The sequence below is a fragment of the Parasteatoda tepidariorum genome, chromosome 5 (assembly GCF_982258835.1).
Source record: "Parasteatoda tepidariorum strain Cologne lab strain chromosome 5, Ptep-v5.0, whole genome shotgun sequence".
Classification (NCBI taxonomy): Eukaryota; Metazoa; Arthropoda; class Arachnida; order Araneae; family Theridiidae; genus Parasteatoda; species Parasteatoda tepidariorum.
The window spans coordinates 102975286-104025654 of NC_141759.1; the positions used below are offsets into that span (position 1 = coordinate 102975286).

The 1050369-nt window shown below is 31.2% G+C and overlaps 12 protein-coding genes and 1 long non-coding RNA gene across 17 annotated transcripts; 10 read left to right on the plus strand and 3 right to left on the minus strand.

Annotated features, from left to right (window-relative positions):
* Window positions 1-72288: 72288 nt before the first annotated feature.
* On the plus strand, window positions 72289-153562 carry LOC139424880 (uncharacterized). 2 transcript variants are annotated; one of them, XR_015433895.1, is made up of 4 exons: window positions 72289-72466; window positions 73917-74022; window positions 80426-80475; window positions 153430-153562. It is a non-coding gene; the product is annotated as an uncharacterized LOC139424880 (long non-coding RNA). The 2 variants fall into 2 exon arrangements; XR_015433896.1 differs by lacking the exon at window positions 80426-80475 and having other exon boundaries at window positions 153430-153558.
* On the plus strand, window positions 153486-679661 carry LOC107440642 (plexin-A2). 4 transcript variants are annotated; one of them, XM_087164666.1, is made up of 40 exons: window positions 153486-153888; window positions 250632-250693; window positions 357426-357474; window positions 489275-489349; window positions 577713-578870; window positions 587831-588013; window positions 619698-619826; window positions 624436-624536; window positions 625617-625746; window positions 628890-629052; window positions 629136-629229; window positions 630901-631015; window positions 633057-633188; window positions 634227-634334; window positions 636123-636216; window positions 637254-637438; window positions 638686-638855; window positions 640441-640570; window positions 642366-642502; window positions 644903-645094; window positions 646917-647010; window positions 648519-648773; window positions 650753-650929; window positions 651770-652019; window positions 652103-652245; window positions 653249-653379; window positions 656668-656727; window positions 657644-657721; window positions 658193-658259; window positions 659812-659958; window positions 661565-661754; window positions 663274-663377; window positions 665062-665158; window positions 666056-666153; window positions 668246-668335; window positions 670110-670279; window positions 671214-671426; window positions 673672-673747; window positions 674645-674719; window positions 676090-679661. In XM_087164666.1, exons 5-40 carry the CDS (start codon window positions 577752-577754, stop codon window positions 676189-676191), a joined length of 5799 nt encoding a protein of 1932 aa, XP_087020792.1. In that variant the 5' UTR covers window positions 153486-153888; window positions 250632-250693; window positions 357426-357474; window positions 489275-489349; window positions 577713-577751; the 3' UTR covers window positions 676192-679661. The 4 variants fall into 4 exon arrangements, with proteins under 4 accessions (XP_087020792.1, XP_042905258.2, XP_087020794.1 ...); XM_087164667.1 differs by lacking the exons at window positions 153486-153888; window positions 250632-250693; window positions 357426-357474; window positions 489275-489349 and adding exons at window positions 499688-500193; window positions 550662-550701; XM_043049324.3 differs by lacking the exons at window positions 153486-153888; window positions 250632-250693; window positions 357426-357474; window positions 489275-489349 and adding an exon at window positions 499683-500193.
* On the plus strand, window positions 171502-172122 carry LOC147809921 (protein FAM200A-like). The gene has a single exon (XM_087162933.1). It carries the CDS (start codon window positions 171502-171504, stop codon window positions 172120-172122), a length of 621 nt encoding a protein of 206 aa, XP_087019059.1.
* Window positions 679662-695011: 15350 nt separating the features above from the next.
* Window positions 695012-705914, plus strand: LOC107440638 (calmodulin). The gene is made up of 5 exons (XM_016053608.3): window positions 695012-695497; window positions 698513-698543; window positions 699651-699794; window positions 701935-702177; window positions 705551-705914. The coding sequence occupies exons 1-5, from the start codon at window positions 695495-695497 to the stop codon at window positions 705577-705579; spliced, it is 450 nt and encodes a 149-aa protein (XP_015909094.1). The 5' UTR covers window positions 695012-695494; the 3' UTR covers window positions 705580-705914.
* A 12542-nt stretch (window positions 705915-718456) lies between these two features.
* LOC147809922 (uncharacterized protein F54H12.2-like) lies at window positions 718457-719764 on the plus strand. Its single transcript, XM_087162935.1, has one exon. The coding sequence runs from the start codon at window positions 718457-718459 to the stop codon at window positions 719762-719764; it is 1308 nt and encodes a 435-aa protein (XP_087019061.1).
* A 10405-nt stretch (window positions 719765-730169) lies between these two features.
* Window positions 730170-758193, minus strand: vtd (RAD21 cohesin complex component verthandi). Its single transcript, XM_043049325.3, has 14 exons — window positions 757546-758193; window positions 753926-754078; window positions 751802-752031; window positions 749959-750062; window positions 749166-749390; window positions 747214-747378; window positions 745917-746231; window positions 744497-744726; window positions 742497-742590; window positions 740689-740927; window positions 739024-739130; window positions 735913-736366; window positions 734159-734320; window positions 730170-732821 (listed from the first exon to the last, which is right to left on the minus strand). The coding sequence occupies exons 2-14, from the start codon at window positions 754067-754069 to the stop codon at window positions 732690-732692; spliced, it is 2601 nt and encodes an 866-aa protein (XP_042905259.1). The 5' UTR covers window positions 754070-754078; window positions 757546-758193; the 3' UTR covers window positions 730170-732689.
* Window positions 758194-768883: 10690 nt separating this feature from the next.
* LOC147809923 (uncharacterized) lies at window positions 768884-774103 on the minus strand. The gene is made up of 2 exons (XM_087162936.1): window positions 773452-774103; window positions 768884-772650 (listed from the first exon to the last, which is right to left on the minus strand). The coding sequence occupies exons 1-2, from the start codon at window positions 774101-774103 to the stop codon at window positions 768884-768886; spliced, it is 4419 nt and encodes a 1472-aa protein (XP_087019062.1).
* A 2389-nt stretch (window positions 774104-776492) lies between these two features.
* LOC107453955 (uncharacterized) lies at window positions 776493-781658 on the plus strand. Its single transcript, XM_087162937.1, has one exon. It carries the CDS (start codon window positions 776493-776495, stop codon window positions 781656-781658), a length of 5166 nt encoding a protein of 1721 aa, XP_087019063.1.
* Window positions 781659-786963: 5305 nt separating this feature from the next.
* LOC147809924 (uncharacterized) lies at window positions 786964-802540 on the plus strand. Its single transcript, XM_087162938.1, has 2 exons — window positions 786964-789669; window positions 802409-802540. The coding sequence occupies exons 1-2, from the start codon at window positions 786964-786966 to the stop codon at window positions 802538-802540; spliced, it is 2838 nt and encodes a 945-aa protein (XP_087019064.1).
* On the minus strand, window positions 795546-900074 carry LOC147809925 (coatomer subunit gamma-1-like). Its single transcript, XM_087164665.1, has 12 exons — window positions 897000-900074; window positions 895866-896006; window positions 881900-881974; window positions 861241-861424; window positions 858535-858664; window positions 857162-857224; window positions 854241-854341; window positions 842531-842586; window positions 836724-836783; window positions 828881-830906; window positions 827497-827556; window positions 795546-796611 (listed from the first exon to the last, which is right to left on the minus strand). The coding sequence occupies exons 5-8, from the start codon at window positions 858569-858571 to the stop codon at window positions 842566-842568; spliced, it is 222 nt and encodes a 73-aa protein (XP_087020791.1). The 5' UTR covers window positions 858572-858664; window positions 861241-861424; window positions 881900-881974; window positions 895866-896006; window positions 897000-900074; the 3' UTR covers window positions 795546-796611; window positions 827497-827556; window positions 828881-830906; window positions 836724-836783; window positions 842531-842565.
* LOC147809926 (uncharacterized) lies at window positions 802571-806306 on the plus strand. The gene is made up of 6 exons (XM_087162939.1): window positions 802571-803573; window positions 803820-804089; window positions 804324-804512; window positions 804585-805032; window positions 805099-805624; window positions 806274-806306. Exons 1-6 carry the CDS (start codon window positions 802571-802573, stop codon window positions 806304-806306), a joined length of 2469 nt encoding a protein of 822 aa, XP_087019065.1.
* Window positions 900075-954012: 53938 nt separating the features above from the next.
* Window positions 954013-954345, plus strand: LOC147809927 (protein FAM200A-like). The gene has a single exon (XM_087162940.1). The coding sequence runs from the start codon at window positions 954013-954015 to the stop codon at window positions 954343-954345; it is 333 nt and encodes a 110-aa protein (XP_087019066.1).
* A 12710-nt stretch (window positions 954346-967055) lies between these two features.
* Window positions 967056-967838, plus strand: LOC147809928 (uncharacterized). Its single transcript, XM_087162941.1, has one exon. The coding sequence runs from the start codon at window positions 967056-967058 to the stop codon at window positions 967836-967838; it is 783 nt and encodes a 260-aa protein (XP_087019067.1).
* The last annotated feature ends 82531 nt before the right edge of the window (window positions 967839-1050369 follow it).

The window sequence follows — 1050369 nt, forward strand, 5'->3', positions numbered from 1 at the left end:
TTCTTATTTTGTTTAATTTTCATTATATTATTTATTTAATGTATTTTTCGATACATTAAAGGATCCAATGAGGAAAAAAAAATTTTATTCGGGAGATTTCAAATAATGCTTAAAAACTGGTAAAATCCCGGAAAATTAGTTTATTTTTATTATATTATTTTTTAAAACTCCTTTTACAATACTTTCATCATAGTTTAACAGGTGCAATATGTTGTTCTAAGTATAAAATCAAGGGAGTCTCTTTGTGAAAGAAAGCATAATGGAATAAAAAATAAAATAAAATAAAATGGCGGGAAAAATGATCAAATTTCAAGCCAACCTACTTCCCTTTAAAATTAAGTTATAATTTTCAAACCCGGACCGAATATAGGCCTCTATGTGATGGACCCCTCTACCAAAGCAAAATTTTATAACCCAAATAGGGGGGCCGCAATGGCCCCTTAAGTCTTCTGTTTATCCAACCGGGAGAGGGTACTTGAAGCTATGTTTTAGCGCGATCCTCGTATAAACGTGGTCCAACGGCTGAGACCATGTGCTAGTGATTTACGCATGGAGCGAGTGGGCGTGGGTTCAAACCCCAGCTGTGGCAAATTTTTAATTTTTTTTATTTTTTTCTTATTTTGTTTAATTTACATTATATTATTTATTTAATGTATTTTTCGTTACATTAAAGGATCCAATGAGGAAAAAAAAATTTTATTCGGGAGATTTCAAATAATGCTTAAAAACTGGTAAAATCCCGGAAAATTAGTTTATTTTTATTATATTATTTTTTAAAACTCCTTTTACAATACTTTCATGATAGTTTAACAGGTGCAATATGTTGTTCTAAGTATAAAATCAAGGGAGTCTCTTTGTGAAAGAAAGCGTAATGGAATAAAAAATAAAATAAAATAAAATGGCGGGAAAAATGATCAAATTTCAAGCCAACCTACTTCCCTTTAATATTAAGTTATAATTTTCAAACCCGGACCGAATATAGGCCTCTATGTGACGGACCCCTCTACCAAAGCAAAATTTTATAACCCAAATAGGGGGGCCGCAATGGCCCCTTAAGTCTTCTGTTTATCCAACCGGGAGAGGGTACTTGAAGCTATGTTTTAGCGCGATCCTCGTATAAACGTGGTCCAACGGCTAAGACCATGTGTTAGTGATTGACGCATGGAGCGAGTGGGCGTGGGTTCAAACCCCAGCTGCGGCCAATTTTGAATTTTTTATATTTTTTTCTTATTTTGTTTATTTTACATCATATTATTTATTTAATGTATTTTTCGATACATTAAAGGATCCTATGAGGAAAAAAAAATTTTATTCGGGAGATTTCAAATAATGCTTAAAAACTGGTAAAATCCCGGAAAATTAGTTTATTTTTATTATATTACTTTTTAAAACTCCTTTTACAATACTTTCATGATAGTTTAACAGGTGCAATATGTTGTTCTAAGTATAAAATCAAGGGAGTCTCTTTGTGAAAGAAAGCATAATGGAATAAAAAATAAAATAAAATAAAATGGCGGGAAAAATGATCAAATTTCAAGCCAACCTACTTCCCTTTAATATTAAGTTATAATTTTCAAACCCGGACCGAATATAGGCCTCTATGTGACGGACCCCTCTACCAAAGCAAAATTTTATAACCCAAATAGGGGGGCCGCAATGGCCCCTTAAGTCTTCTGTTTATCCAACCGGGAGAGGGTACTTGAAGCTATGTTTTAGCGCGATCCTCGTATAAACGTGGTCCAACGGCTAAGACCATGTGTTAGTGATTGACGCATGGAGCGAGTGGGCGTGGGTTCAAACCCCAGCTGCGGCCAATTTTGAATTTTTTATATTTTTTTCTTATTTTGTTTATTTTACATCATATTATTTATTTAATGTATTTTTCGATACATTAAAGGATCCTATGAGGAAAAAAAAATTTTATTCGGGAGATTTCAAATAATGCTTAAAAACTGGTAAAATCCCGGAAAATTAGTTTATTTTTATTATATTACTTTTTAAAACTCCTTTTACAATACTTTCATGATAGTTTAACAGGTGCAATATGTTGTTCTAAGTATAAAATCAAGGGAGTCTCTTTGTGAAAGAAAGCATAATGGAATAAAAATTAAAATAAAATAAAATGGCGGGAAAAATGATCAAATTTCAAACCAACCTACTTACCTTTAATATTAAGTTATAATTTTCAAACCCGGACCGAATATAGGCCTCTATGTGACGGACCCCTCTACCAAAGCAAAATTTTATAACCCAAATAGGGGGGCCGCAATGGCCCCTTAAGTCTTCTGTTTATCCAACCGGGAGAGGGTACTTGAAGCTATGTTTTAGCGCGATCCTCGTATAAACGTGGTCCAACGGCTGAGACCATGTGCAAGTGATTTACGCATGGAGCGAGTGGGCGTGGGTTTAAACCCCAGCTGTGGCCAATTTTTAATTTTTTTTATTTTTTTCTTATTTTGTTTAATTTACATTATATTATTTATTTAATGTATTTTTCGTTACATTAAAGGATCCAATGAGGAAAAAAAAAATTTTATTCGGGAGATTTCAAATAATGCTTAAAAACTGGTAAAATCCCGGAAAATTAGTTTATTTTTATTATATCATTTTTTAAAACTCCTTTTACAATACTTTCATGATAGTTTAACAGGTGCAATATGTTGTTCTAAGTATAAAATCAAGGGAGTCTCTTTGTAAAAGAAAGCATAATGGAATAAAAAATAAAATAAAATAAAATGGCGGGAAAAATGATCAAATTTCAAGCCAACCTACTTCCCTTTAATATTAAGTTATAATTTTCAAACCCGGACCGAATATAGGCCTCTATGTGACGGACCCCTCTACCAAAGCAAAATTTTATAACCCAAATAGGGGGGCCGCAATGGCCCCTTAAGTCTTCTGTTTATCCAACCGGGAGAGGGTACTTGAAGCTATGTTTTAGCGCGATCCTCGTATAAACGTGGTCCAACGGCTAAGACCATGTGTTAGTGATTGACGCAGGGAGCGAGTGGGCGTGGGTTCAAACCCCAGCTGTGGCCAATTTTGAATTTTTTATATTTTTTTCTTATTTTGTTTATTTTACATCATATTATTTATTTAATGTATTTTTCGATACATTAAAGGATCCAATGAGGAAAAAAAAATTTTATTCGGGAGATTTCAAATAATGCTTAAAAACTGGTAAAATCCCGGAAAATTAGTTTATTTTTATTATATTATTTTATAAAACTCCTTTTACAATACTTTCATGATAGTTTGACAGGTGCAATATGTTGTTCTAAGTATAAAATCAAGGGTGTCTCTTTGTGAAAGAAAGCGTAATGGAATAAAAAATAAAATAAAATAAAATGGCGGGAAAAATGATCAAATTTCAAGCCAACCTACTTCCCTTTAATATTAAGTTATAATTTTCAAATCCTTACCGAATATAGGCCTCTATATGCCGGACCCCTCTGCCAAAGCAGAATTTTATAACCCAAATAGGAGGCCCTCAATGGCCCCTTAAGTCTTTTGTTTATCCAACCGGGAGAGGGTACTTGAAGCTATGTTTTAGCGCGATCCTCGTATAAACGTGGTCCAACGGCTAAGACCATGTGCTAGTGATTTACGCATGGAGCGAGTGGGCGTGGGTTCAAACCCCAGCTGTGGCCAATTTTTAATTTTTTTTATTTTTTTCTTATTTTGTTTAATTTTCATTATATTATTTATTTAATGTATTTTTTGATACATTAAAGGATCCAATGAGGAAAAAAAAATTTTATTCGGGAGATTTCGAATAATGCTTAAAAACTGGTAAAATCCCGGAAAATTAGTTTATTTTTATTATATTATTTTTTAAAACTCCTTTTACAATACTTTCATGATAGTTTAACAGGTGCAATATGTTGATCTATGTATAAAATCAAGGGTGTCTCTTTGTGAAAGAAAGCATAATGGAATAAAAAATAAAATAAAATAAAATGGCGGGAAAAATGATCAAATTTCAAGCCAACCTACTTCCCTTTAATATTAAGTTATAATTTTCAAACCCGGACCGAATATAGGCCTCTATGTGACGGACCCCTCTACCAAATCAAAATTTTATAACCCAAATAGGGGGGCCGCAATGGCCCCTTAAGTCTTCTGTTTATCCAACCGGGAGAGGGTACTTTAAGCTATATTTTAGCGCGATCCTCGTATAAACGTGGTCCAACGGCTAAGACCATGTGCTAGTGATTTACGCATGGAGCGAGTGGGCGTGGGTTCAAACCCCAGCTGTGGCCAATTTTTAATTTTTTTTATTTTTTTCTTATTTTGTTTAATTTACATTATATTATTTATTTAATGTATTTTTCGATACATTAAAGGATCCAATGAGGAAAAAAAAATTTTATTTGGGACATTTCAAATAATGCTTAAAAACTGGTAAAATCCGGGAAAATTAGTTTATTTTTATTATATTATTTTTTAAAACTCCTTTTACAATACTTTCATGATAGTTTAACAGGTGCAATATGTTGTTCTAAGTATAAAATCAAGGGTGTCTCTTTGTGAAACAAAACATAATGGAATAAAAAATAAAATAAAATAACATAGCGGGAAAAATGATCAAATTTCAAGCCAACCTACTTCCATTTAATATTAAGTTATAATTTTCAAACCCGGACCGAATATAGGCCTCTATGTGACGGACCCCTCTACCAAAGCAAAATTTTATAACCCAAATAGGGGGGCCGCAATGGCCCCTTAAGTCTTCTGTTTATCCAACCGGGAGAGGGTACTTGAAGCTATATTTTAGCGCGATCCTCGTATAAACGTGGTCCAACGGCTAAGACCATGTGCTAGTGATTTACGCATGGAGCGAGTGGGCGTGGGTTCAAACCCCAGCTGTGGCCAATTTTTAATTTTTTTAATTTTTTTCTTATTTTGTTTAATTTACATTATATTATTTATTTAATGTATTTTTCGATACATTAAAGGATCCAATGAGGAAAAAAAATTTTATTTGGGAGATTTCAAATAATGCTTAAAAACTGGTAAAATCCCGGAAAATTAGTTTATTTTTATTATATTATTTTTTAAAACTCCTTTTACAATACTTTCATGATAGTTTAACAGGTGCAATATGTTGTTCTTAGTATAAAATCAAGTGTTTCTCTTTGTGAAAGAAAGCATAATGGAATAAAAAATAAAATAAAATAAAATGACGGGAAAAATGATCAAATTTCAAGCCAACCTACTTCCCTTTACTATTAAGTTATAATTTTCAAACCCGGACCGAATATAGGCCTCTATATGCCGGATCCCTCTGCCAAAGCAAAATTTTATAACCCAAATAGGAGGCCCTCAATGGCCCCTTAAGTCTTTTGTTTATCCAACCGGGAGAGGGTACTTGAAGCTATATTTTAGCGCGATCCTCGTATAAACGTGGTCCAACGGCTAAGACCAGGTGCTAGTGATTTACGCATGGAGCGAGTGGGCGTGGGTTCAAACCCCAGCTGTGGCCAATTTTTAATTTTTTTATTTTTTTCTTATTTTGTTTAATTTACATTATATTATTTATTTAATGTATTTTTCGATACATTAAAGGATCCAATGAGGAAAAAAATTTTTATTTGGGAGATTTCAAATAATGCTTAAAAACTGGTAAAATCCCGGAAAATTAGTTTATTTTTATTATATTATTTTTTAAAACTCCTTTTACAATACTTTCATGATAGTTTAACAGGAGCAATATGTTGTTCTATGTATAAAATCAAGGGTGTCTCTTTGTGAAAGAAAGCATAATGGAATAAAAAATAAAATAAAATAAAATGGCGGGAAAAATGATCAAATTTCAAGCCAACCTACTTCCCTTTAATATTAAGTTATAATTTTCAAACCCGGACCGAATATAGGCCTCTATGTGACGGACCCCTCTACCAAAGCAAAATTTTATAACCCAAATAGGGGGGCCGCAATGGCCCCTTAAGTCTTCTGTTTATCCAACCGGGAGAGGGTACTTGAAGCTATATTTTAGCGCGATCCTCGTATAAACGTGGTCCAACGGCTAAGACCATGTGCTAGTGATTTACGCATGGAGCGAGTGGGCGTGGGTTCAAACCCCAGCTGTGGCCAATTTTTAATTTTTTTAATTTTTTTCTTATTTTGTTTAATTTACATTATATTATTTATTTAATGTATTTTTCGATACATTAAAGGATCCAATGAGGAAAAAAAATTTTATTTGGGAGATTTCAAATAATGCTTAAAAACTGGTAAAATCCCGGAAAATTAGTTTATTTTTATTATATTATTTTTTAAAACTCCTTTTACAATACTTTCATGATAGTTTAACAGGTGCAATATGTTGTTCTTAGTATAAAATCAAGGGTTTCTCTTTGTGAAAGAAAGCATAATGGAATAAAAAATAAAATAAAATAAAATGACGGGAAAAATGATCAAATTTCAAGCCAACCTACTTCCCTTTACTATTAAGTTATAATTTTCAAACCCGGACCGAATATAGGCCTCTATATGCCGGATCCCTCTGCCAAAGCAAAATTTTATAACCCAAATAGGAGGCCCTCAATGGCCCCTTAAGTCTTTTGTTTATCCAACCGGGAGAGGGTACTTGAAGCTATATTTTAGCGCGATCCTCGTATAAACGTGGTCCAACGGCTAAGACCAGGTGCTAGTGATTTACGCATGGAGCGAGTGGGCGTGGGTTCAAACCCCAGCTGTGGCCAATTTTTAATTTTTTTATTTTTTTCTTATTTTGTTTAATTTACATTATATTATTTATTTAATGTATTTTTCGATACATTAAAGGATCCAATGAGGAAAAAAATTTTTATTTGGGAGATTTCAAATAATGCTTAAAAACTGGTAAAATCCCGGAAAATTAGTTTATTTTTATTATATTATTTTTTAAAACTCCTTTTACAATACTTTCATGATAGTTTAACAGGAGCAATATGTTGTTCTATGTATAAAATCAAGGGTGTCTCTTTGTGAAAGAAAGCATAATGGAATAAAAAATAAAATAAAATAAAATGGCGGGAAAAATGATCAAATTTCAAGCCAACCTACTTCCCTTTAATATTAAGTTATAATTTTCAAACCCGGACCGAATATAGGCCTCTATGTGACGGACCCCTCTACCAAAGCAAAATTTTATAACCCAAATAGGGGGGCCGCAATGGCCCCTTAAGTCTTCTGTTTATCCAACCGGGAGAGGGTACTTGAAGCTATATTTTAGCTCGATCCTCGTATAAACGTGGTCCAACGGCTAAGACCAGGTGCTAGTGATTTACGCATGGAGCGAGTGGGCGAGGGTTCAAACCCCAGCTGTGGCCAATTTTTTATTTTTTTTATTTTTTTCTTATTTTGTTTAATTTACATTATATTATTTATTTAATGTATTTTTCGATACATTAAAGGATCCAATGAGGAAAAAAAATTTTATTTGGGAGATTTCAAATAATGCTTAAAAACTGGTAAAATCCCGGAAAATTAGTTTATTTTTATTATATTATTTTTTAAAACTCCTTTTACAATACTTTCATGATAGTTTAACAGGTGCAATATGTTGTTCTTAGTATAAAATCAAGGGTTTCTCTTTGTGAAAGAAAGCATAATGGAATAAAAAATAAAATAAAATAAAATGACGGGAAAAATGATCAAATTTCAAGCCAACCTACTTCCCTTTACTATTAAGTTATAATTTTCAAACCCGGACCGAATATAGGCCTCTATATGCCGGATCCCTCTGCCAAAGCAAAATTTTATAACCCAAATAGGAGGCCCTCAATGGCCCCTTAAGTCTTTTGTTTATCCAACCGGGAGAGGGTACTTGAAGCTATATTTTAGCGCGATCCTCGTATAAACGTGGTCCAACGGCTAAGACCAGGTGCTAGTGATTTACGCATGGAGCGAGTGGGCGTGGGTTCAAACCCCAGCTGTGGCCAATTTTTAATTTTTTTATTTTTTTCTTATTTTGTTTAATTTACATTATATTATTTATTTAATGTATTTTTCGATACATTAAAGGATCCAATGAGGAAAAAAATTTTTATTTGGGAGATTTCAAATAATGCTTAAAAACTGGTAAAATCCCGGAAAATTAGTTTATTTTTATTATATTATTTTTTAAAACTCCTTTTACAATACTTTCATGATAGTTTAACAGGAGCAATATGTTGTTCTATGTATAAAATCAAGGGTGTCTCTTTGTGAAAGAAAGCATAATGGAATAAAAAATAAAATAAAATAAAATGGCGGGAAAAATGATCAAATTTCAAGCCAACCTACTTCCCTTTAATATTAAGTTATAATTTTCAAACCCGGACCGAATATAGGCCTCTATGTGACGGACCTCTCTACCAAAGCAAAATTTTATAACCCAAATAGGGGGGCCGCAATGGCCCCTTAAGTCTTCTGTTTATCCAACCGGGAGAGGGTACTTGAAGCTATATTTTAGCGCGATCCTCGTATAAACGTGGTCCAACGGCTAAGACCATGTGCTAGTGATTTACGCATGGAGCGAGTGGGCGTGGGTTCAAACCCCAGCTGTGGCCAATTTTTAATTTTTTTAATTTTTTTCTTATTTTGTTTAATTTACATTATATTATTTATTTAATGTATTTTTCGATACATTAAAGGATCCAATGAGGAAAAAAAATTTTATTTGGGAGATTTCAAATAATGCTTAAAAACTGGTAAAATCCCGGAAAATTAGTTTATTTTTATTATATTATTTTTTAAAACTCCTTTTACAATACTTTCATGATAGTTTAACAGGTGCAATATGTTGTTCTTAGTATAAAATCAAGGGTTTCTCTTTGTGAAAGAAAGCATAATGGAATAAAAAATAAAATAAAATAAAATGACGGGAAAAATGATCAAATTTCAAGCCAACCTACTTCCCTTTACTATTAAGTTATAATTTTCAAACCCGGACCGAATATAGGCCTCTATATGCCGGATCCCTCTGCCAAAGCAAAATTTTATAACCCAAATAGGAGGCCCTCAATGGCCCCTTAAGTCTTTTGTTTATCCAACCGGGAGAGGGTACTTGAAGCTATATTTTAGCGCGATCCTCGTATAAACGTGGTCCAACGGCTAAGACCAGGTGCTAGTGATTTACGCATGGAGCGAGTGGGCGTGGGTTCAAACCCCAGCTGTGGCCAATTTTTAATTTTTTTATTTTTTTCTTATTTTGTTTAATTTACATTATATTATTTATTTAATGTATTTTTCGATACATTAAAGGATCCAATGAGGAAAAAAATTTTTATTTGGGAGATTTCAAATAATGCTTAAAAACTGGTAAAATCCCGGAAAATTAGTTTATTTTTATTATATTATTTTTTAAAACTCCTTTTACAATACTTTCATGATAGTTTAACAGGAGCAATATGTTGTTCTATGTATAAAATCAAGGGTGTCTCTTTGTGAAAGAAAGCATAATGGAATAAAAAATAAAATAAAATAAAATGGCGGGAAAAATGATCAAATTTCAAGCCAACCTACTTCCCTTTAATATTAAGTTATAATTTTCAAACCCGGACCGAATATAGGCCTCTATGTGACGGACCCCTCTACCAAAGCAAAATTTTATAACCCAAATAGGGGGGCCGCAATGGCCCCTTAAGTCTTCTGTTTATCCAACCGGGAGAGGGTACTTGAAGCTATATTTTAGCTCGATCCTCGTATAAACGTGGTCCAACGGCTAAGACCAAGTGCTAGTGATTTACGCATGGAGCGAGTGGGCGAGGGTTCAAACCCCAGCTGTGGCCAATTTTTTATTTTTTTTATTTTTTTCTTATTTTGTTTAATTTACATTATATTATTTATTTAATGTATTTTTCGATACATTAAAGGATCCAATGAGGAAAAAAAATTTTATTTGGGAGATTTCAAATAATGCTTAAAAACTGGTAAAATCCCGGAAAATTAGTTTATTTTTATTATATTATTTTTTAAAACTCCTTTTACAATACTTTCATGATAGTTTAACAGGTGCAATATGTTGTTCTTAGTATAAAATCAAGGGTTTCTCTTTGTGAAAGAAAGCATAATGGAATAAAAAATAAAATAAAATAAAATGACGGGAAAAATGATCAAATTTCAAGCCAACCTACTTCCCTTTACTATTAAGTTATAATTTTCAAACCCGGACCGAATATAGGCCTCTATATGCCGGATCCCTCTGCCAAAGCAAAATTTTATAACCCAAATAGGAGGCCCTCAATGGCCCCTTAAGTCTTTTGTTTATCCAACCGGGAGAGGGTACTTGAAGCTATATTTTAGCGCGATCCTCGTATAAACGTGGTCCAACGGCTAAGACCAGGTGCTAGTGATTTACGCATGGAGCGAGTGGGCGTGGGTTCAAACCCCAGCTGTGGCCAATTTTTAATTTTTTTATTTTTTTCTTATTTTGTTTAATTTACATTATATTATTTATTTAATGTATTTTTCGATACATTAAAGGATCCAATGAGGAAAAAAATTTTTATTTGGGAGATTTCAAATAATGCTTAAAAACTGGTAAAATCCCGGAAAATTAGTTTATTTTTATTATATTATTTTTTAAAACTCCTTTTACAATACTTTCATGATAGTTTAACAGGAGCAATATGTTGTTCTATGTATAAAATCAAGGGTGTCTCTTTGTGAAAGAAAGCATAATGGAATAAAAAATAAAATAAAATAAAATGGCGGGAAAAATGATCAAATTTCAAGCCAACCTACTTCCCTTTAATATTAAGTTATAATTTTCAAACCCGGACCGAATATAGGCCTCTATGTGACGGACCCCTCTACCAAAGCAAAATTTTATAACCCAAATAGGGGGGCCGCAATGGCCCCTTAAGTCTTCTGTTTATCCAACCGGGAGAGGGTACTTGAAGCTATATTTTAGCTCGATCCTCGTATAAACGTGGTCCAACGGCTAAGACCAGGTGCTAGTGATTTACGCATGGAGCGAGTGGGCGAGGGTTCAAACCCCAACTGTGGCCAATTTTTTATTTTTTTTATTTTTTTCTTATTTTGTTTAATTTACATTATATTATTTATTTAATGTATTTTTCGATACATTAAAGGATCCAATGAGGAAAAAAAATTTTTTATTTGGGAAATTTCAAATAATGCTTAAAAACTAGTAAAATCCCGGAAAATTAGTTTATTTTTATTATATTATTTTTTAAAACTCCTTTTACAATACTTTCATGATAGTTTAACAGGTGCAATATGTTGTTCTAAGTATAAAATCAAGGGTGTCTCTTTGTGAAAGAAAGCATAATGGAATAAAAAATAAAATAAAATAGAATGGCGGGAAAAATGATCAAATTTCAAGCCAACCTACTTCCCTTTAATATTAAGTTATAATTTTCAAACCCGGACCGAATATAGGCCTCTATGTGACGGACCCCTCTACCAAAGCAAAATTTTATAACCCAAATAGGGGGGCCACAATGGCCCCTTAAGTCTTCTGTTTGGGAGAGGGTACTTGAAGCTATATTTTAGCGCGATCCTCGTATAAACGTGGTCCAACGGCTAAGACCAGGGGCTAGTGATTTACGCATGGAGCGAGTGGGCGTGGGTTCAAATCCCAGCTGTGGCCAATTTTTAATTTTTTTTATTTTTTTCTTATTTTGTTTAATTTACATTATATTATTTATTTAATGTATTTTTCGATACATTAAAGGATCCAATGAGGAAAAAAAAATTTTTATTTGGGAGATTTCAAATAATGCTTAAAAACTAGTAAAATCCCGGAAAATTAGTTATTTTTTATTATATTATTTTTTAAAACTCCTTTTACAATACTTTCATGATAGTTTAACAGGTGCAATATGTTGTTCTAAGTATAAAATCAAGGGTGTCTCTTTGTGAAAGAAAGCATAATGGAATAAAAAATAAAATAAAATAAAATGGCGGGAAAAATGATCAAATTTCAAGCCAACCTACTTCCCTTTAATATTAAGTTATAATTTTCAAACCCGGACCGAATATAGGCCTCTATGTGACGGACCCCTCTACCAAAGCAAAATTTTATAACCCAAATAGGGGGGCCGCAATGGCCCCTTAAGTCTTCTGTTTATCCAACCGGGAGAGGGTACTTGAAGCTATATTTTAGCGCGATCCTCGTATAAACGTGGTCCAACGGCTAAGACCATGTGCTAGTGATTTACGCATGGAGCGAGTGGGCGTGGGTTCAAACCCCAGCTGCGGCCATTTTTTAATTTTTTTTATTTTTTTCTTATTTTGTTTAATTTTCATTATATTATTTATTTAATGTATTTTTCGATACATTAAAGGATCCAATGAGGAAAAAAAAAATTTTATTCGGGAGATTTCAAATAATGCTTAAAAACTGGTAAAATCCCGGAAAATTAGTTTATTTTTATTATATTATTTTTTAAAACTCCATTTACAATACTTTCATCATAGTTTAACAGGTGCAATATGTTGTTCTAAGTATAAAATCAAGGGAGTCTCTTTGTGAAAGAAAGCATAATGGAATAAAAAATAAAATAAAATAAAATGGCGGGAAAAATGATCAAATTTCAAGCCAACCTACTTCCCTTTAAAATTAAGTTTTAATTTTCAAACCCGGACCGAATATAGGCCTCTATGTGATGGACCCCTCTACCAAAGCAAAATTTTATAACCCAAATAGGGGGGCCGCAATGGCCCCTTAAGTCTTCTGTTTATCCAACCGGGAGAGGGTACTTGAAGCTATGTTTTAGCGCGATCCTCGTATAAACGTGGTCCAACGGCTGAGACCATGTGCTAGTGATTTACGCATGGAGCGAGTGGGCGTGGGTTCAAACCCCAGCTGTGGCAAATTTTTAATTTTTTTTATTTTTTTCTTATTTTGTTTAATTTACATTATATTATTTATTTAATGTATTTTTCGTTACATTAAAGGATCCAATGAGGAAAAAAAAATTTTATTCGGGAGATTTCAAATAATGCTTAAAAACTGGTAAAATCCCGGAAAATTAGTTTATTTTTATTATATTATTTTTTAAAACTCCTTTTACAATACTTTCATGATAGTTTAACAGGTGCAATATGTTGTTCTAAGTATAAAATCAAGGGAGTCTCTTTGTGAAAGAAAGCGTAATGGAATAAAAAATAAAATAAAATAAAATGGCGGGAAAAATGATCAAATTTCAAGCCAACCTACTTCCCTTTAATATTAAGTTATAATTTTCAAACCCGGACCGAATATAGGCCTCTATGTGACGGACCCCTCTACCAAAGCAAAATTTTATAACCCAAATAGGGGGGCCGCAATGGCCCCTTAAGTCTTCTGTTTATCCAACCGGGAGAGGGTACTTGAAGCTATGTTTTAGCGCGATCCTCGTATAAACGTGGTCCAACGGCTAAGACCATGTGTTAGTGATTGACGCATGGAGCGAGTGGGCGTGGGTTCAAACCCCAGCTGTGGCCAATTTTGAATTTTTTATATTTTTTTCTTATTTTGTTTATTTTACATCATATTATTTATTTAATGTATTTTTCGATACATTAAAGGATCCTATGAGGAAAAAAAAATTTTATTCGGGAGATTTCAAATAATGCTTAAAAACTGGTAAAATCCCGGAAAATTAGTTTATTTTTATTATATTACTTTTTAAAACTCCTTTTACAATACTTTCATGATAGTTTAACAGGTGCAATATGTTGTTCTAAGTATAAAATCAAGGGAGTCTCTTTGTGAAAGAAAGCATAATGGAATAAAAATTAAAATAAAATAAAATGGCGGGAAAAATGATCAAATTTCAAACCAACCTACTTCCCTTTAATATTAAGTTATAATTTTCAAACCCGGACCGAATATAGGCCTCTATGTGACGGACCCCTCTACCAAAGCAAAATTTTATAACCCAAATAGGGGGGCCGCAATGGCCCCTTAAGTCTTCCGTTTATCCAACCGGGAGAGGGTACTTGAAGCTATGTTTTAGCGCGATCCTCGTATAAACGTGGTCCAACGGCTGAGACCATGTGCAAGTGATTTACGCATGGAGCGAGTGGGCGTGGGTTCAAACCCCAGCTGTGGCCAATTTTTAATTTTTTTTATTTTTTTCTTATTTTGTTTAATTTACATTATATTATTTATTTAATGTATTTTTCGTTACATTAAAGGATCCAATGAGGAAAAAAAAAATTTTATTCGGGAGATTTCAAATAATGCTTAAAAACTGGTAAAATCCCGGAAAATTAGTTTATTTTTATTATATCATTTTTTAAAACTCCTTTTACAATACTTTCATGATAGTTTAACAGGTGCAATATGTTGTTTTAAGTATAAAATCAAGGGAGTCTCTTTGTAAAAGAAAGCATAATGGAATAAAAAATAAAATAAAATAAAATGGCGGGAAAAATGATCAAATTTCAAGCCAACCTACTTCCCTTTAATAATAAGTTATAATTTTCAAACCCGGACCGAATATAGGCCTCTATGTGACGGACCCCTCTACCAAAGCAAAATTTTATAACCCAAATAGGGGGGCCGCAATGGCCCCTTAAGTCTTCTGTTTATCCAACCGGGAGAGGGTACTTGAAGCTATGTTTTAGCGCGATCCTCGTATAAACGTGGTCCAACGGCTAAGACCATGTGTTAGTGATTGACGCAGGGAGCGAGTGGGCGTGGGTTCAAACCCCAGCTGTGGCCAATTTTGAATTTTTTATATTTTTTTCTTATTTTGTTTATTTTACATCATATTATTTATTTAATGTATTTTTCGATACATTAAAGGATCCAATGAGGAAAAAAAAATTTTATTCGGGAGATTTCAAATAATGCTTAAAAACTGGTAAAATCCCGGAAAATTAGTTTATTTTTATTATATTATTTTATAAAACTCCTTTTACAATACTTTCATGATAGTTTGACAGGTGCAATATGTTGTTCTAAGTATAAAATCAAGGGTGTCTCTTTGTGAAAGAAAGCGTAATGGAATAAAAAATAAAATAAAATAAAATGGCGGGAAAAATGATCAAATTTCAAGCCAACCTACTTCCCTTTAATATTAAGTTATAATTTTCAAACCCTTACCGAATATAGGCCTCTATATGCCGGACCCCTCTGCCAAAGCAGAATTTTATAACCCAAATAGGAGGCCCTCAATGGCCCCTTAAGTCTTTTGTTTATCCAACCGGGAGAGGGTACTTGAAGCTATGTTTTAGCGCGATCCTCGTATAAACGTGGTCCAACGGCTAAGACCATGTGCTAGTGATTTACGCATGGAGCGAGTGGGCGTGGGTTCAAACCCCAGCTGTGGCCAATTTTTAATTTTTTTTATTTTTTTCTTATTTTGTTTAATTTTCATTATATTATTTATTTAATGTATTTTTTGATACATTAAAGGATCCAATGAGGAAAAAAAAATTTTATTCGGGAGATTTCGAATAATGCTTAAAAACTGGTAAAATCCCGGAAAATTAGTTTATTTTTATTATATTATTTTTTAAAACTCCTTTTACAATACTTTCATGATAGTTTAACAGGTGCAATATGTTGATCTATGTATAAAATCAAGGGTGTCTCTTTGTGAAAGAAAGCATAATGGAATAAAAAATAAAATAAAATAAAATGGCGGGAAAAATGATCAAATTTCAAGCCAACCTACTTCCCTTTAATATTAAGTTATAATTTTCAAACCCGGACCGAATATAGGCCTCTATGTGACGGACCCCTCTACCAAATCAAAATTTTATAACCCAAATAGGGGGGCCGCAATGGCCCCTTAAGTCTTCTGTTTATCCAACCGGGAGAGGGTACTTGAAGCTATATTTTAGCGCGATCCTCGTATAAACGTGGTCCAACGGCTAAGACCATGTGCTAGTGATTTAAGCATGGAGCGAGTGGGCGTGGGTTCAAACCCCAGCTGTGGCCAATTTTTAATTTTTTTTATTTTTTTCTTATTTTCTTTAATTTACGTTATATTATTTATTTAATGTATTTTTCGTTACATTAAAGGATCCAATGAGGAAAAAAAAATTTTATTCGGGAGATTTCAAATAATGCTTAAAAACTGGTAAAATCCCGGAAAATTAGTTTATTTTTATTATATTATTTTTTAAAACTCCTTTTACAATACTTTCATGATAGTTTAACAGGTGCAATATGTTGTTCTAAGTATAAAATCAAGGGAGTCTCTTTGTGAAAGAAAGCGCAATGGAATAAAAAATAAAATAAAATAAAATGGCGGGAAAAATGATCAAATTTCAAGCCAACCTACTTCCCTTTAATATTAAGTTATAATTTTCAAACCCGGACCGAATATAGGCCTCTATGTGACGGACCCCTCTACCAAAGCAAAATTTTATAACCCAAATAGGGGGGCCGCAATGGCCCCTTAAGTCTTCTGTTTATCCAACCGTGAGAGGGTACTTGAAGCTATGTTTTAGCGCGATCCTCGTATAAACGTGGTCCAACGGCTAAGACCATGTGTTAGTGATTGACGCATGGAGCGAGTGGGCGTGGGTTCAAACCCCAGCTGTGGCCAATTTTTAATTTTTTTTATTTTTTTCTTATTTTCTTTAATTTACGTTATATTATTTATTTAATGTATTTTTCGTTACATTAAAGGATCCAATGAGGAAAAAAAAATTTTATTCGGGAGATTTCAAATAATGCTTAAAAACTGGTAAAATCCCGGAAAATTAGTTTATTTTTATTATATTATTTTTTAAAACTCCTTTTACAATACTTTCATGATAGTTTAACAGGTGCAATATGTTGTTCTAAGTATAAAATCAAGGGAGTCTCTTTGTGAAAGAAAGCGCAATGGAATAAAAAATAAAATAAAATAAAATGGCGGGAAAAATGATCAAATTTCAAGCCAACCTACTTCCCTTTAATATTAAGTTATAATTTTCAAACCCGGACCGAATATAGGCCTCTATGTGACGGACCCCTCTACCAAAGCAAAATTTTATAACCCAAATAGGGGGGCCGCAATGGCCCCTTAAGTCTTCTGTTTATCCAACCGTGAGAGGGTACTTGAAGCTATGTTTTAGCGCGATCCTCGTATAAACGTGGTCCAACGGCTAAGACCATGTGTTAGTGATTGACGCATGGAGCGAGTGGGCGTGGGTTCAAACCCCAGCTGTGGCCAATTTTGAATTTTTTATATTTTTTTCTTATTTTGTTTATTTTACATCATATTATTTATTTAATGTATTTTTCGATACATTAAAGGATCCTATGAGGAAAAAAAAATTTTATTCGGGAGATTTCAAATAATGCTTAAAAACTGGTAAAATCCCGGAAAATTAGTTTATTTTTATTATATTACTTTTTAAAACTCCTTTTACAATACTTTCATGATAGTTTAACAGGTGCAATATGTTGTTCTAAGTATAAAATCAAGGGAGTCTCTTTGTGAAAGAAAGCATAATGGAATAAAAATTAAAATAAAATAAAATGGCGGGAAAAATGATCAAATTTCAAACCAACCTACTTCCCTTTAATATTAAGTTATAATTTTCAAACCCGGACCGAATATAGGCCTCTATGTGACGGACCCCTCTACCAAAGCAAAATTTTATAACCCAAATAGGGGGGCCGCAATGGCCCCTTAAGTCTTCTGTTTATCCAACCGGGAGAGGGTACTTGAAGCTATGTTTTAGCGCGATCCTCGTATAAACGTGGTCCAACGGCTGAGACCATGTGCAAGTGATTTACGCATGGAGCGAGTGGGCGTGGGTTCAAACCCCAGCTGTGGCCAATTTTTAATTTTTTTTATTTTTTTCTTATTTTGTTTAATTTACATTATATTATTTATTTAATGTATTTTTCGTTACATTAAAGGATCCAATGAGGAAAAAAAAAATTTATTCGGGAGATTTCAAATAATGCTTAAAAACTGGTAAAATCCCGGAAAATTAGTTTATTTTTATTATATCATTTTTTAAAACTCCTTTTACAATACTTTCATGATAGTTTAACAGGTGCAATATGTTGTTCTAAGTATAAAATCAAGGGAGTCTCTTTGTAAAAGAAAGCATAATGGAATAAAAAATAAAATAAAATAAAATGGCGGGAAAAATGATCAAATTTCAAGCCAACCTACTTCCCTTTAATATTAAGTTATAATTTTCAAACCCGGACCGAATATAGGCCTCTATGTGACGGACCTCTCTACCAAAGCAAAATTTTATAACCCAAATAGGGGGGCCGCAATGGCCCCTTAAGTCTTCTGTTTATCCAACCGGGAGAGGGTACTTGAAGCTATGTTTTAGCGCGATCCTCGTATAAACGTGGTCCAACGGCTAAGACCATGTGTTAGTGATTTACGCATGGAGCGAGTGGGCGTGGGTTCAAACCCCAGCTGTGGCCAATTTTTAATTTTTTTTATTTTTTTCTTATTTTGTTTAATTTACATTATATTATTTATTTAATGTATTTTTCGAAACATTAAAGGATCCAATGAGGAAAAAAAAATTTTTATTTGGGAGATTTCAAATAATGCTTAAAAACTGGTAAAATCCCGGAAAATTAGTTTATTTTTATTATATTATTTTTTAAAACTCCTTTTACAATACTTTCATGATAGTTTAACAGGTGCAATATGTTGTTCTAAGTATAAAATCAAGGGTGTCTCTTTGTGAAAGAAAGCATAATGGAATAAAAAATAAAATAAAATAAAATGGCGGGAAAAATGATCAAATTTCAAGCCAACCTACTTCCCTTTAATATTAAGTTATAATTTTTAAACCCGGAACGAATATAGGCCTCTATGTGACGGACCCCTCTACCAAAGCAAAATTTTATAACCCAAATAGGGGGGCCGCAATGGCCCCTTAAGTCTCCTGTTTATCCAACCGGGAGAGGGTACTTGAAGCTATATTTTAGCGCGATCCTCGTATAAACGTGGTCCAACGGCTAAGACCATGTGCTAGTGATTTACGCATGGAGCGAGTGGGCGTGGGTTCAAACCCCAGCTGTGGCCAATTTTTAATTTTTTTTATTTTTTTCTTATTTTGTCTAATTTACATTATATTATTTATTTAATGTATTTTTCGATACATTAAAGGATCCAATGAGGAAAAAAAAATTTTATTTGGGAGATTTCAAATAATGCTTAAAAACTGGTAAAATCCCGGAAAATTAGCTTATTTTTATTATATTATTTTTTAAAACTCCTTTTACAATACTTTCATGATAGTTTAACAGGTGCAATATGTTGTTCTAAGTATAAAATCAAGGATGTCTCTTTGTGAAAGAAAGCATAATGGAATAAAAAATAAAATAAAATAAAATGGCGAGAAAAATAATCAAATTTCAAGCCAACCTACTTCCCTTTAATATTAAGTTATAATTTTCAAACCCGGACCGAATATAGGCCTCTATGTGACGGACCCCTCTACCAAAGCAAAATTTTATAACCCAAATAGGGGGGCCGCAATGGCCCCTTAAGTCTTCTGTTTATCCAACCGGGAGAGGGTACTTGAAGCTATATTTTAGAGCGATCCTCGTATAAACGTGGTCCAACGGCTAAGACCATGTGCTAGTGATTTAAGCATGGAGCGAGTGGGCGTGGGTTCAAACCCCAGCTGTGGCCAATTTTTAATTTTTTTTATTTTTTTCTTATTTTGTTTAATTTACGTTATATTATTTATTTAATGTATTTTTCGATACATTAAAGGATCCAATGAGGAAAAAAGAATTTTTATTTGGGAGATTTCAAATAATGCTTAAAAACTGGTAAAATCCCGGAAAATTAGTTTATTTTTATTATATTATTTTTTAAAACTCCTTTTACAATACTTTCATGATAGTTTAACAGGTGCAATATGTTGTTCTAAGTATAAAATCAAGGGTGTCTCTTTGTGAAAGAAAGCATAATGGAATAAAAAATAAAATAAAATAAAATGGCGGGAAAAATGATCAAATTTCAAGCCAACCTACTTCCCTTTAATATTAAGTTATAATTTTCAAACCCGGACCGAATATAGGCCTCTATGTGACGGACCCCTCTACCAAAGCAAAATTTTATAACCCAAATAGGGGGGCCGCAATGGCCCCTTAAGTCTTCTGTTTATCCAACCGGGAGAGGGTACTTTAAGCTATATTTTAGCGCGATCCTCGTATAAACGTGGTCCAACGGCTAAGACCATGTGCTAGTGATTTACGCATGGAGCGAGTGGGCGTGGGTTCAAACCCCAGCTGTGGCCAATTTTTAATTTTTTTTATTTTTTTCTTATTTTGTTTAATTTACATTATATTATTTATTTAATGTATTTTTCGATACATTAAAGGATCCAATGAGGAAAAAAAAATTTTATTTGGGAGATTTCAAATAATGCTTAAAAACTGGTAAAATCCCGGAAAATTAGTTTATTTTTATTATATTATTTTTTAAAACTCCTTTTACAATACTTTCATGATAGTTTAACAGGTGCAATATGTTGTTCTAAGTATAAAATCAAGGGTGTCTCTTTGTGAAACAAAACATAATGGAATAAAAAATAAAATAAAATAACATAGCGGGAAAAATGATCAAATTTCAAGCCAACCTACTTCCCTTTAATATTAAGTTATAATTTTCAAACCCGGACCGAATATAGGCCTCTATGTGACGGACTACTCTACCAAAGCAAAATTTTATAATCCAAATAGGGGGGCCGCAATGGCCCCTTAAGTCTTCTGTTTATCCAACCGGGAGAGGGTACTTGAAGCTATATTTTAGCGCGATCCTCGTATAAACGTGGTCCAACGGCTAAGACCAGGTGCTAGTGATTTACGCATGGAGCGAGTGGGCGAGGGTTCAAACCCCAGCTGTGGCCAATTTTTAATTTTTTTTATTTTTTTCTTATTTTGTTTAATTTACATTATATTATTTATTTAATGTATTTTTCGATACATTAAAGGATCCAATGAGGAAAAAAAAATTTTATTTGGGAGATTTCAAATAATGCTTAAAAACTGGTAAAATCCCGGAAAATTAGTTTATTTTTATTATATTATTTTTTAAAACTCCTTTTACAATACTTTCATGATAGTTTAACAGGTGCAATATGTTGTTCTAAGTATAAAATCAAGGGTGTCTCTTTGTGAAACAAAACATAATGGAATAAAAAATAAAATAAAATAACATAGCGGGAAAAATGATCAAATTTCAAGCCAACCTACTTCCATTTAATATTAAGTTATAATTTTCAAACCCGGACCGAATATAGGCCTCTATGGGACGGACCCCTCTACCAAAGCAAAATTTTATAACCCAAATAGGGGGGCCGCAATGGCCCCTTAAGTCTTCTGATTATCCAACCGGGAGAGGGTACTTGAAGCTATATTTTAGCGCGATCCTCGTATAAACGTGGTCCAACGGCTAAGACCATGTGCTAGTGATTTACGCATGGAGCGAGTGGGCGTGGATTCAAACCCCAGCTGTGTCCAATTTTTAATTTTTTTATTTTTTTCTTATTTTGTTTAATTTACATTATATTATTTATTTAATGTATTTTTCGATACATTAAAGGATCCAATGAGGAAAAAAAAATTTTTATTTGGGAAATTTCAAATAATGCTTAAAAACTAGTAAAATCCCGGAAAATTAGTTTATTTTTATTATATTATTTTTTAAAACTCCTTTTACAATACTTTCATGATAGTTTAACAGGTGCAATATGTTGTTCTAAGTATAAAATCAAGGGTGTCTCTTTGTGAAAGAAAGCATAATGGAATAAAAAATAAAATAAAATAAAATGGCGGGAAAAATGATCAAATTTCAAGCCAACCTACTTCCCTTTAATATTAAGTTATAATTTTCAAACCCGGACCGAATATAGGCCTCTATGTGACGGACCCCTCTACCAAAGCAAAATTTTATAACCCAAATAGGGGGGCCACAATGGCCCCTTAAGTCTTCTGTTTGGGAGAGGGTACTTGAAGCTATATTTTAGCGCGATCCTCGTATAAACGTGGTCCAACGGCTAAGACCAGGTGCTAGTGATTTACGCATCGAGCGAGTGGGCGTGGGTTCAAATCCCAGCTGTGGCCAATTTTTAATTTTTTTATTTTTTTCTTATTTTGTTTAATTTACATTATATTATTTATTTAATGTATTTTTCGATACATTAAAGGATCCAATGAGGAAAAAAATTTTTATTTGGGAGATTTCAAATAATGCTTAAAAACTGGTAAAATCCCGGAAAATTAGTTTATTTTTATTATATTATTTTTTAAAACTCCTTTTACAATACTTTCATGATAGTTTAACAGGTGCAATATGTTGTTCTATGTATAAAATCAAGGGTGTCTCTTTGTGAAAGAAAGCATAATGGAATAAAAAATAAAATAAAATAAACTGGCGGGAAAAATGATCAAATTTCAAGCCAACCTACTTCCCTTTAATATTAAGTTATAATTTTCAAACCCGGACCGAATATAGGCCTCTATGTGACGGACCCCTCTACCAAAGCAAAATTTTATAACCCAAATAGGGGGGCCGCAATGGCCCCTTAAGTCTTCTGTTTATCCAACCGGGAGAGGGTACTTGAAGCTATATTTTAGCGCGATCCTCGTATAAACGTGGTCCAACGGCTAAGACCAGGTGCTAGTGATTTACGCATGGAGCGAGTGGGCGAGGGTTCAAACCCCAGCTGTGGCCAATTTTTTATTTTTTTTATTTTTTTCTTATTTTGTTTAATTTACATTATATTATTTATTTAATGTATTTTTCGATACATTAAAGGATCCAATGAGGAAAAAAAAATTTTTATTTGGGAAATTTCAAATAATGCTTAAAAACTAGTAAAATCCCGGAAAATTAGTTTATTTTTATTATATTATTTTTTAAAACTCCTTTTACAATACTTTCATGATAGTTTAACAGGTGCAATATGTTGTTCTAAGTATAAAATCAAGGGTGTCTCTTTGTGAAAGAAAGCATAATGGAATAAAAAATAAAATAAAATAAAATGGCGGGAAAAATGATCAAATTTCAAGCCAACCTACTTCCCTTTAATATTAAGTTATAATTTTCAAACCCGGACCGAATATAGGCCTCTATGTGACGGACCCCTCTACCAAAGCAAAATTTTATAACCCAAATAGGGGGGCCACAATGGCCCCTTAAGTCTTCTGTTTGGGAGAGGGTACTTGAAGCTATATTTTAGCGCGATCCTCGTATAAACGTGGTCCAACGGCTAAGACCAGGTGCTAGTGATTTACGCATGGAGCGAGTGGGCGTGGGTTCAAATCCCAGCTGTGGCCAATTTTTAATTTTTTTTATTTTTTTCTTATTTTGTTTAATTTACATTATATTATTTATTTAATGTATTTTTCGATACATTAAAGGATCCAATGAGGAAAAAAAAATTTATATTTGGGAGATTTCAAATAATGCTTAAAAACTAGTAAAATCCCGGAAAATTAGTTTATTTTTATTATATTATTTTTTAAAACTCCTTTTACAATACTTTCATGATAGTTTAACAGGTGCAATATGTTGTTCTAAGTATAAAATCAAGGGTGTCTCTTTGTGAAAGAAAGCATAATGGAATAAAAAATAAAATAAAATAAAATGGCGGGAAAAATGATCAAATTTCAAGCCAACCTACTTCCCTTTAATATTAAGTTATAATTTTCAAACCCGGACCGAATATAGGCCTCTATGTGACGGACCCCTCTACCAAAGCAAAATTTTATAACCCAAATAGGGGGGCCGCAATGGCCCCTTAAGTCTTCTGTTTATCCAACCGGGAGAGGGTACTTGAAGCTATATTTTAGCGCGATCCTCGTATAAACGTGGTCCAACGGCTAAGACCATGTGCTAGTGATTTACGCATGGCGCGAGTGGGCGTGGGTTCAAACCCCAGCTGTGGCCAATTTTTAATTTTTTTTATTTTTTTCTTATTTTGTCTAATTTACATTATATTATTTATTTAATGTATTTTTCGATACATTAAAGGATCCAATGAGGAAAAAAAAATTTTATTTGGGAGATTTCAAATAATGCTTAAAAACTGGTAAAATCCCGGAAAATTAGCTTATTTTTATTATATTATTTTTTAAAACTCCTTTTACAATACTTTCATGATAGTTTAACAGGTGCAATATGTTGTTCTAAGTATAAAATCAAGGATGTCTCTTTGTGAAAGAAAGCATAATGGAATAAAAAATAAAATAAAATAAAATGGCGGGAAAAATAATCAAATTTCAAGCCAACCTACTTCCCTTTAATATTAAGTTATAATTTTCAAACCCGGACCGAATATAGGCCTCTATGTGACGGACCCCTCTACCAAAGCAAAATTTTATAACCCAAATAGGGGGGCCGCAATGGCCCCTTAAGTCTTCTGTTTATCCAACTGGGAGAGGGTACTTTAAGCTATATTTTAGCGCGATCCTCGTATAAAATTGGTCCATCGGCTAAGACCAAGTGCTAGTGATTTCCGCATGGAGCGAGTGGGCGTGGGTTCAAACCCCAGCTGTGGCCAATTTTTAATTTTTTTTATTTTTTTCTTATTTTGTTTAATTTACATTATATTATTTATTTAATGTATTTTTCGATACATTAAAGGATCCAATGAGGAAAAAAAAATTTTATTCGGGAGATTTCAAATAATGCTTAAAAACTGGTAAAATCCCGGAAAATTAGTTTATTTTTATTATATTATTTTTTAAAACTCCTTTTACAATACTTTCATGATAGTTTAACAGGTGCAATATGTTGTTCTATGTATAAAATCAAGGGTGTCTCTTTGTGAAAGAAAGCATAATGTAATAAAAAATAAAATAAAATAAAATGGCGGGAAAAATGATCAAATTTCAAGAAAACCTACTTCCCTTTAATATTAAGTTATAATTTTCAAACCCGGACCGAATATAGGCCTCTATGTGACGGACCCCTCTACCAAAGCAAAATTTTATAACCTAAATAGGGGGGCCGCAATGGCCCCTTAAGTCTTCTGTTTATCCAACCTGGAGAGGGTACTTGAAGCTATATTTTAGCGCGATCCTCGTATAAACGTGGTCCAATGGCTAAGACCATGTGCTAGTGATTTACGCTTGGAGCGAGTGGGCGTGGGTTCAAACCCCAGCTGTGGCCAATTTTTAATTTTTTTTATTTTTTTCTTATTTTGTTTAATTTACATTATATTATTTATTTAATGTATTTTTCGATACATTAAAGGATCCAATGAGGAAAAAAAAATTTATTTGGGAGATTTCAAATAATGCTTAAAAACTGGTAAAATCCCGGAAAATTAGTTTATTTTTATTATATTATTTTTTAAAACTCCTTTTACAATACTTTCATGATAGTTTAACAGGTGCAATATGTTGTTCTAAGTATAAAATCAAGGGTTTCTCTTTGTGAAAGAAAGCATAATGGAATAAAAAATAAAATAAAATAAAATGGCGGGAAAAATGATCAAATTTCAAGCCAACCTACTTCCCTTTAATATTAAGTTATAATTTTCAAACCCGGACCGAATATAGGCCTCTATATGCCGGACCCCTCTGCCAAAGCAAAATTTTATAACCCAAATAGGAGGCCCTCAATGGCCCCTTAAGTCTTCTGTTTATCCAACCGGGAGAGGGTACTTGAAGCTATGTTTTAGCGCGATCCTCGTATAAACGTGGTCCAACGGCTAAGACCATGTGCTAGTGATTGACGCATGGAGCGAGTGGGCGTGGGTTCAAACCCCAGCTGTGGCCAATTTTGAATTTTTTATATTTTTTTCTTATTTTGTTTATTTTACATCATATTATTTATTTAATGTATTTTTCGATACATTAAAGGATCCTATGAGGAAAAAAAAATTTTATTCGGGAGATTTCAAATAATGCTTAAAAACTGGTAAAATCCCGGAAAATTAGTTTATTTTTATTATATTATTTTTTAAAACTCCTTTTGCAATACTTTCATGATAGTTTAACAGGTGCAATATGTTGTTCTAAGTATAAAATCAAGGGAGTCTCTTTGTGAAAGAAAGCATAATGGAATAAAAAGTAAAATAAAATAAAATGGCGGGAAAAATGATCAAATTTGAAGCCAACCTACTTCCCTTTAATATTAAGTTATAATTTTCAAACCCGGACCGAATATAGGCCTCTATGTGACGGACCCCTCTACCAAAGCAAAATTTTATAACCCAAATAGGGGGGCCGCAATGGCCCCTTAAGTCTTCTGTTTATCCAACCGGGAGAGGGTACTTGAAGCTATGTTTTAGCGCGATCCTCGTATAAACGTGGTCCAACGGCTGAGACCATGTGCTAGTGATTTACGCATGGAGCGAGTGGGCGTGGGTTCAAACCCCAGCTGTGGCCAATTTTTAATTTTTTTTATTTTTTTCTTATTTTGTTTAATTTACATTATATTATTTATTTAATGTATTTTTCGTTACATTAAAGGATCCAATGAGGAAAAAAAAATTTTATTCGGGAGATTTCAAATAATGCTTAAAAACTGGTAAAATCCCGGAAAATTAGTTTATTTTTATTATATTATTTTTTAAAACTCCTTTTGCAATACTTTCATGATAGTTTAACAGGTGCAATATGTTGTTCTAAGTGTAAAATCAAGGGTGTCTCTTTGTGAAAGAAAGCGTAATGGAATAAAAAATAAAATAAAATAAAATGGCGGGAAAAATGATCAAATTTCAAGCCAACCTACTTCCCTTTAATATTAAGTTATAATTTTCAAACCCGGACCGAATATAGGCTTCTATGTGCCGGACCCCTCTACCAAACCAAAATTTTATAACCCAAATAGGGGGGCCGCAATGGCCCCTTAAGTCTTCTGTTTATCCAACCGGGAGAGGGTACTTGAAGCTATATTTTAGCGCGATCCTCGTATAAACGTGGTCTAACGGCTAAGACCATGTGCTAGTGATTTACGCATGGAGCGAGTGGGCGTGGGTTCAAACCCCAGCTGTGCCCAATTTTTAATTTTTTTTATTTTTTTCTTATTTTGTTTAATTTACATTATATTATTTATTTAATGTATTTTTCGATACATTTAAGGATCCAATGAGGAAAAAAAAATTTTATTCGGGAGATTTCAAATAATGCTTAAAAACTGGTAAAATCCCGGAAAATTAGTTTATTTTTATTATATTATTTTTTAAAACTCCTTTTACAATACTTTCATGATAGTTTAACAGGTGCAATATGTTGTTCTATGTATAAAATCAAGGGTGTCTCTTTGTGAAAGAAAGCATAATGTAATAAAAAATAAAATAAAATAAAATGGCGGGAAAAATGATCAAATTTCAAGAAAACCTACTTCCCTTTAATATTAAGTTATAATTTTCAAACCCGGACCGAATATAGGCCTCTATGTGACGGACCCCTCTACCAAAGCAAAATTTTATAACCTAAATAGGGGGGCCGCAATGGCCCCTTAAGTCTTCTGTTTATCCAACCTGGAGAGGGTACTTGAAGCTATATTTTAGCGCGATCCTCGTATAAACGTGGTCCAATGGCTAAGACCATGTGCTAGTGATTTACGCTTGGAGCGAGTGGGCGTGGGTTCAAACCCCAGCTGTGGCCAATTTTTAATTTTTTTTATTTTTTTCTTATTTTGTTTAATTTACATTATATTATTTATTTAATGTATTTTTCGATACATTAAAGGATCCAATGAGGAAAAAAAAATTTATTTGGGAGATTTCAAATAATGCTTAAAAACTGGTAAAATCCCGGAAAATTAGTTTATTTTTATTATATTATTTTTTAAAACTCCTTTTACAATACTTTCATGATAGTTTAACAGGTGCAATATGTTGTTCTAAGTATAAAATCAAGGGTTTCTCTTTGTGAAAGAAAGCATAATGGAATAAAAAATAAAATAAAATAAAATGGCGGGAAAAATGATCAAATTTCAAGCCAACCTACTTCCCTTTAATATTAAGTTATAATTTTCAAACCCGGACCGAATATAGGCCTCTATATGCCGGACCCCTCTGCCAAAGCAAAATTTTATAACCCAAATAGGAGGCCCTCAATGGCCCCTTAAGTCTTCTGTTTATCCAACCGGGAGAGGGTACTTGAAGCTATGTTTTAGCGCGATCCTCGTATAAACGTGGTCCAACGGCTAAGACCATGTGCTAGTGATTGACGCATGGAGCGAGTGGGCGTGGGTTCAAACCCCAGCTGTGGCCAATTTTGAATTTTTTATATTTTTTTCTTATTTTGTTTATTTTACATCATATTATTTATTTAATGTATTTTTCGATACATTAAAGGATCCTATGAGGAAAAAAAAATTTTATTCGGGAGATTTCAAATAATGCTTAAAAACTGGTAAAATCCCGGAAAATTAGTTTATTTTTATTATATTATTTTTTAAAACTCCTTTTGCAATACTTTCATGATAGTTTAACAGGTGCAATATGTTGTTCTAAGTATAAAATCAAGGGAGTCTCTTTGTGAAAGAAAGCATAATGGAATAAAAATTAAAATAAAATAAAATGGCGGGAAAAATGATCAAATTTCAAGCCAACCTACTTCCCTTTAATATTAAGTTATAATTTTCAAACCCGGACCGAATATAGGCCTCTATGTGACGGACCCCTCTACCAAAGCAAAATTTTATAACCCAAATAGGGGGGCCGCAATGGCCCCTTAAGTCTTCTGTTTATCCAACCGGGAGAGGGTACTTGAAGCTATGTTTTAGCGCGATCCTCGTATAAACGTGGTCCAACGGCTGAGACCATGTGCTAGTGATTTACGCATGGAGCGAGTGGGCGTGGGTTCAAACCCCAGCTGTGGCCAATTTTTAATTTTTTTTATTTTTTTCTTATTTTGTTTAATTTACATTATATTATTTATTTAATGTATTTTTCGTTACATTAAAGGATCCAATGAGGAAAAAAAAATTTTATTCGGGAGATTTCAAATAATGCTTAAAAACTGGTAAAATCCCGGAAAATTAGTTTATTTTTATTATATTATTTTTTAAAACTCCTTTTGCAATACTTTCATGATAGTTTAACAGGTGCAATATGTTGTTCTAAGTGTAAAATCAAGGGTGTCTCTTTGTGAAAGAAAGCGTAATGGAATAAAAAATAAAATAAAATAAAATGGCGGGAAAAATGATCAAATTTCAAGCCAACCTACTTCCCTTTAATATTAAGTTATAATTTTCAAACCCGGACCGAATATAGGCTTCTATGTGCCGGACCCCTCTACCAAACCAAAATTTTATAACCCAAATAGGGGGGCCGCAATGGCCCCTTAAGTCTTCTATTTATCCAACCGGTAGAGGGTACTTGAAGCTATGTTTTAGCGCGATCCTCGTATAAACGTGGTCCAACGGCTAAGACCATGTGTTAGTGATTGACGCAAGGAGCGACTGGGCGTGGGTTCAAACCCCAGCTGTGGCCAATTTTGAATTTTTTATATTTTTTTCTTATTTTGTTTATTTTACATCATATTATTTATTTAATGTATTTTTCGATACATTAAAGGATCCTATGAGGAAAAAAAAATTTTATTCGGGAGATTTCAAATAATGCTTAAAAACTGGTAAAATCCCGGAAAATTAGTTTATTTTTATTATATTATTTTTTAAAACTCCTTTTGCAATACTTTCATGATAGTTTAACAGGTGCAATATGTTGTTCTAAGTGTAAAATCAAGGGTGTCTCTTTGTGAAAGAAAGCGTAATGGAATAAAAAATAAAATAAAATAAAATGGCGGGAAAAATGATCAAATTTCAAGCCAACCTACTTCCCTTTAATATTAAGTTATAATTTTCAAACCCGGACCGAATATAGGCTTCTATGTGCCGGACCCCTCTACCAAAGCAAAATTTTATAACCCAAATAGGGGGGCCGCAATGGCCCCTTAAGTCTTCTATTTATCCAACCGGGAGAGGGTACTTGAAGCTATGTTTTAGCGCGATCCTCGTATAAACGTGGTCCAACGGCTAAGACCATGTGCTAGAGATTTACGCATGGAGCGAGTGGGCGTGGGTTCAAACCCGAGCTGAGGCCTATTTTTAATTTTTTTTATTTTTTTCTTATTTTGTTTATTTTACATTATATTATTTATTTAATGTATTTTTCGATACATTAAAGGATCCAATGAGGAAAAAAAATTTTATTAGGGAGATTTCAAATAATGCTTAAAAACTGGTAAAATCCCGGAAAATTAGTTTATTTTTATTATATTATTTTTTAAAACTCCTTTTACAATACTTTCATGATAGTTTAACAGGTGCAATATGTTGTTCTAAGTATAAAATCAAGGGTGTCTCTTTGTGAAAGAAAGCATAATGGAATAAAAAATAAAATCAAATAAAATGGCGGGAAAAATGATCAAATTTCAAGAAAACCTACTTCCCTTTAATATTAAGTTATAATTTTCAAACCCGGACCGAATATAGGCTTCTATGTACCGGACCCCTCTACCAAAGCAAAATTTTATAACCCAAATAGGGGGGCCGCAATGGCCCCTTAAGTCTTCTGTTTATCCAACCGGGAGAGGGTACTTGAAGCTATATTTTAGCTCGATCCTCGTATAAACGTGGTCCAACGGCTGAGACCATGTGCTAGTGATTTACGCATGGAGCGAGTGGGCGTGGGTTCAAACCCCAGCTGTGGCCAATTTTTAATTTTTTTTATTTTTTTCTTATTTTGTTTAATTTACATTATATTATTTATTTAATGTATTTTTCGTTACATTAAAGGATCCAATGAGGAAAAAAAAATTTTATTCGAGAGATTTCAAATAATGCTTAAAAACTGGTAAAATCCCGGAAAATTAGTTTATTTTTATTATATTATTTTTTAAAACTCCTTTTGCAATACTTTCATGATAGTTTAACAGGTGCAATATGTTGTTCTAAGTGTAAAATCAAGGGTGTCTCTTTGTGAAAGAAAGCGTAATGGAATAAAAAATAAAATAAAATAAAATGGCGGGAAAAATGATCAAATTTCAAGCCAACCTACTTCCCTTTAATATTAAGTTATAATTTTCAAACCCGGACCGAATATAGGCTTCTATGTGCCGGACCCCTCTACCAAACCAAAATTTTATAACCCAAATAGGGGGGCCGCAATGGCCCCTTAAGTCTTCTATTTATCCAACCGGGAGAGGTTACTTGAAGCTATGTTTTAGCGCGATCCTCGTATAAACGTGGTCCAACGGCTAAGACCATGTGTTAGTGATTGACGCAAGGAGCGACTGGGCGTGGGTTCAAACCCCAGCTGTGGCTAATTTTGAATTTTTTATATTTTTTTCTTATTTTGTTTATTTTACATCATATTATTTATTTAATGTATTTTTCGATACATTAAAGGATCCTATGAGGAAAAAAAAATTTTATTCGGGAGATTTCAAATAATGCTTAAAAACTGGTAAAATCCCGGAAAATTAGTTTATTTTTATTATATTATTTTTTAAAACTCCTTTTGCAATACTTTCATGATAGTTTAACAGGTGCAATATGTTGTTCTAAGTGTAAAATCAAGGGTGTCTCTTTGTGAAAGAAAGCGTAATGGAATAAAAAATAAAATAAAATAAAATGGCGGGAAAAATGATCAAATTTCAAGCCAACCTACTTCCCTTTAATATTAAGTTATAATTTTCAAACCCGGACCGAATATAGGCTTCTATGTGCCGGACCCCTCTACCAAAGCAAAATTTTATAACCCAAATAGGGGGGCCGCAATGGCCCCTTAAGTCTTCTATTTATCCAACCGGGAGAGGGTACTTGAAGCTATGTTTTAGCGCGATCCTCGTATAAACGTGGTCCAACGGCTAAGACCATGTGCTAGAGATTTACGCATGGAGCGAGTGGGCGTGGGTTCAAACCCGAGCTGAGGCCTATTTTTAATTTTTTTTATTTTTTTCTTATTTTGTTTATTTTACATTATATTATTTATTTAATGTATTTTTCGATACATTAAAGGATCCAATGAGGAAAAAAAATTTTATTAGGGAGATTTCAAATAATGCTTAAAAACTGGTAAAATCCCGGAAAATTAGTTTATTTTTATTATATTATTTTTTAAAACTCCTTTTACAATACTTTCATGATAGTTTAACAGGTGCAATATGTTGTTCTAAGTATAAAATCAAGGGTGTCTCTTTGTGAAAGAAAGCATAATGGAATAAAAAATAAAATCAAATAAAATGGCGGGAAAAATGATCAAATTTCAAGAAAACCTACTTCCCTTTAATATTAAGTTATAATTTTCAAACCCGGACCGAATATAGGCTTCTATGTACCGGACCCCTCTACCAAAGCAAAATTTTATAACCCAAATAGGGGGGCCGCAATGGCCCCTTAAGTCTTCTGTTTATCCAACCGGGAGAGGGTACTTGAAGCTATATTTTAGCTCGATCCTCGTATAAACGTGGTCCAACGGCTGAGACCATGTGCTAGTGATTTACGCATGGAGCGAGTGGGCGTGGGTTCAAACCCCAGCTGTGGCCAATTTTTAATTTTTTTTATTTTTTTCTTATTTTGTTTAATTTACATTATATTATTTATTTAATGTATTTTTCGTTACATTAAAGGATCCAATGAGGAAAAAAAAAATTTTATTCGGGAGATTTCAAATAATGCTTAAAAACTGGTAAAATCCCGGAAAATTAGTTTATTTTTATTATATTATTTTTAAAAACTCCTTTTACAATACTTTCATGATAGTTTAACAGGTGCAATATGTTGTTCTAAGTATAAAATCAAGGGAGTCTCTTTGTGAAAGAAAGCATAATGGAATAAAAATTAAAATAAAATAAAATGGCGGGAAAAATGATCAAATTTCAAGCCAACCTACTTCTCTTTAATATTAAGTTATAATTTTCAAACCCGGACCGAATATAGGCCTCTATGTGACGGACCCCTCTACCAAAGCAAAATTTTATAACCCAAATAGGGGGGCCGCAATGGCCCCTTAAGTCTTCTGTTTATCCAACCGGGAGAGGGTACTTGAAGCTATGTTTTAGCGCGATCCTCGTATAAACGTGGTCCAACGGCTGAGACCATGTGCTAGTGATTTACGCATGGAGCGAGTGGGCGTGGGTTCAAACCCCAGCTGTGGCCAATTTTTAATTTTTTTTATTTTTTTCTTATTTTGTTTAATTTACATTATATTATTTATTTAATGTATTTTTCGTTACATTAAAGGATCCAATGAGGAAAAAAAAATTTTATTCGGGAGATTTCAAATAATGCTTAAAAACTGGTAAAATCCCGGAAAATTAGTTTATTTTTATTATATCATTTTTTAAAACTCCTTTTACAATACTTTCATGATAGTTTAACAGGTGCAATATGTTGTTCTAAGTATAAAATCAAGGGAGTCCCTTTGTGAAAGAAAGCATAATGGAATAAAAAATAAAATAAAATAAAATGGCGGGAAAAATGATCAAATTTCAAGCCAACCTACTTCCCTTTAATATTAAGTTATAATTTTCTAACCCGGACCGAATATAGGCCTCTATGTGACGGACCCCTCTACCAAAGCAAAATTTTATAACCCAAATAGGGGGGCCGCAATGGCCCCTTAAGTCTTCTGTTTATCCAACCGGGAGAGGGTACTTGAAGCTATGTTTTAGCGCGATCCTCGTATAAACGTGGTCCAACGGCTAAGACCATGTGTTAGTGATTGACGCAAGGAGCGAGTGGGCGTGGGATCAAACCCCAGCTGTGGCCAATTTTGAATTTTTGATATTTTTTTCTTATTTTGTTTATTTTACATCATATTATTTATTTAATGTATTTTTCGATACATTAAAGGATCCTATGAGGAAAAAAAAATTTTATTCGGGAGATTTCAAATAATGCTTAAAAACTGGTAAAATCCCGGAAAATTAGTTTATTTTTATTATATTATTTTTTAAAACTCCTTTTACAATACTTTCATGATAGTTTAACAGGTGCAATATGTTGTTCTAAGTATAAAATCAAGGGTGTCTCTTTGTGAAAGAAAGCATAATGGAATAAAAAATAAAATAAAATAAAATGGCGGGAAAAATGATCAAATTTCAAGCCAACCTACTTCCATTTAATATTAAGTTATAATTTTCAAACCCGGACCGAATATAGGCCTCTATGTGACGGACCCCTCTACCAAAGCAAAATTTTATAACCCAAATAGGGGGGCCGCAATGGCCCCTTAAGTCTTCTGTTTATCCAACCGGGAGAGGGTACTTGAAGCTATGTTTTAGCGCGATCCTCGTATAAACGTGGTCCAACGGCTGAGACCATGTGCTAGTGATTTACGCATGGAGCGAGTGGGCGTGGGTTCAAACCCGAGCTGAGGCCTATTTTTAATTTTTTTTATTTTTTTCTTATTTTGTTTATTTTACATTATATTATTTATTTAATGTATTTTTCGATACATTAAAGGATCCAATCAGGAAAAAAAATTTTATTAGGGAGATTTCAAATAATGCTTAAAAACTGGTAAAATCCCGGAAAATTAGTTTATTTTTATTATATTATTTTTTAAAACTCCTTTTACAATACTTTCATGATAGTTTAACAGGTGCAATATGTTGTTCTAAGTATAAAATCAAGGGTGTCTCTTTGTGAAAGAAAGCATAATGGAATAAAAAATAAAATCAAATAAAATGGCGGGAAAAATGATCAAATTTCAAGAAAACCTACTTCCCTTTAATATTAAGTTATAATTTTCAAACCCGGACCGAATATAGGCTTCTATGTACCGGACCCCTCTACCAAAGCAAAATTTTATAACCCAAATAGGGGGGCCGCAATGGCCCCTTAAGTCTTCTGTTTATCCAACCGGGAGAGGGTACTTGAAGCTATATTTTAGCTCGATCCTCGTATAAACGTGGTCCAACGGCTGAGACCATGTGCTAGTGATTTACGCATGGAGCGAGTGGGCGTGGGTTCAAACCCCAGCTGTGGCCAATTTTTAATTTTTTTTATTTTTTTCTTATTTTGTTTAATTTACATTATATTATTTATTTAATGTATTTTTCGTTACATTAAAGGATCCAATGAGGAAAAAAAAAATTTTATTCGGGAGATTTCAAATAATGCTTAAAAACTGGTAAAATCCCGGAAAATTAGTTTATTTTTATTATATTATTTTTTAAAACTCCTTTTACAATACTTTCATGATAGTTTAACAGGTGCAATATGTTGTTCTAAGTATAAAATCAAGGGAGTCTCTTTGTGAAAGAAAGCATAATGGAATAAAAATTAAAATAAAATAAAATGGCGGGAAAAATGATCAAATTTCAAGCCAACCTACTTCTCTTTAATATTAAGTTATAATTTTCAAACCCGGACCGAATATAGGCCTCTATGTGACGGACCCCTCTACCAAAGCAAAATTTTATAACCCAAATAGGGGGGCCGCAATGGCCCCTTAAGTCTTCTGTTTATCCAACCGGGAGAGGGTACTTGAAGCTATGTTTTAGCGCGATCCTCGTATAAACGTGGTCCAACGGCTGAGACCATGTGCTAGTGATTTACGCATGGAGCGAGTGGGCGTGGGTTCAAACCCCAGCTGTGGCCAATTTTTAATTTTTTTTATTTTTTTCTTATTTTGTTTAATTTACATTATATTATTTATTTAATGTATTTTTCGTTACATTAAAGGATCCAATGAGGAAAAAAAAATTTTATTCGGGAGATTTCAAATAATGCTTAAAAACTGGTAAAATCCCGGAAAATAAGTTTATTTTTATTATATCATTTTTTAAAACTCCTTTTACAATACTTTCATGATAGTTTAACAGGTGCAATATGTTGTTCTAAGTATAAAATCAAGGGAGTCCCTTTGTGAAAGAAAGCATAATGGAATAAAAAATAAAATAAAATAAAATGGCGGGAAAAATGATCAAATTTCAAGCCAACCTACTTCCCTTTAATATTAAGTTATAATTTTCTAACCCGGACCGAATATAGGCCTCTATGTGACGGACCCCTCTACCAAAGCAAAATTTTATAACCCAAATAGGGGGGCCGCAATGGCCCCTTAAGTCTTCTGTTTATCCAACCGGGAGAGGGTACTTGAAGCTATGTTTTAGCGCGATCCTCGTATAAACGTGGTCCAACGGCTAAGACCATGTGTTAGTGATTGACGCAAGGAGCGAGTGGGCGTGGGATCAAACCCCAGCTGTGGCCAATTTTGAATTTTTGATATTTTTTTCTTATTTTGTTTATTTTACATCATATTATTTATTTAATGTATTTTTCGATACATTAAAGGATCCTATGAGGAAAAAAAAATTTTATTCGGGAGATTTCAAATAATGCTTAAAAACTGGTAAAATCCCGGAAAATTAGTTTATTTTTATTATATTATTTTTTAAAACTCCTTTTACAATACTTTCATGATAGTTTAACAGGTGCAATATGTTGTTCTAAGTATAAAATCAAGGGTGTCTCTTTGTGAAAGAAAGCATAATGGAATAAAAAATAAAATAAAATAAAATGGCGGGAAAAATGATCAAATTTCAAGCCAACCTACTTCCATTTAATATTAAGTTATAATTTTCAAACCCGGACCGAATATAGGCCTCTATGTGACGGACCCCTCTACCAAAGCAAAATTTTATAACCCAAATAGGGGGGCCGCAATGGCCCCTTAAGTCTTCTGTTTATCCAACCGGGAGAGGGTACTTGAAGCTATGTTTTAGCGCGATCCTCGTATAAACGTGGTCCAACGGCTGAGACCATGTGCTAGTGATTTACGCATGGAGCGAGTGGGCGTGGGTTCAAACCCCAGCTGTGGCCAATTTTTAATTTTTTTTTATTTTTTTCTTATTTTGTTTAATTTACATTATATTATTTATTTAATGTATTTTTCGTTACATTAAAGGATCCAATGAGGAAAAAAAAATTTTATTCGGGAGATTTCAAATAATGCTTAAAAACTGGTAAAATCCCGGAAAATTAGTTTATTTTTATTATATCATTTTTTAAAACTCCTTTTACAATACTTTCATGATAGTTTAACAGGTGCAATATGTTGTTCTAAGTATAAAATCAAGGGAGTCTCTTTGTGAAAGAAAGCATAATGGAATAAAAAATAAAATAAAATAAAATGGCGGGAAAAATGATCAAATTTCAAGCCAACCTACTTCCCTTTAATATTAAGTTATAATTTTCAAACCCGGACCGAATATAGGCCTCTATGTGACGGACCCCTCTACCAAAGCAAAATTTTATAACCCAAATAGGGGGGCCGCAATGGCCCCTTAAGTCTTCTGTTTATCCAACCGGGAGAGGGTACTTGAAGCTATGTTTTAGCTCGATCCTCGTATAAACGTGGTCCAACGGCTGAGACCATGTGTTAGTGATTGGCGCATGGAGCGAGTGGGCGTGGGTTCAAACCCCAGCTGTGGCCAATTTTTAATTTTTTTTATTTTATTCTTATTTTGTTTAATTTACATCATATTATTTATTTAATGTATTTTTTGTTACATTAAAGGATCCAATGAGGAAAAAAAATTTTATTCGGGAGATTTCAAATAATGCTTAAAAACTGGTAAAATCCCGGAAAATTAGTTTATTTTTATTATATTATTTTATAAAACTCCTTTTACAATACTTTCATGATAGTTTGACATGTGCAATATGTTGTTCTAAGTATAAAATCAAGGGTGTCTCTTTGTGAAAGAAAGCGCAATGGAATAAAAAATAAAATAAAATAAAATGGCGGGAAAAATGATCAAATTTCAAGCCAACCTACTTCCCTTTAATATTAAGTTATAATTTTCAAACCCGGACCGAATATAGGCTTCTATGTGCCGGACCCCTCTACCAAAGCAAAATTTTATAACCCAAATAGGGGGGCCGCAATGGCCCCTTAAGTCTTCTGTTTATCCAACCGGGAGAGGGTACTTGAAGCTATGTTTTAGCGCGTTCCTCATATAAACGTGGTCCAACGGCTAAGACCATGTGCTAGGGATTTACGCATGGAGCGAGTGGGCGTGGGTTCAAACCCCAGCTGTGGCCTATTTTTAATTTTTTTTATTTTTTTCTTATTTTGTTTAATTTACATTATATTATTTATTTAATGTATTTTTCGTTACATTAAAGGATCCAATGAGGAAAAAAAAATTTTATTCGGGAGATTTCAAATAATGCTTAAAAACTGGTAAAATCCCGGAAAATTAGTTTATTTTTATTATATTATTTTTTAAAACTCCTTTTACAATACTTTCATGATAGTTTAACAGGTGCAATATGTTGTTCTATGTATAAAATCAAGGGTGTCTCATTGTGAAAGAAAGTATAATGGAATAAAAAATAAAATAAAATAAAATGGCGGGAAAAATGATCAAATTTCAAGCCAAACTACTTCCCTTTAATATTAAGTTATAATTTTCAAACCCGGACCGAATATAGGCCTCTATGTGACGGACACCTCTACCAAAGCAAAATTTTATAACCCAAATAGGGGGGCCGCAATGGCCCCTTAAGTCTTCTGTTTATCCAACCGGGAGAGGGTACTTGAAGCTATATTTTAGCGCGATCCTCGTATAAACGTGGTCCAACGGCTAAGACCATGTGTTAGTGATTGACGCATGAAGCGAGTGGGCGTGGGTTCAAACCCCAGCTGTGGCCTATTTTTAATTTTTTTTATTTTTTTCTTATTTTGTTTATTTTACATTATATTATTTATTTAATGTATTTTTCGATACATTAAAGGATCCAATGAGGAAAAAAAAATTTTATTAGGTAGATTTCAAATAATGCTTAAAAACTGGTAAAATCCCGGAAAATTAGTTTATTTTTATTATATTATTTTTTAAAACTCCTTTTGCAATACTTTCATGATAGTTTAACAGGTGCAATATGTTGTTCTAAGTATAAAATCAAGGGTGTCTCTTTGTGAAAGAAAGCGTAATGGAATAAAAAATAAAATAAAATAAAATGGCGGGAAAAATGATCAAATTTCAAGCCAACCTACTTTCCTTTAATATTAAGTTATAATTTTCAAACCCGGACCGAATATAGGCCTCTATGTGACGGACCCCTCTACCAAAGCAAAATTTTATAACCCAAATAGGGGGGCCGCAATGGCCACTTAAGTCTTCTGTTTATCCAACCGGGAGAGGGTACTTGAAGCTATGTTTTAGCGCGATCCTCGTATAAACGTGGTCCAACGGCTAAGACCATGTGTTAGTGATTGACGCATGGAGCGAGTGGGCGTGGGTTCAAACCCCAGCTGTGGCCAATTTTGAATTTTTTATATTTTTTTCTTATTTTGTTTATTTTACATCATATTATTTATTTAATGTATTTTTCGATACATTAAAGGATCCTATGAGGAAAAAAAATTTTATTCGGGAGATTTCAAATAATGCTTAAAAACTGGTAAAATCCCGGAAAATTAGTTTATTTTTATTATATTATTTTTTAAAACTCCTTTTGCAATACTTTCATGATAGTTTAACAGGTGCAATATATTGTTCTAAGTGTAAAATCAAGGGTGTCTCTTTGTGAAAGAAAGCGTAATGGAATAAAAAATAAAATAAAATAAAATGGCGGGAAAAATGATCAAATTTCAAGCCAACCTACTTCCATTTAATATTAAGTTATAATTTTCAAACCCGGACCGAATATAGGCTTCTATGTGCCGGACCCCTCTACCAAAGCAAAATTTTATAACCCAAATAGGGGGGCCGCAATGGCCCCTTAAGTCTTCTGTTTATCCAACCGGGAGAGGGTACTTGAAGCTATGTTTTAGCGCGATCCTCATATAAACGTGGTCCAACGGCTAAGACCTTGTGCTAGGGATTTACGCATGGAGCGAGTGGGCGTGGGTTCAAACCCCAGCTGTGGCCTATTTTTAATTTTTTTTATTTTTTTCTTATTTTGTTTATTTTACATTATATTATTTATTTAATGTATTTTTCGATACATTAAAGGATCCAATGAGGAAAAAAAAATTTTATTAGGGAGATTTCAAATAATGCTTAAAAACTGGTAAAATCCCGGAAAATTAGTTTATTTTTATTATATCATTTTTTAAAACTCCTTTTGCAATACTTTCATGATAGTTTAACAGGTGCAATATGTTGTTCTAAGTATAAAATCAAGGGTGTCTCTTTGTGAAAGAAAGCGTAATGGAATAAAAAATAAAATAAAATAAAATGGCGGGAAAAATGATCAAATTTCAAGCCAACCTACTTTCCTTTAATATTAAGTTATAATTTTCAAACCCGGACCGAATATAGGCCTCTATGTGACGGACCCCTCTACCAAAGCAAAATTTTATAACCCAAATAGGGGTGCCGCAATGGCCCCTTAAGTGTTCTGTTTATCCAACCGGGAGATGGTACTTGAAGCTATGTTTTAGCGCGATCCTCGTATAAACGTGGTCCAACGGCTAAGACCATGTGCTAGGGATTTACGCATGGAGCGAGTGGGCGTGGTTTCAAACCCCAGCTGTGGCCAATTTTTAGTTTTTTTTTATTTTTTTCTTATTTTGTTTATTTTACATTATATTATTTATTTAATGTATTTTTCGATACATTAAAGGATCCTATGAGGAAAAAAATTTTATTCGGGAGATTTCAAATAATGCTTAAAAACTGGTAAAATCCCGGAAAATTAGTTTATTTTTATTATATTATTTTTTAAAACTCCTTTTGCAATACTTTCATGATAGTTTAACAGGTGCAATATGTTGTTCTAAGTATAAAATCAAGGGTGTCTCTTTGTGAAAGAAAGCGTAATGGAATAAAAAATAAAATAAAATAAAATGGCGGGAAAAATGATCAAATTTCAAGCCAACCTACTTTCCTTTAATATTAAGTTATAATTTTCAAACCCGGACCGAATATAGGCCTCTATGTGACGGACCCCTCTACCAAAGCAAAATTTTATAACCCAAATAGGGGGGCCGCAATGGCCCCTTAAGTCTTCTGTTTATCCAACCGGGAGAGGGTACTTGAAGCTATGTTTTAGCGCGATCCTCGTATAAACGTGGTCCAACGGCTAAGACCATGTGCTAGGGATTTACGCAATGAGCGAGTGGGCGTGGTTTCAAACCCCAGCTGTGGCCAATTTTTAGTTTTTTTTTATTTTTTTCTTATTTTGTTTATTTTACATTATATTATTTATTTAATGTATTTTTCGATACATTAAAGGATCCTATGAGGAAAAAAAAATTTTATTCGGGAGATTTCAAATAATGCTTAAAAACTGGTAAAATCCCGGAAAATTAGTTTATTTTTATTATATTATTTTTTAAAACTCCTTTTGCAATATTTTCATGATAGTTTAACAGGTGCAATATGTTGTTCTAAGTATAAAATCAAGGGTGTCTCTTTGTGAAAGAAAGCATAATGGAATAAAAAATAAAATATAATAAAATGGCGGGAAAAATGATCAAATTTAAAGCCAACCTACTTCCCTTTAATATTAAGTTATAATTTTTAAACCCGGACCGAATATAGGCCTCTATGTGACGGTCCCCTCTACCAAAGCAAAATTTTATAACCCAAATAGGGGGGCCGCAATGGCCCCTTAAGCCTTCTATTTATCCAACCGGGAGAGGGTACTTGAAGCTATGTTTTAGCGCGATCCTCGTATAAACGTGGTCCAACGGCTAAGACCATGTGCTAGTGATTTACGCATGGAGCGAGTGGGCGTGGGTTCAAACCCCAGCTGTGGCCAATTTTTAATTTTTTTTATTTTTTTCTTGTTTTGTTTAATTTACATTATATTATTTATTTAATGTATTTTTCGATACATTAAAGGATCCAATGAGGAAAAAAAAATTTTATTCGGGAGATTTCAAATAATGCTTAAAAACTGGTAAAATCCCGGAAAATTAGTTTATTTTTATTATATTATTTTTTAAAACTCCTTTTACAATACTTTCATGATAGTTTAACAGGTGCAATATGTTGTTCTAAGTATAAAATCAAGGGTGTCTCTTTGTAAAAGAAAGCATAATGGAATAAAAAATAAAATAAATAATATGGCGGGAAAAATGATCAAATTTCAAGCCAACCTACTTCCCTTTAATATTAAGTTATGATTTTCAAACCCGGACCGAATATAGGCCTCTATGTGACGGACCCCTCTACCAAAGCAAAATTTTATAACCCAAATAGGGGGGCCGCAATGGCCCCTTAAGTCTTTTGTTTATCCAACCGGGAGAGGGTACTTGAAGTTATATTTTAGCGCGATCCTCGTATAAACGTGGTCCAACGGCTAAGACCATGTGCTAGTGGTTTACGCATGGAGCGAGTGGACGTGGGTTCAAACCCAAGCTGTGGCCAATTTTTAATTTTTTTTATTTTTTTCTTATTTTGTTTATTTTACATTATATTATTTATTTAATGTATTTTTCGATACATTAAAGGATCCTATGAGGAAAAAAAATTTTATTCGCGAGATTTCAAATAATGCTTAAAAACTGATAAAATCCCGGAAAATTAGTTTATTTTTATTATATTATTTTTTAAAACTCCTTTTACAATACTTTCATGATAGTTTAACAGGTGCAATATGTTGTTCTAAGTATAAAATCAAGGGTGTCTCTTTGTGAAAGAAAGCATAATGGAATAAAAAATAAAATAAAATAAAATGGCGGGAAAAATGATCAAATTTCAAGCCAACCTACTTCCCTTTAATATTAAGTCATAATTTTCAAACTCGGACCGAAAATAGGCCTCCATGTGCCAGACCCCTCTACCAAAGCAAAATTTTATGACCCAAATAGGGGGGCCGCAATGGCCCCTTAAGTCTTCTGTTTATCCAACCGGGAGAGGGTACTTGAAGCTATGTTTTAGCACGATCCTCGTATAAACGTGGTACAACGGCAAAGACCATGTGCTAGTGATTTACGCATGGAGCGAGTGGGCGTGGGTTCAAACCCCAGCTGTGGCCAATTTTTAATTTTTTATATATTTTTTTCTTATTTTGTTTATTTTGCATTACATTATTTATTTAATGTATTTTTCGATACATTAAAGGATCCTATGAGGAAAAAAAAATTATTCGGGAGATTTCAAATAATGCTTAAAAACTGGTAAAATCCCGGAAAATTAGTTTATTTTTATTATATTATTTCTTAAAACTCCTTTTACAATACTTTCATGATAGTTTAACAGGTGTAATATGTTGTTCTAAGTATAAAATCAAGGGTGTCTCTTTGTAAAAGAAAGCATAATGGAACAAAAAATAAAATAAAATAAAAAATAAAATAAAATAAAATGGCGGGAAAAATGATCAAATTTCAAGCCACCCTAATTCCCTTTAATATTAAGTTATAATTTTCAAACCCGGACCGAATATAGGCTTCTATGTGCCGGACCCCTCTACCAAAGCAAAATTTTATATCCCAAATAGGGGGGCTGCAATGGCCCCTTAAGTCTTCTGTTTATCCAACCGGGAGAGGGTACTTGAAGCTATGTTTTAGTGCGATCCTCGTATAAACGTGGTCCAACGGCTAAGACCATGTGCTAGGGATTTACGCATGGAGCGAGTGGGCGTGGTTTCAAACCCCAGCTGTGGCCAATTTTTAGTTTTTTTTTATTTTTTTCTTATTTTGTTTATTTTACATTATATTATTTATTTAATGTATTTTTCGATACATTAAAGGATCCTATGAGGAAAAAAAAATTTTATTCGGGAGATTTCAAATAATGCTTAAAAACTGGTAAAATCCCGGAAAATTAGTTTATTTTTATTATATTATTTTTTAAAACTCCTTTTGCAATATTTTCATGATAGTTTAACAGGTGCAATATGTTGTTCTAAGTATAAAATCAAGGGTGTCTCTTTGTGAAAGAAAGCATAATGGAATAAAAAATAAAATATAATAAAATGGCGGGAAAAATGATCAAATTTAAAGCCAACCTACTTCCCTTTAATATTAAGTTATAATTTTTAAACCCGGACCGAATATAGGCCTCTATGTGACGGTCCCCTCTACCAAAGCAAAATTTTATAACCCAAATAGGGGGGCCGCAATGGCCCCTTAAGCCTTCTATTTATCCAACCGGGAGAGGGTACTTGAAGCTATGTTTTAGCGCGATCCTCGTATAAACGTGGTCCAACGGCTAAGACCATGTGCTAGTGATTTACGCATGGAGCGAGTGGGCGTGGGTTCAAACCCCAGCTGTGGCCAATTTTTAATTTTTTTTATTTTTTTCTTGTTTTGTTTAATTTACATTATATTATTTATTTAATGTATTTTTCGATACATTAAAGGATCCAATGAGGAAAAAAAAATTTTATTCGGGAGATTTCAAATAATGCTTAAAAACTGGTAAAATCCCGGAAAATTAGTTTATTTTTATTATATTATTTTTTAAAACTCCTTTTACAATACTTTCATGATAGTTTAACAGGTGCAATATGTTGTTCTAAGTATAAAATCAAGGGTGTCTTTTTGTAAAAGAAAGCATAATGGAATAAAAAATGAAATAAATAATATGGCGGGAAAAATGATCAAATTTCAAGCCAACCTACTTCCCTTTAATATTAAGTTATGATTTTCAAACCCGGACCGAATATAGGCCTCTATGTGACGGACCCCTCTACCAAAGCAAAATTTTATAACCCAAATAGGGGGGCCGCAATGGCCCCTTAAGTCTTTTGTTTATCCAACCGGGAGAGGGTACTTGAAGTTATATTTTAGCGCGATCCTCGTATAAACGTGGTCCAACGGCTAAGACCATGTGCTAGTGGTTTACGCATGGAGCGAGTGGACGTGGGTTCAAACCCAAGCTGTGGCCAATTTTTAATTTTTTTTATTTTTTTCTTATTTTGTTTATTTTACATTATATTATTTATTTAATGTATTTTTCGATACATTAAAGGATCCTATGAGGAAAAAAAATTTTATTCGCGAGATTTCAAATAATGCTTAAAAACTGATAAAATCCCGGAAAATTAGTTTATTTTTATTATATTATTTTTTAAAACTCCTTTTACAATACTTTCATGATAGTTTAACAGGTGCAATATGTTGTTCTAAGTATAAAATCAAGGGTGTCTCTTTGTGAAAGAAAGCATAATGGAATAAAAAATAAAATAAAATAAAATGGCGGGAAAAATGATCAAATTTCAAGCCAACCTACTTCCCTTTAATATTAAGTCATAATTTTCAAACTCGGACCGAAAATAGGCCTCCATGTGCCAGACCCCTCTACCAAAGCAAAATTTTATGACCCAAATAGGGGGGCCGCAATGGCCCCTTAAGTCTTCTGTTTATCCAACCGGGAGAGGGTACTTGAAGCTATGTTTTAGCACGATCCTCGTATAAACGTGGTACAACGGCAAAGACCATGTGCTAGTGATTTACGCATGGAGCGAGTGGGCGTGGGTTCAAACCCCAGCTGTGGCCAATTTTTAATTTTTTATATATTTTTTTCTTATTTTGTTTATTTTGCATTACATTATTTATTTAATGTATTTTTCGATACATTAAAGGATCCTATGAGGAAAAAAAAATTATTCGGGAGATTTCAAATAATGCTTAAAAACTGGTAAAATCCCGGAAAATTAGTTTATTTTTATTATATTATTTCTTAAAACTCCTTTTACAATACTTTCATGATAGTTTAACAGGTGTAATATGTTGTTCTAAGTATAAAATCAAGGGTGTCTCTTTGTAAAAGAAAGCATAATGGAACAAAAAATAAAATAAAATAAAAAATAAAATAAAATAAAATGGCGGGAAAAATGATCAAATTTCAAGCCACCCTAATTCCCTTTAATATTAAGTTATAATTTTCAAACCCGGACCGAATATAGGCTTCTATGTGCCGGACCCCTCTACCAAAGCAAAATTTTATATCCCAAATAGGGGGGCTGCAATGGCCCCTTAAGTCTTCTGTTTATCCAACCGGGAGAGGGTACTTGAAGCTATGTTTTAGTGCGATCCTCGTATAAACGTGGTCCAACGGCTAAGACCATGTGCTAGTGATTTACGCATGGAGCGATTGGGCGTGGGTTCAAACCCCAGTTGTGGCCAATTTTTAATTTTTTTTATTTTTTTCTTATTTTGTTTAATTTACATTATATTATTTATTTAATGTATTTTTCGATACATTAAAGGATCCAATGAGGAAAAAAAAACTTTATTCGGGAGATTTCAAATAATGCTTAAAAACTGGTAAAATCCCGGAAAATTAGTTTATTTTTATTATATTATTTTTTAAAACTCCTTTTACAATACTTTCATGATAGTTTAACAGGTGCAATATGTTGTTCTAAGTATAAAATCAAGGGTGTCTCTTTGTAAAAGAAAGCATAATGGAATAAAAAATAAAATAAATAAAATGGCGGGAAAAATGATCAAATTTCAAGCCAACCTACTTCCCTTTAATATTAAGTTATGATTTTCAAACCCGGACCGAATATAGGCCTCTATGTGACGGACCCCTCTACCAAAGCAAAATTTTATAACCCAAATAGGGGGGCCGCAATGGCCCCTTAAGTCTTTTGTTTATCCAACCGGGAGAGGGTACTTGAAGTTATATTTTAGCGCGATCCTCGTATAAACGTGGTCCAACGGCTAAGACCATGTGCTAGTGATTTACGCATGGAGCGAGTGGGCGTGGGTTCAAACCCCAGCTGTGGCCAATTTTTAATTTTTTTTATTTTTTTCTTGTTTTGTTTAATTTACATTATATTATTTATTTAATGTATTTTTCGATACATTAAAGGATCCAATGAGGAAAAAAAAATTTTATTCGGGAGATTTCAAATAATGCTTAAAAACTGGTAAAATACCGGAAAATTAGTTTATTTTTATTATATTATTTTTTAAAACTCCTTTTACAATACTTTCATGATAGTTTAACAGGTGCAATATGTTGTTCTAAGTATAAAATCAAGGGTGTCTCTTTGTAAAAGAAAGCATAATGGAATAAAAAATAAAATAAATAAAATGGCGGGAAAAATGATCAAATTTCAAGCCAACCTACTTCCCTTTAATATTAAGTTATGATTTTCAAACCCGGACCGAATATAGGCCTCTATGTGACGGACCCCTCTACCAAAGCAAAATTTTATAACCCAAATAGGGGGGCCGCAATGGCCCCTTAAGTCTTTTGTTTATCCAACCGGGAGAGGGTACTTGAAGTTATATTTTAGCGCGATCCTCGTATAAACGTGGTCCAACGGCTAAGACCATGTGCTAGTGGTTTACGCATGGAGCGAGTGGACGTGGGTTCAAACCCAAGCTGTGGCCAATTTTTAATTTTTTTTATTTTTTTCTTATTTTGTTTATTTTACATTATATTATTTATTTAATGTATTTTTCGATACATTAAAGGATCCTATGAGGAAAAAAAATTTTATTCGCGAGATTTCAAATAATGCTTAAAAACTGATAAAATCCCGGAAAATTAGTTTATTTTTATTATATTATTTTTTAAAACTCCTTTTACAATACTTTCATGATAGTTTAACAGGTGCAATATGTTGTTCTAAGTTTAAAATCAAGGGTGTCTCTTTGTGAAAGAAAGCATAATGGAATAAAAAATAAAATAAAATAAAATGGCGGGAAAAATGATCAAATTTCAAGCCAACCTACTTCCCTTTAATATTAAGTTATAATTTTCAAACTCGGACCGAATATAGGCCTCCATGTGCCAGACCCCTCTACCAAAGCAAAATTTTATGACCCAAATAGGGGGGCCGCAATGGCCCCTTAAGTCTTCTGTTTATCCAACCGGGAGAGGGTACTTGAAGCTATGTTTTAGCACGATCCTCGTATAAACGTGGTACAACGGCAAAGACCATGTGCTAGTGATTTACGCATGGAGCGAGTGGGCGTGGGTTCAAACCCCAGTTGTGGCCAATTTTTAATTTTTTATATATTTTTTTCTTATTTTGTTTATTTTGCATTACATTATTTATTTAATGTATTTTTCGATACATTAAAGGATCCTATGAGGAAAAAAAAATTATTCGGGAGATTTCAAATAATGCTTAAAAACTGGTAAAATCCCGGAAAATTAGTTTATTTTTATTATATTATTTCTTAAAACTCCTTTTACAATACTTTCATGATAGTTTAACAGGTGTAATATGTTGTTCTAAGTATAAAATCAAGGGTGTCTCTTTGTAAAAGAAAGCATAATGGAATAAAAAATAAAATAAAATAAAAAATAAAATAAAATAAAATGGCGGGAAAAATGATCAAATTTCAAGCCACCCTAATTCCCTTTAATATTAAGTTATAATTTTCAAACCCGGACCGAATATAGGCTTCTATGTGCCGGACCCCTCTACCAAAGCAAAATTTTATATCCCAAATAGGGGGGCTGCAATGGCCCCTTAAGTCTTCTGTTTATCCAACCGGGAGAGGGTACTTGAAGCTATGTTTTAGTGCGATCCTCGTATAAACGTGGTCCAACGGCTAAGACCATGTGCTAGTGATTTACGCATGGAGCGAGTGGGCGTGGGTTCAAACCCCAGTTGTGGCCAATTTTTAATTTTTTTTATTTTTTTCTTATTTTGTTTAATTTACATTATATTATTTATTTAATGTATTTTTCGATACATTAAAGGATCCAATGAGGAAAAAAAAACTTTATTCGGGAGATTTCAAATAATGCTTAAAAACTGGTAAAATCCCGGAAAATTAGTTTATTTTTATTATATTATTTTTTAAAACTCCTTTTACAATACTTTCATGATAGTTTAACAGGTGCAATATGTTGTTCTAAGTATAAAATCAAGGGTGTCTCTTTGTAAAAGAAAGCATAATGGAATAAAAAATAAAATAAAATAAAATGGCGGGAAAAATGATCAAATTTCAAGCCAACCTACTTCCCTTTAATATTAAGATACAATTTTCAAACCCGGACCGAATATAGGCTTCTATGTGCCGGACCCCTCTACCAAAGCAAAATTTTATAACCCAAATAGGGGGGCCGCAATGGCCCCTTAAGTCTTCTGTTTATCCAACCGGGAAAGGGTACTTGAAATATGTTTTAGCGCGATCCTCGTATAAAAGTGGTCCAACGGCTAAGACCATGTGCTAGTGATTTACGCATGGAGCGAGTGGGCGTGGGTTCAAACCCCAGCTGTGTCCAATTTTTAATTTTTTTTATTTTTTTCTTATTTTGTTTAATTTACATTATATTATTTATTTAATGTATTTTTCGATACATTAAAGGATCCAATGAGGAAAAAAAATTTTTATTCGGGAGATTTCAAATAATGCTTAAAAACTGGTAAAATCCCGGAAAATTAGTTTATTTTTATTATATTATTTTTTAAAACTCCTTTTACAATACTTTCATGATAGTTTAACAGGTGCAATATGTTGTTCTAAGTATAAAATCAAGGGTGTCTCTTTGTGAAAGAAAGCATAATGGAATAAAAAATAAAATAAAATAAAATGGCGGGAAAAATCATCAAATTTCAAGCCAACCTACTTCCCTTTAATATTAATTTATAATTTTTAAACCCGGACCGAATATAGGCTTCTATGTGCCGGACCCTTCTACCAAAGCAAAATTTTATAACCCAAATAGGGGGGCCGCAATGGCCCCTTAAGTCTTCTGTTTATCCAACCGGGAGAGGGTACTTGAAGCTATGTTTTAGCGCGATCCTCGTATAAACGTGGTCCAACGGCTAAGACCATGTGCTAGTGATTTACGCATGGAGCGAGTGGGCGTGGGTTCAAACCCCAGCTGTGGCCAATTTTTAATTTTTTTTATTTTTTTCTTGTTTTGTTTAATTTACATTATATTATTTATTTAATGTATTTTTCGATACATTAAAGGATCCAATGAGGAAAAAAAAATTTTATTCGGGAGATTTCAAATAATGCTTAAAAACTGGTAAAATACCGGAAAATTAGTTTATTTTTATTATATTATTTTTTAAAACTCCTTTTACAATACTTTCATGATAGTTTAACAGGTGCAATATGTTGTTCTAAGTATAAAATCAAGGGTGTCTCTTTGTAAAAGAAAGCATAATGGAATAAAAAATAAAATAAATAAAATGGCGGGAAAAATGATCAAATTTCAAGCCAACCTACTTCCCTTTAATATTAAGTTATGATTTTCAAACCCGGACCGAATATAGGCCTCTATGTGACGGACCCCTCTACCAAAGCAAAATTTTATAACCCAAATAGGGGGGCCGCAATGGCCCCTTAAGTCTTTTGTTTATCCAACCGGGAGAGGGTACTTGAAGTTATATTTTAGCGCGATCCTCGTATAAACGTGGTCCAACGGCTAAGACCATGTGCTAGTGGTTTACGCATGGAGCGAGTGGACGTGGGTTCAAACCCAAGCTGTGGCCAATTTTTAATTTTTTTTATTTTTTTCTTATTTTGTTTATTTTACATTATATTATTTATTTAATGTATTTTTCGATACATTAAAGGATCCTATGAGGAAAAAAAATTTTATTCGCGAGATTTCAAATAATGCTTAAAAACTGATAAAATCCCGGAAAATTAGTTTATTTTTATTATATTATTTTTTAAAACTCCTTTTACAATACTTTCATGATAGTTTAACCGGTGCAATATGTTGTTCTAAGTTTAAAATCAAGGGTGTCTCTTTGTGAAAGAAAGCATAATGGAATAAAAAATAAAATAAAATAAAATGGCGGGAAAAATGATCAAATTTCAAGCCAACCTACTTCCCTTTAATATTAAGTTATAATTTTCAAACTCGGACCGAATATAGGCCTCCATGTGCCAGACCCCTCTACCAAAGCAAAATTTTATGACCCAAATAGGGGGGCCGCAATGGCCCCTTAAGTCTTCTGTTTATCCAACCGGGAGAGGGTACTTGAAGCTATGTTTTAGCACGATCCTCGTATAAACGTGGTACAACGGCAAAGACCATGTGCTAGTGATTTACGCATGGAGCGAGTGGGCGTGGGTTCAAACCCCAGCTGTGGCCAATTTTTAATTTTTTATATATTTTTTTCTTATTTTGTTTATTTTGCATTACATTATTTATTTAATGTATTTTTCGATACATTAAAGGATCCTATGAGGAAAAAAAAATTATTCGGGAGATTTCAAATAATGCTTAAAAACTGGTAAAATCCCGGAAAATTAGTTTATTTTTATTATATTATTTCTTAAAACTCCTTTTACAATACTTTCATGATAGTTTAACAGGTGTAATATGTTGTTCTAAGTATAAAATCAAGGGTGTCTCTTTGTAAAAGAAAGCATAATGGAATAAAAAATAAAATAAAATAAAAAATAAAATAAAATAAAATGGCGGGAAAAATGATCAAATTTCAAGCCACCCTAATTCCCTTTAATATTAAGTTATAATTTTCAAACCCGGACCGAATATAGGCTTCTATGTGCCGGACCCCTCTACCAAAGCAAAATTTTATATCCCAAATAGGGGGGCTGCAATGGCCCCTTAAGTCTTCTGTTTATCCAACCGGGAGAGGGTACTTGAAGCTATGTTTTAGTGCGATCCTCGTATAAACGTGGTCCAACGGCTAAGACCATGTGCTAGTGATTTACGCATGGAGCGAGTGGGCGTGGGTTCAAACCCCAGTTGTGGCCAATTTTTAATTTTTTTTATTTTTTTCTTATTTTGTTTAATTTACATTATATTATTTATTTAATGTATTTTTCGATACATTAAAGGATCCAATGAGGAAAAAAAAACTTTATTCGGGAGATTTCAAATAATGCTTAAAAACTGGTAAAATCCCGGAAAATTAGTTTATTTTTATTATATTATTTTTTAAAACTCCTTTTACAATACTTTCATGATAGTTTAACAGGTGCAATATGTTGTTCTAAGTATAAAATCAAGGGTGTCTCTTTGTAAAAGAAAGCATAATGGAATAAAAAATAAAATAAAATAAAATGGCGGGAAAAATGATCAAATTTCAAGTCAACCTACTTCCCTTTAATATTAAGATACAATTTTCAAACCCGGACCGAATATAGGCTTCTATGTGCCGGACCCCTCTACCAAAGCAAAATTTTATAACCCAAATAGGGGGGCCGCAATGGCCCCTTAAGTCTTCTGTTTATCCAACCGGGAAAGGGTACTTGAAATATGTTTTAGCGCGATCCTCGTATAAAAGTGGTCCAACGGCTAAGACCATGTGCTAGTGATTTACGCATGGAGCGAGTGGGCGTGGGTTCAAACCCCAGCTGTGTCCAATTTTTAATTTTTTTTATTTTTTTCTTATTTTGTTTAATTTACATTATATTATTTATTTAATGTATTTTTCGATACATTAAAGGATCCAATGAGGAAAAAAAAATTTTATTCGGGAGATTTCAAATAATGCTTAAAAACTGGTAAAATACCGGAAAATTAGTTTATTTTTATTATATTATTTTTTAAAACTCCTTTTACAATACTTTCATGATAGTTTAACAGGTGCAATATGTTGTTCTAAGTATAAAATCAAGGGTGTCTCTTTGTAAAAGAAAGCATAATGGAATAAAAAATAAAATAAATAAAATGGCGGGAAAAATGATCAAATTTCAAGCCAACCTACTTCCCTTTAATATTAAGTTATGATTTTCAAACCCGGACCGAATATAGGCCTCTATGTGACGGACCCCTCTACCAAAGCAAAATTTTATAACCCAAATAGGGGGGCCGCAATGGCCCCTTAAGTCTTTTGTTTATCCAACCGGGAGAGGGTACTTGAAGTTATATTTTAGCGCGATCCTCGTATAAACGTGGTCCAACGGCTAAGACCATGTGCTAGTGGTTTACGCATGGAGCGAGTGGACGTGGGTTCAAACCCAAGCTGTGGCCAATTTTTAATTTTTTTTATTTTTTTCTTATTTTGTTTATTTTACATTATATTATTTATTTAATGTATTTTTCGATACATTAAAGGATCCTATGAGGAAAAAAAATTTTATTCGCGAGATTTCAAATAATGCTTAAAAACTGATAAAATCCCGGAAAATTAGTTTATTTTTATTATATTATTTTTTAAAACTCCTTTTACAATACTTTCATGATAGTTTAACAGGTGCAATATGTTGTTCTAAGTTTAAAATCAAGGGTGTCTCTTTGTGAAAGAAAGCATAATGGAATAAAAAATAAAATAAAATAAAATGGCGGGAAAAATGATCAAATTTCAAGCCAACCTACTTCCCTTTAATATTAAGTTATAATTTTCAAACTCGGACCGAATATAGGCCTCCATGTGCCAGACCCCTCTACCAAAGCAAAATTTTATGACCCAAATAGGGGGGCCGCAATGGCCCCTTAAGTCTTCTGTTTATCCAACCGGGAGAGGGTACTTGAAGCTATGTTTTAGCACGATCCTCGTATAAACGTGGTACAACGGCAAAGACCATGTGCTAGTGATTTACGCATGGAGCGAGTGGGCGTGGGTTCAAACCCCAGCTGTGGCCAATTTTTAATTTTTTATATATTTTTTTCTTATTTTGTTTATTTTGCATTACATTATTTATTTAATGTATTTTTCGATACATTAAAGGATCCTATGAGGAAAAAAAAATTATTCGGGAGATTTCAAATAATGCTTAAAAACTGGTAAAATCCCGGAAAATTAGTTTATTTTTATTATATTATTTCTTAAAACTCCTTTTACAATACTTTCATGATAGTTTAACAGGTGTAATATGTTGTTCTAAGTATAAAATCAAGGGTGTCTCTTTGTAAAAGAAAGCATAATGGAATAAAAAATAAAATAAAATAAAAAATAAAATAAAATAAAATGGCGGGAAAAATGATCAAATTTCAAGCCACCCTAATTCCCTTTAATATTAAGTTATAATTTTCAAACCCGGACCGAATATAGGCTTCTATGTGCCGGACCCCTCTACCAAAGCAAAATTTTATATCCCAAATAGGGGGGCTGCAATGGCCCCTTAAGTCTTCTGTTTATCCAACCGGGAGAGGGTACTTGAAGCTATGTTTTAGTGCGATCCTCGTATAAACGTGGTCCAACGGCTAAGACCATGTGCTAGTGATTTACGCATGGAGCGAGTGGGCGTGGGTTCAAACCCCAGTTGTGGCCAATTTTTAATTTTTTTTATTTTTTTCTTATTTTGTTTAATTTACATTATATTATTTATTTAATGTATTTTTCGATACATTAAAGGATCCAATGAGGAAAAAAAAACTTTATTCGGGAGATTTCAAATAATGCTTAAAAACTGGTAAAATCCCGGAAAATTAGTTTATTTTTATTATATTATTTTTTAAAACTCCTTTTACAATACTTTCATGATAGTTTAACAGGTGCAATATGTTGTTCTAAGTATAAAATCAAGGGTGTCTCTTTGTAAAAGAAAGCATAATGGAATAAAAAATAAAATAAAATAAAATGGCGGGAAAAATGATCAAATTTCAAGCCAACCTACTTCCCTTTAATATTAAGATACAATTTTCAAACCCGGACCGAATATAGGCTTCTATGTGCCGGACCCCTCTACCAAAGGAAAATTTTATAACCCAAATAGGGGGGCCGCAATGGCCCCTTAAGTCTTCTGTTTATCCAACCGGGAAAGGGTACTTGAAATATGTTTTAGCGCGATCCTCGTATAAAAGTGGTCCAACGGCTAAGACCATGTGCCAGTGATTTACGCATGGAGCGAGTGGGCGTGGGTTCAAACCCCAGCTGTGTCCATTTTTTAATTTTTTTTATTTTTTTCTTATTTTGTTTAATTTACATTATATTATTTATTTAATGTATTTTTCGATACATTAAAGGATCCAATGAGGAAAAAAAATTTTTATTCGGGAGATTTCAAATAATGCTTAAAAACTGGTAAAATCCCGGAAAATTAGTTTATTTTTATTATATTATTTTTTAAAACTCCTTTTACAATACTTTCATGATAGTTTAACAGGTGCAATATGTTGTTCTAAGTATAAAATCAAGGGTGTCTCTTTGTGAAAGAAAGCATAATGGAATAAAAAATAAAATAAAATAAAATGGCGGGAAAAATCATCAAATTTCAAGCCAACCTACTTCGCTTTAATATTAATTTATAATTTTTAAACCCGGACCGAATATAGGCTTCTATGTGCCGGACCCCTCTACCAAAGCAAAATTTTATAACCCAAATAGGGGGGCCGCAATGGCCCCTTAAGTCTTCTGTTTATCCAACCGGGAGAGGGTACTTGAAGCTATGTTTTAGCGCGATCCTCGTATAAACGTGGTCCAACGGCTAAGACCATGTGCTAGTGATTTACGCATGGAGCGAGTGGGCGTGGGTTCAAACCCCAGCTGTGGCCAATTTTTAATTTTTTTTATTTTTTTCTTGTTTTGTTTAATTTACATTATATTATTTATTTAATGTATTTTTCGATACATTAAAGGATCCAATGAGGAAAAAAAAATTTTATTCGGGAGATTTCAAATAATGCTTAAAAACTGGTAAAATACCGGAAAATTAGTTTATTTTTATTATATTATTTTTTAAAACTCCTTTTACAATACTTTCATGATAGTTTAACAGGTGCAATATGTTGTTCTAAGTATAAAATCAAGGGTGTCTCTTTGTAAAAGAAAGCATAATGGAGTAAAAAATAAAATAAATAAAATGGCGGGAAAAATGATCAAATTTCAAGCCAACCTACTTCCCTTTAATATTAAGTTATGATTTTCAAACCCGGACCGAATATAGGCCTCTATGTGACGGACCCCTCTACCAAAGCAAAATTTTATAACCCAAATAGGGGGGCCGCAATGGCCCCTTAAGTCTTTTGTTTATCCAACCGGGAGAGGGTACTTGAAGTTATATTTTAGCGCGATCCTCGTATAAACGTGGTCCAACGGCTAAGACCATGTGCTAGTGGTTTACGCATGGAGCGAGTGGACGTGGGTTCAAACCCAAGCTGTGGCCAATTTTTAATTTTTTTTATTTTTTTCTTATTTTGTTTATTTTACATTATATTATTTATTTAATGTATTTTTCGATACATTAAAGGATCCTATGAGGAAAAAAAATTTTATTCGCGAGATTTCAAATAATGCTTAAAAACTGATAAAATCCCGGAAAATTAGTTTATTTTTATTATATTATTTTTTAAAACTCCTTTTACAATACTTTCATGATAGTTTAACAGGTGCAATATGTTGTTCTAAGTTTAAAATCAAGGGTGTCTCTTTGTGAAAGAAAGCATAATGGAATAAAAAATAAAATAAAATAAAATGGCGGGAAAAATGATCAAATTTCAAGCCAACCTACTTCCCTTTAATATTAAGTTATAATTTTCAAACTCGGACCGAATATAGGCCTCCATGTGCCAGACCCCTCTACCAAAGCAAAATTTTATGACCCAAATAGGGGGGCCGCAATGGCCCCTTAAGTCTTCTGTTTATCCAACCGGGAGAGGGTACTTGAAGCTATGTTTTAGCACGATCCTCGTATAAACGTGGTACAACGGCAAAGACCATGTGCTAGTGATTTACGCATGGAGCGAGTGGGCGTGGGTTCAAACCCCAGCTGTGGCCAATTTTTAATTTTTTATATATTTTTTTCTTATTTTGTTTATTTTGCATTACATTATTTATTTAATGTATTTTTCGATACATTAAAGGATCCTATGAGGAAAAAAAAATTATTCGGGAGATTTCAAATAATGCTTAAAAACTGGTAAAATCCCGGAAAATTAGTTTATTTTTATTATATTATTTCTTAAAACTCCTTTTACAATACTTTCATGATAGTTTAACAGGTGTAATATGTTGTTCTAAGTATAAAATCAAGGGTGTCTCTTTGTAAAAGAAAGCATAATGGAATAAAAAATAAAATAAAATAAAAAATAAAATAAAATAAAATGGCGGGAAAAATGATCAAATTTCAAGCCACCCTAATTCCCTTTAATATTAAGTTATAATTTTCAAACCCGGACCGAATATAGGCTTCTATGTGCCGGACCCCTCTACCAAAGCAAAATTTTATATCCCAAATAGGGGGGCTGCAATGGCCCCTTAAGTCTTCTGTTTATCCAACCGGGAGAGGGTACTTGAAGCTATGTTTTAGTGCGATCCTCGTATAAACGTGGTCCAACGGCTAAGACCATGTGCTAGTGATTTACGCATGGAGCGAGTGGGCGTGGGTTCAAACCCCAGTTGTGGCCAATTTTTAATTTTTTTTATTTTTTTCTTATTTTGTTTAATTTACATTATATTATTTATTTAATGTATTTTTCGATACATTAAAGGATCCAATGAGGAAAAAAAAACTTTATTCGGGAGATTTCAAATAATGCTTAAAAACTGGTAAAATCCCGGAAAATTAGTTTATTTTTATTATATTATTTTTTAAAACTCCTTTTACAATACTTTCATGATAGTTTAACAGGTGCAATATGTTGTTCTAAGTATAAAATCAAGGGTGTCTCTTTGTGAAAGAAAGCATAATGGAATAAAAAATAAAATAAAATAAAATGGCGGGAAAAATCATCAAATTTCAAGCCAACCTACTTCCCTTTAATATTAATTTATAATTTTTAAACCCGGACCGAATATAGGCTTCTATGTGCCGGACCCCTCTACCAAAGCAAAATTTTATAACCCAAATAGGGGGGCCGCAATGGCCCCTTAAGTCTTCTGTTTATCCAACCGGGAGAGGGTACTTGAAGCTATGTTTTAGCGCGATCCTCGTATAAACGTGGTCCAACGGCTAAGACCATGCGCTAGTGATTTACGCATGGAGCGAGTGGGCGTGGGTTCAAACCCCAACTGTGGCCAATTTTTAATTTTTTTTATTTTTTCCTTATTTTGTTTATTTTACATTATATTATTTATTTAATGTATTTTTCGATACATTAATGGATCCAATGAGGAAAAAAAATTTTATTCGGGAGATTTCAAATAATGCTTAAAAACAGGTAAAATCCCGGAAAATTAGTTTTTTTTATTATATTATTTTTTAAAACTCCTTTTACAATACTTTCATGATAGTTTAACAGGTGCAATATGTTGTTCTAAGTATAAAATCAAGGGTGTCTCTTTGTGAAAGAAAGCATAATGGAATAAAAAATAAAATAAAATAAAATGGCGGGAAAAATCATCAAATTTCAAGCCAACCTACTTCCCTTTAATATTAATTTATAATTTTTAAACCCGGACCGAATATAGGCTTCTATGTGCCGGACCCCTCTACCAAAGCAAAATTTTATAACCCAAATAGGGGGGCCGCAATGGCCCCTTAAGTCTTCTGTTTATCCAACCGGGAGAGGGTACTTGAAGCTATGTTTTAGCGCGATCCTCGTATAAACGTGGTCCAACGGCTAAGACCATGCGCTAGTGATTTACGCATGGAGCGAGTGGGCGTGGGTTCAAACCCCAACTGTGGCCAATTTTTAATTTTTTTTATTTTTTTCTTATTTTGTTTAATTTACATTATATTATTTATTTAATGTATTTTTCGATACATTAAAGGATCCAATGAGGAAAAAAAAACTTTATTCGGGAGATTTCAAATAATGCTTAAAAACTGGTAAAATCCCGGAAAATTAGTTTTTTTTATTATATTATTTTTTAAAACTCCTTTTACAATACTTTCATGATAGTTTAACAGGTGCAATATGTTGTTCTAAGTATAAAATCAAGGGTGTCTCTTTGTAAAAGAAAGCATAATGGAATAAAAAATAAAATAAAATAAAATGGCGGGAAAAATGATCAAATTTCAAGCCAACCTACTTCCCTTTAATATTAAGTTATAATTTTCAAACTCGGACCGAATATAGGCTTCTATGTGCCGGACCCCTCTACCAAAGCAAAATTTTATAACCCAAATAGGGGGGCCGCAATGGCCCCTTAAGTCTTCTGTTTATCCAACCGGGAAAGGGTACTTGAAATATGTTTTAGCGCGATCCTCGTATAAAAGTGGTCCAACGGCTAAGACCATGTGCTAGTGATTTACGCATGGAGCGAGTGGGCGTGGGTTCAACTGTGGCCAATTTTTAATTTTTTATATATTTTTTTCTTATTTTGTTTATTTTGCATTACATTATTTATTTAATGTATTTTTCGATACATTAAAGGATCCAATGAGGAAAAAAAATTTTTATTCGGGAGATTTCAAATAATGCTTAAAAACTGGTAAAATCCCGGAAAATTAGTTTATTTTTATTATATTATTTTTTAAAACTCCTTTTACAATACTTTCATGATAGTTTAACAGGTGCAATATGTTGTTCTAAGTATAAAATCAAGGGTGTCTCTTTGTGAAAGAAAGCATAATGGAATAAAAAATAAAATAAAATAAAATGGCGGGAAAAATCATCAAATTTCAAGCCAACCTACTTCCCTTTAATATTAATTTATAATTTTTAAACCCGGACCGAATATAGGCTTCTATGTGCCGGACCCCTCTACCAAAGCAAAATTTTATAACCCAAATAGGGGGGCCGCAATGGCCCCTTAAGTCTTCTGTTTATCCAACCGGGAGAGGGTACTTGAAGCTATGTTTTAGCGCGATCCTCGTATAAACGTGGTCCAACGGCTAAGACCATGCGCTAGTGATTTACGCATGGAGCGAGTGGGCGTGGGTTCAAACCCCAACTGTGGCCAATTTTTAATTTTTTTTATTTTTTCCTTATTTTGTTTATTTTACATTATATTATTTATTTAATGTATTTTTCGATACATTAATGGATCCAATGAGGAAAAAAAATTTTATTCGGGAGATTTCAAATAATGCTTAAAAACAGGTAAAATCCCGGAAAATTAGTTTTTTTTATTATATTATTTTTTAAAACTCCTTTTACAATACTTTCATGATAGTTTAACAGGTGCAATATGTTGTTCTAAGTATAAAATCAAGGGTGTCTCTTTGTGAAAGAAAGCATAATGGAATAAAAAATAAAATAAAATAAAATGGCGGGAAAAATCATCAAATTTCAAGCCAACCTACTTCCCTTTAATATTAAGTTATAATTTTTAAACCCGGACCGAATATAGGCTTCTATGTGCCGGACCCCTCTACCAAAGCAAAATTTTATAACCCAAATAGGGGGGCCGCAATGGCCCCTTAAGTCTTCTGTTTATCCAACCGGGAGAGGGTACTTAAAGCTATGTTTTAGCGCGATCCTCGTATAAACGTGGTCCAACGGCTAAGACCATGCGCTAGTGATTTACGCATGGAGCGAGTGGGCGTGGGTTCAAACCCCAACTGTGGCCAATTTTTAATTTTTTTTATTTTTTCCTTATTTTGTTTATTTTACATTATATTATTTATTTAATGTATTTTTCGATACATTAATGGATCCAATGAGGAAAAAAAATTTTATTCGGGAGATTTCAAATAATGCTTAAAAACAGGTAAAATCCCGGAAAATTAGTTTTTTTTATTATATTATTTTTTAAAACTCCTTTTACAATACTTTCATGATAGTTTAACAGGTGCAATATGTTGTTCTAAGTTTAAAATCAAGGGTGTCTCTTTGTGAAAGAAAGCATAATGGAATAAAAAATAAAATAAAATAAAATGGCGGGAAAAATGATCAAATTTCAAGCCAACCTACTTCCCTTTAATATTAAGTTATAATTTTCAAACTCGGACCGAATATAGGCCTCCATGTGCCAGACCCCTCTACCAAAGCAAAATTTTATGACCCAAATAGGGGGGCCGCAATGGCCCCTTAAGTCTTCTGTTTATCCAACCGGGAGAGGGTACTTGAAGCTATGTTTTAGCACGATCCTCGTATAAACGTGGTACAACGGCAAAGACCATGTGCTAGTGATTTACGCATGGAGCGAGTGGGCGTGGGTTCAAACCCCAGCTGTGGCCAATTTTTAATTTTTTATATATTTTTTTCTTATTTTGTTTATTTTGCATTACATTATTTATTTAATGTATTTTTCGATACATTAAAGGATCCTATGAGGAAAAAAAAATTATTCGGGAGATTTCAAATAATGCTTAAAAACTGGTAAAATCCCGGAAAATTAGTTTATTTTTATTATATTATTTCTTAAAACTCCTTTTACAATACTTTCATGATAGTTTAACAGGTGTAATATGTTGTTCTAAGTATAAAATCAAGGGTGTCTCTTTGTAAAAGAAAGCATAATGGAATAAAAAATAAAATAAAATAAAAAATAAAATAAAATAAAATGGCGGGAAAAATGATCAAATTTCAAGCCACCCTAATTCCCTTTAATATTAAGTTATAATTTTCAAACCCGGACCGAATATAGGCTTCTATGTGCCGGACCCCTCTACCAAAGCAAAATTTTATATCCCAAATAGGGGGGCTGCAATGGCCCCTTAAGTCTTCTGTTTATCCAACCGGGAGAGGGTACTTGAAGCTATGTTTTAGTGCGATCCTCGTATAAACGTGGTCCAACGGCTAAGACCATGTGCTAGTGATTTACGCATGGAGCGAGTGGGCGTGGGTTCAAACCCCAGTTGTGGCCAATTTTTAATTTTTTTTATTTTTTTCTTATTTTGTTTAATTTACATTATATTATTTATTTAATGTATTTTTCGATACATTAAAGGATCCAATGAGGAAAAAAAAACTTTATTCGGGAGATTTCAAATAATGCTTAAAAACTGGTAAAATCCCGGAAAATTAGTTTATTTTTATTATATTATTTTTTAAAACTCCTTTTACAATACTTTCATGATAGTTTAACAGGTGCAATATGTTGTTCTAAGTATAAAATCAAGGGTGTCTCTTTGTAAAAGAAAGCATAATGGAATAAAAAATAAAATAAAATAAAATGGCGGGAAAAATGATCAAATTTCAAGCCAACCTACTTCCCTTTAATATTAAGATACAATTTTCAAACCCGGACCGAATATAGGCTTCTATGTGCCGGACCCCTCTACCAAAGCAAAATTTTATAACCCAAATAGGGGGGCCGCAATGGCCCCTTAAGTCTTCTGTTTATCCAACCGGGAAAGGGTACTTGAAATATGTTTTAGCGCGATCCTCGTATAAAAGTGGTCCAACGGCTAAGACCATGTGCTAGTGATTTACGCATGGAGCGAGTGGGCGTGGGTTCAAACCCCAGCTGTGTCCAATTTTTAATTTTTTTTATTTTTTTCTTATTTTGTTTAATTTACATTATATTATTTATTTAATGTATTTTTCGATACATTAAAGGATCCAATGAGGAAAAAAAATTTTTATTCGGGAGATTTCAAATAATGCTTAAAAACTGGTAAAATCCCGGAAAATTAGTTTATTTTTATTATATTATTTTTTAAAACTCCTTTTACAATACTTTCATGATAGTTTAACAGGTGCAATATGTTGTTCTAAGTATAAAATCAAGGGTGTCTCTTTGTGAAAGAAAGCATAATGGAATAAAAAATAAAATAAAATAAAATGGCGGGAAAAATCATCAAATTTCAAGCCAACCTACTTCCCTTTAATATTAATTTATAATTTTTAAACCCGGACCGAATATAGGCTTCTATGTGCCGGACCCCTCTACCAAAGCAAAATTTTATAACCCAAATAGGGGGGCCGCAATGGCCCCTTAAGTCTTCTGTTTATCCAACCGGGAGAGGGTACTTGAAGCTATGTTTTAGCGCGATCCTCGTATAAACGTGGTCCAACGGCTAAGACCATGCGCTAGTGATTTACGCATGGAGCGAGTGGGCGTGGGTTCAAACCCCAACTGTGGCCAATTTTTAATTTTTTTTATTTTTTCCTTATTTTGTTTATTTTACATTATATTATTTATTTAATGTATTTTTCGATACATTAATGGATCCAATGAGGAAAAAAAATTTTATTCGGGAGATTTCAAATAATGCTTAAAAACAGGTAAAATCCCGGAAAATTAGTTTTTTTTATTATATTATTTTTTAAAACTCCTTTTACAATACTTTCATGATAGTTTAACAGGTGCAATATGTTGTTCTAAGTATAAAATCAAGGGTGTCTCTTTGTGAAAGAAAGCATAATGGAATAAAAAATAAAATAAAATAAAATGGCGGGAAAAATCATCAAATTTCAAGCCAACCTACTTCCCTTTAATATTAAGTTATAATTTTTAAACCCGGACCGAATATAGGCTTCTATGTGCCGGACCCCTCTACCAAAGCAAAATTTTATAACCCAAATAGGGGGGCCGCAATGGCCCCTTAAGTCTTCTGTTTATCCAACCGGGAGAGGGTACTTGAAGCTATGTTTTAGCGCGATCCTCGTATAAACGTGGTCCAACGGCTAAGACCATGCGCTAGTGATTTACGCATGGAGCGAGTGGGCGTGGGTTCAAACCCCAACTGTGGCCAATTTTTAATTTTTTTTATTTTTTCCTTATTTTGTTTATTTTACATTATATTATTTATTTAATGTATTTTTCGATACATTAATGGATCCAATGAGGAAAAAAAATTTTATTCGGGAGATTTCAAATAATGCTTAAAAACAGGTAAAATCCCGGAAAATTAGTTTTTTTTATTATATTATTTTTTAAAACTCCTTTTACAATACTTTCATGATAGTTTAACAGGTGCAATATGTTGTTCTAAGTATAAAATCAAGGGTGTCTCTTTGTGAAAGAAAGCATAATGGAATAAAAAATAAAATAAAATAAAATGGCGGGAAAAATCATCAAATTTCAAGCCAACCTACTTCCCTTTAATATTAAGTTATAATTTTTAAACCCGGACCGAATATAGGCTTCTATGTGCCGGACCCCTCTACCAAAGCAAAATTTTATAACCCAAATAGGGGGGCCGCAATGGCCCCTTAAGTCTTCTGTTTATCCAACCGGGAGAGGGTACTTGAAGCTATGTTTTAGCGCGATCCTCGTATAAACGTGGTCCAACGGCTAATACCATGTGCTAGTGATTTACTCATGGAGCGAGTGGGCGTGGGTTCAAACCCCAGCTGTGGCCAATTTTCAATTTTTTTTATTTTTTCCTTATTTTGTTTATTTTACATTATATTATTTATTTAATGTATTTTTCGATACATTAAAGGATCCTATGAGGAAAAAAAATTTTATTCGCGAGATTTCAAATAATGCTTAAAAACTGGTAAAATCCCGGAAAATTAGTTTTTTTTTATTATATTATTTTTTAAAACTCCTTTTACAATACTTTCATGATAGTTTAACAGTTGCAATATGTTGTTCTAAGTATAAAATCAAGGGTGTCTCTTTGTTAAAGAAAGCATAATGGAATAAAAAATAAAATAAAATAAAATGGCGGGGAAAATGATCAAATTTCAAACCAACCTACTTCCCTTTAATATTAAGTTATAATTTTCAAACCCGGACCGAATATAGGCTTCTATGTGCCGGACCCCTCTACCAAAGCAAAATTTTATAACCCAAATAGGGGGGCCGCAATGGCCCCTTAAGTCTTCTGTTTATCCAACCGGGAGAGGGTACTTGAAGCTATGTTTTAGCGCGATCCTCGTATAAACGTGGTCCAACGGCTAATACCATGTGCTAGTGATTTACGCATGGAGCGAGTGGGCGTGGGTTCAAACCCCAGCTGTGGCCAATTTTCAATTTTTTTTATTTTTTCCTTATTTTGTTTATTTTACATTATATTATTTATTTAATGTATTTTTCGATACATTAAAGGATCCTATGAGGAAAAAAAATTTTATTCGCGAGATTTCAAATAATGCTTAAAAACTGGTAAAATCCCGGAAAATTAGTTTTTTTTTATTATATTATTTTTTAAAACTCCTTTTACAATACTTTCATGATAGTTTAACAGTTGCAATATGTTGTTCTAAGTATAAAATCAAGGGTGTCTCTTTGTTAAAGAAAGCATAATGGAATAAAAAATAAAATAAAATAAAATGGCGGGGAAAATGATCAAATTTCAAACCAACCTACTTCCCTTTAATATTAAGTTATAATTTTCAAACCCGGACCGAATATAGGCTTCTATGTGCCGGACCCCTCTACCAAAGCAAAATTTTATAACCCAAATAGGGGGGCCGCAATGGCCCCTTAAGTCTTCTGTTTATCCAACCGGGAGAGGGTACTTGAAGCTATGTTTTATCGCGATCCTCGTATAAACGTGGTCCAACGGCTAAGACCATGTGCTAGTGATATACGCATGGAGCGAGTGGGCGTGGGTTCAAACCCCAGCTGTGGCCAATTTTTAATTTTTTTTATTTTTTTCTTATTTTGTTTATTTTACATTATATTATTTATTTAATGTATTTTTCGATACATTAAAGGATCCTATGAGGAAAAAAAATTTATTCGCGAGATTTCAAATAATGCTTAAAAACTGGTAAAATCCCGGAAAATTAGTTTTTTTTTATTATATTATTTTTTAAAACTCCTTTTACAATACTTTCATGATAGTTTAACAGTTGCAATATGTTGTTCTAAGTATAAAATCAAGGGTGTCTCTTTGTTAAAGAAAGCATAATGGAATAAAAAATAAAATAAAATAAAATGGCGGGGAAAATGATCAAATTTCAAACCAACCTACTTCCCTTTAATATTAAGTTATAATTTTCAAACCCGGACCGAATATAGGCTTCTATGTGCCGGACCCCTCTACCAAAGCAAAATTTTATAACCCAAATAGGGGGGCCGCAATGGCCCCTTAAGTCTTCTGTTTATCCAACCGGGAGAGGGTACTTGAAGCTATGTTTTATCGCGATCCTCGTATAAACGTGGTCCAACGGCTAAGACCATGTGCTAGTGATATACGCATGGAGCGAGTGGGCGTGGGTTCAAACCCCAGCTGTGGCCAATTTTTAATTTTTTTTATTTTTTTCTTATTTTGTTTATTTTACATTATATTATTTATTTAATGTATTTTTCGATACATTAAAGGATCCTATGAGGAAAAAAAATTTATTCGCGAGATTTCAAATAATGCTTAAAAACTGGTAAAATCCCGGAAAATTATTTTTTTTTTATTATATTATTTTTTAAAACTCCTTTTACAATACTTTCATGATAGTTTAACAGGTGCAATATGTTGTTCTAAGTATAAAATCAAGGGTGTCTCTTTGTGAAAGAAAGCATAATGGAATAAAAAATAAAATAAAATAAAATGGCGGGAAAAATGATCAAATTTCAAGCCAACCTACTTCCCTTTAATATTAAGTCATAATTTTCAAACCCGGACCGAATATAGGCTTCTATGTGCCGGACCCCTCTACCAAAGCAAAATTTTATAACCCAAATAGGGGGGCCGCAATGGCCCCTTAAGTCTTCTGTTTATCCAACCGGGAGAGGGTACTTGAAGCTATGTTTTAGCGCGATCCGCGTATAAACGTGGTCCAACGGCTAAGATCATGTGCTAGTGATTTACGCATGGAGCGAGTGGGCGTGGGTTCAAACCCCAGCTGTGGCCAATTCTTAATTTTTTTTATTTTTTTCTTATTTTGTTTATTTTACATTATATTATTTATTTAATTTATTTTTCGATACATTAAAGGATACTATGAGGAAAAAAAATTTTTTATTCGGGAGATTTCAAATAATGCTTAAAAACTGGTAAAATCCTGGAAAATTAGTTTATTTTTATTATATTATTTTTTAAAACTCCTTTTACAATACTTTCATGATAGTTTAACAAGTGCAATATGTTGTTCTAAGTATAAAATCAAGGGTGTCTCTTTGTGAAAGAAAGCATAATGGAATAAAAAATAAAATAAAACTAAATGGTGGGAAAAATGATCAAATTTCAAGCCAACCTACTTCCCTTTAATATTAAGTTATAATTTTCAAACTCGGACCGAATATAGGCCTCTATGTGCCGGTTCCCTCTACCAAAGCAAAATTTTATAAACCACTTAGGCGGGCCGCAATGGCCCCTTAAGTCCTCTGATTAGCAAACCGGGATAGGGTACTTGAAGCTATGTTGTAGCGCGATCCTCGTAAAAGCGTGGTCCAACGGCTAAGACCGTGTGCTAGTGATTTACGCATGGACCGAGGGGCGTGGGTTCAAACCCCAGCTGTGGTCAATTTTTAAATTATTTTCTTTTGTTTATTTTACATTATATTATTTATTTAATGTGTTTTTCGATACAATAAAGGATCCTATAAAGAAAAAAAAATTTTATTCGGGAAATTTCAAATAATGCTTAAAAACTGGTAAAATCCCGGAAAATTAGTTTATTTTTATTATATTATTTTTTTAAAGTCCTTTTACAATTCTTTCATGATAGTTTAACAGGTGAAATATGTTGTTCTAAGTATAAAAACAATTGTGTCTCTTTGTGAAAGAAAGCATAATGGAATAAAAAATAAAATAAAATCAAATGGCTGGAAAAGTGATCAAATTTCAAGCCAACCTACTTTCCTTTAATATTAAGTTATAATTTTCAAACTCGGACCAAATATAGGCCTCTCTAAGCCGAACCACCCTACCAAAGGAAAATTTTATAGACCTCCTAGGTAGTCTGCAATGACCCCTTAAGTCTTTTGTTTAGCTAACCGGTAGTGGGTTCTTGAAGCTATGTAGTAGCGCGATCCCCGTATAAGCGAGGTCCAACTGCTAAGACCATGTACTAGTGACTTACGCCTGGAGAGAGGGGGCACGGGTTCAAACCCCTGCTGTGGTCAATTTTTAAGTTTTTTAATTTTATTCTTCTTTTGTTTATTTTACATTATATTATTTTCTTAATTTGTTTTTTGATATATTAAAGGATCCTATATATGAAAAAAAAATTTAATATATTGTTTTTATGTTTTATAATATGCCGACTTTCCTGTGTAGGGGGCAGGGAACTGTTCCTCCATCAAAAATTTTCTGGTTTCGAATCCCGGGCAAGGTATGGATGTTCTTTCCTCCTCTGTACTATCTGTCCTCTCTGTGGGAGCGACGTTGGCCCACCTAATACAGTGCCCCTGAAAGAGAGGCCAACAAAGTCGCCCTGTAAATACCTGAATTGACTGATGTTAACACAGGTGGGCATTGGCAAAAAAACATATTTTTATGATATATACATATTTGTTTATTTTACATGCGCAGTCGTAAGAATAGAAAATTTATGTTTTTGTAATAAGTGTAATGTGTGTTAAAAGATATTTATTTGTACAAAATGTTAAAATGTTGATGTGCAATGAAATGAATGTTCAGTATTCTTTGCGTTTTTCCCTTCGCCATGACTCGCAATGTGTTTTTGCGAGAATGCTTTACTCATATTAAGAACAAAGCATTTATGAATTTCTAATCTGCATTGCAACATTTTTCAATTTGTATGTTGTATAGTGGACCATTTATTCTTTTGCTATTAGAATAATATTATTTTATTTTGAATAGCATTATTTTTAGTTTATGTGTGTGCTCATTGTTGAAAATGTAACGTTTATGTTTTTGTAATTTATATGGTATCAGCGAATAGAATCTAAGTCACAATTTTATGGCAACTCATACTTAATGCGCTCACAACTTTGATCCACCGCAGACTCTTTGGTAACCCGATGACATGCACGAAGTCGTGCGAGTAAAACAGTTTAAAGATACCGCGCTACCTCGGTTCCTCAGCAGGCTTACCCTAGTGGTCACCCATCCGCTCGCTGACTGCTGCCAGTTATGTTTGCCTTTTGTGATCTACTGGAAACCACGTTTTACGATCAGTCTACCGTGTTGATGCTAACAATAATACTAATAAAAATAATAATACTAGTAATACTACTACTAGTTGGTTCTAATACCACTTGCCACACGGGCAAGCCTGCTTGGTGAAACCGAGCAAATTTAAGGCAGAGTGTGCGATTCTTGTTTTTCAGTGGCGAGAATTCGTCTTCTGCCACATCATCCGCCACGCCTGTTTATAAGGCGGACTCATTCATACACCCATTCATTCATCCACAGATCGTAATTTTGACCTGAATCAGAGAACGATCGATCTCCAATCCAGTAATCCCAGAGGTTTGATTTGTTATGGGAACATGGAGGACTTTGCGACCCGACAGAATTGTAACGTGCATCAGTCACCAACTACACGGGTATAGTCTTCGGCCGGAGGGGTTCCAACCCACGAGCTCTTGGACATGGGCCTAGCACCCTACCGAACAGGCTATCCCGGCCAATATTACCACTAATAATAATAATAATAATTAATATTATTATTTTTATTATACAGTGTGTTAACATGCCAGATTTTCTGCTTGCTATTTTGAGTGTTTCGTGTAAAATAAAATAATTAAAAATAATTCATTAAAATTATCTAAGTTATTACGTAATTTTTATTTTTTAATACATCAAGTTGAGGTGCTTATACTATAAATTTTTCTGCTTTTCGAACTTCGGTATTTTAAAAAACTTTAATTTTTCTAAAAAAAAACGAATTCAAATTGCAGCTACACACACACACTCGATATCAATTTTCTTATTAATGGTTTAAAAAAATACTCAAAATATTTTTCATTTACTGTTACATTTTTTTTGTTCCTTTTTCTTAAGATTGCGTGTGTTGCATAAATTTGCTAAATTCTTCTTCCCTGTTTTACCATTTATTATTTATCGAAGTTGAAAAGTAACAATTATTTCGATTCGAATAAAAGGAACATCGTCTGCTGAAAGGAAAATAGCCTGAGGGTGAGGCTTAGAAATAGCGCAATCTCTAATTGGTTTAATATTTCAACAATTTTCGAAATTAATCTTCATTCACAATTTTTTTATTTCTCCTTTTTTTCTGTATCTTAGAGGGCTAGTAGCGGTTGCAGCAAAAGCCCAAATCCAATATATATTCTACTTCTCCGTTAAAATTTAACATTTCGATTTGGAGAAGATGATTTTTTTTAAATTCTGACTAAATGCTTTGAGCTTATTTTCATTTCATTTCAACTCATTTCATTTCAACTCATTTAATTTATTTTTTGATCGTTTGCGGTGTTAAAAATTTATAGTTTTCTCCACTTCATTATTTAGAACGCTTCGTTTTTTTTTCGATAAAAATTGTAATTATTTCGGGGGAATTTTTTTTTAAATAATCCGATTTTTTGGTTGATTTTAAATTTTTTCGTAAAAGATCATGAAAAAAGTTAAATGAGATATTTTTGCCCCATGCCTCTTATTACAAATACTAAATAGAAATTAAAACTATGCGATAATACCGATAGTTTTTCAGCATCACAAGGGCGATATTTCATAATGAATTCTCACAATTCATAGTAAATACCTGTAATGATAATTATCGAGAATACGTTAATTATCAAATATATGATAATTTTCGTACATTGAGCCGGGATAGCCTGGTTGAGCGGACACTAGACCCATGTACAAGAGTTCGTGGGTTCGATCTCAGGCAGGCCGAATACTCCCCGTGTAGTATATGGTGACTGATGCAAGCTAAATCTCGAGTCGCAAAGCCAACCATCTTCCCAAAACGAATCAAAACCTCTGGGGTTACTGATCCAGGAGTTTCCTTGTCTTCTGGATTGGTTCAAAATTACAAGGCGACATTAGTAGTCGTAAACCCATAATTGCGTCGGCTGTTCAACGACGGATATAAAATAAAATTATCGTGTATTGAGCCTAGTTGGTAGGGCGTTGTACTCGTGTTCGTGAAAACTGGAGTTCGAATTGAGCCGGCCGAAGACTCCCTGGGAACACTGACGGGTGCACGTCAAATCTGTCTGGATCACAGAGTCCGCCAAGTTCCCATTTCAAATCAATACCTTTGTGGGTACTGAACCAAGAGTTCCCTCGTCTTCTGGATTGGGTTCAAAATTACGGCTACGGATTGAACCTAAGCAGTCGCAAACTCCAAAATTTTGGTTGGCTGTTCAACGACGGTTATAAAATGAAATAAAATTATCATATGCTTGATAATACAGCATACAGATAACAAATTTACTTAGTACTGTCATCATCAAACTTAGAGCTAAATTTGAATTTTGAGAGATGTAGTAAGTCGGAAAGTGATCGACAGTTTAATTTAAGGTGAATTCTTATTGGGGGTTCAGTTCTGTTACTAGTGGTCGGGACAAAACAATAATGTAACAAACGTAAACAAATTAATAAGTACTTTAAGTTCATAGTAAGTATTGACGTTTAGCTCTTCATAGCTCTAAAAAGTGTCTCTGTTTATTCTATTGTAAAAAAGAACACGAATTAAAAATCGGGGAAATTAGAAATTGTTTTATAACAAAGCAATAATGTTAGAATCATTTGATCAAAAGATATCTTCTTTTTATTTTAGAATTTATAGAATCATTTGATCAAAAGATATCTTCTTTTTATTTTAGAATTTATAGAATCATTTGATCAAAAGATATCTTCTTTTTATTTTAGAATTTATAGAATCATTTGATCAAAAGATATCTTCTTTTTATTTTAGAATTTATAGAATCATTTGATCAAAAGATATCTTCTTTTTATTTTAGAATTTATAGAATCATTTGATCAAAAGATATCTTCTTTTTATTTTAGAATTTATAGAATCATTTGATCAAAAGATATCTTCTTTTTATTTTAGAATTTATAGAATCATTTGATCAAAAGATATCTTCTTTTTATTTTAGAATTTATAGAATCATTTGATCAAAAGATATCTTCTTTTTATTTTAGAATTTATAGAATCATTTGATCAAAAGATATCTTCTTTTTATTTTAGAATTTATAGAATCATTTGATCAAAAGATATCTTCTTTTTATTTTAGAATTTATAGAATCATTTGATCAAAAGATATCTTCTTTTTATTTTAGAATTTATAGAATCATTTGATCAAAAGATATCTTCTTTTTATTTTAGAATTTATAGAATCATTTGATCAAAAGATATCTTCTTTTTATTTTAGAATTTATAGAATCATTTGATCAAAAGATATCTTCTTTTTATTTTAGAATTTATAGAATCATTTGATCAAAAGATATCTTCTTTTTATTTTAGAATTTATAGAATCATTTGATCAAAAGATATCTTCTTTTTATTTTAGAATTTATAGAATCATTTGATCAAAAGATATCGTCTTTTCATTATTAAAATTTTTTTGTTTGTTCTAAAGTCACTTTTATGTTCTAAAGTCACTTTTAACTACTTAACAGTAGCAGTTAAAAAATTTCACAAAATTAGAATTTTTTTTTTAAAGGATTGTTAATATTTTTAATAAACTAGCGAGTTCTCACTTAAAAACTTTTTTCTATTACTGTAACTGTAGGAAATAAAATGTGCCGGAAGACTCAGTAGTCCTAAATGATTTTTATAATAAGAAAATACAATTTTTAATTTTATTTACTTAAAATAGAAATCGTTGAAAATCCTGTTCTTTCAATCACTTGGTTAATATTACACTTTACTTATGCTGTGAAATTAATTTCGTTAAATTTTGTTTGATGCTCATGACCTGTTTGGATTTATAAATTACAGAAAACTCTTATATATGAATAGCAAAATTACGCTTAAATTTAAACGCGAATCACAATAATTAAACTTCCTGGAATATTAAGCCTGTTCACACACACATCGCCTCGTAAGCATAACATAAGCGGAAGGATACACCGGAAGTATTCTAAATTTCTTCCAATTTCAAGAAGCTTGTTATTGTTTACATTCAATCAACTATTCATAGATCGTCTTACTTTGAATATTTCGAAAAGTTTTTCTTGATAAGCATACATTAGTTAGAAGTTTGAATCTAAGTTATTTTACGATTATCTAAAATAAGATCGCTGTCTGTTACTTTGAAATGTGATTATTAAACAAGAAATGTTTTATGCACATTCTTCGAAATTTGATTGAGCGGGTAAGGTAAGAACGTAAATCACAATTTCTATTATTTTCATGCTAATTTGTAACATTTATAATATAGGGATTTTATAGCAACATCTTTTTTGTATATGTTTTCACCAAAATTTGAAAGTCGTTAATATGCACAATACCTTGCTAATCTACAAATCGTAAAAGTGCGGAATTATTTCTGCATTTTACGCAAGGGTATGTAAGCATTAAAGGTTTTCGTATTGTTAAAGTTCAAAAAATGTTATCTACTAATTTGTTTTTCGTATTTATTGACTTGATTTTTATACCTTGAACAATAAATGACATGTTCATTTTCTTAAATGTATAATGTAATATTTTAAACAGTTTGATTTTTGTTGTGTAATTGTTTTCATAGTGATTAATTTTATCAACTGTGTTAGTTGTTTGATAGTGGTTTATTTGGATTTACTAGATTTCTTGATTATTTCAATTTAACAAGAACCAAGTGGGTAAAGTGCACATTATCTGGGTAGTTTTAAGAATACGTGAGTAATTTTTAGCACCTAAACGGATCAGCTGATCTGCATTATTATTTTGAACCCAATCCAGAAGACAAGGGAACCCCTGAAACAAGTATTGGGAAAAATTTGCCTTCGCGGAGGTCTTTTCAATGTAACTAACCAGCATTTGCGTCACATAGTGAGGAAAACCACGAAAACCTCCTACGGTTAGTCTGACGGCAAGGGGACTCTTACCCATGATCCGTCGTCTACCACTGAGGATATATTTACGTCAGCACTGCGATCGAAATTCGTATCTACCAGTCATCGCTGGGATTCGAAACTCGTTGGAATGCAAACACTCTATCGCCTGATCCATCACTGCTCTATCAGTAACTATAGATCAAGATCGAGGCTGACTTTCCGTAAAAATATCCTAAAGAAAGGGAATGCGGAGTTCAAATCAAGTAATGACACGCCAAACGCAGGTCCTATTATAAATTTTTTTATTTTTTAAAAATTTAATGTAGGATGTTTTTTTTAATATTTAAGATAAAGAAAATAACGATGAAAAGTTTATAATCAGCTTATTGTTCACAAAATGTAACTATTTAAATGAATATCTGCCAGTTTTTCTCATGGTTCAAACGAATGGTTCGGATTCATGAAAGAAAACAAGCCAAGGACTCTGCCAGTACTGACTGTTTGCGCTATTTCAACGCAATTATTTACGCAAACCAAGAAACTGTAGACGCATGTGACTGCAGTTTGCGAGTTCCGTCCTGCTGTATAAAATACTTAGTTTTATTGGTAATTTATATAAGAAACATACCACCCAATAATATTCTTATTGTTTTAGAAAGATAGATTTTCAGCATTCCCGATTTTCATTCAAAAATGCGTTTCGAAACACAGTTGCTAATTTAAAAATATGTTACAAGGTACAGTTGCTAATTTAAAAAATGTTTTTTGTTCATTTAAAATTTTGCTTGTTATAGGCTATGTTCTGCAAACATGTCCACCTTGATTGGTCATCCCCCGCGCCTACGATACAAGGTGAAGCATATACTGAGCTCAACCAGGTTCCGCTGTGGACGAAAAAAAGTATGTTATTTCCATTTTCATTAATATTATCAGAAAGAGCCGCGATTGGTCAGGGAAGCGACTTTACACATTGTCGACTCCCGGGCACCTCCACTCGCCGCGGTTTTATTTGTCAACTGTTTCACCGCCTTATCTAGTAACCCTCACTCAGAGGCAACCCTACGCTCGCCTCAATACAGCACTCGCAAAAGTCATAAATGAATCTTCGCGCTCATGGATATTTTTAAAAGTTGCTTGTTGAATTAAGTTAAAATTTTATCCTCGTTTAAGACTAGAAAAATTCAAATAACGAGAACAAAACACTTCGTCCTTCTTTAAAGAAAGAGGAAGAAAAATTTACATACACACAATTATTTCAGTTAATTACATACATATTTCGATTAAAAAAATTTTCAAATAGAAACTATTCTTGTAAATTAAATAAAAATCTGGAGTAATAAAATAGTCAATTATTCAGAATAATCAATTTCTTTTGAATATCTTAATTAATAAACAAAGTTTAAAAAAATAATTCCCTATATAAATCATCACATTATTAAGTGTACATATTTTTAAAGATAAAAGTATTAAAAAAATTTTACTCAGTTTGAAAAATAATTATTTCCATTTCCTTCATTTTTACCAGGTTTTATCAATTATTTCTATTTTGGAAAAAATATGTATTCTTCAAAATGCTTACAATATCTTAAAAAATTGCATATATTTTATACTGAACAACTTTTGATTGACAGTATTTTCTTCATAAGAGAGTCTTTAAAAAAATTTGAAAATATTTTCATTAAATTTGTTCAAATATTTTCTGTAAAATGCGTGCTATTAGGAAAACAAGGAGAAAAAATATTTTTAGTGAAGCCATGACATAAAGAAAAAAATCTATGACATATTCACTACTATTTTCGTATAGTTAATTTATTTTTTATAACATCAAATCATATTTATTGAAACTTAAAGTTGTGGCTGCTTAACTTTTTTTTAATGTTTCTTAAATTCGTCAGGGAAAATTCCGATATTTTCCATTTTTCTTGCTTCTATCACTATTATTTGTATATATCTGAAATTACTCACCTTCGTTTTAATTGTTTCCTAATTAATTTTATCATATATTTTGCTATATATATTTATCCTTTCATTCTATACTTCATTAATTTCATAACATATCCATCTTGTAACTTTTTATTCATAATTTTATAACAACTTCAGCTTATTAGTTTCTATAACTCAACAATTGGTCTATATATTTTATAATTTTTTTTATTCAATTTTTGGGCTTCTAAATAAGATATGGAAAAAATACTATGAAAATTATTACATTTATTATCAATCTAAAATTCGGCCTTTTTTTCCTCCTAAGTGCGAAAACACATTTACTAACTTAAGGTAACGTAATTTAACACGATTCATCTATTTTAATAAGAACGATTCAGAGAAAAGCAGGATCAGAAAAAGTGAGATGTGTATTTTAATTTATATTCTGCTTCAAAAATGAGACAAAAGAGACACAGAAAACTTTTCTGTTATTATTTAATAGTCTTCATTAGTCTTTAAAATACACAAAATTTTTTAAAGCAGCTAAATTTATTCACACCTCATGTTCACTCATGCGCTTTTTAAATCGTATGTCGCAAGTGAAACATGCGCGAATTCGAAGATTTTCGCGAGAAAATTTGAAACCCGACTTGGCGAATGTAAGATTGGCGAATTTCAAAATACGGTGCCAAAGAAGTGCCCGGGAGTCGACAATGTGTAAAGTCGCGTCAGGCGATAGAGTGTTCGCCTTCCAATGCGGGCAACCGGGCTCGAATCCCAGTCGATACGAATTCCGCATCCGGCTTTACACTGACCTCAGTGCTGACGTGAAATATCCTCAGTGGTAGACGGATCATTGATTACAATCCCGTCATTCTAACCTTGGGAGGTTTCTCTTATTCTTCCTCTCCATTTAATGCGCACTGCGGGTTAGTTCCATCAAAACGTCCTCCACGAAGGCAATTTCTCCCAATTCAGGAGTTCCCTTGTCTTCTGGATTGGGTTCAAAATGGCAAGGCTTCGGAGTTGAAGATTAGAGGTCGTAAACCCATAAAATTGTGTCGGCTGTTCAACGACGGTTATGAAATAAAATATTATAAGAGAAGATTTTCAAAGTTTTATAGCACATAAAAAAGCAGGTGAAATCATGGTTAAGCATAAAAACATTAACATAAACATTCCTTTTATTATAAATAAAAAATAAAAAAAATATCGCTTCACAGTTAAGACTATGTAAGTTGAGGGTGAATATTTTTTGCTCTAGCGCAGTTGTGATCGATTACGATTTTATGAAAGCTTCTTCATCGATTAGAATTGAAATCTGCTGAAACTCACTAGACGGAATAGTGCAAAAGCTTTAAAGATTAATGGCTTAGATTCGTCAACACATCGATTCTTGTCTTATTGCAAAATCTTGTCAGACCACACATAGCACGAAGAATTTATGACGAAACATCAAGAATTGGAACTTCTTTATCATCCTTCTAAAATTGCTCCATGTAGTTGATGCCCGAATTTCAGAACCCTAGTACAAACGGTCCTGGAGTTATAAGAGACTTGAACACTGCGGTCAGAGAAAAATGCAGAGTAAACTAAAAGAATTGTAGCGTATCTACCTCTACAAAAATATAATTCCAATTCTAATAATTATATGTAAGACATGTTAACTCGATTCTATGGTGGGGTATCTTTTCATAGATGACGGTTGACAATGTCAATAACTACTCTCCCCACATTGGTGACCCGGAAACGTGATGTGACCATGCCTACCTTGACAACAACACTTCCCACATTGAACGATTCTATGACGAGGTGACCTGTTAGTAGAAGAAGGTTGACATTCTCGAAAACTACTATCCCACCATTGGTCACCTTCGGACGCGATGTGAACGCACATAACTTGATAGAAACTCTCACTTTGATTTGAACACGCCTACTTCGATAGATGGTCCCCACTAAACACTTGACTTGCTACTTGTCATGGTGCGTATCGTTTTTTAAAAGTAATTTTAGGTGCTTTTTTCGATTTTTGTTAATTTGAAAGCCCTTAAATGTGCTTTTTTCATTGGATGTTTTAAAAAAGTGCTTAATTTTCCTTCTTTTTAATATGTTGATATTCATCACATATTGTACAAAAAGCACGATTTTCACATTGTTCTATTCAACGTTTTCGCAATTCATTCAACCACAATCCATTTCAGCGTACCGTCGGTCCGTAGCGTATGAAAGCGCCAATCATTTTACATGTTTGATGAAATACTTGCGAGTCCGCATGTGCGTCTACTGAGCTGGGTTCGGTGAGATTCTTGCACTCTCATGTACAACAACTCTGGTGCATTTTGCAACATATTCTCCATTTCAAGCTTCATTTTCCACCCTCTGAAATCGAACCGAAAAATATCTCTTGATCTTTTTATGGTGACTAATATACACAAGAAAAGAGTTCTTTGTCGAAAACTAGTTATTTTATCATGATCATGTAAAGTCTGAAAGTTATTTTGCATTTTGTTAATGTACATAGTGCTTAAAAAGGTGCTTATTTTTTGTTGAAAGATTTGGCTACGAACCCTGGGAAGGAAAATGTAATAATAGCGATATGCTGTTAAATTAATTTCTAATTATTGTTTTAACTAAAAGAGATTATATCTAATAAATAGGTAAAATAAATATCTAATAAATAGATATTTTTTCTGTGATTCTTGTGTTTATATTAAAATTAAATAATTATAATATTTAGTATTTTAGACAGCTGCAAACAAGTATGCGTTAACTCCATGAGGCAATACTTTTTTGAAATCACTCCTTTTACCTCATGTGAAAAATTTAAAGCCTTACTATATCTGAAAACAACACTTTTAATAGGATTCTGTTTTTAAAAAGGGTCTTTGCGGTAGCAACTTTTTTGAATTGTTTTATCTATGTTTTGTAACAATGCTTTTTTAAAACATACATAAATGATAACACACTATCATTAATAATGCATAATTCCTCTTTCAACAATGCACTCAATTACATTGTTTAAAAGAGTAATTATTACAACTTTAGTGTTTACGTCATTTGTAAAGTTATCTTTAAAGAGAGAAGTAGTACATCTTGTTTCAAGAAATTTTGCAAATTTTCATCATGAGAGTGTTTGAACGAGTTCGGCGTTTTTGCGGATATTTTTGTTGCTGTTGTAAAAGTAATTACGACGAAGAGGAGGCTTGGTTGACATGGACGTCGATGGATTCTGAGTGGTTCCCAACAGATATGGATGAAATTGAAACTTCTTTGTGGTACTTGTGAGTAATGACTTAAAAACAATGACATGTAAGCAGGTGTTCTCTGGACTTTTGAGAGTCACTGCAAGGACTAAAATTATTATGGCTTGAAGATCTGCGGAAATTTACTCTATATCTCGATTTGCAACGAAAAACGGAAGTGTTTTATACCAAGAAGCATGACAACCTGAGAGAACATTTCAAAAATGCCTTTCTGGGTTGTTGCTCTTGAAAAAATTTCTCAATATGATTTTGAAAAATGAGTGTTGCGACGAGTTAACTCTAACTGAAAGACTTTGTAAATACTTTGTTTTAATTGTTCTGTATTACTAGAGCTAAACTTTGTGCTATTGTTTTTACATTGTTCATAACCATTGAAATTCTAAATTTTGTAAATAAAAATTTTCGGCTAAATTTATTGACTTTTTTTTTTTTTTTTTTTTTTTTTTGTTTTTTTTTTTTTTTTTTTTTTTTTTTTTTGCTATTTATTTTTCAGTGATAAAGTGTTTAGCTGAAACGGATTGACTTTTCAAGTTAAATAGGGTGCGTAGCGTTTTTAAAAAGTGCTTAAAGGTGCTTGTTTTCGATTTTCGTTTTTTAAAAGCCCTTAAAGGTGCTTTTTTACATGTGTGTTTTTAATAATTGCTTAAATTTCCCTTTTCCGAAATGCGATATTTTTCTTTACCATGTTGATTTTCGCCACAAATTATGCAAAAAGATATTGTCATTTAACGTTTTTACAATTTTTTCAAGCTCAATCTATTTCGGCGTACCGTCGGTCTGTAGTGTATGAAAACACCATTTTTTGTACATGTTTGATGAAATACTTGCGGGTCCGGCCCCTGCGTATACTGAGCTGGATTCAGTGGTAAAGATTTTTTTCGCTCATTTTGCAAGAGATTCTCAATTTCAGAATTCATTTTCCGACCTATGTAATAGAATCGAATAATCTCTCGAATTTTTGCAGATTTCTGGGACCAACAAAACATTGTCAATTTTTTTCTCCATTAGCGATAGAACATTTCGTTTTCCTTGTTAATTTCATCGTTGGTAACGCGCCATCGTCTTCTTCAATGTCAAGCAAATAAAACCATCAATTGTCAAAAACTTGCCAACCCTGTCTAATTATGATATTTTTTCGAAGTGCTTAAAATATTTCTTGAGTGCGTGAAAAGTGCTTATTTTTTGTTGAAAAATTTGGCTACGCACCCTGACTTGTGACTGCGACATTATCCACCTCCTCGCGCTGTTGCTAATCAGTCTCAATCACACACAGCGTCTGTCTTATACATTCGACTGCTGATGGCAAAGCACAAGCGACCAAGACCGTGAACTTCATACAGCTCTCACAATTAGCACTCAAAAGTACGGTGATCTTAATACAGCTCTCCCGGCTTCTCACAAAACAGCAATGAATCAACTAGTGGTATCCTTTCATCGAATTCTGTCACAGATATAATTCTGGGGGGAGAATACTGTAGTGTATCTACCACTACAAAAATATAATTCCTATTCACTAGTATATAAAGACATGTTAACTCGATTTTACGGTGGGGTACCTTTGCATAGATGAAGGTTTACATTGTCGATAACTACAATCCCCAAAAGAATAGTATTTAAACAAAATGTTGGAAAAAATTGAACTTCAGAACACTTCAGATTTTTTTATATTAATTTAAAAAGAGAAAGTATTCGAAATCTAGAAAAAAGTAGCTCTAGGTTGACCGGATTTTCACAGTAACTTTTACTTTCTTACACGTAATACTTATTTAAACGCACAGAAAAAAAACCAACTTAAGTTTCTAGAGAGAAAATTAATCTCTAAGTTTAAACAATGAAATAATGATCAATCAGCGCTGAACTTCTGTAAAAATATCCCTAAGAAAAGTGGAAAAAAAATCCCTTAATTAGTTCCAAGTACTTTGTAGATTTTAGGATTTAAATAAATGTATCAATGAAGGGCTTATTTTTGACACATTTTTATGCCGAAACATTAAGATAATACCAAGATAATCAAACATAATAACGAAGATAAATATAACTTTAAAATCAACACATTTGTTTTCTTCTTCTTTTTTAATTTCCTTCCTGTTTAAAGGAGATATTGTTTCTTTCAGGAAAAAAGAATGTTTCATCGGGGAAACTTCATTCTTATTCACTGGAGAAGGTTAGTCATTTCCAAAACAGTTATTTTTCTTATATCTGTTATCGAATTCTACCTGTTACGCGAATAACATGTTACTTACAAAGGCCTGTTAGAAAATACAAGATGAAAGTTAACGATTGCGCTCTAAAAAAAATTTTTTTTTTTCCTATTCTTCTCAGTTTTGTTCAATTTGCCTTTTGTTAAAATTTAAACAGTTCTGAATATTATTGTTTAATATTAGAAAAAAATCTCAATAAATCAGTGCCTTTTGCCACATAAATGAGAAATAGTATTTTGAACAAAAATAGCCTAATTATAGAAAGCCCTAATTAGTCTGCATAACAATCTGTTATATCGTATGAGCTTATTATCCGTAACTTAAATAATGGCAACACTTCGATACTAACACATTTTCTCAAAAAATAATTAAAGAATCAGTTTATAAAGTTAGAAGTGTTCAAATCATGCGACTTCTCATGCATATCAATGGATTTTAACCGTTTATAAGGGACAGACAATAAATTACTAAGGGAATAGAGCTTTCGAACCCTAGCGATGACTGGTTGATTCGGATCCCGCACCCGGCTCGCACCAACCACCGTGCTGATGTAAAATATCCTCAGTTATAGACGGAATAAATGGGTTAGAGTCTCCTGAAAGTTAGGCAAACCGTGGAAGATTTTAATGGTTTTCCTCTATATGTAACGCAAATGCGGATTACTTCCATCAATCCTCCACGAAGGCATATTTTTTCCAATAATTGATCCAGGAGTTCCCTTGTCTTCTAGATTGTGTTCAAAATTACACGGCTGTGGAGTTAATCATTGGTGACCGTAGACCCTAAATCAGGTCAGCTGCTCAACGACGGTTATCAGAAATTAATAATTTTGGTTTTTAATTATGCAATTTTTGTGATTGTAGAAAAATTATTGACATTTATTAAATAAAAAAATGTTTCATGAATTTTTTGAAGATTTTTATCCACGAATTTGCACATGGTGAAAATAAAAGTTTAGTTAACAAAGAATTTTTTGATAAATTTGTTAATAATAGTAACGTACAATTAATTCAATCATTTTATCTAGAGCTTAATGACATTAGTCTGGTATTCATTGTTAGTTTGTTGGTTTATCAAATTTTGAAAAAGTTAGTCTATTTGCCTTTTGAATAAATAAAGATTACTACCTATTCTTTTAAATCAATTCATTTAATTAAAAATGGTATTTAAATCAATGTTCTTCGAAACATTAGAATTCCAAGTAATTAGTTTATTTATTTTTAGTCTATTTACGCTTATATTTTTATATTTTGTAATCTGACAAACTTGTTAGGAAAATATTTTAAATAATTTTTGAAAGAAAACCGGTGTGTATAAGTTAATTTGAATTTACTACTCACTTTGCATATTATATTTTGCATCTTATTTTTCTTTCATTTTATTTTCTATTTTTTGCTTGTGTGCCTGATATGTTTTATTTTGTATTTTTTTACTTAATATGTTCTACTTTCATTTCAATTTTTTGGGTACTTTTCCCACTTTTGTATTGTATTTTGCTTTGTCTACATGAATACAATACTAGAAAGTACTCTTTTTTGCGGATATAATCGTGTGTGCTGATGACGCTATTATATCTTTTTATTATTTCGTTTCCAGTGATTTTATAAATTTTTTATATTTTTAAATAAAATATTTAAATATTTTTATAGATATTTCATTCTAATAATTTTTATTCTCACCCGGTGGCTGAGTGTTAGCGCTTCGCACTCTCGAGCCACAGGTGTTGGGTTCGATCCTCAGAACGGGCAAGGTTGACTCGGTCTTTCATCCCTTCCGTGGGTTGATAAAATGAGTAGTACCAAGCATGCTTGGGGACTAAGCACTGGGGGTTCCGCGTTCGACTGACCACCAAATTGTAACATTTGCTCCAGCACCCCAGAGCCCAAGATCAACAAAACTGAGATGGGCGCAGTAGGCCTTGGCCCTCGATGGGCTGAAGCGTCACTGAGTTTAATTTGAATTTTTTTTCTTCTTTTTTCCTTTTTCAAATACTTCTATCATTTTTCCTCCCTGTAATATATATATATATATATATATATATATATATATATATATATATATATATATATATATATATATATATATATATATATATATACATATATATATATATATATATATATATATATATATATATATATATATATATATATATATATATATATATATATATATATATATATATATATATATACACAGTCCAGTCACATTAATGTGACCACCTGTCAAAATCCAGAATAACCACCTTTGGCAGAGCGAACCGCTACGAGACGTGCAGGAAGAGAGTCAGTTAGGTTTCTGAAAGTGTTCACTGGGATGTTGAGCCATGCCGACTCCAGTGCCTTGGCCAGCTGCGCTAGATTACGCGGTTGAGGATCCATGGCGCGAACAACCCGATTGAGGTGGTTCCACAGATTCTCGATTGGGTTTAAATCCGGTGAGTTTGCTGGCCAGGGGAGTGCGGTGAATTCATCCTGGTGTTCTTCGAACCACGCACATGCACTGCGAGCTGTATGACACCTCGCATTGTCCTGGTGGTAGATGCCATCATTCTGAGGAAAAATCATTTGCATGTAGGGGTGGACGTGGTCCGCAAGGACAGATGCGTACTTGTACTGATCCATAGTGCCTTCCACGATGATGAGTGCACCCAATGAATGCCAGGAAAACATTCCCCAAACCATAACGCTCCCTCTTCCAGCCTGCAGCCTTCCGGCAATTGTAGCAGGGTGTTTGCTTTCAGACGTTTCACGCCGTATACGCCAACGTCCATCTGTCCCATGGAGCTAAAATGTGATTAATCGGAAAAAGCCACCTGTTATCACTCTGTGGACGTCCGTTGCGGTACTGGCGTGCAAATTCCAGCCTTTGTCACCGATGAACAGCAGTCAGCATGGGTGCATTAACCAGGCGTCTGCTGCGGAGGCCCATGCGCAGCAACGTTTGCTGAACAGTTGTTGAGGATACACTCTTGGTAGCCCCTTGGTTCATTTGGGCGGTCAGTTGCTCAACAGTTGCACGTCTATTCGTCTGAACGCATCTCCGTAGCCTTCATTCGCCTATGCCATCTTTGGCCCGTGGTGCACCACATGTGCCACGCCGCTTCTTTTGTATAGTGCCATTTTGCCATGCACGGTATACTTTTACCACGGCGGCACGCGAACAGTTCACAAAATCAGTCGTTTCCGAAATGCTTCCACCCTTGGTCCGAAAGCCAATAATCATGCCCTTTTGGACGTCGGATAAATCGCTACGTTTCTGCATTGCGCCAACGACTGAAATGCTTTTCGATGCCCTAGGACATCCAATATATACACTACACTGTAATGTGCTGCCACATGCACTCTGTGATTGATTATTTCACGTTGACGTCGAAAGTAGGTGGTGGTCACATTAATGTGACTGGACTGTATATATATATATATATATATATATATATATATATATGAATTTATTGGCCACTAAAGAAAATTAAAATTCCTATAGTGATTTGTTTTGTTTTATACATTTGTTTGCATTTGAAAAATAATACTCTTGTTCAGAATCCTAAGTTTAATTTCAGATAAATTATATTACTAAGTTAAATTTCAGTTTCACATAGAAACTTTCTACATGAAATCAAAACCATTTACACTCTTTACCAAGATCTTTTTTTATGTAATATGTTTCAATATGCTTATTGTTTTACTCTGTAAATACTAGTCAACTATCCATGAAATTGACCTTCATTTCCTAATTTCATAAAACTTTGTACACTTGCATATTACATCACAAAAACATATTCGATTAGATGTATTTCATTAGTTGTAAATTTGTATCGTACAGCTGATAAAACATACCAAAGCCAGTTATTTTGTAACAGATATTTTATAACGGGTATGTTTAACAGGTACTGTAACTTGTTATTTGAAAATATCTGTTACTACCCCTTTTCTAATGCATTCCCCACTCCCCGATGAACTCCTCCTTTGAAGTCATTAATTCCTTTTACTTATTCTGCACAAATCCCCCTTAAGTGGTCTTATCTTTCTTGGGAGGAATGACACAACACTGCACTGACCCCTCTGTTTACCCCTACCCCCCTGAGAAGTATCGATTGATGTGGAGATGGGGTTATAAGCAGGAGGGTTTTAAAAAAAAAGAATTTTGGGTTTTCATTTCCCGACGTCATTACTTTTCTGGATTTGTAATTCCTGAGTAATGCGTGCTGAAGCCTCATTAGCTATTTAAAATCGTTTGCTCGGAGAAGGGGAGGGCATTCGGGGGATAATTAGAGCATTTTATGGCAAACTTTAAATTGAAATATTTCCTTTCAATTTTCTGTTTGTTATCCACCTAAAAATCTGATAATAATGTTAAACTTTCGTAGAGTAAGAATGTATGTTCGCAAAAGAAGCAATATGCAGGGTGTTCAAAAAGAATGGCTCAATTATCTCGAGTCAGATGACTAAAAATATACACACGAAGTATGTTTAGAAAATGCATTTGAGCCTAGGTCACTCAAGAGGTACAGCAATCATTTCCCAATGAAGTGACACGAGTTCGATTCCCGGCAGTGGTCGGTCGATACAAATTGTGCTCCCGACTCGCACCGACCATAGTACTGATGCACAATATCCTCGGTAGTAGGCAAATCATGTGTTAGAATCCTCTTGCGATCCAGCTAAACGAGAAAGGTGTTCGTGGTTTTCCTCTTCATGTAACGCAAATGAGGATTAGTCCATTAAACAATTCACCACGAAGGCAGTTTTTTCTAATGTTTGATTTAGGAGTTTTTCTTGTCTTCTGAGTCGGCTACAAAATAGGGACATCTTGTTGGTCAACGCCAGTAATAAAATGTAATGAAATGATGTATTCAATTATTCTAATTTACACCTCTGAGGGCAGAGTGAAGTGAACTTCAAAATCTTAAATTGTAAGCCCTATTTCTTATTTCAGAAAAAAAATACTCCAAATAGGCTTACAAGTGTTTGCATTTTGGTTTAAAAGATGGCGCTGTAATTGCGAGTGGGATACAATTGTTAAACAGAGAGACTTCAAGATATACATCATCATCTCCCTGACACAACAGGCTTTGCAGAGTCTCTTCTAAGATTTTCGACTATACTTTATTTTCTGTTGCTCCCCTTCTTCTTGCTGTAGATAATTTCTTGTTGTTGGTCCTCATCAATTTGTTCCTTCTCTCCTAGTTCTACGTCTTTCTCAAGATCTTGACCCTCCTGTTTTTCTGTCTAATTATGATTTTAGATTTCTTTCCTAGTCCATTTTTATGATGTGATCAAACTATTGGATTATTTTTATTGTAACAGTGCCTAGTTTCTGTTATTAACCATAAATCCCGCAGGAAGGACGTGTCATGTAGAGAAAATTTAAAAAAAAAGGATAGTCGTGTTTGATATTTTGGAACTAAAACCACCAAATTCGACCCAAGCCCCAGGGAGTCATCCCAATTAGAGGGATGAGACGTGGAGGGTGTGATAAGTGTGTAGTTTGTCTACAGTAAGAACACCCCCAGCCACAACGTCTGAAGCCGTCTGCTGCTATGGAAACAAGAATAGCGAATTTCAGTGAGGGTAGCTTCTCTTCACTCTAGGGCTAACACAATATGCTGAAGAAAAAGATTCCCTTTCCCTCGCCGACCAGAGCCAGTACCTGTCCTAACTCCACACCCCTACTTGAAATAGTTATACCTCGTTACAATAGTCACCGCCACTGGTCCTGACAAATGGCTAGGGGAGTTCTTACTGTAGACAAACTGTACCGTAAACTATATAAATTAAACAGTTTAAACGAGAGCCTTAAAAAAATCGATCCAAGGATTGTAGAACAATTTTTAGAGACAGAAAGTTTTACTCAAAGCACTGCAAAGATGACCCCCACTGATTGGATTTTATATTTTATTTTATAACTGTCATTGAACAGCCGACACAATTATTGGGTTTACGACTACTAATGTTCAACTCCGTAGCCTTGTCATTTTGAACCCAATCCAGAAGACAAGGAAACTCCAGGATAAAGTATTAGGAGAAATTTGCATTTATGGAGGATTTTTGAATGGAACTAACCCGCATTTGCGTTACATGGAACAAGATCCCGAAAACCTCCCACTATTAGCCTGGTTGCAAGGGGACTCCAACCCATGATCCGTCTATCCCTGAGGATATTTTGCATCAGAACTGTGGTCGGTGCAAGCCGCATGCGGAATTCGTATGGTCCAGCCATCGCCGGGATTCGAACCCGGTTTGAAGGCGAACGCTCTAAACCCTGAGTCATCGTGGCCCACTGATTGGATTGCTGATACAAAACAACCTGAAAGATTTGTAAAATAATATCGTTCTCTGATTAGAATGAAGTAATAAAGTGTACATTAGTAGCTGATTAGAATGAAATAATAATGTGTACATAAGTAACGCAGCTCTAATCCGATTATACATTCGATAATGTACATATTTTGATTTAAAGAAAGTCTGTTAATCCATGTGATTGTTTCCGTTTATTCTTTAAAGTGAGAACTAGCAAAGTACATTTACAAGTTTGCTGATTCAGTTGATTCTTTAAAAAAATTATCTCAATCTATTTGCTATGAACTTGTTGTCTTTTTGCAATAAATCCATTAAAATGACCTCAAAATAATATTGAGATAGTTAAGCTGAAATATGTGATCTTAATATTTTTTTACTTAAATAATATTATTAAAAATTTATTATTAAAAAAATAATATAATTAAAATGACATTTTATACTGCTATTTTAGAATTCAAGTGTAATTGCTTATAAATCAAGTTCTCAGTCACGACAATGCCATTCGTTATTCATGGTACGTAGCGTTTTTAAAAAGTGCTTAAAGGTGTTTATTTTCGATTTCGGTTTTTAAAAGACCTTAAAGGTGCTTTTTTCATTGAGTGTTTTTAAAAAGTGCTTAATTTTCCCTTTTCAAAAATGAGAATTCTTTCGTTACCGTGTCTATTTTCGCCACGTATTATGCAAAATCGTGCTTTTCACACTGTTCTATACAGCGTTTTCACAATTCATTGGATCACAATATATTTCGGTGTATTGTCGGTCCATAGCATATGAAAGAGCCAATCATTTTACAAGTTTGATAAAATACTTGCGAGTCCGCATGTGCGTCTACGGAGCTGAGATCTGTGAGATTCTTGCTCTCTCATGTGCAACTCTGCTGCATTTTGCAAGAGATTCTAAATTTCAGACTTCATTTTCCGCCCTCTGATATCGAACTGAAGAATCTCTCGAGCATTTTAAATGGCTAATGTGATCAAGAAAAGAGCTCTTTGTCAGAAACTAGTTATTTTATTAAGATCATGTCAAGTCTTTGAAAATTATTTTGCATTTTGTTAATGTATATAGTGCTTAAAAATATTGTTTGAGTGCTTAAAAAGTACTCAAAAAGTGCTTATTTTTTGGTGAAAGATTTGGCTACGCACCCTGTTATTGTGAACTACTGCTCTAATGGAATTTCAGTGTACTTTTGTTTGTTTCACCAATTAAGTATAATTTTTTTTATTTTGTTACAAAAGCGACGTTTCATCAAATGTCATAGAAAATGTCGATAGAAAAAAAATGCATCGAAAAGGAAATTTTTACATTGTTTACATACAGAATAACAAATTTTCCCCAGATTTTTTTTTCTAGATTGTTCTCTGCAAAATGAACACTATAACAGTTCTGCAAATAAAAAAAAACTTTTCATAATCAACTAAAACAAAATACACCACATCACTGAAATATATGAGTGTGCCGTTTCAACAGTGCCGGCACTAAAACCTTTCCGTTGGCGATAAACAAATAAAAATATACGAGTACCAAGGTGAAAACACTAATACATACTAACAGAAGAAATCCGTTTGTCACCGAAAACGATATGAAAGAGGAGGCAAACGATATTGATCGGGCAGCAGAATATAAGAGGCAAATTCTTATTTTGTCGATATCGCTTGTTCCTGATTTTTATCTTCCTTCCTTGGCAATTACCTTTTCTTCTGCACCCTCTCTCTCTCTGCCTCTACTCTGCTGTTCCCGACCTATAGGAGATCGTCTTTGAAAGTAAATAATGCACAAATCCCCTTTCTTGCGTTGCCTCGCCTTCTTCCACTGTAAACAACCTCCTTCACAAAACACATCGATCGAACAAAACCCTGTTGCGTCAAGGTTTTTAAAATGTTTGCTAGACAACATTTTCTCTCATCAACGGTGCAAATATCCTTTGTTTAATAACTCTTTAAACGATGAGTTTGTATGGGGAACTATCAATATGGTTTAAAAGTTATTCCAGATTTTTTTTAGTGTGGAATGTCTCGTTTTCGTTTAGGTTGTTCTTTCGAGGGCTCAGTCGTCGTCCTATGAAATGATGCTTTTTTTGTGAATAATTTGCTATTTTTATATCTGTAGTGAGTTTTCTCATGACTATTACCCAGAAAGCGCGTGACCTTTACGGCAACCTTTGTGCCAAAATTTTCTTTTTATTTTCACGAAAATGTTTTTCAAAACTAAAAATCCTTTTTTCAAATAAAGCAAAAATATTGCAGTTTCAAACCTTTCATCCTAAAAAGATTAAAAAATTTTTGAAGTTATACTTCTTATGCGACTTCCAACAAGATGGCGTTAAACGTTTAACGCTACATTTTTATTGGCCGGGAAATCACGTGGTAGGATCCAGTTCTCCCTCATTCACTTCCATATTGTTTTGGTTCTCACTAGCATAAAAGTATTGTTTTTCTATAAATATTTTTTTAGTTTGTTTTGATACACATATAATTTATTAGGGTAGTATTTTTTATTTTCAAATTTAGTGGATAACAATTGTAAAAAATGAGTGAAAACAATCCCACGGACAATGCGACGGATTTAAGGTTATGTCAAGGTACGTCTCTTGTGAATATCAATTGATTGTTAGGTTTTCTCTTCTGAAATTACATTATGAGGCATTCACATACATTATTAATAGAAATACATTTTCCATGGCGAGACGATGAGGCAACCACAAGCACTTCCACTGGTTCAAGAGGTCCAGGAGGGGAAAATGCGCAATATTACCGTGATTACAGAGCACGGAAGCGAGCGGAGCAAGAAAAAGAGTCGTTGAATAGAACTAGTAATCCTTCTACGACTGCTGATTCTTCTTATCCACGCACTATTTTTTTTAAAGCTTTTTTAAAAAAAGTATTGTTACTTAGGTAAAATGGCCACTTAGGACCATATTGATGTTTTAGCTGACGTCACACTAGCGATAGGATCTAATCGCATGATCCGTTAAAATTTCATGACAAGGTGGATTTTAGCTGAGCATTCATGACTTTGCGAAAAGAAACCTTATAATTACCTAGTTATAAGGCTATTTTCACCTTAAGACTAGCTTTATTAAAGGGTGTTCTCACGCTTGAAAATCCTAAGTCAACCTCGATTTAAGGTTTCTATATAGCAGGTTGTTTTCCAGGTTGTTTGCAGGTTTACATAACAAACCTTTTTAGGTTTACATTAAAAGGTTTTTTGCTGAGTTAGAATAAACCTTATTTTTGTATCTGGATTAATGACAAGTCCAGCCTATCTAAGGCTAGTGCTGTCTATGCTTATTCTTAAAATGGCGCAAAATGTTAATATGGAGAAAAACTGCAGAATGGAATTGGGCTGTTTATTTTTACGTTAGAAACTTTGTTTTCAAAAATAAGGAAAATTTAAATAATAGTAATAATTCAACAAATTTTTCTAAAATTGTTTGATCAATTAAGCAATTACAAAAGAAAAAAAATTAACTTTTAAATACAGAGTAAAATACGAACAGCAATAAAATACGAAATGAACTTTTAAATATGGAGGAAATGGTAAAAATTTTAAACTTAGTAATTTAAATAATAATGTTATCATTCAAACATTTTAACTTTATATTAGAGGTTAAAAATTAAAATTAGCAATGTACAATTTCCTTACTTAATTATCAGTCCAAAATTACGTAAAATTCCTTAAAAATTTTGAACAATAACATGTGGGTCTAATACTTATCTAACTAAACCTGGTACCATTTTCTCTAACTACTTAAATAAAATTATTAGCAATGTTATTAAAAAAGGTTTTTCTTGGATTATCGACCGATTTTAAAATTTATTAAACAAAATAAAATTAATTCTATTGCGATTTTTGATTTCCATCATCTTTTTAATAACATTCCCTTTCTAAACTAAAAGATGTCCTTTTCAGTTATTACTATGATTTTATAAATACCTTTAATTGCGATTTTGATAATTGGGAAATTCTAATTAATTTTTGTCTTTCTAATAGTTATCTTCACTATGGAAAACATATTTTTATTCAAATTGATGGAATTCCACAAGGATCTAATTATTCATCTCTCTTAGCTAACTTATTTTTGAATTATTGTGAAAAAAATTATACTCTTAATATTAAATTTGTTTTTAAATTTTTTGATGATTTAGTTGTCTTTAATTTTTCAAGATTATACAATTTTATTAAATAATATTTAACATGAGGAGTTAATATTGCCTCGTAATCATGACGATAATATCAATTTTAATTTTTTGGATTTGGGTATTAAAAAAGAAGAAAATGTCTGCTTTGTTGATTTATTCGATAAAAGAAATTATTTTAATATGAAATAATTAATTACTTCGAATTCTATTGTTTCTAAAAATATCTACTTAAATACCATTTTTAATCAAATTAATAGAATTAAAAGAATAGGTAGTAATGTTTATATGTCCAAAAACAAATAGACAAACTCTTTCAAAATTTGATAAATAACAAAAACAATGGACACATATAAACTTTCACATTTTTTGCTTTTTATAAAATGGTGTAGCTATCGATTAATGGGAATTTCCTTGCGCAAAATCCGGTGATTATGTTGGGCGAGACAATACTTCCCACCCCAAATCATAATTTTTTTCCAGGGTTAGTCTTTTCGATCGCAATTGGAAAGATCAAAATTTACAAGATTACAACTTAGAAAACCACATTTGACTTTGACAAAAGCTTTTGTCAAATCATTTGGCTAAATAGCTCAAATGTTTTTGATAGCAACCTTCGGGGAGGGGATGTTCAAGGTCATTTTCAAAGTGTTACCTAGTGGAAATAATTAGCCATGAACTTGGGCTTCCGTATTTATGAGTAACGAAATTTATAAATTCTGTGTTTGAAAAGACAAACTTGATAAGAATTATCAAAATGAGCATAACGTACAAAAGAATGCAGGCCCCGTTGTATAATGCCCCTCCCAGATAGCAAAATGAGATTTATTTTCACTCAGAAAAACCTTTTAATATAAACCTATAAAGGTTTCTTGTGCGGTTTACGTGTAAACCTTCTAACCTTAAAACGAGATCTGTGATTTGTTTAATGCCCTTCCCAGATAGCAAAATAAGGTTTATTTTCACTCAGGAAAACCTTTTAATATAAACCTAAAAAGGTTTGTTGTGCGGTTTACGTGTAAACCTTTTAACCTTAAGACGAGATCTGAGACAATCTGCTCTATTCTGCTCACCTAACCCTAATCCGAAACCGTGAAAAACAACCTTTTATATGAAAACCTTAAATCGAGGTTGACTTGGGGTTTTCAAGCTTGAAAAACTCCTTTAATAAAGCGAGTCTCAAGCTTAAAATAATCTTAAATCTAGATAATTATTAAGTTTCTCTTCACAAAGTCTTGCATGCTCAGCTAAAATTCACCTTGTCATGAAATTTTAATGCACAATGAATTTGATACTATCGCTAGTGTGAAGTTAAGACATCATTATGAGCCTGAGTGCTAATACTTTTTAAAAAAAAGCTTTAAAAAACAGTTTTTAATCCTTTTAGAATGAAAGGTTTGAAACTGCAATATTTTTGCTTTATTTGAAAAAGGTTTTTAGTAGAAACAATTTCGTAACAATCAAAACAAAATACCGTCACAAGGTTGAAGTAAGGTTACATATGCTTTCTGGGCCTTTCATTAGTATTTTTCTTCTTTGAATTTTTTTGCTGTTATAAGCAGATTTCCGCACAAATAATAAACAAAATAAAAAAAATAGCTTCACCTAGACATTAAAAAGTTAATAAAGATGGCGGAAAGAATGCTTGCTACGGCTTTCTAAAGGGTTGACTACGTAGGAGTGAAATTACTCTTTTTTCTTCTTCTTATATCTGTCTACAAAACTAGCATTAGAAAAGAGAATATTTCAAACAAAAACTTCTACGAAAAGATCTGAAAACATAATTTTTCAGCTTTTTCAGGTCAATAAAGAATTTTCCTATCAGCCGGTTAACTTAACCTAATGGTTAAATAACTGCACTGTGGCCAATAAGTTTCTTTTTATTGCACTTCGGGTAGAAGCGTTAATTTATTTTCCGGATTTTATGTGGGCCTCAATGAAAGCTAAAAGCGAAACTCGGGAATAAAAATCAAAGAATCCCTTAAAGGTGAAGCGAAATAAATAATTCTGAAAATTAATTAACCGTGAGAAACCGTTTCATTTATTTTCAAATGCAAGATTTATTTTATTATTTTTCTTACATTGAATTAATTTTTTTTTAAAAAAATAACTATCAATTCCTTTTTGAACTTGATGTTCAAAAAGATTTGATTTCCTATACTACTAATGCACTCTAAGCGGCAATTGCAGTGGAATAAAAAAAGAATCGTTTTTATTGCAGTTGCTGTAAAAGCATGCGCCCGTTCTTTCTTTTTGCCTCATTAAAAAGTTTATTTTTTGATGAAGCAATCTATGGAAATGAAAAATATTTAAAGTTAGTTTTTAATATATTAGGATGTACATTTATAGAAATTCTTTATTGACATAGCAGATCAATTTATTCGGGTAGTAAGGATTATAATTTTAATCAATATTAAATAATAGAAACGTGCACGAGATTTAATATTTTCCTTTTCTCTGACGTTACATTTTTTAAGTGTATTTTAAAGGAAAAATCTATTACATTTTATGACATATTTGTATTTACTAACTTAGTTTAAAGTCCCTGGCTAAATTATTAGACTTATTATAAGATTCTATGTAAAATCTTAATTATCAGGTCATACTATACCGCTTTATTGCTTTTACCCGACTGAAATTGGTTTGCACTTGCTTACGCTCATCTATCAATTGGTTAACATTGTAATGTAATACGTTAAAAACAAATACAAATAGGAGGCATATTAAAATGTCCTGAATAAAAATCCATTACATGCATGTTTAAATACAAAAAGTATTACATATTATTAAAACACTACATTATATAAAACACTACAGTACGTCTAATAATTGGGTCTAATTATTATAATATACTAATATAATACCTGACATAATAAATATTCAATATTTATATAGTATATAGTCTAATGTATCTAATCACCGAATTTATGTTATATATCGTCTAATTTAACCCATTGATAGACAAACGTAAGCAAGTGCAAACCGGTTTCCGTCGCATGAAAACAATAAAGCTGTATTGTATCTCCTGCTAATAATTTGTCCAGGTACTGTATATTACATGTTTATTTTTAAGTTTGTTCGGTTTTATTTTAATTCATACAATTCAGTGAATTTTTTTTAACACTAGATTGCCTAAGGAAGTCATTTTGACTGCCTTTAATTTCAATTAGGAAAACAATGATGTATACAATGACACGATTTCTTAGAGTTTTGTGACGTTTTGTTCGACATATTATTTTTTTAGTGTTAATATTTACTAATAACTTGTTGTATAACTGTAAATAATATAAAAAGTGTTAAAAATTAATTTTAAACAAATTTATTTACGCATTCACAATCCAGTCATTTTGACTGCTTTTGGGCAATATAGGTATATACTAATTTTCCGTCTTTCTAGTGTTAAATGTCCATTTTAAGTCCACTTTACATGGGGAAGGACTTGTTTCTTGATTATACGTTAGTGACCATGTATAAAAAAATGCTGAGATGTTTTAAAACGTTTAAAAAAAAATTTGATTAAAAGTTAGATATTTCATCTTAAATATTTGTAGGGACTTAAAATATAACTTCAAGAAAATATCGTTGACGTTCTAAGTGTTAAGGATAACTTTTACAAAACTAGTATCTAATTTTTTATTGCTTAATTGTTAAAATATAATATAGAATTTTGTTCCCAACTCGAAGAATCAACTAAGAAGTAAATGCAAAACTGTAAAAATGCTTAACAACATTCCATGAGTATCACATATTTTACAAAACTTCAAATATCTCCACAAACATTGTCTCCTCAATCAAACAATAAGGAGGTCCATTGTTGTTGTTTTTCCCCTCCGAACAATGTTTGCTTATCAGTGAATTCAGTTAAGCAATTTGTCTGGCGGGGAGGGAAAGTGCTTATGTATTACTTGACAGAGTCAAATTATTTATTTCGAAAAGAATAAATAAATAGAAGGTGATCTGCACTAACTCTTTTGAAACAACGTTTTTGATACTCGAATGTTTTCAACTTATCTAGTTCAAAAACTTAATTATCAATTTAAAAACTTAATTATCAATTTAAAAACTTAATTATCAACTTAATTATCAATTTAAAAACTTAATTATCAATTCAAAAACTTAATTATCAACATATCTAGTTTATAAACTTAATTATCAACTTATCTAGTTTAAAAACTTGATTATCAACTAATCTAGTTTAAAAACTTAATTATCAACTTATCTAGTCTGAAAACTTAATTATCAACTTATCTAGTTTGAAAACTTAATTATCAACTCATCTAGTTTAAAAACTTAATTATCAACTTATCAAATTTTAAACTATGAATTACCTTTAGTATTTTTATTATGATTTATTAGGTGACGGTTTTTAAGGACATACTTTGTTTAATATCTAATTATTTTATGAAAAATATTCACTTCTTCGGAAACTTAATTAAATAATATGCATGCCATATAATGAATACAATTATTTAGCATTTAGTTTTCATAAACTTTTTTTCAACAAGACAGTGTGCACACAAAATAATGCAAGGTGTAATTTTGACACTGGGTTTCCATTCAAGTGCAACCTATGCAAGAACTAGTTTCTTTTCTTAAAACATAGAACCATTATAAATGTGACAGCTGTAGCTATAAAAACTGTTGTCTAGGTGTTGTAAAATGGATATGAGGTAACAAGTGGGAGAACTAATTGGTGACTAATAAAAATAGTTGTCTAGGTATAGTAAATAGGATATGAGATAACAACTGGCAGAACTAATTGGTGACTATGTTTTCATATTGATAAAACTGTGAGAAATTTTGTCAGTTATAAATAGATTTAGTGTACTAAAATGCAATCTATGCATTTAATCTTTCAAAAGTACTTGAGGCACACATGATTTGAAGCTTCATTCTTGCATTGAACATGTGCTTTACGTGTTCATTTCTCACTAAATTGATGGCAATATTCTACTTTATTGTTGAAAGGGTATTTCAACTTTCAAGAGAGACTGCCGTTTCAAACTGTCCAAGAGAGAGTTTTTGTTTAAACACTACAATTTGCATATAGGCAATGAGAAGGTTAGGAGCCTTGATAGCTCAGGCGACAGAGCGTTCACCTTCCAATGAGGGGAACCGGGTTCGAATCCCAGGGATGGTTGGTCGATATGAATTCCGCATCTGGCTTGCACCGACCACAGTGCTGACCTGAAATATCCTCAGTGGTAGACGGATCATGGGTTAGGATCCTCTTCTCATCAAGCTAACCGTGGGATGTTTTCGCGGTTTTCCTCTCTATGTAACGCAAATGCTAGTTAGTTCCATCAAAAAATCCTCCAGATTGGCAAAGTTCTCCCACTTCTTGATTGTAGTGGGAGAACTTTGATCTCCTACTACTTGACCTTGCCTTCTGGATTGGATTTAAAATTACAAGTTTATACGAAGTTGAACATTAGTATTCGATTAGGAATGATGTGAACCGGGTTCGAATCCCAGCGATGGATCATGGGTTAGAGTCCCCTTGCAGCCAGGCTAACCGTGGGAGGTTTTCCTCTCCATGTAACACAAATGCTGGTTGGTTCCATCAAAAAAAAGTCTTCCACGAAAGCAAATTTTCCCAATACTGATCCAGGAGTTTCCTTGTTTTCTGGAATGCGTTCAAAAATACAAGGCTACGGAGTTGAGCATAAGTAGCCGTTAACTCGAAATTGGGTCAGCTGTTCGACGACGGTTATTAAATTATGAAATAAAATTAGAATGTTTTATGTATTGTGCTCTAACGGCATAGGTTTTCCGTGCGGCCAATCAGACGTTCCTTCGCATAGTGAAATTTTCTAATCTATACATCTATACATCTATACATAATAATAAAAGCGGCTGTGTGTGTGTCTGTCTGTCTGTAATCACAATATATCGCCCCAGAAGCCTCGCCAAGGCACGAAACTCGGCACATAATTGTGTTTTGACATAATGAAGAAGTATTTTTCTTCTTTTTCAAAAATTTTGATTAGTTATTTAGTTATCAGTCATTTTGTAAGTCTATGCTTTTCGTCTGCTTTTTCGTCTTCAAAGAGCCATATTCAAAAAACTATTAAAAAATGCATATACTTTTCCCCACTCTTATAAATGCATGCTAATGCGAACCTTACAATTGAAATATTAATTTTCGACAACTTAAACCAATGATATACGAAGGAATTAATAATTTAATTGTAAAGTTCGCATTAGTTTACATTTATTAAAGTGGAGAAAAGTTTAACTTTTGTATTAAAAATGTGGCAACATATTCGATACGTAAATAGAACGCTTCGCTTTGATATATTTGTCGCTGTTCATAATTGTTATAATAAGTTTTTCTTCTTCTTTCCACTCTCTATTTTTTTTTTTCTTAAGCGAAGACGATAATTTTTGTAGCGATATTGTAGTACTTTGTACAACTAAAAATTCTTTTCACAACACTTTAAAAATATTTACTTTATTTTCTTTATATATACAGAGAACAGTCGGCAAAGAATTCGATTAGATTGAAAAACATTTTGCTAAAAAGGAACGAATTCCAAAAGAAAAAATAAGCAACTTAAAGAATAAAAATGCTGATGCCAGCCAATTTTTTGAAAGTTAACTTAGAAATAACAAACCAAACGATGTTAAATAACAAACCAAACGATGTTAACAAAATGACGTAGAAAGCGCAACTAGATCAAAATTATACAAGCACAACTAGATCAAATTATAATACCTGAGTGCTTGACGTAACAGATATAGAAATAGAATTTGATACCATAAAAAATTATATAGAAATAGAAATTGATACCATAAAAAATTTATTCGTTTTCGTGTTCTTTTCATGTATTTAGCATTTTAGTTTTTTATTTCTTAAGCGTTGTAGCTATATAATTTCAAACATCCTCAAGAGCTATAACACATCTGCAGCAGAACTGGATATGAAGACAAAATTGCAGGACAGGAACACTTTATACATAATAATAAAAGCGGCTGTGTGTCTGTCTGTAATCACAATATATCGCCCCAGAAGCCTCGCCCAGGCACGAAACTTGACACAAAATTGTGTTTTGACATAATGAAGAAGTATTTTTTTTCTTTTTCAAAAATTTGGATTAGTTTTTTAGTTATCAGTCATTTTGTAAGAAAATCTATGCTTTTTCGTCTTCAAATAAGAGCCATATTAAAAAAACTATTAAAAAATGCATATCTCTTATAAATGTATGCTAATGCGAGCCTTACAATTGAAATATTAAATTTCGACAACTTAAATCAATAATATACGAAGGAATTAATAATTTAATTGTAAGGTTCGCATTTGTTTACATTTATCAAAGTGGAGAAAAGTTTAACTTTTGTATTAAAAATGTGGCAACACATTCCATACGTAAATAGAACGCTTTGCTTTGATTTATTTGTCGATGTTCATAATTGTTATTATAAGTTTTTCTTCTTCTTTCCACGCTCTATTTTTTTTTCTTAAGCGAAGACGATAATTTTTGTAGCAATGTAGAAATAGAAATTGATACCATAAAAAATTATATAGAAATAGAAATTGATATCATAAAAAATTAATTCGTTTTTGGGGTAGACTATATTTGAGGGTGCCCCCGCCAAGTTGTGATCGAGGTTGATCGCCAAGCTGGGCGATGTTGAAAACCAATCGTTATTCTGATTGGTTTAGATTTTAATCGTGATTCTGATTGGTTAAGAATTTAGCGTTGTTTTTAAATGTAATTTCAGAGATCCGTTAGTTCTACTTTGGATACTGGCTGGTAAGGTTACTTTTGCTTCTGGTACTAAAAATGAATACTGTCAATAAGACAAATCTTAAGTTTCTGTACGATTTGAATAACAAAGGAAAAAAAGTAGTGATTGACTGGTGTATGAATGAAGGTTTAATTAGTAATAGATATAAATGTCCTGTTTGTGGGAAAGATGTCTCTGGTTGAACGTAAAGATTGATCAGATGGATTTGAATGGGTCGTGTGAAAGGTTCAAATGCTCCCAACATAAAAAGATCTATTAGAAAGGGATCGTAGTTTAGACAGTACCTAACTGCAATTAGAGAATTCTGTGCACCAAAATCTGAAGATATTCAAGCTTAATGAAGAAGTGAGTTATTTTTCTCTTTTTCTTTCTGTGCTTACTCCATTAATTTTTGTTTCGATTCAAAATGCATTATAGTGGGTTTATTAATTTTGATTCTATTCTGTTCACTGCAATTTTAAAAAGCTTTGCTTGAATTTTCAATTGTTTCATTGAAATATCACTATGTTTTGGCCGCTATTCCTGTTACCACGGAGTTCTGGCAACCAAGTAAGACGCCAAACATAAGTCGCCGATTTCGCCAAGGGGCACCCTCAAGTATATTTTCCCCCGTTTTTGTGTTCTTTTCATGTATTTAGCATTTTAGTTTTTTTTCTTGAGCGTTGTAGCCATATAATATATAAAATAGGAATTTAATTGTTTTTGAAGGAACGATCACACTTACCTTGGATCTCTTTGGTTTTTCTATTCTTTATTTTAACAGTTTTTATTAAATGTAATTAGTTATTTCAGAAAGTTTCAGTTTGCAGGTAAGCACTTAGATTTTAATACTGAAGTTTCATGATTTGCTTTCATAGTATGTTCTAAAGTATTCGTTGACTTCTTAAAAACCCGATTACTGACATGACATGGCAGAATCGCCTTCCAAAAAACTTTGTATTTTGTCAAAGAAAAGGATATTAAGAGATTCTCAAAGAAGAAGAAGGGCCCAAGAAACATCTGTGGAACGTCGAAGAAGGATGGAACATGACCGAATTTCGACAAGCAATTCTAGAGCCCAAGAAGTATCAGAGAAACGTCAAAGATTAGAAGAGGTTTTCACCTAATGATGATTTCGAAAGCAACTTTTGTATTATTCTTTTACAATTTCTGAGGCCTTTTTAAAAAAAAATTTAAAAAAATCAAGTCTCCACCTGATATTTATATTATAGGTTAGATTACCATAGGCCTTAGGTTACCATAGGCCTTATGTTACCATACCAAAGTTACATCTTCAAACATCCTCAAGAGCTATAACACATCTGCAACAGAACTGGATATGAAATTGCAGGACAGGAACACTTTAATTGTCCACTAATTTTCAGATTTCCTGCTATGTTTTAAAAAGCTTTATTTGTGAAAACCGTTAGCGTGGCGGACAGCTGGCCGCCTTTAGCGGCTAGTAGACAATAAAGACGTTGTTAGGTATTGTGATCCAATCTAGCGAGTTTTGGATATTCTAAGTACCTGTCTCAAAACTGTATCAAACTGTTTAATGCAAAAATATCACTTTAGAAAGATGTGTAGCTTTTCGCTCTATTGTATCAAGCTCTTTATGTGACATTGAAACCTTAACATAAATTTGAGCACTTTAGTTCTGATTCTATTCACTAGATGACTCTTCAAGCAGCTTTATCCAATAGCGTATTGCCATTTTTCTCTACCTGCGCACCTATTTCATGACTTGCCACACTCTAGGCTCTCTAAGGGTACCAAGAGTTGGTCATAATTTCTTTCTTTCTTTTTCAATTCCTACTATTAGTTCGCAACTCTCCCTCCATCTTGTTCAAATTTTCAATCTTTAATACTATTTTTTCATCCATTCAAATTCAAATACATTTTTTTTATACTTGTAAGAGATGACACTTGATGTTAATACAATTTCTTCAAATATTAATTAATTCTTTAAATTTAATTAATTAATTTTAGTTTTATATAGGAGGAAAAATTCTAATTATTTAATAAAAAGTAACTAAAATAAAAACTTTTCTTTGTTGTCCTAAGTAGGAATTGATTTTTTTTTTATATATTACTTGTTTTTTTATAAAATTCTTTCTAAATTAATCGTAGCTTTTATTCAAGTTTGACTCAACATTAATTTTAACTAATTTTAAATTTATTTTTAATGCATCAATGTACAGTATATGTACACCGTATATGTACTCCGTATTTGTACACCATTTTTGTTTCCAAAATGTATGTCTTTGTGTGGTTATATATTACTTTTAATTCATAAATCATGACAGCGTGATGAATTCTGTGACTAGGCGATTAGTTGCATTATTTCATTTCAATTAGCTTTAATTAATACTTATTTTCAAACATTATTAATAAAATGCAGGTGTTTGTATCACGTCTTTTGCGAACATTTCTTTAATTAACATTTTAATTCTCTCTCAGTTTAGTAACTCGTCTTTCAGGGGAAACAGCCCAGTAATTAAAAGTAACAGGCGAATGTCAACACAAATTCTTTAAAATTTTAATCCCAGAATGTTGTCGGCGTTAAATGCCGACTTAATCGAAACAAAAGTGGATGCCGCTTCAATAACCTTTTAACTCAAAAGTCGATGGCATTTTGAAATGGGAAGAACAAAGGACTTCCCATTAAGTCAGCGTAGCTTTTGACATGTTCTCCTCCCAGATGGCGCTAGTGAGCCATTAACAAATCGTTCAATAACGTGCATCAAAGTCGCCTGCCTTTTCCCAAACAAAGATTGGGCCATTAGGATCCAAATAATGGCAACACAAAAGAGTGAAAGATCGAGAACGCAATACAATCATTAAAGGTGAGGCCCGGGACATAATTTGCAGTATTATTCAAAGATCGTAAAACCTGACGAATAGTTTGGAAGAAGAGGTTTTTAAAAGAGATTTTATTGAAGATGAGGTTAAAGAATTAGTTTGCTACCCTATTAGTGAATTTCATTTTGTGATAAATAGAGTTCTCTAATGGAATCAGACTTATCGATGGTGTGGAAATGAAATGTTCTTTCGTTTTTTTCTTCAAAGATATAATCTCGGCCAGGAACTTTCTGGAGAACAAATTTTATGATCTGTCTTGTTCTTGGGGAAATAAAACTACCCTAATAACTTTTCGGGTCATATAAATACGTTATTAAAGGTTGAAAATTTTTATCTCGTAATAAATTAGGCATAAAGATGATGTGGTTAATGTACAGTCCCTAGGCCAAATTATTATACGCACTATAATATTCTACGTAAAATCTTAATTATCAGGTGATACTTTACAGTACTTTACAGTATCACGCATTCACAGAATCTAATAATATTGCCAGGGACTGTATTAGAGAAGTTTGATATGATATCATGAGAAATGCGTTAGCATTATAGAGTAAAGGCACACATATTTTTAGGGGAGAACACCACAGTTAAATATTTAAAAAAAATTCTTTTTCCATTATTTCGGATTTCAATAATTTTTAAAAATCCAAGAGAAGCCATTTTCAGCACCTATCATATGTGTGGCCATCTGCTGGTAACATCAGAAAGAAAAAAGCAATGAAGGACTTTATTTATCGAAATTCGGGTAACAGTAAAGGTTGGCGTAAGATCAAGACGCAAGGTTAATGCTGGAAAGATATTCGCTTATGTGCGTTATGTATTCGTTCATTTGATCATTACTTACTGAGTTTATTTGTAGTTATAAGCACACAATTTTTAAAATCTGTTATTTATAAATACAGAAGTTTAAAAAATACTACCTACATTCTCACTAAAATACTAAAAGAGAAGAATTCTGTTCGTTTCTAATTTTTATAGATTCGATTTTAATAAAAGCAACCAGAAAACCGAAGCTATAAAATGACCCCCTTTGTAAGAAATCGAATAAATAAAGCGAATAACAATTTAAAAAAATAAACGTCTGAAAAGAATAATCTAAAAATCGACTCTTTTTTATTTATTTTAGAAACTCGAACCTATGAGAAAATTTCCACTTTTTAAAAAAACTGTATCGATGAAAGGGCCCCGCATTTTGTAAACAGAATCTATAAAGCAACTCACTTTAAAGAAACTTAATCTATAGAGCTTTTTTATAAATTGAGGATCTAAATTAGCGACCCATGATAGAGAGTTCGCCTTCCAGCAATGGCAATTTTCAATGAGAATTCCGCATGCAGCTCTCACCGAGCACAGTACTGACGTAAAACTTCCTCAGCGGTAGACGGATCATGGGTTTAGAGTCCCCATGCCGTCAGGCTAACTGTGGGAGGTTTTCGTAATTTTCTTCTCCATGTAACGCGAATTCGGATTAGTTCCACCAAAATGCAAACTTCGAAACCACGAATGCAAATTTCCCCCAATACCTGTAGTTCTAGAAGTTCCCTTGCCTTCTAGATTGGGTTCAAAATTACAAGTCTACGGAGTTTAACATTGGCAGTCGTAAATCCAAAAAATTAGGTCGGCTGTTCAACGAAGGTTATTAAATAATATAAAAATAAAATGTATAGCGACCCACTCTTTAGAAACCAAGTATATTTGAGGCAACTTTACTTTTTCCAAAAACCTTATCTATGCGCGGCAATCCACATTTGAAAAATTCACTCTATAAGCCGATCCATTTTATGAGAGAAGTTCCTATAAGGGATCGCAACGCTCGAATACGCCATCTGGGGAGAAGACCGGTTCCATGCCTTTGACCCTTCTCCCTTCCTTCTCCTCCTCTTTTCAGTTGTATAGGAATATAATACGATATTTTTTCCTTTTCTTAATTTTTTTCACTTTTAAATAAAACAAATATTTCTTAAAATTTCCATTTTAGAACTATATTTAATGTAGTTTTCAGTTCCATTTTCCCACCTTAAAAGATTTTAATCTATTATAAAATCAAGACAGAAACAAACGTACTTCCTTCTTCTATGACTCTCCACACGCTAATGTTGAAAGCATGTGAAGTGTTGCCATAGGTAGAAAGTTCTGCTCTACGCCACCTGTAGCCCATTTCCATTGAAAATAATATAAAGCAAAATCAAAATATAGTTTGCCGCGAAAAGATTCATTCGAAGAAGAAGAAAATAGATTCGAGAGAATTTGGTGGATCGCGACCAAGTTTTGAAAAAGGCTAGTCTGAAATAAAAAATATCCCGCAGTGGACTTATCGTAGCCACGGTTCCCAGTAGAACACCGAAGTCAAGCATCAATGGCTGTGGTCACTAAGCGGATGGGTGACCACTTTGATCAGAATGTGTAGAAACTAAAGGTATGCGGTATCCGGTCCTCGTGAAACTGTTCAATTGTAATATGCTCGACTTCGATTGCAGGTAGTCGGGCTATTGCCACGTAAATAAATTACCTACCTGCCTACCGTCTCCAATGGTCCATTATTCTGCTCTAATGCGACGTAAATAAAGTACCTACCTACAGTCTCCAGAATTCCATTGTTCAACTCTAGTGCCACGCAAATAAATTACCTACCTGCCTACCGTCTCCAATGGTCCATTATTCAGCTCTAGTGCGACGTAAATAAAGTACCTACCTACAGTCTCCAGAATTCCATTGTTCAACTCTAGTGCCACGCAAATAAATTACCTACCTGCCTACCGTCTCCAATGGTCCATTATTCAGCTCTAGTGCGACGTAAATAAAGTACCTACCTACCGTCTCCAGAATTCCATTGTTCAACTCTAGTGCCACGTAAATAAATTACCTACCTGCCTACCGTCTCCAATGGTCCATTATTCAGCTCTAGTGTGGCGTAAATAAAGTACCTACCTACCGTCTCCAGAATTCCATTGTTCAACTCTAGTGCCACGTAAATAAATTACCTACCTGCCTACCGTCTCCAATGGTCCATTATTCAGCTCTAGTGTGGCGTAAATAAAGTACCTACCTACCGTCTCCAGAATTCCATTGTTCAACTCTAGTGCCACGTAAATAAATTACCTACCTGCCTACCGTCTCCAATGGTCCATTATTCAGCTCTAGTGTGGCGTAAATAAAGTACCTACCTACCGTCTCCAGAATTCCATTGTTCAACTCTAGTGCCACGTAAATAAATTACCTACCTGCCTACCGTCTCCAATGGTCCATTATTCAGCTCTAGTGTGGCGTAAATAAAGTACCTACCTACCGTCTCCAGAATTCCATTGTTCAACTCTAGTGCCACGTAAATAAAGTACCTACCTACCTAAAATAAAAAGATAAAATAAAAATGATATGGTTGAAAATAATTTAACAGACTACAAAGCTAAATTTAAATCAAGAATGAGAACTAGAAAAGATTCAGATCAGAAAGGAGAAGAAAAAAAATAAAAGAGAACATCGAAAATCTTTAAAAACAGTAACTGACTCTGGGGCAACTGTTGCATGCCCTCTCCTGTTAAGAAACACCATCCATCTCTCTGCATTATTCCCAGATTCCGAGACCTGCTCTCGGATCGCAGAAATCCGATATTAATAAAATATATCGAAATCCGTCTCTATTGAGATTCCATCCACCCGTCTTATGGATGACCGATTCTTCAGAAGTTGCAGCAGATACTCGTCTTCATCCATCAGATGTCGCTTCTGTTGGTAGAGGGGTTATATTCGAAGAGATGTTGCCAATGCCTGGATGCGTAATTAATCATTCCCTTCTACCTTTTCCTCTGGATGTTGTTTACTATTCTTTCTTCGTAGTTCTTTATATATATTGGAATGTCTGACACGGAAGGAGGAATTTAATATTCTCATTTTGAATTCTTTTCTCTTCAGCAAAAAAATCTGAGAGAATGAACGTTATTTTCCCCTTTAAGAAAAAAAAATTGCTTTTTTTTTTCAAATATGATTCTTATTTATTTAATTTTCTTTAATCAGTGCGACAAAAATAAGCAAGTTTGTTTTCAATGTTATTAGTGTTAATATATCATTTTTTAACAATGCACAACAAAAGCAAATCAATTTGTTTTCAATTATTAAATTTTTATTTTTAAATCTGGGCAACAAAATTAAACAAATTTGTAATCAATGCTGTTTGTGAAAATTTTTCATATTTAAATTTGTTCATCAAAAATAAAAAGATTTGTTATAATTGCTGCCAGTGATACTACTTTTTTTTAATTTTTAAACGAGCGAATAAAAAAACAAATCAATTTTCTATTGTGATCATTTTTCTATTTTGCATCTGAGCAACAAAAAACAAAACAATATGTTTATAAATGCTATAAGTGATAATGTTTTTTCTATTTTATTTATTTTTATGAACAAAAATAGTAGCTTAAATATATCAGATTTATGGTTGCTAATGTACTGCTAGAATACGACTTTAGCCACGCACACACGTCACAGTCCGTTCATAGACCAGGTACATCAATCCATGGGTCGTAATTTTCATTTGAATCAGAGAACGATCGGTACATTCATCAGTACGAACATTCAGTACCCTCAGAGGTATGGTTTGTAATGGGAACATGGAGGTTTTTGTGACCGGACAGATTTAACGTGCGCCAGTCACCATATACTACACGAGTCTTCGGTTTGTGAGGATTGAACTCATGACCCTTCGGAGATGGGCCCAAAATCCTACTAACCAAGGCTATCCATGGGCCCCCAAGTAGAGACTACCCCCCATGGTTTGAAAATCATGAATACAATTCCGCTGAAAAAAAGTATGTTTATTGAGAAAAAGAGCGTTTTTGTGTCTCGGTTTCCTAACTTAAAATAACGTCAACAATAGTTATGCCTTTCAGCCATTAAGATTGAATTTCAGTGAGCGACTCAGTTCCCTCTCTTTGTTTAATGTAAAAATTCAAAGCTTAATCTGTATTTCAGTGCATGACTCAGGGTGTTCCCTCTTGTAGCACAATGTAGAAAAAATACTGAGCTTAAGCTATATTTCAGTGTATGACTCAGGGTGTTCCCACTTTTTGCACAATGTAAAAATACTGTACTTCAGTGCGTGACTCAGGGTGTTCCCTCTTTTTGCACAAGGTAAAAATACTGAGCTTAATCTGTATTTCAGTGCGTGACTCAGGGTGTTCCCTCTTTTTGCTCAATGTAAGAATTCAAAGCTTCATCTGTATTTCACTGCATGACTCAGAGTGTTCCCTCTTGTAGCACAATGTAGAAAAAAATACTGAGCTTAATCTATATGTCAGTGTATGACTCAGGGTGTTCCCACTTTTTGCACAATGTAAAAATACTGTATTTCAGTGCGTGACTCAGGGTGTTCCCTCTTTTTGCTCAATGTAAGAATTCAAAGCTTAATCTGTATTTCAGTGCATGACTCAGAGTGTTCCCTCTTGTAGCACAATGTAAAAAAAATACTGAGTTAAATCTGTATTTCAGTACATGACTCAGGGTGTTCCCTCTTGTAGCACAATGTAAAAATACTGAGCTTAATCAAAGAATCATTGTTCATAATCGAAGAGAAAATGCTAGTTCAATCTGTCTAGGTTGAAAACTGTACTAGTAATAAATTATCAAAAGTCTACTAGCAATAATGATTATTAAAAGATTTAATAATAAGAAACAATTATTAAAAAATCAACTAGTAATAAATTATTATTAAATGGCATCTAGAAGACGATGCACTAGCTTAAACAATGGTCATATCGTTTGATCACGGTAGAAGCAACGTGACATTTCTGCCATGGCTTCTGAAACAGATTTAGAATTAAAGAAAATGTTTGATATTTTGCAATAGCTGGGTGGGTTTTCTCCGCAGTTATAATTTCTGCATTATATAAAATACCAACTCTTTTTTTTTTTAATTTATTTAAAATTACTTTTGAGAAATATATATTTTTTTGGATAAAACACATCCTAATACTTTTCAAATATTATTTCATTCCAAGTACTGGAAATAATCGATTTTTATTCTTTGCACAGAATTAAAAAGTATATCAATAAGCCAAATATATATTCTTTTTTTTTAATATTTATTTTTAATTTAGTGGCTTTATCTGTCAGGATACCATGACCTAATGCGTTGAAATGTTGCCATGGCAGCGGAGCATGCGCAAATGTTTCAATTTTTTTTTCCGAGCCAGGGCATCGAGTATTAATTGATTCTTAAAAAGTTGTGTGAGCAAACTAGTTAATTTAATAATCTGGTGGGACTGCATCGGAATACTTCCTTTATTTAATAAATTTGCAAACTTCCGCCTCTTTCGGGGTGGATATCCGATAAAGCAGTTTTCTTCTTTTCTTTCTTTCTTTCTTTTTATTTCGACCGAAGCAAGTACTGGAAGAGACGAATAAATAGCTGATGGAAAACTTTTAAAGCTTAAATCCGTATGTGAATAGAATAATTAAGATTAAAAAATATAAGAGTAAAAGAGCATGCAAAATGAAAAACATGAAACTGTTTAGATTTTTACAACGTTTTCATTTATTTACTCTCATGTTCGCGTGGATTGAATCTTGACATCAAAATGTACACTTTTCGACAAGCTAAAGCGCTCAAATCTTTAACGGGTTGTCACGCCTGATGATAGGGCAAGTTTTAATAATTCCCCTGCCGCTTCAAGCCGAATATTACCAAATCTTCGTTTAGAATTTCGAACTATTCCGACTCACTGCAATGAGATACCTGCAAGTGACGTAGTGACTCAATCTTGGTTGGTTGTTGAAACGTGGTATTTGTTTAAGTTAGCAACTGTTCTTTCCATTCTATTTCAAGTACGCCAAGCTCGTCGAACATCGATTCTCTAAAGCGACACATAGTAAATTCTTTCACAAGGATTCTTTCTCAAAGGTTTCTATTCTTTCACTATATACTTACACAAAGATTTAACACAAAGACAGGCAGGAAGTCACGTAGAACATAAGCAAAGTAATAATGCATCGAAGTTGTCAGGTACACGAAACAAAGATATATCATGGTTGCAATGAAATGCATAAACAAATAATAAATCTGAGTTAATTAAGAGAAGTAGACTAGAAAGAAATATATCTCAGCTAATTCGATGTGCTATACGTCTCGGTATTTAATTAACTTATCGTTAATTAACATTCTAACTTATGTAGAGAAAACTTTTTACTCAAATTTAATGCACCATTTTGCTGATAAAGATAAGTTGGCACTGACGTCATAGGTCACATGTGTGGGTTAAGGATCCTCTATAGGGAGAGCTGAACTGTCCGCCATTATGGAGCAAACAAGTTCGCTAGTTACGTAGTGTTAACATTAACGTGAGAATTTGAAGCCCATTTAGATATTTAAAATTATTCACGTGGGTTATTGTGCAGAGATGAAATGGTTAAACAGTTCCAAGAAAGGGTTTAAATTTCCATTGTTTAAATTTAAGTCTGATCTCGAAAGAAAAAATTACAGAAGGTTTAACTGGCATCAGTAGTCGTAAACCCCGAAAATTGGGTCGGTTGTCCAATGTCGGTTATAAAATCATTATTATTTTTTTTTATAAATATTGTGAGGCCGCACCCTGTTCGTTCCAATAACAAACACCCATTTTCGCTTATCTTCCATCATTGTTTTTTTTTTCCTTTTAAAATTAGATAAGAAGATCATTTTGTTTAAATTATTGTAATTTTACAAAAGCAAATGTTTTATTACGTTTATCGCTACGAAATGAACGGACAACTAGAAATAATCAACTGTACTTGAAAACAAAACTAAACTTGAAATACATGTAGAGTAAAACCACGAAAACCTCGCATGGTTAGCCGCACTTCAGGGGATTTTGAACCCATCTGTCAACCAATGAGGATATTTTACGTCAACACTGTGGTTGGTGCAAGCCGGGTACGGAGTTCATATCGACCAGCCATCGCTGGGATTCGAACCTGGGTTACTTCATTGGAAGGCGGACGCTCTATCCCTCGATCCCCCCACGGCTTATTCACTAACTTTTAAACCAATTAGAATTTCGCGTTAAGTTTATAAAATGATAATGGTCTTTTTAACTTCGTAATTGTAGTTTCGAGGACTGCTGTGTAGCCCACATGGTATTTTTTGCTTTAAGTTTCGCAGTTAATAATTATCAACTGTCAATTTTTTGTTCCATTCGATTCCTGTACATTTTTCAACATATTTTCTCTGTTTAAAGTTTCTTAATCTTGTAGTTTCTGCGTAGCAAAATAAAATGTAAAGTAACGTTCAATACCCGACAGGAATTTTTAATAGAGAGAGATTTCATCAATTAAAGATAATAGTTTTATATCGATTGATAACGCAGTAAGAATTCCAAAGATAAAGAAACCGATAAAACATTCTGTCTTTTGGCAATTATAGGAGCAAGATTAGTTGCTCTAATAAATAAGCGGAAATGTCTGCTGAATGTCCAATAAGGTTAAAGAAATGATGATTGCAAAAGTTATTAGGATACAGCTCATTGTTTGTTAGCATTCTAAGTACAAAATAGATGTAGTTAGGTTTCATATAACAAAGTAATTTTTTTTAACAATGAAATAGTAGAATAAAAAACTTAGATGTTATTGGAATCTTTTCAAAATTAATTGGGCTTCAAATAATATTTTTTTATTTATAAATTGGTGCGGCGGAATAAATAAAAAAAATAGACAAATTAGTTTTCGTTTTTATGTACCACACAATAAATTAATGAATATTATAAGATATAAACTTAAATTATTGTTGCCTTCTCGAAAGAACCTTAACTTCAATTTTAACTATTTTCAAGAAATGTTCGAGATATAAGGACATCATCACTAGCCACTTTAAGTATAAATTCGGGACAGTCCGTCTCTGTTGTCAGATACAAAAGAAAACTGTTTAAAATTTCAACAGTCATTTTAGGAAGAAACAAAAATAAATACTTATAATCGAACACTACTTGAATTCTCTAAGACAATCTAACAAAATGAATTATATTATACATGACTATAGTATAGCACACTTAGATAGACCCGTGTTTTTGTTTTGCCGCTCTAGAGAAATATTCTTATTATTGCAAACGCGACTATTCTAAAGTATTTTTATTTTATTTTATAACCATCATTGAACAGCTGAACCAAATTTGAATTTACGACTACTAATGTTCAACTCCGTAGCCTTGTCATTTTTTGAACCCAATCCAGAAGACAAGAGAACTCCTGGATTAAGTATTAGGAGAAATTTGCCTTCGCGGAGGACTTTTTTTTATGGAACTAACCCGTAATTTGCGTTACATGGAGAGGTATACCACGTTAACCACTATTAACGTGACGGCAAGGGGACTCTAACCCATGATCTGTCTACCACTGAATATATCTCATGTCAACACTGCGGTCGGTGCAAGCCGGATGCAGAATTCGTATCGACCAGCCATCGCTGGAATTCTAACTCGGTTCCCCTCATTGGAAGGCGAACGTTCTATCCTCTGGGCCATCCGGGCTCTATTCTAAAGTATTAGCTATATTGCAATTTGAAAGTTATACTGAAATACTTATAAAAGTAATGGATTAACAATTTAGTTAGCTAATAATATTTACGAACCATCAGATTTAATTGAAACTTTTTGGCTCTTCTCTTACATACTAGTTAAAATAGGCGTCTATTTCATGTAGATTTTAAAAAATCTATAATTTTATACCTATTTCGAAATAGATTAAAATAATCTTGCAAGTTATTGATAAAAACAAGTAATGTAAAAATAAAATTTACAGTCAATTCCTACTTACGCTAAAAAAGAAAAATTTCATTTCAGTTATTTTTTTAATGAAATAAATACAATTTTGTTTCCCATATCAAACTGAAATTAATTAATTCAATTTCATTAATGAATTAATATTTGAAAAAAACTGTATTAACATCAAATGTCATCCATTACAAGTTTAAAAAAATGCATTTGAACTTGGATGAATAAAAAGTATTTTATGAACGTGGATGAATAAAAAGTATTTTATGAATAAAAAGTATTTTATGAATAAAAAGTATTTTATGAATAAAAAGTATTTTATGAATAAAAAGTATTTTATGAACGTGGATGAATAAAAAGTATTTTATGAATAAAAAGTATTTTATGAACGTGGATGAATAAAAAGTATTTTATGAATAAAAAGTACTTTATGAACGTGGATGAATAAAAAGTATTTTATGAATAAAAAGTATTTTATGAACTTGGATGAATAAAAAGTATTTTATGAATAAAAAGTATTTTATGAATAAAAAGTATTTTATGAACGTGGATGAATAAAAAGTATTTTATGAATAAAAAGTACTTTATGAACGTGGATGAATAAAAAGTATTTTATGAATAAAAAGTATTTTATGAACTTGGATGAATAAAAAGTATTTTATGAACGTGGATGAATAAAAAGTATTTTATGAATAAAAAGTATTTTATGAACGTGGATGAATAAAAAGTATTTTATGAATAAAAAGTATTTTATGAATAAAAAGTATTTTATGAACGTGGATGAATAAAAAGCATTTTATGAATAAAAAGTATTTTATGAACTTGGATGAATAAAAAGTATTTTATGAATAAAAAGTATTTTATGAACGTGGATGAATAAAAAGTATTTTATGAATAAAAAGTATTTTATGAACTTGGATGAATAAAAAGTATTTTATGAACTTGGATGAATAAAAAGTATTTTATGAATAAAAAGTATTTTATGAACGTGGATGAATAAAAAGTATTTTATGAATAAAAAGTATTTTATGAACGTGGATGAATAAAAAGTATTTTATGAATAAAAAGTATTTTATGAACGTGGATGAATAAAAAGTATTTTATGAATAGAAAGAACAAGAGTGAATAGTTTAAAGGGTTACATTATGATGAAAGAGTGCTGGCGACATACAATCTCGCCAAACGGTAATTCAACACCAAACAGAGTTAACTAATAGTTAGGAATTGAATAAAGGTCTAAAATGCTTATAAATGAGAAGAAAAAAAACAAAAAGGGAGAAACTTGTAAGGTGATAAAAAATAAAGATTAAAAATGCTCGTAGATGTGAAATAAAGAAGCTTATAAAATTTATGAAAATTAAAGCTTAAAAATGATTATAAGTTGATAAAAATTGAAAGCATCATAAAAACCATATAAATTTTACAGTAGATAGTAAGTAGTACGTAGTTCTTACAGAAGAAATGATGAAGCATGCAAAGATGAAGGATCACAAATAAGGTTATTTTCCCCTTTTTATTGACTGATACTGCCATTGTTTAATTCATTAAAGGGGATAAGTTAATTAAGAGACACGACATTTATTGATCCCTGAGACACAATAGAATGATTGATATGGAAAAAAGGAAATATTTCTGTCATCATCCAGGTTTCCGGATTCTGTTCGTTGTCTTTTTTCTTCTTTTTTTTGTTATTAGATAACAAATTTAATGGGTTGGTAGCAGATTCTGTGATAAATTGAATCTTAAATGAGTACTTATCGTCGATGATTCTTTGAAACAACCAAAGTTAATTATTTCAGCCAATATTGTAAAGGGTTCAGGAGACATCTGTAAAATAAAAGTATTCAATTCAAGAAATATAAGTATTCAAGTAATTCAATTGAAGTAAACTCTTTCAGTTGATAAATTTTTCAAACTATGCTACTTTTTTTGATAAACTTGAAACGGATATTGACAATTTCGACTTTTTCTAGATGTATAATTATTCCATTTTGAGATAAATCATATGTTTTTACGGTGTGTTAAAGTTTCAAATTCTTTAAAAAAAATAAAAATTATTATAAAAATTAAAAGTTTAACTAAATAATTTATTCCTTGATTTATTCAATGACCATACGCACCAATTTATTTCTGAAATAAAATATTATTTTTCTTGCGCAAATTTTTTTGTTGTCTACATGAATTGATTTAAGCAGATTTCAATGAAAATAATACCATATTTTATAAAATTTCTGTTCTTGGCCTAGTGAAGGGACTGTTAGAGTTTATAAACTAAGCAAACGATCTGAGAAAATGGAACCGGGAAGAACTAACTGGGTTTGGAGCATTTGTCATAAAAGGCTACTAAAGCAAAGATGCCTCACATCAAGGTAAGCCCAGAAAAGAAGAAGTAATTAAAGTACTGAAACAATAATCGGAAGGTTTGTTCTTTTTAAAGAACGATCTGAAAAAGTTCGCATTTGTATCTTTTTTAATCGTACGATTTAAAAATTAATTTAAAAAGTATAAGAAGGAGACAGAAATGCTCCTTCTTCAGCGTTTCGCTTAGAAACTTAGTTTTTGTTCAAAACAAATTTCAAAATTAATTAGAGCATTTGCCAACAGAGGGCGTTGCTGATTCGTTGAAAAACAAGGCAATATTCTGCTGCCTATCAGACGATTCCAAATAAAAATATTTGCACGTCCTTATGTTATCTTCATACTGCGTCTGCGCCACATTTTTGTTGCAAATGGTGTCTATGTGCTAGAAATCAATTTTATATTTCTTTCAAATCATCAGCGCCATCCATCTTAATGAAAAGTTTTGAAATTTTATGACATTAAATTGTTTCTTAAGAAGAACGCAGAAAACCATTCATTTCTTTTTTTCTTTTGTTTTTATTAAATAGATTTTTTTTTATGGTTGGTTATTTCTGGAACAATCGGTAATTTAAGAAAAATTATACTTTATACATATTTCCCTATCATGCTCTGGGGATAGAGCATTCGCCTTCCGATGAGGTGGAACGGGTTCGAATCTCAGTGATGACTGGTCGATACGAATTCCGCATCTGGCTTGCACCGACCACAGTACTAATGTAAAATATCCTCGATGGTAGACGGATCATGGGCTAGAGTCCCTTTGCCGTCAGGTTAACCGTAAGAGTTTTTCGTAGTTTTCCCCTCCATGTAACGCAAATGCGGGTTATTTCCATCATAAAGTCCTCCACAAAGGCACATTTCTACCATTACGTGATCTTGCAGTTCCCTTGTCTTCTGGATTGGATTCAAAATGACAAGGCTACGGAGTTAAACATTATTAGTCGTAAATGCAAAAAAATGGGTCAGCTATACAACGACAGTTATAGAATAAAATATAAAATCATGTGTTCTACTAATTAAGACATAATTACTGATTATATCGGTTTGTTTATTTTTGTTTACATACTCATTTGTTGTTTCTGAAGAAACATAATTTAATAATAGTTTTTAAAAACCCGAGTATATTTACTTTATCGAAATCTTTCTTGAAGCTAATTGTTATACTTCCTTGATTTTTCCATCTAATGAATGCGTGTTTTCACCCAAAAATATTTCTTTAAAAGGCTCTGCTTTAGATGAAATATTTCCTGCACTCTCGAGTGTAATGGGATTTATTGGATGTTAAAAGCTCCGTACTAAATGAAAAGTTTTTACATTTACATTTCCTCCCATTAAATGCACAAAATGCAATCATTCAAGAACATGGAAATATCACGTACCGAGGAGAGAGAGAAAAAAAAGCTGCAAACAAGATTATTAGTAAATGCTATCGTTCTTTTTTCTGTTTCTTTTACTCAAAAGTGATTTTAATGCTGTAAATGATGACCTTAAAGTGTAGAAAGTACTTATTGAGAATTATTAGATTAAAATCCGCGGGATTTCGTTAACTTTTTCCTCGCATCATTAATTTCAGTAAAAAGAGAGAACTCTCTGTTACGGATATTTATTTTTCAATCTTTTACTTTTCCCCCCCGAAAGAGGTTTTTATTTTTCCCTCCAAATTAAAAACATTTATCTGCTTCTCGTAGGAGACAGTACATTTAACTTAAATTAGTTTTAATTCCATTTAAGTGATTATATACAGTTATTGAAACTAAATAAAAAGAAGAAAAAAACTCCTTAAGTTTGAAGTGTGGTTTTATATTTAAACTGTGACTAAGTGAATAGAAAAATAAAGTAAGCAATCGATTAATCGATAATAATCAAAATTCATTGGAGAAAATGAAGAAAAGTCTGCAGTGTTAATCGTCAATTTTATCGAGAACTAGTTACCGCCCACGGCTTAGCCTGCCTAAAAATACTTGGATTTTGACTTTAACTATTTTCGAAACATATCGGCAATATTTTATTTTATAACCTTCGTTGAACAGTCGACTTAATTATATCGGGGTTTACGACTCAACTCTGTCGCCTTGTAATTTTGAATCCAATCCTGAAGACAAGGAAACTCCTGGATCAAGTATTGGGAGAAATTTGCTTTCATGGAGAACTTTTTGATAGAACTGACCTGCATTCGCGTTACGTGGAGAGGAAAAGCACGAAAACCTCCCATTTTTATTATATACCATATTATATACTCCCATATTTACCATTCCTGCAATGGTACTCTAAACCATGATCCATTTACCACTAAGAATATTTTACGTCAGAACTGCGGTCGGCGCAAGCCGGATGCGGAATTCGTTTCTACCGTTCATTGTCGGGTTTCAAACCCGGTCTCAGGTAGCTATGGGGATATAACGTTTGCCTTACAATGAGGTGAACCGGGTACGAATCCCAGCGATGGCTGGTCGATTCGAATTCCGCACCCAGCTTGCACTGACTACTGTGCTGACATAAAATATCCTCAGTGGTAGACGGATCATGGGCTAGAGTCCCCATGTCATCAGGCTAACCGTGGGAGGTTTTCATGGTTTTTCTCTCCATGTAACGCAAATGCGGGTTAGTTGCATCAAAAAGTCCTCCACGAAGGTGAATTTCTCCCCATACTTGATCCAGTAGTTCCCTTGTCTTCTGGATTGGGTTCAAAACTTCAAGGCTACGGAGTTGAACATTGGAAGTCATAAACCCAAAATTGGGTCGGCTGTTCAACGCCAGTTATGAAGTTATAAAATGATTATTAGAAAAAATAACGCTGGAAAAAAAACGCACAAACAGACAGTTTTTAAAAATGAGGCGATGGCGATTGGTTGATAAGTATTTACGATGCATTGAGAATTGCTTATCAACTCACGTTGGCAATTGCTTATCAACATATTTTGGCTATTCGGATAGTTGAAATGGCTTCCCCAAGAGTTGATATGCCCTCCCGATATCAACCATGAATTGCTTTCAACATGCCAACCGTAATGCAAAGTTGAATCCCCTACATTTTAGTAACACAAATTCTTAGATTCTGTTACTAAAATGGCGTTTCTTTGAATTCTGTTGAAAAATATGAACTGCATTACATAGCTTATTTTAAAAATGAATTATTGATATTTAACATGCTGCTTTCAATTATACTATCCATTATGTTAACAAATCCCTTCGACTATTTAATTAAGTTCTGTGAAACACCACCTGGAACGAAATTAATTAACTTTCATCAAAGCAAATTATTAATAAGTATTAGCCGGGTTATTAAATTACACCGTGTCTAATAGTTAGAGTAGAAACTAATTACGTTTGCCGCTAGCTACGGTATATTTAGTAGTGAATAAATATAGTTAAAGTAACGCTCCAGACTCCGTAATCTCTTTAATTAGTGGTACGTGTTCTTTTACAATTTTAGATTCTTTAAATCTCATAAGAAAAAATGTTCCTTTTATTAGTAGTTGAAAGCTGAATCTTGTGAATAGTGATTATACTATTATAATGATTTGATTTTATCAAAGAATGAACATATCATATTTTTGGTGTTAAGATTTAACTACTCTCTTTAAAGCATCGCTCAATTTGTTATTTAATTAAAATTAGTACTCCATCACACACTACCTTGATTTGATTTTATAACCGTCGTTGAACAGCCGGTCCAATTTTTGGGTTTACGACTACCAATGTTCAACTCCGTAGGCTTGAAATTTTGAACCCAATCCAGAAGACAAGGGAACTCCTGGATCAAGTATTAGGAAACATTTGCCTTCGTGGAGGACTTTTTGATGAAACTAATCCGCATTTACGTTACATGGAGAGGAAAACCACGAAAACCACCCATTTTTAGCAAGCTGCAATGGGACCCATGATCCATTTACCACTGAGGATATTTTACGTCAGCACTGTGGTCGTTGCAAGCCGGATGTGGAATTCGTTTCGACCGTTCCTCGTCGGGATTCAAACCCGGTCTCAGGTGGCTATGGGGATATAACGTTCGCCTTACAATGAAGTGAACCGCGTACGAATCCCAGCAATGGCTGGTCGATTCGAATTCCGCACCCAGCTTGCACTGACCACTGTGCTGACGAAAATTATCCTCAGTGGTAAATTGATCATGGGTTAGAGTCCCCATGTCATCAACTAACCGTGGGAGGTTTTCATGGTTTTCCTATCCATGTAACGCAAATGCGGGTTACTTCTATCAAAAAGTCCTCCCCGAAGGTAAATTTCTCTCAATACTTGATTCGGAGTTCCCTTGTCTTCTGGATAGGGTTCAAAGCTTCGATGCTACGGTGTTGAACATTAGTAGTCGTAAGCCCCAAAATAATTCGATCGACTGTTCAACGAACTGCTGTTCAATGAAGGTTATAAAGTTATAAAATAATTATTAGAAAACATAACGTTGAAAACAAAAGGAGCACAAACAGCCAATTTTTAAAAATGAAGCGTTGACGACTGGTTGATAAGTAATTATGATGTATTGAGAATTGCTTATCAACTCCCGTTGCTTATTCGCATAGTTGAAATGTCTTCCCAAAGGGTTGATATGCCCTCCCCATATTTGCGTTACATGGAGAGGCAGACCACGAAAACCTCCCACGGTTAGCCTGACGGCAAGAGGACTCTAACCCATGATCCGTCTACCGCTGATGATATTTTCCGACATTGTGGTCTGTTCCAGCCGGAAATCGCATCGATCAGCCATCACCGGGATTCGAACCCGATTCACCTCATTGGAAGGCGAACTCTCTATCCCCTGAGCCACTCCAGTGATTATACTATTCTGAATGACATTCGAATAGTATATATTTCTGCTCATTTATTTCAAAAACTGCATCTCTATATTAAAAAATTTTAAGCGCTTCCGCTGTTTTGTACAAACTATGTTCAACTTTTGTACAACTTCAGTTCATTTTTGTTTTGATATGTAAAAACTCTGACTTAGAAACTTAAAATGACGAATGAGAGTAATAAATAGTATACAGGGAATACGATGAAATAAGAAAAATTTACATTTGATAATTAGTTCACCCTACATCAACCAGAATTTTCCCTGAAGTTGCTTCTGCCTCTCTTGCCCATTTTTCCGACGTGTTGGCATGGATCGCCACCAAGTCTACCTTTTTGAATCCTCTTTTACTGAGAGGTCAATGTGCACTTAGAGTCTACAGTATTCTACGGATGTCCCCTGACAGGGGCAGGACGGGGTTAAGCTTTGATTTGCTAATTAGTTATTAGTTTACTAATTTTTAAACTTGTAATAAAAATATTATGTGGACCAATCTGCAGTTCATAGAAATTTGATACCCTGAAACGGCTAGTATTATTTATGAACTTAAAACGAGTTTTAATCGAAATTTTAATTTAATCGGAAATTATTGCAATTTCAAGTGACTTTTACACGAAAATTTTTTTTCTTTCAATTTCATTTGTTTATTTATTTATTTGATTTAAGTAATGAGTATTCAAAGCAAAACATCATTGTATTGTAAATCAAAATTGTGTTGACTATTTGAATTAAACCATTATTGTTTTGTAAATCATTTTATATGGGTTATTTGAAGCAAACCATTTTTGAATTGTAAATCATTATTGTATTGACTATTTGAAGCAAAACCACGAAAACCTTCCCACGGTAATCCTAATGGCAAAGAGTTCCTAACCCATGATCCGTTTAATACTGAGAATGTTCCTACTTCAGTACTGTGGTCCGATCAAGCCGGGAGCTATAGACTAACCATCGTTGGGATTCGAGCTTGTTGCCTCATTGAGGGGCAAGCTCTTCCTCGCCTGAGCCATCGCTGGTCAAGTTTTGAAAATTTAAAAGCACTACTCTATATAAGCACTTCCCACCACCACCATCATCATCATCATCATAGTTGACCAGACAGCCCAATGTGGGCCAACCCCTTCCTCTGAAGATTTCTCCACGACGACTTCTGATTTAGCTTTGGTCTCCAATTCTTTTCATTAATTGCTAGAAAATCAGACTCCACCGACAATCAGTCAGCTCACCTCAACCGCAGCCTTATCAGCTTTCTTGTTCCAGTGGGTCTAAAAAGCGATATCTATGTTTTATTGTATTGTCATTCATCACTCATTCGAATCATGTGGGGCATCCAATTTATTCTATTTACTTTTATGTATTTAATAATACATGATTGTGTTTAATATCGGGCGTTTCCCACCATTGTTAATTAATTTGGTACTTCTCGGTCAATTTTAATAGGTCTGTCTTTTCAAGAAAATTCTGCTAGTTTAGTGATTTTTTTTTTCATTGATTAACGATTCTTAGATTTTTAGCAATTTAGAACTTTTTGCGTGGATTAATTATAGAATGTGAGCAACTGTATATTCGCGAAAGATGCTTCAAACACATTTTAGCTTTTGCTCCTAAATACAATGTGTTACAAGCATCTTTCAAGAATATACCGTTGCTCACATTCAATAATTAATTCACTCAGAACATATTGAGTGGATTAAGCATGAAATGTGAGCAACTGTATATTCGCGAAAGATGCTTCTAACACATTTTAGCTTTTGCGCCTAAATGCACTTCGCAAAATAATAGGTTGGGTACCCTGAATAACTTTTGGTCAAATGATCGGATTTTTTCAAGTGCTAGGACTCGATTTTAATGGTTCGAAGGCTTGAACTCATATAGGCTAATTAATCAGTTCAGAAGAGAATTTAAGTAACGAAATCAGATACAAAAACTTACTTTCTCAGCTTAAATGTACCTTTTCTTTTTACGGTTTTAGATTCTTGACTCTTAAAATATAGGGCGCAGCCACATTTTAAAATATATAGTTTTCATTATTTGGTCAGGAGAGCTGTCAAAAATTTGAAGATCCGTTATGCTAATTTTGAATTTCTGCTTTTTTCCCCGTAACTTGTATATTTCGCTTAAAAGTTTCTCAACATATGGCGAAATGCACAAAAATTAAAATGAAAGAATCCGCATTTTCGATCGCACCACTGAACAAACAATAGGGACTATATTTTCCGTATTGTGACTGAACCACGGTCCAGGAACCAAAGACCACAGGACAGGAATCCTAATCTGTCGTAAAAAAAGGTACCGTAAACCGGGGCGAGTCTACCCATTTTTTTAGTTTGTCAACTTTCAAGTGGTCAAACTTTTGTAAATATTAAAGAAAAAAGGCTTTTAATAGGTGTTTCGGAGTCGCTATTTATCCTTCTTTAAAGCTGTGAAATCGATTTTAGAAAATATTAACAGTTACGCTGTTACTGCATATTTTTATAGAACTGCTGACAAATCTCTCGTACGGGGCGAGTCTACCCATTCTACTAAAATGAATGTTAACATTGTATATAATCAAATTTTACCATTAAATTTTTATTTTAGTTACTACATAAGATATTTATGAAGTAAAATTCATAACTTTATTATATATTCCATTTTTTTTTCATAAAATAACACAAATTGAGTATGTGATCGATTATCACATTTTGATCACAGTTAACTCTTCTGGTTCCCGATGACAATATTTTGAAAGAGTTTTTCTCGTTATTTTCAATTCGGCTGTGGCATCTTGAATTGTTATTTGTTCGGCTTTTATCCTTTGGATAGCTTTTTCCATTTCAGGTGGCATTTTTTTGTAACATTTAAATCCATTTGTTTTGCGAATATAATTTCGAACCATCTGTAATAATAAATAATAATTTATTTAACTTGCATTAAATAAAAAAAGTTAATTTTGTAATATAAAAATTGAAAAGATAGGTAAAATAAACATATTTTATATTTACATTTATATTTAACCTATAAATTTTCTTATTAATGATAAATTTATCAATGCAGAATTAAAATAATATAATCAAATTTATTTAAAATGACTTAATTTTAATATAAACAAAGTTCTAAATTATATTATTATGCTTTATTAAAACTAAATACGAATGGGTAGACTGGCCCCGTCAAAACTTACATTCTTTTTGGGTTTTTTTCATATAAAATTAATGTAATCTTAGTCTTAGATAAGTTTATCACTTAACCAAAGTGAAAATAGTAATAATTATAATATACTTACGGAGCACCAACTAAAAGTTTGCTGATTTTCAATACAATTCTCTCAAAAAGACGTTTGAACAGCTCGGTTAAAAAGACACCAAATAAATAAAAACGGATCAAACTACTACAGCGCCATCTTCCTTAGAGTCTGAACTAAGTCCTCCGTCGGTAAAAGAAATTTTATTTGCAATTTAAAATAGTGAAAATTAAATAAAACTAAAATGGGTAGACTCGCCCCTGGATGGGTAGACTCGCCCCGGTTTACGGTACGTTTTTACAGAGAAAGTATGTTTTTAAATAAAAATAAGTTTTTGCGTCTGATTCCGTTCTTTAAGTTATCGTCTGTATTAATTAAATAACCTATTTGACATCGAAACATTGAAATTGTGTTTAATAGTTCGTGGGCTTCAAAATTCGATGAAATGATTAAAAGTTATTTAGTTTATTTGTGCATTGTGAATAGGTTAAGTCACTTTACTGCTTCGCTTTTAAAAACAGCTGTAAACTGTAAAGGTAATAATGTAAATTGTAAACAATATAAAAAAATTATTAAAGTCAATTCCTACTTAGGTCTACAAAGAAAAATTTTATTTTGGTTACTTTTTATTAAATAATTACAAAATTTCTCCTATATAAAACTAAAATGAATTCATTAAATTTAATGACTGAATTAATATTTGAAAAAACATCAATTGTCATCCACTTACAAGTTTAAGTAAAAATGTATTTGAAGTTAAGTGGATGCATAAAAAGTATTTTATTAACGATTGAAAATTTGAACTACATGTAGGCAGAGTGTGAACCAATAGTGGGAATTGAAAAAAAGCATTTAAAAACCAGAAGTTTAAGTACATACAACACATATTAAATAACAAGATGGTTTGAACCATAAAAGAAGCTATTGAACTATTCAGTGAGTAGTGTTTACAATTTGACACTGCAATATAAAACGAGCACAAAAGCTAGAATTTCCTCCAGGAAACGTGTTTCCCACAAAACAGGAATATAAATAACAAAATAAAGACTGGATCGAAAACCTTTTAGCTTTTCTCAATTTTTCTCTGCTCTCTCTTTTCCGGAAAATAATAAATAGTGAATAAGGTTTTCCTGCTTCTCTCAAAAAGTCGTTAAACATTTTTTTTCTCCAGAAAACCCCTTCTCCGGAGACAAATACCGGAGCACTTTTAAAGGAATGATTGGAAACTTTTCCTTCTGGAACTACTTTATAGGTTACCTTGCTCCGCTTTTTCCACCCGCAATCCCGAAAAACTTCCTGAATAAAATATTTTTCCTGAGACAATAGGAGGACAACGCCTCGGCGAACTCTTCTCTCTTGAACCTTTTGAATTAGAAATTAAAGACTGTTTTTATATCCTATCTGTAAGGAAAAGATTGTTACTGCCTTCGTTCGAATTAAAATTCCGTGAAGAACTTTTCCTTAAATCTTGAGTCGATGGATTAGAATACCAATAAATCGTCGTAAAATTATTCCCGCCTCCTCACCTTCAAATGTAGACGAATTCACATTTTCAATCAGAAACATCAAGTAGTGGATTGATCGTAAAGACACGGTTTCCAGTAGAAGCATCACTGACTGCTGTCAGTAAGCGGGTGGGTGACCATTTAGATCAGAAGTCGCCAAAGTGGTCTATGTAACAAAAGTGGGTGTCGATCTGAACCAGGGGGTCGATCCGAATCGGAAGGTTCGATTGGGGGTCGAAGAAAAAACAGTTCTTAATACGCGAATCACACATACCTAATTGAGTGTGTAAAATTTGTGATAGTTGTTTTATAATTGACTTAATATCAGTTTCTTTATAGAACATAAATTAATAAACGTATATTTATTCGGGTGAAACAAGTATTTACGTACCAGTGGCACCAACTCTGCACTTCTGGTTTATAAGTCAATGTGCGCTTGTCCAAATGTCACGTGTGACGAGCATTGACTTTACAAACTCAAATATCATACGCAGTTTCAGTTATCTTTGCAAACTGTGTTGAATATTTGCAGTGTCATTATTAAAACTTTTATGTATAAACAGGTCATCTTCAAAAATTGAACGACGATTTTAAACTGTGCTTTGTTGATTTGGAAAACATTGACATCCCTGATTGGATTATTGTGCCATTTTCTGCTCAAATTAAAAACGTGGACTGCAACCTGCAAGAGCTTTTTGAATTATTATCGAATCTTGAAGCAAAGACGCTTTTTAAAAATTTAACAATAAGCAAGTTTTGGACAAATATAAATATAATGCAAAAATATGTAAAACTTTACGAAATAGCTCAGCCATTTATGCTAGCATTTCCAAGTTTCTATATGGTTTGAAGCCGGTTTCTGTCACTTAAATTCAATATTAACTAAATACAGAAATAAATTAAATGTGGAGTTTTGAGGGAATTTAAGATTAAAATTGACCAATTTCGAACCCAATATAGCGAACCTTGCAAAAAAAACACCAGGCACAGCCATCTCATTGATTAAGAAGCAATAAATCTGTAGTTACTTTACTTATTTTTTTCATAAAACTATTGTTACACAATGTACTATTGCTTTAATAAATGTTTAAAATCATAAAATAAATGTACAAACACAGTATCTAATAGAGTTTTATTTTAATTAACGGAAAAATACTTTCGTGGGGGTCGATGGAGATTTCGAAAAATTATATAGGGGCCGATGATCAAAGAAGTTTGGCGACCCATGATTTAGATCAACCTACATAGGGATCGAGAATGCGCGGAATCGATTCTCGTTAAACTGTGCAACCTTAAAGTGCTCGACTTCGCGCGCAGATCGAATCCGTCATGAGGATTTTGATTATATCGTCTGCAAAGCAAAGCGTGTAATATATTTGGGAGCTTCGGTTGGGGAGCGCAAGCGAACAGGGGGCTGAGCCCATTAATATCTTAAAATCTGCTTTTACATTTTTATCAACTTCTGTCGCGTTGTTGTTTATATCGATTACCAGATTACATATTTATATAGGATTAAGACATTTTAAGTAATTGTAGATTATTAGTGTAAAAATAATTAGTATAAAAATTCTTAAAATAATTAATTTTAACTTATTTATCAGCATGAATATCACAATCTTAATATGATTGAAATTAAACACTGAAACTTAATATTGTGCAAACAAATGTGCAAAGCTGTTAATATTATCTAAACTAAATTTAAACATTATTTTCGGCCCTGACCAAATTATTAGACTTATTATAAGATTCTATGTAAATTCTTAACTATCAGGTGATACTATACAGCTTTATGTTTTTGCGCGACTGAAACCGGTTTGTACTTGTTTATCTTCCTGTATCAATGGGTTAACATTGTAATGGCATACGTTAAAAATAAATGCAAACAGGAAGTGTATAAAAATTCTCCTAAATAAAAACCCATTACATGTATTTTTAAATATCAAATTACTGTATTTAAATTCGTACTAATTTGATACCTGATATAATAAATATTCTATATTTATATAATATAATATCTAATTTATTCTATTGTCAAATTTATACTATATTTCGTCTAACTTCATCGATTGATGCGCTAACGTAAACAAGTGTAAGAATTATTATCATACTAAAATAAAAGTGATTACTGCCCTTTTATAAATACACTATGATTCGTATACTGGGTCAAACACATGATGACAAAGCTCATGATTATTAAGCTCAGTGACAATCAATGCGAGGAACTTATTTCGTGTTTATGCCCGAGCATTATTTTACAATAGTTAATTCAGTTTGTATGCGTTTTGGCGATACTTTATTGTTAACGACGCCATAAGAGTCTGCTTTCTCCGGAACTTATTTGTCATTCATTGCAAAAGATAATGACTCGTATACAGTCCACAGTTAACTAATCAGCTTTTCGAACTCATATTTTTTGTTCTAATGTTTACGGGCTTTCGTCGATAAAGTCGCCGTACGTCAATGAGCATCCGAAATTAATGTATGCCAGTTGATTATCGATTTAACGTGGGCTGTTATCTTTCGCTGCTGTACAAAAGGTATAGAATTAATATTGATGAGACGGGATAGAAAACGGAGAGTTGAGCATTTCTTTTTCGGCGCCACTTAGGTTTGCGCCATTATTTCTTCCTCTTCAGAAGTAACAACACCAACCGGTAATGATTATTACTCAAGATTACTTCCCTTTGTTGCTCTTAGAAATAACTACTCTGGTAATAATTACTCTCGTTCTGTGATGTAATTTTTTCTTTGTCTTTCTTTTTTTTTTATTTGAGAGGTTACATTGTTATATTAGCAAAAATAAGGGAAAAAATAGACAAGTTGTTAGCAATTTTGGAAAACAATGATTCTTTATCATTGAATAGAGTCGTCATTAGAATAGATTAGAGTGGTTCAGATATTTGATAAAGATATTTGATCATTAAAAAAGCAATATTGAAATTATCTATTTTGATGCGAGATCGTGTCTATGGTGTTACTTTTTTTATGGCTATGGTGTTACTTTTTATTTTGAAAAGTTTTAAAGGAAAGACTTTTTATTACCTATACAAGCACAATTCATACAGTAGACGTGAAAAATTCCACCACATGATCCCTTAGATGTCAAATATCGACTTCTATTAGACGTTTTCCTATAGCTTATTTATGGCTAATCCCCAGTGGCTTAAATACAGACGTCTTATAGATAACTATGGTAGACGTAATATGGATAAAACACACGGTGGACCTTAGGAGACGTCGACGAAACAACAATCAAAAAGCGTCTCTTAGAATGTTTTTTATTACCCATACAGCACAATTTATCCAGTAGACGTGAAAAATTACACCACATGATCCATTAGACGTCAAATATCGACTTCTGTTAGACGTTTTTCTATAGCTTATTTATGGATATTCCACAATGGCTTAAGTACGGACGTCTACCTATGGTAGACGTAGCATGGATAAAACACACGGTGGAACTTAAGAGACGTTTACGAAAAAAAAAACTATCAAAAATCGTCTTTTAGAATGTTTCTAGTAAAAGCATGCGAGGATGAGTTTCATGAATTGTAAACATTCACTATCCTGCCAAAAGTATCCGGACACCCTGTGGTATGGACTTAGAGAGTCCTGAGGCACTTATTAATATGATATTAGTCCTACTTTTGCATCGATGACAGTCTGTACTCGTCTGGGAAGACTTTCAACCAGTTTTTGAATAGGAATTGACTTCCATCACAGCTTAAGTAGAGTGCTTGCAGTGAGGAGGGTCAATTTGGATGGCTACATAATCTGTACTCTAATTTGTTCCAAAGGTGTTCTATGAGATGTAGATCGGAGCTCTGAGAAGGGCAGTCCAGTTTTTGAACACCGATTTCGTCAAACTAAGTCTGTGCAAGCCTCAATGTGTGAATAGAACAGTTATCCTGCTGGATGAGAAATTCGCCTTTTTCAAAATATTGTCGAGAAATTGGGGGTGCAGCATAGTCCAGACTGTCCACATACATCTCTCAGAGTTCATGCTTCCAACCACAGGAGCTAACGGACTCAGGCCAGACCACGAGGAACACTCCCCACAGCATTATGCTTCTACCACCATAACAATCTGAATGTCCGGATACTTTTGACCGGATAGTGTATATCGATCGTTGGCGCCTTTTGAAAAAGAAACTAAAATTTGCCAGTTCTGTGAAAGAAGTTTCAGTATTTGGTGAGCAAGCTTTGTCTAGAAATACAATGTTACGATACCCTGCAATTCAACCTTCCCATTTTTTAATGATGGTTAGAGTTTTGGAGACAATATCAAGAAAAAAAATTTAATGCAGATCCCGAATTCAAGACTGGAAATTTCAGAATATAAAAAAAGTAAGAACTAAATTGCCTCTAAATTTAAGGATGATGATTCTCTAATAGGAGCAATTTCTAGGATGCCAGCATGGATTCGCACATACACAATTGGTAATAATTTCAGTGGTTACTGCACTTAAGCAAGAAAAGAAACATTTATGCAAGAACATTTTTTTTCCTTCTTAACAGTTTCAAAAAAATTTCTTGTTTTTCTTTTGTACAGTCCCTGGCCACATTTATAGACGCACTGTAAGATTCTATGTAAACTATCTCAATTATCAGGTAATACTGTACAGCTTTAGGGTTTTTATGCTACTGATTTGCACTTGCTTACGTTCGTGTGTCAATCGGTTAAATTAGACTATATATGCTATATATTCGACGATATACTACATAAATATAGCATATTTATTATATCAGGTATTATATTAATACTAGGAGGCTTTGCCCCCTACTCGCTGGCGCTCGCCAACCCCCGGAACTGCTTTCGCAGTTCATTTCGGATTGCTTCGCAATCCAATGCTCGCTTTACTCGCTCATTGGATACGTTCTTAACGTCTAGCTTTTGTATACTTTTTTGAACACTGAAGTTCCGAAAACTTTTCACTGTAGAAAATTCTAACCCTGTACATTTCATTATTAATTTGAAATTGCAAACAGTTCACATATTTTGCTTAATCACACTATTCTAAATTTCAGTTGTTGAGAAAAGTGACTGTTGTAAGTTTTGTTTCAAAGTCTTTCCCACCAGAGGGCTAAAGCCATGTGTTGTAAAACAATATGAAATAATAGTCTGCCACTGAACGCCGGCTGTAAAGCATCGGCTTCGATGAAGATAATTTTGTATTTTTAATTCTCTGAAGGGCACCACCCTAATAATATGGAATTTGTAAAATAAATGTAGATATTTTTGATTGTTGATGAAGACCATCATTTTGTGTTTTCATCAGTTTTCAGAAGCAGAACAACTGTAGGTTTTTTATTTTATCACAAAAATATAAAATGTATAAAAAACAAAGAAAAGAGTAAGAAAATGAGTATAGTCATAGGAAAAGTTAAAATTATAATATAGTATTTGTCAGTTAAAATAAAACTTTTTGTTTAAGTCATTGCTAACAATTCAAATTTCTCCGAGGCAATTCTAAAGTATAAATTAAGGTAGTATTGTTAAGTTGAAACACAATATTTTTAGTTTTGATGTCGACAATACAATTTAATTTTTCACAAAAAAGATTGCTTCCATTGTTAAATTCAATGTCAACAATTCAAATTTTTCTGAGGCAACTCTTAACCTCGAAATATTACTTCTTTATGTACACATTTCTAAATGTCAGTATTCAACCACAAAACAACTTAAAGTTCTCAAATTTAGCATGAAGTTGTAAAATGTAATGAAAGAGGGTCATAGCAATAATGTAAGTAGAAGTAAAGTTAGTACTGTAAAATTAAAACAATACTTTTAATCAATGAGCCAAGTTCTTCAAGAAGCAGTTGTAGAAGTAGCTGGATAGAAGTTTTTTTATTTAAAACTTTTTATAGAATTTCTTTAAAAACACAATTGTTAATCTGGGCATTTAGCGATACAACACTTACGGATTTGTTACGTCAAGCACTCAGGTATCGTAATTTTGATCTAGTTGCGCTTCTATGTCATTTTGATTTATGTTGCTAAGTTAACTTTCAAATAATTCTATGGCTGGCAACAGCATTTTTATTTTTTAAGTTGTTTATTTTTATTTCTTTTAGAATTCGTAAATTTTTTAGTGAAATGTTTTTTAACCTAACAGAATTCTTTGCCGACTGTTTTCTCGATAAATGAAGAAAATAAAGTAAATATTTAAGTGTTGTGAAAAGAATCTTATTTAAGGCTTGGTTTCTTAGGACAGGACGCCGTCAGCTGGAAATCAGCGTTAACCTCTGATTGGTCCATTTGTGAGTTTGATAGTATACGTCATCGAACGCTCATCTTGAACTACAATTGCCGTCCAACTCAACTGCAGTTGGATTACAGCGTGACGTTAACCACAGAAGCAATGGCGGACAACATCCAACAGCACATTGAAATCAGCCAAGATTTTGACATTAAACATAGCTTCTTCATTAAACATAGCACTCTTCATTTAGCTCAGCTATAATGTGTTTTCTCTTGGACAAAGTCATTATTTGTTCTCTAAAACACTGGTCGACAATAACAAAATCAATACAAATTCAAAATAAATATTTGTTTACGTTATTAACGCATGCGCAATGAGAGATACTGTCTGCGTTGGACCGACTGCTCACGCTGAGCTAACAAAAAAGTATTTTTTTGGCGTCAGATCTACGTCAACTTTCCGCTGACGCCCAGATAAGGCGTTAGTTCTAAGAAACCAGGCCTTGAGCTAACAAACCAGTATTTTGTTGGCGTCAGCGTGACGTTGACGTCCCGCTGACGCCCAGATAAGGCGCTTGTCCTAAGAAACCAGACCTTTAGTTGTACAAAGTACTTCTTTAAAAATGAAAACTGTTGCCACCAGCGGAAAAGAAATACAGCCGAAATTTGGGAGCCACGTAAGATAATTATGTATAATAATTATAGCAACTTTTTAGACCACTTTTTAATAATGGCATGATTTGCACGAGTTTATAGACAATACTTTTATATTAAAAACATGTGACCGGTTTTTATTCGGGAGATTTTTTGTAGACTTCCTATTTGTATTTGTTTTTAACGTTTTCCATTACAATGTTAACCAATTGATAGATAAGCGTAAACAAATGTAAACCGATTTCAGCCGCGTGAAAACGATGTAGCTGTATAGCATCACGTGATAATTAAGATTTTACATAGAATCTTATAGGTCTAATAATTTCTCCAGTGACTGTATAAAAAAAGTGGGAGAAATTAGTATAAGCACGGAAAATCGTTTGGGAGTTGCAAAATATGAGGATTCTCTTGTGAAAATCAGTAGAGTATGATACAGTTGATGAAGAGAGTAGAGAGATAAGAACTTTTTACATATTTCTCCCACATGGAATGTTCTTTACCATCAAGTAAAGGACAGTTTTCTCTAACACTGGAAGTAAACTAATACCATACTTAACACACTATGAAGACTTAGGAGTTCATTTTGTTATATACTTTAATTCGTGGCATAAAACAAAATTTTTGAATTTGAAATTTTTTCAATTATTTTTCTGGTAAATATATATTCTTGCTTTTAACGTCAAAAAAATTTGGAAAATGCGAAAATTTCAGGACATTTATCTTATGACAACCGATCCAATTTTTGGGTTTGCAACAACTAATGTTCAATAACGTAGCCTTGTAATTTTGAAATCAATCCAGAAGACAAGGGAACTCCTGGATCAAGTATTGGCAGAAATTTGACTTCGTGGAGGATTTTTTGAGGGAAATAATCAATCCGCATTTTTGGTCTGAATATAAACAAATAAAAAAATTTAATAAATTAAATTATCTAACAATAATATAACTTTTAATAAATATTATTGTTAATAATTATTCCTGGTTTATTATTGCTAATAATAAATTATATAACAATACTAAACCAGGGATTTAAATTATATACCAATAATAAAACTTTTGAAATGTTTTCAAAACCATGTTCCTTCTCTTGAAATGTTCCCAACAGGGTCTGAATTATGTAATAATTATAAAACTTTATGAACCTTCCCTGTGAACTATTTCTAATCGTAGTGAAGTAATAATTAATCAGGAATACTGTCTTGAGTCATCAGGAATGAGTTGAACAATCGGAAGGGGAGCAATTGAATTGAGCAGAGTGTCTACACGACTCTTGAGAGCAATTGTAGATACGATCTGTTGTCAACATCACAATTAAAGTCAGAATAAGGAATGGAATTTAGAAAGCTCTGATAAGACAGAATAGAACACTGTTATGTTACAGTACACACTCTCAGGAAGATATTCGGTACAAATGTTTTTTAAATAAAATTAAAAACTTTTTGAAATTTATTTTTAATTAATGCATTTTTCGAACAAAAATCTGTAACATTTTCAAATTTGTGTGTTATAGAAAAGGAAGGATTGTTTTTGAAACTTTAAGTAAAAGAAGAGAAACGCTTCAAGAAATGGGTGATCTCGTTTTTTTTAAAGAATGGACTCAAAAACAATTTTTAAAATAGTGAGAGAAAATGTTTTTTTTTTTAAATAATTCTTTAAAAAAAACTTTTTTAAAAAAACAATGTGAAAAGAAAATTTTTAAAACATAATTGAAAAAAATTTAAACGGCTAAAAAAATTGCTTTGTATGAAAAAGGAAAAAATACTAATTCAAAACAGTGAAGGGAAAATATTTTTTAACTAAAGAATGAAAAAAATTGGAAAAAATTTTAATCCTTAAGTGAAAAAACAAACTTTTTTTAAACTTTTGTTTTTGGAATATTCGTTGATAAGTAAAAAATTTATATTAGGCATTGCATTTAAAATAAGAAAAAAGTACGAAAAATTAAAATAAGAAATAAATAAGTATTTGTTGTCATTCCCTGGGAAGGATAGCTACGAAGTCTTTTTCTTTTTATACCGCCAGATGGCGTTCTTTTTAAATTTGTATGTGTTTGTTTGCTTTTTGTTAATAAACTTTTACTTTCTGTCTGAATCTCGATCCACGTACTACAGTTGGCAGCACGGCTGTGGTTTTGAAAATTATGACGCAGTAAAAAGTTTCACTTAGTTTCGCCGTGATTTACATCGTTTGGATTCCAAAATCAAAATGAACAGGGATCTGCCGAGTATCCCGCTGCTGAACAGTGAGAACTTTTACCAGTGGAGTATTAAAGTCAAGGCTTTGTTGACACTTAAGAAAATTGCTAATGTGCTAACTGAAGAAGCCCCCGTTGAGCCAAAGTTGCGGGAACAATGGACATTAAACAATGATGACGCAGTTGCATACATACAACTATCGCTTTCTGATGACCAAAGTCTTCAGTTCGCAAACGAAACTGATGCTAAAATTCTATGGGAAAAAATTCAAAGCACATTTACTGGTAAAACCGAAGATCGAAAAATCGATGCAAGTAACGAAATAAAAAATCTTGAAATGAAAGAAAATGAAAATGTGTCAGACTATATTGCAAGATCACGAGGACTTAAAACGAAATGTTCATCACTTGGACTGGAAATTTCTGAAAGAGAACTTGTTTATTATACTGTTAGAGGATTAAGAGGAAAATTTGCAAACGTAAGGGAAATCCTAAAAACCCAACGCGAAAAACAAATGGAGGAAATTTTAGAAATACTGCGGGAAGAAGAAAACAACCTATCAAAATTAAGAAATGATATTCCCAGACGAACAGAAGCATTCGGAGTAAAACATAAAAATGAAAATAGAAGCAGGAAGAAATGTTTCATCTGCCATAAAACGAATCACCTAGCTAAAGACTGCTATTTCCGAAACAAGAACGAGGGAAATCAAAACCAAACATATCAAGAGAAAAGAAAATTTTCGAACTATAAATCGGGCATGAACAAAATCAAAAACAATAACGCTCATTGTGCATTTGAAAATCAAGATGAACATTCTAGTGAAAATTTTGCACTTACCGCAGAACCAGAACAACACCAAATAAATTCTAGTGCTACCGGTAAAAACAAAACTGTTTTCATTCTGGATTCTGGTGCTACTTCACACATGGTAAAAGATTTAAACTTTTTTGAAAACTTAAATCATGTTAATGGAATAATACAATTAGCAGGTAAGAAATCAAATTTAATTTCGAAAGGTATTGGCATTGTAAAAGCTACAACAACAGTTGATAATTGCAGTAAAAATCTAACAATATACGATGCAATATATGTTCCAGATTTACGAAACAATTTAATTTCAGTATCTAAATTAATTGATAAAGGTTATAAAATAGAATCTAAAGGTAATAATATTTTGATTTTAACTAATGATAATCGCAGTGTTTTAAAAGCCGTAAAAGTAAACAATCGTTTTGAAATTTTAATGGAACCATGTAATAACATTTCACCTAAATTTTTTGATTATAACGATGTAAACAATTCTGAGTTAGAATGTAATGAAGTAAGTAATCTGGATACTTATAATATTTGGCATAAAAGACTATGTCATTTAAATCCACAATACATGGTTAAAATGCAAAATGTTATTGGCATAAATTTTAAAGATTTTGAAAATTATCATTGTGAATCTTGTGATATAAGTAAAGTAACTCATAAAAGTCATCCAACAATTAATATTGCACAAAGTAATTCTGTATTAGAGTTAATTCATGCGGACCTTGCAGGCCCTATAAATTGTGATTCATTAGGAAATTCAAAATATTTTTTAGTACTAGTGGATGATTTTTCTGGGATGTACTTTTCTTATTTTTTGAAGCATAAAAATGAAGTATTTGAAATGTTTTGTATGTTTAAAGAAAGGTATGAAAATTTAATGAATAAGAAAATCAAAAGATTCAGAACAGATAATGGTCTAGAATTTGTGAATAACGAGATAGATAGTTTTCTAGAAAAATATGGGATCATACATGAAAAAACAGTACCGTATAATCCTTCGTCAAATGGGCGTGCTGAGCGAGCCATAAGAGTATTAGTAGAAAGAGCTAGGACATTATTGTATGAAAGTGAATTACCATTAAAATTCTGGGCTGAGGCGATAAATTTTAGCACTCACATTTCTAATCTAACACCGCGTAAAAATAAACAAAATCTTCCGATTGAAATATGGTCAGGAAAAGAACCGAAACTTAACTACTTAAAAGTATTTGGATGCGTCGTTTATTTTCATATACCTAAACAATTCCGAAATAAATTTGATGTTCCGGGAAAACGTGGGATTTTCGTCGGTTATTCTAGAGAAAGGCGCGCGTATAGAATATATGATGTCGATAAAAATATTGTAATTGAAGAGCGATCTGTTAAATTTAACGAATCACTAAGAGGAAGTAAATTTCTAACAAACAAAAATGAATGTAGTATATGGAACATTGAGGATTTGACCCAGTTTAATATATCTCTACCACAGATCGAAACTGAAACCCAAAACTCCCCTCCAACTGAATCAAGCAGTGAACACTCTTTTTCTCATAAATCTTCTCAAGAAAGTGCTGATTCACAAAATGAAAATAATCAAAATACTCCGGCATTAAGACGTTCTGAAAGAATTAAAAATAAAATATCAGCTAACGCGAACTTAGCCTTGAAAGGATCATCTATTCCTCAAAATTATGACCAGGCGATAAATAGTAATAAATATTCCGAGTGGAAAACCGCAATGGAAAACGAACTTCTTTCGATGGAGAAACATAAGTTTTTCGAATTAATTGAGAGGCCTAAAAAGGAAAAAATAATAAAAAGTAAATGGGTGTATACAATTAAAAATAACGATAAAAACAAAATTTACAAAGCGCGACTGGTTGCAGCTGGATTTAATCAAATTAAAAATGTTGATTATTCTGAATCATATTCACCTGTGGTAAATATTGAATCATTCAGGTTATTAATTGCTTTAGCAGCAAAATTGGATTTATTTGTTAAACTTTTTGATATTAAAACTGCATATTTATATGGTGATATTGATGAAACTGTATACATGGAAATACCTCCAGGTTTTGAAGATAAATATGGTAAAAATAAAGTGTGTAAATTAAATAAAAGTATTTATGGTCTACCTCAATCTGGTAGAAATTGGCATATAAAGTTAAAAAATGAACTTAAAAAGATTGGTCTCACTCAACTTGCATCTGACAATTGCGTATTTACTAAAATTAATGATAAAGACTTTTTCGCAATTTGTGTATACGTAGATGATTTGGCAATATTTTCTAATAATTCGAAATTATGCAAGGAAATTATTTCAAAACTTAATCAAACATTTGAATTAAAAGAAACAACTAATGATTCAAAATTTTTAGGCATTGAGATTTCACAAAAAGAAAACGGAATTGGTCTATCTCAAACTCATTACATTGAAACTTTAATGAAAAAATATGGTTTGGAAAATTGCAAGAAAACAAATATTCCCATAACTAAAGGTGAAGATAGATGTTTTAATCCTACTGATGATTTAGTAGATCAAACTGATTATCAGGAAATCGTCGGTGAACTTTTATATTTAGCAAATAGAACCCGACCAGATATTGCTTTTGTAACTAGTTATTTATCACAATTTAATAAACGTCCTGAAAAAAGGCATTACGTTTTGGCTAAAAGGGTTTTGAAATATTTGAACGGTTCAAAAGATAGAGTCTTGTTTTATAGTAAAGAATTTGGTTTTTTAAGCTGTAGTGCGGATGCAAGTTGGGGCAATGCAGAAGGAGGAAAATCTTTTTCAGGTTGTGTAATTATGATAGGTAATTCTCTTATAACATGGAAAAGTAGAAAACAAAGATGTGTTGGACTATCAACATGTGAAGCTGAATTATTTGCTGCAGCTGATACAGCTCAAGAACTTACGTGGATAATAAATATGTTAAATGAACTGAACTGTAAAAAATTTATTGATGCTCCTGTTACTATGTTTTCTGATAGCCAAGCAGCTATTGACTGGTTGAACAATGGTAAATCTTCTAACAAAACCAGGCATGTAAACCTTAAATTTCATTTTGTGAGAGATATGATTGAAGATAAAATTTTAAAAACTGTTTATAAGAATACTAATGATAATATTTCTGATTTTTTACTAAAGCTGTAACTTTTGAGAAGTTAATTTTTTCTTTGGAAAAAATAAGTTTAATTTGAAATTTATGTTAAGAGAATTAATATTTTTTATGTGTATATTGTTATATGTGTTAAAAAGTAAAATCCTTCTCGCAGGGGGAGATTGTTGTCATTCCCTGGGAAGGATAGCTACGAAGTCTTTTTCTTTTTATACCGCCAGATGGCGTTCTTTTTAAATTTGTATGTGTTTGTTTGCTTTTTGTTAATAAACTTTTACTTTCTGTCTGAATCTCGATCCACGTACTACAGTATTAAAACAGACATGCCAACTGCTCCGGACACGCCAAAATAATTTAAAAAAACGGTAAATAACTACAAAGCAAATTTTGCAAATATTTGACTATTTTTGCTTGCTTTTTAAAAGGTATTCCATGACTTAAGCACTATATAGTGGTGAATTATATAAGCCTACGAATTATTTAGAAATAGTGGTGGAAAAAAATCTACTAAATTGAATTTATTAAACCAAGAATCACAATTGATAAACTACCACTTTAAAATATATATTTGCTGTCCGGAGCAAGTTGGCATCTCTGTTAAAATAAGAACATTATTTAACTAGTGACCGATTGCTCCAAAAGAGGAATTAAACTAGTAAAACCCAGTTATACTGTCTTATAGAGCCGTGATGGCTCAGGGGATAGAGCGTTCACCTTCTAATGAGGGGAACCTGGTTCGAATCCCAGCGATGGGTGGTCGATACGAATTCCGCATCCGGCTTGCACCGAAAACAGTCCTGACGTGAAATATCCTTAGTTGTAGACGGATTATGGGTTAGAGTCCCCTTGTTGTCAGGCTAACCGTGGGAGATTCTCGTAGCTTTCCTCTCCCTGTAACCAAAATGCTGATAAGTTCCATCAAAAAGTCCACCACGAAAGTACATTTCTCCCAATACTTGATACGGGAGTTCCTTTGTCTTCTGGATTGGGTTCAAAATTGCAAGGCTACGGAGTTGAACATTAGTAGTCGTAAAACCATAATTGGTCGGCTGTTCAACGACGGTTATAAAATAAAATATATTGTCTCATAGCTTTTCTTTTTCAAAAAAAAAATCCTTGGTTGAAGATTTTAATCACATGACACACATTAATAACATTGAGACAATTTTTTTTGAACGGATCTTAACATTCATAGGAAAGCATCGTCTTAGAATGGAATTACGTACACTCATGTTCGTGAGAATTGCATCAGCATTGAATTAATTATGCAAATTGAATTAAACTTACATAAAATGTAAAGTAGGACAAATGATATGATTAAAATTACTCATGTTCATTTGTACCACTATCAGTAATGTTTGTTTATTCATTAATTTTAGACCAATTCTTCATTGTGTTGCAATTTGTAATAGTGGAATCATTATGGAATGCAATCAGATAGAATACTCTTTGGATAACATCTTTTTAGAATGGATTCATCTTAAAATGGAAAAGTCTTAGAATGGATTAGTTTTTACCTTAGTTTTGGACTCATTTTTGGGCAAAATCATGTTATGGAATGGAATTCGATATTAATGGGATTACTCTTACGATGGAATCCTTTTAAAATGGATTCATCTTAGAATGGATTCATCTTAAAATGGAATAATTTTAGTATGGATTAGTCTTAGAATGGATTACTTTTATAATGGACTCACCTTAGTTAGTTTTGAATTTATTTTTGAGTGGAATCATGTTATGGAATCGAATTAGATATTAATGGGATTACTCATATGATGGGATCTTTCTAGAATGGATTCACCTTAAAATGGATTAGTTTTAGAATGGATTAGTTTTATAACGGACTCAGTTTTGGATTTCGGGTGGAATTATGTTATGAAATGAAATCAGATATTAATGGGATTACTCTTAAGATGGGATCTTTTTAAAATGGATTCATCTTAAAATGGAACAGTCTTAGAATTAATTAGTCTTAGAATGGATTAGTTTTATGACTCACCTTAGTTATGGACTCATTTTTGGGCGGAATCATGTTATGAAATGGAATCAGATATTAATGGGATTACTCTTAAGAAGGGATCATTTTATAATGGATTCATCTTAAAATGGAACAGTCTTAGAATTAATTAGTCTTAGAATGGATTAGTTTTATGACTCACCTTAGTTATGGACTCATTTTTGGGCGGAATCATGTTATGAAATGGAATCAGATATTAATGGGATTACTCTTAAGAAGGGATCATTTTATAATGGATTCATCTTAAAATGGAACAGTCTTAGAATTAATTAGTCTTAGAATGGATTAGTTTTATGACTCACCTTAGTTATGGACTCATTTTTGGGCGGAATCATGTTATGAAATGGAATCAGATATTAATGGGATTACTCTTAAGAAGGGATCATTTTATAATGGATTCATCTTAAAATGGAACAGTCTTAGAATTAATTAGTCTTAGAATGGATTAGTTTTATGACTCACCTTAGTTATGGACTCATTTTTGGGCGGAATCATGTTATGAAATGGAATCAGATATTAATGGGATTACTCTTAAGAAGGGATCATTTTATAATGGATTCATCTTAAAATGGAACAGTCTTAGAATTAATTAGTCTTAGAATGGATTAGTTTTATGACTCACCTTAGTTATGGACTCATTTTTGGGCGGAATCATGTTATGAAATGGAATCAGATATTACTGGGATTACTCTTAAGAAGGGATCATTTTATAATGGATTCATCTTAAAATGGAACAGTCTTAGAATTAATTAGTCTTAGAATGGATTAGTTTTATGACTCACCTTAGTTATGGACTCATTTTTGGGCGGAATCATGTTATGAAATGGAATCAGATATTACTGGGATTACTCTTAAGAAGGGATCATTTTATAATGGATTCATCTTAAAATGGAACAGTCTTAGAATTAATTAGTCTTAGAATGGATTAGTTTTATGACTCACCTTAGTTATGGACTCATTTTTGGGCGGAATCATGTTATGAAATGGAATCAGATATTACTGGGATTACTCTTAAGAAGGGATCAGTTTATAATGGATTCATCTTAAAATGGAACAGTCTTAGAATTAATTAGTCTTAGAATGGATTAGTTTTATGACTCACCTTAGTTATGGACTCATTTTTGGGCGGAATCATGTTATGAAATGGAATCAGATATTACTGGGATTACTCTTAAGAAGGGATCATTTTATAATGGATTCATCTTAAAATGGAACAGTCTTAGAATTAATTAGTCTTAGAATGGATTAGTTTTATGACTCACCTTAGTTATGGACTCATTTTTGGGCGGAATCATGTTATGAAATGGAATCAGATATTAATGGGATTACTCTTAAGAAGGGATCATTTTATAATGGATTCATCTTAAAATGGAACAGTCTTAGAATTAATTAGTCTTAGAATGGATTAGTTTTATGACTCACCTTAGTTACGGACTCATTTTTGGGCGGAATCATGTTATGAAATGGAATCAGATATTACTGGGATTACTCTTAAGAAGGGATCATTTTATAATGGATTCATCTTAAAATGGAACAGTCTTAGAATTAATTAGTCTTAGAATGGATTAGTTTTATGACTCACCTTAGTTACGGACTCATTTTTGGGCGGAATCATGTTATGAAATGGAATCAGATATTACTGGGATTACTCTTAAGAAGGGATCATTTTATAATGGATTCATCTTAAAATGGAACAGTCTTAGAATTAATTAGTCTTAGAATGGATTAGTTTTATGACTCACCTTAGTTATGGACTCATTTTTGGGCGGAATCATGTTATGAAATGGAATCAGATATTAATGGGATTACTCTTAAGAAGGGATCATTTTATAATGGATTCATCTTAAAATGGAACAGTCTTAGAAATAATTAGTCTTAGAATGGATTAGTTTTATGACTCACCTTAGTTATGGACTCATTTTTGAGCGGAATCATGTTATGAAATGGAATCAGATATTAATGGGATTACTCTTAAGAAGGGATCATTTTATAATGGATTCATCTTAAAATGGAATAGTCTTAGAATGAATTAATCTTAGAATGGATTAGTTTTATAATGGACTCACCTTAGTTTTGGATTCCTTTTTGGGCGGAATCATGTTAAGGAATGGAATTAGATATTAAATTACTCTTAAGATGAGATCTAATTACAATGGATTCATCTTAGAATGGACTCACCTTAGTTTGAGACTCACTTTTGGACGAAATTAGGTTGTGGAAAGGAATTAGATCGAATTCTCTTAAAATGGATTATTTTTAGAATGGAATATCTCAGTATGGACTCATGGTTGCTGTAAGGTTACATGCTTTCTGGGAAGCTAATTAACTAATTAAATGTAAGTAAATTATTTATTTATATCTTACACGTTCATGAACACCGAAACCTTTTGCGTGCATGAAAGCAATCGCAATTTGGCAGGAAAAAAAAATGAATAAATAAATAAAGCAGAAAAGAAAAAAAACGAAACGTCGAATTGGTCTAAAAACTTATCTCCTATATCAAGAAGAAAAAAAGGATTAGGGAAAAATAAAGTTCTGCGTTGGGAGTGGAGGAGAAAAAAAAAGAAAACGCAAAAGAATAAGAAATAATTGAGTCTTCAACTTAGCTATTACCTTCTCCTTGATGGCTTTTCTAAAATACCTTTTCTGGTCCATCATATGGAAGTATGGCAAAAACCTTCAACCGATGCAAATTCAGCCATCCATCTCTTTGGCGAAAAAAATGACGTCATCATCATGAAGGGAAAAACGGAAATTACAGTTTTGGCTCTACTTTTTCCTTAATCTTGGAAAGAGGCAATCACTCATCTCGTTCGGAAAAGCGATTGTTTCCGAACCAAATGGTAAGTACTCATGTATTTAAACGCGCACAAAAAAACAGAATTCTTTTTTCATTTTTGATAACTTTTCTTACATATGGAACACCACAAACGAATTTTTTTTTTTAAAAATATGTGGTTTGAAAATATTTACACAAAATTATAGAAACAGAAAGTATAATGATCGAAATTACCGTTGTTTAAATTTAATTAAACTAATCCAAAATTATAAGAATTTTGCATTAATTTTCCTAATAAGGGAAACAAGCGGGTATGCAGAAAACAAATTGAAGTAAGAATTATAGAAACAACCATAATTATTTATTTATTTATTAAAAAAAAAAACTGGAGAGAATTTAAAATGTGTGCTCAAAATTAGGAACTAGTAATTTCTTTTAAATATGTGTTATAATAATATTTACACGAAATTATAAGAAATACCCAGTATTTGCACTTTTAGAAAATGATCGAAATTTGCGTTGCTTAAAATTAATAAAATGATTCCAAAGTTATAAGAATTTTGCATTCACTTATCTAATGGAAAAGAAAAACGCGGGTATGCAGAAAAAAATAGAAGTAAGAATCATAGAAACGACACTAATTTATAATTTTTTTTGTAAAAAAAAAAGGAAAAGAATTTAAAATGTGTTCTCAAAATTAGGAACTAGTATGTTTTTAACATAGGACGAAATATCTTGTTTACGAAAACTAAAGTAATGTCAAGCTAAATCAATATTTAGGAGCCGTATTCGTCCTCCTACTAATCATTTTTTTAATTTAATTTTATAACCGTCGTTGAACAGCCGATCCAATTTTTGGGTTTACGACTAAATGCTCAACTCAGTAGCCTTGTCATTTTGAACCCAATCCAGAAGACAGGGGAACTCTTGGATCAAGTATTGGGAGAAATTTGCTTTCGTGGAGGACATTTTGATGGAACTAAACCACATTTGCGTTGCATGGAGAGGAAGGCCACGAGAACCTCCCACGGTTAGTCTGACGGCAAGGGAACTCTAACCCATGATCCCATAATTTACGTCAACACTGTGGTCGGTTACGAGCCAAGTGCGAAATTGGCATCGACCAGCCATCGCTGAGATTCGAACCAAAGTTCACCTCATTGGAATGCGAATGCTCTATCCCCTGAGCTATCGCGGCTCTCTACAAATCATATCAACTCTTTGTCTGCACGATCTCTTAACCTCACATCGCTGGCACGATCATTTCTGTGACTGCTCATTTCACAGACTTGATCAATACGCCGACAGCTTATTTTACCAAAAAGACATTTTTATCATTTTGCCGACACTATCAGATCACTAACACGATCACATTGCAGATAGTTCACCATCGCATTGCTGACCACGGTCATTTTGGCAACAATATCATTTCACCGACCTGATTATTTCGCCGATGTGATCAGTCCAATTTTCATATATTATATAGATTCAGTGGCGTACGCAGAATTTTTTCAAGGGGGGTGTTCATAATTTTCTGAAATTACTAAAAGAAATTCGAGTATGTAATAAAGCACTATTATTTCCCTAATTTAGACAGCTAACGATTTTGATTTTTTATTTAGACAGCATTGTTTAGTTAAATTTTGATTTGATTTTTTAAGTTTAAGAACATAGTGTAATATCTTCTCGCATGTAATATCTTCTGAAAAAAGTCCAATGTCCTATGGGTGGGAAGTAACACTTTGAGGGCCACTTCACATTCATCAGATTTTGTTATGCTAGAAACGTTTTCTTCAATAACATTTCTAAGGTATAACATTTCTGTTCAATAGAAAAACTTATATTGGTACCAGATGCTGTCACCTCACTAATTTCAGATCGTGATTTTTTCTCAAAATGATTAAAAATTGTTAAATTCTTGCGTTTTGGCATCCTAAAGATCCAAGAACAGCAAATATATACATATATTTATTGGTACAGAAATATCCGCTATGCTACGATCTCAAAGTTTCGAGCTGGAATGAATAACTTCAACGAGCACAGTATCTCCAATGGTATTGTTACTGATTTCTTCACTAGTCGAAATAGTGGCGACGATAGGTTCGGCGATTGAATTAACTTTTTGTTAAGACAAAACGAAGCAGATTTAGCTACGAGCTCCGAAAGACAAGCGGCAGTGATAACTCTTAGTCTGACTAACTAACTCCACTGTACTCCGATTCCCCTTTTATATAATTTTTCACCGCAACTCCAAAATTTTCGAATTGTCTCTAAGACGACAGAACGTCTAGAATTCCAGAATCATCGCGTAAAGACAATACCTGTAAAGACCTCGCGAAAGACTGACTGCCAATCTCGAAAACTATCGCGACTGGCAGAACAGAAAGGAGCCAGTCCGTAACAGTATCAAGCGAATTTGGTTTCAAAAGTACAACTCTATTATAGTAAATGTTTTTTCAGTGAGAAATACCGTGAGAAAAAAAAAGTAGGCATAAGGCAAATAAAAATATTTAGTCTTAAAAAATAGTAGCCCGCATAATTTCTACTAAAATTTTTATTTTTGCCATTTTGTCTGAGCTCAAGGGGGGTGTTTAAACCCCTAAACCCCTCCCTTGCGTACGCCCCTGTATAGATTATAATTTTATATATTTTCTCTTAAAATTTCTCAAATTTGCTGTTTAATTTCTCTTTTCAGAAAAAAATTTATATCTATTTTGCACTTTCTACAACCATAAATTATATACTCATGAATAGCTTGCTTACTTAAAATAGGATTATTGCTTAACCCGGGGGAGGCAAATATAGTGGTGTAAGAAAGAAATGAAGGGAATTTGCAGACTTGGGTCGATTATCTCTAGAACTACAGGTCCAATTTCGATGACATCTGATGTGTGCATTGACGCAATTGTAATATACACATGCATGATCGTGTGTGTAACCCTCGTTGGAGTCGGAAGGTATGAAATTGCCACAGGACAATTCAGGCCAATTGCACACATGAAATGATCAACTGCCTTATTTCAAGTATGAAATCACGCTTCAAGGCCTGCATATCTGTAAGAGGGGACCATACCCCCTATCAACCCATTTTTTTTTGTTTATTCTGCGACTGCTGTTTCATACTTTCCGACTCCAACGAGAGTCACGCACCATCATGCGTGTGTATTACATTTATTGAATGGTTATTTGTTTTGTATTGTATCAATGTATGCACATATCAAATTTCATTAAAATCGGTCCAGTAGTGTTTTTGTTGTTTCTAATCCCCAAGAGGTCCATCCCAATTAGACCAATTCCATAAGTCCAAAAATGTCCAGGAAGTCTAAAAACAGATGAGGTTTTGAAAAAACCTCGTCGATCTTAGAATCGATACAGTTTAGAATATGCTCGGGCAAAGCCTGAGCAGTCCTACATTTAGTCCAAAAGTCTTTTGCCCCTGAACATACGAGAGACACCTCAAGTGACCACTTGCAAAGCGAGATAAACAAGTCTGCTGGCTTCTAGGTCCCTCAAAAAGCAAGGCACTTCCAGGTCGTTTTCTGAAATACCAACTATGCGGAGGAGGAACCCTCCAGAGGTCCATAAACATTTTTTTGCACTCTGAAAAGACCTCGTTGAAAGTGGAAGGTAGATCTGGCTGTAGAGGTTCCAAGGAAGCATCTTTAGCCAGTGAGTCCGCCATCTCGTTACCTTTGATTCCAACGTGTGATGGAATCCATTGGAAGTGTACGCCAAAGTCCGCAGAGAGCCTGAAGAGCATCCCCAAAATTGAAGCCGCAGCCCTGTCTCCAACATTCCTCCAGTTGCTAAGGTGTTGGATTGAAGATTTGCTATCCGTCAGTATCCATATATGCTTAAAGTCAGGCTCAGCAATATTCTTAACATGTCTTAGGCCATTTTCAATCGCAATAAGCGATTGAAAATGGCCTAAGACATCTTAATAATGGTCCAGTAGTTCTAAAGATAATCGACCCAGTCTTCAAATTCTCTTAATTTCTTAGAGTAGTGCGATTTTACAAACTTAAAATGAATTTCATGTCAGCTTTGTTTTTTACTTGATGTTTCTGAACTCTTTACTGGACATTGGTGAGATAACATACTTTTTAGTTCTTCTAATAATTCGACCAAGGACTGTAATAAATGGAACGTAATATCCAGACTTTATTTTCGAAATGAGCAGTATTCGAACAATTTGACGTGAATATACCTTCAACGCAACCTTTCATCATTAGATTTCAATTTTATTTCGGAAAGAAAAAAAAAGTTTTTTCTTTAATCTTTTATACCCTTAAAAAGTTTTGACTTTTCTTTTTTCCACCTACAAAAATCCAAATTGGTTTTATTAAATCTCACCCACCCTCTTCTCACTCCCCCCCCCCTCCAAAGAAATTCGAGCAAAACTAATTGCCAAATATGTTTCGACAAATTAACCAGAAACTACTTTTAAATCCCTTACTCTCTAAAAGTGATAATACTTTTCGTTCCATATTAAAATTCACGTCCTGTGGAAGAGTTGAGTTGAGTTGACTTTAGAGTGCAACCGGAAATTAGAAATTAAAGCAATTTTTCTCGATTAAAACTCGGTTGGTAACTGTGTTTTCACAGTATCAACTCCGTGGAGAAATTTTATTAATTACGATGGCATGAAAAGTCAAATGTTTTGAACGATAGCTACGGTTACAGGAGCGATAGCGAGTTTGCGGTGTGGAAAATTTTATTTACTTTATTTTTTTTTTCTACCTAAAGCATGATTTCGTTGGCATCGCAATTTCAGCGGATATTGAAATTTTATTAAAACATGTCGCCTTGTAATCGTTGAGCTAAGGCATCTGGGTAATAAATTAGAATCAATATTTAATTTTGGAAAAGTTATTTTAGCGCTGGTTTCATATTTTGTTTTACCTTATATTTATCTTTTTTTTTTTAATTCTGGAACCAGAACGATAGCTTTTCAGAAATATTTAATTTCAAGTGTTTGGTAGCTTGAAACCTTTTTTTTAATAAAGCATCAGATCTTCCGGCATTTGTTTTCTTGTAATTGCTATGTAGTTTGCGTAAAAACAGGTATTTTTTTTAAACGCTTTGGAACAAACAGGTATAAATTAAAGTTCACTTCGTGTAATGGAAATATTCGGTAAAAACAGATTTATTTTGTAGTCACTTTAATTAAAAAAATAAATCGAGTGGCATTGGGTTTTAAGTAAATTAGTTTTGAAAGAAGTTTTTTTTGAAAGATATGCAAGGTAGCTAATAAAGTTCTTGCCGTTAATAAGAAAATACTTACAAAAAGTGTAGATTATTATTAGACCTCTAAGAAACACCCCCTTGTGATGTAACAACCCAGAGAGCATATAACCTTACGACAACCTTGTGTGGAAATTTTATTTTTATTATCACGAAAATGTTTGTACTAAAAACCTTTTTTCAATGAAACAAAAATATTGCAGTTTCAAACCTTTCATCCTAAAAGGATTAAAAATTATTTTTTAAAGCTTTTTTTAAAAAGTATTGTCATTTAGGTAAAATGGTCCCTTAGGTCCATAATGACGTTTGTGCCGACGTCACACTAGAGATAGGATCAAATTGCATGGTTCATTAAAATTTCATGACAAGGTGGATTTTAGCTGTGCATACAAGACTTTGCGAAAAGAAACCTTATAATTACCTAGATATAAGGTTATTTTCACCTTCAGACTAGCTTTATGAAAGGATTTTTTCACGCTTGAAAACCCTAAGATAACTTCGATTTAAGGTTTTTATATAGAAGGTTGCTTCCCAAGGTTTTGGATAAGGGTGATGTGCAGATTGTCACAGATCTCGTTTTAAGGTTAGAAGGTTTACACGTAAACCCCTAGACAACCTCGATTGAAGGTTTTTATATAGAAGGTTGCTTCCCAAGGTTTTGGATAAGGGTGATGTGCAGATTGTCACAGATCTCGTTTTAAGGTTAGAAGGTTTACACGTAAACCCCTAGACAACCTCGATTGAAGGTTTTTATATAGAAGGTTGCTTCCCAAGGTTTTGGATAAGGGTGATGTGCAGATTGTCACAGATCTCGTTTTAAGGTTAGAAGGTTTACACGTAAACCCCTAGACAACCTCGATTGAAGGTTTTTATATAGAAGGTTGCTTCCCAAGGTTTTGGATAAGGGTGATGTGCAGATTGTCACAGATCTCGTTTTAAGGTTAGAAGGTTTACACGTAAACCCCTAGACAACCTCGATTGAAGGTTTTTATATAGAAGGTTGCTTCCCAAGGTTTTGGATAAGGGTGATGTGCAGATTGTCACAGATCTCGTTTTAAGGTTAGAAGGTTTACACGTAAACCCCTAGACAACCTCGATTGAAGGTTTTTATATAGAAGGTTGCTTCCCAAGGTTTTGGATAAGGGTGATGTGCAGATTGTCACAGATCTCGTTTTAAGGTTAGAAGGTTTACACGTAAACCCCTAGACAACCTCGATTGAAGGTTTTTATATAGAAGGTTGCTTCCCAAGGTTTTGGATAAGGGTGATGTGCAGATTGTCACAGATCTCGTTTTAAGGTTAGAAGGTTTACACGTAAACCCCTAGACAACCTCGATTGAAGGTTTTTATATAGAAGGTTGCTTCCCAAGGTTTTGGATAAGGGTGATGTGCAGATTGTCACAGATCTCGTTTTAAGGTTAGAAGGTTTACACGTAAACCCCTAGACAACCTCGATTGAAGGTTTTTATATAGAAGGTTGCTTCCCAAGGTTTTGGATAAGGGTGATGTGCAGATTGTCACAGATCTCGTTTTAAGGTTAGAAGGTTTACACGTAAACCCCTAGACAACCTCGATTGAAGGTTTTTATATAGAAGGTTGCTTCCCAAGGTTTTGGATAAGGGTGATGTGCAGATTGTCACAGATCTCGTTTTAAGGTTAGAAGGTTTACACGTAAACCCCTAGACAACCTCGATTGAAGGTTTTTATATAGAAGGTTGCTTCCCAAGGTTTTGGATAAGGGTGATGTGCAGATTGTCACAGATCTCGTTTTAAGGTTAGAAGGTTTACACGTAAACCCCTAGACAACCTCGATTGAAGGTTTTTATATAGAAGGTTGCTTCCCAAGGTTTTGGATAAGGGTGATGTGCAGATTGTCACAGATCTCGTTTTAAGGTTAGAAGGTTTACACGTAAACCCCTAGACAACCTCGATTGAAGGTTTTTATATAGAAGGTTGCTTCCCAAGGTTTTGGATAAGGGTGATGTGCAGATTGTCACAGATCTCGTTTTAAGGTTAGAAGGTTTACACGTAAACCCCTAGACAACCTCGATTGAAGGTTTTTATATAGAAGGTTGCTTCCCAAGGTTTTGGATAAGGGTGATGTGCAGATTGTCACAGATCTCGTTTTAAGGTTAGAAGGTTTACACGTAAACCCCTAGACAACCTCGATTGAAGGTTTTTATATAGAAGGTTGCTTCCCAAGGTTTTGGATAAGGGTGATGTGCAGATTGTCACAGATCTCGTTTTAAGGTTAGAAGGTTTACACGTAAACCCCTAGACAACCTCGATTGAAGGTTTTTATATAGAAGGTTGCTTCCCAAGGTTTTGGATAAGGGTGATGTGCAGATTGTCACAGATCTCGTTTTAAGGTTAGAAGGTTTACACGTAAACCGTATGACAAACCTTTTCAGGTTTATATTGAAAGGTTTTTGCTGAGGGAAAATAAACTTTATTTTGCTATCTGGGTCGGAGGTTTTGAACGCATAGTAAGTTGCCGGTAATCTGATGGCACAAGATCAGGTGAGAAAGGACAATGGTAAAAAGTTTCCCAATCAAGTCGCTGTACGGTATCCATGGCCACACGCGCGACTTGCAAAAGGAGAACTCCTTTGCAATTCACCGGCGCTAACTCGTTCCAATTTCTGCAGGATGCATACGGGATTCACTTTTCGCCAAGCATTCAATTGATGCGGTGCATGCATGCTGCAACTCGTTGTGGACATGTGCGGAACTTGCAGATGAAGTCTAATGCCGTGATCGGTTTCTATGCGTCTGATGCAAGGACTCACCACAATGAATAGCCCTTGATCTTTGTTTGTGTTTTCGAAGGACGTAAAATGTCCTCAGTGGTCGACTGATCATGGGTTAGAGTTCCCGTGCCATCAGGTATACCGTTGGATGTTTTCGTGATTTTCCTCTTCATGTAACGCAAATGCGGGTTAGTTTCAGCAAAAACTTCTCCGTGAAGGCAAAAATTTCTCCCAATACTTGATCCAGGAGTTCCCTTGTCTTCTGGATTGGGTTCAAAATTACAATGTTACTAACTTAAACATTAGTAGTCGTAAACCGAAAAATGTGGGTCTCTCTCTCTGTATATATATATATATATATATATATATATATATATATATATATATATATATATATATATATATATATATATAATATCTTTCGAAGGTGCTCAGAAGAAAGAACGTTCGTCTTCCAATGAGATAAACAGAGTTCGAATCCAAGCGATGGCTGTTTAATACGAATTCCACACCCGGCTCATGCTCAAACCGACCACAGTGCTCACGTAAAATATCCTCACTGGTAGATGGATCATGGGTTAGAGTCCCCTTGCCATCCGGCTAAGCGTGGGAGGTTTATTATTATTTTTTTATATTGTTATATTAGATTTTTATCATATTATTTTTTTACTATATTATTTTCTTATTATATTTTTTAACAATGGATAAACTTTAAATTGTAAAATGTACAAATTTTACACCATTTTAAAGAATTGAGTTTTACATGGCGAAACACAAAATTTGAACGAAATCGTTTTTCGAGAAATTGAATTTTGCGACATTTTGTGCGGCATTCTTTTAAAAAAATTACTTTTCACCACGCCATTACAACACTAAACTATTTAAATTATTAATTTTTCGCTAAAAGATACAATAAAGGTCAAAAGCCGAAAACTGTGTCCAACACCGAATCTGCAGAGTGAAATATTTGCATTGAATAATTGTTGGTCATTAAAATAAATAATTTTTCTAACGAATTAAGTTCAGTGGTCGAAAGTAGCGAAACTGCTGTAGTCTCTACTTTTTCCGTATTTTGTAGTGTAGTGCTCTACTTCTTAAAAGAAGTAGTGTAGCGTGTAGTGCGATTAAAAAAAAAACAATAGTTTGTAGCGATTTCTGGCAACTACTTCGAAAGTTTTAATAAGCGCAAAAAAAATGTTTCGTCTGATGCTCCAGAGCAGCAAGTTTTTTTTTTCTTTTTCATTATGGTTGTCAGCAGTTATTTCTTTCATGTTCTTAAGTTATTTTGTTCATTATCATTGGAAATCGAACCATTCATTTTGAGTCCTATAACGTGAAGATCCGATCATTAGATAGAAAGTTATTCAGGGTGTTCAGTTATTTTATTATACGCACTGTACTTGTATCTCTTGGAGGATACAAAAAAAAGCATTGATCACTTTAATCACAAATATTTGATAATTTCTGAAATTAAAAATTCACCGTCGCGAAGAGCATAGAGTTTAAAGAACAAATTTGTATGTGGTTTAGAATAACAAACAATCTCATGTAAAGAAAAATTAACATTTCTTAATAACTTCTGAGCCAATTTTTTTATTCCAAACCATTTTGAACATTAGCGTGAATTATGCTCTCCAATAAAGTATGTATGCCTTTTAAAGGTAGTAAAGTAGTAACTATTAGTTTGTAGTCGCTATATTTAAAAAAAGTAGTTATAGTTAACTACAAAGAAAATGTAGTTTTTCCGACCACTGAATAAGTTTAACAGAACGGAAAGAATTAAAATTATTTAATACCATTTACAGATATTTGAAAATTAAAATCCCTATTACTTAACTAATAGCAGACAAGCACGGTCAAATTTTTATTTCTGTAGAGGAGTAGTATGCAAAATGACAAGAAATCCACACTATTTCGAGCTCATTTATTAAACAATCCATTAACGATGTCCAAAGTACGACGTTGACGTTTTTGACGGCGAAATAAGTCAAGAATGAACATCTCATATTTTTGGTGTTAAGATTTAACTACTCTCTTTAAAGCATCGCTCAATTTGTTATTTAATTAAAATTAGTACTCCATCACACACTACCTTGATTTGATTTTATAACCGTCGTTGAACAGCCGGTCCAATTTTTGGGTTTACGACTACTAATGGGTTTACGATTACTCCGTAGCTTTGTAATTTCTAACCAATCCGGAAGACAAGGAAACTCCTAGATCAGAACCCCCAGAGGTACGATTTGTTATGGGAACTTGGAGGACTATGTGGCTCAACAGATTAATGTAGGGCATACCGGGCAAATTTCATACCGAGCAGTTGCACTTAACTAGACCTGGTAAATATATTTTGGATATTTACCAAAAGGACTATGTCGTTGTCAACATTCACCAATAGAAATCAACAACCACCGATTTCGATCATTCATAGATACATCATAGATACATTCATAGATAGTATCATACATAGATATTCCTAATTCAAGGTCAAATTTTCTCAGTGAGATACTGATGTGCGCTTCCATTACATAATTCAATGGAAATTTGTAGAAGAAGATGATTAAGATACAATTTTATTTCTAAACTTTTTTTTCTTTTCAGAATTTTTACAAAAGATGAATGGTATTAAATAAATGATATTAAAATTTACCTTGTATAGTTTCAATCAATCAGTATAAGGCATATACAAACTCATGTCTTTGTCAAGTAGAAACAGGGTAGTGACCCCACTGAACTTCTAAAGGTCGAAATTTGTCTTCTCTATAAAAGTTCGACGTTATTTATTTATTTATTATTTTTTTTAATTGGATAGTTTTTGTTGAATGGTATACCTTTACCAGTAATGTTTTCAATCTGAAGTAGTTCCGCAGTGGACTGATCGTTAAGACACGTTTCCCAATAGAACACCAAAGTCAAGCATCACTGACTGCTGTCAGTAAGCTGGCAGATGACCACTTTAATCAGCCTGCGTAGGGACCAAGGGTGCGCGGCGTCGGTCCTCATTGAATCATCCTACCGTAAAGAGCTCGACTACGCGCGCAGGTCATCAGGCTACCAAAGCAGAGGAGCCATCCTCTTTTGCAGAGGATCAAAATTGCTATGGCATGTCTTCGGATCATCCTAAGGGATGTTTCCCAGACAGTCGCCAATAGCCCAGTGTGTAGCTCTAATTTCAACGTAAAAAAGTGCCCACATTTTGAAAACTAGTACTTAATTAATACGTGTCAATATTTATTCTCTAATACGACTTAGATTGAAGTTAATTTTCTTTTGCTTTCAGATAAACCTTCCTGATTCGTAAAAAATGAATATGTGATGATGAATTGTAATAAATAACTATGTATATGCTAAATGTCTCTATTGTTGAAGTTTTTCCACTCCATCCTCGTGTGTTGGCGATAGTGGGGACAAAAACAACCTTTTTGAAAAACAATCATTCTAGAAAAAAACAACTCTCTAATTCGAGATGTAAACCAAAATGAAAACAAACGTTCAAATTATTGCTAAGAACTAAGACTTCATAGTTAAATATTATATTATACTCTAAAGTTTATGTTAAATATACGTAAAAATAGTGATTTATGTGAAGAATTCCTCTATTAATAACAGTGGATTATGTTGATAAATGTGAATTATTTAAATTATATTTATAATAGTTATAAATTTTGTAACTAAACAATTTTGTAAAATAATTAAAATAGGCAAATTTTTATACAATCTATTCGTTATAAGTGAGCGTTTACTTATGATTATTTTTTTAGTTACGAAATGAATTATTTAATTGCTTATTAATTCCCACCCTGTTTGCTTAAAGCAGACAATATTATTTTCACTTTATTACAGGCATTACTTTTTAAAATAGCTTTCAGAATTTTAATTAAATCTTTCCCAGTTTTTTAACTAAATGTTTCAAAATTCATTTAAATGTATATACATGTTTTAAATACATTGAAATTTAGGTGTTAATTGTGTTTAAAAGTCGAGGATAATTATACTGTTATTTAGTTTAAAAACGAAAATATTGTTGTATTTGACTAGACTATCTTTGTTATGATTAAAATAAGATATTTCAAAACTGCAAATTTAACTATTCGATTGAGTACCTTTATTTTCATTTTATAGTTGATTTATTCCTTTCTTTTGTTTCTAAATTTCAATATTTTAAGTATCATTTTCTTTTCCTTTTGTATAAGTTTAAAATTTTGACTATTGAAAGATGATGTTTATAGATTTTTATTTTACGCTTTTTTTTCTTCTTTTTTTTTTTGTATTTTATGTATTTAATTTTTTGTAGATGTTAACTTAAATTTGCAATGGCTTCGGTCACTTTGAAATGAATTATTACGCGTTAATATTTTTAAAGCCTTCGGGTGGATTTCTGGCCCTTTTCCATTATTTAATTATAAGTGACAGTTGTGTTTTTATACTTCTTTTACAACTTCGCTATTTATTCCCGAAGTAATTCTTAAATAATTTTTATCTTCTTTCATTTCACTCACTAGATGGCTCTGTACGCGCCGGAACTCGGAGATATTTTGGAAAAGAAGATGATATAACCCACTGCAGTTGGTGCCAGTGCAGAATTGGCAGTGCTTGAGCGAGGTTAGTGGGGAAAATAAAAAACCGAAAATCGTTTGAGTGCTGTTTCAAGAATTCAAACGATTTTATAATTGTTTTTATTTAGAATTATAAATTAGAGTTCTGTGATCGTGAATCAATAAAAAGGCAATGAACTATTAAACAGAGGATTAAAATAAAAATTTTAATAAATGTTACATTTAAGAAAATGTTATAGCGAACAACGCTGCGGTCGATTCAGGATTCAACAGGTTTCGAGATTGTGATTTTTGTGTTTACATTTCAATTACATCTTAAAGAACAATTAACTGACTTGAAATCTATTAAACTTCTTTTTTACTCGAAAATCTGAATCTTTCCTGACATTCGAACTCACAAATTAGGTAAGTGAGTTTGATTACTTATTTTTTCGTACGAACAAAAAAATAATATTATTTTCTACAATACGTACCGTCTGCCACCTGTTGGTACATTTTGGAATTTCTTAACGCTGCACTTGGAACGATATCGATTATTTCTTGAATTATTACTGTTGCAGTAAAAATCGATTACTTTATATACAATGTGATACCGAAAAAGTATATATTCGCGTCCGCGTTATTCGATTTGTTCACATAGATTACGCGACACTTGAAATAGATATGAACGAATTTACAATAGTTATGTGCTGTTAGACTTAAATCTTGTTTTCTTCACATTATTTGCACGAGACGTGCAAAGGAGCACGATATTAATATAAAAATATTAATATATTAATACATAAATGAAATAAGCGGAAAATTAAAAATTATAGTGGTAGACCTTATTACATCAACATATGTGAAATAAATATAAAAAAAAGCACTGTGATTTTTTGGTTGATAAAAACATATGTTAAATTTATAGGATTTATAATATTATTTTATAGAATAAATTCTTAACACGCTAGTGTTAAGAATTTTTTATATTACTATTTTATAGGATAAATTCCTAACACGCTTGTGCTAAGATTTTTTTTAAAAAAAAGACATTTAATTGTTTTGGTTTGTTAATTATTTGGCACTGTCAACCACTCATAAACCGAATATAAAAAAAGAACATAAAAAACAGATCTTTTTAATCATTTAGAGAAAGAAGAGTTATCTTCAAACTGTAAAGGAACTGTTGCTTTTATTTCAAATGGAACGCGATGTGGAACTTTAGCATCTTTTTTTCTTTATGATTTACTTGAGAGATCTTAGAAGTCTCTTTTCTCTATGTCACCCCCCCCCCCCTTAAAACTTTAAGACGAGATATCACAAAACCTACAAAAGATAATTTAATGAAATTTGTGATAATAATAATAATTATATATATATATATATATATATATACAGTCGAACTCGTTTATAACGAGCTCGGATTTAACGAGAACTCGGATTTACCGAGGGAAATGAGAATTTTTGGTTGGATCAATGTTAAGTCTATGGAACAGAAGTCGCTTTTAACGAGCAAGATCCGGTTTTAGCGAGCAATATTTTTCTGTCTTGCAATCTTCTTTCTCATCTTTCTAGTCTTTCTGTCTTATCTTTTTTTCAAAATGATAAAGAAATGCGAGGGAAGGGGGTTAGTTGTCATTAAATTAAGAAAAGTATTTAATTAAATTAATTAATGTAATTAAAGTAAGTAAGTATTAATTAAATTTTAAGTAAACTCAATCATTTGACCTCCCAAGCCCCCCCCCCCCCTCTTCTGGTTGCACGCCTGTCTTAAGGACCCGTTTATTACGAGCACTCGGATTTAACGAGTACATGTTACGGTCCCTTTGTGCTCGTTATAAACGAGTTCGACTGTATATATATATATATATATATATATATATATTAGAGAGAGAGACAAAACATGAAAAATAATATTACTATAATAAAGATTAATTAATGAAAAGTAGAAGAAAAATTATTAAAATAAAATATTTTGATATTTTTTCTCTCTTTCTAAAGTGAAAAAAGTATTTTAAATAAATATTTTTAAAAAAATTATTTTAAAAAATATTAAAAAGGCGGGAAATAAATAAAGAAAAGATATAATCTTGTCATCAACTCACACGATTATATCCCCCAAAAGGAAGGTTTTTTTACTATATTACTATAGCCAAAGCAAAATGGATCATTCCGGAATCCTTCAAGAACGATTTAAAATACTTTAGTAATAAGTTTGCCACATTACAAAATAAGTAAATAGAAGCGTAAATAAAGGGTTCTTTTCTGGCGCGTTCTTACTGAAGTAATGTAGCACGTTTGATTTGTCAGTTACCTTGGATTGGTCTGAAAATAGATGTGCGCAAAGGTAATAATATTATGCTGGATAATTTAAAGTTTATATTTAAGAAAGTTGATATTTAATTATACATTTTTAATTATTTTAAAAAGTCAAAATTTTATTTAAAACATTTTATGTATGTCATATAAAATATGTGATTTTATTTGTTCGGTTTGCTTAAATTTTTAGCCATGGGTTTGCACATAGAAAAAATATATATTTACTTAACAAAGGAGATTTTAGTAAATCTATTAATAACAATATCATACAATTAATATAATGATTCTATATAGAACTTAATTACATTAGTAGGGTAGCCATTGTTTTTTTTTTCTTTCTTTTTTTTAATCAAATTTTGAAAGAGTTTGTCTGTTTGTTTCTTGGATAAATAATCATTACTACATATTCTTTTAATTCTATTCGTTTGATTAAAAATGATATTTAAATAAATGTTTTTAGAAACATTAAAATTCCAAGCTATTGGTTTATTTATATTAAAATTAAGATCATTTCTTTTAACGCATAAATCAAAAAAGAAGATTTATTCCGTTTTAATAACTAAATATGTATGGTATTTTAGTTATTATACTTAAATATTCGTTCAGGAAATTCATAAGGTGTTATTAATTATATTAATTATTTTTTTATATTAATAAAAAGAAAAAAAAGAAAAATTTTATTTTTAGATAGTTATTATGAATGAAATCAATAGAATCAAATAGCTTGATTTATTTTTATTGAGTAGAAATACAAATTATTTTACATTAAAGAAAAATATTTCAGTTTTTAAAATTCAGAAACTTCAAATTTTTTAAATTTTTATTTTTCAAGAAAAATTACTTTTAGAAAGAATTTTTTTTTTCTTTTGGTGTGGTTGCATATTTAACAAATGTTTTTAAAAAATGTACTTCGTCTTAAGAAAAGGAAGTTACGAATAATGTAAAGATTATGGTTTTAAACCATATCCAGATGCTTCTATAAAATCTAAAATCAGTTTTCAAAAATGAATTAAATATTAGGTAGTTAAAAAAAAATCTGCAACACCTGCAAAAATTTCAACTTATATGAATTTTCATCTTGTGTTATTGTTTTCTGGTAGCCTTAGTTTAGACTTTCGACACTAAGCTCTAAATGACTTTGTATAAAACTGAACTTCGGGTTTCGATACGTTATTTCTATTAACGAGATCTTTCAGTAAGGATGCTGCAAGGATGTTGTAGAACTTTATTAACAAAATATCACTTAACAAAGCGAACTTTTCTTGAGCTTCTAAATTCGTACGAAACAAACATTTTGAATAACTGTCTCATAAGACAAATAGTTTGAAATGTAGAGTGCGCTAAATAAAAAAGTGCACACCCGGGATAATTTTTAATCTAATAATCGGATTTTCATTGAATTAAACGGATTACTAAAACTCAATCTTAATGATTTGCTAGCCTAACCCTAAATATGCTAAATTAATATAAATTGGGTGACATGGACCAAACAGGTTACCACGTAATGTTCTTTATTGAATTTATCTGACACAGCGAATATAAAATAATTAAATGTTTGAATGAGCGTAATTAACTATTTTTTTGTTCAAATAGAGCTATAAGTTAGAAATGATCATTGACGTTATCTTTAAAATATGGGATAAAAACTGAATCGCTTATAGTAAAATTTAAAAGAATGATAACGCCCAACCTAACAGAAAATTTCATTTCGTTTTTCTCTCATCCCTATTGAATGAATGAATTAATATTTGAAAATACTGTATTAACATCAAGTGTTTTATTATCAACAAAAAGTATTTTATTATCGTTTGAAAATTTGAATAAGATATTATCGTTTGAAGATTTTATAAGATATTATTATTATATAAGATATTATTATCGTTTGAAGATTTGATAAGAGTGTGAACTAATAGTAAGAATTAAATAGGCACCCCAATCCAATCTTATTCGATCCTATTTGATGACTTTGACTACGCATGATTGCTTACATCGATTATAAATTTTATGTGTTTAAGAAATCGCCTCTACTTATTTTCTTGGACAGAAAAGAAAATTTTGCGGGGCATTTTTTCAAAAGTTAAGTTATGAAAAGTCAATTATAATATGAAATTGCTTGCTTACATTTCGCAGACGATAAAGATGCCAGAGAGATCGTAAATATGAAGCTTTTTCAGGTGACTCTTATGTTTGTCGTAACAAATCAAAGCGACTAGCCATATCATTTATTCTTTCTCCCTCAAGAAGAGATTGTGAGTGAAGCAGAAATCTACTTCAAAAGGAGAGTGCTTAAAAATAGAATCTTTGAGGTCAGATCCATTCTGAAATCTTATTTATTCTTCGAATGATGCAAGCATTTCAAACTTTTCCCAAAATATTGTTTTTGATATGCATATTTTATGGTGACAGCTCTTGTGTTAGAAACGGGTTTGAAAACGTGGGCGTAAAAGTGCAGTGGTACCATTTTTTAAACAAAAGACCACGGAATGGAAATATACAAATGACAGTCCCCTAGCAACAATTATACCTTGGCCCCATTTAGACTCAAAATTGGCTCAATATGAGTCCTATATGAACATGCTCAGGGGGATCAATATTAGGATTTTTTAATATCGGTCCTATGAGCCGCGATGGCTCAGGGGATAGAGCGTTCCCCTTCTCATGAGGCGAACCGGGTTCGAATCCCGGTGATGGCTGGTCGATACGAATTCCGCATCCAGCTTACCCCGACCACAGTGATGACGTGAAATATCTTCAGTGGTGGACGGATCACGGACTATAGTACCCTTGCCGTCAGGCTAACAGTGGGAGGTTCTCGTGATCTTTCTATCCAAGGAACGTAAAAGCTGGTTAGTACCTTCAAAAAGTCCTCTACAAAAAGCAAATTTCTCCCAATATTTGATCCAGGAGTTCCCTTGTCTTCTGGATTGGGTTCAAAATGACAAGGCTTCGGAGTTGGACATTGCTAGTAGTAAACCCGTAAATTGGATCGGCTGTTAAACGACGGTTTAATAATTATAAAAAATAAAAAGTATTGGTCCTATGCAGCGTCAATATCGGCCTATATAGGGCTTATATTAGCTGAATAATGATTATAAAATATCGGGTGAATTTGGCACTTCTATACAGGACCGATATTGGTTTTAAAGTAGTAGTGAAATATCGGATGAATCGTGCAATTCTATATGGGACTAATATCGGAAAAAATAACGGTCCTTTGAACCCTTTTTGAGCCAAGATTCGTGAATGTTGGTCCAATGAGAGCCCAAGTTATTTTGATGCTAGGGTTGTATGGCGTGGAAAATGTGTATACAGGTAGTGCACACGCAGGAAGTTGTTATTCAAGTAATTCGTTTGAGAATGTGCCTGATGTAATTATGTGTAACAGCAAGACAAGAATTAGAAGACTTTGTGCAAAGAATCGTAGGAGAAGACAATCTGAAATGGTAAAGGAACTCCTGAATTAGGTTATTATTAACTATTAAGAGAAAATTTCCTACGTGGAGGACTTTTCGATGGAACTAACCCGAATTTGTGTTACCTGGAGAGAAAAACCAAAAAAAACTTCCACTGTTAGTCTGACGTCAAGGGGACTCTTACGCATGATCGTTCTATGACTAAGGATATTTTACGACTGCCCTGTGGTCGGGGCGAGCCGGGGGCGGAAATCGTATCGGCCAGTCATTACTGGGATTCGAACCCAGTTCACCTCATTGGTAGGCGAACGCTCTATCCCCTAAGCCAGTGTTTCCCAAACTTATGACTTTTGTGTACCCTTTCTAAATTTTTCGTAACACTGCGTACCATTAATAAAAAAAAGAATGTATTTTTTTAAAAATATGTTTATTTTTCCCTTATGGTACAAAGTTTTGTTTTTTAATAAGTTTATTTGCATCACTGAGAAGGATAATATTGCTTTTGCTGCGATAACAGATGCTGTAATAAAAAAATTGCACAAAGTTAAAAATCACAACTGGCTGTTGACACCACTAATTATTAACTGTTAACTCTGCAAAAAAAAAAAAAAAAAAAAAAAAAAAAAAAAAACAAGTAGAAAAATACGTAATCGTAAGTTGTCATGGCTAGTTTTGTTTTTAAATAACTTTTTTTGAAATTTTCGTTTGTTGCAAGACATTTAACGCGTCATAAGAACGCGTACCTCCGCTAAACTGTTCCCGTACCTGTGGGGGTACGCGTACCACACTTTGGAAAACACTGTCCTAAGCCATCATGGCTCTTATGTTATAGACAGGCGCATAGAATTTTCAAATTAAAGAGCAGTTTTCAGTTATAGGGAGCATGACGCCAACTCTTAGGAACGATGCCAGGTTCTGGTTTACACAGATTACCGGGTTCCATTACAGATTACCACATATTTTTCGATCAATTACAACAATATCGTGATCATTAAACATAAATATGATAATATTTTGAGTCTTATTTATAATTGTTTAGTTATCATTATCGAATATAATTATGTAGAGATTATTATCGACACAGTAACATGTTAAAAAAAAAAATTATATTGTGAATATTATATACAGCGATAATAATTGAATACGATATTATTGTGAGGGTTGATACATTTTATTTGGGTAACGAAAGATTTGCAATCGTAAAAATAATGTAAAGTGGAAAAAAAATATTAGCATAAATTATTTAAGGGAGATATTTGTGACATAATATCGCGATTTAAAATTCTAATTTATCGGTTTTAAGGATCTATGATGACAACTCGAAAAGCTATTATCTCTGTAACCGATAGGTACCAGTTATAGTTCTAAAATAGAATAAAATTGTAACAAAAATAAAATCATAGCAGTGCATGTAACTTCAATAGTGTTACATTACAACTTCTGAAATACACTGCTATAAGAAATTAAAGGATTTCGCAGACTGGGTCGATTATCTCTAGAACTACTGGACCGACTTTAATGAAATTTGATATGTATACATTGATACAATACAGAACAAATAACCATTCAACAATTGTAATACACATGCATGATTGTGAGTAACACTCATTGGAGTCGGATGGTATGAAATTGCCGCAGGACAATTGCCTAAGGAAATGATAAACGGCCTTATTTTAAGTATGAAATCAAGGTGCAAGGCCTGTATATCTGCAAGAGGGAACCATACTCCATTTTATTATACCATTTTTTTTGTTTATTCTGCAACCACTGTTTCATACCTTCCGACTCCAACTAATGGAACGCACGATCATGCTTGTTTATTACATTTATTGAATGGTTATTTGTTTTGTATTGTATCAATGTATGCAAATTTCATTAAAATCGGTCCAGTAGTTTTAAAGATAATCGACCCATTGCGCAAATTATCATAGTTAATTTCGAACACCACTGTATTTGTAAAAAGAAAAGCACTTTAATTGAATAAATTATATCAATGTATCAACCGAGAATAACTTTTGTTTCCAAACGAAACGAAAAAGTCGTTTTCTATTTTTAAAAAAATAAATAAATTATGATCTGCTAATCTTGCAGACGACATTGTTTCAAGTTGAATTAATTAACTTTTATTACAGATAATAAGATTAAACTAATTTACTTATAAAGTGTAAAAAAGTATTGTTTAATTTGCATATAATGCAATAAAAATTGTTATTTAAAAGATAGAGGAGAATGAGTCCATTAATGTCGGGGGGAGATATCATCCCTTTTATGTTTCCATCAAATTGCAAATCCACATTTGGATCTGCGCCAAAATATCCCCCTTCTCTCCCCCATAGAACCCTCTCTCTCGGTGCTCTTTACTAAAATGTCTCTAAATAGAGTGTTTTACACAACACACTCCCTTCGGAATCAGAAAAATACATTATTTTTAAAAATCGTCTGTTTGCGCCATTATTAGAAAACGAGTAAATTCGTTAACGGCAGAAATGGAATTCTTTTATAATTGACTGTTTTTAAAAAAATCTGGCAATGCGCTACTCGATTTAACTGTTCGTTCACCAAAAAATATTTATTAATGGTTCCTCGGATCAGGGTTGATATGCGATTTTGAGACTGTAAACCAGACACGAAACCGACAGTAAAAAGAAGGGGGAAAATATAGTATACTTTCAATATTTCAAAGTTGAAGAGACGCTTAAAAAATTCGGGACTAAATATGTTCTAAAAAGTAGGAAATATATTCTAAATTATTACTCTAAAATGTAGAATCATGAAACATACAAATAGCTACTAACCCAGTGGCAGAATTTTTTCGAGTTATCTGCAACAAACACCTCTAGCACTAACATCGTTCTGCAAGATACTTTTATTAATAACAAACATATGTGTTACTAATTCAAAATAACAAAAGCGCTGTGTTTACAAAAAAAGAAAAACTATTCGTAATTTTTTTAAATTAAACATGTAATAATTTTTTTATTCTAATATTATGGTTGATAGTCTCGCATTTTGTTGGGGAGGAGGGAACGCACTAATTATTTTCTACTTCGCATTTTGGAAAAAATCATCTCAATAAAATAAAAAAAATTTAAAATCATAAAATCCGTTGCAGTAATTTCCGAAAACAAGATAGACGACGAAATCACGCGAATCGGACTCCTCAAAAAGGGATTACTTGATTGCGTGTTTCGTTTCGAGATTTAGTTGCTGTAAAAAATAATATCGTACAAAAAAATATCGGATTTAAAATCTATGGAAAAAATCAATAGCAATAACAGCCGAAAAATCGATAGAATTCATTACCTTAAAAAGTAAATACTCAAATGCGCGATTCGAATTTCCCATATTTTTTTTTAATATATCGGGATATTTCAAAAAACCAAGCGAAAATCAACCATGGGGAAAACCACGTAAAAATCAATATCAATAATAGCCAAAAATATAATCAAAACATTATATCGATGTACGATACTATCGGCGTAAATTGAGCTCACCAAAAACAGATTGATTATCTTAATGTATGAATCAAATTTCTAAGTATAAATTTCTATAGAAAAAAAAACATTTCTGCAAGAACTATGTTAATTCTGCGACAATGTCACCGTGTCGCTGCGATTGTGACACTGGGGTTACTAATAAATAGGTTTGTAATGATAGTTGACTGTAAGTCTAAATACAACTATGATGATTTTATTTTTAAAAGTAAGACAAAAATCATTATGCATTAAATAGAAAAAATTTCGTGTAATCATATTTTACATAGTGATTTTTCCGTAAAATTCAATTTCTAATTTTAAAAAAAATCGACATAACAAGGTTTTGAGAAGAAACTCTTCCACATAGGAATTCGAATTAACATTAGATGGATATGTAATGTCAAGGGGGGGGGGCTGTGGCCACTGTGGGGCCCCACGACGAGCAATAAACAAACGAATCAGCTATTTCCAGAATGTTAACATGGGTCGATTGTATAAAAACATTACGAATTCTCTCGGCTGTTTAAGAAGTAAATGACAGCTTATTTCTGCCAGCACTAAATTTTATGGCTTATTCTTGGCCTGCATTCAATTCCTTACGCACTTTAAAAAAAACTCGGTTAGTGTTGGATTTTTGTGGGTGGCCAAATGCAATTCGAAACCCTATTATCATCGTAATGAATGAACAAGCGATGTAAAAAATGAACTTAGTAGAATATTTTTTAATTTTTGTTGTCCAGCGAACATATTTTATTTTATAGCTGTCGTTGAACAGCCGACCCAATTCTTTGGGTTTACGACTGATAATATTCAACTCCGTAGACCTATAATTTTGAACCCAATTCCGAAGACAAGGGAATTCCTCGATTAATTATTGAGAGAAACTTTGCATTCGTGGAGGACTTTTTGATGGAGATAACCCGCATTTGCGTTTGATGGTGTGGAAAACCTCGAAAACCTCCGACGGATAGCCTGACGGCGAGTGGATTCTAACCCATGATCCGTCTACCACTAAAGGTATTTTACGTCAGTACCGTTTTCTGTGCAAGCCGGGTGCGGAATTCTTATCTACCAGCCATCGTTGAGGTTCGAACCCGGTTCACCTCAGTGGGAGCCGATCACTCTATTCCCTGAGCTACCACGGCTCGGTGTCTAGCAAACATATTTTATTCAAAATATTCGTCACCATTTTTCATTTCTTTTTAATTCTATCTCAATATTTCAATAATTTTTGGACGCTAGTAGCAAGAAATTAAGCAAAAGATTAGAATTTTTGTGTCAAGAACAGAAATGTTTGTGTATTTATCTTATGAATAAAGTCCCTACAAAAGGATATGTTTCAGAAAAAAATACTTGATAAGGGTAAATATGGACAACCATGAGTTGGCCGCGAGCAATAGTATCCATGACAAGTGTTGCTAAATGCATTTCATCTTTATTCTAATGAGATGAATTATTAAAAACGAGTTTCGTTTACTTCAATGGCGCAGAGATAACAAAAAAGGCAACTTCTAATATTAAATTAAAACATTAAAATTATTTTAGATATTAATTGAAAAACTTAGTGGAAGAACCAGGTAAGTGACATTTTCAGAGCAAAAGTGAAGTTTTCTAGAACCATTGACTTATTATAAACATTTCTATGCTTGGGGGTCCTACAGGGTATTAAAACGGTCTTGCTCATATGTATATCGCTGAAGCTCAAATATCGTTATTAATCGAAATCATAAATTACCAGTATATTATCATCAGTCTTTCTAGTGAAACGCTTAGCGATGTGTGAAATATTAATAATTCTATAAAACACCTGAACAATGTGCATATACATAAATAATTTCATGCTAAAAGAAATTAATTCTAATTTATAAAGATGCTTTCAACGGCTATTTGCCGCGAAAGTCAAACTTGCTGAAGAAAAATTGCATTCACAACGAGTCCCTATAACATCCATTTCAAATGTTTCATCGTAACATTTCTATATTAACTTCCCTACATTAAAAGCGATGTTAAATATATTTTCTCTCGCGACAACAGCGCCAAGCGATGACAACTAAATCACCTTCTGCGACGAGCGGAGCGATAACAAATCTAAGTTATGGGCTAAACTTTTCTGATTATAAAGCACCCAAACGTGAAATAATTACGATTCTTCTTTTTAATCCTCGTAAATAAATACCGCAGCCAGATGTCCTGTTCCAACAAGACTTCTCTGTTAAGATCCTTAGAATGGAACGTTTTCTGATGTTTAATTTAAGAGAACGTTCGAAAAAGTGACTCTTTTCCCCAAATCTTTCGTGTCGCCTTCCCTTCGAGTAAAGGGATGTTTAAAAATAACACAGTTCAAGAATGTTTATACTTTTGCCACACATGTTCTTCTCCGTCGCACACACCAAATGTTCGAGAATTTAATCTTCCTCCGATCCATCCCCTCCCAACCTAGCGGACAATTTATTTTCTTTCTTTATTTTTAGAGCAACCCTTCGCGTGAAAAGAGAGCTTGGTCATTCGAACAAAATTCTTCTCTCAAGAAATAAAATTTCATTTCGGGAGTATCACGCGCTTTAGCTTTTCCAGTTCGAATTACATTGGAAAGGGGGTCTTTTTTGGGGGGGAAATCAGAAACGGGATTCAATTTTGGATGACGTATTATTGAATTGTTTCAGAGGCGTCGAATCAATTAGGTTAAGAAAGGAAGTTGTACTAGGGCTGATATTTTAGAAATCGAATTCGATTTTTAAGGTAACTTCGATTTGTTTTATTTTTGAGAAGGGAACAATTTCTTAATGTATAATCAAGATTTGAAATTTTAAAAGAAGAAATTGAAATGTATGCTGAATCGATAAAATTACAAATATTACTGCTATTGTACTTTTAAAATCAAGCAATTAATCCTTGAGCATTCATATTTACATTAAAATCACCGTCAAGCCAGTAATTATACGTTAATAATAAAAAGAATATAAAAATACTTTAAATTATTATTATTATGTAAATACAATAACACTAGATTGCCATTTTGACTGCTTTTATTTTCAATGAGAAAAACAAAAATGTACATAATGACACAATTTCTTAAAATTTTGTACAACATATAATTTTTTTTATTGTTAATATTTACTAAAAACTTGTTATATAACTGTAAATAATATAAACAATATTAAAAATTAGTTTTTAACAAATTTCTTTACACACGAGTTATTCTTTTGCAATCCAGTTAATTTGACTGCTTTTGGGCAATATAGGTATATACTAAGTTTCAATCCTTCTAGTGTTAAAAATGCCTGCTAGTGAAAATAAAAATAAGAACAGCAGCGGTCGCTATAGCAACGCATGCAATGACGACGCATGCGCACTGTTTACTATTACTCTTGAACACAGTTGAAAAATGTGTGAACGCCATCAAATCCAAAATAAGACCCATTTTGCCAGTGGGTAATAATACATTACTAAAAAATACATATTATATACTTGTATTATATGCGAAATTATCATTTAGGCAAAACATTGCGAAGCGAGGGTCAAGGGGTCAAACTCTTCGCTATGAAAGTATCATTGCATAAATGAATTTTGTTATTCTGTGTGCTCAAATAGCCTTAGAGATATGGAAATAAGTAACACTAAGTAGCTCTAACTTCCTGAAAGCTTTTTTTTTTTTAAATTAACTTCACGAATCATATTTTCCATCTATTCTTTCTTTCCTCTATTTGAAGTTCAAGAACCCGTCTGGAAAAAAAGTTATGATTATTCAGACAATGTATGCTTGTGAGTTTAATTTCTCAACACAAAATATTTTCAGCACTAATTAATTAGCATTGTTATGGTAAGTTCAAAGTTAAATCTCCTTCTCCAGTTATTGTTTTCATTTACACCATCAAGTATACTCCGCAATATCTTTCTCTCAACTATTGTGATAAAATTTTCCTCCTGTTTTGTTACTGTCCAAGAGTGAATTAGAATGAATTGGATGGTCCACGTGATTCGAATGACAATACAATAAAAAAGATGCTGCTGTATTTAGACCCACTGGAACAAAAAACCCGGGAAGGCCGCGGTTGAGATAGGCTGACTCTGTGGAGTCTGATTCTTTTGCAATTAGTGAAAAGAATTGGAGATCAAGGATAAATCGGAAGTCGCTGTGGAAAAATCTTCAGAGGAAGACATTGGCCCACATTGGGCTGTCTGGCCAACTATGATGAGTTATGGTAAGCCTATCAAACCGTAAGTACGAGACCGTCAGAACATTAGATTTGAAAGTTAATATGGTATTCCGTTTTGACCCGTAAAACCAATGCCTGCAAACCTGCAAAATAGATTATTTACTGATTAGAAATCCTTTTTTTACAAACATTTTAATCAAAATTAACCTTAAAATAAATTTTTGAATTTGGTTTTTTGAAAAAAGTTATTTTAATCAAAAAAAAAAAAAAATATCTGTTGGAAATTTTGTTCTGTATAGCATAAAAACTTTTCTACTTAGTAAACTACAACATGATGCGTAGCGTTTTTAAAAAGTGCTTAAAGGTGCTTATTTTCAATTTTTGTTTTTTAGAAGCCCTTAAAGGTGCTTTTTTCTTTGAGAATTTTTTAAAAAGTGTTTAATTTGTTTAATTTTCCTTTTCGAAAATGAGATTTTTTTTTCTTTATGTCGATTTTCCCACGTATTACGTAAAAGTGTGCTTTTCACATTGTTCTATTCACCGTTTTCACAATTCATTCAACCACAATCCATTTCGGCTTACCATCGGTCCATAGCGTATGAAAGCGGCAATCATTTTACATGTTTGATAAAATACTAGCGAGCCCGTATGTGCGTCTACTGAGCTGGGTTCGGTCAGATTATTGCACTTTCATGTGCAACTCTGCTGCATTTTACAAGATGTTCTTAATTTCAGACCACTCTCTGATAAGGAATCGAAAAATCTCTTAATCATTTTATAATGTTTAATATAATTAAGAAAAGAGTTCTTTGTCAGAAACTAGTTATTTTATCCTGATCATCTTTTAAAATTATTTTGCAATGTATATAGTGCTTAAAAATATTTTTTGAGTGCTTGTGAAGTACTTAAAAGGTGCTTATTTTTTGTTGAAAGATTTGGCTACGCACCCTGTACAGGACGTAGCAAAAATTATGTATGAATCAAACTATTTAATATACTGTTTTTTTAATATATTGTAAATATATATGTATAGTTTTAAGGTATGCGCATATTTATAAATGAAGAAAAATCCTTGAAAAAATTAGGGTATTTAAGAGTTTTAAGTTTATTAATATAAACTTTAAATCAAAGCAGTGTATTTTTCTCGAGGATACATCAACGAAACCATTTTATTTCCCATCGTTAATTTCATTCTCTTAATTATAATCCACTTTTGAATGGTTATTTTACGAACGACATTTTTTTCCTTCGGACTGAACTGCAAAAGGAAAAGCGAGTTAAATTTCTAAAACTGAAATAATTCTTTTATTTTTTTATTCGGAATCCACTGAACTGTTTTATTCGGATTGAGTCGTTATATTTAATGACTGGAATAAAAGGGCAGTTCCACAGGACTGATTTAAATCTTCAGTTTAAATTACGAACTGTATTGTTTAATAGCTAGGATAAGCATTTCTTGATCGCTTATTGTCATGGCTAAATGGACTTTCGTTCAACCAGTTTATTCGGTATTGATTGAAATTGTCATTAAATTCAGTCGTGCTTATTACTTCATTTTATGCCCTCGTATTATGGTGGTTTATTTGTTTTTTTCATTTGAAATATTGCAGTTTTAAGTTCTTTGATATTTTTTTTTATAAAATGAGATTTAAAAAAAATAACAAAAGTATGTACGAAACGTATAAAAATGATTAAAAATAGAAAGCATAAAATTATAAAGGAATATAATGGCTATTAATAACAAAGAGAAAGAATTGTGATTTCATTTTTGCAATCACTGGTTACTGATTGGTTAAATTTATGTTTTTACAGACGCCTCAACGTTTCAAGTTATGGTTTAAAAAAAATGCATCAATTGGGTATTATGACGTCACGGGTACATGTGACCTATGACGTCAGCGCCATCTAATCTTTATCAGCAAAATGGCGTATTAAAATTGAGCTAAGTTTTTCTACATATGTTGTAATGTTAATTAACATTATGTTAATTAAATACAGTACCGTATCGCACATCAAATTTGTTGATTTGTATTTTTTTCTCGTCTAGTTTGTTTACTCAACTTAGATTTATTATTTGTTTATGTATTTTATAGTAACCGTGATATATTTTTGTTTTGTGTACCTGGCAACTTCGATGCATAATTAGTTTGTTTATATTCTACATAGCTTCCTGCCTGTTTTCATGTTAAGTCATGTGTAAGTATATTGATAGAATTGAAATCTTAGAGAAAGAATTTAGAATGTGTCACTTGATACAATTGATACTTGACGGGCTAGGCTTACTCGAAATAGAATGGAAAGAATAGTTGCTAACGTAAACAAATACCACGTTTCAACAACCAATCAGGATCGTGATACCCCTACTACGTCACTTGCAGGTATCCCGTGTTTGTTCTCGAGTCGTCCAATGGGCTGGATTGATTTTCTGTTCTAGCCAATATACGTTTTTTAATATATCACAAAATTCTTTTTTCTTCTTCAGTATTCATAGTCAGATTAAAAATCCCTGTTAAGACAGTAATTTTGAGTACGTTTTTATTTATAAAAAGAACAGAAAAGTACTTAAAATATAAAATGCTTGCTGGTGGGAATAGAAAGGAAAAACCCAGTCTGGAAAATAATTAACTCTTGGAAGTTCTAAAACTATCGTAAAATTTCTTTTGTGCTGCTTTTTTTCTTAATGCTAATGTTAGCCCGATTTTTTATGACTTTTATAACTATTTGTTTGTGATCATCATGTTGAATTTGATCTAATCGATGAATAACGTCTGGTAGTTTACATCGAGTTATAAGAGAACTTCTTATTCTAAACAAATAAAAAAAAAACTCCAAGGCGCTTTTATTTTTATTCCATGTCCTTTTCAAAAATGACGGCAGTAAAAATAATAAAAATGAAGAGTGATTATTTAATTTTAATTTATTACACACATTAGGGGTTCAAAACTAATATTAAAGCGTGGAAGAAACGATAATGCTATCGACATCTAATTGTAGTGTGTCTACCACTACAAAAATACGATTACAATTCCCGTATATAAGACATGTTGACTCGATTCTACATAGGGGTACCTCTTCATCGATGAAGGCTACTTGTGACTGCGACATTATCCAACTCCTCGCGCTGTTGCTACTCAGTCTCGATCACGTACAACGCATTTTACTCGACTGCTAAAGGCAACACAGAAGCGACCACGACCGTGAACTTTAAACAGCTCTCACGATCATCACTCAAAAAGTAGGGTGATCTTAATACAGCTATCCCGTCTTCTCACAAAACAGCAACGAATCAACAAGTGGTATCCGCTTATCGAATTCAATCACAGATATAATTCTGGTGGGAGAGCAACAAAAATACAATTCCAAGTCACTAGTATATATAAGACATGTTAACTCGATTCTATGATGGGGTACCTCTTCATAGATGAAGGTTGACATTATCGATAACAACTCTCTCCACACTAAAGAATTATTATTCTTACGAATAGTATATTGATCGTTGATTAAAATTAATATTACTGCTCTTAACATCTCTTACAAAATTGCAAGTAGTGCTACCCATTAATTTAAATAAATTAATCATTATCTTAAATCATTTTATCAAATAAAACATAATTTTATTCTTGGTTATTTTAAATTATCAATTTAAATTTCCGAATGTATAAAGGATATCAAATAAATTATAACATTAAATATTAATACTTCTAAATGAAGCCATCAGTCTTCTTACAGCAGCGTTTTCCAAACTGGGAGGCGCGCCTCCCTAGGGAGGCTCAGACTAGTCTAAAGGGAGCCGCGAAAATTAGTCACAGTGAACAATTTTCCAAATTACTGCTAAAGTTTTCTATGTAAAAAATGAGAGAATAAATGAAAAAATACTATCGTGCAGAGTTCAACTAAACATTTCGTAATTTAGCATCCATATACCTAGGCGTCCTAGACCTCGGCAAATCTTTTGAACTAAGGACGTCGTTAATTTGTCGACACTAGTGGCACTCGATCGACTCAACTTAACAAAAGCCAGATACGCTCGCACTAACGCTACTGGATGCCACACATCCAGAAAAGATCGACGCACGTTTAGCTCACCAATTTGTTTCGTGTCACAGCTAATATTTAATTGGTTCAGCAGTGTTAGGTTGTGTTTCTATTGTTATTGACGTGATTGCCCACTGATCATAATAGTAAGTAGTTTAATAGTTTTATTTTTTTAGAATAATGTAATATTATTCCTAATATTTCCAAACAAATGGATAAGTTTTTGATAGGATATAAGCGAAAATCCACTAATAATGAAGATTCTGATGTTGGCACAAGTAGTGGGAATACAAGCCACAAGGAACAGGAAGGAAGAACTCCCAAGACAAGGAAATACGGCTTATCCTATTTATTGTTCGGATTTACTAATATTATTAACGATAATGTGGAAAAACCAATATGTTTCTTGTGTTCAAAAGTTTTGGTTGCTGATAGTATGAGACCCGGCAAATTGAAACGGCACCATGACACTATTCATTCTGAATACGTTGGTAAGCCCCAAGAATTTTTTCAATGAAAATTGGATTAGTTATCTAAGAACAAGCAAAATTTCAAAAAAATTGTTCATATTCCATCAAATGCATTACTAGCATCATACCTAGTGTCGTACAGAATCGCGCAACGTAAAAACCCCACACAATGGCAGAAACCTTAGTTTTGCCAGCAGCTATTGATATGGTCAAAACAATGTTTGGCCAATCTTATGCGAATCAGCTGCGACAAATACCGCTTGCTGATAATACAATTGGCAGAAGAATTGATGATATGTCTGAAGATCTTTGTGACCAATTAGTTACTCGAATGCGTACTTCAAAATTCGCCATGCAAGTAGATGAAGCTACTGATGTAGCTAAAGACGCTCATTTAATTGCATATGTTCGATATGTTGACGATACTAATATAATTGAAGATATCTTATTTCGCAGACTAATTCCTGACAGAGCCACATCCGATGAAATTTTCAAAATAATGAACAGATTTTTTAATGAGAACGACATAATGTGGAATAATTGCATTGGGCTCTGTACTGACGGTGTACAATCAATGGCGGGACACAAAACTAGTCTTCAAACACTAGTTAAAATGAAAACACCTGAGATTCTCTGGACACACTGCATGCTCCACAGAGCAGCTCTCGTATCAAAAACTATAAGCGAGGAACTTAACAAAGTTTTTTCAAAAGTAACGAAAGTTATAAATTACATAAAAAACAGTTCATTAAAAGCAAGGTTGTTCACAAAACTGTGTGAAGCTAGCTAATTACACGTCACTTCTGTACTATTGTGAAGTGCGCTGGCTATCTCGTGCAAAAATGATTCAAAGGGCACTTGAACTCAAAGAAGAAATTGCTATGTTTCTCGAGGAAAATCATAATGAAGACGGCAATATGTTTAGGGATGATAATTTTATCGTTAAACTTAAATATTTGGTTGACTTTTTTGAAAAATTGAGTGTTCTTAATAAATCAATGCAAGAACCGCAAATGCATTTGTTTATACCAAAAGGCAAAGTGAAAGCATTTATTAAAAAAGTGGGGCTATGGAAATCAAATTTGCAAAAAAATAAGATTGACATGTTTCCACTTTTAAATTTATGCGCTCGAGATAATATAGAGCAAACAAAAATCACTTTGTGGAACACTTAAGTGTTCCACATTAAGCTTCAATTTTCGAATTATTTTGGTGATCTTGATTTTACAAAGTTTGCATGGATACAGAATCCATTTATCGACGAAGAAGATGGTGAATTTGGATTGACAAGTATTGAAAAAGAAAAATTGATTGAATTATCTTGTGATACTACATTAAAGCATAAATTTCAGACTGTATCTCTGGTCAAACTAAGGTAATTCTGGTTGATTCTTCATACAGAATATAACACTTTGTCAAACAAAGCTTTGAAAGTACTGCTGACGTTCGCAACATCAAATTTATGCGAAACGGGATTTTCTGCCTTGGCTGCAATGAAATCCAAATATCGAGCTCGTTTAGTAGTAGAAAAAGAGCTACGAGTAGCTATATCGTCACAAACACCAAGATTTGATAAACTTTGTGCTAATAGACAAGCACATCCATCTCATTAAAAACAATAATAAAATATCGTTTTCCATTAGTTTGTATGAATAAATTTTATAAGAGTAAAAATGTTTGTGTTTTTATTTCATGAAATCTTCAGGGGGGCTCCAAACGATTAAATATTTTTAAGGGAGGCGTAGTAACATCAAGTTTGGAAACCACTGTCTTACAGCATCTGCTTTTGGTGTTTTCTCTCTATTTGGCGAAGTGAATTGCCGCCGTAACTCTATGAGTGAATAAACAAAACATCAAAACCTGTTTGATTGTCGGTTAAAATTGAAGACATTTCCAATAAATGGATTTTACTCATTGGTGTTTTTCCGGTAATCGCACAAATAAAGAAATACAGTCGGACCTCTATTTAACTAAGTCGCTAAATCCCGATAAAAAGTTCGTTATATGGAAAATTCGTTGAATGGAAAATAACCATTTGAAATACTTAAACGACACAAAACAGGTTTTAAATTCACAAACACTAAACATAATTAAAATAGCGAGTGGTGCACCTTTATCTTGTAAATTATTATCTACCATGGAATTTTTTTTTTTCCAAATGATTTTAACATTTCATCATATGAAGGTTTGATGATTTCTGCGTCATTTTTATCTTCTTCGTCCTCCTCGCCATTTATTATTGTATTGTTTTTAATTTTGGCACTATCCGAAATATCCTATACAGTTAAAGTTTCTGTGGTTGCAACTTCAGAATCAATAAAAAGAAAATCATTCATCAGTAAATCGTCATTCATTTCACGGTTTTCTCTTAGCTGAACCCACATTTTTTTTAAAGTTCTTCTATCGGAATGTCATCTTCGTCCTCCGCACTTTCCGAATTCTCCGCGCTGACTAAGAATTCAACTTTAGAAAAATTGTTGCAAATTGTACGATCTGTAACATCACAGTTCTACGCTTTAGACATTTCTGTTGGGCTTTCTCGTAAATTGATTTTTGGCATGAATTCCTGTATGAATAGCAAACAAAGAGGGAAAGGTTTTTACTGCTTTCTCTGAAAATTAAGTGGCTGCGAAAATCAGTTCAAGGTCATTTCCCCCCATAAAATGCGTTAACAAGCTTGAAATGTTCCGAAATATTTCGGGAAATAGGGAAAGTGTATCTAGAAGAAAAGTTCGTTAAACAGAAAATTTACTTCGCTATTTGGAAGTTATTCTACTACGACATTTTCAAAATGTTTTTGGTTCCTCGAATCATCGCAAAATAGAGAAATTAGCAAAATGGAAGCTCGTTAAATAGAAGTCCGACAGTATATTCTATTCTATAAAGTGTGGATTTTGTTTTTCGTTCTGCAAACAGTGATTGATTATCATGCTGACAACAATAACGAGAAAAGTTTATCACCAGGAATACTTAAAAAAAAAAAAACTGACATCTATTTTTTTATGATTCAATGAAGTTTCTAGGTACTCAACTCTCACTTACTGTTCCATTTGCACCTGCAAGAACTCCATACGCATCTGTAAAGTAAATAAATGTGTGCAAGTTTTATGTTAAGTCATAATGACACGAAATATGCTCGACCACCCACTCCGTTTATTTAAAAATAGGTTAATAAGGTAATAATTGAAAGAGTTTAGAATTACACAGCACCATGATACAGCTACTTTTAAACTGGTTGTGGTTGATGGGCTTTGAAAGATGTTTTAATAATTGCTAAGTTTGACAAAATATTTCATACCATTTGATTTTTTTCCCTTCGCTCTGATAGCCGGTTGACCTGCGCGAAGTGGAGCACTTTACGGTAGAACAGTTAAAGGATAACCGATACCGTGCACCCTCGGTCCCTACAAAGGCTGATCCAAGTGATCACCCACCCGCACACTGATCGCAGCGAGTGATGATTGACTTCGAAGATCTGCTGGACACCGTGTCTTAGCAATCAGTCCACTGCGGGACAATTTTGTTTTTAATAAAAGAAATGAAGTTTATAATGTCTGAGCTCAAATTTGTTGTATTATATAAGATATTAATAATATTAAATAATTCTGGTGAGTTTTAAGTAAAAATTTGTTTTAGTTATTTAAAGATGCATTGCTAAAAAGGTGATATGGCTGCTAGATTTAGAAAGAACTTGCTTTTTTCGGCAGTCCCGATTTAGCTTATTTTTACTTGTTTTTTATTGTTTGTTCTTGTAGCAATCTATGCGCTATCATAGAGTAGTGTTAGCCTATTGTTCTAGCAGCGAGATTAAAATCCATTTACACATTATCATTTAAGTTTAAATTTAGAAGTTTGTATATTGTTCACATGGTAAGTAGTGTTTTAATCTTTTATTGGAGATGACGATTTTTATGTCTGGAAATGACAGGTCTTCAAATGAAGATTCTTATAGCAATTCTTTTTTTTAAACAAAAATAGTAACAAACACACGAATACTACTCTCGAAACAAAATGATTGCGTTGTGAACCAAATAGCTTAAAATTCACCGGAAGCAGTAACCCGGAAGTATAGGCAGTAAAGAGCTTGCGCTGCACTCTAGCGTAGAAAATACCATCCATTGGAGACGATCTAGGAAACATTCCTGAGGACGATCCAGAGACAACATGCATACGTCACATCCCGTTTTACAGGGAGGACACATTCGCACACTAACCCTCTACCCTCAGATCGCAATTTTGACCTGTACCAGAATACGATCCATCTCCGATCCAATAACCCCAGAAGTATTCATTTGCTACGGTAACTTAAGGACTTTTCGACCACGACAGATTTAGCGTATACCAGTCACCATTTTGTAAAATTTTTGTTCGACTGGCGGGAATCAAGCTCACGACTTCTCGGACATGGCTCTAACTCCCTACCAGCCAGGCTATCCAGACCCTCTGCAGTATTTATATTTTATTTTATAACCCTCATTGAACCTCCGACCCAATTTTTGGGTTTACGACTAGTAATGATCAACTCCGTTGCCTCGTAATTTTGAACCCAATCCAGAGAACAAGGGAACTCCTGGATCAAGTATTAGGAAACGTTTTTGCCTTCTTGGAGGACTTTTTTTTTGATGAAACTAAAGGCCTGGTTTCTTTGGAAACGTCGGCGTCAGCTTGAAAACGAACGTTTACCTCTGATTGGTTAATTCATGAGTTTGACAGCATACGTCATCGAACGCTCAGCTTGAGCGACAACTGCCGTCCAAATCAACTGCAGTTGGATTATAACGTGACGTTAACAACAGAAGCAATGGCGGACAACAGCCAACAACAGAGCATTGAAATCAGCCAAGATTTTAATTTTAACATTAAACATAGCTTCTTTTTCCTCTTCTTCTTCATTTAATTAAGTTATAATGTGTTTTTTCTTGGACAAAGTCATTATTTGTTCCTTAAAGCATTGGTCGACAATCACAAATTCAAAATAAATATTTGTTTACGCTATTAACGCATGCGCAATGCAAGATAATGTCTGCGTTGGACCGACTGCTCACGCTGAGCTAACAAAAAGATCAAAATTATTTCAACTTAACGCTGACGCCCAGTTAAGACGCTTCTCCTAAGAAACCAGGTCTTGAGCTAACAAACCAGTATTTTGTTGGCGCCAGGGTAACGTCAACTTAACGCTGACGCCCAGATAATGAGCTTGTCCTAAGAAACCAGGCCTTAAGCCGCATTTGCGTTACATGGAGAGGAAGACCACGAGAACCTCCTACGGTTAGCCTGATGGCAATGGGACTCTAACTCATGATCCGTCTGCCACTGAGGGCATTTCACGTCAGCAGTGAGGTCGGTGCAAGCCTGATGCGGATTGACCAGCCATCGCTGAGATTCGAACCTGATTCACCTCATTGAAAATCGAACTCTCTATCCTCAGAGTCATCTCGGCTCAGTATTCATATTTATGATAAAAACATCATTTATGATAAATTTAATCAGAAAAGAACATAAATATACATTAATTTCATGAAAAAAAACATTCAAAATGCACGCTGTGTTGAAAAGAAAAAGCTCTTTCATGGAAACAATCATTTTCGAACATCTTTCGAATTCGATTGATAACTTGATTGAAAAGCAATTTCTATTTCGATTCTTTAAATGAAGTCTTCTAACTTGACACTTAAATGAAAATCAGTCTCTATTCTTGTAAAAGCAGTATTCGAACTTAAATATTCAATTGAAAAACAGTCCTTAGACTCGGGATAATAAAGGTTTTCAACTACTTACTTAACTGTCTCCGTATCGAAGCTCTCTAATTTATAAAGCAGCATTTGAACTCTATATTATATTGAAATTGTCTTTTGGATTCGATAATTTGAAAATAAATCTTCGAACTCGATACTTAATTTAAAAGCAGTCTCCGGAATGGAGCTCGATGCTTTGAAAAGTAGTATTCGAACTCGATACTTAACTGAAAGTCTCCGTACTCGAGCGTTTTATGATAGTCTGCAATTTCGAGCTTGAGCTCAATGCTTTGTAAGCCGTCTTCGAACTCAATGCTTCCAACTCGAAATGGAACTTAATTCTTTGAATTTGCCTTGCCTCAGTTTTTTGATTTTTTGTTCGCATTCGAATACTCGCTTTTAAAGTTAATGAATAACTTTATTAACGCAAACGATAATTTTGGAATTTTCGAAATTGATTTTTCTCTTTCATTTCCAAAATATCTCCGCAGTTTTTATAAAGAAAAACAAAGCACTACGGGGATTTCAGATGCTTTTTGTTCTCGTAAATCAATACATTGAGGGCAGGGGATAAAAAAAGCAGACGAGGTAAAAAAAGTTTAGCAAGCCGCAGAAGACCTGCACAATCTGTTGGAGAGAAATCTTTTAATTGTAATGAAAAGCTCTCAGAAGAGGAAAGTAGAAGTATTATTGATTGCTATCCCTCAAAGTACACTAACGAAGGGTAAAGAGATTCATCAGATAGATTCTCACAGAGAGAGAGAGAGCAATCAGCGTAAATACCCCCATTATCCTGAGGGGGTTAATTTCTTAGGTTCAGGATTTATTCTTCCACACGATCTTGTTTAGTCTTTAAGAAGGTTCCCTTTTATCCTCTGCGAACTCTAGGCAGAAAATTAAAAGCATCTTTATTCAACTCAACGAAAGCTCTGCCTAGAGAATAATTTTTTTTAAATTAGAAGGATTTGCTAAATTCTGAATTTACAGCTGCCTTATTTTAAAGTTTAGTATTATTATCCTATCTGGATCAGGTGAAATTATCGTTTTAATATATGCGGTATACATTGATTGTTTTCTCAAGGGATGGGGGGGGGGGTCAAATAATGCCATGTAAAGTTAAGAATAGTTTATGGAATAGTTTATTAACATATACACTTATTGTAGAAATTTGTACGATGCAGAGGAATCGACACACTTATTTAAAATAATCGGAAGTTTTAGTTTAATTACACTCTTTTTCTTTTCAGTGCAAATAATACATTTTCGTTCCTTTATTTTTATAATTTTATATTATTTTTCAATCACAGTCGACTACTAATGTTTGCGACTACTAATGTTCAACTACGTAGCTTTGTAATTTTAAATCCAACCCGGAAGAGTAGGGAACTCCAGGATCAAGTATTGCGGAAAATTTTGCCTTCGTGGAGAACTTTTTTTGACGAAACTAACCCTCATTTCCGTTACATGGAGAGGAAGACCACGAGAACCTTACACGGTTAGCCTGACCCCAAGGAGACACTAAACTCATGATCCGTCTACCACTGAGGATTAGGACTGGGCGATATAAGAAATTTTATACCGTGATGCATCGTCAGTTTTGCATCGCGATATAGCGATGTATCGCGATATAGAATTTTTGAAATTCATTTACTTGTAAGGCGCAGAAAGTCGGATTTCTATCAAAGCTTCATACTCAGATTGATTTAAATCAATTTATGAATTTGATGTATATGTTTTGCTTAAGAAAGATATTAATGTTATATTTTCTAAAAATGATTGCTCAAATAACGAAAGATTTCTTAGTTGAAAAATAAATAATAAAAATATAAATAAAATTGAAATTTATCAATATATTTACCTAACAATATAGAAAGAATATTAAAAAAATAAGTTCGTTAAAAATTATTTGTATGCTTAAAACAAAGTGCTAATTAAATTAAACAAAAAAAAACACTTTTAAAACAACACTATTTTTTATCATTATTATTTCACATAAATAATAAAGTTAAATTGAATAATTACCGAATTCTGAACGAAAAAACAAAGTAAGGTTTAATTTCTTAAAAATAAAAACAAAAGAGTTATGAAATTCGATAATATATTCAACTGACAATATTGAAAGAAAATTAAAAAACATGATTATACTCTTTAATAAAACGAAGTGCTAAATGATTTTTAAAAAATAAGTCGCAATCGCAAACATTACTAATTTTTTTGAATAAACAAAGTTGATTGACTTATGTCCAAATCCAAAAGAGGAAAAATAAGTTTTGTTATAATTTTATTTATAAAAATGAAAACAACTAAAGATTTATAAATTTAAAATCAGTAATAAAAACCCATTATATTATTATTTTATCCAAAAAGTTTTTTAATAAAGTAAAAAATAGTCTAACAAATTTAATTACTTTTTAATTTAATTCTTTATGGGCACCTTAAATTAGATTTCCGTTTGTAATAAATTCAATAATGTAAAATAATACTTAAACATATAATATCAAAATTAATTTTCACATTTAAAAATAAAAAAGAAAGTTTTGTTTCGAAAAAAAAAATTACCTAATTAATTAAGAAACACTTCTTTATATCTTCATTTCAATAATAGATTACGTTCACGTTACGATATATCGTTTCTTGTAGATTACGTTACGACGGCGATCACAAAGTCAGTCCCACTGAAAATAATCTACAAGAAACGGTATCAATTCGCGACAAAGAAAAGAAAAAAACTAAGCGGTGCGGAAGCGAACATGCGAGGTCACGATATACACTGCTGGACAATTGCTAAGGACGGATCACAAATTGTAATGTAGCATAACATTAAGCGAGACATGAGACCTAGTATGATAAAGTATAGTTGCCACATTGTTCAGACATTAGAATAAAGAATATTCATTGTTCTGGAAAGTACAAAAGCTATGAAACATCTGAAAGAAAAAAAAATGTTCATTTGATGCTGCGTACGGAATAATGGAAAAATGCATTAAAATGTCAGCAGGCAACTTGAAGAAAGGTGGCAGTACGGGATATGTCCACCGTGGAGTGTGATGCAACATTCTACAGGTTGTATCATACTTTGCACAACATTATCCAGCAGCTGTTGAGGCAATTTATCCCATTCCTCTGTCAGTGCACGGATGAGGATGTTCTTGTTTGTCGGAGGATAGTTTCAACCAGCAAATTGCCTCCCCAAAGAATCTCAAACATTTTCAATGAGGTTTAGATCTAGAGAACGTGATGGCCATACGAGGCGTTGAATACTCTCGCTGTCTAAACAATCCTGAACAGCGAGTTTTCGATGACATGTCGCGTTGTCGCCCATAAAAACAAATTTATCACCGACAGCACCACGGAAAAGACGAACATGAGGAAGTAGAACTTCATCAAAGTGTCGTTGGCCCGTCATAGTCCCATTCGCAACCACATGTAGGCGCGTGCGGCCATTGATCATGATGCCGGCCCACACCATGACACTGCATGCCGGATATCGGTCCCTTTCCTGAATATTTTCTGGACGATAACCAGTACCACTCTCGCGCCAGATCAGTTGGCGTCTACAATCCGATGACAGACTGAACCTACTCTCATCTGAGAAGAGTACGCATGACCAGTCCTGTTCAGTCCAATTGTGATGCTCACGACACCATTGCAAACGTGCAGTACGGTGCTGTCTGGTCAATGGGACGCACACAACAGGTCTGCGGGCGTATAGTCCTCCTCCCCTCAAACGTCTGGCAACAGTTTTTCGGGAGATCTGCTTTCCAGTGGTAGCAAGAAACTGATTTGCCACCTGCTGAGCTGTGGTGCGCCTGTTCCTTTTTACTGATAGGACGATGTATCGGTCTTCAGCAGGCGTCTTACTTCTAACACGACCTCCCCCTTGCCGCTTACTACACATTCCAGTAGTTTTGAAAGATTTCCACAGCCGTTAAACGACACCGTCAGCGATATCGAACACCCTGGCAACGTCTCTTATTTTTCGCCCTTCTTCGATCTTTCCAATGATTCGGCCACGCTTAAAATCATCTAAGTAATATCGGGAAGACATACCAAAAATTTCAAGTTCGTCAACTAAATCTTTCCTGTAAAAATTTGACTTGAAACAACAACTCTCCACAACGCGTCAAAATCTTTAAAGCTCTTATCAGCGCTATCACGTGATGAACAAACGTGGAAAAAAAATTTACATACACATACCCCTTCTTACTATATCCCGCACTTATTCTAATTTTCCACATTTTGCTTCCCTTCATTTTGTGGTTGCTATGGATGATAGTGTTATCCGTCCTTAGCAATTGTCCAGCAGTGTATGTTCTCAAAACTGATTCTGATTCTACCTCTCATCAATCAAGGCCGTTTCAATATAACGATACGTACATCGTCTTCCCCAGTGCGAATTGGCATCGGAACGAAGAGATCCTTTCGTGTCTTATATCGCTATATCGTGTATCGCTATATCGTTCGTCTTCTTTACTCGACGGCTTGAATCGGATTTCTGATGCATCGCCTGGAATGAAAGTCGCTGTATCGGCCTGCCGATACAGGCGTTAAATCGATATGTCACGATATATCGATTTATAGCCCAGTCCTACTGAGGATATTTCAAGTCAGCACTGAGGTCGGTGCAATTCGGAATTCGTATCTACCAGCCATCGCTGGGATTCGAACCCAGTTCACCTCATTGGAGGGCGAATACTCTGAGCCATCGCGGCTCTAAGTTTCGTCACTTGTCGCAGATTGCAGCATATTTTCTCTCAGTTGGTGTGAATGCAGAAAGTACCTCGGTGTTTCTAAAGCTTTAGGAATTATGACAACCTTTTTCAAACCGGACACGGTTTAAAATTTATATAAAGGGAACACAATAGACATACAATTAAATCAAGAATTCGATAAATCATCAACTGCTGTGCTTTATTGTAATGTCGGGTATACATTTAATTCTAATACTGCCAAAATTCTTTCCACTTTTATTACATCCTGAAGTTCTGGAATTTTGTTTCATTCATATGAATACAGATTCTCACTCTCTCACTTCTTTTCTCAACCACCCTTCATAGTGCTTTGAAAATCATTTTTATCTTATTTGCCTCTCTCAGCTACCGTGGTTTTTACAGCACCGATTGTTTGCTTTTATTTTATTGCATTTCTTAAAATCTGCTTTGGTTGCATGATTCACGTAAATATAGAGAAATGTCTGTCGAGTCTTGAGAATGTGCTCCTATTTTTGAGGACTCAAAGCATGCTGACTTTTACCATCCTTATAAATTTTGAAGCAAGTTTTTACTTGATGAAGAATATTTTTTTTGATTCCTAGGGATTCTTCTCTTGAGATTACTTCATCCCATTTTAATTTAATTATGATTTCGCTCAAATTGAGCCATAGTGTATTGTAAAATCAAGTTTAAGGAGTACAATAACGAGATTCATTGATTAAATTTGTAGCAAAATTGAACAAAAATTACGGTTCAACAGGTTCTAAACAGTGAAGTAAATCCTTTTTAGTATTTATTTTTTATGTTTATGCTATGTCTTATTACTTATTTTTATTTTAATGAACAAAAAAATGTTTACGTGTGGCGAAACTTAAAATTGTATTTGCAATATTTCTGTTCAGAAAGTTATGCTTTGAAATTTAATGAGTTTGCCCTTTAAAATAGTGGAAGATTGGAAAAAGGTACATCGAATAGTGCAGTTTTTTTTTTACCCACAACAGTTCTTTTCTTCTGTTTGGTAGGTTTGTTAAAATTTAAAAATAAAATAACTGAATATTCGAAAACATTCACCGTGTAGAGAATTTTTTTTATCTATTACGCTTGTTTTCTTTTTCAGAAATTTATGTTTCGCATTTGAATATTTTTCTTCAAAAATTGCGGGAAATTTTTGTTTAAAATTGCGGTAAATTTTGAAAATGTGTGGAAAAGCAAGGAAATTTTCTTACACAGAAGTAGAGAAATTGAAATTTATATTTTAAAATTGAATACTGTTCTTTAAAATAGCGAAGGATTACTGTGAAGTACCAGAAAAGAAAAAAGTTAAAAAAAGCTACTACATCATCAGGCCAAAGTAGGCTCTTCTTCTTTTTTTCTTCTTCTTTTACCTTTCGTTACTTTCTACCTTTTATGGTCTAAATTTACCTTGGTAAAGTACGGAAAAAAATTTTAAGGGAGCAAAGAAGAAATTGACTGATATCCTTCGGAAGGCTAACCGAAACATAAAATTTGCATTCGTGAATATTTATTTCGCGCCAATCTACCATCTTTATCCCTCTCGGTCCTCAGAAAAGGGATTTTTCAAACAAATTTCAGTCGCGGTCTTGTATAAATTCCCCATCACCATCACTGGACTTCTACCAGAGCTTTCCCCCCCCCCCTCTTCTAAACGATTGAAACATTAAAATATGGACTGACTGATTCCACCGGTACAACGTTTTTACTCCCGTCTGAATCATGTAAAATTGAAAAATGTAGCGATTTTTTAGGGTAAACTGTACTGCTTTGCCTGAAAAAGTATTAAAAATAGTAAGATATATAACTATTTCGATAAATACCATGGCCTGTAAAAGTGTTTACATAAACACAGAAAATTGCTTTTTAATCACATTATTTTGAAAGAAATGTTGAAAAAATTATAAGAATTCTGAGCTACTGTCTCCAGATGTAAACAGTACGGTTTCTCAATGATAAGGCTGTTGTCTCCTAGATTCAAAGTTAGTTATATCCAATATTAAGGCTTCTGACACTTAATATTAAGTCCTATTTTCAAAGTTTCTTTTTGTCTCTTAATGTTAAAGCTACCGTTTTCTAATAATAAGCCTACTGATTTCTTACATAAAAGCTGTTCTCTCCTGCTGTCAATTTTTTTACCTAGAAAACTGCTGTTTCCTAATATTAGACCTATTGATCTCCAATTTTAAAGCTCTAGTGTCCTAATGTCAAAGCCTGTTATCGCCAAATGTAACAGCTGAAGTCACGTGATAATAAGCCTAATGTTCAACCAATCTTAAGACAGCCGTCTTCCATTATCATAACTTTTATCTCTTAATGTTAAAGCTGCCGTTTTCTAATAATAAGCCTACTGATTTCTTACATAAAAGCTGTTGTCTCCTGCTGTCAATTTTTTTACCTAGAAAACTGCTGTTTCCTAATATTAGACCTATTGATCTCCAATTTTAAAGCTCTAGTGTCCTAATGTCAAAGCCTGTTATCGCCAAATGTAACAGCTGAAGTCACGTGATAATAAGCCTAATGTTCAACCAATCTTAAGACAGCCGTCTTCCATTATCATAACTTTTATCTCTTAATGTTAAAGCTGCCGTTTTCTAATAATAAGCCTACTGATTTCTTACATAAAAGCTGTTGTCTCCTGCTGTCAATTTCTTTTTTACCTAGAAAGCTGCTGTTTCCTAATATTAAAACTATTGATCTCCCATATTAAAGCTCTTGTGTCCTAATGTCAAAGCCTAGTGTATTTTTACGCTTTTTTATGATTAAATTTTTCATAAATACTGTTCTTTACATAAATATGGATACTGGAGCCGCGATGGCGCAGGGGACAGAGCGTTTTCCTTCCAATGAGGTGAACTGGGTTGGAATCCCTGCCATGGCTGGTCGATACGTATCCGCATCCAGCTTGCACCGACCGCGCTGCTGACGTGAAATATCCTCAGTGGTAGACGGATCATGGGTTAGAGTTCCCTTGCCGTCAGGCTAACCGTGGGAGATTCTTGTGGTCTTCCTCTCCAAATAACGCAAATGCGGGTTAGTTCCTTCAGAAAAAAATCCTTCACTAAGGCAAATTTCTCCCAAAACTTGATCCAGGAGTTGCCTTGTCTTCTGGATTGGGTCCAAAATTACAAGGCTACGGAGTCGAACATTAGTAGTCGTGAACTCAAAATTGGGTTGGCTGTTCAACGACTGCGTTATTAAATAAATTGTAAGGTAAAATAATAAGATATCAATACTAAAGAGGCCCTGGATATTCTGGCTGGTAGGGTGTTAGACCCATGTCCCAGAAGTCGTGAGATAAATGCCAGCCGGTCAACAAAAAATTTTCAAAATGGTGGCTGGTATACGCTAAATCTGTCTCGGTGAAAATGTCCTTAAGTTACCGTAGCAAATGAATACTTCTGGGGTTATTGGATCGGAGATTGATCGAATTCAGGTTCAGGTCAAAATTGCGATCTGAGGATGGAGGGTTAGTGTGTGAATGTGTCCTCCCTATAATACGGGATGTGACGTATATATCTTGTCTCTGGATCATCCTCAGGAATGTTTCCCAGATCGTTTCCAATAGATGGTGTTTTCTACGCTAGACTGCAGCGCAAGCTCTTTACTGCCTATACTTCCGGGTCACTGCTTCCGGCGAATTTTAAGCCATTTGGTTCACAACGCAATCATTTTGTTTCGAGAGTAGTATTCGTGTATTTGTTATTATTTTTGTTTAAAAAAAAGAATCGCTATAAGAATTTTCATTTGAAGACCTGTCATTTCCAGACATAAAAATCGTCATCTCCAATAAAAGATTAAAACACTACTTACCATGTGAAAAATATATCAACTTCGAAATTTAAACTTAAGTGATAATTCGTAAACTATTTTTAATCTCACTGCTAGAGCAACAGGCTAACACTACCCAGTGATGGTGCACAGATTGCAAACAGGAACAAACAAATAAAAAGGGGCTAAATCGGGACTGCCAAAAAAAGTGAGTTCTTTCTAAATCTAGCAACCATGTCACCAACAATACATATATAAGTAACTAAAATAAATTATTTTCACTTCAAACTCACCTGAAGAACTTAATATCAATAATATGCTATGAAATATAGCAGATTTGAGCTTAGACATTATAAACTTTATTTTTTTCATTAAAAACAAAATTGTCCCGCAGCGGACTGATCGTTAAGACACGGTGCCCAGCAGATCTCCGAAGTCAAGCATCACTGGTTGCGGTCAGTGTGCGGGTGTCTGACACCAAAACTTGCAGATTCTTTTTTCAAATTTTCATAGTGTGAAATGATTTTCACATTAAACCTTTCTTGGCATAAAACAAATTTATTTAAACACGTAATTATGCCACATCACAAACGTAAAATTAAGTATATAAAAAATAATTGTAAATCACACCTTAAAAAAACGCTTCGCTCCTTCCCACCACATTCTAATCTTTTTCTACACCACACTAATCAGGGGAGAGCCTCTTTTTTAATTAATTCTTAAGTTTTGATCATATCTCGTAGGGCCATCTAGTGGTGGAAAACTTTACAGTGACCACTTGGATCAGTCTGCGTAAGGATCGAGGGTGAGGGGTATGGGTCCTCATTAAACTGTTCTACCGAAAAGTGCTTGACTTCACGTGCAAGTCATCGGGTTACCAAAGCGGAGGATGCCATCCCTTCTGCAAAGAATCAAAATTTGGATGTCATGTTTTCGAATCATCCTCAGGGTTGTTTTTTCAGACCATCGCCAATAGCCCATTGTGCAGCTCTAGTGCGACGTAAATTAACTACAACAACAACAATAAAAACAAAATTATCTGCTTGAAAATATCGCCTCGCAGAATAAGCTGTAGTAAGCAGCTGTATACTCTCTAACCGAAAGTAAAGCAGGTCACAGGCTCGAGATTCTTGTTATTTACATTTATATTGAAATTACCATTCATAGCTCATTGTGCAGCTCTAGTGCAACGTAAATAAAAAAAATAGTGCGTGGAGTCCCTCCGCACGGAAGAAGTTAAACTTCGCAACCTGCGACGTTAATTGTAGAAGAATCAGCAGTCGTAGAAGGATCACTAGTTCTATTCAATGACTCTTTTTAATGCTCCGCTCGCTTCCGTGCTCCGTAATCACGGTAATATTGTGCATCTTTCCCTCGTGGACCTCTTGAACCAGTGGAAGTGCTTGTGGTTGCCTCATCGTCTCCCCCAGGAAAATGTATTTGTATTAATAATGTACGTGAATGCGTCATAATGTAATTTCAGAAGAGAAAACCTAACAATCAATTGATATTCACAAGAGACGTACCTTGACATAACCTTAAATCCGTCGCATTGTCCGTGGGATTGTTTTCTCTCATTTTTTACAATTGTTATCCACTAAATTTGAAAATAAAAAATACTACCCTATTAAATTATATGTGTATCAAAACAAACTAAAATAAATATTTATAGAAAAACAATACTTTTATGCTAGTGAGAACCAAAACAATTTGGAAATGAATGAGGGAGAACTGGATCCTACCACGTGATTTCCCGGCCAATAAAAATGTAGCGTTAAACGTTTAACGCAACCTTGTTGGAAGTCGCATAAGAAGTATAAAACTTCAAAAAATACTAAGAATAGTGAAGAAGACAGAATTTTGTGGTGTCTTAATAAACGTATATTGGTTGGAATTGAAACTCAATCCAGCACACTGGACGACTCGAGGACTAACATTAATTAAGAAAGTTTTTATTACCCATCACAAGTCAAACTTTTTGATGGTTTTCCATTGATGGATCAACATAATCTTGCTGGTAACCATCAAAAATTCCATCATGAACCATTATATTTTTTGATGGTAACTATTATTACCATCACCTCAATGTATGAATTCGGACTGATTAATGATGGTCCAACATAAGAATAACAACTTGTTCTGATGGTTTGTTCATGCTGAAACATCAGAAATTTCCATCGTAGTTTTTTAAAAATCAAATGTTGGAAGGATCATGAACCATCATCACCTCAATGTAAGAATTCCTTTGAATTTTTGATGGATCAACATAAATAAAAAAAAATTTGATGGTATATTCCTGCTGAACCAACAATAATTATTACTAAACCATCATGAAAATGCACTGTTGTACCATTATGGACCATCACGAATTTCCATCATAGTATCTAAGAAATAAAATGTTGGAACGATCATGAACAACCCTCATCCCAATGTAGGAATTCGGACTGATTTATGATGGTCCAACATTACAAAAAACCAAATTGTTTTGATGGTATATTTCTGAGAACCATCCAAAATTCCCATTAAACCATCATGGTAATGAATAGTTGGAACCATCACGGATTATCATGGATTGTTGGTCCATGAGAATCAATTTCCTAATGATGGTTAACCGTTATAGTATTAAAGTAACATTTTTCAATGATGGAATGATAAGAGTTTGTTGGCATATCGAAAACCATGAACTCATAATGTAAAATGTTGGATGATGGTGACCATCAAAGGATATTGGACCATCACACTGTGGGCCAGAAGACCATGATCTTTGGTCCAAAGACAAAAATTATCAACTAAAATATGTTTAGGCAGTTTTAATATAACCCAAATTAAGTCTTCATAATCATTCCAAACATTATAATTTACTTTTTGGACAGACGAGATAACAATGTAGTGAAAAATATGTTTAAAAAAAATTTTTTAATTTAACTTTTAAATTTATGTTTCAGAAATATATATAGGAATTTCACCTTTCTGTTACATTTTTATCAGAGTAATTAGTCTGAAATTATAGTACCATTCTTCAATGTGTTGGATTAGTTAATACTCTTGACAAACTTATAGTTTATATCGTATCACTTGACATTTTACAATGTTTGAATCACTTTCGAAACTTATCTCCAAAAAGTTCCACGAGGTAATTAGCTAAACTTTTTTTTGTTGTCTTCTTTGATGTTTCGTCTTTCGAAAAAACCTGCCCCATTTTGCCCGTATTGCAAAAGTGGACAAATTATACCGAAAAACAAAAATTATGTTTTTTTCTCTACATGTTTAGCTTTATTTTGTAATTAATTCGGATTATTTTGTAATATTTCTTCGGAAATATAATTTGCTTTTCATTTTTAATATAAAATTCAGAAATTATATTTTCATTGCTATATTTAATTATTTAAACGTACTATTTTTTTTTTTTTTTTTTTTTTTTGCTCGCCATATTTCAACCGCCATTTTTTTTTGTTGTTATTTTTAGCGTATTTCAAAATTTAAACTATGAATTCAATTTACCAGCACATAAATGCCTTCAAATTTTGAAACAAATTTTATCGAAATACTAATTTTGGCCACGAAACCTTGGACGCTAGCCCACTGTGCATTTTGAACATCACTGAAACCATCATAAATCATCAAAATGCTTTGATGTGACCATCAAGAATTTTGTCTTGAGGTGAAATGTTGTGGCATAGATTATCAAAAGAGAAAAAAGTGAGAGAGAAAAAAACCCATTTAATCAATGAGTAATCCCAATTATACGATCCACAATTTTCTCTTTTTTGTAACTAATCATCTTTTTTTTTCAATACTGACGATTAATTTCATCACTGTCATAACAAATGCATACTATTTCTTGAACATGGTGCTGATAAATTTTGTTTCGGCAAAAATAATTCCGAAGAAAAAAATAATAATAAGCTCTTGTGAAACACGAAGAGCACAAAAATATAAAACTTCGCCAACCGCGTTTCGCAACTAAATTTACATTTTAAAATTACTTTTTATGAGAAAAACCGCTAAGAGTTTCGGCAAATAGAAAACTGGAGAAAGTTTTTTTTAAGTAAGGTGAAAAAATGAAAACCATTCATTTTTACAAGCATTTCAAGAGAGCGACAACAAGAATTCTTAATTTATTTCAACGTCCCTTTCCATATAACTCCGCAAGGAAAGAAAGAAAAAAAACTCCGCATTAGAACATCTTCGAACTCCCACCCTTCTTTTCGAAGAAAAAAAAATGTATCAAAATGAAAATAAAAAAATAAAAATGACTGGAATGGTTAAAAACGCCAGTCGCATAGCTGTCCCAAAATCTCGTCCCGCCAAATTCTTCAGCCATTTTTTTTCTTCTTCGAACATTTCTCTATTTTGAATCTCTTGTGGAAGATATCGTGCAATACCCTCCCCCCCCCCCATCGAAATAAGGAGTTCGTGACATGGAAGACAAACTTAAGATAGAAGACTTAAAAAATAAAATAAAAGGACTACAGTTACAGTTAGAGTGTGTGGGGAGTTTTTCACGTAAAATAATATCAGTTTTAAAGAACGAAAACCACATTAAAGAAAAACAGTGTTGATAAAAAATGTGAAAAATCTAACGTTTTATTCGTGTTTGATGCATTTCCTCATAATGCCTTAGTCAGACGAATTTTCCAGACTGATGTTCCTTTTTTTTTTGCGAACTTTTACTCAAACTTTTTTTATTCAGTTCGTAAACGAGTCAAATGCACGCTACAACTTCATAGACACTATAAATTTTATTTGACACAGGGTTCGTACACTATCTAGCTAAAAGTATCCGGACATCCGGTTGTTAGGGTGGTGGCAGGATAATGGTGTGGGGATGTTTCTCGTCATTTGGCCTGGCTCCGTTAGTTTCTTTGGTTGGAAACATGGACTCAGAGATGTGCATGTGGACATTCTGGACAATGCTGCCATTCCAACTCTATGGCAATATTTCTGCCCATTTCTCTTCCAGCAGAATAACTGCTCCATTCGCACGTCAAGGCTTCCACAGAAGAGGTTTATTTGCCTTGAAATTCTAAACTCAATCCAGAGAGTAAGGGAACTCTTGGATCAAGTATTAGGAGAAATTTTGCCTCCGTGGAGGACTTTTTGATGGAACTAACCCGCATTTACTTTACATGGAGAGGAAGACCACGAAAATCTCAAACGGTTAACCTGACGGCAAGGGGACTCTAACCCATGATCCGTCTACCACTGAGGATATTTCACGTCAGCACTGGTGCAAGCCGGATGCGGCATTCGCATCGACCAACCATCGCTGGGATACGAACCCGGTTTACCTCATTGGAAGGCGGACACTCTATCCCCTGAGCCATCGCGACTCCACAGACGTGGTTTGACGAAATGGGTGTTCTAAAACTGGACTGGCTTTCTCAGAGCCTCGATTTAAATATCATGGAAGACGTTTGGGACGAATTCGAGGACAGATGACGTAGCCATCCGAATCACTGCCAGCACTCTACTTCAGTGGAAGTCAATTCCTATCAAAAACTGGTGTAAAGTCTTCCCAGGCTTGTGCAGACTGTCATCGATACAAAAAAGGGACCAACATCATATTAATATGTGCCTCAGGGTGCTCTAAGCTCATTCCACTGTGTGTTCGCATTCTTTTGGCCGGATAGTGAATGTTTGTATATCCTGCATCAATTTTCTTTTTAAATTGTGAAAATTTTTGTTTCTATCACAATAACATTCTTAGTATATCTTGATGATTGAAATCGGAATTTTCAAATTTTGTTTTAAACAATAAAAAAGTTAGAAAAACTAGAATGAGCAAAACGAAGTCATAAGCCCCACTGATGTTTTGGGGTCTTCAATTTTAAGTTATCTATATTTTGCTGAGGGAAGTCTTTAAGACTTGGAAAATTTAAGTAAGATGTAATAAAATAAAGAATAAATTTCAATTAATAGTTATCGAATTGTTAATTGTTCAAACATTGAGTAAAAAATAACATGCGGGTCTCCCTACAGGTCACAGAAATACAACTACTGAATCGAAATTCGATGTGCTACCAATTTTGTTTATGAACTTCGGTATTTTTATTTACGAAAATCTAATCTGTTATTGCTATTTTAACTACTTTTCCATTACTATTTTCAGTTTTTTTGCATGAGGTCTATTTATCCATTATTGTAGAAAAAAGTGTTTTTTTCACTATTGTTGCTTGAATAAGGACTATTTATCCATTGTTGTAGAAAAAAAATATTTTCTTTCCACTTTTTATAGTTTGAATAAGGACTATTTATTGTCATTGTTGAATAAGGACTAAATATTGTCATTGTAAATATTTATTATTATTATATTGTAAATATTTATCTATTTTTGTAGAAAAAGAGGATTTTTTAAAATTTTTTTCTCTTGAATAAAGACTATTTATCCATTGTTGTAAAAAAAGGATTTTTTTCTATTTCTATCTCTTAAATAATGACTGTTTATCCATGGTTTTAGAAAAAAAGATTTATTTCCACTTTTTATCGCTTATATAAGTACTATTTATCCACTGTTGTAGAATTTTGAAAGAAAAACATTAGAAATATGAATTGAAGTTAAAAATCACTTTCATTATTTCGTGGCATGATATGAATATTCTGCAGTTTTAGTTTTGAAGCACATTTTTATGAGATTGCGAATCAAATTTATTATAAAACACAAAAAAGCTTGAATTCAATTTCAATTTTTCAAAAAATAATAGCAATAAAATATTTATTATTCTTCTAAGTTAAATTTTTTACAGTATGTATGTTGTGAGTGCAAATTATTTTTACCTAAGTAGATCCATCCACATGTTCAGTAATTTCTTTTTTTAGGAAAAATAATAATTTTATTTGAGAAAAATAATAATTATATTTAAGAAAATAATTTTTATATTAAAACGAATAATAATTATATTTAAAAAAAAATAACAATACCATCGAACCATCTTTGGCCCTATACTCGATAACGACAATTGGAGGAAAAGATATAATTTTGAAATATATAGAATCTTTGATGGCGATGATATAATTAAATCTATTAAATTAAGTAGAATGAGATGGGCCGGGCATGTAGTGAGAATGAGCCCAGAACGAACAGCATTGAGAGTCTCTAATGCAACCCCCTCCAATAAAAGGCCAAGAGGAAAGCCCAAAAAGAGATGGAAGGACTGTGTGGATGAGGATTTTGCCATCCTAAGTGTAAAGAACTGGAAAACAATTGCTGGGAGAAGGGCAGAATGGGAAAAGCTTCTGAGGAAGACCCAGGCTCACAAAGGGCTGTCGTCAAAGGGCAATGCTGAATAATTATATTTTAAAAAAAGAACTATTATATTTAAAAAATAATTATTATGTTTAGAAAAAAATTATATTTAAAAAAAATTATTATATTTAAAAAATTATTATTTATATTTGAAAAAATCATATTTTAAAAAAATAATTATTATATTTAAAAAAATAATAATTATATTTGAAAAGATTATTATTATATTTAAATAAAAAAAATTTTCAAAAATGATTAAAGTTTTTCCTAAAATCCTGTATTATAACAACAAATAACAAATAAACATAATATTCAAATTTAAACAACAAATTCAATTCAATATTTTGATTTGTCTAACTGCAGCTCGAAGCTAAAGAGAATGACTAGGTTTTCATTTGTGGCATGAAACAGCCCTGTTCGACAGTTAATCGAACCCTTAAGTATTGATAAAATGACGATATGCGCTGTATTTTGTGGCTTTTTTTAAAACAAAATTAAGTTTTTTTTTTTTTTTTCGTTTTCCTCTTAAAGTTTTAAGCTCCATTAAAAGAGCTGCTTTTTTCCCCCTCCCACCTCCTTTCAAAGTTGTTGTTGCAGTTTTTTTTTTTTTTTTTTTTTTTTTTTTTTACGGAAAAGAAAAACAATGAGCAGAAGCTATTTCGAAAGCTCTTTCATTGGCCTTGGGTTACATCAAAACTCATTCTTCGATTTGAGTATCCCCATCTGCAATTCAAAATTGCTGTTTTTCTGGAGAAAAAAAGGAGATGAAGAACGAAAGAAGAAAAAAAAAAACTAAAATAACGAAATGCGTTCGAAAAATGCACCGCCAAAGCCAGTGGAAGTGAATAAATAAAAACCAGTTTCGTTTGTATTACATGATTAAGTTTATTGTCGCGAAGATCTGAAAAGTCGTTTTCCTTTTCCCTTTCATTAAATAAATAAAAATAAAAAAAAAAACAGGGGGATAGACAATAATGGGCATTTGCATCAAATCGTTGCCACCGTTTTAAGGAGAATGTTGATGATTTTCTCTTTAATCTAACTTTCTTTTTCTTTTACGGCTTCCATTATATATTCCGTAGAAGTTTTCATCTTTTGAAAAGAAGCCTAGTTTTTGTCTCATCTATTTCTAACTGAAAAAGCATTCGTTTTGGCATAAATTCTATCGCTACCCCCTCCTTTTTACATCTTCCTTTCATTTTTCAAATAGTTTTCGAAAGTCTTTTATTCTCCCTTCCCCCCCTTTAAGATATTTCTGCTCTAATTAGCACTGCATTATGTTTTTTTTTTTCGAATTAATTTCATATGTGAACTTTTTTTTTAAGCTCTATCTGCAGTTTTTGAAAATTCAGACAGCTCATATTACTTGTAATAAATTGGATGAAATGAATGAATGTTTTTTTTTTGTTTTTTCATTTACGATGTAGGAAACCAAGTTTATAGTCTGCAAACATTTGATCGAAATGAAGGAAAATATATTAATGTCGTTTAATATATATGTTACTGTGAATGACCGAAATCGGTGTATGTTGTCTTTTTGTAACTGAAACACTTTGCTAAGTATTGTTCATCTCTAGCCTGAACTTATTGGAAGCATATTTCTCAGATTGCAGCTGCTACCCATATTTTTTATTTTTCATTTTAGAACCGTCGTTGAACAGCCGACCCAATTTTTGGGTTTACGACTACTAATGTTCAACGCCGTAGCCTTGTAACTTTCAACCCAATCCAGAAGACAAGGGAACTCCTGGATCAAGTATTGGGAGAAATTTTGCCCTCGTGGAGGCCTTTCTATTGGAACTAACCTGCATTTGCTTTAGATAGTGAGGAAAACTGCGAACGCTTCCCTCTGTCTGAACAACGCTTCTCTCTGTCGTGTCTGAACATGTCAAACGACGAGAAGAGTGAAAAAACATTGTTAGTTAGATTGAATATTTTATTTTATAACCGTCGTTGAACAGCCGACCGAATTTTCAGTTTACGGCTAACTATGTTCAACACCGTAGCCTTGTCATTTTGAACCCAATCCAGAAGACAAGGGAACTCCTTAATCAAGTGTCGGGAGAAATTTGATTACGTGGAGGACTTTTTGATGAAACTAACCCGCATTCTCGTTACATGGAGAGGAGAACAATGAAAACCTCCCATTGTTAGCCGGACTGCAAGGGGATTCAAACCCATGATTTATCAACCACTGAGAATATTTTTCGTCAGCACTGTGATAGGTGCAAGCCTAATGCGGAATTCGTAACGGCCAGCCATCGTTGGGATTCGAACCCGGCTTACCTCATTGGAAGGCGAACGCTGTATCTCCTAAGTCATCTCGGTTCCTCATATTTTTTGAATCAAGAATTCTAATACGTTAAAAAAAATGGTATGTTTATTCAGAGAAAGTACATTTTTGTGTCTTATTCAGTAACTTAAATTATTGCCTGCTCGAATTGTTAGCATATTTAAGGTAAGGCCCCCGAATCGTGAGTTCTGTTGAGTGTAAATGTAATCATTAGAGTAAAAATTATGAAAGTGTTTTTTTTTTTTTGCTCTCTGGAAGTAAAACAAATAATATGAAAAAATTATTTAAAATCGATTCCTACATAGGTCAACAAAGAAGAATTTTTTATTTCAGTTACTTTTCATTAAACAATTACAATTTATTCTCCCGTATAAAACTAAAATTATTTAATTGAATTTAATTAATTGATAAATTAATTAAATTTCAAGTTTAAGCAAAAATGTATTTGAACTTGAGTGATTGAATCAAAAGTATTTTATTAACGATTCAAAATTTTAGGAAGAGTGTGAACTAAGAGTATCAATTGAATAAAATTTTTTTAAATAATGCCTGGATTATCATTGTGTCCTAGGTAATTCATTTAAAAAAAATCACATTTAACATAGAGTTTTAAGCATTAAAGCACCGCGTGAAATCGAATGTCGTTCATTACATCGAAAGGAATATCCAAACTCAGCAACAACAGCTTCATAGAAAATGAAAATATAGGATTGTGAATATTTTTAACGGAGGTGTAATTGACACCTGTTTTGCTTAAATTCATATTTAATGATCCCTTATTTGACACACTATTTTATATGAAATGCAGTGCTTTAAGTACTGAAATATCCATTTCCTCCCTATTTATAATCCCATCAAATCCACCTTCTCATCAAAAAAAGGCACTTCTTGATGCAATTGACCAGCAGGCAGAGATTTTCTGCCACACTCGGTTGAACACGACCTTCGAACTCTTCTCACTAGTGCAGGTGTTACGGCCCTCTTCAGAACTGCAGCGCCATTGCACCTCAACTAGGAATTTCGCTAAATTAAGTGTGCACTTTTACTTCTTTTTGATCTTTTTCCTATCTTCGTATGGCTTGCCTCTTCTACAAACCTCTAGCGAGATGGGAGAACGATGTCTTCTTCTTTTCTTTCATTTTTCTTTCTCTCTTTTTTTTTCTTCTTTTCTTCCCTCTCTTCTCTCTAAAGAATTATTAATAAATGCGATGACGGAAGAAACTGAACTGGTCTCCGTCTTTCATTTATTTTTATGAGATGAAAAAGGTGGAAATGTATTTTTTTTTCCACCTTTCTTTCGTCTCTTGTGATAGGGGGTGGCTAAGTCGGAGGGTGAATTTATTATTCGCTAATAAGAACTGAGATGATAAACAAAGATATTTAAAAAAAGGTGTGTTTGAATTTAATTTTTCCAAATTTTGATATAGACTGCTTTGAATTTCATATTTTATTTTTTTATAACCGTCGTTGAACAGCCGACCCAATTGTTTTTTGGGTTTTCGACTACTAATGTTCAATTCCATAGCCGTGAAATTTTGAACCTAATCCAGAAGACAAGGGAACTTTTGAATCAAGTATTGGGAGAAAGTTTGCCCTCGTGGAGGATTGTTTTGATGGAACTAACTCATAATTGCGTTACATGGATACAAAAACCACGAAAACCTCCCACAGACTTTAACCCATGATCAGTCTACCACTGAGGATATTTTACGTTAGCATTGTGGTCGATGCGAGCGGAGAGCGAAATTCGTATCGATCAACCATCGCTGGGATTCGAACCCGGTTCATCTCGTAGGAAGGTGACAGCTTTATCCACTGAGCCACTATGACTCTGCCTCGAATTTTATATTTTATATTCGTCGTTGAACAGCTGACCCAATTTTGGGGTAACGACTACTAATGTTCAACTCCCGTAGCCTTGTAATTTTGAACCAATCCAGAAGATAAGGATCAGTACCCACAGGATTTGTTATGGGAACATGGAGTGTTAAGGACTTTGTGACTTGATAGATTTAACGTGCATCAGTCACTATTTACTACATGGGGAGTCTTCGGCCGGTGGGGATCGAACCCACGACATCTTGGACATGGCGTTGTTTAGTCTTAAAAAATTTTAAACGTTTAGAGAACTTAAATATGGCGTATAATTTAAATTTCGAGCTATTTTCATAACAATTGATTTGCAACGAAAATAACTTTCCGAACTGCTAATAGCCAAGGATGGTACAGCCTATTCATTATTATATTAGCTTTCATTAGATTTAAGGTTTTTTTTAGCACACCCACAACTTTGGCTTCATCATTTTAGGTTGTCATGCTAATTTATTATTGCCCTGTATTCTCTACTCTGAAGTTTTAAATTCCAAGCCCCCTACCAGGTATACATTTACCCGGTATGCCCTACGTCAGGGTTTTTTTTAAGGTCAAGTGCCACTGCCCAGTATGCATTTAACCGGTACTCTGAACACTGATGTTTCTCCTAATCTATTCTCAGCAAATATTGAAATATCGAATAAATATAATAATATCAACGAATAGATTAATATGAAATCGGATGTAACAAATATTTCCGACATTCACCATAGCGACTATACGATTGTTGACATTCACCGGTGAAAGTCGACATTCTCTTGACATTCTCGTTCCATTTATTTAACCTCATAGTATTGTGCTGCAAAACAGTTATTTTAAATCCAAAACTTGAGTGTTTTGAATAACATTCAGCCTCTTAGACCATGATTTATCATTATTAATAATAATAATAAGCAAATAGAATATTTTGATACCGTTTTCTTGGTTATCGCTGAATGAATTTTTTTTTTTTTTTTTTTTTTTGCGATTAACCAATCAGCCTCTCTCTAATGCAAAATATCTTTCAGGGTGGGGTTGAGTTGAGGATATTATCAAGCCAGAATAGGACAGAAAGGGAAGGGGAAAAAATGTACCAAACGATTTAAAATCCCACCCCCCGTAGGAGCTTAGCTTGAGAAGTGAACAAAATTGTGTGAACGGTTCTTTGTGCGATAATCGTTTGGAATACATTAGAATGAATGATCTTTTGCACGGATCATCTGCTTCAACAAGATTTGCATACCATTATTCTTCTTTCGGCGACATCTATTAAAGAATTCTAAATCCAGATAATCTCTGTTCGATTGTCCACAAAAAAGTGACAATTTCCACTTCCCCGGCTCCGGCCGCTCATCAAAAAAAAGTCTTATTCATTCACTGTAGGGTTATGGAACTATTAGGGGTATGTTTAATTGTAAACAGAATCATCGAATTATTCATGAAGAAGGTTTTGAAAACTATTGCTTTCTCGTGTGTAAATCCTCTGTGTTAGGTTTATGGGTATGGTTACCTTTCGGGATTGGTGTGGATTTCGATATTTGATTGTTTTCGACAGTTTTAAACCTAGTTCACTGTCTACAGTCCCTATTACACGCAACATAAGATTCTATGTAAAATCTCTAAAATTATCAGGCAATACTGTAGGGGTGAGTGGGGTCAATTGTAACAGGGTACGATTGTAACAGAGCAAAAATTTCGAGTGTCGGGTACTAGATGTGGTTCCTAGGTGGCGCACAAGGTGTATTTAATAAATCTACATGTACACCCCTGCTGGCAACCATTTTTATGTACTCTTGAAAGAGTTACATCACAAAAGATATTTTCATGCTACCTAAGTACTTTTTTTGGTATTAGAATATTATATTGTAACAAAGTAATTTTGTTTAAACAAATACAAATTATTAACCGAATATGTAAGTGGACACCTTAATTAACATTTAAAAAAAAAGATTAGTTTTCTTAATTAACTAGCATTGTTTTAAACAAATGAAGCTGAAATGGCGTCTTGGGGACGATTGTAACAATAAGTAAAGGGACGAATGTAACAGCTGAAAATAAATAATCTTATGTTTACAAACCATTACTTAACTCTTTAAGAACCACCAATAGTTTTCTATATCATTTATATTATGTTGCATGTGCATTATTTTATTTGTCACCTTTCACAGCATAAATTAAAATTTTTAACCCCTTAAAGTTAAAAGGTCTCTGTTCATTATTATTTTTACTCCTAAAATATCACTACTATTTTGATCAATAAAAAATATATATCACAACTATGATAATATGTACAATTAACTATGTTTTAGTTTAATTTATGAACTGTTACAATTGACCCCGTAAGTGGGGACAATTGTAACAAGTGCACGACTGTCAAAAATTGTTAATAATTGATATAATAACATTTAAAATAAGGTATTTATTTTTTTTTTCTAGTAGAGGATAGTCTACTTTACTCGTCTGTCAATTAATACTAATAATATGTTGGATTTTTTGTTAGTTAAAAATAGTTAAGTAAAAAATGTTACAATTGACCCCACTCTCCCCTACAGCTTTATTGTTTTTACGCGACTGAAACCGGTTTGCACTTGTTTACGTTACTGTATCAGTTGGTTAAATTAGACTATATATAATATAAGGCCGGGATAGCCTGGTCGGTAGGGCGCTGGGCCCATATCCAAGAGGTCGTGGGTTCGATCCTCGCCGGCCTAAGACTCCCTGTGTAGTAAATGGTGACTGATGCACGTTAAATCTGTCGGGTCTCAAAGTCCTCCATGTTCTCACGACAAATCAATACCTCTGGGGTTACTGATCCAGGAGTTTCCTTGTCTTCTGGATTGGTTCAAAATTACAAGACTACGGAGTTGAACGTAAGTAGTCGTAAACCCATGAAATTGGGTCGGCTGTTCAACGACGGTTATAAAATAAAATATATATAATATAAATTTGACGATAGCAGCCATTGTTGTATCGTCTCTTAGGCATGAAGCTGGCAAATTTAGTAAATGAGACAATTAAAGAAAAGAACACATTTTACTTTAACTCTAAACCAGGACTATCATATCTGCCGAAATTAAAATTCTGAAACGAACAATCATTTGAGCACAAATAAAAATTCTGAATCGGACGATTATTTCGGTTCGAATAAAAGTTGAGAAAATCACATTCTGCTCGAATAAATATTATAAATCGCACAATTATTTCGATTCAAATAAAAATTTGCTGTTCAACTATTTCGGTAGAAATGCAAAAAGGCACAAAAACGCAAATACAAAATGGCAATCTTATCGACACAGATAAAAAATTTTTTAAATCGGACAATCATATGGGTTCAATCAAAAATTTTAAATCAGACAAATGTTTAAATACAAGTAAAAAATCTAAATCGCACTATCATTTTGCATAAAGAAAAATCGGGAAATCGTTACGGTAAAAATAAAATCCTAATGCAAGCAATCATTATGGAAAATATCAAATTTCTAAATTGTACAATTTTTTTTTTTATTTGTGGATATAAAAATTCATAAGTGGACAATAATTTCGATACATATAAAAAATTTTAACCGGATTATCTTTACAACTCAGATAAAAAACAGCAGAAAATCATTACGGTGAAATTTAAAAGCAGACAATTATTACAGTGCAATTTGAAAAACAAAAAAAAAGTAATATAATAAAAAGAATTTTTAAAGTCAGTTCCCACTTAGCTCAAAGAGGATGAATTTTATTTTAGTTACTTTTTATTAAATAATTAAAAAATTTTCTCGCATATAAAACTAAAATTAATTCATTAAATTTAAATAATGAATTAATATTTGAATAAAACTGTATTAACATCAAGTATAACACCACTATAAGTTTAAAGAAAATGTATTTGAACTTTCGTTGAAAATGTATTTCTCCTTTAAATCAGACAATCTTAAGATTGTCTGATTTAAAGGAGACCTAAATTGGACAATCATTTTGGTGTAAAGAGAAAGTAATAAAAAATGTAACTGCATCGCCGAATGTTGTTTTCGAAAAACGACTATTTTTTATATGGCTCTTACTCTTATTATGATTGTTATTATGAGATGACGTCATTTGGACTGTTGTGTCAACATTTGCGAGCCTATTTGAGAACAAAATTTAACAATATTGTTAAGAATTGATTGTTCTACCGATAATGGTTTCATATTTGTAACGGGCAATAATACAAAAAACAATACATACTTATTTTTCGGTCGGGAATTATGCGGTGTGAATTTATCTTTATTTTCAATGTACAAATATAATTTTATATTTTACTCGTGAATTTTGTCTTTTAATACAATTTTCAAGATATTGTTCAATATTTGTATTGTTGATTACATCTGGCAACATCCAATCTCTCTGTCTCTCTTATGCTATTTTTGATTGGCATCAACTCAAGAGCTAGTTTATAAAAAATAAAAAAAGGGAAGGTAAAATAAATTTCGCTACAACAAGGGATAAATAGTTAACCACAATTTTAAAAATTTCCCGGAAAAAATGATTAAATTACTATTTATTTAACTTTTATTGTACCATCATCAAACAATAGTCAAATAACTATAAATAGTATAGTAACCAAACTGTTATCTGTGAGAAAAACAGTTTACTAATTGCTTTCACTTAATACCCTTAAACAACCAGGTTTTTATCGCCCTAACTAAGGCCACCTATGAAGCCACTTAGTATGCTTACTGCTTACATATTATGGGCGAGAGGCTGATTTTTCTGTCTCATGACAAACAGTACAGGGGTTCGAGTCCCGGCGTCGACACCGCACTATTTCCTCCACTCCCTTTAACACTTGAAGAGTTTCCAGCGCCCTCCAATGCTCATTACCCGACCAAAACCCTAGCTCCTATGTCCAGTTAAATTTCTTTTCTACGATTATGAAACCATGCTGTTCGTAAATGGTTAAAAAAACCGTATAGTTTTGTATTCATGGTTTCATATTAGATGTAAATGGTTCGAAACAATAAAGGTAAAAAATGTTATTTACCGTAAAATTTACGGTTTGGCGGATGAATCGCAGCCGGTTATTGTGCCATAATTTTTGAATGAAAATTCTAACAGTGCACCCTAATTCATCTGAACATTAATCTTGTAAAATAACTTCACTCAAGTCTGAAATATAAGAAAAATACAATTATTTTAATTTAGTTTATTTTAATCAAAATTATTTAATTTAGTTTAATTTAATTATTTTGATCAAAAAAAAAATCATCGTGAGAAAAAATCACTGCGGTTATTTTCTACTGTAGAAATAGCGAGTTCCTGAACGGTTAATTTAGTTTAATTTTTTTAACGGTTAATTTAGTTTAATTTTTATCAACGTATAACTTATTTTTAATTTAATTTAATTTAATTATTTTAATCAAAAAGAATAATAGTGAGAGAAAAAAATCATTGCGGTTATTTTCTACTGTAGAATTAGCGAATCCGTGAACGGTTAATTTAGTTTAATTTTTTTAAACGGTTAATTTAGTTTTAATTTAGTTTAATTTTTACTAACCGTTAATTTAGTTTTTATTTAGTTTAATTTTCATTAACGGTTAATTTAGTTTTAATTTAGTTTATTTTTTATTAACAGTTAATTTCATTTTAATTTAGTTTAATTGAATTATTTTAATCAAAAAGAATCATGGTAAGAAAAAAAAATCTCGTTTTTTTTTTCCTTCTTCTGTAGAAATAACGAATTCGCGAACGGGCATTTATATTCCAATCGAACAAACTAAACGATACAAAACAAACAAATCTTTTTGCGGGCATCTAGAGCTGTCGACCCAAAGGAAAAAAGAAAAAAAAAGATTCTCATTAAATAATAAAAAAATAAAAAGGAGATAACGAAACTACCGAAAAATGGCGAAATAAAAAAAAAGGGAGGGAAATTGATAGATGATGTTAGCACGATTGAAGGAACAGGCTGTAGCGCCTTACTCTTACGAATCTAGAAGCAATAAAACATAACACACATCTATAACACTGATGGATATATATCAGAATGAGTCAACGACCATCCATTAATCCGCGAGAAGTGTTCGAACGGGGTGGTGCGGAATGGGGCGGTACCCCAGAAAGTAGACGCCCCTGCACAAGCATAAAGGGACCAGAAACCATTTCCTAATTGATTGTCGTTTTCTTGATAGATATCGAAGAACTTCGGAGAACTGTTCTACGTCGCATCGAATCACTTGACGATCCTCGAGGATTTCGAACATTCTGGATGTTTGTCTCTTACAGGAAGGTTGAAAAATGATCGGGATTTGCGGGGAAGGAAAGGAATTTTTTTTGAATGAGAATGAGTGTAAATAGAATTTTATCAAGTGTAAAATTATACATTCGACAGCAAAATATAGGGAAATTTTTTTAAGTTAAATGTTTTGAATTAAATTTTATCGTTTTTGAATATCATAATATCGTTTATACTATGAACAATATTATATACGATTTTGTGTACGTGACGTTGAACATTTTGCGTGGAAGTGCGTGTGAATCCCATTGGCCACAGAAATGCCAGATGCTAGAACCGTGGGCGAAGCCACTGCGGTGGAGCGGCGTCGCCCACGTCACACAACCACAACGTAAACAAGTAAAAACAATAAAGCTGTATAGTATGACCTGATAATTAAGATTTTATAAGGAATCTTATAGTGCTTCTAATAGTTTGACCAGTGACTGTAAGCTCTTCACGGACACCTCTGCCACGCAGGTGTCTGTGACGTCATAAGGCAACGGAGCTACGAATGTATTTGTATATAGGGTTACATCATTTGCTCACCGAAGCTTGTAGTGTAAGCATGTTTTGAAACATAGTAGCTTAGCCCAATCCTTTTTTTTTATTATTATTAAAATATGTTTATTTGTATCGTTAGTATAGGCAGTCGTCATAGTCCTGAATAGGGGTTTTCAACTTACATGCGGCCGGGGGCCACAATTAAAAACATAAATCAAATGGCGGGCCTCAACTTTATCAAAATTTAATATAGGACTCTTTTATGTTTGAAGGAACATTAAATATTACTGTCAGATTTTCATGGAAGTTTTTTTAATATTAAAACGCGAAATAACAAGCATTACAAACAATGCTTATTACGTATCATTCTGAATTTTAGTGACAAGATTTTTTTTCTTCTTCTAAAAATATAATTTTGAGATAAATAAAAAAAAAATTTCGACTTATTAGGAATTATAGCAACAACTAAAAAAATTATCGAGCATCTCAAATTAATTTTTTTTTTTAACCTTTTCCGCTCATGCGATATTCAATTCAAGAAATTTAAATGAAACATGATATCCATTCCCTCTTTTATGCGTTTTAAAATTCACAAATGTAAATAATTTCGTCCGAAATGAGTGGTTTCAAAAAGTTAAATGGAAGAATTTCTTCGAGAAAATTTCTAATACGCTAAATTATATTCACGAAATACAAAAAAAAAAAAATTAAAAAAGAGCAACATGCACGATTATTTTTGTATTTGAATAAATTTTTTCTTGGATGCAACACCTGAGAAATAAATTTTTTTGCACCGTTGGTATGTTAAATTTCACAGAAACGAAGAAATTATGTTTTTTTAAACGAAAGAAAAATATTTTGAACCCATATAGATTTTTTTCGTAAATTGTCCGCAAAAAAACGACAACTATTATATTTTAGTTCGCAGGCCGGATACGACCCGCAGGCCGCTAGCTGGTAACCACTGGTCTAGAGGATGTAAAAGATAATGGATTGTTGGACGAAATGAGGTGGGCCAATCACGGGCTACCTCTTGTAGGGGTGTCGAGGAACGAGATGTTTACTCGGAGGGAATCTGACTGGTCCACCGTCTTTCGTTTTCTTTTTTTTATAGCCGTCGTTGAACAGCTGATCCAAATTTTTGGTTTTACGACTACTAATGTTCAACCTGCGTAGCCTTGAAGTTTTGAACCCAATTCGGAAGACAAAAGAACTCCTTGATCAGGTACTGAGAGAAATTTGCCTTCGTGGAGGACTTTTTCATGGAACTAAATCGCATTTGCGTTACTTGGAGAGGAACACCACGAAACCTCCCACTGTTAGCCTGACGGCAAGAGGACTCTAGCCCATGATCCGTCTGTCACTGAGATGTCAAACATCGATGGCTGCGGTCAGTAAACGGGTGGGTGACAACTCTGATCACCCTGCGAAGGAAACGAGGGTGCTCCGTATCGTTGCTCGTTAAGCTGCTCTACCTTAAAATGCTTGACCTTGCGCGCAGATCCTCTGGCTACCAACGCAAGGGTGCCATCCCATCTGCAGAGTATCAAAATTGTTATGTCATTTCTTCGGATCATCCTCAAGGATGTTTTCCAGACCGTCGCCAATAGCCCATTGTGCAGCTCTAGTAAGTAAATAAAGTGCCTACCTATATTTTAAAAAGGTGAGTTCGCAATTATATGGGACTTATGGGTTTTATTGTCTCCTGAGTTAGATCGAAGTTGAAGTATATCACATTGAATGTCAATGTCTAACATCAACTTTAAAGACAGACTGTTTTTTAATTGAAAGGGGGCAAGAATTCTTGTCTTTCCCCCGTGTTATTCTGAATAAAGGTTCCAAATGGTAATAATAGTTATAATAACACTGGATCTTTTCCGCATGTCATCCCCGCAGCATATAACCGAGATGGATATTGATGGATTGCAGAAAAAAAGGGGGGAAATGGATTATGGGGATAGGGGGCCGTATAACATCCACTCCCTCCTTTTCGAATTTTTTTTTTTTTAGGATGAGATAGCAATCAAGTGCGGGATATAAAGCTCTAGCCGACAGACGAATAATATTTTTCATTTTAAATCGAAACGGGGTAGAGGGGATGTATTTTCGATAGAATAAAAAGCCGAAGGAGGTGGTGAATTAATGGAATAAAGAGATGGGGGTGGAGGAGCAGAAAATGACCGTGTAGAACTAAGTTGGTTTGCTTTTCAATATGGGTTTAAAATCTTTGTTGAGATCAAATATTATTTTCGTGATGTTACTATCAAACGATGTTAAGAGTAGCCTGCTATAGAATATAGGCATTGAAAAATAAGCTTTATTTTGAGGGTATTAAATTTTAATTTGAAAAAGTAAAGGACCGAAACAAGTAATATGAAAAATTAAAAAAAATTTGAAGTCAATTACTCCTTAAGTCAATAAAGAATATTTTTATTTTAGTTACTTTTTATTAAATAATTACAATTTTTTCACCGATAGAAATTTTAAATTAATACTTTGAATTTAATGAATGAATTTATATTTGAGAAAAACTTATTAGCATCTATTGTCATCCATTACAAGTGAACTGATCGTTAAGACGCGGTTCCCAGCAGATCACCGAAGTCAAGCATCACTGGCTGCGGTCAGTGTGCGGGTGGGTGACCACTTGGATCAGTCTGTGTAGGGACCGAGGGTGTGCGGTATGGGTCCTCGTTAAACTGTGCTACCGTTAAGTGCTCGACTTCGCGCGCAGGTCGTCGGGGGTGCCATCCCCTCTGCCGAGGATCAAATTTGTGATGGCATGTCTTCGGATCATCCTCCGGGATGTTTCCCAGACCATCGCCAATAGCCCATTGTGCAGCTCTAGTGCGACGTAAATTAACAACAACAACCAGCAAATTACCGAAGTCAAGCATCACTGGCTGCGGTCAGTGTGCGGGTGGGTGACCACTTGGATTAATCTGCTTAGGAACCGAGGGTGTGCGGTATGGGTCCTCGTGAAACTGTTCGACCGTAAAGTGCTCGACTTCGCGTTGCAGGTCGTCGGGCTACCGAAGCAGCGGCGCCATCCCCTCTGCAGAGGATCAAAATTGCGATGGCGTGTTTTCGGATCATCCTCAGGGATGCTTCCCAGACCGTCGCCAATAGCCCATTGTGCAGCTCTAGTGCGACGTAAATGAACAACAACCACTACAAGTTTAAGAAAATGTATTTGAAGTTGAGTGTATGAATAAAAAGTATTTTATTAACGATTGAAAATTTGAACAAGTGAACTAAAAGTAGGAATTGAAAAACGGACCTACGTTTGTTTTTCACCCAAAGAAATAAAATTAGTACTAAGGATAGCTTTTGGTTTAATGATCACATTTTTATGAGCTAAAACTAACATCTTACAATTTAATCAGCAGTTGAGATGGGTAAAACAGCTTGAAAAATTAAAATTCAAGAATTCAAGACTCTTTTTAATATTTTTTGCCTCGAATTTTTCAAGATCTAGTAATTCAAAATTACGTAGTTCAAATTGATGTATCTTTGACTGTGAAAACATTTTTCGATGTTTCTTGCGAGGAAATATAAACGTATTTCCTAACTACGTGCAAATATTTTTTGATTCTCTTTATTTTTCAGAGATAGGGCGAAATTTACACGGTATAAAAGTAACTTAAATGGCACAGACTCGCACTCATGACTGAAGATAGTTGAATCTGAAATTTTGAGGAGGAAAAATCTGGCGAAAAGACAAATGTTTATTTGAATAAGCTATATTATTGTGTATTATTTTTGCACTCCCAAAAAATCTACATCTTAAGTGACTTCAGTATTATGTTCCCAACAGAACCTGTGAATTTAAATCATATTGTGTTCTAACATGTTGCAGAATTATTTTACTATAGTGTTCGAATTAATTGGGACAAGCAATATTTTCTCATTCGAGTTGGTATGGGATTGCCAGTGATGTCCCGAACTGCTTCAAACCAGTTATATCTGCCTTGAGCTGCGGTGACGGATATACCTTCACTATAATTTACTCATCTGACTGGTTTTAGTGTATTTGTAGTTCAGTTGTGAGCATTTCAGTGTGGGAAACTGGTGGTTATAATTTTGAGTTTAGTCTAACACAAGTTATATGCTTATAAAAGATGGATATTAGTCCGAGGAAGCGCTCTAAAATTATCATTCTTAATTAACACACTTCTATGACTGTAAGAGACATCGTTACAGCAGGGGGTGTAGGGAAATCTAGTGTTTCCAGAATTCTTAGAACATTTCAAGATTCCGGCTTATCCTCTCCAAAAAGAAAAGGAAAATGTGGACGCAAATGGAAAACTGCTCCAAGAACTGATAAAAGTCTAATAAGAATAGTAAAACTTATCCAAGAAAGATGAGCACAGACCTCCGAAGGGATTTATTGGATTGTGGTGTTGATGTAAGTATTTCAACTGTACGAAAAAGGCTTCTAGATGTTGAACGTAAGGCAAGAAGACCAAGGAAAAAACAATTCCTAACGCAGAAAATGATGATAAAACGTTTAGCATGGGATAGAAAATACCAAAAATGGACTGTAAATGACTGGAAGAAAGTGGTTTTCAGTGATGAAACACATTTATTTGTGCAGGGATAAAATCAAGTGGAGTTAGACAAAGTGAAGGCGAAAGTTTGAAACCAGATCATATCCAACAGACAGTAAAACACCCTTCTAAACAAATGTTTTGGGGTTTCTGCACAACAAATAGCACTGGAAGCTTAGTGCCTCTAAAAGGCATGATGAATTCAGCCAAATACATTGATATATTACATAGTAGGATTGCTCCATTCATGGAAACATTCGACGGAACATTTCAACATGATTTAGCCCCTTGTCACAATTCTCAACTGGTCCAGAATTTTATGCGAGAAAACAAAATAAAAGTGCTTGATTGGCCTGGTAATTCACCAGACCTAAATCCCATTGAGAACCTGTGGCATATTCTAAAGAATCGCTTAGCCAAGATGAATTGCACGACAGCAGAACAAATGATAAAAAGTGCTATTCAAGTATGGTTCCACGACGATGAAGTCAAGAACATGTACGCTACACTAGTGGAATCAATGCCAAAACGTGTTCTTGAAGTCATATCTGCTAAAGGAGGATATACTTCATATTAATACAGACATGTATCAATGTAACTTAAGGTATGTAATGATTAAAAGCTAAAGTTTCAATAAATCACTTTTTTTTCATTTGTCCCAATTAATTCGAACAGTATAGTATATATGCATGGAATATATACAGTTAAATCATTATGTCAGATTGTTAGAAGGGTGGTGACGGTTCACCATTGGTGCAAGCAATTTTAGGGGAAAACCTTTGGTAAGTGTGCTTGTATCATTCCATGTACTTTGTAAAAAAAATTCCCCCGAAATACCATCAAATTAGGGATGCAAAAATATTTATAGGAAAACAATACCGTTACGACTTATATCAATTTTATGCTGATGACAACCCAATCACTATGAAAATTAATGCTGGGAAACTGGATCTTACCACGTGATTTTCCGGCCAATAATAATGTACCAGCAACAATGCATTTTTATATATAGATAGAAAATAAATTCAAATTTAAATCGTATGACTTAATATTAACTGCCAAGAAAACTGATGGTCTTCTAAAGCGCACGTTATCGACTGGAATAAAATGAACTCATTTGAACAAAAAAAATATATAACTGTTTTGATAGTAAAAAAAAATCTTACGATAAATGGATAAAAAAAATGGTATGGGCAAAAAGTGAATATTCTTAAAATGATAAAAAAGAATTGTTTAGATAAAAATAACTCAACAAATCCCGGCCATTTTCCCTTTATTCGAAAAGTATATTTTTCATATTGAGGAGAAAAAATTGAGTGCGTCTATTTATTTTCTGCTCCAAATATAAACTATAGGCAAATTCTGAATATGAATAAAGAGTAGCAGATGCAGTCAAAAGGTGCAGAATTTTCTACCACAGCAGTCTCTCTCTCAAAAAAGAAGTTCTCTTCGCGTGTAATTGATTGCATTTTCCCATCTTCACTTCCCTTTGAAAATTCCTTCCGACACTTTTTCATTCGAAAAAGAAGGAAAAAAGAGAACTTTGTGAGTTCGAGAAGGATTCGGAGATCAAAGGGATGACAGGATGACCATTTGCTGAGTTTCTGTGATCGGACTGGGCAATTTCATCCCTCTTTTCTTTTTCACTTCTTTTTTTCTTTTCATTTCAATATTGTTTTTTTTTCTTCCTCTCTCTTTTCCTTTACCTCTTTCTTTCAAATTTTTGAAGCTCTCGGATTTTTGATGACGTCTGCTTTTCGGGAACTTTTCTGAGAATTTTTTCTCCCTCTTCAAATCTTCCCCCTCTTTCCTCATTCAGTTTTATTTCGTCTGTTTAAGAGTGAAATAAAGGGGAATATTCTCCCCTATTGATCGACACATATTAAGACATCCTTCACAGATGAAGCCATTTTTGACGGTTAAATTCCCTTTTAGAGAAAAATTTAAGATTTATTTTCCCCTTTTTTTATTTCGTACATTTGCCGGAAAATAGCCATCAGGACCAATTGGGAGTGAATATCTCTCTTTCTCTCTCTCATGTAGAAATAAGGAGAGAGCTTTTAGGCTGAAACTGAAGGAAAGTGAAGTGTTTGCTAAAAGCATTCAGTAACTTAAAATGACTGAAATAAAATTGGTTCGAACAGCTGGAATGTCAATCGAACATTATCACGTAAAGTATCGTTTAAAGGTTGTGCTGCAATCGTCTGCGTCTACTTCAATTAAGCTTAAACAATGTATTTTAAACGTATATGCACTAATATGACAGAAAACCTTCGCAGGAGGTTGTCAAAGTTTTTTAAAGCATATTTTCATTGATTCTTTTAGGATGCTTAAAAATTATTTTATTCAAAATTTAAGCGCTGATAAAAGCATTTACAAAATATTGTATAAAGTTTTTATAAAAAAAATTTCTTAAAAAAAACGCAGTCACTAAAATTGATTTTCAGAAACCCCTTCTGAAAAATTTATCTCTTAGTTAAAGTAATTTATTTGTTTTTTTTATTTTTTATAAAAAGTTAAAACAATACTCCTAAATCATAATGTCTCATAATAAAAACGATTTATTTACTTTTTGATGTGAAAAGTGAAAGCATTATCTATCCCTAATAAAAATATTTTGGGGGAGTATTGTGGCGTAACTACCACTACAATTATTAAACATCAATTCAATAGAATATAAAGGCATGCTAACTTGATTCAATTTTGAGGTACCTTTTGAAAGATGAAGGTTGGCATTGTCTAATGGTCTTTCCTCCACATTGGTGACCCGGACGTGACATGATCACGTCTACTTCTATGGATGGTCCACATTGAACAGTTGACTTGCGACTGCGACATTATCCACCACCTTGTGCTGTTGCTACTCAGTCTCTATCACACACAACGTCGGCCGGTATACACTCGACTGCTAATGACAACACAGGAAAAGCCACGACCGTGAACTTAATACAGCTCTCACGATCAGCACTCAAAAGTACGGTGATCTTAATACAGTTCTCCCGGCTTCTCACAAAACAGCAATGAATCAACTAGTTGTATACCGTTCATCGAATTCAATAAAACTATATTCTAACAGATAAAATTCTGGTGGGGGTGTATTGTAGTGTGTCTACCACTACAAAAATACAATTCCAATCCACTATATAAGACATGTTAACTCGATTCGATTTCGGGGTACCTTTTCATAGATGAAGGTTGACATTGTCGATAACTCCTTACGAGGAAGAAAAAAAAGGAATCACATATTATCTCTTGGTAAGAGTAATTTACTTTTTTTGTGAAGAGTTACAGCATTGCTCTTGATGAATCAGAAATCAAATTGTCTCTTTAAAACGATTAAATTTTTGGTGAAAGTAATTAACTTTTTTGATGAAAAGTTAAAGCATTACTCTTGACGAAGACGATCTTCATCGGGATCAAATCACATTGTCTCTTAATAAAAATAATTAATTTACTTTTTAATTAAGAATTAATGCTTTTATTCCTGATAAAGAAGAAATATTATCTCTTAGTAAAAATTTACTTTTTGACGAAAAGTTAAAGCCTTACAACTGATGAATCAAAAATTGCAGCGTTTCTTGACAAAAATAATTAGTTTTTCTTTTTGGTGAAAATTTAGATCATTTTTCCTGGTGAAAAAGAAATATGCAAAATAATGAATTGCCTTTGTCTTCTAAAGAAAAACATTTTATTTATAGTTTTATGAAAAGAGAAAGCGTTACTCCTGGTGTTTAATAAATAGTATTAACTCAATTTTCGTACAGATTTTTTTTTCCTGTAATTTTACGTTTAAATTAAAAACAAGTATTATAAAAAAAAAATTCAAGTCAATTCCTACTTAAGTCAACTAAGAACAATTTTATTTTAGTTACTTTTTATTAAATAATTACAATTTTTTTACCCATATAAAACTAAAATTAATTCATTAAATTTAAGTAATGAATTAATATTTGGAAAAAAATGTATTTGAGCTTGAATGGAATAAAAAGTATTTTATTAGCAATCGGAAATTTGAACAAGCTATAGAGAGAGGGTAAACTAATAGTAGAAATAGAAAAAAAAAGGCTCTTCGCATTTCAACCTGAATGTCTATCAGCGTGTTAGAACGCGAAACTTCCAAGAAGCAGAAACACATCTTCTCTGCAATAAAACTTCTTCTTTTGCGCCATTTTCTTTTTCTTCTTCCTTTCTGTGTATGTTTTGTGAAGACATCAAACCGACATCCATCTTGTGTGGATCTAAAAGAGAATAAAAAACTGTCTGCTGTTAAAATCCCATAAATCTTCCTTAAAAATGACAGACAACAAAAAAAAAGAAAGTTAGAAATTTTATGAAGTGACATCTGGAAGGCAGCTCAGTAAGAATTTTAGGCATGATCTTAAGTGGGACAACCGAATGTGCTGGACAGTATGGTTTACCGATATCACAGTTCAGCAGTTATTTAGATCAAAAGATACTCAAGTAAAATGATCCTTTGTGATTAATTTAAATTAGCTCTCGCCTCCCAATGAGGTAAACAGGGTTCGAATCTCGGCTGGTTGATTCGAATTCCACACACGACAGGCACCGACCACAGTGCTGACGTAAAATATCCTCAATGATAGACAGATCATGGTTCAGAGTCCCCTTGCCATCAGTCTAACCTTCGTGGTTTTCCTCTCCATGTAACGCTAATGTTTTATAGTGTAATTCAGTAATGATTTATTGATTTTTTCCCCCATTCCAAACGAAGAAGGGGTAATCCGCTAGTTAATAATATTAAAAGTAATATTATTTAACTAATTTAATATTATAAATTTTAACTGCAAATTAATCTCTTTTTTGTGACGTAACCTCTCTCGAATAACACGCGATCTCTGTTTTGCCAATTATAACACTGAAATGTGCATAAATGTTAATAAAATACATTTTAATTTGTGATTCTATGAACGTTGTTTTTGATTTTAAAACGATCTTTCACACACTAGTTCGGAAACTCAAGTAGTTTATTTAGTTATTATTATTTTGTTATTTCGCACACTCTGCTTCAATCTGTGAATTTTAACTGTTTGCCATATACTTTTCGTGTACCCGGCAACCTTTCAAGTTCGAAAAGTATGAAATGTCATTGATCTTTTTAGCGCAGCTAATCTAGAAATAGTTTAATTCGTTACAAACATTCGAATTAATTCCATCTTCGATTGCAACTGCGTGTGTGTGTTTTTTTTTTTATACAAATTGAAATTTCGACAAGACTTTTAGGAAATGACTACTAAGCCTAATGTTAAATGGGCGATTATTCCATTTAAAGCAATGCCGCTCATTAGGGCCCTCAAATTAAGGTCGCAATGACTGCTGGAACTGTGGGGCTAAGCAGCAATGCTAATGCGTTTTCGATTTATTTTTCACTTTATAGTGTTTACTCTAGTTTTTTTATTCCAAGCCCAGTATTGCATTTTAAAAACTACTAGTATCAATACAAATTGTAAATACAGTCCCTGGATTAATTGTTAGATTCTATAAGATACTACGTGAAATCTTAATTATCAGTATATACTATACAGCTTTATTGATTTTACGTAACTGAAACCTGTTTGCGCTTGTTTACGTTCGTGTTTTAATTGGTTAACAATGTAATGCAGTACGTTAAAAATAAATACAAAAATCTATAAAAAATATCCCGAATAAAAACCCATTACATGTAGGTTTAAATATAAAAGTATTGCGCATAAACTCGTGCAAAACATGTCATTATTAAAACATTACAGTGCATCTAATAGTTTGATCTAATTATTACAATATACTAATATAATACTTTATATAATAAATGTTTTATATTTATCAGAGCCGGATTATACCTTTCGTAGGCCCTAGGCACAGAGCCGGATTATACCTTTCGTGGGCCCTTGGCATAGTCGTTTTTGGGCCCTCCCCTCCTTCCCCACTCATCCCCTCTTTTCAAAATATATGCTACAATTTTCCTGCATATTTTTTTTTACATTTTTATTAATATGAATTTTAATTTACAAATTTGTTTATCGAACTTTATCTGCAATACCGACATACTGCTGATATTGCAGTTGATATCGATAATACCATTATGATTAGTTCGATCGATAACAATGTTAAGGATAAACTTGTGAATACTTTTCCTAACGTTCACATTGCGTTAAGTATATATTTGTCGATTCTTGGATCAAATGCAGAAGGAGAAAGATCTTTCTTTAGATTAAAATTGATAAAAAATTATTTGCGTTCAACAATGATCGTTTGGCATCGCTCGCACTTATGTCTATTGAATACGACACTTTGCGTAGTTTTGGAATTCGACAGCTAATACAAGATTTCGTTGAATCCAAAAATCGCGAAAAAGTAATATATTAGATCATAAGATTCTGCAAAATAATTTATTACCGAAAAATATTATATTTTTATATGTATCTTCAAAATACACTTGTTGTTTTTAAAGGTAAATTATTTTTGTCAACAAATTTTTTTCTCCCAAGTTTTTCGTAGGCCCCTGAATTTCGTAGGCCCTAGGCACGTGCCTAGTGTGCCTATATGTTAATCCGGCCCTGATATTTATATAATATATTATCTAATTTATCCCATCGTCGAATATATATTATATATCACCTATATTAACTCATTGATAGACGAACATAAGCAAGTGCAAACCGCGTAAAAACAATAAAGCTGTATGGTATCCACCTGATAATTAAGATTTTACATAGACTCTTAGAGTGCGTTTAATAATTTGACCGAGGACTGTACTTTTGTCCTCCTTCAAACGATGATTCGCTCTCTTTATAAAATAATTTTTTGACCACCGCCATCTTTGTTTTATATAAGAAACTGTGTTCTATTCTTTCTCCTTTAACATCTCATATGTCACGTAAATAAGAGGCAAATTATGTTTTCGCGTGTTCAAGAATCGTAGAGTGAGCCAAGAAATGTCTTAAAAGATTTATTACTTTTGATGATCAACGGAAAAAAGCCATTTCGTTGTAGCCAAACCTTTTAAAACAGACACAAAATTATTGTGGAATTTATGTGCAATGCATAAGGAGCTTTTTTTTTCTCTTCTGCGGGCGGATTATATCTTCGAGAGATCTTTCTTTTTATAGCTGAAACGCTTTTTCAAACAATAAACGAAATCAATCGCGGAAAATATTTTATTTTACAGTCTCCTGGGCAAATTATTAAACGCACTCTAAGAGTCTATGTAAAATCTTAATTATCAGGTGGATACTATACAGCTTTATTGTTTTTACGCGGTTTGCACTTGCTTATGTTCGTCTATCAATGAGTTAATATAGGTGATATATAATATATATTCGACGATGGGATAAATTAGATAATATACAGTACAGAGCCCGTTATCCGGAAATCAGAAAACCGGAAAACCAAAAAACCGGAACGAAATTCGATAAATTTTCCCGCCATTTTTTAAAAAAAAATTTTTTTTCCTCATAAGATTTTAGGATTCTTTTTTGAAAGATGTTTACCATACCATCATTTTAGAAATAATCATTACTGTATTACTTCATCGTTTTTTCTTCTTTTTAAGATTATTTCCTAATATTTTTTTTTAGTTGGGTTTAACAATAAAAAAAACTGCTTTTTGTAGCGATTCAGAAAACCGGAAAAATCAGTTATCCGGAATAGCGACGGTCTCGATCGCTCCGGATAATCGGTTCCCTACTGTATTATATAAATATAGAGTATTTATTATATCAGGTATTTTATTAGTGTATTATAATAATTAGACCACGCGGTAGCACCTGAGCCTGAAACCAAACAAAAAATAACTTTTTTTTTTTTTTTGCAAAACAAAAAAAAATGTTGAATTGCACATTTAACTTTTTGACCGCCTTAAATCTAAATAATTGTAGTCTTTTTATCGCTTTTTTCGGTGGATATGACTACGAATTTCGAATGTTTTAAAAATCCCAACAATTTTGTAACCTCGACAATCCCGAATGTCTCTTAATATAATCTTGTTTCAGATTATGATTTCAAAAAATATTGTGTTAAGTCTAAGATAGGGGGCATTTGGGGGTAATTCTTGCAGGAGAGCGCACCTAAGTCTGTTATTGTTGTTGATATAGTTCATTTACATCGCACTGGAGCTGCACAATGGGCTATCGGCGACGGTATGAGAAACATCTCGGAGGATGATTCGAAGACATGCCATCATAATTTCGATCCTCTGCTGAGGGATTCGCTCCCTTGCTTCGGTAGCCCGACTACCTGCACGCGAAGTCGATCACTTTGAGGTAGAACAGTTTAACGAGGACCGATACTGCACACGCAGGCTGATCAAAGTGGTCACCCACCCGCTTACTGACCGCAGCCAGTGATGCTTGACTTCAGTGTTCTACTGGGAACCGTGTCATTACTTTAAATCTTCGATCAGTTTTAGTAGTAGTAGCACAATGGAGGCTACAGATGTATCCCTGAGAGGAACAGCAAAACTGCTCAGCAAAGGAGACTCTATGAAAAATGTCAATAATGTTTTCTGATGTTCATGAGGCCTTCGCGGCCGAGAACTTATGTCCTTCTACCAAATGTTTTCTATCGTGGAGGAAGAAAGTTCCAATCCAATGGTATGTAACATTGGATTGTAACTTGTCGATGTAATCTGGATGTATCTTTGTGCTGTTACTTATATTTTGTGCTAACCGTTCTTCTTATCAAGGGTTATTAGGCCGTTTTTTGTATAGAGCTTTCTGGCTGAAGGTCTTGCCGTTCCGCCAAACGCTCCGCATCGTGGAGTCACTGGATTCGCACCCCGCCGTAATCCAATACTTATCTTAGTGATGTGTGTGAACTAAGGACCTTTATATCTATGGTATGAACTAACTCGTATTTTCTGTTCCTCGACTTGACAAGGGCTTATAACTCATACTTTGTTATGACCTCACTATCCTGCAAGCTATTCTGGGGTAGCGGGTTCGATTCCCACTGCTACTTTGGATGTATCTTTGCGTTGTCCTTCTTGTGCTATCTGTTCTTTTACTTGATGAAGGTTTATAAGCCTTAGTTGAGCAAACAAGCCTACAAATGTATGTTGTACCAATAAACCAAACCTAACTATGTTACAATAGGGGGACACCAAGCTGTATCGCCCACCAAATGCTGTGCAAAGCCTGGAGGCAGCGGGTTCGAATCTTGCTGAAACCCTGGATGCTTCGTGATGTTCTTCTATGAATTGTTCTATCTGTCTTTCTACTTGACAAAGGTTTATAAGCCTATATTGAGCACACAAGGTTACAAATATATGCTGTACCAATAAACCAAACCAAACTATCTTACAATATATCTGTAACCACAAGTAAATAAAGTCCGCGTGTGTATTTGAATAAATAAATACAAGCGTTTGTTGTTTCACCTTGTACTTACATACTAATAATTTCTTCGTTATCAGTTTTTGGAAAACAATTGCTTGTGTATATGTGAATTCCCATAAGACAAACTAAATTCTGTTCAAGCTCAATAAATTTCTACATTCTTCCAACATGTATTGAACTTTTCTTTGTGAACATTTCAGATAGCCGGAGGTGAGCTTTGTTTACATTAAATTTAATGACCTTTCATATCTAGGTTATATTATTAATTTAGTGTAATGTTAAAGGAACTATAGAAAAAAACATTTGATTGACAACTATCTTAATGTTGCATTTTTAATTTTGCAATTCTAAAAATGTCACCTATTGTGAAACTCATTGGCACAAAAATAAAAAAAAGCAGTTTTCTTAGTTTTAACTTATTTGTTCGGAATGAATTAATTATTTTACTTAGTTTCAAAAGAAGTTTGAAATCATTTTTTTCTAAATTTAAAGGTTTATCAACTTTAATATTTCTAATTTTAAAAGATAAGTGTATTATTTACGCGTCAAATAATGAGAATTAAATTTTGCTTAATGAAATTTTTAACTTGGTGTAAAAACGTCTAATAGGACTCTTAAAAGGGTATATCTGCAGCTTATAAATATTTGTGTATAAAGAGCACTGTCACAAATATATGTATATTTTAACCTTCTCACATCTTTAAGTGATTTGTCCATGAATGTAATTTCCTCTTAAAAACTTTATTTTCGCCAGGGTTAAGTATTTTATAAATAACTATCTACCATTTGCTATATCGAAATTTTTTTATTGCTTTTAATAAAACTTCAAACTATTTCAAATGCACTGAAAAAAACAACTCTCAATCTACAATTTTAAAATGTTACGAATGATTTTAAATTGCCCTAATACAGAAAGTTGCACAGCAGACAGACTTTAAAGTGCTTTCTGTCATAGATAATTTTGTGTTTTAATCTTAATTAAAGCCCTAAGGAATTTTTTCTGCTTAAGATAAAGCTTTGAAATAAACTTTTTAATCTGAAGTATAATACATTTATTTAAACTGTACATGGAATAAGCATTTTATGAAGTATTACAGTTTTTACAACATATTGTGTATACCTAACAGGAATTTTTAACCTTTTTTTCTACTTTTTTACAAAATAATCAATAAAAAATATTCTAATTGATATATCAACAAATGAATGCACAAAATCGTTAAGATGAATATTGTAAGCACTAAGAAATTTTTTTTTATTGAAAATATGTTAAAATAAAAAAGCCTTAAGGATTTGAAAAATTTGAATTTTTTAAATTTTTTTTCTAAATTTTAAAAACAAAAATTAAACAGTTAAATTATTTTTTGAAGATAAATTATTGATTATAAGTTAAATGAGCATGTAAAGCATCCACAAAATGAATGATTATACCTTTGTTTAAAAAAATTGTTGCATGGGTACTGCAACAATTTTAGTATTATTTTAGGTTACTATCTACCACTTGCCGCCCAGAAACAAACCCAGATAGGAGAGTAAGGTTTATTTTCACTCTGATAAAACCTTTAATCAAAAATATTTTTTTTAAATAATGTTTACATGTAAACCTTGTCACCTTAAAACAGACAACTTTGCTCCATTCTACACGCATTGTTCGAATTCAAAACCTTGAGAAACAACCTTCCATATCACAACCTCAAATTAAGCTTGTTATAAAATTCCGGCATTTGTTTTGTGTGCATTTTGTTTTGTTCTCTCTACAAATAGTGGTTGATTATCATGTTAATAATTGGAATAGTTTATCACCAAGAAAACGTAAAGTTAACCGAAATTTATTTTTAAGATTTAGGTACTCGTTAATATTTTAGGTACTTTGGCATTGAAAGATGTTTAATAACTATTTAATTTGACAAAAGAATTCATACCTTTTTGAATTTTTTTTTTTTATATTTGTTATACCTTTATGCTTATTTAATTTAATTATTTTAATTAACTTCCGTGATTTCGAAAATTATTTTATTATTCGTCACTCAATCACAATTTGAGATTTTAGCATTCTTATTAATTTGTTCTGACGACAAAACTATACGAATACGGTTCAGAAATCAGTAGTTTTTAAAAGATAGTCTGATTTTATATTTCTGATAAATATTCTTTGGATTTGCGCAATTTATATTATAAGAATTTTTGTCCAAGTCTGTCTTCATTAATTAAAACTGCAATAAAATAAAATGTGCTACGTTTTTAATTACTGACTCAAAACCACAAAATGTGTAAATGCACATTTTTACCCATTGGCAAAATGGATTTGATGGCGTCCACACACTTTTCAACTGTGTTCAAGCGTAATAGTACACAGTGCGCATGCGTCGTTATTGCATGCGTTGCTATGGCGACCGCTGCTGTTTCTTCTTTTTATTTTCACTAACAGACATTTTCAATGGATTTACATAATAATTTAAAAGTATTTTCATATTCTTTTTATTATTAACGTATAATTAATGACTAGAGTGTAATTTTAATATAAATATGAATATTGAAGAAGGAAGGTGACTTCTTGAAACACGTACATAAGGCAGGATATGAAAACCTTTCCTACGACAAACATCAATTGAGACAGTTTTTACAACCCATAATTTGTAATGTTTAACGAAATCAATCCAGAAAGAAAAAGCATTTGACCAATGGCTAACCAGGGATCGTAGTAAGGAGATCACAACTTTTTTTGTCGATTTTGTTTGTTTTTTAATTACTTTCGATGGAAACAAAAATAATTTGATATAACAGACCGAGAAACGCGTATATTTTTTATTATATAGTTTTGTGAAAAAATCCGCAGTAGGTCCACAAATTATCAAGCTCTATTTTTCCTAATATTACAAAGCGCCCCCTTTATTGGCCACCTATTTTGAAAAGTATTGCGTTGCTTTAAAAGTATCCAGGACTCGAACAATCGGGTTAGGGAACTATTGACAATGATTTTTGAGGTATCCAGCACTCGAGGAATCGTGTTAGGGAACCATTGACAATGATTTTTGAGGTATCCAGGACTCGAGGAATCGGGTTAGGGAACCATTGACAATGATTTTTGAGGTATCCAGGACTCGAGGAATCGTGTTAGGGAACTATTGACAATGATTTTTGAGGTATCCAGGACTCGAACAATTGGGTTAGGGAACTATTGACAATGATTTTTGAGGTATCCAGGACTCGAACAATTGGGTTAGGGAACTATTGACAATGATTTTTGAGGTATCCAGGACTCGAACAATTGGGTTAGGGAGCCACTGACAGTAATTTTTCAGGTATCCAGGACTCGAACAATTGAGCCATTGACAGTAATTTTTGAGGTATCCAGGACCCGATCTCAAATAGTTGAGTGAGTCAAGTTTACGCCAGAAACACTCCATTCAAACATTTTAGGAGTAAAAGCGACTCTCAGAACTCTTTCAAAGTTAAAAGAGGCCTGAAACGTTGGGGATAATAAAAAAAAATTCTTACACTATAGAGCCCCTTTAGCAGATCCTGCACCATTCCACTTAAGATTTACAAAAAAATAGATACAATTTTGAGTTGCCGTAGAATTGAGTTACCTCAAAGGAGTTGTCTGCGCAAGTGAAAGAAAATAGGGAAAAGAGAATTTTCAGGCGAGAGCACCTTTCGCGATTGGCCTCATTATCTCAGAGTCACGTAAATGGAGTAACGGACCAAAAACGAAAAAGAACTTTTTTTTGTTACCTGTTTGTGTTTTCTTTTTTAAAGAGTGATTGTAACGCTTTTTAAGCCCTCCTTTGACCCCCACCCCCTCTTTCCGAGAATTTCTCTTTTTGCCACCCCGAAACTTGTCTTACTCGCTTAAATTAATTTGTCCCGCAGTTAATGTTTAAAGTTTTAAATTGCGAATCAGTTAAACGATGTTTTAAAGAACGAAAAAAGAAAGTTCCAAATCGGGTGTTTCTTTCTAAAACTGAATTATATAAAGTATAGTTAAGTGCATCTTTTAAGAGCGAGGCTTGTAATTGAATGGAGGAGCAAAGTTTCGACCACTTGGCGTTAATATTTTAAGATGTTCCGTTTTTTTTTCTTCCTTCAAATTTTGGCGTCGTCCCTTTTTAAGCAAAGGCGCCAACTTAATAGAGTTTCTCATCTCATGCTTTCTTTCCTTCTCGCTTTTGGTTGGATTTAATGCTTGGTGGAAACTTAAAAGAATAAACAGTTTCAAAAAAAAAAAATGTTTTGAAATTCCCTGGATTTATTCGCTGTGATGGCAACCAATTTTCTTGATGTTTGAAAAGGTATTCTTGTTGTACAAACGCAAACGATATTTTTTTTTCCCTTGTTGGGAACGCAAACGATATATATATATTTTTTTATTCAGCCTTTCATGCATATTATATTAAATTCTGCATTCGAATAAAATGCCTTTTTTTTCTTCTTTTGAATACACATTTTATTAATAAAAACCCTCCGGGCCTTTTATTTTTCTTTATTCATCTCAGATACAGTGAAAAGTTTTACTAATTTCAAAATTACGAGGATTAATTTTTACTTGTTTAAAGTTCCTTTTTTAACCTTGCTTGGATGGAATTCGAAAGAATATTTTGTATAATTTCGACTTGGAGACGAAGAAAATCTGAGTGCCCTCTGGTGCATGTATCGCCTTTTACGTATAAAAGGCGGGGGGGGGGGTGGATAGAAAGGCCTACCTGCTGCCAACACCTCTCCAGAAATCTTTACGGAATTCCATTGAGTAAAAGTGACAACACCCAAAGTCAAAGGATAAGATTGGCCTGCAGCAGAGAAAGTGTCCTTGTCTGCTGCTGCTGAAAAGGTAAACTGGTTTCTATTCGAACATTTTTTTTTATTTTTTGTTCGAAAGGGCATCTCAACTTCTGAACTTTCACTCTTCATTTCTCACACCCCCTTCTTTTTCATCACCTAGAAATTTTATTTTCTTATTTCCGAGATAGTGATTCAGAAAATGAAATATCGGATGCCCACTCAAAATGAAGTGTGAGATTCAAAGTATTGAATCAATCTGAAAAATCACTGATGTAAACCTATAGAATAACAGGATTCATCCACACTGTTATGAATTTTCCTTCTAATATTATGATAAAATAACAGGAAGCAGTCTGTCCATCTGATTAACTGCAAAGTAGACGGTAAATAATATTTTACAAACCGTTTATAACTAGTATGGTTATAAATTACCATGAATACAAAACTATAGTTTTTTAACCATTTACAGCTACCATGGTTTCAAAACCATAAAAAAAAGGAACTTTAACTGGTCATAGAAGCTAGGCTACTCGTTAGGTAATGGGCATTGGAGGGTGCAGGAAACTGGAAAGGGAACGACAGGACTCGAACCCCCGTTCTGACTGTCATGAGATTGACAGATTTGTGCTTTATTAGGTGGGTTTAGTTGCTGCATTAAAATTCTGGTTATTTAACCGTTTTAGGTCGAAATAATTAATAAATGATTTTTCTCACTGTTAACAATTTCATTATCGTCTTATTTAAGATTATTGACTATTTAAGATTATTTGATTGTTAAATATGGTAAAATAACATTTAAATAAATTGTTATTTGGCCATTTTTTTCTAGAAATTTCTAACAGTGTAGGGCAGGAGTGGCGAACCTTTATACACCAACGTGCCATTTTCTCTAAAAAATTGCTTAATGAGATCATAGACGTGCCGTAAAATAATTTTGACTTCTTGATTATTGGGAAAATAATACTAAAAACTATCAACTCAAAACTCTTTATTTACATTGAAAAAAAAAATACATTTTGCAATGTCTCAATTATACAAGTAATTCAACTTAAAGTAACATCATTGAGACTTTTGTTGTTGCAGATAAGATGACCAATAACTTATATTAGGTTCTAAGATGTTAGTTTAAGCAGGACTGTTGATTTTTTTGCTAGTTATTTATTACTAGCTTGTTTTTTACGCTTATTAATTGTTGTTTTTTGTGAATTTTAATTTAATTGTTTTTTGTGAATTTTAATTTAATTGTTTCCTAGCGTACTAACATTTGTGTAATAACAATTGTGATCGGTGGAGTGCCCAAAATATTGTGTCGCGTGCCATAAATGGCACGCGTGCCATTGGTTCGCCATCCCTGGTGTAGGGAGTATAGGAATCTTTCATAAAGCGCATCGTAATGACTATTTCATCAAACAGTGGATTTTTTTATAGAACTTTTTTTTCCGACGAAACCCAGACATTATAAAAAAAGCTGATTAGCAGCTGTGAATATGGTAACGAAAAAGAAAGTAATAATAAATATATATATAATAGTAAATAAATAAAAATAATAAAAAATTTTATTTTGAAAATATTTCATGTGGGATATAGAAAGTTCGACTTTCAATAAGTTGACCCAAGTTCGAGTCTCGGTGGTGGTTGATGGATACGAATTCTGCTCCCATCTCACGCCGACTACATTGCTGACGTAAAATATCCTCAGTGGTAGATGGATCATGGGTTAGAATCCTATTACCATCGAGCTAACCATGGGAGGTTTTCGGGGCTATTCTCCCCAAGTAACGCAAATGGTAAGCTCCATCAAAAAATCCTCCACGAAGGCAAATTTCTCCCAATACATGATCCAGGAGTTCTCTTGTCTCTTAGGTTGGGTTCAAAATTACAAGGCTGCAGAGTTAAACGTTTATAGTCGTAAACTCAGATTTGGTTAGGCTGTTGAATAAGCTTGATGATGGTTTCAAAGAACTGTTATAAACGTTAAGAATAGTTGTCATGGAAACATAATTCTTTATCCTTGAATTTAATTATTTTATTATGAATTGAAATACTGGATGAGATTCTTTTAATGTATTTGTAATTTTTCATAAATGCATGTCCTTTTCATAATTTATTCACTATTATAGTAGTAATTTTTTTTTAAAATTTTGCTATTTTTCGTATTGATATTTCTCATAAATAATGTCACAGAAACTACAGAAATATTAAATAATATTTAAATATAATTATTATTAATTAATTACTTTTCGTACACTGTAAAAAATTTCGAGCTATGTTGCACCAAACATTGGTATTCATTTGCTGGCTACATAAATTGGTGTTCAGTTTTACTATATATTGGTGCTTTCACTAATTCCATACAACGGGAAGATTGCTCAAAAAATGGGATTTTAAAAGAACATAAAAGCAGCGAAAGGTTTCACCAAAAATCAGTGTTTTAAAAAGAACTAAGAGTGGAAGAAGGTTGCACCATGACTTGGTATTTTTCAAAGGAAGGTTGCACCATTATTATGTATTTTAAAGCGCTAAAATGCAGAGAAAGTTAGCATCATTATTAAATATTTATTATGAAAAAGCGAAGATAATTTAAACAAAATTCATATAAATCAAATTATAATTTAATTATTTAAATCTGTAAAAGAAGAAAAAATAATAATAATTTAGTTTAGATGTGTAGTTTAGAAGTAGGGATTGACTTTAAAAAAATCTTTTTTTAATTTTACTTGTTTTATTTTGATTACAAAGTAATTGGTTACTGTATTCCAACTCTTGTTGACGGTGCATTCCAAAATGAAGGGCGTTTTTTTTTCCTCCGTTCAATTTCTTGAATGCTCTGTCCTTTAAATAGTCTGAATATTTTGTAGAAGAAATATTAAAGTAGTCGTGTAATCTCCCGGAATGATTCGAAGGAAAAAGTACGTGTTAAAGGGCGGAGGAAAATATTAGAAGGCGTGTTGGGCGACGGGGCGTTGGCTGCCTTAGATCAAAATTTACGATAAGATTTTTACCCTCAACCCAGAATCCATAAAATAAGTTTCGATTCATCCCCGTGTAATAAGCATTCTTAAAATGAGGAATTCCAATAGGCGAGACTTCCAAAGGAAATAATTTTCCCTTTCCAATTTACCTCTCCGTTTTTATTATCTAATCTTGATTCCAGGGTATTACAGCAACTGGAATTATCAGTCGGTTGTTGTTTGATCAAAGTACTATGGTTTAATACACCCTCCATAAAGAAAGGGTTTATATTTATTACTAATTTCTGGTATGGCAGAAAAAAAGCACCTGGAAAAAAAAACGCACCGAAAGAAAAGCAGAAGAAAAAAACACCTTATTAATCATTGTTTAAATCTAACCTCTGATAAAATTCGGGCTATTGAACCCCCGAAATATATATATATATATATATATATATATATATATATATATATATATATATATATATATATATATATATATATATATATATATATATATATATATATATATATATATATATATATATATATATATATATATACATACCGAAGAGCCATTACATTATGACCAACCTGCTAATAACATGTAGGGCAACCTTTAGCCCTCAAAACTGCTAGCACCCGCCGTGGCATTGAAGCTACAGTTCACGAGTTGTGTGTGAACTTTAAGAAATGAGTTTAAACATTATTAATCCGAACGAGCGCAAAGATTTTTCGACTATTTAATGGAAATTTTATTTATTTAAACAAAAAAAAAACTTATTAAAAATCCGGAATACAAAATAAAGAAAATATAAAATATCTTCATCACCTCACACAATTATATCCACAAAAAGGAGTGCCTTCTAATATTGTGTCAATATAGCCAAAGCAAAATATATCGATACACCAGTGTAAGGAGCACTCAGAAAATTTAAGCGGAAATAGAACACATTAAGTAAAAAATATATACGAAATAAAGCATATCGAGCAAAAAAACACAAAATTATTGAGCTATTTAAAAGCATTAATCAAATGAAGTTTCTTTCCGTGAGCTTTAAATTAAATTTAATTCAAATTAATTTAATTAAGTTAATTTTTTAACTTAACTTTACTCAATATTAAATAATTTGTTTAAAAGAAAAATGTCCAATTTTATTCGTCAAAAATATTTAATTACAGCTGGCAGCTCAACGACTCGATCTGAATCGGTTCTCTGATTCATATATTTACTAATAAGGTGTTTTTCACTTTTTTTAAAGTCAATTTCTCAGGAACTATTCAACCGATTTCGTTAAAAAATTTTATTTTGCCATGTAAAATTACAATCTTTAAAATAATGCTAAAAATTGCATACTTTACAATTCAAGAATTTTTCGTCTATTCTTAAATAAAATAATAAATATTTGCTAAAAGTTACTTTTTGCTCGGAGTTGTCTTTGGATAAAGGAATTTTATAATTGTGTGTTCACACCCTCTAGTAATTAAGATTGAGTCCTGGAACGTGAAAATTCGATCATTAGATCGAAAGTTATTAAGGGTGGTCTGTTTTTTTTTTTTTTTTTTTTTTTGGTGCACTGTACGTCAAATTTCAGCCTAGTCAGATTTTGTTTATGCGAAGTATTGAATGTACTTGTTTTCTTATAATGGTTTCGCACAATTATTTTTTAGAAATATTTATTTTTAAACATTTTTTTATTTTATTTTATAACCATCGTTGAAAAGCAGACCCAATATTTTTAGGTTTACGACTGCTAATGTTCAACTCCGTAGCCTTGTCATTTTGAACCCAATCCAGAAGACAAAGGAACTCCTGGATCAAGTACTGGGAGAAATTTGCCTTCTTGGAGGACTTTTTGATGGAACTAACCCTCATTTGAGTTACATGGAGAGAAAGACCATGAGAACTTCCCACGGTTAGCCTGACGGCAAAGGGACTCTAACCCGTGATCCGTCTACCTCTGAGGATATTTCACGTCAGCACTGTGGTCGGTGAAAACCGGATGTGGAGTTGCCATCGCTGGGGTCGAACCCGGGTCTCCTCATTGAAAGGCGAACGTAATTGAATCCGTAAGGAAGACCCTAATAACGCATCTTTATACTCAAACCAGCAAAACCCTCAAAGACGTAGGGGCATTCGGCTTTTTTCAGACGATAAAAGTTTTGTTTCCACATATAGCCGATTTCTTAGATATTGTAGTGGGTATCCATCGTGGATGTGTTTTCTAGGGAGAGCGTAAAGACCCTTCCACAATCCCAGAAACTGACCACACTTGAAGCGAAATTTTATGGTCAGATAAGGCATCAGGTTGGATTGCTACCCATGTCTTTGAAAAAGTTACTTGTTGCTATTTTGTATATTGAAATAATGTGTTCTTGGAGTTTGTGTTTGCCTTTTAGGGATTGCGTTGATTCTGATTTAAACCTCATTGCTCCAAGGGTTTTCTGGAATCTATACGTGAGTTGATCAATCAAGATTTCTGGACCATAATAAGATAAAAAAAATGGGGAAAAAATATTAACGTAAATAAAAGCAAAAATAAAGTTGCAAAGTAACGTAAATGAATGAACATACCATAGTTTTAATCAACAAGAATCTTCTCCAGCATCTAAAAACTAAATGACAGTCAAAAAAGTTACGAACGTGCGAAGTGGTTTAGCCTATAAGGAAAGAGAAACAAGCCTGGACGACATGATATAAGGAGAGGAGCCATGATGGCCCCTGTGATTGAGCTTTCGACTTCCAATGAGGTGAACTTGCACCAAACACAATACCTCAGTGGGAGACGGATCATGGGTTAGAGTCCTCTTGCCGTCAGGCTTATCGTGGAAGGTTTTCGTAGTCTTCCTCTCCATGTAACTCAAATGCGGGTTAGTTCCATCAAAAAATCCTCCATGAAGCAAAACTTCTCCCCATATTTGATACAGGAGTGTCCATGTCTTCTGGATTGGGTTCAAAAGTACAAGGCTACGGAGTTGAACATTAGTAGTCGTAAACCCAAAAATTGGGTCGGGTGTTGAACAACGGTTATAAAATAAAATAATATAACAAGGGAGATAAGAAATATTTGAGTGGTTTTAGGCGGAAGATGCAAGATGAAAAGATTGCATTGGAAAGTATGGGATACTAGAAACATCGTTAACTTAATTTTTAGAAATTTTTGGAATATGGAACGATTCCCAGAAATCAAGATGGGCTGTAATTATTGATGATTAAACCCTTTTGCTCGTGTTAATCTCGTTTCTTTCTTGATTGTCATTTTGTGTTTAGAGGTGGAGGAAGGCTCTTGTTTACAGAACCAAAACTATAGTTAGTCCTTTCATGTTGCGTTTATTATTTGTGATTTGTTAGTGTATTTTTATTATTATTTATTTATTCATCCTCATTTGGAAATACCGATAGAGATTGTTTGGGACTACCATATCATGAACTACCATATTGTTTGGGACTACCTGCTTCTTTGATCCCTTCTTAAGATTGCACAATGTTTATACTAATGCGTCATTAATATTGTTGTTTTTTTCCTGATGACTGAAAAATTTAATCAATGTGTTTCTAAGCAATGCGTAAATCAATTAACTTAAATAAACAAACCTTTTATATTTTATTTAGTTAATCGTTTATCATCATAAGCAAGGAAAATAATGCAAAATCTTTTAGTATCAAGCATTATTCTATGCTTAAAAGTTAAACACTTTTGATGAATATTTGAAAGGATTCAAGGCACGCTTATAAAATGAAATATCGCGCTATAATGCAAACATTGTTAAAGGGAAAGATAAATATTTGAATGAAGTAACTACTTTTCCCTAACTTAATCCCTAAAAATATTCATCACCTCGCAGTTTTAATGAAATTTCCCCTACATAAAAATTATTAATATTTAAGCTTATTCTTACTTTCCTTCTATATCTTCCAATTTAGCGCGCTTTTAAATTCCTTTCATACTTTATTATGATGATTTTTTTTATTATAAAATTAAAGTGCATTTTCAATTTCTATACTTGACATTTTAATAAATGTTCGATGCTATATGGGTTTTAAAAATATTATAAATTAATACTTAAAGTACTTATAATTTTTAATTGATTTTTTTAAGGGATCGTTCAAATAATGCGTCAGAAACTTTGGGGGAGAGGGATTTGTTTGCTTATTTTAACTGATCGTAAGAGATTAAAATCCCCTTATTTTTATTTATTGATTTGTTTTTTGATATGAAAAAAAACCTTTTCTGACTAATTCGAAAAAGAATTACATTTTGAAAAAAGTAAAATTTGAGGGAAAAAAAACGTTAAAAAATCAGAGTTTTGACCCCTGAAGAATATTTTGGTCTATATAATGAATTCCATAACGAATCGTGTAAAGTAACGTAAATTTTGTTTTACGTGAAGGTACATTTTTTATTACCCATTGGCAAAATGGGTGTTGTTTTGGGTTTAATGGCGTGCGCACCTTATTTGGACGTCATCACACTTTTCAACTGTGTTCAAAAGTAATATAAACAGTGCGCATGCGTTGCTCTGGCGACCGTTGCTGTTTGATACTTTTTTTAGAACTCTTTTTTTAGAATTCTTTTTTTTCGCTTTTAATTTTGTTTTGCATTGAGTGGGTTAGTTTCTTTTTGAGATATGGAACCAGAGAGATCTCTTAAATACTTCTTGAGTTATGAATAAAAGGAAATTTCATCATTAGAACGATATTTTTTGTTTTTATTGTTTTAATTAAGAATCAGAAATTCTAACCTACAGTTTAAACTGGATCGTTTTCAATATTAATTCAGGTGATTGTCAGACATAAAGAGGGTCCCAAACTGATTGACACGGTCCAAAAAGTTAGAGTTGAAACAAGAAAAAAAAACGATGCCAAGGCCTAAACTTACAGAGTACGTTAAGCGTCACATACAAACTGAAAAATGAAAGGATTCTGTTCATAAACGCAAGCATAAAACCCAAAGAAAAAAATTTCGTCACCAACCATTTTGCCAATGGTTAACCTCAATTTTTTTTTCTTTTTTTTTTTTTAATTTTTAGAGTGTACCATATTTTAGTCTGTTTTTTCAATAATTGATACGATTGCAATGATAATCTAAAAATTTCTCAGCACCTTATATACCGTCTCATTCCTGAAATAAAATTTTTTAACTACCTGTCCGCTCATGTTTCGCAGAGCCATTCTACCAACTAATTTAATTAAGTTTTGACATTGCTCAAAACCTAATTTAAATTTATTATTAAAATTAGATTTCAACAGCAAAAAAAGAAGGGTTGTTGCAACTTTCTGACTTCAGAACAGAAGCTCTAATTACCAAAGTCATACCTACATAATATTTGGACGACCGCTAATATTTGTGATTTTGACTTTCCATGTTGGAAATAATTTATGAATAATAGAGGTTAGTTTAATTAAATTCCATCATTCGCAATAATACGATTCTTTGATATATTAAACCTTATTGCGCACGAAAATATTTTTTTTAAACCAATTTGTTAAATTTAAGTATGTTTGAACTTATTAATGATGTTTAAAAGATTTTCCTTTTCAGCTTTTCTTGGAGTTGTCTTATCAAGAACAACTATGATTGTTTTCTGTAATAGCATTTTTTAGTTCTAATTTGGACTGCGGTCATAACTAAAGTCACGTGATACCTTACAGATTTAATACTATTCTTCAATAATAATTATAGTCAACTAACGAAATAAAATCTAGAAAGGGGAACGCGATTAAATCTAAGTCATAGAATAACATTTTCTAATTTCATATATATATATATATATGTATAACACAAATTAATATGAAAAACATGAATAAAATAAAAACTAAATTGAAGAGAAACAAGAATAGTAAAAGCAATAGTCGTTATCAAGACACATCTATTGCTATAAATGCGATATTTCTGAATAAAGAATAATTATCCTAAGATAAAAATTATTCTTTATAATTATTCTTCATTATATATATATATATATATATATATATATATATATATATATATATATATATATATATATATATATATATATATATATATATATATATATATATATATAATTAGAAAATGTTATTCTAGTCACATAGCGGCTTTGGTAAATGTCCTAAATATATAACAGGTCCAGTTAAGTGCCACTGCCCGGTATACACTTACCCGGTTTGCCCTACATCAAGGTTTTAAGGTTCAGTGCCACTGCCCAGTATGCATTTAAACGGTACTCGGAACACTGAGTAATTCTCCTGATCAATCCTTAGCAGATATTAAAATATCGAATAAATATATAATAAGATCAAGGAATAAATTAATATGAAATGCGATATAAAATATTTCAGACATTCAAAAAAGCTACTACCAGTGATTGTTGACATTCACTGGTGAAATTCGACATTCTTTTATTTTCTGTCATTCGGTTCATTATCTTTCTGAAGACAGATATTTATTTATCCGAATCTCCATCATACGATTCGTCCCTCGTCTTTGTTCTATTAAATATATTTAATTTCGTTCCTTTATCAATTTGAAGGGGCATTTCAAAGATCACCTGCAGTTGCACCGAACCCTGTTGTTCTAATAAAGCATCTTCCATAATTGACCGCAGCAGTGACCATTACAACACAGAGCCGCTTTCCGCATGGCTGAACTTAAACTCCCCAGAGTTTCCAGCCGGATTAATGCCAGTTCGGCAACACGTGTTTCTATCTCTGTGGTTGGAGTTTCTAAGCGGGGGCAGTTCGGAATATTAATATCTTTAGGAGGGGGGGTGAAGATTTTGGGCGACATTTTGCAGTCGAAGGATTTCTACGGCCTGTTTGTCTTAGGTAGTGTGTGGGAGGGACCCCAAACACTCCCTTTCTAAAATGACCGATTGCAAGAGGCTGGCATATCAAGGAGATATCGTTAACAGATGCAGCTTTTCCAGTTCTCGCACCCTACTCGCTTTGCCCACCAAACCCTATGGTTGCCGGCGAGTCGTTTTTTTTTTTTTATTTCATTTAAAAGGCTTTTATTTTTCTACAAAAAAGTCGTCCCGCAGTGGACTGATTACATCCCAGCAAATCACCGAAGTCGAGCATCACTGACTGCTGTCAGTCTGCGGATGGGTGACCACTTGGATCAGTCTGCTTTGGGACCGAGGGTGTGCGGTATGGGTCCTCGTTTAATTGTTCTACCGTAAAGTGCTCGACTTCTCGTGCAGGTCGTCGGGATACCGAAGCGGGGGTGCCAGCCCCTCTGCGGAGGATCAAAATTGTGATGGCATGTTTTCGGATCATCCTCAGGGATGTTTCCCAGGCCACCGCCAATAACCTATTGCGCAGCTCTAGTGCGACGTAAATGAACTACAACAGTACGCCTGAGCCAACGCCGCTCAATTCTTGAAATTAATTATTTTCAAACTTAAGTAGTCTTTTATTGGTTAATACGTTCGCAATTTTTTTTTATCTACTTTATAAAGTCGTGGTTCCGCCGGAAGAAAGTTGCATAAGCTGAAGAAAAAAATTGGGAATTGCTTCTGTAATTTACTGTAAGATAAATACTGTTAGAAATTAACTTCTACAGCAAAACCTAAAAAGAGACTTTTTCTCATAAAACATGTGACACGATATAAGTTTTTTTCTCGACAGATTTTGTTCCAAGTAAAACTATCAAAATGTTCACCCGCGTTTTTAATACTAACCGTCAATTCAAAAACTCTGATCTCTTTATTAAAGTAACAGTCTAAAAAAAGTTCTAAAACGGTTACGAAGATAATTTAATGGTAATAACAATTAATTTTACACCTCTTTTCTCAACCATCGAACTTCCTCTCTCTTTTACCCGCCGCCCCTTCCTCCATCGACACTTAAAAAATCATTTTCCACCACAGACACAATTTTTTTTTACGTACTTCTAAATTTTTCTTTTTTATTTCGCCGATTCTTTTCTGTGATCTCTTTTCTATCAATTCCTCGTTTTCAGACGATGAAATTGTAAAAAATACATTTTCACTGCAAAAACGTCATGGTTCTTGTTTTTAAAGTTCTGATAGATATTGTGATTATTCACTCAAATCATGTTTTTATATTTTAAATATTTTTTGCCTCATTTTACAATTAAAAAAATTAGAATAATTTTCCGTCTTGCTTTTGTCCCTGACGAGAAAAAAAAATTTGAGATCAAAATTTTCTATAGGAAAAAATGTGTAGCAAAAAACGTTGGAAATTTTTGGAGAAATATCTCTAATTTAATTTTAGTTTTTCCGAATAATAATAATAATTATAATAATTTTAGATCTTCCGTCTTGTTTTTGTCACTGACAAGAAAAAAAAAGTTTGAGAGGGAAATTTTCTATGGGAAAAATGTGTAGCAAAGGAACGTTGGGAAATTTTGAAGTTTTACGAAATTATGATAGTTTAGGGAATCGTTATTTGGTTTTAAGGTTTATATGGTATGGACTATATGGAGAAAAAAACCTTCGTAAGTTTTACGATTTTGTGCAACCAACAAAGTAAATCCGCGTAGTCAAAACGGTTTTTTACAATACAAATTTATCTTCTTTTTTTGTTGTTAAAAGTAGGAAGTAATTTTTTACTCAAACCAGATATGAATATTTTATGTGTGGTCGGTGCGAGACAGGAGCAGTATTCATACGACCGTTCACGCTGGCTTTCGAACCTCTGCTACCTGAGCCACCTCAGCTCTAGTGCCTTATTACGAGAAAAGTCTTAAATTGTCTTACTCATTGAAATCATATTTAAGTATTAAAACGTTTGAGACTATAGTAGACCACTCCCATAAAAATGTCTGACTACTCAATTTACCAAAACATTATATCCAAAGAGAGATAATCAATTTGACAAATAAGTCGAATCCTAGTTTTATTTATACTGTTTAAAACCAGGAAAAGAATTGCTGAAAAGTAAAACAAGTAAAAAATATATATATATGTCAAAAGATTAGAGAGAAGGTTAACAGAAAAGTTATCATATGGTACGCAAAATTGTATGGCCGAACTAAACTTTGAGCTGATGGTTTCACGTTTTGAAAAACGGGGAAAAACCGTTTGTCAACAAAACGGCGAAAAACCGTAGAATATACCGTGACAGTCTGGATAAAATACGGGTATTTTTTACAGTGTACTTGTTCGTTATAACATAAACACAAATTATTACCCATCGGCAAAATGGGTGTTGTTTTGGGTTTGATGGCGTTCGCCCCTTATTTGGACGTCATCACACTTTTCAACTTAAGAGTAATAATAAACAGTGCGCATGCGTCGTCATTGCCTGCGTTGCTATGGCGACCGCTGCTGTTTAATAATTTTTTTTTAGAATTCCTTTTTAAATATTGTGTTAAGTATATTGTTTTAAATATTGTCTAGTTAACTTTAAAATGAACTGAACAACTTCGATCCACTTCAAAGCCATCATCTCAAAAATGGTCTTAAAGTCACAAGTCATAAAGAATCATGCTAACATAAGCATTAATAAAAAATCGATAGAGCAAGATCAGATAAAAAAAAGCAGATGATAATTTTGGAATTTCTTGGAGTTGATTGTTTTCTCCTCTTAGTTTTTTCTTTTAATTTCCCCGGCTAATATTTTTTATGTTTTTATGCAATGTTAATTTCAATTTTTCTTAATATTCATTTTGTGATTTACTTATTTATGATGACTATCTTGGCAGTGATTTTATGATATAAACATGAATACTGAAGAACGGAAAAACTTTTGTAAAGTCTTAAGAAATGTACATTGACTGGAATTGAAAATCAAAGAACAACGATAAGAGGACAAATCAATGGATGCAGTTTTTGCAAACAATGACAATTTATGTTTATGAAAGTCTATCAAGGAAGAAAAATAAGCATTTGACCAATGATTGCAATCAAAAAATTTTTTTTAATTTTTTTTTCTTGAATGTACTAATCAGTTTTTTCCCTTTTTTTAACCTATTTTTATTTAAACGATTTGCATAATTCATTAATCACATTTGTCGCACATTCTAGATTGCCATTAAAGGCGAATAATTTTTAATTCTATTCCGAAAGAAAAGTCTGTATAACATTCGATTATTCCAATTCTAAATAGGAACCTTCCAAACGAAAAATAGAAGAATTTAATTTTTTTCTAAAAATGTACTCTTCTAGGTAGTCCTAACGGTAACCGAAAAAGAAATATTTATGATTTGCGTGACACATTTACCGGGCGAAACTCTTTCCAAGCCCCGAACGGTTACATTAAACTCTTCCACTGCGACTGTAACTTACGGGGGTGGTGTTGAGGGAAGGGGCACACACACACATCACAATTCCAAAATGAACTTGTCACTAGCACTTGACTGAGAAAAGTGAAAAATTTGGAATTGGGAAAGTAACGAATATAAGGCGGTATGGGGGTCTCCAGCGATTGGGTTCTCGTCTGAGCGTTTGCAAAGGTTAATCGAATACGGAGGAGTAACGGCCGGGTCAATAGGAATTGGGGGCTCCTTGCTGTATTTTCGCCAGAATTACCATACATATTGGTGCCCCAAAACTTCACTCGCCCTTTCTTCAAAACTTTTGTCGCCTTTTACTGCTGATATGAGGAATATATTAGTAAGAAGGGGGACTACATTTGTCATCTCGGCTGATTTTTGTATACAGTTTTGTTTTTCTTTTCCTTATTTTTTTTTTATGCGCTGTATTACATTCCTCCCTTGTTACTCGGATACCACACCTTTCATAATTTTTGTTCTAATGTACGTACTATTATCGCCTTCGAAAGTGCTCTTTATATATTTAAAAAAATGACTGTTGAATATTTATTTTTTCCTAGTGGTTATTTCTATTTATTATCTACCGGTTTAAAGAATCTTTGACTTCAAATCCAAATATAAATTCTAATTCTATTAATTTATTGTGATGAACAGAACTGTTTTGTTTCTACAAAATAAGTAATATATAAAAAAAATTAAAATCAATTCCAACAAAGACGCACTTTATTTTAGCTACTTTTTATTAAATAATTACAATTTCAATAATTTCAATAAATAATTACAATTTATTAAACAATTACAATCCCGTATGAAACTAAATTAAATTTAATGAATGTATTCATATTTGAAAAAACTGTATTAACATCAAATGTGATCAAATGCAAGTTTAAAAGAAATGTATTTGTACTTGAAAGGATGATTAAAAATTATTTTATCAAACGATTGAAAATTTGAACAAAATATAGGGAAGAGTGTCAACTAATAGTAGAAATTGAACAAAACACTAATTCTGCCTTTTTTTTTTTTTTTTTTTGAAAGATAGTTTAGTCTTTCAAAAGGGGAGGGGCCCCTTAAAAAAGAAATAAACTACTTTTCATGTCAACTTTTGTTTCATTTGGATTAAAGTTCATAGAAAATTGAGTTCAGGTAAACGATGAAATTTCAAGTGCTGAAAGAAATTTTTCGAACTGCAAAGAAATCATTGCAAAATAGCTTCCACCATTGTGTAAATCCTTTTGTTTTCATTCGTTGGAAATTTTTCTAAGCGTTTGAAACTCCTTGTTTTTTTCTAAGTGTTTGAAACTCCTTGTTCTATTCTAAGTTTACCTGACATCACTTTATCTACACTTTTAAATTACTTAAAGCCTGCTGGACAATTCCTAAAAATGGATGATTATAGAAAAAAAGATAGCAACCAAAAAATTGAAGATAGGAAAAATGAGAATAAGTGCGAGATACAGTAAGACGCATGTTTGGCGATTGCAAATTCGGCATGACAGCTTTGCTAAGAGATATAATGGATTTGGCGAGGATTGATCGTTGTTGTTCGAAATGAAAGTTTAAATCAATTGACGAACTCACAATTACTACCCTGGTTGGTAAGGAGCTGGGCCCATGTCCCAGAGGTCGTGGGTTCAAACCCCATCGGCCGAAGACTCCCCGTGTAGTAAATGGTGACTAATGCACGTTAAATCTGTCGAGTTGCAAAGTCCTCCATGTTCCCATAACAAATCAAAACCTCTAGGGGTACTGGATTGGAGATCGATCGTTCTCTGATCCATGTCAAAAAGTATGATCTGTGGATGAATGTGTGGATGGGTCCGTCCTATGAACGGGTGTGACGTGTATGTGGCTGAAGACGAATTCTTGGCAAAAGAGGGCGCCACTGAAAAACAAGTAATGTACCCTCTGCCTTAAATTTGCTCGGTTTCACCAAGCAGGTTTGCTAGTGTGGCAAGTGGCGTTAGAAACAACAACAATTACTGCATTACCAACTACATTTCTATTTCTAATGGCGATTATTCTTTTATATATGTTCTTTAGGAATGGAGAATAATATAAAAACATATAAATAATTCAAATATATAAATTTTTGTACTAAATTTATAATCTCTCTTATATATTGTAAACTGATTTTGAAGAAAGGTAAAAACATTTATGCGAACAAACATATTGAGAATTGCTGTTGGTTAATGGAGAGAAAAATTTTAAAGTTTGCAATAAAGTAAATGCGAGGCAAATTAATTAAGAAAAACTTATTTCAGATGGTTTTGATAATCGTTGACCAAAAACAATCCTTGATAATCCTTTAGATTTTACCCACACTCTCTCTAAGGTGATGATTTGAGTTCCGATTTTTATTTTATTTTATAACCGTCGTTGAGCAGCTGACCCAATTTTGGGTTTAAAAGTACTAATGTTGAACTGCGTAGCTTTTCATTTTGAACCAATCCAGAAGAAAAGAAAACTCCTGGATCAGTACCCCCAGAGGTTTGATTTGTTATGGGAACATGGAGGACTTTGTGACTCGACAGATTTAACGTGCATCAGTCACCACTTACTACACGGGGAGTCTTCGGCCGACGGGGATCGAACCCACGCCCTCTTGGACATGGGACCAGTGCCCTACCAACCAGGCTGTCCCGGCCCTTGAGTTCCGATTTTATTTTGTAACCGTCGTTGAACAGCTGACCCAATTTTATAGGTTAACGACTACTACTGTTCATCTCCTTAGCCTTGTCATTTTGAACCCAATCCAGAAGGCAAGGGAACTCCTGGATCGAGTATAGGGAGAAATTTGCCTTCGTGGAGGACTTTTTTGGTGGAGCTAACCCGCATTTGCGTTACATGGAGAGGAAGATCACGAGAACCTCCCTTGATTAGTCTAACGGCAAGGGGACTCTAACTCATGATCTGTCTACCACTGAGGATATTTCACGTCAGCACTGTGGTCGGTGCCGGTCGGATGCGGAGTTCGTATCGACTGAGATCCGAGTTCGCCGCTTTGGAAGGCGAACGCTCTATTCCCTGAACCATCCCGGCTCTTGAGTTCCGATTGTAATTTTTTACACTACAATACAGTAAAAATACCGAAATAAACATATTATTCGTTAAAATCCGTTTTTTTTTCTTGTGATTGCAGAGCCTTTAAAAAACAGACTTAAGAAAAAGGCAAGCTTTTTTTTTATATATATAAAGAAAAGTCTCGGAAGTATTTTCTGCCTTAATAAAATCCCTTTTATAAAATGTATCCGCTTCAATAAAAAAAAAAGAGTTATTATGTGAAGTGAAAAAATGTTTAAGTTTATCAAAATATAAACCTAACATATCTTCCAAAACATCAATATCTTTCCAAAGTTTAAAAAAGAAAAAGAAAATAGTACACTTAGTAGATTATCGTGACTTTTTTTTTCAATCATCTTAACATCCACGATCGTAACATAAAATATACCCCCGACACTTATCAATTCTAGACCACCCCTCTCTTTTTGTGGATTAGAGGAAATATTTTCTGTCCGCAGCAGAAGCCAATGAACAACACAACTCACGAACTGGTGTTAAATTCTTCAGCTGAGAACGAAGAAGGTGGGAAGAAAGAAGTCGGGCATTACGCGTGACACAAATTTTGTCTCCCGTTTTTATGAACTACCATCGATAGTGCGTTCAATTTTCTATATCGATATAGGAGGAATCTTAAGATGGGAAGATTCGAAACTATCATCCATCAGTGGACGTGTTTTCATGAAAAAAATGGAAGATTTTTTTTTTTTTTTACTTGGACCCTTCCTTCTTTTTACAGAATTGACATTCTTTAAGAAGAACGTCGTGGTACACATGTTAAAGCGAGAAATCGTTTTGTAATGCGCAGCCCCAGCGAATTTCGAGTTCCTCTTCAACATTCTTCTTCGATTTTTCGATCCCCCCCCCCCTGTTCATTGAATCTTGGAAGAGATCTTAGATGAAATAGGAAAAAAATCTTTTTTTTTTTCCCTTCAAGGTGCTGGATGGAAATATTTCTTGCTGTTTGAAAGGATTATATTTTATGCATTTCGAATAAAAAATTAATGAACGTACCACCAGTAAAAATTGTAAATAATATGGGCAGTGTTGTTATCGACAATGTCAACCTTCATCTATGAAAAGGTACCCCAACATAGTTAACATGTCTTATATACTAGTGAGTTGGAATTTTTACAGTGGTAGACACGCTACAGTACTCCCCCACCAGAATTATATCTGTGATAGATTCGATGAACAGATACCACAAGTTGATTCATTACTGTTTTGTGAGAAGTCGAGAGAGCTGTATTATGATCACCGTACTTTTTGAGTACTAATCGAGAAAGCTGTATTAAGTTCACGGTCGCTCCTATGCTGCTTTTAGCAGTCGAGTGTATACAAGCGGACGTTGCGTGTGATCGAGACTGAGAAGCAACAGCGCAAAAAGGTGGATAATGTCGCAATCGCAAGTCAACTGTTCATTGTGGGCCATTCATCTTAGTAGGCGTGTTCAAATCGAAGTAGGAGTTTCTATCAAGGTAGGCGTGTTTACATCACGTCCGAAGGTCACCCATGTGGGAAAAGACCATTAGACAATGCCAACCTTCATCTATCAAAAGGTATCACGCCATGGAATCGAGTCTTATATACTAGTGAATTGGAATTATATTTTTGCAATGGTAGATATACGCTACAAATCATTACGAGAAAAGCCATAAATTGTTAACACAAAATAAAAGCATCACGAGTGATGTAAAGCTGTGTACCATAAAAATGACCAGAATCCTATGTACCCTCAAGAGTGTACCGTAATAAATTATCAGAATCCTGTGTACCATAATAATAAATGGCCAGAATCCTATGTACCATCAAGAGTGTGCCATAATAAATTTTAAAAAAACTAAAAATATTAAAATCCTTGACCAATAATTTGGAGGCGTTTCACTGCTTTATTATTTAATTTTCTCACTAGAAGGAATAGATGCATCGTTGTAGTATTATGAACCATCATGAATTTCCATCATAGTATCTTAGAAATTAACAGTTGGAACTAGCATGCATAACCATCATCGTAATGCAGGAACTTGGAATGGTTTATTAATTTAGAATGATGGCCCAAAAAAAAAACGAATTGTTTTGGTGGTATACCAAATAGAATTCCCCTTAACCCTTTCGAAGGCAGTTTGAAGTATACTTCCCACCACTTTTTACCACATTTAATTTAGGTTTTCACTTCTTAATAACTTCAGCTTTCTTGAAGTGCGTTTAAATAAAAGGGGTAACCATTTGTTAATTTAAAAAAACGTATAAGAGTTATAAAATACATAATTCCTTTTGAAGTTTTTAGCATTTATAAAACTTACTAGGAGGCTTCGCCCCCGGCTCGCTAGCGCTCGCCAACCCCCGGAACTGCTTTCGCAGTTCATTTCGGGATTGCTTTGCAATCCGATGCTCGCTTTGCTCGCTCATTGGATACGTTCTTAACGTCTAGCTTTTGTATACTTTTTTGAACACTGAAGTTCCGAAAACTTTTCACTGTAGAAAATTCTAAACCTGTGCATTTCAATATTAATTTGAGCTTGAAAACAATTCGCATATTTTTCTGAATCACACTATTCTAAATTTCAGTTGTTGAGAAAAGTAACTGTTGTAAGTTTTGTTTTAAAGTCTTTCCCACCAGAGGGCTGAAACCATGTGTTGTAAAACAATATGAAATAGTACTGAACGCCGGATGTAAAGCATCGGCTTCGATGAAGATAATTTTGTGAGAATTTTTTTGATAATTCGGTGAGGAATCACCCGATTAGCCATATGATACTCACTACGTGCTCTTGCGCGCCGAAGCCTATCAATTAAAAATGAAAACTGTTGCAAACGCGAGAAAAGAAATATCATCGGTTTTATTGATACATACGTATTACCGTTTTATATAATATAGATTTTATAAATAAAGAAAATAAAAGTCAATAAGTTCCTAATGGGTCGTGTTAAATATATTTACCACCAAAAAAAATGACATTTTTATAAACTAAATTAGTTTTTTTTTTCTTATACCAATTACTATTTTAAAAAAAATTTCAATTCAAAAAATACTTTAATTTACCTTTACTAGAAATAAATGGCCCTTTAAAAGGTTAAACCATGATGGAAATGTTAAGTTGGAACCATCATGGACCATCTCGGATCGTCATGGATTGTTCTTATATGAGACTCAAACTTATCTTGATGGTTAACCATCATAGTATTAAAGTAGCATTTTCCATCGTGGAATGATGGAACTTAGCTGGCATATCAAAACCCATGAACACATAATGGAAAATGTTGGATGATGGTGACCATCAAATTATGTTGGACCATCATGAATCTCGGTGAAACCAGCGTAAACCATCAAATTTATTTGCTGGGACCATCAAGAATTTTGACTTGGATAAAATACATTTTTCTTGATAATTTGGATTGTTGACCATCAAAATATGGGTGGTAGCCGTAATCTGGAAAATAACGTCTTAATAATTTAGCCAGAAGAGCAGATGAAAATTCGGGCTTCTTAATATCACTCGTCCTGTTTTTCGTCTTACCTTTTAAATTAATTTCTCAAATCAATAAACATCATGCATCCACAATTGAAATTCATTTATCCAAGGAGATAATTTTCCAGAAAAATTTATTTTCAAGAATCATTTTTTATTATTTCTTTTAAAAATAGTCATGAGTCAGAAAAAAAATTCATTATAAGGTGTACTAATTTTTAATTCATTTTAACATATAAGAGACAAAACTCAATTTTTTTTTTTTTTCGAAATCGGTGGAATGGCTTCTATTTTCAAATTTTCATTTCTTAGAAACTATTGGACTGCTTCTCTCTTTTGGATATTGTTTTTCAGAATTATAGTCTGAATTAATTTAATCCTTTCAGTTCTAGATTTTTTCGCCTGTCATAAATAAAGCAATAAAAAATAATAATTATGAATTTTTTCTTAAGTAAGATAGTTTTATAAGTGTGTGCAAAATTTCTTCGAGTTTGCGTTATAACAGCTAGAATTAAAAATTAAACCAAATTTCCCACAATATTTTCTATTCTGCAGCAATGATTTTAATGGATATTTGAAATCAATTATATATGTGATTAATTAAGGGTTAGGGCTAATTAGTAAGCATGTTCAAACTATTCAACTGTTAAAAAGTACTTGAATACCCGATCGTTGGATCAAAAGTTATTAAAATGGGGTTTTTTTCCAGCGTACATTACAACGCTTTCTTTTGCAAATTATATGAGACACGAACAAATGTTATGCAGGGTGTCATAATATTTTTTAACATCCTGTTCTTCATTATTAAAATTAAATGACAAGTCGTTGCCATTTCGTTGCTAACTAATTAGTGTTTATAAAATTTTATGTTTAGACAAAACAATCGTCTGCGAGAGAAAAAAATCGTTTGGAATTACTGCACTGCCATAGTTGGATCGCATCAGAAATTATCTTTTTCGCAGACATTCCTAATCGCCTCAGAAGTTGACATTTTCCGGTATTATAAAAGACGATGTCCCACACTCACTAATTGGTAAATCACGATAGATAAAAATCTAGTGTCTAGAATATGTCTAGCCAATAAAATCTCCCAGTTTATACGACGATTTATATCAAGTAATCGATATGTTCGTTTTCCGAACTACAGAAGAATAAGTTACGATAATTATCGACTGAAAAAACTAGATATTTAGAAAAAAGTATATCACGAAGAAAGTGGTTGAATTGTTCCTATGAAATAATTTTTTTTATTTAATCAATTTTGTTCCGATTTAAAATTCTTTACAATTCAAAGTACATATTATCATCTTTGGTGAAATAAATAACATTAATACATGCCACTTTCTTTGGGATAAATTTTTTTGGAGTATTGTTTGGCTTTTTAAATAATAAAATTCATGCAGCGAAAATATTATTAAGGAGACCAAACTTTTCCTTTAACCTATTTGGTGGGTCAAGAAAGCGAATCCACTGAAAACAAATGTATGCATATTTAAAGAAAGTACTTTTTTGCGACCAATTTTAAAATTAATTAATTAGCAAGAAATATAAAAAACAATTTTTAAAGTCAAGTCCTACTTTGGTCAAAATTGCACAGAACTTTAAAATTTTCGAATGCATATTCCATCGCCAATAACCGTTTAGAAAAAACCTGAAGAGATTTCGTTTATACTTAGAAAATGTAGCCAAATATGCAAAAAAAAAAATTTTTATAATGTTGCAAATCCGACACTTAAGACTTTTTAAAAGCGAATATTTGCGTTTTAACTCTCGTTGGGATTAAAGCAGAACTAATGAGATTTCTTCGGGAATTTTCGTCACACCTTTTACATTTATTTTATTCTAAAACATCTTCCTCTAAAAATAAAGCGTGGAGATATATTGTGGGCTGTGGTGGAGCGTGCAGCGAACTAAAAGGGAGCATTTACATGTTATTCAAGAAGTGCAATCCATCTTACTTTTTGAATCAACCACACACGCCCCGTTCCCATATTTGTCCCGGAATCTGCGCCCTCTACCTTTCTTGGGAAAGTGTGATGGCGGGAAACTAAATTCTTCTCCGTTGCTGCTTTTGCAGAACATAAAATGGATTTTATTCACGCTTACCGTTTAATAAAGAAATTTCCACTTTTATTGGCATTAAGAGAGAAAAAAATATGTTCCATCCTTCGAGGATATTTGACGAATTTGAAACAGCCCCTAGCAACAATTTTACCTTGGCTCAAAATTGACTTAATATGGGCCCTATTTGAACATGCATCGAGGGACCACTATTGGGAGGTCTAGATTTTTTTTTAATATTGGTCCTATAGGGGTCGGGATAGCCTGGTCGGTAGGGTGCTGGACCTATGTCCAAGAGGTCATGGGTTCGATCCTCGCCGGCCGAAGACTCCCCGTGTAGTAAATGGTGACTTATGCACGTTAAATCTGTCGAGTCGCAAAGTCCTCCATGTTCCCATAACGAATCAAAACCTCTGGGGGTACGGATACAGGAGTTTCCTTGTCTTCTGGATGGGTTCAAAATGACAAGGTTACGGAGTTGAACATTAGCAGTCGTAAACCCATGAAATTGGGTCAGCTGTTCAACGACGGTTATGAAATAAAATAATACAAAATGAAATATTGGTCCTATGCAGTGTCAATATCGCCCCATATAGGGCTATATTGGCTGTATAATTATTGTAAAATATCGGGTTAATCTGACAATTTTATACAGGGCCCATATCGGAAAATATCTTTTCTTTGAACCAAGATTCGTAAATACTTGGTCCAATTTTTTGATAGATTTTCATTGATTTGGGTATCCACTGTGGGCTTAAGAACCATGAAGTTAAGTTCACTAGATTTTAATTTACGCAAGTCTCCTGCTTACAATACTATACATAGGTGTAGCAAATACGTCGATATCCCAATCATTAACGATAACGATTGATATCGGACACAATAATAACATTGCGATCATTATTGATAATACTAATTATCCAAAACTGTAGCATCGGGAACATTGTCGATAATGTAACTTATCGAATATCGCTAATTATCGAATTATTATTTTGAGCGTTGCAAAAATTTTATTTGGATAATGCAAATATTAACCGATGTAAAAAAACGAAACAAATTAGTTAAATTAGAAATATATCACGATATGCTGCTAAATATCGATATTATTTTACAATAAAAATCGATAGTGAAATTCGTACTTATCGCTTGTAAGAACCAGTGTCCAGTTGGTGGTGGTGAATCGGAAAAGCAGTGGTCAAAGTATGACCACTATCACCGGCCTCTACCGTCACTATTATTGATTGGGTAAGATTTAGATTAAGTATTTATTAGAGTGTAATTAAAAAATATCAGAAAATAGCCAGAATCGGCTTATATCACCTTTGCAAACTCACTGCTTAGCATTACAGCGCTTGAACACGGAATTGAACCGTAATCTAAAAAATTTTCAAATTCTTTTCCTAAAAATGGATCTCTAGTGCTATTTCTGTGGAAAAAAATTAGAAAATTCAAAAATTATTGTAAAAAATTCAAAATAAAAATTCGAAAATCACTATTTGAAGTTGATTTTTAACAATGAGTCATCATACAATTTATTTCATTTTATGGACGTCGTTGAACTGCAGACCCAATTTTGTGTTTACGACTACTGATGACAACTCCTTAGCCTTGTCATTTTGAACCCGATCCAGAGGACACGGGAAGTCCTGCATCGAGTATTGGGAGAAATTTGCCTTCGTGGAGGACTGATCCTCAATTGCGTTATGTGGAGAATTAAACCACGAAAACCTCCCCCAATTAGCCCGATGGCAATGGGACTCTAACCCATGATCCGTCTACCACTGAGGATATTTTACGTCAGCACTGTGGTCGTTGCTAGTCGGATGCGGATTCGTATCGACAAGCCATCGCTGGGATTCGAACCCGGTTCACTCTATCTCCTGAACTACCACGTCTCAGAATCATATATTACGGCTAAGATCTCAATACGGTTCAAATTTACACGGTTATTCAAGTTGAGCGAAACAAGCGTCGCACATTCAGTTCTCAGATCGGCTGTTCAGCGTCCGCAAAGAAAAAAAAAACATATTACGTAACATATGAAAACATAAGAAATATTAAAACTTATACATAATAATATAAAATATACATGATAATAAACATATACATAACAAAAACATAATAACATATAAAGAACACATGAAAAAACATGTTACGTAGAAAAAGAAAGATGCAATTTTAATGGTTCGAGATATTTAATGTTTGAAATATGTTAATTATGTATATGTTTGAAATATGTTAATTATGCATATATTTGAAATATGCTAATTAGTTAACGATATTTTAAACTACGAAATCAGACACGAAAAAGTACTTTCTCTGAATAAATATGCTTTTTTTTCGGCAAAATAAAATTCTTGAGACTTAGACCTAAATAATAAAAAGGTCTCAGACCTAAACCTAAATAACTTCAGTTTTTTTTTTTTTTTTTGCATAGTTCACCATATTTTTGGAACTATTTAAGATAAATCAATTTTTGCATGCAAATATCGAGCTTGTTTAACCAAAGACAATGTCAGGATCGAAAAAAATTATTTATGACTATTTATATTTTTTTTGTTATTTAACTAGGGGGCTAGGCCCCATGCTCGCTGCCGCTTACCAGCCCCAATGATTGCTTCCCAAAAACAGATTATTTTCATCAGATAATAGTTTTGGTGTTTTCAAACTCGCCCTCCTCAATAGTGATTATTTTCATTTCGATAGCGTTAGGTTTCTTTGTATCAGTATTAGTTTATGACCACTCATCTGAAAATATATTTTAAATGGATTCATTACCGAATACCATGTTTGTTGATTTTAAAATATTCCTAAGAAGACTTGATTCCCATTTTAAGTTTTTCATTAAAATTTAGTTAAATGATAATCACGTTGATGGAATTACCATACAAAGTGTATGTGGTCTAGTTTTTAAGTTAATTAGTTTGTCTTTGATTTTATTAAAGTATGTCATGATAAGAAAGAAATCAATTTAATTAATTGCCGATAGGAAAGCTAAGCAAGCGTGAATTAGCAAATTCGATTGTGAATCTTAGAGAATATCAGTTGCAAACTGTATCGGTCTCTTAATACTTGGATTATAAATGCAGTAGGGAAGAGCTATTTTAAAGAATATTCGAGAATTCTAATTATCAATGCAATCTTTCAATAAATCATAACCCGGATGAATGGTACAAATTTAGTAATCCCTATCCGTCTCTTTAATCTTTTGCACAGATATTTTTAGCCTTGTCATTTCATCAATCAAATTCAGCCGGGGTTTGAAAAGGGATTATCTAAAAATACATTGTAATAGAATCATAGCAAATCTTGAGTTACCACTGTAAGTTACGTGTTCCTGTTCCTGATATTTTCTCTAATACACACAATTATATGTATATCTAATTAAAATATAGAGAAAAATATGAAAAATAATAAAGATCAATAACAAGAAAAGAAGAAAAAAATTTTAAAAAATAGTTAAATATTTTTAAATATTTAAAAAAAAATTACTAGAAATCGTGAAAACTAAATAAAAAGGAAATAATGGTGTTTTGCGGATATAATCGTGTGAGCTGATGAAAAGACTATATCTTTTCTTTATTTTGTTTCCCGGATTTTTAATAAGTTTTTATTTTTAGATAAATAAAAAAAATTGAAATATTTTTCAAGTATTTAGCATTCGCGATGGCTGGTGGATACTTCTTTTTAAATCAGTTCCTAACTAATCACGGCTGTCATGGACAACATCAAGCCAGGTTTTTTGAGGGAGCTGAGCTGTGCTGTACCTGTCAGCTTGTTGAGGATTGGGAACATATTTTAATCCAGTGTACAAATTTTAAGCACATTAGAGAGAAATTTTTTCATTCAAAAACCACCTACGAGTTTATAAAGCAGCATTGGTCAAACCCTAAAACAAAAAAGGGAATTGAGGAAATAATAAGAAAATTGTTTAGTAACAAGGCACCTCCCTGAATCCTGATGGCCTTTTGCTGCCTCTTGTTAGGAAAAATACACCTAAATCACGGCTTATTAATTTACCTGTTATGGTTTGATTCTTACTTGAATTTTCTCTTAAAATGTTTTTTTTGTGCTTTAGTTTCATGCTTTGTCAATCTCTGCCCCTATGTGATTCCTCATTTTGAAAATTTTAATCACTTGTGTTCCTAGAGTTTTTATATATAATATATATATATATATATATATATATATATATATATATATATATATATATATATATATATATATATATATATATATATATATATATATATATGTCCTTTCTGTTAAAAAAAAAAATTACTGGAATTTGATACCTTTAGTACTGTTGTGCCAGCCGTAATTATATTCTGAGTTACAAACATCCTATATTTTCCATGTGAAATTGTTTCCTTTTATTAACTTTGCACCCCCACTGAAGATGCGACATCAATATCTCTTCTGATTGTTACTGTTTATTTTCTTTGTAATGTTTGTTGGCATTTAGCTTATTTCTAAGTAGCACTGTTTTCTGTATTTCATATTTAATATTCCACCTATATGTTAAAACTCTAATTTGAAAATTTTGAATATGTTTGCTCATGTAATTGAACTGTTACGCTCACTTCGAACTTTGGGAGTGCCCCCGGATGCCCCCTTACGGGGGCGGGACGAGCTAAGGCTTGTTATTGGTTGCCGTAAACCCCCCAAAAAATTGGGTCTGCTGTTCAACGACGGTTATAAAAGAATATAAAATTAACAGGGTTCGTCACATTTAAAAATAGGCCTTAGCCCCCTGATATGCTACAATTTTTCATTATTACGTAGTTTGTATTTTTTTTTTAAAGATTTCATGAGCAAAGCAAAGGAATTCTCCATCCATCCTTTTCTTTAATTGGAGCAAATATTTTTGGTAAGAATTTTTTTAAAATATTAATAAATATAAATAAGATTAAAAGTCCATATAAATTAACCACTTTGATGAAAAATATAAATAATAGAAATACTTAAAGTTGATTAAAAAAAAAAACAGTACAAATTATTCTTAGTTACTTCAGTTTTAAATTTATTTATAATTAAAAAAAAGAGTATTTTTTAGCAGAAGAATGTTTAACATTATGTATATTATGTCTTCTTAAACTACTTGGCAATTCACATAGTTCCATTGGGGGGGGGGGGGAGAGAGACTTGATTTTGAATATATTCTCGACACACTATCCATAAAAATTGAGCCTCATCTCAAAATCAGACGATTGAAAAAATAAATTATTCTGAATCGGGCCATAATCTACACCGAATGGCTTCTTGCAATCGATTACATACACAGAACAAAAAAAATGCTAACAGTTGTTTTGAAATTTTTTCATTTTCTTTTTCGGTTTTGAGGGCAGCGTTAACTGTAATTGTAGGGATATATGTTGGGCCCCTCGGCTGTATAGGAATTGCTTCATTATCAGTTGGAATAACTTTTAGATTCGCCCCATTGACAGTCGCAGGCGATTTCAGCAAAACAATTCGATACGATATTCTTGCTGGAGATCAATATGTTCTTGTTCCTAGAACAAATAAAAAAGCAGACGACATTTTTAATGACAGCGCTTTAGAAGTAATCTTCTTGAAAACATCTGTTGCCAGCGAATGGTGTTGAATATTAAAATCGCTTCGGCGAGGAAGTAAAGGCTTTTATGTTATTTTTATTTGAATTTTGCAACTGATCATAAAGTATTTTTTGAAAGAAATCTCGAACTTGTTTTGAAAAATTGCTTGTACAAAATGTTTTGGACACGTACTTTTTGAAAAGTTTATTTTTACTTTTAAGAAAAATGCATTTATTAAATGTTAAAGTAGCTGTTTAGTGTTTAAAAAGCAAAAAGATTCTTTCTTAGAATTTAAAATCTTCTGCTGCTGTTCGTTTCTTTTAATTCTTTTAACATTAAATCGTTTGCAGGTATTTGATTCCTTGTTCTTTGTTTTATAACTGAAAAACCCCTTACCAGAGATCTAGTTTTAATTTTTTACTAGCTGCATATTTGTTCTTCCTTCTGGGTGAAAAAAAAGCAAATAATGTATCGGTTTTGATCAGTACTACGATATCAAGCACAAAAATGAAATACATATACCGGCATAATTAAGGCATGATTATTAACTGTTGCCATTCTCGATGACTTTACGTTATTAGGTTAGTTCACGCTCTCCCTATATATCTTGTTCACATTTTCAATCATTCATAAAATACTTTTTATTCATCGATTCAAAATCAAATACATTTTTTTTAATGACACTTGATGTTAATACAGTTTTTTTTTTCAAATGTTAATTCATTAATTAAATTTAATGAATTATTTTTAGTTTTATATGGGAGTAAATTTTTTATTATTAAATAAAAAGTAACTAAAATTTAACTTTTCTCTGCTGATCTAATTAGGAACTGATTTCATTTTTTTAAAGATCACTTATTCTTGTATTTTAGTTTCATAGTTCTTGTTATCTAATTGTTTAAATGCACTGATTATGTCCATCTTTTACATTCAATTAAATTTTGCTTTTCTTTTTTTAGATTTTCGAGTGACTTTTGGATATATTTAATCATCTTTATTTACAAACACACAAATTAGATAGGTAAGTCATTATTCCATAAACAATATTGTGTTTGTAATGTTATTCATAATCTTTCATTTATGACTTAACATACGTATAAATTTTCATAAAAACCGGCTTGTGCTTATAATTTTTTTTTAAAAATACTATTTTATTTGATAAATTAGTATTAATAATAAATGTTTTAATTGTTTTAAAAATAGTTGTAAAAAAAATTTTAACAAAAATCTAAATCTTTTATCGTCAATCTTAACGTCAATAAATCGAGAAAACTAAACGGGGGGGGGGTACATTTTTACCAAACAATTGTACATTTTTACCAAAATTTTAATTTCTAAGTAAAATACTTTTTTTAATTCAAATGTGATTTTTTTTTTTTTTGTAATTTTATATTTGTTACGGAAACTGTTCCTGTTTTTTTACAGCAGATTTTATCCAGTATTTTTTTTTCAAATTTTCAGTTTATATCTTAAAAAATTTCTAATATTTTGAAAATTACTTTTTCTGAATATCAAACTTACCTTTCTTTTGTAATTATTTATGTTTTGATAAATAAAATTAGTTCGCTGAGAAAACTAATGGTTTTAAACTTAGTCTTTTCTATTATCAAATCTAACTAAGTGTTTTCATTTTCAATAATTTTACTTCTTTATATTTTGAATTTTTTTTTATTTCATAATATGTTGTAGAGTCTCATGTTTGTCAACTTTTTTTTTAATTATTTCTTAAAATGCAATCAAACTATTTCTTAAAATACGACAAAAATCAGAAACTTTTTAAATATTTTTCAAACGTATATTTAAAAAAAATGACAAATCAATAGTTTTTTTCTTCTTTCCTGTACTAGCTTAGACAGAAATAATAGTTTTCCTTGCTTTCCTATTTCCTTTAATAAAAATATTTGTTGTTCTTAAATTTTGTGTTTATACCCTACGAAGAATAATAGTTTTCGTAATTCTCTGCATGACTTAAAAATTTCACTCAATTCAAAAACAAATGCATTAATAAATATTTTTTATTTAATATTTCCCTTAAAAAATCGTGTTTTTCAACATTTAATTATAGTTTCTTTAAAAGGAATATATATTTAAGAATTGTAAAAATTATACATTTAAGTATCAATTTTCATGATAAATAAAAATATTTCGTTTAATAAATAAATAAAATATTTTGTCTTTTAATATATAAAAATAACTTTGATAAATAAAAATATTTCGCAGAAAAATTTCATTTTCTTAAATTTTGTTCTCTGTATTATAATTTAAAAAATATATATTTCCTTAAATTTTGGGCTACAAAATCTAACAAAACATTTCTTGATTGTAATTTTCTATGTTATGTAGTAAAAAATTTATAGAGCACGAAATTTAAAAAAGAGAATAAATATTTCTTATTTATCGCATTTTGTAGAAATAGGAGTTCTCCAACTTCGCCTTTTCTGATGAAATAAAAAAAACACATTTAAATATTTCAGAAATTCTATTTTTAAGTTTTTATTTCTAAAAGAAATTGTAATTGTCTTTGATGTTTCACTTTTTTTCAATAAATAAAAAGGTATTTCCTTTACCTTATGTATTTAAACTATGTCTTTTTATGTAAGAAAAATCATATCTTACAGTAAAAAATTTATAGAATACAAAATTTAAGAATTTTTTTTTTATTTGATTGCATTTTGTAAAGATACAACACGTTTCTCAACTTCTCATTTTCTGTTGAAATGAAAAAAAAAATATTTCCTTTACCTTATGTATTTAAACTTTGCCTTTTTCACAAAGAAAAATCAAATCTTACAGTAAAAAATATATAGAATACAAAATTTTATAGAAAAAATAAATATTTTTTTATTTTATTGCATTTTGTAGAGTTAAACACGTTTTTCAACTTCGTATTTTCTGATGAAATGTAAAAAAAAAAACGCATTCAGATATTTTAAAAATTATATTTTTAAGTTTTTATTTCTAAAAGAAAGTTCAATTATCTTTGATGTTTTGCTTTTTTTTTCAATAAATAAAAATATTTCATTCACCTTGTGTATTTAAACTTTGTCTTTTTATGTAAGAAAAATCAAATCTTACAGTAAAAAATTTATAGAATACAAAATTTAAAAAAAAAAAAAAAAAAAAATATTTTATGAATTACATTTTGTAGAGATACAACGCATTTTCTGAGAAAATAAAAAGAATCATTTAAATACTTTTGAAGTAATATTTTTAAGATTTTATTCTTAAAAGAAATTAAAATTGTCTTTTATGTTTTTTCTTTTTTTGATAAATAAAAATATTTCCTTTACCTTATGTATTTAAACTTCGCTTTTTTATGTAAGAAAAATCAAATCTCACAAAAGCACAATCATTTTTCTTAATTTCCTACCTCATGTTTACACACATGACATTCCGTTCTAAACTTTTCAACTTTTTTTGTTTGCCCAGCGAACGGCTGTGTGTATAGAAAAACACTCGATGTTTTTCTAAAAGCTCATTTCATTAAAACTTCATTTTTTTTTCTTCAATACATAACATCCACGAAATAAGTTATTATAAAATAATTTATTTTCGAATAATTTATTATTTTCGAATTTTTCTTTCTTAGCTTAGGCCTAAAAAAATGCGTGCGGCTGTTCGAATTTAACAGCTTGTTTAGCAGACGAACGATATAGCGATACAGGACACGCAAGGATCTCTTACGTTCCGATGCCAACTCGCGCTGGGGAAGACGATGTACGTATCGTTATATTGAAACGGCCTTGATTGATGAGCGGTAGAATCAGAATCAGTTTTGAGAACATATATCGTGATCTCGCATGTTCGTTTCCACACCTCTTAGTTTTTTTTTTACTTCTTTGTCGCGACTTGATATCGTTTCTTGTAGATTATTTTCAGTGGGACTGACTTTGTGATCGTCGTTGCCTTGTTCTGAACGTAATCTATTATTGAAAAGAATATATAAAGAAGAGTTTTTTTTAATTAATTAGGTAAATTTTTTTTTTGAAACAAAACTTTCTTTTTTATTTTTAAATGTGAAAATTAATTTTGATATTATATGTTTAAGTATTATTTTACATTATTGAATTTATTACAAACGGAAATCTAATTTAAGGTGCCCATAAAGAATTAAATTAAAAAGTAATTAAATTTTTTAGGCTATTTTTTACTTTATTTTAAATTATTAAACATTTTTTGGATAAAATAATAATTTAATGGGTTTTTATTACTGAGTTTAAATTTATAAATCTTTAGTTGTTTTCATTTTTATAAATTAAATTATAACAAAACTTATTTTTCCCCTTTTGGATTTGGACATAAGTAAATCAGCTTTGTTTATTCAAAAAAATTAATAATGTTTGCGACTATTTTTAAAATCATTTAGCACTTCGTTTTATTAAAGAGCATAATCGTGTTTTTTAATTTTCTTTCAATAGTGTCAGTTGAATATATTATCGAATATCATAATTCTTTTGTTTTTATTTTTAAGAAATCAAACCTTACTTTGTTTTTTCGTTCAGAATTCGGTAATTATTCAATTTAACTTTATTGTTTATGTGAAATAATAATGATAAAAAATAGTGTTGTTTTAAAAGTGTTTTTTTTTTGTTTAATTTATTTAGCACTTTGTTTTAGGCACACAAATAATTTTTAACGATCTTATTTTTTAAATTTTCTTTCTATATTGTTAGGTAAATATATTGATAAATTTCAATTTTATTTATTTTTTTATTATTTATTTTTAAACTAAGAAATCTTTCGTTATTTGCGCGACCATTTTTAGAAAATATAACATTAATATCTTTCTTAAGCAAAACATATTCATCAAATTCATAAATTGATTTAAATCAATCTGAGTATGAAGTTTTGATAGAGATCCGACTTTCTGTGCCTTAGAAGTAAATGAATTTCAAAAATACTATATCGCCATACATTGCTATATCGCGATGCAAAACTGACGATGCATCACGATATAAAATTTCTTATATCGCCCAGTCCTACATATGTGTTATATCAAATTATATCATATAAAGGCACGAGAGCGAACATTTCGTCCACTATATCCGGGAGTTCACTATAAACCATGTTCACTATAGCGGGAATTATATAGAGTTTTTATAGCGGGTTTATATAGCGGGGCTGTATAAATAAAATATGTGTGTATGATAATTTATTTTATCTGCAGATTTATTTGCTTCTTGAAAAAAATGTTTTGTTTCTATAAAAGTTTCGTTTATATAGTTTTTTTCTTCTTTTTTTTGAGATATGGGATGGATGTTAGTGATTTTTATGGAACATATTTTGGATGCGTATTTGAAAATAAATGCGACAGAGTAAACGGTTCTCGACTACTTGCGTAACAGAATGTATTTAAATTTTGTTATTGATCAGAAAATGACGACTTAAAATCTACTAAAGTAACAAAAATACTTCAATAACTGATTAAACATTTTCGCTCTGCTGAAATTTCGCTTTTTTAAAAACGCACAGTTAACAGAAATATGGTAAGGAATCTTTTTTCTTTTTCTTCTTTTTTTTCTTTTTTTTTTCTTGAACTGATTTTGGCAAGCGCCAGCAATGGAAAAAAAAAACGTATTTTGGATTTTCGGAGCAGGGGAGTAATTACTGATTTTGAACACATCAGAGCAATGCTAAACAAAGACAGTTCTGGGGGCCCTAAGCTGCAGCTTATATAGCTTATACTTAAATCCTGCCTTGCATTCCTTTTTGTTTGTAACCGAATTCTCCAGAATATGTTAGAATGTTAGGTAATGTAGTGTTACGTGATTAAAGGCAATCATTATTATAATGAAAATATGCAACTAAGCTATTTGTAATTGAGATTACAATTGTAGAAAAAATAAAATGTAATCATATTTGCTGACAATCATAGATCATTATTACGTGCAGATCATAGTTGAATACAAGTTGAAGCTATAAATCAAATTTGACAAAGATCACACATACTAACATGAGGAGTTTTTTTAAAAAAAAAAAAAATAAGAATAATGGGTATGTCAATATTGGTTCACCTAGCTGCAATTCAGAATATGCTAATGGGTCACACAACGGCAAGAAAGAGAGGGTAAATTTTAAAACAGAACACGTACATAAAGTGGCGTGCTTATCTTTTTATTCTGAATTCTATTCTGGATGTGGGGATGACGTCTGGGAGGCAAGGAGAGCCTCCTATGGATTTTTTTAAATTTTATTTTATAGCCGTCGATCCAATTTTAGGGGTTTACTACTGCTACTGTTCTACTCCGTAGCCTTGCAATTTCGAACCTAATCCAGAAGACAAGGAAACTCCTAGAAGTATTGGAAGAAATTTGTCTTCGTGGCGGACTTTTTGATGGAATTAACCCACATTTAAGTTACGAGGCGAGGTAGACCACGAGGACCTCGCACGGTTAGCCTGACTGCAAAGTGACTCCAACCCATGATCTTTCTACCACTGAGGATATCTATATGTCAAGACTGTAGTCGGTGCAAGCCGGATGCGGATTCGTTTCGACCAGCCATCGTTAGGGATTCGAACCCGGTTCACCTCATTGGAAGGCGAAAGCTCCATCCCCTGAACTATCACGGCTCAGTTTGGATTGGCAATTTTTCGAAGCATCGAAAACTGCGGTTTACTGAGATGTGTGCGATATTTTCCGATGTATCGTTGATATCGATGTCTACACGCGCTACATTCTTCCCAATGGTACATCGATGTCTGCAAACTCGCGGGAAGAGCATTTTCGGTGATGTTATAGCTGTAGCGATGATCGTTATTATCTTTCCCCGTCTTTTTTACATCGTGACTCATCGTTTTGCTGACATGATGAATCCGAATGTGATTGAGAATCGAAGTGGTGTTGAATCTCTTAGTTATGAAAGGTTTTTATTTTAATTATGTGTGTGCAAGTACTGTTGATTTTTTTTTTACTTCCAATCCAGCTGTTTAATGTTTGTTAAAAGCTATTTTGTAGACATCCCACGTCTTTAAATATTGAGAAATAATTATTTTTAAAAAAATGAAACGTTTATTTAGAAATAAATGCAGCTTACTCATTGCGAATTTACTAAACATAAAACATTAATGAACCGAAACATCGTGGTACATCAAAATATCGCGATGTTAGCTTGGTGATACATCACGATGCCAAAATCTTAACATCGTTCAGTCCCACTTTTGAGTATAATACACATAAAAAAAGGTAAGGAACATACCTTTTGAGTTATTCTGAAGCAATAACTTTCTTTGTATAATACACATAAAAGGGAGTAAGGAACAGAGATTTCGAGTTATTCTGAAACAATAACTTTTTGTTGTATAATACACATAAAAGAGAGTAAAGAACATAGATTTCGAGTTATTCTGAAACAAGAACTTTTTGTTGTATAATACACATGAAGGAGAGTAAGGAACATAGCTTTTAAGTTATTCTGAAACAATAACTTTTTTTTGTATAATACACATGAAGGAGAGTAAAGAACATAACTTTTGAGTTATTCTGAAACAATAACTTTTTGTTGTATAATACACATAAAAGAGAGTAAAGAACATAACTTTTGAGTTATTCTGAAACAATAACTTTTTGTTGTATAATACACATAAAAGAGAGTAAAGAACATAACTTTTGAGTTATTCTGAAACAATAACTTTTTGCTGTATAATACACATGAAGGAGAGTAAGGAACATAGCTTTTGAGTTATTCTGAAACAATAACTTTTTGTTGTATAATACACATAAAAGAGAGTAAAGAACATAACTTTTGAGTTATTCTGAAACAATAACTTTTTGTTGTATAATACACATAAAAGAGAGTAAAGAACATAACTTTTGAGTTATTCTGAAACAATAACTTTTTGCTGTATAATACACATGAAGGAGAGTAAGGAACATAGCTTTTGAGTTATTCTGAAACAATAACTTTTTGTTGTATAATACACATAAAAGAGAGTAAAGAACATAACTTTTGAGTTATTCTGAAACAATAACTTTTTGCTGTATAATACACATGAAGGAGAGTAAGGAACATAGCTTTTGAGTTATTCTGAAACAATAACTTTTTGTTGTATAATACACATAAAAGAGAGTAAAGAACATAACTTTTGAGTTATTCTGAAACAATAACTTTTTGTTGTATAATACACATAAAAGAGAGTAAAGAACATAACTTTTGAGTTATTCTGAAACAATAACTTTTTGTTGTATAATACACATAAAAGAGAGTAAAGAACATAACTTTTGAGTTATTCTGAAACAATAACTTTTTGTTGTATAATACACATAAAAGAGAGTAAAGAACATAACTTTTGAGTTATTCTGAAACAATAACTTTTTGCTGTATAATACACATGAAGGAGAGTAAGGAACATAGCTTTTGAGTTATTCTGAAACAATAACTTTTTGTTGTATAATACACATAAAAGAGAGTAAAGAACATAACTTTTGAGTTATTCTGAAACAATAACTTTTTGCTGTATAATACACATGAAGGAGAGTAAGGAACATAGCTTTTGAGTTATTCTGAAACAATAACTTTTTGTTGTATAATACACATAAAAGAGAGTAAAGAACATAACTTTTGAGTTATTCTGAAACAATAACTTTTTGTTGTATAATACACATAAAAGAGAGTAAAGAACATAACTTTTGAGTTATTCTGAAACAATAACTTTCTGCTGTATAATACACATGAAGGAGAGTAAGGAACATAGCTTTTGAGTTATTCTGAAACAATAACTTTTTGTTGTATAATACACATAAAAGAGAGTAAAGAACATAACTTTTGAGTTATTCTGAAACAATAACTTTTTGCTGTATAATACACATGAAGGAGAGTAAGGAACATAGCTTTTGAGTTATTCTGAAACAATAACTTTTTGTTGTATAATACACATAAAAGAGAGTAAAGAACATAACTTTTGAGTTATTCTGAAACAATAACTTTTTGCTGTATAATACACATGAAGGAGAGTAAGGAACATAGCTTTTGAGTTATTCTGAAACAATAACTTTTTGTTGTATAATACACATAAAAGAGAGTAAAGAGCATAACTTTTGAGTCTGTGTATAATTTAGAGTTGTGGTTTGTAGGTCGCGTACGACTCGTCGCTTTAAAAACAATTTTAACTTTTCTCAATAGAAAGCGTACATCCATTTAGTTCGGGTAACGACAAAAAATTCGAAATTATTGGTTTAGACTTCCCCCATTTGGGTTTTGAAAAAGGAACAACACAAGCACATACAAGAGTTTTTATTTTATTTTTTATAAAAAGAAAACAATAAACAATTTGAAAGAGCCCTAACCATTTTTATTGTAATCGTTATATGGATTGCAGCTGCTGATGTTTTGTTTCTTCTTTTAAGTCGACGAAACTGTTTACTCTATATCTTTTTTACTGTCTGCATTTTATCTACTAGAAATCGTTTTCTTTCTCCTTTTTCTTCGAGAAGGAAAGAAAAAAAAAACTAACGATTTTCATTTGGAGAGGGCCCTTTTCACCGCACACACAGGAAAACGGGAATTGTTGAGTCAGAGAAATGTCCTACTCGAAAAAGTTGGTTTCGATTTTTGCTTCACTTCGTCTAAAAGATTCTATTTCGAAACAATCGAAATAATATGTTTTTAGTTTCGCTTTTGAAATCTCTTCTGTTACACTATAATGAAGTTATAGATTTCTAGTTTGTGTGTGTGTGTGTTTGTAGGAGAGACGGAAAAATGGGAAATTAAATAAAAATGGCTTGTTTTTCGTTTCGGATATAAATCGGGAAATTCATTTTATAAAAGCGTAGTTTTCCCTTCTTTTTTTTCCCTTTTTCGAGACAACTGCATAATTCAATCATTAGGTACTTTTCCCTACTATACTGTTTATAACGATAAAATAAATTGTATAGCACTGTTTACAACAAGTAGGAGATGATAAAAAAAAGAATCGTAAATCTGGATTCTTTTTCTCAAATGATTCAATTGTGTTTGGAAAAACAATAACAGATTTTCAATAAATGCTTAGAACAGCAACAACAGATTTTCAATTAATACGTAGAGCAACGACGGATTTCTTTTATAATTTATTAAAACAGCAACATTTTGATTTTCAATGAATGTTTGAAATAGCAACAACAGATTTTTAATAAATAGTTAAAATAGCAATGACTGATCTTTTTTACTAATGTTAAGAATAGCATCAACAGAGTTTTAATGAATGTTTAGAATAGCGTAGATTTTTTTTATGAATTCTTAGAACAGCAAATGTAGATTTTCAAAAAATGCTAACAATTATAAATTTTCAATAAATGCTTGCAATAGCAGCCTCATATTTTTAACGAATATTTGAAATTGAAATTACAGATTTTCAAAGAATGGCTTAAAATAAAAATTGCTGATTTTTAATTAATGCTTAAAATAGGAAAAACATGTTTTCAAGGAATATTTAGAATAGCGGAAACAAAATTATAACGAATACTTACTATAGAGTAAGCGAAAATTTTCAATTGGCATTTTTAATAGTATTTCATTTATTGATTGGAAAAAATAGCCAAAAAGTCGCAGTTACTTTATCTGAATCAGCTTTGTTATTCACTTTTAGAACTCAACAAATAAATTAATTTTAAATGAGTTTAGGATATTTAAAACTTATTTTTTATTCTAGTATTAACCGCTGTTTAACTGTATTTATTTTAAAGCACTGAAAAATTATCACACCCTTCTCATGGAATTTTAAAAATAATTTCGTATAAATTAAATGTCCCTACAACGTAACAGTCGACGATATCGCCATCGTCAACTCTATGCGTCTAACTGTTTATTTAAACTGTCTCCTATATATATATATATATATATATATATATATATATATATATATATATATATATATATATATATATATATATATATATATATATATATATATATATATATATATATAATATATATATATATATATATATAATATATATATATAAACCGAGTAACGAAATCATATGTACTTGCATGAACGGGAAATTTTTCAAGAATGATTTAAAAATATTTTCGCAAAAAGATTGCCAGATTACAAAATATGAAAACAAAAGCGCAAATTGAGTGTAACTAGAGGAGTTTTGTTCTACACTCAATTTGCGCTTTCAATCTTGTTGCGAAAATATTTTTAAATCATTCTTGAAAAGTTTCCCGTTCATGTAAGTACATATGATTTCGCTACTCGCTTTATAGTTTTTGTTTTATACTGTTTTTTCTTTTTCATTTCATTTCATTTTCTGTTTTTACCAGTTATTTTTACTTTTTGGGTTCTGTTTTATTTGTTGTAATTTTTGTAAAAAAATTTTTTGAGTGCTCCTTACACTATTGTATTAATATATATTTTGCTTTGGCTATATTGATACAATATTAGAAAGCACTCTTTTTCGCAGATATAATCGTGTGGGCTGATGAAAAGATTATATCTTTTATTTTCCGGTTTTTTTTTAAATTCATCCCTTAATTAAATTTCATATTTTTTTTAATCAGTTGTTTGTTATTTTTTTAATTATTATCACCCCCCCCCCTTTTTTTTCATATGTCTATAATTTTCCTTTGTTTTATCTTCATTTTGAACTTATCTGATGAGTTCTGTTTACTTGCAGCTTATGCGCAATAAATGAAACTTATTGTTTTTCTTAATTTTCTTCGTGTTTTCTTGTATTTATCTATTTTGTTGTATATATATATATATATATATATATATATATATATATATATATATATATATATATATATATATATATATATATATATATATATATATATGTATATATATATATATATGTATATATATATATATATATATATATATATATATATATATATATGTATATATATATATATATGTATATATATATATATATGTATATATATATATATATGTATATATATATATATATGTATATATATATATATATGTATATATATATATATGTATATATATATATATGTATATATATATATATATATGTATATATATATATATATATGTATATATATATATATATATGTATATATATATATATATATGTATATATATATATATATATATATATATATATATATATGTATATATGTATGTATGTATATATGTATGTATATATATATGTATGTATATATGTATGTATATATATATGTATGTATATATGTATGTATATATATATGTATGTATATATGTATGTATATATGTATGTATATATATATGTATGTATATATGTATGTATATATATATGTATATATATATGTATGTGTATATATATATATGTATATATATATATATATATATATATATATATATATATATATATATATATATATATATATATATATATATAATTTTAAAAAGGACATGGAGCCAATATTTCGTGAAAAAAAAATACAAGAAGCTTACATTGTTCTCGAAGCAAAAAATAAATAAATAATACATGGGGTAAATTGTTCGTAGAAGAAGAAAAGTACAACGAGTTAACTGTTCACGTAAATTGTTCCTTTTTAGTATTAAAAAAAAGAACTTTATGGAGTTAACTGTTTATTTAAAATATTCTTTAAACAAAAAGTAAATACATAAGACTAGCTATTAACTAAAACTAGAAAAAAGAGAGAGAAAAAAAAAACTGCATGGAGTTAACTGTTTACTTGAATTTTTCCCTAAGTTGTTTTTTTTCTTCCTTTTTTTATACAAAAAAAAAACCTCTACTTGGAGCTAAGTGTTTATTGTTCCCTGCGTTAAGAAGAAAAATACATGAGGCTAATTGTATTAAAAAAAAGAAAAAGAAAACTACAAGGAGCTAACAATTCTTTAATAAACTGTTCTCGAAGAGAAAAAAAAATATTCGATCTTATTAAGTATAAAACTGTCTTGTACCACTTAATTTGCTTTCGAAATAATGGTATTTCAATATGTGATAAAGTATCAATCAAGCAAACGATTCGATAATTAGATCGTTAAAAATTGAATGACGGAAGCACTGTCACATCTGAAGAGACTGCAAAAGATAAAAATTTGTTTGCTCATTCCCTACACCCAACGATAGCTCTCTTCCTTTCCTCAAGAGGGAGAGAAAAAAAATTGAAATATCGTTTTGTGTGACACCCTTTCTCTGGTCAAGAGCAGACTGATGAACAGTTTTTGACAGTTATTAACACTCGGCTGTCTAAACCCTTATTTCATTCTCTTTTTAGAATAAAAGGAGAAGAGAGAGGTGTAGGTGGGTAGACCCTCACGAACAGATGGTCCAATTACTCCGCCGTTTTTGCTCCCTTCGATTTTATTCCATAATTATTCCAGTGACTCAACAAATGCGAAGCTGGATAAAAAAAAAATTGTTTTGGGCAGCACACTTTTAATAATCCGAGCTAAAAGCTTCCATGTTGTAGATGATTCAGAGAGGGATATTTAGTTCAAAAAGGGATTTAAGGGAACGTTGAAAGGGATTTTGGTCCACTTTTCAGCCCTTTCATCGAATAATCAGAGAGATGTCTCGAGTAAATGGAAAAAAGACTTCTTCGCTTTTTACTTTCCGTCAAAGATTATAAAAAGTTTTTCTTCAAAACATTTTAGTAATTTGTTTTGCAAAAATATTAAACTTTAGGATAAATAAACACTTCAGTAATCGGGAAATAATTTGTGATCGAAATATTTTTAGCGCTTTGAAATTATAGTTACCGTTTTACATACGTAAATTCTGGGAGATGTATTGAACAATAAAAAAAAAAAATTTTTGTCAGAATTTATTTTTTTAGTATTTTGAAATTTTTTAAGAAAACTTTTCATAAATTATTTTCATAATTTTTTACATTCCGTCAAAGATTATAACTTTTCTACTTCTTTCAAAACATTTTAGTATTTGTTTTCCAAAAACATTAAACTTCAGGATAAATAAACACTTAAGTAATCAGGAAATAATATGTGATCGAAATATTTTTCGAAATTTAAATTACCATTTCACAAACGTAAATTCTAGGAGATGTATAGAATAATAAATAAAAAAAATGTTGTCAAAATTTATTTTTTTAGTATTTTGAATTTTTTATGATATTTTTTCATAAGTTATTTTCATAACGGATCATGGGTTAGACCCCTTGCTGTCAGGCTAACCGTGGGAGGTTCTCGTTGTCTCCTCTCCATGTAACGCCAATGCGGGTTTGTTCCATCAAAAAAGCGAATTCTTCCCAATACTTGATCCAGGAGATCGCTTGTCTTCTGGATTGGGTTCAAAATTACAAAGCCACGGAGTTGAACATTAGTAGTCGTAAAATCGAAATTGGATCGGCTGTTCAACGACGTTATAAAATAAAATATTGAATCTTTTATAATATGGAATAAATTCTGTTTTTGAAAAAAGCTTTTAACTAATACAACTTACAAGGTTGGTCAACATGGCAGCTTTCATAGAACAGATTTAATCAATATTGAAATAAATTAAATCTCTTTTCATAAAACATGCAAAATATTTCCTAATTTTGGTTTTCACTGGAGCAAAAATTAAATATTTTCTTCGCGAAGCATAACAATCATGTTCCGTTCCAGTAGCTAGAAAATTAAAAGATGTGAAACGCTGCTTTTAATAATGGTCGAAATACTTTCCCCTCCCCGCACCACATAGTTAAAAACTTTTTTTTTTAATTTACTCTCGATGGCGATGTGTTCATATTTCTGTAAAAGTCGTTTGCTTCTTCTACTCAAAATGGAAGGAGAGAATGAAAAGTGAACGTAAGAATTCTCCTGTAACCTTGAAATTGTTAAAATTAATGAAAATATTTCATTTGGTGTTAAGGTAAAGCAACCCATCCGTACTTTTTATTAATCGCTATTTTAAGAGAACAAATTCTTTTGAAAATGATAAAAAAAAATCATAACCATGATTGGCAGACGAGGGCTTATTTCCGTGAACGGACAAAATGTCAACCGCTCAGCTGCTAATTAAATGTGCAATGAAAACGGTTTCGAAACCTGCAATGAAAACGATTTCGAAAAATATTTTTGGAGAGGTGATTAAAATTGAATTTTGGTGGAATAATTGATAGGCACATTAATCCATAACCACCGAGAGTTCCAGTAATCTTCCAATCCAATCCAATCTTCTCTCAGTAAGATTGTGACGTCATCCACGTAAAGTGCTAAGGAACGCGGTATTCAAATTTGTATTAAAAGAAAACTATAATAAATAGTTCAAATTTTTTTTGAGTTAATTAAAATTTTATTCTATAACTAATTTTTTGCGACTTGAATATTTTTAAGTGTGAATTTTTAGTTTTATATTAGAATGTCCCAATGTTATTTAGCATAATACGTATTCAATAAAATGAATACGTAGGACAATTTGATGTGATGAAACAAAACTTATTTGCATTTCATAATAAAAGAATGAGTTTCTAAGAAAAGGTTTTCTTTCACTTTTAAATCATGATTCATCATAATTATTTTTGTTGTCAAAAGAATGAGCCTCAAATGTATCATTTTTTATTTTCTAACATGTAATGAAATATTGGATTTAATCATATGTTAGAAAATAAGAAATGATACATTCGAGAAAACGATTACGTGGCTGAGAAAAATATGTTACGTAAAAATAAAAAGAAAGAGAAGGAATTATTGACTTATTCAGAAAATTGTCTTTTTAAAATAGAAAATAAATCTGAAGAATTTTTTCAGAAAACGAAAAACTACAATTAGAAATAATGTAAACCTAAACACTACAATTATTTACTAACTCTTCATGTAATATAAAAATGACGCAAAAAAATTTAGCTAAGTATTTTGAATTTTAAGATTGTAAAAGTTTAAAATTATATTTATTATTTTCAAAAATAAATGTAGCCTTTTTTTCTTTTTTTTTCAGTCCTCATCTGGTATGAAATGTTAATTCGCAACATTTATTTTAAAAATTCTTATTAAAAATAAAAAAAATATATAAAAGTGTCTCAAACAATTTTTACGGGAAGAAAAAACCAAAACTTTATCGAAATCTGTCAAATTATGTGTGGAATTTAAAAAAAAAAAAAAAAAAAAAAGAGTGTAAGTACATAAACATCAAAACCTGTTTACTTTCAGGTGGAATGTGTTTCTAATAAATGTCTTTCATCTCCCGCACCACTTAGTTAAAAACGTTTTTTTAGTTTACTCTCGATGATTTCTATAACCCCCCCCCCGATATGCAATCAAATTCAACAATTATCCGATGCAAAAATATCCATAAAAAACTAAAAATTTGCGTTAGAAAAAAACTCGTGTTAAAATGGTTCAATTGGCACATCAAATTTCAATTCTGTAGACATGTATATCGGCCTGTATATTATTTTTTTGGCGCTGCAAGTTTAACATTTAACAAAAGCAATTAATATTTTTTAAAATTCCATCTATACAATATTTGCACTTCTTCTTAATGATCTAAGACTAATTTAGCACATTTCTAAATCTAATGTAAGGTAACACCCAAAACAGAATCACTTATGATATTCAATTTAGAAAGATCAACATAGAGGGAACCCTGCTATTTTCAACAGCTTAAGGTACTCCCAAGCTTAAAATCTGGTCCTGAATCACGTCATAAGGATTCAAAATTGCATAGTAACCCATGGTCATTAATGTTATCGTACACAGCTACGAGCTCCCCCCCCCCCTTGTCTAAATATTCTTTAAAATCTTTAGATTATCTTAAATTTATTTCGAATTGATTACTAACAGATTTGAGAAATAGCTGTTTTATTATTATTTATTGACACTTTAACAGTTCGCCAACCGTGCCACTAAATGATTAAATATCAATAAAAAGATCTCTTTCTTGGCATATTTTAAGATAATTTTCGACAATATATGTTAGAAAACATTAAATTAACATAATAAAAAATTAACACACACACACAAAATTACTGTTATTTAGATATATATGTTACCGTTAAAGTATGAAATCCGTTATTTTATAGAATACCTAGTTATTCCATGAAATAACTGATCGTGTCAGTTAAAGTGTAAAACTCTCTTGTATTTCATGGTTTAACTAGTTATTTCATAGAATAACGATCTGCAGCCCGTTAAAGTGTAAAATAATCTATATCATACATCTCGCATAACAAATGCATTTACCTTCCATCCCTACTGCATTTATCTCTTTTAGCTATCATCATAAAAATAACCGAAGAAGGATTTTTCCAATTGGGCTCAAGAAACGGCCGCATAATACAATTATATCCGAGACCAGTTCAGTGTCTGCGAACAAAAATTAATTAAAATCGAAGAAGTACCGGATGTAGAAATATCGCTCCGGTCGGTTGCTGCAGCTCAAAGTTTAGGTACTGGTCAGGGATTTAAAAAATGTTCGTGCGAAACCCAGTGTGTCAGCAAAAAATGTTTTTGTTTTAGAAAGAATGTTCTTTGTAATTCCAAGTGTCATTTTAGTAATCCTTGCTGTAACAAATGATTTTATGGTACGTTTCCATAAATACCATTTATACGCTGCATGAATTAGATTAATTGCTTCTTTTTAATTTTAATTGTCTATCATTAGTTTATTTATAGAATACCTAGTTATTTCATTTTAGATAAATTGTTTATTTTACACTTTAACTGTCTCTCATTAGTTAATTTATAGAATACCTAGTTATTTCATAGAATAACTAGTTAAAGTGTCAAATTAATAATATATTACACACTTTAACGGATATGATCAGTTATTTCATGGAATAACTAGGTATTCTATGAAATAACTGCATTATATACTTTAACGGTAACATATATAAAAGCACTGGTTCAATTGCGCATGCGCAGATAGATCATAATATGTTCCTGGCACCGTTTGTCCATGATGTTGCTGTGAAAATATTACCAAAAATCGTTGGAGTTTAGAAGGAAAAAAAACTTTTTAAAGAGTTATTCGCTTCATAAATATTTAAAAATATTCTTTTTGCCGAAAAAGTGACAGAATTCAGATTTTTTAAAAATGATAAAAAAAAAAAATAATGTTGCAATGGGCGCCAATTCCGATGGGGTTAAGAAGAAGAAAAAAATCGTTCGCTATAATTTCGAAAGAATGGAAATTCATTAGGAAGAAAATAAATGGTTCTAAAGGAACAAAAGAAATAAATAACATCTATCATTCCCTTTATCTCTATTCTACTTTAACAAAAATATATTGATTAGAATTGGATGAAGAGCATATGTATATTTTTTTTCTTTCTAATACTTGCTTTCAACGTACTTACAAAAGTAAATAAATAATAATAATAAAAAAAAACTTTCCTAACTATCGATTTTTTTTTTAAATAAAAAAAAACGATGCATCTTTAGCCAGGAAAATATCGATGTTTTAGTTTCATCGATAAACCTTTTCTAAAAATGAATACTCTGAGGGGTTTTTCAACAGACGCTTGAATAATTCTTTTTTGTCTCATAGAATGAATATCAGATGACAATGGTTTTCACTTGTACTTAAAATCTATAATTGAATAAAGAAAATTAATTTAATAAAAGCGTTTTAGTCTAAAACGAAGATTTTTATTAAATTATGATTATAGTTTTCCTTGCCAATAATTTTTTTAGTAAAAAACTATTACACCGAATATTAAAATTGCGTAATTGAATTTCGGTAATATAGAGCCCACGGTCAGTTCCGTCTACGCTGAGAGTAGAGCCTTGAGGGTTGATAGATAATTTGAATAAGATGTTTTCTTTAATATTCCGAACGAAATCCGAAATCACATTTCTATTTTTAAAAATTGCTGATTTAATAATTTCTTTAATAAAAAATTTCCTTATTATTTTTCCAGTAATTACATATCATTATTGCGCATTCCAATATTATTTCGGAGAAATGGCAGAAATTGTAAAAAATAAATAAATAATAATAATAATAAAGGAAAGAAAACTACAAAAACAAAATTCTTACCGACACGGATTGGTTTTGAACTTAATCTCGAATAGAAAATGCTCATTTTTTATCTGCAAGCATAATTTCCCATCTTATTGTTATTATTATTTATTTATTTTTTGCTTAGAAGCATAAAAGGTTTTACAGAATCATCAATAATGATAACCGTAAACATTGAATACCAAAATATTGCAATAATTATTGATAACTATTATCGATAACTTAACGTATCAAAAAGATAATGTTGGTTATAGGGACCGAAACATTGGAACGGCGCCAGATTCTGCTACCATTAATACGCATAGTTGTATCAAATACGCAATATAGCGTTCAATAATGCTAACCGTAAACATTGAATACCAAAATATTGCAATCATTATTGATAACTATATTTATCCAATTCGATAACATCGCGACTATGATCGATAACTTAACGTATCAAAAAGATAATGACGCGAATATTATGCATAACGATAGTCACTGAAAACAATATTATTGTGCTTGTTGTTAAATTTCATTTGGGTAACAAAGATATTAACCAATATAAAAATATTATAAATTAGTTATATTGGAAAAATCTCGCAATGTTTTTTTTCACTATACATCACGATATTAAAATTTGACACTTATGGATACGGGGACCAAATGTTCTTGTTAGCGAATATTGGAAAAGGAGTCGCCAATACACACACTATCGAAGGGCCGAAAAGCTTTGTTAGATGCCAAAATTTTATATTACATTCGATGACATTTCTTTGTAATTTTTTATTTCATTTTACTATTCGGACACTTATCGAGTTAAAATATTTTATTTTAAATTGAAGTCTTTAAATTTTTAATAAAAAAAAGTCTTTATTTTTTTCATCTCTCAAAAAGTTTTAACGTAAAATGTATATGTATAAAAAGCGAGTTTGGTAAAGGATAAAAAATACTTTAAGGATGTATGTATTAAATCGTTCCTATATTTTTTTGCTTTTTTTCTAAAATAATAGTGTTGTAGTTTAAAGGAACATAACAAATTGTGTCGAATCATTCTAATGGGGATGCATAGAATATTTTGTCGCCCCATGTCACGTTCCAAGGCGAAGGAAAAGACACTTGTCAAAATATTTGCACTCCCAGGCCGCATTCATTTTTCTTTTCGAATATTTTTTGTCCGCTACCCAATATTTATCTTTGTTAAACACACTTTTTTTGCGACAATCCGAAAACTAAATCGAATTTTGTTCTATAATTTATACATAAACGGTGTTCGAATCTTTTTAAATTATCAGACACTTTGTTATGTTTCTTTATATATTTATGTTCGTTCAGATAATAAAAATTTGCATTATTAGATAAATATTGAGAAATAAAATATATTATTTTATGCAATGTTCTGTAATGTGGATACAATAAAAGTTATCGAGATTGCATTGACATAAAACAGTTGTAAGAATTTATAAATAGTTTTGTCGAGCTAAATAATACATCTAGAGTTCAAAAACATTTGTTTTGCATTTTGTGAAAGGTTTTACGCTTCTAAATTACAAATATAATTTAACGCTTAACATACCATAACCGCTCAAGTGACCGTTTAAGAACTTTTGCATATGCGCTTATCATCTTATCGTTTTTCTGCATTTGACTTCATGACTTTTTCTAACAATTATATACAGTTAATATTCTATTATTATTATTATTTTGTTCCGAATAATACTTGTCGTTTACCTATTTTTACCACAACCGGTCATTTGACTGGGAGAACAATTTATTGCTTTATGACAGTGTTTCCCAAAGTGTGGTACGCGTACCCCTAGGGGTACGGGAACAGTTTAGCGGGGGTACGCGTTCTTATGCAAAATATTTTGTAACAAACGAAAATTTCGAAAAATTTTATTTCAAAACAAGGCTAGCCATAAAAATTTACGATTATGTATTTTTCTATTGGCTATTTTTTGCAGAGTTAACAGCTAATAATTAGTGGTATCAACAGCCAGTTGTGATTTTTAACTTTTGTGAAATTTTTTATAGTAAAAAATGCATTCATTTTTTATTAGGGGTACACAGAGTTACGAAAAATTTAGAAAGGGTACACAAAAGTCATAAGTTTGGGAAACACTGCTTTATGAGATGGTTGGATCAGAAATTACGATGTAATGCGCGTTCAACGTATTGCATTCGATGAGTTGCACATTTTTGCAAAAGTCAGTTGCGTAGTGAGTTCAATCAGCATAACTGTGAATTCAAATTTCGAAAAACTACCTAAAATTTTAGATAGGCATTTTTGTGTAAGAAAAAGTGACTAAAACTAAATGTTTTGGTAAATAGCGTATATTTCATTTTAATAGCTTTACTTCATTTCTAACTAACTGTTAGTTTTTGCACAGAAAAATCTCAAAACAATCAGGACAGCACAAGTTCTTAGAAGAAATAATATTAATTATAAGAATAATTATAAGAATCATAATTCTTATATTTTCTTATCATTATAAGAATAATTATAAGAATTATAAAAATAATAAGAATTATAGAAATAATAAGAATTATAAGAATTATAAAAATAATAAGAATTATAGAAATAATTATAAGAATTATAGAAATAATAATAATTATAAGAATTATAGAAATAATAATAATTATAAGAATTATAGAAATAATAATAATTATAAGAATTATAGAAATAATAATAATTATAAGAATTATAGAAATAATAATAATTATAAGAATTATAGAAATAATTATAAGAATTATAGAAATAATAATAATTATAAGAATTATAGAAATAATAATAATTATAAGAATTATAGAAATAATAATAATTATAAGAATTATAGAAATAATAAGAATTATAAGAATTATAGAAATAATAAGAATTATAAGAATTATAGAAATAATAATAATTATAAGAATTATAAAAATAATAATAATTATAAGAATTATAGAAATAATAATAATTATAAGAATTATAGAAATAATAATAATTATAAGAATTATAGAAATAATTATAAGAATTATAGAAATAATAATAATTATAAGAATTATAGAAATAATAATAATTATAAGAATTATAGAAATAATAATAATTATAAGAATTATAGAAATAATAAGAATTATAGAAATAATAATAATTATAAGAATTATAGAAATAATAATAATTATAAGAATTATAGAAATAATAAGAATTAGAAGAATTATAGAAATAATAAGAATTAGAAGAATTATAGAAATAATAAGAATTAGAAGAATTATAGAAATAATAATAATTATAAGAATTATAAAAATAATAATAATTATAAGAATTATAGAAATAATTATAAGAATTATAGAAATAATAATAATTATAAGAATTATAGAAATAATAATAATTATAAGAATTATAGAAATAATAATAATTATAAGAATTATAGAAATAATAATAATTATAAGAATTATAGAAATAATAATAATTATAAGAATTATAGAAATAATAATAATTATAAGAATTATAGAAATAATAATAATTATAAGAATTATAGAAATAATAATAATTATAAGAATTATAGAAATAATAATAATTATAAGAATTATAGAAATAATAATAATTATAAGAATTATAGAAATAATAATAATTATAAGAATTATAGAAATAATAATAATTATAAGAATTATGGAAATAATAATAATTATAAGAATTATGGAAATAATAATAATTAGAAGAAATATGTTTGCTGAAAATGTACAATAGAAACACCCTGTATATGTAAAAAATGCTTTGAGCAATGAATTAAAAATTCTTATTCTTTGCGTTTGCAATCGATAAAAATTGGCAATATACAATTTTATTTAATTATAATAAAGTTTTTTTTTAGTTTATTTCCTTCCTAACAATCATATTTCATACATTCAATCAAGAAACATGAAGTCCGATCATTTGATTGGCTGTGGTAAAAATAGGTATATATTAAGTGTTGGTATGTTTAGTGTTAAAAAAGAATTTGATACAGATGTTGGTTAAGTTTCCAAATTGCTTTCTTATAAAATTGTATTATGAATTTATAAATAATGTATCATTTGTTCAAAAAACATTTGGTACGCATTTTTTGAAAGGTTTTATGCCCAATATGCAGCCTTGTTACTAAAAAAGGAATACCAAACATTCGACTAGCAAATTAATTTATTTCTTATAATTAATGTTATTAGTTTTTTAGCTGAAAATCGCGTAATAATAAGCTGTTTTTCTACCCTTAATTTTTTAAATTCTGCATAAAATACTTTCTGATCCTTACTTACGGTCTGTTCTTTCCGTTTTCTTTTTTCTCCCAAAAAAGTATTCTTACAAATCTCGTGTTTTTTAAGTCAGAGACTCGCTACCCAAACAAGGCGGAGTTATCTTTCCGAATATATACGTCAAAATATTCTTAGTGAACGTTAATTAGGAAGACATCCCAAAAGAGCCTAATAAGGATTGCGTCTTTAACAATTCTCCTTTAATCCTATTTTCGCAAGAATCTTAAAACCTGGACCGCCATTTCTTTTGTTTTCATTCTCTTTCCCCCTCCTTTGTAAGTCAATTCTTCTTAGTTTTCCCTCTGCTGGGGAAAAAGTAGACTTATACCTGCGTTTTAATTATTTTCCTTTCTGTTTAGAATTTTTTTTTTTTTAAGAAAAAATATTTTTTTTCCAACTTTAAAAGACAGCATTATTTTTTAAAGGTTTTTTTTTTTTCATATCTTCATAACTCATTTTATGTTTTTTTTTTTTTTTTTATATTTTTTTGGTTGTCTTTGTGACAGTGTTTATTTCGGGATAAGGGAAATATTTTAATTACGAGGAAAGCAGTAGTTATTAGGCTTTTCCCTAAAGGGATTTTCCCCGCTTTCGTCTACTTATTCTTTTGTTTTGTGGGGGATTAATATACGCATTTTCCTCCCTGCAGGGAAATTAAAAAAGGGGAAGAAAATCGCGTCTTTTTTTCCATCTTGTTTTTCTTTACTAATCAGGGGTCTGTTTAGAAGAAATTTGGGTCCGTTAACGGATCCTTCACAAAATATCTTTTCATAAAAACGGACCCTTCACAAAATATTTTAACTTAAAAACGGACTCTTCACAAAATATTTTAACTTAAAAACGGACCATTCACAAAATATTTTAACTTAAAAACGGACCCTTCACAAAATGTTTTTTCTTTTAATCGAATCCTTCACAAATTTTTTTATCTTCATTATTATTTTGTTAATCGAATAAATCCTTTCCAGGGCAAAAAACAAGAAAGATGGATGTAAACGAATTAAGTTTTGTCTTCGGCAGACGATTCTTCCATTATTCGTCCGAAATGAATATTCTGCGTTCAGCAGTATAGGCTAAATACCAAATATTTGTATGTTGCATCTCTAATTTAGAAGCAGCAATTGTTGTTTATTTCCCAAAATTTAACTTCTTTAATTATAATTTTACAGTGTTGAGCATAATCTTGTATGTCTTTACAATTTAAAAACTCCTTGAAAAAGTTTTTTTTTTTTGCAATAACGGACCCTATTTGCACAAATTCATAAAAGCGGACCCTGGTTGAAAGAATGAGAGTAATTTTTTCACAATTTCACGAAAAACGGACCTTTCACAAAATGTCTGGACAGACCCCTGGTAATAATACCAAAATTCGAAGAAATTATTCCAAAAAGTAATTATTTTGTGTCGCTTCATTAGGAATTGCTTTAAAAATACATTTTGAAACAATACCGCAATAAAGGGTTATATTAATCGAATTCAAATGCAACTGAATGTAGTTCAATTTTGCTGCAGTATACGTATAGTTAGTTAAAAGAACTTCTCGGTAATGATGATTCTATCAAATCATGGAATCAACGTTCGATTCAATTTGGTCCTTTGAACCCGAAGTTAAGGTCATTCGATTCAATTGTTCGATTTGATTATTCGATCATAATTAAATAATTTTTAAATAACTAACATGCACTGGTGTAAGAATTTGCGGATTTGATCAATTATCTCTAGAAACTAGAGGACCGATTTTAATGAAATTTGATCAATGTACATACATTGATAGAACACAAAACAAATAACCATTCAACAATTGTAATACACAAGTATGATTGTGCGTGACACTCATTGAAGTCAGAAGGTATGAGACAGCGGTTGTAGAAAGAAAGAAAAAAGGAAGACCCCTCTTCCAGATATGCAGGCCTTGCAGCAGCTACCCCGAAACAATTTTTGATTGACTTTTGAGTCGGTGATGTGCAGATGTGAATATTGAAGAAAGATCCGTAGTTTTGTAAAAACGAATTTGGACGACGAATTGGAAACGAATGCACTTTTTTTATTGAATTTTGTTGTTCGAATTTGGCATGAGCACACAAAGGACAAATTTAAATCTTCTTAAATCCGTTTTATTGTTTAATGGAACTTAAATACAAATAATAAAATCGTATATTTATAAAATGTCCCGCAGTGGACTGATCGTTAAGACACTGTTCCCATCAGATCACCGAAGTCAAGCATCACTGGCTGCGGTCAGTGTGCGGGTGGGTGACCACTTGGATTAGTCTGCGTAGGGACCGAGGGTGTGCGGTATGGGTCCTCGTTAAACTGTTCTACCGTAAAGTGCTTGCTCGACTTCGCGTGCAGGTCGTCGGGCTACCGAAGCGGGGGTGCCATCCACTCTGCAGAGGATCAAAATTGTGATGGCATGTCTTCGAATCATCCTCAGGGATGTTTCCCAGACCGTCGCCAATAGCCCATTGTGCAGCTTTAGTGTGACGTAAATTAACTACAGCAACTTATAAAATAAAGAAAAATGCTGCTTAGAATAGAATGAATTTTTAAATTTTAATTTTTGAAGATCATTGCTTGAGTTTTAACTTGCTGAGGATAATAATGAGTGCGGCGCGAATTTTGCTAATCGCTGAAGATAATAATTATAAATGTATTGATTCTAATATGCAAGTCGCTGAAAATATGAATTAGAATCACTTGAATGCGATAAAGAAATCAATTTGAGCCGTGATGGCTCAGGTGATAAAGCGTTCGCCCTCCAATGAGGTAAACCGGGTTCAAATCCCAGCAATGGCTGGTCGGTGCGAATTGCGCATTCGGCTTGCACCGACCACGGTGCTGACTTAAAATATCCTCAGTGGTAGACGGATCACGGTTTAGAGTGTGCTTGTCCTCAGGCTAACCATGAAAGGTTTTCGTGGTTTTCCTCTCCATGTAACGCAGTAATGTCTCCAGGTAAATTCAGCATTTACACTAATAATCAGTCACTGAGCCGTGGTAGTTCAGGGGATAGAGAGCTCGCCTCTCAATGAGGTGACCCGGGTTTGAATCCCAGCGATGATGGAGGGTCAATACAAATTCCGAACCCGGCTTACACCGACCACAATTTCATAAAATATCCTCAGAGGAAGACGTATTATGTGTTGGATTCCCCTTGGCATGCTAACCATGGGAGATTTTCGTAGTTTTCCTGTCCATGTAATGCAAATGCCTGGTTAGTTCCTTCAAAAAGTCCACCACTAAGGCAAATTTCTCCCCATACTTGGTCAAGGAGTACCCTTGTCTTCTGGATTTGGCTCAAAATTATAAGGCTACGTAGTTGTACACTAACAACAACCCAAAATTGGGTCGGTTCTTTGACGACGATTATAAAATAAGAAATAAAAACAAAAAAGAAGGTAATTTGAAAAGTAACAGCTTGATCAACATAAATTTTTAAATGTCAATCTAAAAGAAACGATAGTATCGTGTACTTTATTTTTTAATAATTAAATTCAACAAGGTTTAGACCGCCGTATAAATTTGTTAGAAAGCTCATTTAACAAGCTACAGGAAGAGAATGGCATGAATTTAAAAAAAAAAAACTATTTAATGAAATTAATCTCTTGAGTTTAAGAACGTGACAATAAACGCATGATGTTTAAAATTGTAAAATAATATTATCACATGAAATTAAAAAAAATCAGCTTGATTCCTCATTGTTTTTAAGAAAATACTGTCCCCGCCCATATTGTTAGACGCACTATAAGATTCTATGTAAAATTATAATTATCAGGTGATACTATACAGCTAGCTGTATTGTTTTTACTCGGATGAAACCGGTTTGCAGTTGTTTACGTTAGTGTATAAATGGGTTAACATTGTCATGCAATACGTTAAAAATAAATACAAATCGGAAGTATATTAACAATCTCCCGAATAAAAACCCATTACATGTATGTTTAAATAGAAAATTGTTGCTTATAAACTGGTGCAAAACATGCCATTATTAAAACATTACAGTACGTCTAATAGTTTGATCCATTTATTATAATATACTAATATAATAACTGATATAATAAATATTCTATATTCAGATAATATATCGTCTGATTTATCCAATCGTCAATTTTATATGATATATCGTCTGATTTATCCAAGCGTCAAATTTATATGATATATCGTCTGACTTATCCAATCGTCAAATTTATATGATATATCGTCTGATTTATCCAATCGTCAAATTTATATGATATATCGTCTGATTTATCCAATCGTCAAATTTATATGATATATCGTCTGACTTATCCAAGCGTCAAATTTATATGATATATCGTCTGACTTATCCAATCGTCAAATTTATATGATATATCGTCTGATTTATCCAATCGTCAAATTTATATGATATATCGTCTGATTTATCCAAGCGTCAAATTTATATGATATATCGTCTGATTTATCCAATCGTCAAATTTATATGATATATCGTCTGACTTATCCAATCGTCAAATTTATATGATATATCGTCTGATTTATCCAATCGTCAAATTTATATGATATATCGTCTGACTTATCCAATCGTCAAATTTATATGATATATCGTCTGATTTATCCAAGCGTCAAATTTATATGATATATCGTCTGACTTATCCAAGCGTCAAATTTATATGATATATCGTCTGACTTATCCAATCGTCAAATTTATATGATATATCGTCTGATTTATCCAATCGTCAAATTTATATGATATATCGTCTGATTTATCCAATCGTCAAATTTATATGATATATCGTCTGATTTATCCAATCGTCAAATTTATATGATATATCGTCTGATTTATCCAATCGTCAAATTTATATGATATATCGTCTGACTTATCCAATCGTCAAATTTATATGATATATCGTCTGACTTATCCAATCGTCAAATTTATATGATATATCGTCTGACTTATCCAAGCGTCAAATTTATATGATATATCGTCTGACTTATCCAATCGTCAAATTTATATGATATATCGTCTGATTTATCCAATCGTCAAATTTATATGATATATCGTCTGATTTATCCAATCGTCAAATTTATATGATATATCGTCTGACTTATCCAATCGTCAAATTTATATGATATATCGTCTGATTTATCCAATCGTCAAATTTATATGATATATCGTCTGATTTATCCAATCGTCAAATTTATATGATATATCGTCTGACTTATCCAATCGTCAAATTTATATGATATATCGTCTGACTTATCCAATCGTCAAATTTATATGATATATCGTCTGACTTATCCAATCGTCAAATTTATATGATATATCGTCTGACTTATCCAATCGTCAAATTTATATGATATATCGTCTGATTTATCCAATCGTCAAATTTATATGATATATCGTCTGATTTATCCAAGCGTCAAATTTATATGATATATCGTCTGATTTATCCAAGCGTCAAATTTATATGATATATCGTCTGATTTATCCAAGCGTCAAATTTATATGATATATCGTCTGATTTATCCAATCGTCAAATTTATATGATATATCGTCTGATTTATCCAAGCGTCAAATTTATATGATATATCGTCTGATTTATCCAAGCGTCAAATTTATATGATATATCGTCTGATTTATCCAATCGTCAAATTTATATGATATATCGTCTGATTTATCCAATCGTCAAATTTATATGATATATCTTCTGACTTATCCAATCGTCAAATTTATATGATATATCGTCTGATTTATCCAAGCGTCAAATTTATATGATATATCGTCTGATTTATCCAATCGTCAAATTTATATGATATATCGTCTGACTTATCCAATCGTCAAATTTATATGATATATCGTCTGACTTATCCAAGCGTCAAATTTATATGATATATCGTCTGATTTATCCAATCGTCAAATTTATATGATATATCGTCTGATTTATCCAAGCGACAAATTTATATGATATATCGTCTGATTTATCCAATCGTCAAATTTATATGATATATCGTCTGATTTATCCAATCGTCAAATTTATATGATATATCGTCTGATTTATCCAATCGTCAAATTTATATGATATATCGTCTGATTTATCCAATCGTCAAATTTATATGATATATCGTCTGACTTATCCAATCGTCAAATTTATATGATATATCGTCTGACTTATCCAATCGTCAAATTTATATGATATATCGTCTGACTTATCCAAGCGTCAAATTTATATGATATATCGTCTGATTTATCCAAGCGTCAAATTTATATGATATATCGTCTGATTTATCCAATCGTCAAATTTATATGATATATCGTCTGATTTATCCAATCGTCAAATTTATATGATATATCGTCTGATTTATCCAATCGTCAAATTTATATGATATATCGTCTGATTTATCCAATCGTCAAATTTATATGATATATCGTCTGATTTATCCAATCGTCAAATTTATATGATATATCGTCTGACTTATCCAATCGTCAAATTTATATGATATATCGTCTGATTTATCCAATCGTCAAATTTATATGATATATCGTCTGACTTATCCAATCGTCAAATTTATATGATATATCGTCTGATTTATCGAAGCGTCAAATTTATATGATATATCGTCTGACTTATCCAATCGTCAAATTTATATGATATATCGTCTGATTTATCCAAGCGTCAAATTTATATGATATATCGTCTAATTTAACCCATTGATACACGAACGTAAACAAGTACAAACCGGTTTTAGTCGGGTAAAAACAACAAAGCTGTATAGTAGCACCTGATAATTAAGATTTTACGCAGAATCGTATTGTGCGTCGAATAATATGGCCAATGACTGCATATTGAAACTTGTTTGAAACATTGAAATTTGCCTGTTGAACTGTAAGAATCGTTGAAGCCTAATTAGGAACACCGCGTTGATTTTAAAACAAGAAAATCATGTTCATGAAATCATGAAAATCATAAATTTAAAATCTCACATTTGTCAAAAACACTTAATGGGGAAAAAAAATGCATTAAAAAAAACATTTTTGTCCTTTTTGTTCTAAGAAGGGATATGCAGGTGATAATTGATGAAGTGGTCTTGTTAAGAGTGGAAAATGGATTTCGTTAGAGAAATTTATGAGTTCTAAATCATAAGATCCCCCATCCCCCACTCCTCCTGACAGGAGATAGGGAAGATCGTAAATTTATTCCCTAATAAGGCCACTTTGAAGGGATTTCAGCATAGCAGCAGCTCTTTTCGGCTTCCCATTCACTAATTAATTAATAAACAAGTGCAGTTAAAGGGAAGACGTCCATTTTGAGAATGAATTCAGTTAACCCGTACATCAACCCTATATTCGAAAGATGATTATCGTTTTAAACTACAACATTAATAAAGGCTCCGTTTTATCTCTTATAGTCTGTGTTCATGTATACAGGATTGTATTTTATTTTATAACCGTCGTTGAACAACCGACCCAATTTCGGGTTTGCGACTACTAATGTTCAACTCCGTAACCTTGACATTTTGAACCCAATCCAGAAGACAAAGGAACTCCTGTATGAAGTATAGGTAGAAATTTTGACTTCGTGGATGAATTTTTGCTTGATCTAACCCGCATTTGCATTACATGGAAAGGAAAACCACTTAGGATATTTTACCTTAGTACTGTGGTCGGTGCGAGCCGGGTGCGGAATTCGCATCGATGAGCCATCGCTTGATTTCGAACCCGGTGCACCTCATTGGAAGGCGAATGCTCTATCCCCTGAGCCACTGCGGCTCACGTATAGAAGAGTGAAGTACATATATTTTCAGAAAGTTTGGAAAGTTAAAAAATATATATATTTATCGGTTATAACTCTCGGTGGCTCCGCGCTTTCGTGCCACAGGTCCTTGGATCGATCCTCGTGCCGGGCAAGGTTGACTCAGCCTTTCATCCCTTCAGTGGGTGGATAAAATGAGTACCGAGCGTGATTGGGAACTGAGCACTGAGGGTCCGCGTTAGGCTGACCACCGACCGGAACATCTACTCTTGCACCCCAGAGTTCAAGGTCGTGAAAACTGAGATGGGCAAAGTAGGCCTGGGCTCTCTATGGGCTGTAGCGCCACTGAGTTTACCTTATTTATCGGTTATATGAACCATTGTGTTTACCGTTCTGGCTGCAAGACGAGACCCTATAATACAGCGATAGTGCTGATGCATCGTCAAAAAATATCGATATTTAACAATAAATAGCTATATTTTTTTTCAATGTTAACTCATTTATATTATACTTTAATTGAGCAATATTTTTTTATCATCTAAATAAACTGTCTCAACACTCAGAATAATATCGTACTTGATAATTATCGTTACGTATAAAATTCGCGATTATCTTTTTGATTTGTTACGTTATAGATGATGATCGCGATAAGGTTGTTTGAGATCGTTATAGTTATGAGTAATTGCGATAATTTTGCATTTGATTTGTATTGTTATGAATACTGGTCGTTTCTATAACATGTTGATGAACTTGGCTTCATGGTATAGTATTTATAACCGATAAAAATATCTACAATGTAAAAATATTCCTAACAATTTTAAAATTCAGCATTTATACTAATACTCAGTCACTGACCCGCGTTAACTAAGGGGATAGAGGTGAACCCGGGTTTAAAACCCAGCAATGATGGCTGGTCAATACGAATTCCGCTCTCGCCTTGCACTGACCACAATGCTGACGTAAAATATCCTCAGTGGAAGACGAATCATGGGTTGGAGTCCCCTTGTCAGGCTAACCGTAGGAGGTTTCCGTGGGATCCCTCTCCATGTTGCGCAAATACCTCTACGAAGGCAAAATTTCTCCCAATACTTGATCCAGGAGTTCCCTTGTTTTCTGAATTGGGTTCAGAATGACAAGGCTATGGAGTTGAACGTGGATCGTTTTAAACTCAGAATTGGGTCGGGTGCTCAACTACGTTTATAAAATAAAGTATTCAGTTACTGCTTGGGAATCGATTACGATGAATGTAGGACCGCGATCACCTACCAGAACGGTTTTAAAATCAGTAAAAAATATGATAATGACGTAATTAATATGATGACGTCATTAATCATGACGTAATTATTAATGACGTACAGTGAAGAATGCCTCTACGCATGACAACCGTCATTCTGACACAACTAATCACGAATTTTTTTTTTTCATCGGCAAGAAAATGATTGTCTAAACATGCACAGAAAAAAATCGCCTTTTGTCGCGTATTAAAACATAAATTAGTAGTCCAGAACATAAGTTTATTTAAAAAAAAAAGATTTTAGATAATTATAATTAATGATAATGAAAATATGTTTTAACTTAATTTTTTTCCCTGTACGTTTCACAAAAAAAAAAGAGACGACACTGTTTGCTACTATATAGATTAAGTTGTACGCATAGTAATGTAAATTAGCCACTATATAAAATTAGCTACTTAGCTTTTATGTGTTGTATTTACAATTCTTTGTGTTAATTTAATATTAATAGTTTTATTGCTAACATTATGGTCCATGTAATCTCAGGTAAATTAAATATTTGTCTGTTTGTTTCTGTTCTTGCAAACAATAATATTTATAACAATTATTGTAAATTAATTAATTTAATTTAAAATGTTTTCTTTATTACATGATTTTGAAAAAAAATAAAGAAAAAAAATATGCAATTTTTATACTTTTTTAAAAATATTTAAATGCTAATAATCGAAAATTCTGAAAAGTACGAATATTTTTATTCTAAGTAACTCAAATTTTTTTTAATTATTTCGGCATAATTTTTTCAGTTACGTCAAAAAGTGGAAATAGAAAATTTTTTAACATTTTGAAATTTGAATTTTTTTTTCTTTTAAATATTACATCACAGAAAATTTATTAAATAGTACGAAAGCTCACAAAAAATCATAGCCGTAAGTTTATAAATTTGTTCTGCGTGGCTTTAAAAAACTAAATGTGTTGTTGTTTTTATTGTATTATAAGAACAATATAAAAAAAAGAAGGGGGAAAAAAAGAAAACTCGTACAATACATTTGAATTGAGCTCAAATATCTATGAAAATATCTATTTGTTTTAAATAAGATAAACGTAGATAATTTAAGAAGAAGAAAAAATCGGATTTTTTCCCTTCCATTTTGAAGCAATATCTTGATCATGTTCCCCCTTACCTGTCAGAGACGGACAGAAGATGAAGGGGGAAGTGTCACGTGACATGCAAATGAGGCAGCGGTGATAGATGAGTGGGTGCTGCAACTGTTGCCAACTCCCAGCATGAAATATGATTAATCACTGGGACATCATTAAAGGGTTATTCATGGAAGTCGGTCAGAGTTACAGTTTCCACTTCTTATAAAGTAAATTTCTGCGCCATTTTCCTTCGAGTTAATGAAATTAATTTTGCATAAAACTGCTGTAAATTATCAACGCCAAAACATTTGCTCGAAATTGGAAGGTAAACTCTATGCTTCGTACCTTACTTAATTTACCTAGCTGGTAAATTAAATAGAGGGTATTTGGTTGAATTTTTTTTCTTTTACAATCACAATTTTAAACAGAATAAAACAACACCATGCCAAGCCATATTATTGCTATGGTACCTTGAAGCAAAATGCCACGTCAATTTGCTGCAATCTTAATAATATTTTTACATTAATCTGCGTTTTCCGTTCAAAGTTGAACCATAATTGTAACGTACATCATAACACCTTGTCATTTTATTTCAACCAACGTGTTACATTAAACCATGTTTCCTCTCAAAGTTGAATATATACCGTAAATGACTGAATTTAAGCGAATGTCGACTGTCACCGGTGAATGTCAACAATCACATAGCCGCTTTCGTGAATGTCGGAAATATTTGTTATATAGTTAGTGCTATATTTTATAACTAGAGCCCGGATTTTGATGACCTAAAAAATCTCAACTAATGCCCTTAAAAAGTGCAAAAAATGCCCTTAAAAAGGGCAAAAAATGCCCTTAAAAATCCAAAAATTTCGCAAAAATGCCTTAAATAAAGTAAAAATATTGAATTAAAAAAATGTTTTGCTCTTTAAAATTATTATGAGTCATTTAAAAAATATAAAGCAATGCAATACTTGTTCTGCGTTCATTAAAGTTTGAAAAATTTGCTTTATATCCTAAAATAACAAAAAAAGGAAAATATATTGACACCAAAATATTTTTATTTTGTATAGAAACTTTAATCGATATAACAACTTTCATCTCATAATATTACTAAATATCAGAATTACATTGGGTTATTAAATGTTTTTTGATAATTTGAAATGTAAACGAGAGTCTTTTGTCTGAAAGTAAATTTTCATTCCTGCAGAAGCTTTTTTCAACGTCTACTGATGTTATAGGTGCGTACTTGAAAAAGACGGTCTCACTTACTGACAATTCTTCTTCAATTTGAAAAGATTTTGCTTCACCTGTTAATATTCTATAGGTTTTCTTCATTGTTTGGAAGCCAGTGTAATAATGAAAATTGATAAAAAATAATAAAAATTGGAAAAAATCAATAAAAAACTTTAAAAAATGCATTAAAATGCAAAATACGCCCCAAAATTTAAAGAAAAGTGCCCTATAAATCTAAAAAAATGCTCTAAAAGACAAAAAATGTCCAAAAATGCAAATGTCATCAAAATCCGGGCCTTATTTATAACAGTCGTTGAACAGATTTTTTTTTTTTGGGGGGGGGGGGGGGGTTACGACTACAAATGTTCAACTCCGTAGCCTCGTAATTTTGAACCCGATCGAGAAGACAAGGGAACTCCTGGATCAAGTAGTGGGAGAAATTTTGAATTCGTGGAGGACTTTTTGAGGGAACAAACCCGCATTTTGCGTTACATGGAGAGGAAAACCACGGACACCTCCCAAGGGTCGCCTGACGTCAAAGGTACTCTAAACTATGATCTATCTACCACGGAGACAATTTTACATCAGCACTGTGGCCGGTGCAAGCCGGATACGGAATTCGTATCGACCAGTCATCACTGGGATTCGAACCCGATTCACTTTTTTGTCTAAGACTTTTTTGAACTTGAACGACACAGAAACCTTTTCACATTTACCTCGCGAAAGCTGGCATTTACCTGGAGTTGAAATGCCGAAAACTCTTGATTCCGCTCTTTAATTGATTATCCTAGTTAATTTGTAGATTAAATACGTAATGTTCACATTGATAGCTTTCGAACTATAGTATTAACAATATCCAACTTTTGTCCTTTTATATAATTGAGTGCTGATCTACCAGAACCACTTATTATTTGAGCCATTTTATTCTACCTCCATCTTCTGCTTTGAGGATAATAGATTTAGCACCCCTCTCAGGACTCGTAAAAGGGACTCGGATAAAAAAAATAAAAATATTCTTGGTGTTTTCTCCCACCAAATACCTTTTTCATTCCGGGCCTTGTCAGCCCGGGTAAAAGAATGTGCCCGCATTAGTATTCATAAGCGGCGACTTGTAACTTACCCGTTGGTCGACGGAACGTGTTTGCAGAACGCCCCTTTCCCATCTACTCCAGCCACCTCCCCCACCTCCCTTCGAGGAAAGGGAGAAAAAAAATGAGTGATGCTTACGGAGCGGTTACTTAATGCAAAGTTACAGTTTATGTTATTCATTACCGTAGGGCCGTTCTTGTGAATTATAAACGCCCTGTAGTAGCGTTTTACTAGAGAGAAAAGATCGAAAAAATTTACAACGGCGGAAGATGTTTTGCACGTATATTTCTACTCTGTTTCCTTACGCCTTTTTTTTTCTCTCTTCGAAACATGCCATTTTAAGAAAGCGCTCATTGAATTTAGAACGTTGTTATATAAATGTAGAGTGGAAAGTTTAATAATTGCTCGTCGTGTTAATAAATGTTGATTTAGTAAAAATGCTGGTGAAATGATTTGAGTTGGTTATGATTTTACAGTTGCTGTATCTAATAGTTTAACATCAGCGGATGAACATGCGATGGGTACTTAATTTCATTTGTAATACATGGTATAGTTTGTCTACGGTAAGAACTCCCCCCGCCACAAAGTCTGAGGCCGTCTGCTGCGATGGAAACAAGAATAGCGCATTCCAGGGTGGGTACCTTCTCTTCACTCTAGGGCTAACACAATATACAGAAGAAAACCTGTCCTAAACAATAACCTTCTTCAAATAGTAATACCTCGTAACCACAGTCACGGGTCCAGACAAATAGCTGGAGGAGTTTTTACTTTAGACAAACTATACAGTGCTAAAAAAAAGGAGAAAAAAGGTTAAAACTTACGTTTGATGTAATGATTGGATTAGCCGTGATGGCTCAGGGGATAGAGCGTTCACCTTCTAATGAGGTAAACCGGGTTCGAATCACAGCGATGGCTGGTCGATGCGAATTCCGCATCCGGCTTGCACCGACGACAATGCTGACGTAAAAATTTTCTCAGTGGTAAATGGATCATGGTTTAGAGTCCCCTTGCCGTAACGCTAACCCTGAGAGGTTTTTGTGGTTTCCCTCTGTATGTAACGCAAATGCGTGTTAGTTCCATCAAAAACTGCACCCCCCCAAAGGCAAATTTCTCCCAATACTTCATCCAGGAGTTTCCTTGTCTTCTGGATAGGGTTCAAAATCACAAGGCTACGAAGTTGAACATTAGTAGTCGTAAACTCAAAAATTCGGTCGGCTGTTCAACGACGGTTATAAAATATAAAAATAAAATGATTGGATTGTCACGTGCTACAATGCATTTTTAATAGTTTGAAGCGCTAATATTATGTATGCAGACGATATTTTATGTTACCAAATTTGAAATAAAAACGTTTTTCATTTGAATAAGCACGCCTTTTTGTATAAATATTTAACAACGCTTGAGTGCGGAAGGGTAACCTAAATCTAGGAAATATGGTCAAAAATTAGGTTTCGCCATTGGAACTTTTTCAGGGAATCAAAAATTTTCGTTGTAAAATTATAAATGTTCAAAGATAATTTTATGTAGAACAGATTTTTTTTTTTTTTTTTTTTTTTTTTTTTTTTTTTTGTAATTACTGTTTTATCTGTTAAAAAGGTCTGGGAAATATCACTATATACTCTGTCATATTAAAGAGAAGTTCAGTCAAATAAGTTGATTAGCTCTAAAGGACTGAAAAATACGATTAAAGCTATTTGTTCAAACGATTTTAACCTAAACACTTCAAGACGATTTCACACATTTTTTTTTTTTTTACTTTGCTATTTCAAATTACATAGTTAAATGTAATTAATAAAAATTAAATACGAATGTCTTAAATTAAGAGAGAGAAAAAAAAAGAATTGCTTAATGTTATTAAACCTAGAAAAAATTATTAAATTTTATTTTTTGCATTAATTAATTTTATTTTTTAGATAGAACTAAACTAAATTTTATTTCTTACATAAAATAATTTTATTTTTTACATTTGCTATTTAGATAGCTCTAAACTATAATATAATAATCTTGGGAAAAACCAGTTTTACAAATGTTTGCAATTTTTCCACCCCTCTTCTGACTAAACTATCAGGACTTAGGGGATAAATTGGAAGGGATTTCAGTTATTAAGCGTTTGATATTGATTTTTAATCTTATAATAAGAGCTTCCTGATTAAAGCATATAATATTGATCTTTGATATTTCATCAACATCCTTAGAAGTAAATTCATTATCATGATTATTTTGAAATATCATACAAGTATAGTTTATTTTAATATTTTGCGTAATTTTCCGAACAAAGAGAAAACTTAAACAGGAATTTTAGTACTTTTCCTGTTAATTTCATACCATTGATATAAAAATATTTCTTAAAAATTTTAGTTTTCGGCATTACAACCTTAGAGAAAAATGCTTCAATTTGTATTCGACACATTAGAGAATATGTCTTGATATGGAAAAAAAAAGCTTCAAATAAATAATGCTTAAAAATGCTTCAAATAAATCATGAGTATCTCACTGTAACAAATTGATAAGCTGCTCTATATTCGCATTTTCTAAACTAAAATTTACTAAATCATATAAAAAACCACATTTGTACAAAAATTCTATTCAATTCTACTAATCTGTATTCGATATTCAAATTTATTCTATATTCAAACAAGTACTAAAAATACTCTGTTAATCTAAATTACTGTTATATTACAATTTATACTCTCTAAATTCAAACTTTCTTCAAGGAATACTTTAAAAAAATATTTTTAATGTTGCAACACACAAACCTGCAGAGTATATTTTTATGGACCAAATTTTAAATAAATAAAATGAAAATATTTCAGGTTTTTAATCAAATATTGATATTTAAGTTAAGTGTTTTAATGTAAATTAACTTTATATTTAAACGTAATATTCACCATCTATCTAAAAGAAAAGAAAAAAAAACTGTTCTCCTATGACGTCATAACAGAATGTAACTATTTCATTTTTCCAATCTTTCCTCTTTTAAATTTTATCTCATAACCGTCGTAGAATAGCCGATTCATTTTTTGGGGGTTACGACTACTAATGCTCAACTCCGCAGCCTTGTAATTCTGAACCCAATCCAGAAGACAAGAGAACTCCTGGATCAAGTATTGGACGAAATTTGTCTTCGTGGAGGACGTTTTGATGGAACTAACCCGCATTTTAGTTACATGGAATGGAAAACCACGAAAACCTCCCACGGTTAGCCTGAGGGCAAGGAAACTCTAACCCATAATCGGTCTACCAATAAAGATATTTTACGACAACACTGGATCGGTGCGAGCCGGGTGCAGAATCCGTATCGACCAGCCATCGCTGGGATTCGAACCCGGTTCACGTCATTGGAAGACGAACTATTCTAATGCATTACTTTATTGATTTTGGCGAGATGGATATTTAGGGAATTTAGACATCTTAAAATTAGATAACACTTGAATGCTTCGAAACCTAGTGCACCCAAAAACAGAACAACTGCCGCCACTTGTATACGAATTTCTCGCTAACAAAAACAAATAATTATATTAAAAAAGTCGAAAGATGATTTTTAAAAAAGAAACATGATAAGTTCAACCGAATCCTCTACCAGAAGTTGAAACAACCTCTGCAAGTACCACCCCCAACCGTTGGGAACAAGAAACCCTGTTGAGAATGAAGTCAATAAAAAACCTTTAAAATGAGTGCAACTATTATTTTCTCATCCGCTCGCAGCTTTCCGATTAATTATCGTTTGCATCAAAGCTTTTAAAATATCGTTTGCTTTTATTTTTATATTTCATTTTACATACCTTGTCATAATCTTGAGACGAACACTCTCTAGCTCTTTTCGGGTCTTATTTTTTAAAATATTTTTCTTAAATTATCTCCATACAAATAAAGCTGGTGTCAGAGAAAATTCAGCGGATATGTTTTTGATCTTCCTCTTGAGGGAAAGTTTTGAATCTTTTGCTAGAAAATTGGAGATGACGTCATAACAAGATATGGCGCTGTCTTCTTTTTAGTGGATGGGAAGTTTTTGCTCTTGCGTCTACAGACTGCACTGCCTATGCTTTGACGTTTTCAACACGGTACTTATAGCATGGCTTATTTTAAGACTAATATTGTCAATTGGGTACTTGCACTTTAAGAAGAAGACCTTCCATACCCACACATGTAATCTGTGACGTCAGCGCCAGCTTATCTTTATCAGCATAATGGCATATAAAGTTTCTCTTCATAAGTTAAAATGTAAATTAATATTTTTAACTTAATATTTTTTGTTTCTATTACTGCTGATTTTAAATTCAGTTTTATAGATTCACGTTTTAAAAGCATAACTATAAACAACACAAACACGTGATTTGAAATAACTTTAGGTAAGGCTCCTATACTATCAGAGCTGACCTATCAAGCAATATTGGAGCAAACAAGCTCGCAAGTTAACGTTATATTAGTATTAGTTATGTTATGTGCTTATGTTAGCTCTTTGCTCCAAAAATAAATAAGTCGGCCTGTCTAATATAGGGGCTCTAACTTCAGGAATACTAATTTGGTGACGTAATCTACAAATGCTATCGTGTTATTGAGTTTATCTGGCATTACGAATATAAAATAATTAAATATTATAGAACGTGCCAAAAACTTCTTATTTCAGTAGGAGCTAAAAGCTAACAAATCATTAATGTAATACTTGAAATATTTTAAATAAAATCGTCTGCAGCAGTTTATATCGTCTGCAGCAATCGTCTATTTGAAATCGTCTGCAGCAGTCTCATATTGTATATCAATAGCGAATTCTAAGCCAATGCAAAAATTTCATTTTGCAAACGATTTTTCCGAATAAAATAAATTAAAATTTCAAGCGAATTTTAGGACCGGGGACTAAATTTGCCCCTTGCAGCAGCAGAACAAATTTCAGGACAATAGAACAGGCAGTCCTTGACTCACACGTAGGCGCATACAGGCAGATAAACTCTTCATTTTATTATTATACAACGTTTTTTTATTTTTTAAATTTCGTGATTGAAATAATCCTTTACTCTATCCCGAATCAATTTCGCGATTGCGAAATTGTAAAATAAGCTGAACAGGGGGGGGGGGATTCTCTGACGATGGTGATGAGATGAAATCTGGGATCAATTTCAGATTTAGAAGGTCATTTTACATAAAGAACAGATAGGAATAATAAAATAGATTCGGAAAATTGGACTTTTTCCTTTTGGTTTTTGGTCTTTTTTTTTCAATTCCGACTATTAGTTCACACTCACCCTATATCTTGTTCAAATTTTCAATAGTTAATAAAATACTCTTTATTCATCCAGTCCAGTCCAAATACATTTTTTTAAACTTGTAGTGGGTGACACTTGATATTAATTCAGTTTTTCGAAATATTAATTCATTAATTAAATTTAATTAATCAATTTTACATTAAATTTAGAATTAAATTCCGAGAAAATTTAATAAAATGTAACTAAAATAAAAATGTTCGTGGTTGACCAAAGTAGGAATGGACTTTTTAAAAAAAATTTATATTACTAGTTTAATAATTTTTTAGATTTTTTTCTTCTTCTTTTGTAATAATTTCTTATTATTTTTGATCGTTATTTTTGTTTGTTTTAAAACATGCTGTTTGTTTTAAAACAGCTGATTACACAGCATTAAATAACATCACAGAAAATATTATTTTTAAAAAAAAAACGCGTCTCATGTGTTAAGAGGTTAATAAATGGTTGTTAAAACAACCATTTTTTGTTAGATAGCAACTAATATATTAAAAGCAAAAAATTCTACGAAAGACTTCAGCCACGAATAGAAAATATTTTAAAAAATAATATTTTCCATTTGATAACATCATGGAAAATATTTTTAAAAAAAAGACCCTTCATGTGTTAAGAGGTTAAATATTAAAACAACCATTTTTTGTTAGAAAGCAATTAAGAATATATTTGGAAAAAATTCAGCGAAAGACTTTGACGACAAATAGAAAATATTATTTAAAAAAATATTTTCTATATTCATAAGTAGAAAATATTCACAAAATAATATTTTCCATTTGATAACATCATAGAAAATATTATAAAAAATATTTTCTATATTCATATATAGAAAATATTCAAAAAAATAATATTTTCCATTTAATAATATAGAAAATATTATAAAAAATATTTTCTTTATTTATATGTAGAAAAAATTCAAAAAATAATGTTTTCCATTTAATAACATCATAGAAAATATTACAAAAATAATATTTTTTGTGTTCATATCAAGAAAATATTCAAAAAATAATATTTTCCATTTAATAACATCATAGAAAATAATATGAAAAATAATATATTTATATTCATAAATATAAAATATTCAAAAAATAATATTTTCTATATTCATATGTAGAAAATATTCAAAAAATAATATTTTCCATTTAATAGCATCGTAGAAAATATTATAAAAAGTTATACTTTCCATGTTCATAAATAGAAAATATTATAAAAATTAATATTTCCTATGTTCATAAATAGAAAATATTCAAAAAATAATATTTTCCTTTCAATAACATTATACACATCATTTTTTTGTTCGAAAGCAATCAAGATTATATTTAAAATAATTACTTCAACCACAAATAGAAAATATTATAAAAAATATTTTCTATATTCATATGTAGAAAATATTCAAAAAATAATATAACATCACAGAAAATATTATAAAAAAGACGTCTCATGTGTTAAGAGGTTAAACGTTAAAACAACCATTTTTTGTTCGAAAGCAATTAAGAATGTATCTAAAAAAAAATTCAACGAAAGACTTCAACCACAAATAGGAAAAGGGGAAAAAACATTTAATTTTCTTTTAATTTCCAATTTTTTCCCCTTTCTCTGTGTCCTTGATGAATAAAGGCACCTTCAGGCATTCAACACACTGTTTGGCAATCCAAAAATTTATTAATTTCGGTCGAAGGTGTTTAGGTCTCCGGGCGTGTAAAAATTTTCCTCCGATTACATTTTTTTTTTAATATACCCCGTGCCGCTGCTTATAAATGAATTTCACCTTTACAAAAATCTGTTGAAGAGCAAAATGAGAAGGTGTAATTAAAAACCAAAAGAGAAGTTCCCTCCCACCCCCTATACTCACCCGCTCTATCTCTTTTTCGGTTCGACGCCTCACTGAGTGTGAAAAACAATAGACAGAGTCTTTCATCGAAGCATAAATAGAAAATAATGAAGATTAATAATAATGGATGGGGGGGGGGATGATGTAGCCATGGAGGTGGGGGGAGATGGCCGCGGGTGGAATCATCTACCCCCTTCCCCTATTCTTGAAAATTAGCTATGTTTTTTCTCTCTTCTCTTTCCTTTAGGCACTGCTAAGAAAATATTTTCTAATTTCTATTCGCAGCTTCTTAAGTATATTAATAATTATGACATGAGGTTTGCGTTCAAATGAAGTTTCTAAATGATGCGGAATAAAACCTTCCATTCGTAATTTAAAGTTTCATAATTAACAGGACTAGACGTCTATGCCCCATGTTCGCTGCTGCTCGCCAACCCCCTTCGCAATAATTGTTGTTTCTTGGTAAAAAACAGTTTTTTTTTTTTTTTTTACAAAAGTTAAAATTATTTACGAATTTTTTTTTTCCTTACGCTTGTGCTTCCATTTCTCACGTCCAAATATTATTATAAATTAGTTTCATAAATATATTTATATTTTTGGGGGCACAGAAGTAATTTTTCCAAATAATCCATTTTTTAAAATAACATTTATATTGTCATAACATTATATTATTCAAACAAATTTGATGAGTTCACAATAGTAATTTAATATTTTCGCTCACCAAACGGACGGATATATTAAATTTAGAAAACTAATCCTGCCAATTAGAAAACTAAATAACTATAGTTTTTATTTTGCGTACATCACCCTATTTTTGGAACTAAATAAGATAAATCAGTTTTTGCACACAAGTATAGAGTTTGTTTAACCAAATATAATGTTTGGAGATAAAAAAAAAATTTTATAATTATTTACATTTTTTTTATTATTTAAGTAGGAGGCTAAGCCCCCTGTTTGCTGCCCCTCACTAACTCCGATGAGTGTTGTTTCTTGGGAGTAAGCAGTTTTTCTGCTAAAGTTAAAATTATTCAAATAATATGTATGTACTAAAAGGATATCTGTTTGCTTACACCTGTGCCTACACTTCCCACGCTCAATTATTTATTATCTATTTGTATAATAAATATTTATATCTATTGGTGAACAGAAGTAATTTTTCTAGTAACATTTATATTGTTATAACATTCTGTAACAGTATATTATTCAAACAAATTTAGTGAGTTCACTTACTTAATTTAATATTTTCGCTTGCCAAGCACGCGGATATATTAAATACTATTTTTGCTTGCATCTCGTTGTTCACGAAGCTCATTATTAAGTTCTGAACTACTTAACAGATTTCTTTAACTATAATATTTAACAGTACATGAATGTTATTTGCAGAAAAATAATAATTATAAAAGTGTTAATAAGATTAGACCCTTCAAAATAACTGTTAAACATTTGATCGAAAATCTTAATTTATTTGATTAAAAATCTTAAAATGTAGCGCAGAATTACGTAATAATAATAATAATAATAAAACAATTAACTTAGTTTTAAACTCTTGAATTAAAAGTGCAATAATAGCAGTTCAGGAAAATAACTTTAAACTAGTGGGCTGCACCCTTCTGCTCGCTAACGCTCGCCAACCCCCGAAAATTGCTACGCAATCTTATATGGTTTACTTCGCAAACCAAGATCGCTTCGCTCGCTACTCACTTAGGTACATACATTGCAAATACACAAAATTCTAAGAATTCAAAACAATCATTCAAATCCATATAACAACTTTTTTTTTTTATAAAAAATTACATCTTTTTTGTAAATACTAAGTCATTAAAATAAATTTGAATTCAAATAAGTGACATGTAATTCGTTAAACCTATTCGAAATGTGCTATAGTATAAAATCTTAAAGCGTAACAGTACGACTGAGATTCATTTTTCAATGAATAACTAATAAGAATAATAAAACAAATAAATTTGTGATATAAATCAAAAATCGTCAAATAAATTCGTGAGAAAAAGCGCTTTTGACAAAATACTAAAATAGAGATCTATCGACAAAGACTACTCACTTCTGCCTAGCTTAAGGTTATTTCAGTTTCCATTTTTAAAAGTGCTATACGTTGAGCCATCTCAACTAGATTTGGCATGTGACATTTTTAGCGGCAATCATTAGTCGATTTTCTAGCGTTGCCATTCGGGGAGTTGTAATGAGGCTTTTTTTGTCTAGAAATATATATATAATAGATTAGGGATACAAAAATATTGATCGAAAAACAATACCTTTATGACTTTTATTAATTTTATGCTGTTGACAACCCAAACAATATGGAAATGAATGAAGAAAAACTGCATCCTACTACGTGATTTTCCGGCCAATAAAAATGCGCGGACAAAGCCTTCGTGGAAGACTTTGTGATGGTACTAACCCACGTTTGAGTTATATGGAGAGGAAAACCACGAAAATCTTCCACGATTAGCCTTTCAACAAGGGGACTCTAACTCACGATCCATCTACCACTAAGGATATTTTACGTCAGCACCGTGGTCGGTGCGGAATTCGTATTAGCCAGCCATCGCTGGGATTTGACTTACAACTACCGGTACAACTTATTGGAAGGCAAACGGTCCATCCCCTGAGTCACCACGGCTTAAATTGAGCTCACTATTTCCTACCTTCTTGTATTTTAAGGTTGAGAATCATTGCTCGGTATTCCTTACACTGTTGCTTTTTTAAAGTTTCGAACCATTGCCCGGTATACTCTAAACTGACTTTTTCCTTATCTATTCTAATCATATATTTTTAATATAAAATAAATATTAAAATATCGGACACATTGAAAAAATGTCATGTCAATAATTCAAATAATATTCATAACATCAAATAGGACATTCAACTCTGTGAATGTCGATATTCATCTATAATGAACTCTCATGGTAACAATATCATGTTCTGGTTTCGGTGTTAAGGAAAGCATCCATGAATTATTATAATGATGCTAAGAGAATGTCTATTATTGGTGAAACTATTCACAGTGGATTAGCAGTCTGTTTTGGGGTTTGTTTCCCCCCCCCCTCCCGTTTAATGCAATATATTTCTCACATAGTTGATAGACATCCAAAGACTTGTTGCCATCGTTCAATTGTAATATTGAGATAGGTGGATACATTTTGTTGAGTTGTTGGGGCTGTACTCGTTTTAAAATTAACTATAAAAAAGTCGAATGGAAAAAAATCGAAAAAAAATTTTTTTTGAAAATTATCATCATTCCTTTCAAAGCATTTATTTATTTATTTTTTTTTTTTGCGTTGATTCCCGAATGTTAATTTATAAATACTTTTACATATTATTAGTTATAAAGTTTTTATGATTTAACAAAATTAAGATTATTTTCCAATTTTTTTATCTTTAGAAGAAAAAAAACTCTTTAGGGATTCTTGGTTTATTTTTGTTGTAAAAATAGAGCTTGTGCTTTAATGTTTCGTATAAGTAACAGCATTCTTAGTTCCTTTAATAGTTATTTATAACCGTTGTTAAACAGCCGACCCAATTTCGGGATAACAATTAATAGTTTTCATTAATAGTCAGCTATTATTTTATTTCATAACCGTCGTTGAACGGTCGACCCAATCTTTTGGGTTTGCGACTACTAATGTTCTACTCCGTAGCCTTGTCATTTTGAACCTAATCCAGAAGATAAAGGAAATCCTGGATCAAGTATTGGGGGCAATTTGCCTTCGGTGAGAACTTTTTTCACGGAACTAACCTGCATTTACGTCACATGGAGAGGAAAGCCTCCCACGGTTAGCCGAATGGCTAAGGGAGTCTAACCTGCAATCCGTCTACCACTGAGGATATTTTACGTCAGCACTGTGGTCGGTGCAAGCCGGACGCGGAATTCGTATCTACCAGCCATCTTTGGGATTTGAACAAGGTCCATTTTATTGGAAGGCGAACGCTCTATCCCCTGAGCCACCATGACTCATCAGCGGTTATTGTAGATAGCTGTCATTCATCCTGTATTACATGATATTGCTGTGTACTTCGCGGAATTTGACTGTCTTATCTAATTAGTCCAAACCACTTTATTTTTGATACAGCCCCCTATCTCATTCAACAAAATATAGAATATTTTGTGGAACAAAAAAAAAAATGAAATTTGAATAAAAAAAGGGAAGGGTGTAGCAAAGAGGTGGGGGGGGGGTAGAGTAAATGTCATTTCACGGGACGTTGCTTCTTCGGAAGAAAATACTGGACCATGTCTTTCTATGGTTGCGGGGAAGGTGTTTTCCCTTCGATAGAACATTCAATGAAGCAGCTATTTGTGTATGCGAAAGGGATGCTTGGAATCCCCCCCCACCCCTCTCAGACTGTTGGGTTAGATAACGTTCTGGTAAATATGGCGTGCTATTTTGGTATTTCTATGCTGGTTAAATGGATTTACCCGATTTATTTTTATTCTAACGGCCGGAGAAAGTGAAGCTTGGTAAAAAAGAAGAAAGTTCGATTGTTCGAAATACACCTTCTAAGTGACTGTAGGAATAAACTATCTGTTTCAAAACGTTTTAGATAATCGAATTGTTGAATTTGTTCTTTTCTAAACTGTTTTGGTTTCACGTTAAAAACATTTTTTAAAAGTATTTAATATTACTATTATCAGTAATGAAAATTTAATTTTCCATGCCTCCAATATTTGGAAGAGAAAATTCTTAGGCCTAAAACTTGTAGCAGACATGATGAAAAAGTTCCCTGAAAATTTAGGAATGTTTAAGGGACATACAAAAAATTTTTTCTCAAAATATATGAAAAGCACGAAACTGTTTAGATTACTGTTGCATGTGAATGTGGTTCGATGAATTCTTTGCACAAAACAAGTTAGGAAAAATCACAATTTTATTAAGAAGACGAAGCAATTTAAGCATAAAGCCTTCTAATAATAGCTTTCATTTTACCAGAACTGGAAGTTACGGTTCAAAGTAATAGTTAACTGTAAGGCCATAATAAGAGTTACATATTTCCCAGCTTTTAAAATTTCTTATACTAATTTAATCGAATTTTAATTAAATTAAACCAATTATTTAATTTTTATTGCATTTTATTAAAAGCTAATATAAATATTTAATTCTTTTCCTAACAATCAATGTAATGCGAATTAATCGAAAGCAAAATCTATTTATGACTCTATTTCTTACGACAAAAATTTTTCTGTTACAAGGTTTTACTAAATCTCAATCTTTGGTGATTAACCTTTACCAAATTATTTTTAAATTTAATATTTATTACGCTTTATTGATTTGGTAATATTGATTTAGCTTTGTTTTTGGCTATGTTATCTTTCAATAAATCACCAATTATGGATCTATTCCTATGCTCCTAACTGTCCACTGGGAACAATTCACTTACTTTTAATTTCGAATTATTGGTGTTGAGATCGGGAGGGGGTACCAGCCTGTCAGCCTCAACAGTAGAATTGTTTTTACTTTAACCCCTTCCTTCTCGCTGAAATGAAAATGACGGGGTGAGTTTTCGCCCGCTATTTCTCGCTGATATTGACGGGCTGGAGTGTTCAGTAGTAACACGCCAATAAGAATAAAACTAATTCATTTCTTTTTCCCGGAAAACATTTTATTTCTCATTTTACCCACCAGATGGCAGACCCAGAATAATTTTTAATGTAGATAGTTAGTTCATTTTAAACTAGTTACAGCACTAATCAAATACGTTATACAAATACAAAAGCCAAAAAAATAGGCACTTTTATGACCGTTTTCTTGGAATTTAACCGATCGTTAAGGGGTTAAAGAAATTCTTGATGTTATGAGAATGATTCTCTTAATCCGTTTAAGACAGATTCTTTCTTTATTTCATTTTTTCCAAGTATGCCCATATTCTCTAAATAATAAATCAATATTTCTCAAATGAGTTTGTTTATTATTGTGGAATAAATATCCCTTTTTCATAATAAAATTAAAATATATTTCACAGACCGAAAATTATACTGAAATTATACAAAGAAACTACATCCACTATACAGTAAGGAATTTTAACTGAACTGCTATGAAATTAAACTACTTTTCGATTCATAAAAACCCATGAACATGAAGTAAATTTTATTTTATAACCGTCGTTGAACAGCCGACCCAATTTCATGGGTACTACTAATGTTCAACTCCGTAGTTTAGTAATTTTGAGCCCAATCCAGAAGACAAGGAAACTCCTGTATCAAGTATTAGGACAAATTTGCTTTCGTGGAGGACTTTTTGATGGAACAAATTTTTGCGTTACATGGAGAGGAAGACCACGAAAACCTCCCATGGTTAGTCTGACGGCAAGGGAACTCTAACCCATGATCCGTCTACCACTAAGGATATTTCATGTCAGCACTGCAGAGATGCCAACTTGCTCCGGCGGCGAATAAATATTTTAGAGTGGTAGTTTATTAATTGTGATTCTTGTTTTAATAAATTCAATTTATTAGATTTTTATCCACCACTATTTCTAAATAATTCGTAGGCTTATATGATTCACCACTTTTTTATAGTTATGTCTCGCTAAACCTTTTTTTAAACAAGCAAAATTTTTCAAATATCTTCAAATTTTAGTTTGTAGTTATTTACCGTTTTTTTTAAAATTATTTTGGCGTGTCCGGAGCAGTTGGCATCTCTGGCACTGTGGTCGGTGCAAGCCGGATGCGGAATTCGTATCGACCAGACATCGCCGCAATCGTAACCGGTTCACCTCATTGGAAGTCGAACGCTCGATCAACCAGGCTAAATTTAAAAAATTCGGTCTTTTAAAAGCTCCCACGCTCAAAATGTTCAATCCGTTCTAAAACTTAATCCCTTCCTTGCCTGCTGACGGTTTGAATTGTTCACTTTTTATTTTAGTTTCGGTAATAATTGAAATCTTCCTCACGACTACTGCCAATAAAAATAAATGATTAGATGCTTGAGTTTATTTGGAAGCTGCAAAATACAATCTTGGAATGCAAAAGGGACGAAAAATTTAATTCGAATTTTCGAAGAGAACATTCAATCTCAACTCAACATGAAATAGGAATTCCATATCATCCGGGGCACTGCACCGAATTCCATTTCCACGAAATGTCATAGAACAAAATACAGCCGCCGAAAACCCTTCCAGAAAATGATAGGGACGGGAAAAATATTCGAAACCAAACGATATGCGGTAAATATAAAGGCATCACCTTATCCCAACCCTTCCCTTTTTTTAATGCAAGTTCTTTACCCCCCTCTGGCGCATAACTTTAAAGAGTGGGAATTCTCAACCCCATAAAATTCGATGCGCAAAAAAGTGTGCTTGGCAAAAAATAAGGCCGCCAATAATTCACCAAGCCATCAAATACGCTTACTTACTCTATGTAGAAATGGGCACTTTCCGTGGCCTCATAAATACATGTACAAAACACCGCTTTTTTACTTCTTCGACCCTCAGATAAGTCTTAGGAATAAAAAAGTGTGACATTCATGTTTGGGGGCCTTATTTATATATGTGTCCTAATGCGCATAAAGCATGCTTGGCAAAAAAATAAGTATGAATCATAAATTGAACAAATCTGGGTCTACAGTCCCTGCGTCTAATAATTTGACCCATACTGCGTCTAATAATTTGACCCGCGGCTGTATTTATTATTTTTTTTAATATTTATTTTTTCCTTGTAACTGAAATCTATATTATCATCAGCATTGGCACGACAGCCCTTTGTGAGCCTGGGCCTTCCTCAGAAGCTTTTCCCATTCTGCCCTTCTCCCAGCAATTGTTTTCCAGTTCTTTACACTTAGGATGGCAAAATCCTCATCCACGCAGTCATTTCCATCTCTTTTTGGGCCTTCCTCTTGACCTTTTATTGGAGGGGGTTGCATTAGAGACTCTCAATGCTGTTCGTTCTGGGCTCATTCTCACTACATGCCCGGCCCATCTCATTCTACTTAATTTAATAGATTTAATGATATCATCGCCAACAAAGATCCTATATATTTCAAAATTATATCTTTTCCTCCAGTTGTCGTTATCGAGTATAGGGCCAAAGATGGTAATCTATATTATATAAAACGCTAATACGTATGTATCAATAAAACCGATGATATTTCTTTTCTCGCGTTGGCAGCAGTTTTCATTTTTAATTGATAGGTTTCAGCGCGCAAGAGCATGTAGTGAGCTTATCATATGTCTAATCGGGTGAATTCTCACCGAATTAGCAAAACGAATTTCACAAAATTATCTTTATCGAAGCCGATGCTTTACATCCGGCGATCAGTACTATTTCATATTGTTTTACTACACATGGTTTTAGCCCTCTGGTGGGAAAGACTTTAAAACAAAACTTACAACAGTTAATTTTCTCAACAACTGAAATTTAGAATAGTGTGATTAAGAAAAATATGCGAACTGTTTTCAATTTCAAATTAATATTGAAATGCACAGGTTTAGAATTTTCTACAGTGAAAAGTTTTCGGAACTTCAGTGTTCAAAAAAGTATACAAAAGCTAGACGTTAAGAACGTATCCAATGAGCGAGCAAAGCGAGCATCGGATATGAACTGCGAAAACAGTTCCGGGGGTTGGCGAGCGCCAGCGCGCAGGGGGCGAAGCCTCCTAGTTCTTGTATAATTTATATGCATTGCGACTAAAAGTGTAGAAATCGGTGTTTCTACAGAGCTGTTAAAGAGTCAAAAAATTGTTTCATTTCTCAAATGACATAGGCACTCTGCAAGCTACTATTTGCGCTAAGCACTCGTTAAATATCTTTGCTGGAACACATTAAAATAATTTCGCTATCTAAAAAATTAAGTGACTGCAAATAATTTACACACTGTTTAAAACATTATTATAACTTAGAAAATTAACATAATGACATTTATTTATTTTTCATTCATTAAAGCAGGGGTCGCCAAACTTTTTTGATCATCGACCCCTACATAATTTTTCGAAATCTCCATCGACCCCCACAAAAGTAATTTTTTGTTAATTAAAATTAAACTCTATTAGATACTGTGTTTGTACATCTATTTTATGATTTTAAACATTTATTAAAGTAATAGTACATTGTGTAACAATAGTTTCATGAAAAATATATTAATATTGAAATTTAAATACCTTATTATTAAGTAATAAGTAATTATGCATAAGTAGATATAATAAGTAAAGTAACTAAAGATTTATTGCTTCTTGATCAATGAGATGGGTGTGCCTGGTGTTTTTTTTTTGCAAGGTTCGCTATATTAGGTTCAAAATTGGTCAATTTTAATTTTCGTCAAAATTGGTCAATTTTGTAATTTTTGTAAAAAAATACAAAGTGTGCTATAGTTTTTTCTCGGGCTGTACTAATCCATATTATTAATGCTTACCTTCTTTTTTGTGCATCGATAATTAAAATTGATGTCTAAACTAAACGAATGGTTTTATCGAAACAATAACTAATTATTCAAAACTATAAAAGTTTTAATAATAACACTGCAAATATTCAACACAGTTTGCAAAGATACCTGAAACTGCGTATGATATTTGCATTTGAGACGTCAATGCTCGTCACACGTGACATTTGGACAAACGCACATACGCATATGACTTATAAACTGCGCTGAGTTCGTGCCACTGCGCGGTGGTACGTAAATACTTGTTTCACCACAATAAATATACGTTTATTAATTTATGTTTTATAAAGGAACTGATATTGAGTCAATTATAAAAAAAATTCACAAATTTTACATACTTAATTAGGTATGTGTGATTTGCGTATTGAGAACTGTTTTTTTTTCCGACCCACAATCGACCCTTTCGATTCGGATCGACCCCCATTCGCCCCCCTATCTCAGATCGACCCCCGCTTTTGTCAAATAGAGCCCTGGGGGTCTATATAGACCACTTTGGCGACCTCTGCATTAAAGTATGAAATCAAATCAAAGAATCAACAAATTAGTTAATAGAATGTGGGAAACAAACCTTTGATGAGCACATTACCTTGGTTAATTGCGGCTAATTTTAATGGATCACCCTAGTTAATCTGCAGTTTACCTAATTGTCCATATGCACAGCTTTCGCGGTGATATGTGCATAAATATTTAAAGTGTCAAATGTGGCCTTAGAAACGAAAAAGTTTCGAATTCGTTACAATAATAATCGTCAAAAGAAACTTGATATAGATCATATTATTGATAACAGTTCTTCTCAAAATGATCGATGATTTTTAAAAAAATATGTGTGATTTGTTATGTATTCTACTCAGGAAAGCATACAAGTTATTCCCGCCTCGTTTCAAAATCAGTTTATCATCAGACGCGCTTGACAAGGTTAAATTAAAAAACAATGTATCTTTCTGCATATCAGATCCTCCCAGCTTAAAAAGTTAAATGGACCCGATTCATTTGCCTGTACAGCGTTGTTGTTGGTGGTTATTTTAAAAATAATGGTTAGAAAATTTCTCCCAATCAGTAGCTCCATCTGTTGATGAACTTTGTTAGTAATTTTGAAACGGTGTCAATAAATTAGCTGGTTTTCTCTAAAGTACATTTCTATCACTTTCCATTTTCTTTCATCAACATTTCACATCATTTTATCCATTCAGACACTAAAAAATAAACACAAATCAAAAGAAATAGGTCTTGTCAACGTATTAAAGGTTTTTAAACGAAGAATCAAGTTTCAAACAACCTTCCATTTCGGATACTAGAAGCCTCTCATCCGCAATATCAAGACCCATTTCAAGAACTTGAAGATTTTTTCAGACAACACCAGATTATACCCCTTTGTGTAGATATTACCCCACCCCAACTCAATTAAAGCCAGAACACATTTTCAAGTGTCGAGCCATTCTGGCGACACATTTTGAACCCGGCTCACCACCAGAAGGCATCCTACACAGTCTTCAAGTACCAGAACTCGCAAAATTCATTCTCCAAAATTTTGAAAATATTCAGCACTACCATAGACATAGATAACAAGATATTCAGCACTACCATAGACACAAGACAACAAGAATGAATTTTAATAAGTATTATCTTTTTTACAACTATTCAGCTGAAATCTATCCAGCAAAAATATAAATTACCGAAAAAGATATCAAGACAATTTGTCAGTGCGCTTTTTAAATGGAAAGAATTCAAATATATCTTTATAATTGAACAGTTTGACTAAGTGTTGATACCTTTTATTCAACTGAAATATATCCACCCCCAAGTCAAAAATTTTGATGGTATTCCATTGATGGACCATCATAATCTTGATGGTAACCATCAATAATTCCCTCATGAACCATTATATTTCTTGATGGTAACCAACATAAGTAACCATTACTCCAAGGTAGGATTTTGGACTGATTTATGATGGTCCAACATAAGAATAGCAACTTGTTTCCATGGTTTGTTCATGCTGAACCATGAGAAATTTGAATCATAGTTTCTTAGAAATCAAATGTTGGAACGATCATGAATCACCATCCCCTCAATGTAGGAATTCGGACTGATTTTTGATGGTCTAACATTAAAAAAAAAATTTTTTTTTGAATATTCCTGAGAACCAACAAGAATTCCCATTACACCATGGTAATGAATAGTTGCAACCGCCATGGATCATCATGAATTGTTAGTCCATGAGAATCAAACTTCTCTTCATGGTTAACCATCATAATATTAAAGTAGCATTTTCCATCATGGATTGATGGAAGTTTGTTGGCATAGCAAAAACCATAATGGAAAATGTTGGATGATGGTGACTATCAAATGATGTTGGATTATCATGAATTTCTTTGAAACCAACATAAACCATCAAAATGTTTTGATAGGACCATCAGGAATTTTGACTTGGGCAGCTATGCAGAAATATAAATTAAGATAAGAGATATCAAGACAATTCGTTACTGCCTAGGCTTTTAAATGGAAAGAAGTCAATATACTTTAATAATCGGTGTGTTTGACTAACTGTTGATATCTTTTTTTACAAATATTTAACTGAAATCTGTCCAGTTTTGAAAGAATATTAATTAACAAAAGAGGTATCAAGACAATTGTCTTTTTTTAGGCTTTAAAATGGAAAGAATCCAAATATACCTTGAGTTTGACAAAGTACTGATATCTTTTTTTATAAATATTCAACTGAAATCTGTCCAGTTTTGAAAGAATATTAATTAACAAAAGAGGTATCAAGACTATTCGTCTTTTTTTTTAGGCTTTAAAATGGAAAGAATCCAAATATACCTTGAGTTTGACAAAGTACTGATATCTTTTTTTATAAATATTCAACTGAAATCTGTCCAGTTTTGAAAGAATATTAATTAACAAAAGAGGTATCAAGACAATTCGTCTTTTTTTAGGCTTTAAAATGGAAAGAATCCAAATATACCTTGAGTTTGACAAAGTACTGATATCTTTTTTTATAAATATTCAACTGAAATCTGTCCAGTTTTGAAAGAATATTAATTAACAAAAGAGGTATCAAGACAATTCGTCTTTTTTTAGGCTTTAAAATGGAAAGAATCCAAATATACCTTGAGTTTGACAAAGTACTGATATCTTTTTTTATAAATATTCAACTGAAATCTGTCCAGTTTTGAAAGAATATTAATTAACAAAAGAGGTATCAAGACAATTCGTCTTTTTTTAGGCTTTAAAATGGAAAGAATCCAAATATACCTTGAGTTTGACAAAGTACTGATATCTTTTTTTATAAATATTCAACTGAAATCTGTCCAGTTTTGAAAGAATATTAATTAACAAAAGAGGTATCAAGACTATTCGTCTTTTTTTTTAGGCTTTAAAATGGAAAGAATCCAAATATACCTTGAGTTTGACAAAGTACTGATATCTTTTTTTACAAATATTCAACTGAAATCTATTCAGTAACTCAAAAATACAAATTAACCTTAGAAATATTGAAACACTGTGTCTTATTGAAGATTTTTTAAAAGGGGGAATTAACATAGGTTGATATATACCAAGCGTTGAGTGTATCTCTTTTATAAATATTCAACTAAAACCTCTTCAAAAATATAAATAAACAGAAGAGGGGCAATTCGATATCGCTTGTTTTCAAGAATTAAATTGAGTGACATGGAGTGCTGCCCCGTGTCAGCGGGAGGGAGGAGGGAGAATCCATTGGGAAGAGGATAATTAGTATCGATTTTAGAATTGTTCTCCTCTCCAAAACTCCCCACTTCCGAACGTTTTGAAAACGATTCCGTTTCGAAGGAACTTTCGAATCTTCACCTTTCAATCTATTCAGTCACCTTTTTTTGAAATATAAAAGAGCGTGTTGTTGCGAACGATTATTTCCTTTATCTATTTTTAGGGATGCTTAAATCCCCGCTTTGTTTTCCAGAAGAAATTTCTTTCTGTCAAGATGGGAAGATAATAAACATCTATATGGAGTATTTCTAGTTTACTTCCTACGGTGATTAATTATAATTAAATTAATTTTTAAGCCGGGATGGTTCAGGGGATTAAGTATTCACCTTCCAATGAGGTGAACCGGTTTCCAATCCCAGCGATAACTGGTCGATACGAATTCTGCATCTTGCTTGCACCGACCATAGTGCTGACGTGAAATATCAAAGAGCAACCACGGAACTAGCAGCTTTTTCCTCCCTCAGTGAAATAGATATCCCACAAAAACAAATTGATAATTTGTAAGCTACAAATCGTTTGTGGTTGCCCCCTTTTACACCGTGGACGCTTGTACGGCGAGAGGACCACTCGTCTGGTCAGCAGAAGGGGAGATAAGGAATGATAGATTTATGAGGAATTAGAATACAGAACGCCTTATCTTAACAATTTGCTCTTGTGGAATATAACATTTCGTTCCATTTGTTTTTGTGGGATATCTTTTTAATTGAGGAACGAAGAAACCTGGTTGCGCTCAGCCTTAGTCGTCAGGCTAACCGTGGGTGGTTTTCGTGGTTTTCCACTCCATGTAGCGCAAAGGCGGGTTAGTTCCATCAAAAAGTCCTCCACGAAGGCAAATTTCTCCCAAAACCTGGTCCAGGAGTTTCCTTGTCTTTTTTTTTTATTCATGCTTAATATTTCAATTCTTTGAACTGTAACGAAATTGATGATAAATGAAAAAATGTTAGGTTTCACGTCCGATTCTTGGGTACATCTTTGAGTGAATAAATGTGCTTTCCACAGGTAAATCGTTTTTGTACAACGAATGGACAAGTATAAAGGAATAGAAATAAATTTACAAATCAATCAAATAAGGAAATATTTAAACAAGTAGTAAAAACTGTATTTCGAGCAATTAAGGGACTTTTTTATTAATATTATTGCCTTATTATTTTAATGAAGTAAATGTATCTCAAAATTTCTTAATTTTTAGCAATCAATCAGACAATGGTCTGTCAAAATATCGTAAAAATTTCAATCTATCAACCAATTGCTTTACAAAATGTCATAATTTCAATAAAAATTAATATATGATAACAATTTCAATAAATCAATAGCATTTCAAGATATGCAAACAATTTCTATCCATAAATAAATGATCTTTCAAAATATGTTGAAAATTGTAATAAATAAATCAATAACTTTTAAAAATATACTAACAGTTTCAGTCCGTAAGTCATTGGTTTGTCGAAATGTATTTATTTAAATTTTTAAAAAAAGCCTTTTAAAATATGTCAATAATTTCAAACCGATAATCTTCCATTTCAATCGAAAAATCAATGGCCTCTCAAAATATATTTACATTTTCAATCAATAAGATATTGGAGTGCTAGCCATCTACTAATGAGTCATTGACTTTTTTCTCTTATCTATTTCATTTGCATATTCTTCTTGTTAAGAGTTTGACAATTGCCATTTGACAAACTCTTTGTTTTGTTTGCTTGAGTTTGCCATTGGAAATAAATAAATAAAAAAAATTAAATCAATATATTAATGGCTTTTCAAAATTTCTTAAATGTTGAAAAATAATATATCCTTGCATATTATTGTTGCGAAAGAAAATACTGTTTTCATAGGAATGTAACCCCGTGTGCACATAGAATAATTGTTATTTGCCAGGCAAAATGACTCGATTGCCTTTAGCCAGAATTGTTAGAACTTACATTACGGCTTAACTATGTTTTCTTCTATTGTAACACGAATTAACAAAAGTCTTGCCACGTTCGCTAAAATTATGGCACACATTAGTGTTTCATATACATGTCTAGTATCACACTAATGCATATTTATGTACATAACGTACAAAACAATCATATAACTTGTAGTTCTAGTCAGAAGGAATAATTTAAGCTAATATCGTTTTATCTCAGAAAGTGCTTTTGTTTGCTCTCGAGTCCAGCTTTTCCCCGTAACAAAAACGCATTATTTTCGTGCATTATTTTGGACCCGTATATTCCTGTGAGTGCAATTAATGCGCCGCCCCGTCCTTTGTAGATCTTTGCTGGGGCGCAGAATGTTTAATGATAATTTCGGTATAGTTCTTATCACTGCTTACCGACCATCCCCTGGGAATGTCGGGGGCCTCGGTCTAATGGAAGTCGGGCGATTTAAACAGATCCCCCCCCCCCCCTGCAACGGCGAAGCTGGAACATTATTTCCTCTGAGACCTCATTTTGAATAATATGGCCTCCCCCCCCCCTCTTTGTGTCACGTGACTGCTGGGGCACCTGTTAAACCTCCAAGAAATACACGCCACAGATAGAAGAAAAAATAATTCTGAACACGAATTTGTGGAACTTGAATGATAACATAATTTTGAAATTGCAGACTGTCAGTACATTCTCAGAAAAATCGGTTCAGCGTTGAATTGTGCGAACGGTAGCTTGTAGCAATAATATAAGTACCTTGAATCGATAATATCAGTATCTTGAAGCAACAATATAGGTACTTTGAACCGATAATATGGGTACCTTGAAGCAACAATATAGGTACCCTGATAAATTGAAGACTGTCTGTACATTCTCAGACAAATCGGTTCAGCGTTGAAGTGTTATATCGGTAGCCTGTTGCAATTATCTCGGTAACTTGAGTCGATGATATCGATAGCTTAAGCCGCGATGGCTCAGGGGATAGAGCGTTCGTCTTCCTATGAGGTGAACCGGGGTTCGATCCCGCCGATGGCTGGTCGATACGAATTCCGCATCCGGCTGGCACCGACCACAGTGCTGAGGTAAAATATCTCAGAGGTAGACGGATTATAGGTTAGAGTACATTAGCCATTTGGCTAACCGTGGGTGGATTTCGCGGTCTTCCTCTCCGTGTCACGCAAATGCGGGTTAGTTCTTCCAAAAAGTCTTCCACGAATGCAAATTTCTCCCAGTGCTTGATCCAGGAGTTCCCTTGTCTTCTGGATTGGGTTCAAAATTACAAGGCTGCGGAGTTGAACATTAGTAGTCGTAAACCCAAAAATTGGGTTGGCTGTTCAACGACGGTTATAAAATAAAATAAAATATCGATAGCTTGAAGCAACAATATAGGTACCTTGGGGCAATAATGTAAGTACCCTGAACCAATAATAGCGATGATCTTTACCAATAATATCGGTACCTTGAACAAATTTACTGTAATCGTGTTAAAATGTTATCTAAATTAGTAAAGTGTTATCTTAATAAATTATGATTTCGTTTAAATTGAACCATAGTATTGTATTATTAAGAAGTAACTTAAGATTATTCAACTTAGCACCCAATTAAGGTTGTACCCAATTTGAACGATATTATGGCGCAAGAAGTTTCAAAATTTTTTAACGGAGTAATATTATTGGCTAAAACATTCCATAATTCATAAATTGTTAAGAGCGCAAAATAAAAAGCTGACTACGCTGAATAACTTTTGATCTAATGATTGGATCTTCATATTCCAGTACTTGAAATTTCGAGGAGGTAAACTCAAATGTGCAAAGTAATTAGGACCGACGATATTTTAAGTTACGAAATTGGACACAAAAACGACTCTCTCAAAATCAACATACCTTTTTTTTCGACGAATTCGGATTTCTGATCCCCAAAATATAGGGGATATCGACAATCTTGGAAATAAGGACCCAATAGTTTGGTCAGGAGAGCGATTCAAAGTTTGGACCCCTTAAAGTTAAAGTTACTTTTTGCGTATCGAAAAAAAAAGTTTAATAAATATTTTTCATTCTTTATTGTTTAATTTAATATTAGTAAAAAAAAAAAAATTTGAATTGCACAATTTTTTACACCACTTTTAAAGAACATAACTTTAAACGGCGAAATACAAAATTTGAGTGAAATCGTTTCAATAGTTCTTGAGAATTTCGATTTCAAAAAAGTCGTATTTTAAAAATTAGATTTTTCAGAAACTATTTTTGACCGATTTCACTCAAGCTTTGTAATTTACCAATGCAAAATTGTATCCTATAAAATGGTGTAAAAAATTGTATACTTTACAATTTAAAATTTATGCGACTAATATTAAATAAAAAAATGATACTTACTAAATATTATTATTTTGCTCGGAATTATCTTTGGATAAGTGAATTTTAAAAGTGTGTTCAAAAATATTTCAGTTCGCTTGAAAATTTCTCGAGCTATGACAAAATACGCAAAAATCAAGGGGTCCAAACATTAAGGGGTTCATACTTTGGACCCCTCTTCTGATCAAACAATTGGGACCCTATTTACCAATTTGCGGCTACCCCCTCTGTATTTTGGGGGTTAGAAATCCGAATCCGTCAAAAAAGAGATGTTGAATTCAGAGAAAGTACGCGTATCAAACTTTTTCTCATATTTGCAATTAATTTCTTTTTTTTTAATATTTTATTTTATAACCGTCGTTGAATAGGAGACCTAATTTTGGGTTTATGACTACTAATGTTCAACTCCGTAGCTCAAACAAGATTATTATCACTTCAAAAAATCATAAAAAGAAATTTAATAAACTTTTTTTTTCATGTTTAATAAGTAAACTTTTTTTAAACCGCTCATTATTTTAAATGCCATTTTTAGTTACGAAAAAACATGCTTAAGCTTCAGAAACTCTTCCTTTAATTTGGTCAAGGTGAAATAAAAATAAAAATTTAAAAAAAATCCACTCTAGTCGACTTTTGTTAATTGAAATAAGCCAACGTGAGAAAGAATTTTATAACTATTTGCGTGCCAACGTCACAACGTTCAGACTTTTAATTCATTCGAAGTACGTGAGAAGTTTTTGAAGAAACTTTTCAAGCTCATTTGAATAATTTGGATGGGTCAGTAACATCGTGTCTTACGTGTACTCATTTCTATACTCGAGTAAAGCAGGAAAAAATTAGTAGAATGAATAGTATTCAATTTTTAATATTAACTGTTATGGTGCAATAGTATTGAATTTTTAATATTAACGGTTATGGTGCAATAGTATTGAATTTTTAATATTAACGGTTATGGTGCAATAGTATTGAATTTTTAATATTAACGGTTATGGTGCAATAGTATTGAATTTTTAATATTAACGGTTATGGTGCAATAGTATTGAATTTTTAATATTAACGGTTATGGTGCAATAGTATTGAATTTTTAATATTAACGGTTATGGTGCAATAGTATTGAATTTTTAATATTAACTGTTATGGTGCAATAGTATTGAATTTTTAATATTAGCGGTTATGGTGCAATAGTATTGAATTTTTAATATTAACTGTTATGGTGCAATAGTATTGAATTTTTAATATTAACTGTTATGGTGCGATAGTATTGAATTTTTAATATTAACTGTTATGGTGCAATAGTATGAATTTTTAATATTAACTGTTATCCGAACATTTAAAATTATCAGCATATTTTCTGTAATATCTCGTCCCGTTTCTTCCAATTTTTCTTATCGTTTCTTCTTATCGTTTAATTTCTTATCGTTTAAGTAATTGAAATAACAGCAAAATGACTTGGCTTCGTTAGACCAACATTCACGAATCTTGGCTTAATAGGGGTACAATAGCCTGTTATTTTTCCGATATGTGCCCTATATAGAATTGTCCGATTCACCAGGTATTTTACTGCATCTTTACAACCAATATCGGCCCTATGTAGAACTTTCAGATTCACCCGATTTTTATAATCATTATTCGGCCAATATAACCCCTATATTGGCCCTATATAGGCCGATAATGACACTGCATAGGACCCATATTTAAGAATTTAGACATCCCAATATGGGTCCCATGGAGTATGTTTACATAGGAGCCTATTTCGAGGTAACCTGGGGGCAAGGTATGATTGTTGCTAAGGTATTAATACAAATCAATCTCTTATTAAAATTGTAAACGAATACAAAAAAATTTAAGCAGAGTTTAAGTTGTAAAAAAAAAGTTTATGAAACCAGTATTCCTGTAAATCATGGATAACCGAATCGTAGAATAAAAAAGCACTGGAAAAAAAAAGCTCGGAAAGAGAAAGCTAGTAGGAAAGCACCCGAAGAAAACGAACCGGAAAAAAACCACTGAATTAACTATTATCTAAATTTAACGTCCAAATCGATTCGAACCGTTGAACCTGAAATAAATGCACTTGGGCTGTTTTTTTTTTTTTTTTTTTTTTTTTTTTTAATGGCTGTTAGAAAATAAAAACCAAACCAAATAAAAATTTAAACTAAGCAAATTTATATTTCTTTATTCTACATACTTTTCTTTCTCTCTCTCTCCCACTCTCTCTTTTTTTTCTCTTCTTTTTTTTCAAAATAGTTGCCAGAGCCGCGATGATTCACAAAGTCCTCCATGTTCCCATAACAAATCAACACCTCTGGGGGTACTGATAAAGAAGTTCGCTTGTCTTCTGGATTAGGTTCAAAATGACAAGGCTACGGAGTTGAACATTGGTATTCGTAAACCCGAAAAATTGGGTCGGCTGTTCCACGATAGTTATAAAAAAAGAGCACTCGTTGCGACGCACGCATCACTTATTAGTGTCAGAACAAAACGGCTCTTATTTAAAAAACAGTCCTCGTAGTTAGAAATATTTTTCAAACTTAATAAAATATTTTTTAAGAAAGCTAATTAAGATATGAAGTTTCATTCAAAATAAGTATAGGGGAGAGTGGGGTCAATTGTAACATGTTTTACTTAACTATTTTTAACTAACAAAAAATCCAATATATTATTAGTATTAATTGACAGACGAGTAAAGTAGACTATCCTCTACTAGAAAAAAAAATAAATACCTAATTTTAAATGTTATTATATTAGTTATTAACAATTTTTGACAGTCGAGCACTTGTTACAATTGTCCCCACTTACGGGGTCAATTGTAACAGTTCATAAATTCAACTAAAACATAGTTAATTATACATAGTATCATAGTTGTGATATATTTCTTTATTGATCAAAATAGTAGTGATATTTTAGGAGTAAAAATAATAATGAGCAGAGACCTAAAGGGTTAAGCTTTTAACTTTAAGGGGTTAAAAATTTTAATTTATGCTGTGAAAGGTGACAAATAAAATAATGCACATGCAACATAATATAAATGATATAGGAAACTATTGGTGGTTCTTAAAGACTTAAGTAATGGTTTGTAAACATAAGATTATTTATTTTCAGCTGTTACAATCGTCCCTTTACTTATTGTTACAATTGTCCCAAAGACGCCACTTCAGCTTCATTAGTTAAAAACAATGCTAGTTAATTAGCAAAACTAATCTTTTTTTTATTGAAATGTTAATTAAGGTGTCCACTTACATATTCGGTTACTAATTTTTATTTGTTTAAACAAAATTACTTTGTTACAATATAATATTCTAATACCAAAAAAAGTACTTGCGTGGAGTGAAAATATCTTTTGTGATCTAACTCTTTCAAAAGTACATAAAAATGATTGCCATCAGGGGTGTACGTGTAGATTTATTAAATACACCTTGTGCGCCACCTAGGAACCAAATCTAGAACCCGACACTCGAAATTTTTGCTCTGTTACAACCGTACCCTGTTACAATTGACCCCACTCTCCCCTACTGTTCAAATCGCTTTTGTGAATCGTTTTTTTTTTTTTTTTTTTAATCTCTAATTATTTGTTTGCAAACCGCTTCATAATCGTAAAGTAATGCTGCATACCAAACTTTGATTTAAATAATATCTTTTTGATGTGCTTAAAACACCTTACTTGCGTACGTCCCTGGCCAATTTATTAGACGCATTATAAGATTCTATGTAAAATCTTAATTATCAGGTGGATACAGCTTTATTGTTTTTACCCGACAATTTGCACTTGTTTACGTTCGTCTATCAATGGGTTAACATTGTAATGCAATACGTTAAAAATAAATACAAATAGGAAGTCTATTAAAATTCTCCCGAATAAAAATCCATTGCATGTATGTTTAAATATAAATGTATTGCATGTTAACTCATGCAAACCATGTAACATGTTTATGTAACATATCGTCACCAGGGGTCTGTTTAGAAAAAATTTGGGTCCGTTGACGGACCCTTCACAAAATATCTTTTCATAAAAACGGACCCTTCACAAAATATTTTAACTTAAAAACGGACCCTTCACAAAATATTTTAACTTAAGAACGGACCCTTCACAAAATGATTTTTCTTTTAATCGGACCCTTCACAAATTTGTTTATCTTCGTTATTATTTTGTTAATCGAATAAACCCTTTCCAGGGCAGAAAACAAGAAAGATGGATGTAAACGAATTAAGTTTTGTCTTCGGCAGACGATTCTTCCATTATTCGTCCGAAATGAATAGTCTGCGTTCAGCAGTATAGGCTAAATACCAAATATTTGTATGTTGCATCTCTCATTTAGAAGGAGCAATTGCTGTTTATTTTTTAAAATTTAATTTTTTTTAATTACAATTTTACAGTGTTGAGCATAATCTTGTATGTCTATACAATTTAAAAACTCCTTGAAAAAAAAATTTCTTTTTGCGATAACGGACCCTATTTGCACACATTCATAAAAGCGGACCCTGGTTGAAAGAATGTGAGCAATTTTATCACAATTTCACGAAAAACGGACCTTTCACAAAATGTCTGATTATATATCGTATAATTTATTCAATCATAGAATTTATATTATATATCGTCTAATTTATTCAATCATAGAATTTATATTATATATCGTCTGATTTATTCAATCATAGAATTTATATTATATATCGTCTGATTTATTCAATCATAGAATTTATATTATATATCGTCTGATTTATTCAATCATAGAATTTATATTATATATCGTCTGATTTATTCAATCATAGAATTTATATTATATATCGTCTGATTTATTCAATCATAGAATTTATATTATATATCGTCTGATTTATTCAATCATAGAATTTATATTATATATCGTCTGATTTATTCAATCATAGAATTTATATTATACATCGTATAATTTAACCAATAGATACAAGGACGTAAACAATTGCAAATAGTCGTGTAAAAACAAGAAAGCTGTATAGTATCACCTGATAAAATCTAAATAAAATCTTTTAGTGCGTCTAATAATTTCGCCAGGGACTGTATATTAAATAAGATTTTAAAATAATAATGGGCAATTTAAGGAATAAGTTTGACAGAAATTATACAAATTTCGATCGAGTTGGGTATTTTTTTGTCTCTCATTTTTGATAAACTTTCAGATACAAAAAAAAAAAAAAAAAATGAGGGAAGATGATTATTCTCTTCAATGGAGCGGTGACTCATTATGATGTTTTCTATAGACAAATACTTCTTTATCGTCGTCATTTTGTATTTTCAATGGAAAATAAAACTTGGTAAACATTATAATCAATGCTCTTATAAAATGGTAGGCTAATTTTGATATAGTGCCTTTCATAGTGTGCTTAATCACGAAATGATAGAGCGTGGGAATTCACTGGTTCGGTGCGAAACATATTTTGTTGTCCCCATCATTGATTAGAAAGTTGAAATCTTGTTTTGTATAAAATAAAATGTTTAAAAACTGCGTTTTGGTAATGAACTAAAAGATGTGGTGATGATATATCTTTGTTTCGAAGGTGATGTTCCTGAGATTTTGGATCTAATCAAAATTGGAATTGTTTTTTCTTTATATATATATATATATATATAAGGTTATATATATATATATATATATATATATATATATATATATATATATATATATATATATATATATATATATATAAGGTTATATATATATATATATATATATATATATATATATATATATATATATATATATATATATATATATATATATATATATATATATACAAACAAGAGTACAAGACAAACATTTGAGTAAGTTTGTATTATTACTTGTTTATATATATATATATATATATATATATACATTGGATTGGATTTATATACATTATATATACATTGGATACATTTCAACTGTGCTCAGGAGTAATAGTAAATAGTGCGCATGCGTCGTCATGGCATGTGTTGCTATGGCGACCGTTGCTGTTTTTCTTTTCATTTTCATTATCAGGCTTTTTTAATGTTTTGACATAATAATTATTTAAAGTATTTTTTATATTCTTTTTATTATTAACGTATAATGGCTGTCTTGACGGTGATTTTAATATAAATATGAATACTGAAGAAGGAAGGTGACGTCTTGAAACACGTGCATAATGCAGGATATGAAAACCAATCAGACGACAATCATCCATGGAGACAGCAACCCATGATTTGAAATGGTGTGGCGTTTAACGGAGTCAATCCAGAAAGAAAAAGCATTTGACCAATGGTTAACCAGTTATTATAATAAGGCGATCACAACTTTTTTGTTGATTTTTTTTATTGTTACTTTCTTCTTTTAGTTTAATTTTTAGTTGCTGCACTATAAAAATACTATGAACAATACTGATTTATATCCCTATAATAAATATTGCAAGAAGCAAAGTTAAATTGTATAAATATTTCGAATAGCGCACATTTCATTAATTATAATGACCTTACTAAAGAGATTATTAAATTAGACGATTGCTATGATTTATGTTCTGATTACTTAAATGTATGTACATTTAATAGATATTGGGAAAATCAATAATTAAAAGTTATGAATCTGATAAATATTACTGGAAATATAGTTAAATTGGATAATTACTACTCGTAAGAGATTTTTGTGTACTAGTCTGTAACAAATTTTACTGGAAGCAAGTAATATTTAAAAAAAAAATTTAAAATCAATTACTACTTAGGTCAAAAAAGAAAAATTTTATTTTAGTCACTTTTTATTAAATAATTACAATTATTTCTCCCATATAAAACTAAAATTAATTAATTACATTTAAAGAATGAATTAATATTTGAAAAGAACTGTATTAACATCAAATGTCACCAGTAATTCTCAACCTTTTTTTTTGTAGCGGCACACTTTTAACGATTTCGAAATTTGATGGCACACAATGAAAAAAATTAGTTTTAAAGTTGTTTACTTAACTATAATACAATGTGTTAAATAGTTTGTGATAATAATTTTGAATGTGAAATGAAATAATACACAAGCACGTACTACAAAAGCACGTTTATTAAGTGATTAATTGGGTATACTATAGCCTACGTCACAGGTCGTGTTATTCCTACTAAATTTAACTAGTAAACAACATTTTCTGCGAACCTGATTTCTAGCAAAAGTAAACATTAAACGAAGTGTGTTGTTATAAGTCGCTACTCGTCAGGTTGGAAATGTATTAGTCTAGTTCCTTTTGAAATAATTTAATTTGTTGTTTTATCTAAGTTTATGAATTTAGTAAACATATTTAAAACTCAGCTTATTAATTAAACTAAAAGGTAAATAATATTCCTAGTAAAATTTTCGGAATGGAAGTAGTTGTGTTTTTTTCATATTAGTAGGGGAAAATTGAGCGTTCAACCCCACTTTTTTTACTATGGGATGAGCGTTCAACCCCACTTTGGGTCGATGTCCTCTTTTACTCTAGTTCTATGGGATGAGCGTTCAACCCCACTTCGGATCGATGACCTCTTTTACTATAGTTCTATGGGATGAGAGCTACACCCCACTTCGAATCGATGACCTCTTGTCTACGAGATCCCCTCTTTAGATAAAGTTTCATCAAAAGGAAGATTTTTATTATCTCTTCTTTGGAAAGTGGAAGAATTATTTTTATTTTCGGGACATAGAAATTTTTCGCAAACTAGTATATTTTATTATGCTTTCAATATTTAAATTAATTTGTGAATTATTATTTTCTCAATTAAGCATTATAATTTCAATGATTTAATTTTAAAAATGAGCCTTCAAAGATTACATTTTTATTAATTTTATACTATATAACTAAAAATTCTAAACTAATTAAATAGTTTCATGATCAGAATGTTTATATTTAATTAGTTTTCTTCAGTGAGTTCGCTAATGTGAAGAGGAACGTTTTTTTTCCCCAAGGACTTAGAAATTTTTCGCAAGCCAGTATATTTTTCCTATGTTTTTATTATTCAAATTAATGTGGGAATTATTATTTTCTCATTAAAGCATTATAAAAACATTAATTTAATTTCTAAATGAACCATTCCTTAGAGATTAAATTTTTACCAATTTTAAATGATATGTCTAATAATTCTAAACTGATGAAATAGTTTATTAGTCAGAATGCTTGTATTTAATTAGTCGAGATATAGTAAATATGTAATAATCATTCTAAGAGTTCTAAGTATATGTAATAATCATTCTAAGAGAATATGTAATAATCATTCTATATATAATCAGTTGAAGAAAATGGTTTAAGAGTTCGAAAAAACTTGATGAATTTGTCTACTCATTATCAGTTATAAAGTGTAATTATTATTCATTAATATTTTAATGAAAACTAATTAAGTCACTAAAACTCGTAATTCATATTTTAATGAAAATCCGTTAAAACTCGTTTGATTAAGGCAGTTCTTGGAAATGTCGATGAAATACTAGCGTCTTTATCATTAACCTAAGAAAATTAAGTAAACTCATATCGTCACTCTGAAACTGAAGTTTTCGATAACTATGTCTTGTTTTTAATCATCTGCGTTCCAAAACACTTCAGATTGGTTGTTAATTTGAAGTTAGAAAAATATTCAAAATGTTTGTACTTTGAAAATTTCCAATGTTATTGGTACTTGGAAAATTTCTGAAGTTCTTCGTACTTTGCATAACTTTCAAATTGTTTTGAGTTAGAAAAATTTAAAATTTTTTTGTACTTAGAAATACCCTGAAGCTGTGTGAACATATAAAATTATTTTAGTTGATTAATACGGTACCCTGGTAGTTATAAATTTTCATTAAGCTTGATGGGAATTTGAAAAACTTTAAATTCGGATGTATTGTTGGTAGAAAATTTCCGAAGTTGGTTGTGCTTTGAATTATTTTTAAATTGTTTTAACTCCAAAATATTTTCGAAATTTTTGTCCTTAGAAATATTTTGTAGTTTTGTAAACATGTAAATTTTTGAAGCTGGAAAAAATGCATTTAAAAAGTAGCAAAAGTTTACATTTTAAGTAATTTTCAACTTGCTCCGGCTTAGAAAAATTTTACAATTATATGTAATTGAAAAAATTCTGAAGCTCTTTGAACATAGAAAAGTATTTTAGTAGAAAAGAAACGCGTTTATTTAAAATCACAGAAGTTTAGTCACGGAAAAAATTCGAAACTGTTTCGGATTTTGTAAAATCTTCTAATAATCTGCAGTTTTCTTCAGTGAGTTGATCGCTAATGTGATGAGGAACGTTTTTTTTTCCTCAGGAAATTTTTCGCAAGCTAGTATACTTTTCCTATGTTTTTATTATTTAAATTAATGTGTGAATTATTATTTTCTCATTAAAGCATTATAAAAACATTAATTTAATTTCTAAATGAACCATTCCTTAGAGATTAAATTTTTACCAATTTTAAATGATATGTCTAATAATTCTAAACTGATGAAATAGTTTATTAGTCAGAATGTTTGTATTTAATTAGCTGAGATAGTATATATGTAATAATCATTCTAAGAGATAACTATACATATTCAGTTGAATAAAATGGTTTATGTTTTCATTACTTAAATTAATGTTCGAATTATTATTTTCCCATTGAAGCATTATAATAACATTAGTTTAATTTCTAACTGAACCCTTCTTTAGAGATTACATTTTTACCAATTTTAAATGATATGTCTAATAATTCTAAACTGATGAAATAGTTTATTAGTCAGAATGTTTGTATTTAATTAGCTGAGATAGTATATATGTAATAATCATTCTAAGAGATAACTATACATATTCAGTTGAATAAAATGGTTTATGTTTTCATTACTTAAATTAATGTTCGAATTATTATTTTCCCATTGAAGCATTATAATAACATTAGTTTAATTTCTAACTGAACCCTTCTTTAGAGATTACATTTTTACCAATTTAAAATGATATGCCTACTAATTCTAAACTGATGAAATAGTTTATTAGTCAGAATGTTTGTATTTAATTAGTCGAGATATAGTAAATATGTAATAATCATTCTAAGAGATAACTATATATAATCAGTTGAAGAAAATGGTTTATGAGTTCGAAAGAACTTGATGAATTTGTCTACTCATTATCAGTTATATAGTGTAATTATTATTCATTAATATTTTAATGAAAACTCGTTAATTAAGTCACTAAAACTCGTAATTCATATTTTAATGAAAATCGGATAAGAGTTTGGTGTTAAAAAATGTTAGATTTGATTCGACTTTTCAAATAATTTGCACTTTTAAAAAATTCCGAAGTTGTTGGAACTAGAAAATTATTTTAGTTGGTAAAAACAAGTATACAAGAAGTAACAGAATATATTTTTTTTCCAAATTGTTTTGACTTTGAAGTTTTTTAAAATTATTTATACTTTGAAATTATTTTGAATCGGATCGTGTTAGAAATATTCTGGAGTTACATGTACATAAAATTGTTTTTAGTTTGCAAAAATGGCTATATATCTAGCAGCAGGTGTTTGGTCGTGGAAAAGTTTTTGTAATTTGGAAAATTTTCAATTTCTTGGTTTTAAAAAAATTCTGAAGTTGTTGGTATTTCTAAATTTCTGAAGTTTTTTAAGAACAGGTATATTAAGAATCGCAGATGTTGTAAGTAATACTGTCGTACTGTTTGTAAAAACTCTTTGTACTTTGAAGAATTCTGATGTTGTTGGAACTTAGAAAATTTCTCAAGTTGTTTGCTCCTTAAAAAATTTTAAAATTGTCTTGACTTTGAAAAATTTTAAAATTGTTCGTACTTTGAAAAATTTTTACATTTTTCGTACTTCGAAAAGTTTCGATGGGAAATTCTGATTTCTTGAAAATTCTGAATTCTTCTTGTTTTGTACTTAGAATTGTTTTTGAATTCTTTGAACATAGAAAACTATTTTAGTTGGGAAAAATGGGTCTATAAGAAGTTGCAGTATATTTAAAATTGTTTAGACTTCGAAAAATTTTCAAATTATTTATACTCTGAAAAATTCTTACTCTGCAGGTTTTAGAAATATTCTGAAATTGTTTGAACCTAGAAACCTTTTTTTAGTTTTTTTTTAAAAAAAAAAAAAACCCAGATAAATAAAGAGTCGCAAAAGTTTGAAGTCTGAAAAATTTTCAACTTGCTTAGATTTTGAAAAAATATTCAAATAGTTTATACTAAGGAAGATTTCTAAAGATGAGTGAAGTCTATAAAACGTTTCAAATTTTTGTACTTAAAAATATTCGTAAGTTGTTTAAATGTAGAGTTTTCTTTTCCTTTAAGTTGGAAAAAAAACGGATTTATAAGGAGTAGCAGGTGTTTGGACGAGGAAAAATTTTTGAACTGTTTCGACTTTTAAAAGTTGTCAAATATTTCGTGCTTTGATAAATTCTGAAACTTTTGATTTTAGAAAAACTCTGAAGATGTTTAGAATCAGGAAAATTCTGAAGTTCTGAAAAAACGGATAAATAAGGAGTCGCAGAAGTTTGAAGTTAGAAAAAGTTTAAACTTTTAATACTTTGAAAATTCTGATGTTTTAGGTATTTAGAAAATTCTGAAGTTGTTTGTACTTTGAAAAACTTTTCTTTTTTTTTGTACCTAGAAATATTCTGAGGATATGTGAATTTGAAAATTTCTGAAGTTGGCAAAAAGAAAATGTATATAAGGAGTTGCAGAATTTTAAAATTAAAAACTTTTTTTAACGTGTTTCAACTTTGATAAATTTTCTAATTCTTTGTACTTTGAACAATTCTTAATCTGTTGGTTTTAGAAAAGTTCTGATGTTGTTTGAACACAGAAAATTTTCTGAATGTGAAAAAAACTGCTGTATAACGTATAGCAGAAGTTTGTTCTTTGAAAAATTTTCTAATGTTTTGTAATGAGAAAAACTCGGATATGTTCATTACTTAGAAAAATTCAGAAAATGTTTTACCTTTGAATAATTTTCAAATTCTTTTGGCTTTGAAAAATTTTCAAGTCGCTTGTATTTTGTTTAAACATAGAAATTTATCTATGTCGGAAAAAGCAGCTTTATTACGCCTAGCAGAAGTTTGGTCTCGGAAAAGTTTCAATATGTTTCAGCTTAGAACATTTTTCAAATTACTTGCACTTGTTGGTTCTAAAGTTGTTGGTACTTGAAAATTTTTTTAAATTGTTTTAAGTTAAAACATTTAAAAAATTTCGCTACCTAAAATTATAATGAAGTTGTTTGCACTTTGAATAATTTTAAATTGCCTTGACTTCGAAAAACTTTAAAATATTTTTTCTCCGAAATATTCCAAAATTGTTTGAATATAACACAATTTTTGAAGTTGGAAAAAATGGGTATATAGCGAGTCAAGATGTTCGGTCTAGGAAAATTTTTCAAATTGCTTCGATTTTTGAAAATTTTTTTGAATTGTACGTACTTTGAGAAATTATGAAACTCATGGTATTTTGAAAAATTCTAAAGTTATTTGTACCTAGAAATTTTTTTAATTTGTTTTGATTTAATTTTTTGGTGATACTTTTAATGTTTTTGGTACTTTTAAAAATTCTGAAGCAGTTTGTACTTTGAATAATTTTAAAGAGCTTTAAGATTTACAGAACTTTCAGACTGTCAGTACTTAGAATTATATCTTAAGTTGTGTGAACTTAGAAAAATATTTCGAACTATTTGGACTTTAAAATATTATGATATTCTTTGAACGTAGAAAACCTTTTAAGTTGGAAAAAATGGCTATATGCTGAGAGTAATCAGTAATACCTAACGAGTGGGGTTGAACTCTGATCCCTGCTAGGGAAGCGGATTGTAGCTCTTGAGTCATTTTCAAACTGTTTTGACTTTAAAAACGCTTTCGAACCATTTGTATTTAGAAATATTTTGCAAATGTTGATACACAGAAATTTATTGAAGTCGGAAAAAACAGTTATATAACGAGTAGCAGAAGTTTGGTCTTGAAATGACACTGAATAATTTTCAAATTAGCATATAAGAAGTCGCAGAAATATTTTCAAATTATTTTGTCATCAAAAAAATTTTCAAAGTGTTAGTACTTGAAAAAAAAAATTTCTGATGTTATTGGAACTTTGAAAATTTCTAAAGTTGTTTGTACTTTGAATAATTACAAATTATTTAGACTTTCGTAAACTTTCAAAACTTTTGTTCTTAGAAATAATCTGAAATCGTTTGACCTTACACAATTTTTGAAGTTGGAAAAATTAGCAGATAACGACTCATACTTGCTTAGGTCTAGGAAAATGTTTCAAATTGTTTCGATTTTAGAACAATTTTCGTAACTTATGTACTTTGAAAAAGTATGAAGCTGATGGTAGTTTGAAACATTCTGAAGCTGTTTTCCATTTTTAATGCTGTTTCCATTGTTTTGATTAAAAAAAGTTTCAGAATGTTTCAAACTACCATCAGCTTCATACTTTTTCAAAGTACATAAGTTACGAAAATTGTTCTAAAATCGAAACAATTTGAAACATTTTCCTAGACCTAAGCAAGTATGAGTCGTTATCTGCTAATTTTTCCAACTTCAAAAATTGTGTAAGGTCAAACGATTTCAGATTATTTCTAAGAACAAAAGTTTTGAAAGTTTACGAAAGTCTAAATAATTTGTAATTATTCAAAGTACAAACAACTTTAGAAATTTTCAAAGTTCCAATAACATCAGAAATTTTTTTTTTCAAGTACTAACACTTTGAAAATTTTTTTGATGACAAAATAATTTGAAAATATTTCTGCGACTTCTTATATGCTAATTTGAAAATTATTCAGTGTCATTTCAAGACCAAACTTCTGCTACTCGTTATATAACTGTTTTTTCCGACTTCAATAAATTTCTGTGTATCAACATTTGCAAAATATTTCTAAATACAAATGGTTCGAAAGCGTTTTTAAAGTCAAAACAGTTTGAAAATGACTCAAGAGCTACAATCCGCTTCCCTAGCAGGGATCAGAGTTCAACCCCACTCGTTAGGTATTACTGATTACTCTCAGCATATAGCCATTTTTTCCAACTTAAAAGGTTTTCTACGTTCAAAGAATATCATAATATTTTAAAGTCCAAATAGTTCGAAATATTTTTCTAAGTTCACACAACTTAAGATATAATTCTAAGTACTGACAGTCTGAAAGTTCTGTAAATCTTAAAGCTCTTTAAAATTATTCAAAGTACAAACTGCTTCAGAATTTTTAAAAGTACCAAAAACATTAAAAGTATCACCAAAAAATTAAATCAAAACAAATTAAAAAAATTTCTAGGTACAAATAACTTTAGAATTTTTCAAAATACCATGAGTTTCATAATTTCTCAAAGTACGTACAATTCAAAAAAATTTTCAAAAATCGAAGCAATTTGAAAAATTTTCCTAGACCGAACATCTTGACTCGCTATATACCCATTTTTTCCAACTTCAAAAATTGTGTTATATTCAAACAATTTTGGAATATTTCGGAGAAAAAATATTTTAAAGTTTTTCGAAGTCAAGGCAATTTAAAATTATTCAAAGTGCAAACAACTTCATTATAATTTTAGGTAGCGAAATTTTTTAAATGTTTTAACTTAAAACAATTTAAAAAAATTTTCAAGTACCAACAACTTTAGAACCAACAAGTGCAAGTAATTTGAAAAATGTTCTAAGCTGAAACATATTGAAACTTTTCCGAGACCAAACTTCTGCTAGGCGTAATAAAGCTGCTTTTTCCGACATAGATAAATTTCTATGTTTAAACAAAATACAAGCGACTTGAAAATTTTTCAAAGCCAAAAGAATTTGAAAATTATTCAAAGGTAAAACATTTTCTGAATTTTTCTAAGTAATGAACATATCCGAGTTTTTCTCATTACAAAACATTAGAAAATTTTTCAAAGAACAAACTTCTGCTATACGTTATACAGCAGTTTTTTTCACATTCAGAAAATTTTCTGTGTTCAAACAACATCAGAACTTTTCTAAAACCAACAGATTAAGAATTGTTCAAAGTACAAAGAATTAGAAAATTTATCAAAGTTGAAACACGTTAAAAAAAGTTTTTAATTTTAAAATTCTGCAACTCCTTATATACATTTTCTTTTTGCCAACTTCAGAAATTTTCAAATTCACATATCCTCAGAATATTTCTAGGTACAAAAAAAAAGAAAAGTTTTTCAAAGTACAAACAACTTCAGAATTTTCTAAATACCTAAAACATCAGAATTTTCAAAGTATTAAAAGTTTAAACTTTTTCTAACTTCAAACTTCTGCGACTCCTTATTTATCCGTTTTTTCAGAACTTCAGAATTTTCCTGATTCTAAACATCTTCAGAGTTTTTCTAAAATCAAAAGTTTCAGAATTTATCAAAGCACGAAATATTTGACAACTTTTAAAAGTCGAAACAGTTCAAAAATTTTTCCTCGTCCAAACACCTGCTACTCCTTATAAATCCGTTTTTTTTCCAACTTAAAGGAAAAGAAAACTCTACATTTAAACAACTTACGAATATTTTTAAGTACAAAAATTTGAAACGTTTTATAGACTTCACTCATCTTTAGAAATCTTCCTTAGTATAAACTATTTGAATATTTTTTCAAAATCTAAGCAAGTTGAAAATTTTTCAGACTTCAAACTTTTGCGACTCTTTATTTATCTGGGTTTTTTTTTTTTTTAAAAAAAAACTAAAAAAAGGTTTCTAGGTTCAAACAATTTCAGAATATTTCTAAAACCTGCAGAGTAAGAATTTTTCAGAGTATAAATAATTTGAAAATTTTTCGAAGTCTAAACAATTTTAAATATACTGCAACTTCTTATAGACCCATTTTTCCCAACTAAAATAGTTTTCTATGTTCAAAGAATTCAAAAACAATTCTAAGTACAAAACAAGAAGAATTCAGAATTTTCAAGAAATCAGAATTTCCCATCGAAACTTTTCGAAGTACGAAAAATGTAAAAATTTTTCAAAGTACGAACAATTTTAAAATTTTTCAAAGTCAAGACAATTTTAAAATTTTTTAAGGAGCAAACAACTTGAGAAATTTTCTAAGTTCCAACAACATCAGAATTCTTCAAAGTACAAAGAGTTTTTACAAACAGTACGACAGTATTACTTACAACATCTGCGATTCTTAATATACCTGTTCTTAAAAAACTTCAGAAATTTAGAAATACCAACAACTTCAGAATTTTTTTAAAACCAAGAAATTGAAAATTTTCCAAATTACAAAAACTTTTCCACGACCAAACACCTGCTGCTAGATATATAGCCATTTTTGCAAACTAAAAACAATTTTATGTACATGTAACTCCAGAATATTTCTAACACGATCCGATTCAAAATAATTTCAAAGTATAAATAATTTTAAAAAACTTCAAAGTCAAAACAATTTGGAAAAAAAATATATTCTGTTACTTCTTGTATACTTGTTTTTACCAACTAAAATAATTTTCTAGTTCCAACAACTTCGGAATTTTTTAAAAGTGCAAATTATTTGAAAAGTCGAATCAAATCTAACATTTTTTAACACCAAACTCTTATCCGATTTTCATTAAAATATGAATTACGAGTTTTAGTGACTTAATTAACGAGTTTTCATTAAAATATTAATGAATAATAATTACACTATATAACTGATAATGAGTAGACAAATTCATCAAGTTCTTTCGAACTCATAAACCATTTTCTTCAACTGATTATATATAGTTATCTCTTAGAATGATTATTACATATTTACTATATCTCGACTAATTAAATACAAACATTCTGACTAATAAACTATTTCATCAGTTTAGAATTAGTAGGCATATCATTTTAAATTGGTAAAAATGTAATCTCTAAAGAAGGGTTCAGTTAGAAATTAAACTAATGTTATTATAATGCTTCAATGGGAAAATAATAATTCGAACATTAATTTAAGTAATGAAAACATAAACCATTTTATTCAACTGAATATGTATAGTTATCTCTTAGAATGATTATTACATATATACTATCTCAGCTAATTAAATACAAACATTCTGACTAATAAACTATTTCATCAGTTTAGAATTATTAGACATATCATTTAAAATTGGTAAAAATGTAATCTCTAAAGAAGGGTTCAGTTAGAAATTAAACTAATGTTATTATAATGCTTCAATGGGAAAATAATAATTCGAACATTAATTTAAGTAATGAAAACATAAACCATTTTATTCAACTGAATATGTATAGTTATCTCTTAGAATGATTATTACATATATACTATCTCAGCTAATTAAATACAAACATTCTGACTAATAAACTATTTCATCAGTTTAGAATTATTAGACATATCATTTAAAATTGGTAAAAATTTAATCTCTAAGGAATGGTTCATTTAGAAATTAAATTAATGTTTTTATAATGCTTTAATGAGAAAATAATAATTCACACATTAATTTAAATAATAAAAACATAGGAAAAGTATACTAGCTTGCGAAAAATTTCCTGAGGAAAAAAAAACGTTCCTCATCACATTAGCGATCAACTCACTGAAGAAAACTGCAGATTATTAGAAGATTTTACAAAATCCGAAACAGTTTCGAATTTTTTCCGTGACTAAACTTCTGTGATTTTAAATAAACGCGTTTCTTTTCTACTAAAATACTTTTCTATGTTCAAAGAGCTTCAGAATTTTTTCAATTACATATAATTGTAAAATTTTTCTAAGCCGGAGCAAGTTGAAAATTACTTAAAATGTAAACTTTTGCTACTTTTTAAATGCATTTTTTCCAGCTTCAAAAATTTACATGTTTACAAAACTACAAAATATTTCTAAGGACAAAAATTTCGAAAATATTTTGGAGTTAAAACAATTTAAAAATAATTCAAAGCACAACCAACTTCGGAAATTTTCTACCAACAATACATCCGAATTTAAAGTTTTTCAAATTCCCATCAAGCTTAATGAAAATTTATAACTACCAGGGTACCGTATTAATCAACTAAAATAATTTTATATGTTCACACAGCTTCAGGGTATTTCTAAGTACAAAAAAATTTTAAATTTTTCTAACTCAAAACAATTTGAAAGTTATGCAAAGTACGAAGAACTTCAGAAATTTTCCAAGTACCAATAACATTGGAAATTTTCAAAGTACAAACATTTTGAATATTTTTCTAACTTCAAATTAACAACCAATCTGAAGTGTTTTGGAACGCAGATGATTAAAAACAAGACATAGTTATCGAAAACTTCAGTTTCAGAGTGACGATATGAGTTTACTTAATTTTCTTAGGTTAATGATAAAGACGCTAGTATTTCATCGACATTTCCAAGAACTGCCTTAATCAAACGAGTTTTAACGGATTTTCATTAAAATATGAATTACGAGTTTTAGTGACTTAATTAGTTTTCATTAAAATATTAATGAATAATAATTACACTTTATAACTGATAATGAGTAGACAAATTCATCAAGTTTTTTCGAACTCTTAAACCATTTTCTTCAACTGATTATATATAGAATGATTATTACATATTCTCTTAGAATGATTATTACATATACTTAGAACTCTTAGAATGATTATTACATATTTACTATATCTCGACTAATTAAATACAAGCATTCTGACTAATAAACTATTTCATCAGTTTAGAATTATTAGACATATCATTTAAAATTGGTAAAAATTTAATCTCTAAGGAATGGTTCATTTAGAAATTAAATTAATGTTTTTATAATGCTTTAATGAGAAAATAATAATTCCCACATTAATTTGAATAATAAAAACATAGGAAAAATATACTGGCTTGCGAAAAATTTCTAAGTCCTTGGGGAAAAAAAACGTTCCTCTTCACATTAGCGAACTCACTGAAGAAAACTAATTAAATATAAACATTCTGATCATGAAACTATTTAATTAGTTTAGAATTTTTAGTTATATAGTATAAAATTAATAAAAATGTAATCTTTGAAGGCTCATTTTTAAAATTAAATCATTGAAATTATAATGCTTAATTGAGAAAATAATAATTCACAAATTAATTTAAATATTGAAAGCATAATAAAATATACTAGTTTGCGAAAAATTTCTATGTCCCGAAAATAAAAATAATTCTTCCACTTTCCAAAGAAGAGATAATAAAAATCTTCCTTTTGATGAAACTTTATCTAAAGAGGGGATCTCGTAGACAAGAGGTCATCGATCCGAAGTGGGGTGTAGCTCTCATCCCATAGAACTATAGTAAAAGAGGTCATCGATCCGAAGTGGGGTTGAACGCTCATCCCATAGAACTAGAGTAAAAGAGGACATCGACCCAAAGTGGGGTTGAACGCTCATCCCATAGTAAAAAAAGTGGGGTTGAACGCTCAATTTTCCCCTACTCATATTATACCCAATTATTTCTTTCGACTAATTTTTTATTAGTTAATAACTAGCAAAAAAAATAAAAAACTGTTACTAATTGTTAGCTTGTTTTCTATAGTTATTAAATGTTAGTTTTTTTACATTAATTATTATTTTTTGTGATTTCTTGTTAATTAGTTTTTTTTGCTAATTATTAATTGTTAGCTTATTTTTTTTTGTTAGTTATCCTTTGTTAATTTGTTTTTATAACTATTAATTGCATAGCTTACTTTAATGATTAGCTTTTATTTCCGTTTGGAAGTTAGTATTTAACTTGTTTTAGCCTTTTTTAATTAATAATTTTAATAGTCATTAAATTTCCTACTTATTTCAAAAATTTTTAAAATTGTATGTCAAAGACAATTTAAACACTTCCTTCTTATTTTAACTTATTTTAAGATTGTCAGAGACAAGACAAAGATATTCATGCAGTTAAAGCGTGAAAAAATTATAAAGTATATATAATATTGTACACACATATATATATATATATATATATACACTTTTCTTTAATTTAAACTTTACTCGTTATAAAAAAAAGCATTATAATTTTTATTGTATCATTTCTAATATTTGGCGGCATATTTTAAGAATTTGGCGGCACACAAAATTACCGTGGCACAGTGGTTGAGAATCACTGCACTACAAATGCATTGGGTGACGTAGATCACACGTGCTACCACGTAATGTTCTCTATTGAATGTATCTGAAACAGCGAATATAATATAATTAAATATTTAAATATGCGTGATAAACTATTTTTTTGTTCAAATAGAGCTATAAGTTGGAAATGATCACTGATGTTGTCTTTAAAATGTGTGAAAAACCCGACTCGTTTATAGTAAAATTTAAAACAATGACTAACGCTTAACCCAGAGGTCGCCAAAGTGGTCTATATAGACCCCCAGGGGTCTATTTAACATAAGCGGGGGTCGATCTGAGCCAGGGGGTCGAATGGGGGTCGATCCGAACCGGAAGGGTCGATTGGTCGAAGGATTATCAGTATTTTTCAGATATGTGACAATTGGGTATAATATAGCCTACGTCACAGGTTGTGTTGTTCCTACTAAATTTAACCCATGAACGGCATTTTCTGCGAGCCTGACTTCAAGCCACAAATAAACAAACGAAGTGTTCGATCGTTAAAATAGCTGCTCGCCAGATTTTATTGCATTATAAAGAAAAGTTATTGAAACTAAATACAACTAAATAAACAACAACAACTAAAACAAATAACAACAACTACTAATAACAATAACTAAATAAACAACAACTAAATTCCATTCGTTTAGCATTGCGTCATATGTTGTTCCTACTAAATCGAAGTAGTTGTGTTTTTTTCATATTATACCCAATTAGAAATAAAAGAAGAAGACTTGGAAATATATACAGGTAATCTTCAAAAATTGAGCGACGATTTTAAACTGCGTTTTGTTGATTTGGAAAACATTGACATCCCTGATTGGATTATTGTGCCATTTTATGCTCAAATTGAAAACGTGGACATCAACCTGCAAGATGAGCTTGCTGAATTATTATGGGGATTTGAAGCAAAGAAGCTTTTTAAACATTTAACAATAAATAAATTTTGGACAAATATAAATATAATGCATAAATATGTAAGACTTTACGAAATAGCTCAGCCATTTATGATAGCATTTCCAAGTTCCTATAGGGTTGAAGCCGGTTTCAGTCACGTAAATTCAATCTTAACTAAGAACAGAAATAAATTAAATGTGGAGTTTCGAGGGGATTTAAGATTAAAATTGACCCATTTTGAACCCAATATAGCAAACCTTGCAAAAAAACACCAGGCACACCCATGTCATTGATTAAGAAGCTTCCGTAGTTACTTTACTTATTATTTCTACTTACTTATAATTACTTATTATTTCATAAATATTAAGGTAATTTATATTTCGAGATTAGTATATTTTTCATGAAACTATTGTTACACTATGTACTATTACTTTAATAAATGTTCAAAATCATAAAATAAATGTACAAACACAGTATCTAATAGAGTTTTATTTTAATTAACGGAAAATTACTTTTATGGGGGTCGATGGAGATTTCGAAAAATTATGTAGGGGTCGATGATCAAAAAAGTTTGGCAACCCCTGGCTTAACCCATCCGAAAATTCCATTTCGTTTTTCGCTCATCCCTATTGAATGAATGAATTAATATTTGGAAAAAAAAAATCTATCAACATCAAGTGTCATTCATTGCAAGTTCAAAAAAGAATGTATTTTGAATGAATACATAAGTATTTTATGAACGATAAGAAGTTGAAGTATCAGCAGCCTACAACTCAACTCTATCACAGTTTTGTATTTTGATTTAGATATGTTGATATTCGAATTTCGTTTGGCTTCCAAAATTATTGTAAATATCGTAATTAAAGCGTTTTCCTTTTATAAAATTCCATAGTATTTATTTCGAGTCTTTGAACAAGTGGCCTCCGTGACAGGACTCGAACCTGCAATCTTCTGATTCGAATTCAGAGTCTGAATTCTGAACAAGATATAGGGAGAGCGTGAACTAATAGTAGGAATGGAAAAAAAATTAGAATTGTTTAACATATCTTTGTCTAAAAGACAATTTCCTACGACTTAAATTCAAACTTGCTATGAACATTCGACACGATTGAGGGCCAACTCCAAACTGGCTTTATTTATTTAATTCCATACAAGCTTGAAAGAAGTCATATACGATTAAAAGGGGAAAATAATAGGAAAAAACAGTTATTTTTTTCCCCTCGGAAAGAGTTAAATGATAGATGGGAGAATAACAAGGAATATAGTGGAATAGTGTCCCCGCAGGTGACGTTGACAGACAACGGTGAAGGGGGGGATTCACCACTGGATGAAAAGGGGATTTAAGAAGAGGGAGCTTCTCCTGGGGATAAAAGATAAACAATATAGGTCCGGAGATACCTCAGAGCTTGAAGAGGCGCTATTAAAATTTCAAGAAAAGAACTACTCCAAGAAAATAGATATTTTTCTTTCGTCGTGCTATATTAAAAAAAAGGCATGTATGGCGATATCCAATATGATATAAAGTGAAAGATATTGAGATAAATGGTTGCTTATAGATCGTGTTATTTTAGCACGATATGAAGACATCGATCGAAATTGACGTAAACTAGATCGTGTTCAACGACCGAGCCTTTTTTTTTCTAACACTAAAAAAGACTGAAACTTAGTATATACCAGGGGTGGCGAACCATTATACACCAACGTGCCATTTTCTCTAAAAAATTGCTTAATGAGGTCATAGACGTGACGTCAAATAATTTTGACTTCGTGATTATTGGGAAAAGAATAATACTAAATACTATCAACTCAAAACTCTTTATTTAAATTGAAAAAAAATACATTTTGCAATGTCTCAGTTATGCAAGTAATTCAACTTTCAAGTAACATTAGTGTGACTTCTGTTGTTGCAGATTAGATGACAAATAACTTATATTAGGGTTATAAGATGTTAGTTTAAGCAGGACTGTTGATTTTTTTTTGCTAGTTATTTATTGTTAGCTTGTTTTTTACTGTTAATAAATGTTTTTTAGCATTAATTTTTAATTTTTTTATTAATAATTGTTTATTTTTTTGTTTGTTTTTGTGAATTTTAATTTAATTGTTACATATGCTTCATAGCGTAATAACACGTAATAACAATTCATAGTGTAACAACAATGGTGATCGGTGGAGTGCCCAAAATATTGTGTCGCGTGCCATAAATGGCACGCGTGCCATTGGTTCGCCATCCCTGGTATATACCTATATTGCCCAAAAGCAGTCAAAATGACTTCCTTGGGAAATCTAGTGTTAACCAGGATTGCTAAAAAAGTATCTTAAGGGAAGCGAAAAACTAATGTTAACTTTTTTAATTTACAAAAATATTTATTATATGAATTATTACGAAATGCGATGAGTATTACGAGGGTTGTAAATTAAATAGTGGCAACTTAACCTTTAAACTCACAGAAGGACGGGCATGCGCAAATTAGATATGGGAGTTGTGAGGTGGGGCTGTTGTCGATGTGTAGAGTGTAAAAAACAGTCGATTAGCTTAGAAGGGTAGTTGTTGTGTGGCGTTAAAGTGAGGAGTTTCTTTTCCATCGCTCTAAAGCATGTTCTCAAAAGGTGATCAGCGGTCGTGGCTTACAATCGAGGTTGACCGTGGCAAAAATGCAACAGAATGCTATCGAGGATTAGTGGAAGCCTTTGGAGCAAATGCTTTACCATATAGGACAGTAGCACGATGGATTCAAGCATCTCGTCTTTTTTAGTCATTAAGCCTTTTCACAACATGCTTTAGAGCGATGGAAACGAAACTCCTCACTTTAACGCCACGCAACAACTACCCTTCTAAGCAAATCGACTGTTTTTTGTACTCTACACATCGACAACAGCGCCACCTCACCGCACCCATACCCTATTTACGCATGCGCGCCCTTTTGTGAGTTTCAAGGTTGAGTTGCCTATTTAATTTACAACCCTCGTATAAAATATGATATAATGAATATTATATAATATCATATATGATCATATGATGAATATCATATAATGAATATTACACAATATTTATCATATGAGCCGTGGTGGCTAAAGGGATAGGGCCCTCCAATGAGGTTAACCGGATTCGAATTCCAGCGATGGATGGTCGATACGAGTCCGCATCCGGCTTGCACCGACCACAGTGCTGACGTGAAATATCCTCAGTGAAAACATGGATCCCCTTACCATCAGGCTAACCATGGAAGATTTTCGTGGTCTTCATCTTCATGTAACGCAAATGCGGGTTAGTTCCATCAAGAAGTCCTCCACGAAGGCAAATTTCTCCCGATACTTGATCCAGGAGTTTCCTTGTCTTCTGGATTGTGTTTAAAATGACAAGGCAACGGAATTGGAAAATAAATAGTCGTAAATCCAAAAAATTGGGTCGGCTGTTCAGTGACGGTTATAAAAAAATTACAAAGTTATAAAAATAAAATATTAAATAGTCTATCCAACATGGTATAAGAGTAAAGATATAAATTTTACTAGCTTTTTTAATTTTTAAAAACATTTTAAATTAATTTGGTATAATTGAAGATGGGATATTAATGTTAACTTTTTAACTAATAAAAACGTTTTATTATATCCGATCGTATATTATTAATGTTAACTTCTTTTTATCGTTTACAATATGGTATAAGAAGAAATATTGAGATAAATAGCAATCCATCGATTACAGTATTTTTTTTAACACATTGCATCGATCAAATTTTGTGTAAACTAGATTTTTTAAGCGATATATCTTTTTAGGTATTTTATAGAATTAATTATGTTTAGCAAGACGTAAAATCAATGTCACATTTTTAATGAACAAAAGCGCAATGATTTTATCTAATACGTTATAACGAAAAAATATTAATCTGTCGACATTTTTAACTAACAAAAGCAGTAGTTGTATTAATATATGATGTGCGGAGAAAGATAGTATTAAAGTTAATTCTTTTAATTAACAAAAAGTTTTTCATCCAATATCGTATAAAAAGAAAGATGTTATTTTCTAATTAACGAAAACTGTTTCATTATATTCAATATGCTTTCATTATATTCAATATTTTTTTAATTAATGGAAATATATATATTTACCTTGAATAAAGTACATAATTTAAATTAAATTAAAATTTTCTTTAAATTTAAAAATTATGGTTTAGTTACAATTCATTTAAATTATTGCTTTTCTTACAATTTCTAGGAAAAGCGTGCCACTAAGGTTTAAGCTAGTCGGGATCGTGACGTAATCTAGGAAGAATCGCAGAATCAATTCGTAAATCTGGACTCATCTTGATCTTGTACCTAGTCCTATTGTATTTTCTATTACTTCATTTCATAACCGTCGTTGAACAACCGACCCAATTTTGGATTTACGACCACTAATGTTCAACTCCGTAGCCTTGTCATTTTGAACCCAATCCAGAAGACAAGGAAACTCCTGGATCAGTACCCCCAGACGTATGATTTGTTATTTGAACATGGAGGACTTTGTAAATCGACAGATTTAACGTGCATCAGTCACCATTTACTGCACTGGGAACTTCGTCCAATGGGGATCGAACCGATGCCCTCTAGGAGATGGGCCAGTTGCCCTACCAACCAGGCTATCCCAGCCTAACACTTCATTTGTCTTTCACCAATAGTTTGTGAATCTGGATTCACTTTATTCTTGCATCAAGTCAAGTCCTGTTACCTTTTTAACTATATTTTTGTTCCAACAACAATTTAGAAGTCTGGACTTACGTTACTCTTAAAACTTTCAATTTGACATTTTGTTTGTGTACTTTCTGATGAGAATGCGTATATTTTTATTTTATTTCTTTTAATGGGAAAGGGAGTTAATTTTATATCAGGTAATTCACCGCGGAGGACCTAAATAGACCACTGACGCGAATACCCCCTAATCCTGGCATTCGATTCGAGAATTGTAAAAAAAATTGCACCCGCTATAGATCCCACGTTCTCTCTTTCGAATTTCATTGAAAACTCATTTGGTTTTCCATGTTCTATCTCAAACAAGATGGAGATTATATCCCCCGAAAAACTCATTGGTCTGTACTTGTGCTGATTGAAAGGGTGTTGCTTTGCCCGTCAGCTGGAATGCGACACCCCTTTTCCCTTCGGAAGTCGGGCATATTATAAGGGTGGAGGAGACAATAGAGTCGGTCTCCTTCACTATGGGATATCATTCAGTGATATGGAGAAGAAAAAAAAAGGAGATTTGGTACATGAGGGGCAAAACATTCGATTTTTTGTCTTTTTGATTTGATTCTATACAACCGTCGGATTAAAGAGTGTTTAACAGAAAAAAAGTTTACAGTGAGAGAACATTGATATAAACCAAAAAAAAAAAAAAAGCTTGATGGATTTTTTTGTTATTTACTGCCGATGTTGATTACCATCGCTGATTTGTAAAAATAGTAAATTGAAAAAGAATTTACAGTTTTTTTTTTTTCCCTGGGGCAATTTCCGATAAGGGGAAGAGTGACCTTGGGACACTTTGTTACATCTAAACCCTTTATGTGACTATTATTTCGAGTAATGTTGCATTAAAATATCTTTGGGATTTAAATTCATTTATAAAATGGAGATCATACTTAATAGTTTTATTTTTAAGACTATATTAGACTATTATTATTTTATATATTATTATATATTAAGACTATATGTGGTGACTAGTTTAGCGTGGGAAGGCAGTAGATTAGCCATTACATAGAATATGGCGACCAGTCATATGTGGCGACCATGCTATAGGTAAAAGAAGGAAATAGTTTTTCTGGCAATCTTTTCTACAAATTTTCACGAGCCTTTTAAAATCCCGATAATTTCGATACGATTATACAACACGCGAAAATCGAATCTCGCTTTAGAATAATCACTTTTTGGTTCTATTCTTGACGATTTCATCACTTTTTCGAGAGTTATAAAATTTTCTTATTTCCATCTATTTTATAAAACTACTATAATTAAGTATGTGATCTGTTTGAATGAAAATCATCTATGTTTGTTCAATCGCTTTTCGATGAATAATGATTTAACGAAAAGAAATAATGCTAAAATTGGCAACCATTTTTTTCCGAATCTGGTAGCTAGTCTCTTCTTTTTGTAGATTGTTAGTCTAGAGCTTTAAAAAGCAGATGAGATTTTCAATATTTTACCTACAGTAAATAATGGGTCATGAACTTTACTTTTGTGTGCATAAATAAACAAATTTTTAAATTCTGCATTTATAAACTTCATTAGAAATGAACGATTACATAAAGAACTACTGAAAATATTTCCCCTATATCGGCATTCTCTTCCTGACCCCATGCGAACCATTACTGGTACCCAAATTTATGCAAACCGAAGCTCTTCATTGGTATTTTTTTCTGAAGTTTTCTGAAGTTTTCATGAAGTTTCATGATATTTTTTTTTCCTAACTATCTTCCCTTTGACTTTAATTGTTATTTAAATTGGTGGTATACCTTCCGTAGCTTTATAAAGGGATCTTTTAAGTAATTAAGTTCATTTAAGATCAATTAAGTTCTAGTAACATGAAATACTGCAAAAATATATCCCCTTTATTTTATTGCAATAAGTTTCGATGTTATTCCAATGCATCGGAAATATGCCTCTTTCTTATTGCAATGTGTTTAAGTAAAATGAAATATTGCAAAAATATGTCATCTTTTTTTTTTTATTGCAATTATTTTTGGTATTTTCAAATGCACCAGAAATATGCCTCTTTTTTATTAGAATTTGTTTCATTAAAATCAAATACTGCAAAAATATGCCCCTTTTTTTGTTGCAATTATTTTTGGTATATTCAAATGCACCAGAAATATGCCTCTTTTTTATTAGAATTTGTTTCATTAAAATCAAATACTGCAAAAATATGCCCCTTTTTTTGTTGCAATTATTTTTGGTATATTCAAATGCACCAGAAATATGCCTCTTTTTAATTAAAATTTGTTTCATTAAAATCAAATACTGCAAAAATATGCCTCTTTTTTATTGCAATTATTTTTGGTTCATTGAAATATGCCTTTTACATGTATATTCAATTGCAACATGTTTTAAATTATTGGCTTGCAGATTATTAAATCACGTCATGAAAGCTGGTTTCTTTCAGCTACGGGATTTTGAGGGACACCCAAAGAATAATCTGCTGATCATACGGTTCGTCAATAGCCTAAATTAGGTACGGCAGATAACCCATCAAATCCTAAAAAGAACAGATCACTAAATGATAAGTATATGAAAAGGTAAAGTAAAAAAGGGATGTTTTCCCAGAAAACCTTTAATGTAATTTTAAGTATTACGCACCAAAGTAATTTCTCTTAAGTTAATCAGTTTATCGGTGATATATGCAGCTGATCTATCGGGGAAAGCGGTGTGTAAGAGGTTAAAAAAAAAAAAGATATTTAGAGGAATAAAGTAATTTTCAAGATGACTCATTTCTAGAATGTACTGTTTCTGGCCAAACGCACTAAATATTCTATATAAAACCTTAATTATCACGTGATGATACTATACAGCTTTATTGATTTTATACAACTGAAACAGGCTTGCACTTGTTTATGTTAGTGTATCAATTGTTTAACATTGTAATGCAATACGTTAAAAATAAATACAAATGGAAAGTATATTAAAAATCTCCTGAATAACAACCCATTACATGTATGTTTAAATATAAAAATATTGCCTATAAATTTGTGCAAAACATGTCATTATTAAAATATTAAAGTGCGTCCAATAATTGGATCTAATTATTATAATATACTAATATAAAACTAGATGTAATAAATATTCTATATTTATATAATATAATGTCTAATGTAATTTATTTATATCATATATTAATTTATATCATATATTATTAATATATTGTAATTAATTTATATCATATATCGTCGAATTTAACCATTTAATGCACGAACGTAAGCAAGTGCAAACCGGTTTCAGTCGCATAAAAACAATAAAGTTGTATAGTATCATCTGATTTTAAAGGTTTTACATATTTATAGTGAGTCTAATTATTTGGCCAGGTACTGTACGATACTTCTTTGCTATGACATCACGTGATTTTAGACGAACTCTCAAATATTGGGCAAAATCTTTTTGTAATCTGAAGGCATTTTGTGAGTTCCCCTAATGTAGAGCCCCTGAATTAGACAGGCCGACTCATCATCCATTTTTGCTCCAAAGAGCTAACATAAGCGCAATACTAACATAATGTTAACTTGCAACCTTTTTTGCTCCAATATTGCTTGATAGGTCAGCTCTGATAGTATAGGAGCCTTACCCTAATGGAATGCCTGCAAGTGACGTAGTGTGTGCATCTCGATCCTGATTGGTTGTTAAAAACGTGGCTTTTGCTTACATTAGCAACTGTTCTTTCAATTCTGTTTGGAGTAAGACAAGCCTGTCAAGTGTACGCATGGAAAATAAACCAATTCTCTTAGGTGACGCATTTTATATTCTTTCACTAAGATTTCAATTCTTTCGCTATATATTTCTTACGTAACACAAAGACAGGCACGAAACCATATATAACATAAACAATTTAATTATGCATCGAAGTTGCCAGGTACATAAACAAAAATATATCACCGTTACAGTAAAATACGTAATCCAATAATAAATCTAAGTTAATTAAAAGACTTAGAAAAGAAAGAATTCTATTTCAACGAAATCCATGTGTGATACGGAGCTGTATTTAATTAACTTCACACATTAATTAACATTCTAACTTATGGGGAGAAACTTAGCTCAACTTTAACACGCCATTTTGCTTATAAACTATCAGCTAACACTGACGTCATAGTTCGCATGTGTGGGTATCGTGATCTTCTTCTTGAAGCGCAAGTACCCAATTATAAGAAATTTCTTAGTGTGCTTTAGGGCACTGAAAGTTCTTTCTTTAATTGTAATTTTTAACTTTCTTCTCTTTTTCAATAAATTTCCTGCAATGGCCTGCAAAATAAAAATATTGGTGAGAACCTTTTCAAACAATACAACCGGACGAAAATCATGGAACAGAATAAGTGTTACTAAACTTGTGTTATTACTCTAATGACTAAATGTAATGAGCATACCTGCCAACTTTTAATCCCTTCCATTATCATTTTTCCCAGTGGTATTAAACTGGAATTAAAACATCAATTTTAAGCAAACAAATACGTTGTATTTGAGAAAACTTAAGTTGACAACCATGATAGTAGCGCATATTAATATCTGTGCTTAATTTTTGTAAGAATAGTGGTGATTAATATCATTTAAAAATTAAGATTATAAACGAAAAAATAGTATATAATTACTACCACTTTAAATATGAAAATAAAATTTTCCGGAAAATCCGGAAGAGTTGGCAGGTATGAATGAGATTCTTACGATTTTTGGATAAATTTATACTTCCAACAATGAATAAACTTATATGCTATTTACAACCTGAATTTACCATCGTGAGTTTAAAATAATCGTAAAAATGCAACTGCAGATTGACTAAATGGGGGCAATATCTGAATATTCTTTCATTACCAGAACAAGTGCTGCTACCGACAGAGAATATTAGAAAAAACATAATTCGATAATGATTCGATGGGGTCAAATTATAAAATTGCCATAAATCGATGCTAACTGACTTAACTCTACATATAGTTAAAAATTAAAGGTACAAAATTAAAACTATTAAAATCATTGGGCTATTTCATTTTCCTAGGCAAAAAACCTCAAAGCAACCTAAAATGTTGCGTAGAAGCTTTTATTTACTACATCATATGAACTATTTAATTATTATAATATGAACTATTATTATTCATACTATAACTATTATTATTATTTTATGAACTGTTACATTTATACATAATACGAGCTATTTTAAGTAAACTAATTTTTAAACTTTTAAAGTATTCTAAAATGTTGCGTAATAGCTTTTATTTACTACATCATATGAACGATTTAATTATTATAATCTGAACTATTACAAATGATTTATTATTATTCATATTATAACTATTATTATTATTCATATTATTTTAATAGTATGAACTGTTACATTTATACATAATACGAGCTATTCTAAGTAAACTAGTTTAAAATTTTTAAAGTATCTAAAATGTTGCTTAGAAGGTTTAATTTACTACATAATATGAACGATTTAATTATTATTATGTGAACTATGACGTATGAACTATTATTATTATTCATGTTATAATTATTATTTTTATTCATATTATTTTTATAACATGAACTGTTACATTTATACATAATACGAGCTATTCTAAGTAAACTAGTTTAAAATTTTTAAAGTATCTAAAATGTTGCTTAGAAGGTTTAATTTACTACATAATATGAACGATTTAATTATTATTATGTGAACTATGACGTATGAACTATTATTATTATTCATGTTATAATTATTATTTTTATTCATATTATTTTTATAACATGAACTGTTACATTTATACATAATACGAGCTATTCTAAGTAAACTAGTTTAAAATTTTTAAAGTATCTAAAATGTTGCTTAGAAGGTTTAATTTACTACATAATATGAACGATTTAATTATTATTATGTGAACTATGACGTATGAACTATTATTATTATTCATGTTATAATTATTATTTTTATTCATATTATTTTTATAACATGAACTGTTACATTTATACATAATACGAGCTATTCTAAGTAAACTAGTTTAAAATTTTTAAAGTATCTAAAATGTTGCTTAGAAGGTTTAATTTACTACATAATATGAACGATTTAATTATTATTATGTGAACTATGACGTATGAACTATTATTATTATTCATGTTATAATTATTATTTTTATTCATATTATTTTTATAACATGAACTGTTACATTTATACATAATACGAGCTATTCTAAGTAAACTAGTTTAAAATTTTTAAAGTATCTAAAATGTTGCTTAGAAGGTTTAATTTACTACATAATATGAACGATTTAATTATTATTATGTGAACTATGACGTATGAACTATTATTATTATTCATGTTATAATTATTATTTTTATTCATATTATTTTTATAACATGAACTGTTACATTTATACATAATACGAGCTATTCTAAGTAAACTAGTTTAAAATTTTTAAAGTATCTAAAATGTTGCTTAGAAGGTTTAATTTACTACAGAATATGAACGATTTAATTATTATTATGTGAACTATGACATATGAACTATTATTATTATTCATGTTGTAATTATTATTTTTATTCATATTAATTTTATAACATGAACTGTTACATTTATACATAATACGAGCTATTCTAAGTAAACTAGTTTAAAATTGTTAAAGTATCTAAAATGTTGCTTAGAAGGTTTAATTTACTACATAATATGAACGATTTAATTATTATTATGTGAACTATGACGTATGAACTATTATTATTATTCATGTTATAATTATTATTTTTATTCATATTATTTTTATAACATGAACTGTTACATTTATACATAATACGAGCTATTCTAAGTAAACTAGTTTAAAATTTTTAAAGTATCTAAAATGTTGCTTAGAAGGTTTAATTTACTACATAATATGAACGATTTAATTATTATTATGTGAACTATGACGTATGAACTATTATTATTATTCATGTTATAATTATTATTTTTATTCATATTATTTTTATAACATGAACTGTTACATTTATACATAATACGAGCTATTCTAAGTAAACTAGTTTAAAATTTTTAAAGTATCTAAAATGTTGCTTAGAAGGTTTAATTTACTACAGAATATGAACGATTTAATTATTATTATGTGAACTATGACATATGAACTATTATTATTATTCATGTTGTAATTATTATTTTTATTCATATTAATTTTATAACATGAACTGTTACATTTATACATAATACGAGCTATTCTAAGTAAACTAGTTTAAAATTGTTAAAGTATCTAAAATGTTGCTTAGAAGGTTTAATTTACTACATAATATGAACGATTTAATTATTATTATGTGAACTATGACGTATGAACTATTATTATTATTCATGTTATAATTATTATTTTTATTCATATTATTTTTATAACATGAACTGTTACATTTATACATAATACGAGCTATTCTAAGTAAACTAGTTTAAAATTTTTAAAGTATCTAAAATGTTGCTTAGAAGGTTTAATTTACTACATAATATGAACGATTTAATTATTATTATGTGAACTATGACGTATGAACTATTATTATTATTCATGTTATAATTATTATTTTTATTCATATTATTTTTATAACATGAACTGTTACATTTATACATAATACGAGCTATTCTAAGTAAACTAGTTTAAAATTTTTAAAGTATCTAAAATGTTGCTTAGAAGGTTTAATTTACTACAGAATATGAACGATTTAATTATTATTATGTGAACTATGACATATGAACTATTATTATTATTCATGTTGTAATTATTATTTTTATTCATATTAATTTTATAACATGAACTGTTACATTTATACATAATACGAGCTATTCTAAGTAAACTAGTTTAAAATTGTTAAAGTATCTAAAATGTTGCTTAGAAGGTTTAATTTACTACATAATATGAACGATTTAATTATTATTATGTGAACTATGACGTATGAACTATTATTATTATTCATGTTATAATTATTATTTTTATTCATATTATTTTTATAACATGAACTGTTACATTTATACATAATACGAGCTATTCTAAGTAAACTAGTTTAAAATTTTTAAAGTATCTAAAATGTTGCTTAGAAGGTTTAATTTACTACATAATATGAACGATTTAATTATTATTATGTGAACTATGACGTATGAACTATTATTATTATTCATGTTATAATTATTATTTTTATTCATATTATTTTTATAACATGAACTGTTACATTTATACATAATACGAGCTATTCTAAGTAAACTAGTTTAAAATTTTTAAAGTATCTAAAATGTTGCTTAGAAGGTTTAATTTACTACAGAATATGAACGATTTAATTATTATTATGTGAACTATGACATATGAACTATTATTATTATTCATGTTGTAATTATTATTTTTATTCATATTATTTTTATAACATGAACTGTTACATTTATACATAATACGAGCTATTCTAAGTTAACTAGTTTAAAATTTTTAAAGTATCTAAAATGTTGCTTAGAAGGTTTAATTTACTACATAATATGAACGATTTAATTATTATTATGTGAACTATGACGTATGAACTATTATTATTATTCATGTTATAATTATTATTTTTATTCATATTATTTTTATAACATGAACTGTTACATTTATACATAATACGAGCTATTCTAAGTAAACTAGTTTAAAATTTTTAAAGTATCTAAAATGTTGCTTAGAAGGTTTAATTTACTACAGAATATGAACGATTTAATTATTATTATGTGAACTATGACATATGAACTATTATTATTATTCATGTTGTAATTATTATTTTTATTCATATTAATTTTATAACATGAACTGTTACATTTATACATAATACGAGCTATTCTAAGTAAACTAGTTTAAAATTGTTAAAGTATCTAAAATGTTGCTTAGAAGGTTTAATTTACTACATAATATGAACGATTTAATTATTATTATGTGAACTATGACGTATGAACTATTATTATTATTCATGTTATAATTATTATTTTTATTCATATTATTTTTATAACATGAACTGTTACATTTATACATAATACGAGCTATTCTAAGTAAACTAGTTTAAAATTTTTAAAGTATCTAAAATGTTGCTTAGAAGGTTTAATTTACTACATAATATGAACGATTTAATTATTATTATGTGAACTATGACGTATGAACTATTATTATTATTCATGTTATAATTATTATTTTTATTCATATTATTTTTATAACATGAACTGTTACATTTATACATAATACGAGCTATTCTAAGTAAACTAGTTTAAAATTTTTAAAGTATCTAAAATGTTGCTTAGAAGGTTTAATTTACTACAGAATATGAACGATTTAATTATTATTATGTGAACTATGACATATGAACTATTATTATTATTCATGTTGTAATTATTATTTTTATTCATATTAATTTTATAACATGAACTGTTACATTTATACATAATACGAGCTATTCTAAGTAAACTAGTTTAAAATTGTTAAAGTATCTAAAATGTTGCTTAGAAGGTTTAATTTACTACATAATATGAACGATTTAATTATTATTATGTGAACTATGACGTATGAACTATTATTATTATTCATGTTATAATTATTATTTTTATTCATATTATTTTTATAACATGAACTGTTACATTTATACATAATACGAGCTATTCTAAGTAAACTAGTTTAAAATTTTTAAAGTATCTAAAATGTTGCTTAGAAGGTTTAATTTACTACATAATATGAACGATTTAATTATTATTATGTGAACTATGACGTATGAACTATTATTATTATTCATGTTATAATTATTATTTTTATTCATATTATTTTTATAACATGAACTGTTACATTTATACATAATACGAGCTATTCTAAGTAAACTAGTTTAAAATTTTTAAAGTATCTAAAATGTTGCTTAGAAGGTTTAATTTACTACAGAATATGAACGATTTAATTATTATTATGTGAACTATGACATATGAACTATTATTATTATTCATGTTGTAATTATTATTTTTATTCATATTAATTTTATAACATGAACTGTTACATTTATACATAATACGAGCTATTCTAAGTAAACTAGTTTAAAATTGTTAAAGTATCTAAAATGTTGCTTAGAAGGTTTAATTTACTACATAATATGAACGATTTAATTATTATTATGTGAACTATGACGTATGAACTATTATTATTATTCATGTTATAATTATTATTTTTATTCATATTATTTTTATAACATGAACTGTTACATTTATACATAATACGAGCTATTCTAAGTAAACTAGTTTAAAATTTTTAAAGTATCTAAAATGTTGCTTAGAAGGTTTAATTTACTACATAATATGAACGATTTAATTATTATTATGTGAACTATGACGTATGAACTATTATTATTATTCATGTTATAATTATTATTTTTATTCATATTATTTTTATAACATGAACTGTTACATTTATACATAATACGAGCTATTCTAAGTAAACTAGTTTAAAATTTTTAAAGTATCTAAAATGTTGCTTAGAAGGTTTAATTTACTACAGAATATGAACGATTTAATTATTATTATGTGAACTATGACATATGAACTATTATTATTATTCATGTTGTAATTATTATTTTTATTCATATTAATTTTATAACATGAACTGTTACATTTATACATAATACGAGCTATTCTAAGTAAACTAGTTTAAAATTGTTAAAGTATCTAAAATGTTGCTTAGAAGGTTTAATTTACTACATAATATGAACGATTTAATTATTATTATGTGAACTATGACGTATGAACTATTATTATTATTCATGTTATAATTATTATTTTTATTCATATTATTTTTATAACATGAACTGTTACATTTATACATAATACGAGCTATTCTAAGTAAACTAGTTTAAAATTTTTAAAGTATCTAAAATGTTGCTTAGAAGGTTTAATTTACTACAGAATATGAACGATTTAATTATTATTATGTGAACTATGACATATGAACTATTATTATTATTCATGTTGTAATTATTATTTTTATTCATATTAATTTTATAACATGAACTGTTACATTTATACATAATACGAGCTATTCTAAGTAAACTAGTTTAAAATTGTTAAAGTATCTAAAATGTTGCTTAGAAGGTTTAATTTACTACATAATATGAACGATTTAATTATTATTATGTGAACTATGACGTATGAACTATTATTATTATTCATGTTATAATTATTATTTTTATTCATATTATTTTTATAACATGAACTGTTACATTTATACATAATACGAGCTATTCTAAGTAAACTAGTTTAAAATTTTTAAAGTATCTAAAATGTTGCTTAGAAGGTTTAATTTACTACAGAATATGAACGATTTAATTATTATTATGTGAACTATGACATATGAACTATTATTATTATTCATGTTGTAATTATTATTTTTATTCATATTAATTTTATAACATGAACTGTTACATTTATACATAATACGAGCTATTCTAAGTAAACTAGTTTAAAATTGTTAAAGTATCTAAAATGTTGCTTAGAAGGTTTAATTTACTACATAATATGAACGATTTAATTATTATTATGTGAACTATGACGTATGAACTATTATTATTATTCATGTTATAATTATTATTTTTATTCATATTATTTTTATAACATGAACTGTTACATTTATACATAATACGAGCTATTTTAAGTAAACTAGTTTAAAAATTTTAAAGTATTCTAAAATGTTGTATAGAAGCTTTTATTTAGTACATAATGTGGCGCTTTAATTAGAAACAAAAATCTTTTCATACAACAATCTACTGTTACGACACCGTTAGCTGAAACAATCAATAACCATATTCAATAACAAAATCACGTACAAAATAGATCTCGATTTTTAAAATAAAATAAAAAAGTCGTTTTAATTATAAATTTTATAAAATTTCAAAGTAGATTCAAGGGACTTTTCACCATCTGTCGTATAGTACCGCAAGAGAAACAAACAGGGAAGGGGGGAGGAAAATAATAACATGGAACAAAATTAAAAGGCATAACCTAGGGACAAATAAAACCCTTTCTTGGAGCCTAAAGGCTGTCAGAAAACGAGAATATCCAATAACGCGTAACTGGAAATTAAGTTCTGAATAACCCCTTTTTCCATTTAGCCCCGCGGTGTTACTTCTTTTGATGTACTTCGAACAATTTTAGTAACAGGGACACCATTCATTCTGACATCAGATTGACAGAATGCTGGAGGGCGCAACAGTTTACGGATGGAAATAATTTAAATTCGTTGGCGGAGTATCGATAACATCGATTTATGTACACAAGAAAAGACAGCCTGAATTAAAAATCTTTTAAAAGATGGCGGTGATTTATTTTCAGTTCTGGAACTTATGCATCCGAAAAATTTCTGGTGCATTTTAGCATTTGCAACAAATTGTTATTTAGCAAAACAGTTATTTTATAACAATTATTATCTTGTAAATAATCCAAAAACTAGCAAGTTTTTCAAGAGATTATAAGTGGCGTGATATTTTCAGTTTTGGAGTTGCTGGAATATGGCGCCGAAAAACTTCTGACGTATTTTAACATTTGCTACTAACTAACAACTGATTGCTCTTGTAACGTGAGATTATATTATAACAATTATATTTTTTTAACTATTCCAAAAATAAGAATATCTTATTTTTGGATATTTTATTTATTAGAAAGCTTCTAAAATATTTATTTCTATGGTGACGTTTTATCTTTTAATTTTGAACTAATACAAAATGTCACCTTAAAAGAATTTTAATAGTTACTTCTTGTATGGTTCAGATTGGTATTATTTGGCATGGTAGTTATATTATAAAAATCATATTTAGCAAAACAAATATTTTATAACAGTTATTATCTTGTAAATATTCCAAAAACTAGCAGTTTTTCAAGAGATTATAAATGGAGCGGTATTTTCAGTTTTTGAATTGCTATAATATGGCGCCGAAAAACTTTTGGCGTATTTTAACATTTGCCACTAATTAACGACTAATTACTCTTGTAACATGAGATTACATTATGACAGTAAATTTTTTTTAACTATTCCAGAAGTAAGAATATCTTATTTTGGATTTATTTATAAGAAAACTTCTAAAGTATTTCAATGGAGGCGTTTTATACTTCAATTTTGAGCTGAAGTAAAATGGCGCCTTAAAACGAATTTTAAACTTTACTTCTCACATAGTTAAGATTGGTATTATTTAACATAGCAGTTTTTTTACAATAATCATATTTTATAACCGTCGTTGAACAGCCGACACAATTTTATGGGTTTACGACTAGTAATGTTTAACCCCGTAGCCTTGTCATTTTGAACTCTATCCAGAAGACAAGGGAACTCCTGGATCGAGTATTGAGAGAAATATGCCTTCGTGGCGGATTTTTTGATGGAGCTAACCCGCATCTGCGTTACATGGAGAGGAATACCACGAGAACCTCCCACGGTTAACCTGGCAAGAGGACTCTAACCCATGATCCGTCTACTACTAAAGATATTTCACGTCAGTACTGTGGTCGGTGCAAGCCGGATGCGGAATTCGTATCGACTGGGATTCGAACCCGGTTCGCCTCATTGGAAGGCGAACAGTCTATCTGCTGCTAACTCAACAATCATATTTGTGGAACTTTCTCAAAAATAACAACTTACTTGAAAAGAATATCAATGACGCAGTATCTTCATTATTTGAAACTGGCGCAAAATTACGCCCAGAGCCTCGGGTGAAATTTCAAATAAATTTATTCTAATAGCCATAGATTGCTGTCATGTAACGTAAAAGTCATATTATAATAATTATATTTTTAGAATTTATCTGAAAAATAACAACGCACTTCAAAATGATATAAATGGCGGCACTGTATCTTCCTCATTTGGAACAAACGCAGACTTTGGAACTAACTTTCATCATTTGGAATTAATCCTTTTAATTCTAAAAAATGCATAAATGGCAAATAAACATTTTCAGCAGCATTACTATACATTAAAAGAAATGTACGTATCTAAAAAAGGACTTCAGCACTTGTGGTTTAATGCAACCACATAACAGTTCCGTTATAGTTCTGAGAAAGGCATGAGAAGTGATTAAATATTTTAAACAACGTGGATTGCAATACAATTACAGAATTATCAATAACAATGGACTACTGCCCTTATGGGTAAATATAATTTCAATGGGGTTTCTTTTAAATCCTGAGGAAAGTATAAACACAGAGACTGAAGATTTTCAATAATATGATACAGGGTGCACAGCCAAAGCTTTCAACAAAAAACAAGCACCTTTTGAGCATTCTATACATTAACAAAATGCAAAATAATTCTCTAAGACTTTACATCATTAAGATAAAATAACTAGTCTCTGAAAACGAACTCTTTTCCTGATTATATTAGCCATTATAAAATGATCAAGTGATTTTTCTGTTCGATATCAGAGGATGGAAAATAAAGCCTGAAATGGAGAATATCTTGTAAAATGCAGCAGAGTTGCACGTGAGAGTGCAAGAATTTAACCGAACCCAGTTCAGTAGACGCTCATGCGAACTCGCAAGTATTTCATCAAACATGTAAAATGATTGGCGCTTTCATACGCTATGAACCAACGGCACGTCGAAATAGATTGTGGTTAAATGAATTGTGAAAACCTTGAAAAGAACAATGTGAGAAGCACGTTTCTTTCGTGGCGAAAATGGACATGGTAAAGAAAAAAAATCTCATTTTCGAAAAGAAAAAATTAAGCACTTTTTAAAAACACCCCATAAAAAAAGCACCTTTAATTGCTTTTAAAAAACGAAAATCTAAAAAAAAGCACATTTAAGCCCTTTTAAAAACGCTACGCACCATGGTGGAATATCATATAATTTAGAATCGTGCCTAAAAAGGGGACTGCGGCACTTGAAAGTTATTGCAACTACAGCAGTGTTCCTTTTATAGTCTTAGGAAACCAGAAACAATTACGGAAAGATTTAAAAATTTTCAATCGCATGAAATGCGATATCTTTTTATAATCTCTCCATAAAAAAATAATTACAAAATAATAATAATAATTACGAAAGGAAGAAAATTGTGAAAACTGCACTGATTGATTTGTTCTCTTTATCGTTGTAATTTAGTTTTCAATTCCACCGAATATACGTTTCTTAAGATGTCACAGAATTCTTTTCTTTCTTCGGTATTCATATTTATATCATAAAAAATTACCGCCAAGATAGTCATTATGAATACCACAGAAAGAATATTAAAATAATTTAAATTAACATTAAATAAAAACGGCGAAATAAAAGAATTCAGTGGTGAAAACAATAACACTAAGAAATTCCAAAATTATCGTCTGCTTTTATTTTATTTGATCTTGCTGTGTCGATTTTTTAGTAATGCTTATGTTAGCCTGATTTTTTATGACTTGTGCAATTCTATTCTTGAGATTATGGTTTTGAAATTGATCGAAGTTGCTCAGTTCATTTTAAAGTTTTAACTTGAGACAGTATTTAAAAAAAAAATTCTAAAAAATTATCAAACAGCAGAGGTCGCCAAAGTAACGCATGCAATGCGGACGCATACGCACTGTTTACTGTTATTCTTGAACACAGTTGGAAAGTCTGATGGCGTCCAAATAAGGCGCGCACGCCATCAAACCCAAAACAACACCCATATTGCCAATGGGTAAAAAGGAATGTGGCATTTTTGGGTTAATATATCCGCATTGATGATCCTTTTTCTTTAATAGAAAACCATATAATGTGACAACTTACAACTTTCAAAATCATGCATGCGATTAAGAGTCGATTATAAAGTAGGACTTGCACTCGTGAGTTAATACAATTGATTGCTGTTTTCTTTTAATTCTTAGAAAATCATAAACAGGGTCTGAATAATTCCTGTAGAATGGAATACCATTGAAAAACAACAGGTAAAATGTTATGGAAGTTTCATTCTAGTTTCTCCTTTTTTTTCTTTAACGGTTGATGCAATGGATATAATAATAGGTTTCAAGGGAAAATACGCCTTCCCCATACGGTGACGAAAAAGAATAAGTGTTCTAAATTGCAATGAATTTCCTATCTCGTGTGACCAAGGGGAGAAAAAAAAAACTTACAATTTCATCCCAGCTTCATTCTATATAACCCCCAGGGAAAATTCTCTCTCTTACTTTTCACTTTTTTTTTTTGGTTCCAATTTTGGTCCTTGCATGTCGTTAAATATCACTTTCGTCATTTATAAGAAGATTTTCGACGAAGCGACTCTGCGTTAAATTCGAGATTAAAAAGCTCAGTTCAAGTTAATAGCGCCTCCAAGAACAGTGGAATTGATTTCTAAATATATTCTGACAATAAAAGTTTTTCAATAGCTAACTAATTTTTTTCTTCTTTTTTTTTTGTAAATTGACATTTTCTTGAAAATTTTACATTGAAATTTTCATTTAGTTTTACGTTATTGAAAAATTCAACTATTTTATTATTTATTATTTTCAGTATATAAATCTGTTTGAATTTATGAAACCTCCACCATTCACTAAAGTAAAATTTTCATCGCTTTTTTACAATTTTTATTTCTTGTATCTGTCATTTGTATCGCTGATAATTGAATTATATGTAACATTTTCATGAAGACTGATTCCATCTCTATTTTCATTTTTTTTTTATTTCTTTATATTTTTTAACAATTTTTTCTTTCTCTTTTTTACTCTCAGTGGGGAATTATAATTGAAAATTATAAATTTGCTAATTCATTAATAAAGATAATTTAATAGGATGACTTTTTCATGGAACTAACTCGCATTTGCGTTACATGGAGAGGAAAACCACGAATACCTCCCACGGTTAGCCTGTCAGCAAGGGGACTCTAACCCATGGACAGTCTACCACTGAGGATATTTTACGTCAGCACTTCGATCGATGCGAACCGGATGTGGAATTCGAAACTGGCTAGCTCCACCGAGTTTATGATTTTTAGCCTTATTGCAGATAATATAACATTATTATTATTATAGCATTATTATTATTATAGCATTATTATTATTATAGCATTATTATTATTATAGCATTATTATTATTATAACATTATTATTATAAAATTATTATTATAAAATTATTATTATTACATTATGATAGTCAACCGATTTTCCAGTTGTAAATCGAAAAAGTGTTGATACTTGAAATTCTTAAACACGTCAATTTTATTTCATTGCGTTCGATTTATAATCGTTTTAATCCTTGAATTACATCATTTAAAATGCAGAAAAAAATTTTATTATTACATTCAATTTGTCATTATTTTACAGTTAAACTTTATTTATTATTATTTTATCCTGTCGTGTTAAAATTTTTATTTTTGTCAATATGTTTATTATTGTTTTTTATCATGACATTTTATCAATAGGTATTTTTCTCATTACACTTTATCATTAATTTATATTCATGCTTATACTTACAAATTATGGTTATTTTTATCATTATATTTAATTTTTCATTAATGTATCAACATATATCATCATTAGGATTTAGAATCATTTTATTTTATCATTAATTTATCAGTGTTTTTTACTACATTATCAATAAAATTTAGAATCATTTTTATCATTGCATTTTATTATTATTTTATCTTTACAAGTTGAAATTATTTTTATCATTTTGTTCGATTTATCATTGTTTTAATCCTTAAATTATATCATTTAAAATGTAGAATTATTTTTGTTATTACATTCGATTTGTCATTATTTATTTTTTTATTTATTATTATTTAATTGCTGTGGCATTAGTATTTTTATTTTTGTCATTATATTTATTATTCTTTTTTATAATGACATTTTATCAATGGGTATTTTTCTTATTACACTTTTATCATTAATTTATATTCATTCTTATCCTTACAAGTTGAGGTTGTTTTTTAATCATATTTAATTTTTCAATATATATCATCAATATATATATCATTCAATATGTATATTTTCAATATATAATGTATCAATATATATCATCATTAGAATTTCGAGTCATTTTATTTTATCATTAATTTATCATTATTTTTACTTTATTATCAGTAAAATTTAAAGTCATTTTTATCATCGCACTTTTATCATTTGTTTTATCTTTACAAGTTAAAATTATTTTTATCATTGCGTTCTATTTATCATTTTTTTAATCCTTAAATTATATCATTTAAAATGTAGAATCGTTTTGATTATTACATTCAATTTATCATTATATTATCGTTTATTTATTATTTTATCCCAACAAGTTAAAGCTATTTTTAATATTCAATAAAAGCTGCGTAGTTTTAGTTTCTTCAAATGTAGAATATGGACGAATAAAGAAACAGAAATAACCTTTAGAATCTTCAAAAAAAAAAAAAAAAACTCCATCTTCTGAGATAACAACAATCATCGCCTCAGTAGAATGACAATCCGTATGAATATATTTCTGGAAATTCTTTTTTATCCGGGAGACGTAAAAATAAGCGGCCACTTAGCGTCCGGACTCTTATTTCTAAGAGAGGGTCCGGCTAATGGGGAAAGATAACTCCGGGAATCGTTAGATATCCTGCGGGGGGAAGAAAAGAGCATTAGGTAGCAAAAAAATGGCTGACGACGCACACCAGTTTTATACTCATTGACTTTTCCTTCCTTTTTCCCCCCTTAAATGATAATCGATATCTTCTGCTTTTTAAGAGGCTGCGGTCACGATTAATGTAAAGCAGATGTGAATTGCAGATGATTTAGCGAGAGCTTACCCCTACAATTTCTTTTTTATTTTAATTTTTTGACATTTTTTTCTCCTTTTTATAAAATTGTTTTTTTATCGTCTGAAAAAAAAAATTTTTATTTGAGAAAAAAAATTTCACTGACATTAAAAAAAAGGACTTAACAATTTGTAATCGTCTGCGATGAAGAAGTTCGAAATTGTTTTATAGACTAATAAAGTCGAATATTCCAGTTTATTTATTCATTTTATTTTTATTTCTTAACTTTTTTTTTGCCTGTTTTTTTATTTGCCGGAATTTTTTTACTAATGGAGTTCTTAGATGAATGAACTTATTATAAACATGGTGTATTTTATAATCGTAGAAGAACAGTTGACCCAATTTTCTTCGGATTACGACTACTAATTATCAACACCGTATCCTTGTAATGTTTGAACCCACTCCAGAAGACAAGGGAACTTCTGTATCAAGTGTTAGGAGAAATTTGCCTTCGTGGAGAACTTTTTGATGGAACTAACCCGCATTTGCGTTTCATGGAGAGGAAAATAACGAAAACCTCCCACGGTTAGGCTCTTGGCAAAGACACTGTTTTTATAGATATCATTATATTTAAGGGAGAAAACAAAATCTTTCCTTGGTTAAGTATTATAATGTTTATTAAAATCTTTTTTCCTTATCAGAAATAAAATTTAGATTTAAGTTGTCATTACTAAGAGAGTTTTTATTCCATCCTTCTCCCCGTTTACCTCAATTAGTATGATTATCTTTAATGTGAAAAAATGAAGGAGATATTAAAGTTAATCTGTGTATGGAAGGTATCATTTAAACAATATGGCGAACTTAATTCGTGTAAAATCATGTAGTAGGTTTCGATTCGATTAATAATCTTCTAAAATTAAATAAAGGATTAATAATTCCTCTTAAAATCATCAAAATTAAAATTCGACCTTATATCAATTATGATCTTTGAACACAGGTGTCAGAAATTAAGAGAATTTGAAGATTTGGTCGAATTACTGGAGCGATTCTAATGAAATTTGATATGTACATACATTGATGTAATACAAAACAAATAACCATTCAACAATTGTAATACACCTGCATGATCGTAGGGAACACTCGTTGGAGTCTGAAGGTATGAAACAGCGGTTGCAGAATAAACAAGAAATTCTTCTCCTTTAAAAATGCTTTTCCTTTTTATTAGTAAGCTCTCCTTTTTGCGGATGTAGTCGTGTGAGCTGATGATAAGATTATATATTTTATTTTACTGATTTTTGTTAATTTTTTCCCCCGGATTTTTATTATTATTTTTCTTTTTCCCTTTTTTCATTGTTCTGACATTTTTTCCATGTTTTCTCTACTTATTTCATGAGTTCTAAGAAAATGCAGCTTATACACAGTAAATGAAACTTATTGTTTTTCTTCTTCTTTTTGTCCTTTTTGTATCTATTTATTATGCTATATATATATATATATATATATATATATATATATATATATATATATATATATATATATATATATATATATATATATATATATATATATATATATATACAGGGTGATTCTAAAAAGATGGGCAAAATTTTAGGAAGTGATAGTACACACCCAAACAAACAATTTTTATCAAAGAATGGATGGTCGAAAACAAAGCACAAAGCCGCTAGAGGGCGTCAAAGTTTATGTTCTTATATAAGGCAAAAACACACAAACAACGATGAAGTTAAGTTATAAAAGCAAATTTAATAGCATGTGATTACAATAAGTGTTCAAAACAGTGGCCGGCAGCGGCTATGCACGCAATACAACGGCGAAGGAAAGATAGGCGAACATTCTGAAACATACCAGGCATATCACGAACTTTCCCTGCAGCGGGCGAAAGCGTGGTGACAAGTAACGCAGAGCAGTAACTTACAACAGGAATGGAGCTTTCAGGTTTGCATCAAACAACTTTCCAAATGCGCCAGCACCTTTGCGTTTTGTTTTCGACCATGCATTCTTTGATAAAAATTTTTTGCTTGGGTGTGTACTATCACTTCCTAAAATTTTGCCCATCTTTTTAGAATCATCCTGCATATATATATATATATATATATATATATATATATATATATATAAGTTCAAAATGAAGAACAAAACAAAGAAAAAATATAGACACATTCAACAGGGAGGTGGGAAATAATAGGCAAAAAAAAATAACAAACAACATTTTATTTTAAAAAAAAAAAAAAAAAAATGAAATGCCAATTAAAAAAAATTTTTTTTTTGAGTGCTCCTCACACTATTGTATAAATATATTTTGCTTTGGCTTTATTGATACAATATCAGAAAGCACTCTGTTTTGCGGATATAATCGTGTGGGCTGAAGAAAAGATTATATCTTTTTTTCCGGCTTTTTTCCCGGTTTTTTAATTGGCATTTCATTTTTTTTTTTTTTTTAAATAAAATGTTGTTGTTTTTTTTTTTTTTTTGCCTATTATTTCCCACCTCCCTGTTTAATGTGTCTATATTTTTTCTTTGTTTTGTTCTTCATTTTGAACTTATCTAATGAGTGCTGTTTACTTGCAGCTTAAGCGCAATAAATGAAACTTATTGTTTTTCTTAACTTTCTTAGTGTTTTCTTGTATCTATTTATTTATTATATATATATATATATATATATATATATATATATATATATATATATATATATATATATATATATATATATATATATATATATATATATATATTTGTGTATGCGTGTGAGGTTGGGTTGATGGCTAATGTGTAGTAATAACAAAAATATATTGATAATTTTGAACAATTTACTTTGTGCTGTTCTCGAAATTTAGTTTTATTATATCAAGTTCTACAATAAAAAAAAAAAAGAAGAAAAGGAAAAAAGGTAGGCGATTTTTGATTAAAAGTGATATGAACCGTTTTCAAGTCTACGAAAGATTAGATTGTTCATTAGCTGTAACTCTCATATTGGTCTTAGGATATAATTCCTCTTTTTAAGATATGATTTTTTAACTACCAAAATGTTAATTAAAAATAAAACTACATTTAATGCCCAATAATTTAAATTTAAAGTCACTTACTGACGCTTTCCTAACCATAAGTCTGAAGACTGTAAATATTTATTTTGTAATCATTTATTTTTACTTTTTTCTTTAAAAAAAACTCCAAACTAGTAATGTTAATTGCTCTCCTTATATATATAAATAAAACTCTTTCTTTTGCAAAAGCATTTTATTTTTAAATTGTGTAGTAGTAGGTAAATATTTTGTCCTGTTATAATTGAATTCGGAATTTAGTTACTTAATGTAAACAAATAATTAGAAAGCAATTTAAAAAGCTGTTGCATTTATTCTTTCACTTATGTCTATTGTGTTATCACCAATAAATAAATAATGCTAAGTTAATTTTTTTTTAAACCTCCGCATCTTTATACTTAATGTGTGGCCTTTTGTTAATTCGTAGATCTTTTTAACATTTCTTTTAAATATTTTACTGAAATTCCATTGTTTTTTAAAGCAAAGAACAGTTAAATGTTTTTACTTTTTTTAAAAAGTATTTACAATAATGATTTAAATTTTCTTTGCAGGTTAATTCGTATCTAGTATTGGAAATTTAAGTTATCAGAAAAAAAACAGGTAAGTTTAGTTTGTGTACTCCTTGAAAATATAGTGGTGCATTAACCAATGAATTAAACTCTAAATTATTTTGCGCATTCAGATAACAGACGTTTTGAGCAGATAACTGACGGATTGCTATTTTTGTCTCCAAAAATGCCAATTCAATGGCTTTAAAATGTTCTATTTCACTGAGAAATTAAATTTTCACATTTTCACATAGAAAAAAAATTAAGACACTCGATATGCTTTTCCAAAGTTCTTTGATTTGCAATCAGGAAAGTAATATACATCAATGAAGTTGCAGTTTCAATCGAAGAAGAGAAGTTCAAGAAACTTTTTCTGAACAATTCGTAATGTTTAAATTCAAAAAAAAAACTATTACTTTTTTTAAAATACTAACTCCACATGTTTTTCCACTAAGTTCGTCGCTTTTCATCGTGTTAATATGCAATCATGAAAGCTGTAGTTTCAATCAAAAAAGAGAATTTTAAGTAATGTTTTGTGAATAGCTTCCTGATGTTTATAATCAAAAGGTAATTCTATGACATTTTCTAAAGTATTAACTCTTTAATTCTTCGCTTACGCTAGGATCTTTGCAACGTGTTAATATGCAATAGGGTTAGCTGTGGTTTCAATCGAAAAACAGAATTTTTAAGAAACGTTTTCTGAACAACTTCCTTAACGTTTATATATTCAAAAACAGATTTTATAACATTCACTAGAAAGTTTTTAAACGCGTTTTTTGAATAGCTTCCTAATGCTTATATTCTAAAGCAATTTTTATAACATTTTCTAAAAATATGAACTCCACAATTCTTCGACTAAGCTCGTAGCTTTGCAACGTGTTAATATGCAATCGGGTAAGCTGTAGTTTCAATCGAAAAACAGAATTTTAAAAAAAAATGTTTTCTGAACAACTTCCTTGACGTTTATATATTCAAAAGCAAATTTTACAACATTCACTAAAAACTTTTTCAACGTGTTTATCCACTATGCTCCTTACTTGCGATGGTTTACTTTTTAATCAGAAATACCGTAAAATCTTTTAAACAAAACGAAAAAAAAAAAATTTCAAGAGAATTTCGTTGAAAACCGAATAGGGGGGAGAGCGATCATTCTTTGCCCCCCCCTTAACTTCCACACAACATATCGAAAGAAGCCTTATCTCGAAATTGGCTACCAAAAGAAATTTGTCCGCCACTTTTTTATAACTTCCTCCAGAAAAATCGATTTTTAGCAGTCCTTTAACTGTCTCTACCCCCTGGAGGTAGTGTTACAAGGGCTACGCTCATGAGTTTCTGATTACAGGTTGATTCCGGCTTTTGATGATAGAGGGGGGATTCTTTCCCCCCTCTAAGAAGTAAAAAGAAGAAAAAAAAGTCTTGGTTTATTGGGGTATAAAAATATGCCCCCTTCTTTTTCGTCTGTCTTATGTTGTTAAGTGCAGTAGTTTGCGGCCTGACTCACGCTAGAGTATCTGCACAAATGGAACCCTTTTTATGATACTTTTTGGCGATAAATATAGGTTGCCAAATATTTTATACCTGAAAATGGCGGGGAATGGAAAGTGTTGTTTTTTATTATTTTTTTTTTATTATTAAAGTTACGCGATGTATTTGAAAACATGGTGTCTGGAAATTTAGTTTTTGGAGGTAGATTTATAAAGGGTCCTTCTTCCTCTTGGATAGTTTAACCGCCTCCCCCCCTCTGTCGGTGTCGCATTTCATACCTTCAACGATTTTGTGCCCGTATAATCAGAGTCGCATGCCATGCGACGAAGAGAAAAATTGCATCATTGAAACTGAATTCGCCCCTCTACTTTACTTGTTTCTTTACATCCCCTGATTATTTTTATGTTTCTGAATATTGCTAACAGAGGGCGCAACTAGCGCCAATTTTTTTCAGTAGGATTTCCCTCCTTGAATTGAAATCTAAATCATTTTGTACTTTTCTGTAATTTCGCTTTCATTTGTGTAACCGTTGCAGGTCAAAATAATTATGGTGTGAAGATTGGAAAATTATTAAGGTCATGTTGGAAAATTATTTTCCAAAATATTTTTTTTTATCTAATTTTAATAATTATTTTAGGCACATATTTTTCTTTAACATCAATATAGATAGTAAATATGTTATCACAGTGTATTTTTTAAGATAAGAACTTGGGTGTATTGTAAGGACATATCACATATTTCAGTACCTATAGCTTAAGCAAAACACTGCTTGCTAACAAAAATATTTCGAATTTAGGATTTCTCATATATTAATTTTTGGCAATAAAAAAATGGGTTTTTTTGGTAGGGGGGGGGGGTCGGAAATTCGAAAAAACAATTCTGACAGTGAAAGGTTAGTGTGAACTATTTATTAATTATTCCGAGTTCAATAAAACACGTTTAAAAATGTATATTGTTAAAAATGCACTTTTGAAAACGTGGGTTTAGCTCTAAATCCTTTTACTGTGTCCTTAAAATAGAATGTCCCTTATTCAGAGGCAAATACAGATCCTATTCGTGGGGAACAGAATAAATAAGATTCTCTTTTAAATGGAGGGTGATTCTTATTTAGCTTTCTTTACAGCAAGTGCTACAGTACTTAATAAATCGAATGAATCTCGTGAAACCAGATTTTACCTCTATGCCAAATAATATTTGTTTGTTTTTTTGTGCATATTTTGATTTAAAAAAAAAACCTTTGTGATTTATTATCTTGAAGTACTAAGTATTTTGTTTTTATATTTTATAATCGTCGTTGAACAGGACCCAATTTTTTGTGTCTCGGTCTATACTAGAGGTCGCCAAAGTGGTCTATATAGACCCCCAGGGGTCTATTTAACGTAAGCGGGGGTCGATATGAGTCAGGGGGTCGAATGGGGGTCGATCCGAACCGGAAGGGTCGATTGGTCGAAGGATTATCAGTATTTTTCAGATATGTAACAATTAGAAATAAAAGAAGAAGGCTTGGAAATATATACAGGTAATCTTCAAAAATTGAGCGACGATTTTAAACTGCGTTTTGTTGATTTGGAAAACATTGACATCCCTGATTGGATTATTGTGCCATTTTCTGCTCAAATTGAAAACGTGGACATCACCTGCAAGATGAGCTTGCTGAATTATTATGGGGATTTGAAGCAAAGAAGCTTTTTAAAAATTTAACAATAAGCAAATTTTGGACAAATATAAATATAATACATAAATATGTAAGACTTTACGAAATAGCTCAGCCATTTATGATAGCATTTCCAAGTTCCCATATGGTTGAAGCCGGTTTCAGTCACGCAAATTCAATCTTAACTAAGAACAGAATTAAATTAAACGTGGAATTTCGAAGGGATTTAAGATTAAAATTGACCAATTTTGAACCCAATATAGCAAACCTTGCAAAAAAACACCAGGCACACCCATCTCATTGATTAAGAAGCAATAAATCCGTTGTTACTCTACTTATTATTTCTACTTACTTATAATTACTTATTATTTCATAAATATTAAGATATTAATATTTCAACATTGGTATATTTTCCATAAAACTATTGTTACACTATGTACTATTACTTTAATAAATGTTCAAAATCATAAAACAAATGTACAAACACAGTGTCTAATAGAGTTTTATTTTAATTAACAGAAAATTACTTTTATGAGGGTCGATGGAGATTTCGAAAAATTATGTAGGGGTCGATGATCAAAAAAGTTTGGCAACCGCTGGTCTATAGTAATGTTCAACTCTGTAGCTTTAAACACAATCCAGAAGACAAAGGAAATCCTGGATCAAATATTGGGAGAAATTTGCCTCAGTGGAGGACTTTTTTGATGAACTAACCTGCACTCGCTTTATACGGAGAGGAAAACCTTCCACGGTTAGCCTGACGGCAAGGGAACTCTAACCCATGATCCGTGTAACATTGAGGATACTTGACGTCACTGCTGTGGTCGGTGCAATAATACAATTTATAACTCAGAAGAAACTAAATAATTGAAAGCAGCATTTTAATAAAGAAGGAAGAATTGGTTTATGAAGTTTGCGTTAGATCTCTAAAATCTTTAGAAACTTTTAGAAGTTGTTGATAAAACATCTCGTTAAGTAAAAAACTGATAAATTAAAGACTTAACTTCAACTTGCGTACAACTAAATCATACTTCCGTAAGTGGTTAGAAACATGTATGTGGTTAGTATATTGAATTATAATTAAAAATTATTTATGCATGCGTTAATCAATGGAATAATACATACTTTTGCGAAAATTTCTTTTTGTTAAATTTCGTAATTTATATTGCTTTTCTCCCATCCTCCAGCTTCTTAAATTACTATAAATCATTCTTTATTAATAAAATAAAAAACTTTTCAGTCCCTACTGTTCTTAGTTTGAAAGTAATCCCATTTTTTTTAATTTTTTTTATATATATAAATAAAATATGCAAATTTTTTCCTAATTTTGGTTTTCACCGAAGAGAAAGTTAAATATTTTCCTCGCTGAGCATAACAATCATGTTCCTTTCCAGGAGCAAGAAAATTAAAAGATGCGAAACGCTGCTTTTAATAATGGTCGAAATACTTTCCCCTCCCCCGCACCACATAGTTAAAAACTTTTTTTTTTTAATTTACTCTCGATGGCGATGTGTTCATATTTCTGTAAAAGTCGTTTGCTTCTTCTACTCAAAATGGAAAGGAGAGAATGAAAAGTGAACGAAAGAATTCTCCTGAAATCAGAGAAAATTGTCAAAATTAATGAAAATATTTCATTTGGTGTTAAGGTGAGGCAACTCATCCGTACTTTTTATTAAACGCTATTTAAGGAGAACAAATTCTTTTGAAAATGAAAAAAAAAAGAAAAGAAAAATGTTGATTGGCAGGCGAGGGTTAACTCAACTCCCCTCCACTTCATTTCCGTGAGAGAGCCGTTTGGACAAAGTTATAAATGTCAACCTCTCAGCGGCTAATTAAATGTGGAGGACACCTGAACAGAAAACTTCGAATGACTTCATTTAACGATTTCGGAAGTATTTTTGGAGAGGTGATTAGAATTGAATTTCGGTGGAATAATTGATTGGCGCCATTAATCGCGGAACATTTGGAGCTCTTTTACGCCATTTATTTCGCTTACGTTGAGTTGTTGCATAAAGAATGAAGTGTAGTTGAATATGAAACACTATTTTGACACTGATTCAGTCTTCACTAAAATAACTGAGCATTTAAGTTGATTCTGCTGAATAAATAATTAAAATAAAGTACAGTTGGTAGGTGATTCAAATAATAATAGTCAAGGCTCTGTTTTTTATTTATTTATTTATTGCCCATTGGCAAAATGGGTCTTGGTTCGGATTTGATGGCGTCCACAGACTTTTTCAACTGTGTTCAAGACTAAAAGTAAACAGTGCGCATGCGTCGTCATTGCATGCCTTGCTATGGCGACCGCTGCTGTTTTTCTTTTTATTTTCACTAGTAGGCATTTTTAATGTATTTACATAATAATAATTTAAAGTATTTTTTGAATTCTTTTTATTATTTAACGTATAATTAATGACTAGAGTGTAATTTCAATATAAATATGAATGCTGAAGGAGGAAAAATATTTTGTGACGTCTTGAAACACGTACACAGGCAGGATATGAAAACCCTTCCTACGACAAGCATCCATTGAGACAGTTTTTGCAACCCATGATTTGAAATGAATCGGAGTGAATCCAGAAAAGAAAAAAAAAAAGAGCATTTGACCAGTGATCGTCATTAGGCGATCACAACTTTTTTTGTTGATTTTTTTTAAAATTTTATTTATTTATTGTTTTCAGCGTGAGAAATATATTTTTTTAACAACTTTATCAATTTTAAAGTCTGATGAAAAGGGTGCTCTGAGTCATTGTGACAACGTTTAAAATTTGCCGACTTCAAAAAGTTGATTCGATTTTCTTTCATTGAAGAGTAGTTTTAAAGTTGGAAATTCAATAAGTGATTTTTTTAACCATTATTTTGACACTAATTTGAATACCTCCTGCAAGTATTTAAATATGCACATGAATACCACCTGCGAGTTTACAAATATGCGCACGGCTCAAATGGCTTGTTTACGTAAACGAGAACAGTTCGAAATTAGTATTTACAAAAATGGGCACAGCAAAAAAAAAAAAAAAAAAAAAATGAGCCTAATTGATTTTAAACCCAAATTTAACAACTAAACGAGAAATTTCGTGCTTACTTTTTCTTACTTGTCAATAAGCATAACTAATACTGTTGGATTCAATCAATACTGCTAGATTATTCAATACGGCTAGACTAATCAATATACGGCTGATTCAGGCTGGCTGGGTCATTACAGATGTTACTTTTTCGGGGATGTATTCAAAACTGATAATGTGGGTGTGGGTCAGAAGCGTATCGACCAGCCACCACTGGGATTCGAACCTGGGACACCTCATTGGGAAGCGAATGCTTTATATCCCCTAATCCACACACGGCTATTGCTAAAATATTTCTCCGAGTTAAAAAATTACGGAAAGCTTTTTGAAAATTCAATTCATACAATACTGTTTTTGAAAGCCTTTTATTTTTCTGCTTCGCTTAATTATTTTTTTTTATTTATTTATTTACAACCTTTAAATGATATCTCATTTGAATTTTTACTACTATTGCATTTCGGGACCCCAATTAATTCGCATAATAAAAAAAATATTTATTCTGCTCAGTAGTTAAATGCGATCTTATAAACTCCGCTTATTTAATCTTTATACATACTAAGGCCTTTTTTTGTGTGTGCTTTTTATTTCAATCTCACTACAGAGAGCCGTGATGGCTCAGGGGATAGAGCGTTCGCCTTCCAATGAGGTGAACCGGGTTCGAATCCCAGCGATGGCTGGTCGATACGAATTCCGCATCCGGCTTCCAACGACCACAATTCTGACTTAAAATATCCTCAGTGGTAGATGGATCATGGGTTGGAGTCCCCTTGCCGTCAGGCTAACCGGAGCTGGTTTTCGGGTTCTTGCTCTCCATGCAATGCAAAGACGGGTTAGTTCTATCAAAAAGTTCTCCACGAAAGCAAATTTTTCCTCATACTTTATCCAAGAGTTTCCTTGTCTTCTGGATTGGGTTCAAAATGACAAGTCTACGGAGTTGAACATTGGTAGTCGTAAACCCAAAAAATTGGGTCGGCTGTTCAACGACGGTTATAAAATATAAAATAAAATCTAAATACAGAAAGCACTACGAAAAATACGGAAAATTAGCTTCAAGCAAACTCCCACAGATAAGCATTGACGAATCTTCGAAGACTTTTATTAATTTTTTTTATTCAATACAAAGATTTCTGTTGAATGCCAGATATTGTTTTTAGTTGAAAGTGTTACATTCAGCAAAAAAAAAAAAGAAAACTTTCTTGCGAATACGAACTAGAACTTCTATTATTATCGGAAATAGAAAAAAATTATTTTGTTTATTCGAACAACCCTCTCTAACTTGAAAAGGATGATTCTTGTAAAGATAAGTGAAGTATCTCTTACAAGTCAATAAGAATTTTTTTTTCCAACCAGTTAAAAATATTTTTAATTTTCTTAATTTTAAGGAAGTGGTTTAATCTGATGTTTATTCTTTACCGTGCTCGATTTATTTTCCTTTTTCTTAAAGAGTTTTTCGTTTCTTATTAACTTTTAATGTATAATCATCAAGAAAAATACAGATAAGACGCTGTTTTATTCCATTTTATTTCTTGAATAATCAAATATTTATTAACTTTATTTGAAATCAAAGAAATATTAACAAAAAAAAAACATACGTTTTCGAAACGTTCAACAGTTTCTATTTAAAGGAATTCACCATCAACATAAAATGAGAACTTTAATGTACTCTTTATCAACGGATTGTAATTATTGACTCTTTCAATTTGGACCCAATTAACTTTTTTTAAAAATACACTCCTAACAAATATGTTGAATAAAAAAAATCATTATTCTCTTATAAGTATTATAAGTATACTCCAAATAAATATAACTAATCTCCGATTAAAAAAAAATAGTCTTATTATCAGGAAAATGTTTTATAATTTGTTTTATTTACAAATATGAAACTATCACACACACACACACACACATATATATATATATATATATATATATATATATATATATATATATATATATATATATATATATATATATATATATATATATATATATATATATATATATATATAAGTAAATACAAGAAAACACGAAGAAAGTTAAGAAAAACTATAAGTTTCATTTTTTTTAAAAAATTTTTTTATTATATATATTATATAAACTGTTGTTTGTTATTTTTTACTTATTATTTCCCCCCCCCCTTTATTTTCATATGTCTATAATTTTTCTTTGTTTTATTCTTCATTTCCAGATTAATTCCCCTATTTTGAGGGTCAAGAACGTTTTTTTTTTTTTTTACTGATTTCGCAACTAAAAATGTTGTAATTAATTAGCATACTTAAGGTTAGGCTCAAAGATTGAGTCTAAAAATTCGATCAAAAGTTATTCAGGATGTTCACTTTTTATTTTCTAAGTCTGATTTGAGTTGTAAAGACTGTAATATCGAAATTATATTAGATCAAACACGAATTAAATTGCATCACTTCGGGGAAAAAAAACTTTCTAAATTCGCAGTTTAATTTCTTTTGATATTAATCAAAAAAAAAAAATGTGCTTTATGTAGAAACCAAAAGGTGGCTTCTCGCTTTCGGCAGAAGTGTAATACTGTTGCAAATCAATATATGTGTGTTTTCTAAAAAATATTAAACTTGTATAGAAAAATAATAGAATGGAAAAAAGAAGATTATAATATCGAAATTAAATTAGATCAAACACGAATTAAATTGCGTCACTTCCGGGCAACAAGCACTTGCTAAACTCGAAGTTTAATTCCTTTTAACTTTAAAACAAAAATTAAATGCTTTTAAAATAGTAAAATATTGAAAACCAAAAAGCAGTTTCTTTGCTTTCGGGAAAAGTATAATACTGTTGCAAATCAATATAGAATGTACTTTCTAAGCAATTTTAAACTCTTCTAGAAAAATAATAATATAACATTTGCAGTTTTATTCACTCGTCTGCGGGACATTCGATACTATGAAAATTTATAGTGTTGTGAACAAGGACATTGCCTTTTTTTTACTTAAAAAACTACTGTAAATGAGTTGTGAGTAAATGTTTGGGAAAAAATGATTTCTTTTGCTTTAACGTGAGGCCATTGTAGACGTCTAAAATATCTTTTTAAACGACCATAAAAAGAGCGCCCCTAGTTGTTATGTCTCATGTTGCTCTTTTCCCACAAATGGACGTCAACTTTTTATTTCTTCTATCTACAACTGAATGTTACGAGCTTTTTCAATGGATAAAATTGTTTCTCCTTTTTTAACAGTAGCACACATAAAATTATAGTTAAAAACACCAATACACTTAACACTAAACGTGCCAATACTTAATGTATTGGCATGTTTAGTACATGTTTAGAAGTATTGGCATGTTTAGTAGTAATGTATTGGCATGTTTAGCCAATACCTCTACCATAGCCTGTTAAATAATAGCCTGCATTGTCGAGTTGCAATAATTTCCGAATTATTCTCCACCAGTCATGATAACATGTTGCGTTTTGACATGTTGATATGTGATTTTCCGTTACTTTATCTTTGATTTATACTTTAGTTATCTATGGCGCCATCTGTTGATAAAAATTTTAAATAAAACAAGGAGCGGTGGAGGAACGAGGTATTTCTTCCCTGTCACATAAATTTTTATAAAAAATTTTCTATTTAAAAATTATTTCTTAAAAAAAAACATTCTTTTTCTGTTAAAAATTTTTAAAAACTGTCAGTTTAATTTAAGATGTTAATCCTTGAAAATTTAAATAAACGTCCTGTATTAGATATGAAAATGTTTACCATGATATCTTGCACACAAACAAAAAGCAATATTTGTAGCAGATCGTTTGCACCTGAATGAATTAAATAATGATGCTCCACCTGAAATGGTTGTTGTTGTTGTTCTTTTATTATCGTTCTATTCGAGCAATGTTAATGGATTATTCAGAAGCGAGAATTCGGATTTACTTAATGATTTTCAAATGGTGATTTTTTTTCCGACATCCATAACTTTTTGAACTTCTTTTTCTCTTTTTTTTAATGATTCTCTTTTCTTTCCAAAATGCAATAATCGGTTTCTAATACTAATCCGTCGCGTTTTCTCGTTTAAAAAAAAAAGAGAAGAAAACGATTTGACAAAAAATGTATAGGCTGATTTACTCGTGTTTACATATTCCTAGTTTAAATACATGCCTACGTGTTTACATATTCCTAGTTCTGCAATTCAAGCAATCACAGAAAACCAATGTTTTAAAACTAAGCTGTTAAACGAAATTCAGCTCGATATAAACCTCCTCAAGGAAATGAATAAAACTATAGTTATACAGTGGATCCCTTCATATATTGGTATCGAAGGCAATGAGAACGCAGATTATCTGGCAATAAACGGAACAACTATGCCTCAAGAAATAACAACCGTCACACCTGATACTCTTAAAAAATGCGTTATGAAAAAACTCAACGAAATAAATATTTATGATTTAACTATAAAATCAAAAGGCAAAATATGAGAAAATATTCAAGGCAATTAGAAATTTCTCTGTAACCAACCCCGTAAAGAAGCAGTAACTCATTTTAGGCTTAAAACAAATCATGATTGCTAATCAGAACATTTATATAACATAAAAATTCTTCCCAGCAAAGCATGCCCAATTTATGACACAGGTGTATTAAACTCTGATCACTTCTTGTTGTGCAAGAGACTAGATAGGAACTCCCAGAAAAGTGAGAATGTCGCTAAATGGTATTGGGACGCTAGAACTCTCATGAATTGTCACTCATTTTTCCTTTTTCATGTTAATGTTTAAAATTTCATATTGTTGAAATGTTTATTGATTCAAATGTTTATTGTTCGTTTTTGTTCACTTTACCTAAATTGTTGAATTGCTTCTCTGTTATTTTTCTGCTCCTTTGTGATGCAGTGAGCTGTCAAATTTTCTGGATTGAATTCCTAATAAAGCCATATGAAACAAACACATATTCCTAGTCGTAGTTTAAAACAATAAAAAAGTATTAACTAAATATAATGAATACAGTATGAAATAGAAATTAAAATTTTTAAAAAGTGCATTTATCTCGTAGCCAACCGGACTCTGTAGCGATGAGGGAGCCGACCTCACATCAGAAAGGTCCTGTGTACGAATCTCGGACAAGGCATGGGCGTTCTTTTATTCTCCGTACTATCTGTCCTTACTGTGGGAGCAACGTTGACCCACCTAATCTGGTGCCCCTAAAAGAGTGACCAACACATGTCAATCGGGTTGGGCATTGGGAAAAAAAGACATTTTACTAATAGACCAAAAAAGTAAGACCTAATGCGTGTGTGTATTACAATTGTTGAATGGTTATTTGTTTTGTATTGTATCAATTGTATGTACATTGATCAAATTTAATTTAAATTGGACCAGTAGTTCTAGAGATAATCGACCCAGTCTGCAAATTCTCTTCATTTTTTTTCTACCAGTGTACATTAATTACTCTGAAAAAAAAGTGCATGAGATTTTTTTTAAGGGGTATTGGATATTTTCAAGTCTCTCATTTTAAATTTACAATCGGCTTCTCTCTTTTCAAGATCACCTTTTTTTTTTCTTTTTTTTTTTAAATGACATATTTAGTCTTATTTCTTATCGAAATGTGCAAGATTAAAAGCGTTATATATATGTTAAGGTGAAACTCCGAAATCTGGAGAATGTCGACATTCACCGGTGAATGTCGACATTCACTTAGTCGCTTGCTGTATGTCCGAAATATTTGCTATATCCAATTTTATATTAATTTATTCATTAATATTATTATATTTATTTGATATATTTATTCTATATTTTAATTACTGACGATAGATTAGAAGAAACATCAGTGTTTGGAGTATCGGGCAAATATATACCGGGCAATGGCACTTGACCTTAAAAAAACATCAGCGTAGGGTTAAAATATCGAATAAATGTAATTATATCCACGAATAAATTCATATCAAATCGAATGTAATAAATACTTAGGACATTCACCGAAGCATATCTGTGATTGTCGACATACACCGGTGAGGGTCCGAATGTACAAGAATTTAATGAAATATTCGATCTTTCACCGACGTATTTGGTGTTTGTCGACATTCACCGGTGAAAGTCAACAACCACCGATTTCGGTCTTTCGCCGTGACATATACATACGTCTTATTTCTCTTTAAAAAAATTATCTATTTAATTAAATAATTTATTATTAATTGCAAAATAATATTTGAATGGCGGTAAACAAAATGGTCGATTTAAACAAATTTGAAACTTATGAATTGAAAAATTACTCTTAATTATATAATAATTTAATAAGCGTTCAAAGGAGCCGTAATGGCTCAGGGGATAGAAAGTTCGCCTTCCAATGAGGTGAACCTCTTTCGAATCCTAGCGATGGCTGATCGATACGGCTTCCGCATCTAGCTCGCACCGACCACAGTGCTGACGCAAAATATCTTTAGTAGTAGACGGATCATGGGTTAGAGTTATGGGTGGTTTTCCGCTAAACGTAACGCAAATGCGGGTTAGTTCCATCAAAAAGTCCTCCACGAAGGCAAATTTATCCCAATACTTGATCCAGGAGTTTCCTTGTCTTCTGGATTGGGTTCAAAATGACAAGGCTACGGAGTTGATCATTAGTAGTCGCAAATCGGAAGAAAAAAATTGGGTCGGCTGTTCAACGACGGTTATAAATTAAAATAAAATAGTAAATATGGAGTTATTATCAATATTTTTAAATATTATGTTAATTGCTTTATTCTTAAAATCTATCTTCCTATTAGAAATCATTATTATAATGTTAACGGTGTTTTTAGAAATATTCCAAAAGAAATGCCTATTATTTGTGTCAACAGTTTTTTTAATCGTTTTAAGTTTTCACTTTTTGAGAAAGTGACCACAGATTGTAAAAAGTGAACACTGTTAAATGGGCTACTAAACTCTACTCAACTGAAGATAACCGTCGTCAAACAGTCAACCCAATTTTGGATTTACGACAGCTAATGTTCAACCTAGTAATTTTGAACCCAGTCCAAAAGACAAGGAAACTCTTGGATCAAGCATTGGAAGAAATTTGATGGAACTAACCGGCATTTGCGTTACATAGAGAGGAAAACTACGAAAACCTCCCATGGTTAGCCTGACAGCAAAGGAACTTTAACCCCCCATAAACGAAATCACTATAACATCTCTAACAATCGAATCAATCTTGAGAAACCAGATTTTACCTAACACTAAACACTACTATTATATCAAAGATTATTTATGTTTTTTCATCTGAATATTTTGATTTAAGAAAAGCCTGTGCGATTTAATATCTGGCAATAAGTGTTTTATTTTATATTCGTCGTTGAACAGCCGTCCCAATTATTTGGGTTTACGACTTCAAATGTTCAACTCCGTAGCCTTGCAATTTTGAACCTGATTTAGAAGACAAGGAAACTCCTGGATCAAGTATTGGGATAATTTTGTTTTCATGATGGAACTGACCTACATTTTGCGTTGCATGGAGAGGAAAGCCACGAAAACCTCCCACGGGTAGACTGACAGCAAGAGGACTCTAACCCATGATCTGTCTACCATTGAGGATATTTTTATGCCAGCACAGTGATTTGTGCAAGCCGGGTGCGGAATTCGCATTGACCAGCCATCACTGTGATTCGAACCCGGTTCACCTCATTAGAAGGCGAACACTCTACCCCCTGAGCCACCACGACTCACTCAACTGTATAGTGAAATTCCCTATATTGCCCTATACCTTACCTTCCCTTTTATTTACCTAAAATATTTGACTTTTTTAGATAAATTTTGACATGCCAAATTACAAAATATCGTCAAGGTCTTCCCCGTTCCAAATCACCCGGGGGATTCTTGGAATTGTTGGCATTTTTAATTCGCAAAGTGCACGGAAAATGAAAATTTAGCTTCGAAGGGGGAGTGAATCTCCCCTAAATTCACTAAAGAGTGATTCTAGATTCCTGAAATTCCTCCCCCCCCCCTTTATTGTTATCCCCCCCCTTTACGTACCGGTGAATCCGTTAATGACAAGGAAAGGGGGGTTTGCACTTCTTCCTTCTATTAATTAGAAATTTCCAGCGTTCCGCTTGCTGCTCCCTTGTCAACAAGGGGTAGAGGAAGAGGTTTAATGGTACATAACTGGTAACAACCGGAGCGGAACTGCGCCTGACTATGGAACAACATCGACACAAAAGCCTGCAACAAAAATTTTAGCCTCAGCTTTTCATTTTAGCCTAGACATCGAAGTGTTACCCGTGATACGACTCAGTAATTTCTGCTCCTCCATCTCCCACCCCCCATGGGACGAAGAAATGGTTCCTTTTGTTTTCTTGTCTGCAGCAGTTAAAGTACAATTAAAATGTGATAGAATGAGTTTTGAATCGCTTGCTCTTCTCCCCTACTACTCGAGCAAAAATGTTTTTTTTTCTTTCACTTTTTTTTTTCTTCCCCTCTCTCCTAAAACTGAGTGAAGACATGAAAAAGCTTCAGCGATGAACAAATTGATTATCATTCGCGAATTTTTTTATTTCATAAACAGCTTTAAAATTTAAAAAATGCGCAAGGTTTATTCGTAATAACTTTAGACATGTTCTCAATTTCCCCCCAGTTTTAACCGCGAGTAACGTGAATCAGTATATGCCTAATTTCTTAGGGGACGCCCTTCACATTTTAACGTCTCCTACCCTTCTCAGACCATTCGTAATGCACCATTCATGTTTACGTAAGCAATACCACTCTTTTTTTTTTTCAAATGGAAAATAAAATTGTTTTTATATCTACCCTCCTCCTGTTAGCAAAAATGAGCATCTCCGTGTTAGGTGCTTACGCGTTAGCTGAACTGCTCTTTATCGTATTTTTAGCTTCACCCATTTTTTCCGTATCAGGTTTTTTGAGCTATTCAAAAGAAAAAGTGCCTACCCAATTTTGGGTTTACAACTACCAATGTTTAACTCCTTAGCCGTGTGGTTTTAAACCCAATCCAGAAGACGAGAGAGCTTCTGGATAAAGTATCAGTAGAAATTCGCCTTCGTGGAGAACTTTTTGGTAAAACTAACCCTTTTTGCGTTACATGGAGAGGAAAACCACGAAAGCCTCCCACGGTTAGCCTGACTGCAAGGGGATCCCATGATCCGTCTACCACTAATGGTATTTTACGTCAGCACTTTGGTCAATGCAAGGCTGGTGCAGAATTCGAATCGAGCCCGGGTGACCTCATTGGAAGGCGAACACTCTATCACCTGAGCCACCACGGCTCTAGTTACTTCTATATAAAAGATTACACCTGTGTTAAATTTTTCATGAATTCCAATAAGTCTGAAGCTAACGTTAACTAATAAGTCTTAGGGTTACGTTAAGCTAACGTTAACTTTAATTATTTTTCGATGAAAAGTGCCTCATGACGAGAGGCGTCCATCGTAATTTTTTTTTTAATAACTGCCGTTGAACAGTCGTCCCAATTCTGGGTTTACGACTACCAATGTTCACCTCTGTATCCTTGTAATTTTGATCCCAATATAGAAGACAAGGGAACTCCTGGATCAGTACCCCCAGAGGTATGGTTTGTTATGGGAACTTGGAGGACTTTGTGACCCCGTTAGATTTAACTTGTAGCAGTCACCATTTACTACACGGGGAGTCTTCGGCCGGCGGAGATCAAACCCATGACCTCTTGATCAAACCCATGACCAATCTAATGATGTTCGACGCCCGGTCGCTTCTCGCTTTCGTGCTACATATCCTTGGTTCGATCTTCGGGCAGGGCCTAGACCTTTTAGGATGAAAGTTTAAAACTGCAATATTTTTACTTTTATTGAAAAAAAAATGTTTTCATTTACAAACATTTTGTGCCAATGAAAATAAAATTGCGACAAAAGGTTTCCCTAAGGTCATGTGCTTTCTGGGAGCTAATTGTTTTATGTCTTACCATTATAATCCGACACTACAAGTAAATAGTATGATGTCGTCAGTTTGCCCTGGTCTCTTTCCTCTCTTCTAAAGACGTCTCAGAAACAAGTGTTCCAAAAAGGACAAAGAAATGGAAGTTGTCATAAAAAATCCCAAACAGAAATCTATATTTTGTCGACGTTTTTTTACAGCTTTGGTAATCAAGAGCAAAAATATAGTCTAAGGGGGGAGGGTCCGACTTTTTCCTTTCCGGTGGTTGATCGTAAAAGAGGTAGAAAAGAGCTGGGGGGTGGAAAAGGAAAGACAATACCATCGAAAGAAGAAGAAAGAAAGAAAGAAAGAAAAAAGCGATTTCTAAGAGCAAAGCAAGTGACACAGTGTTCGATACACACTGACGAAAGAAGAAACAAGAACATACAGAAGCAAATAGGCTTCTACCAATCCAATCCTCTATGATAGGGGGGAGGGGGGAAGAAAAAAGATTTATGTGAAAGATAGGGTGTATTGTTATCTTTTTTTCTTTGCTGAAGTTGAGCTTAATAAAGAAATCGAACGAAATATGAAAAGGCTTGCGCAGCACCTCAGCAATAAAAAGAAAAATTAAGAATTATAAACTGTTTTTTTGTTCTTCCTATAAAGAATTGATCGATGTTGGTTGTTGTTCTTTTTAATGTTCTAAATTTTTTCATAAGTTTGAACTACAGCAATTAGGATGTTCAATAGATTTTAGTATTCAAAAATCTAAACTCATATGATTTGCAGTATGAATATGTCTCTATTCTCTAGCCATCTTTTTTTGCAGAAACAAAATCTGTATCCATTTTCTGTTTGGAAACAGAATACTACTTGAAGTCATCTTTGTTTTTAGAAATAGAGTCAGCAGCCACCTCTATTTTAGAAACAGAATCTGTAACCATCTTATGTTTGGAAACAGAATACTTTTACCATCCACTTTTAGAAACAGTACTTGAAGCCATCTTTGTTTTTTAGAAATAGAATCAGTAGCCACCTCTATTTTAGAAACAGAATCTGTAACCATCTTATGTTTGGAAACAGAATACATAGCCATCTATTTTTAGAAACAGTACTTGAAGCCATCTTTGTTTTTTAGAAATAGAATCAGTAGCCACCTCTATTTTAGAAACAGAATCTGTAACCATCTTATGTTTGGAAACAGAATACATAGCCATCTACTTTTAGAAACAGTACTTGAAGCCATCTTTGTTTTTTAGAAATAGAATCAGTAGCCACCTCTATTTTAGAAACAGAATATGTAGCCATCTTATGTTTGGAAACAGAATACTTTTACCATCCACTTTTAGAAACAGTACTTAAAGTCATCTTTGTTTTTAGAAATAGAATCAGTAGCCACCTCTATTTTAGAAACAGAATCTGTAACCATCTTATGTTTGGAAACAGAATACTTTTACCATCCACTTTTAGAAACAGTACTTAAAGTCATCTTTGTTTTTAGAAATAGAATCAGTAGCCACCTCTATTTTAGAAACAGAATCTGTAACCATCTTATGTTTGGAAACAGAATACTTTTACCATCCACTTTTAGAAACAGTACTTAAAGTCATCTTTGTTTTTAGAAATAGAATCAGTAGCCACCTCTATTTTAGAAACAGAATCTGTAACCATCTTATGTTTGGAAACAGAATACATAGCCATCTACTTTTAGAAACAGTACTTGAAGCCATCTTTGTTTTTTAGAAATAGAATCAGTAGCCACCTCTATTTTAGAAACAGAATATGTAGCCATCTTATGTTAGGAAACAGAATACTTTTACCATCCACTTTTAGAAACAGTACTTAAAGTCATCTTTGTTTTTAGAAATAGAATCAGTAGCCACCTCTATTTTAGAAACAGAATCTGTAACCATCTTATGTTTGGAAACAGAATACTTTTACCATCCACTTTTAGAAACAGTACTTGAAGCCATCTTTGTTTTTTAGAAATAGAATCAGTAGCCACCTCTATTTTAGAAACAGAATCTGTGGCCATCTTATGTTTAGAAACAGATTTCATAGCCATCTACTTTTAGAAACAGTACTTGAAGTCATCTTTGTTTTTAGAAATAGAATCAGTAGCCACCCAGGGCTAAAGAGCCACCTGGTAGCCACCTCCATTATATTATACTATCTATTGCAGCTCTAAATAAGCTTAAATTGCAGCTCTATATAACTGTTTTAAAGAGTTTTACTCAAATTGCATTGCAATCTCCCTTATAAGTCGTAGAGAGTTTATCGAAATTTCTTATGAGGACCACCAGAGAAATCGTGGAAATTTTTTTCATCCACTTAAATTATTTCAAGTATCGAAACTTTTTGTCACTTTTTCGTCAAAATAAAAATTCTTATAAAAAAACAAGATCTGAAAAAATATGCATTTAGAAATAGAGAATTTGAATGGTGCATTTAAAGTAGAACAATCAAACTACATTCAGTACATCCCTTAGTTTGTAAAAATCGTGAAATGTATTTTATTATTCTTTAAGTTTTCAGCTTTTTTATTAAGTAGCTTAATTTTCTGACAGAAGTATTTAAAATATTGACAAAAGATTTGTTATTAAATAAAGAATAATAACTTCAACAGTTGAACGATAAACTTGTCATAAGTTGAAGAAATTTGGAACGGGCTCCATGATGCAATAATTTATACTTGAATTTTGTCAACTTCTTTATAAATTTCGAAGGCGCCAAAAGGGACTTATGCGCAGTGTTGGCGAAAATGGCCTACGGGATAATGCGCAATCACCATTTTCTTTTTTGGCTTTTAATTACGTAAAAAAAGATATCAATAGTTTACAGATATCTGTAACAAGTTTGACTATCTTCTGCCCTAAATACTTATATCAATGTTGAAGGACTGTTGCTGAAATAGGCTTAAATCAAAACAAGAAAATATAGCTCCAACCGAAAAGGAAATAGCATGAAATAAATCAAGAAGAAAAAGAAAGGACATTGGATTGTTCTTCTTCCGCCTTGTTGCCAGATTTGATCTTCCTTATTTTTATTTTTAAAGGAGAAAAAAAAGACAAAAGTCGCTGAGGAATAGATAAATAAAGGAATAGCGTTTTAAGTTGATGCGTTTCTCTTAAGATAGCCCAAAGAAAAGGATTAGAGATTTGTTTGTCTTTTTCATTATTTTTCTCTTTTTTTCTACGTATAAACTCCTTCAGCAATATTCGATTGAATAGAAATTTCGGAGACAGGATTTGTTGTTTAGAGAAAACTGAATTTACTTCAAAGCATGTGGGCTTGGCAGTAGAGGGGAGGCCAATTCCCCTTTGAATTGCTTTTTAAGTTTAGAAGATTAAAATAGTTTATTTTGTGAAATTCATTCTTTTTTTTTTTCTTCCTTGTTTCTATAGTTGGAAAAGATATTAGAATGTTCTGAGCTTAAGCAAAATAATTTTTTTTTTTCATGAAAATAATTTCAGTTTTAGATTAACCTAATTTAAATCTTTTTGAATGAACAATATTTAATTATTTTAAATTTATTTTTGTGTCATCGTTTTTTTTTTTTTTTTTTGGTTGAAAACTTAAAGCTTAATTTAAAAATACGATGAATCAGAAATCAGTAAAAAAAAAGCTGTTTTGAGAAAACAGAGGCTTTTGATTTTGTTTTTGTGTTTGGTCAAGATGTAACAATAATTAATGGTCAAAAAGTCATGATGATTCTGTAGTTCAGTATAAGAAAAATCAATATCAATACAATTAAGTATTTACTACAGCAACTTAATCAATGTACATGTTACTGTGTATGACAGAAATTGGTGGTTTATAACTTCCACCGGTGAATGTTGACAATCACATAGTCGCTTTGGTAAATGTCCGAAATATATACTAGATTTAGTTAAGTGCCACTGCCCGGTATCCACTACATCGATGTTCTTTTAAGGTTCAGTGCTACTGCCCAGTATACATTTGCCCGGTATGCCTTACATTAATGTTTTTTAAGGTCAAGTCCCACTGCCCGGTTTGCTTTTATCCAGTACTCCGAACACTGATGTTACTCCTGATCTATCCTCAGAAGATATTTAAATATCGAATAAATATAATAATAACAAAGAATAGATTAATACGAAATCGGATATAACAAATATTTCGGACATTCATCAAAACGAGTATGTGATAACATTCACCGGTGAAAGTTGACATTCTCTTGAGTTCGATCATTCACGGTAACACATAAATAGAAAACATCACATATTGAACTGTAAATTAAATGTATGTAATAACAGGGCTACATCCCTGTTATCAGTGTTGTATTTAGCTTGAAATAATGCAGTCGTAAGCCATCAGGCGTTCTAAACAGGTTTATTTAAATGTAGGTTGGTATTGCTAACAGTTCACGTCCCCACTCCTGCAAAGGAGGGGGAGTGGACAAGACTCCGGACAATCCCGGAACAGCTTATTTGTATCACATCATGATGAAAAGGACACGCAAAACTAGCGTTCTTACGTTTTATACCAACACAGATTTGAGGTAAAAAGGCACACTTCGTACATTCCTTGTAACCTTACTCATTAAGGAAAATCATTTACTGCTTCCTAATATGGAAGTGACAGAGGGAAAGATTCTAAAAATAACTCTTCCTTTGAAATATAAATCTATTTATATTTCAATGGTATGTTTTCAGCCTTGAATTCCCAAAATAGAATCTCTCTACGCTTATTCTTTAACAAAGACATTTTATGAAAATGAAAGAGTTTTAATTCTTTTATTAATACAAAAGTATTTAATTTTTGTATTACATGTATATATTTAAAGCAATCCGTGTGTTGTTAATGATAATTATATTATTGATTTAATTTCTTTATTTATGAAATATTAGGACATCTAATTTTAGTGAACTAGTTATTTGACAAAAAAGTTAGTTATTTGACAAATTTGTAGTTGATTTATTTTTTGATTAATTTTAATAAATTATAAATTATTTTTAATAAATTATCAATAACTATCCATTTAAAATTTCAGCTTTTTATTTATTTATTTTTTTTTTCGTTTTGCGCTGTAGAAATAAACAGAGCTTTTTTTTTTTTTTTTTTTTTTTTTTTTTTTTTTTTTTGCTATGTACTTGAAATATGTATGAATATTTTTTTAATTTCAGATTTAAAAAGAAAACATAATTTTTATGTTTGAAAATAAGTTTAAAGAATTTCAAGTGATTGTATGATCGAAACTTACATCGAAATCAATAGGTGCTGAATATATTCTTAGCATCGGATGTAAGATTTTTTTTATAAATCGCCAAATTGTTTCTTGAATGCATAAACTATTGGCAAATAAAAGTGTAAATAGTAAATTTCACGATCGCCTTTAATTTGTTTTCCTTTAAATAGTTTTAACATAAAAAGTTTTTAAGTTTAATAAGATTAATTTAATGATTAAAAGGTTTCTCATTTCGAAATGTTCTTTTTTATTCCTTTAACTTAGAAAAAAAAATTAGTTCTGATTTAATTGCGCTGTAGTTTGAGGCCATTTATAAAACTTCACTTAAAACATTTTTTTACACCTCGTTATTGTTTTTCAAAACAAAACTATTGAAAACTATTTTTTTCTAAATTGATCGATTTATGAAGAAAAAAATTATTGATAATTACTTTATCAAAAACATACAAAAAGTTTAAAAAAAAAAAACTTTTGTTTCATTATTCGTATATGATCATTAACTGATCACTAACAAATCATTGCAGAGAAAAAAGAATTTACCCCTTCGCGATTCTTGCGATATAAATGCTTAATAATTATAGTTTTCAAAGTTTTCTTTAAATTTCGTCAACAGTAATTATTGTCTGGAATTAATGCTCGAGTAAGAAGTGAAAAAAAAAACCGTAAAAAAGAATTACTGAAAAAGTTTAAGCTTTTTTTTTCTCTTCTGTTATTAATTTCTTGGAATTTTTGCTTTTAAAGTTCTAATTTCACAAATGTAATTAAAAAATTTAAGTTCTAATTGATTGATTCAGAACTTATATGGTCTAAAAAATGTCACGTGAGGTACTTGTAACGCAATTGATATTTCTGCTCTAATTGTTGATTCTATGTGGAAAAGGCAAATCTCTCGTACAATTAGTTCAGAAAATTGTTTTCCCTCTGTGACATATTCTGCGCAGTTTATTTACTTCGATTAAAATTGTGTTTTTAATTAATTTATTTAAGCAGTGAAAGGCTCTGGGGATAAGACGCTCGCCTCCCAATGAGGTAATCCGGATTCGAATCCCATTGATGGCTGGTTGATCCGAATTCCGCCACCGACCGGCTGACGTAAAATATCCTCAGTGGTAGACGGATCATGGGTTAGAGTCCCCTCGCTTTTAGGCTAACAGTGGGAGTTTTATGTGATGTTCCTCTCCATGTAACGCAAATGCTGGTTAGCTCCATCAAAAAGTCCTCCACGAAGGCAAATTTTTCCCAATACTTGATGCAGGAGTTTCCTTGTTTTCTGGATTGGGTTCAAAATTACAGGGCAACGGAGTTAAACATTGGTAGTCGTCAACTCAAAAATTGGGTCGGCTATTTAACCACTGTTGTAAAATAAAAAATTAAATTAATAAATAAAAAAAATTTCAACCTTAATAGTTTGTTTTACGGAATAAAATTAAATTTGCGATCAAAAACATGCTTCATTTTTGTTAAATAATGAACACCAAAGAACCAAATCACAAATTGAAATATTGATTCATTTAATTATTTATGACTAACTGCTTAAAAATATTCCCTTAACTTTCGATTCGCTGCTTCTTATTCTGTAGCTACGTTAACGTTAAGAAAGAGCTAACTCAGTTGCTTTGCTTCTGAAATTGCCTCCACTTTATCTCTCCAAAATTATTACTGGACACAATTTGTTGATTTTATTTTATAACCGTCGTTGAACAGCCGACCCAATTTTTTGGGTTTAGGACTACTATTGTTCAACTCCGTAACCTTGCAATTTTAAAACCAATCCAGAAGACAAGGAAACGCCTGGGTCAAGTATTGGGTGAAATTTTCCTTCGTGGGAGGCTTTTTGATAGAAGTAACCCGCATGTACGTTGCATGCAGAAGAAAACCACGAAAACCTCCACCGGTTAGCCTGAGGCAAGGGGACTCTAACTCATGATCCATCTACCACAGAGGATATTTTTACGTCAGCACTGTGGTCGGGGTGAACCGGGGCGGAATATATGAATATAAACATTGTAGTAATTTTTTAATTATTATAATTGTAATAATTACGATACTAACCAAAGCGCATTTCTTGTAAAAAATGTGAATATAGAGTTTAGATGTAATGCGTAGAACTTTAACCAAATACGCTTGGTAAAAGTAATGCTTAAGAAGACCTTTTCATGTCAAATTTTCTTTTACCGCCATTGATATTTTAAAGTTTAGAGAAACGAGAGTTTTGGGTAAACTTTGAATTACTAATAAAATAGGGTGCGTAGCGTTTTTAAAAAGTGCTTAAAGGTACTTTTTTTATTCGGATTTGTAAAAGGTGTTTAATTTTCTATTTTTTAAAAAGAGATTTTTTCTTTGTCGTATTGTCTATTTTCGATTGTCGTTCTAAATTACAAAAAAATGCGTGATTTTCACTATTTTCTCTGTAATATTTATTAGAAACTAGTTATTTTTATCATGTTTATGTACAAGTTTTTGAATTTAATTGATTTTATAACTTGAAACGATAAGGAAAAATAATAATAGAGCCTAACTATGATTTTTTTTCTTGGAAAGTGATTAAAAAATATTTTTTGAGATCTTAAAAAGTTCTTAAAAGGTGATTATTTTCTGTTGAAAATCTGCCTACTTACCCTGTAGAAGGTTTTAAAAACATCCAAATTAAAAGAAATTATAACTTCCTCACTTCGTTATCCTGTCATAACTTGTTTGCAATTGGATATTTTGTTGTTTTTCTGCATTTTGGAACTTCATTGCTTACTTAAGATTTGTTTGCCTGAACTTATTTTAAATTACTTCCGTAGGTCCACTTAATTTGAATTTCAAGACAAGGTGGATTTTAGCTGAGCATGCAAGACATTGCGAAAAGAAACCTTATAATTACCTAGATATAAGGTTATTTTCACCTTGAGACTAGCTTTATTAAAGGATTTTTTCACGCTTGAAAACCCGAAGTCAACTTCGATTTAAGGTTTTTATGTAGAAGGTTGTTTTTCAAGGTTTTATATTAGGGTGATGTGCGTACAATAGAGCAGATTGTCCCAGATCTCGTTTTAAGGTTAGAATGTTTGCACGTAAATCTCACAAAAAATATTTTTAGGTTTACATCAAAGGTTTAAAAGGTTTTTGCTGAGTTAAAATAAACCTTATTTTGCTATCTGGGGATGCTTCTAATTATATATCCCAAATAGCAAAATAAGGTTTATTTCCACTCAGCAAAAACCTTTTAATGTAAACCTAAAAAGGTTTGTCATGCGGTTTACATGTAAACCTTCTAACCTAGAAACGAGGTCTGTGAGAATTCTATGCTCATTACTAAGGCCCGGATTTTGATGACATTTGCATTTTTTTGCATTTTTGGACATTTTTTGTCTCTTAGAGCATTTTTTTAGATTTATAGGGCATTTTTCTGCATTGCATTTTAATGCATTTTTTAAAGTTTTTTGTTAATTTTTTCCAATTTTTATTACTTTTCATCAATTTTCATTATTACCCTGGCTTCCAAACAATGAAGAAAATCTATAGGATATTAGCAGGTGAAGCCAAATCTTTTCAAATTGACGAAAAATTGTCAGTAAGTGAGACCGTCTTTTTCAAGTACGCGCTTAAAACATCAGTAGACGTTGAAAGAAGCTTCTGCAGGAATGAAAATTTACTTTCAGACAAGAGACGCTCGTTTACATTTCAAATTATCAAAAAACATTTAATAATCCAATGTAATTCTGATATTTAGTAATATTATGAGATGGAAGTTGTTATATCCATTAAAGTTTCTATACAAAATAAAAATATTTTTGTGTCAATATATTTTCCTTTTTTTGTTATTTTAGGATATAAAACAAATTTTTCAAACTTTAATGAACGTAGAACAAGTATTGCATTGCTTTATATTTTTTAAATGACTCATAATAATTTTAAAGAGCAAAACATTTTTTTAATTCAATATTTTTACTTTATTTAATGCATTTTTTGCGCAATTTTTGGATTTTTAAGGGCATTTTTTGCACTTTTTAAGGGCATTAGTTGAGACTTTTTAGGTCATCAAAATCCGGGCTCTACTCATTACCCTCATCCAAACCCTTGGGAGAGAAACAACCTTCTATATAAAAACCTTAAATAGAGGTTGACTTAGTGTTTTCCAGGGTAAAAAAAATCCTTTTATAAAGTTAGTCTCAAGATGAAAATAATCTTAAATGTAGGTCATTATAAGGTTTATTTTCGCAACGTCTTGTAGGCTCAGCTAAAATCCACCTTGTCATGATATTTTAATGGACAATGCAATTTGATCCTATCGTGACGTCAGCTAAACGTCATTATGGACCCACGTGACCATTTTCCCTAAGTGACAATACTTTTTAAAAAAAGCTTTAAAAAATAATTTTTCATCCTTTTAGGATAAAAGGTTTTAAACTGCAACATTTTTGCTTTATTGAAAAAAGGTTTTTTAAGCACAAACATTTTCGTGACAATAAAAGAAAAAAGAAAATTTCGACACAAGGTTTCCGTGACAATAAAAAAAAGAAAATTTCGACACAAGATTTCCGTGACAATAAAAAAAAAGAAAATTTCGACACAAGATTTCCGTGACAATAAAAAAAAGAAAATTTCGACACAAGATTTCCGTGACAATAAAAAAAAGAAAATTTCGACACAAGGTTTCCGTGACAATAAAAAAAAGAAAATTTCGACACAAGATTTCCGTGACAATAAAAAAAAGAAAATTTCGACACAAGATTTCCGTGACAATAAAAAAAAGAAAATTTCGACACAAAGTTTCCGTGACAATAAAAAAAAGAAAATTTCGACACAAGATTTCCGTGACAATAAAAAAAAAAGAAAATTTCGACACAAGATTTCCGTGACAATAAAAAAAAGAAAATTTCGACACAAGATTTCCGTGACAATAAAAAAAAGAAAATTTCGACACAAGGTTTCCGTGACAATAAAAAAAAGAAAATTTCGACACAAGATTTCCGTGACAATAAAAAAAAGAAAATTTCGACACAAGATTTCCGTGACAATAAAAAAAAAAGAAAATTTCGACACAAGATTTCCGTGACAATAAAAAAAAGAAAATTTCGCACAAGGTTTCCGTGACAATAAAAAAAAGAAAATTTCGCACAAGGTTTCCGTGACAATAAAAAAAAGAAAATTTCGACACAAGATTTCCGTGACAATAAAAAAAAGAAAATTTCGCACAAGGTTTCCGTGACAATAAAAAAAAGAAAATTTCGACACAAGGTTTCCGTGACAATAAAAAAAAAGAAAATTTCGACACAAGGTTTCCGTGACAATAAAAAAAAGAAAATTTCGACACAAGGTTTCCGTAAGGTTTACATCTGGGATGGTCGTCTGAATAAATGCCTCCTCTTTATTTAATGGATCCAAAAATTTCATAGAATTCATATAATTTGAGAATAGGAGAAAAGTTTGAAGCTTATTAAAGCACACATTTCTTGGATAAAATACGGAAGATAGAATTTGTAATTCCTGGACCATCATTTTAAGCGCTTGGATAAAGTGATGCTTAATCTAATCTGTAATTGCCATCTCTTTATGTGATGCATCAAGAAAAACAGAGCAGATGACCTCATCTGAGACAACCTTTCCCCCCTTCTCTTGCTTATTAACTGCCGGACAGTGATATGCCGGATAAACCATATCCCAGAACATTATTGTTTGTACTTGATTGCCTCCATTCTTTCGCTATTAAATGACCGTCACTATGGAGACCCCCCCTCAATTTTGATATTTGTTCCTTTTCTGAGGGGGTGTTGTGGAAGAAGGGATGGATGGATTGTCCGGTAATGAAGTTTTGTACCTGGACTTATTTTGTCTCCCGGGGCAGATATTATTTGATTACAACCTGCTATTCATAGAAAGATTTCATTTGCTTGGACTTAGAACAACGCTTCTCTCTGACGTGTCTGAACATGTCAAAAGACGAGAAGAGTGAAACAACATTGTTAGTTAGATTAAATATTTTATTTTATAACCGTCGTTGAACAGCCGACCGAATTTTCAGTCTACGGTTACCAATGTTCAACTCCGAAGCCTTGTCATTTTGAACCCAATCCAGAAGACAAGGGAACTCCTTAATCAAGTATCGACAGAAATTTGGTTTCGTGGAGGACCGCATTTTCGTTGCATGGAGAGGAAAACCACGAAGACATCTCACGGTTAGCCTAACGGCAAGGCGACTCTAACCCACGATCCGTCTGCCACTAAGGATATTTTACGTCAGCTCTGTGGTCGGTGCGAGCTGAGTGTGGAAATCGAATAAACCAGCCTTCGCCGGGGTGTGAACCTGGTTCACCTCATGGCACAGTGGGCCAGAAGACCTTGAATTTTGGCCAAAAGTCAAAAATTAAATTTCAACTAAAACATGTTTAGTCAGCTTTAATATCGCCCAAATTAAGTATTCATAATCATTCCAAACATTTTAGTTTACTTTTTGAACCGACGAGAGTGCAATGTAGTGAAAAATATGTTTAAAATTTTTTTTTTTTTAATATAACTCTTAAATTTATATTTCAGAAATATATATATAAATTTCACCTTTCTGTTACATTTTTATAAGAGTAATTAGTCTGAAAATATAGTACAATTTTTCAATTTGTTGAATTAGTTAATATTCTTGACAAACTTATAGTTTATATTTTATCATTTGACATTTTACAATGTTTGACTCACTTTTGAAACTTATCTCCAAAAAGTTCCACGAGGTAATTAGCTAGACTTTTTTTTGTTGTCTTCTTTGATGTTTCTTCTTTCGAAAAAACCTGCCCCATTTTGCCCATATTGCAAAGGTTGACTAAATATACCGAAAAACAAAAATTATGTTTTTTTTCATGTTTTCGCTTTATTTTGTAATTAATTCGGGTTATTCTGCAATATTACTTCAGAAATATAATTTGCTTTTCATTTTTAATATAAAATTACGAAAATTATTCTATTTTCATTGCTATATTTAATTATTTAAACGCACTATATATTTTTTTGCTCGCCTTATTTTAGCCGCCATCTTGCTATTTTTTGGTATTTTTGGTGTATTTTAAAATTTTAACTATGAATTGAATTTACCTGCACATGAAAACCCTAAATAAAAAACCCCAAATTTTGAAACAAATTTTATCGAAATACTAATTTTGGCCACGAAACATTGGATGCTGGCCCACTGTGCATGGGAGGCGAGCGCTCTATCCCCTGAGCCTCCACGGCTCTAAATTAAACATTGTGAAATTTGAACATTAAACTCTGCTTCGAATGATGTTACTTATATTCAGTTACTTTTAGTTTTTGACGCCTTTTTATTATGCTACCCTGACAATATTATTATGCAATAATAACCGTGATGATATTGTTACGCTATTATAATCTTATTGTTGTCCTGACGATATTGTTATGCTTCGATAACTGTCGTCTGGACCTGAGAATATTATGGGATACAATAGGATTATCATGCATTGTTATGCTATGGTAATCCTATTGTTGAACTGAAGATGTTGGTATGCTGTGATAAGCATAGTCTTTTGATTATGCTATGCATGAATAATCCGGTTGTTGTGTCTGATAATGGGAATACCTGCAAGTGACGTAGCGTGAGTATCTCGATCCTCATTGGTTGTTGAAACGTGGCATTTGTTTACGTTGGCAACTGTTCTTTACATTCTATTTGGGGTAAGCCTAGCCCGTCAGGTATGAAGTGACATATTCTATATTTTTCCATAAAAATTCATTCACAAAGATTTTAATTCTTTCATTATATATTTACACAGAGACTTTACGCAAAGACAGGCATGTGGAACTCAAACAAACTAATTATGCATCGAAGTTGCCAGGCACATAAAACAAAAATATATCACTGTTACAATAAAATACATAAGCGAATAATAAATCTAAGTTAAGTACGAGACATAGACCAGAAAGAATTATAATTTAACAAATTCGATGTGCGATTCAGCGTTGTATTTAATTAACTTCATGTTAATTATCATTCTAACTTATGTGGAGAAACTTAGCTTGACTTGAACACTCCAACTTGTTTGTATACGATTAGCTGGCCCTGAGATCATAAGTCATGTGTCTGGGTATCAGTGACCCTCTTCTTCTGGAGTTGCAAGTACCCAATTATGGTACGATAACACTATTGTTAACCCAGTGTTTTCACTACCGCGCGAGAACGCTAGAATCTCACATATTTTTTTCTTTTCTTGCTATAAAAAATTATAAACGCAAGAAGCTCGCGCACTCTATAAATCAATTTCAAAATGCGAGAATTTTGGAAAAAATTTCGTCTTTTGCCATTTTGAATAAAACCCGTTTTACTTTTCTTCCTAGATCTTTCATAATTTTGAACATCGGTCCTTGTTATCTAGCTTCCCTATTTACCGGTATTGTTCAGAACCGGTGCGAACAGCAGAACACTCGGAACCCCTTTCAGAACACATTTCTCTGCAACCACGTGTTCACCGCAGGTAAGGTTTCTTCATGTAAGACGTTAACATTTTTCGTGCATGAATGTAAGATGGACAAATACCTTGTTAAGGCTACATCTTCTTCTCCGTAGCGGACAAATGAAAATGAAACAAATGTCGGTAGAAGCGGTCAAAACGAAACAAATACGGATATTTTTCAGCCAAATAAATATAATAGCTGATGAAAAAGTAGATATAGAACATTTTCCATAGGATGATGCAGCAAAAATATTCAATTAGAAGATGTTAAAAATGTATTATAATTAAAGAAATAACTTTTTTCCAAGTCTATTCGTGTTTTTTTAATTTTTAGAAATCTCACTTAACTTTTTGAAATCTCACCCTGTTTTTGAAAAATGGTGAGAAATTCTCTCCCATTTTTTAACCATACAATATTGTTATGTTTTAAAAACCTTATTGTTAACCTGATTATTATTAAATTTTGTCCTATGATGCAAAATTTAACTTCTGGAAAATACTAAAATTATTTAGAACATAACTTGAAAATTTTTAAAATTTTTCAGATATTCAAATAAAAAAATTTTCATTAGTTTGCCAAATACGATTCACTACAAAATTATGAAAAATTTTTTAAAATTTTTACACCGCATAATCAGTATAAAATAACTACGTTAAATACTTGTATCTTACGCAGTTCTTAACGAATATTTTCAAAATATTAAATCGGCTTTCTTGAAATTAATTTTAAATTGCTGCAAAAGTTTTGTTTGATTCTACTGAATATTTATAAAGTTATAGCAACAACAAAAACGTAATGCAAAAAAATAATTTTTTATAAAAATGTCCTTAAATATCTACTCTCTGTTTACGAAACATTTTGCAATAATAAAAGATACCAATCAAAGTATTCCATACAAGTTACAAGCTTATTGCTTGATTTTCTCCCACAAATACTTGTTCAAACATGCATGTTTTCTTTCGTAATTTATCTCCCACCCCTCTGAAAGCTTTAAATTTTATTGCTAATTATGAAAAATATCATGAACTAAACACCTCTAAATTTACAAAATAATCCTTTAAGGATTTCTTGAGAATTTCTTATACAGTGAAGTAAGTATTAAGTATTTCTTGATTAAGAATTTGTATATGTAATTATTTCTTCAGAAAAATGTCAAAAACTGAAAGTGTCTCTTCCTTTATAATCTTTTAAACTTCTGTGATTTCAGAATTTTTATTATTAATGTTTTTTATTTTATTTTACCAATTTAACATTTTAGCTGAAGCAAAATTTGCGATTTTTTTTTATTCAGAAATGAAAACAAAAAAATCAGGAGTATTTCTTTCCTTTCCGATGAACAAGAAAAGTATCTTTAAAATGTAATTCCACAGAAAAATTTTTTTTTGCTTTTGTATTTTTTCCAGCTATTTTATTGCTTTAACTCTTTCTTTACTCTGTTTTTTAAATTTAAAATCAATAAATATGATGATGCAGAGTATAACAGTTTTGGTTATATCTATTATTTCAATTCATGTTATTATAATGTTTTTTTTTTTAAATTTATTGTGTTTTTGACGGAGAAAATAGTAACTTCGTTAAGTCATGAAAAATTCTTGAATTAGTCATGGAAAGTCATGGATTTGAAAATCTAAAATGTCGCAGATACCCCAGTGTTTCATTAGTTCATTATGTGTTATCATAACGATTATAGACACAGTAACCATATATTAAGTGATATGGATAATCCTACTATATTTTAATAGTAGTAAATTATCATTGAAACAACAAAATAGCAGAAACCATATTACTTTATAGTGATTTATTTTGCATCAAAACAACAATAAATACAAAAGGTATTATGAGTACAGAATGTTAAATCTTTTGCGAGACAAAATAATAATTGCAAAAAAGGAAACACGATTTGCATACATAAATTTTCATTAGATGTGATATGAAACAATAGCCTACAATTACTTATAACCGGCCTCAAAAAAGATATGTTTTTTATTTATTATAATAATAGCACACAATGCATAATCATTAGGCACAGTGCATAAAGCTAACTTCATCAAATCTATCGCCTGCCATTTATTTAACTATAAGTCGAGTCGATAAGGTCAGTTTAACGATTTGTCGAGCTTCCGGCTCGCAACGTCGTAAATCCTATCTGCACTTTACCATAAAATTAAGTACGATTATTATGACACTGACACAACTTAACTCCTCTCCCAAAATGTCCATAACCAATCCTCGGTGCAATAGAATAAATAAAAAAGAACGGTCCATCGGTTTGAGTGTTATTTCTTTTTCTTTCTTTTTTTATCGAATTATCTTAACAACATTCCAGTTGGCTGATTGCCAGGGTGCCCATTTGCTTCATCTTTGCATTGTGGGTCCATTGATGAGGCCTTAATTGGCGATAAAAAAAAGAGCCAAATCTGAAGAGGTAATGGACCTTTCCGTTTTCATTATGAGTAATGATCTTCCATGATGTGTTTAATCATTGGCGAGTGCAATTTAATTTACTGATGCTTCCCTTTATTGTTTGGTTGTTTTTAGTTGATATGTCCCTATTCTAGATTTCTGCATGATGAATGCTGATGGCTGCTGTTAGTGGTTTGCATTTGAAACTTTGTGATCGTTTGAAACATTTACTAAAAATTACCTTTCGGTTAATTTTTTGAACTAAATGACTATTGAAATTAGAAATTGTATTCATATTGGAGGCAGATAAAAATGCAGCAGTTATTTTTAATGATACTTGATATGGAAATTCCGGAGAGAAAAAAAACAGGAAAAACCGGTACAAAAAAAATAATTAGACGAAGTAACCTATTCTATATTCATACGAATATTTTTTTGGAGTTTAATTTAAATAACGAAATAAATTCATTTGAAGGATTTAAATTAATTCAAAATTTATATTGTTTGATTTATCCATTGTGCAACTGAAATTATGTTGCTTAAATTCTAACCGATGATTTATCATTTTGATTTATTCCGCCTAACTGATCCTACATTGATACAAAATAATTCTCTATATCCTCAGGGATCCTGCATTCATTCGAATTAATTTTCACTATTAACTGATATCACTTTCATCTGGAATAATTCTCTATGTTATCTTCTCTATCCTGCATTTATTCGAATTAATTTTCAACCTTAGCTGATCTCACTTTCATCTGGAATAATTCCTTATATTCTCAGTGATCCTGCATTTATTCGAATTAATTTTCTATCTTAACTGATCTCACTTTCATCTGGAATAATTCTCTATATCCTCAGTGATTCTGCATTCTTTCTAATTAATTTTTACTCTCAACTGATCTCACTTTCATCTCGAATAATTGTCTATACTCTGAGTGATCCTGCATTCATCCGAATTAATTTTCACTCTTGTCTGATCTCACTTTCATCTGGAATAATTTTCTATATTCTCAGCGATCCTGCATTCATTCTAATTAATTCTCACTCTTAATTGATCTCACTTTCATCTTTCATCTGGATTTTTTTCTTAACTGGTTCTAAATACATGTGAAATAGTTCTGTCAAATTGTTAGAAACCAATTAAAGACATCTGCAGGAATCTTGAAATACACTCTATCACAAAAAAATCGACACACCAAGAAGGAGTTGTCGGATTAAAACGAACAATTGAATAATTTATTGCAGAGTTACAGTAACAAGTTCAATTAGGTGTTGACCCGCCTCTAGCCTGGATACAAGCTGCCACACGGCGTGGCATAGACCGATAAAGCTCCCGGATGGTCTCTTGCAATATTTCCTGCCAAATTCGATCCAGTTGCCGAACGAGGTCATCAACATTCCGTGCCAGATGCAATCGCCTTCCCATCATATCCCAGACATGCTCGATGGGAGAGAGATCTGGTGATCTGGCAGGCCAAGGAAGAGTTTGACAAGCTGGCAGACAGTTCATAGCAACACGTGTCGTATGTGGTCTGGCATTGTCCTGCTGAAAAACCAGCCCTGGGCGCTGCAAAAGGAACGGTAGCAAAACAGGTCTTAGGATGTCGTCGACGTACCGCTGTGCAGTAAGTGTACCTCTAATGACGACCAAAGGGGTCCGGCTGTCAAAGGAAATGGCACCCCAGACCATAATGCCTTGTTGAGGGCCGGTGGGGCGTGCAATAGTGAAGGCACGATCCCCCCTCTGCCCTGTGCGTCTCCAAACACGTCTTTGATGATCATCAGGACACAGTTGGAAGCGGGATTCGTGGCTAAAGACTATATGTCCCCAGTCGGCATCATTCCAGCCTGATCTGTTCAAAACATTCATGCATACGAAATTTCAAAGCAATCGGATGATTGCTTCTTGGTGCGTCGATTTTATTGTTATAGAGTGTATATATATAATTAATTCACTCAAGAAATTCGAAGACAATTTTCAAATTTTAAGTTAAATTTTTAAGTAAAAGTAAAATCAAATTATACGAAATAAATTTCAAGGCAAAATGACATTTTTATTTATTCAAAATAAACTTTAATATTGAAACTCAATAGGTTCAGTTTAATAAAAATTAATGTCATAAACTTTAAAAAATTTTCGATTTTCTTCGAAAGGTATTTTATAATTGATTTGATAAGTATTTTTTTTGTAGTATAACAGTACAAAAAGTTGAAACTTCATCTCTAATATATATTTCAGAAATGTATGCTTAAAGCCTTTATATAAATCAATATTAAAAAAAAATGTATTCCCGCTTTTGCCCATCATGGGGTTAAGGAGGTTTGTAATCAATGGCGTGATGTGGGCAATGATGACAGCATTGTGCATAGGCCGCCTTTACTTCCCAAACAAGCTTGTATCCATCGATCTGAGCTTCAAGTACTAGCACTGGGATCGAACCCTAGTTCTCCAAATTGACAATTCTGTGACAGACAGCACCTTAACCACTGCACCTAAGTTATTAAAAAAGGAAGGGACTGAAAAAAGAAGAGAACATGCTTAGTCATTTTCCATTTTCAGATCACCTAATCATCGTGAAATAATTATTTAAAATTTATGTTTTCTTTTCATTGTGTAGTGCATATAAATCGATGGAATGAAAAAGAACGATTTTACGAAACTCTTGAACTTATCAATGAGAATAGTTATACAATAAATTCTTTCCAAACAAATACAAAAATGAATGGTCACGTTAAGAATTCCATTAATTCTTAAGAAAACTTCTGCAAAACTTTCTTTAAGAATCCAATATTAATAATAAAACAAACGAATTCATTAAACAGTAAACTCGAAATTGCACTCATTTTTAGATGCAATGGTGCGCAGACGTTGTCGAACAAAATGACTCACAGTACGACGATGGAACCACTTAAAGGGGGATCATCATATCCTCGTGATAGACTGAATTTGTTAAGACGATCGTTACCATCATGTTAACTGCTAGATGTCCGAATTTTAATAAGAAAATCGCGTGCAGCCATAATCACGCAACCCACCCCCCTTTCCCCAAACACAGAACAGACGATCATTAGCGGTGAATCGTTATAGATTTTCTCTAAATTATTTCTTCCAAACACTTTCTTTAACTGATCATTTAGAGGGAACGACCAACGCATACTTTACTCCTGCCAGTAGGAGTTCATGAAATGAATTATTCAAGATCCAAACGTGCAACTTCTTTTCATACCCAGGTGCATTTTCTGCAAAAGTTTTCCATTTTAAAAATTATAAATTAGCAGGTAAAACAAAAAAATACTTTCTAAACTATAATAACTTTTGTTCTAAATCTAAGAAACTGAAGGGGTGAGAAATTGCTTGATTAAAAAATTTCATTCTCTTCTAAAATATACGCAATAGCAGTCGGACCTCTATTTAACGAAGCCACAAATAATAATGTCATTATATGGAAAATTCGTTAAATGGAAAGCCACCTTTCGAAATACTTAAACAACTCAAAACAGTTTTAAATTTATATACACTAGACATAATTAAAATAGCAATTGATATCTTATAAACTAGTATCTAATATTTATTTTATAAATCTTTACCATAAAAGAAATCAGCGTGGAAAGCAAGAATAGAATGAAACATTATCCAGTGCATGCTACATACATTTTCAACTAAAGAAAGCTATATTTATGTATAAAATTATAGCTGCTTTGATTATATAAAGGTAATTTTAAACATACATTACGGCATGCGTTCATAAATTTAATGGCTACTGATAAAATCCGTTCATTTTGTTTGAGTTTTTTTTGTTTAAAATGTAAACAAAAAGGGGGAAGGGATTTTACTGCTTTCTCTAAAAGTTAAACGGGTTTCGAAAATCAATTCAAAGTCATTTCCCCATTAAAATACGTTAACAAGTCTAAAATTTTCTAAAATATTTTGGAAAATGGGGAAAGTGGATCTTAAAGAAAAGTTCGATAAATAGAACTACGCTGTTTGGAAGTTATTTTACGAAGAAATTTCCAAAATGTTCTTGGTTCCTCGAAGAAAAATCGCAAAACTAAGAAATTCGCAAAATGGAAGTTCGTTAAATAAAAGTCGGACCGTATATATTTTTGAAGCGAATGAAGTTCTTTAAACAAGTAAAACCTCTACTCTAACTATTATTGTCATAATTTCCATGCCATGACATAATAACCTTTAGTTTAACTATTCTTGGCATAAAAGCATCTATGTTTTGTAATAATAACAACTATTTTAAATTGTCTTGACGCATAAAAGTTATGTTATGACATGCTATAATAACTTCCATGTCATCTCATAATAACCGCGATTCTGACTTTTTTTTATCCTAATAGCGCCCATGTCTTATCATAACAATCTCTATTCTAGCTGTTCTTGTCATAATTTCTCTATGTTTTATCTATAACTTATCTATAACTTCTTCTCATAATAACCACTATCTAAATAGTTCTGTCATAGTAATAGTTCACTATCTAATAGATAATATCGTCTACAGTCCCTTCCAATTTATTAGACGCACTATGAGATTCTGTGCAAAATCTTGATTATTAGGTGATACTATACAGCTTTATTGTTTTTACGTGGCCGAAACCGGTTTGCACTTGTTTACGTTCGTGTATCAATTGGTTATCATTGTAATGCAATTCGCTAAAAATATATTACTTCCTATTTAGGAAGTATACTTCCTATTTAGATTTCTCATATACAGTGAATTCGCGATAACTCGCGATAGGACTGACGAAAAACTTCGACATATCGGAAGTTCGACTTACCGTTAATTTCGGTTTTGGACTTTCAAAATATTGTCGGATTAATTAATTAATGCTTGTTAATTACAAATCTTCTAAATGCTTACAATATTTAAGATCATTTTTCTGACGTGCCATTTACGATAAGACTGTTTGAAGCACTTTATGATACCCTGGTCCATCGGCTGCAACTTTGCTGTTGTGTTTTGCGGGAGAAACTGCAAGTTTACGGCTTTCAAATTAGGTAGATCACTATGTGCTGTGCATTTATCCATTAAGAGAATCACTTTTCTTTTTTTAGCGAAGAATTTCCGATCCAATTATCTTACATAGTCTTCAAATAAAACTGATGTCATCCAAAACTTTTTGTTAGACTTGTAATCCAAAGGATACGTTTTTACATTCTTGAAACATCGGGGATTTCGGTATTTTCCGATAACAAGTAAGGGCAATTTCTCTGTCCCAGACGCATTTCCTCCAACTAGGACAGTAAAACGTTCCTTGCACATTTTGCCCCCTGAGCAGTTTTCATCCTTAAACATCATAGTCTTATTTGGAGGACATTTAAAAAATAAACCCATTTCATCAATATTGAAAACATCATTTACACTGTATCCTTGAAGTAAATTTGGTAACGTTTCATTTAACCACTGTTCACATACTTCAAGAGGGACAGCTTTAGCTTCTCCATGAAGAGTGCGAAAGACATTGTGTGTGTGTTGCAAAGGAAGGGGCAAGATATCAGCTCCTAGTTTTTTTTTCTTGCTTTAAAAGATCCAAAAAAAATCGAGTTAAAGGGAGTAAAATTCGAGTAATCGAGAATAATTAACATGAAATTGAAGATAAAAGGGTCGGAACCTCATAAAAAATTCGAGTTATAGTAATATTCAAGTTATCGTACTTCGAGTTATAGCGAATTGACTGTACTTCCTATTTAGGAAGTATATGAGAAATCTCTTGTTTAAAACCCCATTACATGTAAGTTTAAATATAAAAGCATTGCATATAAACTCGTGCAAAACATGTCATTATTAAAAAACTACAGTGGGTATAATAATTAGGTCGAATTATTTGACGCAATAACTAATAAAATACCTGATTTAATAAATATTCTATATTTATATAATATATCGCCGAATGCAGTCAATTGTCGAATTTATGTTAAATATCGTCTAATTTAACTAATTGATTCACGAACGTCAAGTACAAACCGGTTTCAGTCGCGTAAAAGCAATAAAGCTATATAGTATCACCTGATAGTTAAGATTTTACTTAGAATCTTATAGTGCGTTCAATAATTTGGCCAGGGACATGTTATAATATTCTCAATTCTAACTTGTCTTGTAATTCTTTTAATCCTACGTTTTCTCAATGACACGATTATAAGTTATTAATAATTTGTAACCAATATTGGTACTCAATTATATTTATAATCAATTGCGTCCACATCGCATTTACCTTAAACATAACAGCAATAACGCGTTGTTACAACTCCTTCATAATAATAAAAAAAAACGGTAATTTTCCTGACAGCCTGGTGGTAATAGTTATTCGTTCTTAATCTCAAAATTGAAATTTGACATTCATTTTAACTCATTTTGTAAAAGTTTTAAAAGATATTAACTTTTTTTCTCTGGTTATATTTAAAATTGCCCGACATCTGATAGCGAAGCTATTTTGGAACCATTAGTTTCAAATAAGCAAGTGTAGGAAAAGAGAAAAGGAAAAGCCATTTCCCACAAAAAAAATTTTTTAACGAAATTAATCGGTTTCCGGGAAAGCACCAATAAATCAAGCTTTCTTTTTTTCTTAAAAGTCGAGAAAGAGAGACTAAACGAACTCGATTGAGCGCTACAAAGATGGGCTTAAATTGGTAAAGCCTTTTCTCTCGTTTATAATTTTTAACTAATTTCCAATACTGTCACCTTTTTACCCTTTTTTTTTTCTTCTTTCGATTTCATTTTTACAGCTGAAGCTCATTACATTCACTTTTCTTTTTTTTCAGTTTCACACAATTCGGGGTATCTGGCTGTGTTAAAAATGAATCTTTTACTACTATTTTTTTTTTCTTTCTTCAACTTTGTCGTCAGTTTTGTAAAATATTTTATTGTCTTAGAAAAATAAAAAAAAGGAAGGTTTGGAGTAAAAGAATATTGTAAAACGAAAGCCCTTTCTTTGATTAAAGACTTGTCTTAGATGTTAAAACAAATTTCTTACTTCCGAAACGACATCTTTTATTAAAATGTCATGACTTAAGGTATTTTTTTTCTTACTCTGTTTCATTATCGTTACGTTCTTTTTTTTTTTTTTTACCTTAACTTTGACAGAAAAATAAAAAAAAGGAGGGATTCTGACGAGGAATTTCTATTGTTCGTTGAATTTATTCTCTTGATTTTTAAGAAAAGAAAATGCCTTTTGAGTGAATATTATAATAGGGAGAGGAACATTCTGCCTTTAATGGCAAAAAATAGCCTTTCATTATAAATCTGCCTAATTGACGTAGTTACTAATTAAAACAAATTCATCTTTGTTTATTTATTCCATCAAACGATCTTTTTTTTGTTAAGCACGACTTTCGCAGAACGGAAAATAAGATTTTGAAGAAGGAAAAAAAAAATTCACTCAGAAAAGAAATAGTAATGGAGGGGAAAAGGTAATTTTTTAAATGAAACATCTCATCTACTCTAGAATTCGGTAATATGAAATCTTACTATACATAAAAATCTAATGATAGTGTCACAGTATTCCATTGATGTCCCTGCATTTTTATTGGCTAGAAAATCATGTGGTAGGATCCAGTTTTCCCACATTAATTTTTACATTGTTTGGGTTGTTATCCGCATAAAATTGGTATAAGTCATAAAGATATGCATTTTTATGTGCTGGAAAATTTTTATGATTTCTAATTTCGCGATCGCAACGAACTATAGGGGGCGTTGTTGTATGAGACGAATACCTGCGATTTCTATATGAACAGTTACTCTGGAGACGTGCTTAATGTAGCGTGTAGCTTTGTAACGTTCCTTCTTTATTGTGGCTTATTAAATTTGAAAAAGAAAAATGTTTGATATTCTTTCTTATGCAATCGAAAACAAAATGGTACAAAATGGTATCTCTTTTTTTTAGAGAAGGAACATCCAAAACACATAGGAAAAGTATTTGTAAATTAACAGAAGAAAAATATGTATATTCTTATAAGAGTTAAAACCTAATGCCTGAGAAATAGTTTTACTAAATTTAATGATATAACATGAAAGTCCTATTTAATCATTACATTCCATAGTTTTAAGAATCATATTACTTCAAACATTAAAATAAGCAAAAAGTATACATTAGCCTCATAATTGTATATAATTTAATTTTGTAAAGGAAGTTTTTTGACAGTGAATTTTATCAGAAAATTTTAAGTTTCAATAAAAATCATTATTTAGAAACTAAAAAACGTAAAATAAAGAATGCTTACGAAAAAAAAACTATTCTAAAATCTCTGACATTAAAATAAAAAACTTTCATGTTTTTTTTTTCTTTGTTTTCATTCATAATTTGACGTAGAAAAGCATTCTATAGAAAATTATCATCAAATAAGAAAAATAAATTCTTAAACGTAAATTTTTTATTATAAAAATCATAACACTTACCTGATTTATATATCCGGAGAATTCCAAAATGATATGTTCTTCGTTTGAAAATTTTATTTTCGAATAATATATACATAGAATATTCCTTCCTATTTCTATACTCCTTTAGATAACATACCACACAGCAAAATTTTATAATTGTAAGATCTCCATATGTATTTCAATAGAAACAGAATAGCTGAATTCAAGTTTAAATTATTCTTTCAAAACTAAGAATAGTTACGAAGAAAACGATAAAAAATTAATTAATAATCAGCACAAATGATACTATTTCACTTAATTCGGATGATTCTTTATTGTTGTTTTCCGAATTATATAGATACAGAAATATATACTATTCTATAAAGAAGAAGAATACTCTATAACTATTACAGTTCTGAATTCAAATTTATCCATTGGAATGACGAAAGCAATGTTGACTTCTCTTTAATTTGTAAGGAATTGAAGATCAAAATGTATTTTATCCTAGTACACACATCTGTAACAGTAATGCGATCCCAAAGTTGCAAATTTGTTGATAAATATAAAGGTAAAAATTATTGAGAAATTGTTGGCGTATTCTGCTTCAATGTTTGGCATGTTCTGGTTTGTTTTCTCAAGTTTTTCTGCCTTTTCCTCAAGGAAATTTTGCTTCTTATTTGCTGCTAAGAAAATGGCGAACGTCTTTGCCAATGGTTATGATAGAACTCATGCGGATATTTTCAGGCTCCCGCTAGAAGGCGTACTCAAACGTTGTGATCGCGAATTAAGAGTTAAGGAGAATTTTTTTATTATTATTATTAGAATAACGTAATTCTGCGTTGCATTTGAAGATAAAGTTATTTAAATCGGTGTCTGATCTTATTAACCATTTTACAATTATTATTTTTTGGAGCGAATTACATTAATATACTACTATGAATTACGGTTAAAACAGATTCGTTAAAAGATTTAGAACTGAAACTTCAGGTTCATTCACAAAGTGATGAATGCAAACGTATTTAAAATACATTCGTCCGTTCGGTGAGCAAAAATATTAAGTTACAGGTGTGAATTCACCAAATTTGTTATTATAACAATATTCTTTTAATTTTAAATGTTATTTCGGGTTGAATATATTTGAGGGTGCCCCTTGATTTTCGCCAAGCTGGGCGATGTTGAAACCCAATCGTGAATCTGATTGGTTTAGATTTTAGCGTTATTTTTAGATGTTCAACAGTATATGTAATTTCCAGAGGTCCATTGGTTCTACGTTGGATACTGGCTGGTAAGGTTACTAATGACTACTAATGTTCGACTCCGTAGCCTTGTCATTTTGAGACCAATCCAGAAGACAAGGGAGCTCCTGGATTGAGTATTGGAAGAAATTTGCCTTCGTGGAGGACTTTTTGACGAAACTATGTATCTATATACTAACGCCCATTTGCTATAACTCAAAACTGTAAGGTATACAGCTTCTTACACCATTTAAAAAAAATTAATTTTATATCGCAAAATACAAAAGTTAAACAAAATCGGTAGAATAGTTCCTGAGAAATTGAATTTTAAAAACCCGTCTGTTTTCAAATTTTATTTCTCAAGAACTATTCGACCGATTGCATTAAATACAAATTATTTCACAATATACAATTTGTAACTGTAACATATTGTATATTACAACTTTTCCTAATTTTATTCCAATGTCATTCTCTAAAGGGAACTGACGTCAGTAGTTCATTTTATTATTCGCTGTATATATATATATATATATATATATATATATATATATATATTAGTGCTATGAAGGAAAAAACGATATATGGTTTTAGATAGTGTTAATTCTAATTTTATTATGTAAAGCAAAATATTAAGGTTGAAAAAATGAGTAAATAAAATAAAATTAATTTTTTTAATATTATAACCAGCGTTAAACAGCCGGTAACGCTTGGATCAAGCGTTGGTCGAAATTTTGGCTTTGTTGAAGACTTTTTGATAAAACTAACTCGCATTTACGTTACATGGGGATGAAAACCACGAAAACCTCATAAGCTAGCCAGACTATTATAATTTATAATCGTCTACTACTGAGGACGTTTTATGTCAGCACAGCGGTCGGTGCAAGACGAAAGCAGAATTCTTATCGTCTTGCCATAACTGAAATTCAACCTTGGGTCACGCTATTGGGAGGCGAATGCTCTAGTCCCTGAGCCACCATGATAAATTAATTATGTATCAGTGCGGTTCAGATCTATAAAATCAAACTTGTAACAGGGAGAAAGATTAGACTTTTCCCCCCGAGAGGGAAAACGAACTGTTAACTTTCTTTTTAGATTGGTAGAAGAGTGCATAGGTTTGTACTCGCAAGGAAATTTCATGTTCATAATGTTTACTTTTGCACTTTTTTATTCATTTAATGATCCTTTGTAATTATAAAGACATCAAAATCCTTATTGTATCGAAAAACTCAAGTAACAATTAAAACTATAAAATAATTCATCTGTGTTTTATACTACGTTTCTTATTCGCTAGAGAGCAATCGCCCCCTTTTTATTATCGCTTACCAGCCCTCAGATTGATCTTAGAGCTCATTTCGGTTCGTTTTACGTCCCTTGCTCGCTTTGTTTGCTCGGCAATCAATAAAATGTAGCTGTCGTGTATTTTTAAGTAGTATTCATTGGCGCAATTTCAGCTTTTTAACCCCTTCCTTTTCGCTCCGGTGAAAATGACGGGGTGAGGTTTCGCCCTCTATTTCTCGCTCCCGTGATATTGACGGGCTGGAGTGCTCAGTAGCAACGCGCCAATAAGAGTAAAACTAATTCATTTCTTTTGCCTGAAAAATATTTTATTTCTCATTTTACACACCAGATGGCAGTACCAGGATATTTTTAAGGTAATTGTGGAAGAGATGAAAACAATAAGAGATGTAGGAAGGAAACTCGGTACTATAGTCTAGTAAGATAGTACTATAGTATACTATGTATATAGTACACAATGACTATAGTACTCGGTACTATAGTCATTGTGACGTCGTATGTCATGCTTTGAAATTTATCACACAAGAAAAATTACTAATCTTTATTTATGTTAGACGTAAGTTTAATAAAATTCTTTTTTAATATTTAAAACTCATATTTTTTAAATTTTCCTTCCTTGCTGGAAAGCCAACATTAAGTCATAGTGACCCTGAATGTTGGCTTTTCCTAAAAATTAAATTTTTTAAAATTTCAAGCTAAAAACAAATCAAAAATTAAAAATGAATACATATATTGTTCGTACAAATATTTTAATATAATTTTCAGGGATTAAAAAATAGACACTTTTATGACCGTTTTTTTGAAAATGAACCGATTGTTAAGGGGTTAACAACAAACTTATGCGCAGTTAGTTATAGAAAGAAGCACTACAGAGAATAAATACACAATTTTAATATTACAGCAATACATGCACTTCATCCCTCTCGATGTGCGAAGCGTGTAATTTTATAACTTTGAAAAATAAGTATTTTTTACACACCTAAAATAAAAGATAATTTTTTATTGTTGTTGTCGTCGTCGTCGTCGGTCATTAAGGCAGAAGGGGTTCGATTGTTCTTGTTTCTCAGTGGCGCCATCAATGGCCAAGAATTCTACTTCCGCCACACCCCGTACGTTCCACCCGCTTATAGGGCTGACCCATTCATACATCTATTCATTCATCCACATATTATAATTTTGACCTGAACCAGAGAACGATCCATCCCCAATAATCCTCCAGAGTTATTGATTTGTTATGGGAACATGGGGGACTTTGTGACCCGACAGAGTTAACGTGCACCAGTCACCATTTACTACACGGGGAGTCTTCGCCCGGCTGCGTCGCAAAAGAATTTGTAAATTACTCAAATAATTATTATCTAAATACCGTGCGGAAAGTTAAATGCAATTTATTAAAATAATCGCAGATCTATACTAGTTTCACCATAGCACCCATGAGCAGAAAAATTTAATTAACTTAACTCATTAAGGCTTTAATTAAAAGTTATATATGCAGCGGAAAATGATCTGAATTTGAGCTCATGCATTTTACCACTGTCGTTGAACAGAAAATTTTAGATGGAATTAACCCTTTTTGCGTTACATGGAAAGGAAAACCACGAAAAACCTCCCACGGTTAGCCTGACGGCAAGGGGACTCTAACCCGTGATCCGTCTACCTCTGAGGATATTTTCACGTCAGCACTGTGGTCGGTGCAAGTCGGATGCGGAATTCGTATTGACCAGCCATTGCTGGGATTGTAACCCGGTTCATTCTAAAGCATATGGCAGTCACGCTGATTAGAAAACATTAGTACGTGTCAGGCTGATTATAAAGTATTGGAGATTCGCCGAATGAGTCTGGCAAAGAGTCTGATTATCCAATTAAGACATAATCATTTAAAGACTTTAGTTTTAAAAGAAAGTCTTATTACCATTTACTTAAAAGTCGTGTATAAACGAACATTTTTAATCACCACCTCCTTTTCAAAACCCTTTTTAAAAATGTTTTATTAAATCTCAATTCCTGTGTCGTGTTTTTCACAAACGCAAATGAGCAGCAGTTCAAGTTGATTCTTTTGAAGGAAGTATATAGGGGGCGCTAAAATGAATGAATAATGAGGACTTTCGTTGTTTGTTTTTAAAATTCTCTTATACCCAACAACATCGAAAAGGTTTGTTTTAATAATTAGTAAACCCTTCTCGAATCATGTTAGGGATTTAAGTAGGGGATAGGAAGAAAGAAAAAAAAGGAAAGTTTTCGAGGGAAATTTCACTCGTTAACGTCGGCAACTATGGAACAAGTTTGCGTGTCTTCTTCCTTTCCGAATTGCTCAATCCGATTAATTCGGAAGTTAAGTCTTTCTCCACTTCAAGCTAGTTCCGTTTTTAATGATTTCGTTTCTTTTTAGGGAAATATTCTTAGCCTAGTTTGTCACTCTTTCAACGAATGTATACGGTATTTTTCGAAAATAATTATTGCAGTTTTGTTAACAATTTTCATGAAATTTATTCTGTTATTGTTCAGAGGGTTTCTCTGTTTCAAAAGGTTGCTCCACTTATAATTAATTATTTTCTGACATATATTCCTCTTTTTTTAAAACAGTAACTAAGGGTCGGATAGCCTGGTTGGTAGGGCACTGGGTGTATGTACAAGAGGTCGTGGGTTCGATTTCAGCCGGCTGAAGACTTCCCCGTGTAGTAAATGGTGACTGATGAACGCTAAATCTGTCGAGTTACAAAGTCCTCCATGTTCCCATAACAAATCATACCTCAGGGGGTACTGATACAGGAGTTCCTTGTCTTCTGTATTGGTTCAAAATTACAAGGCTGCGGAGTTGAACATTAGTAGTCGTAAACCCAAAATTAGGTCGGTTGTTCAACGACGGTTATTGAAAAAAAAAATGAAAACAGTAACTATAAGCCGCGATGGCTCAGGGGATAGAGCCTTCGCTTTCCAATGAGGTGAACCGAGTTCGAATCCCGGCTATATCTGGTCGACACGAATTCCGAATCCAACTTGCACCGACCACAGCGCTTAAGTAAAATATCTTCAGTGGCAGACGGATCATGTGTTAAAGTCCCCTTGTCGTCAAGCTAACAGTGGAAAGTTTTTCGTGATTTTCCACCCCGTGTAACGCAAATGCCGATTAGTTCCACCTAAAAGAAATTTCTCCCAATACTTGATACAGGAGTTCCCTGGTCTTCTGGATTGGACGTCAGCACTGTGGTCGGTGCCAGTCGGTGCTCACCCCATCGGAAGGCGAACGCCTGAGCCACCACGTCTCTCACACTCAAATTGCTCGGTAAAATATGAGTGATTTTTTTATTAATGTTTTTTCAAGCAAAGGATCTGAGAAATAAAGGTAAAAGGTATGCAATCGAACGCCATTGAAAAAAAAAGTTTTACTCGAAATAAGCGAAAAAGAAAGAGAGAGGAGAAAAAAAAAACGCCATTTTTTCTTATACTGTCCGGCTAAGCATAGATGGGCAAAAGTGTTAAACGGCGTATAATTTAACATCGATGAATTCTTTTGTTTCGTCATCACAAATGACTCCATAAACACTCCCTGACTCTCTTTCTTACCTTTAAAAAAAAAAAAAAAAAAGAACACTTTAATCGTTCGAATACCCCCTCCCCCCCTCTCTCTCTCACTAAAACATCATCATCTTTTATGCTCTCCATAAATCAACCATACACGCGAAGCTAATTCCTCAATTATTGCTTTTTATATTTTTCGCACCTTCCATCCCCCTCCCCATTTTTCTCACTTTTTTTATTACGTCTTCTTTTAGGCCATGCAGGCCTCAAAGCGTAAATCATTGCCTTTTAAGGGAAAAAAATTATTTTTCGCTAGATGGAGGGGGAGGGGAGTTTTAAATATGAGAAAGCTGTTATGACAAAAAGTAAGTGTAAGCAAATTAGTAAATTCTTAAGCCTAAAGAAGTGAAAATATGATAATTAATGATGCTATATGAACGTTAATTAATAATGGGAATAAGCATTTTATATTCATACCGGTTAATAGAAACTTATAAAAACTTTATAATCTTGTGAAAAATTATTAAAAGATAATCTTTTCTGCAGCACCTTTAATTTTTCTTTGAATCGTAAAAGAATGAAGAAAAAAAAATTTAGATTTAAAACTAATAGAGACAGAGAAAAAATAATTACCTTTAAAATCTTACAATATCTAAAAATCTAATGATGGTGTCGCAGTTTTCCAGTGTTGTCAGTGAATTTTCATTGGCCGGAAAATCACGCTGTAGGATCTACTTTATCTCTCATTCATTTCCATATTGTTTTGGTTGTCATCAGCATGAAATTAACAAAAGTCAAAGCCTGAAAAGAAAGTCCCCACTAGAGGGCGTATTCAAGCATTGCGATCGCGAATTGTTTTTCTATAAATATTTTTGTATCCCTAATTTAAAGTTATTTTCCAGTGCTACTTTTATTACGCTTTTAATTCAAGAGTTTAAAACTGAGAGAATTGTTTTATTATTATTATTATGTAGTTCTGGGCTACATTTTTAGATAAAGTTATTTAGAAATGTGGTCTAATGTTATTAACCATCTTACAATTATTATTTTTGTGCAAATAACATACATATACTCTCATAAATTACAGTTAAAGAGAACTGTTCAATGATTTAGAACTTAACGATCAGCTTCATGCACAACGAGATGGAAGCAAAAATAGCATTAAATATATCTCCAAGTTTGGTAAGCGAAAAAATCAAATTGCGGTTGTGAGAATATAATGTTATAACAATATAAAAGTTATTTTAAAAAATGATTACATCGAAAAATTACTTCTCTTCACCAATAGATATTTATACCAATAGATAGACAAGCAAACAGAATTCTATTTAGTACATATATATTATGTCAATAATTTCACCTTTATTTTATTTTATTTTATGACAGTCATTGAACAGCCGAACCAATTGTTCAGGTTTACGACCGTCAATGTTCAACTCCATATCCTTGTAATTTTGAACCCAATCCAGAAGACAAGGGAACTTCTGGATCAAATATTAGGGAGAAATTTGCCTTCGTGGGGGACTTACTGATGGAGCTAACTCGCATTTGCGTTACATAAGAATGAGAACCTCATACGATTATCCTAACGGTAAGGGGACTCTAACCCATGATCACTGAGGATGTTTTACGTCAGCACTGTGGTCGGTGCAAGCTGAATGCGGAATTCGTATCCTCTAGCCATCGCTGGGATTCGAAATTTTAATTTTAGTTTAAAAATGTGGTTTTTTTAGATAAATAAAAAAAAATTATTCGTTATATTCGTTAAAACAGAGTTCTAAAAAAAATATTATTTTAGAATTCTGTTTCAAACATTTAAATGAACCGTTTTCGAACTTTGACGAACATGTAACGAATGTGACAAATTTGCAAAGATATTCAGGATTTTTGCAGTAAAATGAGATTATTCTCAACCAGAAATTAGCAATCAGTGGATAGCAAACTCTTACTATTTCATAAAAGAATCATGTTAACTTGACTGGAAAAAACATTTTTTTTTCTGCACATTTAAATATGTGATGTGAGAAAATGCTCTCTATTGTTATTTTAATTTTTAGACTTTAAATTGCGTCGATTATGAACAAAAGCATTGTTTATAGGTTTCTTTTAAGGTTAAACGGTATCTTCTATTAACGAACGTTGAACCGTAACTGTCGTTACAAAGATGTTCTGTTTTTTTATTAGAATTCTATTTGCTGAATCATTCCAGCTGCACAAATCTTTATTTTTAATGCTGAATCATTCCATTTATTCACAATGGTTTGAAATACTTTACTGCATCTTTAACAAACACTAATGTTTTCTAATATCTAAGAAAAGTATTATACTCATAAAAATCTTTGTTGAGTAGCTATTTAATTCTAAATAATTTAGTCTTCTAAAACTTAATAACAATATTTATTATTCAATTTAATTTTTCGTTCATGCGTCGTGTTAACTAGAATCTATACACAGTCAAACCTCTATTTAACGAAGTCTAAATCCCTATAATATGTTCGTTATATGGAAAATGCGTTAAATAGAAAATCACCTTTTGAAATACTTAAACACAAAACAGGTTTTAAATTTATAAACAGTAGACAGAATTGAAATAGCAATGGATACTCTTTTTTCTTGTAAACTAGTATTTACTATTTATTTTATAAATCTTAACCATATAAGAAATCTGCATGGAAGGCAAGAATAGAACAAAACATTATCCAGTACATGCTACATACATTTTCATCTAAAAAAAAGCTATATTTATATATTAAATTATAGTTACATTTATTATAAAAGTAATTTTAAACATACATTACCTTAAGTTTAATTACTACGGATAAAATCTACTAATTTTGTCTGAGTTTTTCGTTTGAAATGCAAACAGAAAGGGATTTTACTGCTTTCTCTATAATTTAAATGGCTACGAAAAACAGTTAAAGGTCATTTCCCCCATAAAATGTGTTAACAAGTTTAAAATGTTTTTAAATATTTTGTGAAATTGGGAAAGTGGATTTTAAAGACAAGTTCGCTAAATAGAAAATTCCTTTCGCTATTTGGAAGTTATTTTTCGAAGAAATTTCCAAAAAGTTCTTGGTTCCTCGAAAAAAATCGCAAAATAGAGAAATTCGCAAAATGGAAGTTCGTTCAATAGAATTCTGACTGTAATTCTCTTACGTAACACCCTAAACTCAGGTATTTCTCTATCTATTGACAAGACTTTAGTTATTATTCATTTTCAGTTAAATTAAGTAATAATTTAAGTGTGGGTTTAAAAGTTACTTATACTTTAAGTATTTATTTAGAATAATTTTGTATTTATTTAGAATAATTTTGTATTTATTTAGAATAATTTTGTATTTATTTAGAATTATTTTGAATTTATTTAGAATTATTTTGTATTTATTTAGAATAATTTTGTATTTATTTAGAATAATTTTGTATTTATTTAGAATAATTTTGTATTCATTTAGAATAATTTTGTATTTATTTAGAATAATTTTGCATTTATTCAGAATAATTTTGTATTTATTTAGAATAATTTTGTATTTATTTAGAATAATTTTGCATTTATTTAGAATAATTTTGCATTTATTTAGAATAATTTTGCATTTATTTAGAATAATTTTGTATTTATTTAGAATTATTTTCTAATTTTATAGAAATATAAACTTAGTTACGAAATAATTATACACAGTTATTTTTGATCTCTTATAACATGTGGTGGCTGTAAAAACGGTATGGTGAAGCATGCTCCATTTCATGCTGTACTACTTGAGTGCCATGCATGTTTGAAGTACCGTAGATTGTAGTACCATGTAGAGATTTTTAATATTTCTGCTGCGTACTATATGGTGAAATATCCGTAATTCACACTAACAGTGATTTGTGTGATTTAATGACTGCCGGATTGGTTTTAAATTATTACTAAAATGCATAACATGAGGAACCTTGACAAAACCGCGGACATGAAAATGGTGTGGCTTAGCTACCACTACAATTATTAAATATCAATTGACTAGTATATAAGACATGTTAACTTGATTCAATCTAAGAGTACTTTTTGATAGATGATGGTTGGTATAATAAAACTCTTTCACCACATTGGTGACCCGGACGTGATATGAATACGCTAATTTCAATTTGACGCTTACTTCGATGGAATCACGGTCACTTCGATGGACGATGCACATTGAATGGTTGACATGCTATTTGTGACAGCGTCATCGTCCTCCTCTCACGCTGTAGCTTCTCAGTCTCATTTACATACTACGGTAACCTGCACACCTTCGAATGCTAATAGCTACACAGGAGAGACCACACACCCTACCGTGAACTTAATACAGCTCTCCGGATCATTCGCAAATACGGTAACTGGTGCGGTATCCATTCATCGAATGTTTTACCTCATAAAATTTTGGTAGGGGAGTATTGTGGCGTAATTACCTCTACAATTATTTAACATCAATTCACTAAACTATAATACACGTTAACTTGATTCTATTTTTTGGTACTTCTATATATTTAATATTTAAACCGTCGTTGAACAGCCAACCCAATTTTTTGGATTTACGGCAACTAATGTTCAACTCCGTAGCCTTGTAATTTTGAATCCGATCCAGAAGACAAGGAAACTCCTGGATCAAGTATAGAGAGAAATTTTGCCTATGTGGAGGTCTTCTTGATGAAAGTAACCCGCATTTGCGTTACATGGAGAGGAAAGCCACGAAGGCCTTCAATGGTTAGCCTAACGGCAAGGGGACTTTAATCCATGATCTGAGGATATTTTATGTCAGCACTGAGGATACCGCTGAAAATATTTTATGTCAGCTTTGTGGTAACTCGTCTACTTTAAATTGGTCGCATCTACTTCGATGTATGGTATACATTGAAAAGTTAACTTGCTATCTGCGATTGTATCTTGTCCTCCTCATGCTGTTGCTACTCAGTCACTATCTCGCACAACGGGATACTGCTCACACTCGACAGCTCACACAACTGTGAACTTAATACAACTCTCGCAACCAACGCTTAAAACCTGGTGAACTTCATCCAATCTAGAGGTCCCTTTTTTATATATGATGGTTGGCATTGTAGAAATCTCTTTTTTTCACAATGAAATCGTAATCAAAGCCGATAAACGGTGAAAAAAAATGGTTAATATATAGTTTGAAACTTGTTAAGGTGTTAGTTTTGAAGGAGGGATTGAAGAATTAATATATTTAAATGCAATTGGTGTTTGTGCATTCTACTTTTTTTACTATTAAAGTTCATATGTTGTACAAGATTATTTTGAAAGGTAGGCAAGCCAATTCACCAAGGGTGGCTGCTTTATTCAAAAATGTTTTTGAATTAAAATTTTAAAGATTCTATGTATAGAAAAAGCGTTTTTTATGTTCTTTGTGTAAAGGGGAAAAAAATTCTTTATTAAGCTTACTTAAAAGAAAAAGATTATTTATGTTTATTACGCTGAACAAAAATTTTATTACTTTTATGATATAGAATAAAACTCTTCCTTGTATTGAAAAAAAAAAATGTCCCTTGTCGTTAAAAATTCGTTATATCCTTTTTATTAGGGTAAAAAAAAATTCTTTTGAGGCCTTTTGTAGACAAATTTCTTTGCTCCGCTTATAAAGAATCTTTGTGTTAAATACTTTTATACAAGATTTTTAGACACAGATTAAAGATTTTTTTATGTTGAAAAAAAATTACTTCTTCCCTTTCAGCTAACAAAAATGTTTATATGTTTAAAAAATATTCTTTCCTTTCATCGTGCTAACAAAAATCAGGAATCTGGAACAAAAAATGCTTTATTTACATACACGATTATTTCTAAAAATAAAAATTATTGACTAAGCATGTGTGTGGGTGGGGAGTGATTTCGTCAATGCCAACCCTCATCTATCTTAAAGTACCTCAAGATAGAATTAATGTCTTATATACTAGTGAATTGATATTTAATATTTGTAGTGGTAGTTAAGCCACAATGCACCCCTAACCAGAATTTTATCAAGAATGGAATTCGATGAACGGATACCACACTAGTTGCCGTATTTGCGGAAGTTGTATTTAGTCCGATATTTTATAGCCACAATTCAGAAAAAAGTTTGCCCTATATAAAATTGTCAAATTCACCCGACATTTTATTTTCCTTCTTTACGCAGCATCGGCCCTATACAAATTTGTTAAGCTCATCCGATGTCTTATAACCGTTATTCAGCCAATATACACACACTTAACATAAAATTGTCCCTATATTCTATAGCCGTAACTCAACCAATATAGACCATAGATGAAATTGCACGATTCGCCCGATATTTTAAAGCTTATATAGTCAACGTTGGCCTGATATAGAATACTTCCATTCAGCCAATATAGATCCTATATTGGATAATTTCAGTATAAACAACACGGAAGAGCCATTACATTATGACCACCCTCCATCTATAACAATGGTCTCGCCCAGGTTTTCATGGCTTCTCGCCCAGGAGCAATGTTTTCATGGGGCACATTAGGACCCATAATCCTCATAGAACAATCCCTGACGTTTGTAAGCTGCTTGAACATAGTTGCAGACCAGGTTCACCCATTCATGGCAACAGTTTTTCCTGCAGGGGATGGTGTTTACCAACAGGATAATGCACCATGTCATAAGGGTAGAATCGTCATGGATTGGTTCGAGGAACATTCCAGTGACTTTCAAGTCATGTCTTGGCTCCCAAATTCAACTGACCTTAATCCAATAGAGCATTTGTGGTCCTACTTGGAAAACCAAATTCGTGCTGCCGCCACGCTACCCCTTCGCAATGTGAGGGAATTGCAGGACCAGTTGGTGATTGCTTGGTACCAGATACCTCAGACTACCTTGTGGAATCAATGACACGGCGGGTGCTAGCAGTTTTGAGGACTAATGGTGGTCCTTCATGCTATTAGAAGGGTGGTCATAATGTAATGGCTCTTCGGTGTATATATATATCTATATATATCTTGCCAAGATATATATATTATATATATTGCAAATTATCCAATTGACCCGATATCTTATTACCGATTCTCAACCAATATAGACCCTACTTAAAATTGTTCGATTAACCCGAAATTTTAAAACCATTATTCTGCCAATATGAGCCCTATTTAATGTTGTCCTATGGGTTCGAAATTTGAAAGCTGTTATTCAGTCAATGTAGACCCTATTTAAAATTGTTCGATTAACCCGATATTTCAAAACCGTTACTCAACCACTGTAGGTCCTTTATAGAATTGTTCTATTCATCCGATATTCTAAAGCTGTTTATTCTACTAATCTAGACAGTAAATAAAATTGTCCGATACTTTCTCTTCAGTAACAATATATAACAGAATGAAAGTTACTTATTTCATTTAAAAAAAAAAAAGGTTGCATCTAATACTGTCTATCTATTCTTAGTATGAGTGCATAATCTAATTCGAGAGATATAAACATAATTTTAACACTATTGATGTTAATGGGTCAAGCTCTTCCGGAGATTATTTCTCTTCGAAGTATTCCGGATATCTGTTGGAATTTTTATCGAACATGTCATTTCTGTTTGGCATTAAATTTTCTTATGTGGACTGGACTTATTATTTAGCATGAAAGAGGATGAAAAAAAATCAACGTTTTTTTTTTCTTTTACACTTTCATATGATTTCTACCATTTAAATAAGCTGCATATTCATCTTTCTGTTCTGTTTGTTACATATTTTATTGGGTTTTTCTTCCTTTATAAAAGAAGTTTTCGATGAAGATGAATTCCGCATTTACAATTTGTAATATTTCCGATCTGTATTCGATTAGCTAAAGAAATACACTGGACATATATGAATGTGCTGTTCTAAATTCACAAGATCTTTTTTTTTCTCTCTCCCTGCAAGCTTATTTATATATATTATATACAGTGGTGGCCAAAAGTGTGGACATTTTTTGAAAGTTTCATGTTTTTCAACTTTGTGTGCTTGTAGAATATATTAATTTTCACTTAAATACAAACGTTTATGTATCAAATTGAAGGTAATTTAATGTAAAATTTAATAGTAAATACAGTATTACAATATCTGTATTACAAAAAAAGTTATGCAACTAATAGTAAGATCCATCTTAGATTTGCATTTTTTAAAAGTGATACTTACACAATCAGTACTTAGTAGGATAACCCTTATCTTTTAAGACAGCTTCACAGCGTTTTTTCATCGAGTGAACGAGTGTTTGGAGTTCATCTTTCGTAATCACATGGTACCAAGAATCAATTATAGCTTCAATAAGCTGTCTTTTATTGGATGTACGTGTCTTTCGTACAAGAATTTTCAAACGTCGCCACAAATTTTCAATTGAATTGAGATCAGGGCTGTTTCCTGGCCATGGTAATATATCTATGCCTTTATTTTGCAACCATACTTTGCATACTTTTGCTGTGTGGCATGGAGCTGAATCCTGCTGAAAAATAAATAGTGCGTTGTTGGGGAAGAGGTCCCTGATGGAAGGTATCCCAATTTTGTTTTCAGGACAGTTTCGATGTTTTTTCTGGCATTCAGGATGCCACCAATCACTGAATTCGGCCCACACCATCTGCATGCCAATACATGCCCAAATCATGACATTTGTTGGGGTTTTCGTAGTTGCTTCAATGCAATCAGGATGAAGTGCTTCACCTACTCTACGTCTCACGTATTTTCTACCGTCACTACCAAAGAGCGATATTTTACTCTCATCGCTCCAGATTACTTGCTTCCATTGATTTTCTGACCATTTAATGTGTTCTTTTGCCCATTTAACTCGTTTTGCGCGTTGCTTTTGATTTAAATATGGTTTTTTCTTGGAATTCTAGCTTGCAGTCCAAATCCTGATAACCTTCTTCTTATTGTACTTGAACTTACTGCAATACCCGCTGCATTCATTTCACATCTAATGGCATCTGATGAAATTTTTCTATCTTGAAGGTATAACCGCTTCATTTTTTTATCGGCAGTAGCACTTGTGCATTTTTTTCGGCCTGATTTGACTTTATTTTCCACTGATTTCTTTTTTTCATAACGTAAACAGAATTTTCGTACACCAGAACAAGTCACTGAACCACCAACTTGACTTGCAATTTCAGCATAAGAGAGACCATTTTCTCTCAATATGACAATTCGGCTTCTTTTTGTAGATGTCCAATTAGTTCCATGGCCAGGAAATAGCCCTGATATCAATCCAATTGAAAATTTGTGGCGACGTTTGAAAATACTTGAACGAAAAAAACGTCCATCCAATAAAAGACAACTTATTGAAGCTATAATTGATTCTTGGCACCACGTGATTACGAAAGATGAACTCCAAACCCTCGTTCACTCGATGAAAAGACGCTGTGAAGCTGTCTTAAAAAATAAGGGTTCTCCTACTAAGTATTGATTGTGTAAGTATCACTTTAAAAAAATGCAAATCTAAGATAGATCTTACTATTAGTTGCATAACTTTTTTGTAATACAGATATCGTAATACTGTATTTATTATTAAATTTTACATTAAATTACCTTCAATTTGATATATAAACGTTTGTATTTAAGTGAAAATTAATATATTCTACAAGCACACAAAGTTGCAAAACATGAAACTTTCAAAAAATGTCCACACTTTTGGCCACCACTGTATATCCAGTATAATATTATTACCTTGCGCACATCCATTTTCTGACCAATCCACCAATCCAAGCTCCAAGCTAACTAATAGACCATTGGCGCTTCAGTACTGCAGTCAGAACGGGACGTAAAAGATCCTTCTATTTACGCTTCTAACTCTATTTGCGCTTCTGATTTCATATTTTGTCCTGCAATTTTATTACAAAAATATTTTAAAGCATTCTTGAAACATTCCGGTACGTGTAAGTTCATTTGAATTCACTACTAGCTTTATAGATTTCGTTTTGTTCTGTATTTTCTTTACATTTCCTTTTCTGTTTTTTGTTTGATATGTTTTATTTCGTACATAGTTTTTACTTAATGTGATCTATTTTCGTTTTCAATTTTTTTTAATGCTTTTCACACTGTTGAATTGATTTATTTTGCTTCGGCTCTATCGATTCAATATTAGAAAGCACTTCTTTTTGCGGATATAATAGTGTGAGCTGATGAAGAGTTTACATCTTTTCATTATTTTGTTTTCCGGCTTTTCAATGTCTTTTTAAAAAATATTTTTTCTTTTATTCTTTTCATTAATCTTTATTATTGTCCATGTTTTCTCGATATTTTTAACTTTTTATGAGATATACTTGCAGCTTATCCTTTTTGTCTTTATTGTGCTATATAATATATATATCTCATTTATTTTCCGGATTTTTAAAAAAAATTTGTCGTTTATTTTCCAGTTTGTTATTTCCCCCCCCCTTTTTTTTCATATGTCTGTAGTTTTCCTTTGTTTTATCTTCATTTTGAACTTATATATAGATATAAGTTGCCTTTATATATATACAGACATAGACGTATAAAGCTTTTTTTTCATGTAAAACGAATTAATTTCTATGTTAAGTGAATCGTCATGCTAAGCGTACTCCAATTTCGGGCAAAAAGACTGGCAATTTAAAAAAATAGTGAAATTGCCACTTCTTCCTAGTTTTAAATGAAACAGAAAAGAGAGAAAAAAAAGGAGTTACAGATGCCTACATTCATATATGCATATGAGTCGCACGAAATGGCTTACAAGAGGAAAGGGAATTTGTAAAAAGAATAAATAAAGAAAAAAGGGGGGTAAAAAGAAGAAATAGCGTCTCGCCTCAGATTCTAAAGGAATGTTCTGGAATCAATTTCTTTCTTCAAGTAAGAGAAGAAGAAGAAGGTAAGATATTTTTCTAGAAATGCATTTTATAAAATATCATCTCCTGACACTACGAAATAAAACACCAAACTATAATAATCAATGATAAGAATACTCTTTAAAAGAGAACTGCTGCTGCTGCTTTGGCAGAGGTGGCAACTTACACGATCCCTTTTTACGAGAACATTTAAAAAGCAAGTGAAGAAGAAGCACTCGCCATTTTCGGCCACCTATTTGTGAAAAATGCCATTATCAAGTGAAGGTTTTTGTACCATTACAGCCAATGGCGTAGTTTTCATGTATGTTCGAGGAGGATTATCGGTTATCACCTTCTAATATATATATAGTATATATATATATACAATAATATTTTAAAATTATCCTGCCAGCAATGAAATTAGTATTTCAAATACATTTATTCATTATTAAATTTGTGAATAATGACAACAGGGTGATTTCACAAATAGTACAAGAATAATTCCATAAACACAAATTTTGTTCTAGTTTGTTAAAGGCATTTTTCCAACAAAGTAATTTTATGCCATTGTCGTTAAAATCCTGAGTATATTAAGGCAATGAGACAACAGTAATTCTTCAAACAGAGTAAAATAATTCCACAACCAACATAAGTAGAACCGCAGTGATCCTACAAATACTGCAATCAGCGTTACCGTTATTCTATAAATAGTGAAAATAGCATAATTCCACAAATAGCACAAAAGTAATTCCACAAATAGAGAAACAGTAATTCCACTGATGGTGCAAGAGTAATTCTATCAACAGTACAACAGCGATACCATAAACAGTATAGTAGTAGTTTCCTCTGGAGAATTCTGTTTCAATTTCTTTAAAGCATTCTTTAAGAAAAGCAATTTTTGTACCATTGCCGTTAAATTACTTCGTTACTATGTCAGTAAAATTTGACAACAGTCATTTCACAACTAGAACAACATCACTTCCATAAGCAGTCCAACAGTGCAATTTCTTAAAGTACTTTTCCAACAATTAAGTTCTTATCGTCAGTTTCACATTTACACAACGCTTTAAATCAGTGGCGTAGGTTTGGGGAGGGGTTTAGGGGATGAAATCCCCTCCGAAATTAAACACTATTTGATTAATGAACTAATGTAGTGTATATATATATATATATATATATATATATATATATATATATATATATATATATATATATATATATATATATATATATATATATATATATATATATATATATATATATATATATAATTTCCTTCGCACAAGTTCAAATGAGAATAGAGTATGCCTCTAATTCTAAATTAGAATAGATTTCAAATATTGGGAAAGTATGGGATAGTAGAATAATCTTTAGCCAAACTTTCTTACGAACAAACTTCTTTAAAGTATGAAATAATTCCCAGAAATCAAAGTCGGTAGAAGGAGAACAGTGTAGAATGATTTTAGCAGGAGATTTCTCAAACCTATGATACGAATTCTAACTATATAAATTGATAGACGATTGTGTTATCTCCTGATTTTGGACATATCCTTCAAGTTTTTTAAGTCAAAATATAAGGGTTCATTTAGTTTGGCCAATGTGCGCAAGACCCCATTTAATTTATTCTTCCGACAGTTTCAAATAGTTTATATTATTATAATTTTTTTTAATACTAAAAGCCTTAAACGGAGTTGGAGAAGTCAATTATTGATGATTATTTGCCAGACATAAAAACCCATTGACGTACGACTTTAAAAAAAAAATTTAAAAAAACATTAACAAACGACAGAAAAGCATGAATTCGCATATGTATCGTTAGTAAACTCAATATTCTTCTCTTTCTTGAATAATATCTTCTGAGGTGGGAAACTAAAAAGATTGCCAATAACAATCAATAGTAAAACGGTCTTTTCTTTCACAAAATTCTTTACAATAAAAGATTGGGAATCCATCGCCATTTTTGACCACATGTGAAAATACGGCTCCTTATGAAATCAAGTTCGGTTGAAATTTAGAAAATTCGAATGAAGTCAAAACAGTTGGTGTTAGAACTGAAGTGCCAAGTTTGTAATCATTGAGGTTAGGGTTAGAGCTGAAGTACCAGGTTTGTAATCAATGAGGTTAGTGTTAGAGCTGAAGTGCCAGGTTTGTCATCAATGAGGTTAGGGTCTGTAGAGAGTTCAATTTAACGCCCAGCGTCGTGTGTAACTTATGGCAACAGTTCCAGGATCCATCGAGAGAAAGCCTGGGCAAGGTAGTCCAGGAGCCAAGACGGCCAGAAAAGATCGCCATTTGTCCATTATAGGGAGGCGTAGCAGATGGGCTATCTACAGCTTCTCAGCTCTCTTATGACTAGTGTGCAACCACGGCAACCCGTGCATCAAGAGTGACTGTTTCCAAACGACTTCATAAGAGAGGGTTGTTTGCAAGAAGTCCTACAGTTTGTACGAACAGGAGAATCCGTTCAGCATCATGCAGAGAGCATAAAGCTAAGGGTATAGTTTCCTAAGCTATCCTCAGCAGATATTAAAATAACAAATAAATATAATAATACCAGCGAATGAATTAATATCAAATCGGATATAAGAAAGATTTCGGATGTTCGCCAAAGTGACTACGCGATTGCTGACATTCACCGATGAATGACGACATTCTCTTGATTTTGGTCATTCACGGTAGCAGATCTACAAAAAATGTTAAAATCATTCATGTCTTTACGTGGCATACGACCAATCAGCCTCAACCTAATTGTCTGGTACAAGCTTAGGCCCTTCTGAATTTAATTATGTTTAGGCTTATCAACTTATATGTCTAGATTATAATGGAATGACATATCTCACTTCAATATATTTTTATCGTTTATCTGACGCAGCTATTGAAAAACCTAAATTGTTTTTCTGGTGAATTTTTTGTTTTTGTTTGAAAAACTCATATTCAGGTTTTATGCAATAACATATCGAATTATATGATACTTCTTCTATACGGTAAAACGGTAATATACGGTTGACGAATTGTTGATATTGACTGACCACTGTCTTGTTCAGTATAAAATGACTTATTTGTAAGCAAAATATTTTTATATCAGGTTTGATATCAGGCATGGAATACAATTTGTCATTCATTCACCTATATTCATTTAATAATTTGATATTTATTTGATTATAGTTACACCTGATTTGGATTTTAGAAAAAGCGTCAACGTAGAAAATACCGGGCAAGTGTGATTCGAGCACTCGTCTTTAATCTTGAAAAAAGATCAACTTTGGAAATGCCAAATATTTACCGTTGTTCATAAAAAAAAAAGGGAAAAAACAGTATTGAGAATTACAGTGAGTGTCTTAAGAGGACGGAAGAAAATTTTCATCGCAAATTCTCTTTTTGTCCTTCATTACTAATTTAAAATTTAAAGTGTAGAGAAATTGAGTTCAGGCAAATCTGGAGAAAGTCATTGAAGTTTTAATTGCTGGAAAAAATACTTCATAATATTAAAATGCAAACAAATTCTTAGAAGAGAACTTCTCCGTTTGCGTCATCCTAAGCTATCTTCTCAGATTTATTTTCATTTGTATATTTTGAAATTTTCTTTTCAGTATTTGGAACCACGAGGAAACACACTTTTCCCACTCTTTAAATTTTAAATTAGCAATGAAGGAAAAAGAGAATTTTTAGACGAAATATTTCTCCCGCTGTATGGCGTCCTCCTCAACATCAGAGTTTAGAAAACCAGGCAACACATAACTGTTGACTTAGTGTTCAGTTGATTGCTATTAATAACACGTTTTTTGAAATATGTTATATTTTGTTTTATTTCATAACCAATTTTTTTTTACATAACTATCAATAACCCTTTTCAACATTCATTAACAATTGTTACAGCTCAATACGTTGCAATTTCCAACAATTTGTATTGAAAGTATTCTTTTTTCAATTCCTTCTATGAGTTACCTTATTGGAAGGCGAACGCTCTATCCCCCTAGCCATTGGGACTAGCAGTCAAAGCATTACTGACTACAGTCAGTAAGTGATCACTTTGCTCAACCTAAGTAGGGACTGCGTTTGGGTACTCTTTAAGCTGTTTGAATTTGCGCGCAGGTTGTCGGACTACCAGACCATCCCCTGAACAGAGAATTAAAATTGTGATTGCATGCTTTCAGATCAGCCACAGGAATCTTTCCAACATATCCAATAGCTCATTCTTGATCCTTGATGGCTCAGGGGATTGTGCGTTCGCCTTCCAATGAGATGAACTGGATTCGAATCCTAGCGATGGCTAGTCGATACGAATTCCGCATCCGGCTTTCACCAACCGCAATGTTGACGTTAAGTATTCTCTGTGGTAGACGGATCATGGGTTAGAATCCCCTTGCCGTCAGGCAAACCTTGGGAGGATCTCTTTCTCCCCCCCCCCCATGTAAGGCACTTTCGGTCGAGTTCCATCAAAAACCCCTTCTAACATTCTCACCTAGAGCCGCGGTGGCTCAGGGGACAAAGCAATACCTCCTAGAGAGAGAGAAGGCCTTAGCACGGGTTACCATAAACAAGAAATTTGATCCTTTAGTAGTCCAAACGTAATGGCATCTTTCTTCTTTTTCATCGACTGCGCAGTTTATGTTCGTCACGTCGGACTACTAAATTGTTCCGTGCTGAGGCCTTCGTTCTTCTAGGAGGTGTGGACAAAGCCGTCTTCCAATGAGGTGAACCTGGTTTGAATCCCAGCAACGGCTGGTCGATACGAATTCCGCACCCGGATCGTACCGAGTGCGAGCTGGCATAAAATATCCTCACTGGTAGACGTATCATGGGTTAGAGTCCTTTGACCGTCAGGCTAACCATGGGAGGTTTTCCTCTCCATGCAACGCAAATTCGCAGGAGTTCCATCAAAAAGTCCTCCGCGAAGGCAAAATTTCTCCCGATACTTGATACAGGAGTTTCCTTGTCTTCTGGATCGGGATCAAAATGACAAGGCTACGGAGTTGAACATTAGTGGTCGTAAACCCTACATAGGGTCAACTGTTCGACGATGGTTATAAAATAAAATAGCTCATTCTGCAGCTCTAGTGTGACGTAAATAAAGCAAGGTTCTGCCGAGGTGGTTAAAACCACTGGTAGAAACCGGTTAAAACTGGCATGGCAGAAACCCTTTTCTGCCACATTAGTGTCAGAAACTGGCAGAAATTCAGAAAATGACCTAAAAGTAAGTACTGAAATTGACAAACAATGGATAATTCATAGAAAAAAACAATTAAATGTTAAACAAAGTGCAATTTATTTAAAAATTATCACCATTCAAAATTAAATATATCATTGTTTGCACTCTGCTGTAATCTATAACAAAAGACAAGTTTTGATGCAGTTTCTAAACCTAAACAATTTCTCAAGTCCAGCAGAACTGGCAGGCATTGCCATCAAGGAGCACGCAAGATTTGTGAAATTTGCATATTCTATTGCATATTTTTTAAAACTGGACCACCATGTAGCAGCTGGGGTAGTTGTCAAAACTAGACTGGAAAAATAAGTTTCAGGAAATGGGTCTGATTTGTTTTGCAAAGCTATGACATAAGGTACAAAATCTGGGTTGATATTGGCGAGTAAAATTCTGGCACTTTCTACTTGAGCACATGATAATTTCAATCCCAAATACTTTGGATGCAGCATATAAGATAGAAAATGATAATCAGTAACTGCCTGTTTAAATCTGTATGTCACTTCTTTTTCATAAACAGCCATAAGATTCTCTTTACTTAATTCATTTTTCAGTTTACTTAAACAAAATGTCATTAAGCAATTACTAGAACTAATAAAGAAGTTTTTTTAGTTTCTGTCAGTTTTTGCCGGTTTTTACCGGTTATAACCAGTTTCTGCCACTGGCATGGCAAAAACCAGTTTCTGCCGGCAAAAAGCCAACCCTGAAATAAAGTAGTACTACTATTACTCTACTACTAAGTAAATTTTGTCTATTGTGACGTACAATTGGAAAGAAAATTTCTTCATCTTTTTTTCCATTTCTTGCTCAAGTTCAAGTTTTTATTTATATTCTAATCCTGTTCTAAGAGAAGGAAAAAGAGTGTGTCAATTTGTTGTTGGAGAAAGAAAAGCTCTCCAAACGATGTTTTTTTCTAAAGTTAGGAAATCCATTTTTTATTTTCATCGCAACTCTTTGAGTGTTCAAAAATGGCGTTTAGAATATATCTCTAAATTCTTTTTACGATACAACCCATAAGGTAACACAATAGACGCTGAAATCGTGGCCCTCCGCCAAAAAAAGAAGAAAAGAAAGAAAAAAAAATGGTATGATATTAAATAATAAAAAAAAAGCAGAAGGGAAGAATTAAAAGAGGAAAGAAGAAAAAGAAAAAAAATCTTATTCACAGTCTTTGCCAGTGTAAACCATTACATTGGCCTCTCTGTCCAAGGGATAATGGAAAATCAATTGTTCTGACGTAGGTACTTTTTTCCGCTACCAGTTCCTGTTTTAGTTTTATTGGGCAAAATGCAACCTCGCTTCTTCCCTAAGAAAGGGAAAATAAATGCAACGTCATCAGTGACGTCAGCGTAACTGGCGCCATCTATAGGAAATTCTTTCTCCGGAATGATTGGAGGTAACTTCATAATTTATAAATCAAATCACTTCCTCTGTCATATGACAACTGGGGTAAAAAGTGGAATTTCTATATTTGTTGTGTGTCTTATAATTTATATTTTCATTCGAATCTAAACCATTCCTTTTAACTAGCTTTTTGTAGAATGGATTTGCTTTTTAAGTTCGAAAAAATATTCTTAATTATGAATGCTCGGTTCACCTTAAGATGAATGAACCACAAATGAGAATTAAGATGAATGAAACTAATGATGAATGAACCACAAATGAGAAAACTTTTTCGTGTTTTTTCTACACCAAAATGAGAAGGAAAAAAAAAATTTATTTCTCGTCATTTAATAAAACCTGTTAAAACTGTTCCTCAAAAGTAGAACATAGATTTTTTCTACTCTTGAAATAATGTACAAAAAAGAACATATAATTAATCAAATGGAATTTGTAATACTGAATTATCTAACCAAACGAACACCAACTACTCTAGCAAGGAGCCGCGTGAGTCAGAGGACAAAACGTTCGCCCCCCGCCATGAGGTGACCCTGGTCAGAATCTCATCGATTTCTGATTCTTCTCTATGCTCAGTCATATCTCTTACGTAAAATATCCTCAGTGTTAGACTGATCACTGGTTAGAATGCCCTTGCCGTCATGCTAACCGTGAGAGCTGGTTGTGGTTTTCCTCACCATGCAACGCAAATGCGGGTTAGCTTCACGCAACATATCCTCCACACATGTCGTTTTCTTTCAAGACTGTTTAATCTAGCAATTCCCTCGTCTGCTGGGTCGGGATCAAAATTGCAGGCTACGAAGCAAAACATTGATTGAAGCTAATGTTAGATGAATCGACGATGATATAACCTGATATGTCGTAACAGCACTTACTTTCTATCCTTATTAACCGGTTTTGAGCTATAAATGATCCTCTTAACCTTAATTTTTTTTTTTAAATTTCCTTCTCGTTGGCAAAATTGTTTGACTCGTCCTCTGTGTTGCATTCAAAATTCCAACACTGCGTACAGGAAGTGCTACGTATTCGTGATAATGATTTTGGTAAAATAAAACAGGCTAATTTATTACTAATGGGATGAAAAGATCCACGATTGCTCAGGGGATAGAGCGTTCGCCTTCCAATGAGATGACCCCGGTTCGAACCCCAGCGATGGCTGGTCGATGCGAATTCCGCATCCTGCTTTCACCGACCACAGTGCTGACGTGAAATGTCCTCAGTGGTAGACGGATCACGGGTTCGAGTCCCCTTGCAGACAGGCTAACCGTGAGAGATTCTCATGGTCTTCTCCTCCATGTAACGCAAATGCGGGTTATTTCCATCAAAAAGTCCTCCATGAAGGCAAATTTCTCCCAATACTTCATCCAGGAGTTCCCTTGTCTTCTAGATTGGGTTCAAATGACAAGGCTACGTAGTTGAACATTAGTAGTCGTAAACCCAAAAATTGGGCCCGCCGTTCAACGAAGGTTATAAAATAATGTGATAAAAAGGACGTAAATAAACTTGCCGTATCTTGAATTTCTACTGAAATATCCCTTTAACGAGGGGCAAAATAAAGGGAAGAAGCTTTGTTCTCATAAATATGAGTGACAAGGCACGAAACACCTCTCAGATCCTGGGAACATTTTATTGACCTTACCTAGCTGCAATCATCATTCTGGAAGATAACATGCATCTGCATCTACTAGAACACGTGCAAGTATGCATCTGTTTTAGTGGGCCAGTCCATGTGGATTGTTTTGTTTCTATGCGATAGCACCTATTAGCATGATAATAAGATGTGTCATGCTACTCGCAGTGTAGTCTGGATTTTAGATAGCGCCAGGATGGGTTTACCCGGCTGTGGCCATCAAACTCTCCGGGCTTAAACCTAATTGAGAATCTGCGGGAACGGGCCGCAGCAGTTAGCGACAAGTTGGCTTAACTTTAAACCCCTGTGAGTATTTTCCAGCTGCCATGTGAAATGGCGACTGGTGGTGACATTAATGTGCTGGCATTTTTAAAACATGGTTGCTGAGGAAAGCGACATTTTTGCCAAAAGGCATATAAGGGTTGGATACATTTCCAAGCAAAAGAAAGAAACAGTGAGGATTAACAAATAAATCGGTATTTGTATGAGTAAAACACGATTCAAGATGCACTCATTTTACAGAGGTGGTCGGAAGAATATTGACTTCATCGAAATTAAATTCATGCCCAAGGTTCCAACAATGTGCAACTGCTTTATCAAATTCTTGATGGTGAACATACCTGCCGTCTTCCCTTACTCTAAATTTTAAAAAGCATCTGGTTTGTCTAGTATAGTCAAGGTTGTCTCCTATATTGATGATTTCTCTTCTAAAAAGAAGAGTTTTATTAACTATTTCTTTTTTTGGTTTATCGCTAACGCACGCGAAGCCTTCTAATTATTTTCCCAAGTAGTTAATCGTATTAAAAATGACCGAAATATGTGTTTCGAAATTTAGCGAAATTTATATTGTTAATACAATTGAGATCGCTGTTTATTCAATTCCTAACTATTAGTTCACGCTCTTCCTATATCTTGTTCAAATCGTTAATAAAATACTCTTTATTCATCTTCATTTTATTCAACTTCAAACACATATTTTTTTGAATTTGCTTCGGGTGGCACTTGACGTTAATACAGTTTTTTTTCAAATATTAACTCATCAATTAAATTTAATTAATTAATTTTAGTTTTATATGGAAGAGAAAAAATTTCAATTATTGAATAAAAAGTAACTGAAATAAATTTTTTCTTCGTTGATCTAAGTAGGAATTGACTTTAAAAAAGAAAATTATATGACTTGTTTATATTTAACTAAGATAAGTAATACTTTAAAGGTTGTTAATGTACTCGAAATGAATTATTCTATTGATTGTAAGCATTTATTTGATTTAATTGCTCTTGTAAAATGTTTATTGCCCTTCCAGTTTGTAAAGAAGACATCTTTGAAAATGTAGAAAGATTTTAAAAAACAATGGATCATTTCATTAAGTGTTTAGCAGGGATTAAAACCGAACGACCAAATTTTTCTGGTGGATCATCTATGTTAACATTCAATTAGTTTAAGTGAATTCAAGACGTTACGGAATAATAAGATTTTTTCTTGCATTTTTATAGCATATTATTTATATTGCATTTTGAAATTAATCGTTATTCACTTTACAATTCTTCCTTTTCCTATATCCATTAATAAAGAGTATTATACATTATTTATATTGCGTTTGAAAATTAATTGTAAAAACACTTCTTCTCATTCATATGCGTATTAATAAAGAGTATTATACATTATTGATATCTGCCTTGAAAATTAATCATAATTCTAGTTCTGCTCATTCATATGCTTATTAATAAAGAGTATTATAAATTACTAGTTATAAATTATTATTATTGGGAAAATTTATCGTAATTACAAAACTCCTCATTCTTTTTCGTATAAGTAAAGAATGTTATACATTATTGATATTGGACTTGAAAAATTAATCATAATTATAGTTTTCTTTATTCATATGCGTATTAATAAAGAGTATTATACATAATGGATATTGGGCTTGAAAATTAATCATAATTATAATTGTCCTCATTTAGATGCGTATTAATAAAAAGTATTATACATCATTGATATTGGGCTTGAAAATTAATCATAATTATAATTGTCCTCATTTAGATGCGTATTAATAAAAAGTATTATACATCATTGATATTGGGCTTGAAAATTAATCATAATTATAATTGTCCTCATTTAGATGCGTATTAATAAAGAGAATTATATTGTTATTGGGAAAATTAATCGTAATTGCGACACTTTATAGTGCGATTAATAATTTGGCCAGGGACTGAATATCAATACGTTAAAATGAATTAAATGGATGTTTAATACATAAAATTTAATCGTGTTCAGGGTACCAGCTTAAACAAATTTAGAAAATTTATTCGAATGAAAGCGTATGCATAAAAGAATGCGTCAGTTTGGGGAAATGGAATTCATTCGTGCAGAAAATAGAACATTTCATTTTCGACCGTTTGATATAATAATATAAAAATACTCGTTGCGCAGAGAAAAGAGATAATAACTCAGAATTCATCAGCGTTTAGAATATTTTTTCGTTTGGGAAATGGATTGAGATTTTCAGCGTTCTAGACGCGGTTTCCATCTCCCCCTATATCTCCTCTTCACTGCATTCCGCCTGTTGCGTTTCGTGTTCGGACCTGCGCATGCGCTCTCACCTGTTGCAGAGGAAAACCGGGTTCTCTTCATCCTCATCTTCTAGAAATTCAGGGGGAGAGTGCTTTTCAAAATTACAACTGCAAGGGATCCCCGAGGGTCATTTTACATTAGAATTGCTTCCTTTTTTTCCCATGCGTTTCATTCTGCCTTCATTTCGTTAAAAATCGTCAGGAATCATTTCTTTCGTTTCCCCCCTTCTGTTTCCTATCGTAACGTTCTCTTAAATGTTTATAAAGAATTAAAGGTAAATTTCCTTGAAAAGAATTAGGATTATTATCGGAGTACGCGTTGTTCGATTTATATGTTTGAGCTTTTACGGTCATCTTTCTTGCTCGAATATTCTATTTTATTTTTAGTCGTTTTTGTTGCTAACATGCATTTAGTACGTGCTTTGTAATTTTATGGATGTAGAATATTTTAATATATTTGTTTGGCGAGCAGTAAAAAAAAAAAGATCGTTTTTCTTGCTATGAAGCACTTAAGACTATTTTCGTTATGTTTATAAATATTTTTGTTAATGTCCTTCTTGTCGAGCATTCTAATAGAGTTTTTACAGTTTTTCTTGCTTTCGAACATTTTTACCACTTTCTTGTTTTTGACGTTTTAATGCAATAACTCTGGTATTTTCGATGGGGGGGAGTGACTAAAGATCCGATATAATCTCTGCACAGAATAAATGTCTGAAGATTCTAAATTACACTAAAAATACTAACACACTAATTAAATATCATTAAATTTACCACTCATCAGCTACAATGCCTTTTTCCTAAATCTGTTACAAAAAGAAATCCGAAATTATTTGCCATTGAAATTGCCGTCAATGAACATTAGACATTAGATATAGGCATTAGACATAGACATTAGACATAGACATTAGACATAGACATTAGACATAGACATTAGACATAGACATTAGACATAGACATTAGACATAGACATTAGACATAGACATAGACATTAGACATAGACATTGAAGATTTTTATTTCTATATTTAGAAGCAAAATACTTTTTTCACTTCCAGTACTTTTAGAATTTGAAATTTTCAGTATAATGTTTTGATTTTCATGTTTTTATTTTTTTTAATTTGTTTAATTTTAATATCATTTACTGTTTCAAATTTTTCTCTTGTGCATATTTTTTTTTAGTTATTAACTTCACGCATACATTTAAAAGTTTTCAATTTTTTTTCTCTCCTTGTGTGTAACTGCGCTATCTGTGCATTAAAGTATGAGCTTGAAGTATAAATGTTTTGTTTATGTATCGTTTATATTTATGCCAGAAAATGTAAATTTCAAATTAATATAAGTTGCCACTATCACTGGCTGTGTAACCTCCTAGTAACCGAAGTAATTTTTTTTTAGTAGAAGATTGCGAAATTAAATTTTAAAAAACGTATTTTTTTTTTTTTTTACCATTTTCTTGCTATCGCGCATTTTAAAACAGCTTTTCTTTTCTCATATTCACTTGCTATTGAGATTTTAAGTATATTTTCTGACACAGTTTTTTTTTTCTTCTTTTTTTTGCATTTTAATCAATAAATTTTTATTTTAGCAAAACAAAATTTATTTTACAGTTTATTAAAAATATCTAATTATTTATTATTTAACCTAATTAGATTTGCATATAATTGTATGTATTTCTAATTAGATTTGTATTATTATATCTAATTAGATTTGTGCAGTTTTTATGATGATTTTAAAATGTCTAAGTATTCTCATTTGATTTGAAGCGTAAAATGAGTCATCATATTTATGCTATATCTTTTTTAATAAAAGTAGCACAAATATTTAAAGTGTTATATTTTTGAATGAGTAGATTCACTATTTTATGATTTTTATTTGCGGATACTTGTTTCATTTCCTTTGAAACTTTTTAAGAAATCTCCTTAAAGTATTCATACTTTCTATGTTTGAAATAAGTATCACTAAACAAAATTTTTTCCTGTAGTTTTAACTGAACCAAAAACTAAAAAATATCTGTTGCTTAAGCTGTTGTTTATTACAAGCAGTGAAATACTATTACTTTTTGTTGGGCATGCGATGTTAAAATGTAAATTCCTAAATCTTTTAAATAACTGGCAAACAATACAAATGTAACTCACGCATTAGGGGGAAAAAAATGTCTTTCAAGCCTTGCGAAGGGAGGTGAACAGAAGAAATAGTGAACACAGTGAATAACTTTAAATCTAACGATCGGATTTTCATGTACTATGACTCAATCGTAATGGTTCGAAGGACTAACTTTAAATATGCTGGTTTAATGGCGCAAACAACATCTTAAGTTACGAAAGAAGTCACGAAAACTTAATTTCTCTCTAAAAACATACCATTTTAGCGACTGATTTGAATTCTCAACCCTTGAATTTACGGGGGTTAGCCACAAACTTGAAAATATGGAATATCAGGCACCCAAACTTTCGATCACACTCTAATTTTGAAGGTCAAAAATGCAAATCCACAGCACCAAATTTAATTTTAAAAATTCCAAATTTTGCGTCAGCACTCTGGTTGATGCAAGGCGGATGCGGAATTCATATCGACCAGCCATTGCTGGGATTCGAACCCGATTCACCTCATTGGAATGCGAACGTTCTATCCCCTGAGCCACCACGATTCCCAACTTTTTGTTTTATTTTATATCTTATAACCGTCGTTGAACAGCCGTCCCAATTTTGGGTTTGCGACTACTAATGTTCAACTCTGTAGCTTTGTAATTTTGAACCCAATCCAGAAAACAAGGGAACACCTGGATCAAATATTGGGAGAAATTTGCCTTCGTGTAGGAATTTTTGATGAAACTAACCCGCATTTGCGTTACATGGAGAGGAAAACCTCCCATGGTTAGCCATCTAACCCATAATCCGTCTACCACTGAGGATATTTCACATCAGCAATGTGGTCGGTGCAAGCCGGATGCGGAATTCGTATCCACCAGACATCGCTGGGATTCGAACCTGGCTCACCTCATTGGAAAGCGAACGCTCTATCCCCTGAGCCATCACGACTCAATCATTCAAACTTATGTGAAAAGACTTTTAGACAAACTTAGTTCGACTTTAAAACGCCATTTTGCTCATAAACGATCAGTCGGTGCTGACGTGATAGGTCACATGTGTGGGTATACATGGTCTTCTTCTTCTTAAAGTACCCAATTGCGATATTAATATTCACTAAAAAATGACCCCAAATGAGAATAAAACCCAAATAATCTTCTCGTAAAATGGAAACTTAGAGAATTCTATAAAGCGACATCATCTGTTTTAATTACCCTTCGTCTTTTCCTCCTCTGAAATCCAGAGAAGGGGGGGGGGGGGTCGGCTATTGTCAGAGAACGATAAGAAGCTAAGCAAACGTTCTACTTGCAAACGGATTAATCGAACGTCGGCTCTCCTCTTTATCTACAACTCCTGTACAAAGTACACTCGATACTTTAGAAATCAATGGCCTCTTAAGCGCCATTGGTGGAGGTTACTGTTTAGATATGTTGATACTGTTGACAGTATTCCATAAACTATTATTACGGAATTCGCTGTTATAGATATATCGGAATTATATGCTACATCGAAATAAAATGTTATCCGAGTAATATGTAAAGTGGAATATTTAAAAATTGATTTCTCTAGAGCTTCGTTAAAATTTAGTAATTTGCTATTTAAAATTTTAAAAAAAATTTAAATGATGTAAAAATTTAGATACCTAACAATTCAAAATCGTTTCGAATAGTTTAAAATAAAATAATAAAAAAAATTACATAAAAAAAAATTGAACAAAAAGTTGTGATCACCTTAAGACGATCACTAGTTAACCATTGGTCAAATTCTTTTTTTGTTTTCTGGATTGACTCCGTTAAACACCCCAACATTTCAAATCATGGGTTGCAAAAACTGTCTCCATAAATGTTTGTCGTTGGATTGATGCTCATATCTCCTGACTGTGTACGTGTTTCAAGACATCACAAAATATTTTTCCTTCTTCAGCATTTATATTAATATTAAAATCACCGTCAAGCCAGTCATTATACGTTAATAATAAAGAGAATATAAAAAATACTATGTCAATGCATTAAAAAAGCCTGATAATGAAAAGAAAAAGAAAAACAGCAACGGTCGCCATAGCAACGCATGCAATAACGACGCATGCGCACTGTTTACTATTACGCTTGAACACAGTTGAAAAGTGTGTGGACGCCATCAAACTCAAACCAAGACCCATTTTGCCATTGGGTAGTAATTATTAAAAGTTATTTTTCGTCTCGAATAATATTTGAATAAGTGAATTTTATAATTGTACGCAAAATTTTGTCGATTTGCTTAAGTTCTTGTGGTATGGTGCGAAATGTTAAATTAACATAAAGGGGTCCAAAATTGAGCCTGCTCCTCTGATCAAACTATATAGTATCCTGACCCTATTTTTCAAATTTCTGTCGAATAGATCCTGAGAAATCTAATTTTAAATATCTTAACTCTTTTGAAATTCAATATCTCAGGAACTATTCAACTGATTTTGCTCAAATTATGTATTTTGCCGTGTAAAATTATATTCTTTAAAATAATGCAAAAAATAGCGTACCTTACAATTCAAAATTTTTTCGATCATTATTAAATAAAATAATATAAAAGTTTACTAAACGTTTTTTTTTTTTGCATGGAATTATATTTGGATAAAGGAATCTTTAACTGTGTGGGAAAAATTTTCTATTCGCTTAAAAAGTTCTCTAGATATGACAAAATACACAAAAAGTAAAATTTACGTAAAGGGGTCCAAACTTTGGAGAGCTTTCCTGACATAACTATGGGGGACTATATCTCCTAGATTGCAGCTACACCCTATCTTAATCTTCCGTTGAAACAAAGGTATGCTTATTCAGAGAAAGTGCGCTTTATTGTCCGATTCCGTAACTTAGAATATCGTCTGCTCTTTTTAATTAGCATATTTATCTCGTCGAACCATTAAGATTGTGTCCAAGAACGGGAAAATCCGATCATTAGATCAAAAGTTATTCAGGGTGGTCCATTTTTTTGGCTAACTTTATATCTGATATGTGTTATATATATATGTTTATCTGAATGAGAGATGATGTATGTCAGAATTATAAATTACAGAAGAAAGGCCGGGTTAGCCTGGTAAGGTACTGGCCCCATGTTCAGAAGTCGTGGGTTCGATCCCCACGAGTCATCATCCATGTTCCCATAACAAATCATACCTCTGGAGGTACTGATCCAGGAGTTTCCTTGTCTTCTGAATTGGCTCAAAATTACAAGGGTACGGAGTTGAACATTAGTGGTCGTAAACCCGAAATTGGGTCGACTGTTCAACGACTGTTTTCAAATTAAAATAAAATTACAGAAGATGTAAGTTTGATTATACTCGATTCGATAATACACGACTTTCATCTTCTTAGACTTTTTGAAGAAAAAAATTTTTTTTTGATTAATTTTACTACATGCCCATTAAATAAATTTTTCAAAATTAAATAACAATTCATTTTATAATTTGTGATATTATTCATCTTCTCCTAATGTCAAAATCACATTACCAACTGAAATTAAAAATTGGTGAAAACTCTTGGGAAGGAAAAAATATATATTTCGTGGAAAACTCCTCTCTCTTTCGCTAAGTAACTTCCACAAAAAGAAAAGAAAATTTGAAAAACAAATTCGAAAAATGTCGCGCGTTCTAATTCTAAGAAGGAGAATATTAGAAATAAATATGCGAATTATAAACCGAAAAATGTCGCGCGTTCTAATTCTAAGAAGGAGAATATTAGAAATAAATATGCGAATTATAAACTCGCAAAATTCTGTGAAAAGATACAGACAATCGCTTTAGTCTTCTTACGCCTTTAAATGATTGTTCGAAATTAAATAACAATTCATCTTATAATTTTCATGATATTATTCATCTTCTTCTAATGCCCAAATCTCATTATCACCTTTATTTAGAAAAATTTCTCTTGGGAAGAAAAGAAAAAATTTAAAAAAAAAAAAAAAAAAAAAAAACTCTTTTCTTCTTCATGGTTTTAAAAATAAGCTTGATTTTAAATGCTCGGCTCATAGCACGAAAATTGAAGCATGAAATAAATAAAATAAAAAGTTCCCTCCTTTAAAAAAAAAAAAAAAAAAAAAAATTGAAAACTAATTTTTGAATATGAAAAAAGTGACACGTACTATTCTTGGAAAAGGAGAAAATTACTTTCTCTTCTTACTTCGTTGTTACACAAACAGTAAATTAGATTTGGAAAAAGCAAGACATGGCTCAGCTCTTGTTGCCATTCCAAAATTGCTAAAAAGCAGTGATAAAGAATGGCACAAATGTTTATACCGTATCACTCTCTGTCTCTTTTTTTTCTTTCATTAGTTTTGGAGCAAGAGCAAAAAAAATGTGATCCAAATTGAATTATACGAAAAAGAGTCTTTATTTTATTACGGTAATATTTTTCCTGCCTTGCATACACGCGCGGATTAGTTTAAAACATTTTTATGCAATTCCCGGAAATTTTAAAATGGCTGTAGTTACCAGATTCAAGTAAAATTTTCATTAAATTTTATTTATTTGTATATTAGTAATGAGTTTCCTTTTTCGGAATTAAGCTTTTTCACGCGTTTTTACTTATATAATTATTTTTTATTTACTTTCGAGTATTATTTACTTTCGCATTCATGAAAATATTTTTACCGGAATAAAAAATGGGCGTAAAATAAATAGGCTTTCCTGACTATAATTGGTTTTCGGTTCCGCTTAAAAAAAATTTATATGTGAAGGAATACTGTAATTTTTTGTAATAAAACCCAATTTGTGTTTTGGGTTTCATAAAATATTTCTTAACTGCGTATGATTGTGCGAATTTAAATGATATTAAAAGGTTTTCTTTTATTTAATAAGATTCGATTTTATTACACTTTTTATGATTTAATAAAATACAACGTTTCCTTTGAGTTCATACTCAAACAAAAATGATTTTTTTACAAGATATTTAGTGTTTTTTACTTTCATCCCGTCGTTGTGTTTAATGGAAAAATAGTGTCTTAATAAACTTTGCTTTATCCCTTAACTTCGAAGATTCTGTAACGCTTTTTTGTAGATGATATTTTATTTAATAACCCTACGTTGAACTGCGGACCCTTTTTTAAGTTAACGACTATCAATGCTCAACTGGGTAGACTTGTCAATTTGAACCCAACCCAGAAGACATGTGAATTCCTGAATCAAGCATTGGGTAACAAACTAGCCTTCTTGATGGACTTTTAGTGGAACTAACCTACATTCGCGTTGCATGAAGCAGAAAATCGCGGATAATATATTAATTTCATAGCAGCTGTTGTGTATTTTGTTTATAACAGTAATTTACTGTTAGGTTATGTTTTATTACGGTTAAACTGTTAGGTTATGTTTTATTTAAAACTTTTGACATCATGAAAATGTTGCAAAAATGATAAAAGGAAGAAAAGCCTAACTCTTGTTATATTTTATTTTATAACCGTCGTTGAACAGCCGACCCAATTTTAGGGTTTAGGACTACTAATGCTCAACTCCGTAGCCTTGTCATTTTGAACCCAATCCAGAAGACAAGGATACTCCTGGATCAAGTATTGAGAGAAATTTTGCCTTTGAGGAAGGCTTTTTTTGGCGGAACTTACCCGCATTTGCGTGACATGGAGAGGAAGACCACGTGAACCTCCCATTGTTAGCTTGATGGCAAAGGGACTCTAACCCTAGATCCATCTACCACTGAGGATATTTCACATTGTGGAAATACTTGTTGAACCACCGATAGATGGCAGCGATTATTGTCAATTAAATTGTAACCGTAACTGTAAAAAGATCCTGTTAAAAAAAGAGACATCTACGCTTTTTGAATGTAGTTGTAGTTGTAGCTGTAGTAGCCTTTTGTCCTGTATATCTCAAGTTATAATATATATTTTTGTTGTCACTTACCCCCTTGGACTTGTTATTGGAGTAGTTTTCTTTATTTTAAGAAAATGAGATAAATCTTCGGTGTATTTCATAACCCATTAGAATTAATTAAACTCGAAAAGAGAAACACGTCAGCACTGTGGTCTGTGCAAGCCGAATCGAACCCGGTTCATCTCAGTGGAAGGCGAACGCTCTATCCCCTGAGCCATTACGGCTCAAACTAACTCTTGTTATGATGAAAAATGTTTGTGAGCTAATTACTTCAATGTCGTATTATATAAACTCAAAAATTATGGCACAATTTCGCGTTTTTTTTTTTTTTTTTTAAGTATTTTGTTCCCAACTTTCGCTTGATGATTAATAACAATTTATCCATTGCTATCTCTTTCGAGACTTTCATTTTATAAGCTCAAGCTTAATTTAAAGTAAAACGTATCTACAAAAAAAAAAAAAAAAAAAAAAAAAAAAAAAAAATTAAATTTTCTATCTACGTTAATTCGTTATGATTAACAAAAAGTTCTTAAATTATATAATTTATATACAAGTGTTCGACTTTAAAAGGTAGAAAAAAACAAAGGTGAATGAGAAGTAACCCAAGGAGTTGGGGAGTATGATCGAACAGGGGATGACGACTTCTACACTCTGTTAAGAATAGACCGTTGCGGTATCTGCGACTACATGTTGTTCCGTTTTATTTCGTTTACAAATTATACAATTATACCTTCAAAGCAATATAAAAGCTTTTAAAAGTTAACCACGTTTGGCAGAAATTTAATTCATGTTTTTTTTTTTTTTTCGAGATATATATCATAGAATGATTAAAAAAGATTTTGTTTCGTAGCTTTACTGGAATACTAGACATATTTCGATAAATAAGGAGAATATTCGTTCTTGAAAGAGAAACTACTGTATGACGTCATAGGAGGATCGGATTTGATTGAACTACTATAAATAGCGATTCTTGTGCTGACATGTCCTTTACAAATCAAATGCGAGATAAAGAATTTTCTCTTTACTTTTGTTTCTCTGTAGCAGAAAATCGTCTGCAAGAAACAATATTTATTATTCTTTCGTGTTTCTTTTAATGCGAGCAGAAAGACGATTACGATTTTCGGATGCCATTTTTATTAATTCTTATTACTTGTTATTTGATTGGTGTTGTTAATAAATGTTATTATTATTAAGACGAAAGAAAGCAAAAAGGAGGTTGTGTAACCAAAGAATATACTTTGAATATACTCTATAAGAATATACTCTATATTCAACGTCATTTCAAGAGTTGGCGATATGGCGATATCATATAAGATTTGGCGTGCTCCTAGATGCAAACAGGCTCTTTTCATCAAGATAATGTTTTTTTTTTAACTTGCGACAAAGTACAGTAAAGTATAAGAGTCATACAAAGACGCTCGAAATGGGAAAAGTGATAAATCGCTGCAATTCTTCTTCATGTGGCAGTTGTCGAGTAGAAAAATAAAAGACATTTAATGAGAATAAGAAAAATGATAACAAATACTGTCCCTGGCCAAATTTTTAGACGCACTATAAGATTCTATGTAAAATCTTAATTACTCAGGTGATACTATACAGCTTTATTGTTTTTACGCGGTTTGCACTTGTTTACGTCCTTGTATCAATTGGTTAAATTATACGATGTATAATATAAATTCTATGATTGAATAAATCAGACGATATATAATATAAATTCTATGATTGAATAAATTAGACGATATATAATATAAATTCTATGATTGAATAAATCAGACGATATATAATATAAATTCTATGATTGAATAAATCAGACGATATATAATATAAATTCTATGATTGAATAAATCAGACGATATATAATATAAATTCTATGATTGAATAAATCAGACGATATATAATATAAATTCTATGATTGTTTAAATTAGACGATATATAATATAAATTCTATGATTGAATAAATTATACGATATATAATATAAATTCTATGATTGAATAAATCAGACGATATATAATATAAATTCTATGATTGAATAAATCAGACGATATATAATATAAATTCTACAGCTTTATTGTTTTTACGTGACTGAAATCGGTTTGCACTCGCTTACATTAGTGTATTAATGGGTTAAATTAGACGATATATTATATAAATTTGACGATATATTATATAAATGTGAAATATTTATTATATCAAGCATTATATTAGCATATTAAAATAATTAGATCAAATTATTAGATGTACAGTAGTGTTTTAATAATTGCATGGTTTGCATGAGTTAACATGCAATACATTTATATTTAAACATACATGTAATGGGTGTTTATTAAGGAGATTTTTAATATACTTCCTATTTGTATTTATTTTTAAGGTATTGCATTACAATGTAAATAAAAATACTCTCATCGATAAGGTTCAGTTATTCAACAATGTGATAAAAAAATAATAATAATTACGTTCATTGTACTTTCTCTGGCGAGATTTGCAAAAGCATCCTCTTATTATGATAATGGATAATGATGTTTTGAAGGGGGAAAAAAACTTTTTTTTCGAATAAAAATTAATGTTAAGTAGTTTTTATTTCCCACAGTTATATACAGGGAACTATTATTTACGTATAAGGAAAATTCTTGAACAACAATGAATTCATTAAAAAAAATCGTACATTTTCTATTTTTTTTTTCTTCATTTAAAACTTATTAGTTATTTTTAAATTCTGAGACACACCTAAAAAGCTGCTTGACCGATTACTTTAATTCTTTTCTCTTTTGTTTCAAACTATACCCTCTGTGACAGTGTTTTTATGCTACAAGACGGACCATCCACTTTAACTGCGGCAATGGCACAACTAAAACAAAATTCTTATAAGCCTTGGTGAAACTAATATTTTAAAAATATTTCTGATACCGCTATAGCTCAAAAGCAGTCAATATGCACTTTTCCAAGTTAATTTGTAGATTAACTAGGAGAATAGTACGGGATCGAGGATTTTTCGAAATTTACCTACATAATGTGCGCATCAACTGTTTCTTTATCGCTAAAGCTAAAAGTTTTTTGAATTCTATTAACTATAGTTTGTCTACAGTAAGAACTCCCTCCTCCACAAAGTCTGGGGCCGTCTGCTGCTAAGGAAAAAAGAATAGCACGTTTCTGGGAGGGTAGATTCCCTTTCTCTCGCCGACTCGAACCAGAACCGACTCTACCCCACACCCCTACTGGAAATAGTTATACCTCGTTACCGTAGTCACCACCACTGGTCGAGATGAATAGCTAGGGGAGTTCTTGCTTTAGACTAACTATAATTTGTTGATTGTTTTTATTGTTGTTATAGTCTATTTACGTCGCACTATAGCTGCACAATGGGCTGTTGGCGACGGTTTGGGAAACATTCCTGAGGATGATCCGAAGACATGCCATCAGAATTTGGATCCTCTGTAGAGGGGATGGCACCCCCACTTCGGTAGCCCGACGACCTGCGGTCACCCACCAACACACTGATCTGCAGTCACTAACTTCGGTGTCGTATCGATTGGCTTGATTCTTTAGGAATCAAAAAAACAAATGCATGATATTATGTTAATTTCCTTCATTGTAATAATATTTTAAACCTTTTTATTCTTCGTATTACAGTTTTTAATTGCTGATTGTAATATTTTAATGTCACAGTTATCGGCAAATAAATAAATACAGTGAAACCTCTCTCCGTTCCACAGTAAAGTGGTCGTTTTTAGAGGTTAACCTCCATCGACTTCAAAATTGTTATGGAAGGTACATGAGTTTTCGAAAACGATTTTCATTTTAGTCCGAGTTTATCATTTTCTTGCTGCGGAAATGCTGTTTCTGTTGGCGTCATGAAGGGAAGGCTTGATGTATGAACTTTAGCATCTATAAAAATGATCGCAACTGATAAAATTATATGTAAAAGCAAATTTACCTATTAGGAATGTTAAAGCTATTTTAAATAAATAAACAATTATGTTTTTTGTGTATGTTTGCATTTAATTTTATATCATAAAAATTAGTTAGTTTTAAAAGATGTTTGTTTGTTTGAGATGTCTGTTGTTTTTTCTAAAATAACGTTTTTTTCTAATGTAACTTTTAACTCCAAAAGTAAATGATTGATAGCATTGTCTTTAGTGTACTCTGACTGCAACATGAGGTTGTATCGTCAAAAAGAGCCTCTCTAATTAAGAGCCTCACGCATATATTTAGAAAAGATTATAACCTACTTATTTGCTTTGTTTAATTTTTTGTTTTGATATCTTTTTTGTTGTTGCCTTTTTTGACCTTTTCCGCATTTGGTGCAGAGACTTGCCCGGTCGCTGGGAGACGTTTTAATGGTCGCTCCTGAAGATTTTCTTCAACAAAAAGTCTATGGAAATAATTCCGTCCCGTAATCGAGGTCATAGAGGTGGTGGTCGTAAATAGAAGTGGTCTTTCCTAACAGTTTTCTTCAACACAAAATTTGTGGAAAAAATTTCGTGATAGAGGTCGGTGTAACAGGTGGGCTGAGAAGTTCGTAGGCTAACATAGAAAAAAAAAATTTTTTTTGATAAAATTTCATTTTATTATTCAATATACACTGGTTATCATAAATTAAGGAAAATTCACAAAAATCGCGATAACTCAAGAAATTACACATGGAATTTTATGAAACTTACCCACAATATACAACACATAGTAAGGTATTAAACAACATAAAAAGAAATTATCAGACATTAATAGTAGTATAGAAATTAGCACATGTATAAAATAAACAAATTGGAAGTATCGGTTTGCAATAGAAAAAGTACCTTTAATATGGAATATGATTGCCTCTAGAAGCAATACAGCACAAACAGCGATGTGTGATGCTTTCAATTATGCGGTCTATCAGTTCAATAGGAAGTGAGAGCCATTGCTCTTGTAAAGCAGTTGCAAGCGTGGCAAGGGTCTGAGGGGGCGGATTGATGGCAGATACACGCCTCCCTAGAGCATCCCAAACGTGCTCGATAGGATTCAAGTCCGGGGATCGAGCTGGCCACTCCATGCGAGTAATTGTTTCCTGTTGAAGATAATCATCAACAATGCGAGCTCTGTGTGGTCTTGCATTATCGTCCTGTAACAGGAAGCAATCACCAATTGCCCCGGCATATGGGCGCACATAAGCATCAAGGATGTTGTCTCGATAAACCTGAGCATTCACGGTTCCCCTTGGAAAGACATGGAGGTATGTGCGCCCTCCTAAGGATATGCCTCCCCAAACACAGACACTGCCTCTTCCGTATGCATCTCTTTCACGGATGTTTGATGGATGATAACGGGTCCCAGGTTCTCTCCATATCAAATAACGTCTACTGTCACTTTCTAGACTAAACCTGGACTCATCCGTAAAGAGAACAGGCCTCCATTGATCTGACGTCCAGTGGACATGTTGTCGGGCCCACTGCAAACGGTCTCTCCTATGGCGTGATGTGAGCGGCACGCAAATGGCTGGTCGTCTCGCATACAGACCACCTTCGTGGAGCCTTCTGCGCACAGTTGACGTTGACACCAACCTTCCGGTGGCTGCAGCAAGAGAGGATCTAAGATGTGTCGGAGTAGCGGTTCTATTCCTGCGTGCACTTAATGTCAAATATCGGTCATCGGCACTGGTCGTAACAGTTGGCCGTCCTTGACTGAACCTCCTAGATGCCGAATCTGTGGTTTGAAATTGCCTCCAAAGTCTATGAACCACAGATGGACTCACATTTAGCCATCTGGCCACTTCTGATTGACTCTGCCCTGCCTCTAGTCTCCCGATGGCTCTCCATCGTAGTTCTTCAGGCAAATGATGCCTAGAGGTCATTATTACGAATTGGCTATCTCAGATTTTCAATGTCGCAATCACAGTAAAATTTGTGTGCTTTCTCTCAAACTTGGACTTTTATGCTCCAGGCAGATGACGTAAGCCGAGTGCAGCGCCACTAATTTGCATATTGCAATTTTACTCAGCTACTCTTAGTGGACAACATATGCAAATTTTGCACGGTTTGGCTTACTTTTGAAAGAGTTATCGCTATTTTTGTGATTTTTCCTTAATTTATGATAACCAGTGTAGTTTCCTTCAAGGGCGATACAACGATTATAGCGGTCATATAATTTTTATAGTACGATTTGTCTTTAGCCTCAAAATAGGGTTTAGTTTCGGTGACTACTTCTTCATCGGAGCTAAATTTCTTTCCAGCGAGCATTCTCTTGAAGTCTGAGAACAGGAAAAAGTCGCTCGGGACCAGATCTGGAGAATACCGTGGATGCGGAAGCAATTCGAAGACCAATTTATATAATTTTGCCATCGTTTTCGTTGACTTGTGACACGGTGCATTTTTCTGCGATTTCGTAGTTCAAACGCTCCAATAACGCTATGTAATAGTCGATGTTGATGGTTGTTCCTTTTTCAAGATAGTCAATGAATATTAAACCATGAGCATTCCAAATTACTGAAGCCATAACTTTGCCTGCTGACTTTTGCATCTTTCCAAGCTTTGGAATTGGTTCTTCTCGTGCAGTTCACTCGCTGACGGTCGATTGGACTCCGGTGTGAAATTATGGAGCCATGTTTCACCCATTGTCATATATCGACACATAAATTCAGATTTATTACGATTAAACAGCTTCAAATACAGCTCAGAATCATCAATTCGTTGTTGTTTTTGGTCAATTGTGAGCTCGTGCGGCACCCACTTTGTCTAGAGCTTTCTCATACCCAAATATTCATCCACGATATGTCTAACACTTTCCTTTGATATCTTTAGAGTCTCAGATATTTTGATCAACTTCACTTTACGGTAATCTAAAATTATTTTGTTGACTTTTTTGATAACAGCCTCTTTGGGGTGATCACGGTGCGCATCTTCGTCGGTGTTCATTTCGCCTCGTTGAAACTTAAGAAACCACTTCTCAATGGTTGATTTTCCTGGTACAGAGTTCGAATAATGTTTCTCAAGCGAGGGCCGGGATAGCCTGGTCGGTAGGGCTCTGGGCCCATATCCAATAGGTCGTGGGTTCGATCCTCGCCGGCCGAAGACTCCCCGTGTAGTAAATGGTGACTGATGCACGTTAAATCTGTCGAGTCTCAAAGTCCTCCATGTTCCCACAACAAATCAATACCTCTGGGGGTACTGATCCAGGAGTTTCCTTGTCTTCTGGATTGGTTCAAAATTACAAGGCTACGGAGTTGAACGTAAGTAGTCGTAAACCCATGAAATTGGGTCGGCTGTTCAACGACGGTTATAAAATAAAATAAAATGTTTCTCAAGCCAAGCCTTGGCTTCAAGAGTATTTTTTTTTCGCTAGAAAGCAATGCTTTGTAAACAAACGAAATTCCTTTTTATCCATTGTTTTTAAACTAACAAAAGTATTGCTTCGCTAAAAATACTATATCTCACAAACTGTTAGTCCGACAGCTGTCAAATTTATACACGTGTCTTTCGAAGGTTAGAACTTACTAAAAATCATATGTTTTTAATAATAGTAGCCCCCATCTATGTGTCAGCCTACGAACTTTTCAGCCCAAGTGTTAAATAGAGGTGGTCTTTCCTGGAGGTTTCACTGTAATATCATATTTATTTCAGCTGCTGTTCCAGCAAATATTTTATTGCGGGTTATCTCCTTCATAAAATCCTCCACGAAGGCAAATTTCTTCCAATACTCGATCCAGGAGTTACCTTCTCTTCTGGATTGGGCTCAAAATTGCAAGGCTACGGAGTTGAACATTAGTTGTCGCAAACACTTAAAATTGGGTCGACTGTTCAACGACGGTTATTTAATAAATAAGAACCATAACCTGTCATATGACCGTTTTTGCATCGAAAATCCGCTTGTCATCTTATAGCTTTTGCACATTTGATTTCATGACTTTTTCAGACGATTATATGCAGTTAATATTCTATTATTATTATTCTGTTTTGTTTGTTTCGAATAACACTTGTCGCACACCTATTTCTACCACAGCCGGTCATTTGACCGAAAGAACAATTTATTGCTTTATAAGTTTATCGGATCAGACATGACGATGTGATGCGTGTGCAACGTATTGCATTCGATGAGTTGCACATTTCTGCAAAAGACTGTTGCGTAGTTATTTCTGTGTTATTGTGAATTCCAATTTCTAGAAAGTACTTAAGATTACAGATAGACAATTTTGTGTCAGAAGAAGGGACAAGAACTAAAAGTTTTGGTAAGTAGCTTATACAGTACAGAACCCGTTATCCGGAAATCAGAAAACCGGAAAACCAAAAAACCGGAACAAAATTCGATAAATTTTCTCGCCATTTTTAAAAAAAATTTTTTTTTTTCTTCATAAGGTTTTACGATTTTTCTTCCTTTTTTTAACGATGTTTACCTTACCATCATTTTGGAAATGATCATTAGTGTATTACTTCATCGTTTTTTCTTATTTTTAAGATTATTTCCAAATTTTTTTTTTTTTTTAGTTGGGTTTAACAATAAAAAAAACGGCTTTTTGTAGCGATTCAGAAAACCGGAAAAATCAGTTATCCGGAATAGCGATGGTCCCGACCATTCCGGATAATCGGTTCCCTACTGTATTTTATTCTGATAGCCTTATTTCATTTCTAACTGACTAAGGTTAGTTTTTACCCAGAAAAATGTGAAAACAATCAAGACAGCACAAGCTCTTAGAAGAAATTATATTAATTTTAAGAATAATTATAATCCTTATGTATTCTTATAACTATAGGAATAATAATAAGAATTATGGAAATAATAATAATTTAGAAGAAATATGTTATCGGAAAATGTGTAATGGAAACACCATGTATATGTAAAAATTGTGTTAAGCAATGGATTAAAAATTCGTATTCTTTGCGCTTTCAATAGATAAAAATTGGCAATACACAATTTTGTTTAATTATAATAAAGTTTTTTTTCAGTTTATTTCCTTCCTAACATCCCTATTTCATACATTCAATCAAGAAACATAAAGTCCGATCATATGATCGGCTATGCTATAAATAGGCACATATATTAAGTGTTGGTATGTTTAGTGTTAATCTAGATCTCTATATTTCTGCAAATTAGTGGTAACATTGCAATAACTAATTTATTTAGTTAAAAGGAAGAGAAAAAAAACACAGAAAGCTAATTTTTTGGTAGAAAAAAAAAATTGTTTGGGGAAGCATTCAATCCCCTTAAGAATGATTTCTCGACCACCCTTCTTTGTGATGGGATGAAAATCAAGGAAGTCAACTTCCGGTGTGATCCGCCCCATTTTCCCTAATCTTTATCGAATAAGGAAGCCAATGCCGGACGTGCGTTGACTTGCCGCCGGTCAACTCTTCAAGAGTTTATTTTCTGAAATCTCATTTCTTTTTTTATTTCCCTTCTTTTCTACTGATTTCGAAACTGAAAACAAAAAAAAAAATTTCCTTCGCAACATTTAGAAAATTATTATTAATTGTTGCGGAGATATGGAAGAAGAAAAAAAAAATATGGAAAAAATATGAAGCATGAATTATTATTTTTTGACCGTCGTTGAACAGCCAACCCTATTTTGGGTTTACGACTACTAATATTCAATTCTTGTCATTTTGAACCCAATCCAGAAGACAAGGGAACTCCTGGATCGAGCATTAGGAGAAATCTGCCTTCGTGGAGGACTTTTCTATGGAACTTACCCGCATTTGCGTTGCATGGAGACGAAGACCTCGAGAACATCCTACGGTTAGCCTAACGGCTGGATGCGGAATTTCTTATGGATGGTTCGAATTCGTCCGGATGCCGAAAACTAGTTAATTCACTTTCGGGGCTGAATCGAAAACAAATTCTATTTATAACTCTTTCTTTTTTGCTATACAAATGTTTCAGTTTCACGGTTATACTAGTTCTTTTCAGCGATTCACTTTTGCCAAAATACACTCTATAACAAAAAAATCGACGCACCAAGAAGCAATCATGCGATTGCTTTGAAATTTCGTATGCATGAATGTTTTGAACAGATATGGCTGGAATGATGCCGACTGGGGATGTATAGTCTTTAGCGACGAATCCCGCTTCCAACTGTGTCCTGACGATCATCGAAGACGTGTTTGGAGACGCACAGGACAGAGGGGGGATCCTGCCTTCACTATTGCATGCCACACCGGCCCTCAACAAGGCATTATGGTCTGGGGTGCCATTTCCCTTGACAGCCGGACTCCTTTGGTCGTCATTAGAGGTACACTTACGGCACAGCGGTACGTCAACGACATCCTAAGACCTGTTTTGCTACCGTTCCTTTTGCAGCGCCCTGGGCTGGTTTTTAAGCAGGACAATGCCGGACCACATACGGCACGTGTTGCTATGAACTGTCTGCAAGCTTGTCAAACTCTTCCTTGGCCTGCCAGGTCACCAGATCGAGCATGTCTGGGATATGATGGGAAGGCGATTGCATCTGGCACGGAATGTTGATGACCTCGTTCGACAATTGGATCGAATTTGACTGGAAATACCGCAAGAGACCATCGGGGAGCTTTATCGGTCTATGCCACGCCGTGTGGCAGCTTGTATCCAGGCTAGACGCGGGTCAACACCTTATTGAACTTGTTACTGTAACTCTGCAATAAATTATTCAATTGTTCTGAAATTTGAATCATTTACTATTCTGTACATTGTCTTCCTATCCACCAATTTTCGTTTCAATCGGACAACTCCTTCTTGGTGCGTCGATTTTTTTGTTATAGAGTGTATTTTCAAATTAAATATTGATTTTGAGGCTAGTTGGCTTTATTTTTGATTGTGTTGTCTTTCGATAAATCACCCACCATGGATCTCTTTCCATGCTTCTAACTATCCGTTGGGAACTATCCGTTTTTTTATTACGTTGTTAAATAATTGAACCATATTAATGAGAGTATTTTTATTTACAGATTGGATTTAATATACTTACAGTGCCTGAGCCATATTATAAGACGCATTATAAGAGTCTATGTAAAATTATAATTATAGAGGTGATACTCTATACAGCTTTATTGCTTTTACTCCGATGAAACCGGTTTGCATTTCTTCACGCTCCTGTATGAATGGGTTAACATTGTAATGCAATACGTTAAAAATAAATACAAATAGGAAGTATATGAAAAATCTCCTTAATAAAAACCCATTATATGTATGTTTAAATATAAATGTATTGCATGTTAACTCATGCAAACCATGCAATTATTAAAACACTACTGTATATCTAATAATTTGATCTAATTATTATAATATACTAATATAATGCTTGATATAATAAATATTCCATATTTATATAATATATCGTCTAATTTAACCCTTTAATACACTAATGTAAGCAAGTGCAAACCGGTTTCAGTCACATAAAAACAATAAAGCGGTGTATAGTATCACTTACTTTTAATTTCGAATTATTGGCAATCGGATTGGGGGGGGGGGGCTTCCGCTTCTCAGGAATGATTCTCTTGTTTCATTTAAGGGACTTTCCTTTCTTTATTTTATAATTTTGGAATGTGGCCATTTCCTTATAATAAGATTTACGTAACAAATAAATTTTTCTTAAGCGATTTTATTTAGTTTACTTAGTCTTCATATCCAACATAATAAGTTTTTTTCCTCATTTTTTCAATAAGAAAAATATTGGGAATCTCAGTTTTTGCATTTAACTTTACTAAGTGAGGAAAAAAAAATTTTGAAAACTAATTACGTGCAATCATAAGAAATTGAATGCTAATTAGTTTCATTGCTGATATTAAAGTAAGTAAAATCAGTTCTTTATGCTGTTTACTAATATATAAACTAAATTTATAAATTATATCTTAGAGTTTGATTAAGTAAAATCAATAATTTTTTAAAGCTACATAAATGTTTTTACTTCATAATAACTGATAAATGAAGTAAATTACATTAAATTAAATTATAATTTAATTTTATCTTATTTAATTTAATTTAATTTAATTTTATGTAATTTTATTTTTTTAATTTATTTTTTTTAATTTATTTTTTTTAATTTAATTATAAAATAAATTGCTACATTCTACCTGGATATTTAAAAAATTCAAAGTCAATAGATAAAAAGTTAAGCACGTGTAATAAAAATTTGATTAATGAAAACATAATAACCATAATTACATGAAAATTAAAGAAATTATTCGTAGGATAGCCCCGATCCTCAATGTGTTCTTTATAAGAACTCCGCTTTTCATCGTAATTGAAGGCGCATTTGTAAGTTCTCAAAACAAATTGAATGTCTTTCAATTTATTTATCAAGTCGATTTATTCATAATTGTTTGGAAGTCTGTATTTAAAGGACAATAATATTGACTTGAAAGTAAAACCCATTGATCTCGTACAGTAAATTTTGAAAAAACCCACCTCAGAAATGGGTTTCTTTAAATGGGCCCACCCGAAAAATTCGGGCTGGATTTTCTCGGTCCTGCTATAGCAGCCCCTGATTCATATGGTGTTACAGTGAACTATGTTTTCGTTCAAATTGAGCCCTAATCTCGAATAAAAAAGTTTCATTAGTAAGATAATAGGGTGCAACGTAAAGGTTTGGAGTATATTATTGTTCAAAGTATTTAAACAGTATATTTGTTATATATGCGCATCTGCTGATTAACTAGGTTGGTCCGTTAAAGTGTGGAATCAAGAGTTTTTCGTAATTTACCTATAAGGTTAGCTGTGCATATCTTCGCATTGTTAGAGTTTAGAGGTTTCTTCTTCTCATTCTAATTTGTTGATTGTTTTGGCATGATTCTTTAGAAATCAAAATATAAATGAAAAAAAGTTGTTAACTCCTTATGACGATCACTGGTTATCCATGGGTCAAATTCTTTTTTCTTTCTGGATGGACTCCGTTAAACTCCACACCATTTCAAATCATGGGGTTGCAAAAACTGTCTCAATTGATGTTTGTCGTCGGATTGATTTTCAAATCCTGCCTGTGTACGTGTTTCAAGACGTCACACAATACTTTTACTTCTTCAGTATTCATATTTATATTAAAATCATCGTCAAGTCATACGTTAATAATAAAGAGAATAAAAAAAAATATTTTAAATTATTATTATGTAAATACGTTAAAAATGCCTGCTAGTGAAAAGAAAAAGAAAAACAGCAGCGTTCGTGCAATGACGACGCATGCGCACTGCTTACTATTACTCTTGAACTCAGTTGAAAAGTTGAACTCCGTCAAATCCATATAACAACTTTTTAAAAAGAAAAATTACATCTTTTTAGTAAATACTAAGTCATTGAAATAAATTTGAATTCAAATAAATGACATGTAATTCATTAAGCCTATTAGAAATGTGCTATAGTAAAAAATCTTAGAGCGTAACAGCACGACTGAAACTCATTTTTCAGTGAATAACTAATAACAATAATAAAACAAATAAATTCGTGATATAAATCAAAAATCGTCAAATAAATTAGTAATATATAAATTCGTGAAAAAAAAAGCGCTTTCGACAAAATACTAAAATAGAGATCTATCGACAAAGACTACTCACTTCTGCCTAGCTTAATAGTATGAGATTGCCGCAGCTGATAGGGTGAATTTCGGAAGAGATCACATTTGGTGAGAATGCTCATGCTCACTCTGGTTATTTTAGTTTCCGTTTTTAAAAGCGCTATATGTTGAGCCATCTCAGCTAGATTTGGCATGTGACATTTTTAGCGGCAATCATGGGTCGATTTTCTAGCTTTGCCATTCGGGGAGTTGTAATGAGGCTTTTTTTTTATCGCCGTGTAAGAGAAATATATATATAGATTATGTCAATCTCCTTAATTGTAACAATGTTTTGAAGCGATTGATAACATCAACAAATAGGCTGACTTTTTTCATTATAGTCGCTTGATTTCTTAAATAGCGGAAAATGAATAGCGTTATGCTAATTTAAGCTTACAGAAACGTTTTGCATCAAAGATCTTTTATGCTCACTTTTACGAGTAACTCGTACGTAATGTTAAAGAGACCGGTTATCTAGGTAGTTTGCAGATTATCTAGGTAATTTAAGAAATGAAACCAATTTCTTAATTGGCACTTCAACTGATAACTCTAGTTTATCTGCACATTAGTTAGGTAATTTGCGCTGGTTTCTGCACATTAGGGGTAACATATTCAGGAGTTTCAATAGTCGGGAAATTCATAGAAGGCACGGAGTGAAAAAAATCCCCGACTCAACTTTTTTTTATATATATTTCATAACCGTCATTGAATAGCCCACGCAATTTTTTGGTTTACGACTACTAATGTTCAACTCGGTCTTGTAATTTTGAACCCAATCCAGAAGACAAAAGAACTCCTGAATTAAGTATTGGGAGAAATTTGCCCCCTTGGAGGACTTGATGATGGAACTAACCTTCATTTGCGTTATATGGAGAGGAAAACCAAGAAAACCTCTCACGGCAAAGGAACTTCCAACCCATGATTCGTCTACCACTGAGGATATTTTACATGAGCACTGTGGTCGGTGCGAGCCGAGTGCGGAATTCGTACCGACCCACTATTGCTGGGATTCGAACCAGATTCACCTCGTTGGACCGCTAACGCTCTATCCCCGTAGCCACCACAGTTGTCAACTTTTTGTTTTATTTTATATTTTGCAACCGTCGTTAAACAGCCGACCCAATTTACGACTACTAATATTCAACACCGTAGCCTTGTCATTTTGAACCCAATCCGAAAGACAAGGGAACTCTTGTATCAAATATTGGAAGAAATTTGCTTTCGCGAAGGAATTTTTGATGAAACTAACCCGCATTTACGTTACATGAGAGAAAAACCACGAAAACCTCCCACGGTAAACCTGACAGCAAGGGGACTCTAACCCATAATCCTTCTACCACTGAGGATATTTCACATCAGCACTGGGGTCGGTGCCAGCCTTGTGCGGAATCGACCAGCCATAGGTGGGATTCGAACCCGCTTCACCTCATTGGAAGGCGAACACTCTATCCTCTGACCCATCGCTGCTCCAATTTTTTGTTTGTAACCTAACTTCAGAGACACACATAATTCCAATTATTCGTTAGAAACTTCTGCCATAAATATCTTTTTCTTGGCGGCATATTTTTTCCCTCCCTCCCTATTTACAGTCTATCACACATTCACCTCATCATAGCAATTTCTGCTCATTGGCGTGGAAATAATTTACTTGTAAGGTTCACGCATAATGAGCAGTGATTTCCAGCCTGGGATCGAAAATTCGATCGAATATAGGGGGATGTTCTCTAGAGAGAGAGAGTCTTCATCATAAAGAAATATTCGAATCTTTTGGCCGTGATATTCATTATTGCCACAGAGGTTACGGAGTCGATTCCTAATTCAGAGATGATTTCCTACCAAACCGCTGCTACCATTGATCTATCATCGAGGATGGGCAACAGCTGCACAAAGGAACATCAAACAAAATTTTCCTTCTCAAGTATTTGCTTTTGGATCATGTGACTTCTATTTTCACTTTCATGAAAATTCGTTTATTTAGATCTATCGCTATCTCATCGGTTACTTTGATGCTGCCCATGTAGCAAGTTTTGTTTTTTTCTGTGTGGCAACACTTATTTTAGTTGATGTTTTTTTCTCAGTATGGCAACACATATTTTATTTTACCTATGTTTTTTTTTCTGAATGTGGCTACACTTATTTTGTTTAGTGTTTTTTAAGTGTGGCAACACTTATTTTTATAAATTTTTTTTGGACTTGTGGCAACACTTCTTTAATTTAATGTTTTTTTTCCCTAAATGTGGCAACATTATTTTAGTTAATGTTTTTTTCTCAGTATGGGAACACTTATTTTATTTTATGTTTTTTTTTTCTGAATGTGGCTATACTTATTTTATTTAGTGTTTTTTTTCTAAGAGTGGCAACACTTATTTTATTTTATGTTTTTTTCTGAGTGTGGCTACTCTTATTTTGTTTAGTGTTTTTTCTAAGTGTGGCAACACTTATTTTTTTAATGTTTTTTTTTACTTGTGGCAACACTTCTTTTATTTAATGTTTTTTTTTTACCTAAATGTGGCAACATTATTTTAGTTAATGTTTTTTTCTCAGTATAGGAACATTTATCTTATTTTATGTTTTTTTCTGAATGTGGCAACACTTATTTTATTTAGTGTCTTTTCTAAGTGTGGCAATACTTATTTTTTTAATGTTTTTTTGGACTTGTGGCAACACTTCTTTTATTTAATGTTTTTTTCCTTAAATGTAGCAAAATTCGCTTTATTTATAATTCATCAAGTGTATGCTATTTCAGTATCCGAGTTTTCTGTATGCGAGGAATGTAGAAAGGAAATATTTCTTTTGTTTCTGGTCATTTATCTTTTGAGTCTTTGTGGTTTCAGTTGGATTCTACCGCAATCTTTTGCGTTCTTGCAAAGTGTGGAAATATTTATTTTGTTTGTAAGTACATGAAGACCTCGATTATCCGAAGTCATTGGGTGTATAGAGGAAAACATCATTTTTAAATCTATTTTCATCAAATTCATTAATCAATAAAGTCCTATCAAACATGAACTGCTTAAGTTCATTTTTTCTGAAAAATTAAGATCTGTAAGAAAATGTTCCAATTTGGGAGCAATAATGATTATTTTCCTTTTCTTTATCAATCCGAATAGACGTCACAGACGTTCGATGAAATAATGAGGTTAAAGCGGAAGTTGCATTGTAAGACCGATATTTTCATGTCCTTTCCATTTACTTACTCTTAAGTTATTTGTCTAGATTTTATATTTGACTACTCTATAAAAATACTTTTTCTAAAGCATTTCCTAGAATTATACTCGTCTGTCTATACAAACAGATAAATATAGACAGAAGCTCCAAAAAATTGCAAGGATAATAATAAAGAAAAAGAAAATTTCTAAACTTTATGGGAGGATAGTATTGAGAAAATTAGGCACGCGAATTCTTTAATGAAATAATGTCTTAGATACTTTCAACAAAATGAGTCAAAATTATCATTTTGTACTATATGCTTAAAATTTAAAACTCATATATACTTAATATACTAATTATAATACATATATACTTAAAATTTGAACAAATGCAAGTACAAAAAAAATATTTCGTGAAACTAATCAATCAATTAACGCGCAGAGTAGGGTAGAAATAAATAATGCAACATTGCTCCGCTTTACTGAAGTGCATAACAAGACTTGTTTTTGTCAAGAATTGAAAAGGCAGAATTGCTTTTATCCGAAAAGGAAGGGAATGTTACCTAGCTTGAAAAATTCGAGTACATTTCTGTTACCCTACTTAGAATTTCCCTTGTACCCAAATTCGGGAGAAATTTATATCCTTAAAATACTTAATATCTTAACTAAAAGAGGTAAAATTATACGATTAGTGTAGTGTTTATTCATGCGTATTTACAAAATAATTAATAAATTTTATGAATGAAGCACTCGTCATTTATGTGCAACCGCACCACTGTTTCCAGTTACACTTCTTCCAGCATCATCCTATTTACATAAATTCAACTTTTTAAATTTTTTGAACTCTCCGAAAATTCCCAGCGAGAGGCGCCAAAGCATTTCTCGAACCATTAACCTGGAGAAGTTTTGCAAACATTCTAATTTGCATCTCGGTTTCGTGAATTCGCATAAAGAGAAGAATCGGTGACCCCCCGCCCCTCTACTCTTTACTCTTATTAGAGAGAGGGATGCTCTAACGGAAGAGTAGGTTTCTGAATGCAATATTGCATGACTTCCTCTTCCATCAAACTATCTATGAGCGAGAAACCCCTTTAGTGACGCCCCCCCCCCCTTTTAACCGGAGTCACGCTCCGGGCATAAGGAAAGGCCGGAATCGGTTTATTGGGGTGGTTTGTAATTTCCGGCAGATAGAATTATTAATTTGAAGCAATTTTCGTGCCCGCAAAACCATTTTATAGGGTCTGCTCTCTGCATGTTTAGAGAGAAACTACATTAGATGGAATTAAATAATAGACCCTAACTTACGTAACAAAACTATATCTCTATTTTATTATGTTTAATGTAATTGTTCGTTTAAATAAATGATATTTATTAATAAGTTATACAGTCTCTGGCCACATTATTAGGCGCACTATAAGATTCTATATAAAATTTTAATTATCAGGTCATACCATACAGCTTTATTGTTTTTATGGGACTGAAAATGGTTTGCACTTGTTTACGTCCTTGTATCAATTGGTTAAATTATACGATGTATAATATAAATTCTATGATTGAATAAATCAGACGATATATAATATAAATTCTATGATTGAATAAATCAGACGATATATAATATAAATTCTATGATTGAATAAATCAGACGATATATAATATAAATTCTATGATTGAATAAATTAGACGATATATAATATAAATTCTATGATTGAATAAATTATACGATATATAATATAAATTCTATGATTGAATAAATCAGACGATATATAATATAAATTCTATGATTGAATAAATCAGACGATATATAATATAAATTCTATGATTGAATAAATCAGACGATATATAATATAAATTCTATGATTGAATAAATCAGACGATATATAATATAAATTCTATGATTGAATAAATTAGACGATATATAATATAAATTCTATGATTGAATAAATTATACGATATATAATATAAATTCTATGATTGAATAAATCAGACGATATATAATATAAATTCTATGATTGAATAAATCAGACGATATATAATATAAATTCTATGATTGAATAAATCAGACGATATATAATATAAATTCTATGATTGAATAAATCAGACGATATATAATATAAATTCTATGATTGAATAAATTATACGATATATAATATAAATTCTATGATTGAATAAATTATACGATATATAATATAAATTCTATGATTGAATAAACCAGACGATATATAATATAAATTCTATGATTGAATAAATTAGACGATATATAATAAAATTTATAGAATATTTATTATATCAGCTATTAAATTAGTATATTATAATAATTAGACCAGATCTATTAGACGCAATCTAGTGTTTTAATAATTACGTGTTTTGTACGAGTTTATAAGTAATATTTTTATATTTAAACATACATATAATGGGTTATTATTCAGGATATTATACACTTCCTATTTGTATTTATTTTTAACCTATTGCATTACAATGTTTACCAATTGATACACTAACGTAAACAAGTGCAAACCTGTTTCAGTAAAAGCAATAAATCGGTATAGTATCACCTGATAATTAAGATTTTGTATAGAATCTTATAAAGCGTCTAATAATTTATTCAGATACTGTATATCTTTACTTTATTACGTAATTATGTTTAAAGTAATTGTTCGTTTAAATAAATGATATTTATTAATAAGTTATAGTAGTTTTTTCCTACTAAAGCATGATAAACAGGGTGCGTGGCGTTTTTAAAAAGTGCTTAAAGGTGCTCAATTTCGATTTTAGTTTTTTAAAAGCCCTTAACACTAGAATATGCACACTTTACACTTAGTATATACCTATATTGCCCAAAAGCAGTTGAAATGTCTGGATTGTGAAAGAATAATGTGTAAAAAAAAATTTTAAAATTAATTTTTAATATTTTATATTATTTACTGTTATATAAAGCAAGTTATTAGTAAATATTAACAATAAAAAAAAATATATATGTTGTACAAAAAGTCACAAAATTCTAAGAAATCGTGTCTACATCATTGTTTTTCCAAGTGAAATTAAAAAGCAGTCAAAATGACTTCCTTGGGAAATCTAGTGTTAACCGGGATCTAAAAAAGTATGTATTTAAGGGAAACGAAAACTAACTTTATTACTTTAAAAAGATATTTATTACATCCAACATGGTGAGTCGTGGTGGCTCAGGGGGAAGAACTGCCAATTAAAAAAATTCATCTAAAAATATGACAAATGTGTTTCTTTATTTATTTATTTTCCCAAACATAGATAATACCATTCAGTATAGTAACATTTTAACGCAAAATATTTTTCTTTTTTTCACCTTTAAATAGATTTTCCAAGAATTGAAAGCTGAAACAAGAAAAGCAGGTTACCGTAAACATACTTAAAAACATATTTTTAGGCCGGGATGATAAAAGAAAAGTAAGAAAATTGAGTTTCATATTGAAATAATATTACATTATTTCTATGCTATTGCGGTGTTTTGAATTAAATTTAAAATAAAAATTAATGAAGTGCATTAAAACTTTAAAAGCAGAAATATCGTTCCTTATTTTTGTTTTACAGTACATTATTATAATTATTATTAAGCACTTTTATCTTCGTGATCGTGGAATCAAAATTTTTACCACTTTTCCAACTATTTATATTTGTTTATAACCCAATGTTTCGTTTTACGACTACAAATGTTCAACTCCAACTTGTAATTTTGAACCCAATCCAGAAGACGAGGGAACTCCTAGATTCTTTAAAAGAAGTGCGCTTTAAAATCATTGTTGACGTGCTGATCATATCGAAAATGCTATTTGAGACCTTCTTATAGGAAACTCGTGTATGAGAACATTGTTGACACGTTGTTTATAACAGAAATGCGTTTCTCAAAACATTGTTGACATGTAATTCTTGGAAGAAATGCGTTTTTCAAAACATTGTTGACAAGTTTTTCTTGAAAGAAAAAAAAACTAATTTTCAGTTTTACTCTTAAAATAACTGCGTTTCTGGAAGTAAAACTTTTTGATGTCATTTTTAAAATTAAAATAATTAACATTTTTGATTATTTTTAAAATTGTTTAGGCGTGCAATACCTTATAAGACTTAAAGAAAAATTCATATTGATTTTTTTTTTATCTGCACCTTTTTTTCTTCTTATTTTTTTCCTTCTCATTTCTTTTCTTCTTATTTTGTAAAAATTTCCCTCTAATACTGGATCTAAGGAAATTATCGTAAGATCTAGTATAAGAGGCAAATTTTTATTCCACGTTAATCACCCGTTTATGACACTTATTATATTAATTTGTGACGTTTCAAACGCGTGACGGAAATGGCTGTCCTGGTACTTGTATTCACCTCCCTGTAGAAAACGATCTCATTATTTTAATTCCATTCCTCGAACAATGACCGTCTTTTTACCTTGGCGGCCCGAACAAAACGTTCCTTGGAACAACGACAAGGGGTTTGTTTCTAGAGACCCTTTTAAAAGCAGGAACTCTTGCTTTTAAAGAAATCGAATTACCTCTCCACCCCCCTTTTTGCTGTTTCGAAGAACCCCTCTTTTGATGAATGTTAGGAAGTGTATTATTGTTATTACATAAAATGGGAATTTTATGAGAGAGTAAAATATAATAATGCAAAGGAATGCAGTATTGCGTGCTTTCTTTGATACTCTTTTATTGGGGAAGAGCTCTGCTGCGAGTTAATTTAATTTCGGATACCGTTTCCGATGCTTCTCGGCAAAACTAATTGCGAATTTTCAGATATAAGTTGTTTGCGTGAGATTTGTAATAAGCTTTTCGCTGTAGGAATGGGGAGAGAGGAAGAGAAAAGAATACTTTTCCGAAAATCAGCGATGTTATTTGGGAGTACATTCCATGCTGATTTAATACTTTCCTTTTTATTACGTTTGACGATATATGTTTTTTTCTTTTTCTTTCGCTAATTATTCGTCAATGTTTGATTTTATTTTCCGAGAGAATTCGATATAATTTCATCAGCTGCGAAGAGATTTTTCGAACAAAAAAACTCGGAAATATCATTACGTTGAAATGAATGCTATTTTTACAAAACAAAGGTAGCTGTAAAAATCAATATTTTTCTGAAGATATTGTTTTGGTGAATCGGAGATTTTATTATTTTAGCTGTTAAAAATCGATACTTTCGAAGATGTTGTTTATTTGTGACAGGTGGGGGTTGCTTTGGAACACTCGCGTTTTCTGAAGTTAAATAGCTTCCAGCAGAATGAAAATGATTTTTTTTGTAATTTTTTTTTTCTGGCAGTCTCATGGGCAGTATCAGTATTTGAAACAGCTGTCATTTCTGCAATTTCTTGTTAAACTACAAAAATTGTCGTTTGATTGAGTTTCGTTTGGTGGCGGGGATGAACTTTCTCGAATAACATCTAATGTACAGTGCACGAAAGAAGAGAAGAAGGAAAAGAACTAGTGAGCTTGTGATCAATCAGATCTTCATGAACTAGGCTTCAATCTTAATAATTTAAAGAAGTGAAAGCAAAAATGCTAATCTGTTAGTGCAGACGATATTTTAAGTCATAAAATTAGACGCAAAAACTTACCTTCTCTATAAAGATTTACAGTCCGTGGCCATTTTATTAGACGCGCTCTAAGATTCTATATAAAACCTTAATTATCACGTGATGATACTATACAGCTTTATTGTCTTTACGCGACTGAAACCGGTTTGCACTTGCTTACATTAGTGTATCAATGAGTTAAATTAGACGATATATGATATAAATTCGACGCTTGGATAAATTAGACGATAGATTATATAAATATGGAATATATCAGGTATTATATTAGTATATTATAATAATTAGACCAAATTATTAGAAGCACTGTAGTTTTTTAATGATGACATGTTTTGCACGAGTTTATACGCAATACTCTTATATTTAAACATACATGTAATGGGTTTTTATTTAGATTTTTTGTATACTTCCTGTGTGCTTTAATATATTATTTTTTTGACTTATTGCATTTCAATGTTAACTAATTGATAGACGAACGTAAACAAGTGCAAATTCTCATAAAAAATAATAAAGCTGTGTAGTATCGCCTGATATTTAAGATTTCAGATGAAATCGTATAGTGTCCAGGGACAGTAGATTCCTTACCCTTAAAATATAAAAAAATATTGAATTTTAAACATAGGACTTTTTTGAAAATTCGATTTCTCAAAAATTTTTCGATCGACTTAGTTCAAATCTCATATTTTACCTTACTGACTGCATTATTTTAAAGGTAAAATTTGTATAAACTATGTGGCCAAAAAGTGTCCGGACACACGGCTATTATAGTGGTGGAAGTATAATGGTGTGGGGGTGTTTCTAGTGGTTGGGTCTGGGTCAGTTAGTTCTTGTGGTGGGAAACATTTAGGGAAGCTAAAACATCGATCTTATTGTTCGTTAGCAGATTGGGAAAAAAAGAGAATTGTTTACGCAATTTGAAATCTTCTCACTGTAAAAAAAAAAAAAAAAAAAAAGAATATTTAAAATTCATGAAATTTTATTCGAAATTTCTTACAGAAAGCATTTCATCAAATTAAGGAAATATTATAAATCGTCTGAGAATACGAATTTCATGAAAAGCGACCTCAATTGGCTAGAAAAAAGAACATAGAATAATAAAAATATACCTGAAGAAGTCATCACAAGGTATCGAACCTGGGAAAACTGATTGACAGGCGAATACAATAACAGAAATGTATTTGAGTTCTTTATTATATAGTGAAATTACACAAGCGTTAGAAACCGGTTTCGACAAATATCACTTTTTAAAAATAAAAAATTTTAATAATTGCATTAATACCAATCACAGCCCTGGTGGCTCAGGGGATCGGGAGTTCGCCCTACAAGCAGGTGAACCGGGTTCAAATCCCAGCGACGGCTGGTCGATACGAATTCAGCATCCGGCATGCATCGACCACAGTGCTGACGTGAAATATCCTTAGTGGTAGACGGATCATGGGTTAGAGTCCCCTTGCCGTCGGTTAACCGTGAGAGGTTTTCGAGGTTTTCCTTACCATATAGCGTAATTGTGGGTTAGTTGCATCGAAAAGTTTTCCACGAAGGCAAATTTCGCACAACACTTAATTCAGGAGTATTCTTGTCTTCTGGATTGGGTTCAAATTAAAAGTCTACGGAGTTGGACATTAGTAGTCGTAAACCCAATAATTGGGTCGGCTGTTCAACGACGGTTATAAAATAACATAAAATGTCAAAATATTGTAAATATTCTGAAAAATTGCTAAAAAGAAATAATACCCTAGTGTTGCTAAATGATATAAAAAAATAATAAGAATTTATATATGAAAGTAAAAAACAATATATCTTCCCTGAAAATACTTTCGCATCCCCCGTATCAATGACACATGATGATATCATCATGTTTTCTAATAATCATTCTTAAATCTAATCTTCAACAAGAACTTTCTTGATTAGCTAAATAAGACAGACGTCAAACGAAATTCTTTGTGCCACGTTACAAACATCAAATTCTTTTCCGTTTTAAAACCTAAAACGAGCCTCTCCCCTCCCCCCAAAAAAATAATAATAATAATTTCTCAACTCCTTGTCTGAGTTTTTGATTGTTTAACAACTTCTGCTGAGCAGTAGATTTTATCAGATTATTAAATTAACTTCATCGAAAATTTTCTTCGGGGAAGAAAAATGTGCAAAACTATTTACTCTCGCATCTCCTCTTCTTAATATCGCTTCTCTAATAATAACCTCCAACCCCCTTTCCACGCTTTTCATCCCTTCCAGAAGCACAAGACCTTTTCTTTTATATAAAAAAGGTGTGTGTGTGTGGCAACAACTTTTCGATTGTAACCATGGTAACCGAAACTAGTCACCGGATGCAGATATGACTTCCGACAACGTGCAGCAGGAGCTGGCTGAGATAGGCGGCCCTTTTATCTAACTGTTAGAGATGCCTGGGGGGGATGCTTTTGTTGTCACCCCCCCCCTGATCCCTCGCACACGCCCCCCTTCCACTCCTTTTTTGTTGGATGGTTTGTAGCGGTCTGTTTGGATGTCAAAGATGTAGATAATGTCAGGAATGCTGCACGGACGGGGGTGGAGAGGGATCTGTTTCATCTGATGGAAAAGACCTGTAAATTGATCTTCATTCACTCCCTCCCCCCTCCCTCTTTTTTTGATACCTGGTAGAGGAAAAAAATGCGAAGGGTTTGTTTAATATGTAAAGAAATTGAAAAGCACTTCGTTTTCTAAATGCATTATAGATTTATCCAATGCAAAATGCTTGCAAACTGGGCGCTAATTTACTTGAAATTTTGTAAACTTGTCATCAGTTCAATTAAAATGTAGTTTAGCATAAATTCTTCCAGATCGAAATAGCTTGCAAACTGATCACTAATTTTCTTTAAATTGTGTATTGTGTAAATTCATCTAGTGCAAAATGCTTGCAAACTGGGCACTAATTTACTTGAAATTTTGTAAACTTGTCATCAGTTGAATTAAAATTGTGTGTAGCTTAAATTCATGCAGATCAAAATAGCTCGCAAACTGAGTACTCATTTACTTGAAACGGTGGGTAGTGTAAATTCACTTAGTGCAAAATGCTTGCAAACTGGTCATCCACTGGTCATCGGTTTAATTAAAATTGTGTGTAGCTTAAATTCATGCAGATCAAAATAGCTCGCAAACTGAGTACTCATTTACTTGAAGCGGTGGGTAGTGTAAATTCACTTAGTGCAAAATGCTTGCAAACTGTTCATCCACTGGTCATCGGTTTAATTAAAATTGTGTGTAGCTTAAATTCATGCAGATCAAAATAGCTCGCAAACTGAGTACTCATTTACTTGAAGCGGTGGGTAGTGTAAATTCACTTAGTGCAAAATGCTTGCAAACTGTTCATCAGTTTGATTAAATTTGTGTTTAGGGTAAATTCATCCAGATCAAAATAGCTCGCAAACTGAACATTGATTTATTTGAAATTGCGTATAGTGAATGTAAATTTATCTAGTGCAAATGCTTGCAAAACTGGTTATCAGTTTAATTAAAATTGTGTGTAGCGTAAATACATCCAGATCAAAATAGCTCGCAAACTGAGCTCTCATTTACTTGAAATTGTGTATAGTGTAAATTTATCTATTGCAAAATGCTTGCAAACTGGCCATCCATTGGTCATCAGTTTAATTAAAATTGTGTTTGGCGTAAATTCATGCAGATCAAAATGGCTCTCAAACTGAGCACTAATTTGAAATTGTGTATAGTGTAAACTTACCTGGTGGAAAATGCTTGCAAACTGATTACCAATTTAGTTGAAACTGTAAATTCTGGTAGGAAGTTCATTTAGCGCAAAATGCCAGTTTATTTTAAATCGCAAACAGCTTTTTCGTTCCTCAATGAAATACATACCGCACAAAAGCAAATTGAAAATTTGTAAGCCACAAATAGTTTGTGGTTGACCCCTCTTACATGGTGGACGTTACATATGGGGACTTGAACATCTTGAGGAACACCCCAGCAGAGAGGGAGATAAGAACTGATAGATTTATGAAGAATTAGAATACAAAAGCTAATTTTAAAAATGTGTTCTTGGGAAATTTCTTTCAATTTGTTTTTGTGGGGGTATCTATATTTCATTGAGAGATAAAGAAGCTGTTTGCACTTACAAATCAGTTCATTTGAAATATCAGTTTGACTAAATTTATTTTGGTGCAAATTGATTATTTGAAATCGTATTTAGTGTATTTTTGTGTAGTTTGAAACGCTTGCAAACTGATCTTCTGTTTATTTGAAGGTGTGTGAGAAAGTCTTTTGTATTCCTGACCAATTTTAAACTTTGATAGTTTTGGGATGAACGTGCTAATTAAAAAATTTATATTTTGTGAGAAATACATTAGACGTTTGGCAACCAATATAATGTTTAGTAAACTATCGTGCACTTCAGAAAATAATAACTTTTTAAATAAGAAATATTGGTCTAAGGCTCAGCATGGTATCCACTACACATACTAATTGCAATCATGGGGGGGTGCAAATATTTACACTGGTACTGGTTAGTGGTTATATGCAGTCTAAGATATAAACAACACTGCCCCACTTTCGAGTTTAGTGTAAATTTATCTAATGCAAAATGATATACGGTTTACTTGAAATTGTGTTAAGTGTAAATTGGTGCAAATGAATTGGTGCAAAATGATTTCATCAATTTATTTCTGTCTGGTTGGTGTTATGTATCATAGGGCAAAGCGTCGGTGTTTTATTTTTGAAATCTTCGATATACCTACATGTTCTAAATATGTGCAAACAACAGTTACAGTTAATACAAAAATATTATTTTTAGCATATTTGAATACAGCCGTTAAAAAAAAAGCTGCGGCATTACTTTTATAAAAGTCAGGATTGATTCTTATATTAATCGCAGACTCCAACGAATTTAGTAATTTTTTTATTTGCTGTAAAAAATAATGAAATAAAATGTTAGCAATTTTTTTTTCTCCATTGCATAAACTATTAACATGCAAAACAAGTAACATAAGAAATATTTATTTCAAATTAGTCAATTCTCCCATGTAAAATTAAAATTAATTCATTAAACTTAATGAATGAATTAATATTTGAAGAAACTTACATTACCATTTAACGTTAAACATTTTAAAACATTGAAAAAAATAAACGTTTTATTTATTATTATTTGATGTCATAACATTTTTTGTGGGTACAAATTGCTATCCTACAATGCATTTCATAATCTTTTTTTAGGTTGTTACATAAATTTCCAGGGCATAACCTGCAGATTTAAAGTATAGATTAAAATGCAGGTTAAATTTCGATTTTGGGAAGAAGAAGCAGACGAATATAAATAAAAGTGTTCTATTCGATCTGTACCCGAAGCAGATGGTTTCCCACGTCTGCATTTACCCCATCCAACAGGTGTCTGCATCCCCGACCCTTGCAGGAAAAGTTTTTGACAGGTGCGCATCGGTCTTCCTTTGCTCCAAAACACAAACACTTTTCTGGAAGGACTTGAAACGAGTGCAATGTTTTCTCTGCTTCGAATCTGTTCTACTGTCTCAAAACAAAAAATTCTTCAAAGAACTTATTTTTTAATCGATTTAGAAAATTCGAATCTTCATCGAATAACAACTAAGGACGTATACTACTCTTTTTGTAGTTATTTTATTCTCCAGTTTAATAACATGTCGCCTCCCTAATTTAAGTTACTACCTAGAAATAATAACAGCTGGATGTATTTTTTTTTTCACTCTTTCATTGCTGGCTTATATGCCAGTATTATCGGCGAAATAACATTTTCTACCTGCTATTTAAACTTAAAAAATATTCAAATTTCTTGGCAATTATTTAAATAACTACCAACAACTCTGTTATATTTTTTTTTCATATCTTGGTAATCCTCTCTTGCAATGTTGACTTACTTTCCAATGTATCTGATAGATATTTTATTTGCCGCTGATTTTAATAACTCCCTAGTATTATTTGTTAAGCTTGCTTTTTTTATTCTCTCTATTGTCATTTCATTCTTGCATTGTTGATTTACTTTCTAGTCTATCTGTAAGATATTTTATTGCCCCTTTAATTTGAATAACTTCGAAAGAATGTTTATGACACGTGCTTCGTATTCCTCCACTCGTGTATCGTTCACTTATTTTTCCAGCCTCGCTCGTAAAATGTTACCTCTAATTTTATGCAACTGCCAAAAAAATACCCACTACAGTCCATTGGCCAAATTATTTAGACGCACTATAAGATTCCATGTAAAATCTTAATCATAGGTGATACTATACAGTTTTATGTGACTGAAACCGGTATGCAGGTGTTTACGTGAGTGTATCAATCGCTTAAATTAGACGCTATATAATATAAATTAGACGGTATATTATATAAATATAGGCTATTTATTATATCCGGTATTGTATTAGTATATCATAATAATTGGATCCAATTATTAAGGCCTGTTTACACGGTCCAATTTCTTGAATCCGAGAAATTGGACGGATTTCTGTGTTCAAGAAATTGGATGATTCGTTGACACTATCCAAGTTCTTGAATGTCGCTGATTCGTTGAAAGAAAAACTTGCGCACGCGCATTGTTCATATTCAACATTATAAAATAATACTTACATAAGTTTGAAATTACTAAATAAATTCAAATAAAATCATAATAACACAAATAAACCTCAACAGATCAATTTATTTGGACTAAAATATATGAAAACCCACAACAAAATGACATAATTTGCTGCCATCTTGTTGACGTCACAAAATCTAAGACGCTGATTGGTTAAGGGAGAAAAAACTTGGATGGAAAGTAGAACATGCTCTACTATCGTCCAAGAAGTTGGACCAAGTTCTTGGATGTTTGTTTACACGATCCAAGCTCAAAGCAAAACAAGTTTCCATCAATATCAATCAATCTCTGTCCAAGAAATTGGATCGTCTAAACAGACCTTTAGACGCACTGTAGTGTTTTAATCAGGGTTGGCAAGGTTTAGGACAGAATGGATTAATCCACGGTTTAAACCGTCCTGTCCAAAACTGTCTTAAACTGTCCAAAACCCTTTTACTCAAATTATGTCACAATTTTATCTGAACAATATTTAAGAGGTAAAATAAACATAGAACTAATAACATATTGATAATTAAATATACCAGAGAATATTTGTTTTTAAAAGTATAATGTTTTATTAATATTGTTTGACTCTTCAATTTAAACATAGGAAGATTAATCAGTAATCAAGTTCAATTGGTCCTCTCATTCAATAGTACATAACTAAAGTTTGGCCTTGCCATACAGGTTGAGTTATTAGGGACTAAGTGCTTGGCTCATCATAAACAGGTTTATTTATCTATTGTACTATTCAAGAATACTTTTATTTCATTCATGTTCAATTCTTTTAGCATAGTGGTGATACATCACCAGTGTCAGTAACTGAAACTGATGTTATGCCATTCAAAACTGTTAATACATTTTTCAGTTATTTTGTATTTTCAATTTAAACTAATATATTAATATTTAAAAAATTTTTTTTTTTGAAATAAATGTTTTTTTTATCATCCCGTAATGCAGAAATTATAACATTTTTTTAAAAAAATGTTGTGAAAAATAAAAGGTTGATTTTTGAACAAATTTAGTGTGTTTTTTTTAAGAAAAATTATTATTTTTTAATATTGCCATATTTATCCTTATGCAAAAATATAATTTATCAGTATTAAAAGCATATTTATATTTAAAGGATTAGTTATTCACTTTTGTTGTTCAATGAATTGTGGAGCTTCAAAAATTATAAACCTTTTCCTATTATATTATATTATTTTCTTTTAATAAGTTATAGTAAATTGTTTAAAAAATATCAAATATTTATTGATACATGTGATTATTATGTGTACAATGGTATCACCTATAGAATTTTTACCTTTTACCTAAGTTCAAGGTTTTGGACACTTTAAGACAGTTTAACCCAGTTTAGGACAGTTTTACCCAGTTTAGGACAGTAAAACCCACGTGTACTGTCCAAAACCAGTTTAGGACGTCCAAAACCCCAACCCTGGTTTTAATAATGGCATGTTTTGCACGAGTTTATGGGCAACACTTTTATATTTAAACATACATGTAATGGGTTTTTTATCAGGAGATTTTTTTATAAACTTCCCATTTGTATTTATTTTTAACGTATTGCATTGCAATGTTAACCCATTGATACAGGAGGGTAAACAAATGCAAACCGGTTTCATCCGAGAAAAAACAATACAGCTGTATAGTATCACCTGATAGTTAAGATTTTACATAGAATCTTATAGTGCGTCGAATAATATAGCAAGGAACTGTTCAAGGAACTTACTTTCCAGTCTATTGATAAAATCGGTATAACCACCTGTCTCCCTAATTTAAATACTTATCCACTATACGCTTTTCTTTTATGTGATTTGTTTACAATCCTTGCTTGATTTCCTTTTCCAGTCGATTTGTCCGATAACATTTCTGTTCCTCTTCATTTAAACCTCTTTTAAAGAAGAAGGCAAGAAAGGGTAAGGGGTAGGGGAGCTCTCGTCACCCTGTCTATCACGAGGGTTTTGGTCATGTCCGATCGATGACCAGTGGTTGTCGATAAAGCGTCGTCCGTTGTTACCTTGACTACCGATGTTTGAACTGATTCTTTTTCTTTTGTCAGCTCTTTTTCTCAGCCACAAAGATTCCGAAATCACCGACAGCCTGCCCACAGCCACAAGCATTTTGACACCCACTGAAAACCGCCCCTCTGTTTGCATTTGAGGAAGGAAGGGGGGCAGAGAGTGTTTCTTTTTTAAAGCACATCAGCACATTTTATTCTTTCCTGTTAAACCCTTTTCTTTCTACTAAGAGTACATTAAGTTATTGTTTTGAATTGCGATTGATTCAAGAAACGAAATTAATTACTCTATTACTTTATTTTATCGCTGACCAGTACCGTCTCTAAGCATGGGCACACCTGGGCAGTGCCCGGGGGCCCCAGGCACTCAAGGGGCCCTTGAGAATCTTACTTTTAATAAATTGCGTTTAAAACAGCTAAGAATAAACAACATTGCTTTATATATTTTTAAAAAAATATATATTTTATTATATAAAGTATGAATTTTTTTCTATAAATAGTGATTTGAATAGTTTGTTAACAGTACAACTTAAAAAAACACAACCGAAATCTATTTTTCTATGTTGCAATGAAAATTGCAGGTACTTGGGCATTGATAGATGTTTTAATAACTGTTTTTATACCTTTTTTTTAACCATATTCATACCTCTTTTTACCTTTTGAATTTATTTTAATTTGTTATACCCTTATGTTTATTTAATTTAATTTAATTACTTTAACTAACTTCCATGATTTTGAAATTAATTTTATTATTTGAGGATTACAACTGGTTAGCTTATCATTTTTTTTTTCTTCAAATTGTACATAGTTTAAAAATGCTTTTTTTTAATTTTTTTGGGTAATCAAAATGCGTTTAAATTTGTTAAAAATTTTGCATCATATCTTAAAAATGATTTATTTTATATATGTGAAGTGTTTTAGTTCGTTTTTAAACATTATGATATGTTATAGGGTTCTAAAATATTTTTGTGCCCCGGATGCCCTGCATGCTATTAAGACGGTCCTGTCGGTGACCAATTGGCCCCATTTTGAGTTTACGTCTATCAATGTTTGACTTCGTAGCCTTGTAATTTTGAACACAACCCTGAAGACAAGAAAACTCTTGGATCAAGCATTGGGACAAACAGGTTTTTTGATGGAACTAACTCACGTTTTCGTTACATAGCGAGGAAAACCTCCCAAGAATTAACGGACGGCAAGAGAATTCTAACCCATTATCCGTCAACCGCTTGGAATATTTTTACGTCCGCACTATGATTGGTTCGAGACCGGGATAGCTCATAGCCACCGAGAGTCAAGGCCTCTCAGTAGATTTGTGACGTCATCCTCTGAAATGTTAGCGAAGCATAAGATAAAGCGGTGTTTTGATTTGTATTAAGAGAAAACTATAATAAATAGTTCAAACTTTTGAGCGACGTAATATATTTTTGCTTTAGCTAATTTAATATCACTTAATAATTTTTTTTAGGTGGTGAATTTTTAGCTTTTTAAGTTATTTATAAAGTTATAACTCAATAAAATGAACATGTAGGACTGCTTGATCCTTTTCAATAGAAATGAAATTTTTTACTTTTAATTTTTAAATCTTGATTCATCATAACTATTTTTAATATCAAAAGAATAAACCTTATTTAAGTGTATAATTTATTATTTTCTAATATATAGTTAAATATTACATTTAATCATACATTTGAAAATAAGAAATGATACATAAAGAAACGGATACGAGACAAATAAAAATATTTTATACTAGGAGGCTCCGCCCCCTGCTCGCTAACGTTCGCCAACCCCCGAGAATTGCTACGCAATCCTTTGTGGTTCACGCCGTGAACCATGGCTCGCTGCGCTCGCTCGCCAATGAACACAATGTTCTAGCACAAAGACATAATATATTATCATCAAAGACATAGTATTTTATCATCAAAGACATAATATTGTACTTATGTAGAAGATTTCTACCAATGTTCTTATTGGCTTTTAAAAAAGTATATTAGCTATTTAGATTGTACATGGTGAAAAAATCAAAACAATAGCTAAATAAGAAACATATTAGCAAAATAAATTATCAAATATTGCTTCACTAATATTCTGCATTTTAAAGCGTGAAAATTCAATGCATAAATAAACGCGAAATATAAAAAAAATTCAATGCATTCAATACAAACACTTAAACGTTTTTTAGACGTTTAGGTAGCTCCCAGTAGAAAAATATCAATTCAACAGCGGCCTTTTAAAGCATTCTCACTTCAATTCCTAATTGAGTTTAAATTAAATATTGTCATGTTTTTAGTGCATGAATCTGAATTGAACAACCTGATAATGCTCACTCTGGTTATTGTTATCTGGTTGCTCACTACGTGCTCTTGCGCGCCGAATTCAATCAATTAAAAATGAAAACTGTTGCCAGCGCGAGAAAAGAAATATCATCGGTTTTATTGATACATACATACATACATACATACATACATACATACATACATACGTACGTATTAGCGTTTTATATAATATAGATAGATATCATGGCAGAAAAGAGACAAATAAAGAAGTAATCGCTTTTTTGGCACATTCATAAAATTTTTATTTTAGAATACGTTCTAAAGAATTCTTTCAGAATCTTATGATATACATTCAAATTCCAAGTGGGAATAATATAAACATAAATACTGCAATTATTTACAAGTAAATGACTCGTATAATATTCAAATAGTACAAAATAATTTTGCTAAGTAATAATTATATAGTAATAATTATAAAGTAATAATAATAAAAATAATGATAAGTAATTTAGAAAAGTATTTCGATCATTAAGATTGTAAAACTTTAAAATAGTATTTATTATTTTCAAAAATAAATATATCTTTATTTACTACAAAAAAAAGTAAAGTATTTTCAAATCTTAAGTTTTTCTAACATATGATAAATTCATTGATGACAATCTTTCTTATAAGATTTGTTAAAAAAATATCCAAAAATAGAGATTCCTCTAGAAAATTATTAGTATAATATTCTGAGAGCAAGAAATTGTTCAATAATTAAAAAAATTTATTCACTGAAAAGGCAAGAAAATATTGAATATTATTTATGAGTTGTATTTGACATTTTCTACAAGTTTTTGTTAAATCGCAATTATTAAAAAAAAAAATTAGGAAAAAAATATATAAAAGCATTTATTTAAATCATTTTTCCTGTCACTCAATAAGATAAATCTCATTTATTAATATATTTTAAATTTATTTTAAATTCATTAAATAAATGTACATTTCAATGAATATTCTTATGAATATGCAATGCTTATTTATCTATTAGAACAATTTCTACGGTTACTTGCAAATCCGAAAAAAAATATACATATATATATATGTATATGCAATGCACGCATGTAACATGCTTTAAAAGGTTTAATAATTTTTAAAACGCTTATAAAACGCACTATTTTATGCAGTAGATTAGGCTGATTCTGAAAAAAATTATTACTTTAACGGAACTCGGATTCAAATAACATGCAAACACCAAAAAAGCATGCAGGTGAAAAAATTTTCGTTTTCGCTTTAAAAATTACTGCCTTTTTGTCAAAAAATTCACATCGATTTATAAAAATTGTAAACAGAAAGATAAATATTTTTCAGAGTTTTATTTGAAAATTTTATTCAAGCAATAAATTTTTTTTCAACACTTTTGACAATCTTTGGTTAATGTGACGCATTAAAATTAAATTACGATATTTAATGACAAATTATAAAATAGTAAAAAAAAAAATTATTTAAGTAATCAGCATAAGATAACACAAAAACAATTCATCTGTATTCGAAAGATTTATACCACATGAAGCATGAACAACAGTTTCATTAATACTCATTTAAATAATAACATACAAAATTTAAAATGGCTAACAAAGAATTCAATTTCTTTTTTATTAATATGATTTAATGTATCTGAATTTTTTTCTTTCAAGTATGAATATTTATGAAATTTTTCTCATATGATCGTAAGCTATCGTTAAGAATAAATTAGCTTTAAATGCCAATCAACATTGTTATTAATTTTTCTTCCTTTTAAAAGTATAACTAAACTATTTTTACTAGTTTTTTTTTAAATAATAAAAATGTTAACTCTTAATGGCATCTTATATTTGTCTCAACGACATCATTTCTCGGTGGCTATGGATAGCCTGGGTGGTAGGGCACTGGGCACATGTCCAAGAAGTCGTGGGTTCGATCCCCGCTGACCGAAGACTCCCTGTGTAGTAAATTGTGACTGGTGCACTTCAAATCTGTCGAGTCACAAAGTCCTACATGTTCCCTTAACAAATCAATACCCCTGGGTGTACTGATCTAGGAGTTTCCTCGTCTTCTGGATTGTTTCAATATGACAAGGCTACGGAGTTGAACATTAGTAGTCGTGAACCCAAAATTGGGTGGGCTCTTCAACGACAATTATAATATGATCGGTTCGAACAAGAATCTAAATTTGTAACGAACCGTCGGTTGGGATCGAACGTGGATGATATTATTGGGAGGCAAGCACTCTCTCTCTCTCCCTTGAGCTATTTCGGCTCCATTATTATTAGAATTAGTAATAATAATAATTTGGGGTTAAACAAAAGTCCATACATTCCAAAAGTCCATTCACCATGGTGACCCAAGGTATCTAGTAATATTCATACATCATCATGATTATATTATTAGTAATATTTAACCTGTTAAAAAAATTCTTAACTTGCTAAACATTTTTGTACCTTCCCGTCAAAGGTCTGTGGATAAAAATGGGATAGAAAATTAAAACTATCTTGATCATTTTTGAAATCGTCCCATGGAAAGATCCGTGGACAACAATGGATTAAAATATTGTAACGAGCAAGTGCATTTTTGAAATTGTCTCAATCTGCAGGCAATAATGGATTAAAATATTGTAACGAGCAAGAGCATTTCATGAAACTGTCCAGATCTGTGGATAACAATGGATTAAAATATTGTAACGAGCAAGAGCATTTCATGAAACTGTCCCAATCTGTGGATAGCAATGGATTAAAATATTCTAACGAGCAAGAGCATTTTTGAAACTATCCCAATCTGTGGATAACAATGGATTAAAATATTGTAACGAGCAAGAGCATTTTCGAAACTGTCCCATAGAAAGATCTGTGGATAACAATGAATTAAAATATTGTAACGAGCAAGAGCATTTCATGAAACTGTCCCAATCTGCGGGCAATAATGGATTAAAATATTGTAACGAGCAAGAGCATTTTTGAAACTGTCCCATAGAAAGATCTGCGGGCAATAATGGATTAAAATATTGTAACGAGCAAGAGCATTTTCGAAACTGTCCCATAGAAAGATCTGTGGATAACAATGAATTAAAATATTGTAACGAGCAAGAGCATTTCATGAAACTGTCCCAATCTGCGGGCAATAATGGATTAAAATATTGTAACGAGCAAGAGCATTTTTGAAACTGTCCCATAGAAAGATCTGCGGGCAATAATGGATTAAAATATTGTAACGAGCAAGAGCATTTTCGAAACTGTCCCATAGAAAGATCTGTGGATAACAATGAATTAAAATATTGTAACGAGCAAGAGCATTTCATGAAACTGTCCCAATCTGCGGGCAATAATGGATTAAAATATTGTAACGAGCAAGAGCATTTTTGAAACTGTCCCATAGAAAGATCTGCGGGCAATAATGGATTAAAATATTGTAACGAGCAAGAGCATTTTCGAAACTGTCCCATAGAAAGATCTGTGGATAACAATGAATTAAAATATTGTAACGAGCAAGAGCATTTCATGAAACTGTCCCAATCTGAGGGCAATAATGGATTAAAATATTGTAACGAGCAAGAGCATTTTTGAAACTGTCCCATAGAAGAATGTGTGGACAATAATGGGTAATAAAAATTGCGACGAGGTTTAGTATCTTTGAAACCGTCCCATGACAGGATCTGTGGAACAGTATGGATTCGAAAAATTTTAATAAGCTTGAGCATTTTTGAAACCGTCCCATAGAAGAGTTTGTGGGTAATAATGGATTTTAAAAATTGTAAAGAGGCTTGAGCATTTTTGAAACAGTCGCAGAAAAGGATCAGTTTACAATAATGGGTTATAAAATTTGAAACGAGCTTGAGCAGAAGGGTCTTTGGACATTAATGATCATAGAAAATGTGCAAGTTAACCTAAGCATTTATTTAGAAAGAAGAACTGTGGACAATAATGGGTTGAATAACTGTTCTGCATCGTGTTTTCTTTTTCATTCTAGATTTCCTGATATACTAAGTTATTCATATCAAGTTATGTTTCACGGTGAAAGGTTAACTCTTATCGTTCGAGAAAGAGCATAAAAAACATAAGTAACAATATTTAAAAATGATTTTTTCCCCTCAAATTGGAATATGTTGCCTTCTATCTTTATTTGTTCCTTTTTATCTCACGCTCCAAGAAAGACGATTTCTTCAAAATAAGTGGGGGGGGGGGGGGAGAAAGAATAAAAAAGAGGAAGAGAACTTTACATTATTTGTAAAGGATGGACTGAATCTAAGGTCAGTGACCAATCACCACGCTTGCAATCTCTCTCTGGAATGTAGGAGTGGGAGTTGAAGTTCTTAAATCGTGAATTCCGTAAAAAAGTTTTTATCAGAATGAAACAACACCTCTTTCCTAATGCTAGCTACCGAAGCCACACTTTATTGTTGTTTCAAAAAGTTAAAAAAGAATCTTTTTTCTGCTTCTTTTTTTCGTTCTATAACGGGGAATGAGTTTTCCATTCCCCAATAGTTGCTGTTGTACTGGACGTGAGCAACTTCTTTTTTTATTTTATTTTATTTTAATGTTTTTGGGTATGGTTTTCGTGCAATCTATAAAGAGGGATTCCGGAAAATAGGAGATAGAAGAAGAAGAAAAAATGTATGTTTGGATTGAATTTAAAGAACTTTTTTTCCCGAAGTTAGAATTCGACTTGAATCTATTGCCATCGTTTGTTGAAAGATAAGCGATTTCGAATCTGATTGAGCAATAGTAAAAATGTATCACCTGGTTTAGGTTCCTTTCTGTTAGCTCTCCATATATTGGACAGTTTATGTTAATAAGGATGTTTTTAGGGGGTTGTTTTCTTTGAGTATACGTGGGTTTCCATAATTCGAATATACCCCTAGTGATCTTTTCTTTCATCAGACACAGTTATCGTTTGATCAGCGCTTGTGCCACATAGCCGGGGGGCATTAAACCTTGTATCCAACCCATTCATAGACACTGGTGTAAGAAAATAAAAGATTTTGCAGATTGGGTCGATTATCTCTAGAGCTACAGGACCGATTTTACTGAAATTTGATATGTACATACGTTGATACAATACAAAACAAATAACCGAAGTCATAGATGTGGAAGAAGTGCAGCTTCTGTGATCAATGAAGACCGGAGCACCAAAAGGCAGAAGGCTGACTCAGCTCCTTCACCTGCATACTTTAGCTGGGCATAGTGGAATGGCCTTCACGCCTAGGGTGGCCCTACCAGGAGATTAAACTCCCGACGTACTTCGCCCATTCCGCCAGATTCTTCGGCATCTCTGACTTTCTCGGAGCTCCACTCCCGTTTTAACAGGCTTCGTGGTCCTGTGGCCCCTCCAGTTCATCATTGGTATCAGTGCAACCGCCCAGGTGGCAGTCTGATCCTTCAGTGCAGCAGGCGGGATCAGACGGTTATATCAAGATTTCGAAGCGGTCACCTAAGAACTATGTTGTTCAATAATGGTTCAAGAGTTTTCCCTGTTTGCACTAAGTGTAACGACCCACAAGCTACTCCTGAACATATACTTCAGTGCCTAAATATCTCTTAAAGTGGACCTCTTTTCAGATCCACTTTTTGTTACAGACTTGCTCAGAGTCTCTGGTGGTGGTCCCTAACCGTGTGGGCCAGCAACAACAACAAAACAAATAAACCATTCAACAATTGTAATACGCACTCATGATTAGATCTTAACACTCGTTGGAACAAGAGACACCCACAAACTATTTGTGACTAGCAAATTTTGAATTTGTTTTTGTGCGATATCTTTTCTTTGAGGAACGAAACAGCTGTTGCAGAATAAACAACAACAAAATGGGTTAATAAGGGGTCCCCTCTTACAGATATACTGGCCTTGCAACGTGATTTCATACTCGAAATAAGGCAGCTTATCTTTTCCTGTGGCAATTGTCCTGCGGCAATTTCATACCATCCGACTCCAAAGAGTGTTACGTACTATCATGTGTGTGTGTATTACATTTGTTGAATGGTTATTTGTTTTGTATTGTATCAATGTATGTGTACACATCAAATTTCAATAAAATCGGTCCAGTAGTTCTAGAGATAATCGACCCAGTCTGCAAATTCTCTTCACACTAGTGTATATAAAAGTAGATATAAAAAGCTGGTTCTGCAACAAGAAGCGACTTGTGGGTTCCTTATAAAGGCTTCTACATGGTGCGTAGCGTTTTAAGGTGCTTATTTTCCATTTGTGTTTTTTAAAAGCCCTTAAAGGTGCTGTTCTCATTGGGTGTTTTATTTTTAAAAAGTGCTTAATTTTCCCTTTTCGAAAATGCGATTTTTCTTTTCGTTACCATGTCGATTTTCGTCACGAATTATGCAAAAGAGTGCTTTTCACTTTGTTCTATTCAACGTTTTACAATTCATTTCGGCATACTGTAGGTCCATAGGGTATGAAAGCGCCAATCATTTTACTTGTTTGATGAAATACTTGCGAGTCCGCATGCGCGTCGACTGAGCTGGGTTCGGTGAGATTATTGCACTCTCATGTGCAACTCTGCATCACTTTTCAAGATATTCTCCATTTCAGTCTTCACTTTCCACCCTTTGAAATCGAACCTAAAAATCTTACGATCTTTTTATGATCGCTAATATAATCAAGAAAAGAGTTCTTTATCAAAAACTAGTTATTTTATCATGATCATGTAAAGTCTTTGAAAATTATTTTACATTTTGTTAATGTATATAGTGCTTAAAAATATTTTTTGAGTCCTTAAAATGTACTTGTTTTTTGTTGAAAGATTTGGCTGCGCACCCTTTTCTAAAGTAGAGGAGCATTGCTAATTGGATTATGCAGTGAAAGTGAGTGATTGTAATTGAATTAATAAATAAATAATATTGATTGAACTTCACTAATTACAATTAATTTATATTGGGTGCATATTAAAATGAGTTAGCAATAAATAATTGAGAAATATTTCAAATAGATATCCATAACAAACATATCAAAAAAACATGCTATACTAGTGGGCTGCGCCCCCTGCTCGCTAACGCTCGCCAACCCCCGAAAATTGCTACGCAATCTTATATGGTTTGCTTCGCAAACCAAGCTCCCTTCGCTCGCTACTAACTTAGGTACATTGCAAATGCACAAAATTTTAGGAATTCAAAACAATCATTCAAATCCATATAACAACTTTTTTTTAAAAAAAAATTACATCTTCTTAGTAAATACTTAGTCATTAAAAAAAAATTTGAATTCAAATAAATGACATGTAATTAAACCTATTAGAAATGTGCTATAGTATAAAATCTTAAAGCGTAACAGCACGAATGAGACTCATTTTTCAATGAATAACTAATAACAATAATAAAACAAATAAATTCGTGATATAAATCAAAACTCGTCAAATAAATTCGTAATATATAAATTCGTGAAAAAAGCGCTTTCGACAAAATACTAAAATAGAGATCTATCGAAAAAGACTACTTACTTCTGCCTAGCTTAAGGTTATTTCAGTTTCCGTTTTTAAAAGCGCTATACGTTGAGCCACCTCAGCTAGATATGGCATGTAACATTATTAGCGGCAATCATGGGTCGATTTTCTAGCGTTGCCATTCGGAGAGTTGTAATGAGGCTTTTTTTGTCGCCGTGTAAGAGAAATATATATATAGATAATATAAAGCTAGATTAATAAAGAAGCAGTGCTGAATCGTTTAGGAAAAGAAAATCGTAAAAAAAAATCGCCATTTTATTACTGATATTAAATTAATTTTGGTATCAATTACTAATTAAAATTAAAAAAATAAACTATGATAAACGAAATATCAATGGAAAAATGGTACTAAACCGTTTACGAGAAGCGTAAGAAATCGCTATTATTGACTATAATTATTGACTTTATTACTATTATTGACTATTATTATTGACTTTATTACTATTATTGACTATTTATAACTATTATTGACTTTAAAGATACTTAATTAATTTTGGCATTAAGTATTAATTGAAATATGATGAGCCATATACTCGGTAAAATCAATAGTGAAACGACACAAATTCATTTAGGAAAAATGTAAAAAATCTTATTATTGTTATTAACAAAGATTATGCTGAATTAATTTTGGTAATAGGCACTGCTGGTATTATGGTAATTGGTGCAGTTTTAATAGGTATTAAATTCATAAATCTGTATATGTTACTGTGAATGACAGAAATGGGTGGTTGTTGACTTCCAGCGGGGAATGTTGACAATCACAATCGCTTTGTCTAATGTCCGAAATATATACTAGGTCTAGTTGCGTGCCTCTGCCCGGTATGCTCTAATCAATGTTTTTTTAAGGTCAAGTGCCACTGCCCAATTTGGCTTTAACCGGTATTCCTAACACTGATGTTTCTCCTAATCTCTCCTCAGCAGATATTAAAATATCGAATAAATATAATAATATCATTAATATCAAATCAGATGTCACAAATACATCGGAGATTCACCAAAGCGACTCTATCATTATTGACATTTACCGGTGAAAGTCGACTGGTAATTAGTAGATACTAGTTTACAAGATAAAGGCGTATCAATTGCTATTTTTAATTATGTCAAGTGTTTATGAATTTAAAATCTGTTTTGTGTTGTTCAAGTTAATCAAAGGGTGATATTCTATTTAACGAATTTTTCATATAACGAACTTATTATCGGGCTTTAGCGACTTCGTTCAATAGAGGTCCGACTGTATATAAGCGATTGAAACCAAACGATTTAAATTTATACAATACCGCTACAGAAGCTAAGGTAGTAGCCAGAGCAAAGATTTGATTTAAGTATGTCCTTGAAGGTAAAAGAAGAAAAAATGTCCTCTCTAATGCTCAACCAGAAATGTCTCCCCATTGGGCAGAATTGGTTCACCTACATATTACGGGTGAAGAATCTTTCGAAAATGTTCCCTACTCCCTGAGGGGGATTGAGAGTAATACTCTTGGGGATCCTCTAGATGTCGTCCAGTATATTGATTCTATCAGAGACCACACAGCGCCCTTAGAGAAAATATATTCTAAGCAGATATTTCATTTCATTCGCCTATGTGTGTTCGACGTTTGAGTTTCGATCACTCTGATTTCTTTTCTTTGCCAGAGAAAATATTCTCCCTTGTTAAATATACCTAGTGCAGCGTAAAACTAGCCTGCTTCTGAGCTGGCTTTGTCTCTAATGATGTTGACTCGGTGTTGTTTTCCATTATTATTATTTTTTATTCAATTTTCTGATTGCTTGAACGTTAGTCATTTTACTATAAGCGATTCAGTTTTTAACTTTTTTTAAAGATTACATGAGTGTTAATTTCAAGCTTATAGCTCTATTTGAACAAAACAAAAAATAGTTTATTGCGTACATTTAACTATTTCATTATTTTAAATTCGCTGTCTCAGATAAATTTAATAAAGAACATTAAGTGTTACCACGTGTGGTCCACGTCATCAAATTTATACTTTTGTAGTTGTCTGATGCCATGAACCGTTTTTATTCAGTTCCTGCTATTAGTTTCACACTCCCCTATATATTTATATATCTTTTTCAAATTTTCAATTGTCAACAGAATTTTCAATCCTTAATAAAATACTTTTTATTCATCCACTCAAATTCAAATACATTTTTTAAACTTGTAGTGGGTGACACTTGATGTTGATACAATTTTTCTCAAATATTAATTCATTAATTAAATGTAATTAATTAATTTTAGTTTTATATGGAAGGGAAAAAATTGTATTTATTTAATAAAAAGTAACTGGAATACAAATTTTCTTTGTTGACCTGAATAGGAATTGACTTTAATTTTTTTAATAGTTATATTACTTGACCACTTTGAACAGCCTGCGTAGGGACCTAGTATGCGCGGTATCGGTCCTCGTTAAACTGTAAATCTCGTTAAACCGTAAAGTGCACGTCGTCGCTTGCAGATCATCGGGCTACCATCCTTTCTGCAGAGCATCGAAATTGCGATGGCGTGTCCTCGGATCATCCTCACCCGAGTCAAAGTTTCTGATGGTTTTCCACTGATATACCAACACAATCTTGATGGCAACCATCCATAATTCCATCATGAACCATTATATTTTTTGATGGTGACCAACATAAGTAACCATCACCTCAATGCAGGACTGATTTATGAGGGTCCAACGTAAGAATAGCAACTTGTTTCGATGGTTTGTTCATGTTAATCCATCACGAATTTCCATTATAGTGTCTTAAAAATCAAATGTTGGAACGATCATGAACAACCATCATCCCAATGTAGGAAGTCGGACAGATTTATGATGGTCCAACAAAAGGAAAAAAAATCTCAAATTATTTTGATGATATATTCCTGAGAACCAACAAGAATTCCCTTTAAAAAAATCATGGAAATGTATAGTTGGAACCACCACGAATCATCATGGATTGTTGCTCCATGATAATTAAACTTTTCTCGATGGTTAACCATCATAGCATTAAAGTAGCATTTTCCATCGTGGAATGATGGAGGTTTGTTTGTCCTATCGAAAATCATGAACACGTAATGGAAAATATTGGATGATAGTGACCATCAAATGATGTTGGGCCATCGTGAATCGCACTTGAAACCTACATAAACCATCAAAAAATTTTGATCAAGAATTTTGATTTGGGCAGGAATGTTTCTCAGACCGTCGCCAATAGCCTGTTGTGCAGCTCTAGTGCGACGTAAATAAAGTACCTACCTACTTGCAGCCTTGCTCACCCTTTCAAACTTATCACTAGTCAACAACATTTCTTCCTCCATCCTCCGGTAAAAAAAAAAAATTCCATTTAATTTTTTGGACGAAACTAAATGAAAAGCAAAACTCTACATCCTATTGCAATAATTAAAAAAGAATCAATTTTTAAACAAGTTATTTTGTCGTTTTTTAACTGCTTCAATTATTTGCTTCGAGTAAAAAGTAAATTTTATCATTTCACTGCAATCTTAATCCTCAGTTAATATCTCAGAAATGAAATTAACGCTCGTTTAAGTCCATTTCCCGCGAGATAGCAAAAGAGATTAATGACTTCGACTTAAGGAGTTCGAAAACTAAAACCGAGCACACTTTTTTCATTTTTTTTTTATCTCATGTTGGTTTATCAAATTTGGGAGATAAAAATCTTTCCCGACTAAATCATTGCGCAACGACATTGAATTCTTTGAGACATTAAATTCCATTCTAATGTATTGAATTCTTACATTTTATGAGGTGCGCATTCTTGTTTCCTTTTTTTTTTTTTCAGGGGCGGGGAGGGAGTGAAAAGTCCCTACGGATTTCGACCAATTAATTTTAAAATTCTCGGTGGAAAGTATTTAACAGTTTTCGAGTTTCCGTACTTATATTCTTGCAACAATAAACCGTGGAAAGTATAATTATTTAACTTTTTTTCTAAATAACTTTTTACAGTCGATTAACGGATTATTCACTTAAAAGGATTAGGGAAATATTTTTGTAACTATTTTAAAACTCCATATAAACTTTCGATCTTGTTATTTCATTTGATATGTGATAATATATGTGATTTGATTTTTTATACACGTGGACTGTATCAGAGAATAAGTTCGTACATTTTAAATAAAACATTTTTAAAACTTATATATAAATTGAGGATGTATATATGTGTATATATGTAATATGATTAGAAAAAAAAAAGAAAAATTGATGGAAAAACGTAAAGGTTCTCATCAGGACGCATTCGTTTACGACAGTGAAAGAGACATTTCAAAATAAAGAACAATTATCCTAAGATGAAAATCACTCTTTATAGTGCTTTTATATCTCAAAATTTTTTTTAAAAAAATGTGACTACAAATGAGTTTTAGATGAAAGAAGAAAAGCAGAAAACAAACTTACCTATATGAAGTGGAACAAAATAATCATGCGTTAAAATTAGTTATATTAATCTATCAGTTAACATAAACTGTTAAGGAACAAAAATATAATGAATGCGTTTTTAGCTAATACCGTATAAAATAATTGGTGAAAAAGTATACTGCAAATTACATTTCAGTGTTGCCATCTATGAAAAAAAACACATTAAGAATAATTGAAAAATTTAAGCAACAAGATCCATAATAGGTAAAGAAGTGAATAAAAAAAAATTAAAATCATTATAAAAAAAATCATTCAATTGGGTTATATTTGTAGAGCTTAACATACAAACGTAAACTAGAAATAAACCCTTTTATTGGTTTACCATCTTTCATAGGGGGACTGTTTATAAGTCAGAGCCTACATACATGGATAGAAAGCCGTTTATAGACTTAATCCTTCATTCATACATTCTTTCCTAACAGTAAAGTCTACTCGTATTACCAGCATTCATCTGTTTATAGGTCAGAACTGATTTAAAAAAAAACTGTTTATTACACTGGCAAAATTAAAATTAGTATATACAGGCTACAATTTAGAAGTTTACTTCTTAGATTAATTGGTCAAGTATAAAAGGTCATACATCCAAACTGTTCCGTCCAGTGTCTTTAAGAATAGTTTATCATAGTTAGTTCCGACCTTAAAATTAAATCGGAGCTAATTTTACAATCAGAAAAAATAAATTAGTGTTCTAAGTGGTTTAAAATAAAATGTGAGGGAACGAGTAAGGAAAATGGTTATTAATGAAATCTGTTAAATTTATCAGTCTCTTTTAAAAATGCTTTATAATTGGAATAATTCCTGTAAAACCTAAGAATCTGATTGGTAATGATATTGGAAAAAGCTTTATAGGCTAAGTTGGAATTGAAATCGCCACCCTTTTTAATTGCAAAGTTAAAATCATTTCTTTTGTCAAAAAATTAAAATGTAATTTTCCTATGTTCATTAATTTTAAGCGATAAAGCTCTAAAATTTTGCTGAAAGGTTTCAAAAATTAGTTTAGTTAAGAATGAATTTACTTGGATAAATTTGTTTTAGCTAAGCTATCAAAATCCTCAAAATTATAACCAAAAGACCATCAATAAATCTGAGAAAAAAAGAATTTATAGGAAGATTATTAAATAATTTAACGAACTCTTGAAGAAAAAGAAAAATATTGCAAACATTAGCACCAAAATTACTTTCCATGGGGATATCATTAATTTGTTGAAAAAGACATTCATTAAATAGAATATAATTGTCGTTAATAGGAACAAGAAATTTTCATCTCGTTTTAAAAAATAATAATTGGAAGAAGGTCATCAAGAATTTTATTTCATCAAGAATATACGTTTTCGAAATCAAAACAGCTTATAGAATCAATATTATTTTAAGATTTTAGTGTTAATAAAATCTGTAATTTACTTTTAAAATATTCCAATTTAAGTTAATATTTTTGTTATGTTTTCTAATTTTATTTTTTTTAAGAATATTTTCAAAATAAATGCCAATATTTTTCATGTTACTATTTACGTCACTATCAATAACCCTGATTTCAGTTTAGGTTTTATGGAATTTTATTAGCTAATTCTTTTTCTCCCTTTTGTTGTAATACATACAAATTGGATTTTTTAAAAACACTCGTATTAAGTTCATGAAAAAATGGTTCTTCCAATACTTCAAATTTCAACTTAGTAGTTGCATTTCTGCTGTGTGCTTAGCGGCCCAAATGGTATATTTTGCTGCAAGTTTATCAGTAAATAATTCTCGAACAAATAGTCTCGAACAAATAGTCTAATGTTAATTGTTTTTATTCATTTTTCTACTCATCTTCAAGTTTTTAAATCGCGGTAAAAAAAAAATGCAACGTTAAGTTAACGTTAAGTTAACTTAACATTGTTAACTAACAACGTAACCAAACACAGTTTAATATAAAGCAAAAAAAAAAAAAAAAAAACATTCAATCATCTAGTCTAGAATAGCATAGTTTGATATAGTATATTAAGTGGCTATACGCTTCAATTAAGCTTAATTTAAGCAGGGCTAAAATTGATGCCTTAAGTATTTATTTAGATTCATTTTGTGAGGTTGTGTTATGTAAAAATTTAGGTAGTGTTGAGTAGTTACTTATAAGTTAAGTATTTATTTAGAATAATTTTGTATTTTTATAGAGTAATTTTGTATTTTTATTTATTTTAAAAAAATATTTAAAATTTAAAAAAAAAAAATTTAAATGAAAAAGTCGGGGAAAAAATAAAGAAAAGATGTAATCTCGTCATCAGCACACACGACTATATACGTAAAAAAGAGTGCTTTCTCAAAATCATCAATATTAGAATTTTATTATTAAAATTTTACCTTATTAATTATCTTTGAATTATCCAGTATAATGCTTATTACCTTGCGCACATCCAGTTTTGAGCCAAACCAAGGTAACTAGCAAATCAAACACGCTTTTGTACTTCAGTAAAAACGTGCCATAAAATTATTTCTCAATCCTCTATTTACGCCTCTATTTTCATATTTTGTAATCTGGCAAACTCGTGACGAAAATATTTTAAACCATTATTGAAAGATAATGGACAATGTAAGTACATATCCATATAATTTGTTACTCGCATTATAAATGTTTTATTCTGTATTTTCTTGAATTTTTATTTCCTATTTTTTGCTAGATATGTTTCATTTCGGATATTTTGCTTATTATGTTCTGTTTTCGTTTCAGTTTTTTTTTGGTGCTCCTCACTCTATTGCATTGATATTTTTTGCTTTGGCTAAATTAATGAAATATTAGATAGCACTCCTTTTCGCTGATGTGATCGTGTGAGCTGATGACTAAATTTTATCTTTTCCTTATTTCGTTTTCCTGATTTTTAATTTTAAACATTCTTTAAAAATATTTTATTTATTAATAATTTTTCTTTCTTCTCTTTAAAAAAATTTTTTGGTATTATTTTCATGTTTTCTTCGTATTTTCAATTTATTTTATGGGCTCTATGTACTTGCAGCATATGCGTAGTACATAAAACTTATTGTTACTTTTCTTAGCAATCTCTGTTTTCTTATATTCCTTTTTGTCTTTACTTTGATATATATACATGATATATACATGATCTTAATATACATGATCTATATATACATGATCTTAATATATACATGAATATCTTTATATAACATAAGATGAGAGTGAAATGATAACACATAGCCAATCACAGAAGACTTGCCGTTAGTAACGCACAAAACAGCCAATCAAAACTGAGAACGCATGCGTGTGAAAAGGTATCTATAAGACACGGTTCCCAGCAGATCACCGAAGTCAAGCATCACTGGCTACGGTTAGTGTGCGGGTGGGTGACCACTTGGATCAGTCTGCGTAGGGAGCGAGGGTGTGCGGTATGGGTCCTCGTTAAACTGTGCTACCGTGAAGTGCTCGACTTCGCGCGCAGGTCGTCGGGCTACCGAAGCGGGGGTGCCATCCCCTCCGCAGAGGATCAAAATTGTGATGGCATGTCTTCGGATCATCCTCCGGGATGTTTCCCAGACCGTCGCCAATAGCCCATTGTGCAGCTCTAGTGCGACGTAAATTAACAACAACAACAACAGCGTGTGAAAAGGTAATAATTTTTAATAATGTTGCCTGCTGAAATGTTACATCTAAACTTACCAGCTTAATTTTGTTTTGAGTATGTCTAATGATGGTGTCACGCGGTAGGATACAGTTTTTTTTTAATCATTAATCACCCACGGTTAGCCTGACGTAAGGGGACGCTAACCCATGATCCGTCTTATCACTGAGAATATTTCACGTCAGCACCGCCGAATGCAGAATTCGTATCGACGAGCCATATCTCGGATTCGAACGGGGTTCACCTCATTGGAAGGCGAAAGCTCTATCCCCTGAGCCATCGCGCCTCAGAAATGTATATAGAAAGTATCTTACAGAAAGATATTAGTGCTAAAAAGTTTCTTCGCAGGAGGCTCGAAAAAATTCCGCCACAGGGAGACTACTTCGCATGAAATAAAAAATATATAGATAGATATCAAGCACTCATAAACATTGTTTAAAAATTATATATTACAATGTTTTCTTTTTCTGGGTTCTTCAGCGGTTACATTTTACATTATTCTGGTCGAGTCAATAAAAAAAAATAAAAAAGAAGAAATAAAAAAAAATAATCTGAAATTATTTTCCTTTTTTGTTTGAGTTAATACACTATTTACTCCCCATACATGCATAAACATTGATTTTCTATTCTAGGTATAAGAAAAGAAAAGAAAATTTCGATTATGAAGCCCCATTTGCGTATATGAATATAAATTAGATAATTAAGCAACTTACTTTTCTTGCCGATGCGCGCGAAAAAATAACAGATAAGTAGTATTCCTTAAGGGTGATTAAAAAAGAATCTGATTCACTATTTACTATTCAATTTACGGAGTTAGAGAGAAAAAAATCCAATAGTTAATTCATAAAATGAGATTTACAAAGAATTATTAATATTCAGCTGATTGTTTATTAAAATGAGTTTCTGTATAAAATGTCACTGTTTGCACAGAATCCATCACTCTTTATTCAATTTGTTTAATTAGAAAGACTGATTTGGAGAACGTCGAAATAACTAAGTTATTACTGATTTCTTATTTGGAACGTGACAGGTATTTGGAACGTAACAGTTACTTTCTTTGAAAATCGTGAAAATGATTGAACTGCAAAACAACTCTCAAAGTCTGTTGTATAAAAAAAAGGTTTTTTCTTAATTTTTTATTTTTTTATTCATCGCCCATTGACAAAATGGATGCTGTTTTGGGTTTGACGGCGAGCGCACCTTATTTGGACGTCATCACACTTTTCAACTGTGTTCAAGTCTAATAGTAAACTGTGCGCATGCGTCGTCTTTGCATGCGTTGCTATGGCGACCGCTGCTGTTTGATAATTTTTTTTGTTATACTTTTTTTCACTTTTAGTTTTGTTATGCATTAAGTTGGTGAGTTGATTTTTGAGATATGGGACCAGAGAGTTGTAAATAAAAGAGAATTTCATCATTTGAACAATATTTTAATACTCAATTTTGTGCTTGGCGCTGATTTTATATGATATAAATATGAATATTGAAGAAGGAAAATAATTTTGTGAAGTCTTAGGAAATGTATATTAATTGGAATTGAAAACCAAAGAACAGCAATATGAGGACAAATCAATGGATGCAGTTTTTGCAACCAATGACAATTTTTTGTTTATGAAAGTCTATTAAGGAAGAAAAAGAAACATCTGACCAATGGGGAACCAGTGATTGCAATAATACAATCACAATTTTCTCCCTTTCGTAATTTTTTATTTTTGCGAATGAATGATAAAAATTGTTGATTGATTGATTAAAAAAATAAATTAATTGCAATTAACTGTTCCAAAATAGCAAAATTTGACCACCTGTTTTAAATTATAGGGGGTCGTCTCAATTCTTCGCTCGGATATCGTCAAGGCGACAATTCGTCATGTGAACAATTCGTCGAGAGGTAATTGCACTTCAAGAAAAAGAAGATAACGTATACCCACACATGTAACCTATGTCGTACAATTAACTTTCTCCACATAAGTTAGAATGTTAGGGCCAGGATAGCTTGGTTGTTATGGCTCTGGGCCCATATACAAGAGGTCGCAGGTGCGATCTGCGCCGGCCGAATACTCCGCATGTAGTAAATGGTGACTGATACACGTTAATTCTGTCGAGTCACAAAGTCCTCCATGTTCCCATAACAAATCGTACCTCTGGAGGTACTGATTCAGGAGGTTCCTTGTCTTCTGGATTGGGTTCACAATTACAAGGTTACGGAGTTGAACATTAGTAATAGTGAACCTGAAATTGGATCAGCTGTTATAAAATACTGTTATAAAATTAAATAAGTTAGAATGTTAATTAACGTGAAGTTAATTATATACAGCACCGTATCGCACATCGAAATTGTTGAAATATAATTCTTTCCCCGTCTACTTCTTTTACTTCACTTAGATTTATTAATTGTTTGTATATTGCAGCCGTGATATATTTTGTTTTGTGTACCTGGCAACTTCGATGCCTAATTAGTATGGCTTCTATGGCTTCCTATTCTATGGCTTCTATGCATGTCTGTGCGTTAAGTTAGAAATAGATAGTGACAAAATTGAAATATTTGAGAAAGAATATAGAATGTGTCACTTAAAAGAAGTTATGCTTGACGGGCTTGGTTTACTCGAAATAGAAAGAAAAGAACAGTGGGTAACGTGTCGGTTTTCGTGGTAATCTTCTCCATGTAACGCAAATGCTGTAACGCCTATGTATTTATTCATAAATAACTTTTGAACTATTCATTCTCTCGACACTTGCCTTCTTCGACGCAACGCAAAAAACTGCATAAGAAACAATGCCTCATTTGTTTAGCTATATTCTGGTTCGTTTTTACGAACTCAGAAAAATTATTCCAAGAATGAATGACGAGGCTAAATTTGTACACGTTTATCAAATAATTGCTGATCGAATTCAGATCTGTTCTGATTAAAAACCTCAGCAACCATCACGAACAAATGCTTCTTTTAATTCTGAAGCTTGTGGTTACTTTATCTTTCTTTTTTTTCTTTCTTCCATTCGTGCCTAACAAACATCAATCTTGTTTTTCGCTCGGCACTGATTCTAAAGTGTTTTGTTCTGTTAATGATCGTGATTCTCGCTCAGGCAGGTCACATGACCTCGACTCGCTTCCGTATTGTTTCCACATTGAATTAGATAAAAGTTATCTAGACTCCATCCCTTTCTATAAGTTTTACTTTACTTACCATTTTTTAGTAGATGAATTTTAATTTCTTAAATATGCGAAGGTAAGGCACTCTCTGCCAAAGTGTGGTACGCGTACCCCCAGGGGCACGGGAACAGTTCAGCGTGGGTACACGTTCTTATGCGAAATATCTAGCAAGTAATGAAAATTTTAAAAACTTTTATTTAAAAACAAAGCTAGCCGTGAAAATTTACGATTACGTATTTTTCTATTGGCTGTTTTTTTGCAGAGTTAACAGTTAATAATGAGTGGTGTCAACAGCCAGTTGTGATTTTTAACATTTGTGCAATTTTTTTACAGTAAAAAATACATTCATTTTTTTATGAGTGGTACACCACAGCTTTACGAAAAATTTAAAAAGGGTACACTAAAGTCATAATTTTGGGAAACACTGCCGTAAATGACCAAAATCGAGAGAATGTCGACTTTCACCGGTGACAATGTCAACAATCGCATAGTCGCAGTGTTATGCATTAAGTAAGGCAATCAATATATCACTACTGAACAACAGATAGTACTGAGCAATGAACAGATAGTACTATAGATCAGTACTGATACACAGTACGAAATCCGACACAAAATTGAAAGACAGATACCAACACAATTAATAAAGCTAAAATAATTCTTTGTTTTAAATTTTTTTTATTTTTCATCCTTCCCGGTGGCTCTACGTTATTAGATGAAGCAAAACGCGTCTGTAGTTGTTCATCTTATCAAAATAAATATTAAATGTATTCAGAATCAATTGACATGACACGATGCTGTTGCTTGAGGCTACAATCATGCTTGTCAAAATGTACCACAATCACGCGATTTTCACCGGTACTTATGCCCTTTTACAGGGATCATAAAAAAAACCTCTTCCCAATATTGATGCAGTTTTAATAGCTCTCAAATATACTAATGTATCTGTACCGTGAATGACAGCAATCAAGAGAATGTCGACTCTCACCGGTGAATGTCAACAATCACATAGTCCCTTTGGTGAATGTTCTGATATCCGATTTGAAATTGTCCGATTTGATATTATTGTAGTAATTCGATATTTTAATATCTGTTGAGGATAGATTAGGAGGAACATCAGTGTTCGGAGTACAGGTTAAAGGCATACTGGGCAGTGGCACTGGACCTTTAAAAAAACATTGATGTAGGGCATACCGGGCAAATGCATACCGGGTAGTGGCACTTAACTGGACCTAGTATATATTTCGAACATTTACCAAAGCGACTTTGTCAACATTCACCGATTGAAGTCAACAATCTCCAATTTCGGTCATTCACAGTAACATAGGTACTATAAATAGGGAGCCTGGAGACTTCTGGTGCCGAGGACTGCTTTACCGAGTTATAGCCAATATGAACATTGGTCTCTAACTTCGATAATGATAAATTTTAATATCGTGATAGTATCAATATCTAACACCTATTCACTAAATCAAAGATATCTATATCTAACAAAGTATCACAATATTTTCCGTATTAACTGATTTACATTATTTTTTCATGGATTAATATTTTTGTTACCCAAATAAAATTTATCAACACTCACAATTATATCGTATTCAATAATTATTGTTGCGTAAAGTATTCTCCAATATTAACTTTTTAATATGTTATGCTATCGATAATTATTTCATAAGCGAGCAATACGATAATTATATTTATAATAAACATGATATTATCGTATTCAATATGTATCGTTAATTATAATATAGGCTTTGTCACTTAAGAAAAATGGTACTTGACGGGTTTGGCTTACTCGAAATAAAATTTAAAGAACAGTTGCTAACATAAACTAAAGCCACGTTTCAACAGCCAATAAAGGTCAAGATACCCGCTCTACGTCACTTGTTGTTCCATTGTTTCTTTCTATATGACGTAAACAACATTTATGACGTAAAATCGAGAGTAGAGAAAAAATTCGTAACATTTCTTGTCTTTTGCGCAGACCAGTATCAAAATGGCAAACCAAGTTGGAAATAAAAAAAAATAAAAAAAAAAAAATTTCAATTGGTCATAAATTTAAAGTTAAGTTGCAAAAAAAAAAAAAAAAAAAAAAAAAAAAAAAAAAAAAAAAAAGGTTGGCATAACCTCTGCAATCACTGTATTAAACGATATAAGTTGCAGATGAAATAATGAGACGGGTTGATGAATATCTTCTTTAAAGACAGAAACTGCACAATAAAGTAAAGATTTAATAACAAATTTGTTACAATTGTCAAGCAAGAAACTTATAAGATAGAGTTGGCAAGGTTTATGACGGAATGGTTTAAACCGTCCTGTCCAAAAAAACCTTTGTCCGAAACTGTCTTAAACTGTCCAAAACCTATTTACTCGAGTTATGTCACAATTTAAAAAAAAAAAAAAAAAATATTGGGAAAAATAAAATTTTAATTTTTGAACAAGAAACAAAATCGAGATACGTTTTAGTTTTATTAAAAAAGTTTATTATTATTTATAATATTGCATTATGTATCCCTATGCAAAAACATAATTTATCAATATTAAAATCATATTTATTCATATTCAAAGGATAAGGTATTCACTTTGAAGCTCCACAATTCACTTTCAATGAATTGTGGAGCTTCAAAAGTTATAAATCTTTCCCTATTATATTATTTTCCTTTAATAGGTTAAATCAAATTATATAAAAAGTATCAAATATTTATTAATATATGTAATTATTTTGCTTACATTGGTTACACATCTAGAATTTTTGCTTTTTACTAGTGTTCAAGGTTTTGGACACCTTAAGACAGTTTTAGTCAGTTTAGAACAGTTTAAGATAGTAAAACCACCTGTCCAAAACCCCAACCCTGTTATAAGAACATATAAAAAAACAAATTTTAAAAATAATTAACTCACTTTTGTTTAAAAATAAAATTTTCTTTCTTTATTCATTTTGTAATATCAATAAAACTTGATTGAATTATAGATATAGAGCTATATGATAGAAGGTGTCGGTTCTAGGCAATATAGTTCTAGTATAGGATGTTATTGATAGTTGCATTTTTGGTTGTTTTTTTCCCATTAGTCATTTTTCCCATTCCTTAAATCCCCTTTTTATTAATGTTAAATGATATTTATCATTTTAAATCCATTTTGCTCGTGAGTTAATTTTTTCTTTGTAAATTAGCATATATTTTGCTTTGGATGTTGAATAATTTTCAATAGTCTTCAATAGCAAGTGTTGAGTAGAGTTTTTCAAAATATAAAATTTGCTTTTGAACCGTAAGTAATATTTCAATTTGAAGAAAATACAAAAAAATATTTGATAGCACAATGCGATTCTGCTGTTCTAAATTAATTCATTTCTGCCTATCTCTACCAGGTATTTACTGATATATTTCTTTTATCATAAATTATTTTAATTGTTACCTTAATCTTTTACTAAATTTATAAATACAAATTACAATTTATGATATGCAAAAAAAAAAAAATAAATAAATAAATTATATGAAACATGTTTTTGAGATTTTTTAAAGCCATTATTTGTCATTTAACAGTTTTTTTTAAAGTGGAATTTTTAGTATTGCTTCCAGATAGGTAAGTTAAAAATTTCCGAAATTTTCTCTAGGTAACAATCTACTACACAAAAATGTCCCGCAGTTGACAGATCGAAGGAACACGGTTCCCAGTAGAACACCGAAGTCAAGCATCACTGACTGTGGTCAGTTAGCTGATGAGTGACCACTTTAATCAGCCTGCGTAGAAACCGAGGATCCTCGGTATCGGTTCTCGTTAAACTGTTCGACTTCGTACAATGGTCGTCGGGCTCACAGAGCAGGGAAATCATCTTCAGAGGATCAAAATTGCCATGGCAGGTCTTCGGATCATCCTCAGGGATGTTTCCAAGACCGTCGCCAATAGCCCATTGTGCTGCTCTAGGGCGACGTTATTAAAGTACCTGCACCAAAACTTTTTCCCACCTTCATAGGAATAAACGAGTTTTTAGCACAGTGCTTTCCAACTGTTAACTATCTCACAGTTAACAGTTTGAAAATGTGGCTTATCATTAAGTCACTCAAAGACTTAAAAATGTTCTTTTCCCATACTAAAGTGAACTACAGAAAATGATTCAATCTAGTGTTAAAAGTTTTTATTTTAACCCCAAGAGAAGATCTCTTTATAAATAGTTTTTATTTATTTTTGATTTCTTTAATTTTATTTTAGGTTAAAGAAAAGATTTGGATGGTTTCAGCTGTTCTGATCTGATCTGATCTGATCGAAATTATTCTCGAATAAAAGGTAAATGTCCTGAATAATCAGACATTAAGTCTGAAATTATTAATTACTTTTCGTCTCACATTAATGTATGCATCATTGCTAAAAATCTATGAGAATTGTTTTGTTTTAAAACTACAACACAATTTTTTAATAACTTTATTTTCTCTATCACAAGTATCGTTTTTTTTAAAGAATATTTATTTATTTTTTTGATATTTTTTTTTCATTTTATTTGCAACTCGATATCTTTGTATTTCTACTTGAAGTCACTTTTTTGAACCTTTTAGAGTTGATTTTCACTTTGTTTTAATATGGCAATCTCATTATTTATGGAAAAGAAAATTTGAATTTTAGAAAATACTTTCACTTGTTTTTTTTTTTTTTTTTCATAGAAAAATTTAAAGCTTTTGTTATCTATCTCAATCATTTCTATAATCATTATTATTATTTAAAAAAAAAAAAAAATGAGGTTGAGCTGTAACTTTGTCTAACTATTAATTTTGAAATCCCAGTTTTTAAATAAACGATTATAACGATATTATTGGAACGAATTAGTCTTTGTGGAGGATTTTTCGATGAAACTAATCCGCATTTGCTTCACAGAGAAAAGAAAACCACGAAAACCTCCCTCAGTTAACCCTACGGCTATTGCATTATAACCTATGATCCGTCTACCACAGAGGATATTTTTATGTTAAGCGGAGAGTCGGGCGCAGAATTCGTATCCATCAGCCATCGCTGGGATTCGAACCTGGGTGGCCTCATTGAAAGACGAGAGCTCTTTCCTTTGAGCCCGATTTCAGATTGTTCAAAAAAACAATAAATAAATAAAAAATACTTATGGGGTGCATTTTTGACGAAACAAATGGCGATCAGGTGACGATTGTCACAATTTTTAAATCGACATACGTCATATTTAGTCACTGTGTGGCTGGTTACCCTATACCAGGGGTGGCGAACCTTTATACACCAACGTGCCATTTTTGCTAAAACATTGTTTGAATGAGGTCATAGACGTGCCGTCAAATAGTTTTGACTTCGTGATTATTGGAAAAATAATAATACTTAATATCAACTCAAAACTCTTTATTTACATTGAAAGAAAAAACATTTTGCAATGTCTTAGTTATACGCGTAATTCAATTTAAAGTAACATCAGTGTGACTTCTGTTGTTGCAGATTAGATGACAAATAACTTAGATTAGGTTGTAAGATGTCAGTTTAAGCAGGACTATTAATTTTTTTGCTAGTTATTAATTGTTAGCTTGTTTTTTATGGTTATTAATTGGTTTTTTAGCATTAATTGTTAATTTTTTATTAATAATTGTTTATTATTTTGTGTGTTTTTTGTAAATTTTAATTTAATTGTTACATATGCTTTATAGTGTAATACCATTTATGTAATAACAAATGTGATCGGTGGCGTGCCCGAAATATTGCGTCGAGTGCCATAAATGGCACGCGTGCCATTGGTTCGCCATCCCTGCCCTATACCTACCGGATTATAATTTCGGTTATCAACCATGAAAATCGGCTATTATTAATTTCTTCCTATTTTGATAAGTGTGATACATAAAGTGCACACACCACCAGGGCCCGACTTAGCTTAAGTAGGGCCCCGAGGCGAAAATTCCTTGCCTCCCCCCCCCCCCTGCTGCACTACTTCAGTAATGAAGAACTGAACTTTATGGAGGTATTTAAACTTCTCACCTCTTTATAAATAACACGAAATTTAACTAGAACCTATAATAGCTATAAAGTCCCCCCCCCCTCCAATGGCAGACGGAATGTTCTGTCCATTTTATTGATTTTCTGACAATTCTATGTCCAACAGGCGGAATACAGTTTTCTGATTGTTAACTTTGTCAGCTAACAAGCTGCGAGGAATTCATACCCTTTCTGACATTAGGGCGGAATTCAGCTAAAATTTCTCAATTATGATGGCTCAATCAGAAGCATGTATTTTTGTAAACATATCGCATCTTGCGATATGTAAAAATACAGGCTTTTCATTGGCCAAATGTGTCCATCGTCATTTAACTGAATTCCGTCCTCGAAAGCCATGGATTCATGAAATATAAGATTGTGTTCATACGATAGATTAATGAAGAAGCTGACATAAAAGTAACGGATTTTACACTGCACTGATATTTTGTTAAAAAAAAAAATTCACTGAGGAAGGAAATTTAAAATAAATTTTCTATTTGATTTGGGGGGCCTGTTCTAATGTGGGGGCCCTGGGCAACTGCCCCATATGCCTTAGTCAGGCTCTGCGCACGATATAGGTTTACCCAAAATAATGTTATTTAACAAATATTCCGAAGCCTTAGACCAACGCCTCCTATAAGTGAAAGCCTCCACACGGTTTTTTATGGGTAGTCCGATCAGACCACTATGAAGGACATCCACTTACCGAACGATTAATTTAATACAGAATATATTTAAAATAAGAAAGTGGTAGCAAATATATGATTAAAAATTTATTTTATTCATGAATATTATCGGCTTGCCTTATTCACTTGTCAACCACTACAGATTCAATTCTCAAATATATAAGATATATTTCTCTCAATTACTTTTATAAAATGTTTTGGGTTCATGCGCAAAACTGGTTCACTTTTTAAACTGTCTGCGCGGACTACTTATAAAAGACCGTGTGGAGGCTTCTTGATGTAGGAGGTGATGCTTAGACCCCTTTAACAATCACCAAAACGACTGTGGGGTTTCCTTTATTCAATGGTAATTTTCATTCAAGTCTCAATTACATGTGCACTAAATAGAAATTGAAATGCACATTTATTACATTTGCGCACCTGGAAAGTCATGAATTTTGGTATTGAACAAAATTTGTCATGATTTTAACTATTTTTTTTTAAAAAAGATCGTCGATTTAGGTCAACGAAAAATCCAATTTTTAAAATGGAATTGACTCTCCCCCGTCCCCAATTTCATGGTGTTCCGAATATCTGAATTTGCAACAAAATCTCCACTCACAGTCATATTTTATTAAGATGTAAAATGTTTTTATCCCGTTCTTTAAAAATAATGGTGTTATTTCAAAAAATGAAAGAAAAAACATCATTTCTAGAGGGAATTATCTAATAAACTTCTGTGATTTCAGAATTTTTGTTATTATTTTCATTTTATTTTTTTATTTTATAATTCAAATTCTAGCTGAAGCAAGCCAGTCAGTCATTGGCGAATTTTTTAATTTCGAAATGAGAACAGAAAAATCAGGAGTATTTCTTTCCTTTACTATGAGCAAGAAAAGTATCTTTAGAATATAATTCTGCAGGGAAAAAAAAAAAAAAGAAAAACAATTATTTGCTTCTGTATTTTTTCAGCTATTTTATTACTTGAACTCTTTCTTTACTCTGTTTTTTAAATTTAAAATCAATAAATATGAAAATGCACAGTATAACAGTTTTGGTTATACCTATCATGTTTTTTTTTAAATTTATTATTGTGCTTTTGTCGGAGAAAATAGTAACTTCGTGAAGTCATAAAAAAAGTCTTGAAATAAGTCATGGAAAGTCATGAATTTGAAAATCTAAAATGTAGCAAATACCCTGCTATTACTTATAAAATTCGCTTTGCAACTAAACTAGTCAATAAAGATGTTCCGTCACAAATCTTAACTACAAATGATTTAGTCAAAGAAAACATCTTTAAGAACAAGTATTATTCTCCGTACAGCCAAGAAAACCATTCTTCTTATTAGCTCCATTGTTCGAATATATTTCCAGCAACCTTGTCTGCTCCCGGCATGTCGAAGAAAGCTACCCCTCGAGAAAAAATTCATTTGAATGAATAGTATAAAAAAAAAAGGAATATGTTCCAGAAATTGTCTTGATTGGATTTTACCTATATTTGTCTAACTTTTTCGCTCCCTGTAAATAATTGGATCTGAAAGAATGCTTCTAAGCGGAAGACGTAAGGGAGGGGGGAGGTGTTCGTAAGAAGGAAAGCGATTCCTATACTAATAAACACCGAGTTCTGGAAGAAAAGAACGGTTTCTTTCTTCCATTTCAATTACACAGCAAACTTCCATCAAAACACAGTTTTTGGCATCGGTCCAAAAAATACCCTACCCCCTTTTACCCTCCTATTCTCTGCGCGCGTGCGCCGAAGACATTGGGGGGTGTAGAAAGAGGTGAGGGGGACAGTGCAGTTGCATTTTTTGTGAGATTATGTATGACTTCTCCGGGGAACTATTCTCCAAATAGACATTCTGTGTTGGGGCGGTGTGTTTTCCATTGGCCAAAGGGATTTCGATGGCTATCAATTCATACTTTTTCCTTCTTCTTCTTTTTTTTTTTTAAACTTAAATTCGAAATGAAGATTTAACGGTCGTATGTTTCTTTGCTACCTTCCAATTGCAGACTACTATTAATCGAGCAAAAAAATTTAATACCGTCTTTTTTTTTATGTGTTTACATATGCTGAGCCAGAATCGCCGCTGGACTTCGCGGAACAATACCAAGGACCCAGAATCTCGTGCATGAAAATTTTTTTCGAATTCTATTCCTAAAACCTAACAAACTTGGAAAAAAAAAATTTCTTCGAAAACTAGAAATATCCCTTCAAATATTATACCATAATTTTATTTTTATATTTTATGTGTGTACACAACATTTTACTTTATTTTATATTCGTCGTTGAACAGCCGACCCAATTTTTGGGTTTACGACCACTAATGTTCAACTCCATAGCCTTGTAATTTTGAACCAATCCAGAAGACAAGAAAACTCCTGGATCAGTACCCCCAGAGGTTTTAATTCGTTATGGGAACATGAAGGACTTTGCGACTCGACAGATTTAACGTGCATCAGTCACCAATTACTACGCGGGGGGGGGGGGTCTTCGGCCGACTGGAATCGATACCATGAACACTTGGACATGGGCCCAGCGCCCTACCGACCAGGCCATCCCGGCCTTGAACACGACATTAGTATTATATTATTATTTATTACATTATTTTACAATTATTTTATAATTTTTAAAAATTACAAATTATTTTTATAAATATTCTTTAAAGTTAAAAACAAGAAATAAGATAAAATTAATTAACCTTTTTGCAAATTTAAGAAATATTTTTTCCTATGAGTGAAATTCAGTGTAACTTTGTACTTTAACTTCGTTGCCCCTTAAAAAAAAGGACTCCTGTGACGCCCTTCATAGCTCAGGCGCCGAACCTTAAATATGCAGAAGAATAGATGCAGATGATATTTTAAGTAAAGAAATTAAGACACGATAGACAGGGTTAGTGACTGTGACTAAAAATTGATAAAAATTAAAATTGATTTTTCTCTTTAAAAAAAAAAAAAAAAGGTTAATATCAAAGTGTACTCAGTATAGAAAATAATTTCTTCAACTAATTCTAATTCTTACTGATTTCCTGGGAAACTCTTGAGTCCTTATCTTGAGTCCCTTGTACATGAGTTTTCAGCACTCAGCAGGAAAATGCCAATTCGGAGCACATTTCATGTTCCAATTTATCTATGTTTACAACATAAAAGTTTTAACATGTCTCGGAGATGATACGTTGAATGTTCCGAAATGATATAGGGTAATGCGTTACAATGTTTCAGTTATATAAATAGACTGAAACATCTTTCAAACTGAGTTTTTGATCACTAATATTTCGATGCGATGGAGAAAACGGAGGGAACAACTGTGACTAAACCCTCTTCAACCGTTTTGTAGATAGGGGGTGTCAAAGGTCGAAACACAGAACATCTGAAGGAGTGATGAGTGAAGAACAAGGAACGAGGTCAGAAAGTTTCTCTTCTTCCTAAATAGTCCGCGAAATTTATCTGGGATGGAAATCTGTAACAAATTGCGAACACTTTTTTTCTTTCTTTCTTCCCTTCCTTCTGTGAAATCCGTGTTATTTTCAAATGAGCTGCGAAATTAAGGGACGAAATTATAATTTTTCGTCGCAAATTCTCTTTCTCATTTATTACTAATTTAAAAGAGAGAAAAAGTAAGTTCAGGCACACCTAGAGTAGATCACGAAGTTTCAATTGCTGAGAAAAATACCGTCAAATCCCGTTATAGCGAACACGGTTTATAGTGAACACCCGGATATAGTGAGCAAAATGTTCGCTCCCGTGCTTTGCTATACGCATATATTATTTTTTTGTACGAGGAAAAAAATAATAACAATAAGAAAAAAATAATAACAATAAGAAAAAAATAATAATAAAAAATAATAACCAAAAGAAAAGAGGAAATTGGATATTATGAATTTTTTTCTGTCTCCATTTTTTGGTAATTTTGAAATTTCTACATAAATTACATATTCCAATTTTTAAAGCCATCTATTGAGTGAGCAAGACGGAGAGTTATAATAAATAAAAGTTAACACATTTTTTTTTTGTTACTACATATTGTTTTTTAATCTTTTTTGTATTTCTTTTTATGGTTCACTTATTTAAATAATGTGTCATGTAAGGGAACAGTTGGGAAAAATGCAGTGCGGATATAGTGAACTTCCGGTTATAGTGAACCGAAATTTCGGTCCCTTGGATGTTCACTATAGCGGGGTTTGACTATACTTCAAAGTATTAAAATGCAAACAAATCATTAGAAGAGAACTTCACTGTTGCGCAATCCTAAGTTATCTTTTCATAATTTATTTTCATTTGAATAATTTAAAATTTTCTTTTCAGTATTCGAAAGTTCGTGGCTTGCTTATTCTAGTTTTTTCTGAACTCACTTTTTCTACACTTTAAATTTTAAATTAGCAATGATGGAAAAAGAGAATTTTGAGGGAAACTTTTCACGGCAAAATTCTGTTTCATCTTCATGAGTAATTCGGGAAAACAGGAAGCGTCAAATGCTTAAAAATTGCTTTCAAAATATCAAAAGGCAAACAAATTATGGTCTATTGCGTAATCCTGAGTTATTTTGCAATAATTTGATATTTTTAAAATTTTTTTCTTCATTATTTGAAATTTTATGATTTTCTTTAAATTTTTCTAAAGCCGAGATAGCTTGGTTGGTAGGGCTCTGGTCCCATGTCCAGGAGTTCGTGGGTTCAATCCCCGCCGGCTGAAGACTTCCTGTGTAGTAAATGGTGACTGATGCACGTTAAATCTGTCGAGTCGCAAAGTCCTCCATGTTCCCATAACAAATCAACACCTCTGGGGGTACTGATTCGGCACTTTTTATGTCTTCTGGATTGTTTTAAAATTACAAGGCTGCAGAATAGAGCATTAGTAGTCGTAAACCCAAAACTCGGTCGGCTGTTCAACGGCGGATATAAAATATAAAAAAAAGTTTTTCTAAACTCACTTTTCTTTAAGTTCTAAATGATTTATATAGCTAAAAGAGATTTTACCAAATTGCTTCTCCCGCTGTATGATGTCCCGCTTTTTTTAATTAGCCAAATAAAATTCTAAATTTAAACCAATGGTATACCTGCTAGTGACGTAGTATTGACCTGATTGGTTGTTAAAACATGGCTTTGTTTACATTAGCAACTGTTCTTTCTATTCTATTTCTGTCCCGCTGTGGACTGATCGTTAAGACACGGTTCCCAGAAGATCACCGAAGTCAAGCATCACTGGCTGTGGTCAGTGGGCGGGTGGGTGACCACTTGGATCAGTTTGCGTAGGGACCGAGGGTGTGCGGTATTGGTCCTCGTTAAACTGTGCTACCGTAAAGTGCTCGACTTCGCGCGCAGGTCGTCGGGCTACCGAAGCGGGGGTGCCATCCCCTCCGCAGAGGATCAAAATTGTGATGGCATGTCTTCGGATCATCCTCCGGGATGTTTCCCAGACCGTCGCCAATAGCCCATTGTGCAGCTCTAGTGCGACGTAAATTAACAACGACAACGACGGCTATTCTATTTCTAGTTGACTTACCCCGTCAAGTATTAATTCTCTTAAGTGATACATTCTATATCCCTTCACAAAGATTCTTTCACAATGATTTCAATTGTTGCACCAAATATTTCTTACTTAACACAAAGACAGGCACAAAGCCATGTAGTAAGTACATGAATTATGCACCGAAGTTGCCAGGTACGTGAAATAAAAATATATCACTTGTTGCAGTTAAATACATAAACAAATAATAAATCTAAGAAAAAATTATACTTCAACAACGGCGCTGTATTTAAATAACTTCACGTTAACTCATTCTAACTCATGTGGAAAAACTTAGCTCAGCTTTGACGCGACATTTTGTTTATTGGCTATAAACTGGTGCTGACGTCATAGATCACATGTGAGGGCTTGTTTGATCTTTTTCTTCTCGAAGTGCAAGTACCCAATTCAGGATTTTTTTTTTATTTATTATTATTTTTACTTTTATTTTTTTGACGAGTAGTAAGTAAAAAGTAACTGTCTATCATTGTAGAACGAATAACAATTTCTACAATTTTTAAATTTGCTAAAATTTTATTAATTTCCAGAAAAGTTGTTAAAATTTGACTAATTTTCGAAGAATCTTATTTTAATTTTGTAATTTGCGACGAATTGTACTTTTTACTGTTACCAAAAGGACCTTTAGCAGCTAAAATGAAAAGAACAGTTGTTGCTCAAAGGAAGTTCATTAGCAAAAGCGACATTTACAAGACATTCGACAAAGTAGGCGAATGCAAATTTGTCGAATGTCAGACGAAATTATCTGATTAGTATAAATTTTAGCCTCTTGTCCTTTAGTCAATTTGATCAGATTCAGTTTCTACTCTTATAACGTACCACTTTAATTTATATATTGCGCAAAAAAGAATTTTTGTTATTTGTTTGCCAATCAGCATTAAATGAATCGACAAAATGATTTTCCATTTTGTCTTAGTAAGATTATTTTCTTTGGTTTTTGTCCAGTGATGATTTAAAGGTTTCTTTAATTTGTATAATTTGCGTCGAATGCTTTAACAGTAACAAATTGCCCTTGCCTGTTTTTTTTTTTTTTTTAAATTTATTGATTTATACTATTCTCGTTTCATTTATTTATCAATGAAAATTGTGTGAAATCCTTAAGGTTTCATTAAAAAAAAATTTTTTTTACTTACTTATACTTTTTCTAAAAATTTTGAGAAAATGTGTAAAAACAATTATCGTTCTTTTGCTAGCCTACGATTTATTTGGCGTAAAGATTTTTGTATTTAGTCACGAAAGTTTGGTTTAAAGTCTAAATAGTATATATTATTAATCTAGAGTTTTATATTGGGCTTTATTTATCTTTTATTCGACGCTTTCTTTCCTAACTATTGATGCCATAATTCGTATGTTGTGGCTACCGAATGTAAATTGAGGATAAAAAAAAAAGGTATATTATTTTTAGAGAAAGTGTTTTTAGGCCTGATTCCGTATCTTAAATTATCAGCTTTAAGATTATTACTTAAGTCTTTGTTTAATAAATCATTCAGTCATTACATTACAGCATCTAAACTGTCATTTTTTTTTTTTAAATGTGAAACGGGCCCGGGATAGCCTGGTTGGTAGGGAACTGGGGCCGTGTTCAAGAGGTCGTGGGTTCAATCCCCGCCTGCCGAAGACTCCCCGTGTAGTAAATTGTGACTGGTGCACGTTAAATCTGTCGAGTCTCAAAGTCCTCCATGTTCCCACAACAAATCATATCTCTGGGATACTGATCCAGGAGTTTCCTTGTCTTCTGCTTTAGTTCAAAATGACAAGGCTACGGAGTTGAACATTAGTAGGCGTAAACCCAAAAAATTGGGTCGGCTGTTCAACGACGGTAATAAAATAAAAGTGTGAAAACATTTGCAAAAAGGCACTTGAAATTGCAATATCTTTTGCATGAATTAGAGTTTTAAACCCTTTCTTGTATTTAAATAATTTAGTGAATGTAACTAACAAGTTTTTTGATAATTTTAAACAACTATCACAACATTCATTCAAGTAATAATTTTCACGATATTATTTTACACGATTACAAGTAATTATTTTCACGATATTAAATGATTCTATCTAAATAATTTATTGACGATTTTTTTCCAAACTTATAGAATCCACTAATTAACCGAAGACGATACTGTTTTTCGATCTCTTCATTCTATAGAACTGCGTGGAGCGAAAAAAATTTTTTATTTGAGGAAAATTGTTTCATTTTCTTCCTTATTTCTAAGTAATGGGATTTTTTTATACTTTTATGTGAGAAATTCGTAACCTACTATCGCGAGTAAACGATAAAAAAAATAAATAGAAAATACTAAAAGTATGAAAATCGACATCTTGAACACAAAATTAACGTTAATCCGCAGTTCAATCGTGCGGAGACGAAGATCCCTATCGTTTTGTTGTTTTCTCTCTCACGTCGTTCTACTTCATCTTTCTTCCAAAAGAGGGCAGCAGAAAGAGTTTACGTCATCGGTCACGTCACTTCTTGGGCGAAAGAGGTCCTGCCTACGTCAGTCGGCCGCCTGTTGCTCTATCTAACTGCTAGCTCGTGAAGTGTGCGTTTGTGGATAGCTGTGTAATCCCAAGAAATAAGTTCCTCCCTTATTCCGAATCATGTCTTAGATTCGAACATTTTTGTATCGTTTCTTAAGAATTATTCGAAAAGCGAGTGCATTATCGATTTGTGATAGAATGCGTAGAAGAGGGAGCGTGGCGTGGTTACCATAGCGACCGGTGACACTGAGCGAAGATGGCTGCTCTATGCAGCGAATGTCAGTGAAGCCTGTTGGATTTTCTTTCGCTTGTCCAGGGTGGATTCGGTTCGTTGGTTCCTTTCATTCATCAATTTTCTCTGCAGCCCCCGTGAACTGGTTTACGTGTTGTTGATATTCTTTCTTTGCGACACCTGTGATTCTTACTTCATTTTTAACTGTGTTTAGATTAACAGAATTGTGGATTTAATACCTAGGATTATTTATCGAACCTAAAAAGGTAAGATAGCATCACTTTCATATGAATTCCTAGTGTTTATTTAACAAAACATGAACAGCAACGTTACAGGTGCGCCTCTGACGTTGCTTTACTTCGAGTCAGTCGTAAACACAATCTTTTTTACTTGCTCTGATTGGTATGTAGATCGTTAACATTATTTCGATTTTATACACGATGTCTCCACGACCACGAATTATAATAAGTAACTACGATAATAATATGTAATTAAAAAATAATGGACTTTAAATTAAATGAAAAAAAACTTGTGACTAAAGTAAGGTGATTTAAAGAAGAAAAAAATTTGAATTAACTTAAGTTTACCTATATAAACTCTTTTTTTTCCACGAAATGATTAAAAAATAATCGACGTGTATTTTTTAATAATTATTGTTGAATCATGACTATTATTTGTTTTGTATCTAAATTTCGATTTTTGAACGAATTGTGAGTAAACTTCGATTTTCGAACGAATTGAAGGAAGAAAAATTATGAGTCTTGTGCTCTGGATGCTGATAGAAAACAAAAATTTTAGGAAATTAGTGATTAAGTGTAGAGGTACCTGATTATTTTAGCATACTCAGGTCTTATATTCTTTTCAATATTAATAATTTACCTGTTTCTTTATCTACATACTTCAAGACAAGAGTATTTTTCTACTTGTAATATATTTATGATGCATTGAAGCAATGAAAATCCTCCTATAGCTCTCTTGTTAGAAATTTTGGTTTTTTTAAATGTAAAAACAGTAGCATGAATAAGTTTTTATTGGGCTGAAATAAATTGGAGACTTGTGTATGCATTTCTCCTCTACTAGAGACTATTCATAACGAGAATTTATAACTATTAAACTAATTTTTGTAAGCAGGTTGTGGTTACTTATAGAAATCCTGCCTGGCATATCTTATAAAAAATAATAATTTCCTTTATTAAAGAAGGGTAACATGGGGAAAAGATTTTCTTACGATGTGTTGACTGACATATTTCCTGAATAAAAATTATTTAATATGTTTTATTTATTTTGAACGTAAAGAAAAGGGTTATATTATTAATTAAATGTGCTGCTGTAATGAAATTTCATGCCATTTCTTTCTTTTTTTTTGCGTTTTTGAATTATGTATTTTAGAATCTTAATTAAAAACTATAATGTTTAATATTGTCAAAATATGCTATGAAGTGTTTATTATAATACAAATATTTGAAATAATATAACTTGTGTCATAATTTTGCTGTATAAATGTTTATCAATTTAAGCTAAATAATTCGATTTTTTTAAAAATTAAAATTGATTGTCTAGCATTCTAGTTCACAAAGACTTTTTTTCTCCGATTCATTAGATCAGCAGTTGCAAATTTTTTCAGCCGTGGAACCCTAAATTATAGTTTATTTTGGGGGAATGAATTTATTTAATGAATAAATTTAATAAGCAACTGTGAATATAGAAACAAAAGAATTATTTTAAAAATATGACATAATCTAAATTTTATTAATTATCAGTTTTTAAAATATTAAGTGAATGAATTAAAAATGTAATTATTTCATCAGCCTAGTTCTTAATTTGGGGGAGATTTCTGTATTTTGATCAGTGTCAGAATAATTGCCTAGTCTTGGCAACTTGTGAGCAGTATCCCACTAGAAACTAAAAGCAGACATCAGATAGGGACCGCCTCGAAAGGTATAATTCATAGCCACCTCTAGGCAAACATAAGACATTAGCAAATTGAAAATCTATTTGGCACCTTGGCAATTGTAGTTGGCGTGACAGATCACAATATGGAAATATCTGCGAACACTATTTGGAAATCACTGTGTCACATTCCTTTTAAAAAACATTGACGAGTACTATCTCCATGTACTTACCCGGGTTGGTAGGGCACTGAGCCCATGTCCAATAGTTAGTGGGTTCAAACCCAGCTGGCCGAAGACTCCTCGTGTAGTAAATGGTGACTGCTGCATGTTAAATCTGTCGATTCAATAAGTCCTCCATGTTCCCTAAACATTTTATTGCAAATGCTAAACAGTAGAGTTATTTTGTTAAAGTCTTTAAGATAATAGAGTTTTAAATTAGCGTAAATCATTGTTTATGTTTTGACCAGATCAGATAGTGTAAATCAGTTAAATCTAAGACATTATTTATCCACAAATACTTAAAAATATGCTGTTAATGGAATATATGTCATTGAGAAAAAGTTAAAAATATATGTCAAAATATTAAAAAAGAAAGCAATTTGAATAGATAAATATATGTCCTTTATACTAAAATTATAATCCGAAATTGTAAAGTTATCATGAATAGTAAAGTTAATCAGCACAGTAAAATTTGAACTATTACAAATTTAATTTCGTTTCTGTTATTAAAAAAAACTACAATCCATTGTGTTTAATTAAATACAAATCATTCATAGTTTGAAACATTCATCACATTAGCTATTAAATATATAAAATATTCCATTTTGCTGCATTATTAAATCTGATACATAGCACAATATCGTAAAATATTTTACTTATATTATTTTATTGAGTAGTCTACAATAAAATAAAATACTTGTATGTTATTATGATTAGAAAAAAATTACAAAAGAAACCAACTAAGACCTTTTTTTTTTTTTTTTTGACAGCTAATATTTGCAATAAAAACCTTCCGGTTTAATTTTTTATTTATTTTGTATTGAAAAAGATGGCTTGTTTGCAACCCTGTCTAGAACCTTTTATAAATTGTTGATTCTCTTAAAAACTGTCGTCAGACAATATTTGCTTAAGAATTATTAGTGTCTCTGGATTTTTCTATGAATTTCTGTTAGCAGAAAAACTGAAACTAAATTTGGTCAGTTTGCTTTGATATTTCAATTTAATTGTTATACTATAAGCCTTAGTTTCAAATTAATGATTGGAACATTTCTAAAGAAACAGCAAAATATTTATTTAAATTTTTGAAAAAGTTGAGAAAAAAGCTACTTCCAAATAAATCTTTAGAATTTTAAGAGATTTTTTTTTCAATTAATAACTTCTTTTGACTTTGTTGTCTGCTTCATGCTATAAAATTATTTGTTTACAAACATTTGATGCATAAGTTTTAGGGGCCTCTTTTAATGTAAATTAAATAATAAAAAGTTGCATATCATTTACTAATTATTCGTATAAGGAGTCATTTATGTGTCAATAGTAAGCAAAAAAAATCGATTTAAGTGATGCAATGTTTTTTCCAATCAATATCGCGATACTTTCAAAAGCGTTCCGAAAATTAAATGTTTTGTTGAAAAATAATAACATTTCTGCTTGTAAATTTTAGCTCGTTGTTATCTTGTCACTTAATTTCTTTACTTGAAATCTATCAGTTACATAATCTATGTAGTACGAAGTATTAGTGACATAATCTATGATCAGAATAGGAACTTCAAAGATGAAAAGGAAAATTTTTTTTTAATATGAATAATCCATAACATCTTTTTGAATTGTTGACATCATTATGATTTGTTACTTGAGACAACACTTGAGACTATATAATATCCATAGTATCAAAAAAATAAATTGCGTTAGCCTTTTCCAACAAAATTATGTAAGCTAGTTATTTTATCATAATTATGTAAAATGTTTGAAAATGCTTTTGCATTTTGTTCAATTTATGTTTATTTCATTCTATTGTTCTGGATTTATAGTTTTATTACTGCACATATCCTAATTATGATATATATATATATATATATTTTGGAAAGTGATTAAAAAATTTTTTTGAGCGCTTAAAAAGGTGCTTATTCTTTGTTGAAAAATCTGGCTACGCACCCTGTTACAGTAAGACAGAATTCCGAAAATTTCTGGAAAAATGAATTAGAATTTTGAAAAAATAAAAAATGTGGGTTATCTTCTCTAAGAATTACCAAGACTATTTCTTAAAATACGTGTTATAGAAATAATTTTGCGTATAACTTTTCGTCTTACCAGAATCTTCGAATAAATAACCTGTGAGGATTAAGTCGTTTGACAAAATATTTTATTTTGAAAAATGAATTTAAATTTTGAAAAAAATATGAATTATCTTCTGTTTGAATTATCAAGATTATTTCATAAAATCCGCGTAACTGAAAGAAATTTTATGTAAAGCTTTTTGTCTTACCGGAATTTTAGAATAAATAAATATCTTGTGAGGATTAAATCGTTTGGCAAAATATTTTATTATGAAAAATGAATTTGAATTATGAAAAAAATGTGGATTATCTTCTCTTTGAATTATCAAGACTATTTCATAAACTCCCTGTAAAAGAAATAATTTTACCTAAAGCTTTTCGTCTTATTGGAATCTTAAAATAAATAAATTACCAGTGAGATTAAATCGTTTGGCAAAATATTTTATTATTTGTAATAAAGCTACATGCCACGTATTATAGAAAAATGAATTAGAATTCGGGGAGAAATATAGATTGACTTTCCTTGAGTTGTCATCAAGAATTACCACCTATTCATAAAATCCATAGTACAGAAAATTATTTTATATGAATCTTTTCCGAAAAAGAGAATAATAAATAAATAAATGCGCCAAACAGAAACCTTTGACAGAAATTAATCTATAGGGATTATTAGATTGTTTGGCAGAACGTTTTTAGCATTTTTAGTCTTGCAACATTCGAAGAATTTGGGAAAAATTAATTGCAGCCGAGGCGGCGTTATCATTCGATCGACGGGGCAAGTACAGCGACCTTGGGGAGGTCAGTTTCGAGTAGGATTGGAATTTGGCTGTTTTTTTTTCTCCCTCAAAGAATTTTTTAATAGGAAGTGTGGCTTAATGCTATTTTATGTAGGTGCTGTTTTTGGATTAGCAAACATTATATTGGCGTTAAAACAGTTTGGAATAATTTGATCGCTTACGTAACAGGTATTTTTTGTGGAAGTTTTATTTTACGTTTGTTAAATAACAATTGTATCTTTTAGTAGACCTGTATTGATTTTTAATATTCTGTATTGTATAAGGATTGTATATTCAGTTGCATCTAGCTTTGGTGTGACGACTGAATGTGAGAATTAATTAGATGTCTGTTGCATTTGACAACTGCTTACGTTAGGGGTGTATTATTAACTTTTATCAGTGAAGGGCCACTTGCACAGCAAGTTGACTTATGATGGGCCGCACGCATGTTTAGTCATGTTGACAAATTTGTTAAGTTTTGTGTTAACTTTGGTGTTCTAAGAACTAAATTTTTTTACAGTAAACTTAGTAATGCATTTGCTGAAAAAAGAAAACTTCATTCAAATTATTCAATATTTTTTCCTTTTTATCAACATAGGAAAAGGATAAAAAGAAAATTATTAAAATAGAATAAATAAATTTAAGAAAAAGAGGCTGAAGTAATGCTCACGGAATGAAAGTGTGAATTATATGTATATATATATACTTGTTTAAAGAGTAATACAAAAGCGATTTATGGGGTTTAAAAAACTAAAAATTAAATATAGTACAAAATAATAGTCTATATTTGGTATTATACTTCCGATATTATTTCCATTTATAGAAGTTATATGAATTTTATGTGGGAAAAAATTTTCTTTCTAAAAAGATCCCATATGCTGCGAGAATTTCAAAACGAAATAACAAACAGTGAGCAGTTTAAAAATTAGAGTTTTCATCCACTTTTCTAATTCTTATTGCAATTACGTTCTATTACAATATCGTTTACAAATGCATGGCACTAACTGCCGACAAAACGAGGGAAAGATAACTTGTTATTACTTGATCGTTTTATACTTATAAACTAAAAAACGATCGAAGCGTCACTGGAATTTATTATGATGAAATCGGCAACAATAATGCGAGTGAAAAAGCGATTGCTTTAATTCAAAATTCGCGTATTGATAATGTTGAGTTTTTTTAAACTATGCAGAATTTCGCAGCAATAATCTTTGAAAAAAGCAATGGAAAAACAACGTAGATTTACGATAGAATTTGTCCAAATTGACATAATCAGAAAGTGGTGACTCAATTGTAAGATTTAAAATTTTTTACTTAAAAAAAAAAAAAAACTTTTCTCATTGTCTTTAGTAGCTCTCGCGGACCGCAAGTCGTGCACCCCAAATTTACGGTTTCTTTTCTACAAATCGTTCTGTGAATTACTTAGATTTGTCGTAGCTTAAATAAAATGTGTCATTTTTTGGTGAGAGTTGAATGAAAAATGCGAAATCTGGAATTATTTTTTTAGAAAATTTTTATTTATTGTTAACTCATTACTGGTCGCTTTATTACTGAATACATGACAGCCCTGTGACGACTCAGGGGATAGAGCGGGGGATAGAGCGTTCGCCTTCCAACGAAGTTTACAGAGTTCGAATCCCAGTGTTGGCTGGTCGATACGAATTCCGCATCCGGCTTGCACCGACCATAGTGCTGATAAAATATCCTGAGTGGTAGACGGATTATGGGTCCCCTTGTCGTTAGAGTAGACGTGTGTGTGTGTGGGGGGGGGTTCTCGTGGTCTTTCCCTATATCTAACGCAAATTGGGGTTAGTTCCATTAAAAAGTGCTCTACGAAGACAAATTTCTACCAATACTTGATCCAAGAGTTCCCTTGTCTTCTGGATCTGGTTCAAAATTACAAGGCTACGAAGTTAAACATTAGTAGTCGTAAACCCGAAGTTTGGGTCGGCTGTTCAACGAAGGTTATAAAATATAAATACATGACAATTTTTGAATAGCGTCGTCATATTCTACGTAATGACATTTAATTTATTAAAAATTATCTCATTTTCTCTCTCAACATTTTGACGGTATTAACTCATTTTACTAACTGTTGATGAAAAAAAATTGTTTCTCCGTTAACATCAAAGGAATATGTTCTTATTTAAAAACCGGAAATTTTGTTTAAAAAAATTCTATTTTAATTTTTTTTTCTAAGAACCTCCGTAAACTTTACGAGATTTTAAGTAAATTAATTTGTCTCATCTGTTTGTATCGTTTGCCAATTTAAAAAGCTAATTTTTTTTGTTCCATATTACTTGAGAGGGGGGGGGGATAGCCTGAAACTAGTTTTTGAAATAAACGATTCAGTTATAATAGCTTTCCAGAATCGATGTTGATAGCTTTCTTTCAATAATTATATGTTCGTGTGTTGTTAGTTTTTACTCCTTTTACGGGTTTTGGAGAACAATGATTTAAAGGTGTGGCTTTCTGCTCAGACAACCTAAATATTTATCGCTTGCAACTGGCGATCGGATTTCGGAAGCAAATCAGCGCGCCACGTCAGTTGCGTCATATTTTTTCTGGCTGGTTCTAGTAGTCGATCTCTTCAACAGGTTTTCTTATTCTTTTTAAGTAGGAACTTGTGATATTTCGTCATCATAAAAATGAGGTTTTATTTTTAACGTTCCGTGACTCACGCTGTGTGATATTTTTCAGAAATCGGTTGTTTCGCAGACGATTGTAAAGGGAAGAAAGATAAACACGTTGAGTAAATAGGATTCAGTTTCCATTTATTGTTCTTTATTTCACAAATATGTTCGCGTTCATACTTTCAACTCTTTTTTACCCTTTTGTGCTTGAATTTTTTTTTTATTGTCTAGTATGGATCAAAACTTAAAACAAAAATATTTTTCAAATACTAGGAATGTCTAATTTTTACCCCTGTTGGGTTCTTTTAAATGTTATGAAACCACGCTTTCGGCAATTTTTAACAGCCGCTAAAGTACACAAATTTCCTCTCATGCTGTAATGAATTCACTACATTCTCTTTAGTTTTTTACTACAGAAATCTAAATATTACGATTAAATTCAAATAAAAGACTGCTCTTTGCATAAAATAAAATTTACATCTTAAATCATTCGATAAAATTTTCTTTAAATATTCTTTAAGAAATCTTTTTTTTAACTAAATTTAGCTTTCGGATTTTTTATTTTTTAGTATCATAATTGAGTTTTTTTTAGTTTTAATTGGTGTTTATCTTATATACTAATGAATTGGTATTTAATAATTATAGCTGTAACTATGCCACATTATTCCCCTTCCAGAATTTTATCTGTGATAGAATTTGATGAACGAATACCACTAGTTGATTTAAGCTGTCCTTTTTTTATTATATTATTTTTGCTCATATTTTTTCTTTTTTTTTTTTTTGCTCATTATATCATTTCGCTCATTATTTTTTTTTCTTCATTTTTGTTTCATGGCCGGGAAATTTACTCCATCGAATGTTTTTTTTTTGTAGCGCTATATTTTAAGCAAATCAGCTGTTTAATGTGGCCCATCCATCGATGTTGGCAAGTTCATATCACGTCCGGTTCACCAATGAGGGGTATGTTTTAATAGACTACGTCAACCTTCATCTATCAAAAAGGTACATCAAGATAGAATCAAGTTAACATGTCATATATACTAGTGAATTGGTATTTAATATTTATAGAGGGAGTTACGCCACAATCTGAAAGAGAACGCTAAAGCTTAAATATAAGATGTTTCGATTCTTCATATTCTTTTTTTTTAGTTGTCTGAAAATTAAATGGTTTATTCAAAAGTAATTCAGCTTGTGGTTTGTTTATTTTTGATGTAAAGGCGTGAAAATAGTAGCCTACACGCAAAGCACTCAAATGAACAGAAGACAGTTTTAAATTTTGAAAATTAAGAAGAAAAAGAAATACCCTTTAAAAAAGTTTGGAATGGCTGGCTTTTTTTATGGATGTTGTTTTCTACACTAGAATTCGCTGCCAGCTCTTTACTGTCTATACTTCCGTGTTAGTATTTCCGGTGTATTTTGAAGCCATTTGACTCACAACGTGATCATTGTGTTTTTTGAGATACTTTTTAGTATTTCTTGTATACGCGGTATTTATTACCTCATTTATTATTTGTGTTTAAAAATAGAATCGTCGTTTGAAAACCTGACATTTCAAGATGTAACAAAAGTCATTTGAAGAAAAAAAGAAAAGAAAAAGGATCGTTATAAAACACTTCTTACCTTGTCAAATTTTTTTTTACAGAGAATGAAAGAACATACATGCCTTGCTCGGGATTCGAACCCAGAACCTTTCTGATGCGAGGCCAGTCCCCTAACCCCTACACAGGCTGGTTAGCTTTTCAACAATATACCATTAAAATTTAAATGTATTGATGATAATTTGTAAAAGGAACTTAATCGCGCTGCTCGAACAATGTGCTAACACTAACGTATGGTGGTTTTTTTTCTTTACAGTGTCGATTGTCGTTCGGGATTATTAAAAAAATACATGATTTTTCACAATTTTCTCTACAATATTTATCAGAAACTAGTTATTTTATCATGATTATGTAAAGAGTTTGAATTTTATTGATTTTATGTTTATAAATTAAAAACTTTAAATGATAGGAAAAAAAACATTTTTATTACTGTACAGATCCTAATTATGATTTTTTTTTTTTTTTTTTTTTTTTTTGGAAAATGATTAAAAATATTTTTTGAGTGCTTAAAAAGTACTTAAAAGGTGCTTATTTTTTGTTGAAAAATTTGACTAGGCACCCTGTTAAACAAGTTGGGCATTAATGTTATTATTTAAATCAGATTTCAATAATAACAATTGATTTTTTTTTTTAAAGAGTTTTTAATTTTTATATATTTATTTATTTTTTCCCCATTTCTTCCGGTTCGATAGGAAGAAACCGATTTCTTCTAGGGTGGTAGTATCCCTAATTTATATCGATCATTCATAGAACAATCCTTTCTTTTTTCCCTCACTCCTTTCATCAAAACATAGATAAGTGTCATTCTTGGATTAAAAACTCCTTATAAGTCGTTCATTCACTGTTATAGCATTTCCCTTCGAGATAAAGCAACATCTTATCAGTTGTTGCATTGTGAGTCACTGAATGTTGCTTCCCGTGTTATCCCTTCTCCCGCTGTTTACCATGTTTAATCAGTGATACAAAAATAATGTTTATTTAAAAGAGCTTTGAATTGTCGATAAACACAATTTTTATAAAAGGTTGCATTGATTTAGTTTTTATTCATGTGAGTGTAATGGTTTGCGTTCATTAATAAAAGGATATATATATATATAAAGATGCATGTTAAACGGTGCCTAGCATCTTTAAAAAGTGTTTAAAGGTGCTTATTTTTAATTTACATTATTGAAAAGCCCTTTAATGTGCTTTTTTTTAAATTCCGGGTTTGTAAAAAGTGCTTAATTTTCTATCGTATAAAAATCGTATCGTTTCGCCGTGGCGATTTTATCGTTCTAAATTACGAAAAAGGCATGATTTTCACAATTTTCTTTGCAATATTTATCAGAAACTGTTTTTTTTTTTTTTTTTTTTTTTTTTTTTAAATCATGATTATATACAGTTTTTGAATGTTATTGATTTTATGTTTATAAATTAAAAACTTAAAAAGATAGTAAAAAATTATTTTTTATTATTGCTGCACAGATCCTAATTAAAAAAACATTTTTGGAAAGTGATAAAAAATATTTTTGAGTGCTTAAGAAGTACTTAAAAGCTGCTTATTCTTTGTTGAAAAATCTGGCTACGCGCACTGTGTATTAAATGTACTGAATGCATATTTTGTTTAAAACATTCTTTTTGTTTTTTAACGTTTTGGCACATTTTGTTTATGACTTATTTATAACTATCCTGCTGTAAAATTTGTTTTGTTCTTTGAATAAAATTAAGTCATTTTTCGGTTGCCCATGCTACATTTATAATTAAACTTTTAACTTTTCTTTTCTTTTGTTTATTTCGTCAGACATAATTTCTCTGCATCCGTTTAGTTTTGTTTTACCTTTATATTTTTACTAAGTATAAGCCACATCATACTTTTGTACAGTGCACAGGAAGAAAAAGAAAAAAAAAATTATCACCTGAATAACTTACGTTCTAATAATTCGAATTTCCGGAACAAAATCGCTTTCTTTAGGATAGGATTTTTTTTTTTGTTGAAAAGTCACAGATAATGGATATCGTCAATGTAACACGTGATCTATGCACTCATAAATGACCTTTAATATCATTCAAAAATAAACATCCCAAAGGATGAAAGTTGTTTTTCTTGTTTGCCACAATTCTCGATAAATTTCCCGCGGTTTTAATCGAATTTATGCATCACCTTGTTTGCGTGGCAGTTTCTTTTTGATAAGTATTTTTTGTTTTTTTAAACACACCTCTTACTAAGAATTATTTATATATTTCATTTATAAAAATTTATTAATGAAGGCGTGGAAATATTTGAATGATTGCTTTTCACTGAATTTAGATTATTTGAAAGGTGTAATTTGTATTAAATTTATAAATAAAAAAAAATTTGTAATAAATAAATTTGAAGAAAGAAAACAAATGGAAAATGAAAACTGTTTTTGTCGGCCACGTAATTTAATAAATTCCATTTAAAATATTTAACCATGGAAACCATGAAGTTGAATAATTATTAATTGAGGATTTGAAGAGAAAAGTGGTTTTGATATGATTTAAAATTATATTGGAGTTTTAAAAAAGTATAATTTTATTCATGAATCGCTTATCAATTATAAATAAATTTATTCCAAAACTTATCTATAATGTAGTAATTTTAACAAATGCTAATTCGAAATTCTTTAGGCTTAAATTTCTGAAATATTTTCGATTTCTGAAATATCAACCTCAACTACGTTACTTGAGTCATGGTGGCTCAGGTGTTAGAGCGTTCACCTCCCAACAATAAGGTTATCCGGGTTCGAATACCAGCGATGGCTGGTCGATACGAATTTCTCTCCCGGATAGTGCAGACCGTAGTGCTGACGTCAAATATTCTCAGTGGTAGAGAGATCATGGGTTGGAGTCCCCATGCTGTCAGTCTAACCGTGGGAGGTTTTCCTCTCCATGTAACTCAACTGCGGGTTATTTCCCCAATAGTCCACGAAGGTAAATTTCTCTTAGTACTTGATCCAGGAATTCATATATTTTATTGGTTGGGCTCAAAATTACGTGCTTATGGAGTTTAACATTGCTATAATTGCTGTAAACTCAAAATTAGGTCGACAGCTTAAAGACGGTCATAAAATAAAATTATATTGCTTAAGAGTAATTTCATGCTTCGCATATTTTTTAATTTAGTTCGGTCATTTTCTTGTCTAATGTCGCTTTTCAAAAGCCACTCTGAAAATATGTCAACCCAGGTTTTTCACCGTCATGATTGAAAATATTTAGTTTGTGTTAAAATATTTTCCCAATATTTTAAACCTTATAATTGATTTTGGTGTAAAGAAAATAAATTGCTATTGTTCCAATATGCAATCTGTGTAGTTACTTTACAAATCAATAGATAACGATACTATAGTATAAAATGGTCAAGCAATGGCGCTTAACCTCAAAAAAATAAAAATAAAAATTGCTAGATTAATTGGGCATCGGCACTTACCCAGGGTGCATAGGGTTTTTAAATTTCTTTGTCGTATTGAATGTTGTTCTAAATTACTAAAAATGCGTGATTTTCATAATTTTCTCTGCAATATTTATCACAAACTAGTTAATTTATCATGATTATGTATAGGTTTTGAAAATGTTTTTGAATTTTATTGTTTTATGTTTATAAATTAAGAACTTTGAACGCTAGAAGAAATAATTATTTTTACGGCACAGATCCTAATAATTATTATTATTATTTTTTTGGAAAGTGATGAAAAATATTTTTTGAAACTTCAAAATTACTTAAAAGGTGCTTATTTTTTGTTGAAATATCTGACTACGCACCCTATTAACCTTAATCAATCGCCGTTGTACCAATCCCACTAAATGTCTTTATTTAAAAATACAAATTATTTCTATTATTAAAACATTAAATATATTGTTTTTACGGTTAACAAGAAGAAAAAGAAAGAATAATGGTTTTAAAAAGAAGAGTTAAAACCTATATCAGAAATACATCTTCCCGGATTTAAATAGGAAAAAAAAAATACTTAGAGCTGGGTAATTTACATTTGATGAAATAGGAACTGCTTTCTTTTCTTTTATTTTAAAAAAGAAGTCATCTCGATTTCACACCCTGTTCCCGTGCTGACAAGTTAACCTCATTAAATACTAAAGAAGTCGTGCTTACGCCATTGACACACATCTGGAACAAAAACCAAAATAAAAGTTAGTAATTTTGTAATCTAAATTTGTTATCGTCTACTAAACTGTCTGCTAATTACTAAAATGCTTGTTTTTTTTTTGTTTTTTTTACTATATGAGACGGATCTCATGTTACTTGTTTCTTTCTGTGTCTCGTAAAATATTTGAAATACATCTTAATTGCTTCATTGCCAATAATTATAAATGCATGAGATGTAAGATTTTATTTTTTGGGGAAAAAACATACATTTTGAAACAATTATAATTGTAATTTAATTGGTAATTCGCCATAATTAAATTGCTTAATTTATTTTATGAAACAGTTTCACTTATAATTTATAGATTAGAGATAGTAGATTATTAAATAGATTATTTATAGATAATAATATTTTGATTAATTGCTAAAAAAAAATTATTTTGAAAAAAAAATTGAACTTTTTGAAGTTAAAAGAAGAAAAATATCCCCAGCGACATTTTTTACTTTGGCCCTAGTTGCGCTCAATGTGGATCCGATATGAACATGGACCGAGGGACCAATATTGGGATGTCTAGAATTTTTAATATTGGTCCTATGTAGGTCAAATATTGACTTTTATGGGGCAAATATAGGGCCTATATTCGCTGAATAATGAATATAAAAACTAGTGGGTGAATCTGATAATTCTATATAGGGCTAATATCGGAAAAATAACAGCCTCTTGAATTGTTATAGAGACAAGATTCGTGAACGTTGGTCCAATGAGAGCCCAAGTTATTTTCTCCAATCAATTTGATTAGAAATATATAAGGTGTCACGTGTGTCTCACAGTATTTGTCGTGGGCACAACTTGATGAAATACATCCATGGGTCTGTCCAGACATTTTGTGAAAGGTCCGTTTTTCGTGAAATTGTGAAAAAATTACTCACTTTTTTCAATCAGGGTCCGCTTTTATGAATTTGTGCAAATAGGGTCCGTTATTGCAAAAAAAAAAAAAAAAAAAAAAAAAAAAAACTTTTTGTGAAGGGTCCGTTAACGGACCCAAATTTCTTCTAAACAGACCCCTGACATCTATTTACGAAAGCAAAACACTTGAATTGTCTACAAAAGCTAATTAAATATTTCATTTAAAGGCCTTTAAAAATTACGAACGCTCCCAGAAGGGGAGGGTTTTGTGTTTCTTTTATTGTTACTCGTTTATTGTTTCCTTCGTTTATTTAATTAAAAATAAATGTTGTCGCTAGTCCTTAACGTCCAGCATAATTTCGTGTCTAAGATATATATTGGTTGTAAAATATTTTTTTAAGTAGCATTTATTTTGGCTAACAAGAAGATACTTGGGTAACAAGATTTGCTTTAGTCGTAACGCATTTGTCGCAAAAAATATAATTTTCTACCATTCGCCCTTGTTATTGTAAATATTCTAGATGGTCCAAATTTAATTTTTTTAATCTTAATAATTTTCTAAAATATATTTTTAGTAATTATTTTTTTCCCTTCATTTATATACATTTTTGCAATAATATTTTTTGAATTTAAAAAAAAACAACTAAATTTAGCTAACTCGTAAAAAAATTAAGCACCTTTACAACAAACACTACTGGCGTTTCATCGCTGAAACAAATTTTTTGGGATATAAGACCAGCGACAGTTTCAAATAGAATTTTTTTTTTTTAAAAACAGATTATTCTAAATATTTTATGATGAAAAGATCCGATTTTTACTCACTACGGTGCTTTGGGGCGTTTTCCTGGCCAAACTATTGGGACCCTATTGCCCGGATCGCGGCTACCCCTTACATTTTAGGGGTCAGAAATCCGTGGAAGAAAAGGTACGTTGATTCAGATAAAGTACCGTTTGTGAGCCTGATTTCGTAACTCAAAATATCGTCTGCACTTTCCATTAGCATATTTGAGGTCGGGGTGAACGTGAAGCCCATCATTTGATCAAAAGTTATTCAGGGTAGTTCCTTTTTTATTTTTCTGTACCGTACACTAGTGAAACATTGATGTTACTTTAAAGGAAGGAAACTTATCAGGGGTCTGTTTAGAAGGAATTTGGGTCCGTTAACGGACCCTTCACAAAATATCTTTTCATAAAAACGGACCCTTCACAAAATATCTTTTCATAAAAACGGACCCTTCACAAAATATTTTAACTTAAAAACGGACCCTTCACAAAATGATTTTTCTTTTAATCGGACCCTTCACAAATTTGTTTATGTTCATTATAATTTTGTTAATCGAATAAACCCTTTCCAGGGCAGAAAACAAGAAAGATGGATATAAACGAATTAAGTTTTGTCTTCGGCAGACGATTCTTCCATTATTCGTCTGAAATGAATATTCTGCGTTCAGCAGTATAGGCTAAATACCAAATATTTGTATGTTGCATCGCTAATTTAGAAACAGCAATTGTTGTTTATTTTTTAAAATTTAATTTTTTTAATTATAATTTTACAGTATTGAGCATAATCTCGTATGTCTTTACAATTCAAAAACTCCTTGAAAAAGTTTTTTTTTTGCAATAACGGACCCTATTTGCACAAATTCATAAAAGCGGACCCTGGTTGAAAGAATGTGAATAATTTTTTCACAATTTCACGAAAAACGGACCTTTCACAAAATGTCTGGACAGACCCCTGCTTATTTTCGATGTACTTAATTTTTTTATTTAGTTTTTATACATTATTTATTTATTACAAAAACCTAATTTCGAAACGAAACACGCATTTGAAGAGTACGATTCGCATGATTTCGTCGTCGGATATTTTTTTCAAAAATTCATTTTTTTTTAAAAACTGTACAGCGGCAAGTTGTACTTCGTACCAATTTCACTTATTTTTGAAGAAAAAATTCTTTAATTCTGAATTGTGCGACGGAATTCGTGCATCAAAATAAATTGTATTAAAAAGCAAATCTAGTGGTGTATTTCGTGTAAAATATAAGTTATTACTTGTAAGGTAAAAAAAAAAAAAAATTTTTAAATATTGGTTCAAAATATTGAGTATACATTATTATTTTAAGTTCCTTCTGGGAAAAAAGTATCAGATATCGAAATCTAACATTTCCAATTCAAATTATCTTCAGTCATTAACCCACAAAAGATTTATTTTAAGTCTATAAAAACGCTTTTATTAATGTTTTTTCAACATTTTTTGCTGAGTCATTGTGTGTTCAACTCATTTTAATGTGTATTCCAATCTAATCAATTCACTACTTTTCGTAGAAACGGTTTTTCTAAAACGAATAAAAAAGAACAATATCTTCCATTCTGAGTCAAAAGCTTTTGATAAGCTGTATCGTGTTGACCTTTCCTCAACCGAAAAAGAACAGGAGGAAGAAAGAAAAGGGAGTAAACAATTTTGAAGAAGGGCTCTTCTTGTTGCCAGTCCTTATTTCAATAAATATTCAGATTTCGACTATTGATCTCCATCATTATACATCCGGGTTGTTCCTGACAAGTAACCTAAATATAATAACTGTTATGACTTGATAGAATCCAGAAACGCGCGCTATCTTTTGGCACTCTTTCAACTTTCCGTGTTTCCGAGTCTTCCACTAATCGCAGCAATTCGCCAACAAACTCTAAACAAGGTCCACGGCTATTTTCTTCTCTCCTCTCCCCCCCTCTCCTTTCCTTTGTTAACATCGCCCAAGTATTTTCTTTCTTTTCCTCTCGAATTCTTTGTATCGTCCAAGGATAGTATTTTCGGTCCCTCTCCCCTGCCTTGTAGTACTGGAAGAATACAATCGAAAAGGGAAGTAGTTAAGAAGACGAGAAATTAGGAAAATTTAATCATTGGTTCGTGGAACCAGTATTTAAAAAATATTAGTCGTCCGTACACATTTTCTATTGGCTTGTTTACCTGTGTATGGTGCGCAGAGTTTTTAAGAAGTGCTTTAAGGTGCTTATTTTCGATTTTTAAAAGCACTTAAAGGCGCTTTTTTCTTTGAATGTTTCGAAAATGGGATTTTTTTTTCTTTACCGTGTCAATTTTCGCCACGTATTACACAAAAGCGTGCTTTTCACATTGTTCTATTCAACGTTTTTACAATTCATTCAACCACAATCAGGGGTCTGTTTGGAAGAAATTTGGATCCGTTACACAAAATATTTTTTCATAAAAACGGACCCTTCACAAAATATTTTTTCATAAAAACGGACCCTTCACAAAATATTTTTTCATAAAAACGGACCCTTCACAAAATATTTTTTCATAAAAACGAACCCTTCACAAAATATCTTTTCATAAAAACGGACCCTTCACGAAATATTTTAACTTAAAAACGGACCCTTCCCAAAATAATTCATCTTTTAATCGGACCTTTCACAAATTTGTTTATCTTCATTATTCTTTTGTTAAAAGAAAGACAGATGTAAACGAACTAAATTTTGTCTTCAGCAGACGCTTCTTCCTTTATTCGTCCGAAATTAATAATCTGCGTTCAGCAGTGTAGGCTAAATACCAAATATTTGTATGTTGCATCTTTAATTTAGTAGCAGCAATTGCTGTTTGTTTTTTAAAATTAAATTTTTTTATTATAATTTTATAATGTTGAGCGTAATCTTGTATGTCTTTGCAATTTAAAAACTCATTGAAAAAGTTTTTTGCAATAACAGGACCCTAGTTGCACATATTCACAAAAGCAGGACTCTGGTTGAAAGAATGTGACTTAACGTTTATTTTACATTCACACATTACAAGTCATTTTTTTCACAATTTTGCAAAAACGGATCTTTCACAAAATGTCTGGACAGACCCCTGGCAATCTATTTCGGCGTACCGTCCGTCCGTAGCGTATGAAAGCACCAATCATTTTACAGGTCCGCATGAGTGTCTACTGAGCTGAGTTTGGTGAGATTCTTGCACTCTCATGTGCAACTCTGCTGCATCTTGCAAGATATTCTCAAATTCAGGCATCATTTCCTCCCCCTTCCCTCTGAAATCGAATCGAAAAATCACTCAATCTTTTTTATGGTGGCTTATATAATCAAGAAAACTAGTTTATTAGCATGATCGTGTAAAGTCTTTGAAAATTATTTTGCATTTTGTTAATGTATTTAGTGATTAAAAGTATTTTTTGAGTGCTTAAAAGTGGCTTATTTTTTGTTGAAAGATTTGGCTACGAACCCTGAAAAAGATTGTTAAAATGATTATTATTATTATTTTTTTTAACTCAGCATTATTTTGTTTCATTGGATTGTGTACTTATTTTCCTTGCTAGTTGATGTTAACACGCAATTTGGCAACCTGTGACATCAAGTTCAAAAAACCATTTCCGTATTTCAAAAAAAGGGAAATGGAAAAAAAAAAAAAAAAAAAAAGCTAGTTATCTTTTGTACTCTATATAAAATCGTTGGAGTGAACCGGTGAGTAAGCCTTGAAAATCCTTTATTTTTACGTAAGCAACAGTAAGCACCGCAATGAATGTAAAATGTGTTGGCTAAGAAAGATGACCCAAAAGAAGAGCTAAGTTATCTGTAAAAGTTCGACTGTCAAACGTTAGTTTCCATTTCATTTAACATCGCATTCAAATAAAAGTTTTCAAATCAATATCGTTAAACCTATGTAATATTTATAAAATTAGCATAATTCTAACAGTATCATTCAAAAAATGAACCCACTCTTTTACTCGCAGCTGCTCCGAAGTGTTATTTTCGAAAACGTTAAAAAAAATTATTTTCTTGAAAAGCATGCCTTCTTTCTTCATTTTTCCAGAGGCTGTGCTTCTAGCGCGGGTCCATAAACTACCGCTTGAGAGAGAGAGAGAAGGGAAACTCAGAAGTAAAACTACTCAACTGGTTTTGAAGTGAAGGACGGAAAAAGGCGGCAGTTGCATGAATTTTAATGCGGGCCCATTTGCATTTTTACTGCATTTAATAAATTCTGCCGCTTATATGCGATGGGAAAACGTAGATGGAATTTCATGCTGTTTTCTTCCCTGTTTACTCCACTACTTTTGTTTCTTCAAATAATTGCTCCACCCCCCCCCCAACCCTTATAATCCGACAAGTACACCCCCTTTTGTTTGGATGGGTGCATTAGACATTTACATTCGTGTGATGAATGCGAATATTTTGCCGCATTGTACTTCATTTGCTGGTTGACGAAATAGTAAATTACAGTCCCCTGGCTATATATATTATTAGACGCACTATAAGATTCTATGGTAAAATTATAATTATCAGGTGTTACTGCTTTAGAGTTTTTACTCGGGTTTGCATTTGTTTGCGCTCCTGTATGAATTGGTTAACGTTGTAATGCAATACGTTAAACATAAATCAGGGGTCTGTTTAGGAGAAATTTGGGTCCGTTAACGGACACTTCACAAAATATCTTTTCATAAAAACGGACCCTTCACAAAATATTTTAACTTAAAAACGGACCCTTCACAAAATGATTTTTCTTTTAATCGGACCCTTCACAAATTTGTTTATCTTCATTATTATTTTGTTAATCGAATAAACCCTTTCCAGGGCAGAAAACAAGAAAGATGGATGTAAACGAATTAAGTTTTGTCTTCGGCAGACGATTCTTCCATTATTCGTCCGAAATCAATATTCTGCGTTCAGCAGTATAGGCTAAATACTAAATATTTGTATGTTGCATCTCTAATTTAGAAGGAGCCATTGTTGTTTATTTTTTGAAATTTAATTTTTTTTAATTACAATTTTACAGTGTTGAGCATAATCTTGTATGTCTAAAAAATTTAAAAACTCCTTGAAAAAAAAATTTTTTTTTTTGCAATAACGGGCCCTATTTGCACAAATTCATAAAAGCGGACCCTGGTTGAAAGAATGTGAGTAATTTTTCCACAATTTCACGAAAAACGGACCTTTCACAAAATGTCTGGACAGACCCCTGCATAAATACAAATAGAAAGTATGAAAAAAATCTCCTGAATAGCAACGCATTACATGTATATCAGGGGTGTCAAACTCAAAAGCTAACTTGGGCCAAATAAACAATGCTTAACTTTAGGTGGGCCGAAAAAAAAAAATCAGTGTTCATCGAAACAAATATTTTTATTTTGAATAGTACATTGTAATAAACCTATATGAAGTAAAATTATTGTTTGATATTTGGCATCTCTTCTCTGCTACTATCTTTCTTATGTCTGGAGGAATTTTATTGGCCGAGACTACTTTCAAAGTTGACCCAACGTGAGCGTTATTAATACGGTTTCGGGCAGGAGATTTATTTCCATTCATAACAGAAAATAATTGCTGGCACTGATAAGTACTTCCAAACATGGAAATAATTTCATACGCGAATTTTCGAGTATTTTCAAACCTAGCAGGTAAATATTTGTAAAATTCAGGCACACTCACCTCAATGAATTTTGCCTTCAAATTTGAGTCGCACTGAATCTCAATCACTTCCATTTGCATATTACTGGGTACTGACTATATATTTATTGAGAAAATCGAACAAAAAAAAAAAACAAAATTTGTCTTCCAAAGAATTAAAATCTTTAAACCTTGTTTCAAATTTTCTTCTATGATTTGAAATTTTTTCTGCGTATTTTTGATACGATGCAGTATCCCTGGAATGGCAGGTGCCGCAAGGTTTTACATTTTCGCTCGTACAATTTAATATGATCCGTTTAGTTATAAATAAAGTATAATTTTCTGCGCTACTTTCCTTTCCAATTAACATTTTTATTTTATTTTTACTTTGCGTCGGATATATTGACTGGGCCGCAAAAATATTAATCTCGGGCCGCATGCGGCCAGCGAGTTTGACACCCCTGATGTATATGTTTAAATATAAAAGTATTGCCTATAAACTCGTGCAAAACATGTCATTATTAAAACATCACAGTGCGTCTCATAATTTTGATCTAATTATTATAATATACTAATCTAATTATTATCTAATTACTTTGATCTAATTATTATAATATATAATGCTTGATATAATAAATATTCTGAAATTTATATCCTCTGATTTATCCAATCGTCGAATTTATATTATATATCGTCTAATTTAACCAATTGGATACCCGGACGGAAACAAATACAAACCGGTTTCCGTTATGTAAAAACAATAAAGCTGTATAGTATTACCTAATAATTAAGATTTTACATAGAATTTTAGAGTGAGTCTAATGATTTGGCCAGGCACTGTATGTCTCTATGTTTAATTTTATTTTTCTGTAAAATTAGCACCCTAACCAGGGGTCTGTTTAGAAGAAATTTGGGTCCGTTAACGGACCCTTCACAAAATATCTTTTCATAAAAACGGACCCTTCACAAAATATTTTAACTTAAAAACGGACCCTTCACAAAATGATTTTTCTTTTAATCAGACCCTTCACAAATTTGTTTATCTTCATTATTATTTTGTTAATCGAATAAACCCTTTCCAGGGCAGAAAACAAGAAAGATGGACGTAAACGAATTAAGTTTTGTCTTCGGCAGACGATTCTTCCATTATTCGTCCGAAATGAATATTCTGCCTTCAGCAGTATAGGCTAAATACCAAATATTTGTATGTTGCATCTCTAATTTAGAAGCAGCAAGTGTTGTTTATTTTTTAAAATTTTTTATTTTTTTTAATTATAATTTTACAGTGTTTTGCAATAACCGGACCCTATTTGCACAAATTCATAAAAGCGGACCCTGGTTGAAAGAATGCGAGTAATTTGTTCACAATTTCACGAAAAACGGACCTTTCACAAAATGTCTGGACAGACCCCTGCTAACTCTATCTACGGATAAATGCGAGACACATTTAGCGACGCATTCGATCCAATTTTGACACTCTTAATACAAGAATCCAAAACATTCGATCCAAAAGGACTCTTTTGCCTCACATTATAGTTTGTTATTTTATTTTATGTTTTTTGGTATTTTCCCCCCACAAGTTTCCAATGACAGTAACCGTTTTCTAATCATTTTATGAAAATAAAGAGTTAATTTTTTATTAAATAAAAATCTTTCCTCGTCTTTCCGAAAATTTATTCCAAAAATGTCCGAAATGTTTCTTATATCCGAATTGACATTAATTTATCCATTGATATCAGGGGTCTGTCCAGACATTTTGTGAAAGGTCCGTTTTTGTAAAATTGTGAAAAAAAGGACTCGTCATTTGTGAATATAAAATTAATGTTAAGTCACATTCTTTCAACCAGGGTCCGCCTTTGTGAATGTGTGCAAATAGGGTCCGTTATTGCAGAAAATTTTTTTCAAGGAGTTTTTAAATTGTAAAGACATACAAGATTATGCTCAACACTGTAAAATTATAATTAAAAAAATTAAATTTTAAAAAATAAACAGCAATTGCAGCTACTAAATTAGCGATGCAACATACAAATATTTGGTATTTAGCCCGTACTGCTGAACGCAGAATATTCATTTCGGACGAATCGTCTGCCGGAGACAAAACTTAATTCGTTTACATCCATCTTTCTTGTTTTCTGTCCTGGGAAGGGTTTATTCAATTAACAAAACAATAATTAAGATAAACAAATTTGTGAAGGGTCCGATTAAAAGATAAATTATTTTGTGAAGGGTCCTTTTTTATGAATGAAGGGTCCGTTAATGGAACCAAATTTCTTCTAAGCAGACCCCTGGATATTAGTATGTTTATTTGATATTTTAATATCTGTTGAGAATAGATTAGGAGAAACGTAAGTGTTCGGAGTACCCATTAAGTGCATACCGGGCAGTGGGACTTAACTTCTAAAAAAAAAAAAAATGATAATAATAAACACATCAGTATAGGGTACACAGGACAGTGGCACTGAACCTTAAAAAAACATTGATATAGGGCATACCGGGCAGTGGCACTTAACTAGACCAAATATATATATATTTCGGACATTTAACAAAGTGACTATATGATTGACAACATTCACCAGTGGTCAAAAACCACCCATTTCAACCATTCATAGTAACATCAGGGGTCTGTTTAGAAGAAATTAGGGTCCGTTAACGGACCCTTCACAAAATATCTTTTTACAAAAACGGACCCTTCGCAAAATATTTTAACTTAAAAACGGACTATTCACAAAATGATCTTTCTTTTAATCGGACCCTTCACAAATTTGTTTATCTTAATTATTGTTTGGTTAATCGAATAAATCCTTCCCAGGGCAGAAAACAAGCATTAGGGGAGAGTCGGGTAGCCCCGCCCAGCGGGTACCCCTTTGCCCACTGTCAATTTCATATGTATAGAATATTTTTTCAAGTCAATGGACCATCAGACATTAATTGTTATATTAAAAAAAGATTATTTTCAAAGTTTCAAGTATTTATGCAGCTGGTAACATGGTAAACAATAGTTTTGAAAATATGTTGAATACAGTAGTCATGAAATTAAGAAAAACTGGTTGAATGTTTCGGTTAAACTTCATCTTAATACTAAAAAAATAATTTTTTCTATACATACAGCCTTAAAGTATGTAGTCTTAAGTTTAATTTGCACAAAGAAAGAAGTTTGTATGCAAAAAATTGTTCGAGTAATTACAAATTTACAAAAAAATTGGATTTCGGGTAGCCCCGTTTACATGAATGTCGGGTATCTCCGCCCAATTTTATTTCGTCGATAAATGTACGGTTGCAAAGATTATTATTTTATTGCTTCAAATTTGAATGTTATATGCATTTTTAACAACAAATATGTTTTAATATTATATGAAACATAAATTTATATATTTAAAAATGAAAAATTAAATATTTTTAAAATGTAATTGATATATCCAAAATAAATTTAATATCAAGAAATCATAAATATTATGATAAGCTATTTGCTTACTTATTTATTTTCACTTATTTGTGAACGAATCAGTCTACAGAAGCATTTGAATGCAATCAAAATACAAAGTGAATTTGTAATTTTATAAGAAGTATTTTATATTAAGTTTATAAGAAGAGATGAACCAAATAAGTTACATTGAAAAACAACTATTGTTATTAATTATTGTTACTTAAATTAAATTATTTTCGTTAAATATTTAATATAAATATATATTAATATTATAATATATTAATATACATTAATAATGATAAAAAGTATGACATTTGTTGTTATTAAATTATAGAATTCACTAAAAGTATATAAATATGTAATAAATAAAATAATTTTGTGATAAAAATCATAAATAAGGCTTATCTATTGTCAATACGTTGGTCATTCTCCTGAAAAAATAGCCAAAAAACACAATTTTTGTAACTGGGCGGGGCTACCCGACACATTTTGAAAAGAGCTGAAAAACATGTTTTTTTTAATTTCTATTTTTTAAAGTTTAACTATTCTTTTTTTGGTTCATTCTTTTTGCATTATTTAATTAGATGATAAAACAATAGAAACATACAAAAATGTTGATTATTATTTAGTATTATACAGAAATATAAACAATACTCCTTAAGTGAGCGGGGCTACCCGACTGTCCCCTACTGTTATTACTAATCCAACTATCCATAGCGTAAAAACAGCCATCTCATAAGAATAACTTAAGCAAGGGAGGAAAAAAACCCCCCAATTTTTATGGTATATTATTTATTTAAACTTATATAGCCAAAGGTCGAAAGGAGAGAAGAAAAAAAAAAAAATTACGTAGTGCATGGAAGAATGTTAAAACTGTTTACGAAAGCTCTTTTTTAAAAAAAATTTCTTTCCTTTTATATGAAGTGTCACGATATTTTTGATCTTATTTCAACGCTGTATAAAATTACTTGGAACATAAAAAATGGGGTATCTTAGACTTATTTCATTTCTTTATTGACGTTCTTGCTTCAAAAAAAAAAAAAAAAAAACTTTTAATTTCCGATAATATGTTTCAACACTCGTGCCTACATTAAAAAGAAACTTAAGTTTGAAGCAGAAGTAAAGGTTAGTCCTGAAATAATATTAGCATCTTTGCCGAAGGCAAGCTGCTCTTCTAACTTTAATTAAAAGTAATTTATTTTATGTACAGTAGTCTGTCAATCAATTTTTCTATTGATTGCAAGCGTATTTTTTGTCTTGTTCTTTTTATTTATTTATTTTTTTCCCCGTCATATTATAAAGTGCTTTTTTTTCCGATTAACTTTTGTTTTTATTAAGAAAATAGTAAATAAAAGCTAAACGTGGATGAAGCAGCAGAAATAATGGCGCAACAGGGGTCTGTTTAGAAGAAATTTGGGTCCGTTAACGGACCCTTCACAAAATATCTTTTCATAAAAACGGACCCTTCACAAAATATCTTTTCATAAAAACGGACCCTTCACAAAATATTTTAACTTAAAAACGGACCCTTCTCAAAAGGATTTTTCTTTTAATCGAACCCTTCACAAATTTGTTTATCTTCATTATTATTTTGTCAATCGAATAAACCCTTTCCAGGGCAGAAAACAAGAAAGATGGATGTAAACGAATTAAGTTTTGTCTTCGGCAGACGATTCTTCCATTATTCGTCCGAAATGAATATTCTGCGTTCAGCAGTATAGGCTAAATACCAAATATTTGTATGTTGCATCTCTAATTTAGAAGCAGCAATTGCTGTTTATTTTTTAAAATTTAATTTTTTTAATTATAATTTTACAGTGTTGAGTATAATCTTGGTTGTCTTTACAATTTAAAAACTCCTTGAAAAAGTTTTTTTTTGCAATAACGGACCCTATTTGCACAAATGCATAAAAGCGGACCCTGGTTGAAAGAATGAGAGTAATTTTTTCACAATTTCACGAAAAACGGACCTTTCACAAAATGTCTGGACAGACCCCTGCGCAAAAGCAAAGTTTCGGTTCCTTAAACAAAAATCTTTTCCAGTGCCAAAACATACACTTAGCGTTAAGACACCGAGGAAGGAGTTCGTGTTTATGGAATCCAAGCTGTAGTATGTCTATTTTTGTGCTTTATCTTTGTTATCCTTTATTTGTATGTACAGTGCCTGTCCAAATTATTAGACACACTGAAAGATTCTATGTAAAATCTTAATTACTCAGGTAATACTATACAGCTTTATTGTTTTTACACAACTGAAACCGGTTTGCACATGTTTACGTTCGTGTATTCATTGGTTAAACGAGACGATATATAATATAAATTCGACGATTGGATATATTAGACGATATATTATATAAATATAGACTATTATCTTGGTTATTATATTCGTATATTTAGACCAAATTATTAGACGCACTGTAGTGTTTTAATAATGACATGTCAGGGGTCTGTTTAGAAGAAATTTGGGTCCGTTAACGGACCCTTCACAAAATATCTTTTCATGAAAACGGACCCTTCACAAAATATTTTAACTTAAAAACGGACCCTTCACAAAATGATTTTTCTTTTAATCGGACCCTTCACAAATTTGTTTATCTTCATTATTATTTTGTTAATCGAATAAACCCTTTCCAGGGCAGAAAACAAGAAAGATGGATGTAAACGAATTAAGTTTTGTCTTCGGCAGACGATTCTTCCATTGTTCGTCCGAAATGAATATTCTGCTTTCAGCAGTATAGGCTAAATACCAAATATTTGTATGTTGCATCTCTAATTTAGAAGCAGCAATTGTTGTTTATTTTTTAAAATGTAATTTTTTTAATTCTAATTTTACAGTGTTGAGCATAATCTTGTATGTCTTTACAATTTAAAAACTCCTTGAAAAAGGTTTTTTTTGCAATAACGGACCCTATTTGCACAAATTCATAAAAGCGGACCCTGGTTGAAAGAATGTCGAGTAATTTTTTCACAATTTCACGAAAAACGGACCTTTCACAAAATGTCTGGACAGACCACTGCATGTTTTGCTCGACTTTGTATGCAATACTTTTATATTTAAACACACATGTAATGGGTTTTTATTCAGGAGATTTTTTTTTTTATGCTTCCTATTTGTGTTTATTTTTAACGCATTGCAGTACAATGCTAAATCATTGATACAGGATCGTAAATAAGTGTAAACCGGTTTCGGTCACATAAAAACAATAAAGCTGTATAGTATGACCTGATAATTAAGAATCTTATAATGCGTCTAATAATTAGCCGTCTAATAGTTTAGCTCTAAATAACTCATGTCACTCTTTGCAGGGGTCTGTTTAGAAGAAATTTGGGTCCGTTAACGGACCCTTCACAAAATATCTTTTCATAAAAACGGACCCTTCACAAAATATCTTTTCATAAAAACGGACCTTTCACAAAATATTTTAACTTAAAAACGGACCCTTCACAATGATTTTTCTTTTAATCGGACCCTTCACAAATTTGTTTATCTTCATTATTATTTTGTTAATCGAATAAACCCTTTCCAGGGCAGAAAACAAGAAAGATGGATGTAAACGAATCAAGTTTTGTCTTCGGCAGACGATTCTTCCATTATTCGTCCGAAAAGAATATTCTGCGTTCAGCAGTATAGGCTAAATACCAAATATTTGTACGTTGCATCCCTGATTTAGAAGCAGCAATTGCTGTTTATTTTTTTAAATTTAATTTTTTTAATTATAATTTTACAGTGTTGAGCATAATCTTGTGTGTCTTTACAACTTAAAAACTCCTTGCCAAAGTTTATTTTGCAATAACGGACCCTATTTGCACACATTCACAAAAGCGGACCCTGGTTGAAAGAATGTGACTTAACGTTTATTTTATATTCACAAATTACGTGTCATTTTTTCACAATTTTACAAAAGCGGACCCTTCACAAAATGTCTGGACAGACCCATGCTTTGTTAACGAATATCAATTGACGAATTAACTGTGACTTTTTTGTTACTCTCCGTGTATTATGAATTGGAAATTCACAAAGGAAAAAATCTCATTAATCAATCAATGTATTGTCCATTAATATTTGCTGTTTTTTAAGGTATTCAATCCATTTAAAATGTACATTCAAAACAAAAGACTCACAAAATGTGGATCAATGGAGGCATAAATAGATTGGAGATTTTGCACCGTTGGTCAGCACGTTATCAAAATAATTCGACCGCAGCGGCCTGTATTTTGAGAGATTATTGAAATATGACATAATCATCTTAAGCCCTGTGGCAGAATTTTTTCAAGCTATCTGCGACTGAACTCTCTATCACTAATATCTTTCTGCAAGATACTTTTAATAATAACAAACATAACACTTAATTTTAGTTTTATATGGGAGAAAATTTTTTAATTTATTTAGTAAAAAGCAACCAAATTGAAATTTTTCTTTTTTGATTTAAGAAGTAGGATTTGACTTTAAATTTTTTTTATTTTTATTACTTGTTTTAATTAAATCCTGAAATCGGAAGATAGTAAATGTCTTTAAATGTGACTTTCTCATGAAATGGGTTTTCGGGATTTGCTTATGTTTGCCTGGGAGAAAGTGCCTAAAACATGCTTTCAGTTATTACATGCTTACATTACGGCCTTTATGGAGTTAGAACATTCGCCATCCAATGACGTGAACCGGGTTCGAATCCCAGCGATGGCTGGTCGATACGAATTCGGCATCCGGCTTGCACTGACCGCAGTGCTGACGTAAAATATCCTCAGTGGTAGACGGATCATGAGTCCTTGCAGTCAGGTTAATCGTGGGCTATTCTCGTGGTCTTCCTCTCTATGTAACTCTAATGCGGGTCAGTTCCATCAGTAAGGTCTCCACGATGGCAAGTTTCTGCCCATACTTGATCCAGGAATTCCCTTGTCTTCTTTGGATTTGTTCAAAATGACAAGGCTACGGAGTTGAACATTAGTTGTCGTCATGAGTGCAAGTCTTCTGTCCCCAGGACGGATTTCCGTCTTTCGAAAATGTCCGCGGACGGAAGTAAGACGGAAACAAGACTGACTCGAAGACGGAAATCGGAATTTTTTTTTTCTGTCCTTAAAAATATTTTTTAAGTCTACGTTATTGATCTACTTTCTTATGTCCTGTTATTATTTTATCAAAAGACAGGTGAATAAATATTTTTTGTACAGTATTTAAACTTGATGTATTATGGTAAAGCTTTCTTAGATAGTTTGCATATGTCGAGGGGGTATTGTGTATGTTAGGTATTTCAGTCAAAAAATTTTCAGTCTTGGCCTTTTTTCCAGCTTGCACCCATGGTTGTCGTAAACCCAGAGAATTGGGTCGGCTGTTCAACGACGGTTATAAAATAACAAAGTAAACATAATAAGGAATATCGTAGAATCTATGTTATAGCTTTTGATATTTTATTTTAATGCTCTTTTGTATTCATTATCGTTTAATTGATTTAAAAAAATCTCTAAAATTCCGTATAAGGAAAGTATTTTTTATGTTTCGTTGTAGTTTGTAGATTTAACAAAATAAAAATTTCACGCAATTTGTTTTTCTTGTTGGCAAATAGATGTTAATGGATATTCAATGCGTATTTTAAGTTAAACATTTCAATGGTACAATCGTATAGAAAAAGAAGCCTCCTAACCGTTGTGAAAAATACTGCATAGCAATCGATTTCTCAGCTTTTTATTTTTTATATTCAGTCATTTTGATCTATTTAACTTTTTTTAATTATCTGTTTTATATTTAAAGTGCACTTAAATATAAAACATCCGTATTTTCTGTCACTTCTGATGCCTGACAGGCGTTGTTCCACAGAAATAAAAATAGAGATTTTGTCAAAACGTGAATCGTGATTCATTTTTATCTTTCCATAATAAATATTCGTATTAGATGTTGTTACACGATCGGTGATGAAGAGACTGTTTAATATCTAGTTTTGACCCGCATATTCCGATGAAAGATCCTTCTTTCCATTCCTTAACACAGAAATCGATTCCAAAATCTTTTCTTTTTAAAGTCTCTTTCTTTATTCACTCCATATACCTCTACTTACACGTGACTTAACGTTAAACGAAATCACTCACAGTTTTTATAACTTAAATTGACATATTTTAAATAACACAACTTAGTTATGTATCACGCATTAAGTAAATTTAAACAGTTCTTAAATTTATGATATTTTATTTAAATAATTGCCAGACATTAATTTTTATTAACATAATATTCTAATAATCTTATAAATAAATGGATCATTTATTTATTTACAAAAAAAAAAAAAAAAATATTTGATTTAAATAAGAATGCGCACACGATGTTTATAAAGGTAGAAATATATTCTTAGAATACTAGATTTGGAATTTAAAATTAGGGAAACTTGGTTCGTTTTGAACCGTCTTTCTTTTCTTTTTTTTTTCCAACGGGAAGTGTTTATTCGAGTAACAAAACAATAATGAAGATTAACAAATTTGTGAAGGGTCTGATTAAAAGATAAAATTATTTTGTGAAGGGTCCGTTAACGGACCCAAATTTCTTCTAAATTTCGTTCGATTTTCAAAAAGTTTTATATTAGCTTCTGAATAAAACAAAATTAACGTCTTATTTCACGATGCACATTTAAGCAATTTGCATCTACACTGCACTTAACTAAATTTTCTGTTGATCAAACTCATGTTTCGTTCCATTAAAATATATACCAAAGTGTAATGAAAATTTCTTTCACAACTTCGGATTTTGCTTTCAGTCATTGTTATTTTATAATTAAAATATTTTCATGTCAGGGCATGTTCTTGAAAGGCGGGCGTAGTTAGTAGAAAGGTCAATATTTCGAATGCATTGCGAAATGGAGCGTTTTTTTTCCTTTCGATTATGATGCAAGTAAATAAGCAATTTCCGTCAATTAAATTAAATTATAATCTTCATTTTGATTGTTAAAGAAAATAGCTTTTAGATTATTATAGTCTTTCTCTCTTTTTCTTTTGGTTTGCAAAAGGCTTTTAGTTTCCTATTGTGATTTTGATGTGGAGTGCAATGTAATAAGTTAAGTTCGAGTGTCGAATTTTTTATTGGTATTTTATAGTATGACATGTAAGGTTACTGAACGTGTGCGTTAATATTGGTTTATATATAGGTAAATGTTATCGATTTGGTGTGATCTATGGTCTCAGTAGTTATGTAAGGAATTTCCCTTTTATTTGTTACTGGGGTCAAAACTATTTATCATCTGAAACTGGAATAAACCTTTGAATAGGACAGGACTTGTTTTAAATGTAGTTATTTTTTTTTAAACAATAATCAAGGGTCTGTTTAGAAGAAATTTGGATCCGTTAACGGACCCTTCACAAAATATCTTTTCATAAAAACGGACCCTTCACAAAATGATTTTTCTTTTAATCGGACCCTTCGCAAATTTGTTTATCTTCTTTATTGTTTTGTTAATTAAATAAACCCTTCCCAGGGCAGAAAACTGGAAAGATGGATGTAAACGAGTTAAGTTTTGTCTTCGGCAGACGATTCTTCCATCTCTTATTTAGAAGCAGCAATTGCTGTTTATTTTTGAAAATTTAATTGTTTTTAATTATAATTTTACAGTGCTGAGCATGTCTGGCCAGACCCCCGATAATAATATGACCTTACATTTGCAGATCCCGCACTAAGCATTCGCTACATCGCCAAATGCGATGAAATCATAAATTTGGCTAATAAAACTGTTTTGTCGAATGATTTCTTTTCCCTAACTGGAAAGAAGGATATATATTTACCTCGATCTTCAAAATTACACGAAAATTAATTTTTCTAAACAAATCAATATTTTTTTATTCGATTACAGTAATTTTCGATCAGACAACAAACAAAAAAAAAAAAAAAAATTCCCGCTATGTAAGATCCCCGTGGCAGAATCGCAGCGCCACGGCGACATTGTCGCAGAACGTTACGTAGTTCTTGCAGAAAGATTTTTCTCTTAAAAAGTAAAGAATGTTACTTTTCTTTTCTACAGAAATTTACAATGTATCTTCATCTTCGTAAAATTACCTAATCAAAGTAAAATTTGCGTAATATTTGAATCATGCATTTTGATAATCACTTTTTGACGCTCTCAATTTACGCCGAATAGTATCGTAAATCGATGCAATGTTTCGATTGTATTTTCGGCAGTTGTTAATTTAATATTGATTTTCACGTGGTTTTTAAATTCCGCGAAAAACTCGGATAGCGCATTTGAGTACTTACTTTTTAAGGCAATAATTCTATCGAATTTTCGGCAGTTATTGCTATTGATTTCTCCATAGGTTTTAAATCCGATATATTTTATACGATGTTATTTATTACTTATTACGACAACCTAATCTCGAAACGAAACACGCATTTGAGGAGTCCGATTCGCGTGATTTTGTCGTCGATCTTTCTTTCCGCAATTTCTAATACGGATTTCATGATTTTTAATTATGTTTTTTTTACTGTGATGATTATTTACAAAATGAGAGGAAGGACATAATTTGTGCATTCTCCCCCCCCCCCAAATGAAAAATTCTAGAACATTACCCGTAATATTAGAATAAAAAATTGTTCAATTTCAGAAAAAGCAGGTTTTTTTTTTTTTTTTTTTTTTTTTTTGGTTAACACAGCACTTTTGTTAAACAGGGTGCTTAGCGTTTTTAAAAGTGCTTAAAGGTGCTTATTTTCGATTTTCGTTTTTTAAAAGCCCTTAAAGGTGCTTTTTTCTTTTGGTGTTTTTAAAAAAGTGCTTAATTTTCCCTTTTCTGAAATATTTTTCCTTTACCATGTTGATTTTCACTACGAATTATGCAGAAAGACACTGTTTGCACTGTTCAATTCGACGTTTTCATTATTTAATTCTACCCCAATCTATTTCGGCACATCGTCAGTCCGTAGCGTATGAAAACGGCATTCGTTTTATCATGATTAAAGAATTTTGACAATTGTCAAAAACAATGCCAAAAGTTTTTTTTTTTTTATTGGTTTTTTTGTGTTGACATGACGTTTAAAACCGTCAATTGTCAAAAACTTTCCAACCCTACCTAATTGTGATATTTCTTTGATTGTGAGTGCTTGAAAATATTATTCGAGTGCTTAAAAGGTGCTTAATTTTTGTTGAATAATTTGGCTACGCACCCTGTTGTATGAGTAACATATATGCTTGTTATTATTAAAAAAGTATCTTGCAGAAAGCAGGGGTCTGTTTAGAAGAAATTTGGGTCCGTTAACGGACCCTTCACAAAATATCTTTTCATAAAAAAGGACCCTTCACAAAATATTTTAACTTAAAAACGGACCCTTCACAAAATGATTTTTCTTTTAATCGGACCTTTCACAAATTTGTTTATCTTCATTATTGTTTTGTTTATCGAATAAACCCTTTCCAGGGCAGAAAACAAGAAAGATGGATGTAAACGAATTAAGTTTTGTCTTCGGCAGACGATTCTTCCATTATTCGTCCGAAATTAATATTCTACGTTCAGCAGTATAGGCTAAATACCAAATATTTGTATGTTGCATCTCTAATTTAAAAGCAGCAATTGTTGTTTATTTTTTTAATAACATTTTTTTAATTGTTGTTTATTTCCCTATTTGCACAAATTCGTGAAAGTGAACCCTGTTTGAAAGAATGTGAGTAATTTTTTCACAATTTCACGAAAAACGGACCTTTCACAAAATGTCTGGACAGACCCCTGGAAAAATATTAGTGCTAGATGTCGCGGATAGCGCGAAAAAATTCTTCCGCTGGGTGTAAGTTTCCTTGTTTTACTATTTGTTAAAAAAATAAAAATTACTTTCCGAAACACAAATTCAAAATGGAGTGTTATTTAAAATATTAGCCGCCTCTCTATTCTCAGAATCGAAAATGAGAACCAGTTCCTTGATCGGTGTGAGAAAGTGACCTCTAAAAAGAAGCTTGTTGAGAAAAAGCACAGTAGTCTAGTCACTTCTGAATCACCAAATGTGATTATTTGCCTTTAGGGGCTTCTTTTCATCTGTAATGAGATCTCTGATGATGCGTGGCTGCTGCCTAATCTCCGAATATAACTTCCAGATAACATTTAAATGACAAGGCACATTCTGATTCTCTAAATCTTAACTTTTATTATTTGACTCTAACAGATTATTTTTTGGAATCAATCGATTTTCTGTCAGAATACTGCTTCTTTGAGACAAATTAGTACTTTAGTGAGAGTTGGAGCAAGAAGGGAAAATCAAACTTGAGAGGGAGAACTATTAAACTTTTCCCTTGAGAGGGAAAAATGGAACAAGAACTGTTATACATCTTTTAGGTGTGCCCAGGTTGTACTAGCTTAAAAATGTGTTCGTGATGTTTACTTTGTACTTATTTTGTTTTATTAAATTTGTTATTTAACCCCTTTAATTATAAGTACATCAAAATCCTTATTTACTTACACGTAACGTTGTTAACTGTTACTTACACATACGCTGTTAACTCTACTAGATTTTCCAGTAGACTACTGGATTTTGCCAATTTCTACTGGTTTTACAAAAATTCTAATTTTTTTTTTGTGTACATTTTATAAAATTCCCTAAAGTTGAGTGAAAAGATCCCTATTGAAGTGAATTTTTGCTCAGATTGTTGCTTGCTTAAATATTTAAATGGGTATTACTTATACATAATCAAGCGATCCTCATTTATAAAAATAGTCAAACTTTTTTTTGTTCTAAAATTTTGAGTTTGTTTTTAGTCAGAACTACGTTTTTAAATTAATTAAATGTTAACTATCTTTGATAAATGAAATGCCTATTAATATTCCAAATTATGAGTAAACATAATCTGGGGTCTGCCCAGACATTTTGTGAAAGGTCCGTTTTTGTAAAATTGTGAAAAAATTACCCCTCATTTGTGAATATAAAATGAACATTAAGTCACATTCTTTCAACCAGGGTCCTGCTTTTGTTTGTGAATTTGTGCAAATAGGGTCCGTTATTGCGAAAAATCTTTTTCAGGGAGTTTGTAAATTGTAAAGACACACAAGATTATGCTCAACGCTGTAAAATTATAATTAAAAAAATTAAATTTTAAAAAATAAACAGAAATTGCTGCTAAATTAGAGATGCAACATACAAATGCTTGGTATTTAGTACTGCTGAACGCAGAATATTCATTTCGGACAAATAAAGAAAGAAGCGTCTGCCGAAGACAACATTTAGTTCGTTTACATCTGTCTCCCCCCTCCCCCTCCTGGGAAGGGTTTATTCGATTAGCAAATTTGTGAAGGGTCCGATTAAATGATTAATCATTTTGTGAAGGGTCCGTTTTTGTGAAAAGATATTTTGCGAAGGGTCCGTTAACGGACCCAAATTTCTTCTAAATAGACCTCTGATAATACATAACATTTCTACTGTGTTTAATGTCAATCATAACGGGAAAATATTGCAGTTTTTTTTTACGGAATACCAGTTCATGCAATACCAGTTTCACATAGCTGCCAACTCTACTGGATTTACCATTAGACTACTGGATTTTGCTGGTCTACTGGTTTAATTAAAATTCTCCTGGTTTTGGTACGTTTTAGAAAATTCACTAACATTGACTAAGTTTCCTAAAATAGAATTGTTGTACAGATTACATTAAATGTACTGAACATTAAATGCAACTGTAATAATGTAATTAAATGTACATGTTGTACTGAACATTAAAATAAGTATTACTAATACATAATAAATCGAACCTCATATATAGAAATCAGTTCAAAACTCTTTTTGTTCTAATATGTTCAGTTTATTTTTTATTCGCAGCTCTCTTTTTAAATTAATTAAAAAAAAAAATCTTTTCACTATCTTTGATGAATTAAATGCTTATTAATATTCGAAATTAAGTTAAGTATATTTAATGTCAATCATAACTCGAAAATACTGCAGTTTCTCTATTTTGATGATTATAAAAATCCCTAAAATTCTCTATACGTAAAATATTTAGTACATTATATAACAATTATCATGAAATTTATATTTCTTAAAATCTACTGGATTTTTTCCTATCCATGTTGGCAACTATGCATGTAGTAAATGAAATAGTTTAGTATAGCTGAAATATCATCATTGAATGTCCCATAATTAGCTTTGAGTGGTCACCACCTTTCAAAGACGAAAATAAGAAATAAAATTCCCTGTAGTTTTCCAGTTTGTCAGGAAAAACTCAAAATTCCCTACATTTTCATTGTTATTTTAGGTGACTTTTAAATTCCCTGTGGAGTGGCAACCCTGTTCTCACACATGTGGATATCCTAGTTTCAGGCCAAATGTTTCAAGATCTCCACAATTAGAATGGCAAACTTTTCTAAAGGCTTCAAAGTGTGAAGATCCCTCTGCTATAATATAAATGGCAAAGTGATGTTAGGATTCCATTAGGGTCCTTTATTAGATTACCTATGAGAAGTCCCTTCCAGGCCACCCTCCTAATTGACCACTCAGGCGACATTTGGACTATTTACATCCCGGGGGGTTTCTTGACTCATTGAATTAGAGCCCACAAGACTTTAATCATGGGGGGTCAATCTTCCACTTTAAATTAGCAGGCAAGGTAGGAGGTTAGAGATAAGGAAAATATGCTTGACCCATTTCCAAGCATCAAATAATAATATACATCGATACGATGAAAGGAAAATAATGAGTAAAAAAAGCGTAGGAAAAGTGCAAAGAAACGTTTTAAAAGGAATAAGGATTTCAAATGAGGATTTCAAAGCCTCATTAGATCTTAAGAAGATCTAAATCAGGAGATTAAATGACAATTTCGTAAATTTGAAAGAGATTATTTAAAGTTGATATGCTGACAGAACGAAATAAAGAATATTTTTTGCTTTTATTTGAATACATTAAATAATTTTCCCTTCATTTAAATATATTTAATAATTTTTGGTAATTCGCAGGGGTATGTCTGCTCTTTTTTTTGAGAGAGAGGTACCTATTTTGTGAAAAGTTAGACATCATTTGTGAAAATAAACAATTATATTAAAAACTCTACACAAAAGTATTGTAAAGTACGAAAATATTTTAAAAAATTGTCACATCAAATAAAAATTATGTATGATAGGTAAATTTCTATATATTTTTACCCATATAAAAATGATCATTGTGCTATTTTAAAATTGTGGGCTTAAAATTGCATCCACATTTAAAATTCCTTAGAAATCATTGTCCGTAGTTACATTTGAACTTGAATATGATAAAAACATGCATCCAACAGCACTAAAAGTTATTTTCATTATGAGAACATTTTCGACTAGGTCATAATGAAAAAAGTAAAAAAAATTTTTCATGAAGAATAAAGGTTTGTTCGAATAAGTTCACAATAGTGTTTAAGCATGTTTAAGAGACCCTCGTTGTTTTCTTTTAGAAAACTAAGCTTTAAAAAAAAAATAAAAAAAAGAATCGCTTTGATATGGCTTGAGTAGCCGGTTAGAATTACCATATTGCAGTATCTGACTAAACATGTGCTACCTTTTCGTAAAAGACATCTGGCAAAAAAAGCTCCTCTTTTCCTAGATAGCAACGAGAACGGAGTTTGTATGAGAACTTGCTTTATTAAAAGTATTTTGTGAAACTACCGGTTTCATACCTGCCAACTTTCCTATTTTTTTTTTTTTTTTTAACGAAGACTCCTGTATTTTACGGTTACCTACTGTTTACTCGCATATTCTCAAATTTCTCTGTATTTGTTGAAGAAATTTAAAAAAAAAAGAAAAAAGATTGGTGATGAAATATCCACTGATGACAAAAATACTTCTCTTATTCCTCAACAGATGGTGCTATCGCCAGTACTGCAGTGTGTTGAGTGTTAATAGTTTAAGTCGAGCCGTGATGACTCAGTGGATAGAGCTTTTCGCCTTCCAATGAGGTAAACCCAGGTTCGAATCCCAGCCGTGATCGGTCGATACGAATTCCGCATCCGGCTTGCACCAACAGGGCTGATTGTGCTCCGGAAAAAATCCGGATTTCCGGATCTTTCGCTGACCGTGATCCGGAAGTTTCCGGTGATCGAAGGTTAAGACGTTTAAAAAAATCATTGATCACAAAGGTTTCCGGAAATCAAATTTTCAAAGGTGGAACTTGAAAACTCAGTTTATTTTATTTGTTTGTAAGGGAGAGCCAGATATTTTATCAGCTTATATTCAAGATTAATATTCATTTTTTTTATCAGTAAATAGTTATTATAATCATAAACTCAACAAAGAAAGACATATTTGTAAATTTCAATTACTTCTCCAAGTCATCATTGGTATGTGTAAATGGTATAGGTATGAGTAAAATTTTAAATATATTTTAAGTAAACTAAGAAGTATTGAGAGAAAGGAAAGAACCTTGTTTAAATTTTTTTCGATTTAAAAATTTTTTTTTTTCTTACTCAAGAAATTTTCCGGAATTTCGACTTGGGCTTACAATCACCCCTGCACCAACCGCAGCGCTGACGTTAAATATCTTCAGTGGTAGACGGACCATGGGTTAGAGTCCCCTTGTCGGGCTAACCTCGGTAGGTTTTCGTGGTTTTCCTCTTCACGTAACTCAAATGTAGGGTAGTTCCATAAAAAAGTCCTCCGCGAAGAAAATTTCTCCCAATACTTGATCCAGGAGTTCCCTTGTCTTCTGGATTGGGTTCAAAATGACAAGGATACTGAGTTGAACAGCGGTAGTTGTAAACCCAAAATTGAGACGGTTAGTAAAATCTCCGTTATTTTATTTCGCCAATGTTGGCAGGAATGCGATTTTCCTAAAAGTTGAATTAGGGAAAGTATCGCTAAATGGTAGTAAATATTACCTGGACAGACCACTGATTCGTTACCAGTGTTTTTTTTCAATCATGACAAACTCTATATTTAAAACTCAGAAGAAAGAAAGAAAAGCACAGGTAAAGAAACTGGCGCTTTCTTTTAGATTTGTTTTCATCACCGTTTATTGATCCGTCATATGGGGAAGGGGTTATGGGTGGTGTTTTTTCCTCCTCCCCATTTCTGGTTTGTCGAAACGCCATTTTTTTTGCGATTAGAAGTGCCTTCCGTTGTTGGAAGAAAAAAGAACGATTTTGAAAGATAATATTCTTCGGAAGAAAAGTTCCATCTTTGTTAAATTCTATACTCACAGTCGAAATCCAGTGGCAGATATCCAATTTCTAACTAGTATTCTGATTTTGAGATTTTCTTTTACCCACCAATTTTTTTAAAATTTCGATAAAAAAATAATTAAAACTATCCGGTGTCGTGAGTATTTCTCTGTCGATAGGCGCCTATCAGTATACTGTTATTTCAAATGTATTGATCATTTATGATTTATCAAAATATTGTTTGTAATGGAATATTATATCGTAAAAATGTATTTTTTTTATACTTTTATATCAATTGTATGTCTTGTACGATATATCAACACAATTGGTGATTTTTTAAGTAATATCAAAATTTGTTTTTATAATAAAGAATAAAAAAACTACAGGTGTTTTAATTTTTTTTATTTTTTTTATTTTTTTTTTTTTTTTGAACCCATTGGCAAATGGGTGTTGTTTTGGGTTTGATGGCGTGTGCACCTTATTTGGACGTCATCACACTTTTTAACTGTGTTCAAGAGTAATAGTAACAGTGTGCTAATAATTCTTTTAGACTTTTTTTTTTCACTTTTAATTTTGTTATGCATTAAGTTGTTGAGTTTATTTTTGAGTTTGGGACCAGAGAGGTCCCATAAATACTTCTTGAGTTGTGAATAAAAGAGAATTAATCAGTTGAACGATATTTTTTGTGTTGAGTGTTTCAACTAAGAATCAGAAATTATTTTTTTGAAGTTTTAATATATATTTTAGTTATCTCCGAAAGGTTAAAAATTAGTACTATTACTTGAACTAGTTAACGATTATAAACTGTTTTAAATTTTTTTTCAGATTTTACATTTCTTTTTTAAAAAGAGAGGAGAGTTAACTTAAGAGACGAGGAGAGTTTTTTTTTTCTCACCCTGGTTGTACGAAACACATTTTTACCACCTTTTTTTCACCTTGTGCAATTTTTTTTTTCACTGTAAAAGAAACTTGCCTTTAGTATTATATCCTATAGTATCATTTATGTACATTTCTAATGCGATTTCCTATATTTCCAAAGTTTAAAATGATCTGCATGGCATGCATGAATTTTAATTTTTGGTCTTATTGGTCAAAATTCTGTTCCAAACGAATAACTGAGATAAAGGGTGGGTGGTCAGCAGGTGAATTTAATGAACGGTCACTCCCCTGTTCTCAACCGGTACTCTCTGCTCTCTATAGATTTTCTCTAGCGGGCAATGCTTTAATTTGATTATGGCATGTTTGGCAAAATAGAGTCCCCCCCTTCCAGAGGAGAACCGCAAAATGTTCGAACTTAATGACCGGGGCGCCTGCTTATCAACAATTTCTCTGTCCTGTAACCGCCCCTGTATTTAATGTCAGCCCTAGTTAGGGGAAATCTGCTTTAAAATATTACCCAGCATGCACTACCTTATCTTTGCTTTATTCTGAGCGGAAACTTGTCTGTGGGTATTAAATCTAATCCATGTTTAGATGTGAATGATGGCACTAAATTCGCTTGTCTGCGAGTGTATTTTAGAGCAAAATTTCAAGTTTTATAGCGTTTTGCTATTTTAAAATGGACGCCCAATATTTTTTTTATTTTTAAAAATCGCCAAATTGGCGTGATTGTTCCATCCGGATGAAAATTAATAAACTAAATGAGAAATTCACAATGTCTCGTTTATTCTTTTATACGAGCAAAATCGCATTGAACTGAAATAAAAATGCATGGATATGCCGTTAAACTTCCTAAAAGGTTAATTTAGGTCGAACTTCATCGTCATTAAAAATTTTGAGAACAACTAGTAGAACTACCGTTTTTCCTAAGTTGAATTTGTGAAGGTACCGCTAAACGGTGGTAAATTCGGCCTGGACAGGCCCCTGTATATATATATAATATACACACAGAGAGATGATTGTGCTCCAGTAAAAATCCGGATTCCTGGATTTTTCACTAACCGCGACATGAAAGTTTCCGGAAATCATCCATCACATTTATGTATACAAATTCTTGTATATTTTATTTAAAAATATTCGAACCGGAATTTATGTTTGGTGTCTTTTTCATTTGTAATTATTTTTTTCTGGTAGAATAATTAGATGGTAGTAATTAGAGATGAAAGTTATAAATAATTATAATGTAAAGCTTATAAATAATTATTCATTTAAATTTCGTATAATTTACAGTAATTCATTTAAATTATCCTTGCGTATAATATACCTGCAATAATTTAAATTTATGAAGACAATTATTTTTTGAAATCCGTCATTGATGAGTTTTACTCAAGAAATTTTCAAGATTTTTGAGTTGGGCTCACAATTAACACTGTATATATATAATATATGGAAGAAATTTTTGCGTAACTTTATTTTTTTTTTTTTAGTTTTTTTTTTTTTTTTTTTAGTTTTCTTAAAAATGTTTCTTTTTTTTACATAAGTTCAGTAACTACTGAAACTATTACCAATTGTATGTCTGCGAGTCCAAGTTGGTGTCCTAGAAATTGCTCCCATTAGAGAATATGTATCCTTAAATTGTTCTTAAATTTGGAGACAATTTAGTCCTTAATTTTCATATTCTCGACTTCCAGCCCTGTTTGTTTAAGAATGATGATGTAAATACCATAGAGCAGGGATGGCACCGATCACAAAGTTCACTATTAGGAATATTAACAATTGAATTAAAATTCACAAAAATTAACAAAAAAAATGCACAATTAATGCCAAAGAAGCAATTAATAACCATAAAAAAAACAAGCTAACAATAAATTATATGCCAAAAAAATTAACAGTTCTGCTTAAACTAACATCTTATAACCCTAATATAGGTTATTTGTCATCTAATCTGCAACAACAGAAGTCACACTGATGTTACTTTAAGTTGAATTGCGCGTATAACTGAGACATTGCAAAATGTATTTTTTTCGTAGTAAATAAAGAGTTTTGAGTTGATAGTATTTACTATTATTATTTTCCCAATAACCACGAAGTCAAAACTATTTGTCGGCACGTGTATGACCTCGTGAAATTTTTTTTGTTGGAAAAAATGGCATGTTGGTGCATTAAGATTCGCCACCCCTGGCTAAGAGCTTATAATTTAGTAAAATAACTAATTATTTAGTTAAATAACTAATTATTTTGTTAAATAACCAAAGCAATTATAAACTATTATAAAAATACTGTTTTAATATTTTCTTTTTTGAAGAAAAAAAAAATTCTTTCTTCCTCTTGGGGTTGGAATAAACCTTCCTGGGGAGGTTTCTTTCACGGTTCCTCGGTTTTTGCCACACTGTGGTTGGAAACACATCATCCCTGATTCTCTGCTTGGTTAACGAAGTTCATTCACATTATGTATTAAAAAAGGTCGATTGTATTCTGCCTTATCTTAGAAACAGTCATTTATTTGAATTTGACCAGTAAACGGGTGGATTTTGGTTCTTGAGAATTTTTGATAACAAATGCATTTTTTTTTAAAAATTGATTTTGCATTCAATTGACATTTTGCTAAATTTATATTTTCAAACATAATAAGACTTTAATTGAAGGGTGTATTTCAATATTCGTTCGCTAAAAAAGTAATCAGGGGTCTGTTTAGAAGAAATTTGGGTCCGTTTAACGAACCCTTCACAAAATATCTTTTCATAAAAACGGACCCTTCACAAAATATTTTAACTTAAAAACGGACCCTTCACAAAATATTTTAACTTAAAAACGGACCCTTCACAAAATATTTTAACTTAAAAACGGACCCTTCACAAAATATTTTAACTTAAAAACGGACCCTTCACAAAATGATTTTTCTTTTAATCGGACCCTTCACAAATTTGTTTATCTTCATTATTATTTTGTGAATCGAATAAACCCTTTCCAGAAAACAAGAAAGATGGATGTAAACGAATTAAGTTTTCGGCAGACGATTTTCCAATTATTCGTCCGAAATGAATATTCTGCGTTCAGCAGTATAGGCTGAATACAAAACATTTGTATGTTGCATCGCTAATTCAGTAGCTGCAATTGCTGTTTATTTTTTAAAATTTAATTTTTTTAATTATAATTTTACAGAGTTGAGCATAATCTTGTATGTCTTTACAATTTAAAAACTCCTTGAAAAATTTTTTTTGTTGCAATAACGGACCCTATTAACACAAATTCATGAAAGCGGACCCTGGTTGAAAGAATGTGAGTCATTTTTTCCCAATTTCACGAAAAGCGGACCTTTCACAAAATGTCTGGACAGACTCCTGGTAATAATCATAGTAAAAAAAGTCACTGTAATTCAAAACTGTTCATTCAATTCACAACTGTTCATTCAAAGTGAAGCCATGTTATTTTTTTCCAAGTAAAGAGTTATCTGAGATTTAAAACTGAATAATTAAAAATTTTAAAAATCGCCTTACACCATTTTGCTGTATAAATTATCTGGGCTTCAAGGCCACAAATAACTTAAATATTTTAAAAGTTTACAAAAACCTTCGTTTAACGATAAACATACCATAACTTGGCATTTAGAAGTTCTTCAGGGCGATTTGAGTACAGCGTTTGAAAAATTGGAAGGGCAGATTATTGGGAGGGATTGAGAGTTACACATAACAGGAAATGTCATTGTACGCTTATAGAGGCTCGTCACGATTTATGAACTGGCTCTCAGTGCGCATTTAACACTAAACATACCATTACCGGTCAGATGATCATTTGAAAATTTTTGCATCGAAAATGCGCTTATCATCTTATCGTTTTTGCGCATTTGACTTTGACTTTTTTTCAACAATTATATACAGTTAATATTCTACTATTATTATTGTATATTGTTGGTTCCGAATAATACTTGTCGTATATCTATTTCTATCACAACAATTTATTGCTTTATAAGGTTATCGGATCAGAAATTGCGATGTAATGCGTGTTCAACGTATTGCATTCGATGAGTTTTGCACATTTCTGCAAAGACTGTTGCATAGTTAATTCAAACAGAATACCTGTGAATTCAAATTTCAAGAACTAAAATTTTAAATGGGCATTCTTTTGTTAGAAAAAGTGACAAAACTGTTTTGGTGAGTAGCTTATATTTTATTTTGATAACTTTACTTCATTTCTAACTAACTGTCAGATTTTACCCAGAAGAATTTCGAAACAATCAAGATAGCACAAGTTCTTAGAAGAAATAATATTAATTATGAGAATTAAAGAAATATTAATAATTGGAAGAAATATGTTTGCGAAAAATGTATTATGCAAACACCCTGTATATGTCAAAAATGCGTTGAGCAATGGATTAAGAATTCTTATTCTTTGTGTTGCTGAAAAAATAATGAAAGCCGGGGAAAAAATAATGAAAATTATATAATCTTTGAATCAGCTCACACGCTTATTTCCGCCAGAAGGAGTGCTTTCTAATATTGTATAAATATAGCCAAAGCAAAATATGTTAATACAATAGTGCGAGGAGCACTCTAAAAAATGTAAACAAAAATAGAACACATAAAGTAGAAAATAAGTATGAAATAAAACATATATCTATATATATATATATATTAGGGGGATTGGAAAGTAATGTCGTTCGGACGCAAAAAACATTCACTAGTCTTAAAAACTAACTCATTTTTTTTTTGTTGCTAACGAGGGTGAATACAGTATTGATGAAACATAAAATCTTGATAACAAATATCAAATGCGGCGAAACGACATTACTTTCCGGTTCCCTAATTATATATATAAGGAAGGTTAAATATTGAAACCATGGAGATGCTTTCATTTCCCAATCCCATGATTTTTCTAAATAAATATCATTTTCCCATATTATTAACTGGTAGAAATCTCTGACTAAGCCCTGTGAATATTTGATGTGACAAAGCGCTCAAGTCGCTCGTCTGGTAGGTAGGTACTTGTTGGCATAGGGTCATTTCTCAAATAAAAGATGCGGACGGGAGCATCCCTAGCCGCTACTCGATCCTCTTGGGGGTGTGGGTGGTAGATCCCTTCAAACGAAAAAGCATCTCTTGCTTCAACAAGTTGTCATCGGATTCTTGTAGGGAGATCGAATTACCCCCTCCCTTATATTTTATGTTTTCACGCATCCACCCCCGCAGTACGTCCCCTGCATGACAGTGTCTCATTTGGTACTCTTGTGTAACATTAGTTCGGGGGAGTTTTCTATATCCGGTGAGAACCTTATCTCTCTCTTTGGTTGGATTCAGAGAAAAGATGTCATTTCCCCCCTCTCTCTCTGATATAGGCTATATTTGTTGATAAAGGAGCATTGGATTATTAAATGCATCTAATACCAGTTTCACGTATCTGCCAACTCATCTTTTATGAATTTTTCATTAATTTTATGCATTCCCACAAATTTAATTTTCACTATGTACGTTTCTCAATAATGGAAAAAATACTGTTTTATTTATTTAGTACCCATTGACAAAATGGGTTTTGTTTTAGGTTTGACGTGCACACCTTATTTGGACGTCATCACATTTTTCAGCTGTGTTCAAAAGTAATAGTAAATAACAGTGCGCATGCGTCGTCATTGCATACGTTGCCATGGCGACCGCTGCTGTTTGATAATTCTATTTTTCACTTTTAATCTTGTTATGCATTAAGTGGGTGAGCTTGTGAATAAAACAGAATTTCATCATTTGAACTATATATTTGAAAAATTAGACAACAACCATTTTGTCAATGGGTAACCTGTGATCGACTTTCGGTGATCACGATTTTTTTAAAAAAAAATTGTTATTAGAAAAGAAAACAACAAATTATGTTAGTAACAAATGATGTTGTTCTCTACTGCAACTTTAAAGCAATAAATTATGTTGTACTCTACTGGATTTTCGAGTTTCTACTGGTTTAGTTAAAATTCTCCTGGTTTTGGCACGTTTAATTCTCTAAAATTGAGTAAGTTTCATTAAAAAAAAATCCCTATTGAAGTAAAATTTTCGTACAGATTATTGCTTGCTTGAACATTTAAATAAGTATTACTAACACATAATGAAGCGAACCTCATTTATAGAAATAAGTTCAAAACTCTTTTTGTTCTAAAATGTTCCGTTTATTTTGATTCAGAACTCCCTTTTTAAACTAATAAAAAAAAAATCTTAAGTATTTTTGATTAAATAAATGCCTTTTAATATTCGAACTTATGAGTTTATATATAATACATAACATTTCAAGTATGTTTAATGTCAATCATAACTGGAAAATATTGCAGTTCTTCTATTTTGATGACTAAAATTCCCTGTGTGTAAAATATTTAATACGTTATACAACAATTATCATGAAATTAATATTTCGTGGAATATACTGAATTTTTTTTCCTTTTCATGTTGGCAGCTATGGTTTCACTATCCGAATACTACTGTATTCATAGTAATAGAGTAAACGGTTTTTATTCAGCTATTGATGCTAATCTTGTATCGTTAGTCATTATGGGCATTGAGTAAGATTTTCGCTGTTAATTCTTGAACTTGCTTCTTTGTGACACCTTATTGTTCCGAGAGAAAAAAACTGGATTACTCTATTAATTTCGAATTGCCGAGCTGCCAACCCGAAAGTGTTAGCTTGAATATTTAGAGCGGCAGCACAAAAAGCAATTTAGGTTAAGCTTAATTTGTATAATTTTGCCTTCATTCAAAAAATTCTCAACATAATTAATAGGTTTTATATGTATGTTTTACTTGTTTTTATGTAGTGGTTGAAAATATCAGTAAAATTATTATTACAATTCATAATTATCATTAAAATTCATCAATAAAATAATAATCATGAAAAAATCATTATAATTTATTTATAAAATCAAAAATAAAATTTTCGACCATTTCAAGTGTTTAGATAAATCCATACAAGTTTGAAGGTATGAAACATATCCTATACTCCAGGGATGGCGAACCAATGGCACGCGTGCCACTAAGTTCACTATGAAGTATATTAACAATTAAATTAAAATTCACGAAAACAAGCAAAAAAATAAACAATTAGCAAAAAAAAATTAACAATTTAATGCCAAAAAAACGATAACTGTAAAAAAACAAGCTAAAAATAAATAACTAGCAAAAAAACATTAACAGATCTGCTTAAACTAAACATTAACAGATCTGCTTAAACTAGCATCTTACAACCTAATATAAGTCATTTGTCTTCTAATCTGCAACAACAGAAGTCACACTAATGTTACTTTAGGTTGAATTACAAGCATAATTGAGACATTGCAAAATGTTTTTTTTTAATAGTAAATAAAGAGTTTTGAGTTGATAGAATTTAGTATTATTATTTTCCCAATAATCAAGAAGTCAAAATTATTTGACGGCACGTTTATGACCTCATTAAACATTTTTTTGAAAAAATGGCACGTTGGTGCATAAAGGTTCGCCACCCCTGCTATACTCTGTTGCAAGTTAAGAAAAAACCATTATCCCTTTGGAGAGCATGTATCAAAGTGCACGCCAAAAGGATGCCAAGCTCACAGGGCGAAAGTATATAAATATCGCAAACTCTTGAAACGACGTTGCACAGATTCCTTTTGCTTACTTTTTTTATAAATAACAGCTTTTAACAACAGTGATCAGTTGACCTTTAATAAGTTAACGTTAAGAATTAATAAAAATGATATCTAAAATTTATAACTCTGTCTTTCTGTTCTCGTTTAAATTAAACTGATAAAAGTATAATAAATTTTGTTTCTTGCAGACGATTTTCTTTTACAGCGAAGCGAAAATAAAAATCTTTATCACGCATTTGATTTGTTAAGAGCCTGTGAGCATAAGATGCGCCATTTTTAGTGGTCTAATCAAATCCAATGCTCTTGCAACTTCATATAGTTGTTTCTTTTTCAAAAACGAATGCTCTTCTTATTTATCGAAATGTGTCGTCAAGTCTATTATTCCAGTAAGGCTACGAAACTACAACCTTTTTTTAATAATTCTGTGATATATATCAGTACAAATTAACGTTTGACGTGTTTAACTTTTAAATTATTTTTAAAGCATATTTGTATAATTTGATAACGAAACAAAACGGAACTATATGCAGTGGCGGCGCTGTAGCTTTCTAATGTTATAATTATATTTGTGCCGAATATATTTAATTATAGTGCAATAGCTTTTCCTGCAAAATGTTATAAGTACAATTTTTTTTCTTTAAATCAAATTGAATACGACCCAACCAAGAAGGAACAAATAGTTTCTGCTTGGAAGACAAAAAACTTGTTAAGGAATTTGGATAAAATTTCGTTCTTCTTTTTAAATGCAGAAAGAGTTATATTTCTTTCGTTTAAATGAAGTTTTTTTTTTTTCTTTTTGGGAAATCAACCTTTCATTTATCGTAACTCAATTGAATTGCTTTGAAGCTTTTAAGTGAACCCAGCAAATCCTTCTTCAGGGCGGCGTCAGGTCTCGTTGCCATGGGGACTGATTAGTAATAGACTGTCGCCATATTAGTGTCGACACGTGACAAATTGGTTCAAGCGTCGAACACACATTTCTTAGATTAATTAGAGAAAATATTTTTCTCAATGCACGGCTTTTTTTTTTAATCCCTCTTTTTTTCCTTTCTTAATTCTTATTGCGTATGTTCTTTAGTACACAATTTATCGATATTTCGTCCTCTTGAGAATTTTAGTGGAATATGTTTTCCATTATATCGATTTCCGTTTCAACGAAAATTCTCGTTACTGCGGAATTTTGTCCGAAATCGAACGTCATTCTTTTAAAAGTTTTTTTTTTTTAATAAAAAAAAAAAAATACATATTGTTTCCTGGTTTTGCTTTTGTGGAATGGTTTAAAATAATAAAAAAATGCTCAAAAAAGGGAAGAAAAAAAATTGTGCGAATGGTTAAACTATTTGCATATTTGGACCGTATCTTTAAAATGTTATCTTGGGTAAAAATTTCCTTGAATTTAAATGTTTATCTTCCGTGAAATTTTCCCAAAAAAGTCTCTAAGTGATACATTACCTTGGGTGATATTTTCCTTAATAAAATACAGTCGGACTTCTATTTAACGAACTTCCATTTTGCGAATTCCTCTATTTTGGAATTTTTTTCGTGGAACCAAGAACATTTTGGAAATTTCCTCATAAAATAACTTCTAAATAGCGAAGTGATTTTTTTATTTTATTTAACGAACTTTTCTTTGAGATCCCCTTTCCCCTTTTCCTAAAATATTTCAAAACATTTCAAACTTGTTAACGCATTTTATGGGGGGAATGACCTCTAACTGATTTTCGAAGCCGCTTAGCTTATAGAGAAATTTAGTAAAATCCCTTTCCCTTTTTGTTTGCATTTCAAACCAAAAACTCAGGCAAAATTAACGGATTTTATAAGTAGCGATTAAACTTAAGAACGCATGTGATAATGTAGGAATAAAATTACTTTTATAATAAATGCAGAATCAGGGGTCTGTTTAGAAGAAATTTGGGTCCGTTAACGGACCCTTCACAAAATATCTTTTCATAAAAACGGACCCTTCACAAAATATTTTAACTTAAAAACGGACCCTTCACAAAATATTTTAACTTAAAAACGGACCCTTCACAAAATGATTTTTCTTTTAATCGGACCCTTCACAAATTTGTTTATCTTCGTTATTATTTTGTTAATCGAATAAACCCTTTCCAGGGCAGAAAACAAGAAAGATGGATGTAAACGAATTAAGTTTTGTCTTCGGCAGACGATTCTTTCCGTCCGAAATGAATATTCTGCGTTCAGCAGTATAGGCTAAATACCAAATATTTGTATGTTGCATCTCTAATTTAGAAACAGCAATTGTTGTTTATTTTTTAAAATTTAATTTCTTTAATTATAATTTTACAGTGTTGGGAATAATCTTGTATGTCTTTACAATTTAAAAACTCCTTGAAGATTTTTTTTTTTTTTTTTTTTTTTTTGCAATAACGGACCCTATTTGCACAAATTCATAAAAGCGGACCCTGGTTGAAAGAATGTGACTTAACATTAATTTTATATTCACAAATTACGATTAATTTTTTCACAATTTCACGAAAAACGGACCTTTCACAAAATGTCTGGACAGACCCCTGAGAATAATATGCTAACTGATTTTCGAAGCTGTTTAACTTTTTTAAAAAAAAGCAGTATAATTTTATACATAAATTTAGCTTTTTTTAGTTGCAAATGAATGTAGCATGATAGTGTAACACTGTATAATGTTTTGCTCTATTCTTGTAGATTTCTTTTATGGTTAAGATTTATAAAATAAATAGTAGATACTAGTTTACAAGATAAAGGTGTATTGATTGCTATTTTAACTATCTCTAGTGTTAATGAATTTAAAACCTGTTTTAAGTTGTTTAAGTATTCCATAAGGTGATTTTCTTTATAACGAATTTTCCATATAACGAACTTATCGGGATTTAGCATTTTCGTTAAATAGAGGTCTGACTGTATATACATTTTCCCTAAGAGTAAACAGTTTCAAAAATGTAACGATGAGTAAGCCAGCAACCGAAAAGGAGCTGTTAGGGATCACGATGATACTTTTACTAACGATAAGAGATAGTTAATAATATGGGTTCTCCGTTCAAAATTATGAAATACCCAGAATGCCATGTTGTCGTTTAATGCAACACGTTTGAAAAGAAAATTCGCGGAACGTCATTTCCGTTTACCCTTCACTCCAAAACTATTCTCAAAGAGTATATTTTACTATAATTTTAGCATTTCATCCATTCAGTTCCTATATTAATTTTGATTTTTTATTCTTTTCAGGTGAGTGTTTCTGAAAAATGACTACTTATAACTGACTGAGGTAAATTTCAATAATGATTGTTATCATGTATGCTTACAGGGCTCAAAGTTGTCCTTTATTTCCATTTAAAAAAAAAAAAAAAATTCTTAATTTTTAAGCATTTCACTAAATTTTCTGAAATCTTTGTAATTTTTCCAAAGTTTTGTTGAAGTTAACAGGAGGAATGAATATCATTTATGTAAAAAAAAAAAAAAGAATTGAATAAATTTCAAAATCAAAAATGATGTTATATGCCATGAAACAAAGTAAATAACAAAATGAACGACAAAGTCTTCATGACGCGTCAAGTACGATATTTATGTACTTAAAGTGTTTGAGGCAATTTACCCTTGATTTGAAGGCAGAGCATTCGATGTGGGAAAAATATATAAAAGCTTCTATCGGTCTAATTAGTAGCAATTGCTACTACTTGACGATTTTCCATGTTTAGACAATTTTCTACTCTTTTTTGTACAAAGAAAAAAAATTAAATTCGTAACTTTAAAAAAAGAAAAACATTTTTTTTCCTTTTTTCTTCTTTCCTTTTTTTTTCTTCTTTTTTTTTTTTTTTTTTAATGTTCATTTTTTTTCACTTAAATGCAGGAACTACTAAATCTATTACCATTTGTATATATACGAATTCATTTATGTAGAAGTTTAGATTAACCTATCGGGATACTTATGTTGTACTTTGTAATTGTGATTGTAGTAACATATAGCGCAATATTTTAAGTATGTTATTATTATAACTGTCAGAACAGCTGACCCAATTTTTGGGCTTACGGCTACTAATGTTCAACGCCGTAGCCATGTCATTTTGAACCTAATCCTGAAGACAAGAGTACTCCTGTATCGAGTATTGGGAGAAATTAGCCTTCTTGGAGAACTTTTTGATGGAACTAACCCGCATTTGCGTTGCATGAAGAGGAAATATCTGAAACTTCCCATGGTTAGCCCGACGGCAAGGGCACTCTAATCCGTGATCCGTTTACCACTGAGGATATTTTACGTCAGCACTGTGGTGGATGCGGAATTCGCTGGGATTCGAACTCGGGTCACCTCATTGAAAGGTGAACGCTCTATCCCCTGAGCCGTCGCGGCTCTATTTTAAGTACAGTAATATCTTTTTAGAATGATTGGTAGGGAACTTGGCCCATGTCCAAGAGATCTTGGGTTCGATCCCCGCCTGCCGAAGACTCCTCGTGTAGTAAATGGTGACTGATACACACATTAAATCTGTCGAGTCATAAAGTCCTCCATGTTCCCATTACAAATCAGGTACTGATCCTGGAGTTTCCTTGTCTTCTGGATTGGTTCAAGATTACAAGCCTACGGAGTTGAACATTATCTGTCGTAAACCCAAAAGTGGGTCGGCTGTTTAACGACGGTTATAAAATAAAATATGTTTTGTATCGGAATAACATCTGGCCGTGCTTTTAGCGTCGTAACTTAATACCCTTCTCAACTACTTGGTATATAATCATTTCCAAACAAAACCTCTTATTTACGATATACAACCCCCTCTTGTTTTCCTTCGATCACTAACCACCCTCGCGCTTTTACCTTTTTATTGATTTTTTTTCTTCCTTCCTCTGTTAGAATAAAGAGAAAAAACGAGAACATGGTTTCATTGCCGATCACGTAGACTACGGTTTTGAATTATTAAAATATTTCTACGTGGTGATTCACGTCGAATGCATATTTCATAGTGTTCTGAGATAACTTGTAATAAGTATTTTTTTTCAACGTGAAAAATTGCTTTCTCTTTTTATACCACTTTATTTCGTAAACATACCGACTTTTTTTTAACTTCTTCCAGCAGAAGAATAAAAAAAAAAAAAAACGGCGTCACGATTTTTGGCTAAGAATAAAGCGCGCCAAGGAAGTGTTGTTTTCAGATAGTACCTCCAAGGAACTGTAATACGGGCTTTCCGGCGTATTTCCCAGGACACACAACCAGATCATTTTCAACAAGGGCCGTTGTGTGTGGGGGTGTGAGTGCAGAGGAGGAATATCGATTGGTTGGAGGGGGATATCGATTTGTGTCAGACGGAGGGGGCAAAGCTTATTGCGCTAGTTGTACCTGGACCGGCAATTTCCGTAATTATTATTCTTGCGCGTGTTATCAACAATTTATAAGGGAGAGAGTAGTAACTCATATCGTTTATGAGTTGATGGTTGATTTGACATTTCAAATAACCGGCCTCCGGACCGAACGTTGAGTTTTTTTAAATAATGTACAATTAATTTCGCCATGGAGCAATTTTTGCATCGAACAAGACATCATAAAAGAGCCCCCCCCCCCCTATCGCGTGCGTCCTTGCATGGTAGAGCTAAAAAAGATTCTATTCCAGATATTTTGGAATAAAATAAGTTATTAGGCTAAAAATCCCCCCCCCTTTAATGATGTAAACTTGCTATACGTCATAAGATTAGGATACTTACTTTGAAACAATGATACATCTAAAATAAAACAAAATTTAACTTTTACGTCAGCGGTTCCCAAAAGGTGTTCCATAGGGTTCCGTGACAGAATTACAGAAGTTCCAAATGTCATTTTTTTTTTAAATTTGTAATAATGACATGAATGTCCAATCGGAGCCGTGATGGAGTGTTCGCCTTCCAATGAGGTGCGCCGGGTTCGAATACCAGCAATGGCTGGGCAATACGAATTGTGCATCCGGCTCGAACTGGCCGTAGTGCTGACGTAAAATATCCTAAGTGGTAGACGGATCATAGATTAGAGTCCTTTCGCTATCAGGCTAACCGTGGGAGGTTTTCGTTTTCCTCTCGATGTAACGCAAATGTGGGTTAGTTCCACCAAAAAGTCCCCCACAAAGGCAAATCTCTCCCAATACTTGATTCAGGAGTTCCCTTGTCCTCTGGGTATGTTTCAAAATGACAAGGCTACGGAGTTGAACACCCGACCCAATTTTTCAGTGTTCTATTATGTTCAACTCCATTGCCTTTTAATTTTTAACCCAATCCAGAAGACATTTGAACTCCCGGATCAAGTATTGGGAGAAATGTGCCTTCGTGGAGGACTTTTATGTTTCAACTAACCTCATTTTCGTTATATGGAGAGGAAAACTTCCCACGGTTAGCCTAACGGCAAGTGGACTCTAACCCATGATCGGTGAACCACTGAGGATATTTTACGTCAGCACTGTGGTTGGTTTGATCCGGCTCAAATGCGGAATTCGTATCTACCAGTCATCGCTGGGATTCGAACCCGGCACACCTCATCGGAAGGCGAATGCTCAATTGAGGCATCACCGTCAGCTCAATATCATGTTCACAAATTTCGAATGAATTGCGGATTTGTATAATATACATACATGTAAACATCTTGCTTTATTTATATTGATTTTAAGCTTCTGTGCAGGGCAAATGATACACTCAAAGAACAAATTCAAAATATGTACTAAATATTTCATTCTTCACAATCAATGTATATTTTTTTGGTGTGTATATTCGGAATTCGCTAACGAACTTTTTTTTTTATGCCGGAGTTCGGCCAAAAGAAGCCCTAAAAAAAAAAAAAAAAATGAGTCCGAAAATGATCAATTATCTAATCTCATTTTTCGCTTGCAGCTCTCATTGAAAAAAGAATTATTTCTTGTCTCTCTGTGACGGAAGGATATGTTTACTCAATTCTGAAAATAATATCCTTCCGATAGGTTGAGTAGACTCATCATTGAGATTTATATCAGTGTTCACGAAGCTGTTTTATTGGTTCTGATTAGACGTTTTATCTCTTCACTGGTGATGCTATTGGATGGAGAAAAAAAAGGCTACCAACATGTCATCAGAAATTCGAATATTAAAATATCTTTTCTTATTTTAGGCAAATGCTATTAATCTTATAATTGAAGGCAAAGAGGAAGACAAGATTCAGTAGACAGTGTGGGGGAGGGGGTGATGAGGTCACCGACCCCATGCGTCTATTCGACTACTTAGAAAACTTCAACTATTTACCGCAGTTACACTTTCTAGCTGATGATGAACTTATCATTTTTATTTCAAACAAACATAAAGTTTTGATTCATAAAGTTTTCATTCATCAGCTGAGAAAAAAAAATTTAATATTTTATTTGAAATATATATATAAAGTCGTATATTTAAAATATTATTTCTCAGGAACTATTCAACCGATTTCGCTCAAACTTAGTATTTTGTTATCTAAAATTCATTTTGCAAAAAATTTATAACCTTATAATTCGAAATTTTTATCGACTCTTATTATATAAAATAATATTTTTACTGCTGACATTTATTTTTTTGTTGCATGGAATTATCTTTGAATAAAAGAGTTTTATAATTGTGTGCATAAGTTTTTTAATTCGCTTAAAAAGTTCTCGAGATATGGCGAAATACTGAAAGAGTAAAATTTACATTATGGGGTAAAATATTTTGGATCGCTCTCCTGATCCAGCAATGGGGACCCTCTTTTCCCAGATTGCTGCTACCCCTCATATCATGAAGATAATCCGTTGTCGAAAGAAAGGGTATGTTTATTCAGGGTATGTCGCAATTTCGATACAAGGAGAGGAAAACCTCCCACGGTTAGTTTGACGGCAAGGGGGACTTTAACCATGATCGGTCTACCACTGAGGATACTTTACGTTACAGCACTGTGGTCGGTGTGAAGCCGGATGCGGAATTCGAATCGATTAGCTCTCGCTTGGATCGAACCCGGAGCACTCCATACCATGAGCCACCACTGCTCTGAGTATGCAATTTGACGTAGGTTAGTTTTTTTTATCTTTTAAATAAATTTTATTACCTAATAAACCAATTTGGTTGATGTTAAAAAACTTGTAAAGCTAGCACAAAAACCAAGATACTTATAAAAAAAAATTAGGAAAAAAAAATATCTTGAATTTCATACTCAGTTTCCATCTTTTTGACAGTCGAGTTCGTTCTGGGTGCCCCTTAAGAATGTTATTCCTACATTATGCATAGTTGCCAACCCTACTGGATTTTTCACTAGGTTACTGGATTTTGCCAGTTTCTCCTGGTTTTCTGTTTTAATAAATTCTCCTGTTTTGTGAAAATTCCCTAGAAGTAAGTTTCTTAAAAAAAATCCTTATCGAAATAGAATTTTGGCACAGATTATTGCTAGCTTGAATATTTAGTTATGTGTTAGTAATACATAATGAAGTGAGTCTTATTTATAAAAATCAGTTTAAAAAAAAATTTTTTTTTGTTCTAAAATTTTGACTTAATTTGTTATTCAGAACTCCCTTTTAAAATTAATTAAATAATCTTTTAACTATCTTGAATGAATTAAATGCCTTTTAATGTTTGAAATTAAGAGTAAACATAATCTATAACATGTTTAATGTCAATCATAACTGGAAAATATTGCAGTTTTCCTGTTTTGGTGACTAAAATTCCTTAAAATTCTCTATGTGTAAAATATTTTGTACACTATTCAACAATTATCATGAAATTTATATAATTTCGTAAAATATATCATATTTTTTCCTATGCATGTTGGCAGCTATGTAGTAAATACCCAGTTTGCTGAGTATAAAAATGGAGGATTAAAATCACATTTCGAATCTTTTTACTCCGTCTTCATCTTTTTGACAGTTAAGCTTGGTGGATATGCTCCTTAAAAACGTTATTCCTACGTTATGTACTTCTTTCACTTCATCACCCCCCAACAATTCTTGGATTATAAGCATCCACAACTAATAATCCCAACTCCCTGCATCCGCTTACCCGGTTTTTATTTCCCCAGGGTATCTTCGCAGAATTCCTCTATTCAATCAATTATTCATGCGCTACTTTTTTTTTTCTTTCCTTCAGGTACCCCTAATAATAAATAAATTGCCACACATTTATTGTAGCGGGTGCTGGGGGCACGCGCAAGTATCAATTGCCTCCTCTGCGCTAGAAAAGGTACGTTTTTGGGGGGTGGGATGATGTCTTCTGCAGGTAATGATTTCTTTTCTGTTCTGTCGCATCTGTAGAATGTTTTTGATAACCCAAATAGCTCTTGAAAACGCGTCACGTTCCTCTTCAATAGCGACCCTCGTGTCCTCTTACAGGGATGTCACGTGTCATCAGCTACACCCCTTATAGTCGAGTTTAAAATTTAATTTTAATTTTTAATGCGGACCGTATTTAGTTACGCTTTGTGTTGCGTCTCAGCAGTAACTTGATTAGCTACGTATCCTTTCCTTTTTTTTTAAGCCATTTTCGTCCTGACGTACCCGTGAGTAATTTAATCGCTCAGATTTTTTTTTTATATGATTTTAATGCCTTTTGTAAGATATGCTTCTTGTCATTCAAAAGAAACCGATCCCCTCCCAACATTAGGTGCTTTACTTCGCACTTGAACGGCTTTTTTTAAAATTTCGAATAACAATTTTTATTTCGATAAACAGTTACATAGCTGGAAACTGTACTGGATTTTCTCGTATACTACTGGATTTTACCAGTCTCTACTGGTTTAGTTAAAATTCTCCTGGTTTTGGTACATTTTCGAAAATTCCCTAAAATTGAGTAAGTTTCCTAAAAAATCCCTATTGAAATAGGAGTTTTGTACAAAATCATGGCGCTTAGCGTTTTTAAAAAGTGCTTATAGGTGCTTCTTTTCGATTTTCGAAGTCCTTAAAAGGTGCTTTTTATCATTGGGTGTTTTTAAAAAGCGCTTTATTTTTCCTTTTTTGAAAATAAGGTTTTTTTCCTTTACCATGTCAATTTTTGTCGCGTATTATGCTTAAACTTGCTTTTCACTTTGTTCTATTCAACGTTTTTACAATTCATTCCCCTGTAATTCATTTCGGCTTACCGACGGTCCGTAGCATATGAAAGCGACAGTCATTTTACATGTTTGATAAAATACTTGAGTCCGCATGTGCGTTCTACTGAACTGGGTTCGGTGAGATTATAGCTCTCTCATGTGCAACTCTGCTACATTTTGCAACATGTTCTCAATTTCAGGCTTCATTTTCCACTCTCTGATATCGAACCGAAAAATCTTTCGTTCTTTTTATGGTAGCTAATATAATCAAGAAATAAGTAAAAGTTCTTTGTCAGAAACTAGTTATTTTCTCTTGATCATCTAAAGTCTTTGAAGATTATTTTGCGTTTTGTTAATGTATATAGTGCTTAAAAATGTTATTTGAGTACTTACAAGGTACTTATATTTTGTTAAAAGATTTGGCTGTGTGCCTTGCATTATTGGTTGCTTTCTTGAATATTTAAATAAGTATTAATTACTAACACATAATGAAGCGAACCTCATTTATAGAAATCCGTTTTGTTATAAAACGTTCAGTTTATTTTCATTCAGAACTATCTTTTATGAACGAAATGCCTATTAATGTTCGAAATCATGAGTAAACATAATGCATAACGTTTCAAGTATGTTTAATGTCAATCGTAACTGGAAGATATTGCAGTTTTTCTCTTTTGGTGACTATAAAAATCCCTAAAATTCCCTATGTGCAAAATAGTTATTGCATTAATCAATCACGAATTTTGTTATTTCGTAAAATCTGCTGAATTCTTTCCTATTGATGTTGAAAGCTATGCAATTATTTCTTTGTAATCAGATATTCAACAATCGAACTAGCCCGTATTTGCGTTACATGGAGAAGAAAACCTCCCACGGTTAGCCTGACGGCAAAGGGACTCTAACCCATGATCCGTCCACCACTAATGATATCAACACTGTGGTCAGTGCAGGCCGGATGCGGATTCGTATCGACCAGAGATCACTGGGATTCGAACCCGGTTTACCTCATTGGAAGGCGAACGCTCTATCCCCTGAGCCATCATGGCTCTGCTGTTTTAATTTGGGCTTATAAAAATTCGAAGTAAACAAATTTAAAATAAAAATTGTTCATTAGTTTTGATAATTTTATTTGAGTGAAAAAATCTTGCCAAATTGGCGATTTTTTAACAAAAAGTTTAATATCTTTTGAAATGTTGAAATTATGTCTGTTCTTATAATTACTACACAGTGTACTACATAATTTAAAATTATTTCTTATCAAGTTTAAGGCATGTAAAAACTGTGGCTCTTTTTTTATTTATTTTTTTATTTTTATTTTGCTTCGCCGAAAAGCTCCGAAAAAACACTGTTTTGTAAGGTAACGTAATGATAATCTCTATGTTGTATCAGAATGAACAATTCGTGTTAACATTTCATGTTGAGTGCTTTACATCAAAGAGAATCTGTGTCATTTTAATCTTGTCACTAGTGAGAAGGTATTAGTACAAGGGGAGAAATTACCCCCTCCCCCTCCATCTCTTCACATTCCGATGATAGTCTGTCGGGCGAAATTTATCAGCCGTGAAGATACTGATTTCAAATGATGACTTGTGTGACCTGTTCTTCTCTTTTCCCTCCCCTTCCCTGTTTTCACTCATCTTTTGAATTCTTACATCTGTTCTTTTTTTCCCTTTCTCTTTCCAGTTTAAGGAATACCTGTTATTTTAGTGGGTAATTCCTACAAGTTCCTCATTAGTTTTTTTTTTTTACATGGTTGCAGGAAAATGTAGTTATATCGTTGCGATTTGAGTTCTTATCTCAAATCGTTTCTTATCTCTTGCATATTTTTTAAGTTTTGAGTGTGCTACGCTTAAAAAAATCAAGAGTTGGGATTTTTGACGTCCTTAACTGGTCTTAAACTGTTTTAAAGTATCCAAAACCTGTGAAGATAAAAATTCTATAGGTGTCACCATTGCGCACATAATAATTACATGTATTAATAAATATTTATAGCTTTTTATACTATCTGCTTTAACTTATTAAGGGAAAAATAATATAATATACTATAGTAGAAAAATATTTAACTTTTGAAACTCCACAATTCATTGAACAACAAAAGTGAATACCTTATCCTTTAAATATGAATAAATATGCTTTTTAATCCTGATAAATTGTATTTTTACTTAAGGATGAATTATGCAATATAATAATAATTATATTTTTAATAAAACAAAAACTTCATTTTGTTTCTTATTCAAAAGTTAACCTTTAATTTTACTCAATATTTTTTTTAATTTAAATTGTAACATAATTTTAAGTAAAAAATAAGCCTTGCCAACTCTGATTTAAAACATACGCACGAATAAAAAATGATAGGTATCTATTTTTTCCAGAGTTGGCACGGTTTAGGACAGAATGGATTAATCCACGGTTTAAACCATCCCTGTACAAAACCCCTTTGTCTAAAACTGTGTTAAATTTGCTCAAAACATTTTTATTAAAATTATGTCGCAATTTTTTTTTAAAAAAACATTGTGAAAAATGAATTTTTGAACAAAAAAAAAAAAAAAAAAATTAAGACTAGTTTTTGTTTTATTAAAAAAGTTTATTATTTTTCATATTTATATATCATCATTTATCCTTGTGCAAAACGTAATTTATCAGTATTGAAAGCATATCTATTCTTAGCATATTCAAAGGATAAGGTACTATTCAGTTCTGTTGTTCAATGAATTGTAGAGCTTCAAAAGTTATAAATATTTTCCTTCTCTATTATATTATATTATTTTCCTTTAATAAGTTAAAGAAAATTGCATTAAAGGAATCAAATATTTATTAATATATAATTATTATGCATACTATGTTTACGCCTGTAGAATTTTTACCTTTTATCAATGTTCAAGGTTTTGGACACTTTAAGACATTATAAGACAGCTTTAGTCAGTTTAGGACAGTTTAAGACAGTAAAACCCACGTGTCATGTCCAAAACCAGTTTAGAACGTCCAAAACCCCAACTCTGGTTTAATTATGTTAATTAATGGCACTTAATGAATGAAGTAGGAAATCAGACATATTCATAAGGCATTAGTTGCCAAAAAAAATATACAATATATGTATATAAAGCATTTTTGTAATTCTGAAAGCTAACTGTAGGATATTTAATTTTAGATTTTGCTAAATAAATGTAACTCTGTGTAAAGAAGATCTAATATTTTGTATATTACAGTTTAGTTTTTATCAAATTAAATAATTAATGATTACTAAAAATTATTTTTTGGTGAAATTATCGCTCCTTTGTTGAGCCTAATTAGTTCAATATATTGTAAAAAAACGCAAAATAATAATTTTTATGTGGTCTAAAAGGAAGTCATTTTGACTGCTTTTTAATTTCAATTAGAAAAACAATGTTTATAATGACACAATTTCTTAGAATTTTGTGATTTTTTTTTTTGTACGACATATTTTTTTTATTGTTAATATTTACTAATAACTTGTTATGTAACTGTAAATAATATAAAAAATATAAAAAATTTATTTTAAGCAAATTTTTTTACACATTAGTTATTCTTTCAAAATCCTGTCATTTTAACTGCTTTTGTGCAATATAGGTACTAAGTTTCAGTCTTACTAATGTGTTAAAAAACCACTTCGTTTATATTTTTCAATACTTTGATGAAAAAGTAGTGATTATGGAAGGAAAAACATTTAATAATTTTTTAAGTGCTTGTGTGTTTCATGTCCAACCGATTCTCCCCCCCCCCCCCTCGACAGTTTACTAACAGTTTTAACTTTTTTTCCAAAGCATCCGATCTGAATCCCCCCCCCCTTGATGACACATTTTCGAAAAAATAAATAAAGCCTTGTATATGTTTTAATGACACTTTTTCAGGCTTTTAATCTTGTTGCACATATTTTCCTGTTTTTGTAAACAAATTATTAACGTGTAGTTAAAAATGTAGGTGGTAATAGTACACATTTCATTAAGCCTTACATGAATTTTTGCGATAAAATGTTTTTAATGGAATGCCTTAATTTCATCCCCTAAAATCAAATTCTTGTTTGAAATAATTCAACGATCCATAAATATATAATGAACGTCTGGCCATCTTTTTTAATTAATATATTATCAGCAGTTTTCGAAAAGGATTGCAAGGAGACGAAGTAGAGAGGAGAGGTATGTGCTGCTTTAATTTCAAGGTAGAGTGAGCGACTATTATCGAAACAATGGAAGCATGTCCGCAATGTGCTTACAGCTCCTTCGGGCGTTCACTCCCTGGTGTTTTGAGAAGTTGATTAGTTGGCGAAGCTTTTACTTCACTCTGTTTTTATCACCTTCGACAATTCCTTTTTTGAAATTACTATTTGCTCTGCATTTTTGTCTCTGCTTGATGTAAAGTGCATGTTTATTCTATTTCTTATTTATTTTTATTTTAGTAAAACAAAAATCAAAGCACGCAGTTAAATTCATTTCTAAACTTATTTGACAAGTTTTTTTTGTATATTTTTTTTCCCCTTCTAAGCTTGATTTCATAATTTGTGCAACTTGTTATTTATTTTTTTAAAAAAGCTGCTTTATGTGATGCATTCCACGATATATACCGTCCCTAGGCCAAATTATTATACGCACTGTAAGATTCTATGCAAAATCTTAACTATCAGGTGATACTATACAGCTTTATTGTTTTTACGCGATTGAAACAGGGTTGCAATTGTTTACGTTAGTCAGGGGTCAGTTTGGAAGAAATTTGGGTCCGTTAACGGACCCTTCACAAAATATTTTAACTTAAAAACGGACCCTTCACAAAATGATTTTTCTTTTAATTGGACCCTTCACAAATATGTTTATCTTCATTATTGTTTTGTTAATCGAATAAACCCTTCCCAGGGCAGAAAACAAGAAAGATGGATGTAAACGAATTAAGTTTTGTCTTCGGCAGACGATTCCTCCATTATTCGTTTGAAATGAATATTCTGCTTTCAGCAGTATGGGCTAAATACCAAATATTTGTCTTGCATCTCTAATTTAGAAGTAGCAATTGCTGCTTATTTTTGAAAATTTAATTTTTTTTAATTATAATTTTACAGTGCCGAGCATAATCTTGTATCTATTTACAATTTAAAAACTCCTTGAAAAAGTTTTTTTTGCAATAACCGGACCCTATTTGCACAAATTCATAAAAGCGGACCCTGGTTGAAAGAATGTGAGTAATTTTTTCACAATTGCACGAAAACCGGACCTTTCACAAAATGTCTGGACAGACCCCTGTTAGTGTATCAATTGGTTAACATTGTAATCCAATACTTTAAAAGTAAATACAAATGGGAAGTACAATAAAAAATCTCCTGACCAAAAACCCACTATATGCATGTTTAAATATAAAAGTATTGCCCATAAACATGCATTAAAACATGTATTAAAAAACATGTGCATGTAAACATGTGCAAAACATGTATTAAAAAACTACAGTGCGTCTAATAATTGGGTCTAATTATTATCATATAGTTATATAATACCTGATACAATAAATATTCTATATTTATATAATCTATCGTCTAATGTATCCAATCGTGTAATTTATATTATATATCGCCTAATTTAACCAATTGATACACGAGCGTTAACAAGTCCAAACGCGTTGCAGTCGCCTCAAAGCAATAAAGCTGTATAGTATATAAACTGAAAAAATATTGATTAATTTTGTATTTTAAAGAATGATTCTTCATCTCCATGCTTATCTGTATTATAAAAATCCTATTCTTCAGCATTATTTAATTAATATCATTTAGATGTGTACAATTTATAATAGTTTTAACTAAGTTTTAGGAAATTTTTTTTTAAATCTATTTAAAAGAAAATGTGTAGTGGAGAAGAGCAGGCCACGCAGTTTCAAATTCTAACAAAAAAATTTCAAAGTGCAAAGAAATCATTAGACCTCAAATTTTTTTTTAATTTGAAATTTTCGTTTCAGTATTTGAAACCTCGTGGCTTATTCTAGGTTTGCCTAGGTTTTTTTTTTTCCTTTGCCGTGTCGATTGTCGTTCTTAATTGCAAAAGAAGCAGGATTTTCACAATTTTCTCTGCAATATTTATCAGAAACTAGTTGTTTGATCGTGATTATGTAAAGTGTTTGAAAATGTTTTTTTAATTTTATTGATTTTATGTTTATAAATTAAGAAGTTTAAACGATGAAAAAAAAATTATTTTTATTCCTGCACAGATCCTAATTATAACTGTTTTTGGAAAGTAATTATTAAAACAATTTTTTGAGTGCTTACATAGTACTTAAAAGGTGTTTATTTTTTGTTGAAAAACGCGCCATGTTCTAGGATCTAGGAAAACCTATAATTTTAAGCTATGCAGCAGGGATTGTTAATGAAACCCATGCGTTGCAGTAAAAGGTGAACATTTTCCCTTCTTTATTAATTTTAGCGGTAGGTGATAGCGGTTTTTTTTTAATTTAACGTGTTTCTATATTTTTCTGAAGATCTTGCATTTTGGGATTGAGGGGCATGTCAGATGTTGAGTAAAGATGGGTGAGGATACAAATCCCCCCCCCTTTTTTTTTATCTAGGGGGTTGGCGTTAACAGATAAGCGGTGGTCTCTTTATTCGAATGAAATTTTCATCACTTTCCGCCTGCTTGAATTTCATTTTAACATTCTTTTGCCCTAATTCATTGTGCGGTGTTATGTTCTCTTAGTTATATCATCCCACCCCCCAAATTCCGATTTTTTTTTTAAATCCTTATATTCGTTTTGCCATTGGAGACGTTGATCTGCGCCCCTTTATTTTTTGCTGTCTTTTTTTAGAACATTTTGACATTAAATATGTTCCGTATGATAAGTCGCAGAGGGAGTCAGTTACAAAAATCTTCGAAAATTAATTTTTTCTTACTAGTAATAAAATTGTTCTTTTCTTATTATTCAACCTGAAAAATTATAACCTGATAAATTATTTCTTATCTTATTATTCAACCTGATATTGGCACTTTACAATAAAGCTGAAACCTAGGAAAAATACGAAAAAATATTTTGCTAGTATCTCTTAGTCCACCTAGGACTATATCAGCTGAATATGAATAATCAATTCTCGGACATGGAGTAATGCATTGCGTAATACAGTGTTTCCCAAAGTGTGGTACGCATACCCCTAAGGGTACGGGAACAGTTTAGCGGGGGTGCGCGTTCTTATGCGAAATGTCTTGTAACAAACGAAAATTTCAAATATTTTTATTTAAAAACAAAGATAGCTATGAAAATTTCCGATTACGTATTTTTCTATTGGCTATTTTTTGCAGAGTTAACAGTAAATAATTAGTGGTGTCAACAGCCAGTTGCAATTTTTTTTTTAAATCTCAGCAGAAACAATATCATACTTTTCACTGATGCAAATAAACTTATTAACAAAACTTGTACAAAAAACAACAACATATTTTTTAAAAAATACATTCATTTCTTTATTAGTGGTACACAGCGTTACGAAAAAATTTAGAAAGGGTACGACAAGGGTAAACATTTAGGTCATAAGTTTGGGAAACACTGGCGTAATTCATCAAAATCCAATGTTTTTCTGTATTTAATTAGACTAAAGATATTTTTTTTAAAAAATATTTAAATTTGAAAAGAAAGTGAAATTTAAGGAAATGAAAATTTGTAAAAAAAAAAACTTCCTCGAAATGTTTCAGAGGTTTAAAGACCACAAAAGGAAAACAAAGAAGACACCCAAAGAAAAATCTTGAAAAATTTTTCTAAAGTGACTATAAACGTAAATTTTTTTGCCATTTTAAGTTTTCATTTTTTTTCAATATTGAATCTTTAAGTTAGGTAAAAACAGTAACATTAGAGCGAAAGCCAGAGGGGATAGGATGTGACTAGCTTACATAAATGCATGGTCGATATTTGTAATTTGATTAATTTAGCTGACAAGGGATTGCCAAAAATATACTTAATATCTGAATGTCCACCCCCATTCCAACGTTCAAAAAATTGACTTCACCGCGTTTCGGAAGAAAAAAAACAACATATATCTTGCATATCACAAGCTAGACATAGAAGGAAAAACCAAAACACTTTTTTTTAAGTGCAATTTAATTGAAAGAGTCTGAATAATTTGCTTCGTCGAAAATCGTTCCTTTTCACACATTTTCCCACCCCTTCCCGGAAACCTTACAAGGAAATGACTTTACACGCGAATAAATCTATCGGAAGGCCTGTTTCTTATGTTTCTCAACTGTGTCACACTTACTCGCTGTACAGATAATGCTTCGATTCGAAGTGGACTGTCTATAAAGCGCCAAAAGATGCCAAGCCCGTTTGGCTTTATTTTTTTTCCTTTTCTCCCACTTCATGTTTGGCTTCGACTTTCCTTTCTTTTTCTATCGCAATTTTTCTTTTTCGTTCGCCTGCCACTTTTTTTCATGATCGCTAATGGTTGAAAACCACGCTCGCCGCTTTTTTTCTCTTCTCTGCTCAAATTTTTCTTTATTTTTACTTCTTGGCCTCTGTTTATATACGTACTTGCATTTTTCCTTTTAGGTATATTCTTCCTGAAACTTTTTTGTTTTGTTTTATTATTATAGGAAAGAATGATTTTGAAGTTAAGTTTCATTTTTTTTTTAAACCTCGTCGTGTGTTTTTACAACAAATGGTGAACGTTTTCTGTTGCCGAAAGATTTATTGCACTGTTTTATAAAACGTTTGATATTTGCGGATGCGCCATTAATTTCTTCAATCACGAATATTGACATTTCCGATGGTTTAATTTTTAACTAGACCCCTCTTTGTTTCGAGGGGTTTTCAGATTTTCTGGACCTACCCAAGGGCTTAATTGCTGTGGGCTGTCGTTTGGCAAATCAAAGCCAAAACTGTCGGTGAAGAAAAATTTGATTTTTTTAAAAATCTCAATGCTTTCAGCTAGTTATTTGCTGGACGTCTGAAATAAATAAAAAAAATAACGGGCAATTCTTTTTCGTAAAAAAACTTCAATGATTAAAATTGCAACAAGTCTACCGTGTTCAATAAATAGTTAAAAATTAATTCTTAGTAATTTTTTTTTTATGCATTTAGTTTATATAAGTTAAACTTGTAATCGGAATTTTTTTAAAAAATATCTGTAAATATTTAAATGAAAAATTACTGTGTGGTTTGTAAACTACTGTACGTAGGTAGTTTGAATATGTCTATTTAAAAATCGTATCCCAAAGGCAAAGAAAATAAAAAAGACCTTAAATTATGCCGATCGGGATGTGGTGCGTTGAGGGTTAAAAAGCATAAATTTTACATTCATTTTAATAAGCAAATGAAATTACAGGAAACTAATTGTGACAAATTTGATATTTGTAATTTAACAAAGATTTGTAATAATTTAAAAAAAAATAAATCTGTCATTAAATTACTGTAGATATAAAATGTACCTCTGGTTTATTTATATCAAACCGTCATTTTATTTCTTTGCAATTGATTGGCTGCGTCAAATGGACAGACTAATACTAATTGTTTTTATTCTAAATATTGTATTGCTATTTCATTCTGCTAAATCTAAAGTTGTACGCAACAAATACTTTTCTCTGATTAATATTTCTTTTTATTTATTTTAAAAAAGCTACTACTAAATGAAAATTAAAATTTAATAAATTTGAATTGTTTAAAACATAAATGTCAGTTAGAATTTAAAACAGTGTATTTCTAAATAGAAAGTTTTAATATGTATAATAATTCTATAATAAGAGGACGATTTTGAAACTAAATCTTTATTTACATTATTCATAGTTCAGAATTAGAAATAAATATTATCTTGTTTCTTATAATATTTATACTGTATTAATTTTAAATAATGTTTAGTAATTATTCATGTTATTTAAAAAAAAAAAATTAAAATGCGCACAATTAAAACCTACCTTTTTTCACAACTAACCTTTTTTCACAATTTTACAAAAACGGACCTTTCACAAAATTTCTGGATCGACCCCTGAATTCATTATATTTAATTAATTATGAATTTACTCATTAAATTTAATTAATTAAATTTAATTAATGAATTAACTTTAGTTTTATATGGGGGAGAAAGAAATTGTTATTATTTAATAAAATGTAACTAAAATAAAAATTTTCTTTGTTGAATTGAGTAGAAATTGATTTAAAGTTTTTTTTTTTTAATATTGCTAGTTACTTAAGAAGTTATAACATTATTTCAAATATTAATTATCGGCTTATGACTATCGTTGCTCAGGCGAGGGCCATATTGTAATTTAAACGCATCTCGACGTGGAGGCGGAGGAGAGAAAAAACAAATGAGGCGTAGATTTCGTGAGTCATGATAGAAATTTTCAGAATTTGTCGAACAAAAAAACTAGTTTTCACGAGTCGTCATCAAAGGTCATCACGTAGTTGATTGACAGAATAGCGATGTGCTTATGCATTATGCATGCGACGCATAGAAATTAACGTTTACTCGCGGCAATTTTTGAAATCGTCGTCAGAGGTTTCTTACAAAAATTGTTATTTTCAGGACAGGTATTCGAATTTTCATAACACTTATTTTTAGAAAGAATGCTGTTAACTCTTTTACCAAAGAATGAAGTGAAATTATAAATTAACTTTTTTAAGTGGATTCATCATCATAGTTGGCCAGAAAGCCCAATGCGGGCCAATGCCTTTGCTCTGATTTCTTCAGAAGGACTTTTTCATTTTATATTTTATAACCGTCGTTGAACAGCAGACCCAATTTTTTTGGGTTTACGACTACTAATGTTCAAATCCGGGGAATTGTAATTTGGAAACCCGATCTAGAAGACAAGGAAACTCCTTGATCAAGTATGAGGAGAAATTTTGCCTTCTTGGAGGACTTTTTTTTTTTGTAGCTTATCCACATTTGCTTTATCGAGAAGACCACGAGAACCTCCCACGGTTTGCCTGGCGGCAAAAGGACTCTAACCCATGATGACTTTTAACGACTTTTTAAGTGGACTAGCAAGGAGAAAATACACTCTGAACTTGCACCAAAAATCGTTGTGCGCAACTCTTTGTCGAAGACGCGATAAAGTTAGTCTGAAGCAAAGAACTCCCCTGGCAATCGAAATTTTGTTAGGTGATAAAATATAAATACTGCTTGCAACAAGTATCTTGATATTCATATAAGCATAGATTTTTCCAATGGATATTTGAGCTCTCAAGGTTGTCGAAAATGTAGTCAATCTATCGATAGAGCGTGAATTCTATACAGTGATAAATTTTGCTAGCAGCAACAGGGTCAGGGGTCTGTTTAGAAGAAATTTGGGTCCGTTAACGGATCCTTCACAAAATATCTTTTCATGAAAACGGACCCTTCACAAAATATTTTAGCTTAAAAACGGACCCTTCACAAAATATTTTAACTTAAATACGGACCCTTCACAAAATGATTTTTCTTTTAATCGAACCTTTCACAAATTTGTTTATCTTCATTATTTTTTTGTTAATCGAATAAACCCTTTCCAGGGCAGAAAACATGAAAGATGGATGTAAACGAATTAAGTTTTGTCTTCGGCAGACGATTCTTCCATTATTCGTCCGAAATGAATATTCTGCGTTCAGCAGTATAGGCTAAATACCAAATATTTGTATGTTGCATCTCTCATTTAGAAGGAGCAATTGTTGTTTATTTTTGAAAATTTAATTTTTTTAATTATAATTTTACAGTGTTGAGCATAATCTTGTATGTCTTTACAATTTAAAAACTCCTTGAAAAAAAATTTTTTTTTGCAATAACGGACCCTATTTGCACAAATTCATAAAAGCGGGCCCTGGTTGAAGGAATGTGAGTAATTTTTTCACAATTTCACGAAAAACGGACCTTTCACAAAATGTCTGGACAGACCCCTGAGGGTGCGCAGCGTATTCTTAAAGGTGCTTATTTTCGTTTTTTAAAAGCCCTTAATGGTGCTTTCTTCAATGGGTGTTTTTAAGAAGTGCTTAATTTTTTTTCTTTTCCAAAGTGAGATTTTTTTTTCCTACCCTGTTGATTTTCGCCACGAAATACGTAAAAAAACATTGTCCTAATCAACGTTTTCACAATTAAGTCAAGTCCAATTTATTTCGGCGTACTAGTGTATGAAAACAAGATTCGTTTTACATGTTTGATGAAATACTTGCGTACACTGAGCTGGATTCAGAGGATTTTTGTCTCTCATGGTGCAACTTTGCTGCATTTTGCAAGAGATTCCCTATTCCGTCCTCTGGAATCGCACCGAAAAATCTCTCGAATTTTTGATGGTTACGGGGATCTACTAAACAGTGTCAATTTTTTTTTCTTCTCTAATGGCGATTGAAAATTTAATTTCATCGTTGGTGACGCGCCATCGTCTTCGTCTCTGGCAAGCAAATAAAACTATCAATTGTCGAAAACTTAGAAACCCTAAATAATTATGATATATTTTTTTAAAGTGTTTAAAAATATTTTTTGAGTGCTTAAAAGGTGCTTATTTTTTGTTGAAAAATTTGTCTACGCACCCTGAGTAGTCACTAAAATCTTGAAACGTAACAATCTCATGATGTTCACAGCTGATGATTTTAGTGTAGTATGCGTAGATATATCTAGGTTAATATTTAAAATGCATTCGATATTTCGATCAAACACACACACACGAAAACAAGTTCATTAAAAAGGATCGAAAATGGATCGAACTGGTTTTGAGATTGAAAACCTCAAATTTATTCTAAAATTTCAATTATGCAATTTATTATTAAATGATAATTAAATATTAATTATAAGATTGTTTTTTAATTGCTATAGTATTTTCAAACAGAAGTAAAGTGTCGGAAACTTTAAAAGTGATTATCGTTCCCAGTTAGCTAATTAAGATTGATTGCGCTGGAAAATACAGTCGTTCTCGAACGGTTGTCTGTAACTAATCGCCTTGAAAATAACTAAAACCTATTATCGTAAATCTTTTACAAAAAATACTTTTATTGGATGTTTCAAGTGCTTCAGAGGTTGTTGGTCCCCCAAACGGATTTTACTTGATTGTACTTTCCTTATTTTTGCCTCTCGAGTTGAGAGAAAATATTCCTGATTAGAAAGAGTGGTAATTATTGGTAACAGGGGTGGATTTTATTCCGGGTTTTTCGTATCATTCTTCCGAGCCTAAAAACTAAAAGTACGGCGTGTGATTTTTGTCGCAAAAATCGCTAGTATCGCATCTCGAGACTATTATTGCGGACTTCTGCGAATCAAAAACGCTGCGAATCGAAATTTACCTATATTTAACCTATGAACCGTGATCAGGGGTCTGTCCAGACATTTTGTGAAAGGTCCGTTTTTTGTAAAATTGTGAAAAAATTACTCGTAATTTGTGAATATAAAATAAACGTTAAGTCACATTCTTTCAACCAGGGTCCGCTTTTGTGAATTCGTGCAAATTGGGTCCGATATTGCAAAAAAACTTTTGCAAGGAGTTTTTAAATTGAAAAAACATACAAGATTATGCTCAACACTGTAAATATATAATTAAATTTTAAAAAATAAACAGCAATTGCAGCTACTAAATTAACGATGCAACGTATAAATATTTGGTATTTAGCCTATACTGCTGAATGCAAAATATTCATTTCGGACGAATAAAGGAAGAAGCGTCTGCCGAAGACAAAATTTAGTTCCTTTACATCTGTCTTTCTTCCACCCCCCCCCCTTCCTGAGAAGGGTTTATTCGATTAACAAAACAATAATGAAGATAAACAAATTTGTGAAGGGTCCGATTAAAAGATAAATTATTTTGTGAAGGGTCCGTTTTTAAGTTAAAATATTTTGTGAAGGGTCCGTTTTTATGAAAAGATATTTTGTGAAGGGTCCGTTTTTATGAAAAAATATTTTGTGAAGGGTCCGTTAACGGACCCAAATTTCTTCTAAACAGACCCCTGGTGATCTCGAGGGATGTAGAGTTCGCCCACCAAGTGAGGTGAACCGGGTTCGAATCTCAGCGATGGTGGGTTGATACAAATTCCGCATCCGGCTTGCACCGACCACAGTGCTGACGTAAAATATCCTCAATGGTAAACTGATCAGGGGTCAGAGTTCCCTTGCTGTCAGGCTAACCGTGGGAGATTTCCGCGGTTTTCCTCACCCTGTAACTCTAATAAGGGATAGTTACATCAAAAAAGTCCTCCACGAAGGCAAATTTCTCACAATACTTGATCCAGGAGTTTCCTTATCTTCTGGATTGGTTCAAAACTACAAGGCTACGGAGTTCAGCATTCCTAGCTGTAAACCCAAAATTGGATCAGCTGTTCAACGACGGTATTAAAATAAAATATGTTTGACCTATTTCCTGTTAACGAAACGTTTGCATTCACGTGATTCTTCCGCCAAATGTCATTTGAAACCTAACTTTAAGAATTAAACTATAAAGTTAAATGTCGTAATAAATGCTTACGAAACTTTTTTGTGTATTAATAACAGCAAATAATATTGCATTTCCTGCTGAGGTCCCTGTTTAATTAGTCATGATATTTCATAGACATATGAATTACCCTAATTAATGTTTGTTTTTATTATTGTTGTGGTAAAAAAAGGTTGTACATCCTATTTCTTCTTGGATATTTTTTTTTATTAATTAACTTCCGCTTTTTGAAAAATTTAACAAAAGTTTTCCAAAGTTTAATAACGTTCGTGATCTAATTTTTTTAACAATGTGAAAAATTTCTTATTCATTTTATTGTTTTAGGGTCATGAAAAAATGCGAATATTGAAAATTATGCCTTTATTTGAATGATTTTTCGTCTTAGCGCGTGGTAGCTAATGTAATCAAAAAAAGAGTTCTTTGTCATAAACTAGTTATTTTATTATGATCATGTTAAGTGTTTGAAAGTTATTTTGCATTTTATTAATGTATATAGTGCTTAAACATATTTTTTGAGTTCTTAAAAGGTGCTTATTTTTTGTTGAAAAATTTGGCTACGCCTGTATCGCGAAAAACTTTTTTTTTCCGCTTTCCCCCTCCCCATTTAAATATTTGCTCGTTTTTTAAGTGTCAATGTAATTTGCTTTTAACAAGAAATTTTATATTTTTGCTTATAAATGCTTAACTTTGACGAACTATTTTTTCCGCCTCGTTTTAAATATTTTTCTTGTCAAAAAATCTTCGAAAACAATCTTTTAAGAATTTCTCGTCTACGTATCTGACTCAATTCCCTTTCTGGCAGAGGTTTTTTTTTCCAATTTAGATTAGAAATGAAAACAAGGATGGAGAACAAGAGAAAAATATTTTTATTAGGCAGGTGGAATATTTTCCCATATCCGTGCTTTATCCATAAATCTTCACCGGACAAACTATTTAGGGCGGCCCCTCTTCAGGATATTAGTTTTTCCTGTTTTCTAAGCCTCAACAGGTGGTCTTCGGATCCCCTTTTTTCCCAGATTACCCAAGCTTTGTTTCCATTAGGAGTTTCCATCCCCCCCTCCCCTCTACTTTTAAAAGGGGGTGTGTGCGTGGGAGGAAATTTAGACCGGATGAAGATTATAGGCGCCTCCAGGATTAGCCCTCCCTTCTATACTTCAAATGAGATTATACGCCTTTTAAAATCACTCGGCTGTAAATAGATTTTAGAGATGGTGTAAAAGCTTTTCATGAAATAAGACATTTTCTGTCTATATTATTGAATTTATTTATTATTTTATTTTGTGCAATTTTAGTTACGCATTTACAGGGGTGTATTCTGGGGAAATCGGCTCTGTTTGTGAACCATCAACGAATTATTTTGTCCTAAGAACGGACCCTTCCCAAATTATTTTGCCATAAAAGCGAACCATAAAAAATGACCAATTTCCAGTCACGAATTATTTTATTGAAACTCCACAATTTGTTTCATTTTTAAAATTGAATACTTAAAACGAAATCCTTTCCACAAAAAACAATCTTAATTTTTCGATAAAATTGCAGAAACAGGTACTTTCATAATAAGTCCGGAATGGCTCCTGCTTATAATGAGTTTTATTTTCATAAACGCGCTTTATATCACTGCACTCTTTGTAAGTAGAATCGATGCCTCAATGTTGCACGATTTTCCCTCTCTCCGCACTTTTACTCTCTCCGTTATGATGGTTTTGGAACCTTCTAGTTCATTTCAGTGCGAAGTGGAATACTTAGCCTTTTGCTTACGGCTGGTACAACAGGTGGACCACAGGTGATGGTACAACATGGAACCCCGTAAACCCTAAAATTAGGAAAAAAGAATACCGACCTATATTTCCAATAGTTCGCTGAATAAAGATATCTCGACGATGCTTAGTAACTGTTTAGAGAAGTTTTTGTTTCTTTACTTTTCAGTAAATATTGGCTGTCAGCCAATCAGAGATCGTCACTCTCTAAATAAACAAAGTTTTAATTTGTAAGTCCTCTTTAAAGAAGCACATAATATCCGTCTGAGCCGTGATGGTTCGGAGGATGAAGCGCTCGCCTTCCAATGAGGTTCGCGTCCCACCGATGGCTGGTCGATACGACCACAGTGCTGACGTAAAATTTCCTCGGTGGTAGACGGATATTGGGTTAGAGTCCCCTCCCTTGACGTCAGGTTAACCATGGGAGGTTTTTCTCTCCCATGTAACGCAAATGCGGGTTTGTTGTATCAAAAAGTCCTCCGCGAAGGTAAATTTTTCCCAATACTTGATCCAGGGCCGGAATAGCCTGGTTGGTAGGGCACTGGGTTGAGTGGGGAAGATAGGGCGACGGTTATAAAAAAGTTGAGAACCATGGTGGCTACGGGGATAGAGCGTTCGCTTTCCAATGAGGTGAACCGGGTTCGATGCCGGCGATGACTGTTCGATACGAATTCCGCGTCCGGCTTGCACCGACCAAAGTGCTGAAGTGAAATATCCTTAGTGGTAAACGGATCATGGGTTAGTCCCCAGGCCGATAGGCTAACCGTGGGAGGTTCTCGTGGTCTGCCTCTCCATGTATCGCAAATGCGGGTGAATTCCATCAAAAAATCCACCACGAGGGCAAATTTAACCCAATACTTGATTCAGGAGTTCTCTTGTCTTCTGGATTGGGTTCAAAATTACAAGTCTACGGAGTTGATTATTAGTAGCCGTAAGCACAAAAAATTGGGTCGGTTGTTGAACAACGGTTATAAAATAAAATACTTGATCCAGGAGTTCTCTTGTCTTCTGGATTGGTTTCAAAATGACAAGGCTACGGAGTTGATTATTAGTAGCCGTAAACGCAAAAAATTGGATCGTCTGTTCAGTGGCGGTTATAAAATATAAAAATAAATATCCGTCTGTTCTGTTACCAAACCTTTCTGTCACCCAATAAACTCTTAGGGGGAAAGACAGCCAAATACTTATATAAAACGAATTCATATATCAAGTGAATGTAAATGATTAGCTTGAATATCCTATTCTAACTACTATCGGCATTGATTTCAAGTGGCGTGTTGCAGCAAGATGTCAGGAGGAACGAGCTCTTTGATGGAAGGTCGGAAAAGGGAATTTTCGTGTATTCAAAATTCATTCTCCGTCTTCATGAAATATGCATGTTTGTTCACTGCACGCAACAGAGCTTTTCAACAATCTTTACAAATTGCTGCTACACTTTTAAGTCGACCTGCAGCCATTGTCACATAGTTAGAAAAAGAAATGTCGCTCCACACTTCGACTGCCGAGAGACTTGGTTAGAGTTTGTTTTGTAGAAGATTCTTTCTCCCCATTGCTTTAATACAGCATGGATAACCTGTGAAAACTAGCATTATTGTATGGTGTGCAAATATATATACATATGTGTGTGTGTATAATGTGCGTTTATTGAACAAAAAGCGACTCAATATAATGTGGTACGTAGCGTTTTTAAAAAGTACGATAAAAGTAAAGGTGCTCATTTTCGATTTTCGTTTTTTAAATCCCTTAAGGGTGCTTTTTTTTCATGGGGTGTTTTTAAAAAGTGCTTAATTTTCCCTTTTCGAATAAGATATTATTTTTCTTTACCCTGTCGTTTTTCACTGTGTATGCAAAATCGTGGTTTTCACGTTGTTCATTCACATTCCTTCAACCACAATCCATTTCGGCTTGCAGTCGGTCCTTAACGTATGATTAATTCATGATAACGTATTATAATAACGTATCAACGTCTAAATTACAGGAAATGCATGATTTTCACAATTTTCTCTGCAATATTTATCAGAAAATGTTTATTCTTATCATCATTAAGTCAAGTTTTTAAAAAATACTTTGTGTTTATAAATTAAGAACGTTAAACGATTAAAAAAAAAAAAAATTCACTGCGCAGATCCTAATTATGATTTTTTTTTCTTGGAAAGTGATTAAAAATATTTTTTGAGTGCTTAAAAGGTGCTTTTTTTTGTTGAAAAATCTGGCAACGAACCCTGTGTGAAGTTAAAAAAATATTTGGATAATCTATCCATTCTTACTCTCCGTGAACTTCAATGACGCTTGTTAAGATGTCTCCCTCGTACAGTTTTTAAAAAGTGCTTAAAGGTGCTCGTTTTCCATTTTTTAAAGGTGCTTTTTTTCGTGGGGTGTTTTTAAAAAGTGCTTATGTTTCCTTTTTCGAAAATGAGATTAATTTTTCTTTACCATGTCGATTTTAACCGAGTATTATGCAAAATCGTGGTTTTCACATTGTTCTTATTGAACGTTTTCACATTCACTCAAGCACAATCCATTTCGACGTACCGTCGGTCCATAGTGTATGAAAGCTCCAATCATTTTACATGTTTGATGAAATACTTGCGAGACCGCATGTGCGTCTACTGAGCTGGGTTCGGTTAAATTCTTGCACTCTCACACGTGCAACTCTGCTGCATTTTACAAGATGTTCTCCATTTCAGGCTTCATTTTCCACCCTCTGAAATCGAACCGAAAAATATCTCTTGATCTTTTTATGGTGACTAAATATAATCAAGAAAAGAGTTCTTTGTCAAAAACTATTTATTTTATCACGATCATGTAAAGTCTTTGAAAATTATTTAGCATTTTGTTAATGTATGCAGTGCTTAAAAAGTACTTTAATGGTGATTGTTTATTGTTGAGAGATTTGGCTACGCACTCAGTAACAAATTGAAATTAAAAAAATTTAATACCCTGTAGAATTATATTATTTCACTCCGGTTTCGTAAAATGTTTCTCCACTTCAAAAATGAACCTTGTTTCAAAAGAAAAGTTCCACCATTGTTATTATTTTGTTCAATGTTTGAAATAAGTGGCCAGTAGCCTATACCAGCTTAGTATAAATTATGTGAATGCTGAATTAAGCACGTTAAGGGAAGGAATACAAATAAAGTTTTACTGTAAAAAATAATCATCTGCGCTATACATAGGTGTAGACATTATAAACATACCTGCAGTCTTAAAAATTCTGAAACAGTTCTTTTATTAAATCTTTTACATAATCCAATGATTTCATCTTTTCCAAATATCACTTCAATTTCAGTTGATTGAACATCAGGCCTAAACTTAGGATTAAGACATTTAATTTCCCTATTAAACTCTTCACAATTTTTCTTATTTTAAGCTTAGCATTTGAACTGTCTCGTTAATATATTTTTGGGGGCCTCAGATGGATGTTTTACTGGTTTCTCTACATGCCATTTAAAAACGGGTAGCTTTATTAAATTATGACCATTTGTTGGCGGTGTAGCCTGACTAGGGCAGGGGCATACGGGGCTGTTGCATTTAGCCCCCACATCAGAGGGGGCCCATAAATCGAATGGAAAGTTTATGTTATGTTTTCTTTAATGAACTTTTTTTTGTTAAACAAAATATCAGTACAACCATCAGTATCTATCAGTTTCATGTTAGCTTCTTCATTAATCAATCGTATGAACATAATCTATGTTTCATAAATCCATGGGGCGGAATTTAGCTAAATTTTCTCAATTAGGATGGACAAATTTGGCCAATCAAAAGCCTGTATTTTTACATATCGCAAAACGCGATATGTTTACAAAGATATAGGCTTCTGATTGAGTACTCGTAATTCCGAAAATTTAGTTGAATTCTGCCCGAATGTCAGTAAGGATATGAATTTTTCGCAGCTAGATGACAAAGTTAACAATCAGAAAATGAATAAAATGGACTGAACGATATTTCATCTGACCATCGAAAAGGGAGGGACTTAAATAGCTATTTTAGGTTCTAATCAATTTTCTTATTATCTATAATGAGGTGAAAAATTTAAATACCCCCATAAAGTTCAAATACCCTTCATGGAAGAAATCCTTCATTAATGTTAAAGCAATTAAGTTCAGTAGATATTGTTGGATATAAATTTTTTTCCATATTTAGTTGACTAAGCAGATTTTTATTTTTCAGGTAAACTGAGGTGTCCAAGAGTTGTTAATTGCCGCCGCCATGAAAAAGCGGCAGAAGCGATGGGTGCTGCTCCCGTTCATCGCTTTTTTCTGCTGCCTGCGGGGCGAAGATCTGCACTATCCCTTCTTCGAAGATCCCGAGATAGAGAGGTTCAATCACATGACGGTGCACGATTACACAGAGAGAGTTTACATAGGCGGTGTGAATCGAATCTTCCAACTATCTAGGGACCTGAAAAAGGAGGCGGAGGCCATCATGGGACCCCAGGAGGACAGCCCGAAATGCCCTGTTACACGTGTGTGCCCAAACGAGGCGAAGAGACAGACGGACTACTACAACAAGGCTTTGGTGGTCGACTACTCCCAGAGCAAGCTGATCGCGTGCGGTAGTCTCTTCCAAGGAACTTGTACTGTCCACGACTTGAACGACGTGTCCAGTTTCGAGACACCGGCCAGTGAGTCGGTCGTGGCCAACAACGCCACCGCTTCTACTGTCGCTTTCATAGCTCCGGGACCAAAGAATCTACCGCGGACCCACGTCCTCTATGTTGGGGTGTCGTACACGGGCAACGGGCCATATCGATCTGACGTGCCTGCCGTAAGTAGCAGAAGTCTAGATCCCAGCAACATGTTCGTGATCGCCCACAGTGGCGTGACCACGGGCACGAAAATCATGCTGAACAGCATGTCGCGGGAGATCTACCCTATAACCTACGTCTACGGCTTCAGCAGCAAAGGCTTCTCCTATTTCGTCACAGTCCAGAAGCTCTCCACAGATCCACCCAAACCCTTCATATCGAAGCTGGTGCGGGTCTGCCAGAGGGACGTTCAGTACTACTCTTATACGGAAGTGCCACTCGTCTGCCGTACAGACGGTACGGACTACAACCTCGCTCAAGCCGCCTACGTCGGCAGACCGGGATCCGAGCTCGCCAAGTCGCTGGGCATATCCGCTCAGGATAATGTCCTCTTCGCCGTTTTTGCCAAATCCAAAGATGAGGCGGACATCTACAACAAGCCCAGTCCCAATTCCGCTCTGTGCGTCTACGCACTGTCAGCCGTGCACAGAAAGTTCACCCAAAACATCCAGCACTGTTTCAATGGAAATGGACAGAGGGGATTGGATTTCATTAATCCTAGTCAATCATGCTACCCAACGGTAAGTTTTTTTTTCTCTCTCTCTCGTCTTGAACAACGTATTGTTTTTGTCGAAATGCAAATCGTGTTCACATCATTTATGCACGCCTGAGCTATGACATATAGTTCGTCTAAAATAAGAACTCCCCCAGACATTCGTCTGAACCTGTGGCCGTGACTATGGCAACTAGGTATGACTATTTCAAGTAGGTGTGAGGGATCACTATTTTGGAGTGGTTTCGGCTCGGGTCGGCGAGAATCTCTTAGGTCTATTGTGCAGTCATAGAGTGAAGCTACCCTATATAAAATGCTCCATTCTTGTTTCCATGGCACCAGTCTGAGGTCGTCTGACCTCAGACTTTGTGGCGGGGGAGGAGTTCTTAGCTTAGACTAACTATATATAAGCTAATACTGTTGTTAATTTGAGCTAATATTTAACTTCGCTGTTGTGCATCCAACTCGTTCAAGGCTAATTATCCTTACTAGTTTGTCCGATCCTTAGATAATTATCCTTACTAGTTTGTCCGATCTCTAGCTAATTATCCTTTCTTGTTTGTCCGATCGCTAGCTAATTATCCTTTCTTGTTTGTCCGATCGCTAGCTAATTATCCTTTCTACTTTGTCCGATCGCTAGCTAATTATCCTTTCTACTTCGTCCGATCGCTAGCTAATTATCCTTTCTAGTTTTCCCGATCGCTAGTTTTTTTTTCCGCAGTGTGCGTGTATTCTATATTAATTCATTTTGCCTTGTTATGTTGGCTTAAGGAATATTTTAAATTATGTTAAATAATTAGTAAGTCGTTATAAGTATTCTTTTCGATTCATTTCGTTAGGTTGTCTTAAGTAGTAATTTAAGTAGCGTTCGTCTTAAGTAGTAATTTAAGTAGCGTTCGTCTTAAGTAGTAATTTAAGTAGCGTTCAATGGGTCTTCCTCTCCATGTAACGCAAATGCGGGTTAGTTCCATCAAAAAGTCCTCCACGAAGGCAAATTTCTCCCAATAGTCGATCCAGGAGTTCCCTTGTCTTCTGGATTGGGTTCAAAATGACAAGGCTACGGAGTTGAACATTAGTAGTCGTAAACCCTTAAAATTAGGTCGGCTGTTCAACGATGGTTATAAAATAAAATGAAATGTCTTGTGTGATTTCATTGCTACCGAACAGATTTTAAACCGAATATAGGATACCGAATCGATATCGTAACATATTTTTCGATGCATTGAGCGAGAGAGAATTCTTCCATTGTTAAAATTGAAATCTAAGTATTACCGTGCAGGCAACAGCTACTATTCTTACAACTGTCGACTTAGAAAATTATAGTTCTTCTACGCTTTCGAAAATGGCTCATGATTTAAGAACCTATTATTTGTCCGCATTAGGCCTCGCATTGTGATTAATATTATTATATCGACAACTACACTATTTGCATTGTATACACACTGTACAGTACTAACTACACTTACAATTACTGCGTGTTCACAAATAAGCTGTAACACTACACTATTTGCATTGTCTTATCCCTAATTCAGTTTACATAAGCAAACTTGGGAGAAAAGAAATAGGAAACTAAAATTATCATGATCATCATCATTAATTTTTTGTTATTTTCTTTATTAGAATTTAAAGTAGTATTACCGAAAGCTGTTACGCAAACCGGATTTAGACTTTTGAACGTTTCGGGGAACATTTTTCTGCAAATCTTATCTTTTGGTGTCTAAATGTCAGTCACTTCCATAATTCGAAGGTCGTGTCATTCAAATATGTTCTCTTGCCTTTTACGGAACCTGTTTTTGGCACACATCTTCAGACTTACATTGATGTCTCACAAATTATGCGGATGACTTGGAAAATAACAGAAAAACACTCAATTTTTAAAAAAGAAATGATTGAATTAAAAAAATTTTTCTTTGCTGTTTTCAGTGGGCTGTTCGTAAAGACACGAATAGTAGACCGAAGTCAAGCATCACCGGCTGCGGTCACCCTAACAACTATTTCAACTTGGCCCTAGTTGGGTTCAAAAATTGACTCGATATGAGTTCTATAAGAACATGCACCGAGGGACCAATATTGGTATGTCTACATGGGTCTGTTTAGAAAAAATTTGAACGGACCCTTCACAAAATATCTTTTCATAAAAATGGACCCTTTACAAAATGATTTTTCTTTTAATCGGACCCTTCACAAATTTTTTTATCTTCATTATTGTTTTGTTAATCGAATAAACCCTTTCCAGGGCAGAAAACAAGAAAGATGGATATAAAAAACTAAGTTTTGTCTTTCGCAGACGGTTCTTCCCGTCCGAAATATTCTGCGTTCAGCAGTATAGGCTAAATACCAAATATTTGTCTGTTGCATCTCTAATTTAGAAGCAGCAATTGTTGTTTATTTTTTAAAATTTAACTTTTTTAATCATAACTTTACAGTGTTGAGCATAATCTTGTATCTATTTACAATTTAAAAACTCCTTGAAAAAGTTTTTTTGCAATAACAGGACCCTATTTGCACAAATTCACAAAAGCAGGACCCTGGTTGAAAGAATGTGACTTAACGTTTATTTTATATTCACAAATTACGATTAATTTTTTCACAATTTTACAAAAACGGACCTTTCACAAAATATCTGGACAGACCCCTGGTCTAGATTTTTTAATATTGGTCCTAGAATATTCTATTTAGAGCCTGAATTGGCCAATATAGAACCTACATTGGTTAAATAATGGATGCAAAATATCGGGTAAACCTGAGAATTCTATATGGGAACAATATTTGGTTGTTAAGTGGCTGTAAAATATCGGATGACTCGGAAAATTCTATATAGGGCCAATATCGGAATAAAATAATCTTACTGAGCCAAGATTCATGAACATTGGTCCAATGAGGGTCCAAGTTATTTTGCTGATTGGGGAGTAAGCGGGTGGGTGACCTCTTTGATCAGCCTGCGTAGGGACCGAGGATGCGAGGTCAAAATTGCGATGACATGTCTTCGGATCATCCTCAGGGACGTTTCCCAGACCGTCACGAATAGCCCATTGTGCAGCTCTAGCGCGACGTAAACAAAGTACCTACCTCAAGATTTAAAGATTTTATCTAAATCGCCTAAGCACCACAGCTGTGGTTACATCTAGATACAGCTTAACATTCCTCCTAAGTCCAGGATTAAACTCTCTCTTTGCATAGTGTGTAGCATATACGAGTTTTATAAATAGTAGATCACTCATTCCTGGAATATTTCTGAATACGTAATCAGAGTTCACGATCGAAGATTTGAAACATTGGTGCGCATTGTGCCACGGTGATGTTGCAGCATGGGCCGAAAAACAGCAGTCAGCGCTTGTTTATTTAGTAATGAAGACATTTTGTTGAAAATTAAAAATTACGTGGAGAATTGTAAATTATATGGTTTTCCTCAAGTTTGCTCATATCTGCCCTTATTTATAAGTTTTAATTTGCTACGGCTTTTCTAGTTTTGCTTGGAATGAAAACTTAGTTCAGCGATCCATTACAGTTGTTTGTACTTTTAACGTTAAGTTAGTAAGGAGAAACGGTTCTAACTAACACAATTAGTTTTTGCGAATTTTATGAGTGCAAATTTTCGCGGATCCTTCAATGGAAAATGACCCTGTGACTGGGACGTTACCGGGATCTAGAATCGTGTCTAAATTATGTTTAAACTTAATCATTACGAAAAATAGATAATTAATCACCTCGGTCATACTTTCACTTGCGAATGCACATTGATGTTATTTAAAAAGAAGGCAACGTATTTCGATGTACTTAATTTCTTAGAGGAATTAAAAAAGAGCGTTAAACAATTAATTATGAAAAAATTGCAAGTGTTTGGATAATTTCGCATTTCTTAAATTAAATATTTGCTGTAGTAAGAGGTATGAAAAGTTGAATGTTAAATGAACAAATTCGAAAAAAAAAATGTTTTGGAATAACAAATTGTCTCATGTAAACATATCATGAATAAAAATTTGTATAAAAAAAAAAAGTCTTGCTTAATTTAAGCGAATTTTTTTAATCAAAACCGTTTTGAGCAAATGTGTAAATTTATTTCTCCAGCAAAGTTCGATTACTTAACACTAGATTTCCCAAGGAAGTAATTTTGACTGCTTTTTAATTTCAATTAGAAATACAATGATGTCTATAATGACACAATTTCTTAGAATTTTGGGACTTTTTGTACAACATATGATTATTTTTATTGTTAATATTTACTAATAGCTTGCTTTATATAACTGCAAATAATATAAAAAAATTAATCAATTTCACAATGCAGTCATTTTGACTGCTTTTGGGCAATGTAGGTATATATTAAGTTTCAGTCTTTCTAGTGTTAAAGTAGTGAAGTAGTCACTATATTTCGAAAGTTTGTAGTCACTGTATTTTTTTAAAAAAAAGTATTTGTAGTAAACTACAAAAATAAAATAGTTTTTCTGACGACTGAAAAATCGTATGTGATCACATGTACTAACTAATTATTAGAGGAGATAGCGGTCAAGTTTTCAATGTTCTTAATGGGTAATCAGAGGTTTGTCCAAACTTTTTCCTGTTTCTGCGAAACATATACTACTCACAGTTTGTTTTTGGAACATAACGTTTTTAATAGTGCTTTGCTTATTTAGCAGTATTTATACAATTTAATAATGATATTTAAGGAATATATTTTATTATAAAATTAAGTTTTATTATACTTATTTAAATAAAATATTAAAGCAGTTATTTTTAGTCATTCGTGAAATTTTTTTTTTAATTTTCATCTAATTAATGTATTAAATAATTTTTACATTACTACTAATATCTAAACTAGATTGTATTTACAAGCACTCTCAGTCGGGCGGTCAGATTCACTGAATGAATTAATTAGAAATGTAATTAATTGTAAAACATAATAACCAATTAAAAAGCATATTCATTTATTATACCGCATTTTTAAGTACATTGCCCCAACAAATAAACTAAAAACACTGAATAACTTTTGATTTATGATCGGATTTACGTGTGCTAGGACTCAAATTTAACTGTTCACAGGGGTGAGACCTAACAAATGCTGATGAAATCAAACAAGTTACGTTAAAAAAATAAGTAAATAAATAAATAGAAAAAAAAGTAAACATTTAATTACGAAATCAGGCAACAAAAAAAAAATATTTCTTAGAATAAATGTTTTATTTTCGATTCGTCCTAATAGTTTTTCAGGAGAGAGGTCCAATCTTTGGTCCCCTTAATTTTAATTTTTTGCATATTTTACTATAGCTCGAAAATTGCTGAAATGAATTGAAAGCATTTTGCTCGTATTTTATGAAATTCGTTTATTCGAATATAATTCTATAACTTTTAATAACATAAGAAATTTTGATAATTATTTATTTTTTTATTTAATGTTAATCTAAACAATTTTGGATGATTGTCAGAATTATAAAAAAAGTCATGTATTCATAAATTAATAAAAATATCGTCTGCACTAATTAATTAGCCTATTCGAGGTCATCTTGACCTCAAATTGAGGCCAGAACAATTTACCTCTTTAATTAAAAGCCAGTCTAGTTCCGTTCTAAAATAAATTAAAATTGAATTAAATTCACTCGCGACGTTTTTGATAGATCTACGTTTTATCTTAATTTATTCATTATTATCTCGCATTTATTTGACTAGCTAGTTCTAATTTCTCAAAAATCCTGACAAATTGTTTGAAAATTTGCTTTAATGTGTGATATTTCTTCATTTAAAGAAAAATTCTTTCACTTATGCTGGAAGAACCTATTTCTTCCAAAGTGTTTTTGTTTATTTTTTATTTTTCCGCTGTGAAGAAAAAAACTTGCCAATCCCGGCTTTAAATGTTAGGATAGATAATAATGCTAAATAAAGTTCTACAACCGAATATTTTCTATTGCCTTCTTTTTTTAATTAAACATGTTGTTTAAATCCCTCTCTGGAACGGAAGTCAACATCCAAAGTCATTATGCACAGAGCGCCCACTTAATAAATCGTTAAAGCTTAGAATTCCCTTTTCTTTAACCAATAACGATCTTTTTTTTCTTCTTTTTTTTCAGTTAAGAGAAAAATCTGGACTCTTTTTGTAAAACTTGACAAAATCTTTTGTCCTTCACTTTTACCCCTCTCCCTGCTCATTTTAAACAAAAGATCATTCTTTTGTCCGATAAAAATATTTCTAAAAAAAGTGTTTTTTTTCAACCTCCCCTCCCCTTTGTGAAGATAACCTCATCAGCTGTGCCTGGCGTTAATTACTCCCTTCTGTCAAATAAATGCCATTTCAGGCCTTAAATCATGAATTCTTTGGTTTATAAGATATACCTGTTCAGATATTTTTATTTTATTTATTATTTCCGTTGGGTCTTTTGCGTTCAAGTATTTCATTGGTATTGAAAGTAGGTGTGGTGTCATTTATATTTTATTTCCAAATAGGTTAAATAATAAACTTTATAATAATATGCACTTCTATAATACTGATCAGGGGTCTGTCCAGACATTTTGTGAAAGGTCCGTTTTTCGTGAAATTGTGAAAAAATTCAATCATCGCAATTTTTTTCAATCAGGGTCCGCTTTTATGAATTTGTGCAAATAGGGTCCTTTATTGCAAAAAAAATCTTTTTTAAGGAGTTTTTAAATTGTAAAGGCATACATAATAATGCTCAACACTGTAAAATTATAATTAAAAAAATTAAATTTTAAAAAATAAACAACAATTGCTGCTTCTAAATTAGAGATGCAACATACAAATATTTGGTATTTAGCCTATACTACTGAACGCAGAATATTCATTTCGGAGGAATAATGGAAGAATCGTCTGCCGAAGACAAAATTTAATTCGTTTACATCCATCTTTCTTGTTTTCTGCCCTGGAAAGGGTTTATTCGATTGACAAAATAATAATTAAGATAAACAAATTTGTGAAGGGTCCGATTAAAAGAAAAATCATTTTGTGAAGGGTCCGTTTTTATGGAAAGATATTTTGTGAAGGGTCCGTTAACGGACCCAAATTTCTTCTAAACAGACCCCTGCTGATAGATCATAGGAAAATGAAAACAGCTCAAAATATTGCCATTAGTTTATTGTTTATTGAATTACACTTTGGTGTTTCCTTTATAGCCATTTCTACACTCTGCGTTTTATTTGAATTGTTACTATATGAGAATTTCTTAACTAAGTAAATTTCTGGTTTCGTAACTAAGAGGTATTTTTTTTATTTATTAATATATCTTTAAAATCTTACAAATCTCAAATGCTAAGGGAAAAAACTTTTTTCAAAATATTAAAACGCGAGCAAATTACAGGGCTCTAAAATGTCTTTAAATTCCATAATTTCCTATATAAAAAAAAAAGAAAGTGTCCTTAAATGTCTTTAATTATTAAACATTTCAATTAATGTGGGCAAATTTTTTGTGATTTTTTTCTAAATTTTTATTGAGTATGAAGTTAACAGGATGAATAAATATTATTTATTTAAGAAAGAATTGAGTAAAGTTTAATTTCAAAAATTATATTTCATTTAATTCGAATCCGTCGAAAAAATGCTTAAGTTTATTGAGAGATAGTACTAACTTTTTGTGTCTGATTTCGTAACTTAAAATATCGTCTGCACTAATTTAGTTATCATATTCAGGGGTCTGTTTAGAAGAAATTTGGGTCCGTTAACGGACCCTTCACAAATTTGTTTATCTTCATTATTGTTTTGTTAATCGAATAAACCCTTCCCAGGAAGGGGGGGGGGGAAGAAAGACAGACGTAAACAAACTAAATTTTGTCTTCCGCAGACGCTTCTTCCTTTATTCGTCCGAAATTAATATTCTGCGTTCAGCAGTGTAGGCTAAATACCAAATATTTGTATGTTGCATCGCTAATTTAGTAGCTGCAATTGCTGTTTATTTCTTAAAATTTAATTTTTTAAATTATAATTTTACAGTGATGAGCATAATCTTATGTGTCTTTCCAATTTTAAAACTTCTTGAAAAAGTTGTTTTACAATAACGGACCCTATTTGCACAAGTTCACAAAAGCGGACCCTGGTCGAAAGAATGTGACTTAACGTTTATTTTATATTCACAAATTACGAGTCATTTTTTCACAATTTATCAAAAACGGACCTTTCACAAAATGTCTGGACAGACCCCTGATATCTGAGTTCGTCCCCTCGAACCATTAAGAATTAAGTCTTGAACCATGAAAATCCGATAATTCGGATCAAAATTTATTCAGTGTGGTCATTTATTTATTTATTTATTTATTTTGTTGATGCATTATACGTTTGCATGAGGAAGTGTTACCTAAGTGATAAATTATCTGTTATTTGTAGCTTAAATAATAGTTATACTTGACTCTAAATGCACAATTCTTGTTTATTCAGTCACAGGAACATTTTAAAAAGTAACACACTACCCTAAACTACAAAAAAGTAGCGAATACCATTTTGGCGAAACGATTTTTCTTTCTTTTAAATTTTGACGATTTGACAGCAATTGTAGCTACTAAATTAGAGATGCGACATAACAAATATTTGGTATTTAGCCTATACTGCTCAACGCAAAATATTCATTTCGGACGAATAATGGAAGAAGGGTCTGCCGAAGACAAAATTTAGTTCGTTTACATTTGTCTTTCTTTCCCCTTCCTGTGAAGGGTTTATTGTATTCGATTAACAAAACAATAATGAAGATACACAAATTTGTGAAGGGTCCGATTAAAAGATAAATCATTTTGTGAAGGATCCGTTTTTAAGTTAAAATATTTTGTGAAGGGTTGAAGGGTCCTTTTTTATGAAAAGATATTTTGTGAAGGGACCCAAATATCTTCTAAACTGATAGTAGGTAACTTTTTTGAATGACCCACTTCCATTAACGACCATTTTTACTGTGAAACGGAGAGTGGTCGCTCCCGAGAGGTTTCACTGTACTCTGTTAGTATTCGTTATGTACTCTGTTGTTGCAATTAAGAATTTTTTCTAAAAATGATTTTTCCCCACAGCAATTGCAAATAAACGATGAGTTCTGTGGTATGGATGTAAACACGCCCCTTGGTGGTAGCATGCCCGTGGAAGCAGCTCCTGTCTTGCGTTTTTCTGGCATTCTCCTGACAGCTGTTGCTGCCACCTCCACTCATGACTACACTGTCACATTCCTCGGCACATCTACAGGACATCTCAAAAAGGTATGTTTCTTTCTTTTTTTTTTTTTTAAATTCATATTTGAATGACTGTCATACCTGCAAAGTCTCCTGTTTACCCGTATATTCTCAAATTTCTCCCTATTTGTTGAAGAAATTTAAAAAAAAAATGGTGATTAAATATCCGCTGATGGCAAAAATACTTCTCTTATTCCTCAACAGATGGTGCTATTGCCAGTACTGCAGTATGTTGAGTGTTAATAGTTAAAGTAGAGTCGCGTTGCTCAAGAGATAGTGTTCGCCTTCAAATAATGAGGTTATGGGGTTCGAACCCAGCGATGTCTGAGATACGAATTCCGCATCCGGCTTGCACAGTGCTGGCGTAAGATATCCTCAGTGGTGAATGGATCATGGTTTAGAGCAGGGATGGGGAAACTACGGCCCGCGGGCCAACTGTGGCCCGCCGGAGGGTTTTATCCGGCCCGCGGACAGAATTTTAACTTGCCGATCCGTGGCGAATCTAAACAATATACATTATACGTCCATTTTCTTGTCTACTTTGTTTAAAGCTATTTTTGTTCTTTTTTTTTTAACAAAGTACTGATGACCTTTTTACTTTCTCTATTTTTGTTCGACAAGACATAAATTGATGGAAATAGTTAGCACAGACAGCTTCAATTGGTAAAATGTTGAAAGCAGAAGTTCCTTATAGAATAGCCGTAGATTAACTCCAACTAGTGTTTGTCTTTCTCGAGGAGCTGACATATGGAATCTAATATAGGTGAATTGTACTTCACATGAGGCAGACTACACATTTTTAAGTTCCAACGAGCGTATTTTTCTGCCGGGGCGAGTTCTAACATTATTTACTGCGTATGGAAAGATTGCACACATACAACGTCATTGTAAATAATGGTGAAATTATTAAATGTATAAAATGGCTACTGATTTTTTGAGTTATTTGTAAAATTTTTTAACCCCAAAATGGCAACTAAAAACGCAAAGTTGATGTAGAGTGCCATGCGTTCAATGATGAATTGACTTTATTTTATTTCGGAAGTTGGAATTTTTATTTTGGAAGTTTTTACTAGGCCCACCAAACTATTTTTTTCGAGAGTTATGGCCCACGACCAAAAAAGTTTGCCCATCCCTGGTTTAGAGTCTTGTTGCCGTTAGGTAAACCGTGGAAGGTTCTCGTGGTCTTCCTCTCCATGTAACGCAAATGCGGGTTAGTTCCATCAAAAAAGTCCTCCAAGAAGGCGAATTTCTAGCAATACTTGATCCCGGAGTTCCCTTGTCTTCTGGATCGGGTTCAAAATGACAAGGCTGTGGAGCTGAACATTAGTAGTCGTGGACCCAAAGTTGGGTCGGCTGTTCAACGACGGATATAAAATAAAATAATTTGAAGTATTCGTAATTTTGATTCACATTTGTTTGCTCTCCTTTCAGGTATGTTTTCGAAATTACCTGTGGGATGTTGTGCAAGCTAATTAACTTCTTAAAGCAATGAATTGTATTCTTTTTTTTCCTTAACTGTTCCTGCCTGTCAATACTGAATCCCATTTTCCTGGGAGTGGAAGGGAAACCGGAAAAAAAGGAATAAAAGGAGAGGGGGGATAAAAAAGAAAATCCCTAGTTCATTATCGAAAGTCATTTAAAATGGAAGGTATCGCTTAGGAACATCTGTCCATTGGAATAAATTCTTCCCCACAACTCACTCTCTGAATAAGGAAGAAGAGAAAAAAAGACATTAAACATAAAAGTAACCGCTGTTATTAATTGAATGGGAAATGATACATCGATTTTGCGATCAGATCTGAGGAGAAGAAAAAAAATACACCTCTTACAAATCGGTAGCATACCTCTATTTCCTTGCCATTGATCTTTTAGGGATGTATTTGGCTGGGTAACGCAAGTTGGGAGGGAAGATAGTTGGACCTCTATTTATCGAAGTCTCTAAATTCTAGATAATAAGTTCGTTATATGGAAAATTCTGTATATAAAAAAATCAGCTTTTGAAATACCTAAACATTACAAAACAGTTTTTAAATTTATAAACATTAGACATAATTAAAGTAGCAATTGGTACCACTTTACAGGGTGCGTAGAGGTTTTAAAAAGTGCTTATTTTTGATGTACGTTTTTTAAAAGCCCTTGAAAGTGCTTTTTTTTATTCGGGTTTGTAAAAAGTGCTCAATTTTTTATCCTCTGAAAAGAGATTTTTTCTTTGCCTTGTCGGTTGTTGCTCTAAATTACAAAAAAAATGCGTGATTTTCACAATTTTCTCTGCAATATTTATCAGACACTAGTTATTTTAAGTTATTTATAACTAGTTTTTGAAAATGTTTTTTAATTTTATTGATTTTATGTTTATAAATTAAGAATTTTAAACGGTAGAAAAAAAAATTGTTATTGCTGCACAGATCCTAATTATGATTTTTTTTTTTTTTTTTTTTGGGAAAGTGATTAAAAATATATATATTTTTTTACTGCTTAAAAGGTGCTTAATTTTTGTAAAAAATTTGGCTTTGCACCCTGGGTTTATCTTGTAAACTAGTATCAACTAGTTATTTCATAAATCTTAACTATAAAGGAATCAGCTTGGAAAGCAAGAATAGAGCAAAACATTATTCAGTGTTACACTATCATGCTACATACATTTTCAACTACAAAACACTACATTTAGGTATAAAATTATGGCTTTTATGATCTCTATCTAATATCATAAAAATAATTTTAAACATACTACATGCGTTCCACATACATTACCACATGTGTTAAGTTTAATTGCTACTGATAAAATCCGTTAATTTTATCTTGAGTTTTTCGTTTGAAATGCAAACAAGAAAGGAAAGGGATTTTACTGCTTTCTCTAAAAGTGAAGTGGCTTCGAAATTCAATTCAAGGTCATTTCCCCCATAAAATGCGATAACAATTTTGAAATGTTCTGAAATATTTTGGGAAATAGGGAAAGTGGATATTAAAGAAAAGTTCTTTAAATAGTAAATTCTTTTCGCCATTTGGAAATTATTTTACGAAGATATTTTCCAAAATGTTCTTAGTTCCTCCAAAAAAATCTCCTAAAAAATTCGTAAAAGTTCTACTGTATTTGACTTAAACATATATTTTCCCTAAACAGTCGTTATCAAAACATTTCGATTGTGCTTTGTTTAGTAATAAATTTTTTTAAAAAATAAATAACACACGCGTGCTTTCTTTCTTTTTTTTTTTTTTTTTGAGTCACCATTTTTATTCAGTTGATTTTGTTGTGTTTAAAAAATTTCCCTTTTTATGGTGGCTGGTATAATCAAGAAAAAGAGTTATTTTATCATGTCAAAAACTAGTTATTTTATCATGATCATGTAAAGTCTGTAAATTATTTTGCATTTCGCTAATGTATATAGGGTTTTAAAATATTTTTAGTGCTTAAAAAGTACTTAAAAGGTGTCTATTTCTTGTTGAAAGATTTGACTACGCACCGTGGACGAGTTACGACGGACTATACAGTGTTTCCCAAACTGTGGTATGCGTTTCCTCAGGGGTACGGGAACTGTTTAGCGGGGGTACGCGTTCTTATGTGAAATATCTCGCAACAAACGAAAATTTCAAAAAATTTTATTTAAAAACAAAGCTAGCCTTGAAAATTTACGATGACGTATTGTTCTATTGGCTATTGCCAGAGTAAACCAGTTAATAATGAGTGGTGTCAACAGCCAGTTGTGATTTTTAACTTTTGTGCAATTTTTTTACAGTAAAAACTACATTCATTTTTTTATGAGTGGTCCGCAGCGTTGCGAAAATTTTAGAAAGGATACACAAAAGTCATAAGTTTGGGAAACATTGGACTAAAAGATAAAATCATCTGCATCTCATTACCATTCAATAGATTGATGTAAACTAAAGATTAATCTTGTAGACATAACACGAGCTAGAAGATATACCGGTTTTTATTGTTTGCACTCACTTCCGTAGATGAATTTGCTTTGTCATTGTCGTCTTCAAGCATGTATTTTAGATTGTTTATTGTCGAGATTAACATCTTACAATTATGGTCGTAAGCTGTGAGGAAACTAGCCACTTTTTTCTGTGTATGTTTCAATGTCGAATGTTTGTTTGCAAGACGGGGAGAAGAAGAAGAAAAAATTGTTGATCTTAAAAATCGCTGGGCTCCGTTTTGAAGACTTTCTCAATCGATTGAAGAGAGGAAGCTGTAGTGTCTCTCAGAAAAGTCTTCTCTTTGTCAATATTTTTAATCGGATTATCATTGCTGTTTGCTTGCCTCACGTTTTATATCAAGATCGTGCCCATTCTAGAACATCCCCCAGTACTACTCCTTTGAGCCCCGTCGGTGTCTGTTCGACAAATAGAATATCAGAATATTTTCCGGTGCCATTCATCACTATCGTGCTGTCCTCCCTCCCTTCCATTAACTTAAGTCACGTGCCAACGTTACGACGTCCGTTACCTTGGTGACGGGAATAACGCGCGAATCCCAAAGATCACCCGTCGCCTTGACGACACTGGTGTCACGTGATGAAAAGGGAGGAAGGATGCAACAGGAAAACCCTCCTATGTAAGTGGCTTACATCTAAGGAAGGGGAGCTAGCAACAGTTGGCAGAAAGTATTGAACGAACAAAGATTAAATATTTAGAATTCTAAAGCAATCGGTTTTGCAGTTAATTATATTGGGAGAAGAAAATGTCTAGAATCTAACATACTTTTTCTAAAGTCAAGCCATAAAAAATGTATCACAATTACGTTTTTTAGTAAAAATCGATTCTTAGAATATATTGGTCCATATTTTTTTACTTGCCTTGTCTCTTTACGTCACTATCATTATTTCACTTGATAGAGACGGCACAACACTGACTCAACATGGCTATCTTTCCACGGTTTAATTTGTTGTATTTTTTCCCTTTTGTTTTTGTGTCAGACTTTATTTATATTTTATATCCGCCATCGAACACATTTGGGTTTACCTATGTTCCTATGAGTTACCTAGAGAGTTACCTATGTTCAACTCCTTAGCCTTGTAATTTTGAACCCAATCCAGAAGACGAGGAAGCTCCTGAATCTGTACCCCCTGGGCCCAGTGACCTACCAACCAGGCTATCCCGGCCTTCGGACTTGATTTATAACACAAAATGAGAATAAGCCTATCTCCGTAGACATATCTATGATTAAATGAGCTGAAACTATATAAAAGAACTGTTTAATACACAAACACGCAGACACTCTCGGGAAAAAAATTTCAACACTAAGAAGTTTAATTGAGCACAATATTAGTTTTAATTGTTGTAATAATAGTTCGTTTATTATTTCGTTATATTATGCTTAAAAACTCTTTTATTCATTAAATTCATTGTAACCTTTTAGTTAAAATACAAGTAAAGGGTGCTTAGCGTTTTTAAAAAGTGTTTAAAGATGCTTATTTTTGTTTTACATTTTTTAAAAGCCCTTAAAGGTGCTTTTTGTTTTATTCCGGGTTTGTAAAAAAAGTGCTTAATTTTCTATCTTTTAAAAAGAGATTTTTTCTTTGCCGTATCGATTGTCGTTCTAAATTACAAAAAAAAAAAAAAAAAAAAAAAAAAAATGCATGATTCTCGCAATTTTCTCTGCAATATTTATCAGAAACTAGTTATTTTTTATCATGATTGTGTAAAGTTTTTTTTAAATGTTTCTGAATTTTATTGATTTTAAGTTTATGAATTAAGAACTCTAACGATTTAACTTTAAACTATACACTTTAACTATAACTTTATAACTTATTAACTGACGATAACTTTAAATAGAAACAAATATTTTTTATTACTGCACAGATCCTAATTCTGTTTTTTTTATTTTTTATTATTTTTTGAGTGCTTAGAAGGTGCTTATTTTTTGTTGAAAAAAATCTGGCTGCGTACCCTGTCTAATAATAGTTCGTTTATTTCTTCTTTATATTATTCTTAAAAACTCCTTGATTCACTAAATTCATTGTAACCTGTTTAGTTAAAATACAAGTACCATTTGTCTTCTTTTTTTAAAAAAAGAGGAAAAATGCAATACACTACAGGTATCTAAATAAATATTTAGTTCCTTAAAGGGTCGCTACTGGTCTCGGAGTGCAGTGAACACCTAGAGAGGTTTACTTAACAAACTGAAAAGGTTTCCTGCCCAAATAATCATATTCTTTTGAGAGAATGGAAAGAAGCATTGTCTTGATAAATGGTTGAGTGAAATTCCAGAGCATCAGTGAATAGAGGCAATTAACGAGGCTCTCCTTATAGCCCCAACGATTGAGATAAATAGTCTTCTCTCCACACCACGTTTAGGATTATGATGAAATAATCGGTAGGATGTGAGAAAAATAAAATGCTGTGTTATTTATTGTCCACTCCCCCCATACACCAAATTTTTTCCCTGTCTGAGATATACAACTACAGGTCTTAAAGCTGTCCAGTGATATTTTCTTTATTAAATTAAAAATATTTACCTCATTTTTATGTTGTGAATACTTTTAAGTAGCTAATTTGGTAACCTCACATTCCTTTGAATCAGGGTTGGGGTTTTGGACGTCCTAAACTAGTTGTGGACAGGACACGTGGGTGTTACTGTCTTAAAGTGTCCAAAACCTTGAACATTGACTAAAGGTAAAAATTTTATGTGTTCTAACCATTGTACACATAATAATTACATTTATTAATAGATATTTGATACTCTTTATACGATTTGCTTTAACTTATTACAGGAAAATAATATTTAATAGGAAAGGGTTTATAACTTTTGAAGCTCCATAATTCATTGAACAACAAAAGTGAATACCTTATCCTTTAAATATGAATAAATATGCTTTTAATATTGATAAAATATGTTTTTGCATAAGGATAAATAATGCAATATTAAATATAATAATCAACTTTTTTTAATAAAGTAAAAAACTGTTTTCATTTTGTTTCTCGTTCAAAAATTAACCTTTTATTTTTCACTTTATTTTTTAAAATTGTGATATACTTTGAACAAAAGGGTTTTGGACAATTTACCTCAAAGGGGTTTTGGACGGGACGGTTTAAACCATGGATTACTCCATTCTGTTCTAAGCCTTGCCAACTCTGTGTTGAATAAGGACACAGGACTTTTTAAGCTCAACATGAAGGACTTTGTGACTCGACAAATTTAACGTACACCAGTAACCATTTACAACTCAGGCAGTCTTCGGCCGGAGGGTATCGAACTCCCGTTCTCGCGAACATGAGTCCAGTACCCTACCTACATGTTTCTCTCCCGCTAGATAATCTTCCTATGAGATTCCATTCTCAAGAGTTTTCATCCCCATGAGAAGGACGACGATTGCTATGCTAAAACAAATAATATATGAAGAAAATAAAATTTGAAATCTATTTTTCTTTCCCATTAAACAAAAACAAAAAAAAAATTTCATTTGTGATTTGCAGTAATTTAGAAAATATTGCTGCGCAATAAATTGTATTCCATGGTGTACGAGTATTTATACGCTTTAATATGACTTTTTAAATTGAGTTTTGTTTTGTTTTAAAAAATATCGTGGCAGTTTTATATATTAATGGAGATTAATATGTAGATTTTGGAAAGAGGTCCCATTGTTCCAACTGACAAAAAAAGTAATCTTAACAATGCAAAACTTCCTCCAAATTATAATAAGTAATGTATTGTAATCGACCTATTCGTAATAAAATCATGCCGCGGCAGGGGGAGAAAAAATAAATAAAAGCTCTTAAAATGCCTTTTTATTTATTCCACCCCCCCCTCCCTGTCTCATTGCGGTTGGCCACCATCCAAAATATATCTCTGGAACATGAATCCGGGACTTTGCTTTCCCCTCCCCCCTTGCTTCTTGCCAACTGGCCCCTGTCCAGGGAGACTGCCCAGCTCAGATAGTTGCTATTCCACCTAACAATACTATTACCCTTCGGGTTCGTAATTTTATCAGGGTTTTTTTTTTTTTTTAGTGTACAATTCGCTTAATATCAGGGGGGGGGGGAACATATGCAGTAATAAATCTGATTTATAATTCGTCGTAAAAACCTTAAAAAAAATATATAATGATTAGTAATTTATAACTGTGCTTCAGCGAAATACTAAATGTATACTAAAGGCAAATACTAAAAGGCATTTCGTACATTGGTTATGTCAATACTTGGCATTAGCATTCAGAAAATAAATGACACTAATACTTAAACACTGTGTTCTATGAATGTGTACACTATCAATTTTGCACTTTTGCTGCGATGTAAACTTTTCGTTATCAATTTAATACTTCGTACGATAAATTTCATGCCATGATTGGTAAAGTATATATTTTAATTTTAATACTTTGCAACTATAAATTGGATACTTTACATACATAAAGGCTTTTATCTTAATCAGGGGTCTGTTTAGAAGAAATTTGGGTCCGTTAGCGGACCCTTCACAAAATATCTTTTCATAAAAACGGACCCTTCACAAAATATTTTAACTTAAAAACGGACCCTTCACGAAATGATTTTTCTTTTAATCGGACCTTTCACAAATTTGTTTATCTTCATTATTATTTTGTTAGTCGAATAAACCCTTTCCAGGGCAGAAAACAAGAAAGATGGATGTAAATGAATTAAGTTTTGTCTTCGGCAGACGATTCTTCCATTATTCGTCCGAAATGAATATTCTGCGTTCAGCAGTATAGGCTAAATACCAAATATTTGTATGTTGCATCTCTAATTTAGAAGCAGCAATTGTTGTTTATTTTTTAAAATTTAATTTTTTGAATTATAATTTTACAGTGTTGCGCATAATCTTGTATGTTTTTACAATTTAAAAACTCCTTGAAAAAGTTTTTTTTTTTTGCAATAACGGACCCTATTTTCACAAATTCATAAAAGCGGACCCTGGTTGAAAGAATGTGAGTAATTTTTTCACAATTTCACGAAAAACGGACCTTTCACAAAATGTCTGGACAGACCCCTGTTAATGCTTTGCTCTATAAATCTAATACTTCGGGGCAGTGTTAAATGATTTGAATGCTTTACACCAAATGTTATCAACTTAAACGCCTCCACCCCCTGTGACCGGTGGTGTACTTTTAGGGGGTGAGATTTTGGGTATTTAAGGAATTTCAGGGCTGCTAACTACTACTCTTTTTGCAAAATACACTGCTGTAAGAAATTTTAGAGAATTTGTAAACTAGGTCGATTATCTCTTGAGCGGCGGGACCGATTTTAATGAAATTTGATGTGTGCATGCGTTGATACAACACAAAACAAATAACCATTCAGCAATTGTAATACGCATGCATGATAGTGCGCAACACTCTTTGGAGTCCGAAGGTATGAAATTGCCACAGGAAAAGATAAACTCCCTTATTTCAAGTATGAAATGCAAGACCTGTATATCTGTAAAAGGGCACCGCACACCCTATTAACCTTTTTTTTTTTGTTTGTTTGTTATTCTGCAACTGCTGTTTCAATCTTCCGACTAATTCGGGTTAATGAATATCTGCAATTTATACATACCCTAGTTAGGGAAGGGGTTAAAAGGTGCTTTTTTTGTTGGAAAGATTTGGCTGCGCACCCTTTCAAATGAAAAGGGAAATAAATTACTAGACCCTCTTCACTGTCGTGTCAGATAAAGGCGAGAATGAGTCCTGTTCACGCATCTGGTGTATTGTTTCCATCTCGCTCGAAATAAATCTGAGAGAATAAAAATGCAGGATTTGAAAATACAAATTTTGTTTCTCTTTTTTTAAAAAAAAAATTAAAACTCTTCGGGTTGAGAAGGAAACCTTTATTTAAAAAAAAGAAGAAAAAAAAAAAAACTCTCTGGTAGAAATTGCTCATCTTTCACTCAACAATTGGACGTAACATAAAACTAAATTCAACGAGGTATATAAGATTAAGAATCAATTTCAGAAAGAGATGTTCTCAAATCTTCCCTTGGATGAAAAAGAAAGGGGGGAAGGAGGAGGGGAACGAGAGGTGATGCTACTCCGCATCACTCTCGAAATTTGTGCCGTTCGGAGAGAGAGGATAGGTTTGAATAAATAACTAAATCGGCATTCCATTTCTGTTCCATCTTCTCTTGATCTCATCTCCCTCTCTTGCATGAGGGGGTGATCGAAAAAGTGATATCTAGTCTCCCCCCTATCCGTGACCCCATATTGTGTTGTTAAACACACTGCAAATCTTTGTCCTCCCCATCTGCATTATGTATTTCGAATTTCCTATGCGAACGAAACGTTATAAGAAATATAAAATAAAACGATTCTTCGAATAACCATGGGCAAACGTTCTTTGACCAAACGCATCAACACCCTTCGAATTATTGTACGGAATTAAAACTACTATAAGTTATTGTCCACTGTTTAATAATCAAAAAGCTTGACATTCATTGTTTTTTTAAAAATTACTTTTTCTGTTGCTATGTTAAATCATCAAAAATAAATAAAAAATCTTGCATTCTATAAATATCACTTGTGTAAATATTTTTTTAAAATTAAAAAATACTTCTCAAAATTAGCTATTTGGTTATGTAGCGTTTTTAAAAAGTGCTTAAAGGTGATTGTTTTTCTATTTTTTTATTTACGTTTTGTGGTGCTTTTTTTTTTATTCGGGATTTGTAAAGAAAGGGCTCAATTTTCTATCCTTTTAAAAGGAGATTTTTTTCTTCTTTGCCATGTCGATTGTAGTTCTAAATTACAAAAAAATGCATGACTTTCATAATTTTCTCAGCAATATTTATCAGAAATTAGTTATTTTATCATGAGTATGTAAAGTTTTTGAAAAATTTTTTGAATTTTATTGATTTAATGCTTATAAGTAAAGATGTAATAAGATAAGTAATGTAATAAGATAAGTAATGCTAAAGAAAAAAAAAGAATTATTACTGCACAGATATTAATTTTTCTTCTTATCATTATTTTGGATTTTGATTTGTTCATTTACGTCGCACTAGAGCTGCACAATGAGCTATTGGCGACGGTCTGGGAAACATCCCTGGGGATGATCCGAAGACATGCCATCACAATTTTGATCGTCCGCAGAGGGGATGGCACCCCCGCTTCGGTAGCTCGACGACCTACACGCGAAGTCGAGCACTCATTATTTTGGAAAGGGATTAAAAATATTTTTAAGTGCTTAAAAGGTGCTTGTTTTTTGTTGAAAAATCTGGTTACGCATCCTCATAAATAAAAAGTATTTCTGTACATTTTGTGAATTGTTTTTAAATTTTGCTTTTATTTATAATTAAGAAATAATAACTCTCTAGTTGTCTGTATAATCCATAATGTATCATATTATATTCTGTTTTTTAAATTCAATTTTATATTCTATAGCTATAGTTTTTGTGCGAAATTCGAATCTTACTTGTTTTTCCAAATGATCGATTTATTGAAAAAGTAAGCATAGATTTCTCACTTCATTAAAAAAAAATCGTTTGGAAGTTCGACTTTAAGTTTGTTTTATTGTGCTGTTTTATTGTGCATATTTTCAACTCTATGTCCTTTTCGTTATGGTTAAAATGTTTTTTTTTTTTTTTTTATATATATATATAAAACTACAATAATTGTAGAAACAAAATATTCCGTGTTTTTTGTTCAATATTGACGTTTAAGAGTTGGGGAAGGGAGAATGAGAACAATCCCCCTAGCGAGCGAAAAGAGTGACAACTCGCATGAATACAACCCCAAAGTGAGAGGGTCTTCTAGGGACAAAATCGTTTGTGCCTGGAATCTCAAATGAGGAAAACTCAGAAGACAGTTTCTAAGAAAGTGAATCTTGCGTGGGCGAAATCTCTTCTAAATGCAATTTCAAGAGAATCTACAGGAGACAAGAACTCCCGTGAATCTAAGAGAAGAAAACCTTGCTGGAGATTAAAGAGGAATCTTACCTGCACAAAAATCTTATTTTAATACAATTAACCAATCATTCCTATTTTATAAAATACGTTTTTTTTTTCAGTCAGACTTTAAATTGGATTAAAATTGAAAAAAAAAAATTTTTTTTTCCAATTCCTACTGTTAGTTCTCCACTCTCTCTCTCTCTTTATATCTTGTTCAAATGTTCAATCGTTAATAAAATACTTTTTAATTCGTCCACTTAACTTCAAATGCATGTTTTTTAAACTTGTAGTGGATGACGTTTGATGTTAATATAGTTTTTTTCTTCTTCCAAATATTAATTCATTCATTAAATAGGGAAGAGCGAAAAACGAAATGGAATTTTCCGATGGGTTAAGCGTGAGTCATTGTTTTAAATTTTACTATAAGCGATTCAGTTTTTATCCCATATTTTAAAAATAACATCAGTGATAATTTTCTAACTTATAGCTCTATTTGAACAAAAAAATTGTTTATTGCTCACATTTAAATATTTAATTATTTATATTCGCTGTGTCAGATGAATTGGGTATAATATGAAAAAAACACAACTACTTCCACTTCGAAAATTTTACTAGGAATAACATTTACCATTTAGTTTAATTAATAAGCTGAGTTTTAAATATGTTTACTAAATTCGTAAACTTAGATAAAACAACAAAATAAATTACAGTGGAGCATCGTTTATACGACGCCGAAGGGACCACCGAAAAACGTCGTATAAACGATAACGTATAATCGATTTTCACTTCTAAAACTGAAACTAACTCTGTTTTCAGTTAATTTTATTGTTTAACGTGTTGATTTACTTAAATTTCTAAATTAGACAAAGCAAAACAACAAATAACCAAAGGAGAAAAATTGCAGTGAGCCATTTGAATGTATGTTACCTTTAATTATATTTTCTTGCTATTATTCTTTACAATGCTTTGAATAGCGAGTTGAAGTTACTGCTTTCTATGCAATTTTAAATTTCTAATCACGGCCAAATCTAATGACTGAAGCGCACTTGTGCAATTTGCAGGAAAAAAGAGAGCTTTTACATTTTCCAAAATAATTAGTATCGATGGGTGCGCTGGACATTGGTCGATGAATAGCAAAATTTTTCGTTTTTTCCTCTTCATAACATTGTTTAGTTTTTTTTAGTCATCTAGTAAAAATTACGGTCGTCATCCAAGCATTCTTGTTGACACCCTTTTCTGTATCATTCATGTTGGCAAATTCCGCCCTTTTTTAAAATACACAAAAAAAAAAAAAAAAAAAAATTAAATAAAGAACAAAATCTAAAAATCGACGTATAACCGATTCTGTGCGTCGTATAAACGATATATTTTTACATTAAAATGAATAGGAATGATTTGGGACCACACTAAAACGTCGTATAAATGTAAACGTCGTATAAGTGATCGTCGTATAAACGATGCTCCACTGTATTTCAAAAGGAACTAGACTAATACAATTCCAACCTGCCGAGTAGCGACTTATAACAACACACTTCGTTTAATGTTTACTTGTTGCTAGAAATCAGGTTCGCAGAAAATGCTGTTTGCTAGTTAAATTTAGTAGGAATAACACGACCTGTGACGTAGGCTATAGTATACCCAATTGAGAACAGGACTTGGTAGCACGTGTGGCCCACGTCTCCAAATTTATACGTTGATAGTTGTCTGTGGTACCACGTTCCTTTTTTTTTCAATTCCTACTATTAGCTCACACTCTCCCTATATATATATATATATATATATATATATATATATATTCAAACTTTCAATCGTTCATTAAATACTTTATATTTATCCATTCAAGTACAAATACATTTTTCTAAACTTATAATGATTGTTGTTCATTTACATCGTACTAGAGCTGCACTATGGGCTATTGGCGACGGTCTGGGAAATATCCCTGAGGATGATCCGAAGACATGCCATTGCAATTAGATGCTCTGCAGAGGTCATGGTTCCCCTGCTCTGGTAGCCCGACGACCTGCAAGCGAAATCTAGCACTTTACGGTCGAACAGTTTCACGAGGACCCATACCGCACACCCTCTGTCCGTAAGCAGATTAATCCAAGTGGTCACCCACCCGCCTAGTGACCGCAGCCAGTGATGCTTGACTTCGGTGATTTGCTGGGAACCGTGTCTTAACGATCAGTTTACTTGTAATGGATGACAATAGATGTTAATACAGTTTTTCTCAAATATAAATTCATTCATTAAATTTAATTAATCAATTTTAGTTTTATCTGGGAGAAAAAATTGTAATTATTTAATAAAAAGTAACTAAAATAAAAATTTTCTTTATTGATCTAAGTAGGAACTGACTTACAATTTTTTTTCTATATTAGTACTTGTTTTCTTATATCAATTATTCATTTTTATCGAATAAAATATATTTCTATAATATTTAAATAATTTCAATTAAGATTCAGTTGCTGGGCTACCACAGAATGTTGCAAACTTTTATTTATGACGCGTTTCATTTTCAGGTAAGGGAAAGAGAGAGGAGAGAGAAAAAAATCATAAAAGAGGGTAGAAGACAGAAAAATTCGCGTCAGAAATCATTTATCTTGGTGATACTTTTTTTTCAGGTTCGGCCCCTAACATTCATTTCACTTTAACGCATCATAAGCACAAAAGGTAGAGAGGGGGGGATATGAGCAAGGAACTGCCCTATTGGAAGAGGAATAGGACGTCACTGACCGTAGGAGTAGCCCCATTTATCACCATGCGATGAAACAGACTCCTTACAAAAAAAAATGTTCTCTGTCCGAATCGATTGAGAGAGAACTAAAGTCGAATGACGATTAAATGTCATCGTGTAAACTTGACATTGTGGTTTTAACTTTTTATCGAATGATGAGATTTTGACGTCGTTTCTTTCATAGTTGAAGGGATTTTATTTTTCTTTAAAAAAAGATAACAATTAAAACTGTGAATGTTTAGATTTGGTTTGTAAACTAAAGACAAAAATGGACGTCATAATTTTTTTTTAATAATTTTTTTTAATAATTTTTTTTCCTGCTAACTCTACAGGATTTTCCAGTAGACTACTGGATTTTGCTAATTTCTCCTGCTCTACTGATTTAATAAGAATTTTCCTGATTTTTGTACGTTTTAGAAAATTCCCTAAAATTACGTAAGTTCCCTAAAAAAATCCCTATTAAAATGGTACTTTTGCGCGGATTATTTGCTTGCTTGAATATTTAAATAAGTATTACTAATATTAAATGAAGCTAGCCTCATTAATAGAAATCAGTTTCAAACTTTATATATTTATTTTTGTTCTAAAATGTTCGGTTTTTTTTATTTTTTTTATTCAGAACTCCCTTTTTAAATTAACTACTAAAAATCATAATTATTTTTTATAAATTAAAGGCCTATTACTATTCAAAATTATGCATAAACATAATACACAACGTTTCGATCATATTTAATACCAATCATGACTGGAAAATATTGCAATTTTTTGATGACTACAGGAATCCCTAAAATTCCTTATTGGTAATATATTTAGTTTAATAGTTATATTAATCATTATGCAACAATTTTCATGAAATTTATATTCTGTAAAATATACTGTTTTTTTTCTCCCCTTTCTATGTTAGCAGCTATGCATATTATTCGCATATTAACCGAAGCATATTAAAAGCGTGTATTAATCGATGAGGAAGAGGTAAAGAATTCATCATCTGCTTCGCGAAGCTACCAACTATTCCGATTAAATGGTATTTGTTCCGATTTCCTAGCCTTGTTTCGAAAATACGATTGTAGGTCAAAATGTTCTTATTTTTCGGTATTCTAGCACCTTTTCACTCCTTATGCTGATTTTCTTTCAAAAAAATTTTATAATCCGACAAAATTGTGAAACTTTTGCTAAATCCCGTTGACGAAATATTTACATACATGATTCTTTTGGTACATAATATTTGGAACTGCGCCGGAATCTGCTTTTATCGTGATTCTCACTCACGCGATTTAAAAACCCATTATCGCTATTTGTATTTACGCGTTTTTAAAATAACACTATCACGATTCGTTTTCACACGAGTTTAAACTCCTATTTCGCGATTCGTATTCACCCGTTTTTAAAATCCAATATTGCGATTCGTATTCACGCGATTGTAACATCAAGTATCGATTTTCGTATTCATATGTGATTTAAAAACTACGCGTTGCGATTCTTATTCACGAGATCTAAAAATAATGCATCATGATTCGCATTTATGCGATTTAAAAATTCAATATCGCGATTCTTGTAAGATGTTTTTTCGTGAATTAGTTACTGTAAAGGTGTGATATACCTGTCCATTTTCGTCAACTTGCATTCCGAACTGTATCAACTGTATCCACAAAAACTGACAGGGATATTTCCTTATCGTGATCTGTCGCGCCAACTACAATCGCCAAGGTGCCAAATAGTTTTTAAACTAGCGAATTTAAAAAGAAAAAAAAAAACATGTGGATGTTTGGCCGGGTGGTGGTTTTGACTTGTTTCTGAGATTTTTTTTTTTTTTTTTTTGAGAAGTTTCTCGCGGGCCGCTGCTCGGAAGTTGCCAAAACTTGGCGAATATTCTGCCACAGATTACGATACGGAAATCTCCCCTAACTGACTAAGAGCATTTCAAATGTTTCAAAATTAGGTAATTTATTTTATTCCAAGTGGAATTTCGTTATTTTTGAAAATGTAGAATGTTTTAAATTATTTGTGTTATTTTAAATAAAGACCAGTGTCGCGGAATGTCGACAGATGGTGCTCTCCTATTAATTGAAATGCATATTTTCTTTTGTGTCATGATTTGATGAATGTAAATACAAGAAGGGGAAATGTCAGTTCTTATAATATCTACTGGTTATCTTAATCCATTAAAGTTTTTTTTTTGTGTGTGTTAATTAGATTGAACCACCGATTAATAGTTTAATATTTTTTAACCAGCTTTTAGTAAAAAAAAAAAAAAAAACACCCGGAATTCGGAAGTCCATATAGCTTTATCACTACATATGTGAAAAATCAAAATTTTTTTTTCTTTCTAAAGAATGGAAAGAAAAAAAGACATTATGAATTAATTAGCTATTCTATTGACTGATTGATCAAAAAAGTTGCCCCAATAACACATTATCGAATTTTTGAGAGAACAAAAAAATAAAAAGAGAGTATCATGAACCCTCCCGTTTTTATTTACTGTCCGTCAGTTAATGAAGAAATAAGTTAATTAATCTCTTTTTGATTAGTTTCTCATTTTCCCTTAAATGCCTCTTCCATTCTATTTCTGAATCGCAACATACACTCTTATAAAAGTCAGATTAGCTTTACCTCCAAATAATGGAAAGAAAGAAAAAAGAAAAAGAGAGACTAAATTGATTCAAAACATGTTTCGCATCTCTACATGTAACATTTAAAGAAGAAAAAAAGATCAAGTTGAAAAAGAGAAGGGAAGGAAGAAAAAAAATGAGGCTTAATTGATTTTCGTTGATTAAAAAATATTGATTTTGTTCTGAGAGAGGAGATGGCTCTATTTATTAGAACAAAAAAGCTTCATTGTTTTGAGTGTCGTCTTTCATATTATTACGAAAGTATTTGGGGGTATCTTCTAATTATGTGCCTTTTTTTTTCTTTCTTCTGTTTTACCCCGAAGAAAAGGGAGGGGATGGTTTGACTTTTTTCTGTAACTTTTCATTCAGTCTTCGATGCAAAATTAACACAATCGCTCAATTAGTGTCGCATCGGATAGTGATTTGGCGGGGAATACTTAATAATGGAGCCAAATATTTGGTGTAAATAAATTCGTCGTTTTCTGGGGGTTCTTCTTGTTCGTTGTTGAAAGAAAAAAATATCCATGGGGACAAACGTGATGGTAGAGGGGAGACTCGTTTTATCGGATAAATTTATTAATAGTGTTTACAAATTAGAAAATTGTAGCTGTATTCCTGATGAAAAATATTTAGTCCGTATTTGTTCTTATTTTTAGCTTTTTGTTCTGATATTCCTGATTTTTGCATACATTCAGAGCATCCTATTTTCTAAAAATTCAAATTTGGATTTTAAATAATCGATTCGAAGAATTGAAAAATTTGGAATTTTAATTTTTTTTTTAAATTATTTATTTTTTCATTACATGATTACTATTCTGTAACTAGTCCCTGGACAAATTATTAAACGCACTCGAAGTATTAAATTATGGATTGTTGATTGCAAATAAATATAATAATCACCCTAACTTTCGGACCTATAGGATCCGCGGAGCACCTTTTTTGGGAACGGTCGATCTTCGCCATTTTTTCCTTCTCTTCTCCTGCGTGAGAGGGCATTTTTCACTGCCGTGTCCGTTAGTTATGGAATGTGCCTGGGAGGGAAGATGTATGAGCTCCATTCGAATTTGGAATAGGGGTGGCTGACTATCCACTGGAAAATACTTTATTTCATGCTTCGAATCTTCTTATTTCCTGAGGAAAAAGCATTTTTCTCGCCATCTATTTCTCAAGTTGCTCTAGTATTTCTTTTTCAAGGAGACGGGCACTGTCTAATAAATACCCTCGATCGGCGATTATTCCAACTTTTTTTTATAGTCTTGCTCCATTAGAAATGACAACTGCCAGAGATACTCACTCTTTCATTGGTTTAGAGGGGGGAAAAAGATTTCTAAAAATATCTAGAAAATTTATTTATAAAAATCATCAGACATTTTTTTAAATTCATTTTTATGAAAATCTAAGCAAAATTTTAATTTTTTTTCCTTTTTTTTCTCTAAAAAAAATTTATATACCGAATGTTATAAATAACGTCTGAATCACTCTAATTAAATAAATATTATAAAAATTACGGTATAACTTTTTAAGATAGGTGGATTTTACTGTAAAATAGATTTTACGGATCTCTTAAAGTACTTCATACCGTAATTGAATCTGAATTTTTTTGCAGTGTACTTGAAAACCGTATACAGTTTTATTTTTTTTTTTTTTTTTTTTTTTTTTTTGTAATTTCTAATTGGAGTTGTAAATTAAATAGCTTGGAATTCAAATAATATGTAAAAAAAAATTATCGCATGATTGCAATCACCGGTTACTCATTGGTGAAATTTTTTTCCTCGGACAGACTGTCTTAAACGCAATGACATTTCAAGTCATGGGTTGAAAAAACTGCTTCAATTAATTTCTGTCCTCTTGCCGTCTAAAGGGCTGGATTGGTTTTCAATTACAACCAAATATACATTTCTAAAGACGTAGCAGAGTTCTTTTCCTTCTTCAGTATTCATAATCATATTAATTCATCCACCATGACAGAAATTATGAATAAGTTAATCATAAATAGAACATAAAAATACTTAAAATTAATCTTATGTGAAAACATTAAAAATACAAGCTGGTAAAAAGAATTCGCAATCATCCGCGCCCGTTTCTGAATAACATGTAGCTTGGATTGGAACTTTTCCTGAAATGTAACTGTTTCTAATTTAACTGTTACGTTAAAGAACAGCGTTTTAGTTTTGATTTCTGATATTATGTGTGTTCATAGGAATTTTAATAGGTTGGTCTAATTTTTGCGAATTGTGAACAGTTTTTATAAAGCAAAGATTACTTAAATGCACTTAATCGTACATTGTGCGTAGCATTTTTAAAAAGTGCTTAAAGGTGCTTATTTTCGCTTTTTAAAGGCCCTTAAAGGTGCTTTTTTCATTGGGGTTTTATTAAAAAATGCTTATTTTTCCTTTTTCGAAAATTAGATTTTTTTTTCCTTCACTATGTCGATTTTCGCCTCGTATTATGCAAAAGAGTGGTTTTCACATTATTCTATTCAACGTTTTCACAATTCATTCAACCACAAATCTATTTCGGCGTACATGGTCCATAGGCGTATGAAAGGGCCAATCATTTTACATGTTTGATCAAATGCTTGGGAGTTCACTTGTGCGTGGACTGGGTTCATTGAGATTATTGCGCTCTCATGTGCTGCATTTTGTAAGATATTCTCCACTTCAGGCTTCATTTTCCACCCTCTGAAATCGAACCGAAAAATCTCTCGATCTTTTTATGGTGGCCAATGTAATCAAGAAAAAGAGTTCTTTGTCAGAAACTAGTTATTTTATCATGATCATGTAAAGTCTTCGAAAATTATTTTGCATTTTGTTAATGCATGAAGTGCTTATAAATATTTTTTGAGTGCTTAAAAAGTGCTTTTAATTTTTTGTCTACCCAACCTGTAGTGACTTTAACCGCTTCCCCTGATTATCCCGAGTTAACTTCGGTATGTATATATTCCAAATATTTATTATCCCGAGTTAACTCGGGTATGTATATATCCCAAATATTTATTATCCCGAGTTAACTCGGGTATGTATATATCCCAAATATTTATTATCCCGAGTTAACTTCGGTATGTATATATCCCAAATATTTATTATCCCGAGTAAACTCCGGTATGTATATATCCCAAATATTTATTATCCCGAGTAAACTCCGGTATGTATATATCTCAAATATTTGTTATCCCGAGTTAACTCGGGTATGTATAGATTCCAAATATTTGTTATCCCGAGTTAACTCCGGTATGTATAGATTCCAAATATTTGTTATCCCGAGTTAACTCGGTTATGTATATATTCCAAATATTTATTATCCCGAGTAAACTCGGGCATAGCTGAATTCATCAATACGTTTTGTTTTATCACGCTTTATTCGGCCGGAAGTAAAACAAATAATAATAATCTGCAGTGATTGGAAGTTTGTTGGTAATTTTGTTTGGGAGTTTTGCTATTTGTGGGACTGCAAACGTGTTTTGTACAATTGTATATACACGATGGTTGCTGAATTTGCATAGAAAAAAAAAGGAGTAAAAGAATGGCGTTCACGAGCGAAAGGGCAAGTAATGCAGATGGTTTTTCAGGTTATGAAGATGTGAACATGTACACAGACTAATATTTAGCTTCTTTCATTTGGCCGAGATGATTTGGGATAGGAAACTGATGGTAAATTAATTATTTTTTACGCGTGAAAAAATTTAAATTTCAACTTAGAACTTGTGTATTATGTTTTGTTTTAGATCCCTGTATTTACTGATGAAATAAAAAAATATGTTGATTTTTTTATTTTTTATTTTTTCTTCCAAAAAAATTAAGGAAACGGTCAAAGTGCTTAAAAATATTTTTGAGTGCTTAAAATGTGCTTATTTTTTGTTGAAAGATTTAGCTACGCTACCTGTTGTAACTTTAAAGAACAGCTCCTGCAAACGCTTACTTTAAACAAGAGCCAATTTTCACCATTTTGTTTTACGTAAGTTTCGTGATTTGATGAACGATAAAAGCTGTTTTTTTTTTGTCCGCAACTGGTTTCCTTTAATGGCAATTCAATTCGCAAATCACACCGCCCATCGAACGTTTTACCGGCATCTCTCTCAGAGGCAAACGTTGAAAAGTTCTTTTGCGGAGTGGCAAATTCTTTTGCCGCCTATTTTCACTGCCTCAAAATTGCCTTTGTAAATCACGGTCCTGGCTTCTCCCCGGACTGTTATGGGCCCCATGTTACACCGTTCCGGTCAGTTGACCTCGGGTCAGCTCCGGTTTTATGAGAGGCGATTATCTCCAAGACCCTGCGTTTACGACTATCTCCATGGCAACGGAGAGAAATGCTTCTTAAATCGTGGGCTGCGGAAAAGGATGAGATTTCTTTCAAACTTCTACTTCTTGCCTTTTGCATTCTGTGATTTCACATTTTTCTTCTATTTTTAATGATGTCTTATATAGTGTATTCTTTCTCAGAATCTATTCATAAAGATGTTTAAAGTTTATTTGTTAATTAATGTATATTTTAGAATTTACATTAGCTCTTAATTTTTTAATTTTTTTTTTTATTAATAAATTTTCCTTTGATTTTCATCTTGGCCACTTCAAATTTTTTTTGTTCTGTTTTTACTCTCTCGCATGGTACGTAGCGTTTTTAAAAAGTGCTTAAAGGTACTAATTTTCGATTTTCGTTTCTTAAAAACCCTTAGATACTTTTTTTATTGGATGTTTTTAAAAAGTGCTTAATTTTCCATTTTCGAAAAGGAGATTTTTTTTCTTTACCGTCACTATTTTCGCCATGTATTGTGCAAAAGCGTGCTTTTCACATTATTCTATTCAACGTTTTTACCACATTCAACCACAATCCATTTCAGCGTACCGTCGGTCGGTAGCGTATGAAAGCGCCAATCGTTTTACATGTTTGATTAAATACTTGCGAGTCGGCATGTGAATCTACTGAGTTGGGTTCGGTGAGATTCTTGTACTCCCATCTGCAACTCTGAAACTACGCCGGAATCCGTTAATATCGCTCTTCATATTTACGCGATTTTAACATCGAGCATCGATTTTCGTATTTACTTAATTGAAATCATTCCTTGTGAATCGTATTCAGGCGATTTAAAAATCTTGCATCTCGATTCGTATACACGGGATTTAAAAATCAAACATCGTAATTTGTATTTACACGTTTTTGAAATCAATATCGCAATTCCTATTCATTCAAATTTAAAATCCAATGTCGCTAGCCGACCTAGTCGTATTCACAGCATCTGAAAATCATGCATCGCGATTCGTATTTAAGCTTTTCAAAAATCTGATATTTCGATTTGTATTATCGTCTTCCTAATTCCAATATCGCGATTCCTAATCACGCGATTTTAAAACCCAATATCGTGATTTTTGATTCCTCTTTCTTAAAATTCGATATCGCGATTCTTGTAAAACTGAATTGTTTCTTAAATTTGTTACTATAAAAGTGTCTTTTATCGAACGGTAATTTAATTATAAATCTTAATTCGAAAAATTATATTAAATATGAATATAGTATATAAACTGATATCTTGTTATCGAGTTTTTGCACTTAAAATTTTTCGGGTTTTTTCACTTCCCGTAACAATTACCTTTGATCAAGTTGAAGAGTTCTAAAGAACACTTGAAGAGTTCTAAAGAAATTATATTTCGATCTCTCTTTATTCAAATTGAGAAAGATGACTCTTACATTAACCGCTTTCACGGGTACTCAAAAATCCTCCGAAATAATTTCTTTGGCTGCTGCCCGGAACAAAAGTTTCTCACATTAATGTTCTTTTAACTTCCATTTCATAACTTTTATGTTCCCTTCCAAACACAGAATTCATCTGTCGCAATTAGCCTCGACAACTGTTTTCAATTTCTGCACCAAAATCCCCGAAAAGTGCAGGAATATGTTTATTTGTAGAAAACACCTTTCGTTTTAAGTATCCTCGTTACCAGCTAATATCCCCTCATTATAAGTAACCCTTTTCTATGTATTTCTACTTAGAGAAGGATAGGCATAGCATTTAGGTGCGTTACCATGACGACAGGCTGGGAGGGGAGTGAAAAGCAATCCACTCTTTCCCTTTTATAACCCTCTCCTCAAGATTGGCTATCAATTACTAACAGATTAAGGATCAACCGTGGTTAAGTCGGCACACATGGCATAGAAATAAAAATGGCTTTTGCCTCTATTTGGTACGATTAAAAATAATTGATGACTGGCTTAGTTTTATTTTATTTTAATTTAATTAGTTTCCATCATAATTTTTGACTTTGTGCCTCATGTTAGATTAGTTTTTCTGTTTATTTTCTGGATATTTTTTAATTAATTGCTGAGGTGGGTCATAGCTTAGCCATCTTTTAATCTGTATTTTTAATAGTGTTAATTTATCGTTTAAAAACGGTCATAAAGTTTATGGTAACAAATATGCATTTGTCGGTTTATTTTTAAACTTTATTGAAGTAAAAGGATTAAGTATTCCTAGTAGATTTTTGTTAACAGAGATGATTGTGCTCTGGAAGAAAAATCCGGATTTTCGGATTTTTCGCTAACCTCGATCTGAAAGTTCCCAGAAATCCAATGTCCAGAAGTTTCAAGAAATTATCGATCACATTTATGTATCAAAATTCTTTTATATTTTATTTAAAAATATTAAAACTAGTATTTATACTCTTACTAGTCGTCTCTTACATTTGTAAATATTTTTTCTAGTTTCTAGTAGAATAATAAATGTGATTAGAGATAAATTTATATTATTCATTTAAATTATGCTGTATATAATTTATTTAGAATTTCATGCTTTGAAAATATCAATGATTTATATTTATAAAGACATTAATTTTCGGAAATGGGTCATTAATGATTTTACTCAAGAAATTTTCAAGATTTTTGAGTTGGGCTCACAATCACCCCTGTGTTAAAAAATCGTTTTATTTTATAACAAAAACCGTCGTTGAACAGCCGACCCAATTTTTGGATGTATGACTACTAATGTTCAATTCCGTAACCTTGTAATTTTGAACCCAATCTTGGAGACAAGGGATACTCCTGGACAAATGCTGATTTGTCAAATTGTCATTTGCAAATCCTGCAATCCGATAAAAGCAATTTCCGTTCGGAATAAATTTTTTTTAGCGATATCAATTCCGAATCGTTGGTAACATCTCTTGGCTTTAATATCTCAACCTTCGTAGACCGAATCCGGACAATTGCGTCACAAGATTAACTCCATTGCAAGCAAACAGCTAAACGCGACAATTTCTATTTTGCATATTTTTATACCTTATGTACCGACATACATCAAAGGCAATGCTAATTGTGGACTCCTCAATAGAGTTAGATTGAAATATTTCATCACAAAACGTAAAGCCGTTCGCAATATCATAAATTAAACACAAATTAAGTATTCAAACATGCGTTAAGTTTTTCCCCTTCAACTGCCGATGCGGAAGGTCTTTGTTGTCGCTGCGAGTGAAAAGCTCGTTGTCAAGTGCACGGCATTTGATAAATGACAGTCAGTTAATAGCCGAATGCGTTTTCTCTCACTGCAATAGTTGTGGTGGTATTGTCAAGATATTCAGAAAGCTTATCTTTTGAATCTATGGTTTTTGGCTTTCAAAACTTCCACTCGCTGGATAGATGTTCCCAGAGGTTTTTGATTTATCGCCTTTTAATTTATTTATAATGTTTTAACGATATGCCATATTTTGGATTGTTAAATTTATACCTTTATTAGATCTTCTTGGAGATATGTACTTGATAAGAGATTGTTACCTTTCATGATATATGGTATTAAATCGAATAAATTAGCTTCTAAAGCTGTTGATAAGATTCCGGGTCTTCCCTTGCAAATGTTAAAGGATTCAGTAATGCGCAGGACTGTGATTCTCCAACAAACTTGGATGTTTTTGGGAAGTTCAGCTTATATTTTATTTTATAATCGTCGTTGAACAGCCGACCCAGTTTTCGGGTTTACGACTACTAATTTTCAACTACGTAACCTTGTAATTTTGAAACCAATCCAGAAGACAAGAGAACTCTTGGATCAGGTATTAGGAGAAATTTGCCTTCTTGGAGGGCTTTTTGATGGAACTTACCCGCTTTTGCGGTACATGGAGAAAAGAGCACGAAAACCTCCCACGGTTTGCCTGACGGCAAGAGGACTCTAGCCCATGATACGTTTACCACTGAGGATTTTTCACGTCAGCACTGTGGTCGGTGCAAGCCGGATGCGGAATTTGTAACGACCAGGCATCGCTGGAATTCGAACCCGGTTCACCTCATTGGAAAGTGAACGCTCTATCCCCTGAGCCATCGCGGCTCCCTTCAGCTTATGATCATTTAGTCATTAAACTTGTGGCTTTTGGTCGGGATAGCCTGGTTGGCAAGGTGTTGGACGGCCGGCCGAAAGTCATCCATGTCTCATAACAAATTAAACCTCTGGGGGTACTGAATCGGAAATAGATTGTTCTCTGGTTCGGGTCAAAAGTACGATCTGTGGATGAATGAATGTATGAGTGGGTCCTCCCTATAAATGGGGTTACGGGGCAGAAGTCGAATTCTTGGCCATAGATGGCGCCACTAGAAAGGAACAATCGCACCCCTTGCCTTAATGGTCTACGACAACAACATGTCGCCCTTGGGCCATAGGTTGTGCGCCCTGTTCAGAGGATTAGCTTGGCCAATGATCTGTCCGAAATATTATTAAAAATGTGAAAGAAAAAGAGTAACAGGAAGTTACTGATCTAGTTTTACACCTTTTCTCAAAGTATCAGTTTCATTAGAAAAGTTCTATTTATGCAATGGGTTCAGAGTATGCAGTACATACTTATGATATACTACTTATAAATTTGAAAGTAACCTAAAAGAGAAGAAAGAAAATCACGCAAATAGATTAAGATGAATTTAAAAAAAAAAAAAATTCAAAATTCTAGCGGCAGTCATCACGTACGAGGGTTGCTATTTATATTTCTGGCCTTGGCAACAGTTAGTGTTGCTAGGCGACCGCAGACGATTTTAATCGAAAGTTTGATAGTTTTAAACATAAATTCAGCAGACGATTTACCATTATAGCTTCATTTGTGTTGTTGACAGTAAATTGAAAAGTTCTTCTCTTTCAAAAAAGAGCGTTAGAGCAACGCAGGACGGTCAATTCTGAATGGTACAGGACCATTTGTTTGCCAGAAGTCATCGGAGAAATTCGAAAAAAGCAGAAGAACAGGCGAATCATTCTTCATCATGACAATGCGAGCTCTCACACATAGACTCAAACAAAGGCATTTCTGACGGAGCGAAAGATCGAACTGATGGGTCATCCACCGTACAGCCCTGATTTGGCACCCAATGACTTCTTCTTATTCCCACACATCAAAAATAAATTACGTGGACAACGATTTTCGCCCCCGAAGAAGCGGTTGATGAATTCAAAACGCATGTTTTGGAGTTACCTCAATCGGACTGGAAAAATTGCTTTGAAAATTGGTTCAAACGCATGCAAAAGTGTATTGATCATCATGGAGAATATATTGAAAGACAATGAAACAAATTTCGATCCTACATATTTGTTTTTTCATTATTAGGCTAGAAATATAAATAGCAACCCTCGTACTGTATTAGAAACAAATTTTGTGTGAAATTTATTTTTAGGATAAATGAAATTTTCAAATATCTTTTTTGTTACTATAATTTGCTTTTATAATCCAATAATTGTTTGAATTTGAATTTATTTGTTATTTTTGCTATCGGCAAATGAGCAAACGTTTAATTATAGACTTGTAACTCATTCAAGTATTTCTCGCATATTTTTTATTACAGCATTATGTTAATGTTGAGCCCCCGATTCCCCAAAATAGTTGTTCTTCACCTGCTCTACACCATCCATTTGAACGATAAGTTTTTCATCAGTTCATTCGTTTGGTTTACGATAAAAATTAAATTATATAAATCCATGATTTCAATACCTTAAAACAACTTCATACCTTCCAAGTCTCCTGAATTATTAATGAAGATTCCTGTACTTTACGACTATACCAGTATATTCTAAAATTTCTCTGTATTTGTTGAAGAAATTGAAAAAATAATATAATAAAATAAATGTCGATAAAATATCCAATGATCGCAAATATACTTCTCTTATTCCTCAAAAAATGGTGCTATTGCCAGTATTGCAGTATGTTGAGTGTTTATATTTGAAGTAATTATAAATAACGGTTTGAAAAAATCTTTTTTAAATTAGGATTTATATACATATTTTTTACTTCGCTAAATGTAAGTGCTTATATTTCCTATTCTGAGTTTCTCTTTTTCAGTTACATGTTTATGTATGATGTATCAAAACTTTACTCGTAGCCTAAAAAATATCGCTAGTTTTATTTCTCCAATGTTGGCAGGTGCGCAACATTATTAAGCAATAGATAGCCTCGTATTAAATAAATCTCTTAATATAATATTTAAGTGATTAATTTTATACAAGGTAGCTGTACATAACATCAAAGCCTGTTTGATTACCTGAGAAAACGGTTATTCGAACATCCGAGTTTAAATCTGCAATTAAACAGGTTTTGAAATTTTGTGCGCCCGCCTTTTTCATCAGCGATTTCTCCGATTTCGATAACGTTTTTTTTTTCTTCTTACTTTTCTTGCTTAAATATTAAATTGAGGCTGCCGATTTGCATACTTTTTTACCTTCATATTTTACAAAATAAAAATCGTAAAAATATATGTTTAGTCTTGTCGTTACGGGCAATTTCCATTAAACATTGTTTTGCCAGGAGAAATCCGTTTTGATTTCTTAAAATAAATTTATTTTTCATCCTAGCAGCATGACCAAACCTTGAACACGAAAATTAAGAGTGTTTTTCAAGCGTCAAAATTAACGTTACTCTTTTGTTTACATTTATTCGCGGATAATTTTTGTAAATTATATGATAGTCGCAAAATAATGTGAGAGAAAAAAATATATAATTGCTCTTATTTTATTTAAAATTGTCGCCCGTTTTTTACTCCTCATTATGTACTTAACACCGAACCTCATTAATTTTCTTTTCTTTTTTTTCCTCTCTTTCTTTTTTTAGAACATACTTTTATAATATTTCTCGTATTAAACTTTTTTTTTTTTTCTTAATTCAAATTTTTATTTTCCACCCTGAAGCGCATCTCATTTCTTCACTTTTTCCGCTTCTCCCTTGTTTGTGTATATTACCTTGGAAGAAGAAAAAAATATCTCATTCTTAAAACAAAAGATAACTATCTGTGTCGTAAGGAAAAAAAGTTTCATTTCAAAAATTTTTAGTCATCTTTTGGTCTGCCTGTAGGAAATTTAAACATATTTTAATTGCCTTCATTTTTTTGTAATTGGCACTTTTTTTTTTCTACATATGTATTTTGAAGCTAATATTTGGAAAAATTGCTTTAAACGTTGTTTCTGTTTTCGTCATATGAAGTTTATTTGATCACTTTTAATACTTTAAAACATTGCTTTAATTCCGTCTTTAAATCTGGTCTTATGTTTTTTTTAATTGTTTCACTCTCAGTATTTCGAGAAGTAGCTGATAATCTTGCTTTAATTTCGTCTTAGATAAGTTTGTTTGCTAGAGAACGTTATGTCCATTGCATATAACACTTACTGCATTATCGGTTAAGATGTAATTGGTTGTACAATATATTTATTGAAACGTTTATAACGCATATATTTATTGTCGACGGATATCAGAGCTCATAGCTGTCCTTAAAATAGAGAAAGTATCCTGAAATTTTTGTATTTTCTAAATTTTTGTTGAAGTTTTAAAAGCAAGGATATATATATATTTATCTAAAAAAGAATTGGAAGAAACTTCAATTTCAAAGATGTTGTTATATGCCTTGAAACAAAGTAAATCTATTACAAAATGAAAGCCTAAGTTTTCATATCGTGTCAAGTATGTTATTAGTTTATTTCCATTGTTATAAAAAATTACCCTTGAATTAATGGTATAGAACATTTCATATGGGAGAAATATATAAAAAGCTCTTACCTTCCATCCTATCTCTATATCATACTCTACTGATTTTCACGAGAGAATCCTCGTAAGTTTCCTTAAAATATCCCTATTGAAATAGAATTTTTTACAGGTTATTGCTTCCTTGAATATTTTAAAAAGTGTCACTAATACACAATAAAGTGAGCCTGATTTATAAAATTCAGTTAACTATTTTTGATGAAATAAATGCCTATTACTATTCAAAATTATGAATAAAAATACTGCATAATATTTCAAGATCATTTAATTGAAATCATAACTGGGAAATATCGCAGTTTTTCTATTTTGAAGACCATAAAATTCCCTATGTATAAAATATTTAGTATATTTTTCAAAATTTATCATGAAAATTATATTATTTCGTAAAATCTACTGTTTTTTTTTTTCTTCCTATCCTTGATGGTAGCTATGCTAATCATAAGAAGGAACATTTGACTTCATCCTTAATTTTTATATTCTGGATTTCGACCCCTGGCATATTCAACGCCGGTTATAAAATATTATTGCGAAGCGGGGTTTGTGAGCTGTAGCGAGCAGGGTACCAAAAACAGCGTTGAAAGAAATCAATTTAAAATGAAAGAGTGTTGGTGAAATCGTATTAAGAATTCCCCTGTTCACTTCAAATTGAAGTCTAAAATAATAATAACAAAAGTGTGAAATCCCCCCTACCTGTCCCGATTCTTCAAAAGCACAATTCTCCGGGATTTAGGAGAGAGACGGTTCCACTGCTAGGAATTTCCGACAACAAAAGCCACCTTCCTAAAACTCAATTTTCATCCCCAAAACCTCTTTTCATTGGTCCGAAATATCAAGAAGTTCCTACCGGAATGAGACGTGGAACAAGAGAGATTTCTAGGTTACCGGTGGCAACTGTCCAAACAAGATTTGGAAAAGAATGACACGGTGGCTGGAGGAAACTAGATCAAGAAGGGATGCTTTAACAAAAGATTCCCAGAGAATTCTTTTCCTTCCCATTTCTTAAGTTTTCTTGTTAACATGGTTTGTTTAAATATGAAAGGGCACTCACCTAATTGTGCACAATATTTTCACTGGAAATAATATTTGCTCATATTGTTACCTTAAGCGACTGTGCGTTGTCTTCATCTTAAGTCTTAGCAAACCTAATTTGCTGCAGTCTTTACGAAAACTCTATCGTTTTATGAAATAACGCTTTTTAGTGAATAATATGCAACTCCTACTAATAGTTAACCACCCTATCAACAATTTCATTTTGACTCCAGTTTATCTCAATATGTGTCCTATACGAACATGCAACGAGAGACCAATATTGGGATGTCTAGATTTTTCAATATTGGTCCCATATAGGGCCAATGTCGGCCAAATATGGAGCCTATATTGGCTGAAAAATGAATATAAGATATCGGGTGTATCTGATAATTTTATGTAAAGTTGCTGTAAAATCTCGTGTGAATCGGACAATTCTATATAGGGCCAATATCGGAACCCTTATTGAGCCAATATTCGTGAATATTGGTCCAATGAGGGGCCAAGTTATTTTGCTGCTCCGGCATGAATGTTCAACTTTAGCCTGAGCATCCATTATGTAAATGGTTCAAAATATAAATATGAAATACAGTGTATTTTTTAATTTTTTTTATTTTTATTTAAACGACTTAAAACTCCCCATGCACCACAAAGTATAGCATGAGGCTTATAGTTGTAAGTAGAAAACAAAAAGAAGAAAAATTTACATTAAAAACAAAATTCCGCAAGGCCGCAAGACTTTGAATACTTTTGACAAGTTCTGATAAGACAGGTGACCAACAAATAGAAAGACGTCTCAAATCAGTCTTTAAATTCATTCGGGCACTCGCATACAGACTACAATGAAGAATGAAGAAGAATATGTTCAGCATCTTCATCAGCATAACAGCAAGAATAATACAGTGTATTTTGATGTGTTTTCAATTGGTGCAATGTAACTCCACATCTGCATTGTTAAGGCTCAATAAAAATCGATAGTTACTTCCAATTTGTTTCAGGCAATTTTTTTTTATTTTTTATTTATTGCTCTGACACAAAAAAGTTTGCTGAGATTTGGAATTGATCTGTTTCTGTCTGAAATAGTTCTCTCAATGAATATAGATGGCAGCACTAAGTCACGTGATTAGTAAATGTTCGTTTTTATTTGTTGTGCTGTTTCGTTCTCTATGCGTCTATGTCGCGATTAAGTTGTGTTATTAAAATCGCCATGGTAGTTCTTGAATGATTATTTCCCTGAGAAGGAATACTTTTACATGAGCATTAAAGTTTAAGGATTTTCATCTTGGCGAGATCGTTGGAATGATCTCGCCAAATTGGTGACCTTTTTTTAAAAAATAAAAGTTAAATTACTTTTTCAATTTGTTAGTTAATAAAATATTTATACCATTCTAAATATATATACCATTTGTTCGCATGCCGAGTTTATGGCACTGTACATCCTTGTTTATTTGGTGAAAAAACTTCGAATAATAGACACTTATATATAAAATAAAGAGACACTTTCATGTAAGTGCTCACTTTACTAATTTCATTGTTTTCTTATTTACAGGCTGTCGTGGAAACTGTGGTGAAAGCGTCTGAGTACAGCGATTTGGCTATTGATGAGGGTAACCCAGTCAATGCTGACATGCTTTTTGACAAAGCAAAAAATCACCTCTACGTCATGACGGAAAAACGGGTAAATACTTTCATATAAATAATTCCTCACTTTCTTTCAAAAGCAGGGTGTGAAACTTTTTTTTTTTTTTTTTTTTTTTTTTTGCTATATGTGTGCAACAACAACAAAAAATTATTTTTTTAATGGTATTAAAATCAGATATTCTCTTTTAAGTGGAATAATTCAATGGATATAGCAGCTGATGAATTGACTATTACGTAATTAAAGGATTTGGCGACTAACTTGTCCAGTTCGCCAAGTTAATTGACAAATTAAAGTTTTAACTGGCTACTATTTTTTTAAAAAAAAAAAACTTCGTTCGGCTATGGCGACTTCTTGCATATTTTCTCGATTATTTACTTCCTCATATATTGTGGTATATAATATAATAAAGAAAAGATTTTTGGTGCTTTTTTTTATGAACAAAGAATTCTTTTTTCAAGTTAATATAGAAAATTTTGGGAAAAGAAAAAGCTTATGTGTAACTTAAAAAGTTCCCCTTAAAGTTTTAATGGATAGTTTTGGCTTTCCGGTTTTTTAAATTGAAATGAATTAATTAACCTTGAGCTTTAAAATTTATCTTTATTTTATTCCAGTTTTAATTTAATTTTTCCTTTTAAAAATATGGTGAATATTGTTATTGAAGGAGTATTTTAATTAATAAATGGTCTGATCTAGTACTAGTCTCGCTAAAATTTAACTTATTTTATTGTACGGTTGTATCATAAGATGTTTTTTTCTTTTCTTTACTGAGTTAAAGCTTTATGATAATTATTCAAAACACCACCACATAGATGAAAAGGGAATCTTAATTATTTTTCTGGAAAGAATATTTAGGCTACTACTTTTTATGTGTAAGGCTACTAAAGCTACTGTTTTTAAGGTAACAAGTAGTGGAAACCCTAGAAATCATTAGATAACAAAACTTCTATATTTATGGGGAAAACGTAATTATAAGAAACTAATGATAGTTATAAAACACTTAATTCTAAAAATCTAATGATAATTATAGGAAATGTAAAAATCAAGATAATTTAGTTTCCAATAAAGTGTTTTGCGCATGCTAATGCATTTATTTAGTATTTCATATCGAACCTTTCAATTTTTTAATTGAGTAACCAAATTCATCATCAAAGATGCATGGTTCTCTGACAACCATTGGTCATTAATTATTTTCGCAATTTTCAGTTTCCATTTCGACGAAAACCCTAATTCAACTTATGCATTTACCAGAATTAATACTAGACTTTATATTTATATGCCGATCCAGACTTTGTAAATTCAACTGTCTGGCATAAAAGCTAATTTTATGACTACTTTTCATAAAACGCTGTGATATAAATATTTCATTTTCACGTTAAATATTTTGCAGACAATTATTAATCTTAAATTGATTAATATTTTCATAATTGCCAATGAACTTCGTCATAGAGTTTAGGGTCTTCCTCTAAATTAAAAGTATGGTTTAATTGCGCACAGAGAGCCAGTTCGTAAATGGTGACGAGCCTCTATCGGCGTACAATGACTTTTCCGATTATGTGTAATTCTCAATTCTAATGATGTGCCCTCCCAATTTTTCGAACGCTGAACTGTAGAAAATACCAAAGTATATTTAGCTAGTACTGTTAAATGCTTGTTTTTATTAAATTCAAGTTAAAATTTAATTATGTACGATGGTTTTTTTTAAATTTGGATACAATTTTAAGACCGAATTCTTACACTACCAAAATTGTTTTTGAATACAAGAGGAAAAATATATAGCAATTTACCATTCGTAAATTATTTTTATTTGTAGTGACAATTATTGAAAATATTTTCTCACTTTACCATATTTTTGTTTTAATTTTTTTAAAGTAATTTTTAATTTTCACAAATTATGTGGAAATTTTCACGAAATAGGTACCTAGACATACCCCTGGTGTCAATGAGAGGCCTCAAAGTTCATTATTTCCCTCTTCTTCACTGAAATAAAAGACCTAATGTCACAGGAATCAAAGCGCTTGTTGCTTTGAAATTTGACTTCGTTTAAGGTCTTTTTTTACTTACTTACTTAAGAAGTGAAAGGTAGGGTTTTTTCGCTGATTGCCTATTTCTTCTCTTTGAGATGGAACATTTGACCGCATCTCTTTGGTCATTACCTGTTTGACATCCTCTCTGGAGGAGATCTCCCCTGGGAGCAGAGTGAGCTAAGAGCTAACTCATGTCGTCCAGTTTCTCTTTTAGAAGTTGCCACTTCCTGACACTATGGTGGGGATCCAACCTGATTGGATAGATGTGGGATTTCATTCCGACTTATTTTTCAGACAGTTTGAAGTAACTTTGAAGAAATGAATTACTTGAATCAAAAAGCGTTTATTCGGTCCTTTTTCTTTTTATCGGGGAAAAAAATTCTAAAATTTTGAAAAAGTTTGATTTTTCTTTTTTTTCTTTCTGGTTTATAAAAAAAAAATTCAAATGTTAGCAACAACCAATCGAGTCCTCTTATTAAAGTTATTATAATTAATTTTTTCTTCTTTTTTTTTCTTCAAATATGTATATCTGAGCCATCGGCAGAATCGCAGCGACACGCAGAACGTTACAGAGTTCTTGCAAAAAGATTTTTCTTTTGAAAAGAAAAAAAAAAAAATTTTTTTTAACTTTTCTTTTCTACAGAAATTTACACATAATATTTGAGTCGTCCAGTTAGGTAATCACTTTTTGACGCGCTTAATTTACGCCGAGAGTATCGTGAATCGATGTCATGTTTCGATTGTATTTTCGGCAGTTTATTGATATTGATTTTCACGTGGATTTTAAATTTCGCGATGTATTTCAAACAATCTGGAAAATTCAAAACTTGCGTTTGCGTATTTATTTTTTAAGGCAATAATTCTATCGCATTTTTGGCAGTTGCTGCTATTGATTTCTCCATAGGTTTTAAATCCGATATTTTTAATGCGATATTATTTATTACAACAACCTAATCTCGAAACGAAACACGCATTTGAGGAGTCCGATTCGTGTGATTCCATCCATCAATCTTTTTTTCGGCAATTACTACTACGGATTTCGTGATTTGTAATAATTTTTTTTATTGTGATAATAATTTACAAAATGCGAAGAAGGAAATAATTTTCGCCCCCCCCCCCAAATAAAATGCGAGAATATCGCCCATGATATTAGAATGAAAAAATTATTTCATGTTCAGTTTAAAAAAATTATATAGTTTTATTTTTATTTATTTATTTATTTTTTTGTACACACAGCTCTTTTGTTATTTTAAATGAGTAACATATATGTTTGTCATTATTAAAAGTATCTTGCAGAAAGATATGAGTGATAGAGAGTTTTGTCGCAGATATTCTGCCATCGATGTATTTAGTCCTCTAACTATAAAATGTAGGTGCCAAAAAAGATTGAGGCTTTTGGGCAACTATTTCGATTCTAAAATTCAAATTTAAAAAATATACATAGTGTCTCATAAATACTGCACACCTCAATCATGATGGTGCGTAGCGCTTTTAAAAAGTGCTTAAAGGTGCTTATTTTCGTTTTTTATAAGCTATTAAAGGTGCTTTTTTCATTGATTTTAAAAAGTGCTTTATTTTCCCTTTTCGAAAATGTTTTTTCGTTACCATGTCGATTTTCGCCACGCATTATGCAAAAATGTGCTTTCCCAACGGTTTCACAATTCATTCAACCACTATCTTTTTCGGCGTACCATCGGTCCATAGCGTATGAAATCACCCATCATTTTACGTGTTTGATTAAATACTTTCGAGTGCGTATGTGCGTCTACTGAGCTGGGTTCGATGAGATTATTGCACTCTCATGTGCAACTCTGCTGCATTTTTCAAGATATTCTCAATTTCAGACTTCATTTTCCACCCTCTGATATCGAACTGAAAAATCTCTCGAGCATTTTAAATGGCTAATATAATCAAGAAAAGAGTTCTTTGCCAGAAACTAGTTATTTTATCATGATCATGTTGTAAAGTTTGAAAATTATTTTGAATTTTGTTAAAGTATGTAGTGCTTAAAAATATTTTTTGAGTGCTTATTTTTTGGTGAAAGATTTGGCTACGCATCCTGTTAATGTCTCTTCCAAACATGGTTCCGATTGAGTACTTGCACTTCAAGAAAATCACGATACCCACACATGACCCTATGACGTCAACTCCAGCTGATTGTTTATAAACAAAATGGCGTTATGGAGTTAGCTAAGTTTCTCCACATTAGTTAGAATGTTAATTAACGCGAAATTAATTAAATGCAGCTCCTTATTGCACATCGAAATTGCTGAAATATAATTATTGCTCGGCTACGTATTTTACTAAACTTAGATATATTATTTGTATATGCATTTTATTGTAACCGTGGTATATTTTTGATTTGATAGGTTACTTTCATTTACATTAGTTGATTGTAAAAGAGATATTTCGATACATTTAATCTTTTTATTTTTTTTGACATTTTGTTAATTTACTATTAATTTAAACAAGAAAAAATAGGGGGGGGGGAATTCCCTTACTTAGTTGATCGAACCCTGGTAGCTTAATCATTGTTGTCCTGTATAGGGCTTTTGAAAAAGATGTATTTAAATTGTGTTAAGACATATTGTTTGTGCTGAGAAATGTGAAATATTTTCCAGGTGACCATGGTTAAAGTTCAGGAGTGCCATGTCTTTAAATCTTGTATGGACTGTCTAGGAGCAAATGACCCATACTGCGGATGGTGTTCTCTTGAAAATAAGTAAGTTTGTTTAGTGCCTCTCCCCTCCTACGAGTTGAGGGTTTAGATCTTTCAATTTGCTGAATCATCGCGTTCTGTTAAAAATAATAGATTGGCGATTACTTCAGAGAACAACTGGTAATTCATGGTTGATTGGCGAGATTATTTTATTAAGACTTAAAAATAATGAGAGATCTTAGAATGTTCTTTCATCAAAAAAACTTTAAAAAAAAAACTATTTTATAACCGTCATTGATCAGCCGACTCAATTGTGAGTTTACGTCTTACAATGTTCAACTCCTTAACCATGTAATTTTTAATCCAATCCAGAATTACATGGAGAGGAAAATATCACGCGGTTAGCCTGTCGACAAGGGAACTCTAACCCATGGTTCGTTTACCACTGAGGATAATTTTCGTCAGCACTATGGTCGGTGCGAGCCGGGTGCGGAATTTGCATCGATCAGCCATCGCGGGTATTCGAACCCAGGGTCTCCTCATTGGGAAGCGAGTGTTCTATGCCCTGAGCCACCACGGCTTAAGAACTACTATTTGAGTGCCTTAAAATTCGAAACAATGCTTTGCTCTGAAACTACATTATCTTTCTTACCATTCTGACAGTATTTATATAATAAGCCTTAGCTACATATAGCTGCTAACTTTTAAGATTTTTGCTAAAGCAATAAGCAGTTTTTTCCGTAGCATTTACATATTATAAGGTATAATTTTCTGGATTTTCCTTTAAATCCTTTATGTTGTGTTTGTAGCGTGTCTACCACAGCAAAAATACAATTACAATGCACTAGTATATGAGATATGTTAACTCGATTCTATGATGGGGTTCCTCTTCATAGATGAAAGTTGGCATCGTCTATAACTTCTCTCCCCACATTGGTGACCCGGACGTGATGTGAACTCGCAACCTTCTGATCTGGAGTCAAATAACTTGAAATCAAAATTGTTTAAAGCCAGAGTAATATATTAGAGCATGAAACAGGCTACCACTGGAAAAAAAGGGGGGGGAACATAAGGCAGTCATGAATTTCGTGTGACAAAACTTGAAAGCCAAAAAAAATTTATATCTTTTTTTTTTCATTTCAGATGCAGTTTGAGAGGAGCGTGTGCAGAAGCTGCACAAGATCCCCTCTATTGGCTATCTTATAAAAGTGGGAGGTGTACTACAATAACTGAAGTGCATCCACCTCAAATACAACGCACTACAGCAAGAATAGTAAGTCCAATGCTTCACCAATCAATGAATCACTTTAAACGCTCCAGCAAAGATTATTCTAGAGGTTCTTAACTAACTTTAGCTGAAATACGTGACATTTCATTTGGGGCGGAGTCGTTGGTATCAAAGAATTATTTACATTTCTAACTCAGATGCAATTAAAACTGCTGGTGTTTCCACAAATATAAAACAAAAATAAACAAAATTTTTAACATGTATAGTGGGTATTGATCCAAAAATAGGTGGGGAATCCTGAGCCTGACTAAGGCTCCCCCCCCCCCAATTGAAAGAAGGTTATTTTGAATTTTCAACAAAACTTCGATTCATTGAACTTTTAACAGAATGTCAGTAGAGTGTAAAATTCGTCAGTTTTATGTTAGCATCTTCATTAATCTATTGTATGAACACAAAAAAAAAAAATCTATATTTCGTAAATCCATGGTTTTCTAGAGTGGAATTCAGCTAAACTTTCGCAATGACGATGGACAAATGTGGCCAATGAAAAGCCTGTATTTTTACATGTCGCACTTCATTGAATACTGTTAATTCCTAAAATTTAGCTGAATTCCGCCCGAATGTCTGTAAGGATATTAATTTTTCGCAGCTAGATGACCAAGTTAACTATCAGAAAACCGGATTTCAGAAACTGCCTTCGCATGATGGACGTAGAATTGTCCGAAAATGAATAAAATCGACAGAACGATATTTCGTCTGACCATTGGAGGGAGACTTTATAGCTATTTAAGAATATAGTCAATTTTTTTTTTTTTGGTCATATATCTATAAAGAGGTGAAAAATTAAAATACCTCCATAAAGTTCGGTTCTTCATTACTGAAGTAGTGAAGCAAAGGGGGGGGGGCAACAAAAGTTATTGTACAGGGGGACCCCAATTTGGCTAAGTCGGGCCCTGTGGGTATCTATGGTTTAAACCAATCTTAAATTAATAAGGATAAGTTTGTGGTTTGAGCCATTTTTTAATGGTAATTGCTGTTAAAGGTAGCGCTTTTACTTTCTGAATAAGGCAGATAAACTTTATTGTATCCTTGGTCATAGTTATTTTTACTCTTCCCCCCCCCTCCAAATAATTCTAAAACTAGACAATGTCAGACTGTATATTGTTGTGGTTGTGTTAGTTTCTTTATTTATACGAATGTTGATTATGATAATAATCAGCATTCTATAGTATTCATCATACACTTCAAAGATCTATTATACCACATTAAAATTTCTAAAATCGGATTGATTTTTTTCTTAAAATATGTTTTTTGCACTAGTTACTGCAAGATGTTTTTTTTTCTTTATTAATTCTAGTTTTATTAATTTTATTTACGCTCGTGTTCATCAAATAAAGAAACAAAACGCGACTCATTCATAAAATGAAGCAATTATTAAAACATAACGGAAACTGGATCGTACAAAGTGCGTAGCGTAGCGTTTTTAAAAAGTACTTAAAGGTGCTTATTTTCCTATATTAAGAGCCTGTAAGTGTTTTTTTCATTGAGTGTTTTTAAAAAGTGTTTAATTTTCCTATTTCTAAAATGGAATTTTTTTTTTTTTTTACCTTGACGATTATCGCCACGAATTAAGCTAAAAGCGGTATTTTTCACAATGCTCCATTCAACGTTTTCACAATTCATTTAACCACAATCTTATTTCGGCGTATCGTTTTTCCGTAGTGCATGAAAGCACTAATCATTTTTCATGTTTGATGAAATACTTACGGGCGTGCACTGAGCTGGATTCGCTGGGAAGGATTCTTGCCCTCTTATGTGCAACTCTGCTGCATTTCACAAGAGGTGCTCGAATTTTTGCTGATTATGGTTACCAACAAAATAATTTACCCCAACATCAAAATTAAATTTTATTTCTTTTCGTAATTTCTTCGCTTAAGATGCGTCCTCGTGTTGGTTTCTGGCAAGCGCTATTCTGTTTATGGATTAGTAACACAATCCTTGAACTTGACTCTTGACTTGGGGACCATTCACTAATTCCATATTTTTATGTCGGTCCCGAGCAGTCGACAATTACTGATCTTCATCACCTCAAAATTTTCATCTCATTTTCATTCATTTATTTTAATAAAATTAGGAATGAATTAAGATTTATACTCGTAGGACCTGACTAACCGTCCACTAAATGCAAAAAGTACTTAAAGGTGCTTATTTTCGATATTTTTTTTTTTTTTTTAAATCCTTAAAGATGCTTTTTTTTATTGGGTGTTTTTAAAAAGTGCTTAATTTTTCCTTTTCCAAAATGAGATTTATTCTACCATAATCCGTTTTGGTGTGCCATCGGTCCGTAGCTTATGAAAGTACCAATGTACATACATGTATGATGAAACACTTGCGGATACGCATGTCCGTGTACTGGGCTGGATTCGGTGGGAAGGATTCTTGTACCCTCATGTGCAACTTTGCTGCATTTTGCAAGAGATTCTCAATTTCAGTCATAATTTTCTCCCCTCTGAAATCAAACTGAAAATCTCTCAAATTTTTGCTGATCGCGGGGACCAACTAAACATTGCCAAATTTTTATACCTTAATACCAAAGGGAAATTTTATTTCTCATCTTAACTTCGTGGTTGGTAAATTGCCACCGTCTTCCTCACTGGCACGCTAATGGCCTTCTCGCGCTCTACTATTTATAGATCAGTACCATAGTCCTTATACTTGACTTAGGGATCATTCACTAATTACATATTTTCATGTCGGTCTCCAGAGCAGTCAAGAATTACAAAGCTTCATTTCAAAATTTCCATCTCCCTTTTATTCATTTAATTAAATTAAATCAAAAATATATGCGATTCTTTTTATCGTAAAATTTTTTACTTGAGGGACCGTCCACTAAATAAAATTTGCAAAATTTTTTTTAATGTAATTAATTTATAATTTTTTTTTTTACTTATTGCTTTTTAGTATTGTAAAATTTCTTTTAAAATTTTCAGTGCTCTTAAGTTGTTTTAAGTTATTGACAATCTACCAGTATTCCATCTGCTTATGACTCAATCTCAAAGTATTCATCATAATAATTAAAAAGTGTTTGTTTCGTAAAATATGTTCTTTTTTTTTCCCCTGTGACTTATGTTTTTTTTCTTTTTTTGAAAGTTAATGTTTATTGATTTAAAATATTTTTTTTTATTTAGCTGAGTTTAGTTATTGACAATCTACCTGCACTCGAGGGTCAATTCTTTTGTGCCTTCACTGCATTTGGGAAAACTCTTATCACAAATGCCACTAGATCTGCAAATGGCGTAAATTGCCCCACCCCTCACACAGACTCTCTGCCCACCATTCCACCCGGAGAGCGTAAGAAATCTCCTTTTATTTATTTATTTTTTGAAACACTAATATTTCATGAAAGTCATATTTTATTTTTGTTTCTTTTCTAGATCATTTTACTGCAAAATTATCGGTCCGAATGAAAATTGGTCCAGACTTTGTTGCAACGAATTTTACTTTTTATGATTGTAGCACTTATACCTCGTAAGTATCTTTATGGCTAACTTTGTTTTTGTTTAGGTGGGACACTTTTCGAAAGACGTGGAAATAAAATAGGGATGCCAACAATGCTGTAGCACTAAAAATGTTGTTTTTTTCTGGGACGCATGTCACTGTACCGTAGGAAAGGAGGGTGGAATTTAAAATTATCAAAGATAATTTGCTATTAACAATTGTGAATTCATCATATCCAAGTTTCACTAAATTCACATGCTTTTTTTCTTATTTCTTAGAAAGCACACAAAAATTAAGCTTCAGTAATTTAAGTCTGGTGAACAAGCGAGCCCCTCCACTGCTGAAGATAATCACCTAACAATGAAAGCCCTGTGCCGCTTTACGTTATCATTCTGAAAGCACAAAATGATCACCTATTGCACCAACATAAGGCACACATAAACATAAGGTCACATCACATAATGCTAAGCATAAACTTCTCTGTACACATGAGCAAGGCATCCAGATCTGTATGTTCACTCAGACTCTACAAATCAATTGCCTACTATCGCTTTGGAGGCTAAACCTGGATTGATGAATGGAAACCAGCTTTCCATTCATCTACCATCCAATGGACATGTTGCTGCGCCGAGCTCAAACATTTCCTTTTCGGGTGTGACAAGAGTGGCATGCAATTGGCTGGTCACCTAGCAAACAAACCATGTCCATGAAGCCTTCTATGCATAGTAGATGTTGATGCCACTCCTCCGGTAGCTGCACTAATAGAGGATTTGAACCTATTCCTTCTTGCACATAAGGATAAATATGTTTTGACTAAACCTTCTAGTTGCCAAATCTGAGATAAGCAATTTGTTGTCAACCTCAGGGAGTCACAGAAGCTCCAAGTCAAAATTTTTTATGGTTTTTCCATTGATGGTCCAACGTAAGAATAACAACTTGTTTTGTTCATGTTAAACCATCAGGAATTTCCATCATAGTTTCTTAAAAATCAAATATTGGAACGATCATGAACAACCCTCATCCCAATGTAGGAATTCAGACTGATGTATTATGGACCCCGACATTAAAAAAAAAACCCAGATTGTTATGATGGTATATTCCTGAGAACCTAAGAAATTCCCATTACACTTTACAAGAAGATGAAATTCGAACACAATCTTAAACACTACTGTAAATGTATGCTAACAGACCTTCATTTTTTTTATGAACCATTATTTTCTCTGAAACTTCTTTCTGTACGACACAGTTCAAAATGTTCTCAAAATTAAAATAACTTTTAGTACTATGTAGTACTTTTAAATGCATGTTTATATTAAATTCAAGTTCAAATTTAACTATGGACAATGATTTTTATGGGTTTCGAAGTTTGGATACAATTTTTAGCTTAAAATTTTACAATAGCGAAATTGTTTTTGAATATAAGAGGAAAAATATATAGAAATTTACCACTCAAAAACGAATTTTATTTGTAGTGCCAATTTTTGAAAATATTTTCTTACCTTACCATATTTTTGTGTTGATTTTTTAATATCAATTTTAATTTTTCCCAAATTATGGCTAAATTTTCACAAAATAGGTACCTTTAAAAAAAAAAACCTAGACAGACTCATTATGCAATGTAAAACTAGTAATGTAAAAATTTTGTAATACTCTTTTTCATAGATTTTTTAATGAAAAATATGTGTTTTGAACATCTTTCAGTTGTACCCAATGTGTGTCCAGTGATTTTCCATGCGATTGGTGTGTTACTGGTCATCGATGCACTCATGATACTGGAGAGAATTGTCGAAATGATGTTCTTGTTACTGGCGTTTCTGTAAGTTGATTGCTTTTTATTACAAAAATGTACTACACGTCAGATAATTGATCCTTTTTGCTTCATAAATATTATGTTATTTATGAAGCAAATGAAATGTTTAAATTTCAAATACTACAAATTTTTCACATAAACTGATGCAAATCAATTTCTGAAATAGTATGCCATTAAATGTTAAGTTAATTAAAGTTTTGAAGAAACTTAGATTTTGTGGATTTTTACATTATTTAACTATGTAATTATTAATAAAACAATAGTTTTTTTGATAATTGCATCGAAATTTCAGTTGAGATTAAGTTGTTGATCAGTTGAGATTAGCATTTTGAAAACACTTTGGTATTGTTTTGTGGATTTTTACTTTGTTTAACTATGCAATTAAATTTTTCTTTCGATAATTACACCGAAATTTCATTAAACATTTATTGGCGTCTAACTATACAGAGCCAGAGGAACACTTAGAGAATTAGGAATTGCTGGTATAATAATTAAAAATTCATTTGGACAGAATACAAGCACATTTCTGAGGTACCTCCACAACAAGTTTAACTCATTATTGCAATCATGTCTGTTTAATTTTCCAAGGCTACACCAGAGTTAGCTTGGTTTAAATCCATGGGTCAATGTTATAGGTTAAGTTTTCTGTGTTCTTTTCCAAGATGACACCAGAGTTTTCTTGGGTTAAATCCACGGGTCACTGTTATAGATTAAACACCAGGTTTCCATTCACCAGACAGATTGAGAGCCTGGACTAAATAATCAGCAAAGTCCTCTGATGAGCATCAGCAACTCTTTGGTCACAGACAGAAGATCAGTCAACAAACAACTGTGCTCAAAAGTTAACTATGCACAAATTTCTCATCTCCTGATCTGTAGGCAAACCCACTATCAAAATTCTTATTACACAAAAAAGGCAGCTTAACTTGGATTACGCAGGTTTTAGGGTATGCTAGGATAAGCTTTCAGTGAACATTTCTTTATTCTAATGATAATTAGATAATTTTCAATTGAACATTGTAGCTTACTGACGTTTTCATATAGTTTAAAGCTGGAATTTTTTTTAATTCACTTATATTTCACTAAGACTTTCGATTTGTTTATTAAAGCTATTTGTTACCTAGTTCATAGCTGCCAACTCTACTGGATTTTCCATTAGACTACTGGATTAAGCCAGTTTCTCCTGGTCTACTGGTTTCATTAAAATTCTCCTGGTTTTTATACATTTTAGAAAATTCTCTAATATTGAGAAAATTTCCTAAAAAAATCCTTATTGAAATAGAATTTTTGTACAGATTATTGCTTGCTTGCTTGAATATTTAAATAAGTATTAATAATTCATAATGATGCAAACCTCATTTATAAAAAATAGTTCAAAGCTTTCTTTTTGTTCAAAAATGTTCAGCCTATTTTTATTCAGAACTCTCTTTTTAATTTAATTAAAAAAATATTTTAACTATCTTTGATGAATTAAGTGCCTATTACTATTCAAAATTCTGAGTAAACATAATACATAACATTTCAAGTATGTTTTGTGTCAATCAGAAGTGGAAAATATTGCAGTTTTTCTATTTTGATGACTATAAAAATTCCCTATGATTAAAATATTTAGTACATACATCATGCAACAATTATCATGAAATTTTATATTTCGTAAAATCTACTGGATTTTTTCCTATCAGTGTTGGCAGCTATGCTAGTTATAAAATACAGTGAAATTTTTGTTTAGAAAAAAATGTTGAAAAAAAAAACTACTTTTGAAAATTATGTGATAAGCATTATTGTAAACACTTGGCAAGAAGAGACATAAGTGCTAACATGGTGCATAGCATTTTTAAAAAGTCCTAAAAGGCATTTATTTTCGTTTTTTAAAAGCCCTTAAAGTTATCATAATCATTTGAAGTGTTTGAAAATTATTTTGCATTTTGTTAATGTATATAGTGCTTAAAAATATATTTTGTTGAGAAATTTAGCTATGCACCTCAATGAGATATAAATTATTTTCAGCATCCAATATATTTTAATTTTGTTTTATTTTCTTCCACAGAGCATTGGACCGAGCATACGATCTGGTCCCGGATTCTGTCCAAGAATTAACAAAACTGCAAATGGTTCTGCAGAAATCTTGGTTGCTTCCGGTATCAGTAAGAGAATCTCGGTCAAAGTGGACAATATTCAGGTGGGTTGACCTACTTTTTTTTTATCATAGTTTCTTGTCACAAATTAAATAGTTTAATTTTAGAAGTTTTTAGCAATTAATGAAAAAGAATAATTATATAAATAACAGTTCATTTATGGTTGGTCATTTTACCAACAAAGAAAAATTTTTGCCAGAATGGTACCAAAAATTAGCCAAAACCTGAAAAAATACGGATGTAACTGAAATTGTTGATTAAATATGATGAATGCTCATTAGATTTAAACCCATTTCACGAATTAATAAATTCAGTATATTATTTATTTGTTAATTTAAAAACATTGATAAAAAAATTGACATGATATAGTAATAAAAAATATAAATTTGATAATTTTTTTGAATCTGAGCCGTTAAACTTTTATACAAAATTGTCATATTAAAACTTATTTAAAGCATAATAAAATTGTGGTAATACTTAATTTTCGTGTTGCAACTCCACAGGGAAAACCTGGAAAATACAGAGAATTTAAAAATCATCCAAAATCTTTGGGAAAATGCAGAGAATTTTGAATTTTTCCTTACGAACTGAGAAAAACAGGAAATTTCATTTCTTATTTTTGCAAACTTCTAATAGCACAATCTATGAGATATTTAAAGGCGATAGTTAAGCTATATTATACAGTTTTCTTAATGTTAACTTTTCTTTTCTTATTATGTTGAGCTGATTCTTATTTCTCCAAGTTTTTCCAGCAACCAAAACTAGCACTGATATCCTAATGTAGCTCACAAGAACACAGCGGATGTGTGTTTCCTCTTAATATATTATGTATAATATGTGTAGGGAAAACACAGGGAATTTTTTTACAGATAAGAGTGGCAACCCTGTATTTTTTATTTAAAAAAAAGCTTATGTATAAAATGCTGTACATGAGCAATAAAAGAATAATAATAATCCCTAAGAAAACAGATTTTTCCTCGACTATCACAATAGGTTGTATGATAGAAATCTTAGTAAAGCATTTTTTAAGTTCATCCTGCCTTTCATCCTTTGTTAAAAGCTGTGCTTTCTTTTCTTTATAGCAGCACATAGCGAGGATGCGGTTCTTATGCCAATTCAACATTGAAGGACGCGTCAAGCAAGTGAATGCTCAACTGATCGGGGAAATCATGTATTGCGAAGAAATGGTCGTAAGTACTTTAAGACTTTTTTTTATTTATTAAAAATTACTCTTATCTGATTATATTAATCTTAGTATTAATATTAATCTTAATAATTAATATCTGGTTGAAATTAATCTTGATAGAGTACTAGTTATTTTATGTTTGCCATAGCAAAATACTGACCAAAAGGACCAGGTGTCCGTTTACTGGCGAAAAGTATCCGGACACCCGGTTATTATGGTGGTGGAAGCATAATGGTGTGGGGGCGTCCTGTGGTTGGAAACATGCAACTCTGAGAGATGTATGTGGACATTCCGGACAATGTTGCACTCCCTTTTCTGTGGCAATATTTCAGGAAAGACCCATTTCTCTTCCAGTAGGAAGATCCATTCACTCATCGAGGCTTGCACATACGTGGTATAATGAAATGGGTGTTCAAATACTGGACTGGCCTTTGCCGAACCCCAATCTAAATCTCATAGAACACTTTTTAGACGAATGAGAGTGCAGATTACATATAACCAGCCAGATCCTCACTGCAGGCACTCACTTCAGGCTGTGATGGAAGTCAATTCCTATTCAAAAATTGGTAGAAAAGTCTTCACAAACATCTACAGGCTGTCATCGACGCAAAAGGGAGACCAACATCATATTAATATGCGACTCGAGTTACTTTAAGTCCATACCACTGGCTGTCCAGATAATTTTTGACCGGACAGTGTAGTTTTCAAAATAATAGTTTTGTTTTCATATCAGACATTCACTATCAGTTTTGTAAATTAATCTTTACACTTTGAATTCTCTTCTTAATTATTTTAAGCTTACACCTTTTACTCTGATTTGTTGTTTAAACACCTGTTAAGGACTGTTTGAATATTGCTTAAGATATCAGGAGGAAGTGTTTTTGGATTTATTTTTATTGACAAGGGGGAGATGAGGTATTAGCAATGCTTACATGGATTAAAATCATATTCTATTCAAAAACAAAACTTTAAAATTAAAAAAAAAAATTTCAAATTTGAAGTCTAAGTTAAGTTTGGGGAAATAAAATGTTGAAAAAAAAATTTATTTGAGTTTCAGAGATCAAGAATTTTAATCCGAGACAGAAAATAAAAAACGTACTTAAAGAACATTTTATTCAAAATTCTAAAAATCAATTGAAACATAAGTTTTGTTTTACGCAAAGTTACATTGTTAACTTGAATTTAATCCTATAATTAGATTGCTTCTGCAAATGTCAAAAGAAAAGAAACGTGGGGAGGGGAGTATTGCAACTTTCTTACTCTGGTATGGGAGAGGGTTTTTGACCTACTTATTTTTGTTCACCAGAAGGGGTAGTTAAAGTTGCCAAATACACGTTAAATTATTTCAACTTCTTATGCTAGTTAAAAGCAAACGTTTATTTGCTTATAAAGAGCAAGACTGAAAACAGTGTTACTCTTTTGATTCCTAGACTATTGCTTTTTTTTATTTTTTATTTCCCTTTTATGTCTCAAGCAAATTAGCATAGCTTAAGAGAAATGCTCCTAAAATGTTATTGGAATATAGATGAAGGATAAAGTCTGACCTTTGAAGATGCTAAATTGTGTAATTTAATGTCCTGGAATTTCCAAAATGGGGTTGGACAGTGATTGTGTGGACAAATATTTAATTATATAGGAATTATTACCAGCCGATAGATACTTATACATGATATTTTACTAAAATTATTTTCATTTGTGTTAAAATTCTGCTTTGCAAACATTTGTGACATATTTTGATTTTATAAAATTATTTTTTATGTATATAGTCTTTAAATTCCAATTTCTCTTTCAGTTTTCTTATACTACTCAAGCACCAAATATCACCGCTGCATTTGCTGTGATTTGGGATGTAAATAAACCATTTGATAATCCTGAAAATATCCATGGTAAACAATACATTTACTTTTATCAAAAAGAAAGGTTATATAAACATGATTTTTTTTAATGTCCCAGGTTTTTATTTTATTATTATTATATACATTTAAGCTATTTCAGTTTTTATTATTATTAGTTCTCTCTTTTATTACAGTTCCTTTTAATGTTTTAGTGTAATGAGCTGTGTTTTATATGAATGAGACAAAGGCTTGTAAATGTGTTATCATAGTAGTTTTTTTTTTCCTGTAATAAAATAAGGGCTCATTAACTATTTAAATAGAGTTTTAAAAAAATGTTTATTGTTAAAAAGTTTTCAAGCAGGGTTCCTACCAGTTACAAATTTAAAAAAGGGTCATGAAAGTCCTAAAATAGTCAGAATTTCTAGAAATAACTCAAATTCAAAATTTGCACATTGTTGTAATATAGTATTAATGATATTTAAATTTGAAAAATTGCATGAAATCGGTTGAAAAATTATTAATAACTTCCGAAAATCACAATCGGAAAAAAAAACTGTGTAATTACAACGGAATAGTTGCGAACTGAGTGGTTAAAAGTGAGCTCTTGAATTTTGAAAAAAGTATTTAAAAAAAACACATAGAAATGACTGAAAAGATATATATAATCAGCCCAGAAACGACCAGCATAAGCATGAATATTAACAATGTAGTCGTCGCAAATCGAATGTGTCAAAAAGAGTTTATTCGATTTGCATGTTGTAATAACATCTAAATTTTTAAAAATTCTGGAAATGGCCAAAAATGACATGTATTTAGAACTGAATCATTGTCATCAAGGAAAGTCACATAAAAAAATCTATGACGTATGAATACAAAATTTTGAAGTTCATTTTACATTTTGTGTAAATTTATCAATAAATTATTTTTCATTAAATAGCTACAGCCGTTTGTAATTGCTATATTCAATTTGAATTGCCCTGTATTAAATTTTGTGTTGAAATTGTGTTCTCAATGATTTCACTTTCTATTTATTTATTTATTTAATATGTTTTGTGAATCTCTTACGTATATCTTTTTTTCTCCCTTAGTTCTTATATTTAGATGTTCTGGAATGGCCCAAAGCTGTGGTATTTGTTTAGAACTACCTGATAAATACAAATGTGGATGGTGTCAGGATGCTGACAACTCTTGCCAAGTTTATGAACATTGCAATCGCTTACCAACTCTTTGGCTTGACAGAAAGCAAACCTGCCCAAACCCACAGATTACTTCCGTAAGAATATTTTCTTTTTTAATCTAATTTATTTAAATTATATTCATTTTTCACCTTTAGTTAACTTATATACAAATTATTAAAGATCTTGTACAAAATCGGACCTACCAATTTCTTAGATTGCTCCAAAATACTTAAAGCGATAGCAAAATTTCTGTTTCAGCATTTGATTTCAAATTATTTTGACCACACATTTTATAAATAATTAAAAGAAGCCCTGTGGCGGAATTTTTTCGGGCTTTCTGCAACGTACCTCTTAAATGCTAATATCATTCTGCAATATATTTTTAAAATAACAAATATACATGTTACTGATTTAAAGTAACAGAAGCGTCAACTTCAAGAAAAGAAAAAACTTTTATGTATTTAATTTTCTGCAAATATACAAATTTTTTTTAATGTAAAAAAATAGTGCTAGAAGACTAACGTTTATATAAAAATTATCATATTTGCTACCAACTTGACTAAATGCATCATGGTATATGATAATTAAGTAATTTATAAAATTTTTCTCATATTATTAAAAAATTAATGTTCTTATTTTGGCAACTTTATTCATAGTTTTTGGCAACTATTTTCATGCTTTTGGGATCAAATAAAATAATTCTTTTAATTGAATGTGTAATATTTTTTTTATTGTAATATTATGGGCAATATTCTTGTATTTTGTAAGGGAGAAACAAGCATATTATTTCGAATTTTGTAAATCATCATCTCATTAAAAAAATAATAATAAAAAAATCATGAAATCTGTTGCAGTAACTACCGGGGGGGGGGGAATGATCGACAGCCAAATGAGACAATTCGGACTTTTCGAAACAGGTTAACTAAATGCTTGAAACTTTGAGATTCAGTTGTAATCAATAATATTGTGTTAAGAGCAAATAATATAAGAGGATATTAAAGTATCTGATTTCAAAAGCTACGAGGAATTCAACAGTAAAAACTTGATTTAAAAAAGGTAACGAAAATTTTTACGGAAAAGAAAACCAAATTTTTTTTACTTAAAAATCTATCTGCGAGACTCTGTGTATCGCCACGATTCTGCCACGGAGGAGAAATGTATCTAAAAAGTAACCGATATTGTCTTTAGCTGATAGTGAAATTTAAGAACTAACTCAAACTTCCAGGTCTTTTAATATGTATACGTTTCACTAAAAGTATATATTTAGGTTGTTGCTTAATATATTGCATAAAATAATAAACCCTTCATTTTGTGCATTAATAAGATGATTTTTTTTAATTAGTTTTACCCGAAATCTGGTCCTTGGGAAGGTGGTACAAACATTACAATCCATGGAATCAACTTGGGCAGAGTGTACAACGATATAGCTGGTGGAGTGAGAGTGATACACGAAGACGGGAAAGTAATTGCCGAATGCAATCCTCATGAAGAGTTATACGTAAAGACAACTCAGTAAGTATTGCTTTATGTATAAAGTAAATCTAACTTTTTTTAGCAATTTGAAGCAAATAATTAAAATCTTCATTTAATCCCTAAAACATTTTGTGTGTCCTTAAAAAAATAAATTTAGAAATTAAACGAATAAAAGTAAAAATCAAAACACGTTGTTTTAAGATATTTAATTTTAAAAAATGATCAAATCTACATATTTTCTTTTTTTTGCATTATAAAATTTATTATTAAAACATAGCTATTAATTTTCCGTCAAAATTTATGCAAGTTGAGTTTACAGTTGTAATAAATTTATCAATATTGAAATTTGATACCATTTTCAACTATTTCTATTCAATCAGGGTGCATAACATTTTTAAAAAGTGCTTAAACGTGCTTATTTTTGATTTACGTTTTTTAAAAGCCTTAAAGGCTTTTTTTATTCGGGGTTTGCTAAAAGTACTTAATTTTCTGTCTTTTCAAAAAGATATTTTTTCTCGGCCATGTCGATTGTCCTTCTAAATTACAAAAAATGCATGATTTTCACAATTTTCTCTGCAATATTTATCAGAAACTAGTTATTTTATGATGATTATGTAAAGGTTTTGAAAATATTTTTGAATTTTATTGATTTTATGTTTTTAAATTAAGTACTTTAAACGATAGAAAAAAATGATTTTCATTACTACACAGATCCTAATTATGATTTTCTTTTTGGAAAGTGATTAAAAACGTTTTTTGAGTGCTTAAAAGGTGCTTATTTTTTGTTGAAAAATCTGGCTATGCACCCTGTTAATGCTAATTATTTTTCATGCGATGATTTACTGCATTAAAAGGATTTCTTAATGTGTCAACTAAATTTGTAACTTAGTGTTTGAACATAATTAAACTGAGTTTTTTTTTAACTTAGAATTGACCAATAAATCTTATACATTTATTTTACAATTCTCATTTTATTTTTTATTTTATTGCAAATTTTGCATCTTTTTTTAAAAAGAATTTCAAAAAATAATTTTATAACAAATTGAATTTCAAAAGTTCCTTTTTTTTCAGTTTTAAGTAAAGGTAGTGCTAAAATATGAGATAAATTTGAGAAGATTCAGTATTTTTGAAGAAAAGTTAAACTAAAACTTATCATTTCAATGTAGACTATATGCCTTAAGAAGGTGCCATACTATGCTAGAAACTTTTTAAAATTAATCTTGTTTCAAATCTATTGATATTTTAAAGTTTCGAAAAAAGTGAATTTGGTGAGTAAACTCTGAAGTTTCGAATGCCGGAAAAAATGTTTTTAAATTATTACAGTTCAAATTAGTTATGGCAATATTACTTCCAAACTGTAAAGTATAATGATAAAATTTGGTGCGGTTGTAGTTGTATAATATAATTGAACATTATAATGAAATCAGGATTATGATCATAATAAAATTTTTATTCAGTAAGTTGTAAAGCTTGAGATACAAAATTAAAGAATATTTTATGCAAAAGACTTTGTCTCCCACTGTATAGTAAGTATCCTCTTTGTGCTAATAACTGATTTGATATGTAGTTATGAATTCCAATATTTTTTACTGTTACTGAATGGTTCATTTGTTCTATTTTGCAGAATTGTTTGCAATGTTGAGAAGCCACCCAATTTAACAAATGGATTGATGGGTGTTCACATGGATGGATTCATCGAGGTCAAAGTATTGAATGACTATTTTGCGCGATCCAGGGAGCAATACTCATTTGTTGTAAGTATTTGAACAACCCTCTGTCACAAACATAAATGTTTTTAGCAACATACAAGGGGGATTGTATTCTGAGGGGGGGTTGTATTATGCGGGTCTAAAAATTAGTAGGAGGGCAAATGATTTTTCTGGGAATATAGCGGAATTCCGTGTTTATGAAGACCATTGGTTCTCGGACTTAATCATTACACTAATCAAAAACTTGTAATTCCTCAAAATTTTCGGGCAATTACTCAATCTAAAATTCAAAATTTAAAAGTTTTGTTACTTCCCTCTAACGAGACGCTTACTTACACATGATTCTTCTGTCAATGGGCAGAAATCTGACAAATGATTAATTTGTTTTAGCTGATTTTCGCCAATTGGTTCTTTTATTTTGGCAGATTTTCGCAATTTTGAATCATTTGAAACTGCTCCGAAATTTGCTAATATCGCGATTCCTATTCACACGGTTTGAATATCAAACATTGATTCTTGTATTTACCTAATTTAAAAGTTACACATTGTGATTTGTATTCATGTGGTTTTAAGATCGTATATCGCGATTCATATTCCTGCTATTTTAAAATCCAATATCGCAATACTTTCAAGAAATATGATTTTTTCCTAAATTAGTTACTAAAAAGGTATGAAATTCATCACTGGTAGGGAATTTAATTATAAATCTTATTTCAAAACAATTATGTTAAACATGAAACATGTATAATATACAAATTGATATCGTGATATAAATTTTTTGCCCTTGAAATTTTCAGAGTTTTTCACTTTGTCACAATCGCTGCAGAACGTTTGATTTAACAGGAATAAAGATTGTAAAAATTGTTAGCAGCAAGGCAGTCATTCAATCTAGAAAGGGAGAAATCTATAACAGGGTTATAATAGTCCATTTGTAATGTTTATATGTTGCATGCATCAATCGATTCAGTCATAACAACCGAACATACTAATCATTATTGATTCTTAACACATATAATAATTATATTTTGGAGGCTAAGTGGTGACTTTTAGCAAAATATCATTTGAGTGCCTAACACCAAATTGGTACTATCGATTCACAGAATATAGTTCAACTGATAATAATAAATTCACAAGACAATAATTGCAATCTTATTGACTAAAATAAAGTTACTGCTCAGAGATTTACCTATCCATGGGGTTTAGATATGTTCAGTTATGAAACAATTGTGCACCTTACTTTGATTTCTAATCAGTTAGCAAAAATATAGCAGATTGAAAAATAAGAATTCTTTCTCTATTGTAAGCAGAAATATTTCTCAATTTCAAAATTTGCGGGCAAACCTTATCAGTTTTACAATTGTCATCAAGGACACTAAGAAACTTAAAAAAATATCCTAATATTTTAAGTATTAAGTTGAGAAAAACTATTCTTTTTGAATGCTTGTAATATTACTTTTTCAAACATCTTTTTTCAAGTGTGCATCTATAGCTTTTAGGTACTTTTTAAATAATTTAATTAATTTTGCATTTTTAAAAAAGCATTTGAATTTTTAATGCATTATCAAGTTTAACATAAGTTATTTAAATTCTTCAAACTAAATATAGTTTGAGCATAAAAAAGTAATGTGTCAGTTTTATCAACTATGCTATTAAAGGTTTTTATCTCATATCTTCTAATTGAGCAGAGTTTATATATAGGAATGTAATCAATATGTCTCATAATTGATGAATTTAATAATATTAAGTAACAAAATATAATTTTTAATTTATTTGATTTCTAATTTATTTGTGCAATTGCACTCTTTTGACTCATTGTGAATAAAAATTTTCCTTTGTTTAGAATCCAAGAATTACATCCATCAAACCAGGTAAAGGTCCAAGATCAGGAGGGACCATTTTAGAAATTTGGGGGTTGCATATGGATGCTGGAAGCCAAGCTGAAGCTTTTGTTGGAGCTCTACCATGCAATGTCAGCAGGTAGCAATTTTTTAATACTAAAACCCGTTGTTTTGCAATTTTGAACCGAACTTAGAGTACAGTATTTGGTAAAGTTTTACGACAAATTCATTTTAATGGAGGGCATCAGAATTTCAACAAGCTTACATTTGCTTTACATTAGTAGAAGAAAACATGAAAATATTCCATGGTTAGCTATGTTGTTATTCCATGGGTAGCTATGTTATTATTCCATGTTTAACTATAATGTTATTTTAAGGTAAGCAAATTTGAGTAATCACTTATTGTCTAACTTTATTTTTGCGGATTCAATTCTAAATCCAAGTGATTTTTGATCCTCTTTTTTTTTTTTTTTGCCAGTTTGTTTACAAATTTTCACATGGCTTTTGAAATTCAAATCCAATTAATACAATATTGCAACTCGTGAGTTTTAAATCTTACATTTAATATTTTTTAATTGCACACTTTTTTACTCCCTTTATTTACGCCAATTTCATCATAAAACGAAATTATCGTTTTAAATGCAGTTTTCGCTAAGCTTTTTTTGTTTTTGAAAATGACAAATTTTTACCTAGCGATCATTACAACACGCTAGTTTCAAATTCCACATTTAAATAATCACCTCAACGCACTTTGTTCTGATTGATTTCATCGTGAATTCAAGTTGTTCTATTTTTCAGCAGTTATTGCTTTACATTTCCGCATTTTCTTAAAAATTCTGGTTTTCTAACTACGATATTATAACATGCAAGTTTTTAATTGCCCATTTAAAAAATCATTTTTTGATGCAACTTTGTGTCGTATTTCATTATCAATCCAAATCATTCTTCCGCTGTTTTTTCAGCAGTTAGAGCCATGCATTCTAATGTTTTATTCTATCTGATACAGAATTCTATTAATGCAGCATAATTGCAACATGAAGAATTTGGCACTTGAATTTTTAAGTTGCTTTCCATTATTAATTTTTTCATTAAATTTTTTTGTAACAGGTGATTTTTTCAGGAAGAAAGCCAAAAAGAAAATGTTTCTTATTTAATATTCATGAAACCTCGAATAATTCAAGAACTATAAATAATATCTGAAGTATAATACCAAATAAACATTGAATCTAATTTCGTACTATAATGATTTTATTTTAATCTTTGGTTTTTGTTTAAACCGTATAAAAAACATATGAAGCAAAAAACAGAAAATGATATAGATATAAAGGGCTATTTGGTTACATTTTTCTTTTTAGCACCCTTGATTTCGTTTTAGTATTCGATTCTTGTACATATTTATAAGCATATACGCATTTATATTTTCGTTAATCTTGTAAAAGCAATAATATTGTAAAATCAATATCATTCAACAAAGGAAGTTATATATGGGGATACAACTGCGTGATAAACACATAATCTCGTCTCTAATAACATCTAATGACATGATCTTGGGTAAAAAGCTTTGTTTCATACTTTTGCTACTTTTTAAACATATCTTACCTTATACATCTAATTTATATATCTTTTTATTTGAATAAAGTATTCCACTTTAAATCAGAGTTTGTGATATTTTTTTGAAAAGTTTTTAAAGAATCTGATTTTTTTTATATTTAAATCGGATTTTTTTGATTTTTATTCAAATATCATGTAAAGACTTTGATTTATGACTAAAAAAAAAAAACTTTATAAATACCTAAAACAATTTTTCATTGTAATACATAGTTTGAATGCATAGCAACCATTTTGAAACAAATGCATGATTGAAATTTAAAGAGATAGAGGATTTAAAGTATACTTTAACTATTAAAACAAAGTTTCAATTACCAAACCATAATTTTAATTTAAAATTGTGATTTCTTTTTTTTTTTACTCTTGATTTTTAAAATGGCAAAATAGATGTAACAGATTATGATTCATTAAGAAATAAATAAATATTTTATCTATATATTTTTATATTAAAATATTCATTTTTAGCCCTATATCAAAATAGATAAGTTAAGCTAAAAATATTGTTAAAAAAATCTATGTACTCATTTAAATTTTTTTTCACAAAATTGCTTTATAGAGAATCTGATAATGTCAGATATACTGTTAACATATTATGAGGAAAAAATACTTAAATGTTTTCTTTAACCTGTGTTTTCAATCTCAAGAATCAAAAAGATTTTTTAAAAACGTAATTTCAAATGTGTTGGAATTTAACACATACCAAGAAAGTAATTTCGTTAGCTAAAATTAATTAATGCAGCATTAATAAATTTTAAAACTAAGAAAAGAAATAAAAGTATCAATAATTTAAAACAATGTTTTTTAACTTTTTAAATCTATATATATATATATATATCAGTTGGTTTAAATCTCAATGATTTCTTTTAAAAAATCATTTGATTTAAATCAAAAAACCCTTGCTTTAAACTGAAGAAAATCTTTATTTTTTTAGTCGTGATTCGAACAGAGCTGTTTGTCTAACGTCTGCCTCCAAAGAAACAACGACGCAAACTGTACGAATCAAATTCGACAATGGATTGAGGGTGTTTGAAGATTATAAATTTCTATATGTAGAAGATCCTACCATAATCATTGTAGAATCTGGTTCCAGCAGTCAAAGAGGCATTCCTAAGGGCATTCCAAGGTATAGATTCTTTTTTAATTAAATAATTTAGAGATGCATTTATGAGTTTAGAAGATGCATTAAGCACCAATTTGATAACACTCAGAAATAAGTATGTGTCATTTGTTGGATTAAACAGTTTGATTTGTATGATGGATAATTCATTGTTAGCTACAATTTTGTATGATAGTAACAACAACAAAAAATCATGGTAACAACATTTATTTTTAAATGTATAAATATTGTTTTTTAAATTTAAAAAAAAATGTTTGACAAATGAATATCTTAAGCGTAACTTTGACAAATCACCATGATAAATCAAGAATTATAATTCATCAGTAACTCATTTGTTTTTTGACCTATTAGTTATGCTTTTAAGTCAGCCATGAGATTCTTTCAACATTTTTAACAGAATTTCCAACTTTAACTTTGCTTATTTATACATATATATACTTAATATTACTGCATTATTTTATTTTATTTAATCATGATTTGTATATAAAGCTTAACAGCTTGTTGGACTATCAATGTACAGTGCGCAAAAAAAAGATGCTGAATAACTTTCATTCTAACGATCGGATTTTCACATACTCGGTGTCAATCTTAATGATAATGGCAGGTAGCCTCAAATATGTTAATTATTTAGCATATTTGAAATTGTACTTATTAAAAATGTTCTTTCTCTGAATAAACATTAATTTTTTTTTATTTACTTATTTGGATTTTTAACTTTCAAAATATAGAGGGTAGCCGCAATCTGGAAGATATGGTCCTGATAGTTTGGTCAGGAGAGTGATCCAAAGTTTGGACCCCTCAATGTTAATTTCACTTTTTGCGTTTAGTCATATTTTTAAAGCTAATTAAGCAATTCAGGGGGGGGGACAAATTGACCCACTCCTAAAGCCTGTTTACCCAACAATAATTTCATGCAAAGAATAATTTTTAATAATTATTTTATGTTATTTAATTTAATTATGTATGAAAAAAATTTTAATTATGAATTTTTATACCATATTAGTCTACATATTTTTCTATTGAAAAAAAGTCTAACTATTTTGAAAGTCAGGAATCCGAATATGTAAGAAAAATGTGTTTTTTGTGTCTGATTTTGTAACTTAATTAATAGTTAGTACAAATTAATTAGCATATTTGAAGTCACCTGCTGAAATCATTAAGATTGACACTTAGTATGTGAAAATCCGATCATTAGAACAAAAGTTGTTCAAGGTGATATTTTTTCTTTTTTCTCACACTGTAAACATAAATTTTTGTAAAAAAAAAAAATGAAACAAGTATGTAAATACTTTAAATGTTTTCTTTTTGTGCAAAATAGAGTTTCTTACAGCTTTTTTATTTATTTTTGTTATGATAAGAGGTATTTTCAGACTTTTTGTTCAGTTCCCACTTTCATAGTGTTGGCTTTGTTTTCAGAAAATTTTTTGTACATTACTACCACTTAATAAAATCTTTCTTTATGATAGTACATATAGGTTCTATCATATTTTTAGAGTTAACGGTTAAACACGAAATTTTTTACCTATTGTGTAACATACTGGCAAAAGTGTTGAGTTTTTACCTCGAAACCAATTTTACTTTTATGACAAAGTTAAGCCTAGCAAGGATTATTCTATAAAATTTTGCTCAGAATTATTAAAATATTTTATTTACTCTATGAAATCTATAAATAGGGTTATTTTTAATTGAAAAATGTATTTTACAGACAGCTTCCTGAGTAAAATGCTCATTCACTAAAGTACCACTTAGCCTGTTTTTTTGTCTAAACTTATTTATTCAATGTCTAACTTTATTCAGTGTCTAAAAGTTTTTTTATTCTGATTTCTAGTGGTGGTATAACAATTAGTGTAAAGGGGACCAATCTCAATTCAGTTCAACTTCCCTATATGTACCTGATGGTGAATGAAGAAGAGTTCAACAGTGTACGTTATTTTTTTTAGAACTTTCTTTTGTTGAATTTCACCAATTTCTGATAAAAACTCATTTCTATAGTGGAGCTTTTTGTCTAATAACAATGCTAACATTTCTTGACTGCTACAAACAGAATTTATCACCTAAAAAAATTTATCTTTAATACAAATTTTGACAAATTTGAAGTTTTTTTAGTGTTGCTTTAAATTAAAATTGATTTGCATGAGCTAAGAGAATTATTTTTAAAGAAAAGATATTAGTTTTTGATTAATGGTGTTTAAAGTAATAATATACATAGAATGATTTTGTTTATCTATATAATTATATTTTTGGAATTATATGTTGCATATTTTCTTGAATTCGCAAATCAAAGTTTTTAAGTTTCAAATTGTGTTGAATAATTTAATAGTAATTGAATTGTTTTAATTCCTAATAGTGTTAATAATCATTCTCGGTAACAGTTGACTCTGCTTAAGAATTGTTTAATAATTAATTGTTGAATTAAGCTATATTACAGGGTTACACAGGCAACTAAAATGCGACTATTTTTGGCCTGAGGCAACTATAGCAATTTTTTTTTTGCATGAAAAGTATTAAAACACAACTATTTTCAAGAAAAGGTGACTATTGGGAGACTTTTCTGTATTCCTAGCGATGTTTTTTTTTTTTTAAACCATGATTTGGGATGACAACCTGTAGCCCCCGGGAGCTTCTGAACACGCTGAATTCTTTTTTCTTAAAAAATAAAATATGGTGAAAATTTTCAACTGCAAATTTGAGTCATCACTTTTTAATGCTTTCAATTTGCACAGATTCCATTGTAAATCTATTCTGTTTCTCTGTCACGGTTATTACTACAAAATTTCGCCTGATTTTAAATAACTAAATTTTTAATACAATATTACAATGCTTGAATTTCGAATTTGAGTAATCACTTTTCACGTTATATATATATATATATATATATGTATTTTCTAAATCAATTATTAAAAAAAAAGAACATTTTTTAGACAAAATTTTTTAGTATGTTTTTTAATGAAAGTTATTTTTTTTTGAAAATACACTAATTTTTATTTTTATTTAAAAATTTAAAGCTAGAACACTAACGTTTATGTAAAAATTATCACATTTGCAACAACTTGACTAAATGGATCATGGTATATGAGTTAATTAAATCATAAGTCAATAATTAAGTCATTTAATGAAATTTTAGTTTTATTATTGAAAAATTTTTGTTTTTATTTTAGTAACTGTTTTCAGAGTTTTGGGCAACTATTTTCCTGCTTTAGGCTACTAAAAGCAACTATTTTGCTCATTTTTTTTGTGGCAGTCCTGATATTACTAAGGAATAATTATTAATCTCTGCTAAATTTTGTTACAAGTAGCATGCATGTAATTGAAGAAACAGTTCCTCTCAAAAGATTATAACTTATGTTATTTTTCAATTGCTGATATCTGTTAAGAATTGAAGTGTGTTTTGTATTAATAAGTTAAAATATTTGACTCATACATATTACAGACTTGTGAAGTGTTGTCTCCCACTGAGATGCGATGTAAGAGTCCCAGAGTTCCCGCTGAAAAACTGGATTTTGGGACGGAGGCTCATCCCATAGATTTGGATTACGGATTCAAGATGGACCACGTGGAACGTGTCCAAAACCTGAGCAGCCAGCTTAAATATTCCAAGTTCATAATGTTTCCAGATCCTATTTATTATCCTTTCTCTGAAAAGAATGGCATCAAATACTACAAAAGTGACTATCTCACCATTAATGTAAGTCCGCTATTCATCTGTGAACTTGTTTTCAGCAATTTGGTATAACTTAATGCTTATAGAACATTCTTTGAAACTTCAAAAACTTCCTAATCATTTTGGGACCTTTCTTTTCTCATCTCTATTAACTTAATTTATTTAGATTTAATTGTTTCTCTTCATAACTGCATACTATAGCCAGATGTGATTGTGCTCTGGAAAAAAAAAAATTTCACTAACCGTGATCCGAAAGTTTCCGGAAATCCAAGGTCCAGAAGTTTCAAGAAAACATCGGTCACATTTATAAATAAAAATTCTTGTATATAATATAAAGATATTAGGAATAGAATTTATACTTGGCATCTCTTTCATTTGTAAATATTTTTTCTGGTAGAATAATAAATGTGATTAGAGATAATTATTCATTTAAATTGTGCCGCATATAATTTATTTAGAATTTCATGTTTTGAAAATATCAATGGTTTAAATTTATAAAGACAGTAATTTTTTAAAATGCCCATTTAATGATTTTACTCAAGAAATTTTCAGGATTTTTTAGTTGGGCTCACAATCATACTTGCTATAGCTTAATGATTTAAAAACTCTGCTATTCATTTATAGGCTTTTGAAAATTTTAATAAAAAATATTTTCAGATTGTGAAACATACGAGGAATAAAATTAACTTGATGGAGTACACAGTTTTGGCTACTTTCCTACCAAACTATTGATACCATGCCCGTATTTCAGAGTAAAGAATCTGAATATGTCAAAGGAAAAAGTGTCTGTTTTCAGCTTAAAACATTGTCTTCACAAATTACCATATTTTAGGTTAGGTCCTATACCCATTTAGTCCTATACTATTCTGAAATTTGAAGAGGACACTATACTGATGGAGAAACCCTTCATGGCAGATGCTATGTCACCTATATATGTAATTTAAAGTTACGAAGAAAAATGAGTTCAGGGAAATTTTAAAGTAAGCCATGAAATTTCATGTGCTAAAAAGAATTTTTTTTTTTAAATATTTAAATACAACCAACTAATGCAGAATTACTTAAGCTTACTCTGTGAGAGAATTATCATGCAATAAAATATTTGTATTTCAGTAGTTTGAAAACATTTTTTTCAAAATTTGAAATTTTGTGGCTTACTCTATGTTTATCTCACCTCATTTTTTCTAAAAACTTTAAATTTTAAAATAGCAATGCATTAGAAATAGAAATTGCGAAGAAAAGTTTTTTCTGCAGTATACCATAGCAACATTTTTACCTTGGCCCCAGTTAGGTGCAATATGGGTCTGATATGAGCATGCACTGAGGGACCCATATTGGGATGTCTAGTTTTTTTAATATCGATCCTATATAGGACCGATATCAGCCTATATACTGCCTACTTAGGGCCTATATTGGCTGAATAATGAATATAAAATATCGGGTGACTTGAACTATTTTATGCAGGGTGAATATCAGATGAATAACGGCCCATTGAACCAAGATTCGTGATTATTGATCCAATGAGTTATTTTGCTGCTAAGGTAGTGTCATTTTAAGGTGTTCGCACATTGTATAGTGGCATGAACTACTTATCCGTTGTTTCTCATGATTTAATTTTAGAAATTTTACATACTAAGATTTAATCTTTGCTTGAAAGCAAATGTAGAGATATGTTCATTTGTTGGGAAATCAGACAAAAAAATTTTCTTTTCCTTATAAACAAATTTTTCACATACAGGCTTCAATTTTGTACTTTAAAACAATACAGGGTAAAATTAATCTGGCAGGTGTGGTGGTCTTAATAATTTATTCAAGGACAGAAGAAAATTCGGATATTTTTATTCTGATTTTACTTTTCTTTAAAGGATTTTTCTAAAAATAAGCTCGATACTCTTAAGTTTTATGGGTGAACCTCTTCATAAGACTTATTTACCCAAAAATGATTTCATAAAAAAAACTAAGTTTCATGAATTCTGTTTTGTATTCATCTGTTATTATTTTTTCAGGGTATGAATTTAGATAGAGCTTCACAGGAGAGTGACGTTGTTGTTCGAATTGGGACCAGTTTCTGTAATGTGACGTCTCTCTCCCGATCTCAACTCACCTGTCGACCGCCCACAACGCAGCCACCCGCGAGAGATGCCAATGGGAAACCTGACCAGAATAAAATTCCTCAAGTTGTGGTGAGTTGATATTCATTAATAGTTAAAAATATTTTGAATTTGAAGACATGGAGGAAGAGTTTAAGTAATGAAATTTCCGCTGATAAAAAATCACTTGCTACCAATAAAGAAAAAAAAGATAAAACATTTGCTTTTTAGAAACTATAACTTACTTTAAAAGAGAAAAATTTTATAGAAAACTTAAATAGTATTCTTATTGTTTTTAATGTTTATCATTTCATAAAGAATAAAAGTTCAAACAAAGCAGTGGCTAAAAAATTTGTTTCTGTCCCTTTTTTAAAAAAATAAAACATTAAAGTAAAATATGATTCATACCTCCAAGTTTTAAAGAAGACTCCTGTATTTTATGGTTATGTTTACCCATTTATTCCCAATTTGGCAATAAAATATCCGCTTATGGAAAAAATACTTCTCTTATTCCTCAATAGATGGTCCTATTGCCAGTACTGCAGTATGTTGAGTGTTAATAGTTTAAGTATTTATAAAAATAATAGTTTAAAAAAAATCATCTTTAGATTAAGATTTATAGACAATTTTTTTTCTTCGCTAAATTATTCCACGCTAAATTATTATATACTTCGCTTATATTATTTCCAATTTCGACATATTTTTTACTTTGCTATGTATATGTTAATGGTTATATTATTTCAAATTTAGAATTTATCTTTTTGTCTTACATGATTATGCATGATGTATCAAAACTTTACTTGTAGCATAAAGAATTTCTAACTTTTTGTGATCATATCAATTTTTTAACAATTTTAATTTCTTAACTTATTTATTTATTTATTTATTTTTTAAATTCAAAACTCATTTATGATTTTTGTTTTCATTGCTTAGGTTGAAGTGGGAGACCACTTGAAATTTACGATAGGCAAACTGAGCTATGAGCTTCCGTCTAGTCAAGATGCCACCCTTACAAAACCTGTTATTATTGGTGTGATTACTGGTGCTTGTATTCTGGTTGTCATAGTGATTATCATCCTCATTGCATATCGTCGTAAGTCAACTGAAAGCTCTAGAGTACTCAAGAGTATGCAGGAACAAATGGATGTTCTAGAACTACGTGTAGCTAGTGAATGCAAAGAAGGCATGTATCAAAATTTGTTCTATAAACACTGTTCTGATTGAGCTGATTTTTATATTTTTAACTATTTGTGTTGTATTTTTTAGCTTTTGCTGAACTTCAAACAGAGATGACAGATTTGACAAGCGACCTGACAACGGGTGGTATTCCATTCTTAGATTATAGAACTTACGCCATGAAAGTTTTGTTGCCAAACAGTGATGACCACTCTGTACTGAGAGACATGCAAGTAAGTGGACGACTTAATTCTCAATTCTAGTTGTAAGTGGACCACTTTCATGTATTTAGGGGTCAGTTTATGGAATTAGATGAGTCACTGATTTTTTGTCCCACGATGCACTGATCATAAAGACACAGCTCCCAGTTTAACACCAAAGTCACGCATCACTGGTTGCGGGCAGTAAGCAGGTGAGTAACCACTTTGATCAGCCTGCGTAGGAACTGAGGGTGCACGGTATCATCCTCGTTAAACTGTTCTACCTTAAAGTGATCAACTTGGCTCACAGGTCTTTCGGCTACCAAAGCAAGGGAGCTAACCCCTCCGGTGGCATGTCTTTGGATCATCCTCAGGGATGTTGCCCAGACCTTCGCCAATAGCCCATTGTGGTAGCTCCAGTGCGACATAAATAAAGTACCTACCTATAATTTTTCATCTCATTTTATTTTCATAGTTCATGCACAGTACCGATCAAAATTTAGATAAAAGTTATTAAACTTTTTTACATAGCTTTTGAAATGTTATTTAGCATCAAATGAGGCATAAATTAACTGAAGTAGTGACTATTTGTTTTATAAATTTTATTAAAAAAATGATTTGTCTAAATATCAAATCAACATAATTTATTTTTTAGAATGCCAGCTATTATAATTTTTTAAAATTACCAATACGCAAAAGTGTATTTAATTAGAACACTTAATGTGAAATTCATTTCAATGTTTTGAAATTTATTTTGCTGTGATTGCAAACCAATGTCACCGAAGTTCTTTAGTAGTTTTCCCCTTATAGTCTAAGTAGTAATTAACTGTTCAGCTATTGGTTTAGGTTAGTTTTGAATATTATTCCATTAACACAATGAAATTTTGTTCACATTCTGCACCACTTATGAAAGATTTTGAATAGTAGACAATACCACAAGAGAAATTTAGTTTTTTCATAGGAGGTCAACTTACATGGATGACCTGGTTTTATTTTATGAATTTGAAACTGAAAGTGTTCATTAATTATATTTCAGATTGATCCTATTAAAAAGCCTTATATTGAGAAAGGTCTGCGCTTGTTTGGTCAACTCATTATGAATAAAACATTTCTACTGCTGTTTATACGCACACTAGAATCTAATCGTTATTTTTCTATGCGCGACAGGTAAGACTCCTTTCTTTTGCTTAACTTGTTCTTAATAATAAAATGTTTATACAGTGCTTAAAAAAATCACTTAGAATAATTTTTGATCTAATGATCGGATTGTCATGTACTAGGACTCAATGATACGAGAGGGTGACCTGAAATGTGCTAATTAGTGTGGGGGATATTTTTAGTAAAAAAATCTGATGCAACATACTTTGTTGAATAAACATATCTTTTTTTTTCTTCAAAGGATCTGGATTTCTAACCCCCAAAATATAGGGGGTAGCCGCAATCTGGGAAATATAGTTCCAATAGTTTGGTCATTAGAGCAGCCCAAAGTTTTGACCCCTTAACCCCTTGAATTATGCTGAAATTCAAAACAAGCTGTGCCTAACTTATGCACCTGAATGTTCTCAAAAAAAGCCTAAGACGAGAGAGACACACAGAGGATAAAAGAGTAGGAAACTACATATAAAATACCTATTCATGTGAAGAAGAGATAAGAGCCCATTCCGACGTTCTTGTTTAGCCCGAGATTAAGACGACGAGTACGGCGGCAAGTGATATTCATGTTTGGCATGAAATGTCTATTACAAGCTAGACTTGTGATATTCATGTTTGAGATGAAATTAAATAACGAGCCTGACTCGTGATATTCAAGTTGGGCCTAAATTTTTCATCGCAAGTCAGTCTCTTGAAAATAGTGCAAGGGGTTAATGTTAGTTTTCCTTTTTGCTTATTTTGCCATATTTCTCATTTTTCAAGCGAATTTGAAATTTTTGTACTTAATTATAAAATTTATTATTTATTGTTTTTCATTATTATATTTTATGAGAGTCAAAAAATTTTTGAATTGTAAGGTATGCATATTATTACATAATTTTCATGAATGTAATTTTATGTTTTAAAAATAGAAAAATTTGAACAAAATCGGTTGAATAGTTTCTGAGAAATCTTAATTTCAAATGTACACTGTAATAATTTATCTGTCTTGCAATTTAAAACTTTTTCGACTCTTATAAATAAATAAATTAATTAAAAACAAATAATTACGAATTATTTTTTACATGGAATTAATCATCTTTCAGAAAAAAGTTTTTTTCAATTCTCTTTAAAAAAATATGTGAAAAGGCGAAATATACAAAAAGTAAAATCACTTAAGTGATCCAAACTTTGAAATGCTCTCCTGGCTCAACTAGTGTGACCATATTTCCCTAATTGCCTCCTTTATGTACAGGGTCAGATATTCTGTAAACAACAAAAAGTATGTTTATTCGGAGAAAGTACACTTTTGTGCCTGACTTTCAAATTTAAAATATTATCTATACTAATTAATTAGCATATTAGGGTTCACCCTATGGAACCATTAAGATTGAGTTCAAGATCCGATCAGTTGATCAAAATTTATTCAAGAGGATTCAGTGTTTGTTGTTTTTTTCCCTTGTACGGAATCTTAATGTATATCAAAATAAAACTACACATTTAAAAATTAATTTGCAAAATTTTATGTATCACTTTAAGTTGTCATGTCTCTTATATACTTCAGTGTTGGAGAGTAGATTAGTGTAGACAGCTAGAATAATACTCTTATGTATTAATCAAAATTTCTCTAAAAATATTGCAAGATTCATAATATATTTGTTTTTCTCACTGTCATATACAATTGAATGACAACACACGTGATTGTCAAATCCTTAACTGTAAAACAAGGTTATTGTGATTGAAAAGGAATTTTCTTAATTTGATTTTTAATTTCAATTTGAGACTATTTTTATTCATTGTTAAATGAATATTAGCTATTATGTTGCGTTTGATTAGCATTTTCTTATTAATAAATGATGGATTTATACAAGGGGTGCTTCAGTAGAACAATCGTTTAAAATGCTGCTCAATTCGAAGATAGAGAGCCTGAGGTTGTTAGTTTGATCTGTGCAGCTGATTCAAAGTTCGAGTTAAATCTCCCAAAGTCGAAAAGTTTTCTCATTTACTGTGGGGTGGAAGTTTGGAGAAAGTTGTACTACCTCAGGTGATGTCCATGTCACCTTATGAAGGTCAAAATTATGTGGCATTCATGCTACAGCTGTTAAACGATAGAGCCCTGAGAAACAGGGCTAGGTGCTTGGCCATTGTTGGGTGCCTTAAACAAGGATATGACTCCCTTAGGCCGTTTACAAAAATTAAAAAATTATCATTAAAATATTTTTTCAAGGTGTGCTTTTACATATATACTATTAACCCTTTGACGGTTAGGGAAATGGGCAGTATTACGAGTAAACAGTTGTTGAAAGTGGGAGTTGTTTTAAAAATTTCTTAAAGTATTTGCAGTGCATAAATAACAGTTTTTGCATACTTGAAAATAATTTATAAATTAAATTATTCAATAATAAATTATAAATATAAGACAAATATTAAATTGAGAGGACTAAATATATACAACTAATGTAAAACTTTATGAAGCATTTAAATACAGTAATTACCTAAAATTCTTTAACAATCATAGTCATCATCATAATTATATAACTTTCACTTTTTAGCCATTTTACTTTACAAACACCCGAAAAAAAGCACCAAAATATTCAGAAAAAGAACAAGGTAAATAAACATTTCCCCCTTCATTATGAAAAGAAATTCATGGAACCCGTACAGCCATTTGTAGACGGTAAAACTAGCCACATTTCATGCATAAGATTTGTTTGTTACATAATCTATGCAGAATAATAATGGGAAACGAGCTCAGCTCGTCAGTGCGCATTGAGGAAAAATTTCAATACGCAAGTAGTGCTCGTTTCTAATCATTTCGGTCAAAATCTTGCTTTCGAGCGGAACTCTTTTGCTCGCATTATGAAGCAACGTTTGAATGAGAACCGAATTCTTACATAACCTTCAAAGGATTAATGGGGGGAAATGTTGCGTTATTAACAAATTTTTTTTGTTAGTTTCTAACTTTTTATTAAAGTTAAACATTACTTTCTCAAAATTAGTCCAATAATTGTTTAGCAATGAGTTAATATTTACGATATTTTTGTGCACTCGCTATGTACCACCCTCAGGGTATAGGGTCTGTTCCCTTCCCCCATGGAGGATTTTGAGCATCCCACGTCCGTTTACCGAAAAGGTCTCCTTTCCGGACACTTTGCAAACTGACCACAAATGTTTATATTGACTTTTAGGGTCTCCTTTTAACTTAATGTAAAACCCGCAATTTTGAAGCAATTCATTAAAAATAAACAAAGGATAGTCTACTAAGTGCAATTCTTGAAATCTTTTTTGCTAATGTTCTAAAATATTTTCTTCTTTCTTTTTTAGAGTTAATGTTGCTTCCTTGATAATGGTAACATTGCAAGGAAAAATGGAATACTGCACTGAGTAAGTGGTTTTATAATTTTTATTATTTCTCTAGCTAAAAATACTGTTTATTTTCAATTCAAGTTGTGTTGTTACTAATCCTAATAATTAATATTTACGATTGTTAATTCTACTTAAGCTTTTGCCTCTGGCTGGTATAACAAGTTGACCAGAATGGCGACCTTCATCATACGATTGCGCCGTAAACAAAAGATTAAAGTATCTCGAAGGATTGTAATGTGAAAATTTAAAATTACAATATTGTTATTTTTACTGTCAGAAGTTATACAACCTTATATTTGCTTGATTAGGAAATTGGTCTCAATATTGAAGAGTATGGTTATTTATATTTTCCGAGAATTTAACATATAATAATATTTAGTTGTCAACTGCCAATATTGTTAATCCCATTTACATTGAATTAAATTATTAGCACTGTTTCATAAATTAAAGATAGGAAATTCAAAAATCCTCATCAAGACAGTCGACAGTGGTCTTTGACCTTCTCCATGTTGTTCTTCTTGTTGCTGGGTCTTGCTAGTAGAATTTCTTGATTGTTTTAAAATCAACGTTATTGAAGTGTTCAGCCTCTTCAAAGTTTTTGTTATTTTCTAGCCTTGCTTCTTGTTGGTTTGTGTTTGAATATTTTAGCTGAGCTAGTTATATTTAAACAGCAAATGTGTCTAGCAAATATCCTTCTAGCAGAAAAGAAAATTAAAAACCACCAATTACTGTGTTAAGAAAAATATAAAAAATCGTGTCATGAACATGCATATTTTTTCCCTTAAATTTCTCCTTTTGCAAATTATCAGCAAAATTTGTTATCTAAAGTTGTCATGCAAACCAATCTAAAAAATAATAAAGAGTTTACTGAGTTAAGTATTTAAAATGCTAATATTTTTTGTGTGATTTTTTTTTTTTTTTTATAATTTTTCAGTATTTTGAAAACACTAGTGGCTGAACTAATTGAGAAATGCATGGAAGGAAAAAGTCATCCGAAATTGCTCCTGAGAAGGTATGTAGATGTGTTAAATTAGTTTGTAACTTACCTAAATTTTACTGTATATAACCGACTAATGTGCAATTATTAATCCATAATTACTGTGATTTTGTAGTCAAAATTGAGTAATAAAAATTGTGGTTGTTGAGCATTTTCTTAATAATCTGTAAGAAGAAGTTTTTTCCTTTAATTAATAGGAATTATCATTTTTTGTTAGCAAATATTCAAAAAATGTAGCACTTAATGTTTCTCTTTTATATTTAATAGTATTAATTTTAATTACATATTATTTTCATATTTAATAGTATTACTTTATTAATATGTTACTTTTTCATGCATACTATTGCTATTAGGTTTATACCCATATATAATAAAGTAGTAATTATGCATTTTGTCTTTAATTCTCTTTATTTGATCTAACGGACAAAAAGTGAACACTTATTTTGTACTCTGTGTTTCATTAACATGAATTGTTTATTTTTACAGAACAGAGTCTGTAGCTGAAAAAATGCTTTCTGCTTGGTTCACATTCCTTTTATACAAGTTCCTCAGAGTGAGTTTTTATTTCAACATATTTGTTTTATGTCAAGAGTATATTAAAAACCATTGTATTTATTTTATTGGTCTTTCTTTTTACATTGTAAATATTCTTGAATTAAGTAGAGCAAGGCTCGAAAAAACTCAGAACTTTACCCGTCTTGAGGACGGCTTATCCAACAATGTACCCGTCCTCCTTTGAAACTAACCCGTAGCTTCAAAATAAATAAAAATATAATTTTCTCTTAGAAATACTAGGTTACTAATTGTAACCTAGTATTTCTTTTATGAAATAATTTAAGTGACGAAGGTCAAGTTATCTGGAATGTCAAGTTATCCGAGGGTACTGCATTTTTTAAATGAATCAAATATGACGTTTGCCAGTTCCACAATCAAGCCAATGATTTACAGAGGCTTCTGCACAGAAATCTGAAAAGGGTTTTCCATTTAAGTAGATTTTTATAATTGCACTTAACGCTTCTAGTTTAAGACCAGTACGTAATGTGTGTGTTTTTTTTTAAAGTTCATTGCTGAAAAGCCCCTTTTAACCACTGCAGTACTCCCAGACAGAGAAAACATCAATTCCACCATGCCCAGTATGTTGCTGTATTGTGGGTCATTTTGCTGCATTAGGTCTTCATAAATAGGCGCTAGACTCTTGTAAGAAAACAAAAATTGAAAATGTATCGCGAACATTAACAGGAAAATGACTATCCGCGCGGACGTCGAATTCGAGAAATTCGCTGTCCCCGGGGAATTTTTTTTACCGCCGAGGACGGGCGGTTTTTCGAGCTCTGAAGTAAAGTCATTTTTCTATTGAAATTTTCTGTACTTATTGTGTAAATTTATTTATTTCCAAACCTGTTTCTTTTTTATTACATTTCAAGCATTTTCAAGTCATTATTTGATCATGATTAAAAAATATTGTCCTATATAAAATTGTCAGATTCACCCGATATATTAAATCCATTAATTAGCCAATGTAGGCCCTATATAGGGAATTCTAAGACCAATATTCAAAAAACTTGTCATCCCAATATTGATTTCTCTATGTATATTCTTATAGGATCCATATCGAGCCAGTTTTGAACCCAACTGGGGGTCAAGGCAAAATTGTTGCCATTCCACAGGGAAAACCTAGAAAATGCAGGGAATTTTTCCTTACAAACTGGAGAAAAAAAACGGAATTTTCGGCTTTTAAAAATGCAAACCTCTCAAAGCGCGATCTATCCAATATATAAAGATGATAGTTCATCTTTAAATATTCCATAGATAAAATAAAGCTATAATTTGGCTTGCTTTATTAAATTATTTAATTTATTATCGCATTATTTCTTTTATATTGAGCTGTATCTATCGTTATCCTAGGATAGTATAGTGCTCGTGTGTTTCCTCATAATATAATGTGTATAATATATGCCGGGAAAAACGGAATTTTTTTCACAGATATGAGTGGCAACCCTTTAAATAGTTGACCTTTCTTTTCCAATACTATATGTTAAGTAGCAATATTTTTTTATTATTCTGACAAATACCTGTATTTGAGAGTAGTGTATTGAATGTTTCAGGAGTGTGCTGGAGAGCCTCTGTTCATGCTGTACAGGGCCATCAAGCAACAGGTAGATAAAGGACCAGTAGATGCAGTCTCCAGTGAGGCCAGATATTCACTGTCTGAAGAGAAGCTCATCAGGCAGTCTATTGAGTACAAGAGCATGGTGCGTTCATTCCCCCTTTATTACATTTTATAACAATGTGACTAGCCAAAAACTGGAATTTTCTGTTTTCTCCTAAGATGAATACAAACTTCTGAAAATACATTGTAAAATATATTAATAAACTCTCCATAAATGCCTTCTTTTGATTTCACTGAATTGTAATCAAGCATTTAATTCTGAAGCAATGCAACTCCCTGTTTTTTTTTTTTTAATATCTTTAATGATTTTGAAATGGATAAATGGCCTAGAAAAAGACCTTTTGGTCTTAAAAACTGAAAAACACTAGCAGGAAAAAGGTTGGCCTGGTAAAAACTTCTTGAAGGCTAAGGCCCACCCTGGGCTGCCGAGCCATTGATGATGATATTTATGGACAATTTATATTTTTTCTCCTTTATTGTTAATTTGTATACACATTGATTATTACAATTGTCGATTGCTAGTTAAGCATTTTTTTTTTTCTCTTTTAAGTAAGGTTATATTAAAATCTAGATTTTTAGTGTTCTCGAATTTTTGCGCATCCTGCTTTTGCCCATGATCTTGCATTCTGTGTGGTCGAGCTTTTACTGTTTATAATTATATAACTGGTGCTTGACTCACCTGTAACAGAAAAACTAAAAATATTTTCATGTGCAATTTTATTAAAAATGGCACTAAAAGAATTGAAATATACAGTATTAATACTAATGAGTGACCCTATTTTAAATATATTTTATAAAACTCTATTACAATAAATGACACTTGAATATTCAAAGTTTTTTTTTACCTGCAAATGTTTGTTTCACAACAAGCATCTGTAATACAAGTCGACAAGCAGAGTTTGTTCCACACATTTTTATAGTTTCACACATACTGTTGCATAAATATGTTCTTTAAGCTCTTAAAACAATGTCTTTGATGTTTCCCCCACAACTAAGTTAAGACATATTGGTCAAGAGTCACTGTCATACTACTTACTGTGTATTAATTAGTGTTACCGAAAAAACTGAATCTACAAAATGAAATGTGTGGAACTGACAATTATATAGATGTGATAAACAATTGGCATATATCTAAAATAACTTTGTAAAGTTTTATTTAATTTTGTGTATTACTTATTGTGTATGGCTGAAACAGGGTCGTTCATTTGCCCATAAGTATTACTAAGGAATATAATACCAAAAAATATCTTATCTAAATTCATTGCATTCATATTTTTCTAAAATATGACATTGTTTTTATATATTTAATTTGACGAGATAAAAAAAGTTTTCTTTTAAATGCATGCATTCTGTCAGAAAATTTTAAATTGTAAGAAAGTTACTTAATCCTGAACATTGCTTATTTTATTTTCCTTAAAAAAAAGTCTTATAAATTGTCTATAAAAATATTGTTAGTCTTATGAATTGTTTGATCTTGTATATGAAAAAAAAATCAAACTCATTTTATTACTTTAGAAACATCCTATTTTTCTTTCTCTTTACTCAATTTCTTTAAAAACATGACAAATGATATTTGACATTTTTTTTATTTGAATATTTTAAATCAATGACTTTTTATTTGGGTGATTTAAGTCATTGTATTGTTAATTTTTTTAAGTCATAAATGTGTGAACTGATTGTTGTTTCAGACGGTGTACGTGTCGATGTCTTCACAGACTGTGTACGTACAGGGTTTGGAACCTCACGGAGAGAACATTGAGACACCAGTCAAAGTATTAGATTGTGATACAATTTCGCAGGTGAAAGAGAAATCACTTGACGCCATTTACAGGAACACACAGTTCTCACAGAGACCAAGTAAAGATGGACTCGACTTGGGTAAATTTCTCGTTTATTATCGGTTACAAATTTCCGTTTCATCACTTTTATTTGTATTATAAACAGAGTTGCACAGCTTACCAATTTTTGAATTTACAACTAAATCTTTATTTAATTTCTGATATTAAATTGGAGCATATATCTTGGATAGCATGCATATATTTCATAGATTTTGGATATTAGATTAGCACTAAAGCTTTATTTAATTTTGTTATTAGATTTGATCAGCTTCTTGCACAAAATCTATTCAACTTATCAGCCTATTTGGTAATCGATAAAATTAATGTACAGTTGTGCAGTCCATAAATTTGTAATAAAAATATACCGTTAGTTTTAGTCTTGCAGATCCCAGTAGAACACCGAAGTCGAGCATCACTGGCTGCGGTCAGTTAGTAGGTGAGTGATCGCTTTGATCAGCCTGCGTAGGGACCGTCGGTATCGGTTCTCGTTAAACTGTTTCCCATAAAATGCTCGACTTTCCGCATAGGTTGTCGGGCTAACAAAGCACGGAAGCCATCCCCTCTGCAGAGGATCGAAATTGCAATGTCATGTCTTCAGATCATCCTCAGGAATGTTTCCCAGACTGTCGCCAATAGCTCATTGTGCAGTTCTAGTGTGACGTAAACAGGATTGGGGTTTTTGGACATCCTAAACTGGTTTTGGACAGGTTTTTACTGTCTTAAAGTGTCCCAAACCTTGAACATTGGTAAAAGGTAAAGAATATAAGAAATTCTATGTGTGTAACCATTGTATACATAATAATTACATATTATAAATATTTGATACCTATTATACAATTTGCTTTGACTTATTAAAGGAAAATAACATGAGCTCCTCAATTCATGAAACAACAAAAGTGAATACCTTATCCTTTTAATATGAATAAAAAATGATTTTATTACTGATAAATAATGCAATATTAAAAATAACACTTTTTTAATAAAGCTTGCCTTTATTCCGTTGTTTTTTCAAAAATTAGCCTTTTATTTTTCACAATATTTTTACAAATTGTGACATAATTTGAATAAAAGGGCTTTGGACAAACAGGTTTTAGACAGGACAACCATGGATTAATCCTTTCTGTCTTAAACCTAGCGAACTCAGGACATAAATACCTACCTACCTATTTAATTTTGACCCCAACCGAAGATACAAAGCATCTCCTGGATCAAACAGTGGGACATGTAAACCTTTGTGGCTCATGAAATGTATAATTCTACCCCACATTTATGTCACATGAAGAGGGAATCTCCCATTGCTAGACCAACAATAAGGAAATTCTAACCCATGATCTGTCTACCACTGAGGTAGGCAAAAAAATGAATAACTTAATTTTGTTGAAAAGTTATTGCTCAAATGTGCAATTCAAAATTTGTGTCTTAGTACCATATTTAAAATATTGGGAAGAAATGTGAAAATGGGTAAAAAAAAAATCATTAATAGTTGTAAATGTTTAAAAAGTTTTTCTGTCTCATTAGCTGAAGAAAAAATTTTTTAAAAAATGAAAATTGTATTTCAGAGTGGAGAGCTGGCAATTCAGGGCGTCTCACACTTTCAGATGAAGACTCCACTACAAAAACTGAAGGAGAGTGGAAAAGGCTCAATACTTTAGCTCATTACAAAGTAATACTCTTTTCATAATTTTTTTTAAATGTGAAAACTCTTTAATGGAGTAAGTGGATAGAGGTGTGTAATATTTAAAAAAGTACAGTAGAGAACCGATTATCCGGAACGATCGGGACCATCGCTATTCCGGATAACTGATTTTTCCGGTTTTCTGAATCGCTACAAAAAGCCGTTTTATTATTGTTAAATCCAACTTAAAAAAAAACATGTTTGGAAATAATCTTAAAAAGAAGGAAAAACGATGAAGTAATACACTAATGATTATTTCCAAAATGATGGTAAGGTAAACATCTTTCAAAAAAGAAAAAAAAATCTTAGTCTTATGAGGAAAAAAAAATTTTTTTTTTTTTATTAATGGCTGGAAAATTTGTCGAATTTTGTTCCGGTTTTCTGATTTCCGGATAACGGGGTCTGTACTGTAATATGTTATTACCATTCATAAAGAAGATATGTTTTAAAACACTATCGTAATTGTTTTAGAAACTTGTCTAGTTTTTCTTCATGCCACCTTCATCCACTTTCCCTTCACAAACTGTCTGAGTTCATGATTGTCAAAAGTATCAAATAAAACATGTATTTATTTATTTTTATGCTCCAAGCATTTAGCAAAAGTTTATATTGGTGTGGTAATTTTAATTTTTCTTGCACAAATTTGTAATCGAACATGAAAAACAGTGGTTATTGTTTCAGCCAGCTGTAAATTCAGAAAATATGTGTTTTCCTAATAACAACTCTTTTGTAATAGCAAATGACTAGAAATCTTGAACTCAGTCTAAACATAAAATTTTTGCATCTTAAACGTTTTGACGGTAACTGAAAAATTTGTCATAATATTATGCCGTACTCCACCTGCAGCATTTAATTAGCTCAATTTAAAGCTTGCCTCATGAATCATTCAGATAGTACATTAATAATATTTTTAGTTAAATTTACAATGTTCTGTTTTCATTTAGTTCGAAATAAATTTTGTTTGAAACTTTTATTGGTCTTACATCTTAAAGTCCAAATTTCCATAATTTAGCACCCAAAGGGTCTGTTTTAAAAGTCTCTAATTTTCCTATGCAGTAGCTAAATTTAGTAACTTTTTTTTTTAAATTCAGAAACTATCGCTTCGTAAACTGAAATTAAATGGACGACAAATAAGAAAAGTATAATAATTATTAAAAATATGTTTTAGGCTATTATTAAGCTCAAAAAATTAAATTTGGACTATGTAGAATATTTTAATCAGCAAATACGATGGGTAGAAAATTATATCAAAATATGGTCACGACAGTACAAATTTTTGCATTATTTTTTTCACGAAATAATTGTGCTACCGCTGAGGACTAACCCCTGCAATCATTTTAAGCGTCTTATGCAAGCGTTGTGCATATACCTCTTGCTATTTAAAAGCAACAATAAACAACTCACAATACCCTCCTGAATAATTAAAACCACTGGAAATTATGCTTGCTGTGATTTGTACCCACGTCAAATTGTTACTGCTACGAATTGCACCCACAACAAACTGACATCCCGAGGAATCTTGGATTTAAAAGAAAAATATATAAACTAAGTAGTTGTATGTTGATAGTTTTTTTTTTTTTAAACCAAGGCCACAATTATTTAGGTATATCTAATTTTACTATTTTTAATATTTATATCTGCAATAATTTAAAATTTTTTAATATCTTTTTAGGTCCCTGATGGTGCATTGTTGACACTTGTGCCAAAACAATCATCTATGTATAATCTAACTATCATGACAGACAAATTAGAGAAATCTCATAAATATGGTAATTTTGTTTAAAATAAATTTCTGATTACATTCATAATTAATTTGTTAAGACTTAAAATTATTTTTAATTTTGTATGGTGAAAATTATTTGAATTTATAAATTCTTATATTATTATTACGGTATAGAAACCGATTTTTCAAATCCCAATAATTTTATAAAAATCAAGGCTTCATCAGCTTGTACTGCGGCAATAAAGCCGGTCATCTGTTGATTGTGAAATTTCTATGCATTATAAACAATGAGATAGATATGAATAACTCTGCATTACTTTAACTCTTTCAAAAACTATTTTTAATATATTATTTACAATTAATTTTGCATTTTTTCTCATATTTTCTTTACGAATAAAAGCTTTATTAGAACAATGCTTTAAACTACGTTCAGGGGAAAAAAATTAAGAAAATTTATTTAAATGAATTTCAAAAAATTTAACACAATAAAAAATTTTCAGGCATAAGGAAAAGCTGCAAACTAACATACCAAAAATTTCTTATCAAAAATAGGAAATATCTTGTCAAAATGTATAGATACAGTTTTCTTTCCAAAACCAAGTGAATTATCAATTTTTGTTATTTTGCATACATTTGTTTTGCATTCAATTTTACTTTTAAATGAATTAAATTTTTTTTTTTCAATTCATTTCAATTTTATTTTATTTTTTTCTGTATGAATAGATTACTTTACTTTTTTCTGTGTGATTAAATTATGTATAAATACCATTAAGTATACTTTCATTTTTTTAGTAAATTAAACAATGTTGATGAAGAATTTATATAGATTTATTTTGTTCCTCCCCCTGCCCTAAAATTCTGTATGAAAATATTTATATTAAATTTTATTTTCTAAATTGTTTGAAAGAAATTGTTTATCATTATTTATTTTCTTTGCTTTCAGAAACATTAAATTTTGCATTAAAAACTAGTCCTCCTTTAAGTAGAGCAACATCACCTATGAATCATGATCCTGAAGGTGGCTACAAATATTGGCACTTGGTAAGACATCTTTCTTGAAATAGGGGTCATTCAAATATTTCCTCAGCATGATTTTGAACTCTTCCCCATTTCGTTCTTATGTAATATTTGAAAATCTCCTTATTACAGTTTTCAAGCTTGAAATTCATCTGCTTCCTATTTATTTATTTATTTTTTATATCATTTTCGAAATCCGTAGCTATACAGGGTGCATAGCATTTTTAAAAAATGCTTAAAGGTGCATTTTTTTATTCGGGATTTGTAAAAAGTGTTTAATTTTCTATTTTTTAAAAAGATATTTTTTCTTTGCCGTATCGATTGTCGTTCTAAATTACAAAAAATTCACAATTTTTTTCTCTGCAATATTTATCAGAAACTAGTTATTTTATCATGATTATGTAAAGTTTTTGATTTTATGTTTATAAGTTAAGAACTTTAAACGATAGAAAAAAATAATTCTTATTTAAGTTATAATAATTTATAAGTTTGAAAAGCAGGCATAAAACCTCACAAGATAGTTGAGTAGTTTTCTAAATTTTGAATGAAAAGTAGAATCTGCATATTCAAAAGTTGTGAAATTTCAGTTTGTGCATCATCCCTTCAGTGCTAAGGACTTAAGGACAATATTCAGTTAATTCATTTTCAACAAAAATGAATTCAAAATTAAATTTTTCCCATCAAAAAAGTTTTTTCTTATTTGGTTTATCTTGAGATTATCTATAACCATTTTTATAGCTATAGTATTTGTAGAAGGAAAAAAAACTTTGACGTATAGTGTCTTACACCATGTATTTAATTGTGCCTTTTGATGAAACTGTCAGTATTCTATGTATGGTATGAAGCTGCATAGTCTAGTGCAAAGCCTGTTCTAACCCATGGATGTTTATTGAATCAGTCTTATCTAAAAATTTTAGGGAGCCCTATTTTGAAGAAAACCTCTGAATCTTCATCTAACCAGTTTTAATTGTTATCATGAGTCCTAAATGGCAAATTTGAAATTTCTATAAACATAAAAAACATCCAGGCACATTATCTTATTTCAAAAGCGCCAAACATCCTGTAAGTTTGACTGAAGATACTTCTAATAGAGCAGTGATCTCCAAATTTATGAAATGTTTGAGCTACCGTACCATTTTTAAATAATATCGTTAGCTACAAACCATTTAAAAATAGAAAAATTACATTTGGGTTATAAATTGGTTCGAGAAATCAAAGTTAACATTAATGTGATCTATCAAAAATGTCTCATGTCTGGAAAATAACCAGTTTTACAATTGTTGGTAATAATAATCATTTATTGAGATTCAGGTTAAATAATTCCAATCAGGGGTACTACTCTTCAATCCTGAGGACTGAAATCAGTCTTGAGAAAAAAATCAGTGGGATGAAATCCAACTTCCAATTAATATTTATTCCCATTTAGTTTTGTAAATTAAGTTTAAAGAATAAGAAATTTTATTTCTTTTAAAAAAATGTGAACTATTATTTTCTGCCTAATCAATTAAAAAAAATATGGGATTATTTTCCAAAAAATTATAATTATAGAAATAGGACAAAATTTGATAATGAAGGAGGAAATAAAGATTGGTGTAAAAAGATATGAGGTTGTTTGTTGTTTCTGTTTTGTTTGCCATAAAAAAGGAAAAATAAATACATCTTTAAGTAATAAAGTTAAAGATATTATATCTATATCATTCTTGTGTAAAAAAAGCTATAAATTTCTCAAAAATGCTGCTAAAAAACATGTATCTATCATATTAATTGGTCAAAAATTAAGTTCAGTCTTTAAATTTATTTAGAGTATCGCCCATGATTCCAATGCCTATTATGATGAAAATTCCTCATTTCAGTAAAACTTTTCATATTTTTGTTATTTAGTGATATTTTGTTATTCATGAAATCTGATGTTTGACGTTGAAAATAAAGTCTTGTTTTCTCAATGATAAATTACATTGTATAGATAAAACAAGTAATTTTATTTTTGAAATTAAGTAAGAACCCTGTTAAAAGATTGAAAAAGTTTGATTCTCATTTCTGGACTGTGGGTCTATACTGATTTTTAAATGTTTTTAGTTCAAAAAAGAAATATTTATTTTGAATTTAACAATTTTAGGTGAGGCATCATGATGCAGAACAGAAAGAAGGTGAAAGAGGAAACAAAATGGTTTCAGAAATTTATTTAACACGTTTATTAGCAACAAAGGTAAGATTTTTATTTCTAATCTCTTTTAATTTCTATTTCTTGCATATTTTAATTCTTAAGGCAATTGACAAAGTTCTGAATGAAAATTCTATTCTCGTATGAACTAGGTAACTCTGAAACAAACTGTAATATAATTAGTACAAAAATTGGAAGGTTACGAAGGAAAAGTTCATATCAACAAACTAAATGCTCTTATATTATGTTTTAATCTTACTTGTGCAGATTCAATAAAAATAATTTTGTTTAAAATTTACTCTCGATATCTCAAAGGTGAAGGGCTGCTGAAAAGTTTCAAGATAGGGAGTTTTTTCAGATAACAATTTCAGAACTAAATATGTTCTAAAAAGTAGAAAAATTCTAAAATAAAGTAAGACAAAAATAATTTGAAAATAATTGGTTTACTATGAACTTACACTGTGATTTTTGTGAAAAAATTCATTTTCCTTTTTCAAAATAATTCGACAGAACAAGGTTTCGAGAAGAAATCCTTCAATATAAAAATTCAAATTAACATTAGGTGGATATGTAATGCTAAGGGGGCAAATATTTTTTTGACGTATCAAGGATTTCGAGAGTATACTGTATAATAATGATAGTTTCACAGCGTTAGCTCAAAGTTCTGAAATTTATAACTCTGTTTTTTACTAAGTTGTGAATCTTTAATAATAATTTCTTTTAACCCACTGACGGTTCTGCACGTAAAAAGTCACATTTTAACCTGCAGTCTTCTCTGCATAGCAAAACCGGTTTTCCCATGTTAATAGATAGGGGAACTGTGTGTAGGGGAGAAACATTCTCCCAATTTTGCCCATTTCCTTAACCGCCAGAGGGTTAAAAAACATAATTACTTTTTTTCATCATAGTTTTCAATTTATTGTCATTTACTTCAATTAAAAATATTTTGTTTCAATAACTATTTATTGACCAAAAACTTTTTTAAGTGGAATTAAGTTTAAAAATTGATTTAAATTCTTAAGATTTTTGCATTTCAAATATATTTAAATTGGTAGTTAGTGAAGCAAAAATGTTTTCGAAAGCAAACTATGTAAGATTATGAATATGATTGCAGTGCAATGCAGGAGTTAAGGAACCTCTGCAAATGGTTGGTGGAGTGCACTTTTTCAGTGAAATTCCTGTATAATAGGTTAATATTTTAAGGATTTTTTTAAAAGCATAATTTTTTTTATTGATACTATTTAATTTTTTTTTATTGATACTATTTCATCTTTTTTTTTAAAAAAAGCAAGTAAATTGAAATGTGTGGGACAGTTTGTTGCATATTCATAGTTACCAATTTATGGTCTACTGGTATCATAAAAATTCTCTCGATTTTTTGTGCATTTTAAAAAATTCCCTAAAATTGAGTAAGTTACTGATAAGAAATCTCTATTGGAATAGAGTTTTTAGAAAATTTATTGCTTGGAAATTTATATTATTTCGTAAAATTTACTGGATTTTTTTTATTAATGTTGGCAGCTATATGCATTAATATGTATATAGCTGCCAAAGTTATATGCATATTATAAGCTATATGCATTAATATGCATATAGCTTATCAAATTGTTTTATTATGAAAATTGATATATTATTTACTTATCCAAAAGTGAATAGGCATCAATCTTAGTGCAATTCAAGTTATTTTCTTTCAAACGCACATTTGTACCTACATTTTCTGAATGCCTGATGCCACATTTGTTTGAACTTGGAATTACAGGAATTGTTTAAGTAGTTCTTCAAAATGACTTCAATAACACTTTTTCTAATCCGCACACAGGGTACTTTGCAGAAGTTTGTGGATGATCTTTTTGAAACAATCTTCTCCACAGCTCATCGAGGGAGTGCCTTGCCATTAGCCATCAAATACATGTTTGATTTTTTAGATGATCAAGCACTCAATCATGGCATCACAGATCCTGAAGTAGTACACACATGGAAGTCCAACAGGTACTCACTTTTTATTTTCTCTCTGCTATGTTAAGATGGCATAAAATACACTTAAGTTAGATTTTATTTAAAAATTATAATTGATATTATCCCCGTGGCAGAATTGCGGCAACATTTCCAGAGAATGTTACAGAGCTTTTGCATTTGGGAAGGGAACAATTTTGGTTTTCCTTTCTGCATAATTTCTCGAAAAATGTTTTTTTTTTTCTGCAAAAATATTTTTCAAAGATATCTTTCTTGTGCCTCAGAAAGTGAAGAAAGCATCGTGATTTTTCTACTCTCATTTGTGATTTTAAAAAAAAAAAAAAAAAAAAAAAAAAAAGACCATAATGGCTGGCTTCAGCTAGAATTTCAAATTAATAATATAAAATTAAAAATTCAGAAATCGCAAAAGTTTAAAAGATAGTTCGGTCTAGAAATTATGTTCTTTCGTCTGTTTTTTTCTTTAGAGAGCATGTTTTACACACAATTGTTTGAGTATCTTTTTTAAAGAGTCCTATTCGTGTGATTTTGTCGTTGATCTTTATTTTAGAGTAACTGCACAGATTTTACAAATTTTATGTATTTATGTACAAATTTTAATTTACTATCGTTTAATTTATTTACAAATTTTAATTTTTGTAATAATTTACAAAATTTGAAAGGGGAAATAATCGAGCACTTTTCCGCCTACAAAATGCGAGAAAGCGCCTATAATATTTGAATTAAAAACTATAGCTTTTTCAATTAAAGTTTTCATACAATTTTATTCTATACTTTCTTCTGTAAACACAATGTTTCTGTTACTTTTAATTAGTAATTATTATAATTAAAAGTATCTTTAAAAAAAATATTAATGCTAGGGAAATTTGTCGCAGAAAGTTCAAATAAATTCTGCCACTGGAGATATTATAATGTATTCACATGATTTGATGATTTCCGTTTCATATTACAGCCTTCCACTGAGATTCTGGGTGAACCTTATAAAGAATCCTAATTTCGTATTTGATAGTCACAAGTCAAATATAGTAGATTCTTGCCTGTCTGTTGTTGCCCAGACATTCATGGATGCCTGTTCCACATCAGACCACAGATTAGGAAAGGACTCCCCCAGTAGCAAACTTCTCTACGCAAAGGACATTCCTGTTTACAAAGATTGGGTCGAGAGGTATTTATTATTTTACAGCATTTCCTTCAAAATGACTCTCCCCTCTTTACCTGTATATTCTCATATTTCTCCTTATTTGTTGAATAAATTATTTAAGAAAACAAAAAAGAATTATGCATTAAAATATCCCAGAGATGATTGTGTTCCGAAAAAAATCCGGATTTTTCGATTGACGCGATCCGGAAGTTTCCGGAAATCCGAGATCCAAAAGTTTCAAGAAATTATTGATCACATTTATGTATTTTTAAAAAAAATGTTTTATTTAGAAATATTATACTTGGCATCTCTTGCATTTGTAAATATTTTTTCTGGTAGAATAATAAATGTGATTAAAGATAAAAGTAAACTTACGCATTATATATTCATTTAAATTATGCTGCATATAATTCATTTAGTATTTGGTGTTTTGAAAATATCAATGATTTAAATTTATAAAGACATTAATTTTTTTTAAATATGTAATTAATGATTTTATTGGAGAAATTTTCAGGATTTTTGAGTTGGGCTCACAATCACCCCTGATATCCCCTGTTGGGATCGATACTTTTCAACAGATACTGCTATTGCCAGTTCTGCAGTATGTTGATAGTTTTACATAACATACATTACATCAACATACATTACTCAACATACATTTTGGGCCAAAGGTGCGAAAATGCACCATTTCAATAAATATTTTTTTATTAAATCTATGATGTATATTTTTCACTAATTTTATTTTTCTACTATTTTAAAAGACTTCTAAAGACATTCATAAATTAATAGTAATTCAATTGGGGTAAAAACTTTCTGTTGAAAAATTTTTAAATTATTCAAGTTTTTTTTAACTTAAAGCGGGTTATTGACAAATGAACTTTTTTGAAAATGTATAATAAGTGCTTTTGAGATTTATCATATGTTTTCATGATGTATTGAAGTTGTAAGTCAGTAAATAAAACATAAAAAGGATTGAAACAAACTTCATAAAAAAACAAGCGTTCAACTAAATGGTTTGTTCACTGATTTGGTGTGGTGCTTATATGCACAATTTTAATTTTTAAATAAATTATAATTTTCATACACGAAATGTTTTTTGTGTCTTAATGAATGTAATGTAATATAATGAATGCAATGCATATTTCAATGAAAACAATACCACAATTTATAAAATTTCTATGCTTGACCTAAAATGGATTAAGTAATTATAAATAACAGTTTTAAAAAGTCTTTAGATTAAGATTTATATACATATTTTTGACTTACATGATTATACATGATGTATCAAAACTCATAGCCTAAAAAAGGTTGCTAGTAAAATCTCCGTTATTTTGTTTCTATAATGTTGGCACGTTTTTTAGTCTTAAAATTCCTTATTTTTTTTTTTTTTTTTTTAGATAGATTATTATGATTCTTTCATTGATAGTTTTATGATTCTTCATTTAAAAATCTTAAGATTCTTTTTATAAGATTGTTTATATTATTAAGATTCTTTATATTATTCTATAATATTCTTTATATATGTATATATATATCTTACAGTTCTTTTAAATTCTCATTTTTAAATTTATGGACTTTGTTAAAAATGTTTGTATTTCAAATGTTTGTAATTAAATGTTGCAAAGAATTGCAACATTTTGGAAAAGATTAACTGCTTAGCTGAAGTAATACATAAAACATGGTGCGTAGCGTTTTTTAAAAAGTATTCAAATGTGCTTTTTTTCATTGAGTGTTTTTAAAAAGGGCTAATTTTCCATTTCCAAATCCATTATGCAAACCATATTGTTCTGTTCCACGTTTTCACAATCCATTTCGGCGTACTGCCTGTCCATACAGTATGAAAGTGCCAATCATTTTACATATTTGATGAAATACTTCTGAGTCCACATGTACGTCTACTGAGCTGGGTTCGGTGAGATTCTTGCACTCTCATGTGCAACTCTGCCCTATGATATCGAACCAAAAAATCTCTGGATCATTTTATAATGGCTAATATTATCAATAAAAGTAAATTTTTAATTAAAATTAAGTGGAATTATAATTGTATAATTAGTTATAAGTTAATTTGATTACTAATACAGCAAAAATAAGAGCACGTAAAATAATATTTGCCTTAATATTAGAGGTATTTCACTATGCCATAAGATACTAAGAGTGCTATACTGATTATATGCTGGTTAACTTAAGCGGTTAGATGTAGTTTATTTATTGATATATCTTGATTTATCATATTAATGTTTTCTTTAAAATAAAACACTTTTTTTTGTAGGTATTATAAAGATATTAAAAATATGGCAGCAATAAGTGATCAAGACATGAACGCTATGCTTGCTGAGGAATCTAGGGTAAATCATATTTTACATTTTGAACTTCTTTCCTGGTATAATTTTTTTTTTCTGTTGTAATTTACGACAAAATTATGTAAATAGTTAAATTAGTTAATGTTATACTTACAAATTAACATATTTTGATTTTTCATAACAGCAACAATTTAATTTTAAGATATTGGATTACCTTTTATTTCTAATTTTCGTATAATTTCTTTCCTACACTGCAATTAGTTATGAATTGTATATATTAAACATTCCTAGAATCAAGTGTAGGTTTTGTTTTTTTTTTTTTTTAAATATTATGTACTGCAATGAACTTTTTCATTGTATCAACAAGTATTAAATAAAATTTTGTTGTCATACTTAGTGACGCAATTAAACTATATTGAGCATAGAAAATTTTTATCTTACAAATAGTTCTGCAAAGACATAAATGGCTTACAGAGGCATAAATAGTTCATCTGTTGTTATCTAGGGTTATAGCTGTAAATAAGTATTTTCCACTTACAGTTAGTTACAGTACCACTTACAGTACAGGGACTAAGGCATAATTAGTTCTATTCCAAATATAAGGTGTTCTACTCCAAATATAAATTGTTCTGCGACATACATTACAATTTTATTCTGCTTTAAGACAAATTACTTTAGATAATAATCAAGATTATATTGTATTATTCACATTTTTTATAAAAAATTAAAATGTTTTGAATGTGATTGTACTAAATTTATTTCATTCAAAATACGAAAATAATTTTTATTTGTTTCACCTGTTTTCGTTTTAATTTTATCGCTTGTTTATTATTAGAATTATTGATAAATAATTGAAAAATAAGAAAATAACTTTGACGAAGTTTTTTTAATTGTAAACCTTTTTAAAGTTTTTAATTATAATAAATTTTAACCTTTTCCCAGCTTCATGCCCACGAGTTCAACACAAATGTAGCACTTTATGATCTTTATGCTTATGCAGTGAAATACAATGACCAGGTAAGTTATTCTTTTGCTTTCAATATAATTTCTAAAACACTGTTTGTCAATTTTCTTAATTGAGTAGCATAGTGTTAGCTTTAAAATGTATCTTAGAGTCCAAGATCCTTATCTTAAAATAGATTCTTATAGATTTGAAACAGTAAGGAATTTTACTTATTTAGGATGAATTATTACTATTGACAACAGAATGACACCTGCAATGTAAAACCGACTCTTATCTGGCAAATAGAGCTGTCTATGGGCTGAAAAGATTTATTAAATCTTATGTTCTTTCTAGGAAAACAATGTTCTTAATCTTCAAAACTCATGTCAGGCCAGTCTTGTCTTCTGAAGCTTGGACAATGACAAAACTGGAAGAAAATTGTATTGATTTTTTTTTTTAATATAGAGAAATTAAATTTATTTTTTCAGCTATAAAAAATCTATTGAACAAGTTTTTAAAAACTAAAGGAAAGAAAAATATAAAAATAGTCACGTGATCACATAGATATAGATCTTGTTTATCTACTTTAAAAAGCAGAAACAGATAAAGCTAATTTTAAAACTAAACATGCAATATTTATTTTCTTTACATTTGTTCATTTAAAGTTACAATGGTACATTGCATAGGACAAAATTAATAGTCTCCATATAATTGCGACTTTTTTTGCTTTTTATTTATTTATTTATTTATTTTAATAAATATGGAATTATTATAAAGGTTATATTATAAATTAACTTTATTTCACTCTAGTTTTTCTTCATTTTAGAAATAAATCTTGTATTGCTTGCCATATTTTGATAAATGCTTTAAAAGAAAGACCTTTCATTATTAATATCAGCGGTTTATCATTTCAAACTTTCAATGTTTGAAAATGTGGCAACCTGTTTTAAGAAGTGCCCACTGTTCAATAGCAAAGCTTCCTGCTTTTTAACGAAAACTCCTGTGTTTTATGACTATCTCTTGTTCCCCCTTATATTCTCAATTTTCTCCGCATTTATTGAAGAAATTTTTAAAAAATAATAATAAAAGGGGGCTATTGCTGATGGCAAAAATACTTCTGTTATTCCTCAACAGATGGTGCTATTGACAGTATTGCAGTATGATGAGTGTTTATGGTTTAAGTAATTATATATAATGATTTTAAAAAATCTTCTTTTGATTAAGATTTATATACTTTCTTTTTACTTTGCTATATGTAAGTAAGTGCTTATATTAATTCCAACTTACTTTCTTCTTGACTTACATGAGTATGCACGATGTATCAAAATTTTCCTTGTAGCCTAAAAAAAATGTCGCTAGTAAAATCTCAGTTTTTTTATTTCTCCAATGTTGGCAAGTATGTAGTTTGAGTTTTATATTTAATTGGTTTCTTTTCTATTTTTAGCTCATACAAACACTGGAAGAAGATGAGTTTTCCACTAAGAACAAGTTGCCGTGGAAACTCGCTCAGGTGCTTTCTATCATGTGTGGAGAGTCTGATGCATGACATGTGTCTACACAATAGTCCCAATTTAAAACATTCCATTTCTTCTGTTTCTAAATGCACCCATCCCCCATAATATGGTGCAAAAGAACTTTGTAGTAGCGGGGCTACTGCTCTCCTCTTGTGTTTTTTTTTCCGAAGGAATAATGTTTAAAAATTCTAAGGAATGTGTCAAAAATTCTTATGTATCATTGTCAAACCTTTATAAACACGATGTATTTATTCCTTGGGATTGTCAGTGCACAGGTACTTTTACCAAGAACAGTTTATTTGTGTGAAAAAAAGTACTTTTTTTTACCACTACTTTAGCATATGTGCAATTTATGAGGGAAGAAAAAAAAACTTTTTTTTACCGCTAACTTCAGCATACGTGCAATTTACGAGAAAACAAAAAAACTTTTGTATAAGAGGGAAACTGCATGCGTCTGAAGCAGTTAAATGGTGCTCATTCTAGATCAAGAAGCAGATAAAGTATAGTTGAAAAAAAAATATATTATAGGAGGTGCTTTAGTGTTTGCCCTCCTAGCATATATCAATGTTTAGTATTTCAGCGTGGATATAGAAAGAAGAAGATCAAGATTTAAAAGCCATTTTCAGTGCCTTGCATTGCTTCGTCCTAAGCTCTTCAATTTGCAGGCAACTGACTCCAAAACTACGCCTGCTTTGGAATTAATTTTGGAAATCCTGCATTTGAGTCCCTAACACCCAACTGAGTTGCGATGTTCATCGCAACGATGCTACTTTTTCGTGTGTCTTCCAATGAGGAAAAAAAATATTCCTTTCTTCTGTTTTTTCCCTTTTGTAATAATTTTTTTTTATAGTTCCTTTTTATTTAATAACTGTGATTGCACAATGCTGGCCGCTCCCTTCGTTCCGACGCTTCAGAGTAACACAATATTGTACTACAGAATATTGCGACAATACAATGTTATGTAACAATGTTGGGCAGCATTTTAGACAATGTGATGATCGTGTGACTTCCGTAATGATGATTTGTTGCGTAGGTGTTAATTTTTCTGGATTTTTTTATAGTTTAAGCAAAAATTATAATTTTTTACTCATTTAAGGTCAGGTTTTTTTTTTTTTACTTATTTCTTGGTCAAGAATTTATGTGATATGTACCTAGTTGCAAACTGTAATGAACATTTTCTGTTACTTATGGCCACCTAGTTTTTGTATATCTTAGAAAATTTTCTGAAACTGGGAAAGTTTCTGAAAAAAAATTCCAAGAAAGATAGAATAAATCGAAATTAAAATCGAATGTTTTTTTCTTTAGTTTTTGCTTGCTTGAGTATACAATTAAGTATTTCGGATGGATAGTTCGAGCAAACATTTATATTTATCCGGTTCAGATTTTTTTTTAATTAAGGAGCTTTTTACTATCTAAAATTGTTTCAATATACACCAGTCAAAATTATAAGTATAGCAAAAACATTTTACGTTCAATTTTATATAATGTCAATCGGAGAAAAAAATATTAGTCAATTTAAATGTATAGTTATTACTGTTATATAATTTTTGTTTAATTTTAAATATCCCAGAAATTAGTTCTGTCGAAGCTGTTTTAGATAGTATGCAATAGTTAGCAGAAAACTTATATTTCATTAAATCTGGGGAATTTTTTTTCCCATTTACATGTTAGCAGTCATGCTTGTTGCCTTGCTGCATATTCTTCTGCATTTAGCCTGTTATTCCTGGCGTGATAAAAAAATTCTTGTTTTATTCCTTTTTAAAAAATTTCTCTAAAATGTAGACTTTTGCTAAAAAAAAAATCTCTTTAAAAATAGGTTTTTACTCACCTTCATTACATTATTTAGAATTTAAAAAATTGACTATATTAAATAAACTTGAAATTTAAACAAAAAATAATTTTTAAGAATTTTATTTCATTTATAGTGTTTGAAAATTTTTCTTTACGAATTTTATATTTTTAATTAAATACCTTCTCTGTGTATATTTAGTGTCATGAAAATTTTAAACTTGCTGTACAAGAATATTTTTTCCAGTAATCTAAAATGGAATTTTTGTTTTCGCATTTTAAAAATTAATAAAAAAAAATAATTGTCTAATTATTAAGTTTATTTAATGTCAATTAAAAAAAGCGAAACTTAGTTTAATCATTGATGAAAGACAAATGATTATATTTTATCGCCTTTTTTGTTTGTTTTTAGAAGGCCATACGAGTCAGGAATATTCTACACGTTGTGCAATATTTCGCAAAAATATTTCAATTCCTTACATCAATAAATTTAATGTTCATCAGTCTGTGCAAAGTTTCTATTTCGTAAAGGAATAAAATTTATTTATTTTTGATGTTAGAGCTCGATGGTATAGTGTACGACATCCGGTATAGGCCAAAGTAAACAGTCTCACACAGCCCACAAGGTAACTCAATAGATTAGAAAACTGTCAACCAGTCGTCTCACGTTCACTGTCAATTGAAAATGTTGTGTGTGTGTTTTTTTCTTTTTTTCCTCAAAGCTTTTCTTGATAATAGAAATGAAACCTGTAATGTTTCCCATATTTTGAAAAATGCTGCACACGAAATCCCTTACATCATTAACCGCTTTCCTTACAATTTTTTGAGAAAAAAAGCAAAAAATCAACATACTTTTTAATTTTGTTAATAAATACAAGGAACTAAAACAAAATATAACACACTAGTATTTTAAGTTGAAAAAAAAAAATTTTTTTTATGCGTAAAAAACATTTTATTTACCATTAATTTTTTTTACTATCTGGAGTAATCTCTGGCAATTACATATTAGTCTTTGGATGATATGTTTTAAAATAAGGGACAACACAAAGTGATGCGCCATTTTTTTTACTATTTTTGTTTGTTTTTATCCTATGTAAATTCCGTTATATTGTATATACGATCGCATGAAACGCGTTTGAGTCACAATCCTACAGCAAAACGTGGTAATTTTCTAATCACGATAGATTTTTTTATTTTTTTTGCTTCCAGCTGAGTAAAAACGTGATTAAAAAATTCTGTGCCAGACTTTTCTCGGGATAATGAACATTTGCAATGTATTCATACCCGAGTTGACTGGGAATAATCAGGAAAATTTTTAATATCAAAAATTTTTTTCAAATAGTTTGAAATTTTTGAAACAGTGGCCACTGTTACAACTGGCCAATGATAGCGAAGTCTCCTAATATTTTGCCCTACAGCATTGAAACATATTGTATTGATATTGTCACAGTATTATTGACATTTTTGTGCTACTGAAAAGCAATAGGAATGGACTATATCAGCTGTAGATCTTTTGAGAGTGAATTTACGAACGTTTTGTTTTTATTTTCTTGGCCTGCTAGAAACTTGATGGGGAAAATAAAAGCTTGGCTACAATCAGTGCTTGTGGAAGTGAGTGTAAATGGCACGAGCTTGTATTGCCAAAACCACAAGCCTATTTAAAAAAAAAAAAAAAATACTAAACGTTGTTATGAAGTATAAAAAAATTGCTGCACTGTGATACTTTCTCTCTGTAGTGTTCAAAAAGAAAGGAACTGTTTTAAAAAAAGAAACAAGTGAGCTGGCTCGGTGCTGTATGCCGCACGCGCATACACAAATCGTCAGCTTGTGTATAATGTTATTGTAATTTAAATGGTCGTCAGCTCTTGTTCCATATTTTATAGATAATCAAATTCATCAGTGTTGTTTGTGTATAATTCAATGGAGACATATTTCCAATGGCACTCTGTCCACCTTCATTAATTCTAAAAGCTAAAGAAGAAAAAAAATTCCTAAGAGAGCTTATTTTGCTCTGGCAGTTTTAATAAGAGCTTGTGCATGTTTCAGAATCTAGTTGTTTGATGAGGTGTGTGTGTTGTTTTTCTTTTTCTGCCTATTTGTATAAAAAAAAACTGCTTTGATTTGTGATTTTTATATATTTATGACCTGAGCCTGGATGTTGGAGTCTTAACTCCATTATTGCCATGTTAGGCTTAGCTAAGCCTAAAGGCATAGTGATAATTAAATGTCATTCTTCTTCACCATGTTAGGCTAGCTAAGCATGAATATTGAACAAAAGCCTCATTTATATCTCTTTTAAATTATGGTTAAAATAAAATTACTTATTTAAACTTACTTATTACTTTGTTTGAATGTAATTCAACGGGATTTGCACATTAAGATTCTTTCAGATTTTTAAAATTCTCCAAAAGAGACTTTAAAATAAAATAATAATTTAAATTTGAAACTTCTTTAAAGTTACTTAAAAATCAAAGAAAAGAAATCAGATTTAAAATTGTTATTCTGTTTTAGTATTCCTCTCAAAAAGACATAAAAATATTCATTACTTGAAATTAACATTCTGTCTATCCTTTCATTCCTTAAAAAAGTCACCAACATCCAGGACAGTGAATGGCATTTTTATGGCGAAAAAAAACTTTGTAATATAAGATGTACTTTCAAAATTATTTACTGAATACTTTTTTATCTCGTAATTGATATTTTAAGAATCACGCTTGTATAAACACATTCCTACATTTCTTAAATTTTTTTTTAATGATCAGATTCATTGGAAATTTTTTTTTAATCCTTCTTTTTAAAATGTGCTTTTAACTTATTGTGACTATTTTTTTTTAAGATTTGTTTTTATGTAAAATGTGGATTCCTATATAGTTTTTTTTTTTTTTTTTTTTTTTTTAGATATGACATTCAAGCTGCGAGTTCTTTTTTATAATTCATTAATTTTTTACGTATAATTATTTTTTTAATAAATCAGTATTAATATCTGAAACAAATGCCAAATTTCAATGAAGTTTGAATGAAAATCTTCAGTGCATGTTGTCATTTTACTCTTCAGCATATTTGTACCATTAATTCTTTTGTTGTTTGTATCATTACTTGTGCCATGTCCCCAACTCAAGTGATGTTTTTAAGAAAGTACTGTAGTCTCCGTGAACCCATCTGGCCTTATAAGTATAAGGAAGACCAGGCAATGGCGTTTTACTAGAAACTGTTTTACTAGGAAGGGCCAACAGCCATAGGCATTCCGCCAAGGGAAGAATCCAATTAATGAGCAAGGGCACTAAACTTTAAAAATTAATCTTTTTTTATGAAACCATAAGTAAATATTTGTTTGGAACAAATATTTCATCAAAAGTATAATTTTGAAACAAATTTCATAATGAAGTTTTCTGACATTTAGATTTCATTAATTTTTAATCATAGAATGGTTGCTAGTTATATTTATATAAAAATTGGGTGTGTGAAATATAGATTTAGATTACTATTAATACATATCTCTTACACTCCTGTTTTCAAGGGATTCTAATATCGGAGAATCAGCAACAAATTTTCTTGATTTTGCACAGCGTCTCTTCAGGTCACTGCTTTAAACCTTAAAATAATAAAAGCATATCTGTTGGAATAACAGGTACTGGCTCTTAATCTTGAAAAAGCATTAATTAGAGTCTTAACCATTCTCGCTAATCCTTTAAATAATTAATACTGCCTGTTTGTCTCTGCTAAATTATTATTAACACCACTATTTTGAATGGACCATTGACCACTATTTTTTACAGGTTGTCCCTAGATTGTTTTTTTTTTTTTTTTAATAATAGAAGAATTTCTATGTGTGCACGTGGAGCGAAAGTCTTTCTTGAAGGCTCACTTAGGTCAAGGGGTTATGTGCAAGTTGTATCATTTGAGAAAGTGAAAGATATTTGATTATTTCAATAATTGAAAGGTTCATTGTTGTATTTAATAATAGAATAAATGTTATGTAAATCATAATTTTAAAAACTTGTGCTTCTTTGTTTTGCACAAAGATTGTAAAATAGAAAAAAAAATATATGTTGTGCTAATTCTGTGCAACAAGGAAAGAAGAAAAAGTCATTTTTATGTATTTATATAAATAAACATAACTCTATGTGCAGAACAAATTGAAATAAAAAAAAATTGTATCTTCTTCTACGCCTACACAATGTTGACAGTTGTACAAACTGTACATTGGCCCTTTGTACAGTCCTACTCAAAGTGTGAGCACGCTTCATTAAAAAAAAATAAATAAATAAAATATATTGTATATAATTTATTGACTTTTTATCAATCAGGTTCAAGGTCAGATGCTGATGAAAGTTCATTGTTTACTAATAAAATACACATAAGTTTTAAGTTGTTTACTCATATTTTTTACAGCAGCACAAGAACAATTTACATTTATTCATCCTTCAGAAAGGAACTAATAGTGTTCTTAAAAAGAAAAAAAAAAGCATACGCACCCTATAGTGGGGAAAAAAGTTGTATGTGGTAGAAAAAGGATATCAAAATAGTTTTATTGAAGAATATATTTGATTTTAAGTTCGTGTCTGACATTAAAATTTTCAGAAAACTCTTTTTTCTTAGATTTTTTTTTATGCATAGCTTTTTTTATCTCATTTCTGACCTATCATTTCTCTTCGAAATTTTTATTTTACTCTTTAATCCTTTAAATAAACACTTATAACAGAAATCATTGTTCCAACCATATAAAAATTAATGTTACTTTTAATGATCTTTGAAGTCAATTATTACTGTTCTGCAGAAACATTTAAATAGCTCAGTTTTTTAGAAATAATACATCTCTACCTAGGATGAGTAGAGACTTTTTTTAAAAATTTATATTTCCATTATATGAAAGTGGAGACCTACAGAGACCAACAAATATATATTCAATTATAATTTTTAAATTAGGAGGGGTTTTTTTTATACATGAACTCACAAACTGAATTATATAAGCATTATTTAAGATGTCTACTATTTTAAAAACAAAATTCCATCGAAAACTAAATGTGATTGCAATAAAAAAAAAAATTTTTTTTAATGTCTGGTTATGAATAATGAGCGATTCAAATGTTATGTGAGCATCTAAAGAGGGTTATAATTTGCTTAGTTTTGCCAACGAGGAGAATAGACATTAAAATCCTTCCGATTTTTTTTTAAAATGGAAAAAAAAAATAAGCGTAGAAAATTTTCAACTAATTTAAATTTAAATGAATAAGTTGGAAAAAAAACTTCCATTAATTTTTTCAGAGGTCATAAATTTTGACACAGAAAGAAGACAAAGGGTTCCTAAAAAGTATTCTTTTCAAAAATATATAGAATGAGTTAAAATATTCGTAACGTAATTAATTTAATTCTGAAATTACTGCAGTTGAAGTCAAAATTAAAGGGAAAACCAGGTGGGGTGAGTTATGATATGTGAGTGGTGTGGGGGAATTCAAAATTTTCGAAAAATATGTTTCCCTAAATATTTGAATGACTCTTAAAGATATTTTTAAAAACAGCAGGTGATACTTTTCAATCACAGTTGTGCGGTTCAATTTTGCAATTAGTCAGTAATTCATTGTATGGAACACAAAGATGAAAAAATTTCCATTAATAAATTTTTTAATTGAAATTTGTGAAACAGTAACATGCCAACTTTTTTTTTTTTTTTTACTGGGAGGGCAAGCCAATTCAAAATGAAAGTCACTAACTTTGTTCGTTTTATTATTATAAATCCGAAACAAAGTTATAGTTGCAAAAATTATATTCAGCATGTTCATATTACTATAAATGACGTAAATGGTTTTTCTCTCTTCAAATACACTTTGATTTCCGCATAGTTCTGGACTTGCATCCTGATTCAGGCATGGTTTTGATTTTACTGTTGTATATAAATATTCAGAAAAAACAAAGTAGAATTAATTTAAATTTTAAGGGGTAAGTCAAAGAACGTATAACAATGTAATCTTACTTTTTAAATTATTGAAAAGCCAAATGATATTAGGCTATCAGATTATTTACTTCGAAAATATTCGTAGAATTTCAAGTACAAATTGGATTAACACTTTGAATGCCATGGGGGTGACCGGCACTGAGTTGGTTCGTAGCGTTGCCGGGGTGACCGGCAAAACAAAGATTTTTAGAAACTCAGAATTCGAGTAAATTTTTAATTTATTTATATTATTATAGTTACAAAATTGGTTTGAAGAAATTAATACAATACATACTGAGAAAATCATGTAAAATTAGCAACAAATTACAGAGAAAACTAACAATTAAAATCTAAGAAATATGCAATAAAAAGAGACTCTAATAAAAATGATGTCTAAAACATTTATTATGTTATCAAAAATTATTACGCAATTTTTATTCGGGGTAAGGATTTACATTCATAAGCATTGATTAAGAAATGTGGCTTACAAAATTAATTCCGAAAATAAAAACAAAAAGTACCCCTTAGCTTAAAAAAAAATTTATGCTTTTTAAATATTTGCAAAATATCTAAAAATGAGGAATATATAGAAGAAAAAAATTAACATAAATGTTATAACAGAGAAAATTAAAATCCAGAGAAGATAATATTTTGAAAAAATAACTAGCAAAAAATCTAAGTAAACTACTAAGTTTGGAAATTAAACTTCGAGGAAAATAGATTCTAATACACATAAAAAGTAAATAAATTCAGACGTAGGTCGTAAGTATAGTTTATCTAAAGTAAGAACTCCCCTAGCCATTCGTCTAGACTCGTGGCGGTGACTATGATAACGAGGTATAACTATTTCAAGTAGGGGTGAGGGATCGGTTCGGCGAGAGAAAGGAAATCTTCAGTCTATTGTGTTAGCCCTAGAAGCTAGCTTCAGAGATGGTATACCATCTCTGGAATGAGCAATTCTTGTTTCCATAGCAGCAGACGGTTTCGGACTTTGTCGCGGGGGGATCTCTTACCTCAGACAAACTATACTACTCCAGATATACTGACAAAAGGTACGTTAAACTAAGTCTAACGCCCGAGGAAAAGAATAAAAGACTGTTGAGCAACCTTAGAATCGTCAGACCTGTTGAAATTCTGTTAAAAGATCATTTTTCCAATTTTTTCTTGTTATTGGACCCTAACTTTAGTAACGAAGTATGTAAAGACAATTGTAGATATTTTAACAATTAAAATACTGCTTTATTTCTCTATGGATGGTGTTTTCATTAGAAATGTAAACAATCTCGAGCTCGGCACCTACTCTAGTTCCAGTTAAAAAGTTTGCAGCTGCTTACTACATGTTATTCTGATAGGCGATGTTTTCAAACGGATAATTTTGTTTTCAATAAAAGAAATAAATTAGATAATTTCTGAGCTCAACTCTGCCGTATTTCATAAGATATTAATGTTATTATGTAATTCTGGGGAGTTTGGAGTGAAAATTTGTTTCAGTTATTTTGTTATTTATAATTAAAAAAGGTGACATGGTTTCTAGATTTTGAATAACTCGCTTTTTTGGCAATCTTGATTTGGCCTCTTTCCATTTGTTTATTACTGTTTGTTCGTGTTGCAAGCTTTACACACGAGCTACAAGTAAAAATTAAGCACAACTATTAAAATTTTTTTTAGTGACGGAAATAATATTATTATATTCAAAATATTTACATGTTCAAATTATCATCATAATAAAAGTTGATGAAATTACACACATATATTGTATATATATATAATCATTATCATTAAGGATTTTCCTTATTAGTTATTAAACATATTTTAAAATTCAATTAATAAAAATATCTTTCTTAAATTTGCTATTTATTTTTAATTTGAAATTTTCAGTACTTTTCTTATTTCTTAATTATAACTTTTACAAATTTCGTTATAAGATGCACAAAATATAGTTTACTTGCACTAAACAAAATTCAATGATTAAAAATTTTATTTTATTGCTACTTATTTCTTACATTTGCTTTCAAAATTAAATTAGTTTTAATGGGTACTCTTCTTAACGTATTTTTCAATGTCAACGAACATCCGGTTCACATTGAGAATTTACACATGTTTTGTTCTCAACTTTTATAACATTTGTATTTATACAAGACTCTAAGGACTAAGGAACCTATAATTCTTTCCTTATTCAAAAACTAGCTGCTTGCATTCATATTACGTAGTATATATTTTAAATCTTAAAATCTAATTTCGTTATTCGATATATATAGATAAAAAAAAATCATAAGTGATGCGAAGTGTGTGGTCATATTTTTCCTAAATTTAACCTCTCCTCCACAAAGAAATTTCGAAAAATGATACTAAAACACAGCTCCTTTTTCTTAATTTAGTGAATAAAAAAAATTATTTGACGTAAATTTTTGAAATAAATTTTTGCAACACAACCTTTACGTAATTTGATGACTTCTTTTCCAGTTGCAATGAGAATATAATTAAAAATATAGTATAAGCAAATATTTTATGTAATATAAACAAAAACATGCGCAGAAACTGCAAACATAGATTGTTTTTTCACATCAAAAATCACATTTTTTACATCATCAAACCATTGCATCAAAATTTTGTAAATCAAATTTTTTTTCATAAAAATATCAAATTTCTGGAGTATTAACTTCTACAACTGCGAAAAATATTCTGTAAACATGAATCGTAGCAGTATGTTATGGAATCATTGTAATGGATAAATAAATAGAGCTTTTATCGCATAGAAATTCACTACCTAATTCACTACCGAAAATTTTTGATACAAAACATCTTTTGTTTTTTTCTTTCTTTTATTATGTGAAATTTCGTACTTAGAAATGGTTGTTATCTACTCTTAAAATGGAAGCTCAAAATAATAAATTTATTATCAATGTTTCAACAAAAAAAATTTGACTGCGAACATTTAGTTAGGCTTTGTGGTGCCCCCCTATCCTCTGGTGCCCTAAGCACGTGCTTAGTGTGCTTAATGGTTAATCCGGCCTTGCGGATTATCTAGGTTAGCGATAACATTTAGACCACCTTTTTACATAGAATTATTAAGAATACAGCAAAGATTGCTACAGCCATGTTTACAAGTAGCTTAATTGTTTTTTCATGCATGCCTCAGACAGTTGTCATGTAGTACGTAACAAAAACAATCAACGAACATTGTACTATAAAAAAAATAATTATAAAAAAAAATTCAAAAATTCGACGACGTTCGACGTTGGAACGCTTATGCGATTTTTATTAGCTAACGGACGGGGTAATAGAAAGGATTTACATGACTTTTTTAGTGATCAAATAAATTTTTTATTAAGTTCAAAGTCTAATTGATTTAGTCAAGTTGTAAAGTTAATTTAGATAAGAAAAGGAATTTAATGTATCATTTAATTTGTAATAGCTTCCATGAATATTCCCTATAGAGTTTTGTCATAAAATGTTTATACATGGGAGGGTGACATATTTAAATCCTGTTCATTTTAATATTTTGAGCAAATATATTTTTAAAAATGTTTTCTGCAATAACATAAAATATAAATTTAAAAAAAAAAAACTATATCTACTCATATATAAAAAAATAGGACTAGACTATACTTCGAGGTGCCCCTTGGATTGTCGCCAAGATGAGCGATAATGTTTCTTTCATGGCAACCTGCGCCGAAACCCAAAAAGGTAAGTCAATATATTCTTATCATTCGATAACATAAATTTCTATTAAGCTATTTCCTTGTTCCATTTTGATATAAAATTTGTTTTCAATGCGTAATCATTTATTACTAAATCATTTTTACGTAATCACTTTTTAAGTAATCATTTTTTCGAAATATTTGTTTTTCTAAGTAATCATTAATCATTTTTTCAACACAATCATTTTGTAATAATTTTTTCTAAGCAATAATTTTTTCTAAACAATAATTTTGAACACATTTTATATCAAAATTCAGATAATGATTTTTTGTTTGTTTTAATTATGATTTGTTTTCCGTAAAATAGTTTTAATTTGGCAAGGCAATCTGAAACTTAAAAGTAACCTTTACTTTTACTTCTTATACCTCTTTTCTATGATAGTCTTAATAGATTTTAAGTCGGACTCTGAGTTAATTATCTTCAGACTCAGCAGTTCTGTAAGAAACTATATTGAATTGGTAATAAGTGTAACGCTCTTGCAACAAATCCAATCGATAAATCCCCAGAAAAATTTAAAAAGTGGCATTTATTAAAATAAAATGTAAATAAAATTAACAATAAACACCACTTATCCGTTTCTTGGGCTTTAAAAAATTATCGTTCTGTTATTGCAATCAGTAATTTTTAATTGTAGTAAAAGGTAAGCTAACCTAGTGACCTAACTATTGACTAGTGACTTTATCTTTTTAGTGAACTAACCTTTTTTGATAACCCAGCTAAAATTTTACAAAAAGATGTTCTGCTTATTTTTTCAAATTTTTTTTATGTCCTTGCAAAAAACAGAGAAACAAACCTTGCAGAATAGGCAATTTAATTTAATTTAATTAAATAGGTAATTTATTATTAAATTAAAAATTATTAAATTAAAATAAATCTAATCAATCATTTTTTCTAAGCAATCATTTTGTAATCGTTTTTTCTAAGTAACCATTCTTTTGAGTAATCATTTTTTACACAATCACTTTTTACGTAATCATTTTTTATGCAATCAGTTTTAAGCCTAATCATTTTTACGTAATCACTTTTTTGCGTAATCATTTTGACGTAATCATTCTTTACGTAATCGATTTTTCAAGTAATCAATTTTTCTATCATTTTTCTATTATTTTGCAATTATTTTTCAAAGCAATCATTTTGTAATAATTTTTTACTCACATTTCGTAATCATTTTTTCATTTTGTAGCTATTTTTTCTAAGCAATCATTTTGTAATCATTTTTTCTATGACATTTTGTCCTTTTAAGTCTGCTTGAAGAACGCATTTTTTTAAGTGATCCTTTTTTCTAAGTAGTCATATTTCTCATTAATCATTTTTTCTATGCAATCATTTTCCTCATTAATCATTTTTCTACGCAATCATCTTGTAATCATTTTTTCGAAGTAATCATTTTTCTAATCATTAACCATTTTTTCTACGCAATCATTTTGCAATAAATAATTAATTGTTATAATTTTCTCTAAGAAATCATTTTTTCGTATCAGTAATTTTGTAATCATTTTTTCGAAGCAATCATTTCGTAATCCTTTTTTCTAAGTAATCATTTTGCAACCATTTTTTCTAAGCAATCATTCTGTAATAATTTTTTCTATGACATTTTGTCCTTTTTCAGTCTGCTTGAAGAACGTACTTTTTTGCGTAATAATTTTTTACGTTATCATTTTTTGCATAATCACTTTTTACGTAATCATTTTTGCTTAATCACTTTTTTGGGTAATAATTTCTTGCGCAATCATTCTTTGCGTAATAATTTTTTTCTAAGTAATCATTTTTCTAATCATTAATCATTTTTTCTACGCAATAATTTTACGATAATTGTTATAATTTTATCTACGAAATCATTTTGTAATCATTTTTAAGCAGTCATTTGGTAATCATTTTTTCGCATCAATCATTTAGTAATCATTTTTTCGAAGCAATCGTTTGGTAATCATTTTGTAACCATTTTTTCTAAGTCATCATTTGGTAATCATTTTTCTAAGCTATCATTTTTAAGTAATCATTCTTTAAAGTTATCATTCTTTTCAGTAATAATTTTTTAAGCAATAATTTTTTCAAGTAATCAATTATTATGAAATCATCTTTTAAGTAATCATTTTTTTAAGTAATCATTTTTCGAAGCAATCATTAATCATTTTTTCTACGCAATCATTTTGTTATAATTTTTTCTACGCAATTATTTTCTTAGAATTAATTTGTAAATAAAAAATGATTAATTCTAGGCAATCATTTTTCTGAACAATCATTTTATAATCATTTTTTGTACGCAATAATTTTGTAATAATTTTTTCTAAGCAATCATTTTGTAATAATTTTTAAGTAATCATTTCTTAAAGTAATTCTTTGAAGTACTCATTCTTTTAAGTTATCATTCTTTTAAGTAATCATTTATTTAAGTAATAATTTTTTCTAAGTAATCATTTTTTCTAAGTAATCGTCGATCATTATGTAATCATTTTTTTCTACGCAATCATTTTCCATTTACAAAATTATTAATTCTAAGCATTCATTTTTTTTCTAAGCAATCATTTTGTAATCAATTTTTTACGTAATCACTTTTTGCGTAATCATTTTTTGAGTAATCATTTTTGTGAACGCTATAATCTTTAAGTAATCACTTTTTCTAAGTAATCATTTTTCTAATCATTAATCATTTTTTCTACGCAATCATTTACAATCTATTTACAAAATTATTTTCTTTGACATTTTGTCCTTTTAAGTCTGCTTGTAGAAAGTATTAATTTCAAATTTTTAAAAAGCAGTTTTAACAGTGAGCGCATATTGTATTTCTGTTGCTCGAAAAAGTTTAAAGATACTCTGAAAATTATAGATTTATAAAGTTTCATCTTTAAGAAGTATAAAAATAAGACGTTTTAGTTGCATCTAGAAATTTCTTATTCGTATTATATTTAAAACTTAGATGCAAGAATCCAGGAGCAATTTTCAAAATTCAAAATCCTTTTTACCTAGCGTTTAAACATCTTATGAATTTAAACTCTAAACAATTCGTCTACATTCTCTTTTTACTTTGGCAATACTGATTAATTTTAGCCTAAACCCATACTTAAAATATTTTCGTTTAGTTTAAGTTTTTCATTTCACAAAGTGATTTAAATTTCTAAGTGTAGATCAGTTTATTTATGTATATTTTTGCTTATGAAAATTGCTATTGATATATGTAGTGTGTCTACCACTACAAAATAACAATTTCTATTCACTAGTATATTAGACATGTTAACTCAATTTAGTTATATGTCATCATAGTTTCGATGAATCGGTAAAAAGCGCTTCGCCCTTAAGACCGAGATGACACATATTTCCAGCATTCCAACTCAATTCTATGCTAATGGCAACACAGGAGCAATCACGAAACTGAATTTAATACAGCTCTCACGATCGGCAAAAGTACGGTGATCTTAATACATCTTTCTCGATCAGCAAAAGTACAGTGATCTTAATACAGCTCTCCTGACTTTTCATAAAACAGCAATGAGTTAACTAGTGGTATCCGTTCATCGAATTCCATCACAGATATAATTCTGGTGGGGGAGTACTGTAGCGTGCCTACCACTACAAAAATACAATTCCAAGTCACTAGTATATATACAAGACATGTTAACTCAATTCTATGATGGGGTACCTTTTCATAGATGCAGGTTGACATTGTCGATAACTACTATCCCTGCAATATACATATTGAGTTTCGTATTAATTTACATGAAAATAATAAATTATGTTTCTAAATTAAATGGTTTGCAAAAAAAAAAAAAAAAAAAAAAATACAATTCATTTGAATGATTTAAATTATTGAATCACTAACGTAAAGTGAGTAATTCACTTATTCAATTTCAAGCTTTGTAGATTACTCGGTAAATAGTTTTTAATATAAATGTGTCTCAAAAGTTTTTATACAAATAATTAAAAATACAGTAAATTAGAAAGGGTGATTCGGCTGTTAGATTTTTATATATTGATAAATTTTTATGTATTCCTGTTTGGTACTGCGATATTTTCATAATATATATTGTCAAATATACTAAATTTACGTATTATGTAAAAGAATATTATAAACATGTTTACAAAATATTCACAAATTTAATACTTCAGATGCGGATAAGTATCCAGTTGAAGTTAGTCAAAGGGCAAAACAAATTATTTTGAATTTAAATTTCGATTAAAAATGCTTTAAAGGCTCTCAACTTTAGTAGTTCAGAAAATTTTATTAAACTTATAACCTAAATCTCACTTAAAGTATTGCTTAATTGGAACTTCAAAATTTAGTTTTTGACAGAAGCGTTTTTGTCGAGAAACCAGTTTTACCTTCGACTAGTGTGAAAAATCAGTTTAATTTTTGTTAACCATAACATTAAATATCACATTTTTGGACTTTTTTTTTAAATATAATAATAGTTATTTCCTTTTTTCAAGATTTTGTTAACACTTTCAATAAACTTATTCAAATAAAACCAGAGTAAGTATTAGTTTGTCCCCCAATGGTACTGTTGTTGTTGTAGTTCATTTACGTCGCACTAGAGCTGCACAATGGGTTATTGGCGACGGTCTGGGAAACATCCTTGAGGATGATCCGAAGACATGCCATCACAAATTTGATCCTATGCAGAGGAGATGGCACCCCCGCTTCGGTAGACTGACGACCTGCACGCGAAGTCGATGTCTTTACTGTGGAACAGTTTAACGAGGATGATACCGTGCACCCTAGGTTCCTACGCAGGCTGATCAAAGAGATTACGTGATCAGCCAGCGTGATGTTAAAGATTTGAAACTGCAATAGTTTTGCTTTATTTTGGAAAAAAGGTTTTTAGTGCAAACAGTTTCGAGACAATAAAAATAAAATTCAGACACTAGGTTGCCGTAACATACTTTTACATGCTTTCTGGAGAGAAAAAACTTATTCAAATAAAACAAGAGAAGTTATTTTTAAATTAATTCTTCCCTTAACGTTGCAATTGGTATAGTAATGTTAACTTTTTCATTTGAATTATTGAGCAAAGGCCTAATTATGTATTCACACACTTTAATTCTTTTTACACTATGTTGAAAATTCTGAATTGTGTAATTCAAATGAATACCAAATCGAGCGTTTACACACACATACTTTAAAAGGTATACTTTAATCTAAACTTCAATAAATTCACACCGAGATCACTTATTTCATGAATCTCTTTTTACCGATCTTGGAGAATTTTTAAATTGTCAGGTGATCGATATTTTTTGTTTACAAAGAAATCGAAAGTTAAATTTCGCTTTTCACGATGTCAAAGCATTTCATCAAAACAAAAGTTGTTACAAAGCAATTTATATATTTTTTATAATAATGTTTTCGTAAGTAATAAGTCTGTATTAATATTTTGTTTCGATTCTCTTCAGATTTGTTAAACTTTGTCAGAAATGATTCTCTCTGTGTTATGTGTTTGATTAGCACGTTTTATTTTTTAAAAAATACTGTGTATAGTACAGGCATCCTAAATTAGAGATTCTTGCTTTATATTGTCCATTTTTTTTTCCATCATCAATCTTTTAATTTTAAAGTATAAAAAAAGTAAGATTTATAAATAATTGTATGCAAACAATGCTTTCTTTTCATTTGCAAATAGTCCAGCAGTAGACTGATCGTAAAGACACGATTCCTGGTTGAAAACAGTAGTCAAGCATCACAGGCAGCGGTCAGTAAGCGGGTGTGTAACCACTTTGATCAGCCTGCGTAGGGGCCGAGGATGCGCGGTATCTGTCCTCGTTAAACTGTTCTACCGCAACGTGTTCAAGTTCGCGCGCAGGTCGTGGGACTACCAAAGCAGGGGAGCCATCCCCATGTAAAGGATCAGAATTGCGAAGGCATGTCTTCGGATCATCCTCAGGGATGTCGCCAATAGCTCATTGTGCTGTTATAGTGCGACGTAACTAAATAAAGTGTCATTTGCGAATACCAGGCATAAATGAGAAGATAAATATAAATAAATAATGTAAATAAAATAAAAATGTAATTAAAAAAAATATGTAATATTTTTTTATTGCGCATCTGAAATTGCTTAGAGTAGGATTTAAATAAAAGTACATTGTATAAGTAGTTTGCTCTCATTTTTATATAAAAATAAATAAAATTTGTAGACTTTTGACTTATTTTTAAAATTATGAATAAAATTTATTTTTCTCCGTGCATATTTATTATTATTATTATCCTTAATGTAAGGGGGTATTATATAAGGAGGTAGAATATTTTTGCTTTCACTTAAAAATCGGCATGGGTCAACCCTGAGTATTCTTACTTCTGAGTTGAATTAAAGGAAATCTTTGAATTTGATTCGTAAAGCTAATTTTATCATAACAGTGAAAAATATTTGCTAAATTCTTTCTGTTGTAGGGTTGTGAAATACTGATGTACTATCAAAAATCCATACTGTGCCATACCATACTGATGTACTATCAGTATTTCTATTTTATTAGGATGGATTAAATAAGAATCAACTGTTTACTGTCCCCTATGTCTATGTAAAATCTAAATTATCAGGTTATACTATTACAGCTTTATTGTTTTTACGAGGTTTGCACTTGTTTGCGTTCGTGTATCAGTTGGTTAAAATAGACGATATATAATATAAATTCGACTATTGGATAAATTTTACGATACAATACATAAATACAGAACATTTATTATAACAGTTTATTATAATAATTAGACCAAATTATTCGACGCACTGTCCTGTTTTAATTATTACTAAATGATACTAGAAGATTCAACTAAATTTTATTACTATTAAATTATACTGAATTACTACTTATTGATAGATTACTAAATGATAATGACATGTTTTGCACGAGTTTATAGGCAATACTTTTATATTTAAACGTACATGCAATGCGTTTATATTCTGGAGATTTTTCATAGACTTCCTATTTGTATTTATTTTTTACGTATTGCATTACAATGTTAACCCCCCAATTGATACACGAACATAAACAAGTATAGGCCGGTTTCAGGCGCATAAAAACAATAATGCTGATAATTATAATAAATCAGCTGATAATTATACTTTTACATAGAATTTTCTAATAATTTGGCTAGGGACTGTAGTTTTAAAATCACAGTTGACTTTTATAATAAAAAAAACAAAAAAGGGTGAAAAAAATGAAAGAAAGAAAATCACAAACGTCTACAAGAAATAAACCCCTAAAAACACCCTTAATGAAGGGAAAAAAAATTAATTTGAAGAAATTAAAAAATTTTATTAATCACTTGGAATAAATTCGATATTAAAAATCATTAAAGAAATTTTTGAATTGCACTTCAGTATTTAGAAAAAGTAAAATGAGATTTTTGAGGGTGTATTAGTAGATCAATAGCAGCAAAGAATCTCAATCCTCTGTTCTATTTCGTTAAACAACTGCCATAAGAGCTCGCGCTAAAAAGACGCATCACATTTCGCGCCAGAGCATGCTTTGAGAAGAGCGGTACATTCTCCCCCTGCATTGCAGGTAGTTACAGACCAATAAAGAAGCATGGAACGAAACCGCGCTTCTTTATCCGCACGTGAAGCAATACGACGAAGAATTTCGCATGCGCTAAGTTAAAATAGTCCCCTCTAACCCTTTACAAATCGTCTCTTTTTACCTCTTTTGGTGGATGTTTTGTTTCGTAAAATCTAATATATAAATTCCTTTCGATTTAATTTCATTATTAAGAGTATTTATTTTAATTTCGAACCGCGGATGTATACAATTTTGCGAGAGCAGCTTAGTAGCAGTCCCAAGTAGAAATAATTTTATCATTCCAACAAATCTTTCGGCAGAGCGAATTAAAAGCAGTTGTCCGTTCCAACTTGGGCTTTTGGTACTGCAATTATTATAGTGTATATTATTTTACATTTAAAAAGTATTGTAGCCTACAAAATAGCGAAAAGATGGTAAGTTATTGTTTTGAAGTAGTGTATGAAATCTTGTCTATGTAATATTTTATTTATAAAATTTAAGCTGTGTATGCACCGCTTTTTTTATGACGTGTGATTTCTTTTTAAATTCTCGTGAATTGATGCTAGTGAGGAATTGTAATAGAATCTTTTTTTATAAAATAATAGCTTCATTTTATGGTATAAAAATTATTTTCATTATCTTGTTATAGTTTGTAATTTTTATGTTTATACTAATAGTCGTTTGGTTCCTGTGCATGGGGTGTATAGTAGGGCCAGAACGATGTTCCGGTACTTTTTTTCTAACCGGAACTTGAATTCGATTATTACACATTTTTAATTTTATTCATAAATCTTTATTTCCCTGCTATAAAAAAAGTTGAGCTAAGTAGTTTTGAGATAGTTAAAACGTCTGACTACAGCAGTCTTGAAATAGATTATCATTGGGGGAAATGCTCGATGAGACTCAAAATTTTAATATACAGTTAAACCCGCTATAGTGATCACTTTATTGTGAACTCCCGGATATAGTGAATGAAATGTTCGCTCCCGTGCCTTGCTACACACGTATGTTATTTATTGTGGATATAGTGAGCCAAAAAAAGGGAGGAAGTTGGATATTAAGAACTTTTTTCTGTCTTCGACTGATTTTTTTTCTTTGCAATAATTTTGAAATTTTTACTCCAAAATAAATACATTTAGATTTTTAAAACCATCTAGATAAATGCTCTGAATCAAGGACGATGAATTTGCTAAGCGATTTGGTGAGACAATTTTTTTGTGCTCGAATGGCTGGGTTTAAAAAGTAGAATAACATAAATTCAGGAAAAGTGTTTCCATATCTGATGTTGAGGATTGCTCATCAGCTCTAAAGATTACTATCTTTTTTTCGTCTGCAAGGCGAAGAGTTATAAAAATTAAAAGTTAACACATTCTTTGTTAATACGTATTATTTTTTCGTCATTTTTGTATTTAATTTCATCGGTCATTTATTTAAATAATGTGAATAAAAGGGGGGAGTTTGAAACTATTAGTTAAAATTGTTTGCGGAACGGTTATAGTGAATTCCCAGTTGTAATGAACCAAAATTTCGGTTCCTTGACTGTATTTTGAACTATCTATATTATGGGAGGCAACAATAACTTTATTGCCTAAAGTTGGTGATGCTGCTCTTTCATGCACCTCTTCCTTTTTTACAAAAATTCGAAAGCTCCTCCTTAAAAAGGTGTAAAATTGAGTAAAGAGTAGTGTTTTGTTGAATGTAGTAGCATAACCAGAGCCTGACAAAGGCGTACGTGGCAGTTGCCCAGAGCCCCAAATTGATTTGAAAGTTTATTTTAGGTATCCTTTAATGAACTTTTTTTTAAACGAAATATCAGTAGGTACAGTATAAAATCTGTCAATTTTATGCTAGCTTCTTTAATCTATCGTATGATATTTAGTACATCGTATCTGTATTTAGTACATCCATGGCTTTCTAGTGCCGAATTCAGCTAAATTTTCTCAATTACGATGGGCACATTTGGCCAATTAAAAGCCTGTGTTTTTATCTATCTCAAAATGCAATTTGTTTACAAAAGATACAGGCTTCTGATCGGCTAACAATTAAAAATTAAAAAACTGAATCGAATCAATTAATGAACAGAATCAGAAAATCAATAAAAAGGACAACGATATTTCATCTTACCATTGGAGGGGGAGTTTATAGCTATTCTAGGCTCTAGTCAATTTTCTTGTTATATATGTAGAATAAGGTGAAAAATTTAAATACCTCCATAAAGTTCAATTCTTCATTAATGAAGCAAAGGAAGGCCCCATAACTTAAGTTTTTATTCAATTTACCTAAAAATTGAATGTTTTAGGATTGTGATTTGCTTTGCATGTATGTTTATTCAATTTTTAACAAATAGTTGACATATTGAATGAAAAATGTTATGAAATGTTTTTTGTTTTCTTCAATCAACAAAAATCTATCTGGCACCTTGGCGATTGTGGTTGGTGCGACAGATCACGATACGGAAATATCCCCAAAGCTTCGATTGCTGCAAATTGTTGGGATCTTGGTCATACATTCAGTTTCGACTCTGCCAAACTTATTTCTATCCCAGTTACGTCAGCTCACCTTGATGTTCTGGAATCTTATTTTATTCTTATGAATACTACTGATTTCTTTGTTAGCATCATTATCTCCTCACAACCTCGCTGTAGCATGTAGAGATGCATTTTTTCCTGATTTACCTCAGTACTAGTAAAATTATTGAATTACTTTTCCTGATTTTAATTTTTCTTTCTCTCTCTCTGCTACTGAGGTTTTTCTAATTTTGTTTCTCACCTTTATTTTACATTTTTCGTTGGCAGTTTTAAGTTTTATATTCCAAATAAGTTTTTTTTCTTCTCATTTACAAGCTTCGAAAACGGGACCCCTATTTTTGAGTACTTGAAATATGTCAACTGTTATTTTCTATTTGTAAATTTTTGAAGCACAGGAAGTTATTTATTAAAGTAAATTGGAAATATATTGAGTAAAAAACATCCTTTAAAGAGTACTTATTATTCAATTGAAAACAAACTCAATAATGAACATTTAAGTTCAGGGTTATTCATAATTCCCTCTGTTTACTACAACCTTATGTTTACTACAACTGGCTTCAGTGGTACATGTTACTGCCATCTACCGGCAACTGCTTAAATGAGAACTTTTGGAATAATTTCAAATGTTCTTTTTTGCCATATTCGTCTTTGTTTTTTTACTATAACGCTTCGAAACCCCAGAGGGAATTATGAATAACCCTGTATAATAGAAACATTGGTAACCAGGATTGACTGGTTTAAACTAATGTGATTCAAACCACAGTTTAGAGCATTTTTTTTTTAAAAATTGAGTTGCAATTATTTAAATAAATACATATTGTTTAATTATAACTGAGTGAGGGACAGTACAGTTTCTCTAATAAACTTTTTTAATATTTAATTTAACTGTTATTATTAAATGGTGCTTTTTATATATTTCAGGCAGATCAGTTGACAGAAGAACAAATAGCAGGTATTAAAAGTGCTTTATGCATTCTATTGTAATATTTGTTTGTGTAGTGATTTTTTGTTTTAAAGAAATATATACCAAAGTGTGTCCAGCCCGAAAAAGCCTGCCCAGCTTTTTTCGGGTTGGTCCACTTATAAATACCTGAGTTTTTTCAAAATTTGCTGAAATAGATAGATCTATTTTACTTCATAAGTAAAATAATTAGATTTTACACCATAAATAAAAATGTGGCGTCAAAATAGGACCGTATAGGCATTTATTTAGTGTCCAACAGAGGAAAAGGTGTATGTGAACTAAAACAAAAACATGAATAAAGCACAGATGATAGAACTTAAATTGACTTATTCAGTTCCGTAAACAAGAACCTTCCTCAGTGTCTAAATGTGAAATTAAAGTAGAGTAGTAAAGAGACAAACACATGTAAAGTGCTTTAACCAATAGGGACAAAGGAAACAAATATCACATAGGAGATAAGAAACAGATTTGAGTGGATTTGGCAGGAAACCTCAGGATGCAACAGATTAAGTTAAAATGAACTACCAAATATTGGGAAACGGTAGAACACTTGAAAGATCATTGACTATATTCGAATTCTTCAAAATATATTGTGGTGCTCATTTTCTATGTATGGAATAAATAATATTAGATGAAAAACCACAGTCTGCAGCAATAAGTTTAAGGTAAAGTCATTGAGGAGAACTATTTCAATACAGCTTAGATGCACTGTAAACAAATGTGCGTAAGGCAAGACATACGCTATGCAAATTCTCTTAATTGTCGAAATGTCAAGAGTATTCTCAAAAGATAGCTATTTTTCTATGCAAGAAACAACAAACCTTATTTTATTCCCCCCCCCAGTATTTTAAGCTGTATTTTTTATAGCATTTAACACATTATCAAGCGTGTATGATTAAGTTATAGTTGCCATATAGTCTTAATTTTGCGAAGTTATGAAATTTGTCTAGACTGACTTAACTTTCAGGTATGCTATTGAGAGTCCAATGTTGGCAGGTCCGTTACTGAACAGAAATTTGTCTAGACTAGCTTAACTTTAAGATAATGTTATTGTGAGGTGTGTCTTCTGATTGTTTATGTGTAATATAATTTCAGAATTCAAAGAAGCCTTTTCCCTGTTTGATAAGGATGGTGATGGAACAATCACAACAAAAGAGTTAGGAACTGTTATGAGATCCCTCGGACAGAATCCAACAGAAGCAGAGCTTCAAGATATGATTAATGAAGTAGATGCAGATGGTAATTTTTTTCCTATTTGTACTGTTATATTAGGGATGCACAAATGTTTTCTAAAAATTATGGAGGCACAAAAACTAGAAAGTATCATGACTTTTATAAATGCTGAACTGCCTTTTCATATTTAAATGAATATTTATATCTGTTCAAAGGTCAACTAATAAAGCTTTGTGGGACATAGGTTGTGCACCACTGCTAATTTTGTGGTAAAGAAATGCTGAAGTGGAAAAAAATAGTCTTTTTTTTTAAATAATAAAAAATGAAAAAAAATTAAATTTTCAAGCATATAAATTTAAGCCATGAAATTGACAATTTTTTTTATAACTTCACCAGTGTCAATTTTTAAAGATTTTTCATGTTATAAGTTTTTTGTTCTTGCTGCTAAAATTCTTTACAGTTTCTACTTACTATTCTTATCAGTCGAACCTTTATTTGTTTCTTCGTCTTTTAACACAATTTTAAGAACTTGGAAAAGTATTCTCATGTTGTACTTTTCCAAAAATTTTTTTTAAAGAAATAGGTTGTTTGGAACACTGGCTCTAACTTATTTCAGAAGGTTCTCGTTGCCTTCTCAATGTAATGCAAATACAGGTTAGATTCATCAAAGGTAAACTTCTCCCAATACTTGATCCATGAGTTCCCTTGTCTTCTGCATTGGGTTTAAAATTATATGGCTACATAGTTGAAGTCACAAACCCAAAAATTGGATTGGCTGTTCAACGACGGTTATTAAATAAAATGAACTCTGAAGAACTGTGGTGACTCAGAGTATAGATTGCTCACCACCCAATGAGATTACCCGGGTTTGAATGCCATTTATGGCTGATTCCGCACCCGGCTTGCACGGCTCATAGTGCTGACGTAAAATATCCTCAGTGGTAAACAATCATGGGTTAGAATCTCCAAGTGCCGTATATACTGGCGTGTAACGCGCACTTTTAATGCAAAAAATAACATTGGAATTTACGGGTGCGTGGTATACGCCGAATATAAAAAATTATAGACTAAAAAAATTTAAATATAGAAAAATACTTTTATTTTAAAGAAATAACATACCTATATACTTTATTGATTTTCGTTATTACATAAATAGTTCATTATATTCGTCTTCCATTATTTCTTCAGGCACGTCATCACAATCTGTTTCGTCTTCATCATCTATGTTACCCTCATCCATGAATAAACAGTCATCTTCTGATCCGTCCAGATTATTTGAAATGCTGCATTTTTTGAATGATTTTCTAACCATCTCAGGCTTAATTTCATCCCATGCTTTTAATATCCATTCACACACTGTTTCCAAACTTGCATGACACATATGTCCTCCTTTCGTAAAGGTTTTTTCGCCCTCCAACATCCAAGTGTTCCACTGTTTTTTTAAATTGGCTTTAAGAGCAGAAGTCCAATGGCTGAACTAATGGTGTCAATCTGCCCGTAATAACTGCCACATCGGTCTTACATTCTTTCAAAAAAAAAAATTTTTTGCATTATCTGTAAGGTGGGACCTAAACATGTCCCACACTAAAAGTCTTTCTGGTTTTCTATAGATACTAGACGAGATATTGCACATGTACAATCCAAATTTTCATGCGCGTTATACGAAGAGTATATCTTAAAATTTAAAAAAAGTTTTTAGAAATTACGGGTGCGCGTTATGCGCCGGAATATACAGTAATGCAAATGCAGGTTAATTACGTCAAAAAGGCCATCACAAAGACTGATTTCTCCCAAAACTTGATCCAGGAGTTCCCTTGTTTTCTGAATTTTGTTCAGAATTAATAAGCTACATAGTTGAATGCTAGCAGTCATAAACTTAAAAATTGGGTAAGCTGTTCAACAATGATTATAAAATCAACTTCAACTCTGGAAATTCTTAGAATATTTAGCGGTAAACTGAACATACACAATTTTAGCCTGAGTCTTTAAATATGTTAGACTTTTATTTTATGAAAACTTAACGAGTGGAAACTTAACGAAATTTATAATTTTGTTATTGCTATTTTCTTATGAAACAAGTTTTCCTTTAAATGAAATTTCTTGAATTTCTTTCTCGATGTTTTGATAAAATGCATACTATTATTCATTTGACTTTATTTGCGTTAACAGCGATAAGAGTTTACAATAAGGGTTTTTTGCATTTTAGGAAATGGAACAATAGATTTTCCTGAATTTCTCACGATGATGGCCAGGAAGATGAAGGACACAGACAGCGAAGAAGAAATCAGGGAAGCTTTCCGTGTCTTTGACAAGGACGGGAATGGTTTCATTAGTGCTGCTGAACTGCGTCATGTGATGACAAATCTAGGTGAGAAACTAACAGACGAAGAAGTGGATGAAATGATCAGGGAAGCTGACATAGATGGAGACGGACAAGTTAACTATGAAGGTAAATAAGATGTTTGTTCTTTCTTGATTGTGTAAGTTTAATTTTGGTAGTTTGCTAAAACATTGTAAGAGAGGAATGTTCCAATGTGACGAGTTTCCTACACTGACTTCCTTGGGGAAGCATGAAAAAAAGGTTGTAGTTTGCTTTGAAGAAAAAATTGCTTTTATAGTGTTGAAATTAGTTTGAAGAACGTTTCAAGATATCCGCGCACCTGGACGGTCATGAAAAATCACGGAAAGTCATGAATTTCGGTATTGAACAAAATTTGTCATGAAATGTCATGATTTTTACTATTTTTTTTAAAAAAAATCATGGAAAGTCATGGATTTAGGTCTCCGAAAAATCTAATTTTTAAAATGGAATCTCCCTCCCCCCAATTTCATCCTGTTCTAAATATCTGAATTTCTAACAAAATCACCACTCAGTCATATTTTATTTGTATATAAAATGATTTTATCATGTTCTTTGAAAATTATGGTGCTCTTTCAAAAAATGAAAGAAAAAATATCATTTCTAGAGCAAATTATCCTTTAAACTCTCTTCTGTGATTTAAGAATTTTTATTATTATTTTTTTAAAATTTTATCAATTTAAAATTCTAGTTGAAGCAAACCATTTATTGGCGAATTTTTTTTATTCCGAAATGAGAACAGAAAAATCGGGAGTATTTCTTTCCTTTCTGATGAACAAGAAAAGTATCTTTAGAATATAATACTGCAGAAAAAGAAATTTTTTGCTTTTGTATTTTTTTCAGCTATTTTATTGTTTCAACTCTTTCCTTACTCTGTTTAAGTTTAAAATCTATAAATATGAAGATGAAGAGTATAATAGTTTGGTTATACCTATTCCGAATAATGTTATTATAATGCTTTTTTTAAAAAATTTATTGTTGCATTTTTGTTGGAGAAAATAGCAACTTTGTTAAGTCATGAAAAATTCTTGGAATTAGTCATGAAAAGTCATGAATTTGAAAATCTAAAATGTAGCAGATACTGTGACGTTTGCTTGATCCTGTGGCAGAATTTTTTCTGGCTTTCTGCAACATACCTCTCTAATATTAATATCTTACTGCGAGATATTTACTAATTTAAAGTAATTAAAGCGCTAACTTGAAAGAAAGAAAGAAGAAAAAATTGGATCAAATAAAAGAATTTTTTTAATTGAATATGTGATTTTTTTAATTCTAATTTGGGCGATATTCTCGCATTTTGTTGAAAGATAACTCTAATTCTTATTTAGATAACACACTAATCATTTCCTTTTTTGCATTTTGTAATTCATCACATTTTAAAAAAAAAATAAAAACCGTGAAATATTTAGCAGTAACTACTGAAAAAAGATAAGATGGCGAAATCACACGAATCGGACCGTTCAAAATTCAATTATTGTAATAAACAGTATCTGATTTTAAAATCTATATTGAAATCAATAGTAAAAACTGTGTGTAAAAATATAAAGAAAATTTTTACAGTAAGAAAAAAATCTAATTTTTTACTTCATTATTCTTTATTTTTCATTATTCTCAACTGAGATTAGAAAAATCACAAGCATTTTTTTCCACTCCGATGCGCAAGAAAGGCATCTTTTCAATCTAATTGTGAGGAAAAGATAAAATCGTTTGAAAATTTCTGCAGAAAAGAAAAGCAAAATTATTTATTTTCCAACGGCGGGAAATCCTGCGAGAACTCTTTAACATACTGCGACAACGTTGCTGTGTCATGATTCTGCCACAGGGTGCTTGAGAAATGTTCAGCCGCATCTGCTGTAACAAGTGAATTGACCTTTTCCAGCACTAGTTTGTTTTCAGTAGTGTTCTAGATTTAAAAGTTATGTTGTCTACACAGAATTTTTTTTTTATTATTCCCCCCCCCCCTTATCCTCTACTATGGTGCAGTTTCTGTGAATGCACACGTATCTTCATCTGACTTAGACATGTTCTTCATTGATAGCTGGAAAAAAAAATTTCCTGAACCAATAGAAAACTAAATTTCCACGGATTATAAGTTTTGTAATAATATGATAAGTTGTTTTGTAATATTTGCATGAAGCACTGGAAGACCATTGAATTTTCATCTGAAACATAAATTTTTTTTCTCCCTAAGCATTTTTGAAGATGGTCTGCCCTAAAAGTTTCTCTTTGTTTTCAGAGGAGTTGGTATATTAATAAATTTAAGTGATTATGTTTAAAAAAAAAATTTTAAATAACCTTTTTTGAGAAAAAAATGCACCAATAATTTTTTTTTCTTTTTTTTCCCCCCATAACTTTCAGTTTAAATTATAGAAAAAAGCTTCTAAGTTGATCAATAATTTTTTTTTTCTTTTGAAGAAGAATTATACTCAGATTGTTTTTGTTTTTTTTTTTAACATGCCTTTAATTATTTAAGTCTACAAATTTTTCTCTGGTTTGGATAATGTTACTTTACAATTACTTTTTGAAATATATACATAAAATGAGAGGGTAAATTAAATATTGTTGAGTATCAAATTCAGTTATTACATGATATTACACAATTTGATACATTTTTACAGTGATAAGTAAGTGGGCTTTTGAAATTCAAAGCCCTGCCTTTTTTTATTGGTAGGGGGAACTCATGGAAAGACATGGATTTAGGTCACCAAATAATCCAATTTTTAAAATGAATTTTCCCCCTTCTCCCAATTTCACAGTGTTCTGAAATTTTGGAATATCTGAATTTGTAACAAAAACCCCACACACAGTCATATTTTATTAAAATATCAAATGATTTTTATCATGTTCTTTAAAAATTATGGTGTTCTTTCAAAAGATAAAAGAAAGAACATAATTTCTAGAGCAAATTATCTTTTAAACATCTTTGATTTTGGATTTTTTTTCTTTATTATTTATTTTTTTATTTTATAAATTTAAAATTCCAGCTAAAGCAAGCCATTCATTGGTGAATTTTTCTTATTTTGAATTAAAAACAGAAAAATGACCAGTATTTCTTTCCTTTCTGGTGAACAAGAAAAGTATCTTAAGAATATAATTCTCCAGAAAAAGAAAAAAAATTTTTGCTTTTGTATTTTTTTCCAGCTATTTTATTACTTGAACTCTTTCTTTGCTCTGTTTTTTAAATTAAATATCTATAAATGTGAAGATGCAGAGTATAGCAGTTTTGGTTATTATACCTATCATTTCATTTAATGTTATTTTTATTGTTAAATTTATTGTTGCGTTTATGTCGGAGAAAATACTAACTTCAGTAAGTCACGAAAAATTGTTGGAATTAGTTGTGGAAAGTCATGAATTTGAAAATCTAAAATGTATCAGATACCCTGTATGTCTTTAGTTTGTGATTAGTTTTTAAATCAGTTGTTTGATTATTTGCAACCATTAATTGAATGATTGTTTTTAGAATTCGTAACAATGATGACATCAAAGTAAAAGGAAAGAAAAAGCAGTTCAAGAAGTTCAGATCTTTTTACCTCTTCTATTTTAAGGTTCGTGTATTATAGAAGTTCATCATATGATGTTGCGCTTGTAAAAATTTTATACCATGTTCTCAAAAATAAATAAAAATAAAAGACAAGGACTAGTAGACGTGGCGATAGTTTTACGTTCCTTTTCACCTTCTACTACTGTATGTGAACTACACACATTCCATCAACAAAAATGCTAAGAGTGAAATCTTGCAGCTTCTTTACACGTGCGGCTGTAAGTCTTATTCTTCACATTGCACGTTATTAATCATTTTCAATAAAAAGTTCTGTCAAAAGAGATTTTTTGCCTCATTTATTTTTCTCTCTTTCATGCTCGTCCGCAAAAGCTTTTTTTTTTGCTCAATACTAGAAAACCTGGCCAGTTTGGCCCCTCTCGTTTTCCCCCCCTCTGTAATTTGAAAAATAACTTGCTGAAAGTGTTGAGTGATTTTGACTTTTCATAATTTAATTTAAGTGCTTATTTAATCAGTCATGTGTTAGCCTTATAGAAACGTATGCATACCTGCCAAGTCTCTTGTTTTTTAACGAAGACTCCTGTATTTTATGCCTATCTCTTTTTTACCCGTTGATTCTCAAATTTCTCCGTATTTGTTGAAGAAATTTAAAAAAAAAAAATTTTGGTGATAAAATATCTGTTAATGGCAAAAATACTTTTCTTATTCCTCAACAGATGGTGCTAATGCCAGTACTGCAGTATGTTGAGGAGTGTTTATAGTTTAAGTAATTATAAATAATGGTTTAAAAAGTCTTAAGATTTTTGTACATACATTTTTGTACTTCGCTAAATGTAGGTGCTTATATTAATTTGAATTTTTCTTTTTGACTTACATTATGCATGATGAATCAAAACTTTACGCGAAGCCTAAAAAATGTTGCTAGTAAAACCTCCGTTATTTCTCCAATGTTGGCAGGTATGCGTATCTATCAAACCTTCTGCAGAGATACTCTTAGATACTTTATTAAGTATTGCAAAACTCCAAGTAGTTCTGGGTATTAGGAACCCTTTAGTATGTAAAAGGTACTTCAATTTTATTATTTATTGAAGAAAAAAAAAGCTCAATTATCTAAGGAATGAATAATTGAACAGCCAGTATTTCGTTTAATCAAATGTCTTGCATTTGAACAATCTAGAATGGACCAAACTGAGGCCTTCAGAGGGAGTCTTACCGCGGAAGAAAATTTTCGTCGCAAATTCCGTTTCTCCTTTATTACTAATTTAAAAGAAAGAAAAAGTATGTTCAGTCAAACCTAGAGTAAATCCTGAAGTTACAATTGCTGAAAAAAAAAATACTTCAAAATATTAAAATGCAAATAAATTATTAGAAAACTCTCCGTTTGCGTAATCCTAAGTTATCCTTTCATAAATTTTTTTCATTTGAATATTTTAAAATTTTCTTTTCAGTGTTTGTAACTTCATAGCTTTCTCTAGGTTTGTCTGAAACGCACTTTTTCTACACTTTAACTTAGTAATGATGGAGAAAGAGAATTACCGACGAAAATTTCTACAGTCAATATAGGCTTGTAGTTATTAGTATAATAATAAAAAAGGTTTTAGTCTGTATAATTATCCTCGTCTAAAATAATGACTCAGTAGTTTTCATCAAATTAATTTCGTAAATTCTGATGATTTTTCTTCTTTTCATGTTGGCTGCTATTACCAGGGCCTCAAAAATTTGTAAACAGTCCACAATATTTAAAAAAAAAAAAAAAAAAAGAATACTGAAAGAAACAGTTTATCTCAAAAAAGTCTTTTTTTTTTTTTTTCAAATTTTCTTTATATTGTGATAAACCAAACTCGTGTAAACATTGCACTAATCAATTTCGAAAGTGCAGCTGAATTTTAATTGATGCAATTTTTACTCCAACGGCTTAAGGAAATGCAACGAGAATGCATATTCGCGAAGTTTCTTATAAATGATAAGTGTCAACAAGAACTTAACAAATATGTAAAGCTGTAGATGGAAGGCTGCAATCTTTAAAATAATTAAGCTAATCAGTGATTTCAATTGTTTGTGGTCACAAAACTATTTTTATTTTCATACAACATTGTTGTATTGTTTTATATTTTGCTTTAATAATTACATGTTTAAACTTATCTTCAATTGTCTGCTTTCATAATTTTTTAGATTGTTTCTCTTGAATCATGAAGTTCAATAGATTATTTTTATAAACTGCTGTTTGTAGAAAATGCAACACCATGAAAGAATCATCAGAATCAAATGAAATTTAATGCAGAAACGACTTGTACTGATACAAATAAATGATGAAATTTTCAAAACAAAAGAAACAAATTAAGCGTCCGAAATCAGTATTTGGTGCAGCCACCACGCGCTGCAATAAGTGCTGCTATACGACGTGGCATGGAGTCAAACAGATGTTGAATATCTGCTTGAGGAAGAGAATTCCATATCGCTTGTATGCGCAACCAAAGTTCGTCTTTGGAAACTGCAGGACGCGGATCACGAGTGAGACGCCGACCAACCATATCCCACACGTGCTCAATAGGCGACATATCCGGCGAATAAGCAGGCCAAGGAAGAAGTTGCATGCGTTGTGCTGAACAGAAGTCTCTAACAGTCCGCGCAACATGTGGGCGTGCATTATCCTGCTGAAAGATAGCTCCAGGGATGCCTTGAAGGAAAGGAACGACTTCGGGCTGTAGCACTTCACGGACGTATCTGTTGCTATTGAGATTACCCTCAATTCGTATCAAATTGGATCGTCCATGATACGAAATCGCACCCCAGACCATAACTCCGGGTGTTCGACCACTATGTCGTTCAATAATACACTCAGGAAGGCAGCGTTGACCGGCATCACGTCTAACACGAACACGGCCATCATGGGTCCACAAATTGAAGCGTGATTCATCTGAAAAGACAACTTGGTGCCAATCAGCTCGCCAGTCTCTGTGCTCAAGAGCCCACTGCCGACGCAGCCGTCGATGATCCGCCGTGAGGGGAATCCTGTATAATGGCACCCTTGCACGCAATCCACGGCGCAGCAGACGACGACGAATTGACGAAGCCGACAATTGTACACCTGTAGCAGTAGACCAATGTGCTGCCAGCTGCCTGGAGGAAGCTGTGCGATCATTCACCGCCATGCGGAGCAGGTGTCGATCATCGCGCTCTGACGTCACCTTCTGTCGTCCAGTGCCTGTTTTTCGAGTTGTTCGGTGCTCGTCGGTCCACTGCTTCCAAACTCGCATCACTGTGGAACTGTTCCGCTGCATACGAGCTGCTATTGCGCGATAGGAAAATCCTCCTTCTCGAAGGCCGATTATCCTCCCTCGTTCAAACTCCGTAAGTTGCTTGAATTTCTTATTCTTCCGTCGTGGAGGCATACTCAGGTCTCACTAAATAGACTATTTTCAACGTCCCGCTACAGCACTTTATTTATACGCTTTCAGCATCAATTCAGAGGGCGCTGCGCGCGCCACGCACGCGTGATGGCTCTGAAACTTTATTAATTTGCATAATATCCTATAATTGACATTTGCTGCGAATTTCATTTGATTCTGATGATTCCTTCATGGTGTTGCATTTTCTACAAACAGCAGTTTAGTTAGGACTACTCTTCAGAAACTTATACTTTTGTGGGCCTGAATTTGTCTTGATCGGTATTATAAGTGGTCGACAAATATTGAAGCACAGAAAAGCAGGTTCTCTTAGATTTTAAATAATCTGTACTCAGAAGACCGGGACGGAAAACATCAAAACCAGTTATCTGTTTTTGATGTAGTATTACGTACCAATTTAGTCTTACCATGTTTCTATTGTATCACTTTGCTAACATGCAACATCGGCTTAAAGAACAAAGATGTTTAGAAAAGCGAAATAGCATTAAACTTAGTTAAAAGTCTGTTGTAACTTCTACCAATCATAAGTGGCAATGCTTCTCGAGGGTTAACCTCGAAAAGGAGGTCAGAGGTGCTGATTCTATATTACTGACTGGCGCATACTAGTCCCTCGTGTCTAAATTCTCATTCCTACTTTAGAAGATTATATACTATACGAGATTTTCATTAATAAAGTATCTTCATGAGATTGTAGTTAAGAATCCAAAAGCTAATAAATTGATGGAACATGTCATTTAGACCTAGATCAACCTTATATGGTGGTGTAACATATCAAGATCTAATGCGGTGTTGCATTCAAATACAATTAAGGTCTAGGTGAGCCTAACGTGGCGATTAACATCTCAGTAAGACAGCTAAGCCTCGTTGAATCCCACTTACACGGTGTTACAAATGATTAAGGCTTAGTTAAGCCTAGTGTGACAACGTAGCGTATCACAAGGTCTAGCCAAGCCTAATCTGAAAGGTTAAGATTTCATTAAAGTCTAGCGCCTCCAAACGTGGCGATGTAACATATCTCTCGGCACACTTAATCAAAAAATTAGAAGTGTTAGGCCTAGGTAAGCCTTTGGAGGAATCTATATACCAATACTGTTAAAACTTAGCTAATCTTATTGAAGCAATGTAACATACCACTAGGCATAACTAAGCCTAACCTGGAAATGTTACCTCCTTAAGGCCTAGCTAAGCCTAATGGGAATTCTACATACCAGCACCTTTAAGGCTTATTGGGGCGATGTAACATACCACTAGACATAGCTAAGCCTAACCTGGAAATGTTACCTCATTGAGGCCTAGCTAAGCCTAATGAGAAGTTTACGTACCAGTACCGTTAAGGCATAGTCAAGCCTATTGAGACAATGTAGCATACCACTAGGCATAACTAAGCCTAACCTGGAAATGTTACCTCCTTAAAGCCTAATATAGCGGCAAAGTAACAAACTATTAGGCCTAGCTAAGCCTTATGAGAGAGCGAAGTATACCATTAGGCCTAGCTAAGCCTTATGAGAGAGCGAAGTATACCATTAGGCCTAGCTAAGCCTTATGAGAGAGCGAAGTATACCATTAGGCCTAGCTAAGCCTTATGAGGGAGCGAAGTAACATACCATTAGGCATAGCTAAGCATAATGAGAAGTGTACGTACGAGTACCGTTAAGGCTTAGCTAAGCCTAATGAGGGAGCGAAATATATTGAGGGGGTGAAGTAACATACCATTAGGCCTAGCTAAGCCTAATAAGGCCGCAAAGTAACAAACTATTAGGCCTAGCTAAGCCTTATGAGGAAGCGAAGTAACATACCATTAGGCCTAGCTAAGCCTTATGAGAGAGCGAAGTAACATATCATTAGTCCTAGCTAAGCCTAATAAGGCGGCAAAGTAACAAACTACTAGGCCTAGCTAAGCCTTATGAGGGAGCGAGGTAACATACCATTAGGCATAGCTAAGCCTAATAAGGCGGCAAAGTAACAAACTATTAGGCCTAGCTAAGCCTTATGAGGGAGCGAAGTAACATACCATTAGGCCGCAAAGTAAACTATTAGGCCTAGCTAAGCCTTATGAGGGAGCGAGGTAACATACCTTTAGGCCTAGCTAAGCCTAATAAGGCGGCAAAGTAACAAACTATTAGGCCTAGCTAAGCCTTATAAGGGAACGAGGTAACATACCATTAGGCATAGCTAAGCCTAACCTGGAAATGTTACTTCATTAAGGCCCAGCTAAGCATAATGAGAAGTGTACGTACCAGTACCGTTAAGGTTTAGCTAAGCCTAATGGGGGAGCGAAATGACATACCATTAGGCCTAGCTAAGCCTAATGGGAAATCTACATACCAGCACCGTTAAGGCTTAGCCAGGCCTATTAAAGCGATGTAGCATACCACTACTAGGCATAGCTTAACCTAGAAATGTTACCTCATTGAGGCCTAGTTAAGCCTAATGAGAAGTCTACGTACCAGTACCGTTAAGGCTTAGCTAAGCCTAACTTGGAAATGTAACTTCCTTAAGGCCTATTGAGGCAATGTTATGTTACATGCGATAAAGGCCTAGTAAAGCCTATTCCAAATGAAAAGTTGTTACATGCCAATATTAGAGCTAAATTAAGATGTAACAACTTGTTAAAGCTTTATGAGTTGGAACACATTTATCATTAAGGCGCCGGCTTATCTTGGCTTAAAACTTAAATTTGTGCCATAATTAATTGTACATAAATTTAATTTGTGCTACTAAGTCGTTAAATTTTTTCATAAAGAAAAATAGAGAATTACAAAGAGAAGATAACCTCCGACGGTTCAGCTGATGGCTAGAAGACTCTAACTAATAATCAGCCTACCACTGAGGATATTTTCAGTCAGCATTGTGGCCGGTGCAAGATAGATGCGGAATTCGAACCGACTAGCCTTCGCTGGGATTCAAACCCGGGTCAACTCATTGGAAGGTGAACACTCTACTCCCTGAGCCATCATGACTCTACAAATGTTATTTTATTTTGCAACCGCTGTTAAACAGATGGCCCAATTTTTTGGGTCAACGACTACTAATGTTCATCTCCATAGGCTTGTCATTTTGAACCCAATTCAGAAGACAAGAAAACTCCTGGCTCAAAATAGAGAGAAATTTTGTCTTCGTGGAGGACTTTTTGATGGAACTAACCAGCATTTGCGTTACATGGCGAGGAAAACCACAAAAACCTCTCACGGCTAGCCTGACGGCATGGGGACTCTAAACCCATGATCCGCCACTGAGGATATTTTACGTCAGTACTTTGGTCGGTATAAGCCAGATGCAGAATTCATATCGACTAGCCATTGCTGGGATTCGACCCCGGTCTCCTCATTGCAATGTGAATGCTCTACTCCTTGAGCTATCACGGCTCAACAATTGTTTTATACTTTTATTTTGAATCAATGTGCAAAAAGTCGGCGTGTTTCGAGAGCTCTGAAAAAGGCGTCCATTTTAAAGTCTCGCCACCAGTTCTGATATGAATTTTTTAATACTCAAAACATTCTTACTTTTATTATCATTTTCATATTTTTTAAAGTCTATAAAGTTTTTATCTTTTCGCTACCGTTTCTTGGGATTATTCATTTAGAGTAACACAGTATATTAAATTACTTCACGCGATATTAAAATAAGCTTTACGTAAATGAATGACATACGCTCTTAGATTGAAAAAAATAATAATTAGTCTCAACTTTCTAAAAAAATCGATGCAATAAAATTTTTTTTTTGTTTGAGTGCTAGACTTGAAACACATATTGAAGGACGCTAAAAAAAAAAAAAAAAAAAATCATTTACATTTAACATTTTAAAAGTCGAATGAGACAATTGAATGCCTTCTAGCTTCAAATCAAAGTTAAATCCTAGTCCTGTTTTAAAATTTATTATTTATTCCAAAATTTATTCTAGATATATTTTACGGTATGCTTTAGGCGTTCTTCGCTTAAAATTATACAAGCTATGCGTTTTAATGCATCCATAATAAAAATTTCCAACGCATATCAACAAATAAAGCTAAAATAATTCGTTCCAACGGATTTTAATTCTGGGATTCAAATTATTGAAAAAAAAAATCCTTGAAGCAATAGCATTCTTATACCCTTAATGACGAAATAATAGAAATTAGGCTCGTAATTTGTGTAAAAAAGTATGTTACCTTCCAAATATGTTTAAAAATAGCGTAGCTTTTAGTACCTATTTTAACTCTACGAGGGCTGTTTTTTTTAATTAAGGTCCGTTTTGTTGAGTACGGTGACGGTTGCATCGCAACGAGTACCAGTGGTGTGTCTCGGTATTCCTTGGGAACAACTGTGCTCAGTTACAGCTGTGTATGTATCCTGTGCGGTCAGTTGTGTCCTTAAAATGTTCAAATTTAACAAATTACCCGCCGCGTACGAGGTACGGTCAGTTATGTGTTTTCAGTCGCCAAAAAACCTGTTTGCAGCATATATTTCACCGACACATTTCCGAAGCTTACAAAGCTCCCCGATGGCATGCTGACAGAAAATTTCGTTACTCCATGCAATGACTCTCTCCACAGCTCAGTCCCGAGCTTTATTGGCTGGGAAGTTTTGGACCACCCCTCATCAGTCCAAACCTTGCGCTAAGTGATTTTCATCTTTTCCGATGCTCTAAACACCGTTTTGCCGGCAACCAGTACAACCACAACGAAGACGTGAACCTCTTGGATATCGGAGCAGGCGGCAAGTTTGTATGAAGAGGGTATTCCAAATCTAGTTGTAAGGTATAAGTGTTAAAGCAAAATTGTCAACTATTTTGAAAAAAAAAAAAAAAGAAACGTATGTAGAATTAAAAATAAAATTTTCTTCATGAAAATTTTCTTCCATTTGGTTTTTATTTTCTAACTGCCCTTATTTAATAAAATAGCCCCCGTACTTAGATTTTAAGATAAGATTGTCACCCAAAGCAGGAAAGAAAATCCCTGTGCAAAATTAAAAACAGACCACCTTTAATATCTTAACGGTTCAAGGGGGGGGGGGGACCTCAAATACGCTAACTAATTAGTGCAGACGATAGTAGTGGAAAATTGGGGCTCAAGTCGCAGTCATTGACCCCGAGTCGATGTGGCAGTATACTCATGGGGCTCATGTCGCAGTCATTGACCCCGAGTCGATGTGGCAGTATACTCATGGGGCTCCTGTCGCACTTGGAAAATTTTTCTGAAATGGAGGGAGATTGCGAGATCCCCTCTTTAGATAAAGTTATATCAAAAGGATGATTTTTATTATCTCTTTTTTCGAAAGTGAAAGAATTATTTTGATTTTCGGGACTTAGAAATTTTTCGCAAACTAGTATTATTTTTCAATTCGTTCTTAACTTTTTTTTTTTTTTTTTTTTTTTTATTATTATTTTTTTTTTTTTGAAATTATTCAATTATTATTTATTTATTTATTTCATCATAATTTCCACTTTATTCAGGAAATCATTTCTATGACTTAAATTTTTTTTCTATTTGAAATTTAGTTTATTATTTTCAAAAATTTTAATGTAATGTATCCGATCATCTTCTTCATTTTATCAACCGGTGGTTTGAGGAAAACTATCATTCTAGAGAAGATTGATTGATTGTATTTCTTGTGTTCAAATAATGTGTTTGGAAACAATAAGTCCGATAAAACTTAAGAATTTTTCACTGATATACAATGCATTAACATTTTTCTTAAAATTCTTATGCTTAAGGAAGCTTTTAAGAAAAGAAAAAAAACGATAAAGCATTCTTGTCTTTAACCGAAGGTTAAAATGTTTTGTAAACATATAGAAACACACCATAAATGGAAATTTTGATAAGGGTAGCTTGTTTTTTCGATCACATGTGTGCTGAAACGGCTCTGATTGGACAAAAATTACTTGAAAAGTGATATAGTTCAGTAGATATTCTCTAGTTTTCGAAAAGTTCTTTCTTGATACGATACTGCTTCATTCTATTCAACCATGAAACGTTCTTTGGCTGTAATGGAGGAGAGTGTAGATATACCTGTCCCTACACCATCTACTTTCGCGGAAAATGTTATAGTTCTACCGAATCATCACTACCATCTTGGTGGTTTAAACTACGTTGCTGTTACATTTTTCTCTGGTAGTATACTGATACATCTTCGGGAATATCTCCAAGGTGAAAATGGAAATCTCATTCCAACGAGGAAGGGTACAACTCTAACTCCTTCGCTCTGGCTATCCATTGTGAAAAAATCTGATACCTTTAAGGAATCTGCTTTAGCTGGAGAAGTGGTCATTGTAAATGATAGTCTCTTAATTGCGAAGGCGAACTTCGACATCGGAACCCATGTAACCTTCCAGAGGTATTATAAGAAAAAAAACTTTAGTAGACAATTTTGTGACTCAATGTGTTCACTATCAGAAGATGAATTTGTGAAACTAATGTGTGACAGAGACTTGCAAAGGAAAATATCATCTAGTGTAATTAATGAATTATATTCCCATGTCTTCCCTCAGACAGTGCTCAGAGAGGTAAAAAATCACCCTGCTGACTCTCCCCCTCCTCAAATCGAACAGAGTGATGTTGACTTGTTGTTATCAACTTCCCTAATTGAACTATTGAAAACAAGCTTAGAAGAGAATGTACCAAGTGCATTTAAGTGTACAGGTTGTGAGGAGAACTACGAGAACCAACTGGGGCATGAATGCCTCACCTTCAACTATGAACAAAAAATTTGGCAGTGTGGTGAAATAGCCATACTCGACATCAATATGGAACAATTATCTCAGAACTTTGTGGAGATGAATAAACATATTGTGAATTATATTAATGCTGACTTTTTTTCAAAATTGAATGCAACTATGTTAATGCGTAGTGTGAAAGATTTGTTTATAGCGTCAGATCCCCTTCCATTGAGAATGTTTTGATTTTATTGTGGTTTTTTTTCTGTTCCATTATCTTCTGTAATAATCTTCTTTAGTGTATATTTTTTTTTCAACTTTATTTTGTTTAAGTGTAAATTTTCTTAATCTTATTTAAGTTTTGTTTATGCATTTATGTTTTCTTAATCTAATCCCTTCTTGTTTTCTCTATACTAACGTATATATTTAATGATGAATTTTTTAAAAAGAAAATAAATATGTTTTCTATTTTTAATTCGTTATCATTTTTATTATACACTTTCAGAAGGTAACACTTCATTTATCTGTCTCTCAGAATGCATTTGAATGACTTATACAATGATCCCGCGCTACCTGCGAGTTTCGGAGGGGTAGAGGCTTTGTACCGATCGATGAAAGGAAAAGTTAATCGTAAGGAGATAAAGAAATGGTTAGCATCACAAAACTCTTATACTCTTCACAAAAATGTAAGAATAAATTTTAAGCGGAATAGGGTGATGGTTAGTGGAATGAATATTCAGTTTCAAGCTGACATAGCAGATTTGAAGGGGGTAATGAGTTTTAACGATGGTTATCGCTACATTTTAACATGTATTGATGTCTTTTCGAAGTATGCATGGGCTTTCCCATTGAAACAAAAAAATAGTGCAAGTATCATTTCTTCATTTGAAAAAATATTTAAAGAAAGGAAACCTTTAAAGTTACAAACAGATCAAGGGAAAGAGTTTCTTAATAAAAGGTTTCAATCGTATTTAAAAGAAGAAGGAGTACGTTTTTTCACTTCATTTAATCAAACTAAAAGTTCTATTGTTGAGAGATTTAACCGCACCTTAAAAAGTAAGCTCTGGAAATATTTCACCGCTAAAAATACTTTTAAATTTATCGATGTGTTAGACAATGTAATGAAAAGTTATAATAACACTTATCATCGTAGTATTAAAATGGAGCCAGCTAAAGTTACGAAGGAAAATGAATCACAAGTTTTCGATAATTTGTACAAAAATATATCTCCACGTGAAAGAAATACATGTGCATTTAAAATTGGGGATGCTGTACGCATAGCTAAAACTAAAATGACTTTTGAGAAAGGATATGAAAATAACTGGTCTGAAGAAATATTCACCGTGACCCATTGTATCCCTAGAATACCTCCAGTGTATAAAATAAAAGATTTGTTGGATGAAGAAATTAAAGGAACGTTTTACAAGCAAGAATTACAAAGAGTTGTTGTTCCTGAAACATTTCCAGTAGAAAAAATTTTAAAAAAACGATTTCATAGAAATAAGTTGCAATATTTAGTTAAATTCAAAGGATACCCTGAAAAATTTAATGCATGGCTTTCTTCTAATAATTTATTCTCCCTATAAAAATGCAATGATTCTACATTTGCTTTTCATTATTCAAGATGAGTTTCTACGTAACACTTCCGAGTGATGCCTCCATGGGCATTTTCCCCGACAATACTATGTCTCACTTTTTAACAAAACTTCCTAAACGACTCGAGTTATTAGGTGAATGGGAAGTGGGTTTAGTGGAAGTAATTTATCCGAGAATGTGGAATAATATAACTGTCGGTGGAAATTCGTATGAATACGATTTAGGGAATGGTGTGAAAAAAATAAATTCCATTCCAAATGGTTTTTATGAATCGGTGAATGAAATTATCACTCAGTTTGAAAAAAATATAAAGATACAATTAGGTTTCAATAAATTCTCGAAGAAAGTAAAAGTGCAATTATCAAACGGCGCCACACTTACCTTATCAGGAGGATTAGCCGAAAGTTTAGGTTTTCCGCCTAACGAGATAATCGGAGAAAATGTTATCCCCCCAGGTACGTTATCCATAGAAAGTCCATTCGTAGCTGATCCCAATGTTGATTTACACTTATTATACATATATACAGATATCATTCAACCTGAAATGGTGGGGGGCGTAGTGGCCCCCCTTTTACGAATTTTAACAGTGAAAGGTAGAGATGGAGAAATGGTTCACGCTCAATTCGAAAGACCACACTATTTACCTCTTTCTAGAAAAAACATTGAGACAATAGAAATACTTATAAGGACACACAGTGGTCGTTTAGTATCATTTGAACGAGGGAAGTTGATAGTGAAGCTTCATTTTCGCTTGAAAAATTTGTAAGACAAAATAAATTATTCATTAGAAAAAGAGAAAAAAAAAGAGAGAGAGAGCGAAACATGTATCAAAACTATCATTGTTGCATGAAATCTTTCGAAGATTATTACTCGAATCAAGCGGGAAATGGATTATCCTATTACAAAGGAATACCCCTTCAAAGGGGGAGTGGTCTAGGCGGAATTTTTAAAAGTATGTTTCGAATGGTTTTACCTTTATTCAAATCCGGGGCGAAAGCAGTGGGAAGGCAGGCTCTCAAATCCGGAGTTGATATTGCAAACGATTATATTCAAGGAAAAGATTTAAAAACTGCGTCAAAACAACGTATGAAGGAGGCGACTAAAATTCTTACGAATAAAGCTGCGGATAAAGTTAAAACTATGGTGGGAGGACATAAAAGGAAACGTACAGCTAGAAAATCAGTTATTAGTAAAAAGTATCGCAAAGTGTGCACACCTGATATTTTCACCAAACATGGCTTTGATAAGAAATGATTCTCCACCCTCAGTTAAATCTGAACTCGATTTGTTTCTCATGCCTCCCACTCAAACCGCCATAGAAAAGGGACAATGGTCAGAGTATTACCCCATATCCAGTATTCGTGACGGACTTCCCATCGAATTTAATATATCCGGGACTTCAGAGGAATATTTTGATTTGAGTGCAACGCAGTTATATGTTAAAGTAAAAATTTTAAAAGACAATGTTCCTTTACCTGAGAATGCGAAAACTTCTACCTGTAATTTATTTTTTCATTCTCTTTTTTCTCAAATCGACGTTGCGTTAAACGATCGTACCATAACCTCTTCAAATAATACTTATGCGTATAGATCTTACATTGAAACATTATTGAATTACGGCTCCGACTATAAAAAAAGTTTTTTAACTTCCGAATGTTTTTACAAAGATACCGCCGGACATCTCGATGAAAATGATCCCTTTAAGGAAAACGTTGGATTGAAAAAACGTGCTACAATGATTGCGAAGGGAAATGCATTGGAAATGATTGGAAATTTACATTGTGATATTTTCTATCAAGACCGCTTGTTATTAAATATGGTTGATCTGAAAGTGAAGCTTGTAAGGAACAAACCAGAATTTTGTCTCATATCCCCCGAAAAGGGAAATTATCAAATAGTAATTGAACACGCATCATTGTTTGTACGCAAAGTGAAAGTGAGTCCGGGAGTGTTGATTGGTCACGCAAAAGCTTTGGAAAAAACATCAGCTAAATATCCACTAGATAGAGTATTATGTAAAATGTACTCTATTCCGACAGGATCATTCTCCTTTTCTCAGGACAATGTCTTTTTGGGTCAGCTACCAAAGAGATTAATTTTAACATGCATTGATAACGATGCGTTCAATGGTAGTTATACTACTAATCCTTTTCATTTTAAACATAACGATGTAAATTTCGTCGGTGTGTATGTGGATGGTAATCCAGTTTGTTACAAACCCTTAACTCCAAATTATGAAAATGGACAATACATTCGCTCTTACAATAGTTTACTGTTAGGAAGTGAGAAATTAGCGAGCAATAAGGGGATTTATATAAACAGAGATGAATTTTCTAAGGGGTATACGTTATATGCTTTCGATTTAACCCCAGATTTATGTGATGGAGGTTACCTCAATTTAATTCGTCAAGGGAATTTAAGAATTGAACTCAAGTTTTCCAAACCTCTACCCAAGACAATTTCGCTGCTCGTTTACGCAGAATTTCAAAACGTGATCGAAATAACAAAATCTAGAAGTGTTTTATGTGATTTTTCGGTATGAACACTCTACAAATTGAAGATATATTAAAGAAGGATACGTTCACCCGAAAAATATTCGCAGGTGTTTTTCCGAGCGATAAAATCCCGAAACGGATAAATAAATTTCCTTCAGCATTTATCGTGAATACGGACATTCACACCAAACCGGGAAGTCACTGGTTAGCTTTTTATGTAGATTCACCCAACACTGTTGAATTTTTCGATTCCTACGGTAATTCACCGAAATTTTTCAACACTTACATTCGTAACTATTTTAAAAAATATAAATTTGTTACTTATAATGACATTCCTCTTCAAAGTGCTTCCACTGCTGTCTGTGGACAATATTGTATTTATTACTTGTATTTCCGTTGTAGAAATCGTACAATGAAATGTATTCTCAATTCGTTTGAATTAAAATCTATGCAAAATGATAAACGTGTTTATAATTTTGTAAAGAAAAAACTTTCTTGTGAACATGTACCATTTTTAATTTAACAATAAAGTGAGTCGTATATAAATAAGTGTGATGTGTGTTTATTAAATAAGAAAAAATGATTTTAGATTTGCTTTCTGTTAATAAGCCTATGCGTTTAACTTCTGAAGAGCAGGTGACTTTTTTAAACGAAACGCATTGTTTTATTTGTAAGGAACCATTAAACGAAGATAGAGTGAGGGATCACTGCCATATTACGTCAAAATATAGAGGTGCTGCACATTCTAAATGTAACTTGAATTATAAAATGATAAAAAAAATTCCGGTTATTTTTCACAACCTAAAAGGGTATGACTCCCACCATATTATCAAAACGTTAAGTAAAATAAAAAATAAAAAATTTTCTTGCATCGCTACAAACGCTGAAAAATTTATAAGTTTCTCGATAGGTTATCTCCAATTCTTAGATTCATTACAGTTTATGCCCGCTTCCCTTGATAAATTAGTAAACAACTTGAACGAGGATGAATTTCATATATTATCTTCACAATTTCCTCGCGAACAACAATCTCTCTTAAGACGTAAAGGAGTATACCCTTACGAGTATTTTAATAGCATGACGAAATTTGATGAAACGAAGTTACCCCCTCGCGATAATTTTTATAATACCTTAAACGATGAGCACATCTCTGAATCCGATTATAATCATGCATGCAATGTTTTTCAAATTTTTAAAATGAGAACTTTAAAAGACTATCATAATCTTTATGTAAAGACGGATGTACTTCTCTTAGCTGATGTTTTCGAAAAATTTCGAACTTTGTGTTTATCGCACTATGAAATCGACCCATGCCATGTATACACTGCACCTGGTCTAGCGTGGGAGGCGTGTTTAAAGATGACAAAGGTAAAGTTAGAACTTTTAACAGACCCCACTATGCATTTATTTGTAGAAAGTGGTGTGAGAGGTGGAGTTTCTGTTATCTCGAACAGGCATTCAATCGCCAATAACAAGTTCATGAGTAGTGGATTTAACCCCACCCTTCCATCCTCATTCATTATGTACTACGATATGAACAATCAATACGGTTTCAGCATGGAGGCGCGTCTTCCACTGAAAAATTTTCATTGGCGAGAAAACTTAGAGCTGACCGCAGAGGATATATTAGCTATATCGGATGATAGTGAAGAGGGGTATATTTTAGAAGTGGATTTAAAATATCCGCAAGAGATCCATGATTTGCATAGTGATTTACCCGTTGCGCCACAAAAATTAAAAGTAACTTCAGATATGCTTTCTCCTTACTCTCAAAGAATCGCAAGCGAATTAAATGTGAAGAAAGCTTTTAATGTTTCAAAACTCATTCCAAATTTGAGCGATAAATGTAATTACGTTGTTCATTACAGAAATTTGAAATTATATCTAAAATTGGGCTTACAACTTACAAAAATTCACAAAATTTTATCTTTTAAACAAGAATCTTGGTTGAAACCATTTATCGCTTTTAATACCGAGATGCGTAAAAAGGCAAGCAATTCCTTCGATAAGGACTTTTGGAAACTAATGAACAATAGTGTCTTCGGAAAAACGATGGAAAATCTCCGAAATCGAACAAATGTTGATATAGTCACTGATAAAAAAAGGGCTTTAAAATTAATTGCGTCCCCCTCTTTTCATTCCTTCAATATTATTGATGAGAATTTAGTAATTGTCACGAGACATGTAACATCCCTAACACTCAATAGACCCATATACACTGGTTTCTCCGTCTTGGATATCAGTAAGACATTTATATACGACTTTCATTATGGGCATATAAAGAATAAATATGGATCGAGAGCAAAGTTATTGTTCACCGACACCGATTCACTTTGTTATGAGATTCAAACAGAAGATATCTTTCTTGACATGGCAGAAAACCTTGATTTATATGACACATCAGATTATCCCTCAGATCACTTCTTACATTCCAATAAAAATAAAAAAGTACTCGGTAAGATGAAGGACGAACTGAATTCAGTAATTGTTCGGGAATTTGTGGGACTACGCTCTAAAATGTATTCTTTGTTGAGTGAAAACGGGGAGAAAAATACTGCAAAGGGCGTAGTGAAAAGCGTAAGACAGAAGCAGTTAAAACATATTAACTATAAAAAATGCCTTTTCGAAAATTGTCGAGTGAGAGAAAAAATGACCACAATCCTATCCAAAAACCATGAACTATATTCAGTTACTACGAATAAATTAGCTCTTTGCCCTCTGGACGATAAAAGATATATTTTAGAAAATGGATGCGACACGCTAGCTTACGGTCATTACAAAATTAATAGTAGTTGATGTATTTACTCATTTATTTCATTCAATCTCTTTTTTTTTCCCCCTTTCTTTCTTTTCATAGAAGTAATGTATTTTACTACCTCCTCTCCCCACCACATCAATCTTTAATTTTGAAACTAATGGTAGTTAATTTATTTATGAAATCTATTGTTTATTTCATCTCGACACGTTTTATTATTATTATTATTTTAAATTTTTGTAAGGAGTAATGTATTTACCACTCAAATGAAATATTTCTTCCATAATTAAACTTTGCAAGGAAAAAGGGGCAATTTCTGTTCTTCTAAAATGTCACTTCAAAGATTAATAATTTTTTATCTGCTTTTAATATCCATTTTTGTTGTACATAATGTAAAATTTTGTGAAATAATTTGTACATCATGAAATGAAATTATATTTTTGCGAGTGGATGTTCTGATCTGTACCTTTTCTCCTCAACATACAATTATTGTTGGCAACGAGGATTGATCTATTGTATAATAAATTTTTCATCATTAATTTATTGAATAAATATGTTTTTTTTTAAATTCTACATTTTTGTATTTATTATTTTACACTTTATTATAATACACATTTAAATTACTATTAATGAAAGTGAAAAAAAATTACAATGTTGTAAGGTGATAAAAAAAAATAAAAAAAAATAAAAATAAAAACTTTTATTTGAGGGAGATGAAAGAAAAATCATAATATTCTTTAGGTGTAATACACAGAGTATTTTTTTTAATTGATGATTAAATGTTTTTAATTGATGTAATTTTCAATAATCAATTCATTCATTAGATAATTCCATGAATAATGTTTAGATAATTCCATGAATAATGTTAGGAAGTAAACGTTTATATCTAGACATAGAGGTATACGAATAAAACCTTATATTTTCACTTACTCCGTATGCGTTCATGGTATACTGGTTAGCACACTCGAAATAAACCAGTATTCCATGAAAGCATTTTGTGTAGAGTCCACGAGGTTGTTGGTTCAATTCCTGTTTCAGATATTTCCATTTTCAGAGTGTTTTAAATATTTCCTTCTCTTTTTTTTTTTTCACCTTGTAAATTTTAGAATTTTAGTATCTTTTTCAACCAACAGATGGAGATACGAGTATATAGTAAAAATAAAAGTTTTTCCAGGAGTATAAAGTAATAGATATAATGAAATGAAAACTCTTATTTTTTCTTCCTTTCATATGCTTTCATAGCATATTGGTTAGTGTAAATCAGCATGCTACGAATGCATTTTACACAGAACCAAGGAGGTTGCTGGTTCAAATCTTGGTGGAAATTTCTTTATTTACGCATTATTTTTAAATATTATATATCACTTAAAAATATAGTATCAATTCCACTCGCTAGAGGGCGACATGAACAGCGAATAAGGAGTTCGAAAAAAAAAAGCATGTTTCACTTTATAAGTTTTAGTATTTGATAGAACCACCAGGTGGAGCCACGTAGTTTAAATTAAAAGTCATTGAATTGCGATCATGACCCCCCCCCCCATGAGTAAACCACATCGACTCGGGGTCAATGACTGCGACATGAGCCCCATGAGTATACTCCCACATCGACTCGGGGTCAATGACTGCGACATGAGCCCCATGAGTATACTGCCACATCGACTCGGGGTCAATGACTGCGACTTGAGCCCCAATTTTCCACTACTGACGATATTTTAAGTTATAAGACAAAACATACCTTCTCTGTATAAATGTAACTTCTTTTTTGTTGATGGATTCTGATTTCTGACTATCAAAATATTAAGGGGTAGCAGCAATCTGGGATATAGGGTTCCAATAGTTTACTTTTAGTTATTTTACTTTCGCGTATTTCACCATATCTCGAGAACTTTTTAAAAAAATTTCGCTTACAATTTTAAACTTTGCTTATCCAAAGTTAATTCAATGCAAACTATTACTTTTAGTATATATTTATTATTTTATTTAATGCTGGCCGTGAAAAATTTTGAATAGTACGGTAATATTATTTTCAGAAATAAATGTGACACAAAGCGAACAATCCTGAAAATTTTATGGGCAAAACCACGCTAACAATTTTTATACTATGCATGGTTAATATAAATTTTTTGAACTAAGATTTGTAATAAAATTACTTACCAATGAAAAATATCACACCTTTATTTATAGTATCTAATGTAAGAAAAAACTTAATTCTTACAAAAATTGCGTGAATATGAATCGCGATATTGGATCTGAGTTTTAAATAGCGCAAATGCGATAGTGGATTTTTAAATCACGTGAATACAAACCGCAATGTACGTTATTTGAATCTCGTGAATAACGATTCACAATGTGTAACTTTTAAATCAGGTAAATACGAAAATTGACGTTTAATATTAAAATCAGGATATTAGCCCGGATTCCGACGTAATTTAGAGTTTTAGATAGATTTAAAATATTTTCATCACACTTTTTGACAGGTTAACGTTTTTAAAAAAAAGGTTTCTGCAGATGGAATAACAAAAGGCCATAAATATTGATCAATTATACAACTTTCTAATTCTTGAATTAATATCCACAATTCTAGAATTCATATCCTAACAAGCAGTTATTAAATTTTAATCCAAATTCCAGAATTAAAGATCATGTCTAGAATTATACATATAATCTAGTTCTTGACACAGAACAGAAAATCAAAGATATTAAGAAAGAAAAAAAAAAAAAGAAAGACTTTTCATAAAACAGATAACTTTATTTGAAAAGAAAAAAAAAAGTTATGTACAATATTGTTTCTAATATTGATAAAATCTCCATAGCATAATACTACTTTACCATTGATTTATACATAGATGCATTAAAGTAAAATGTAATTCAGCTTTAAAAAAAAATTTAATTAACATGTCAATGGGTAATATATACAATGACATATAAAAATAACCTTTTACACAATAGAGATACTATAAAATGAAATCCACTCTAGTTGTGAGAAATAGATTAAACCTTCTTCTGTGTAACAATAAACATTTGTCAATAATCAATTTCAATGATGAGAAAATGCATAGTAAGTGATATTAGAAAAATTTATAAAATATTTACAATAAAACAATGTTATAAGTAGGACCACAGGCGTACACAGTTAAATAGGGGTATTATTTCACTCTCTAAAAAACTTACTTTTAAAAATCACTAATCAAGAAATACTTGATTATACAAAATGGTGTACAATCGTGCAGTGGTTTCCAAGAGTTAGAACTTTTTTCGTAGTATGCTATACCCATAGCAGCCAACTTGAGCAGGAAAAAATCCAGTAGATTTTACGAAACATAAATTTCGTGATAATTATTGTATAAAGTACTAAATATTTTACACACAGGGAATTTTAGGGATTTCAATAGTAATCAAAATACAAAAATTGCAATATTTTCCAGTTATGATTGACATTAAACACATTTGAAACGTTATGTTATTATATACACTCATAATTTCAAATATTAAAACGCATTTAATTCAACAAAGATTTTTTTTTTATTAATTTAAAAAGAGAGTTCTGAATAAAAACAAACTGAATATTTTATAACAAGAAAAAGTTTTGAACTTATTTCTATAAATGAGGTTTGCTTCATTATGTATTAGTAATATGTACTTATTTAAATATTCAAGGAAGCAATAATCTGTACAAAAATTCTATGTCAATTGGTATTTGTTTAGGAAAATAACTCAATTTTAGGGAATTTTCTAAGATTTATAAAAATCAGGAGAAACGGTCAAAATCCAGAAGAGTTGGCAGCTATGACTATAGCCTATAACATGCTCATTTTTATTAGGTTATGGATTGTACTATAGTAGAAATTCAAAACTATGTATGGTAGAAATGGTTGCGTACTCAGAGAAGTTGTTTCGAATTGTTGAACGACCAATATGAAATTGTTGAATCATATTGAACTAGGTTCCATAATGTTGGTTAGTGAGATCAGCTCTTTTGGCCTTTGAAAAATTGCAGTTGCGGTTCCAACAAAAGAAGGTCAATCATTTATGGCTCATTAGCTAAAATAATAATTCAGAACCGCTGCATAGTTTCAGCACTTTCAGAGATAATGTAGCTTTTTGCTACCACTCTTTACACATAAAAATTTGCATTTGACAATTTAAATCAAATATTTAAATCTTTATTTTAATACCGACTAACTAAATATTTCTTCAAGCACTGCAGAAATATTTTATGCCTAATTATTATTCTGAATTCAATATAATAATAGTTGTAGGCAAGAATCTGATATAGTTTCTTCCATAAGTTGTTTTTAAACACTTTATAAAAGTTCTAAACTTGTTCTTTTTCTAGATATTTTTATTTTTTTAAAGTAAAAGTGGTTTAAAAATGAAAAGGATCAAACTCCTCCACCTAGTTTTTAACATGCATTTACTAAAAATGTTGAAAAAACAATAGCAATAAATTGTACACCATTTAATCGAATAACGCACACATTCAAGTATTTTGATTTTCACTAATAGTTTTTAAATAGTCATATTAGATTTAATTTTTAAAAATTTGACAAAATATAAAGAGATTTATTTATTATTTTCAAGAAAAAATGCAAGCAGCCTTTTAATTTACTTTTCAATATTCATTTTAATAATTTTATTTAAGCATATCTACAATTTAATCAATCAATCATTCCTTCTTAACCCTGTGCATGCCTCTGATATGATGCATACTATATCAGATATATAAATGCATCATATGATGCATAATATATCCGCATGATACATAAAACAACTTCATATTCATTCTTAAACTATGATTCAGATAATATTTATACAAGAAAAACAACAATTTTATCCAGAAAAATAAATATTAAAGAGCTTAATTGTAACAGAAGTGAAGTGATAACAAATTTAGAGGCATGTTAAGTGACATCTTAGTGCGATTTCAAACTAAAATGCATAGCTGCGAACATGGATAGGAAAAGTTTCAACAGATTTTACGAAATAATATAAATTTCATTATAATTGCTGCATAATGTAAATATTTTACACATAGGAAATTTTATAGTCATCAAAACAGAAAAACTGCAATAGTTTCCAGTTATGATTGATATTAAACAAACTTGAAATGTATTATATTCACTCGTAATTTTACATAGAAGCCCCGTGGTGGAATATTTTCGAGATATCTGCGACAAAACTCGCTAGCACTAATATCTTTCTGCAAGATACTTTTAATAATAACAAAAGCACTGTTTACAAAAAAAAAACTATATAATATTTTCTAATAGAAGATATATTTTTTTTAATTCTTAGATTATGGATGATATTCACGCATTTTGTTGGGGGAGATGCACAAATTGCAAATTATTTCATTCTTTGCATTTTGTAAATAATCATCACAATAAAAATAATTAAAAATCATGAAATCCATAGCAATAATTGCCGGGAAAAAAAAAAGATAGATGACAAAATTAAGCGAACCGGACTCCTCAAATGCGTGTTTTGAGATCAGGTTGTTGTAATAAATAATATTGTATAAAAAATATCGGATCTAAAAACCATGCAATAGCAATAAATGAAAAAAATTCGATAGAGTTATTGCTCTAAAAATAAATACTCAAAAGCACCATTTGATTTTTCCATATTGTTTTAAATATAAAACAGGATATTTAAAAATCCAAGTGAACATCAATAAACTGCTGAAAATACTACTGAAACATTACCTTCATTGGCGTCAATTGAGTGCGTCAGAAAGTGTTTATCTAAATGTTCAAATATTATGTGTAAATTTCTGTAGAAAAGAAAAGTAAAATTTTTTTACCCTTCAAAGGAAAAATCTTCCTGCAAGAACTCTGTAATGTTCTGCGACAATGTCGCCGTGTCGATGCGATTCTGTCATGGGGCATAGCATTTTATTTATCAAAGATAGTTGATTTTTAATAAATTTAAAAAGGGAGTTCTGAATAAAAATTAACTGAACATTTTAGAAAAAAAAATTTAAACTGATTTCTATGAATGAGACTAGCTTCAATATGTATTAAAACATTCAAGCAAATTTAGCATTCAAGCATTCACTCAAATTTAGGGAATTTACTAAAATGCTCAAAAACCAGTAGAAACAGGTAAAATCCAGTAGTTGGCAGCTATGAAATAATTAATATTCTTAACACAATGAGTTTTAGCAATATTTTTAGTGCAAAACTATATTACATTAAGTTGACTGCCATTTATGCCTGGCATTTGATTGACGTCAATCTAAAATATTTTTTTATTCTACTTTTGAAATCCTTAGTTTGAATAGTAATAGAATGTGAATCAATTTCTAGATAAATTACACATTCTTTAACAAATAATTAGAAAGTTCAAATTAAACGAAATTGAAACATTTTAATAATAAAAAAAAAAAGTTTAAACCAATTACCAAAGCTAGGATATTGATGATAAATGCATTTTTTTTCTCTCCTTCTTACGAATCAGTGTAAATTTCTTATTCTAGTTAATAATACGCCAATCTTGGTGTGAGTTTTCAAGATCTAAGAATTGGCTTTTTCAATTTTACGAACATCAAAAAATATTTGACAATACAACGCAATTAATGCTGATAATCTTAGAAAAGATTTAACTGAAATTAACAAATTCTTATTTATCTACATCGAGTATTCATCGACATCTTAATCGATTAAAAATTTTCATGCTCAATTATTATCGTGTATTTTAATTAAATTCATTAATTTAAATTTGTAAGCAGAAATAACGATTTATAATTTTCTTTAAAGTTAATGCAAAAAATTTTTTGATAGCTTTTCAGTACCATAACAGTTCTGCTAATTACTATGAATGAGATTTGCTTTTTTATTTACTGGAAATACTCATTTAAATACTTAGACAATCAATGCAAAATAAAAAGATTTTTCAGAAAATTTCTTAATTTTTCGAATTTTTTTGAAACATACAAAAACTAGGAGAATGTCAGATTAAAAGAAGAAAAATTCCGTAAAGTCGGCAGCTATGTACATGCATACTAAAATTTTCTAAACCACAAAAATTTCAGTGTTACTAAAATCTCACCAAACATGCTTATTGTCTTAAAAATGTCAAGTAACTTGTTTTTCACTAAATATGCAGAAATTTAAAACAATCTCTAATTTAATTATCCCAATTATTTTTTTATTAGTTACTAATTATGGATGGAAACTTAATTATACACGAAGTTTCTAGTTCAATAATCAATGACAATGCCAGCTACTTAATGTAATCGATACCTGAAGGTTTTGATTTCAATTAACGAATGACTAAGCGAATGTGTAATCCACTTTATTAATGAGATTTTTTTTTACGACATTATGAGAATAAATATACAATATCATACATTTAAGTAAACATACATAAATTTATAAGGTTTTCTAGTTAATTAAGAAAACTATTTTAAATTAAATATATTTAGAGAGACAAATTAAAGTTGATTTCATTTACATCTTAATGAAAATAAAAAACCTTTAATTTTTACCAGAGCACTTATGGACCCAGGCATTTCTAGCCATGCCTCAAAGGTTGATCAAAATCAATGAAGAATTCAATCAATCAATCAAATGAAATTTTTTTAATTTAATATTAAGAAGCAGGGAAGTAATTGCAGGCAAATAATTCAGCATGTTAAAAGAAGCCACACAAACACATAGGAGCACTTAAGAGAAACACATCAATAAAATATAAAATTGCAAGCAAAATTTAACATAATATTTATTCAAATTTATTGTACAGGATATTAAAACAAATATGCTTTACTACAACATGCAGAAAAAAATAAAGAAAATGGTAAATAAGTATGAATAAAAAAATAGTTTAATTAATTTAATGTATAAGTATCAACAAGCAACATGATGGATTAAAAATGCAATTGATAGATAAGCAAAAGAAACTTCAAGAAAAAAAAATCTTCACTATTAATGTATAATTATATTAAGTTTAAAAATGTGCTTAATGATTTGTTAAAAAAAAAACTGATTTTAATCATTGTTATCTAATAACAGATACAGGATTATTAGAACTGAAAACTTAAAAAAAAAAAAAAAAAGAAGCAACAGTTACAATTAAACGATTAAGAAGTACTTTGCCTTTACGTTAAATTTAAAACAGTTAAAACACAAAACTATCATCCATAAAATTAAAGTAGAAGCATATAGTGGCTTCTTCTAAGCAATGTGCATAATAAGTACATAAATAAATTTCATTAAATTAGTTTCCATGTAGATGATTAATCATTATTTAAAGTTATTCTTTTCTGATTATAATTTTATTAAAAAATAAAAATGCAGTAGACACGAAATACTGAAACATTACAAACATAGTCAATTCAAAAATAGGATTTATAATTCAAAATATAATGAAAAAGCTTTTTGCCACGATCATTTTATTTAAAAAACGACAGTTAATAATCGTTAATTTGATTTCGGAATGAAAGTTCAGTTGGAAGAGATTTAAAAAAAATCAACGATGACAAGACATATGATAACATGATTTTAAAATATAATACAACATGCATGAATTATCACTCAAGATGAAACATATCAATTAAAAGAAATTTGTCTCCCCCCCCAATTTTGTTAATTACGCTTTCAGTTTTGAAATAATGTCTGAACAGCAAAATTGTCAGCCTATAATCAGGGGTCCGTCCGGGCCGAATTTACTACCGTTTAGCGGTACCTTCACAAAATCAATTTTAGGTAAAACGGTAGTGTCACAAATTCAACTTTAGGAAAAACGGTAGTTTCACAAAATACTTTTTCTTAAAATTTTATTTTTGTATCCCTTAAGAAACGATAAATCTATATTTTTACTATGTTTTTGTATTGATTTTTTAATATAATTTTTAATTTTTCACAAATTATGTCTTAATTTTCACAAAATAGGTACCTTTCAGTAAAACCTAGACAGACCCCTGATAATGCAACGGTCACATAACTGTCATGAAGCAGAATCATGATTCGCAATTTAAGTTTTTCTAAGCAACATATTTAGTTTTATAAAGTTAACAAAGGCGAGGGATTAAAAAAAAAACAATGAAAACAAGTTCAATAAATAACTATTTTGATGAAACAAATTTATTGCTTAATGATATTGTTAAAACGCAAACAAATTTAGTCACAAGTAAAAAGTATATGATTTGAAACTCCATAATAACAAGTTTTCTCAAGTTATTTCACTTATAGCGAGAAGATTGATATATCATATTAATAGATCTGAAAATTAAAAACGATCGAATTATCTTGGATTAATATACTGGACAAAACAATGTTCCAATCAAATAAGACTTAAAAAATACTGTACAAAAGTAAAACACTTAGATTTTTTTTAAAACTATCAAGAAAACAACAAAAAATTGAAATTTATAAAACACATGAAAAAATTGCTAGAAATTTAATAACAGAGCTAATAATTAAAATCAAAATTTTTTAAACTTAAAATGAAGGGTCATTTCGCACCACAAAGAAAAAATGTTCCAACAAATAAAACTATTATAATAATCGAGAAATTAGGTTTTTTATAAGCTGGAACTTAAATCTGAAATAGTCCGCATCTCTGCTTTTGTATTCCACATAATTATTTAAACTAGTAAAAATAAAAAAATAAATAAAGTTTGTTAATTCTGTTCTTTACATGCAACCTGATTATTTCAAATAAACCAGCCTATTATTAACTTCATTATTATTTATTCCATCGGAAGAAATACACATAAAACCATTTGCATTTTAACATAATTATTTCAACTGAAAGTGAAGTTTATTAATTTCGCTGTCATTTCTTATTGCTGACTAAGTTCAAAATAGAGTTCTTTTCATTTTATTCAACACAATTATTTCAAATGAATCAGTTATCCTTAATTTTCATTCAATTTGAAGAAGTACAGATAAAATCTTACGCATTCAACATAATTATTTAAACTAAAACGTTCATTCATCGTAGATTATTTTTCTTCTATATTCAGTTTAAAAAGGAACACACATGATCCAACATAATTATTTCAAATAAGTAATTATTATTAATTTCGTGTTCAATTTTCAATAGATAAAAATCCTATGCATTCAACATACTTAAATCCTGTTACTCATAAATGTTCCAACAGAAATAATTTCTCTTTTTACAGACGTCATCCAGTGTATTTGAATAAAAAGATGAAGACTAGGATGTTTTAATATAATTTCAAAATATGAATGAATGAATGACAGACCCTTTATTTAGTTCCCATTGTAGGCTAAATTATATTTAGGTCCTTTTGTGATGATTAAATCTCCGTAAGTCGTATGTTGCTCCAGTTCTACAGCTTGCTGCTTTTTCAGAACTAAAAATGTGTAAAATTTTTGTGCCACCTGAAATTCAAAAATAGATTAGAGTGTTAGGAAACTTACAAATTGCAACTTTTCATTAATTTTATGAAAAATTATTTGCTACTTAATAATTGTATTTTAGTTGCTTAGTTTGTAATAGCTAGGGCCCGGATTTTGATGACTTAAAAAATCTCAAATAATGACTTTAAAAAGTGCAAAAAATGCCCTTAAAAATGCAAAAATTGCGCTAAAAATGCCTTATGACACGACTGAAATAAAGTAAAAATATTGAACTAAAACAATGTTTTACTCTTTAAAATTATTATGAGTTATTTAAAAAAATATAAAGCAATGCAATACTTGTTCTACGTTCATTAAAGTTTGAAAAATATGTTTTATGTCCTAAAATAACAAAAAAAGGAAAGCTGTAACAAAGAATTACTTCTAAAGATTTTATATCAATCAATAACAAAATGGAAAAACATAATGGCATGCAGGTGGTATTGAGAGTTACAATATGAAATGTAAAATCATAAGACAAATCTTGCATTTCATGTAATAAAAATGCCCAAAAAAATAATAAAAATTGGAAAAAATTAACAAAAAACTTAAAAAATGCAAAATATGCCCCAAAATTTAAGAAAAAATTCCCTATAAATCTAAAAAAATGCTCTAAAGGACAAAAAATGTCCAAAAATGCAAATGTCATCAAAATCCAGGCCTTAGTAATAACTATATAATAGATTTATATCATTTTATTTAGAAACATTAAGTACTTTAGCAGGGTTGCCACTGAAATCTGGTAAAAAAAAATTCCCCGTGTTTTCCTGTGCGTATTATACACAACGTATTAAGAGAGAAAAATTACTGTAATCTTGTATGAGCTCTCATGGGTAAACTATGCTAGTTTTAAATGCTGAAAAAACTTGCTATAGTAAATGAAATAGTTCAGTACAGCTGAAATATCTTCCTTAAATATCCCATAGATTGGCTTTTGAGTGGTCACCAATTTTTAAAAGTCGAAAATAAAAATTCCCTGGATTTCCCCCCAAATTCCCCGCTTATGATTTAGGCAACATTTGGAAACAATTATCGCCAGAAGCATTGCAGTAAATCGTTATGTCAGGAGGCAGCAGATAAGGCATGCACTAGGCTGTAGTGTTGATGAAAAAGAAGAGTTCAGAGCCACTGAGTCTTTTTTTGCTTCAATTTCCAGAACAAAAATAGCAAACATGTAAAACAATGCTTCCAAAAAAAAAAAAAAAAAATCATCATACATTTTTTTGACATTTCAGAAAAACATTTTTCAGGAATTCAGGAGATTCTGCCAATGGGAGAATTGGCAGCTATGATAAATAGATTGATATTATGAATCTCACCTGCTTGCGTTTATTATTCCTGACAAATTCATTAAAATTCACTTGATGAAAGGTTTCCAGTCTGTTGTGAATACAATGCAACAGATGTGTAGTCCTTTTTGTCAAAATACGCTCCTCAAATTGTTCATATGTTTCATCTGCCATCTGTTCATCCGGAACCACCTACATTTTAATATTAACAGGAGCTTATTATTAAATTTTTTAATGACAAAAAATACTTAACAAGCACTACAGAATTATTAGCAAAATGTTAGGTTTGGTAGCTTTGCAGAGCCTAGGTTTAGATGTTCCAAGGCATAGCTAAATCTTTTAACAAAAATTAAGCACCTTTTCAGGACTTTTTAAGCACTCAAATATTTTTAAGTACTATATACATCAACAAAATACAAAATAACTTTCAAAGACTTTATATGATCATAATAAAAATAACTAGTTTCTGACAAAGAACTCTTTTCTTGATTATATTAGCCGTTATAAAATGATCGAGAGATTTTTCGGTTCGATATCAGAGGGTGAAAAATTAAGTCTGAAAACACCCAATGAAAAAAGCACTCTTAAAGAACGAAAATCAAAAATAAGACCTTTAAGCACTTTTTAAAAACGCTCCTCACAATGTGTTAAACTTTGATTAAAGAAGCTATTCCAGTTTTTTATTAAACTATTAGTTATTATTTTTTACAATGTAAATAAAAGAATTTATCCAAAGTATTTTTTACAATGTAAATAAAAGAATTTATCCAAAGTATTTTTCAGCAAAATTTTCTTACAAAAAATACACACTTTTTTTAAGCACTTGAAAGTTGTTCACAAATTCTTTTGATTCAAAAACCCCACAAGGGCAAGATTTCCCCCCCTAAATACCCTGGTTTATACAGAGATCAAAAGAAAAAATACAAGGAGTCTAAAATTTTAAAAATTGCCTTATTTAGGAAGAAAAAACTTTAAATAAAGATTTACTCTTAGAACAATTTATTAGTTACAAAAAAAAAAAAAGCTAAAAGACATATCTTACTTTTACTTTTGAAATACTAAATAAACTAAAAATGCAAATACTAAAATTTTCAAGAAATGCATATCTTGCAAAAGAAATTTCTCTCCAGGCTTAAAATTTTAAAAATTGCCTTATTTAGGAGGAAAAAACTTTAAATAAAGATTTACTCTTAGAACAATTTATTAGTTACAAAAAAAAAAAAAAAAAAAAAGCTAAAAGACATATCTTACTTTTACTTTTGAAATACTAAATAAACTAAAAATGCAAATACTAAAATTTTCAAGAAATGCATATCTTGCAAAAGAAATTTCTCTCCAGGCTTTCGAAGTAAAATTTGTTTATGTTATACTACTCATTGTTTCATTATATACACACATGTATCTATTTTCCATTAATTAATAAATCTAGTATAGATGTATTATACAGGATTCATATTCAAAATGGACATAAAAAAATAAGATATTTTTTATTTTGACAATTTAGTTTTTCACATTGAAAAACAGCCCAAAGTTAAGGGAAGATAATTCGATTACACATACTTTGAACATATTAACAGTGGTGAGATTTTACATTTAAGAACAGTGTTTTTTTAACTTTTGTGTTCAAATCATTTTTATCACCCATAGTTATCAGACTTTGTGGTTTGGAAGTGGCAAACATTAGTTTTTTTAAGATAACGACTTTTTTTTTTTTTTTTTTTTAAAAAGTTAATCTAACTCTCAATTTGACAAAAGAGTGTGAAAAGTGGGGAGAAAATACTTACGGGTCCAACACTAGCAGGAGCACCATAATCCTCGTCTCCATAGTCCATATCATCTTCAGAAAGGTGATTCTGGGTTTGGGACTCTGGTTGTTGTTGTGGTTGTTGCAGTTGCTGCTGCTGTTGTTGCTGCAGATCACCTATCAAGGAATCAAACAAATCGTTGGTTTCCGAAGTATGGGTGTTGGTGGGAGCAACTTGATTTTCTTGAGGTTCAAGAATGGCTGCAGCAGCAGGAGGAGGAGGTTCAAATGTAGGTTGCTGTAGTGGAGGTTGAAGAGGATGGAGGGAAGCTTCCGGTTGAGCCATGACCTGTGGCGGAAGTGGAGAGGGAACTTCTAAGGAAGCTTGAGGATATTGGTTTTCTGGACAAATTTGAGTGGTTTCATCTTCTGGTATTGGGTTATGGATTTTCTCCACATTGTTGTATGGTGGAGGTGGAATATCTTCCAAACATCTATAAGAATTTATTTTCAGAGTTAAAATACCATATTTTTTAGACATCATAAATAGGCAGGGGTCTGCCTAGGTTTTTATGCGAGGTACCTATTATGTTAAAATTTAGACATAATTTGTGAAAATTAAAAATTATATTAAAAAATCAACCCCAAAATATGGTAAAGTAAGAAGATATTTTCAAAACTTGCCCTTACAAATAAAAATCAATTATGAGTGGTAAATGTTTATATATTTGTCCCCATTTTTCAAAGATAATTTTGCTATTGTAAAATTTTGGGCTTAAAATTGTATCGAAATTTAAAGAAAAAAACAACAACATGCATTTAACAGTACTTGCACTAAAAGTTATTTTCATTATGAGATCATTTCCCACGGGGTCATATAGAAAAAAAGTTTCATAAAAAAAATAAAGGTATGTTAGAATAAATTTAGAACAATGTTCAAATTTCAACCAACTGTAAAGTTTACCAAGGGAGTGTGTAGTCGTTTAATAAAAAAAAAGGAAAAAAAAAAGCTTGTTATAATATGATGTAAGTGACCAATTAGGCTGCCATACCGCACTATCTGACCAATCACATGCAATCTATTTGTATCTGCTTAATTGACTCTGGTTTCTTATGGGGATACAAAAACAAAATTTTACGAAATGGGGATCTTAGAACTTTTTAACAGGCATTTTGTGAAACTACCATTTTTCCTAAAGTTGAATTTGTGACGGTACCGCTAAACGGTAGTAAGTTTGCCCTGAACGGACCTTTAATGGGAATATATCAAATATTTGGCCACTATTGGATATTTTGGTAAATATTTGGTCAACCTATTTTTTTTTAACCAAATTGTCATTTTTGGAGAAGTATCTCAAACAAGTTTTATTTTTATTCTGTATCGAATTTGAATAGATTAAGATTTAATACAGAATAATGTAAAATCAAATTTTTTTACTACACAATATTAGAAAAAGTTTTTACACATATTTGTTGAGTTCTAAAACTTGCTTACAAATTTATGTTCTGAAAAAAAAAAGAAAAATGAAAAGGTAAGATTACCATCACAGTTTTTCTAGAAAATAGTAGCTTACATATAAAAAATAGTAGCCTTCAGTCTCCTCTAAGAAATAATTAAGATGCTATTTTCACCCATGTAGTGGAGTATTGGATAATTATTAAAGTAAAACAATTAAACAAAAAGAAAAAAATGTCACAAATACAACAAATTAAAACTTAGTTAGACAAGTAATACAGGATGCGTAACCAGATTTTTCAACAAAAAATAAGCACTAGAAAAATATTTTTAATCACTATCCAAAATAATAATTATAATTAGGACTTGTGCAGTAATAAATTTTTTTTTTTTATCATTTAAAGTTTTTAATTTATAAAGATACAATTAATAAAACTGAAAAATTTCCCATAATTATGATAAAATAACTAGTTTTTGATAAATATTGCAGAGAAAATTATAAAAATCATGAATTATTTGTGAATTAGAAAGACAATCGACAAGGCAAAGAAAAAATATCTTTTTAAAAGATAGAAAATGAAACAGTTTTTTATAAACCCCGAATAAAAAAATAGCACCTTTAAGGGCTTTTAAAAAATGCAAATCAAAAATAAGCACCTTCAAGCATTTTTTAAAAACAATACACACCCTGTAATAGATTAGATCAGGGATGGGCAAACTTTTTTGGTCAAGGGCCAAAAATCGGAAAAGAAAAGTTTGGGGGGCCCATCCCTGGGTTAGATCATTAACTAATTCAACTACTACTTCAAAAGCAGAAAAATATTTTTTTCATTTCACAAATATGAATAAAATAAAAAGAAAATGAAATAGAAATAAATAAGTTCAAGATTCATAAATTATTTTCATCGCACAAATTATTTTCTTCTTTGCATTTCGTAAATAATCATCACAATTAAAATATCATGAAATTTGTAGTAGTAATTGCCGAAAAAAAGATAGGCGAGAAATCACGCAAATCAGACACCTCAAATGTGTGTTTCATTTAGATTAGGTTGTTGTAATACATAATATCATATAAAAAAATATTGGATTTAAAATATATAAAATTCGATAGAATTATTGACTCAAAAAATTAAATACTCAAATGCACAATTCAAATCTCCCATATCGTTTGAAATATATCGAGATTTTTAAAAACCAAGTGAAAATCAATATCAATAACTGCCGAAAATGCAATTGAAACATTACAGTGATGTTCGATACTATTGGCCTAAATTTAACACGTCAAAAAATGATTACCTAAATGCATGATTCAAATATTATGTGTTGACAAAATCATCAGAAAAATAAAAACTCACATAGTCACTTGTGAAATTGATGTTTGACCTGTGACTATGTGAGCTTTTATTTTTCTGATGATTTTGTTTGAGTTTCTTTTCTTAATTTGTTATTTATATTGCATGTTTTTTTCCTGGACTTCTATACAAAACCATCGGGGTACTGAGGGAGTTAATTTAAGCATTTGCTTCTCCCTAAATTAAAAATGGTTTTGTTTTTATGGCTACCGGGGCCGGTACCCCCTGAAGACGTCGGCTTCGGTGGTCATATTTTCGTTTTTATTTCCTTCATTTTCTTTTTCTTTATTACAATGAATGGTAGACACAATGGTAAGTTTAGAAATAAAGAGACTGATACCTGTTCTCAGGTTCCTGGAAAGATTCTAACAAAGAATGGGACTGTTGCATAGCAGCCGGTAAAGGAACTTCATCTGGTAATACCGCTCCTAAAGAAATACCTTGTCCCTGAAATACAGAAAACATGCAATACAAAATTTATTAATTATTTTTTCATGCCGATAGGTTTGAAACTGAAATAAAAAATTCTTTATTATTAAAATTTATCATTCAAGAAACTATTTATTAATCACTGTAATACATCCCATTTTAGAAAATTTCTAGGGACTGAAGCAATCGCTACGCAATAACAAAAATTCGTTATACGGATATGGAGAATTTCAACATTAACTGAAATTATTTTGTTACCTCGGAATTTTTCGCATTTAAAATAATAGATATTGCCCTTAATTACAGCTTTGATTTATTTGTATTCTACAAGTAAACAATTAAAATAAAAGCTCACAAAAATATTTAAATTAAAAGGAACAATTGTTTCATTTGGGAATTCGGAAAATATTCTTTAAAAAGGCATTATACTTTAATAACTTAGACATCTGAAATTAAAACCTTTTTTTTAAAATACTCGAATATTTAAATAATCAAAACATTTCACGAACTACAAAAAGAAAGGAAATAAAAAAAAAGACTATAATATGACTACTTTATAGCAAAATAACATTTTTGGGAGTGTAGCTACATAAATTATAAAAAAATTTTCCCTGCCTAAGTTTACAACATTTCCTTGATTTTCAGTAGTTGCTAAAATATATTTGCTTTCAAGCCTTCTATTAATTACCTGAGATGAGAAATATTTTGAAATTTAACTTTTAAAATCTTCAAGAAAAAAAATTTTAAAACTGCACTTTACCTCGCTAAGGATAAAAAATACTAAAAATTCTAACAAATATGTAATGGAAGTTAAACACCTTCACTTAAAAACGAGCAGATTTTTCTAGAATTATGAAGATGCCGCTTTGGTGTCCATAAATTTTGCGAAGGTAGTGAGGAACAGAACTAAAATTGCTCAGTACCTGCTGCCACATGTTTTCAAAGTGTTCTTTAAACACTATTCCCCTTTAAAGGCTTTCTACTTAGAAAACATACATAACGAACAAAATTAAAAGAAAACATTATTTAAAGTTACCACTCTCCAGATAAAACCTAATTATCTGAGATTTCCAGAACGAAACTTCTTAACATTTTTCAGAATTTGTAATGTAAATTATTGCGATTTTATATCTACAATTTACATATAACATATTCATCAGGATTATGCAGAAAATTAACTCATTTCTTTACTTTTTTGCACAGATAAAATGAAGAATAAATGAACATAATAAAGAATTTGTGTTTCAGAAATTCAGTATTAATTTTATCAAAAGTTCTATATAGACGAGAATTGATTTCTTTTAAAAAATAAAATAATAGAAGATTGAAAAATACCAAATTATCAATTAAAATAGCAAGGATGACAAGAAAATAAATTAGAACACTGTTGTATAATGATTAGTTAGGGGGGAAAATGTTTAAATGTTCCTAATAAATATAATCAACACACTCAGTTTTATTTATTTTTTTTGTTGCTATTACTCTAAAAATTTTGAGAGAAGATTGTGAACTTCTTAGAGAATGCCCCGTTTTGCAGAGAGTCATTATTCTGTTTGGCACACATGAATAAACTCACCATTGAGTCCATGATATGGGGAATATAGGGTGATTCATTATGGAGTATTTGTTGCATCATGTGATCCTGAGAGGCCATCATTTGCTGCTGTTGGTGGTCAACATTGGGGGAGAAGGCATCAAAATAGTTTGGCGCATCAATGGGAGGATGCGAGAGTGCAGACTGACGTGAAGTTTCCAGGTGATATGAGTCCGCAGGTATAGGGTCCTCAGATATTCTTCTTCGCTTGGATGATGTTGCTGGTCAAGCACATTAAAAAAAGAAAAATACAATTTTATTCAATGTTCAATGGTTGCTAAGCCAAGCAAAAAAATTTAAGTTCTTTAACCCATTTTAGGTCTAGCATAGAGATTTTATAAAACGTGGCTATATGTTCATTTAAATACGCTTGCATTAAGACACTAAAAATTCTGTGTATGAAAAAGTATATTTTATGTAAGAAATAAAATGCTGCGTATACGCACTATTTCCCAAATTAATGAACAAACCATTTAGTTGAATGCTGGTTTTTTTTCATGAAATTTGTTTTATTATTTCTTTAATTTACTAACTTGAAACTTAAATCCATCATAAGAACATATGATAAATCACAAAAGGAATAATTACACATTTTCAAAAAATTTTGCTTGTCAATAACCGTTTTAAGTTAAAAAAATTGAATAGTTTAAAAAATTTCTCAACAGAAAATGTTTATCCAATTGAATTACTTATATATATTGGATGTGTTCAGAACCCTTGACAACAGCAGAAAAATAAAATTAGCTAAAAATATAAGTCACATCATTTATTAAACCGTTTGCCAAAGTGGGTTACATTGAAAGAATAATTAAATTTTACACTATAGTAGAATAAGACCTGACAGTGTTGTCACTCAAATCTGGAGGGGGAAAAAATAAATAATAATTCCCCGTATTTTCTCTGTACATATTGTAAGCAATATATTAAAAGGAAACACACAATCATTGTGCTCTTGAGAGACCTATAAGTCTAGCTATATTAGTTTTAATTGCTGGAAAAACTTAACAGAAAAAATGTACAGCTGAACATGCTTAAAACAAATAATGCTAGAGGTAATGAAATAGTGTAGTATAGCTGGAATATCATCATTTAATGACCCATAGATTGCGTTTTGGTCACCATTTTTAAAAGTCAAAAATGAGAAATAAAATTCCCTGTATATACATAAACTTCAATGTGTAATTTATAAATTTCGTTAATAGGAATGCCGATGTGAGGTTTTTAAATAACGGGAATATGAACGGGTGACATGTAATTTTTAAACTGAGTGGATTCAAATCGCAAAGTGTGAAGGATGTGCAATTTTATTAAAAAAATTGTGTGAATAGGAATTTTGATGTAAGATTTTTAATTCATGCGAATATGTATCACGATGAGTAATTTGAAATCAGGTTTACATAGAAGAAATAGGAGTCCTTTGTTTGGCGGTCGGGGGGTATAAACAGGAATTTTACAGGAAAAGCAAAATTTATAATTTATTTTATTAAATTGAACAAAAAAGAAAAATTCCACCTAAAAAACTCCTCCATGTATATAAAATAGAGGCAAAAATCAATAATTAATTGTTTTTATATTTACAATTAATTTAATTGTGAGGGAAGTCAAATTGAACTTAGTTAATACAGTACACACAGGAAATTAATATGGGTACTAGGCACTGCGTTATATTGGGACACTAAAATCTTCAAAGATATTATTAATTAATTGGAACACAAATAGCAAAATTCTACATCAATATATAATCTTTTTTTATTCTGCAAACTAAGAAAAGCTAAGAAATATCAAAATACCTTCTTCCAATCGACAGATTTCAGCAGCTCCAGTCTCCTCTTCACAGAAGTCTTCATTGTCCACAGACCTAGTTGTCAAATGCCTTGCATACCCCTTTAAAGATAAAATTCATTAAATTAAATCACTAATGTAAGGTGAAGGGAAAAATTAACGATCAACTTTCAAAACATTTACAGAGATACAAAATAACTTTGTCAGAACATACTATTGAATAAGGTAGAATAAAATTTTGTGTCACACCAAGAATGGACACTTTTATACAGCTTTAGTTGATGGAATATCTAAATTTCACAGGGGTATATATACTTTTTATCATCAAAAACGACAGCATTGAGACAGAGATAAAAAAAAAGAAATATTTTATAACTTTCTAATAAACAGGGCTAATCTTGAGTTCAACTCAAAAATCCAGAAAATTTCTTGAGTAAAATCATTAAAGACGCATAATGTCTTTATAAATTTAAATCATTGATATTTTCAAAACATTGAATTCTAAATAAATTATATACAGCATAACTTAAATGAATAATTATGTATTATCTCTAATTTATCTACCAGAAAAAATATTTACAAATGAAAGATGCCAAGTATAAATTCTAGTTCTTCTTGGGCACAATCCGGAGCACAATTACCCCAAGGATAAAGCAGCAATCAGCGTTGTTCTAACAAGAACAGAAAAAAGCACAGCATCTTGCTTTCTGTCTAGCACCACTATTATATCACCACTAAAAAATTTTACAACTCATTTTGATGAAAGATGTTTCATTTTGAACTGCAGTCATCAAAGCTGGATTATTTGTTTTTATTTTTTTAATATTTGTTTAATATTATTTTTAAACCAAATTTCATAATCAATCAATTATTTTCCCATCAAAATAAAATTACTGGTAGTCCTAAAACAAGTATAATAAAAAAAAAAGGTACCTTAATAATTTGTACATATTTGAAGACAGTCCTTCATCAAGATAACAAATCGTTTTAATTTAGTTTTATATTTATGAAATAGTATATAGATTATAGTTTTACATATATATGAAATGCAATACAACATCACTGCTTATATTTAATAGGAATTAAGACTAAATGAAAACTAAAAGCAAGGTATCTGCAACATTTCAGATTTTCAAATTCATGACTTATTCCAAGAATTTTTCACGAACTTAACGAAGTTAATATTTACTGTGACAAGAACACAACAATAAATTTAAAGAAGCATTATTACAACATTGATATGATAGGTATAACCAAAACTATTATACTCTGCATCTTCACATTTATAGATTTAAGCTGAAAAACATACAAAAGCAAGTAATTTTTTTCCTGCAGAATTATATTCTAGATACTTTTCTTGTTCGGTAAGGGAAAAAGTACAAAATGTAAGGACTTTTTGTTCTCCTTTCAGAATAAAAAAAAATTCACCAATGACTGGCTTGCTTCAGCTAAAATTTCAAATTGATTAAAGAAAAAAATAATAATAAAAATTCTGAAACCACAGAAGTCTAAGAGATAATTCGCTCTAGAAATGACGTTTTTTCGTTTATTTCCTGAAAGAACACAACTTTTAAAGAACACGATAAAAACACTTTATATTTTAATAAAATATGACTGTGAGAGGGGAATTTGTTATAAATAAAGATATTCGGAACACCATGAAATTGGGGGGAAATTAGATTTTTTGATGACCTAAATCCATGACTTTCCAAGATTTTTTAAAAAAAAATAAAATTAAAATCGTGACATTTCACGTCAAATTCTGTTCAATACTGAAATTTATGATTTTCCAGGTGTGCAGATACCCTGTAAAATTTTTTGTCTTAAAATGAAAACTAAAAGTTGCAATATAATCAAAATTTTTAAAAATTAAGACTTACAATTGTTTTGCAGACAGGATGCTCCTATACGATGAAAATTTTAAAAACTACATTTTTCAAATTTATTGAATTTTTATTATCCTTAAAAAAATTGTTTAGGTGGCAAAGTGTATAGAATTTTTCATTACCCTTGACAAAGTTTTTGAAAGGATTTGATGTCCAGGAAGAGCGAAAAGCTTCTCCACACCCCCCGTTTCTTTCCAATGCATCAACCTTTTAGTGGGAGGGGCCAGGTCGAGGGTGGCAACGATGTCGGTGGTATCGGACAGTTGAGTCTTCATTTCTTCACCCGATATGCTCTTCACTTCATCCACTATAAGTTTTCTTTTTCTTTTGGTTTTCACTGTTCTCTCAACTCCTTTAAAACATCATGAAACAATATGTTAAATACAAAGACACAAATAAAAAAAAAAAAACTATAATGATCACAGTTAGATAATATAGATCTACACCATGTTCCGATATACTTGTAGAAGAGAATTTAACAATGTGAAATGTGTACATTGCTCAATGTACATAACGGAGCAATGTGTTAAACCAAAGATATGAATAAAATAAAATACTATAATGATGACGGTTAAATAACACAGATGCACCCCATGTTCGGATATACTTGTGGAGATTATAAAATGTTAATAAATTTGCTTAAACATTTACACTAAAATACAATTAAAAAAAAAAAAAAAACATGCAAAAACCAATAACAGAGTTGAAAGCAGGGCTGGAAAATATAAAAACTAAGGATAAAATTGCCTTCAAACTTAATGATTATTTAAGGATGCTTCTTTAAAGGGAACAATCTGTAAAATACCAACATGGATTCACAGATATAAAATTGGTAATAGTTATAGTAGTCCCTGCACTTAAGTGAAAAGAAAATTAAAGATTTTTTAAAAAAAATTATCAAAAATTTCTGTTTTGGTTTTCTTTTCTCACAAAAAGGGGAGAAAATTGTCTAAATACAGAAAATCGAAGTCGTAACCAAGTATTTCTTATGATACAATGATAAGGTGGGAGTAGAGAGATAAGAGCATTTTATATATTTCTCCTACATCAAGTGCTTTTATGCCATCCAATTAAGGGTAATTGTCTCCAACACTGGAAGTAGATTAATATCGAACTTGAAGCGCTATGAAGACTTAATTTTTGAATTTGAAATTTAAAATTTTTACTTCCTGTTAACTTCAACAAAAATTTTGAGCCCTGGTTAAAAGAGCAAACATCCATTGCTGTCTTTCAATAGTAAAATGACCATTGTAGCTCCTTGAGTGAAATTGAGCCAATATCAAAAAATTTGCAGCTTTTAGAATAAAATCATTCTGTTATGAAAGGATACTAATTTGCAAGCAGATAACTTTGGATTGCGTGTGCAAATAGTAAATTTTTTTAAAATTTTAACCATATGCCGATTCTTCTCCGGTTTAAGTCAAAATTACCATCTGTGGATGAATGAATGGGTCTTCCTATAAATGGGTGTGACAGAAGTCTAAGAATAACAACTCTACATAAAGGATACAATATTAAAAATTATCAATGTTAGTTAATTACCATGAACAATAGTCGTATCAAGAGGAGCTAAGGCAAAACTTTCGGCATCATTGGTGATCAAAGTGGTGTGGTCCAATGGTGGAGGGGGAGGAACAGGAGGAGGCATCTCTGGAGTACTATTTTCAGTGAAGCTGCGAGCTGGAGACTGAGCTGGGATCATGGGCTCAGGTTCAGCCATTCTCAATTCATTGCACGCTTCAGAGGAAGGTCCATCGTTATGCAAGAATTCTTCAGCGGGAGCCTGAGCCTGCGACGGTCCAGGAGATTCTGGAGAGGAAGGAGGAGAGGGGGCACCGATAGACCCTGGTGCCATATCTGAAATTAAAAAAATTCATGCTTGATGTACTTTCAGAAGTATGTATCATCCTTAGCAGGAATGGCAAGTTTCTTTAACAATGGAAAAAACTACCCGAAAAAAATAAGGGTTTTTTCAACACAAGTAAAAGAAACTCTTTTTCAAAAAGAAATATTAAACGGTTTATTGTTGAATTTAGTTCTTATAATAGTATTAATTTTTAAGATAGTTGATATAGTATTTTTAAACAACTGAAAATGAAAACCAGCAATTGAAAAAAATTTTTTTAATGAATTTCTTTAGAATTTAAAATAGCTGCAATTTTACAATATACCTAAATGAGTGCATTAAATCACACACCAACCATGCCGACGGAAGACGTTTTCGCGCCCTAGGCGAAACTGAAAACAGCGCCTTTAATTCATTGATTGTTGGTGGTGGCTTAAGAATAGAAACAGTAAGCTTAAACTTTCAAATATAATTATATTTTAGAAAAAAATTAAGCAAGAAATGGTATAATATTTTAAAAATTTGATATTAATTTTAAGCTTAATGAAGATAAACTAATAGGAAGAATCAAGCTAGAAATTCTAAAGCTTTTAAATCCTTTCTATGTCAATTTAATTTTATACAACTCTTTTCTTATCAATAAAATTTAAGCATTTAAATATTAATAAAACATAACTTAATACTAGAAGTTCTAAAACTTTCAAATCCCTTCTACGTCAATTTAATTTTATATTACACATTTCTTATCAATATAATTTAAGCGTTCAAATATTAGTAAAACATAATTTAATACTATGCTGTACGTATTAGGGTCCTTCAAAATTATTCCTTTCCCATTCAGTTACAGAACAAATACAACAAAATTATAAATCTGTTATAAATAGGGCTTTAAAAAATAAGAAAAATTAGTTAATGGAAAAAACAGGGAACACCAAAATGTTGCCCTGACTCATTTCATTTGCAACCAATCACTGAACACATTAAAGGACTTACCATACATATCATCATCACTTTCATCATCCTGTTGCTCTTCAATAGGTTTATCAAGAGGAAGAGATTCTTTGTTTGTTGGTTCGGCTACAGGTTCAGGTTCTGGAGCAATGGATACGGGATCATCAAAAAGCCCCGCAGGTTCAAATAAATTACCAGTCTCACCATCTATTCGGGAAAGAAGTATTAATTTGACAGATATAATAAAAAAATGATAATCCAGTTTTTTGAGAAATTTACTACTGTTTAACGGTACCTTCACAAAATACTATTAAAAAAGCAAGCTCTAAAATCCCCCCCCCCCATCTTTAAAAATTTTGCTGTTGTATCCTCGAAAAAACAAACAAACCTGGAGTTAATTACGTCTTTCAATTTGCAATGGAACCCACCCGTGGTTTGCTATTATGATATAGTAGAAGAATTCGCTTCCTACATGGTTTGTAAGAAGCGCACTTTTTATCCTCATGCCGGGAAGCCGAAAATTTTAAACATTATCCTAAATTTATACTAATAGACCTTTATTTTCTTTTATGAAACATTTCTGAAACTTTTTTCTATATGACCCAGTCGAAAATGTTCTCATAATGAAGATAACTTTCAGTGCTATTATTGTTAAATGTATGTTTCTAATAAATTAAAGTTGAAATTTAATTGTGGACAATGATTTTTAAATTTGGATACAATTTTATGCCCAAAATTAGCAAAATTGTTTTTGAACATATGGGAAAAATGTATATAGAAATTTACAAGTCATATTGGAAATTATGACTTGTAAATTTCTATATACATTATGACTTGTCCATAATAAAAATATTTTCTTATTTTACCATATTTTTGTGTTGATTTGTTAACATAAATTTTTAATTTTCACAAAATTGGTACCTCTTAAAAAAACTTAGACAGAACCCCGAGTGAATTCTAAGAGACTGGAGCAAATCACTATGCAATAATTAAAATCCAGTTTATCTATATTGCGAATTTTGACATTAACCAAAGTTAACTGTTTTGATGTATTTGTATTCTTTGTTTGGAGGAGATGTGTAATATTTCAAAAGCTCACTAGCAAGCAAAATAAATTAAAATAAACAAGGAATTTCATAAGACTTATTTATCAGACAAATATGAATTCCGTAATGTTCTTCAGTGCAAATCCATGCCTGCCAACATTGGAGAAATAAAACAGAGATTTTAGCAACTTTTTTTAAGCTACGAGTAAAGTTTTGATACATCATGCATGTAAGTCAAAAAGAGAAACTCAAAATTGGGAATAACATAAGCACTTACATTTAGCGAAGTAAAAAATATGTATATAAATCTTAATCTAAAGAAGAGGTTTTTAAACCATTATTTATAATTAATTAAACTATAAACACTCAACAAGCTGCAATACAGACAATAGCACCATCTGTTGAAGTATAAGAAGTATTTTTACCATCAAGGGATATATTATCAACCAAACAAAAAATGTTTTTAAAATTTTTTTCAACAGATATTTAGGAATTTGAGAATATATGGGTAAACAGGAGATAGTCGTAAAAGACAGGAGTCTTTGTTAAAAAACAGGAAACTTGGCAGTTATGCAAATGACTTAACAGTAGAAGTTACAAACTCATCTAAATTATGTACATGTTCGAACAATGTACCTGAAAAGTTTTTTGTGCCGCTAAATACATTTCTAGTTTTTAAAATAGTAAAAGATTATTTGAATAAAAATTTAGACCTAAGCCATACAGTTAAAAAAAATAACTTCAAGTACATTTTTATCTTATAATTTAGGTTTTTTTTTTTTTTTAATAAAAGAGTTTCTGTTTTTCATTTTGCAGAACAATGCTTCTGAGGTTTTTCAAAAAAAAAAAAAAAAAAAAAAAAAAAAATTTGTACAAACATTTTCCAATTTTACTATATTTTTGTACAACTAAACTATGACAACTAGTGTAAAAAACATGTCTAAATACCTAACAATCCTTCACCAATGGTACCACCAAAGCCATCATCTTTCAAGGGTGCCTCTAAAGATGGCTTTGCTATTATGCTGCTATTACCTCCCTGGACAGCACCCTCATCCTGGTTCCTGATTTCTGCAGTCGCAGCCTCTCCTTCCAGCAAAAGATTCTGACTGTCGAAATCTTCGATGCAACCCACGTGCCTCTCTCCCTCAGGCTCATCGAAGCCCAAATCATCTAAAATTTAATAATAAAAAAAAAAAACAATTTAAATCAGATTACTTTCTCGCTCATAGCTGCCAACATTGATAACTAAAAATCCAGCAGATTTTGGGAAATATAAATTTCCATGATAATTGTGGCATAATGTGCTCAATATTTTACAGATAGGGATTTTTATAGTCATCAGAAAAGAAAAACTGCATTATTTTCCAGTCATGATTGGCATTAAATACGCTTGAAATGTGAGATAGTTAAAAGATTTTTAATTAATTTAAAAAGGGAGTTCTGAATAAAAATAAACTACATATTTTAGAAGAAAAAATAAGTTTTAAAGTGATTTCTATAAATGAAGCATGCTTCATTATATATTAGTAATACTTATTTAAATATTAAAACAATAATCCATGCAAAAACTATTTGAATGGAGATTTTTTTTAATGAAACTTTAGGGAATTTTCTAAAATGCACAAAAACCAGGAGAATTTTTATTAAAGCTAAGACTGAGAGAAACTAGCAAAATTCAGTGGAGTTGGCAGCTGTGCTAGCTTTAAAGGTTTTTTTTAAAAAAATAAATATAAATTACCAAAACCATCATCCGCTATGAGGCTTAAGTTTCCATAATCTTCTTTCAGTGTAATGTCCTCAGCTCTGCTCTGATTTAAAGTGACTTGAGCATCCATGTCAATCCTAAATACAATAAAGCAATTCAGATTTTATTATAAAATTTACATGTATTTATTGAACAATATTTCAGAAGTTTTTAATTTTCAAGATAAAATAGTCTTCCCTGAAAAAAAAAAATTTTTATTTAGCCTCTAGGGAAGACAAAATTTGCACAAAATGAACAAACGCAAGTTCCATGATACTATAAAAATAACTGGGGGAAAAAAAGGTATAAAAAAATTCTTTTATTTTATTTTTTACTATAACCATGTTAAATTACAATGTAAATTAATTCACAAAGTTATTTTTAAAACACTAAACATATTTAAGATGGATTAAGATTAAGAATAGTGTATTAAAAAATATTGGATCGATTTTACTTCAACCAAATTAAAAAACAGTAATAAGAAAAAATAAAAAAAGAGGGACAAATGTGCTGCATTGATTAATTAGTCTACTACAAATCTGAATTGCCACCAAATCCCTACTCAGTCATATTTTGTTAAAATGTAAAATAAATTTTTTTTTTAAAAAAAGGAAGAACAAAGATGATTTATCAAACTATCTTTTAAACTTTTATGACTCTGAATTTTTTCCCCTTTATATTATTAAATTGAAATACTAGTGGAAGTCGGTCATAATAAATATTTTTTTTTTTTTTTTAAATTCTTAAATGAGAATAGAAAAGCCACGAGCATTTCTAAACTCAGCATTGAATATAATTCTGCAAAAAAAAATAAATAAATAAATAAATAACAATAATAATTTAAAAATTTATACAGCAAAGAAAGCAAATAGGAAAATCTTTACCCTGTAACATTATGCGACAATGGCACCATGAGTCGGCCAAGGGTCAGAACATTAATAAATAGAAATTTTTGATTATTGTGCAGATAAATTTAAGTTTTCTGCTAAGCAGATTTCAACTGTTTGTATAGCTGCCAACATGGATTTTAATAATATAAATTTCATGATAATTGTTGCAAAATACACTAAATATTTTACACATTGGGAATTTTTAAGTCATAGAAAGAAAAAAAAACTGCAATATTTTTTAGTTATGATGACATTAAATGATAAGTATTATGTTTATTCATAATTTTAGTCATTGATATTTTTAAAACATGAAATACTAAAAAAATTATATGCAGCATAATTTAAATGAATAATTATTAAAAGTTTACATTTTTCTCTTAATCATATTTATTATTTTACCAGAAAAATATTTACAAACGAAAGAGATGCCAAGTATAAATTCTAGTTCTAATATTTTTAAATAATATATACAAGAATTTTTATACATAAATGTGATTGATGATTTCTTGAAAATTCTGGTTACCAGATTTTTTTCTGGAGCACAATCATCTATGTACAATCATTTTCTGGAGCATAATTGTCGCAAAATATACTAAATATTTTATGCATAGGGAATTTTTATGGTCATCAAAATAAAAAACTAATATTTTCCATTTGAAATGTTATGTATTACGTTTATTTATAATTTTGAATAACAATAGGCATTTAATTTATGAAAGATAGAACTGAATTTTTTAAATTATGCTCGCTTCATAATGTATTAGTGACACTTATTTAAATATTCAAGCACGAAAAAAAAAATTCTATTTCAATAAGAATTTTTTAAGGAAACTTATTCAACTTTTGGGAATTTTTCAAAATATGCAAAAACAAAGAAACCAGGAAAAATTGGCAAAATCCAGTAGAGTTGGCAGCTATGTGCTTGGAATTAATGAGCAGTAACTCACGTAATATCGGGCATTGCTGTGTCAAAATCGTGGAACACTTCTGGAAGAGTAATGGCTGCTACGGCGGCTTCTCGATTTCCTTCTGGTAAATCCACCACACCAGGCCGAAAAGCTATCTTAATCTTGATGAAAGCTTCGTTACAGTCGGCTAGCAGATACTTGGCTTTGCGGGAATAAATGCGGACAATGCCGAGAAGAAGATGGCCAGATGTTCGAAGAGCCATTTTCACCTGGAAAAGAAATGTTCTTTAATATATCTTTAAAAACAATGAGTACCTGCCAAACTTTAAAGCAGGAGGATTTTGTGAATGACATAAATTTTCAAAAAAGTACGTTGGTAAAAGCGCTGCATCAAACACTAAATGCAGCATCTTCCTCTTCCAACAAAACCAAACATTAGCCTAGGCTTTGAGGAGTAACTTTTCGTCAATAATTATTTCTACTTTACTGCCTCAATAATAAAAAAAAAGTTAGCCACGTCTGAGAAGATATTACAAACTATCAATTAAAAGAGGCAGAAAAAGTCATTAAAGAATATCATATCAGAAGATAAAAAAATAAAATCAATTATAAAATTCGTTTATTCAGAGATAATTCAATGCAAAAAATAACTTTTAGTTAATGATTTATTATTTACATGGCAAAATATAAAATTGCAGTGAAAACCGTTCCTGAGAAATTAAATTTAAAAAAAGTCCTATGCTTAAAATTGAATGTCAGAAACTATTCGACCAATTTTGTATTTTGCCATGTTAATTCACATACTTTATAATGGTGTAAAAATTTATACAACTTACAATTCATAATTTTTTCAACTATCATTTAATAAAATAATGAATAATAAATATTTAATAAAATTTTTTTTTGTATGGAATTATCTTTGGATAAACTAATCTCATAATTGTGAGCAAAACTTTTTCAATTTCCATAAAACTTTCTCGAGATATGCAAAAAAAAAAAAAAAAAAAAATTAACATTTAGCAGTCCAAATTTTGGATTGCTCCCCTCACCAAATTATGGGCACCTAATTTCCCAGATTGCGACTACCTTTTTATACCTTGGGGGCCAGAAATAAAAAATCCGTTGAGAAAAAAAAAGGTATGTTTATTCAGAAAGTATGCTTTTGTGTTCGATTTTATAACTTAAAAAATTGTTTGCACTTACTATTATACTTGAGGTCACCTCCTTGAACCATTAAAATTGAGTCCTTGGAGATGAAGATTCGATCATTACATAAAAAGTTATTCAGATTAATCCATTTTTTTCGACGCACTGTACATCCCTACTATAATGCCTGTAGATCAATAAACAATATCTTCAAGTGCTGTAAAAGTAGGGATGTTACGAAAATTTGGCCGATTTGAGAAACCTTCAGTCGGTAAAATGCTTGGCAAAACATTTTTATAAGTATTTTTCCACAATAAATTTTTTTTTGTTGGAATTTGAGGCAATTGTGGAGAATGCTTAGTGCGGGCTCTGCACCAGCAATTTACAATCAATATCAGGGTGGAGGTTTTAGATGTCCTAAATTGATTTTGGACATGGCACGTGGGTTTTACCGTCCTAAACTGACTAAAATTGTCCTAAACTGTCTTAAAGTTTAGGAAAATTGGTAAAAGGTAAAAAATTGGTAAAAGGTAAAAATTCTGAAAGGTGTAACCATTGTACACATAATTACATATATTAATAAATATTTGATATATTTTATAAAATTTGCTTTTAACTTATTAAAGGATAATAATATAATATAATAGGAAAATATTTATAAGTTCTGAAGCTCCACAATTCATTGTACAACAAAATTGAATACCTTATCCTAAAATATGAATAAATATGCTTTTAATACTGATAAATTATGTTTTTGCATAAGGATAAATAATGTAATATTAAAAATAATAAACTTTTATAATAAAACAAAAACTTTCTTAATTTTGTTTCTCGTTTAAAAATTAACCTTTTATTTTTCAGTGTAGTTTTTTTTTTTAAATTGTGACAATTTTAATATAAGGGTTTTGGACAGGACGGTTTAAACCGTGGATTAATCCATTCTGTCCTGAACCTTGCCAATTTGGATCAATATATAAACTGAAATACAATGCAATAAAAATACAATTGAAAAACAACCTTCGGCTGAAGACATTGTTCAACACTGCTTTCAATATTTGTTTCAAATACATGAGCCTTAGTCAGCTTTTTATCCCAATGAGCAGCCAACCAGATACGAGCCAGGGGACCCTTCTTGGCTAAGACAAAATGTGCATAAAACATAATTCAAGTCTGAAACAAAAAACATTAAAAGATAAAATCACTTTAATTATATCATCAATTGAACTCAAATTATGCAAAACATACAGAAACAAGGACACATGAGATAATTAAGAAATATCGTTAGTAAAACCAGTGTTCTCCTGAAACATTTTTAGGAGGGCGCTTTGCCCTGCTTGTCCTTTGATCCCTATAAATGTGCACTCTTTGTAAAAATAAGCCGCACATCGCTTAAAAATACTACCTCTTTAGACACATTATATTTTTTAAAAAAAATCACTGTTTAAAGAATAATTAAACATTGGTAAAATTATCCATGTTTACAGCCTTAATAATAAATAATATTGTATAAAAAATATTGGATTTAAGAACTATAGAGAAATCAATATCAATCACTGCCAAAAATTTTATAGAATTATTGCTTTAAAAGTAAATACTCAAATGCATGATTCGAATTTTCCATATTGCTTGAAATAGAGCGGGAAAATTAAAATCCATGTGAAAATCAATATAAAAAACTGCGGAAAATGCAATCAAAACATTGCATTGATTTACGACACTACCGGCTTAAATTGGGAGCATCAAAAAGTAATTATCTTAATGCATGATTCAAATATTACGTGAAAATTTTGTGTAGAAAAGAAAAAAAAATTCTTTTGTTACTTTTCAAAAAGAAAAATCTGTCTGCAAGAACTCTAACATTCCGCGGCAATGTCGCCGTGTCACTGCAATTCTGCCACGAGGAGTAAGGATTATTCTCAATTTGATAAATTTTAATAAGTACCTCTTTTTTTTTGAGGGGAGGGGGCATCAATAAACTTTTTAATGGTTTAAAATGCAATGCTTCTATATAAAAAAAATGCAATTTTAAATATTTAATTACTTATAATTTTCAGTTTTAATTATATAAAAATCTTTCCAAGTTGTGTAGCAATTAATAATTTACTTTTAATTCACTCTTTTTGAAAAAAAAAAAAATTTATGCCCAGAGATTATTAGCATGCCTAAAATTACTTTTACAAATGAAAAATTATTTCTCATTCCATTCTGCAATGAGAGATAGTAATTTTTTGAAACATACACATAAAATAGTCCCCCCCCCCAATGCCCACCTGTGTTAACATCCATCAACTCAGGTATTTACAGGGCGATTTTGTTGACCTCTCTTTCAGAGGCACCATATTAGTTGGGCCAACATCGCTCCCACAATGAGGACAGATAGTACAGAGAAGGAAAGAATATCCATGCCTTGCCCGGGATTCAAACCCAGAACCTTTCTGATGCAAGGACAGTTCCCTGCCCCCTACACATAAAATAGTATAAGAGGGTAATTTTTTAAGGTGCTAAATGACATCTATATGTTGTTTTTTTTTTAAACAAAAATATGCAAACTTAAAAAATCTATTCGGCATCTTGGCCAATGTAGTTGGCATGACAGATCACAACACGGAAATATCCCTATGATTGATAAAAATGTTTATCAATGCTTCAAGAGTTAATCAATGGCTGCAAAAAGTTTTTCATTTCATCTAACTCTGATGGCAATAACAAATAAGTATTTTGGGGATATTTTGCATTGTGATCCATCACGCCAACTACAATAGCCAAGTAGATTTTAAACTTGAAAATTTTAAAAAAACTTTTGCCTGGCTACAAGTTATACCTTTCAATTTTTTTTTTTTTTAAGTTTCTGGCGGGCCACTGCTCGAAAGTTGCCAAGACCTGGCGATTATTGTGCCCCAGTTCATGCTACAGAAGTTTCCCCAGTATTTTTTTATGTAATAATTTTATTTTTCGCAAAATTAAGAGTTCACTTGTTAAATGAAGTAGATAAGAAAGTTTACTTAAAAGAAATAGATAAGAAAAAAGGACAAAAAATATACAAGTTTAGTCTCATACTTAAAACTATTAATACTAAAAGAAAGAAAAAAACATACTGTCGGAGGATACCAGACATCTGGCGCCTCAAAGTCAGACGGGATATCCCATTTTCGGCCAATGTAAGATCTGTTGCATCTTAAATTATGACAGGAAATATACCTTGTATTATAATTTCTTGTATAAATTTACTTTAATATATTTTTTTATTTTTAAAAATGGGGTACCAAGGCGACATGTAAATGAACTAATTAACTGTAATACAGAATAGTAATACTCTTAGTCACTAATTCAATGAACTGACAAAATTTTCGTAATCTTTACCTCTGATTATTATTAGTTAGCATCCCAACTACGCAAACCATACAGAAGCAGGGATATGCCAGATAATCGAGAATAGGGGTTGCTTTATTGTATTAGTTAAACCGCGAATAAAATATGTAACTTGAAGTAAAGTACAATAACCTTTAATTTCAACATAGTCAAAAGAAGTAGCAGCTACAAATTCGTTTTATGAATCACATTTCGTCATACAGTCAAACTCGTTTATAACGAGCTCGGATTTAACGAGAACTCGGATTTACCGAGGGAAACGAGAATTTTTGGTTGGATCAATGTTAAGTCTATGGAACAGAAGTCGCTTTTAACGAGCAAGACCCTGTTTTAGAGAGCAATATTTTTCTGTCTTGCAATCTTTTTTCTAGTCTTTCTGTCTTATCTTTTTTTCAAAATGATAAAGAAATGCGAGGGAAGGGGGTTAGTTGTCATTAAATTAAGAGAAGTATTTAATTAAATTAATTAATGTAATTAAAGTAAGTAAGTATTAATTAAATTTTGAGTAAACTCAATCATTTGACCTCTCAAGCCCCCACCCCCTCTTCTGGTTGCACGCCTGTCTTAAGGACCTGTTTATTACGAGCACTCGGATTTAGCGAGTACATGTTACGGTCCCTTTGTGCTCGTTATAAACGAGTTCGACTGTACTAGGAAAATTATCGTATCGTAATCCAGAGGTATAACTAGGGAAAATAGCGCCTACGGCTAATCTTAAATTAGAGCCCTGCATAAATATGTTATTTATTGTTTAGAAATTTGGGAGCCCTAAAAATGTGGAAATACCACATCAAATTTAAAAATATAAAAATGTACACCGCCGGGGATGGCTACGAATTATACCCTTAGAATTGGTCCCTTTCCGTGATTTTTTATTTATTTTCACTTCTCACGGGCGGCTGTCCAGAAGTTGCAAAGCCTTGTCAATTGTTCTACACACAGGTCACGATACGGAAATCATACCAAAACAAACTAATTAAGAAAATAACTTTCAAAAAACTATCAAAAAGTGGCACATAGTTACGGATCATTTTCATATTCTCTAAAATTCTATGGATACAAAAATAGGAAAATAACTTGCGCAAATTTTATTGCTTCGCGAAGAGTTTCCTACAACACACACTGAAAAAAAAATTTAAAACCTAATTGACAAAATAGCACTTTTAGGATGTAGATTAAGCCATAAAACTGGCACAAGACTACTTATAAATATGTAGTTTCAACAAAATGCAGCCCCTTTTTTGAAAAGAAGAAAGAAAATCACTTACTTTCGTTAGGGGCTTTCTAATGGTATCTAATTTCGCACGTTTCCGAGAAATAGAAATTTTTTTGATGGATTTCACATATCAATATTACGTATATTTTGAAATTGAATTCAGTTTACGACTTCACCACATCAATCAACCAAACCCACTCTTGCCAGATTCTAGGTTTACAGCTTTTCTGTTTGTCAAAAAATTTTCAAAATAGCATTGCGCGGGAACATTCAAAAAAACCTTTGCAAGGAGCATTCTCACTCAAGTGCATGTTTGAAGATTGAAAACGAAAACGCGATTGGCTAAGGTTTAGCAAGTAAATAGAGTTTACCAATCAAATTCTCATACGCACACGCGAAATACTGTCATACAGTGTAAATAGACCCTAAAATTACTCCACGAAATTTTCTTTGGAAAAATTTAATATCAAAGGCTAGCAGCCAAAGAATTTAAAGATGTCATTACTGATAAAATTTCAAGCAAAAATACTAAAAATGAGCCTGAAAATATACAAATTTTTTTTGTATGTTTAATTTCAGCTCAGGTACTATTTTCGCTCAAACAAAAAATCGCTTACGATCGAGAAGTTAATTGGTGAGCTTCCTAAAACTGGCAAAAATTTAGGAAGTTTCCGGTGCATCCCTTCGCTGATGTTGTGCTTACGAGGTGATGTGTGAACAGACTTAATATTCTAGAAAGTTTTATAATTTTTCCATTCATAAGAATTTTTAGTACTTTGAAAATTCTAACAGGCCGTGAGCCTAAACAAATTTAACAAAATCAATAACACAACATAAATGAAGCGTAAGGTTTGCATGTTTTGAGTATTATCCCTTATTTGACTATATCAGGGTAAAATAGCGCCGTTTGCTGTATTTTGGGCAGGGTAGCAAGTTTACGGAGTTTTCCAAATTCATTTTTTGTTTGTTTCGTTGAAAGTTACATTGGAAGAATGTGTTATATTGAAAACACGACAAGTATTAAATCTTACGGTGAATTTTGTTACGCATTCAACCATCCTTAGTCGTATGCGAATTTTACGCATGCAGGAAGAATGCTCTTTTATTGGCCATTCTCATTACGTGTAATTTGCGTACACAATTACACGTGAATGGATTTATTCTACGCTGAAAACCGCTGCAGGCTATGTACCACCCATATTTCCCAGTTACTGTATCTGGTGTATTGTATTTTATTTTATAACTGTCGTTGAACAGCTGACCCAATATTGAGTTTACGTCTGCCAATGTTCAACTCCGTAGCATTGTTATTTTAAATCCATTCCAGAAGGCAAGGATACTCCAGGATCAGGCTTTGAGAGAAATTCGCCTTCTTTGAGGACTTTTTGATGGAAATAACATGTATTATAGTTACACGGAGAGGAAAACCACAAAAAGCATTCCGCAGCTAGTGTAACGGAAATGGGATTCTAACTTTTTTTTAAACTCAAAAACTAATTAATAACTTTAAAAGAAATTATGGAAGAGAAAATGGGCTCATTCTTAAGTCTATATCATATACTTTATGAGAATATTTATTGAAATTTATAAAAATCGAGGTTAATTAGTCCCCGATTTTTTTATTGTGGAATACTTTTTTGAAACTGTACATAAATATGTACGCAACAGAGTTACAGGATAAAAAATGATCAGCAGACATTTTTTAGAACACTCATTTTTTTATTATTATTTTTTGATCTGTTGCCATTCGCAACTCTCATAAAAGTAATATGAATAGTCATGTGACATATGATGTTCCTACAATACTCCCTCACCAGTAACTAAGTTACGATGCTTGGCAAGTATGTCAAATTTGTCATATAATTACATTATATGTCAGCATATATACAGTTCAAAAATTATACTACATAATGACTCATCATAATACGAAAACATATATACAAGATATTAATATAACATATATACAAATTATACCATTCTAGTTTCAATGCAATAAAATATATATATATAAAATAAATGTATATGTATCTAATTAATACAGTTTTGTTCTAAAAAGCGAACAGGCTTTTTTATTTTTCTGCCAAATCTAGACATTTTAACATTTTGCTCGGAATTGGCTGCATTTTCTTGTAATTTATTTGATGTTAAACATTCGTTAGGTTCTGCAGCTTTTAGGTTTTCATCGTAATCTGGATTCTCATTTTCAGAATTCAGTAGATAAGCTGGTTTAAGCCTGTCTATTGAAATGCTTACGTTTTTTCCTTTATAACTAATTACAAAATACTTTTCTGACTTATCCATCACTTTATAGGGTCCTTGATAAGGAGACTCTAATGGCTTCCTGACTCTATCAATCCGCATAAAAACATGTGAACATGAACTTAAATCTTTGTGCACAAATACTTTGTTCCTTTTGAAATATTTTGACTCTAAAGGTTTTAATGTTTCCATTTGATTTTGAAGATTGCTAATAAAGTTTTCCGTGGATGTTGTCACTTTTGAGTTATCAAAAAATTCACCAGGAAGTTTAATGCATTTACCATAAACCATCTGAGATATTGAATAGTTGGTGTCATCGCGTAGAGCAGCTCTGAGACCAAGTAAGATAGTAGGAAGGGTTTCAGACCATTTAATAGAGTTGTGTGCCTTTATTGCAGTTTTCAATGTGCGATGTTGACGCTCAATTTTGCCATTGCACTGAGGATGATATGCAGTTGTTCTGTTGATTTTTACTCCACATAAGTTGGTAAGAGATTTAAACGTTTCAGAATCAAACTGTGATCCTCTATCGGTAATTACTCTGTATGGCACTCCAAATCTAACTATCCAATTTTCATAGAAACATCTGGCGACTGTTTCAGCTTTGATATCAGGTATAGGAACTACTTCTATCCAGCTTGTAAAACGGTCAATACAAGTCAAACAGTATCTGTTTCCATTGGATGGGGGTAACGGTCCAATTAGGTCAATATGTATCTCGTTAAATCTTTCATCGGGTTGTCGATATTCTCCAAACTGGGATTTAGTATGTTTTGAAATTTTGTTTTTTGGCAATCAATACAGGATTGTGCCCAAATTCGAACATCTTTTCGAATTCCAGGCCAAATAAATCTTGACGCTATCTGTTTGATAGTTGATCTGATTCCTGGATGAGATAAACCATGTATCAGTTTGAAAATAATCATTCTTGAATTTTTTGGTATATATGGTCTAATTTTATTAGCAGAGATATCACACCATAGAAATTTACCAGACTGTAGTGGTTGTTGTTTAAATTTTAAGGTTGTGTCTGATTGCATTAGTTGTTTTAATTCTTCATCACTACTTTGATCATCAGCAATTTTCTCATAATCTGCACTAGTTACTTCTTGAATTCGGGATAACGCGTCTGCGACGATATTATTTTTGCCAATAATGTGTTGAAGGTTAGTCGAAAACTGGGATATGTACTGGAGATGTCTATTTTGTCTTGGAGATGCTTTTTCATTTTTTTGTTTGAAGGCAAAAACCAGTGGCTTATGGTCTGTAAATATAGTAAATTCTCGACCTTCTAATAGATGTTTGAAATGCTTTACAGAAAGATATATCCCTAATAATTCTCTGTCGTAGGTACTATATGATTTCTGTGCATCATTTAATTTTTTTGAATAGAAAGCTATCGGTTTCCAAGCACCATTTTCGTATTGTTCCAATACAGATCCGATCGCGAAATCTGAAGCATCTGAGCAAAGGCATAGAGGTAATTCAAACTTCGGATATGTTAGCAAGGCTACATTGGATAAGTCTTGTTTGCATTTTTCAAACATGTTAATAGCTTGTTCAGTCCACATTATTTTTCTTTTGTCATTTTTATGAGCTCCTTTCAAATATTCGTGGAGAATTGCTTGTGTTTTAGCAGCGTCTTTGATGTATCGTCTATAATAGTTTATTAGACCAAGAAAGGTTCTCAGTTCACGTATGGTTTCTGGCAACTTGTAATTATGGATTGCTTCTACTTTTTGGGAAAGGGGCTTGGATCCTTCCGAACTGATTTCATATCCCAAAAACTCCAATTTCTCCACAGCAATGACTGACTTGGAGATATTGATTCTGAGGCCATATTTATCTAATTTATCAAAAAGTTGTTTTAAATGAGATTGATGCTCTTCTTTGTTTCGAGATGCCACTAATATATCGTCTAGATAAGGAAAAACGAAATCAAGTCCACACAGAACTTCATTTATGAAGCGTTGAAACATTGAAGGTGCATTTCTGAGGCCGAAACTCATAACGTTAAATTCAAAGAGTCCGAAAGGGGTTATTATTGCTGTTTTTTGTTTGTCCTCTTCATTTCTTTCGCCAAGGTATATTTGTTAGGCTTAGTGTCTTTAATAATGTCCCAAATATTTTCTACATACTTCGGTTCCAGTTGGGATATCAAATAATTAAATTTGGTTTCTTCAGTTGTGATCTTATTTATTTGAAACTGTGCTTCTACTTGGTAAAACCAAATGTCGGGTTTCTCTCTCCAAAAAGGTGGAATTTTAATGCTTACTTTATTAGCTTCGGCGTCCATGGCGATCGTTGCTTCGATCTTTTCACTGTTTTTTGTAGCCATGTCAAAAATCCGGGTCACCAGTTGTACGCAACAGAGTTACAGGATAAAAAATGATCAGCAGACATTTTTTAGAACACTCATTTTTTTATTATTATTTTTTGATCTGTTGCCATTCGCAACTCTCATAAAAGTAATATGAATAGTCATGTGACATATGATGTTCCTACAAATATACTAAGGCAAACTCATGATTTTTTTCAGGATCATCATAACGGTTTTGCCGCTTTGTTTTTAAAATTTTTTTAACATATAATTTAAAATAAATAACAGAGCAAGAGACGAAATAAACGATTCGCATCGCGTCTTCCCCAGCGCGAGTTGGCATCGGAACGTAAGAGATTCTTGCGTGTTTTGTATCGCTATACAGTTCGTCTTCTTTACTCGACGGCTTAAATCAGATTTCTGATGCATCGCCTGGAACGAAAGTCGCTGTACCGGCCTGCCGATACAGGCGTTAAATCGATATGTCGCGATATATCGATTTATAGCCCAGTCCTAGTTCCTACACAACTGAAAAGAGGAGGAGAGGGAAGGGCTAAAGTCATGGAACCAGTCTCCCCCCCCCCCAGATGGCGTATTTGAGCGTTGCGATAAATTTTAGCACAGACGCTAACTCGTATTGCATTTCGTATTAATAAGTATACTGTCAGAGCTTACGAACCTGGGAAATGGGTTCTTTGACAGGTCCAAAACGGCTTTAAACCAATATCTTAAAAGCCGTTGAATCAGTCGAAATGGGGATGCAGACGGTATGTTCTGTTTTTAGCCACCTACTCGTATATCTATCCGATTTTTTTTCCATGGAGTTATGTCAAAATCCTTATATATTGCCGATTATATGTTGCCCCTGTTATCAATAGCAATAAAGCAAAATCTTCTGTATGCTGTGCGATTTATATTGATAACTTCTTTTAAATTAAATAATCACCCTGTGCTGTATAACTTTTTATAACCGTCGTTGAACAGCCGACCCAATTTTTTGGGATTTCGATATCAATATTCAACGTCGTAGCCCTGTAATTTTGAACCCAATCCAGAAGACAAGGGAACTCCTCGATCAAGTATCGAGAGAAATTTGCCCTTGGGTAGAATTTCTTGATGGAACCAACACGCATTTGCGTTACATGGAGAGGAAAACCACGGAGATCTCACGGTTACCGTGACGACAAGGGAACTCTAATCTATGATCCGCTTACCACTGAGGATATTTTACGTCATCACTGTGGTCGGTTCAAGCCGGATGCGAAATTTGTATCGACCAGCCATGGCTGGTATTGGAACCCGGTTCACTTCATTGGAAAGTGAGCGCTCTATCCCCTGAGCCACCAAATTTATTTTTTAATTCAAAAATTTAAATGAAACTCGTACCTGCTCATTTAAAACTATTTTTTAGACGCTATAGTTTATCAACAGAATGCAAATAAGGTCTGAATTCATTTTAGGCGAAGAAAAAAAAAAGTGTTACGTACCATAACAGTCACTTTTCAGGTTCTTCCAATAATTTCGCTTTAATTTAATTCAGTGTTTCCCAAAGTGTGGTACGCAGGGCCGGGATAGCCTGGTCGGTAGGGCGCTGGGCCCATATCCAAGAGGTCGTGGGTTCGATCCTCGCCGGCCGAAGACTCCTCGTGTAGTAAATGGTGACAAAGTGGTCTCAAAGTCCTCCATGTTCCCACAACAAATCAATACCTCTGGGGGTACTGATCCAGGAGTTTCTTTGTCTTCTGGATTGGTTCAAAATGACAAGGCTACGGAGTTGAACGTAAGTAGTCGTTCAACTCCGGGAAATTGGGAATTGGGTCCGGACCCATGAAATTGGGTCGGCTGTTCAACGACGGTTATAAAAGTGTGGTACGCGTACCCTCCGGGGTACGGGAACAGTTTAGCGGGGGTACGCGTTCTTAAGCGAAATATCTTGCAACAAACGAAAATTTCAAAAACTTTTATTTAAAAACAAAGCTAGACATGAAAATTTACGATTACGTATTTTTCTATTGGTTAATTTTCGCAGAGTTAATAATTAGTGGTTTCAACAGCCAGTTGTGATTTTTAACTTTTGTGTAATTTCTTTAAAGTAAAAAATACATAAATTTTTTTTATTGGTGGTACACAGCGTTACGAAGAATTTAGAAAGGGTACACAAAAATCGTAAGTTTGGGAAACACTGGTGAGTTTATAAGGTGCACGCAGGTGCTGTTAATATATAAATGATTCAATGATATCAACCTCAAAATTCTAATACTATACTTTGAAGCAGTTATAAATGTTTCCAATTTTCCAGTATCTATCTATCAAGAACGTTCCATTTATTCCAGGAATGGGCTAACTTTTTTGGTCGAGGGCAAAAAATCGAACATAAAAGTGAGCGAAAAAAAACAAGTTCTAAAATAGTAAAATGATGGGCAAGTTTTATTTTAAATATTTAATGAGATGAATGAAATTGCGATTTCATAAAACTTTCCGGCGGGATATAATTTGCCCATCCCTGATTTAGTCGACCTTGGAGAAAGAAATTCAATAAAAAAATTTAAATACACGAGATTATTAAAAATGTTTCAACAAAGGTTAAATAAATGTTAAGTAGGCGTCCACAAAGATAGGCTTGGGAAAAAATTGAACCACAAAAGGCAAGAAACAACTGATTCCTAATAATGGACAATTGCAGCATCTCTTAAATTTTCCAAATTATAGTCATTACTTCTTAAGATTGATTTCCTGATTACGAAAATATAATTTTTAACTCTGACAAATAAATATTTATTTAATTATTAATATTTTAATTTGAGCGAAAACGCCCTCACTCGAAAACGACCGCTGATTGGTGTGACGTCATTAGAGCCTTACTCCTCACGACCTTCCCGTTGTTATTATGTATTTTCTTTCTTGCGGTTTTAACTAGCTCTTCTTTAACTTATTTTTTCCAAATTTTCCCGCGTGTATTTAAATGCGTATTTAGCAGCAAATATTTTGAAATCTATTGCATATATAGAATCAAAATGGAAGAGGGGTTTCAAAAAGCTCAAACGGACAATTTGCCGCAAGTTACTGAAGAGATGATTATGGATTTTTTTCGAACGAACCAAGATTTCATTTCGCCTGAAATCAAAGGCATAAAGGCTCAAAGGTATAAATTTGTTTATTTATAAACTGTAGCTGTAAATAAGGGCGTCGGCAAGGAGGTGCACTTGCACTACCCTGGATTTTCTTTAAGCAATTAAAAATAAATAGAAAAGCAATTTAGTTATAAAATTTTATGTAAAAAATTGATTAATCAAACAAGAATTGCAAAGAATAGTTTTAATCTTTTTTTTTGTGGGGATGGTAGTTTGTTAGAGGGTTGCACCCCCCTAAATTTTATTCTACCGGCGCCCCTGGCTGTAAATAATTTTGTGTGTGAAAATGGAACGGCGATTTGTTATAACACATATAGGTACACGTTAAAATATAGCAAGGATTTAAGTATACTAAAAACATCTTTCCACTTTAATAAAAGTATAAAACTAAACGCTATTCTTACACACTAAATTATTATTACTCACAAAAACAAATAATTATACTTACTCACAAAATTATTATTATAAACGTTATACTTACTCTTTTATTAAAATTATTTTATTAAAAATTAATTTTAATAAAATGTATTATTTTATTAAAAATTAATTTGAATTAAAGTTATTATTTTATTAAAGACCAATTATAAACAACTTTGTAATAATTACAATCAATTTTATTAAAATTAATTTAGTTAAAAATTAATTGAAGTCAATTTTATTAAAAATAATTTATAAACGATTTTATAAAAATAAATAAGCTATTATTTTTATTAAAAATTATTGTTTTATCAAAAATTAATATTTAATAAAATAAAATTAAAGAAAATTAGATTCTAATTTATAAAAAAAATTAAAGAAATAGTCAGAGGCAAGCTAGTTATAGAATATTTTTACACTTTCTACTGTCAAACATAAATACACATCTTCAATTTTAGTATATTTTACTTTAACTACACCTGCTAATGTTTTTTTATCGAATTTTTTTTATTAAATTTAAAAATAAGTTTTGCTTCATAATATTTTTTAAAGTGTTAAATCCAAGGTGTAAATAATAGAAAGATATGAAATAGCGATTAACACAAACTAATATTACATGGACATAGGAAAGCTATAAAAAACTTCTTCTTCTTTATCGACACTATGGCCTTGGGGAGGCCAGGTCTGTCTCAATTGGTTGTTTAGTCTAATAAGATTCTGTTTTTCAGTTTTTAAATCATCTTTTTCACACATATATATATATATATATATATATATATATATATATATATATATATATATATATATATATATATATATATATATATATATATATATATATATTTTAACTTCAGATCAGCAAGACAAACATATGGGGATAATGCTATAGGCTATGGGCATTTTTCAGAAAATTCAGGATTTTTATTCTCATCACGCTTCATTAGATGGCACCATCTTTTCCTTATCTCAGCTTTTCTTGGCACATCAAAAAATATCTTTTCAGGAGCTGTGGAAGTTGTGTTAGTGCACATAGGCACTATACAGTACTTATATTTACTTGATGAAGACATCAAACAGCAATACACTTCGATTTTAAAATATATTTTTAAAAAAACAAACGACGTTCAACTAAGCACGTAAACAAGCGTTAAATCACCAAGGAGAAAAAGTGTAAACAAACGCGAGTCAGGCTCGAATGGCGTCACTTTCTTAAAAGTCACGTGACTTCCTTTTTAAACTGAAAACGAAAGTACACGATTTTTAATTGCTCTTAATTAAAAAAGTAGCATTTTTTGGGAGGTAAAAAGATGTTTTTCAGGACTTTTCCATCATTCTGAATTCATTAAGAACATAAAAAAAATTGACTGCAATCGTCCATTGCGAACGCACTAAAACGTAACACAATGGAATCAGTTGAAAACAAGTCCAATAAAATATAGAGAGAAAAAAAAGAAACAAATTGACAAAAAACGCTGAATAAACATCGAGAAAAAAACAACGTTTACAATGCGAGCAATTAAAAATGAAAATAATACTTTCAAAACAAAAGAAGAAATCAGCCGAATGTAAATATCTTAATACAAGCATAATCAAAGAAAAGAGAAACAAGCCGAATGTAAACCATCAAAACAAAAGAAGAAATCAAACCGTAATGCAAATATCTCATAACAAGTAAAGTGCGCTAAAAAAGGAGGGGGGGAAAAAAAAGAAAAGGAAGGAGAGCCACCCAGAAAAACTTTTCGAATAATCGGATCTTCACGTTCTTGAACTCAATCTTAATGGTTCAAAGGGATAACCTGAAATATGCTAATTAAATAGCGCAGACGTTATTTTAAGTTACGAAATCAGACACAAAAACGCAATTTCTCCCAATAAACATACCTTTTTTTTTTTTTTTTTTTTTTAACTGACTTGGACCCTTAAAATATAGGCGGTAGACGTAATCTGAGGAATATGTTCCCTATAGTTTGGATTATGTTAATAATATGTCATGAACTTTTTAAAGTGAATTAAAAAATCTTTGCTTACTGCTATGAAATTTGTTTATCCAAAGACAAAATCACGCAAAAAATAAATTTTAGTGAATATTTATAATTATTTTATTTAAGAATGGTCAAAAAAGTTTTCGAACAGTAAGGCACACTATTTTTTGTATGTAATTTTATATAGCAAAATACTAAATTTAAGCCTCATCGGTCGTATAGCTCCTGAGAAATCGAATTTTAAGTACATATGACTGTTTGAAATTGAATTTCTCAGGAACTACTCGACCACTTTTGCACAATTTTTTATTTTGCCGTGTAAAATTATATTCTTTAAAATGATGCGAAAAATTGCATACTTCACAATTCAAATTTTTTACTGCCATTATTAAATTAAATAATATACAGTTCCTAAAATTATTTTTTGCCTGGAATATTTTTGGCTAAGCGAATTTGATAATTGCGTGCAATTTTTTTTTAAAAATTTGCTTAAGAAATGCTCAAGATAAAGAGGCATGCACAAAAAGTAAAATTAGCAGTATTATTAGGCAGAATAATTAAGTATAATTCAGGGTACAAATTTTGGAGTGCTCTTCTGACCAAACTGTTGAGACCATATTTCCCAGATTGCGGCTGTCGAAATAGAATGCATGTTTATTCAGCGAAATTACATTCTTGTGTCGAATTTCGTAACTTAAAATATCGTCTGCACACATTAATCGGCATACTAAAGGTCATCCCCTCGAACCATTAAGAATGAGTTCTGAAACGTGACTATCCGATCATAAAAAAATCAAAATTTATTCAGTGTGGTCCTTTTTTCTTTGGGCACTGTACATTTGAAGAAGTGGGAAACAAGCCGATTCAGAACCTTCAAAACATGCACAACAAAAGAGCAATTTAAAATCTCAACCTAAGCATAGTTTGTGTCGACGCTCAGGTAAATATGAACTCGCTCAATAAACAGAAAATAAGCGGACTGTAAATTCACAATATTTATTTATTATTATTTGGAAGAGAGCTTTTTTGTAGCTCGTTACAGCTCTCCTTCCACACACACTCTCTCTCTCAGTGTTACAAGTTATACTAGGTGGCGCTACAAATCCGTGCGGATACATACCGCCGGGCGTTGCATTGTTTTAACAATCAACAATATTAATACAACTATTAACAATATTACTACTATTACACAAATATTACTATACTAAACAATTGCTATTACACGATAAATTTCACATTTTACATGATTATGAAAAGTAATATAAAGTTTTTAAAAAATATTCATTCAATTGGCAATAAACAAATCTTGGAAATGGGCCTTTTAAAGATCCCTTTGTTCGTTTTAATACTACAAACACGAACTCTGCCATCCTTTCCCGGAAAGACCTCCACAATTCTACCAATTGGAAAATTACATATAGCTAAATTATCTTCCTTTATCAAAACCATATCTCCAAATTTAATGTTTTGCTTATCAATGTACCACTTCGACCTTTGTTGCAAAGTTGACAAATAATCTTTGTGCCACTTTTTCCATATTAATTGCACGAATTTAGTGGTTTTGTGCCATAAACTCAACCTATTATCAGATACATTGGTTACATCTGGTTCAACAATTGATGTGAACGGTCTTCCGATCAGGAAATGGCCTGGAGTGAGAACGCTCAAATCATTGGCATCTGAAGATAACGGGGTAAGCGGTCTTGAGTTTAAAACGGACTCAATTTGAGTAGCTACAGTCAAAAAATCTTCATAAGTTAATTTCTTATCACCCACTACTCTTTTCAGATGATATTTGAAGGATCTCACTCCAGCTTCCCAGAGCCCTCCAAAATTCGGACTCCTAGGTGGCAAAAATTTCCATTTGATATTTTCATGACTCATATAATTACATAAACTCTTATCAGGATTTTTAACTAAGCTAAATAATCGCTGTAACTCATTATTACTCCCAACGAAATTAGTCGCATTATCTGAGTACAGAATACTGCTTTTTCCTCTACGCGAAAAAAATCTCTTTAATGTAGCTATAAAAGCTTGAGAGCTCAACTCTGTCACAAGCTCCAAATGAATTGCTTTTGTGACGAAACATACAAAAATCGCGACATAAATTTTTTGAAAAGTACCTTTCCGTTGGTTCTTGTATTTAATTGTAAATGGACCGCAAAAGTCCACACCTGAAATGGCAAATGGAAAGTTTTGACTCACACGACTTTTGGGTAGATCACCCATAAGTTGATCACAAGTTATTGGTTTAGCTTTAAAGCACGACAAACACTCACGAACTACTTTTCTACAAATAGATCTGCCATTGATTGGCCAAAATCTTTGTCTTATAATAAACAATAATGTTTGAGGTCCAACATGTAAATTCTTAATATGATTACTAATAATTATCAATTGTGTTAATTTATGTTTTTCTGGTAACAACAATGGGAATTTTTTGTCAAAGCACAAATTACTATTGGACAAACGTCCACCTACTCTTAAGAGACCTTTTTTATCAATGAAAGGACATAAATTTCTTACCTTACTCTGCTTTGAAACTTCACCTGTAATTTCTAAATCTCTGATTTCCTTGCTGAACTCCCGTTTCTGCACTAAACTTACCAATTTTAGTTCAGCTCTTTTAAGTTCATCTGGAGACAAAGACCCAGTTGATGTGTCATAAGTGCTCCGACAATTATCGATGAACCTATATACAAAACTTAATACACGAATGAGTTTACTATAATTATTACTAACTTCCAGAAAATTATCAAGAAAATTACCATTATCACTAATAAAACAATTGAAGTCACTAGATGGTTTAAATTCATTAGAAAATTCATCTTCAATAACTCTGGATGGAATGTCTCTATTTGGATATTCACTGTTACACAAGAAATTTGGTCCTTCAAACCACAATCTACATTGTGAAAGTTTATCAGGATCGAGACCTCTGGAGATAATGTCTGCTGGGTTCTCAGTTGATGGTACATATCTCCAACTGTCAATGTTAGTTAAGTCTTGAATCTGGGATACACGATTGGCAACGAAAGTCTTAAGTAGAAATGACTCCTTACGTATCCAAGAAAGCACAATCATGCTATCACTCCATAAGTATATGTTGGATATAGGCAAATCAAGAGCTTTTATCACTTTTTTCACTAATTTGGCTAGAAGCAGTGAGGCACAAAGTTCTAGTCTTGGGATGGTTACTCTTTTCAAAGGTGATACACGACTTTTGCTAGCAATCAATTTGATAGTCGCTGCTTGACCATTTTTAACACACTTACAGTAAACAACAGCACCATAAGCAACCTCTGACGCGTCGGCGAATCCATGAATTTCAATCATGTCAGCTCCCTCTGTAAGTATACATCTATCAAATTCCATGTTGTTAACACTCTTTAAAGCTTCGACAAACTTCTTCCACTCTTGGATTTGTTTCTCAGGTAGTTCTTCATGCCAGTCCAGTTTTAAAGACCATAGCTGTTGCAAAAATATCTTTGCTTTTGACACTACTGGTCCAAGCAATCCAAGGGGGTCGAAAAGGCGTGCAATTGTGGATAAGACACAGCGCTTCGTGACTTTCGAATCTTTTCTTTGTGATGCACTACAGGTAACTTTAAAATAAAGACTATCTTTCATCGGACTCCAGGAAACTCCTAGCACTTGAGTTCCATCACAGTTAGTAAAATTATATATTTCTTCACCATCAGAAACTAACGCTGCGCAGTTGCTATGCCATTTGTGGAGTTGCATGCCAGCATTTCCTAAAATACCAATTAACTGATTTTTAAGTTCTTTTGCAGTTGCTAAATTATCAGAGCCGGTCAACACATCATCGATGTAGAAATCATTTTCAATGACTGGAGCAGCAAGAGGATAATTTTCTCCTTCATCAATAGCTATTTGCTTTAATGTACGAGTTGCTAGAAATGGTGCACACACCGTGCCGTAAGTGACGGTATTCAACTCGTAGGTTTTGACAGGTCCTTTCTCTTTTTCTTTCCAAAGAATACGCTGCAATTTTCTTTGGCTTTGGTCAATTAAGATCATTCGGTACATTTTCTTTATGTCTGCTGTGAAGGCATAGACATATTTACGGAACCTTGTCATGATGGAAAATAAATCACTCTGAACTATGCCTCCATTTAATTGCAAAGAATTTAAGGAATTACCAGCTGAGGTAGGATAACTCGCATTAAAAACAACTCTTAGGACAGTAGATTGCCTATCAGGGCGGTAAACTCCTAAATGGGGAATGTAGTAAGTGGCCTCTTCCTCCTCATCATCCGAAATTTCTGACATGTGTCCCATTTCTAAATATTCATGAAGGAAATCTTTATATAAAGATAAATAATTTGGCTCCTTAATTAAACGTTTCCACATAAGATTTAATTTTTTCAACGCAAACTCTTTAGATTTTCCCAAATTTTTAGGATCCTCTTTTAAAGGCATCTTTACTATGTACCGTCCCTCAGAATTTCTAGCACAGTTGTTTTTAAAATGTTCTTCACAAATAATTTTTTCTTTACTCTCAATTATTTCAGTTTCGATATTTTCTATCTCCCAAAAACTTCTAACAGTTTGTTCTAAATCAAGAGTTTCTTTAACTAACCCACAATGGATTTTATTATCCTCCATATTTGATATGCTTCCACTAACTAAATAACCAAACACAGAATTTTGTAAGATTAAATTCGAGTTAGGAGGGTAAATTTGCCCAGGTTTTATTAGCTCAAAAAAGGATTCCGCACCAATTAATAAATCAACTCTCTGCGGAATGTGAAAATACTCATCAGCTAAGTTAATGTTTTCCAACCCTTCCATACACTTGTTTACTTTCTTTGAGGGTGTGAGATCCGTAATTCTAGGAACAACTAATAAATTCAGATCTGCGTTAAAAGTTCGGGATTTATTTATTAAAGTAGCACAAACTTGAGACCTAACAGAAATAGCTGAATCATTCAACCCAGACACTACTATGTTAATTTTATTCTTTCTCAATTGTAGGCGATCTGCACATTCTTTACTTATGAAATTAGACATCGATCCCGAATCTAATAAAACACGAACTTCACTCTCATTTCCAAAAGAATCACATAAATAACAAATTGCCGTACTCAAAAGAACTGTTTTGTTTTTATTCCAGACATAACTACTCGTGGCCGAAAAGATATTGGCGCCTGTGTTTTGCCCTTCGCATGCTGCGGGTGTAAATTCAGAAGCAAGTGGAGATAGGGGGGGATTTCCTCTATCAATTTGTTTTTTATTCGATTCTGAATTCATAATGTTCTCCTCTCTTATTTTTGATTTCGCGGAATAATTATGTTCTCGATTAAAATGTAATGAAATATGATGCCTTTTACCACATTTAGCACAAGAATATTTTGATTTGCAAGACATCACTTTATGTTTACCAAGACAATTAAAACAAAATTCATTATCTTTAACAAATTGCATTTTCTCAAACACAGATAATTTCTTATAAGTAGAACACATATAAAGGGGGTGATTTTCATTACATAAAATGCACTTCGAACTCTTAAAATCAGACAAAAAGGTTTTAGAAATATTTCTTTCATTATGACTTTTATTATAAGAGCTCTTAGTTAAAGATTTTCCGCGAGATGTCATAAATAAATCTATTTCCTTTCCTAGTTTAATTGGTTCAAACCAGGTGTCCGATTGTTTTACACTTATATAAGTAGCGGTTTCCCTGTCCAATGTTTGGAAGAGTTTATCAGAAATTATTAGCTGATTTAATGTTTTGAAATCTGTCACATTTCTTAATTTTAAATAGTACTCCCAACTAGTTGTTAAACGTGACGCAAACTGGACGTGCGTTTCATTTAACTGACGCGTGGTTGTTTTGAAATTGTCCAGACAAGATTGAGCCGTTGGCTGAAATTCTCTAAGTACTATTTCTTTCACTTTTTCATAATTATTAAGATCATCATCACTTATATATGTGATAATATTAGACGATCTTTCTCCAAGCAGATTAAGAAGAATCTCTGATTTATATTTATCTGGCACACACTTAACTATAAATGCTCGTTCTAACGATGTAAAGAAGAATCCCCAATTTTCGGGTTTACTCGGCACTTTAATGGTCAATGTTCTAATGCTCTTAATCAAAGAATCTAGGGAGTTATTAGATTCAATTAGCTCTATATTATTCTCTTTTGGCTCAGAACGAATGCGTGCAATTTCTAATTCAGTTTTTGTTCTCTCGAGCTCCTTTGGCTCAGCACGAATACGTGCAATTTCTAGTTCAGTTTTCGCTCTCTCGAGCTTTATATTCTCTAACTTTAATTGTTTTGATTCTTCAGACTTGCGCTCTTCTACTATTAAACTTACTAGATCACTAACAGTTTCAGAGTCAGTTTTATATTTTTCACAACTTTTAATTATATCAATTAAGTTTACCACAGTCATATCATCACTAATCTCTAGATCTAGTTCACTGGCAATAAGCCTTAAATCATCTTTTTTACAATTCTTAAACATTGTAAATTAAAGTATTTTATAAAAAATCAAAACAATCCTACTTTGAATGGGAAGGCACGAATCCACAGTTTTCTCGTAACACTGTCCACAATGGTTATCTCTTAGAACTCAAAACGAAACTCTTTTCGTTAATTGTTTTAATTTTGCTGATTTTTTCTCCTGGTGAGCGGACCACTCATGTCGACGCTCAGGTAAATATGAACTCGCTCAATAAACAGAAAATAAGCGGACTGTAAATTCACAATATTTATTTATTATTATTTGGAAGAGAGCTTTTTTGTAGCTCGTTACAGCTCTCCTTCCACACACACTCTCTCTCTCAGTGTTACAAGTTATACTAGGTGGCGCTACAAATCCGTGCGGATACAGTTTGTCTTAAGTAAGAACTCCCCTAGCCATTCGTCTGGACCTGTGGCGATGATTGTAGAAATGGTTTTATTAGGTGTTAGCCCTGGAGTGAAGAGAAGCCACCCTCCTTGAAATACGCTATTCTTGTTTCCATAGCAGCAGATGACATCAGACTTTGTGGTGGGGGGGGGGAGTTCTTACCGTAGACAAACTATATAACGGTCCAAACAATCTCAATGAATGAGGATATCTCTCTCAGAGTACACAAAATGGAACTCAAGCTGAATGAAAAGAAACTTTCCAAACGAACAGTGAAATGCATTTTATGGAGTTATTTTAACAAGCGGAAAATAATGTGCAACTTAACTTCTTTTTTTTTTTGGAGTTATAAATGTTACCGACAATTTATGAAATACCGGCATTCTTTAGAATGGCTAGGCATTGTATATAATGCCGGGATAGCCTGGTTGGTTGGGCAACTGGCCCATGTCCAAGAGTTCGATCCTCGCCGGTCGAAGACTCCCCTTGTAGTAAATGGTGACTGATTCACGTTATATCTGTCGAGTCGCTAAGTCTTCTATGTTCCCATAATAAATCAATACCTTTGGGGGTACTGATCCAGGAGTTTCCTTGTCTTCTGGAATGGTTCACAATTACAAGACGACGGAGTTGAACATTAGTAGTTGTAAACCAAAAATTGGATCGACTGTTCAAGGGCGGATAAAATAAAAAAAATATAATGCCGGATGTTTTTAGGCAAGGTTTGAACAGCATTACATTGTTTTTCTAGGCATTCTATAGAATGGCAAATGCTATTGAGGCAAAGTATGAATAAAAAAAAACGCTCTGATGAGGTTATTATGTAAATGATGTGTAAAGCATGTAAATGCCGGCAAAGCATGCAACGCCGGCATTCTATAGAATTCCTAGGCAAGGTATGAAATATGAGAAGTATTACATACTTTCCCTAGGCATTCTATTGAATGACAAATGCTATTTGCCTTGCCACGTGATATTCTAAACTATTTTATACTTTGCCAGGTTTCTCATTTGGCATTCTATAGAATGCCTAGGAAATGTGTGAAATATAAATCGTTTCATACATAGCCGGCTAGTTTTAGGCATTACAGACAGTGCCTAGGCATTCTATAGAATGCCGGAATGTATTAATTCGTTCTCGTTTTGCTATGTGCCATGGCTAATTAGAATTTTTTTTTTTTTAGGAATTTCTTTTAAATATTTTATTAAATTTCTGGGCTTATTGCAATTAGCCAAGAAAATACACTTATTAAATATTTAAGCCAAAATGGTGGTAGTGTGAGTCGGGAAACAGACACAGAGTTGAAGTGTAGTTTGTCTACGGTAAGAACTCCCCTCACCACCACGTCTGAGATGGTATAACATAAACAATTCTTATCCTTCTAATTTGAATTAGATATGATCCACGTTGTTGTTTAAACAGGGTGCGTAATCAAATCTTGTTGTATCTTTACTCCAGCGCCATCTAAAGTAACTTTTTGTAACCACTCAGAGTAGCAATAAACAAGCTGTCATAAGGTTGTAGTGGTGCTCTCTCTCTTGTCGTATTCCAATGTTAGCATTTACCAGATTAAGAAAATAACAAATTTTCGGTCTTACCAGCGATAATACAGTCCACACTAAATAGAAAGGAAGATTCATGGATAAATTAGCCCCCCTTTTGTTACCCCGCATCAACAACATAATGGTCCGTCGAGCCGGAGGTAAATAATTTTACAGTATATAATTAGGTACTATAATCTAAATAAACTTTCAAATTTATTGTTTTTAGTAAAAGTAGTATCTTAACAATCAAAATATTCTGTATAGATGTTGGTAATCACAAATACATTTGTATTGTTTTGTTTCAAATGATTCATCTTACCTATTCATATTAAAATTTACTATTGAGGAATTTCTAAATTAAAAACAATTAACAATGGAGAAAATTGACAAATTAAAAAAGAAACGTACCACAATTCGATCAAGTATTTCAAAAGCAATAACTCGATTAGACGCGTTTATGCAAAATAAAGGTAAACAAACTTATGAAACAAATGAAGCGGAACTAAACGAACTGCAGGAAATTTTAAATAGTAAAGAATTAGACATAAAAAACTTAAATTCAGAAATTGAAGAGCTTATAACAAATGCAACGGAATACGAACAAGAAATCGCAACAAGCGAAGAGTACAATGACAAATTACTGTACGCAAAAACCACTATAAAAACGTGTTTCAAAACTCTAAATCAATCAAATTTAGAAAATACGTTAATGCAACACCCGCAAAATTTAAAAGAAAAAACTGCAAGTAAACAAAGCATAACTCTTCCTGAAATACCCATGCCGAAATTCTCAGGAAGATACGATGAGTGGCAATTATTTAAAATACAATTTGACAACATTATTACGTCAAATGAGCAGTTAAATGATATACAAAAGTTGCATTACTTAAATTCTTCTCTAATAGGAGAGGCAAAAAACCTTCAAACGCTTGACGATACATTTCAGTCATTATTCAAAGCGTTGGAGGAGCGATACGAAAATAAACGCTTAATTATTGAGAGTCACATAAAAGCAATATTAGATGTCGAAAAAATAAACAATGAATCCGCCAAGGAACTTAGGCATCTAATTGACACTATAAGAAAAAATCTGAGAGCTCTTCATGTTTTGGAATATAAACGAAATGATTTATCAGACATTTTCGCTTTAAATATTATCATTTCAAAACTCGATAAAGAAACTAGAAAACAATACGAATTAAGTTTAAACTCGCAGGAAGTTCCAAAATTAGATTCTTTCTTATTATTTTTGGAAAAAAGAGCACAAATTCTAGAAAGTTATCAAAATGTTTCTCAAACAGTACAACTAAAAGTGAAACCAGAAAAGTCAAGGTCAAGATCATTTTTAGTCAATGAGAGAAATGTACCGCCATGTGTTTTATGTTCAAATAACCATCCCATTTTTAAGTGCGATTATTTTCTGAAGCTTAATGTTGAGCAAAGAATTGAAGCCATATCAAAAAACAAATTATGTTATAATTGTTTATCGAAATCGCACTCTGTGGGAAACTGTAAATCGAAACATTCTTGTTCGAGTTGTGGTCGCAGACATAATACATTAATTCATAGGCGTCAAAGGGAAAATGTAAATGACTCGTCGCGTCAGCAATCTCTTATTTCAAATGTTGATAATTCAAGGGCTTTGGAAAATACGTTTCCGAATATTAATGCTGCTGAATTTAATGCTCAAACTTTATCGCTAATAAATAAAAATACTCGTTATTCAAATAAAAGTGGTATTTTGCCAACATGTGAGGTATTTAGTAGGAGTTCCAAAACTCGTTCTCTTATTAAAGCTAGGTGTATTTTAGATAGTGGTTCAACTTCTAACGTTTTAACCGAAGTGCTTGCTAATGCATTAGAGGTCCCATTGCGAAAAATAAACAACCCCATTGCAGGGTTAGGTAACAATAAAACTGCTGTAAAAGGGAAATTACAGGCTGATATTACTAACAGGGATGGGACTTATTTTAAAACATTAGATTTCTTAGTTGTGAAAAAGATAACAGATTTTATTCCAACGGCACCATTATCATTAAAGAAATTTGAGTTACCTAAAAACATACATTTAGCAGAACCTAATATTTTCGCAAATTCAGCTAACATAGACATGCTCATAGGAGCGGAAGCATTTTTTGAAATTATGAGGGCAGGCGATATTAACATACCAGGTACTGAAATAGTTTTGAGAAATTCTGTTTTTGGGTTTATCTTTACGGGAGCAATATGTACAAATAGTCAGGATAAAGCTAAAGACTTCTGTGGGTTAATCAGCCAATCTACTAACACTTTAGAGCAAACCCTGAGAAAGTTTTGGGAAGTTGAGGAGTGCTTAAGCTCAAAAGAGCTCAATTACATGAGCCTAGAAGATAATTTATGCGAGCTGCATTATCAAAATACGCACAAGAGAGACGACACTGGTAGATACATAGTTCAAATGCCAATCAAAGATCTCCATAAGCTGGGAGAATCCAAACATTTAGCAGAGCAAAAACTTAATCAGCTTTGGAGACGGCTTTCTAAAAATGACACTATGAGGAGTCATTATATTAAATTCATGCAAGAATACCTAGACATGGGTCACATGGAGCCCGTAGAAGCAGAGGATGATCAAGATCCAGAGGATAAAAGCAATTATCCTCACTGCTATCTGCAGCATCATGGAGTCTACCGCCCTGAAAAGTCTACAACTCCTCTCAGAGTAGTCTTCAACGCCTCTGCACCTACTTCAACTGGTGTAAGCTTAAATGATCTACAAATGAAAGGACAGGTAAACGAGGACATTTTTGACATTTTGGTGCGTTTCCGTAAACATCACATTGTGTTCACGACAGATATTCAAAAAATGTTCCGTCAAATATTAGTTGAGCCTTCCCAAAGAAACCTTCTTCGCCTCCTTTGGAAAACAAGCGAGTATCAACCTTGCAAAACGTACCGATTGAAAACCGTAACATACGGCACAACTTCAGCTCCTTTTTTGGCCACTCGAACAATCCTCCAGGCAGCCAAAGATGAGTCTGAAAGATTTCCTCTTGCGGCCGAGGTTCTCGCGAGGGATAGTTACATGGATGATGTGGTCAGTGGAGTGGACAACGTACTTACAGCTGTGCGTCTTAAATCTGAGTTGTCTGGTCTTCTAAGATCTTGTGGCATGGAGTTACATAAGTGGAGATCCAATGCAGTTGAGTTAGACGAGTCAACTGATGTCGTAGAGCACAGATTTACCGACACTGACGAGACTACAAAAACGTTGGGTGTCATCTGGAATGCCAGAACAGATGAATTCCGGTTTCAACTCACTTCGTTAAAAGGGCAAGAAACCAATACAAAGAGAGATGTGCTTAGCGTCATAGCACGTATCTTTGATCCACTTGGACTTTTGGGCCCAATTATCACAAGAGCAAAAATCTTCCTTCAGAGACTTTGGACAATCAAGTTAACGTGGGACGATGTGCTTCCTCCAGATTTAGCCAAAGAATGGGAATTGTTTGTCCACAATCTTCCAGCTATACACGAGTTACATGTGAAACGCAAAGTGACAGACAATGCATCAGGAATGGAACTACATGTTTATGCCGACGCCAGTGTACTTGCTTACGGAGCAGCAATTTACGTATTAACTCGAAATGAAGACGGCCATCTTACATCAGAACTATTGTGTTCTAAGTCAAGAGTTGCTCCTATAAAACAACTCACTATTCCACGTCTTGAACTGTTATCTTCTCTATTGGCATGCAGGCTACTGGACAAAGTACGGAACTCTCTGAATGTCCCCAACGAACAGTGCTATATCTATTCAGACTCAAAAATAGTTCTCGCATGGATAAAAACTGACTGTTTAAAGTTAAAACAATATGTCGCCAATCGAGTAAAAGAAATCCAACAACTATCACAGAATTGTGTTTGGAACTATGTTCCGTCGATATCCAATCCAGCGGATATATTGTCACGTGGTTGTGAAGCAAAGGAACTTTTACATCACTCATTATGGTGGCAGGGTTCCAACACCATAAATCAAAGAAAGAACTCAGAATCTGAAAGTGAACTATTTTCCGAAAGGGACTCAAAGATGTATCAATCTGAACTCAAGCCATCGCAGGACATTAATCTATTAATTTCTCATTTCAGTTTTTCAAACCAAATATTTTCTATAACAAATTCTTATTCAAAATTGATTAATGTAATGTCCTATGTATACAGGTTTATTTACAACTGTCGAAATCAAATTAAGAGAAGTGGAAATCTTACATCCTGTGAGGTAAGTGAAGCAGAATTAAAGTTATGTTCATTTGTGCAGCAGGAATCTTTAGCAGAAGAATTTAAATTATTGAAATCAGGTAAACCAGTACATGTTACTAGCAAACTGAAATTTTTGTTTCCATTTTTTGATAATTCAGCAAATGTTATAAGGGTTGGAGGGCGTCTAACAAATTCTGATTTGCCCTATGAAAGCAAACATCCCATAGTTTTGCCTAAAAATCATAAAATTTCTGAGCTTATTTTATTAAATTTACACAAATCAAATTGTCACATAGGTGCACAGGCACTATTAAATTTGTCAAGACTAACAGTTTGGATAATACATGGTAGGAATTTGGCTCGAAAAATTGCTCATGATTGTGTCATTTGCACTAAATTTAAACCTAGATTTTTAGTTCAAAAAATGGGAGATTTGCCTAGTGTTCGATGTAAACCAACTTTTCCTTTCTTAAATTCTGGTACTGATTTCGCAGGACCTTTTTTCATAAAAAACAAAAATCAACGTAAAGGTCCGTTTCAAAAAATATTTATTGCTATTTTTGTATGTCTTGTAACTAAAGCTATTCACATTGAAATTGTTTCTAATCTAACATCTGACTCTTTTATTGCAACCCTTAAAAGATTCATTGCCCGTAGAGGCAAATGTTCCATATTATATAGTGACAATGCCAAAACCTACTTAGGAGCAAATAGAGAACTTAAACGTTTGTATAATCTAGTTAGTAAGCCAGATGAAACTCTATCTAAATTTCTTATTTCTGAGAGAATTAATTGGAAGTTTATTCCCCCTAGAAGTCCAAATTTTGGTGGAATATGGGAAAGTGGCATAAAATCATTTAAATTTCACTTAAAACGAACAATCGGTACTTTAACTTTAACATACGAAGAATTTCTTACTATTATTAATCAAATCGAAGGTATTTTAAATTCAAGGCCTTTAATGCCACTTTCCAGTGATGCTGATGATCTGGATGTTTTAACACCAGCTCATTTTTTAATAGGAAGATCTATAAAAAGCATTCCTGAACCAGAATTAATTGATCTTTCAGATAATAGGTTAAGTAGGTGGCAATTGACTACAAAAATTACCCAAGCAATTTGGAAAAAATGGTCAAATAATTATTTGTGCCATTTACAACAACGATCGAAATGGCTCTTTGAAAAGGATAACATTTCTATTGGCACTGTAGTTATAGTAAAAGACGATAATTTGCCCATTAATCAATGGCTCATGGGAGTTGTTGTTGAATTGTTTCCAGGAAAGGACAAATGTGTTAGAGTTTGCAGTGTGAAAACCAAACGTGGTATTTTCAAACGTCCTATCACTAAGCTAGCCATTTTACCAGTACCAGTTGAAGTTTGATTAAGTCATTTCCTTGTGTATCAATTTTATATATGTATATCTATTTTTTACTTTCTACTTTTTAAAAGAGTAATGTCATTTCCCAATTGTTTGTTTTTGCATATTACTTATATTTGATATTATTTTCATTGCTAATATAGTTGAAATACAGTACTGTCTTTCAACGCGGGGAGTATGTTGTATCTTTACTCCAGCGCCATCTAAAGTAACTTTTTGTAACCACTCAGAGTAGCAATAAACAAGCTGTCATAAGGTTGTAGTGGTGCTCTCTCTCTTGTCGTATTCCAATGTTAGCATTTACCAGATTAAGAAAATAACAAATTTTCGGTCTTACCAGCGATAATACAGTCCACACTAAATAGAAAGGAAGATTCATGGATAAATTAGCCCCCCTTTTGTTACCCCGCATCAACAACAAATCTTTCATAAAAAAATAAGCACCTTTTAAGTAATTTTTACGCTCTCAAAAATATTTGTAAGCACTATATACATTAGCAAAATAATTTTCAAAGACTTTACATGATCATGATAAAACAACTAGTTTCTGACAAATAACTCTTTTTCTTGATTATATTAGCCATTATAAAATGATTGAGAGATTTTTCAGTTCGATTTCAGAGGGTGGAAAATGAAGTCTGAAAGTGAAAATATCATGCAAAATGCAATATCAGAGTTGCACATGGGAGTGCAATAATCTCACCGCATCCAGCTCAGTAGACTACAGAGTGCGTAGCCAAATTTTTCAATAAAAAATTAGCACTTTTTAAGCATTGGAATTAACAAGAGAAATAAAATTTTCTATCGCTACTAGAGAAAAAAAAAATTGACAATGCTCAGTTAGTCCCCGTTATCAGCAAAAATTCGAGAGATTTTTCGATTCGATTCCAGAAGACGGAAAATGAAGTCTGAAATTCAGAATCTCTTGTAAAGTGCAGCCGAGTTGCACATGAGAAACAAAAATCCTTCCCACTGAATCCAGCTCAGAATACTCAAATGCAGACCCGCAAGTATTTCATCAAACATGCAAAACGAATGGTGTTTTCATACACTACGAACCAACGGTAATCCGAAGTAGACTGGGGTTGAATTAATTGATAATAAGCAGAATAGGACAACGTATTTTGCATATTTCGTGGCAAAATAAACATGGCAAAGAAAAAATCTCATTTTAAAAACACCCATTGAAAAAAAGCTCCTTTAAAAACGCTATGCATTCTAGACTCGCAAGTATTTCATCAAACATGTAAAATGATTGCCGCTTTCATACGCTGTGTACCGACGGTAGGCCGAAATGGATTGTTGTAGAATGAATTGTGAAAACGTTGAATAGAACAATGTTAAAAGCATACTTTTGCATATTAGTGGCGAAAATCGACATGGTAAAGAAAGGAATCTCATAATGGAAAATTAAGTACTTTTTAAAAACCCAAAAGTACCTTCAAAGGCTTTTGAATAACGAAAATAAGCACCTTTTAAAAACGCTAAACACCATGTTAAATTAGCAGTTCTTACGTCCGTATTCACCAACACAGATTACCTCCGGGTAATCTATGAGTAAAATCACGAGTTTAGTGCGAAACGTTATTCTCCAGCCGAAATTTCGCCAAACTCGCAGATTTCATCAACAGTTCTGACTCTTCGTTTCTGAAAACCTCTCCACTTAAAGTAGCGATACTCACGCTAATTTGTTAATGCACGTGTTTATATTATATACAAAGTCACATGGTTTTACTTTGCCCAATCAAAGGCCTCGTTATATTTCCTGCAAGAGTTAAACTCGAGTTGTGAAATCCTCTGTTGAAAACGGTTGGAGAATAAAAAGCGAGGGTTAATCCGAGAGTAACTCTGAACCGTGGATATTCCGATCCCCGAGTTACTCTTGAATTTAACTCGGCGTGGTGAATACGAGTGTTTTAGTATTTTTCCCGACTGTGGAACCCTACATGATCGACATTAGCGTGAACTTATTAACAAAAGATTATTTTGATACTATGCAACAATATTAATTTCATTAATTATTCTTAAAATATTTTGTGAATTTAATGAAGAATGAAATTTCTTCACCATATCGTTTAATCATTAGTCTAAAAATTTGGTGTTATGTAAGACAGTTGAATTCCCAGTAAAGGAATCTATAGCTTAATTCTCAATTTATGCATGAACTGTTTTTTTTTTTTTTTTTTTTTTTTTTTAATGAACTGAAATATGGTTTCCATTGAAATCAAAACGAAATTAACATTGAGAATGGTTATCAGAGAAACATTCATAATTGAATGAGATTATTTTTATTCGATTCGAAATACTAGTAGAATAATTTATTATTAGAAAAAAAAATAGTTTCGAATTCCTTACTTCGCAAGCATACAATTAATATTGTTATATGCTAAACCAATGAATGTAAGTAACCGGTTATTTCGTATGGGTGTCATCTTTTATAACCAAAGCATGAACTTTTAGGTTGGAAGGGAAACAATTGGTCAAGTTAGACACATAGGGCTGAAATTTAATTTAGAGGAACCTTGGTGAAGGGGAAACCTTTGGTAATAAAACAGAGGTTTTTGCTGAGGAGGAAAACACGCATAATCTGGAATTTAATGCTGAAACATATTTTAACCAAATTGATACGATTGGAAAATGGTTTAAAAAAGTGCTCAAATGATAGAGGGTTCCAGGAATATTCACCTGATATAAGAGCTGTTCAAGTAATGTTGAGCAATAGTGTACCCTGTTAATATTATTTCTCCATATTAATTATAATTTCTAAAGCTCAATAGATGGCGCTCTGCGCAGTAATGTAAAATCATTAGTTTCTAATCAGTTTCCTCCATAACACTGTACCATCATCATCATCCTTCTTGTTATTAAATATATATTATGTTAAAAGGCGTTTGTTATGATTGAAAACCCCGAGATCAGAGATCATATCACCGTATTTAATATTGGCGCACCAACCTGGAGCTAAGAATTTGATTAAAGGTGAGTGCACTTGATTTAAATAATGGATTCATACGATGATTTGAAAAATAAAAGAAAAACAATTCGCTCATTAACAACTCGATTAATAACAAAGATTGAAAATTTGATGAATGATGATAATGTTGAAACTAAAGAAAAGATCGAAGAATTAATAGATTATAAGGAACAGTTAATTGATAAAAATAAAAGTTTAAAAGCAATAAATAATCGAATTGAACCACTAATTGAAAGTGAGGAAATAGAAATTGAAATTACTGGAATTGAAGAATATTCTGAAAAAATAATAAAGTGGCAATCTCGAATCGCAAGATTTTTGAAAGAAAACTATTGTTTTCTTTCAAAAATCTTGCAAAAAAAAGAAAGTAGAGGAGGAGAAGAATCATTTAACAGCGCACAATATGAAAAATCTAAATTTGTTCCAAACAGTAATGCAGTTAAATTTCCAAAATTAAACATAAATAAATTTTACGGTGAAACAACATTATGGCTTGAATTTTGGAATCAATTTGAAATCGCGATCCATGAAAACGAAAGTTTAACTGAGGTACAAAAATTTACTTATTTAAAAAGCTTATTGGGTGGAATTGCATTAAATGCTATTAAAGGGTTTGCTTTGACTAAAGAAAATTATATGAAAAGTATAGAATTGTTAAAAGATAGATTTGGGCGCGAAGATTTAGTGATTAATAGTCATATGAATCGTCTATTAAATCTTGATCCCTTAAAAAATTCTAGTGATATTAGAGCATTACGGAATTTATATGATAATTTAGAAGTAAACATTAGATCTTTAGAAAGCTTAAATGTAGTCTCTGGAACATATGGACACTTATTATGCCCTATATTATTAAAACTAATACCAGAAGATTTAACTTTAGAATACAACCGCAAACGAAAATCAAAATCAGAATTTAATGTTTCGGAATTAATTCAATTTATTAAGGAAGAAATCCAAGTACGCGAATCATCTACATTATTCCATGATAATGTTAAGAAAAATAAACACTATAACTATTATAATCCCAGGGAAGTAATAAATAACAAAAAACAGTTCAGATCGAATATTCCCACAGCTTCAGCATTGGCTACTAATGTAAAATTTAATTGTGTATTTTGTAAATCAGAACATGATTCATTTATTTGTGAAAAAATGTCGGTTTCTGAAAAAAGAGATAGATTAATGCGCGAAGGTCGTTGCTTTAAATGTTTCCGAAAATCACATTTAAGTTCACAATGTAGGAGTAAAATTAGTCCTTGTAAAAAATGTAATAGTAAATCTCATCACGAAATAATTTGCTTTGGAATTCCGAAAACTCTAAACGAAAGTTCGCAAGAAACCGCAGAGAAAAATACAGTCGTAGCCAGCGTTTCTCATGTCGAAGAGGGACAAAAGGGGGAATTTCAATCAGTGTTTTTACAAACATGTGTTGCGAATCTGCATTTGGCAGACAAAACGCAGGAGATAAATATTTTATTTGATTCCGCATCGATGAGGTCATTTATTACTAGAGAATTAGCTCAAAAGCTTAATCTCCCGATAATAAGAAAGGAAAATTTATTAGTTTATACTTTTGGAAGCCGTGAACCGCAAAAAAAAACATTTGATATAGTAAAGGCGAGTACTATAAGCAATAAAAAATATTCTACTCGAAGGTCAGAGTTCGAATTATTGGTTTCAAGTACCATAACACGTGCTTCTTTCCCACCGCATAATAATAAAATAAAGTTGCTGCTTGAGGATTTTGCGCTTACTGATTTATGCCTTTCGAAAGGAATAAATTCCATTGATATATTAATTGGAGCAGATTATTATTGGAAACTCCACACTGGGTACATAAAGGAGTTGACTAAAGATTTGTTTTATGTCGAAACATTACTCGGCGGAAGCGTAACTGGGATTACTCATTCAGATTTAAAAAATGACTCTATCATTGAAGATTTATGTTATTGTAATGAAAAATTTAATTGTGAGGAATTAACTAGTGAAAATAATTCTTGTGATGATATAAATTTACAGTTACGGAAATTTTGGGATATTGAAAGCTTAGGCATAAATGATAAAATTCAGAATACACCTTTAGAGCAAGAAACTTTAAAACAGTTTGAACAAAATATAAAATTTCAGGATGGCAGATACGTAGTTAAATTACCATTTAAGGATGAGGTAAACATTTCTGACAATTTTAATTTATCTAAAAGTAGGTTAATTAGTTTAACATCGCGTTTTAATAAAAATCCTTCTTTGCATGATAATTATGCTAGTATTTTTAAAGAACAATTATCGGAAGGAATAATAGAACCTGTTAATGATAAATCAATAGTTCCAAATATGGTTTATTACTTACCTCATCATCCAGTAATTAGAAATGATAAACAAACTACAAAGTTACGGATAGTTTTTGATGCTTCGGCTAAAGAAAAAAATTGCTACTCTCTAAATGATAACTTATTATCGGGTCCCAATCTAAACCCTAATCTTTTAATTTTACTATTAAAATTTCGCGAGTTTAAAATAGGAATAATTGCTGATTGTGAAAAGGCTTTCCTACAATTGTTAATTGATGAACATGATAGGGACTATCTTAGATTTCTTTGGTCAGAGCAATTCCCTCCCATGAAAATTGAGGTTTTTCGCAATAGAACTGTAACTTTCGGAGTAAAATCATCAACATTTTTACTGGCTGGAACAATAAAGTATCATATCAAAAATTATAAAGAATCTCATCCTTTGGCGTGTAAGGTTTTAAATGAAAATTTGTATGTCGACGATCTTATTACTGGTACAAATACGATTGAAGATGGACTACTATTATCCAGGGACACTAAATTAATATTAAAGGATGCATCAATAAATCTTAGGAAGTGGAAGAGTAATTCTAAGGCGTTATGCCAAAAATGGCAAGACACGAAATGTGAAAAATATCCTAGTGAAGAAACAGTACCTTTAAAGGTTTTAGGATTAATTTGGAATACTTTAAAGGATGAATTTAATTTAGATTTAAGTTCTTTAATTGACTCTTTGGAAAATGTGAAAAATACTAAGAGAAACGTATTACGCATATCATCGAAATTATTTGATCCAATGGGATATATAACAGCATTCACGATTAGAATTAAAATTCTTCTTCAAGAAATATGGGAACAAGGCTTAGAATGGGATGAGGAATTCGGAGATATTTTAAGACTGAAATGGGAAAAATGGTATAAGGAAGTAAATGTATTAAAGGAACTTTCACTACCAAGATATTATTTTCATGAAGAAGATAGCTGTTCCGAAGTAGGGAATTATAAGATAATTATATTTTGTGACGCAAGTGAGAAGGCGTATGGAGCGATTGCATATATTCGATATGAAAGAAATCAAAAAATTTACGTAAGCTTCGTTACTTCAAAGGCACGCGTTGCACCATTGAAGAAGTTGAGTCTACCAAGATTAGAACTGATGGTCACTCTTATAGGTTCCAGATTATTGGATACTTTAAGGAAAGTGTTTCAAATAAATATCAACTATATTCTATATTCTGACTCAACCATAGCCCTTAGTTGGATTCGAGGAAATGCAAATCAGTGGAAGACATTTATTTCAAACAGAGTAAGTGAGATCCAAACTTTAACAGATCCTTCTAATTGGAAGTACATAAAGGGAAATGATAATCCAGCTGATATCATATCAAGAGGATGCAGTGCTCATGATTTGCTCTCAAGTGCAACTATTTTTAATGGACCAACATGGTTGACATTAAGCGAAGAAAAATGGCCGAAAAACGAAGAAAATTTTAGAAGATCAGATGTAGATGGAGAAAAGAGATCAAAATTTATTGCAGTTAATTATGCAAGCGAAAATAATGTTCACGATTCAATTTTCGATATCCACAAATTTAGTTCTATTAAGAAGGTTTACCGAATAACAGCCTGGATTAGAAGATTTATAACGAATTTGAGAGTGAAGAAAGAAGATAGAATCAAAAATGTTTTAACTGCAAAAGAATTAGAAGAAGCTGAAAACCTTTGGTTGAAACACGTACAAGCAAAGAACTACAGTAAGGATATAGATTGCTTACAGGAAGGACAACATTTACAGAAGTGCTCAAAAATCAGAGACTTAAATCCGTTCATTTCTGACAAAGGGATTCTACTTGTGGGTGGAAGACTACAGCACTCCAATTTGAACTATTATGAAAAACATCCTATACTATTACCATCAAAAACTAAATTTACAGAACTGATAGTGAAAGAAGCACACGAAAAGACCCTACACTCTGGTATTTCAGACACACTAACGCAGGTACGAGAGAAGTTTTGGATTCCGAAAGGTCGGCAATTTATTAAGTCAATAATTGGAAGATGCGTCTTATGTAAAAGATTCAATGTTCGATCAGGAAGAGAAATCATGGCTCCTCTTCCTAAGGACAGAATAGAACAGTCACCTCCATTCTCAGTTACAGGCCTGGATTTTGCTGGACCCTTATTTGTGAAAGACTCTGACAGTAAGTTTTACATCATGCTATGTACCTGTGCAGTTACACGAGCGATACACCTGGAAATTGTTTCTAGTTTAACAACTGAAGCATTTTTACTTGCTTTTCGTCGCTTCATATCCAGAAGAGGACTTTGTTCTGTTATTTATTCAGACAACGCTCAAACGTTCAAGCGAGCAGAGTTTGAATTGAAAAAAATGGGGACTATTTTGAGCAGTTCTGAAGTGAGTGAGTTTTATTCCTCAAGGGGAATAAGGTGGAAATTCATCGTTGAAAGAGCACCCTGGTGGGGTGGATTCTACGAGCGAATGGTTCGTTCAATGAAAATCATTCTTCGGAAATTACTGAGGAAAGCATCTTTGACTAGTGAAGAACTCGAAACAGTTCTATGTGAAATAGAAGCTGTGATTAACTCGAGGCCTATTACTTACGTGACTACAGACTCTCCAGATACTTTTCCTCTAACGCCATCCCACATGCTACTTGGAAGACGATTAATAAGTTTACCGTCAGTCAAGTTATCCGGTATTGACTGCATGATTGACAAAAAAATGATAGTAATAAAATTTAAATATCGAGAAAGACTTATAAATCAATTTTGGAAGAAATGGAAAAGGGATTATCTTTTAAATTTAAGAGCTGTCAATTATGTAAATTTGGATAAAGGTAATAAAAATTTTAAGGTAAATGATATTGTTTTGATTCATGATGACAAACTTCTAAGGAGCATGTGGAAACTTGGAAAAATTGTGGAAACATTTCAAGGACGTGATAACAAAATAAGAGCATGTGCTTTGAAAACAGATACGGCAATAATAAAACGTCCTATAAATTTATTATATAATTTAGAAGTGAACAATTAAATTAATATGAACATTCTATTTGAACTTTAAATTCACATTTATTATTATTTGAACATTTTATTTTACAATATTACTTAAGATAATCATTTAACTTACAAATTAACTTTATCTTAAGATATTATTTGAACTTTTTTGATTTAAAGAAAATATGCATACATATATATTTTGTTGTTTAAATGCATGTTTGTTTAAAATTGAAATATTTTGCATGTGAAAGAATTTGTGTTGTGAAAATTGCTTGATTTATTATTCATGATATGATAATTTAATTTCATCAATTGATATTTACTTAAATTTCAATAATTTCATTTATAAGGTAATAATTTGTTAAAGGTTTGAACTAATGCTCATGAAACATATTATTTTAAGAATTCGATTAATATTATTGCATTATAATCTTTATATAATTAAGAAGGGCTCATATTGTAAAAAGGTAAGATTATATTATATTTTAAATATTGGTACCTTACATTTGAGAAAAATAACTTTGATTAATATATGAAATGACTAAATTGTTATGAACTAAGAGTTCATCGGGGAAGTTTGTTAATAATATTTCTCCATATTAATTATTATTTCTAATACTCAATAGATGGCGCTCAACGCAGTAATGTAAAATCATTAGTTTCTAATCAGTTTCCTCCATGACACTGTACCATTATCATCATCCTTCTTGTTATTAACTATATTTTATGTTAAAAGGCGTTTGTTATGACTGAAACTCCGAGATCTGAGATCATATCACCGTATTTAATAGGCTGTTGTCAGCAAGCGGGTGGGTGACCACTTTGATCACCCTGCATAGGGAGTGCGGTATCAGAATTTTTCTACCTTAAAGTGTTCGCATGCAGGTCACCTGGATACCAAAGCTAAGGATCATATGTAAAATGAAAGTATTACAATAGGAAGTAAACGTGTAAGGCGTAGAAATAAAGCGCAAAACTGACATATGTTTAAAAAGTAGAAGTAACGTGTAAGAAAAGTAATGCGACATATAAAACATGGAAGAATATGAGTTATGCATAAGATGAGTAACGTGCAAAATTTAATAACGTGTAAAAAGAAAGTTGTACATAGCATCTTTATGCGTAAGAAAAATAAACGCGTAAATGCAACGTATAAAAAGTTAGCTCGTAAAAATAACGCATAAAAAAATTGCAATTGTAAAAATAACGCATAAAAAAATTGCTGCAAATTGCAATGTAGACGCTTAAAATTTACACATAAGTAAAGTTACAGCAGAAAACCCATAAATGTGACGCATGAAGAAAATTAAAGTGAATAATACCATAAGGAGTAAAAATTGAAATAACGCATAAAATTAAAAAAGAATATGAAAAACATTAAGTAAGGCATTAAATATAATACTGTGCAAAATTTGAAATAACGCATAAGACAAAAACACGTTCAAGTCACGCATAGGAAAAGTAATAATAATCCATAAAATGTAAATGCGTAAAAACCAAACATAAAAAAATGTAACACCCAAAACTTAATGTTAAAAACTCATAAGAAAATTAAATTCGTAAAAGAATGCACAAAGAAAGTAACGCGCAAAATATAATAACGCATGAAATTAAAAGCAACGTGCAAGACAAGGAAGCGCGTAAGAGTAGGTCAATCAAACATATCAATCAGCACATGAGCAATCAGCACAGGCTTAAATATATCGCATAGGTTAAGTAACGTTACATAGGTTAAGGTTAAGGTTTATAGGTTAAGTAACGTATGAGAAAAGAAAACGAGAAAAATTAAAGTATAAAGAAATTAAACGTGTAAAAGTGATGTGGAAAGCAACTGATAAATTATAATGAATATTGAGGGAAAAAGACGTATATATTAAGTGAGTCATTGAGAAAGGAAAAGTATAAATAGAGTAAATTAATAAAGCAAATTAATGCAAAGCATAAAGCAAATTAACGAGCAAAAGAAATAATGCGTAATCGTAATTTCTCGCACTTCATTTATTTTTTCACGTTGATTTGTTACTTATTCTTAAGCGATACTTATCTTACGCGTTACGTTTAAGTGTTATATTTTCCAAATTTTTCATCTTATGAATTATTTCGATTTTTTTTATGTGCTACTTTTATCGTATGCTTTTGTTATTCATAATTTTACGCATTTCATTTTCTTAGGCGTTACTTTTCTTTGAGTTTGTTTTTACAAATTTACTATTGTCTTGCATTTTATTAAATGCTCTATTATTCGTTTATTAATTTATGCCTTACTTTTCTTTTACGAGTCTACTCATCTTATGCTTTACTTAGTGCGCAATCTTTCCATACTCAATACATAATGTTAGAACTCGCAACGGCAGAAAAATCTGCTCGTTGGAGCTTAAAATGCGCTGTCTGACACATGTGAAGCACAATTCGCCTATGTTTGTTTCTATATGTCTGATTCTCGAGAAAGACAAATGCTTGTTGGAGCTAATCTGCGGCTATTCTATAAAGAACTGATGCTTTCAACATTTTACCAATTGAAGCTGTCTGTACTAACAATTTCCATCAATAAAGTAAAAACGACATCAGTATTTTGTTAAAAAAAAGAACAAAAATAGCTTTAAACTAAGTAGACAAAATAATGGATGTATTCGCCACGGATCGGCAAGTTGAAATTCTATCCGCGGGCCGGATAAAACCTTACAACGGACCCGCTGGCCGTAGTTTGCCCATCCGTGCTATAAACAAAAGATGGCTATTTATACGTTTGTTGTTTTATGCATTGCTTTTACACTTTAAAGCTTTACTTTTACTTGGTACACTCATATTTTCTAATCTTACCAGTACTTTTACACGATGCTCTACTGCATTTTTAACTCCATATTTTAATGTTTGCCTTTACTTTTTAGTGTATTACTCGTACACGGTTACTGTTCTGCGTCACTATTTCCTTCAAATTATACTGTGCTTTTCTTTTACATTTTGAGCATTATTTATGTACATTACGTGTTCACTTTTGTTACGCGCAATTTTTACTTATCCTATGCATTACTTCTCTTTTATAGGTTTCTTTTAATTTTGCTATATATTGCGTTTTACTTATCTTTATACCTTTCATTTTCTCGTTATTTCACGAGAAGCTTATCTTTAAGCGTTTACTTCACTTAAATCTTTCCTGCTTGCGTTATACTATTTTACTTTCGTTTACAAGAACCATAATGTTCTAATAATTATTATACGGTTTCTAAAAGTAACACATAAGAAAATTGCAATGACGAGGAACGTAGACGCTTAAATTTAACACATAAGTAAAGTAATATCAGAGAACCCGTAAATGTGACGCATGAAGAAAATTAAGGATAATTATGCCACAAGGCATAAATATACAGTAACGTATAAAATTAAAGAGAAAATGAGTATTGTGCGAAATTAAAGGTAACGAGTAAGAAAAAAAACATGTTTAAGCAACGCATAGGTAAAGTAAAAATAGCCCATGAAATGTAACAGAGTGAAAATGAAGCATAAAGAAATGTAACTCACAAAACGTAATGTTAAAAACGCATAAGAAAATTAAACTCGTAAAAGTATGCATAAAGAGTAATGCGCAAAATACAGTAACCATCGAAATTAAAAGCAACGGGCTAGATAAAAAAGCGCTTAAAAATAACGAATAAATCAATCAAACATTAAAAGTAAGGCACATGGAAAAAAAAAGAATAGTTCTTGAGAAACGTAAAGGTAATGCATAATAAAACACGCGTAAATATATTGCATAGGATAAGTAAAAGTAACGCATGAGAAAAGTAAAAGGATAAAAATTAAAAGTAACGTATAAAGAAATTAAACGTGCAGAAATATTGCATGAGGAAAGCAACTCGTAGATTATAATGAAAATTGCGAGAAAAAAATGCATTCAATATATTGTGGGGGGTGGAGTTACAGACCATGTCAACCGTCATCTATGAAAAGGTACCCCAGCATAGAGTCGAGTTTAACATGTCTTATATACTAGTGAATTGTAATTTTGTAGTGGTAGATACGCTACAGTACTCCCCCACTAGAATTATATCTGTGATAGAATTCGATGAACGAATACCACTAGTTGATTCATTGCTGTTTTGTGAGAAGCCGGGAGAGCTGTATTAAGATCACCGTATTTTTTGAGTGCTGAATGTGAGAGGTGTATTAACTTCACGGTCGTAGTCGCTCCTCTGTTGCCGCTTGCAGTCGAGTAATCATAAGTATGCAAGCCGACGTTGTGCGTGATCGAAACGTGACTGAGTAGCAACAGTGCGAGGAGTTGGATAATGTCGCAGTCACAAGTCAACTGTTCAATGTGGACCATCCAACGAAGTAGGCGTATCCAGATCAAAGTGGGCTTTTTTGCCAAGGTAGGCGTGTTCACATCACGTCCGGGTCACCAATGTAGGGAGAGTAACGACAGACCATGTCAACCCCAACATAGAGTCGAGTTTAACATGTCTTATATACTAGTGAATAGTAATTTTGTAGTGGTAGATACGCTACAATATGTACCTTGTAAAAAAGTAACGTATATATTAAACGACTCATTGAGAAAGATAGAGTAAATTAAGTCAGCAAATTAATGTTAAGCATTAAGCAAATTGCGGCGCAAAAGAAATAATCGCATTTTCTCGCGCTTTGATATGTTATCTGTTAATTATTCTTAAGCGATACTTATCTTATGAGTTAAGTTTTATATTTTCCGAATTTATTCTTATGAATTACATCTAATTTTTTATGCGCTACTTTTTTATGATTTACTATTCCTTTTCTTTGAGTTTGCTTATATTATTTGTCTTATATTGCGAGTTACATTTTTGCCTTACTTTTTTATGCATTAGTTGGGTGTAAATTGAAGCATGAAAATATTCGTAGCTTATTTTAAAGGATATTTTCTCTCTATGCCTTACATTTACATGATTACTTTTATTACGTGTTAATTGTCAAGATGCTACAATTTAATTATACGACATTTTTTACTTTTGGCGATTTTTATTTTAAAAGATAGACTTCACGCGTTAATTGAGATGCTTCGCTTTACAAAAAAACTTTTATATATCAATAGACAAAAAATGGCTATATATACGTTTACTCTTTAATGCTTTGCTTTTACTTGTTACACACATTATAATTTCTTATCTTACCAGTACTTTATACATGATGTTGTACTTTTACTTACCTCATGCGTCTCCATTACAGATTATATTTTGAGCATCAATATTTGTAATTTACGTGTTTACTCTTATTATGTGTGTTTTCATTTATCCCATTCATTATTTACTTTTTATAAGTTTCTTTCAATTTTGCCCGATATTATATACTACGCTTTACTTATCTTTATAACTTTATTCTCTCGCTAATTCACGAGTCGTTTATGTTTACTTCACTTAAGTCTGTTTTGCTTGTGTCTTACTGTTTCACTATTGTTTACAGGAACCATAATTTTCTAATAATTATTATACAGTTTGCACTTGCAAGAATATTAGTATTTAACAAACTAATTGCCTGTTTAGAGTGCTACTTTTTACTTCGCAATAAGTCAATTTGTAACCAATGCTCAGATGTAATGACTGAAATAGTATCTCTCTTTTCTAACTAAGCCAATTTTTTAAAAATTTTATGCCATTTGATTGCCTCAATATAAGGGTCTGTTGACCTAGAATGGCAATTTATATTTTAATTTGCTTCTAATATTGCTGGCGTTTTAAATTTAATTGTGCTTTTAATCCATACTTTAGGATCTGCTGAACTGAACTTTTCATGACATACATGACTGATATATTTGTCATGTTTTCTTAAAGATATAATATTCTGACTAATTATAGATGGCTAATTTGGTTCAACTGTCTTGATCACCCGCAAAGTTTACGAGCTGTTGTCATAAGACTTATGTATTTTATGCACTTTATGTTCTTTACTTGGTTGTAATTAACATTTACCCGTATGCCCTGAATTGGGGCAGGATGGGGTAAATATTTTCATCTCTTATCTGACTAAGCATGTTTACTTATAAATCAACAAAATGAGAAAGTGTATTTCAATTGAATTTTATCTTACAAAAATTAGGTAAATTTTACTTTATAAAGCAATTAACTGAGATTTCGATAAAATTAAGATTCTGTTAATAGTTTACGATATGAATTTTCAATTGTATTTTAGTTTCAAGAATATAACATTTGTGTTTTACTCTTATTTTTAGAACCTTATTTCATGCTTTTGGGGGTAAAGAAAGATACACACACGCCATACATTTTAATTACATTTGCAAGAATCAGCTGTAAAATATTTGAAAAATAAATTTACATTTAAATAAGATAACTTAGCAGACTTAACATATTTCAGTCCTTTTATGTATACACGAAAGATATGCGATTACTTCATCATAAATAGTCTTCTTTCAACGAAACTTACTCGCTCAAATCTGTCCAGTGACTTGAATTGTTTGCCATCGTAACACTTGGAAATCCTTTCAGTTTCTTGAAGATTTTAAATTGTTCTTGCATAAATAGGAATAATTGCATAGGAGCCAATTTAAGGTACGATGGAGACTGTAACGAACACGACGAGGATGGTATAAGCTGAATCATAATGTACTATAATCTTCCAAATAGTTCTGCTACTTATCGATTTTAACAATCACTTTTACAAATCGATATCTTTTAAGATCCTGTAATAAAAAGTGCACTATTTAACCTCTTTATAACATGCTCTTACAAATTTTACTGTTAAACTATCAGTTCGAGATGTTTTTTTTTAAAACTAAAACAATTTTTATTAAAGAGATGTAAATTCGTAGTTTATTATAATTTTTTTTTGTCCGACTGAATGTAGTGAAGAGGATTATTACGCTTGTTCAAAGATCTAACGATTTTTGTTTAACTAATTACTCACCAAATTTAATTAGATATAGTTTTTCTTTATGCGTGGCATTTTTATGTTTTTAAACCAAACATTTAATCCTTTGCCCCACATTTTACTTGTTACTTTTCATTTAGCGGTATCTAGTTAACCTTTACTTTTAAGTTTCATATTTTTCGCGTTTACTTTTTTAATAACTACTTTAATTTTTCTTCTGTGTTACTATTAGAGTATGATTTTCTTACACATTGCTATAACGCACTATACTTACTTTCATGCGCTATTGACTTTTATGTATTACTTTTAATTTTATAATGCGTTATTTTTTTTTCTTTTGATATTTGTAACTTTAACGAGTTTCCTTATTTTGCACATTACTTTTAATTTCGAGATTTGCTACGCTTCACGCTTTACTTTTATTTATGCTTGACTTCAATGCGTTTTCATTTTTCAGACGTCACTTTTACTGGTTACATTCCTTATATTAGGCGGACCGGAAAGTAGTGTTTCGGGGCATTAAATATTCGTTAGTCTTAAAAAGCAATCCGTTTCATTTCGACCCGACATTGAAAGCTTGTTGCTAACGAGGGTGAATACTTTGTTGATTAAAAAGAAAATTTTGATAATAAATATCAAATGCACCAAAACTACGTTACTTTCCAGTCCCCCTTATATTTTAGGCTCTAATTCTCTTAATACTTTACTTTCTCTTATAATTTTTACTCCTTACTTATCTTAACTTTTCTTATTTTAAACACCATTTACTGTACATTTTTTCCTCTCTTTTATTTTATACGTTACATTTATACTCCTACTTTTCTACGAGTTTTTTACTTGTTTATTTTTAATGCGTAACTTTTCAGTTTTCCAATTTCTTTAAGCTTTTCATTTCTTTACGCTTTGCTTTTCTTTCACGTGTAATCTAATTTTACGGATTATTTTTCTTTATTTGGTACTTTTTCTTATAATATGCATTATAATTTACGCGATTTCTCATATACGATTTTTTACGCGTTGCTTTTCTCTATGCGAATGAGTTATTTTTACACATTATACGTTTCATTGTTACGCGACTTTTAAACGTTATTACTTAACTTTGTTGCATGTCATTAAGTTTTTGAATTCCTTTTTTTCATGCGTTACGTTTTTTCTGCATTATTTTTTACTTTCCTTCCGCATTACTTTAAGTGTTATTTAATTTTTTGAATTACTTTTCTTTATGCGTTACATTTAGACATTAAATACTTTCACATAACTTTTCTTAAGTTTAAATTTGCTTTTTTATGTGTTATTTATACGCGTATACTTCTTCAAGCGTTAATTTTTATGCCTTATTTTACAAGATCTATGTATGCATTTTATCTTATGTGTTTCTTTTTATTTAGAGTTGCATTTACGCCTTGACTTTCTTTACTTTATCATGCCTTAATTTTAAGCGTTGCTCCTTTTCTCCACACTTTATATTTTACACGTTACTCTTCTTTATAGTTACGCATTTACTTTCCTTACGTGTCTCGTACTTTTACGCGTTATGATTTAATACGAATTAATTTTTTATTAAATTCGTTTACGCGTTTTTTTCTTTATGCATTATTATTGTTTTCTTTTCTCATTACTTTTACGTGTTGCTTTTAATTATTTGCGCTATCCTTTACTCTAGATTTTACTAGAATTTTTTTCCTTTATGACGCATATTTACACTTCTCGTTCTAAGTGTTACTTTTTGTCAATTTTTTTAAATTTAATTTATAAACACTATCAACATTATATTTTATTTTTCTTATGCTTTATTTTTTCGCCTTTCCTCACGCATTTATTTTTCACACCCATAAAAAAGTTATGTTTAACTTTTACACTTTAGTGTAGTTAGCACGTTGCTTTTATACTTAACTTAAAACGTTTTTTCTTCTTCTTATACATGATTTTTACTTTTGCACGAATTGTTTTTAACTTATTTGCTTTTATAACGTGTTACTTTTATGCACTGCATTTATTCGTTTCTACGTTTATTCTATTAATAAATTTACGCTTTCTTTTCTAAATGCATTGCTTTTGTTTACTTTTCTTGCGCAGTACTTTTATTCATTTACGCTATACTTTACTGTACATTTTACGGGTCTTTACAAGCTATATTTACGCTTCTGATCTTCTTAAACGTTCCTTTTTTATGCACTATTTTTACTCGATAAATTTGTTTTTTACTTAATTAACACACTATCTACTTCATATATAATATTTCTTATGCGTTATTTTTTCGCCTTTCCTCACGCATTTATTTTATTTTATGCATAAAAAGTTATGTTTAACTTTTAAAATTTATTGTACTTTACTCGTTGTTTTTTTTCTTTACTTAAAGCGGTTTGTTTTTTGATACTTTACTTTTATGCACTGCTATAACTTCTGGATGGCTTTTACTTTAATGCGCCACATTTATACTTTTATTAAATTTACTCCTTAATATATTTTACGCTTTTATTTCTTTATGTAATACTTTTGTTTCTTTTTCATATCATTAATTTAAGCATTGCTTTAATCATTTCGCTATCCTTTACCATACATTTTACGGTATTTTTTCCTTATGCCCTATATTTACGCTTCTCCTCTTCTTAAGCGTTTATATTTCAGGTTTACTTTTTTTGTGCATTATTTTTAATCGCTAAATTTATATTTTTTACTTAAATAACGCATTACCTACTCTCTACTATTTTGGGCATAGCTTTTATACTTTACTCAAAACGTTTTTTCTTCTTGTACATAGCTGACATTTTTATGCGCTGCTTTTATTTCCTCGTTTTTTTATGCGCCACATTTACTCGTTTCTACATTTATTTAATACTAAATTTACACCTTATTATAATTTACGTTTTTTTTTCTTTATGTTATACTTTTGTTTCCTTTTCTTACATTTAATTTTACGCATTGCTTTTATTTATATCACTATCCTTTACCATACATTTTACGTTTTTATGTTTTTTTACGCCCTATATTTACGCTTCTCCTTTTCTAAAGCATTTTATTTTCGCGTTTACTTTCTTATGCATTACTTTTCCCGCTATATTTGTTTTTTTTTATTTAATTAACACAATACCTACTTTATATATATATATATAATTTTTTTTATGAGTTATTTTTTCGCCTGTCTGCACGCATTTATTTTTCTTGCGCATAAAAAGTTATGTTTAATTTTACATTTTATTGTATTTCGGACATAGCTTTTATACTATACTCGAACCGTTTTTTCTTCTTGTACATGGCTGACATTTTTATGCGCTGCTTTTATTTCTTCGTTTTTTTATGCGCCACATTTACTCGTTTCTACGTTTATTTAATACGAAATTTACTCCTTATTATAATTTACGTTTTTTTTTCTTTATGTTATACTTTTGTTTCCTTTTCTTATATTTAATTTTACGCATTGCTTTTATTTATATCGCTATCCTTTACCGTACATTTTACGTTTTTATTTTTTTTACGCCCTATATTTACGCTTCTCCTTTTCTTAAGTATTTTATTTTCGCGTTTACTTTTTTATGCATTATTTTTCCCGCTATATTTGTTATTTTTATTTAATTAACACAATACTTACTTTATATATATATATATATATATATATATATATATATATATATATATATATATATATATATATATATATATATATATATATATATATATATATATATATATATATTTATGAGTTATTTTTTCGCCTGTCTTCACGCATTTATTTTTCTTGCGCATAAAACGTTACGTTTAATTTTACATTTTATAGTATTTTGGACAAAGCTTTTATACTATACTCGAACCGTTTTTTCTTCTTGTACATAGCTGTCATTTTTATGCGCTGCTTTTATTTCCTTTTTTTATGCGCCACATTTACTCGTTTCTACGTTTATTTAATACTAAATTTACTCCTTATTATAATTTACGTTTTTTTCTTCTTTATGTTACACTTTTGTTTCCTTTTCGTATATTTAATTTTACGCATTGCTTTTATTTATATCGCTATCCTTTACCGTACATTTTACGTTTTTATTTTTCTTACGCCCTATATTTACGCTTCTCCTTCTCTTAAGCGTTTTATTTTCACGTTTACTTTTTTATGCATTATTTTTCCCGCTATATTTGTTTTTTTTTATTTAATTAACACAATACCTACTTTATATATATATTTTTTTTATGAGTTATTTTTTCGCCTGTCTTCACGCATAAAAAGTTATGTTTAATTTTACATTTTATTGTATTTTGGACATAGCTCTTATACTATACTCGAACCGTTTTTTCTTCTTGTACATAGCTGACATTTTTATGCGCTGCTTTTATTTCCTCGTTTTTTTTATGCGCCACATTTACTCGTTTCTACGTTTATTTAATACTAAATTTACTCCTTATTATAATTTACGTTTTTTTTCCTTTATGTTATACTTTTGTTTCCTTTTCTTATATTTAATTTTACGCATTGCTTTTATTTATATCGCTATCCTTTACCGTACATTTTACGTTTTTATGTTTTTTTACGCCCTATATTTACGCTTCTCCTTTTCTAAAGCATTTTATTTTCGCGTTTACTTTCTTATGCATTACTTTTCCCGCTATATTTGTTTTTTTTTTATTTAATTAACACAATACCTACTTTATATATATATATTTTTTATGAGTTATTTTTTCGCCTGTCTTCACGCATTTATTTTTCTTGCGCATAAAAAGTTATGTTTAATTTTACATTTCATTGTATTTTGGACATAGCTTTTATACTATACTCGAACCGTTTTTTCTTCTTGTACATGGCTGACATTTTTATGCGCTGCTTTTATTTCTTCGTTTTTTTATGCACCACATTTACTCGTTTCTACGTTTATTTAATACTAAATTTACTCCTTATTATAATTTACGTTTTTTTTTCTTTTATTATACTTTTGTTTCCTTTTCTTATATTTAATTTTACGCATTGCTTTTATTTATATCGCTATCCTTTACCGTACATTTTACGTTTTTATGTTTTTTTACGCCCTATATTTACGCTTCTCCTTTTCTAAAGCATTTTATTTTCGCGTTTACTTTCTTATGCATTACTTTTCCCGCTATATTTTTTTTTTATTTAATTAACACAATACCTACTTTATATATATATATATAATTTTTTTATGAGTTATTTTTTCGCCTGTCTTCACGCATTTATTTTTCTTACGCATAAAAAGTTATGTTTAATTTTACATTTTATTGTATTTTGGACATAGCTCTTATACTATACTCGAACCGTTTTCTCTTCTTGTACATAGCTTGTCAGACTATGGATTTCAATGAACAAGGTTCGAGTAAGAGTCAGAGATCACGAGTTCGAAAAACCTCTGAAGGAGGGAGTTCGAACATTTAAAAATAGTTTAAAGACAGAATTTGCATAGTATTAATTTTGAGTGTGTAAGTACCCTCATTATGCAAGTGTTACTTTGTATATATATATAACAAATCAAGATTGTTTTTGGAGTTTTGTTTCTTTTGATTTTCAAGACTGTATGTATTGAATTCATGTTATGGAGAGGATTGTTTTCCTTTATGATGTTTAAGTTAAGTTATGATTTTTCTTGCTTAATAAAATTTATGATTAGTTAAAAGATGACTCTTTGATTATGCTTGCTGGGCATTTTCCACAACGCACTAAACTCTGCCAGCAAGGTTATGGGCCTTGCCTGCCCAGCTTAGTTAAGCTTTTGTCGTCTTTAGAAGCAAGTTTATTATAACGCTACTGGGGCCGTTTAGATAGATTGGAGATGGCCGAAAATGACAGCAGCTCCATATTGGGATTTACAAAGCTAAACAGTTTCAATTACAGTAGTTGGAAAGTAAATATGAAAGTGTTACTCATCGATAAAGGATCTTGGGAATTTGTTGGTGGTACAGAGAAGCCATTACCAACTGATGCAACAGACAGAGACTTACGCTCTTATGAAATGCGAAAAGCTAGAAGTTACTCTACTATATTCCAAGGAATTGATGAGCAGTTCCAACCGCTGATAGCCGACACAGAGGACGGGAAGACAGCGTGGACTATTTTAAAAGAAAACTTTGAACCTACCTCCCGAGCACGGTTAGCCGGACTTATTGATGAATTCTTTGAATTGAAGTTTGATCCAGAGAAGGAGACTATTGGCATTTTCTGCAAGTTAGTAAATGAAAAAAGGAAACAGATTCATGACGCAGGTTTTGAAATGCCAGAAAAGCTCACATGTTTCCAATTAATTAGAAGATTGCCAGCAGATTATGACAACTTAGTTCAAATGCTTCATCGACTAGAAGATAAAGATTTTTCGATTTCTAATGTTGAAAAGGAGCTCCTAATCGAATCTGGAAGGATACAACAAAAGCAGAAAGACAGAGGAGAGGACATAGTCGCCGATGCTTATACTACTTCATCTACTAGAAAGCAAGCCTATCGGAAGTTGCGTGGAAATAAAAGCAGTGGTCGCGTCCTGGGCAATGATACAACAACAACAATTATGTGTTCCTACTGCAATAAGAAAGGACATTGTGCGGAAAGATGTTTCCTGAAGAAGAAAACCACGAAACGGAATTCTAAAACTCAAGATTCCAAGGAAACTTTTTACAGTGATTTGACTACGATAAGAGATGCTGAAATTCGCCAAAGGAAAGACAAGCAGTTTGTTGAATTCCTGATCGACACTGCCAGCACAGCTCACTTCTGTACACAAAGAGACTACTTTAGTAACTTCAAGACTTTGAATCCTAGTCAAGTACTTGTTGGAGATAAAAATAGTAAGTCTGATATTTTTGGTATTGGTGATATACATTTTAATGTTAAAGATAGAGATAAATTTGTTCCCATAAAATTAGAAAATGTATATTTTGCACCCAATATGCGTAGAAATTTAATAAGCGGTTCGAATATGGATTTAGCAGGGATTACTGTAAAATGGGGTAATAACAAAATGACTGTATTTGGTAAAAACCATAATTATTTATTTACTGTACCTAGAATTGATAAGTTGTATATACTTAAAGGCTATGTTGAAAAAGTGGTAGTATCTAAAGAATTAGCATTTAGTACAGGTCTAGATAGGGAATTGGTTCATAGACGATTTTGCCACTTAAATATTGGAATGTTAAATCATATGAGTCAAAACAATGTTGTGAATGGTTTAGATAATTTGTGTGGTAAATTTGATGCTTGCAATACTTGTAAAATAACTAAATCGACTAGAACTAGTTTTAAAGTAAATCATGGTATAATGACTAAAAGTGTATTAGAGAAAGTACATATGGATGTTTGGGGTAAAAGTCCAGTAAATTCAGTTGGTGGAGCTGAATATTTTGTATCAATAATAGATGATTTTTCTCGTTATGCTGAAATTTTTACTATAAAACATAAACATGAAGTTTTTAATTGCTTTAAACTGTATTTAGCAAAATATGAAAGACAGTTAAATGTTAAACTTAAATCTGTAAGGTGTGATAACGGCATAGAATTTTGTAATGTAAAATTTCAAGATTTTCTTAATGAATTAGGTATACGTATGGAGAGAACTTCAGTATACACTCCAGAACAAAATGGGGTAGCCGAATCTTATAACAGAGTAGCTGGAGAGGGAATACGCTCAATGTTAGCCGATAGTGGTTTAAAAGGTAGATTTTGGGCAGAAGCACTGCATTGTTTTGTTCACGTAAAGAATCGTAGTGAACACAAACTACTGGAAGGTAAAACACCGTTTGAAATTTTCTATGGTTATAAACCGTCAGTTAAACATTTCAAAGTATTTGGATCTTTAGCGTATGCTCATATCCCTAAAGTTCAGAGAAACAAACTACAACCAAATGCAAAAGTAGGAATTGTAACTGGATATGCAGTCAGTACTAAAGGTTATAGAATTTACTTGCCTAAAGATAGGAAAACTATAGAAACTATACACGTAAAAATTGATGAAAGTAAAAACGGAGTTAAAATACTATTTGGTAAACCTAGTAATGAAAACTTTTTATTTATAAATCTGAATTCAGACATCAATTTTGAGGATAATAATGAAAATGAGATAGATAAGGTTCATGCTAAATCTCCTGATTTAAAATTAAAACCTTTAAAAATAACAGAATGGACTAGAGTTGAGAGACCGCGTAATAAAAGTAGCAGAATAGATGTTTACTATTACCCTCCAGGCGATAAAACTAGATTAAGATCAAACAACCAAGCTAAAGAATATTGCGATAAAAACCAAATTGAGTATGATCATTCTAAATTCAATTTTAAAGCTTTAAGCAAAACTCAAAATTTAACTTCTTCCCATAGTGACACTGATAGCGAAAGTGAAGATTCGCCATCTAATTCTTTTGTAGATAATCAAATAAGTGATATATTTGAAGGTGAGGTATATAATGCAGAAATACCGAAAAACTTTTCCGATGCACAAAAACTACCAGAAAGAAATCAGTGGAATAAGGCAATGGAAAAAGAGTTAAATATTATGAACGAAAGAAAGGTATGGGAAATAGTTGATAAACCTCCCAATGCTAAAGTAATAGGAAATAGGTGGGTTTATGCAGTCAAAAGAGATGAAAACAATAATGTTAAACAATACAAAGCTAGACTTGTAGCACAAGGTTTTAGACAACAGCATGGTATTGACTTTCTTGATGTATTTTCACCAGTTGTGAATTTTTCTGTTATTAGATTACTATTTATTATTCTTGTGTCTATGTTATGTTGGAGGTATGCACAGCTAGATGTGAAAGCAGCATATTTGTATGGAAATCTTAGTGAGATAATTTATATGAAGCAACCTCCAGGTTTTGAAATCGAAGGTGAAATGAATAAAGTATGTTTACTTAAAAAGTCGATATATGGACTTAAACAATCAGGTAGAGAATGGAATGCTGAGTTAGATACTATATTAAAATCGATTGGTTTCGAAAAATTCAAATGTTGTAATTGTGTGTATAAAATGAATAACATTATTTTATTGGTATACGTTGATGACATGGTGTTATATTGTAAGACTAAAACTATTTTAGATGAAACTATTAAATTGATTAAGAGTAAACTTGATATTCAAAATTTAGGAAAAGTCAAATATTTGTTAGGTGTTAACTTTGAGAACAAAAACGGTAATTTGTATTTACATCAAAAAACTTATATTGAAAAATTATGTAAACGATTTAATGAATTACCTAAAACTCATGTTACGTTACCAATTAAAGTAGGTTTTAAATTGCCAAATAAAGTAAATGAAATATTTGAAAATAAAATAATGAAGAAATTTCCTTATCGTACATTGATAGGGTGCTTATCTTTTATAGCAAATCGTAGCAGACCAGATATTTCATATGCTGTGAACGTTATGTCACAATTCTCGAATTGTTATAATTACCAACATTGGACTGTAGTTGTAGATTTAATGAATTATGTAATAAATACTAAAGAACATAAACTTTGTTTATCAAATCTTAATAATTCTTTTTTGATAGCTTATTCAGATGCAAATTGGGGTTGTCATTTAACAAACAGATTTTCTACATCAGGTTATTTGATATGCTTAGCAGGTATTCCTTTTAGTTGGAAATGTAGCAAACAAAAATGTATTGCATTAAGTAGCATGGAATCAGAATTTATAGCTTTAACAGATACGGTTAAGGAACTTTTATGGTTTACAAACATATGTAATGAGTTAAACATAATATCAAAAATTGAAAAACCTGTTTTGTATTGTGACAATCAATCTGCAATTTATTATTGTAAAAATAATGTTGAAAATTTAAAGACGAAGCATATTGATATAAGATTTCACTTCGTGAGAAATTTGCTTAATGAGGGAAAATTCGAAATTAAGTATATTAAAAGTAAAAGTAATTTGGCTGATTTTTTGACTAAGGCTTTAACTAAGACTGAATTAAATAAAATTAAAGGAATTTATTTTGAAATGTTCGATGGGGCCGCATGTCAGACTATGGATTTCAATGAACAAGGTTCGAGTAAGAGTCAGAGATCACGAGTTCGAAAAACCTCTGAAGGAGGGAGTTCGAACATTTAAAAATAGTTTAAAGAAAGAATTTGCATAGTATTAATTTTGAGTGTGTAAGTACCCTCATTATGCAAGTGTTACTTTGTATATATATATATAACAAATCAAGATTGTTTTTGGAGTTTTGTTTCTTTTGATTTTCAAGACTGTATGTATTGAATTCATGTTATGGAGAGGATTGTTTTCCTTTATGATGTTTAAGTTAAGTTATGATTTTTCTTGCTTAATAAAATTTATGATTAGTTAAAAGATGACTCTTTCATTATGCTTGCTGGGCATTTTCCACAACGCACTAAACTCTGCCAGCATAGCTGACATTTTTATGTGCTGCTTTTATTTCCTCGTTTTTTTATGCGCCACATTTACTCGTTTCTACGTTTATTTAATACTAAATTTACTCCTTATTATAATTTATGTTTTTTTTCTTTATGTTATACTTTTGTTTCCTTTTCTTGTATTTAATTTTACGCATTGCTTTTATTTATATCGCTATCCTTTACCGTACATTTTACGTTTTTATTTTTCTTACGCCCTATATTTACGCTTCTCCTTCTCTTAAGCGTTTTATTTTCACGTTTACTTTTTCATGCATTATTTTTCCCGCTATATTTGTTTTTTTTTATTTAATTAACACAATACCTACTTTATATATATATATATATATATTTTTATGAGTTATTTTTTCGCCTGTCTTCACGCATTTATTTTTCTTGCGCATAAAAAGTTATGTTTAATTTTACATTTTATTGTATTTTGGACATAGCTCTTATACTATACTCGAACCGTTTTTTCTTCTTGTACATAGCTGACATTTTTATGCGCTGCTTTTATTTCCTCGTTTTTTTTATGAGCCACATTTACTCGTTTCTACGTTTATTTAATACTAAATTTACTCCTTATTATAATTTACGTTTTTTTTCTTTATGTTATACTTTTGTTTCCTTTTCTTATATTTAATTTTACGCATTGCTTTTATTTATATCGCTATCCTTTACCGTACATTTTACGTTTTTATTTTTCTTACGCCCTATATTTACGCTTCTCCTTCTCTTAAGCGTTTTATTTTCACGTTTACTTTTTCATGCATTATTTTTCCCGCTATATTTGTTTTTTTTTATTTAATTAACACAATACCTACTTTATATATATATATATATATTTATGAGTTATTTTTTCGCCTGTCTTCACGCATTTATTTTTCTTGCGCATAAAAAGTTATGTTTAATTTTACATTTCATTGTATTTTGGACATAGCTTTTATACTATACTCGAATCGTTTTTTCTTCTTGTACATAGCTGACATTTTTATGCGCTGCTTTTATTTCCTCGTTTTTTTTGATGCGCCACATTTACTCGGTTCTACGTTTATTTAATACTAAATTTACTCCTTATTATAATTAACGTTTTTTTTTCTTTATGTTATACTTTTGTTTCCTTTTCTTATATTTAATTTTACGCATTGCTTTTATTTATATCGCTATCCTTTACCGTACATTTTACGTTTTTATGTTTTTTTACGCCCTATATTTACGCTTCTCCTTTTCTAAAGCATTTTATTTTCGCGTTTACTTTCTTATGCATTACTTTTCCCGCTATATTTGTTTTTTTTTTATTTAATTAACACAATACCTACTTTTTATATATATATATAAGTTTTTTTTATGAGTTATTTTTTCGCCTGTCTTCACGCATTTATTTTTCGTGCGCATAAAAAGTTATGTTTAATTTTACATTTTATAGTATTTTGGACATAGCTCTTATACTATACTCGAACCGTTTTTTCTTCTTGTACATAGCTGACATTTTTATGCGCTGCTTTTATTTCCTCGTTTTTTTTATGCGCCACATTTACTCGTTTCTACGTTTATTTAATACTAAATTTACTCCTTATTATAATTTACGTTTTTTTTTCTTTATGTTATACTTTTGTTTCCTTTTCTTATATTTAATTTTACGCATTGCTTTTATTTATATCGCTATCCTTTACCGTACATTTTACGTTTTTTTCTTCTTACGCCCTATATTTACACTTCTCCTTTTCTTAAGCGTTTTATTTTCACGTTTACTTTTTTATGCATTATTTTTCCCGCTATATTTGTTTTTTTTTTATTTAATTAACCCAATACCTACTTTATATATATATATACTTTTTTAATGAGTTATTTTTTCGCCTGTCTTCACGCATTTATTTTTCTTGCGCATAAAAATTTATGTTTAATTTTACATTTCATTGTATTTTGGACATAGCTTTTATACTATACTCGAACCGTTTTTTCTTCTTGTACATAGCTGACATTTTTATGCGCTGCTTTTATTTCCTCGTTTTTTTTATGCGCCACATTTACTCGTTTCTACGTTTATTTATACTAAATTTACTCCTTATTATAATTTACGTTTTTTTTTCTTTTATTATACTTTTGTTTCCTTTTCTTATATTTAATTTTACGCATTGCTTTTATTTATATCGCTATCCTTTACCGTACATTTTACGTTTTTATGTTTTTTTACGCCCTATATTTACGCTTCTCCTTTTCTAAAGCATTTTATTTTCGCGTTTACTTTCTTATGCATTACTTTTCCCGCTATATTTGTTTTTTTTTTTATTTAATTAACACAATACCTACTTTATATATATATATATAATTTTTTTTTATGAGTTATTTTTTCGCCTGTCTTCACGCATTTATTTTTCTTGCGCATAAAAAGTTATGTTTAATTTTACATTTTATTGTATTTTGGACATAGCTCTTATACTATACTCGAACCGTTTTCTCTTCTTGTACATAGCTGACATTTTTATGTGCTGCTTTTATTTACTCGTTTCTACGTTTATTTAATACTAAATTTACTCCTTATTATAATTTACGTTTTTTTTTCTTTATGTTATACTTTTGTTTCCTTTTCTTATATTTAATTTTACGCATTGCTTTTATTTATATCGCTATCCTTTACCGTACATTTTACGTTTTTATTTTTCTTACGCCCTATATTTGCGCTTCTCCTTCTCTTAAGCGTTTTATTTTCACGTTTACTTTTTCATGCATTATTTTTCCCGCTATATTTGTTTTTTTTTATTTAATTAACACAATACCTACTTTATATATATATATATATATTTTTATGAGTTATTTTTTCGCCTGTCTTCACGCATTTATTTTTCTTGCGCATAAAAAGTTATGTTTAATTTTACATTTTATTGTATTTTGGACATAGCTCTTATACTATACTCGAACCGTTTTTTCTTCTTGTACATAGCTGACATTTTTATGCGCTGCTTTTATTTCCTCGTTTTTTTTATGCGCCACATTTACTCGTTTCTACGTTTATTTAATACTAAATTTACTCCTTATTATAATTTATGTTTTTTTTCTTTATGTTATACTTTTGTTTCCTTTTCTTGTATTTAATTTTACGCATTGCTTTTATTTATATCGCTATCCTTTACCGTACATTTTACGTTTTTATTTTTCTTACGCCCTATATTTACGCTTCTCCTTCTCTTAAGCGTTTTATTTTCACGTTTACTTTTTCATGCATTATTTTTCCCGCTATATTTGTTTTTTTTTATTTAATTAACACAATACCTACTTTATATATATATATATATATATTTTTATGAGTTATTTTTTCGCCTGTCTTCACGCATTTATTTTTCTTGCGCATAAAAAGTTATGTTTAATTTTACATTTTATTGTATTTTGGACATAGCTCTTATACTATACTCGAACCGTTTTTTCTTCTTGTACATAGCTGACATTTTTATGCGCTGCTTTTATTTCCTCGTTTTTTTTATGAGCCACATTTACTCGTTTCTACGTTTATTTAATACTAAATTTACTCCTTATTATAATTTACGTTTTTTTTCTTTATGTTATACTTTTGTTTCCTTTTCTTATATTTAATTTTACGCATTGCTTTTATTTATATCGCTATCCTTTACCGTACATTTTACGTTTTTATTTTTCTTACGCCCTATATTTACGCTTCTCCTTCTCTTAAGCGTTTTATTTTCACGTTTACTTTTTCATGCATTATTTTTCCCGCTATATTTGTTTTTTTTTATTTAATTAACACAATACCTACTTTATATATATATATTTATGAGTTATTTTTTCGCCTGTCTTCACGCATTTATTTTTCTTGCGCATAAAAAGTTATGTTTAATTTTACATTTCATTGTATTTTGGACATAGCTTTTATACTATACTCGAATCGTTTTTTCTTCTTGTACATAGCTGACATTTTTATGCGCTGCTTTTATTTCCTCGTTTTTTTTATGCGCCACATTTACTCGCTTCTACGTTTATTTAATACTAAATTTACTCCTTATTATAATTAACGTTTTTTTTTCTCTATGTTATACTTTTGTTTCCTTTTCTTATATTTAATTTTACGCATTGCTTTTATTTATATCGCTATCCTTTACCGTACATTTTACGTTTTTTTCTTCTTACGCCCTATATTTACACTTCTCCTTTTCTTAAGCGTTTTATTTTCACGTTTACTTTTTTATGCATTATTTTTCCCGCTATATTTGTTTTTTTTTTATTTAATTAACCCAATACCTACTTTATATATATATATACTTTTTTAATGAGTTATTTTTTCGCCTGTCTTCACGCATTTATTTTTCTTGCGCATAAAAATTTATGTTTAATTTTACATTTCATTGTATTTTGGACATAGCTTTTATACTATACTCGAACCGTTTTTTCTTCTTGTACATAGCTGACATTTTTATGCGCTGCTTTTATTTCCTCGTTTTTTTTATGCGCCACATTTACTCGTTTCTACGTTTATTTAATACTAAATTTACTCCTTATTATAATTTACGTTTTTTTTCCTTTATGTTATACTTTTGTTTCCTTTTCTTATATTTAATTTTACGCATTGCTTTTATTTATATCGCTATCCTTTACCGTACATTTTACGTTTTTATGTTTTTTTACGCCCTATATTTACGCTTCTCCTTTTCTAAAGCATTTTATTTTCGCGTTTACTTTCTTATGCATTACTTTTCCCGCTATATTTGTTTTTTTTTTATTTAATTAACACAATACATACTTTATATATATTTTTTATGAGTTATTTTTTCGCCTGTCTTCACGCATTTATTTTTCTTGCGCATAAAAAGTTATGTTTAATTTTACATTTCATTGTATTTTGGACATAGCTTTTATACTATACTCGAACCGTTTTTTCTTCTTGTACATGGCTGACATTTTTATGCGCTGCTTTTATTTCTTCGTTTTTTTATGCACCACATTTACTCGTTTCTACGTTTATTTAATACTAAATTTACTCCTTATTATAATTTACGTTTTTTTTTCTTTTATTATACTTTTGTTTCCTTTTCTTATATTTAATTTTACGCATTGCTTTTATTTATATCGCTATCCTTTACCGTACATTTTACGTTTTTTTACGCCCTATATTTACGCTTCTCCTTTTCTAAAGCATTTTATTTTCGCGTTTACTTTCTTATGCATTACTTTTCCCGCTATATTTGTTTTTTTTTTATTTAATTAACACAATACCTACTTTATGTATATATATATAATTTTTTTTTATGAGTTATTTTTTCGCCTGTCTTCACGCATTTATTTTTCTTGCGCATAAAAAGTTATGTTTAATTTTACATTTTATTGTATTTTGGACATAGCTCTTATACTATACTCGAACCGTTTTCTCTTCTTGTACATAGCTGACATTTTTATGTGCTGCTTTTATTTCCTCGTTTTTTTATGCGCCACATTTACTCGTTTCTACGTTTATTTAATACTAAATTTACTCCTTATTATAATTTATGTTTTTTTTCTTTATGTTATACTTTTGTTTCCTTTTCTTGTATTTAATTTTACGCATTGCTTTTATTTATGTCGCTATCCTTTACCGTACATTTTACGTTTTTTTCTTCTTACGCCCTATATTTACACTTCTCCTTTTCTTAAGCGTTTTATTTTCACATTTACTTTTTTATGCATTATTTTTCCCGCTATATTTGTTTTTTTTTATTTAATTAACACAATACCTACTTTATATATATATACTTTTTTAATGAGTTATTTTTTCGCCTGTCTTCACGCATTTATTTTTCTTGCGCATAAAAAGTTATGTTTAATTTTACATTTCATTGTATTTTGGACATAGCTTTTATACTATACTCGAACCGTTTTTTCTTCTTGTACATAGCTGACATTTTTATGCGCTGCTTTTATTTCCTCGTTTTTTTTATGCGCCACATTTACTCGTTTCTACGTTTATTTAATACTAAATTTACTCCTTATTATAATTTACGTTTTTTTTTCTTTATGTTATACTTTTGTTTCCTTTTCTTATATTTAATTTTACGCATTGGTTTTATTTATATCGCTATCCTTTACCGTACATTTTACGTTTTTATTTTTTCTTACGCCCTATATTTACGCTTCTCCTTCTCTTAAGCGTTTTATTTTCACGTTTACTTTTTTATGCATTATTTTTCCCGCTATATTTGTTTTTTTTTTTATTTAATTAACACAATACCTACTTTATATATATATATATATATATATATATATATATATATATATATATATATATATATATATATATATATATATATATATATATATAATTTTTTTTTATGAGTTATTTTTTCGCCTGTCTTCACGCATTTATTTTTCTTGCGCATAAAAAGTTATGTTTAATTTTACATTTTATTGTATTTTGGACATAGCTCTTATACTATACTCGAACCGTTTTTTCTTCTTCTACATAGCTGTCATTTTTATGCGCTGCTTTTATTTCCTCGTTTTTTTATGCGCCACATTTACTCCTTTCTACGTTTATTTAATACTAAATTTACTCCTTATTATAATTTACGTTTTTTTTTTCTTTATGTTATACTTTTGTTTCCTTTTCTTATATTTAATTTTACGCATTGCTTTTATGTATATCGCTATCCTTTACCGTACATTTTACGTTTTCATTTTTTTACGCCCTATATTTACGCTTCTCCTTTTCTTAAGTATTTTATTTTCGCGTTTACTTTTTTATGCATTATTTTTCCCGCTATATTTGTTATTTTTATTTAATTAACACAATACCTACTTTATATATATATATATATATATATTTTATGAGTTATTTTTTCGCCTGTCTTCACGCATTTATTTTTCTTGCGCATAAAACGTTACGTTTAATTTTACATTTTATAGTTATTTGGACAAAGCTTTTATACTATACTCGAACCGTTTTTTCTTCTTGTACATAGCTGTCATTTTTATGCGCTGCTTTTATTTCCATTTTTTATGCGCCACATTCACTCGTTTCTACGTTTATTTAATACTAAATTTACTCCTTATTATAATTTACGTTTTTTTCTTCTTTATGTTACACGTTTGTTTCCTTTTCGTATATTTAATTTTACGCATTGCTTTTATTTATATCGCTATCCTTTACCGTACATTTTACGTTTTTATTTTTCTTACGCCCTATATTTAAGCTTCTCCTTCTCTTAAGTGTTTTATTTTCACGTTTACCTTTTTTATGCATTATTTTTCCCGCTATATTTGTTTTTTTATTTAATTAACACAATACTTACTTTATATATATATATTTTTTTATGAGTTATTTTTTCGCCTGTCTTCACGCATAAAAAGTTACGTTTAATTTTACATTTTATTGTATTTTGGACATAGCTTTTATACTATACTCGAACTGTTTTTTCTTTTTGTACATGGCTGATATTTTTATGCGCTGCTTCTATTTCGTTTTTTTATGCGCCACATTTACTTGTTTCTACGTTTATTTAATAGTTTATTTAATAGTAAATTTACTCCTTATTATAATTTACGTTTTTTTTTCTTTATGTTATACTTTTGTTTCCTTTTCTTACATTTAATTTTACGCATTGCTTTTATTTATATCGCTATCCTTTACCGTACATTTTACGTTTTCATTTTTTTTACGCCCTATATTTACGCTTCTCCTTTTCTTAAGCGTTTTATTTTCACGTTTACTTTTTCATGCATTATTTTTCCCGCTATATTTGTTTTTTTTTATTTAATTAACACAATACCTACTTTATATATATATATATATATTTTTATGAGTTATTTTTTCGCCTGTCTTCACGCATTTATTTTTCTTGCGCATAAAAAGTTATGTTTAATTTTACATTTTATTGTATTTTGGACATAGCTCTTATACTATACTCGAACCGTTTTTTCTTCTTGTACATAGCTGACATTTTTATGCGCTGCTTTTATTTCCTCGTTTTTTTTATGCGCCACATTTACTCGTTTCTACGTTTATTTAATACTAAATTTACTCCTTATTATAATTTACGTTTTTTTTTCTTTATGTTATACTTTTGTTTCCTTTTCTTATATTTAATTTTACGCATTGCTTTTATTTATATCGCTATCCTTTACCGTACATTTTACGTTTTTATTTTTCTTACGCCCTATATTTGCGCTTCTCCTTCTCTTAAGCGTTTTATTTTCACGTTTACTTTTTCATGCATTATTTTTCCCGCTATATTTGTTTTTTTTTATTTAATTAACACAATACCTACTTTATATATATATATATATATTTTTATGAGTTATTTTTTCGCCTGTCTTCACGCATTTATTTTTCTTGCGCATAAAAAGTTATGTTTAATTTTACATTTTATTGTATTTTGGACATAGCTCTTATACTATACTCGAACCGTTTTTTCTTCTTGTACATAGCTGACATTTTTATGCGCTGCTTTTATTTCCTCGTTTTTTTTATGCGCCACATTTACTCGTTTCTACGTTTATTTAATACTAAATTTACTCCTTATTATAATTTATGTTTTTTTTCTTTATGTTATACTTTTGTTTCCTTTTCTTGTATTTAATTTTACGCATTGCTTTTATTTATATCGCTATCCTTTACCGTACATTTTACGTTTTTATTTTTCTTACGCCCTATATTTACGCTTCTCCTTCTCTTAAGCGTTTTATTTTCACGTTTACTTTTTCATGCATTATTTTTCCCGCTATATTTGTTTTTTTTTATTTAATTAACACAATACCTACTTTATATATATATATATATATATTTTTATGAGTTATTTTTTCGCCTGTCTTCACGCATTTATTTTTCTTGCGCATAAAAAGTTATGTTTAATTTTACATTTTATTGTATTTTGGACATAGCTCTTATACTATACTCGAACCGTTTTTTCTTCTTGTACATAGCTGACATTTTTATGCGCTGCTTTTATTTCCTCGTTTTTTTTATGAGCCACATTTACTCGTTTCTACGTTTATTTAATACTAAATTTACTCCTTATTATAATTTACGTTTTTTTTCTTTATGTTATACTTTTGTTTCCTTTTCTTATATTTAATTTTACGCATTGCTTTTATTTATATCGCTATCCTTTACCGTACATTTTACGTTTTTATTTTTCTTACGCCCTATATTTACGCTTCTCCTTCTCTTAAGCGTTTTATTTTCACGTTTACTTTTTCATGCATTATTTTTCCCGCTATATTTGTTTTTTTTTATTTAATTAACACAATACCTACTTTATATATATATATTTATGAGTTATTTTTTCGCCTGTCTTCACGCATTTATTTTTCTTGCGCATAAAAAGTTATGTTTAATTTTACATTTCATTGTATTTTGGACATAGCTTTTATACTATACTCGAATCGTTTTTTCTTCTTGTACATAGCTGACATTTTTATGCGCTGCTTTTATTTCCTCGTTTTTTTTATGCGCCACATTTACTCGCTTCTACGTTTATTTAATACTAAATTTACTCCTTATTATAATTAACGTTTTTTTTTCTCTATGTTATACTTTTGTTTCCTTTTCTTATATTTAATTTTACGCATTGCTTTTATTTATATCGCTATCCTTTACCGTACATTTTACGTTTTTTTCTTCTTACGCCCTATATTTACACTTCTCCTTTTCTTAAGCGTTTTATTTTCACGTTTACTTTTTTATGCATTATTTTTCCCGCTATATTTGTTTTTTTTTTATTTAATTAACCCAATACCTACTTTATATATATATATACTTTTTTAATGAGTTATTTTTTCGCCTGTCTTCACGCATTTATTTTTCTTGCGCATAAAAATTTATGTTTAATTTTACATTTCATTGTATTTTGGACATAGCTTTTATACTATACTCGAACCGTTTTTTCTTCTTGTACATAGCTGACATTTTTATGCGCTGCTTTTATTTCCTCGTTTTTTTTATGCGCCACATTTACTCGTTTCTACGTTTATTTAATACTAAATTTACTCCTTATTATAATTTACGTTTTTTTTCCTTTATGTTATACTTTTGTTTCCTTTTCTTATATTTAATTTTACGCATTGCTTTTATTTATATCGCTATCCTTTACCGTACATTTTACGTTTTTATGTTTTTTTACGCCCTATATTTACGCTTCTCCTTTTCTAAAGCATTTTATTTTCGCGTTTACTTTCTTATGCATTACTTTTCCCGCTATATTTGTTTTTTTTTTATTTAATTAACACAATACATACTTTATATATATTTTTTATGAGTTATTTTTTCGCCTGTCTTCACGCATTTATTTTTCTTGCGCATAAAAAGTTATGTTTAATTTTACATTTCATTGTATTTTGGACATAGCTTTTATACTATACTCGAACCGTTTTTTCTTCTTGTACATGGCTGACATTTTTATGCGCTGCTTTTATTTCTTCGTTTTTTTATGCACCACATTTACTCGTTTCTACGTTTATTTAATACTAAATTTACTCCTTATTATAATTTACGTTTTTTTTTCTTTTATTATACTTTTGTTTCCTTTTCTTATATTTAATTTTACGCATTGCTTTTATTTATATCGCTATCCTTTACCGTACATTTTACGTTTTTTTACGCCCTATATTTACGCTTCTCCTTTTCTAAAGCATTTTATTTTCGCGTTTACTTTCTTATGCATTACTTTTCCCGCTATATTTGTTTTTTTTTTTATTTAATTAACACAATACCTACTTTATGTATATATATATAATTTTTTTTTATGAGTTATTTTTTCGCCTGTCTTCACGCATTTATTTTTCTTGCGCATAAAAAGTTATGTTTAATTTTACATTTTATTGTATTTTGGACATAGCTCTTATACTATACTCGAACCGTTTTCTCTTCTTGTACATAGCTGACATTTTTATGTGCTGCTTTTATTTCCTCGTTTTTTTATGCGCCACATTTACTCGTTTCTACGTTTATTTAATACTAAATTTACTCCTTATTATAATTTATGTTTTTTTTCTTTATGTTATACTTTTGTTTCCTTTTCTTGTATTTAATTTTACGCATTGCTTTTATTTATGTCGCTATCCTTTACCGTACATTTTACGTTTTTTTCTTCTTACGCCCTATATTTACACTTCTCCTTTTCTTAAGCGTTTTATTTTCACATTTACTTTTTTATGCATTATTTTTCCCGCTATATTTGTTTTTTTTTATTTAATTAACACAATACCTACTTTATATATATATACTTTTTTAATGAGTTATTTTTTCGCCTGTCTTCACGCATTTATTTTTCTTGCGCATAAAAAGTTATGTTTAATTTTACATTTCATTGTATTTTGGACATAGCTTTTATACTATACTCGAACCGTTTTTTCTTCTTGTACATAGCTGACATTTTTATGCGCTGCTTTTATTTCCTCGTTTTTTTTATGCGCCACATTTACTCGTTTCTACGTTTATTTAATACTAAATTTACTCCTTATTATAATTTACGTTTTTTTTTCTTTATGTTATACTTTTGTTTCCTTTTCTTATATTTAATTTTACGCATTGGTTTTATTTATATCGCTATCCTTTACCGTACATTTTACGTTTTTATTTTTTCTTACGCCCTATATTTACGCTTCTCCTTCTCTTAAGCGTTTTATTTTCACGTTTACTTTTTTATGCATTATTTTTCCCGCTATATTTGTTTTTTTTTTTATTTAATTAACACAATACCTACTTTATATATATATATATATATATATATATATATATATATATATATATATATATATATATATATATATATATATATATATATATATAATTTTTTTTTATGAGTTATTTTTTCGCCTGTCTTCACGCATTTATTTTTCTTGCGCATAAAAAGTTATGTTTAATTTTACATTTTATTGTATTTTGGACATAGCTCTTATACTATACTCGAACCGTTTTTTCTTCTTCTACATAGCTGTCATTTTTATGCGCTGCTTTTATTTCCTCGTTTTTTTATGCGCCACATTTACTCCTTTCTACGTTTATTTAATACTAAATTTACTCCTTATTATAATTTACGTTTTTTTTTTCTTTATGTTATACTTTTGTTTCCTTTTCTTATATTTAATTTTACGCATTGCTTTTATGTATATCGCTATCCTTTACCGTACATTTTACGTTTTCATTTTTTTACGCCCTATATTTACGCTTCTCCTTTTCTTAAGTATTTTATTTTCGCGTTTACTTTTTTATGCATTATTTTTCCCGCTATATTTGTTATTTTTATTTAATTAACACAATACCTACTTTATATATATATATATATATATATTTTATGAGTTATTTTTTCGCCTGTCTTCACGCATTTATTTTTCTTGCGCATAAAACGTTACGTTTAATTTTACATTTTATAGTTATTTGGACAAAGCTTTTATACTATACTCGAACCGTTTTTTCTTCTTGTACATAGCTGTCATTTTTATGCGCTGCTTTTATTTCCATTTTTTATGCGCCACATTCACTCGTTTCTACGTTTATTTAATACTAAATTTACTCCTTATTATAATTTACGTTTTTTTCTTCTTTATGTTACACGTTTGTTTCCTTTTCGTATATTTAATTTTACGCATTGCTTTTATTTATATCGCTATCCTTTACCGTACATTTTACGTTTTTATTTTTCTTACGCCCTATATTTAAGCTTCTCCTTCTCTTAAGTGTTTTATTTTCACGTTTACCTTTTTTATGCATTATTTTTCCCGCTATATTTGTTTTTTTATTTAATTAACACAATACTTACTTTATATATATATATTTTTTTATGAGTTATTTTTTCGCCTGTCTTCACGCATAAAAAGTTACGTTTAATTTTACATTTTATTGTATTTTGGACATAGCTTTTATACTATACTCGAACTGTTTTTTCTTTTTGTACATGGCTGATATTTTTATGCGCTGCTTCTATTTCGTTTTTTTATGCGCCACATTTACTTGTTTCTACGTTTATTTAATAGTTTATTTAATAGTAAATTTACTCCTTATTATAATTTACGTTTTTTTTTCTTTATGTTATACTTTTGTTTCCTTTTCTTACATTTAATTTTACGCATTGCTTTTATTTATATCGCTATCCTTTACCGTACATTTTACGTTTTCATTTTTTTTACGCCCTATATTTACGCTTCTCCTTTTCTTAAGCGTTTTATTTTCACGTTTACTTTTTCATGCATTATTTTTCCCGCTATATTTGTTTTTTTTTATTTAATTAACACAATACCTACTTTATATATATATATATATATTTTTATGAGTTATTTTTTCGCCTGTCTTCACGCATTTATTTTTCTTGCGCATAAAAAGTTATGTTTAATTTTACATTTTATTGTATTTTGGACATAGCTCTTATACTATACTCGAACCGTTTTTTCTTCTTGTACATAGCTGACATTTTTATGCGCTGCTTTTATTTCCTCGTTTTTTTTATGCGCCACATTTACTCGTTTCTACGTTTATTTAATACTAAATTTACTCCTTATTATAATTTACGTTTTTTTTTCTTTATGTTATACTTTTGTTTCCTTTTCTTATATTTAATTTTACGCATTGCTTTTATTTATATCGCTATCCTTTACCGTACATTTTACGTTTTTATTTTTCTTACGCCCTATATTTACGCTTCTCCTTCTCTTAAGCGTTTTATTTTCACGTTTACTTTTTCATGCATTATTTTTCCCGCTATATTTGTTTTTTTTTATTTAATTAACACAATACCTACTTTATATATATATATTTATGAGTTATTTTTTCGCCTGTCTTCACGCATTTATTTTTCTTGCGCATAAAAAGTTATGTTTAATTTTACATTTCATTGTATTTTGGACATAGCTTTTATACTATACTCGAATCGTTTTTTCTTCTTGTACATAGCTGACATTTTTATGCGCTGCTTTTATTTCCTCGTTTTTTTTATGCGCCACATTTACTCGCTTCTACGTTTATTTAATACTAAATTTACTCCTTATTATAATTAACGTTTTTTTTTCTCTATGTTATACTTTTGTTTCCTTTTCTTATATTTAATTTTACGCATTGCTTTTATTTATATCGCTATCCTTTACCGTACATTTTACGTTTTTATGTTTTTTTACGCCCTATATTTACGCTTCTCCTTTTCTAAAGCATTTTATTTTCGCGTTTACTTTCTTATGCATTACTTTTCCCGCTATATTTGTTTTTTTTTTATTTAATTAACACAATACCTACTTTTTATATATATATATAAGTTTTTTTTATGAGTTATTTTTTCGCCTGTCTTCACGCATTTATTTTTCGTGCGCATAAAAAGTTATGTTTAATTTTACATTTTATAGTATTTTGGACATAGCTCTTATACTATACTCGAACCGTTTTTTCTTCTTGTACATAGCTGACATTTTTATGCGCTGCTTTTATTTCCTCGTTTTTTTTATGCGCCACATTTACTCGTTTCTACGTTTATTTAATACTAAATTTACTCCTTATTATAATTTACGTTTTTTTTTCTTTATGTTATACTTTTGTTTCCTTTTCTTATATTTAATTTTACGCATTGCTTTTATTTATATCGCTATCCTTTACCGTACATTTTACGTTTTTTTCTTCTTACGCCCTATATTTACACTTCTCCTTTTCTTAAGCGTTTTATTTTCACGTTTACTTTTTTATGCATTATTTTTCCCGCTATATTTGTTTTTTTTTTATTTAATTAACCCAATACCTACTTTATATATATATATACTTTTTTAATGAGTTATTTTTTCGCCTGTCTTCACGCATTTATTTTTCTTGCGCATAAAAATATATGTTTAATTTTACATTTCATTGTATTTTGGACATAGCTTTTATACTATACTCGAACCGTTTTTTCTTCTTGTACATAGCTGACATTTTTATGCGCTGCTTTTATTTCCTCGTTTTTTTTATGCGCCACATTTACTCGTTTCTACGTTTATTTAATACTAAATTTACTCCTTATTATAATTTACGTTTTTTTTCCTTTATGTTATACTTTTGTTTCCTTTTCTTATATTTAATTTTACGCATTGGTTTTATTTATATCGCTATCCTTTACCGTACATTTTACGTTTTTATTTTTTCTTACGCCCTATATTTACGCTTCTCCTTCTCTTAAGCGTTTTATTTTCACGTTTACTTTTTTATGCATTATTTTTCCCGCTATATTTGTTTTTTTTTTTATTTAATTAACACAATACCTACTTTATATATATATATATATATATATATATATATATATATATATATATATATATATATATATATATATAATTTTTTTTTATGAGTTATTTTTTCGCCTGTCTTCACGCATTTATTTTTCTTGCGCATAAAAAGTTATGTTTAATTTTACATTTTATTGTATTTTGGACATAGCTCTTATACTATACTCGAACCGTTTTTTCTTCTTCTACATAGCTGTCATTTTTATGCGCTGCTTTTATTTCCTCGTTTTTTTATGCGCCACATTTACTCCTTTCTACGTTTATTTAATACTAAATTTACTCCTTATTATAATTTACGTTTTTTTTTTCTTTATGTTATACTTTTGTTTCCTTTTCTTATATTTAATTTTACGCATTGCTTTTATGTATATCGCTATCCTTTACCGTACATTTTACGTTTTCATTTTTTTACGCCCTATATTTACGCTTCTCCTTTTCTTAAGTATTTTATTTTCGCGTTTACTTTTTTATGCATTATTTTTCCCGCTATATTTGTTATTTTTATTTAATTAACACAATACCTACTTTATATATATATATATATATATATTTTATGAGTTATTTTTTCGCCTGTCTTCACGCATTTATTTTTCTTGCGCATAAAACGTTACGTTTAATTTTACATTTTATAGTTATTTGGACAAAGCTTTTATACTATACTCGAACCGTTTTTTCTTCTTGTACATAGCTGTCATTTTTATGCGCTGCTTTTATTTCCATTTTTTATGCGCCACATTCACTCGTTTCTACGTTTATTTAATACTAAATTTACTCCTTATTATAATTTACGTTTTTTTCTTCTTTATGTTACACGTTTGTTTCCTTTTCGTATATTTAATTTTACGCATTGCTTTTATTTATATCGCTATCCTTTACCGTACATTTTACGTTTTTATTTTTCTTACGCCCTATATTTAAGCTTCTCCTTCTCTTAAGTGTTTTATTTTCACGTTTACTTTTTTATGCATTATTTTTCCCGCTATATTTGTTTTTTTATTTAATTAACACAATACTTACTTTATATATATATTTTTTTTATGAGTTATTTTTTCGCCTGTCTTCACGCATAAAAAGTTATGTTTAATTTTACATTTTATTGTATTTTGGACATAGCTTTTATACTATACTCGAACTGTTTTTTCTTTTTGTACATGGCTGATATTTTTATGCGCTGCTTCTATTTCGTTTTTTTATGCGCCACATTTACTTGTTTCTACGTTTATTTAATAGTTTATTTAATAGTAAATTTACTCCTTATTATAATTTACGTTTTTTTTTCTTTATGTTATACTTTTGTTTCCTTTTCTTACATTTAATTTTACGCATTGCTTTTATTTATATCGCTATCCTTTACCGTACATTTTACGTTTTCATTTTTTTTACGCCCTATATTTACGCTTCTCCTTTTCTTAAGCGTTTTATTTTCACGTTTACTTTTTCATGCATTATTTTTCCCGCTATATTTGTTTTTTTTTTATTTAATTAACACAATACCTACTTTTTATATATATATATAAGTTTTTTTTATGAGTTATTTTTTCGCCTGTCTTCACGCATTTATTTTTCGTGCGCATAAAAAGTTATGTTTAATTTTACATTTTATAGTATTTTGGACATAGCTCTTATACTATACTCGAACCGTTTTTTCTTCTTGTACATAGCTGACATTTTTATGCGCTGCTTTTATTTCCTCGTTTTTTTTATGCGCCACATTTACTCGTTTCTACGTTTATTTAATACTAAATTTACTCCTTATTATAATTTACGTTTTTTTTTCTTTATGTTATACTTTTGTTTCCTTTTCTTATATTTAATTTTACGCATTGCTTTTATTTATATCGCTATCCTTTACCGTACATTTTACGTTTTTTTCTTCTTACGCCCTATATTTACACTTCTCCTTTTCTTAAGCGTTTTATTTTCACGTTTACTTTTTTATGCATTATTTTCCCGCTATATTTGTTTTTTTTTTTATTTAATTAACCCAATACCTACTTTATATATATATATACTTTTTTAATGAGTTATTTTTTCGCCTGTCTTCACGCATTTATTTTTCTTGCGCATAAAAATTTATGTTTAATTTTACATTTCATTGTATTTTGGACATAGCTTTTATACTATACTCGAACCGTTTTTTCTTCTTGTACATAGCTGACATTTTTATGCGCTGCTTTTATTTCCTCGTTTTTTTTATGCGCCACATTTACTCGTTTCTACGTTTATTTAATACTAAATTTACTCCTTATTATAATTTACGTTTTTTTTCCTTTATGTTATACTTTTGTTTCCTTTTCTTATATTTAATTTTACGCATTGCTTTTATTTATATCGCTATCCTTTACCGTACATTTTACGTTTTTATGTTTTTTTACGCCCTATATTTACGCTTCTCCTTTTCTAAAGCATTTTATTTTCGCGTTTACTTTCTTATGCATTACTTTTCCCGCTATATTTGTTTTTTTTTTTATTTAATTAACACAATACATACTTTATATATATTTTTTATGAGTTATTTTTTCGCCTGTCTTCACGCATTTATTTTTCTTGCGCATAAAAAGTTATGTTTAATTTTACATTTCATTGTATTTTGGACATAGCTTTTATACTATACTCGAACCGTTTTTTCTTCTTGTACATGGCTGACATTTTTATGCGCTGCTTTTATTTCTTCGTTTTTTTATGCACCACATTTACTCGTTTCTACGTTTATTTAATACTAAATTTACTCCTTATTATAATTTACGTTTTTTTTTCTTTTATTATACTTTTGTTTCCTTTTCTTATATTTAATTTTACGCATTGCTTTTATTTATATCGCTATCCTTTACCGTACATTTTACGTTTTTATGTTTTTTTACGCCCTATATTTACGCTTCTCCTTTTCTAAAGCATTTTATTTTCGCGTTTACTTTCTTATGCATTACTTTTCCCGCTATATTTGTTTTTTTTTTATTTAATTAACACAATACCTACTTTATATATATATATATATAATTTTTTTTATGAGTTATTTTTTCGCCTGTCTTCACGCATTTATTTTTCTTGCGCATAAAAAGTTATGTTTAATTTTACATTTCATTGTATTTTGGACATAGCTTTTATACTATACTCGAACCGTTTTTTCTTCTTGTACATGGCTGACATTTTTATGCGCTGCTTTTATTTCTTCGTTTTTTCATGCGCCACATTTACACGTTTCTAAGTTTATTTAATACTAAATTTACTCCTTATTATAATTTACCTTTTTTCTTCTTCATGTAATACTTTCTTTCCCTTTTCTTATAATTAATTTTACGCACTGCTTTCATTTATATTGCTATCCTTTAACGTACATTTTACGTTTTTATTTTTTTTACGCCCTATATTTACGCTTCTCCTTTTCTTAAGTGTTTTATTTCCACGTTTACTTTTTTATGCATTATTTTTCCCGCTATATTTGTTTTTTTTTACTAAATTAACACAATATCTACTTTATATTTTTATGCATTATTTTTCCAGCTATATTTGTTTTTTTTTATTTAATTAACACAATATCTGCCTTATTTTTCTTTTGAGTTATTTTTTCGCTTTCTTCACGCATTTATTTTTCTTTCGCATAAAAGGTTATGTTTAATTTTACCATTTATTGTATTTTGCGTGCTGCTTTTATATATTACTCAACTTACGTTAAGATTTTAAATGCTTTCAGCAGACAAATTGTTTTTATTTACTTATATCGTGATTTTTTTTTCCACAAAGGGAGTCCATGTTTTCAAAAATCGCCTTAACACGTTTAGAAGGCCGCAAATATTTTCTGGACGAAACTACTGTTCTTTGTTTCAATTCTGAAGAATTTGCTGTCTTATTGCTGAAAATGTTTTAAGTTATTGTTGAAATGTTTAAGTGCAATTTCTTTTCAGTATACGAAGCTAATCTCACCGGACAAAAAATTAGTCAACCTTAGTGAAATCATGAAATATAGCATGTAACACCAAACCAAATTGCGAGCCAAATTGCCAAGTAACCAAATTGCGAGGATGCTGATTTCGGCGTTTTACCTGTTGTTCCAACATGTCCCACAAATTTTCAATGGGATTGATCTCGGGTAGCTTTGCGTGCCATACGAGATGCATTTGAGTGTCTGAGTGTTCGTTCATAAAATCACTCACATATTCTTCCAGCCCTATGAACTTTGCTGTTTTCCTCTTGAAAAATAGGGATGTCGGCACACTCTTTTCATAAAGATGTTGACTGAAAGGCATCATCTGATTATCCAGAATACTCAAACATGCTGGCTCGTGTTAGTGGCCTCCTTAGTGAGGGAGCCCCATCCATAATAAGAAAAACTCCCCCAAAACATGACAGACTCACCTTCTGCTTGAAACTGACCTTGTGCACAGTCAGGATGAAATGCTTCATCTGCTCTCTGTTGCACTCGATGACATGCGTCTTTTGAATAAAGGCAAAAACGTGATTCGTCATACCACAATTCATTCGGCCAGTCAGCAAGTGCCTTTGCGAACAATGGCCTCTTACAAGAGGTTCGACTCCAGATGTTCTACGCATGCAGCTCCCGTCGCAATATTTTCTCACACTGACAGTTTGGAATGGACCTTCATTTACTTACTGAAGCAATTCCTGTTGGGTTTGGAAGTGATTTTGATTGAGAAGTCACGAAACACGTTTCTGATCCCTTTCACGCAGGATCTTTTTCGTGACCACATGTATTACACCACTGCTTGTAGACACATTAACAGTCAGAATTAAAAAACTAAAAAATTCAGTCACTTAATTCACCTTATGACCATGGGCATGGCCAAACACAATTGCTCCGTTTTGCCACTCTATTACATCCTTACACTTACCTATATTTACACATAATTTCACTTCAGAAAAAAGATCTCGCTGATAGCTGCTTGACTTTGATTGCGTTGAAGCAGTGTGCAAGCAGTTGAGCACATTATTTGACCGCAGCGTCTTCTAACGAAACCTTAAGATTCATCGCGGTGATTGGCGCTTGGGTGACTAATTTTTTGTCCGGTGAGCTTATGTTTTCAACTTTCTTTTTATTGCATACTCTTTTTGTTTGCTTGAAAATTTATATCAATGATGGATAGTATGAACGTGAAAATTATTAAGTTCTTCTCTTATATTGCTTACCTTTAAAAAGCTAAGATGTCAAGTCTTGGTTGAATTTGTCTTTCATTAAGCTTTCAAAAGCTGAAAAAATATCACATACTGATTATTATTACATAAACACTTATGCAACATTATGGGAATATTTTAATTGCTTTGTAAGGACATAAAGGGGATGGTGGGTTTGTGATTTACTAATTTTATCAGACAAGTTTATGAGCCATGCTTACGTCATTTAAATCACTATCTTCTAAATTTTTCCTAAAAAATATCAGTTGAAATGACTTCAAATTATAAAAAGAAGTTTGAAAAAAGAAAAAATTGGACAATAATTGCTGTTATGTGTTTCGGAAACTTAACATTAATTATGTGTTTCGGAATTTTAACAGAAATAATGAATACTGTTTACAAACTTTTATAAAATGAATTGAAATATCTACTAATTGTATTTTTTTGAATAGTTAACTCGTTTTTTAGAATTCTAAAATTTGATTACTTCAAGAAAAGCTAAAATTAGAGCAAGATAGTGCTTTGTTTCGTTCTCACTTCAGCATAGGACGTGATTTGCTTATTTTCAGTGACACTAACAATGAAAAATATCAAGTCAAAAATTTTTATGGAAAAAAGTTAATATTGTAATAATTTCTTTCTATATTTATAAAATGAATTGAAATATCTACTAATTGTATTTTTTTGAATAGTTAACTCGTTTTTTAGAATTCTAAAATTTGATTACTTCAAGAAAAGCTAAAATTAGAGCAACATAGTGCTTTGTTTCGTTCTCACTTCAGCATAGGATGTGATTTGCTTATTTTCAGTGACACTAACAATGAAAAATATCAAGTCAAAAATTTTTATGGAAAAAAGTTAATATTGTAATAATTTCTTTCTATATTTCCCCCCTTGATAATTTTTAAGTTTTTTTTGCACTATTTCTTAACCTTATCATTTGAAAAAGGTGTCAAACATACAAAGGAAAGTACATTTCAGCTTAATATTTTCTGGAACAACGTTATCTTGAAAAGAATTAGAAATTCCAATTTTTATCTACTCAATTATTCATTAAACTAAATAATACATTATCGTTTGTTTTCTCAGTTTGATCTTTATTAAAATATAAAAAACGAGAATGCTGCAGGCACTTTAAACTTTTATAAAACTCTTTGGAGTACGTATTTTTTTCGGAACTAAGTAAGATTTATTTTTGAACTAGAGCAGATTTTATCAGAACAGAATAATACAGACAATCATCTCGGATTTTCACTCAGGCAAGAATGGTCAAAAGTAAACTATTTTACTGCGCCTAAGGTTGCGAAAAATTGTTTTAAAAAGTATAAAGTTTAATTTATTGTCTGCAGGTTTCAAAAGCAGTTAAAAAAATGAAACCGAACGAAAATTCTATACTTACAGCAAAAGTTTTAGAGTCTTCAAATGTGATTCGATAGATCGGCATCTAAATATGTACAGCAGTTCCCAAACTCGATTATCCATGTTTAAATCATCCAAGCCGGTCTTAATGACTCGGACTACTGAGCAAAATGATCCTATAAAAACTAAAAACATGTTGTATTAAAATCACCTTGCCATAAAGTGTTAAAAATTATTCATTTCGTAGAAGATCGGAAGCAAACTTCGAAATATTAAACTATTTAAAAATTAAGTGCAAAAACGAATGATGGAAGGAAAACTGAAAAACAATACGAAGAAAATGGGAATAATAAATTAGGAAATGTAAGTCAAACTAAATGCAAACATTAAAAAACCCACCATAAACCAATAAAAGAAACACAAAGAAAAGACGAAAAATAAACAGCTATGGACAATTGAAAGAGAAATATAATGAAAAGACGAAAAAGAAATCAGCGTGAAGAAAAAAAAAGAAGAAATAAACAATAAAAATACGGAAAAAACAATGTAAAACGAGGGGAAAAAAATGCAAAAATGGAAAACAATGAAAAACTTAAAACTAACAACGAAAAAGGGAACACAATAAAAAGAATAAAACAAACAAACAATGAACAACCGAAAAACGAGCACAATTAAGAGACGAAAAACTAACGATCATGAATAAAGTGAAAATAATATACCATAAGCAAACAGAAAAGAAACATATTGAAAGAGCAAAAAAAAAAAAAGCGGAAAACACTGTGAACAAAAAAAGGCACTGTGAACAAACACATTGCGAATAAACACAAATACATTGAAAATGCAAAAACCGAGATATCATGAACAAAAGCAACAACAACAAAAAAAATGGATAACAAACAACGAAAAAATGAAAGAAAAAAACTCCCCAACTGAAAACCGGAAAATACCATGAATAAACTGAAAACACAATGAAAAGACGAAAAACAAAGCACCGTGAACAAACGAAAAGCCAAATACAATTAAAAGGTCAATAGAAAACCCCTCCACGAGAAATGGAAGACGAACAAGATGAAATACCAACAACAAATGGAAAATAAACATAATAAAAAAATTAAAACAAAAACAATGGATGCACTGAAAATGAACACTAAGAAAAGGAGATAAACAAAACACCAGGAATAAATGGAAGACAAACACGAAATCGAGATGAAAAGAAAAACGCCAATGACCTTCGGAAAACCAATGATAAAGTGAAAAATAGACACCAAAACCAAACTCACCGAAACGAACTAAAATATGGCTAAATGGAAGGAAATGAATTTAAGAGAAACTCAAAAAGAAAAAAAAAAAAACCCGGATAAATGAATAAGTGAAAAATCGAACACCAAAAAGCAGAATACTACTATCATAAAAAGATGAGGAACAACTAGAATGGAAAAAGGAAACAAAAATAAATTTCACGGGAACGTATTAAAACATGGAAAAATGTATTAAAGAAATATAGCAGTGATAAAAATTTTACAGAAAAAGCGTTAAAGATTAATCTAAACGCATAATTCAAGTGGCTGTAACAAAAATTGATGAATTCGAGTCAAAAATTTACAGGAACGTAAATTACCGTTAAAATACACAGATGGACGAATAATTAAATAGACGAAAACTATAAAAAATTAAATAGACGAATCCACAAAAAAAAGGGGGGACAATGCAACAATAAACGCGAGAAAGGATAAACGTTTGAACAAAAATGTTAAAAACCGGAGAAAAAAACTCGACTAAACTTGGTCTATTGTTTTTAACAACGCAAAAACTATTTTACTTCTTTAGAATTACGAATTAATAGAATCGCATTAGGTACGTTACGTAACTTTAAAAAAAGGGAAAAAAGAAACCTATCTCATCAAACAGTAAAAGCTTACCTTATGTAAGGAAATACATACCTTCATGTGAATACGTAAAACAGTAAGTGGAACTGGCCTATCAAGTCGATCATAAAATCGAAATTAACACTTACCAATATTATTCTAATATTAAAATATTAGCAGATACACTTTTTTCTTTGGATCCTGAAAAACAACCCTTTTATATAATTGAAAGCTTTCAAATAAACTTAATATAACTCATTAAAACTTAGAGGAATTAATAAAACAATACACAATATATCAATAAAACTTTTACCTGAATAAAAGAATATAATTTAACTATTCTTGTGGTAAAGCTTATCTTTAAGCTTTACCAAGGACTGTTTACACCATTCCTTCAAAGCTTGCCTAATAATGCATAGTATATAAATTTGGTATCTATTTAGTACATTCATTTGGTATCTAATTAATTTGTGTTACATTTGAGTGTTTACTTTTATTATGCGCAATTCTAACTTTTCCTATGAGTTACTTAAGGGGACAATGGACGTTCAAAATACGAAAAATCCTTAAAATTTTGGGTTTTTGTTTTTTGTGATATTAAAAAAAATCATACTTTTCTGAATAATATACAGCAAATAGAATTCAAATTGGAGCTTTTGTTAACGAGTTATAAGAGTTTCAATTTGTATGTTGTAAGTCATTTGCATTGAAAAATATAGATTTTTCTCAGAATAAGATTTTTGGACGATTTTCTATCTTCGAAAAGTTCCTTGCGCATCAAACTTTGCTCTATTGCTCTGAAATTTTTTTCAGGGATTGTTTGATGTTTGTTCTAAAGATAGAACTACAATTAGTTAGCATTGCACAAAAATTTGTGTTGCTAATATTTAAACAAAAGTTTATGAATAGTAATTTTTTTATGAAAATTTAAGAGCGATGTGTAAAAAAACTTTTGATACACATTATTGCTCTATATTGTACCTGAAACAAGTTAAATACATTAAAGTACTTATAACCTCCTTTTTTATACAAAAATAATTTTGAAAAAAGCAAAACTGATGCGCAAGGGACATTTTATGTATTGATAATTTATCGTTAATTAAAAATATACTTTTAGCTGTAACTTGAAAAATAATTAACGTTTTCTTAAAAAAAATTATACACAGGCTTCTATTGAGCTTACCAACATTCAATAAAATTTTCATATGGCTAGGAGGAAAATTAAAATTTTTGGTGTTGAACGTCCATTGTCCCCTTAAACAATTTTCTTTTCTTTCACGATACTTTTAATTTTGCGCATAATATTTCACGTCTAATTTTTCCTTATATGTATAATTTTATCGTTTATTTTACGCGTTACTTTTCTTTATGCGTTATGTTACACATTTACTTTTATACGTTACATTTACAATGTTAAACGTTACACTCACGCTTTTATATTTCTTATGTATTATTTTTACGCTTTATGATATAATTCGCACTAAATTTAAGCGTTTACTTTTCTTTGCAATACTTTTTCGCCTTACTTTTTTTTAAGCAAAACATTTACACTTTTACTTTTTTGATACGTTGCATTTACACGTTGCTTTACTTCATTTTTCCCTTAATATTTTAATACACTTTCCTTAAATTTACTCGTTTATTTTTCTTACGTTTCATCTGCTTCATTTCTACTTATCCTATGCGTTACATCTAAGCATTTATTTTTATTATGCAGTACTTTTACGTTTTTTTTCCTCTTATGCGCTGCTTTCACTTTTATGCGTTTATCTACTCTATTTTTTACTCCATATTTAACGCTTTCCTTTACTCTCTATTTTACTCGCTCCTTTTTTTCTATGTGTTACTTTTCTTTACAATAACTTTACATACGTGTTTACCTTTCTTGGGAGTTAATTTCACGCATTTTTGTATTTTACGCGTGTTTTTCTCATGCATCAATTAATTTTTACGCTTTACTTTTCTTTATGGGTTACTATAATTCTTTCATTTTTATCCGTTCTTTTTAAAGTTTATTGCAACGCCTTACTTTTCTTTTAAGACTTTACTTATGTGTATTTTTTGCAAGTTACTTTTCTTGTTGCGTTACTTTATTTTTCTGAGCATTACGTTTACTTTAATTCTGCTTTACTTTTACGCTTTTTTTTCTTAAATTTTCATTTAAGAAGTTGTCTTACCTTAGACGTTACTTTTAAATTTGCCCATTATTCAAATTTTCGCCTTACCTCTTTTATGCGTTTACATCTTTATGCGTTACGTTTCTTTTACGCGTTTACTTTTCATATGCATAAATTTACTTCTAAGTGTTACTTTCACTCATTTATTTTTTCTGTGTTATTTTTAAGCTTTATTTTTCTTTTACGAGTTTACTCTAATGCATAACTTTTAAACGTCATTTTGCTCAGCGGGAAACTTTTCCTTTTCCCGTGCGTTACATTTTCAAGTCTATTTTTCTTGTGCATTATTTTTAATTTAGCACGATATATATTACAGTTTTATTTCACTTTATGCGCAAAAGTTTCTAAGTACTATACTAAGTTTCTTTTACTTTTTTATGCGTTACATTTACGCGTTCTACGCTTCAATTTATCTCATTACATTTCTCATGCTTTACTTTGCATGCTATTCTATGCGTCATTTTTACATGGTTATTTTTTATACTTTACTTTTACACGTTGTTCTACTTCAGTCACTTAATATTTTAATACGCTTTATATTTAAGCCTCTACTTTCTGAAGCGTAACTTTAGAGTGTTTAATTAAGCGGTTTTAAATAAATTTTATTATGCATCTTTTTCTCTGATGTGTTTTTAATAATTTTCGCAAATTTTATGCTTTACAAAAAAGTAAAGCGTAAGGCTTACTTTATGTACTATATATATCATTTATAGATTTTTTAAAAAAATATTTTATGCTTTACTTTTTATAACGTGTAATTTTTTCGAGTTTTCCTGTCCACGCATTATTTTTTCCTCTTTTCTACGTATCTTTTATGCGTTCACATTTCCTCAGCTCTAAATTAAGGCGTTTATTTTCTCTTGCGTGCATATCATTCTTATAACTTACTTTTTAGCGCGTTTCTTTACGCATAGTTTTTAGGCATTTATTTTTCTTTGTAAAAATTTTAAGCGTTATTTTTTTTTTTTTTAAATTTTCCGTGCTTCACTTTTCTTTAGCGGGCAATTTTATGGGTTAATTTTCCTTATACCTTCCTTTTACTTTTACGTGCTATACGCAATAGATTTTACGTGTTTACGTGTTTCTTTTCATCATGTAATTTGTTTCACATTTATTTTTCTTATATGTTTATAACTTTTTATGCTTTACTCTTACTCTGTTATACTTCTTATACATTAAAACGTTTACTTTCCATTAAGCGTCATATTTACACATTTCCTTTTCTTTTGCTTCTCTATCAGCACGGAATTTACTTATTGTTTGCCTGATTAAATGTTGTAAATGGTACTAAGAGCATTATTACTGCTTGTTCAAAAGACAAACAATTTTTGTATGTTTAAGAAATTATTCACTAAATTCAATTTGATATATTTATTTCATAATACCTCGATGCGACTTGATTTGTGAAATTTGAAAACGAATCCCAAAAGTGCTATTCACCATTTTTCGTAAGACTTGTTAGTCGAAAGATGAATCGTTTCAAGTCAAAGTATTCAACATGTGGTATTGAAATTACCTTCTTATAAAAATTCTACCTTAAATTATTCTCTCATATTTCAATATCTCTGACTCCTTTATTATTCCAATAACATCGACTCTCTACAATGAGGAAAAAAAATGACCGATTCCTTCACATACTTATAAAAAATTTCCATGAAGCCAAACATTATAGGTTTAAGACAATTCAGTAACATTTTAATTTTAATTTATTTTAACTCATTCAGTTTACTTAATATTTTCTTCAATCTCTTTACTTATTACTGAACTTTTATATATGGTTTTATATTTTCATATGTTTCACATTACTCTTCAGACTTTACGCTAAATTTTGCACTTGACTTCATACTTTACATTATAGTTTATATTTCTCGTTTTACTTTACATTTTACACTTCACTTAATTTTACACTTCAATTTATATCTTAGGCTGTAAATTATACTTCACGTTTTATTTGACCTTCTACTTTAGTTTACTTTTCTCTTTATATTTTACTCTTTACTTTAAACTTTATATTTTACACGTAATTTTAAACTTGGTTTAATCTTGGTCTTACATTAGTTTCAGTCAAAATTAGACTAGACTAGTCAAAACTTAGTCTTACATTATACTTTAATTTACACTATAATTTATACTCTATCGTTAGTTATACTTTCTACCTGACACGCATCTTACTTTACATTTAACTCTACACTTACATTTTAGTGTACACAATTTTCACATTATGCTTTCCGCTTTTTACTTTACGCTTTACTTTACTAGCTGTTTTCTTTACTTTACATTTTATGATTTAATTTATATACCACATTTTGTTTTACTTAATACTTGTACTAAGCTGTACTTTTTACTATATATAATTTTTTTGTGTCTTCTTTACTTTACACTTTCCTTTTTATTATATTTCAAAAATATAATATACTTTCTACCTTACGCTTTGCTTTATAGTTCAATATTTACTTTATTTCATTTTTTACACATAGCTGTTTTTTTATATCTTCTGCTTTATATTATTCTCTATTTTATTTTATATTTAACACGTTTTTTTTACACTTTTACTATATACTACATGCTTTACTTGAGTTTACACTTTATACGTTTTACGAGTTTCTTTATGTTTTACACATTACTTTACGATATACTTTCTACTATGCTTTACTTTTTTTTCTATATTTCCCTTTTTATTCTTTCAGATTTTTACCATCCCCTTTTTACTTTAAGCTTTACTTTCATATTTTGCGCTTTCAGTTACTTACGCGTGACTCTTTTTTAAATTTATTTTTTGCTTCACTTTATATCTCACTCTTTACGTAACACTTTATCTTATACTTCATATATTACGCTTTAAATTTCCCTGATACTTCAAACTTTACTATTCTTTATTCTCTGTTACAATTGCTACTCAATGTATTAAGTATTACTTCATATTAAGCTTTCTTTTTACTTCATTAAATATTTTACACCTTATATTTTCGCTTTACTTTATGTTTTATGCATTTATTGTATGCAATTTTTATTTAGCGCTTAATATTAAATTTTATTCTTTATTTAATTGTACGCTTAGCTTCATACTTTGATTACGCATCATTTATTATTTAGACGATGTAGTAAGACATTTGCATCTGAAATTCATTGATCATTTTTCACGCAAAATTAACCCATATTCGAAGATACGACAAAATGACTTCTGCTTATTTATAAACAAGATTTTATCTTTATTTTTATCGCATTTTAGGACAGTTATGATAGTATTAAGTTCAATTAATTTTATTATTCGCTACATTGCAATTTATTTAGAAACAGCTTTATTTTAATTGGAGAATGTACCATTTTTTATCGAGACATTTCAATAAAACTTAAATTATTTAATACTACAGGGGATGAATCACGAAATGGTTTTATTATCATTATTAGAAAACCTTATTCCCTATCACGACGCTAAAGTTACAATTGTTATTTATAATTCATTGATTAAAGTTTTTTAACCTATTTTTCTTAAGTCTACGTCAAGATATTAAATGCTTTCAGCAGAAAAAATAATTATTTTAATCTGCTTATATCGTGGCTTTTTTCCGTTATGAAATTTCTTGTTTTTTTAAAAAATGGTTTTAACATAATTAGAAAGCCTCATACATTTTCTTGACTAAAAATACAGTTTTTTTATGTCGTTAATATATGTTGTCTTCTTTTCAGATATGTGGCAAGTCTTAAATGTAATTTCTTTTATGTATACGAAACTATGTTCGCTATTAATATATATCTTTATTGCGTATTCTTTTTATTTTTTTGAAAACTTATATAAATGCCGTTTAATAAGAACATGAAGATTATATTTTGCATGACTTACTTTTAATAATCTAAGACATCGACTCTTACATGGATTTGTATACCATATAGTGTCCAAAACCTGAAAAAACACGACACATTGGTTAAAATTATATAAATATTTATGCAACACTATAGAAACCTTTCTACTTTATATTTTATTTTATAACCGTCGTTGAACAGCCGATTCAATTTTTGGGTTTACGAATACAAATGTTCAATTCCATAGCCTCGTAATTTCGAACCGAATCCAGAAGACAAGGAACCTCCTGGATCAAGTATTGGGAGAAATTTGCCTTGTTGGAAGACTCTGATGGAACAAACCCCCATTTGCGTTATATGGAGAGGAAGAACACGAAAACCTCCCACGGTTAGCCAGACGGTAAGGGGAATCTAACCCACGATCTGTCTAACACTGAGGATATATCACGTCATCACAGTGGTCGGTGCAAGCAGGATGCGGAATTCGTATCGACCAGTCATCGCCGGGATCGAACCCCGGTTCATCTCACTGAAAGGCGAACGCTCTATCCCCTGACTCATCCCGGCTTCATAGGGATCTTTCAAACTTTATGACATAAGAGGGATGTAGATTTGTGATTTACTTTCTTTTTTGTGACAAGTAGCACGCGGGAAACGAGCAACGCCTACGTAAGGCATTTAAATCACATCATTTTTAAAAATTAAAAAAAATATAAAAAGTAGAACAATGATTGAGGGAAAATTACAATTAAAATTACATCACATTTAAAACAGAAGTTCAGTACGAATAAGGAAAAAGTTGGACACAAATCACTTTTATGTTACCATTTATAACCATTTCAGGAAAATCAGGAAATATTTCTAAAGAATATTCTTCCCAAACTTTTATAAAATCAATTGAAATACCCTACCTAATGTTTTTAGCTAAAATTATATTACTTCAGGAAAACTCAAAGTTAGATCCAGGTGGTGTGTTGTTACTTTCTTACGTAATCATAGGATAAGATTTGCTTGATTTTTGTGACTAGGAGTGAAGGGGGAGAGAAAGGGGTGCCAAAAATTGAAAGAAAAAAAAACAATACTTTATTTGTATATGTCTCCATATACGAGTAAATCAAAATATTTTCTTTTTTATTTCTAAAGATGGTTCATTATGGAGATATTATTCTCCAAATATTATTTTCCATGATAAATTTTTAGTTGCTTTTGTACTTATTTTATCCCAACGATTTATATCATGAAAAAAGAAGGTATCAAACATTTCAAAGACGGAATCATTTAAAAAAAAAAAAAATGAAAAAGTTTAAAATTCCTGCATTTCACCGTATTAGCTGAGTTTATGACTTTGACATCACATTGAGCCTAATTATTACTTAAAGTAGCTTTTTATTACTTAAAGTAGGTTTATTTTCTAGAACCACGTTATTTTGAAAAGAATTAGAAATTGCTATTTTTATTTACGTTATTTAAAGATCAAGCGCCGACCGGCCTGTGTAAGAGTTAGGGAATTACCGTTGCATCAGAGAGGTTATGGGTTCGAATCACGGACAAGGCATGGAAGTTCTTTCCTTCTCTGTACTATCGGTCCTTACTGAAGGAACAACGTTGGCCCACCTAATAAGGTACCCATGAAAGAGTAGCCAACAAATCTGCCAGGTGCCTGTATGACCTAGGCCATTATCAAGGTGAGCATTGGAGAAAAAAAAATTAATGATCAAGCTAAAATTTGTCTTCTCAATATGGCCTTAGAGAAAAATTTACAAAACGAAAACGTCCCAAATACTTCAGCTTTTGTAAATATTTCTTCGCAACCGAATAGGATTTACTTCTGAATTTCAACGCTTTTATCTTTTTTTGAAAAACAAACTGTTGTGCAATTTTTTGTTAAAAATTTATAGCCTTATAGTAAGGAACAATTAGCCACGAAATTAATGTTTATGTGAGATAATTAGTTAATAACACTTAACAGTATAAAAAAATTATCATATCAAATCAAGTAACAATTTGCAAAAAAGAATTCAAATACTTCTTTTTTAAAGGGCGTTGAAAATTTTTGCTTTGCTAAGTGGCTGATTAGGACCCTAAGATCTGATCAATTAATTATATTTTTTCTCTCATGTTGGCTTTTCCTCATTACCAACTTTAAGTTCTTGCGAAGTATAGTTTTATACTTAATTGTTACTCACAGTTCCAGTTATTCACGGCGTGTTTAAATATGTTACTACTAAAAAATTAATAGGAAAATCGCACAGTTGGTATATTTAAAGGCAATATGTAAGACATAGTTTTAATGCCGTGATGGTTCAGGGGATAGAGTGTTGGCCTTCCAATGAGGTGAACAAGGTTCGAATCCCGGTGATGGCTAGTCGATTCGAATTCCGCACCTAGCTCGCATCGATCACAGTGCTGGCGTAAAGTATCCGCAGTGGCAGACGAATCATGAGTTAGTTCGTAAGTCCAACATTGGGTCAATTGTACAACGATGGTTATAAAATAAAATTGTAAAACGAGTCACGTTGGCTCAGCAAAAAAAAAAGAATTTCCTCTTGGTTTCTTGGGTTCGATGACTGGTTTATATGGGTTCTACTGCCGGCTTCCACCGACCAGAAATTTTAAATAAAATATCATCCCTGTAAATGGGTCATGTGTTAAATCACTTTACCGTTGGGGTAATCATAAAAGGTTTTCATGGTTTTTCTCGCGATGTAACGTTTGCGGTTTTCTGTGTAGGTGAAAAGATATATTCGATATTTGTTGTCATTAAATGGAACTTCGGGAAATATGTTGACAGAATCTTCCCAAACAATTAATAGGAACAGTTTGATGCAGAAATGTCACATTTGGAAAAAATAAACTGTAACTTGTTGCTATATTATCCCAAATCTTTTCTTTATAAAATGATAAACATATAAATACTGGTAATTTAATAAATTTATAAACCTTGTGGTTTAAAATATAGTGACATTCTATTAACAGGTCTTAATACACAAATATTTAATATATGAAGACTATTTTTCTCATTTGTAATGTATACCAATGTTAAGGAGTTTAAAAATAATTTTACCTTTAGATAAAATTTTACAGATTTTTAAAGAAAATTTTTTATCTTATATTTCATATTTCAATTTTTAAATAATGGCAATCACGCAATCTACAGAATCAACTATATATATATTTTTCTAAGAAGGATAAAATTGTTAGGATAGTTTTCGGTATCCAATGTACAAATCGAATATTTGGCTTAGTGGTATAATATATAATAGGGAACAGTGCTTTAGCTATTCTTTTTCGCAAAAAATAAATCACAAAACCTATAAACTAGACAAGAACCTATAGCACTTAAACATAAAACAACAAATTTGTATTTTATCGTCAAACGATAAGTGACAAAATGGTTCTTGTCAAAATAAGTTTTAGATAACTTTTGACCTAAGTTAATATTTTACCTTTAAACATTATCTCAATTTATATTAAAGTCCGGCGTTGAACATTGAATTCACTACCAGTCTCAGCTACAATATACGATCAAGCATTGGGACAAATTAGTCTTAGTGAAGAAATTTTTGATGGAATTAGCCAACATTTGCGTTACATGGAGAAGAAAACCACTGCCCGGCGGCAAGTGTATAACATTAGCTCATTGCAGTAAGTCATTAGTCTGTAAAAATGAGGGGAAATTTTGTATCTTTCATAAGCATTGCTTGTTATCTTCCTCCTTCTTTGTCAGAAAAAATAAATTTAGAAGTTTTCGTTATATTTGTAAAAAGATAAAAATTGATGTAGTATGAAGTTGAAATTCTCAATAAAACTATCGGTCTTACAAAATACCGATCAATTCTATTACGTAACTTAATCTCATCATAAAAACAATCGATTTTGTAAAATGTATGGGAAACAATTAGATTTCATATGAAGTAATTATTATTTCAAAAGGATTTTAAATAAAAAAATGATTAATAAATTTAGTACCGTTGATTTGCATAATTAATATTCGTCTACTGGTATAATTTATATGTTTGAAAACAAATACTGTAAGAATTAGATTACATGAGCACTTTTATGACAAGTCTACGATAACCTAAGTTTGTCAGCTAAGCAAAACAAGTTATAGCTAACTTATGTTCTAAAAATCGCAAGCTAGAATTTTGCCTCCAAATGTCAGCGCATTGTACAAATTCGTTAACACACGTTAGCACCAAAAAGTAACGGAATCTCATCCAACAAAAGTAAGGAAAACTTTAGCTATTTTATAGCATAGAAACTAAAACTTGAATTTTGCAAAATTATCAAATAAAAAAGTTATGGTCAAAACATGCTTTAACTGATTCCTGATCAATAAACTACGCGTTGAAATTTCACCTCTACGCATTTGTCCCTTCATCGAAATCATAACATTAACGTAAATATTTGTTAGCGACAAAATTATAAAAACAACAATTACAAAAACATCTGCAAAATTAGTTTTAACTAAAACAAATTTCAGCCAATTTATTATTTAGAAACTTCAATTTTGAATTTCGCGCTCAAATGTTTTCCCATTATAGAAAATTATAGGAATAATCCAAAAACAAGGTAGGTACTTATTAAACGCTGCACTAGAGCTGCATAATGGGCTATTGGCGACGGTCTGGGAAACATCCCTGAGAATGATCCGAAGACGTGCCATCGCAATTTTGATCCCCTGCAGAGAGGGTGACTCCCCTGATTTGGTAGCTCAACGACCTGCACGTGAAGTCGTGCACTCTTCGGTAGAACAGTTTAACGAGAACCGGTACCGTGCCCCCTCAGTCCCTAAGCAGGCTGATCAAAGTGGTCACCTAGTGACCGCAGCCAGAGATGCTTGACTTCGGTGTTCTACTGGGACCCGTGTCTTTACGATCAGACCACTAAGGATTCCAAAAACAATCAAAGCTAAGTTTACCTTAATTTTTATACCAAGAAGCAGTAAGTTTCTATTTTACCTCTAAAACTCACCCATTAAAAAAATTGTCATCCCAATGAAAATTTTCACTACAACGAAAGTCGATTGTAGTAAACTTGTGATCCGAACTACAGTTCGTTCACCAGGAGTTGGCGCTTAGTTCTACCTCCTCGGATGGAGAGTTAATTTTCGGGTGGGAGTAAGAGGAGAAACATTACCGAGCTTGAAATTGAAACGAACCTTAAAGCGTGCCCAAACGCAAACATCGAATTCTTTTTCAGTCACTTAATTCGCTTTATCCTCTGCTATTATACGTTATTATTGTACTTTGCTATTATATCAAAAAGGTCAAACTATTCACTCGAAAGAGAGAAATATCATCAAATTTATGAAATATTAATGTGAAAAAAATGCACATAAAGATTGCGAAAGAAATATTTTTGTCATATTATCGCCAAATAGCAAACTTTTTCAGGTTTGTTTACAACCCTCTCCCAAAAAAAAAAAGCGAATTAGTATCGCCGGATACCACGCGAAGAAGGCGGAACCAAGTGCCAACTCCTGGAGTACAAACTATAAAAATAATGGGATTTTAGTGCCGCATGTTAACGATGCTCATAATTAGGGACAGAGTTAGAAATCTGAAGAGTGTAGGAACTGTCAGGGGGCTTACTTGTCGCACCTTTAAACCAAATTTACACATTATACAAATACAAGATGCATTTGAAATATTCATAACATATGTAAGTTATGCTATATTAGTAAATTTGAGCATGAAATAATTTCAATTTTCTTTATAAGACATCGCTCATAATCTTTCTGAAACTCTGCCCGAAAAAGTGAGCAAACCCCTTTCTGACTTTAGATGCTTTCGTTATAATTGAACGGTCCGAAAATATATTGAAGTTGTAGAGTATAATTCTTACCAGATCTATGATGAATCCCAAAATACTACTCTCCATTATAAAGACAACATCCTGTCCTATAAAATGCAAAGTAATCAATAAGATATGAATAAAATATCAGCCTTTTAAAATAATAATAAATTTGCAACACATATGAATATGTAGTCACTATTATTAAATTGTTCGAAGAAAAATTTCATTACAAAACTGCTATATGCGTTCAATTTTTTTCCATACCTCTGTCAATCTAAGTTAGCCCTCTAAACATAAGGATCAGTCGCCACCAGCCATAGGGAAACTGAATATATAAAATATGGCGATGGAACGAATGCCTGCCCCTGGAGCTTTTTTTCACCAAAATTGCGTCATGTGCTCCAAAACCAATGATTTCGACTTCTTGTAATAACGCGAGAGAGATGCTATTTTCTCCGAAATTTTCATTCCAAGCTATCTTGTTGGTTTTGTATCTAATTCAAAGTGCGTATACCAGAAAGCCTGCTGGGTGAAACTAAATGAATTTTAAAGCACAGGGAGCCATCTATGATCAAGAATGCGACTTCAGACACACACACGTCGAAGCCCGTTTGAAGGGTGGATCCATTCATACATCTACTGATCATAATTTTGACCTGAACCAGAGAACTATATTTCCAATTCAGTTCCTCTAGAAGTATGATTTGTTAAGGAAACATGGAGGATTCTGTGACCCGTCAGATTTAACGTGCACTAGTCACCATTTACTGTACGGGGAGCCTTTGGTGGTTAGGAATCGAATTCACGATCACTTGGACATGGGTTCAGGGCTCGAAAAAACTCAGAAATTTTACCCGTCCCCGAGGACGGCTTGTCCGATAATGTACCCGTCCTCCTTTGAAACTAACCCGTAGCTTCTAAATAAATAAAAATATAATTTTCTCTTATTTATTACTCTCCAATGATTTACAGGGGTTTCTGCACAGAAATCTGAAATCGGTTTTCCATTTAGGTAGATATTCATGATTGCGTTTAACGCTTTTTGCTTAAGACCAGTACGTATTGTGTTTTTTTGTAAGCTCATCGTTAGAAGTACAAATGCACAATCACAAGCAACTTTTCTTTTGTTTACCGATTACGTGAGCATGTGCATTTGGTCTGACGAAGGAATTAACGGGATTTCTAGATTAGAGGGTCATTTTAGAAGTGAGGCGCTAGACTCTTCCAAGATAATAAAATTTGAAAATGTGTCACGAACATTAACGGGAAAATGGCCGTCCACGCGGACGTCGGATTCGAGTAATTCGTTGTCCGCTGGGAATTTTTGACTGCCGAGGACGGGCGGTATTTCGAGCCCTAGTTCAACGCTCTATCAACTTCATTCGTAAACGTTACAAGATTACATAAAAAAAATTTAATGACGACTATTCTTTTTTTAATCCTCCCCACTTGCGGTAATACGAAAAAGCGAGATTTACAGTGATTAAGGTTTCTTTAGAGAATTATAAATTTTTTTTTATTAGAATTAAATTCTAAATTACTACTTTCAACGGCGATTTTATTCAAGCTCATTTTTTAGGTCTTATTTTTGATAAACTTTTTCTATCATCGCTTTTTTCTAAAATTTTTTACTTTTAAGTTTTGTTTTAAAAATTAAGAATTATTTTGTTCCATTTTTTCTTTTTCCTTAATTTTTTTATTATGTCTGTTTATATAATGACGCTGTTTTTTTAACTGTTTATACTAGAATTTTAATCTTTTATGGCTAGTTTTTCCTGAAATTGTGGTAATATGAAAAACTGAGATTCTTAGAATTGTTTTTTTTTCTTTTTTTTAATTCTTTACTTGTAATTTTTTGTTTCTATCTACTTCAATAAATGTAAACTTTTTTTTTAATCGTACTGTTTTTTAGTATGTTATGTAAGCTAACATGAAACGTTGATAATTTGCTCAAAAATGCTTAATAAATATAGACGAAAATCAAGTAAAGTATTTGCATATTCTTCTTACTTTTTTCCAGCCATTTAATAATTTCTATTAATTTAATTTACTTAATATTTAGGGAAAACTATGATAGTTTTTTCTCTCTTAATCGTTACAATTTTTTATAAGCGTTGATTGTCATAATTTGTTTTTTGTAAGACGTAGAATTCAGTTCATTTACGTCACACTGGAGCTGCCAATGGGCTATAGGCGACGGTCTGGGAAACATTTCCGAGGATGATCCGAAGACAAGCTATCACAATTTTGATCCTCTGCAGAGGAGATGGCACCCCCGCTTCGGTTGCCCAACGACCTGCACGCAAAGTCGAGCACTTTACGTTAGAACAGTTTAACGAGTACCAATACCGCACACCCTCGGTCCCTACGCAGACTGATTAAAGTGGTCAACCACCCACTTACTGACCGCCGCCAGTGATGCTTGACTTCGGTGTTCTACTGGGAACCAAGTCCTTACGATCAGTCCACTGCAGGACTCTAAGAACAATCAACGCAAAATTTACCTTAATTTTCACCTAGAAAACGCAAGTTTTAATTTCACCTCCAGAAATTACCTCATTGAACAAAATTGTCATCCCAACGGAAATTTTCATTATCCCATCAACCAAAATTAGGTTATAGAAAAAATAAGAGTAAGATAACTTTTGCTTTAAAATTTTGGAATAATGCTTTCAAATATCCATCCATTGTAGGAAATAGTTATCCTAACAGTCTTGTTAGCCCAACCAAAAATATAAAAAAATTATGGCCAAAATAAAGTTTAGCTAATTTACTACATAAAAACTATAAAATGTTGCCCAAAATTGTAGAAAATTGTTGGCACAACAAAAAATTTCAATATCCCACCTAGCCGGGATAACCTGGTTGGTAGGGCACTGGGTCCATGTCCAAAAGGTCGTGGGTTCAATCCCCACCTGCCGAAAACTCCCCATGTAGTAAATGGTGACTGACGCACGTTAAATCTGTCAAGTCACAAAATCCTCCATGTTCCCATAACAATTCAAAACCTCTGGGGGTACTGATCCAGGAGTTTCCTTGTCTTCTGGATTGGTTCAAAATTACATTGAACATTAGTAGTCTTAAACTTAAAATTGGGTTGGCTGTTCAACGACGGATGTCATATCCCACCCAGGAAAAAAACATGGCTAAAACAAGCTTTCACAACTTCTTAATCTAGAAAGAAATTTCGCCTCAAAACATAGGCTCACTTCACAAAATTGTTAGAGCATACGCTGCTTTAACAAAACTTATAACAAAACTAGCACTCCCACCAGGAAAACTTATGGCCAATACAAGTTTCTCAAAATCAATGGGTTTCAGATATGCGAAAATTCCCTGAAAAAATCACATGTCCTGCTCCTAGTGTTTAGACCTGGGGGGATGATACGAAAAACCCTGAAATCTGGAGTATATCTAGATGACAATCACCCCCGCACCTCATCTAGTTTAATCAATTGTCAACATTTCAACTGACGATAAATTCTACTTGGAGATGAATTACAATAACAAGACAAGAAAGTTTTGTTTTTCTTTGGCTATATTAAATACAATAAAATACTGTCATTTAGGGATATAATTATGTGAGCTGATGACAAAATTATATCTTTTCATTATTTTATTTTCTGGCTTTTAATTTCTTTTTAAAATTTATTTAATAATGTTTTCTTTCTTAAAACATATTTTTCTTCGCATTTTTATCTTTTAAACATCTATACATATGTATAAATAGCCCAATAAAGACAAAATGATAAAAAGAAAGAAAAAAACGGAAATTAAGAAAACTAATAAGTTTTATTTGCTGCGCATAAGCTGCAATTATATAGAACTCATAAAATAAGTTCAAAATATAGAGAAAACAGGGAAAATATTAAAGATTGATGAAAAGAGAAGAGGAGAAATTATTACAATAAAATATTTAAATATATATATATATATATATATTTAATAGCCGGAAAACAAAAAGGATATAGTCTCCTCATCAGCTCTCACAATTATATCCTAAAAAAGGAGGCTATTTGCTATTTTTGCGGACATAATCGTGTGAGCTGATGAAGCGATATCTTTATTCATTATTTTTTCTTCAAAAAATCAGTCAAATTAGGCGCGAGATTCGAAACAAATAGCTCATCCAATATTAATAAGACTCATAACCAATTCATTCCTATAAAATTTAGATTGAAAAATTTTTTTTAAAAATTTATTCCATTATTTTTTCTTCTTTACTTTTCATTAATCTTTAATATTTTCCATATTTTCTGTTCATTTTTAACTTATGTGCATAGATATATATTGTTCAGACACCCCATAGAAAATTCATACACACACCATCATTGCAGCAAAAAGGAATGTACAGTCCGCAAAAAAAAAAAACGAATCACCCTGAATAACTTTCGTTCTAATGATCGGATTTTCACGAACTAAGTGTCAATCTTAATGGTTTCTGGGGGTGACCTCAAATATGTTAATTAATTAGTGCTAACTATTAATTAAGTTACGAAATCAGACACAAAAACGTACTTTCTCTGAATAAACATATATTTTTTTTTACATATTTGGAATCTAGACACTTGAATTAGGGGGGGTAGACAAAATTTTTAAAAAATTGGGTCGTAAATTGGGCCGCAATAAAGGTTTATATATTTGGCGATAGTCCAGAGAACCGCCAAAAAAAGTCGCCTGCGCAAATAAATATTTTAAGATAACCCATTGACTAATTCAAAAGAGGAGTGCTTAGTTTTACTAGGTTGCTACGCAACCAAACTTTGATAGTAAAAAAATTGAAATAATGTTCAGTGATTGCTCGGAGAGGTTTAATTTATTGTTAATAGAAAATGTCTCGAAGTTTCTTGGCAATAAACAATTTTTTTAGGGGATTTCTGTCCAAAAAGCAAAAAAAAAAATTATTTTAATCTCCTTTGAAAAGTAAATTTGAATCGATTTATAAATTATTTATGATAGTTTTTAGAATTTAAATACATGAACTTTTTATCTGATATTATTTAGATTACACTGTTTTTACTATATTTATTCGAGGATTTTATACTAAAATCAAATGAGCATAACTTATTATAGCTATATACAAAATTTTAGGGATAATCATTTTTACAGCTTTAATCGAGTCTTCTAGGCAAGAAAGTTTGAAGGAAAAAAAAAAGTGCTTGAAAAATAAAATGTAAATTGTATAATAATTCTAATGCACATTCACAAGGTTTTCTATAATTTACGATATTTCTTTTTTCTATAACTCAAGGAATTGCTGAATGCTTAGTGGCATTTTAAAAAGATTGAAATATGCTATGTTTAAGAATAAGATATTGAAATAATATGTTGCATATTGTAGGATTCATTGTTTAAAAAATCGCTTCATTCTACTAGATATTTAGGTTACATCGTTTTCTTTGGATAAAGATGATTAGCAAATAGCATCCTCATGTTTCGATACATTCTGAAACTTATACGTTCACAAATTCACCATAAAATGTCGCACAGCATATTCTTCATTTACGATAAGCTACATTTACCACCAAATACTGCTACTATGGTTATTTTTGTTTTCTTATATATATCTGATGCTCTCTTTTTAAACAGAGCTCGTAAGATCCTTAAGAAACTGAAATGGGGGCACAAAAACTTAAAAGATAAAATATTTAATTTCATTAACTCAAAATATCTGGTGTCAAAATGTTAATTTTTAAGTTAAATATAACTTTTACAATATTGATGTTCGTACGTTTTTAAAGACCACATGAATCCTGATAAAATATTAAAATGCATATGTTTACTTTAACGAGTGTAAAATCCTTATCAAAATAATGATCAAGATCCAAATTTAAAGCAGTATAATTGACGATAAAAACTCAAATGGCTTCAAAACATATGAAGAGGGAAGTAAAAGCCGACATGTTTCGAGATTTCAAATATAATCGCCCATTCTCAAGACTTGTCAGGCTTGGATAACTTGTGACTTTTATTATTGGACGCTCAAAACATGTCTATTTTTATTATCATCTATTAATTTTTTAAATCAATGAAGTTTTTATATTTTCGATTCAGTTTCTTGGGATTATCCATTTAGTTACACAACATATATATTATTTCACTTGATATTAAAATAAGTTTTACATATGTTATAGGCACTGGTTCTTAGATTGAAAAAATAATAATTCACTACTTTGTAAAAAAATCAATGCAGTAAAAAAAAAGTGTTTTTTTTTTTTTTTGCTGCAAGCCTTAACATTTTAATTTAAGGTCATAAAAAATTCCGTTTACAATTGAAATTTCAAAAGTCGAATGTGAAAATGGAATGTCCCCTAGTACCAGGAATCGAAATTAAATAGTTACAAGGACAACTTTTTTAAAAAAAAGCGTTTCCGTCCTACTCGAAGTTGTTTGAAAAGGTATTTTTTATATATCGATTCCAAAGTTTATTCTACATATATTTCAGGGTATACTTTCGGAGTATTTCGATCGAGTTTAATTTTGCACACTTATTTGCTTAAAATTATTAAATAATTTACTTAAAATAAATTATTCAAGCTACATGATTTAATGCATTTATAGTATAATAATAAACGGAGCTTCCAGCGCATATCCTTAACCTTAATACCGCTATCATTAAATAAATGGAATAAGCTTAGATTAATAATAAAAGTTAATTTTTCCCTCGTTTTAATTTTCAAGGAATAATATGTTTCGATCAAACAGATTTCATTCTGAAAATAGCAAAATTATTGAGTAGGTCCCTTGGAGCAATATCATTCTTATCCTCTTTTGACGAAATGTAGGAAAAATTAGTTTTCACAGTTTCTGTAAAAAGTATGTTAGGCTACTTGCCACGTTTTTTTAAAATTTTTTTTTATTAAAATAAGTTCGGAAATTGTGTGTTTTCTATAGTACTTTTTTTAAAAATCAGATGCCTCTAAAATTGGCACAGCTTCGGAATCCTTACAAATTTCAATTTTTAATATTTCCTGCTTAACAAAATAAGGCATTTTCCTGATAATAAATTATACTACAATAATATCTTGGAAATCATGCTAAAGTAAAAAATTAAACAAAATAGTTTAGTATATTATCAGAAAAAAAATCTACTTGGTATCATAAAGAGTGAAAGATGTAATGAAATAATTAGTGAATCACACGTGGTCAGATAATTAAAAATTTAATTTCACAACCAAGATAGTAGGACGACATTTAAGATACTGAGATATTTTAAGACACTAAAAAAATTGGCTACGTATTCCACAGCTGTTCGGTATCTTTATCCTCTTTGTAGTGACTTATAAAACATCAGCACTATTTTAGATAATCTAAGTTGAAGTCACAAGAAACAAAACAAAAAAGACAATCAATAATTTATATTCTTTTTTCAAAAAAAAATAGTATGCTAAGTAAATAATCAGCTGTTTTGCCTTAAATAATTTTAAACAGCTAAATGTTTTTAATTTCTTAACAAGGTATTATTCTTAGCTAGCTGACAATAATTCCTTAAAAAAAAACTTGACTATAATTTAAAAAGAAAACCTAAATTAAAGAAAATCTAAATTAAAGTTCTAAAAACAGTTTTTAGTATATTAATGAAGAAATAATAAACGTAAAATGGTAAAGAATAAGATTTTTAAAACGTTAAAATTTAATTAAATAGTTGGTAAAATAGTTCTGCGATACACTTACAGAAATTTCTTTTAAGATTAGGATGATATAGGGTAAACCAACAAATGAAGGAGCATTTCATAGATATTTCTTAGAAATAAGATTTTAAACGTTTTAATTTAGATTGATTGGTAACAGTAGCTTACTACCTAACAATAGGAAGTCATCTAACAATGCATTTAGTTACCTGGTCTTTGAGTCTTCTCTGGAAAAAGTTTTGAATTTGTTAGTATCTGTTCAACGCCTTGTTTCTTTGACAAAATTATAAGGTCAGTGTTTGTTGTTATCCGTTTAAACTACAATTACTTGCATATAATAATGCTTTTTTTTCTCATTGTGAAAAAAAGAATTCAAAATATGGTCATTGAAGTTACGTTTTATTTATTTTAAACATCATAACATAAGCAAGTACTGAGATTAGGGGGTGTTTATTAACTAGATTACCGAACGATGAAAAACCAATGAATAAACAAGTGTTCCTTTACTGGGATTTTTTCAAGTTAATGAAAATAAATGAAAATTTGAATTTTCTTGTACCTTTTGTCATATTATAAATCAAAATTATGTTAAAAAAAAAACAACAACTTCTAACCAGTGAAGGAACAGGCGTGTTCCTTCACTGAGAATAGATTTCCCAGTGAATGAATAGTATGTGTGAAATATGATTTTACATGGATAATTAGTAGTTCAGCGACATAGAGGACTCCTAAAATTCAGTTAAATGCTGTATGAATAGTTACTATAACAATTTCATTTAAATATGCAAATTTAATTGCTAAATTTATTTAAAGAATTATAATAATAATTAATTTATTATTTATCTTTATAAATGTAGTGATTAGTTATTACATTATACCTTAGACACCTTAATAACTATGTTTATTAACTAAATATAACAACTAAATATAATAATAAAAGCTTGAATGGAAAATTTCTTTGCAGGATTTTGTGCCAGTAATTAGCTAAATTATTATCTTATTGCCGTCTTTAATGTCCTAACGGGAACTGGTAGGAAAAATCCATTTAAAGACAATTATCTAGGTGAAAAATGGACGAAGTTTTTTTTAAGGCCACATCCACCGATAACTCAGTGCAATGCGAAGATAATTTCAAAAGGCAAAACTTCCCTTAGAGAATAATATTCGAAATACTGGTTTTAAGAACTTCAGAAGAATCTTTAGGAGGGAAGTAGCCCTGGCTTCCTTTTATAAAGTGATTGCATTTACAATGCGAATGAAACAAGAGTTAAATACTGCCCTTAAACGGAAAAAATCTTCGGCCTTAAAAATTATAAGGATTTATATTCTAAAGTACCTAGGAAGGAAAAAGTACCTCCATTGGTAGTTTTTCCTTACAGAAGAATTCGTTGAGATATTACAGAATCAGTCCCTGCTACATATTTCATTGGAAAAAGCTATTCATGAAATGAAACGATGACCGCAGCAACATTTTACAAATGTATTGCAAATGTTTCTACCCATGGCTAATTAAAAATGCAATCAAATTCCATATTTTGCTTCTTCTGGATAGGTATGAATCTCATATCAATTTGATACTAAGCAAGTTTTGTTCCTCAAAACAAATTTTCTGGTTTAGTTTTCTACCTAATTCATGGAAATCTCTCGTTAGATCTTGAAAACAAAAGAATTGTAAAACAATATGTCTAGAAAATTTTACATCCATTTTTAAATAAGATTTGAGGCATCAACTGATGAAGTTAAAATGCTTTTATGAAATGCGTTATTTTTCCATTCGATGTAGAAAACGTTGACTGTAACAAATGCATGCAAAACAGACACCAAGAGTTAATGAGCAAGACAACTTATCAACAAAACACATGCTTTGAGAGTAACGATGCGCTATTTCTTCAGAAGCTTGAGAAGGAAATCTCACAAGTTATGTTGCAAATTTTTAAAGGAACATTGACAGAAAAGTTTAATCTCCCAAATATCCAATAGCCTGTGCTTTCTTCAATATTGAAGAATTTATTTCAAAAAGAACAATTGCATAGTCAAATTTTGGCTCTGAAGCTGAGACAACTAACATTAATAATGAAAGTATCTTGAAAACTGATTTTGAGATAAGTCCGCTTGAGGCATTGTTAGTTGCAAAAACAATTGGTTTTATATGTAACTACTAGATATAAGTCAATGAGAGATGGGTTTTACTCAAACTTCGAAACTCCTTTTTCTCATTTATTATCCAGTGAGGAATTCTGGAAAATCAAAAGAAATTTCGGAGATACATTTACATTGACCCAAAATTTGGAAAAAAGAGGAAGGTTAAATCAAAAGAAAAAGAAATAAATTACTCATGACGAAGAGAAAAAAAATACTTAAAAAGATTTTTAAAAAAAAGCTTAAAAAATATGGGGAAAAGAGTAAACAAAAAAATGATCGAATTATAATAATAATAAAAACATCATCGGATTACACAATGATAAACATTCATAATTTAGAACGGACTATTAAACTGTGAGAAAAAAATGAAAAACATTTTTTTAAAATTATGTATTCAAACATATTTTACTTTCCATTCCATGACTGAAAAAAAAAGTAATATTTTCCACATTAACTATGGTTATATGTCGTAATTCCAAGAAAAATATTGTTTTTTTATACATTTGTGTGGCCTATGGATTCCTAACGAGCATCAAACATTCTCAAAATTAAGTGTTCATTCACTGGAAAATTTAGTGTTTATTCACTGGTAAGAACTGTTCCTTCACTTGGTCATCTTACTACTTATTATTTAAACCACCAAAATCTTAAAACAATATTATGTAAGTTATCTAACTTTTTTTTACATAATTTGCATTTAATAACAAATATGTCGACACCATCATTTAGCTAAAATTACAAATTTTGAAATTTTTATGAATTTTTTTTAAAGGCAAGCTAAGCTTAAGTGTTTCTTAATTGTTTAGTTTACCCTATAAGATGTTGAGAAATTTGCGATGTTGTGAGAGATGTTTAAAAATGTTGACTACGTATTTTTATTAATATTTATAAAATATATATTCAAGAAATTGATAAATATATTATTCCAAATCTATGCATACGTATGTATATTATTGAAATTGTATCAGTTATTGAAAAAAAAAATAAGAAAAATAAAAAATAATCACATTAAATAAGCACAATCTGGTGTATTCTATCAGAAGCACGCTTTTTTTAAAACTAGACATTTGTTGAATAAAGTGTTTTTTATTCAAAATTCTTTACTAAATTGGAAATAAATTATTAAATGACTAAAAAAGAAACATCGTATTTCATAGTGTGAAAGAAATAAAAATAAAAAGATTAGCAAACGATTATTAGCGAAAAAAATATGAATGAAATTTTACGCTACGCGCGCGAAGTCAAGTTCCTCCCAAGTTTATCACATTTTAATATTAATCGCCCCAATCAGTTATTTCTTTATTGTCGCCAAATTATTTTTTTAAAAATAATTAATTTTAATTTTTCTCAGCTTCTAATAAATAAAAACAGTTGAAACTTTAGATTTTTCAATTGAAAAATATGTAGATTAATATGGTATAAAAAAATTCATACCTTATAATTCAATATTTTTTCATCCTCACTTTAATTAAATAATAAAAAATAATAAAAAATTATTAAAAATTATTTTTTGCATGAAGTTTGCTTTGGGTAAATGAGTTTTATGAGTGGGTGCAATTTTTTTTTGAATTGCTTCATTAGTTTTGAAAATATGACTGAAAACGCAAAAAGCGAAATTAACATTAAGGGGTACGAACTTTGAATCGCTCTCCTGACCAAACTATCGGGACCACATTTCCCAGATTGCGGCTACCCCCTATATTTTGAAGATAAGAAATCCAAATATGCAAAAAAAAAATGCATGTTTATTCAGAGAAAGTACGTTTTTGTGTCTGATTTCATAACTTAATTAATAGTTAGCACTAATTAATTAGCATATTTGAGGTCACCCCCAGGAACCATTAAGATTGACACTTAGTTCGTGAAAATCCGATCATTAGAACGAAAGTTATTCAGGGTGATTCGTTTTTTTTTTTGCGGACTGTACACAACTGTTATAGAGTCATTCCTTGAGCCATCGTTTTAAGATAAATAAGAATACTCACTACATATTCATCTTCATAGCCTTCTTCATCATCTTGTTCCCCACTATTTGGATCACAATCTTTAACTAAGTACTTTAGTGTGTTACTTAATGTTCCAAGTACTGAAAGACATTATAAGTTGCAATATAAGTACACAAAACAACTTGCTTTTTAACGCAAAATTAAAAACACTCAGGTAAATCGCTGATGGCAAAACTTCGATACTCTAAAAAAAGACTTTGTATAATCCAACTAATTTATCATCTGCCAATTCAATAACAAAAAACAACAATAATAAAAATTTAATAAATATCATTGTATAAACAAATATTTTCTGAGAAATATAAACCATTTTTGTTTTTAGAAGAGGGATTAAATGATGTATGAACTGAAAACTAACTTTTTGAAACAAAACACATTTTTTATACATCTCTGATGCAGTCAGGCACTTCCTGCACATTTGTGGAATAGTAAAGTGATTATATCGAATACTTCATAGTTCATTCACTATTTTCTTCAAGTTGATTACAGTAAACACTTGAAAACTACCTTTTGAACATGAAAAAAAGATTGAACATCGAATAAAGTTGAAAAGTCCAGACTCATAAAAGAATTTTAATAGTTAAAAAGTATGGAATTTTTTTTCTGCACTTGCACTTAGTGTATATTTTTAATCATACTCCACAAGAAAATTTTCCCCTTACTTATGAAATGAAAGTAACACAAAGCATTGAATGTATGAAATATGATACAATGCATTCAATAAAGGAGAAAATAAAAATTAAAAAATTGTTAAAATAAAATAAACGCCCATATAGGCGATAATACCAACTATTTTTTTATGGATTACAATATATGTAAAACTTAATGACAGAAGAATTAGAATTGGTCATGCTGCACCAAACACAAATGTAACAATCATCAAAACTAACTAAATATGACTAGGTCTAAGTCATGTGAACAGTACTTATTAATAAAAGGGACGCTCTAAGGTGCTGTCTTTTAAAGAAACACACAAGAGTAGAATAATTAAAATACCATATATCAAATTGTATATATCGAATTTTTGAACCCCTAAAATTTTACAAAAATCAGGGCCTCTATTTATACACCAGTAGTGAAGATGGACATTAATTGATGGACATTAATAGATATTCATTTCTTTCATAATATTTTTCTTACATATTAAAGTTTTCTTTTAAAAAACAATACTCATAACCAGAAAAAAACATGAAAAAAATTTTAAAAAAAATCAACATATTTTTTTCAAGAGTATTTTAAAAAAATAAAAAATGATGAAAATGTTTGTTTTAAACATACCATAAAGCTAGAAATTTTAAGATTCACGAACATCACATGCATTGGAATCAATAAGTTAGCAGTGTCCCACTCTGTAACGGTTTGAATTGAAAATTTTGGAGACTTGATATTTTTTAATGCTTTTTAAATTTCAAAAGCTTTTATCTTAGGTTTCGTTTTCCGCAAACGACATATTTTCCCAACATACCAGAAATTTGTAATCTTGTAAAAAAAAAAGAATTGTCTTTAGATGTTGTCACTTAGATGTTTGATAATTATTTTTAAAAATTATATATAAAATTAGAACAGAAATGTAAGCAATGTATTTAATATATGAAATAAGTTGCAATTAGAATTTCTTTTATATATGTTAACAGATTGCAATAATTAAGACTTACATGGACCTTTATGTGAATAAAAGATAAACAATTACAATTTTTGTAATTGCTAAAAGAAACCCAATATTTTTAACACGATAGTAAGAGTATACACGAACTTTAAATTTTAGTAATCATTTCTAAACTAGCTTTTTAAAAAAAAATTTTTTTTTACATCGTAAATCCAAGTGACGTTTCGATCCTTCTTTCGTCAGTTACAACTCTACCTATATCGTTAAATTTTTTAAAATCCCGAAACGTTTAATACAATTTTTTGTCTAGTCAGTTATCTATCGCATATTTGATTAATCATTTTTTGACGCGATTTACTTCTGTCGATTTCATCGATTATCTCTGGATTATTCGGCAGTTATAACAACGTATTTTCACAAAGTTTTAAAAATATTGAAATTTTTAATGTGATAATATTATTAATCCTGAAGTTGAATCACGCATTCAAATAATCTTATTTCACTACACTTTCTTTGTAAGCTTTATCGTTAAAATGACGGATTTTTTTCAAATAGTTATTTCTACGCTTTTCCACGTGATTTTAAATAATTGCTTTTTCACGAGTTTTTTCTGGTGTTATCGTAAATCTAAATGACTTTTAAGCAGTTATTACCACTTTTCAACGAGATTTCAAAAATGTCATTTTTTATTATTTCTCAAGTTTCAAATTGTCCATAGCATATATACCATAGCATACATATATCAATATACATTAAACAAAATCATGATAAATCAATTGGTTACCAGAAATGTTCCGTTAAAAAGTACAATAAAAACAGAAAAAATAAAAGTTAAACCCTTATAACGCTACATGGCGTGCGTCTTTTCATGTTGGCCGCTTAATCAGAGCTCCGATGCATCAAAGATAATAGCTGCTATACCGGTGCACTGGCATATGCTTTAAATTGAGCTTAGAAACCATGCACTCCAGACGCTCTAGAAAAACACAATTTTTATCTGGAAAACAAATTAGACAGCTATTTCCTACGAAGCAGTAGGCTGCCAAAATAAGCATCAAGCTGTATGCAGAATTATTAATTGTTATTGAAAAACAAATTAACTAACTTTTTCAGCATCACTTGCAGTGGAAATAATAATTCAATAAAGGAGAAGGGCACAAATGTCGGATTAACCGGAGAATGTTTCACATGCAGTATAAAATTTAAGGCACTTATACTGTGGCTTTATTTTTCTTGGAGCAAGACCTTTAAAAAATAGTGTTAAAATAAATAAAGATAAGGATAAATACATCACCTGCAAATATATCTTGACGTGAAACAGCAACTTTATCTTTGGACTTCCCAATGATGGGAACATCTGAAAATAACAAATCAACAATATCAAATAATCATACTTACATACACAGGATATCTGCAACATTTTAGACTTTCAAATTCATGGCTGTCCATGACTAATTGGAAGAGTTTTTCATGACTTAACCAAGTTACTATTTTCTCCGAAAAAAAAAGCAGCAATAAATTTAAAAAAGCATTACAATAACATTCTTTGAAATTATAGGTATAGCCAAAACTGTTATGCTCTGCATCTTCATATTTATAGATTTCAAATTTAATAAAACAGATAATTGAAAGTGTTGAAACAATAAAATAGCTGAAAAAAATATAAAAAGCAAATATATATATTTCTTTTTTTTCTGCAGAATTATATTCTAAAGATACTTTTCTTGTTCATCGGAAAGAAAGGACTCATAATTTTTCTGCTCTCATCTCGGAATAAAAAAAAATCGTCAATGACTGGCTTACTTCAGTTAGAATTTTGAATTGATAACATAAAAAAAGTAATAATAACAAGAATTCTGAAATCACAGAAGTTAAAAAGATAATTCGCTCTAGAAATGATGTTTTTTCTTTCATATTTTAAGGGGTAATTAAAAGCTCAACTCAAAAATCCTGAAAATTTCTCCAATTAAGTCATTAATTACATATTTCAAAAAATTAACGTCTTAATACGTTTAAATCATTGTTATTTTCAAAACATGAAATTCTAAATAAATTATATGCAGCATAATTTAAATGAATAAGTTTACTTTTATCTATAATCACATTTATTATTCTACCCGAAAGAATACTTACAAATGAAAGTGATGCCAATTATAAATTCGAGTTCTAATATTTCTAAATAAAACATAAATTTTTTTTATGCATAAATGTGATCAATAATTTCTTGAAACTTTTGAACCTTGGATTTCCGGAAACTTCAGGATCGCATTTATCGAAAAATCCGAAAATACGGATTTTTCCGGAGCACAATCATCTCTGTTTTTTTTTTTAAAAAAAAAAACGCCATAATTTTCAAAGAACATGATGAAAACATTTCATAATTTAATAAAATATGACTGTTTGTAGGGATTTTGTTACAAATTCAGATATTCACAGCACCATAAAAATTGGAGAAGGGTAGGGGTAAATTCCATTTCAAAAACTAGATTTTTTTGGTGACCAAAAACCATGACTTTAGATGATTTTTTGTAAAAAAATAGTTTCATGACAAATTTTGTTCAATAACGTACTTTATGAGTTTCCATGATTTCTCATGACTTTCCAGGTGCTCAGATACCCTGCATACACATAATAAATACACTTAAATTCCATTTGAAAGAAACTTACCAGCTCTCTTATCTTCTATCAAAGGTTGAGTAGCCATGGGCACACTTTTGATATCGAAGGGCAATTCTGAAGGTTCTAAATGTGTACTGATGCAAAGATTTTTCCAAACCAACTATAGCAATTGACAAACCTTAAAAAAAATGCGTTGATGAGAAATTAAAGGGAGCTATTGTAATCATGTGAAACATTTAAAGAGCAGAGTTGAAAATCTTAGACAGGGTAAAAATTAGCTGCCAGCTCTGCCCCTAGGTTAAAATATGCCTCATCATAGTTTCAGTTAATCTTAAGCTAACAAACTTTCCATCTCATTATGGTTTGTAGTGTAAATGCTAGTCTGTTCAAGTTATACAAGAGAGGTCGGGGGTTTGTATCACAGCTGAGGAGAAAGAATTTATCAACTATCATTTCGCAAGTGGATATTTTTTTACAATATTTTATTCAATTTATAAGTTATTTTTGAATTTAAATAATTTTTTTAAAAACTTAAAATTTATAAGAACAAAAAAAATGAATCGATGTTCAATATTTTTAATTAAAAACCTAAGGATTATATTTCTTTAAAAAAGTTGTAATAAATATGTTTTAATAACTAAATTTTTTTAAATTTATAATAAATTTAAGTTCTCATTAAACTTAATTATGAAAATCTAAACAAAACTATATTATCACGCTTGTTTAAAAAAGATAAAAAGGACTATTTATTACTTAACTATAATCCATTGAATTTCAAATAATCAGAATGCATTCGAAATAAATTTTGTATTTTTAATAGAATGATTTTCTAGTTATGTAATAAATAGTTTCCCTTTTTTTAAAAACTAGTCCAACATACTTTTGTCTACATTTTCATAATTAAATTTAATAAAAATTTAAATTATTTATTATAAAATTTAAAAAAATTCAGTTAGTTTATCAAAAAATTTTAGACGACAATTTAAAAAAAAAATCCACATATTAAATACTTAGTTTTTTTTTTGCTTTTGGAATTTTAAATTTTTTTTAAATAATTTAAATTAAAATATTATATAAACTGAATAAAATATACCAAATGGATCTCAGAACAGAAATCTAGAGATAAAAATCAAATGCCCATCTGAAACTTGACCCCCCCCCCCACAACTGCTGAAAGTGGATAGCCTAACCATTAAACTACAAATCCCCACATTGTTAGTTTAAATGAACTGAAACCTTAATGTGACTTATTTAACAGGGGAAGAACCAACAGTTAACTTTTACCCTATCTATTGCTTTCAACCATACTTTTGTATTTAAGATTAATTTCTTTTTAATAGAAACTGTACAGATGTGTACTTCATGTGTTAGTGAAAGAAGACAAACAGCATTTACGTGGATTTAGTAACATCAGCTTGAAACAATATAGCATTAGTAGGTAACTGTTCACATTAGAAACCATTTTTGGGAACCATCTTTAAACTAAACAATTGTGCTTTTTCAAAATATAACCTTGTATATTCAAATCTTTTTTCTCTAAACTATTGCTAATATAAATTTCAAAACTTTAAAAGGGTTTCCACTCAAATCTGGGAAGAAAAAAATTCTCTGTGCACATTGTAGGATGCGTAGCCAAATCTCCCATCAAAAAATAAGCATCTTTAAAGTACTTCTTTTAAGCACTCAAAAAATATTTTTAAGCACTATATGCAAAAGAATTTTCAAAGACTTTACATGATCATAATAACCAGTTTCTGACAAAGAACTCTTTTTTTGATTATATTAGCCACCATAAAAAGATTGAGAGATTTTTCATTTCATCAGAGGGTGGAAAATGACGCCTGAAATTGAGAATATCTTGAGAAAATGCAACAGAGTTGTACATGAGAGTGCAAGAATCTCAACTAATTCAGCTCAGTAGACGCACATGCAGACCCCCAAGTATTTCATCAAATATGTCATCATGATGGGTGCTATTATACGCTACGGACAAACAGCATGCCGAAACGAATTGTGGCTGAATGAATTGTGAAAACGTTGAATAGAACAATGTGAAAACCAAGCTTTTACATAATACGCAGCGAAAAGCAACATGGTAAAGAAGAAAAAAATCTTCGAGAAGGGAAAGTTAAGCACTTTTTAAAATTACCTCATGAAAAAAGCAGTTTTAATTGCTTTTAAAAAAACGAAAATCTTAAATAAGCACCTTTAAGAACTTTTAAAAAAACGCTATGCACCATGCATTATAGACAATATCATAAAAGGAAATGCAATTACTGTGCTCTTGTGTGAGCTATATTAGTCTTAACTATGCTAGTTTTAATTGCTGGAAAAACTAAGATAAAAAAAGGAACAGATGAACATATTTAAATAATGCTATAGTAAATGAAATAGTTTAGTATAGTTGGAATATCATCCTATCTCACAGATTATGCATTGAGTGGGTCACCATTTTGTCAGAGACGAAAAGAAACTAACTTCCCTGTATTTTCCAAAATTGTAGATAAAAAAATAAAATTCCCTGTTATTTCAGGTGATTTTAAAATTCCCTGTATTTCCCCTGTGAAGTGGAAACCCTGGATAATTAGGAAACTGTACATATTTACTATTTGGAAACCATTTCTGGCATAGTTGATTCTGCACTAAGAAATTAAGCTTTTCTTAAAACATCACTTCATACCTACTTCCACTAAACTATTGCAAATATAAATTTCAAAGCTTTATTTATAAATTAAATAAAGAAAAGAGATGTACCATTTAATATGAATTGGGAGTAAATTCCTTTTTGCTTCTGATTTAGGATATTTAAATAGTAGGTTGCTCTGTCTCTCACTTCATCATCACAATCCAGGAGGCTCCTCTGCAGAAAGAAGGACTAAAATATTTGGGAGAAACTCCTCACAGTGAGTGCCAAACTAAGCCAAGGAACTGACAGCAGCTGAAAAATAAATTGTATATACTTTCAAAACAATGATCAATCACATGAATGTAATACATACCTGACAACATTGAACAAATAAAATAACAGATATTTTACTATCGACATTTATTAGGCTACGAGTAAAGTTTTGATACATCATGCATAATCATGTAAGTCAAAAAGAGAGATTTAAAATTGAAAATAATATAAGAACTTGCATTTAGCAAAATGATATGTATATAAATCTTAATCTAAAGATGATTTTTTAAACCATTATTTATAAATTATTTTGTTAAACAGCCAATCCAATTTTAAGTTTACGGCTTCTAATGTTCAACTCTGTATCCTTGTCATTTTGAACCCAATCTAGAAGACATTGGAACTCCTAGATCAATCAAGAACTGGGCAAAATTTGCCTTCGTGGAGAACTTTTTGAAGGAACTAACCCGCATTTGCATTACATAGAGAGGAAAACCACAAAAACGTCCAACAATTAGCCTGACTACAAGGAGTACTTAAACCTTCTTAAACTATTAACACTCAACGTACTGCAGTGCTAGCAATAGCACTATCTGTTGAGGAATAAGAGAAGTATTTTTGCCATCAGCGGATATTTTATTGGGTAAAATTTTTTTAAAAAACTTTCAGAAAATACCGAGAAATTTTAGAATATATGGGTTTACAGGTTATAGTCGTAAAATACAGGAGTAAAGCAAAACACTTGGCAGGTATGGTAATAATAAAATTCGAAAATATCGTTTTGCTTCACAAGAGATAAGGGGCAGAGAGAACAAAAAACACAATTATTAAATAAGGTTGTTCATTCTTTTTTTCATTTCGAAAAGTTTATAAAAATAATTTTATGTTAAAGTTACAAATATTATTATGCTTTAATGTACATGGATAATGAATTTTTTTATATAGTTTCATGTTTTTTTTCTATTATTACAGTGTTCAACAATATATGAGGTCTTGTGATGAGCAAAATAATTCATAATTGTAATATCCCCCCCTTTTTTCTAAATTAAATTTATTGTATTACTTTTCTTTGTCGCCTGGACAGGATTTTCCTCTTGACGACGAATATATATTCTTTGTATTTATGTGTTTGTTTTTGTTCCCAATAAAGTTATATTAGTTTGTAAAAAAAAAAATATCAATATCTCAACCTAGCTACCATGCTCATAAATGAAACGAGTTGCAAACATTTAAATCTTTAATAAAAATGTCTAACATATGTAGTGTTAAACAATAATGTGATGGTTAGGTATCAAACACTTCATTCCACGATGATCTACACTTATTAATTTGCACTAATTATTTTGGTACTCTTTAATTCGTAGATAGACAAAACACGAATTTCCCTCACACTAGCAAAACAATGTTTGATAGGTTGACCATGGAGCCAAAGAAGATGTCTATTTTTCCTGAAGTCAATGAGTGTAGCAGTTTGCCAAACCAATAAGCAGACTCTGCAAACTACAAACTGGGTTGGAGATGAAAACTAGCAGTCACTGCTGGCTCAAACAATGTTCCTCTGTTTATGTTTTAGTGCAATTTTTATTTGTAAAGTAAAAAGTTTTTATCCTTAAACTTATCTTCCGTTTTAAACTTATCTTCCAGTTTAGTTTCTTGATTTTTATTTCACAGGTTAAAAAAATGTTTTGCTCAATTATTCTTAGCGATATTGATTTTTCTTCTTGTCGTGTTTAACAAATTATAAATTAAAATGATAATTAAATTTAACTATGCAATTACGTTTAAGGAAAAATTTCTACAGTTATGTCCCCAGTAGTAGAGACCCTCCAGCAGATGATTTTTCATCTAAGATTTCTTTATATTTTTTAAAAAGTAAATCGAGATGACTCCTTTTTAAAAAGATTACTTAATTTGAATAAAGAGCTGAATGGGGAGAATATCACAAAGAGCAACCACTAAATATTGTTTTAGCTAGAATTTTAAATTGATAAAATAAAAAATAACAAAAATTTTGAAATCACACAAATTTAAAAGATAAATTCACTCTAGAAATAATGTATTTTCTTTCATTTTTTGAAAGAACACCATAATTTTTAAAGAACAGGATAAAAACATTTTATATTTTAATAAGATATAACTATGAATGGGGATTTTGATACAAATTTAGATATTCGGAACTTCTTGAAATTGGAGGGGGAGGGGTGTAAATTCCCTTTTAAAAATAAGATTTTTCGGCGACCTAAATCCATTATTTTTTTTTAAAAGAAAAATAGTTAAAAATCACGACATTTCAGGACAAATTTGGTTCAATACTGAAATCCATGACTTTCAAGATTTTCCAGGTGCGCAGATACCCTGCTTAGAATAGCTTCCGATATTGAACTGAGTTTGAAGTGTTTAAGCTTTGTAATATCATTTCTATCTAGGTCCCTTATAGGCTTATAATGTTGGTTAAATATTGGGGTGTCTATAATTTTGAATATTGGTCCTAGATAGAAAGGAATCTTGTTTCAATAATGGAAGTCCTTCTAGGACCAATACTTAAAAATCCAGACATCCCAATGTTAAACCAACCCTCGGTGCATGTTCTTATTGAAGCAAATTTTAACCCAACTCTGAAGTGCAAAAGAAAAAAAAAATCAAAATTGAGTTATATTTGGCATCTTTGCATGATACGCTACATATTGCAACGAAATATTTTCAAAAATAAATTTTGTTTTTATCAATTTTCGAAAATTCTATTTTAGCGTTTATAGCAATACAAAGAAAAATAGTTGCGAAGCCACTTTTTACGTTGTTTTTTCAAATGTACTGCAAAACTGGGGCCAAATTAAAACTGATGCTTGAGTAACGTTTTGGCCATTACTTTTTATTGGCGAGGCGGCTAACCAAAGATTTTGGAGCAATGTTTTTTTAAAAATATTTTCTTCTAATTTTTTTTATTTTTACAAAAACTAACGTTCTTGAAATTAAAGTTTTTGATGCCAAATATAGGCTTACTGTTATGGGCTAACTTTGCGTTGTTAAACTTGAAATTTCCCTTGAAAAGTTTTGGATTTTTAGTTAACAAAAAATTTATTAAGAAACTGTTTTCGCTGCTCTCTTTAATTGAGTTATTTTATTTTATAACTGTCGAGGAACAGTCGACCCAGTTTTGGGGTTTACGACTACTAATGTTCAACTCCGTAGCCTTGAAATTTTGAGCCAATCCAGAAGACAAGGAAACTCCTGGATCAGTACCCCCAGATTTGTTATGGGAACATGGAGGACTTTGTGACTCAACAGATTTAACGGGCATCAGTCACCGTTTAATACACGGGGAGTCTTGGGTCGTTGGGGATCGAACTCTCTTGGATATGGGTCCAGTGCCCCACCAACAAAGCTATCCAGGCCTTCTAGTTTAGTTAATATTTTTTTAATAACTTTTTTTTGGTGGCGTAGGTATCAAAAAGTTTCATTAATTGTTTTCTACGATAGGCTAATATTTGAATGCCAAGTCCAATTTCCTGGTCAGAAATCAGCTGAACTTGTTTTTGGTCATAAATATATTTAGTGCCTGGGGTGCTAAATTTTTTAGCGTTTATTATAAAATCATTATTAATAATTTCAGTTTATGAATATGCGTCACCCACCTATTGCTAATTCGTAATAAACATTGCTAAAAGTAAATACCGTTCATTATTCATTGATGAAGATCTTAAAATCCTTTAACCATTTTCAACTTCAGATTATGCATCGAAGAATTGATGAAAATTAAAAAAGTCATCGGTGTAAAATGTTTCAACTTTGTTATTTGTACACGCTAAATAATTGCTAAAAAAAGTAAGAATCAGCCCATCACATTTTCTTGCTCATTGGAAATGATTTATACACTTATTTTACATTTTAATTTCCATCATAATTCAACTAAATGTTTAGTAACAAAATAAAAATCTGTAATATTTAAGTATAAAAAATAAACTATTTCTTAGTTTCGTGTCTCATATTACTACTTTCTTTAAAATTTAGCAATGACGCAGAATTTTTATTAAACACATTTTTCATAAAATTTTGTATTTATTTAGATCAAAATGAGTGAAAATATCATATTTAGCATTTTAACAATTTATGATTATGAAATACAGCATGAAATGTCGGATGGCTCATGTCCAAACAATTTTTCAAATTTTCGTTTCTTCGCAGTTATTCAGATCGAAGAGAAACAGTTATTCATCATTAAAATATAATTTTAAAATCAATTTTTGATAAATTTTTGAATATCAAGGATAAAAAATTTTAAACTACTTTTTCAGATTGTATTTTTTAGCACAAATATAATTCCGATAAAGTAAGAGATTTTTTTAGTAACCATTAGACTGATATGTTATAATTAAAAAATACCAAAATATATTTTTGCTTGTAATTAGATTGTCAGAAAAAAATGTATAAAAGGGAAACCAATGTTCTATCTGAGTCAAATGGTTAAACCTGATTGATTTTTTTTACTGCAAATTTTATTTCAGTTGATTTTAAAAATTAAAATAAAGAGGCACATTTTAAGATTTTTACACTTAAGATCCCTCACTAGATTAATGATCGCTGTTTTTTAGTAATTAGTATACGCTTTTCATTAATTTAACGCGCACGCGAGGGTGTTTTTCAAAATATTAATTCAATTATCTTTAGTGATTTTCTATAGGTTATATCACTCCAGAAATTTTTCATTGAATATAAAAAATGCGTTCAACAAAATTAAAGTTTATTGGAGAAGTAGTTTCAGAGAAAATGTTTGTGTTGCAGTTTGCAGTTTTGAGATGAAAAGAAAGCTAGCAAAAGAAACATGCATCAAAAGTTGACAAGTGGCATCAAAATCTTTTAAAAAATAAAAAAAAAAAAATATTTTCATTGCAAGTAGAACAAAACTAAATTTTTTTTAGAACCATGATTGATAAATAAAAGTTACTTGGACATCTTAATTTATGAAACAAGAGGAAATTTTTTTTCCAGAATTATGTTACTCCACATTCGACAGCTCATCTTACACCCTAACTTCCCTGTCCAAAAATTAAGGGCCACAAATTGTCCTGCGTAAATTGAAAAGATAACAAAAAGCATAAGCAAAGTTTTACTAAGCATTTCAAATCACAAAATGAAATAAAAATTTATTAATATGTTCACAACACTTTTAATTAAAATAACGAATATGTGCATGGTGCAAGTGAGTAACATAGAAGTAACATAGTGTGAGTAACATAGAAGAGGTGGCATAAGTTTTTACTGCGTTTTTATAAGACTTGATTAATTATTTCTAGAAGATATACACTGAACAAGTTTAATGAATTAAAAATCATTAAACTTAAATATTGCTTTTTCTTTCCCTCACAATGCATGCATGCGATTTACTATTTAATAGGTAAAGACAAGCTGACTTACAGGTTTGTATAAATTTTCTTTTTGTGTAAATTTCCAGTTTTCTATGTGCGATTTGTTCTTTTGTTTATTAGATCAAGGTTGGTAGACAAATCTTTCACCAAAAAATAAGCACTTTTTAAATACTTTGTAAGTACTAGAAATCTTTTTTTAAGAGCTAAAAATATTTACAAAATGCAAACTAGTTATCAAAGACTTTTCATGATCATGATAAAATAACTAGTTTCTGACAAAGAACTCTTCTCTTGATTATATTAGCCATTAAAAAACAATCGAGAGATTTTTCGGTTTCGATTTCAGAGGGTGGTAAATGAAAGCTTGAAAGTGAGAATATCTTGCAAATTGCAGCAGAGTTCCACATGAGAGTGCAAGAATCTCACCAAATCCAGTTCAGTAAACGTACGTGCGGACCCGTAAGCATTTCATCAAACATGTAAAATGATAGGCGTTTTCATACGCTACGGACCGACGGAAAGCGGAAATGCATTATGTTTGAATGAACTGTGAAAACGATGTGAAAACCACGCTTTTGCATAATACGTGGCGAAAATCGACATGGTCAAGAAAAAAATCTTATTTTCGAAAAGGGAAAATTAAGCATTTTTTAAAAACACCCAATACAAAAGCAGCACCTGTCAGGGCTTTTGGAAAACGAAAATTAAAAATTTACACCTTAAAGCGCTTTTTAAAAACCACGTAGATTAGAAATTCGCTTGATATGACCGTAACTTATGTCTGCATGATGATCGAGGAAAATGTTTAGAGCGATCACGATTTTCTTCGATGGGCTAAAGTTGCTGCTCCCTAATGGTGTTCCGCGGAACCTTATGGTTCCGTAGAAGATTTAAAGGGGTACCGAGACTTTGAACTTTATAACATTTTTGAAACCTATAATTATATTTCGGTACATTAATCATTATTTACTTAATCATTATTTACATCATCATTATTTACATCATCATTATTACAATCATTATTTACTTAATATTTCGGATGTCTTTACTGAATTATTTAAAGTAAATTGACAAAAGAAAAGGCACATACTCATGAAAAAATAAATACAAACAACTTATTGATGGACTAATTTGAATTAGTATGTCCCATTGCGATCTTCAAATCAAAACTAAAGTCGGTTATAAAGAAATGTGCTTTCCTAACTCCTCATCTGGACCTCTAAACCCTACATTCAATTCCCTAACAACTAATTTCAACTTAAGTTCCTTTTAGTTTTCATTTCAACGACCTATTTCATTCATTTTTAGACTGAAAACAAATCTATGCCTAGATTAGATTCAGCTTGCTAATTCAACTGTCGGATTACAAACCTAATTTAAGATACGAAAAAATTTTATTCCTACTATTAAATATTTCGAAATTGAAATCGCACTTTATTGGTTAATAAATGTATAATTGTCTTTTAGTAGTTTTTCATAATTAGCAGTCTTTCATGTTAGTTTAATAATTAGTTTGTACATTCACCTAATGAACTTAATTTATGAAATCGGGGTTCCACAGATAGAAGTTTGATTATTAAGGGTTCCACAAACGGAAAAAAAAAATTGTGAACTGCTAGGATAACGTATAATTTCAAATGTTACTTTCAAATAAAAACTTTTAATTAACCAAAATAATCAATTTATTAGAAGTTGGATACAGGATGTTTTGGGTCGTAACCTTTTTGGCGCTTGCAATAACAAAAATTTTTTCACAGGCTGACAATCGCTCACTAGATGTTAATGTTCTGAGAAAAATTAAAACACGTGGTTGTTTGGTCGGTTAATGGGCTAAGACATATTTTTATTCATATTTAACAAATAGTTTTGTTGTTTCAAAATAAGGAGGTTAGATAATAATAACAGCAGCCCTGTACTTGATCCTTAAGGAGCCTACCAGTTGACAGCTGCGGCCAGAAATTTTATTTGAAGAGAAAAATTATAAGGAGGTTAAACTCAAACCTTTCTTTCTAGATCATAAATATGTTAAAACTTGTTTTAGACCAGTGGTTCCCAACCTGGGGGCGATCGCCCCGAAATGGGCGATAGAGCTTCTCAAGGGGGCGATAATCCTTAGGGGGGCAATCAGGGGGCGACGAGTACTCAAAAGATAAAAATTGCTAATAATATTAATAATAAATGCTGTTTGAGATTGAAATTGAAAATATATATGAAACCTATGGTTCTGGTGTAGACAAAGAATTATGATAGTTAAAAATTGGAAAAAAATTCAAGTGCAGGATCGTTTTCGTCATACGTTTTGGTATCGCAGGCGGAAATCTGATAAGTCACTCTGTTCCTCTGAGCAATAATACTGTTTCCAGGCGTATTGATGAGATGGCCGCCGACGTTGAATCAAAACTCATCAAATTTCTGAAAGAAGGTAAATTTGCGTTGCGGACTGATGAATCAACTGTGATAGATAACAAAGCTGTTTTTGCTTACGTGAGATTCATAAATGAGAGTAAGGAGATTAACGAGGAAATGTTGTTTACAAGAACTTTGAACACAGATACAAAAGGATCGTCGATTTTTAAATTGGTCAAAGATTATTTTGAGGTAAAAGAAATTCCCCTCACAAATGTGCTTGTGTAACAGATGGTGCTCCAACCATGTCTGGTTGTCAGATTCTGGTCACCTTAAAAAAGAAAGTATCTCACCATTCATTATGTCATTCATCGTCAACTTTTGGCTGCGAAAAATTGGTTATTTCCGGCATCAATAAAACAAAAGCTAATTCTCCTAATAACCGTTTGTTCCGAGAACTTTGCATGAAAATGATGAAGATTTCGAATTTCTGCTCCTACATACAGCTGTGAGATGGCTTTCAAAAGGAAACTGAGCCGTTTCTTCGAATTGCTGGATTCGGTTACTGAGTTTCTCGACCCCACTGATCCTGTTTTAAGTGAGAGTTTGAAGTAACGCAAGTTGGAAACTGCGTACCTCACTCATAGTCTTGAAAAAATAAAGGAAATAAACGTAAAACTTCAAGGAAATGAAATGAACATTATCAAGGCTAAGGGAATCATATCTTCATTCATCGCCAAGCTTGATATCTACAAGTCAAACATTGGTCGCAAAGAGCTAATGCAACTTCCAACTATTAAAAAGTGCTCAATGGCAGATATCGAGATTCTCGAAAATAAAATCTTAATTTTTACTGATCACCTTGATCAGTTATGGAATCAAGATTTAAAGATTTAATGAAATTAGAAATTCCGGATTGGATTTTCGATCCTTTCTCTTTTGAAGTTGTGGATAAGCTCACTTCCTCTTTGTAGACTGAGATTTTAGATTTGAAGTATGACTGTGAGGCTAAAGTCGTCTTTAAAAAATACAGTTACAAGTTAGCTTGGGTAAAGCTTATGGACACTTATCCACAATTGTGGAAACAAATTGAGCCGCTTCTTATCTCGTTCCCGTCAACATATTTAGTAGAGACAGGATTTAGTTCTGTCTTCCAGCTACTCACAATGCAAAGAGAAAGGTTGGATATTTGCTTCAAAGGAGACCCGCGTTTAAATCTGAGGAGCACAAAACCTGACATTCAAGCTTTAACTTGAAATACACCAAGCACAGGGCAGTCATTGAAGTGGTAAAAATGTACTTTCTCAATCTTCATTTTTTTCGCAAATTTTAGTTGTTAACGTTTTAACTTTTTCTTGATTACATTAAAATTTGAATTTAAAAAAATTTACTTTTGTTTTGACTATTCCGTTTTAAATATCATTTCTTTTTGAAAAAAAAAGATGCACAATTTTTTTTAATTAATAAAAATGACAGGATAAATGTGCCTCCTTATTTGCATTACAATTTAAATTAAAATCAAATAACATTGCATATATTCAGTGTTTGGTTGCTCACGAGCAACAATGAATGGTTTTTTGAGCAAAAAGAGAGAGGGGCGATATGTGTCAGCCAACCCCAAGAGGGGGGCGATGGTCGACAAAAGGTTGGGAACCACTGTTTTAGACAGAACTTTTTGTCGTGTGGTCTAACGATTTCTCGCATTGCGCCTACGTTTGTGGTTTTGTGTTTTCTTGGTCAGTGAAAATGTGTTTTGAATCTAACCCTTTTTTTAATGTGGGTAAAATTTTTGTTGGATTTAAAATATTTTCGAGATCTGACGAAATACGCAAAGGGTGAAATTAGCATTAATGACCTTAAAAAGTTTTTATTGTTTTAATAAAATTTTTTTAAAAATTAAGTGTACATGGCATGTAGAGTGCGAAAAATTAAAAAGAGTCCACCCTTAATGATTTTGATCTAATCATCGATTTTCATGTGCTAAAACCAGAGTACGTAGCCAAATTCAACAAAAAATAAGCACTTTTTAAGTGCTCAAAAAATATTTGTGAGCACTTTAAAAAATATCATAATTAGGATATGAGCACTAATAAAAATTTTCTCTTCCTATTGTTGGAAGTTCCTCTTATATGCATTAACAAAATGCAAAATAATTTTCAAGAACTTCATGTGATCATGATTAAATAGTTAGTTTCTAACAAAGAACTCTTTTCTTGATTACATTTGCCATCATAAAAAAAACTAATTCCCAATTTTAAGCATATTTAATATTGAGCGACCCATTATATTTCTTAAATCAGTACTAATTACTTTATTTAATAAGGTAAAGAAATTTATTAAAAATTATAATTAATTTAACTATTATTCATAAAGGATCACAAGTGTATTTTTTAGATTTAAATATAAGTTATTTATAAAAGCATATTCAACAAAACATTGACAAGATTATGTTATTGATTATATCGAATTTATAGAGATAAGTAAAGAATTAAGCAAATTAAGAAAATTTAAATAAATTGGTATTACAAATGTAGATTAGAGTATGACCCCTAATAATTTTTATTAAAATTTGTTACTTGGTTTAAGCACTTCTCTCATGTAATGATTAAAAAATAATAATTTTGAAATGTAAATAAACGAGTTTTGAAACAAAACATTTTTGTCAGGAGTAAATTATTATATGGCCCCTAAATTCATAATATTTAACAAACTTGAGATGATTGAATTTTTTTATCTCAATTGTTTTTAAATCAAATAATGAAGAAATGAATTTAGAGTTTTTTGGAATAACATAAGATTTTCTGCTGCATTTAAAATAGTGAAAGCCCCTAACTTCATACTTTTTTAATTGATTGATTTATTGATTGAATGTAGGGTTTAATTGCACAAATTCTAAATAAGGACATGCTGCGGAAAACAATCCATACTTTTTTAAATCTTGCCTTTAAGCAGGGGTCTGTCCAGACATTTTGTAAAAGGTCCGTTTTTCGTGAAATTGTGAAAAAATTACTCACATTCTTTCAACCAGGGTCCGCTTTTATGAATTTGTGCAAATAGGGTCCGGTTATTGCAAATAACTTTTTCAAGGAGTTTTTAAATTGTTAATAGATACAAGATTATGCTCGGCACTGTAAAATTATAATAAAAAAAATTAAAATTTTCAAAAATAAACAGCAATTGCTGCTTCTAAATTAGAGATGCAACATGCAAATATTTGGTATTTAGCCTTTGCTGCTGAACGCAGAATATTCATTTCGGCCTAATAATGGAAGAATCGTCTGCCGAAGACAAAACATCATTCGTTTACATTCATCTTTCTTGTTTTCTGCCCTGGGAAGGGTTTATTCGATTAACAAAATAATAATGAAGATAAACAAATTTGTGAAGGGTCCGATTAAAAAAAAAATCATTTTGTGAAGGGTCCGTTTTTAAGTTAAAATATTTTGTGAAAGGTCCGTTTTTATAAAAAGATATTTTGTGAAGGGTCCGTTAACGGACCCAAATTTCTTCTAAACAGACCCCTGCTTTAAGTATTATTGAGTTTTTTCATAAACCAAATTAAGAGCACTGAAATTTTTTAAAAGTATTAATACAACAACAAAAAATAATAAAAAAATTAATTAAATGCAAGAATTTTTTTTTAAGTGTGGTAAATTATAGGTGGATGGTCCCTCAGATAAAAATATTGTAACTAAAAATCTCAATCAATTTTTATCTTTATTAAATTAAGGAATAAATACAAGACGGGAATTTAGAGGCAATAAAGTTTTGTATTTCTTGATTGCTCTGGGGATAACCATCAAAATACGTAATTAGTGAATGATCCCCATGTCAGAGTCAAGGATTATGGTACTGATCTATACATAATGAGCGCGAGAAGGCCATTTAGCTTGCCAGTGAGGAAGACGACAGCACTTCATCAACGATGAAATTAACAAGAGAAAAAATTTTTTCCTTTGCTATTGGGAGAAAAAATGGCTATGTTTATTTAATCCCAGTGATCAGTAAAAATGAGAGAATTTTTCGATTCAATTTCAGAGGTCGGAAAATGAAGCCTGAAAATTCTGAAATTGAGAATCTCTTTCAAAAGGCCGTTATACATGAGAGTACGAGAATCCTTCCCATCGAATTCAGCTCAGCATACGCATATGCGGACAAGCAAATATTTTATCAAACGTGTAAAATGATTGGCAGACTGACGGTAAGTCGAAATGGATCGTAGTCGAACGAATTGCGTAAACGTTAAATGTTATATTATAATTATAAAACAGTCGTTGAACAGCCTGCCCAATTTTGTTTTGACGACTACTAATGTTCAACTCAGTAGCCTTATAATTTTAAGCCCAATCCAGAAGACAAAGAAACTTCTGGATCAGTATCCCTAGGGGTATGATTTGTTATGGGAACATGGAGGTCTTTGTGACCCGGCAGATTTAACGTATAGCAGTAACCATTTACTATACCGGGAGTACCAGGCTATCCTGGCCAGTGTAAACATCGGGAAAGCCTGGTCGGTAGGGTGCTGGCCTGATGTCCAAGAGGTCGCGGGTTCAATCCTCGCCAGCTGAAGAATGAATTAATGAAAATGGTAGTATATGGTGACTGATGCACGTTAAATATGTCGAGTCTTAAAGTCCTCCATGTTCCTATAACAAATCCATACCTACGGGGGTACCGATCCAGGAGTTCACTTGTCTTCTGGATTGGGTTCAAAATTACAAGGCTACGGCTGTTCAACGATGGGTTCAAAATAAAATAAAATGAGAAAATCACGAGTCGTGATTGCTCAGGAGACAGAGCGTTCGTTTTCCAATAATGCGAACCCAGGCGATATGAATTCCGCATCCAGCTTGCCCCAGTCACAGTGCTGACGTTAAATATCCTCAGCGGTACACGGATCATGGGTTAGAGTCCCCTTGCCGTAAGGCTAACCGTGGGAGGTACTCGCGGTCTTTCTCTCCATGTAACGCAACTGCGGTTTAGCTCAAAGCCTCCGAGATAGGGTGTTCCAGCCGAAATATTGTTTCTACTCTCTAGTTGTGATGTCACTCTCTGGGGGGTTAGATTTTAAGTAGACGAAGGTCGAAAAGAAAGACAGCGGACTGAGGTAGTCATTTAAACCGATTGGAAGCGACCTATTTGAAAAGTGTTCATCTTTGAAAAGCAAACCTTTTGAGAAGTAAGTTCACTTTATCTTATTTAAATACATTTAAATGTTTCTTCTAATGTATTAGAGAGATTGTGTTGTTTAAATCAAATTTAATGTTTAAATTAAAAGCTTATTAATTATAATCACACCCTGTAACAATGAGTAACTTATCGAAAAAAATTATTCTTTGTTACGTAGGGTAAACCAACCAGTGAAGGAACACTACCCAGTGAAGGAACATTTCATATATATTGATTAAAAATATGAATTTGAAAGTTTTTCTTTAGACTGATTGGTAACGATAGCTTACTGCCAAACAGTAATCATCTAGCAATGTTTCGGATTACCTGGTCAAATAGACTTCTCTGGAAAAAGTTTTGAATTTATTATTATCTCTGCAACACCTTCTTTCTTTGAAAAAATTATAAGGGGAGTGTTTGTATTTATATGTTTGAAGTGGAATTAATTGCATGTAGTAGTTTTATTTTTCTCACTGTGAAAAAGAGAATTCAAAATATAGTTATTGAAGTTGCGTTTCATTTTTTTAAGCATCATAGCATAATAAAGTACTGAGATAAGGGGGTGTTTATTCACTGGATCACCAAACGATGAAAAACCAGTGAAGGAACAAGTGTTCCTTTATTGTTTTTTTTTCTAAGTTAATGAAAATAAATAATAAACTTTAATTTTCTTATGCCTTTAGTGATGTTCCGCATCAAAAGTATGTTAAAAATACGAAGAAAAAAACTTCTAACTAGTGAGGGAACAGTCATGTTCCTTTACTTGGCATAGATTTACGAGTACCAGTGAGTGAAAGGTATGTGTTAATATGTTCACACTTTAACTTTCAATTCATGATTACATAAAAAAGTTAGCATTTTCCAAGTATTTATAAGCTATAATTTCAAGAATGGGCTTGTTTTTCAATATTTGTATGGCTTATAAATTCATAAAGAGCATTAAAAAATAACCAAAATTAAGTGTTCCTTTACTGGGTGTTCAGTCACTGATAAGAGCTGTTCCTTCACTTGGTCTTCTTACTACTTGTTATTTGAACCTCCAAAACTTTAAAACAATATTATGCAAGGTCTCTACATTTTCGTTTACATAATTTGCAATTAGTAACAAATATGTTGACACTGTCAATTAACTAAAATTACGAATTTTGAAATTAATAAGAATTTTTAAAAGGTTGTTCCTTCACTGGTTTGTTTACCCTTCTAGATTTTATTCTAAATAAATTGTTCATTCCTTTTTCAAGTTACTAAAATGCTAACTCCATCTGTTTATTTTGTATAAAAGTTGCTAATATGATTTATTAGATAGATATTTTATAGATTTCATAGTAATTGAGATTAGTTAAATTACTTTAGATTACATTAAATCTATTTTTTAGCTTTACATCGTATAAATATTGGATTATTCGATGTTATATTGCATTTTTCTCTTATTTGATGTAAAAAGCCTGTAATTCTTATTTTTACAATATTTTCCATATTGTATAATTAATTGTTTGTAATATATTAAGTACAAACAAAATTTACAGTACATTTCGGTTGAATATCTTATTTATCTACATATCAATGACAAATAGTTATGTTAATAAAAAATAGTTCTGCTTTGAAACATAAACATGAGATTTTATGTCATACTGTTTTACTAATCTTGCATGCAATATTGAAGATCAAGCAATAATACTTATCCATTTACATATAAGCTAAAATAATTTTTTTATAAATTTTCTTATTCTTCTAATTCCAGTCTTGAATAATTAGTTTTCAGATTTAAATTTTGAGAAGATATCATTTTTATACCTTCCTTTAAGACTTAATATGCGTTTTTAAAATTATAGCATCTTTATTTTGGTTTGCAGTTTTAGTATTAAGTTGATTTTTTTATAATTATTTGACATTTAACATAGTAATGAATAAATATTAATAATATTTACATAAGTATCTCTCAATTGATTTATATAAATTATATGTATAAAATATTAAATGTTTGAATTTTTAATTTAAATTTTCATTAGTGTCTAATTGTTATAGTTTCTTGTTTAATTCAAATTTTTAAAAATTCTTTGCAGCTTTAATTTGATTAAGTACATTAAGCAAAGATGAAGTCATATTTTATTATTAAGTATCTTTTATTAAATAGTTTTATTTGTTACCAGGTATGTATAGTAGGCAATGCTTGATCCATAAATATTTACTAAGGTCTGGTACCTATAAATTTAATTTTTTACACATGCATATAAAAACAATTGTTTTTATATATTTTTGTTTTCAATTTTGAATTATTAGTATAATTTTTCTAATTTTAAATTCTTGAAACACAGATTACTCATACATACAAAATTTTAATTTATGTTCTTAAAATTATACTGTAGTTTTAGTTCAGATTTTCCATTTGGTTTGGTTTGAAACATTATATAAACATCAGGTATTATTTAATTTTTAAGTATTTTCTATTGAGTATTTTCTTATTACGTAACTTCTAAAATAAAAAGCAAGTATTTATCAATGTGCATAAAAGTGTTTTAAACATCAAACCAATTGCTGTTTAATTATTTCTTAATTAGTCTATTTCCAGTTTTCAAAAATTAATAAATTTTCTGATTTTACTAACTTAAAACCTAATTTTATCTACATTTAAAATTTTAAGCAGCTTTATTTTGATTTGCATATTAGTTTTGGTTTGAAGCATTTTGTAAACATAAATCTTATATTATTGTTTTGCTTTTCTTTTCATTACCTGACATTTTTTTAATAACATTAAAAAACAATAAAGAAACTGTTTCTAGTACTTCAAATAATTTAAATACACAATAAAGCAAAACTAGAAATACATATAGTTTTAATTTTGTTTTACTAGCAAATATTTTTGAAATTTATATATACATTTTATGAAGACTAACACATATGATTGTACTATAAATGACAGTGAAAACAATAAAATAATTTTTTAATGAAAATAATAAAAACTAATTTCAATAGATTAAACATAGCATATTATTTTATGATGTGCTATGACTTTATATATTTTTGCTAAATTTTTAAATATAGGTTTAATATTACTTTGCATCTTTAGTTTATTTCAAAACATTATGCGCATGAAGCCGTAAATTTTTTTTAAACTTAGTCAACTTGTAAAATTTTTTTCTTCAATTATTTTATGCCTTACATGCTATCAAGTGATATTATCTACTACACTAATATCCATAGGTGTAATTGTCTGTGTAAAAAATTAACAGACATTAAGCCGTAATTTTAATTAAATAACAGTAATTCTGTTATTGTTGTTTTTACAATAAATAAGTAAAAAATCTTTAAAATTTATTTTTTTACTTGTAATAAATAAATCTCACCAAGAAAAGATATCACTGACTATAAAAGCTATTACTGGAACTAGTTTTGCTCATAATTTTACATGAAATAAGTATGAAAAGCAATAAGATATTTTTTCACCATTTTAGTTACAGAAAGTGACTATTTTAAAACAAATTATGTGGCTATTTTGCCATGATATTTTGAATCTGTTTCATATACTTTTTTTTTATTTCTTACTTTTCAAGCGTTAGCTTGACCCATATGTTATGAATTTGTTAAAACTGTTTATAAATATATTGAATTATAATATGAGATTATAATGATGAGATTTAATTTATAATTTTAGATGCCTTTTCAATTAGAAGTATATAAAATTGAGTTTTTTTATTATTTTTTATTTGTTTCTTAAATTCATCTCAAATTAGATATTTATTTTTTCGTAAATTAATGGAACGTGCTATATGTATTTCTTTTGCAGATGCCACGATCATGCTGTGTACCTGGGTACCGTTCTAGTTACGAAGGAGACGCATATACAATTATCACTAGTTTCCCAAAAGATTTAGAATGAAGGAATCAATGGGAGAAACTCCCTCATCGAAAAGACTTTCCAGCTAGTGATTCTACAGTTATCTGTCTCAAAAACTTTGAAGAACGCTTTATTGAAAGAGAACATAAAGCAGTACGAGCAGATGGCTCGATACTTGTTGTACCACGAAAGAGCACAGACTTAACTTCTGATGCCTTCTCCTCTATTTTTCCAAATTTACCTCATCATTACTTAACTAAGGAATTAAGGCCCCCAAAAAGAAAAGCAACAGAAGAAAGAATTATTGCTCTTGAATAAAGAAGGGAAGAAGAATTTAAGCAATGGTCTGCTGATGAAAAAATTAAAGATTATGAAGATTTTACATGAAATTTTGAAAAGAAGCTGCCAGAACAGTGGATTGTCATTCATAAAAAGGATAATATTTTCATTTTTATTTATGTGTATTGCATTTTTTAATATAGTACAAAAATCTTTATTTTTGTACAGTTTATCAGCATTATTGTGAATAAAATTTTTTCCAATCTTTAGTATCTTTGTATGGGTTTAATTTTAAGAAATATTTGCTTCATATGGTTTATAGTTTTAACAGGAAAAGATTACATTACGTATTATTAACAGGATGTATTATTTTTTTAATTGAAATTTATTCTTTGCATAATAATGATGTGGAAAGAAAGTAAAGCAATATAATTTTCTGCGCAAAAATTGTATCATAAAATAATGTAATCTTTTGTTGCATTATTTACATATTTTTTTTTTAAAAACTTTTCAGTTTAAAGTGGATTATGAAAAATATAAAATTTTTAATCAACAGATATAAATTATAAATGGATGACAGTAAAAAATATTCGATAGCTTTATTTTCCTAAAAACGATTTATACGTTTTAAGGATTGCATCATAAGAATGTTAAATAATGAGGTGAAATTCATTTAAATTATCACTTTCAACTAAGATCTTAAAAAAACTATTCTGACATGCAAGGGAGACCCAAAATTATTAATCTGAAAAAAAGAAAAAGCAAGACATTCTTTTCTATCATGTAAGAAAGAAACAGAAAAAAAGTTATTAGTTCTGAAATTTAACTTAAAGTTTGAGAATCACAATTTCCTGCATTACTTGTTATCTGTCTTATCTAACAGGAAAAAAATTGAAAATGCTGTGTTAAAATGCTGCGCTATAATTAAAACATAAAAAACAACAAAAGCAGGATTAAAAAAAAGGTTCTCAATTCTTAAACAAAAAAGTGTTGAAAAGACGACGAAATTACCTTGTCTGAATATATTTTTAAAAAAATCAGCAATACAAAGCTCATGATTCTATATAAATTAATCTAGTTTGAATCCTTCAAATTTCGCTTTTCCATTTGCATTTAAGAAATTAAATGAACAAATTTTAGAAATTAAAAAATATATGTAAAAAGTATTTCCATGGTGTATAAAAACACATAATTTTAGAGTATTCTTTGTTAAATCTATTCAAATCATCCTCCCCCCCACCCAAAAAAAAAAGAGCTTTACCGAATGTAGAATAGTGGCCCAATGTTCGTTTAATCTCTAATTTGATAGCATACTTAAGTTTCCACGTTCTTCAATGAATAAAAAGAAATAAGGAGTCGGTAACTATGCATCACTGTCATAAATTACTGAATCTGTACATCTACTGATCTCACTTAAAATAAATTGTTTGTACAAGTGGATTAGCGAAAGCCGGTCAGAGTTCGTAGCCAAATCTTTCAACAAAAAATAAGCACCTTTTAAGTACTTTTTAAGCACTCAAAAATATTTTTAAGCACTATATACACTAACAAAAGGCAAAATAATTTTGAAAGATTTTACATGATCAGGATAAAATAACTAGTTTTCTGACAAAAAACTCTTTTCTTGATTATATTAGCCATTATGATTGCGAGATTTTCCAGTTCAATATCAGAGGGTGGAAAATGAAGTCTGAAATTGAGATTATCTTGCAAAATGCAATAGCACATGAGAGTGTAAGAATCTCACCAAATCCAGATGAGTAGGCGCACATGCGGTTTCGCGAGTATTTCATCAAACATGTAAAATGATTGGTGCTTTCTCAAGGTATGGACGACGGTAAGCCGAAATAGATTGTGGTTGAATGAATTGTGAAAACGTTGAATAGAACAATGTGAAAAGCACGCTTTTGTTATACGTGGTGAAAAGAGACATGGTAAAGGAAAAAAATCCCATTTTTGAAAAGGGAAAAATTAAGCACTTTTTAAATACACCCAATGAAAAAAGCACTTTTACGGGCTTTTAAGAAACGAAAATCGAAAAGCACTTTTTGAAAAAGCTAAGCACCATGCCGGTAAGATCCCCAAAGAATGAAAGTTGAGGATATACAAGAATCAAGTAAGTGTTAAAGTTATGTTTGAGGGTATTTTTTTTTCTGGAGAAAATTTTGAAAATATAGTCAAAACAGGAAAATCGGTACTTACCGTACTAAAAATTAAGTGCATTTTTGCACAAAGTTAAGTCTCCCAACCCTTATCAGTAAATTCAGATGGTATTCTCAAGAAGTCTCACACATAAATAAAGGACGGTACATCAAAGCACACTCCAGTTCACTAGAAACGCCTTCTATAAACACTAAAGAGACTCAAATAGAGCAGTTCTAAGTTAGTTTAACTCCATCTCTCGAACCGATAACATGTAGGTTTAAAATTCCCCCCACTTAAGTTTTGTTTTCTCACTGATTGTATTAATGCTTTATTTTGTGATGTTTTGTGACTTGTAACTTACAATTTTATGCCCTTTGTCCCATTAAAATTTCTTAATCACACCGTTGATTAGAATTCTTTGAGTCGCAACGCACCACGCTGTTCCTTTTAAGAATGGAATTTATTTCTGTCAACTATATTACAGAATTTCTCATCTGATACAATAGTTTTGAGGATAATATCATCCTGAAGATCCAAAACTTCGATCTCCCCTTCTTCTCGCCTTACTTGAAGAAATTCTGAAATGTATGTTGCTATTACGGTATGTTTATTTGGTTAATAAAAGGATTTACAAAAAAGGTGATCAAAGGCTCGATTATATTAAATTGTTGAAAGCGCTTTTTAAATTGTTCTTGAAGCGTTGCTAAGCCAATTTCACTGTCACCTATCATTTTTTCATGTTTGGAAAATACACAAGAAACTTCATTTTCAAATGAGATATACACAAAAATAACTTATCTCTGAATGAGTTTATAGCCCCTGTCATTCTTGCTATATGTCTGTCCTTTCCCTGCAGCTCCAAGTTTAAATTATTTAGTTTTTCCATTATGTCGGTCAGGAGAGATAAATCTGCGAGGCAAAGAGGATCTCTTAGCTCTAAAAATATTTGATTTTCGGTTGAAATATAATTTTTTATTTCTTCAATTAAATGTAGAAATCTATCAAGTACTTTGCCTTTAGTGAGCCAGCGTACTTCAGTATGTATTTGTATAGCATTTTAAGGGAAAATGGAATTATTTTATCGTTGGGCACAAGCAGCGGGCGCACCTAGATCGATCGACGGGCGCCATAGTGCCCGCGGGCATAGGGTTGGGGACTCCTGGCCTAGATTTTGTCCGTGTGACCAATTGAAGTTCTATAGAAAATCTGTGACGCAAGTATACAAAAATTTGAAGTTACTTCTATATTTTGTGTAAAGTTTATCGATAAATTTTTTTTCATTAAATAGTTAGAGCCGTTCGTAATTGCTATATTTATTTTGAAGTACACTGTATATTTGAAGATCCTACAATTGCTGAAGCATAGTAAAATTCTTACCAGAACTAGTGGTGCATCACAAAATACCAGTGAAGTCAATGCCATGACTCTTCACGAAGACCAATACAAACTCTCCTGTAAAATGCAAGAAAGAATAAGATTCCAAATGAAATTATCAACATTTCTAAAGAAACATATAAATAGAAATAACCACTGTTAATTTATACAATGTCAATAAGAATTTTTTATTTGATAGGGAAAAAAATATAATTAAATGAAGCACTTACACTCCCATACCTCTGATAACCAAAATTAGCACACTAAGAAAAACAAGTTTTAGTTAATTCATAGCATAAAATAAGAAGTATTAAAATTTTGTCTTCAATGATTAGCCCGTAGTAATAAATCGTTAACCTAATAAAATACTCTTGTAAGCCTACCGACCAAAAAAGGTCAAATCTAACTTTTGAGTTAGAGAATTTTAATTTTGCCTTCAGACGTTAGGCTACTGAATAGATTTTTTAGCACACGTTAGTCCTGATAAATAGTGCTGAACCATCAAACTAAATAAAACTAGAGCAAAATCAAGTTTTAATAACCGTTTGACTTAAAACCAATGCAATTTTTTTACATACGTAGCCCATGGTAAATAATTTTTTTTAAAGAATTTATTGTGGTATTGTATTAGAAAGAGCCTGGGTGCTAACTTTCGAACAAGAAAGCACAAATTTAAATTGTTCTACCAAACGTTAGTCCAGCAAGTATTTTCGTTAGTTAAACACCGAAAGAAGGCTAAAACAATTTATAAATTACATAATGAAACAATGAAAGCTAATTTATGATCTAAAAGCCGCAAGTTTGATATTTCTTTTAAGAGTTCAAGTATTACATAAAAACGTTAGTTCTATGTTAGCCCATCAAAATTGTTTGTACGAAATTACCAATTTCTAGGCCATTATATGAAATCAGTAGTCCAATAAAAATTTTTTGTTAGATCAAGGAGTTATGTTAAATAAATTTTTAGCTTACTTTTGATTTAGAAAAATTCATTTTTACTCCAAATAAGAGCGCATTGTGAGAAATCTAGAGAATTTTCTGGTAGCCCACTCGCCAAAAAAGTCATGACAGAATCAAGTTTTAGTTAGTTTATGATTTAGAAACTGCAAGTTTGACCTTCGTTTTTATAACGCATAATACTAACCCGTAACTAACCCATAATAGGAAACTGCAGGCCAAATCAAAACAAAAAAATGTAATAGCTGTAAGGTTTCGGAAAATTTCATCACTTAAAAATAATAATAAAATAATAATAATAGTCCAACTAATGGCAGTGACAGTAGACAGATATGGTATGTTCATTAAAAAAACTTAATAAGATATAATGTTTAAAATTTTTTATGGTGTTGCTTCACTATTATGAAAACAGATATATTTAAAATTTGCTTACTTTTGAATTTTCAAGATATCGAAAGCAGTTTTATTTCAACATTGAATTTTAACAAATGTTTGCCCAATATAGGAAATCGTTCGTTCTTAAAATGTTAGATAGCCCAATCACCAATAAAATGTTATGGGCGAAAAAAGTAGTGTTTTACATAGAAATCGCGTGTTTGAATTTTGTCACCAAACTTAAGACTATTGTTGAAAACCATTATCCCTACAAAACGTTTCCCCTTCTTATATCCGTCGTTGAACAGCCGACCTAATTTTTGGTTTACGATTACTAATGTTCAACTCCGTAGCATTGTAATTTTGAACCCAATCCAGAAGACAAGGATTTCCAATGAGGTGAACCGGGTTCGAACCCCGGTAATGGATGGTAGATACGAATTCCGCATCCAGCTTGCAAGGACCACAGTGCTGACGAGAAATATCCTCAGTGGTAGACGGATCATGGGTTAGAGTCCCCTTGCCGTGAGGCTAACAGTGGGAGATTCTCGTGGTCTTCCTCTTTATGTAACGCAAATGCGGGTTAGTTCCCTTAAAAAAGTCCTCCACGAAGGCAAATTTCTTCTAATACTTGATCCAGAAGTTCCCTTGACTTCTGAATTGGGTAACACGTTGGCCTATAGAAGAGAATTGCAGTTATACATAATTCGGGCAAACATTTTCGTTCGTCACAAGTTAAGCATAACATTGAAATTACAAGTTTGAATAATTGCTATAAACTCTAGCCTACTATAGCCAAATCGTTGTCCACGTTAGCCAAACAAATTTTTTTTCTTACCTAAATCGCTTAAGTCGCAAAACTTTTCTATGCTAAATCGCTTAAAAATATAACCAAAACAAATTTTATATATATTTTAACTTTGATAAAACAATTTTAAATTTTGCCTTCAAAACCTTAGGTCAATGAACGTAACTGTTAGCTCAACAAATATTTTCTTTAATCTAGAAACAAAATTGCAAAAACAAGTTTCAGCTAACATTTGCTTTGAAAGTTTGAAAATGGCCTTCAAACGTTAGACCATGATATAAAATCGTCAGCCAATGATAAATTTTCCTTCGTCCGTTCGCCAAAATAATTTAGGGTCAAAAAAATATTTATGATAACTTTTGTAACAGAGACTCACAAGTCCGAATTCTATTTCCAAATATTGGCCAATTGTAATAAATAGTTAGTCGAAATTTAGCTAAAATTTTTAAGAGCGACAGAAAAAGTAAAAGGCTTGAATTTCGCTCTCAAATTTTGTAGTAAATCGTTTGCCAGCGCAAGCACTTAAAAAATGTTTTCTTAGCCAGCTCAAAAAAAGTACGGTTCGCACTGCTTAAAGGAATGCCATTAGTTCCAGCCAACTTTATTAAAAAAAGAGACGAAAAAAAAGTTTAATTTATAAAAATCTTTTAACGAACTTTTGACCTGGAAACCACAAAGTTAAAATATTGTTTTAATACGTTAGACTATGCTAGAAAATCGTAAACCTATCCATCTGAGTTAGTATTGAAAACGATCCTATTTGAACTGTAGGTTAGAATTTCTGACTCTTAATTAAAACAATAAAAACAAAAAATATCGTTCAAGATAAAAATTATTTTTTATTCACAACTCAAAAAGTATTTATGGGATCTCTCTGGTCCCATATCTCAAAAATAAACTGACCAACTTAATGCATAACAAAATTAAAAGTGAAAAAAGAATTCTAAAAAAAATTATCAAACAGCAGCAGTCGCCATAGCAACGCATGCCAGGGGTCTGTCCAGACATTTTGTGAAAGGTCCGTTTTTCGTGAAATAGGGAAAAAATTACTCACATTCTTTCAACCAGGGTCCCTTTTTATGAATTTGTGCAAATAGGGTCCGGTTATTGCAAAAAACTTTTTCAATGAGTTTTTAAATTGTAAATAGATGCAAGATTATGCTCGGCACTGTAAAATTATAATAAAAAAATTAAATTTTCAAAAATAAACAGCTGCTTCTAAATTAGAGATGCAACATACAAATATTTCGTATTTAGCCTATACTGCTGAACGCAGAATATTAATTCCGAACGAATAATGGAAGAATCGTCTGCCGGAGACAAAAATTAATTAGTTTACATCCATCTTTCTTGTTTTCTGCCCTGGAAAGGGTTTATTCGATTAACAAAACAATAATGAAGATAAACGAATTTGTGAAGGGTCCGATTAAAAGAACAATCATTTTGTGAAGGGTCCGTTTTTATGAAAAGATATTTTGTGAAGGGTTCGTTTTTATGAAAAGATATTTTGTGAAGGGTCCGTTAACGGACTCAAATTTCTTCTAAACAGACCCCTGTATGCGCACAGTGATTATTGCAGTTGAAAAGTGCGGACACCATGAAATCCAAACTAAAGACCCATTTTGCTAATAGGTAAAAGAGTAACATTCAAAATAATTTTTAGCCCACTTTTTTTCAAAAAAGTTTAAATTTTACAAGTGATAGCGTTAAAAAAGAAATGGCCGAAATGAGTTTTTTTTTTAAACCTTGAATAATAAACTACAAGTTCAAAATTTAATTCATGTTTATTTTATTTATTGCTATGTTTTTAAAACGTGAATCTATGTAACTAAATAATTTAAAATCAATAGTAATTAAAATGAAAAATATGCATTGAAAAGCAAAATTACTGGAGAAATAGTACTAATTTATATAGGAAAGGCATAAAGAATTGCCATACTATTATTGACAGGAACGATGCCATGACGCACTTGGTAATAGGTTCTAATTGAAATTTTAAAAAAAAGTTTGTCGTAAGAAAAGGTACTTGTTCTTTAAAGGGATTGGTGAAAAATCGCCATACTATTATCGACTCCAAAGAAGGTTAATTTTGGTAATTTGTACAAATTTAAATAAAACAAAATAAACGGTGCACTAAAACCAAAAATTCCGGTAGTAAGAACTAAATGAAATTAATAAAATAAGCTATATATTTTATGTTGTTGTAGTTCATTTACGTCGCAATAGAGCTGCACACTGGGCTACTGGCGACTGTCTGGGAAACATCCCTCAGGATGATCCGAAGGCATGCCATCACAATTTTGATCCTCTGCAGACGGGATGGTACCCCGCTTCGGTAGCCCGACGACCTGCACGCGAAGTCGAGCACTTTACGGTAGAACAGTTTAACGAGTACCAATACCCTACGCACACTGACCGCAGGCAGTGATGCTCTACTTCGGTGATCTACTGGGAACCTTGTCTTAACGATCAGTCCACTGCGGGACTATATTTTTTATGAACAATTAAGCAAAATTAATAGAGAAATGCCATTAATTAGTTGTGGAGAAATGTAAAAAAACCGCCATATTATTATTGATACCAATGATGCCTAATTTTAATTATAGACATATTATATGTAATATGTTAATTGATGCAATTTTAATAGGTATTACATGCACGAAGATATAGGGCATCAGTACTGGGAAGCTTTAATACAGATGCTGTGGAAAAAAAGTTTTTTGGATCTCTTTAAAGGGATCTCTCGATGGTGTTAAATTTCGACTAGCATAAGTTGATCTCGAGCATTATGCCAAATGATTCTAAATAGAGTGTTTGCTTTAATTTGATGGAATGAATTTGTTAAAACTTGATTTGTTAATCTGATGACGTGAAGCTATCGCAGGGTGCGAAACCAAATCTTTCAACTAAAAATAAGCACCTTCAAAGTACTATTTAAGCACTCTTAAGCACTATATACATTAATAAAATGCAAAATAATTTTCTAAGACATTACATGATCATGATAAAATAACTAGTTCCTGACAAAGAACTTTTTTCTTGATAATATTAGCCACTATAGAACGATTGAGAGATTTTTCGGTTCGATTTCAGAAGGTGGAAACTGAAATTGAGAATATTTTACAAAATACAGCAGAGTTGAACGTGAGAGTGCAAGAAACTCACCGAACCAAGATCAGTAGGGGCACATGCGGTTTCGCAATTTTTTTTATTTTTTTTATCAGACATGTAAAATGATTGGCGCTTTCATATGCTGTAGACCAGGGGTTTCCAACTTACATGAGGCCGGGGTCCGCAATTAAAAACACAAATCAAATGGCGGGCCGCAACTTTATCAAAATTTTATGTAGGACTCTCTTATGTTTGTAGGAACATTAAATATAACTGTCAGATTTTTACCAAGTTGCACACAACAAAAGAATTACAAATTAAAATAAATAAGAATTACAAATTAAAATAAGAAGTAGATTTTTAAAAATATTTAATTGCATATTAAAAAGTTCGGGCTACAATAACTTCAATGTGCGTGCACCCATGTATTAAACAATTTATGTGCAACAGATATCTAATTATTAAGATATAAAACTTTAAAAAGGTTGGTATTAAGACTTGCATAGTAGCACACAAAATGTTCAATGAGAAAATTGAGGTTTGTCTGCCGCAACCACCTGAGAATAGATATTTACATTTAAAATGTACAAATGTGTGTGTAAGTATTTTCGTCCTAAATGAGCGGTTTCAAAAAGTTAAATCGGAGAATTTCTTCGAGAAAATTTCTGATACACAGTTAATGCTAAATTATATTCATGTTAAATTATCACACGCAAAATTATATTCACAAAATGCAAAAAATTAAATAAAAAAAAAAAGAGCAACACAGAAAAATTATTTTTGTATTTGAATAAATATTCTCCTGGATGCAAAACCTGAGAAATAATTTTCTTTGCACCGTTGGTATGTTAAATTTCACAGAAACGAAGAAATTAGGTTTTTATTAACGAGAATAGTATTTTAAATCCGTATAGATTTTTTACGAAAATTGTCAGCAAAAAATGACAACTAATATATTTTTGTTCGCGGGCCGGATGCGGCCCCCGGTCCGCCAGTTGGAAACCACTGCTGTATAACGTTTGATCTAATGATTGGATCTTCACGTATGACTCAATCTTAATGGTTCGAGAGGTTGACCTCAAATATGCTAATTAATAAGTGCAGACAACATTAGGTGTTTTTACAATTAAGTTCAGATATTGAAGAAGTCACCAAAAATATTAGAAAAGGATATTTAATTCTTGCACAAACTGAATGGTTATGTCTAAACAAAAGGATCGATCTAAACCAGGGGTTTCCAACTGGCGGCCCGGGGGCAGCATCCGGCCCGCGAAGCATTTTTTTGTGGCCCGCGAACTAAAATATATTAGTTGTCATTTTCAGTTCGGACAATTTTCGTAAAAATTCTACATGGGTTTAAAATACATTTCTCGTTAATAAAAACCTAATTTCTTCGTTTCTGTAAAATTTAACATACCAACGGTGCAAAGAAATTTATTTTTCAGGTTTTGCGTTCAGGAAAAAATTTATTCAAATACAAACATAATCGTGTATGTTTGTCTTTTTTACTTCACTTTTTTTGTATTTTGTGAATATAATTTAGCATGTGCGTATCAGAAATTTTCTCGAAGAAATTCTCCGATTTAACTTTTTGAAACCACCCATTTTGTAGGAGAATATTTACACACACATTTGTAAATTTTAAATTTAAAATGTAAATATCTATTCTCTGGTGGTTGCATCCGACAAAACCTCAATTTTCTCATTGAATATTTTGTGTGCTACTATGTAAGTTTTAATACCTTAACAATTAGATATCTGTTGCACATTAATTGTTTAATACATAGGAGCACATTAAAGTTATTGTAGCCCGAAATATTATTTATTTAATATTTTTAAAAATATTATTAATAACAATTAAATCTTTTTAAAAATTTACTTCTTATTTTAATTCGTCATTCAATACTTTTGTTTTATACAACTTGGTAAAACTCTGACAGTAATATTTAATGTTCCTTCAAACATAAAAGCTACTACAAAAACTTTTGATAAAGTTGCGGCCCGCCATTTGATTTGTGTTTTTAATTGTGGCCCCCGACCTCATGTAAGTTGGAAACCCCTGATCTAAACGACTGTAACTATATTTTGCTTTTTTTTATAATAGCTTACAAATAATATATTCTGCACATTTTACTAATATAATACTTCGTTAGGAATGTTTTTTATTTCATTTTCAATAACTCGTATTCTTACTTAATTCACATAATCAACTATAAACAAAGCATATGAACCTTCAAATAAAAAAAAAGGAAAAATATTTTTTTTAAAATCTATTTTTTTTTGAACTGTAAGAATTAGTTATCGAAATTCCACACTTGTTCTATCTTTTAACAGAATAAAAAATCAAGTATGTGAACATCTATAGTTTGTATTGAAATGTATTGTTTGTATTCTTTTGGTTCTATATAAATTTAATTATTGCACTTTTCTAATATCTGTGATTTTTAAATCTAATATGTAAAAAGTTTTGCCTAATTCGGTTATGAAATTTTTTGTATGAATGAATTGTGTATAGCTAGCTATGTATGATTGCACTATGATCTTAAATTATGATTAATAATAAAATGAAGAAAAAAAGAGCCCGTATTTAAAATATTCCCATTCTTTCATTTTTTGACAGTTGATATAAATGAAGTAAGTGAAAACGTATTTTCAAAATTAGGCTGTCTAGTCCTTTTTCTACAACAGGGTAGGGTATCTGCTACATTTTAGATTTTCAAATTCATGACTAGTTCCAAGAATTTTTCATGACTTCATGAAGCTACTGTTTTCTCCCACAAAAACACAACAATAAATTTAAAATAGCATTATAATAACACTAATTGAAATGATAGGTACAACCAAAGCTGTTATACTCTGCATCTTTATATTTATAGATATTAAATTTTAAAAAAAAACAGATAATTGAAAGAGTTGAAACAATAAAATAGCTGAAAAAAATATAAAAGCAAATAATTTTTTGCAGAATTATATTCTAAAGATATTTTTCTTGTTCATCGGAAAGGAAAGAAATACTCCTGATTTTTCTATTATCATTTTGGAATAAAAAAAATTCGCCAATGACTGGCTTGCTTCAGCTACAATTTGAAATTGATAAAATAAAAAATAACAAAAATACTGAAATCACAGAACTTCAAAAGATAATTAGCTCTAGAAAGGATGTTTTTTCTCTCATTTTTTAAAAGAACGCCATAAATTTTAAAGAACATGATAAAACATTTTATATTTTAATAAAATACGACTGTGAGTGGGGATTTTGTTACAAATTCAGATATTAGGAACACCATGAAATTTGGGGGGGGGGGGGTAAATTCCATTTTAAAAAATAGATTTTTCGGCGACCTAAATCCATGAATTTCTATGATTTTTTTTTCTTTTTGTAAAACATTGTAAAAATTATGACATATCATGACAAATTTTGCTCAATACCGAAATTCATGACTTCCCACGATTTCTCATGACTTTCCAGGTGAGCAGATACCCTGTATTTAAATCATTTTAGTTCTACTTTTCAGCTTGTAATTAAATTTTTGTTTTACACGTAAATGTTAAACAGTTATGAGCATTTTAGTGCTTTTATACAGTATAATAACATTCTGAATAATTTTTTTAACCTTACAGGAGTATATATTTAATATTTTTGAAGAATAAAAAATTTACGAGATTAGAATTATCTTCATTTGTAAGCGCCAATTAATTGTAAATCATAAATCTTAATTGATCCTTATGCATAAATAATCATATGCAAACCATCTAAAAGTAGATAACATATTTTTTATTACATTTTAACATTTTTTTGCATATTTTTTAATTTTTGTTGCAATGAAATGAACATTCTAGAATTGTTTTTTATTAATTAGGTGAAAATTTTACTCGAATCAAATGCTTTGAATTTTCATTAAATCCTTTAATATTAGTTAAAACATAAAGCATTTACTTTTGAATTTAACTTATTTACCATTTTTCAACTAATATAGTGAAGAGAGGATTTTATCGAATTTTATATTTTATGCAGGAAGTGGATTGGTACTCGGAAGGATAAAATATTATTTAAAAAAATTATTTTGTGTGTTTTTCAAAATTAATCAATTAATTACAGATAATTAATTAATTAATTATCTGTAGATTTTTGAATTGAAGTTATTAGAATAATATTATTAAATATTTGAAGAATGTAATTTATTTTTTTGCAATTAAGTATTTTAAGGAATTTTTATAGATATAATCCTTAATATTTATACAGGGTGGTTCTAAATTCTTGGTACAAATTTTAATGGTAGGTGCAGGACATTGTAACAATCATTTATTGTAAAGGATTACGTATCATTTATTGTACGGACGCAAGTGAGACAGTTAGGCGCCAACACACAAAAAAAAAGAGACAAACGGAAAAGACATATTTTTTTATTGAAAGCGTCGTTGACAAGAGTAATGTTTACAATAACTTGTCAAAATTGCGTTCACCAGTGACCATACGTGCTTGACAGCGTCGGTGGTGCCATTGGCGCGCACGTTCAAAGATGCCAGTTATTTCACACACACGTGCAGCCCTTTCAGATATTCGAGCAACTGAAGTGGGCTGGCGCATCATCATGCTGAAACCACATGCGGTGACGAATCTCGATCGGAACATCCTGCAGTAGTTCTGGCAACACATGTTCTAGAAAAATAAGATAATATTCGCCATTAAGTCACGTCGGTAGTAAGAATGGGGCAATCAAGAAGTCGTTGACAAAACCAGCCCACACATTTATACAGAATCATTGTTAATGCGCATGTGGTCGCGTTGCATGTGGATTCTCGGTTACTCTACACATGGGAATTGCGCGTATTAAAGTCACACTTTCGCGTGTAAGCGTCGCCTCATCTGTAAATAGTACATGAAGTATAAAGTACGGCTGCAGCGCCCATTGCTGTACCACCCACTGAAAAGCTCAGGCGGAGAGGATTATCTGCCGGATTCAAAGCTTGTACTCACTGAAAATGGAAGGGGAGAAAGCGATTTTAATTTAATATTCTACAAACTGTCTGATGACTCAGACCTACATGATGAACAACAGCTTTTGTACGAACTCGTGTCTATCAGCCACAATGTTCAAGATGCTTTCTTCCAGGCTTGGACTGCGTACAGTTGTTCGACGACCAGTTTCATGTCTGGTGAAGTAGAAAAAACCAGTTTCGCGAAGTTCACGATGTAGCAGCTGAAAAATTCTGTGAGCCGGCATTCGTCGATCTGAAAACTGCGCGTGATACATTCGTAGCGCAACTCTGCCGTTATCATTTGCACTGCCGTACATGCAATGCATGTCTGAGTTTTCGACATACGCAAAGTCTCCCATCGTAGAAATTAGCATAATTGAGAATGGGGCTTTCCTTTTCTGAGATGCATCAAGTTGAACGGTGGTTAGACATCCACTGCCCTCTGCCGGCAACGCAACCAACCGATAACTAAATATCTCTTTCTTTTTATTTCTCCTGTTTCAGCCTCATCGCTTCACTTGCGTCCATACATTCCTGAACAATAATGATTGTTACAAAGTCCGGTATCTAACTTCAAAATTTCTACCATGAATTCGGGACCACCCTATTATAAATATATATATATATATATATATATATATATATATATATATATATATATATATATATATATATATATATATATATATATATATATATATATATATATATATATATATATATATATATATATATATATATATATATATATATATATATAATCATTGTATATCTCCAAGTTTACTGGAAAAGCTATAAGCATGTTTTTCGACTTAAAGTACAATATTGCTGTCTGAAAATTTCATTTTGACGTGTACAACTTTTTTTTAGCAAACCTAATTATATATATTAATTATTCCTTTTTTAAAACAGTAGCGTTGTAAAGCATTTTTTACAAAAGAGTTGTAAAGTTTGGAAGATTGTTGTGCAGTAGTTTTCCATTGTCACCACCTTTAATATTGATTTCAAAATTTTTGTCAAAAATGAAGTAATGCATATTAGTGAACTCACATTATTATTTAAGCGAGGAGGAAAGAAAACATACGATCAAAACCTGTCGATTCAAAGGTAAGGAAAATGGGATGAAAAACATCAAAACCAGTAACTGATTAAAGTAGGAGTTTCTAAATCACATTTAAACTACTCTTTCGTTTCTTTACGGCATTCAAACACGTTTCGATTTTTCAGTAAGTAGGGGAGAGTGGGGTCAATTGTAACATTTTTTACTTAACTATTTTTAACTAACAAAAAATCCAATATATTATTAGTATTAATTGACAGACGAGTAAAGTAGACTATCCTCTACTAGAAAAAAAATAAATACCTGATTTTAAATATTATTATATTAGTTATTAACAATTTTTGACAGTCGTGCAGTTGTTACAATTGTCCCCACTTACGGGGTCAATTGTAACAGTTCATAAATTCAAATAAAACATAGTTAATTATTCATATTATCATAGTTGTGATATATTTTTTTATTGATCAAAATAGTAGTGATATTTTAGGAGTAAAAATAATAATGAGCAGAAACCTAAAGGGTTAAACTTTTAATTTTAAGAGGTTAAAAATTTTAATTTATGCTGTGAAAGGTGACAAATAAAATAATGCACATGCAACACAATATAAATGATATAGGAAACTATTGGTGGTTCTTAAAGAGTTAAGTAATGGTTTGTAAATATAAGATTATTTATTTTCAGCTGTTACAATTGTCCCTTTACTTATTGTTACAATTGTCCCCAAGACGCCATTTCAGCTTCATTTGTTAAAAACAATGCTAGTTAATAAGCAAAACTAATCTTTTTTTTATTGAAATGTTAATTAAAGTGTCCACTTACATATTCGGTTACTAATTTTTATTTGTTTAAACAAAATTACTTTGTTACAATATAATATTCTAATACCAAAAAAAGTACTTGCGTGGCGTGAAAATATCTTTTGTGATGTAACTCTTTCAAAAGTACAAAAAAATGGTTGCCATCAGGGGTGTACATGTAGATTTATTAAATACACCTTGTGCGCCACCTAGGAACCAAATCTAGAACCCGACACTCGAAATTTTTGCTCTGTTACAATCGTACCCTGTTACAATTGACCCCACTCTCCCCTACCATCTTCAGTTTGATAGATATTTTTTCTCTTTTCTGAAATATTAGTTATGTTAATGTTATATACTATTTTGCTTAAATAAGAATTATAAAAAAATGTATATAAAGGGCAATCGTTATGAAATAATCTGTATGCGTAATTGTTTGTTAGCTAGTTAATTTTGAAAGGTGTTCCGTAATTACCACTTTCAGTACATATTTTTGAAATTTTTGCCAAAATTGAAACAAAGAAATTAACAAATTAGTGCTCGTCAATTAATATTTTAGTAAAGAAAGAAACAAAAAAATATCCCAGCGAATCACTTTAAAAAGGAAAGCGATGTTAAAACAATCTAAACCTGTTTGATTGCCAAAAAAAAAACTGAGAGTAGTTGAAACCAGATTTTTATGAATATTTCTTACTTTTATAAGACAATCAAACTAGTTTTGCTGTCTTTATTTTTCACTTTTGGCAAGAAATTCGACGAAGTTTGATGATTCATTTCTTTATACTCTAAATATTAAATTATTTCCGAATTAAGATTAATTTGCATCTCCCAACTTGTTAAGTTATTGTTTTTACTTTTGGCAGGGGTACTGAAAAGTCCTATACTAAGGGTGATTAGTTCAAGAATCCAGTATATAATTTCTTTAATTCAGGTTTCTTGAAGCATAATTCATATATAGTCTCTGGCATAATCGGGAATTCCGTCAGAGGACAGCAAAGCGCAATCTTATGATTTTGAACTGATATCAAATACCACATGTTACGTGAGTTTAAAACTTATAATATTTTAAGTATAATTATTGAAGGCTGAAACTTGATAAATTACAAGGCAAATATAATAAGTTAGGCAAATATATAAAATTAATAAGTTTCAAGGCAAACCAAAATTTTTATAAAAAGAGACACTGAAAAGTTAAAACATTTATTTATGCAAAAATATCACCTTTTCACACTAATAGAGGTTTTGGAATAATTTATTTAGTTTAATTTATTTTAATTTAATTTTGAATAAAGTTAATCAGCAAATATTCAAATGAAAATAATTTCCTTATAGTTTATTATAAGCCACCAAACTTGTTTGATTAAATAATAAATTCATAAGTAATAAGTTAAAATTTTTCGCCGGAATGAATAAATAAAATTAAAGTAATAAAACATAAAAACCAACTTTTTTACTAGAAAACCTATTCATTTAAAATGGTAAAACTTCATTACTTATATGGAGTTAAAAAATTTTGATTTCATCATTTTTAAAAATGTTTTCTTCGTTATAAAGAAAACGAGGGGGTGGGGCAGGAAAATCCTTTTGTCAGGAAAAGTTTGTGTGTATAAAAAAATTGAAGTTGATTCTAGTATATATATATATATCGTTAGAAGCACTTAAGAGTTCTTTTTATTTTTTGCGAGTGAAGAAAATAAGAAATTTTGCTAATGATGCCTTTTAAGGAATGTTTTTAACAATCTTTTTGGAGATTTTAAGAGAGCTAGTATCTCTGAGAAGTTATTTAAAAAAAACGGTTACATGAATGGTGTATAAAATTTAAAATTTGCAATGTATAAGACAGTTAACAAATAAAAATAAGGATGGAACTTTTTACTTACATTCTTTATCTTTCAAAAGCAAGAATTCCTCTTCTTCTGCTTAAAGAAAAGGAGGCAGGTAATGTTAGAGTCAATCTAGCAGATTCTAATGAATCAGGCATACACTTTTATGTCGGGTAATTGTGAACAAATCCTCAAAAGCTGAAAAATAATAAATTAGAATTTAAAATCAACCGTTTTTTCTGATTACAGGAATCGTGAAAAAAAATTGTTAAGAAAATGTGAAGTAGATATTTGAATCCATGAAAGCAAGAACCGAAAACGAGTTGAATTTTTTTGTACCTGAAATTTTGAAAAGTGAATGCTTTTGAATAATTCATGCTCATAGGGTTATTACAGAATTATTGATATTTGTATTTGTTATTTCAATTAATTGATATTATTCAATAGTTTACCATATTATTTGTTTAAATTAAAATATTAAAATTTAGTGCTTTCATTATATTTTTTTTTCACTTTTGATTCAGTGTGATTATAATTATAATTAATACCTAAATTATTTTAAGGAATCACTATCCTTTTATTGCATTATATATCAGAGTATATGCTTTATTGATTGCATAAGTAAAATTTAAATTTTTATTTTATTATGCTGTTCTTCAACAGCAAATAAGCTATTCAAATATTTGAATTTTTTTTTCTTTTAAATTAAATATTTAATAATTGAAATTTATTTTTAATGTTGAATGTCCTAACAGCGTAGCAAATTATAAATTCAATATGATGACCAAAAATAGCGTCACAAATAATTTTGAAAATCTGTAAAATATTATTTTTTAAATATTGAATTTAATGAAGAGAGACCCGAAGAGAGTTCCGATATTTCTATAACAGACCAAGTTTATAAGAGAGAGAAAGTCAATCTTAACATAAAGATCAAGTGACCAAACACAAATTGACAATGAATAGTACCCGGATACACTCAAAATACATTCAAAATAATTTTTGCGATTGAAGGAAATAAGAAATTTTGCTCATGATGCTTTTAAAAAAATGCGTTTAGCAATCTCTTTGGAGATTTTAAGAGAACTAGAATCTCCAATAAGTTATTAAAAAAACTGGTGCATAAAATTTAAAATTTGCAATGTATAAAACAGTTAGTAAAGAAAAATAAGAATGGAACTTTTAACTTACATTCTTTATCTTTCAAAAGCGACAATTCCTCTTCTTATGCTTAAAGAGAAGGAGGCAGGCAATGTTAGAGTCACTCTGGCCGATTCCAATGAGTCAGGATTTCACTTATATGTCGGGTAATCGAGAAAAACCCTTAAGAGCTGAAATATATTAAATTAGAATTTAAATCAAGCGTTTTTTCTGATGACAGGAATCACGAAAAAAAATTTGAAGAGAAAATGTGGAGTGGATAGTTGGATCCATGAATGCAAAAACCGAAAACTGGGATGATACTGAAAAATCACACTGAAGGGAAAAAAAATTGAGGGAAATTGAATGAAGTGCTGTGAAACATATTAGATATAAACCAGAAACCAAACTGAAAATTACTTCGGAAAAATATGGTAGACATAATGAATGAAAAGCTAAAACTAAATGAGAAAAAAAGAAATAAAAACTGGAAAAAAAATCTAAATCAAATAGGAAAAAAAATAAGGAAAAAATTGGAAAAACGAAACACATGGAATGTAGAATTCGAATTGGTAAATAAAACTGAATACACTGATAAGAAATTATAACACATAATTAAAAATTGAAAAAGTATTTTGTAAAAAATTTAAACCCATACTAGTATTGAAGCATGCAATGAAACAGACATTAATTTGAAACAATAAAAAAAAACAGGACATAGAAAAAAAAACGAAAAATTTGAAAACTGATAAAAAAAATGGGATGACAAAACACGACCAGACAATTGAACTTCAATTGATAAGAACAAAAAAATGGTAAATACATTGTAAAAAACCGGAACTAAAAAAAACTAGAAAAAAACGAAAAGAAAAAAGAAAAAAAAGTTTATAAGTTATTAAAAAAAATAATAACTTGAAAATTTGACAGGTAAAAATTTGAATAATAGAAATATGGAAAAAAAAACTGACAAATGAAAAATATTGAAAAATACAACGACAGAAGTCACGGATGGAATTTATCAGATGTAGTAAAAAAATAGAAAGCTTAAATTTAAGCAAAAATGAGAAAAAACTGTAAAACAAAGAATTGCGAAAAATATGGAGAAAAACTGGTGGAAAAGACAAGATTGAACACACTGAAAAAAAGTATTGAAAGAAAATCAATGGAAAATACCAAAAAATATTTATTGAAAACGCACCAAATACTATGGAAAGCAAAATGCAAAAATGGGAAAAAACGTAAAGCACATTAAAAAAACAAACAATGGAAAACACACCGATTGAAAAATCAGTGGAAAAACAAACTGAAAAAATCCAACTGAGAACACACACACAAAAAAAGATAAAATACCAATGGAAATTACACTGACAGAACTGATGAACCACATTGAAAAAACCAAATGAACAACACTGAAAATACAACTGATATGAAACTAATTAAATAAATCCAGATAAACCACATTGAGGGGAAAAAAAATTCCGACGAAACAAACTAATAAAACGCTGAAAAGTTATTTTTAGTTAATTAAAAAAAAAAGACACAAAGTTTGTTTTAAAAAAAATTATGAGATAACATTAAAAAAAATTGGAAAAACTTAGAAAAAGACGAGAAAAGCAAAGAAAACTTTGAAAAGACGAAGCACGCGATACAAAGTTTGTATCATTTAAAAAAAGAGGGAAGGTAAGGTGACGAAATAGAGATGATTCGTCAAATGCAATAGAGAAAATCTAAATTGTTATCAACTATAGGAAGATTGAAAAAAAAAACGCAATGGGTGAAAAAAATGAAAAAAGAGAAAAAAAAGCTTTGAAATTTCACAAAAAATGGGAAAAAACAATAGAAAAATAAGGAAAACTCAATGGAAAATATGGAAAATTTCACACAGGAAAAAAATCGAAAAAACACTGAAACAATAAAAACAAAAACATTGGAAAAATACAATGGATAAAACTGAAATTAAAAAAACTCCATACGAAAAATCGGAAAAATACAATGGAAAAAATAGAAAAAACACAAACTGGAAAAATGTAAAAAAACGATGAGAATACAAAACACACAATGGAAAAAGAATTTAAAAAAACCTGGAAAAGGAATTAAAAAAAACCTGGGAAAAATCAAAAAATACACTGGAAAAAATTCAAAAAACACAACGGAAAAAAACAATGGAAGAAACACAATGGAAAAATGGGAAAACACACATGAAAAATGGAAAAAACAATAGAAAAATAAAGAAAACACAATGGAAAAAAGGAAAATTTCACACAAGAAAAAATCGAAAAAACACTGAAAAAATAAAAACAATGAAAAAATACAATGGATAAAATTGAAATTAAAAAAACTCCATACGAAAAATCTGAAAAATACAATGGAAAAAATAGAAAAAAAACACAGATTGTAAAAATGCAAAAAAAACGATGAGAATACAAAAAGAACAATGGGAAAAAAATTAAAAAAACCTGGAAAATCAAAAATACACTGGAAAAAATCAAAAGAACACAATGGAAAAAAACCGAAAACATACAGAATGGAAGAAACACAATGGAAAATACACATTCGAAAAATGAAAAAACACACTGGAAAAATGGAAAAAAACAATGGAAAATAGAAAATATCACACAGGAAAAAATCGAAAAAACACTGAAAAAATAAATATAAAAACAATGGAAAAATACAATGGATAAAATTGAAATTAAAAAAAACTCTATTGGAAAAATAAAATGGAAAAAATAGAAAAAAACACAGAATGGAAAAATGTAAAAATACGAGGAGAATACGAAACACACAATGGAAAAAAAATTTAAAAACCCTGGAAAAAAATCAAAAAATACACTGAAAAAAATTAAAAATACACAATTAAAAAAAACCGAAAAAAACAGAATGGAAGAAACACAATGGAAAATACACAATGGAAAAATGGAAAAATGAAAAATGGAAAAAACAATAGAAATATACAGAAAACACAATGGAAAAAAGGAAAATTTCACACTGGAAAAAATCGAAAAAAACACTGAAAAAATAAAAACAATGAAAAAAAAACAATGGATAAAATTAAAATTAAAAAAACTCCAAAGGAAAAATCGGAAAAAACAATGGAAAAATAGAAAAAAAAACAGATTGGAAAAATGTAAAAAAACGATGAGAATACAAAAAAAAAACAATGGAAAAAAAATTAAAAAACCTTGGAAAAATCAAAAAATACACTGGAAAAAATCAGAAAAACACAATGGAAAAAAACCGAATGGAAGAAACACAATGGAAAATACACATTGGAAAAATGAAAAAACACACCGGAAAAATGGAAAAAAACAATAGAAAAATAAGGAAAACACAATGGAAAAATAGAAAATATCACACAGGAAAAAATCAAAAAAACACTGAAAAAATAAAAACAATAGAAAAATACAATGGATAAAATTGAAATTAAAAAAAACTCCATTGGAAAAAATAGAGAAAAGCACAGACTGGAAAAATGTAAAAAAACGATGAGAATACAAAACACACAATGGAAAAAGAATTAAAAAAAATCTGGAAAAAAATCAAAAAATACTATGGAAAAAATTAAAAAAACAATGGAAAAAAACCGAAAAAAACAGAATGGAAGAAATACAATGGAAAAATGAAAAAACACACCTGAAAAATGAAAAAAACAATAGAAAAATAAAGAAAACACAATGGAAAAAAGAAAAATTTCACACAGGAAAAAATCGAAAAAACACTGAAAAAATAAAACAATGAAAAAATACAATGGATAAAATTGAAATTAAAAAAACTCCATAGGAAAAATCTGAAAAATACAATGGAAAAAAAAAACACAGATTGTAAAAATGCAAAAAAACGATGAGAATACAAAAAAAACAATGGGAAAAAAATTAAAAACCCTGGAAAAATCAAAAAATACACTGGAAAAAAATCAAAAAATACACTGGAAAAAAACTGAAAAAAAAAACAGAATGGAAGAAACAGAATGGAAAATACACAATGGAAAAATGAAAAAACACAACAGAAAAATTAAAAAAAAAAAACAAAGTAAAAACACAATGGCAAAAATAGATAAAAAAAATACGGAGGAAAAAATAAAAAAATTACTCAATCGAAAAAAAAGATTGAAAAGAGACAAAAAAAAATACACTTCGAAATTACACAAAAATGGAAAAAATAAAAAAATAAGGAACAATGGAAAAAAAGAAAATTATGCACAGGAAAAAATAGAAAAAAATACTGAAAAAATTAAAAATAAAAAAACAATGGAAAAATTGGGAAACGCTGAGGAAGAAAATGGAAAAATTCAATGGATAAAATGGCAAATAAAAAACTCCACAGGAAAAAATCGGAAAAACTGTTGGAAAAAACACTGGAAAAAAAAGAAAAATACACTGGAATAAATTAAAAAAAAACACAAAGTAAAAAGCACAATGGAAAAAAAGCAATAAAAAAGTAATTAAAAAAAAGCAATAAAAAAAATATAGAAAAAGTACTAACGAGAAAATATAAGAATTACACAATGGGAAAAAAAAGAAAAAAAATTGGAAACGAAACAATGAAAAAATTTTTTTAATGCATCAATGGAAAAAAATTTAAAGAACAAGCAAAAAAAATTTGGAAACGAAACAATGAAAATAAAACGTGGAAAAGGCACAATATTTGTCGCATATAATTAAACGCGGACGTAAGAATGATGAATTTTGCGGAATGTGTGACGGGATCCCCCGAACGAAAATGTACCAAACGGAAAAAAACAGGACAAAATTTTACCCCACCCCCTTTTCTTTTTTTTTTACCCTGAAGAAAAAAAACGCAATATTAGATCACTTACTCTACCTTTTTAGGATTACTTTGAATATCGTACAAACAAACATTCAGGATAAATAAATAATTTACATTATAATTAAGTATTATTAGGAAGCTTACCTTTACAAAGCACAGAATCATACCATTTCTTGAATAAATAGAACTTAATATTTTTTTAAGCTTGTAAAACTTACCGATAGTTACCTTACCTTACCATTAATGACTGTTAGATGTCTTTACAAGGCTTCTTGCTCATTTTTCTCTATATCCTGAGGAAAAATTAAAGATCATTAAATCTTAATGTCGTAAACGAAATATAATTATTGTATTTCAATAGATCATTTTTATCTCCACCTTCTTAATTTACCTAACATTAAGAAAACTAGGATGTCGGAGTCAAGAATCTCTATCAAGATAATTTGCAGATTAACTGAATTGCTTAGTTAAAGTGCAGAAGAATTAAGTATTTTCCTCATTTTCCCTAGGTGATGAGCACATAAACGACTACATGCCATTAAAGTTAGAAAATTTGTTTCTTTCATTCTATCAACTAATTTGTTGGCTATATTTATTGACTTGATTCTAAAAATAAATGAGTTTTTTTTTTTAGTAATAATAATTTTTAAAACCATTTTATTCATTGTAATATGGTTTTTAAAGTGACTAACAACTATTGTAGTGATTGTTGCAACTTTTGAGTTTAAGTTTTCATGAAGTTTTTTTAATTTTTCTAAACAAATGGTAATCTAAAAGTGCCAAATTCAGACTACATGGAGGATGTTGAACCGTATCCCAATGAAATGTCTGAAACTTTGGTTGCGTTACTTCGGTTTTTGACAAACTTCTTTTTTTGCATACTTTTGTTTTGTGTTCAAAATTCTAGGTACCCACCTAGCTGATATTTTTCTATATTCCAAATCGTCATGAATTATGCTTTGCATACTTCCATAACTCCACAGCACAAATTTCTCGAACTTTCATTCGTCGGTTATTATTAAGGTCCGGATTTTGATGGCATCTGCATTTTTTTGCATTTTTTGCATTTTGGACATTTTTTGTCTTTTAGAGCATTTTTTTAGATTTATCGGGCAATTTTCTTTAAATTTTGGGGCGTATTTTGCATTTTAATGCATTTTTTAAAGTTTTTTGTTAATTTTTTCAAATTTTTACTATTTTTTTTATCAATTTTCATTATTACACTGGCTTCCAAACAATGAAGAAAATCTATTGAATATTAACAGGTGAAGCAAAATCATTTCAAATTGAAGAAGAATTGTAAGTAAGTGAGACCGTCTTTTTCAAGTACGCACCTATAACATCAGTAGACGTTGAAAGAAGCTTCTGCAGGAATGAAAATTTACTTTCAGATTCTTTTTTCCTTTTTTTGTTATTTTAGGATATAAAACATATTTTTCAAACTTTAATAAACGTAGAACAAGTATTGCATCGCTTTATATTTTTTACATGACTCATAATAATTTTAAAGACCAAAATATTTTTTAATTCAATATTTTTACTTTATTTAAGGCATTTTTTGCGCAATTTTTGTATTTTTAAGGGCATTTTCGGCCCTTTTAAGGGCATTTTTTTGCACTTTTTAAGGGCATTAGTTGAGATTTTTTAGGTCATCAAAATCCGGGCTCTAGTCATTATGAACAAGGTCTGTAGTAAGACTCAATCTTGGTTGAAGAGCACGAGACAATTTCAATTTCTTAACGGCCTTGTTTAAATGACTAGTGCCGTTTGCATACTTGAGCTCTAGACAGGATATCATTGCCAAAGTTTGCCTGTGATCTGTTCAAATTGTCAGTACATTTGATATTTCCTCTTGTTAAAAATTTTATTAATATGTGCTCTGAAACTGCGTTAAGAATGTTACGACCGCTCACTTATGATTAAAGTAACTAAAAAAAAAGAACTTAACGAAAACTAAACAGTGCCAAGCTATTGCTTATATTTTAGATAAAGTTTATTGTTCCATTGATAATAAGAATAAAAATCGTATGCTGCTATTAGAAAGGTCTCATTTATATTTGATCCACCAACGAAAATTCAGAATGCATTTAATTTTGGTTTTAAGAAATTGCTGTATTTTGTAAGATAAAGAAAAAAATGTCCCTCAAGCAAAACACGTATTTAAATATGGATCATGGAGATATCTATCTCCGTCTGTTATTTAATATATATATATATATACATATATATATGGGTAATTCTTTGGAAACATGACAATTCGGAAAAAAAAGTTTCTTCAAATTTAAAGTCTTCAAAATAATCTAAATTTTTTTTATATATTTATTTAGTTACATTTATTAATATTTTACAGACAGCAGCGTAGTTAATCGATATTTTTTTAAAAAAAAAGTAGGAATTCACCAAATTTTGAATACCAGAAAAATGACATATTAGATTAGGAGTTAAGAAAACAGTCATTTTAAGCTAATAGTAAGTAATTCAACTTAAGAAACTCAAGAAGACAAAGTTGAAAAGTTAATTTTACATTTTTATGTAAATAATTATTGTGAACAATTTGAACATACTATTTCTTCTCGGCTTCCTGTTTTTTTTTTCTCAGTTTACTTTTCCTTGATTTTTTTAGGCCCCATGTTTTAAAATAACCCAGTAAAATTAATTTTATAATAATTTACATCGGATTTTTTTATTATATTATTTTAATTTAAAATATTTCAAATCATTTTATTTTCCAACTTTATTACATTCTTTAATTTATACACCCAAGTAGAGTTTAAAGACTATGACAGAATTAAATTGTACAGTGATGTCCTTCATATTTTAACTATCTGTGTTTTGAAAAAAAAAATAACCTAAAGACTTTGTGTTATATGGACCATGAATTGTTTAAATTAATTCTTTTATCCACTGCTAAAAGAATCAAAAGTAATTTTGTAGCTGATATGTACAGAATAATATTGTGTATAATAATCAATCATTAAATAAGTAGATAACTTTGTACAAGCACTCTTTACATTATACTGCTTAAAAAAATTTCTGGTAACTGATGGCATTCATAAGCTAGGAAAATGACAGGCAGGATAATGACAATTAGCCATTTACAGCATTTATTTTAATTTAACATTTCGGCCTAAGAAGTTTACTTTCCGCAGAAAACTATAGGGATTTATTGAAATAACTCATGTAAATCTATGTAGTTCATGTTATTCATTTCAAGAACACAGTAAAATGACAACAAAAAACCTACTCACCTTGTAAAATTCTTTGAAATAGATTTTGAACCAGAAAGTAAGTTCTTAAATCCTGAAATAAGACATGTTCTGATAGGATGGTATTCTAATCAATCGCTTAACCTAAAATGACTATCTATTTTAATTTTAAATTACTAAAAAAAAAAGGCCAGTAAAATGACTGCTTTTCATGTGACAAACAAATTATTGACAGAAAAAATTATTTCTAAACAAGGTTTTTGGAACTAATACCTCTGTATATATTCTTGAAATGCTTACAACGGTTGAGATAAAAAAAAATTAGACATTGAAAAATTTGAGGGAAGTTTTAAAGCTAGTTATAATTGGAAATATTGTCTGTGACATACCAGGAAAATGACATTTTGATATTCAATTAAATGTTTTAAATATACAAAACAGTCAATGCCAGTGCAAATTTACATTTTAAAATGCTAGCAGCAATGCTATTTATTTAGAATTTTTATAAAAAGTTCTTTTAGTAGTACAGTATTGGACCAAAAGACTGTACTATTTATACAAAATGCATTGTTTTTAGAACAATATCCATAGCTGCCAACTTGTACGGCAACTGAGATATAATTTTCTTAGTATTACATTAACATTCAACATTAGCGTTTTGGGGTATTAACTCTTGAAGTTTAAAGTTTCAAAAAAAAATTTACTACGACAAATCAATAATTTTTAAAAAATTTGTAGTTAAAATCTATTTCATGGCTAATTATGCTTAGAGATGTCTTGATAGTTTTGTTCAAAGAAAATTCCTACGAATTTAATTGTTTTACTACCACTTTCTAAAAAATATTTTTTAGCGATATTACAAGTTGGTAAGTATGATTATCGTAAGTTTAATAAGATTTGTCAAACTAACCTAATTTGGAAAAAAGACCATCTTTTAAGTGTTTTCTGAAGATTTTCTGCCGTCTTCATCTCTGTCTGTTAGTAGCAGACACAAAGTCATTCATTCTCAGGGAGGAAACCAATTGATACTGTTTTATTAGTTGAACTGAGCATCTTAATGAACTAAAATGAATCTATAATACTTATTAGTTTTACCTGAAAAAAATTGACATTAGAGCCTGAAATGAAAACAAAATTTAATAAGTAACTATTGTAATCATTTTTAAAGAGGTAATAAGTTGACTTATGACTACAGACGCACAAAAATTAAAATTAATAACAAATATTTTCTCTTAAATTTGGTGATTGAAAAAAATGAAGAAATATTTGAAAACTTTTTCGCAATCAAAGTTAAAAGAAAAGTGCAACCATAAAATTAAAATGAAGATTAAAAAAAAATGAGCTACCGAAAAATAATATCTTAGAATTTAAAGTAGTTCTAATCGATATAAATCAAACTATACTTTGTCATACATAATCAAAAAGAAAAGGCACAAAACTTGAATATTAAAATTTGATAAAATGCGTTTGGTTTTAAATTAATTCAATCTATTTTTATAAATCCACACTTAGCTTATCCACAAAGTAATAGTGTGGGAAGAACTTTTACTATTTTTAAGTTTCCTTTGAACCAAGAACTCAGAAGACATTCAAATCTCTTCATTATCCATATTTACTTAAAGTATTGGCTTCTGTTTTATTTCATAAAACAGACTTTCTCAAATTAATCAAGTTAACTTAGCATTCAGGGAAGTCTTTCCATAGATTAATAATATAGGTAGACTGTTGAACTTTGACAGTCCATTTGGCATCTGGGAATAGACTGCCCAAATGGCAATCTGAATAAGATACAAAATGACCATAGCTTACAGTGCTTGAGGCTACAACTACAACGAAAAAATACGTTTTAAAAACGAAATATTACAAAAAGAAAAAAAATGGCGTTCTTGCAGTATTAAATTTCCTATCAAAATGTTTAGACACTCTTAAAATGTATGTACTAAAAAATACCTTAGTAGTAGGAGCAAGCTTGGTGATAAATATTATAGTTCGGAATTAAATTCACATTTTAATCAGAAGAGGTGATGAACGTTCTATATTCCAATTTTGATTAACTTATGCGTAATATTATTTGGAAAATGTATTATTGATGTAAATATATATAAAGAAATTGGATAATACTTAGATAGGGGGGAGTGAAGTAAAACCGGCACATCGATTTTAAGAAAATTAGTTCCGTCTTCTGCGGACAAACTCTAAATTACATTTTACTAGTTAAAAAGAAGGTCCTACTATATTGGCTTCTTGTTGATAATTAATTCACGGCGTCAGTGTAGATAAGTTTGCTTCATTATGTAAACTCTCTAATGCTCTCTCATTTTAAAGCTATCCTTATTGATGATTATAATTATAAAAATTATTTTTAGTTCAGCCTATTATATGTTTACTAAAGATTCATACCTTAAAAAACAATACGGATTTAGCCCGATAATTAGCTGAACCCACAAAAGCTGCAGTGCAGCAGAGGAAGAAGATAACTACATCCAAAGTTGAACAAAGGTTTTACGGGTTCCAGAACAAAACATTTTATGAGCCTTAGCCTCAAAGTACAAAAAGCCTGATTCTCATATATTATAGAATTTTTGAAGGCCCTTTATACCAAATTTACATTTTCGTAGATTTTCTCTGCTATTTTCTTTCTTTATTGAATAATAATTAGATTTAAATTATATTTTTTTCATTTGATTTATTAGTAAAAATAAAACCATTTTTTTATTGTTGCATTCATGCTCATAATGAACAAACTTTATTTTCTTAATTAATACACACGAGAAAGTTTTTTATGCTTAGAGTTTAAAATTAAAGCATGTCTCTATGATTATTTATATATCTCTTTTAAAACTCAATTCAGTTAAATACTTACGATATTAGTTAACGAATTGTAAAATTAAAATTTTGAGCTCAAAACTTGTTGTTCTTTTTAAATCTGAGAGCAAAATACTTTCGTTAGAAATAATTCAAATTTTCAAATTAAAAATTATTCAGAACAAGTAAATTTTTGTAGAGAAGATAAGCGCAATTGGCAGAAATCTCTCTATATTACCGATATTTCGGAAAATTTTCGATAAGCGAGTGCCTCCTACTTCCATAACTCAAAATAAATTAAATAAAACAAAATGAAATTTTGCATACTTCTAGAGATTTAAAAAAAAGCATTCTGATATTAAGATGTTATTAATGCAGTCATCATCATTATTACTTTTTTAAGAAGGTTTATTTAGTTTAGCAAAACTATTAGCAGGGGATTTAAAAATTTTTTTTTTATTTATTGTTATTTTCTTTTTTGGCAGCCACCTACTTTAAAAACTGAAAATGCATAACAGTAACACGTCTTATTTCATTTAAATTTCGTATTACTTTAAGAGTAAGTAAATAGTTCATATTGACCAATTTTCCGATGTAGATAAAAAACGATCAAAAAATGAAACAAATGAAATATTTATTGAATAATTAAAAATGCTTGTAACCATGTTCTCTTACGAAAGAAAAAACTTTACACTTTTAAAAATTTCAAATTAGCGTCAAATTTATTAAAATTTAAAATGGTGGTTCTGTTTTATATTACTTCGAATGGTTGAGAAAAATTTAATATTTTCTCTGCCTTGGATAGAATTAAACTCAATTATTAACCATTCAATTAGAATAGCAATAGCATGCAAGTAACAGAACCATCTAGTTTATAAGAAAATAAATTTTTAAAATTGATAATTTTTGTCAAACCCACGAACAACCAATCAATGTTAATAATTCTTTTTTTTTTTTTTTCTTTATGAAAAAGGGGCAAGGTGGTCTTTCAGAGGAAGTGTGCCTCAGGGTTAGGGGGGTGGTTTGCGCGATCAGTCTAATCCGATTTTATTAGTCTATGGATAATTTTAGACCCCAGAACTGAATGCTAAGCTAACTAACAAATTTTTAGATGCTCTCTATCTACAAAAATAGAAAAGAATATGATTGTATATTATAGTATATAATAAATACTTTACAGGAGAAACATAAATAAACATATACTATTTTACTATGTGTCAAGACAGGAGTCTATCTCATAGTAGAAGCCCGTAATAATAGCTCATGACTATAAATAGAAAGTCTTATAAGTTATAAATTCTAAATTTGCATATCTGTGATCTCAGTTGAATCCAGAATACTTTAAAGCATAAAGAAATAAAATATTTTTAGAAAGCAAGATTCATAATTTGATTGAAACCACAACCAAAGATTGTACTATTAAAACTTTCTATTTAGGTGATAAAAAAACAATAAAACAAGTTAAGCTAAAGAGAATTTTTCTCCATTGAAGAATAAAAATTGTTAATAGAGAAATATGAGAATAAATGGAAAGTTTCAAAATATATAGCTGTTTTTCTTCATTAACCTTTCAGAGAATTTTTTTTTTCAGTTTTCTAAAAGTATAATTGTTAAACTTCCTTATTCAAAAAAAATTTTCACCATGTATCCATTAAGTGCAAATAAAAATTAAATAGATTTAGAAGAGAGGATAAGTCTTTAAGACTTATGTGCATTAATTTGTGTTAGAATTCTTATTTCTATATATTGCATATCTGGGCCATATAATTTTGAAACTTTCTTTTTAAAACAATATTTTATAACAAATATGGAAAACACTTTCTTTTCCTATCAGTAACACATTTAAGATATGCATATTTATGATGCATCATGTATATATAAGTATACATGATGCATCATAAATATGCATTTATGCATTTTTATGATACTTATATACATTTATGCATTTGCATTACACAATATTGTAAATACACGATTTTTTGAGCAGGATGATTCAAAATTTATGTAATCATACTTTGCTTTGCCATGAAATAATTTAAGCAGCATTTTTCAAAATCAGAAAGAAAATAACTATACTTTTAATTAAAACAATTATTAAAATTTTACCTTCTAATTTTTTTTACTTGGTAAAATGCACAATAAATGGATAAAACAGAATTATTTTTCGCCTAATCATTAATCACATCAATTTCAAACAAAAATTTTATAATAATCAATATAGAGAATTTTTAGTGACACATTGCTTGGTTATGATACCATCAACAATTATTAATTTTTTTCCCTTATCTTTTTGAATTTCGTATATCATTTCTCCAGTTGAATTATTTGAAGAAGTAAGTTAAATATTTTTTTCCTATTTCTAAGCTTTTGCGCTTAAAGTTTAAAAATTCAAAAAAAAAAAAAAAAAAAAAAAAAAGACAAATTAATTATGCTATTTTGTTTACTCCCATAAATGCAAAAGCTGTAATTATTAATTTAAATTACGAAGGATCTCAACATTTTACATTTTAAATTAGAGTGAGACTGTTTTCTTCCTTCACACATACAAAAAGTAACGTACTCGTAGTTTAGTTATAAATTACATGAAACAAAATTTCGTGAACAAATCAATGTATTTTAAATGGCATGATGAAATCCTTAGCTGAATAAAAAATATATAAATGATTTTGTTGTCGATTGAGTGTGATAATTGAAAAATCATTCAATTATCATACTCAATAATAAAAATAATTTTTTTCTTTAATTTTTAGAGAATCCCTCATGTTAGAAAAAAAGAGATTGTATTTTTGCAAAGAAAGGAAAGTGAGTATTATAAATGTAAAGCAAAATTAACGGTCACACTGGCCAGAGGATGATTAATAAAAAAAATGCTATTAAGAAACTGCCTCTAAACCGAGTCCTTTTTTTTCACAGAAAATGCAATTATTTTAAACTTGTTTTGAAATAAATTAGTTATGTTTATCATTAAATATAAATTTCATGTTGCATTGTTGGATCAAATATTCAAAAAACCCTAAATTTTATAAATTGAAAACGTTGCATACAATGCTTTAAATTTAACGTAAATTTATTTAGAGAGGTCAGGAAAATTTTTTCATCTTCGAAATAAACCTCGCAGTGTTTTCAAATTTTGAAAAATGCTTCACAAGAAGTACTTTACATAAATATAATTAGTTATTTTCCATTCCTTAGAATTTTCAATTCTTTAAAAGTTGCTACTAAAGGCCTCTGGCTGATAGCAACACTTTCTAATTTTACAACTATGATAACATAGAAATTGTTCGAAATGGTTAATACGAGTAAATAGTTTTTTTTATTATTTTTGAGAACATATACATATTAAGCTATGAGTTCTCGATTCATTGCTTATTCTTTGATTTTATTTCATTCATTAATTTTTAAAGACAGTGGTTAATTTAATTTTTCATTTCATTTTTTTACATTACATCATTTCATATCATTTCATTACATCAGTGTAATTAAAACTTCACAAAATTTCATATTTTTACATTTTCACGAAATATAAATACACAATTTAAAAACTATAAATCAAAAGTTTCTGCACTTAAAGAAGCCATTTAATTTTCTGCGTCCAAAAGGAAAAAATTATTTTTAGAAACAGCAGGGAATTTCATTACCTAAATAATTTTTTTTTTGTTGAAAAATGTACGTTAATAAAGAGTATATGATTCAAACTTTTGTGATGTGCTTTTACTTCATTTCAAAGAAAGATATTTTTTCTCAAGCTGATTGATTAAGCTGGCCAGAAATTTGAACTGTGTTTTAAAACACGTGAACTAAATGCCATAATTTTGCTACTAAATTCTCTGAGTTCACAGAAACTTTCGATTATTGAAAAAAACAAGTGTATTAAATTTTGTTTTCGGGCTACATTCCACGTTCTCTTCTGATATGAAAATACTTACCTATGATCCCAAAAAACAAAATTTATGTGGCGCAATTTTTAAATTAATTGGCTCTATGTCACCTGGCTGAACAAATAAACCACCACTCATTAAAATACATGCACTTCAATTATTAATAATTAAATATTTTTGAAATAAAGAACATGTGTATTAGAAAAGAAAAATCCTTCTAAGGGTATTTGATTTTCCATACATAAAAAAACAATATTGAAACAGTTTAGTAAAAGAAAGCTCTAAAAATAAAAGTGCATTGGACAAAGCAGCACATATTTATTTTAATCCTTATAAAACACATTAAACGTTCTAACCTCAAAAATATTTTTAAATAAAACTGATCTGATGAATTCTTTTTAAATAAGTACAATTGGATAATGAAGAAACTCACTTTAATCCTATTGACACCCAAAATGAATATACCTATATCTCATACAAAAATTGGGATATTTTTAAAAAAATTTGACAAAACTATATAATAATTTTTTTAACGGATTAATGCAGTTACTTTTAAGAAAGCGACTGACATCTTACGTAATCCAATTTTCTCTTAGTAAAAAAAAAGAAATTTAATTTAGCCTAAATCACCGTAAGCTAGATAAAAGTTCAAAAAACTCTCTAAAATAAAATACTCAGTCACACTTTGCCTTAAAAAGACAAAATACCGTCCATCTTCCTTTTCATGCAAACGAAAATAATTGTTACAGATATCAAAAATTACGAAAATCAATTTCGAAAGTATATGAAGGAAGTTCAATATTTAAACAGCATGCTTTTTAGCAACTTAGCTCTCAAAATTTTTCCAGTTATATGTTTAAGAAATATTCTTTAAAAAATTGAAAAATAGTAACATTTCAATAATCTGCAAAAAAATATATAGAAAAAAGTTTTAAGTGGCATCTATCAAGATTAACGCCAAAAGTTGCAAACATGAAAGAAGATGGACGTCACTGGGGCACCCGGGTGCGTGAAGCTCCGTATTTGCTTAAATCTACAATTCTTATTTATGCATATCAAACCTTTTTTTAAAACAATTTTTTTTTTGGAATTTAGAAATCTTTAAATCTTCAAATTTATAAAAATTTTTAAAAATCGGAGATATTTTCATTCAGGTATTCTTTAAATTTTAAAAATTGCTTTTAATTCGTAAAGAAATAAGTGATTGATTTTTTTTCTTTCAAGAATTCAAGATATTTGAAAACAATTCGAAATATACATTTAAAAATGAAATATTTTACAAAAAAAAAAACCGTATTGTAGATTTAAACAAACCCCCTGGGGAAAAGAATTTTTGCGACAATTTTATTTTTAAGCAGAAAAATTTAATATAGCTTTGTCAACTGTAATTTTAAGTAAATAACTTTTAAGTCTCGATAATGAGCTCTCGTTTAAAATATGTAATAAGTTAGAATTTTGGTCTTGGGACTGCACCCAAAGCCTAAGAATACTTAAAAATCAATAACTCTAATGAAATACAGATCATGAATTACATTCATCCGTGTCATACACTCATAAACGTCACATACAGATTTTTTTTTAGTATTCCGCTCCTCGAAGTTTGTCTTCTGAGTTCGATTAAAAAGTTCAATGTTGTATAGTTACTTTATTCACAAAAACTCAAATCACGATGTGAGATGTAGTCCAAAATATCATGAGCATAATTCGCTGCGAATAGAATTCATCGTATATTCTTATTTAATTAAACGCAGAGCAAAACGTTCAAGTTTGAACATTGCACTCACTAACCGGATCAGAATTTTGTAAGACGCAAGCTTTAAATGAGAAAATGCAGTTAAATACTTCTAATCCATCAAAATATAAGTTAAAATATCGGACAATCAAATCATAACTTGACTATAAAGGTAATTTCGTCATTAAATTTTATAAAGGACAAAAAATTGATTGTGCCTTTTCAAGAAAATTTCAAGCATTGTTTAGTTTCACAACTGAGAGAAAAAATAAACAGTAAAATTAAATAATGTATATATAGAATCAAATTAATGAAAATAAATAAAATCTACCAAGAAACTGTAAAAAAACAAAAAGAACTATGGACTAAAAAAGGGAAAAAGGACACAAGAAATTGATATAATTAAATGCCTAAATTAAAAATGTAAAAAAAAAAACAAGTCACAAAATAACTCGGAATATAAAAAAATAAAAAAATACTCATGAAAAAAAATCCAAGATTTTAAAAAAAGGAAACATGCAAAGGAAAGTGGAAACTAAAAAAAAAGTGAGAAATGCAAAAGTTAGTGAGTGATATGAGCAAAAGGAAGTAAACAGGAAAATTATGAATATGTTTAAAATTTGACCCTCCCCCTTATTTTAATATTACGCATCAATAAGATAGCAAATCTAAGAGAAATAATACTTTTATGTTTTCGCAAGGAAAAACTATAAAATTGTCTGATGTGCTCACCTGTATACAATGAATTAGGATGAAATTGGAATTACCACAGCACCCCCCCCCCCAAAATGAATGGAACATAGCAGGTCATACGCATGAAAATACTACTTAATGAATACACCATCGAGAAATCTCACTGTCGTAGAGTTTCTTTTGAGTAGAATGCTCTTCAATGATGTACTCATCGAGTAGTGTGTCCAAACGCTTGACCTCCGACATTTCGCACTGACTGAGACAACTAACGGATGTTTTCAATTTTATAACCATCCTCATTGCATGTGGAAAAAAATCATGCATGCGAACAAGAACTTGATTGGTGAGTTTTTTACTGGAAAATTTATTTCACCAATCAGGTTCTTATCCGCATCTCTGAACTCGCATGCAGTGAGAACAGTCCGTAACTCCAAGCATGCACGTGTTCACATCAGATAATCCAGGCTGCTCCTGCAAAAACACAAAAAATATCTTCACCTTTAGATTTACTTTGTTTACCTCCTTTTGAAAACAATAAACATGAATTTTAAATTTAATGAATTGCAAGGAAAAGTAAATAAAAAAAGGTAAATTTATATTGCATTTAATGTCTAAATATTATTTTGAGTTCGTTGAGAAGTCCGAGGAACTCCATCACTTCATTCATCGTTGCAGAAATGAAATTTTTCAAGGACATTCTCAATTCATGTTAGAAACCCTCCTTATTTTTCTCATGCATTCGAAACAAGCAATAGTTCTCGGTGAAACAGAACTCAATTTGATTTCTCCCACATCAATGCATCACAGCCTTACGTTGGATTTAACTCTAAGTTATTTCGGACATTTTTGAGATCCACCATTGCTGCATTTCCCCCTTTCTCACATAAGCAGCAACTTCACCATGATTTCATTTTTGAAACGATTGTTATTCGTGTTCTTTTTAATCAATTTGCCACCACCGCTTTCCTGTTAACCATGGCGATTCTCATACTTTATACTAATATACAAATTAGATAAGAACGAAAATAGTTCTTAGAGGTTGATTAATGGTTGAGGTTGAACGAAAATGGTTCTTAGAGGTTGATAACTGAAGTAGAATCTAATTTTGTGGGTTAGAATTTTTCGTTTTTTATGAACAATAAAACACCATAAGCTGCTATATTAAAATGAAATCTAAACTAACTTTTCTTGGGCAACAATTTTAAGCAATGCAATTTTATCCCAAAGTAACAATTTTCTTAAAGAAATAAAAAACAACTACTACTCTTAAAATAATATTTGAAAAAGGCCACATATCTCTCTGTCGCTTTTAAAGTTCTTTTTCCGATCTAGAAATCTTATTATAACCTAACAAATCCCAACCGAGAACAAAGATACTCGTTGAGTTAGTAGACCTTTTAGGTAAGTCTTGCACGGGAAGATAATTATCCAATGCAATTTTGTATGGTTGAAAAATTGCGACATTGCATTTTTAACCCTTTACTCGCTTGCAGTGAGAAAAAGTGAAAATGGTAGCAACAATATCTGTTATAAAAGCAATAATAGTGAGTCGGAGGAAAAAAAACGAGGTGGAAATATTGTAAGAAGAGGTTTTAAACTAATAAAATCTAAACTAAACTCAATGGCGCGACAGCCCATAGAGGGCCAAGGCCTACTGTGCCCATCTCAGTTTTCTTGACCTTGGGCTCTGGGGTGCAGGAGCAGATGTTCCGCTAAAGTGGTCAGCCGAACGCGGAATCCCCAGTGTTTAGTTCCCAAGCATGCTTTGTACTCATCTATCGACCCACTGAAGGATGAAAGGTTGAGTCAACCTTGCCCGGCCTGAGGATCGAACCAGGGACCTGTGGCACGACAGCGCTTAAACTAATAAAACGAAACGAAATTTAGGCAAGCTTTTATGCTGAAAAAAATTTTTTTTTGTGTTTAAGTTAAATAATTTTATTTGAGTGAATAAGAATTTCTGCTAAACAAGAAATGAATGAAATTTATTTTCATAGCAACCAATCATTTAAATTAAATTGCTACGATAACAATCAATATAAACTTTTAAATGTTTCCTGAAGCTGAAACATTATAATGAAATTGACTGATGCTCATATATATTATCCATAAATTATGTGCGTTTCTTTTAATTTCTCTTAATCTAATAATAAAGTAAAGCATTTCCGCAACCACCCGCTGTGGATCAGGGGTGCCATGAAGGTTAAGGTTCAGAAATTATACAACCTACAGCATGAACAGGACAATACAATTAACTTAGCGCTCAGGCTGCCTTTTGTTTCGAGACAAGCTTATATTCATCGATCTGAATTTGGGCGAGTTGCAAGCAGCCGCAAAGGATCAAACCTCATTCCTTCACAATCACAGTTCAGTGTTTTAATCACTCAGCCATTGCCATTCAACCTAATGTATGCCTTAATTTTTCGATACTATGTGAAATTTATTAAAACAAATTTTAAAAATATTTCTGCTCGAAAACTATTTTATTAGATAAGAAATACATATAACTTATGTATAAATATTAATAAATAATTGAATTAATTTTTTTTACTGCACATTGTCTTACAACCAAGTTAGGGGTGTAGTTAAGAGAGTGGGGAATCCATGGGGTTTTCCCAAAACGAAAATATTAAAATAAAACATAAAAATTACATTTAGATTCAGAATAGTATGACGTTCAATTTAGGGGAACATTGTACGTAACTTTTCAAAAATGCACTTGCTTAAATATTTAGTTAAAGAAGAGTAATATGCTTCCAAATTAAATTTTGAATTAATTAAATTATTTAAATAATTATATACAAAGCATTTAAAAAAATAAAGATTGTAAGCAAATTACATTCCGTATTTTTGTTTATAAAAGTCAAAAATTCAGATACAAAATTAACATTTTTCAAAAAGTGAGGATCATTCCCATCTTAGCAGCTTAAAATAAGTTTCTATATTATTTAAAAATTTAGATATTAAACTAAATGTTAGGTTATTTTTACTACATCCACAATGAACAGATATTTACTCAGTCCACTATGCCTCGAGTAAGCGGTACATAAACACTGAACAATATTAATAAATTATGACTAATTATTCCAAAAGAGCTTATGTTAAGAGATAATATAAGAGATATAATATAAGAGATAGAGATTAGATTATACAGATTGCATGTGCATTTATATCTCTTATATTATATAATATAAGAGATAGAGATATAATATAAGAGATAGCGATTTTAATATAAGAGATAAGTAAAAGTATTAAACTTCATCTCTTTAACTACAAAGCCTTTTTTAATTGCCTATTTTATGGATGACTTTATAGGCCCCTTGTAAAATAAAATCTAAAGCACGCCTAAGTAAAAATCTACTATCGAGTCAGATAAAACATTTAAACTTTCAGTTGATAACGCAGTCTTTCGAAAATAAAATGACTACATTAAGTATACTGAATATACAGCTATTTATGGAAGGTTTACAAATAATTTAACTAAAATTTCTGCATTAAAATACATAATTTATGATTGCTCTTAATTCATTTTTAGAACGGTCTCTATAAAGACATGGAAGTACTAATTGGTTAAAAATTCATTAAATCTTGTTTATATAAAAATAAAGAAATAATTTAGATCTTAAATTTTGAATGCGAAGCCTAACTGTAGGATGCTTTCAAAATACGATTGAATGTAAGCATTTGGCTAAAACATCTTCAGAAACATTATATAGTTGCATACCTAGTGATATTACATGAAGCAATGTCTTAAAAAAGAAACTTAACGAAGATTAAGATCAAAAACAAACAAGCATTTGAATTTTATTTTGCAAAGACATTCTATAATAGTATTGTAATATACTAGGATTGATATGATAAAGATAGATTGATTTAATTATTTGCTATATTTTTTGGTGACCAAAATTTTCAATATTGAAGCTATATATTTAGATAATTTAAGCTCAAAATCTGTATAAATACTTCAGCAAGCAAACGGCAAATCAAAATTAATTTTACACCTACCCGACATTTTAAATATTTGCACTACTTTTAGAATTAAACCCAAAAATAATTTAGGTAAGAAAAAAGTAAATTAAGCTAAACATCCATCATATCAATCAATATTGAGTTATTAATCACCTCTTTATAAGTATACTGATAAAAAACTCTTTCTATTAAATCAAAATGACAAAAGTGAAAATTTAAATTAAAATGCAGCTTTGAGAACGAAATCAGTTTTAACGATATCAGTTTTTTGTTAAATCTGATATACTTTGATGTTACATAAAATATTAGCACTTGTTCCATCACTGGGCAATGTTCCAATTTATGAAAATTAAACTTAATTATTATCTTAAATAAAAAGTGAGAACATTTAACTGGAAATTGTACAAGAAAATTTTTTTACCAAAAACTTCTTGTCATAGCTGTTTTTAAAATGTATAATTGTTTTTCTCTTAGTTCCCCCCACCCCAACTAAATTAAATAAAGTTTCTGAAAGGTTCTGCTAAGCTTTTTTCGAATTGACTTTTCGAATTTGTTCAATTGATAATATAACCATTAGCTAAATCTTAAGACATATTTTGTAAATAATTTTTTACTAATATGCGATTATTCAAGCTAGTTCACTTGCAGACCAAGTTAAAATGATTCATTACAAATCCATCTTTTTTTACTTAAATAAAGCTATGCTTTAAAAATTTACAAAGCATTTTACTAGAGGAGTGTTTAAAATCTATGTTGATTTTCATGGTATAAAATATATTGCACATATATTGCTGTTTTAACAAATTTCAATAAGCAAAATTTCATTACTAGGTCACTTAGTGTGTAAAAAATAACAGCACATTTGAAATAACATTTTAGAAATCGTATTATGTTTTTGAATTTTTCAGAATAAAAAAAAAGAACGAAATAAAAATTTAATAGTTTTGTATAGTGATACATCTGTAAAAAGTAGGCATCGACTGAGAATTTTTTTTCCCAAAAAATAATGATGTTAATGAAAGTCCTACCCATTTATTATTTTTATAAACAATAAATTTGTAACTATTAAACACATTATTTTAATTCCGCATATATTTTTCTGCCTCATAAAGTTCATTCAATTTCAAGAGGAAATATCTTTATCCGGCATTAAAAAAAATACATATTTTTTTAAACTGCCTTTATGAGTGCCATAGTGAGTTGTTATTTTTAAATAAATAAGTTATTCTAAAAGTCTTTTTAAATAAATAAGTTATTCTAAACTGAAATGTTTGTCAACCCGCAGTTAGTTTGAGTTACACAATTTTGCCATTTCGAAAAAAGTTTGAAAAAAATTAGATCAATGAAATCAATTTCTGATTTGATTATTTTGGTCGACTTTTCAGTAATTAATGACACATTTCTATTTAAGTAATGACATGCATTTGCACGTCATTGCATAATTGCATTAATATTTTTTCAAAGTAATTAATTGATACAATCAAGAAAAATTGCACCATTTTCTCACAGATTATAGTGCATACATAAAGATCTATTTAAGGGGATTAAACTTGGAATTCAAATTAATAGAAATGCTTATGGAGAAGACGCCAATAATAGATTTGTAACTAATGATCAATTATTATTGAACGACTAAATTAGGTTTCTTCAAACAACTCCAGTCTTTATTTTTTTTTTACATTATGTAATTTTGATCCCCAATTTTTCTGACTTAATCAATTAAAACTTTTTGGATCCTTGACATTTAAATTATATTTGTTGAAAGCGACTTTAAAGAAAAAGTTTAACAATTAAAACAATATTTTACTTTATAGTAGGAACTATACGTGCTTTCAATAAAATATAATCCTGAGTTTGTCTTCATTTGATAAAAAAAAAAATTTGGAAATACATTTTAGCACCAGTTTTTAAGGATAATTTGTTTCGATTCTGAAATTATCTTCACTTGTAAAATATCTACTTCAGAAACATAGATAAGCAACCATTAGACGATTTAAACTTAGGATTGTTTTTATTTTAATAATAAAAGCAAAAATCAAAACTACTGTACTCAATTATTTATATTGTATTTTTTCTAAAAATGATAATTTTTCAATCAAGATAATAGAAATAAAATTTTTTGCTAAAAACATAGTTATACTTTAAGTTAAAAAATTAAACAATTAAAAGACATGTGAAAATAACCATTCTAAAAAAAAAACTAACATTCGGGAAAATAAAAAGAATAAGTTCTAAAAATTATTATCTTTTGTAAATTCATGAATATCAATGTAATAATAAAAATAATTTCTAAATAAAAAAAAATCTATACCAACTAGAAGTAATTTCCGATTAGCAGGACCTAGTCTAAGTATTATTGCACTAGTAATTATCGTTTAAAGAAAACCATCAATTCAAAAGGAGATGCCTAGAGTTCCGTTCTTTCAAAGGCTGTCTGTGTGTAAAAATAACTGCAGATAGGAATTGAGTTCGCGGTTTTAGATTGTTTTTTTAAATTCCCTCTTGGACAATCATGACCCACAAAAAGTTTACTTAACATTGATTGTTGTTTTAGGCTATTAAAGAACTGGAGGTGAGATTGTTCTTGTTTTCCAGTGGAGCCATCAATGGCCAAGAGTTCGACTTCTTCTACACTCATACGTCACACCCGTTCATGGGGAGCAACCATTCATTCATCCACAGTTCGTAATTTTGATCTGAACCAGAGGACGATAATTTCCAATTCAGCACATATCCAGAAACATAATTTGTTAATGGAACATGGAGGACTTTGTGACCAGAGAGATTTAACGTACACCAGTCACCATTTACTAAATGGGGGAGTCTTTGACCGGCTGGATTCGAACTCTCGTTCTCACTAATGTGTCCAACAACCAGACTATACGGACTTACTTAACATTTATAATATAAATATAATTAGTTGCGACTGAAATTAATTTTGAATTAATATCAAATTTTCTAAAAACTAGATTTTACAAACATACCCACGACTGACAAAACAGTAAACTTAAATTGGACGGAATAAATTTTGTTCGCAAAAATCGTAATTCCCATTAAGATTTGCAATAAATTCATAAAATAAAATTGCGTATATCTGGCAGTGACCTTATAAACTTAAAAAGAATTTAGTATGCGGAATGTGGGACAAGCGTGCGGGATCATTTCTCCTAAAGAAAAAAAAAGTAGAAATTAGAGTAAAAATATGAATTAAAAGGGGTTATTGAATTCCTGCATTCAATCCCGATTGAATTTAACAGGTTCTTTTTCTTGATAGGCTTGAATTATTGATAGGATGATCTCGATTTCCAGCCGGAAAATCAAAATAAGCGCCGTTCTAAGCAGCAAAAATAACTCAATTACATAGTTTTTTGAGTTAATCCGAGTAAACAATAAATTTTGTATTTATTCACAAGCAAGATTTTATTTCAGAAAAAAATGTAGAAATTATAGAAAAAAATATCAATTAGCAGTAGTAGGGGAAAAAAATTGCGTGCAATCATGTGGAATTTACATTTACGAATCAAGAATTTATGCTAAAATTTTAGCTTTTCAGATAAGGGGAAAAATCAAAATTTTACAAAATTTAGACAATTTAATATTTAATTAGCGCGAATTCAGCTTTATTTAAATTTTATGATTACGAATTTCGAATAACTTATTGGAAATTTCAGGAATTTCGTTTCTTGATATATTACTTGAAAATGAGGATAATTGAGAGTAAGAAAAATAAAATTATAAAGCGGCTATAGCAAACAATTTTGTAAAAAATCAGAAACATTATTTTGTTCAAGATAAGTGAGTTGTGATTAATGTCAATGAGTTTCGAAGTATTTGATTAAAAACAGGGTAAACCTATTTTGAATATATCTTAATATACGTCTAATTTGCCTTTACATAGGAATGATAGATTACAATTGTTAAAGTTAAGTGTATAAAAATAATCAGAATGAAAGAAGAGAAATAGTAATGCTTTTGCTTTTTTTTTTTTTAACCTCTTTCGTGGTATCTATGTTGTTACATTCAACCATCAATTGTTCATTCAGAAGAATTCCAGGCCACTCTTTCAAAAATTCTTTTAATGAACGATTTATTTATTTTACGTTTTAATTATAGTAGCATGAAATTTTTTTAAAGACATTAATTTTATAAATTTTAATTCTTGCACTTTTTTAAATCTTTTCCTTCTCAGAAAGTTTTTGTTAACTGTTAGATTAGTACATCTAATTCAAGGCATTTTAACTTTCACACCACGTCGCTAAGTTTGTTTTCTGTTTTCTTCTCAACTCATTTCAGTTGCATTTTTATGTTTAAGCAATCTACACCCATTATAAAGAGTAATTTTTATCTTAGGATAATCATTCTTTATTTTGATTTATTATAATTACCATCATAAAGGAATGGGTCCCGAAGAGAACCTTTGCATTTTCCATTTAAAAAATTCTTTATTTTACTTTATAATTCTTCTTTGTGTGTGATTCATGATTATTGGTTTCCTTTTGACAATATGCTTAACTGATCATCGATTGAAAATTTCAACCATATTTACAGCAGTTAGAGAAAAATCAACTGCTCATTTTTGCAGCTTTTACAGTAATTTAATATAACGTCTCGAATATAATGTGTGTTAAATAAAAAAAAATTAAATGCTGGTTATTTTTATTTCTTTCAGCAATATGACCATTGTTTTAAAATAAGAAGCAGAAAGTTCAGCAAGACAGTCAACTGCTGTTATGATTTTTTAAATATTTAACCCATGGTACTGAGGCACATTGGCATGAAAATAAATCAATTAATTTAGAATATCGCTATCCTTTTGGCAATATGGAACTTAGGAATGGTTTAATATGCTTTTACATTAGTTAATATTTCAGTTTTTATCATTGGTGAAATATTGAATTAGAAAGAGTGGAAGCACATTCAAATAAAATACCGGCTACTGTTTTGAAAATATGACAAATTAATCATTTAGAAGGTTTTTTTTTTAGTTTAAAAGATTTAAAAGGTTTCGCGCCATTTTGTTTATAAACGATCTGCAGGCACTGATGTCATGTCACATGTGATCTTCTTGAAGTGCAAGTACCCAATTGTGAATGGACTGATTTGCTTTGATATTAAGTTTTTCATAAATTACACCTAACCGCCGTTTTTTATTTGAAAATCAGTTTGTCACACAAAGTACCTAAACGCATTTATATTGCTGTTCTGTTTTTCAAAAATCGCATCAATCAGTAAATTGTAACCATTATTTCATTCTCATAATTTACGTAGAAAACATTTGATTTCAAAGGAAAGATAATCCAAACATATTTTTAAACATTTTTGGATAGCATTTATAAGTTTAAATTTTAAAAAAGCGTTAAAAATGTTTTCCAGAGTTAGGTAACTGTCATTGAAGTGTTGTAAAAATGTATTTGCTTTGGAAAACAAAATTTTCCAAGAAAGAATTTAAAATCAGTAATCATGAACTATTCATAGTTAGGATTTTCTTAAAGTTGATTTTAGTATTTGCGTACAATTAATTGCGCATAAAAATAGAAGAATTCAAAAAATAACAGTAAAAATGACAATTATAACAGTACATGATTAGTCTTCAGTTATTTAATTTGGAGGAAAAAATTATTCAAGAAATTAAGAAAATTACTGACTCAAGAAATTGAGAAAAAAAAATTCTTTAACTTTTTTTTAAAACTAATATGCACATTGCAAGTGTTTTCTGTTAAGCAATGCGTGCAGTTATATAATAATACTGAATATTTAATACGGCTATAAAATCAAAACTGATATGCCTCAAAATTGGCAATGATATTTTTGTAGTTAAATCTGAAACAAAATTGTTGTTCGTTTATGCAAACTTTTCACCAATTTTTACACTTTCCAAGTAGATGAAATTCATCTACCAGAAATATTACCCAGCTGCATTTCATAGATAACTTGATACTTATTAAAAAAATAATACATTTTTTTTTAATCTGTTACAGCAATCTAATAAATTAAGCGGTATAAACAGGTTTAACCATTATTAACCTGTATAAACAAGTCTTAAATTAATTAGATTTAATCTAAATGATAAAATACCTGTTTAAGAGTCGTTTAGGATTGGACTTCTTATACTGATCTAACGCAGGAATAAAAGATTGATCTATTCATCTCATTATTCAAGCGATTTCATTATTTTCTTAATGACCATAAAAAATGTCTCTTAAAAAAATGATTCTAGGCTCTTTAGTAAATGCTGTCATTTGACACAATTGCCCTCGTCTTCTTAACTGAGTAGCTGAGTTCAATATTAAAATTAAGGGGGATGTTGAATGTTGAGAATCAAAATTTGGTTTTTATTAAAACAATATAACTAAAGAAAAGTCTTATAAAAAATAAAAATTTTGATTTCAATAAATATAACAGGAAACAAGTATCAACACTAAGTTTTTAAGAATGACGTTGGCTATCATGTCCACTATAATTTTATTAAGATTTATCTACATTATGATTTTGTATTGAATTTAATTTTGCTTTGCTCTTCTAAACGATACATTGTACTTTAGATGCCAAAAAAATAGTTTTTAAATCAAAGTGGCTTATTAACAGAAAGAGACAAAATATTTTCAGCCACAGACCCTTACAGAAAACGTGAAAGTACTGTTTTTTTTTTCCAAAAATAAAAATAAACAAATTTGGAAGTTGAAAGTGTTAAACTACCGAACAGTTTTTTAGTTACGACTTAAAATACATGGACTGAAAATTTTAACTAGAAATAGAAATTTATTTTTAAAAATATTTTGTTCAAGGAAGTTTATGTTTACTAACTCAAGAACTGCAGCTTTTTTTTAAAAAAATGCTTTAACGTTTTTTACGCATACAAAAAATTCTATTCAAGGCTAAATGCAAGATCAATGCACTTTGATCTGATAAATTCTTTCAGTTTCTTTTTTCATTTTAATTTTTCAAGCAGAAACTTTTATAATTATTTTCTAATTTGGGTATTCCTACAATCAAATTTTAGGATTTCGTTAAAAGTTATGAGAATTTTTGCAAACACATTTTCGAAGGAAAATCTTTAGTGAACGTGTATTTCAGCTACGAAATTACAATGGGAATAACGAGTTGGTGAAATTAATTATTTAACTATTTATTTACTTTGGATAAACTTGGTAATTAAGAGTGTGAGATAAATACTTTATAGTGATAAAGATTGCCGTTGTCTAGCATACACTCATTTCAGCAAAATTTTGAGTATTGCCACCAAAAATAGCTCTAATGTTTTCCAAATTGAAGAATAAAAATAGTTTTAAAAATTTTATACTTGAATAGTTTTCCAAGATTCATGTCCGGCCAAAAATCATTTTGATTGGGTTCCAGTCTCCCAGTACATGTTTTCTTCTTCTTCGAAACTAAAGCTCCACTCTACTTTTGAAAGCGTTTTATATTTTAGTAACTAAAACTTATAAATTAGAAAATAGTAGGTTCCACTTTTAAAAAACATCATCATAATATCCTCAAATTGTTATATCCATTAAAGTTAAATACTGAAATCTAAATAAACATATTTCAGTAATTAATCACCCATTTGATTCAATGTTTTTCCATTCATTGATTTGAATCATTTGATTCCAATCTATAACTGTAGTTTCAAATCGAACTTTTAAAAAAGGATAGTCTAAAGCATTTTGAAAATGCTTGACAATTTCATCGTTTTGAATCGTTTTAATTCATTTTAATCAACTCTATTATTCACATAAAATCAATTTCGTCAAAAATATAACTTTAACCAGAAATTTTCGCAATTTCAATTATTTTTACGAATTTTAGACATTGGTATCTCACTCAATTATTTGTAAATGTTAAGAAAAAAAAGCATAAATACTGATGCCAAGATGTACTATTTAAAGGAATAAAAGATTACAGAATACATAATTTCTGCCACTTTCAATTTTAACCTGTCGATACAAAAAAATAGTTTATAACGTGTAAAATGCTTGAAAAAAAGCTAATCTCTAGTAACTAATAAATACTCAAAATTTTAGAAGTCATTATAATAATTTTTTAATATTAGTAACGTTTCCTAATAATTACTAATATTTGGCACTTTTCCAGCAACAAAAAAATCTAGAAATCATGCATAAAGTTACTATCGAGAAAAATTAATATTATCATCGTTTAAACATAAATAATTATATAAAGTAAATTTTTAATACAGTACACAAAAAATATTTTTTTTTCAGTCCCTTTATCAGTTGAAGATTAATACAATGCATGCAAAATAAAAGATAAATCACCAAGATAATCACTATGATACAAAATTCTAAGTTGGTTTGCTTTTTATTCTTTCTTTTTTTTTATTTCTTTTTTTTTATTATTATTATTACTATTTTTTTTTGGGTTTTTTTGAATTTTTTGTATTTTTTTCTGCTTTCTTTTATAATTTTCATTTTTTCAAATTTCGAGCAATTTTTTTTTTTCAATTTTTAATTTTTTTTAAATATTTTTCTTTTTTAGCAAACCATTTTGTTCTTTACACAAGAATTCGTTACACACAATCACAATCTGGAACACATGAAATAATAAAATTACAAGAACATCGCATAATTGAATGTAGGTAAGTAATAATTAAAAATAAAGCTGTTAAACTCCTAGTTCATAAAATTTTGAAAACAGAATGAAACGTGTCTTAATTAACCACATTTTGTTTAAAAAAAAGTTCTGAATAACAGCACAGATGAACAAATAAAATGTAATAAGGTTCAAAAGTAACTTACATGCAATTAAAAGGAATTCTTTTTCTTAGCAAAAAGAAAAAAATAATATATACTTATGAAACAATATTATAATGGGTAGATTGTGGAGCATACTTGAATTACATAAAAATTATGAGAGATATTGAAATGAGATAACTATTAATTAATGACGTGAGTAAGTATATTCCAAAATATGTCATATGTAAGAATATATCAGTAAATCAAAGAAATTCTTTAAAAAACAAATTTAAAGAAATAAAATTTTTAAAAAAAATATGATTTAGAATAAAAAACTTTATACAATTTTTTTTGATGAGGCAAAATGGAGTATTTTATTGGAATAAACTAGCTACAATTAAGTGATTTAAATAGATATTAAAGAAAAATAACTTAAAAGAAATATAAAAGAAAAATAACTTAAATACATTTTTTAAATTTTTCATTATTGCATTGGATGGAATCTTCTATTAAAAATTGTAAAAACTAAAACATATTAAATATACGTTATTATACTCGGTGTAATGTTAAAGTAATCATTTATGATAAAAATATGATATTGAAAAGGTTACTAAAAATAAAAATACTAAATTTTAATCACTAAAAAATTAATGACTTGAATAAGTATAAATATATAAAATATGTAAGCATTCAAAATATGTAAGAAATTCCATTCAGTCCGTCAACAAAATTAAAAAAATTTTTTTTTATGGAAATAAAAAAAATGAAAATAATTTAAAATAAGAAACTACGTCCCATCTTTTTTTTTTCTTACGATGGGACGGCGGAATGGAACTTCTTAATGGAATAAATTATATACAAATAAGTTATTAAAAATGGTTATAAAAGCATTGCGCACAAAATATATAAGAAAATCCAAAGACCGTAAACATTAAAAAAAAAGCATTTAAGGAAAAAAAAATTAAAATATAATTTGGAATAAGAAATTATGACCCCCCTTTTTTTTTTTTTTTTTTTTTTTTTTTACAATGGGGTGGAATGGATTTTCTTAAAGGAATGAACTAACTGAAAAGAAGTGATTTAATCAGATATAAAAATATTACATTCAAAATGTAAAAGAACGTCCATTCAATCCGTAAAAAAAAATTTTTAAAAATGCAAATTTAAGGAAATTAAAAAAAAAAATTATTTAGAATAAGAAACTATGCACCCTTTTTTTGACGGGGTGGAATGGATATTCTTAGATTAAAAGTAAAAACATGATTTAAATATAAAAAGTTAAAATTATCTATTAATCTGGCAAAAAAAAGAAATTAAAAAAATTTATTTGCTACTAAAAGAATAATATTAACAGTTTTCTCGACTAACTAAGTAAAACATAATATATGCCGCATTTTGAATATGACAATAAATATGTATATAAATTAACAATCACTCTCACATACCTCCATAAAAATTAAACAAAACATTCCTTACATTTACATAGAAAACACTTCAAGAGAAAGCACTTCAAGATTACAAGAATTTAAAAAAGAGAATGTAATAAATTAATTAAAGCATATTGTTCAATAAGTTTATAAATAGTCTAATTTGTTTAATCACCCCCATTTTATTTAGTTTCGTTGTCTCTCTTATTCAGCATCAATAGTTCGGTTAAATGGAGAAGGCATTTGATGTGTGGGAGTTGGGTCAAAGCTGCTTTTGTCAGATAATCGAGAAAATCTTGAGAGGACATGTCGAGACATTTGCCAAATAAGTCACAGGCAGAATTATTGTGCATGCGTACAAATGTCACTGGGATGATTTTTAAAGTCAGTATAGGAACTATTTCTATCAAAAACAGTATCTGAGTATTGGGACTGTTGTGGAATGCCTTTCACCTCAAAATGTTTCTCAGCGCACATGGTTAAGTCAACTTTTGACATTTAGTAGTTTTAATTATTAAATATTAAATAAAATGTCAATTTATATATTATATAAAATCACTGGAGATCTGTTTAAAGCAGGATTTAGAATGTCACTAATACACAGTACTCTGGTAAATTGAGTTAGCTCACTCTTTCAAACTAACATATTTTGGGGAGCATATTTTTTTCTGATTAGGAGTACTTTCGTTCTGGAAGAGTTACTGAGATTTGAATTCTTTTATCACTGTAAAACTCTTTTTTCCACTGTCTTTTTTAATCGGTCATGTCAATCTCTTCATTTAGTTTCAGTCAAACTAAAATTGCACCTACTAACAATTTAGATCTCACAGTTTCTATTTCTGAAATATTTTAATGTCATTGCATCATTCAGACAGTACAACTAGTCATGTGGGTGCTCTACTAATATATTCCGAGTGCTCAGATTTTATATTTTATAAAAATTAAAATGTTTTCTTCTTAACTAAGTCTAGTTGTTATGGTTCACTCCTTGTAGAATCAAGAGGCGTTTATTTTAGTGAAACAAGTAACTGTCCACATTCTAAATGTAATTGTGTTACTCCCTTAGAAACATGCTGAATTTCTTTTAGAGCAAAAATAAGAGACTACTCATGTTCTAATTCCTATGATGTAGTTCAGGTAAAACCATCTGGTATTTATTTGAGAGAAAGATTAAGTAATTGTCCATATTCTGGTCGCTATGGTGCCATTCCCAGGGGAACATTATGTTACTGTCCAGATTCTACTTGGCACTTGGATGATTCACTTTCGTACCACCAAATTCCAATTGATATGGTACAATATTTGGAACAATGTGGCGTTCTATTCAAAAGAGCATTATGTAACTGTCCAGATTCTACTTGCCACTTCCACCATACTCTAGTTACTGTGGTACAATTCCTAGAACAATGTCGCATGAAATTTAGGGTTATAATATGTAACTGTTCAGATTTCACCTGCCACTTCGGTGATTCACTTTAGTTACACCATATTCTAGCTGCTATGGTGCAATTCCTGGAGCAACGTGGCATTCTACTCAGAAGAATATTAAGTAACTGTCCAGATTGTACTTGCCACTTGGGTGATGCACTTGCAACATATTCCAGTTGCTATGGTACAACTCCTGAAACAATGTAGCATTCTATTCCAAAGAACATTATGTACCTGTCCAGATTCTACTTGCCACTTGGGTGATTCACTCTCATCAGTTTTAAAATTTCTTTTACATCAAAAGTCTGTTTTTCGATGAAAATGATTGAGTCAACATTTATTTAGCTTCAGTAGTTTTAGTAGCTGTCAATAGTTTGTTACAAATGGTTAAGTGGTAAAACACTGTTCTGAATTGTTCACGTGCAGTTAGCTCTCTTCTTCCAAACTATAAAAATAAGTTGACTAGCAATTCCGATTTTTTTTTCTTTGCACAACTAAGATAAATTAGTCCCAGATGCAGAACTGAAATTTGAGATCCTTTCTTTGGGCATAACCACTTTTTGTATCTCTTTACTACACAGTCTATGTGATCTTCCCATCATTAATCGCCTCATTTGGTTTCATTCATTTTAAAACCATCTACCAATATATTATGTCCATGTTTCTAGATATTAAAAGCTTCTTTTCTTTGATTCTAGTTCCCAAGGTTCTTTTAAACTGGAATAACTAAACTCAGTAAAATAATTTTCAAGAGCTTTGTATCTTGCTTACCATAAGTGACAAATGTTTCATGTAATTATGAGGAACATAGTAAAACTGCCCATATTCCAGTTGCTATAGTTCAGAATCACGAATAATCACGAGGAATCACGTAGAATCACGAGGCGCTTATTTTAGTGAAACAATAAGAAACTGAATTCTAGTTGTAATTATGTAAAACTTGGCTGCATTTAATTTAGTGGAACAATTGAGGGAATGATGAATTCTCTTTGTATTCTTCCTCTTATAATTTGTGGAACATTTTTAATTTTCTCGTACGCTATACTACTTGCGTAGATGCGACTTCTATCCATCCATTTTGAGTCCTTAGATTTTACTTTTTTCTTCCTACTGATGAAATTCTCAGCTGATTCCAGTATTTATCATTCTTAATAACTGGTGTAATGGGAAGAATTTAGGAATTATTTTATCTTTAAATTTTGAACTTTTCTTAGGTGATGCTTTCCGGATGATGATTAATATTTTTAACTGGTACAACTTCTAAAGACAGAGTTCAATCTGGAGTATAAAAAAACACATGTCGTTGATTTGTTTCTCAGACATTGCACAAGGGGTCAGTACTGTGAAAATTTATTTATTATCTGTCCTTTTTAAGTCATTAAACCACTTCCTATCAATAAAATTCTTTTCTTAACTTATTCTAGTTTATATTCTTACTTCTGGGGTGCATGCCAGAAATTTAGAAATATGTTACCTTTTATATTCAAGCTTCTTTCTAGGTGATAATTAATCTTAATATTTAATGGAACTGGGAATTTTAAAGTAAAAGTTCAAAATTTGGAGCACAAAATGAACAAATATCGCCTAAATGCTGCTTTTTCTGCAGCTTCATGATCCAACTCAAAAGTCACTTAAAGCTGTTTAATTTAAGCATGGCATATTAGGGGGTGATTGTGGAATTCAGTCGAAAAAATGTTCATTAATTTTCATTGATTATTTTCAAAAAATGTTCATTAAATTTCAAGGAAAAAAAATAACATTTCTGGTAACAATAGCAAACAATACCATTGCTTCTACTTAACATAGTCAACATACATCAACATTTTATGCCGCAAAAATTGTCTTGCATTTTGTATTTTTTTTCCATTTAAGTAAATAAAACCATAATTAAGAACGACAATTAGAAGGACAACATACAACGATAATTAGGAGTTGAAAAATATTTTGGATGAACCATCTTAATAGCCAGAAAATAGTTTATCACCAATATAACCAAATAAATTGTTTGTTTGGTATTTATTAAAACGGAAATATTTTTAAAAAATCAACCTTTTGTTTAATAATATTGACGTATTTAATACTTGAATTGAGCCAGAGATTCATGAGAAATAAAGATTCAAACGTTTATACGGAAAAATATTTTTTTTTTGTTATTTCCCTAAACTTAAATATATTTTAAAAATTTTAAGTAGGTTAGAAAAGTTGAAAAAAAGATACAAAAAACCTACGCAAAGATTCCATGATTGGTTAAAGCAAGATTCTTAGTTTCAATTGTTTAGTTTGCAGGAATTCCTCTGCCGGACAAATTCAATAGCACGAAAAGATAAATGTCGTTAGTTATGTAGTAATCAAATGAAAAGGGAAAATAAATTTTATTTTTTTAAACCAAAATTATGTTTGGAGTTTTTCTATGAAAAGAAAAAGTTATAATTTCCACATAAGTTAAATAAAAAAATAATTTTAACATTGAGCAGAAAACTACTAATTCTAACCAAAAAAAATATGTTTCATAAAAAATTTCAAAAAAAATGTCAAAACTAATGTAAATATATTTTTTACATAAAAAATTCAAAGTAGAAAATGATATAATAAAATTAATTATGTACAGACAAAAATTCTATTACACAAAATTTAAAGATAATTTTTCACATAAAACATAAAGACCATACAGTATGCATATCAAGTAAGAATTTTATTACATATTTTGATAATTTTTGTTTAGTTTTTTTAACATATTTTTTAGTTTATTTTTCAAATTTTTCTCTTTATTTTGCTTTCTTGTCTTTTATAATTTTTTATACAAAATGTTGAATCTATTAATTGGCCAAATTAAACCAGATATTTATTAAAACAGATTAATATAAACAAAACGTGATAAGGTTGCCCAGCGTAAGCTCATTACGGCATAATTTTGATTGTTGGCACTAAAAAACTTTACCAATCTTTGTCAAAGTGAAATAACAATTTGGATTTATTACGATTTACTTTTAAGAAACGGGTTTGTTTGATGTAAGTCAACCCCAAAATCTTTTTGATTGGCTTCCAGTCTTCCAGTAAATGAAATGACATTTTCTTTTCCAACAAAAGCTCCACTCTACTTTTAAAAGCATTTTATCAATTTCATGACAAATACTTAAAACTACACATTAATAGGTTTCACTATTGAAAAACATCCTTTTAATAACATCAAATGGTACTGTCCAATAAATTTAAATACTGAAATCTAAATACACATAATTCACTTATCAATCATTCACTCGATTCACTGCTTTTTTTATTTGAGTTATTTGATTCGAATCTATAGTTTCAAATCAAACTTTTCAGAGCATTTAAAAATGCTAGACAATTTTAAGATATTCTTTGAATAAAAAATTTATTAATAGAATTATAAACAACTATAAAGCAACTATAATTTATGTTTGAAAAAAAGATTTTGTCAAAAAAAGATAACTTTTACCCGAAAAATCTTTAGTTTAAATTATTATCAGGAACTCTACACAATACAATTCACTCAATTAATTATAAATTATGAGAAAAAGTATAAATACTGATGCGAAGATGAACATTTTTTTTAAAAAATATTTATTTAAAATATATTATTTGTGGTATTTTCAAAATTTTCTTTTGACAATATAAGTTTGAAAACTGTGAAATGCTTAAAAAGTAATCAATCACAAAATAAAAAAAAATTATAGGTACTTAAAAAATGATTTTAGAAGTCTTCAAAATAACTTTAATATTAAAAATTCTTGAAATTGTGTATAAATTAAAAAAATATTCTCATCTTTTAAATATAAGGAATAAAATAATGAAAGTAATTTTTCAACACAGTACTGTACACTAAATATAAAACTAGACGCATGAAAGCTGTACCCTCTTTTTTAAGTTGAACACATATAATGCAAGCAAAATTTTTAAATAATGCAAAATATTTCACAAAATAAAATAACAGACAGTTTGCTTTTCCTTCGGTAATTTTTTTTTTTTTTTTTTTTTCAAGTTTTTCTTTCAAGTTTTTCTTTCTTTTTTTTTTCCAAGTTTTATTTATTCTTTTTTTATAATTTTTTGTTCTTTTATTTTATTTTTTTCTTCCATTCATTTTTTTTTTTTTTTTCATTTTTTAAAATTTTTTTTAGCAAACTGGGTTGTTGTTTAGAACATGATTGGGTACAAACAATAACAATCTGGAAAACAAAAAAATTACAAAGAAATTACAAGATTTTCATGGAGGACAAATAGTTGAATGTAGAAAAATAATGAATATCAACTAAATAGTCAAACTGATAGTTCAATAAATTTAGAAAATAAAATTGTTCGTTTTTTTATTAAAGAGCTTTTCTAAACTTAAAACAATCTAAATACCATTCTTAAATAAAATGGAATACGGTTACTATTAATATTTTATAAATATTATAGAAATAAATATAAAAGAATAATAACCCAAATGCAATTTTTTTTATTGCATTGGATGGAATAGAATTTCTTCGATTAAAAATTGTATGAACTTAAAAATTTAAAATACGTTATTATACTCGGTGTAATATTAAAGTAATTGTTTATGATAAAAATATGATATTGTAAAGGTTACTAAAAATAAAAATACTAAATTTTAATCACTAAAAAATTAATGTCTTGAATGAGTATAAATATATAAAATATGTAAGCATTCAAAATATGTAAGAAATTCCATTCAGTCCGTCAACAAAATTTAAAAAAAAATTATTTATGGAAATAAAAAAAATGAAAATAATTTAGAATAAGAAACTACGTCCCATCTTTTTTTTTTCTTACGATGGGGCGGCGGAATGGAACTTCTTAATGGAATAAATTATATACAAATAAGTTATTAATAATGGTTATAAAAGCATTGCGCACAAAATATATAAGAAAATCCAAAGACCGTAAACATTAAAAAAAAAAGCATTTAAGGAAAAAAAAATTAAAATATAATTTGGAATAAAAAATTATAACCCATTTTTTTTTTTTTTTTTTTTTTTTTTTTTTACAATGGGGTGGAATGGATTTTCTTAAAGGAATGAACTAACTGAAAAGAAGTGATTTAATCAGATATAAAAATATTACATTCAAAATATAAAAGAACGTCCATTCAATCCGTAAAAAAAAAATTTTAAAAATGCAAATTTAAGGAAATTAAAAAAAAAATATATTAATTTAGAATAACAAACTATGCACCCTTTTTTTTGACGGGGTGGAATGGATATTCTATGATTAAAAGTAAGTACATGATTTAAATATAAAATGTATAAATTATCTATTAATCTGGCAAAAAAAAATTAAAAAAATTTATTTGCTACTAAAAGAATAATATTAACAGTTTTCTCGTCTAACTAAGTAAAACATAATATATGCCGCATTTTGAATATGACAATAAATATGTATATAAATTAACACACTTCACGTGTCCCCATAAAAATTAAAAAATTTAACAAAATATTCCTTATATTTACAAAGAAAACACTTCAAGAGAAAGCACTTCAAGATTACAAGAATTTAAAAAAAATAATGTAATAAATTAACTAAAGCATATTGTCCAGTAAGTTTATAAATAGTCTAATTTATTTAATCACCCCCATTTTATTTAGTTTCGTTGTCTCTATTATTCAGCATCAATAGTTCGGTTAAATGAAGCAGACATTTCATGTGTGGGAGTTGGGTCAAAGCTGCTTTTGTCTGATAATCGAGAAAATCTTTAGAGGACATCTCGAGACATTTCTCTAAATATTCTTCATTTAAATATGTATCTTCTGATCGACTAATTTCACTCATTTTTAAAGCTGGATATCTTATAGAGCCAAACCTAAAGCTGTGGCAGAAATCATCTCCTTGTCAATACATTTTTTGGACATTTCACACACAATTGGGTATACAGTATTGTGCTACATTGTTTAGCTACAGATTCAAACGTCTAAAATAATTTGGTTAAAACACTTTTTCTTTCTTTCTTTTTAAAATTAGTATATTCTGCACTCAGTCAATGGATACAATCACTTTAACTGTCGTTCAAACACTGTCTTTTCAATCAAAAGCTTTTCTTTCAAAGGAATTCAGGTTATTTGCAACTACTTTATCTGTCGCAACTTCCAATTTATTTATTTTTTTGTTTGATATGATGTTACATTATTGGACTAGAATTAAGAGTAGAAACCTTATTTTCAAATTTTCTTAACTTATTAAACGGGACATTTCAGAGTGAAAATTCAAAGACTGAGACAGAGATCAATAATTTGTCAAACAGTTCCTTGGATATTGATGACGTGAATGCTAAAATACTGTCAAAAATTAAGGGATGGTAAAATACTGCCCCCACTTTTTCCAAGCAAAAATAATTTGACTGGCAACTTCGGTTCTATTTTTTTTGTTGCAAAGCTAAGGTTTATTAGTCCTGGATGGCAGAACCAAAATTTGAGTTCCTTCTTTTGGACATCATCAATTTTCATATCACTCTACCAATCAGTGTATATAATCTTCTCTCTTCATTTTGTTTCATTCAAATTAAAACTGGAACTATTGACAACTTAACTGTCTCAAATTCTGTTTTTGATATATTTTATTCTTGGTTCTCTTTCTTCCAGGACTTCATGTGGGATGGATTATCTAACTGATCCATTCCGAATGCTCAGCATTCCGTCTTTCTAATGCATAAAATCTTCTTTCTTCTTACATATTTTCTTCTATTCTTAATGGTTTATACAATTGGAGATTTCAAAGTAAAACTTCAAAAGCTGCATCACAGATCCACAGGTCATCGTACAGTTTTTTAGACATTGTATGCGTAAAAGGAATAATACTCTGGTAAATTGAGTTAGCTCTCTCTTTCAAAATAAAATATATTGGGAGCATTTTTTTCTGATTAAGAGCACTTTCTAAGTTTAATTCTTTTATCACTCTTTTTCCACTGTCTTTTTAATCGGTCGTGTCATTAATCTCTTCATTTAGTTTCAGTCAAACTAAAACTGCAACTACTAACAATTTAGGTGTCCATATTTCTATTTCTGAAACATGGACACCTAACAGTACAGCTATTACAACCTTAGCCTTCAAAACAGTACAACTAGTCATGTGAGAGTTCCACTAACACATTCCAAGCGCTCAGATTATATTTTCATGAAAATTAAAATCTGTTTTCATTTTAACTAAGTCTAGTTGCTATGGTTCACTCCTTGTAGAACCAAGAGGCATTTATTTTAGTGAAAAAATAAAGATTTTCCCTTAGAAACATGCTGCTTTTATTTTAGAGGAAAAATAAGTGATCATTCACATTCTAATTCTTATGATGTAGTTCTGGTAAAACCATCTGGTATATATTTCAGAGAAAGATTAAAAATTTTTAAATATTCTGGTCGCTATGGTGCGATTCCCAGCACTATGCGGTATTCAATTCAGGGGTGCATTTTGTAAGTGTCCAGATTCTACTTGCCACTTAGGCACCATATTCCAGTTGATATGGTGCAATTACTGGAATTATGTGGCATTCTATACAGTAGAATATAACGTAACGGTCCAGATTCTACTTGCTACTTGGATGATTCACTTTCGTGCACCATATTCTAATTGCTATGGTACAATTTCTGGAACAATGTGGCATTCTATTAAGGAGAACATTTTGTAACTGTCCAGATTCTACTTGTCTTATGGATGATTCACTTTAGTTACACCATATTCTTCTTGATATGGTGCAATTCCCAGAATAATACCCCATTAAATTCAGGGGAACATTTTTTAACTGTCCAGGTTCTACTTGCCACTCTCATGATTCACTTTAGTGACACCATATTCTAGTTGCTATGGAACAATTTCTGGAACACTGTGGCATTCTATTCCGGGGAATATTTTGTAACTGTCCAAATTCTACTTTCCCTATGGGTGATTCATTTTAGTTACATTATACTCTCTTTGATATGGTACAATTCCCAGAACAATGCTCCATTAAATTCAGGGGAACATTTTTTAACTGTCCAGGTTCTACTTGCCACTCCCATGATTCACTTTAGTGACACCATATTCTAGTTGCTATGGAACAATTTCTGGAACACTGTGGCATTCTATTCCGGGGAATATTTTTTAACTGTCCAAATTCTACTTTCCCTATGGGTGATTCATTTTAGTTACATCATACTCTCTTCGATATGGTACAATTCCCAGAACAATGCTCCATTAAATTCAGGGGAACATTTTTTAACTGTCCAGGTTCTACTTGCCACTCTCATGATTCACTTTAGTGACACCATATTCTAGTTGCTATGGAACAATTTCTGGAACACTGTGGCATTCTATTCCGGGGAATATTTTGTAACTGTCCAAATTCTACTTTCCCTATGGGTGATTCATTTTAGTTACATCATACTCTCTTTGATATGGTACAATTCTCAGAACAATGCTCCATTAAATTCAGGGGAACATTTTTTAACTGTCCAGGTTCTACTTGCCACTCTCATGATTCACTTTAGTGACACCATATTCTAGTTGATATGGAACAATTTCTGGAACACTGTGGCATTCTATTCCGGGGAATATTTTGTAACTGTCCAAATTCTACTTTCCCTATGGGTGATTCATTTTAGTTACATCATACTCTCTTCGATATGGTACAATTCCCAGAACAATGCTCCATTAAATTCAGGGGAACATTTTTTAACTGTCCAGGTTCTACTTGCCACTCTCATGATTCACTTTAGTGACACCATATTCTAGTTGATATGGAACAATTTCTGGAACACTGTGGCATTCTATTCCGGGGAATATTTTGTAACTGTCCAAATTCTACTTTCCCTATGGGTGATTCATTTTAGTTACATCATACTCTCTTTGATATGGTACAATTCCCAGAACAATGCTCCATTAAATTCAGGGGAACATTTTTTAACTGTCCAGGTTCTACTTGCCACTCTCATGATTCACTTTAGTGACACCATATTCTAGTTGCTATGGAACAATTTCTGGAACACTGTGGCATTCTATTCCGGGGAATATTTTGTAACTGTCCAAATTCTACTTTCCCTATGGGTGATTCATTTTAGTTACATCATACTCTCTTTGATATGGTACAATTCTCAGAACAATGCTCCATTAAATTCAGGGGAACATTTTTTAACTGTCCAGGTTCTACTTGCCACTCTCATGATTCACTTTAGTGACACCATATTCTAGTTGATATGGAACAATTTCTGGAACACTGTGGCATTCTATTCCGGGGAATATTTTGTAACTGTCCAAATTCTACTTTCCCTATGGGTGATTCATTTTAGTTACATCATACTCTCTTTGATATGGTACAATTCCCAGAACAATGCTCCATTAAATTCAGGGGAACATTTTTTAACTGTCCAGGTTCTACTTGCCACTCTCATGATTCACTTTAGTGACACCATATTCTAGTTGCTATGGAACAATTTCTGGAACACTGTGGCATTCTATTCCGGGGAATATTTTGTAACTGTCCAAATTCTACTTTCCCTATGGGTGATTCATTTTAGTTACATCATACTCTCTTTGATATGGTACAATTCCCAGAACAATGCTCCATTAAATTCAGGGGAACATTTTTTAACTGTCCAGGTTCTACTTGCCACTCTCATGATTCACTTTAGTGACACCATATTCTAGTTGCTATGGAACAATTTCTGGAACACTGTGGCATTCTATTCCGGGGAATATTTTGTAACTGTCCAAATTCTACTTTCCCTATGGGTGATTCATTTTAGTTACATCATACTCTCTTTGATATGGTACAATTCCCAGAACAATGCTCCATTAAATTCAGGGGAACATTTTTTAACTGTCCAGGTTCTACTTGCCACTCTCATGATTCACTTTAGTGACACCATATTCTAGTTGCTATGGAACAATTTCTGGAACACTGTGGCATTCTATTCCGGGGAATATTTTGTAACTGTCCAAATTCTACTTTCCCTATGGGTGATTCATTTTAGTTACATCATACTCTCTTTGATATGGTACAATTCTCAGAACAATGCTCCATTAAATTCAGGGGAACATTTTTTAACTGTCCAGGTTCTACTTGCCACTCTCATGATTCACTTTAGTGACACCATATTCTAGTTGCTATGGAACAATTTCTGGAACACTGTGGCATTATATTCCGGGGAATATTTTTTAACTGTCCAAATTCTACTTTCCCTATGGGTGATTCATTTTAGTTACATCATACTCTCTTTGATATGGTACAATTCTCAGAACAATGCTCCATTAAATTCAGGGGAACATTTTTTAACTGTCCAGGTTCTACTTGCCACTCTCATGATTCACTTTAGTGACACCATATTCTAGTTGCTATGGAACAATTTCTGGAACACTGTGGCATTCTATTCCGGGGAATATTTTGTAACTGTCCAAATTCTACTTTCCCTATGGGTGATTCATTTTAGTTACATCATACTCTCTTTGATATGGTACAATTCCCAGAACAATGCTCCATTAAATTCAGGGGAACATTTTTTAACTGTCCAGGTTCTACTTGCCACTCTCATGATTCACTTTAGTGACACCATATTCTAGTTGCTATGGAACAATTTCTGGAACACTGTGGCATTATATTCCGGGGAATATTTTTTAACTGTCCAAATTCTACTTTCCCTATGGGTGATTCATTTTAGTTACACCGTATTCTAGCCGCAACTGTAACAGTACATTTCTATATTAGCTTTAATTGTTGATCAATTGAGGAAATACTAAATTCTTTGTACTTATTTTCTTCCTCTTATATTTTGTGGAACATATTTTAGTTTTTGCACTGGCAGTGCTACTTGTGTAGATGCGCTCTTTATTAGACCTTTTTCAAGTCATCAGATTCCAAACTTTTTCCTTTTATTAAAATTCTCTTTATAAGTTATTCTAATTTCTATTATTTTTAGGTACCTGGAAGAAATTTAGAAATATATTTCCCTTTGTTTTCAAGCTTTTTTCTAGGTGATGCTTAATCACAATATTCAATGTAACTGGAAATTTTAAAGTAAAATTTCACAATTTGGAGCACAAATATCCCCAAAATGTTTTAGGCATTGCGCACGTAAGGGACCAGTACAGTTTGAAGTCCTTCAAGTGCAACTGTCTCGCTATATTTTAATGATAAAAAGGATTTAGTATATTCGTTTTCTTTTGTCAGAAATTTATTTCCTGTAAACATTATCACGCAGTCTTTTGAATAAGACCATCAATATTCTTTAATCTTGTTAACTAAACTATTTTCTAATTGTATCTATAAGCTACTTTCATATCGTGTAAACAGTCTTTCAGAACATTTTATTAGGTTCTTTTTCGTATCAAATTTTTTTTTGTCCACAGAGTTATAAAATTTCTATTTTATGCTTCTTTGGATTATACTATTCTTCTCATTTCGTACTTTCAATGATATCAAAATGCAGGGTTTTTCTGAATTCCTCGTCATAGGGATCGGTTGTTGGTCCCTACATAAAAAAGTTATTTTTGGAATATCTGCAGCTATGTTACCGAACTAAAAGTTAATTCTTTCAACTGTTTGATTTAAGCATGACCTATTTGGGGGTGATTCCAAAACTATCAGCTTTCTTAAAATGTTCATTAGTTTTCATGAGAAGTTTAAAAAATTTTTTAAGAATAACAATACCATTGCTTCGAATTAAAATAATCAAAATACATCAACATTTCATCCCAAAATAATTTTTTCTGGTATTCTTATTTTCTTTTTCAATTTAAGTAATTAAAACCATAATTAAATACATAACCATAATTAAATACATAAATGCAATATACCTAGTGTTAAAAAAATACTTGAGGAGAAACATCTCAGATATAAAAAATGGTTAATCACTTATGCAAAAATACAGTTGAATATCTCAATACTCTCGAAAATTACAAAACCTTGAATATTTAGAGTACAGTATGCGTGCATTATTTTTTTAGCTTTGAAAAAAACTTAAAACATAAAACTGGCACAAACACTACTTTTTAGTTCTTTAAATAAACCTCATAAAAGAAACTATTCATTTTTGAAGATAAATTTGTTTTACAAAATTTACTACAAAAATTTTTTTACATTATTACATTAATACTTTAAAAATTAATCAGATAATATTTTGTATAATGAATCTTGTCTTTGATATCAGTTTTGACACTTTCCTTTCAATATTTTGAACCATCAAAATATATAGTTCTACCAATGAGTGAGAACAACGAAAAAAATATCTATTGATGTAGTCAATCAAATAAGTAAAGATTGTTCGTTGGAATTCATCGAATGAATGATTGAGTTTAAATTATGCAAAGACTTTGGATTTTTTAAGCTTTTGATATATTATAATATACTTCAGTTTATTTAATTAGATTATTATATTAATAAATTTTCAGTTATCATTTCAAAAACAAATGAAATCCCTCAAACCACCAATATTGAGAAATTGCATTCTTCGCATTTCAAAACTAAGAAATTTGTCCAATTACAAAAAAAATGAGAAATCAACAGTATTGTTACTGTATTAAAAGGATATTGTGCAAATACAGTGAAACCCAATCTGTCATTTTCAATTTCAATTAAATTTTTTCAAAAATGATATTTTCTTATGAAATAATTATTATGGAGATAGATATTTTTTTTTAAAATTTAAGTACTCTCACTGTAAATAATGTGAAAAATAAGTTTGTAAAATTCTACTTTTAAATACTTAGCTTCAAGAATGTCATCCATCTCAGAAAGAAGAAGCCACCAAAACGATAAAGGAATAATGTATAATAATGGAATACTGTATAATGTTAAAAATAATGAATAAATATACGGAGTTTCTTGTAAAAATAAACTATAGTGCAACATTCAAATTTATGTCTGATATGAGCATCGCCAGATCGGTCTTTACCACGAGCTAAGTTAACATAACTAATATAAATATTTCAAGAGTTCACACGTATATTTTTAGTAAACTAGCATTCAGCAAGCAATATGGAAACTGTCTGGTCAAGTAATTGAAATTAACAAACAAATGAAATGATACACTGTAAAAAAAATACAATAAAAAATTTAAGAAAATCTTTTTAAAACAAATGACATTATAATATTAATAGTTTAAAAATTATTCACATAATTATTTTTAATGTATCTTATCTTTGGCATCAGTTTTTAATAGTTTTCTTCGAATCTTTTTTGTGTGTTTTAAACCATCGAAATATTTAGTTCTATCATTGAGTGAGAATAAAAAAATATTCGGTGATCCGTTAAATCAATTCCCCAAACATATAAAAATTCTTTGAAAATCGCCAACAAACAAAAACAGATCTTTATCACGAGCAATTAAAAAAACAAGGTTAATACAAAGATGATCAACTCATATAAAATTTTTAAGAATTCACAAGAATATATTTCTTAAACTGGCATTCAGAAAGCATATATATTTTTTAATAGTTAATCATAGTAGTAAGAACTATGATTTAGATTTAAAAGATATTGTGTTGGGAAAGGAAAACACGAAATCTATCGGGAGCGATCGTTGAAATCTATAAAAGTAACTATGGGTATTATGTACAAGAGGAAAAAAGGTTCCTATAATCTTAAATATGTCAGTAATGAGAAAAAGTTCAACTAAATGTAAAGGACTTCTAAACAAATCCAAAAAAAATTTACGCAGCTCAAAAAATTACCTGCTTTAAGTTGCTTATTAATGATATACTTATAACTTGATTACTAGTATGCCTCTAAAATTTAAAAGTAAATAGCTAACAACGGAGAACTCATTCTAATCAAATGAAGTATAAGAGAAAATGTTTTCTGATAAAAATTTAGATCATACGGAAATGAACACATAAACTTCTGGTGTCCATATGATTTTCTAATTGTTTGCAATCAATTAGCAACTAAATAAATATTCATGTGGCTGAAAATACCCTTTCTCTTCCGAAAGACCTTCTCTGTTCAAGCATTAAGAGTTCTTTTACAATAAAATTTTCATAACGAAACGTCCAAGCATGGTTTTTTACCATGGACGATTAAAAATTACGATTTAAATGGTTACTGGAATCAAAGTCATTTTTATAGTTCGACACTCGACATTGTTAAGTTCATACACAAATTTGACAACTTTCCCTGCCAAATTGGATACGGAGAATTAGGAATAGATGACAATTGAAGTAATGACATGATTTTCTTAGTCTTATATATTTTATGTTCCATGAATATTAAATGTTCTGGGAGAATATGTGATTATTAAAATATATTTGTAATTGCCTTTTGCCAATCATACTGAAATTCAGAATATTCTTTTCATTGTTCGATTAGTTTTATAAAATACTTGATGCACCTAACTCAGTACTTTCTGGCATTATAATATATTTAATTTTTGAAAAAAATTATACATTGAAGTAAAAAAAAATTTTTTTTCTTACCTTTCTTCCTTATCAAATTTATTTCTTTATTATTATATAACTATTTCGGTATTGAAATCTGAAACTTTTTTCAGTTTTTTAAAAACTATATTTAACAGCATTTTTTTAAATTTACTATTATATAATACTTGTTATAGTTTTTTTTAAATAACTTACGTGCATACTAGAGATCGCTAGATCAACATAGAGACGAACGTTTCTTTTGTGTCAATTAAAAATCTTTAAATCTTATGCTAATATATATACATCATGATTTCTGGGAATTAACTTCTCATGATTCATAATCAATAAATATTATTGCGATATTTTAAAGTAGATTATTATAAGTAGATTATAAGAAAGAATATTATTGCAGTATAACGTTTTTTTTCTTCAATAATTTGAATACATATTTTTGTGTTGATTTTTTAATATAATTTTTAATTTTTCACAAATTATGTCTAAATTTTCACAAAATGGGTACCTCTCAGAAAAACCTAGACAGACCCCTGATAGGTAAGTGCCACAAACATGTTTATTTGGGAGTGAAGCACAGAAAAAGCAACGGATATTATTAAAATTTTTGCATAAAATACAAATTATTTCATCATTTTTGATCCACGAACTTACATCTAAAGTTCAAACTTAAGATATTGTGTTTCAAATTATTGATAGCATCACCAAATTAGGTTAAGAGAAACATATAGATCATAAATCTACTTTCTGTGCTATTTGAAATAAAACTAATGCCTCTTCGGTAGGTCACAGTTGTCGAATTTATTTTCATTTATTCTCTAAGTTGTTCTTAATTTCAGTTTTTTGCGAAAATTCATTTCTTCAAAATATAAGTTTAGTTTCAAAAAATATGTAAACTATGGCAAATGAAAAATTACCATGATTTCTTAATTTCATCACGAGATTTAGCTTCAAAATCACCTTTTTGTGATCCTTTCTATATTTTATTTTTATTTATTTCCTATTTCTTCAAGCTCTGAGACTAATCATATACTGTTAGTTAGATTAAAAAGATTAAATTTAGGGTTTAATAATACTGTTTAATGATGCATGATTTAATGAAAAAGGGTGGTAAAAACTAAGTCTGACGCCAAAATTTAAAAGAAAGCAATCATGTATACTTCATTTATGTTTTCTTTTTATGCATTCTTTAAAATTCTCCTTAAATAACCATATATTTTTAATTAAATTAATTAGCTTTTAGATTATAACTATATTTGGATGTTTTACCAATTTATTTCTGCTGTTATATGAAAAATAAACAGTTAATTTCATGATAAAACGTTACCTTTCTTGCTAAGGAGTTATTTCTAATAGAATATTGTGGTAAGACAAACTAAAGTTGGTAAAAATGTCATGGCGTCAGTGCACAGATTTCTATACGAGTAACAAAACTGCGTTTCAAAATTGATAATTTTTTTTCTTAAATTACTTTTGTATGCAGACACATGAAGAAAAAAAGGAAGCATTAACTAAGCAATAATTGTAAATTTTGGGCTACAGCTGACTTCTTTTAAAGATTATTCGAAACAGCACTGTATTTTTCGTATGCAGATGTTTTTTTTTTCTTTTTTTTTATACATAATTTTCAAAAGAGGTAATTAACAAAAGAAATTGACAGATTTTAAGAACCTGCCCATTTTCAAAATTTTAAAGTCATCAGTGTATTAATAATAATTTCAGATAAACACCAAATAAAATATTAATTTTCCTACAAAAATGACTCATCACATGCAGAAACTTTAAAAATCAAAACATTTTAAAAAAAACAATATTTTATTAACAATATAATTTTTTAACACTTAAAAGAACACACATTTATAATTGCATATATGCTTCCACTCTTTATAGTAAAAACTGAACTTAATACTGAAAAAAAAACTAACTGCACTAAAAAAATTGAAGCATCTAAGCAGCAGAGGTGTCCTCAAGAATATATTTTTTTAAATATTTAAAATATATAAATGCTGATCAGCATAATAATTATACTTTTACATTTAAAGTTAAATGTGAATGAAAAACGTATTTAAACTATTGATGATCAATACCCTATAAGGAATAGTAAAAGTAAAAATTCTGTAAGCGTTCTAAAAAGAAACCAATAACGAAGACCTAAATTTAAACTAAACATTTTAATTTTTTTATACATTTTTATGTAAATTAGAAGAAAATGTGGAAAATTTCATTAGATGTAAACATTTAATGATAACTCTAAAAGTCTAAAATTGTTCTCTTTCAGTTAAAGAAAGTTTTACCTTAAATTACATCTAAATGACTTTTGAAAAAGCATTAACTGAATACAAATGCAACTTAAACAATTAAAATAAAAATTAATTCTTAAAACGTGAGGTTTTCTTAAAATTTAAACTTTAAAAAGTTAAAATATTAAATATAGCTGTTGATTTATACTAAAAAAAAATTAGATTATAATTTTAAAAAATATGCTTACATTTGAACTAACCGTGAATAAGAAAATATTTCAATAACTGACCCAATGAAACATTTTTCAAAAAGATAAATTTAAACAACACGCAAACTTTGTTCTGTGAGAATTTATATTATATTTGTGTTACTAAAACATTGCCTGACAAATAGCACTTTTTGAAAGGACTTAAAGGAAACATGTTAGGATTAACTTCAGTTAATTAAGAACAAGCTTTAAAGTAAGCCTTATGCTACATTCTCTTGGAAGATTATTAGTAACATTGTAACATTTTAAAATATAAATCGGTAGAAATTTCCGTAGAAGTTATATAAATTTAAATCTTTATTTTTTACAGTTATCAAAAAACGTAATGAATTTAGAATAACAGTACACATACAGACTCAAAAATTATACTGCTCGACATGTTCGAGGCATGTAAAAATACCTCTCACACTTTCTACCCCTCCTTATATGCCCACACGCATATGTAATTAAAGAGATATGCGAAGCATTTATCATACGTTATCTGTTATTACTAACCATATCCCTTCATGTTAATGAGATCTTTTCTTTACATTAATGTATACGCAAGCGTTATGAAGCTTAAACAACTGTAAGGTTAAACTAGCACCGCTAAGCAAAAACCCTAAAATTTAATCAGTAATACCGCACAGTACTGATTAAGCAGCACTCTATGAAATTTTGAGGAAAATTCACCAAGATCACCAAGAGCATAAAACTAATCTAAGATTAATATGAGGAATAAAACATCGAGTATACTCATATTTGACAAGGCCTACATTTCACTGAATAGTATGTAAACGAAGGCTTTATAATTGACATACAAAAGAAATATTACAAGTCGTGCTTATTTCTATTTTTTTAAAAAAAAATAGGTTTCTCTTTGTTGCGTCAAAAAAATATTAATAAATATCAAAATTGCAGTACGAGAGAGAATTCGATTTTGTAAAGCTACAAAACATATACTTGAATTTGACAACGTGATTTTTTTTTTACGAATAAAACATCAAAACATGCAAAATGCTCAGTCTTGTTTATTTATCTTTCTTTTCTTGCATTTTAACTGATCGTCAAAAAAGAGTAGAAGACAATTTTTAAATCTTCACAGGACTTGAATCCTGCTACGAAAGGAGGTTACCCCATCCTCGAGAAGATTTTCAAAAGGAAAAAATAATAATTACTGCATAAAGTTAATGTATAAATGTACTAGATTGTATATCATACATATTAGATTAATGTTTGATTATTCAAGGTAGGAGATATCTAAAACGCATGCAAATTTAAAATAATTCAGTCATCAATTAAAAAAAATACATGATGCCCACTTAATAGAAATTCTGGCAAACGGGCCTGGTAGTGATAGTGTTACGCTACATCAGACATGGACAAAAAGTACCACAGACAGCCAAGAAATAAATGGAATTAACTATAGATTTATATTAATTGATTTGCTATTTTCATATTAATTTATATTAAATAATATCCATATTTAATGTTCATTTTATAATTCTTCGGAATTTAAGTGCTCTCAATAGTTTATTGCATTCGAAAAATTGAAATCATAAACTTCTGAAAGTATAGCGCAGTCAATTAAAAATAACAAAAGTTTAAATTTTATTGAATATTAATTCTTGAATGGAAGAAAATTCTTAGTCTATCAAGTTAAAAAATGCTTAGTGAAAAAATACTTAATTAAAATATACTTAATAAAAAAATAATTTAAAAATACTTAATTAAAAAGAAAAACACTTTGAATCTGAATAAAACGGCCTTTTAAAATTAAAAAAATATACAACGCTATAAATGGTTGCTCATCATTTAAAGATCCTACTCCATAATATTGTGGAATACATAACTGAAGCGAAAACAGATAAGTATTAAATATTAAAATTCTTCATAATTTATGACTCAACTATAAATTTAATTATATTTCCTCAAAAATTTATTTTTATTCATTATTGATCTTTGTTTAAAAGAACAACAATGTTGATCAGTTATTAATTACAGGACAATATATTAAAAGTGATCAGTTGGTCCGAAATTATTAAAATTTAACTCGAACTACCATAAAACTATTATTCATAGTTTGTGGACCACCAACCGTTATAAGAAGATATTATATAGTTTTGATTTTGATTATGTTTTTTTTCTGTGTTTACTTAAATTATAGTTCATCAGAATTTAAACATTACACATTCTCCGCATTATAACTCTTTTAGTTACCTTTAGTAATAGCTTTAACCGGGGAATAATTTTAATCTTTGACCAGTAACTAAATTTTCTTAATTTCCACCTAAGACAAGAGGCAACATTTTATTCTAAAAACTTATTAAGCAGATTTGTTTAGGGGTTCCTTTCTAAATGAAATATTTCTGTTGTTTATCATAAACCTATTTTTGAGATCGTATTTTAAATTTCGTGAAAATCTCAACTGTAAAAATTCCAACTATGACTCAAGTCAGGCTTAATTTTAGAATAATATTTTTACTATAGCAAAATATATCTTTTCCCTCTTTAACGCAGAAAAAAAAGTTTTACCATATCGATCAGAATTTTCGCAGAAAGTTAGTAAGTTGACTCTAGTGTAGAATATCCGCCTCCCTTTTAAATGTTTACAAATTTATTTTTTCAATTGGTCACTGCGATGTGAATCACATTACTAAATTTAACCCTCGTTAAATTAACTCAAGTATAAAAATTTAGTTTTAAATCAGTGAACAAAAATATCAAATTATAAGATAGCAATTACACAGTAATTGCTTGGAAATTATGTTCAAATTTTTGTTTTACAAAATATTAAACACGATTTATATATATATATATTTTTCTTTCTTCTGCAATGTATCCACGAAACAAAATCGTGGCCAAAGTTTGAAATTTGCTCTAAAACAAAATTTGGTTTAAAATTATTTCATTGAGAATAATTTTCTTAAAATTAAACACAGCAAAAAAAAAATGAAGAAAAAACAACGTGGTATAGATTTAACATTAACATTGCCAGAAAATGTCAGATCAACGACCGAAACATTGCCACTGAATACATTAATAAACTAGAGGTCATTTTTATGCCTATGTCATAACTAATTCCTGAAATAGTAAAATCTAAAAACTTGAATTGATTTTAAATGATTTTGAATAAAAATGGATTATATAGATGGATATATGGATTTACCCACTATGCAATTAGATTGAGTGACATTTCGCGTTAATACCGTATTTGATTGTAAAAAAAAAAACAATATAAGCTTAATTTTTTTTACGAACTGTTTAATAAATAACCAATTTTATTGCAAGTGATCTAACTTAGAAAACGCAAGTGAACTAACCATACTACACTAATAAGAAACTTCTCTTCGAAATGAAAATTTAATTTTCATATCTAAATATTCTTCAAACAAGAATTATAAAGAACACTTTATATACATGATTTTCCGTGTACAGCTTTATAAATAAACTCAATTTTCAAGTTTATTGGAAAGAAAATTAAATGAAATAAATACTTTTGTTTTAGGCTTAACTCGTTAAACTATTATTGAAATTATAAACAATTTTGCGTGTTTAGTTATACAAAGAATGAAAAAAAGATATTTCCTAAACTTCTAAAGTTTAGTCGAGTTTACTTTAATAATCTATAATACTTTTCAAAAGAGTTCTACATTGCCCGGTGAAATAGTGCAATCGCAATATTAACAACATCAAACGTACGTTTGGTATGCAACTAAGTAACACCGATTTTAAAATGAAGATTTTGGATGCGATTCACATATTACAACTCCTTCTATCACTATATTACAACTCCAGGACCATCTGCGCTAACGTTCAAAAACTCGTACAGACGTTTATTTACTTTACCTTTACTTACAAAAATTTACTTAGTTTGTTAGAAAGAGAATTTTAAAAAAGAAATCCTACTCCTGATTGATTAAGGTCTTTTTTTATTTCAATTATTTATAAAAGAATATCAGTGATATTTGCTAGCTTACAACATTAATCAAAATAGGAGTATTTTCAAGTTTTTTGATATTTAATTATTCTATGATTTTATATTTAATCATTTTACTTAATTTTTCGACTAACTTATCAACATGGCTAGGGTGTAGGCGTTACGTCACCACTTTAGTATTCCTAAAACTATTGAAACCAATTTCTTTATTTCTCTTGTAATTACTCATTTAAAATGTGTTCTATAAGACTGAATTAAGTAAAATCAAGAGTAATTGTACTAAGGGTAATCATGTTCTAAAAAGCAAAACTAATCGTAAATTAGTACTAATTCACTTAAGGGAATCGTATAAAAACGCCATACTATTCTTTACAGTAATTATGCTTAATTTTGGTACAAGCATTGCTGTAATTCATACTGCTTAGGGAGTCATTAATACTTTTATGGGTACCGAGGTGTTTATTTTAGGCACCATGATAATACGTTTGTAACGGCCCCTCGAAAAGGATAAGCACGAGGAAAATTGCTTGCATCTGCTAAATATTGGTTATCATGAGTTGGCTATCATGAGTTGATCATGCCTTATGACAATCAATACAGGTAATATCTATTTTAGAAAGATAGATTTTTGAAAATGTGTTTTGCTTAAGCTAATAGCATGAAGTCAGAGGCAGAAAACAATATTTATATACATATTTAAAAAAAATGAAATTATTTTGACTTTAATCTTATGGGTACATATCATCCAGGTTTTAATATGATTTCATAATGTTAATCAATCCCGATCAATTGAGTATTAAATTACCTTTTCATGCGTATTAAGGATGTTGTCCTGTTCTAAGACAGACACAGACCCTCCGTAGAAACTCAATTTTAAAAAAAAGGACTACTAAAGTTTTCAAGAGCGCATTAGACAGTTCGAAAACTTTATACTTAATCCTTTCAAAATGTTCTTCAGAAAGGCCTTTCCAGAACTCGTAAGCACCAAGCTGGTGGAAATGAATTTCGCTCCCGGCTCGCAACGACCTTAGTGCTACAAAATATGCTCAGTGGTAGAGAGATCATACATTCGAATCCCCCTTGCCGTCGAGATGGCGTTTGGAAGATTTCGTGGTTTCTCTCTCCATGTAACGCAAATGTGGGTTAGTTCCGACAAAAAGTTTTCCACAAAGGCAGATTTTCCACCAATGCTTAATCCAAGAGATCCCTTGTCTTCTAAATTGGGTTCAAAATTTAAAAAAACTATGGAGTTGAACAGCGATTGTCGTAAACCCAGAATTGGGTCGGCGGTATGCCGGTCAGAAAATAAAATCGTGAAGGGTAACTTTCCCTTTTGATACTGCGCTGGCAAATAGGCAAGGAGACTTATTCACAGTCTTATTATTGCCTCTCCATAGCGAAAAATAGATTTTGATTAAAAAAAACATCTCTCTACTTTCTGAAGTTTTCTTTTTTTCCTCGAAAAAATTATTTTCATCTCAACAGTACTTACACTAACTATTCATATTTTTCTTATAAGTATTCACTATTAAACGCTTCTTTGATTATCCTAATTCATCCCAATTTTGTATATTAATTATTATTCCAAAAAAATTCTGGCGCAGCAAAAATTATAAATTGGATCTATTTAGTTTTGTTTCCAACTCGACGAAAGAAAATATTCTACCTTAATTGACAAGTTTATTTCGGAAAGTTTTTTGTTGGCTTGATGGTAATTTTTCTCTTGAAAAACAATTATAACGTTAACCTTCTCAGACATTGTAAACCTCAAATTTTAGTCAAACATCACCTAAGTAACTACAATCGAATAAAGAATTATATTTCAGTTCTATGTTACTTTAAGAGTAGTGGTTGCTTAAAAAAAAGGAAACGTTTAGAAGTTTTATATTCTAACGGTTTGTAATTTTTTGCAATGAGCGGTAACAGGAAAGGGTTAAGGTAATTGTTAATATTCCTTTATATTTAATTTTTAAATAATCTTTAATATTAAATATTTATTATTAAATTTCTTATATTTAAAAATTTTTCCGTGAAAATGGCAAAAGAAGCGTTAAAAAATACGCATATAGGTTTGGGAAAGTAATTATCCATATTAATCATAATTATCTTAGGACTTTTGATTAAAATATTTCTCACCGTATTGCGTCATCGGTTAGTCATCATAATGATTGGAACTATTGCAACTATCTAAAACACAAAATTCGCCAATAGTTTATTTTTGACTGAAGTCTAGGTGAGAAAATCTAAAATTTTTGTTCAAACTCAAAAGTTTTGCAATTAATCTCTGCTGCTCCGCCACTTTAGAGTTAAATCCAGAATTGAAATCTAAAGGATGTGTTTCAGTAAAAGCTCGATATAACGGCCACGGTTACAAGTCCACTATTACATCCAAGTTCCAAATCATCGTCAAAATGCTTATATTAAAGACGTCCAGATTAAATGTTAGTAACGACATTATTCTGAAAGAAACGTACCCTCTGCCTTAGATCGCCTTGCTTGTTTTAGCAAGTGGCACTAGAGACAATTTTCAGCTGTTTCAGTAAGTAATATATATACAAAAATGGCTTAAATTGGATATATCATTAATTTTTAATATCGATGTAGAAAAGCGAAAATCAAATATAGTTTCCTTCTTATAAATTTAACATTTTATTTTTATAAATGCATGACCGACCACCAGCTAAATTATATTTTTCCTTACAAAAGGAAAGATCTGCTACTTCTAGAAATTCTGCTTCGAACTTAGAAAGAATGCGCTTTTTGTTAACGAAATATCTATCACATATCTTAAAAGACATGTAGATATGTCTGTTTTGCATTAAGCACAGAGTCAATTAAGTTTAAAAATTATATGGAAACTACTCCAGATTATTTTAGTTAAAAATACTTGTACACAATCGAAGAAAAAAAAAAGATTATATTATTTAGTCATTTTATTCCTATTTTAACATTAAAAGTGTGCTTTCTTATTAACGACACTATTATTTGCTATTATGAATTGTCATTATAACAAACTTTTACTGTATTTTCAAATTTCAGAACGGTGACCTTTTTTTAGGAATATATTCGCTACTGCGATAGAAAATTACAAAAATAATACGATACCCTGCTTGTACCTGTAAATGTACGCTACCCTGTCCACAAAACAGACTTGCTTGTATCGAAAGCATAGAAAAAATAAGGTATTGCACTCTAAAGTAAAGCAACTCAAATTTGAGTTATGTACAAATTAAGCATCCCAAAATCTTTTAATGAATGCGATTTAGAGTATTAAATGTTATTGAATAAATTTCTAATCTCATAAAATTCGTACTGTATTAGTTTAGAACAAGTTTGGTATTCGTATAATAATCGTTCTACGAGTCGTGCAATGAAAGGCGCTTATTGTGAAATTCTGTTAAAAGGCCTGCAAATTCTTCAACTCACTATGTAATTTATCTTAATAGTGATATTAGAATAAAGAAAAAGATTCGAAAGATTATTTTTTGCAGGCTGTTGAATATAATCAGAAATTACGAGCGAAAGAATTTAATTATAACTCACTATGAGTGTCATCCACACCAAATGTGAAGTTTGAAAAATATTAATGAGGTAGGGCAGTGTTCCCCAACCCCCGGTCCACGGACCGGGCCGCCCATTTCATTGAAACTGAATTTAAATTCCTAGGTTTATACCCCAAATTAAAAATATCTGGTAAGGGATAGATGTGCGACCCATTTGTTAACAAATCGGGCGAATCTAGTATGTGTGTGCAAGAAGATCAACTGCTGGTGATTGCAAATGACGACGGCAGCCTTGAAACTACGTTGGAGACAACAACTCTGTCGGTGTTCTGGATTAAAGACATGGCAGAATATCCCGAGATTGCCACCACAGCACTAAAATCCCTATTGCCATTTCCGACTACCTATCTGTGCGAAGCTGGGTTCTCTGCAGTAACAGCAACCAAAACAAAGCAACGGAAGGAGTCATTGTATCCGATTACCCCCGGATGGAACAGTCTCATTGCAAAGAAAAAAGCGCAGAGTTCTCATTGATTTAAAGCTCTAGTAAGTTAAAATGTTAAATCACTTTATATTTATTTTTTGGTGTAACTGCATTTTATTTTGAAGGCATGTTTAAATACAATTAAATTAAAATTAATAAATCGAAATAATCTAAAATATAAACAGTCAACGTCCTCCTCCCACACACACACCACCAGCGGGCCGCGGTAAAATTATCCAACGTTGATGGGTCCGCGGTGATAAAAAGGTTGGGGAACACTGAGGTAGGGAACTAAAACCGAAATATTCAAAATAAATAGAATTTTCTTAAAAATTTTATTAAAAATTATGATCATGACCATTTGTCAATCTGACATCTTTTCAAATTATTTATATGTAGTGGTGAACATTTCTTTTTTAATTCTGCATTAATTGAGAATCATGCATAATCTTATCTAAAAGAAAATGAATTTTCTGAAAGTACGGAAATTTCGTTATAGTTAGAGGGTTGTGACTCCTACATAAGTTTTTTTTTCCTTCAATATTTCGATCTATAGTTTTTCTACTTATTTTTTTTCTTTCTTTCACAATAAGCGCTTTCATTCTTAGGGTTTCTGACATATGATTCTTAACCCCTTTCTTCCTTCTTATCCTTTCCTTCATTCCTAGCCCCTTCCTTCCAAAAAATAAGTTACCATTTTAGCATCATTCAGAAAAAAAAAATCCAGCTGTTTGTTTTTAAAAATTGCACCCATTTATAATCCCAGTTTCAAAAATCGCACCATCCCAATATAAAATTTCACATAACCCAGGCCATTAAGATGTAGCTAAAGATATAGATACTAGAAATTAAAAAATAAATGCAGTTAAGTATAAAAAAAACTAAAGATGCGAAGTATTTAAGCACCGTTATATGAAGGCTATATTTACTTCAGATTTATTTAATTTAATATTTCATTATTAGAATATTTTATCTCTCTCATCAGCAAGTAGTATGATTATATTCAAATTTCTTTTGGTTATGCATATTGTATAAAGTGATGCGTATTGTAACTAGTTTACTAATATTTTCATAGTCTCCCTTTTTTCATAGTCAAGTCGCGAATTCAATTCAAAAATTACTTTCAAAAGTCTTGACTGAAGATTTTAAATTTTTTTAAAAAGTAGACCTTTAAAATGAGATGCTTTGCGGAATTTAAATGTAAAATCATGAGAGATACCAAGAGAAAAAAAAGGTATCTAAGGTTTATTTACTATAGTGTAAATAATTAGTAATTAAACAAATAAGCACTTTTGCTCTTGCATAACAAAAAACTGGTTTCTAGTTTAACTAGAAAAAAACTACTTGAAAATAGTTATTCAAAATATTTTCTTTTTGCAAATTCATAATTTTTAAAATCGTTTTTTTTTTAAATCATTAGTAATAGGTCTCCCATTATAGTTCCCAATATTTTTCATAATATTGTACATTCACAATATTTTTAAATGCATAAAAATATTTGCTTTTCACAAAAAATCCTTTAACTTCGGATTACTTTTCTTTTTTGTATTAGCCTTTAACCTGCTAATAAAAGCTTTTCTAAACAGTTTTCAAACTTCGGTAAAAAGCTTCTGTTTGTATGACAGAGCTGAAAAACATTTAAATGAATTCTGTAAAATTATTTGATTATTATTTTTTGTTAATTTCCTTTTGTTCAGTACGCATCACTTCATTCCACTACTACATTAGCTTTGATATAATCTAAAGGGGCTAAGAATCCCCCTCCTTTCCCCGAAAAATTCTATTTCCCCATACATGATGAGATGGCGTTTCTCAATCTATGCAACTAATATCAAAAAGATATTTAGACATTATAAATGCAATGTAAATTGACCTAAACGCGCGCTTAATGCAATTCTAAACTTAAAGTTCGCGGTTACAAAATTATTTAAATAAAACAAGATGTTAATAGGAAAAAAAAGAGATGAAAAAAGAAAGAGCTGAAAATATCAATGCTTGAAACTTAATAACAAAGTTAAGCCTTTAATTTTTTTTTAAAAAAAAGTAGATTTAGTAAAATCATTTCATCACAGTGTCTACTTTTACCTCTTTTAAATGTCATACAATTTAATTTAACACACAATACACACTACCACTCATTTATTTCAATACATTTTTGTAAAGAAATACACAAAACGAAACACTTACCTTCTTTAGTAATATATCAACTCCGGGACTTTCCTTTTATGTATCCAGTGATTCAGTGATCTCCGATCCAATACACTCTGAGTTTTACATGAATTAGTGCGAAATTTCAATTGCACTGAATCTACACAGAAGATCTTAAACCTTCACAGATCTGTGGTGCACCACTCTGAATTTTCTTTTAATCTTTCAAAAGGGCTCTGTAGTCTGGCTATACCCTATGTCGATGACCTTTCTTCATATTGAACTATATTTTTCACATAAACTCGAATTTTCCTGTTTTCGAATGAGTTTTTGACCAATGGATGGAGAACCTTTTAAAGTCAAGCACAAGTGGTGCAAGCAGTTAAAATTCGTAATAAGACTTCTGAGTTCTGATTAATTTTTACACCTTATCTTAAAAACCACGCCTTCAGATATTATTGTTGTGCTTGTTTTTGTTTCTAATGGCAAAAGAAAATGACAAACTCTTACATTAACAGTGACCAGCAAGTAAGAGAAAAAAGTCACTGTCTCATAAACAGAAGTCACTGTCTCATTAACAGATGTCGGGCACTCCAGTAGCGCCTCACCTCAGAGTCCCCACGCAGAGCTGAGCATTTCAATAGATGGTTCCTGTCCATAAGTTCATTATTCGAGCATAACGGGCAATTTGGGTCAGCGAGAATGCCGATGCGGCAGAGGTGGTTCGCCAGGCAATCATGGCCCACAGCAAGTCTGAATTCTGCAACAGCTTTATTGCGGGGCTTATCGGCATTACCCTGTTCTAAGCTGTTCCTCCAACTTCTTGACAAAATACGAGAAGTGAGAAACGCTTTCCAGTTTTGTCTCAGAAAATGTTTGATATAGAGTTTTGCCGAATGAAAGGATTTAAGAGTGCTTGGCTGTTGAATTATTTGAGTGCTTATACTACTTATAATATGAGTTGTTTACCATTTAATTTGTAAATCAATTTCAACTTTAGCTGAAGATTTAAAAAAAACTTTATGCCGTGACATTTTTTTCCTTAAAATGATTTATGACTCTCGACCTTAGACTTGAAAGAATACAAAAAAAATCTTATGAAAGTAAAATTACTTGCTAATTTAAAGACAAATCTCAATATTTAAACTCCCTAGAAAACCAAGCCTGCTCGCATATCGTCTCTTGGACTTGGAAATACACAGAGAATTTTTGAAATTCCGTTAGAATCTTCGTATAGTTTACACTTAGTTCCCTATTCATGCCACAGGAAATTGTGACATAATTAAAAGTCCATTTTTAGAGAGTCGTAATACCACACATTATTTTACAAACGATTGCAGAACTCTCTCTATAATTTTAAAAGCATATGATATTTCAATAATTTTTCCACGTACTTTTTCCTAACTGATCATTGGTGTAATCCTTGTGAATTTAGGGGTTGACCATTCATGCCGTTAAGTGTTTTTCTTGCTGACACACAGCGTCTTCAGCCAGCGGCATGGTGACAAAGTTTGACTAGTTCCCCTTGGTTCCATCACTTCATGAATTCAACGAGATATTCTTAACTTATTTCGTTTGGAAATTACACGAAAATAATCATAACACACTTTATTTTCCAGTTTTAAGGATTTTCAAAAACTCCAAGAACGAGAACAGTCGAAAGCATTTTGGTATCAACATGTCTCTCAAAAGATTAATAATGATCAACTCAACCTATCAGCTTGCCTCTCAACCCATAAGCTATTACCTAATTTAAAGAACTTAGAGACTTTTCCAAAGGGTATTTGGGCAATATAGTAATAAGATATTATTTCAAAGGTTGATAGTTTTTAATCCATTCGTTTAGCATTGTCTACAGATAAGTAATTTATAATTTTTCAGAATCGACAAATCTTTCCATGGAACCATGCAGGAACGATATATAAGATCGTTTGCAGTAGGAACATAAATTCATGCTTAAAAAATTCTTTCCACAATTTCTTGAATCCAGTTTTTCTTTAAGTCCTAAACTTACGCCCAAACAACATCACTTGAGTAGTTTTTGTAGTTTGAGTAGTTTTGATGCAAATAAATACTTTTCGTTTCACAGCTGCTACGCTCAAAAACGGAAGTTCTAACCATTTCTGCAACCAATGTACAGCCCAGAAATAAATTAAAACTGTTAGACAGCAACAACAGTTTTCATTTATTTTCATGATAAAAAAAAATTAACTCCGTCGAAAAACAGACATTTTTACTAAAAGAAAACGTTTTTGTAACTGATTCTAAAACTTAGTTGAAAGTTCCTAATTAATTAGCATATTTGAATTCAACTTTTACGACCATTAGGGCAGAATTTTACTTTCTGAAAATCTGATAATGAAAGCAAAAGTTATACAGGGTGAATATTTTATGACTCAACATAACGAATTACGCTTTGTTTATGATGGAAAAACAAGAAATAATGTAATCGGAGGTGTATTGAAATTTCTGAGTGGTAGGTTTCATAAAATAACGGCCAAAATAAATCACCAATAGATTTTTAGGGGATAACGTTTTTTAATTCTGCTCAGTGAACTTTTACGATGTAATATTCCATAGATATATAATGCTATGACTAGTTAAGGTGCACCAAATGAAACGAAACTACAGTTATTTTTAATGAAACTTTATTCCTAATTTTATTATTACAGTTAATTTAGAGCAGTACTACTATATATAATCGCTTAGAACACAAGATGGCATCAGCGTACTAACTCAGGGTTGCTGGTGGATCCAGTTTTCCACGGTCTTCTGTACATCTTTGTCACAGATGAACGATTGACGATCCAGATATCTGTACAGGGATGGAGATACATAAGAGTCAATTGGAGAGAGATCAGGGTTGTATAAGGGATGCTACTAAACAATTAATCGTAATTTCGCAATAAGTTTGAGGGTTTTCTTGACTTCGTTTAGCCTGGCATTTTTCTGTAGGGCGCACTAAGCCATGATAGCACTCCATTGCACCAGATGCACTCCATAGCATACATATTAAGCCTGAATCTACTTATGAATCCTATGAGCTGTGTTTTAGCTCATTATTCTCCTTTCAAATAGGGATTTCTACCCAGGGTATTTGTATCACCTGGCATAGAGGTGTTATTGATTTCAATCTGAAGTAACCGAGATCAGGGTAGGGGAGAGTGGGGTCAATTGTAACATTTTTTACTTAACTATTTTTAACTAACAAAAAAACCAATATATTATTAGTATTAATTGACAGACGAGTAAAGTAGACTATCTTCTACTAGAAAAAAAACAACCTTATTTTAAATGTTGTTATATTAGTTATTAACAATTTTTGACAGTTGTGCACTTGTTACAATTGTCCCCACTTACGGGGTCAATTGTAACAGTTCATAAATTCAACTAAAACATAGTTAATTATACATATCATAAATGTGATATATTTTTTTATTGATCAAAATAGTAGTGATATTTCAGGAGTAAAAATAATAATAAACAGAGACCTAAAGGGTTAAACTTTTAAATTTAAGGGGTTAAAAATTTTAATTTATGCTGTGAAAGGTGTCAAATAAAATAATGCACATGCAACATAATATAAATGATATAGAAAACTATTGGTGGTTCTTAAAGAGTTAAGTAATGGTTTGTAAACAAAAGATTATTTATTTTCAGCTGTTACAATCGTCCCTTTACTTATTGTTACAATTGTCCCCAAGACTCCATTTCAGCTTCATTTGTTAAAAACAATGCTAGTTAATTAGCAAAACTAATCTTTTTTTTTTATTGAAATGTTAATTAAGGTGTCCACTTACGTATTCGGTTACTAATTTTCATTTGTTTAAACAAAATTACTTTGCTACAATATAATATTCTAATACCAAAAAAAGTACTTGCGTAGAGTGAAAATATCTTTTGTGATGTACCTCTTTCAAAAGTACATAAAAATGGTTGCCATCAGGGGCGTACATGTAGATTTATTAAATACACCTAGTGCGCCACCTAGGAACCAAATCTAGAACCCGACACTCGAAATGTTTGCTCTGTTACAATCGTACCCTGTTACAATTGACCCCACTCTCCCCTATAGATCATTGAAATTTCTAAGAGGTAACCCAGGTTCGAATCCCAGTGGTGGTTAGTCAGTTCGAATTCCGCTTCCAGCTCGTTGTGTTGATGTAGATCTTTAGTTGTAGACGGATCAAGGTTTAGAGTCTTCTTGTCTTCTGGTTCACCGTAGGAGGCTGTCGTTTTCTTCACCTTGTGATGCAAATGTAGTTTAGTGCCATCAAAGATTTATGAAGGCTAATTTGTCCCAATACTTGATTTATCCATGTCCTCGCCTTTTGGTTTTGGTTCAAAATTAACAGTCAACGAAGTTGAAGATGCATAGTCGTAAAACTAAAAATTGGTCGATTTTTCAACTCCGGTTACAAAACAAAATAAAAACAAAGCAAATATATTTAAAACTCTCCAGTTGGAACTTTTTGAGTCAAATTTTTCCTTATAGATCACATTGCGTTTTTATGCCAATTTTATTTTAGTTTCCTTTAATTTTGCAATTCTATTTTATTTATTTACGAGTGATCTTTCATACATAAGCCTCCTTGGACTAATCGTCTGCTATGATTCTTATTGGTGGATTTAGAATTTTGGAGCTGACAATACTCACAGCAATTGGAATAGCAGAAGAGCGGGAGTTCTGACGACTAGCTGGCTAGCAAGAGGTCAACCAGGATTCCTTTTGTGTAAATATAATTTGCCGATAAACAGAGCTTTGAGATTTTAAAAGAGCTGTTGCGGAAAATTTAAACAGTTGAGGAAGTTGAAGACGAGACAGTCCTTGGTTACAGCCAGACATTTGTTGAGTACTTTTTCTTAAGCTTGTACTTTTCTGTTGAGACTAGGTACGTTTTGCGTTCGTTTCTTAATTTTAAAGAACTAGTAAAACATGAAAATATAAAGCAAAAAATGAATAATAATACGAGCCCTATTAGCTGCATTTGTATGAAAACGAGCAAAATTATAAACCACGAATCTTCGAAAGTACGGTAGACTCTTGCCCGTTACTTGATGGTAAGTTAATACTTGGGTAAATTTGTTCAGGATATAAATAGTTATCCCCGAAAAACCAAAAAGTGATTTATTTGTAACCGCTAATGTAACAATAAATAACAAAATATTAATGCAAGCAATGATAATACTTACCTATAATAACAAATAACTTCACGTCCCTTACAATTTAATTGATCCCGATTGAAGTATAGGTTCGTAAACCTTGGACGAAATTTAATTCGGGGCAAAACTTGAGAAGCTACATATTTCACACTACTTTGTTTCGCCGGCTCGATCTATAACCCTGGAAATAATGTAAATATCGGAAAAACTGCCCTAATAGTTTTGTCAGCGGAGGAAAATTAGGAATCCAAAAAAAACATGCGGCAGAGGGAGTAAAATGACCTATTTATTGTAAGGGGTAAAAATTTCTGATTGTCACTAACATTCATCCATGCGCCGCGATGGCTCAGGGGATAGAGCATTCACCTTCTAATGCGGTAACCGGGTTCGAATCCCAATCGATACGAATTCCGCATCCGGTTTTCACCGACCTCAGTGCTGACGTGAAATATCCTCAGCTGTAGACAGATCATAGGTTAGAGTTTCCTTGCCGTCAGGCTAACCATGGGAGGTTCTCGTGGTCTTCCTCTCCATGTAACGTAAATGCGGTTTAGCTCCATCAAAAACTCCTCCACGAAGATTCAATACAGTTTATCATCAATTAACAGTAACGATTACTAAAAAACATTTTTGCGGAAAATGAAATTTTCGTGAATATTTTAAATATTTTTACATTACATAATAGCCGAACGTTTAACAAAAAAGAAAAAAGTTAAAAAATTGTACTTATCCATTTCCGGGTTCAGCTCAGCCGGGTTCAGCATCCATTTCCGGATTCAGTTTTCCAAATAAATCCACAAAGTCTCGTTGCAGTCTGAAAGAAACAGGATCAAATATTACAAATCAATTTAAAGAATATATAAAGATAATAAGACTAATACCAATGAACGAAACAAGCATTACCAATAAAAAAAACTGTTCAACTTTGAATAGCTGGATAATGGTTAATATAAGCTGAGATAGGTATAAAAAAAAACGGATTTTTTTTTTAGAAATTTTTTCTTTTATTTTAAATTTGTTTTTCTTTTGATTTATTTAAAGATAAAGATCCCAAATTTAAAATAACTGAACCTTCAAGAAACATTTCAGAAAATATTTTTATAACTGTTTATATTTTTAATGCATAATTAAAAAAAAACAACTTTTATATTATAAATATTACATTATAAAAAAAATTAACATTAACTCATTTTTATAAATATATGTTTATACATTATACAACTCCACTCAAGGCTCAAATTAATATCTAATAATGCTGGTAAAAGTGTGATTCCCCCTTGACCCTATGCTTAGATTAAAAACCTATGTTTAGATTTAAAAATAAAAAGGTCCAGCTTCAGCCTCATTAGCTTTAATCATTTCATGTATATATAAAATAAACACTTTTTTTTAATCCTATGACTCCATACAAATTTAATGTAAAGAAGCATAAATTATTTAAAGTAATACACTATATCGAGTTGGTTGGATTGGAGATTAAAAACCCAATCCTTAAAACTTCAAAATTTTTAACTGTCAAAGCCTCCAGAAACTCCAGCTATATAGAGCACTTAATTACAGTAAAACGCAGGCTTCAACGGTGAACTAACTAGCTGGAGGGAGACTCGCAGATCCGAACACTATTGCAGTCACAAGCAGTCCATAGTAGTTTGGCTCTTTACCCATTCATCGCGTAATAAAGATGTTGAGTCCTTAGGAAATTAATAAGTTACCCAATAAAAATAATTAAGGCGGATTCAGAGTGCACATTGAAAATAAATAGGGAAAATAAGAATAGGAAAATTAATACTTTCCGAACGATAGTAGTCATAAATAAATTTAACGCTTTATCATATATCAGGGGTCGGTCCAGACATTTTGTGAAAGGTCCATTTTTGTAAAATTGTGAAAAAATTACTCGTAATTTGTGAATATAAAATAAATGTTAAGTCACATTTTTTCAACCAGGGTCCGTTATTGCAAAAAACGTTTTTCAATGAGTTTTTAAATTGTAAAGACATAAAAGATTATGCTCAACACTGTAAAATTATAATTAAAAAAATTAAAGTCTGAAAAATAAACAGCAAATGCAGCAACTAAATTAGCGATGCAACATACAAATATTTGGTATTTAGCCTATACTGCTGAACGCAGAATATTCATTTCGGACGAAATAAGAAAGAAGCGTTTGCCGAAGACAAAACTTAATTTAATTCGCTTACATGCATTTTTCTTTTTTTCTGCCCTGCGAAGGGTTTATTCAATTAACAAAACAATAATGAAGATAAATAAATTTGTGAAGGGTCCGATTATAAGAAAAATCATTTTGTAAAGGGTCCGTTTTTAAGTTAAAATATTTTGTGAAGGGTTCGTTTTTATGAAAAGATATTTAGTGAAGGGTCTGTTAATGGACCCAAATTTCTCCTAAACAGACCCCTGATAAGAGAAATGAAATTTTTTCATCGTTTTATAAAAATTTGGTTTTATGTCCGTCAGTTGATTTTGCACTCACAAGGGAAACTAGGGAAGTGTGACTCGCCAATTTTGAAATAAACTAGTGGGATGTATGCCTTATGAAGAATAATTTTGGGGGCCAACATTCGTTTCGGCCCATAGAAGGTCCTGTGAGAGATAAAAAATAATTCAATATATAGAAAAATCAGTATTTTATTACTTCAATGCAGACTATTAGTTATTGTAATTGTCTCATACTCCAATTAGTTTTGTGGTACTTCCACGTACTATATAATGCATATTTATTGTCAAAAATGATTTCGAAAATTTTATATATCAGTTCAGGTTTTACCTAACAGGTTTTTCAGAAAAACTTGTCAGGTTAATTTTTAAAAAAAAATTGACATCAAATTTTTTTAAATTTTTTTTTCTTTAAAAAACTTTCCAAATTAATTGGAGTATGCAATTATTGCAAATCAATTAATAATTAATTAATAATAATTTATTAATTAATTATTTTTTTAATTAATTTATTAATTAGCAAATTAATTAGTTATCCAATTCATTACAAATTAATTGGATTATGAGACAATTACAATAACTAATTGTCTGCATTGAAGTAATACAACTCCGATTTTTCTATATATTGAATTATTTTTTCTCTCTCACAGGACCTTCTATGAGCTGAAACGAATGTTAATTAATTTATTATTAGCAAATTAATTAATTATCCAATTAATTACAAATTAATTGGAATATGAGACAATTACAATAAGTAATAGTCTGCATTAAAGTAATAAAATACCGATTTTTCTATATATTGAATTATTTTTTATCTCTCACAAGACCTTCTATGGGCCGAAACGAATGTTGCCCCCTAAAATTATTCCTCATAAGGCATACATCCCACTAGTTTATTTCAAAATTGGCGAGTCACACTTCTCTAGTTTCCCTTGTCAGAGAACTATATCTAGTCTAGTAATTTGTTTTTGCATGTACGAAAATTGAAAATTAGTAAAATAAGCCACATCTTCAATAAATAATCCCATGATCCATATTGCTTGACTATAAACTTCATTCGCTACAAAAATTTACAAGTTGGAAATAATAGTCGACACGTTTCAAGTGCACAAAAACAGGCACCCATTTTCAAGACTTGCCAGGCGTGAATGAGAATAAACAAAAGTAGTTTTAAAATATAAAACGTATAATATGTTAACAAAAAATGGAAAAATAAAGGTGCGAAACAGAACTAGAAAAACTAGAGTAGCCAAGAGAGAGAGAAAAACCACAGTGTCTGAGAGGAGCAAAATGCATTTTCCAAGATATGGAGAGGTCGTGAGGAACTAATGTCGTCAACAAGGGAATTAACATTCATGTGACTAAAACAAAACAAGATTCCAGGGTATCAAGATGAGCTGACGTGATTAGAGTGAAAATAATTTTGGCACTGTAGAAATTGAATTCACGCCATACATTCTATCAATGCGCGGTAATTGAATTTTCGAATTCTTGATAACAGACCAGTAGGCAAAGGAACCAAGACAGACTTCTACCTACTGGTGCTCCGGTCCTTGGACTAACTGAAGCTGCACATTCCCTCACCAATGACTTCGTTGACTTTTGAAATGGATGCTGCATCGTCCGTAGCACAGATTAATCAGGGGTGAGCTCGAGGTTTAGGCAGAGGGCCTAAGTATACGACAGTCTCCACAAGACTCAAAGACCTTGAAAATATTACAGTGCAATATAAACGGTTTGACCACACGGGCGACGAGAACTTAATTGGACCAACTATTAGAAATTGCAATTAACAGAGACATCCAGGTAGTTGCTGTACAGGAAACTAAACTAAAGAAAACTTCAGCTCTTAAGATCAAGGGATTCGACATTTATAGAACTGATAGATCTACCAAGGGTGGAGGAGGCTCAGCCTTTTTAATCAGGAATGTTAAATATCAAAGTATTGACACTTCAATTGCCCAATCTTCGAACCTTCAAATCCAAGGCACTATGATTTTTTGGAGAGGAAAACCCTTTCATATCTTAAACGTTTACCAACTCTTAAAAATTTCGGAGGAGTGAAAAACACCCCCAACCCATAATTGGTACAAGGGACCCTTGACCTGAGCTTGTCCCTTGACCTCCCGTGTGACAGACGTACACGGACTGTTCTATCAAGGTTTGCTAGCGGTCACATCAAGTGCCTCACTTTCAACGAGGGCAGGAAAGCCTTCGTCACCTGCACCAAGTGCCAAATGCACCAAGTGCTCCTCCTGAGCACCTCTTGGATTGCATGGAACTCTCTAAGGAAGATCTCTTAAGCAATCCTCTCCTAGTCTTAGACTTCCTTTCAGTCAACGTACTCGTGGATCTTGTCCGACTCCGTCAGACAGTGAGGATAAGCAACAACAATAACAGGTCCTCACCAAAGTGCGTGGAAATTCATTTTACCCTGATTCACCCTTCTCGGTTACTGTGGTTCCATGCTCTGTTTGTCCTTTTTTTTCACTCTCTCAGCTGTGGTTTTTCTAATTTAGTTACTAGTTTTTATTTTTCCATTTTTGTTCGCATTTTTACGTTTTATATTTTAAATCACTTTTGTTTCTTTTGCGGCGACTGAACTTAACTTAATCGTAACCGCAACAATTACGATCAGTAACTGTCTCTGTCATTCCGCGCGAAGAAAAAGCCTAACCGCCATTGTAGACGCACTGCTCTAACTTTCATGTTTTCCCTTGTGTTCGTTACAATTAAATATTAAATAAATACTAATTAAAATGTAAACTACGTCTATTCATCTCCTGGACACAACCAACCACCACAGTGGTGACAGCCGGACGTTCATATATTAAGGAGATTATGTTTCAAATGGAATAACTAATTTCGCTTTGGATATCGGAAGTTTCACAAAAACGGTACTGTGGCTTTTCAATTTTTGTTTCTTAATTTCTGTCGGAATGCATACTGTATATTAATTTAATTTCATTACATATATATATTATTACATTTTAATATGCAGCCAAATAACGCTGAAAATACTCACGTAGATAAGATTGCACTTAAATTACCCCCCTTTTGGCGCACAAATATTAAACTTTGGTTTTTACAAGTTGAAAGTGCATTTACTTTATCTAACATAACCAAAGATGAAACTAAATATGCAAGTCTTATTGCACATATCGATGCAGAAACGCTATCTCATGTATCAGACTTGTTATTTTCACCCCCTGCTACTAATAAATATGATGCTTTAAAAGAACGTCTCATCACCGAATTTTCGGATTCTGAAAATAAACGCATTCGAAAACTACTTTCAGAACTTCAATTAGGTGACCAAAAACCCTCTCTTCTCCTACGACAAATGCGAGAAGTTGCTACCGATTCAGTAACTGAGGATTTTCTTAAAACAATATGGCTACAACGTTTACCCCCCAATGTGCAATCTATTTTATCAATTTTAACTGATCAAACGTTGGTCAAATTGGCTTTACTAGCTGATAAAATACTTGAAACTTCCCCCACCCAGCAAATAAATTCCATTAAACAAAATGAAACTGAAACCGATCTAAAAAGTAATTCATTTGTTGCTCTTCAAAATCAAATATCAGAGCTCAGCTTACAAGTAGCGAAAATGTCTGTGCAGCAATACCGGCGCCGATCAGATTCTCGTGGCCGTACAAACTCAAGGACAAGAAATAAATCAGAGGAACGTTCTCTTTGTTTTTATCATTTTCGTTTTGGAAAAGATGCGTTAAAATGTAAACAACCTTGTTCATTTAATTCGGGAAACGAATAAGTGCCACGTCATCTATTTTGCCTGCAGATTCCGTGGCTAATAAATTAGGCAACAGATTATTCATTTACGATAAAAATACAAACTTAAATTTTCTTATTGATTCGGGAAGCGCATGTTGCGTTCTGCCTATTTCTAACAGTAAAAATAAATATACGCCAAGCAGCATAATGCTATATGCCGCGAATAATTCACCCATTAAAACTTACGGAACAAAACATTTAAAATTATCATTTAACCTCCGTCGTTCATTTGGCTGGGATTTCATTCTCGCTGACGTCACCTCGCCAATAATTGGCGCTGATTTTTTAACGCATTATGCATTACTTGTTGATCTGAAGAATAAACGTCTCATTGATTCAAACACTTCTTTAAAGTCGAGCGGCTATTTTGCTAATTCTTCTCAGTGCTCAGTTAAAACTATATCTAATAATATGCCTTTTCAAAATTTATTACAAGAATTCTCGGATATTACTAACCCCTCGCAAGAAAGAAAATCTATTAAACATTCTACCGTTCATCACATTGAAACAACAGGTTCGCCTGTACATTGTAAGCCACGTCGCTTACATCCGCAAGTTTTCGAAGCAGTTAAGCGCGAATTTTCAACAATGTGTGAAAAAGGTATATGTCGTCCTTCAAAAAGTCCCTGGTCTTCTCCGTTACACGTTGTTATTAAAAATTCGAATATAAGACCAGTAGGAGATTATCGACTCTTAAATTCAAAAACAGTCCCGGATAGATATGGCATTCCATATTTACATGATTTCGCACATGCTCTCTATGGAAAATCAATATTTTCTAAATTAGATATCGTCAGAGCATACTATCATATCCCAGTTAATGAGGCTGATATTCCTAAAACTGCGATAGCCACCCCTTTCGGCTTATTCGAGTTTCCTTTTCTAAATTTCGGACTCTGTAATGCTGCCCAGACATTTCAACGTTTTATGGATGAAATATTTCGAGATCTACCTTTCTGCTATTGGTACTTAGATGATATTTTAGTATTTAGCAATTCAGAACAAGAGCATATTCAACATCTTACTGAAGTTTTTAAAAGACTCCGAAATTACGGTCTGACATTAAATGTATCAAAATGCATACTTGGGGTACCTGAAATTTCTTTTCTAGGGCATTCAGTAAACGATAAAGGTATCACTCCTCTTACTGAACGCATCGAAGTAATCGACCGGTTTCTAAAGCCAAATACGATTAAAGAGCTTAAGCGATTTTTAGGCTTATTAAATTTTTATCGTAGGCATCTACCTAACGCGGCAGCAATTCAAAAACCTTTACATGATCTGTTAAAAGGTAGCCCAGCTCGAAACAAAATCATCGATTGGAACTCAATCGCTACCGAAGCTTTCGATAACTGTAAGGCGTTACTTCGAAATTCAATGCTTCTTGCCCACCCTTCCCCAGATGCTAACCTCGTCTTGCACGTCGATGCTTCAGATTTCGCCGTTGGTGGGGCATTACACCAACTGATAGGTAACGAATTGCAACCTCTCGGATTTTTCTCCAAAAAACTTACTCCTAGGGAAACGCGTTACAGCGCTTATGATCGGGAATTGCTCGCGGTATATTTGTCAATTAAACATTTTAGACATATGCTTGAAGCACGTTTATTCACAATATACACTGATCATAAACCTTTAACGTATGCCTTCCGACAGAAATGGGACAAATATTCGCCACGTCAACACCGTCACCTTGATTTCATCAGTCAGTTCAGCACCGACATACGTTATATTAAGGGCGCAGATAACATATCTGCTGATATGTTATCTCGAGTTGAAACAATTCGTACACCTACTGCAGTGGACTATGACGAAATAGCCGATTCGCAACGTGATGATCCTGAACTGAAATTAATTTTGAGTACAAACTCGTCACTTGAATTACAAGAAGTTGTAATTCCTGGCTCCTACAAGACACTTTTTTGTGACACAAAATCTCAAATCACTCGTCCATATATTCCACAATCGCATCGTCGTACAATTTTCAATACTTTTCACAAATTGTCACACCCTGGAACACGAGCTACATCAAAACTGATCCGTTCCAAATTTGTGTGGCCTTCCATCAACAAAGACTGTGTGAAGTGGACTCGAGAATGTCTTGCCTGTCAGCGATCTAAAATCAACAAACATACTCGAAGTCGGGTTGAATCAATACCCATACCTTCAAAAAGATTTGATCATGTACACTTGGATCTCATCGGACCGCTTCCGCAATCTAGAGGATTCCAATATTGTCTCACGTGCATAGACCGTTATACACGTTGGCCAGAAGTTATCCCAGTCACTGACATGTCAGCAACGACTATAGCATCAGCGTTTTTCACAGGCTGGATTGCCCGTTTTGGCATACCAGCCTTCATAACGACTGACAGAGGAACAAATTTTGAATCATCATTGTTCTACAGCCTGACGAAACTGCTTGGAATTGAGCGTTGCCGAACAACAAGTTTTCACCCGCAAAGCAATGGCCTGATAGAAAATTTTCATCGGCCACTCAAAGCCGCTTTGAAGTGCCATGCAACAACAGATTGGACAGATGTTCTACCAGTGGTCCTCCTCGGTTTGCGATCCACAGTTAAGGAAAGCATCCAAGCAACCCCAGCTGAACTAGTTTATGGTGAGACATTACGCTTACCAGGTGATTTCTTGATTCCCACTACAAATGATGATCCTCCACAAGAATTTGTCTGTAAATTAAGACGTCTATTTCAAGACTTAAGACCTCGACCGACGTCACACCATGAAAATCGTCGAATTTTCATACATCCCGAACTTAGAAATTGTTCACACGTATTCGTACGTAGGGACTCTGTTCGAAAACCTCTACAACCTCCGTATGACGGACCATTTAAAGTCATACGAAAAAGTGAAAAACATTTCACCATCATGATACGTGAAAAAGAACAGACAATTTCTATTGACCGTCTCCAACCAGCATTTGGACTATTTCAATCCGAACCAAACACAATCCAAACTTTTCCCTCAAAAGAACCGAGTCTACCAAAAGATTCTCCGGACAAACCTGCACAACGGACTAGATCAGGCCGCAGAGTTACCTTCCCCGATCGTTACGTATCAGTACCCTGATACTGGCGGGGGAGTGTGCGGCGACTGAACTTAACTTAATCGTAACCGCAACAATTACGATCAGTAACTGTCTCTGTCATTCCGCGCGAAGAAAAAGCCTAACCGCCATTGTAGACGCACTGCTCTAACTTTCATGTTTTCCCTTGTGTTCGTTACAATTAAATATTAAATAAATACTAATTAAAATGTAAACTACGTCTATTCATCTCCTGGACACAACCAACCACCACACTTTTCATTCACGATTGGCAAGTTTAAAAAAGGGACGCCATGTTTTTGAACGCTTCAAAGATGCAGACAGTTATTTTTAATTTCTATGTTTTTAAAGAAAAATGAAGTTTTTAATCAAGTGAAGCCATATTATCATCATCATCATCAATGACTCGACAGTCCAAGGTGGGCCTTGGCCTTCTCAAGAAGGTTTTTCAATGCTAACCTTTTTTTGTTGCTAGTGTTTTTCAAAAGGTCTTTCTCTTGGCCATCTATCCATCTCTAATTCGGCCTGCCTCTTTTTCGTGTGCCAGCTGGTTTGGCATTGAAAACTCGTTTTGTGGTACAGTCTTCGTCCATTCTGATAACGTGGCCTGCCCATTTTATTCTTTGTCGTTTATTAAATTTAATAATGTCAGGTTCATTATATGAGTGATAAAGCTCTAGATTTGATCCTCTAAGCCACACACTATTTTTTTTGAATTCCTCCAAAAATACTTCTCAAAGCCTTTCTCTCAAAGGTACCCAACATAGCTTCATCCTTACAGGATATGGTCTAGGTATTATCCTATAAGAGATTTATATAATAAAACTTTTGTTTTTCTATGAATTTCGTTGGATTTTATGTATTTTCGAATTCCATTAAAACAGTTATTGGCAACAGTAATTCTTCTTTGAATTTCAAGACATGCTTTTCTTAAAAATAAAATCTCAAAAGAACTGCTATTAACGTTGAAAATAGCTATTAAGGAAACCTATTTCTTTATAAATGAGAATTTTATTGTGAATTGAACAACGACGTGGGAAATCATCAATTTTTCATAAATGCGTGCTCTTTTCATAATTTAGTTCAATATATTGTTATTGGAAATATTCTACTTAAATATTTGCCATTTTTTTCCTTCGGCATTTAACTTTCAATATTTTTTTTCTAATATCAACCAAATTATTACAAAACAAATTATAATAGATCATTGATTGGATCTTAATATGAAGATTTTAAAAGTTAATGCTGGTTAAAAAAAAAAAAACTTTCGAAACCCCTAAACATTTCCACGGAACCCTCAAAAAATTCTCTATTTTTATCAACCTATTAGAATGTGCTTTTAAAACTATTGATAGACTTTCAAACAAGAGATAGCATTTCAAAACAATCAAAACAACTAATAAAACTACCTGCATCAATGGCGATGTTACTTTCTCATTTTCCTAACTCTGCTTTAATTTTATTTTATAACTTGGGTTGAACAGATGACCCAATTCTGAGTTTAGGACTATCAATGTTCAACTCTGTAGTCTAGTAATTTTAAGCCCAACCCAGAATACAAGGAAACTCCTTATTCAAGCATTGAAACAAATTAATCTTGGGGAGGACTTTTCGATGGAACTAACACGCATTTGCGTTACACGGTGAGGAAAACCATGAAACCTCTCACGGTTGGCCCAACGGTAAAGCGGTTCTAACCCACGACGCATCTACCACTGATGACATTTTACGTCAGTTCTGTACTCGGTGCGAGCCAGGTGCAAAATTTGTATCAACCAGCCTCCTTGGGATTCAAACCATGGTCACCTCCATTGGGAGGAAAACTCTATATCCTAAGCCAGCGGTTCTTAACCTATGGGTCGCGACCCAAAATTGGGTCGTGAAGCATATTTCTTGGGTCGCGCTGAGTCGAACCAAAAAAGTTAGTAATACACCATATAATAAGTAATACCAACACCTCCTAGAAGAAGTCATTGTGGCTTACTAAGCCTAATTTTGACTTTTTTTTTGGGTCGCGACATGAACATATTTCTCAAATTTGGGTCGCGGCTGAAAAAGGTTAAGAACCACTGTCCTAAGCCACTGCAACTCAAACTCTGCTGTTATTACCTAAGATGAACAGCTTACTCAATTTTGAGTTTACGAATGTCAATGTTCAACTTTTTAGTTTCGAACTTATTCCAGAAGATCAGGGAACTCCTGGATCAAGTATTGGGAGAATTTTGCCTTTGTAGAGGACTATTTTAATGTAACTAACCGCATTTGCGTAACACGGGGAGAAAAACCACGAATGACTCCCATGGTTAGACTGACGGCAAAGGGACTCTAAACCATTATCCGTCTACCGCTCAATTCTTATTCTGTGGCACCACTGTAGCGCTAATTGTGCTTCATTTTTCTTCTTCAATAAAAAATTTAGCATACCAGATGTCATTTTCTATAGCAATTTTAAAAAATTTTCAGTTTTTTCTTCGATCTGTCTATTACTCTTTTGTAATTATAGCGCATAAGTGAAATCGCTATTTTAAAAGAACCAATAGGTAAAATATAAATATTCGATTCCATATAAAACAAAATAAATATAGAAAAAATTGCTTAAAAAATATAATTTATATTAGTGTTTTTAACAAGATTAATAATGATAAATTTCAAAACTTGAAATCTGAAACGAATTTAATAATCAAATTATTTTTTTTATTTGCGTAAGCATTATTTAGAGAATGGCGAAAGATGACAAAAAATATGAAAAACAGCAAATTTTTAAATTCTTCGTTGAATTTGATTAAATTTTCAGCTTAAAATAGCATAAAAGCTTGAAGTAGCGAGACTGCGCGGAGCCCAAACGATACTGTGTACTTCAGATAGCAAAACCGCATCTGGTAACTTTGACGTAAATTCTAGTGGGGAAAAAAAACTAAAAAACGAGCACGGAAATTAATAATAAAAAAATTACTATAATAACTAGGATAGGTGGAAAATTTTTTTTTAATCCAGAAAATACACGTTATGTCAAATGTCACATAAATCCTAGTATTTAAAGATGTATTCACGAAAAACTCAATGTATTTCCATATGAAGAAAAAAAATACGCTCAATGCTTTAAAAGCTTCAAAGAGTAAAATATCTTTTTAAAAACAGACTTAGGGGTTTGTCCAGACATTTTGTGAAAGGTTCGTTTTTTGTAAAATTGTGAAAAAATTACTCGTAATTTGTGAATATAAAATAAACGTTAAGTCACATTCTTTCGACCAGGGTCCGCTTTTGTGAATTTGTGCAAATAGGGTCCGTTACAGCAAAAAAAAAAAAACTTTTTCAAGGAGTTTCTAAATTGCAAAGACATACAAGATTATGCTCAATGCTGTAAAATTATGATTAAAAAAATTAAATTTTAAAAAATAAACAGCAAATGCAGCTACTAAATAAGCGATGCAACATATAAATATTTGGTATTTAGCCTCTACTGCTGAACGCAGAATATTAATTTCGGACGAAGAAAGGATGAAGCGTCTGCGGAAGACAAAATTTAGTTCGTTTACGTCTGTCTTTCTCCCCCCCCCCTTCCTGGGAAGGGTTTATTCGATTAACAAAACAATAATGAAGATAAACAAATTTGTGAAGGGTCCGATTTAAAGATAAATTATTTTGTGAAGGGTCCGTTTTTAAGTTAAAATATTTTGTGAAGGGTCCGTTAACGGACCCAAATTTCTTCTAAACAGACCCCTGACTTAACACAAATATAAAAACAGAACAATAAGTCAAATTATAGTCAGAATAGCATTAGTTAAAATAATATTAGTAAAAAATAAGTTATCACAGAAAATTAAAAATAAAAGATTACTTACCATTCAAATGAAAGATATGAGACACGCAAACCACATAAAGTTATCCGCAACCAAAGACAACACACAAGAGAACTGAAATAGAAAATGCTTTTCAGTATACTGAACATCAAAAAAGAAAATCAGAGCTAGTGACGCAACAGAGCAGTCGCAAGTGAAGGGACAGCTCTCCCTTGTTTTTGATGTTCTCTAATTTAAAATCATAGTTTCAAGGAAAAAGATTCAAAATATAAATTTTGAACTTTTGATTTTATAAATCTTATTCAATTCGACTCTAAACGTGGAAAATCTTACATTTTCTGAAAAGACAAATTCTCTGAAATGTATCTTTCAACTTTTACAAAACTTACAAACTGTAGCCACATTGATTGTATTTCAATATTTTAAACTCAAAACGTGTTTTTTTCTTCCAAATAATAAAGTGCATTTAATTAATGATTAATTTTTTTTTCCACCAAGGAGCAAGATCACAATTTCTAGATACAGATAAGTGTTTTATATGCATAAGAAGTTAGTTTTATTTAGACTAATGTCTTAATAAATTTAGTGCAATTTGATTTGGAAATACAGTCAAACCCCGCTATATTGAACACGGTTTATAGTGAACTCCCGGATATAGTGAACGAAATGTTCGGTCCCTTGCCTTGCTATACCCGTATAATGTTATTTTTTGTGGACATAATGAACCAAAAAAGTGATGAAATTGAATATAATGAACTTTTTTCTGTCTTTGACTGATTTTTTTCTTCATTTTTTTTGTAATAATTTTGAAATTTCTACTTCAAAATAAATACATATACCGATTTTTAAAACCATCTATAGGTAGCGATAAGCATTTTTTTCTTGTTTGCTTCTTTTATCTTACTTTCCCATCCCTAAACAAATCAAGTAGATGTTTCCAACCCAGGCAGATGATGCAACTGTAAGGTGTCAGTGAGATTAATATGCATTTTCTGTCAGAGGGAATGAGTAATTATTCATTATTGGTCAAAGAGTTGGACACTAATATGTGTTGATAAGGCCCTCATTTTAACTCCTTTTTGCTCTCAGTGCAGTTAAAAAAAAAAAGCCTGCAAACAAGTGTCTCAAGTTTAACCATGGCGAGCAGTAAAAGTAAAATGTTCTCCTTTGATGATAAAATGGGCATAATCAGAAAAATTGAAAATAGATGTAATCAAACTGATATTTGCAGGGAATGTAAATTATCCTAATCAACAGTTCGTAACATATGGAAAAATAGGCAATTAACAATTTCTGCTCATGAAAAAAATTTAAATGGCAGAAAAAAGTTGAGAAAAGCAGATCACAAGGATGTTGAAGAAGCATTACTGAAGTGGTTCAGCATTCAAAGAAGCCGCAATCTTCCAGTATCTGGACAAATGTCGATGAATTTGCTAAGCGATTTTATGAGATTACTTTTATGTGCTCGAATGGCAGGTTAGACAAGTTTAAAAAGTGGACTAGCAGAAATTTAGGAAAAATTATCTGAGAGTCGGGAAATGTTTCCATATCCGATGTTAAGGACTGCTCAACAGCTAAAGATTAATAAATTTTTTTTTTGTACGCAGGACGAAGAGTAATAAAAAATAAAAAATTTTTTGCTACTACATAATATTTTTCAGCCATTTATTTGAATAACGTGCAATAAAAGGGAGGATTTTGGGAACCATTAGTTAAATTGCTCGCATAACGGAACCATAACAAAACCCCAGGTCAAACATAGACAGAGGCAGGTCAGTAGGATTTTATGGCAGGACAGGTGGAGCAGCTCTGCAAACGGGAGACACACACACTATTTGATACCTACAGTTAACGAATGTTTTTTATCCAGCGATTTTTACTTTAATCAGTTTTTAACTTCCCATGGTGTATTTGGCGATCACCAAGCTAGGATGTTTCAAAAATCCTCCGCGTGCAAATATTGCGGTCACTATCAGACTATTAAACATCTGATGCTTGACTGTCAAAAATTTGCAACCATTAGGGGAAATAGTTTTGACAGAAGAGGCGACATAAGATCTTGGTGCAGGACTAATAAACAGAGACAAATTATTAAAAACATCATTAAACGCACCCTGGAGGACGCACTCGCCCCTGATGACATTTTGGATCCGCTCTACACGAATTAATCTCAGTCCCGGTTGTTGGGCTGCCCGCCTGTTCGCTTCCCGTTATTTTGACAACGTTTTGTTGTTTTATCTATCTCATTCGCTTTTTAATTCTGTTTTAATCTATTTATTCACTACATTGTGCTTTTTAATTGGCTTATTTACATTGCCTTTCCTTGCTTCGCAAATTTTAGCGTCTCCTTTTAATTGTATTTGATAATTGTTTGTTTCACCACTTTACTCTCGGAGCATTTTAATTATTTTACTGCTGTTGCCATCAGACTATGTAATGTTTACATAATGTTACTCTGTAATGTTACTTTTTTGTATTTTATGTACTTTTTTGTTTTCTTGATTTTAATAAACATTTACCCGTATGCCCTAAATTGGGGCAGGTCGGGGTAAATATTTCATATAGTGAACTCCCGGTTATAGTGAACCAAAATTTCGGTGCCTTGAAGGTTTACTATAGCGGGGTTTGACTGTATATCTTATTCCCCTCGCTACTTCTCTTAAAAGACAATTTAATAATACCAATACTTCCTTTTTTACAAATAATAAAGAAATCAGCTATTAGTCAGGTGTAGCTAATAACTGTTTATTATAAAGTTATATCGCTTATTTTTACTGTAACCATTCTTTTTTAAAATTATACTTTTCTTTTTAAAGTCCGAAATATTTTCTTTACTCTTTAGGTTTCACACTATTAATGTTTCTTTACATCGTTTAAGTTAGAGAATAACAAAAACCTCGAAACCTTCGGAAATATATTCCATTAAAAGTTTTTAATGTTAGATATTTTAATATAATCTGAGATATTCAATCTATCAGTTGTTTAAAAAAGTCATTTTTAATTAATTTAAATGAAGAAGACTCAAAATTAATAGAAAAAATAGTCAAAGTTCACATGCTTATTTATTTTTTAGAAGTGATTGTGAAGATAAAAAATTCGAATTTACGTTGGCCTTTTCGGTTTTGATCTAGAAGTAATTTGTTTCGACAGTGATTTTTTTTACATAAGTAAAGGGACTGGTTAAAAAAAAAAAATTCTCTTCTAAACTTTCCTAACATTAACATTTTAAAAAATATTTAGCATTTTAAAAAAAAATTAAACTTTGCAAAAGTAACTTAAAATTTTATTTACAAGCTAGGCTGACTTAAAACTATTAAAATCTTACAATAATAGTACTAGTTGCAACTTCATTATCTGCACTTATGTAATTAATTGATGGTATTTATTTCTTTGTTAACAATACAATTTCTAATTAGATATAAACATAGAAATAACATAAAATCCTTGTTCTGACAGTTACAAGATAATTTTACAATTATACTAATTCAAACATTTTAATAAATTATCCATTCTAAAATAACCTTTAAAAAATTAAATAACTTATTAACATTCAATAATTTAATTTCCAACAACTTTCAATAACTAAAAACTTAAAATCAATTAAATCACAATAAACATAGTTATAAGAAAATTAAAAGAAAAACAATATATATTTAGATATAAATGTCGAAATAAAATTAAAAACTTGCAAGACAAATCCAAATCATTACCTTTAGAATGCATTGAATTGCAATTAACCACTCCACTAGAAGAGAGAGAATACTACTACTTTGGTTTTTTATTGTTGTTATAATCTTAAATTGTTCCCCCCTAATTTGCAATTTGGAATGCTCCTAACTAAAGTCACCAACTTAAAATTAGCTGAAAACATTTGAAGTATAATTCGTTGGCTCCGCCTTCATCACGTGGCTTCATCATCGCTACTTTTAGGAGAAGATTGTGAACAAACTTGAACAAGATTGCTATTTGGCGATCGTATGACTATAATAGTTATTTCGCAATCTTTATGTGCATTTCTTTTTTTAACATTAAGTGTTTCAGGAATTTGATTATTCTCACTTTTGAGTGAATAGTTTGTTCTTTTTGAGACCGTTTGCTGTGAAAATAGCAGTTTTTTAAATTAAAATATATTTAATTAGCGAGAGTAACGAAAGGTATAATAGCAGATGATAAAGCGAAGCAAGTGTCAACTTTTGGTAAACGAACTATAATTGCTACAGAGAATTTTAAAAATCCTGATGCAATCCTGGTTAGTTCCATCAAAAGGTCCTCCTAGAAAGTTAGTCTGCTGAGTGATCCAAAAATTCCCTTATATTCAGGGTTGGGTTCTTTATTTCAACGATACAGAATTGAATGACAGTTGTAAACCCGTAAACAGTTCCAGATTTTAATTCATTATGTTTTAATCTATTTTAAAATATATTGACTAGTATTGAAATGAGCTATTTTAAAAACTATGAAATTTTTAGAAAACCCAAAATTGGGAAGTTAGACAGATTTAAAACTATTAAAATCACAACATATATTACATTTTGTGTTCATATAATAACAGTGCTAGCTGCATATACACTATTTGCACTTTTGTAACTAATTGATGGTAATTATGTATTCGTCACCAATTCATACAATTTTTAACTGAATTTATATAAAAGAGAACATAATTCTTTGTTCTGCAGTTACAAGTTTATAATTTATACAAATTTAAATATTTTAATATAAATTATTCTTCCTAAAATAACCTTATAAAGATTGAATAAACTTACAACATTTAATACGTGATAATTATTCAATAATAACCATTCAAAAACCAATAATAAACTATAACTATTCACTTTCCATCAAATTTTGTTATAAATTAAAAAATATCATTGTTAAAGAAAAAACTAATAAGAAAAAGCAATTAATTCACAAATATAAGCAAAACTATAAAATAAATGAAAAGAAAAAGAAGTAGGATACAAAAAATTATATATATAGCAAAGAAAATTGAAACTTATTTTGTTAAATCCTTACCATTGCTCTCAAATTTCTCAAAATTTTTAAAAATATAAGAAGACAGATTAAAAAAAAAATTATGTAATAAACGCAGATTTAACATTTTTCAACTATCATTCATAGAAGGGAAAGAGAATTACCCACTGAGAGAGAGAATACTAATCTCTTTGTTAAAAAATATTTCAATTCCGTTTTGGTTTTCTAGGGTTGCTATAATCTTAATAGAATTTCATATTTGGAATGTTCCAATCTAAAAGTCGCCAATTTAAAATCCCCGATTAATGAAATTTGAACTTAAGGTTACTTACAATTTCGACAATTAGATTTTCATAAAGAATATTAAAATGTGTTGAAAATTCTTTGCTATTTTAAAAAATGCTGACAAAGATCAGACCTAGAAATAAAACATTTTAAACTCAATTTCAAGACATTTTATACCCAATTTTAATCATATAGTCGAAAACGTAATATTTTATTTTATTAAAACAAATGATTTTGTATAGGTTTATGATTTTCGAAACAGTTTTTTATATCTCGAATTTTTAAACCGTTGTTTAGAATAAAACAATATCTATCTAAATTTCTTTTTTAATCTATGTAAATTTCTTTTTGATCAAAAATGTCAAATTTCTTTGAAGGTTTTTTTTTACAGAATAACTTTGTTACTACCTTTTAGTTAACTTGTTCCCCTGCCTTAATGGATAGAAAGTTATGATGGAAAGTTTAACTTTCCGATTGACTAGAGCGCTTGAATTTTATTCAGAGCACCTTACTTCATCCCAATTTGATTCCTGTCTACATTTTATGACTAAAATGAGTTTATAGTCATAATTTCTTTTGACGAATAACGAGCTTTTTAGAACTTTTTAAACGAATCGAAATATTTTTAAACACAGTACTAAAATTCTTTTAACCAAATATAGCTATAAACTACAAATGACTTTTCAGAAATATTTCTTATTTATTTAACATTAGTAAAAAAACTTTAAATTGTAACAAAATTTTTTACATCATTTCTAAAAAATGTAATTTAAAATGGCAAAATAAAAAAATTGATCGAAATGGGTCGAAAAAATTTTGAGCTGTGGTACTCAAATGGCGTTCCGTTGAAAGATTACAGGAGTTCCGTGAGTTGAAACATTTTTAATTAGTACCTAAATTAGTACCTAAATGTTAGTTAATATGCAAGCAATAAAATTGACCGATAAACTATTAAAAATACAGCGCTTTTCTTTAAAAAAAAAATCTAGTTTTTATAGATTAATAGTTCATCTTTCAAAATATTTTTGTAATAATTTTCAAAATAAAAATCTAAGTTAGGAAAAGGAGAGAAATGAAGAAATTTAATCGTACAAAACAGAAAATGAAGTTATGTTTCATAGTCATTCTAGGTTTTTAACTTTTGAAAGCTTTGTAACAAACATATTTAATTTTAAAGATCTTTGAAAAGTAACAATATTCAAGTTAAATAGTTTTGTTAACTCAAAGTAAAACTTATCCACGTAATCCTGGATAAGAAAAATGTTAAATTACTATAAAAAAAAGAAAAAAAAATGATTGAGAAATTTATCGGGTGGCCACTGTCCACTAGAGGTAGATTTATTGGTAGCCACTTTTTTTCCTTTCCACTTTTTTTTTGCGTTATAAGCATTTTAATTATGATTTTGCTTTGAAATTTTTATAAAAATATCATTCTTAGTTTAAAAAGGATGTTATTTAAATTTTAAGAAATTATTATTGAAAAAATATATTATATGTATTATTGTAACATCGTGTTTTAAGGGAAAATAAGATATAATAGGTTTGATTTTAAAACGGTTTTTCTCATAATTTTAAGCTTCTCTATTAGAATGAAATATAATAACTTTTTGGAAAATGGAGCCTCCTAGTTCAACATAAAATATTCGAATTTCTGCAACTACTGCTCACAGCTTTATCTCTGTTTTTTCATTTTTCATTTTTGTTCCTTTTTTTATCTTTTACATTTGATATGAATTTTTCAATTTCTATTTTATTTCCAGATGAATTTTATTCTTCAATCATTGCTGCGCTTTTTTTTTTATTTGCAATTTCTTGCTAAAGTTTTTCTTGGGAAATTTTTACTTTTGGAGGTTTATTTACTATTTCTGTCATTCCCAATTCCCGCTTCATTGTCATTTGGAACGGATGCGCCAAAGACGGGCCACCTGCCTTTTCCCCCAGTTTCATCTATCAGCAAAGTAACAAAATCAAAAATCTGCCTACTTTTTGAGAAGGTTCTTTTTGTCATTAATTCTAGTTTACTGCATATATTAAAAACAAGAATAGCTACATCTGAAAACATGTTGAAACAAACTGTCAATAAAAAGGGGCTATATATATGTATATACATATACAGAGTGCGTAGTTAAATCTTTCAACAAAAAATAAGCACCTTTAAGTACTTTCTAAGCACTCAAAAAATATTTTTAAGCACTATGTACATTAACAAAGTGCAAAATAATTTTCAAAGATCATGATAAAATAACTAGAATTTGACGAAGAACTCTTTTCTTGATTATATTAGCCATTAAAAAATGATCAAGAGATTTTTCGGTTCGATTTCAGAGGGTGGAAAATGAAGCTTGAAATTGAGAATATCTTGCAAAATGCAGCAGATTTGCACATCAGGGTGCTAGAATCTCACCGAACCCAGCTCACTAGACGCACATGCAGACTAACCAAGTATTCCACCAAACCTGTAAAATGATTGGCGTTTTCATACGTTATGGACTGACGGTACGGTACACTGAAATTGATTGTAGTTGATGAATTCTGAAAACGTTGAATAGAAAAATATGAAAAGCACGTTTTTACATAATACGTGACGAAAATCGACATTCCCTTTCATAAATCTCATTTTCGAAAAAGGACAATTAAGCACTTTTTAACGCAACCAATAAAAAAAGTACCTTTAAGGGCTTTTAAAAAACGAAAATTGAAAATAAGCACCTTTATGCACCTTTTAAAAACGCTACGCACTATGATATATATACATAAGTTCAATGAATATATATATATATAAGTATATAAGTTCAAAATGAAGAATAAAACAAAGAAAAATAATAGACATATGGAAAAAAAGGGAGGGGGGGAATAATAAGTAAAAAATAACAAACAGTTTAAAAAACTAAAAATTAAAAAAAATACTTTAAAAAAAAGGATGAAATTTTATTTAAAAAACCGGAAAAAAAAAGATATAATCTTTTCTTCAGCCCACACGAGTACATCCGCAAAACAGAGTGCTTTCTGATATTGTATCAATAAAGCCAAAGCAAAATATATTGATACAATAGTGTGAGGAGCACTCAAAAAATTTTTTTATAAAAATAACAACAAATAAAAATAACAAGTAAAAACAGAAAATAAAATAAAATAAAAAGAAAAAACATTAAAAGGGTACTATAAAGCGAGTAGCAAAATCATATCAACTTACATGGACAGAAAATTTTTCAAGAATAATTTAAAAAATTTTTCGCAGAAAGATTGCCAGATTACAAAATATGAAAACAAAAGATGAAAACAAAAGCGCAAATTGAGTGTAACAAGAGGGTTTTAAAGTGTCGTTCTTACTGCACTGCTGAAATGATTTGTTATTCTGAGCTTTGATTTGATAGTTACCAAGGATGGGCCCGAAATGGATGTGCGCAAGGTAATATTATACAGGATAATTTTAGAAATTGATCATAAATAGTTATAGAAGATAGATATCTATTTAAGAAAACATATAAAATAGAAAAGAGAAACATAAATTTCCTGTTTTGCAAATAATTTTTGCCGCGGATTTGCACGATATGGATTAGCACATAGAAAAATTATTTAAATTATCAAAGAAAAATATTTTAATAGATAATTTTAACATGAATTTGCCCGAAATGGATTTGCACATGGAAAAATTAACAAAGAAAAAAAATTTTAGTAGATAATTTTAGCCACGGATTTGCCCGAAATGGATTTGCACATGGAAAAACTGTATAGATTAACAAAGGAAATTATTTAGTAAAGGAATTTTTAGTAAATAATTCTAACCACGGATTTGCCCGAAATAGAAATTATACAAATTAACAAAAAAATTATTTAGTAAATAATTTTGGCCATGGATTTACCTGAAATGGATTTGCAAATGGGAAAATTATAAAAATTAACAAAAAAAATTTTTTAGTAAATATATCCACAAAAATATACGATTAATTCAACGATTTTATATAAAATTTCATTACTTTAGTTGGGTATCCATTGTTTTTTTTATCAAATTTTGAAAGAGTTTATCGATTTGTTTTTTGGATAAATAAATATTACTACATATTCTTTTAATTCTGTTCATTTCATTAAAAGGAATGATTTCTTGTATTTATATATATATATATATATATTTCCTTCAGCTTTCCATTTTTTTCCTTCGGCATTTAACTTTCAATTATTTTCTAATATCAACCAAATTATTACAAAACAAATAATAGATTATTGATCGGATCTAAATATAAAGATTTTAAGAGTTAATGCTGGTTAGAAAAAAAAAATTTCGAAACCCCTAAACATTTCCACGGAACCCTCAAGAAATTCTCTATTTTTATCAATCTATTAGAATGTGCATTTAAAACTATTGATAGACTTTCAAACAAGAGATAACATTTCATAACAATCAAAACAACTAAAAAAACTACCCGCATCAAGGGCGATGTTACTTTCTCATTTTCCTAACTCTGCAGTAATTGTATTTTATAACTGGCGTTGAACAGATGACCCAATTCTGAGTTTAGGACTATCAATATTCAACTCTGAAGTTTTGTAATTTTAGACCCAACCCACAAGACAAGGAAACTCCTGAATCAAGTATTGACACAAACTACCTTTCTTGGAGGATTTGACTTTTTGATGGAACTAACCCGCATTTGTGTTATGCGGAGAGGAAAACCATGAAACCGCACGTGGTTAGACCTAAGGTAAGGTGATTCTAAACCACGATCCGTCTACCACTGATGACATTTTACGTCAGTACTGTACTCGGTGCGAGCCAGGTGCAAAATTTGTATCAACCAGCCACCTTGGGATTCAAACCATGACCACCTCCATTGGGACGAAAACACTATATCCTAAGCCACTGCAACTCAAACTCTGTTGTTATCACCTACGTTGAACAGCTGACTCAATTTTGAGTTTACGACTACCAACGTTCAGCTCTGTTGCTTTTTAGTTTCACACTTAATTCAGAAGATCAGGGAAGTCCTGGATCGAGAAAATTTTGCCTTTGTAGAGTACTTTTTTTGATAGAACTAACCGCATTTGTGCAGCAAGTGGAGAAAAGCCGCAAAACCCTCGCATTGTTAGTCTGACTGCAAAGGGACTCTAAATCATGATCCGTCTACCACTGAGGATATTTTACGTCAGCACTGTGATCAGTGCTATCCGGGTGTGGAATTCGTATCAACCAAATTCTTATTCTGTGGCACCACTTAAGTGTGAATCGTGCTCCATTTTTTTTCAGCAATAAAAAATTTAGCATGCCAGGGGATGTAATTTTTCTATAGCAATTCTTATAGATTTTTCAGTTTTTTCTTCGATTTTCTATTACACTTCGTGTATTAGCGCATAAGTTAAATCGCTGATCAGTTATCACACCTGATCTTTTTTTTTTAAAGAACCAATAAGTAAGTAAAATAGAAAAAGTTATCAAATCACATATAACGCAAAATAAATAAATGAAGAAAAAACCTTTTTTAAAAAATAGAATTCATATCAGTGTTTTTCACAAGATTAATAATGATAAATTACAAAATTTGAAATCTGTGTAAACGAATTTAATAAGTTATTTTATATTTGCGTAAATTATTTTATATTTGCGAAAGTATTATTTAGATAAAAAAAGACAAAAATATCATTAAAGATGGCAAAATTTCTAAATTCTTAGTTAAATTCGATGAAATGTTAAGCTTAAAATAACATAAAAGTTTGAAGTGGCGATACTGCGCGGAACCCAAACGATACTGTGTACTTCAGATAGCAAAACCGCATTTGGTTACCTTGACATAAACTAATTCTAGAGGGGGGAAATAAAAAAACGAGGAAGGGAATTAATAACAAAAATATTACTAGAGTAATTAGGAACGGTTTTAATTTTTTTTTTATCCAGAAAATAAGTACTCGTTATCTAAAAATTTAAATTGTCACATATATCAAAGCATTTAAAGATGCAGTGATCACGAAAAACTCAAAACGTATTTCTTTATAAAGAAATAAAATATGCCCAATGCCTTAAAAGCTTCAAAAGTAAAATATAGGTTTTTAAAAACAGGCTTAATTTAAACACAAATATAAAAAAGAACATTAGTTAAATCATCGTAAAAATAGCATTAATAAAATAATAGTTAAAATAATATTAGCTATAAATAGGTTAATACAGAAAAATAAGAATAAAAGATTACTTACACTGAAAGGAAAGATTAAACAAGCAATCCACGCTTAAGTGATTCTCAACAAAAGACAAAATCGAGAACTGAACAAGAAAATGCTATTCAGAATACTGAAGACTCATTTAGAGTGACGCAACAGAGCAATCGCCTAAATCAATTAAATAACAATTTTAAACATAGTTTGAAAATAAATGAAAATAAAAACAAGCAGAAATGCAAATACATAATAAATGTAGAAACTAAAATTGAAACTTGTTAGATAAATCCAAAACATTACCTTTAATCTTCTCTAATTTTCAAAAATCTAATATATGACGCTCTTTCAGATAGATAATAAAACCAAAGAATAAAATTTCAACAATAGAATGCATCGAATTAGAATTAAATACTTCACTAGAAAAGCGAGACTACTAACTGTGGTTTTCTAGGGTTGTAATAATCTTGAACTGTTTCCCCCTCATTTGCCATTTGGAATGTTCCTAACTAATGTCGCCAATTTTAAATTCGCTGATTAAAAAAGTTTGAAGCAAATGCTTCACGTAATATTAAAATCCAGATTTTCTTTAAGTATATATAAATTGCGCGAAGTGCTTTACAGCTTTAAAAATACTGACATAAATCAGAACTAGATACGAGAACGAAATAATTTATTACGCATTTAAATCATTTAGTCAGAAACATAATGATGCATTTTATTAAAACAGACGATTTTATATTGGTTATGATTTTCAAAATAGTTTTATTTATTTCAATTTTCAAACCCTTGCTTTTGAATAAAACAATAAATATCCAAATTTCTTTCGAATTTGTTTTTCTTTTTTTTTGCACCATGATTTTGTCACTACGTTTTAGTTAACTTGCTTTCGTGCCTATGAGGACGTGCCTTACTGTAAAAATTCGTCCCATTTCCGTCTGACTAGACAGTTCAATTCTCATTTGTAGCGGCAAACTTCATGCTAGTTTATATCGTTACGCTATTTCCACTCATAAAATGTATTACCATTTTGTGATCAAACTGGAATTTATCGTCAGTAGAAGTTTCAACCTGTTTCCAATTAACTAATGTGCTCAAATGCTATCTTGAGCTTTATAACTAATAACAATGCATGTTCCAATTATTTCAAAATATAGTTTAATCCTAAAGGCAGTAGCATGGCCAAAAGTTATATTCCTTCATGTTAATTTTACGTATTTCTCGGCATCTTGAGATTTTTTAAGAAAATTGAAAAGAATTTGAACTCAAATATTAAATTGTTTTAATCTAGAAAGTCCCTGCAAAAAAAAAAAAAACTTTTTTAAGCTTTTTTTATTACTTTATATAATAATAGTAAAAAAAAATGACAAATTTTTACGAATGTTTTTTTTTATGTCAAAACACAAAAGGTGAATAAAATCAGTTTCACAGTTTTTCCGCAATTAAATAATTCGATTAGCTTTATATGTTATCAGGATATGGCAAAATATTTAAAATTAACGTAAGGATATCTTCAAACTTTTGACCGCTCTCTGGTTCAAACTATTGAGACATATTTTTTTTCTTCAGATTGCGGCTATCCCCATACTTTAAGGATCAAAAATCTCAGAATCCATCCACAAAAAAAAGGGGTAAGTTTATTATTCAGGAGGAAAGAAACGTTTTTGAATTTGATTCCTAACTTAAAATATCGTCTGCACTCATTAATTTGCATTTTTATGGTTAAATTTATATATAAGGCTACGTTGTCTGTAGTGTAGAACACATATATTGGACCGAATATTCCATAGAGCCACGTTATATATAATGTAGCATTTTTTGTTTTCTATTTGTTTTTTCTTTTCATTTATTTTATAATTTTGCTTAGATTTGTGATTGAATTGGGGTTTTTATTCTCATTGTTTTTTTCTTTAACAATGTTTTTTTTTTTTAAATTATGCAAAAATTTGATGGAAGTTGAACGGTTGTCGTTTATTATTGGTTATTGAATAGTTATTGTTGAGTAATTATCATGTATTAACTGTTGTAAAGTTATTCAATCTTTACTAGGTTATTTTAGGAAGGATAAGTTATTAAAATGTTTAAATTTGTATAAAATTTAAAAATTATTTACTCGCAACTGGCTGAACAAGGAATTATGCTCTTTTTATATTAATTCAGTTAAAAATTGTATGAATTGGTGACGAATACATAATTACTATCAATTAGTTACAAAAGTGCAAATAGTGTATATGGAGCTAGCAGTATTATTTCATGAACTCAAAATTTAATATTTATTGTGATTTCAATAGTTTTAAATCTGTCTAACTTCCCAATTTTAAGTTATTTTCTCAAAATTTCATACTTTTTAAAGTAGGTAATTTCAATATTAGTCAATATATTTTAAAATAGATAAAAATATAATAAATTAAAATCTAGAACAATTTATGGGTTTATAACTATCAATGTTCACCTCCAAAGCAGTGAAATAAAACCCAACCCTTAATACTACGGAACTTCTGGATCACGCATTGGAACAAATTAACCTTCTGGAGGGCACTAGTGATGGATCTAACCAGGATTTGCTTTACAACGGGAGGAAAACCACGAAAAGCGACAAAGAGTCTTAAAATAAGATCCATTTATCACTGATGATATTTTACGTCAACATCGTGATCAATGAGACACTGCTGTCTATTGTATTACATTGAAGCGGAAACCTCTTACGGTTAGCCCGATACCAAACTGATTTTAACCTTAAACTGTATACCTTTGATACGTCAGCACCGTAGTTGTTGCGACTTTATTAGCTATTATAGTATGGAGCTCTATGTAATCAGGGTTCGTGATTTTTTTGATTTAAATCGGATTTTTTTAAATTTAAATCAGATTTTTTTGATTTTTATTCAAATACACTGTAAGAACTTTAATTTATGATTAAAAAAACTTTATAAATGCTTAATCAAAATTAAATTAATATTAAAACTATATTATAACAATATTTAGAACAATATTTTTACTTACTAAAATAATTTTTCATTATAATGCCTAGCTTTGAATGCATAGCAACCATTTTGATACAAATGCATGATTGAAATTTAAGGACTAGTTCAAATAGAAAATTTAAAGAATACTTTATGGGTCTGTCTAGGTTTTTCTGAGAGATAACTATTTTGTGAAAATGTAGACATAATTTTTGAGAATTAAAAATTTGGATTTATCGTTTCTTGCGAGACACAAAAATAAAATTTTGAGAAAAAAGTATTTTGTGGAATTGTTCTACCGTTTTTCCCAAAGTTAAATTCGTGTAGGTAGGTAAACGGTAGTAAATTTCACTTGGATAGACCACTGTACATTAACTATTTAAACAAAGTTTCAATTAGCAAACCATAATTTTAATTTAAAATTTTTTTTTCCGCTTGATTTTTAAAATGACAAAATAAATGTAACAGATTGCGTTTATAAATGTAGTCATTCATCAAAAAATAAATATTTAATCTATATATTTTTATATTAAAATATTCACTTTTAATTCTATATCAAAATAGATAAGTTAAGCTATAAAAAAATTTTTTTTTTTAATCTATGTACTCATAGGAATTTTTTTTCACAAAATTTCTTTATAGAAAATCAGATGTCAAAGATACTGTAAACATATTATGAGAAAAAATACCAGTTAATAACCCTACTATTTCAAATAGACTTTGAAAGAGTTTGAAAGGGAAGAATGACACTATATCAGGAAAAAAATATCTGAATTTATTGGCCTTTTTTTTTCTTTCTATTTTTGGCAAAAATTAGGTATTTTCTTTTTAATATGCTTTTAAAAAAGCTTCAGAAATATACATTTTCCACCAATAAAATATAATGTAGATTTTAATTCCATGCTTTTTCTTTCAAAGGGTAGAATTTTAATTAACAATATTTACATTATTTTTTGAAAAAATTCATGTTTAATAATTACTTTCTACAGCTATGCAAGTCTATATTAAGACAGCATTAAATGTTTACTTTAATCTGTGCTTCCAATCTCAAGCATCAAAAAATTTTTAAAAATGTAATTTTCAATGTGTTGGAATTTAACACACACCAAGAAAGAAAGTAATTTCGTTAACTAAAATTAATTAATGCAACAATTTATTTAAAATAAATTTTGAAACTAAGAAAAGAAAATAATAAAAGTATCAATAATTTAAAACACTGTTTTTTAACTTTTATAATCAATATATATATAAAAAAAATAAGTGATTTAAATCAATGATTTTTTTAAAAAAATCATTTGGGAAATCATTAAATCGTGATTTAAATCAAGCTGATTTAATTATGTAATGCTCATATAATAAGGGGCCCTATAAAATAGCCCATATAATATGTGGCTGTATATTATAGTTTATCTAATATGTAGCCCTATATTATAGCCCATACAATATGTGGCCATTTATAATTAACATTTTTCCCCACTCTCCAAGCATTATAAAATGTAAAATTGAAACTTACTTGTTAAATCCATTAATTTCAATCTTCTCAATTTTTTAAATATATAATCTTAAAAAAACTTGAAGTAATAAACGCAGATTTAACATTTTTTTACTAGCATTTCTAGAAGTGAATACGATTTACTCCACTGGGAGAGTTATTTTTAAAAAAATATTTTAATTCAGTTTTGATTTTCCAGGGTTGCTATAATCTTAATAATGCAATTTCACATTTGCACTGTTCCAATCTAAAGTCGCCAAATTATAATCCCCGATTAATAAAACTTGAATTTAATGTTACTTAAAATTTTTACATTTTGGTTTTCCTAAAGAGTATTAAAATGTGTTGAAAATGCTTTGTTATTTTAAAAACTGCTGACAAAGATCACACATTGAAACGAAACATTTTATTTCTAATTTCAATTTTATGGTCGAAAACATAATAATGTCTCTCATGGGCTGATAAAGCGGCACAACTCAAAAAATCATGTTTTGAGATAAGTGGGTTTAAAGTTCCGTTGCATAAGAAATGCTTTAGTTTGCTTAAACGAAGATTACCTTCAAGTTGAATAATAAGTTGTGCTAGTATTGCTGCTCAAAAGATTGTGTATTTTCATTCTTAGTCAAAACTAATGTTTTTTGAATTGTGCCACTATTGCAGTCCATGAGCTATGTATTTTATTTAAACAAAAGATTTTGTATAGGTTTACAATTTTCGAAATCGTTATTTTTTATCTCGAATTTTTAAATTGTTGTTTCAAATAAAACAATATCTATCTAAATTTCTTTTCAAATCTATATAAATTTCTTTTTGATCTAAAATTCTAAATTTTGCTGGAGTTTTTTTTTTTTACAGAATCATTTTGTAACTACCTTTTAGTTGATTAGTTTCCGTGCCTGTGAGGATGGAAAGTCGTCAACTTTCCGATTGACTAGAGCGCTTAAATTTCATTCAGAGCACCTTACTTCACCCTAGTTTGATTCGTTTCCGGTCTACATTTTATGACTAAAATGAGTTTATTGTCAATAAAATTTCTTTTAATTAATAAAGAACTTTTCTAAGAATTTTTTAAGCGTTATAAGCATATTGATAATGAATTTTCTTCTAAATTTTTATAAAAATATTATTCTTAGTTTAAAAAGGATGTTATTCAAATTTTAAGATATTATTTTAAAAAAATGTATTATATTTATCATTATAACATCATGTTTTAAGAAAAAACAATTTCAAAAAAAAGAAAGAAAATATAATAGGTTTGATTTTAGAATGGTTTTTCTCATAATCAATTTTAAACTTCTTTAATAGAATTGATTATATGTAAAAACATTTTGGAAAATTGAGTCTCCTAATTAAACATAAAATATTAAGGTTAGGATATCAAGAATAAAATTCGATCAGGAGTCTACAAAAATCGGCGAACAATATTTTATTTAAAACAGTGGTTTGCAACTGGCGGCCCGCGGGCCTCATCCGGCCCTCGAAGCCAATTTTTGTGGCCCGCGAACTAAAATATATTAGTTGTCGTCTTTTGCGGACAATTTTCGTAAAAAATCTACACGAGTTCAAAATACTTTTCTCCCGTTTAAAAAAACCCTAATTTCTTCGTTTCTGTGAAATTTAACATACCATCGGTGTAAAAAAAAATTATTTCTCAGGTTTTGCACCCAAGAAAATATTTAAACACAAAAATAATCGTGTATGTTGCTCTTTTTTATATCTTTTTTTTTTTTTTTTGTGAACATAATTTAGCATGCACGTACCAAAAATTTTTCGAATAAATTCTTCTATTTAGCTTTTTGAAACCATTTATTTTGGACGAAATTACTTACATTTGTAAATTTTAAAACGCATGTTGCTGTTGACGTATGTCTGTTTTAGGCGGAGGGGGTGCGATTGTTATTGTTTTTCAGTGGTGCCATCTATGGCCAGAAATTCGATTTCTGCCACCTCATTCGTCACACCCGTTTATAAGGCGGACCCATTCATACATCCATTCATTCATCGACAGATCGTAATCATGACTTGAATCTGAGAACGATCGATCTCCAATCCAGTACCCCCAGAGGTTTTGATTTGTTATGGGAACATGGAGCATTTTTGCGACTCGACAGATCTAACGTGCATCAGTCACTTTACTACACGGGGAATATTCGGTCGGCAGGATTCGAATCCACGAACTCTCGGACATGGGCCCAGCGCCCTACCGACCAGGCTATCCCGGCCCTTTAAAACGCATAAAAGAGGGAATGAATATCAAGCTTTATTCCATGAATTGAATAACGCATGAGCGGAAAAGAAAAAAAACGTTTAATTTCATATGATGGAGACTTTTTTTTGTTGCCATATTTCCTAATAAGTCGAATAAGTTTTAATTTATCGCAGAATTAAATTTAAAAGAAAAGAAAAAATCTTGTCACTGAGTTTCTGATTAAGAGAAAATTCAAATTGATACGTAACAAGTATTCGTAGTATACGTAACAAATATTTGTAATGCTTGTTATTTTGCTTTTTAATATAAAAAAAACTTTGATAAAAATCTGACGGTAATATTTAATATTCTTTCAAACATAAAAGAGTCCTATATAAAATTTTGATAAAGTTGTGGCCCGATGTTTGACTGGTGTTTTTAATTGCGGCCCCTGGCCACATGTAAGTTGGAAACCCCCGATTTAAAACTTGCATTTGAACCGGTTACCACTCAATAAAAAAAACACAGTCGTATTAATTACTTAATCGCCAAATTCAACTTCACGTACTTAGGATTATAAATTTCGTTTTTAAATCACCAAATTCATGTTATCGTGAAACCTTTGTATCATTAAATTAAAAGGTTTCTTGATTTATTTGTACTTTTTAAATTTTATAAGACAATGCATTGCCAAAATGTCATTTTCTATGCTTCAGATCGGAAACATCGATTAAGCAGATAGAATTAAGCAAATTTGAGTACTATAATAGAAGCTGTATTCTAAAATAAAAACAGCAATTTTTATCAAATACTTGGACACATAAAAAGAGATTTCGTAATAAATAAAATTAAAATTTTAAAAATTACGTTTTTTAAGTCGAAGTTGAGCGAAAGAAGAAAACAATTCATCTTCGCCTTAATTAAAACCATAAATGTAGGGCTAAATGTTCTGAAAGACGGGAAGGGGTAATTTTGGGTATTAGCATTTATTACAATGGAATTACTCTCTTCTTTAAAAATATTAAAAACTTTACATTTTATAACTTTTCTTTTTATTATTGTTTGAGCTTACGTCAGAAAGTGGTTAAAATTTCTATTTTGGATAACAATGGAGATAAGCTTTAGCTTACAAATTAAAAAAAAAACAATAGTTACTTGCTGTAGTCAAGGTCAGAGCACCATTTAAAATTTAAGAACTCTAGCTAGGCGAAAAGTGGTCAATTTCTTTTGGTAAAAAAAATTCTATCTAGCAATAAAATTAAAGTGACATTTGCTTGAGGATTTAAGGGATTTTGTAACACATACATTGTCAATTTTGTGACAAAGCTCCAGTTGAGATTCTAGCTAATCAGAAAGATGACGATATTTCGATTGACGATAAATGCTGCTTTTAGCGATCAGAAAAGTAATCAAAACTGTCCATTTAGCAAGAAGTACCTGTTAAATTCTGAGTGCTCGTCAGAGAAAAGTCGAAGTTTTCAAGATTCCAGCCTAATACAAACGATATAAATTTTAGAAGCTTATTAACTTTTTATAGTAGGCATGTTAAGAAAAGGAAAATTAATATGGAACAAAATTGGAGATCTAATGAGTTACGCACATTAATTTCGAAGTTCCCCTAATAAGGAGGAAAAAAACTCAAATATGCAGAATCAATTATTCTTAGATCAATAAGTATCAATAACATTAAAAATTACGACGAAGGAAAAATAATAAACCACTAAACAAAGCTAAATTCGATAAGAATGAAAATTTACTTACAAACTCTATTTAAAAATACTTAGTTTTGGAAATGCCTTAAATTTTCTGCATTTATTTTCGACGCAAAATACATTAATTCTTTACAATTATCTGAAAACATTGAAAAAATCGTTTGGAATAAGCAAAAACTAAAAGATTCGAGATATCCATACTGTCACGCCTCTGAAAATTGTCGCTATTGTATAAAAAATGTGTTTTAAGTTTTAAACAAAATTCATAATAAGAGATAGGAAGAAAATGAAAGAAATATAACTAAAACTAATAAGAAAAATTTAAAAATTACTTACACTCGAACTTAACTAAACAATAAAAATGTCTCAAATTCGAACTTATTATTTGCCACAGTACGAGAAAAAAAAGAAGGAAATGTTTTAAATGAACTTTAATAAATCTCGCCAAAACAAACGGCATCATATTTCACGTCTTTATGAGTTGCGCATGCGCAGCAGGTTTTTGCAACGACGATATATATATATATATATATATATATATATATATATATATATATATATATATATATATATATATATATATATATATATATATATATATATATATATATATATATATATATATATATATATTGTGTGTGTTTTTCACTTATTTATTTTCAAGAGTTTTAATACGTTTCTTGTTTTTGTTTCCATAATTTTTATTATTTGCTTTGCATTTTTTAAAATTTTTATCCCTAAGTTATAAAAAAAAAGATAAAACGGTATTTTATGAAGAAAATTTCATTCAATTATACTTATATTATTGCATATAATTGCACGAAGTTACTTGATTAGCGATTAATTAAATCTTTGGATGTTTCAAATGATTTTAAATTGTTCCAAAATAATAACTGTTGTTCAGGAATCAAATTTCCAAGGTTTTTTATTGAGTGTCTTTTTTATCATCTGTGTAAGGAGTGTCTCGTGTAGAAAGTTTAATTTTTTCTTTGCAACAGACGATTTTAAGAACTCAACATCTGTCTAGTTGTCATCTTTGAAAGAATTCTTCAATTATCAATTCAAAAATTTTAATCCTTCTTTGGAATATCATCTTCACCATCTTATTCAAGTATGATAAAATGCGGTTAAAATGAATAATCTATCAGAATTTATCACATTTGCTAGCTGTTATTATTAACCCCTTCCTTCTCGCTCCCGTGAAAATGACGGGGTGAGATTTCGCCTGCTATTTCTCGCTCCCGTGATATTGACGGGCTGGAGTGTTCAGTAGTAACGCGCCAATAAGAATAAAACTAATTCATTTCTTTTGCCTGGAAAACTTTTCATTTCTCATTTTACACACCTGATGGCAGTATCAGGATATTTTTAAGGTAATTGTAGATAGTTTATTTTAAACTAGTTGCAGCACTAATCAAATGCGTAATACAATTACAAAAGCCAAAAAAATAGGCACTTTTATGACCGTTTTCTTGAAAATTAACCGATCGTTAAGGGGTTAATACAAATCTGAATACCGCGTTATCTTATGGTTCTCAGAGGATGACGTCACAAATCTACTGAGAGACCTTGACTCTCGGTGGCTATGAATTAACTTGCTCTTCTCTTTAGCCTTGGTAGCGCATTTAAAGTAAATTGTTTCTTTCCATTAAATACATATTCAAATGTTTCTTTAGTACTTAACATAGTTAATGTTCATATTTTTCGTCAGGTTTCAGAACATAATGATATCAAAACAAAAAGTCTTTGCAAATAGAATAGTATTTTCAAAGAAAAGTTTGCAATGTTAGATATTTTAACATGATCTGGGATATTCCACCTGCCAGAAAAAAAAATTCATTTTTAACTTAAGAAAACTTAAAAATAACAGTAAAATAATAGACAAAACCTTTTTGATCTAGAAATAATTTATTTTTACAACTCTAGGAGATTAAAAAAGAAGGAGAGTGGGTTTCAAAACCTTCCCAATATTTACCAAACTTTTTCAATATCTCCGGGGGGAAAAAATAATATTTGTTCGTTAAAAAATATAGATACTTAATGTATGGGCAGTCACGCATAAATTAGCTCCACAAAAGAGGAAAATTTTATGAAAAAATGCACAGAGGGCGAGAGTGAACACCCTGAATACTTTTGATCTAATGACTGGATTTTCACGTACTAGGAGTCACTTAATACGATTCGAAGGTGTAATCTTAAATATGCTAATTATTTCGCGCAAGCAATATTTATGGTTATGAAATCAGCCACCATAACTTACTTTTTCTAAATATAAATGTATTTTATTCTATGAATTCGAACTCGCGATCCTCAAAATATGGGTTTTAGCCAGGGTTGGGTTTTTGTCGTCAAAAACTGGTTTTTGACATGACAGTGGTAAAAACCGTGTTTTTACCGGTAAAAACTGTCAAAAACCTACCGTTTCCTTTAATTTATGGCATATAGCGGACAATATATTATTTTCACATAATTGCCTTTATAAATTAATGTTGTAAATGATTGCTATTGATTTTGCAACTATAGAAGGATATACTTCTTATAGAAGGATATACATTCATACAGAAATATTGTAGTATACTTATTGAAAATAGTGATACTTACTTTTATCATTATAGCTTGATTTACAAAGGATTCAAAATTTTGCATTTCTTAATTGTTAGAAATAAACAAACAAGCAAAAAAGCTTGGATCTATTAATAAATTCAGGAACCAAAATGAAGAATTTAAATTTGGCATTTCTTAAATATTAGAAATAAGCTAAACAAAACTTTCAAAACTTCTAACTACTAACAAACTCTACGTCAAGAAATACTGCTATTTTGTCAAGTTAAAAGCTTTTATTCAGTTGAAAAAGCACATTAAACCAAACTGAATTACAAACAAAATTATATGTTCAGTAGTCGGGGTCACTTTGCCGAAGCATACGATAGCAAGTGACTAATTTTGCGAATTTTTCATTGCCCAGTCGATTTCTGAATTTAGTATGGATGAGTCCAAAATTCGAGAATAATGACGGTTCGAAATCATTGAGGATAATGATAACAAAAGGTTAGTGCAATGTTGCCAGGAAACTCTAAAAGGATTTCCCAGGCTTTTTCATGTCTCATTTCTGTGTAAAATATTGAAAACAAAAATGATAAGAAAAGTTTATTTTATGAGGCTTTCTTTTTATGTGTACATGTGTTTCTCAAAGCAAGATTTTATGAATGAAAGTAATCAATCTTGACATTCTTCAGTAATGTAATATGCCCAACAAAATGCTTGGAAATGTTGAAAATTTTGATTAGTATCCTAATATTTTACTTCAAATAGTATGTTTTGATATAATCATGTTGGGAAAATGCAGGAATCTGTTCTTAAATATCTTTTAGCAACTTTTTTTCTAATTTCATTGCCCGAAAATGAATTAATTTTAAATTATAAGCAGTTAAACTCAAATAAAAATACAGTTTTATCCAAACTATGGGTTTTTGACAGTTTTTGACGTTTTTGACAGAGGGGTTTTTGACATGACGGTAAAAACCATGGTAATAACCGGTAAAAACCGTCATGTGTCAAAAACTTGCCAACCCTGGTTTTAGCAGTAATCTATAAAATATGTTCACAATAGATTCTACTAAATCTACAGGGAGACAAAATGTTTCGGCTAGAGAGGGGTCGAAAGTTTGGACCCCTTAATTTTATAACATCCTTTTCATGAGGGTTTTTCTTATTTGCATTTTCTAATATTTGAATAAATATTTTTACTTTTCTCAAAGCACATGAAAAAGACATTTTGATTTTTAAGGATTAAAACGCCCATTGTTTCACTATACATGTTCCTTTCCTTCTAATCAATGCACATCAGAATATGTTACGACCCACGAGAGAATTTTTTTTTAAATTATTGCCGATATAAGTTCCAAGCTATTTCTTAAATACTTAAGATTATTCTTAAATGTTAAGCATTAACATATTTTCTTCAGCGCACCTCTTCTTAAAAAAATATCGATAGATAGCATAAAATGCATGGCATACCTTTAAATAAATAGTCAACGATTGCTAACAAGGAAATGCTCCTAAGTTAAACCCTTAGAATTAACAAAAAAAGAAGAACTGATACAAAATCCATAGCCATAAAATTAGCTGCAGAATTATCATCATCATCAGCATTGGCACGATAGCCCTTTGTGAGCCTGGGCCTTCCTCAGAAGCTTTTCCCATTCTGCCCTTCTCCCAGCAATTGTTTTCCAGTTGTTGCAGAATTACAACGGCAAAATTATAAAAAAATTTATAACAAAATTGAAATTTTCAACTCAACTTTGCATGACGAGAATCCAACGAGAAACATCCGAGAACATAAAGTAATCCAAATTTTCATTTAGGATTTTAAATTTGGAGAGTGAGTTTGCATTCGAAACTATTTGAATTCGGATTTAATCATACATTTTGCGCCTCCCGCTGATCCAAATAATTCAACAAAAAATAAGCACCTTTTAAGCACTTTTCAAGCACTCAAAAAATATTTTAAAGCACTTTAAAAAAATATCAAAATTAGGCAGGGTTGGAAAGATTTTGACAATCGACGGTTTTATCTTGTTTTAACCGTCATGTCAAAAAAAAAAAACCTTTTGGCATTGTTTTTGGCAATTGTCAAAAATCATGAAATTTTGAATTATGTAAAATGAATGGCGTTTTCAAACGCTACGGACTGACTATAAGCCGAAATAGATAGGGGTTGAATTAATTATGAAAACGTTGAATAGAAAGAACAATATTAACTGTCTTTTTGCATAATTCGAAGTGAAAATCAACATAGTATAGGAAAAATCTAATTTTGAAAAAGGGAAAATTAAGCTCTTTTTAAAAACACCCAATGAAAACAGCACCTTTAAGGGCTTTTAAAAAAACGAAAATCGAAAATAAGCACCTTTATGCACTTTTTAAAAACGCTACGTTCCCTGTTATATCAAACACTAAGCATAAATTTCAGTCCTTGTTAAATCCTTTATAAAACTAATTTTGCTTATATTAAACACTAAACATAAATGTCAGCCCTAATTATTTCCTTTGATACAGGAAACAACCGAGACTAAAATCACTCTTATTGAAGATTTGGCAAAAATGATAGGTCAACATTTTGAGTCTTTCAGGTTCCATTAATTGCTTCGGTATTTCTTGCTCTATATTCATTAGAGATAGATCAGATTTGAAGTGAAAAATAGATTTGAAAACACAGATGCCGTTCATTATATGAAATTATGGACTTCTACAGTTTCGGAAAAAAGGAAGCTTTATTTTTGATGAATTATAACCATTTCTTAAATATGACAAATAGAAGAAAATTTCATTTTAAAAGACAGCATATTTTATAGCATTTTTTACTCAAAAATAATATATTCTAAATTAAGAAGAAAGGCATTTTAAAACGAAAATATGTATTTAAAAATAAATATAAAAAAGACGACAATTATTTACTTTGATTTTTAGAAAATTATGACAACTGACATTTAGGCGCATACGAATCAAATTAATCAATAATATGCAATTGCTTAAACAAAAATTATTAAATATGTCCGTTTGAATTATGTAATTATAAACTTTTTTTTATAAAAAAAATAAGTATAAATTACTGTGTGGTAATGAAGGCTTTAACCTTTAAAGAGTTTAATTGAAATAAATTATTTTTAATACGATATTGAAAACATAGGATTTAATTTCATCCTTCTGCTATTATTATTGTTATTAATGAACTGTTTGGTTTTGAATTAACATCTGAATTCAAAACATCTACTAACAAATATTTTATCCAGATAAAATTAGTAAGCATACCGGTGAAAATGACTAGTAATTAAAAGGTAACAAGAATTTCGTAAAATAAAATTATGTTTTATTACGAAACATTATTATTAATAATACAATTTCAATAAATAATTTTTCTTTCATCTTAAAATAAAAATATTCCATTTATTTTTAAAACATGCAATTTAAAAAAAAAATAGAGAGAAAAAAAAGATAAAAATTTTTAAAAGAATTAGGGAAGGATTTTAAAAGATTAAAATTCAAATTTTTAATGAAACAAACGATCTTGTTTTGAAAGATCAAACTTATGGAAGAGTACATTCCAGAAAATGGATGCATCACCGAATTCTTAATTAGTAATCAACAACCCCTTATACCCTTTAAAAAAAAAATAGACTGATATTTACTTCACCTGCTTTTTCAAACAGCTGCTTTTACTAGCACCCACAATACAGAACAAAAAATCGTAAATTGCTTCTTAAAGCAGACGATTATTTAGGAAGATTACGATTATTATTTATAATAGTAGAAAATAAAATCCTTAAACAAATTTAAACATGTATGTTTAAACATCTAACCTTCCTAAAATAACTTTAAAACAGTCAATAGTTGTAATGAAAAAAAAACGAATAGAAATACATACATAAACATCTTTAATAAATGTATTAACAAAAATTAAAACTTACGTTATAGATTACGCCAGTCCTATCGAAAATTCTAACTCTTGACAAACGAACAAGAAATTAGTATTTCTTTAAAATTTACTTTCACTCTACTAGACGAGAGCGAAGACTGAAAAAGTTTACTAGGGTTGTTATAATCTAATATTGTTTCTGTCTGCTAATTGGAACTTGCCGAACTAAAGTCGCCAATTCAAAAGTCGCCAATTCGAAATTTGCTTATTCAAAAAGTGTGAACTAAAATACCACACAGTATTTTTTTACATATTGATTTTCTTGAAGTTAAAATAAATTGCGAAATACTTTACCATTTTAAAAAAAACTAACATAAATCAGAAGTCGATACGAGAACGAAATATTTTACTACACATTTAAATCGTGTAGTGGAAAACGCAACGCATTTTATTAAAAGAGATGATTTTATGTATGTCATGATTTTCAAAATTAAGTGTTTTTTCCAATTTTTTTGTTGTTGAATACCCTTGTTATTGACTAAAATATAACATGTTCAAATTTCTCTCGAAGTATTTCCTTTAGTTCTAGCTTTTTACTTTGCTACCTACCTCATCAAAATCACAAAAAACTCTTTCTCGTTAATGGAGTTTTTTCTTAAACATTTTGATATTTCAATGTTATAGGGTGTTATCAAAAGATTGGCTTAACTTGAATATGAACAAGAGAAAAACCATTTACATCAGATTTGCATTTAAAGGATTACTTGTAATACACCAGTAAAGGCCGGGATAGCCTGGTTGGTAGGGCACTGGGCTCATGCCCAAGAGGTCGTTAGTTCGGTCCCCACCGGCGACTCCCCGTGTAGTAAATTGTGACTGATGCACGTTAAATCTGTCGAGTCTCAAAGTCCTCCATGTTCCCATAACAAATCAAAACCTCTGGGGATACTGATCCAGAAGTTTCCTTGTCTTCTGGATTGGCTCAAAATTACAAGGCTACGGATTTGAACATTAGTAGTCGTAAACCCAAAATTGGGTCGGCTGTTCAACGAAGGTTATAAAATACACCAGTAATTGGTGACTCAGGGAATAGAGCGATTGCCTTCTAATGAGTAGACCCGAGTTCGAATCTCAGCGATGGCTTGTGGATACAATTTCTGCAGCCGCCGCACACTGACCGCAGTGCTGGCGTGAAATATCCTCAGCAGTGGACGGATCATCGGATAGAATATTTTCGCCGTCACGCTAACCATGAGGGGTTTTCATGTTTTTCCTCTTCTTGTAGCGCAAATTAGGGTTAGTTCTATCAAAAAGTTCCTCACTAGACAAATTTCTTTCCGTAATTGATCCAGGAGTTACTTTGTCTTCTGACTTGGGTTCAAAATTAAAAAAGCTATGAAGATGAACATTGGTCTTAAACTCAAAAAAAAAAAAATTTCCGACTGTTCGACGTCAGAAAAAAGTGAAATGCATCAATAAAGTGAAACGTAATTGAGTGCTTGAAATAAAAAAGTTTCTTCTCATTATAAAATACATCAATAAGGAGCCGCAGTGGCTCAGCTCATCGAGAGTTGCGGTGGCCCAGGTTCAAATCCTAGCCGTGGCTGGTTGATACGAATTCTTCTAGGAACGATTGCAGTTATGACGTAAAATATCCTCAGTGGTTGACGGAACATGGGTTATAATCCCCTCGCCGAAGTGCTAACCAGGTTTTCCTGTTCAGGTAGCTCAAATGTGGGTTAGTTCCATCAAAAAATCCTCCACGAGGGCCAGTTTCTCCCAGTGCATGATCCAGGAGTTCCCTTGTCTTCTGGGGTGGGATCAAAATTACAAGGCTACGGAATCGAACATGGATTGCTGTTAACTCAGAATTGGGTCAGATGTTCATCGCCGTTTATAATATACAAATGTACATTTTATTTTATTTTATAATCGTCTTTGAACAGCCGACCCAATTTTTTGGGTTTACAACTACAGTGTTCAACTCCATAGTCTTGTAATTTTGAACTCAATCCAGAAAACAAGGGAACTCTTGGATCAAGTTTTGGGAGAATTTGCCTTCGTGGAAGACTTTTAAGATGGAACTAACACGCGTTTACGTTACATGGAGAGGAAAAATGCGAAAACCTCCCACGGTAAGCTTCACGACAAGGAACTCTATGCCATAACCCGTCTACCACTGAGAATATTAATCGCCAGTACTGTATTTGGTGCAAGTCGTATGCTGAATTCGTATCGAACAGCCATCGCAGGGATTCGAACTCAGCCCACCTCATTGGAAGGCGAGCTCTCTATCCCCTGAGTCATCCCGGCACTCATAATATACATTAACAAGGTTTCCCTTAGTCTAAACAAGAAAGTGTTTATTAAAACAAATTTTCACTGAGAAGGATTCTTTTTTTTTATACACATCACACTCATTTCTACACATTTTTTATGCACATTTCCTTTTTATATACATTCACGCTGCATGAAGAAAGTTTTTCCTAGTATCAAAAGTTGTTGAGCATTTTATAATGTACAAAAACCTCTTTTCTGCATGAAAGTACTGTTTTTATAAATAGAACACCTTATTCACGCTAAATAAACGAAAATATTGAAAAAGAAGTTAAAAAAAACAATATAAAATAAAATTAATTATCCGGAATTTTTCCTTTTTTTACCCTTTATACGCTATTTCCCGAAGGAAAAAAACCTTTTTTATATATAAGACCCTTTAAAATATCGGAAAACACATTAAAAATATAATATAAAATAAAATAAAAAAAACAAAAAACAAGAAATTTAGAGGAGTTGCATGGTTTTAACATGATATGACATTAATTAAATATGATTTGCTTTGATTGATCTTTATGTTTTAAAAAAGTAAGGTTTCAAATTTAGTCTCTTCTGCACATTTTATTAGCATAAATTATATTATTTTTAATCTTCTTTCATTAGCACAAAGGCACCACCAACTTCAATGCTTTTAATCAAGAAGAAGACTTAGGAAAAAATATTGTTATAACCAGTGCCGAACCTATTGATAAAAATATTTATTTTGCCGAAATTACCAGAATTCCAGAAGGTTATAAACAGTTTTTTCACACTTGAAAAGTACTAGTTTCAAGAACAGCTTACAAACAAGGAATGTGTATAGTTTCAAGTTTTGAGAATGAAGAACCTGTGTTTGGAAAAACAATTATTATTTTGTGAAGAGGCTCCAAAGTTTTATTTGTGTGTAATTTTTTTAAATCTTGTGTTTTTTACAATCAACTGAAAAATGTGATATAGTTAAAGTAATAGCACCAGAAAATGTATAATAATAAATATGTAATAAAAGTATTTTTTTTTCTCTAATACTCACCATCATTTACTAATTTGTAAAAAAAAATTACAGTATTTTTTTCCAAACTGTATAAAATTTTAATCTTTTTATCAAGTAGTAATGTTATGTTTGTTTGTATGTTTGTTAAAAAGCAATTTAGTTAAATTGTAAATTTTAATTCAGATGAGGCAGAGTATATCAAGAAATTTAGTATCTAGTATCTTGTTAAAATATTGAAAATTATTTTCAGATGAACCAAAATTTCAAAACTGTAAACATTGAGGCATTACATAATTTTTATTCTAAATTACTGTAAATAAAAAATAAGTTTGAGTTCAATGCACTCTCTTAGTAACAAAAACATCTATCTATCGTATTTTTGTGTGAATATTTTGCATTTTTTTAATAAATGCTGTGATATGTATAAAAAATATAATATTTTGAAATTTTGAAATTTTGCATAAAAATTATTACATTCTGTCTATGTATACAAACATTAAAGTTATTGTAAATGAATAAATTTTGTTTGAATATTGATCTGGATCTATATATTTTTCGTAAATATATCCAAGTTATGTTATTATTTTTACTCTTTTTATTGTTACACATTATTGTTACGTTATTGTTACAACGTTATCGTTACAACGTGCAACAAACGTTATTGTTACACATAGTTGTTTAAAAATAAAGTAGGAAGCAAGATCTATAAAATAATGCTTTATATTTTGAGAGCTACAAATATATTTTTATGTAGTAAGTGACAAGACGAGGTAGGGGTGAGTGTGACATTTGGATATGGTGAGTGTGACATTTTGTGATAAAAGGGTGGATGAAAAATACTTGGGAAAAAAATGTGTGAGACATCGTTTATGAATGATCTCCTAACCTAAATATTAATTTGTGACCCACAATATGCATATTTTTTTACATCATATTTAACGAAAATTCTAAAATTGAGCACACATATTTTAGAATTATAGAGGAAAAAAAATTGAGTTATAGGAAAGGATTATTCTAGGATTATAGAAAGAAAAAAAATTCATTGAAAAGGCCATTTTTTTCCCGCACTATCTAATTTATTTACTGCAATAACAAAGTCTGAAACTTCATCTAAGAAAGAAATTATTTAAACTTTGTAGCTTTTAATTCACAGATTAAATTTTTCAAATATTGAAGGTTATTCAGAACAGAAAACCACGATTTTTAAATGGCAGCTTTCTTAACTTGTTAAGCGTATTTCAAATTCTTATGGGCAGCGTTTTTAAAAAGAAAAACACATAATTATTCATATTTTGTTACAGTTATATCTTGAAATTATAAATATATTTGAAAAACTCTTCTTTACAAAATCGTTATTTTGTTAAACTCGTTGACCGATTTAAAATTCCAACGCATGCTGTTTAAAATTTAGGAGCTTAGAATTACAAAATACACTCAAAAGATTAAATTTATAATGTGGCAATCTTAAACATATTTCAATTTTAACTCAGTTTTAAATTTCACTCAATATTACTAAATTTTAAACTGATGGTTAAACTAAGGAGAAGAATCAAAGGATGAACCTAACTTAGTTTGGCAATCTGCCAGGTGTTGCATAAGGGGGGGGGGGGGGGGAAACGGAAATTATTTTGTCTTTTAGGGAATTAATTCTATTGTCATTTTAATTTAACTGTCAAAATACTCAGGGGTGACGAATGCTGAATTTCTGTTAAAATCATTTTGCCAAATATATATTAAAAAAAACTTTAAAATGCAATAAACAAAAAAAAAAACGCTACATTAGAAACATGCATAAGTTAAACATTCGGTTAATTTTTTAAATTTCATGAATTTATCTGTAAATCAAACCACGTTTAATCATTTCGAAAGCTTATTTCATCTAAAGCGTGACGTCAATAAACTACTATGAAAATATGTATATAGTAAGGTTCTTTATAGTTATATAGTTTTTTCCCCTCCCGATTTTAAAATGGTATATGTTTCTCCCTAATAACCTGTAATGTTACGTAATTTATCCTCAGTGGTAGAAGGATCATGGGTTGGAGTCAGGCTAAACATGGGACGTTTTCGTGGTTTTCCTCCCGTGTAACGCAGATGCGGGGTAGTTCTATCAAAAAGTTCTCCACGAAAGCTAATTTCTCCCATTACTGTGTTCAGGAGTTTCCTTGTCTTCTGGATTGAACTTTAAATTACAAGGCTAAGGAGTACATCATTGGTAGCACAACGGCTATAAAATATAAAATAACCCGCAATGAGCTTTGGGGGCTCAAGGGATAGAGTATTCGCCTTCCAATGAGGGTGAACTGGGTGCGAATCCCAGAGATGGCAGGTGGATACGAATACCGCACCCGGTTCGCACCGACCACAATGCTGATGTAAAATATGCTTAGTGGTAGACGTATCATAGGTTTGAGTTCCCTTGCTGTCAGGCAAACCGTGGTCAGACACCACTTTTGCGATACATCTGAGCAGTCTTAAGAATCTCTATAAGTTGGTGTTGTTAAGTCTCGAATGTTTGAGCTCCAGTCAATATGTCATCCATGTATAGGTCATTACACAAAAGTGATGCGGCCAATGAAAACTTTTTACCCACGTGGATGGAAATTCGTTTAAGAGTTCTCATTGCTAAATTAGGGGAACTAACAGCTCCGTATGTGACGGTGTTTAGCTGCTACACCTTAACGGGTTTGTCAATCTCCACAAATTTCTTTTTAATTTTCTGTGATTCTCTTCAATGTCAATAAGGCGGTGCATGCGACGAATGTCTGCCCGCGAACGCACATCTGTGCTTTCTAAATCTCACTAACGACGAAATAATGTCATCCTGAATGAATCCACTATTGTATGGCATGGAAGCTGAGAGAAACTCGATCAGGTAGTTAAGGTCGATGCATTGAATACTATTCGTAGTTTTGCTGTGTGCTCTTTTGAGCAAAGAAAAATAATTATTTTTAATTTTTTTTTCTTTTTTTTATTTAACTTTTTTTACATTTCATATTTCGATATTTCAACGTGAATAAAGTGTTTGATATATATAACAATAATTATTCTTCTTTGGGAAATAAGGAATATTAGCTATAAAACGGATAAATTTCGACTCCGGAGATAGGCACACGACTCACTCCGTAACTCCTTTTAATATTAACTTATAATCTTCAAACTCTGCCAAATATTAGAGTTTTATATACCATACAATCGTACCAAAGGGAATTTTTATACACTAATTAGGGAGCACATAATGAGCCAAAATAGATTTTGTTAATTAACCGGAAGAAAGTTAGTTAGGCTATATATTCGTGGGAGCAACGTGTGAGCCGTGGTGTGGTTGTTAGCCCCGCCGGTGAAGAAGTTTATAGACCCGGTGGTCAGGGGTTCGGTGCTGGTCACGAATTAATTTGTAAATTTTTTCTATTTAAATTATTTATTTTTTTGAAACTTATTTTTCAACATTTCAGCATGAATAAAGTGTTCTATATATAAAAATAACTATTCTTTTTTGGGAACGAGAATAATAGCTACAAACGGAAAAATTTCGTCTCCGTAGCTACGCACACGACTCACTCCGTAACTCCCTTTAATATTAACTTATAATTTTCAAACTCGGCCAGAAATTAGAGTTTTATATACCAAACAATCGTACCAAACAGAATTTTTATACGCTAATTAGGGGGCACATAATGAGCCAAAATAGTTTTCGTTAATTAACCGGAAGGAAGTTCTTTAAGCTATATATTCGTGGTCGAAACGTGTGAGTCGTGTTGTTGTTAGCGCCATGCGTAAAGAAGTTGTAGATTCGGTGGTCAGGGGTTCGGTCCTGCTCGCGGATTAATTTTAATTTTTTTTTTCCATTTACTGTATTTTATTTTTTTAAATTTACTTTTCGATATTTCACCGTGATTAAAGTGTTATATGTATAAAAAAAATTATTTTTCTATGGGAAAGAGGTAATAATGGCTGAAAAACGGATAAATTTCGACCCCGGAGCTACGCACACGACTTACTCCGTAACTCCCTTTAATATTAACTTATAATTTTCAAACTCGGCCAGAAATTAGAGTTTTATATACCAAACAATCGTACCAAAAAGAATTTTTATACACTAATTAGGGGGCACATAATGAGATAAAATAGATTTCGTTAATTAACCGGAAGGAAGTTCTTTAAGCTATATATTCGTGAAAGCAACGTGTGAGTCGTGGTGTGGATGTTTGCGCCATGGCTGAAGAAGTTAGTTGCCTCGGGGGTCAGGGGTTCGGTCCTGGTCACGGATTAATTTATAATTATTTTTTTCCATTTACTGTATTTTATTTTTTTAAATTTACTTTTCGATATTTCACCGTGATTAAACTGTTATATGTAAAAAAATTATTATTTTTCTATGGGAAAGAGGGAATAATGGCTGAAAAACGGATAAATTTCGACCCCGGAGCTACGCACACGACTTACTCCGTAACTCCCTTTAATATTAACTTATAATTTTCAAACTCGGCCAGAGATTAGAGTTTTATATACCAAACAATCGTACCAAAAAGCATTTTTATACACTAATTAGGGGGCACATAATGAGCCAAAATAGATTTCGTTAATTAACCGGAAGGAAGTTCTTTAAGCTATACATTCGTGAAAGCAACGTGTGAGTCGTGGTGTGGTTGTTTGAGCCATGGCTAAAGAAGTTAGTTGCCTCGGGGGTCAGGGGTTCGGTCCTGGTCACGGATTAATTTATATATTTTTTTTCCATTTACTGTATTTTATTTTTTTAAATTTACTTTTCGATATTTCACCGTGATTAAAGTGTTATATGTATAAAAAAAATTATTTTTCTATGGGAAAGAGATAATAATTGCTGAAAAACGGATAAATTTCGACCCCGGAGCTACGCACACGACTTACTCCGTAACTCCCTTTAATATTAACTTATAATTTTCAAACTCGGCCAGAAATTAGAGTTTTATATACCAAACAATCGTACCAAAAAGAATTTTTATACACTAATTAGGGGGCACATAATGAGCCAAAATAGATTTCGTTAATTAACCGGAAGGAAGTTCTTTAAGCTACATATTCGTGAAAGCAACGTGTGAGTCGCGGTGTGGTTGTTTGCGTCATGGCTAAAGAAGTTAGTTGCCTCGGGGGTCAGGGGTTCGGTCCTGGTCACGGATTAATTTATATATTTTTTTTCCATTTACTGTATTTTATTTTTTTAAATTTACTTTTCGATATTTCACCGTGATTAAAGTGTTATATGTATAAAAATAATTATTTTTCTATGGGAAAGAGGGAATAATGGCTGAAAAACGGATAAATTTCGACCCCGGAGCTACGCACACGACTTACTCCGTAACTCCCTTTGATATTAACTTATAATATTCAAACTCGGCCAGAAATTAGAGTTTTATATACCAAACAATCGTACCAAAAAGAATTTTTATACACTAATTAGGGAGCACATAATGAGCCAAAATAGATTTCGTTAATATACCGGAAGGAAGTTCTTTAAGCTATATATTCGTGAAAGCAACGTGTGAGTCGTGGTGTGGTTGTTTGCGCCATGGCTAAAGAAGTTAGTTGCCTCGGGGGTCAGGGGTTCGGTCCTGGTCACGGATTAATTTATAATTTTTTTTTCCATTTACTGTATTTTATTTTTTTAAATTTACTTTTCGATATTTCACCGTGATTAAAGTGTTATATGTATAAAAATAATTATTTTTCTATGGGAAAGAGGGAATAATGGCTGAAAATAGGATAAATTTCAACCCCGGAGCTACGCACACGACTCACTCCGTAACTCCCTTTAATATTAACTTATAATTTTCAAACTCAGCCAGAAATTAGAGTTTTATATACCAAACAATCGTACCAAAAATAATTTTCATACACAAATTAGGGGGCACATAATGAGCCAAAATAGATTTCGTTAATTAACCGGAAGTAAGTTCTTTAAGCTTTATATTCGTGAAAGCAACGTGTGATGTGTTGTGGTTGTTTGCGCCATGGCAAAAGAAGTTAGTTGCCTCGGGGGTCAGGGGTTCGGTCCTGGTCACGGATTAATTTATAATTTTTTTTCCATTTACTGTATTTTATTTTTTTAAATTAACTTTTCGATATTTCACCGTGATTAAAGTGTTATATGTATAAAACTAATTGTTTTTCTATGAGAAAGAGGGAATTATGGCTGAAAAACGGATAAATTTCGACCCCGGAGCTACGCACACGACTTACTCCGTAACTCCCTTTGATATTAACTTATAATATTCAAACTCGGCCAGAAATTAGAGTTTTATATACCAAACAATCGTACCAAAAAGAATTTTTATACACTAATTAGGGGGCACATAATGAGCCAAAATAGATTTCGTTAATTAACCGGAAGGAAGTTCTTTAAGCTATATATTCGTGAAAGCAACGTGTGAGTCGTGGTGTGGTTGTTTGCGCCATGGCTAAAGAAGTTAGTTGCCTCGGGGGTCAGGGGTTCGGTCCTGGTCATGGAGTAATTTATAATTTTTTTTTCCATTTACTGTATTTTATTTTTTTAAATTTACTTTTCGATATTTCACCGTGATTAAAGTGTTATATGTATAAAAATAATTATTTTTCTATGGAAAAGAGGGAATAATGGCTGAAAAACGGATAAATTTCGACCCCGGAGCTACGCACACGACTCTCTCCGTAACTCCCTTTAATATTAACTTATAATTTTCAAACTCGACCAGAAATTAGAGTTTTATATACCAAACAATCGTACCAAAAAGAATTTTTATACACTAATTAGGGGGCACATAATGAGCCAAAATAGATTTCGTTAATTAACCGGAAGGAAGTTCTTTAAGCTATATATTCGTGAAAGCAACGTGTGAGTCGTGGTGTGGTTGTTTGCGCCATGGCTAAAGAAGTTAGTTGCCTCGGGGGTCAGGGGTTCGGTCCTGGTCACGGATTAATTTATAATTTTTTTTTCCATTTACTGTATTTTATTTTTTTAAATTTACTTTTCGATATTTCACCGTGATTAAAGTGTTATATGTATAAAAATAATTATTTTTCTATGGGAAAGAGGGAATAATGGCTGAAAAACGGATAAATTTCGACCCCGGAGCTACGCACACGACTCACTCCGTAACTCCCTTTAATATTAACTTATAATTTTCAAACTCGACCAGAAATTAGAGTTTTATATACCAAACAATCGTACCAAAAAGAATTTTTATACACTAATTAGGGGGCACATAATGAGCCAAAATAGATTTCGTTAATTAACCGGAAGGAAGTTCTTTAAGCTATATATTCGTGAAAGCAACGTGTGAGTCGTGGTGTGGTTGCTTACGCCATGGCTAAAGAAGCTAGTTGCCTCGGGGGTCAGGGGTTCGGTCCTGGTCGCGGATTAATTTATAATTTTTTTTTCCATTTACTGTATTTTATTTTCTTAAATTTACTTTTCGATATTTCCCCGTGATTATAGTGCTATATGTATAAAAATAATTATTTTTCTATGGGAAAGAGGGAATAATGGCTGAAAAACGGATAAATTTCGACCCCGGAGCTACGCACACGACTTACTCCGTAACTCCCTTTAATATTAACTTATAATTTTCAAACTCGGCCAGAAATTAGAGTTTTATATACCAAGCAATCGTACCAAAAAGAACTTTTATACACTAATTAGGGGGCACATAATGAGCCAAAAAATATTTCGTTAATTAACCGGAAGGAAGTTCTTTAAGCTATATATTCGTAAAAGCAACGTGTGAGTCGTGGTGTGGTTGTTTGCACCATGGCTTAAGAAGTTAGTTGCCTCGGTGGTCAGGGGTTCGGTCCTGGTCACGGATTAATTTATATATTTTTTTTCCATTTACTGTATTTTATTTTTTAAATTTACTTTTAGATTATTCACCGTGATTAAAGTGTTATATGTATAAAAATAATTATTTTTCTATGGGAAAGAGGGAATAATGGCTGAAAAACGGATAAATTTCGACCCCGGAGCTACGCACACGACTTACTCCGTAACTCCCTTTAATATTAACTTATAATTTTCAAACTCGGCCTGAAATTAGAGTTTTATATACCAAACAATCGTACCAAAAAGAATTTTTATACACTAATTAGGGGGCACATAATGAGCCAAAATAGATTTCGTTAATTAACCGGAAGGAAGTTCTTTAAGCTATATATTCGTGAAAGCAACGTGTGAGTCGTGGTGTGGTTATTTGCGCCATGGCTAAAGAAGTTAGTTGCCTCGGGGGTCAGGGGTTCGGTCCTGGTCACGGATTAATTTATAATTTTTTTTTCCATTTACTGTATTTTATTTTTTTAAATTTACTTTTCGATATTTCACCGTGATTAAAGTGTTATATGTATAAAAATAATTATTTTTCTATGGGAAAGAGGGAATAATGGCTGAAAAACGGATAAATTTCGACCCCGGAGCTACGCACACGACTCACTCCGTAACTCCCTTTAATATTAACTTATAATTTTCAAACTCGACCAGAAATTAGAGTTTTATATACCAAACAATCGTACCAAAAAGAATTTTTATACACTAATTAGGGGGCACATAATGAGCCAAAATAGATTTCGTTAATTAACCGGAAGGAAGTTCTTTAAGCTATATATTCGTGAAAGCAACGTGTGAGTCGTGGTGTGGTTGTTTACGCCATGGCTAAAGAAGCTAGTTGGCTCGGGGGTCAGTGGTTCGGTCCTGGTCACGGATTAATTTATAATTTTTTTTCCATTTACTGTATTTTATTTTTTTAAATTTACTTTTCGATATTTCACCTTGATTAAAGTGTTATATGTATAAAAATAATTATTTTTCTATGGGAAAGAGGGAATAATGGCTGAAAAACGGATAAATTTCGACCCCGGAGCTACGCACACGACTTACTCCGTAACTCCCTTTAATATTAACTTATAATTTTCAAACTCGACCAGAAATTAGAGTTTTATATAATAAACAATCGTACCATAAAGAATTTTTATACACTAATTAGGGGGCACATAATGAGCCAAAATAGATTTCGTTAATTAACCGGAAGGAAGTTCTTTAAGCTATATATTCCTGAAAGCAACGTGTGAGTCGTGGTGTGGTTGCTTACGCCATGGCTAAAGAAGCTAGTTGCCTCGGGGGTCAGGGGTTCGGTCCTGGTCGCGGATTAATATATAATTTTTTTTTCCATTTACTGTATTTTATTTTCTTAAATTTACTTTTCGATATTTCCCCGTGATTAAAGTGCTATATGTATAAAAATAATTATTTTTCTATGGGAAAGAGGGAATAATGGCTGAAAAACGGATAAATTTCGACCCCGGAGCTACGCACACGACTTACTCCGTAACTCCCTTTAATATTAACTTATAATTTTCAAACTCGGCCAGAAATTAGAGTTTTATATACCAAGCAATCGTACCAAAAAGAACTTTTATACACTAATTAGGGGGCACATAATGAGCCAAAAAATATTTCGTTAATTAACCGGAAGGAAGTTCTTTAAGCTATATATTCGTAAAAGCAACGTGTGAGTCGTGGTGTGGTTGTTTGCGCCATGGCTTAAGAAGTTAGTTGCCTCGGGGGTCAGGGGTTCGGTCCTGGTCACGGATTAATTTCTAATTTTTTTTTCCATTTACTGTATTTTATTTTTTTAAATTAACTTTTCGATATTTCACCGTGATTAAAGTGTTATATGTATAAAACTAATTATTTTTCTATGAGAAAGAGGGAATTATGTCTGAAAAACGGATAAATTTCGGCCCCGGAGCTACGCACACGACTTACTCCGTAACTCCCTTTAATATTAACTTATAATTTTCAAACTCGGCCAGAAATTAGAGTTTTATATACCAAACAATCGTACCAAAAAGAATTTTTATACACTAATTAGGGGGCACATAATGAGCCAAAATAGATTTCGTTAATTAACCGGAAGGAAGTTCTTTAAGCTATATATTCGTGAAAGCAACGTGTGAGTCGTGGTGTGGTTGTTTGCGCCATGGCTAAAGAAGTTAGTTGCCTCGGGGGTCAGGGTTTCGGTCCTGGTCACGGATTAATTTATAATTTTTTTTCCATTTAGTGTATTTTATTTTTTTAAATTTACTTTTCGATATTTCACCGTGATTAAAGTGTTATATGTATAAAAATAATTATTTTTCTATGGGAAAGAGGGAATAATGGCTGAAAAGCGGATAAATTTCGACCCCGGAGCTTCGCACACGACTTACTCCGTAACTCCCTTTAATATTTACTTATAATTTTCAAACTCGGCCAGAAATTAGAGTTTTATATACCAAAGAATCGTACCAAAAAGAATTTTTATACACTAATTAGGGGGCACATAATGAGCCAAAATAGATTTCGTTAAATAACCGGAAGGAAGTTCTTTAAGCTATATATTCGTGAAAGCAACGTGTGAGTCGTGGTGTGGTTGTTTGCGCCATGGCAAAAGAAGTTAGTTGCCTCGGGGGTCAGGGATTCGGTCCTGGTCACGGATTAATTTATAATTTTTTTTTCCATTTACTGTATTTTATTTTTTTAAATTAACTTTTCGATATTTCACCGTGATTAAAGTGTTATATGTATAAAAATAATTATTTTTCTATGAGAAAGAGGGAATTATGGCTGAAAAACGGATAAATTTCGGCCCCGGAGCTACGCACACGACTTACTCCGTAACTCCCTTTAATATTAATTTATAATTTTCAAACTCGGCCAGAAATTAGAGTTTTATATACCAAAGAATCGTACCAAAAAGAATTTTTATACACTAATTAGGGGGCACATAATGAGCCAAAATAGATTTCGTCAATTAACCGGAAGGAAGTTCTTTAAGCTATATATTCGTGAAAGCAACGTGTGAGTCGTGGTGTGGTTGTTTGCGCCATGGCTAAAGAAGTTAGTTGCCTCGGGGGTCAGGGGTTCGGTCCTGGTCACGGATTAATTTATAATTTTTTTTTCCATTTACTGTATTTTATTTTTTTAAATTTACTTTTCGATATTTCCCCGTGATTAAAGTGCTATATGTATAAAAATAATTATTTTTCTATGGGAAAGAGGGAATAATGGCTGAAAAACGGATAAATTTCGACCCCGGAGCTACGCACACGACTTACTCCGTAACTCCCTTTAATATTAACTTATAATTTTCAAACTCGGCCAGAAATTAGAGTTTTATATACCAAGCAATCGTACCAAAAAGAACTTTTATACACTAATTAGGGGGCACATAATGAGCCAAAAAATATTTCGTTAATTAACCGGAAGGAAGTTCTTTAAGCTATATATTCGTAAAAGCAACGTGTGAGTCGTGGTGTGGTTGTTTGAGCCATGGCTTAAGAAGTTAGTTGCCTCGGGGGTCAGGGGTTCGGTCCTGGTCACGGATTAATTTCTAATTTTTTTTTCCATTTACTGTATTTTATTTTTTTAAATTAACTTTTCGATATTTCACCGTGATTAAAGTGTTATATGTATAAAACTAATTATTTTTCTATGAGAAAGAGGGAATTATGGCTGAAAAACGGATAAATTTCGGCCCCGGAGCTACGCACACGACTTACTCCGTAACTCCCTTTAATATTAACTTATAATTTTCAAACTCGGCCAGAAATTAGAGTTTTATATACCAAACAATCGTACCAAAAAGAATTTTTATACACTAATTAGGGGGCACATAATGAGCCAAAATAGATTTCGTTAATTAACCGGAAGGAAGTTCTTTAAGCTATATATTCGTGAAAGCAACGTGTGAGTCGTGGTGTGGTTGTTTGCGCCATGGCTAAAGAAGTTAGTTGCCTCGGGGGTCAGGGTTTCGGTCCTGGTCACGGATTAATTTATAATTTTTTTTCCATTTAGTGTATTTTATTTTTTTAAATTTACTTTTCGATATTTCACCGTGATTAAAGTGTTATATGTATAAAAATAATTATTTTTCTATGGGAAAGAGGGAATAATGGCTGAAAAGCGGATAAATTTCGACCCCGGAGCTTCGCACACGACTTACTCCGTAACTCCCTTTAATATTTACTTATAATTTTCAAACTCGGCCAGAAATTAGAGTTTTATATACCAAAGAATCGTACCAAAAAGAATTTTTATACACTAATTAGGGGGCACATAATGAGCCAAAATAGATTTCGTTAAATAACCGGAAGGAAGTTCTTTAAGCTATATATTCGTGAAAGCAACGTGTGAGTCGTGGTGTGGTTGTTTGCGCCATGGCAAAAGAAGTTATTTGCCTCGGGGGTCAGGGATTCGGTCCTGGTCACGGATTAATTTATAATTTTTTTTTCCATTTACTGTATTTTATTTTTTTAAATTAACTTTTCGATATTTCACCGTGATTAAAGTGTTATATGTATAAAAATAATTATTTTTCTATGAGAAAGAGGGAATTATGGCTGAAAAACGGATAAATTTCGGCCCCGGAGCTACGCACACGACTTACTCCGTAACTCCCTTTAATATTAAGTTATAATTTTCAAACTCGGCCAGAAATTAGAGTTTTATATACCAAAGAATCGTACCAAAAAGAATTTTTATACACTAATTAGGGGGCACATAATGAGCCAAAATAGATTTCGTCAATTAACCGGAAGGAAGTTCTTTAAGCTATATATTCGTGAAAGCAACGTGTGAGTCGTGGTGTGGTTGTTTGCGCCATGGCTAAAGAAGTTAGTTGCCTCGGGGGTCAGGGGTTCGGTCCTGGTCACGGATTAATTTATAATTTTTTTTTCCATTTACTGTATTTTATTTTTTTAAATTTACTTTTCGATATTTCACCGTGATTAAAGTGCTATATGTATAAAAATAATTATTTTTCTATGGGAAAGAGGGAATAATGGCTGAAAAACGGATAAATTTCGACCCCGGAGCTACGCACACGACTTACTCCGTAACTCCCTTTAATATTAACTTATAATTTTCAAACTCGGCCAGAAATTAGAGTTTTATATACCAAGCAATCGTACCAAAAAGAACTTTTATACACTAATTAGGGGGCACATAATGAGCCAAAAAATATTTCGTTAATTAACCGGAAGGAAGTTCTTTAAGCTATATATTCGTAAAAGCAACGTGTGAGTCGTGGTGTGGTTGTTTGCGCCATGGCTTAAGAAGTTCGTTGCCTCGGGGGTCAGGGGTTCGGTCCTGGTCACGGATTAATTTCTAATTTTTTTTTCCATTTACTGTATTTTATTTTTTTAAATTAACTTTTCGATATTTCACCGTGATTAAAGTGTTATATGTATAAAACTAATTATTTTTCTATGAGAAAGAGGGAATTATGGCTGAAAAACGGATAAATTTCGGCCCCGGAGCTACGCACACGACTTACTCCGTAACTCCCTTTAATATTAACTTATAATTTTCAAACTCGGCCAGAAATTAGAGTTTTATATACCAAACAATCGTACCAAAAAGAATTTTTATACACTAATTAGGGGGCACATAATGAGCCAAAATAGATTTCGTTAATTAACCGGAAGGAAGTTCTTTAAGCTATATATTCGTGAAAGCAACGTGTGAGTCGTGGTGTGGTTGTTTGCGCCATGGCTAAAGAAGTTAGTTGCCTCGGGGGTCAGGGTTTCGGTCCTGGTCACGGATTAATTTATAATTTTTTTTCCATTTAGTGTATTTTATTTTTTTAAATTTACTTTTCGATATTTCACCGTGATTAAAGTGTTATATGTATAAAAATAATTATTTTTCTATGGGAAAGAGGGAATAATGGCTGAAAAGCGGATAAATTTCGACCCCGGAGCTTCGCACACGACTTACTCCGTAACTCCCTTTAATATTTACTTATAATTTTCAAACTCGGCCAGAAATTAGAGTTTTATATACCAAAGAATCGTACCAAAAAGAATTTTTATACACTAATTAGGGGGCACATAATGAGCCAAAATAGATTTCGTTAAATAACCGGAAGGAAGTTCTTTAAGCTATATATTCGTGAAAGCAACGTGTGAGTCGTGGTGTGGTTGTTTGCGCCATGGCAAAAGAAGTTAGTTGCCTCGGGGGTCAGGGATTCGGTCCTGGTCACGGATTAATTTATAATTTTTTTTTCCATTTACTGTATTTTATTTTTTTAAATTAACTTTTCGATATTTCACCGTGATTAAAGTGTTATATGTATAAAAATAATTATTTTTCTATGAGAAAGAGGGAATTATGGCTGAAAAACGGATAAATTTCGGCCCCGGAGCTACGCACACGACTTACTCCGTAACTCCCTTTAATATTAATTTATAATTTTCAAACTCGGCCAGAAATTAGAGTTTTATATACCAAAGAATCGTACCAAAAAGAATTTTTATACACTAATTAGGGGGCACATAATGAGCCAAAATAGATTTCGTCAATTAACCGGAAGGAAGTTCTTTAAGCTATATATTCGTGAAAGCAACGTGTGAGTCGTGGTGTGGTTGTTTGCGCCATGGCTAAAGAAGTTAGTTGCCTCGGGGGTCAGGGGTTCGGTCCTGGTCACGGATTAATTTATAATTTTTTTTTCCATTTACTGTATTTTATTTTTTTAAATTTACTTTTCGATATTTCACCGTGATTAAAGTGCTATATGTATAAAAATAATTATTTTTCTATGGGAAAGAGGGAATAATGGCTGAAAAACGGATAAATTTCGACCCCGGAGCTACGCACACGACTTACTCCGTAACTCCCTTTAATATTAACTTATAATTTTCAAACTCAGCCAGAAATTAGAGTTTTATATACCAAACAATCGTACCAAAAAGAATTTTTATACACTAATTAGGGGGCACATAATGAGCCAAAATAGATTTCGTTAATTAACCGGAAGGAAGTTCTTTAAGCTATATATTCGTGAAAGCAACGTGTGAGTCGTGGTGTGGTTGTTTCCGCCATGGCTAAAGAAGTTAGTTGCCTCGGGGGTCAGGGGTTCGGTCCTGGTCACGGATTGATTTATAATTTTTTTTCTCCATTTACTGTATTTTATTTTTTTAAATTTACTTTTCGATATTTCACCGTGATTAAAGTGTTATATGTATAAAAATAATTATTTTTCCATGGGAAAGAGGGAATAATGGCAGAAAAACGGATAAATTTCGACCCCGGAGCTACGCACACGACTCACTCCGTATCTCCCTTTAATATTAACTTATAATTTTCAAACTCGACCAGAAATTAGAGTTTTATATACCAAACAATCGTAATAAAAAGAATTTTTATACACTAATTAGGGGGCACATAATGAGCCAAAATAGATTTCGTTAATTAACCGGAAGGAAGTTCTTTAAGCTATATATTCGTGAAAGCAACGTGTGAGTCGTGGTGTGGTTGTTTACGCCATGGCTAAAGAAGCTAGTTGCCTCGGGAGTCAGGGGTTCGGTCCTGGTCACGGATTAATTTATAATTTTTTTTCCATTTACTGTATTTTATTTTTTTAAATTTACTTTTCGATATTTCACCTTGATTAAAGTGTTATATGTATAAAAATAATTATTTTTCTATGGGAAAGAGGGAATAATGGCTGAAAAACGGATAAATTTCGGCCCCGGAGCTACGCACACGACTTACTCCGTAACTCCCTTTAATATTAATTTATAATTTTCAAACTCGGCCAGAAATTAGAGTTTTATATACCAAAGAATCGTACCAAAAAGAATTTTTATACACTAATTAGGGGGCAAATAATGAGCCAAAATAGATTTCGTTAATTAACCGGAAGAATGTTCTTTAAGCTATATATTCGTGAAAGCAACGTGTGAGTCGTGGTGTGGTTGTTTGCGCCATGGCTAAAGAAGTTAGTTGCCTCGGGGGTCAGGGGTTCGGTCCTGGTCACGGATTAATTTATAATTTTTTTTCCATTTACTGTATTTTATTTTTTTAAATTTACTTTTCGATATTTCACCGTGATTAAAGTGCTATATGTATAAAAATAATTATTTTTCTATGGGAAAGAGGGAATAATGGCTGAAAAACGGATAAATTTCGACCCCGGAGCTACGCACACGACTTACTCCGTAACTCCCTTTAATATTAACTTATAATTTTGAAACTCGGCCAGAAATTAGAGTTTTATATACCAAACAATCGTACCAAAAAGAATTTTTATACACTAATTAGGGGGCACATAATGAGCCAAAATAGATTTCGTTAATTAACCGGAAGGAATTTCTTTAAGCTATATATTCGTGAAAGCAACGTGTGAGTCGTGGTGTGGTTGTTTGCACCAAGGCTAAAGAAGTTAGTTGCCTCGGGGGTCAGGGGTTCGGTCATGGTAACGGGATAATTTATATATTTTTTTTCCATTTACTGTATTTTATTTTTTCAAATTTACTTTTCGATATTTCACCGTGATTAAAGTGCTATATGTATAAAAATAATTATTTTTCTATGGGAAAGAGGGAATAATGGCTGAAAAACGGATAAATTTCGACCCCGGAGCTACGCACACGACTTACTCCGTAACTCCCTTTAATATTAACTTATAATTTTCAAACTCAGCCAGAAATTAGAGTTTTATATACCAAACAATCGTACCAAAAAGAATTTTTATACACTAATTAGGGGGCACATAATGAGCCAAAATAGATTTCGTTAATTAACCGGAAGGAAGTTCTTTAAGCTATATATTCGTGAAAGCGACGTGTGAGTCGTGGTGTGGTTGTTTGCGAAATGGCTAAAGCAGTTAGTTGCCTCGGGGGGTCAGGGGCTCGGTCCTGGTCGCGGATTAATTTATAATTTTATTTCCATTTACTGTATTTTATTTTTTTAAATTTACTTTTCGATATTTCACCGTGATTAAAGTGTTATATGTATAAAAATAATTATTTTTCTATGGGAAAGAGGGAATAATGGCTGAAAAACGGATAAATTTCGACCCCGGAGCTACGCACACCACTTACTCCGTACCTCCCTTTAATATTAATTTATAATTTTCAAACTCGGCCAGAAATTAGAGTTTTATATACCAAACAATCGAACCAAAAAGAATTTTTATACACTAATTAGGGAGCACATAATGAGCCAAAATAGATTTCGTTAATTAACCGGAAGTAAGTTCTTTAAGCTATATATTCGTGAAAGCAACGTTTGAGTCGTGGTGTGGTTGTTTGCGCCATGGCAAAAGAAGTTAGTTGCCTCGGGGGTCAGGGGTTCGGTCCTGGTCACGGATTAATTTCTAATTTTCTTTTCCATTTACTGTATTTTATTTTTTTAAATTAACTTTTCGATATTTCACCGTGATTAAAGTGTTATATGTATAAAACTAATTATTTTTCTATGAGAAAGAGGGAATTATGGCTGAAAAACGGATAAATTTCGGCCCCGGAGCTACGCACACGACTTACTCCGTAACTCCCTTTAATATTAACTTATAATTTTCAAACTCGGCCAGAAATTAGAGTTTTATATACCAAACAATCGTACCAAAAAGAATTTTTATACACTAATTAGGGGGCACATAATGAGCCAAAATAGATTTCGTTAATTAACCGGAAGGAAGTTCTTTAAGCTATATATTCGTGAAAGCAACGTGTGAGTCGTGGTGTGGTTGTTTGCGCCATGGCTAAAGAAGTTAGTTGCCTCGGGGGTCAGGGTTTCGGTCCTGGTCACGGATTAATTTATAATTTTTTTTTCCATTTAGTGTATTTTATTTTTTTAAATTTACTTTTCGATATTTCACCGTGATTAAAGTGTTATATGTATAAAAATAATTATTTTTCTATGGGAAAGAGGGAATAATGGCTGAAAAGCGGATAAATTTCGACCCCGGAGCTTCGCGCACGACTTACTCCGTAACTCCCTTTAATATTTACTTATAATTTTCAAACTCGGCCAGAAATTAGAGTTTTATATACCAAAGAATCGTACCAAAAAGAATTTTTATACACTAATTAGGGGGCACATAATGAGCCAAAATAGATTTCGTTAAATAACCGGAAAAAAGTTCTTTAAGCTATATATTCGTGAAAGCAACGTGTGAGTCGTGGTGTGGTTGTTTGCGCCATGGCAAAAGAAGTTAGTTGCCTCGGGGGTCAGGGATTCGGTCCTGGTCACGGATTAATTTATAATTTTTTTTTCCATTTACTGTATTTTATTTTTTTAAATTAACTTTTCGATATTTCACCGTGATTAAAGTGTTATATGTATAAAAATAATTATTTTTCTATGAGAAAGAGGGAATTATGGCTGAAAAACGGATAAATTTCGGCACCGGAGCTACGCACACGACTTACTCCGTAACTCCCTTTAATATTAATTTATAATTTTCAAACTCGGCCAGAAATTAGAGTTTTATATACCAAAGAATCGTACCAAAAAGAATTTTTATACACTAATTAGGGGGCACATAATGAGCCAAAATAGATTTCGTCAATTAACCGGAAGGAAGTTCTTTAAGCTATATATTCGTGAAAGCAACGTGTGAGTCGTGGTGTGGTTGTTTGCGCCATGGCTAAAGAAGTTAGTTGCCTCGGGGGTCAGGGGTTCGGTCCTGGTCACGGATTAATTTATAATTTCTTTTTCCATTTACTGTATTTTATTTTTTTAAATTTACTTTTCGATATTTCACCGTGATTAAAGTGTTATATGTATAAAAATAATTATTTTTCTATGGGAAAGAGGGAATAATGGCTGAAAAACGGATAAATTTCGACCCCGGAGCTACGCACACGACTTACTCCGTAACTCCCTTTAATATTAACTTATAATTTTCAAACTCAGCCAGAAATTAGAGTTTTATATACCAAACAATCGTACCAAAAAGAATTTTTATACACTAATTAGGGGGCACATAATGAGCCAAAATAGATTTCGTTAATTAACCGGAAGGAAGTTCTTTAAGCTATATATTCGTGAAAGCAACGTGTGAGTCGTGGTGTGGTTGTTTCCGCCATGGCTAAAGAAGTTAGTTGCCTCGGGGGTCAGGGGTTCGGTCCTGGTCACGGATTGATTTATAATTTTTTTTCTCCATTTACTGTATTTTATTTTTTTAAATTTACTTTTCGATATTTCACCGTGATTAAAGTGTTATATGTATAAAAATAATTATTTTTCCATGGGAAAGAGGGAATAATGGCAGAAAAACGGATAAATTTCGACCCCGGAGCTACGCACACGACTCACTCCGTATCTCCCTTTAATATTAACTTATAATTTTCAAACTCGACCAGAAATTAGAGTTTTATATACCAAACAATCGTAATAAAAAGAATTTTTATACACTAATTAGGGGGCACATAATGAGCCAAAATAGATTTCGTTAATTAACCGGAAGGAAGTTCTTTAAGCTATATATTCGTGAAAGCAACGTGTGAGTCGTGGTGTGGTTGTTTACGCCATGGCTAAAGAAGCTAGTTGCTTCGGGAGTCAGGGGTTCGGTCCTGGTCACGGATTAATTTATAATTTTTTTTCCATTTACTGTATTTTATTTTTTTAAATTTACTTTTCGATATTTCACCTTGATTAAAGTGTTATATGTATAAAAATAATTATTTTTCTATGGGAAAGAGGGAATAATGGCTGAAAAACGGATAGATTTCGACCCCGGAGCTACGCTCACGACTTACTCCGTAACTCCCTTTAATATTAACTTATAATTTTCAAACTCGGCCAGAAATTAGAGTTTTATATACCAAACAATAGTACCAAAAAGAATTTTTATACACTAATTAGGGGGCACATAATGAGCCAAAATAGATTTCGTTAAATAACCGGAAGGAAGTTCTTTAAGCTATATATTCGTGAAAGCAACGTGTGAGTCGTGGAGTGGTTGTTTGCGCCATGGCAAAAGAAGTTAGTTGCCTCGGGGGTCAGGGGTTCGGTCCTGGTCACGGATTAATTTATAATTTTTTTTTTCCATTTACTGTATTTTATTTTTTTAAATTAACTTTTCGATATTTCACCGTGATTAAAGTGTTATATGTATAAAAATAATTATTTTTCTATGAGAAAGAGGGAATTATGGCTGAAAAACGGATAAATTTCGGCCCCGGAGCTACGCACACGACTTACTCCGTAACTCCCTTTAATATTAATTTATAATTTTCAAACTCGGCCAGAAATTAGAGTTTTATATACCAAAGAATCGTACCAAAAAGAATTTTTATACACTAATTAGGGGGCACATAATGAGCCAAAATAGATTTCGTTAAATAACCGGAAGGAAGTTCTTTAAGCTATATATTCGTGAAAGCAACGTGTGAGTCGTGGTGTGGTTGTTTGCGCCATGGCAAAAGAAGTTAGTTGCCTCGGGGGTCAGGGATTCGGTCCTGGTCACGGATTAATTTATAATTTTTTTTTCCATTTACTGTATTTTATTTTTTTAAATTAACTTTTCGATATTTCACCGTGATTAAAGTGTTATATGTATAAAAATAATTATTTTTCTATGAGAAAGAGGGAATTATGGCTGAAAAACGGATAAATTTCGGCCCCGGAGCTACGCACACGACTAACTCCGTAACTCCCTTTAATATTAATTTATAATTTTCAAACTCGGCCAGAAATTAGAGTTTTATATACCAAAGAATCGTACCAAAAAGAATTTTTATACACTAATTAGGGGGCACATAATGAGCCAAAATAGATTTCGTCAATTAACCGGAAGGAAGTTCTTTAAGCTATATATTCGTGAAAGCAACGTGTGAGTCGTGGTGTGGTTGTTTGCGCCATGGCTAAAGAAGTTAGTTGCCTCGGGGGTCAGGGGTTCGGTCCTGGTCACGGATTAATTTATAATTTTTTTTTCCATTTACTGTATTTTATTTTTTTAAATTTACTTTTCGATATTTCTCCGTGATTAAAGTGCTATATGTATAAAAATAATTATTTTTCTATGGGAAAGAGGGAATAATGGCTGAAAAACGGATAAATTTCGACCCCGGAGCTACGCACACGACTTACTCCGTAACTCCCTTTAATATTAACTTATAATTTTCAAACTCAGCCAGAAATTAGAGTTTTATATACCAAACAATCGTACCAAAAAGTATTTTTATACACTAATTAGGGGGCACATAATGAGCCAAAATAGATTTCGTTAATTAACCGGAAGGAAGTTCTTTAAGCTATATATTCTTGAAAGCAACGTGTGAGTCGTGGTGTGGTTGTTTCCGCCATGGCTAAAGAAGTTAGTTGCCTCGGGGGTCAGGGGTTCGGTCCTGGTCACGGATTGATTTATAATTTTTTTTCTCCATTTACTGTATTTTATTTTTTTAAATTTACTTTTCGATATTTCACCGTGATTAAAGTGTTATATGTATAAAAATAATTATTTTTCTATGGGAAAGAGGGAATAATGGCTGAAAATAGGATAAATTTCGACCCTGGAGCTACGCACACGACTCACTCCGTAACTCCCTTTAATATTAACTTATAATTTTCAAACTCGGCCAGAAATTAGAGTTTTATATACCAAAGAATCGTACCAAAAAGAATTTTTATACACTAATTAGGGGGCACATAATGAGCCAAAATAGATTTCGTTAAATAACCGGAAAAAAGTTCTTTAAGCTATATATTCGTGAAAGCAACGTGTGAGTCGTGGTGTGGTTGTTTGCGCCATGGCAAAAGAAGTTAGTTGCCTCGGGGGTCAGGGATTCGGTCCTGGTCACGGATTAATTTATAATTTTTTTTTCCATTTACTGTATTTTATTTTTTTAAATTAACTTTTCGATATTTCACCGTGATTAAAGTGTTATATGTATAAAAATAATTATTTTTCTATGAGAAAGAGGGAATTATGGCTGAAAAACGGATAAATTTCGGCACCGGAGCTACGCACACGACTTACTCCGTAACTCCCTTTAATATTAATTTATAATTTTCAAACTCGGCCAGAAATTAGAGTTTTATATACCAAAGAATCGTACCAAAAAGAATTTTTATACACTAATTAGGGGGCACATAATGAGCCAAAATAGATTTCGTCAATTAACCGGAAGGAAGTTCTTTAAGCTATATATTCGTGAAAGCAACGTGAGAGTCGTGGTGTGGTTGTTTGCGCCATGGCTAAAGAAGTTAGTTGCCTCGGGGGTCAGGGGTTCGGTCCTGGTCACGGATTAATTTATAATTTCTTTTTCCATTTACTGTATTTTATTTTTTTAAATTTACTTTTCGATATTTCACCGTGATTAAAGTGTTATATGTATAAAAATAATTATTTTTCTATGGGAAAGAGGGAATAATGGCTGAAAAACGGATAAATTTCGACCCCGGAGCTACGCACACGACTTACTCCGTAACTCCCTTTAATATTAACTTATAATTTTCAAACTCAGCCAGAAATTAGAGTTTTATATACCAAACAATCGTACCAAAAAGAATTTTTATACACTAATTAGGGGGCACATAATGAGCCAAAATAGATTTCGTTAATTAACCGGAAGGAAGTTCTTTAAGCTATATATTCGTGAAAGCAACGTGTGAGTCGTGGTGTGGTTGTTTCCGCCATGGCTAAAGAAGTTAGTTGCCTCGGGGGTCAGGGGTTCGGTCCTGGTCACGGATTGATTTATAATTTTTTTTCTCCATTTACTGTATTTTATTTTTTTAAATTTACTTTTCGATATTTCACCGTGATTAAAGTGTTATATGTATAAAAATAATTATTTTTCCATGGGAAAGAGGGAATAATGGCAGAAAAACGGATAAATTTCGACCCCGGAGCTACGCACACGACTCACTCCGTATCTCCCTTTAATATTAACTTATAATTTTCAAACTCGACCAGAAATTAGAGTTTTATATACCAAACAATCGTAATAAAAAGAATTTTTATACACTAATTAGGGGGCACATAATGAGCCAAAATAGATTTCGTTAATTAACCGGAAGGAAGTTCTTTAAGCTATATATTCGTGAAAGCAACGTGTGAGTCGTGGTGTGGTTGTTTACGCCATGGCTAAAGAAGCTAGTTGCTTCGGGAGTCAGGGGTTCGGTCCTGGTCACGGATTAATTTATAATTTTTTTTCCATTTACTGTATTTTATTTTTTTAAATTTACTTTTCGATATTTCACCTTGATTAAAGTGTTATATGTATAAAAATAATTATTTTTCTATGGGAAAGAGGGAATAATGGCTGAAAAACGGATAGATTTCGACCCCGGAGCTACGCTCACGACTTACTCCGTAACTCCCTTTAATATTAACTTATAATTTTCAAACTCGGCCAGAAATTAGAGTTTTATATACCAAACAATAGTACCAAAAAGAATTTTTATACACTAATTAGGGGGCACATAATGAGCCAAAATAGATTTCGTTAAATAACCGGAAGGAAGTTCTTTAAGCTATATATTCGTGAAAGCAACGTGTGAGTCGTGGAGTGGTTGTTTGCGCCATGGCAAAAGAAGTTAGTTGCCTCGGGGGTCAGGGGTTCGGTCCTGGTCACGGATTAATTTATAATTTTTTTTTTCCATTTACTGTATTTTATTTTTTTAAATTAACTTTTCGATATTTCACCGTGATTAAAGTGTTATATGTATAAAAATAATTATTTTTCTATGAGAAAGAGGGAATTATGGCTGAAAAACGGATAAATTTCGGCCCCGGAGCTACGCACACGACTTACTCCGTAACTCCCTTTAATATTAATTTATAATTTTCAAACTCGGCCAGAAATTAGAGTTTTATATACCAAAGAATCGTACCAAAAAGAATTTTTATACACTAATTAGGGGGCACATAATGAGCCAAAATAGATTTCGTTAAATAACCGGAAGGAAGTTCTTTAAGCTATATATTCGTGAAAGCAACGTGTGAGTCGTGGTGTGGTTGTTTGCGCCATGGCAAAAGAAGTTAGTTGCCTCGGGGGTCAGGGATTCGGTCCTGGTCACGGATTAATTTATAATTTTTTTTTCCATTTACTGTATTTTATTTTTTTAAATTAACTTTTCGATATTTCACCGTGATTAAAGTGTTATATGTATAAAAATAATTATTTTTCTATGAGAAAGAGGGAATTATGGCTGAAAAACGGATAAATTTCGGCCCCGGAGCTACGCACACGACTAACTCCGTAACTCCCTTTAATATTAATTTATAATTTTCAAACTCGGCCAGAAATTAGAGTTTTATATACCAAAGAATCGTACCAAAAAGAATTTTTATACACTAATTAGGGGGCACATAATGAGCCAAAATAGATTTCGTCAATTAACCGGAAGGAAGTTCTTTAAGCTATATATTCGTGAAAGCAACGTGTGAGTCGTGGTGTGGTTGTTTGCGCCATGGCTAAAGAAGTTAGTTGCCTCGGGGGTCAGGGGTTCGGTCCTGGTCACGGATTAATTTATAATTTTTTTTTCCATTTACTGTATTTTATTTTTTTAAATTTACTTTTCGATATTTCTCCGTGATTAAAGTGCTATATGTATAAAAATAATTATTTTTCTATGGGAAAGAGGGAATAATGGCTGAAAAACGGATAAATTTCGACCCCGGAGCTACGCACACGACTTACTCCGTAACTCCCTTTAATATTAACTTATAATTTTCAAACTCAGCCAGAAATTAGAGTTTTATATACCAAACAATCGTACCAAAAAGTATTTTTATACACTAATTAGGGGGCACATAATGAGCCAAAATAGATTTCGTTAATTAACCGGAAGGAAGTTCTTTAAGCTATATATTCTTGAAAGCAACGTGTGAGTCGTGGTGTGGTTGTTTCCGCCATGGCTAAAGAAGTTAGTTGCCTCGGGGGTCAGGGGTTCGGTCCTGGTCACGGATTGATTTATAATTTTTTTTCTCCATTTACTGTATTTTATTTTTTTAAATTTACTTTTCGATATTTCACCGTGATTAAAGTGTTATATGTATAAAAATAATTATTTTTCTATGGGAAAGAGGGAATAATGGCTGAAAATAGGATAAATTTCGACCCTGGAGCTACGCACACGACTCACTCCGTAACTCCCTTTAATATTAACTTATAATTTTCAAACTCAGCCAGAAATTAGAGTTTTATATACCAAACAATCGTACCAAAAATAATTTTTATACACTAATTAGGGGGCACATAATGAGCCAAAATAGATTTCGTTAATTAACCGGAAGGAAGTTCTTTAAGCTATATATTCGTGAAAGCAACGTGTGAGTCGTGGTGTGGTTGTTTGCGCCATGTCTAAAGAAGTTAGTTGCCTCGGGGGTCAGGGGTTCGGTCCTGGTCACGGTTTAATTTATAATTTTTTTTTCCATTTACTGTATTTTATTTTTTTAAATTTACTTTTCGATATTTCACCGTGATTAAAGTGTTATATGTATAAAAATAATTATTTTTCTATGGGAAAGAGGGAATAATGGCTGAAAATAGGATAAATTTCGACCCTGGAGCTACGCACACGACTCACTCCGTAACTCCCTTTAATATTAACTTATAATTTTCAAACTCAGCCAGAAATTAGAGTTTTATATACCAAACAATCGTACCAAAAAGAATTTTTATACACTAATTAGGGGGCACATAATGAGCTAAAATAGATTTCGTTAATTAACCGGAAGGAATTTCTTTAAGCTATATATTCGTGAAAGCAACGTGTGAGTCGTGGTGTGGTTGTTTGCACCATGGCTAAAGAAGTTAGTTGCCTCGGGGGTCAGGGGTTCGGTCCTGGTCACGGATTAATTTATAATTTTTTTTTCCATTTACTGTATTTTATTTTTTTAAATTTACTTTTCGATATTTCACCGTGATTAAAGTGCTATATGTATAAAAATAATTATTTTTCTATGGGAAAGAGGGAATAATGGCTGATAAACGGATAAATTTCGACCCCGGAGCTACGCACACGACTTACTCCGTAACTCCCTTTGATATTAACTTATAATATTCAATCTCGGCCAGAAATTAGAGTTTTATATACCAAACAATCGTACCAAAAAGAATTTTTATACACTAATTAGGGAGCACATAATGAGCCAAAATAGATTTCGTTAATATACCGGAAGGAAGTTCTTTAAGCTATATATTCGTGAAAGCAACGCGTGAGTCGTGGTGTGGTTGTTTGCACCATGGCTAAAGAAGTTAGTTGCCTCGGGGGTCAGGGGTTCGGTCCTGGTCACGGATTGATTTATAATTTTTTTTCTCCATTTACTGTATTTTATTTTTTTGAATTTACTTTTCGATATTTCACCGTGATTAAAGTGCTATATGTATAAAAATAATTATTTTTCTATGGGAAAGAGGGAATAATGGCTGAAAAACGGATAAATTTCGACCCCGGAGCTACGCACACGACTTACTCCGTAACTCCCTTTAATATTAACTTATAATTTTCAAACTCAGCCAGAAATTAGAGTTTTATATACCAAACAATCGTACCAAAAATAATTTTTATACACTAATTAGGGGGCACATAATGAGCCAAAATAGATTTCGTTAATTAACCGGAAGGAAGTTCTTTAAGCTATATATTCGTGAAAGCAACGTGTGAGTCGTGGTGTGGTTGTTTGCGCCATGTCTAAAGAAGTTAGTTGCCTCGGGGGTCAGGGGTTCGGTCCTGGTCACGGATTAATTTATAATTTTTTTTCCATTTACTGTATATTATTTTTTTAAATTTACTTTTCGATATTTCACCGTCATTAAAGTGTTAAATGTAAAAAAATAATTATTTTTCTATGGGAAGGAGGGAATAATGGCTGAAAAACGGATAAATTTCGACCCCGGAGCTACGCACACGACTCACTCCGTAACTCCCTTTAATATTAACTTATAATATTCAAACTCGGCCAGAAATTAGAGTTTTATATATCAAACAATCGTACCAAAAAGAATTTTTATACACTAATTAGGGGGCACATAATGAGCCAAAATAGATTTCGTTAATTAACCGGAAGGAAGTTCTTTAAGCTATATATTCGTGAAAGCAACGTGTGAGTCGTGGTGTGGTTGTTTGCGCCATGGTTAAAGAAGTTAGTTGCCGCGGGGGTCAGGGGTTCGGTTCTGGTCACGGATTGATTTATAATTTTTTTTCCATTTACTGTATTTTATTTTTTTAAATTTACTTTTCGATATTTCACCGTGATTAAAGTGTTATATGTATAAAAATAATTATTTTTCTATGGGAAAGAGGGAATAATGGCTGAAAAACGGATAAATTTCGACCCCGGAGCTACGCACACGACTGACTCCGTAACTCCCTTTAATATTAACTTATAATTTTCAAACTCGACCAGAAATTAGAGTTTTATATACCAAACAATCGTACCGAAAAGAATTTTTATGCACTAATTAGGGGGCACATAATGAGCCAAAATAGATTTCGTTAATTAACCGGAAGGAAGTTCTTTAAGCTATGTATTCGTGAAAGCAACGTGTGAGTCGTGGTGTGGTTGTTTGCGCCATGGCTAAAGAAGTTAGTTGCCTCGGGGGTCAGGGGTTCGGTCCTGGTCACGGGTTAATTTATAATTTTTTTCTTCCATTTACTGTATTTTATTTTTTAAAATTAACTTTTCGATATTTCACCGTGATTAAAGTGTTATATGTATAAAAATAATTATTTTTCTATGGGAAAGAGGGAATAATGGCTGAAAAACGGATAAATTTCGACCCCGGAGCTACGCACACGACTCACTCCGTAACACCCTTTAATATTAACTTATAATTTTCAAACTCGACCAGAAATTAGAGTTTTATATACCAAACAATCGTACCAAAAAGAATTTTTATACACTAATTAGGGGGCACATAATGAGCCAAAATAGATTTCGTTAATTAACCGGAAGGAAGTTCTTTAAGCTATATATTCGTGAAAGCAACGTGTGAGTCGTGGTGTGGTTGTTTGCGTCATGCTTAAAGAAGTTAGTTGCCGCGGGGGTCAGGGGTTCGGTTCTGGTCACGGATTAATTTATAATTTTTTTTCCATTTACTGTATTTTATTTTTTTAAATTTACTTTTCGATATTTCACCGTGATTAAAGTGTTATATGTATAAAAATAATTATTTTTCTATGGGAAAGAGGGAATAATGGCTGAAAAACGGATAAATTTCGACCCCGGAGCTACGCACACGACTGACTCCGTAACTCCCTTTAATATTAACTTATAATTCTCAAACTCGACCAGAAATTAGAGTTTTATATACCAAACAATCGTACCGAAAAGAATTTTTATGCACTAATTAGGGGGCACATAATGAGCCAAAATAGATTTCGTTAATTAACCGGAAGGAAGTTCTTTAAGCTATGTATTCGTGAAAGCAACGTGTGAGTCGTGGTGTGGTTGTTTGCGCCATGGCTAAAGAAGTTAGTTGCCTCGGGGGTCAGGGGTTCGGTCCTGGTCACGGATTAATTTATAATTTTTTTCTTCCATTTACTGTATTTTATTTTTTAAAATTAACTTTTCGATATTTCACCGTGATTAAAGTGTTATATGTATAAAAATAATTATTTTTCTATGGGAAAGAGGGAATAATGGCTGAAAAACGGATAAATTTCGACCCCGGAGCCACGCACACGACTCACTCCGTAACTCCCTTTAATATTAACTTATAATTTTCAAACTCGGCCAGAAATTAGAGTTTTTTATACCAAACAATCGTACCAAAAAGAATTTTTATACACTAATTAGGGAGCACATAATGAGCCAAAATAGATTTCGTTAATTAACCGGAAGGAAGTTCTTTAAGCTATATATTCGTGAATGCAACGTGTGAGTCGTGGTGTGGTTGTTTGCGCCATGGCGAAAGAAGTTAGTTGCCTCGGGGGTCAGGGGTTCGGTCCTGGTCACGGATTAATTTATAATTTTTTTTTCCATTTACTGTAGTTTATTTTTTTAAATTTACTTTTCGATATTTCACCGTGATTAAAGTGTTAAATGTAAAAAAATAATTATTTTTCTATGGGAAAGAGGGAATAATGGCTGAAAAACGGATAAATTTCGACCCCGGAGCTACGCACACGACTTACTCCGTAACTCCCTTTAATATTAATTTATAATTTTCAAACTCGGCCAGAAATTAGAGTTTTATATACCAAAGAATCGTACCAAAAAGAATTTTTATACACTAATTAGGGAGCACATAATGAGCCAAAATAGATTTCGTTAATTAACCGGAAGGAAGTTCTTTAAGCTATATATTCGTGAAAGCAACGTGTGAGTCGTGGTGTGGTTGTTTGCGCCATGGCGAAAGAAGTTAGTTGCCTCGGGGGTCAGGGGTTCGGTCCTGGTCACGGATTAATTTATAATTTTTTTTTCCATTTACTGTAGTTTATTTTTTTAAATTTACTTTTCGATATTTCACCGTGATTAAAGTGTTAAATGTAAAAAAATAATTATTTTTCTATGGGAAAGAGGGAATAATGGCTGAAAAACGGATAAATTTCGACCCCGGAGCTACGCACACGACTTACTCCGTAACTCCCTTTAATATTAATTTATAATTTTCAAACTCGGCCAGAAATTAGAGTTTTATATACCAAAGAATCGTACCAAAAAGAATTTTTATACACTAATTAGGGGGCACATAATGAGCCAAAATAGATTTCGTTAATTAACCGGAAGGAAGTTCTTTAAGCTATATATTCGTGAAAGCAACGTGTGAGTCGTGGTGTGTTTGTTTGCGCCATGGCTAAAGAAGTTAGTTGCCTCGGGGGTCAGGGGTTCGGTCCCGGTCACGGATTAATTTATAATTTTTTTTTCCATTTACTGTATTTTATTTTTTTAAATTTACATTTCGATATTTCACCTTGATTAAAGTGTTATATGTATAAAAATAATTATTTTTCTATGGGAAAGAGGGAATAATGGCTGAAAAACGGATAAATTTCGACCCCGGAGCTACGCACACGACTTACTCCGTAACTACCTTTAATATTAATTTATAATTTTCAAACTCGGCCAGAAATTAGAGTTTTATATACCAAACAATCGTACCAAAAAGAATTTTTATACACTAATTAGGGGGCACATAATGAGCCAAAATAAATTTCGTTAATTAACCGGAAGGAAGTTCTTTAAGCTATATATTCGTGAAAGCAACGTGTGAGTCGTGGTGTGGCTGTTTACGCCATGGCTAAAGAAGCTAGTTGCCTCGGGGGTCAGGGGTTCGGTCCTGGTCACGGATTAATTTATAATTTTTTTTCCACTTACTGTATTTTATTTTTTTAAATTTACTTTTCGATATTTCACCGTGATTAAAGTGTTAAATGTAAAAAAATAATTATTTTTCTATGGGAAAGAGGGAATAATGGCTGAAAAACGGATAAATTTCGACCCCGGAGCTACGCACACGACTTACTCCGTAACTCCCTTTAATATTAATTTATAATTTTCAAACTCGGCCAGAAATTAGAGTTTTATATACCAAACAATCGTACCAAAAAGAATTTTTATACACTAATTAGGGGGCACATAATGAGCCAAAATAAATTTCGTTAATTAACCGGAAGGAAGTTCTTTAAGCTATATATTCGTGAAAGCAACGTGTGAGTCGTGGTGTGGCTGTTTACGCCATGGCTAAAGAAGCTAGTTGCCTCGGGGGTCAGGGGTTCGGTCCTGGTCACGGATTAATTTATAATTTTTTTTCCACTTACTGTATTTTATTTTTTTAAATTTACTTTTCGATATTTCACCGTGATTAAAGTGTTAAATGTAAAAAAATAATTATTTTTCTATGGGAAAGAGGGAATAATGGCTGAAAAACGGATAAATTTCGACCCCGGAGCTACGCACACGACTTACTCCGTAACTCCCTTTAATATTAATTTATAATTTTCAAACTCGGCCAGAAATTAGAGTTTTATATACCAAAGAATCGTACCAAAAAGAATTTTTATACACTAATTAGGGAGCACATAATGAGCCAAAATAGATTTCGTTAATTAACCGGAAGGAAGTTCTTTAAGCTATATATTCGTGAAAGCAACGTGTGAGTCGTGGTGTGGTTGTTTGCGCCATGGCGAAAGAAGTTAGTTGCCTCGGGGGTCAGGGGTTCGGTCCTGGTCACGGATTAATTTATAATTTTTTTTCTCCATTTACTGTAGTTTATTTTTTTAAATTTACTTTTCGATATTTCACCGTGATTAAAGTGTTAAATGTAAAAAAATAATTATTTTTCTATGGGAAAGAGGGAATAATGGCTGAAAAACGGATAAATTTCGACCCCGGAGCTACGCACACGACTTACTCCGTAACTCCCTTTAATATTAATTTATAATTTTCAAACTCGGCCAGAAATTAGAGTTTTATATACCAAAGAATCGTACCAAAAAGAATTTTTATACACTAATTAGGGGGCACATAATGAGCCAAAATAGATTTCGTTAATTAACCGGAAGGAAGTTCTTTAAGCTATATATTCGTGAAAGCAACGTGTGAGTCGTGGTGTGTTTGTTTGCGCCATGGCTAAAGAAGTTAGTTGCCTCGGGGGTCAGGGGTTCGTTCCCGGTCACGGATTAATTTATAATTTTTTTTTCCATTTACTGTATTTTATTTTTTTAAATTTACATTTCGATATTTCACCTTGATTAAAGTGTTATATGTATAAAAATAATTATTTTTCTATGGGAAAGAGGGAATAATGGCTGAAAAACGGATAAATTTCGACCCCGGAGCTACGCACACGACTTACTCCGTAACTACCTTTAATATTAATTTATAATTTTCAAACTCGGCCAGAAATTAGAGTTTTATATACCAAACAATCGTACCAAAAAGAATTTTTATACACTAATTAGGGGGCACATAATGAGCCAAAATAAATTTCGTTAATTAACCGGAAGGAAGTTCTTTAAGCTATATATTCGTGAAAGCAACGTGTGAGTCGTGGTGTGGCTGTTTACGCCATGGCTAAGGAAGCTAGTTGCCTCGGGGGTCAGGGGTTCGGTCCTGGTCACGGATTAATTTATAATTTTTTTTCCACTTACTGTATTTTATTTTTTTAAATTTACTTTTCGATATTTCACCGTGATTAAAGTGTTATATGTATAAAAATAATTATTTTTCTATGGGAAAGAGGGAATAATGGCTGAAAAACGGATAAATTTCGACCCCGGAGCTACGCACACGACTCACTCCGTAACTCCCTTTAATATTAACTTATAATTTTCAAACTCGACCAGAAATTAGAGTTTTATATACCAAACATTCGTACCAAAAAGAATTTTTATACACTAATTAGGGGGCACATAATGAGCCAAAATAGATTTCGTTAATTAACCGGAAGGAAGTTCTTTAAGCTATATATTCGTGAAAGCAACGTGTAAGTCGTGGTGTGGTTGTATGCGCCATGGCTAAAGAAGTTAGTAGGCTCGGGGGTCAGGGGTTCGGTCCTGGTCACGGATTAATTTATAATTTTTTTTTCCATTTACTGTATTTAATTTTTTTAAATTTACTTTTCGATATTTCACCTTGATTAAAGTGTTATATGCATAAAAATAATTATTTTTCTATGGGAAAGAGGGAATAATGGCTGAAAAACGGATAAATTTTGACCCCGGAGCTACGCACACGACTTACTCCGTAACTCCCTTTAATATTAACTTATAATTTTCAATCTCGGCCAGAAATTAGAGTTTTATATACCAAACAATCGTACCAAAAAGAATTTTTATACACTAATTAGGGGGCACATAATGAGCCAAAATAGATTTCGTTAATTAACCGGAAGGAAGTTCTTTAAGCTATATATTCGTGAAAGCAACGTGTGAGTCGTGGTGTGGTTGTTTACGCCATGGCTAAAGAAGCTAGTTGCCTCGGGGGTCAGGGGTTCGGTCCTGGTCACGGATTAATTTATAATTTTTTTCTTCCATTTACTGTATTTTATTTTTTAAAATTAACTTTTCGATATTTCACCGTGATTAAAGTGTTATATGTATAAAAATAATTATTTTTCTATGAGAAAGAGGGAATTTAGCTGAAAAACGGATAAATTTCGGCCCCGGAGCTACGCACACGACTTACTCCGTAACTCCCTTTAATATTAACTTATAATTTTCAAACTCGGCCAGAAATTAGAGTTTTAAATACCAAACAATCGTACCAAAAAGAATTTTTATACGATAAATAGGGGGCACATAATGAGCCAAAATAGATTTCGTTAATTAACCGGAAGGAAGTTCTTTAAGCTATATATTCGTGAAAGCAACGTGTGAGTCGTGGTGTGGTTGTTTACGCCATGGCTAAAGAAGCTAGTTGCCTCGGGGGTCAGGGGTTCGGTCCTGGTCACGGATTAATTTATAATTTTTTTCTTCCATTTACTGTATTTTATTTTTTAAAATTAACTTTTCGATATTTCACCGTGATTAAAGTGTCATATGTATAAAAATAATTATTTTTCTATGAGAAAGAGGGAATTATGGCTGAAAAACGGATAAATTTCGGCCCCGGAGCTACGCACACGACTTACTCCGTAACTCCCTTTAATATTAACTTATAATTTTCAAACTCGGCCAGAAATTAGAGTTTTATATACCAAACAATCGTACCAAAAAGAATTTTTATACAATAAATAGGGGGCACATAATGAGCCAAAATAGATTTCGTTAATTAACCGGAAGGAAGTTCTTTAAGCTATATATTCGTGAAAGCAACGTGTGAGTCGTGGTGTGGTTGTTTGCGCCATGGCTAAAGAAGTTAGTTGCCTCGGGGGTCAGGGGTTCGGTCCTGGTCACGGATTAATTCATAATTTTTTTTTCCATTTACTGTATTTTATTTTTTTAAATTTACTTTTCGATATTTCACCGTGATTAAAGTGTTATATGTATAAAAATAATTATTTTTCTATGAGAAAGAGGGAATTATGACTGAAAAACGGATAAATTTCGGCCCCGGAGCTACGCACACGACTTACTCCGTAACTCCCTTTAATATTAACTTATAATTTTCAAACTCGGCCAGAAATTAGAGTTTTATATACCAAACAATCGTACCAAAATGAATTTTTATACAATAAATAGGGGGCACATAATGAGCCAAAATAGATTTCGTTAATTAACCGGAAGGAAGTTCTTTAAGCTATATATTCGTGAAAGCAACGTGTGAGTCGTGGTGTGGTTGTTTGCGCCATGGCTAAAGAAGTTAGTTGCCTCGGGGGTCAGGGGTTCGGTCCTGGTCACGGATTAATTCATAATTTTTTTTTCCATTTACTGTATTTTATTTTTTTAAATTTACATTTCGATATTTCACCTTGATTAAAGTGTTATATATATAAAAATAATTATTTTTCTATGGGAAAGAGGGAATAATGGCTGAAAAACGGATAAATTTCGACCCCGGAGCTACGCACACGACTTTTTCCGTAACTCCCTTTAATATTAACTTATAATTTTCAAACTCGGCCAGAAATTAGAGTTTTTTATACCAAACAATCGTACCAAAAAGAATTTTTATACACTAATTAGGGAGCACATAATGAGCCAAAATAGATTTCGTTAATTAACCGGAAGGAAGTTCTTTAAGCTATATATTCGTGAAAGCAACGTGTGAGTCGTGGTGTGGTTGTTTGCGCCATGGCTAAAGAAGGTTGTTGCCTCGGGTGTCAGGGGTTCGGTCCTGGTCACGGATTAATTTATAATTTTTTTCTTCCATTTACTGTATTTTATTTTTTTAAATTTACTTTTCGATATTTCACCGTGATTAAAGTGTTATATGTATAAAAATAATTATTTTTCTATGGGAAAGAGGGAATAATGGCTGAAAAACGGATAAATTTCGACCCCGGAGCTGCGCACACGACTCACTCCGTAACTCCCTTTAATATTAACTTATAATTTTCAAACTTGACCAGAAATTAGAGTTTTATATACCAAACAATCGTGCCAAAAAGAATTTTTATACACTAATTAGGGGGCACATAATGAGCCAAAATAGATTTCGTTAATTAACCGGAAGGAAGTTCTTTAAGCTATGTATTCGTGAAATCAACGTGTGAGTCGTGGTGTGGTTGTTTGCGCCATGGCTAAAGAAGTAATTTGCCTCGGGGGTCAGGGGTTCGGTACTGGTCACGGATTAATTTATAATTTTTTTTCCATTTACTGTATTTTATTTTTTTAAATTTACTTTTCGATATTTCACTGTGATTAAAGTGTTATATGTATAAAAATAATTATTTTCTATGGGAAAGAGGGAATAATGGCTGAAAAATGGATAAATTTCGACCCCGGAGCTACGCACACGACTTACTCCGTAACTCCCTTTAATATTAACTTATAATTTTCAAATTTGGCCAGAAATTAGAGTTTTATATACCAAACAATCGTACCAAAAAGAATTTTTATACACTAAATAGGGGGCACATAATGAGCCAAAATAGATTTCGTTAATTAGCCGGAAGGAAGTTCTTTAAGCTATATATTCGTGAAAGCGACGTGTGAGTCGTGGTGTGGTTGTTTGCGCCATGGCTAAAGAAGTTAGTTGCCTCGGGGGTCAGGGGATCGGTCCTGGTCACGGATTAATTTATAATTTTTTTTCCATTTACTGTATTTTATTTTTTTAAATTTACTTTTCGATATTTCACTATGATTAAAGTGTTATATGTATAAAAATAATTATTTTTCTATGGGAAAGAGGGAATAATGGCTGAAAAACGGATAAATTTTGACCCCGGAGCTACGCACACGACTTACTCCGTAACTCCCTTTAATATTAACTTATAATTTTCAATCTCGGAGAGAAATTAGAGTTTTATATAATAAACAATCGTACCATAAAGAATTTTTATACACTAATTAGGGGGCACATAATGAGCCAAAATAGATTTCGTTAATTAACCGGAAGGAAGTTCTTTAAGCTATATATTCGTGAAAGCAACGTGTGAGTCGTAGTGTGGTTGTTTGCGCCATGGCGAAAGAAGTTAGTTGCCTCGGGGGTCAGGGGTTCGGTCCTGGTCACGGATTAATTTATAATTTTTTTTTCCATTTACTGTAGTTTATTTTTTTAAATTTACTTTTCGATATTTCCCCGTGATTAAAGTGTTAAATGTAAAAAAATAATTATTTTTCTATGGGAAAGAGGGAATAATGGCTGAAAAACGGATAAATTTCGACCCCGGAGCTACGCACACGACTTACTCCGTAACTCCCTTTAATATTAACTTATAATTTTCAAACTCGGCCAGAAATTAGAGTTTTTTATACCAAACAATCGTACCAAAAAGAATTTTTATACACTAATTAGGGAGCACATAATGAGCCAAAATAGATTTCGTTAATTAACCGGAAGGAAGTTCTTTAAGCTATATATTCGTGAAAGCAACGTGTGAGTCGTGGTGTGGTTGTTTGCGCCATGGCGAAAGAAGTTAGTTGCCTCGGGGGTCAGGGGTTCGGTCCTGGTCACGGATTAATTTATAATTTTTTTTTCCATTTACTGTAGTTTATTTTTTTAAATTTACTTTTCGATATTTCACCGTGATTAAAGTGTTAAATGTAAAAAAATAATTATTTTTCTATGGGAAAGAGGGAATAATGGCTGAAAAACGGATAAATTTCGACCCCGGAGCTACGCACACGACTTACTCCGTAACTACCTTTAATATTAATTTATAATTTTCAAACTCGGCCAGAAATTAGAGTTTTATATACCAAACAATCGGACCAAAAAGAATTTTTATACACTAAATAGGGGGCACATAATGAGCCAAAATAAATTTCGTTAATTAACCGGAAGGAAGTTCTTTAAGCTATATATTCGTGAAAGCAACGTGTGAGTCGTGGTGTGGCTGTTTACGCCATGGCTAAAGAAGCTAGTTGCCTCGGGATTCAGGGGTTCGGTCCTGGTCACGGATTAATTTATAATTTTTTTTCCACTTACTGTATTTTATTTTTTTAAATTTACTTTTCGATATTTCACCGTGATTAAAGTGTTATATGTATAAAAATAATTATTTTTCTATGGGAAAGAGGGAATAATGGCTGAAAAACGGATAAATTTCGACCCCGGAGCTACGCACACGACTCACTCCGTAACTCCCTTTAATATTAACTTATAATTTTCAAACTCGACCAGAAATTAGAGTTTTATATACCAAACATTCGTACCAAAAAGAATTTTTATACACTAATTAGGGGGCACATAATGAGCCAAAATAGATTTCGTTAATTAACCGGAAGGAAGTTCTTTAAGCTATATATTCGTGAAAGCAACGTGTGAGTCGTGGTGTGGTTGTATGCGCCATGGCTAAAGAAGTTAGTAGGCTCGGGGGTCAGGGGTTCGGTCCTGGTCACGGATTAATTTATAATTTTTTTTTCCATTTACTGTATTTAATTTTTTTAAATTTACTTTTCGATATTTCACCTTGATTAAAGTGTTATATGCATAAAAATAATTATTTTTCTATGGGAAAGAGGGAATAATGGCTGAAAAACGGATAAATTTTGACCCCGGAGCTACGCACACGACTTACTCCGTAACTCCCTTTAATATTAACTTATAATTTTCAATCTCGGCCAGAAATTAGAGTTTTATATACCAAACAATCGTACCAAAAAGAATTTTTATACACTAATTAGGGGGCACATAATGAGCCAAAATAGATTTCGTTAATTAACCGGAAGGAAGTTCTTTAAGCTATATATTCGTGAAAGCAACGTGTGAGTCGTGGTGTGGTTGTTTACGCCATGGCTAAAGAAGCTAGTTGCCTCGGGGGTCAGGGGTTCGGTCCTGGTCACGGATTAATTTATAATTTTTTTCTTCCATTTACTGTATTTTATTTTTTAAAATTAACTTTTCGATATTTCACCGTGATTAAAGTGTTATATGTATAAAAATAATTATTTTTCTATGAGAAAGAGGGAATTATGGCTGAAAAACGGATAAATTTCGGCCCCGGAGCTACGCACACGACTTACTCCGTAACTCCCTTTAATATTAACTTATAATTTTCAAACTCGGCCAGAAATTAGAGTTTTATATACCAAACAATCGTACCAAAAAGAATTTTTATACAATAATAAGGGGGCACATAATGAGCCAAAATAGATTTCGTTAATTAACCGGAAGGAAGTTCTTTAAGCTATATATTCGTGAAAGCAACGTGTGAGTCGTGGTGTGGTTGTTTGCGCCATGGCTAAAGAAGTTAGTTGCCTCGGGGGTCAGGGGTTCAGTCCTGGTCACGGATTAATTTATAATTTTTTTTTCCATTTACTGTATTTTATTTTTTTAAATTTACTTTTCGATATTTCACCGTGATTAAAGTGTTATATGTATAAAAATAATTATTTTTCTATGAGAAAGAGGGAATTATGACTGAAAAACGGATAAATTTCGGCCCCGGAGCTACGCACACGACTTACTCCGTAACTCCCTTTAATATTAACTTATAATTTTCAAACTCGGCCAGAAATTAGAGTTTTATATACCAAACAATCGTACCAAAAAGAATTTTTATACAATAAATAGGGGGCACATAATGAGCCAAAATAGATTTCGTTAATTAACCGGAAGGAAGTTCTTTAAGCTATATATTCGTGAAAGCAACGTGTGAGTCGTGGTGTGGTTGTTTGCGCCATGGCTAAAGAAGGTTGTTGCCTCGGGTGTCAGGGGTTCGGTCCTGGTCACGGATTAATTTATAATTTTTTTCTTCCATTTACTGTATTTTATTTTTTTAAATTTACTTTTCGATATTTCACCGTGATTAAAGTGTTATATGTATAAAAATAATTATTTTTCTACGGGAAAGAGGGAATAATGGCTGAAAAACGGATAAATTTCGACCCCGGAGCTGCGCACACGACTCACTCCGTAACTCCCTTTAATATTAACTTATAATTTTCAAACTTGACCAGAAATTAGAGTTTTATATACCAAACAATCGTGCCAAAAAGAATTTTTATTCACTAATTAGGGGGCACATAATGAGCCAAAATAGATTTCGTTAATTAACCGGAAGGAAGTTCTTTAAGCTATGTATTCGTGAAATCAACGTGAGAGTCGTGGTGTGGTTGTTTGCGCCATGGCTAAAGAAGTAATTTGCCTCGGGGGTCAGGGGTTCGGTACTGGTCACGGATTAATTTATAATTTTTTTTCCATTTACTGTATTTTATTTTTTTAAATTTACTTTTCGATATTTCACTGTGATTAAAGTGTTATATGTATAAAAATAATTATTTTCTATGGGAAAGAGGGAATAATGGCTGAAAAATGGATAAATTTCGACCCCGGAGCTACGCACACGACTTACTCCGTAACTCCCTTTAATATTAACTTATAATTTTCAAATTTGGCCAGAAATTAGAGTTTTATATACCAAACAATCGTACCAAAAAGAATTTTTATACACTAAATAGGGGGCACATAATGAGCCAAAATAGATTTCGTTAATTAGCCGGAAGGAAGTTCTTTAAGCTATATATTCGTGAAAGCGACGTGTGAGTCGTGGTGTGGTTGTTTGCGCCATGGCTAAAGAAGTTAGTTGCCTCGGGGGTCAGGGGATCGGCCCTGGTCACGGATTAATTTATAATTTTTTTTCCATTTACTGTATTTTATTTTTTTAAATTTACTTTTCGATATTTCACTATGATTAAAGTGTTATATGTATAAAAATAATTATTTTTCTATGGGAAAGAGGGAATAATGGCTGAAAAACGGATAAATTTCGACCCCGGAGCTACGCACACGACTTACTCCGTAACTCCCTTTAATATTAACTTATAATTTTCAAATTTATCCAGAAATTAGAGTTTTATATACCAAACAATCGTACCAAAAATAATTTTTATACACTAATTAGAGGGCACATAATGAGCCAAAATAGATTTCGCTAATTAACCGGAAGGAAGTTCTTTAAGCTATATATTCGTGAAAGCAACGTGTGAGTCGTGGTGTGGTTGCTTGCGCATTGGCTAAAGAAGTTAGTTGCCTCGGGGGTCAGGGGTTCGGTCCTGGTCACGGATTAATTCATAATTTTTTTTCCATTTACTGTATTTTATTTTTTTAAATTTACATTTCGATATTTCACCTTGATTAAAGTGTTATATGAATAAAAATAATTAATTTTCTATGGGAAAGAGGGAATAATGGCTGAAAAACGGATAAATTTCGACCCCGGAGCTACGCACACGACTTACTCCGTAACTACCTTTAATATTAATTTATAATTTTCAAACTCGGCCAGAAATTAGAGTTTTATATACCAAACAATCGTACCAAAAAGAATTTTTATACACTAATTAGGGGGCACATAATGAGCCAAAATAAATTTCGTTAATTAACCGGAAGGAAGTTCTTTAAGCTATATATTCGTGAAAGCAACGTGTGAGTCGTGGTGTGGCTGTTTACGCCATGGCTAAAGAAGCTAGTTGCCTCGGGGGTCAGGGGTTCGGTCCTGGTCACGGATTAATTTATAATTTTTTTTCCACTTACTGTATTTTATTTTTTTAAATTTACTTTTCGATATTTCACCGTGATTTAAGTGTTATATGTATAAAAATAATTATTTTTCTATGGGAAAGAGGGAATAATGGCTGAAAAACGGATAAATTTCGACCCCGGAGCTACGCACACGACTCACTCCGTAACTCCCTTTAATATTAACTTATAATTTTCAAACTCGACCAGAAATTAGAGTTTTATATACCAAACATTCGTTCCAAAAAGAATTTTTATACACTAATTAGGGGGCACATAATGAGCCAAAATAGATTTCGTTAATTAACCGGAAGGAAGTTCTTTAAGCTATATTTTCGTGAAAGCAACGTGTGAGTCGTGGTGTGGTTGTATGCGCCATGGCTAAAGAAGTTAGTTGCCTCGGGGGTCAGGGGTTCGGTCCTGGTCACGGATTAATTTATAATTTTTTTTTCCATTTACTGTATTTAATTTTTTTAAATTTACTTTTCGATATTTCACCTTGATTAAAGTGTTATATGTATAAAAATAATTATTTTTCTATGGGAAAGAGGGAATAATGGCTGAAAAACGGATAAATTTTGACCCCGGAGCTACGCACACGACTTACTCCGTAACTCCCTTTAATATTAACTTATAATTTTCAATCTCGGCCAGAAATTAGAGTTTTATATACCAAACAATCGTACCAAAAAGAATTTTTATACACTAATTAGGGGGCACATAATGAGCCAAAATAGATTTCGTTAATTAACCGGAAGGAAGTTCTTTAAGCTATATATTCGTGAAAGCAACGTGTGAGTCGTGGTGTGGTTGTTTACGCCATGGCTAAAGAAGCTAGTTGCCTCGGGGGTCAGGGGTTCGGTCCTGGTCACGGATTAATTTATAATTTTTTTCTTCCATTTACTGTATTTTATTTTTTAAAATTAACTTTTCGATATTTCACCGTGATTAAAGTGTTATATGTATAAAAATAATTATTTTTCTATGGGAAAGAGGGAATAATGGCTGAAAAACGGATAAATTTCGACCCCGGAGCTACGCACACGACTCACTCCGTAACTCCCTTTAATATTAACTTATAATTTTCAAACTCGACCAGAAATTAGAGTTTTATATACCAAACATTCGTTCCAAAAAGAATTTTTATACACTAATTAGGGGGCACATAATGAGCCAAAATAGATTTCGTTAATTAACCGGAAGGAAGTTCTTTAAGCTATATATTCGTGAAAGCAACGTGTGAGTCATGGTGTGGTTGTATGCGCCATGGCTAAAGAAGTTAGTTGCCTCGGGGGTCAGGGGTTCGGTCCTGGTCACGGATTAATTTATAATTTTTTTTCTTCCATTTACTGTATTTAATTTTTTTAAATTTACTTTTCGATATTTCACCTTGATTAAAGTGTTATATGTATAAAAATAATTATTTTTCTATGGGAAAGAGGGAATAATGGCTGAAAAACGGATAAATTTCGACCCCGGAGCTACGCACACGACTTACTCCGTAACTCCCTTTAATATTAACTTATAATTTTCAATCTCGGCCAGAAATTAGAGTTTTATATACCAAACAATCGTACCAAAAAGAATTTTTATACACTAATTAGGGGGCACATAATGAGCCAAAATAGATTTCGTTAATTAACCGGAAGGAAGTTCTTTAAGCTATATATTCGTGAAAGCAACGTGTGAGTCGTGGTGTGGTTGTTTACGCCATGGCTAAAGAAGCTAGTTGCCTCGGGGGTCAGGGGTTCGGTCCCGGTCACGGATTAATTTATAATTTTTTTCTTCCATTTACTGTATTTTATTTTTTAAAATTAACTTTTCGATATTTCACCGTGATTAAAGTGTTATATGTATAAAAATAATTATTTTTCTATGAGAAAGAGGGAATTATGGCTGAAAAACGGATAAATTTCGGCCCCGGAGCTACGCACACGACTTACTCCGTAACTCCCTTTAATATTAACTTATAATTTTCAAACTCGGCCAGAAATTAGAGTTTTATATACCAAACAATCGTACCAAAAAGAATTTTTATACAATAAATAGGGGGCACATAATGAGCCAAAATAGATTTCGTTAATTAACCGGAAGGAAGTTCTTTAAGCTATATATTCGTGAAAGCAACGTGTGAGTCGTGGTGTGGTTGTTTGCGCCATGGCTAAAGAAGTTAGTCGCCTCGGGGGTCAGGGGTTCGGTCCTGGTCACGGATTAATTTATAATTTTTTTTTCCATTTACTGTATTTTATTTTTTTAAATTTACTTTTCGATATTTCACCGTGATTAAAGTGTTATATGTATAAAAATAATTATTTTTCTATGAGAAAGAGGGAATTATGGCTGAAAAACGGATAAATTTCGGCCCCGGAGCTACGCACACGACTTACTCCGTAACTCCCTTTAATATTAACTTATAATTTTCAAACTCGGCCAGAAATTAGAGTTTTATATACCAAACAATCGTACCAAAAAGAATTTTTATACAATAAATAGGGGGCACATAATGAGCCAAAATAGATTTCGTTAATTAACCGGAAGGAAGTTCTTTAAGCTATATATTCGTGAAAGCAACGTGTGAGTCGTGGTGTGGTTGTTTGCGCCATGGCTAAAGAAGTTAGTTGCCTCGGGTGTCAGGGGTTCGGTCCTGGTCACGGATTAATTTATAATTTTTTTTCTCCATTTACTGTATTTTATTTTTTTAAATTTACTTTTCGATATTTCACCGTGATTAAAGTGTTATATGTATAAAAATAATTATTTTTCTATGGGAAAGAGGGAATAATGGCTGAAAAACGGATAAATTTCGACCCCGGAGCTACGCACACGACTTACTCCGTAACTCCCTTTAATATTAACTTATAATTTTCAAACTCGGCCAGAAATTAGAGTTTTATATAACAAACAATCGTACCAAAAAGAATTTTTATACACTAATTAGGGGGCACATAATGAGCCAAAATAGATTTCGTTAATTAACCGGAAGGAAGTTCTTTAAGCTATATATTCGTGAAAGCAACGTGTGAGTCGTGGTGTGGTTGTTTGCGCCATGGCTAAATAAGTTAGTTGCCTCGGGGGTCAGGGGTTCGGTCCTGGTCACGGATTAATTTATAATTTTTTTTTCCATTTACTGTATTTTATTTTTTTAAATTTACTTTTCGATATTTCACCGTGATTAAAGTGTTATATGTATAAAAATAATTATTTTTCTATGAGAAAGAGGGAATTATGGCTGAAAAACGGATAAATTTCGGCCCCGGAGCTACGCACACGACTTACTCCGTAACTCCCTTTAATATTAACTTATAATTTTCAAACTCGGCCAGAAATTAGAGTTTTATATACCAAACAATCGTACCAAAAATAATTTTTATACAATAAATAGGGGGCACATAATGAGCCAAAATAGATTTCGTTAATTAACCGGAAGGAAGTTCTTTAAGCTATGTATTCGTGAAATCAACGTGTGAGTCGTGGTGTGGTTGTTTGCGCCATGGCTAAAGAAGTTATTTGCCTCGGGGGTCAGGGGTTCGGTACTGGTCACGGATTAATTTAAAATTTTTTTTCCATTTACTGTATTTTATTTTTTTAAATTTACTTTTCGATATTTCACTGTGATTAAAGTGTTATATGTATAAAAAAATTTATTTTCTATGGGAAAGAGGGAATAAAGGCTGAAAAACGGATAAATTTCGACCCCGGAGCTACGCACACGACTGACTCCGTAACTCCCTTTAATATTAACTTATAATTTTCAAACTCGACCAGAAATTAGAGTTTTATATACCAAACAATCGTACCGAAAAGAATTTTTATGCACTAATTAGGGGGCACATAAGGAGCCAAAATAGATTTCGTTAATTAACCGGAAGGAAGTTCTTTAAGCTATGTATTCGTGAAAGCAAGGTGTGAGTCGTGGTGTGGTTGTTTGCGCCATGGCTAAAGAAGTTAGTTGCCTCGGGGGTCAGGGGTTCGGTCCTGGTCACGTATTAATTTATAATTTTTTTCTTCCATTTACTGTATTTTATTTTTTAAAATTAACTTTTCGATATTTCACCGTGATTAAAGTGTTATATGTATAAAAATAATTATTTTTCTATGTGAAAGAGGGAATAATGGCTGAAAAACGGATAAATTTCGACCCCGGAGCTACGCACACGACTCACTCCGTAACTCCCTTTAATATTAACTTATAATTTTCAAACTCGACCAGAAATTAGAGTTTTATATACCAAACAATCGTTCCAAAAATAATTTTTATACACTAATTAGGGGGCACATAATGAGCCAAAATAGATTTCGCTAATTAACCGGAAGGAAGTTCTTTAAGCTATATATTCGTGAAAGCAACGTGTGAGTCGTGGTGTGGTTGTTTGCGTATTGGCTAAAGAAGTTAGTTGCCTCGGGGGTCAGGGGTTCGGTCCTGGTCATGGATTAATTCATAATTTTTTTTCCATTTACTGTATTTTATTTTTTTAAATTTACTTTTCGATATTTCACCGTGATTAAAGTGTTATATGTATAAAAATAATTATTTTTCTATGGGAAAGAGGGAATAATGGCTGAAAAACGGATAAATTTCGACCCCGGAGCTACGCACACGACTTACTCCGTAACTCCTTTTAATATTAACTTATAATTTTTAAACTCGGCCAGAAATTAGAGTTTTATATACCAAACAATCGTACCAAAAAGAATTTTTATACAATAAATAGGGGGCACATAATGAGCCAAAATAGATTTCGTTAATTAACCGGAAGGAAGTTCTTTAAGCTATATATTCGTGAAAGCAACGTGTGAGTCGTGGTGTGGTTGTTTGCGCCATGGCTAAAGAAGTTAGTCGCCTCGGGGGTCAGGGGTTCGGTCCTGGTCACGGATTAATTTATAATTTTTTTTTCCATTTACTGTATTTTATTTTTTTAAATTTACTTTTCGATATTTCACCGTGATTAAAGTGTTATATGTATAAAAATAATTATTTTTCTATGAGAAAGAGGGAATTATGGCTGAAAAACGGATAAATTTCGGCCCCGGAGCTACGCACACGACTTACTCCGTAACTCCCTTTAATATTAACTTATAATTTTCAAACTTGGCCAGAAATTAGAGTTTTATATACCAAACAATCGTACCAAAAAGAATTTTTATACAATAAATAGGGGGCACATAATGAGCCAAAATAGATTTCGTTAATTAACCGGAAGGAAGTTCTTTAAGCTATGTATTCGTGAAATCAACGTGTGAGTCGTGGTGTGGTTGTTTGCGCCATGGCTAAAGAAGTTATTTGCCTCGGGGGTCAGGGGTTCGGTACTGGTCACGGATTAATTTATAATTTTTTTTCCATTTACTGTATTTTATTTTTTTAAATTTACTTTTCGATATTTCACTGTGATTAAAGTGTTATATGTATAAAAAAATTTATTTTCTATGGGAAAGAGGGAATAAAGGCTGAAAAACGGATAAATTTCGACCCCGGAGCTACGCACACGACTGACTCCGTAACTCCCTTTAATATTAACTTATAATTTTCAAACTCGACCAGAAATTAGAGTTTTATATACCAAACAATCGTACCGAAAAGAATTTTTATGCACTAATTAGGGGGCACATAAGGAGCCAAAATAGATTTCGTTAATTAACCGGAAGGAAGTTCTTTAAGCTATGTATTCGTGAAAGCAAGGTGTGAGTCGTGGTGTGGTTGTTTGCGCCATGGCTAAAGAAGTTAGTTGCCTCGGGGGTCAGGGGTTCGGTCCTGGTCACGGATTAATTTATAATTTTTTTCTTCCATTTACTGTATTTTATTTTTTAAAATTAACTTTTCGATATTTCACCGTGATTAAAGTGTTATATGTATAAAAATAATTATTTTTCTATGTGAAAGAGGGAATAATGGCTGAAAAACGGATAAATTTCGACCCCGGAGCTACGCACACGACTC

Bases quoted from the DNA above. Each gene is read 5' to 3' on its own strand.
- LOC147809925 (XM_087164665.1), bottom strand. From the start codon at position 858,571: ATGGCTACTCAACCTTTGATAGAAGATAAGAGAGCTG. The intron at 857,225-858,534 runs GTAAGTTTCTTT...TGTTATTTTCAG, and splicing joins GATAGAAGATAAGAGAGCTG to ATGTTCCCATCATTGGGAAG. The intron at 854,342-857,161 runs GTGATGTATTTA...AATGTCTTTCAG, and splicing joins ACGTCAAGATATATTTGCAG to TACTTGGAACATTAAGTAAC.
- LOC147809927 (XM_087162940.1), top strand. From the start codon at position 954,013: ATGTGCGACCCATTTGTTAACAAATCGGGCGAATCTAGTATGTGTGTG.
- LOC147809922 (XM_087162935.1), top strand. From the start codon at position 718,457: ATGGCTTTGATAAGAAATGATTCTCCACCCTCAGTTAAATCTGAACTC.
- LOC107440642 (XM_087164666.1), top strand. From the start codon at position 577,752: ATGAAAAAGCGGCAGAAGCGATGGGTGCTGCTCCCGTTCATCGCTTTT. The intron at 578,871-587,830 runs GTAAGTTTTTTT...TTTTCCCCACAG, and splicing joins GTCAATCATGCTACCCAACG to CAATTGCAAATAAACGATGA. The intron at 645,095-646,916 runs GTATAGATTCTT...TCTGATTTCTAG, and splicing joins ATTCCTAAGGGCATTCCAAG to TGGTGGTATAACAATTAGTG.
- LOC107453955 (XM_087162937.1), top strand. From the start codon at position 776,493: ATGCAAAATAAAGGTAAACAAACTTATGAAACAAATGAAGCGGAACTA.
- vtd (XM_043049325.3), bottom strand. From the start codon at position 754,069: ATGTTTTATGCACATTTTGTCTTAGCCAAGAAGGGTCCCCTGGCTCGT. The intron at 742,591-744,496 runs GTAATGAAAAAT...TTATCTTTAAAG, and splicing joins TTTCAAAAACTTTGTCAAGG to GGGTATGCAAGGCATTTGAC. The intron at 739,131-740,688 runs GTGAGTTTATTC...TCTGTATTTCAG, and splicing joins CCCATATCATGGACTCAATG to GGACAAGGTATTTCTTTAGG.
- LOC147809921 (XM_087162933.1), top strand. From the start codon at position 171,502: ATGGCAGAAACCTTAGTTTTGCCAGCAGCTATTGATATGGTCAAAACA.
- LOC107440638 (XM_016053608.3), top strand. The intron at 699,795-701,934 runs GTAATTTTTTTC...TTTGCATTTTAG, and splicing joins TAATGAAGTAGATGCAGATG to GAAATGGAACAATAGATTTT. The intron at 702,178-705,550 runs GTAAATAAGATG...GATTGTTTTTAG, and splicing joins CGGACAAGTTAACTATGAAG to AATTCGTAACAATGATGACA.
- LOC147809926 (XM_087162939.1), top strand. From the start codon at position 802,571: ATGGCCGAAAATGACAGCAGCTCCATATTGGGATTTACAAAGCTAAAC. The intron at 803,574-803,819 runs GTAAGTCTGATA...ATATACTTAAAG, and splicing joins ACTTGTTGGAGATAAAAATA to GCTATGTTGAAAAAGTGGTA. The intron at 805,033-805,098 runs GTATGATCATTC...TTCTTCCCATAG, and splicing joins TGCGATAAAAACCAAATTGA to TGACACTGATAGCGAAAGTG.
- LOC147809928 (XM_087162941.1), top strand. From the start codon at position 967,056: ATGCAGCCAAATAACGCTGAAAATACTCACGTAGATAAGATTGCACTT.
- LOC147809924 (XM_087162938.1), top strand. From the start codon at position 786,964: ATGGTTTATTACTTACCTCATCATCCAGTAATTAGAAATGATAAACAA. The intron at 789,670-802,408 runs GTAATAAAATTT...ATTTATGATTAG, and splicing joins TGATTGACAAAAAAATGATA to TTAAAAGATGACTCTTTGAT.
- LOC147809923 (XM_087162936.1), bottom strand. From the start codon at position 774,103: ATGTTTAAGAATTGTAAAAAAGATGATTTAAGGCTTATTGCCAGTGAA. The intron at 772,651-773,451 runs GTCAGTTAAATG...GTGTTTTATTAG, and splicing joins CAATTTCAAAACAACCACGC to ATTCGGGATCGATGTCTAAT.